At 46.3% G+C, this 1,005,624-nt stretch overlaps 2 protein-coding genes and 3 pseudogenes across 4 annotated transcripts; 4 read left to right on the top strand and 1 right to left on the bottom strand.

Moving 5' to 3' along the window:
- The first annotated feature begins 67,525 nt into the window (after positions 1-67,525).
- LOC147732651 (zinc finger protein 777-like) lies at positions 67,526-219,062 on the top strand. 2 transcript variants are annotated; one of them, XM_086957163.1, is made up of 8 exons: positions 67,526-67,644; positions 124,445-124,571; positions 195,888-195,992; positions 203,038-203,151; positions 203,411-203,500; positions 204,588-204,683; positions 215,004-216,509; positions 217,610-219,062. In XM_086957163.1, exons 1-7 carry the CDS (start codon positions 67,621-67,623, stop codon positions 215,654-215,656), a joined length of 1,209 nt encoding a protein of 402 aa, XP_086813289.1. In that variant the 5' UTR covers positions 67,526-67,620; the 3' UTR covers positions 215,657-216,509; positions 217,610-219,062. The 2 variants fall into 2 exon arrangements, with proteins under 2 accessions (XP_086813289.1, XP_086813287.1); XM_086957161.1 differs by having other exon boundaries at positions 215,001-216,509; positions 217,610-218,478.
- An 83,768-nt stretch (positions 219,063-302,830) lies between these two features.
- LOC147732647 (uncharacterized) lies at positions 302,831-886,549 on the bottom strand. Of its 2 annotated transcripts, none has more exons than XM_086957159.1 (8): positions 886,283-886,549; positions 859,167-859,293; positions 751,227-751,313; positions 656,469-656,540; positions 567,809-567,910; positions 567,147-567,257; positions 511,411-511,503; positions 302,831-304,514 (listed from the first exon to the last, which is right to left on the bottom strand). In XM_086957159.1, the coding sequence occupies exons 1-8, from the start codon at positions 886,304-886,306 to the stop codon at positions 303,784-303,786; spliced, it is 1,347 nt and encodes a 448-aa protein (XP_086813285.1). In that variant the 5' UTR covers positions 886,307-886,549; the 3' UTR covers positions 302,831-303,783. The 2 variants fall into 2 exon arrangements, with proteins under 2 accessions (XP_086813285.1, XP_086813286.1); XM_086957160.1 differs by lacking the exon at positions 302,831-304,514 and adding an exon at positions 434,044-436,571 and having other exon boundaries at positions 886,283-886,519.
- LOC147732650 (5.8S ribosomal RNA) lies at positions 548,949-549,062 on the top strand (annotated as a pseudogene; the record flags this gene model as incomplete).
- Positions 549,357-550,816, top strand: LOC147732649 (28S ribosomal RNA; annotated as a pseudogene).
- On the top strand, positions 557,141-561,846 carry LOC147732648 (28S ribosomal RNA; annotated as a pseudogene).
- Positions 886,550-1,005,624: the final 119,075 nt, after the last annotated feature.

The raw sequence follows: 1,005,624 nt of genomic DNA, 5'->3' as shown, positions 1-1,005,624 counted from the left end.
ATGGCTTTTGGCGTCTGTGAGTACTGCACAGAGAAGCGCGTGGTGAGCTTGAATAGATGGGTGTTTGGATGCTACATGCCAGTCAAAAGAAAGCATGTTCGGATTGTAACCATACAAACAGTAAAACGGGGAACACCCCAACGTGGTTTGTTTACTGTTGTTGTAGGCAAACTCCGCTGTCCACAGCAAGGTACTCCACTCGGCCTCATGGTGCAGTGAAAAGCACCTCCGGTATTGCTCGAATGTCTGGTTTAACACCTCGTTTTTACCGTCCGTTCGCAGATGGTAACTTGTTGAGAGCTGCACACAATCTTCATAATGTTACATAGTTCCTGCCAAAAACGAGACGTAAACTGAGAACCTCTTTCCGTTATGAGGACTGCTGGGATTCCATGTGCTCTCACCACATTTTGCAGGAATATGAGGGATAACTCAGTGGAGGAAGGTATTGCCTTCAGCTGTATGAAATGACCCATCTTGGTTAAGTGATCCACCAAGACTAAGATGGCGGTGTGCCCGTTGCTGGGCGGCATTTCCAATATGAAGTCCATAGAAACGGTGTGCCATGGAGAGTCCGGGATGGGTATCAGATGCAGCATGTCGGGTCTTACCTTGGGCGCACACGGCGCACCCCGAGATATACTGTTGTACGTTTTCTCGTAATCTGGGCCACCAGAAATGCCGTTCTATGAAGGCTATGGTCTTAAAGATCCCCATGTCTCCTCCCAGGGATGTGTTGTGACCCCATTGGATTGCTCGTTCTTGCAGGCGGGCTGCAGGTAAGTAGAGAGCATGTTGGCGAAAGAGCAAGTCCTCCTTCTCGCTTCTGTTTTTGGGGTCTTCATTCACACTCGCCTGCGCATCCACGCCCAATAGCTCGATCCGGAGATCGTCCAGGAAGTCGTCTTCTGTCACTAAGACTATCTCTTTTTTTTTTGTTTTGTCAAATCTGTTTATTGGCATTTGTTTTTCGAGAAAAAGAAATATATAAACAGTACAGTAATGAAAATCACAGTGCATTGGACATTTTCTAATTAGCAGCTCAGCAAAGGGTTATATTCGGTATACTGCTCCAAGCCTTGTAACGGGAAATCACAGGGCACAAATGTATATGCGCAATCAGCAGAGGAATTACCCACCCAACGCTGGTCAAATATGTGCTGTCTGGGCCAACGCCCCATGATAAGTCCATGGCTGTCCACACGCTAAGTCTCTGTGCATCAGCATGAGTGAGGATGGATCCTCCTAGCACCTGTTGTACGACCAAGATTGACTTTGATATATAACAGTTGAAACCGAACAGTAAATGAAAATATGAAAAAACGATTGCAGCTACAGGAAAAAGGGAACAAAACACACCAATACCTACTGGTCCCCCCCCCCCCAAAAAGGACAACCCCCCCCGTACACACCTGTTCACCGGACACAGTTGCATTACATTACACACCAGGAACCCACATGCCCCAGCGATCGAGGTTGCCAGTCAAATGGATAGTCAGTCTGGAGCTCATCCCGGGGCACACCCTAACTCTCCGCCAACATCACTCAATCCTCTGCGTCTTGTGCACCTCCCACCTCCCACCTCCCCCGTCTCGCTGCAAGGCACCGAGCATGCGTTCCTACCTCTCCACCATAGGTTCCCTCCGGAGTCCCACGGTTTGCTCCCTGCGTATGGCCGTCAACTCTGCCCGGGGCCACGTCTGAAGGGAGGAGCTCCACGCCTGCATACTTGCCGGGTCGCTCGCATTCCAACGCCTCATAAGGAGGCGCGTGGCCACCACCAGCCCCAGGTCCAAGAAGCGAGAGGATGCCCTGACTTTGGGTTGTCTCTTGAATTGGTGCAGAATGTACTCCGGCCACTCCAGAGGTATGTTGCGACCGTGCATCTACGGAGCAACTCGCCCATTGGGCCCCAGTAGGAGGCCAGCCTGGGACAGCTCCATAAGAGGTGGAGGAGCCCCGCATCTAATTCCCTGCACCTAGGGCAGGGTGCGTCCACTCGGTGGAAGTACCTATTTATGAGCGCAGGTGTGAGGTAGGCCCTGTGTACCACATAAAACTGTATTTGGCGAAAGCACAGATTTCTGGGGATGCGCACTGGGCTCTTCAGTACTTTGTCCCAGTCCTTGTCAGTCAGTTTCCTACCCATGTCCTGCTCCCATTTAGTCCTGAGGGGAGTTAAGCTGATCCCTGTGTGCGCCCTCAAGGACCCCGCAAACCAGCGCACCAAATGCCTACCCCTTCCCATGACATGTAGGTACTGTATAGTTAAGTGCATCTCAGGCTCCAATGCCATGTCTCTCCACTTGGCCGTCATTTTAGCTACTAGGGACCGGTGTAGTTGGAAGCCCATCAGCCTCTACCAGCGTTTCGTAAGGTACCAGTGCACCGTCACGGTATAGGTCTCCCAATGTTGCTATGTCTGCCTCTTTCCATTGGTCCAACATGGGCCGCGCAAGGACACCGCCCCCCCCCCCCCCCCCCCCCCCCCCAGGAAAGCCTCCAATGGCAGTGTGGGCGCGTATGTTAGGACCTTCCGGGTAATGTTGAGGGCTCTGCGGAAGCACTTGTAGGCTACCGCCAGCAGTAGCGGGGCAGGTTTTGCAGGCGCCGCCAGCTGATGGAAGAGCTGTGAAATTCGCTCTAGTGAGTACTGCGGCTCCGTCATGGCGGTGTCTTCCCTACCACTGTCTGCCAGCCAGCGGGCAATCCACTGGAGCTGCGCCGCCAGGTAGTAATGCTCAAAGCAGGGAGCAGCCAGTCCGCTGCTATCGGTCGGCAAGAACAGTTTTGCAAGCGCCAGCCGGTGTCGGGACGTTCCCCATATAAAGTCCTGCAGTATCTTGTTGAGCGAGGAAAAGGAGGGTGGCACATAAAGGGACAAGTTGACAAAGTAGTACAGGAGTCTAGGGAGCATAATCATTTTGGCCAGGGCCACCCTACCCGTCGTGGTCAGCGGAAGAGTAGTCCAGAAACGTACCTGGGATCGAAGCGCTGTCACCGCCTTACCCAGGTTGCCGTCGAACAGATCGGCCGCTTGTCGATAGACCAGCACCCCTAGATACCGGAAGGTGTCAGCCTTCCATTGGACCCGCGCGGCACCAAGGCGGTACTCTGTATCTTCCGTTTTCAGCTTTGAAGGCGTATAGCCCCGAAACAACGGCGAACTGCTCCAGTACCTGGGCTAGCCTTTCCGGTATGTGCGCCACGTCCCTAACTAACACCAGCAAGTCATCTGCGTAGAGCGAGACCTGGTGGGTCACGTCCCCTAGTGGAATCCCCGCTCCCCGTGTTTGCTGCAGCATCGCCGCCAGCGGCTCCACTGCCAGTGCAAACAGCAGCGGGGACAGGGGGCATCCATGACGAGTGCCCCGGCCAACCGCCACTGACTCAGAAATATATGGGCCCAGCCGCACATGAACCTCAGGGTTTGTGTAGAGGAGCTGTACCGCCTGCAATAAGCCCTCGCCCAAATCGTAGCACGAGAGCACCTTGGTGAGGTATCCCCACTCCAGGCAGTCGAAGGCTTTCTCGAGGTCAATTAACAGACACGCTGCCCTGGGCCAGTCTCTTGTTGCTTTCTCCGCCACCCGAAAGAACCTCATGAGGTTCAAGGAGTAGACCGTGCCGGCACAAACCCATTCTGGTCAGGCTGCACTAGGTGCGGGACCACTGCGCTAGCCGCTCTGCTAAGATTTTATAGTCCGCGTTCAGCATTGCCAGCGGCCTGTACGAGCCTAGAGCGACAGGGTCCCTGTTTGGCTTAGGCAAGGAGACTAGAAGCGCTTCCCGCATAGACGGGGGGAACGAACCTTCATCCATGGCCGTGTTAAACAGCTGAAGGAGTAGTGGCGCCAGGGTGTCCCTATTCGCCTTGTAGTATTCCGCAGGCAGGCCGTCGGGCCCAGGAGTTATGCCAGTCGCCATGTCCCCAATTGCGTCTCCCACCTCTTCCAGAGTGAGTGGGGCATTGAGCTCGCCCTGTGGCTCTCCGTTGCCTCGGGCAAGTCGAGGTCGTCAAGAAACGCATCTAGCGCGTGCCAGGGGCCTGTGCAGCGAGACTGATAGAGCTGCTTGTAGTGGTCGGTCAGGGCGCGATGGATTTCTCTCTGGGTGTATACCATTACCCCTTCCGCGTTGCGCAGCGCGCCTATGGGAGCGTGTTGTCCCTCACTTTGCACCAACCAGGCCAGCAACCGACCGGCTCTATCTGCCTGGGCATGCGTTCTACCCGTGTGCGCCGCATACTTATGGCAGCGCAACTGTTCCAGGATCAATGCATGTCGCGTACGTAGTTCACCGAGCGCACCCGAGTGCTCGCCCTTCCCCTCGCCCTTCCTTTCGTATCGGAGGAGCTCCAGCTCTAGTTTCGCCAGGGAAACCGACAATTTCCTCCGTATATTCCACATGGCCCCCAGACAGTGCCCACGGATAGCCGCTTTGTGCACCTCCCACTCCACTAGTGCGCTGCTTGCTGTCCCCGCATTTTCCTCGAAGTAGGCTAGGATGGCTTTGCTCAGTGAGGATCGGAACTCTGCATCTTCAAGCGCAGCAGGTTGCAGCCACCACGTGGATACGGGGGGACAATCTGCCTCCCAACTGATCTTAAACCGGAGTGGGTTATGATCAGAGTGTGTCCTCCCTAAGTATTCTGTCTCGGCAAGGAGCGGAAGCAGGGACTGAGTACCAATTATTCTATCCAGGCGGACGTACAGGTCATGAACTGGGGAGTAGAAGGAGTAGACTCTGTGGGGTGCTGTACGCGCCAGAGGTCACACACCCCCCAGTGCCCAAGCCAATCCCTGAACGCCTGTGCAGTGGACGCTACTGTCGCAGCATGGAGGGGGGGAGGGACCTGTCCAAATGCGTGTCCAGTATCATGTTGAAGTCCCCCCCAGCCCCCCAAGCAGCCAGGGGAGCGCAGTGTACGGGTGGAGAATATGGTTCAGACTCCAAGTAAGCAGGCTGCTCTGTGCTCGGGGCATAAAGGGAGCCTAATAGTATTTCTTGGCCGTTCAGGCGCCCCCGTGCTAGTGTGTACCTACCCGCAGAGTCCACCCGCTTGTCTGTACAAGTGAATGGAACATGTGCCCGTACCCAGATCAGCGTGCCGCACGTGTGTGCAGATAAGGTGGTACCAATTATCTGTACCCTCCAGCGCCTGCGCAACTTTTCTATCTCAGTCAGCGTCATATGCGTCTCTTGGAGGAGTGCTATCCCCACCCGTGACGTTGCAGGTTGGAAAATACTGAATATCGACAAGAGGGGGTGTGCATACCGCGGATGTTCCGGGACACTATATTAGTGTGGGTCATGTGTCGGCTCTATGTGGGCCTGCGCCGGAGCCAGAGCAGGGGTGCACTCTGCGGGGGTGCGGGTGCACCAGCAGGGGTAGGGAGACCAATGTGCTGCATTAAAAACATGTAAACGCTCACAAAGTATTCAAAAAGAAGGGCGAGACCCCAACAGGGTTTACGTACAAACATTAACGAGATCCACCTCACCATAGTGAGCTTAACTCAGCGTGTTCGCTGGCTGGGTTCGTGTGCTGCCAGCAATCGCAGTGTGCTACGCCTCTAACCCCTTTCTCACGGGATCCCAGGAGGTGCCCCTGAGCACCAGCTAGTTATACCCTCTCTTTAGTGTTGTTTGTCTTCCGCGGGGGGCCCCCTACACGAGTAAGCTGATAGTGTTGATAAATCGCATCTCGGGAATTACTCCCCACCTCCCCGCAGCCCAGCAGGTGACCACAGACATGCAACTATACAGTAGGGAAGGCAAGCGCGCCACAGAAGCATCTCAACCGCGCACCTGGCAACAATGGGAGAGAAGGAAGCACTGCAAACAGTAAACAGATTAACAGTAAGTCTCTGTCTTCTCGTTGACCTCGGAGCACATCACATGAGGAGGTCCGCCGTCTGCGGTGTCACCACTGGCATCACTGCGTCATCAGAGAGCACAGTTGAAGGGGATGGCGGGCCACTGTTGCCTGGGTCGCTCCGTGTCTGTGAGTTCTGTCTGCTCCCGCCGTGCATTGCTCCCATGCTCACAACCGCTTCGAGGGCCTCCTGCCTTTCAAGCTGTTTCTCCTCCAGGCTGGGAGCTGTTGGACCCATGCTCTGGCCTCGGGGGGCAGCCTGCTTCCTATGCCTCCTCGACTTCTGCACCTGCCATTCGCCTTCCTCCTCCGCGATCTCAGGCCGCATACCCTGCCATTGCCCAGAGTCCTCCAGCCAGTCCCACACATCGGATGGCGCTTCGAAGAAGGGGCCCCCATTTTTGGTGATCACTCTGAGCCGGGAGGGTAACAACAAGGAGTACTGCAGGCCCAGCTCCCGCAGCTGCTTCTTCACCGCCAGATAGGTGCTCCTTCATCTCTGCATCATCGCCGTGTAGTCAGGGAAGAACATCACGTGGCTATTCCCCACCATTAGGTTGTCCAGCTTCCTTGTTTCACGCAGCACCACATCCCGGTCACGATAGTTGAGTAACCTGAAAACAAACGAGGGAGGTCTGGCGCACAGGCGGGGCTTCTGCGCCGGCACCCTATGCGCTCGTTCCACTGCGAAGTGCAGGGACAACACCTCCGAGGGCAGGAGGTCTCTCAGCCAGGATTAGGTGAAGTTCTCCGGGTCTTTCCCTTACTCGCCTTCCGGTTGCCCGACCACGCGAACATTGTTGCAGCGGGAGCGGCCTTCTGCATCCTCCATAAGGTCTTCCAGCATGTGTACCTTGTCGAGGATGTCCTGGAGCGCCGAGGTGTGTTGTTGCGTCACCGGTTGCATTTCCTGAAGCGACTGTGTCCGCCAATTTAAGATGGTCCGCCAGACCAGGGTGAAGTCTGACGTCACCTTGTCTATTCGGGTCTCAAGAGATGTCTTTGTCTGCTCTAGCGTGGTGCCAATGCATTTCACCGCCGCCAGTACAGAGTCCATCTTGGCTGCAAGGGCCGCCGCCGGGCCCAGGCTGTCTCCCTGCGGGCCATGCGAGGGGCCCTATCCATCTGCTACTTGCTGTTTCTGCATGGTTTTATCTCTGAGCCTGCCCATTGCAAGCTGCTGCGCAGACGGCATCTACTCTCGCTGGCCAACTGTCCGACCCCCCCCGTCCCGGTCCCCACCAAGGGCTCGGTGGAGAAGGCGCCTCTGTAGTCCAATGCCGGCAGAGGCTTTTCGTGGAGGCTCCGAACCTTACCAGGCGTCCCCGCAAGTGAGGCTCCAGCACCCAATGGATCGCACTCGCCTCGCTAGTGCTTCAAGGTATGATCATCCGGCATCTCAGTCCGGCAGAGCATGCCTCTGCAATCCCGCAAGGGCCCCACCCCAGCAGGACTACGCTTTAGTTCATTGCTATGCCCTCCCCGTGACTACCAGGAAAGCAGGGCCCGGCGCCGCAATGTTGAGGTCCAGTGGGATACTCCCGGGTCAGAGTGTGCCAGGCCCCCCCCCCCGAGGGCGCCACCTAGTACGGGCCTGGGGCAGTCAACTAGTAGTCGGCGCCAAGCGAGGCGATATCAGTGGCCCCAAAGGTGAGTTCGGTGCTGTCAATGAAGGGGGGGGGGGGGGGGGGAAGTGCAACAGCCTAGTAGATCCCAGGGCGCATCCAATGCTATTAGCCGCTCCAACACCCTTGTCCAGTCTGGGGACAATCCCCGTCCGGGGGGGGGCAGCTGCGTCTGATTATTCTCAGTCTCTGCCAGCCAGTCCCGCGCGCGCCCTGGCAGCAGCACACCACACTCCGCAGCCCACAGTGATGGCGTACCTGTGTAGACCCAGGCGGCTATTTGTCAGGTGCCTCGGCACACAGATGGTGTCCACGGCAAAACGTCAGTAATCCCAGCAACTGAGGCCACCTGCACGCAGCCAGAGCCAGACAGCTCTGCAGTCCGTGGTCTCCTACTGGCCCCCACACGCAGGACACTGAAGCGTTCCGGGCGCAGGAGAGTCAAGATGGCGTCCAGCACCTTGAAATGCGGCCCAATAGGTTTAAAGCTCAGGCTGATATGGCCACTCTGGTGTCGCGAGCCTCGGTCAGCTAGCCTCCTGCGATTACCATCTGGCCCAGGGGATCGCCCATAGCGGGAGGATCCAAGCCCTGGAGGCCCCCAGGGCTCGGGAGGAACAGCGCTGTCGTCCGCCGGCCCTCTTGCTTCCCCGGCTACCGTGTCCCACAGTCTATGGCAGCGTATGTCTCAAGGGTAGCTCTACCCCCCCCGCGGCGCACCCAACCTACAGGGGCTTCCCGGGTCGCTGGCACAGGCCCTCGCCTCACCTCCGAGCCAAATGTGGCACTGTCCTCAGGATGTCGTCCTGCGGGGCGGGCGCACCACTCACACCGCTCTCCTCTGTCCTCACGCCGACGACCTCCGCAACCGGCCCGTCGAGTTCCCCATCCAACTGCAGGAAGCTGACGCCAGCTGCCCAGGCTTCACAGTGCTTCAGGGCCTCCTGTGGTGCGCCCCAAGTTCGCACTGCGTTGGTGACAGGACCCCGCTCTTGTCCGCTCCAGCGCCGTCAGTGTGAAGGGGGCCGCAGGGTGGCTGTCACTGGTCCAATTCCGGCAGCTAGATGTCACTAGGGCACAATCAGCGTCGGCCTCCGGTGATTACACGCGCCGCTGACCTTCAGCGCGTGACCCCCACCGCTTCTGTCTGCCACGCCGCCTGCAGTTTTTCTAGGCGGGACCAGTTCCGCCGCAAGCCCCGCAGTCCTCCGGGGGCCCGAAGCAGCACCTGGAGGTCCGGGGCCTCTTTCTGCCACCGTAATGGCCGCCTGTCACTCCCCGCGGCCCTCCACCACGGGTCGCCTCGCCGCCGTGCACAGACCCAGGTGAGTGCCAGCCAGCACAGAAGGTTCCCACCGCGTTCCCATATCAGCACCATTCTGCACAGGCTCTGGGGGCACCGCCAGCAGGGTAAATAGAGGATAATTGGGGGTTATTGAAGCGGAGCACTAAGCTTTTTCGTCTGCCATGTTGGCTGGCTAGCCACGCCCCCCCCACTAAGACTATCACTTGACTGGGGAATGCAGCTTTGCTTAAGATGGGGGGAGGAGTTGTGACTGACTGGTCTTCCTCCCTAGGTGGTTCGTTCGGCCTAGACAAGGCATCCGCCTTGCCGTGTTTGCTTCCTGGCCGATATCTTATCACAAAGCCGTAGTCCGCGAAAAAGAGACCAACGCAACTGTCTGGGCGTCAGAGCTCTAGCCGTCTTCAGAAATAACAGGTTCCGATGGTCCATGAAGATCTCAGTGGTGTGTTGGGCCCCCATTAGATGAGGCCTCCATTCTTCACATGCCCTTTTTACCGCTAACAACTTTGTCGGGAATTCTGTAGTTATTTTCGCATGGAGTCAGCTTCTTGGAGTAGTAGGCCACAGGATGCAGCTGTCCTGTGTCTGGATGTCTCTGTGAGAGAATACCCCCTAAGGCGTAATACGAGGCATCCATTTCCAAGACAAAGGGCCGGTGCATGTCAGGATGGCTTAGCATCGGAGAGCCTTCGTGAAACAAGTCTTTAGTGTCTGGAAGGCAGCTTCCGCCTGTTCGGTCCATGCGAACGCTACTCCCTTCTTGAGTAGGAAGGTAAGGGGTTGCAGTATCTGTGAAGTTCTTGATAAAACGTGATAAAAATTAGCGAAAAATAAAGCGCGCTACATACCTGTGAGGGTCTCAAGGCGCTCGGAGGGGGCGCCTCTGATCGAAGAGCCAGGTCTTGAGGAGTCTTCTGAAGGCCAGCAGGTCCTGAGTCTGTCGTAGGTGGGTTGGGAGAGTGTTCCAGGTCTTGGCGGCGAGGTAGGAGAAGGATCTTCCGCCAGCTGTGGTTTTCCGGATACGAGGGACTGTGGCGAGAGCAAGGTTGGCTGAGCGGAGGCTCATCGGGGACTTCCACTCTGTGATGGCCTCCACCTTCCTTGAGTCCATGCATATTTCACTGGCGCTTATGATCTACCCCAAAAACTCCACCTCCGAGGCATGAAAAAGGCACTTCTCTAGTTTGGCGTACATGGAATACTTTTGTAGCCGTTCCAGGACCTGCGACACGTGTGCGACATGCTCTGCGGCGGTAGAAGAGTAGCTCAAGATGTCCTCTATGTAAACCATGCACATCACGTCTAGGAGCCCCCGCAGAACTTCGTCCATGAAGTATTGAAATGCCGCTGGGGCATTCTATAGCCCAAACGGTATGACTTGGTACTCGAACAGCCCGAACTTCGTACAGAATGCTGTTTTCCACTCGTCCCCCTTCTTCATCCTCACCAGATGGTAAACTCCTTGGAGATCCATCTTCGTGAAAATGATGGCTCCTTTCAGGTGGTCCAACAGCACTGATATCAAGGTAAGGGGGTACCAGTTCTTTATTGTGACTCTGTTGGCTCTGAAGTCAATGCACGTTCGTAAATCGCCTTCCTTCTTAGGGATGAAGAAAAGAGGAGGGGAAGCGTGGGAAGACGAGTGACGTATGAACCCAGGGGCCAAGTTCTCATCCAAGTACTCCCTCAGGTGTTGTTTTTCGGGTTTCGGTCAACGCATACACTCTGCTACATGGAATCGCAGCACCTGGAATCCAGTCTATCCGCAGTCATAGTCTCTATGAGGCGGGAGACTGCTTGCTTTGGTCATGTCAAACACTAATGCATACTGTTGATACTCAGGGGGGATTGTGGACACAGCCCAGTATGTGATTGGTACATCCTGCCGCCAGAAACAAAGCTTGTGTATCCACTGGTATGCCATCTAAAGTGTGCTGTTTGGTGCAATGTGCTTAGCAGTATGGTGAATCCATTACCACCGACCGGCTTGCCCATCCTACCGTGGGGTCATGCATAGTCAACCACGGCATTCCTAAGATTAAACGGAAATGCGGTGCTTTAATCTGGTCAAACTGTATTGATTCGTAATTATCCTTTCCGAATGGGCTGGGTATGGTATCGAACCGGGCCAGAGGTCAGTGCTGTACCGTCTACCACTTTCACTGGTTCGGGTAAGGTCTTCTGCAAGGGCACCCCTAAGTCCTCTGCGTACCTCCGATCAATAAAGTTGCTGGTGGCCCCGGAATCCACTAAAGCTGGCACTAGTTTGAGTACGCTGTCCTCCAACCACAAAGACACTTTGTGGTGGGGAACATGTTTTGTAAGGTGTTGGCGATCACTGGACACGCTTCTTCATCCGCACAACCCGAGCTAGCGGTCTTGTGTTGGCTCGGTGCTAGTAGTTTCCTGTCTCCCCTTCAGAGTTCCAGGCCCTGTGTGCCACAGCTTGGGTCTTAACAGGAGGCCTCCCTTCGGGGAGCTTTGTTCGGGCATTGCATTCTCATATGAGGTGTCCAGCCTTCCCATAGTACAGACAAAGACGTTTCCATCTCTTCTCTCATTCTTCGGTGATCAGGGGTCCTCATGTACTGCCAATCTGCATTGGTTCTGGGGCCCCTGACACTTGGGCTCCCTTTCCGGAAGCTGGACGACCCGAGGAAGAAAGTATCTGAAGACGCCCTTATTCTTATCAGTCTTCCTTTTTTTGCATCGGATGGTCCAGTTGCATGGTTAGATCGATTAGTTCTTCACAAGTATGCTGCAAGTGGTTTACCTGAGCAAGAACATCCTTCAGCTCCCCCTGAAGTCCTTGGTAAAACAGTGAGATCCTTTTGTTCTGAAGCCAGTCGGCCTCCACCACTAGCCGGTTGAACGTGGTAACATAGGAAAGGAGGTCCTGCGTCCCATGCTTGAGGGTGAGCAGCTCTATATCGGAGGTCAACAGGTGCGTTTTCCCGTCGAACAACTTGCTCATCTCCGTACAAAACTCGCTGAAGTTATACAACATAGGATCATCTCTTTTTATCAAGGGGATGGACCAGCTGGCGGTGTTCCCCCCCAGATAGGACATGATAAAAGAAATATTTGCCTGGTCGTCGTGAAAGATTGTCGGTTTGCACAGAAAGTGCAGCCTGCACTGGCTAATAACGATCCCAAACGTCTTTGGGTTTCCCTAGAAGCATTCTGGGGCCACTAGGGGTATCTGCGAAGAATGGACCATGTGAACACGGGTGGTCTCACCCCCTCCCAGATTGCCTGCAGGCTGGTCCGGAGCCCTAGGCTGAGGAGGTGGTAGGGTCCATTCCTTAATATACCTCCTCCCTGGTAGTCGGGCCCTTTCTGCTCAACCTAGCCACTTCTCGACGCATGGTGTCCATCTAGTTCCGTAGGTGTTGTGTTTCAGTTCGAAACGCGTTGACTTCTACCTGTAAGGATGACATGGTCTCTAGCACTGAGATAAGCACTGTATTGACATCCATCGCCCAGGCTGGGTGGTCCTCTTGGGCTTGTCACTCTGTCCGGTTACACTAGGGGTACACTAACCTTCTAAGACCGATCCGGCGAGGGCGAGGCAGAGATCCCAAAGCCCCTTAGCACTACCCCACAAGGGGATGTTAAATACTCCACCCTCTACTGCAGTGCGCAGTGGATAGGGAAAAATAACAAGGAGCAATGGAAAGAAAACCTTCTTCCTAGTGAATCTCCGGTTCCAGGACCACTAGACATGCGCGTACCCTAAGGTAATCCCATCGACTCCTCAGTGTACTGCAGATGGGCAACAACCAACAATATTACTTTGTTAGACATGGTCACTCTCTGTCCCCCAGCCAACTTCGCTCTCTATCCCACTGGGGGACTTACATGTGCTTCTGTGTCTATCTCCGTAAGGTAGCTGGCAGCAAAACCGGAGCAGGTAGGACCAAAAGGGAAGCAGAAAACAAAGTTAGCGCGGAAAGCTCTCTCCTTGAGAGTTGTGTGAAATCCGGGGTCAAAGTAGAGTTCGGCACAGTGGGCGTGATAAGTCTCACACCTGCAGGTACCTTGGTTAAGGAGCCTCTGCCATGCAGAGGTCTAGGACAGGGCAACTACATGCCTGGCTGGCTGCAGCGCTGTTCCTCCCTCTGTGAGGCAAAATAACTACGGGGTCCAAATAACAGCAGCGGGCGTGTGTGCGTAGCTAGGAAGCCCTCCACATGCACTCACGTCAGTGTCCAATGTCTCGAGGGTTGATCATTCCCTTAATGCCCCTCAGCGGGACCATGGGTGACCCCAGAAGCATGAGCTCACCCGGTTCCTACCGCGCTTGCATAGACCCTCAGGTGGTTCCAGGGAGTTCCTGCCGCGCAGCACGTGGAAAGACAGGCACTCAGGGAATGCAGGCAATTCCCTCGTGGTAGTTGAAGAAAACACAGCCAGTGAGAAGCAAATGCCGGGCATTCACCATGTTCTCTCCTCAGCTTGTCAAACACAGCAACGGTGCTTCTCCAACAAAATCCAGCAGGTTCTGACTCTAGTCAGTGACAAGCACTGGATCTCCCTAGAGGAAGGCCAGATATTGCAGCCCCTTCTCCAGGAACACCTAGTTGCCTGCCAAGGTGCATGCGGGTAGGTGTAGTCCCCCTACCTACCACTCCTCGGTGGGATCGTGACAGTCACTGAGAGTGTGGCCTACATGCCCCCTTGTATAAAGGTATGTTGTGGTCCACAGGACCAGAACCGTGCACCGACATTTCTGTAGGTGAATTGCATGTGTAGTGTGCATGAATCTGAGTGCTGGAGCAATGGCATTCATTTTGAATGCCCATGGCTTGACATGGTGCAAGATGGAGGATGATGACCGCGTCCTCAGACAGTGGGATTGTGTTGCCTGCATTCTTGTGGTTGAAGGGTGGAGATCCAGGCACTGAAGTGAGGAGAATGGACACAGATCTACCTTTAGAAATTTTATGAGGACTTTTGTTAGCAAGGAGCTGGGAGCTGCTAATCAGGTTTTCTTGAGCATTGCCTTTTGTCTGATGGTAGGATTAAAGGATGGGCCTTCATATTTTGTGCTATGTGAGGATGTTTCAAGCTTGGGCCGGTTCCTTTCTCTGTTGGAGCAGCTATGCCTACACCATTGCACTCGCACAGGGATGCAGCTCATTGTTGAAATGAGCAACTACATGCCTGGCCTCCTCAGTAGCCCTTGAGACTCTATTCACTTGCTGTGTCCTTCGCCTCTGAAAGGATGGCAAGTTTGCTGCATCCATTCGAAGGAGCATGAGAGATTAAATGCATTACCACTACACAACCAGGGGTAAGAACCTTGAGAAACATGAACTGAGTGTGTGTTCAACTTATGGGGCAATAGACCCTGCAACTGAGCCTTGTTCATGGTACCACCCTAAATGCTGGAGGATAGGCTAGCATGGGGTCACCCCAGTCAGATTAGCATGAGAGAAATCATTAGGTGTAGCTCCACAAGTGAGAATCATTACCAGGATCACTCCTGATTGTGTAGTCTTTAGAACTGCTGTGTAATTAAAAATTACTTTCTGAAAGAGACTTCTAGCTGCAGATTCCTCACCCTTTCAATACTCCACAGGCATCAGACTGGAACTGGGAACTTTTCAGCAGTGCCTCTATGCACCAGCGGGTAGGGCCATGCAGCTCCAACATGATGCCATTCTGCTCCAGAAATGACTTGTGTAGCCCATATAGGAACCACTCCTGTCTGCTGATATCAGTTCCTTTCTTTCTGTGCCTCTAGACGTGGACCCAGAGCTTACTCTCTCAAAGCTGAGACACTTTTTATTTTTATAAAGTTTTTATTGCGTATATCACATTTGACACAGCTGTTTATCCACATCCCTGAGGCCGGCAGCATGAAACATATAAAAATGTGACTATTAATACACAGCTCTCATGCCTACAACCCAACGGACCGGCAGCGATCCAATGTTCTTGTGTCGCATTGTCCATACTATCAGCTGATGTTCCGATATTTTCTGACTTCCAAAATGCGCATACTTCTGAATATTCTCTTATAACCAACTCCCTCTTCCTCCCCCCCCCCCACACCTGCTGGCCCCTACATTATCATTGCACCGAATTACATGTATCGTAACTGTTGTTGCTGCCGTGGTCACGGCATCCTACTAGGTACACCATGTATTTGTATCTATACTCATCCTATGCTGAAACCGTGTATGTGTAACTTATGTACGTGGTCGTCAGTGTAAAAGGCTTCGCCGTAACAACACTAATCATGTATTGTGATATTTTTTTTTATAAACACGTTATTGGTGACCACAGTACATTATATAACATACATAGAGTACATCAGAGACAGTCTTTTCTTTTTTCCTGTCCATACCTTACTATACAATTAGCTCTAATACATTTTACGTAGTGAAGTCTGTATGAGTAAATAGTCCTGGAACCCGGACTCCATTAGCATTTTTGTCAGTAACGCAGCGTATTAGCAACGTGAGTCACATCAAGATTAAAGAAGTGTGGGGTTACACAGAACAGAACTGAACCAACTCCCCCTGTTCCCTCCCTCCACCCGTCTCCCCCCCGTAACTCCCGGTCAAGAGCTCTCTTTTTGATCGTAATTGTCAGGGTAGTTTACCACAGACATGTTGTTCCAAGGATGAACATGGACTAGGGCTAGAGGATGTAAGTCTTGATATGAGGACTTAGGAGTCTGCAGCTGTCTAGTATCCTAGTATGATATGGGGGCAGGATGGGTTATGGGGATGAGAAATCAAGTGTTTCAAGCTTAATCAACATAGCCTTCCACTCCAGTGAAATGGGCAGTTTCTGTAACTCTCTCTCTCTTCCTCCCTACGCAGAGCTGCCCTTTCGGCCCTTCCCCACTGAAGCATGTCAGCTTGCCAGATGGACACATCTTGGGGATTTCCACCTCATAGTGAGGGCTCTCACTGCTAGGAGAAATGCTAAGTCCAGGAACTTTAATCGTACCTTTTGTATCTTTGAGCGTCTCTGGTGACCCATGAGACAATTCAGAGCCTCAGCCGGCACTTGGAGTTGTGTAACTGTGTTCAACGAGGTGCAAATTCGTCCCCAGTAATCGCTGAGGCAAGGGCAAGACCACAGCATGTGGAGAAAACCCGCCACGTCCTCTTGACCCCGGGGACAGCAATGGGGGGAATTTGGAAACATGCGATGGATCAGTTTGGGCGTGAGATACGATCTATGTAGGACCATGGACTGAACAAATTTCAGTTTTGCGTTGCGTGAGACCTTTCTAGGGTGCTCTAACATACGTGCCCAAGCTTTGTCATTGATTTCCAGTGGAGAATCCTCGGACCATTGAGTCCTGAGCGAGGTGAGTGTGATAGCAGCATGTGCTCTAATTCCTGTATATAGCCATCGCACCAAGTGACCTCCAGGTCCCAAATAATATAGAAGATGTACTAGATTATGTTGTGGGGGTCCTCCATTTGTGGGGCCCAGGTAGTCCGAATGTAATGTTTCATAGTGGGGTGTAGTAAGAATAAACGTGTTGGTGCTCCCGTGGCCCGTGTATGGTCTAGTATGGTGCCATCGCCAAAGAATGCGCCTTTGTCCTGAACCCCGGCCTCCGTCCAGCCCTGTATCCTTACCCTCGATAATCTACCCTGTGGTGTAGGTATTCCAATGAGGGGAATATTTGTGCCATAAGGGAGCACTGCATTTGTGTATAATAGAGCCTTCCTCCAGCATTGAAGGGCGGTTCTCAACAGGGAAGGGCAGTCTGGGGGTATCCTGGCTCTTGGTAATAGTAATTTGCCGCGATCTAGTCTCTGTGGCGTGAACCCAATCTCCTGTAGATTTCTCCCTGCCGTCCAGTATGATAGCCATTAGAGTTGGCTGGCATAGTAGTAGCTACGGAAGTCAGGAACCCCCAAGCCGCCACTGCGCGTCTCCAGTTGGAGTTTGCGGAGACTGATCCGTCGTCGCCCAGTTCCCCAAATGAGTGTAATAAACATAGCATTCAATGTGTTAAAAATAGATTGGGGAGAACTACTGGTATATTTACAAAATAACATAGGAGGCGGGTCAGCATAACCATTTTTGACACTGCAACTCTGCCCATCACTGAAAGTGGCAGCGAAGCCGAGAAATTCACACTGGCACGGAGGGCTGTTATGGCTCACACTATATTACCCTCAGTCTGGTCTGTCTGTGTCCTATAGACCTGGATGCCCAGATATTTGAAAGTGGAGGGGGCTACGGGTATTTTATAATTTCCAAACTTATGTGAGGTGGATTTTGTGAGTCCCGGAAAAAATATGTAATCGATTTCTCTGGGTTTATAGTCAGTCCTGACAGCTGTTCAAAAATGACAAAGATGTCGAGGAGGGGGGCATTATCTCCTTTCGGATCTCGTAAATATAACAGTATATCATCTGCATAGATTTATATTAGGTGGTGAGTCCCCGCAATCGGAATTCCGAGCTCAGCCGCTGATTGTCTGAGGGCCAGTGCTAGGGGCTCTAGTGCGAGTACAAATAATAATGGGGATAGTGGGCATCTCTGCCTGGTGCCCCTATGTATAGTGTATGGGCCGGCAATGAAACGGCCAGTGCGTGCTGTATCGGTGGGGGATGTATACAATAAACTGACCCATTTAAGGAATATGTCTGGAAATCCAAATCATTGCAGTGTCATGAACATAAAGTCTCAGGAGAGGGAGTCAAAGGCCTGCTTAAGGTGAAATGCTATGCATCCCGCAGCTTGATATTCTCGAGGGGTGGCTTGCATTACAGAGTGTAGTCGTCTAGTATTCAGTGAGGTATTGCGATTCGGTAAAAACCTGCATTGGTCCTCATGTATCAGTCTATTAAGATGTGGTTGTATACGATTAGTGAGGGCTTTACTTAAAATGTTATATTCAGTGGACAGTAAGGAGAGGGGCCTATAATTAGAGAGCTCTAAGGTATCTTGGCCTGGCTTAGGTATCGAAGTGACCAGGGCCTGCATAGTGGATTCTGGCAGATGACCAGCCTCAAAGGCTACCTTATAGACATGTTCTAGGGTGGGTACTAAGGTCTCTTAGTAAGTCTGGTAAAACTCCACTGGGAGACCATCAATCCCAGGGGTTTTGTTGCGATTTAATCCCTTAATGGCAGCGCGGATTTCATTTTGAGTAATAGGGCCATTGATGTCCTTTTTTACCCCCTCAGGGATCACTGGAAAAGGGAGGTCCGTATACTATTGTCAGATGTTCATAGAAGGTAGCGTTGATTTCCCTTTGTGTGTGAACTTATCTGTCCTGTCCGAATGCGGATACTCCCTTTAAGTGTACTGCTGTGGTCGCATGCCAGTGCATGAGACATGTTTACCTTTGAGAGTGTTCTGTGTTCCAGAGCTGGTTAACTAAGTGTATTAACTGTTGAAGCAGTGTACAGCCTGAACTGAGATACAGATGGATGTTATTCGTGCTGCTAATAAACCAAGATTTCTTTTATCCTAAATCTGACTGGATTATTACTACAGGGGGTCTGGTCTGTCCCTAACTATGCGGGCCAGTAGTGTACCCGAACTATCTGCGTCCGTCTGTTTCCGTTGGAGGAATGCGTTATGGTCAATGGTCCGCAATGTTTCCAATGTTTCTGCATGATCCATGTGGGCATCTTGTAACGCCCCTAGTTTTTCTGGATCGTATAACGCTTCCTGTTCCAGCGTGTTTAAGCGCTGTTCTATAGTTTACAACAGTTGGTGTGTCTCCTGTCTGGCCCCAACTACTTGACCAATCGATGCTCCCCGTACTACCACTTTCAGGGCATCCCAGTCAACCAGGTTGGAGGAGGCTGTGATCCAGTTTTCAGTCAGGTAATTAGTGATACTGTTAGAGAGGGTCGTGCGGAAACGGCCATCCTCTAATAGCTGCGGGTTCAGTTTCCAAGTAGGAACGGGGTGGGTACTGGGCCCCATCCTATCGTGAGTTCTAGAGGGTTGTGGTCGGAGAATGTTTTTGCTAAATAGGTGGAGTTGTGTATCCTATCAATGATGGCTCGGGAGCAAAGAAACCTGTCAATTCTAGTGTGTAAACCGTGTACAGAAGAATAGAAGGAATATTCTTTATGAGTCGGATGTTGGTGTCGCCATGCGTCAGAGAGCATCCAACCATCCGTCCATGTAGTGAAGAAATCGGCCAGTTTACTGGCGTTTGTACCCTGTAGGGGGGTGGGCATATCTAAGGCCGTGCTCATAACTGCATTCCAGTCCCCACCCAGGATCCAGAGAATGCCATCCCGGTCGGCCAGCACTGTACCCAATCTGCGTAGAAACTGGTCCTGGTCAACTTTAGGGGCATAGATGCTGCCCAGGACCACTAAGGAGCTGTCCAGAGTGCCCTTCACCAAAACATCTCTGCCCTGATTGTCTACTCTTCTGTCCAGCTCCAGGAATAGGACCCCATGGCGTATCCAAATGGTCGCCCCCCTAGCGAAGGCGGAGTAATTGGTAGAATAAATGTGACCCCTCCATTTTTAATGCATTTTTTGTGCTTCAGAATCAGTTAAGTGAGATTCCTGGAGGAATGCTATTTGTGCCCTACGTCGAAGAAGGTATGCATGAATAAGATGCCTTTTCTGGACGGCCCCTAGGCCATGTACGCTCCATGTGACGAAGTTGTACATCCCTGTGGTACTAACTTTCCCCGGCATGTCTGTGTGGGTAAGAAGGAATTCTGCATGTGCAGAATCTATGAACCAAGCCCCACCAGGAGTCCCCCAACCCAACAACTTTAACTAACCTTGGCGCACCATCAGAACCTTGCTGTGCCCAACAATAGTGTACAAATAGCACATAACAAATAATGCTGCATACACTAACTGGGAGGTGGCTATCCTCAGTAAGAATCATAGTTACCATCAGATATAGCACCCACCGGCTCTACGGATCCCGATACCGGGGGGGGGGTGCTCAGTGCCCCCGCGGGGGCGGGTGGATTGTGTCTATCCACCACTAACTGACTGTTGCAGGGTTTCTTCGGAGACTCTTTCAGAACAGAGTTAGGCAAAAGAGAAGGACTGGATATTGCCTATACCTTGTGAAACTTAGCCTGTAACCTTAAGATTTACAGTTTGTGCCTTCTACAGTAGTATATAAATCATAGCAGGGGAACAATAGTTTGGAAAACCAATTCCAACAAAAGGATATAGCAGCTCCAGGGGTGTAGAGTCCTAGTCAATGGTGAACAGTGAGGTTGTTACGTTCTCTATGGGCTCCATATATTCAATGCCAGTGATCAATTGTTGAGCATGTCATCCGCTGTTCCAGGTGTGATGGAGGGGAAGAGAGTAATACTATGTTCAGAGTCAGAATGTACAGTGCTCTCGTCCGACTCCGCGGATATTTTATTGATATCATCTCGGAAAGCACCAGCCACTGCCAACACTCCTTCCTGATCCAGTCGCTGCTGCTCCCGCGACTGGCCTGTGCCACCCTTGTTCCGGTTGGAGTTCTGGGAGCGGTGAGGGTTTCGCCTTGGGAGTTCGGCAGAGTCTTGTGAGGAGAAGTCCGTGTGGCTAGTCTGGCTGGAACCAATTCCCATCACCTCCATCCATTCTTCAGCATCCACTGGGCTTTCAAAAAAAGTGGGATTTCTTGTCATGGATAATTTTCAGCCTGGCTGAGTATAAAAGCCTATATTTGAGTTGCGCTTTCTGAAGTCTTTTCTTTATGGCTTGGTAGGATGATCTTTGTCTCTGCACTAAGATGGTATAGTCTGGGTACAAGGAGATACGTTGATTTTCGAACTGGATTAGTGCCTTCTGTCTCGCCTTCTGCAAGAGGGTATCACAGTCCCTATAGTTGAGGAGTTTTACAATCAGAGGACGGGGTGATGCACCAGGTTTAGGTGGTCTGGTCGGGATCCTGTGGGTGCGCTCCATGCAAAAGTATGGGCGAGCCCCTCAGGGGCTACTTGTTCTCTGAACCATTTCTCCATAAAGTCTGCTGCCTTATTCCCTTCGCTACTTTCCGACAGACCAATAACGCGTATATTATTGCGTCTATTTCTGCCCTCCGCGCCTTCCACCCGGTCCATGAGTGTTGTCATTTGTTGCTGCAGTTGCTGTAATGTAGATGAGTGGCCTGCAACTTTTGATGCGAGATCTGCAATGGAATGGTCATGGGCTTTGACTGTGTCTGCCAGCTTGCTGTGGTCAGCCTTAAGCAGCATAAGGCCTGTAGTGAGGGTACCTATCTGTGGTTCCAGCGCCATTCTAGATTCGCGTATCTCCTTGAGGATAAAGTCTAATTTTTCCGGCACATCATCAGTGTGCTTGGTAGAAGCCTTTCCAGGCGAGGGGGGCCGGTTACAGCGCCCGACATGCTGGAGGACGGGTCAGTTTCTTGTTGATCTTCCATTGTTTTCACCCGATTCCTTCTTATGGCGTGGCTGTCCCACGTCGCCCAGCGCTATTCCCCTCTAGCGGGTATCCACCGAGGTGGGGAGTCGCACTGTCTGTGTCTTCTTCAATGGTAACGCGCCCCCCATAGGGGAGACCCTGCTGCGTTTCAAGGACCACACTAGTCCGGGTAGGTCCAGTGTGTTACGGGGCACTAAATAGGGCCGTCTTCTGTAATCCGATAGCCTCTCACTCTACGTGCGGTGCTGGGGCCTCTCCCAACAGGACCCCAGAGCAATCCTCTGAAGTAGTGTACAGTCCCAGTACCAGGGAGGGGAGGGGGGGTTCCCACCAGCTGGCATGGCAAGTCTCTGTACTGCAGCAGGAAAAGAGGGGGAAGAGCCCCAAGTCAATCCTATGCCAGCCCGTGAACTTTGTGAGTAGTACTATGCGGCCCGGTAACCAGTGAGTCTCTTAAGCTCTGAGTGCTATGCCACAGTGGGAAAGTGCCTCCGGGTGACTTTCTGGTTCGCTAGGCCCTGAGGTGATGTGTGTGGGCAAGGGCAGAGACCATAAGGTCGTGTCACTCACCGCCCTGCAGCCTCTGGGGTCCTCTCATAAGTCACCTCCCTCTTCATGTCTCAGCCCCTTGTTGCATATGGGGACACTCGTCCAGCCCACCGGGAGATCTAGTCCATCAACTGCCCCCGAGGGAGCGCGGGGCACAGACGGGGAGGGCCGCTCAGTCAATGGCCGTAGATTTAGCCGCAAGCAGGGCCCAGCACTGCATATTCAGCACTCTGCAGTCGTTCCACCAGCCCCCGTTCCCACTCGCAGCCACGACCGGGGCCGAATGTGTAGCCCAGCCCCGATCCGAGTCTTCAGCAGGCAGGAGGCGGGCGGTACTGTGGGGCCACTCAACCTCCGCATTCGTCGCACTAGTCTCTGCTGTCTCGCCCTAATGCGCCGCCGCCATGTTCTTACCGCGTACTCCCGGGTGGCTGCGTCAGCAGGGCCAGAGCACCCTCGGAGTCCCCCTTGGGCCTCCGCTCCACAAGGACCACCCCAGGCGGGCAGGGACCCCCGCAGGCCCCGACCAAGGGGGCGGCAGCTGTCTGTCTCCGTCTCGGGCCAAAGGGGGCGCTCCACACCGCAGTGCCAAGCACGTAGCGCTCGGGCCCCGCCTCCACTCCAGGCCCCGGTCTTCCAGCGACGGCGAGCAGCGCACTGTCCCCAGATGGCGTTCGCGGCTCTAGGCAGCTTCCAGCGCCGCTCCAAGCACGTCTCCTCACTGCGGGCGCTCCGATGACCAAATCCCCGCATCCCCAGGTTAGTAGCCGCCGATATCTCGGGGTATAGAGGATGATTCCCCCGGGAGGGTCCGGAGAACATTCAAGTTGCGACCACCATCTTAGACGACTAGCCACACCCCTACCTTCCTCACTGTGATATGACTGCTAATTATTGTTTTATTCCCCATTGTACCTTTTCCTCCCTGATGCAGCCTTTTGTCCTGTATGCCATTAATAACACCAACGATATGCTTATATATGTTGATTCAATGCCAATTTGTTGTTTTTTTTTCTTTTATTTTCAATATGCAAATTGAAAAATAAAGTTTAAAAAAAACAATTCGTAGGTGTGCACTCCTTTAAATGTGTTAGTAACTAGAAAACCTATATTGCAAAAGGATGTATTCAATGGGCCAGTCGCACCTCTGAGTAATGGGATTGCCTTTTTACTATCAACCTTCTTTCTTTCTTCTTCCACTCTTAGAGCTAGTGCCTCTAAAATAGAATGATATTTTGAAGGTGCATATTTCTTAACCTCACTGCCCCATTTCATGAAATAAAAACTTGAGAGAGAATTTTTTCCCTTAGTTCATATCAGATGAGATTGGAGCAGAGGTGACAAGCAGAATCCACATTTTATTTCTGGCAGTTTTACATGATGCAATCCCGGACTGAAGGCGAACAAGCACTGCTCAACACTTGAGACTACATTATACTTGTTTTCATGCAAAGGAAGATTAGTCGGATTCACAATGTATTGACCCCAGGGATTCAAAAAGGGTTCATTGTGTTTTATGGTGGAAAGCTGCATTCACTCGGACCACATGATCATCTCTTGTGTAAGCTCACCTTGTTTTGTGTGGTCATGTGACTCATGCTTTGAATAAATGAAAAAAAAACATGCACAATTTAAGCAGAAAAAGTATTCAGACCCCTTTGCCATAACAAAAGTTTAGAGAAAGTGGAATTTATTTAGAAATCTAACTGGTGTGGCACACATAGATTTTTAAATTTTAAACAAAAATGGAATCTGCTGAGGCAATAAAGCAACTATGTGAAATTCATATGCAGAAATACTTTCCTGGCATTAGCTGACCTCCTTGAGTCCATTTAAATCAAAAAGCGTATCCATTTCATTCTAAATGGTGGGTGCCGTTTTTAAAAGGTTTTCTTTTCTTATGGTTCTCATCACCCCATCTTTTCACTTTAATAAAGGCATAAGCAACCGGAACATTAGAAACGGCCTTCTCATATAGAGATCTGCTGTTCCTTTTGGCTACTTCTTCAAATTGATGTGGTCTTATACCCTTGCAAACCTGTTCCCCCCCCCTCCTGAGGTCATCAGACAGTGTGAATTATTAAAGGGTGCGAAGAAAAGAAAACACTACAAAAATGCACACGGTCCTCTTTTTCAAGGCCAAGGCAAACAAACACATGCATGCACATGACATACACATCCACCCCACCCCAGCCTCCCCCGAGTGGCAAAAATGATTTTACCCACTTACCTGATCCATGAGGGGTGATTACTAGTCACAGTGGGGTCACCGTTGTGTTGATCGGATGGGTTCTCCAACTAACTTGTGCAGGCCAGGTGGGTGTCTACAGTTCAGAAAGCCCTGCAGTGGCTGCTGCCCAGCTGCACCCAGTAATGCTGCCATGTTTGTGCAGCACGGCAATTAGAGTGCTGGCAGTTTTTAAAGTATGCAGAACAACACATGCACACTTGCATCCAACAATGAGTGCAGCTGGTAGTGGACCCCGACCAAGAGCATGTCAAATGCAGATTTCAGTTCAATGCGAGTTGACTAAAGAAACCATGTTACCCACTTTTAATCGGATCTACAACGTTGTTGAAAGTTTGGTCTGTACTTCCTTAGCCTGCCTCAACTCAGCTCAACCTTGAGCCCACCCTCAGCCTGATTATCCAATGGAAACTACATGTGAAGTGGAGGCATGCACTGCTGACCTCACAAACGGGGCGATGATGCACATTCAACATGCCTGGACCAGGGTGGGCCAGCATCCAAAGACATACAAGGCAAATACCAAGGAGGATAGGAACATTTATAGTTAATTATTACCAGGATTACCGCCCAGAGGAGAAAAGTCTTATTTACCTGGCCCTGTGAAATAAGTGCAGATGCTGAACACAGGAAACCACAGGCACAATTAGGCACTGGTATTTGTGCATTCACTCCAGACACTCACACAAAGGGAGCTGAGGTGTGCCCTGCATATGCAGTTCAGTTTTAACGTCTTTATTTCGAACTTTTCTTCATATAAGACAACAGATAAAATATATACAAAAATACAACATAATAAGTACAAGTCTTTAAAAAATACAGTTCAGCCAATCATTTCTCGCTAAAAAATTCAATTAAATAACATCAAAGACGTTTTTTGGAAATCGATAAGAGTTTACAATTCATTCATTATACAAGTACAGCAAGTGTGATCCTACAGTTATCTCATTTGTCACCTAGTAGGTGTCTGGCTCTGATGGTCCAAGCCCATCCGAGGAATTTTGCCATACCTATGGACATCCACTCAGCTGTATTAGATCTTAATATTGTAAAATATTGTAAAAACATGTAAAAACCTAGAGAGGAAATGGAGGAGGTTCTATTTGGTGACAGATAGCGCTGAATATAAGAAAGGCTTAAAAGAATATCACGCCCTAATCCGAAGAAAGAAAAAAGCATATTATTGCACTAGAATTAAGAATGCGAACAACTCCAGGAAGGAAATGTTCCTAATTTATAGGGAACTGTCGGACCTTACCCCACTGGCAGCCCCTATAGCTGGATCAGTGAGAGCTTGCAACCAAATAGCAGAGTTTTTTGCCAGTAAAGTGGATACAATCTATATGGCATTTCCCGAGGCAGCTAGAGTGGGGGATGGGAGAGGGGAAACTCCCCCAATTGCAAAGAATAGCAACTGCCTCTCGGAATTCCTAGTGCCTACACGGGAAGTAACATGCCAAATAGCAGGCAGCATTAAATCCGGATCACCGAATGACCCAGCCCCCCCCAAAAAAACTCCATGGCAGCCTAACCACTCTGGAGCCATATATTAGTCACCTACTCGCTCTCTCATTTGCATCAGGACAAGTACCTGCTGCTTGGAAGAAAGCAATAGTTCTCCCTTTGAGGAAAAAGCCGAACATTAGCCCTGCTAACCTGGATAACTTGCGACCTATCTCCCTTCTCCCCTATTTTGCCAAAATAGCGGAGAAAGCCGTTAATAAACAGCTCTCGGCATTCGCGGAGATAAACGGACTGTTCCACCCCTCTCAGTCGGGATTCTGGGCGCTACACTCCACGGAGTTGGCACTGCTGGCCTCTACGGAAGCCCTACGGAGATATGCGGACGAAGGACAGACAGCGGCACTGATCCTATTAGACCTCAGTGCCGTTTTCGACACTGTAGCACATCACACACTGCTACAGTGTCTTAATAGGGGAGGAGTGAGAGGCAAGGCTTGGGAGTGGCTGAAATCATTCCTTACTGGCCGCAGTTTCCAGGTTGCTCAAGGACAGTTCAGGTCTAATGAAATAAAACTTAAGCAGGGAGTCCCACAAGGCTCCAGTCTCAGCCCCACTCTATTTAATCTGTATGTGGCTCCGGTTGGAGCAATCACAGATAAATTTGGGGTTGAGACAATAGCGTACGCCGACAACACACAATTGATTACGTCGCTGACGCAACCAGAAGACCAATGTGCAGCTAATTTCAAGAGCCGCATGCAGCAAGTGGATGGCGGAAAACTGCCTCCGTCTTAACGAAAACAAGACGAAGGTACTGATCATAGGTAAATCCCTGACAGTGTGGACCTCAGCGTGGTGGCCGGACGAGCTGGGTGAATTGCCCACTTCTACCAATCTAGTGAAAAATCTAGGGGTCTGGTTGGACAAAAATTTAACCTTTGAACACCAGACCAAACTAGTGGCAGGCACCTGTTTTCACACACTTCGGGTCCTTAGGAAAACACTGGACCGTATGCCCACGCCGGTACGCCAGACCCTAGTCCATGCATTGATAACATCCAGGCTGGACTATGGAAACGTTCTGTATCTAGGAGCCAGCGAAAAATGCGTTTCTAGATTGCAACGCATACAAAACACCGGCGGCCCGCTTGATTCTTCAACTACCTAGAAGGGCATCATCGCAAAAAGCCCTGAGGTCACTCCACTGGCTCCCTATTAGGGAACGGGTGAAGTTTAAAGCCCTCTGTATAGGACACAGGATCCTTCAGGGGAAAGGCCCCAGGTACCTGAATAATTATTTAAAGCGGTACGAACCAACGCGCCAACTAAGATCCACAAGCGTGGGGCTGGTACAGGTCCCAAAGGTAAAAAGAGCTAGAATGGGGGGAAAATCCTTCACAGTCTTGACTGCTGGGCTATGGAACAAGCTGCCAGAAAAGCTGCGCTTGGAAAAGGCGGAACTTACATTCTGCAAAGAATTGAAAACATGCCTATTTCCCCAATCTCCAGTTCATTAAATAGGCCCTCCCTCCACAAGCAGCTATAGGCGCAATAGGAAACAACAGCAGCGAGTTAGCGCGGGGACACACCTATAGTTGTAACCAAGCGCTTTATAAAATTTTTATAATAATAATAATAATTAACAAAGCTTCTTCACACACCCGTGTATTAATCCTTCTGCAGATGGGTTTAAGCCATTTCCGACGTGGTGCGCAGTAAGCTGGACAAGCAAAAAGAAAATGGCCCATAGTTTCCTTTTGCTCACTACACCAGGGACAGTGCAGAGACGATTGGTTATGCCATTTGTTTGTAAACTCCCTTATTGGTAACGTGCCAACTCTAAATTGGTAGTAGAGTTTCCGATCTGCACTTTTGATAATGTTGTCCCAGTAAGACTCAGTATGGGGAACCACTTTGTGGAGCAGAAAAAGATCTGTCAAGTTGGAAGTCTGTGAAAGCAAAACCAGATCTTCTTTTACAGTAGCCCAAAACAATAGTTTGAATTCCTTTTTTGACGGGAATACCTGATTTCCCGGATCTGACCACTGCGTATGAAGACCCATTCTGAAGAGTGTAGCCTTCACGCTTTTAAACCAAGGTAGATTACCTGACTCTAATATCGATCTCACATCCAGAATCTCGTTAGCAAACATAGGTAGTTCCGGAGTGGACCAGATACGTCTCCACAAGGCTACCATCCTATATTGCGCCTGATTTTTAATAGAATGACAGCCCATGTCTAACATAAGGGGGAGTGATGGTGTTGATAGTAGGAGACCTACCAGACTACGGAAAAACTTGTTCTGGATTTTATCTAGAGGGGCAAGGTCTACACTACCCCATAGATCCGAGCCATAGAGGATGGCTGAGCTAATTTTTGCATTATAGATCTGTAGCGCTGGCAGAACTCTTTTAGTTTGGGAGCAACGCTGTTCTTTAACAAGGTATCCCGATAAGCGGGCAAAATTTAAACAGAGTGCCTCAATCTGCTCCTTCCAGCGCAGCCTGTAGTCTATAACCACCCCTAGGTAGGTCATCACCCCTACTTGTTCCAGGGTGGTACCGTTCATAGTTACTTGACCCCTTAACGGTTTGTTCTTGGTCAGGACCATAAATTTGGTTTTTGATACATTAATTTCAAGGTCGTTTATTTTACAAAACTCCACAAATTTGTTTATTGCAGTCTGGAGTCCCCCCTGTGTTTTTGCCAAAATCAGAGTGTCATCGGCAAAAATTAAAAGGGGGAACCTAGTCCCACCCAAAACTGGCGCATCTGTCGGGGTTGTTGAAAGAAACTGCACTACTTGGTTAATAAAGAGTAAAAACAAAGTGGGTGCCAAGACACACCCCTGTCTTACTCCACGGGTCACTGGGAAGGGCTCCGTCACCTGGCCCTGGCTGCCCCATCTAACTCTGGCAAAGTTTAGCTCATGTAGCCTGATGGTTAGCTCAAGCAATTCAGGCGGCATTCCCATTCTCCTTAGGGCCACCCACATCTTCTCTCTGGGGACCAAGTCGAACGCAGATTTAAGATCCACGAACGCTGCGTATATAGTGCCTTCGCCTAAATGCACTGTCTTCCAATAAATCAGAATAAATCTGAGCACTTGGTCGACAGTGCTTGTACTTGCCCTAAAGCCAGCTTGCAGTGGGGACAGAATGTTTTCTTCGCTCATCCAAATCTGAATTCTACCCAGCAACATTCTAGCGATTACTTTCTGCAGGGCATCAATAAGGCTTATAGGGCGGTAGTTCCCCGCATGGGTCTTATCACCTTTTTTATATACAGGGAGGATTTCATCCCCTTTCCAGGAGTCTGGTACTCTGGCGCCTCTGGCGATAGCATTAGCCAGGGTGGTTATATAGGGAACCCAGTTATCCATATCATACTTAAAGAGATCCGCAGGGATGCAGTCCATACCGGGTGCTTTGCCAGTTTGGACCAACTTTAATGCATTCTCTGTCTCGATTTCTTTAAAAACTATCCTCCCATAAACAACTTCAGGAGTGGGAGACAGGTTACTCTCCCCTACATTATGTCTTCCCGTCACCATGCCGCTGAACTGGGCCGAGAAGTACTCAACCCAGTCCTCGGCTGAGACGTGGTTAGCTGGGGTTTGCAAGTCCCATGACCCTCCCCACTTCACTACCTGCCAAAATTTAAGCTGGTTGGTGGACAGGCTAGCCTCATAAAGTTCCAGCCAGCGTTGGTCATCCCATGCTGTCCTTGCTTGCTTTAATACTTTCTTGTATTTCGCCCTTTCTACTTTGATATCCATTGTTACCCTAGTTTTAATAGCAGCTATCAAGGAACAATGTGCCTTACGGCAGGTCTTGTCATACCATTTGGCACCCAAGGGTTTCCTACCAGTTTTCAACGAGCTTCCTGGTTTTGTAAAGAAAGATTTAAGTTTAGCAAAAAGAGACTCGTGGATTGAGCTAATTTGCTCCAGTGACCCCACTTCATTCAGTAGTGACTTAGCTTTTTTTAGTCGCTGCTGATACTTCTAATGATGGTGTCAGGATCTTCCAGGGCCCTACCCCAGCGTACCCTACGACAGTCGTTTGTGAGGACTGCCTCAGCTGTAATATAGTTTGTTGCGTTTTTTCTAAGCAAGCCACCATCAACTTTCAGGTTTATTGATAGAGGGTTGTGGTCACTTTCTGGTCTCACAATTATTTCCATATCCCCTAGTAGGGTCCAAAACTCCATTTTGATTAGGAAATAATCAATGCGGCTAGTACTATAGCCATTATCGAAGGTGGCATTTCCCGCCAAATCGGACATAGACCTCCCGTTTACTGCCCTTAGATCCCACTCCAAACATAAACCAAGCCACTGCAAAACAGCCTCAGTAACCTTTCTAACTGGTGCTATGGCCAGGCTGGGAATATTCCATAACTGATCTACCTCACCATAACCATAACAACCGTCTTCTAAAGTAGGTAGTGGTTCAAACGTACAGTTTAAGTCCCCTGCCACTGTTACACACTTGTCTCTACCAATATTATTCAATATGAGATCTAGATCCTCAATAATTGCGGGACTCTTTCCTCCTGGTTGCCCCCTTGCATATATATTTATTAAATACAAATCCTGGTGGTTTGCTCTGCTAAGTTTTAGCCCTTGTATATCAGCATTTGGGATAGACAACTCATGGGACCTATAACATAACAATTGTCTAATCCAAATAACAAGCTCCCCAGACGGTCGTCCCTTTGGCCCTTTGTGTGCAGGTTTATAAAAATTCAAATAACCAAGACGAAATACTGCATCAGTTAACCAACTTTCTTGGAATACTACAATATCATATTGCTCTATGAAGGCCCCCCATTCTGTCTCTTCCATCTTCCCTTTCAGCCCCGCAATGTTCCAAGATAGTATCCTAAGTGTATTTACAAGAGCTACTGATTTGTTTCCAAGTGATACAACGTTCCCCCCACTTCTCTCTTGATAGGGAGCTACTTTCATGTTCATCTACCAGATTTATACCTGTAGGGCCATCTCCTATCGGATCCCCCAATAAGACTTCTGCAGTGATTCTTGGGCTTTGGGCGCTACTTTCCACCACCTGTGTGTGTAAGGAAGGTGGGGACGTTTCTCCAATGGACAATCTGGGCACCCTATTATTGTGTTCCACTATCCCCCTATTGAGTCAGTCAACTCCGTCCAGCCCACTTAACGGTGCAAATCGGTTCGAGAGGTGGGGCAAAAACATGGGGTAGGTATCCACTTCGGAAAGGATATCTTCCTCTAAATCTACTATTGTGATTGGAATGATTTTGGCGGGTATAATCTCTCACTAAATTAAGATTAGGGTAGAAATAATGCAGGGACAGAGTTTGAACATCACCCACCCTTCCAAATCTTGGTTCCCTACAAATAAAATCCACCACCCATGGCTCCCTGAAACAAATGACAACACAGTCCCCCTCAAGGTCTTTTTTACTAAATCCCACCCAGTCCACTCTCCTGACATTAAGAATTTCTGTTTTAGACGTTGGTGGAAGAGGTCGGTTCTTATTTAACCAGAGGTTTACTTTATTATGTAAATCTCTATGTGTTTCCACCTTTCCCTCTCCCAATGGGGCCACTCCAGTTAAGACTATAGTATAGGGCAGTGACTCAGGGGGGAGGTTCACACATTGTTTTCTAGGTGGAACTGTTTTCCTAGCCTGATTATTTTGATCTGTTGGACGGATAGGTTTGGGTAATCCTCTGGGGGTGGGCTGTGGTTTGTTAACTAAATCTACCTTATGTGATATGGACTTCGCAGGTGTCTGCTTGTTTTTATCAGTAGCAGGCTTCTGCTGGGGGACTCTCAAGGATGATGATACAGGTTTGGCCGTTTTACCCTTATCCCCATTACTCAACAGCTTTTTCTGTGTGCACATTAGTTCTGTCCCCGTGGGGGCAGTAGATTGTTGTATCTTTTTCAAAATGCCCACGTTTTCTCTTACTAATGTTTCCATGAGGTCCATTTTATCGTGTAATAACCTAGTCCGTTCAAATAGGGGCAAAAGAAGAGATTTAATCAACAGCTCGATTTTACCCAAAAGAATACCTTCTGCATCATTTTCTGTGGTTTTAGTATTCACGGGGGGTTTGATAGCGGGGCTGCTGTGGTATTTGTGGAAAAAGCTGTATTATTGGTTCTCAGGACTTTTTTAGTGCCCCCCTTCTGTGACGAATCTTCCCTTTTACTAGATTTATGTGTGGTCATGTTCTCCAGAGTTGGAGATCGGGTTGCGGGCTCTGGGCTTAGTACAATACTGGAGGTAGCTGTGATATCGGTCTCAATGTTGACTAAATTGTGATATAAAGAACTACCTTCCGATGAGGAATCTAGGGCAATATCAGTAGGGCCCCCCTCCAGCTCTTGGTCAAGAGGTACTGTATCTGAGTCTGTTACATTACTAACGGTACAAACCAATTGCGTTAAGGGAACCGGAGAAACAGCCTCACGAATTTTCCCTAGTGAAGAGCGCTTATCCGTGACCAAGTCAAGTGATAAACGTTTTTCAGCGAGGGCAATTTCGTTTTCCAGAATACAGGTAGTACGTTTAAAGAATTGATCGATAGTGCCTGTAAAAACACCATTTGAAGTAGATACCTGGACCTGCCTTTCCTTACCAGAGCGTAGGGTCATTTTGTTTTAGTATACTTGCCCACCCTTCTGGCAGACAGAAAGAACAATATGAGATAAGAACAAACAAGTAAGCATCGGCGAATTTTGCGAATCTGGCGTTCGCGAATTTGCGTATTTGCGAACTCGCAATCCGCAAAATCCGCGAATTCTCGCGAATTTGCGTATTTTTTTGTTTTTATAGTGTTTGCAAGGGTTTCTGCCAGTTCGCGAGGATTTTGTACCAGTTCGCGATTGCGAACTTACTTGTCGGCACGCAACGGTCGCTGCTATGTTGTTTCTACGTCTGGTTCATCATCACAGGTTCACAGCACCCTCTGTTTCAACACTGCCACCCTCTGTTTCACCCATGCCAGCCTCTGGTACATCAATGCCACCCTCTGGTTCATCATCATCACTGTAGATTATGGGGGGAAAAAGCAAGCACACCTGCCCTGCTTCAACTGACATGAATTAATTTGGGGTTGATTTATTAATGTGTCACTGTTTTAAAATTCCAGTCTGGCACCTGCTTCCTTATCTGTAATTTGCTTTCTGTTGCAGTGCAATTTTTTTTCCCAGGACCTTTGTGGCCTACTTGTAGCTATTCTATGATCGGCTGTGAGGGTCAGAGTAGGGTCATACAATTGTTGCAACTAGCAACTGAACTCTGGAGGGGCCCCAGTCAGGAAGCACTACAGGGAATGGTTACTAATGATGAATTTGAACTTTTGCACCTGCTGAGTGCTTTCAGTTTAGCAAAACTCGTTTTTCTGCAGAACAGCAAATGTAATGCCCCAAACAAACTTACTTGTGAAAGTTTATTTCTAATTCAAAAGTGATCCAAAGAAAGTCAAAAGGCCTCAAATCCAAAAAAGGGCAGGCAAATGTCAACCTGAGGAGTTATTCTGATAAAAATCATAATTTTCAGAAGGTCTATGCTGCTTGCTAGTGGATTTCTTGTGCAGAATTGCAAATTTTGTAATTTCGCGAGTGCGAGATTGTTGCTGCCCGCCGCACCTACATGTTCGCAATTGCGAACTTACACCGCAAAATTGTATCACCAAGAAAAAAAAATCCGCTGCGTGCGAATTTGCGGATTTTCGGTAAATTCGTGAGCGTTCGCGGATCGCGAATTTACCGAAAATCCGCAAAATCAGCGAGCGTAACGGATTTTCCGCCCATGCTTACAAACAAGCACTATTTAACCAGGAGGCTTCCCAGACCGGTCAGCATAGAGAAAAATGAAAGAGGGGTGGCCCGACCCGACCTCAATCGGCCTTGGACTGCCGCAGACGGCCCCGCCCTTGTCCCGGGCTTCTCCCGGTCGCTCACGCGCAGCGTGGCTGGGTGAATACAATTATAGGGACTGCGTAGGTGGGGAGGACCAGGCAGGGAGAGCGGCCCAGGTGCTGTCAATTCGGGCTGGCGGGCGCTCCTGGGAGTTGTAGTCCCACACCCGCAGCTCGCTCGCAGCCCTGCTCGCTACGCTTGCGCCCACAGTCGATGTCCAGAGTTCTCCACAAGCGAAATCCTCAAATGCAGTAGAAAACCCCCCACGAAGCGGGACCCGCGAAGAGTAGCAGGGGTGTCAGAGAAGGAACCAAAGGCACAGGGTCCCAGCGATTACGAGTAAGTTGCAGCAAAGCGTCCCAATTTGCTTCCAGAGGCTGGGGCTTTTGAGCGCGTAGGTGGGGAGGAGCAGGCAGGGAGAGCGGCCCAGGTGCTGTCAATTCGGGCTGGCGGGCGCTCCTGGGAGTTGTAGTCCCGCACCCGCAGCTCGCTCGCAGCCCTGCTCGCTACACTTGCGCCCACAGTCGATGTCCAGAGTTCTCCACAAGCGAAATCCTCAAATGCTGTAGAAAACCCCCCACGAAGCGGGTTCCGCGAGGAGTAGCAGGGGTGTCAGAGAGGAACCAAAGGCACAGGGTCCCAGCGATTACGAGTAAGTTGCAGCAAAGCGTCCCAATTTGCTTCCAGAGGCTGGGGCTTTTGAGCGCGTAGGTGGGGAGGAGCAGGCAGGGAGAGCGGCCCAGGTGCTGTCAATTCGGGCTGGCGGGAGCTCCTGGGAGTTGTAGCCCCGCACCCGCAGCTCGCCCGCAGCCCTGCTCGCTACACTTGCGCCCACAGTCGATGTCCAGAGTTCTCCACAAGCGAAGTCCTCAAATGCTGTTGAAAACCCCCCACGAAGCCGGACCCGCGAAGCGGGTTCCGCGAGGAGTAGCAAGGGTGTCAGAGAGGAACCAATGGCACAGGGTCCCAGCGATTACGAGTAAGTTGCAGCATAGCGTCCCAATTCGCTTCCAGAGGCTGGGGCTTTTGAGCGTGTAGGTGGGGAGGAGCAGGCAGAGAGAGCGGAACAGGTGCTGTCAATTCGGGCTGGCGGGCGCTCCTGGGAGTTGTAGTCCCGCACCCGCAGCTCGCTCGCAGCCCTGCTCGCTACACTTGCGCCCACAGTCGATGTCCAGAGTTCTCCACAAGCGAAATCCTCAAATGTTGTAGAAAACCCCCCACGAAGCGGGACCCGCGAAGCGGGTTCCGCGAGGAGTAGCAGGGGTGTCAGAGAAGAACCAAAGGCACAGGGTCCCAGCGATTACGAGTAAGTTGCAGCAAAGCATATGCTGATGGGCCATCCTGTGCGGAGTTGTCACTGTCACCTGAATAAGCTGTGGCTGCTCTGCACAAATCTGTCTCCACCCCTTGTAGTGTGGCTGGACCAAGGAGGACAGAACAGTTTTTGCTGAGCCAGAGAGACTTTCTGAACCAAGACGTCAAAGGGAAAAGGGGGTATAAGTATTAGACCTAAAACCCCAGAACTTTAGAACTCTTTTGGACTGAGTACCATGCCAAGAAGAAAAGCTGGAAGAGTTGCTAGGATGAATACTGCCCCTTTGCTGTTTGTTACTTTGTTTTGTTGGCCTGCAGTTGCTGTTTCTGTCTTGGACAGTGAAAAGACTGGACTGGACTTTCTACAACGTATTTCCTGAGTTTCTCCAGGGGCTTGAAGTAGAGCTTGCCCACTGTTCAAGAAGTCTCAGGACAAGCTAAGACTTCAAGATCATCTGCTACCAGCTCTTGGAAATGTGTGTGTTTGTGCTGCAAGCAGAAGAAAGTCGGCGCACCATTCCCAACGCCACTGGCACTGCAGAGAGCACCCCCCACTTCGCACTACAACCCTGTTTTCACCGACAGCACCACCCGACATCACCACCAAGCTGCTGCTTGCACTGTGACCTGAGGGCACTGCACTTCACACGCCCTCGTTTCACATTGCCATCCAGGTATCTCTGCCAACACCGCTCCATGCTGACATTGATGCAGCAGCCTACACCGTTGCCTGGGGGTACCACTCGTAAGTTACTTGAAGCACTGCTCCACCCCACACTGCAGCCTTGGCCTATCGACGCCAGATCCATAGACTCCAGATCATCAACTAACGCCGCTGCTTGCACCACAGCCTGCGGGCCCGCATGCTGCATTGCCCCATCTCACAAAACAGTCTTGTGTTTACCGACAACAGGGCTTCTGCATCGACGACAACGCTGCCTGCCCTGTGACCAGCATGCACTGCCCCACTTCTCCCCACAGCCCTGGCCTCTCCAGCACAACAGGACACCTTCACCAAGCCGCTGCCTGCACCATGACCTGAGGATACTGCACGCCGCACTGCTCCACTTCACCGCAGTCCGACGCTGCAGATTCCAGCGCTTTTGACTTCAACCTCACAGAGTTCGATCTGAATCGCATGTTACTTCAAGGGCCAGACAACTCCTGCACCGACCTCCGGGATCGACGCTGACTGATGTGGACGCCTCTTTGAAGCTCATCGGCAGGTCCACACGCCTTGCATTTCCAAGTGTTATGAACATCAATGTATCCCAATATAGGCCTAGGTAGTTGCACAACCTTTTACCTACATATGTCCTACCTTGCTCTACATAACGGCTCTGGTACTGACCTTTTACCTAGTTAGGTGCCGAATAAATGTTATGTAATTTTCTTCAAAAACTAGCCTCATTTATTATGCATGAGGGTTCTTAGTATCATAGCATGGTTACCATCTTCTGCATAATGACTCTATAAAAAAGTCACCACTATCGTCAATCTTGGCCTGCACGTCCCCAGTACCATGACACAACTAGGTAGAACCCCTGAGTGTACCTTTCAGGCAAATAGGTACCACATCTTCGCTGGGCAAACCAGAGGAGAAGCTTCCATGCTAGCACGAGACGCTAAAGTCCCTGCAAGCAGACACTCCAGCACGCAATGGTCTGACATCCCTTGCGGGGTGTCCAACTCGGGGCCAAGACGGGGTCCTTCTTTCACACCCTTCAGGTAATGGGGTTGGCTCTTTCCTAGGCGGTTCCTGGCTTTACACCTACATACATGCTAGGTACACTTAGGTACATCTAGGTAGGGTTTGCATTGTAGGAGTACTTATGATGACTGCCATGTATCTATATGCCTGCATATATTCACTGTTTTAGCAGCATGGTAGAATTCTACCTTTTATTTACTCTGTTGTTGCTTATAATCATATATATCTGTTTCTGTCTAATGGTTGTTGCAACACACGTAGTTTATACTAGAATGACGCTGGTTCAATAAATACTTATTGAAAATGTCCCCACCATTTATTCTGTGTTTCTCTCTGAGACAAAATGAGCGAAAGGTACTGTACTGTTTCCACTATCCTTGAGGGGTCAGTGTTGTCATGTTTGATAGTTGCCAGAAACTATTCGGCCCTTGGTAAGGTTGTGGGGCTTATAGTGGCACTGTGAGCTAGCTGAACTGCAGACTAACATATCCTTTAGGGGTGTCTGGAATTAGTTTGGACACCAATCCCTTAGTTTATGTTGTCTAAAGGCATAGATTCTATATAGATTTGTAGGAACTATGTAACATGGGGCTCAATGTTGGATTGGTTCTTATTGAACTGTCAAATCTGAGTAGTTCAGTCATGCTTTTCTCAGAGACATCTGGAGTGGGGAGGGAAAATCCACCACAGCTGAGTAGGCATATTCCATATATTGGCTGTAGGTTTATTCAAGCTTGAAGGATCATAAGTTCCACATGGTTCAAACCGTATTACTTTTCGGTGATAAGGTTTCAGAAAATTGCAGAAATGCACATACTTTAAAATTGGCAGAATTTGGGGTCCTACCATTAGGTGGGACTGTTACCTTCGTGATTGAGGCACACAAGGCATACAGAACAGAGGTGTTCTATTCTTGTGTCAAATTCCCACCTGGAGGTGCACGCAGACATACATTTCTTTCTTACACTACGGATGAAATACCAGAGGAATACTCTTGATGGGAGTAATACAAGTCCCCTTAACCTACCAAGAAGATATACATTAGTTTAAAGGCGCCCTCTGACATACCACAGATTAAGTCAGACTCGGTCCACTCAGCAGAGAAAGAGCGACTTGGCCGGTTCTAGCTGCTTACACACTGCATACCGGAATTGGCACATTACCAGCAGCAGACTGATGCCCACTTCACAAAGAAATAATAAAACCTTCCAGAAATCTTACACAGTTCGTAATGTGAACACTCACACTTCAACCTACAAGGGTGACTCAAACAGGTCAACTACAAGGCAGCTCAACTAAAATCACCCCACAAACGCTGAACGCAATTATGGGAAGAATGACCAAAAACGTGAGCAAATACCATTCTGGATTACACAGAAAATAGCACAGCTTGAGGCAGTGTTTCCACACGCAGGCCCGCAAAAAAAAACCACTGAATACTGACAATTTGCTTGCCAATGAGGATACCCCCCGATAGAAGATTGTACCAGTTGGGATACAGTCTTTGCTGCCGCCTACAACCTGGCTCACGGCATCCCCTCAATAACAATCATACCAGAAGTTTTAAAACAAACACAGAATAAGTACGGGCGGAACCTGCCCTGGACTTTGGGATGACATTGATCGGCAACTTCTCCCAGGTTTCCTCAATTATGTTAGAAAACATAAAAGGGGAGGCAGCAGTGGTAGCTATACGCCAAGGCCTTAGGGAATGCACTCCTGAACAACAGGAGCGGGAATTACCTAGAATTGTTGAAGAGTCCTATGCTTCGCTGGGTAGAGATTATCTTGGAGATAGACTTGACTCAAAGCAACCATCCAATTCTTCTAAAAAGAACTGGGATAATAAACAATCAAAAAACAAGCAGAAATTATCACAATAACGGGTGGGTCTCCTCAACAGGAGCCCTCTGACAGGAAATATAACCTTAGAAACCGTGACAATATTAAGAAAACTGACAAGTATCAGGATACTGATACACATTCCTTTCGTTCCTTTCCAGGTTCGTCCAAAAACTCAGAGATGGAAGGACGATCAGAACGCAGATCAAAAAAGCGAATCAAGGCAAGAGACACACATTGCACTTCAGACTACATTATCAAAAGAGAAGATGAACCCAAAAGTAAATCATAATTCAAAAAGAAGAAGGTATCTGACCTTAAAATAAGAAATGACCAGGCTACTGAGGACTCAACTACTGAACGGGGAATGGGCTCTGACAATGCTAGACAGCGCAGCTCGCAAGAACCTGATGGAATTTCTGGTGACAGCAGCGTTGAATGAACATATCACGGTGGAAACACCTGATACAAGGGTAAGCATCCCATTTCAGTTACAAGAAATAATACTCCAAATGGAGTGGTACATACCAAGGAAAGTGAATGGATAGGATATCCTTTTGACTGAAAAAGATTGGCTGCCTGAGTTCGTAATAGATTTCCTAAAAACAGAGGGTGTAATATTGCCATCCTTCTCCGACCTCGTTTTGGAATCACTGAAACATTCATACGCGCAGGAGTGGGTGGTAGCACTAGGTCCAGCATTATACCGCAATCCAGTAGGGTGAGATGCTGAGTCTCCTCACCATGAAATCCCAGTGAAAACTACTCCAACACCACAGACGCGTTACCCTATAAAACATGACGCGAATAAGCAAGTCAGGGAGATCTTAGATCAACTTGAATACCAAAGTGTTATAGAAAAGTGCTTCTCTTCCATGAATAATCCTTTGTTTCTCTTAATGAAACCCCACAATTCATACTGTCTAGTTTTAGACTACGGGTGTTTGAACACATGCATGAAAACATTTACAGTACAGAATGCACACAGTGCCACATTAATGAGTAACATTGTTTGGAAGAAATACAAAACAACATTAGATAGCTCAAATGGATTTTTCTGCCAAAATATAGTGACTGAAAGCAGGAATTTGACAGCATTTTCGACCCTCAGCTATCAGTGCCAATTCTGAAGACGGTCACAAGGGTATAAGAATATCCAGAGTTGTTTGCAGCAGGAGTATCAGAGTACCTTCAAAATTTTGAAATTCTAGCTGCACCGGAGGGTCAGTACATGCGGGTATTACTGTAAGAGTTTCACTATTTAAACAATATTATTGGTGGCCAGGTCTTACTAAGCTTTTTCTTTAAGTGCGACATCTGTCAGCAGATGAAGGGTTCCACCGTAGCACGTCCGCCACAAACACCACTATTGATATCAGACAGACCTCTTGCATGTGGAAGGAGTTGGCCCGATTAGGGCCACTCATTGCCAACTCTCAGCCTTTTATAGCAAATGAAGAGTCGGTCAGACAGTAGAGAATACAAACCAATAACTATTTATTTCATATACACTCAGAGCAGAGCCCGGTCTGCCCAGTCGCTAGGAGTGCTGCAGAGAGGACTGAAATCAACAAGCACAAAGATACATTATGTACATTTCGTAACTGGGCTAAAACACGCTCACAATGGAATTTTCCAGGCAGGTGCAGCTAAACAGCGAAATACAAAAATTGGTTTCATCGCTTCTATTGTTCACAAATGATCTCAATTCTAAGGTCGTTCCATTCGGGCCCATCACCAGACAAGGGGGAGAGGGCCTCTATCTAGTGAGAAAGCTATGTGCTGACATAAACAATGTGCTCATTACTGAAACAGAACCTAACAGAAGAAACAAAACTCAGAGGGGAACATTTCTGGGAATGAAACAAGATCAGTTTCGAACAGCCTAAAATGGAGGCCAGCAACTAGTGAAGGACTATGGGATTCCCAAGGAGGCGTACTGGCAGTGTCTGGCACTACACTACTGGGTCATACAACCACAGGTGCACACACACACGCGAGTCGCCCCCTTACCAAATTCGAACTTTGGTTTATCACCCGCACCTCAAACAAACGTCTCTTATCAGATATCTATAACTTTCTGAACAAAGCTAAGAATCCTGCTAAGTCTCCGGCACATCGCAATTGGAATCAGAACTGGAGCGGGAATTCTACCCAAAGGATTGGGCAGACATTATCCACAGGTCCGGGCTTCCTCCTGTGGTACCTTGGGTAAGGAAATGCTACTAAAGATTGTGCATTATTGGTACTATACCAGGCACGCATTGCCCGAAGAAGACCACGTAGCGATGACCTCTGCTGGCACAGATGCGGACAAGTAGGCACACTGACCCACATACTATGGCAATGTCCTAAGATACAAGCCTTCTGGGACACTATCCTATCTGAGGTTGACCATATACACCACACAGAGCTTCCTAGATTTCCCTAGCTACGTCTTGTTGGGACTTCCCAACCCTCTTACATATCCTCTTAAGTCCTGTAGGGGGAGAGTGATTACCTTGTCACTTGGGGTGGCTAAACAGGTGGTGTTAGCTAGGTGGGGCATAGAAGACATCCCAACAAAGTTAGATTTGCTTCATAGAGTCTGGGAGGTAGTGGGGATGGAAAGGATTATAGCGGGGATTAATCATACTCTACCCAAATTTGATAAGACCTGGGTATCCACTCGGCCTATTTGTCCTCTGAGTTAGTTGAGCTCACCTGCCCACAATACTTAAGGGTTCTGCGATTTCCAACTACTCCCTCCGCCATTTAGCAACTCTCCTGTGACGAGGAGACGTCACCTGATGGCTAGAACCCTACTGTGCTGAGTACTGGGTAATGGGTAGGTCTTTGTCTCTCTGCTCCCTCTCTATCCTCTCTCTATGATTTAAACCATGAAATGGAGCCCAAATAGAAAATGGTGCAGCGAATGCTAACTTACATAAAGCAGTGCGTGAGCATGAACGATTACTATTCTAACATACCCTCTTTTTACATGAGCTAAAACATTTTCTAATAACAATGAAAACTACGAACAATATGGAGAAATTGCATGAATTAGCAATTATGAACATTCCATATCATCAACATCAGAAAGTGAGGAGGAAGGAAGTCTCAAAAACTCCCTCGTATATATTCATCAGTTTGTCCATGTCCTATTGAATCATCATGGAGGCACGGGTGTCATGAATTGATATCTTCCGTTTTTAGGTGAGTATAGTGGTACGGGAAGAGTAAAAGAATGGAAGACACTGAATAAGAATGTAACAGAGCGCAAATATCGCAATTAGATAGATCACTTTATCAAAAATCCAACCCAAGCTGCCAAAGATAAACCAACTCCAATTTCCACTCTCCATTCTTTTGACATTTTCAAGGATGTTCAGAATATGCTTGGTAATATTCTTTTCCATATTCGTTATCCCAACTACACACTGATCACCAACTACAGCGCATACACCACCACTCTTAGCCAGAATGAAATCCACTGCACATCTAGTTTGTTCCGAATATATTTGCATATTCTCCAACTGAGTGGTGATGTCGCGTAAAACTGCTACGGTAGTATTGGATGAAATTTGTAGCTGACATCCACAATATTCTCTGGCCTTTTCACCTATAGCCATGGAAGTACCACCCAATGTGAAAATAGAGGAAAGGATGTATCAAAAAGTAATACCTTTGCTGTAATTATTGACCTCTATGTCCGTCACCCCCTCACAGAACTCTTTGGTCGGCGTTTTTTGACCCATATTTTTTTTCTAAATTTGTTTATTTTGTCTGTGCAACAATGTATGCCATACACACTGGACTGTTGTTTGTTACAAGGTATACCACATGACATCTGTAAACATACTACATACAGTGATAAATTGCTGTTCTTTCATGCATTCTAGGCTGACAACAGATTGTACATCTCCGCATAGTTCGGCAATAAAACTCTTATCATCTCAGGTCTACAGTTCTTCGTTTGACATTAAAATATTACATTACTTTATACATGAGATTGCAACACAAAGACTTATATCTTCTCGATAACTGCGATAGGAAGTAGAGGTTATAACAGAACCTCACCTATATTTGTACATTTCCACCAATTTACATTTATTCGTTACCCTCATGTACAGTCAAGAGGTATTGTTTCAGTGGTTCCCACAAATCTCGGGGTCTTGACAAGAGTGGTATTTCCTCCGCATATGACTCCATAGTTTCCCTGCAATATGACATGTCCGTGAGCTAATCCTTGAATCTAGGGGGGCGTTTACTGCCCCATTTAATGCAACCTGCCGTTTTGCCAGCAGCAGCACCACCGCCAGAAACTTTTGCCTTTTTGTCGGTGTCAATTTATATATTCCCAATAAGCATACAATTGGCGTATTCGGCACCTGCTCAGCCAGCATTGCGGTTATCGCCCCTACAATTTTCTGCAGTATTCATGTATTTTGGGGCATGCCCACGCCAAGTGTAGAAAATCAGCGTTCATGGCATTACACCTATGACATCTGTCATTAGGTCTAAGGCCATATCTGTGGAGTCAGGTCGGGTGTAATAAAATTGGTGAAGACATTTAAAGTGTATAATCCGCAGATTACAGTTCGATGTCAGTAAGTGTAGTTGTGTGCAGCTATATTCCCAGTCCTGCTTCTCTATCTTATCTTCTAACAGCTTTTCCCATTTAGCTAATGATTTATTGATCGCTACGTTTTGTTCTGATTGAGACGCGTTATATAGTCAGGTGACTAACTTCTGTTGCGTTATCGCTACTAGTAGGGCCTGCAATGCCTGTAACGTTGGTGGCTCTTCCGGGTAGGTATTGTATAGCTCTTTAGCCGCTGCTTGCAGCCGCATATGTGTAAATATCTTCATTGGTGTGTTGTGTGTGCTTAGCGACAGGTCATTTCTTTGTAGGAATCTACCGTTAGGGAAAGCGTCCCCCATAGTATAGACTTTCATGTCTTCTAGTAATAGTAACATTTTCTTCTCTTGTGTTACTGATAATTTCGGGTGATTGGCAAGAGGAAGCGCCGGTGCATAGACAGGCAGCTTGTTTGCCCTATGTGCCAGTGCTTGCCAAGCATTCGATGTGCAGTGTACAGGTTGAATCGTGTCCCTATATGCATAAGGCCTCAGGTCTGATATGAAAGTTATCAATGGAGTGGGTTGTACACTATACGTTTCCACTGCCACATGCGAAATGTATCCATGCTGTTTGGCCCAGTAGTGAGCATGTTGCGCTTGCGTGCAGTAGAAATAAAGCTGCAGGTCCGGTGCCCCGAAACCTCTCATTAGTATGGCTTCGTTAATATAGTCCAGCTGACCCTGGCCTGTTTACCCGCCCACATCAGCTTCTGCATTGCTGACCGCAGTTTTACAAAAAAAGATTGCGTGAGCCAGATTGGGATATTAATGAATAAGTATAGAAACCTGGGTAATACTACCATCTTCTGCAGCACAATCCTATCTGCTAGCGACAGAGGCATCTGTATCCATCTAGCTATTTGCTCATCTAGTTTAGTCATTGCCCTGCCATAGTTTTCCCTTATGACTAGTGATAGGTCCCTATGTGTCCATATCCCCAGATATTTCACTGGGTCAGTTTGCCATCTCAGGGAATAGTCCAACGTTGGCTGGGTTGTAGCCGGCGTTAGGGGTATAACCACTGATTTGTCCCAGTTCATTTTTAACCCTGCATACTGTTCAAATCGGATGTACTCTCTGATCAGGCTGTTTAGATGTGTGACGTGTAAGTAATACCATGTCATCAGCGTATAATGATATACTGAGGGGTCGTAAGCTAAACTGTAAGGCGGCCTCCCGGTGGCATTGATGAATCCTACAGGCAAGGGGCTCCAGAATCAAGGTGAATAGTATCGGTGATAGCGGGAAGCCCTGCCTCATTCCTCTTTTTACCTCTATAGGGTCCGATATTTGTCCATTCAGCCTAACTCTAGCCTTAGGTGCATGATATAAAATTTCTATCCATTTTATAAATCGCTCCGGTAATCCTATTCTAAGCAGCACTACAAACATGAACGACCATTCCACTGAATCAAAAGCTTTCGCAGCATCTAGCAAGGCCACTGCTGCTGGCAAGTCTGGATCCAAATGGTGGTATAGAGCAAAAATGGTGCGTATGTTTAGGGTAGTTGATCTAGTGAGTACAAACTCTGCTTGATCGGGTAGTACTAACTTCTCCTGCAGTAGTTGTATCCTTGTGGCAATGACTTGCCAAAATCTTTGTGTCTATGTTTATCAATGACAGGGGGTGGTACGAGTCACATTGTGATAAGTCTTTGTCTGGCTTGGGGAGTGTCACCAGGAGCGCTTCTCTCAGCGAGTCGGGGAGCCTACCCTCATCATACGCTTCCTCATACATTTCAGCTAAACAAGGTATCAATAGATCTTTGTATGTTTTGTAGAATTCCCCAGGTAACCCGTCCAGCCTGGGAGCCTTGTTGTTTGTTAAGGAGTTTATAACGTCTGTTAGTTCATCTTTGGTGATGTGGTGGCTCAAAAATGTACGGTGAGTGTCTGAGAGCCATGCTAGGGCTACGTTCTGGAGGTAGTGGTTTATGTCTTCTGTTGTAATGGTAATTTGTTTATCATAAAGCTGTGTGTAATAATTCTGGAAGCATTTAGATAAGAACTTAGTGTCGTACTGCATTTGATCCGCTTCTTCCTGTATCAGCGTTATGTATGTTGTTGTATAATAAGGTTTGATCTTGCTCGACAGAGCGCGCACCGGCCTACCACCCTCCCCGTAGTGTCTTGCTATGTATCGTTTTGATTTGTGTTTTACCTCATCCGTGGCATATTTCTGGTACTCGTCCATCTTTTCCCTTATTCTTGCCAATATAGTTGGATTTTGTGTCTGGTTGTGGGATTTCTCTAGGTTTTGCCCATATCTCAGCATAGAACCCGGGATCATCTGTATTTGGGCCATATGATGTCATTATGGTTAGTACTGTACCTACAAAATGACCTTGCACCATAACGTAATGGCCTTGATCATCGCGCAGTGTATGGAGCAATTGGAATGGGGTACTCCATCTGACTAGCAGTAGAACCCCTCTGGCATACGAGGAGTATGATGATGCCATGCGGTGTGATGCCCATCTGGTGCCCACCCGCATTTGTCATGGGGGTTAGATGTGTTTCTTATATACACGATTCAGAAAAGGGGGTGGTGATGAACAGAGTGTCTGAATTAAGTAGACCACTCTTACCCAGTCCAAAGATCTGGGCTTGATCCATCACCGTTATTTATCTCACTGCCCCATCCCAGCTCAGAACCTGGCTATATGCAAATCAGTCTGTCACTGGCCCAGTGCATCATGGGAACAGGGCAGACTAAACTACCAAGCCAATTCTTCACCAGAAAGGAGACAAGCTACCGGGGACCGGTTTCTGGCATTTCAGCCGTCTTCGGCCCGGCTTGCTTGAATCCTGATGGAGCAGTGAGAAAGGGACTCATGTCTGAGTATACCCTGCCACACCTATAGTGGCCAAAAACGATTCAGAAAAGGGGGTGGTGATGAACAGAGTGTCTGAATTAAGCAGACCACTCTTACCCAGTCCAAAGATCAGGGCTTGATCCATCACCGTTATTTATCTCACTGCCCCATCCCAGCTCAGAACCTGGCTATATGCAAATCAGTCTGTCCCTGGCCCAGTGCATCATGGGAACAGGGCAGACTAAACTACCAAGCCAATTCTTCACCCGAAAGGAGACAAGCTACTGGGGACTGGTTTCTGGCATTTCAGCCGTCTTCGGCCCGGCTTGCTTGAATCCTGATGGAGCAGTGAGAAAGGGACTCATGTCTGAGTATACCCTGCCACACCTATAGTGGCCAAAAACGATTCAGAAAAGGGGGTGGTGATGAACAGAGTGTCTGAATTAAGCAGACCACTCTTACCCAGTCCAAAGATCAGGGCTTGATCCATCACCGTTATTTATCTCACTGCCCCATCCCAGCTCAGAACCTTGCTGTATGCAAATCAGTCTGTGGAAGGGTATACTCAGATTTGAGTCCCTTGCTCATTGCACCATCAGGATTCAAGCAAGCCGGGCCGAAGACGGCTGTAATGCCAGAAACCGGTCCCCGGAAGCTTGTTTCCTTCCCACTGAAAGAATTGGCTTTGTAGTTTGGTTTGCCCTGTTCCCATCATGCACTGGGACAGGAACAGACTAATTTGCATATAGCCAGGTTCTGAGCTGGGATGGTGCAGTGAGCTAAAAAACGGTGTTGGATCTAGCCCTGATCTCTTGACTGGGTGAGAGTATTCTGCTTAATTCAGAAACTCTGTCCATCACCACCCCTTGTTGTTTAATTATTTTGTCCACCATAAGCGTGGAAGGGTATACTCAGATGTGAGTCCCTTGCTCATTGCACCATCAGGATTCAAGCAAGCCGGGCCGAAGACGGCTGTAATGCCAGAAACCGGTCCCCGGAAGCTTGTATCCTTCCCAGTGAAAGAATTGGCTTTGTAGTTTGGTTTGCCCTGTTCCCATCATGCACTGGGACAGGAACAGACTAATTTGCATATAGCCAGGTTCTGAGCTGGGATCGTGCAGTGAGCTAAAAAACAGTGTTGGATCTAGCCCTGATCTCTTGACTGCATCGCTTTTCCAAGGTACTGTTCTTTGGGGGTCTGTTTGACTCCGGGCCCGACGCTGCGCACCTCGCGGTCGGTGGCGTACTTTGGGATTTCTCCTGTCACGACGTCGTGATAACTCACGTTGGAGTTATCTGTTGCTAGAGACTGATTTTAAGTGAACAACCTATTTTTAAGTATACCTTGAGTACAATATTGTGGATTTTTGGCGTTTGATCTTCTGTTAAGTCTATATAACAAATACGTATTTTTATAATACAACCTGTGTGGTGTCCATCTGTAGTGTTGTCACTGTATTACTGTATGTGTTCACAAATGCTTTACACACTGCCTCTGAGATAAGCCTGCCTGCTCGTGCCAAGCTACCAAGGGGTTGAGAGGGGTTATTTTAGGAGTGTAGCTCCTTACCCTGACTAGACGCAAGGTTCCCTATTTGTCAAAGGTACCTACCTCTAGAGACTCCCAAATCTAACAGCGCAGCAAATGCTAACTTACATAAAGCAGTGCGTGAGCATGAACAATTTCTATTTTAACAATGTGTCTATTTGGACGACTGCAGACCTTTACAATCTGACGGGGTTTACAGGTACATACTCGTGGCAGTGGATTCATGCTCTAGATTCCTGTGGGTTTGGCTGATGTTCGAACTCTTATGAAGGGTTTGCGAGTCTTTATAGGGACATACACAGTTGGCACATTACATTCTGACCATGGCCCTGCATTTAGCTCTCTGGAAAACAAAGAATCTATGGGAAGCTTGGGTGTGGTCTTGCGGTACTCCTCTCCATATCATCCCAAGAGAAATCTGATTGTGAAGAGGAGAAACTTGGATATAAAGCAATCCTTAACTTCTATTTTTTTCATATATTTTATTAGTTTTCCACCTCAAACAAAACAGTAACTTTGTCCCACCCATCTTTTCAATGGGGTACATTTCTTTGAATATACACATAGTTATATGTCTGTCCTCTAGTCCATATTATACATCTTAAGGTGCATTGCCCTGCCGCCTTATTCCATTCTTCCCTTGGATAATACTGTCATCATGTGGCTTTGGCATAGTAGTCTTTCAGTTCTGTCCCATGGACCATCAAATCAATCAAGCTATGTGCCCCCTCAATTATTCACCATTCCCGCCCCTCTGCCCTCACTAACCCCTTCCACCGGTTTTTCCTCTGTCAACAAAAATGGAAAACTATCTATGCAATGCAACTGTTCGGGCATACGTATCTCTTCTTCTTCCCCTAGTGTAGGAGCCTGATCTAGGTCATTCGAGTATCTGCAGCAGTGTTCCCCCGGATGCACGAGAAGTCCCCCCACAATCATTCCGGCAGGGAGGTTTCCATCGGCACCACCACTGAATCTCCATCTGACTCTGGTTCGGGCAACAGCAGCAGTGCCATCAAGGCCTCCCACGCTTTTGCAGTTCCAGTGCGTTCTCGTTATTAGCTCATCTAGCTTGCTGGAACCGAACCATACTCTCACTGGTCGCCCAACTATTGAAGTCCGCCTTCCAGCGCTCTATGCTGGGCCCTCTCCTCGTCAATTCCCTCTTGGCAAGCAGTAACACCAGATCTAAAAACTTACTTGTGACTTTCGTCCGAGCTGTATGAGGAAATCAATGCAATATGCACGCTCCCATATCCGGCTCTATTTGCCTATAAGTCACCCTGCATAATACCACAGGTCTAAATCAGTTTAGACCTGGCCATATGCAAATCAGTCTTGACCCTGTGCCTCATGGGAACATTCCAGCCCGAACTGCCACGCCAGGTCTTCCCTGGACCAGAAACAAGCATCCTAGGGCTGGTTTCGGGGTTTCACCCCTCTTCAGCCAGGATAGCTTGATTCCAGTGGCACAGTGAGCCCAGGACCCACGTGTGGGCATACCTGGCACACTTAGGGCGAGAAAGCAAAAGACACACAATTTTCCAAGATGGCGGGCTACAACACCATTCAGCGGTCCAAGCACTGTTCAGCCCATACAGTGTCGCCGCACCAGCGTTGTCAGCAAGGCGGGTTCCCAGACAGATGCCCCCGGTGCTGCTCCTTCCTGTTGTGCCGTCCCGGTATCCCCAACCAGTCCGCTGCTGCTCCTTTTACCACTGCACCTCCTGCTGCCAACCAGTGCTCGGCTGTTGCCGTTGAGAAATCCTTCAGTGCCCTCACTCCGACGTTCGCCTACTCAATATTCTGCAGACCGCCAGCACGCCAGAGCGGTCACGTATCGCAATGCTCGCCGCGGCCCAGTCCACTCCTCCACACTGTCGGGCACGCAAAATGGCTGACCGCTCTGGTAATCAGTGACTTCAGCCGGCTTTGAGGCACCCATCAGGCACTTCAAGGATCTGTCCGGTATTTCGCGGCTACCTCACACCGCCATAAAGGAGTTTCTCCTCGCTCAGCGGACAATGTCCATACCACAGTTGTCCTCCTGACCTCTACAATACACCACAGTATTAGGCTCTCTCGCGCCTCATCAGCGATGGGCGGTCCCGGGCCCCCGTGACTCTCCAAGCTACACTGTGGCCGCAACGCCAGGGCGCGCACCGATGGGATGATCCCTGCGGCCCCCGCAGCTCCGATCGTGAGCTCCGAATCAGTCCGTCATCGCCACAGCCGAAATCAAAACAACGCCATCGCCGCCATTTGGGCCTCTTTGCGGGCAACTAGATTATTTCGCCCGTCCCTTAACAGGCGGGGCACGGATCCATTCCAGTAGTGCCGCAGGAGCCACTAATCCCCCACTGCCGTCCCCCCAGGCGTTCTGGGCTTCTTTCACTGTCCTAAATTAGGATGTTTGCCAGGGTTGGCGTGGAGCTCCAAGCTCACATGTCTTCCCTCATCCGCTCCGTGGCCACGCCCCCCCAACATGAATAGTACTTCTTCCGCCCCTTTCTGGCAAAAAAGATTTATCTCCATTGATCTGATCAAACCACGCTATGAGGGCAATACTTAATAGCAGGCCACATTGGCTCCTGGGTAGTCGCCGATATCCTCTCACTACCATACAGGAAATTCAGATAGAAAGAATAATAATGTTTGAAGATTCCACTATACGAAGTTATGGAGTTACCAACAATGGAATGGAACTCGTACCTGTCGAAATTGAACAGCTAGAAAATACAAATGAAACACAGATCTCAATTCGGCCTCATACCAACATCTATGGGTATGTCTCGTAATGAGTCAGCGGCCAGTTCAACAAAACCTGCTGAGCTACTGAAGATAGATCGATCAGCGTCTGGCTACTTCACCGATTTTGATACCTTTTCTCTCGATCCGAGTGAACCTGAGTCATCGCCAGCTTCTATTTACCACAAAGAAAAAATATATGAGCTCTACCTTTGGCTGAAAAAGACTTACTTTGTTACTCCCTGGTACAGCTCTGGATTGAAATTGGTCTACTGTTCCTAGTCCTCTGGATAGGTGTAGTGACTGTCTTTTCCTTGCTCCTGAATTGACATTTTCTCCCAGAACAATTCACAGTACAACATGTGAACTTAAACCACATTCATCATCTCATTGTGAACAAAGAGACCAGTCCTTTATGAACAGTGCAGCAGTTCAGGTTCCTTTGGGATAGAGTTTCATATGGTGTATTTGGTCCCTTGAAAATACCATATTTGTTTAGAATTTCTTTTATGTTTGGAACTTTGAAACTGTAAATTCTATGCTGTTTGATTTAGAACATTCTGCTGCATTCTCTAGTAATGCATTGTATGATGATATATCTGATTTTGATACCGGGTATTGTTACCAACACTATGGTCATAATTTTTAACAGAAGGGAAGTCTCTGACGTAATGTTTTCACTTACCATCTATTGGAACATTGCCCAACACCACTGAAAGGTAGTTCACAAACGTTTGCACAGAAGTTTGCCTATTTTTCTGGGTTTAACTCTTTAGACCCGACATCTTTTTATTATAAGGTTGTACCTACACCTGCAAAGAAAAATATGCCCACCAACACAAAACAGTTATACTGTGCTTCCTTTATTTCCCAGCTGTCTTTACAAGGCTTTGACTTTTGGTGGGACAACATAGACACAAAATCTGTCTTGGGGGACTAAAGATTGTCATGTTCAGGGAACAGAGGCATTATTTAGAGCATGACTCATACCACAGCAGATTATCTTCCTGACCAACTCAGTGCAACAGACTTCCAGTCTTGGACTATCCAAGGTCAAGGACTTGAACACACCTCACATTCCCTCAATCACACACTTTGAAGAGTGGTGTAACTATACACAACATAGTGAGGATACACTAGATGACATTGTACATGATGGTTCATACAATTCTTCAGACCCCAATTGGAAGGAATGGTTGGTTTTGCCTATTGACACAAATAGTTGTCAGCCAAGATTTAAGGGTACCACCAAAAGGTTTCGTATCCATAGGCCGGGACCAATACTATGTGCAACAAGAACACTCGGGTGGTGACGTCTTACAGTGTTGGGAAGTTATGCCTAAATTGTCTAAAAACCTCACCACTATCCCCTGTGCAACAACACTTGTCCTTACTGTCTGATGACATGGATCTTAGGAATTTTTTGTTAGGTTCCCAGAAACCACGTCAGCAAGGCTTCTTATTTGCTATTTATAATGAAGTATTGAAAATCTCTCAACAGGAAGCTGCAGAGTGATTACGTAAGATTGACAGGGTTAACCTAGAAAAGGCTTTGGCAGTGTTCAACAATATCATCACCACACTAGAAACCAAGATTTATTCACTGGGCAAAATTGTGTCTTCTGCAATAGATATAATAGAACAGGATTTGTCTATTCTTCAGCATGGACCATCGCAATTGCGATCCATTCTTTTATTGAGCTGGACGCTACACAAAATGTGCTCTGGTCACGTGCCCTGGTGATATATTTACAGTACGTCTTTATTTTCTGCATAAAATCTAACAGAGACACAGAGAAGAACGGCACTCAGAGATGCAAAATATACAATGCTGCACATTGAAATATTAGACCAATAACCTTTTACTGTGGCTGAGTCACCCTTCACAGAATGGTTATTCCATGGCCACATTATTCCACTCACAACATTTTAACTTCAATATTCCTTACAATATCATCAAGTAGGCAGGTTATGAAGCGTTGGGTAAGGAATACATACCTGAATCTTGAGAATTACTATCCAGATTTAGATGCAAGAATGAGGACACTGAAGTCTTTCTCAGCAGTTCAGAGTGTGAGAATTTGTTAAGTGGGTCTACAATTTGTCAGGATATTATGCTTCACAGAGCTTGCAAAGCTTCTGTTGCAAACCTATCATGTCACTTGAAAGAATCTGCAGCTGCCTTGATTCATTCAGTGTTCAAACTGCTTTCGAATGGGAGATATTTGAGGTTGGATGATCAAGGTTGTTGGGGGATGCTGCCAGGCATTGCATATTTGGTCACATTAAGTTCCATGGTTACGTGATGTATGCAAGTATTGTTTCCATCGAATCACACATCCAGGGAGGTGTTGCTATGGCCTTCATTTTTTATGTTTCCATCATACTGTTCGATTCTCTTAGTAGACTGAAAGCCATACTTTTACAGAAGGATGTGCCTGAGAGACTTTTGATCTACAGTTTGCAGGCTCTTCGGCTGAGATACAGGCACTAGTCTGAACTAACTTCCCGCTCCATTTTGGGGAATTGCTACATCGTTCCTTTAACGTGTCTAATACGAGTGGGATAGTACACCTTTAAAGAGCATAGGTTCTGGACTATTAAGCACCTTTCAGACGAGCTTCGGAGTTATTCCATCATGTAAACACTCAGTATTGGGAAGCGTTTTTGGAGGGCTTCCACTGATCCTACTCCTTGTAATGGGTATCCTGGTTTTAATTTTCCTACTACGCAATGGATGCCCCAGCCTCCAAAGAGATGGGAAAAGCACTTCTGGTGCGACGTTGCCGTAAACGCATGGTACTCCATCTGGACAAACCTCAGCTTTGGGAGCTAAGCGAGCATTGGTTCCTATCATTCAGATCAGTCTGGGTTGACTGCATCTTGCCTGTGCTCCGCTGTCTAATTTGCAGTTACGAATGCGTGTTGGACATATGTCTAACACTTCCATTGGTTGCGCCTCCAGGCGTGTATGTACTGCTGGACCCATTAAAGGCCCACGTAGTGCAGTATCCTCAGCATATCCCAATGCTGGTTACGGCATTTTTAGAGACACAAGGCGCTTTAGCTCCTGCGGGAATGGAGACTGGCTCTACAACAGGCTCACAGGTGTCAAGACCCTCCTCTGCAGTGGCTGTTGGAACTGGAGAAGGTCACCTTTGATCTATTGACCTGATCCAAGGGGTATTATAGGGACGGTCGTCTCCGAAGGCAATCATCAGTAATGTTGCGTCTCCCACAAAGGGCATATAAATATTTGTCTCTCCGTGTGATGGGAACAATTCAGCCTTTTTCTAAAACAATCCAAATTGGAAATCGACAACACCATTTTTGTTTTATTTTTCTCTTTTGCTTTCACTGAGCACTATGGCTTTTGGTGTACTCAGTTGGTCTAACAGTATATTGACTATTTCGAGGACTTCTAGAGCTTTTTGAACTTTTGCTTCATTTTTTATCACATGCTATATTCTTAGATGCTTGTATACTCATATTTTAGTATTGTCTTTTAAGGTGTTTTTTTTGTGAAAAACCTTTATTTTCAGTTCTGGAAAACACATTTCAACGTCTACAACCCAGGGGCCGGCAAACGTAAGCATAACCATGTCAAAGAAACACAGCCCTTCAGCCGACAACCCTGGGGTCCGGCGGCGTAGCAAAATAAGATATACGCAGATCTATCAGTCCACATGAGAATACAATAACGACTTGTTTTTTGTTTTTTATAAACTAAAACAAGAAAAGCAGAGACAGGAAACAGTCGCACTACATCTCACAGCGAATCACACACAAATCAAATATATTTACATGTTCACAGTACAGGTCCTCCCATATGGCCATCTCGGGACATGGCCAGTTCAACTGTAGGAGAATCACATAGCTCCCCCAGATAAACATTCCAGTGCCCCCATTTTTTGTCCCACAGTTTGGGGCATCCACGAATCTTGTACACAGTCTTTTCAGCGATCATGCAGCGATCCATTTCAGCCACCCAGCTCAATACCAGTATTTTGTCTGGTGAACCCCATTTCATCGCTATCGAGCGCTTTATAAACAGGAAGCCTAACGCCGCCCATTGCAGCTCAGGGTCAGTCAGGTCATTGGCCCCCCAGATGTTAAGGACACATTCCTTGGGTGTCAGCAAGAGCGGTTTACCTAGGGAGCTACTCATTTTTCGGATCGCTCCATTCCAAAACTGTTGCACCACCGGGCACTCCCACAAAACGTGGTAGAAGGTACCAGGGAGGCCACATCCGCGCAGACACAGGGTGTCAGGGCGTTGGCCAATTCTAGCCAAGGTGAGGGCAGACATATAAGCTCTGTGTAACACCTTCAATTGGATCAGCCTAAATCTATGGCAGATAGCCGATTCTCTTGGGGACATTAAGGCCGAGCGCCAATCTTCCTCGTCTAAAGGGCTCAAGTTGCTTCCCATTTGGAACGCAGGGATTGAAGGGGATCAGGGAGATTATTGCATAGCTTACGGTAAGTGAGGGAAATGGCCTTCTCTGGGAGAGGTTCCGATAGTAGTCTGTCTTCAAGGGGAGAAGTCATAGGAAGGTTCGCAAGGTCTGGGACAGCCGCAAGAATAGCATGTTTGATTTGCAGATATCGGAAAAATTCAGTGGGCACTAGGGCATATTTAGTCTGAAGGTCATTAAAAGTCAACAATTTACCCTTATGAACAAGGTCTCAGAGCTCCGAGATCTCGAGCATGTCCCATCTATCGAAACCCTGACTGAAGCAGAGGGAGCCCAGGCCCTGCGCAGACCCCAAGGGTGTCGCTCTAGAGTATCTGTTCGCCCATCCCAAGCATTTAGTAGCCTTGTGCCAAATAGCCACTGTGTGTGCCATTGGTATGACATATCTATTTCTAGAGGGCTTGCTATAAAGAGCCCCTAGGTATCCCTCACGACCAGTTTGAGACTTGTCCAGGAGGAAGGCCGGATTCGAGGGCGAACCGTGTATCCAGTGGTTCACAGCAACCAGCTGCGAGGCCCAGTAATAGAGGCGAAGGTTAGGGAGGGCGATACGCCCCTCATACCAGCCCTGGAAAAGTTTACAGAGGGCAATCCTAGCGGCCCCTCCATCCCATAGCAAAAGTCGGAGTTCGCTCTCAACTGTGTGAAAATAGGAGTCTGGGACCAGGAAGGGGCAGTTCTGCAGGACGTAGAGGAAGCGCGGGAGGGCCAACATTTTAAACAGCGCCGCTCTACCTGGGAGCGAGAGTGGGAGGGAGCGCCAGTGAGCAACATCAGTGCGAACCCTTCGCAGGGGGGCCAACAGGTTACGATCGTAGAACACCCTGGAATCTGGCGTGACAAAGATGCCAAGATATGTGAAGCCCTCCTTGGCTTCTGTGATGGCAAATCCTCTTGGAAGTCTGGGCGGGGGGCCATGTAGCACAAAAAGCACAGATTTAGTCAAGTTTATCGAATATCCTGAATATTTGCCAAAGTTGGTAAGCACATGAAACAAGCTGTTAATAGAGGATTAAGGGGATGACACATATATTAATATGTCGTCTGCTTAGAGGGAAATTTTATCCGTGACGTCTTCAGTCCACTGTAGGCCTCTGATAGAGGCGCCTGTGCGGATCCAATGGGCCAGAGGTTCCAGGGTGAGGGCAAACAATAGTGGGGAGAGGGGGCAGCCCTGTCTGGTGCCCCGACGAAGCGGAAATCTCCTGGATGTGTGCGTGTTAACTCGTACTTGGCCCCAAAGGTCCGTATAGAGAAGTCGTACCCAGCTAATGAATTGGGGCCCAAAGCCAAAGCGGCGGAGGACTTCGAATAGATATTGCCATTCAATCGAATCAAACGCCATAGTGGCATCGAGGGATAAAATGGCTGCATCCTGCTGCATTGTGGGTCTACGACTCAATACATTGAAGACTCTACGAAGGTTTAACGCTGTATTGCGACCTGGAAGAAAACCGGATTGGTCATCATGAATCAGGGAGGGGAGCACTAAGAGAAGGCGCGTCGCCAAGAGCTTAGCTAGGACCTTTGCCTCCGCACTGATTAAGGAGATAGGCCTGTAAGAGCCGCATTCATTGGGCGGTTTAGCGGGTTTAAGAAGAACCACTATAGAGGCTAGCCTCTGGGAGAGCGGAAGGATTCCGTTCTCCCTGCTTTCGATAAACATATTTCGAAGATGGGGGATAACGTCAGGGACCATGCCCTTCAGGAACTCAATAGGTACCCCGTCTGGGCCCATAGCTTTGCCGGAGTTAACGGCAAACAGTGCCGCGGTGAGTTCCTCTGCCGTGATGTCAGCGTCTAGGGCCAGTCTATCTTCGTCCGACACAGTTGGGAGGCGCATCTCGTCCAGGAGTTGCCTGGATTCTTCGGACGTGTAGCCATCACCAGCTGTATAGACTCGTTCCAGATGGTCAGCGAAGGCCTCCGCTATGTCACCGTGGAGCCATCTGGCAGAGCTATGGACGATACCCACCTTGACCCCTGATCCCGGCGCTCCAGCCATGCGAGCATCTTACCCGCGCTGTCTCCAAATTCATAAATTCGGTGGCGCGTATGGAGTAACCGCGCCTGTGCCTCTTCTTGGGATAGGGCCTTATATACCAGTTGTTGGGTGTGGAGCTTAGCCGCAGTAGCATCTGATGGGGCGACGTTATAGGACGTCTCGAGGTTAATGAGGTCCGATTCAGCCTGAAGTATTCGTTCGTTGTGCTTTCGCATGTAACCCTTCTTTAGGGCCAGTGCCTCTCCCTTCATCACCGCCAAGTATGCCTCCCAGAGTGTGACAGTCGAATCCACAGACCCAACATTTTCAGCAAAGTATTGGTCGGTGCGTTTCTGCAGTGCTCCCCTAATGTCAGGGATTTGCATTATCCAAGGGTTAATGACTATGGGCCTCGTGTAAATTGACGATTATAGGTAAGGTCTACACTAAGCGGTGAGTGGTCGGAGATGCCGCGGGGGAGGCCTTTCGGGCGGATGAAGCAACCAACGTCCGCTGTCGGGCAGAATAAATAGTCAATCCTAGACATACTGTTATGTGCGTTGGAGTAGTGAGTGAAGTACGGCGTGTCGGGATGGTGGATTCGCCAGATGTCCGCCAGCCCCATAGCATGTGCAAAGTCTGCTAGATCCGAGCTATGTCGGTGGGAGCTACGCTTGGGTTTGCGATCAATGTCATCGCACATCGTCACATTAAAATCACCGCCTATCAAGAGAGTACCCGGGGAAAGGCCTAGGATTTGGGCACCAAGTTCCTTTAGGGAGTCTCGGATCAAGGTCGGCGGAAGATACGCTGAAATATTATTGAGGGGGTGCCCCACCCAGGCGGCCTCGGCTAGCGCAAAGCGGCCCATTGGGTCTGCCCAAGTCCGGGTGTGAGTAACTGCCACATTCTTGTGGACTAGAATCCCAGTGCCTCGGGATCCCGAAGAGAACCCTGCGTGGACTAATAGTTTAGACCCGCCTCGTTGGAGTGCCTGGCATGCATTACCAATTAGATGTGTTTCTTGGAGCAGGACGATGTCAGGGGAGTGGCGCCGAAGAAACTGGAGGACTACACTCCTTTTTATTTTGTGACCCAGCCCATTGACATTCCAGGACAGGATATTAAGGGTCTTAGAGAGAGTCTGTGTCATAGCAACGGGAGTGACAGAGCTGATATGAGTGGGGGCCGGAGGGGACCCGCTCGTAGCAGTGACACCCCGGAACCGGTCGGATCATAGGGTCGGGAGGATCGCCGGCCCCGGGGGGGTGCCGGAATCCAGCCGAGGTGGCAAATCTGTAAGGAAGGAACCATGTGTGTGCAGAAAATCATGACTGAAGAGGACTCCGCTAAGAACAATAAAAGAAATCAAAACGAAAACAAAACATCTGAGGACAAAATTGAACAACATCATAGCAGCTAAACATTGCCAATCCCTCCCACCCGACACCCCTCCCCCCCACCCTGCTTTCCTGCCCGCGGATTCAGAACTATCCACTCCCCAACTCGACAGAGTGCCTGTCGCCCTCCCACTCGTAACTGGGGTACTGGTGAGCCACCAGTGCCACATGCCCGACTTAAAGAGTTGATGTATATACAATACACTTGTAAGGAGACATGGTATGACTTATGAAACATTCACATGTAGAAAAATTACTTATCAGTCAGCAGGTGCAGCCCAACTTCGGCCGATGGAAACAGGATCCAGGAACAAAGGTCAATACAGAAGGAGGAAGCCACAGGTCCCGGACTTCCGTGGCAACCCCAAGGGAGCCACGTAACAAAGACCACAGCCTACTTGGAAATGTTCCACTGTATTAGGGAGTGTCACTCCACACCATCAAGAGGTCCGGTGAACAGTTCCTGACTTTCCGGCAAAAGTTTGTCTCTTAAGAGCTCCTCCGAAGCAGATTGATTTTGCGGGGATCCTGCGCTCCCGCGCGAGCACTCCATCCAGTCCCATACCTCTTCCGGCGAAAAAAAGAACCACGTTTTCCCCTACCTTTCAACACAAAGTTTCGCCGGGAAGAGCATGGAGTACTTGACGCCTTTATCTCGCAGCACCTTTTTGACCTCCAGAAAGCAGCGACGTCGCGCCTGCACCTTTACCGTAAAATCCGGGAACATGGAGATGCAAGTGTTCTCTAAAAGAAGAGGGGGGACTGATCTAGCAGCCTGAAGTATAGCGTCTCGGTCCCTAAAGTTGAAGACCCTGGCGATGATGGAACAGGGGGCCCCCTGCTTAGGTCTACCACCTGGAACCCTAAGTAGTTTAAGAGCTGCTTCGGGTTAAGGTGCTTCGTGATGAGGGACTCTACAAATAGGTCAGCCGAGTGCTCCTCCATTCTCTCCAGAACACCTAGGATACGGATGTTGTTCCGTCTTGTCCTCCCTTCATAGTCGTCCTGTTGTTCACTCATCTGCTTCTGTTGTTTCTGAAGCTGGGCGACCTGCCGTTGAAGCGTAGACTTGTCATCAATCAAAGCAGCCGTCTTAACCTCCACGTCCTTGACTTTGGAGTCCATTTTGCGCAAGTCGGCCCGCAGGAGAGTCACCTTAATGTTCACGGAGTCAATTCGGGTCTCAAGGGAAGAGCGGACTCCAGCGATAGCCTCCATTACATCCTCAAGGGTTAATGCCTTTGCTCCCTGCGTAGGGGATGCGAGCTTCGGGTTCCCTGGGGGGGGCAACCTCTTTGTTATCAGTCTTAGCGCCCCACGAGTTCTTGGTAATCTGTCTCTGATTAGGGGGCCGCGACCCTCTGCCAGACGCCATCCTTACGTATCCGGCGGGTTCCCGAGTCAATCGGGATGAGGTAAAGCCAAGATGAAGGATGAAGACCAGCGCTCCCCCACAGGTGGATGGTTACGATATGAGCACACTTCACAGCACACCGGCACCACCCTCCGCGGCACCAACAAGGCCCACTACGCAGACGTCGACACAGACAAGTCGCACCAGCGCCTGGATCTCGGACTTATGGCGTGAAACAACTCAGTAGGCTCCACAGGGCACACAAGGCAACACTAAAGCTGGCATGCACACATCGGTTGAAGAGCCATTGTGTGTGTCAGGTCGCCAAGTAGCCATAATGCGATGGTAGGTTCATGAAGGGGAGGGCCGCTACCCAGGTGTAGAACAAAAGTGTCGGCCACCAAGGCACCGGAGGACACAGCGCCCGGCGCGTGATTACTGTGGTGGCATAGAATCCATGGACGACAATTACAGGGTGCACCTTAAGTGGGTGTCCAGTCTGTTCAAAAGAGGCCCCCACGCAGTTCCGGCCCCCGAGGGAAGCCACAAATCCAAGGGTGGTGTCCCAGACCTGGTCCGATGGGAGGCCAATAAGAATCAGCAGTCACCTGGGCTTTCTGTGACACACCACCCTCAACCTCGCATCGGGTCCAGCCCGCAGACTTCAGGTGGGGGGGTCGCAGGTCCCCTCATGGGCCGGAGGGCAGCGCACTGGAGCCCGGAGGTCTATTGGCCCCAAAGCCGGGATGCTGGGTGAATGGCGCCCCGGTGAGCAGTCAATCCTTGTAGCTCACCTTCCTTTAGGTCCTCGATAGCTGGGAAAACACACACGGGGTTCCGTCCCCCCCCCCCCGCAGTGGGAAAAGCAGCTCCGGCGAACAGCTCCGAGCAGGGCGGGTGCTTACCCAGACCCGGGTCTAGCCAGCAAAAGGAAGACGATCCGGAGTTCCGCCGGCAGCAGGCCTCAAAGCCGGGGCGTCACGTGATTGGCACCCCGGCCGACAAGCGATTCCTCCAACCCTCCTCCACTCAAGGGAGAGATCGCCGTCAATGCGTCTAGAGCGGCTCGCCTAGCCCCAGGAGGGAGAGGAGCTGGTCCGGCAGGTAGCGGTTGGGCGTCACTTATTCCGACCCCTGTCTGGGCCCAGCGCTCCTCAGCCGAGTCCGATGCGAGGGCCGGCTGGAGCTATCGTATGTCTACCATCTTGAGGGCCCTGGGGGATCTCGTTGCGCCGGGCTAGTTGGCTCCGAAGAGCGCCGATGTGGCCAGCACCTCTGAAATATGGGCACAGTCGGTTCACAACGGGAATCTCCCCACTGGAAGAGGAGTTCCCTGTCTGCAGGAGGATAAGTGGGGCGGATTGCCAGGCATGGGTCGGGAATCGCGCTAGCAAGCGACCATTCCCGTCTGCTGTTGGCCACGCCCCCGTCTTTTAAGGATTTCAAACAGGCATATTTTAGCATTTTTTTATTTCGTAGTCCAGTCGAATGAGGTGTGGGTGTTATGAACTCCAATGTACCCCAATATAAGACTAGGTAGATGCATGACCTTTTAGATTAATTTTTCCAACCTTGCTCTACATAATAGCTCTGGTGCAGACCTTTTACCTAGTTAGGTGCAGAATAAATGCTGTGTCGTTTTCTTCGAAAACTAGCCACATTTATTATGCATAAGGATTCTTAGTATCACAGCAGGATTACCATCTTCTGCATAAAAACTCTGTACAAACGTCACCACTATTGTCATTCTTGGCAGACAGGCCCACAGTACCTTGACATCTAGGTAGAACCCCTGAGAGTACCTTTCGGGTATATAAGTACCACATCTTCGCTGGGCAAACCAGAGGAGAAGCCTCCATGCTGACACGAGATGCTGACGTCCCTGCAGGCAGACACTCCAGCATTCAGTGGTCTGACATCCCTCATGTGGTGTCCAACTCGGGACCAAGACAGGTTTATTTGTTCTTTCCCATCAGGTGATAGGGTTGGCTCTTTCCTAGGGGGATTCTTGGCTTTACACCTGCATACATGCTAGGTACACTTAGGTACATATAGTTAGGGGTTTCATAGTAGGAGCACTCATGATTACTGCAATGTATCTATATGCCTGAATTTATTCACTGTTTTAGCACCATGGTAGAATTCTACCTTTTATTTACTCTGTTGGTGCTTATAATTGTATATGTCTGTTTCTGTCCAATGGTTGTTGCAGCCCATGTATAGAATGACACTGGTTCAATAAATACTTATTGAAAACTTCCCCACAGTTTATTCTGTGTATCTCTCTGAGACAAAGTGAGCATGAGTGACTGATCAAAAGGTACAGTACTGTTTCCCCGATTCCTGAGGGGTCAGGGTTGTCATGTTTGATAGTTGCCAGAAACGATTCGCTCCTTGGTAAGTTTGTGGGGCTTATAGTGGCACTGTGAGCTAGTTGGTCTACAGACTAACATATCCTTTGGGGGTGTCTGGAATCAGTCTGGACACCAATCCCTTAGTTTATGTTGTCTAAAAGCGCAAATCCTATATAGATTTGCAGGAACTACAATGAAAAGATCTTTTATTGTATTTAGTTATTTAAAACCATTACAACAGTACATATTAATTATCACAGATTTAAAAAAAAAAGCTAAAATGTTTACAAGTACTAATTTTTGGAAAAACTTAATTTAATAATTTAACTAAAAACAACATATTTTGAAAACCAATAATAATTCATTACTCTTAAGCCATGTTATTTATTTATAATGTTATGAAACCGAATATAGCCAGTATTCTTAGTCCTGCATATTTAAAATTTCCTTAAATAATGGAATTATACACTTTACTCTCCTAAACGCAAGAATGGCTGAACGTCCACTTAGCCAGGTGACAACGGCTTGCCAGCATGTACGAATTCCCATATTTCTAAATATCGATTTCAGCATAATTTTCCTTTGCGGTAAGGGAACAGAACAAACACAGAATAAGTGAACAAATTATTCCCTCTTATAGCCACATAATCTGCAAGAAAGGTTCTTTGGCTGTTTTTTCCAGGATGGAACAAGGTCTTTAGTTTCCATAATGCCAAAACGGAGTGACATAAATTGATGTTTCAATCTTAATGAAAAATGTTCTGCCAGATACGATTGAGGACCTATGCTGGAGTACGAATGTATTACTGTCCAAGCATTTTTATCTGTTAGATTTTATGACATTCGCACTGAAGATCTTAGCACTACTCGACACAAGGTACAGTTTGCAGGTCTTCCCGACACCGTAGCTGGCCCGCGACCTTGAGGTCTACCTGAACTTTTGGACTTGTTTGTTCACGACACTGTGGTATCAAATTCAAGGAATTGCAGTTTAAGACTGTTCTTTCAAAATTCATATCTTTATTACTGTATGTTGGATTTTTATCGTTTTGATCTTGTTTTACAGAGATAAATATTGGCTATTTTTCTAAAGCTGGAGTGGTGTCCTTTTGTAGTGTTTTCACTGTATTATTGTAGGTGAGGAGATAGACCACTGACCCTCCTGGTAGGTCGCTCCCCCTCCGCACAGCTCCGCCTGTGTGCCCCTGCCGCTGCTGAGGTCTCGCTCGTAAGTGTGCTTTTCTGTCTTAGTGCCCTGTTTTTTTTTGCCTTCAGTGTAACTGTTTTCCCCCTCTTTGTGCCGTGTTTTGTCTTCTGTGCCACTGTTTTCCCCTCCTTGTGCCCCGTTTTTTGCCTTCTGTTCCACTGTTTTCCCCCTCCTTGTGCCCCGTTTTTTGCCTTCTGTGCCACTGTTTTCCCCCTTCTGTGCCACTGTTTTCCCCCTCTTTGTGCCCCGTTTTTTTTGCCTCCTGTGCCACTGTTTACCCCCTCTTGTGCCCCGTTTTTTGCCTTCTGTGCCACTGTTTTCCCCCTCCTTGTGCCCAGTTTTGCCTTCTGTGCCACTGTTTTTCCCCTGTTTTGCCTTCTGTGCCACTGTTTTTCCCCCTCCTGTGCCCCATTTTTTCCTTCTGTGCCACTCGTCTCCCCCGCCGCTGTGTCCCCGCCCCCCTGACTGACCACTGCCCATTCGCTGCTCCCGCCTCCCACCTCCCAGCTGCTCCTTCCTCCCACCTCCCCATATATGCCGGACCCTGCGTGGCCGCGCTGCGGGCGCGCCTAAGGCAATACCGTCTGCGCATATCTGCATCTGGACCGCGCCCAGCGACAGGAACTCTGGACCCCGCACACACCACGACACCCGCCTCCGCTAAGACTCCAGCACTCTCCACGCACTCAACGCCGGACGATCCCGCACCTGCTGGCTGGCCGCCCCGAAACGCACCCAAGGACCCTTCTCCTGCCGGAACTGCAGCTTCACCAGCATCCGGCCTGCCAACCCACCCAACATGGGAACCAACTTCCTCAGATGTATCCTGCTCAACACCCGCTCTGCCCGCAAACATGCCGTCAAACTCTGGGACCTACTCGACACCAACGCCCCAGACGTCGCCTTCCTGACTGACACCCTCCTCGGCACCTGACATCGCCATAGCCATCCTGGAAGGCTACAAGATCACCCACAAGGACCGCACCAACGGAATAGGTGGAGGAATTGCCATCGCCACAGAAACACTCTCAAAATTTCGACAAACGCCTCCGACACACTCAGCACCGCCGAACACCTGCACTTTCAGATCCACACTGATCCCAACACAACCCTGAGAGGCACCCTCATCTACAGACCCCCTGGACCCCGACCGCAGTTCTGCGACTCCATCACCGACTTCGTCAGCACACACGTCCTCTCCTCCACGGACTACATCCTCCTCGGGGGCCTAAACTTTCACCTCGAGAACAACAACAACGCCAACTCCTCCACCCTGATCGACAACCTTGGCAACCTCGGACTCAGACAACTCGTCACAGCACCCACACACTCCGCCGGCCACATACTTGACCCCATCTTCTCAGCAAGCACTCATGTCTTCTTCGACCGCACCATCGAACTCCACTGGACCGACCACTGCTGCATCCACTTCACCTTCCGGAAACCCACCACACACCACCGCACCCAGCAGATGCCTCGCCGCAGCTGGGGCAAGATCACTGAGGACCAGCTAACCGCCGCCCTCACCCAGAACCCACCCGCAGACCCAACTGACTCAGACGCCGCAGCCTGCAGCTAGACAATGGATCAACGACTGCTCCAACACCCTCGCCCCGCTCAAGAAACCCCCGAACACCCACACCAGCAAGAGAGCCAGCTGGTTCACCGAAGACCTCCAGGCCTCCAAGCGAACCTGCCGAAAACTAGAAAAAACTGGACCCGCGAAAGAACACCGGAAAGCTACACAGCCCACAGGAACGCCACCCGCCGACACCACCAACTCATCTGCCAAAAGGACCGCCTTCAAAGACCGCCTAGACAACAACGCACAGAACAGCAAAGAGCTCTTCAGCATCGTGAAGGAACTCTCCAACCCCAGCTCCAACACCAACGACATCCCACCGTCACAAGACCTGTGCGACTCGCTGGCCACCTTCTTCCATCGCAAGATCACAGACATCCATGACACCTTCAACGCCGTCACCACCCCGGCAACAGCCCACACCCCCGCTACCATGACCACCACCCGCACCAACCGGCTGCACACCTGGACCAACATCAACGACGACACCATCAAGATCATGAACACCGTCCACTCTGGTTCCCCGGAAGACCCCTGCCCACACCACATCTACAACAAAGCCAGCAGCACCATTGCACCCCACCTCCGGAAAACCATCAACATATCCTTCGAGACAGCGACCTTCCCGGAAAGCTGGAAGCACGCAGAGATCAACGCCTTACTAAAGAAACCCAAAGCGGACCCCAAGGACCTCAACAACTTCCGACCCATCTCCCTAATCCCGTTCCCGGCAAAGGTCATCGAAAAGGCTGTCAACAAACAACTGACCAGCTTCCTCAAAGAAAACAACATCCTGGACCCATCCCAGTGAGGGTTCCGCAGCAACTACAGCACCGAAACTGCCCTCATCGCCGCCACCGACGACATCAGGAACATGCTCGACAACGGAGATACCGCAGCCCTCATCCTCCTGGACCTGTCAGTCGCTTTCGACACAGTCTGCCACTGCACACTAAGAGCACGCCTCCACGACGCCGGAATCCAAGAGAAGGCCCTGGACTGGGCCACCTCCTTCCTCTCCGGGAGAACCCAGAGCCTCCGCCTCCCCCCTTCCGCTCCGAAGCCACCGAGATCATCTGCGGCGTACCCCAAGGCTCATCTCTCAGCCCAACGTTGTTCAACATCTACATGGCACCACTCGCCCACGTCTCCCGACAGCACGACCTAAACATCATCTTCTACGCCGACGACACCCAGCTTATCCTCTCGCTCACCAAGGACCCCCACACCGCCAAAACCAACCTCCGCGAAGGAATGAAGGCCATCGCCGACTGGATGAGGAACAGCCGACTGAAGCTGAACTCGGACAAGACGGAGGTCCTCATCCTCTGCTCCACCCCCTCGGCCTGGGTAGACTCCTGGTGGCCAACGGCACTAGGAGCACCCCCTACACCCACTTCGCACGAAACCTAGGGGTCATCCTCGACTCCACACTCTCCATGACAGAGCAGCTCAACGCCGTCTCCTCCTCCTGCTTCACCACCCTCCGCATGCTTCGCAGGATCTTCAAGTGGATCCCCACCGAAACCAGAAGGACGGTCACCCAGCCCCTTGTCAGCAGCAGACTGGACTATGGCAACGCACTCTACGCAGGAGCCCCGGCCAAACTCCTGAAACGACTTCAACGCATCCAGAACGCCTCCGCACACCTGATCCTCGACAGCCCCCACCGCAGCCACATCACACCCCACCTGAAAGACCTGCACTGGCTCCCCATCAACAAGAGGATAACCTTCAAGCTCCTCACCCACGCACACAAGGCACTCCACGACATCAGCGTACCTCAACAGACGACTCAGCCGCTACACCCCCACCCGCCAGCTCCGCTCTGCAGACCACGCCCACGCCACTGTCCCCTGCATCCGAAGAGTGACCGCCGGCGACAGATCATTCTCCCACCTCGCCGCCAAGACGTGGAACACCCTCCCCATCCACCTACGGCAGACCGAAGACCTTCTAACCTTCAGGAGACTCCTCAAGACCTGGCTCTTCGAACATTAGCAGCACCCCCCCTAGCGCCTTGAGACCCTCACGGGTATGTAGTGCGCTTTACAAATGCTATGATTGATTGAGTGTTATGTGCCAATGCTTTACACATTGTTTCTGAGATAAGCCAGACTGCTCATGCCAAGCTACCAAGGGGGTGAGCAGGCGCTATTTTAGAATTGTAAACACCTGACCCTGACTAGAAGGAAGGGTCCCTACTTGGGCAGCTCACAAACCTGCCAACCAGAGACCCCCCCGCCCCCCCATTTCTAATTGTAGGTGAGATCCAAAAAGAGAAGTACCAATATTTCTTCCTACGAAAAAAGTGTTCCCACTGCAAGGAAGTGTGGAAAGGTTTGCCAGCGAACAAACAACACATTACCTAGGACAGGCCCAGCTGTGCTGATTCCAGTTTAAAAACTCAGCAATAGATGGTATTTAATTTATTAAATAATAAACAGTTTATTTTAAAACTGCACTATACTTTAAAATATGTAGAAAGTCATGCTCAAATTTACCTATAATAACTCAGCTCTATTTGCTGTATTACAATACACATACACACACACACACACACACACACACACAATTCTTTCCCTATCTCTCTCTTTCACTCCCCCACCTGGTCTTTATGTCGACCGACTTTTCCTTCTCTGTCTCTCCCTCTATGTTTTTATTGCTCTGCCTTTCTCTTTCTTTGTCAAGCTCTTCATCTTTACCCGTTTCTTTCCATGGCCTTCTCCCCAGTCTATCCCTGTCTCTATCGTCCCATCTTTCCCTGTATTTCACAGACTGTCTCTTTCTCCTGCATTCCTCTAAATCTCAACCTCTGGCTGAGATTTAGCCGTTCTGCAGGCTTAAAATCACGTTTGTGTTGCTCAATTAACGATCTGTGTGGCATGGAAGCCTCCGCTCGTGTTAGATATTAGCTATAATGCCCTAAATAAATCACCGTAGACGTCGAATGCACCAAGCCATTTCTCAAGTTTACAGCAACACTCTCAACACGGTTCAACTGGAAGCACATCTTCTACTGAAGCTTTCACTATGGTAGCCGCTGCGGGGGCACATGAAGTGAACCACCACTGGCACTGTAGCTCTATCTAGCGCGAGAAATGAGGCTCAGTCGGCGCACATCCCGGAGACTAGTGTCTCTTGTTGTGAGCGCGTGCAATGGACCCGGTATGGTAATCCAGTCTTGTTGCTTGCTTCCTGTTGGCTTCGGTCAGGGAAGAGAGCAGTGTGGTTTGGGCTTGCTTCATCACGTTTCAGCGCCAGGTCTTCATCTGAAAATACCCGTCACATAAGAAAAGAAATGTCGCTCAAGCTTTCAGATAAGGTGAGTCATGCTTTACATACAGATGACTCGGTGATGTGTGCAGCAGATAAGGCAAGTGGGCCAGGCGCTAGGGTCATATAAAGCGTGGTGTTTCGTCTATCATCTAGACAAAGTGAGCAGTTACCTTTATAGAGTTCAGACTAGGTAATCGAAATCATGCATACATGCCATGGATCGATTTATCTAGACTTTGTGTGGCATTCTCATGTTTAGAATGTGCTTGTGTCACATTCATATACCTAATGCGTGATATTTGGAGTGACACTTATTTTCTAGCTTGGCGGTACGCTGCTCCCCATGGTATATCATTGAAAACAATTCTCACTTCTTTACAAATCTAAGGGTCTAGAAAGGGACTCTTTCTAGCCAGTCAAGGATGCGATTAGCTGGGTTGGAAACGGGTTTGTAACAAAACAATGTGCTGAAACACGACCTGACCAGAAGGTGGACATTTGTCACACTACTAGTCAGTCCAGCCACCAGGTGTGAGGCACTCATTACACCTCTCACCGAAATCCTTACAATGTCGAGAATTGTTTATTATTAATGTATTTAAATTGTGCTACCTACCCCTGATGAGGCTTTGAAGTGCCTTATGCCTGGGCGCACGCTGCTCCGGAACACATGGTTGTTGTTAGTAACTTGGATTGACCTTGTTCTCTTAAGGAGACCATTCAGTGCATTTACTCTAGTGTCTGAGGTGGATTAAATTAGTAGGAGACAGCTGTGATCAGTAGTGACGGGCGGGTGGTATTGTGAATTAATACCGTTAGTTGGTGGGATTAGTTGACGAGATTATGCATTGCTAGGTTGCAGAGTACGACTTTCAAAGGACACGTTGCGATCTTTGAAATGAGGTGTAGGCAATTTGTAGAAATACAATAACAGATTAAGGCATACATGAGTTATAATGGGCTGAACTCGGTGTGAGGAAGCATGAATTCAAAAGAAAATAAGGAGACGCGACAATCGGAAATCAAGTACAATATTTTCATGCAGGATTTCAGGAACACCGAGTAGACTTTTGAGGTAGTATGCTCTCTCAGGATGCACAACTGTTTGAAAAAAACCACCATTATTCTCATGTAAAATAGTGCTATATTAAGCACTTGGATAGGCCCTAGAATCGGACTACAACTAGGCCACTGCTTGAGCAAAGACAGTTGATCAGCTCTGGGGTTGGGAGCGTAAAGTAATGGCTGGAGGTACATGTAGGGAGATATTAAGACATTAAGGCTATGTTTTTTTTTGTGAAAATAAATGTGTTCGTTTTTTTTCCATATATAAAAAAGAACAGCCTTGTAGAGACATGTATAGTGCGTATCAGGGCACAAGTCCTATTAAAAGAAGCGGGGGAACTGACCAAGTAGGACAGTATGCAAATGAGATCATGACATCACGACGTAGCGCTGTAAAAGAAATACAATAGTGCTATTTCAATCAATCAATAGTACTCTATTCGGATCAATACAATACCATAAAGTACAATTTAATAACATTCACATATCACAGTAAAAAATTAAGAATGTCACGGTAAGACCAGCCCACAATTACATATGCAACGTGATTCATATTAAAACCCCTTCTCTTCTAATAATTTTATACAAATGGTTAAAACTTGACCTGGGGTAAGAAAAAGGTAACATGACCGGATAAAAAGAAGACAAATACAAGAAACCACCTCATAACAGGGGATACAATAAATACTCTTTTGGTAATTGAGGATGAACTCAGTCCCCCAATTCATTACTGCGACCATTAACCTACCAACACTAAAGTTAGTCTGATCACTCCTCGCCTATACTGATTCGAAGTCGCATTGCCGACCTTAAAAAAACTTATAGTGTAGTGAAGAGTTAAAACCTCTGTGGACAGCTTCAAGAAAAGTAGAGCCACCTTCGCCTGTTTAAACCTTACTTTTATTAAAAAACTTTTTAAAAATAGCTTCCTGGGGTACACATAGTAAGGACACAATAATACAAAGTGGAGGGTATCTTGTGGAGACCGTTGGTCGCAGCCGCATGGGCCCTTCACCTCTATGGTTTTAGTGTAACCTGCCGGCACCGCTAGGCTAGGATGTAGTAAGTTTAGTCATTAAAAATCTGTCTTGGGGATTGTAGATAAAAGACAAATAGGGTTCATTACCCAAGCAAGATTTAGTCAAAATGTGCGCTCTAACAGAGGGTTTTTTCACCTCGCTGTCCTTCCTACGGGACGCCACATGTTTCAGGAATTCCGCCTTCACGTAAGCCTTGTCCCAAGGTAACAATTTTGTAGGGTGGTTAAAAAAATGGACGCAACCCAAGGCGGACAGGGTTTCCCTAACATACTTCAGCCATGGGATAATCTTCCCTTGGTCACGTGCAATGCAGTCCATAGCAATCACCTTATTTAATGCGGCCTCTGGATTCGTCCAGATCTTAATCCAACAGGTGATAGGTTTTAGTGCTATCCTATCTCTGATATAGCTGACACCCAATTCCTCATGAGTGATAAAGGACAAGGTACTCTGCGGGACTTTCAACAGTCTCCGCAGGTATTTATTCTCTTCGGTGTGGAGAATTTGCGCATTGGTGAACCCCCAAACTTCACTACCATACAATATTTTGGCGCAGCACATCGAATTGTAGAGTCTCAGAATTTGTTCCAGTGACCAGCGACCCAACCTACATGCAAAATTCATAATAGCGCCGGAACAGCTAGTTAAAGTACGAGATTTTTAGGGCTCGTCTGCTGTGCGCATGCGCACAGCTGGAAGCTCTATAGGGGCTTATCCAGTGTTTAACCACCACTGGCGATTCCACTGGCGATTCCTTTGAGTGCATGTACTTTTTAGGTCATTGCGCAAGCCCTAAAAAGCGCGTGCACAATGCCACCAGCCGCCTGCTTGCCTGCCTCACATTACCACATCAAAGGCAGCCCTCCCAGCGCATTTGTCACCCCCTAATTATTCACGGCCTGCCGGCCGTACTTTCAGTTTCGTCTCCTAATCTTCCCGTCCCTTGCTGCAACAACTGTTTATGCTCTGCTTGAAAACAAACATGGAATGCATGCTGTATCCTTTTCTGTAAAGATAAATGCCGCTCTGTCAGTAAAACCATTTTTTGAGTGAATCAGTGTGCCATCTTTTGGGAACACATCTCCCCCAAAAATGTGCCTCAATAACTTAGGACCACAAATACCATGCTTCTTAAGAGGGCTTTTCGAAGTTTTGGTTTAAGTACTGAGTGCACTGTGTAGTAGCTAGCTAAGGCGCAGTTATGTTGCCATGTGCTGTTGGGTGCCCAGACAACATTCATATATATTTTCTTTCCTTTCTGCACACATTGTTGCGATTTATTTTGCCCTGCTACTTATCATTTTCTAAGCAGGCCTTTAAAATTCGTCATTCCTTAAAATATAGTGTAGCTTCGGTATTAATTAAACACCGACAGGTTTAACAAAACCTTCTCCCAATGCAGATGTTAACAAACAAACCTCTCTCATTTACTGTTTGTACTCTTTTCTTTTCTGTGATTTAGTTTTCCTTCCAGAATAACGTCCTACATATTATTCTGCATGTATCTGTTGGAACAGTAGCAAGCACTTGTCATCATTTATCCAGCATCGTTAAAGGATAGAATTTTTTTGTTTTGAGAGTTGTAATTTCCGTTAAGGCTCCCACCACACAGCGTCACCTACACAGCTCCACCAAGGCACCCACCACACAGCTCCACCGAGGCACCCACCACACAGCTCCACTGATGCACCCACCACACAGCTCCACCGACACAGCTCCACCGATGCACCCACCACCCAACTCCACCTACACAGCTCCACCGATGCACCCACCACACAGCTCCACCGATGCACCCACCACACAGCTCCACCGATGCAACCACCACACAGCTCCACCGATGCACCCACCACACAGCTCCACTGATGCAACCACCACACAGCTCCACCGATGCAACCACCACACAGCTCCACTGATGCAACCACCACACAGCTCCACCGATGCAGCCACCACACAGCTCCTCCGACACAGCTCCACCGATGCACCCACCACCCAACTCCACCGATGCACCCACCACACAGCTCCACCGACACAGCTCCACCGATGCACCCACCACACAGCTTCACCTACACAGCTCCACCGAGGCACCCACCACACAGCTCCACTGATGCACCCACCACATAGCTCCACCGACGCACCCACCACACAGCTCCACCGATGCAACCACCACACAGCTCCACCGATGCAACCACCACACAGCTCCACCGATGCAACCACCACACAGCTCCACCGAGGCACCCACCACACAGCTCCACCGAGGCACCCACCACACAGCTCTACCGAGGCACCCACCACACAGCTCTACCGAGGCACCCACCACACAGCTCTACTGAGGCACCCACCACACAGCTCTACCGATGCACCCACCACACAGCTCTACCGATGCACCCACCACACACCTCCACTGATGCACCCACCACACATGCCCCCACCACACAGATCCACCGATGCACCCACCACACAGCTCCACCGATGCACCCACCACACAGCTCCACCGATGCACCCACCACACAGCTCCACCGTTGCACCCACCACACAGCTCCACCGTTGCACCCACCACACAGCTCCACCGTTGCACCCACCACACAGCTCCACCGATGCAACCACCACACAGCTCCACCGATGCAACCACCACACAGCTCCACCAATGCACCCACCACACTGCTCAGCCGTGGCACCCACCACACAGCTCCGCCGTGGCACCCACCATACAGCTCCACCGATGCTCCAACTAAGCTCCACCAATGCACCCACCAAACAGCTATACCGATGCACACACCACTCAGCGCAACCACAGCATCACTGGTTCAAATATGTTCTTTCAATTTTTCAAGCTTTGACGCTTTATTACAAATCACAAAAAGATGTTAATATTTCACTTGGATTTTCGTCACAATAAAAAACACTGAACATAATCTTCACAAATGTTATTTACAAAAGTTTAAGCTATTGCCATTACAAATTAAATACATTATTTAAGTATTAATTATTTAAAAAAATTAAAAGCCATTGTTATTTGTAATATCAATACATCTAAGTCACGTAAATACAAAACATGTTGCATTGCAAATGCTATAGGTGTCACATTTGCGAAAGTTAAAACTATTGGCATTGTAAATGATAAAGCTATTAATTTAGCTATTTTAAAAAAAACATAAATAAAAATAATTCATTTATAACACCAATAGCTCAAACTTTCCTAATGCGAGCCCTATTGCATTTCCAATGCTTGTTCTTCTATCAGGGCTTTAAAGCGAAGCCGGGTATCAAATAAAATCCGCAGATATGAGAAAGTCTGGACTTTTTCTAGGCAATGCGCGCCAATCATATATTTGTATTTCCTTTTCTGCATATTTCCCCCCCCTCCATAATATAGGATTTGGAAAGGTTAGCAGACCGGTCTAGACTCTCCATGAAACGGACAAAGCCATCTTTCAGACATTGTAGGCTTCGAGGGGTCCGTGCAAGGAGTACTGCATCGTCTGCGTATAGCAGAACGGGGACCCCTCTTGTACCTATCCGAGGTGAGTCCACCCCCAGGGCTTTTAACGCTGATTCCAGGCCGTTTATATACAGGGTGAATAAGAAAGGTGCCAAAATGCAACCCTGTCTTACTCCCCTTGAGCATGGGAATTGGTCAGACATGCTCCCCTCCTCGTTGTATCTGACCTGAGCAAAAGTATTCCAGTGTAGCGCCCTTAAGATGTTAACCAAACCCGGGTCTACTCCAAGGTCCTCCAAGAGCCCCTACAATTTTTTGTGGTTTACTCGGTCGAAAGCCGCTGTCAAGTCCATGAAAGCCAAGTACACTGCCTCCTGGCTGTCAACAGTGTACTTGGCTGTCAACAGGTACAAATTGAGGCATTGATCAGCCGTTGAATGTCCTAACCTAAACCCATACTGTGTGTCAGTATTTATACGATTTTCCTCCGCCCATTCCAGTAGTCTGTTAAGGATAGCCCTGCCTAAAACCTTCACTGTCAAGTCAATGAGGGAGATAGGACGATAACACAATGGGCTATCCCTGTTTCCCTTTTTAAAAATGGGTACAATTGTGGCTGTAGACCAGGAAATGGGCATACCCGAGACTACTGCGGCGTTAATGACCCTTGTCAGTATAGGTGCCCACAATTGTACCAGACTCAAAAAAAGATCAGGGGTGACCCATCAGGCCCAGGGGCCTTATTCCTTGTCAGACCCTCAATGCCCGCCTTTTTCTCACCCACAGAGAATGTTATGTGATCCACCGTCTTGCCCCCTTCCACAGATGCTATAGGTTCCTCTGTGATGTCATGATTATGTAGGCCATTAAAGTGCCCATACCAAGATTCCGGCTAGATATGGTTTGCTATCTTGGGTTTATTGGCATCTTGGAAGCAGGGTTCATTAATGACCTTCCAAAACGCGGTCATGTTTTTGGACTCAACCGCTTCCCTCAGATTCTCCCACGCCTAATGCTGTAATGAGGTTTTGCGTCGCTTTTGCTGCATCTTTATACAGTCCCGGATATATAGTCACCCTTTTCTTGTCCCTTGCGACTGCTTTTAATGCTAGTTTCAGGTCTTTCGCGGCAAGGCAGCAGTCATAATCAAACCACCTATGCTCCTCCTTTACTTTATTGGTAGGTTTGGTCCTAAGTAATCTGTCGATGTGCTTAGTGACACCTTCAAAGGCTTTGACGAATTCAACTCCATCCACCGTAGGGCTCAAGCACTTCCATATATAATGTTGTTTGTCCGCCAGTAAGGCTTTACAAAAGGTTTCACCATCCACCTGAGTCCATCTAAGCCTCCTTCCTTGATCAGTGGCTGATAATGTGCCACTCTCTTTCCTGCTTGGCTTCTGCTTTAATTGAGTATGGGTCCCCAAGCGACATAACTAGAGGATTATGATCGCTAAAAATACTTAACTGAATCTCAAAGCCCAAAATCCCCCTCTTTAACGTATTGGAAACAAAAATAAAGTCAATAAAAGAGTCACAGCCTCTACCTTTAAAGGTTGGATGGACCAAGCCGTTCTACCCTACTTTAATCAGGTCTAAAGTATGTGTAAGGTCATATATTCCTAAGACCTTATTTAATTTGTTTCCCCTCTAGTGTGCTCTACGTGCGGGCCCCCTTCCAGTGGGCAGAAAAACCAATCCCCCCTTCTGAGTTTTACATTTGGGCACAGGTGACAGTTGAAATCGCCGAGCAACACCAGCTGAAGTGCCCATTCCCCCTGGTCATGTAACCGTGCTAGCCTACTCTCTAGATCTTTAAATCTTAATGTTGGTTGGCCCGTTAAAACAGCATTATAAAAGTTAATAAAAATTAACTTGTGACTCCTACCGGACAATCTAATCCCCTTTAAAAGTCCCACCCCAAGTCATCCCACCTCCCCTGGAACCTCAAATCCACATATGTGATCAGGCCTCCCCTTGCTCTTCCCACCACACCCTTGCGTGCCGGTACAAAAAACATTTTATAAACCTCCAAGGAGAGCGTGGCACTGTCGGTTTCCCATGTCTCCTGGAGGCAAATGACCTGAAAATTCCTAATGTACACTAGCCATTCATTGTTGGATATTTTGGATGAGAGACCAGCTATATTCCACGAGATAATCTTAATAGTTCCCTGACTATATATGTCTGGGGTAACTGATGTCGGGCATCTAGTAGGCCTGAGGGGAGCAATGGTTACTTTAATGATCCCTTCCCTAGCAAGCCTGCTACAGTCGCCCGGGGTAAATGGTGGGATGTGCAGCTTAGCCTGTGGCCTTGATATCCGTCCTGTGCTTGAGTTAAGAAAAGCAGCGTCCCATCTATGGCCATCCCCACTAATGCTGTTCCTTTCGCGTCAATCAATGTCGTCTAAGGCCGAGGCGTTTACAAGAGGAGCGTACTGGTTAGACAACTGAACGGGCCGCCCCGCTCGGTTACATCCTGCTTGATCTCTCCTTTGATTCTCGTTAATGTTTGCACCCAACATAACCCTATAGAAAAACCCCAATGGTAACATTCTAATGGTTGATCCCCCTTCTTCCTGGAAGGAACCCTTACGCTGAGTGAGGAGATCATGTACCAACCCCGGGAGCCTAAAATTTAAGATCACTGTGTCTCCAGGGAAGCACTTCCTACTACAACCAATCCAGGACACCCTTCTTGCCATTAATATGTGCCTATGGTCTGCTATGCTAAAGTGTACATTTCTGTTCAACCAGTGGGCCGCCTTATTGATTAAAATTTGCATGTTTCTTCTCTGTTTCCACTGAGTGCCAGGACCCCTGTCAGGACAATAGTATATGGACAAGCTGCTGGTAACAGATCTAGAACCGGCAAAGCCGCAGTACAACTAACGGAGTCGTCTTGGGTGGGCACAGTATCCTTTGGGTATAAGTGCTGTACCGCCAATGCCCCAAGTGTTTTCCGAACCTACATTCTGGCTCAGAATCTGCGCTGAGGGACCCTCCCAACAACATATATGTTTCCCTCATAGACCATCATACCTTTACATCCGACATAGTTCCTGTATTTTTGAATAGACCCTCTCTCCTGTCCCTATTATCACCCATAGCACCTTTAGCACTTGGGCCATATCCATCCCTAAGCCCCAACAGTTGCTGTTCAGCTACACCCTCCTTAGTTCCTTTCAGATGATCTCCCACATATGAAGTACCCTCGTTTCTATCTGCAGGCAAGGCAACCCTTGACAAACTGGGAACATCAAATGCCCCCGAGCTATGTACCCTGGCCACATTTAGTTGGTTGCTATTCTGGGTAAACAGCAGGGACACTTTCTCTTCAATAGCTGTAATTTTCTCCTGTACGGGCCCTAAATGGGTGATAAACATTGTTTCCAACCTGGACCACATATTTGGAACACCCCCCCTCCCCCCACACTTTTTCAACGTCACCACACTTTAAGCACCGAGATTTCCCAGTGGGGTTTTCTGTGTCTTTAGACCTAGCCAGGTTTGGCGCCCCTTTCTGCTTAGATTTACTATTGGCAATGTGACGCCCCATCCCTCGAGTTCGCTTTGCTATTGCCGAGGGGCCATTTGGGGGGGTGACGGCCCTACTTGTCTCACTTCTGTCTAGTAATACCCTCTTGGACCGTGTGGCCACCTCCCCATCTTCCCTCTTGGCAATTTTACCACTCTTAGGTGTCATAGCCAAAACGGCGCCTCCCACTGGCTGGTTTACCCCACAAACTAGTTCCAGGTCTGTGCCGCAGCATTCCACACTATCTTCTACCACTATCTTTGGCATGTAAAGCACATCTTGTAGAACCTCAGTTGTTTGAGCTGCTTGTCCCACCACCTGTGGTGTTACCGCGGCGGGATGAGTGCCAGATGTGGGGTGATCGTCAGTGTCATTATCTTGAGCTGCTGGATTAGCGGGTTTAGGCGACCTGGCCGTGGCTAAGCTCCCCATTGAGGACCTCTTCTGTAACAGAATAGAATCTAATGACAGCCTCTTCTCAGCCAACTGAATCTCATGCACTAATAGAGATTCTGCCCTCAATAAAAATGTGTCTAATGTCCCCTTTGCACTCCCCCCACCTTGTCGTCCTTTGCCTTCCATCTGCTCATTCCGCCTGATAATCAAGAAAAGAAAAAATGAGTGAGCAGACCCAAAGCAGACCCAGTGCCAACATGATAGTCCAAGCAGTCCAGATCCTTCGGGAAAGCTAAGATAGTTCTGGCCCAAGTCTTCCGAGTTTTTCCAGGCAACACAAACCAATCCGAGCAGGCCTTTGGTAGCCACCCAACAATTATAAGACCAAACACTGCTGATAAGTACTTTAAGCTTGACCTCACCTCCACCTCTTGATGGCAGAAGGAGTCCGGGCAATGGAGCGAGCGTTTCAGTGTTCTTTCGATGTTAGGGGGGTGGCCCAGCCCAGCCTCTTCCGGCCTCAGACGGGCCCGCCCTTGGCACCGTCCCGCGCCACGGGGGGAGAGGCAGCGCTTTAAGCATAGAAGACCATGCCTCCCCCCTCATTCGCGGCAGCAGTCTGCGGTCTAGGGCACCCTCGGGACTGTAGTCCTCGCCCCGGGTTCAGCGCTGTACTGTTAGGCGGTAGATGCGGCAAGCACCTGGAGGTTGCAAGCCCTGGAGGTTGCAAGAACAGTCCCCTGAAGGTTGCGAGAACAGGGCGTCCTCCAAACCTAGCTCTGGTCACTCGGAAATGTTCGAAACATCAGTTGTATCCTAGACTGCTGAATGAGGAGCGTTCACATCCACGGACTTTATGCCTGGATTCACTTGAATTATCTTTCGGTTTCCTGAATCATTTCTGCTCGACATAGGGTACAACTTTGATGTGTTATCTCAAGGGGAATTATTCACTTAACCTCATTCCAGAGATTCTCCTGACCAGTGCAGATCTTCCTGGCAGCCTCGACTCTGCGAGGGACGCCTAGGGATACTTCTCAATTGCTGGGCTGTCTTTTGTCCTGAAGAAGGCCCGCTCTGAAACCATACTAACGCATTATTAGGGTTGAAACGTCGACAATAACACATGGCTTAGTCTTAACAAATCTCTGGGTGTACACTAATGAGCGGCCCGCCACAACCAGAGATATCGACTTTGTTGTTTTTCTGACCATTATTCAACCTGTACATATTTGTATATAGCTTCACTCTTGTATGTATGCACAGCACCATCAGCACTGGGCACTGATTGCCACTTTGAAACACTAGTCACTTTACAGGTATGCCTTACCTTGACAGCCCTTGAAAAATTTACTTTTAATATGTTTTGAAAAATTAAAAATAGAAAATAATAATTTTTGCAAACAATTTGGAGTTTCTTTTTTTGGTATTGTTGTGTTCCAAGATTCATTGTGTTGTGTGCTGTGATTCAGCCCACTTATACTCTCCGGCATACTGGTTAAGCAGAGAGTTGTAAAAAATATAGGTATAAAGATTCATCGTCATTTGCAATGTAATTGCTTTTGTTTCCATCTGTGGCATTTACATTAAGTGTGAGGTTCTAGGTGGCCTCCCAGTTGGCAGATTCAAACAAAAAGAGGTCGGTTGGCCCCTTAACTTTGGCCCAGCTGGAGGTAAAAAAAAAAATGCTCCCTCGCTGCCTGCACGTTGCTGCTTAGAATGGAAAACAGACAACTTAACCGCATCGCTGCGGCGGTTATTTTTCCGCTGTGCGGCTTTTTTCTAAAAGCCGCGTTACATGACGAGCTCAGCTCGTCATCCGCACCCGACTACCGTGGCTGATGACGAGCTGAGCTCGTCATCAGCAGCGAAGGGGTAAAGGCGCTGCTGAATGTGTCCCTGTGTCTTACACTGGGACAAGTTCAAAATATTTATGTGGGGCCCAACTTCTTGGAAGGGGGGACGGCGTCCACCCTGGGAAAATAGTGGGTGGATGCCATGTTCCTGCGTGTACCCCCACCTCGTGCCCTGGTGCATATTTTGTATAGCCATCCTATCCATAGTTACATCAGAGCGTCGTGATTTGTGGCCAAGAGAGCGACATGTATGTAAACTTTAGGCTGTGCTTGAATGAAGTAGTAACCAGATCAAATCAACATGAGAGTATATACAGGGTAAATAATGTGAACATCTAAGTGAATGGCTTCTGATGTTTACCCACAAAGGTTGCCACACAGTAATAAGTACAAAAACAAGATGATCCATTTAGATGCTCCTGGTTTAGAATGGCACTTGAAAAGTACAAGAATAGCTTCCCAGACAGTGGAAGTGTATTGCTTTATATTGCTTGCATTCCTACATCTGGAGGGAGGAGACAGACACTGAAATGAGGAGGGAGAGACTGGGCTAACTTTAGAAATGTCATGAGGCCTTTTGTTTATCAAGGAGATGCGTATTAGTCTTCCTGAGCACTACTATTTGGTGGATGTTAGAGGTGGGACTGCAATTTGATTTCAAGATGAAGACCTCTTTAGGCCAGGCCTGTCCCTTGTCTAGCCCTGATAGCTGCTTCAGGAAGTATGATGACAACGAGGTGTTGAAATCTCACACTTCACTGTGCCCATGTTGTGGATGTTTCAGTTTGAAGTCTGCCCATTCGCTTCCTGCGGTGAGAAATATGGCTTTACACAAAGATTGTGTCCAAATTATGTATGACATAAAGAATTCAATGTGTGATTATTCAATGTACTTTTCAGATGCATTACAGTAAAAGTACTCCAGAGGAGGCAGAATGATACACAAAATAAGCAAAGAATGAGGACTGAGCACAATACGTCTCCGAGAAAGGCCAAAGCCACTCTATATTTTGAAAGAATTGTTAACAGTTGGTTAACAGGCTGTTGCACTATCAAGCCAGACCTAAAAAGGCTCCGAGAACAACTTCAATCTACTGAACACCTGCAAAGACGCAGTACTGTTTTGAAGTGTGTCTGATGTGGTCCACTTTTCATTAGCTATTGCTTGTGCTTAACTCATAAGAGTGCAATGTAAAGGGCCCAAAAGTTTGCTTAAGAGCCTGCTGCCAAATGCTGCTGAGTTCAATACCAAGACTGCCTAGTTTTTATTCTGCATCTGGCCCCTTCCTTCCACCATTCTATACTTCTGATTTCTTTGTATCATTACTGCCGTTTCTATTTTTTACACTTGCTTTCTCTTTTAAATTTCTCTTTCTCTCTTTTGCTTTTACTTTTTTTCTAGGTCTAAATATGATGCTGATGTTTCCAAACCCAAAATCTTAACTACTGGCACTCAGCACCATCACAAATTGATCTCTGGATGCTGCTGGCAAATGGTCCCAGCCTGCAGCCTCCTTTAAGACTTGATATATGGGGTTCTCCAGAAAATAATTATATCAGTAAGGGCTATCACCTTTCTGATGATTACTACCCACAGCAGATTCTTCCCCCCAGAACACTCCCAGACACCGGGCCCGTAATTCCCCAAAGCAGTCTCTTCTGCATTTTTTTCCCGGTAGAGTAGCCTGACTCCACAATGACCTTGTTGATGCCCGGAAGTGACAGAGCAGAGCCGCACACAGGCACGACCCTGTGCTAATTTCGTTCCCTTCTCTCTACCAACACGACCCTGTGCTAATGTCTGTCCCCTTCTCTCTACCAACTTTAAAATAGATCCGGACCAACTATGTCAGTCTAAGAACAATTCCAAATGTTCAGTAGTGGGCCAGGAGAGAAATGTGTTACTCTCAAAAGGACAGGCTTAAAGTAGTGCTGTAAATGCAGGAAATATATATCGGCCATGGACTGCCATGGCGTGAATCTCTATATCAGGTAAGTCAAAGTCCAAAGCACATCACTAGCACATAAAGGCCTAGCAGGATTCAACGCCCCTCTTGCCACTTGAAGTCGGGCAAGAAGCTGCATAGGCGCCACTCTAAAGGCCTTTCTGCTCCACTGTCCTCCAATGCACAGTTCATTCAGAGGCTTGTCCAGACATCCCTGGAATTTCCAAAGCCTTCATTTACCATGTAGAATATAGAGGCCATGCTGCAAATGTTGAAGATTGCACCAGCTCCAGAGCTGCAGGGGACGCCAGTCATACTTCCGATGGCGTGGCCGAATGACTAATGGTGCTGAGCCCATTTTTAGCCCTAATCTTTCTGGCACCATGGAGATTCTGATTGTGCCCATGCCTGATCTGATCCAAGCACGGACTTGACCCGGATGTTATATCAGACTGCGCAAGGCCTATATTACACTATGAGACCATAAGGTGCAACCAACCAGGCTTCAATGTTATCTCCAGGCTCTTCCACAATGGCAGGTGCTATCAGAGGCTAAAGGCTATCTTCAGCTCCAATTTGGATGCAGTCCAGGAGCTCAAAAAGGCCCCCCTCAATGACGAGGAGAAGACAGACCACTTACCTCACCCTCATTACACCGATGCAGGACTTTATTTGAACACACAGCTAGAAGATACTTCCTGACCTACCCACTGAGGAAAGAGCCCTTTTTGCTGTGGTAGCATGCAAGAAAGCAGTCGTCCTTGACTACAACGCCCACGGTAGAGACAAAATGTAATCTTTTACCTGAAATGCTTCAGCTAGGACTGGCCCCTTCAGAACTTCTGTTACCCTTGATTAAGTCTCTTACATACATTGATATCCATATGGGTAAAGCCATGCTCAGCCTCTCCAGTCAGTTGACCTGTAACCATGTGACACAGACCAATTAACTCCTGGTGAGCCAGCATTCTCCACCCAGCACAAAAACTCCAGAAAGCCTTGTGGTACATGTGTCAATGAGTAAAATCTACCCAAATGCCCCCCCTGTTGCTCCTCCAGAAAGATTATTGACTCATTTGCAAATAAGTTATCCTATTCAGCTTGTCTAGGCATCATGATCGTTGAATGCAGTCTGTCTCTTCGGTCCTGACACACCCACTCGCTGTGATATGGTCAGCCAGACCATGCCAGCTGTTCCAGAAGAACTCGGGGCAACCTTTCCAAAGACCCTGCAATATGGTCAGGATGCAGAGAAGTACTTCTCACCTTGATTCCACTGATTATGGGGGCACAGTATGGACACCACCGTAGTGCTCAGGAAGCACACCTGGATGCGTGCAGCCAGATTTTGCAGGTGATGTCCAAACTTTGCTAATGGACATGCCCTATGATGGCTCTAGACTTTAAGGAGAAGACCAACTCGGTAGTAAAGATATTTAATGACCACTGTGCTACGGCACATTCACTAGCGCTTCTTTATCCAAACCTTCAGTTCCACAAATAGGACAGGATATTTAGTGACTATATGCAGGCTTGGCATATTGTCAATGGCAACCCTTGCAGATCAGTACAGTAACTGACGAACAATGTTTATAGCTCCAGGGGATGTGGTGGTGGCCGAAGCCACATACACCAACAAGGACATCAATCCTGTGACTTTATCTCTACAGACGCAGAGGCATCAAAGCCGCTCTGATTTCCCTTGCAAGACCACACCGGTAGGGGTAAGGATCCTTTTTAGATCTCGCCTGCTAATGCGCTTGCGCATTGCTGGCGAGAGATATTGGGGCTTAACCAGAGCTTAACCATCGGGCGATTCCATGCAGTGCCCGTGAAAAGCGCGTGCACATCAAAGCCATCTGCCTCCCTCCCACAGGCATCCCCAGCGAGCTCTCTGCCTCAGGCATTTCTCCTCCCCTAATTATTCACTGCCCACGGCCGGCCGGCCGTACTTTCACTTTCACGGCCACCAGGCCGTGCGACAGAGACGCTCTTATCAAAATGTAACTCAAGTTCGGCATCCTGCTGTCTCACCCCTCCCGCAACATTACTTGCTTGTTTTCTTTTGTTCCTCCCACAGTGCAGGAACCAAGTACTGTACTTTTACGCTTTGGTTGTTTAGGCGACTATTTTTATGTCTCGCCTAGCGCTGCATGCTCTGCGAGAGCTATAGTCATCAATACATGTACTTGCGGCGGTATACAGATGAGTTTTATTACTGTGGGTACGCACTTTCTTCATTAAACTGAAGGCCTCACGCCAAGTCGCCGACAGCTGCGCTTGGTTCAGCTCACCGGTCACACCCTCTAAAGTATCTTTCTTTCTTTCTTTGATGCTTTCTTTTCTTCACCCCGACCTTGCAGCGCCAACCCTTTTCTCTGCGTTGTACTGTCCCGTCTTCCGAACTTGCTTGCACTAAACGCTCCTGGTGCAATGTGCTCCCCCCTAATCCGCAGTTGCCTCTTCCCTTCACGGCGCTCCTCGTCATAACTCTTCGGTACTTCCCTCATTCCCATGTCATGTACATTGCCTCCCCCTCAGTGCCTGCTAAAAGAATTATGTCCTAGTACCCCTTCAGCCCGCTCTACTTTTACACAGCAGCCATGTTGCGCTGTACGTGGTTTTACTTTGCAGCTCATTCTCGCTATAGTCTTAACATGGCCGCGCCCCTCCTAAGGCGGGCTATACAGGACACACAGCTCTATGGTACGCTGTTAGCCTTGTTGCACTTTCCTCTCTTTAGTAGGTGTCCCCAACATGGCCACTGAACATGTTCCAGGATCGCTGTGCATGCGCACTACAGCTAGGCAGCCACAAGCACGAACACTCAAAACTATTTCCCACAGACCGTGTTTCCAACAACCCGCATGTACACGCTGGCTTCCCCTCCCACTAGTCATAGGCACTGCAGGTCGCTGCTCTGCTGATCTCTCAGGTTCCCCTGCCTGCTCTCCAGCGCAGGACGGGAGCTGTTTGGCACACTGATGCTGAGGACAAAAAAGGAGCTGCTGCCATTTTCTCAGTGGGCACTGCTCTGCACGGCCCAGAGCGGCTTATAGAACACATATCCGCACCACCACAAACTAACAACCCATGCATGAGCAGACCTAGACCACGGTGCCCGACCCATCAGTGTCCACATAAAGAACTGGGTGTTCCTCCAGTGGACACCTATATCTGAATTAATGGTGATCTCACACCTATATCTGCAGTGATGGTGATCTCACACCTATATTTGCATTGATCGTGATCTCACACCAATATCTGCAGTGATGGTGATATCACAACAATATGTGCAGTGATAGTCACTTCACACCTGTATTTGCAGTAATATTGATCTCACACCTTTATCTGCATTAAATGTGTGACAAATTAAGCCCTAGAAGGATCTGTTAATAAAAACGTTTCAGGGAGTGTAGCCATTTAAATCCATCTGGATCCATTGTGCTGGTACTTAAAATGCATATGACCACTGTTTGTCCGGCCCCTGTGGCTTATGTGTCTTGGTGTCACTGCACCTGCTGCACCACTAATCCATACACACAAATCTGAACACTAAAGCATGCCCATCTTCTTAATAGTGTCTCTGCTAACATTTCAGTGCACATTTCCAAGCCTTCAAAGCAGTTAAAACATAGAAAAAAAGCAGTGTTCTAAAACAAAGCATTAAAGAAAAACTTGTGGCCATAAATGTAAGCAGCACTAAAAATACAAATTAAGTCCAGTTTAAAGCACAGCTGTAAAAAAGCTAGTAATCAATTGTAACTAATTCAATAAACAGCTAAGTTTTAGACTTTAAAGCACAACTCTTGCCCATTCGTACGGTTTATGGGCTCAATATTAAGCAAACTACCCCTAAAAAAATCTATACTATTTAAACCTGCTCATTAATAAGCACACTAGCATAAGATGTGTTACAAATTAAGCCCTAGGAAAGGATCTGTTAATAAGACGTTTCAAGGAGTGCAGTCATCTAATTCGTCTGTAGCTGATGTGCTGGTACTTAAAATGCATATCTCCACTGTTTGGCAGGCCACTCTGTCCTTTGTGCCTTGGTGTCACTGCACCTGCTGCACCACTAATCCATACGCATCAATCTGAACTCTAGTCTAAACTATGCCCATGCTCTTAATAGGATCTCTGCTAGCAGATAACAAAGCCAGTATTTAGTTGTAGTTTCAGCCGATATTGTAACAATATTTTTATTTAGATTAAAGCCACAATGTGTATACTTTATGTACCCTCTTTAACATAAACTGACAAAAGGAAGAGAATCTGTGAACCTGCATACAATGCGTTAAGCTTCAAAATAATGTGAACACAGGCACTTTTTTTGTTCACATAATAAGGACTAATAACACAAATCAACTGTAACTATGTATGTAAACGTGCACGAAAAAAAGTAGTTTCGGTTTAACAAAAAACAATATGTTTAACGCAATATGCTTTAAACTATTTCATGAAAGTCATTGTAATGCATTGCCATTAAGTTCAGACAAAAACACAGACCGAAAGTCTGCTATAGTGTGAAACATCACATGTTTTCACCAGTTGGAAAGGAAACCAGACCAGGATAATTAAGTGCTTTAAGCCATGTAGTAAAGATTGTAATCAGTTGACTCCCAGCATCTGTGAGATGCATATCAACTAACAGCAGGATGCTCAGCTCCTAAAAAAAACTGTAGGTCTCTGCTGAAGTAAGGAGTAAAAACACAACTTCACCTTCGCATTCCCATACTTTTAAATGCACGCAAAATGCTATTACCTTGTTGTAGTCAAGAAATACAAATAGTTCATGTTTGCCTATATTTTAAAAAGGGTACGGACTCGGGACACTCCGTCAAAAGCCGTAAAATAGGGGGGCGTGGCTAGCGGCCGATCGCGATGGCCGCCTAGTAGAGGAGCTCCAGGGACGGTGTAGCCCTTCACACTAATCTGGAACAATTATCCGACATTCTAAGTCACTCCAGGGGCCTGAGCTGCGGTCCGGGACCAGGCGGCACAGATCGGAGAAACTCCGGACTGATTCTGGCATCCGGAGACATCGGCAAGTGTGTGCAGTCCGCAAAGGCCTGCTGTCTTTCCAGAAACCGGGGCCTCGCGTGAGTGAAGACCGGCACCCAAGGCAGGAGAGTGGCAGAGCGTGGCGAGAGAGACCCCGCGGGCAGAGAAATGGCCCAATCAGCAGCGCGACCTACGGTGAGCGGATCACCCCCCGGGGCCCAAGAACTGACAAGTGGCAGTGAGCAGCATATCTGGAGAAGCGGCTTACGTACGGTGAGGCACACAACTCTGATACCGGCTGGGGGCACTGACATTAACAGGCCGCGATCGCCCTCGGCCTGAACAGAGCGGCAGCAAGATCTCTGGCAGCAGCTGCGGAGGTGAAGGTGGCGGCGGGAGTGTGGGGTCGCCCCCCTACCCTCCGGTGGCGAGGGGACACATTTAAAAATGGCTGGATAGCCGAAATATTAACTCTGTGAGACATCTGGAAGGGACATCGCGCCACAGGCGATAAAGGCACAGTCGGAGAAGGGTGAGCGCAAGACTGGCAATCGCATTCAGAAACAGGCAGTGAAGCCGGCCTCCAAGACCGAGCAAACACATCACAGGGGTGCCCCCGTAGACTGTACCTCTTCCACGTGCCAGCATCGGTGCATGAATCCGTCCCGCAGAGCCCGCACGCCGCGAAGGCGATTACCACAGCTCATAGTAAAACCTGCTGCCACCGACGCCATGACGAGCCGAGGCCCGCAAAACCAATCGACACAAGCCCAGCTAGATAAATATGCCTACAATAAAGGCCTTCCACAACGAATAGAGGGACGAGTATCCACGGACAAAGGGGTGGAAGGCGAAGGAGCAAAAAAGGTGACGCTGGAAGACATTAAGGCAGCCCTCTCGAGCGTCCAAACAACAGTAGGGACCATTTCAACGGACATTACGTTACTTTGAGCTGACTTCCATGAAATGGCGGACCGAGTGAAGGAGGTGGAGATAGTCACTAAGTCTTTAGTGATGGACACCGCAGAATTGCAAACAGCTCTGTCTCGAATGGAAGTGGAAAATAAATAACTAGCAGAGAAACTCGATGACCAAGAAGGACGCTCCCGCCGGAATAACGTACGCATTCTTGGTATACCGGAAAGCGAGGGTACCCGAGCCATGGATCTCTACGTCAAAGAATTGGTGAAAACGCGCCTGTAGCGCAAAGGCCTCTCCAGTTTTTTCTTGGTCGAAAGAGCATATAGGGTCCCAGGCGGGAGACCCAAGCCGGGAGCACCTCCCAGACCGGTGCTCGCTAGACTTTTCAATTTCCGTGACAGGGATGCCATATTACAAACAGCAAGAGTTTCCCCACCAATTCAGATCGATAACTCACAAGTTGCCTTCTTCCCAGACTACACAGTTCCAGTATCCCGGCGTAGGTGCAGTTTTATGGAAGTGAAAAAAGTGCTGCGAGCGCAAGAATTGCCCTATTCTATGCTGTTCCCTGCCAGGCTTAGGGTAGTGGCAGTGGGCAAGACATGGTTGTTTGAGACCCCAGAAGCAGCACACGACTGGCTGGAAGGTTGGCGACGAGTTGGTAAACCAAGACGCGAGAATAGGGGCCGTCGCAGCAGCGAAGAAGAGAGAGACACACACGGCCAGGCAGCAAGACGCCCGGATCCAACCCACTCACCACAATCAGATGCGGAGGAGGCCGATCAAGGATAAACCAGCGAACCAAAAACTGCCCGGGACATAATTCATATCAAGATACGGTAGCGATCGTGCCGGCCTTGGACAGTGGGCTGGGACGGGCCATGGAGGGGAGGAAGGACTGGGCCTCCACTGGACTCTTTAACCCCGCCAAGCAAGTACTATGGTTTGGGTTGGGGAGAAGCACTCTGCTGAGTTGGGGTGGCGGGCGGTTCTCAGCCCGTTAAGCAGGGAGGCAGGGAGGGAAGAGGGATAAAGGGATGGGAAATTTTGAACTTGTTTAAATTAGTTCTAGTTTATAGCGGCAGCGCTGATAGAGCAAATAAACAAATACTCTGTGAACTACTGATAGAGAAGGCTAGGCTACACCTCACAATAACCCTGCATCGCTCCCATGGCGCTGGGTTCAAAACCTGAGAATTCCCCACACGCACCCCTGGAAGCTCCAGTAACCCCCCTAAAGTTTATAACCTGGAACGTCCGAGGACTGGGAGATAAAATTAAAAGGGGCCTGGTGCTGCAAGCCCTAAAACGCCAGGCCCCTCATTAGCACTATTACAGGAGACGCATCTTATAGGGACAGCATGCAAAGCATTGGACAGATGGGGGTATAAAATGGTGGTGCATTTCAAATTTTCTTCAGGGTCAAGAGAGACAGGCATTTTGTTACGGAAAAACTCCCTCTTCATAGTGCTCCAGACGAAGACGGATGACCAGGGATGGTTCGCAGCGATACAGGGTCAGTGGGAAGGCAGACTCCTCAATGTGCTGTCTGTATACATTCCACCAGCACTACACTCAGTGACATTCCCCGCACTCAGTGACTTCCTCCTGGCACTACCTGAGGGAGATCTTGTTATCAGGGGGGACTTCAACGCAGTAATAGACACCACCGTAGATAAATACCCGGCTAGGCATGCGACATTGGTAACCTCACGCCTTCAGAGCTTTGTGGAAGCTATGGGACTAGTGGAGATTTGGAGGCATACGCACCACACGGCTTGTCAATACATGTATCATTCCACTGTACATAATAGTTTATCTACACTAGACTACTTCCTTACACTAGACGCTCACCTTAGTAATGTAGAGGAGATAGAAATCAAACCCCGAGGAATTTCAGACCACTCCCCGGTGATAATGACTTACTCATACCGCCGACTGGCGCGCCGGAGAATGTACCCCATTTCCCCCTTTTACCTTTGTGTGCCAGACATAAAAAGAGAACTTCGTAAAATTACGAGATATTACTTTGCAGAAAATAGCACGTCGGTGGTGTCGCAAGCGACAGTGTGTGAAGCATACAAAACTGTCCTTTGTGGACCGGCAATAGCATTGATCACAGGGCACAAGCGGGCAAAACCGAATGAATTGAGGGATTCGGAATTAGCAGTACAGGCGGCTGACACCGAGTATTCAACGAACCCCACACCAGATAAGGCACACACCCTACTCCTCAGGCAGCAGCACCATTAAGAATACTTGCAAGAGAGGACAGTGGCCAACCTAATAGCTACCAAACACAAAGTATATGATATAGGTGATAAAGCTGGGAAAATGCTGGCATTGCTGGATAAACGGGAGTGTAATGCAAGGGGTATACGCCAAATACGTCAAAGGGGAGGAAAAATCACAACAGACCCGGAATTAATTGTGAATGCGCTAGCAGACCATTTCCGAATAGTATATACACCAACCTCATTTGTGACGGAGGCAGGGGTTGAGGAATCCCTATGAATGATTGAGATGCCAACACTGGCACAGGAAGCCTCCTTGGAACTAGAAGCAGCATTAATGACCGAAGAATTGCAGCTAGCAATTAGGTCACTACAGTCCGGCAAAGCACTAGGACCCAATGGGATTCCTGTAGATGGTATAAACAAATAGCAGAATCCGTGAGCCCGCACCTATTAGCAATGTATAAGGAAAGTTTAGAGACGGGCATGTTGCCACGGGATCAACGGATAGCCACGATAGTGGCAATCCCAAAACCTGGCAAAGACCCGTCTGACTGCAACTCCTATCACCCGATCTCTCTAATAAACGCAGAGGCTAAGATCTTAGCTAAACTGTTGGCAAATAGACTGTTGACCCACCTGCCGCACTTAATACACCCTGACCAATCGGACTTTATGCCAAACAGAAACACGGCCCTTGATCTCAGACGCCTGTATGGCGCCTTAACAAAAGCTCCCTCCTTGACAGAACCAGCGGTGGTCTTATCCCTTGATGCCAAAATGGCATTTGATATGATAGAATGGCAATACCTCTTTGGGGTTCTCCCACATCTAGGATTTGGCCCTAAATTTTGTGCGTGGGTACGACTCTTATACACAAGACCTCTAGCCCGAGTGACGGCTAATGGGCACTTGTCGGGCGAAATACCGTTAGCAAGAGGGACGCATCAGGGCTGCCCCCTGTCACCACTTTTATTCGCACTTGTCCTGGAGCCACTGGCGACACTAGTTAGGAAAGCACCGTTGCTAAAAGGTATTCGATGGAACGAAAGGGTGGGAGGATCGTATATCGTTGTATGCCGATGACATACTGGTGTACCTCACAGACCCAAATCGCTCGATACCAGAGCTCCTCGGCATCTGCAACGACTTCGGAGCGGTAGCAGGATACACAATAAAGTGGTCCAAATCGATACTCTATGTGTTGATGGGACCTGCGCCACAACTCCCGGCAAATTGCCCATTGGTGGTGATAGAAGACTCCTTTAAATACTTAGGAATACATGTCAAACAAGATGAAGCAGAATTCCACGCCAGGAATCTGACACCCCCCTTAGAGCGACTAAAGAGAGATGTAAAACATTGGGCATCTTTGCCCCTTACACTCCTTGGTAAAGCAGCATTGTTTAAAATGATGGCTTTACCCCGATTTCTATATGCCCAGGATAATACGCCTTTTACGGTCCCGCCCCGGTACTTTAAACAAATAGCGGCGCAGGTGTCGGTACTTCTCTGGGGTCACCGGCCCGCGCGCATAGCACAAGCAAAGCTACACAGAAACTGGTATGATGGCGGGATAGCACTCCCGAACGTACAGCTATATTACTGGGCGACCCACCTCAAAGTCATTAACCAGTGGATCCATGTGTCCCAGGATGATCAAGCGTATAGGGCAGACAGGGCACAATTGGGAGATCAAAACATGTTAGCGGTCCTCTATAACAAGGTACTAACATCAAAACTAAAGGGCCCTACACGACACACTGCTACAATATGGCACGCAGCGCAAACTCGGATGGGTTGGGGAGGGTTTATAACCAAACTAACCTCACTGTGGGACACAAAGAAACTGGGTCAGGTGAGGACAAGCAAAGGATTCACACAGTGGGACAACATCAGCATATCCACGGTAGGGAATCTATGGGACAGGGGAACAGTAATACCATTTACCCAACTTCAGCAGCAATATGAACTGGGCCCAACTGAGACCTATAGGTACGTACAGATAAGGCACGCACTGATGGCAGTGATTCCACCAGACACTGACATCCCTGAGGCCGTCCCACTGGAAGACCGGATACTTACTGACTACATGCAAAAAAGCGCCACTTCCCTCACATATAAGAAACTGATCAATATTCTGCCAGACCCGACAGCCACTCTACGTGGCAAGTGGGTGGGGGATTTGGGCGACAATGAGGACTCAGAATGGCAAGAAGCCCTGGCATCGCCCAGGGAGGTAGGGATCCCCGCAGGACTCCATCTCATACATCTCAAGATCCTACACCGAATATATTAGACCAGACTTACCGTGCACAAACTACAGAGGCCACTGCACCCATATTGTCTTAGGGGAAAATTAGAAGCATTATTTTTTTTAAAAGAAAGGATAGACAGGTAGCAGTTGCGGACAGAGAGGTGGGTAGAGTATGCATGCTAACAGTGATAACGTTGGGAGCACAACAAACGTGCATAAAACAATGCTATTATAGAACGGATAGAAGTGCTGCAATTTAATTGCTCTCTTAAAATGTGAAAACTACTGTTTGGCAGCCCCACTGTCTTCTGTAGTTTGGTGTAACTGCATCTGCTGCACCAGTTATGTATAGGTCTAAATTTATGTCTAAATATAAAGTGTGAACCATGCCTGTCCTGTTAATATGATCACTGCTGCAGCCATATTGGTGGCACTATAGTGCTTTTAGATTCTGATGTGGTAGAACTGTGGCTAGTTACCAAAAAGGCATCCATTTGCTTTGCTGACTTACTAATATATGAAACACTTACACAAATATAGGTCCGCCTGTGTGCATTAGCGAGGGGAGAAAAACTTTTTTTAAAGCATTCCCAAAACACTGGCTGAGAAGAGGTACACTAGGGCATATATCGTCCGATTAATCTCTTTACTTCACTGTATGTAGCAAGCGTGGTGAGGTCTTTCTTCGCAAGTATGCACACAAGTGAGAGGTGTCACATTGCAGCAGCCAGAAGGACACAGGCAGATTTATGAATTAAGTGTGTGTGCTTGTCTCTCAGTTAAATTATCCAGTACAAAGAAGCCGGATCCGTGAGTTAAAGGTATGGTACAGACATCAATAGTAACATGCAGGTCACTAGTTCAAACAAGCAACTATGTAGAAGTAATGTGAAGGAGCAAGGGAGACCATCCGAAAACACGAGCATACTTATGGAGTGTTAGAAAGTAAATTTTAAGAAAAGTACCTTTAGAAGCATGCAGGAGGTGGAAGGGTTTGTAAATCGATGTAAAATGAAGCAACTTGAATGTTTTTTTTTTTTGTGATCACTTTTGCGGCCGCTTTGTTCTCAGTGGCCACGCGGCTCACTGAGAACATCAAAGGAGCCGCGAAAGTGATCACGCAGGTTGACAAATGGTGCGCGCGGCCGGCGCACATGCACTGTACCTGATCCGCCTGCAGCCTTTGGGAGCTCTTTTAAAAGCCCCTTACTTAATATCTCGCATAGCATAGCTTACGCGATAGCTAGGCGAGACCTAAAAACTAACTGTGAGTTAAGGAGAAGAATATCAGTCAATTGTGGTAGCTGGTGGAACTAGAAGTATGAGGGAGAGTTTTAAATCTTGAATGTGGCACCCCTCAATGATATCTTATCTACTCTTGAGTACTCTTTAGAGTGAAATTATTGAATTGAAAGGGACAATGTAGAGGCAGAGATTGACAAGCACTACACCCTCGCTGCAGCCTGGCAGTGGCACACAGTATGTGGATGTATAGTGGATGCCAGATAAAGTAAAATAGGAGGTCCGAGAAAAAAATGCAGTCCGTATCTGGAACAATATACCGGTATCAATCAGGATCGCCCAAACACTGCTGTAATTTCGGAATCAGCTGAAGATGCAGCTCTTTAAAGAACACTACATCATGATGCGCTAGCCATCCATTTACCAGCTACAAGCTTTCACTTGTTGACTTTATGCTTGTCTTTGACTCTAAACAATACTACAATGCATTTTGGCTATGTTTCCACTGTAGACATACCACCACATACATACCTACATACATCTGCATTCCAACACTCAGGATCTGATCTGGTCCCACTGGATTGTCTTTGTCATGATGATACGTGGTAACAGGACACATTCGTGTGGTTCACTTACTTTCAGCTCGTTTCAGTTTGCTTCTCTATGAGAAGTTGTAGTTTGCAGGGAGGAAAAGGCCAACAGTAAATGGCTCCCTTAGTTGGTCGTTACAAATTCCTCTGTGAATTTAAAACAGTTTTTGACACGCGTTCTCTATAATGGAAAGAATTTGTGTTTTGTACGAATGTCACATACATCTGTCTATGTGTGTAATTGCACTAATAATGATATATATAGGAAACATTTCGAAGTACATTTTTATGACAATTAATAATAAGTATTTATCACTACCCTACCAAACCCATGTTATCAAACTTAAATAACAGGATGAAATTAAGCCCTGCACAAATCCAAATGTATGTCTTGGAGGTTGCATGCAGTGATATGCTGTGGGTATATAACTCTTGAAGCCATTTTAGTTGATTATAACTCCTAAGTTGTAGGCTAAATGAACATCTATACAATAATGGAATTAACAATCTGAGGTATCCTACGTAAAGGGAGGGGGTGTGGGGTAGAAATTCAGCAGTCAATTTAGCACTTAAAAGCAAAAAATTATCTAGTCTGTCTTTTGAAAAGAAAATCACTTTATTTACAGCACACACCAATACTAGGGAGGAGGCAAGGGAGCCCAGGCCGCCTTTGCTGGCCCTTTCTCAGGCCCAAAGCTCAAACCTGTCAATCAATCAATCAATCAATCAAAGTACTTGTAAAGCGTGCTACTTACCCGTGATGATCTCAAGGCGCTGGGAGGAGGGGGGTGCCGCTTCTGCTCGAAGAGCCAGGTCTTGAGGAGTCTTCTGAAGGCGAGTAGGTCTTGGGTCTGCCGTAGGTGGGTAGGGAGGGTGTTCCAGGTCTTGGCGGCAAAGTAGGAGAAGGATCTGCCGCCGGAGGTCATTCGTTGGATGCGGGGGACAGCGGCAAGGGCGAGGCTGGCAGAGCGGAGCTGGCGGGTGGGGGCGTAGAAGCTGAGTCTGCTGTTCAGGTAGGCTGGTCCGGCGTTGTGGAGTGCTTTGTGTGCGTGGGTGAGGAGCTTGAAGGTGATCCTCTTGTCGACGGGGAGCCAATGTAGGTCTCTCAGGTAGGGGATGATGTGGCTGCGGCGGGGGACGTTGACGATCAGTCGGGCGGAGGCATTTTCAGATGCGTTGTAGTCGTCGTAGTTGTTTGGCTGGGATTCCTGCATAGAATGCGTTGCCGTAGTCCAGGCTGCTGCTGACGAGGGTCTGTGTCACCGTTCTTCTTGTTTCGGTCGGGATCCACTTGTAGATCCTGCGGAACGTACGGAGGGTGTTGTAGCAGGAGTAGGAGACAGCGTTGACCTGCTTGGACATGGAGAGGGAAGAGTCGAGGATGAATCTTAGGTTGCGTGCATGGTCGGTGGGTGTCGGTGCTGTTCCCAGTGTGGTCGGCCACCAGGAGTCGTCCCAGGCTGAGGGGGTGGGTCCGAGGATGAGGACCTTAGTCTTGTCCGAGTTCAGTTTCAGATGGCTGCTCCTCATCCAGTCGGCGACGGCCTTCATTCCCTCGTGGAGGTTTGTTTTGGCGGTGTGTGGGTCCTTGGTGAGGGAGAGGATGAGCTGGGTGTCGTCGGTCGGACGGAGGCATTTTAGATGCGTTGTAGTCGTCGTAGTTGTTTGGCTGGGATTCCTGCATAGAATGCGTTGCCGTAGTCCAGTCTGCTGCTGACGAGGGTCTGTGTCACCGTTCTTCTTGTTTCGGTCGGGATCCACTTGTAGATCCTGCGGAGCGTACGGAGGGTGTTGTAGCAGGAGTAGGAGACAGCGTTGACCTGCTTGGACATGGAGAGGGAAGAGTCGAGGATGAATCCTAGGTTGCGTGCATGGTCGGTGGGTGCCGGTGCTGTTCCCAGTGTGGTCGGCCACCAGGAGTCGTCCCAGGCTGAGGGGGTGGGTCCGAGGAGGAGGACCTTAGTCTTGTCCGAGTTCAGTTTCAGATGGCTGCTCCTCATCCAGTCGGCGACGGCCTTCATTCCCTCGTGGAGGTTTGTTTTGGCGGTGTGTGGGTCCTTGGTGAGGGAGAGGATGAGCTGGGTGTCGTCGGCGTAGGAGATGAAGTTGAGGTCTTAATGGTGGGCCAATTGTGCGAGGGGGGCCATGTAGAAGTTGAACAGCGTCGGGCTGAGTGATGAGCCCTGGGGGACGCCGCAGATGATGTCGCTGGCTTCGGATCGGAAGGGTGGGAGGCGGACGCTCTGGGTTCTGCCGGAGAGGAAGGACGTGGTCCAGTCAAGGGCCTTCTCTTGGATTCCGGCTTCTTGGAGGCATGTATTTAGAGTGCGATGGCAGACCGTGCCGAATGCGGCTGTCAGGTCCAGGAGGATGAGGGCTGATGTTTCGCCGTTGTCTAGTTGGCGCCTGATGTTGTCTGTGGCGGCGATGAGGGCTGTCTTGGTGCTGTGGTTTCGTCTGAATCCGGACTGGGACAAGTCCAAGATGTTGTTGTCTTCAAGGTGGCGGCCCAAACAAATGAAGAGCTCGCCCTCACCAAGCTATAATAGGTGCTTCTTGTTTTGGATATCACATCACTGGTCATGGTTACAATTTTTCTGTAGCTACAGGCCATTGTTGGAGTTGGTCTTTTGTAGTTTTTTTTACCACTCCGGATGCTTTCTGTGGCTCTGTCAGATAGAGACGTAAGTACCTTCAGACAAACACTGAGGCAGTGAGCATGCTGCATTGGAACTGGGGTTACAGAGCCTATCAGACAGCATGGTAGTGCACATCTTCCCTGGTCTACCATGGTCATATGTCTAGTTCCTTGTTCATTCCTCCTATTTTAAGCAGCATTTCTTAGGTGAAGTGATATCTCCACCACCCCTCTCCTGCCATCAGAAGTCCTTCCGTCTGAGTGTTCAAAGCCTCTTCTTCAAGCAGGGTGTAGAACAGCTAGGTTCCTGTTTCTTTTCCAGAACTTAGCAAATGAGAGTTGGCAGTCAGTGATCCCCATCAGATGCCTTTCTTGGCCTCCATTTGTGGTGGTCCCCTGGAACAGGTCATTGAGGAATCCTGACACACTGTTTCTTTTTTATTTTTATTAATAGTTTCAAAATATAACAGTAGCAATAGACATATTCATCAATTACACATTACAGAGTACAGTGTCCAGAGTGAATAGCGATTAATCTGCACATTAGCATAGTTTACAAAAAACATGCCGATATAGAACATCCATCACCTTACAGTATAGCGATAACCATCATAGCAACATTACATATATCCTCAGTCAGGCGAAGTAGCTAATACATATTCAGTGAATGGACCCCAGATGTCCCTCTGTCTAGAGGCTCTTGGTAGTTCTTTCCAATAAAAAAGCAGTTGGTCACGACAAAAAGCAATATCCTTTAGCCATTGTGGAAATCTCGGTGCTGGCCTCCCATCCCAGTGGAGGGAAACTCTGCGTTTGGCCAATAACAGATTTGGCCAATAACCGAGCTCAAGCCACTAATCTGCGATTACATGCTTTAAGATGTATTACATTGCCTAATAGGCAGATGGGCTTGGTACAAGCTACAGACTCCCCCACCATAGCTGTTAACGCTTCAGTTACTTTCTTCCAAAACTCTGCCACTTTACCGCAACTCCACGCCAGATGCTGAAAGTCAGCAGCGTCCGCCCCACAACGCCTACACCTGCTAGAATCTCTCAACCCATATTTAAAAAGTTGCGCTGGCGTGTAGTATATTTGATGAATATACTTATAGTGAATCAGGCGCAAATTCCCATTAGCAGTAAATTGCCCTGTGAGCTTACAACATATATCCCATTCATCTTCTGTCAATGCTTGTGGCAATATGTCGTTCCATTTAGTCATCCGACCCACACTCCCATCCACCTAGTCAGCCCGTGAGGCATTATACAGACAAGTAATCATTTTTGCCCTAGATTGTGCATCATAAGCGTATTGTAGTGCTGCAAGGGTCGGAGGTTCGGCAGGATAACAGGGATATAATGCTTTAATCGCGGCCCTTAGCCTACTATATGTAAAGGTGGCCTTAGCCGAGCCAGTCTCACCTTCTGTGAAGGCCTGCAATCCAATAAATTCCCCACCTGGGAACACATCCCCCATAGTTCGCCTACCTGCAGCTTGCAAAATTTTTAACGCCCCTGTTTCACATGCCACATAGATCCTCCCGTGATGTAGTAGCGGCATTGCTGGCGCATCAAACGGTAACCGCCCAGCCCGTCTCTCAAGCTCCACCCATGTGTGCCTAGTATATTGCACTGTGTCAATCTCATCTTTCTCGAAGACCGTAGTGTCATTTACCACCATTGCCTTCAGTGGTATCGGGTGAACAGCACCCGCTTGAACCCCCACGTGCGGCATGTATGGCGGTGCATTCTGCCAATATGACGCATATTGCGCTTGTGCGCACAGATAGTACAATTGCATGTCCGGCACACGGAAACTTCCTTTCTCATAAGGTCGAGTCAGCACTTCCCACTTAATGCGCAGCTTCTCCCCCCCCCCGTGACCAAAGTGATCAATATCCCACGCAACGTATTAAAAAAAATGTTGCCGCAAATAACGGGTAAGTTGACAAATAAATATAAAAATTGCGTGAGGACCACCATTTTAACTAGTGCCACTCTGTCTGCGAACCTCAACAGAAGCCTTATCCACCTAGCAACTTTGTCTTCAAGTCGAGCTATCGCGGTTCCATAGTTATCACGTATAACAGTCTGTGTATCTTTGTGCACCCAGACTCCCAGGTATTTGATAGGTTCATCACTCCATATCACTGGGTATTCCAACTGCACCCGCTTCGTACAATCTGTTAAAGCAAACACCACTGACTTGTCCCGATTTATACCCATCCCTGAATACCATTAGAATCTAACGTATTCTTGTATCAGTTGCTCTAGATGTGCTTCAGGCTCGCGTACGTACAGGACCATATCGTCGGCATACATTGACGCCACCAATGGCTGCTGCTGAAAGCGTAGCGCTGCCTGTGCATGCCGCTGCCGCAAGATGCAGGCCAGGGGTTCTAATATGAGCGCAAAGATGAGCGGCTACAAAGGGCAGCCTTGCTGCGTCCCACGCCCAATCGGGAAAGTGTCAGAAGTCTTACCATTAATGCGGACACGGGCCACTGGCTCCTGATGCAATTGGTAAAAATAAATGGCACCCCCATACGGTGTAGCAACGCCAGCATATACCGCCAGTAGATGGAATCAAATGCCTTCGCGGCGTCCAGCAAAACCGCTGCTGCTGGTAGTGTGGGTTTCAAAAGATGCATTACTGCAAAAAGTGTTCTTATATTATGCGCTGTGGATCGGGCAGGGACAAAGCCCGACTGATCTGGCAACACCATCACAGGCAATAACAATTGCAGTCTAGTAGCGAGGACCTTCACAAGGATTTTAACATCCGTATTCATTAATGATAACAGGCGGTATGATTCGCAGCTCTCAGGATCTTTCCCTGGTTTATGGAGAGCCACAATTAACGCTTCTCGAAGCGTGTCTGGCAGCCACTGTTGTTCGTTTGCATCCACAAACATAGCCTGAAGATGCGGGCCAATATATCCAAATATTCTTTATAAAACTGGGAGTCCATCTGTACCTGTTGCTTTGCCATTAGGCAAGGCAGTGACAGCATCACGTATCTCATCCGAGGTCAACGGATGCATTAAAAAATCTTGCTGCCCCTTTGACAACCACACTAGAGCCATATCCGCTAAATATTCTGCTATCTCGTTCTCCTCAGCCGTTTGCCTGCTGCTATACATACCCGCATAATCCTTGACAAAAGAGGCCAGAATGCCCTCTCTGTCACAGTGCCTGTCCCCATCCACACAGACTGCACTGATGTTACTGCTCTTAGCCCAGCATTCAGTTATCTTTGCCACCAGCACTCTACCCGGCCGTCCTCCCTCTCCATAGTACCTAGCGTCCGCACCGTGCCATGTGCTTTACTTCCAGGTCCGCCAACTTGTTATATTCAGTGATCTTTAATTTAATGGTCGCTAACGTGGCAGTATCTAGCTCTCTTCCATACTGTCTCTCAAGGTCAAGGAGTTCCAGTTCAAGAGCCTTCATAGACCCCCGAAGTGACTTAAGCACCCCAGCCCAGCGAATCTTCACTTTGAACGCCTTCCACAATGTGCCTAGGTCGTCCACCGTGCCTGTGTTGTGTTCAAAGTACTGCGTAATAGCGTCACTGACTCCCTCACGAAACACCTGGTCCTGTAGAGCTGAGGATTGCAATCGCCATTGAAACAGTGGCAGCGTGTACAGAGGTATGAACATAGTGAATAATGAGGGGGAGTGATCAGAAAGTGTCCTAGGCAAATGGGTAGCATTCGTAACCAGCGAGTTTATGTCACTGGTGGTTAGCCAATAGTCCAGGTGGGACCAAGATTGATGCGCGTAAGAGTGGCAAGTACCCTCCCGCGCCCCAGGATGTCTCAATCTTCAGATATCTATGCTTTCCCCTCTATACAGCTTGCGCGGCTTCCTAACAGCGGAGTCTGAGTTAGTGTTTCTATCTAGATCCGGGTTCAATACCACATTTAAATCGCCGCCACATATAATAGTGGTTGGCGCAGGCTATAAATCTTGTTCCATAACACCTCCATAAAAGGCAGGATCATCCACATTAGGGCCATAAATGTTAATAATGGTAACCATCATTCCACACAACTTCCCCTTCACTATTATGTACCGACCATCAACATCCATCTCCACATGTGATGGTTCAAACACAAGATTCTCTTAATCAAAATCATAACCCCCCTCGCATACCTGGAGTAAGACGATGCAAATTTTGCACCCGCCCATCTAGTGGCCACTTTATCCGCCGCTTGTTTGTTCAAGTGGGTTTCTTGTAGCAACGCCACTTGCACACTGTGCCGATCCAAGAATGCAAGTACCTGCCTTCTTTTGGGGGGATTATTCAATACCCTGACATTCCATGTCATGCATGTCACCTTACCACCCTCCAGTTGTATTGTATCTTTTGATGTTCAAAGTCTTTGTAATGGCTATACCGTCTGCACCTATGCCACATAAAACACATTCCACCCATTTCTGCACAGCAAAAAGAAACCATGAATCAGTTCCCCAATAAAGCCCCCACCCACTTAAGCATCCCAATCATGCTAAGACACCCCAATACAAGAAAATTCAGAAACAAAGCCCCCCTCCCTTCCCTATCTTGAGAAGCTAGCCCTCTCACCTCCTACACCCCTTTTGAAGAAAAAACGCGGGTTGTTCCCTCCTGGAGGTCGCCCACCCTCCTTTCACCAATAAACAGCATACCATTGCACCCAGCAGTCGCTCCCATGTGTATCGTAGCCCAGATAGAGGACTAAATAGCACAAAACAGTCAAGCACATTTCTAGTACTCGGTGTCTTGCATCCTCAACCTCCCCTTATACCATACTAAACAGAATGTGGTTAAACCTAACAGCACTGCCAACAGCAGGTCCAAGACAGCACATCAGCGAACCACTGCATACATAGATGCAGCCCGATAAGGCCAGCTGTCCATCACCTCTTCACACATGTATTAACAGTGCATAAGGCAGTCCTTGACTAATGTCCCAATCAAGTAGCTGAATAAACCCCCGTAATCAATACAGCAAGCAATACCGGTGCCAATGTGCTGTCACTCCAGTTCAGATGGATGGGAGAATAGTAGGATAATGAATGGATTGTGGCCCCGACCAGCAGAGCTGCACTAATGTGCGGCCATCTTGCTACAGGCTCACTAGCCCTGGCACACTGTTACTTAAAATAAGTTTACTAGTAGAGATTGTGGTTCAACTCTGGGACTTATGTGAGATAGTTCCGGACTCTTTGAGCACTCCTGATCCAGTATTTTCTGGGCCCACTTGCTTACCATTCGTTCTCCGACTGACCATTGTCTCCGACTGAGGGGAGATGGGAGTTAACATTAAAATCAATTAAAATTCAATTAACAGTACAACCCATTTGGCTACACAGTGCGGACCAAAAATCGGTAGTTTGGGTTTAGAAGATTTATTACTAATTAATAATCAAGTTCAAATACAGCACTCTCGGCACCATGCTGTAGAGGGGCAGAAAACAACTGGGATTCCCAGGTGCCTAATGAAATGAAGGCGTATTAGTATCAAACAGACAAGCAATTTGGTACCGGCAATGCAGAACAACAACATCAAAATCTGGTGCATCAGAGAACCATCTAAGGCTCTCTCTGCTATACATTAGTAATCTGGAATCCAGAGGATGGTTTATGGAAAAGAATCCTGGCAAATGAGGGGAACTCCATAAAGGAAATCAGGTCAGACAAAAAGAAATCAAGTGAGGAAGCGTTAGGATCTCAGAAGCAGGGTCTATGGGTCTGGAATAAGTGCCAACCTAAAACACAAATAAGCAAGAACCAAAGGAAGTACTGACGTGTAAAACCTCTCAGTGTCCATTCAGAAGGTGGGGACTGAAGAAAGGTGACTGCTGGGGAAAAAAGCATAGGAAGGGATCCGCAAACATCTTCAAGAGGTCGGTGAGAGATCTGATCTGAAAGTCCAAGGGGAACGGTTTATTATAACGTGCAAAGTCTTTTGGGCAACACCCCCTTGATTGCACCATCTTGTAATCATTAAATCATCAAGTTGCAGACTTCAGCATTGCTGGTTTGTCCCGCACTAGACATCAGACACACCTAGATGGCAACTTTTTGTCAAATGATTCATTCAGTTAGCGCCCTGTCTCTCTGTGCACCTTCTTCATGGTCCTTTTCTCAGGCTCCCTTTTCTCCTATCTCTAGTACAGTAATGTATCTGTTCTAAACTAACCATTCATGTGAATATCATCAAGAAATGTCGAGCTAGCAGGTAAATGAAATCCGCTTTATTCAGCATAGTGAAATACAGGCCTACTCATTCTTTTTATTGTTGGACAGATTGATCCATCCAGGTACACTACAAGCATTGAATAAAAAATGGAATTACGCAGCCTCCGTCACAGGGAGGGAAACAAAATACATATGCGGTGGGAGACATATATCTCAAACATGTCAGCGCATTGCAAATATTATTTTCTTAAAACTCCCAGAGCAGTGTCACCCCCCACCGCCCCCCCCCCCATACATGACCGTTATTTCTCCCATGGGCTCCATATCTTTTCCCACTTCTTAGGGCTGCCCTACTCTTATAAACCACCTTTTCTGCCAGTCTGCACCAGTCCATATCCTAGATTCAGCTGGAAAGTTTTGGTGGATCTCGTGCCCCCTAAAATTGTCCAATATTACATTTGCCATCCCAGCAGCCAACATTAACCATGTCCGTGTGTGTGCGGACCATCATCCTCCCCCGTGACTCCAAGCAGGAACTAGCGTGCCTCTGGCTGGATGGGTATCCCTACCACCTCCGACATCACCCCGGCAATCCTCGTCCAATAGAGTTGAATTCTGGGGCAGTCCTAGATGATATGGAAGAAAGTACCGGCTTCACCGCAACCTCTAATACAGTGGTTTGTGGCCACCCTCCCGATCTTATGCAGAAGAGTACAGAAATAGTAAGCTCAATGTAAAATGTGAAGTTAGATGAGTTGGAATCACGCTCTTATGGCGATCTCTCTGGGGCTGTGGACTGCCTCCAGCCAGTCGTCGTCCTCAAGCATTCCCAAGTCCATATCCCAGGCTGCCCTAAGCGGCCCAAGAGGGTCGGGAGATTATTCGTTATCTTCCTGTATGTGAGGGAGATCGCCTTGTCGGGAATTGGGTCTAGTAACAATCGTTCTTCTAGGGGGGAGTACTCGGGAAGAGACTCCCTGTCAGTAATGTGCCACCTCATGGCATGTCTCAGCTGTATGTACCTGTACTATTCTTTGTCTGTCTGTTGGTGCTCTGTTTGTAGTTCTTTGAATGTAATCAGTCTACCCTTTCGCCATGTGTCCCCCAGGGTATCTATGCCTATGAGGCTCCAGCTGCTGAATCCCCGTTGGCGACCCATCTCTCCCAATGCGCCGCTGTGCCACAGTGGGGTTTAGTGGGTCAGTCTGTCCTTCCATCCCTGTGCTTTGGTGGCTGTGTGCCTTGCTCTTACCACCACCTGGGTGTGAGTAGGGAGCGGCGTCCACCCTTTCCCTTGATGCAGCGCTGTTAGATACCCAGTGGTTCCCATAGCCTTAAGGTCCACTCGATATGCAGGGTCAGAGCGAGGTGCAAAGACCCAGCCGTTTATGTTAATAAGTTGGGACGCCAGATAGTAGTTCCTGATGTCTGATATAGCTAGACCACACTCATATACACCCCGCTAGAGTTTGGGGAACGCAATTTGCGGTGCCCCACTACCCCACAGCAGGCTACGCTGCTCCCCTTCAATGGTTCGGAAAAAAGTGCCCAGGATCTTATGTGGTGTATTTTGTACCGCATAGATCAGCCTTGGGAGGGCCATCATTTTAAATTGCACTGCTATACCCAAAAGAGTGATAGGTAGTTGACACAAGTGGGCAGTGTCTTCACAGAGTCTTGTCAGCTGTCTGTAGACGTTCAGTTGGAGGAATTCTTCAGGTGAGAATGTTATCCATATTCCCAGATATTTAAATCTGTTGTGCTGTGTCAGGGCCGCGCAGTCTGATATGAGCAGAGGCAGCACTCCAAAGAGATTACAAATGAGGGATTTGTCCCAGTTTATCTGGTAACTTGAATATGTACTGAATAGCCAGATTATGTTAATAAGCCTGTTGGACATTTGTCGGGGTATGCTTGCATAGAGTAGTATATAGTCTGCATATAACGAGATGTGTTCTTCCCATCCCCCTCATGTCTATGCCCCTAACTATGGGGTCCCCCCTGGTCCATGCCGCTAGTGCCAGCGCGAAAAGTATGGGGGAGAGAGGACATCTCTTCCGTGTGCCTCTGTGGAGCGTAAAGGATCTGAAAATTGCCCCATTCACTCAGACATGGGCTCTGGTATCCCGGTAAAGGAGGCATACCCACGCGCAGAAGCGCAGACCTAGGCCTAACCGAGACAGGACTGCCTAGAGATACACCCATTCAATACTCTCAAATGCCATACGGGTGTCCAATGACAGTAAAGCAGTGGCCTCGCCTAGATTAGCTGCCGCAGTTTGCATCACACCGTAGAGGCGTCTAAGGTTTAGCCTGGTGCTACGTTGAGGCATAAACCCTGTTTGGTCCGGGTGGACCATAGCAGAGATGATGGGGGCAAGCCGACTTGCTCGTATGCGTTTGCACATTTAAACACAAATTGAGTGTGTTTATGGTGAGGTGCTAGCATTTCTGTCAGTAATCTCTATTTTCACTTGCCGATCAGCACAATTGGTTTTAAAAATTGCCCAGTTCATTGTTTTAATTAAGAAATCTCACACTGTTCCTCCTTTTATCAAATCGTGCTCCTTAGACCTACCCAGTCGCTTGAGGCATCGACTTCTAGCGCTGCCGCGCTGTGCTCTTCAGTGGTCATAGCCCCGGTCCACCACGGCCTGTGCCGTTTGAGTGGAGGGCTTCCCCAGACCAATAGCTGGATACCCCCTGACAGTGACACACATCCGGGGACGACAGAGGCGGGCCTTTGTCCCGCAAAATACTATTTGAAGTGAATGCCGGCTCTGATGCGCAGCGGACGCACGTTCATGGTGAGGCGCTAGCTACGCTGTCAGTTATCTCTATTTTCACTCGCCTATCAGCATAATTGCTTTTAAAAATTGCTCAGTTCATTGTTTTAATTAAGAAATCTCACACTATTCCTCCTTTTAATCAAATCACGCTCCTCAGACCTACCCAGTCGCTTGAGGCATCTACTTCTAGCGCTGCCGTGCCGTGCTCTTCATTGGTCATAGCCCCAGTCTACCATGGCCTGTAACGTTTGAGTGGAGGGCTTCCCCAGACCAATAGCTGGATACCCCCTTGCAGTGACGTACATCCGGGGACGACAGAGATGGGCCTTTCTTCCGCAAAATAGTATTTTAAGTGAATGCCGGCTCTGATGCGCAGCAGGCGCGCGAGTGGGCGCGCCGCTGGTGCGCCAAAGGCAAACCCGTCTGCGCCCAGCTTGCGACCAGCGCCAGCCACGCTGCTCGTTCTAACCCAGACTCGCGCATCATGCTATCCAAAGCACAAATCCTTGAGCGTAACTCGATAACTTGCCACAAGCCAACATGTTTTGACACCTGCATACTGGATCATGAACCACACAAAGTGGAACTTAACGGTAAGTCCTCCTCCTTTAAATTTAACAAAGAAGAATTGGGAAGACAGTGTAAAGCCCTTGCAGAAGTTACACCTTTAGAGCCTTATACTGCCGGCCATAGCCCAACCTCCAAAATAAAAGCCTGCCTAATTAATTGCAGATCCCTCCCTAAACACGTAGATAACGTCTGGCTACTACTTGATTCTAATTCTTGGGATCTCATCTTCTTAACAGAAACGTGGATTAAAGAGAGCTCAACCTCCGGCATTTCAGTGGCGATCCCAGAAAACTACAAAATAGTTTCAGTAAACCGGGAGGGTAATAGAGTGGGAGGCGGACTTGCGGTAATTATAAGAAAGGACTGGGAGATCTCACATAGAAGGATCGAACATACTGTCCTGATAAAAGCACTATCTTTTAACGTAACAATCTCCTTTAATATCTCCATTGCGGGATTGCTGATCTACAGGCCACCAACTTCTAAGCCCGCTGAGCTATGGGAAATCTGCTAGTAGATCGCTGATCTCTCACTAAAATACACTAACTTCTTAGTACTAGGAGATTTTAATGTCCATATGGACAATGATATATGTCCCATAGCTAACCAACTAGCAGCGAGGCTAACTGGACTAAACCTCAAACAACTAGTTCTCAAGCCCACACACAAGGCTGGTCGTACCTTAGACCTTATTTTTACTAATATCCCCACACTAATATTTGAAGATCCTATCCCCCTCCTATGGTCAGACTACAGTCTTATTCCTTTCTATCTAACTACCTCCATAAACCGCAATGTTATAAAATCCAAACATGAAGTCAAAAGGAATTGGAGGAAAGTCACCTCCGAAGTACTTGGGCCCATATTAGTAAACACCCCTCTGCTAATCACCGGAGACCCAAACAGTGACACTGTAACTTTTAACCAATGGATCACATCGGCCCTTGACCAAATAGCTCCCATGAAAAAAGTAAAACAAGCTAGGAACACTCCTTCCACCCCCTGGTTCACACCAGCCCTTCAAGCAGAAAAGAGCCGATGCAAAAAACTTCAGCGAGTCTGGCGTAGAGCCTACGACCCTGAAGCAAAAAATACATACAGAAAAGCAATTAAACAGTTTCACAAATTAAAACGTAGTACTATTAAGGATCACATCCCCAATCAAATAAAAGCTTCTGACAATTCTACTAAGGAAATTTTTTTAATTGTCCAGGGTTTCCTTAAACCAGAGACATTGAAAAGTAATGTTGTCCCCTCTGCCACACTTTGTGAGAATCTCTCGGTTGTCTTCCAGGAGAAGATCCAAGACATCTTTGCAGCCTTTCCGGTGAAGGAACCACCTATCGCGCCATTACTTCGCCCCCCCCAACAACAACATGGTCTATATTTAGCTCCTTTGATTTGGTCACATCCCTCAAGCAGTTGTGCCCGCCCAGGTTTTTCTTAAATATTAGCACCTCTGCTTAACCCTGCCTTAAACCAACTCGGGAACACCTCATTGGAAACTGGCATATGTCCATCTAGCTGGAAGACTGCTATTGTCCAACCAATTCTCAAAAAGGAGAACGCAGACCCCACAATTCTGAATTTTTTTAGACCTATCTCCCTTCATCCAGCACCTGCTAAGATTCGTGAAAAGGAAGTGCAAAAGCAATTATCTACATTCCTCGAATCCAATAAACTACTTCACGACACCCAGTCGGGACTCAGAGCAGGATACAGTACGGAGACAGCACTACCTGAAGTAGTAGAAACTGTCAGGGAGACTATGGATAAAGTGAACTGTGCATTGCTGGCATTATTGGATCTCCCAGCAGCATTCAACATAGTCTCTCATAAGATCCTTTTAGACAGGCTTCAACAGATAGGAGTAACCGGGACCACTTTAGCTTGGTACATCTCATTCCTGGGTGGTCGCTCCCAGAAAACCCGGCTGCTTTCCCCACACCTCTAACTCGTGCCCCCTGATATGTGGAGTCAGGGTTTGGCACTTAGCCCAACCCTTTTTAACGTCTACCTCACCCCCTTGCCCCTCTGATAGAGCAACGCAGTGTTGATGTTATCTCATATGCTGATGACACGCAGCTCGTGTTTTCCTTCCAAGATCGTTCTGAGGCCCCATTTTCAAACTTTAAGCAGTGTCTCATGGACATCTCAGAGTGGATGACCGCTAACTGCCTTAAGCTGAACACAGAAAAAACGGAGGTGCTATTTTTCAACCAGCTCTCACCCCCACTATCAGATCTCTAGTGGCCCACAGAACTCAACCCCCCTCCCAGTCTCGTCTTCGAGGAACCTAGGGTTCAAGCTAGATACCTCCCTGTCATGTAAGACCCAAATAGGCCAGGTTTCCTCGTCCTGCTTCTGGAAAATGAAGCCCCTCGGAGATTCCTCTATTTTCTACCAATGGATTGCAGGAAAACAATAGTCCATGCAGTGATCACATCACAATTTGATTATGCAAACAGTTTGTTCTTAGGGCTGCCAGCATACCTGCTTAGAAAACTGCAAACAGTGCAGAACGCTGCAGCCAGGCTCATTAGGAACATCCCGCTAAGACATCCCACATTTCCACATTTGCGTAGTCTCCACTGGCTGCCTGTCAAGCGAAGATCTGAATTTAAGGCACCAACTCTTGCATTCTGAGCAGTTAATGACATTGGCACACAATACCTATAGAAGAGAGTTCGCAAATACCATCAGTCCAGGACCCTAAGATCCAATCATCGTGAATGCCTTGTCATCCCCCGTTTCTCTAAATCCAGGATTGGAGGACGGTCCTTTTCCGTCAAAACTGCGACCCTACCGAACTCCATGCCTGATCATATCAGAAAAGTCAAATCGGAACTCAACTTCCGGAAGGCTCTGAAGACTTGGCTCTTCAGCCTCCCTTAGCAAACTAGGGATTGACAACTCCAACTTGCCTTCACCTTTCACTGTATCCATAAGCGCTGGGACACCCCCGTTGAGGGTAGCTGTGCGCTATACTGGCTTAAATACATACATACAGTGTATATTTCTAATGCAATAGGTTTCATACTATATGTAATATTCAATAAGGTATTCACATATTCAGCTGTAAGTATGACTGAGAACCACATTCAAATCAAATCTATGGAATATTAAGGCATACATTACATAAATAATAATTTTTCTAGTAAGATTTTTTACTGCATGTATGAGGATCGTTTCAATCACATTTTCAATTGATTGGAAGTTATTCATGTGCAGTAGCACACACATTAGGAAAGCCACTTTTAATCCCTATGGTGAGCATATTTCTACTAAAAAAAGATGGTTCTTTAATAATCGCACTTAAATTATGGTAAGACATTATCGCCCAGTAACCACGATCAATTATGATATCAAAATATTGTGTAAAATACTGGCAAGGCATCTGTCTCCATATATGCCCCTCTTGATACATGAAGATCAATGTGGGTTTATACCTGGCCGCAACGCAGGCATGAACATAAGGCGTTTAACACCCAATATGCACAAGGTTCAGGGCTTGAATGAGGAACTGGCACTAGTGGCCGCGGACCTCTGGAAAGCGTTTGATACCCTTGACTCAGGGTATTTACAGGAAGTGTTGAGGTCCTCTGGTTTTGGCCCGCGTTTTTGGGAATGGGTCAACATTCTTTATACTGGCTTGGGTACGGGTGGGCTTGTGCCGGTCGGAGATGTGGACACTTGGTCGACGAAAGCACCATGGCTGCCCACTATCACCGCTGCTCTTTGCGCTGAACATTGAACCACTCGCAGTTTGTGCACGTATAAACCTTGATGGTTGAGACATACATATTGGGGGGAGCCCGCAGGCAATCTTATTATACATGGATGATGCTCTGTTCTATATCTCCTTCCCTCGTGATGCAATACCTAGGCTATTACAGCTCCTGGACATACTCCGGTTTGCACCTAAATAAGCATAAGTCTCTGCTCCTCGCTCTGGCTGAATTGTCTGCGTTGCCGCTGAAGCGTCTTCCGAGTTTTTGGCTGTGATGAGAAACAGCGAATTTTAGATATCTAGGAGTACAGGTGATGCATGACGACTTGCAATCCCTACACCTTAATGTGTCCAGGGTGGTAGAAGCGCTCAAGGAGTCAGTGGCTTTTTGGAGCTCCCTGACACTCTCCCTTATGGGTAGGCTTGTGGTCTCTAAGGTTGTGTTACTACTGCCTTGTCTATACGCGCTCCAGAACTCAATGTGTAACATTCCCATGCGCATATTTAAGTAACTGAACTTAGTGTTGGTGTCTCTCTGTTTTGGGAAGTTGTTGCTGTTGTAGTAGAGTAGCCATGCACACATTGACACAGCAGTATGAGGAAGGCAGACTCGAAGCCCCCAGGATGGATTAATACTACTATGCAGCTCAGTTGCAACATGCGGTCCAGTGGCTAGATGTATGAGACAACTGAGAAAAATGACTTCTGAGGGGCCAAGTCCAGTTGGCTAGACTCCAAACGGCTCTAATGGAGGGTGCCAGTGTCTCTGGTGACGTGCCCTATGTGGTCAATCAGACTGCAAAAACACGGCAGTCATTTGTAGAACGCATAGTAAAAGCACATGCCATTCCATAGGGATCTCCCCATATGGATACTTACACCAGTGCGGAAAATAATGAATAGGATGTCAAATAATGGATGGGATGTCATTTCAAGCATGTATGGGGTTTGTCAGGTATTGGCAGATCTGTACCCAAACAAAACTTTAATCTCATATGAGCAGGCTTGTGACTGTTTTGGGCTGGGTCGGGACAGGTTCTCCAGTATGCCGGACTCTCAGACCTGTCCAGGGTGATGTGGTTAACATATCCAAATGTCCCGCCAACAACGCAAACGCAGGACATAATGCTTACCTTTGACTCCGGTTGTCAACTTATTTCCCTCCTGTACAGTGCTATGAGAGGAGATACTGTGGGCCCTCCACCTAGGGCCTGCTGTGCATGGTGAAAGTAGAAAGTGATAAGCAAACTCACTTGCACAGTGTTCTGCAATGTGCGCTGCAAGTTGATACATTTCAACTACTTACATCACACATATATGACCCCAATGAGCCAGAGCCGCACCGACCTTTCCGGCTCGGATGTGTGCTCACGGCTGGGTGCTGCGGGGGCAGATTTTCTGCACCTGGCATGGGGCTACACTGAGGTACACAGCTTCTGGACTTGGGTGGCGGAATTGGTGTAAAGTGGTACTGGCTTTAGGGTACAGACAACCCCACTGCATTGTCTACTCGGACATGTTACGAAGCCCAAGAAACGCAATTTGGAGTATAAATTATTACAACCCCTCTTGGTGCTAGCTAATCGCCCGGTAGCGATAACCTGGATGGGGAAGCATTTCCCCTCTCTGGATGACTGGATGAGGGATGTGCGTGAGTGGTCTCTGGCAGAGGGGGGTCATATGAAAACTAGTAGAAGGGATGAGAAGCTAAAAGAGGATCTCAAGACTTGGAGGAAGTTATGTCACATGTTTTTAATCCCCGAGGCATACTTGAGCGATCCGCATGACTCGGATGCTAGTGGATGTTCTGCTGAAGAGGACGCTTGTTGAGATTCTGATGCTCTCATGACATGCTCAGTGTTGTCGAATGACTGGTAAAGCTGATAGTGACCATGTACTGTTTTTATAATCTTGCTCCTTGTTGTGGATCTCACCCAACCGTAAACATTTTCCTGGCAGTCTCAGCCTATATTGATTTACCTGTTTTAAAAAAATAAAAAATAAAAAAATAATGGAATGACATTTATGTGAGAAAGTTCTCTAACGCTAAACTAAAGGCACTCTTTAATAATGTCAATTGCTCCACTTACATTCATTTGTTAAATCATACATGAATCAGTTTCTAAGTGTACTTTCATACCATGCGTTTCTTAAGTGTCTGACGTATAAAGGGTAGCAATCCCCCCATCTGATGGTGAATCAAGCCATCAAATCAATCTCTTATCAGATGAACAAATCACATTCTGGTTGTTTTCATAATCTCTCTCCTGGAATCCTACAGTAATTCCATGTCATCATAGTATTTACTCTGTTTTTCCTCCAGTTCCAAATCTGCTCTCTTTCTCTTCACTCCCTTTTTTGTACATGTTTGTGTACCTTAGAGATCACGATCAGGCATAATATACAAAGAGCAATTATTACTAAGGGTTTAAGGATGCTTCCAACAATTCCACTCCGTAGGTTTCCAAACCATCTGTTTAGAGCAGAAAATCAATTCCCTATTGCTTCCCAAGTACCCGTTGATGTCAACTCTTTCAAATATTTCTTCAGTTCAGTAATGTTGCTAATGTATTTCTTCAGGGCTTTACTCTGGTCTGGAATGTAAGTACAACATTGTTGAACTTTTAACATCTAGCAGACGCCACCCTCTTTTGTGAAAAGGACGTCTAATGCAAGTCAATCCTGTAAAACCATTGATCTGATGGCAACCATTTTTGTATCCATAACTAAACATCCTCCAGCTGTACTAGTAGATAGTTTATCAACTACAGTGGAAAGCTTTCTAATCTTTTGTGAGTTGGGTATTACTCATACAGATAGAATACAAGCACCAACAAGCATTGGCAAATCCAGATCTCACTTTATAAGTATTTAGTTATGTAGCACAACATCCTTGGTGCAACAACAACTGTTGCATGGCTAAACAAGTATAAGGTCCCAAAGGCGAGACCTATTGGCTATGCCAATGCTTGTTTTATTTTTATGTACTGATCTAAGATGGAGCCCCCACTCAGAGCAGTAAACATTTTACAGAGATGACTTGGTCCCAGTGCTCTCTCCTAAGTAAGTGAAACTGTTTCTTCTAGAAAGCACCTTCAAAACTGCTGTTCAAGCCCTCACAGTCTTGCACCTGGGGGATGCCAACATCCTTCTACGTAGCCTCCAAGGCTCCACAGTGGAGCAACTTAAGGGGATTTTACTCTGCAAGCCTATTCCAGGACATATCACCCCATTCCAATTGGCATCACATAAGGGAATCTTGCATAGCAAGTCTCATCCAGGGCACATCCCCCCCCCCCATTCCACTGGATTCCATCATCACAACCAGTAGCATCATTTACAAAGTAATTACGACTAGCACCCTTGCTTATCTCGCTGGAAGACTCCCTATCTCTGGTCGTTTTCTGTATACCCACAGCCAAGAAACCATCAACTACAAAGAAGAGTTTAAAAAACAAGACCGCAGGACTTTTCCATCTATGCAACCAGGACCCGAAACAACATTCCTGTATCCAACCGGTCCTCCCCAACACCCCTCCAATTTAGGAAGAGCCATCGAGTCATTCTTAACACTCTCGGACCACCTAACTGAAAGACTTCCAGGACAAGATGTCTCTAAGCCGAGAAATTACCATATCAATTCATGAACAATCGCATCAAGGATATGATCAATCTCATGCACAAAAAAGAATGATAAACTACACTGCATTGGTTATCTGGCATCCGGATGACAGTGCATTTTCTTGCGTAAAAAAACACACAAGCTGCCATTATTTATGAGCCAGGTTCATTAACCCAGCCAGTTGCTCTACTGGCTACTTAAGAGACACATGAGGTACTCTCAGCAAAACAAGCTCAGACATTATTTGGATAAAGGAGGTTAAAAAGAACACTGGCAAGGAGGGTCCAGCCACTGCAACCCCAGAATGTATTTTATTGTTATGGGTTTGGTAGAATTGAACATTTCATCATATATACAGTTTTAGAGAGAAGAAAAATGTAAGACCTGTAATTGCAATAAAAATGATTTTTATGAAGTTTAAAGAGGTGGCTGGAATGCAAATCATATTTTTTAAACAAAATATATTACAGTTTAATTGAACGCACGCCGTGGCACAACCCTAAAGGTAACTGCACTGCTGTGCTACTCACCTTCTTGAGCAATACCAGTTTTGGTACGTGTTGACTGGACAGACTCCGGCCAAAAGCCATAGGCAGACATGGTTCCTTAGATGGTACCTAAATACCAGGAACTAGTTAGGGTGGGTGCCTCACAGCAGGCTTTGGTCGACAAATGTTGCACCCGGTTCTGGATGAGAATTCATGTGTAGCCAGACAGATATTTGCTCCTCCTTCATCCACTCATGAAGAAACATGGATGACTGCGATACCCATCAAATTGACTCAGCTCTATATAGACTTCAAGGAGCAACAGCAAGAACTTAAGGGTGGTAGGGGCAGTTTAAAGGTAAATCGAAAGGTGAGCAGCACTGTCGTGCATGACAAGCAACATATGCTGTGTCATTAAAGCTAAGTGAGGTGGATTATGGAAAGGAGTCCCTAAAGGGAACAAGACATGCTCATTCGTCTTACTGCAGCGAGCGAAAGAACAAGATAGATACTACTAACAGCACAGTAACATCTAGAACACTCAATTACACAACTAGAACCCCTAGCTAGTGAACGAGGCGCAGAGACACAACAGCACACGGCTACCCAGGCCAGAGTAGTGAACATTGCTTAGGGTGCGTTGATGAAATATTAAAACGCAAAGAGCCACAAGCACAGAAATGACAACTGTAATCGCGGATACATCCACTGTTTGCAGAAGGCAGGGAGAGAAAGCGACGATCATAGCAACTACCAGCAGTCACGAACACACACAGAGCAAAAAGGGAAATTCAATGAGAAACAGCACAGTCGGCCGGACTGGGAACCCATAGCAGCCACGAACCACAACAGCAGTATTGGCAGTGCAGAGAGGAGGATGGAGAGGAGAAAGACTATTGAGTGCGGCCACAGAACTTCTCCAGGGTCGTCAGAGCTTTCTCGGATGCACTAGGAACAGAACTGCACAGCACTGCAAAGGGATGTCACTTCAGACAGTCCTAAAGATGGCAAAGACCAACTGACAGCACATTAGCACTGAGGGCACTCCCTAACACACCAAAGAGGAGGCACATGTACTACAACAGCTGTTAAGTGCTGAAGCTTAATGAGATGGCGTACGGCGCAGCAGCACCCTGTCTACCCCACCCACCCCATCCGGCTAAGGTCAGCAGGGCAGTCACAGCAGAAGGCGGAGGCAGGCGCCCATGACAACAGAAACAATGTGGATTTCCCCCATGTGGTGACGTCAGCATGCAGGCTGGCGTCTCCTTGGAACAAACGAAAGACTAACCTTCTCTCTTCCAAATTTGTTGAAAAAAAATATCTCTTTTCAGGGACCTCAAGGTTTACTTTAGCCGATGGGTTTATAATAAGCTCGTTGGAGAAGATATGCTTCGAGGAATCATTAAAAAGGCCAAGGATAAATGGACAGTTTATGGCATTCATATTGAAGGTGAAGCACAGATAGTACCGTAAAGGAGTGTATGTAGTGAATTTCAACAAGTACATTATGACATAATGGACAACTGATTTGCTTTAGTACCGCAAGAGTCTCACAAGCAAGACACTTTAAAACCACATGCCGGAAGTGGCGTAAAACGTAACTCTCTGCCCCGGAATGCCGGCTACTTTTGATAAGCGAACATTGCTTGTGGAGAAAAACATGTAGATCATAGCTGAAGTCCTTTGAACCAGACAGGGTAGAAATAAATAACAAGCGCGCACGAAAAGCTTTGGCCGCACGGGCGCAGAAAGTGAAAGTGATAACGATCGCGATGCACTTAATTACCCGTCACGAAGGAAAGACCGCTGGTGGCTGCACGCGTGCACACGTGCGTTACCGCCAGCAAAAACCTCTGGTAGCACGTGTAAAACCCCAATACTAAATGTCTTGCAGGGCAGCGCATGTGCTGGCTCAGGCTAGACTTAAAAATGTCTCCTACAATTTCACTAGCACCTCCTTTTGTTCTCAAGTGTTGCTCCCTTGTTGGGCCATCAGGTTGTCCCACATGATACATTTTCGGAAAAACTATCCCTATGTAACATGTTCTATGCCATCTCTTGGGTAACATTTAAAAAACACCTTTCCCACAAATGTAATAGACTCCAGGAAAAACAGGATCTCCTCCATCTAAATATAAACTCCAATTTCCACAAACTTCAGATATATCTTCACGTTCAGTAGTCCCTACTAGTCCCTACGAAATTTGTGTCACTTGTGGATTTTCTAATAAAAATGCATAATTTCCCTTTATGTTGCTAATCTAAAGCTAATGCTGCCATGTTTCCCACTATTCTGTGTTCATTTTCGTCTTTAGCCCACTGGTCACTTTTGAATGATTGCTGTAGTCAAGATGTCTCTTCTTTCGAATCTATGAATTTCTTCTCACATGTTAGTAAATAATCTACGTTGTGTCTATGTGCATAAGCCATATCCAGGTTATGGGTGGGTCTAAAGAAATTATCCCATTATCTCAGCATTTTTAGCATCAGGCTGTCTGTACAAGTGCTTCATCACAGGAACTTCAGAAAGAACCAAGCCATGATTTGAGTAATAGTATTGAACATTTCCTTTTTCATAGAAAAAGCTCATCAATAAACTACAGGTAGATCAATATGTTAAAGGGAGGTGATGATATGTTATCCCCTCATTTGCAGGTAATTGCATATATACGTAGCAATCATTAGCATTCATAGTGTCAACATATTCTTAAAGCAGTTTTTAATAAACATTTTATTAGTAATCTCCTTTAGAAGCATCTACATGTAACTGATTCTCATCTATTTCAAGTAAGCTATTGTTAGTAGGAAATGGCACTTGTGGGGGCCATGTGTAGTCTTAGGCTCTTCTACATGTAAGTGATGGGGTAAATTCAAAATAATAAGCAAAACACCTAGCACTATTGTTACAACAGCAAATACACCTGCACATATGCGTTTGCGTCTAATAGAGTTTGTGTTAGGGTCTATAAGTCCTTTATTGACAAACCGTTAGCTAGGATATTGCAACACAGTTCTTTCAGTTAGTTTTCACTAGCACAAACAGGAAAGCAAAGTTCAAATGTCTTGTTAAGCTTGTCTCTAATAAATGCAGTTAAAACTCACTAATGATCACTTCCAGAAATAATTGATTCAGTCTGTTCAGTTGTAATGCAATTTTAAAACTTAGTTCAGTCCCAAAAGTTCAGTTCAAGGAGGCTTAGTTGAATGTGAAATGTAATTGCAAACAGTATTAAATGTTCTCTCCATTCAGGTGAAAAGTTCCTTCGACAGGGTACCCTTGCTCTCTTTGATGTCCTTACTCTTGGCCCTCTTTATCACTGTCACTTAGGCCAACTTCCTCAGTATCTTCAGGCATAGTGTGTGGAATGTGCACTTCAGACAAAAAACGCTGCCCTCTCTTTCGTCTCCTTGACCACCGTTCTACAGACACAACTCATGCTGCACTAGGCCCTTCGCCAGGGTCTGAACCTGGTGCAGTCAACACTACTGGATGAGACCCTTCTGTCTGACTTCAACTGTTGACAGTCTCAGACCCCCCTCAGGTCAAACGAGTGCTGCCCCAGCTTCTTGCTGATCCCCCAACAACTTGATTAACCTTCTCCCTCTGTTGCACTGTAACCAGTGGCAAATCCGAAAAGGTGCTGTTGTATCATCAAGGTCACAAGGGACTCTGCAAGTATGGGCAGCATCTATCCAATTAGGGAGACCTCCGTACTTCACAGCAGTTGTGGTGACCAAAATCACCTGGTATGGCCCACGCCACCAAGGCTCCAAGCATGACTTGCGCATGGGCTTCTTCACCATTACTCAGTCATCGGCACCCAGGTCATGACACTGCTCCTCTTGAAACGGGGCTGTATCCTCTACAACCTGATGAAACACAGAACACACCACATCAGCTAGTCCTTTGCAGTAATCAAGAATAATGTGATCTGTAATGTTAACAAGTGCATTTGCAGGAACTGCTGGCAGTCTCGTTGCTTTCCCCATGATGATTTCATGGGGCGACAAGCCTGTCCCCCAGCTTGACTACTGCATAGACTAATCGGTATAAGGGCAAAGCATTAGGCCATTTCAGAGATGTCGAAGCACACACTTTAACCAACCTGAATTTCAAAGTGTTGTTTAAATGCACCATCATTCGAGAAGCTTCTGGTCAGTAATTGCAGTGGAGTCTCTGTTATACTTATAATGCTGCACGCACATAACCTCTTCTTATTGAAATGAGTTCCTCAGTCTGACTTCAAAGAAGTCAGGAAGCTAAAATGCTAAATTAACTCCCTCAACAACTGCTTTGCTACTGGTATACTGTCATTTCTTCTAGTCTGGTAAGCTTCAACTCACTGTTAAAAGATGCAAACAATCACTAAGACATAGCTCAACCCATCGCACACTGGCAGCTCAATGAAGTCCTGTTCCATGTTGTTAAAGGGACCTCCTTATCTCCCTATATGACTCCTTGTTACTGCTGTTCTTCTGCCTATAGTCTGCTATTGGCACACACATCACATCTGAATCTGGGGTTAAACCACGTCTGCTTAAAAAAGTGCACCATGGCGTCCCTCCCTACATGTGCAGGACCATGAAAATGTGTCGCCATTGAAAGTAAGAAGCTATCAGATAGTTCAGGTCTTCCATCTCCTGAAACCCAAATGCCATCCTCAGCTCTTTTGACACAACCTACTCTGACTCAACCTTGCTGTTCTGCTTCGGGAATTTCTTCCTGCAATTTCTTTACTTCCTCCCAAGTATCAACTGTGGACAACAACAGATTGCGATTTATATCATCTGCATTTTGATTGACGTACTCCCCACTAAAGGTGCATGAATTCAGTGCACAAAACTTTGCCGACTCACCAGCGTATCTATTATCCACAGTCACATAGTCTGCGTCTTACCTATGAGTGGTACACTTCGCCACAACAATTTGGACTGATGACCCCGAAGAAGCCATGAATCTGCGTTGGAACCATAACTACTCAGTCATGCACCGCACCAAATCCATACTGAGTTTCAGTGAAAATGTTCGCTCTCAGCTGGTTCGAAACGCAGCATACCCTAGTAAGAGCAATCAATTCTGTCACTTGCGATGAAAATACTCCTTGAAGCCAGGAGGCTTCAACCCCACTTGAGACAGTACAGAATGTCACGCCTGGACAGGGGACAGAAGCCAGCCCTGCAAGCTCTGCTAGACCGGCTCCTGGGGGCTATTGAGAACCTCAGCCCTGCCTTACACTGCTGCCGCTTTTGTTACATGTGGCCCATATTGCATCACTGCCCCAAAACCGGCCCTCAGTAACAAAAACGGCCAAAACTCCTGGTACATGCTATGGCCAGTATTGCCCTGCAGACTGTGTAGGCGGCTATCAGTTTTCCTTCATGATCTCGTTGGTAAGAGCCATCATCAGACAGCACATAATCTGATTGAGGTAGTGGCAAATCTGATATGTCAGGTCTTCGTTTTGTGCATAATTCAGTAATATCAAGGCAGTCATGCTCCACTCCTTCATTTCCAGGAAGGAGCAATAATATAATGGGGGTTCAGTACAGTACACCTTTTCTGGGTAAGGTTTTCAGCTCCAAGAATCACTTGCTCATTCTTGGTAAGCTGACTGATGGTAAGGTGCTATGTTTGAGTACTAGTTAACAATACTTGAACTGAGTGGGGGACAAAAACTGTGAAGTGATGACCCATTATAATGCTCCAGCACTGTTCAATGCTAATACTTGTGGAGGCAACAGCTTTCAAGCAGCTGGGCAAAGGTAACAGCTATGAGGTCAAACGTGTCAAGAAAATTATGCAACATGTCTGCGAGCATTCCTCTGAATCAGAGTTAGCACTGAAAGAGTACTCCTTCTCTTTCACTGAAAAAACAAAGTAAAACATTTATAATAATCAGGCATTCCCAGTACTGGGGCACGGCAGAAAAATGCGCTCAGGTCTGAGAAGGCACGTATGCAGCTGTCATCTCATGGTACGTGATCTGACACATCTTTGTGTGTCAGCCACTGTAAAAGCTTGACGACATGGCAAAGTTGAGAATTCAGTGTCCACAGAAGCCCACCGTTCCCAAGAACATTCTGGTTTCACTCTGTGTTGTTGGCGGATTCATTTTCAGAATTGCCTCGATTTCCTCTTGTGACACATTCCTTTATCCTTTCTCAATGTGACGCCCTAGGTACAGAACTTCTTTCTTACAAACTGCAATTTGTTCAGGGACACTTTATGTCTATTTTCATCCAAGTGGTTCAAGAGCGCAGTTGTGTCTTGTTTGCTTGCAAGCCTCCTGCCTATTCAATCCCACAAATAGGTTGCAATTGTACTGGACTAGGACTGAGTGATAGGGCGTCACTGATAGAGCGCGCTGGTCACCCGATCCTTATTTTATCAAATATACACTACTGGGCCCATAACGTGTTTATCACTATTTATTTATTTATTTAGAAAGTTTTATATAGCGCGAACGTGACACTTGGGTATCAGAGCGCTTCACAGATTCATATACATGAGGTAGATTAGAAATACAATTCACATAGCGTTACCATAAAGGGAATGAGGTAGGTAGTTATAGTTCCTTATAGTAGGTGTAACATGCTGCTACAGTTCACATAGCATTACCCTACAGGACTGAGGTAGGTAAATTATAACTCTGAGTAGTAAGCCTATCACACTGATAAGAGGTAGAATCGGCATGTGACAAACACGAGATATATTCTGACTATGTACACTAGTTTGTTAAAGATTAGGTTAGTACTAACACCGGGATTACCTAATGCTATATTTTCAACCTGCGTCTATCCCCCGAGTTGTCATAAATGTTATAACTGTTCTTCGATATCCTACTATATTGAATGCTAAATTCCTGTATAGACCGTTCTGACTTGGCTTTGATTGTGCCATCTTCTTCTAGTTCTAATCAAGTGTAGCGCCTCTAGGTTGTTTCCGCTTACTGGACATTGTTTCTAGTTTCCATTCGATGCTCCGTTTTGGCACCTTTCAGATGCGTTGGCATAGAAGTCCGTACTTGACTATGTAAGGAACTTACTCATTAGGAAGATCTTAGCTTACTTTTTGAATGCAGATATGTTAGCAATTCTCCTGATATTCGGAGGGAGTGAGTTCCAGACTCTAGGGGCTGCCCCAGAGAACGCTCTGTCGTATGTTTTCTTCTTCCTGAAGATGGGTGGCCTCAGCAGCAGCTCCTTGGCACTTCTGGCAGGTCTGCAACCTCCCGAGATCTCAATCTTCTGGGCCAGGTAACTCGGTGTTTTGTAATGGAGTGCTTTGTGGGTGATACATGCCATTTTAAATTGGATTCTGGCTTCATATGGAAGCCAGTTTAACGCTTTTAGGTGTGGTGAAATATGGTCGAATTTCCCCGAACCGGTAATGAGCCTTGCAGCTGCATTGAGGCATGCTTTTAGTGGTGCAGTGGACATTTTTGGTAGGCCTGCTAAGGTTGTACATCCGTATTCAATCCTTGAGATAACTAAAGATTGAATTGCCAGTTTGAGATCTGCCGACGAGATGAACGGTTTCACTTTCCTTAAGTAGTTCAGATGAAAGCGGGCATTTTTTGCAATTAATTTGATGTGTGCTTTCATGTCTAGATTCTTATCCAATGTGACTCCTAATGATTTGGCTGAGTCCACCAGCGTAGGGGTGCAGTTTAGTTCTGTAATAATACCTATCCCATATACATTTATATTTTGTTTATACCTTGTAATAACCACAAACGCAAGAAGTTTTAAAAGCTTTATCTAGTCAAGAAAATCATCATATGCCATGAGAATGAAATTCACACAGATCAAAACATCTATGACCAAGATTAGAAAAATATTATAACTATGAATTAATGTAAGGAACATCTAACATTTGAAAATTAAAGGAAATGGGAAAGAGAAGGACCACGCTAATTTTATCTAACAGATTTGTATCACTTCACTAAAGGTAGGGTAAGAACAAGAGAACATTTTACTAAATGCTAATTTGAATATACTAAACGATTTAGAAGAAACAATACTTTAGGATGCAATTAATTTCTATAGGGAGGGTAGCAGTGGAACATACTAGATAGGCAAAACAGTTCAGAGTTTGAGTAAGGGTAAGGAGAAGATAAGGAACATGCTAGAAATAATACTTTCATAAGAGTTCAAATGTCAGAAATAAATCACATAGGCAAGATTGCTTGATTAAGAAAATAGGAGAGAAAGATATAGATAGACAAACACCCACATATATTTATATTTACCTAGGACAGAATGAGGACTAACCCTGGCCACGGGTCAGTTGGGAAAGGCGGGAGAGGACCCTCAAGGATTTGGAATGCCAGTAGGCGAGCAGGTACAGCTCATGGACAGTCAGGACAGGATCACCCCAGGATTTGGATCAGGACTGGGCTCATCTAAGGGTACGACCAACACCTGCAGCTTCGGATGCAACGCCTGCGCTACGCCCTCTCTGCAAGGAATCTGCCAATAACCCCGATTGGGTTCTCGAATCTCCCAGCAAAATGCTTCGCCAGCACTTAAGGTTTCTCCACCCCAGACTATGTTTGTGGAAATTACGGAGAGAGTGCTCCGCAGCTCTCTGTATCAATCACCTATAGAGTTTGTAGGGTCAGTGACAGGACAGCTATTCGGACAAGTCGGACAATTTCTCTAGCTAAACCTAGGTCAGTTATACTGTTTTCGGGTCGATGTACCACCCACAAATGTTGCAAGTGAAAGGATCCCCAACTTCGGATTGGACAAGAGGCGGTTAGGTCATGACACCACCTATAATTTGAACTTTCCCAGAATTAATATTCAGTTTTCGAACCCACCCCTTACATTACAGTTCCCATGGCATAGAGATTCAGAATACAATGAGGCATACAAATTTATCGCAACATGTAACAATTTCAGGTACAGTCGAAGTCTTCTCCTGGAGCAGGGGTCATGTTCCCAGGAGCATCTTAGCTTCGGCAGCCAGCTGGCTAAGTTCCACTACTGCGTGATTCGTTTCTCCTTCATCACGTGGTTAGTACTACACGGGCTTCAAAGATGGAGTGGCTCGCCGCTCCCAGGCCCACAATGAGCGATACATGAAAAGTAAGCGAAAACAATTTAGAAACACAGAAAAATTGAAGACACTGTATACCATGATTAGCTTCAGTACACCCCTTACTTTATAATATCTATAGCATTAGGAGTTAAGCAGAACAAAACAGCTGAGCAAAAGCAGCAGTGGCAAGCGAAGAGCATGTTAGAACAAAGCGGCCATTTTAGCAGTACTGCGCATGAGCGAAAAAATTCCCTCCAGAACTACGAGTGCGTCACATCACATGGGTATGACCAACGCATGCGCAGACTGGAATCCCGCATAACAGCGACCATATTAACTGCAAGCGTAGTTAGGATTAGTAAACACATAGGCAAGCATCACTGGGACACCCGGGTGTAGTGTAAAAGTGCAATATTAATAAACAAAACAAGTTGATTATTACGTTAACATTATGCGAGGTTCTTGAGTTCGAGCAAGTCGCGTAACGTGCGAATCCTTGCTCCATCATCACTAAATACTCTATAACCTTTTTGAGTATCTTATTAAAGATGGATGGACTCTGGATATTTTTGTGGGACTCTGCATCATGCCATAACCCGGCTGACCAAACGTAACGCGAAGAGGAACTGACTATTCTCATGCAATGGTATAGAAAAGAAGGCTTTACATAAATAAGTGACGGAGAACCACTCGACCTCACATGGAATCTGAAACAAAATCATAGCTAGATTCGATACCACAGTACAACAAGGAACAACTATGGCATTCACCTTTACAAATTTCGGACAATGTGGTACTTGCCATTGGGCTTCTGCAAACCCATGATGGGTGAGTTTCGTGTACTCCCCATAATATTTTTTAGAATGTTTTGTTCAATCATTGAGGGGTCCGATTATATTGTGGGTTTCTCAGGTACTCAGCATTCGGTTTCACTGTTATGCAGACTGGTTCAACACCTTTGATAAGTCTGATGTGTTTACCTGAAAAGTCCCAGGCTCTAGGTAGCACTGTGTCGCTCCATTCTGGGAGCAAATTGTATTTTGTCAACATTAGGAACAATCCAATTTCTGATCTCTGTCTGACAAGTTTAAAGGCATTGTCTTCATTATGAGTCTGACTCTCAATAAAATTTGGGGTAAAGTAAATGGAACAATTCATCGTGCACAAAAGATCTTGTCCAAGCAGATTTACAGGACTTGTGCTCACACACCACAAATCGGGGATCGTACTCAATGCACCTTATCTTGACTGGTACTGCTTCTAAAACTGAACTAGTTAGTTGTTGGTTTGTGACTCCTACAATTTGGATTCTTTTTCGCGAAAGGGCTAGGTTGGGAACCTCTGCTGTTCTTACAGTAGAGCAAGTAACACCAGTGGTGACGAGAAATGAGATAGAATTTCTATTTACCACTCCAGTCAACCTCTAAGTCTGAACCAAGTTTGCAATCCTCTTCCCCTCTCAGACCGCGTCATTGCGACAGGTCTGAGCTAAGTTCATCATCTGCCTGATTTGGGTATTACTGTTGAGACGTACCCCGATCTACTAATGGATTAGTGTTGCAATGGGAATTCGATTTGCAAGGAATCTATGGATACTGACATTTTGTTGAGGCATGGGGGCTTATGGAACCTGCATCACTTGAGCTTGGGGGCACATTGGGATTTTTAATTCTCTGTGTCTGCACCTGCTGTGTTTGGACCATGTTCTTTCCCTGTGAATGCACAAATCCACGATTCTTAACCTGATTACCATTAACCAGGTTATGATAATTGAACCAACACTCAAGCTTCCAATGCCCTAACCTGCTGCAGACATGGCAGGTGTTGGTCTTCTTCAAAGTTGGCACTTCAACACCTCTACTCGGATCAATTGGAACACCACGTCCTCTTGCTGCTGAGGACTAGAAAAACAAAAGAATAACGAATACAAAAATATCTGTCTACACAAACAATACCAGTTTGAAATTGTTTTTAGTCAGCTAAAACCAATTCCTCGCTATTCTAGCACATTTTATTGACAGCCTGATGATGAGAGTGGGTGATGGTCAAATTTTATTTGCATATCTGCTTTTGAATGGTATTTAATTCTGAACTTTTTGAGTAATTTTCCGAATACTGTTGTATGTATTTTTCCAGTGTATTTTCAAATAGTACCCTATTTATCTGCTTCTCCCCATGAATATGAAATACTTATGGAATGGGATTTCTGAGCATGCCATGCACAATTTTCTGTTCCAGGCACCAGTTACATTTTATGATGTTGCTGCTGGCTTTTCTGAAGGCGAGTGGAAACTTTTACATGAATGGCAAAAGGAACTTTACAAGAATGTGATGAACGACATTCAGCAAGCTTTGATCTATCTAGGTAAATTGCACATTTTTATTTTCAAGTGTTTTTCAATAAACAACATGAGCAAAATGTATGACCATGCACTTTTGCAGTCTCTGAAAGCAGGACAGTCTTAGTTAGGCCTCTGTATGTGTCGCTGTCTGTGGGTACGGTACGTCTTTTTTCTTGGTGTGTGTATTGTTTTCCTATAAATCTGATTGCTGTTGTGTGCACCAAATTCTGTATACCCTGTAAGACTCTTAACTGTTAAGTGCACAATGTTCTCATTGCACTGGAAATATTTACAACCGAATGAAAGCAAGTGTCCCCACACATCAACTGTAGTATCTTGCGATATTTTATGGCAGAACCCTTTTGGCTTCCAACGACTCTGTAGGGCTGTGATGTAAGTGTCAGAGCGGAATGCCATGAAAGCTTGTTTTAGGATGTTGAGCTCGCAGTTACACATAACCAAATAAAGACGTGTAATATTAAGCTCCGTATGTGGTGTGGTCATTGGCGGGTACCCTGGCTGGGAAGACGCTACAACTACTGATGGGAAGTCAAGAACTATCATGTCAAACGAGAAGGCAAGATTCACAACTGGATCAGAAATCAGCCTAGGCAAAGTTCCAATGGCAAATCAGATGGGAAATCTGAGACCGGACTAACAGTCACCAATAAGACACACTCCAGTGTCTAATACACTGAAAGGGAAGACCCAGCCCAGGGGAACAGGCACGTCAGGGTAAAAAAATGAAGAAGATTCTGGTGAAGTGCAACCTACACAAAGGCCAGCACCCAGACAAGTCGTGAAGATTAAACATATGCATGCCATATTCGTAGGTTTGCCTACCCACAGCAGAGCACAAGTGAGAGCAAGCAAGCGCAGTACCTCCAGAATACAAGGCACCTGGCCTGAGAAATAATGGGACATCTAAAGCAAGGAAACGAAAGCCAGAGCCAAGAATAGATGAAGCCTTTGCTCAGTGCCAAACTGTACAGAGAAAAGGAACCATCCAGCCCCCATGGTCAGTGAGGCAGTATAAGGCAATAATAAGAAGGCCTGCAACAGTAGGCAAAGCCGGCCCAGGGACGAACAATCTCCCTCCTCAACAAGGAGCACAGGAGGAGAAACTTCCAGAATCCATATCCAAGAAGAGCAACAATCAGAACAAGCATTTGCAATGCAATAGGTCTCGCATTAGGAAAGTTTGAGCTATTGGTATTGTAAAAGACAATTTTTTTATTTATGTGTTGGTTTTGAAAATAGCTAAATTAATATCTTTGTCATTTACAATGCCAATAGTTTTAACTTTCGCAAATGTGACACCTATAGCATTTGTAATGCAATATGTGTTGTATTTACGTGACTTAGATGTATTGATATTACAAATAACAATGGCTTTTAATTTTTTTAAATAATGAATACTTAAATAAAAGTTATTGTAATTTATGATGGCAATAGCTTAAACTTTTGTAAATAACTTTTGTGAAGATTATGTTCAGTGTATTTACGCTGTAATGTTTCGATTTGTGCGAAATCAGGGACATACAAAGTGAAAAAGAATCCTCATTTGACTAGACTTGGGGCCACTTGGATAGTCAAATGAATAAAAAGGCTGGTGTTACACACGCAAAGGGGGCAGAGTGCCTGTGTTCCTTCTGTGAGGCCAACGGATCATAGATTGATGTTTTCCCTGCACGTGAAATATGTCAATAGTTCACTTGTGCCAGTCATGAAGAGCACAAGTGCACTCCCCGAGCGAATCGATCCTCTGTGTCCGGCTGTCCACAGCTACGGGATGATAGATAGCGATACAACCCCCATATGGCAGAGCTCGCAGCGCCACAGTTTCCTAAAGTAAAAGCAGCATGAGAAACTAGAAACTCGCATTACAATAATGGACGCCACAGCTTAGTAAAGCGAAAGCACCGCCGTGTACTGTATGAAGTTACATGTGGTTAACTGCAAGAAAAGCGCATGTCTGTTTTACGCTGTAATTTTTCGATTTGTGCAAAATCAGGGACATACAAAGTGAATAAATGCAGTACTAGTATAAGAAAGTAAACAAAAAGAGGACTTTCTGAGCTACACTGGCAAGGTGAAAAGAGAGACCAACCTGCTGTTTTCTTGATATTCTGGTACTTGTAGTTTTAATTTTATTCCTAAATGCAGATTTACAAACACTGTTCCAGGACCTATAGAAAATCGGACTGACTGAACTACCCATGCCCGACATCAGCAAATTGTAATCTATGAAAACAAGTTAATTTGATGCACATTCACATGCTGGCTTTAGCAAAACATGTATCACTAACTCAAGCAACAAATAATAGTTCTGGCTGGTTATAGTTTTCCTGCAATTCAGTACCCTTATTTTAAAATCAATCATTTCAAGTAAAGTTATAATCTAAAGCTATTTCTGATGTAAAACATCTAGATAACCGGAGCAGTAGCTACGGTCGGTGAGATCACATGCTGTCACCCTCTAAGGAAGCAGCATTCCCGGTGAAAGGTCTGGGGGCGCCTCCCAGCTGACTCTTCGCCCGAGTTCCCGTGCTTGCAAGGCAATGTGATATTTGGTAAAAAGAGTCTGGCGGTGACTTATGCCTTCTAGCATGAAAGTCTGGCCTCATGCAGAAAATTACATTGTGCAAAGAAAGTGCATTATGCAAAATACTGTATTAACTCGTGCACCCGCAGGCTGCGTTCTTTCCTGCAGCAGCCATAGTAGTGAGTGACATGGCGGAAGTGATTCAAAGGGCAATTGAGGGGTGGGGCTACATAAGATCTACTCCACTGCATGCCCCAGAGCCTAACCCTGCTCGGTGTACATTTAAGAGCGCCGTTCGGTCTCACATGAGGGGGCGTGGTGTCTTAAGTTGCGTCGCTTTGGGAGGCAAGATAATAAATAAAAAAGCCCAGCCATACTGAAAGAAAGGCGTGCGCCGCCTTGTAGAAAGTGACATTTAAGGGAGACTGCTGTGAGGAAAAAAGCCCCACCCGCCATTGTTTGTATGCGCCGTGCTTTGCTCAAACATGAAGCACAGCGCCCAAGCGATGAGGAGTGCACGCTCCCAGAGCCTAACCCTGCTCTGTGTACATTTAAGAACTCCGTGCGGTCTCTCATGAGGGGCGTGGTATCTTAAGTCGCGCCGCTTTGGGAGGCAAGATAATAAATAAAAAAGCCCAGCCATACTGAAAGAAAGGCATGCACCGCCTTGTTCAAAGTGAAAGGGGCTGTGGCTTGCGGTGAGCTACTCGTAAATGCCCACGCAGTGGTTCGAGGTGCCCGCCACATCCAGAACCGGTCATAAGACAAGATATAGTTGCAGCTTATTTATCTTATGCAACTAATAACCATTGACAAAGCCAATAGTCCTTACTGGTTGTAGGTATGATGTTACTTCTTGTATCACATATCTGGATGCAATGACAGAAACAGCAAAATATAAGTTGGGCGGCACACTATGCTAAACACAGATTTTTAGCGCAAGTGTTTAAAAGCCACGCCCCTAATTAGTGGCCATGCCCCTTTGAGAGACCCCCCAGTTTTTTCATCACACTTAAAGCCCTGGTAATACATATTTTATATTGGATGTACTCAGACATGCCGGTGAAAACTAGGTACATCCCCTTTTCCGAGAGCCACCGGAGGCCCTTCTAGTTTGTCTTCAATGTCCACTCACTTCTCTTTGTTCCCGCGTTTTCTGTGCATAAATAGCCAAGACGCCAAACATGGAAGTTCACTGACCCGACTGAGATTGGCCTAGGCATACTGCACCACAGGTATGAGCTTCCTTCCCCTAGTTTCTTTCGTTCTGCGTGACCGGTCTCCTGTCAAGTAACAGATTTCTGCCCTGGTTCGCACAAGCCCAACATCTCTCGGGAACCGCATTGGACACCACAATGTTCCCCCTCCCCTTTTTTCAGTCGTTCACGTTCTCTGTCTCTGAGGCCCTTTTCTTATTTTACCAGGTGGTGTACGGGCGTACTGCTTTTCCTTTTTCTGACTCGTTCACCTCCACGACCCCCGTTCCTCTCTGCCACTTTACGAATAATAATCATTATGCCCCCTTGTACTCTGCGATGTACACAGGGGTGCCCTCCTTTAACCCTTCTGAACTTCACCATGTCCGCATTATCAGCTCCATCACGTATACACGCGTTCGACGCTTTACCCCCGATGTACGTCACAGGCATAATCCATGTCCCTCTACTCCCGGCATTATATGTTCTTGCTCTGCGCGCACTAGTAGGTCCAGCTGCCTCTTTTCTGCTAATCCAAGTGCATGCAGTGCAATATTGGAGTTTGGCTTTCATCTTCCTCACAAAGGGCGCACACAGTTTAAGATACTGTTGCGCTCATAGTTTCAAATACTGTTCGAAGCATTTTTTAAATACTGCATGCACCCTTAGGTCTCTCGGCCTCCGGCACATTAGGCACTTCTGCAACCCTCTGCCACTCAAGCTTCTGAACCTGTTCCCATTCATTCCCGCAACTGCGGGGCCGGCGCAGCGGCGGGCCCCCTGAGCGCGAGGCCCTGGACAGCTGCCCATACCGCCCATGGCTAGGACCGTTATGAAAATGCACTAAATAAATAAATAAAATAAAAATATATATCCAAGCCCTGTACAGGAACGAGTAGGCTCCGAAACAGACTGCAGCCAAAAACGGGAGAAGTCCTTTCCCCCACCCCCTTGAAGCCGGCAGCGCTCCAGTCACAAAAGGGCTGAAGGGTTTCCGCACATACCACGTTGGAGTGATACAGCGCACACCGTGAGTGCACAGCCTTGTCTTACCTCACGCATGCTGCCTTGGGTTCACGTCCTCTTAGCATTGGCTCCAGTGCCTCTTGGGTGTCCCGCTACCACGTTTTTCTTTTGCCTTTGAACCCAGGTATCCAGCAGCCTGTATGTACCACTGATGCCCAGCCGTTTCTCCAGCTCTCGCTCGCAGGCAGCCTGACGCAAGCGTAGCAGTGCAGTCACGTGACGCCCTAAACCCGCCCTCCATGTTTTTTCATACACATTTTGCGAAGGTGACCTCGGCAGTCTGAGTGCCTGATGTACTGTTCTCACACTACTGACAGGCCCGTCTCTGCTGACCGATCTCTTAACTGCTGGCCAGTGTGCATAATAACATTTCACAAGGCACTGCTGATGAGGAAATCAAGAATGCCGGGCGCGAAAGCAGTGGGAGTGCATGTCGCCGTGAGCGTGCACATCATCGGATCGCCGGAGAAGCGCCGGAGATGACACGCCGACCTCCGAGGCTGCTTGCTGCCTACACTGACCCACTGCAGAGGGAGAGGGACACGCAGAAAGAGCCAGGTGAGTGGGTGGGGGGCAGAGGGTGTGTGTGCGTGTGTGTGCTTCCGTGTGGCTGTGTGCGTGCGTGATTGTGATGTGCGCGGGGGGGGAGGGGGGGAGCTGGCTGGCTGGCTGGCCATGCGCGTCCACGATGTGCAATCGGCACTCGTGCACCAGCCTACGTCCCTTGAGGAGCAACTTGCTGACAATAGGTCGAGAGAGCTCGACCTAAAAAGGACCACCAGGGTTTCTCTGCTCCAAGATCGAAAGTCCAGCAGGCAGGATTATAGTACCTGAGAGGAGACACCATAAGTCCACATAGGAGGAAACACCACAGAGGGTGTAGTGAAGCAGCTGAGTAAGCCACTGCTTGAATGAAAGGAAAACCAAGTAAGCGATGCAGACAGGTGGTGCTGACAAAGAAGGTTCCAACATCACAACAACAGCATACTGCTGGAGCAGAGGACTGCCCACAAAGTGTGCATGCCCCATGTAAGAGTCAAGTCAGTGCTGAACACTGCTTTCGGAAGACCACCACCACACAAGGAGCAGGAAGCAGAAGGCCAAGACCATCCAGCCAACACCATCCCATATATTTGGAGGAAAAGAGCAACAGGGAATAAAAGAGGCTAGCAAGAAGCTAGAGCCAATAGTGGTGCCCAAATGACCAAAGAGTGTAAGAGGGTAAGGGCACAGTGCATAAGAGGAGTAACAATACTAAATGCATAAAAAGCAAGTGCTTGGCTCCAAGAATGAGGACATCCATCTGCAGGCCCAAAGAGTGAGGAGAGAGACCAGAAATGAAGCTCACAATGGAGACAGACAGCACCAAGTAAGACCGTAATGGTCGCACAAAAAGGGGCAACATGAGAATTATGGTTGCAAGGGTAGGAAATACACCAAAGCAAAATACTTGCCAAGAGAAACACAAAGCCAGCCATCTGGCCAGGGAGTGATAGTACTTACAGCACAATAAAAGCGCTGCAACCCGGATAAGATTAAATCCCAATAAAAAGCACATGAACTAACTCTGTGCCAGACCACTTGCAAAGCAAGCAAGATGATGCAAAAAAGATGAAAAAACTGCTGTAACCACAGACCAACCAGGGAAGCCACCTTACCCCATCTTTTCTCGGCCTGAAAAATCCGTTCCAACCTCGGCTAGAGGGACAGGAAGCAACACATGGCCAGTAATTACAAACTATAATTACAAGAGGTAGCGAGAGTAACAAACTCAAAGGGGACCACAGATGCTCATGGCCAAAGTTGCCATCCTCTTCACAGGGGTCACTCAGTGAGGAAGAGGAGCAGGGCAGATCACCCTAAAGCCTCCAAGCTCAAAATAGGGCGGCACCAGCACCCAAACAAGTAGGAAGACACAGTTCCATTATTGAAGTGGGAGTACCCAACCCCAAGCAGAACTACCAGGAGAAACTGCAGAGCAACTCACTAGCTGCATGTCAACTAGGATGGACGGAGACCACAGCCGAAGGCCAGTCTAAACACCCTGTCACATCACACACATTATTCTCCTGGGCGAGGTCATATCAGAGCATAAAGATCAGGAAACAGCCCAATGCCAAACACCATCTAGTGAAGAAACAGGAGTCAAACGTTTTAACAGGAAGCCCCAATCCTTCACAGAGGAGGGGACTCTAATTGCAAAAAAAGTCAGAAGCCCATATGAGGCAAAAGTCAAAAGCACATTTAGAGGCTGCTCAAGCCAAACACAGAACAGGGCATCTGGGTCATCCCACCAGAACCCCACACACTAAAAAAAGGAAGTTGGCTGGCAGGATGACAGGATGGTTCAGAGAGGCAGAGCCCTATTTCATTAGCACAAGGCCAACCCGCAAATTAAAAAGCAGGCAAGACCATGCCTGGCCCAAACAGGATGAGTCAAGTAATGGGAGTCAGACAGCTAGGTCCAGAAAGACCGATCAAGGGTACCTGAGCTACAAGCCGCAACCCCAGCCAATGCACAGGGGAGGGGGGAGACCAGACGGCCTCCGAGTTAAGAGGTGCAAACCTAATCCTACCTCTACACCTATACGTGAGGCAGGGAAAGCATGCTGCACATTGAGACTAGCATCACACAGCCCCCCCAAACGCCCAACTCAGGTACATTCATGACAGGGTACAGGACACACATCTTATAAACATCAAGCCCAGCAAGGAGAGTAGTCAGAAGCACAAGACAAGTGCAGACCCCTGCAAGCAAAAAGGGGGTGGTGCACACACATGTCCACTAGTGAAGGTGGCTCCACTGCCTCACACTGAGCAGGCATACTTTAGCCCGACACCTAGTGGACAGGCCAAACAGCTGAAAAGTACCACTAGGCACCAATGAGCCCACTTGAGACAAGTATACCCACAACAGTGGAACATGGAGGCATCCCACAAGCCCATAGGCAAGTACGGAAGAAACCTAAGACTGTCCCACACCTCGGGACAAAGGGGGGGGGGGTGCTCATTTGTCATCAGGTCAAAGGCTCCAGTGATGCACACGGGCTAGGAACAACCTTGCACCAGGCCCCATGCCTAGCAGAGTGAATATCTCAAGCCAGAAGAAAAAATGGGGAAGGGCACTCACTTGTCCTCCAGTGAAGGAGGCTCCAGCAGTGCTCAGCAGAATGGTACACCCAGGTCCCAAGTGCAGGAGGAAGCACACACAGGGGAAGGCCCACACACAGCCCCTCTAGTCTGGATGAGGGATAAAAGACCTTCGAGCGACAGAGACTCAAAACTAGGGAAGAGAAGGCTAAACACCTGACAACACCACTGTACTCCGGATAAGCTCAGTAGGGAGATCAGGGAACATGATAGCCAAACAAAAATGGGACATTGGAGGAAAGTATATTATTATGTGGTGTGGTTGTGAGACCTCACCATATAATAATGTTGTAATCTTTATCAGGTCCAGGTAGGTTTCTTTAGTACAACGCGAAGCTCAGTCCTGGGTAGCTGTGGCACAGCACAGTGAAGCTTAATAAAAGGAACACATTTAAAGTATTTAGAACATGTTTCCAACCAGTTGATCAGGAGCTACCAGTAGCTTCCAGACACCTTCAAAGTAGCTTGCAGCCTTGAGTTCATTTTTAAGTAAGCACAGGGTCACATTTTTCTTTTAAAGTTTAAAGGAAGGCTGTGCTTACTTATCATTATTATCATTAGGCTGCAGATAGCAGGCCAGACAATGAGCAGTGCTCAGTCAGATTTATAGGCAAAGCTGGGTCACAGTGGTGAAGAACTGATGCACTGACGTATTTAACTCTTAAATAAAAGTCCTTGTCAACCTAATATTGGATTGTGAGAACAAATGATGTTTTTGAATTCTTTTGAATGGGAGACAATTGAAATGAAAAGCTATCTTAATGATTAACTTTTCATTTTAATGTTATCCTATTTCAAAGGCTTTTTGCTCCTAGTGGCCAGTAGACACTGCGCCATATTTATAGCTGAAAAATAGTTAGCCGGTTGCTAAGCCTTCAGATGCTCATGATGATTTTCACTGATCAGAAGTAGCTCTCACTACAGAAAAAGCTAACGACCCCGAATTTAGAAGTACCTGTTAGAAATGGGGGTCAATAGTTGGCAATGGCAAGCCACTGTCCAAGAAGGGACCCTTCTTCCTAAGTCAGAGTAAGGGGGCTACACCCTTTGATAACCCTGTAGTAACGTAGCACGAGCAGCTAGGCTTATCTCAGAGGCAATATGTGAAGCTTTTATGATCATACACAGTAACACAGTGAAGAACACTACAAAGGGACACCACACAAGTAGTTATAAAAAATAAGTATCTTTATATATATACTTAACACAAGACCAATAACGATAAAAAGCCACAATACTGTAAAATAGGGTTACTCTTGAAATGCGGTAGAAATAGTTCAAAGTGTGCTAAGAGGAGATCAGGTCAAAGCAGTGGTCTCTGCGACCCTTTTACTTACAAAGTACCTGGATTTCGTAGCAAAACAAACAAAAGGTCGCAAACGAGCTGTAGCGATGATTTTCTTCACGTGAGGCCGGCAATGCGTGGAATCCTTGCCGCAAGGGAGAATGATGCGCCGATCTGCAGATGCGTGCGTGACAAAGCGACAAACTTCTTCAGGCTAGGCCAGCGATGCGTTGAATCCTTGCTGCAAGGTAGGATAATGCGCTGAGCCTGTTGCGTGTGCGACTCTGTTGCGATGAGAAGAAATGGCGCTCCGCGAGGGAGCGATTATACGGGTGTGATGCGAGGAAAATGGCGGACGCGCGATGCCCGCACTGCGATGCGATTATCTCGATGCGATGATCCGGGGTTAGCGAGCACTCAATAGCACGCAAACGTACGATGCGATGATCTTTGGAAGTTAGCGGGCACTTCGTGGCCCGCAAGCGTGCGATGCGATGAGGTTTGGTGCGTTAGCGACAATTTCAGCACTCTCTTCTCTGTAGCAGAACTAGAGGCCCTGGAACTCACAGGGGCCTCACCTGCAGATAGAAATCCTCGCTGGGAGGAACCAGGAGGCTGGTGGGAGAGTCAGATGTGCCTGTGACTTCAGAAGGAGGCTAGCTCTCTTCTCGCCCTTGGGTGATTGCTTTAGCAAAATAAAATTTCTCTCCAAGTCCTTTTTCCTCTTCTTCCAAGTCCAGGGGGAACTACTGCAGGCCAGTCCAAGAAATAGCACACAAGCACAAGGACTGTCCTCTCCTGCAAATTCCTACTGTGAAACAAACAGAGGTTCTTTTTGACATCCAGGAGCAATTCAAAAATCTGGGGTTTGGGCACAGATATTTATACCCCAAAAGTCTTTGTTCTAGAAAGTCACTAGTCACTGAACCCAGCCAGCCAGAACCAGTTCTGCTCAGGCTTCGAGCACTTTGTTAACCAGGCTGCATTCCTCCTTTCAGAAAGGGTGGTCTGCCATCAGACGCACAGTAGGAGGTGGAGCTAGCATTCACCTTGCCAGGCACAGCCCTATTCAGGTCAAGGAGCTACCCCTCCCCAGTACTCAATGCAGATCTCTCTATTCAACCCAGGTCTGACTCAGCCTGCCTTACCCCTCTAAATCCAGACAGCCAATACACAAAACAGCAGAGCACACTGGAAGGCTTAGGCAAAAAAATACCTACTTGCTAAAAGTGGTATTTTCAAACACAGAATATTAAAACCAACTTTGCTTAAAGATATATTTTATCATTCTGAGCTCAGGCATACTAAACTCTAATTTCTACCATGTTTCCGGAGTCAGTTAGGACTATAAGATGTAATAGTCAGACTGCCAATTCTAGCCTAAGGAGAACAGGTAGCCTGCAGTGAAAAACGAAATGGGGTGTAATTCACTACCACTACCAGGACATGCTAATTCACTACCAGGACATGCTACACATATCAAGTCATGTCCTACCTTACACACACAATGCACCTTACCATTGGGGTGACTGGTATGATGCCATGGGGAGGTTCAGGGGTTGGGAAGTGTGGGCACTTCACAGCCAAGATGGCAGTTCTGGACTGCACACAGACACTGCAGTGGCTGGTCTGAGGTACACTTTACATGCTGCTTCTGTGGGTGGCGCAAACCAGCACTGCAGGCACACCAGCAGCATTTGGGTTACCAGCCCTGGGCACACACCGGCCACACTACTAACAGGTAACTCAAATAAGCCAATCCGGGATATACCAATTCACAGTCATATTTACCAAGGGAGCATTCGCGCTGTGGCACTGAATGGCAGTGGCACAGCGCCCAGAGCATCTAATACCAGCAAAAACAGAGGCGAAAACAGCGACAAATGGAAGGGAAACCAACGCCAGCGGTGCCAGGTCTAACACGTGTCCCCTCCAGCTGAAATGTGGGGAGAACTACTCATCCCCTTGGGGGTTCTCTTCACTAAGGCGGAAAAATCTGGACAGACCATCAGCATGGGTGTGTTCTGTACCAGGGCGGTGTTCCACCGTGAAGTCCATACCCTGTAGGGAAATGGACCACCTCAACAACTTAGGATTCTCACCCCTCATCTGCATCAACCATCTGAGAGGCCTCTGGTCTGTCTGAACCCAGAAGTGAGTCCCAAACAGGTCTGGTCTCCGCTTCTTCAGTGCCCAGACCACAGCAAATGCCTCACGCTCAATTGCACTCCACCTCTGTTCCCGGGGAAGTAACCTCCTACTGATGAAGGCTACAGGTTCGTCTAGTCCCTCCTCATTTATCTGTGACAGAACAGCCTCCTTCCCATGCTCTGAAGTGTCTGTCTGGACAAGAAATTCCTTAGCAAAATTGGGCACCTGGAGGACGGGCGCGGTACACATGGCAGTCTTGAGGGCATCAAAAGCTTTCTGACAGGTGTCAGTCCAGTTCACAATCTTTGGCTGCTTCTTGGAAGTCAGCTCAGTCAAGGGTGCAACTATGTTGCCATACCCCTTGACAAATGTCCTGAAATAACCAGTGAGACCTAGGAAGGATCTCACCTGAGTCTGGGTCCTGGGGGGCTCCCATGCCAGGATGGTTTCAATCTTGGGCTGTAGGGGTGCCACCTGGCCACTCCCAACCTGGTGTCCCAAGTACACCACAGAACCCTGCCCAATCTGGCACTTACTGACCTTGATTGTGAGGCCTGCTCTGCGCAGTGCCATCAACACTTCCCAGAGGTGGCGCAGGTGGTCCTCCCAGGAGGAACTAAACACTGCAATGTCATCCAGGTTGGCGGTACTGAAGTCCTGAACAATCCCTGAAAGGTGGCAGGGGCATTCTTCATACCAAAGGGCATCACACGGAACTGGTAGTGCCCATCTGGGGTGGACAACGCAGACCTCTCCTTGGCCCCATCAGTGAAGGCGATCTGCCAGTTCCCCGACATTAGATCAAACGTGCTGAGGTACCTGGCAGCCCCCAACCGATCTATGAGCTCATCTGCCCTGGGGTTGGGGTACGCGTCGGTGTTCATGACCGAATTGAGACCTCGGTAGTCCACCCAGAATCTAAATTCAGGGGTGGCACCAGGCGCTGCAGCTTTTGGTACCAAGACCATTGGGCTGGACCATGGGCTGCTAGAGGACTCAATCACCCCTAGGGCAAACATTTTGGAGACCTCCTCCTTAATGTGGGCCCTGACACTGTCAGTCACTCTGTAAGCCTTGTGCTTGACAGGGAGACTGTCCCCGGTGTACACGTCATGGACCCACCACTCAGTGACACCAGGCACCAGGGAAAACAAATCAGAAAACAGCCCCAACAGCTGGTGGCAATCTCTCTCCTGATCATGGGCCTGTGTGGTGGAGAGGACCACACCCTCTACTGACCCATCCTTCTCTCCTGCACACAGAAGGTCAGGAAGAGGCTCACTCATCTCCTCCATCCCAGCATCTGTGGCAAGAAGCATGCCCACTCCAGACCTCGCAAAGTGGGGCTTCAGGCGGTTCACATGCAGGACCCGCAGGGGGTTCCTGGGAGACTGAAAGTCCACCAAGTTGGTAACTGGACTTTTGCACTCCACCACCTCAAATGGACCGGTCCACTTATTTTGGAGCTCACCAGGCTCCACTGGGGCCAGTACCCAAACCTTCTGACCAGGTTGAAACTCGACCAGAGTGGTGTTCTTGTCGTGCCAGCGTTTCATTTCCTCCTGGCTGGCTTCCAGATTTGCCTCAGCAATTTTTCTGAAACGCTGAGTCTGGTTCCTGAAGGCCAATATGTAGTTGAATTCATCTTGGGGAGGTTTCCTGGGAGATTGCTCCCAGCCTTTCTTGATCTGACTCAGAGGCCCTCTTACCTGATGGCCATAGAGCAGTTCAAAGGGACTGAACCCTAAGGACTTCTGTGGCACCTCGCGGTAGGCAAACAACAAGCATGGCAAGAGAACATCCCACTTATGCCTCAGGGGCTCCTCTAGGCCCATATTCAGGCCCTTCAAGGTCCGGTTGAATCTTTCAACTAGACCATTTCCTTGGGGGCGGTAGGGAGTGTGGAGTTCTGGACTTTTTGGTTCCGTCCAGAGGTGTCAGGGACAACACCCGAAGACCCCGGAGTTCTATCTGTCTTGGTGCACAAATAAACAGAAACACGGGCTTCTCGATGGTGGCGTCAAAGACCAAAGGTTTATTACTGCAGGGACACAGAAGTCACAGAAACTACACACGGGCAGATTCTAGGAGCCTGTTCGATTTGTACAAAGTGGGTTGCTCCTTAAATACTAAATTTTCAGCTTGGGGCAACATTCTTCACATGCTAGTACATTTCTAAACCTTTATGTCCTAAACAATAAATATTTGGTGTTACACAAGAATCGTCAACAATATCTGATGTCAAAACATTACGAACGAGGGGTTCCCATTGTTCCATCATAATCTCATGTCAACTTTTCATTCAAGAGCCGGACCGCCTCATCGTAAATTTCGTTACCTCCCCCTAATAAAGGCCCAGAAGGAAAGGAGCAGAGCCAGGTGTAGAAGATAGAAAAGCAGGATAAGAGATGTTTGTGGGTCGTAAATGGGCAAGGCTACCGGCTTCGGCCGCCTAATCATGATCAGGCCAACGAACACGAGAACCAGTATAGCAGGACTGGCCTCAGGCTGGGGAGGCAGCTTTTGCCGAGTCATGCGGCCACAGCGTTTCTGTCCTAAGGTGTACGTGTCACTAGCAAGGTGAATCGCCGGCTAAGGCTTACGTGTCCTTAAACGAAATGGGTTGATCAGAGGTCATTGTGTGTCCATTGACTATGTGAGGGCAAGAATACAAAATGGCTGCCATACTCTAAGATGGATGCCATGGGTGAATCAGAAATGTGTTTATAACAGGAGTGCTCTTGCTCGTAGCATAGCGAAAACACCAGGGTATGCTAAATGGATCATTTGCGGTTCACTGATACCAAAATTATGCGTTTACGACAATGTTGAAAACACGGGTTCAAATCGTCACGGAACCTCAGACCCTCCTTTTGCCCTTACATAGGCAATTACTCAGTCTATGTCAGAGTCTATCTCGATGTTCATTAGGTCAGTGATATGCTGTTGCATCATCATCCTTTCTCGTACCTTGTCTCCAAACACAGGTGGTTTTCTAAAACAGGTTGCAGCACAGAGACTACACAAAGCAGGACCACATTGGATAATAAGGCAGCACGAGAACAGGAATACTAAGATAATACCAATGACCATCAGAACCTTCCATCCCCACGCTGATAGTAGAGTCCAAAGCCACTCCATTAAGGACCAGTTTCCCTTGTCTACGTGAATAGAGTCGGAAATCTTGTGTAGCTTAGAGATCGCTTTGTATACAGTCGGAGCATTATTGGGTATGAAAACACAGCAGCTCAATTGGATCATTCTGCATACCCCACCTCGATCTGCAAGTATTACGTCAAGAACCATACGATTCTGCAACGTCATGAGACGATCCGCCTGGAGCTCAGCTGTTAAGTTACTAAGGGCACCAGCAGTTTCTGTAATAGTAGATTCAACTACCCGTGTTAGCTGACGTAGATTTCTACTATTGGCCATAGGCCCCCAGAACGGAAGGAAACCTTTGAAGAAGTCTCCGGCTTCCTGACCAGCGGTATCTTCTTTGCTGAAAACACCTCTTGCTACTCTGGTCTTGTGATAATCTGGGGAAGCAGTGTACGTTGGAGGCAATAGTCGAGCAATATAGCATGAACCTGAAAAGTCAGCAGGCAACCATGTATATGCCCTGTCCTCACAAATGAAATAGGTACCCTTAGCAGTGAGAAAGGCAGGGGAAGAGTTCGACGGATACACGTAAGTCTCAACGCACTCACTCTTCCCTAGCTGAGCTCTTGGATTTCTCCCATTACCTTGCAAACAGACTTGACCTCGGTGAGGCACGACCCAAACTGGAGTGGAGCTCTTACGCTTGCTCTCACCCAAACTAATGCGATACTCTGTGGAATTCCAACTCAGGTATACTCGTAGTTCATCCCTAGGATAAGATGGGGTGTTATTGACGTCTTTAATCATGTCAATGATTCCCTTGACTAAAGCTTTATTAGCGGAGTTATATTTAGCGGAACGTGGTGGATGCGGAGGATAGGTCTCAAGGGCATAGACAAATATAGTCTGGAAGGCCTGAAATGATCCATTATAGCTAAAAGGCAAGACCAGATAAGGAATGCCTTTATCCATAGTGTGTGGTATCAATCCACATACCCAACAGTCTGTCGTGTTAACTACCAGTTGGTGTTGATGCAAGAGTTGTACAAAAGTGTTATTTATGAATTCTGAGCGTCGAGCTTGCTCATGTTCAGGGAACGGATGAAAAGAATGGTAAGAAGCAACAGTAGAAGAAACAGGATCAAGGGGAGGTACGGTACTTGTTATCGGTGCAAAAATTAGATGTACTCCAAAGACGATTCCACCCACCAAAGTTATTAAAACAATCAAAAACGTAAATGCACATTGTATCAGAAAACATTTGTTATGAAGAATCTTGTAGAGTCTATTTCTGCGGACAAAAATTACATTCTCTCGGTGCAGCTCAGGAAGCTCCATCTTCTACAACCGCTCGCGACCACTGATGGTATGTACGTAGTTGAAAATGCCTCTACCAGCCCTGGGAGTTCCCAGAACTGACAGAAAGACCGACCTTGTGTCTGGCCCCCGCAGATTCAACTAGGCACAAGGCCACGACCCTACGGCTACCCAGACGGCAAGGCAATTAAAACAACAAAATATACATAGAGAAATGCAAAATATTAGCAAACTTCCTGGCTGGAGGCAATGTATCAAATTGAAATATGAAAAATAGGCAGTTTCCTGCTTTATTTGTCCATAAAATGAGAACGGAGGTTATATCTCTGTTTCCAGATCAAACAACGCCAGGAAAACTGACTGTTTTCAGCAGGAATTACAATGTTCGAGTCCACAGATGGCAAGTGTTCGTTTGATGCAGGGGGCAAATGTTCAGTGTTCAGAGGAGCAGTTTCAGAAGGGGATTCAGGGTTCGGTGGATCAGTAATTAGTTCTGCATCACTGAAAGAAATGTATCTAGGAACTGGTTGGGTTTCAGAGGCACCAATTCCTTTTTTCACCCAGTTATTGTAAGGAAGTGGAAGAGGTACACGCTTAGCGTGCGTCGCATGGATCCAGTTCTTTCTGCCAGCCACACGTATAGCAGTCCTCGTCGCCAACAGGACTTGGAATGGTCCGACGAATTTGGGTTGGAGATTTCTGGTTCGTCCAAAGTTCCTTATGACGACTTGATCACCGGGCTTCAGCTGATGACCTGGACTCTCCGGTGGCTTTGGCAAAGCATCGAAAACCTGTTGGTGAATGAGACTCAATTTAGCAGTCAAGTCAAAAAGGTAATCAATTAGCATTGGATATTCCAGCTGCTTAAATTCCTTCGGTCTAGGTACCCCCCAAATATTCGCAGGTCGACCGAACACAATCTCGTAAGGGCTAAGCCCTACTCGAGAATGTACAGTCGCTCTTGTGGATAACAGAGCCAAAGGTAGTGCGTCTGGCCAAGACAAGCCCGTGGAGGCCTGTATCTTGGCAAGTTTCAGTTTGAGGGTGCCATTGTAACCCTCAACTAGACCAGCTGACTGGGGGTGATTCGCACTGTGAAATTTTTGTTTTATGTTTAAACCTGCACACACACTCTGCATAACTTTCCCTACGAATTCACTTCCATTATCTGACCATACAATCCGTGGCATGCCGTACCTGGGGAAATATTCCTTGAGAAGGATTTTGGCAGTGGACAAGGCAGTATTGTCCTTTAGTGGATATGCTTCGATCCACCTTGAAAAAGCACAGACTACCACTAGAACGTACTTGAGGTTGTTGCAACGATCCATGTGAATAAAGTCTAATTGGATCACTTCGAAGGGGCAGGAAGGAGGAGCAAAGTGACCAGCGGGTGTGGGGATTCCCTTGCCAGGATTATGCATCAGGCATATCATGCAATTTCTCACCACTCTTTCTGCACACTTACTAATTCCATCATTCTTCCAGACTGGAGCCAACATCTTACAAATCCCTTTAGAACTGATGTGCGCTGCTCCATGCGCCATCGTTACTACCGCAAGCACATACGCATCAGGCAACATCCAACGCTGCTGTTCCGACAAATCAATCCAACACCCATTGGAGTCCAATTTACCCGTATTCTCTTTCCATGCAAGCTTTTCCTCTTCAGTCGCCTCTTCTTGAATTGCTTTCACACTTTCCACTGTATCCTCACACATTCCTGATTCAGTAATCCATCTTGCAGACGTTGCAACATATATTCTACTCATGGTATTCCTAGCTGTCTGTTTAGCGGTCTCATCAGCAAAAGCATTTCCACGACCAACATCATCCGTGATTGCTCGATGAGCGCTGCACTTCACAATCGCAACTTCAGTCGGCAAGGTTAGAGATTCCAACAAGTCATTGACTAGCTGACCATGTTGGATCTTAGTCCCATGGGACGTAATGAAACCCCTTTCCTTCCACAATCGTCCAAAACTATGGGCAACGCCGAATGCGTACTGACTATCTGTGAACACATTCACTCTCTTTCCCTTAGCTAAAACACACGCTCTTGTCAACGCGATTAATTCTGCAGCTTGGGCAGAATTCTGACTCACTCTTGCAGTCTCCACAATCGTACTCAAAGTCGTTACTGCGTAGGCAGCTGTCACATCACCATTCTCCAATTTAAAACAAGACCCGTCAACATACAACGTGCCATCTGGATCTGGTAACGGAGTATCCTTAAGGTCAATTCGTCCTTTTGTCTCTTCCTCGGTTCTGAAACAACAGTCATGTGGTTCGGAATCACTCGACTCCTGATTAGTCGGCAACAATGTTGCTGGATTCAATACATTGCATCTTTTGATCTGAATATGACTCGCTAACAGTGTCAGCTCATAGCCTGATAATCTAGCACTGGTAAGATGTTGTGTCTTGGTTCGGTTCATGAGTGTGTCCACAGCATGAGGAACCATGACCACTAGCATGTTGTTCATGACCAAACCAGCAGATTGTCGAATGGACGCTGCAGCTGCTGCTGTAGCTCTCAAGCAACTAGGCAACGCTCTGGCTACCGGATCTAATGTTGATGAGAAATACGCACAAGGGCGTTGTTTATCACCAAATCGTTGCGTCAGAACACTCAAGGCGCAACCTTCTCTCTCGTGAACATAGAGTGTAAATGGTTTACTGTAGTCGGGTGTACCCAACACAGGAGCTGAACGTAATGCATTTCGTAATTCAGAAAAACTTTGCTGACATTCGGCAGACCATGGCACCGGACTCGGAACACCTTTCCCAGTCAAGGCCACCAATGGTTTTGCCAAAAGAGAAAAATTTGGGATCCATTGCCTACAGTATGAGGTAATACCTAAAAAGGCACGCACTTCTCTCTGTTTGCTAGGAACATTCATTTGCGTAATTGCTTTTATTCTCTCTGGGGTCAACCTTCTTCCCTCCTTTGACAAGAGATGACCTAGGTAGGTCACTTCTTGGCAGCAGTATTGCTTCTTGGAAGGAGATACTTTGTGGTTCAAATCAGACAAATGATGCAATAAGGAAATTGTAGCTGCTTTGCAAGTTTCCTTGTCATCAGCAGCCACTAGAAGATCATCGACATACTGCACTAAAGCAGAACCAGTAGGAAGTACAAAAGTATCTAACTGACTTTTTAATGCCTGACTGTAAATGGATGGGCTCTCACAATAGCCTTGTGGAGCACGTTTAAACCTGAAGCTTCGGCCTCCTAGAGAGAAGCCGAAAATATCTCTGCTTTCCTCGGCTATCGGAATACTGAAAAAGGCATTCTTCAAGTCGATAACTGAAAACCATGTGGCTGTAGCAGGAATCAACGTTAACAACGCAGTAATGTCTGGAACCACAGGAAACTGTGGAATCACAATTTTGTTAACCTCTCTAAGATCGATTACAAATCTATAGACTGGAGGCTTAGAAGGATCAGTGCGTTTCAGAATCGGCAGTACAGGACTGTTGCAGACATTTCCTCTAGTTTCTTCTACTACGCCTTTCTTGATCAAATCTTGCACGATCAATAAAATCGCTCGTTCACCTTCACTAGATATCTTGTATTGAGGGATTCTTGGAAATTTGACATTTGCTTTCAAAGTGACTACATATGGTGGGATTTCTAAAAGACCCACATCGTTAGGACCAGTCGCCCAAAGAGTATCAGGGAGAGAACGCAGCTCTGGTGGGAGCGCATCCATTGACAAGTACATCGGGGAGATGATTCTCTTACCTAATGTAAGCTGTACTCCTGCCGGAGAACAGTACAGAGTCGCATATAGGCGTTTTAACAAGTCTAAACCAAGCAGATTTTCATTACAACCAGTCGTCAAAATCAGAGGTGCTTTCAATTGACAGGGTCCAACAGAAATAGACAAAGGACCAGATACGGGGTTGTGAACAGGGGCGCCTGAAAAACCTACTGAAACATTTGTTAAGCCAGACAAAGGTGCGCCAGGGAGTTTCGCATGTATGATAGAACTTTTTGCTGCACCAGTATCCAACAGAAACGGTTCGACTACACCTGATGTTTCTACTGCGACATAAGGCCCACTCTGATCTACTGGAACTGATACTACTCCCTCTCTTTGTCCATGGCTGTCCTAGTACTCATTTTGCTGAAATTCCTCACTAACTTCACAGTAGTCTTCAACGTGATACTGTTGAGATCTATTTGGTTGTGTAGATTGTCCATTTCGCTGATCAAAATAATTAGAAGGGCGATCATTTGTTTGTGGAGGCATAGCACCTCGTCCTCGACCTCTAGAATTTTGCATAGAACCACCACGACCTCTCTGAGCTGCTGCAGCATTATTTTGTGCTAAAACTGGACACTCATTCTTATAATGACCTTCCTTCTTGCAGTAAGCACACTGATTCCATTGATATTGTGGTCTCTGAGAACCATAATCTGTCCTCTGATATGGCCCTTGCTGTGTGTTAGTCTGATTATTCTGATTCGTGCGAGGCGGATATGCCTGCTGCAAAAGGACTTTAGTTTTTAAATCTTTCGTCTTCTTATCTGACTTTTCTTTTTCTTCCTTATCCCTATTTTCATAGTACTGAGCAGTTGCAAGTATTTGCGCAGTCGTAGAGACAGCCCACGCACTTTCAGAATCTTTTAATTTATTACTGAGCTCTGGTAACAGATTGTGCACAAATTTATCAACGAATAATCTCTGGCCTCCTTCTGTGCTCATACCCTGACCACTGTAATCTACGAAAGTTTCTTCAAACCTTGTGAAAAAGTCAGAGACACTTTCGTCCTTTTTCTGTCTGCATGCGGATAACTTGTCCCAGTTAACGCGCAATGCTGGCATCAAAGTTTTCATTAATTCGATTATCCTACCAGGTAAATCAGCAATTAGAGGTTCGGGTTTAGAACCACCTATTTGTTGACCATCTGCCGCTATTATAGCTGCCCAATCACCACCTAGGGCAACTGGATGATTTTCTTTACGAATTTTAGCCCAAATTGGTTGCGGTACTACATTGCCAAATAACATGTCAATGTCCGCTAAATTCATTACACAAGCTTCAACTGTTTGCGCCAACTCTTTGTAGTATCCGGCTGGATTTTTACGCGGATCTGGCAAGGCCTGTTTCACTGCTAGCACTTCAGCTCGTTTCCACGGAATGTGTATCCACACTCTCTGGAATTGGGCCGGAGCGGCTGCAATACCACGGTTCACATCAGCTTGAACGGCTTCGCGCCAAATTGGAGGAACCTCTCTCATAGGATATTGTCGACCTTTTTTCGTACTACGTTTCTCTAAGTCTCTTGGTGAACGAAGGGAAGGATCGAATCTAAAATCTAAAATCAGTTCCATTGCTTCTTTTATCTCTTGACCAACTATCATACCCGCAGCAAATTTTTGTTGAATTTGGATTAATTCATCCGGTACTTGTTCAGATTCGCTCTCTTCCCATTCTTCACGTAAAAGGGAACACATGACATCAAACACATAGCGCTGTGTCGGTTCCTTCCATTGCATAAATGTATCTAATACATCTTGCACACTATATCTTCCCATCTTCGAAATCCATCTAAGGGCAGTGGAGTCTAATATTCCACGTTCTTCACTACTAGGAAGCTGACTACGTCTCTGAACAGAATCAGAGACAGGACTCCTAATCAAAGTTTTGTAAAAGGGAGATATAATATTAGCGACAGAATCAGTGATTCTCCGACGAACAGAAAGCGGAGTCATATAGCTTGCAGAAGTTTGAAGAAGAGTAGTAGTCGGGACAGAAGAAACAGCAACAGTAGGGGTAGCAGGCAAGGTAGCTTGTGAAACAACAGGATTCAGCGGTACAGGCATAGGCAAAGAAGCTGGAGCTGGCAACCCTGGAAGAGGGGGTGCCGGAGGAACATTGATAACTACAGGGACGACAGGAGCTTGATTCAGGGGAACAGGAGCAGGAATACCAGGCTGTCCAGCAACCGGTAAAGGTGGAGCTGTAGCACCTTGTACATATGGTGGGGGTGACCTCAACAAGTAAGACAACAGGGGATCCTTTTCAGGGTCCTCTACTATCTTAGTTGTACTCGATGGCAAGGCAGGATAGCACTTGTCTATCGCTAGATTACGCTCTCTGTTGGCCACCTCCATCGCTTTCTCAGATTCATTGAGTTGCAGCTGCTTGGCAGACTGTTCTAAAGTCAACTCTTGTTCTTTCTGTTCTTTCTTCAGCTTTTTAGTTTCTCTCTGTTTGGATTCTTTTCGCCAATAACGGAAAGAATCAAACATTGCCGGCCGGGCTTTCTTCTTAAACAATTTCACTTCTAAATTGTCAAGAATTTCAGGTTCAAAACTACCATGCAGTGGCCAACTAAGGACACCGTCTTTTTCCGTGTAGCGGATCCATACCTCGTTATAAGAGATAGGGCCCACACCGAACTTGCAATAAAGATCATAAAGAGGAGTTCCAATCGGAGGAACCAGACATGAGTCCTCCAACCGGGAATCCCTGTTGCAACCAAAACAAGACAACATACAACTTTTCCGACTTACCATTTTATAATCCGGAACACAAACAGAAACAAACAAAAGGTGCGCACTCGAACCAAGAACTTAGGCCTACCAAAGCGAACAGATGTATCGATACCCAAACTAAACCAAATGATTATCGTAACCAGAACAACCAGTGATAATCTTACGAAACCAAACCAAACCAAGAACTAAAAGGATTATCCAAACAGGAGCAAACCCTTACGAAGTAACCAAACAAGTAGCAACCACTTAATACTTAACTGAGGCACTGAAGACGTCACCAAGGAGAAACCCGTCTTGTCTCGCCGTACTAAGGTCTGTACCTCGGGTCCAAGACAGGGCGACAGTCAAGGCAGCGGACCACTGCAGCCGTCCGAACGGGAACCCTCGTGGAAGAGATCGTCGGGCCACTTTTGCGATATGCCGGGATCGATGAAGTGGGGCGCCTCCCTCTGGAATCTTCACACGAAGCTTCTCGAACTCTTCAGGCTTTTGGACCGGTACCGAATGACGTCGCCCTACGTTGGGCGCCAATTGGAGTTCTGGACTTTTTGGTTCCGTCCAGAGGTGTCGGGGACAACACCCGAAGACCCCGGAGTTCTACCTGTCTTGGTGCACAAATAAACAGAAACACGGGCTTCTCGATGGTGGCGTCAAAGACCAAAGGTTTATTACTGCAGGGACACAGAAGTCACAGACACTACACACGGGCAGATTCTAGGAGCCTGTTCGATTTGTACAAAGTGGGTTGCTCCTTAAATACTACATTTTCAGCTTGGGGCAACATTCTTCACATGCTAGTACATTTCTAAACCTTCATGTCCTAAACAATAAATATTTGGTGTTACACAAGAATCGTCAACAATATCTGATGTCAAAACATTACGAACGAGGGGTTCCCACTGTTCCATCATAATCTCATGTCAACTTTTCATTCAAGAGCCGGACCGCCTCATCGTAAATTTCGTTACTTCCCCCTAATAAAGGCCCAGAAGGAAAGGAGCAGAGCCAGGTGTAGAAGATAGAAAAGCAGGATAAGAGATGTTTGTGGGTCGTAAATGGGCAAGGCTACCGGCTTCGGCCGCCTAATCATGATCAGGCCAACGAACACGAGAACCAGTATAGCAGGACTGGCCTCAGGCTGGGGAGGCAGCTTTTGCCGAGTCATGCGGCCACAGCGTTTCTGTCCTAAGGTGTACGTGTCACTAGCAAGGTGAATCGCCGGCTAAGGCTTACGTGTCCTTAAACGAAATGGGTTGATCAGAGGTCATTGTGTGTCCATTGACTATGTGAGGGCAAGAATACAAAATGGCTGCCATACTCTAAGATGGATGCCATGGGTGAATCAGAAATGTGTTTATAACAGGAGTTATCTTGCTCGTAGCATAGCGAAAACACCAGGGTATGTTAAATGGATCATTTGCGGTTCACTGATACCAAAATTATGCGTTTACGACAATGTTGAAAACACAGGTTCAAATCGTTACGGAACCTCAAGTGGTGAACTTATAAGTTACCCCACACTCGCTCCACAGAGACCTCATATACTGGGAGATGAAGTTGGTCCCCCTGTCAGACACCACCTCTCTGGGGAACTCCACGCGGGAGAAAATCCCCATCCGTGCAGGGCCCACCACGGGGGCCGTCACCGTCCTGAGCGGGATGGCTTCAGGGTACCAGGTGGCATGGTCCACCAGGATAAACCTGTTGCCCAAGGCTGTCCTGGGATCCAGAGGCCTCACAATGTCAATGCCCACTCGCTCGAATGGTGTACTAACAACTGGAAAGGGCTGGATTGGGGCCTTGATCTTCCCCCCACTTGCCTGGCAAGTCTCACATGTCCTGCAATAAGCATCTGAGCTCTTGCGCATCTGGGGCCAATATTAGTGGATGGCCAGCCTTTCAAAGGTCTTGGTCTGCCCCAGATGTCCCGCCAATGGAATGTCATGAGCCAACCCCAGTAGGAAGGCTCTGAAGCATGCGGGCACCACCAGCACACGGGCTGACTCCAGCTCAGCAACCTTAGGCTCGATATACAAGAGACCATTCTCCCAATAAATCAGATGTGAACCAGACTGGTCACCTGCTGCCTGGGCTGCAGCCTGTTGCCGCATACCCTCAAGAGAAGGGCAAACTCTTTGCTGCTCACAAAACTCCTCCCTGGTGGGCCCTCCTTCCTGCTGCCAATGGGTCAGCTCAGTTAGGTCCCCCAGGTTGGCACTCTGCTCCACGGTAGGCTCCAGGGCATCCCCCTCTGGGGCTGCTCCCTCCTGGGCCGTGGGTGCCAAGGGGGCCGGCTTCCCGTGCCACCTGCTCCTTCTCTCTAAGGCAGGGATCTGGGCCATACTCTCAGGCTCCTGGTCCTTCTCAACACTCTCCTTGGCTGGCATGGACCTAGTGGTAGCACACGCCCATTCAGGCAGACCCAATATTTGCAAGTGAGCTCTCCTCTCCACTGTATCCCACGGGGAGTTCTCTAAATCATTGTCCAAGAGACAGTCTTCAGGCATGGCGGGCCTCACAGCCACCTGAAGAGTTCCTGAGGACCTCCCCCCCCCCCCACACTCAAAGGGAACCTGAGCCATCTCACATTGGCTCTCTGAGTTGTCTGCTGACACTACAGGGTAGAATGCATGAGCGACAACCTGCTCCGTGGACACCAACCAGGAGCTGACAGCAGTTACACTGGCTCCTGTGTCTCTTAGAGGCTCCACTCTGTGGCCATTGATGGTCACCCACTGCCTGTACTTTTTAGTGTTTTTCAGGTTTAGACCACCTGAAAGTCTCCTAATGAAACAAGGGTCAATTCTACAGGATCCCACCCATCTGGGGTGCCCATCTCGTCCTCTCCCAGGGCTACACTAGCAAGCTGGCGGGGTGGTGCACAGGTTGGTGCAGGGTGGTCCCTCAGGGGACACTGGGGATCAAAATACCGGTGGCCCACTTGACCACACTTATAACAAGTAAGGGGCCCCCTCTGAACAGGCCTACCTGTCTGGGGGCACTGTCCTCTGCTCTTGGGGAGGCTGGGTCACCACGGCTTGGCTCCCTTGGGAATTACTTTGGAGTCCTCTTGGAAACTCCCTTGGTTTACCCCTGTCCCCCCCACTTCTCTTCTGGAGACCCTGCCCACCTTTGGCAAAGTCTCCCATTAGACCCTTGCGAACCCGGCTGCTCACCCAGCGGTCTGCCTCCTCAGCAAGCTTCCTAGGGCTAGTTAGCTTGCATTCAATCAGGTGCTAGCATAGCTCAGGAAAACAGTTGCTAGATAAATGCTCCCATGCAATCAAATCATAAAGTTGTTAAAAAGCTTCTACTTTGCTACCTTTTACCCAGTGCTCCATTGGTCTGCAAAAAAAACACATATTCACCCCACGTGGTACCCCCTAACTTCTTGCAGGTCCTAAACCTCTGCCTATACATCTCAGGGGTGAAACCATAGCAGGTCATCAAAGCTTCCTTCATGTGGGCATAAACCATTCTACTTTCCTGGGGCTGGTCCAACAGGGTATCCCTCCCCTCACTAACAAAGCGCCCCCACAACCCAGCTCCCCACTCCTTCTCAGGGACCCGGTGGGACACCATGGCTAATTCGTAGGCTGCAAATCACCGCCCAATATCTTCACTTTTGTGGAAATCCTTAATAACCTCTTTGGGTATATACAATCTATTCTCAGTATGTACTACATGTATGCAGCCACCAGAGGGGGAGATCTCTACATTCTTTGCCTTAATCTCAAACTCCCTCAATACTCTCTCATGTTCAAATTTCATCTTCATTATCTCAACTTTTAACTTCTTGTTCTCTATGTCCCTTTGACCCTCCATCTAGAGTTTAGCCATCTCCATATTATGCCGCCTCTCTCGCTCCCTGTTCTCCATCTCTTATGGAGACAGACCCCTTGAGGACACACTAGTGCCCGGGCTGGAAAGCGCTTTACCACCTACCAAATCTACTACTTCCACCTGCTGCTCTTTTGCATCCTCTCCATCCTCCACAGGCTCCCCCCATCTTGAGGGGCATCCCTGGCTTCTAGCCAGGCCTGCAGGGCTTTGTAAAACTCTTCCCTTTTAGTGAGACCTGTCATAGGGACTGTGAATTGTTTGCAAAAATATTTGAGCTGCTTGCAATTGTAGGTATCTAATTTCTCCTCTTCCCAGGAGAACTCCTCCGAGGTATTGGATCTGGGCTTGCCCATTGTAGGAATAACTAGGGATATCAATCAAAAATAGAATCAAAAACCTCAAAAATGTATGTGGTTGCGTTATGGTCTGCATTCACTAGTAGTGTACACTATAATTACTGTATGCAATCATAAATGCAAGTCCAGATCCTCACCGCTGACCACCAATGTTAGAAATGGGGTTCTCTAGTTGACAATGGCTGACCACTGTCCAAGTAGGGACCCTTCTTCCTAAGTCAGAGTAAGGGGGCTACACCCTTTGATAACCCCTGCTCAACCCTGTGGTAACGTAGCACGAGCAGCTAGGCTTATCTCAGAGGCAGTGTGTGAAGCATTTATGATCATACACAGTAACACAGTGAAGAACACTACAAAGGGACCACACACAAGTAGTTATAAAAAATAAGTATCTTTATATATAGACTTAACACAAGACCAATAACGATAAAAAGCCACAATACTGTAAAATAGCGTTACTCTTCAAATGCTGTAGAAATAGTTCAAAGTGTGCAAATAGAAGTTCAGTTCAAAGCAGTGGTCTCTGCGAGCCTTTTACTTAAAAAGTACCTGGATTTCGTAGCAAAACAAACAAAAGGTCGCAAATGAGCTGTAGCAATGATTTTCCTCACGCGAGGCCAGCAATGCTTTGAATCCTTGCCGCAAGGGAGGATGATGCGCTGAGCCTGTTGCATGTGCGACTCTGTTGCGATGAGAAGAAATGGTGCTCCGCGAGGGAGCGACGATCCTGGTGTGATGCGGGGAAAATGGTCGACGCACGTCGCCCGCACTGCGATGCGATGATCTTGATGCGATGATCCGGTGTTAGCGAGCACTCGACAGCCCGCAAACGTGTGAAGCGATGATCTTTGGAAGTTAGCAAGCACTTTGTGGCCCGCAAGCGTGCAATGGGATGAGTTTTGGTTTGCGAGCACTCGGCCGCAGTATTGCAGTGATTTTTCTTACGCTCTTCAGCTGCGGCGGCTTGCAAACGGGCGTTAGCCACGATTTCAGCACTCTCTTCTCTGTAGTAGAACTAGAGGCCCTGTAACTCGCAGGGGCCTCGCCTGCAGACACAAATCCTTGCTGGGAGGAATCAGGAGGCTGGTGGGGGAGTCAGATGTGCTTGTGACTCCAGCAGGAGGCTAGCTCTCTTTTAGCCCTTGGGTGATTGCTTTAGCAAAATAAAAGTTCTCCCAAAGTCATTTTCCCTCTTCTTCCAAGTCCTGGGGGAACTACTGCCGGCCAGTCCAAGAAATAGCACACAAGCACAAGGACAGTCCTCTCCTGCATATTACTTCAGTGAAACGGACAGAGGTTCTTCTTGACATCCAGGAGCAATACCAAAATCATGGGTTTGGGCAGAGATATTTATACCCCAAAAGTCTTTGTTCTAGAAAGTCACTAGTCACTGAACCCAGCCAGAACCAGTTCTGCTCAGGCCTGGAGCACTTTGTTTACCAGGCTGCATCCTTCCTTTCAGAAAGAGGGGGTCTGCCATCAGACGCACAGTAGGAGGTGGAGCCAGCATTCACCTTGCCAGGCACAGCCCTATTGAGGTGAAGGAGCTACCCCTCCCCAGTACTCAATGCAGATCTCTCTATTCAACCCAGGTCTGACTCAGCCTGCCTTGCCCCTATAAACCCAGACAGCCAATACACAAAACAGCAGAGCACACTGGAAGGCTTAGACAAGAAAATAGCTACTTTCTAAAAGTGGTATTTTCAAACACAGAATATTAAAACAAACTTTACTAAAATATGTATTTTATCATTCTGAGTTCAGGCATACTAAACTCGAATTTCTACCATGTTCCCTGAGACAGTTAGGACTATAAGATGTAATAGTCAGACTGCCCACCCATTCTAGCCTATGGAGAACAGGTAGCCTTGCAGCAGTGAACAACGAAATGGGGTGTAATTCACTACCAGGACATGCTACACATATCAAGCCATGTCCTACCATACACACACACTGCACCCTACCATAGGGGTAACTGATATGATGCCAAGGGAAGGTTCAGGGGCTGGGAAGTGTGGGCACTTCACAGCCAAGATGACAGTTCTGGGCTGCACACAGACACTGCAGTAGCAGGTCAGGTCTGAGGTACCCTTTACAAGCTGCTTCGGTGGGTGGCACAAACCAGCGCTGCAGGCCCACCAGCAGCATTTGGGTTACCAACCCCGGGCACACACAGCCCACACTACTAGGGACTAACAGGTAACTAAAATAAGCCAATCAGGGATATACCAATTCACAGTCCTATTTACCAAGGAAGCATTCGCACTGTGGCACTGAATGGCAGTGGCACAGCGCCCAGAGCATCTGATACCAGCAAAAACAGAGGAGACTAGAGCGAAAAATGGAAGGGAGACCCACGCCAATGGTGCCAGGTCTAACAGTACCCAAACTATTGTTTAATTTGAGACAGTGGTTTCTGGTGCTCAGCACCAGCACTTATTTCACAGGGCTGGGGGTACGATTTCTGACCCTGCAGGTGGTGGTCTCAATATTATTGTTCAACTTAAAAATAAAAAGAATACATACACCTTGCATGGTGACTGACTGGTATGTGTTCATAGGCAGGCATACGCCTGTCCAGGCAGGGATGATTGTGTATCACCACGTTAGTGGTTTGCTGCCTACCAGAATGCTAATTACTGAGCTTGCATGAGTCCAGTGGGCCCAACGGAACAGCCATACTAACGGGCATTGGCAGCATTACTTTTGGGGACAGTGCTTGTGGTGTAGAAGGCAGGGTCACAGCAAGCTGAGCAGTGGATGCTGATTAATTGGTCATCCCTGGCCCAAACTATTTACAGGAAGAACTAGCAGTGACATGATCTGCTTTGGCAAGTGTTCCTCGCAAGCAGCCGCCTGTTCCGCAACAAATCCAGTTGGACCTCACTGATCAATATGTGCAAGAAAATCATTTTCATTTGGTGTACATTTTGTTTTTGCACTCATCTGTTGGTGTAGGTAAAGAAGTAAAACGCATGTCCCTGACAAAGAGAAAACACAAAGTTTGTACTGGCTGGAGACAGGGAGCAGTGCTAAAGATGTAAGAGAGCAAGGGGATTCTTCCTCTTTCCCTGCGGCAGGCCCTGTTTCTCTCCCTTCTAAACCGGGCAAGACTGCGGACAGATGTAAGGCCTGTCAACCTTTATCCTTAATTAACTGTGACACAAAAATACTAGCTAAGGTTATAGCTAACCGACTATCCTTGCTTATGGAAGGTTTAGTCCTACCAGATCAGGCAGGATTTGTCCCGTTCAGAGCCACCTCCCACAATTTGCATACTATTGTCACGCTCCTCCATGATATTGATCCGGACTCTGCGATAGCTGGGATTTTTTTCGTTGCCACAAAGGCGTTTGATTCCCTGGAGTGGGACTACATGCTGGCCATACTGGATAGAATGGGCCTCCTGCGCCCTTTTTTAGGTCTCGCCTGAGCCAGCGCATGAGCTGCCAGACATTTAGTAAGTGGGTTTTCAAAGTGCTACAACAAGCTTTTGCTGGCCTGAAGCTTGCGTTACGTGCATGTGTACGCGCAGAGCCGCCATATGACTTTCTGTAATGGCTCATTAAGCCTTACAGCATGTGAATCATGCTCCTCCACCCCCTTGCTGTCTGCTCTCACTACCCCCTCCCTTCTCCCCCTCCCTCCTCGTCAGCTTTTTTCTATTCTAATTCCGCTTCAGCCCTTCCGGGCGGAGCCATATGTCCTCTTTGCAGAGTCGCTTACATGCTATCCCCTCCCTTCTCCCTCCTCGTCATCTTGTTTACTATTCTATTTCCGCTTCAGCCCTTCCGGATGGAGGGATATGTCCGCTTTGCAGAGTCGCGTTCATGCATTGTGCACCAAGAGCACACAATCGGAAACGCCACAAATCTCCTCCCAGCTGCTCCTTGTTAAATTTCGTCTGCTTGCCTGGTGTAGCTTTCACAAACGAGAGACCAACCACGCAAGTAATGTCTCGTGCAGCTTTTCCAAGTGTCAGCACCTGTGTTCGGGGTCACAGAGCTCTTCTGTACAATGTCAAATGTGGTCCAGCGTTGTGGTTTGTCATCTAGCACGGAAGCGCAGGCATGTTATGTATAGCATCCTCCTGCTGCGGATTTCTGTTCTGTGTGCGTAGACTTTCACAAGTTTATGCCTCCAGCATATGAACAGGCTTTTTTCAAAAGACAGTAACGAACGACTGTATGAGGCAGCGCCTTAACATGCCTTCTTGTGCCCCCTCACCCCACGCCTGGTTTTGCATTATTGCCCACTCCACCCCACACCTGGTTTTGCATCCACCCCCGCCTAGTTTCGCATCAGTGCCCCCCACCCCATGCCTGGATTTGCATCAATGTACCCCCCCCACCCCCGCCCCCCTGGCCTGGTTTTGCATCAGTGCCCCCGCTAACCCCCGCCTGGTTTGGCATTAACTTGCAATGTGTGAAGAGACATGGAGCTCCAACTGGCCTGCGAAAAAGGCACAGCATAAGGACCTCGAATATGAACAGAACTTGCAAGACTTCTTTCTGTAGCACCCCACCCCTCTCCTTCTAACTCGGGGTGTATCCTTCTCTTCACTGCTCTCCTTATCTCTCGCTCTCCTTCTCTCCTCTCTCCTATTCTCTCTCTCTCTCTTTCTCTCTCTCTCCTTCCCTCTATTCCCTTCCTTCTATCCCCTTCTCTCCTGTTTCCCTCTCTGCACTTCTCTCTCATCCTCTTCTCTGCTCTCCTTCTTTCTCTCTTTCTCCCATCCATCCTTTTCCCCCTCCTCTCCTCTCTCCCTCGCTCCACTTTTTTCCTTCTCTCTCCCTCTTTCTCCTTCTCTCGCTCTCCCTCTCTCTGTCTCCTTTGCTTTCTCTATCTCTCTCTCTACTTCTCTCCCCTTCTCTCCGCCCACACTCCTCACTTCCATGCTCTCCGATTCTCCATCACTGTGCCTTCCTCTCTGCCTTGCTCTCCATCCTCTCTGCTTTGCTGCATCCCCCTTCTTCCATGCTGCCCACATCTGCCTCCAGACTCCCTTCCTCCCGTTTTTATCTCTCACTAACACACCCTCTCGTCTTTTATATCTTCGTGTCTCGCTCATACTTTTTTGCACTCATCACCTTTCCTCATCACCCTCCCACTTCATTATACTTCTCTCTTGCACTCCTTCCCTATCTCTCTCTCCCGCCCATCTCAGTTTACTTTCTCTCCTTCCAGAAGGGTGTAAAAAGGCTGTTTATTAGGGAGCAGGGTGGGTAATGAAACAAACATCATAGCAGGGTGGGCAATAAAAAAAACATCCTTCAGCTTCTTGTTGCACAGGTTGAAATCCTGTGATTAAAAAATAAACAGTAAAACCACTAATTCATCCCACTTTCCCTAACAGTTCCTGCCCCCTTTACATTTTCCATGTTCACCTACTGTGAACAACATCTGTCCTTATCCCTCCATGAGGCTCCTCTGTCGTTTCTTCTGGTCCCCTCTGCCTTCTCCGGACTTGGCAGGCTTGCTCATCCATCCACCAAGCCTGCCCTTCCTCCATTCACTCCATGCCTTTTAACTTTTCAAGCTTTGGCGTAGCCAATTGGTTTCGCCTTTGGGACCTTATAAGTGTTTAGTTATCCAGCACAATATCCTTGGTGCAGCAACATCAAGTGTTGCATGGCTAAACACTTATAAGGTCCCGAAAGCAAGACCTATTGGCTATGCTAATGCTTGTTTAGCTTGAATCCACTTACTTCACTCTAAACCGGAGGTGGTGGTCCAGATTAACGGACTGTACTCTGACCCAATCTCCATTAAGAGGGGCACTCGCCAGGGTTGCCAGTTATCCCCGCTGCTGTTTGCCCTGGCCATTGAACCCCATGAAGCCAAAGTCAGGCAACACCACAGAGAATTCGCCAAAATCTATCCCTCCCGTCAAATCCTCATATCGCTATACGCGGATGACAATACCCTGTACCTCCGAGACCCCAGCGTTCTCCTCAATCCCATCCTGAGAGAGTTTATCCGGTTCGGTCATCTCTATGGGATAAAACTGAACTGGAGCAAGTCCCAGATTTTCCCACTCACCCCCAATACTTCTAGATTTACTCCTGACTATCCGCTAAGTTGGTGTGAAAACGAAATCAAATACCTGGGAGTTGTCATAATTAGGAACCCTGAAGAGACGATTAGATCTAATTATGGGGCTGCGATAGACACATTTGCCACATGGCTAGACCGATGGATCACCCTTCCACTCTTCCTGGTGGGCAGAGTGGCCATGATGCGAATGAACATCCTCCCCAAATTGCTCTACCTAGTTCTTAATATACCCTATCACCCAGGGCGCAATTTTTTTACGCGATTCGATCATTGCTCACCCGACTGGCCTGGGGCGGAGGCAACCCCGATTGAACTGGAAACGTATGACTTATGGAACTATACTATCTCTGTGCCCAGGCTCATTATGCCGTATGCTGGTTCCACCCGCCGCCCTTCATGTCACACCTTGCCATACAGCAAGGCTACATGTCACCTACACCACTTGCGTCCTTGAAAGGGTCGAAAGTGCCGGACGAGAAAGTAACACACCATACAGTCTCCTGCAACAATAGCGCTTGGCTACGCTTGACAAAGGCAATGGATAAGGCTCTGCCCTATTCCCCACTAGTGCCATTGCCATACCTCCCATACGCCCCAGTCACACAGGAAGCAGGGTGCCGGGACATGCTGCGCAAAAGGGGGCTGCACACATTGGGTGACCTCTACCACAGGGGAAGGTTTAAAGACCAAAAGGAGCTACTGTCAGGGGACAGGGTCACCACCCTGAAGGTTTTCCTCTAGATAAGACTCAAACATGAAATACGATCCAATACACTGAGTTTTCCGCATGAGTCTTCCCCAATTGGAGGTCCTACATACTACATTAAAGATGTCGAGCCCTTCACATGCTGTTTATCGCATCTATCAGGCAACACTGCTGGAAAGGCCACCAGTGCCATCAGATGCGCATGGAATCGTGACCTGGAATCCCTCTTACCAGATGCACAATGGGATTACTGCTGCACACAGACAGCAGAAATCACAGCTAGCTGTACACTGTGCATAATTTACTTTAAGATTATACATAGAATTTACTACGCGCCCACCCTGCTGTATAAATACAGTCAAGATGACGATGAATGCGCTGTCATCAAGAGCTGGCTGACTTCCTACATTTGGCGTGGTCCTGCGTGCAAGTCTATGTCTATTGGTGGGAGGTGCTCGAGGCGCTAGCTGAAATGACTACACTACCTTTACCATTATCCCCCTTGCTTGCGCTGCTGGGACACACAGCGGACATTCCTAAGGCACGCCAAAAGTTCACTACGATGGCCCTGCTCCTGGCCAAGCGGAGCGTGGCTTGCAGATGGGGCAGAGGGAGAGCCCCCAAATTCAAATTCAAGTCTGGTTGCATGACTTAGTCTATAGTATAGACCAACTAACAATCTATGCAGAGCTGCTACCGACCTCATCCCGCCGTAAGATATTTGGGGACCACTAATACCATACCTTCAGGAAAAGAGCGAAGAAACTCAGGGCGGTACATCGCTGGGCATTTTGGGGGGAGGCACCTGTAGTCTAGCACAGTAGAATGTTGTACGACCTGTATATTGTAAACGTCATGCAGAGCTGAGCTGCAATTGGACCAAGTGGGTCTTCTGTCTATCTCTCTCTCCTTTTTCTGACTGTACAATGACCTATTGGTATTCCAAGGATTGGCCGAATGCTGGGAGGTGTAAGTCGGGCTAGGCCATAGACCTGTACAATTAAGTGTGAATTAAGATGGACTGCATAAGTGGGCACTAATACTTGCAATTTTTATCGGATGTATTTGAATACCATGTGAAGAACACTATAAGCTGATACCGTGATCTTTTTGACGTTTGTCTGAAAATGATAAATAAAGAAAGAAGAAAAGGAGGAGAGCAAATCAGATACAGAGAGAAAGAGGAGGCAGACGTGGTAAGAAGAAGAGAGCGATAAGAAGGTAGAATGAAAGGATGTAGATGCGAGGACAGAGAAAATATAGCAGATAAAGGATGTATGATGTTACAACGCGTTATTTTACAACGCAGACCGTTACATCGCAATTTTTACAACGCAGGAACCATTACAATGCATGCCTTTACAACACATGTCATTACATAGCAGATACTATTACAACGCATGCCATTACAACGTAAGTATAGGTAAGTATATCTTTATTTAAAAATGTAATTAATTTAATTAATGTAATTTAATTAATTTATAAATTAAAATAAAATTAAATAATTTTAAATAATTTAATTAATTTGAATTAAATTAAATTAAAAAATGGAATTAATATAATTACATTAATTTAATATATTATAATTAATGTAATTTAATTAATTTTAAAATTATATTTAATTTAAATTAATTAATTTAAATTAATTAATGTAATTTAATTCATTTATAAATTGTAAATATTATAAATTAATTAATTTAATTTTATTTTTTTAATTTAATTAATTTTAAAATTGAAATTAATTGAATGTAATTAATTTAATTTTAGTAATGTAATTTAATTAATTTATAAATTATAAATAATATACTTTAATTAATTTAATTTAATTTTATTAATTTAATTAATTTAATTTATTTAAAGTCGGTTTTTTAAAAAACTGAACCCTAAAAATACTCCTGTACCTCAAAACACAAACCCAGCCCTAAAACCTAAAAATACCCCTGTACCCCAAAACCCAAACCCAGCCCTAAAACATAAAAATACCCATGTACCCCAAAACCCAAACCCAACCCTAAAACCTAAAAATACCCCTGTACCCCAAAACCCAAACCCAACCCTAAAACCTAAAAATACCCCTGTACCCCAAACCCAGCCCTAAAACCTAAAAATACCCCTATACCCCAAAACCCAAACCCAGCCCTGAAACCTAAAAATACCCCCGTACCCCAAAACCCAAACCCAGCCCTAAAACCTAAAAATACCCCTGTACCCTAAAACCCAAACCCAGCCCTAAAACCTAAAAATACCCCTGCACCCCAAAACCCAAACCCAGCCCTGAAACCTAAAAATACCCCTGTACCCCAAAACCCAAACCCAGCCCTAAAACCTAAAAATACCCCTCTACCCCAAAACCCAAACCCAGCCCTAAAACCTAAAAATACCCCTGTACCCCAAAACCCAAACCCAGCCCTGAAACCTAATAATACCCCTGTACCCCAAAACCCAAACCCAGCCCTAAAACCTAAAAATACCCCTGTACCCCAAAACCCAAACCCAGCCCTAAAACCTAAAAATACCCTGTACCCCAAAACCCAAACCCAGCCCTAAAACCTAAAAATACCCCTGTACCCCAAAACCCAAACCCAGCCCTGAAACCTAAAAATACCCAAACACCCCAAAACATATACCTCAGTACCCCAAAACATATACTCCTATAATCATACTTATTTTTAAAATTACTTAAATTAATAAATTTCGTTTATAATATAAAAAGCATAAATAAATATATTTATTTATAATTAATAATAATTAAATTAATAAAATAATTTTAAATAAAATTAAAAAAAATTATATACTTACCTATATTTACGTTGTAATGGCATGCATTGTAATAGCATCTGCTATGTAATGTCATGCGTTGTAAAGGCATGCGATGTAATGGAACCAGCGTTGTAAAAGGTGCGTTGTAATAGACTCCCGTTGTAAAAGTTGCGATGTAACGGTGCAATACCCAGATAAAGGATAAAATGGAGATACAGCTAATCTCTGCAAGAAGTTTATTTATTTAAGAGGTTTTATATAGCACTGGTTTCACCCTGAGATATCAGAGCGCTTTACATTGGAATGACGATAGTACATGGATTACAAAACAAATAGTAACAAAATGAAACATTAAAATATGGTAGACTTCAAAGAACAAAATGAGTAACATATCTTGATTATGATACAAAGTGAAAGAATGGACTTATTTACAAAAACATATGAATGAAATAATTACAAATTATTAAACAGTAAAAAGGAGCTAGAATCATTTTTGTCAATAAGGAGGGGTTAGGCGAGTGTGGAACAGGACGGGTGGCAAAGTGTTTGGAGAGAGGAGGTGAGGATAAGTATGGTAGGGGGTGAGTAGGTGTTGGTAGAGTACAGGAGAGGTGGGAGTGAGTGGGGAAGTTAGGGGATTGGAAAAGGAAGAGATTGTACGGCAAGTATGGAAATAGAATGATTACGGGCCCCAATATTTGTTGAGTAGGTGCCTTTTAAGGTCTTTTTTTAAACTGACGTATGAGGGGTTAAGTCGTAGGTCTTTAGGGAGGGCATTCCAAATGCTGGGGGCCTTACCAGAGAATCAGCGAGATGGGACGAGGAGGAGGGAGTTAGTGCTTCTCATCAGTCGGGCACTGGCCGCGCTTTTGAGTTTGTTTGAAAGGTAGAGCGGGGTCTTTTGATGGAGGGCTTTGTGCATTACGCAGGCTAATTTATAGGAGGATCTGCCTTCAATAGGAAGCCATTTAAGGATCTTTAGAGCTGGCGAGATGTGGTCAGAACGTTTGCAGTTAGTTGTAAGCTTAGCCGCTAGGTTTAGAACTATCCAGATAAAGGATAAAATGGAGATACAGCTAATCACTGCAAGAAGTTTATTTATTTAAGAGGTTTTATATAGCACTGGTTTCACCCTGAGATATCAGAGCGCTTTACATTGGAATGACGATAGTACATGGATTACAAAACAAATAGTAACAAAATGAAACATTAAAATATGGTAGACTTCAAAGAACAAAATGAGTAACATATCTTGATTATGATACAAAGTGAAAGAATGGACTTATTTACAAAAACATATGAATGAAATAATTACAAATTATTAAACAGTAAAAAGGAGCTAGAATCATTTTTGTCAATAAGGAGGGGTTAGGCGAGTGTGGAACAGGACGGGTGGCAAAGTGTTTGGAGAGAGGAGGTGAGGATAAGTATGGTAGGGGGTGAGTAGGTGTTGGTAGAGTACAGGAGAGGTGGGAGTGAGTGGGGAAGTTAGGGGATTGGAAAAGGAAGAGATTGTACGGCAAGTATGGAAATAGAATGATTACGGGCCCCAATATTTGTTGAGTAGGTGCCTTTTAAGGTCTTTTTTTAAACTGACGTATGAGGGGTTAAGTCGTAGGTCTTTAGGGAGGGCATTCCAAATGCTGGGGGCCTTACCAGAGAATCAGCGAGATGGGACGAGGAGGAGGGAGTTAGTGCTTCTCATCAGTCGGGCACTGGCCGCGCTTTTGAGTTTGTTTGAAAGGTAGAGCGGGGTCTTTTGATGGAGGGCTTTGTGCATTACGCAGGCTAATTTATAGGAGGATCTGCCTTCAATAGGAAGCCATTTAAGGATCTTTAGAGCCGGCGAGATGTGGTCAGAACGTTTGCAGTTAGTTGTAAGCTTAGCCGCTAGGTTTAGAACAGATTTAAGGAGGACAGGTGAACTTTAGGAGAACCGGAGAGAAGGGCATTACCATAGTTGATTTTCAAGAGGACTAGGGATTGTACAGCTGATTTGAAATCTTCGGCTGGAATGAAGGGTTTGATTTTTTTGAGATGGCGGAGCGTAAACAGTGCTCCTTTTGCTGAGTTTTATATATTTGAGTTGAGTGTAAACTTACTTTCGAAGGTGATGCCGAGTGATTTTACTGATTCTCGAGAGGGAGAGTGGACAGTTTAGGGCATTAAGGTCAGAGATCCATGTTTGAATGGGGAGAGGGTTGTTTTTAGGAGAGAAAAAAAGGATTTCTGTTTTATTAGGATTAAGTTTGAGATGATTGGAAGATAACCAGGTTTGGATATTGGTCAGGGCAGTGTTAAGGTGCATTACATCAGAGTGCGATTTAATTTTATGGTACAGTTGGGTGCCATCGGCATACAGTTGATAGTTAATACCGGCTTGTTTGAGAATGAGGGCAAGGAGTTCCATGAATTGGTTGTAGAGAGCAGGAGAGAGGATAGATCCTTGGGGGACACCGAGGGAGACCGGAGTGGGGCTAGATAGGCAGTTTTGAATTTTTCTTGTTGGGTTCTGTGTTCAAAATAGGAGTTGAACCAGTTGAGGACGGTGCCATTAAGGCAAAACCGAGATTTAAGTGTATTGATTAAGGTTAAATGGTTAACTGTGTCAAATGCCGCAGAGAGGTCAAGGAGAATGAGTAGGCAGGTCTCGCCATTGTCTAGGGCATGTATTGTATTGTATTGTAATTGCATTTATATAGCACCTACTACCCCTGACGAGGCGTCAAAGCGCTTTTTCGGCGAGTAGCACGCTACTCCGGGACCCATAGAGGATTAGTGTTGAATTAGTATAGTGAAACATGCAAGTACATTTTAAGTGGTGGATAGGTTAGTCAGTTATTTGGATTTGGAATGATAGCAGAAGGATAGAGGAGGACAAAGGTTTGTATTTATATAGCGCTTGTTGACGCACACTATTCAGGAAGCCTACAAAGGATTAGTGGTGAATTAATATGGTGAAATATAAAGTAATTTTAGTGGTGGATATTAATCAGTTACTTGGAGTGAGAAGGATAGCGGAGGTATAAAAGGGTAAGAAAGATTTGCATTCATATAGCACTTGTTACCCCTGATGAGCGTTGAAGCGCTTTTCCGGCGAGGAGCACGCCACTCCGGAATCCATAAAGGATTACTGTTGAAAATTAGTATAGTAAAAAAATATGAAGCAATTTAAGTAATGGATCTGTTATTCAGTTATCTGGGTAGTATATTAGTATAGTTTAATATGGAATTTGAGAAGTGAACCTGTTAATCTGTTAATTTTGATTGAAAAGGATAGTGGAGGGATAAAAGAGTGAAAGATTATTTTTTAAATTATTTTTTTTAGGTCTTAGCAATAGGAGGAGGCTTTGGCGATGAGTAAAAAGGAGTTTTGGAGGGGTGGACTCAGAGGAAAGAGTTTAGAAAGGTTTGTTTTAGGGGATTGGTATAGTAAAAGAGGTGTCAGATGATGCAAGGAGGGGTAGAGTAGGCGAGAGTCTAGAAAGGGTTATTTTGGCAATCATAGTAGTGGTATGGGGTTTGGGATAAATGAGAGAGTGGATGTAGAGGATATATTGATAGATGTATAGGATGAGAGATAGGGTAGTGCATTGGAAGGAGTGTTAGAAGAAGTTTGTGATGAGTCAGAAGGTTGGGTTAGAAGATATATTGAGCGAAGTATAGGCTGAGAAATAGGGTAGTGCATTGGAAATGCTAAATTAGAAGAAAGTGATAAATATATAGATCCATAATTACATTGAAAGTATATAGATACATAAAGGAGGTAAGTATATGTAGATTAAAGATATTGATAGAGGCACAGGATGAGTAATAGGGTAGTGCATTGGATATGCTTTTTCAGGAGAAAAGTAACAGACACACAGATCCAAGTACATGGAAGGTACATAGATGCACAATGGAAGTATGTACATGTAGACTAAACCAAAGATGATTTTTATTTATTTATTATTATTATTTTTTCTCTCAACAACATAATTATTTTACATTTTTATACAAAGTAATACACGATAGGTACATATCTATAGTGAAAAAAATGTGTGTATACAGAGGGAGCAGGGATGACAGAGGGGGCAGTTTAAGGAACCCAAAAGGAGAACAGGCAGGGATGGTGCAGGACACCGGGATGAATCTGGCACCAGAGGTACCAGAGGCATCAGTGACTGTGATTTAGTGGATGGCGAAGGCACAAATAGAAGTTAGGGAGCGTAGGCGTCTTTTGGGTCTCCATCCCAGCAGGCTTCCATGCAGCAGAACTGCCACAAGACCCCAGAAGGTTGTTGAAATGACTCTTAACCCGCCTTCAAGAGCAGCCTCGACTTCATGATATGATTAAGATGGCACCACTGCCTGTTTGGCATCGGTGTGGATCATCGTATGCAAGAGTAAGAAGGTGACTTATGTGTGGCCATAATAATAATAACCCATATTTGTAAAGCGTGCAAATATCAACCCTTAAGGTTTCAAGGCACTAGGGTCCATCGGGGAGATTAAGTGAGCGATTGTCCAAGTCACATGATGCTGAGCTGCCACAGGCACCCGGGATGGAACCGTGAGCCACGCCTCCTGGAGTCAGCCACTCTAGCCGCTACGCCACACCTCTCCCTTGCCATGCATACCCTCTGTGTAGTATTGTGGGCAGTGGAAAATCCTACCCTGTGTGTTGCCCACGTCCATTCATGCTACTAAAGACACATCTATCACCCACTTATGCACAACTCCTAGAACCGTGGTGGCCCGAAAGGCTCAGCCACAGCCTGATCAGAGACTGGCAAACAGCAGCAGCTGGCATACTAAGGAATGACACTCACTGCAGTACGATTGGAAGTAGAGGCAGGTGGAGTGAACTGTACATCGACTCAACTGCTTAAAGAGAACAAGATCAAGGCCAGTAATAATGCATTCGAGGAAATGTGCTTGTTGGGGACGAGAAATCTGCAGCCTGGTGCTGCCTGTGACCGACTAAAGAATTAAACTGCAGTACCCTGGCAAAGTACCCGCTCTGCCCCTGTTATTGTACCACATATTACACATGACAGTGCACCTTCTTAGACTAACACACATTTTAAGGTATTAAAATATACATGTATTAAAAATTGGCGTAAAACAGTCCTGCCCGGTCCAGCTGGGGTCGCAGCTGCAGAGGCCGGTCTCAGGTGAGAAGCTGCCATGGCCTGAGCACTGGTCCAGGCAGGTGGCTCTGGGGGTTTCGCTGCCGGTTCCGCCCCAGCCTACGGCGCAGTGACATTCGCCGCGGACACACATGCCGGCCTTAGGGGTTTTTGGAATGTGCGTGATTTATTCGAGTTGGAGTGAGGCCGGGACGCACCCTGAGGAAAGGGAGGAGTTAATGATATTGGTCCAATACGGGACAATGACGTACTTTGGATTTTGGACAAGGGAAGATGGGAGAGGGTCTTTAGTGTGGGAAGATGGTTTTAATTTGGACAGGATTTAAAGACTTCTAGTTCAGAAACGAAGTGAAAATTCAGCCAGGAGGCGTTGTTTTTGAGCTGAGTGTTGTCGGGGGGAAATTCAGGAGGGGTTGTGGAAAGTGGGGGTGGAAGGACACAGGGTGTGTGAGCAGAGGGGAGGGTGTTGAAAAAGTATTAAGGGAACAGATGGGGTTAGGGGGGATTTGAGTTAGAGTGAAGGATTGGTCGATTTTGGCAATTTTTTTCAGGGAAAAAGTTAGTTATTTCTTCACATTTGCTCGTGGTGACCGGCGTTGGGGGTGGAGGGGAGGTTTGATTTCTACTAATGTTGAACAGTTCTCTGGGTCTATTCTTGGCCCGGGAGAGCTGTGAACGGAAGAAGGAAGCCTTTTCGGCGAAAATGTGCTTCTTGTACACAGATCTAGTGGTTCGAAGGAGGACAAGATTGGAGGGAGAAGGGTGTTGTCTCCGGGTTCTTTCAGCCAGTCTGAGTACTCGTCTTTCATTGTTGAGGTGTGAGTTAAACCAAGATTTGGAAGGGATATTTTTAAGAGTTTTTGGTTTGTATGGTGCAAGTTGATCTAGAACCTCGGAGACAGTAGTATTGTTTTTCTCTGTGAATTCGTTTGTATTGAGAGAGGGAGGAGTGTTGCTGAGTTGTGCTTGGAGTTTGGCCTCCATGACACTTGGGGGCATACGATTAACGTTTCTGGATAATATTATGGTTTTGTTGCTTTTAGTAGGGGCATTCTGGGCTAGGGGTGAGATCAAGGACAATATGAGGTGGTGATCAGACCAGTTGATAGAGATGATGTTGGATAGGAATGCAAGATTACTGTTCGCAATGATGGTGTCAAGAGTAGCCCCTTTAGAATGGGTTGGGGAAAGGCAGAGTTGTTTGAGGTCACTTATCTCAAGGAGGTTATTGAGAAGTTTGATAGTAGTGTCGTCTGGCATGTTCCAGTGAAAGTTAAAGTATGCAAGGAAGAGATTTTTAGTGTTCGCTGTGGAACTATCTGACCTTTTTTCACAATCGTCACTTTCGAAGAAGTTCACCCGGAGGGTGAGAGATGTTTCCTTGATTCCAGCCAAGCGGGGTTTTGTCCGGCTCACTCTACCGAGGCCGTGATTCTCACAGTCTTAGATTCTCTTCGCGAGAAGGTCGACTCTGGTTCCCCGGAGGCCTTTGTCCTGCTTGACCTCTCCGCGGCCTTTGACACGGTCGACCACACTTTCTTGGTCGATAGTGTCAGAGACGTGGGAATCACGGGACCTGCCCTTGGCTGGATTACGTCTTTTCTGGAGAATCGATCTCAGGCAGTCAGCACAGCACCATTTACTGCTCCCAGAATGAGTGTCTCCTGCGGAGTTCCTCGGGGTTCCTCGCTCTCTCCCCTGTTGTTTAGTTTGTAACTTCTCCCCCTCATCCGAGCTTTGAAAGTACGTAATGTCTGCACTTTCAACTATGCAGATGACTTTCAACTCATCTTTCCCATTAGTAACTCTCCGGAATCTGCCTTCACTTTTCAGTCTACCATACTGTTCATCAGTCAATAGATGAACAGTAATCATCTTAAGCTCAATCCGGATAAGACAGAGCTAGTTCTCACTGGAGGGATCATCAAGAACCCTTGGGGCCCGCATTTCTGGCCCAGGGAACTTGGCCAAGCTCCCTCTCCATCATCCACGGCCAAGAGCTTGGGGGTCATCATTAGCCAGGACCTCACGATGAAGGCTCAGATTGGCTCAGTGATCTCGGCCTGCTTTTTCCAACTTAGGAAAATAAAAAAGATCTGCAGGTTTCTCACCTATGAAGCCAGAATTCAGGTTATTCTTGCTATGGTTATGTCCCATGTTGACTATGCCAACTCTCTTTACTATGGCATTCACCTCTATCTCTCCAAACGTTTACAAATGGTCCAGAACCAGGCGGCTCGTTTGATCACTCATCAACCCAGACATTTCCATATCACCCCCCTCTTGAAACAACTTCATTGGTTACCCGTAATCCAGCGTTGCACCTTTAAGGTCGGGTGCCTCATCTAAAAGTCACTTTATATGAAAAGTCCTAGATTTGTGAATGATTTGGTCCACAGGCACGCTCCCTCCAGCAACCTTCGCTCAGCCCATAAGCTACTGCTGTCTCCACCCTCTTATAGACTAAAGCGCACTGGGGGCGCCAGGTTTGCTGTACTGGCACCCATGTTCTGGAACTCTCTCCCTTCCGACATACGATTCTGCCACACTCTTCTTAAATGCAGAAGCTGTCTTAAAACTTGGCTTTTTTGCCAGGCTTTCTAAATATGCATTTGAACTCGGGCTGACGACATTGTAGCGCCAAGAAACCTCCTCGGTGTATGTGGGCTTAATACATTTTACAAAACCTAACATGTTATGTAGTCGTATGGGGGGGGGGCGCCTTGAATTTTAAGTTCTGCTCCAAGGTATTCAAATGTTTCGAAGTCTATGTTTTTGGCCAGGGAGAGCTGGAGTTCCTTTTTAAAGATTAATGCTAGACCACCTACTATTCTCTTGGGTCTGTGTTTTCTGAGGATAGAGTAACTGGGAGGGGGGTGTTGAGTAAGTCGAGGATGGGTGTTGAACGATCGTTGAGCCAAGTTTCCGTTAGGAAGGGGATGTCTATATCTTCACTAAGGATGGGTTCGGAAATTTCTGCCGCATGTGGAGCGGCAGTTCACAAGCATGCATGTCAGGGGCTTAGGGCTAGTTATGGGGGGGGCTTGAGTGGATGGCTGTAAGTTGTGAGGGTCTGGGCGAGAAAGGAGAGGAGAGAATTCTGCTGGTCCCAATAATATCCAGGATGTTAGAATGAGGGAAGGCCGCATCCTTGCGTGGGGCCTTAAGGGTGTAGGAATTGCAGATGTCGGAGAGGTTAGAGGTGGAATAGTCATTCAAGGTGTGAAGAGGTCTCTGTGAGTGATTGAGAAGTGGTGTGGTTTTCCAGAGTTAGGGATTAATGAGTTTTGAGAGGCCAAGAGGGGCGGCTTAGTGGTTTGGAGGATTTGAAGTTAGTGAAATCTTCTAAAGTCAGACTAATTCGGATAGGAGGGCGGAAATATTGCAATTAATGCTGCAAAGTGTCTGGGATAAAATAGATTGGTGGGCCATATTCGAGGCAGCGGGGGGTGAGATATGTTCTAAGTTGGTTGGAGGAGGAGGTCTAGCGTTCGGAGAGGGTGATCAGTCTGGAGGGGGGCGAGAGAGGTGTTGTAGCTGTGGGCGAGAGGGGGGGTCTGTGTGGAGGAGAGAGGGGAGTTCCGACCATCAGAGAGGGGAGGGGAGAGTGGGAGGACTGGGTAGTTCTAGAGGTACGGGGTGACAGAGTTCGGAGTTGATCGGGGGTGGAGGTCTGTTTTCCGATAGGGTGGGAGGCCTGTTGAATGGTAGGTTCCGGTAGACGGTGGGGGGAGGGGAGTGGGGAAGGACTGGATATTTATAGAGGTAGTTGGCTTTGGGGTGGGTGGGAGAGTTCGGGGTTGGTCAGGGGTGGAGGTCAGTTGTTCGGAGAGGGTGAGAAGTCTGGGGAATGGCAAGTGGAGCGCTGCGGCGGTGGGAGTGTGGAAAGCTTGGAGGGTGGAGAGAGGGGTGATCTAGCAGTGTATGGGAGGGACGGGCATGGAGAGAGAAGGGACAGTTTACAGGGAAGGGGATGTGATAAGCGGAGAAGAGTGGGTGTACGGGGTTAGTGGAGAGGCAGTATTAGCATTTGGGTCGGGGGTAAATTCAGGGAGGGGGGGTAGGGTCAGAAGGGGGTGTAATGGGATGGGCTGGAAGGGTAGCTTGGGGGAAGGAGAAGGGTTAGGAGTGGGTTGAGGGGAGAGGGGAGGGGAGGGGAGGGGAGAGGAGTAGGTGAGGACAATTTGTGGGACAGAGTGCTGAAATGATGTTCAAAGATATTGAGGTGGCGTTCAGAGGCTTGAATGAGGATATTTCCAGTTTTGAAGATGGAGATGTCAATTTCACCGGGAAAGGTGGGGAAAGTAGTAGTAGAGCGTTTGAAACCATAGGGAATATTGTTAGATTTAGTGTTTGGGAGATGGCGTAGGAAAGTGCTCTTCCCTTTGGATGGGCGTTTAGAGTAGAAATCGAAGTTGGTTTTTATGGGGGACGTGAAGCGGTGGTAGTTGTCCACAATTAGGGTTTTGGGATGACGGATTAGTACTTTATGTTCAAAAAATTCTTTGCATTTTTTTAAAGATTGGGAGGGTAGGGAATGGACCAAGAGTTAGGGCCATGCCTGGTGAGAGGGGTGTTAAGGGGTGAGAGAGTGAGGTTGGTGCTCAACTCAGGGGTGGGACTAAGGTGGGACATGATGTACAAACTACTTGGAGGAGATGGGGGAAGAAAAAGGGAGGGAGGAGAGGACTGGACATATTAAGGAGGATAACAAGGAGTGAGGTGAAGGAGGTTGAAGTACGATGGGGGAGATTATGTAAAAGGGGAGGGGTGGAGAGAGATTTAGTGATGAGGGTGAAACAACGGGAGCGAATGAGGGGGTGAGAGAGGTCGGACGAATACAGAAGGGGGATGGGGTTAGTAGGAAGTGTCTTCCTACTAATGTCGTGGCAGGGTTAGAGAACAGGACGGAGAGAGATCGGATTATGTAATTGGGAGATAAAGACGGTCCAGAAAGGCATGCAAGGGGGGGGAGATCATAAGGGAGAATTACATTGTGTGACAACGCTACATAGGTGTCGGGCGTAGCTGGAAGGTCGCAGTGCTAACCAAGACTGGAAAGAGGACCGCAAGCTGCGATGAAGAAGTTTGTGAAGGAGGGGGAATCTCGAGGAGGTTAGAGGTTGTAGGGCCGTAAGGTGTAAAATAAACCACAAGATACCGGCGGAAGCCAGGGGATAGAGAAGCAAAGGCATAATAGTATATTGGCATCGACTACTAGCCTTTGAATCAGTGTCTGAGGGAGATATAATAAAGTGGTGGTTGATGAGGTGAGGGGTGGGAGTCGGCAAGCATTTATCCCTGGCCGCCTACATGGGAGAAAGGAATAATCAATACATAGGATCCAGGGGGCAGTACAGATGGGGGGGAGCGGGAAAGTCTTGTACTGAATGCACCGCCATTCACCATCTTGTGGTGCAGTTAAGCGGGGGCAGCAGCCATTTTAAAGAGAGAGAACGGCAGGACTGATTCCGCAGCAGTGTGACACCATGGGAGCCCGCTGCTGGAAATTGAGAAAGGAAAGTGGCGAAGCAAATGAGGGACAGCCATGTGAATCTTCACATCGTCCTCCCGTGCCCACCTCCGCGATGGCTGCAACGGCAGTGCCACATTCACAGCAGTGCAGTCCCTCCAAGATGGGGAGCAAAGGATCGCCAGAGCACCAGAGATACCAAGCCCCCATTGTCAAAGAGCAATGACGGGGCAAAAAAGGCAGAGCAGTCACAGGCCCCTGGACAGAGAAGCCCGGGCGGGGTGGAGCCACATAAGTCAGTGCGGACCGCAGGGCATAGACAAGATAAGGGGGGGTGGGTGGTTGGGGGCAAATCCGGATGTGAACCTCTTCCAAATAGAGGGTGGCAGGAAGAGTGATACTAAAAAGACAAGATCGAGGAGAGAGAGAGCAGAGCATGGATAAAAGGGAAGAAGAAAATGGCAGGGTTAGAATGCATAGGGAATAGAGGGCAAATCAGAAATACAGCGAATAAGGTAACACACCAGATGTGACAAAGATGATAGAAAACTATAAGAGAGGGCAGAGGATAGACTTTTGGAGCAAAGACTTAAGAGCAGAAAGCAGAGCATGGTTAGAGGATAGAGACTGAGGCAGTGCAAGTGTTGAAACACGGGCACACCTGAGGTAGAAGTGGGCTGTAGCCTCCTTGGCAACATTTTCGACACTGGCTCATCTTTTTTTTACAAATTAAGCACTGAAAACAGTCAATTTTGAAAACTGCACAATAAAAATATCTGAGACCCACTTATAGAAATAGAGGTTAATGTTATCCACCAACACGGTAAAAATTTATTGAGGGAAAGCAGAGATACAATTTTTCAAAGGTAAGTAAATTCTTTTAAGTAAAATAAATCATTGTTATCAGCATAGCAAGTTGTGAACCAACAGGCTAGAAGTCAGTAACAGTTGTAGCGACCCCCCCCCCAGCCTGGGTGCCTGCCATTGACTATGCAACACATGGAGCTTTGTATTGCACGTCTTTCATCTGTGTGTAATTGCAAACTCAACATTCTATAGTAGGTTCTGTTGCAGTACCCTCCCCCCCCCCACGTATTTGCCTGGCTTTTGATGCAACTTTGACTGTAGAGTACTATGTACCTGCTGTCCAGGTTCCCAGCACCAGTGTTCTTTCTCTAATAAAACATGTCTATAATTAGTACTTCCGCACCCCTGTAAGTCCATAGCAAGTGACACCCTAGATACCTATGGCCTGGAGGCTGAAGAGGGTCCCCTTGGACCCCGTCACTAAGCAAAATCTACAAGAACGCGGTCTTGGTTGCGGTGCGGACTGTTCACATCAATTCATGCTGAATTCATCACAATTTAAACGGCTGTTTTCTTCTTAGTTGCTTTTTTCAAACATTTATTTTTTATTATTGTATAATCAATTCATTATCCTTAGTACCATAATGCTAGTACTTAATACATATTCATTACAGCAAATAATGATCCTTCATTAAAGTTTTGCTCTAATACAATATACATAGGCTGTTCGGAATTCGGTTTAAACCGAATGTAAACGATAATACCCTACCGATTGAAAATAAGGTGACCTGGTTTAAACCGAGTGTCACTGTTTTTTTACATATTTCGAGTGTCACTGATTTTTTTTTACATATTTGTTGCTCCGCTTGGCCACTTGAGGGAGCCAAAGGAGCACAAAAAAGAACTATCCTTGAGGAATGTCCTCCCACTGCTGCGGATTTAAGCCAGCAGGGTCGCGGGACAGCAGAGAGAAGCCCACACCCCGCATTCGCTGGACAAAGGCAGCAGAGTGTCTCCTGTCGCGCCTCTGTCTGAGAACAGCCCGAGGGGTGCCACCAACAAAAGGAGCTTTCATAGCTCATAAAGGGACAGCGGCGTCACTAGGGGGTGCGGGGGTGCGGACCGCACCGGGTGACACCAATCTGGTTACACTACCATTCCCCAACCCTGCTTTTGTCGTTTTCACCGAGTTGCTCAGCCTCAGCGCCGCCGTGCACGGGGCCGGGAATATATAAATAATGTGTAATGGTGAGTGGCAGCTCATCTCCTGTACCTGCCATGTCAGCCGTCACACCCATACGTCTGGAAGAGGTGGAGGGGGGATGGGAGGTGGGGGGTTCGTGAGACAGGTCGTGGCCCTGGGTAGCCTTTGGCGATCTCGGCACCCTGTGTCCCGATGCCAGCCACTGAGGAAAATCTTGCAGACCGACCTGAGAAACATTAAGCCAGAACGAAAACATATCAATGAGACAAGCAGCAGAGAAAACTAAACCAGCTGAGCTGCCCACAGCAAATAATAGGACACCTGTCTATCTTCCTTCTGGTCGCCACTTCTTTCAGACTCATGCGGAAATGGCTGAGGCTTTTGGGAATGTTTCTCTTTCTATAAAGCTGTCGTTGTCTGACACGGCATTTGCATATAGCTCCCTGGCAGGCTTTAGAAGCTCCTGCTGGTATCTGGCTAGGACAACAATGAACATTGCCAAAGAAAGTCCGGGTGCTAGAAAGCATCTCGCCCGGGCCGACTTTGGACACTCAATATTGTGTGTTACATTACATTACTGTGTATAATTCCAAATTGTTTTAAACACAGTACTTTAACACCGCACTTCTGCCATTTCTAAACGCTTATACGAGTGCTGTCTCTTTTACCCTCCTTAATGCTGCTCAGTTGATCTTAAAAGGCCTGCAGATCACAGGGTCCATCCAGGTCACCTGAATCAGTTTAGTCACTGAGTCTCACAGCGGCCGCTCCGTGTGGCGCCGTGCTGTGCTGCAGGCAGGCCGCTCCATCACATACTGCGCTAGGCCAGAACCCGGAGGCCTCAAGACTGCAACACGTTGTTTTGGCCAGGGTCGGATTGGGAAGGTGGGCATTCGCCGATGGGCCGGGGCTCCAGGGGCACTTTTGGACCGTTTTTTTTTTGGGCCTCTGCAAACCTGCCCAAGAGACTTACAGTCTTCCCTAACCCCGTCAGGCCATGGCACTCTAATGAGACGCCAGCATCACGGTTCTCTCCTGACTTGCTGTAATTTGAGGCTGGTGTTGCTCTGGCCTTTGGGGAATTCTTGCCTCGGCCCCCTGCTTCGTGGGGCCTGCCTGGGAAGTAGCAGTGTCATCCCCTGCTGGGCTTTGGTCTTTAGGTTATGGGGCCAACAAAGGAGGGTGTGAATACGCGCGGGGAGGGCTGATTTGTGGCCTTTGTGCCATTCACACCTCAGGCTATTGTGGGCTGGGAGGGGGATAAGAGAAGCAGCCTTCCTAGCAGCCAGGTGTTGTCACCTCAGCCCCAGTGTCTTTTAGGCCTTGTTGGGGGGGTGCGTGGCTTAAAGACTGGATATGGCACCGCACAAAAATGTGTGTCTATAAAAGTACAGAAAGCACTGAGTGGAACAGTGTGTGGCGGAAACAAACAGACTCTTCGAGTGGCCGATGCTTTCAAATAGTAGACTGCACGCCAATGCCATCTTTGTTTGAACTTGCTTTTGTCCCGTTCAGTGGGTTGTGTCGGGCGCCGGCAGTGCCTTATTAAACCAGCCAGAGAATCTTGCACACAACTTGTTTAGTTTAGTTTAAAGCCTCGACCTAGTGACGGAGCGGGATGGGTAGGGAGACGGGACTGACTGTCCGCTCAATTACCAGCTCCCAGTATGACAGAAAATAGTGCCATTATAATAACCAATACCCTGAAAGGGAACGATAACAAAATAATGTTACCGTATAATCGCGAGTTAAAGTGAACAGGCGGTGCATTGCGGCAACAACTTTCCATAAAATATTTGGCTGCGCACCACGGGTTAACGGAGCCTCGGCTCGGTCGTATTATCACTAACAAAGCTGTCATTACGGACGCCGGGCATGAATATTTTACAGGGTTGGCGTCTGCCCGGTTCTCCAACAGGCTGGGCCCAAGCTGCACTTAGAGGCTCTGCAGGGGCATGCCTCTCCCTCCCACGCCAAGGGGTTGTTGGGCCCACTATGCTCCTTCAGAGAAGTTTCGGACGTGGACATTCACCACAGAAACCCACAGGACCAGAAAGTAACTAACCAGACTAAACTGAGAGAAACAGGCTGTCTGAGAGGGTAAGGCAGAAGGAACCTGCTCCGAAACCCTTGGGCTCACCCTGTACTTACCCTGAATATGGTCAGCACTGTATACAAGGGGTAAGATGCAGTTCACTTAAGTTACATTACACAAAAGCCCTACCAGCACAGACAAGCAGCCAAGGACTACGTATGCCTGGAGAACTTTGAAAAGGACTGAGCGACCAGCCAAGGTGGCTTGGACTCCCAAGACAGAAAAATGTAACCATCTCACAAGAGAAGGGTGAGGCTTTAGTGTGGAAAAAGGCGATTGAGGGTGGGCAGAGAGACACACAAGGGTACGGGTGGGGTGGGTGCAATGGGAACAAGCATTGAAAATGCAATAAGTCTCGCCTTGATTAAGTTAAAGTCATTTGCTTTCCTAATGGTATTGTATAGCAAAGCAAATGGCTTTAACTTAATGAAAGGCGAGACCTATTGCATTTTTAATGCTTGTTTGAACAGTCGCCTTCAGGCGAGGTCCGTGCATGCTACTGTTGAATATGTGGCGTCTCTCACTGGGGTCTCTGCGCCTAAATAAGCTTCTGATGGCAATGGCGTCATGTAACCCTATTCGATAGCTAGGTGAGGCTTAAATGGCGGCGGATGAAGCTAATGTATTACATTGTGTGCCTGGGAGCAAAGAAAGTATAATTCAATGTTTAGTGCTTCAAACCCTCCTTGTGAGAAAGGAAGCGTCAGTGTCTGCCTGCTTATACGGGGTTGTTTTCCTCCCCACGCCAATCTGATAAGCTGCGTTTTAATTGCGCTAAAGAAGAGCGACCTGGATGGTATGGTGATGAAAAAATAAAGTAATTTGGGTAGAATTACCATTTTTATCAGTGAGACTCTGCTTGCCAGGGAGAGCACCATTGCTATCCAACCAATTATTAGATTTGTGATGGATTCTAAGGTGACTCCATAGTTTGCCCTCAGTGTCTCTTCCCTATGGCGGGATATCCTCACACCCAGCTATTTCATTTCCGATGCGCACCATGTTAGCGGACATTCTTGGGGGGATTCGGGGGTGGGTGGGGTTAGAGGGAAAATCTGAGACTTACTCCAATTAATATGTATCCCAGAAATGTCACTAAACTTAATGAACTCTCACAAAACAGGATTCAAACATATATTCGACTCCCGGAGGTAAAGGGTGATGTCATCTGCATAGAGTGACACTATTATCTGTCAGGAAGGATATTGAATAGCATATGCTCTATGATGTTTTTGGAGTTTAGCAGCTAGTGGTTCAAATGCGAGGGCGAAGAGCAGAAGTGATAGGGGACACCCATGAGTAGTTCCTATAGAGATCGAAAAGGGGTTGGAGTATACACCATTTATTTGCGCTACTGCCATGGGCTGGCTATTAAGCAGTGCTATCCAAGCAAGAAATGCAGGTGGCAAAACTATTCTGTACAGTGTGTAAGTGTTTGCGGCTTCGCTATAGTCCCCTACTGGCGGGGCTGCAGTCGGCCACCCACTTTGTTTCAGACTTCTATGCTGAACCGTAGACAATACTATGCAACTCCCACCCTCTTTTGGAGGGAATCCCCTTCTTGGATTCATCTTCGCCACCCAAAACGAGCAAAATGACGCCCATCACTTTTGTTGACCTCACCTGACCTGGTAACCTTCCGCACATTACATAAATTAGTCCATCCTCCATGATTTCAGTGTGCTCACCCTCTACAAACATCTACATGTTCTCCATGCATCTCTGCATTAACTGTAAACAAATATGGTAATACACTGCCTCTTCCTCCCCAGCATACTGATCCATTCGCAAGCCGTCCACATGTTGCTGGAGTTCACAACGCACGCCGCCCAGCACATGGTGCACCTAACAGTACCTTATTCCATTTCAGCACTTGCTACACAATCCTGTTGGAGAGCAGTCACTGTTGGACCAAAAAAAATCAAGCGCAACAACAAAGCTCCAAATACTTATAACTTTTTTTTGCTAGAGGAAGTCTTTTTTTAACCCCATTTTTTTGACTTGCATATGCCCCTTCAGCCACATTGCAATTTCATAATAGCATTTAAAAAAGTTCTCTACGTATATTTGACAAACACTTGCTGAGTGACCAATGCACGCTTCCATTTAAAACAAGCCTTTACAATGCAATAGGTCTTGCGTTTAAGCAGTTTGAGCTATTCACATTGCAAATAACAATGCCTTTTATTTTTGTTTGCGTTTTACAATGCCAGTAGCTTAAACTCGCATAAATGCGAAAACTATTGCATTGCAAATGCTTGTTAAATCTGAGCTGCAGAATCAAAGAACAATGGAAAGTATTTCATGACTTTATTAAGCTTCTGAAATGTAGAGCAGTATACAATTTCTGAAAAACAATTGAAAAAGCAATCATAAAAGCAAAGCGTTTCATAAACACCGGCAAAACACAGTTTCAGTTGTTTTTTATGGCGCGAAAATGAGTAAACACTGAAAAGCACTGTTTTTTTGAGGTATGGAAATCACTGGAAAACACTGAAAAAACACCACCAGAATTGACCAAAAATAGAAACTGAAAACAGGAAAGCCTAAATATACAACATATAACATACAATTTAATACATATCATGTTGTCAACAAAAACATTGTTTTCTGTTAATTTGTCATGCCCAATGCACTTCAGAATTGTGAGGTCTCTTCCTCAGGGGCCTATCTGAAACACAAAGGAAATATACAGGTTTAAAGTTGTAATAAACATGGAGTCTCATATGCAGACAACAACCCTTCAGGCACTGTGGGTTCTAATGTACCATTCCTGGTGTTTATACCACTTTATGGTGCATTCTATATTCGATAAATTCAAAAAGGTCTTTTGTTTGTGTTTGAAAACATTTATGTATAATGCATGTCAGTGCCATGGTGACTTTTTTACAGTTAGGTTTGTTGTTACATTAACAGATGTGTGCCACTTTGAAAATGGAGGTAATAATGCAGGGTTCCATAAAGCCTACCTCTTATCGTTATCTACAACCGGGAGTTCATTATGTCAAGAATATAGTTATTCAGACATGATCTGCAATGCAATCCGGTAAATCACAGAGTAAAAAAAGAGGTACAATATAGTGAAATAACCAGTCGCTTCAATGTGCTGCTCAAGCCATTGGAAACAATATGTCCTCGCTCACCTTACAAGCATACGAGTTCCTCAAACGAGTCTGCCCTACGCCCAATGGTGGATACCTGAAATGGACCAGTAGGTTCAATATTGTAGCTATCCGGTAACCTATATGACTTAAGCGCAAGAGAACATTGTTTTAATCTAACTGTCACACTCTCAGTCTGCTTACCGGTAAATATGCCTTGGCCGCTTCCTGTACCTGCTCGAGGGATCTTGTACGTGGAGTACACAGAGTGCGGCTAGATATTGACTAAAAGCCGCAAAAGAGTTTACGATGTGAAAACTAATAACTGAGAACAGACCACTAGCGGCAAAGCGTAATCCATAGAAAAAGTCTGCCATATTTCAATGTGTGGTAGTAATAAAGCACGCTACTGTTGATGGAGCGGTCGGGCCTTAAATGAACGTTCATCATTAATGAAAGTATTAAAAAAGGATAAATCTTTTGAAAAACGACCCCTACCGCAGTGAAATTGACAATGTATAAATGGGTAAAAGCTGTCATCGGTCCGCATTAGTCACACTGTAAGTTGTTCGTACTAAGTATCCACCATGTGACACCATAAACCACACAACAGTGGTACAGTTAGCTATGTATAAAATGACTGAGTAAACACTTGCAATAGTCCGCAATAATCACTCTCCATACTAAATATGTCCCAAATGGACACACCTGATCGTAACTTAACCGCTGTGACCAAAGTGATCCCAACCGGAGGCTTGTTTAGTTGGACCAACAAGATTGCGAAAGTGTGATTCTGGTCAACCACCTAGAGGTGAACCCAAAAATGAGACTGGACGTGTGGCTCTTAAATATTCTTGAGGCACGACAGTATGAACGGTATGCCAATCATACCAACTATGTATCTGCGAGTCAATGAAATGTTTGTTGCCAAACAGCTCCTTGTACTAAATCCACACTGATGCGCGTGTGGGATTTATGAAAACGTACTCAAAGGGCACCTCAGAGGTGCCCCCTGAAAACCTACCACCCCTGGTGTGGGCACTAACTGGCTTTAGGCAGCCTGCCACACACAGACTTGTGCCTGGACCCTGGGTAGAGAGCCTCTGCTCTCTTGGACCAGAAACAATGCACATCCTGGGCAGAGGTGTCACACCATCTTCCCCAGGATGGGCCACTGCTCGAGGAGGGATGCTTCAAAGGCCAGCCACCGTTGTAATGAGACCCACAGCCTCTGCTGCTTGCAGCAGATGGCAGCCCCTGGTTTACACCTACACTTTGGGCGGGGAAACTTAGGAGAGTAGGAATTGTGCCCACCTCTGCCTATTCCACCCCTAAAGTGGGGGAGGCGAGTAACTGCTACTCCCCCAAAATGCACCTAATTCTAGTATTTAGATGCCTCCCCCAGACCTGGAAACTAGATCTGCGTTGACCTAAGAAGAAAGAAGACTAGCCTGCAGAGAAGACTGAAAATGACATCTGCCTTGGCCCCAGCCCGACCAATTGTCTCCAGCTTCTGGGAACCTGCGCTCTCTGAAAACCCTTGGAGGACTGCTGCCTTCCAAAAAAAGACTCCAATCTCCTGTGGACAGCTGACCTCTCCAGAAGAAATCTACTCCAAGAACTTTGAATCCAGGCGGATCCGTTTCTCCTGCCCACTCTGCACCTGACGCCCACTGCCGAGGTCTGAGCGGGTCACCTGTGCAGTGAAGTGTCCCTGCCGATCCTGGCCTTGTGTCCAGCATTGGCTGACCGCTCCTGACCTCCATGGCAGTGCCTGCAGTGTGAATCAAGAGGCTTCCCCTGACAGCGACCGACAAGAAGTCTTCCGTGTCGAAAGGCACCCCTGCACCCGAAGCCCCTGGGCCTTGGTGGACTGAACTGATGGTGCCCCTACAACCCTCTGCATCTCTACTTACCTCTGCTGTCATTGGTCTTCCTCCTTCTACCTCCAGTGCCACGCCTGCTGCCTCTTTGCCAAAAGAAGAATACCCATTGAAAGCATTTGGCACCCAATGTTGGAATTGCACCCTGCCTCCCCTGTGCCACTGGTGTTGTATGTTTGGTGCTGCTTTGTGGCCCCTGTGCTTAACCTAACCCCCAATGTTTGACCACTGCAACCGATCTACTTACCTGCAAGCAGTGTTGCTCCAGGCCCCCCCTTTCTGCATTGGAAAGCATTGGGCCGAATTCCGATTTTGACCTTTGCACCCGGTCGCCCCTGTGCCGCTGGTGGTGCAGTTTTGGTACTCACCTGACTCCTGCCCCTTGCTGACTTTTGACTCAGAAGACTGGGATTGTAGGGCAGTACTTACTTGTTTAACTGCAATATTGTTTTCCCCTATAGGATAACATTGGACCGTGTTGAGAAGTGTTTGTGTTGATTATTCAAAGTGAGAGTATATTTAATTAAAAACATACTTACCTTATTAGGAAGATCTTGGTCTTAAAATAAAATACAAACAAAGATGAATTTTCTAAAATTGGTCTGGATTTTCTTCTTCAGCCGTGTGTCCATTATTGACCACTGTTGTGCAATAAAAGTCTTACACTCCTCTGTGTTAGGCCTAAGGCTACTCGCTCACACTTCCTCTAATAGAGCACTTTGGGTTTTACATTGAGCCCTGTACAGTTTTGGGGAACTCCTGGACCCTGTGCACAGTATTACCACCTAGTGGTAATATCATATACAGAGCTAGCTTCCTACAACTAGTCTTCGTTGCATTCATCTCTAACAATTACATCACAGTTCTATGGAGTCTGTCAGTGGCCAAAGGGTTCCATCATTTTTAACTCGCAAGACATTACATCTCTCCCTCTGTTAAATACAATACTATAATTCTTTACAAAATTGACATATATAAACATGTACAATTAAATATCTACAATCGTTTTGGCTCTTTATTGTTGGACCTGATCTTGTCCTTGGAAACTTGGAACTGTCAGCACCACTGTTCAGGATCTGCATCAACGGTGTAGAGGCAACCGCAGTCACTAAAGTTTCAGGGCCAGTCTCTACTTCAATAGTTCGATCTGATGAGCGATAAGTTTAAGGCCTAATATGAGAAGAGTCTCTGATAATAGATTTCCCAGGGTGCTGAGCAGTCATCATGTGTCCCTAAGTAGGCACTGCTTGAAAAGGTTCTGTATCAAATAGAGTATCAGATTTTCTTCTCAGCATTTGTCGTGCGAGCACTGGATCTCCTTTCTTAAAGACAATGTTTTTCTTCTTTTGTCAACATACGCTTTCATCTTCTGTTTGTTAACCAAGTCCATCTCATGAGTTGTTGTCTCATCATTTTTTTCTGATTGGTCCATTGGGGTACCTTGGTGTTCATTGCTCTCCTGAACATCAGTGTTGCAGGACTTTCACCTGTGGTCGAGTGGGGTGTTCAATAATAAGCTCTCAAGCTAGAATTCAACACAGTTTTCAAATCGATCTTCTCAAGAGTAGAACGCTGTACTGCTTTCTTTAGTGTACTCCTAAAATGCCAATTAGTCCTTTGGTCTGCGGCCACAAAGGTGTGCTCTTCTGATGCTTTATATTCAAATGCTCTAAGAAACTATTAAACTTTTGACTGATGAAAGACGGGCCATTGTCAGACATTACTATGGCTGGAACACCCCATGTCGCAAACATGCCATCTAGTCTTTCAATGACTCATTCTTTAGTAGTAGATGAAAGTACTTCAATTAATGGAAATTGTGAGCATTCATCCGTAATCTCCAGCTGATGATGTCCATTGTTGAGTGGACCGAAAACATTATTGGCTATTCTCTCCTATGCATGCTTTGGGAGTTCTAACATGTTTAAGGTGGGAGAATTGTTTTTGTAGAAAGGCAGTTGCCCAGATGAAAAGCATTTAATTCCCTTTAAACCCTGTCATCAAGATAAGGAAACCAGACTCAGTCTCTTGGACTCTGTTCTCGGACAATGATTCTACTATGTCCTTTCATGGGCTATTTCAATTTTTTTCTGTAGCACACTCCGGAAACCGATTTTTCAGCCCTCGTAATATAACTCCTTCCTGCGTTATGCACAGTATATCTTTGACATTTTTGTATTTTTGATATTCACCATCACAGGCGGTAAAGTGTGTTGGTTTCATGACTTATGTGTAATGATATCCTTAAATTTTAATATGTCACTATCATGGCTCGTGGCAGTGATAATCTGGGGTCATGAAATGGCAGCTGGTGTGTTTGACTTTACAAGGAATTTAATATAGGCCTCCGCTGTCTTGAATGGAGTACCGTGACCTTGACTAGGCACTCTGGAAAAGTAGTCAGCAGGGTTCTTAGCCTTCCTTGGATGATCCACAATGGTATAATTTTGCTCTTGTAACCATAGTCTCCATCATTAAATGCAAGGAGGCATTCTGGATTTGGATTGCCGAATATAGTCAGAAAGCTTGTTGCTCATTTACCTTTTTTTTTTAAATATTTTTTTATTGAGAATCAATTGACATTCATTGTACAATACATCCATCTATTCTCAGAATAAATATATAACATTACATTAACTTGGTATACCATAAATACAATTCATACATTGATAAATCAATATCAGTTGCTAATTAGAATATTAATAAGCGCAGGCCCCTACCTCACCATGAACCTGAGGCACCCAAATATAGTGTCACTCTTGAATACCCTATAAGCAGCTTTGCATTGTTACCTTTTACTACCTTCTAGTGGCCCTCCATGCCTCCACTGGTGCCCAGATCTTTCGACTGATGTCCCGAGCCCTTTTGCCCTTGGACTCATAGAGGGCAGCCTCGAGATTATGTATACCCAGAAATCTTGTGAGCCACTGCTGAAAGGTAGGGGCCAACGTATCTTTCCAGGCGGCCGAGAATAATATGCGAAGCACTGCTATAGAGATAAAAACCAGCGCCTCAGTCTCCCCATTAAGAGCGAGTTTACTTTCACAGCCTAAAATCATCAATGTTGGGGATAGGCTAATGTTAATACCTAGTAGCCCCAGCAAAAAAATGTCAATGTCATTCAAAGCTGTTTTAAGTTTTGCACAGTGATAAAACATATGGATAAGATCCCATATGGATAAGATCCGCTGGGCCCTCCTTACATCTGGGGCATCTATTGTCCTCCCTCTTACCCCAGTCAAATAGTTTAGAAGGTGTATAATGAAGGTTAAAAAGTGTTTTAAAATGTTGCGCTTTTAGGTTGGAGGATCGGAGGACCCTTTTGTCTAGATATAGCGCCCTATCCAGATCGACATCTGAGTCTTCCAGTTTGGAGGCCCACGTTACCTCAGTTTTCTCAATATCATCCTGGGTTTCCTCGCTTAATGTCTTATGTATGGCATTGATTCTGAGCCCTCCGCCCAGTATATAATCCATTATACTACACCTATTGACTACATTTACGCGGGGCCTTTTAGATTTAATTCTATGGACCACTTGCGCATATTTGAAGCCCTGATTGCCCAGAATTGGGTACTTCTGTTGTAGGTCTGACAACGGGATAATCTCCTCTCCAACCATGATATCACCCAGTATCGCAAATATCCTGTTGCTCCCAGTGGTCCCAAGCCCCTTCACTACTTAAATTGGGGAATAGCCCTGACTTCCAAAGGGAAGAGTGATAATTATATCTTGGAATTTGCAAGAAATTTCTGTACTACCGACCACAGTCTCCATATGCTTTCCATTGTTTTATATCTGATTTTCTTGTAAAACCTTCTATCAGTTCTCCTCAATAATATCCCAGTTGCCTCCCTGCCCAGAATCAGTTCATAGATTGAGGGGGAACTGTCTTTCCCATATGCTATATTCGGTTCGTTCGGCCCCGGATCAATTAAGATTGCACTGTGTATAAGTAGGCAAGACCAATGGTAAAGTTTTAAATTTGGTATCCCCAAACCACCTCTCTCCGTTGGGAGTGACATATATTTTAAGGATCTCCTGACCATACCATAATGCCATAAGAAGTTCATAAATGTTGCTTCAAGGGCCTTGATATATTTCCCCTCTATTAGAAAGGGGATAGCCCGAAATACGTATAATACCTTTGGAAACATAGTCATTTTAAGAACGTTAGCCCGCCCTATTATTGACAAATGTAATGAATCCATACGCTTCAGGTCACCCTCCATCTTTTTCATTATGGGTGTGAGATTATCGCTGATGATACTGTCAGGTTTAGCGTTGATTGTGATGCCTAGATATACCACTGAGTCGACGAACCTCGGGTCCGACTTAACCAAATTCGGCGAGCACAGGATCTGGGTCTTCTCAACATTTAGCTTATACCCTGAGTATCTGCCGAATGAGTTAGTAATCTCAACTAGAGCCCGCAGCGTTGCATCCAAAATCTACCGTCCTAACCGCCAAATCGTCGGCGTACGCCAGAATTTTTGTTTCAAAACTCTTTGTGTCTATTGGTTTAATTGATATATCACCCTGTATACGTTGTATTAGAGGATCTATGTAAAGGGCAAACAAAATGGGTGAGCAAGGGCACCCCTGCCGTGTCCCTCTTGTTATAAAAATGTTATCTGAGCTATCGCCCATCAATTGAATCCTAGCAACTAGATTGACATACATTGCTTGGATAGCTTTACGGAATCTTGGACCAAAGCCTTTTCCCTCCAACACTCCCCATAAATGATCCCATCTGACCCTATCAAAGGCTTTCTCTGCGTCGAGGAGGATCATATCGATCCCCCCCCTCCCCGGCAGCATGGATATCAAACAACGTGATTGCCCGCCTTATGTGATCCGTGGTACCACGGCCTGGAATAAATCCATGCTGCCAGGGAGAGACCAAACCGCCAATGATCCTCCCCAACCGTTTCGCCAAGATTTTTGCGTAGGTTTGATTGTCCACATTAATAAGGGAAATGGGTCTATAAGATCCCGGGTTTTTTTTAGGCTTCCCCTTTTTGTGGAACACCACTACGGAGTGCGAGTGCCCTACCCGCTTTTTCGCCTGTCTCATATATCCTGCCTTTCTGTGCTTTATACTCAGAGGCTGCTTTTTTAGCAATCTGTTTATGCAATTATGCTTTAACTGAATGTACTCTTTCCAGGGCCGCTGTCCCATCCTTTCCCTGAGCTATATCTTTCCCATGTTGTTCCTCCACTTCCATTAATGTAAGCACAAATTCCTCCCTTTCCGAACAACTCTCTTTCCAGATCTGGGCTGTTTAGCTGATGGTTTCGCCTCTTAATGCAGCTTTAAAGCTGTCCCAAACAACATTGCGGGGTGCACTAAACCTATTGGCGTCAAAGAATGCCTGTGACCAATTCTTTATATGCTCCACATAAATACTGTCTGCCGTCAACTTCCTATCGAACGTCCAAGGTCTGTGCTTTTTAATCACCACGGGGGAATTAATAGTTAACACCAGAGGGCTGTGATCTGACATTATCTTTGGAAGTTTCTGGATTTTAACTGTTCTGAGCTCTGTTGTAGATATTAGAAAGTAGTCCAACTTCGTAAATTTCTGAAATGGGCATGAAAAGTAAGTGTGCCCAGGGTTTCCAGGTTCCCTATTTCCCCATAAAAAGTCAAAGAAATATCCCTGGAAAAGATAATTAGGCGGGAAGATATTTCACTCACTCACACTTAGTACTACAGGTAATATTTAAGTCACTGGTCCCAAACTAATTTATACCGTTCAGTCTTTTTTATTAAGAACATATAGATAAAAAAGAATTCATTACATAATCAATTTCGTAATACATATAAAATCAAGAACATATCATATTGTGCACTAAATAAAAACAATATTAAAACATATTCATTATTATACAGAGATAAAGCATAGAAAAAGAATACACGTTTAAGGTGTCAACATAATCCTATCAGAATTAATATACACATTATTTAAGGCAAAACACGTACTTTCTGTGGTAAAGTAAAGGAAAAGCAAACCCCCTATTCTTAAAAAAACACCTATTTTTGTTACGGATTTTGAGATTCAAACGCCCTTACAATACTTCAAACACAAATCCCGTGTTGCAATATGCCAAATATCGAGGATTTCCTGGGCTTGAATTCTACAGAGCAAAAAAAGCGTTGACGCGTTTCGGTGTATCAGCCCTTGGTTATTGGCACACCTTCCTCAGGACAGTTCGGAATCGTTTGGGGTTAAAAAATATATATCCTTCCTGTGTATTAAAAAAGGATCAATCAATACATGGAAAATTTTGTAATTCAATGTAGAGGTCATTTCCTTATCTAGACAAAATATTATTCCTATGCATAGGATTGTACATATGCACTATGGACACATCTACGTTCAACACAACATTGTATCTTCTGTTGTTATCCAAATGGTAACAGGGATTTCCCTCCTGATATGTTCTATGGCTAATTTATTACATCCTCCGTTATAACGTAGTTGATGACCAGTTTTTTTTATATACACTCAGTCACACCATTCACTCAACATTTACTGACCTTATGTTTAAGGGTCTGAATCTTTTCTAATAGATTATGGCAGTTTCCTCGTTCAACTGGACCTTAGACTTGATCTATCGTTAAAAATTGCGGAGAGTCTAATGGTAAAATACACAAAGATATGTGTTACCAGATCAGAAGTTCTCCGTGTTTTAAGGCTCCCACAGAAGCTTCTACAACCCACTACCCGTCATCCTGAGGCGAGTGGGAGCCTAAGGCGAGTGGGAGCCTAACAAAAGAAAGAGTACCACGGGGAAGGGAATACCCCACACATCCTGAGGTATGTACATGACTGTACCAATAGCCAAAACATAGGGTAATTTGAAAATCCTAAATCCCTACAAAAATGTATATTGGTATTATCCCTTGTAGGGGCCCCATCTACAAAATCGGCCAATATAAAATTTTGAAGTCCCCATATCCAGAGGGCAAGTGAACAACCCCTACGGTAATAAACATTCACATTTGACATTGGCTGAGTTATGAATGTGAATAGATATCCATGTATGTAAATTAAAACATGGAGAACTTCTGATCTGGTAACACATATCTTTGTGTATTTTACCATTAGACTCTCCGCAATTTTTAACAATAGATCAAGTCTAAGGTCCAGTTGAACAAGGAAACGGCCATAATCTATTAGAAAAGATTCAGACCCTTAAACATAAGGTCAGTAAATGTTGAGTGAATGGTGTGACTGAGTGTATATAAAAAAAAACTGGTCATCAACTACGTTATAACGGAGGATGTAATAAATTAGCCATAGACCATATCAGGAGGGAAATCCCTGTTACCATTTGGATAACAACAGAATATACAATGTTGTGTTGAACGTAGATGTGTCCATAGTGCATATGTACAATCCTATGCATAGGAATAATATTTAGTCTAGATAAGGAAATGACCTCTACATTGAATTACAACATTTTCCATGTATTGATTGATCCTTTTTTAATACACAGGAAGGATATATGTTTTTTAACCCCAAACGATTCCGAACTGTCCTGAGGAAGGTGTGCCAATAACCAAGGGCTGATACACCGAAACGCGTTGACGCCTTTTTTGCTCTGTAGAATTCAAGCCCAGGAAATCCTCGATATTTGGTATATTGCAACACAGGATTTGTGTTTGAAGTATTGTAAGGGCGTTTGAATCTCAAAATCCGTAACAAAAATAGGTGTTCTTTAAGAATAGGGGTTTTGCTTTTCCTGTACTTTACCACAGAAAGTAAGTGTTTTGCCTTAAATAATGTGTTTATTAATTCTGATAGGATTATGCTGACACCTTAAACGTGTATTCTTTTTCTCTGCTTTATCTCTGTATAATAATGAATATGTTTTAATATTGTTTTTATTTAGTTCACAATATATGTTCTTGATTTTATATGTATTACGACATTGATTATGTAATGAATTCTTTTTTATCTATATGTTTTTAATAAAAAGACTGTGAACGGTATAAATTAGTTTGTGACCAGTGACTTAAATATTACCTGTAGTACTAAGTGTGAGTGAGTGAAATATCTTCCCGCCTAATTATCTTTTCCAGGGATATTTCTTTGACTTTTTATTGTCTGCAGTACCCTGTTCCCTGGAACATGTGGGGTCTTCTCTCTTTTTGTTGTCCCTATTTCCCCACACATCACTCAATCCGTGCAATTGCATCATTGAGCTGGCAGCCCGGAAAACTCTGGGTTTACGACCAGTGTATATTGTGCCCCCCACAAAATCCGCTGAAATGTTCAGGTCTCCGCAAACCACAATTGGTGCAGACCAACCCGTCAACTCCATCTCCATGCATTCAAAGACCTCAGGGTCATCCTAGTTTGACCCATATATCCCGCAAATAGTAACACCTATATTGAGTTCACAGACTGCCTATCTGCCCATTGTATCTGCTATAGAGAGTTTCGCTCCACCCAGGCCCGCCCTGACTATAATCGCAACCCCCCTTATAGTTGAGGTCTGGGATGAACAAGCAACTAGCTCATAGCCAGCAAGATTTAACCAATGCTTCTTTCCCCAGAGAAGATGTGTTTTTTGCAAACACAAGATATCCAATCGCTCAGATTTGACAAATTCCACCAGCCTTCCCCTTTTCTTCCAGTCATTAAGACCCCCGATGTTCAGAGAGCAAATCCTAAGGATGGACATACTTTAAACAGTATTCGAACCACTCTTCAACCCTCGGGACTTGGATAGTAAACACATAATTACTTGCAGGATCCCATTTCACACTATGGATGCTGAGAATTACTTTCATCATTATGTCAACGATTCTCTTTTTCACATTTTTCCCACACCACCAAACCCAACCCCCCTCCCACCCCTGACCTCCCCTGACCCCTGCACCCTCCCTCGTGAAGCGCTCAGACTGAGTCTGTGCATGTGATGTTTAGCAGTAGCGGCAGTGAAGGCTACTTATTAACACCTACAAAAAAAAGAAAAAAACTGAAATCCCTCTTGCCCCTAAGCGGCTACATTGATCAAAGTGCCAGCCGTACTTCCAGTCCGGTTTACTACACAATAAGATCAATCGATGGAAGAATTAAGAAAAAAAAGACAGTAGCTCTAACTATCCAACGAGTCCAGGTACACCTGTGCTTTGACTTCTGAGGCAAAGTATTGTGTCCGCCCTTGATTTATTATTTTTAGTTGTGCCGGGTTGATCAGATAGGCCTGCATGCCCTTCTCCTGAAAGGGCTTTAACATCTGTCGCAGCCTCCAACGCCTCTCAACAGTCGTGTGACAGAAGTCCGGACGGACAAAGAATGACACTCCTTCGCTTGTTCTTCTTGTGTCCAGTCTTGCCTTGTCGGCGATGGTTTGCCTCAAAATAAAGTTCCCCAGGAAGATTAAAATTGCACTGGGTTTGTCTCCTTCCCTCTTGTTTCGCTGCTTAAAGGGGGCTCTTTGCGCCCTCTGGATTTCACCAACCCAATTCCAATTGGATAACTCCGGGAATGCCTGTCCAAAGAACCTGATAATATATGCCCGAACGTCTGAGCCTTCTGACCCTTCTGGTATTCCCAGAACTCTTAGATTGTTCCTACTGAGCCTATTCTCCATATCCTCCAGCTTCCACCAGATATCCACCACTTGGGCGCAATGCGACCCCACCTTGCTGGTTGCTGCCGCCACCTCCGCTGATACCACCCTTTCGTCCACGTTAGTGACTCTATCGCCAACATTATCACAGGCTTTGGAGATCTTCCTGACTGCGCCCTGCATCTTCCTCATCGCTGCTTGGGACTTGCGGCTATCCTGCCGTGCCTCTTCTTTATGAGCTAAGATTTCTTGATGGATTACCTCCAGCATCGAGAGTTGAGTTGTTTCCATGCATGGGCTAACCTTTAGTGGCATTGCAGATGAGTGGTCCCAGATTAAATTACGTTGATGCCGTTCCTGGGTCTTTAATGCAGCGGCGGACTTAATTGCTGTTGCTGGAAGATCCTGTTCCTGTTCCAAATCGCTTTCAGAGTTCAAATTTCTCTCCCTCAGACATGAGCTACGTTCGTCCTCGGACCATTCAGCTTCCTCCGATACGGAGTAGAAACACTCACTGGGTGCCTTATCCTTGTCTGCAGCAGGGAGAATCTTACTACCATCCGCCCCCGGGGAATCTATCTGGCCAGTTTCGACCCCTTCGATTCGACAGGAATTGTTCACACAAGTCTCTTCAGGAGCCCACTTTTCAGGCTGGAGCCCCTGTTCGTTATCCATCTGCGCTGCCGGACTATTTTGACCTGAGTTGACGTCTTCATTTAGCTCCTTTCCCTTGTGCTCCCCACTACCAGTGGGTTCTACCATTACTCCTGGAGCCTGGTCTAAGGCAGCCTCCCCCAGGATCCTTGTTTCCCCAGGGGTTATGAGATTGGTGGGCATTACCGGGGGTAATCCAAGGGTACAACCTGGTATCGCCTCCGGGATTACAGCCCACATCTGGGCTACATCAGTCAGAGCATTTTCCTGTGCTGTGCCAGAGCCCCCCTGACCCTCAGCATTGACCTCTGGATTCACAGCCTCTGCTCCCTTTGAGCCCTTCTCCTTACCGCTTCTAACGAGCAGCTCTGCTATAGACGCTGTTGCCTGGCGGGTCCTTGCTAAGGTTGCCTTGCATTTTTTTTGCATTTCCTGTGGCGGCGTTTGTACATTTCGTGTGATTGCCCCATCCTCCGCTGCGCCGTTGGTGATTCCGGCTTTCTTCCTCATTGTGGCTTTCACGGCCAGATTAACCTTTGGCGCCATAATGCCTCTCCGCCACGTCGCTATCCTTGCCGTCCTTTGCAGGCTCACTATCCCTCTTGTACACCGCTGCCCCCAGGCTTCCAGACTTGCGCGGAACTCTACTCTCAGCTCCACCGCCGGTTCTCTCCTACTGCTCTGCCCACCAGCTGCCGCGGCTTCCAAGCCGAGCGCGAGGCAGGGAGAGAGGTAAATCCCGAGCTGCTCCGCTGTTATCTGCCTGGGTCTGCTCGCTTATCCCCTCCACACCAGGCCACAGATAGCTGTTAGGGTTATAATCTTCAGGTCTCCTTGTGTTTGGGGTCCGGGGAAGTGCCGACTCCACAGGTAATACGGACTCCTTCACGGGGCTTCAGACCATGCCGTCACTGCCTTACTGCTAACAGCCCCAACTATGCGGCCGCCATCTTGCCTCACTCAACTTGTTGCTCATTTACCAGCGTAAATGGTTTTCCATACTGGAATACTTGGAAATGTTCACAAGCCCATACCAGGGCAGAACTTTATTTTTCTGGTTGTGAGTAAGCACGTTCTGTTTAGGGTAAACTTCTACTTGCATATGTCACAATATGCCCTCTAACATTCGGGTATTTGCTGTGCTGTGCAAGGATAATGCCTAACCCGACTGGGCTAGCGTCAACAAACAACTTCTGTATGAAGCTTCCTATTGAAGCATGCTTTTTCAGTAGCGTTCTCAATGGCTTGTCTGATTCTTTTAAAGTGTTTCTCACATGTGACCCATGAAACTAAATACTTTTTTTGACAAGTCTCTCAAAGGAGCATTTACGTTGGCAAAGTCTTGTATGTATCTGGAACTGTAACTGGCCATGCCAAGAAATGAACGCACCATTGAAACATATTGTGGGGAATCAGCATGTTTGTACTTTAGAAAGATCTGATGTCATACCCCCAATTGGAAAAGATATGGCCAAAGAACTTTAGCTTTGTCTTATGAAACACACACTTGTCTGCATTCAAAGTCAAACCTGTATCGGCAAGTAAACAACATACTTGTGTAAGAGCTTTATTGTGCTCTTTTTGTGTAGCTCCAAAAACCAGTATGTCATTGTTGTACTTGAACACTTTTATAACAGGCTGCATACTTCAAATGATGTCCTGTAACAGTTCTGCAGCAGAAAATACAATAAAAAATAGCATTTTGAATCAAAACAGACCTACGTGTAGAAAAGGTTTACTGTACCTGCAATCGTCTTTGGGTTCCAACTGAGGATAGCCCTTTTATAAATCAAAGCAAGAGAAGACATTTGCTCCATTTAGTTGTGCTATCATGTCAGCAAGGTGTGAACCTGGATGTCGTTCTCGTTGAATTGCCTTGTTTGCCTGTTACTTGTATGCGTACAGCTCCTTTTTATCTGTTTAAAAAACAAAATAAGGTATACATATGGTGGTGCAGAGGATAGAGAGGTGGGTGGGTTGAGTTGGACATTTTCTCCTGTTGTTTCTCTTCTATCTGTTCTTTGTTTTCCTCTGGACCTTTCACTTCACTTATTAAAGGCATAAATCCTCTTTCTGAAATACGCAGCCGGCCTTCTGGTTGTAGTCTTCAAGCTGTACACTCTTATATACTCTCCATTCACTGCCATCCAGTGGTTGTGGCCTGAACAACCCTAAATAAAAAGAATTGTTCCATAAAAAACAAAATAAGCGTACAGCTCCTTTTTATCCCTTTCAAGCAATACTACTATGGGAGAACCCCATGGCATTAGAGGAGAAGAACCCTCAACAATATCATGCTTAAGTAATGATTCAAGTTCTTTTTCATCAGCTTCTTGCAGATAAAAAGCAATTTGTCTACATTTCTGAGCAACAGGACGGACGTTTTCAATAATATGTAACTTCACTTTCATAGTCTTAAGCCTTTCCACCCATTAAAATAATGAAAGAAACTGACTTACAATTTCGTGGTGAGCATTCATGTGGTAATTCACTGAAATCTGTCCCATATGAGCGGCTGTGCTGAAACTGAGTAGACAAGCACTTGAGACCATGCCTTGAAGCACAGGCATGGGTGCTTGCACCTTCAGTTCCTTATGTTTCATTGTTGTTACAAATGAAACTTGACTTTTTAAGGCCACCGATGCAGCCCATGTATACACTTTGGTTTTCAATGGTGTAAGTTGTGGCAGTGAAGATAATTCATTAAAATTCTCCCTTGACATAATGTTTATCGATGCACCTCTGTCGATAATGAACGGTACCGAATAGCCATTTATTTTCATTGTAATCTTTAGACAATCTTTGCATGGCTTTGGTGCATTGTCATGTCAATCTTTCTTTGACTGACGTTTTTCTTCACAAGCTTCCAAACCAACATGCACGCACTTTTCTGAGGTAAACATTGACATGGCATGATCATTTTCAACACTTTTACTTGATGCTGATGCATAAGATCTGTGTGATGATGATTTAGATGACAAAGACTCTGTTCAGTGTCGATTTTTCTTAATTGATGTTGCCGCTTGGCCTTGTGGGTGTGCGTCGAACATTGCTTCTGGAGTGTCTTGACGGCCATTTTGTCTTTCCGCTGAGACACACTCACTTTTTTTTTTTAGATACTTGATAATCTTTTTGTTATCAGTCTCTTCAAGTGCATCAATGAAATCATCACATTTCTCTATTCAAGCAGTCCATCTGTAGTCTATATTCAGCTTTTTGGTGGTATGGAATGGTGGTGGTGGTTTCAGGAAAGCGGCAACATTGTAGCCATTTATGGAAGTGGCTGACATTGAGGATGGAGATCTTTCCGGCTCCCTCAGCTGTTAATCTTGAACCTGTTCAGGTGAGCCATCTCTAAGGACCTGAGATGCGCTGGCCTCTGGATCATCCTTGATGTGGCATGCACAAGCAATTTGCTTGGACCACAGCAAACTCTCAGGGAGAGCACGGTTGATCTTGGGGTTACTTATCCTCTAGCTCATCACCAGTTGTAGCGTGTTCCTCAACCTGGGTACCCGCCAATGGCTAAGCCTCACACGGAGCTTAGTAATACAGATCTTTATTCATCTGCATGTAACTGCGAACTCAATATTTTAAATCTGTCTTCATTGCATTCCGCTCTAACAATTACGTCACAGTTCTACGGAGTCTATCAGGAGCTAAAAGGGTTCCATCATTTCCAACTCGCAAGACACTACAACAGTAACTACTTAAGGCCAGGGAGACAGTTACCGGTCTTGGCCAGCAGTCTCAGAGTCCATAGCGCACTTATCTCCTTCACTGCAGGCCAGCAATGAAGCGGTCCTGATCATGGGGAATACAGAACTCAGAGAATGCTGGAGATGCTGAAGAGATACTGTGAGAGTTTCTGGGCCTGCCCTGGTATCCACAAGCATCAGGGATGGTCTTCGGCTTTAGGACTCAATCTCCCAAAGTGCACAAGTGGAGTCTAGTGCAGGTTTAGTTGCCACAGGCCAGCTAGTCACCCTGCTACAGCGGTCTCAATGGCTCTTCAGGGAGACCAGATGCCACTCTGATGTTAGTCACTGGGCCAACAGACTTGACTGAACCTCGTGTGGGTCAGGACTTAGTCTCCCGACAGATACCTTGACTTGCAGCAGCAGACAAGTGTTCCTGGTCAGCTGGCTCTCGAGGGTGCAAGGTTCTTATGCTTTTGCGATCCCGGTGCTTAACTGGAGACTACCCAACTAGTCTTGGAGTCACTTCTTCTGTCCTGGCAGTAGTGGAGCTCTTTTCAATGACTCGGCACCATCCTCTTTCAGGTTCCTTAAGTTTAATAGGTGCAATCCAGTCTTTGGTGCAGACTCTCTTTGCTGGGTCCAGGGAACAGCAGGGCTGTGCTTCTCCTATCTTCCTTCCTAACCAGTAGCGATCTGTGTATTGTGTGGCTTGGTTGCCACTTTTATGCCATTTTCGTGTTTCTGGGAGGGGAGGACTCGCTAGCTAATGGGGCAGTAGTTCCCACAAGACAATCCTTCCCACTGTACATCACTTCTTGGTGGTTTGGACACCAAACAATCCCAAGATACTCTTCTCTACCCAAGTCCAAGATGGTGTAAGCCTTCTTTCCCTATTAGGTGCCCAATGGTTTTCTTTTGTCCACTGTTCCTGGGAGCACTTTTCAGTTCCTAGTGGGAGGGCCAGCCTGTTGTCTCAGGTGCACATAGTCAGCAAGGGCTACCAGAGGTCTGGATAACAAAGTGGTGACTTTTTAAAGTCTTATTCAACAAGAGCTAGCTACTTGTAAAATGTTATGTGTCTGTCAGGTCAAAACAATTGTTTTGGGGAAGGAAAAACTAATTGTTTTGATGAAGGCCCTCACCCACCAACCTAGTTGGTGGCATGCTTCATCATCGGGCCCCACCCAAGGCACCGAGTGTGCCTCGGGTGTGCTAAGACGCCTGATTACAGCGGAGCTGGTTTTGTAAAGTGAGAGTGCAGTGAGGTGACTTGAGTGAGGTTAAAAAGGCTGTCCTAGAGGTCCCAGTTGAATAATTTATTTTATGAATAATTTATGATCCTTATTTTTTTGTTGTTAAGTGAGACTTGCAAGGACCGTCTGAGATAACAATACTGTGCCACTTGTGTGTCTTTATATTGAATATTAATCTTTTTCTTTTTGTAATTGTATGAATTTATGAATTTTATTGTTGATGTTGTTGCTCCTCCCTGTGAGCTATACACTCTTTTAACAATGTGTATTTTTTAATGTGCACATTCTGTTTGTTAATTCTACGGAACCGATAAAAAGCAATAACTTTTTATGTCACTTATTTCTTTACCTCTCCACTATTATATTTTACAAGCTAATAGTTAATTGCTTAGGTTGTTATTTTCACATACCTTATTTTTTTTGTTTACATTTAAAACAGGTCCTCTAATTGCCAATTCTGTCTTCTCATTAAGAGAAAACAAGGATGTGCGTTTCATGCACCATGAAGAGTCAGAGCGAAGACAGAACACCAGTCAGTCCCCAGGTGAGTTAGTCGTGAAAAAGCCATTCTATCAAGGGAAATGAAAGTAAGTGTTTTTGATCACATGCACCATATATGTAAATAAATCTTGTACATGGCGCCTCACCTGCACACAATGGTAAACAGTAAACAGTAAATATTGTACCCCAGTCCACTGTAACCCATTCCACTATACGCTTTTCCACTCTACAACAGTGCACTCACCTCCACTCTACAAACTCTGCTACACTCTATGCCACTCTACTAGACTCTATTCCCAAACACCCTATTGTACAACACTCTATTCCACTCTGCAACAGTTTCCAACACTGTACAACACAGCACTGCACTCTACTGTATGAGACACCACTCAAATTATAACCATTTCCTGGAGTATACGCTACGCCACTTCACTGTATGCCACTTCACTGTACCCCACTCTACACCACTCAACTTTACGCTATTACACTCTATGCCACTTCATTCTTTTACACTCCACTGTACGCTATTCCCTTGTTTGATACTCCACTGCACAATCATCTACTCTAAGCTACTAGAGTCTACGTCACTGCACTACACGCCACTTCACTGTACAACACTCTCCTCCAGTCTATATAACTCCCCTCTATAAATGTCTCCTACACTTAATGGCACTCTATGACCCTCTACTCCCACTCTATCCCTGTGCACTCCACTATCCAACTCTATCCAAGAACACTCCAGTTACAACACTCCATTCTACTATACAACACTGTTCTATAAACTATGACACAGCGCTCTACTATACTGTACAAGACCCCACTCCTATTTATAAGTTTGCTACCTATGCTACTTTACTACACTCCACGCCACTCTACTCAATGACACACTAGTACACCCTAATGTACTTTACTCCACACTGTTACGCCACTCCACTCAACTCTACTCCACTCATGAAACTTTACCTCAGTTCCCGCTACTGTACAACAGTACACTGTACGCAGCTTCACTGCTACAATACTCTGCTACACTGTATTTCATACTCTGAACTTTTAGGTCAGTCTATACCCCTACACTCCATGGTAGAATACTATACTATAATGCACAGCACTGTACAACATTCTACTCCACTCTATACCACTCTGAGATACTCTAGTCCACTATTCGGCAGTGTACGCAACTCTTTGTATGCCACTGAACCCCACTTTACTCCACTCTGTGACACAGTACATTACTCGATTGTATACCACCCCACACTATGCCATTGTACTCTATAATATTGTATGCCAAACCTCTCTACCACACTCTACTGTACACCACCCCACTCTACAAAACTTTACTAGACTGTATGCCACTCTACTCTGCAGTAGTGTACAATGCGTTCCAATACTGAATGCCACACCACTACATTCTACTGTTAAACACGGTACTCCAATTTATGACACTTTACTTAACTGTATGCTGCGCCACACCACTCTACTGCACTCCACGCCACAATAGTCTACGACATGCCATTCCACTCTACTACACTCTATGCTACCCCACACCAGTATACTCCACCGTGCTACACTTTATCCCACTCTGTCACTGTACCATACTCTGCTCTACCCCACTGGATTCAACTCCACTCTACAACACTGTACTACCCTTTATGCAGCTTTATGACAATGTACTCCACTCTATACCCTTCCACTCTCCCCCACTGTACTGCACTCTTAACGCTCAACGACCCGCCACTTCACTCTTAGCTACGGAATGCCACTCCACTATATGACACGGCACTCCAATCTACAACCGTCGCTTCCACTGTATTCTGCGATACTCCAATTGACGATACTCTACTTCACCCTACTCCTCTCTAAAAACACTACTCCATTCTGTTTACAACACCCTACTCTACAGTACGTCACACCAACTCACTGTACAACTCAATGCTCCACTCTACGGTACTTGCTTCCAATATATTAGACACCATGCCTCTCCACTATATAACACTTTACTACACTGTACAATACACTACTCCGCTCCGCTCTACTCTACTCCACTCTACAATACTCCACTCTATGACAATAGATGTTACAACACTCTTCTTCAAAGTTCTATACGACACTCCACATAACGATAGTCGATGACACTGTACTCTGTGATTTAAAACTAATTTCTATTAAAAAGTGTTTCAATGTCAAATTCAATGTAAAAATCAAAGGTTAAAGCTTAGATGGAGTTGGGTAAAAAACATTTTTATCTATACAAAAAAAGCCTAAACTACACAACCTTTGAAAAATCTAAAGTTATGTTTATAATTTATCCACCAACTTTAAATTATTATAAGCAGCGCACATCCATAAGCTCACTTTTTAGCTCACTAACCAAACAACACTAACTATAACTTACAACTCTATGATGCACTGTGTTCCTACAAATAATGCCACACCGTTGTACGACACTACACTGTGTGAGACTCTTCTCCACTCTACTATACGACTCTGCACTCTGCTCCACTCTGTTCCACTACACTCTGCTACACATTATGCCACTCTACAACACTCTACTCAATGACACTCCACTCCAGCACACTCCACTTTACAACATTCAACTCTACTGTTCAACATGCCACTAAACTGTGCAACACACTTCTCCACTCTGAGATACTCTACTCCACTATACGACACACCATGCCACTGTGTAACACTTTACTCCACTGTATGCTGCGACACTTCACTCTACTCCACTATATTCCACTATGTAATACTCTACTCTGACACTAGACTCTACAACACTCTGCTTCACTGTATTGTACGACACTCTGCTTTACGACATTCCAATGAACGACACTCCACACTACAATTTGAAAGACATTTTATTAAAACATAAACAATAAACATGCATTGACAAAAACAGAGGTTAAGGATAAGTCATAGTTAGAAATACTTTATTGATTCTTCCGATACAAACCCAACTTAAAATACTCAATAAAAGTTGTACAATTATAATTATAACTTCAGTGTATAATTTACACACTAGTTTTAAATGACTAAAAGTCATACACCTCCAAACACAGTCTTGTCAGCGAACTCGCCACTCTACAGTAACTATACCTCAGCCTTTTCCATGCACTGGTTATACTCTTGCATGCTGCATCACTTATATCATGTGAATTCATAGCATTTATACCAACACCTATAACATTTCAAATGACATCATTTGTCACAACACAGTGCATGGTAGAGTGGCATGGTATAGTTACCATTGTCTGGGCAGTGAGCTTAAAAGTGTGTGTATGGAGGTGCACTACTTTATAATAATTTGAAGGTGGTGGATGAATTGTAAGTGAATGTTATAACTATAGAATTTCTAAAGTTTGTGTAGTTTGATTTGGGTTTGTATGGGGAAAAAACGTTTTCCTTGCTATACACCTGCGGAAGAGGGACACACCTTCGAAACGTGTCCGGCAAGGTCGCGTTTGTGGCTGTCAGATCGAAACTGCCTGCAGCTTGCCACTTGTACTCCGAAATAAAGGCTTGCCACCTTGGTCCTGTGCTGGAGTGCTGCTCAATCTTAGGTGTCAGGCAAAAGAGCGTTTATTTTTGGCGGCAGCCCAGCCGCCGAGCGGCACCACCCTGCGAAAAGAGGGGGGCCCCACAGCAGGATATATGCCTACGCCGTCATTGGGGAGCACAGACCGGGGCTTAAAGTGGACGCTGTGGTCGGTGGCCTATCTGCGGGCTTGAAAAGGACAGAAAAGGACAGAACATTAGTGCCCCATCAGTGGTTGGATTTGCCGGGACCACAAGTTCCATGATGCACAACAAAGAAAGGGTATTAAGTTTACGGGATCCACGGGCGCTCAAACAGTATTAACGTAGATGTTTTTATAGATTCAAAATTACTGGTGCTAGCAGGGAGGGGGGACCTAAAAGAACCCCTCAATTTAAATGTGCAAAATTCACATCTAAAACATAAAACACAAAGTCCTGCGCACTCAAATCAAGTATAACAAGTAGTGTGCTACTATATGCAATTGAATAGAAAACTGTCCGTCGGTTCCTGGAGTTTCATGTACATCTCCTTTTATTTGATCATCACACCATTGATAATTTACAGCCAGCCGACACGTGTTTCGTTGTAGGTCTTTACATGCACAGATGCTACAACTCTTCAGGGCTCCATGGCTGGATCCTTAGTATTAAGGCCCACGTCCGGTGATAATTCCAACCCGGCAGGGTAACCTTTTAATGGGATAGTGACGGTGTATGGAACTCCGATATTTCGTATTAAATTGTAGCCGAAGACGCCAGTATTCCGCACATCTTTGCAACAAGTATTCACAGGTTAAAATTCCTTGCAAAATATCACACGGATGTGTGTGGTGTCACTCACTCTGGGGCCGCTAGACTGGCGTCTGAGACCCGGAAGATTTCCGCCATTGAGCCTTGAAGAGTTGTAGCATCTGTGCATGTACAGACCTACAACGAAACACGTGTCGGCTGGCTGTAAATTATCAATGGTGTGATGATCAAATAAAGGGAGATATACATGAAACTCCAGGAACCGACGTTGGACAGTTTTCTATTCAATTGCATATAGTAGCACACTACTTGTTATACTTGATTTGAGTGCGCAGGACTTTGTGTTTTATGTTTTAGATGTGAATTTTGCACATTTAAATTGAGGGGTTCTTTTAGGTCCCCCCTCCCTGCTAGCACCAGTAATTTTGAATTTATAAAAACATCTACGTTAATACTGTTTGAGCGCCCGTGGATCCCGTAAACTTAATACCCTTTCTTTGTTGTGTCTATTTGTCATATGTATACACATCAGGTAACCCAATTTTAACAAAAGCTGATCCTGGACACACTCAATTATTTGTGTCTGCAGAATAGGCTCTATCCCTTAATTGTGTCGATTTGGGCGTTGACGCGTTTCAAGGTTTTTTTTTTACCAATGATAGACCATCTTTTTCAAGACAATTTGATAAAGTCTCTCCTTTATAGGGCACTGGATGGTTGCCACTATCAAAGAATTCCTGCAGATAAACATATCTGTATACGTATTATGTAAGAATGACACATTATTCTTATTTCGTAAAATACAATTCATTTGTGATACTAAACAAACACATTCACAAGCAATCCATTTTGATTTTTTCCTTTCCAATGCATTTCCTATTAATGCATAGTCTCGACTTTTAAAGCTACTGCATTTTTTGCTTGTACAGTTTGTAGAAATCACATTGTTTTATCTGACATGCAGTGATTTATTCTCAATTCATTATTTATACATTTTCAATTCTGATATATGGGCTCTGGCATTACTCTCTGGGTTACTCTTAGGCTGCTTGTAAGGAAATCATATATGTGTATACACACATCAGCCTGATGTGTCGCCCCCTCCTCCCATAGCAAGGTTAATTTTTGACCTTGGTTAACACACGCACCTATGGGGGGATTTATTCATTTACCTTATTTCATAGTATTTATTGTCATAGGTCTTTGGTCTTAATCCACATCTTTTATTTGTGCACCTCTTGAATGTCAAGATTATTTCTGCAACATAAATATATTCATATTAACCCTCTCGTATGTTTAGGGCTATAATTCCAGTATGTTATTGGTATATTTTCTTAGGGGTTACCTTAGGTTCCTGGAAGTCTTTTATCTTTTTTATTACTTCAGCGATTGGTCATTGGTGACTGGTTGCCCCATTTATGTTGTCTTTTATAATTTATCTAGGAAGAAAGATATTTGAGGGTTTTTCCTTAGCTCTCTCTACCAATACGGATTCCAGTTTATTTGAATAGAGGGCAAATAAGAACGGTGCAAGGACACAGCCTTGTCCCACTCCTTTTTCAATATTAAAGTGCCTAGGACACTCCCCTTGTTTCTCATAATGAACACTTGCTGTCGCTTCCAGATACAGCTGCCATATAAAGTTAGTTATAATGTAAATTTTCCTTTGTTACTGAGATTTTAGTCTTTTTTTTGATGATCAAGTTTATTGATTTTTAGAGAATAAATCACAAAATACATTTGTAGCAAAGCCCAGCAAATTATGTGGATAGGATACAGCTGTAAGAGGGACTACAGGGACCTATTGATATTACAGAAGACACCCCCACCCCTCAGGACCAAAGATTAAACCATTTACCCCAAATCTTGCCAAAAGCTCTGGGCAGCCCCAGGCTTCATGAGATCCACACCAATCCACCCCCGTCTCCATTTCCGTATAGTAGGGGGTTTTGCCACCACCAATGCTGCTCCAAGTAAGCGCTTATCGGTCTGAGAGCCATCAAGACCATCAAACACACCCAGGATCAAGCGCAGAGGATCATGGGGAACCGTCCACCCCAGGGTCTGTGTAAGTTACATTTCTACTCCCGCCCAGAATTATGCAAGGACAGGGCATTGCCAAATCATGTGATAGAAGTCAGCAGGGGCGTGGGTGCATCGTGTGCAGGTCGGGGAGGGCCGCAGACGGGCACTGTATAGGTGTGCAGGAGTGAGGTATGCTATGTATAGGTAATAGAGTTGGACTAGACGCAGCTTGGAAGAGGTCGTCAAGGTATTGGGGGCCATGAGGCCCTCTCACCAGTCCGTTCTTCTAGGGGGCCCAGCCAACTCTCCCAGCGGCCATGTAGCGACTCTAGAGTAGCGGGCCATTGTTCACCAGGGAACGAAAAGAAAGATTCGTTCGCCAAGGTCAGAAGGGCTTGTTAATGGACGGCAAAATGTTTGGCTGGATAGTGTGTAATGCGGTGGCAGCAACTGGACTGAAATTATACATTTTGCTGTTAAAGCTGCTTCATATTGGAAATGTAATTCTGTTTTATTTTTAAGAAGCTTTTAAAATTAATAATTATGAAGGAATGGGTTGTAAATGTATATAAATTGTGTTTTTTATCTTTTGATAATGTTGGCATTTTTGCAACGGTTTTAATTAACTATGCAAATAAACTTATACCATACCATTGTACAAGGGAACGATAGATCCGAGATTTTAGTCTTAAAGTGGGTTTAAAGAGAACTAACGTCCAGAAGTTATTCTATTATTGTTAACTGAAAAATGTATTATGTTTTAACTTGTCTTGCAGGATTTCCTTCTCCTAATAGACAAAGTTTGTTTAGGATGGAAGAAGAAGGACTCCGAGATTCCATTGATCACCTTGGTGTAGAAGTAAAAGAAAGTAGTACTAGACCCAACTCTGGTAAATTACATTTTTCCTTTGAGTCTCTATATCAGGTTCAGAGTTCCCACAGTCTCTACCCACACTTTCCTTTATCCGCCTTTGTTTGTGTTCTTTGCCTTATTTTTAACCCATTTTAGAAACATAAGGTAGTTTGATATTTCGCATGCTCACTCTCCCATTCAGCCCTCCCTTGATAAATGTATGTGCATCTGCTGGAAAAAAATACTGAATTCCAGTGGTTGAATTTTAATAAAAGGCCATGTTCTTTTTGCACCAGTTGTTTCCTTAAGAATCAAAGAAGAAGAAGATAGTTATGCCATTGACGATCAATTCACTGAGCTAACCGAAAACTTAAGTGGACATGCAAGTGAGTAGAAACTTAAAACCACAAACCTAAAACATTACTTTGACATTCATCCGACATATGTAAACATGTTCTTTTATGCTCTATCAATCGCCTAAACTGATTATTATATCAATGTGCACAATTCAGTATGTAATTTTGTTCTTTGATGTATATGTTGTATGCTATTACCTCCCCTGATTTTCACCCAGGCATCTTCAGTAACAGTGGCTGTGTCACAGCTGTGTCCAACTGCTATTGGCCCTTTGAAGGAGTAAAGGTGAAGGCCTGATGATGACAGTGAAGCCATAAAATATTCGGCCTTTAAATAACGTATTGAAAGTTATTTGTATGGTGTTTTTGATGGTACAGAACATCATGCTACCTTGCAGTTTTTCCGTAGAAGATTGTTGTACATTTCACAACAAGGTAAACTACAACCTATGTCCATCAAGGATATTCATTGTCAGCTAAGACTAGGATAAATTACCCTATTTGAAAACCATAGAGGCCTCATTCCTTTCGTTTGTTTTTGCTGTGTCTTTGGATTGTGTTATGTGCTCATCAAAAGAGTAATCTGCCTTATGCATTTCTCCTCACAAGTTTACTTCTGTCTACTGATGTGTTCTTTGAGTTGCTTTTTATCTGCAAGAGGGAACATAAAACTTTACCTCTCTCAAATATTTGCAAAAATGTAGAGAAGTTGTAGACCTGTCAGCGGGAGTCTGAAACTATTAATGAACTTCATATGTTTGAGCAAGAGTACGTGTGTTTCACTTTCCAAAATGTTGGCTGGTGATTGAAATCTACTGGGCTACAGGTCCAACTTTCCTTTACCAATATGTGATGAGAGGAGGCTCATCTCTTATATTTGGTAAGGTATCACAGTCACCTCTTATGAGAGAAGAAACCTTTTTGCTCTTGAGTGTCAGAAATGCTTGTCTGAGAGAGATATTGGCACAAGAAATGCAATTTGTATACCTGAAAATCGGAACTATTGTACTGGCAAATGTTTCTGTGTGGTATTGACTATTCAAGCAGAGCTCGAGACAGTTTCTGACAGATGCTTATTTTATACTGACAGTAGTGTGTATTGCTTCTTTTTTTTCAGGCAATCCAGTATTTACACCGATATTTTCTCAAAGCCTTAAGACCAAAGGAAGAACTAAGTTCCACAAGGGTCCGGAGCCTAAGAGAAGAACAACAGGTGAGTGAGAGCCCTAAACTGAGGGACTGACTGAGGATGAGTTAGAACCATAGCCCGAGGAAAGGACCACCAATGAGTAAGAACCATGGCCAGAGGGTAAAACGCATATCTGAGTAACACAGGTGAAAATAATAATGACGTGATTGCATACTGACAGGTCAGAGAGAATCATGGCCTGCGCTAAGGCCACGGATGAATGACAACAGTGTACTCATAGAAGGGCCACTGTTGTGGATAATGACCCGTATGTCAGGATTCACCTGTGAGTGAGAACAAGTAATTTTTTAGTTAGGGGATGAATGCAGGTGTACACCGGGGTACTGTTAGTAGTATAGGGATGCCCTTGTACCCAGGACTCTGTCAATGTAGTTGTAGTTCAGAGAAGAAAGAAAATTGTCAATATAAGAGGTTATTCGGTCTGTAGAACAGTTTATTTGTGTCCCATTATTCACAACAGACATTGTTGAGCATACAAAGAATGACAGAGAGATCATATACAGCCCATCACACCAATCAATTTGGACATATAATGATACAGTTTGAGAAAGGAGATGGGGAAGATTGTGTGTATATAGGAACATTACGGGCAGAGGTGTGGGATGAGGAATCGTCATGAATTGTGGAGATATACGGAACTGCCCACTGGGTGACACTTATGAGGATAATCATTCCATTTCAGTCGATTCTATGGAAAGGAGATAGTCCCGGATGGGTTGCCAAACATTTTTAGGTGTAGGCGAAGGAGGCTGTAGAAGTGCATAATCCTCACTAGCTCTTTCACAGTAGGACATGGATTTGAGCAAGGCGGATTCCGTAGAATGGTGCTCGCTACCCCAATGTACAGCAAGTTCCAGTTTAGGAAGTAGTAAGGTCACAGATACAAACCAGCGTACAGAATTGGGAATTACATGAGTATAGCCGAGGAACTCCATAGCGAGGTCAGGCTGTATTATGTAGTCAACCATAGTTGAAAGAAGTGAGAAGATGGAGGCCCAGTAGTGACCGATTAGGGGGCATGTCCAAGTGAGGTGAGTGAAATCGGAATTAGGGGCTTAACACTTTGGGCTCTGAGTCAAGTGTGTCGGGTCGAATTTGGTAGTGTCTGCAGGGGAGATATATGCTCTGTGCAGAAACTTGGGAAGGTTTAGCTTATGTCTGTTGTTGATGGATATGAGCTTATTTTGAGAGCAGCAATATGACTGGATCTTGTCAGAGATCAAATATCCCACATCTGCACTCCAGGTCTCTCCAACCTGTGTTGTGGAATCTAATTTTAGGGCGAGGCAAACACAATAAAGTTCCGAAACTAGAGGATCACTATCAGTAATTATGAGTGAAAGTGGCGTTAACGTATCTGGAGCCAAAGGGTACGTGGGAAAACAAGAGCGCAAGGTATTATGAAGTCTGCGTAGTATGAAGTGATCCATGTGAGAAGCACCCTGGGAGCGAGTATCAGTAGCATAGGAAAGGGCATAATCATCTAGAAACACATCCCCTAAAGTGTGGAGTCCATGGCGGGCCAGGGTGTGTTGGACTAGTTTTTCACTCGTGAGGATGAGCCATGGATTATCCACCAAGGGGATGCTGGGTTAATAAAGCATACTCCCTCCTAAAACACAAAGGAGCCGTTGCCAGGCCCAGCAAGTGGGTGAGAGGGTCTATTGTCAGTGGGGTCCATGGAAATGCCCTATGGCAAGATGGCTGAAAGCGGTATGTGTCCAGCCTGGTAACTCTCAGTCCTGTGGTATGGGATGTGGGTTTCAGGGTAATACTAGGGGTAAGCGTACTGGCACTGTGCAACAAGATAATAAAGAAAGAGGTCTGGGACTTCAAAACTGACACGCTCTGAGGAAAGGGTCATGGTGTCCCACTTAATGCAGGGCCTACATCCAGCTCACTTTAAGAGTGGACTACTCCAGGTTTTCCAAAAATGTGGGAGTGTGATGGGGATGTTTAAAAACAAATACAAAAAAGGGGGCGCACTACCATTTTAATTATTGACACCCGTCCAGCCATGGAAAGAGGGAGGCTAATCCAGCGCTCCACTTGCGCCGACAAGCGTTCCATGGCAGGGCTGTAGTTTAGCCGAAGAACTTGTTCTTTAAATGTATGTGGATGGTAAACACCCCTTACTACGGATCCGTTACCCACCCCGCATGTTGTTACAACCCAGTCGTTACAACAACTGTGTTGAAACAGCGCATACCATTACCATTACCCCGCAAGTTGTTACAACAACTTGGGGAGGGGGGAGAAGGTGTTGGATTTAAAATCCAACACCTTCCCTACTGTCCGCCCAGACTGGAGTTGTAATAGTAAATCATACTATTCCAACATCCAGCGCCCTCCTCTGCAAGTCGTTGTTACGACTTGCGGGGTAATGGTATGCGTTGTTACAACACAGTTGTTGTAACAACCGCCGTTGTAACAACATGCGGGGTGAGGGAAAGCAGAAAGAAGAGGCATAGTCTATGTGGATACCCAAGTATCACGACAGGGTGTGCTCAATGTCTGTGGGATATGTATTCACAGTCAATGGGAATAGCTCAGATTTGGCCCCGTTTATATGAAGGCCTGACAGACTGCCAGAGCAAATAATTTCCCATATCAATGGTGGGAGGTTGTCAGCAGGATGGCAGACAAATAATAATAAATAAATAAATAAATAATAAAATATCATCAGCATAGAATGAGGCAAAGAGAAGACCATGTGCGAGTTGAAGGCCGTGATTTATGTGCCGCTTCTGAAGGTACAGACCAAGGGGTCCATTGCAGTTACGAATAAGAGAGGGTAAAGGGGGCAACCCTGCCCGGTACCCCTAAAAACAGGGAATCACTCAGTAAGCTGGGAGTTCACTCACAGACAGGCTCCTGGTTAGGTGTAGAGAAGCACGATAGAGGATATGAAGGAGCTGGGAAATCCATGTTTTGCCAGCGTTGCTCTCAGGAAAGTCCATTCCAAAGAGTCAAATGCTTTTTCTGGGACCAGTATGCCACTGCGGTGGGAAGCGTATGGGAGATACTATTTAACACCGCGAAGATTGTTCCCAGATTGAAAGAGATAGATCTGTGTGGGACAAATCCAGATTGTACAGGTGAAATAATTTGGTCCATACGTATGTAGAGAAGTGTGGCCAAGATTTTGGCAAATATTGTATTATCTAAATTTAGGAGAGAGAGGGGTTTGAATGAGGACCAAGAAGGGGCTTTTTACCAGGTTTCAAAAGCAATTTAAGGGCTGCATTGTGTAGTGTAGGGCGAGGGAGCATGTGCTCAGAGCCTCCATGTATAAAGCGAGCAAATGAGGGGCAAGTAAATGTTTGTAGGCTTTGTAAAAAGGTCCTGTAATGCCATCCAGGCGGGTGGCTTTGAAGCCATCTATTGCATCTAAGGCCTGGATGGCCATTTTGCCGGTGATGGGCTCAGCACCTTCTAGGAATTTACAGACCTGCACGACAAAAATGTTCAACAGCCCATATAAAATAAATGCCTGCATAATACTGTGATCTGGCAGGGAAAACCACTTAGGAGATATTTTGGTAGTCTACATGGAAGGTTTGTGGGTTCTTATTTATTTTCCCCAGAATATTTTGTGTTTTATAGGCAACACATTTTGTTATATGTGTTGAAAGGAAGACAGACCAAAGCATTTAAGAGCTAAATGTTAATGGCCCGGTGTGGTTTATTGAGATATTTTTATTGCAAATTAAATGTTTAACGGTTGATCACATAAAGATATTCTGACATAATAACAGAAATAATTGTAAAAATAATACCTTGTGGTTTATATAGCACTTAATACTGCGTTTCTGCTGTTTCTAAGCATGTCAAATACCTGGTGTCCCTGTTACAATTTAGGGGTACTCTATTCCCTAACAGTCGAATAATATACGACAGAGTGTACCCTGCCAGATTTCAAACTTGTGATATTGCGGAACACTGCATTTGGAGGCAGCAAACATTAACTTGCTGAGACCTCTCATTTATGGGCATTCAAAATATACAAACATAATTATGTATTGTTACAAAAGGGTCCAATGTGTTTACGTTATTGCTATAGTTACATATATTACAGCACATCTATTTAAAGCTCTTACAAAACTCGGTTGCCTGCATGCCCCTACCCTTTCTGCACTATGAGGCTCTGGTGGTAAATCTTGCTGCAAATACTTTCAGCAAGGTTCTCCTTATTGATATACGAGCCACAAAAGCTAAAACAAATGTCTGCAAATAACAACAGATTAGATAAGGCACTGGATGTAGGAGAGCTGTTTTCTCACGTTACGGTTTGACTGTTTGTTCAAACTAGCCTCGCCATTGGTGGATCAAATAAGCGGTTAACATGTTAGTAGAATGCACATCACCCAGGTCTTGCAACTCCTGATTACATTTCGTTTGTGGTTTTATGCAGCTGACTTTATGGAAAAAGGTTACTTACAAGAATTGGATTGACACCATAAATTGATTTAGAATAGACAACATTGCCATTTCATGATACTGATATTTATTCACTGATGTCATATTTAAACAAGTGGCATACAATTAAAATAAATATCTATTAACCTCTTCAAAGCCTTTGGGATAGGCAAGGTCAGCAATCTTATCAATTCCAAATAGAACACCCAAAGGAAAACCTAAGCTGCATGTGTAGATGGGTGAGACAGTTGGGATAGCGTTGAAGGTTTAAACAATTTCGTCCTCAGACATCACTAGATCCATTGTGAATTATAGAGGAAAGAAGAACAGCTGGGTCAGTCTTAAGCCTGGTTATGACATAAATATCATAATGTAATTATTTATTTATTATGCAATTTGTACCGCGCAAACTAAACCCGAAGGTGTCAAGGCGCCTATCAAAAAAGATCAGAAATGCAGAGCACAACTACAGGTACGCGCGTACAAAGAGGTGGGTCTTCAGAGCAGATCTAAATGATTGTAGAGTGGGGAGATACCTTAATTCAAGCGGGAGAGCGTTCCACCACTTTGGGGCCAGATTGGAAAAAGCTTTACCACCCCATCTGGTTTTCCGAATACGCGGAACAGAGAGAAGAAGTCTGTTTGAGGAGCGAAGGTTCCTGCCAGGATTGTGATGGGACAGAATGGATCCAATGCCAGTAAGGCTATTTTTAGCTAAAGCCTTGTAGACCATACACATGGTCTTAAAGGGTATCTGGTCCTCAACAGGAAGCCAATGGAGCTGCTTCCGGGCAGAGGTGGCAGAGGCACATCGGGGTAAATCCAGAACAAATCTGGCTGCTGCATTCTGGACCACCTGCAAGCGCTGCAGCTGACTTTTATTCAGCCCCGCATACAGCGCATTGCAGTAGTCCAGACGGGAGCCCAGGAGGGCAACGGCAAGTTGCTTTCTTGCCTGCAAGGAGAGGTAGTGCCTGATTTTCCTTAGTATGTGGATGATACCCCAACAGGTCGATACAGTCCTGTTGACCTGTTGGCATATACTAAGGATGGGATCAATCATAACCCCAAGGTTTTTAGCTGAGGAAGTAGGATCAGGACAAGCACCCAGTGAGTCTGGCCACCACTCAACTGACCAAATCTCATCCTTTCCTCCAGACACCATCACCTCGGTCTTCTCCCCATTCAGTTTCAATGAGTTGTGAATCATCCATTGGCCGACTGCCTCCATACAAGATCTAAAATTGGAGGCAGTCGACGTAACTGACTGGGAGAGAGAGACAAGGATCTGGGTGTCATCCGCATAGGAAACTACCTCCATCCCAAAAGATCTAATAAGTCTGGCAAGGGGGGGTCACATAAATGTTGAAAAGGGTGGGGCTAAGCGCCGACCCCTGAGGGACCCCACATTGCACAGACAGGGATGGAGATAGGAATTTACCCAGCATGACCCTTTGCTCTCTATGGTCAAGAAAAGAGGAAAGGAGCCCCAGGGCCGCCCCCCGAACCCCAATCTCCCTCAGTTGAGATGTTAAGACCGGGGCGGAAAGGGTATCGAAGGCAGCCGTGAGGTCTAAAAGGATCAGGAGGGAGGTCTGTCCCCCATCCACACGCGTGCGGATATTATCAAGCACTAGGGTGAGGGCAGACTCAGTGCTAGGTTACCTCCTGAACCCATGCTGGGAAAGATCCAGGCAGCCCGAACTCTCCACAAAGGCAGCAAGATGTTTATTTAGATGAGCTTCTAACATATTCGCGGGAGCCGGAAGCAGTGAGATGGGGCAAAAGTTTTTTAATACCCCAGGGTCAAGAGAAGGTTTCTTAAGCAGTGGTTTTACTACAGCATTTTTCCACTGCCGAGGAAAAATGCCCTCCCTCATCGCCCTATTCATGATGTCAACCAGAGGGGGAAGGATTCAGACTTGATGGAACTCTTTTCAGTCCAAGGAAAAGGTTCCATACAATCATATAAGTGATAGATATTCTTTGGCTCTGGGAAAAAGAATGATAACCAATGTCTGTCATGTCTCATTCCGTTAGGCACTAGGGCTCACAGTGCTTGTAACCATTATCATTATTGTGCCCTTCCATCTTAGATACCCACAGCTGCACATACACTTGCCACACCGTAGTTTTTAACAGCCCCAGGACAGCAAATAGAATCAATAGAACACACAGAGGCAGATGATACCTCAGCAAACACAAAATGACAGTGACACAGGATGAAAGTTAAAGAAAAACTCATCTCCTAACAACAGCTTGATAGGAATATCCTCACAAGAAAGTGCTTCATTTTGAAAGTACCACCCATGTGTGTATGGGTGCACACATGCATGCTTGTGTGTGATTAATCACCTTTATACACACATCAATAATTCCATATTTTTGAGAAGCAGAGAGATTGTAAGTGATCAGTGAATAATATAGTTAGTGAATATTGATCACATAATGGAGTGGTTTTCTGTAATATCTACATATGAAGGGCCCAAACAGACTGCAAGAAAACAATGCCTGACTGCTTCCTTAATTGCACTGGGGACAGACTGAAACTGTTGGTTTAATGGTGGTCCCATGGTGCTCCGTGAAACTTCTCTAATAACAGTGTACACACTGTTACTTCAGGACCTAAACCAAGAGTCCAGCTTTTCACTTTGTGTCAAAGTAGCACATAATAACAAAATATGAATAAAGTAAAAATTATATCTCTGAAAATACTGATTTGGGTCAAGATTTGAAATCTTTGCACCAGCCACCAAACAGCTGCTAATAAAAAAGTGATTTCATTTGAGTAGACATTCCAAGTGCTTGTCACCAATATGAGAAAGGATTAGATTTTGCACATGAGAGCTAATGTCTTCCTGGGGAATTAAACTTGTTTTCAAGGTGGCTGTATTTGTTGTTCAGTAGACAGAATCTTTCTAATTTTGTCAGTGTGGTTTTGCATTGAAATACGAGAGTCCAAAGTAAATCCCAGAGACGTGGAGTAGTGTTAATTTGAGAATGGTACCCAGTGGTGCTAGACTTTTTTATCCATATTTTGATCAATGATTTTTTGTCATCTTTGTGGTAAAACATGAATACAGTTCTAGTCGGTTTTATTTTGAGGAAAATAGATTTCTATACATAGTTTATTGCTTGATGTTAGAATTAAAATATTGACAGAGGTTGGTTGGTACCTTCAATAGAGATAAATGTTGTCTGCAAATTGAAGGATGTATATTATCCCAGTGCATAAAATGGATGGGCGCTCCATGTTTAAGTTGAATGATGTAGGAGACTCTTGGCTGCCTCAGACAGTCTGGGGAAGGCATTTGAGCTGGATGAGTCAATCTTGGCATTTTGGGATACTTCAGACAGGAAAAAGTTAAACATTTAGGATCATGCCGCTGCTACACATTCTTCTAGATAGAATGAAAGAAGAGCCTCACATTTCACAGTGTCAGAGTTGCAGGGAGGGCCCATGACAAAAGCAGACACGTATTAACATGAACAGATTTTCTACTGCAGTAATATTTTAGGTACTAAAGCACTTCATTTGTTAATGCAGTGATTCGTCCATTGCATGGTTTTCTTTCCACTTCTACCAGGGTGGTAAAGGCAAACAATCTGTCTAGTCTTGTGTTTGTGGGTGATTCTGTATTACAGCATAACCTATTCTTTCATATAATTTAAGTGAACGTCATCAAATCATAATCATTTAGAATGTATTCTCCTTCTTGCTTACCACCTCAGATTGGTAATGGAAATAGAGTGGAAGCCAAAGCTGAGGAAAAGTCTTAGAAGATGTCACTCCAGCTGGCTGCACAGAACATGCACAGATAAAAAGTATCTCGCCCTGCCCTGCCCTACATATTCGTCTAACCCAGGTATACAAGACCAGATTGGGTTAATCTAGTATATAAGCCTTGGATGCCATTATCTCTCAACATGACGCAATTACCATTGACCATAAACTCCCTGATGACTGGTCGGACCATCACGTGATTCTATTCCATTTTACCCAAAAAATGCTCTCTCAGTCGCCCGTGCAAGACACCCCCAAATGGGCCAGAAACCTCACCAAGATCCCCCTTGTCGCCCTTGAAGATAGGATAAACTCGCTCCTCCCCAGCGCCAACGACCATCTCACCACAGCCGAACTCACCTAGCTCTACAATGCAAATATGGTGACCATGCTTGACCAACTAGCCCCCTTGAAACAAAACAAAAAAAGCCAAGCCATTCCATCCAGATCATGATTCAACACCGACACTAACTCCAAAAGTAGGGCAAGTCCCGTCCACTGCTGAAAAAACTCAGCCTTAACATAAAGGATTTGAACAACTCGTCTCCACCCTTCCTTTTCTTTCCAAAATCCTAGAAAGATGCGTACTCCAACAACTAACCCAACACCTGGACAACATCGACCTCCTTGACTTTCATCAGTCTGGCTTTAGAAAAGGATGCAGCATTGAAACCGCGATCCTCAACATCATCAACGATATCCACAAATCACTCAACCGACCATTACTGCTTCCTCATCCTCCTAGACCTATCAGCAGCTTTCGACACGGTAGACCACAAACTTCTCATTAAGGCTCTCCAAGAAAGAACCGGACTTGGCGAGGTTGTCCTTGAATGGTTCTCATCGTTCCTACACAACTGCACCCAAAGAATTAAAATCCACAACTTTGCATTTGACCTGCATCCAGTCAACAAGTGAGTCCAGCAAGGTTTAGTACTATCCCCGCAACTTTTCAACATTTACATAGAAACAATGCAGCAGCCAGAATGGTCACTGGAATCAAGAAATGTGATCACATTTCTCCGGCACTCAGAGAACTTAAGTGGCTCCCAGTGGAAATGTGGGCTAGTTTCAGAACAGCCTGCCACACATATAAAGCCTTGCACACCGGCAAACCCGAATATTTGACTGCCAAACTCAAAAAAGCCAGTCAGAACAGGAACCTCAGAAGCTCAAACTCTCTGCTACTCATTCCACTGAAAACTCAAAAACAAAAAACTGCGGCTCGATCGTTCGCCGGGAGCGCGCCCAAAATCTGGAACTCTATTCCCCCCACATCAGAACTACTACCTCTTTTGCAAAATTCGAAAGCCAGCTCAAAGTCCTGTTCCTCGAACGCTCTCTAGGGAACCAATCGGAGCAGCCAGAGCGTGGAAGCAGACACCTATCACAGCTTTGACTCTATGTCCCCAAGCCTCATAACCGAACTTGCCACTAATTGACCTACACTATTATTGTATTTTGTTATTCTCTGCATTGTAACTGTTATAAAGCGCTCCAATACCCTCGGGTCAGGTAAGCGCTATATAAAACCTCTTAAATAAAACAAAAAATATATATAAAACTATAACTCTGCTGAGGATGGAATTTAATTGAAAATCACAGTAAGGGTTGCCATATAGGGTATGTCGAAAGCACTCCATTAATTTTGTTATATTCTACACCAAGGAAATATTCACCACTAACATCCCAAAGGCCAAGAATAAGAGTGTTGTTGTGCTATTTATTCACTTTACAGTGATATTCTTTCATATGCTAGGATACATACAAATCTTCTGTATTTTATCCAGCGTTTGTTGCCAGCGTCATTTAGCATATATGGTGTCAAACATTTGTCCTTTGTTTAAAAAATAGAACCTCATTGATGTTGTAGATTAAGATAAAGATTGTCACGAGTAGTTCTTTCCAGAGAGGCTGCACTGCTTATTACCTCTCTGAATATGGTTAAGTTATCTGACCTTGTTAATGAAATAAAACAAATCAACATTTTTTTCACAGCATACTACACTTCTCATAGCCCTCTGAGTGGTAGATGCGCTTGACTGCTATAATAGTTTATTTTCCATGTGCTATTATACAAGTATGAACCTAAATAGCTTTGATTTTGTTTTATCCAGTAGGACTGGGAAGTGGGATCAAGGAAGAGGGTGATGGCTACCTTGAAGCATGCACAGAAAAAACAATAGCAATCAATGCTCTACCTGGAAAAACAAGATTGAAGGTGCTGAAGGACATTGAAACTGGACGTAACTCCGGACGCCAACTATGTTCAGGAACTGATCAGGAAATCGGAGGGAAGAAAGTTATGACATGTGACGGTGCTCCCTTGGATCTAGGACATTCCTCTTTCTCTCAGGTGGATTCCAAAATAGACAGAGCTGATGCACTCAATAATAGTAGTGAGAATAATTTGAGTGATGCAAATCCTCTTGCATGTCAACAATTCAAGCAAAAATATTTGAGACCATATCCTTGTCCTGATTGTGGAAAGGTTTTCAAGGCAAAACAGGATCTTACTAGACATGAGAGAACACATTCAGGAGAAAGGCCGTTTGTTTGCACACAATGTCAAAAAAGCTTCAGTATGAAGCACCATCTTACAAGACACCTAAGAACTCATATGAGAGAGAGACCTTATACATATAGTGAATGCGGTAACCTTTTCGTCAGCGAAGGAAATCTCAATAATTTCCAGACAACAAATATAGCATCCAACGAAACTGTTCAACTTATTGGCATAATCCCTAAGAGGATTCCAACTTGGAGAAAATAATAGTTAATAGTAACTTCTAATTGTTTTTCATAGTATTCGGAGAATAGATCAAACAAATCCTTCTAGTAGTGAGAGAACAAATTGACACTGCCCACAATAGAAAAGAAAATCATGTCACCTTAGCTGTGCAGATCAATTGCCTAACCAAGCTAGGCACCCTGCTCCGCATGAAAGTGACATCAGACAGTTTCCAGTGAGATAAGAAAGTTGGTAAAGTGTATGTAGTACATATAACAAATCTTTAACAAATGCAGAAGCGCCAATCCAAGGGATTGAAAAAGTAGCTGCCAATCAAATAAAAGAGATAGAAATTTTCTACTTTTCTTTTTTATGACATCAATTAACAAACTGTCAAATACCTTTCTTTCTCCTTCACTGACATTCAGCTTTATGTATGGCAGAAAATGAGCCAACGTTCTTAGTTCAGAGCAAGTGAGAATGAAAATTAAATGCGTGCAAGTGTCACTTTGAATCCCGTGTTTGCACCATTCAGCAAATATAGTAGAAGGCAACATGAAAAACAAAACAGTGTTGTTCACTTCATGTGGCATGTAAATATTCATATGTCTTAGATGGAGAGTGAAAATGACTATAGTGATGTATAGTGATAAACACTTATGTGTTCCCACTTTTTAGATTTATAGATTTGTAACTGAGGTAAGTGAAGATAAAAATAGTTCCAGAATTTGACGTGGTATTCCATAAAAAATTTCAATATACCTTTGTTTTTCTTCCATCAATTTCTCAATTGAAAATGTCTAGTTGAAGGCACAGTATCAGAAAGAAGGAGGTACCCCTGTGGTATATGACAGGGAGGGGGATCTTGACATCAGCAAAACAAGTTAAAGTCCCTGTCTGAACCGTGGCAGGCTAGAATGACTGAGCTATAAATCCTAAACGGGGTCAGAGATAGGTGGAAGAGTAATTATCCCTATCTTTTTAACGAATAAAAAATGCAAGCAAGGCAAAGTGGACATTAACACAAAGTCATTTCAACGTGAAAATATACTCAGTAGGGCAATGTTTGTCGATTAAAAAATAATCATGAAATTTATTTATCACCTCCCAGCACGGGTTACATTCTAAAACATAATAAAAACATTTGATTAAAAACCACCAGCGGTGGTGAAGCAGTGAATCTATATTCAGTCAAAAGTGAAAAAACAGTCGACGCGGCGTTTCGGTGCTTTATAGATCTTGACACCTTCTTCAGGACATTTGCAACATTTTGACTCAGTATCTGTGTTTTTAGTGGGAAAAGATTTAAATTTCTTTCCACATAGATTTATACTTCTTGCGCTCTTGATATTTCTCAGGCTTAACTGTCAATGGAATAAGCCTCTGTATGCACGGAGGGGCCACCGTCAATAGCAGGAATAGCTACTCGGATTCTTTGGACCTGTTTACAGTGTTAGGTAGGTCTTGTAGATTTGAAGAAATGGTGATAATCTCTTTATCCAAGTCTTCACTTTCTTAATTTGATGAAGAAATCTTTGGGTTAAAATGCGGCCTCCCTGCTCCTCCGGGCTTCCGTCTTCATGGCGATTCGAGCCCCTCCGTGCATACAGAGGCTTATTCCACAGATACTGAGTCAAAATGTTGCAAATGTCGTGAAGAAGGTGTCAAGATCTATAAAGCACCGAAACGCCGCGTCGACTGTTTTTTCACTTTTGACTGAATATAGATTCACTGCTTCACCACAGCTGGTGGTTTTTAATCAAATGTTTTTATTATGTTTTAGAATGTAACCCATGCTGGGAGGTGATAAATACATTTCATGATTATTTTTTAATCGACAAAAATTGCCCTACTGAGTGTATTTTCACGTTGAAATGACTTTGTGTTAATGTCCACTTTGCCTTGCTTGCATTTTTTATTCGTTAAAAAGATAGGGATAATTACTCTTCCACCTATCTCTGACCCCGTTTAGGATTTATAGCTCAGCCATTCTAGCCTGCCACGGTTCAGACAGGGACTTTAACTTGTTTTGCTGATAGTTGAAGGCACAGCCTATAGAACAGACTGTAAATCACTAATGCTTCTGCATTGCTCAGTGCTGTAATATTTAAGATGACGCCTTTTACAACAAACTCGGGGACCTATTTTGAAAAACAATCATGTTTCATATTCATAAAATATACATTTACACAAGCAATAGTACATCTGTAGCCAGGGTGGTGACCCCAAATTGGTGAGGGTATAGAAGAAGGGGCATCTCAACTGAGCAAAATAAATTCTCTGTGGAGGTAAAAAAATACATGTTAAAAGTTAAACACTTATGTAAATCCTTTATAGATGCATTACAAAATGGTCTTGCATATAAGAACCATAGGACTCCTGAAAGAATGTAGGAGTCCACTCAAAATGGGAGATTTCTTTTTTTTAAATAAGTTTTATTCCAAACATAGGCTCTTGAGAATCATTCTCTGTATGCTTGCATTGCTAAATTTCAGTTTGGCAAACAATCGTTAAATACAAATCAAACAACTGACATTGAATCATGTGAAATTGTAAGTGAAATAATTATTCTTTCATTCAACAGTGAATGTGGGTAATGCTGATAGATTTTCATAGCGAGTGATTTAAATAATTTCCACTGACAGACTATTAAATTCAGTTATGTTTTCTGGTATGGCATACTGTTGTGAAGAAAGAGTCACCAAATTACCAAGAATGTACGAAGTTGCATGGAGTTTTATGATGTACGGTATACGTCTGTTAAAACAGTGTAAGTGACAATAGGTTGCCTCTGCTATTATGGAAATCCCAAAAGCAATCCTAGTATTTCATAATGTGTCTAAATATATTCAGAGCTATAACGTCACCTGAGTCATGTCTTTTTCTTTAATCCTAAATCGTATTACTTTTTTTCAATACTTTACTGCATGTGCTAATTTCATTTTACCTTTAAGTAAGGTTTTCCTCATCCTTTTAATTTAGATGAGTGTTGAATGATTCAGACATCTTTCAATCATTTGAAGATTGTACATAGATGTACCCTTTGTTGCAGAAAGTGAAATGCTTATTGACCAAAGTAACTTTACATTTTTCAGTTTTTTGTTAATGTTGCATCTTGAAACCTTTAACTGAGTTAGTTTGTTTCTTGAATTGTTTCATCACCAGCCTTTTGAAATTTAACCTATTATTTTTTGTGAAAAATTAGGGTAACTTTACTGTTTTAAGTGTTTAGATTTTTTTTGTTTTACTTCTTTAATCTCCTTGAGTAATAAAGAAGACTATTAAAGCAAATTTAAATGAGTTTGCTGGTAAAGTCACTAACCGATACAACATACACAATATATCTAGAAGGTCTTTGTAAAATGATGTTTATTGCCCTTTGCTATTTTTTTTGTATTTTTAAATTGATGTACTAAACACAATAAATGTAAGTTGTTCTCTTTTTAAATTTTGTTTTTATAGCAGTTTTACTGATGAACTTACAGAAAACTATGGTGTACAGCTGTCATAATAAGTACCAGTAAGCAGCATCATGTTATCAAAGAACAGAGACTTTTAAGAGAAACCAATAAGTGATATTTTAGGAGAGAGCAAAAGAACCAGTAAAAGCAACAAATAAAGAAATAAGCGGACAGCACTCTAGATTATAAGGGCAATCAAAACAAGGTAAAGATCAAGAAAATCAAAGGCCACAAACTGGTTGAAGAAAGATGAGTACATACATAAAGATATATTATAATTGCATTTATCTAGTGCTTAGAACCCCATGCATGGTGTTTTATGACGGCAGGCCACTGCTTCAGAACCCAAGATTAGTAGGCCAATCCAGAGGTAACTGGAATTACTATGGTGCGGCGGTGAGAGGCAAGATGGCGGTCGGATGAGGCCGTAGCTCGCACCGTTCTGAGAGCCCGATGGCAGACTAAGTTTAAGTTTATGCTGTGGTGGACACGCAAATTCACTGATCCGACTATATTGGACTAACGGAAATACTAATCGAGAAGGAAAGGCAGAGGCGGCGCTGGGAGAGAACTATGCAATCAGACCTTACCTGCAGCGTCCTGACTCTGCAGACTTGGCAAACTTCGCAGGGACTAGATCTCCAGCTGGTGGCGGCATGCATTGGTCTGACGGTGCTTAGCTCCCGTAATCATAGGAAAGTATTCCTGGTCCTTACAGGTCGGTTGGTGATCTCTGCTTCAGCGCCGGTGCAGGCGGAGCCAGTAGTGGAGGGAGAGGCAGCTACCTGCTCGGCAGTGGACTCGGAGGTGATTGGGGCGAACACAGAGCACAGCGAGCACACAGAGCACGGTGAACACTGAGAGTGGAAATGGCCCCAAAATCAGCTGCAGTATCAGCGAAGGCGAAAGCAAGACTCGCCCTGAGGACCCCAGCTTTGGCGAGATCACCGGTAGTAGAAGGAAACCATTTGGCAGCTACACCTACATGGGCACAAGGAGGAAAAGGTACCGTGCCGGTGCAGGAACCAAATTATTATCTAAGAAGAAGGGAGGAGCAACAAGACCAGCTGGTCCCACTGTAGTGGACTTCCTGAGAGGCAATGGCAGCAAAGCGCCAGAGGCAGCAGCAGCTTAGCCCAGAGGGGGAAAGAATACCAAACAGGTACTGGACACACAGGCATGCAGAAGGGCCTCTGAGTCTGATTTACAAAGCAAACGTGTATCCCTAGTTAAAAAAAAGAGGGGGTGGACCTTAAATAACACTAAGCAATGATGAGACTAAGGCTCACCCCATGGATGCTAGTATTCTCGGAAATAACACCAATGTGAGAGCGGACGATGCTGAGAAAGTAGATAATGTTGTCAACACTGTTACTGAGGCTCCACTTCAGACAATATCGCAAGCAGGGGCAGAGATTGAGGAGGGAGGCCTATATGGTGGGGAAAACCCGAGAAGGACTCCGAGAAGGAGCTGGATTTTTATTCTGTCTCCGATAGGGGAGAGTGGTCTGATGAGGTCACAGACAGTAGCAGCCCAGAGGCAAGTAACAGCGATCTAGAACCAGAGCTTGTAGAGGGCGGAAAATCCGGACTGTCCAGAGGAGAAGGAAAACATGAGTGTAGGAGAGTAGGGTCTGCTTTCCTATGGTCACCCCAGATTTTTGCTTTTGCTTCACTGATTTTCGATATAATGTGGCTGTGGGCCTGCTAATCAGACCCACAGCCTGCTGTTCTCTCTCTAAATTCACATCCATGTACTTTAGGTACATACCCAATTGGACATTGGTTCACCTTATCAGCCCCTGTACAGTGCACTATAGGTGGCCAGGGCATAGGTATATCCAAGCCCTACCAGGGGCTGCAGCATATCTTTTGCCACCCCTGGCTAGCTATCCAAACTGACACAACAGGCTGATCACTCAGCTGGGGCAAGGTCGTGTAATCTCCCCTTGCTTAGATATAGTATACCTATATCTAAACCTATATCTGGACACATATATACCTATAAGTCACTCCTATGGCAGGCCTTAACAATCCTGGAGACAGAGTGCTTGGTTTTATGTGAGATGGTGCTCTAGCATGAGCTAAGCCTGTCTGCAGCTGTCGGGACCAATTCCCTTAGCTGTTCCAGGATATTCCCATACCATATACTCTTAAGTGCATTATAATCCTCGCGGTTATTTGCTAACTCTGGTTTGGCTTTATCAAAACATGTCGTGTAAGGTGTCATACGCTTTGGAATACTACCCCCTCGCCAGTCCTGACGATGGGGGTAGCATTCCACCCTTCTAGAGGGAGAAGACATGTTACTTTAAATAAACGCGGTTAAATCTAACCAAAGCCCCAGCATCACCAAATGGACGCTGCTGCCACAGACACGAGTCTGGCCTCCTGCTGCTGACCGAAACTCTGGCAGGGGAGGCCTGGACAATAGATATCCTGTCACAGGGAGGTGTTACACCACCCCAAACAGGAGATAGTGGATTGTAGCAGGGAGGGTTGAATGAAACTAGACACTGCCTGGGGAGCACAAGGCTTCCCATGCATAGTTCAGTTCAAACCGGTGCTGAGACACTCCAGTCCCAGCTCTGGAGCGAAACTGGACAAAGGGAAAGGGGTGTAACCACCCCCTTCCTGGGTTCCACCCATAGGAGGGACCTAGCAGGTAATCCAGCCCCTTGAATTGGAATAAAGGTAGGAGCTGTGCCCAGGAGCATTAGATTATCCTGAACGAACCTTTGATACAGAACTCTGGACCCTTTGACATCCCACTTGCTGTGGAAGACTGAAGAATCTCCCTTGTGGTCAAGGAGTGACCACCCTGTGCAAACAGGCACCATCCAGCGCCCAACGGTTTGCTTTGTTGCAGTTCCCGCCGGAACTCGAGCGACCAAGATTGATAAGACCCAGCTTCCCTGACTTCTAACAGCCTGATCCACAGTCCCAGCGAATCTGAGACCCGTGGAGGCGACGTGAAGCGCGGAGCCGGCCATCTTGGAAAGACTGCGAAGTGCTGACCGTGCAGCTCCCGAGGCACCCTCAAAGCTGTGCATTGGGGTTTCAGAAGCCCCAGCCCCGAGCAGCTTGTGCACCAAAGATCTCCCCTCCACACTCATCGAGTGCTGCGTGGGGACCTTTTGCATTTTCCTGCTCGACTCGTTGGTCTGGTCACTTGCCCGTTGGCTAGTGGCCCCAGAACCGACGAACTTTGAAATCTAAACTGCTAGGCTGGTTGTTCCAGACTTGCCATCGCTCTCCTGAAAAGGAGCCACCGCTCTGACCATGCTGGTCCGAGTAGGAAGCGATCTTCAAATCCTGCGTGGGTTGGTCTTGCCAAGGCTTGTTACCTCCGATCCGGAAGCCGACACCGCCGACAGCGAGAGCCTTCGTGGGACAGCTCGTGCTCCACTCCTGGTCATCGTCGATGCCCCAGAGTCCACGTGGCAGCGGAGACAAGCTTCACGACACCACATAATTGCGCCCGACATTGCCTGGTTCCTTCCTGGTCACTGGCTAGTGACCCAGACTCTGTCCCCTCTGCTTTCAGGTACTCTACATCTTCGATCCACCCTTGGATCCAACCGGACTCTTCCCTCCTGGCCGCCTGCACCATCTTCATCTCCAGGCTCCATAGATCTACACAACGAAACCCTGACACACTTTGGCACCTATGCACCCGCTTCCTGTGGGTGAGGTAACGATCTAACACCGGTGCTCCTGTAGTGGTTTACACCTCTAGTGTCCTAGTTTAAAGTGTGGTAATTCTATTCCAGTCGGAAAACTTCCAATACAGTAACTCTTTAACTTTTACGCGCCATTGACTTTGCATTGGCATATGCTTGTGCTTTAGGCACTGCACCCGTGTCCCGCGGGCCTCTCCTGACTTCATCACTGCTAGTCCCGAGTAGTCCCAGCGATTCACAACGCCCTAGGCCTTACCATTGTTCGAGAGGTGGTACTTATAACACTATTTTAGTATATGGTTTGAGTGACCACCGGGCCTATCCAACATTGTGCAACTTTTGAATGTTTACCTGTGCTTTTGTTTAAACGCTTGTGCCTCAGCACTAATAAAGAGTACAGAGGATTATTCTAGTAATAAATACATATATTTTTATAATATATAACTTGTGTGGTGTCCTTTCATTTGATATTACAGGATTGCATATGGTAAAACAGCTGGCTTCACATGCCCTCTTGAGTTTAGCCTAAGACTGCTTAGTCCATGCTACCCCTAGGATAGCTTGTCTATAAGGTTGACTTTACAACCACCACCATAAGGGATTGCTTGGACTGATGCAAGGTGCCCACAGAATTGTGGACATCATACATCAGGCCAACTTCTCACAATGAGAGAAAGAGCTCTCATGGAACTATACGCCCTTGGTCCAACTTACAGGCACTCCAGAGATGGGAGTGAAGGGCGGGGAGACTACTGCTGCTGCGCCGACACTAGAGACTATCATGCAGGCGATAGCTGCTCACCATGAGGAGACCCGACAGGACGGCCGCAAGGCACATTCGGGGAGCGGATGACGCATTTGAAAACACAGATTTGTACCGCAGAGACAGACTTGGCAAGTACCCAGGAAATGGCCAAATGACAGGAAGCACAGATAACAGATATTCAGTGGAAACTGGAAGAACATGAGAATTGCCAACGGCGAAATAACTTGTGCTTTCTGGGTGTTCCTGAGGGGGACGATGCCCGCAGATATGTCATTGATTTATTTAGAGAATCGCTCCCTGAACTCGCGGACTGGAACTGGTCATTAGAAATTCAGCGGGCGCATAGGGTAATTTTTGTGCAAAAGCAGCCAGTCAGAGCAGGGTCATTCCCACGAGCTATTTTGGTTTACTTTGGTAGCTTCCTGCTACGACAAGCAGTGTTTGAGAAGGCAAGGCCCAAGGTAAAACATACTAGGAATGGGGTCTCATATTGCGTCCGTCCTGACTTCTGCCATACTACCGTCGAAAGACGGTGGAGGCTGAGGCACATGATCAAACCATTCCAAGATAAAAAGGCTCAGGCTTTTTTGAACAACCCTGCAAAATTAAAGGTTATCTGGAATGGGCAAACACGCTTTTTCCTGTCCGAGATAAAAGCCAAAGAATACCTGGACAGCCTAATATCATGAGAAGGGTCGGAAAAGATTTAAAGTAGACATTGATGCCTTCTTTAGCACTCTGTTCTTGGGGATTGTTAGAACCGGCTGTCTCTAGTTGGCAGAGGTATACACTTCTGACAAATAGGGACACACCTTTTCTAGTCAGGGCAAGGGGATCACACCCTTCGATAACCCCTGCTCACCCCCTTGGTAGCTTGGCAGAGCAGACAGGCTTATCTCAGAGGCTGTGTGTTAAGCATTTATGACCACATACAGTAATAAAGTGAATACACTACAAATGGACACGACACAGTAGTATTATAAAAATAAGTATTTTTATATAAGGCTTAGCACAAGACCAACGTACACCAGGATACTCCTGAGTAATAGAGCGCGCAATAAAAGGATTTATAACATAACATAACATAACATAAATACGTTGGGAAGGGAAAAAGGATAGTTCAAAGGTAGTTTCTTCTTTAGCACCAAAAGTCTTTAGTATCAAAGCAAATCTTCTTCTTGGCAATACAGTTCTTAGCAACAGGGTAACCCACACGGGGGCTACACGACGTCGAGGCAAAGTTAATCCAAAGGTTTGGCGTCGACCGCAAGGAGCGCTACGTCGAGCCCGGAGTCACACAGACCCCCAACAACACAGTACCTTTGAAAATGAAGCACACGATGATCAGCGGCGTCGAGCAATCCGGCGTCGCGTCTTCGGTGTCGATCAGGCCTCAGCAGGCGTCGTCGTTGATGATGCAGTTGCACAGAGTGAGCAGCGCTCACGGCATCGAGAGGGCACGAGGGCGATGCGATCAGCAGCGGTGCGGACACGAGGTCCCTTGGAGCTGGAGCCGTACTCCCACTCACTGGCGTTGCTGCTGGTGTCGGTCGGGCCCGGCGGCCGGTCGTCGAGGAAGCGGGACACTGGGGCCGTTACCCACTACGTCGAGCTGGATTCGGCGACGTCCGTCGGCGTCGAGGTTGCTGGCTCTTTCAGAGGTGCTGGATTCACAGGTTCCAGCAAATAGCACTTTAAGCAGATGAAGTCTTTTAGCCCTGTGAGTTCAGCAGGAGACTGGCACTCTTCCAGTCCTTGGAGATTTTCTTAGAAAGCGTGAGAGTACACATACAGTTCCTCTCTCCTGGTTCCTTGGCAAAAATAAAGAAGCACTGCAGGATTCCCCCCAGCAAACAGCACACTGGCAGAAGGGGTAGGCAAGTCCTCAGATCAGCAGGCCTCTTGTCCTTGGTTACAGGGTTCCTTGTCAGAAGTGATCTAAATTCTTGGTTCAGGGGTCCTTCTCTTATACCCCTTTTCGGCTTTGATCCCTTTGTCCATGCAGGGGAATTTCCCAACATCCTGGGTCTGTTGTGGGTGGAGCCAGGCAGAAGCACCTGGCCTATTCACTGAGCAGGGCTGGGTCCTCAGACGCCCAGCAGGAGGTGGAGCCAGCATTGACACTGGCAGGAGCAGAGCTATCGGCCTCCTGGCAGGAGGTGGGGCTAGGATCGTCCATGGCAGGCACAGAGCCATCAGCCGCTTGGCAGGAGGTGGAGCCAGCATTGTACAAGGCAGGGCAGGCTATCAACAACTACTCTCAACGCAAATGTCCCACTCATCCCACACTGACTCATCCAGACCTCTTGGAGCCACCCAGCTCCTGTCACACACACGCAAGACCAGCAGAAACCAGAAATGGTTAGACACGAAAATAGACACTTTCTAAAAGGGCTATTTTCGAACCCAGAGTCCAAAAACCATCCACACCAACGGATGCGTAATTAAACCCCGAGTTCAGGGATATCAAACTCGACATTGCACCATGCTCCCCGAGCCGGCTAGGATCATAGCATTAATAATCCCGGCGGCCCATTCTACCCAACGGAGAGCAGGCTACCTCGCAATAGTGAAGAACGAAGATGGCGGTAATTCACTATTAGGACATGCCAACTTGGTCAGGCGTGTCCTACCTTACACTTACAATGCACCCTGCCCGTGGGCCTACCATAGGGGTGACTAACAGGAAGTCAAGGGAAGGTTTGAGGGGCTGGCAAGTAGGTATACTTGCGCAGCCTGTGTGACAGCACTAGGCTGCACGTGGGTCTCGCAATGACCGACCCGTAGACATTCTTTTACGAGGCCGCTCCTGTGGGTGGCACAACACGTGCTGCAAGCCCACGAGCGGCATTTGTATTTACAAGCCCCGTTACTCCTGGTGCACTTAGACTAGGGACTGACAGTAAACCAAATAAGCCAAACAAGGATACAATAGATACATCAATTTTACCTAGGGAGCACTTGCGCTATGGCACTGATCAGCAGTGGCACGGCGCCCAAAGCATATACCAGCAAAACATCGTAAAACAGTGGAGGCAAACAGAAAAAATGGAGGAGAGACTCAAGCCAATGATGTCAGGTCTAACACGTGTTCCCTCCAGCTGAAATGTGGGGAGAACTACCCTTGACCTAGGGAGTCCTCATCACTAAGGTGGAAAAATCTGGACAGACCATCAGCATTGGCGTGATCTGTACCAGGGCGGTGTTCCACCGTAAAGTCCATCCCCTGTAGGGAAATGGACCACCTCAACAGTTTCGGATTCTCACCCCTCATCTGCATCAACCATCTGAGGGGCCTGTGGTCTGTCTGAACCCGGAAGTGAGTCCCAAACAGGTAGGGTCTTAGCTTCTTCAGCGCCCAGACCACAGCAAATGCTTCTCTCTCTATCGCACTCCACCTCGTTTCCCTGGGAAGTAACCTCCTACTGATGAAGACTACAGGCAAGTCTCGGCCCTCTTCATTCACCTGAGCTAGAACAGCCCCCACGCCATGTTCTGAAGTGTCCGTCTGGACAATAAATTATTTCGAAAAGTCGGTTGCCTGGAGTATAGATGCTGTGCACATTGCAGTTTTCAGGGTGTCGAAGGCCGTTTGACAGGCATCAGTCCAGATCACGTTTCGTGGCTGCTTCCTGGAAGTCAGCGAAGTCAAGGGGTGCACAATGTTACCGTAATCCTTGACAAACCTCCTGTAGTAACCCGTGAGTCCTAAGAAGGCTCTCACCTGAGTTTGGGTTTTGGGCGGTGCCCAAGCCAGGATGGTATCAATCTTGGGTTGCAGGGGGGCAACCTTGCCGCTCCCTACTTGGTGCCCCAAGTACACCACCGAACCCTGCCCAATCTGGCACTTACTGGCTTTGATTGTGAGGCCTGCTCCGCGCAGGGCCAACAACACTTCCTGGAGGTGGCGCAAGTGTTCCTCCCAGCTGGCGCTGAACACTGCGATGTCGTCCAGGTAGGCAGCACTGAAATCCTCCAGTCCAGCCAAGACCTGGTTTGACTAACCTCTGGAAGGTGGCAGGGGCATTCTTCATCCCAAAGGGCATCACCCGGAACTGGTATAGCCCATCTGGTGTGGATAATGCGGACCTCTCCTTTGCCCCATCAGTCAAGGCGATCTGCCAGTACCCAGACGTTAGATCAAACGTACTGAGGTACCGGGCAGCCCCCAACCGATCGATGAGCTCATCAGCTCTGGGGATGGGGTGCGCGTCAGTCTTCGTGACCCAATTGAGTCCTCGGTAATCCACGCAGAACCGGAGTTCTGGTGAAGCACCAGGCGCTGCAGCCTTCAGGACCAAGACCACTGGGCTGGCCCAAGGACTGCTAGAGGACTCAATCACCCCTAACGCAAACATTTTGGAGACCTCCTCCTTAATGTATGCTCTAACCTTGTCAGTCACCCTGTAAGCCTTGTGCTTCACAGGAGGGCTGTCTCCGGTGTCAACGTCATGGACACACCAATGAGTGACACCCGGAACCAAGGAAAACAGATCCGGGAATTGTCCCAACAGGTGGCGACAATCCTGTTTCTGCTCAAGGGTCAGTGTGTCAGAGAGGACCACACCATCCACTGACCCGTCTTGCTCTTTAGCACACAGGAGGTCAGGAAGAGGCTCACTCTCCTCCTCCATTTCAGCATCTGTAGCTAGGAGCATGCCCACTTCGGACCTTTCTAAGTGGGGCTTCAAACGGTTGACATGCAGGACCCGCAAGGGGTTCCTGGGAGATTTCAAGTCCACCAAGTAGGTGACATCGCTCTTCTTCTCCACAACCTTAAACGGTCCAGTCCACCTGTCCTTGAGCGCACAAGGTTCCACAGGGGACATGACCCACACTTCCTGACCAGGCTGAAGCTCTACCAGAGTGGCATTCCGGTCATACCAACGCTTCATCTCCTCCTGGCTGGCCTCCAGATTTGCCTGAGCAAGTTCTCTGAAGCGCCGAGTCTGGTTCCGAAAGGCCAGCATGTAACTGTATACATCCTGGGGAGGTTTCCTGGGAGATTGCTCCCAGCCTTCCTTGACCAGACTCAAAGGCCCTCTTACCGGGTGACCGTATAAGAGCTCAAAGGGGCTGAACCCTAGAGACTTCTGCGGCACCTCTCGGTAAGCAAACAACAGGCATGGCAAGAGGACGTCCCATTTCCGCCTTATTGGTTCTTCGAGACCCATGATCATGCCTTTCAGGGTCCGGTTGAATCTCTCAACCAGCCCGTTTCCTTGAGGGTGGTAAGGAGTGGTGAACTTGTAGGTTACCCCACACTCCTTCCACAGAGACTTCATATTGTTCGAAATGAAGTTGGTGCCCCGGTCTGACACCACCTCTCTGGGGAACCCCATCCGGGAGAAAACACCCATCAGTGCCCGTCCCACCACGGGGGCCGTCACTGTTCGGAGAGGGATGGCTTCCGGGTACCGTGTGGCATGGTCCACCAAGACCAGGATGAACCTGTTGCCCAGGGCTGTCTTGGGGTCCAGGGGCCCAACAATGTCAATACCCACCCGGTCAAAGGGGGTACTGACCACTGGAAAAGGTTGGAGGGGAGCCTTCTGCTTCCTTCCGCTTTTCCCACTTGCCTGGCAAGTGTGACAAGTCTTGCAATGGATGTCTACATCCCTACGCATCTGCGGCCAATAAAAATGGGTGACAAGCCTGTCATAGGTCTTGTCCTGCCCCAGATGTCCAGCTAACGGAACGTCATGAGCCAAACCCAGTAGGAAGGCTCTGAAGCGCTGGGGTACCACCAGCACACGGGCTGACCCAGGCTCAGCAGCCTTAGGCTCGCTATACAGGAGGTCGTTCTCCCAGTACACAAAATGTGACCCTGACTGATCACCTGAGGATTTGGCTGAGGCCTGCTGCCTCATGCCCACAAGAGAAGGGCACACCTTCTGTTCGGCACAGAATTCCTCCCTGGAGGGACCACCATCCTGCTGCCAATGGGTCAGCTCGGGCAAGTCCCCCAGTTCGGCAATTTGTTCCCCTGTGGGCTCCAGGGCATCCCCCTCAGGGTCTACCTCCTCCTGGACCACGGGAACGACGGGGGCCGGTTTCCCACGCCTCCTGCCTCTTCTCTTCACAGCTGGGTCCTGGGCCGTACTTTCAGGCTCCGGGACCCCATCGACACCCTTACTCGCTGTCATCGATCGAGTGGTTGCACACACCCACTCTGGCACGCCCAACATTTTCAAGTGCGCCTCTCTCTCTACCTTCGCCCAAGGGGAGTCTTCTAAATCATTGCCCAGGAGACAATCGACAGGCATGGTGGGCCTCACAGCAACCTGAAGAGTACCTGAAACTCCCCCCCATTCAAAGGAAACCTGAGCCACCTCACACTCTTTCTGGGAGTTGTCGGCAGCTATTACGGGGTAGAATGCGTGGGGAACCACCTGCTCTCGGGACACTAAGTGACACTTGACAGCTGTCACACTCGCTCCGGTGTCTCTGAGAGCTTCCACTCTATGGCCATTAATGGTCACCCACTGCCTATATTTACTAGTGTTACTAGGCAGAGGGGGTGGAGGGACCATTTGCATGTCTCCTAGCGAGACCAGGGACATCTCTGCGGGACCCCTCCCACCAGGGACAACCATCTCCTCCCCTCCCAAGGCTACACTCGCCAACTGACGGGGGGGTGCACTCGGCGATGCATTCGATTTCTTCATGGGACACTGGGGATCGTAATACCGGTGTCCCACCTGCCCACAAGTGTAGCAGGTTAGGGGGCCCCTAGGGACAGGTTTACCCGTCGGGGCCCCTGGCTTCTTCTCAGGGGGAGGCTGGGAACCTTTCCCTTGGTTCCCTTGGGGATTACTTTGGGGCCCTTTCTGGGACTCCTTCTGTTTACCCTTGTCCCCCCCACTCTTCTGCTGGGGACCCTGCCCACCCTTGGCTGAGTCTCCCACTGGACCCTTGTGGACCCTGGTACTGACCCAGCGGTCCGCTTCCTCAGCAAGTTTTCTAGGGTTAGATATCTTGCTATCAATCAGGTGCTGGCGCAGCTCTGGAAAACAGTTATTAGACAAATGCTCCCAAGCAAACAAATCATAGAGAGCTTCATAGCTTTCCACTTTGCTGCCCTTTACCCAACCATCCATGGCTCTGCAAAAATAAGACACATATTCAACCCACGTCGTACCAGGCAACTTCTTACATTCTCTAAAAGCTTGTCTGTACTTCTCGGGGGTTAGGCCATACCGCAACATTAAAGCATCCTTATTATGAGCATACAACATCCTATCCGCAACAGGCATGTCTAACAGGGTATCTCTCCCCTCATTCACAAAGCGACCCCACAACCCCGCTCCCCAATTCTTCTCAGGGACCTGGTGGGCCAACAATGCTAACTCATATGCTTTAAACCACTGACCAATATCTTCGTTCCTATGATAATCTTTTATCACATCTTTGGGAAAGTAGAACTTACTTTCTGCAGGCCCAGATGGAATGCTGCCACCAGAGGGATTCAATTCTAACTTCTTAGCTTGGATGTCCAACTCCCTCAACTTGGTATCACGCTCCAAAGCTAACTTCTCTCTTTCAAAATCTAACCTTTTGGTCTCCAAATTAGCTTCTCTTCTACCTCTTGCATTTTCTAACTCCAACTGCCCATTTATCTTTAGCCTTGCCATTTCCATGTTGTATGCACGCTCCTTCGCCCTTTCTTCTCGTTCTTCAGGGGAAAGACCTTTGGAGGAAACACTGCTTCCGGGAGAGGACTCAGGCCCATTCGCTGGCGCCTCCTCATCCCCTTCCCCTGGCGGTACCACCACCACATCAGAGGGATCTCTGGACTCCAACCAGGCCTCCAAAGCTTTGAGATATTGCTCTTTTATTGAGATGCCTTTGGCAGGCACTTTCAGCTGCTTGCAAAAGAATTTCAGCTCCCTCAAGCCGTAGTCGTTTATCTTCGCTCTGTCGAACTCCTCCACGACAACAACAGGGGTAGTGACTCCGGTGTCACTCATGGTCAAAACTGGCAGTGTTCAAAAAATCAAGTTTCAGAAAAGCGGAGAACCAAAACTAGGATCCTTCCCAATTAGATTGTGACTGCGTTATGGTCTGCTTTCACTATGTAGCGCACACTAATTACTGCACATGAGTCATAAATGCAAGGTCCAAATCCTCACCGCTGCATCCAATGTTAGAACCGGCTGTCTCTAGTTGGCAGAGGTATACACTTCTGACAAATAGGGACACACCTTTTCTAGTCAGGGCAAGGGGATCACACCCTTCGATAACCCCTGCTCACCCCCTTGGTAGCTTGGCAGAGCAGACAGGCTTATCTCAGAGGCTGTGTGTTAAGCATTTATGACCACATACAGTAATAAAGTGAATACACTACAAATGGACACGACACAGTAGTATTATAAAAATAAGTATTTTTATATAAGGCTTAGCACAAGACCAAATAACGACAAAAATGTACACAATCTGAATAAATACGTTGGGAAGGGAAAAAGGATAGTTCAAAGGTAGTTTCTTCTTTAGCACCAAAAGTCTTTAGTATCAAAGCAAATCTTCTTCTTGGCAATACAGTTCTTAGCAACAGGGTAACCCACACGGGGGCTACACGACGTCGAGGCAAAGTTAATCCAAAGGTTCGGCGTCGACCGCGAGGAGCGCTACGTCGAGCCCGGAGTCACACGGACCCCCAACAACACAGTACCTTTGAAAATGAAGCACACGATGATCAGCGGCGTCGAGCAATCCGGCGTTGCGTCTTCGGTGTCGATCAGGCCTCAGCAGGCGTCGTCGTTGATGATGCAGTTGCACAGAGTGAGCAGCGCTCACGGCGTCGAGAGGGCACGAGGGCGATGCGATCAGCAGCAGTGCGGACACGAGGTCCCTTGGAGCTGGAGCCGTACTCCCACTCACTGGCGTTGCTGCTGGCGTCGGTCGGGCCCGGCGGCCGGTCGTCGAGGAAGCGGGACACTGGGGCCGTTACCCACTACGTCGAGCTGGATTCGGCGACGTCCGTCGGCGTCGAGGTTGCTGGCTCTTTTAGAGGTGCTGGATTCACAGGTTCCAGCAAATAGCACTTTAAGCAGATGAAGTCCTTTAGCCCTGTGAGTTCAGCAGGAGACTGGCACTCTTCCAGTCCTTGGAGATTTTCTTAGCAAGCGTGAGAGTACACATACAGTTCCTCTCTCCTGGTTCCTTGGCAAAAATAAAGAAGCACTGCAGGATTCCCCCCAGCAAACAGCACACTGGCAGAAGGGGTAGGCAAGTCCTCAGATCAGCAGGCCTCTTGTCCTTGGTTACAGGGTTCCTTGTCAGAAGTGATCTAAATTCTTGGTTCAGGGGTCCTTCTCTTATACCCCTTTTCGGCTTTGATCCCTTTGTCCATGCAGGGGAATTTCCCAACATCCTGGGTCTGTTGTGGGTGGAGCCAGGCAGAAGCACATGGCCTATTCACTGAGCAGGGCTGGGTCCTCAGACGCCCAGCAGGAGGTGGAGCCAGCATTGACACTGGCAGGAGCAGAGCTATCGGCCTCCTGGCAGGAGGTGGGGCTAGGATCGTCCATGGCAGGCACAGAGCCATCAGCCGCTTGGCAGGAGGTGGAGCCAGCATTGTACCAGGCAGGGCAGGCTATCAACAACTACTCTCAACGCAAATGTCCCACTCATCCCACACTGACTCATCCAGACCTCTTGGAGCCACCCAGCTCCTGTCACACACACGCAAGACCAGCAGAAACCAGAAATGGTTAGACACGAAAATAGACACTTTCTAAAAGGGCTATTTTCGAACCCAGAGTCCAAAAACCATCCACACCAACGGATGCGTAATTGAACCCCGAGTTCAGGGATACCAAACTCGACATTGCACCATGCTCCCCGAGCCGGCTAGGATCATAGCATTAATAATCCCGGCGGCCCATTCTACCCAACGGAGAGCAGGCTACCTCGCAATAGTGAAGAACGAAGATGGCGGTAATTCACTATTAGGACATGCCAACTTGGTCAGGCGTGTCCTACCTTACACTTACAATGCACCCTGCCCGTGGGCCTACCATAGGGGTGACTAACAGGAAGTCAAGGGAAGGTTTGAGGGGCTGGCAAGTAGGTATACTTGCACAGCCTGTGTGACAGCACTAGGCTGCACGTGGGTCTCGCAATGACCGACCCGTAGACATTCTTTTGCGAGGCCGCTCCTGTGGGTGGCACGACACGTGCTGCAAGCCCACGAGCGGCATTTGTATTTACAAGCCCCGGCACTCCTGGTGCACTTAGACTAGGGACTGACAGTAAACCAAATAAGCCAAACATGGATACAATAGATACATCAATTTAACCTAGGGAGCACTTGCGCTATGGCACTGATCAGCAGTGGCACGGCGCCCAAAGCATATACCAGCAAAACATCGTAAAACAGTGGAGGCAAACAGAAAAAATGGAGGAGAGACTCAAGCCAATGATGTCAGGTCTAACAGGGATTCTCTCTCTTTATTTTCTCTTCCTTTGCCTCTTGTTCTCCCTCTCTTTTCCTTTGAAGGCAAACTATTTAAGGTATCAAGGAAGGCCACCTATTGTAGTTACACAGCATAATTTGAATAAAAATGATGGTTTATTTACAGGCACTCGGGCTGGTGCGACGCACTCATCACACACAGACATATGTCTAAGTGTCTCTCGGAAGGGATGTGGGCGCGGAGGTGGGGAGGTGGGGGTGGAGGGGGCAGGGGGTAACTTTGGGAAAAAACAGAGAGAGAAGAAGTCGGTAAAAATAGACAGTTTAAAGACAGATATATAACTCGCAAAAGTGGTTTAAATGGGAAAACGCTACAGAAAATTACTGGGAAAAGAGGACCAGTACGAGTACTAGAGATGGCTGGAACTGTCAGAACTATTTTAAGATGGGGAGAATAAATTTCTGTTCAATAAACGTGGCAGGACTTAATGATGTAGCTAAAAGGGGTAAACTGGGGGAGTCGGTAAAATTAAATACATTTGACGTCATTTGTCTCAGAGACCCATCTCCCCTGGGACAAAAGGCATCTGATGGTGATACAGGGGTATAATCTATTGGTAGCCACATCACAAACTTCGAATATTTGAGAGGTAGCTATTCTGGTCAAAACTCCATTGGGCCCAGTTAAGTATAATGCAGCAGATAAGTTTGGCAGGTGGGCCATAGCCGAGCTAGGACTGGGCTTCACTACATGTTCAATCTAAGGCTCAAACTATGATGATCCCCAAATTTTCGAGGATTTTGAGGTAGAATTGGTAGCATGGTCTACACCCCTCATTCTATGTGGAGATATGAGCGTTGCTCTAGATCCATTACCTGGTGTTAATAACCATGGGAGGTATCAAGGGCGGAAACCAAGGGTATATTCACTTATAAAGAGTTATGGATTAGTGGATATTTTGAAGGCCAAAAAAACACCCCAGAGTTTGGGTAGCACTTATTACTCGTTTCCACATAGGAAATATGTTAGGATAGATTACTTCTTTTGTACATCAGACCCCCTCAATAAGGCTAATATAACAATCCTACCTAAGGTTATATCTGATCACAATCCTTTAGTTCTAGGGGTGGAAGTCGTTGATGGCATTAAAAATAGGGGAAAATTGACTTTTGATAAGAAGTTATTAGTCAACAGGGAATATGTCTAGCATATAAGAAAATGGGTAATCGATTATTTTAACATTAACAGGTATGGGTCGCATTTAAAGCAGGTGTGAGGGGAGAAACTATTAGCTATGTGGCCAAAACCCGAGCTATACGTAGGCTGAAAAATCAAGAACTAATGTAAAGGTTGAAGGTAGCAGAGGATGAGCACTCACTTTTAATTAAGCAGGAGAGAGAGACAATGCAGAGCCAGGTACAGATACAGACTCTTAAGGCAGAGATTAATTAGTGGCTTGCACAAAAAGCGGCAGAGGAGTTCCAGTCCCACCGTAACAACGCATATGAAAGCGGAGAGTTAGTTGGGAAGAGACTATCTCTTCGCACTAGTTAAAAGTCAGAGCAGAACCAAATCTTAGCTATCAATAGGGGATAGGGGGGGAGTGGAATATACTGATCCGGATGGCATAGTTAAAACTTTCCAAGATTACTATCAAGTGTTATATTCTGAAGAAGCTGGTAGGGAGGAATATTTTTGTACTAACTTTCATTATAAACCATCTTTAAGACTTAATTTCCATTTTCACGGTTATTCGGGGCATTATGTTGAAGTTGTTAACGGCGACAATCGCACCTTTTCCATAAAGTCTAAAACACATTTATCCCTACATACTAAAGTATTTCATACACTAGGACTTTCTTACAGTATTCTATAAATTCATGTTTTTCCAGAGAGTTTCTATAAAAAAATCTCGAAAACCTATATTATGTTTTTGCGGTGACTTTGGGGATCGCGATGCCATCGATAACTGCAATTACCCCAGACACGTCATGAAAACAGAAAACAAAAGCAGACATTAAATGACCACCAACAAATTTAACAATTATAACTATATATTTATTTCTAACCATCACAGTAGATAACTCACCATATAAGTAACTATAAAAACATGTATAAGAATCTCAATATCTCTATAACAATGTGTATTAATGATTCACAGATGTATTTTTTTTTCCCACCAATATTTGTGGTGACATCGGTAGTCGCGACGTCCCCGCAACAGTACATGGGGGCAGTGCTGATAGTCGCGTCATCGTCGCAAATATCCAGTGCAATTAGAATATCAATTTTTGACACATAGTTGTCAGTAGCACCCCCATTTCTCAAACATATGGTAAGAGTACCTCTACTCTGAACCCTTATGTTAGCTTTTTAGAAATGTTCAACCCCGGGAACTGTTCCCGATAAGTAAAATGGCGGCAACAACTTTCTGATCAAGTTCCATCCAGCCAATTAGAAAATTCCCGTTGGTGCTTGTGAAACTGTCATGAAATATTCACGGGCAGAGATATCACTATAATTTTTCACTTAAATTTTGCAATAACCACTGAACAGATTTACGCCAGTTAGGCAAAAGGCACTTACTTGAACCAACATCTACCTACCAGCCAAATTTGGTGTAAGTCCACTCCGAGGTTGAGGCTGTAGCTGTAGCTTAAGGTTTGTATTGGAATTAACATAACAAACACACCATTATTTCATGCCCCAAATTCTCCGTCCCCACTGGACATATCACCCCCAAACTTTCCATGAGAACAGGAACCTTGACACTTTTTTTAAACATTTCATGAAGATTGGTCAAACGACGCCAAAGTTATAGGCAAGTCAAAAAATGCTTTTTCTTTGGAAAATATGTCCTAACTATAACTACATACTGGTATTCAACTGTGGATATATATATATATATATATCGCCAGTAGGTAGTTATAGTTATGACCATGTTTCCATAGGAAAAGCATTTTTTGACTTGTGTGTCTATGGCTGCTAGAAATAATGCTGGATGCAGAGTTTCACATTACTGAGAATCACCCTTCTGCCTTCATCTGTAAAGTACACTCCATCATTTCTATAAATTCCTTGCATGTCAAAACGCAGATTGCTGGTATAGATGCAGCCCATGCAAATATCTCTAAGGAATGCAGAAACCGTTTTATTAACATGTTTCCTGGCTTTGTCAATGTGTGGACAGAATTGATTTGACCACTTCCATTTCTGTCTTTGGCATATATTAAAGTACTGTAAGGTACCGAGCCCTTCATCCCTTTCCACCTTTCCACCCCCATGTACTTCTACTGCCACCACGAGGGTTCTCTATACTGAGAAACTCACCCCCAAAAAATATGTCTAAATTGGGAAGTAACCAAAAATGGCCTTTAAGAATTTATCCAATTGTAAGGTATTGCGCCCATCTTTTCTTCCCACCGCCCCCCTGTACTCCTATTTGCCACCACAATGGCTCTCAGAATTAAGAGACTCACTCCCAAAATATATTGTTTCAATTGTGGAATTGTTCTAATGGTTTTTTAAAAGTTTAACCTTTTTTAAAAAAAATATTTTCCATTGAAACCTTCGAAATGCATTATCAAAATAGATACTGCGGAAAGACTTCCGCATTTACCCACTCGCCGCGCCACGAACAGGCGGCCATTTTTCGATGTCAACGCTCTAGCGTTGCGAGGGAGGCGGCACCAGCGCCTGGAGCAAACGCGGAAGTGAAAAGCTCTTTAAAAACAACCGGAGGCACGAGTCCGGTTATCCTCGGAGGAGCACGGGGGTAGGAATAATGATTTCCGTTGCTGGCAGAAATGTGAGTACATGACTTTGACGCCGAGTCTCTAAAAACGGGTCGCTGGGGTGAAATGTATCGACAAAATTCTCGGTGATTCCGAAACCATCTAACACGAGATTTTGTCCTTTGCAGTAAACTGCGCAGAATACCCCTCGCCTGCAAACTCATGGGGTGCTGATATTTGTTGAGATAAGTATGTCATTGATACCCTGACCACTACTCTAAATGTTACAAAGGAGGTCCCCCTCCCCTCTCATTTGTTAGTCTGTTGTACGTGCATTGAGTCATAAGTGTTGTGTGTGTGTGATGCGATGATAGTGGACCTTACAATATGAAACCACTATTGTTTCTACCGATAGGAAGTGGATATCGAGAGACATATGACAACTACATGTCAATTTACATGTAAAAATCGAACCGCTTTAAAAAATTTACAATGCGGTTTGCTCCCAAAAATAGGGAAACATTGTCTGTTTGCATTTACCACTCAGATAAGAATGCTTATTTATGCATCTATGTTGGTTTTTCTCTTCCCTTTCTTTTTCAGAGACCACATCAGGTCAATTTTTTCTGCTTCACCTGGGCCAGCTCATGCCCTGAAGCCCAAACAGCCAACTTATTTTTGTTGGTTGTTTGTAGGACAGTAGGCACTATTTGTTAGAACTGAGTAGTAACAGTAGGGATCGCTATATGGTCCTGATGAGTAAGCAGTAGGGGACTGCTTACGAAACATGTCGACAGGTAGTAGCTAATGCTCTACCACACAACCCCTTCTTAATGTTCCCAGCTAGAGAAGCTAATAAAATTGTTTTTTTCTACTAAGCCAGGGAATTTTTAACTTTTTTCCATTTTTTCACTTTTTGCACACTCACTAGTGTTAGGTCCCTACACTTTCACTGATACCCATGCACCTACACATATCCTCTGTCACATCTTAGTGCTCCCGCGTATTTCGTCTGGTTGTAGCACGCCCCGTCCCGTTATAGGGGCGGGAAGACCCCTATGATGAAGCATGACACTAACGTTTTTTTAGTGTGTGAGGGGTATTTTAACAAGCACATTGTGCTCCCATCTTTCCATGTATAAGAGAGAGCCTAGCACCCTTTTAGAAACAGTAAAAATAAAAAAATCATCACTTTCTTCACTTTTTTGATAGAATCTCTGTGGTTAAAAAATATATTAAAGTACAGCAAGACAGTGTGAAGGAAAAGCACCATCAGTTCTGCAAAGTTTTCTTTCATTAGGTATCAATACCTACCCTAGGTCATTACCACCGCAGTGCACAGTCATGAGGCGAGGAGCTTGGGCATTCACAATAGATTTAACCAAAGCCAACAATTGATGAAAATGAAAATTTAACCTTCTCTGGCCAAACCAAGTAATCTGCACATTTGGCAAACCCAAGTCCCTGTCAATACCTCTCTTTTTAGCTGCCTCTTTAGCCCAATAGATATAGCTGTGGCCCACAATCCATTTTCAAGTGAAGGAGCAATAGTGTCAGAAGAAGGCTGGATCTGAATGAAGTAGTTTTTCAGAGGAAAAGCAGATCAAAGGAAGTGTTTTTAAAATGTTATATATTTATTTCATTGGATGCTGTAAGCATGAAAGTGAATACAATGAGGTAGTGTGTTAGATACCTTAGCAAGAAGTCTTGCCAAGGTATCCAATAATGGCTGTTGTTTAAAAAAAGCATATACAGACACGGATATGCTTGTAATACAGACATGGATATGCTTTTAAATCTGTGAAATAAAGCACACCTACTGTATCTCATTTGGAAGCAGCATGTTCCTTCTAGAATGTGCTGTAGAAAATAGAAACCTTCCCAGGGATCTCACTGATACTTGGTCCTTTTAAACCAACAAAGACGAAATTGGCACAGAAGCTCAAATATAAAAAGAACATCTTTATTAACCTCAAATGAGGGAGACTATGTCACACAGAAGCCTTGGCAACTGAATGAGGCAGTCTAAGGAGTACAGAAAACAGGGGCCTTATATATGCTTAGGGTTACATAGTCCGCATAAGACCAAGGGGCAGTCCTTGCTCATGTAAGCATGCAAAATTACTAATATGGGCATGCAAGATCTGCTTGATCAACAAAGTGGGAGAGTTACTTCTCCATTCAGCGCAAAAATAGCCTGATTGTTCTACAAGATGAGCAGGTGCATTCTACCAGCTGGGCCCTTCTGAGCATGTGCAAAGGTGGAAGATGCTAAATATAGTTAGTTTCTAGGCAGATTACACGAGTAGTCAACACTGAGGGAGGACAGAGCACATGGCGAGCACGTGGCAGCACATGGCAAACAAGATGGCTGCCAGAAAACCTATAACATCAGGATCGTAAATTATGCTGACGACACACAGATGATCCTCTCCTTTGAGGGTGAGGACTCAACATCTGTGGAGGTCTTCCACAACTGTCTGTGTGATACGTCACGATGGCTAAAGGATAACTCCCTTCAGTTTAATGCTGGGAAGACGGAGGTGCTCTTTAGCGCCGGGAATAAGATCTCCCGTCCGTTTCCAGATAACCTTTGGCCCCCTGAAACAGGGACCAAAGTACGGCCGGTGGACTCGGTCCGTAATCTTGGAGTTATGCTGGATCAAAGGCTCAGTATGGAGACCCATGTAAAAAAGATGACTGCCTGTTGCTTTGCCATCTTACGCTCGCTGAGGAAAGTCTTGCCACTTTTACCATCTCAAGCTCGTGCTCAAGTGGTAAGGTGTAGAATCCTCAGCAGGCTGGATTATTGCAATGCCCTTTTGCTGGGGTCCCCTGAGTTTTTATTGGATAGGCTCCAAAGGGTCCAATCAGCGGCTGCTAGCTTGGCTCTGGGGCTTCCTAGAAGAGCACATGGATCGTCCACCCTTGCGAAATTGCATTGGTTACCTGTAAGGCAGAGGATACAATTTAAGGCACTCTGCCTGGTCTTCAGGGCTCTCCAGGGAACCGACCCTGCTTCCCTGCAATTGAAATTTGTCTGGTACTCTCCTGCTAGGCAGCTTCGATCTTCTACGGCCAAGTTGGTGAAGGTGCCTAGATTCAGGAAGGTCAGAGCTGGGGGCAGATCCTTTGAGGTGGCTGCTGCCAAACTCTGGAATCTACTCCCGCTCGAGATTCGGCAAATCACTGAACTTCCTCAGTTTAGGAGAAAGATTAAAACATTGCTGTTTCCGAAGGCACCCTTTTGGAAGGTCACAGTCCGCCCGTAATTGTCCACTACTCTGAACCAATCAGTGCCAGGATGCCTGCAAGGTGACAGTGAGCTTAACAAATGTCTTAAATAAATAAATAAATAAAATAATAAATTAAGAAATACAAAATGGCTTTCAGCTCATGCTAACAAATCCGTCCATTCTTTAACAGATGGTCCTTTTAGCATGAGCTAAAGACATTCCTATGATCCAGTAGGAACATAGAAAATATGTGCACATTAATTTTCATAAATTTATCAATATCCTAATTCATTGCTAGGTGGGCATTTTTCATTCTAAACATTTCATTAAGCAGGTATATATAAAGTATAAGCAGGGATACAAAGGGAACGAAGCATCGAGTCATAATTAACATACAGATAGCAGGAGAAAGTAATGACCACTATTACAAATAGAATTATCATTTTTTTAGTCCTAAGTAAAAGCAAATGCTAAAACCATCTAGTAAACATTTTCAGGGCTCCTGTGCATTTCAGTGACTATTCATTTTAAATTTCAGAATAGCCAACAGCACATATCTAATAAAAAAAATTCCAATTGACTTTTACTCAGATGATGTGTTTGCCTGTTTATATCTAATACAATGTATCTAAGGAAAATGGTGTAACATCTTATTGTTTAATCTCTTAGCAGCTATGGAACGTCCAGCTCTAGTGCTGAACGTTCCATTGCGCAGGTGAGGTTCGAACGTCCAACGGCCGACGGCAGCACTCCTGAGGTAGTGGTGCCGTCGGCCGTTGGAATAGGCGCAGCACCTAAGAGGTTATTTATTGCAAAACACACAATTTTGTTTTTGTTTTTGTAGGCCTATTTTATTCCTATTCAATGTGAATTCTAATTTTATCTTTTAAGCATTAACAATTTGTACATGTGCATAGTTGCTTACTCTTATCAATTTAATAGTAACATACAGTTATTGGGGCGCTAGGGGGCGCACAGCGGAATGGCTGGGTGAAACCGCAGCTCCGCCAGACGACCGACATCAGACTGTATGTAACCCATGAAATAGCGATCGGAACTGCCATCAAATGGTAGAATCTGGCGTCGGAATGTGACGCACAACTTTTTGGACCTGCATCGGTGGATTATACATCCAAATAAAGGAGGATTTGCAATTTCTATGTTCCGATGCGGAGCGACGGACAAGATGGAGGCTACTGCGGTGCTCTGTGACCTTCCCTCCCACGTCTGTCAGTAAGTGGACATTAGCAATCGTCGCGGGCTCTGCCGTGGACTCTGAGAGGCCAGTGGGCTTTGCTGACACCCCGAATGCCCAGGCGGTTACAAACAGTGCCCCCGTGTCACCTCGGAGACTACCGTTTCCCTTCGCCGTCTACAACCTGGCTGGGTCAAGATGGCGGCGCCCAGCGTGCAAGAGATCATCCAGCGTGCACGGAGCTTGTAAATGGGAGCTGGCTGGAGCACTAAAGAGCGGGGCGGATCGATGGTGGGGTCCACGGCTGTGTGACCGGATTCACGAGGCACGCCTTAAAGAACGGAGAGAGGGGTCGCGTCAGGTGTGCTCATATGCGGCGCCGCTGTTGCCCGACTGTGTGGTCGAGACAGGGCGAGCGGCGACTCGCATCCCGGAGGGGACGCATAACGCAACCACCATTGCTGAGCCGGTAAGACAGTGTGGCGAAGACCCTTGGGACGTGCATACTCCTGCGGACCGTGACTGATGGTCGATGCCTCCTCTTAAGTCCACATGGTAAGGGTGGTGCTTCAACAGAAAATTGGACACGGGCTGCGTACTGGGGGGTCCGACCAAGATGGGCCGCAGTGTGACTGTCATCGCCTCGCTTTTGCCGTGCTGTCCACACCAAGTGACGGTCCAGGCCTAAGGCTCGTGCTGACATAACAACGTATTCACCGTCTGCACAATGGTGCTCCTGGGACCCTGCTCGACACCGCCGCACTTACGCTTCCGGAACCCCATAGCAACAAATATTCGCGGCGGGCAACCGAGGGAAGGTAGCGGACTACCCGTGTGAATAAGAGCTCAAAGACAATAGTGTGACCTTGCACCAGTTCTGACTGCCCACCGCTCTAGCCATCAAAACGGCGACGTCCACTAGATCAACAAGGGCCTCGCTACAGACTGCAAAAACGCAAACCACTACGCAGAGGATGATGGTGCGGCCAGATAAGCAGCAACAAAAGATAAACTTTGAAGCGAAAAAAAATCCTTTAAAAAACTCGGACCAAATGGCGGAGGGTGGTGGATCGCCCGAGATGGCGCCCAACAACAACATGGAGAAAATACTCCTAGCCATTCAATCCAATCTACAGGACATCAACGGGAAGTTAGATCACCTAACGTGCAGAATGGATGGAATGTCGGACAAGATTGAAAAACATGGCGAAAGACTCGACGCAGCTGAGGCCAGAATCTCGGAAGTGGAGGATGAGTCACGAACCACCGCTACCAAGTGCGGCGGCATGGAGCGGGTTATGGAAGTTATCCGTGCGAAGTAGGAAGAGTTGGAAGCACGCTCGAGACGCAATAATGTGCGAATCATGGGCGTTCCAGAATCGACCAACACGGGACGCATGGAACTGTATGTAGAACAACTGTGTACAGAACTATTTGGCGCAGAGGCTCTATCCTCCGTCTTCATAGTCGAGAGAGTGCATAGATCCCTGGCGCCACGTCCTCCACCGGGTGCCACGCCGCGTCCCATCGTGGCGAGAATTTTTAATTATCGAGACAGAGACACCATCCTCAGACTTGCGCGGGAAAAAGGACCCATCACCCATCAGGGCAACAAGTTGGAATTTTATCCGGACCACACAGTCGCTGTTCAGCACGCAAGGAAGGAGTTTGCTGCCGCGAAAGCCAAGTTCAGAGAACTCCAACTGGAATACTCCATGCTGTATCCGGCTCGGCTCCGTGTGAAGTGGGAAGGTAAGGCAGTTATCCTGCCCAGCCCGAAGGCAGCACAGGAGTTTATAAAGAAGGTAACCAAACAGACTAAGTCTAAAGCACGAGAAGAACAGCACGCGGATTCAGACTGAGAGTCACAGATGGTTTCGGAGCGAATGGGCAAAGATGGATAGCGGTAAGACTTTCTTTTTATGGCGCTCTGTGAGGTGCACTCATGTCCCCAACTCCTGGCCTGCCGCGAAGGGATGTGCGGCTGTTGCCTTCCCAATGATACGCTCTGCTGAGGGGCGTCAGCGGTCATCATGACATTCTGGGGTGAAGCACCGCTACTCCTGTTGTGTATAGGACGTCACTTACACTGAGTGACACGAGGGCTACACTGATCTGGTATGGACATGCATGGTCATAACATAGCATGCTCCTCTCCCATCGAACTGTTCCCGCGATACCATATACAATGGACATGGGAGCTGGGGCGGGCAAGGTCACAGTGACCTCCCTAAAATGTTGAATGATACTCACAAGTTTGGGGGCAGTCGTGCTACGCGTCTTTGAATGGCGCAGGATGTATACTTTTCGCATTATGTTGGGCCCATGGGGGCGCTACCAGACGCTGCCTATGTGCACTGCACGACTCCAGGGTCTGTTACAGTTACTTGATATTCTAGGTCATGGCCTTGTTAATGGCGGGAGTAATGTTGTGCTGATGGTGGCGCGGCCTGGATCAAGGGATTTTTGCAATGTGAAGGGGGAACCGACGAGATGTCCCGCCTACCCTCATGTACCAACAGTCACTGTGGTGAGATGTTTGAGTTGCCGGGGGGAAGGGGCCGGGGTCATGACGCCCAAAGCCGCAAACCACTTTCGGAAGGGCATTGGTCATACAGTCACTTCGCTCTTGTACATTCATAACGGTATTAGAGTCGTCCACATCCACCTGATTGGATGTTGAGTTGTGCCCCAAGCGGACCTCCATAAGGGTGTTCCCCAATTCAATTGATACCAATGGAAGGAGCCACGGTTCTTTCTAAGTTCATAGGGGATTGTTGCAAGGGTATATGGCTTCGGCAGGGTTGGGTTGCTGAAGTGGGTGGGGGTGGGGAGGACTGGGGTTTTGTTACTGTTATGAGACCATCTCTTTTGAAATGTACTATATGTATGAATGCAAGGCAACCATGGATTGCTCAGCTGGAACACAATCTTATAGAACATGTCACTTCTGTGCTGGTGTTGCGGCAAACAAAAACATGGATACCTATGTGCTACCGCATTGAGATACACATTGCTCTGATACATGATTGCACTATGTCACATGAGTTATTTATTCTACCTCGTCAATGACACAGAGAGTGCATACTACACGAAGTAATCATATGAATCTCCTCACGTGGAATATCAGGGGCCTGGCGAGACCCAAGAAAATAAGACAGGTGGTCGCCTATCTCACAAGATGTAACATAGACATCGCCTTACTGCAGGAGACACACATTGCACCCAACAAACATCTAACCATGGGTACACGCTGGGCTGAAACGGTGCACTCTGCTACATATTCCTCCTACTCTAGAGGTGTGATGACATTGATACGCAAGGGTCTGAACTTTACTACACACAAGGTAATTCAGGACTCGAAGGGCAGATACGTTATTGTAACGGGTCTTCTACGCGGGAGAAAACTAACAATTCTTAATGTTTACGGCCCAAATGTAGATACACCAGAATTCTTTCAGGAACTGTGGGGGGCATCTACAACAGTTGACAGACACACACATCATATGCGGAGGGGACTGGAATGTGACATTAGCTGACGATATAGATCGCTCCACACAATCCCTTGAACTACACAAACAGGCTAGAACCAAACTTTTCCACATGCTACAGGACTTATCGTTAACGGATCTCTGGAGACACAAACACCCTAACTCGCCGGGCGCAACGCATATATCCGCCATTCACAATAGTTGGTCACGCCTGGACTACTGGCTGGTCACAGATAACAATCACACTATGGACACAGGACTTACAGGTCCTCCCAAGGACACTCTCAGACCACAACCCTGTGCTATGTAAGCTCACCATACCAGATTACACTCCACCCCCTTTCCAATGGCGGTTTAATTCACGCGCTAGCTGATTTATTCTACGCTGACACCATCAACACGGCGATTAGAGACTATTTTCGGATAAATGAGCCGGTAGTGGAGCACCCATGTCTCCTGTGGAAAGCCTTTAAGGCGACACTACGAGGTGTATGTATGAGCACTACGGTGGGCATATTACGGGATCTTCGCCAGCAAATACGTAATTGCGAAAAACGCATGAGAGAAATGGAACAAGCTTTTGAGATCACACACAATGTTACAATTCTGGGCAGACTGAGACAGGCACAAACGGAACATCAAACGCTGGTCGGAGACGAGATAAAATACTTAGATAGGAAACACTCAGCTAGGGCCTATGGTGAAGGGGGTCGTCCGGGACGGGTGCTAGCAGTGAAAATATGCGAAGGCAGGAGTCACACGGCCATTCTACTCATCAAATCAGAGGATGGGACGCTCCATACACAACCCACTGACATTCTGAAATGTTTTGTCGACACTTACGGGGCGCCATATAGATCCCACCCAATTGCGGCGACCGAAGAAATTGAAAGCTACTTAAGAGATGTGGCGATTGCTTGGCTCTCGGATGGTCAGAGAGAATATTTAGCTGCACCCATAACAGTTGAGGAAGTCACGGAGGTGATTAAATCATTGCCGAATGGGAAAGCGCCAGGACCGGATGGGTTCACAAATGAATTTTATAAACATTACGTTGACACTCTGGCCCCATACTTGGCCGGAATGTACGGGGCCACATTCGATCAGGCAGAACTACCTCCGACACTCAGGGAGGCTGTGGTAGTCGCTCTTCTGAAACCATCTAAGGACCCAGACTACTGCGATTCCTACAGACCTCTGTCAATGATCAATGTAGACTCCAAAATACTCGCCAAACTTTTAGCGATGCGACTCACACCAATGATGACCAATCTGGTGTTACCCGACCAGGCGGGGTTTATTCCTACCAGATCCACATCCCACAACACCAGAACCCTTTTTGCCCTGTCCCATTACCTTCAACCCACTACCAAGGCGATAGCGGTGATGCTGGACGCCGCCAAGGCGTTCGATTCTATCGAATGGAGCTACTTGATTGCTATCCTACACTGCATGGGATTTCCCAAAAGATTTGTCCAATGGATATCTTTAATTTACACTAAACCATGTGCCACGGTCCGAGTCAATTGGTACCTGTCTGAGAGTTTTGTCACAGAGCGGGGCACTAGGCAGGGATGCCCTCTATCGCCCCTCCTATTCGCCATAGCCCTCGAACCTTTAGCCTGCTTGATCCGCCAAAATCACAAATCGTCTGCGCTACAATTCCCTTCCAGACCGCTACACATATCTCTGTACGCAGATGACATGTTGTTCTATGTGTGCGACCCTGAGGTTCATTTAAATCAGCTCCTGAGGGAATACATCAAGTTCGGGGGTCACTCAGGTCTAGCCATTAACTGGTCCAAATCATACATTATCCCTCTCACTGACACAACGTCACCCCTGCACACAGAGTACCCATTAGAGTGGCAATCCGAACCGATTAGATATCTGGGGGTGATGTATCATAGAGACCCAGAGGTGGTTATCCGTGCAAATTATGGCTCCATTATATCCAAATTAGAAGACAAGGTGAAGCGCTGAATACAGCCGCCGTTGTCACTCGCAGATCGTGTCGCGATAATAAAAATGAACATCTTACCCAAGTTGTTATATCTGTTTAATAATATTCCAATCACCCCCCCGGGTGAAGTGTTCCGCCGAATAAAAGCACTCGTTATACAACTCATCTGGGCGGGCAAACAGGCGCGGATAGATCTCCAAACATTGACATTGCCGTGCGCCCCAGGAGGTTTAGGGGTGCCGGATTTTAAACTATACTACTTATGCGCACAAGCCCAATATGCAGCTTATTGGTTTCACACAGTACCATACCTCACACACACGGCAATTGAAGAAGGGGATGCGAGCCCCATCCCGTTATTAGCTATTATGTCACACAAGAGACAGCCCCTACATGCTCAGGACATTAATACAATAGACACTACAGTAAAAGCATGGAGAGCACTTGGCCAACTAGCACATAAGACCCCTCTATGCGCTCCAGACATGCCCTTGCGAGATCATCATGCTCTGTCGGTCACGGGAGAAAAAGTGGGAATGTCACTTTTACAACAAGTGGGATTGACACGTATGGGAGATCTGTTCAAGGAAGGGAAATGTATAGAACTCGCCGACCTGGCATATATCCAAAACAAATCACCACTATTCAACTTTACGCACTACAGGCTGAAACGAGCCATAATGGAACTGTATCCTTGCTTTCCAGAAGAACCAGAAAGTCTTCACACACTACAGTTAATAATCACAACGCAGGATTTATCCCACTTGGTATCGCGACTATACACCGTTGCACAGGCGGAAACACCTCACACCACAGAGAGGGCCAAATCCAGGTGGGACTCGGTACTACCGGAGCCATTAACAGAGCAAGAATGGCAGCAGTCCGGCGCATTGACCCAAATTCTCACTCCAAATGGCAATCTCAGGCTGATACATAACAAGTTCCTCCATCAGGCATATTACACGCCCACAAGAATGCATAAATATGGTTTGCAAGAAGATGACAGGTGTAAACGTTGTGGAATGGAGGGAGCAGACTTCGCACATTTAGCCTGGGCCTGCTACAGAATCCATGAATACTGGATCAAGGTCACTAACAAAATCTCAGCCATGATTGGAGTTGATCTGACATGTACGATTACTGTATGCTTTTTGGGGATTGTACCGCAGCTCAAATCCACCAAACGTAAATTCTGTGCGGTGTCTTTACTACTTGCCAAGAGACAAATATCCCTGTGTTGGCACAGTACTAAAGTACCTACTATAACCACATGGCTACTAGACGTGTCCAGCTGTAGGGATACACTCCTGACATATGAGGAAGAGTTACCTATGAGATCCAGGCCGAAAGATTTCTGGATATACTTCACTGAATATATGCGTAGCTTAGAAGCGGCCACTGACGATTGAAATGTGATGGTGTTCCAAATTGATGAATGTGGGGTACGGTGGTTTGGGGTCCATTGGGTCTGCACAGGCATGCCAAAAAGCATTCGACACTTCTATAATAGACTGGTAGTACATGATGGTCTCATACTTTGGTTTGTTCATTGTTAATTTGTGTTATTTTTTCTGCACTTGACAAAAAACTACAAAACAAGACCTAAGTTCCATGTGTAACGCAGCCGGACCCTGTGTTGGCTACAAGGCCGTGTACAATAATCTTTCTGCACTGCACTGTTTGAATTTCCGCAGCCGGCCTCCGGGTTGTAGGCTCCTGGCTGTGTATTCATCTTTTGTCATAATAAAGGTCTTACAAAAAAAAACATACAGTTATTTAGCATATCATATGGTTCATTTCTTGATTTTTATTTAATGTTTATTTAATATTAATTAAAGGACATTTTGCATAATAGACTGATGACAGCAAGAAAACACAAATACACATATTGAGCTCATTCCAGACATATACAGAAGGGGTCATACACTCAGAATCACATAATACAGCACGCTTAAGGCTAGCAATCCTTAAACAAAGAGCACAATCGCTATTTACTTACAGAAATATCACTAATGTGAAAACCACAAACCACATAGACATGCAAACACACATTTAACCCACAGATCAACACTTAAGACAGAAACAAAGGACAGCCCACAGACTGTACTTAGACCAAAGCATTTGTAAATACTAGTTGTAAGTCATATTTACAAGAACTTCTCAATAGTATTCAAAAAGACCACAAAAAAAACCCAACAGACTGTTTTATTTCCAAGAAGCCAAAATACACTCAATTCACTAGCTTTGTCTGGTAGAACACCAAAAAATTGCTCTGCATATCTCCATTTTAAAAAGTGCTGTGACCTACTGGCAAATTTTAATTTCCTAAGCAGGACTATGTAATAAACTGTATTTAAATTTCAGAAAAATGAACCTAGATATAGGTTTGAACTCCCGTTTTTTTTCCCGCAATGACTCTGCGATGATTGCAAAGACATCGCGAAAATGTGCCGACAGGAACCTTGTTTTGAAAGAGAGGGAAAGGGTTAACAGATGCTAACCATTCACAAATGGAGATGCAGTAGTCTAAAATGAAAGGCATGATTTAATTTGATGCCTTTCTCATGATGATTGAGTGGAAAGTTGAAGAGGTTGCCATTTTCGATTTATATATGAGTGGTGTTCCATTCTTGTGCTTAGTTTTTACTAATCGTAATAGTGTCAAAAGTATCCACAGAGAGCTACAACAACAATATAGTCTACAAATTGAATTCACTGGTAGGTACATCATGTTTAATCCTTAAAAAAAACTACATTAGAAATAAAGATGTATATGGGTGTTTAATAAAAAAAGAGTATCACAGTGATGTGAAAAAATATATCAGATGAAATGTATCTATTATAGGGTATGTATTTAAGAGGTTAGTGGTGAATGTTTTGGGACATGAGAGAAAAATGAATTAGTGCCTCTTTATTACATTGTGTGTTTTATTGAAAAATAACTGTATAGTCTTGTGGAAAGTTGCAATGAGTTGGTGATAATACCAACTTCAGCTTTACAGTACATATGATACCTAAGCCCCGTGATCCAGGATGGAATGCCAAATTTGGTCAAGATATTAAATAGAGTTTCCTAGATCACAAGTTCAAAAGCTTTTTCAGCATCTTGCAGAAGCGCCAAAGATTGTATGTCTTTCACTGCAAAGGAATCCAGACGTTCCTCTAGGTAGGGAGTGTTGGTCCTTAACTGCCAGCCTACAAAGAAGCCATTCTGATCTGTGTTAGAATAGAAATGTAGATGTTTGCGCATTGCCCTATGTAAATTAGCATTCGGTGCACCATTTTCTTTACCGGCCCCTTTTCAAGCTGTCCAAAACTGATCTCATGCAAATTCCAAGAAATGCTGCCGTTAGTTATGTTTTCTTCGTTTCTGTCTTTTTCCATCAATGAATACACTGTTCTTATTAGCGCATACCTTTCTCACTACTATCCCTTTTGTCTGGTGGCGGACTCCGGATGGAACGACCTTGGACTACGATACCTTGTGTAGGATAGGAGCACTGAAACTGATCTTTCTGTATTACATTGTTTAACTGACCCTGCCTGGAAAATTCCACTGTGGGCGTGTTTTAGCCCAGTTACGATATGTACATAATGTATCTTTATGCTTATCAAAGTCAGTCCTTTCTGCAGCACTCTTAGCGACTGGGCAGACTGAGCTCCACTCTGAGTGTATATGAATAAACAGGTATTCTTTTGTATTCTCTACTCTGACCGACTCTTCATTTAGGACGGAAGGCTGAGAGGTGGTCATTAGTGACCCGGGTGGCCCTAAACGGGTTACTTCCTTCAGTTGGTGTCCAAACAGGGACTCCTTTGCGTCATTGATCCATCCCATTTCCGCAGATGGCAGGGAGGCCGCGGACATCGTCAGGTCGGACTGACGGTTCAGGGTTTCCTGTACGAAGAGTTTCTATTGCTCGCAGCTGCCCCTTTTGTCCTGCCGGACCGTGCCTTGCCCCGTGGTCATCCCGACTGGAGTCTGAACAGTGAAACCATTGGATCTGACCATTTGGTCGGAAGAGTTCATTTGTGCTACTGATATCAGTTGATTTTGTTTTGGTTCTTTGTGGATATGGTATCATTTGGGTTTGAGTTTGGTACGATCTAAGGACTGTCTTGATGAAAAGTACTTGCAACTACTTTGCCAGGTAAAAATAATGAACTTGTTTTCCTTTTAAAAATGCCTAGTCTTCGCTAAGTTTGGAAATTGTGTTGTCGTTCTGCAGATGATCGATTGGAAGAAGCTCAACCTTCGCCTCCAGAAGGCAGCCCTAATTTTGATATGTATGTGAAACATGGTCTTGGCCCTATTATGTTTAGTACATTATGGCACACACATATGAGGGATAATGCCAGGTTGCAGTGGCTGTTGATGGGCACTTTTGATGAACAAAAGATTGGGTTTTTACAGATACAGTTGTTTAAGAGAAGGAGTAAGCATTTGATGTTTGATTGTCTTCGAACTTGGCAGAAGGAGGCTAGGCAGACGGTTAAAGCTGGAAAGAGATGCACAGAAGGGGAAAATGTAAGCATTGACGCAGAAAGCTGTAGCATATGATAGAGAAACACAAGAGGCAGGGGTTGAAAGTGAAGATAGGATATTTCGATTAAACATTGATAAATCTTATTTGGGCAAAGAGGGAAATGATACATTTCTGGAGGAGCTGTCAGACACTCAACCTCTGCCTTGGTATGCCCCGCAGAGGATAAATCCTCCTGTTCCTTTACAGCCACAGCAGTCTGTTCCATCTGCTTCCACTGTTTCCGTATCTCCGGCTCTTGTTTTCGTGGCTTTGGCTATGGCACCTCCTGCTCCTCCTTTGTCTTCGCCATCTTTGACAACTGTGACTCCGCCTACATCTACTGTATTAACTCCTTTATCTTCTGTTCTTTATCCTCCGGTGCAAGCACCAGCAACGATTGTACCTGTTACTTCTGTTGCTTCTCCTTCTATGGTTTGTCATCCTCCTATACCTTTGAATGCTAAGACGCCAGTACGTGGGTTTGAGGATAGAGATTGGATGACATTTAGGGTACGGATGGGTCTGTTTGTGCATCCTGGAGTAGAAGGTAGTGTTAACCCGACAGGCTATGAAGTGTGCTAGTGATCCGGTTTATAGTGCTGAAGACATTTGGCAGGCTGTTTGTGATTTTTTTTTTTTTAACAAAGATTATCGATAGATCACGTTGAAATCGCAGAGCTCTGTTCTCCAGAGGCAACTGCCAAAGCATTTGAACATACATAGCACATTGCAATCCATCATGTCTTTTACCTCAAGTATAAACAAGAAAATAATGCAATTAAACCACCTTCCCTCCAGCCCCCCCCAACTCCCTTCCCACCCCATCCCTCCCGGATCCCCCCCAGCAGGGTTCCATTCAATATCAACAGTTTGTTTAGACGTATCAGCTGACACAGCACGCTCAAGCATCCAGTACCGGGTCCTGTTCCGGCGGGGGCTCAAGCCAGATACCCCTGAAATCTGCCCAACGTCTCCACATTTTATAATGTTTCCGAGGACAGCCCCGGGCAAGAAATATGGGCTTCTCCATCCCCATACAGAAATCAAGCCCCCTCTTCCACGCCAGTAACGTCGGGCCCTCAGATCCTTTCATGCCTTTGCTATATCTCTTTTGGCAATCGTGAGGCCCAGTAATAGCAAATGCCTCTTGTGGCGGTTACCCCCCACTCCATCCAACACATGCAATAGTCCCAGGCCCAGCGTGCGAGGAACCACCCAGCCCAGGGCCTCATCCAAACCATTCCAAACCCCATCCCAGAACCTGTCTAAATGGCTACAACTCCACACTGTGTGAAGGAACGTACCCTCCTCACATCCACACCTACTACAACTTGGGGATGCAATGAGGCCCGCCTGCCACAGCCTCCGCCTAGTGAAATACACCCTGTGTAAGTATTTAAACTGAATCAATCTCAGGCGGCTGCTCCCCTGGGGCTTACCAGCGCCTCATTCCAGTCTTCCTCCTCTAACTCCCCCACGTCTGCCTCCCAGTTCCCTTTAAGTTTCTGTAGGTCAGAAGAGCAGTGTATAATCAGTGATTGGTATATTCGTGATATTTTTTTGGTCTCAATGTCCCCCATAAAGACCCAAGCCTACAGCGGACTAAATTCGGGGAGAGAGGTCAACCCCTCTATATAGGGGGTTATTGCATGTCGGAGTTGTAAATATCGGAAGAACTGAGTGAGGGGCATATGGTATTCAGCACTCAAGTCCTGCAACGATTTAAGTGACGTTCCTGCCATGACATCTCCTAGTCTAGAAATTCCAATAGCATCCCACTCCGCAAAGCCCTGAAGGGCTGCCGGCTGTTTGTGAATTTGAGCCTTTTCTACAGCAGCATGTTCTCCAGTATATGTCTGCTACATTGAACAATCTCAGGTACACACACATTAAAAGTGAGAAGTGTTACTTGATATTAAAGATCGTGTTTATATTGCTGATTTAGCCTCAGGACAGGTGCTCTCAAATATTAATACTATAGTTTCCTATCGAGTTTGGTTGTTTGAAAAGAGTCCCACAACAATTACTCAGTTCCCTTTGCATGAGGTTCATCCAATATATCATCCAGAACATTCAGCAAATGGGTTGAGGCTTACCCCACTAAAGATAACACAGCCATTACGACTGCGAAGGTACTCCTTAAGGAGTTCTTTCCTCGTTTCGGCTTGCAACAAATTATCTGCAGTGACAACAGAAGTAATTTCAATGGGAAAGTGATTCAATTGATTTGTGAAGGTCTACATGTAAAACAAAAACAGGAATTTAATGCTGCCAATCATCCACAAGGTTTATAAGTACAATGAAACTGGCAAAAAACCAGGAGACAACAGAGTTAAAGTGGCCATGTGCTTTACCATTAGCTCTTTTGTCAACAAGAACAACAGCTCATTCTAGGATAGGATTGTCTCCTTACAAGGTTGGTTTCAGTGCCCGGCAAATGTCTGGGGTGTCCTGCGTCCCAGTAAGTACTCCAATATTGAGTATCCTGTGTTGCTTGATTAGCTTGGCCAGTTAACAGAAAGTTTACATTATATTCACCAACAGGTGCGGGAGTCCCTACCTTCTACACCAGAGGGACCCGGCCATGACATCTAGCCTGGTGATTATGTCCTACTTCGTAACTTCCACAGGAAAAAAAATTTGGAGCCACACTGGAAAGGCCCTGAGCAGGTTTTGTTGGTGACACGAACAGCTGTAAATGCTGCTGGTCGAAAGAACTGGTTTCACGCTACCCACTGTCGGAGGATTTCTTTGCAGTTACCATATGATCAGTGGGTCGAAGACGGTATAGAGGCACGGAGTATGAACAGGTAGCCAGGTTTGTTCCTTTCAGTGACGCCCAGTTAACTTGGACGCAAACGGATAAGGAAAACAAGGACATTTTAAATGAGGCTGTTCCCCCAGAAATACGAGCTATTAAAGAGCCTTTGTTCATTGATCACAGGGTGCCTGGGGCTACCAGGTGCAATTTGCGCCCTCAGCTGAGGGATACTGAGTCTAAGTAGAAAAAAAGATTAGGGATGGACTGCGTAAGGTAGCTAGTACTGAGTTACAGTACCAACGGAATTTACAGAAACTAGTGGAGAATTTTCTATTTACTTCAACTTAGTTGTTCAAACATTAGTTAGCGAAGACTGAAGTACACCTTGAAGGTATGCCATCTGGATCAATGTGGGATACAGTAAAAGAGCTTAGGACAGAGCAAGCTCCACCGCCAGTGCCCCAGAGCGCCAACTTATTGATGGACGATAGGAGCCTGTACCAGTCAGTCTCTGACGGACACTGGGAACTTGTATATATTTTTGCATTTCCTCCCCCATTTTATTGTACGTTATGCATCCCTTTGGTAGAAAGGTTGCTGAGGAAGAGCAGCCAATGGTTCCTGTCACCCAGCATGATATGGTGTGGACACGAATAAGGAAAATAACATGTGTTGCTGTTGGTTTTGCTGATAATAATATTATGTGGAGTGTCATGGGTTTTGGGAAATGGTCAAACTATGCCTCCGCGCAATAAGGGTAAGGTTATCTCCCTGAAAAGAAATAAAAGAACAGCCCAGAGTAATGTATTTTTTGAAACACATAAGAGATTTTTTTTAGAAGGGACAGCTTGTTACCCAACTGAATCTGTCACTAGCTTAAGGACTGCATATCCATGGTCACTTGTAAATTATACATATATACGCCCACCACAATTCACAGAAGTAAAGGGAGTTTGGGGTTTCAGCTATCCAGGACCTTGTCTATTAATATAGAAAACCACTGGGAATGAGCTATCCAGGTTGTGATAACAATACATATTGCGATAATTTTTATATGGAAGAACAGAATGTTACACTGGTGGGTTGGCACTATAAGGAACTGGTAATTCCTCGAAAGGCTGGTTACTATCCTGCTTGTTGCCCTATTTTGAATAGCACTGATACTTCTTTGTATATTAATTGTTCTGGAATAGTGATATATAAAAATACAATCCCCCTAGTGAACGATGAGGATACAAACACTTTTGGATTTAATTCTAGATATGCAGCAGTGGACTATGATATATGCACACCTAGGGATTTACTTCTTGTCTAACAGTACCTATTCCAATGTCCATAACAATACGGATGATGTAGCTCTTGAAATGGTGTTGCCCTTGGGTGTGCCCTGTAAATATGCTATGCCTAATGTACGCTGGGATAAAAGAACTCTCACAAAATATTTCTGTGAGGGAGTGACCAATGTAGAGGTCAATAATTATAGTACCGGGATTACTTTTGGATACATCCTTTCTTCCATTTTCACATTATGTGGCACTTCCATGGCCCGAGGTGAGAAAGTAGAGAATATTTCGCATGTAAGCTGAAAATTCTGTCTAATACCACAGCAGCAGCTTTGCGTGACATCACCACTCAATTGGAGAGTATGCCTATATATTCAGAACAGACCAGATAGGCAGTTGATTTTATTTTAGCTGAGAGTGGTGGTATATGCGCGGTAGTGGGCGACCAGTGAGTAGTCGGGATCAAAATTATGGAGAAGAATATTACTAAACACATCTTAGACATCCTTGAGAACATCAAAGGAATAGAAAACGGGAATTGGAGTTGCTCTCTTTTTGGAATTTGGGGCTGGGTTCTCAAAAAAGTAATTTATCTCACAGTGGTATCGGTTCTTTGCTGTATTCTTGTTCAGTGCCTTCTCCTATTGTTGTTCTTATGGTACTACCCTTGTCATGCCCAAAAGAAGATATCACTCCATGATACAAGTGCTGCAATCATGATACAGAAGGATATCGTGAATATAGACGAGGGCATGTTTGAGGATTCTTCCCTCCTCACTGTTGCACTTCCTGATGTTGATGACATGGAATGCTCCTAATTGTTCATTGTTGTGATTTTATTATTATCTGAGGGTTGCTCCGCTTGTTGTTGTTAGAAAATGTTTTAGCTCAAGCTAAAACGAGGGTCTGTTAGAATAGAAATGTCCATGTTTGCGCATTGCCCTATGTAAGTTAGCATTTGATGAGCCATTTTCTTTACCATCGACATTTCAAGCTGTCCGAAACTGATCTCTTTCAAATTCCAAGAATGCTCCCCTTAGAGTTTTGTTTCTTCATTTCTGTCTTGTTCTAGCAATAATTACACTGTTCTTATTAGAGCATACCTTTCTCTCTAGTAGAGGCCCTCTCCCCCTTGTCTGGTGGCGGGCTCCAGATGGAACGACCTTGAACTGGGGTACTTTGTGTAAGATAGGAACTGTTTTACTGCACCTGCATGGAAAATTCCACTGTGGGCGTGTTTTAGCCCAGTTAAGATATGTACATAATGTATCTTTATGCTTGTCAAAGTCAGTCCTCTCTGCAGCACTCTTAGCGACTGGGCAGACTGGGCTCCACTCTGGGTGTATATGAATAAACAGTTATTCTTTTGTATTCTCTACTCTGACCGACTCTCCATTTAGGACGGAAGGCTGAGAGGCGGTCATTAGTGACCCGGGTGGCCCTAAACGGGTCACTTCCTTCATCTGTATGGATAAATCCAGTGGCTATTGAGTTAAATCTCTTGGTGAGCAAATTGTAATAATTTTATAATCTGTATTTAGTAATGTAATATTGCGATACGAGTTTGGTTCCTCAGCATCCTTCACTTTCTTATCAAAAACATACAACATTCCATTTGAAGAAAGAACGTGGTATATCGCCCCTTGTAGCATTATAATTGCGAGCGATAAAAGATAATTGGCTGGGATATCAGTAAAAAGCTTTTTAAATTACCCCGGAAGTCCATCCGGGCCACAAGCTTTACCATTCGGAAGATTCTTAATAACCGCTACCAATTACTCTTTAGAGAAGGGTTGAGACATGTCAGCCCCCTCTTCACTGGTTATGGTTGGAATATTGCAATCTGCTAAAAATCTACCCAGCGAAACTGTGTCAGAAGGTACCTGGAATCTCCACAGAAGCAGAATGGATGATAATTTCCCAATGCCCACCGTCTGTGCCGTCACCAATATTTATGGTAGTATCCACAAACCAGGGGGAAAGGGGAATGGGACAGAGAAGAGACAACTTCAGATGGTTGGCAGCCCTCTTGCCAGCTAGAATCTCTGCTTGGGTATTTCTTCTTCTATCTGCAACCCGTATAGATCCCAGGAAGGGGAGAACACCTAATGCACAGAAGAGGGAGAGCACAATATATCATTCTAATCTAACAACCCTCAAAATTCTAACAGTTGTAGCTGAGGAGTTCCTATGAATTTCTTCTGACGCATTTGCCGCTCTTCTTTACAATTCTATCTGGAGACTAACTGTATTACCAACACTGTACAGTTATTTATAAGACCGGAAAATTAATCAATGAAGTCTCCGTTCTTTTTGGAATTCTAGAACTTCTTCAAGTATTGTTAGCCAACCCAATTTCTCCAAGGGAGTTGGTAACTTTAGATTGATGCATGTAAAAAGGAGCAGGGGAGGAAAGAAAGGAAAAGAAAGGAAAATCAATAAAAGGGAGGCAGGGGGAAAGTTCATTAAATATCTGGAAATAGTTCTTACTAACTTCCCAATTGATGAAGAGCTCAGGAGAGTTCTAAAGGTGGATACTTCAGGCAGCTGAGACTTCATCTGCTGTACATTTCATTTTCAGAGACGGAACACTACTCTCTCCAAAAGCAGGAGAAATGCCGTTAGGAAACTGGCCCACAAAGAAAACTCTCTCTAGCTCTGAGGTTGCTCCAAACAGCGACTACTATACCAGAGAGACACTGCTCCCCAGTACTGCGATTGCGCAAATGTGAGAGAGACGCCGCTCTCTCACCGGAGGGGGAATACTGAAAAACAGGCTCTGAAAAAACTACTCAGAAGTCTAAATTTGTCCAAAGGTAGTCTGCCTCCAACTCTGTAAGAACTGAGGAGGAGCAGACAGAAGACAAACTCTAGTCGGAGAGTTCTGAAGTAAAGTGTGCAGAGGAGTAAGCGTGCACTCGCCTTGAACCTCAAAATCTTGTGAGAAGGTACTAATGTAGATGACAGCCTAAACATGGACAAATGCTGCGGCCATCATGCAATACCCAAATTCAATCTAATTCGGCAGGGTTTTCCAATGGTTTATCATTGAAGCTTTCATGAAAATCTTTCTTCTTTTCTGTCTCCACCTCGACCTGCCTTGAACTGAAGATACAACATTAATCTGATTCCTGTCAATCATCTGAGTTTGTGAATCTATCTGACTATAATGAACTCTTATTGATTTCTCCCTCCTTCTCTAATACCCTACATATAGTTCCATGATTGGGCATTTCAGAGAATTTATCGAATTCTTGGCTGTTTGCTCCCGTGCCTGCCAGGCTAGAAATTTTCACATGAAGTTGCTTTCCTCATATACTTTTTGAGAAAAGGCCTGACTTAATTCAGCACATTTTATGTAATATGCTTTGCTCATTGCCTGTCTAGCGATGTCGAACGTTTTTTGATTAGCTCTAGTTGAATTCTTCAGAAAGCTGCCATTGCTCTACTGTACCTTATATTCTAAAAATTGTTTTTATATTATAGCTTTTAAACAATTTTCGGCATCCTTGCCTATTACTCTACCTCTAATAAATGCCTTCATAGCATCCCATACAATGCCCTTTGGTGCAGTCTTGTTGTTAATCATAAGAAATTCCCTTATCTCCTCTTTGAGAATTTGCACCCATCCTACCTCTTGTACATATTGTGTCTGGGGCGCATAGGGGGCTAACCCACTCCTAACTTGAGAATAATCATTGCATGGTCTGACAATGTATTCGGTACAGTGGTTTGAGTTTTATAATTGAAGGCTCGGGAGATTTTTTTTTAAATGTAGATATGAAGAGCTGCATAATCTCCCTGAAAAGCAGCTGTATGTGACTTCTGTAGGGAAGGCGGCTCCCCAGGGGTCGACTAAAGCAAAATGATTCCTGAAAGTTCATAATGACTTTTAAGGATTTCGTTTTTTTTCAGTTTTTCTCCTTAAACAAAGAATTTGCTTTTGGATCTTACAGAACATTACAATCTTCCTCAATTATCAGTTCACTCAGATTTTGTAGAAGCGACTGAAGTAGGTCCAACTATTGTGCTATTTATCTTCGACTGGGAAATAAAAACTAAAAAATGGTATAAGCTTGGACCATAATGAGCAGCTTACCCAGCACCAGCGACCCTCTTTATCGCTGGCACTGTTGACCACTTCGTCGCCTACCTCTTTTGACAAAAAATTAACAGTGCTGCGGTGAACTGCTTGGTAAAACGAAAACCCTCTATGTGCTACCCAGTTTTTAAACATCGAAAATCCTGATAACTTCCCAGCCGGGATACGAGTCTCCTGAACCAAAATCACTGCTGGTTTTTTGGCTAGAATCCATCTTTCTATTGCCAGTAATTTCTTAGCATTATTTAGGCCATTTGTATTAAAGGAAACTACCTTCAGGAAATTACTCAGTCTGATAGTCTACTCTAGGATAGACTTTATGACAAAATCTCATCTTACTGAACCCTTTCCCACACCTACAGTCCAATGTTACTCTGCCCAAATAGGGGCTATTCAGACAAGTAAAGACTGGTTCCCACCTTTGTCTCACACTAAGCTGGAGAAGAGGAGCTTTCGATGGTTAGTCCTCCCTGTAAGAAAAGGTTGGTATTCTACTCTACTTTACCTTCCTTACTACTTATACTTACCTGGATCCATTTTGATCAGACTTTGCACCCCATCCCTCTACCTATCTCTTGCTCTCCAAACTCTCCTTCCCTAATCCTGTCCTCCCCTGAGCTGCAGTGAGTGGTGCTCCATCCCACTCACACCTGACATGCTTCCCCACCCCAAGAGTCTGACATGCTGTCCTGGTGCCTACATCAATCAGTTTACCCTCCACCACACTGGGCCGCCAGGCTAGGACAATCAAAGACACAGCCCTAGAAAAAGAGAAGAGAAAAAAAGGAGTAACAGTTGAAACATAAACCCCCCCCCGAAATAACATCTAAAGAACATAGGTTTTCACTCCACAGGCCAATAGGTATCTCATCTCTGGTTGACAACTGATTAGCTAGGGCACATTAACCTTTAAATAGTGATTTGAAGCATAGTGCAGGGGGCCCCAGCCCTAAAAGTCAGCTTTCAATACCAGAAGAGGAGCAGAACAACCTGTACTAATCACACTCCCTAATCTTGGTTAGCCAGAATAACTAGTAGTCCAATTTTCAATCATGCAATATTCAATTACGGCTTATTCGATATTTGCTGTAATAGTTCCTCAGCCTTAGATATATCACAGGATACGTGGAACAGCCCTTTCACTGACAACTTCAGTTTTGACTGTTTTTTTTTTTTTTAAATAATTTTTATTGTAGTCATACCAAAACAGGCCAATGCACAGATATTCAGCACCATAAGTTTGAGCAGTTACATAATATGATTTGTTGTCTCATACACAGCCTTCGTGCCCACATCCCGGGGGTTGGGCGGCGATAATTTCACGGCTCTCCCACACCTGACATTAAAGATAAAGGAGTAGCTGGTTTCCGGATTGTGTGCATGACTACTTTTATACCTCAGCTAAACAACGCGCTGAACCCCAACTCCCATCCCCTGCGCTAAAACCTGAAACCCCCCCCTGTCCCGCCCCGTCCCCCACCACCAGTCTATGGCCCTTGCAACGATCATCCCTCCGTTACTAAAGTGCTTACTTCGTCTCCCCTGTATACCTGCCGCCCCTAGGGCATCAATATTTACAACAAGGGGTGGTGAGGGACAGAGTCTCTGAATTAAGCAGAAAGCTCTCACCCAGTCAAGAGATCAGGGCTAGATCCAACACCGTTTTTTAGCTCACTGCACCATCCCAGTTTCAGAACCTGGCTGTATGCAAATTAGTCAGGTTCCTGTCCCAGTGCATGATGGGAACAGGGCAAACCAAACTACAAAAGCCAATTCTTACACTGGGAAGGAAACAAGCTTTCTGAGCTGGGATGGGGCAGTGAGATAAATAACGGTGATGGATCAAGCCCTGATCTTTGGACTGGGTAAGAGTGGTCTGCTCAATTCAGACACTCTGTTCATCACCACCCCCTTTTCTGAATCGTTTTTGGCCACTATAGGTGTGGCAGGGTATACTCAGACATGAGTCCCTTTCTCACTGCTCCATCAGGATTCAAGCAAGCCGGGCCGAAGACGGCTGAAATGCCAGAAACCGGTCCCCGGTAGCTTGTCTCCTTTCTGGTGAAGAATTGGCTTGGTAGTTTAGTCTGCCCTGTTCCCATGATGCACTGGGCCAGGGACAGACTGATTTGCATATAGCCAGGTTCTGAGCTGGGATGGGGCAGTGAGATAAATAACGGTGATGGATCAAGCCCTGATCTTTGGACTGGGTAAGAGTGGTCTGCTCAATTCAGACACTCTGTTCATCACCACCCCCTTTTCTGAATCGCCCCTAGGGCATCAGCTTGCTCCTTCTACCCTTCCTGCCTCGGGGGCCTCCTCCACCTCGTCTACCTCGCTATCTCTAAGTGCTTGTGCCATCACTTCCCATGAGGTCGCTGTGTCAGTCGCTCTCTGGCTAGGGGTCCTGCGCGCAAGCTGGTACCTGTGTGTGCTGTCAGCCGTCGCCCATTTCAGAAATTCCTGCCGCCACCTCCGGGGAGTCGGACCCACCCTCGCTTTCCAGTTCCTAGTGATCTCCCTTTTAGCCACCATCAACCCCATGTCAATAAACTTGCTCGTGAGTTTGTTTTTGGGGTATGAGGGAACCAGTGTAAGAGACACTCCGCCGGTCCAAAGGCGATGGACCTTTCAGTTACTTCGTTCAACACGTCGCCTATGGCCTGCCAATAGTCCCGAAGGGCCGGGCACGCCCACAGCATATGCACTAATTCGACCCCCTCTTCCGGGCCCCGGGGACAGGTCGCCGTTATCGCGCCGAAATACCTCCTGATCCTCCCCGGGGTCATGTACGCCCTGTGCAGTACATAGTAGTGGATAAGTTGAAATCTAGCATTTCTCGTGCTGTTGCGAGCCCTACGGACAAGCTGCGCCCACGTCGTGTCAGGTATGTCTTTACCCAGGTCCACCTCCCATTTGGCTTTCAGCGATGTAAGAGGAGGGAGATTCTCTCTCACCATTCTACTGTAGAGGCACGTCACCGCCTTGATTGTACCCGCCGACATCATGGTATATTGGCATGCAGCTGCCGTCTCGGGTTCTTCTAGCCCCGTGCCCCAGTGGGCCTGCACTGCCCTGGTTACTGCCGCATGAAGTAAAAATCCCCCTCTCGGGATGTCGAAGCGCTCCAATAGTTCTTGGAACGGGAGTAGCGTGCCGTTTTCATAAAGGTCCCCAATCACCTGCACCCCCGCCTCCTCCCACCTCTGTAGATGCGACCAGTCGCCGCCATGCGGTAACGCTGTCAGCATGCCCAGAGGGATCTCCGGTGCATATGGGCGCCTAGTTCCCGCCCTCTTCTGTGCTCGATTCCAGCACTGACGGTACGTGCGTTGTTCCAACGACAAGTCCCGATTATCTATCCGCTGTTGAAGGGTAATATACGCCAAGACATGCCTGGGCGTCCCCCGCAACCTTTCGTCTTCCGGGCCCCGGAATACTCGTGCCACCTCCTGCGTGAAGACCTGCAGTTGGGCCGCTAAATAATAAAGCTCAAAGTCCGGCACCGCCAGTCCCCCTTCATCCTTCGGGCGGGAAAGCGTTGCCAGCGCCACCCTGCACCGCCCCGCTCCCCAGATGAACGTCGTAATCAAAGATCAGAGCTGCCTAAAGAAGGAGCTAGGTATCCAGATTGGGAGCGTTCGAAAGTAGTACAATAATCTCGGCAGGGCAACCATCTTCAACAAGGAGATCCGGCCTGCCACCGAGAGCGGCAACGTGGCCCAGAAGGCCATACAGCCCTTTAGTCCTCGCACGCACCGCCCCAGGTTGCCCTCAAGCAAGTCTTCCGCCTTGTGGTAAATATGGACCCCTAAGTATTTAATACAGGCAGGTTCCCAGGCTAACTCCGATCGGTGTTGCGGCCGAGCAGCCCTCTCTAGTAGCGGGAACAAACTTGTCTTGGGCCAATTAACCCTCAGGCCCGACATCGTGCCGAAGTGCTCTAGCAGCGCCTCAGCGCCCTTCAGGTCCTCAGCACCGTCGTGGAGGAAAAGCAATAAATCATCAGCATAAAGCGAGATGAACTGCTGCCCGTCTCGGGCCCGCACCCCGTGGAAGTGCCGCCCCGTCCGGGCCTCGGCCGCCAGTGGCTCGATAGCCAATGCAAATAGAAGCGGCGAGAGGGAGCAACCCTGCCGAGTGCCCCTTTCTACCGGATAGCGGAGGGACACCGTCGACCCAACTCTCACTCTTGCTATCGCTTCCGCGTAGAGGACCTTCGTCCATTGGATATAGCCAGCTCCCAGACCAAACCGTTCCATAACAGCATAGAGGTAGTCCCACTCTAGGCTGTCGAAAGCTTTTTCAATGTCGACCGAGAGAACCAATTCAGTCCCGACCCCCCCCTCCAGCTCGTCCATGAGGCGAACAAGCCGTCTAACATTAATCGTGGTGTTTCGAGTCGGTATAAAACCGTTCTGGTCTTCGTGCACCAGTCCCGGCATGTGTGGTAGGAGCCTCGCCGCCAGTATGGAGCTCAAGATCTTGTAATCTGCGGTGAGCATAGAGAGCGGCCGGTAAGACGCGGGGTCGCTACTCTCCCTGCCGGGCTTCAGCAGTGGTACTACCAATGCCTCCCGCATTGATTGCGGTAGACGGCCCGCTGCCTTAGCTTCTTTATAAACGGTCAGGAGTCGCGGCGCCAAAGTGTCTAAATATTTACTGTAGAACTCTATGGGGAGCCCGTCTATCCCCGGCGATTTGTTACGTGCCATACTCCGCACCGCCTTCCTAATCTCCCCTAGGTCGATGTCCGACCCCAGCTCCTTCGCCTGCTCCGCCTCTAGCCGTCGTAGGGGTAGGCCGCTCAAGAAGGGCTCGGCCAGTCCCGTCCGATCTCCCGGGGTACTCTTGTACAGGCCCTCATAATATTTCTGGAATCCGTCAACTATACCCAACTGAGTATGTTGCACCATGCCAGCTGCATCCCGCAGCTGAAGTATGGGAGAGCATCGCCTAGTGGGGTTCGAAAGCCAGGCCAGAAGGGTGCCCGCCTTATCTCCGTCTACGTGGGAGCGCAACACATAACGCTTATAGTCAAAGGCTCGGAGCCTCTCCACTTCAGTGGCCACCGCTTCCCTAGCCGAGCAAAGCGTCTCTTGGAATTCCGGGTGCCCGGGCCGCTCCCTTTCCGCCTCCCTCAGCTTGGTATCCGCTTTAGTCAAATCGCTCAGGAACACCTTCTGCACGCCTACATAATCCCTAATACAGATACCCCTCACCACCACCTTAAAGGCGTCCCATTCCGTTGCCCTAGAGGTCGCCGTCCCTTCATTCTCCGCGAAATATAAATTCACCCCCTCCGCCAGGGCCGCCCCGAATAGGGGGTCTTCCAGAATCTCAGGCCTTAGTTTCCAGGTTGGGACCCTGGGCTTCTCAGCTACCCACGCTAGTCGGACCAGGAGTGGATTATGGTCCGAGATCGTTCTCGACAGGTATTCCGACCCTGTGACGTACGGCAACACCCCCCGGGAGCATAGTATCGCATCTAATGGGACATGCAAATCATGTAGCCCAGAGAAAAAGGAGTAATCCCGGTCAGTCGGGTGTTGTCCTCGCCATACATCCGTCAATTCCCATCTCTCCTGCCACTCCCTCCTACCTCTAGATAACCTGTGTACCGGGGAATCATGCAGTGGGGGGTGGGATCTATCTAATGAGGGGTCTGCAATGGAATTAAAGTCGCCCCCCAGTAGGACCGGGCCCGCCAGGGAGTGAGCCAGCGTCCCCGACAGTGTCGCAAAGAAAGCCAGCTGGTCAGTATTCGGGCATATATACTAGCTAGTACTATCTCTCTGCCCTCTAGCTTCCCCTCACCACCACATATCTCCCTTCCTGATCTACCCATTGGCGCGTGAGTTGGAACGGTGTGCCTGCCCTAATCCAAATTAGTACTCCCCTATCATAGGCTGAATAGCAGGTGTGAAAAATCTGGCCCCGCCACCTCCTCTGTAGCGCTGCCCCCTCCTGTTTTGTGAGATGCGTTTCCTGTAGCAGTGCAATATGCACCCCCCTCCGCACTAAAAAGGCATGCACTTTATGTCTACGCTGCATGGTGTGTAGGCCCCGCACGTTCCAGGTTATGCAGTTCAAACGATTCGCATTAGCCATTGTCCCAATGATCCGGCCGGAACACTCTCTTCAGTTCCCGCCCTTCGACGGTGGTGGTGCCCCCCCTGAACAAAACAAAACCTCCCAACTGTCCGGCCCATGGCATACCCAGGGTCAATGACTTCAAAGAGAGCAAACAAACCCCAACTGTGGAACCCCCCCCACCCCCAGAACAGGCCCCAATATCGAAATATCAGTCCCCATCCAAACTCCCGCGCCTGATTGACCCAGGTCCCAACTACACAGTGCCTTAAGGGCCTACGGAGCGCGGCCTCGTCCAGAGGGGGGCTGCGCTGCCCACCTCCCCGCTCCCTCCCCAATTCCCCATGATCGTCCTGCTCTGAGCCCCCCGGTGTGCCCCGACCCTCGTAGGCATGGAATTATGGGTCCCCTCCCAGCGCCCCAAACATTACCCATTGTCCTCTGCTGGCAGTTCAGATATTCAGGATCTCATCCACCGTCTGCGGCGTCACCAGCGGCCCTTCGGTCCGATGAACCCCAGAAAGATCCGATTCCGATCCTGAAGCCGAGACAAGAGTGTCCGAGCCCGTAGCACATTTAGAGCCGGGGCCCTCAGCCCGCCCCAGCTTCACCACTTCTAGCAACGCAGCTTGCCGTTCTGCTTCAGTCTGGGAGGCCGTCGGCCCATGCTTCCCCTGCCTCCGTTTCCTCAACCTCTTCGATTTCCGCAGCCGGGTTGGCGAGCGCTCCCGCTCCTTTTCCCTTTCCTCTCGTACCTTGGCACCATCAGTTCCAGCCTTGTATGTCTCCCACCAGTCCCAGGCGTCCGCTGCCGTGTTAAAAAAGAGCCTCTTGTCGTCCACCACCACCCGGAGCCTGGCCGGGAAAAGCAAGGAGTAGGAGATCCCTTCAGCACGCAGTTCCTTTTTGATTGTGAGGAAGGAGGCCCGCTGCTTCTGCGTCTCGAAGGTAAAATCTGGGAAGAGTGTGACCTTGCTGTTCGCGATCTGAAATGGGCCATCCTCCCGGGCTTTTTGCAGGAGCAAATCTCTGTCCTTGTGGGGAAGCAACTTGGCTATGATCGGTCTGGGCGGGAGCCCGGGCTTGGGAAGCCCAGAAGGGACCCTGTGGGCACGCTCCAGTGTGAAGAATGGCGAAAGTCCTTCCGGTGCCACTACCGTTTTCAGCCATTCATCCATATAGGCCACCATGTCCCTCGTCCCCTCCGTCTCCGGCACGCCCACGATCCGCACATTACTGCGCCGGCTCCTATTTTCTGCGTCCTCCGCCCGCCTTTCCAGGGTGCGTATGCGGTCCAGGGCCTCCGTCAGTTTGCCCTCCAGCACTTTGTGTGCGGGCGCCAGGTCTTTAATCCCAGTCTCATCGTCCTTGACCCTGTCCTTCAGTTTATCGTGGTCCGCCCGGAGCAGGCCCAGCCCCGACGCCACCTGCGCTATATCATTGTGGAGCGCGTCACGTGTGGCCGTTATGGCGTCCAAAATGCGATCCTGCAATCGCTGCAGGTCCGTCTGCTCAATGGGGTCACCCTCCGCCACATTGGACGACGCCGCCCCCTCCGCCTTGGTCCTCGGCTTCCCCACTGCGGCCGGCCTTGTCGCTTACGTCCGTTCAATGGCTGGCGCCCCCCCTGGGCCTCTGCAGCGAGTTCAGCTCCAAGGTACAACGGAGTCCTGTTGCGCAGGTACAGCTCTTCTGTTGCAGCGTCTGCCGTGGCAAAGGGGGGGGGGAGATCAGGGCCTCCGGTCAGTCCCCCTCGATGCGCGCCCCCTGGGACCTGCAACAACCTGTCCTTGTCCGCCTGGGCTACTGCGTCTGCTCCGCCGCGCCTCAGGGAGCTTGGTACCGCCAAGGTCCCTCCGTGGCTCAATGGGCCACTCCACTCTGTCCCCACAATCAGCGCAGGCCTCCGCGGAGGGACACCACCGGCGCCGGGGGGGGGGGGCCCTGGGGACGTATAGCACAGTGTCTCCTCCTCCTTGGCCCGCCGCTCAGGTCTGCCCCGCTCACCTCCGTGCACAGCTGGGGCCCGGCTCTGGGTTACGTCTCGCCATTCCTCCTCCTGGCATCGGAAGCAGTCTGCCAGCACCGCCTGTGAGGGCGCACCCGGGCGGCCTCCTTTCCCAGCGCCCGTGGCCGCCGCGCACCGCAGCCGGGGGGTCAGAGAGTATCTCCCGCTCTGGGGGGGTCCACCGCCCGATGCTTCGAAATCGGCGGTCGCGCTCTCTCAGAGCGTCCCGGCAGTGTGATCAGCCGGGTAGCCCTCGGTCTTCCAGGGCTCCGCCGCGGCCGCCATCTTGTGCGCCGTTCTCCTTTCTCCGTCCCGGTGGCCGCTATGATCGGCGGCCGTGCTCCTCGAGGCAGTCCCGCCAGCTGCTCAGAATGTGCCCCGCCGGTCACCACCGTGTCCTCGTGCGGCGCCGGGGCGCACGCGGGCTCTCCGCCGCGTTTAGCAGGATTAATGAGGGGAAGAGGCACGGAGCTCTAGGCTCACGCCGCCATCACCCTCGGCGCTCAAGCCACGCCTTCAGTTTTGGCTGTTACACAATCATTGCATAGGCTCCCTGTGCTTTAAAAAGATGAAGCATCTTTACAAATTCTTTCCTCTGCTTAGCTGCTGAGACAGACATGTTGGAGAATATGGGACAGAGAGGAATTTCAGGAGTAATGTACTGTTTCTGCTTAATAGCATTGGATGGCACTAACTCCTTCACCTGATAGCCTCCAAAATTCACAAGTATTGTGTGAGGATACTTTGAATTTGAGGGCAGATGCGCAGGCACTAGGTGGGCTCTTGTTATGTTTTGAAAAGGGTGTTTGCCCACTGCAGCATTTGCTGTCCCTCAAGTCCTTTCCATAACCCAACAATGCACAGATTTGTGATTTTCCAGTTCCTCCAATATATACCAAAATGAGGATTTCTGTTTCTGGAAAGTGGCTGTCTTCTCCTGTAGACTAGCTACCTGATCCTCTAGCTGAGAGATCATTACTCTGCTTCTTTTAACCTCTACAGGATATGGGCAACTGTCTACTTGATCTTAGAAAGTCAGGCATGTAAAGTTCCCCCTGCAGTGTCTCATGTCTTGGAAAAACTATGCCCTGTTGCAGCTTTCCAAATCCTGGGTCCTCCTGTTCAGTATCTAATGATCTCAGGGCTGTTGCTGACTTAGTAGTAAGGGATGTCAAGGGTTGAAGTGCATCAAATTGCCACCAGAGGAGAGAACAGGGAACGGTTGCTAGAGCCACAGTGGCTGTAGGTATTGTCGCAGGGATTCTGCTCCTCCACAGAACTGTGCATAGAGACTAGAACCTCAGTGAAATAGGGTGTGCCAAAACTCACCTTAGTATCCAAAATTCCCTACCAGACTAGGAATCAGTGTCTCGTCGGTTCCTATACACCCCCAATGATTAGACAACCCAAAACATGAACTTAGAACACCTCAGGTAACGTGGAACACATTAACACTCTTTTTTTTTTTTTTTTATTGAGATGGATCAGAATATAAAAAGAAAAAATACACATTTACAAATATCAGCTGGATAAGAACATGATAAAATCAGACATAAGAAAAAAGAAATATGCAGATATATATACATCTTCTACATCTTCCAGCTCTTAGCAAACATCCAAAGAACTTAACAAGAGATTAGCCTTGTAAGAAGAAGTTACATTCCAAAACGGTAGAGGTGAGGCAGGGTCTATTCAAATTATTCATCTCATTTTCCTCCAATTACTAAGAGGAGCCCATATCTTTTTACCGTACTCTTTCCTCTTTTTACCTTTAAAGCTATATAGACATTCCTCGATGTTATGAGTCCCGAGCAGTCTCGTAAGCCACATCTGAAATGTGGGAGCTATCGGATCTTTCCAGGCCGCCGCAATTAAAATTCTAAAAACAGCAACACACAGAAAAATAAAAGCTTCGGCTTCCTGATCGATTATAAGGTTTTCATCCCTGCCAATCAAAACAGTAGTAGGGGATAGAGGAATTTGACACTCTAGCAGCCCTGATAAAAACTTTTCCATTTCTGTTAAAACTGGCTTAAGATTCTGACAAGAATAAAACATATGCACTAAATCCGCCGGGCCTTGATTACACCTTGGGCATCTATCAGTATCTCTTTTACCCCATTGAAACAACTTAGCGGGGGTATAGTAAAGGTTAAACACCATCTTATAATGTTGCGCTTTTAAGTTAGTTGCTCTTATTACTTTTCTATTCAATGCCAGAGCATAGTCCACATCTATGTCTGGGTCCCCAATTCTTTGAGTCCAGGCAGTTTCTATTTGTCCGATGTCCTCTCCCAAGCCCTGTAAAAGATGTCTATACCCTATTTTGATCTTCTTGCCCCCATTCATTATGTATTTCACAATCGGAATTAACTCCTGAATAGAAATCCTAGGTCTTAGTGACTTCACTGTTTGTTCTAGTTGTTTATATAAAAGCCAGTGGTTCGTAGGGATACCATATTTTTGTTGCAAAACCTCAAACCCTAGAAGATCATCCTTACACATAACATCCCCCAAACATCTAATGCCAAGACTCTTCCATATGCCGCTATTCTTTTGTTACATTAACAAACCAGTCCAGAACGAGGAGTAAATGAGGACACATGCAAGTTTGAAATATTTATTTCTAATGCCGTGTTCGCAGGCGCAGTATCTTAACTAATACAAGCAAACATATTATAAGCAACAAGGTTATCAACATAGTTACTATTCCTAAAAATACAAAGGGAGAAAGCATGTTAAAATGCTAAAGGGAAGAAGGCTAAATAACACCTAAGTCTTACCCTCCCTTGCTAGTATATTATATCTAAATAAGGTCTCTTTGAGTTTTAGTAGGGCGGCCCCATACCTCTGGTCTTAGTAGAAAGGGATCACATCATCTTCTACACCAACTCTCTGCATGCGAATATTCATTAAGTGTGTTTGCATGCACTGCGCAGTGCATTATTAAACGCGCCAAAAGCCAGAGTTGGCCACAGCTGCATATATGTTATGTCTAGGACGTGCGCTGATCAGACCGAACAACAACCACTGTGTTGAAATAACCTTGAAGGCCTCGGCACTCACTGCTCAGACATAGCTTACCAAGCAAAGCTGATACTATAGAAAAACATATTATTCTCGTGTGAAGCAAAATTATTCTACTAGGCTCAAAGCATTAATAACAATATGTGCCGTGTGCAGAAGCAGCAAAAAGGAAAATTGGTGTTTAAACTTCTAATAAGCTCATGCTAACTTAACACAGTGTGAAGGCAAAGCCTATCTCCATGACACCCTCCCTCGATCCGAGCACGGATAAGATAGGATAATATAAGATAAGATAAGCGTCAAATTTCAGAATACAGAGTTCAAGAACAATAGTCCGAACACAAGTCTCCAATTTGTTCCTAGAACAATAGAGAAAACATTTCTCGAAGAAAAAACTTCAGAGTTTGTCAATAGTTCAAATGTAAAAAAAAAAATATAGCCTTCGGACATAGTGAAGTCAATAGGTCTGGGCAAAAAAAATTGATGAAAAAGTTTTAAAAAATTCTTATGTCCAATAAGTGGCGTTGGTCATGGAAGAGAGAGTGATTATATCTCATCCTAATAATGAATACACAAAATATGCAGCAACAGCTTCCAACAGGAAGTCACTGTTCTCATCCGAAAATATCTCGGCCATCCAATTTAACAAAGGGAAAGAACATACATGTTCCTCAATTACCGGAGCCTCTAGCACCATCAGAGGACAACTCGTGGGTTTTCAATGAAGCTGCGTGCCAAGAAATCTTGCGCCGCTGCGAACACATTCCAGCGACCCAGTACTCCATGCATCGCTGCAAAGGCCATAATCCCTCCATCAGAACAAAGCAATTCATGAGCAACTAAGGGACTCATAAATTGATTATAATCCGCATCTGGAGACACTGTATTGCAGAGACACAAATCCAGGACCCATTCGAAGTCACAACCGAGGCAATGAAAGACAGGCTGGACGCATGTAAAGTAGGAAAATCGAAACGATAATCCATAAGCTGCACTCAATGTAGCAAGAGGCAGCGCTCCATAGTACTCAAGCATTTGGGCGCGAAGCCGCCCCACCCGAGACAGCTTTCCTTGTAACACAGGATGTGCATCCATTTTGAAACAAGCAAAACAGTAAAAGCACGCCAGCAGCCAGCAGCCAGCAGCCAGAGCCAGCAGTAAGGGAAATCCACGAAACAGGCTGGAAAAAATAGAATGAAAGAATGCTGGAAACACACCAAATATAGTTTGAAAAGAAGTCACAAGGCAACTGCTTATAACTTTAAAAAAGTGAGCCAGCCCCGTTGTGGGATGCATGGAAGATAGTGTGAATTAACTCACCGAAATGCAATGGCAAATCAGTATTCAATAAACCATGCACTTCCGTGCAGGTGTTAGCCATGTGAAGGATGAATGTTTCACGAGCAGATGTGAGGGCAACTTCTTTTTGAGACAATAGAGCTCTTATGCGACTCATCTTGTTGAACTCTGCTTTTAAGGTCGGAATCTTGGGCCAGATAGAAACATCAAGTCTCCCATGCGGAGGAGGATACATTACATTTTAACAGCAAACCACCCATTCACTGACGGTAACAACATAAGCAATTCCCGCTACTAACCCACAACAATCTTCATTATTTAAAAGTAAATAACTCCTGTTTGCAGTAACGTGAATGTGGGTACGATAGCAGGCACAGGTGTACCTTTCAAAATACAGGCCAAATTCGGCTCATTCTGATTACAGGAGCCGTGCAATTGGATATGCCTACACATCGAGTGATCCGGTGTTTCAGTGCAATCTTCACCATTCAAATAAACTTCTTTTCCCTCCTACGGCATCTATAGGTAAATGGAAGCGACCAAGCTTCATGGAGATAAACACTGCCAAAAGGCTTATATCTACCAATGGCAAAGTACTTCATACATCCCTCGAACTTGAATAAAGGAAACAGGAGAGTTATTAAACCGTGGATAAGCCACGTTGCAGTATTGGCTTCTGCCACAGAAAATGGTAAAGGTTACAAACCTTTCAAGGTGTAACATAGAAAAAGATGCATCTTTTATCAGCAGTAAACATTGTTTGTCAGTGAAATTAAATGGGGCAAACAAGGATGAAGTATTCATGCAATGCCAGGGCACTTTTCGTGCCTTTAATATCTGCAGTGTCCATGCAAACTGCATAATAGAACGCAATTGATTTTGATCATGGTACAGAACAGACACTTCATCTTGCACAGTATCAACAACAGATGATATAATATTATCTAATGTGTAAATGCGGGAAGAGAGCGTGTTTATGCTATTATCTACAACCGCTAGCACTTTTTCTAAATTGGCTTGATCTATAGCCCTAATGCGGGTAGCTGCCTCAATCTGGGATGTTTTCCAGTCTTCGTTGTAAATAGCATATATCCATCTTTTATATCTGCCATTAGCCGGGCCCTTAATAAAATCATTCAGATCAACATCGTCAGTCAGTTTAGACAAATGTAGTTTAACTGATGCCAAGGTAGAATGTTTTAGCCAATTCTGGCATAATTTGCCTACAGAATAGGTAGTCATAGAATGGCCACTTTCAAAACGGGGATCCACCTTGACCTGTGTAAAGCCTTCTGCCAAACCCAGAAAATGATGCTGGCAAGAGTCAGCACTTTTGTGCCAGATCAACCAGCCTTTGGGATCCAAACTGGAAATGTTAAAGGAAGAATTTAACAACAGAATCTGTAACTCTCTCATTGAAAATTTAGTGCCATTATTCCAACAGGAATATTCTTCTAATTCAGGAAAAGGAGCTTTTCATTTTTTAGTAGTAGCCAATCCAAAGCAAGTTGTCTGTGAAATCGTAGAATTCAAAATGGTTTGGGATGAAGCATGCACGGTGCAAAGCCTCAGTGCCTTGCTCTTGCCAGCTTTTACAACCCCAAACTGATTTAAGGTCAATGGTATCCTTCCACAACTCGTAGCCCCCAACAGCCAACTGGTCTAGAAAGGACTTTGAATACAATAATTTAGCATCAGTTAGTCTAACTTTGGATGTGGACTTTTCAGTCATTTTAAAATAAAATGCATTGGGATTCGACTGATTAAAATCGGTAAAGTAAGTGAACATTTTCAAAAAGAAAGCAGAACTGCCTTGTATAGGAGCTGGACAATGTTCCCATTGCGTATAATTCACAGTGTTCCTCCTGGTATTAGCTTTATGGAGGTAATGATTGCCAAAATGTTGGTAACAATATAAATCACCGTAATTAGCAGATTCTAAATACAAATCTTCAGCAGCAAAGGCAGCATAATATTTCAAATCAGAAAACAAAGCTTCGACGGCCTGAAAATCCCAATCAGAACGTATATTTTGTTTAATTACATCCCCCATAGAAACTCTAAGCACATTAGGGACATTCATTGCCTCAGTGGGCCCATGGATTTGAAATCGAACAGCATCCCATACAATCCCATCTAAGACAGGCCAAGCAGTGATATTAACAAAAGCCAGGTCCCTCTTCAATCTGTGTGATGAGGAATGGGGAGCCAATGTTCCATTGATATGCCGGATGCATGTTCTCTCCTCGACATAGTGTCCATTCACGAGTCGAAAAAAATACACCACAAAGCCAATTGACATAAAAAGGTAAATTGAAAAAAGCGCCAGCCAAATGTAGGTCCAAGGGGGAATCCAATTTTTTTTAAAAACAGTCTTGCCAAAACAGAAATTCTTGAATGTTTCCCCGATGTGTGTGAATCAGTGTCAAATGAAAATCTGGATTCCGTAGCCAAACGAGTTTGCAAATCAGGCATCGATAAGTCAGTTGGGTAAGTGTAGTCTGTTTCATTTAGTTGAGTACCAGGCAGTGTACTCAATAAAGGACTAGAAATTGCAGGCATCTTGAGGCAACATCAGGCATTGGAATAGAAGCCAGAGCCAAAACAGAATTTCTCAAAATCGGAGGACATAAGACCGCCGGTGTCATACTAAGAAGAATCGGCCACTCTGTGTATCTTGTCAATGGAGATGTACCTGTTTTCCTTACGACCTGGAAGTGGTGGTAAAATGACTGTTCTAGTGCTCTTCACACCAAGCACTGGAACCGGAGCTCGATAAGAGGGACTAAATTATTTCGTGTTTTCGATCTTCTCTCGAACCAGCTCTCCAACTTGGGGTAGCCAGACAACTACCGGGATCTGCAACGCATCATCCGAGGTGGAGGGCAAATATTCCTCTGCAAGACTGTCTCTCGTCTCTTGTAGATTCTGTAAAACATTGCAATGTTCATCTGCGTCAAAGGAGGCAGCAACAGCCGCCTGGTCTAGACCATCAAGGTCCAGTACAAACATCTTGATACCAAAGAGCATTTCGTATGGGGTCCGCCCACCCAGAGACCTTCTAGGGAGATTATTAAGAGCACGCTGCACGCTATTGAGGTGGGCCAGCCAGTTCCTGCCAGTGCGTATAACTCTAGCTGTCAAAGACTGCTTTAAATCTCGGTTCATTCGTTCCACAACATTATTACCGTCAGGTCTGTATGGAGACGAAAACTTGACTTGGACCCCCAACAAAGTCATGGCATCCTTATACGCCTTAGAGGCGAAAGCCGGACCCTGATCCGAATGGAAGGTACCACAGGGAAAAATCCCTACAAAGACACGCAAGTCTCTTATGACAGTTTGTGAATCAGCGCTGCGGTGTGGCCACACCCACACAAAGCGTGTGCATGAATCAACTGCTACTAAGATGTACTTATACGCAGTATCAGAAGAAAAAGGACTGCAGTGATCTAAATAAATGAAATTTAACAACCTAGGCAATTTAGTTCTTAGTGCCCCTAACTGAAGTGACAAAGGAGAGAAAAATACCATAAAGCATAAAATCAGTGACTTTGGTTTTATTAACATAAAAGATAAAAAACACTAATAAAAAGTTGGTTCTCAAGTATAATTAATCAGCTACAAAAATGATCAAATCAGCATTACATAATATCACAATACAGTTAAAAATTACAGTTAAAAAAAATATAGGAAGAAAAAAGATAAAGTGGCATAAAGTGTTTCTCAACGCGCGTTTCGGCGACCAGTGCCTTCTTCTGGAGTAGCCATGAAATATCTGATAACAAAAAGATATTTAAAATAACATAAGCAAATTATTTTAACAATTTATTAATTAATTGTAACATATTTCTATATTAGAAAAAGTCATAAAATAAGACACTAATTGTAACCAACAGTATTGAAACTGACCTCTCTTTATGTCACTTAATTGACATGTAGCATATGATTCTCACAAGCAGATTATAATGACACTCAACATACTTATTTCATTGCTCATTATATTTCGTAACATTTTTAATGTGTTCTTATGTGGGGTCGAGAGCGACAAATTCAGACAAAGTATAAAATGGGTATTGGTAAACTTGCTTATTTTGCTTACTCTCAATAAACTTGCTTTTATGTCTATATTTACTTTAAAGATGAATTCTGAACAATGATGACATATACATTTATCGCCATCTGATATACTTACTGCTCTAACAGTTAATCAAGGATGAAAGTTGAGGATGTAGTCTGTGAGGCAAAGGCGATTTAACTAAAAGAAGGGATAACACAGTTTTAAATATAACATGTTTCCTTTTTTTTGGGATATTTCTCACATGGCTCAGCATGATTAGACTAGGTTAATTACATAGAAAGGATTTTTGGGGAACTTACAATTCTGAATATTCTAGGTATACTTCGACTTGGTTGAAATTCTAACGATATAAATTCTTATAGGCGAAGCCTTTTCAATGAAGGGTACTTTCTTCAAAGTCGAATCTACAAATTAAAATCATATTTATTGCACAATGAAACCAATCAAGTATTGTTCATTATTTACTATGTTAGGACAAAACCTTTATACTATAAAGGTAAATGGCAAAAGTATACTCTACGTGTATTATATTCTGAAAAGATGGCTTACATCCTATTGTTTTACTTCTTATTATTCAGTACTAGATCACAACATTTGATAATTTTTTGTAATTCTCATAATTAACAAATTTTTCTCAACAGTAATGTTGATGGACATTTGACTTATAGGGCGACTCCACATTTCGAGGCTAATTAATTATTATATAGGTTAAGATAAGCCTACAATTCTATAGAACATGTGATAAGGGTAAATCATAATTCTATTTTCCTATAGCTAGCATTCTTCTGGGTGCCAGAAGAATGCCCAGGTAGGGCACCAGGCCTTTAGACCAGTGCATTGGGAACCGCCCCTCCAAATCAGTCCTGGTGGCAGCGGTGACAAAAACGTCAAGGGCCGCCGATTTCCCCATGTTCATCTTGAAGCCTGCAATGGCAGCAAAGGCCTCCATTTCATCAATGCATGCAGGGAGCGCCCTCCCCGGATCCGCTAGTGTCAGAATAATATCATCTGCATAAAGACTGATAGTGTGAGTGTACTCCCCCATCTTAATTCCCAGCGCATTCGGATTCTGGCGTATCCTCTGGGCCAGGGGTTCCATATAAAGTGCGAATAGAAGCGGGGACAGCGGACACGCCTGCCTAGTGCCCCTTTGTATCGCGAACTGTTGGGAGCTGCAGCCATTAACTCGTACCACTGCCGATGGAAACTTGTAGCAGTTGAACACTAGAGTGCGGAATTTCTCGCCAATACCTACTTTCGCTAAAACTTTCTCTAGATATGGCCAATGCACCCTGTCAAAGGCTTTCTCTGCATCAACTGCCAACAACATCCTTTCCCCGGGTATCCTGGAGGCCTTCTCCAGTATATGGACCACTCTCTTGGTGTTATCCACCGTTTGCCTCCCCGGGACGAACCCGGCTTGGTCCGATTCCACCAGTCCCGGGAGGTGAAGTGCCAAACGGGCCGCCAGGATCCCAGAATACAACTTGAGGTCGATATTCAAGAGAGAGATCGGCCTGTAGGAGCCACATTGCGTCCGATCCTTCCCCGGTTTAGGGATAACCGTTGCCCTAAGCAAATCCGGGGGGATAGCTCCAGGAGCGGAGAAAGAATTAAATAGGCGCGTGAGGATCGGGCTAACGTAGGGCAGAATGTTTTATAGAAGAGAGATGTATAACCATCCGGGCCTGGGGCCTTACCGTGTTTGAGCCTGGAGATGGCCGTAATCACCTCCTCCACCCGAGTGTCCCTTTCGAGATATTCTGCTTGCTCCGGAGTGAGCGAGGGAAGGTCAACCGAGGCCAAGTAGTCTGCCTCTGCTTGTGCTGACGGGGGTTCGCCTTTATAGAGGTCATCATAGCATCGGCGGAAGGCCTCAGCTATTTGGTCGTCCTCCGTAACCGACCCCCCGGTGGGTGTCGATAGCTCCTTCACTAAGTGCCTCTGATGTGCTTCCCTGAGTTTGTGTGCAAGGAGCTTTCCGCATTTGTCCCCACCTGTATAATATGCATGCTTCAAGCGTAATGCAGCATATTCCGCCCTGTCCATATCTAAGGCTGACAAAAGTTTCCCCGCAGCCTAAGCTGCTTCCAGATTCTGGGAGCCCCCGTCCTCTAGTCAACCTGTTCTAATTCTCGCACTTTGCTGGTGAGTTCCTCACGCTTCTGCTGACGCTCCCTATTCTCGGCGGAGAAGATGGCAATTAATTCCCCTCGGAGCACCGCTTTCAATGCCGCCCATTGAGTTGCCAAGGTGGTGTCCTCATTATCATTATGCTCCTGGTACTCCCGTATCGAGTCTTGAATATGCTTTACCACCGTCTTTTTATGCAGCAGGGTATCCCTGAGGCGCCATACTCCACGCCTAGGCGACATCGGTGGCAATTGAAACGTCCCCGTAACAGGGGCGTGGTCCGACAGAGAGAGAACCCCTATCGCAGAAGCTGTGGCTAAGTCGCAGACCGGCTTCGAGACCAATAGATGGTCAAGACGCGCGTAGGTCTTGTGGTCGTGCGAATAATAAGAATAGTCCCGGGCGGTGGGGTGGAAGCAGCGCCAAAGGTCACGGAGATCTGACTCCTCTAGTTGGCGTTTGCCCGTCTGCGAAATCTCCCCAGTCTGCGGGTGCCGCTGCACTGACCTGTCCAGGGAAGAGTCGAAGACCATATTCAGGTCCCAACCTATGATTATGTGCCTGTCTGGCGTGGCGGTGACATCCACCACAACTGAATGCAGGAATCGTTCTCGGTGTTCATTGGGGCTATACATCGATCCAATGGTGAAAATCAGCCCCCCCGTATTTGACCCTGTAAACAAGGAGTTTACCTTTCTGTTCAGCAAACTTTTGGAGGACCTCTCCTTTAAATGTCCTGGATACTAAAATTGCAACCCCAGCGGTCTTAGTAGTATTGCAGGAGAAGAATTGCGTGGGGAACTTGTGGGAGCGCATCCTCTGGCAGTCTTTGGCTAGGAGATGAGTCTCCTGCAGGAGACAAATGTCTGCGTGGATATTTTCCAGTAAGGAGAGGACTGCCCTCCTCTTGACAGGGTTATTTAATCCCTTCACATTAAGGGTGACTACTGTGAAAGCTGTCATCTATGTGGGTAAAACCAAAGTACAAGCAGTGTGTCACGGCCTAAAAGGGGTGGGTGTGGTGTAGATAATGTGTAGAAGCTCGTTGAAGCTGTGATGACTGGCTCAATAGCACTGGACGGTCTTTGTGTCTCCCCCCAACCCCCTTCAAACTTCCCCCAAACCGCCTACCCTTCCCCTCCCTCTTCCCCAAACCCCCTCTACATCTCGACAAACCCTTCATGCAAACAACCAAGCACCCTCCTCCCTCTCTCCCCAACAATCCCCTGAAATCCCACCAAATGTCAGTCCCAGTCATGCCCACCGGGCAAGTCTGTGGTGAGTTACCAATGTGGGCGTCCGGCCACTTACTCCCTCTCCCTCTGCCCCTCCACCCCCGCCCTCCAAGACCCAAACCTGCTTCTCCAGTAAGGCTGTGGTATTCTCCCCCCCGGAGCGTCATTATGCTGTAAGAGCCACATCACCGTTGGAGGCATTGTTCCTGGCCTCCTAGGAGACCGCATCCGCCATGCTGGCTCTAATGGTGGGCGAGTCCGGCCTTCTGGGGTTGGCAGACCCTCGTCTCCGTGACACCCTCTGCCAGCCATCTCTGGGCCCTCGCCTCCGGCTCGGAGTGGCTGTGTCTTCCTCCTCCGCCGTGATCCCCAGAACCTCACATGTTTCCTGAAGCGATCTGAGTTGATGCATCGTACCATTCCATCGAAAGATAAGGCGGAAGGGGTGGCCCCAGGCATATGGTGTTTCGTGCTCTCTCAGAAAGTCTGTGGCAATCTTGAACGATTTCCGTTTTTGAAGAGTGATGGCGGACAGGTCCTTATACAGTCCCACAGAGTGGCCACGGAAAGTGAACGCGGGTTGTTTCCGGGCCTCTGCCATGATGCGTTCCTTCAGCGGGAAATCTGGGAGGAATGCTAGGATATCCGGAGGACGTGCTGATGCTCGTCGCGGCGGTCCTACCCTGTGCGCTCTATCGATCCTGACTGGGAACTCAGACGGTTCACCCAGGATAGCTCGAAACAAGGTCTCTCAGGTACCCAGCCGCGTCTGAGCCTTCATCTGTGGATGGAATTCCTCGGACATTGTTTCGCCGAGACCGGTTCTCAAGGTCCTCGTTGTGCGTTTGCAGATCTAAATGCTGATCTCTGAGGCGCAACACCTCCTGCTGTAGTAGGACTACTTCCTCATTGAGATGGTGGTTCGTACTCTCCACTGTGGCCACTCGCTCCCCAATCTCTTCCACCTCTCTGCGCACCTCCCGAACCTCACCCGCCACTTCCTGTTTCAATGTCTGAAAATCATCTCTGAGGGTGCTGAACAGCGACTCAAGAAACGATCTGGTGACCGGCGGTTCCCCTCTAGTCGCCCCCTGCGATCCTCCGGCAGGGCTTGTGGATAGCTGCCCCCTGTCTCCTCGTTGCTGGGATCTATTGAGCATTTCTGGGAGAGTGCGTTCTCCCCGCTTGGCGCCTCTGCCTGACGCCATCTTGGAATGAGTGCGGGCCAGCTCTCCCGTCCCCTCAACTCGATGCCACTCGATCTGCCGGTGCTGTCCTGGGTCAGGTAGGGGACTGGCGGTGGTCACCACCAAGTGCTCCAAGCGCCATCGGGGGAGAGCGCTACCGGTTCCGTCGCACTGGACTCCAGGCATGGCCGCTATGGCGGGCTATTCACTCTTCCCGTAGGCCCCGCCGGTGTCTGTCCGCCGCGGGCTCCGCTATGCGCGGGTGGTATCTCCGGTGATCTTCTCCTCCGTCTGACCCCGGTCACGCCGGACAGGGGAGGCGCTGTGTGTCTCTCCGGTACAGTGCAGGACCTCTCAGCCGCAGTCGCCAACAGAGGCCTCTCAGGGCTTCTCCTCCATCTTCCACTTCCGTCCAGCCCCGCCGCGTGTCACGGAGCCAGTGGCCAAGAATCGTTCAGGAATTGACAGTGCGAGCCCCGGGGCCGCTAGGCCGCCGGATTTTCTTCGGTTTTAGGCGTCAGCCGGGCTGGAGAGCCCCCTCCGGGGGGTCGGGGAAGGATAACCCTGCGCGGGGCCTCGGGCCTTCTCTCCTGCCGCTCCGATTCTCTCCCGGTAGGTGTTCATTCGAGTAGGCTGAGACTCATGCGCCGTTCACAGCTGCTCTCTCGGGCCGACTCGGTAGTCCCCTCAGGCATTCAGGGCCCTTCGGGCGTGGCGGTGCAATACCTCCTCTGGCTGAGCACTCCAAGTGGCAATGGGCGCGGCGTGCGTCCGGTGCTCTGGGGCCGTCCTCCTCCTCCTCACGCTTCCCGGGCCGGACCTCCAACGCCGTCTGGCGGGCTGTCCTGAGGCTTAACGGAGGCTAGAACCCGACCAGTGTCTTCTCGTCAGGTTCCTCCACTTCTCCCCGTGCCGTTAAGCTCCAGTGGGGGGAGAAAAAGGCTATATTTCAGGGCTCTGGCCTCGTCGGGTCGGGGAGCTGCGAGAAGAAGCGTCCTCTCACTCCGCCATCTTGGCCACGCCCCCCAGAATTCATCTTTAAAGTAAATATAGACATAAAAGCAAGTTTATTGAGAGTAAGCAAAATAAGCAAGTTTACCAATACCCATTTTATACTTTGTCTGAATTTGTCGCTCTCGACCCCACATGAGTACACATTAAAAATGTTACGAATTATAATGAGCAATGAAATAAGTATGTCGGGTGTCATTATAATCTGCTTGTGAGAATCATATGCTACATGTCAATTAAGTGACTTAAAGAGAGGTCTGTTATAATACTGTTGGTTACAATTAGTGTCTTATTTTATGACTTTTTCTAATATAGAAATATGTTACAATTAATTAATAAATTGTTAAAATAATTTGCTTATGTTATTTTAAATATCTTTTTTGTTATCAGATATTTTGTGGCTACTCCAGAAGAAGGCGCTGGTCGCTGAAACACGCGTCGAGAAACACTTATTGCCACTTTATCTTTTTTCTTCCTATATTTTTTTAACTGTAATTTTTAACTGTATTGTGATATTATGTAATGCTGATTTGATCATTTTTGTAGCTGATTAATTATACTTGAGAATCAACTTTTTATTATTGTTTTTTATCTTTTATGTTAATAAAACCAAAGTCACTGATTTTATGCTTTATAGTATTTTTCTCCCCTGTGTCACTTCATTTATGAGCACTAAGAACTAAATTGCCTAGATTGTTAAATTTCATGTGTTGTTTATCCCTGACCTAGGAATTACCATATCCATATTTTCAGGGGGTCCTTGTTACCTATAAATAAATTGATCTAAATAAACACATCCAAGTGGTTTATTAGAAATGTACAACTGTGTCTGGGGCAGACGCGTAGCAGTCGAAGGCTTAATCTGCTGGCAAATGTCACATTGAAGGACATAATCACGCGTCTTGTTTGTACAGCCCCTGCCATCAGAAACGTTGTTGTAACTGAGCTGCAGTAGCCGAGACGCTCGCATGCGCAGACACAACACCTTCATGGGCTGCAGTAAGCAGTTTGGTCCTGCAGTCCGCGTTGGGAATTAACCTTTCACCAACGTCGGGTATTTTCACATAAGGAACTTTATCAGGACTTAAGTGGTAAGTGGAATCCCTTAGGATATTTACTTCCCCTCTCAGTTGCAGCAACAGCTGCCAAGATATCATCATCGATCTTACTTTTGGAATGTGTAACTGCTGCAACCAAATATGTTGATACCACTCATTTCGCGGCCTCATCAGCCAACAAATTTCCAACAACCTGGACTCCTACGCGCTGATGACCGAGAGTGTGAATTACAAACACGAGTGGCAACTGTTCTTTAAGCTCAGCCACTCGGACCCAGATCATTTTATATTTTATTGTGCTACCCTTGGGATCACGAAAATCATTCTGAATCCAAAAGAACAAGTTTTCATTGTAAGACTGGACACAATAATAAGAATCACTCACAATAAGAGTTGTCACACTAGGATCAGTGTACTCCAATGCAAGCATCAGAGCACAAAGCTCTTCCAACTGTGCGGTGCAGTCCTCTAAAGTCTGCGTGTGCACGACTCTGGACTTGAACTCATCATTCACCATGGCACCTACCACAATGGCGCAAGCGGAAACGTATGAGTGCTTAGACCCATGCGCAGCTTGCGCTGAACCATCAGTGTACATGATGCAATGGAAATCCTCCAAAGGCCGCATAGCCAAAGGCGCAGGATGAACAAATTCATACTGCAAAAATTCCTGCGACTGTAAGGAGGCATCAAAAATAAACGTGACATCTGGAGATGTCAATGATGCTGCCCATTGTAACCACCATGGGTGCAAAGCTTTAGAATTCGGCACACTGACCTTTGTCACAGCCTCTAGTGCAGGATACGGGGTAACAACCAATATGCGTTTTCCCTGCGACAGTGCACGTTCCTTAAGAATCGCCATTTGCACTGCTGTCAACATTTTTTCCACAGAGGAAAACCGCATTTCAGCCGAAGTGTACAAGTGTGACTTGTAAGCAATAGGTACTGTGTCACCTTCGTTAAAAGTAAGGTACGTCAAACCCACCTCCCCAGGGATGATTCTTATCACCAGGTTGGTGTGGTTGTCACGAGTCAGTAAGCATTTAGATTCTAGAAGATCAGCCTGCTAAGATTGCAAAATAGCTGAATGTTCTGGCAGCCTGCAAGATTTGGTAAAAGTAGGTTGTATCAAAGCATACATAGGCTTGATACGCTGGGCATATTCGGGGATGTAAGTATGCCCGAAATTCAAAAATCTCAGCAAGGATTGTCATTTTTTCAGAGTTGTAGGAGCGGGCAGTTGTGCGCATTTCTCCAAGAAGTGAGCGTCCAATCCTCGACCTTCATTGTTGAGCTCATAGCCCAAGATCAACACTGTGTACTCTGCAATGTGAGACTTTTCAAAGTTGAATTTGTAACCAAAGTCCGTAAAGTTACAAATTATGCGGTCAACGTGACACAGATGTGCCCAGAGCTCGTTATCTGTGAGATATTTCATCCACATACGAACATGCATCTGTGTCCACTCTCTCATAGAGAGAGACAATACGGGCAGCAAACACGCCTGGACTATTCTTATAGCCCATTTCTAGGCATTTAAATTGGCTTTGATTGCCGCCACAGGTAAAACTTGGTCCATTGGGAACTTAAACCATCCAAATTGTGGGCAAAAAAAACGTTGGAAATGTCAAGTGTGGTTTTAAACCGTTTTCGCACAACACTATCCACAAGAGCAGAGCCGTGGGTATTCTGTACTACACAGGTACGGTAATGCGAGTTCAAATGCCGGTAATCCAATACCAAACGGTACGAGCCGACTGGCTTGGTCACAGTAAAAAAAGGGTTATTCATCGGTGAGGCACAAGTTTCAATCATACCTTGATATTCCAATTGTTCAAGGATTTCCGTGACGGAAGCCTTAGCTTCACGTCGGATGGGATATTGAGGTTGAGGCTGTGGCATGGACCGTAAAGGAATCTCGTGGTGTGGGGAAAATGTATCCCACCCACAATGTGTACGGTACAAAGCCGGTGCAAGAGCCTTAGCCAACTCTTCTGCAAAATTCAGCGCATGGTCTTTCGAGACTGTGTGCGTGAAAACTAGGGAGGATTACCTCCTCCCCTCTCTGTGCCGCGAGAACAAAAGGTGGGGGCCAGTCAGCCTCCGCTAACAAAATGTCATAGGTAGTCATAAGATTTTCTCAAAATACGCCTTTAACAGTACGTTTTATGTCACCTTCAATTAAAAGGACTATTTCATAAAGTCTATCAGTGGGAGCTACTCTAGTGTCAGCTGTCTCCACAACAACATATTGGTCAGTCGCTGTCACCTTCAGTAGTGGACGCAGGGCCTCTTGCACTTTGGTAATCTCCGCCGCGCTGTCCAACAATGTCAGTGCCCATGTCAGATTTCAAAGCCGCGTTCTCACTATCTGTGGCATATCTCGCTGTTAAAGCAGCAACTGTCTTTTTCTGAAACTGTGTTGAATTGTCCTGCTTGCCTTTACCGTCTTTTGGGCGGGGCTGGTCGCGTCCCTGCTAGCCACCCCGACCTCTGCCGCCTCCTCCACCACCGGTCGATGAGGCCGATGAATCCTGAAAAGAACGAGGAGAGCGTTGTTCAGAAACCTGAAAACGATCAGGTGATTTTATCGTCACGCGATCGCGCAAGTCATAAACACGTTCTGTAGACGCAGGCACTGCAGATGCAGGACGTGACTCCTGTTTCTGCTGCTGTTGTTTACCCTGTTTTTTATTTTTTGGGCAATTTTGCTTTTTAGCCTTGGGCTGATTGTCTGTTTCTGGCTTTGGCCCTAGGATTGCCTTTTCTCCTTAACAGAGAAAGGCTTGACACCTAAACTAATAATTCTTGGTAACTGTCGGTGTTTATTGGCATCGGGAACCGCCAGCAAAGCATTAGACACCTGAAAGCTTAACGTATTTCCCTTGACATTAGCAAGTACGAGATCAGAAACTACGTCAAAACTGCCACATAGGCGCATACCCAATTCAACCTCTGCCTCAGGTCCGTGCTCATCTTGAACACGCTTAATGACAGAGAAAAGGACAGTCATTGACGGAGTGCCGAAGCCCCTCGTAGACACTGTCGGAAAATCTTACCCCAAGACTCACAGTCACCAGCCTCTGGGATCAAGTCTTTAGGCATACTAATTGTCAGAATCCTGTGTTTTTCACCAGGAGTCGTGTTAGGAAATACTGCTTCCAGCTGGTCAAACTTCTTGGCAAGCTAGAAAGGAAAGTCATCCTTATTCTGGGGGCGTTTGTCCATCACTGCGTTTACCATTACAGGGCTAAGCTTCATTCCACCCTGTCCGGCCGGAAGGACTGCAACACCTGGGGCCCGCACGGGAGATTGCGGGTAATTGTATTCTACTTATGACCTTATTTCTGCAAGGGGGCACGCTCCTGCTTGAGGATGCGGTATAAATCCAGCCAAACAGGCCAAGTAGCTCCTAGAATGGACAAAGGACCTAGTCTCGGAGTCAATAAAGTGTGGGGTAGGGCGCCATTAAACCAAACTCGGTGCTGCCACGCATTAATCGGAACTTCCTCTGTCCTATACGGAACATATTCCTGTGGCACAGCAGTGGGAGTGTATGCGTCGATCACATTAGTATTTGCGTTCACTGCTGGGAAGATCACCCATGAGTAGAAAATCTCAAAAGGGTAAGCCACTTCCGCACTCACAACCAAGATTACTGCCATGCCATCCACGGGGACGTTATAAGTCTGCAAATGATTGCGCACCGCAATGCGACTATGCTGCGGTATGTCAACGCCAGCCATAACGACACAGAAAGAAAGTGGTACAATAAGAACCTAAGTAGCACAACTGGGTAGTAATTCAAAAGGAAACCGTTTGAATAGACTCTGCTTGAAAAGACCTATGTAATTATAGGTAGGTTTGTCCGACACCACTGTCTTCCGGAAACAATAGCGAAGGGGGTTAAGGACTGAATGAAGTACTACTCAAGTGTCCTGTATAAGACCACCAACGATTGGGCGCCATGTCGCAGGGATTCTGCTCCTACACAGAACTGTGCATAGAGACTTGGAACCTCAGTGAATTAGGGTGTGCCAAAACTCACCTTAGTATCCAAAATCCCCTACCAGACTAGCAATCAGTGTCTCATTGGTTCTTATACACCCCCAATGATTAGACAACCCAGAACATGAACTTAGAACACCTCAGGTCTCGTGGAACACATGAACACTCTTTTGTTATACTAACAAACCAGTCCAGAATGGGGATTAAAGGAGGACACGTGCAAGTTTGAAATATTTATTTCTAATGCCGTGTTCGCAGGTGCAGTATCTTAACTAATATAAGCAAACATATTATAAGCAACAAGGTTATCAGCATAGTTACTATTCCATAATATTCAAAGGGAGAAAGCATGTTAAAATGGTAAAGGGAAGAAGACTAAATTACACCTAAGTCCTACCCTCCCTTGCTAGTATATTATATTATATCTAAAGAAGGTCTCTTTGGGTTTTATCAGGCCGGCCCCATACCTCTGGTCTTAATAGAAAGGGATCACATCATCTTCTACACCAACTCTCTGCATGCGAATATTCATCAAGTGTGTTTTCATGCTCTATGCAGTGCATTATTAAACGCGCCAAAAGCCAGTTGGCCACAGCTGCATATATGTTATGTCTAGGACGTGCGCTGATCAGACCGAACAAAAACCACTGTGTTGAAATAACCTTGAAGGCCTCGGCACTCACTGTTCAGACATAGCTTACCAAGCAAAGCTTATACTATAGGAAAACATATTATTCTCGTGTGAAGCAAAATATTCTACTAGGCTCAAAGCATTAACAACAATATGTGCCGTGTGCAGAAGCAGCAAAAAGGAAAAATGGCATTTAAACTTCTAATAAGCTCATGCTAACTTAACGCAGTGTGAAGGCAAAGCCTACTCCATGACAGTATTGCAGCTTCTCGGGCAACTCAGCCCCGGAGTTTGCACCTATCCCTAGATCCGGTTTAACCTTCATGAAGAGAGGGTATTCCATTAGTTCTTTAGTTTTTAGAAGAGTAGCCTCTGGTTTCAGGATTACCTCCACTGAATTGTGCATTAAAGCCTGAGTAGGTGGAGCTGACACAGATTCCGGGCTACTGGCGCTCTGAATAGAGTTCATAGAGACTGCCTCCAAAGCCCCCTCCGGGAAGTGCTGGTCCACACTGACGCTTGCATCTACTTCGCGGTCTTCAGTATTACTAGGGAGGGTGTCGGTTTTGCGCGCTCAGGCAGTACGATTTGCTCATGCTGTAGCTTGCCCCACTCGTTTCATAGCCCGTTGGGTTGGGGTCGATACCTCAAAGGGGGTTGGGATTGCAGCGTCGGAGACCTTAGAGTGGCTTCGCATTTTTTCACCTGCACTCCCAGTCCAGGATCTTGTAAATCTTGCGGGTTTATCTCTCTTGATTTTCCACATTCTAGCAGTATGCTGGTGACCCCCACCACAAGAGAAGGCACTGCTTGGGCCCTACCCAGCTACCCTCACCTGGGTAGTACTGCCAACCCGGGCAGGCAAATAAGTAAAGCGTGTGCACTTAGCCTGGCGAGAAACCTGAGGCATACCAGGAAGGTGATTAATCTCCAATCCACCTCAACACTGCTGATCATCCAGAATGCAGAGGAGAAAAGCAGTTTACTCCCATCCATGCAGCCTGGCCCACACATTAGCACAACAGAAGAACAGCAGCTCCTGTGCAGCACCCTGAGTCGTGAGTCAGCTCCTAATGGCTCCCTGTATCTGCCTCCTGACCACCACCTGCTGCCTGTTCCCCTACTTTCTGGCCATCTAATCATGGCCGGAAACAGCAGGGAGCAGCCAACTTTACGACATTTTCATGTTTTCGAAGCAGGGCAGCACAGTAAGTCACTGTGCTGCACTGCCCTGCGTCAAAAGGAAAGGGCAGGAATCAGTTGTATTTATGATATACAGCACATCCTTGTCCATTCACACTGCACTGGTGCCGTTTTTGGCTGCCTTGCACCAACACAGGCACCCTGGTGCAAGGGTATCTGTGTTGTAGGAATGATTGATTTTGTGCAGGAAGTGCCTCCTTTCTGTACAAAAACAAAAAACTAAAGGCATTTACCTCCTTCTATGTGTGCTGCAAAATGCAGCACACATAGAAGGAGGAAAAATTAGGAGAAATAAAGTTATTTCTCCTTGTTACACTTCCCCTGGGGAGGCATAGGCTATTAACGAATTCCCAGGTTTGCAAGTCCTTGTAAATCTGAGAATGCGTCAAAGTCCATTGGTGTTGCCTGGGAACAACCACTGCAACGCCCATGGGATGCCTCTTTGACACAGAGTAAGGCAACGCAGCGACTCGCACTGCTTTGCCTTACTCCAGATCTACGAGGCCTTGACAAGCCACGCAAACTGGCTTTGCTTGGTCTTGTAGATATTTTTCTGCGCTGCTGGTGCATCACAAAAACTGAGCCCAGGTTTGGATGCTCCACCCCCAGATTAACCAGCCATTTTTGCAGTAGTCCCTGTGCTTCATTTCCTAATGTTATATATTTCCCACATACACTTTTTTTAAATCCCAGAACTAATTCTAGCCTATGGAGAAGTAAGATACACCTTAGATCTGCTTGCACTTCTAACAGGAACGCCACACTGATCTTGCAAAACATCAGCCCTCCACAAGGACATTGATGGAGGGAACCACGTCTCTCTTGTTCACTTAGATCTCTCAGTGGCCTTTCACATAATTGTTTGTAATGTTCTTCACATCTATCTGACATAAAATGCATTGCCTGAACAGCGTAAAAATACTTTGGTTCCTTCACCCCAACAGAAAACAGCGGGGCTTTGTGGGAAATTTCATCTCCAATCCCGCCCTCAGTGCAAAATTGCATATACGTATCCCTAAACCTTGTGAAGCAGCTTAGAAAGTGACAGCCAGATGTCCTGGCATAATTTAACCTTTAACCCTTAACATTGCTAGAAGTCACACAAGCAGGCACTTGCATTCATATACCAGAAATTACAAACCAGGTGGCTGAAGAGCATCGAGAAATTCAACATTTAGGGGCATATTTACAAGCCCTCAGCGACACCGGAGTGACACTTTTTTTTTATGCTCCAGTGGCACGGCCTAATTTTCCATATTTACAAGGTGGGGTGTGATACCGCTCTAGCCGCTCCCAAGAAATCCAAGACGGCGGCCAGCAGCAGATCGGACAGTAGGGGAGTGAGCGCACCAGCATACCGCTTACGCCTAGTTGAAAAGGCGGGGCCAACCCGCGGACGCAGAGGAGACGAGTCAAAAGAACCTGAAGACAACGAGAACGCAGGCTACGAGGGGAAGAGGAGTCCGGGAGGTTCACGATCCAACAAGGACGGCAGAATCCAGGTACCTGACGTGACCAGAGTGCAAGGGGACACTCCAACATCGTCCCTTTACAACCCCAAAGGCTCTGAGAGCAGAGAGGCTGTTCCACTCCAGTCACCCAAATCCCAGGAGGAAAGTGGCTGCAGGCAATTTCCTTTTCATAATTTTATGGTGCTACACAGGTGGTGGGGAGGAACCAGTCACAACCCACAGGGCATACAGATCACTAAAAGTGTGGAGTGATCACACATGTGGTGTGGTGTGGTGGGGGAGGGAGTACACATTAACAAAACTCCAAAGGGGACCAGGGTCAACCTACTCATGACGTCTCCGCTTTCTTTTTGTTTGTGGTTCTTATGAGGATAATCTTCCAGCGAAACCTGGGTGACGAGTGGACCAGCAGTGAACAAAGGGGAAGGAAAAATCCGGAAGACCAACTTTTTTGTGTGTTTTATTTTGACTGACTGACTTCTAAGAAAAGGCCAACAAACAAAAGGGCCAGTTGTAAACTTGCATATTCTACATTCTTGTGCTACTGTTTTTTTGAAGACCCATTTGTACCAAAATAAATACAAAGACAGGAGGCATAACACTGTAGTGTCCTAGATTAGGGCCTAGATAGACAAGACACAGGACACATGCGGTATGGTTGGTGGCGGCAAACTAACCTGACCACGCCCGGAGCCCCGGGCTTTTTATTCCATAACTCACGTACACACATACACGCTTGGAGCAAACCAACGCCCCTTTATGCTCCAGGGGTATAACACTTAGTAACAGTGGGAGGGGGTGTGTGCGGCAGTGGTACACTCCAACTGCCCGCGACACTACATTCCTCCTTTACCTAGGGATGAAACAAAGATGGCAGAAGCAAAATACACACATGTCTCTGAATGGTGGAGCAGCAGTCTCCACTGGCTGTAAAGTTCACCAAAAATGTCTCGGCAGTCTAAAGTGCAGTCTCTGAAATCACTTTGACAAACCCCCCACATATCAAACGTAAAATTTAACAGTCTTACTTCGGTCTCGGCGGGGTCCGTCGTCTGGATCAGTTCAACGCCAGCACTGGGCTACAAAGTCTCGGTACCTCTGGGAAGGTCTGGGGCAGGGACGTAGACTGTACCTCGATTGGCTGCGGCCTTCAGCTGTGACTTGGGAAGGTTCGTCCGCTTCACTGGTGCCAGCGCTGCTGGGGGTTTCTGCTAGTCCCGCCGGATCTCCTTTGCTCGGGGTGGTGTCTTCGGACTGTCGTGCTGGGGTGCTTGTTTCGGGTGGTTCCGCTGGCCTGTGCAGTGGGCTTTGGTGTCCAGCCTCTGGTTCCGGGCGGTTTATGTGCCAGTCGTCCGGTTCCAGGTCTTCTCCTCGTTCACGTACTTGTTTGAAAAACGAAACATTTCTCGTGACTACTTCTCCATTCCGGACGGCGGTGACCATCGTTCCTTGCACTTTAGTGACCCTCCAGGGGTCTAGTTCGAACGGCAGGCGGAATTTCCCGCCAGGATGGCGGTCTTTCACCAAAACTGCGTCACCCACTTGAACGGGGCTGTCTGCAGCCCTTCGCCTCCGGGACGCCTCTTGGTTGTTTTTGGAGCGTTGTTCCATGGACCGATTGCTGGGAGGTGGAGCCGTCTCCCACCTGGGATGGTGCGGGAGGGTGTCCACCACGGCTCGGTTAAAGGACAGGCGGTTTGGGGCGACTCCGGTGGTGCAGTGTGGAGTCTGGCGATACTCCCGGAGGAACTGGTAGATCGCTAGTTCTAGGCAGTGGCCGTCGGCGACTGCGATTTGGATGACTTTGTTTAAAGTTCTCATTAACCGTTTGACTTCCCCGTTCGCCTGCGGCCACCTTGGTGTTATCCGTTTGTTTTTGACGCTGTGGCTCTGCAGGTATTCTGTGAATTTGCTGCCATTGAACGGGGGTCCGTTGTCTGTGCGGACTTCTTTCATGATCCCATGGGTGGCGATGATCTTTTCGAACTTCGGGATCACCTCCGCTGCCGCTGTCGATGTTACAATTTCCACTTCGGGGTAGCGGGAGAAGTTGTCCACCACGACAAGCATGTACATGCCTCCCGGGAGGCTACCAAAGTCTGCGCTTACTCGGGCCCACGGGGAGGTTGGTCCCTCTTCGGTGATCATCGGTGCCGGGGGATTTGGCAGGCTGGTCGCCAGGCATATAGGACAGCTGTGGACGACCTCCTTGACGGCCCTGTCGAGTCCAGGGAACCACAGCTCGCTTCGGAGTCTGCTTTTTGATTTGACAATCCCTTGGTGTGATCCATGTGCCAACAGGGCGGCTTGCTGGGTGAGGCTGCTGGGCAACACGAGGCGTGGGCCTCTCAGGAGACACCCTTCGGTAGACACTGATAGTTCGTCCTTGACTTGATATAGAGCCTTAAGGACTGCTTGGGCGGCTTGGGTGCGGAAGGATGCCGGGCTTTGCAGAGCCTTCCAGTCGCCGGACTTCAGGGCATGGATCGCGATCTGGAGGCAGTCGTCGTCTTTGGTGGCCCTCGCTACCTCACCCAGGGACATGGGACGTGGCTTCGACCGCTCGACAATGAGCCGGACGTACTCTTCTGTGGCTGCAGCTTCTGCCGCTTCTGCATCTGTGACCGGACGGGCGTGTCTTGAAAGATAGTCCGCTGGGTTTCGGGTGCCCGGCCGGTATTCCACTGTGAACCGAAACTCCTGCAGCTGAAGTACCCACTTTTCGATTCTTGGTGGTGGTCGAGATGACGATCCTTGAAAAAGGGGTACCAGGGGCTTGTGATCAGTGATCACGGAGAAAGGGTGTCCGTAAAGGTAGATATGGAAGTGGCGGCACCCCCATAAAATGGCGATTGCCTCTCGTTCAATTTGTGAGTAGCGCTGTTCGGTGGGGGTCAGCGTGCGGCTGGCGTACGCTACTGGGGCCCACTCCCCGCATGATTGACGCTGCGACAGGACTGCTCCAAGACCAGTGGGGCTGGCATCCACTACCAGTTGGGACTCGTGTTGTGGATTGAAATAGGCTAGTGTCGTGTCCGCTGACAGGGCCGCTTTGGTGTTGATGAACGACTCTTGCTGTTCCGGGCCCCACTTCCAGGTGGCATTTGACTTGGTGAGGTCGCGGAGGGGCCCTGTGAGATCAGATAGGTTTTTGATGAAGCGCCCGCAGTAGGTCACCATGCCTAGGAAGCTGTGGACGGCTGTTACCGATGAGGGGGCTGGAGCATTGTGTATGTCTTTAACTTTCTCAGGGTCGGGGCCTACTCCTTGGTCGGAGAATTTGTATCCAAAAAAACTGATGTCTCTGCGCAGGAATTCGCACTTGTCTTTGTGGAGTGTGAGTCCTTTTTCTTGTAGCCGGCTGAACACTGCTTGGACCCTTCTGATGTGCTCTTCCAGGGTTGGGGCGTGTACGAGGATATCGTCACTCACGTTGAGCACGCCGTCAAGGCCTTGGAGGACGTTGTGTACGATATTTTTAAAGACTTCCGCCGCACTTGAGATGCCGAAGTTTAGCCTGGTATATCTCCACAGACCCGCATGGGTGAAGAAGGTTGTGATTGCGCGCGAGTCTGGGTGGAGAGGGATCTGATGGTACCTTGACCGCAGGTCCATTTTGGAGAACCACTTGGACCCTGCGAGCTCCCCGATGATGTCATCAATGGTCGGTGTCAAGTGGCGCTCCCTTTTGATGGCTAGGTTGGGGATGCGCATATCTACGCATATTCTCACTGCGTCGGGTTGTTTCGGCTTTTTGGCCACTACTATGGGTGATACCCATGGTGTGGGTCCTGTGACCCGTTCGATGATGCCTGCTTGTTCTAGCATTTTTAATTCAGCCTCAGCCTTGGGCCGGAGGTGGAAAGCGATCCGCCTGTGCCGGAGGGCCACTGGGGCGACCGACCGGTCGATGTGAAGTCGGACAGGGGTCCACGTAGGCACCCAATGCCCTCGAACAGCGAGGAATGTTCTGCAACTAGATGGTCTAGTCCTTGGGCTTGCACCGTTAGGGCAAAATGTAGGAGTCCCAGCTCCCTCGCGGTCCTGCAGCCGAGAAGGAACCCTGACCCCTCTTGGGACACGTAGATCTTCATCTGTAGAAGGGTCGAGTCGTGGGACACGGTTGTCTGGAACACTCCGCACAGGCGCAGTGGGCGCCGGGTTCCATAGGCGAATACTTGCACTCCGGTGGGGTGGAGTGCGGGGGCATCTTCGAGGCTTTGGTAAACGCTGGCGGCCATGAGGTTTATCGTGGCACCTGTGTCGATGAGGGCCTGGATCGCCTGGCCATGTACTTGGATGGAGCACATGGGTTCGGTCGAAGACGCTGCTGCCAGGGTGTTAAGCATGCGCACCACGTGGACGGACGCTGCGTCATCTCCGTCGTCGTCCATGTCGCTGCTGGTCGACGTGTCTTGCTGCGGCGCCGCCTGTCGCACTCTCCTGGGTGGGCCACTCTGCTTTTTCCTTTAGGACGTTAAACAGACGCTTGCAAAGTGATTTGCTTTCCCACACGCGCTGCAGATTTTGCCTTGCGATGGGCAGGCACCCTTGTGGGGGGTGGGGCCTCCGCACCAGATGCAGGACTGGTCCTGGGTGGATGGTCCTTGTTTCGGGCGCCCTTTTCTGGGTGTCCTCGCCTTTTTGTCCGTCGGGTGAGACTTGATGGCCCACACGGGCTCCGTCTTGACCGTGACTGGTGACTTCGGCTCCATATGGGCGGCACGGGCCTTCGAAAGTTCTTTGGACCGCCCCAGGGCCAGGATGTCGCGCATGGACATGGCATCTGTTTCGAGAACTCTCTCTCGTAGCTTAAGCGAGGCGCACCCTTGAATGAATTAGGCGCGAATCTCATCTTCCGCATCGGGGAGGGTGCATGTGCAGGGCTAATTTCTTGAGCCGAGCGTAGAAGACGTCGACGGACTCCTCTGGGAGTTGGCGCGCTTGGTGCAGCAGGAAGCGTTCATAGTCTGCACTGGCAAACGGCTCAAAGTACCTGGTGATGGCGTCGCGGAGGGTGGCGTAGGTGTGTGGTGGGTCGCCTTCCGTGATGTCTTTGGAGATGTTGTGGATGGCTTCACCTCCCAGATGCAACAGCATGGCGCGGCGTCGCCCTACCGCAATGTCAGCCGCAATGAAGTAGTTCTCTAGCCGCTCCACCCATTTTTTCCAACGGGTGGCCTGTGATGGGGGAGGGCCCGAGACCTCAAACGGCTCGAGGTGCGGCACGGTGGCGGCTGGGACGCTGTTGACGGGGAGGCAGGAGGTGGGCCGTGGACGTCACGGGGCACCGGGGAGCGGTGCGAAGCAGGCCCAGCAGGCCGCCGGTGCTCAGGAGCGCTGGGCAGAGCGCCGCGAATGGGACGCGGTGTCGTGGTGCAGCAGGGCACGAGGGGTGGTGGACCGTTGACCACCTCGTCGCCAGTGTAGTGTCCTAGATTAGGGCCTAGATAGACAAGACACAGGACACATGCGGTATGGTTGGTGGCAGCAAACTAACCTGACCACGCCCGGAGCCCCGGGCTTTTTATTCCATAACTCACGTACACGCTTGGAGCAAACCAACGCCCCTTTACGCTCCAGGGGTATAACACTTAGTAACAGTGGGAGGGGGCGTGTGCGGCAGTGGTACACTCCAACTGCCCGTGACACTACAAACACGATATACTGGTCTCACTGTGGTTCGCTCTCCTTCTCTGGCGCTTTGACGGAGGGGCGTGCACAGCACACATATTACATGGCGTTAGGCCATTTTGCATGGATAAACACCACCTTGTAAATATGCCCCTTTCCGCAGTAGTCCTCGGCATCGAAGGGGCGTGCAATGGGTATTGCTGTGGGCTTTCCACTGCAAAACCCATTGCTTTTTGAAGCTGCCCCAGATTTACAAGGCTGCGGCAGTGCCAAAAACTAATGCCATGGACTACCATGCGTTAGAATGGCACAGGAAAATGTTATTAATTTCTCTTCGTTTTTGCTCTTTCCATGTGTGCTGCATTCTGCAGCACACATAGAAGGTGTACATCACCATTATTGATTATGTGCAGCAAGGTGTCCCTTCCTGCACATAAATAATAGTCCCAGCAGTGCAGGCAGCCTTGCAATATGGCGGCAAGGTGCCTGCGCTGGCGCTAGGTAGCATCTTTTGCTCCAGTGCTAGGTGAAACACATGGGTGCGGCATATTCTTGTGAATATGGCACATCCCTGCATTGTCGGACTGTGACGCTAAGGAATTTGCGGTCCGATATTTTCTTAAGAATATGCCCCTTAGTCTGAAAATGAATGTAGGCTTCAAGATGGCCCCACACATAATGTTTTAGTACTGTTTACTTGCATCAAGGCTCATCTTTCTGTCTGTGCATTTAAACGCCTTGGAATGTATGCATAAATGTTAACAAATGCATGCATGTATACCTAAACCAGACTGCATGACCTAGTGGGTAGTAATTATATAGCTCTTCAATCCCTGGCGGTACAGCACCCAGGATAATAAGCTGCATGGATAAACACAATGTCCCAAAGGTGAGACCTACTGGCTATGCCAATGCTTGTTGCTTAGACCAAAAGTATTATCTTCATTTCCATTGCCATGCTATCCTGGCTATGGACTACCCGAACCCAGGACAAAGTGGCCCACTGGTCTCCATCAACATTGACTTGACGACTTTACCTAATGACTCTGCTGTGCTATTTATTTGTTGTTCTTGTTTATTTTCACATTTTTCCCACTTGCACTTTTATTTGAATCGCAAAGAGGTCGCTAATGAACCAACACCTTGGCATTCACTGATTGCCCCCATAAGGACTAATAGCTGCTTCGTGTTGCACTTTTTTGCTATTTGCACTTTTCCTGGCTTTCAGAGGGGCTGCTAGTGAACTAGCATGCTTGGCAATCACAGGCTTACTATCATATCTCTGCGCACTGTAACTACTAAGCACTTTCCCTGGGGAGGCATAGGCTATTCTTAGGCCTGGCTTCACTGCGCAGCTGTCACTAGAATGCATTTGCTCAAAAGAAAATACGTTTAAGAAGTATTATTGAGATTGGGGCTTTTGACTCCACTCACATATTAATCTAACTTCCTTCAGCATTTGATTGGACAGAAGTTGTGTAATCCAGCGAAAGAGTCATTTTATTGTATGCCTTGTTGGAAAGCATATGCTTGATACAGTATGTATGAGTTGGCAATTGAACAAGCCAAAAAGGCCATATGTTTGGTACCATAGGTCTGATCTGTTTATTATGAAAAATTACAACAAATGTTGTTTTCTGACTTATTTATAAAAGCCTTTTAAAAGGGAGGATTGTTGTGACGCTATGTTGCTGCTTAGAAACAAGTGTATGCTTTAACCACACACGCCATTACCAAACATTTATTTATTTATTTATTTTGAAAGTTTTATAGAGCGCGAACCAGATCCTTGCGGATATCAGAGCGCTTTACAAGCAGTGAAAAAATGTATACAAAAACAATATACAATAGCATAAATAAGCAGAATGAGATATAAAAATATAATACGGCAGTACACAATACAGAAATACAGACGTGTGTGGATAAAGTGTGCATAAAAACAGCCAAGAGAGGTAGATCAAAAGCTGCATCCTAAGATGCGCTAAATCTTGACTCAGATATAGAGAAAGGTGCGGGCCGAGAGAGCCAACATGCAATGTAGATTGTCTGTTTGCATCTATATAGGTCGTGAATGTCAGAGAGGCTCATGTGAATTTTTCCATGAGGATCGCCTTTACTTCCTTTTTGAACAGTGCAGTAGATGCCTTTACAATGCAGGCTTAACTACGCATGTCTTTACTATGCACAATTTTACCACGCATATGGCTTTACCGCACATGCAGCTACAATGCAAATGTAAGTGTAAAGCCTATACACATATGTATTTGTGTTTTTATCCATCTAAATATATATTTATATCCTTACCAAATGAAACCCCCAAACCCTATTCATCTTAAAAATACCCTTGCAACCCAGAAACTCTTACACACCCTAAACCATAAACCTTTTCCACCCAAATACCCTCGCGCACCCTAAACCATAAAATTACCCTTTCCACCCAAATACCCATACCCACCCTAAACCCTAAAAATAGCCTTGCCCCAAATACCTCTACAAACCCCAAACCCTAAAAATACCCTTCTCACCCAAATACCTCATCCCTTTACCTGTGAAATACTTACATTTTCATTGTAAAGGTAAATGTGTAGTAAATGTTTGCATGGTAAAGACATGCTTTGTAAAGATTTATGTGTTAAGGATATGTGGTAATGATATTGTGTGGTAACGGCGGTGTTGTAAAGGCAGATTCCCTTAGAAACAGATAACTTGGTAATACCATAGTAGGCAAGGGTTTTGTTATTTGCTCCTCGCTGACAAGCGCTTGTGGTGGAAGATTTGTACTTTAAGAATCCTTGCTAGGCGCACTTAGGAGTCGGTTTATACTTTCTGCCAACAGTAAATTTCTTAATATTTCAAATTTTATGCATAGTATTTGGCTGTGTGTATGAAAGTACTTTTTAGACCTAGCCTGATAGCTTTAGCTGTATGACATGCTCTTGTAATAAATACAAAATACTTCCATGTATAGAGAGACTTTTCACATATTTTTCTGTTTCGGTGCCATTGTGTTCTCCCCTTCTCCCAGCCAGCATATTGAATGGGGCTTTGGGTTAGCCCACTTCAGCCATTTGGTTTTTATTGTTTTGTGGGCGATGACATTTTACCTGATTATATGAGCCTGAAATTGAGCGCAGATTACTGGCAGGGCTGGTCTGCAAGCCTTTTTAGGTCTCGCCTAGCGAATGCAGCGCAGCCGCTTCGCTTGGCCTCTATTGTTATGGCTTTCATTCACGAAGGGAGACAAACCAGGTGCGCGCCTGGACAGGCGATGTGCACATGCATGGTGTCTCCTCTCTGGCATCTCCTTTGTAGTGATAGGAGCCTTTACACGCTCCCACGGCGAGCTTGATTTATTAGCTCTTGTCTGTCCTTTGGAACCTCTCCAAAAGTGCCCGAGTATCTATTTCCGATCACGAGCTGTACAGCAACAGAATGATGTTAACTTAATTGGCTCATCCCACAGTTGGCCCGGAAACTTCCTGGTAACAACAGCACTGCTGTGCATTGTAAACTCCACAGCGTAGTGCACATTTCTAAGTCTGCACATACCATCCGGTCTTTTAAGAATGTAATGTTATTTACATTTTCATCTATTGCAATACAATGATGCTGCTCCTGTAATGCATGTTCATAGTTTGGGTTTTGTGAGCTTGTTACTGCTGTGTGTAAAGAGAAAAAAAAATTCACTACACAAAACTCTGAACTAATGGTTCTGTTTTTTTTCTTGTTTTTTTTGAGTGTGCAGTTTTTTATAAATCTAACTTGAGCTGAAGGTACTGAAGCACTTTACATGAGCATCAGGTGCATTGCACAAGGTCACATGCATGTTATTTAGGGTTGGGGACCAACACATTCATTTATAGGCATAGTAGGGTTAAGTAATGTGCCCACTGGATGTTGTGCTGATGGCTTGACTCGAACTTGGTTCCACAGTTTCAAAGTCAGCAACTTTGGCCACATCTTCACCCTTCGTGTCACAACTACCCACCAATGGTAACCACTCCAGCAATCAATAAACAGGCAACTTTCATTAGTGAAAACAACTTGATCCCAATATACTGGCCATTCTTGTTTGTTAGTTTTGCGGTGGAGGCTGACCGATTTTAATCAGATGTGAGTGTTTTTAACTGACATGACACTCGTGAGCTCGGGATAAACTGAAATTCAGCCTAGATTTTATCTGCCCCGGCTGGGCACAGAGTTTGAGTGCAGTAAAAGTCGAAAAGATAAGGTTTTACTGGGCAGTTTTTATCTGCATTAACTGAAAACTCACTGACAGGACAAGTTCAACGTGGTTCATCTTCTGTGCCAGCCCTGGCCTCCTCTCTGTCCTCGGAGCTGTCTCTCCCTATGGTTTCACTCTTGCGTCTCCAAATGTGCCTTCAGTTATTATTTCACATTCTCTGCGTCATGGCGATTTTTACTTCAAAAGAGGCTGTAAGTGCTGCTGTGACAGAGGCACATGTGGAATTTAAAATCTGAGGAATAACTCATTAGAAGCCGAAGAGAGGGGGTGCTGTTCTGCTGAGAAGCAGACCACCTGACCCCCAGGTCTCATTAAACATGGTGCTGTCCAAAGGCGTCCCCTCCGAGCACCTGTTCTCATTGTTTCTTTAAAAGCTCTTTGGGGATACCCACATATTACATTTTTTGCTGTACATATTGTACTTTTTTCTGATTTGTTTAATAAACAGCTTTGAAAAACAAGCAACCATTGGCAAAGCCAATAAGTCTCCACTTTGAATGGAGCTGACCAACCTTTTGGCTTCACCAATTAATTGTGGCAATGCTGAATAGCATCAGCAAAAAAGAAGAAAATGGAAAGCAACACAGAGTAAGCATGGGGCGATATGATATGGGGGGGCAAGAAAAAACATCCACTCCCTCAGAATGTTGAAAGCAAAAGAAACAAGCATTTGCAATGCAATAGGTCTCGCAGGTACGCAAGTTTGAGCTATTGACATCGCAAAAAACAATGCCTTTTATATTTGTTTTCGTTTTAAAAGCATAAAAGGTATTGTCATTTACAAGGACAATAGCCTAAACGTGCGTAACTGCGAGACCTATTGCATTGCAAATGCTTGTTGAGGCTAGGGTTTGTGTTGTAGGTCTTGGTATTTTAACGGGAGACTAATTCTCTCTCGTTGTCCCTGTAGATTTCGGTTTCCAGCAGGCGATTGGCACTTGAGCTCCGAAGGCAGCTTCATACAAGGTCAGTTTGTGTCACAGGGGTATTAGCAAGACTACTTTTTCAATTTTTAGAAACGGTACGATGACCTTGTATTCATGCATTTTTTTAGCAGGTGCAGAAGTACATGGGCATTCACGAGGAGCATAGTTTTTGTAAGTGGATTTATGCAATGGGCATAGATGTTGACACCTCACTCTGGTTTGATCACGGTACTTGGAAGCTAGTTGGTCTCGAGGGCATTTTTTCGTTATTTTGAACACTGTTAATTTTGTTTTTTTCATGTGCATAGGGAAATACTGAACATGTAATGTACCTAATGATATGTATGTGTATCAGTATCATGAATTTCAAAACATCATGGTTGTGGCATATATGATTATATGTAAAATGCAAAAGATTAGACATTGTTTTAAACGCTTCCTTGCATATTTTCTTGTAAATATTTTGTCTGCATTCTTTATAGAATCAAGCCCCTGAGGAAGGGCCACATCGGCCTGAAATGCATTGGGCACAGAAAAGAGATTTCTTCATGGGCCTAACAAGAATGTTCTTTTTGGAATAAGAATTAAGTTTCTGTGATTTGCAATAGAATAAATATTTGTTTTATTTGAACCAAAAAACACAGTGTATAGTTTGATATAGTTGGAGTTACAAATGTAGTAAATGTGTTAGCAATTATTACAAGATTTTGATAGCAACTGCTTAGTAGTTACAGTGCGCAGAGGTCAAGCGTTAAGACTTGAAATATGATGGAATAGATACTGGCATGGCCAGACAGCATGCCAGCCCCTGCAGCACGCTTTGTGTAAAAGTTTGAAAAAAAGAGGTATAGCAAGAATTTAAAATTAGGAGTGCTCCTCTAGTCATCATCAAATCACAGGCTTACTCCCATGAACACTAATAGCTGCTGCAGGTAAGCACTTTAACCTATATCTGCCCAAGTAACCAGAGTGAGCGGTCCTCCTATACCTTCTTGCCATTTGCATTTACCTGGTTCCCAAGTGCTGGTTAACTCACAAGCTTGTCAATCACTGGACAGCTTGCACACAAAAAAACTTAAAGCAGTTGCAGGCTTGCATTTTAATCTATCGCTGTCCTTGGGTATCTTGAGAGCGTGGCTTAAGTGGGTAATCAGCATCACCAGGGGAACATCTTTTGAACTATTAGACTTACTTTACTGGCCTTTTTACACCATGATCAGCTTGTTTTATATTTTATTATTGATGTTTTTGAATGAGATCAATTAATCAAATACAAATAAAGACACATTTGATAGACCACTAAAAAGCATATAACATACTCTATTCCAAAAACATAATTACATGGTAAAAGTGCATTTTATTATGCATTATTTTATGACTAAGTTCAGTCAGAAGCAGTAACTCACAGATAGACCTTAATACATTTCCCATCCATTAATGAGCTACATGGTAAACTCCAAAAAAGACAGCATTCCATAAAAATCAGTGGGGTTAGCAGGTTTTATGGATCTTGTGATATAATTGGTTTGTACTTCTCAAATGCCAGGAACCATCAAAGATTTGGAGCTTGCCCATTTAGTAGCTGCAAGTTTTTTGATTTACGCTTCATACTCTTGGTGAGTGGTATTGAACCTCTTGCATGTAACCAACAGAAGGTGATGAAGGGCTTTTTTGTTTTTATGGGGTCCTCAATTTTTTTGCTCCCTCTATAATAAAATACCTCTCTGCAACCAAAAAGGGTAGGCAGAATCGATGCAAGAGGTTTCAGTTGTTTAGAACAAAAGTAAAACATTTGGTGGGATATAATTAGCTGATTATAAGCTGCTCACTATATTCTGAACATGGTATCTACCATTGAACCAGTATCTTCCTTTTCAGTTTAGATAACAATAGATGTTCAGCTTTGGATGCATTTAATTTTGTACATAGGATGCTCTCTGCAAGTCACTCCTCGAAAGCAGAATTTCAAAGGCAGGAGAGTTTTGGTGGAGGATAGCTTCAGGTTAAGTTGTGTATCATCCATGTACTGATGAGTGGAGATGCCCAGACTGCCAATCTTACTACCAAGTGGCTCCAGTTGGGGTATGTTTGGTTACTTTTTTATTTAATTATTTATAGACACAAGTTATTTAAACATTTTGTGGCAAATTTATGGATGCCACAATTCTGGACTTTTAGGTTTGTAATGACTTTTGATCTTTCCTCGATGGCATCTTTCGCCCACCAGTTATTATTTATAGACACAAGTTATTTAACCATTTTGTGGCAAATTTATGGATGCCACAATTCTGGACTTTAAGTTTGTAATGACTTTTGATCTTTCCTCGATAGCATCTTTCGCCCACCAGTGTGTATCCTTCTGTGTTCATTAAGAATGTCTTTCCGGCTGAAACATTTCTGGCAGACCGCACATGTATAGGGTTTTTCACCTGCATGTGCCCTCTGATGTCTGTTTAGATCACCTTTTTGAGTGAAGCTTTTTTGACAATCAGGACAGGTGTATGGTTTCTCACCAGTATGAGTTCTCCAGTGCCGATTAAGATCACACTTTACACTGAAGCTTTTCTTACAGATAGCACATGCGTATGGTCTTTCCTGTAGACTTATATTGGTCTGTGATTTCTTCAGAGTTGTTAAGGCACCATTGTGTCTGAGGTTTATCTCATATTGAGTACAAACATATGGTCCTGGCACTTGCTTTGCCTTTTGATGATAGGTACTTACAACCCCATTCCTCAGATTACTCTGACATTCATTATATGCATTTGAAATTCCTGTTTTAGTCAAGCCCTGGAGTCCATTTTCTTGTGTAAGATATCCAAAATCACTTTCACATAGCATTGTTTTCTTTACTTCGAGTTCCAGATGATTTTGAGGCCATACTTGGCTTTTGTAATCAGGTAGTTCTATGGAGCTTTGAAATGTTTTCCCATCTGCCTCTCTCGATAAAGATATAAACGGTTGTGTATTTCTGGTACAAGTGACAGCATCTGCATCTGTACACTGTCCTGTAGTGAATCCATCACCTGTTGGATTAAAGTAAAACATCCTGTTATTAATCTTCAGAAGTGCATGTACCAATCAATGCATCTCAATAAAAAAAACGTGACTCCAAATGAATGATTTAACTAGACAAAACGTGAACAGAAATTCAACTAACATTCAGTACTGATGTATGTGTTCATTCACTTGTGTTCTCCATACTTAATCCTCACACCTTCATTTGCTAAAATTTCTTTTCTGGAAAGGTAATGGCTACTTTAAAGGAAAGAGTAGAAATGGCTTTCTGAAAATGCTGTTCTAGGTAATTGTTGATTGTAAACAGCTAGAAGTATTTAAAACTTAGTTTTCGTTTTTATTCACAGCAAAGTTTTGGCTTGGACATCAGATAGGAATCACAAATTGAAGATGTTTCACAGATGTACACTAAAGGTGTATTACAGATAAAACATTGTGAATACCAAAACTCTACAGTTGTCCCACTCTGTCCCTCGTTCTGTGAGATACCTATAGGGACTATCCTATCACCCACTTTATCTAAACATCACATTTTCTATTTATCATCATCATCATTAACTTTATTTCGATCAGATAGATAAAAAAAAAGTACGCAGCACAAGTAATAAAAACAAAATATAAAAACATTATAAATAAATAAGGTAAAAAGCCATGCCATAAAACAGTTTTACGAATGCAGAAATACAATGAGGTATATTTCCCACGCCTGATCCACAGTGCATACCAAAATTTTGAGAGGCCAAAGACCATTACTCTTCGAGTGTCAGTGCACAAGACTCTCAGCACCTCCAAGTAATGATTCGGGCCTACAAGTCTACACAATGGAAGTATCCATTTTATCAGCAGGGACGAATAGTATGGGCAAAAGAAAAGTAGATGAGCAATGGATTCCTGGCATGCTTTACACACAGGGCACAAATCATCAATAAAGGCATTACAGGACCACTTAGAACCGAACAGTTTGGTGGGTATAGTCTTAAAGTGGAACTGTAAAAACAATTTGCATACCAAAGGATGAATAATTTAATCAATACTTGTCTTGAAACAGGGAATTGTTTTAAAATTTAAAAATAGTTTAGTCGGACTGGACACAGGTTTTTACAGGTCCTTTACAAGTGCCATTTCCAAATACATTTCTTTTAGCTTTGCCCTCGGTATTTGGGCCATGCTCTCTGGGTTGGACCAAAAGGCCTCCATCCCCTTCCTCCCTAGTAACTCCCTCAAGGAGGTGAACCACCTGATCGATGCAGCCCTGGGAAATTTCAAAATTTCTGACAAGGCCACACAATAAGATTCTAACTCTTCCACTGGCCACTGTTAAAAGCTTCCAGTTTAACTTGTGTGCCACCTGACTATGAGCAAGATCCTTATAAAGAGGTATCAAGGCGGAGCTAGAGGGGAGATCTACCAGTGATCCTAGGAAACTATTTTCAATCGTTGTTGGGCAGGTTGAATTGCCAGTGCCCCACAGCTCTGCACCATAAAGTAAACAAATGCCACATATAATCCCCCCCTTAACAGCTACTTCCTTCCAAAAAACACACAGAAGACGGAAGGCCTGATCCAGGGTACTGACTTTTGTATGGAAGCCTGCCTGGAAATCACTCAGGATTTGAAACTCAGACATCCAACCCTGTATCCTCCCCAGAATCTGTTTACAATTTTTTTTTGTACGGAGTCAATGAGGCTAATCGCCCTGTAACTCCCCGGCTTGGTTCTGTCCCCTTCATTGTAGATGGGCACTATCTCTGCAATCTGCCTCAATGATGGTATGGCAGCACCAATCAAATTTGTTTCCAAATTCATATAGGAACCCCAGAGTGGGTTATCCTCTCTATACAGGTCATTGGGAATTTCGTCTGAGCCAGGGGGCTCACGCGGGCTCACAAGAAGCAATCGCCATTTGGGTTTCCTCACATATTTTGGCAAATATAAGTGTGGGACTGACCACACACATTCCCAGTCCTCAGTCAAATCAAGAGGATCAAGGCCAAGAGGTTCAGAAGTACAGGTAAAGTCACGCCCCACTAGTCCAGGAACTCCATCTGAGTACTCAGTCAGAGCCTGATCTAGAATGTGAATTGTGAAAGTTTCCTCCAGGGGCGGCTCACTCTATTATAAACATTACACATTCTGATCTTCCAACCACTATATAAGATCAGCTCAAAGGCTAAGATATCCAGCGAGTTGACATGGAGGAGCCTAACTTAAACCCCAAGCCATTTTTCACCCAAGCAGCTAGCCCTCCGGAGGGTCTGCCCTGCTCTTTCTGGGTAGCGTCAATCCATAGGCAGAACAACCACTTATAAAAGATGTAGGCAAACACCAGGCTTCCTGAAATAGGAATACATTAGAAGAGTCTATAAGGGTACAACACTCTGGGTCAGAGAGTAGTTCTGCAATCCCTGCCATGTTTCAAACTAGTACCTTTAGGGAAAGGGTAGACTGGAGCCCCTCCTACCGCAGTGCCATATCTGGGGGTCATACCGCTATTTACATTTACAGTGATAGGCTTGCAACAAGTCTGAGTATTAAATATTGAACCTCTGGGTATTGGGACTTCTGATGGGAGCAGAGTCAACAAGGGCCCTAAGCACCCTATGCTTTTTTCCCGGGGTCATTGTGCTGCCATGTTGCAGTCATCTCTGGCCATTCACTACACCACGAGGGCAAGACGAAAATCCGGCCCCAGTGTATCTATGGAACACTGACTCCAATCTTGATGGGCACCTATACCTAATGGAGATGGATGTGTTTGCAGAAAGGATAGAATGTGAATCAATCGCCAGTAACCGAGTGCCCATATCCTTATCATAAAATGTAACTTCTATTGTGTCCCCAGAGGCCCCAGATAAATAATATCTTTCTACAGATTTGATGTCATTCCTGATGATGGAGTAGAATTGGCGGGTAGATCTCAACCAGTGAGTGACTTTATTTTTTAACAAATCATGATCTTCTTACCCTGCCCTGGAGAGTTTGGGAACTTCAGTCAGATAAATCACATCTTGGCACCCTGGACCCTAGGTCGCGTATAGACTCGATCCTTCACTAACCTCATCCACAGAGTCCCCCCACACCCTAGCCTGGGAGCACGCCCTTCATCCAGTGTCACCTCGCCTCTGCCTGGGGCCCTAGGTCCACCCCTAACCTTGCCAACTCCCAGCATGTTCTTTGCAGTTAGTATAGATGTGTAATTCGGTGGTAATTACTAGTGTGATCTAAGGGTTTATGTAAAGTACTTACAGGAGCAATTTTGTAGGGAGGTTCAGCATACGCACAAGAATGGGGTCGTATGCACCTATCCTCTCTTACCAATTGTGTCTCAGGTGAGGAGGCTAACAGAACCCTTTGATGAACCCCCTTCCCACAAACTGTTCTCTCAGTTAGGGTACCAACCTCCATTCTAAAGGCAGGAACCTCCTCTCTCAATGACTCAATTAGCAACTTCAGTGGATTTACTTCACTATCATGGACTTTTCAGGGTATATCGGGATCATCTAATCCAGCTTTTAACCTCCCCTACCTCCTCATGGACAAGGACATCGAATCTGTTGTGACACTCAACATTAGCAACATGTGTCACGCTAGAGGACCCTATCCGCTCAGAGGATAATACCAATATAGCAGAATCAGGACCGAAGCAAAGGGTTTTTTTAACAAACCCTTACTCCTCCTTTTGAGTGTTGGTTAGACATTTGCGGTATTAATTTTGCTGATGTTTTCCCTAGAGATAGCTTGGGTGAGATGGTTGGCAGGGCAACAAGGTTGGCGTCACTACTTGTGCTGACTAGGATACCTAGCTGAGAAGGGGAACTCTGGGTGCCGGCATCAGCTATTTCCTGGCACTCAGTCAAAAGCGCCTCTATCCGATCCATACTCTCATGGCAAACTACGCCAAGAGATTTCTTTTTCTTTTTAGCGTTTTACATACCATGGACCATGACCTTTTCTTTTACCCATCTTTTTAGTGGCCCCTCTATTGATTACATTGTTTTTGACCCCTGCGCTCTAAAGGACAAAACACCACCACCGTCACTCAATCCCCAAACACTGAAGAAGGATAACCACCTAAAAGTGGTATAGATGTCTACTTTGAAACATGTAATTTCAATTGAGAAAAGGAAAAAAAAATAATACCAAGTAGAGACAGATAAACCAGTTTGCTGCAGGGAAAACCGAGGGGGGGTTAGCCCTTCCCCCGCCTCGTCCTGCCGCGGAAGGGAGCAGACGGACCCGCCCTTGGCACGCCTGCCCGGAGATTCTTTTATGCCACTGCGGCGTGTTTGCGGTGACACAGCACCTCTTGGTGCAAGGGTCAATGGAGATAGAGTCCCTGGCTGCCTCCCATGACAAAGTGCCTGGTGCAAGTTCAATGACGGGCTCCTGCCCCACGGGAGCCTGCGGGTTCTTTTATGCGCCTTCGGCACATTTGAGGTAACTCAGCACCTCCTGGTGCAAGGGTCGAAGGGGGACAGAGTCCCCGGATGCCTCCCGCGACAGAGTTCCTGGTGCGATTTCAAAGACGGGCTATTGTTCTATTAATGCATGAAACATCTTCCCTCCTTTTTTACGTCTGATCTATAATCCTTTGGTGGAGAAACTGTTGAAGACCCATTTGTTTAGTGACAAACTCCATTATGCCTTTACTTTACAATGTTGGTCTATCTTAATCTTAAATAGACTATTTAGCCTTTTCTATCATATTTACCTAAACATTTTACTGTTCGGTTTGGTTAGTACCATGAATCACTTTTAGCGAGCTCCAGGACACCCCCAAGTGTAGCAGCATGCGTTATAAAAATAATAAATACCTGTAAAAATAATGGCACCACTGGGGTCGCTTGGGACACACTTATCATTCCTCTGCACCAGAATACAGAAGATGACCAACTTTACAAAAACTTTTCCTAGCAGGAAATTAGCTTTGATCAGAGATCATAAGTTAGGCAAATTTGATGAATGGATGGCAACTTTTTTTCATTCAAACAAAAAGGGGCCATCTTACATTTGGTGGACCAGCTACTGACTTGTGGTGAAGGCTGTGTTATATGCTGTAAATGCCAATCTCTAGGATAAAATAAGCAATTTGAAAGAAGACAAGCTGTCATTTGCAAGAATTAAAGGTATCTTTATTGTGCATTCACTTACAGATCACTTGTTCTTTGTCAGGAGTTCCCTCGCCAGACCAAACCAGAAGGCCCTTTAAAATAGCTCACCTGTATAAAATCTGACTTGTAATAGCGAGTGAGCAGGTTGAATTCTCGTTGCCTGGTATTGATGGTTATGGTTAAAAGAGTACTCCTAGATTTTCCATTATAAGGGGACTAATGCAGTCTGAAATTGCATTATATGTTCTTGGTATTGCTTATCTTGTGAACTACTTCAGAAAAAAGTTGAACACTGGATGGTATAAGCAACTTGGAGAGGAGAGTGGTACTCTGCTTTGGAATGTGGCTACTATGCAAACAAGACAGATGGTGTCTGTTTAAGTTCTTCCTATAGCGTGTCAAGACTCTTGGCTCAGGGTGGAACAGTGATTTACAGAGAGTGGCATCGATATTACTGTGAACAAGTAAAAATTAGGACATAAAAATAGACGTTTCAGTTTGGGTGTCAATCAAGCTGTTTGGCAAACCATTACTTTGCAGACCTCAATAAAGGTCAGGGTACGCTTTTGATGAATAAGAGGCATATTACCTATTCTATTTCTAATCTTATACCCCTATCAATATATCCTCTACATCCACTCTCTCATTCATCTCAAACCCCATTCAACTACTAGACACCCAAAATAGCCCTTTCTAGACTCTCCCCTACTCTACCCCTCCTTGCACCAACTGACACCTCTTTTTACTATGCTGATCCCCAAAACAAGCCTTTTTAAACTCTTCCCTCTGACTCTTCCCCTCCACATCCCTTTTTACTCATCCCAAGCCTCCCACTGCTGCTATGACGACTCAAAAAAAAAATCTTAATCGTTCACTTTTCTATCCCTCCACTATCCTTTTCAATCAAAATAAGACTAACATGTCAACTTATCAAATTTCATAAGTCACTATACAAATTCACCACTAATCCTTTATGGGTTCCGAGTAGCGAAAAAAAGCGCTTCAACACCTCATTGGGGGTAGCAAGCACTATGTAAATGCAACCCTTTTCCCTCCTCTATCCCTCCGCTATCCTTCTAAATTCAAATAACTGACTAATATCCACCACTCAAATTACTTTCATATTTCACTATACTAATTCACCACTAATCGGCTACTCGACGAAAAATCATCCAGTTTTCAAATTATTTTCATATTTCATAATACTAATTCACCACTAATCCTTTATAGGTTCCGGAGTCGTGTGTTACTCGCCAAAAATAGCGCTTCAACACCCCATCTGGGGTAAAAAGCGCTATATAAATGCAAACCTTTTTCCTTCTTCTATCCCTACGCTATCCTTTTGAATCCAAATAACTGACTAACCTATCCACGACTCAAATTACTTTCATATTTCACTAAACTAATTCAACACTAATCCTTCTTGGGATCCGGAGTAGCGTGCTACTTGCCGAAAAAGTGCTTCAACGCCTCATCAGGGGTAGTAAGCACTATATAAATGCAATTACAATACAATACCCTACTGGTAGTAGGCAGACAACCACATTTATAGACACCTTTCATTGTAACAAACACTGTTTTCCCCTAAACAGCTCATGCATGCATGCTGGGAGCTGCTTCTGTGGGGAGCAAACACCATGATAGCAGGGCCATCATGCTGTGTTAGAACTGTGGTCAATTATGTACATAATGCTCCATTTAGTGGTCTCATGTAACTAATGTCCCCATTTTTCCTGGAGATTTATTAGAGAGCACTTGGAACACTTAAAACGCTTTCCGTGCTAGCAAAGGTATTTTCGTTCACATGACTTATAGAGCAAAAAACCTCTCCCATGATGAGGAATGCACAATATAAATGACTGGACTAAATAATTGAAATATGTTTTGTATTTGATTTCTCAGAGGCTTTAGAAATCAATATTAAGTCCATATACTCATTCTTGAGAGTATAGTAAAGGAGTGGTTAAGCCCATAATGTTGGGTGTTTTTGTGAAACTGAATTCATAAAGCACTCATGGTCCAAGCACAAACAATAAACAACCCACATTATAATGGCTAGAAGCAGCCCTCAATCCAGCATACAAGCCCCTGACAAATGCTCTGAGTAATGGGGTTGTTCCTTGGGGCTCCAACTAACATGATCAGCCAAGCAGCAAGGTTACTGTTTGAAAACATTAGGAGCTGTTGTACTGATTGGACGTAGGTCCAATAAATGCCCCAGGAAGAATAATTATCTTTTTTTCTGATATAGTTTTAATTAGAAACGTGTAGTCGTATTGCAACGCACAATAGCTTTCGTCATTACATAGCGATAAGATTGGATTTTACTGGAGTTTTAATTGGCTATATTGTAGAGCTAGGAAGTCGCTGTTGGCATGGAGCGCAGCAGGTTGCAAACCCAGTGCTATCTCAATAAATCCCCACAACTCTTGCAGTGACTGCCATTTCTTATTACTGGCGATGGGTATCAGTGTAATAACTGTGGGCAGATCCACAATGCTGCCGTCGCATTGCACAATGGCCTCAAGACATTCATCAAGATGAATCAAATTCCCTGTGCAACAGAGAAGTTGGGCAACCGTGCATCGGGAACGTAGGGTACGCGAGGCTACACTGTCGAGCAGAGGAGCGTGTGGTGCATAGATATCTTCAGCCTGGAGAAATTAAACCACACCTCGCGGTGCATGTACTGATACAAAGGTCAGGAAAGCCCTTGATGCCCCAAAGCACTGCTCCCTCAAGTGGATATCTACAATATGTATCACATTGCATCATTATAGTGTGTTCTCCTTGCTGGGAAGGGAGAAGAGTTAGGTATTGAAGAGTGCTGGGGGCTGGGCTTGGATGCAGTAGAGTACTTTAGAAAGTAGTCAGAAAAAACGTGAGGTGACCTTGTAAACTGACATTAATCAAATCAACGGACGCTACAGGAGAGGTGGGTAATCTTTTGAATAATACCGAACAATTGAGGGCTGATACAGCTGTTGCAAACTAACATGTGAGGAATATGAACCTTCTAGTGTGTGATGTGCATAAAAACTTGATGCTTAAAAAGTAATATTTTTAATGTTAATGCTTTATTCTTATGAATAGATAGACTTGCCGGCAACCTACAAATCTTACGTGTTTTTTTTCAGGTTTCGCCTGCACAGCGTTTGCAAAATTTCTTGTAAATCAGAACCACCCCTTTCAGATATCTATCTCCTGGTTCCGGCAACTCAACTCCAAATTAAGCTGCTTCCTGTGGCATGATCAAGCTGCTAGGGTAGCACTTAAAATGCGCTTCCAATCGACTTATTGTGGAGGTATAGCGACCCCTGATATCCAATCATATCATGCAGCATCTCACCTCTTGGTCTTGAACGACTGGTGGTATGTAATTTGCAAAGACCTGGCATACCAAGTGGAGAAGTGGCCTATGGGAGATGTGTTGCCCCATACACTTCTATACACACCAAAAGAGCTACAGAAACTGCTGTCTGCCACGCGTGTGGTCTTCAGAGTGTGAAAAGAATCAATGTGCAGGATGGTGTGGTGGAGACGATTGACAAGGGAGACACCCCTCTGGCAGAGCGGCCTTATGCCACAAGTGTCCACATTAGTGGGGTTTAAACAATAGGACACCATAGGCATTGCCACATTGAGGAATGGCATGCGCGGCACCACCATGAGATCCTTTGAGGACCTCAGAAATGAGTTTGCCATGTCGCACATACAATTCTATAAATATCCGCAACTGAGACATGCCTTATCCCCTTGTATTGCACATTTGGAGTCTCTCCCAGAGTTTAGCCCAATTGAGGCAAAAGGTTATTATGGGGGCGTTTAGGGGATCATAATACTTCAAAGATATATCAAACATTAGTGACAAACCTCTCCACGACTTTAGATTCAGTTCAGGAAAAATGGCTAACAGACTTGGGTCCCCTTGATAGTGACGATTGGATAGAGGCCTTGGAATACCCGAGATATGCTGCAATAGCATCTCGCCTCAGACTTATCCAGTTTAAGTGTTTGCATCGTGCTTATTCGACCACATACCGGCTTTGGAGGGCGGGGCTGATAGATTCCCCTATGTGCCTACAATGTGACCGTGAGAAAGGCACACTTCTGCACATAATTTGGGATTGTACTGTACTTGGAAGGTTTGAAGGGGAGTTACTCGTTGATTATCAGAAGTGCTGGGTAGGGACATACCTCTCTCTCCTAAGCTTGTTCTTTTGCATGCCACGGACGAAATTGGGGGAAATATCTATAAAAGACACCTGTTATTCTGGGATTTTACCCTCGCAAAAAGAGGTTTAGCGAGGGCATGGAAGGATCCGGATCTGCCCAAATTGGGTGCTTGGAAGGCTGGCCTTGACTGGTGTATGGGCCAGGACCAGCCTATTTTTAAAGCGCGGGGTAACCGCAGAAGCACTTTAAAATATGGAAACGTTGGGCAGATTTCAGGGGTCTCCTACTAGAGCCTCCCCCACCATAACCTGCAGAAGTGGAAACCATTTGAGGACACATCACAGGACAAAAATGTTGCTACACCAGATTATGACACACATGGAATGGCTTGATGGGTACGATCTTTGGTCTATTATTCGGTATAAGACCCAGTTGTTTGTAATGTTAGGGGCTGTCGTTTAAAGACCCGAATTGTCTATTTCTGTGTTTCAGAAATGCTATATAGAAGTCACCTGCTCGAAAACTATTATACTCTTGCTTCTTTGTAACAAATGTGATTAATGTATTTGATGATTCAATAAAAAAAGATTATCGAGAAAAAAAAATCTCTTGTGAATAAAAAAAATGTAAATCTTAAAAGGGGCTTAGAGCTGGCCATTACTTAACTTCACTTACTATTGGTTGGCTCCTACGTTACTTTAATTTCCTTTCTTCATTTTGGTCAACAGCTTCTTTTGGCTATGTTCTAGACTTTTCTTCCTCCAAGCCATGGAGCTTGGACTAAGTACTGCTTCCTGTGGCTGGTGCGCTTCCATTGACCAGCAGGCACTCTTTTTTATGTACTTTTGCACATGCACTCAGAGTTCATGTCTCTTCATTCTACCTCTATCAGCCGTGCACTCTTCACCGCGGTCTCCAACTCTTCTCTGTGTTTTGATTAACCCCTGACCCTCCTCCTGCTCTCTGTTGCATTTTGACCCACCCATAACAGTCTAAGGTCTCCAATGCTCACCCCATCTCTCCTCTAAATCTGTCTGTCCTCTCTCCTTGTTTAAAATCTGCACTCCATTTCACCTGTCTCTCCCCTCTTCCACACTGCTTCCTCCATCCAAACCCAGTAATGTAACAAAACCTTAGGCTCCCCTGTCACTAAAGGTAACCCTAACATCATCATGGACCTATCATAGCCCATGCAACATGCCTCATGTTATCAGTTTGAGTTTCAATAATACTTTTTTAAAATGATTTTTTATTGTAGAGCAGAAACATTTACATAATAATGTCAATTACTTACACACATATCTATAGCTATACATAGTAGATCACTGACAATATTGTGCTAAACAATATCATTCTCAAACAATAGACAACATATAGATTTTTAAATATAACGTTTAAAGTAATAAATGTTTACTATTTTCATATATAAATGTAATATAATGTAAAGTAAACATATTACACTCATATTTAATACTAAGTATATACTTATATAAACACATGTGTGTGCACCTGCCTCAATTTCCTAGTTTGTCAATTATCATTTCGTCCCATGAGACAAGTAGCACGCAATAATCACAACAATGAGTAATGATGAAGAAATATCAAAAAGCACAGAAGCCAGGGCGGATACCTTTGCCTTTAAAGACACTGAAGCCAATCGCATATACGCCTTAATTAGGGAAGAAATATCACAAGAATCCTCAAGCCGCAACAAGGAACAGAGCATAAGACAATTGATCTACTTGACAAAGAGACAAATCATTTAAAAGGTACATGCCAGTACTCTTATAAAATAGCACCGATCTCAAGGTATACCTAGGGGTCTAAGAATCACCCTCAAACCTTCTCTTTGTAAAAACTCTAAACCCTTCCAGGACAAATGGTTCGCAATCTTGAATAAATGTTCGTTGGATCTTATTCTTTTAATAATTGAGGAGCTATCAGGAATATTGGAAGAACTGACTAAAGAAATCGCAGAAGTATCAACAGAATGAACAAACTTATTGACAACGGAGGAACTATCAAAAACTTTGGAGGATATGAAGGATCAGATGGAGAGACACACGAGAGATATCAATGAAAGGAAAATTCGAAAATTTAAAAGGGACACCCTGGATTATAAACTCGGGGAAGTGTACACATTGGCCGACATATATGCCCAGAAAAGAAGAAATAATCCTTATTCACCCAATACAGACACGTCATCATCAGGTAGTGACACTTCACAAAGAACACAAAGAGCACAATCAAACGCAAGAACAGAAGATACCTCACAGTCAGAACAACCAACCACAAGCGCCCCAACTGAAAGGAGTCCTTTTTTAGAACAGGGCCAAGCCCAAAAAGGAGACCCAGGAGAGGAAAGAACAAAGGAAAAAGAGAAGGAACACCTGAACACGAGAAGTACGACAATACCAAAGAAGGACAGAGAAAAGAAGAAAACTCAAACTTAGATCAATTAGTGATTATTATCAGTAACCACAAGCTGAATTCATATGAAACAGAACTGTTACAAAGAGGAACATCTTTTGTACCCACGACTAATACTGATGCCCTAGAATTGGAAGTTAGCTTCTTCAAGCTAATGCGAAAATTAAGACTACGTCATTATTTCGACAATGTACTTCCCAAACAAGATAAAGAAGAAACAGACCAGTTATGAGGACTAAGAAGCACCAGCACTTTTCAAGCACCGGTTAGCCACAAAACATTGGATGTTTTTAAAAAAATAGTGAAACAAGATCTGTCACGATTGAAGCCGGTGACCCACAACAAGAGGAACATTACACAAAAAGATCTAGACACTATGAAGAAACTAGCCTCAAAATCTGAAATCACTTGCACAAAAGCGGATAAGGGCAGGGGTTTAGTCATCATGACCAGCATCATGTATGAAGAAAAAGTCATGGAACACTTAACGGATGTCAAGATATACAGGAGATTGGATGGAAATCCCACCATGGAATTCATAAAACATCTAGGATCTATCATTGAAAAAGCTTATGAAACAGGAACCATTAATGCGAAAATAAAGAATTTTTTAACTAAACACAACCCAAAGAGTCCGGTATTCTATATGATACCCAAAATTCACAAAAACTTGATGGATCCACCGCTACGTCCGATTGTTTCCACTCGTGGAAGTTTTCACGAACCCATTGGCCAACTACTTGATAAGTTTCTACAGCCCACAGTTAAGACTATGAGAACATATGTAAAATACACCACTGACTTTTTACTGAAACTTGAGACAATCATCATTGAACCAGATTTTATGCACAGCAGATGTATTTTCTTTGTACACATCCATACCACACTCATTAGGAATAGAATCAGTGGAAAAAGCATTACTTAACACGGATCTAGATCACCCTTTTCAGACATTTCTAATGGAATTAATGATGTTCACACTGTATCAGAGCTACTTCCGATATAAAGACCCTTGGTATCAGCAATTGACAGGAACAGCTAAGGGCAATAAGGCGGCGCCTGTATACGCTAATATATTCATGCGGGACTAAGAAGAAACTAACATCTTTGATGAAACAGAATAGCAGGATAATGTGAAGCTCCTAGTAAGATACATAGATGACATATTCATCATCTGGAAATCATCTAAAGAACTTTTACAATCTGCTCTTTGTAAATTTAATGACGTAGACGATCGGATACAACTCACTTGGGACATTTCTGATACAACAGTTAACTTCTTGGATGTGAAGGTATCAATCACAGATAAGGGGTTTGAAACAGATATCTTCAGAAAAAACACTGATAGGAACAATATGTTACATTTCACGAGTTTTCATCAGCCTAGTCTTAAGAAACATCTCCCTTTTTCTCAAATGGCAAGAGTCAAAAGAATTACAACTGACTAGATAAAGATGGAATCAAGATTGGAGGAAATGGCAATAAGATTCTCAAATAGAGGGTATCCTAAAAACATTATAGAGGAATCAAGAAAGAAAGTTGACACAATTGAACGGAGGGAATTACTAAAAACAACTACTAAAAAGGAAGAGACCAGGATTGTAGCTGTATCAAAATTTTCCACACTCAGTCAGAAATTCAAGAAAATTATCATAAAAAACTGGTCTATATTAAAAGTGGAAACGGATTTTCAAAAATCCTTTGAGAACATACCTCTTTTTGCGTATACTAAAGCCTGCAATCTAGGAGAAATGTTGAAAAACAGACCATCTGATATCCAAACATACAAGGGCACAAGAGCTTGTTTGAACTGTGGAAATTGTAACAGTATCATCAGAGGAAACAAAATAAATCATCCCATGAAAGGATATAAAATCAAAATCAAAGTTAATGCAACATGTGACACGGCCAATGTTATCCATGCTTTGAAATGCCGCTGTGGGAAACTTTACATTGGCAAGACTGAAAGACGTATAAAAATAAGACTCACAGAACATAAATCCAACATACGCATGAAAAATACTAAATCTACGGTGGCAATACATTTCATGGAGGAACAACATAATATCTCCCAACTGAAATATATGATACCTGAAACAGTGGAGAAAAAAGAGGGAAGAGACAATACCAAACACTTGTTACAATGAGAAAACTTTTGGATTCATAAACTGTCAACCTAGAGTCCTAATGGTCTTAATGAACGCATGGAATTATCATGTTACTAATGAATGTTTTCATTTTACTTGGCCAAAAAGAGTCAAGTCAAGTCAAGTCAGAGCATTTATATAGCGCACTACATACCCAGAGGGTTTCAAGGCGCTTAGGAAGGGGAGGTGGATTATTTGTCAAATATCCACGTTTTAAGCTGCTTTCTGAACGCTAGGTGATTCTGGGTGAGGCGAAGGTGAGCGGGGAGTGAGTTCCATGTTTTGGCAGCCAGGTATGAGAAGGATCTGCCTCCCATGGTGGTCTTGTTGATGCGAGGTACAGTGGCGAAGGCTTGGCTGGAAGAGCGGAGATGGCGGGAGGGGGTGTAGAAGGACAGTCGAGAGTTGAGGCAATCTGGTCCGATGTCGTAGAGTGATTTGTGTGCGTGGGTAAGCAGTCGGAAAGTGATCCTCTTATTGACGGGTAGCCAGTGCAGGTCTTTAAGGTGATCGGAGATGTGTTCGTTGCGTGGGATGTCTAATATGAGCCTGGCTGAGGCGTTTTGGATTCGTTGAAGTTTCTTCTGGAGTTTCGCGGTGGTACCTGCGTAGAGGGTGTTTCCGTAGTCCAGTCGGCTCGTGACTAGAGCGTGGGTGACTGTTTTCCTTGTTTCGGGGGGGATCCAGCGAAATGTTTTTTTGAGCATGCGAAGAATGTTAAAGCAGGAAGAGGATACGGCGTTGACTTGTCTGTTCATTGAGAGTGAAGAGTCCAGGATGACGCCAAGGTTCCGTGCGTGGTCTGTCGGGATGGGTGCATTTCCGAGGGCTTCCGGCCACCAGGAGTCGTCCCATGCAGAGGGGGATTTACCTAAGATGAGGACTTCTGTTTTGTCTGAGTTCAGTTTCAGACGGCTTTGTTTCATCCATTCGGCGACTTCTTTCATTCCTTCGTGTAGGTTAGTTTTAGCGGTGCTGGGGTCCTTGGTGAGAGATAGGATCAGTTGAGTGTCATCCGCGTAAGAGATGATGTTGAGGTTGTGTTGGCGGGCGATGGCCGCGAGGGGGCTCATGTATACGTTGAAGAGGGTGGGACTGAGTGAGGATCCTTGTGGTACGCCGCAGATGATTTCGGAGGCCTCGGACTTGAATGGTGGGAGGCGGACTCTCTGGGTTCTTCCGGTGAGGAACGAGGTGATCCATTCCAGAGCCTTACCTTGGATTCCGATGTTTCTGAGGCGTTGTAAAAGGGTGCTGTGGCAGACTGTGTCGAAGGCTGCAGAGAGGTCGAGGAGGATGAGGGCGACTGTGTCTCCATTGTCCAGTAGAGTTCGAATGTCGTCTGTAGCTGCGATGAGGGCGGTCTCAGTGCTGTGTTTGGCTCGGAAGCCAGATTGTGAGGGGTCGAGTGATTTGTTGTCTTCGAGGAAGGCGGCGAGCTGGTTGTTGACAGCTTTCTCGATGACTTTGGCCGGGAATGGAAGAAGCGAGATGGGGCGGTAGTTTTTGTGTTCGGTGGGGTCTGCTGTTGGTTTTTTCAGAAGGGCGGTGAGTTCAGCGTGTTTCCAATCTTCTGGGAAGGTAGCGGAGTTGAAGGAGCAGTTGATGACGTCTCGGAGGTGCGGAGCTATGACGGAGTCTGCTTTGTTGAAGATGTGGTGGGGGCAAGGGTCTGTGGGGGATCCTGAGTGGATGGAGTTCATCAGGCGGATGGTGTCCTCAGTGGAGATTGGGTTCCAGGCGTTCAGGGTGTTAACGGGGGGAAGATGGTCAGTTGATGGTGGGGTGGGTTGGCTTCCGGGTTGGTTGTCGAAGCTGTTGTGGATGTCTGCAATCTTGTTGTGGAGGATATTGTGATTCATTTTTAGTTTTGTGTAAAATCATGTCAATAGAGTTAATGTTGTTAGTGCATCTTGTTACACTACATTCATATCACTATACTCGTAGCACACCAGGTTCACCGGGGGTTAGGATACCTTTTACACAGGAGTTCGAGTCTGAGTGAGTAAAGGATGATTTTGATTTTTAATTTTACGTTTATTTTTCAATTATAAATATATATAAGTTGACCCATTAGATTAAGAGAGCTGACAATACACTCTGTAGCTGCTTTGGTGCTTTAGAACGTTCTAACACGAAGTAACTTTTCTAGTTCTTACTTATCACGTGATCGGGAAGAGAAACGCTTACCGGTGGTTTTAAATTATAAATGGAGGCAATGGAAGTGTTAGCGTTTTTCACTTGGTGGAATGTCCTTGTAAGAGAAGGAACTTGCGTCGGAATAAATAGTAGCAGGTTAGTGTGGTGATACCGATTTTTTGTTATTAGAACACGTCGTGAACCTTCATGGCTAGAAGTTGATATCAGGAATAGATGGTAATTTAGAATATGTTTGTTTTAGGTTTTCTGACCACTTTTGCACTGACTTCAGGATTGAATTAGTGAATACGCGACATGTAAGTGCTTTTGATTTTTGGAACGTACACTCACGGGCTTATAAGGCGAAGTAGGTGATGTAAAAAACTAACATCAGAACACATTAGTCACACAGGTTTAGTACATAACGGGATAGAATGATCACGATCGCATTGCAGTTGGATGCTGTTATCTACACATACCCACATGACTTTTGCTCATTATGCTTTCTATTTGTTTTATCATTTTATAGAGTTGGTTCCTGATGAAGGGCGATGTAGTTACGCCCGAAATGCATTGTATTCAAAATAAACTTTGTCTCTTATGTATTACCATGAAATGGGAATATGTGAAAGTAAGAAGCATTGAAAAGTATGAAAAAAAGTATGGAATAAAGAAAGAAAAAGTTTAAAAAATAAATGGTGTTTGGAATCCTCACTGGTACACTGAGGAGAAACAGAGTGCCCTCAGGGATGTCTCTAATGTCCCATTAGAGACACAAGCAGTGTAGATATATATAACAGAAATAAAAATGGCAAACAACAGAATGTGGCAAATCAAAAATGTGATTACATGTAAAAGTCAATTTGTGATCTACTTGATTGAGTGTCCGTGCCCACTGAAATACATAGGGAGCACAATTTGTGAACTTAAAAAAAGGATTCTAGAACATGTCCGTGCTACAATCAATAAAGATCAAGGAAACGCAGTAGCAAAAAATATGGAATCATAACGAAAGTGATTGGAAACTTCTGAAGTTTTATGCACTGGAGAAAGTAGCGCGAAGTGATCATGGTGGAAGCAGTGACAGAAAATTATGTCAAAGAGAATCACAACAAATTCTCAACATGAGAACATTTACTCCATATGGATTGAACGAAAGTGAAGAACTGTAAAGACATCTATAAACTTCGAAATGTGCTTCCCATTACTTGTTGTACATATTTTTAACAAAAGAAAACACAAATTTTATTTTTTCGCACAATAGACACTAAAACTAATCATCCCAAATGGGAATGAGAATTAGAAAGAAAGACTTCATTACACACCAAAAAGCCCACTGGAGGGCTAAACCTTTTCTGTCAAAAGATAGATCAATGAATAAATCAATGGACAAAATTGTAAATTAGTGGCCTCACAAAATAGTGTTAAGGATCAGGAAAAACAAATTAATTTGTGTCTATTTCACTTGTTGTACACCATCACGTTATTTAATTTTATGAATTTAATTTGGTTCCAGGTATTTTCAATCTTATATGTTCATTTGGCAATGACCAAAAACGAAAATAAACAATCGTAGAAAAGGTTAAGTACATCTCCCAAAATGCTTTGCGATGTTTGTAGTAAACAGGAAATGATCTAATTGCAGCTACAAGGCACTTAAATGGCTCCTTTAAAGATCGTAGCCATTATCATGATCGAGGTCTATGTAGACCTAAACGCGTCAATTTGCCTTTCACCCTGTGAAAAGAAATAAGAAAATAAAAAGCATACTTCTAAACCCTCCATGAGTGCGACCCAAATTTCTTTCCTCTGAAGAATCTTGCAAAATTGATTGCGGTCGGAATCGCCGCGGGGTTCCGCACCGTCAGAGAGCGCCGGATATCCAGCACAACTGAGCCAGCCGAGGAAGGAATATTATATATATATATATATATATATATATATATATATATATATATATATATATATATACATATATATATATTCACTGAAAAAACCATAGGTTTTAGCCCATATATAGTTAGGGATTAGCATTTACAAAACCTTAATTTACTCGCACAAAACCATAGAAATTCGCATATATAGTTAGATGCAATAACTGTATATCGCGCACCCGCAATCCACTGCTGATGATGTCACATATTACATCATTCATGACATGGTCAGTGACATCACTGATGACATCACTGATGACATCTCAAATGACATCACTGATGACATCTCAAATGACATCACTGATGACATCACTGATGACAACATCCAGTGACTGTATGTTTCTATAAAGTTAAAATATGTCTTACATATTGAAGAATGAGTGGATGTATGTGTCTGGATGAAGGATTTAGTAGGTGCATGACTGACTGTATGAGAGAATGATTAAATGTGTCTCACTGAGTGCATGGGTTAGTGACTAAACTGTCTTAATTTGTGCATCATTATATCTGTAGTTCTGTAAACTGCTGCATGTGTTGATCAGTAGCTATATGAGTAACTATATGGGTTATTGATTGGTTGCCCAAGTATTTATATGGGAGAGTGAGTGTGTGTGTGGGGGTGGCTGGGAGGTGTGTGACTCTGTGCATAGATGTGTGAGCAGTTGATTCACTAGATGTATGGGTTCAAAAGTGCATGTGGAAACAGCTGTATGGGCGGTTGACTGTCTGCATGAGTGTATTGGTGAGTGATTGGATTTCTCAGTGCTACATGTCAAAGTAAGTACATATGTAAAACACAGTACATGTAAGAGTTGACATATATAAATAACTGTGCATAAGAGCCAGTGAATGTGTGAGTGGCTGTATGGATCATTGTGAACTTGTATCAGTGATTGTATAAGAGAGTAAATATGTGTTAGTATATGTTTGATTAAGTAAGGTGTGTATAACTGTATAGTTGAGGAAAAGGAGGTGTGATTGATTCTTTGCATGAGTGACTAGGTGGGTGAGTAACTCCAAGGATGAGTGACAGTCTGTGAGAGTCTGTTTACACTGATTGTATCTAAGGTTATATTAGAGTCTGAAGAGGTTGATCGTATTATCACATGAATGATATCATCAGTGATGTGATCAGTAATGACAAATGAGATGTTATCAGTGATTTAATCAGTGATGTCATTTGAGATGTCATCAGTGATGTCATCAGTGATGTCATTTGAGATGTCATCAGTGATGTCATTTGAGATGTCATCAGTGATGTCATCAGTGAAGTCATTTGAGATGTCATCAGTGATGTCATCAGTGATGTCACTGACCATGTCATGAATGATGTAATATGTGACATCATCAGCAGTGGATTGCGGGTGCGCGATATATAGTTATTGCATCTAACTATATATGCGAATTTCTATGGTTTTGTGCGAGTAAATTAAGGTTTTGTAAATGCTAATCCCTAACTATATATGGGCTAAAACCTATGGTTTTTTCAGTGAATTTCAATGTTTTTTTAATAGCAAATATCAAAAGCTGTCAAATGTCAAGTACGTGATAGTTAAAACATTTTCGTGTTTATGCACGCTGATGTGCTTTGAACGCTGCCCCCCCCCTCTTTTCACTTAGTAGTACTCTCTCTTTGCAGATAGTGAAGGGTAGTTAACGCAGGCCTTTGCCCCCGTTGTAATCCGTCGTGCCTGCTTGTCTCTCCATTTGATTGATTGTTATCCAAGCATTTACTGTTTTAGAATTGATTCTCTTTGGTTCATTCTCTATTTACAAACAAGCACAAAGTCGCAATACTCTGTTTAGTCTTTGCAGATAGTGAAAAATCGTGTAAAAAAACAAAAGTAATCGAGCAAAATCAGTAGGCCACTAATGGGATCTCTTTTTGACCTTGCTAAAATAGAAACATTAGGAACAACCCTTCATGAGAAATACGAAACTGAACTGAGCTCCACACCATGATGGCTGCAAGACAGTTCGGCTCCGCCACCCACCCCGCCCAAAATAACGATAAACTCTATGCAAATATTATAAATATATACAACACACCAGCAAAGTAACAGGGTAAAACATTTTATTAAATAACTATTTACATAACTATTTTATACTTTTTGCTGCCTGATCCGGCTAGCTCAATCGATCGAGCATGAAACTCATGCACTCTGATAGCAAGCGTTGCTGCTGATGCTATGCAGACAAAAACTGGTTTTCAGTTTGTACATTCATCAAGATTTTTCCATCCAAGGCTGGTTGAGAGTTTGTAGAACGATGGCTTTAGATTTTCAACATACGGTGTGGTGGCGCGGACTGGGAGGGGGCGCTTGGCTCCTGCCCCCTCCCAAGTCGTGTTGCCCTGGTGTGGCCTAAGATCGCCCCCGACATAGGCGGCCGGCTCCCGGGGTCCGGCGGAACTTTTTGCCTTTTGATGACTCTTCCATTCTGGACCTTGTCCCACAATCCGTTTGACCTGAAGACACGCTGTAGTGGGGCGCCCCTTTACCGTTTCAGTTGCCATTCCGCCCGCTTTTGCTACACTATGCCTCTTCCGCCATTCAGCTGTTTACCGCCCGCTCTTGCGACTACAGCGTCTCGCTCACCATGTAGTTGAGTTGCTCCCGCTCTTGCGATGCAGTGATAGGCGGCTGCCACAGGACTCTCAAAATGGCGTCCGGCTCCTCAGATTTGGGCGTGGTCCACTAAAATGGCCCTGGGACACCTTGGAACTCGGACGCTTGTCTGCTAGGGCTTGGGCCCCATTCTCGAAAGCGTCTACTGAGCCTTGAAGATTCTACAAAAGTCTTGGGGGCCCCCGACTCCCGCAGGCTTCTGGTGGGGAGCGGCTGCCATAATTGCTTGTGGAATGGCCACGACTGAGCTACGAGATGGTGGTGCTCTCATGCTGACGTCAGCTTCAGTCTGAAACATCCAGAAACACTGTAGCCTACCAATTCGATCAGTTCCGGTAGCGCCCCAACGTGACCCGGTAGGGAAGAACTTGCCCTCCCCTCTTTGACTGAAGGTTCTTGTTGCCTGTCCCTTCTGTTGTCATTTAACAGAACTTTTTAGACTGCTGAAAGGGGTTGTGTTCCGACCGCTGGTTGGTGGAGACATTTTGACTATATTCTGGACCTACGTTGTCGCGTAATGCGTTATATGACAGTGCTCCGGTGCGCGAAGCGCAGCTTCCCGGAAGCGATCCGGGGCGCGGCGCGCAGCGCGTAACGTAAGCATAACAGGTCATGTGACTTGTTAATAAAACTTTTCATTGGTTCATTTTACTTTTGTTATTCTAATGATAAAAGGCTTGGTCATATGACCTAAAAATTACGCTTTTTATTGCTTTCGAACATCATTTTTTCTTAAACATATATGTTATAATGTTCCAGGCTAATGTACTTTCCCGGAAAATTTACAACTGTCCTGCAAGTAAAATATATTCCTTTTTCTAGAAAAAGGGCGTTTCTTCGTCCCATGACGGAGCCGTTGAGCAAAAGATGCTCGGCCTGCTGTCTTAGTCGCCGATACGCCTGAATATCAGATTCTTATCGATCACTTTATGTTGCAGGAGTAGAAAACACAACAGCCCTTGACCATTTATCTTTACTGCGTTCCTGCGTATTATACCTTTTATCCGTCATGTAATTGGACTGCTTTATTTCACTTGCCTTTTACTGATTCGAAAACAGTGACTAAAATTAAAAACTTTACCAATGTAAATACTACTACCATGTTTTGTTTTAAAAACCTTTATTGTGAAAATGTCAGTATACAAATACGGGCCTATAACCACGTGGGCCGGCCAAGGAGCAAACTGGAATCGTATATGATGAGGAGACATTTACACTGTAGAGGAACGTAACGAGCGGGCCATTAGGTTGCAAGAACTAACGTGTCTAACAGTTGCGGAATCGGTGGACGTACATTTTGTAATTAAAATAAGACAGGGCCACTTACAATAAAATTATCTAGATATACATTTGCGGGCAAGTACCATGGGTGACGTTAATTCGAACTTTCAATAGTACAGTAATCAATAACACATCAGAACTTAATATCAATAGGGATGTCGAAATATTCAATCAATTCTCGTCCCCGCCCGCCATGTGCTTCAAAACTGCATACCTATCTCGTGATATCAAGTTTGTGCAACCAGTACACAACAAGGAGTTACGAGTCCCATTTATACCGGCGCCATTTTGGGCGAGGCCGGGCAGGTCCAGGATATAGTCAAAATGTCTCCACCAACCAGCGGTCGGACCAGAACCCCTTTCGCCAGTCAAAAAAGGTTCAGTTAAATGACAACAGAAGAGATAGGCAACAAGAACCATCAGTCAAAAGAGGGGAGGGCAAGATCTGAAGCCATTGTTCTACAAACTCTCAACCAGCCTTGGATGGAAAAATCCTGAAGAATGTACAAACTGAAAACCAGTTTTTGTCTGTATAGCATCAGCAGCAACGCTTGAGTCAGCTTTGTGTGAAGCCGCCATTTTGATTCAATCAATAGCGTCGCCCTGCACACATTCAGGGACCTGGTCGTGTCTTCAGGTCAAACGGATTGTGGGACAAGATGCAGAAAGGAAAAGGAAAAAAGTTCCGCCGGACCCCGGGAGCCGGCCGCCTATGTCATGGGCGATCTTTGGCCACACCAGGGCAATAGTGAAGCTGCAGCAGGTGCAAATAAGCTTCAGACAGTGTTACAAGCGCTGCTCAGAACTCTCAACTATGACACCACCTCCATGCCATCCGGATCTTGGCGCCTTGTGCTGGTTCCGACCTATTGACACATCGGTCCGCTACTGACACCACCTCATAGGCCAACGGGGCACCCCGCGCCGACTTTCGGCGCAGCATTGTAGGATGGCCACACCAGTGCGGCAACTTGCTAGACACCACCTCGGTGCCATCCAGATCTCGGCGCGTTGTGCTGCCTTCGGCCTACTGTAGCCGCAAGTGCGGACGCAACTCAGCTGGATAGCGAGTGAAACACCAAGGGGCGCCCCACTGCAGCCAAGGAGCCTCCATCTTGGGGGCGACGCACAGCATCACATTGCTTTCCAATGCAGTCAGATCCTCAAACAGCCCCCACTGACTGACGCAACCTCACAGGCCAACGGGGCGCCCCACGCCGACTTTCGGCGCAGCATTGTATGATGGCCACACCAGTGCGGCAACTTGCTGGACACCACCTCGGTGCCATCCGGATCTTGGTGCGTTGTGCTGCCTTCGGCCTATTCGCACATCGGTCCGCTACTGACGCTGCCTCACGTGCCAACGGATTTTCTACGCTTTTTATAGCAGCGCGTAACGTAAGGTTGTATGACGCTCCATCGCGTGCAACGTCCTCGCGGACGTTCGCATCGCGGACAAAACATCGCAATGGCACTTACATCGGCCATTTTCTCATCGCACGACGTTGCGCCGCAAATGCGGCCTTGAAACAGGATCGCGTGTCACATCGGCGACATAACATCGCGGACATGACAACGCGATGTTTCACATCGGTTACAAATTTTGCTATCCGATGGGTTTGTGGGGGGTGGGGGGGCATATATCGTCTTGCCCACCGTGTTTTCCGCCATTTGTGCCTGTGTCTTTCCCTGCTGACATCCTTTGGAACCTGCATCCTTTGGAACCGGTAAGTGTGCAGTACGCTCGTGCTTACTCATTTTATTCCCTAGTCACCCCGATTGTAAATGTTTTGTAAGAAGGTGATTCGAATTGCGCTGGATTTCCCTCATCTTTGTATGTTATTTGTGCACCCCTAGTAGCCTGTGATATCTGTTTTGTGCCACCGTGTGTTCACTCATGCCTATTCACGTAGTAGTGCACAGCGGATTTTATGTTTCCCTCCTCCCCCCTTTATCCTCACGGCTCATGTTTGAAAACGTTCAATTTAGGTTATTGTCAAGTCTGCACGCGTGTCTGCAGTGTTTCCGCGACCGTGGTTTGTTGTTTTCTAATGTTCTGATCTTTAGCAATAGGAAACCTGTGAGAAACCTGTGTTACCTCTCTTGTAGTGCGCATAAATAGGTTGTATGACGCTCCATCGCGTGCAACGTCCACGCGGACGTTCGCATCGCGGACAAAACATCGCAATGGCACTTACATCGGCCATTTTCTCATCGCACGACGTTGCGCCGCAAATGCGGCCTTGAAACAGGATCGCGTGTCACATCGGCGACATAACATCGCGCGACATGACAACGCGATGTTTCACATCGGTTACAAATTTTGCTATCCGATGGGTTTGTGGGGGGTGGGGGGTATATATCGTCTTGCCCACCGTGTTTTCCGCCATTTGTGCCTGTGTCTTTCCCTGCTGACATCCTTTGGAACCTGCATCCTTTGGAACCGGTAAGTGTGCAGTACGCTCGTGCTTACTCATTTTATTCCCTACTCACCCCGATTGTAAATGTTTTGTAAGAAGGTGATTCGAATTGCGCTGGATTTCCCTCATCTTTGTATGTTATTTGTGCACCCCTAGTAGCCTGTGATATCTGTTTTGTGCCACCGTGTGTTCACTCATGCCTATTCACGTAGTAGTGCACAGCGGATTTTATGTTTCCCTCCTCCCCCCTTTATCCTCACGGCTCATGTTTGAAAACGTTCAATTTAGGTTATTGTCAAGTCTGCACGCGTGTCTGCAGTGTTTCCGCGACCGTGGTTTGTTGTTTTCTAATGTTCTGATCTTTAGCAATAGGAAACCTGTGAGAAACCTGTGTTACCTCTCTTGTAGTGCGCATAAATAATAAGGCATTTGACTGTAGTGAAATGGTGTATTCACATCGGTAACCTGTGTTTTTGCGCTCGATAACTTCGTTGTGGGAATAAGAAATAATAATGTCCGCTTAATGTTTTCATTTCCCGTCCACCTGATGCATTTTTCCATTCCCGTTTCAATTCCCCGATCATCTGCAGCGTCTCGTCAGGATAATGGGGCCTGTCTTGCTCGACTAACCTCAGGCAAATTAAAAGAGGGCTAGGGGTACATAAGGTTGGGCGAGGTAATGAACTCGGCAAACAGTTAATACACACACAGGCACATTGGTCTAATGCAATGTACCCTTTAGTATAGTGTCCACTGTGCACGACTTATTGCACCAAATCTGGCACTTAATGGGAAAATCTACCCTGTGACGAAGGTTACTGTATGCCCAACATTCATTGATATTTTAGCATCACAAACTAGTACTCCACCAGAGAGAAACGGATAGAAATCCTATGTTATTCTTGGGTTTTTGCAGTTAAACGTTACACGACCTGGGCCTCCTTTCCTCATGTGTAGAATTCTGTCCCTACCCGTGTTCCCCCCAGAACCCATTCGTGGCATGCTGTATCCACATCCATCCATCCACCCATCCCACCCACCCACCCACTCATCCATTAATCCACCATCATCCACCCATCCCACCCACCGATATCCATCCATCCACCCATCCCACCCACCCACCCATCCATCCATTAATCCACCATCACCCACACACCCATCCCACACACCCACATCCATCGACCCATCCCACCCACCCACATCCATCCATCCACCCATCCCACCCACTCATCCATTAACCCACCATCACCCATCCACCCATCCCACCCACATCCATCCATCCACCCATCCCACCCACCCACCCACTCATCCATTATTCCACCATCATCCACCCATCCTACCCATCCACATCCTTCCATCCACCCATCCCACCCACCCACCCACTCATCCATTAATCCACCATCATCCACCCATCCCACCCACCCACATCCATCCATCCACCCATCCCACCCACCCACCCATCCATCCATTAATCCACCATCACCCATACACCCATCCCACCCACCCACATCCATCCACCCATCCCACCCATCCCACCCACCCACATCCATCCACCCATCCCACCCACCCACATCCATCCATCCACCCATCCCACCCACTCATCCATTAACCCACCATCACCCATACACCCATCCCACCCACCCACATGCATCCACCAATCCCACCCACCCACATCCATCCATCCACCCATCCCACCCACTCATCCATTAACCCACCATCACCCATCCACCCATCACACACACCCACATCCATCCATCCATCCACCCATCCCACCCACCCACTCATCCATTAATCCACCATCACCCATACACCCATCCCACCCACCCACATCCACCCATCCCACCCACCCACATCCATCCACCGCACCCACACACATCAATCCACCAGGACCCATCCAACCCACCCGCCCATCCATCCCCCAGCACCCACCCATCCAACCATTAATCCACCACATCCATCCATCCACCCATCCCACCCACCCACGCACTCATCCATTAATCCACCATCACCCATGTACCCATCCCACCCACCCACATCCACCCATCCCACCCACCCACATCCATCCACCGCACCCACACACATCAATCCACCAGGACCCATCCAACCCACCCCCCATCCATCCACCCGTATTAAATATGATGCCTGAATAAATATGATGCATTTCTTTGTTTCCAAATACATTTATTTTAATAAAAACAATTTCGATTTTATAAACACAATTGCGCATATGCGCACAATTCCGCAGGACGTATATCATTTTGGTATGAGTGGAGGCTCGAACCTTGTCTGTCAGCACCAAAGTCTGGCAACCGATCCGTCAGACCACATATTTTATTTAATAATTTTTTTATTTATTGACGTATTGTACGTGCCGGCTTGAAACAGATGTTAGTATCTTGAAAGAAATGACTTGATTTGCGTTGCAGTTCTTTGTTTTCCAAATCAATTGCTTTATTTAAGAAGAGCACCAAAGTCTCTTGTGGCGGTATAAAAAGCCGGATCTGTTCTTAAATAAAGAAGCAGCGATCCTGCTCGCAAAAGTGTCTTCAACAAATAAATATAATGCCGGTAAAGAAATGTTCTTAAATAAACAATTCTTTAATAAAGACAATGTCCATTTTATTTATTAAATATGATGCATCCACTCAGCATTAATACATGTACTTTAATAAAGACAATTTTTGGTATGAGTGGAGGCTCGAACCTTGTCTTCCAGCACCAAAGTCTGGCAACCGATCCGTCAGACCACATATTTTATTTATTTATTTTTTTATTTATTGACGTATTGTACGTGCCGGCTAATAAACAAAAGTGTCTTCAACAATTATTCTGCTGTCTTCCGATGTAATGTTAAAGGGCGGATGTGTTCTTAAACAAACAAAAGTGTCTTCAACAAAGAAATATTCTGCTCGCAAAAGTGTTCTTAAATAAACAATCCTTTAATAAAGACAATGTCCATTTTATTTATTAAATATGATGCATCCACTCAGCAGTAATACATTTACTTTAATGAAGACAATTTTTAAATATGATGCATCCACTCAGCATTAATGCGCACAATTCCGCTAATAAACAATCCTTTAATAAAGACAATGTCCATTTTATTTATTAAATATGATGCATCCACTCAGCATTAATACATTTAATTTTTGGTTTGAGTGGAGGCTCGAACCTTGTCTGCCAGCACCAAAGTCTGGCAACCGATCCGTCAGACCACATATTTTATTTATTTATTTTTTTATTTATTGACGTAAAAAAAGTGTAAACAAAAGTGTCTTCAACAATTATTCTGCTGTCTTCCGATGTAATGCTTAAAGGCCGGATGTGTTCTTAAACAAACAAAAGTGTCTTCAACAAAGAAATCTTCTGCTCGCAAAAGTGTCTTCCGATGTAATGTTTAACGATGTAGAATGAAATGCGATGCACTTGCATGCGTCCTGACGGCATGCGATGTGATGTCGCGCACGATGTAACAGCAGCGATGCACTGTCAGCGCGATGCGACATATCCGATGTAAGCGGCGCTTCCCGTAACGTAAGCATAACAGGTCATGTGACTGGTTTATAAAACTTTTCATTGGTTCATTTTACTTTTGGTTTCCTAATGATGGAAGTCTTGATCATATGACCTAAAAATAACACTTTTCATTGGATTAAAACATTTTTTTTCCCAAACGATGAAAGCCCCACCTTGTTTCTGGATGTTTCAGACTGAAGCTGGCGTCAGCATGAGAGCACCACCATCTCGTGGCTCCGTCGTGGTCATTCCGCGAGCAATCATGGCAGCCGCTCCCCACCGGAAGCCTGCAGGAGTCGGGGTCCCCCAAGACTTTGGTAAAATCTTCAAGGCTCAGGGGACGTCCGAGTTCCAAGGTGTCCCAGGGCCATTTTAGTGGACCAGGCCCAAATCCGAAGAGCCGTCCACCATTTTAAGAGTCCTGTGGCAGCCGCCTATCCCTGCACCGCAAGAGTGGGCGCAACTCAACTACATGGTGAGCGAGACGCTGTAGCCGCAAGAGCGGGCAATAAACAGCTGAATGGAGGATGAGGCACAGTGTAGCAAAAGCGGGCGGAATGGCAACTGAAACGGTAAAGGGGCGCACCAGTACAGCAGACGAGCCTCCACCTGGGGAGGCCCGTTCACGCCGCCTCCCCCCCCCCCCGGGGCGCCCACGCCGTTTTTCGGAGCAGCATTGTAGGATGCCAAAACCAGTGCGGCAACTTACTGGACATCACCTGGGTGCCATCCACATCTCAGCGCGTTCTGCTGCCTTGGGACTATTCGCACAACAGACCGCTACTGACGAGGCCTCCCCCCGCACCCCCCGGGACGCCCCACGCCGTTTTTCGGAGCTGCATTGTAGGATACCAAAAACCATTGCGGCACCCAGGTAACATCACCTGGGTGCCGTCCAGAACTCAGCATGTTGTGCTGCCATGGGACTATTCGCACAAAGCACAGCTACTGACCATTGTTGCTTCTTCTTTCAAAAAAATGTTTAAATGTATTTACTGTTTTTGTTGCGTTGTATATATTTATAAGTTATTAAAGTGTTATAATCCCACTACTTTGTTGGAGTGCTATATATTTTTAATGTGACACATAATTGTAAAAACTTTGATGTACAAAGAGGCATCCCTGGAATCTTCCGCTTCAGGCTCGGACCCACACACCCTCACAGTGAGAATCCCCTCCCCAAGCACAATACAGGATGGTTATCAGATAGTAGGTCATCACATGTGGGGAACGGGATGCACTCTTCCTTTTTAAAGTTAATCCCGAATTCTCATTGCTGTCTGTGCGTGCAGACTGGTTTTAGTGCAATGCCCAAAAAGCACTCATTGGACAACTATCTTTGTAGTGGGGCGACATCTCGCCCCAAACCAATCGCACTGCGTTGCTGTGCCATTCCAGGCGACATCTTTATACATGTATTTCTTTTCAATACGATATTTGTCCTCTCTTGTTTTACACATTTTTTCATTCTTGACCTTATTTGAATTCCACACTCGGAGTGAAAATGCTATTTCCCAGGTTTCTTGTGTTCTCCCTGTGCCCATCCGGACCTCTACGAAAGACCACGACTGAAGCATATTTCATTCAGGGCAGCGTTTATTTTCTAAAAAACCCAATGCATTTCGTGCTTTAATGGCACTTCGTCAGGGGTCACTACAATCAATAGAAAACAGCCAACAATTAATACAATAACATATGATTCACCCATATTTTGCTTCATGTTCGTTTCTTTCAGCGTTTAAAAACTAATTGGTCTTTTACTAGCGTTAAACCATAGATTATACCCCTCCCTCCTTTCCAAACAGCAACAGCTTACTTCTCGCGCTAAAAACATAACAATGTCACAACCCTCGATCCCTCCTGATTCTGTCCCTCTCATCTCTTTGTTTTTCACTTAGGTACGGGCCGCATAAATCACAATATTATGCAATTTTAATGCAGTGTATTTCAGTTTAACAACACCTCCACCCATTTTTAATCTACAAGCTCTACATACTTGCCCTGTGACGTTAAAAAACCTTCCATTCTCGACGCAGCTGCAACTCAAGCATGTTCGCGCCCCACTTGTGCTCACACTTTTAACCTTTCTATTACCCGTCCAATTAGCGCGCAGGTTAAATTGATTACGCTCCCACTGCCCCATACTCAATCATAACCCTTGCTGTTACATGTAAAAAACTCAATGTCCCATGAAGCAGTTCGTGTCAGTAAACTACATCGATGCACATCTCATTATTTAAAGCCAATAAAATATTTTGCTCAATGTGTTATTCATAAGTGAAACAAGTAACGTGATGTCCGTTTGTTGCTTATTAACTCTGTCCGTAATGAATCACGATGGAATAACCGACCGTGTGGAATCTTCACATTGTATATTCATCTTGAAATTTCAACCATATTCATCCAAATAGGTGCAATCCCGGCTTTGGGCATTCTTTATAAATCATCACATGTGGGGAACGGGATGCACTCTTCCTTTTTAAAGTTAATCCCGAATTCTCATTGCTGTCTGTGCGTGCAGACTGGTTTTAGTGCAATGCCCAAAAAGCACTCATTGGACAACTATCTTTGTAGTGGGGCGACATCTCGCCCCAAACCAATCGCACTGCGTTGCTGTGCCATTCCAGGCGACATCTTTATACATGTATTTCTTTTCAATACGATATTTGTCCTCTCTTGTTTTACACATTTTTTCATTCTTGACCTTATTTGAATTCCACACTCGGAGTGAAAATGCTATTTCCCAGGTTTCTTGTGTTCTCCCTGTGCCCATCCGGACCTCTCCGAAAGACCACGACTGAAGCATATTTCATTCAGGGCAGCGTTTATTTTCTAAAAAAACCCAATGCATTTCGTGCTTTAATGGCACTTCGTCAGGGGTCACTACAATCAATAGAAAACAGGCAACAATTAATACAATAACATATGATTCACCCATATTTTGCTTCATGTTCGTTTCTTTCAGCGTTTAAAAACTAATTGGTCTTTTACTAGCGTTAAACCATAGATTATACCCCTCCCTCCTTTCCAAACAGCAACAGCTTACTTCTCGCGCTAAAAACATAACAATGTCACAACCCTCGATCCCTCCTGATTCTGTCCCTCTCATCTCTTTGTTTTTCACTTAGGTACGGGCCGCATAAATCACAATATTATGCAATTTTAATGCAGTGTATTTCAGTTTAACAACACCTCCACCCATTTTTAATCTACAAGCTCTACATACCTGCCCTGTGACGTTAAAAAACCTTCCATTCTCGACGCAGCTGCAACTCAAGCATGTTCGCGCCCCACTTGTGCTCACACTTTTAACCTTTCTATTACCCGTCCAATTAGCGCGCGTGGAATCACGATGGAAGATTCCACACGGTCGGTTATTCCATCGTGATTCATTACGGACAGAGTTAATAAGCAACAAACGGACATCACGTTACTTGTTTCACTTATGAATAACACATTGAGCAAAATATTTTATTGGCTTTAAATAATGAGATGTGCATCGATGTAGTTTACTGACACGAACTGCTTCATGGGACATTGAGTTTTTTACATGTAACAGCAAGGGTTATGATTGAGTATGGGGCAGTGGGAGCGTAATCAATTTAACCTGCGCGCTAATTGGACGGGTAATAGAAAGGTTAAAAGTGTGAGCACAAGTGGGGCGCGAACATGCTTGAGTTGCAGCTGCGTCGAGAATGGAAGGTTTTTTAACGTCACAGGGCAGGTATGTAGAGCTTGTAGATTAAAAATGGGTGGAGGTGTTGTTAACCTCATAGATGCTATTAAACATTCCTCCCCAGTGCTGCGCTGTCCATTGGAACTAGTGCTGAATGGACGTCCAATGGTCGTGCGCAGCACTGGGGAGGTAGTGCTGCCGTCGGCCAATGCACCGAGGCAGCACTTAAGGGGTTAAACTGAAATACACTGCATTAAAATTGCATAATATTGTGATTTATGCGGCCCGTACCTAAGTGAAAAACAAAGAGATGAGAGGGACAGAATCAGGAGGGATCGAGGGTTGTGACATTGTTATGTTTTTAGCGCGAGAAGTAAGCTGTTGCTGTTTGGAAAGGAGGGAGGGGTATAATCTATGGTTTAACGCTAGTAAAAGACCAATTAGTTTTTAAACGCTGAAAGAAACGAACATGAAGCAAAATATGGGTGAATCATATGTTATTGTATTAATTGTTGGCTGTTTTCTATTGATTGTAGTGACCCCTGACGAAGTGCCATTAAAGCACGAAATGCATTGGGTTTTTTAGAAAATAAACGCTGCCCTGAATGAAATATGCTTCAGTCGTGGTCTTTCGTAGAGGTCCGGATGGGCACAGGGAGAACACAAGAAACCTGGGAAATAGCATTTTCACTCCGAGTGTGGAATTCAAATAAGGTCAAGAATGAAAAAATGTGTAAAACAAGAGAGGACAAATATCGTATTGAAAAGAAATACATGTATAAAGATGTCGCCTGGAATGGCACAGCAACGCAGTGCGATTGGTTTGGGGCGAGATGTCGCCCCACTACAAAGATAGTTGTCCAATGAGTGCTTTTTGGGCATTGCACTAAAACCAGTCTGCACGCACAGACAGCAATGAGAATTCGGGATTAACTTTAAAAAGGAAGAGTGCATCCCGTTCCCCACATGTGATGATTTATAAAGAATGCCCAAAGCCGGGATTGCACCTATTTGGATGAATATGGTTGAAATTTCAAGATGAATATACAATGTGAAGATTCCACACGGTCGGTTATTCCATCGTGATTCATTACGGACAGAGTTAATAAGCAACAAACGGACATCACGTTACTTGTTTCACTTATGAATAACACATTGAGCAAAATATTTTATTGGCTTTAAATAATGAGATGTGCATCGATGTAGTTTACTGACACGAACTGCTTCATGGGACATTGAGTTTTTTACATGTAACAGCAAGGGTTATGATTGAGTATGGGGCAGTGGGAGCGTAATCAATTTAACCTGCGCGCTAATTGGACGGGTAATAGAAAGGTTAAAAGTGTGAGCACAAGTGGGGCGCGAACATGCTTGAGTTGCAGCTGCGTCGAGAATGGAAGGTTTTTTAACGTCACAGGGCAGGTATGTAGAGCTTGTAGATTAAAAATGGGTGGAGGTGTTGTTAAACTGAAATACACTGCATTAAAATTGCATAATATTGTGATTTATGCGGCCCGTACCTAAGTGAAAAACAAAGAGATGAGAGGGACAGAATCAGGAGGGATCGAGGGTTGTGACATTGTTATGTTTTTAGCGCGAGAAGTAAGCTGTTGCTGTTTGGAAAGGAGGGAGGGGTATAATCTATGGTTTAACGCTAGTAAAAGACCAATTAGTTTTTAAACGCTGAAAGAAACGAACATGAAGCAAAATATGGGTGAATCATATGTTATTGTATTAATTGTTGGCTGTTTTCTATTGATTGTAGTGACCCCTGACGAAGTGCCATTAAAGCACGAAATGCATTGGGTTTTTTAGAAAATAAACGCTGCCCTGAATGAAATATGCTTCAGTCGTGGTCTTTCGTAGAGGTCCGGATGGGCACAGGGAGAACACAAGAAACCTGGGAAATAGCATTTTCACTCCGAGTGTGGAATTCAAATAAGGTCAAGAATGAAAAAATGTGTAAAACAAGAGAGGACAAATATCGTATTGAAAAGAAATACATGTATAAAGATGTCGCCTGGAATGGCACAGCAACGCAGTGCGATTGGTTTGGGGCGAGATGTCGCCCCACTACAAAGATAGTTATCAGATAGTAGGAACGCGTGTGGTGTGACGGATCTCATCGGATGGGGGCCTTGATCTACTGTAACTCCTTTGAAGAGCGGTGATTCTCTACAGCTGGGGCCATAAACTACATCTGCAGGGCTAGGTGATAGCCTGGGACCGGCCTGGACAATCGGAAGCAGAGGAAGAGGAGTGTCAGAGGGTACGGTAGTGAATAGGGTGAAAGGGAGGTGTCGGGCGGGCACAGGGTGTGATTCTCAGAGAAGAACAGCGCAGATGGGAGGAGGTTTCTGGCCCATGCATGAGAGAGAGAGAGCGGGGGTGACCAGTGCTTGGGAGAGATGCTTGCGAGGGTGGGAAGCCATGCTGAGGATCGGCGGCGTGCAGAGAGTGGGTCTGGTCAAGGCATCTAAAATGGCTGCCGTGCTCAACAAAAGTGTGGCATTGCAAAAAAGGCAAGATGGCGCAGACAATGTTTTTCAATAAGGATTAATTTATAACAATTATTTTTAACAAAATATTTACTCGCAGTGACAAAATGGTGGTCAACAGTTCCTGATTTCCATCGAATCGAACGTTAACAGACGTCACGCAGCAAAAAAAAAAACGCTCTCGCACAGCCGCTGGAAGACATGTATCAACATATATGAGCCTCCTCAGCCACCCTCAGAAAACATAAGGGGTCAGGATACGTCTCCCGTACCCCCTTATACCTAGTAATTTAATTAAATCGAAACACAAAATGGCGAATTCACGTTTCGCTACCAGTTTGCGACCCGGTTCGCGAACCGAGAAGCGCTTCTACCGCGAAAAATCAAATTTTTATTATTTGCCCCACGGGACCCTTTAATAACCCCAACATCATTCCTAGGGGGTCAAGAGGGGTCTACCTTGCCCCCTTTCATTAAATTCCGCCTTCGTTTTTCTCCTCCTCTTGTCTCTCGATCCTACCGAGAGACAAGATGGCGGCCGCACCGGACTGTTTAGAATGTTGACAGACACCGGAGAGCCAATCAGCTTCGCTACGTAAAGCTCTGTTACGCGAAAAGTACGCGATCTGGAGCGCTATCTGGGACGCTGTCACAGATATATCTGTTTTTTTAAACGTTAATTTCTCAAAATCCACTGGAGCACATATATTGAGACCCAGCAAAGGCACATCGGGCTAACAGTCCCTATAATTTTGCCAAGTTTTGTGTAAATCCATTCATCCGTTCGAGTTAAAAGTGAGGCCAAAGGCCCTATGGAAAAATGAATGGGAAAAACGCGTTTTGGGACCCCCCTTTTTTCTCGGCTCCCCCTTGACGGAACCCCCCCAAATTTTCAGGGGCTGCTCAGAAACAAAATGTGCCATTTTACTGAAAATTTCAGCCGATTCCGTCCACAAACGCCAAAGTTATTAGACATAGAATTTTCAAAAGTTCCATAGAGAAAAAATCCTAACTATATATACCTACTGGCGACCGCCAGTAGGTAATATATATATATTTATACATATATATACACACATATATATATATATATAAAAAAATCACAATCCCATCACTTCCCAGGCGGGCGAAATCAAATTGGCAGACTCAGCGAATTAGGCAGGTAGATCTTTATTGAAACTTACCTCTGTAACACGTTTCGAGCACCAAGTGCCCTTGGTCACACAGTTGAAAAACGCGTCAGCCATACTTTTTATATAATTGCATAGAGTTACACACCCCCTTGTGAGACACATGTTTGTTTATGTAGACATAGAAGAAACACTCAGCGTGGCTTTCTCTTACAACTTTAAATAAACAGTTTATATGTTTAGACATTTGAAAACATATATTGTAGCAAAATTATAGCTACAAAACACACTAAATATTTCTTCCTCAATGCATGAATAAAGTGACAAGTGCAATGATTCGAATAAAATTACCAATTTAATGTTATTAAATGTTGGATGGCAATTTCATCTAAAAAATATTTCATTTTTCTCTAAAAACCATAAAAACATTAACCGTATTTGCCTTGCCTGAAATAATCTCAAATTTAATTTTTAAGTATAAAACTGCTGTTGTGCAGATTTATCTGCAAACATTTCTGCAAAAATATGCTCAGTGTGCAAATTTCTAGCCATGTAAAATTTCAAATAAAGAGAATATTTTTCACTGTATATTCCATTAGTCCTTTTAGACAATATTGTAACTGCGTAAATGCAAAACTGGTACATTTCCCTTTTACCTTATTCCATTTATACAGTCCCCTATGAGTGTCGTTGTCTTCATCTATGTGCAAATCATGCGATCTAGTCTAGAAAAAAGTGCTTTAAGTGCTTATCAGTCCTCTGCAGTTAATCGTGTATCCTGAGTGTCTACCATAGGAGCTACAAAGCTACAAATATCAAGGAGGCATAAAAGGGAACGTCGGGGCGAGGACAGATAAAGGAGGACATCATCAGCATAGAGGGAAATTCGATCTTCATAGCTTTTTGTCCAATAAAGTCCCTGTTTAACCAGGTTCTGTCTAATTCACGCCGCCAGGGGCTCTAGTACAAGGGCAAAGAGGAGTGGTGATAACGGGCAGCCCTGTCTTGTATCGCGGTAACGTGGGTACTCTCCGTTGGCCATCAAATGTGCCATGGGGTTGGTGCATAATAGCCTCACCCAGGAACAGAATTTAGGCTCAAACCCCATCTTTATGAGGACAGCAAAGAGGAAAGGCCATTCAACAGTTTTAAAGTCATTCGCGCGTCAAGAGACAGAACAATCGCGTCCTCCTGTATAGTGTGTTTACGCGCCTAGCACGCCATGAAGGCATCTCAAATTTAAAGCTGTGTTTCTACTCAGCATAAATCCCAATTGGTCCGGGTGTATTAATGTAGTTAGGTGTTGGGTCAGTCTCACAGCCATGGTTTTGGCTAATATTTTGGCTTCGGCATTGGCCTTTAAGAGGTGCCTTCCCAGGCTGGTTTCCCTGGTTTGCGAATGGCCACTATTGCGGCCATTCTCTGGTCCTGCAGGAGTTCTCCCTTCTCCAAACCGGCCTTGTACATTGCTAGTAAGTGGGGCGCAAGGGTTGTTACGTTCTGTTTGTACCATTCTATCGGGATACCATTAGGGTCCAGCGCCTTCCCCGACTGGAGTTTTCCAATTGTCAATGCTATTTCTTCTACGAAGAGTTTTGCCTCCAGCAATTGGGATTCTACTTTTGTGAGCTTGGGGAGCTGGATATCACACAAAAAATCCTATGCCTCCTTTTCAGTTATCATGAGTGCGGAGGCATAGACCTGTTCAAAGTGTTGTGCTAGAGTGTTTACTATGTCTTTGGGGTTGAATGTAACATCGCCCGAAGAGGTCTTAAGTTCTGGTATCTACCTGTCGGCCCTCTACCGTTTGTATTGCCAGGCTAGGAGTTTGCCCACTTTATCACCGACTTCATAGACAGTATGTTGCGTAGTAGAAAGTCGTGTTTTTGTTTCTTTCCAAAAATAATCTTTGTATTCCTGTTTTTTGAGGAGCAGCTGGTGGGCTGTCACCTCCGAAGGATCTTGTTCCTGGGCTTGTTCCAGGTCTCCCACCTCCCACTCAAGGGACGCCACTATCTGGACCTTCTCTTCTTTATGATTTGTTAAAAGGGAGATCGCTTGTCCATGGAGTACCGTCTTATCTGCCTTCCACAGGACAGAAGGAGAGGAGACCAAGGGTTTGTTCTCTTGAAAGTAGTGTGAGGTAGTGTTCGTCAGCCCTTTTGAAATTGTCGGGTTTTTAAAGTATCCAGGGTAAATGGGGAATATGTGACGCTGTGTTGTTGTGTGCCATGTGTAAGGGACGCTGATCGGGGAGTGATCCGAGATACCCCTTGGTAGGTGTTCAATATCCAGAAAGCTCCAGATCTCGCCCGCAGGTGCTAGGATGTGATCTATTCTCAATAGACTGTTGTGTGCCCGGGAAATAAGCATCAACTGTGTGTCTTTTGCTTTCTCGCCCTAAGTGCGCCAGGTATGCCCAGCCGTGGGTCCTGGGCTCCCTGTGCCACTGGAATCAAGCTATCCGGGCTGAAGAGAGGTGAAACCCCAAAACCGGTCCTAGGATGCTTATTTACGGGCCAGAGAGGACCTGGCTTGGCAGTTTGGGCTGGACTGTTCCCATGAGGCACAGGGTCAAGACTGATCTGCATATGGCCAGGTCTAAACTGGGGTGGCATAGGGAGTAAAAGAATGATGGATTTAACCCAGATATTTTGACAGGGGGTGAATGTTTTGATTTGTACTGCATTCCGTCCATCAATTGTGTGTCTTTTGCTTTCTCGCCCTAAGTGCACCAGGTATGCCCAGACGTGGGTCCTGGGCTCACTGTGCCACTGGAATCAAGCTATCCTGGCTGAAGAGGGGTGAAACCCCGACCCGGTCCTAGGATGATTGTTTCCGGTCCAAGGAGGACCCAGCTTGGCAGTTTGGGCTGGACTGTTCCCATGAGGCACAGGGTCAAGACTGATCTGCATATGGCCAGGTCTAAACTGGGGTGGCATAGGGAGTAAAAGAATGATGGATTTAACCCCGATATTTTGACAGGGGGTGAATGTTTTATTTGTTCTGCATTCCGTCCATCAATTGTGTGTCTTTTGCTTTCTCGCCCTAAGTGCGCCAGGTATGCCCAGACGTGGGTCCTGGGCTCACTGTGCCACTGGAATCAAGGTATCCTGGATGAAGAGGGGTGAAACCCCGAAAGCAGTCCTAGGATGCGTATTTATGGGCCAGGGAGGACCTGGCTTGGCAGTTCAGGCTGGACTGTTCCCATGAGGCAAATAGTCAAGACTGATTTGCATATGGCCAGGTCTAAACTGGGGTGGTATGTTGAGCAAAAGAATGATGGATTTAACCCAGATATTTTGACAGGGGGTGAATGTTTTGATTTGTACTGCATTCCGTCCATCAATTGTGTGTCTTTTGAGAAATAAGTATAGCATCATTCTTGAGGGTAGCAGAATCGCCAGATGTCTATCAGACCCATCGTGACAAGGTAGTCTGCAAAGTTAGTGCGTGCCTGATGTTGCTGTCTATGGGGTGTCCGATCATAGTATCATCTAAGATGGCATTGAAATCACCTCCTATGATTGAGTTGGCCTGGGGGAGCCGGATTAGAAATGCACTAAATGCTGGTAACGTTAATGTGAGTAGGGCGGGGGGACATAGACAGAGACAATATTGATCATTCGGCATTCCCATTGACACGATAGGGCTGCGAATCTGCCTTGATCGTCTGTATAAGTACTTTTTATCAATAATAAGATTATTGCTTTTTGATGAGGATCCCCACTTCCCAGGAGCCAGTTGTAAATTTCATAACAAGACCGGAGGGTACATTATGCAAAGTATTTTATTGCAGACCCAAGCAGCCGCATACATCACAATAGAGTAAGCTCTAAAACAGAACAATGGCAACACATAAAGCCCATGAGACAGCAATAATCTGCCTCTTTTAAATGCGGCTCCAAGCAGATAAATTGTCTCTTTCTCATTTACGTTATGTAACTTATTTACTTATTTATGTTAGATTATTTCCTTCCTACTTTTTCTTTCAGGGTGTGTCTGTTTGAAGTGAGGCCTCCACCCCACCCCTTCCACACCCTTTTCTACTAATCTCCAATTTATGGAGATTTTCCCCTGATCGCCCTTCACAATCGTTTCCCCTTTTTTGTCTGGGCTTTCTCCTCACCTTGTCCTCACCTTGTCTGTGAATAGTTATTTACTCCCCTGGTTTTACCAACCAATTTACTTGTGCCTAAAGCGCTCTCTTCTCTTTCTCCGCTTTCAACTCCAATGCCTCGATCGGCGAGGAGAATGCGGAAAGCATGAATTGGAACCCAATCATGTGCCTTGTGTCCAGTTAATTCCGATACACCCTCCGCATCCCCACCCGGTGCCGCAACGGATAGCGCGTGCTTTACTATCCAAAGCGCTTGCCTTACCGTTAGCGCTGACACGCGTGCCTTTGATATCTGACACGCTCGTCTTCCCGATAACGCGTGCCTTTCAGGAGCGCTGTCCTTACCCTCCTATAACCGCTCACTCTTTGGCCTCTCCGGCTGATTTACTGCGTATTCCCCGACTTTGTTAAATTAGAGGAAAGGCCATGGGCAACACATGCGCTGCGTGTTATTATTGCTAGAGCCTTTCCTCAATACCTTAACTCACAATGGGCGTCCCTATGGCAACAGATGATCGCGCTCGTGCTTGAGCAGTTTTGCCAACAAGATCAGCTGCTTTTCTCTGCGCTTTTGGCAGTTTATTCCATTAACCATCGTTTTAAGCGATTTTTCTGTCATTTAACTCACTATAAATAGACCTAACCCTCTTATTATTATTAACCCTTTATTTAAAGGTTATTTACTGCTTATTTATTATTACATTTTTAAAAGATATTTACTCTGACATTTACTGTTTGCCCGAATTTGTGTACTTTCTAGCTTTTATGATATTTTCAGGAAGCTTTTGGTTACTTACCCATTTCTAACCCCTTCATTACATTTTCTCTACCCTATTATGTCCGAATCAGATTCGAATGGGGCATCGGCCCCTACCCCAGGTCTGGAAAAAGGGTCATTTAAGGCAATGCTCCACATGGAGGATAAATCCTGCATGATGGAAAGCTTGTCTGAGTAGATGGCTCCCAAACGTCCACTCCCTTTGGAGGACGTTACTCATCCCCACCCTCAAATTAATGGAAACCTAAAGGGTAAAAGACATAAAAAGAGTAATCACCTTGAAAGCAACCATTCGGGAGGTCCTGGCACCTCAACAGACAATGGAGGTCTTGGCACCTCATCTAACAGTGGAGGCCTTTGCACCTTTAACACCCAGGGTGCCCTTGGCGGCACAAATTTTGATATGGAGGATGAGGTGTCGATTAATTCCTCTGAATTCAAAGATGAATATGTCTTTGATCTTAATGATAATCAAGAGGGCCTTGATGAATTTATGGATGATCTACCTTCCTCATCCAAAAGCGCGATCCTCGACCCCTTTGGGGAAGAGACGCTTTCGCCTCAAAATCTTAAACATCCCAGGAGTTCAGACTGGGTACCTCAAGATCATGTCTCAAAATTTATAAAAAAGTGGCTCAGAAACCTCCTTGACAGAGGGACTTGGAACATTCTCAGAGCTGAGTGCTCAAGGCCTTCCTTGAAGGACAAAGTTTGTTATACACCTAAGTTAGACCCAGAACTTATAAAGTTTTTATTCAAACTTGGGCGTTACCCAAGGAAAGGAGTAGAAAAATCCCTTAAAGGATGCCAGGACCGTCTCCTGGATGTTCTGTGGCCTCTAGCCAGAACCCTGGACACGGCAGAGGAGTCCCACATCAACGGTACTGCATTGGATACCCAAATGATCAGTGGTTGGAGCCAGAGAGCCATTATCCTCCTGGGGAATGCTAACGCTTCCATTAATTCTGAGAGACGTAGGGTTGTCCTTACTAGGATAAATCCAAAATTAGGAGATCTGGCCGATAAAGAACCCTCCAAAAATCCTAAGGGCCTTCTATTCGGAGAGGACCTAATTAAATCTCTTGGAAAATATGTTTCCACCTTTACCGCTCTTGATAAGACGCAACAGAACATGCGCAAGGTTTTTAAAAACAACAACCTTTTTGGACGGGCCGGAAGACGAGGCCAATCTTCTGGCCGTTACAACCAAAGGCCCTTCTCAAGAGGTCGTGGCTTCGGCAGGGGATATCAACAGCAGTTCAATACCCCACAGTTCTATCCACAAAGGGGTAGAGGCCAAGGCAGAGGCAGAGGTTATAGATCCCGAGGAACGAGCAATTCTAACACACCCTCAGGTGAGTGTTTTTCTTCCTTCTCCTTCTTTTCCACTAAAATTGGAAATTGATTACTCAGGACTCTTGGGTTTTAAATACTGTAAAAGGATGTATGATAGACTTCACTCATCCTCCCATACAGACTTCCTTTCCCAGGAAGTTTCACATGTCTTTGGAGCAAGAAAAAATGGTCGAGGAGGAGATCTCCTCCACGATCCAAAAAGGTGCAATCTTAGAAGTCCCTATCGATCAGTTGGGTTTCATAAGCAACCTTTTTTTGGTAGAGAAAAAGGGAAAAGGTTGGAGACCCGTCATCAACTTGCGAGACCTAAACAAGTTCTTGACTTAAAGACACTTCAAGATGGAGGGCATCCATCTTCTCAGGGATCTTCTCTTTGAGAAAGATTGGTTAGTGAAACTGGACCTCAAAGATGCCTACTTTACTATCCCCATGGCCGAGGTTCATCAACCTTTTCTTCAATTCCTTCGGAAAGATCACTTGTATCAATTCCAGGCTCTTCCCTTCGGCTCTCTTCCGCCCCTTGGTGTTTCACCAAGGTGATGAGAGCGGTCGTGTCTTATATAAGATCAAGAGGGATTCGTCTGATTATTTACCTCGACGACAACCTTATTATGTCCAAGGATCCTCATCAACTGGTTCAAGATTTGAATTTCACCATGAATCTTCTGGAAAATCTGGGGGTCATCATAAACAAAGAAAATCATATTTGACTCCCGCAATGTCCATAAAGTTCTTAGGCTTCACCGTAGACACGATACGCTGTCTTGCCCTTCTTCCCTCAAAGAAAGTTTCCAAAATAAAAAAAGAGATAAGATACGTTCTGAGACATCGGGACTCATCTCTGAGAGAGCTTGCGAGACTCTTGGGTCTTCTATCGTCCTCCATCCAGGCTATTTTCCCGGGACCACTCAATTATCGAGCCCACCGGAGGATCAAAGCAAGGGCTCTGAGATCCGGACTGTGGTACGAAGACCGAATTTGTTTAGATCTAGAAGCCCGCTCAGAATTGAATTGGTGGCTAGACAATTTGGAAGCCTGGAATGGCAAAGCAATCTTTGGCCCCAAACCAGAATTTGTCTTAGAATCAGATGCCAGCCTTCATGGCTGGGGAGCTTGTTTACTCAATCAAAACACTTGTGGTCTTTGGTCTCGAGAAGAATCTCATCACCACATAAACTTCTTGGAATTGACTGCCGGTCTCTATGTCCTTATGAGTTTCAAGCACTCCCTTCAAGGGAGGTCCGTTCTTCTGAAGATGGACAATATGTCAGCTGTGGCGTATATCAACCGCCTGGGCGGAACGAAGTCCTCAGACTTATCGAACCTAGCCAAGAAACTTTGGATGTTTTGTCTGGAACACAAGATATCTCTCAAGGCAGAATATTTTCCGGGAGAGGCAAACTTCTCAGGAGATTGGAACTCGAGATTCCTTGTTGATTACAGCGATTAGAGACTGAACGTTTCTGTTTTCTACACGCTGAACAAGATCTGGGGTTCTCTAGAGCTAGATTTGTTCACGAGCAGATTGACTTTTCAAATTCCGAAGTACTTCAGCTGGATGCCCGACCCGGGTGCTCTAGCAGTCAATGCCTTCCTCCAATCTTGGAAAGACATCTGGGGATATGCTTTTCCTCCCTTTGCGATGATTCAGAGGGTCCTTCAGAAAGTGAGACAAGAACATTCTTACCTCGTTTTGATAACTCCTTTCTGGACCTCTCAAGCTTGGTTCCCGACCATTCTGGAACTGACATGCAGTGTCCCCTTCTTAATTCCTTCCCTGAAAGATCTTCTCACCGACATAGACGGTCGAATTCACCCCCTAATTCTGAACGAGAGTTTATCGCTTCTTGCCTGTAAAGTGTCAGGAGATCTAATGAAATCTCAGGACTTTCGGAGTCGGCTTCAACCCTCCTCAGAGAATCTTGGGCACCGTTGAACAGTTTGAAAGAGGGCTGAGTTATAGATCTATTAATTGTTATAGATCTGGTATATCTGCTGGTCATATTCTCATCAATGGGAAAACTATTGGTAAATATGTTATTATCTGTAGAGTTATGAAAAGTATCCGTTTAAGGAGACCCCCTAAAACCAGGTATGAGACCCTTTGGGACGTCAATTTGGTTCTTGATCTCTTCAACAATTGGGCTCCTAACTCACTTCTGAACAGAAAAAATCTTTCTATAATTTAGCCACTTTGTTGTGTCTAATTTCTTGCAGAAGAGCTTCTGACGTCAAAGCTCTAGAAATTTCAAGACGTTCTTACAATGTCTTTGGCGTTAAATTTGATATTTTTAGGAGGACTAAGACTATGACTGACTATCTTTTATCCTCGTTTTGACCTTTGCCCTAAACTCTGTGTTGTGAAGTGCATGAAAGAATATGATCGAAGGATGGTTCTTCTCCATCCTCAAGGTGTCACTCAATTGCTTATTTCTTTTGTTAAACCCTAAAAGGAATTTCCTCCGCTTCTATCGCTAGGTGGATCAAAACTGCTATGAGTCTTGCTGGTGTTGACTTAAACAAATTTCAAGCTCATTCTTTAAGAGGCGCTATGGCCAGTAAGTCTCCCTGGTCTGGAGGTAAGTTAGATGACATCCTTAAGGCTGCTGATTGGTCTAATGCAAGTACCTTTGCTCGTAATTATTGTAAACCTATTGAGCACATGTCTGATGTTGTTTTGGAAAGCTACCAACATGCATAATGTAGCCTCCGGTCTTGTTATGAAATTGTGATTCTCATATTAACATGTCTAGAGAATCTGGATTTCATTAAAGACACAGAGGCTGACATTATCCCTCCCTCCCACCCTCTGGTGGTGGTGGTGGTGGTGATGTTTTATTAATATTGTTATTTATATTAATTTACAGTATTGCATTAATTTGCTACTGCATTATTGTTTATTACAATTGATTATAATGCATTCTATTGTTGTATTGTAGAAAATAATTTGCCTTTCTGAAATTTATTTTTTCTGAACTTATTTTTATTTTCTCTTTTCAGAAAATCCTTAATTTCTGCTTCTCATCATTATCATCGTTGGATTTCCTTTCTTCATCCATTTACTCATCGTTGTCACTTTTCATTTTTCTTCATTCGTTCTACATTTGAAGTTTAACCTGGATTTAAGACGTTTTTGAAGTTCTTCCTTTCTTGGAATGTTCATTTAAAAGAGGCAGATTATTTCTGTCTCATGGGCTTTATGTGTTACCATTGTTCTGTTTTAGAGCTTACTCTATTGTGATGTATGTGGCTGCTTGGGTCTGCAATAAAAGACTTTGCATAATGTCAGCCTCTGTGTCTTTAATGAAATCCAGATTCTCTAGACATGTTAATATGAGAATCGCAATTCTGAGTGTACCGCCAGTGTGAACCCCCATCTGTCAAGGCCTTTACAAGTTGTTCCAGTTAAGTGGGTATCCTGTAGGAGAGCTACCGCGGGCGCTCTACACTTTAGATACTGCTGTACTACTCCCCGCTTGAGCTTATCACGCAGCCCATTCACATTCCATGAAATGATGGGTAGGTGCTGTGGGCGCTGTGCTACTGGGGCCACTGGATCAGGTGATGTCACTGTGGGTCGCTTGAGGGTCATGTGTTGTACGGTCTGCACGTTTTTGGAGTACTTTCTGGGCAGTATGTGCGAGTGTAGAAAGTGCCATAAAACAGTGGGAAAAAATTCAACAAATTATTATTACAAAACTTCCCAAAACAAGTCCTGTTCCCACCCCCCTTCCCCTCTCCCTACAAGACGGTCTCAAAATTGCAGAGTGCTTGTTTTCCATTACCCAATATCTTTGTAGGGGGGCAGATACCTCCCTTGTTGTCCCCCCAAGGGTACACCTTATTTGTAATAAACTACTTCAAAGTCCTCAGAGGAGTCTTTCTGTTTAAAAGGAAATACTGTTAGGTAGTGTCAAACAATGGTCAGGAGACCGCGGCTAGGTCGACCCTGGTGTAGGTTGCTGCATCAAGTGTCTGTTAAGGTCACGGAGGAAGCTATCATGTTCACCGTGTGGGTCTGGAACAGCATTTGGAGTGATTGGTACTCGTCCTGGAGTAAGGAAGAACCTTGCGAGTTCATCACGCACAACCTGGTTTGGTTCCCACCTCATTTCCACTGCTCGTGGTCCCGGCAATACTTTTCCACGAACTCTACCAAGGTCGGTCCCTTCGTGCCCCGTGTAGTGTCACTTCCTGGTCTACCACAGTGTGTGAGCTGACCCTAGCCCTCCAGCCAGTCTTGAGTTTCTTCTGAGGTTGAGAAGAACCATGTTTTCCGCCCGCTTCTATTCTCAGCTTTGCAGGAAAAAGCATTGAGTATTTAAGTTCTCTGTTCCTGAGTTCCTGTTTGATGGTCACAAAGCTGCGTCATTGTTTGGCCATCGCAGCTGTGCAGTCTGGAAAGAAGGAGATTGTGCTTTGTTGGTAGCACAGTGGAGGCGCTGTCCTCGCAGTCTGAAGAATCAGGACCCTGTTGTGGAAGTTAAAAATATTGCCCGTATGGGCTGAGGGGGCGGCCCCGGTCCTGGGAGGGCCCCCGGGAACACGGTGGGCCCACTCCACTGAAAATTAGTTAGAGATTACTTTGGGCTGTAGGTGAGTTTTGATCAGGTCCTCCACAAAGAGGTCCATCGCTGGGCCTCCCGCTCCCTCCGGCACTCCCACTATACGTACGTTATTACGACGAGAGTGACCTTCATATTCTTCCTGCTTCACCACCATAGATTTGTGCTCCATTTCTAGTTGTTCCATTAGTTTCTTCAGGGAGGTGGTGTCTGTACTCAGCTCAGCCATTGATGTTTTTACTTCTGATACGCGCGAACTGAGGTTTCTGAAATCCGCACGGATCAGGGTGAGTTCAGTAATGACTGTGTCTATGCCCGATTCCAGTGAGGAATGTACTTTACTGAGCCTTACCATGATGTCCTGCAGCGGTACTTCTTTCCCTGTCTCGGATCCTCTTCCTGCCTCTTCGGTGGGGGAGTCGACATGCAGATCGGGGCAGTTTTGGAATAGGCGTATTTGTCAAGTTTTCTTAGTGGAGTCACTCGTGAGCCCCAACCTCTCATCTTGCCGCAGAAACTGGTACAGTGTTCACGTGCCGGTAAGCAGTTCTGATTTGTGGCGTTTAAGGTTCCGATAGAATTTTCCTGAATCATGCCCTTATTTAGGTACAATTCAAGTTGCCCTTATATAGGCATAGAAATCAAGCCCTTATTTAGGCATAGCCCATGCTACCCAAATACAGGCATGGCTACTTCATCCGTTCACCAAACGTCACAACGAATTCTTGGAAAACCAGCAGAAGCCGTCATGGACTTCCCCTTGCTTGAATATGGATTTCTCCAAGAACTCAGTTAGTTTAACAATTAACATCTATTTCTTAGGGGTTCATTCATTACGTTCATATGCCCTGCTTGACATCAAACATGGCTTTCCTAAACACCTTCAAGGTATAAATATACCTTCACTTGCTATGGCAAAGCACGGTGGTTCGGAGCAGATCGACAGCCTACTTGCCCCACGCAGCTTGCTACAGCAAGTGCCGAAGGAACCAGACTCTCCATTTGACGCACTGATCAGGAAGCTGCCCTCTCCTGCCGAGAATTCCAGCTCCAGTGTTTCTGACTCACCTTGCGGTGGGTTTTGAAATTGAATGAGAAAGAGATACCAACCTCCTTCATTCTAAGGTATGAAGATGATTAGAACCTAGAGAAACCTTTGGTACATTCTTGGCAAAGAACTTAAACCTATGCTAAACAATACTTACTTCTTCCCTCCTACTAGAACTAGGTTATGTACACTGGGGTAGGCGTATTTTAGAAGCATCAGTTGAGTATTTTAGTCTATGTTATTTATGTATGTATTTTATGGCTTGGGAACCATACCATGCTGTTACAGTATTATTTCATAATACTATTTTTGCTGTATGCATTATACTTTGCATTCTGTCTAATGATTGTAGCAGTTCATATCTCCTGCATGAGAAAAAAGATTGCTCAATAAACCTTTTAATGAAAACGCCCATCTCTCTATTTCTCTGCAACACTGTAGAAACGAAGCATGCACGATTGATTGAGTGAAATACTTATCTATTGTTTCCACAACCCTGATAGATATATTCTTATTCTTGGGAAACAAAGTTGTCATGTTTATGCGGTTGTCAGAAACTAATGCCTTCTTGTGAATTCGAGAAAGTTTCTAGTGACCTCTGAGTTAGCTGGCACACACCCAATTAAGTTTAGTATACTCGATAGAGACCTATTGACTTAAGTCCTACGTCAAATCTATAGGATATATGATTCCAATGCTCAGAGCCGATTGGGAATATAGGAACTACACTACATGGTGCCCAACATTTGGTAAAGCACTAATTTAATGCTAGATACTAAAGTAACTTGGTCGTGCTTTTCTTATAGACCCTTTTTTCCGTAAATACTCCAATAGACGTCTGGAGTGGGTAAAGGGATAATATCCGCCATAGCTGAGTAGGACAAAAATCTTATGTATTAGTTTTTGGTTTGTTCAACGTTGAAGGATACAGTGTTCCAAAAATATTGTGCCCTTCATCTTTGTTTCCTTGAAACTTGCTCTGCAAACTTTCAGTCAACAAAATGTCCCTCGATAATAATCCCGGGGCAAATGGAGCTACAGGCGACTATGCTGCACAAGCTTTAAACTTTACAGGTCTCCAAGAGACCGACGAGGATGCTATAAGCATTCCTGTAAATTTAAGGAAAATCATCACTATAAAACTTATAAAAAATGGCCTAACATTGAGAGGTGGTAGGGTAGTTTTTGTGATAGAGGCACATGAATATCACCAGACAGAGGTATTCTATTCATGGATAGTCTTCCCTGAAGGAAATCCAGTAACACATGTGTTTCACTTCTACAAAGAAGATGAACGACCAGCGGAATACATTCCTTTTGAGGATATAGAAATTCCACTAACATACCAAGAACATGCGCTCTGGTTTAAAGGCGCTCTAAAACATATAAATCACATTTCAAGGCTCGATCCAATAGGTAGTTCAGGAGCAACATGGCCGGTTTTAGCCAGCTATACTCCACATCCTGAAATTAATGAAATGTCAGATGCGGAACTATTAGCTGAACTCAAAGAGCTAATCAAAATCTATAGACAATTGGTTCAATATGTCATGCGGACTCTTACAGTCCAACCAGCAATAATGATTCCACAACACTCCGCTCACCAGGGGAGCACAAATAAAATTACACCACAAACTTTACACTCAGTCGTCGGTAAATGACCCACAAAACGGGAACAAATTCCATTCTGGATAGCTCAAAAAATTACTCAAATCGAGGCAGTATTTCCTAATACTACCCTTCATGAGGAACACCACATTTGGAGGACTGCGACACTTGGGGTACAGTCTTTGCTGCAATCTACACTAAAAAACATGGTGTTCTGTCTATGGCGGTAATACCAGACGTCCTGAAACAGGTTCAAAATGAATGCGGGGCATAGCCTGCTTTGAATCTATGTATGAAATTACTGAAAAATTTCAAACAGGTCTCAACAATAATATTAGCTAATATTAAAGGTGAAGCAGCATCCGTGGCGATCAGCCAGAAATTTAATGAATTTGATGTAACTGAGCAACCACAAGAACTGGCCAGAATAATTGAAAAATCCGATGAAGAATTAGGCAGAGACAGCTTGGGTAGAAAACAAGTTAAACCCCAACTGTCTGAAAATCCTGAAAAGGTCTTTATTAAAAACACTCCTACTCCTCCTAAAAAGAAGTGGGAGAACACTAAACAAACTTCAAAAGAGAAGCGTTCTCAATCCATAGGTAGGTCTCCTCAAAAGGAGGCCTCTGAAAGGAGGTATAACCTCAGGAATAGGGATAATTTAAGAAAACCTGATAGATATCAAGATACTGATACACGTTCCTCTCGTACCTTTCAGACTTCGTCACAGAAATCTCGACAGAATAGGACGGTTAGAAAACAAGGAAGAACGCGTGAAGTCCAAAGACCAACAACACGTTCAGAAAAACAATAAACCTCAATTCACCAAAAATAAGGTAGCAGGTCTAAAAATCAGACATGCCGAGGATCTTGAGGACACAACTCAAGAACGGGTAATGGGCTCAGACAAGGTTGAACAGCGCAGCAGAAGTCACCATAGCTTGCAAGAACTTGAAGGATCATCTGCAGACAGTGGACTTGAATGAATACATTCAAGTTGAAACTGCAGATACCAGGGTTAGTTCGAACACCTTGCACCAGTCCAAACGACCATTATGGTGATTGGTTGTAAGTCAACCTTATAGACCAGCTATCCTAATGGTAGCGTGGAAAAAGCAGTCTTAGGCTAAACTCAAGAGGACATGTGAAGCCAGCTGTTTTACCATATGCAATCCCTTTTAATACCAAATGAAAGGACACCACACAAGTTACATATTATAAAATATATGTATTTATTTCTAGAATAATCCCCTTAACTATTTATGAGCACAGGAGTACAAGCGTTAAACAAAGAACACAGTATAACATACAATAAGCTGCACAATAATGGATAGGCCGGGTGGCCACTCAAACCATATATTAAGAAAGTGGTATAAGTACCACGTCACGAACAATGAACAGGCCTAGGGCCTAGGGAATCGCTGGGCCTACACTGGACTAACGAAGGTTAGGTCGGGAGAGGCCCACAGGATACGGGTGCAGAGTCTATAGGCAACCGCGTTTACCATACAAGTCAATGGTGCGTAAAAATCAGAAAGTTATAGGTTTCGGAGACTTCCGACTGGACTAGAACTTAGCCACTTAAAACTAGGACACTAGAGGTGTAATCCCCTATGGGAGCACCGGAGTTAGCTCGTTACCTCACCCACAGGAAGCGGGTGCATAGGTGCCAAAGTGTGTCGGGTTTTGTCGTGGAGTTCTATGGAGCCTGTAGATGAAGATGCTGCTGGCGGCCAGGAGAGAAGAGTCCGGTTGGATCCAAGGGTGGATCGAAGATGTAGAGTATTTAAAAGCAGAGGGGACAATGTTCAGGTCACGAGCCAGTGACCAGCGAGGAACGAGGAAGGAACCAGGTGATGTCGAGGTGGTTGTCTCCGCTGCCACGTGCTGGTGAACACGAGATGTCCCACGAAGGCCAACAGTACTCGATTCGGAGTCACCAAGCCTTGGCAAAGGCAACCCACGCAGTATACGAAGATGTCTTCTTAATCGGACAGGGAAGGTTAGATCGATGGCTCCTTTTCAGGGGAGCTGGGGCCAGTCTGGAGCAACCAGACCAGAAGTGTTGTTTTGATGTTTCGTCGTCACAGAGGCCACTAGCCAACGGGCAAGCGACCGGAAAACGCGTCGAGCAGGAGAAGTGCAAAAGGGCTCCACGCAGCACTCGGAGAGTGTGGAGAGGTGATCCTTGGAGCACAGGCTGCTCGGAGCTTGGGCTTCTCAAACCCCAAAGCACAGTGTCGACGGTACCTCGGGGGCTGCGCTGGAAGCACTTCGTCAACTTTTCAAGATGGCCGGTCCCACGTCTCTCGTCGCCTTCACGGGTCTAAGCTTTGCTAGGACTGTGGATCGGGCTGTTGGAAGTTTGGGAGTCTAGGTCTTGTCGGTCTCTGTCGTTCGAGCTCCGGCGGGAGCAACGGCAAAGAAAGCCTTGTTGCGCTGATGGTGCCTGCTTGCACAGGATGGCCACTCCTTGACCACAAGGGAAATTCTTCAGTCTTCTACGTTGAGTAGGATGTCGAAGGGTCCAGAGTTTTGTTTCAAAGTTTCAGTCAGGATGATCTAAATTGCATTGGCACAGCTCCTACCTTTATTCCAAATCAAGGGGCTGGATCACCTGCTAGGTCCCTCCTATGGGTGGGACCCAGGAAGGGGGTGGTTACACCCCTTTCCCTTAGTTCAGTTCCACGCCAGAGCTGGGGCTGGAGTGCCCCAGCACCGGTTTCAACTGGACTATGCATGGGGTGCCTTGTGCGCCCCAGGCAGTGTCTAGTTTCATTCAACCCTCCCTGCTACAATCCACTATCTCCTGTCTGGGGTGGTGTAACACCTCCCTGTGACAGGATACCATTTGTCCAGGCCCCCACTGCCGGAGTTTCGTTCAGCAGCAGGAGGCCAGACTTGATTCTGTGGCAGTAGCATCCATTTTGTGATACTGGGGCTCTGGTTAGATTTAACCGCGTTTAAGCAAAGTAACATGTCTTCTCCCTCTAGAAGGGTGGAATGCTACTCCCATCGCCAGGACTTGCGAGGGGGTAGTATTCCAAAGCGTATGACACCTTACACGACATGTTTTGATAAAGCCAAACCAAAGTTAGCAAGTAACCGCGAGGATTATAATGCACTTAAGAGTATATGGTATGGCAATATCAAGGAACAGCTAAGGGAGTTGGTCCCGACAGCTGCAGACAGGCTCAGCTCATGCTAGAGCACCATCTCACATAAAACCAAGCACTCTGCCTCCAGGATTGATAAGGCCTGCCATAGGAGTGACTTATAGGTGCATATGTGTCCAGATATAGGTGTAGATATAGGTATACTATATCTAAGCAAGTGGTGATTACACAGTCTTGCCCCAGCTGAGTGATCAGCCAGTTGTGTCAGTTTGGATAGCCAGCCAGGGGTGGCAAAAGATATGCTGCAGCCCATGGTTGGCCTTGGATGCACCTATGCCCTGGGTACCTATAGTACTCTGTACAAGGGCTGATAAGGTGAACTAATGTCCAATTGGGTATGTACCTAAAGTACATGGAGTCCATTTTACAGAGAGAGCAGATAGCCTGGGTCCCTGATTAGCAGGATCCCAGGCCATCTAAGTCGAAAACCAGCTAAACACTAGGCAAAAAATCTGGGGTAACCATAGTCAGGTATCCACCTTCCTACACAACCCCCTCCCAAATGAAAGGAGATAAGGCTACCCTTGACCAGGTAAGCCTATATTGCCTGAGGTGCCATATAAGGAAGTACCTGACTAGCATGGTTACCCCCTGTCTCATGGTCCACTAAGCAATTCCTCACCCTAGGGGTATCAGAGGGTCTCCACCATAGGGAATCACTACCTTGGGTGTGTTTTGGCAAAGTAAAAGGCTGGTGTGGGAATGGAGTATTGAAGTGAGGCTCCACTAATGTAGGGCTCAGCTTCCTCCAATAACTATCCACCATGGATACCTTTCTTTCCATGACTGAGTTGCACTGTGCTCTCAGGGTCAACCTCTGGCTACCTAAAGCTGGAGGCTGGGTCCCTTTTGTTGGCTTGCTGGAGGGACGGTTCAGGTTTGGGGTCTTTGGGTCCCAGGTTTGGCTGTGCCCAACAGAATCCATCTGAGGAAGGCTCCTAACTAAGTTTAAGGGAGTTCACTCAGGAGTTTTTAACTTTTTCACCTTGCTAGGGCTGCTAGCTTTGGTGCCCCTAATCTGCTGATGGGGTGGTTCCTTTGGACAGGGAGCCCTTTGGGGTCCACCACTGGCCTCCCTGACCTCTACAGCCCTGGGCTGACTGAGGCAGGGTAGAGAGGGGCAGGTTACCTGCTCCAGACTGGGTCCCACATGGGAAGAGTCCACTGACTTCAGGGGCTCTGTCAGGCTAGGCCTAACCACCTCTGGGGCAGTTCCTTCACCAGGGGTAAGATCAGTTCCCTGAGGAGGCTGACCCTCTCCTAAAGTCTGGTGGGAGGGAGATTTCTCTTCCTCCTCAATGCTCTCTGTTTGTGTGGAGTGATCCATAGTTTCAGGGTTCACAACACATGAATCAGTTTGAGTTTGGGCTGTGGCCATCACAGCCCCACCAACCTTTTCAGGAAGGGACTCAGTTTGGGTATGGGCTGTTACCATCACAGCCCTGCCAACCTGTTCAGGGAAGGAATCTGCTTGAGATTGGGCTGAGACTGTCACAGCCCTCCTGACCTGTTCAGGGGGGACATCTTGGATTGGGGCTGTGGCCATCACAGCCCCACTAACCTTTCCATGGAGATTTACCATTTTTGAATGGGTTTCTTGCTCAACCTCAGCCAATGGCTGAGATCTCTAGATCATTCACCAGTAGGCAATCTACAGGCAAGTTTGATGACACTGCCACCCTCTTGGGGCCAGTGACACCTCCCCAGCTGAGATTTACCACTGCCATGGGATGATCTTTCTGCACTCCATCAATGTTGATCACCTGGTATGTGGCTCCAGGTAAAAATTGCCTTGAGGGGACTAGGCTCTCGGTCACCATAGTGATGCTAGCCCCTGTGTCTCTAAAGGCCTCAACTTTCAGACCATTGATGAGGGGCTCCTGTCTGTACTTGTCCAAAGTATTGGGACAAGCAATGAAGTTGGCAAACCCCATGCCATTTTCACAGACAAGAGTAGCTGTGGTAGGGGACCTGGTTAGGCCAGAGTCCACCTGTGTTCTCCAAGTAAACCCAGCCACATTTTTTGGGGGCACTCCCGCCACCTGGGGGATTACTACTAATAGTAACAGGAGGTGTTGGAGTATTACCTGGAGGAATATTTTCCTTATTGGTGGCCTTAGGGCAACTGCTGTCAGTCTTCCAATGGCCAGGCTTTTTACAAGTAAGGCAATAAGGCTTTTTCACTGTAGAGGAAGTGTCTTGGGACCCACCCCCATCCTTGGGGTTTTGGGGCCCTGGGGAAGTCTTGTTTTTAGATTTATCCCCACCCTTTTCTTGAGGTTTGGTAGACTCCTTCTTCTGGTCATTATCCTGATTTCTAGGCCTAATCCTGGTTCTGGCCCATTTGTCTGCCCTCTTACCCAATTCTTGTGGAGAGGTCAGATCTGAGTCCACCAGGTGCTGGTGTAAAAGCTGGTTTTGACAATTACTAAGGATCTGCTCCCTCATAATCAAATTATACAATCCTGTATAGTCATGTACTTTGCTGCCATGTAACCAACCTTCCAGAGTCTTAGTACCAAAATATGCAAAATCAGTCCAGTCTTGTGTCTGTGTCTTCTGGGTGTCTCTGAACATTAACCTGTACTGTTCAGTGGTTAAGCCAAACCCCTCAATTAGACCACTCTTCAGGACAGTGTAGTACTTTGCATCCTCCTGTCTAACAGTGAGGAGCTTGTCCCTTCCTTTTTCTGAAAAGGAAAGCCACAAGATTGCTGCCCACTGATCCTGAGGAATCTGCTGTACCATGCAGGCTCTCTCCAGAGCAGTTATCCATTTGTGGATATCATCCCCATCTCTGTAGGGGGGCGGAATCTTACTCAGGTTTCTACTATCATAGGACCGGTCTTAATCCTTGGGGATAATGTTGCTGCCACCAGTGGAATCTAATCCACTTAACGATTGCTCCCTTGCCAAAGCAAGTTTAGCTTGGGCCAGGGCTATCTCTTCCTTCTCTATCTGGAGTTGGACAGCTCTCATCCTAGCCTCATGTTCCTTTCTCTGGGGGTAAGTCATTCACCTTTGAGATCCCCTAGAGGCATTAGACGTGTTAGATTCCCTGGAAGGAGATCTAACCCTTCTATTGCCAGGGTTAAGTCTACTATTGGGCCTGGAAAGGTGGACACCTTTTCCATTCCCATGTAGGCTTAAGTTGGCCTGGTTCAACACTCTAACTTGAACCTGGTCCTTCTCCTCCTGCTCTTCTGACTCATTTCCATCCTCATCTTCGTCTACCTCTTCAGGATCAACTTCTGGGACATCAGAGTTATCAGGTGGGGTTCCCTCTCCTATCTTACCTGAAGGACCTGTAGCAGATTCCTTCTCAAGATCAGCTTTCTCTAGGATTGTTATGAGGATAGGGATGGTGGGGTTGTGACCCCTTTTCAGCCCCCTTGAAGTGCATAGGGCACTCAAGTCCTTGTGGCTGAGTTTTTCATAACTGGATGGTGCTTTGTGAGAGTCACCCACAGGTAGAGAACTCGAGGGTTCACCTGTACCAGTCATGACTAGTGAGGTGCAAGTGGTGCACTTACCTACACTATTTGTTTTCCTACTGGAACCTCTCTAGAGGTTGTAGTCAGGTAGTGCTAAGCCCTTTGGTCTACAACCACTAAGTTCAGTAGAACTTAAGTATGCTAAGCTTTGTTTATATGTACCTAGGTGCTTGATGTGATCTTTCAAATGATATTGCCAAAGATTACAATTGGTAAAACAACAGCAAGCTCAAATCCCAACTGCTGCACACCAATGTGAGAAGTTGGCCTGGTATTTGGTGTTCACTATTGTAGTGAACACCTTGCACCAGTCCAAACGACCCTTATGGTGATTGGTTGTTAGTCAACCTTATAGACCAGCTATCCTAATGGTAGTGGACAAAGCAGTCTTAGGCTAAACTCAAGAGGGCATGTGAAGCCAGCTGTTTTACCATATGCAATCCCTTTTAATACCAAATGAAAGGACACCACACAAGTTATATATTATACAATGTATGTATTTATTTCTAGAATAATCCCCTTAACTCTTTATGAGCACAGGAGCACAAGCGTTCAACAAAGAACACAGTATAACATACAATAAGCTGCACAATTATGGATAGGGCGGGTGGCCACTCAAACCATATATTAAGAAAGTGGTATAAGTACCACATCACGAACAATGAACAGGCCTAGGGCATCGCTGGGCCTACACTGGACTAACGAAGGTTAGGTCAGGAGAGGCCCACAGGATACGGGTGCAGAGACTATAGGCAACCGCGTTTACCATACAAGTCAATGATGCGTAAAAATCAGAAAGTTATAGGTTTCGGAGACTTCCGACTGGACTAGAACTTAGCCACTTAAAACTAGGACACTAGAGGTTTAATCCCCTATGGGAGCCCCGGAGTTAGCTCGTTACCTCACCCACAGGAAGCGGTGTATAGGTGCCAAAGTGTGTCGGGTTTCGTCGTGGAGTTCTACGGAGCCTGTAGATGAAGATGCTGCAGGCGGCCAGGAGAGAAGAGTCCGGTTGGATCCAAGGGTGGATCGAAGATGTAGAGTACCTGAAAGCAGAGGGGACAATGTTCAGGTCACTAGCCAGTGACCAGCGAGGAACCAGGAAGGAACCAGGCGATGTCGGGTTGCAATCAGGTGATGTCAAGGTGGTTGTCTCCGCTGCCACGTGGACCAGGATACAAATTTTAGCATTGTCATCATTACCACACCACACTATGAAAACATCATCAATAAAGCGTAGCCAATATTTGACATGACTGTTATACTGTTCCAGATGTTCCACTTAAAAGGACCTGCTCCTCCCACCAGCCTACCATCAAACAGGCATAGCTGGGGGAGAAGCAGTATCCCATTGCTACTCTCCTCTGTTGTTTGTACATCGGTGTTCTAAACATGAAATAATTATTGTTTAGGCACCATTCAATGCTTTTGATTATGATTTTGTTGTGCTCATAGCACTCATCTGGTTTGTTTTTTAGGAAGTGCTTAATTGCCTGGAGCCCCACATCATGATCAATGCATGTATATAATGATTCGATGTCTAAAGTTATTAGTCTCATGCTGCCATCCCATTCAATGTTTCTAATTTTATTTAAGAAATCACCCGTATCTCCAACCCCTTGTATGCTCATGACGAGCTGAGCTCGTCATGGCATACAGTGCTCGTGTGCTCCTGACGAGCTCAGCTCGTCATGAGCCCCACCCACGGGGTGCCTGATCTACTTTGCTTGTACGGGAAAGGCAGGGAAAGACCTTCCGTTGCCTCCCCCCGCACCCCCCCACCCACGTCATCAATCATGTCAGAGGCGCGCTGACGTCATTGGAGGTTCCCTTTCTCCTCTGACACGCAGGGAAGCCATTTGCTTCCTGCACGTCGGAGGAGAAACAGGTAAGTTTGGGGGCTGGGGCGGGATTTAAACTAAAGAGGCATTGGGGAAAGGAAAGGGTTTTCCTTTCCCTCGATGCCTCTTTAGAGCATTCCTGCTGCACGATCGTGCAGCAGGAATGCCCACTAGACACCAGGGATTTTTTTTTTTTAAACTCGCAAAGTTTGTTGGTTTGGGGAGCCACTAGGGCACCAGGGTTTATTTTTATGTTGGGGATCCGCCCCTTGGACATGGGTCATTCCCCTTTATGGGAGGATGATTGTGGCCTTCTCTGCCCTCTTTGAGTGGCAGAGTAGCAGTATGTGTTTAGTCCGATCTGTCCCCAAGGGGGGCAGAAGCCAGTAGACACCAGAATTATTTTAAATTTTGTCTTGGTGGGGGTGGCCTCAAGGGCAAGGGTTGCTCCCCTACTGATGTTATACTGTTAGGCCCACCTACCCCTTAGCTTGGCAGGTTGGACTGATGCATTTTTTGTACATGTGATTCAAATGTTTTTTTCTTCTTTTTAAATCTAGTCTAATGCTTTCGATTCCTGTTTGTGGTTTCAACAGTGGTTGTTCTGCAGTTTTGTGTAGTTGCATTTTTTAGGTAAGAAAAACATTTTTGTTGTATGTACTCCAAATGAGTAATATTGCAATGTATGAATTATTTTTTGTAAGTGGTGTCATAGTGGCATTTAGTTAGTGTTTTGAGCATGAAAATCTTTGTGATGTGTTTTGCAATGTCTATTTTTTTCTATTTCTTTTTTTAGTGGGATATTGTTGATCCATACTGTGTCTGTCCAGACTACGTGGTGGTGAGTTTAGCTGCTTCTGGCAAGTGAGTGGTATTGTTTTGAAGTGTATAGGTATTTTTGATAAAGGTGAATTTTGTTCATTGCTTATTTTACATAGTGATTGTTGTTGACTTGTGTGCCAAGTTATCTTTATTAGTAATCATTATGGCTAGCCGTAGAATGACTGCTCAGCAGGTGGTAGGTATGCTTCTTGAATCTTCCTCTGAGCCGGATTATGACACTGACAGTGCGTTTGAGGAAGAAGAGGGAGAGGAAGATTCTGGCAGTGAGTTTTCTCTCCACATGGAATCTTCGGATGATAAAGGTTCTCTCAGTGCAGATGAAGGGCCTGTTTTAGAGGAGGATACTGCTGTGCCGATGGTGCAAGAGGCATCTGGATTGCAGCCTGAGGCTGCTAGCCTTCCTACTGGAAGTGCTGGACTCTGGGTTGATCCTAACATGGTGCAGCCAGTATTGCCTGCCTTTAGCGGTGATGCAGGGTGTAGAGTGGATTGTGAACAATTTTTGCCCATACAGTATTTTCAGTTATTTATGGATGATGTATTTTTGGGTGAGATTGTTGAGCAGACTAATTTGTATGCTGAACAGTTTTTGAGGCAAGTGACAAACATAGGCCCCACTCTAGAGCTACAAGGTGGACTCCCACAAATGTGGAAGAGCTGAAGAAGTTTTTGGGTTTGACTTTATTGATGGGTTTGTTAAGGAAGCCGAACCTGGCTTCATATTGGTCTTCCAGTCCCTTGATGGCAACAGCCATATTTCCAACAGTTATGACTCGTGATCAGTATTTACTTTTGCTACGCATGTTGCATTTTGTGGATAATTCTTTGGCGTTGCCACGTAGTCACCCTGACTGTGACCGTCTTTTTAAGATTCGGCCTGTTCTTGATCACTTTGTTGATCGTTTTTCAGAGATTTACATTCCAGGGAAAGAAATATCTATTGATGAGTCTTTGGTTTTGTTCAAGGGTCGTTTAGTTTTTAGGCAGTACATCCCTAGCAAGAGGGCACACTATGGAAATAAACTGTATATGTTGTCTGCGAGTAAGACAGGATATCTTTTTAATTTTCGTGTATACACTGTTGAGATTCCACTATTCACCGTCCACTTTTGGAGTGTCAGAGAAAATTGTGTGGGATCTTGCTAGAAGACAGTTCAACAGAGGTCACCGTTTGTACCTTGATAACTTCTACACTGCTGTGCAATTGTTTAAGGAATTGTTTAAAGTGGACACTTTTGCATGTGGCACAATCCGCTCTAACCGCAAAGGTTTTCCAAAGGAGCTTGTTTGCAAGAAACTTCAGAGGGGTCAGTGCAGTTCCTTGCGTAGTGAAGAACTACTAGCTGTGAAATTTGTGGACAGGAGGGATGTGTACATGCTGACTACCATCCATGATGAGAGTACTTCACCTGTGCCTGTTTGGGGCCAGGTTGCTGATGTGCACAAACCTGTGTGCATTCTGTACTACAATAAGCACATGGGTGGTGTTGACAGAGTAGATCAGAGGTTGGAACCTTACACTGCTATTCGGAAGGCTTATGTTTGGTATAAGTTGGCAGTCCATTTTTTCAACTTAGCAACTTTCAATGCTGTTATTGTGTTCAAGGAGTGTTCTCCTGCGTCCAAGTTGACATTTCTTCAGTTTCAGCACTCTGTGATATCTAGCCTTGTTGTTGTGGAACAAGTAAGTGTTCCTAGATTTGGACTGGTGGAGCATGTGGCTCGATTGAAAGATCGCCACTTTCCTGATTACATTCCTCCCACATCTACAAAAGACTTTCCCACTAGGAGATGTAGAGTCTGTTGGCGAAGAGGTTTGCGGAAAGAGACTCGTGTTTTCTGCCCTGGGTGTCCTTCTAACCCAGGCTTACCACACACCTAAAAAATTTTGGGAGTATCTATGAGTGGTAAAATGAGCTGCCTGGTCTGGGTTTTTTGAAATATGTATTCTGTTTTAAGGTTGGCATTTGTGCAATGTATTTAGTTACAGATTTTGTGTTACTAGATTTGTATCTATTTGCAATTTGTTTGTGTTTGCGTAGGCTGGCGCTTGGCTGGTGGTATGCGTAGAGTGGCGCTTGGCTGGCGGTGTGCGTGCAGTGGCGCTTGGCTGGCGGTGTGCGTGGAGTGGCGCTCGGATGGTGGTGTGCGTGGAGTGGCGCTTGGCTGGCGGTGTGTGTGGAGTGGCGCTTGGCTGGCGGTGTGCGTAGAGTGGCGCTTGGCTGGCGGTGTGCGTGGAGTGGCGCTTGGCTTGCAGTGTGCGTGGACTGGAGCTTGGCTGGCGGTGTGCGTGGACTGGCGCTTGGCAGGTGGTGTGCATGGACTGACACTTGGCTGGCGGTGTGCGTGGAATGGCACTTGGGTGGCGAAGTGCATGGATTGGTGCTTGGCTTGCGGTGTGCATGGTTTGGCACTTGGCTGGCGGGGTGCGTGGACTGGCGCTTGGCTGGCGGTGTGCGTGGACTGGTGCTTGGATGGTGGTGTGCGTGGATTGGAGCTCGGCTGTCGGTGTGCGAGTAGTGACTTGCCACTGGTCACTACACACATTGCTAGCTGAGTGCCACTCCACACAATCCAACAGTTTGTGTAGTTGCTGTGTCTGGAATGTGGGCGTGTGAAAGTGATGGGCCCTTGAATGGTCCTGTCTGCTGGTGTGAGTGTAAATGTTTTGTATGTGTCACACGTATGAAAGGTGTATGAATGGCCTGTAAAGAGGTTGGTGAAGCAGGTTGTACTTTGTCCCTTTTTGTAAATGTTGTAATGTCTTGGTTTTGTGAACGGTCTTGTGTGTATCAGGTATGAAAGGTGAGTGAATGGCCTGTAAAACGGTTGGTGCCTTGTTGTGGCTTTACAGCTCACGAGCTGCGAGTCATTGATTTAGTTTTTTTGTCCATATAATTGACAGTGCATTTCATTTTTGTGAAATCTCTTGTTAATCAAAAGGTACTGAACCATCACTCGCCCTCGTGTGTTTGAGAAACTGATAGCTGTGTGGGAATCTTTGTCTTTTGAGTCTCTCTGTCAAGGTGTACATTCCATCTAAGAATAACCTTCTAAATGTAGATATTATTGTTAACCCACGGGAGTACATGGTGATGTCCCTCTTGTGAATATCAAGTTATTTTTTCATCCAAAATGTCCTGCAAACTTGACAATGTCTGTGACAATTTCCATTCAATATTGTGCCAAAAATCTCACGCTGTAGAACTGAAAACATAACTAAGTCCAAACAATTTGGTGGTGCAAGGGGGTCACCTGGGTTTTTGGCCCATGCTCGATGGCCATCTAGGGAAAACTACCAAACCCGTAACTTTCTGAAAAGTAGACACCCGGGGGCTTCCAAGGAGGTATAGCTTGTGTGGCTCCCCCAACGTTCCCTTACCAAGAATCCCTTGCAAACCTCAATTTTAGCTGAAAAAATTAGTTTTTTCACACATTTCTGTGTGGGAAAGTGTTGCATCACTGGTCTCACACAAATTTTCTACCACCCAGCGTTTCCCCAGGTCTCCCGATAAAAATGTTGCCTCACTTGTGTTGGAGGCCCAAGTGCCCGCGACAGACAAGGGCCCAAAACGTAGTGAGGCGACCTCAAAATTGCCTGTGTCAAAACCACCTGCTTATGCAAGGGGGCTCACCTGGGTTTTTGGCCCCGTGCTCGACAGCCATCTAGGGAAACCTACCAAACCCACACATTTCTGAAAAGTAGACACCCGGGGGCTTCCAAAGAGGTATGGCTTGTGTGGATCCCCCAACGTTCTCTTACCCAGAATCCCTTGCAAACCTCAATTTTAGCTGAAAAAATCATTTTTTTCACACAATTTTGTATGGGAAAGCGTGGCATCACTGGGCTCACACAAATTTCCTCATACCCAGCGTTCCCCCAGGTCTCCCAATAAAAATGGTACCTCACTTGCATGGGTGGGTCAAGGACCCGCAGCAGGCAAGGGCCCAAAACCTAATGAGGCAACATCAAAAATACCTATCACAAACCAACCTGGTTTTGCAAGGGGATTCCCATGAGTTTTTGGCCCGGGGCTTGGCGGCCATCTAGGGAAACCTACCTAACCCACACATTTCTGGAAACTAGACACCCAGGGGAGTACAGTTTCCCAAGATAGCCACTGAGCTCGGGGCAAAAAACTCAGGTTCCCCCCCCCCCCCAAAACAGGTAGTTTTGCTATAGGTAATTTTAAAGTCTCCACCGTACAATTTGGGCCTTTTCCTGTTGCAACCACTATGCCTACCCATGCAAGTGAGGTACCATTGTCATCAGGAGAACTGGGAGAACGCTGGGTGGGAGGAAATTTGAAGATCAACGCAGATTCCACAACTTTACCACACAGAAATGTGAGAAAAAGCAATTTTTTTTGCGAAATATGAGGTTTGCAGTGGATTTTGGGTAGGAGAATGATGAGGGACCCACGCAAGCCATACTTTGCTGGACTCCCCCGGGTGTCTAGTTTCCAGAAATGTGTGGGTTTGGTAGGTTTCCCTAGATGGCCGCCGAGCCCCGGGCCAAAAACTCATGGGAACCCCCTTGCAAAACTAGGTTGGTTTGTGGTAGGTAAATTTGATGTCGCCTCATTAGGTTTTGGGCCCTTGCCTGTTGCGGGTCCTTGAGCCACCCACGCAAGTGAGATACTATTTTTATCGGGAGACCTGGGGGAACGCTGGGTGGGAGGAAATTTGTGGATCTACACAGATTCCAGAACTTTCCAACACAGAAATGTGGGGAAAGTGCATTTTTTTTCCAATTTTCTAGGTTTGCAAGGGATTCTGGGTAACAGAACCTGGTGGGAGGCAGTCATGTCACCCCATCCTGAATTCCCCTGGGTGTCTAGTTTTCAAAAATGTATAGGTTTTCAGGTTTCCTTTAGTGCCGGCAGAGCTAGGGTTCATAAACTACAGGTAGGCACTTTGCCAAAAAAGGGCCATTTTTCACTGCGAAATTGTGGTGCGACCACGTTGCGTTTTGCGCCGTTTCCAGTCGCAGTCACTAGGCTGACCCACACAAGTGAGGTACCATTTTTCTCAGAAGACTTTGGAGAATGCGGGGTGGGTGGAAATGTGTTGATCCACGCAGATTCCAGAACTTTCCACCACAGAAATGTGAGGAGAATGTGTTTTTTTGGACAATTTTCTAGGTTTGCAAGGGATTCTGGGTAACAGAACCTGATGGGAGGCAGTCGAGTCACCCCATCCTGAATACCCCTGGGTGTCTAGTTTTCAAAAATGTATAGGTTTGCTAGGTTTCCCAGGTGCCGGCAGGGCTAGGGTTAAAAAACTACAGGTAGGCACTTTGACAAAAAAAGCCATGTTTCACTGCGAAATTGAGGTGCGACCACGTTGCGTTTGGCGCCGTTTCCAATTTCAGGCACTAGGCTGACCCACGCAAGTGAGGTACCATTTTTCTCAGAAGACTTTGGGGAACGCGGGGTGGGTGGAAATTTGTTGATCCACGCAGATTCCAGAACTTTCCACCACAGAAATGTGAGGAAAATGCTTTTTTTTGTCCATTTTTTTGGTTTACAAGGGATTCTAGTTAACAGAACCTGGGGGATGCAGTCGAGTCACCCCATACTGAATTCCCCTGGGTGTCTAGTTTTCAAAAAAATGTATAGGTTTTCTAGGTTTCCCTAGGCGCCGGCAGAGCTAGGGTTAAACAACTACAGGTAGGCACTTTGCCAAAAAAGGCAATTTTTCACTGCGAAATTGAGGTGCGACCACGTTGCGTTTTGTGCCGTTTCCTGGTGCAGGCACTAGGCTGAACCACGCAAGTGAGATACCATTTTTCTCAGAAGACTTTGGGGAATGATGGGTTGGTGATAATTTGTTGATCCACGCAGATTCCAGAACTTTCCACCACAGAAATGTGAGGAAAATGCGTTTTTTTAAAAACAATTTTTTAGGTTGACAAGGGATTCTGGGTAACAGACCCTGGTGGGAAGCAGTCACGTCACCCCATCCTGGATTCCCCAGGGTGTCTACTTGTCATAAATGTATAGGTTTGCTAGGTTTCCTTAGGTGCCGGCCGAGCTAGGGTACAACAACTACAGCTAGGCATTTTGCCAAAAAAGGGTCATTTTTCACTGCGAAAATTTAGGTGTGACCACGTTGTGTTTTGCGCCGTTTCCTGTCGCAGGCACAAGGCCGACCCACACAAGTGAGGTACCATATTTTATCGGGAGACTTAGGGTAATTCAGATTTGCAAAGAAACTGTTGTTACCTGTTGAGTTTTGATGCATTTCTGACTTCCAAATGAAAGACATTGTGTAAAAAGGAAGTCATTTTGAAAAATGACCAATAATTCTCATGCTAGTATGAGTATTCCCAATTTTGAAAATGTGCAAATATGTACTGTTTCTAAACTCTATAATTTGTACCCATTTCAGAAATACATAGGTATCTTTCATACTGATTTTTCCATGTATACATTTTCAAAGAATAATTGCTCTAAACCCGGTACATAATAAAATTCCATTGCAAGTTGCTGCACAGTTTTTGGCTCTGGGTTCGTCGGGTTCTTGGTGAACCTACAAGTCCTATATATCCCCACAACCAGGAAGGTCCAGCAAATGTAACGGTATATTGCTTGCACAGAGCTGTCATAATTATAAGAAGTTACAGGTGAAAACGTTGACACAAAAGGCTGTTTTTTTCAACTAATTTTCATTTTTCCAATATTTAACAGTTAGTTTCTATAAAGAAACCTTCATGGATTTAGACAAACGACCCCTTTCTGAATTTCGGATTTTGTCTACATTAATAAAATGTATAGCTTTCCAGGATCCATTATTGCTTTCATGCACATTTATACCATTAACTGGAAGGAGGTTGGAAGCACTAAAAATAGCAAAAATAGGCTATGTCCCAGAAAACTGCCAAAACTGTCTGAAAAAATGTTGGTTCTTTTACAAAAGACTGTCATTCCCTAAAAGCTGGTAAAATGGTGATTTCAGCCCCACAACCCTTTTTTGATACCATTTGCAGGGAAAAACACAGAGGCCTTCCTCTGCAGCCCGTTTTTCCAATTTTTCTGAAAAAAACAAAACATTTACTGTATTTTACTTCATTTCTGGGACCCCTCCAATGGAATCCACAAACCCTGGGTACCTTTAGAATCCCCATGATGTTGGAAGAAAAGGACGCAAATTTGGCGTGGATACCGTATGTGGCCAAAAGGTTACAGGGGCCTAAGCACGCACTACCCCAAATAGCAAAAAAAAGGCTTAGCACAGGAGGGGAAAAGGCCTAGCAGTGAAGGGGTTAACATAGGTTGGAAGATCTTTAACCAAATCCTGTAGGTAGTAGTCGACATATTGTGATAAGTGTTCTCCAACACTATTGATTGCTGCTATAATTGGTCGACCAGGAATGGGGCTGACATCTTTATGGGTCTTTGGTACAAAGTAAATAGAGGGAATAGTTGGATTTGCACTCCATAAGAAATCAAATTCTTTCTTGGAAATCATACCATCAAGTTTAAATTGTTGTAAATGTTTTCTTAATGTCTCTGTAGCATTGGTGTACTCTTTGGTGTTTGTCTGAAAGTTGTCTGTGAGCTTCTATTAAGTAGTCACTTTTAGGCAAAGGACTATATTGCCTCCCTTGTTAGATTGTTTTAAAATCACTTCAGTGTTTTTGGTGAGTCTGTCCATGAGTTTGACATATTCCATCTCATTATGACATTTCCTTTTTTGTTTGTAATTGAGACGATAATATAGTTGTTTAATGTCATCTGTTATTGTCTCATGGTAGATGTCTATCGCATCTTTGGGCATTTGTGGAACAAAAGTAGATTTTCTCTTGAAAGGACTGCTGCCCGCTACACACACCTCCCTAATTGTCTTCAGGGCAGTTATATTTCAATGTTGGCATAGAGGAGGGCGGAGCTACTATCACTCAAAGTGTCATTAAGTGTCCCTTTGCATCCTGGGATAGTTACATTTTCGTTTAGAAAATTTTCACAGGGCAGTGCCGCTCAAAGGAGGACATAATGGGACTTACAGAGGGAAAGTGAGAGAGCGCTGAGGGGGGTGGGGGACAGGGGGATGTCCCAAAGCCACATATAGGGACTGGCCCAGACAGAAGAGATGATGCAACCACTCAGACCTCGAGCCAGACTCGAGCCGGTGCCTCGAGCTGGGTCTGCTCAGGGTCATCTGGGACTTTTGAGTCCAAAGCGAGAAGAGCATTCATCTGCCAAGACTTTGAGATAAAGCTTTAATCATTGAAGTAAAACATAATAATTACACCTGCTTCACTCCTTTCATTTAAATACCTAATTGAAGGTGTTTGTGCAATTTAAGTAGGCACAGGGGTTCCATGAGCCTACCTTTCTTACTATTTTATGTGCTACTGTGCTTTCTTGCTATTGATTTTGTCTGTTATCTTGTGTCTGTCTTTTTCTCAGTTGTTGTCTGCACTGAGTACTGCTTTTTTCCATGTCCATCCCAGAGTTGCTCATTTAATTTAGAGTTTTGTTTTGCAGCCTGACATCCGTCGTTTAGTTAAGCATTTTTTTAAAAATCTAGAATATGCATAGTTTGGGTCTTTTGTTTCTAAGCATTGATGGGGGTTTGAGAAATGGTAAGTATTTGGCTCCTGATTCTCAGGGTGAATTTTTGGTGATAGAACTTCACTTCCATTATCCAATGTCCCAACCTTTAATGGGAGATGGGAGTTTTTCGGCAGCAATTTATTCTGTAACTGCTGCAAAGGAGACACTTTATAGGTGGTGACCAGGTTTGTGTGTGAATGGCTTTCTTGATTTGTGTATAATTGATTACTAATTTTGAATGCAGCCACTTATGTTTCAAAGAAAATGATCTCCCTAATGGCACACTTTAACTTCTATAGCAAAGCTGTGAAAATATTGCCTCAGATCACTACAAAATCAGGTTTACAATCCTTTTGCTAACTCAGCTTGCTCATTGTCTGCCAGAGTGGTGTACAGTCTGCAAATGATCAAAAATAGATAAAATCCATCCAGTGGAGGCCTTAAAGGATGCAAAACATTTGCCTAGCAGTATTAAGGATGTGGAACAGGAAAGTGAGCGTTTCTAGGTGGCATTCAGGATGCCTTAGATTGGGTGCCTCCTGCCCGTAGGAAACGAGTAAGAAATAGTCATGTGAGCCCCTTGGTACACCCCTGCACAGTGAGGGGGGAAACAGAAGCTGCAACTGTGTGAAAGGAAATAGCGTAATTGCTATGAGCCAGAGACCCTGAGGAGGTATAAAGTGCAGTTGGGCATCTATAAAAGAGTGATTGTGGCCACTAGAAGAGCCTTTTATGAGACATGGATAATCAAAGTCAGTAATCCACGAAGGATGACCTTTAAGGTAATTAATGAGTTAAGTCGGACTAAAGAGCAGGCCTCAGTAATGGATCTTGAGGACTGTAATAGGATGCAGGTTTTTTTAATGTATAAGATTAAGAATATCATGAATGAAGTAAGAAACACACCGCTATATCCTTGCCCATTGATAGTGGCTGAAATGCCAGTCTATCAGGGTGAGACGTTATTAGCATTCCCTCTACTGGATCAGGAGACCCTAGCTTCGCCCTGGTAACTGTTAAGTCAGGCTTGCTGAAAGTCCCTTGTCCTCCTAAGGTATTTCAAATGGTCTTTACCGTCATGGGGGGTGATTTTTTTATCCCTCCTGAATGCCTCTTTAGCATCGGGTAAAGTGCCTTTGAGCTTTAAGAACTCTATTGTTAGCCCGCTGTTGAAGACCGGAGCGGATAAAAAAATCTAAAGAATTATCGCACAGTATCTCTACAACCATTTTGGGGTAAAATCTTGAAGCAGTATGTAAATAAAACCCTTATGAAATCTTTGGAAGATCATCAATTGCTCGATTCTCGCCAATCAGGCTTTTGGGCCCATCATAGCACTGAGTTGGTGATGCTCTCCATTCTGGGTGAGCTTAGATTGGCGGCTGATAAGAATAAGTCCTCTGTGTTGGTTCTGCCAGACCTTACCGCAGCATTTGATACAGTGGACCATCAAGTGCTTATGCATTGGCCAATGGCATGTTGGATTACAGGGTCCACACTTTTGTGGATTTCGTCGTTCTTGAAAGACTGGTCACAGAGGGTGCAGGTGGGTGGCTATGCTTTTAGAGAAGAGGTGCTTTCTTGCTGGGACCCTTGAGGATCTGCACTATCACCTCTGCTGTTTAATAACTATCTGTATCCTCTGACTGCAGCATCAGCACAGTTGGATTGACATCTGTTTAACTATGCAGATAATATCCAGCTAATCTTACGGATTGAGAGCTACATGTTGGCGCATTTGAATGTGCAGAATATTCTATCACTGTGAACTGGATGCCAGCTAACTCTCTGAAAGTGAATCCAGATAAGACAAAACAGAGTCAATCCCAACTGGTCAGAATGATAGGACCCAAAACTTGCTTAGCTCCCGAAAGAAGAGGAGTGCTCAGATGGAGTACCATGCGGTCACGGCAACGTCATTTTAAGAGCGCTTTTTCCATCTCTTTGGAGATAGGGACGTCCGTTGGGTAGCAGAACATTTTTAATCAGGATACCCATTACCAGTAGCAGAATTAGCGGAAACCCTCCAAGAAGGCTTCCTAACACGGAGTGTATGAAAGCTGGAATCACTCCAAAGACTGTCTGAAAGGTGCTTAACAGTCCAGAACATAAGGTCTTAAATAGGTGTACAATTCCCTTCATATCAGACATGTTAAAGTACGCTGTCCAATTTCTCCGTAATGGAAAGGGCAATTAGTTCGTACTAGTGCCGGTAGCACAGCTGAGGACCTTGCAACCTGAAAATCAAAAGTGTTTCGGGCTGATGTTAAGGGCACATCCTTCCGTAAAAGCATGGCTTTCAGTCGGCTCAGAAAATCAAACCATATAAGGAAACATTCAATGAAGGTCATACAGGTAACTCCCTGACTGCGTGGGTCAGTGGAAACAATACTTGCATACAACAAGTAACTCTGGAACTTACTGTGACAAGATATGTGATGCCTGAAAGCATCCCACAACAACCTTGATCATTCAGCATTAAGTAACTCACCTTCGAGAGCAGCCTGAACACTGGATTAACCACGGCAGGTGGGGATCCTTTTAAATGACAGGATAAATTTGCAACTGAACAATTTCAGGCCCCTTGTAGCATAATATCCAGGCAAATTAGAGACCTACTTGACGAAGTCTCATAGTCTGTACTGCTGAGAAATACTTCAGTGTCCCCATTCCTGCATCTAAATCTATACAGTAATTCCCAAGATTCATGGATGTAGCCCTTTCCCATATCTTCATATCTGCCGATCTGGTGGTATTCTAATATTGAAATTGAAATGTTGTTACCGGCAGTGTTATATGACCATGAATTAACCATTCTGTGGACGTTGACTCTGCCACGGTAAAAGGTATTTGGTCCAATTTTTCAATATGTAGCCTTGTATATTTTGCATCTCTTTGTGCCATTGTTGTCGGCATTACTGTTAGGTTATATTCAGAGAACAAAGACAAACTGTTAACATATCTCCAGGGCATGTAACCAAAGCGCAAAGATTATAGCATCCAGCTTAATTATAGAATGGATCGTAACTGTGATTGCCTATGTTGTATGATAGACAGATCCTGTTCCATTATATCTATAGCAGAATACACAATGTTTCCCAGTGAATAAAACCTGGATGTTAGTGTGGTCATGCCACTGTCAACCATTGCCAAAGCCTTTTCTAGATTAACTCTGTCAATTTCACACAATCTCTCCACAGCTTCCTGTTGAGAGATTATCCAATAATAAGCGTTTACGACGTGGTTTCTGGGGACCTGGAAAAAAATCCCTTAAATCCATGTCACCTGAGAGTAAGGACAAGTGTTGTTTCACCTGGGACAGTGTTGAAGTTCTTAGTCAATCTAGGCATAACTTCCCAACACTGTAGGATGTCACCCCCAGATGTTCTCGTTGTACATAGTACTGGTCCGTCCTATGGATACTAAACCCTTCAGTGGTACCATGAAATCTTGACTGACACCTATTTGTGTTGATAGGCCAAACTAACCATACCTTCCAATTGGGTTCTAATGAATTGTATGAAACCTCATGCATGACATAATCTATTGTACCCTCACTGTGTTCTGTATAATTTTGCCATCCCTCAAAGTGTAAAAGTGAAGGAATATGAGGTGTGTTCAAGTCCTTAATCTTGGCTAACCCAAGACAGGAAGTCTGTTGCACAGTGTTGTTCAGGAACATATTCTGCTGTGGTATGAGGCATGTTCTAAACAGTGCCTCAGTTCCCTGAACCTGCCATTCTTTAGTTCCCAGACTGATTTTATGTCTTTCCATAAGTCGAAACCCTGTTCAGATAGTTGGGAGAAAAATGAAGCAGAGTATATCTGTTTCAGGTTGGTGAGCATATTTTTCTTTGCAGATGTAGACGCAAGCTTATAATAATATGAGCGCGGATCTGATGTGGTAAACCCAGAAAAATAAGCAAACTTCTGTGCAAATGTTTTTGAACTACCTTTCGGTGGTGTTGGGCAATGTTCTCATTGTGGTATGTGAAATCACTACGTGGGGTACTTGTTTTATGCTAAAAATGATGGCCATTATGTTGGTAACAATACATGATGTCAAAATCAGACATATCATCATACATTTCATTTTTTGAGAATGTAGCAGACTACTATTTACTATTTACAGTTTCAAAGTCCCAATTGTCTGGATGTACTAGAGGGGATGTACTAGAGGGGGATGATACCATTCAAAGAAATTTTAAATACATGTAGTATTTTTAAAAGTTCAGCGGGACCAAATACATCATATAAAACTCTATCCCAAACTATAACTGCTATAATGTTCACAAAGGACAGGTCTCTTTGTTCATGATGAGATGATGTATGTCTTTTCAGTACCAAGTTCACATGTGATACTGTGGAGCGGTCTGGAAGATAATGTCCATTCAGTAGTAAGAAAAAGACAGTGACTAAACCTATCCAGAGGACTAGGAACAGTTGACCAAGTGTCATCCAAAGTTGTAGCCAGGGTGAAACAAGTTAAGTCTTTTTCAGCCAAAGGTAGAAATCATGAAGTTGTTTTTTTGCGGGGAACTGGTGCTGGGGGTGACTCAGGTCCACTTGGATCCAGAGAGAAGGTGTCAAAATCAATTAAATAGCCCGATGCAGTTCGATCTATCATTGGTAGCTCAGAAGATTTTGCTAAACTGGCAGATGTCTCCTGAAGAGGTATATTGATGTAGATGTCGGTGTTAGGCCGAATTGAGATCTGTGTTTGTTTCATTTCCATTTAGTTGCAGTTAAGGTTCAGCAGGTAAGCATTCCATTTCATTGTTAGTAACTCCACTACTTCATATAGAAGACTCTTCAAATGTTATTAGTCTTTCTGTCTGAACCTCCTGTATGGTAGAAAGAGGATGATCAATGGCTACACTGGAGTCCAGGGGACCTGCTATTCAGTATCAGCCACATAGTGTGGTTTGATCAGATTAATGGAGACAGTTCTCTTTTCTTTTTTACCGGCAAGAGGGGGAAGAAGTACTGTTCTTGTTCCTTCAACTGCCTGAACAGGTACAGGTTTTCTGTAAGAGAGACCAAATTCTTTCTTGTTCATAATCTTTTCTCTGATCAGGTCCCTGACTTTTGGGACCCAGGCAGGTCTTGCCAGAACAGCTTTAACTTCCCCAGTGTTGGTGCGGTTTTTACTTGGACGTTGCTTTGTACTGCCCAGAATTAATTGAGTTTTTTTAAAACAGCCAAAAGAGTATTGATGTTGAATGCTTTTTCATCCGCCACTGTACTGCCACAATTGAGGTCAAGTACCCACATTCTCGTCACAAACAGGACCTCGTTAGGAGTAAGGCTCTCAGGGAGCTTCTTGGCATGTTATCGAGTGCCCTCTGGATGCCATAAAGGTGATTGACCCAACTACCAACCAAGCCTAATACTCTTGCTGTTAAGGATTGCTTTAAGTCCTGGGTTTTCCTCTCCACAATCAAATTTTGAAATGATACAGAAATGAATTCTTCAAAGCAACACACAAACTTCCCATGGCCTCCTTTAAAACCCGAGAGCTAAAAGCAGCGCCATGGTCAGAATGTAATGTGTCAAATGCGTATGTCCCTATACTCACAAATCCTTCATAACAATTCAGGTTTCAGCCAAGCACTGGGGCCAAACCCACAGCATCCTAGAGCATGAATCTACTGCCACCAAGATGCACTTGTATGCCCCATCAGATTGTAAAGGGCCGCAGTTGTCAAATAGATACATGCAAGAGGTCCGTTTGATATCAGTAGTGGTGTTTGTGGTGGATATGCTACGATGGAACCCTTCATCTGCTGACAGATGTCGCAAGTAAGGACAAAACTTTTGGTCTGTTTGGTAAGACCTGGCCAGAAATAACATTATTTCAGTATTGAAACTGTTGCAATAGTACCTGCATGGGCTTGTGTGCAGCTAGAATTAAGCCTAATCTACGATCAATGTTTGGTATTACTCTATTCCCCACTCCTGGAATTTGAGCCTACGGAATATTTTGCGGATCTACCTTGTAGGAGTATTTGAGTGGAAAACCTTTTGTCAAGGCTGAGCTGTTTTTACACGAAGCGATAACATCTACCATTATCTGTCCCTCTATCCCCATGCTAGAATGAGTGATTGCAGCAACAGCAGCAGTTCACACTGTTACCTTAGCGGGTTCATCAGCCAATGAATTCCCTTCAACGTGTACGCCAGCACGTTGATGACTCAGTGTGAGAATCACTTGAGCCTGTGGCAAGCCCTTTTTCAGCTCTGCCACTTTTTCCCAAAGTAACTTGCTATATTGTGCAACCTTTTGAATCTTTAAACCCATTCTGGCCCCAGTAGTGAGGATATTAATTGCAAAACAGGACACCATAAAATGAATCGCACACAATTAGTGTGGGGAATTCTCGATCCGTATTCTTTAGTATCAGGGTTTTTAATTCTGCCAGCTGTGCTGTGCAATCTCCTAGAGACTGTGTCTGTATATTGCTAGAACGAAACTTACAGTCCTGCATATGTCCCTTTATAATCGCACATGTGACGTTGTATTTCTGTTTACTTCCTCCGGCAGGATTAGCAAAACCCTCAGTGTAAATAATATATTCATACTGATCTAGAGGCTTTATTTCATGTGGAAGAAGATTTTCTTGTTCGTACTGCAGTAATTCCTGTGTTTGTATTGTAGAATCAAATTTGTAGTCTACATCTGTTGCAGTGAGTGAATTAGCCCATTGTATCCATCACGGATGCAGTGCTTTAGCATTTGGAAGGCTTACTTTAGTAACAGCATCTAAGGTTGGTACTGGATTTACAATAATTATTCGTTTCCCCTGAGCCAGTGCTCTTTCTCTCACTACAGTAGTCTGTACAGCTGTTAGTTCAGTTGATGCAAAATGCATTTCAGCGCTTGTGTATAAATGAGATTTGTATGCTATGGGTACTCGTTTGCCCTCATTGAAGGTTAGGTAGGTGTAATTATACAGATCACCAAATGAATCCTAAAATGGACTGTACGGTTTTCAGAGTTTTTGGAGGTTGGAGTAGCGCACATGTTTCGAGAAAATGAGCTGCTAGGCTTTTACCTTCACTTGAGAGCTCACATCCCAAAAATAGGACATTGAGGTGGTCAATTTTCGATTTTTTTATAGTTAGATTTGTAGCCCTCAGAGGTAAACCCCAAAATTATGTGTTCATCCTGGTCAAATGATCCAACAATTAATCGTCAGTCAGATAAATATTATCTACATAGGACAATGCCTCCTCATCACAATTTAGAAGTAACTGATACTCTTGCTGAAAACAACCCGGGCTATTCTTATACCTCAGGCCAATCTACAGAATTGACCTTGAGAGCCGAGGGTCGAAAATGCTGGTAAATATCTACTTTCAAGTGCTATATATTGGTCGAAGAAGACATTTGAGATATCTAATATAGTTTGTATTTCTTTCGCACAATGTTCTTCATTAATGCGGCATTGTGTGCTTTTTGTACTGCAAATGTTTTGTGTTCAAAAGCCCATAGTCTAAAACTAGATGGTATGAATTGTCAGGTTTCATTACGGGAAACAAAAAATTATTAATTGAAGGGGTGCAGTTCTCTATTACACCATGGTATTCAAGTTGATCCAAGATTTCCCTGACTTGTTTTTTTGCGTCATGTTTTATTGGGTGTTGTCTTTGTAGAGTTGGAGGACTTTTTACTGGAATTTCATGGTGAAATGACTCAGCATCCCACCCTACATGATAGCGGTATAATGCAGGTGCTAGTGCTACCGCCCACTTCTGCGAGTATGAATGTTTTGTGATTCTGGAACGAGGTCGGAGGAATCCGGTAAAATTACTGTTTATCCTTTTGGGCAGGACTTAGGCGGGCAATCTTTTTCTGCCAAAAGGATATTGTATCCAAAAGTCAGGTTCTCCCAAAAAAGACCTTTTACTTTCCTTGGTATGTCCCCCTCCATTTGGAGTGTTATTTCATGTAACTGATGTGGGACGCTTACCCTTGTTATCAGGCGTTTCCACCGTGATATGCTCATTCAACGCTGCTGTCACCAGAAATTCCATCAGGTTCTGGCGAGCTATTGTTACTTCTGCTGCGCTGTCTAGCACCTGGTGAGTCCATTCCCCGTTCAGAAGTTGAGTCCTCAGTAGCCTGGGCATATCTTATTTTGAGGCTAGCTAATCTTCTTTGAATTGAGGTTTTGATTTTGGTTTATCTTATTTTTTGATAATATAGTCTGAAGTGCGATGTGTGTCTCTTGGCTTGGCTCAATTTTCTGATCTGTGTTCTGACCGTCCTTCCCTTTCTGGATTCTTTGATGAACTCTGAAAGGAACGTGTATCTGTAGCCTGATACCTGTTAGTTTTTTTTAAATATTATCACGGTTTCTAAGGTTATACCTCCTGTAAGAGGCTCCTGCTGAGGAGATCCACCCCGTGCATGTGATGCATTCTGCCTATTTGTTTGTTTGTTTATTGTTACACTTTTTTTTAGAAGAATCGGGTGCTTGCTTGGGGTTATACTTTTCAAGATTACCCATTAATTGTGGTTTCATAGGTCTAGATCCCAAATTATCTCCACCCAATGAAGCATTCACTTCTGCTATAATTTTAGGTAATTCTCGCTCCTGTTGTGCAGGAGTGCATTCCCTCAAGCATTGGCGTTTAGCCACCGCTTTTGCCTCCCCATTTATGGTCACTAACATAATTGTTGATACCTGTGACAAAATCCCTATTCATTTTATCCCTAAGATCAGGGCAGGTTCTGCCACATACTCATTCTGTTTTTGTCTTAATACTTCTGGTATCACTGCTATTTAGGGGGTACCATGAGTCCTGGTATAGATGGCAGCAAAAACTGTACCCCAAGTAGTACAATCCTTTATCTGGGGAGCTATCCCCATTGGGAAGCAGATTGTTAGTATTCTGTGTTTCTCTAGTGGGCCTGTTTGTAGAAACACCGCCTCTAGCTGTGCTATTTTTTGTGCTATCCAGAATGGCATTTGCTCACATTAAGTGGGCATTCTTCCCATAACTGCGTTCCGTGTTTGTGGGGTCATTTTTGTCATGGTCCCTCGTAGTTGACCTGCTGGAGTAACCCTTGTAGGTTGATGTGTGAGAGTTCTCATAACAAACTGCGTCCGGTTTCTGTAAAGTTTTATTGTTTCTTTGTGAAATGGATTTGTCCACTACTGGCAATGTGTCAATTTCTGGATGCAGTGTTAACAGCTAGGACCGGCCAAAGTTGTGCTGTCTCAGCTGAGCGGACAGAGTCTCACTTTTTCTAAAGGGGGGTGAGAGGGCGTCTTTAAACCAGTTTATATGTTCCTGGTACATTAACGGGACTTCTATTCCCTCATATGGATTGTATTTTTCCGGTATTACCTCTGCTATACAAGAATGAAATGTATGTGCAAGTGCATCTGAGGGGGAAATTTGATACACAAATAGAACACCCTAGTCCAGTATGCCTCATGTGCCTCATCTCGAATATAACAGTCCCACCTAATGCTGAGACTCCAAAATCAGCTAATTTTAAAGTAAGTGCATTTCTGACATTTTCTGAAATGTTTATAGCACCTTCCTGTTCAGCTTACCCTGCAATTGCATTTAATGCAGGTGCAGCCTCATCTTGGACAGACATTTCAAAATGTTTTTCAATGAAAGTAGAGATAAAGGTTTATGCACAATGTAGGGAACTGTAATACTTCAAGCTTGAATATACCTACAGCCAATGTATAGTATCTACCTACTCGGTTGCAGTGGATTTTTCCCTTCTCACTCCAGATGTCGCGGCATAAATGTGAGTAGGGGTCTCTGAAAAAGCATGACTGAACTACTCAAGCATTTTTTTTAAAACTCTTTTTATTAGATAAATAATCAGGACCTGGCAGTGCGGCAATCAGCTAACAATTATCATACATTTGCATTGTTATTTTCTTTACATCAATATACTTTTTTACCGTACTAATCGTTTAATTAAATCCAGCCTTGAGCTGAACTACTCAAATTTGACCGTTAAATAAGAACCAAACCAACATTGGCGGCACCATGTCGTTTAGTTCCAATAAATCTATATAGAATCTGCACATTTAGACAACATAAACTATGGTAATGGTATCCAAACTGATTCCAGATACCCTCACAGGATATGTTCACCTGTGGACCAGCTAGCTCACAGTGCTACCAGCAGTCCCTCTTAACATGTAGCAAATCGTTTTTGGCAACTATCGAACATGACAACCCTGACCCGTCAGGGATCGTGTAAACAGTACAGTACTTTTCACTCAGTCACTCATCCTCACTTTGTCCCGAAGAGATGCACAGAATAAACGGTGGGGACGTTTTCAATAACGATTTATTGAACCAGGGTCATTCTAGTGTAAAATACGTGTGCTGCAACAACCAGAAGACAGAAACAGATACAGACGATTACAAGCATAATAGAGTAAATAGAAGGTAGAATTCTACCATAGTGCTAAAACAGGGAATATATGCAGGCATTTAAGTTCATGAGAGTAATAATGCGTACTCCTATTATGAAAACCCTAACTAAATGTACCTAAGTGTACTTAGCATGTATGAAATGAAATGAAAAAGGCTTTTACACAGCTCATGGCTACCCGGGAGCATCCCAGTGCTATAGCGGCAAGTAGAGTTGACATAACCCCTACGGAAAAAGCCAGGTCTTTAGGTGTTTCTGGAATGTGAGATGGTTGGATTCTCTACGAAGATTCAGCGGGAGGGTGTTCCAGAGTTTGGCAGCATTTATTTATTTGTTTATTGAGTTTATAAAGCGCAACAGCTACCCAATAAGGGTTTTGCGGCGCTGTAGATGGCACGAAGTGGAAAGCCAAGAAGGTACTCAGTTACTGATTGAAAAGCCAGGTTTTAATGGCTTTACGAAATCGAGCGTAGCAGTTCTCGGAGCGAATGTCTGGAGGGAGGGAATTCCAAAGTTTGGGTCCCAAGTAAGAAAAGGACCTGCCACCCATCCTAGACAGTCTAATCTTGGGCACAACGAAAAGTTTTTGGGAGGAGGAGCGGAGAGAGCGTGACGGGGAATACGTTTTAACAAGTGCTTGCAGGTAATTAGGAGCTTTGCCCATCCTGATTTTGTGCATATAGCTTAGCACTTTGAACTTCACTCGGCTGTCCACCTTCAACCAGTGAAGATCCCGGAGGCGTCCTGTTATATGATCCGTTTTGTGACTGCCACAGAGCAGACGAGCAGCAGCATTCTGTACTAGCTGGAGGTGTCTGGTAACCACCCTGGTTGCCCCCAGGTAGAGTATGTTACCGTAATCCAACCGGGAGGTAACCAAGGCGTTCACCACAGCTCTTCTGGTGTCATACGGCAGCATCCAAAGAATCTTCCTCAGCCACCGCAGAATGACGAAACAGATGGAGGACACTTTGTTAGCTTGGCATTGCAAAGTCAGACCATGGTCAATGATCATCCCCAAGTTACGCACCTGCTCTGATGGTAATGGGAGCGGACCTAGCTCAGAGGGTGAGTGTCTGGAACTCCAGAGATCATGTTTTTGACCAAGGACCAGGACTTCAGTCTTCCCTCCATTCAGTTTGAGAAGATTTAAATTCATCCAATTAGCTATCGCCCCTAAGCCAGTCTGAAGGAGGGAAGAGGATGCCTGATCGGATTAAGACAGGGAGAAGACGATTTGCGAGTCGTTGGCATAGGTGAATAGGGTGAGCCCGGCACGTTCGACAATGTGAGCCAAGGGAGAAACATAAAGATTGAAGAGGAGGAGGCTGAGAATCGAGCCCTGGGGTACTCTATGGGGGGATAAATAGGTTTTGGAGGTTGCTGAGTGAGAAAAGATTTGGAACGTACGATCAGTCAGGAATGAGGCCAGCCATTCCAGAGCTGGACCACCGATGCCAATGACGGCCAGAGATCGGAGAAGAATATTATGGGTGTCGAAAGCTGCACTGAGATCAAGTAATATCATGTATGAACAGAGCCGGCCACCACTTCTGGCCTTCTTGATCCGGGGGTATTGCTCCTAGGTGGAGCTCATCTAGCATAGTCTTCTGTTAGCCTTATAAGGGCGTATCAAGTTTGTGATGATAGGTGGTCAACTCCCTCCCCAAGATTTGTGGGCAACGTGAAGGGTTTTAAAATTGATTATTTCTTGCACCGGGAGCCAGTGAAAAGCACATAGCGCAGGCTTTGCTGAACAACAGTTGTGGGTCCCGGTGAGCAGTCTTGCTGTGGAGTTCTGCACTATTTGCAGTTTCGTGATCACTGAGTTTGGGGCACCTAGGTAAAGGGCATTGCCATAATCTATCCTTTGGCTTGACCAGGTAAGAAAGGAAGCACTTTGCGTATCATTCTTAGCAAGCTGTAGAATGATGCAGCCGTCTTCCTGGCTTGAGCTTTAAATGTGAGGTCTTGATCTAACCAGATACCTAGACTTTTAATCTCAGTTTTGGGGTTCGGTATCGGGCCCATACAGGATTGCCACATGGTACTTGATTTAAAGCTTAGATGGTTGCCGAGAAGCATCCGCTCGGTTTTGTCACCTTTGAGTTTGAGATGGGACAGGCTCATCCACTTGGCTACTTCTTCAAGAGGAATGGAGGACAGTGGGCATTTGGTCCACCTGGTTCAATGAGACAACCAACTGTGCATCATTGGCATATGTTACTATATGATTCCTAAAGGTGGATGTAATATCCGCCAGTGGGGACATATAGACATTAAAGAGAGTGGGGCTCAGGGATGAACACTGAACGACTCCACACTGAAGAGGGATAGGTTTTGAAAAGGTGACACCTTCAAAAACCTGGAAGAATCTTTCTTCTAGAAAAGATTAGAGCCATAGTAGGGCAGTGCCTGTCACTCCTAGGCTCCTGAGACGGTGAATCAGGATTTGATGATTCACCGTATTGAAGGCTGCGCGCAGGTAGAGGAGGATTATGGCAATAGATCCTACTGAGTCAAGGATCTTTCTAGATTCTTCCACCACCGCTAATAAGTCGGTCTTGGTGCCCTAACGGGGGTGAAAGCCTGTTTGTGAGGGGTGAAGCAAATTATGGGATTCGAGGAATGTGGAGTGTGTGTGATTAACATGTTTCTCAGCGATTTCACTGATTTCAGGAAGGAGCGACATAAGACGATAATTGCCTAGGTTGGCAGGGTCCAAATGAGTTTTTTAGAAAATGCTTTTACCATTGCCTGCTTCCAATCAGGGGGGACCATACCTGATGCGAGGGAGGCATTAATCAGACTGGTGATGATGGGGGCAATTGTAGGTACTACCAGTTTCAGAATGTTAGGTGGTGCAGGGTCCAATGACGACCCTGATTTCACTAAAGAAAGGATAGCTAAAAAAGTCTCCTGTGTCAACTGGGTATAGGTCTCCAAATAAAGTTCATTTTGGTGCCTACCCGAATCCATAGGTTCCATTATAAGATCACTGTCTCTTTGGGGAAGACGCTTGAGAATATTTTGTACTTTGGTAGAAAAGTATTCACAAAGTTCATTGCAGCGGTGTCTCGATGGATCTGGTGCCGCCGGAGGGTTGGGAACTTTAAATAACTTTTTAGCAATGAGAAAAGTTTCTCTCGGGGAATTGGCCGCTAGAGCAATCTTTTCCTCGTAATAGGCAGCCTGTGCTCTTTTTATTTCTGCCTTGTATGTTCTGATGGCCGCCCTGTATTCTTTTTTCTTGCTGGGTGAAAAGTCTTCCCTCCATATACTTTCTAATTTTTTTGCAATGTTGTTTTAGGATACGTAGTTTAGGGGAGAACCATGCGGACTTGTTCGGTCCTGCTTTCTTCTGGATTGATTTCTTTGGGAGCACTGTATTAAGTGATCCCTCAATCCAGTTTGTAAGACTTTTGTTAGCTGCAACTAGATTAAAGTCAAGATTCGGTTTGGTATTTTCGAGTTCCTGAGTCCACCACTCCAAAGGGAGTTTAGGCCAAGAACGAATTTGCATTCATAGGTGTATAAATCAACAAAAGGAGAGGAAGGGATGGAGCAACACTTTTAGTCCCCACAATGACTAGAAAAATAACAACAAAAGAGTGTAACTTTGGTTGAGAAATACACAAAGAATGGAGCATAAGAGAGAAAACAACACCGATTAGGTTTGTTTAGAAAGCCCTCACTCACCGACCTGGTCGGTGACATGCTTCATCATCGGGCCCCACTGGGTGTGACTGAATGTCACCCCAGTGTGCTTCAACGCCAGATTTTACTGCGGAGAGGGTAATGTGAAGTTGTGAGGGCTAAGTGAGGGTTACGTGATAAGAGTGTCGTGGTGAGTTTAAAAATGCCTCGATTGTATCAAAAATTTATTTAATGACTGATCAACAAAGACATATTAAAAAATGTGTTGGTAAACACGGGCAACTAAATTAAATGGTCTGTTACCAATATCATTGTCAACATGTTTCTGCCAAATGTTGGTATAATTAACCTGGCATTCGTCAGGACCTATGGTGAATAAACCCCGGCGGTATGGGCACGCTAAGGCCCACCCTACCAAGGGACGTGAAAGTAAAAATTTGTCTGTGCAAGTGCAAATAAGGACGGGGCCACACCGAACAAAAACCGATCGTCGAGACTCGGTTCAGAGGGTTTGAACAGGTTTACACACGGGTGCCTGGCGTAGAGGGCGATGTGCCAAATACGCCATCACCACCCTCCCGCGGTCTATATGGTGACATTTTCTCACCTTCCAAGTGCATTTTATTTTTGAAGTCTCTAACCCAGAGACAAGCAGGGTGTGTGCCTCCCATTTTTTTCTTCAGTGTGGCCCCGTCCTTATTTGCACTTGCACAGACAAATTTTTACTTTCACGTCCCTTGGTAGGGTGGGCCTTAGCGTGCCCATACCGCCGGGGCTTATTCACCATAGGTCCTGACGAATGCCAGGTTAATTATCCAACATTTGGCAGAAACATGTTGACCATAACCTAATGATATTGGTAACAGACCATTTAATTTAGTTGGCCGTGTTTACCAACACATTTTTTAATATGTCTTTCTTGATCAGTCATTAAATCAATTTTTGATACAATCGAGGCATTTTTAAACTCACCATGACACTCTTATCACGTAACCCTCACTTAGCCCTCACAACTTCACATTACCCGCTCCGCAGTAAAATCTGGCGTTGAAGCACACTGGGGTGACATTCGGTCACACCCAGTGGGGCCCGATGATGAAGCATGTCACCGACCAGGTCGGTGAGTGAGGGCTTTCTAAACAAACCTAATCGGTGTTGTTTTCTCTCTTGTGCTCCATTCCTTGTGTATTTCTCAACCAAAGTTACACTCTTTTGTTGTTATTTTTCATAGGTGTATAGCCAAGAATCCCCCTAAGGAAGAGCCAACCTCTTAACTTGATGTGAGAGAATGAAGGAACCCGTCTTGGTCTCAAGTTGGACACCCTGCGAGGGATGCCAGACCGCTGCATGTTGGAATGTCCATGTGCAGGGACTTCAGCATTTTGTGTCAGCATGGATGTTTTCTCCTCTGGCCTGCCCAGCGAAGATCCGGTACTTATATACCCAAAAGGTACCCTCAGGGGATCTACCTGGATGTGTCATGGTACTGTAGGCAAGTCGGCCAAGGATGACTATAGACATGACTCTTGTATAGAGTTATCATGCAGAAGATGGTAATCCTGCTGTGATTCTAAGAATCCTCATGCATAATAAATGAGGCGAGTCTTTGGAGAAAACCATACAACATTTATTCAGGATCTAACTAGGTAAAAGGTCAGCACCAAACCGTTATGTAGAACATTAGTAGGACAAATGTAGGTAAAAGGTCGTGCAACTACTTAGGCCTATATTGGGGTTCATAACACTCCTACATAGGACATTCTGGATCCCAGCTAGTCTCTTAGAGAAAGTCCAACATGTTTGAACTACAATGAAACCAATGATGACTTCTGCCATTAACTCTTTTAGTGCAGCGCGGTCTCACCCTTCTGGGACAGCATATACAATTTTATCCACACTCTATGTGTGATCCGATTGTGAAATGACTTTCTCTCCCTACTCCAGGGATTCCCGGAACCTGAAATCAACTTGCATTTCGACAGACTTCTGGTAGATATACTACTAACTTCGGCCTGTAAGTCTGTTCGCGCCAGTTGGAAGAATACAGCTATTACTTCTTTCCGATCCTGGCTGAATTGGATCACCTACCTAAGGGGTTCAGACAATATCACCCTTCAGAACTCCCCTGGAAACCAAAGAATGGCAATGTCTGTGTGAGAAGTTGGCCCGATATGCAGTGTTCACTATTCTAGCGACCACTATGCATCGGTCCAAACGACCCTTATGGTGATTGGTTGTAAGTCAACCTTAGACCAGCTATCCTAGTAGCGTGGATACGAGCAGTCTTCGGGCTAAACTCTAGAGGGCGTGTTAAGCCAGCTGTTATACCATCACATACCCCTTGAACACCAAGTGAAAGGACACCACACAAGTGTTATGAAAATAAACAGTGTATTTATTAGAATCACAACAGCCCTGTACTCTTTATGAGGACAGGGTACTAAGCACACAACGAAACTCTTAGGAAAATACTTCAAGTGCACAATCAATACAAGTGCCCAAGGGCACGGAAAGTTTAGTGGTCTCGGGCGGACCCGATAAGGCAAGTCGGAAGCGAGGGACTCGGGACCCTTAAGTAAGGAGGCTATGCGGGCACCGAAATGCCGAAGTTACCTAGCCACAAGGGCTGCGGCTGCACAAGTCTTTGCAGACGTCGGGAGTCTTCGCTGACGAGCCAGGAGCCGGAAGGAAGGAGTTGCTGGCCGGCGACCAGTGGAAAATAGTTCGTAGAGATCCAAGCCTGGATCAGAGATGGATGACACCTGAAAGCAGAGGGGACCAAGTTCGTACTACTAGCCAGTAGTCAGAGGGTACCAGGAGGGCACCGGATGATCGTCACCTCGACTAGGTGAGTGGGCGACGCTAGGCTCTGCAGTCTCACGGACCAGGAGGCGTTGTCGGCGACCAGGATGGCGGTGCGAGCTGTCCCACGAAGGTTGATGCTGTCGGCGTCGCTGGGCCCAGGATTGGGGCAACAAGCCTCGGCAAATTTCAGGACCACGTGGTGGGCCTAAAATGGCGTCTTGAGTGGACCAGGAGGGTCCGGGGTGCTCCTTTCGTGGAAGGGAGCAAAGGCCAGTCTGGAGCAACCAGACCAGCAGCGTTGGTTGTCGGGTGTCGTCAAAAGAGTCACAAGCCAGCGGCTAGTGATCAGACAACGTGCTGAACAGCAAAGCAGAAGGGCCCCACGCAGATCGTGGAGATGCTGGGAGGCTGCACTTCGGTGCTGGAGCTGCTCAGGGTCGGGGCTTCTCGGACCCCAGAGCACACACCAGAGGATCCCTTCGGTGGTCGTGCTGATTTAAGAAAGCGTGCAGGTTTTGATGATGGCCGGTCCCTCGAGGTCTCGTCGCACCCACAGATCTCAGCTGAGCTGACGATGTGGGTAGAGGCCAGAGGTGCCAGGGAAGCCGTTTTTCGTCGAGCTGGGCAGTCGGATTCCTGAGGAAGGACTTGCAGCAAACCAAAGAGTTCTTAGATGGTGCCTGCGGATGCAGGGTGACTACTCCTTAGCCACAAGGGAGAAATCTTGAGAAGAGTCTTGAATGTCCTTTCGTAGAAAGTAGTTCTTGATTCAAAGATGATCTAATCTGGAAGGGTCCCCGCTCCTGCCTTTATCCTAAAGAAAGGGGTGGGTACATGACTAGGTCCTGCCCTAGGGGTGGGACCAGGAAGGGGGGTAGTTACACCCCTCTCCCCTGCCGGACTTTCCCCAGGTCAGGGGCTGCGCGCCCCTGGAACTGGTTCTAACCGGCAGATGCGTAGTGAGCACCGGGGTGCCACTCTGCAGTCACCTTCTTGTAAAGCCCTGCCTACCCAGGATACACAAAACCCTGTCTGGGACGGTGCGAACACCGCCCCGGACAGGAAACCCTTTGTCCAAGCTCTCCTCGCTGGAAGGACTCCCAGCAGCAGGAGGTCAGACTCGTGTCTGTGGTGGCAGCGTCCATTTTGTGGAGCTGAGGCTTCAGTTAACTTTAACCGGGGTTCACAGTTACGTACATGTCGTGTCCCTCTAGAAGGGCGGAATGCCAACCTCGTCGCCAGTACTGGTGAGGGGTCATCATCCCGATTCATATGACACCTTACTCGACATGTCTTGATAACGCGATACCGAAGTTACCAATATGGTACGCGTTATCATGGAACAGCCATTGGGTCTTGGTTCCGTAAGCTGCAACCGGGCTCGGCTCGTGCCAGAGCCCAATTCACACGATTCCACGCACTCTGCCTTCAGGATTATCGAGACCTGCCATAGGAGTGACTGATAGGAACTCGGGTGTCCATTCTAGGGTTAGATATAGGGATACTATACCTAAAGCAACGGGCGAGTACGCCACGTTGCCCCAGCTGTCGCGCAGCCAGTTGTGTCAGATTTAGATGGCCATCCAGGGGTGGCATAATACATGCTTCAGCCCCTGGTAGGCCCTGGGTACACCGATGCCCTGAGTTACAGGGTCCGACAAGGTGGCCCAGTTCCAATTGGAAATGTACCTAAGGTACATGGAATCCATTTTAGAGAGAGCAGTAGGCCTGGGGTCCTGATTGGCAGGGCCCCAGGTCAACTAAGTCGGAAAACCAGCAAAACACCAGGCAAAAAGTCGGGGGTAACCATAGTCAGGTATCTACCTTCCTACACAACCCCCCCCCCCCCAAACGAAAGGAGATAAGGCTATCCTTGTCCAGGTAAGCCTATATTGCCTGAGTGGCCATATGAGGTGGTACATGCAATGGCATGGTTACCCCCTGTATCATGGTCCACTAAGCAACCTCTCACCCTAAGGGTATCTGAGGGTCTCCACCATAGGGAATCACTACCTGTGGTGTGCTTTGGCGAAGTAAAAGGCTGGTGTGGGAATGGAGTACTGAAGTGAGACTCCACTACTGTTGGGATCAACTTCCTCCAATCACTATCCACCATATGTGCCTTTCTTTCCAGTACTGAGTTGCTATGAGCTCTCAGGGTCAACCTCTGGCTACCTAAAGCTGGAGGCCGAGTCCCTCTGTTTGGCTTACTGGAGGGACAGGTCAGGTTTGGGGTTTTTAGGCCCCAGGTTTGGCTGTGCCCAACAGTGTCCAGCTGTGGGAGTTCCCTAACTAAGTTTAAGGGGGATCCCTCAGGAGTGTGTTTTATTTTCACTTGGCTAGGGCTACTAGCTTCAGTGATCCTAATCTGCTGATTGGGAAATTCTTTTGGACAGGGGGCCCTTTGGGGTCCACCACTGGCCTCCCTGACCTCTACAGCCCTGGGCTGACTGAGGCAGGGTAGAGAGGGGCAGGTGACCTGCTCCAGACTGGGTCCCACCTGGGAAGGGTCCACTGTCATCAGGGGCTCTGCCGGGCTAGGCCTGACTACCTCTGGGGCAGTTCCTTCACCAGGGGTAGAGTCAGTTCCCTGAGGAGGCTGGCTCTCACCTAGTGTCTGGGAGGGGGAAGACTTTTCTTCCTCCTCAATGCTCTCTGTTTGAGTGGAGTGATCCATTGTTTCAGGCTTCACAACACTATTATCGGTCTGAGTTTGAGCTGTGGCCATCACAACTCCACCAACCTTTTCAGGAAGGGACTCAGTTTGGGTTTGGGCTGTGACCATCACGGCCTTGCCAACCTGTTCAGGTAAGGCATCTTTCTGTGATAGGGCTGTGACTGGCACAGCCCTCCTGACCTGTTCAGGGAGGACATTTTGGACTGTGGCTGTGGCTATCACTGCCCCACTACCCTTACCATGGAGGTTTACCATTTTAAAATGGGTTTCTTGCTCTACCTCAGCCCAGGCTGAGGTCTCTAAATCATTCCCCAGTAGGCAATCTACAGGCAAGTTTGGTGACACTGCCACTCTCTTGTGACCAGTGACACCTCCCCAGCTGAGATTTACCACTGCTATGGGATGATCTCTCTGTACTCCATCAATGTTCACTACCTGGTATGTGGCACCAGGCATAAGTTGTCTTGAGGGGACTAGGCTCCCAGCCACCATGGTGATGCTAGCCCCTGTGTCTCGGTAGGCCTCAACTTTTGAACCATTGATGAGGGGCTCCTGTCTGTACCTGCCCAAAGTGTTGGGACAGGCTGTGAAGTTGGCAAACCCCATGCCAGTCTCACAGACAAGAGTATCTAAGTCAGGGGACCTGGTTAGGCCAGAGTCCCCAGGCACTCCCAAAGAAAATGCACCCAGATTCTTGGGGACACTCCCACCACCTGGGGGATTACTACTAGTAGTAACAGGAGGCTGGGAAGCTTTATTTGGGGGTATGTTCTCCTTATTGTTGTTGGCCTTGGGACTACTGCTGTCAGTTTTGTAATGGCCCACCTGTTTGCAGGTGTGACAATAAGGTTTCTTCTGGGTTTTGGGAGAAGTTGGGGACACACCCTTTTCAGAGGAATTTTGGGGCCCTGTGGTTTGATCAGAAGATTTATTCCCACCCTTCTCTTGAGGCTTGGTTGATTCCTTCTTTTGGTCACCACCCTGGTTCTTAGGCCTGACCCTGGTTCTGACCCATTTGTCTGCCCTCTTACCCAATTCTTGTGGAGAGGTCAGATCAGAGTCTACCAGGTGTTGGTGTAATAACTGGTTCTGACAATTACTTAAGATTTGCTCTCTCATAATTAGATTATACAATCCTTTAAAATCAGTAACCTTACTTCCCAGTAGCCAGCCTTCAAAAGCCTTAGTGGCACAATCAACAAAGTCAGACCAGTCCTGAGACTGAATTTTCTGGGTATCCCTGAACAGCAACCTGTACTGCTCAGTGGTTAGGCCGAACCCATCAATCAGTGTGTTCTTCAGGACCTGGTAATTGTTAGCATCCTCGACTCTAGTAGTGAGGAGCTTATCTCTACCTTTACCTTCAATGGAGAGCCACAAAATAGCTGCCCACTGACTCTGGGGGACGCACTGTACAGTGCAGGCCCGCTCCAAAGCAGTAATCCATTTGTGGATGTCGTCCCCTTGCTTAAAGGGGGGCACTATCTTACTCAGGTGCCTAGTGTCTAAACTCCTGTTTTCCCGTGGGGGAATGCTGCCACCAGTGGGAATTGTCCCACTCAATTCTTGCTCTCTAGCGAAGGCGAGTCTTTCTTTGGCTAGGGCAAGTTCTTCCCTTTCGATCCGCAGATTGACTTCCCGCTCCTTAGCTTCGTACACTCTCCTCTGAGGGGATGTCATCCCTCTTCGAGCAGAGCCTCGAGAGCCATTGGTTCGAGCGGATCTGTTAGAGCCTCTCGACAGAGACCTAACTCGTCCACTCCCAATGTTAAGCTGGCCTGAGAGGGGCCCCAGGGGTCTCCTAGTACCATTCTCGTGCCGGCTTAAGTTGTCCCTAGTTAGCTGGCTAACCACTACTGGACCTTTGTCTGCCTCGTCCCCAGATGTCTCTAGATCCTCATCCTCCTCTTCATCTTCTGCGGAGAGATGGATAAGGTCAGGGTCACCTGCGGTTCCCTCGAGGGGGGGCATACTCTCTTCTGGATGAGAAGGGTCGGTGTTACCCGCCCTCCTAGCATCATAAGTCTCAAAGAGACCAATCAGAAACGGAGTTGTAGGGTTTGAACCCTGTTTTAACTTCCGAGATGTACAGAGTTGTCGCATCTCTTGGAAGCTAAGTGCAGCATATCTGGACATGACCTGTGGAGGGTCGACTGACACAAGGGGAGACTCAGAGTTTCCTCCTTTGTCGGACATGCTGCTTCTAGTGTGGTGTAAGTGATGCACCTACCTACACTATATGTTTACCTACTGATCCCTTGCTAAGAGTTGTAGCCAAGGTGTGCTAAGCCTTGAGGAGCTACAACAGCTGGTTCAGTAGAACTCAGAGTATTCTAAGCTAAGTTATATGTACCTGGAGTACTTATGCGATCTTTCACAAGATATTCTTAGGATACGCGAGGTAAAACAACAGCAAGCTCAAATCCCACCGCTGCCACCAATGTGAGAAGTTGGCCCGATATGCAGTGTTCACTATTCTAGCGACCACTATGCATCGGTCCAAACGACCCTTATGGTGATTGGTTGTAAGTCAACCTTAGACCAGCTATCCTAGTAGCGTGGATACGAGCAGTCTTCGGGTCAAACTCTAGAGGGCGTGTTAAGCCAGCTGTTATACCATCACATACCCCTTGAACACCAAGTGAAAGGACACCACACAAGTGTTATGAAAATAAACAGTGTATTTATTAGAATCACAACAGCCCTGTACTCTTTATGAGGACAGGGTACTAAGCACACAACGAAACTCTTAGGAAAATACTTCAAGTGCACAATCAATACAAGTGCCCGAGGGCACGGAAAGTTTAGTGGTCTCGGGCAGACCTGATAAGGCACGTCGGAAGCGAGGGACTCGGGACCCTTAAGTAAGGAGGCTATGCGGGCACCGAAATGCCGAAGTTACCTAGCCACAAGGGCTGCGGCTGCACAAGTCTTTGCAGACGTCGGGAGTCTTCGCTGACGAGCCAGGAGCCGGAAGGAAGGAGTTGCTGGCCGGCGACCAGTGGAAAATAGTTTGTAGAGATCCAAGCCTGGATCAGAGATGGATGACACCTGAAAGCAGAGGGGACCAAGTTCGTACTACTAGCCAGTAGTCAGAGGGTACCAGGAGGGCACCGGATGATCGTCACCTCGACTAGGTGAGTGGGCGACGCTAGGCTCTGCAGTCTCACGGACCAGGAGGCGTTGTCGGCGACCAGGATGGAGGTGCGAGCTGTCCCACGAAGGTTGATGCTGTCGGCGTCGCTGGGCCCAGGATTGGGGCAACAAGCCTCGGCAAATTTCAGGACCACGTGGTGGGCCTAAAATGGCGTCTTGAGTGGACCAGGAGGGTCCGGGGTGCTCCTTTCGTGGAAGGGAGCAAAGGCCAGTCTGGAGCAACCAGACCAGCAGCGTTGGTTGTCGGGTGTCGTCAAAAGAGTCACAAGCCAGCGGCTAGTGATCAGACAACGTGCTGAACAGCAAAGCAGAAGGGCCCCACGCAGATCGTGGAGATGCTGGGAGGCTGCACTTCGGTGCTGGAGCTGCTCAGGGTCGGGGCTTCTCGGACCCCAGAGCACTCACCAGAGGATCCCTTCGGTGGTCGTGCTGATTTAAGAAAGCGTGCAGGTTTTGATGATGGCCGGTCCCTCAAGGTCTCGTCGCACCCACTGATCTCAGCTGAGCTGACGATGTGGGTAGAGGTCAGAGGTGCCAGGGAAGCCGGTTTTCGTCGAGCTGGGCAGTCGGATTCCTGAGGAAGGACTTGCAGCAAACCGCAGAGTTCTTAGATGGTGCCTGCGGATGCAGGGTGACTACTCCTTAGCCACAAGGGAGAAATCTTGAGAAGAGTCTTGAATGTCCTTTCGTAGAAAGTAGTTCTTGATTCAAAGATGATCTAATCTGGAAGGGTCCCCGCTCCTGCCTTTATCCTAAAGAAAGGGGTGGGTACATGACTAGGTCCTGCCCTAGGGGTGGGACCAGGAAGGGGGGTAGTTACACCCCTCTCCCCTGCCAGACTTTCCCCAGGTCAAGGGCTGCGCGCCCCTGGAACTGGTTCTAACCGGCAGATGCGTAGTGAGCACCGGGGTGCCACTCTGCAGTCACCTTCTTGTAAAGCCCTGCCTACCCAGGATACACAAAACCCTGTCTGGGACGGTGCGAACACCGCCCCGGACAGGAAACCCTTTGTCCAAGCTCTCCTCGCTGGAAGGACTCCCAGCAGCAGGAGGCCAGACTCGTGTCTGTGGTGGCAGCGTCCATTTTGTGGAGCTGAGGCTTCAGTTAACTTTAACCGGGGTTCACAGTTACGTACATGTCGTGTCCCTCTAGAAGGGCGGAATGCCAAGCTCGTCGCCAGTACTGGTGAGGGGTCATCATCCCGATTCGTATGACACCTTACTCGACATGTCTTGATAACGCGATACCGAAGTTACCAATATGGTACGCGTTATCATGGAACAGCCATTGGGTCTTGGTTCCGCAAGCTGCAACCGGGCTCGGCTCGTGCCAGAGCCCAATTCACACGATTCCACGCACTCTGCCTTCAGGATTGTCGAGGCCTGCCATAGGAGTGACTGATAGGAACTCGGGTGTCCATTCTAGGGTTAGATATAGGGATACTATACCTAAAGCAACGGGCGAGTACGCCACGTTGCCCCAGCTGTCGCGCAGCCAGTTGTGTCAGATTTAGATGGCCATCCAGGGGTGGCATAATACATGCTTCAGCCCCTGGTAGGCCCTGGGTACACCGATGCCCTGAGTTACAGGGTCTGACAAGGTGGCCCAGTTCCAATTGGAAATGTACCTAAGGTACATGGAATCCATTTTAGAGAGAGAGCAGTAGGCCTGGTGTCCTGATTGGCAGGGCCCCAGGTCAACTAAGTCGGAAAACCAGCAAAACACCAGGCAAAAAGTCGGGGGTAACCATAGTCAGGTATCTACCTTCCTACAGTCTGGAAATCACTCGCCAACTACTTTGTCGGTACCAAAACCCTGTAGGTTCCCTAACATTCCGTAAATCATCCCCTTACTCAGACTCACTTTGGAATCTGTGCATATACGTAGTCAGAAGGTCAACCCCCAAACATGTGTACCAAATTGTGTATCTTATTAGGAACCATGGGCTTCAGATTAATGCACTTTGCTGAATATGTATTTTCTTCCTGCTCCATGTATTTCTTTAGGTATGTTATGGTGTCCCACTGCGTGCCTTCCATGAACATGGATACAATATGCTGTGATAGAAACATGTAGCGTGTTATATTTTCGGGCACAATATTCTATAAAGGATATATACTTGCTCCTGGTACCTCGTTGAGTATACTGCTGTCCCTGTTCTGTTGAGATAGAAGTGTACTGTACCTGTATTGTAGTTGCTCATATCCGCCACTGTAACCCTTTTGCGACCCCTTTTTATTTTCACTTTGCTTCTTTTTGTTCTGGATATTGCCTTTCCATTTGTACGAGTTATCTCTAAGCTTCCGTATAGTCCACAGGTCATCGCCAAATCGTGCACGTGAAATCTGTTTATTGTACTTATGTACCTGCCATGTAGTCACATCATTGTTTATTTTGTTCTGATTAAAAAAAAAAAACTCTTTGAAATCAAAAAGAATCCTGCCCCAAACAGTGATGCTTCCCAGCACTCAAGTAAAACCAGATCCATAGTAAAACATGTTTATTCCCCACTGCTTGATTCTCAACTGCATTGAAGTTAAGGCAATGCAGGTGATGCACTTCCTTAAAGGTTTAACCATTTTCTGGGTTTGCATTTCTTTCAAAATGTACATTCTTGGGGTTTTGGTGGATCCTGATATCCATGAAACCTAAGTACAGACATGCCTTCCATGTTCAATTAATAGTTTTTTTAAATCTAGCCTCTGAGTTTTTTCAATGAAATACACAGAATACAAATTTTCAAATTCGATAAATTAGGATTGGTAGTGGAGCCTTCTGCCCCACATGACTGTTTTGGAGCTTGATTTGATTCAGGGTAAGTGTACGCTGACAGACACCCATAAGCTGTTTTCCTCCTCTATACCGCATGGCATCCATCCCCATCCCCAGCGCTAACTTAGCTGATGGGAAACTCTCCCTGTCAGAGTTTTTCAGAGCAGATTAATAATGCAGGTACATTAAAATGTTCTTAATACCAACAACTTGATGGGTAGAGTGCCACAGAACTCCCATAATCCATAGGAACATTTACAGAGTTTTGTAGGATTGTATCATGCATCTGGCTTTAAATACAGAAGGTCATGCTTATTCAGTTCTCTCTAAGGTGGCACAGTTTCTTTGATTTGGATGAAGAAGTGTTTGAAGGAGGACCCTCTATGTGCTTTTGATTGGGTCCTTTTTTGCTACTTCTGAAATGGAAAGTATAGACTGGATCAGAGTGGTGAAACGTCATGTTAACTCAGAACAGCTTCTTCATGGGCCAGTGAATCAGATTGGCATGCACCAACATTGTGGGCTTGTGACCTAACTGTGCCTCTTAGAGTTACTGACAGTTTTGCAACTTCATGTATCCTGGAGAGATATGTTTTTTCAATGAAAGCTTAAAAGTAGCCTGATGCTATTGGTATTTAACAACAAGGGGTGGTGATGGACAGAGTTTCTGAGTTAAGCAGAATACTCTCACCCAGTCAAGAGATCAGGGCTAGATCCAACACCGTTTTTTAGCTCACTGCACCATCCCAGCTCAGAACCTGGCTATATGCAAATTAGTCTGTTCCTGTCCCAGTGCATGATGGGAACAGGGCAAACCAAACTACCAAGCCAATTCTTACACTGGGAAGGAAACAAGCTACCGGGGACCGGTTTTTGGCATTTCAGCAGTCGTCGGCCCGGCTTGCTTGAATCCTGATGGTGCAATGAGCAAGGACTCACATCTGAGTATAACCTTTCACGCTTAGGGTGGACAAAATATTTAACAACAAGGGGTGGTGATGGACAGAGTTTCTGAATTAAGCAGAATACTCTCACCCAGTCAAGAGATCAGGGCTAGATCCAACACCGTTTTTTAGCTCACTGCACCATCCCAGCTCAGAACCTCGCTATATGCAAATTAGTCTGTTCCTGTCCCAGTGCATGATGGGAACAGGGCAAACCAAACTACCAAGCCAATTCTTACACTGGGAAGGAAACAAGCTATCGGGGACCGGTTTCTGGCATTTCAGCCGTCGTCGGCCCGGCTTGCTTGAATCCTGATGGTGAAATGAGCAAGGGACTCACATCTGAGTATACCCTTCCATGCTGAATCGTTTTTGGCCACTATAGGTGTGGCAGGGTATACTCAGACATGAGTCCCTTGCTCACTGCACCATCAGGATTCAAGCAAGCCGGGCAATGACGGCTGAAATGCCAGAAACCGGTCCCCGGAAGCTTGTCTCCTTTCCAGTGAAGAATTGGCTTGGTAGTCTTGGCTTGGTAGTCTGGTCTGCCCAGGTCACGTTTTTTAGGTCTGCTCGACCTAAAAAACATGCAAATCGTCCGCTTCCACTAACCCACACCTGGAACATGATGGGGGGATTCACAAATGTGGCTATTTGTTTTGGTGTATAATATAGCCTATTAATGGTGAAGTAATGATTTTTCTTCAGGGAAGCTGATCTAACATATTTGTATAGGAAATGGAGAGAAGTGTTATAGAGAGCTGCCGCTAAGTCTTCCAGCCTAGAAGTATCCCAGATATTGGGGGGGCCTGCGATTCCTCCTCCTCCAGCATATCATGTACCAGAGTCCTACTTCCTTCTTCATCGGACTCGGTGATTGGAGTGAAGACTCAACATCCCAGTTTCCACCTATATTATCCCTTTCAGCGGCAAACCAGGAGCAGATCTGAATGTACTTGAATCTCGAAAAGGAATCCCCAATCTTTGATCTCAAAACCTCCCAAGGTAACACCCCCTCTGATGATACTATATCTGACCATATTATTATCCCTGCTCGCCTAATAGGAAGAGAGAGACTGTCATCGAAGCAGGGCGGCAACCCCGGGGAAGCCCAGATTGGGGCAAGATCTGAATAATATTTTATGCCCCATTTCTCCTTAACTCTAAGCCAGACTAGAAGTGCGTGTTTCAATACATTTAGGCGCACCTTTTTGTATTTTGGTGCACCAAACTTATAGAGGGACCCAGAGCTCCCACTCTCTTGTTCCACCATTGTGTTCAATATCCGCCCCCAGTTAGAATCATCGGGGCTGGACAGGAGGCATCGGATGTTTTTCAGTTGAAAGGCAAAAGAGTACGAAAGGATATCCGGAAGCGCAAGCCCTCCCTTCCTCAATCTTCTTTTTAGCTTTTTCCAGGAGACCCTAGAGTTCTTATTGGCCCATATGAAACTGCCTATTTTCCCCTGGATTTTAGACAAAAGTTTGTGCGGGAAGGTCAATGGGATCATATTAAATAAGTATGTCAGCTTTGGCAATATTACCATTTTAACCAGATTAACCCGGCCATAAATTGTGAGTTGAAGGTTCTGCAATCTCAGCAGAAGATGATCAATATCCTTCGTCACCTTCTTAATGTTAATCTGTGGTATGGTGTTGAGATCCGGTGTTATTATTATTCCCAGGTATCTAAACTGCTTCCTTTGGGCTCCCCCCCAGTTATCCACCCCCCAGCACATTATTTTAGTTTTTGAGTTATTAATCATATACCCTGAGTATGGGCCAAAGTCCTTCATTGTCTCTTCCACTTTGGGGAGTACCTCCATCGGGTTATCAGTATAGATTAACAGATCATCAGCATATAGTGCCAACTTACAACTAAAATTTCCAGCCCTAAAGGGTGTGACCCGGTCGTCCATTCGAAGTGCTTGCGCCAAGGGCTCAATGTGAAGGTCGAATAGGAGGGGCGCGATAGGGCACCCCTGCCTCGTCCCTCTCCTATACACTGAAAAAGCCCCAGTTAACACGGTCGAAAGCCTTGGCCGCGTCATAGGCCGCGATTGCCAAGGGTTACGACCGTGCCTCTGCTAAATCTATACTTCCAATCAGCTGGAGGGTTAAATCATGTATATGTCTCCCAGGGACAAACCCTTTTTGATCGGGATTTATAAGTTGTGGAATTAACTTTGCAAATCTCCCTGCCAAAACACTAGTAAAGATCTTATAGTCTGCATTTAGCAGGGAGATGGGTCTAAAAGAATCAGCCTTGAAGGGATCCTTCCCAGGTTTTGATATTAACACGATTATGGACTCCTTCCATGAGGGGGGTGCCCTACCCTCCGGACTATGGACGTAGTTAAATAAATCACACAGCCGTGACGCTAAGATGTCCTGTAGCACTTTATACAACTCTCCAGGAAGGGCGTCCGGGCCTGCCGCTTTATTGTTTTTTATTTTCTTAATATATACTCCAATTTCTTACTGCGTAAAGGGACTATTGAGGACTTCTCGACCTTGGTTTGTTAATGTTGGCAAGACCTTACTCTCCAGGCAACGTAGGGTGTTGTCTGAATCCGGTGCCAATTCATCTTCTTCATATAGTTTAGAGAACAGGGAGAGTAGATGTTCTTCCATATCCACCTGCTGAGAAGATATGGGTCCCAGATTATCAATAATTAGGCTATTTATGTTGTTTCTGACCCTGTCTGCTCTTATTTTACTTGCCAGAATAGCCCCCGCCTTCTCTCCGTACTCATAGTTCTCCATTGTGCTTTAATTTTTAAGTCCATCAGCCCACGATATTCCAGCCGGTGATGTTCTAGGTCGGCTATAACCTGTGGCAAATTGTCTGGGTGGACACCGTGGCTTTTAGTTTCTAACAATGCGATTTTATTTTCCAGATTTTTAAGTTTGAGAGCCTTCTCCTTATTACTGCCACTAGTAAGGCTGTGAATTTGACCTCTAATATAGGCATTATACGCATCCCAGACGAACTCGATTAGGGCCGGGCCAACATTATCTGAGAAATAGTTATTAGTTGCTGTAATAATAGCGGTGACTATGTCCTGATTACAAAGTACAGACCACTTTAGAGTCCATCTGATGGAAGTTCGACTAGTGCTACCCATCCTAGATGTAAATATAATGGGAGCATGGTCTGAAAGGATCTTCGGAAGTATTTAAATTTCATGTATAGACTCCAGGCCTAGCCTGTCTACCAAGACATAATCCAATCTTTAGGCATGCCTGTGTTTTTTGCTGGAATACGTAAAACCCGGTGTAGCCTCCACTTAATCCTCCAAAGGTCACTAAGCCCCATCTCATGCATCATATTAATCATAGCTCGTCTAGAACGCGGGGTGGTAACATGGTGACTGTAATTAGATTGGTCCTGTTGATGATCTAGAAGTACATTAAAGTCCCCCCCTATAATCACAGGGGAGGTAGCCCCCGTTACAATGGACTGAACTCTGAGTAACCAGGTAGGGTCGTCCATGTTAGGGCCATAGTAGGAATCTATGGTCCATTCACTGCCACTAAAATCGACCTGTGCCAGAACCCATCTGCCTGACTGGTCCGTAGATGTTGATTTTATGGACCCCCTAATCCCAGCCTTAATCAAGATTGCAACACCCTTGTTTACCCCAGTTTGCCCCGAACAACAAAATGCACCTATCCATCTCAATTTCCCAACGATCTCTTTGCTTTCGGTAGAGCTTAGATGAGTTTCCTGAAGCAGAATGACTTTGGCCGTAGATTGTTCCAGGAAACTCATAATCATCCTTCTCCTTGGGCACCTGAGACCGTTCACGTTCCATGAGATATAAGGTACTTTATTATGGGACATTTATATTATCCGTCCTCCCCTCTTCAGTCAACCAATCACCCACAGGCCTGTACTCCGGGAATTCCTGAAACTTATGATGAAAATGAGGACCAGATTTTCTCTTTTTTTACCCCTTTCTCCCCCACCCATGCCACCACAAATGCCTTAATGTCCCCGCCTTCCATATCTTCTGGGACATTCAGAAATTTTAAGTTGTTCTTTCTGGCGTGATTTTCGAGTCTCTCGATATCATCCTTCATTTTGCGGTTTTGCTGCTCTAGTTTTTCCATATGGGCTGAAGTAGTGCATAGTGCTTCTTTGATCCTGGGTATCTCTGCTTCTAGGGCCTCTGTCCGTAGTGAGACCTCCTCCACTTTTTTGGCCAACACATTGCAGGATGCTTGGATCGCGACCTGTTTGGTCTCTGAGATCGTAAAAACTAACCCGACTGCTGCATTTTGCATTTTACTAATGCTGAATCGAGTACCAAGCTAGCACACAGAAATCAAGATGGAAAAAATGACGACACAGTCCACTGCTACATTAGCTATGGGTTTCAATACTTCAGTCTTTTGGTTTGTAGTAAGCAAGAAAATAACCAAATAAATAATCTGCATATATTTTACTCTTCAACCAGAAACGTATATAAAAATACTAACTTTTCAAAGAGTTGTATTTACTCTTTATTTGCTGAACACTGTACATAAAGGAGTAATTCTTGAATTATACAAGTTAAAGACAGGTACAAATTATTAATTTAGCAATAAAACCCCACAATGGTTGCTTATTCCTAGTCAAATGTATAGAGCAGTGTTTCTTAACATCATTACTAAAATCGAGGGAGCTCCCACTGAGTCATTATTGAATGTCTAAGCAATTTCTATGATGTAAACCTCAAAACAATACACAAAAATAAACAAGTATAAAAAATGCAATAGGTCTCGCCTTTCATTAAGTTAAAGCCATTTGCTTTGTTACCATTAGCAAAGCAAATGGCTTTAAATTAATCAAAGGCGAGACCTATTGCATTTTTAATGTTTGTATTTTAGTGGAACCCATCATAGACAGTCTCTTTCTCCACTCTAGTGTGCATCTCAGCTCTCCTATTTTTTACATACTGACTTTTCAAACTTTCCATGCGCTCCACAGTGAGTGCAGTCTCCCACACATTGGGTACATTCTATCTCCCAGGCACAATGCGCGCTGCCGGCTTGATTGAATCTTTGACCCACCCCTTCATTTCCTCCGCTGATCCTGGAAAGCGGCTTTTACTTTCTGATGCTTTTTTTACCCTGTTAATATTTTGATTGTCAGGCGAACGGTGGTCCATGCTATAGATGAGCAGAGCAGAATGTATTTTGAACGTTTATATCACTCTCTCACCAACATTTTGAGACTGACATTTGCACGCCAGTACTGTCCTCATGCCAGTTTTTATCTACTGGAAAATATCACAAAATACCAACCTCTGTTATGCTAGTAACTGTTATTTGTATTGATTGACTTATTTTTTTATAAAATGTTTTTGCAGAAATATTTTTTGGCATCAAAAGTTACATCACAACATTACATTAATTTACAAACAACACATTCTATGAACTGAACACAAAATCAAGACATTACAAGAAACAAAGAAAATTGTCATCATTATTAACAAAGACAACTGTGAAAAGGCCTCAAATTAATCGCTTTACAGAGGCTTCCAATCCTGAATTTCTAATGGACAAGGGGAAGAAAATCTTAGAAAAAAAACCTCCTTGTTGCAACCCTCACGAGACAGATAGAAAAAATACCACATTTGGTGCTCGAGCTAGGAGAAACATAGGAACAGTAAAACAATTCCAAAGTAAGTTTTTTTGTTAAATCCTAGCAAGCCCTGATAGTTTTGTGTCTCGGAGGTGAAAACGTCGACGCGTTTCGAACCCAATATCATTCACGGGTTCTCCTCAGGACAGGGACTGGGGGGTCGTTGTCACTGTGAATTAATTAAGACAATGTATAAGTAAGGAATTTTAAAAGAATAGGCTCATCGTGTGGACTCTACCACTTTAAATTCAAAAAAAGTACCTTATTTGTGAAACGGGGAACCTTTCCCTGCAGGAAGAATAAAAATTGGATTTACATTAGGTACACTCTCCCTATGTTTATAATGTGCTCAAATACGTTGTGGCAAAAGATCAAAGCGTACCTTGATAGTGGACGAATTCGCCGCTATGCAAGAACGTGGTGCCGGCCTTGAGTTGATTATCTCCGTGTTAATCTAATGACCGAGGAGAGTATAGACTTAGTATTGTTTTAATCACATTACTGTATTTGCAACGCATTGGTTAGAGAGTGATCCTACCTTAGAGTGTAGCAGATAGATCGAATTAAGCGCGTGGGAGGCGGCGGCCCCCACACGGGCTGGTGTGCTGTAAAAAAAGGGGGGGGAGATGCGCGCATTTAGAATTCGAGAATGGACAAGCGTTCCACGAAGTGATACGCGTTACCGGCGGGTAACTTACTTGACAGCGCTGGCTGCTGGCTGTGACGGTCCGGCACACAGTAACTTCCAAAAGACTGTTTGTTTGTTGGGAGGGGGCGTGTCTCTTCTAGTTTATAAACGGCCTTTAATCACAATGCATTGTGGGATGTGAAGTTTTTTTGGGGGGAATATGTCACAACGGAATTGAGCACATAAAAATTCAGTGAGGGGTTAGTAAATCACGCAGGTTCACAGCTATGGTACAGAACGGTCACTTTAGAAGCGGAGGCTTGGGCAGACTTACAGATCGGGCAGACAACGGATTCAAAGATTGCCAAGTTCGTTCAAATTTCTATTTTTTCTATCTGTCTCGTGAGGGTTGCAACAAGGAGGTTTTTTTTCTAAGATTTTCTTCCCCTTGTCCATTAGAAATTCAGGATTGGAAGCCTCTGTAAAGCGATTAATTTGAGGCCTTTTCACAGTTGTCTTTGTTAATAATGATGACAATTTTCTTTGTTTCTTGTAATGTCTTGATTTTGTGTTCAGTTCATAGAATGTGTTGTTTGTAAATTAATGTAATGTTGTGATGTAACTTTTGATGCCAAAAAATATTTCTGCAAAAACATTTTATAAAAAAATAAGTCAATCAATACAAATGGTTGTTCAACCTAGTGATTCATTACATTAGGGTTGTGTACTTTGTCACTAAATGAATACTGTCCGGTCATTGTTTTGTTGTTTAAATTGCTAGTGGCCTAGGCCGGTCAGTGACAGGGCCCAAGCCTTCCCCCAGTTCCTCCTTATGCTAGTAACTGTGCCATTGTAAACCTATCAATAAACACTGGGCACCTGGTGGGTTTAATTGCCTGCTGTAAAGCAATTATGTGTCCCCAGAAATGGCGCTTAATATTGAAATCATCTTTCGTCCCCTTTAACTTAAAAGGAATACTTCTAATCTCAGTGTTTGACCTTCTAAATCAGATACGTCAAGATAGGATACATGTTTTTCTTTTTTCTGGCATTGTCCTAGTTCTGTTTATGTACTCCGTTTTGCTGTCCTGTGTTTGACGAATTTCCATTTTACTTGAAGGTTTGCTTGTTGCAAATGCAGTAGGGCCGTTTTATCAGTTATGTTTTGATTTGGCAAGTTTTAAACGTACATAACAGAGCAGAATGATTTTTCAACAATATAAGCCAATTTTGTAAATGCTAAGTCAATACGTAGAAAGGAACAGAAGCTTGAAATAGCGAGTCATTCCGATAATTTCTCATATGTTCTACCCAAAGTGGACGTGACAACACTGAGTACATAAATGTACTACTCATCCGAACACTTAGAAAAAATATAAACATAAACAAACTCTGATGGATACTTGTGTCTGCAGATTTCCTCCCTGTACATTAATTCTAGGGGACAGACTGAATCCGGAAACTTCCAAGCTCTCAAGTCGCCGGTAGGGGTTGCTGGTTTATATTGATGCCTGAAGCGAGGTCAGATAACATCGCCTAAACCTCATAGCACCCACTTTTTTCCAAGTCTTTGTCTTGATTGGAGAGTTGTGAGTTTTCCTCATCAAAAATTCTTTCAGGGCAGAACGAATGACTGGTCTGAAACGCTTGTAGTTCAAGCCCTGTAAGTCGGCACTGAATAGCGGTGAACACCTGTGCGCCAAATTAATTAAATAAACAAACGTAGCATGGCTGCTAAAGTCAGTGGACCGGGTTCTAAATTAAATAAACAAGCGGCATGGTTAACCTTGCCCTCCGCCTCGGGAAGCCGATTATAAAACGAAGAGCGTAACTTTGAGAAGTTTGGTTTGCCAAATTAATTAAATAAATAAACGTAGCGTGGGCACTAAAGTCAGCGGACCGCGCTCTAAATTAAATAAATAAACAAGCACCGTGGCTAACTTTGCCCTCCGCCTTGGGACGCCGATTACAAAATGAAGAGCGCAACTTTGGGAAGTTTGGTTTGGGATGGGGGAAGGGAAAGGAGGAGCAGGTAGGGTTACCAATGAGCAGCCAGTAAACAAGCTACCAGCACACCCTCCAACGTCACGCCAAACCAAGATGGAGTTGGCCTGTCGAGATGGGCTGTCCTAAAAGTGGACAGGGCGGTAACCCCAAAGGCTGTTTTCCAATCATGTGTCAGCGTTTAACATAAACGATGACGCTCGCCAATTAAAAAGAAGGGCGTGGCTTTAAGTCACTTCAGAATCGGTATCGATTCCATAAGGCCCTCGCATGGCAAGAGCAGCGCATGTGCACTGCTAACACCTGGCGAAACTTGGACGACGCCTTCTGGTCAATTTAAATTTTTATCTAGATATGTACAATATAACATCTCATAACACAATACTGCTTTTTGACGGGGAACGTTATCCAGAGAGAAATCCCCCGCTCTTTTCAAAACGCCTGGAGGGGCTTGACCCCATCCTAATCCTATGCCCTGAAGAAGTCCTGTAAATGGACGATACGCGTCGGCTGTCCGTTGTGTTGAACACTGTGTTTTTCCTGGAAAAAAAATAAAGAAAAATGAAAGGAAAAAAGATATACCGAAGACTTCTCTAATTTTTTGTTATGGACAATTGACTTGATTGTGCTGATTGAATGTTTGGGTGGTGCACCTTTGCTTCGTCTAAAATGCTTATGGATCAGCCTCCTTGAAGGCCTGCTCCAGCCAGCAAAGTGAGTAGATTGAGACCACTGGTTACTGTAGCTCACATCTCACGTGAGAAAGTAATATTTTGTTAACACTGTACATCCAAACAGTCTGATCCCCTGGGAATTATGGGAAGAAGTATGGACCATTCCTTATCAACTTGAGGGAGTTTCCATTGTCTCAGAATGGCCTCTCTCATTCTGTGACTCCATTGAAGATATGTCAACTGGCATTTTACACTTAAAGGCATAGCTCAGCTTTCAACTTCTATACCAGTGGTTCTTAATCTGTGGTCTGAGGACCCCTGAGAGTCAGAGTTTTACTCAGTGGGTCGTCAGCTGTTTTACAAAATGTAATAACATTAAAATGAATATATTAAAATTTAAAAAATGTAAATAAGCAAAATTGAAAATTTGAAAGCTTTTTGTATATTTGAATTGAACAAAATATTTTAATATTGTTAATTTGTTTGATGCATACTCGTTTTTTAGACTGACATTTGCACGCTAGTACTGACCCGATGCCAGTTTTTATCTACTGGAAAATATAGCAAAATACCAACCTCTGTTATGCTAAGGTATGGAGCGGACTAGAACCTAGAGGCACTTTTGGCAAATCTTGGCAACACCAATCTAAACTATAGCTAAACTAGACTATAGACAAACAGCACCTACTTCTTACCTCATACTACACTTAGGTTAGGTACACTGGGGTAGAACTAGCTAGAAGCACCAGATGAGTATTCACATTTTAGCCTGTGTTATTTATGTATTACTTTTTTATGACTATATGTCATAGCTACAAACCATGCTATTGCAGTATTATTTTATCTTACTGCTAACGCTGTACGTATTATACTTTACATTCTGTCTTACGATTGTAGCAGATCATATCTCTTGCACGAGAAATAAGACTGTTCAATAAACCCTTTTTATTGAAAACCCGTCTACATATTTCTGTGTAAACTCTGTAGAAACGAAGCATGCACGATTGACTGTTATCTATTGTTTCCCCGATCCTGAGGCTGTTCAGATTCTGAGGGAAACAAAGTTGTCATGTGTATGTGGTTGTCAGAAACTAATCCCTTCTTGTTTATTCGAAAAGTTTCTAGTGACCTCTGAGTTAGCTGGCACACACAAGTACTTAAGCTTAATGTACTGAATAGATACATACTGACCTCAGTCCTATGTCAAAACTATAGTGTATAATGCGCAGAGCCTATCAGGGATATAGGAATTACACTACAAGAAGGTCCTCCCCCCAAAGGAACAGAACACCTCCCACACCCAAGACCTTTGTCTTAGCACTGAGAGCAATTTCAAACCTCATCTAGGGGGGTATTCAGCTCCTAGGTGACAGTTGGAAGGTCATGCAAATGGGCTTCTAAAGTCTTTATGCAGGGAACAGGTAACCATCTAAATCTACTTTTTCCAAAATAATAATTACAAAACAAATTTTACCAGTGAGTTGGGCTCTAATAAATATTTTCAAAAGTTAAAGAATTAACTTTGTAGCTGTTTCCAAGGTCAAGATAACATTATTACATGTAATATTGTGCCACATTGCTTTCCTATGAGACAGCTAACCCTCGTACAGTAAAAACAGCTTTTGGGGCCTTGTCACTGTAAAAAAAAACGTTTAACATTACACTTTTACATGTCCAGCTTTTTAATACCATGCATCCTGCCTTGTGAACAGTAGGGCCTACTTAGGGGTGGCTTATTATTATTAAAAAGGAGGTTTTAGTCTGTCAAGAAGGGGTAACTTTGTCAGATTGAATTTGCAGTTTTAAAATTGCACAGACAAGCTACAGTGGTAGGTCTGTAGTCATGTTTGCATTGTCACTGTAGTGAGTGGCACAGTGGGTGCTCCGACTTCTAGTGATATTTAACATGCAAGCTCTTGGTACACTTTGTAACATATACTAGAGACGTTTAAATAAGTTAAATATGTCAGTTAGGAGTATAGTCAATTTCTAATGGTTTAGGGATCAGAGCATAATCCCTGGGGCCTGGTTAGCAGGGTCCTAGTGCACAGAGTAAAAAAACAGCAGCATCAATCTACAAAAATAGAGGTCTTCGTGCAAAGTAGGCATTCTCCTACAAGTGACCCTTTCATTCTCTGACCAGATTTACACTACGTAAATACCTCTAGCCATAACAAAAAAAAACATACACCTTGAAAGGACAACACAACCATATAACAATATACATTATACAGAAATGTCCACTTACACCTAACATTAGACAGATAAGCCTCAGTTGCCTTCACCACTGCTCACAACAGCATTTGCCCCAAGATAGATCACCAATATCCTGCTGAACACATTAGAAAATCTCACATATACCAATGCAGCTTAATGATGCCACACAACAAGCAACACTTGGCCTGAACCCAACCAGAGCAGGATCAGAACGGAATACTCACAAAATATCCTCCCTCGACAACACAGATACTCGACTGCAATGTCAACCCCAGACTAATGTAGTAAGACATCCCAAAAATTAAAAAGTGCTAATGGCTATATTAATGGCAGACCTTTGACTTTACTAAAAGCAATTAAACAGAATAACAGGTCAGTAGTAGATGCGATGCGCTTAGCTCTGAGGAGTTGAGAATACGGCAAGTGCTTTTTAGGTTTTGCCTGGGGCACGGAGCTTTAGCTCCGCCCCAGGAGAAATCTGTAGTTTTCAGTAAGGGACACTTGAATACGCCCTCTGTTCCATTGGCTAGCTCCATAAATGGAGGCTAGCCATTGGAACAGAGATCTGTCCGTCAAGGCCGGACCAGATTCGGGGGCGTTCCCGAGATTTTTTCCATCTCCACCCTTTTTGCCTCGTCATCGGGCGGTGGGCGTGTTTATTTTTTCTTCTTTCTGCAGCATCCTTCCTCACACCAGCTGGATGGCTCTCAATGTGAGGACGCAGACCTGACCGTCTCTCTACTCCGAGCCGACACAATGGAAGGTGATTTGTTGCCAGTGCCCGTTCCCGCCCCTGCCCCCCCTCCCGCTCTCCGTGTGTTCGTTCCCGCCCCTGCCCCCCCCTCCCGCTCTCCGTGTGTTCGTTCCCGCCCCCCCCTCCCGCTCTCCGTGTGTTCGTTCCCGCCCCTGCCCCCCCCTCCCGCTCTCCATATGCCCCCAGGAGGGGCATGGGCGGTGAATCTGTAAGTCAACGCGGACCCGTTTTCGTGTTTTCTTCCGTGCTCCAGATGGGCGTTTTTTTGCTGTCTGTTTCTTCCGGCCGGCCAATCCCTGCGCGGCCGGCCGGAAGTCCCCCCCCCCGCAGCCCGGGAGACAGGAGAACAACCATGGCGGGCGCTCTGCCGGGCTCCCGTGAGCTGAGGGAGCCCGGCGGCATCAGAGGCGGGAGAGCCCTGCAGCACCACCACGCCGCTCGCAGTGGGCCTTGGAGAGGAAATGCTGCTGGGATTTTCTCCAGGGCCACATCGTTGTATTGAGAGCCCAGGGAGGCTCTAGGGGGGCATTCCTTTTGGCCAGAGCCGTGCTTCTCCCCTGCCTGTCCATGTTATGCTGCCCTCCTGTACGTCTCCCCCAAGAGTTACTTTCTAATCCATGTGCCCCTCCCCACCCGCTCCATGACGTTCTTTCGCCTGTTGCTTCCCCCTAACCCCGACCTCCGTGTTACTTTGCGCCACCCGCACCCTCTGTGTTGTTTCCCCACCCTCCCAGTGGCACTGACCCTACGTGCATGCAGTGAATCAATAAAACTGTGAAGAGCACAAAGTCGAGTTACATAGTGATAGCCATGTGGTAAATAGTGTGGAATCTTCTTTTCAAGTAATGTGTTTATGGCAGTGCAGAGGTTACTCAAATAGGACCGTTTGTCTCATAAATAAGGTGAATGAATGAGAAGCTGTCTAGCTAAAAATAATTCCCATGTGATTCTAGTGAGAAAACGCCAGGGCAATTGATAAGCAGCGTAGAGATTGCTCATTTTATTTCATTAAGGAGAGATGGAAGAGCTGCTTGAATGAGTAAAAAAATCAAGACAAACATTAAAATATAAAACAAGTGCCATCCATCAACTTTAAGCTTTCTTCTTCCCTGGAGACAAACCGATTTCCCTTCCTTTCCTGCGCAGAATGTCCTACAGCCTCTGCTCACCCCCCTTTCGGATCACAGAAGCAAGACAAGCCTGCATACATAAATACTGGATTTATTGCTTTCGAGATTGCGGTGCTTAAATCATTCTGTATTTTATCTGTGCATGTGATCGAAACAAATGCATTGAACTTCAATGACCCCCCCACCTTCACCCTTTCTTTCCACATGAACAATCTGCCCCGGGCTCAACATTGAACATTGAGTAGAATAAATAACCATTCTTATTCTTAAAATGTACATATCCACGTCCGCTAACGTGGCAGCAGTTACCAAGAGACTGCTAAGGGTTGACATGTAAATTCAGCAGTTCGGTAGAGTTCACTCCTACCTAGCACTGAAGTAAACAAGTCAAAATGATTTTTGAGCATGGGCAGGTTCAGGCCAGTCAAGGCTGTTTGCTTCTGAAAAGCAAAAATCACAGCAGCTCAGAAGCTGAGTATGGGGCAATAATTGACTTTTTCGTCCTGAGTCCAGTATGCCTGGATAGGGACAATCTGCATTGGAAGGCCAATTCCAATTATCGTGAACCTCTCAATTCAGAAGATGCAGTAAGTGCCTCTTTGAGGACGGGCCTCCAACAAGGACTAAAAGCTCCAAGAACTGTTAGCAGTTCTCCTGCCATGGTGGAAACCTTGCCATTTGTGCAGAGAATTCTGTGCTGACTAAGCCTAAAGGAGGTCCTCAAACCATACTGTTGCAGCACTGGAAATTAAGAGTCATGCTTTAGTATAAAGATTGAAGAGATGGCTGATGACCCTGTTTTCGTGCCTCTGTTGCCTGCTTGTTGTGTATTTCTTCCCTCTGTCTACCTGGTGTTTTGTGCCGTTCTACCCTGTTACAATCATCCCCCCTCGTTTTTCTGTCCTTCTGCCCTGTCTGCCTCGTGATTTGTGCCATTCTGCCCTCCGTTACAATCATCCCCCCCCTCGTTTTTGTGTCCTTCTTCCCTCTGTCTGCCTGGTGTTTTGTGCCGTTCCTCCACCTGAACTGAGCCCTTTAAAATAAGGCCATGCTCCAAAAAGTACTGCAGCCCCCTGCCCTGAACCATAAAAAACTGCCCCCTACCTCCGTGAAGTACTCTGACTCTGCTCCCTACCCTCCCTTGGCGCCTAAAACTGTCCCCTGCCATGCGGCCTACAAAGCCTCGACTTAGTAAACTGTCCCTTTTCTGTGTGCTTCGAGGCCGTAAAATGTAAGCCTAGGCACAAATGGATGGTTGGATTTGTGGGGTAAAGTTTTATTTAATGTGATTTTATGTAGCGCGAACTTTACCCGAAGGTGTCAGAGCGCTTTACATAAGAACCAGTTGCCAAACCTAAGGACTTTGATTTACATGCGTTAAGTAAAAGATACAAACAGGAAAACAATTGAAATGTACTACATGTAGTCACACAAAGAAGAGACTGTTGATTCTCGTTATATTTCTATATACATATGGAAGGGATATGAATAGATGTACTGCAAGAGTCACATAGGAATGTTAGAGAAGAAAGGTCTACTGCATATACTAGTGAATACAGTCATCTCTATATACAGAAAAAATGAGTTATATTTAGAGGGGTCGGAGTGGGACACAGTGGGTGGATGGATGCATGATGGATGAATGTATGCATGATGCATGGATGGATGGGTGGATGCATGGATGGGTTGTTGGTTGGATGGGTTGGTGGATTGCATAAATTGTTGAGGGGTTGGCTGTATATATGCATCTATCCATCCATCCACCCATCTGTGCATCTATCCATAGACACATCCATACACCCATCCATGCATGCACCCATGCATGCACCAACTCATCCATGCAAGCATTACAAGAGCCCGCAGCTCTCCTTCGTCTCTCCTCGCCCCCCCTTCCCTGAGCCCGCAGCTCTTCTTTGTCTCTCCTCGCCCCCCTTCCCTGTGCCATACCCTGCTATTGTAAATGACAATGCCATTTATTTATGTTAAAAAAAAACATAAATAAAAAAAATGTCAAGAGCAATGCCAATAGCTCTAACTTTAACAAAGGCAAAACCATTGCATTGTAAATGCTTGTTGAGACTCATCTGATGAAAGCTGGTGAAATGTAAATAGTTATTACTCCTCAGAACAAAGCGCATCGCATCTACTACTGACCTGCTTACAGCTAACAGTTCAATGATAGTGAAAAAATTTCAACAAAGAGGCTATCCTGAGAACATTATCAAACTGGCAACCAGCGAGTATCAATGAAAACTAGAGCGGAACTACTTACCGTCAAAGAGCACACAGAAACTAAAGATAACCGTTCTTGTTTCGTGTCAAAATTCTCTACAACCAGTACCCAGATCAAAGCTTCCATTAAGAAACACTGGCAGTTACTACAAATGGAATCGGATTTTAATAACATTTTCCAACCACAGCCAATTTTTGCCTACCAACGTACGAAAAACATTCAACAACTGTTAAAATCTAAGAAAATATCTGCGGATGTCATCTATAAAGGAACTACACCCTGCCACAATTGTGGGAATTGTAACAGCATCATTAAAGGCACTGTCATCCAACATCCTACACAGGGCACTCCAATTCATCTCAAAGTGAATGCAACATGTGACACCACTAATGTGGTATATCTTCTTAAATGTCCCTGTGGTTTCCCCTATGTGGGTAAGACCAAGAGAAAAATCAAAACCAGACTTACAGAACACCACAGTAACATTCGAACCAAGAATGCCAAATCTTGTGTCGCAGAACATTTTACTAACTACTCTCACAACGTTAGTCAGTTACGTTTCGTGGTTCTGGAAGTCGTGAACAAAGTCGTAGGAAGAGACAATAAGAAATTTCTTTTACAAAGGGAACTTTACTGGATGCACAAATTGAATTCGATTCAACCGAAGGGCCTCAATGAGAGAATTGAATACAGTTGTTACTTATAAAGCATCTTCTGTGCTTGCTGTGATTCTGTTTTGGGTTTTGACCCCTCTGTTACCTGTTGCCTGTTCTTTTATTTCTTTTCTTTTTTTCTCGTACTCTACACTGTTATCCCACCTGACTGTTTCATGTGTTTATACCTTTTCTCATTTCACTTTTCATATGCCAGTTTCTTTCTCTTTACTTGCTTCTGTCGTTCTATTTTTTAATTTTCAACACTTTTTTCATGACGCACTATGCAATTTTTTCTACAGTTTGCTAACGTTTTATTTTACTTTTCCCCACGCTACATTTTAATTAATACCATTCATGTATTTCACCCTGCTTTTTCGCTCCTCTTTCGTTTCCTATTTCTGAATTTTCCATTCTTCTGTCTGGTTTTTCCAGAGCTTACATGTTTACTCAGGATTTGCTCTTATTTTTTCGATCTTTTGTGTCTTCATACTCCTTTAAGTTTATTTCTTTACTTTATGCGACATATACATGTACCCTCATTTCACCCATTTAACTTCTTTACATTCTTCACTTTTCTTGAGTATCATTTCCCCGCTATTCCGTTACCTGGTTCACAGTTTTTCTTTCGTGCTGCTTTCTTTTTTCACATAACTTTATTTGCCCTAGCTGACCAGCCTGGTCCCTCACCGTAGTCCTCTTTCTATGCCAGTTTCTTACGTACTGATAACGCCGGCTTCTTGCCGAGCGCGATCAGCTCTCTACACCCGCGGTCCACTAGCATGCACATGGTTTTCCGGCTATGTGGTAAGTTTACACTAACTGAACACACCCCATTTCTTGTTAATTCCTCACTCATTCATATAGATCACGCTCCGTGCTTGGTTCCCCTTGACCCGACTTTACTATACTTCACAGTTCCATAGTGCACGTTTTTAATTATGTTGTTTTGTTCTTTGACTGTTTCAGTTTCTTGGGTATCATGATCACTGTTCGTTCTTCCGTTGTTTTACACTATACTACGAGTGTGCTTTCCTTGGGTTCTAACACACTCCACAATCACACAGAACCCTCGTATACTCATCGTATTTACGACACCCTTTTATATAAGCAGCAGCATGTTCCATTGCACATGGCTAGTGTTCTTATTTATAATTCAGCACCATTACGATTAGCGTATTATTACAATACTGAGCCCCCACCTCGCACTATATCTTCTGCATTTCTTGATTTCTTTTCAGACATTCCCCCTGATGAAGATCACCACTTGAAATGCATAGGGGATGCATTTATGAATTGATGTATACAACATATAGTCTCCTTGAAATGCAACAAAATTGAGATTTGTTTTGGAAATTGTCTATCATTTGATTTAACATTTTGAAAATTGGTTTAAAATAAACCGTTTCCTAAAAAGGATACTCGTGATTTCTTTTCAACTTTATCACTGTCTATGCGCATTTTGCGCTAGGAGGACTCGAGATTTACCTTACACTGTGTAAGATCTTTTTTGTTTGATTCTACATCCAGCGCCTTACAGTCATTAGGCGAACATCTCGATTCCCCTCACCTGGATAATCCTCGCATTAACAGTTTGATCACATCTCAGTTACTTCGGAGTGCTGTGGCCCTTCTAGCTACTCATTCTCATTCTAAATCATGTGGACTTACTCTCACTCACTAATTCGTATTCACTGTGATTCAGTCATAATTAGTCACTCACTCTCACACACATAAACGTTCACAAAGAGAAACACAAACACATATTCACACACATCCAAGCTTATCATGGACAAACAACCTCCTCTACACGCATCCACAAAATATTTTAAAGCTTTTATTTAATTCGCCTTGCTGCCTGCACATGTCCTGTTTAAGCTTCTGGTACTTTATTGTCTCTCAGGACAGGCATTCAGCTCCTTCCTGCCTCAGACAATACTAGCACATAAAAAATGAAAACTGGAATTTGCACAGTTGCAGGATCCAGCTTTCAGCCTAGTGCTTTGTAACTCCACCCTTTACTAACTTTGTGAGGAGTTGTGAAAGATTACAAAGACAGGCACCCAGAGATACCTTTAAAGGTCATGGTGCCAGGCACCCTAAGCTAGGACTCAGACTTTGTCAGCCCTTGACAATCTGTGTAATGGCTGGTGCACGCACTTGCATATGTTTGCACCAGCCACCACACAGATGTCACTGCCTCAGGCTACTGCTCATCCAGAGGGTTAGCACTGTTTTCTCTATATAACACTAACAATAATAGACTATTAATCACAGTTGGCATAATAAAAAGGACCATGAAACAAGGAAGGCAGAGCCCCAACACCCATAAAATTGCCACTAAAATAAACAAGAAAGAGCATGCATCACAAGCACATGAACATACCACATACACATCACAGACATACAACAGATGCACACACCACCACAATCCAAGAACACTACTTCTTTTATGCTTCTACTTTATTGTACGAGTTACTTATCTTCGGTAACAATGTATCTGGTAGAGAACATTCTAGCTGAAGATTCCTTCACATAGAATTATCTCCAGGCGTGAGACTGGATCCAGGAATTTTTTGCCACAGCATCCTTGCCGCCCAGGCGTCGTCCGCGCATGTGACGTCAGCGATGTCACATAAGCCCCACCCCGGCGCACCTACGTCAGTTTTCTTCTGAGAACCTTTCCACACCACAACGCGGAGCCACCAAACAAAAAACTGTGGGAGCATGGAAACAGTGTGCAAAAGAGTATACAAAAAAGAACCCCATAAAGAACAATGCAAACCTGCAGTGTCCAAGGGCAGAGAGAGAGGAAGAACAGAGCAGAACCCTGAGCAGCCACCCCGCCAATACATAGACAGCAACCCCCCACCTCACCCCCGGAGACATGGAACCTAGGTAAAATTCATGACACATGTAGCAGGTCTACAATCACACACCGAAATAAGGAAGGTGAGATAGTCCCAACAGGCAGGAACAGCCAACCTCCAAACACCCCAGCCTAGAGGGCATCCACCCCCAAATAAACAAGTAAGGTATGAGCAGAGGGACCCAACTCAGAGGAGGTAGAGGGGCCAGGCCTCTAGCTGCGAGAGGAAGGGAGGGAAGGGAGATATTGGAGGCAAACCTCCCCGACTTGGAGCAGCCAGATCAGAGGGGCATAGGAGCACCAGAACCCTACCTTCCCAGAACCAAAGAGGTGGGAAGAACAGCAACAAGACGGAGCCACCGTTAAGAGCAAAGGAAGGGACTCACAGAAGACATGTCCCCCCCACCGGGAGGAGAATACCAAGGACCAGCCCAGGGGTTCTCGCTGAACGGGGAGGAAGGGCAGGCCGTGAAGGAATCTGCAGCTAGAATCATCTCTACCGAAGGTAACTCGTACATCTGATAGAGACTACTAGCCGCAGATTCCTTCACTTAGAATGGATACCCTAGCAATACCCACGGGGAAGGAGGGTCTGGGAAAGGACCCCACCAGTCTAGACTGAACAGAAGGCCCACAGGGGACCAGACCTGTAGACCAGGGAGGTAACCTCGTCCCTACCATGCAAGAGGACCCCACAAGTCAAACGCCAGCAGCCCCAGAAGGAATGTTGGAAGAAGAAGGAAGAGTGGAGGCCCACACACTCACAACAGAAGAACCTATGGCAAGGCCAGAGATGCCAAGGCACCCCACTCTACCCCCAGGGCAACAGAGCTTCCACCCAACACCAGGACAGGCAGAGGAACAAGAAGAAGCCCAGAGGGTCCAAGGAAACCAAGGAAAGAGGCGAGCCCACCGAGAGGGAAGGCAACAGGCCAGCCAGAATGGTAGCTATAACCGTAAGCCGCCAGAAGCATAAAGGACACTGAAGCATCCCAGCTCTCAGCACAAGAGCAGGAAGGAGAGGAAATGGCTGGACCTACTGCTACAAGGGCCGCGCACACAACCTTAAGAAGCAATAGCAACATACAGAAACGCCAAGGAGAACAGGCACCCGAAGGCAACCAGCACTCCCCAGCAGAGCATAGTTATTTAACAGCTACCACTAACCCACATAGGGTACGGTAAGTCCCAAAACACGGGAACCCTCTTTGGAAGAACTTCCGCAGCAGAGGAGAAAGCAAAGCGTCACGGCAAAAACACACACACAAGCAACAAGGGCCGTCCAGCAGCCAACAATGCCAAAGTCCCAGCAAGGAGGACTCAATGGTCAGCAAATACCATCTACAGCCAGGGCATCTAAAAGGTCCAAAGCCAGCTCAACTCAGCAGTCACTGAGGAGGGGAAGGAGGAGGAGTCCGAGGTGGAGGAGGACGGAGCCCCGCCAGGAACCTCTGGATGGAAGAATCAGCCAGGGCATGGAACAACAAGCTGCCATCAAACGGAAGATCAATCAGCCGCTCCCGAATATTTTCAGGGAACACGCCGTTCCGAAGCCAAGCATGGCGACTGAGGGCGACTGAGGAAGCCATGGCCCGGCCCAACACCTCCGAGATGTCCAGAGGGGAGCGGAGAATAAACGCTGCCAGCTCCCGGCCATCCAAAGCATGATGCTGTAAGTCCAACTGAACAGTCTCCTGGGAAGCCGCGGATTCGAGACTCAGCCGAGTCCCACAAACAAGAGGAGGCCCTCGCAAATACACACAAGGTGTTAAGGGCCCGCAGGGCAGCACTGGTTAAGGCGAACATGTTGCGCCCCTAAGAGTCCATCCAGCGGGCCTCCCGGGACGGCGGAGTCAACAGTGGCGGCAGGGAGGGGAAAGCGGTCCTCAAAAGTGGACTGGCAGCAGAGGGGTGGAGGGAGAGGCACGCTGGGTCACGTGGCGCCGGAAGGTGTTGTGCAGAAGGTGTTGAGGCACTGGATCCCGAGGCAGGACGCCTCCAAGCTCCCGTCAGGAAAGAAAGGAGCGAACCCTCAAAAGGGAGCAAGATTTCCCTTCCACCAGAGCCCTGGATGGTCCGCCAGAAAATGAGCAATCAGGTCCCCATGCGCAGAATGCCCACAGGTGTGGACACCGTGTGAGTGAAGGCCGCACCCTACAATGTAGGGTCCAGCGGAGAAGAAAGCAGTTCCTCCATGGGTGACTAAGTTGGCCGTCCCCGAAGCCAAGCAGGACGGGCAAAGGCCATACCTGGAAGCTAGAAGATACTGAAGAATGGGGGACCTGCCGCACCTCTGACGAGCACCTTGGCCTCAGAAAAGACGGGAGCCACCCTTAGACGATGCTGGCAAAAAAGACACCACACGATGGCCAGTCTACGGGGAAGAGGACACCAATATGCAGCCAGCCTCTTGAGAAGAGGGAGCGTCCGAAGACGAATCTACGGCATGACCTCTGTGTGGAGCCGTGGAGTCCACACCCTGAGGCAGGACGCCAGCACCATCCGGCGCCAAAGGAGAGATCGAATAGGGCTCCTCCAAGTCACACCGCACCGGACCCCGGAGTGGGGACCGGAGTGAAGCGGGAGCCAAAGTGGCCAAGGGGCAGCGCCGTACCGGCGCCAACTCGATCGCCGCCGAGGCAGCCACTTGCGTGGAGGGGCGAGAGGGACCGGAGGAGTGACCCGAAGTCCTCGGCCAGCCTCGTCCCAGAATGTTGCGGAGGCAGTCCGTTGACCTATGCAGTGGCGCCAGGGACGAATCAACCTCCCACTCGCCCTCTGACGAGGCAGCCGCCTGGCCAGAGGGGGACGAGGAGTCCCCACCCCACCTCGACCCAGAGCGGGATGAGGAGAGGTCACCAACCCCTGTGGCGCTGCCCGAAGCAGACACCGGCACCTTGGTGGCATCAGCTCAGCCTTGGACGAGGCCTTCGCCTGACTGGGATGCGACCCGAGCCCCGGCGACCTCCCGCGACACCACAGGGACCCCCTCTGGAGTTTGCGGTGAGGCAGGGGCACTGTGGCCTGAAGGAGGGGCCCCAGAGGGTCCGCACTTCAACAGCAACACATCCTCCAAGCCTGGATCCGAACCAGTCGGCACCAGAGCCACCGCCGGTGCCGCGGAGGGCACTGCACGAGGCAAGGGATCCGTTAACGTCCCAGGAGGGGAAGGAGGAGGAGAGGCCAGGGAGGCCCGCAAAGCTGCTGCGTATGTCTCCATCTGGCTCTCAACGCCGCCTCACAGGGAAACGGTGGATAGGAGGACGACAAGTGGGGCCGCATCACCCGGATGAAAGCCCACGCCCCCGGAAGGCCGAACACCAGACCCCGGGGACAAACTGCGACACTTACCCACCGGGGAGCGATGCTCTCACGACATCGGGGAAGGGCGAAGACGACGACCACGGCCGTATCTAAAGCCGTCTGCCGAAGCAGATCGAGGGGAGGAGGTTGACCTGGAGAGACACGCCAATAGAAGTTTCATTCGGTGCTCCCACCGCGACTTCGGCTTCAACTGTTTACACGCCTCACAATCAGTGGTGCCGTGATCCTCCCCTAAGCACCACATACGAATAAGATGAGGGTCCATCGCCGACAAAAGACACCCACACGGCGTGCAAGTTTTGAAGCCTAAAGGCATTTGCACACTGTTCCACCAGACAGAAGACAATTGGTGAAGAAAAAAGGGCCCCAAACAGGCCAGCAGCAAGACCGGATCAAAAAACTGACATAGGGATGCTGTGACAAAAAAATTCCGGATCCAGTCTCAAGCCTGGGGATAATTCTACATGAAGGAATCTGTGGCTAGTAGTCTCTATCAGATTGTAACATTCTTAGATGTATGTCAGACGTATGTCAGAATTTTCAGTTTATTACAATTTTTTTATGTTTATTGCACCCTACATTGGTATGTGTGTTTGTACATGCAATACACTTTATTGTCAGACCGTTACTCATAAAAACTGCATGTCCCTGTTTGATGCTGAAAAACATTTGTTTTCACTCTTACGGGTTGCAGTGCTTTATGATCCAAAGGAACTGTGCTGTTTGTTTTTGTATCAACGGAGCGAAAACCCGTCCAGCGCTACATCTTGCACGTGTCCTGAAGCCTCCCCTCGACGAGGACTCGCTGGTGTGAGCGAGCCCTGAAATCGGCAGGGCTATTGACACGCTCCCAGCTTGAGACCCACGGGTTGAGGCTCGGGACTACAACTAGCAGCAAGCCGGGGGACTGCGAGGACCAGCATTCCTCAGGTAGCCCAGCTGGTTCCTCTTCCCCCGGCGCTCCCGCCCACGGACACGCCCACCGCCTACTGTGGAGCATATCTTTCGTGACCCCCGCTTCGCGGGCGCCACTCACCTGATCGAAATGAACTGTGCTGTTTGTTTTTGTATCAACGGAGCGAAAACCCGTCCAGCGCTACATCTTGCTCGTGTCCTGAAGCCTCCCCTCGACGAGGACTCGCTGGTGTGAGCGAGCCCTGCAATCGGCAGGGCTGGTGACACGCTCCCAGCTTGAGACCCACGGGTTGAGGCTCGGGACTACAACTAGCAGCAAGCCGGGGGACTGCGAGGACCAGCATTCCTCAGGTAGCCCAGCTCGTTCCTCTTCCCCCGGCGCTCCCGCCCACGGACACGCCCACCGCCTACTGTGGAGCATATCTTTTGTGACCCCCGCTTCGCGGGTGCCACTCACCTGATCGAAAGGAACTGTGCTGTTTGTTTTTGTATCAACGGAGCGAAAACCCGTCCAGCGCTACATCTTGCTCGTGTCCTGAAGCCTCCCCTCGACGAGGACTCGCTGGTGTGAGCGAGCCCTGCAATCGGCAGGGCTGGTGACACGCTCCCAGCTTGAGACCCACGGGTTGAGGCTCGGGACTACAACTAGCAGCAAGCCGGGGGACTGCGAGGACCAGCATTCCTCAGGTAGCCCAGCTGGTTCCTCTTCCCCCGGCGCTCCCGCCCACGGACACGCCCACCGCCTACTGTGGAGCATATCTTTCGTGACCCCCGCTTCGCGGGCGCCACTCACCTGATCGAAAGGAACTGTGCTGTTTGTTTTTGTATCAACGGAGCGAAAACCCGTCCAGCGCTACATCTTGCTCGTGTCCTGAAGCCTCCCCTCGACGAGGACTCGCTGGTGTGAGCGAGCCTTGCAATCGGCAGGGCTGGTGACATGCTCCCAGCTTGAGACCCACGGGTTGAGGCTCGGGACTACAACTAGCAGCAAGCCGGGGGACTGCGAGGACCAGCATTCCTCACGTAGCCCAGCTGGTTCCTCTTCCCCCGGCGCTCCCGCCCACGGACACGCCCACCGCCTACTGTGGAGCATATCTTTCGTGACCCCCGCTTCGCGGGCGCCACTCACCTGATCGAAAGGAACTGTGCTGTTTGTTTTTGTATCAACGGAGCGAAAACCCGTCCAGCGCTACATCTTGCTCGTGTCCTGAAGCCTCCCCTCGACGAGGACTCGCTGGTGTGAGCGAGCCCTGCAATCAGCAGGGCTGGTGACACGCTCCCAGCTTGAGACCCACGGGTTGAGGCTCGGGACTACAACTAGCAGCAAGCCGGGGGACTGCGAGGACCAGCATTCCTCAGGTAGCCCAGCTGGTTCCTCTACCCCCGGCGCTCCCGCCCACGGACACGCCCACCACCTACAAGTTCATAATAACAGCATTACTCCCGCGTCGCGGGACGCCGGGCGAAGCCCGGGCAAAGGGCGGGCCGTCTGTGGCCGTCCGGGGACGTACGAGGACGGGACGGGCCACCCCTCTTACCTCTTGCGCACTAACTTCGAAATCACTGCGGTTTTATGAGAGTAAGGTCTTCACCAGTAGATAATTGATCATAACATTTGACTTAATATAGACATTGCGAGTAAAGTGAAGGGTGGTAGAGGAACGTCAGGAACCTCCCAATAGCAGCACCAGTATAATCCAATTCCTGGCGAATCGAGCGACCTAGAAATTAAATTAGACCGACAATCGGATAAGAAATGGGATTTAAAAAACTGCGATCCCGCACAATATTTATGAAAAGAATGGGTACTGAGAACGCTGTACGGAAATCCTCTGATAAAGCTATAAAACATGGTCGTATAACTCACACCCCGGCAATTAGTACATATTTCTCTGTCCTTACAACTAAAGAGGAACTAGAAACACACACACCAGGAAAAGAAATTACTCTCAACTCACCAGTAACCACTGGGGTAGTAGAAAGTACCTCAATGATACTTTATTCACAACAAAAATTGTGTCACTTGGATCCTGACTCAAGTAATAAATTATTCTGCACCCCAAAAGACCTCCAATCCTCGGATCACGAGGCGACTCACCTAAAAACCTCAACTCCTATAAAAAACCGTGGGAGCTCACCGCTACTTGAGGAATTACGCATTAACAAATCAAACTTAATGACACAAAAGTCAGAACTCAGGTCAACCAACAGTACTCTGAAAAAAACGTCTCCTCAAGTTCTCTCACTCGACTCTTCATTGGACCCCTTTAATCTCAAAAACAATAATAATATCATTAACACAGCTACACCAATGTCAAAGGCCCTTTTTTCGCTTCAAGAAATATTGGAATCAGTTCTTTCTTTTTTAGGAAACATCTTAGAAAACTCCGACCAAACCTTGGATGTTCAAATTGGGGTATTAAAACATCTAGTTGAAGAAAAAAGGAAAAAAGATCCTTCTGAAGCAGAGAAAAGTAATCCGTTAACTAAAACCAAACATGCGCAAAAGGACATTTTAAATTAATATAACAAAGACCAGGAGAAAACAAAACGTGAGTTTGGTACTCAAACATCAGAAATCCAAACACAACAAAATCAGAAGTCGGATAACCTAAACGAATCAGTAATATACTCTCTAAAAAAATTATTTAAAGAAAAACATCAACAAAAAGTAAAACAATACCCAATATTCTCAAATACAAGTACAACAGATAAACATAAAAACGATCCTGCACAAGATACCCAGGAAACACGCACTAATAATATATCAAGCGATGGAAATGGAGAAATGATAGTTAACAAAAAAACGGAAAATGACAAAGAAGGAGGGAAAAGAAGGAGGAAAAAACCAGTAAGAAGGATCCAAAAAAAGAAAACCCGTAAACTAAAATTTCAAAAACCTACCACTATATATAAATCCGTAGAGGAACAACTCGATGATAAAACAAAGCCTCAAATTATCGAAAAGTTGGAAATTAATAACAGAAATCTTGAAGAAAAGATGCTACATTTGGATCCAAGAGCAGAAGAGTACGTTCCAATCAGACTCTCTGTACAACCAGGTCAAAGAAACATAATTCCAGGTGAAGATATCAACAGGCACAGACAAAAGGGCGAAGAGTCACACTCCAAAATCCTACAATTTGAGGAACTTTTCCCTACTGACTCAGCCCCACTTAATAGAGGAAGGATTATTAATCTTTTACATCACATAAGGTCTTTACAATCACTGACCAGCAATGAACTCGATTTAGTGATCTTTCCCAAAAAAGATAATATTAAACTAGTGACGGTAGCATTCTGGTCATCAGTTCTTCCAGGGATCATACTCAACGAAAAGGAGATACTACATAAACATGGATATGACATAGTTGAAAGAGTGGAACCAATGGCCAATAAAATCCCAATTTGGTACAACGATCAAATACGATCAATTTCCAACTCACACGTCAAAAAATTCCATCGAAATTTTGACGTAACAGAAGACCCAGGAATCATGTACTCAGGAACAAACTTTACAGGGCAAGAAAACCTAAAAATTCAGGTGGATAAAGTACAAAGGGCAGTCTGGTACCATGTCTCAAAAGAAATCGAAAATAACAATAGCATAAAGTCTTGGTCTTGGGTCTCGGAGACTTTGAACAGCAACAAAGCTACGACCACTCTACAACAATCTGTTTAGCACCGGTTTAAAAATTACATCTTGGAATATCGCTGGTAGAAATAAGAATAAATTGTCTGAAGCCACGAGTAATCTGCCTGATATCCTGATCCTACAAGAAACGTGGGCGACTGAACCTTTCACTCATAAAGGCTATTATGTATATGATATCCCAGCAATACCCACCAAACGTGGTCACGCTAAAGGTGGTTTGGCCATTCTACTGAGGGAAGAATACTCGTGGGCGCAGGAAATAGTAGATACTAAACTAGAAAATTTACAGTGTATCAAAATCTCCGTAAAAATACATAGCACAGCTCCCCAAAAGGCAATCCTGCTCTTCAATGTATATGCCCCTCCAGGCAAAAAACTGGATACCATATTCTTAGATATCATGGAAAGTATCATGAAGATAACAGAGGACCATCTCTATTTGTCTTTTTTAATCGTGGGAGATTTCAATGGCAAAATCTCTAATACTGAAATCAATAAGTGGGCAAAATTATATATAGAAGAATCCATGGAAACTACAACTCCACACTTTCCTAAAGGTATATCATCTGACAAAAGAGGTAAATTGTTAATATCAGCACTGACGAATTTAAATGGGGTAATACTGAACGGCAATACGGAAGGGGACATCCAGGCAAATTATACTAGACGAGGCAACGGAACCCTATCCATTATAGACTACATCATTAGTAGTATGGATCTGCTGGATACAGTTACGCATTTGCTCACCCAGTTTACTCAAGAGAGTGATCATGCACTAATGCATCTAACCACAGATTGGATACCCAAATCCTCACCAGCCTGTCACATAATTTATCACAAAAGTACTATAATGATAAAAAGTGAACAGAGCCGCATTGTCTGGAACTCTTCGACTCTGGACAAAATCTCAACATTGATTGAACACTCTCAATTCCTAGCAAAAATATATTCGGATAATCCTATAGAAAATTTCGAATTCATCATTAAGGATATCAAAAATTTTATTTTAAATATGGTACTAGAGGGTACAATAGGTAATAGTAAGAGGAAAGACAAAAACAAGCAAATTTTTAAGAACTCTGAATTAAAGAAAAAGTTAAATAAACTTATACGTGCCCAATATGTGAATTCCTCGCCATCTACGAAGAAGGAAATAAATAAACTAAAAAATCAATTGAGACGTGAGAATCAAAGCAACAAAAAAGCATTACAAGATCGCAATTGGGTCGACATCCAAATAGCAGCGAAAAAATATAACCAGCGCAAATATTGGTTTTTAATCGCAAAAATAACAGGATCAAAAAAGAAATTGCAAACTATACCGGTCCCTCCGAATGACTGGGAAACTTATTTGTCAGATCTCTATAAAGCAAATTTAACAAAACCATATAAAAATAGCGAGATTAACATCACAGAAAAAGATAAACGTCCAATAACTGAAACCACAGCTATATCCGTCGAAATGAATATTCGTAAAGCAAGAAGCACAGGTGCCTCAGGCCCTGATCAGATCCCGATCAAGGTGTTGCAAGCAGACCCAAAGGTGTGGAGTCAGTTGTTATGCCCCCTCTTTAACTATATTTTTGACATTGGACAAGTACCTAAATCATGGCAGGGGAGCATCATCATCCCCATTCACAAAAAGGGGAGTAGAATCCAAGCAGGGAACTACCGTCAAATAGCACTCATGGACGCCGTAGGAAAAATATTTGCAGCAGAAGTACTAGATCGCTTGAAAGAATGGGCTTTCTCGTTGGGTCTAATACCCATGTTCCAAGCAGGTTTTAGACCTAAACACTCTGTTACAGACAATATCGCGATTATTCAGGTCACTCTAGATAAATACGTAACCCGAAAAACCCAGGTCGTATATGCAGCATTCATTGATTATTCTACGGCGTTCGACCGTGTAGATCGACCAACACTATGGAGAAAATTAAGGAGGCTTGGTATTCATGAACAACTGCTACAAACCATAGTAAACTTACACACCAATACTTGGTGTCAAGTCCAAATGGGGGGAGAAAAAGGCCTAACAAAAATAATTAAAACAGATAATGGACTAAAACAAGGGTGCCTTCTAGCCCCGATTTTATTCTCCCTTTATTTAAGTGACTTGCCATATCAGCTGCAACTGGGCTCCAGTTTGCCTCCTAAAATTGCCAAAAAAAGCATACATGCATTGCTCTATGCTGATGACATAGTGTTGTTAGACCTCACTCCTTTCGGATTACAAAGATCATTGGATATCTTGCACAAATATTCCAAAGAAAACTTCACAGCCTCACTGGGACCCTCTATCTTTGTTTCTGTTGCCCGTTTGTGGAGCAAGCTGCTGCCTATCCGAGGAACGCTGTTGCCTATCCCAGGAACGCCTAACCCCTCGCCGGACCCGCTCCGCGGTTCCCGCTTCGCTCTCAGGACACAGGAGTGCGCCGGGGGAACGTGGAAGGAGTTTGAGGGCGCTGGTCAGTCTTGCAGGGCTGCGAGCAGCGTGGTCAGGGACTCCATATCCCAGGAGTCCCTGATAGCCCGGCAGAGAACACCTGGGCCGCTCTCCCTGCAAGCTCCGCCTACTCACCTATTTCCCTCCCTATATATCAACGCCCACTCCTCGCTGCGCGGGAGCGCGCGGGAGCGCCGGGCGAAGCCCGGGACAAGGGCGGGACCGTCTGTGGCCGTCCGGGGCCGCTGGAGGCCGGGCTGGGCCACCTTATTAGCATCTACGGTCCAGGTACTGATCAACCCACTGTTTTTGTTTTTGCTTTGTGAACTACTTGCTTGTAGGCGGGTAGAAGGGGGGTCTTTAGCACTATGGCTTGCACAACAACTACTTCCACCCTGCTGCCTCCTACGGGGGAAGCAGAGCCTGCTGTCATGGGCCCTCTTGACTCCTACTTCAAGCGTTTGCCGCAGGATATTGACAAAGAGATCGCTCTGGCGGAAAGACGAGCCGGGCGTAGGCTCTCGATAGAGCTTCTGAAAAACCCACCTGACAAAAATCAAGGTTTGAACTTCCCTGCGCTGGTGACTCCACTATCATCCATTGTTTTACCAGCCACCCAGGACCTATCATTTGATGTGTCTCTGCCCAATGAGTTAGCAGTTAACTCTTCACCGGACATTGTAGCAACCAACTCATTTGTTGCGCATCTTGATGTACCTAGCCAAACGGTAAAAGGGAAAGGAGCTTTAGAAAATCATTGTGTACAAATGGAAGTGTCTAAATCTAAGCCCAGTGTTAAAAGGAAATGGGGAGTTACTGCAAAAAAATCACAACCGTTAAAACCGGCAAGAAAGTACAGGAAGCTGGGTACTAAATTGACTTCTAGCCATGTCCCTTCAAAGAATGGCGTACTAATGACTATAGGGGAGGCCGAAGCTGCCCCTGTGGAAGTGGACCCTATTATCACGGTGCCTCCGATAACATTGGCGGTGCCAGTCCCAGATCAAACTACCATAGTACCCTCGGGGTCATTATCTCCCAATCATAATCTTCTGATAGAAGTGGAAAAAATAATGCGTTCCCTCCTAAATCCAGTAGAACTAAGACTTAAGAAGCTAGCTGAACACCTTGACCATCTTGAACAAGCTAGCTTAGATAACTTCTTTTCTATTAAATCTCTAATTAAGTCTGGGAAAAAAGTGGGTGAGAATGGGAAACACCAACAGACAGGCGACAAAGATCAAGGAGCCGTGTTGGTTGACCTACAATCCCCGCCTGTAAGTGGTATTTCTGCACAGGATAACAAAGGGGGGAATAGCAAGAATGTACCTGGTCCAACGTCCACCAAAATCATCAGTAATTGTGGGAAACCTAAGCCCAATAACACCAATAACAATGGTAGTAAGGACAGTGTAAAAAATCCCAAGCCAAACAATACTAATAACAATGGTAGCAAGGATAGTGTAAAAAATCCACCTCCCACAACCAGCAAAAATGCCACACCTTTGACGCCCGGATCGGGAAAAGCTATGGTCCAACGGGCGGGAAATGATAAAATCCACTCTAGCAATGGCAGTGGGATTAATGCTCATTGTACTGGGAATGGGATTAACACCAGTGTAACAGTGGAAAACACTCCCACACAGAGTCGTGTTCCCTTAGACCAAGCACAAATACAGACCCAAATAACCAAATTGCCAACTAGGATCCCGCCAGTACAGCTCACCCCGGACTCCTATCCATATGTGGCCATACTTACTAACGTCCCACCCCTAACGGAGGGCCAAAGAGAAACTTATGAAATGTTAAAAAACAAGGCCATGCATTGGCTCTCTGTCAATAGACCATTGCCAGGGGGAGTAGATGGCCTGATAATTGGGGCCAGAAGGGTCAATTGGATAGGGAATACCTTAAAAAAACAGGGGGGTGAGTGTATCATAATTAACTTCCAGGATCCAAGGGTTGTGGGGCTGATTACGGGGCAAGGTTGGAACATTAATATCGGTGGGATTGGGGTTGTGGACCTCACTTTCTTTTACCCCAGACCTGTGATCTACTCAGGGGGCTCCAGGGAGCAACCGAGACCCAGTCTCTGCACCTGGGTTGAGGCTGGTCCCCCTGTTGCTCCCATATTTAGAACAAATAATTGCTACACAGAGGCATTTAACCCCTATAATGGGCAGGGGCAGACGAGGTGGGGATGCTGACAGAGACCAGTTGAACAATTACGACTGGAAGAGGATATGGTTGGGGGAATCAACCCTGATGTTACATTGATACCCCACGATGAAACGAGCCAAAAATTCGAAGTGGCAAATGTTAGGGATGGGGGCATTATTGCATGTTTGGAGGGGTGTGTGGGTGAACCGGATCTTCTAACTACTATTTGCACCAAGGAGGGTACAGATGCAAACTGTGTTAATATTGTTCTAAGTGAGGATTGTGACTGTGGGAAACAGGATGATTTATTACCAACAGCACCTAACGCAAAGGGGATTTGCATAGAAAACACCCTGGAGAGACTTATGTCATGGAATGTTGCGGGGCTGGGGGCCAGAGTGTTGTCACAGCAGTGGATTGATTTTGTCAGTGGGTTTGAAATGTGCCTTTTCCAAGAGACGTGGGCAAGTGAGCCAATTCACTTCCCGGGTTACCTAAATTTCTGTATACCGGCAACTAGAGGCCCCAGGGGTAGGCCTATGGGAGGCCTTACAGTCTGGATCAAGCAAAACTCAAACGTAAAGGCAAAAATGATTGATTTAGGTTGCAAGGATATTCAATTACTGAGACTAACTGTAGCCAAGGGTACAATAATAGACATCTATAATATATATGCCAGGGGCATGAGGCTAGGGAATTCTGTTACCTTAGAAGTTCTATCCGCTTCCCTAGAATCCCAGTCACTTGGACATAGAGTAATTTTGGCTGGTGACCTGAATAGGACATTTGAGCCTCTAGAAAACACTGCATACCCTATAGGACTAGAGGAAGACGCCCTCTGGGGCATCCCCAACCTAAATCTCCTACCTGTGAAGCGGTGGACCAAAGATATTTTGTTGTTGAATGCGTTATGTTTGGAGTATGGTTTGAGGGCCCTTAATGGCAGGACAAAAAGCGACCAATGTGGTAACTGTACATTCGACAATGGACATAACAAAAGTAGGATTGACTATGTCATCGTTAGTCTTGAGTTATGGTGTGGAGTGGGTGACATGGAAATTGTGGGGAGAGTAGAAAGCGACCATAACCCCCTCTGTGTCTCCCACTCTTGGTGGAGGGCCGCACGAGTTAACTCAGTGTCAGGTAGTGGGAGCGTACCTGTTGTGGCAAATGACTCAAGAAGGGTGAAATGGCCATATGTCCTGGCTAATCTGGCCACTTTGGAGTCTATTAATTTGGAGGTAGACAATGCTATTGCCGCCATGGAAAAAGTAGATCTTGTATTACCAGGCTCTGTCCAAATAACCGATATACATGACACATTCTTCTCTTTGTTAAAACCGCACTTTACTAAGCCTCTGAAGGCTAATAGGAAAGTACCAGTTACATTGCCAACCTGGTTTAATAAACAGTGCAGGGTAGCTAGATTGGGGCTGGGCAGAGCACTCAAGAGCAGGGACAAGGCCTCGATTAGAGCCACCAGGAAATATTATAACGACAGTATTCGAAAGGCTAAGAAGCAGTGGGATGAGGAGTACTGGGAGGAGCTACTGGTGGCTTCAGGGCAAAAGGATTCCAGACTGTTTTGGAAAATTGTGAAATGGGGAAGAGGGGGTGCCCCCAATAATCCCGACAACAATGTCGATGAGGCATTGTGGGTCGAGTATTTTAAACCCCAGTATGCCGAGTGTAGGGATATAGTGGCCATAGAACCAATCCCTATGGTTTTTTGTAAGGGCGATTTATTTCTAACTAAGGATGCGGAACTTGTAATTTCAACTCTGCAGGGGGGAAAAGCCCCCGGGCTAGATGGAATCCCTTCAGACATCTTTAAACACGACAAGGTCAAGTGGGCAAAATATGCGACCCTGTTGGGAAATGGCTTGGCCAAAGGGGCAAAAATCCCCAATATATGGAAGGGGGCAATAATAATACCGATTTTTAAGAAAGGCGACCGGTCACTCCCAGCAAACTATAGACCAATAAGTTTGTTGGCTACTATGCAAAAAGTAGTGGGGAAGATGCTGGTCGACAAACTTATGGCCTGGGTAGATGACAACAATGCCTTATCCCCCTACCAGGCAGGATTCAGACGTGCAACCAGCACGGTCGACCAAATTTTTCGCTTCACCATGCTACGGTGGGGGACTGTACTCCTGGGCAAAGGCAGCCTTTATGTAGCATTTGTAGATCTAAGGGCTGCCTTTGATCTGGTGCCCAGGTGCACGCTGTGGGAGGTTCTGTCCAAAATAGGGGTCCCACTTGATTTGCTCACGTTGATAATGCGTCTTCACGAAACCAACTATGCCAAGGTCCAGTGGGGGAGGAATGGGGAATCCACCACTAATTTTCCAGTTGAGCGGGGGGTGCGGCAGGGATGTGCAATGGCACCCCTGCTGTTCTCCCTGTTCATTAATGGCATTGTAGATAGGATATTGGACGCAATGGTTGACGCACCTTCGTTAGCGGGCATCAGAGTTCCTATTCTGATGTTCGCGGACGACACCTTGATTGTGTCTAAGACCCCGTCGGGTCTCCAGCGAGCCCTGAATATTTTTGACGCATTTTGTAAGGAAAGGGGTCTAGAGGTAAATGTAAATAAAACCAAGTTGATGGCCTTTGGGCAAAAGCGCCAATCTCAACCTAGGGTATTTTTGAACAATATTAAATTAGAGCTAGTAAATGTTTTCACATACCTCGGGGTTGAGATATCAAGCAAACTTGGTTGGTCAAGACACATAGAGAAGGCGGTGTTGAAACATCAGCAAATCTCAGGAGCCCTCAGGGCTGAGCAAGTAAAATCCAAGACCAGGCCCATAAAACCTGTTCTTATGGTTTATGACGCAAAAGCGCTGGGCGCAACCCTCTATGGGGCTGAAGTCTGGGGCTTTGAGAATCTTACCACCGTTCAGAAATCCGAGAACAGGTTTTTGAGAGGGATAACTAGTCTACCCCAAAGTACCCCACTAATACCGCTTGGCCTTGATTTAGGCAGAAGATCGCTCAGGGACCGTGCCCGACTGAGGCCTATCCTCTACTGGAGACGGCTATGGACAACCATGGAAATAAGACACTACGCTGAGGGGTTCCTAGCATTAGCCAAATTAGATGTTTTTTGCAAAATTAAATGGCTAAAAACGCTTAGGGACGTCCTTGCGGAACTTGGGCTCTCCAAATTATGGGAAAACCCCCTTGGGGAGGTATTCCCTAGCAAATCCAATATCAAAGAAATATATTGGGATCACATCGACCAGAAACTTTGGAGGAGCACAAACTCGGATTCCATGGGGGGTAGATTTATGGAAATCAAACAAAGACCATCCCTAGAAAAGTATTGGGACAGTATAACTGTCCCATTAGACAGGAAACTATTTTTCCAGTTAAGGGCAGGCTCTCTCCCCTTGAGGAGTCTGACGTCCAGCTGGAAAACTAGTAGTGGTTTGTGCTGCCCGTCATGTGGGGCCCCCAATGAAAACGTCGCACATTTCCTTTTTATATGTGAGGCCTATGTAATTCCAAGAAAATCTTGGTTGGCTCCAGTATGTAGGAATCTTGGTGTCCGAAGCGGTGTGGAGGGGCTGAGAATTATCTGTTCCTCCACTGAAATGTCCATCGTAGTAGGAACAGCAAAATATCTGGGGTGGGCATGGTCTATAAGGCGGAGGGCTTTATCCCCCAATATGTCTTGAATTTTACATTTTCCTTTGTTTGTTTTATCCTTGCAAATATCTACTGGGAGATACATATGAATTTTAATTACAAAATGCGGCTAATATGTATGGTATGAGTTTTTAATTGTATAAACTTCGGGAATGGTCCGTGACGCGGAGGTCCCTATACCTCAACATGCATTTAGTTTTTGCATATCATGAAAAAGCTTATCTTATCCCAATTGGTAACAATTTTAATGTTTATGAACTATGTATTCTCGATTATAAATTTTATTGTAATTGAATGTTTGATGTTTTAAAAATGTATGAATTTATATGTCTGTGCTTTTATGAGTGTGTAACTCGAATAAAGCTTTTTCAATCAACTTCTTAATTCCAAATATAAAGAAAACAAAAGTGGTAGCCTTTTCGGGGAGGAAACAAAGCGCCAAATACAGCTGGAGGCTTGGAGGAGAAAAGATAGAAGAGGTTAACGAATATCCCTACCTCGGCAGGATCCTTTCGAAGAACTTAACAAACACAACACAGATAAAAAATCTACAAAGGAAATCCGAAATACACGCCGCGGCCCTCTCGAGACTCTACAGTGCCACTGGGAACAGGCATTTTTCCTCAATGTTAAAAATATACAGAGTAAAAATACCGCCTGTATTATCCTATGCGACGGAGTACATCCCCATAAAGCAATGGGTCTTCATGGATCGCAAAGAAGGAAAAATTCTAAGAAGGATCATGAAGGTCTCAGACGCTGTACCTGTTAAAGCACTGAGATTAGAACTAACTATCACAAGCTCTTACGCTACAGCTATTGCTAACGTAATTAGGTGGGCCTATAATTTACTACATGCAAAAGAGAATACTCTAAGATCGTTGCTGAATAAAGAGACTTTCGGGTTGGATGCCAAAAAGCAAACTTTTCTAGAGAATATGACTGTTGCATTTCGTATGGCAAAAATTAGCCCAGACATACTGCTCACCTGGTCATCAGCGCAAATAAAACTTTTCTTAAAATGTTTCACTCCAAAATTGAGCTATGAACTGGACTCCCAACATTGTAACAAACTAGCTATTTATAAACCCTTTGCAGACTTACTGGAATATAAACAAAGCCAGCCTTATATCGGGTTTACCTTGACGCATGGCGCAAGGAGGGCGATCACTATGCTTCGACTGGGCATCCTACCTGTATCAGCATATACTTCAAGATGGCTCCCTGGAGGATCGCCAAAATGTACATTGTGCAAAGGGGGTGTTCAGAACTTAGAGCATGTACTATTTGTATGTCCAAATCCTAAAGTAAACACAGCTCGTGCAAGATACCTTGACCCTATTTACCGTTCCTGTAGAATTACAATGGTGAGAGAACTTATATTATTGTGCAAGCAACCTCCGAACGAATTAGTTTGCTATAATCTTTACAAATTTTTAAAATCTTTTTTACCTTTATATTGATAAATAATGAAATTTTTTGAATGTTTAAAAATGTAAAATTTGTGGTCCTCTGTCGAGTACCAACACAAATAAAATCTTTTTGACTTTGACCAGTGCTTTATGAGTATGTGTAATGTAGGACCAACCACTGTTAGACATGACCATAGCTACCATCTGTTGCAGTACTTTTTCGAAGGATGTTTGTTTCTATAATAATGTAGATCAACTGAACACTGGTAAAGATTACTTATTTATTAGCAGTTTTCAAAAAGCAATGTCAGGAATATGCAAAATATAAACACATATGGAATACTCAAAACATTTATTTTCAAAGCCTTAAAAGTAAATAATTATACTTATCATAACAGAATCTAACTACTCTATAAATGTGCAACGAAGGCCCCCAGACAGAGCGGAAAAGTTGAATCACAAACAGAAATGTATTCCTGGATCCGAAAATGTTTCCTAAAAACCACAAAGCCAGCCTCAATCTCCAAGTCAGCAGGAGGCACACTCCCAAAAAGGACATTTCCTTAAAAAAATGTTGTTTGGAGAAATTAGCTTGTGGAATTTTATACTGTAAGGAAGTAACTGTTTTTTTTATACTCAAACCCCCGAAATCCCCATAGTTTCAGTAATAGCAATTCTTTTGGGATTTATTCCCTACACCCTCATTCAGCATAATGCGGACATACCACACCTAAAGCTCCTGATATGGTGTGGTATTTTCCAGGTGATCTTGAAACTTCTAATATGTTGTGTAATTCCTGGGGTAGATTATGAATGAGTTGTCCCCTTAGCAACTGGAAATGACCAAAGAAATCAGTGTTACGGCACCATATCCCACAGTGAACTCCCAATTTCAGTTCATTCTTCTGGGAAAACGATTGCCAGTTTAAACCTGGTGAATATGCCTCCATAAAAAAAACAGATGGTGCAGTAATGCCACCGGTGGAATGACCACCAATTTATAATAATAATTCAACGTTATGTATTAGGTGAAAGAGGAATTCTAAGTAAGTCAGTATGAAGACCTTAATAGCCTGATAAATAGTGTAAATCTGCTAAATACAGCCAAGTGGATCCATTGAAGTTATTTCAGGGTAGGTTCAGATTAACTGGCTCCTGCTGCGTTAAAACACCCTTGAGGTAACAAGGGTGAAATCAGACAAACTAGCCACAAAAGAGTTGCTGCAAGCAACATGCTAGTTATACCAAAACATGAACAACTCTGATGGTGAATATTTATTTTTAGAATTTTTGTACTAGGAAATTTAAGTGAATTTAGGTGTAGCTATCAACCAGTTATAAAATGTAAAAAATAAGGCCCGAAGTACGAGTGGTGTTTTCTTCATTGATCCAAATATAATCTTCTGTTTACACAGGCATTAGATTACATTTTTTGTGGAAATTGCTACTTCCCTGTAATTTCCCCTGGGTAAATTTCAAACTTGCTGAAACTTATCTGGAAAAAAACGCCAAAACCAGCATGTTATCCCTTATTTTAAAGGACCAAACTTCTAATAGGCGATAATTATTGCACTTGTTATATTCCAATTTTTGGAATATTGGATTTTAACAAGTGACATTATTATCATATCCACATTGGATGTGGCCCTAAATAGTAGAACCTGAAAAAGGAGTAACTTCATTAGACAATAATTTTCATCAGACGATAATTCATTCATCCATAGGTGAAATAGGATATTGCACTTTGTAAAAGATAAGTATAATGTTTAGATTTCGATGTATCTTACTTTAGGACGCATGAGGAATGTAGGATTTTAGGAAGTGTAACTCAAACATCTGAAGATTGACCTTTAAAAGTTAAAAACGCTTGAAAAAGTGGTGATAAAACAGGTGGTAACAATGTGCAGCACCTATCTACTGAGTAATGTTGAAGCCTAAGTTGACAATCAAATAAACTACTGGCTCCATTTGGGGCAGGACTGTGTAATTTTCTATATAGCTAATAATAGAACACAAGTTACTGTAAGCATAAGTGTCAAGTTTAAACATTCCATAATGCTGTCCTTTACATTTATTTGTTATGACTTTTGATCTTTTCTCTCTGGTATCTTCCGCTCTCCAGTATGTATTCGTATGTGTTCATTGAGAATGTCTTTCCGGCTGAAGCTTTTCTGACAGAATAGACATGAGTAAGGCTTTTCACCTGCATGTGCTCTCTGGTGCCGGTTTAGATCACCTTTTTGGCTGAAGCTTTTTTGACAATCCGAGCAGGCGTATGGTTTTTCACCGGTATGGGTTCTCCAGTGCCGATTAAGATTGCACTTTAGACTGAAGCTTTTCTCACAATCAGTACAGGAGTATGGTTTTTTTTGCAGTCTTACTTCAGTATACGTTTTCTTAATATTAGTAAGTGCGCTATTCTGAATGGGGCTTTTCGTATAGTCAGTACACACGTATGGTATTCGGCCTCGCTTTGCACTTCGATGATATTTACTCACAATTGAACTCCTCATATTACTTTCAGATTGATTATAATCATAGGATATCCCAATTTCATTTGGGCCCTGCTGCACACTGTCATGTGTTGAATAACTAAAATGCCTTTCAAAAAACATATTTTGTTTTATTTCAAGTTCCAGATTTCGTTCCCTCAATTGTCTTCTACAATCTGGCAGAGTTTTAAAACTGAGAAGCATTTTTCCATTAGCTTTTTCTGGTGAAGCTATACGAGGCTGTGATTCTTTGGTACATGAGATCGAATCGGTATCCTTACACTGTCTATTAGTGAATCCATCACCTGTTGGATTAAAATAAAAGTCCAGTCATTAGCTTTCTAAAGTGCATATAAGAACACATATGTATCAGTGATATTTGACTCTGAATGATGAATCTAAATAGCTTATGTCTGGGCAGTAATACAATTTCTCGAAAATATTGATGCATTTTAATTTATTATGTTTTTTACTTTTACTTCTGACAACATTTTTTTGCAGTTATCCTATATATATCACAAAGTAAAGGTGCATGACAGGTAGAAATTTTGAATATCGAAATTTCAAGATGTCCCACTCTGCCCTTATCAATATCTCCCAATCTGTCCTTCTCTTGCGAATGCTTAATGGCTCTATCTTATCATCAATTCTATAATCTGAACATGAAACCAGTGGTATCATTTTTGGGTAACTAAAACATTCCAATGACACAATATAAGGTTGACACCTAAGAGTATCCTTGTAGGAAATATCTTAGATCCAATGTATTCTAAAAGATTCAATTCTTCCTCCTGAACTATGAATAACCAAACCCCCTAACTTCAAGTTTGGCTTGAATTCATTATGATACTTTGAATCACACCCTACATTATCTCCTCAGTCTCACATAGCCAACATTTATCAATTGGCTCTGAACCAGTTACACCTAACCTGTTATCTCAAACTGTTCATCCCAGCTAGGGAACTATAAATATGATTGAAGTTTGAACCACTTTTCCTATTCCTCATCACTAGAGGTAATACTTTACTAGACTAACTTCCAAAGTGATATCTGTCACCAATGAAATTAGTTATTCATGCTGCATACAGGAGCTAAGAAAACGGAACAATTTTTTTTGCTAGTAAACGGATAGACCTGTCAGTTCTTTCCTTAGAAACAGAGCTTGTCTTCAAAATTGTATGTCTTATGTTCAGAGCCATTCTTTCAGACAAAAAGTTTATCTTCACAACAAATTCCATTTCCAGCAGTTCCTGCTTCACGAGAGAGAAAAAAACCTAGCCTCGGATAGCCTATTAACAGATAAGAGAGTAAATTCTAAACATGTATTTTTCTATTTCTCTCCCCAGAACATCCTATCATATAAGAACTGGAAGGTTTTAAATCATTTTTCCATCCAGAAAGCTGTAAACAGCCACTTAAAGATACACTTTTGGATGAAAGTTACAATATTCCTATAAGCCATACAGCACGCACATACAGCAATGACTTCTCCATATCCCATTTCTCTTTCCATAGCAATGTCATATTTGTATATTTTTTATATAAACAGTTTTATTAGTTTTGAGCAACGAAGTGAAAAGTGCATCTCCACGACATATAAAGCATTCTGCTGCATTGCTGGATTTTCCCCCTTCTTGCAAAATATCAACCGCGCAAACCCAGCCATTTGCCTCAGACACGCTTGTGTTTAGCCGGACAACCCCTTCCTCACACACAGATTTTTCTTGGTTGGCGCACCAGTCCACTCCTCTACGCCACTTCGAAATGGAGGGAGATGCTGAGTCCTTCCAAGTCGCTGCAATGTCTCTCTTGGCTATCAAAATGGCAGCCCCTAGGAACAATTTATCAGTACGGGAACCATCCATCCCCTCCAAGAGTACTAAGAGGAACCACCCAGCCCAGTATGCAACTTAGCTCAACCACAATCAACGCCCATTATTTGGAAAGAATGGCGCAGGACCAGACCATGTGGTAAAAATAAGCTAGCTCTGCCTCACAGCGCGGACATTTTGGGGCCAGTGGAATCCCGCTTTGTGTAGTCGCACAGGGGTAAGGTATGCACAGTGGAGATAGTAGATTTGAATTAGGCGGAGCCTAGCCGAAATAGTTAGCACCCTAGGGGCCATCAATGCATCTCTCCAGTCCTCCTCCTCAAAGGGCCAATCCAATGTTCCCAGCGAGTCCTTAGAGAATGTAGTGCGGACGGGGTATTGTTTGTCATGGATCGATAGATTTGGAATATTCCCCCTTCCCCAAGTTCCCCATAAGGAGCTTAGCCTCCACCGGACAAAATTCTGGGAATGCCGTCGGGTTGGGAATGAGGAGGGCGAGTGCATGATGCAACTGGAGGTATTTGAAAAATTGAGTTGAATGTGGGGAGTACATTTGCTGCAGTTCCCGGAAGGAGGGCAAATGCTCTCCTTTCCATATGTCTTCCAAGCAAGTGATGCCTTTAAGGTCTGACTTCTGGAAGGCCCGCTAGTGTCCCAGTCTTCCGTAGCCAAGTCCCATGCCAGAGAGGCATTTGTAGTGTAATTGTAGTATCCCACTGAGTGTGCAGCAGCACGGACCGCCATGCAAGGAGGACCTTTTGGTGACTGCTGGTAGATTGTGAGTTATCAGAGCACAGCCTGGACATGAGAGCACCAGAGGTTCTCTAGTTCCAGACGGTAAGCTAGATCCGACCAACTGCCATTAAACCAATCGTGAATCACTGGGAGTCGGGTGGCCAGGTAGTACAGGAAGGGAGTTGTCATCATATGGGGCCCATTGGCAATGCCCAAGGGCCAGTTGTGGTCTCCATCCCACTAGAAAAAAGTTGTGGCCAACCCTTCCAACCGACAGAACCTATTGTGGGAAAGGTGGAGTGGGAGTTATGGAGTACATACAGAAGATGGGGCAGAAGCATCATCTTGAACAGGGCAATCCTACCAAGTGGGGTGAGTGGAAGCGATTGCCAACAACAAAGGTTATTCTTTGTGCGTTTGAGAAATGGGTTGACAGTGAGGGACCAGGTTATGTTATGTTATGTTACTGCCATTTATATTGTGCAACAGCTGCCCCAGCAAAGGGGCGTCCCGGCGCTGTGAGCAGAACCACAAGCATAGAGAGAGGGCAAAACTACCCCTTGGGAAAAAGATATGTTTTTATGGCCTTCCTAAAAGCCAGATAGTTCGTATGGCTTCGAATGTGGCCGGGCAGAGAATTCCAAAGAAGGGCTGCCCTGCTACGGAAGGAACAACCTCCTACCTGCACTCTTCAGAACCTTGGGACTCTCACCAAGTGCTAAGAAGAGGTCAGCTCCGGAAGAAGTGCTACCCAGATTCCCAAATACTTGAATGAAAGTCTTCAGCGGGGGATAGTTGTTTGCCAGTCCACGCATTCTCGCGATGCATGAAGGGGCACCAGGGTGGATTTTGGCAGGTTAAAGCGTAAGCCCGATGCTCTCTCAAAGGAACGAAGGATCTGGAGGTACCTCCAACCAGATTGGGTCGGAGAGAAAGAGCAGGACATCATCGGCGTATAATGCAATCTGATCTTCATGCAAGCCCTGCCAGCGCCAGCCCTGTATCCGATCGTCAGCCCAAATGGGAAAAGCTAGAGGCTCTATTGCAAGAGAAAATGGTAGATGGGAGAGCAGGTACCCCTGCCAGGTTCCTCTCCTGATATGGAATGCTTCTGATAGTGCTCAGTTTATGAGGATCCTGGGAGATGGCTGGAATAGAGGACTCCCACGATTCTGCAATACTGGGGGCTGAAGTCTGCTCTTTCCAGCATACTCTTCAAGTAGTGCAGTCGACAGTAACAAAGGCTTTCTCGAAGTTGAGTAGGACTAAAGCTAGATGCAGGGAAAGGAGGTTAAGGTGAGCCACGTTGAGGCGTCTCAAGCAGTGCCTTGTGCTATGATGTGGCATGAAGCCACATTGATCAGGGTGTATGAGAGTGTGAAGTACTCACTTCACTCGAGGGGCGAGAATCGTTGCGTAGATTTTAATCTCAGCATTAATAAACGAAATTGGGCGGTAATTGGAACATAAGGATGAGGGAGGGCTGCTTCAGGTATAACCACAACTGTGGCTGTATCAGTGTCAGGGGAAAAGGTGCCTTTTTCCAGAACCTCCTCAAACAGGGTGAGAAATTGTGGGGGCAGGATGTCCCGAAATGCTGCGTAGTACTCTGCAGGGAACCTACCTGGACCAGGAGTCTTACGGGCAGCGAGGGATGAGATCACTTTATCAATCTAATCACTCGTAATGGGCTCATCTATGGTTGTACTTTCATGTTCTGGAAGCTGCGGGAGAGGAATACCCTGGAGGAAGTGTGAACTGTCTGTCTACATATGTGAGTGGTCTGTTAAGTAAAGTGTTGCGTAGTAGCTTGCAAAGGTGAACAATGTCGATAGGGGCACAAAAGACTTGCCCCTGTGATTTGCAAATTTCGGGGACAATTCGGTTGGCCAGGGGCTGGGTGGCGAGCACATGAAGCAATTTGCCATTTTTGTCTCCCCAGCCATGGACTCGGGCCACCAAGGACCTCCAAATCGGTTTAGCTGACTTGAGAGAAGGGGTTTTGATCTCCTCCCGTACTAAGCGGAGTACCGCTTCCCAATCATTCGTGGCCAGAGCCATTTCTAGACGGAGTGCCCTGGCTTTGAGTTAAGAAAGGTGACGGTGTTGGGTCTACCGTCTGTGTTTAAGGAACCCCTTGGCAAACTGGTGGATTGTGGCTTTGCCCGCCTCCCACAGCGTACTGTAAAATTGCACTTAGTGCTCTTGTTGGTGTGGAAGTAGTTTTTCAATTCTCCCTCAATCTCTTGTTTGTTTTTTTGGTCCTGAAGGAACCAGGTTTTTAATCTCCATATGGTCTGTAAAACTCCTGTGGAGCCCTCGATCAGTAGGAGTGGGGAGTGGTCAGAGACCCCTCGTGCCAGGATTTGGATCTCAGTGTCTGTCCTACAGTCCGGGGCATGCATGAAGATAAAGTCAATAAGAGTGGGTGTGGTGTGCTGCAGATGTGTGGGTATACTGAGGTGTATTAGGATAACAGCTACGCCCGACATCGCATAGGCCCAATCTCCAAGATGTCTGGCACCCAACGTTCTGTAGGAGGATGGTGTACCCGTGGCATCCTTGGTGGGTTCTGGGACAGCATTAAAATCTCCCCCTATCACAGCCGTACCCTGGGGGAGGGAGGATATCTCCACCGCAGCACACGACCAAGATGGCTGCACGTCTGTGAGGCTTCAGCCCTGCAGATCAGGAAAACATACATCATGCCCATCCTGAACTGCATTTCTGGTCTTTAAACCCCACTACGAGATACCCGCTACATTGCTGATGCTGGAGATACCACTTTTAACCGGGTAGCCCAGAGTGAGACTGAAACAGGGAACGCTAGAGCTGGAGGCAGACATAGACGTGCTGAGCCTGGAGCTGCACGACGGACATCTGAGCTGGGAAACACTGAGGCTAAGCGGGCCTGCTGATCGGAGGTGCAGGGGGTTGCCAGCGGAGGAGCGCTGCCTTTCCCGAACTCTGGCTGTGTGTGGAGGGCGATGGCACTGAAAACCGTGAGTGACCTAGCGCTGCAGTGACCTGCTTTGGACCTTGCTAACCTACATCGTTGAAGCCGCAGTGGCGCGAATGTGCACGAGCCCCGTTGGGCGCAACCTGAGCAACCGCCTGACTGCATGTGATGGCTGAGGGTTACCACCACACCGCCTGTATCTCCCTTGTCCCTCGGAACGCTCTCTAACCCGCCACCCGCTATAACTAACGTGCTGCCTGGGACTGTGAGCTGCCACCTTTCCTCTTCCTTTAACCGCCGTGCAGCGTTGCCGCCATATTAGCCTGCTACGGTATTGCTGAACGCGGTGGTCGGATCTGCATGACACCGCTAGCTGTGCTCGCATACTACATGAAGGACTTGGCAGTCACATGTAAGCTGCACGTACCATTCTGCGCAGCGGATGCTCTATTGCCTGCGCCCTGCCATTGATACCTAGGGGTCACTGCTCAGGGCGGCCATTTTAGAAGGACTGGAAGATGTGCTTCTGCTTTGGAGATCACCGCAAGCCGAAAATGGGACTTGTGCCCCTTGTTTTATTGTGGCGGGCCTTGTAATGCACAGTTGAGCGGTATACTACCTATTTGACTACATTTTTTTACACTTCCTGTTCCTTTTGGTGCCTGGGACTCCTGCTGTGGGGACGCTGGCCTCGATACGTGACGCTGTATGAAAAGCGCGAGGAGCCTGGGGACGTGTATGCTCTGGGGACCTGGGTGTAGGTATGCCAAGGGCTGTGCACATTGAACATTGCTGTCACTGCGCTGCTGCCAACCACAACATTGGCCACTGCGAAGGAGCCAAATTTTCGAGCTGCCCCATACAACTGCTGCATTGGTTTACTTATACACACCTGTGGGTGGCGCATACTGTCGGGGACCTGTTCTTCATCTCTCATTATACTCGCCTGCCTGCGCCATGGGGCGCACCGATGCGAAACAATCCAAAATCCTGTTTGAAGCACACAAGACTCCAAGATCGCAGTCTGAGGACCACGTGGAATCCAATGCTGAGGACAAGCCTGAAGAAGACTGGAAGGCAGTCCTACTCGGCATGAAACAGAGTCTCAAGTCCATAGACACTAAAATAGATACCATGAACATGTGGATGGACTCTGTGGTTACCAAGCTGGATCAGCATGAGCAACGCCTAATGGAAGCTAAAACTAAGGTATCGGATCTAGAGAATAGGGCTACCATGAGCAGAGGCCAGATGCTGCAGATGGAAAAACTACTGAAAGTAATTGCCGATAAATAAGGAAGATTTAGAGGCCCTCTCACGAAGAAATAATGTTTGTATACTTGGCCTGGCGGAATCCACCAACACAGGCCTATGGAAGACTTTATCGAGAAACTGATTGTGGAACTGTTTGGTAGAGACTCCTTCTCGGCGCACCGCACGGTGGAGAGAGCGCATAGATCTCTGGCGGCCTGCCCGCCCCCGGGGGCATCACTGCGGCCCATGATCGCCCGCTTATTAAACTACCGAGATAGGAATACCATCCTTCGCCTAGCTCGAGAAAAGAAACAGGTACAATATGAGAACAAGACGCTGGCCTTTTTTCCAGACTTTACGCAATCAGGGCAGAATGCCAGGAGGAAGTTCGCTACCGTCAAGAAAAAACTTCAATCGCAGCAAATCCCGTACGCCATGTTGTACCCGGCGAAATTGAAGATAACCGGCCATGGGTCGCAGCACTATTTCTTGAACCCGCAGCAGGCTGAAGAATACCTCCTTCGGTATTGCTGCTCCGCGACTGCGGAGTCAGACACTCGAGTACGCTCCAGATCTCAGTCGCCCCTATCGAATCCAAGCTGAAATGCAAAAGATGCACTGGTATACTCTGGAACTCTTACAAACTCTGTGCATGAAAGACTATACTACCCTGGTGATGTATACACATGTTTAATGTTTGGTGAACTGTCCTGCTCCGCTACTTGCCTCCGTCCTGCAGTAGCTGCCTGCCTTCAAGGCAGGTGCAGTGGGCGGGTGTGAGTAAGGAGGGAAGTGGGCGGGTCGTGTGCCCTTAGTGAATTCCCTACCAGGGCAAACCCCCTGAAGTTACGTTAAGGAGGGGTGAAAGTAGTTAATTAATGAGACTTTCTTTGGGAGGAGGGGGGTCATATACCCGGCAAGTTGGGGATGCCCGTGTGGGTGGGGTGGGGTTTCTTTTATGACAGGTTGGCATTTTGCTCAGTCCACAATGGTCATTATTCTATGGGTCAATATTGGGTACCACACACGACGCAGCAGAAGGCAGAACACAGGATATCAATAGTTTCAAAGTAGCATCGTGGAACATACGGGGTTTGAATAACCCTGGGCAAAAAAGGCAGATACTTGGTTATCTCGATATGCATCACATCACCATAGCTATGTTGCAGGAAACGCACTTGAGCCCCAGCACTATTCCCCAATTCGCCTCGAGATTGGCCTCGCATTGTTGCTTTGCATCTTACTCTACATACCCCCGGGGAGTTGCTATTTTGATAAAGAAAGGGGTGGCGTTTGTGCCCGGCGGGTCGGAGATTAATACGGATTGTAGGTTTTGCGAAGTGTGGGGTAGATTTCATTCTTACGATGTAACATTTGCCAACTATTACGGCCCGAACACTGACGACTCCCATGCTCTCCTCCAGTTATGGAGCAAGATTCAGGAGATAGGCACCACTTATGTCATTTGGGGCGGGACTTTAATTTGCAGCCTGACATGGACAGGTCCTGAGCATCCCCTGCACACTATACGACCACCCAACGAACACTACAAGACATTATTGCTGAGAATTACCAACTTGACTCCTGGAGGTACAAACATCCTACGTTGTGAGAGGGCACACACTTTTCAGCACTCCACTCTTCTTGGGCCAGACTGGAATATTTGCTAGTGTCCGTGGAGATGGCACATTGGCTGGGGCATTTGACCCAACTAGCTCACACTCACTCAGATCACTTCCCCGGTTGTTGCTGAACTGCATGCACCTCTCAGTCATTCTCCATATAATAGCTAGCGCCTTAACCCATTACATCTCCAGGACACGGCAATTAAAACTGAACTGGAGCAGGATGTTCGAGAATTTTTCTAACGCAATCTGGATTCTTTTCCCAGCATTACAACTGTTTGGGAGTTCAAAGTCACGGTCCGGGGCTGGTGCATATCAAAAGGCGGGGGCATCCTCAAAACGCTACGTAATGACCTATCCAAATTGGAAAGAGAACTCAAGCAATTACAGGGCGAAATGTGTTCCAGTCCCGATGGGAACATCATAAGGGCTCCTATTCGCTGTAAACTTACTGAATATGAGGCACTTGCTGACAGGGAATGTAAATTTCGGGGGGAACCTCATATGGCACGGGTATATGGAGAAGGTGACCGTCCGGGGAAAGCTCTGGCGGCTGCAACCAGACCACCTAGGTTCTTCATGTATGTAGCGGAGCTACAGGACGCACAAGGCAACAAGCATAGGAATCTTCCTGATCAGCTGCACACGCTTAGAGACTACTATAGTAATCTGTACTCCTCCCAAAGGGGCACCCCTCTTGGCTTGCCTGACTATTTTGAAGACACCTCTCTAGCCTGGTTGGGGTATACTCAGCGGAAATTCTTAGCCCTAGATTTAGAGTTAGATGAAATCACGGAAGCTATCATGCAGATGAAGTCTGGATGGGCCTTAGGTTCCGATGGGCTTCAATTAGAGTTTTATAAAACCATGTCTCAATTCTGGCCCAAATCCTAAAAGAAGTATATAATGTAGCACTGGATGAGGGATGCCTGCCCAGGACGATGCAGGAGGCCCTTCAAACCTCGTTATTGAAACCAGGGAAGTCCCCCCTTTACTGCAACTCGTATCAACCCCTTTCTCTTTTAAACTGCAATACCAAAATATTGGCTAAGGTTCTGGCAACCCGGCTTAATCTGCTGATGCAGCGCCTGGCGCTACCTGACTAGGCTGGCTTTATTCCGAACCGAGCCACATCGCACAATCACAGGACCTTGGCTGCTGTACTACAGGACATTGACCCTAAGTGCTCGGCGGTTGCTGTATTCCTTGACGCTTTGGGATTACCTGCTGGGCACGTTGGGATATATTAGGATGCCCCCTGCCTTCCTCCACTGGGTTCAACTGTTATACAACCGTCTGGTGGCCTCAGTGCTCCTGAATGGGGCCAGGTCTCCCCCCTTCACCATATCTCGGGGCAACCGGCAAGCCTGTCCATTATCTCCTATTCTGTTCGCCCTAGCCATCGAGCCCCTGAATGCCAAACTCCGTCAGCACCATAACGATAAAGCACTGACATACCCAGCTAGACAGCTGCTCATCTCCCTATACGCAGATGATATGACGCTTTATGTTAAAAACCCCAGAGATAACCTTAATCCAATATTACGGGAGATAACTACATTTGGCGCCATCTCTGGGGTACAAATAAATTGGTCTAAGTCTGCGGTCTTTCCCCTTACAGATAACACCCCGACACACCAATTGGACTACCCCCTGGTTTGGGAAATGGATGAGATAAAATACCTGGGTATATGGGTGACCAGAGACAGGGACGCTCTCATGAGGATGAATTACGGTAGACAAGATAACCAACACCCTCACCAAGCGTATACGACTTCCAATCGCCATGTCAGGGAGAATCTCCTTAATCAAAAAGTTTTATTGCCAAAACTTTTGTATCTATTCAATAATATACCCTACCACCCCGGGAACTTCTGTTTTAGTATGCTCAAATCTAAACTTACGTGGCTCATATGGGGCGGGAAATAGGCGCGACTTAACTTGCACACTTTGATGATGCCATATCACCAGGGAGGGTACGACGTCCCTAATTTTGAGTTTCATTATTATTGTGCGCAGGCCCACTTTGCCGAGTATTGGTTTCACCCGCCACGTTTTATGCCTCATCTGGCGGTGGAGGGTGGACATATGGCACCGACACCCATGGCGGGCTATCTTTTCACAGCAGTGAAGAAGGGTGAATGTGACCCATCCACCTTAGATTGCACTATATTGGCATGGCAACGGATAGCTCACAGGCTGGAAGCCCCCATGCGGTACTCCCCTAAAATGCCCCCCTTACGGATCCCCTTACTGCAAGTCACCTTTGAAGGGATATGTCGCAGGATGCTAGAGAAGCTTAAGTACTGTACCCGGGGGAATCTCTATGTTGGCGGGCAATTCCGTTCCAAGGAACAATTCTTCGAGACCTGTGAGCCAATAACAATCGACACATTTATGTATACTCGTCTCCGGCAAAGTGTGAAGGCTGCTACCCCTGCTTTTCCGGAGGAGCCTTATACGCTTGTTACTTTGCGTACCTTGCTCCAAGCAGATAACCCTCAACACATCATATGCCTCCTTTATCAACATACACAGAACTCACCGTCCTCATGTCCTGTCCGTGCCAGGCAAGAATGGGATAAGGATCTGAGTGTTACACTGACGAATGACCAATGGGAGCTTAGCTGTATGCAGACAGAGGCTGTGACCGGCAACAGTAGGCTACGTCTTATTCATTACAAGTTTCTGCACCGCTTATACCACACTCCGGCTAAACTGTATAGGTTTCGACTTAGGGACAGTGATAAGTGCACGCAGTGTGGTCAGGAAGGGGCAGATATTTTACACCTGGCATGGGATTGCCCCCTGGTGGCAATTTACTGGACCCCGACATTCCAAGGGCTATCGACCATGATAGGCACTCAGGTAGCTCCATGCCCGCTTGTTGCCCTTTTGGGCTTGTCCCAAGGAATCAAGACAGAACACAAAAAGTTCCTAGCAATGGGGCTATTATTGGCGAAGAGGCAGGTGGCCTGTAGGTGGGGGAGAGGTTGTGCTCCCAAGTTCAAGGACTGGATCCACACTATGTCTACATGGCAAGACCACATGCACCACTATACTGAAATGCTGCCCACGAAGTCGCGCCCGAAAGACTTCTGGGACCCACTCACCACATATCTTCTAGCACTGGAGGCAGATCGAGAGGAAGAGGAAAGGGCAATTAGGCCTGCGACCTGCCTCCGAACCTCACAGGAGGACTCACATGGGGAGTGAGTGGTTGGAGTGTGACAGCTGGGGTGTTCTGACTCGGGCTGGATATAACAGGTCCTTTCTTGCTTTACTCAATATAGTTGGAAGTGGGACTATTGATTTAAAAAATTTACTGCTATTTCTGATGTCCTGGTATGAAATATCGTTACGACCTCATGTGTGTCGCATTATGCTGCAGCTTTTCTACATACGCTGTTGAACTGTCATGTCGTGGACTGATCTGCTTTGTATTACCTCTTGACCTGGGTAACAAGTTAGTTGGGGGGAGAAAGTTTATTTTGCGCACTTGTTGGTGTGGGAACATGCAATGTATGTGTCAGTCAGTCAGTCAGATAACTTTATTCGGTTATAATGCACAATAACCATAAAAGTACAATAAAATCACATCATCTATTAAACATAAAGTAAATATACAATTCAGAATAAAAATCAAGCTATCCAACTTCATGCAAAATTCATACAATAAGCGCATTACGATTTAAATAGTTATTGATTTCTGTGAAATAAAAACAATTTTAAGAAAAGCCGAGAGGGATGCAACAGTAAAAATGTTATCTGACCTTTGGACTGCTAAAAAGGCTCGTCGATATTGTCTAAAATTCATATACTTTAAAATGGGCAGTATCGACCTTTTCCTGGGAATTGTATAAAACTTACAAAAGAATAAAATATGAATGTCAGATTGATCAGACAAATCGTCACAGGGACACTTAATGATTAGCCTGGACCAATCGTTCACAGTGGGGAAACTTACTAACCTGAATAAAATACCAAATCTGAGACGGATTAACAAGAACCTTACAAAGTCTCTCATTTGTAGATTAATGTATGGTTGGATGGCATTTGAGGTCAATATAAATTGATGTGAAATCACAGATTTTTTATTGCGCTCCACATTTTCCCTACATTCCTCCGGATAAGTTATACATAGTTTTTTCAGCGCTTTCCTCGAGATCAGACTCATCATCAAGGGATCTTCATAATACTTCGAAGGACCAATGTTCCCAAGGAATGTCTTAATATACTGTAACCATTTCATCTTATGGGGACAATCAAGATTTATAGCGTCCCCTAGAATAAGACGTTTAAAAGAACATCCCTCTGTGGTCCAAACCCTGTGCCACAGAAGAACCGGCTGCACCTTAATAGTATCTTCCAAATACGGCAGTCCAAGTTCAGCATGACAGTTCAGGGTGTACAGACTGTCTGGTACTGGAAGCAAGTATCTAAGAAAATTATTTTCTATTACCTGAAGGATAATCACATTTGTGTTCCCCCAAATTCCCGCCCCATATGTAGCAGTTGCAACGCAACTTGCTTTATAAATACATAGGAGTTCTTTAATAGGTTTCTTTCCCATTTTCTTACTAAACGATTTAAGGGCCATGATAGATTTTAAAAATAGCAGCCGCCTAGGTTTTACTGCGTTGCACCATTGACCAGAACATTCAAACAAAATACCCAAATAGGGAAAAGTTTGAGTAAAATCTAACGGTTTAGAGTCAATATACATTGTTTTCTTTAATTTAGGTGTACGTGAACCGTAGTTCATACAAAAAGTTCTTGTGGAATTGACTCTCAAATCCAAGTTGGTCATAAAAAAGCAAATGATGTAATCATTTTTTGCATTGCAATTGGATTCCTGGCCATCAATACTGCATCATCAGCATAGATTAATGCCGGTATTGATCGATTGGAAGCCAGTGGCAAGTTCTGACATTCCTGCAGCAAAGTGTTTTCTAGATCATTAATATAGATGGTAAATAAAAATGGGGCCAGGACACATCCTTGCCGTACTCCCCTAGCAATGCTGAACATCCTGGTGCATTCGCCATTTTTCCCAAATCTAATTGAGGCCCTTGCACCTTTATATAAATCCCTGAGGAATTGAATAATGTTGTCCGCCACTCCCAAATGTTCTAAAATTAGCCACAACTTACTGTGGGTAACACAGTCAAAGGCGGATGTTAAATCTACAAAAGTTAAAAACATCCTACCACCTTTGGCTTTAGTATATTTTTCTACAAGGATGTGTAAATTAAGGCACTGATTTACAGTCCTGATACCTTCCTTAAAGCCATATAGAGGTTACTTACTATCTTGTGCTCGTTTGCCCATAATAGTAAACGATTTAAAACCACTCTACAAAGGACTTTAACTGTCAAGTCTAGCAATGATATAGGGCGATAGCACGTGCAACTAGTCCTATCGCCCTTTTTAAATATTGGAACTATAATAGACTCGTACCAGGTTGATACCAATCCCCCGGAACAGGAGGCATTAAAAAGTCGAGTGAGCAGTGGCGCCCATAAATTCATATTATTCTTAAAAATGTCCACCTGTACCCCATCAGGGCTCGGAGCCTTTCCCCCCAAGCTAGATTTAATACTCAAAATTACTTCCTCTACTGTAAAATTCAAATTAGTAGTATTCTTTGGGGAGTTAGACGCGCCCTGCTCTAGAACCTCATCAAACATATATTCAGTTATGGTCCGTATGCTATAAAGGGTTTCAGAAAAGCGTACCCATTCCTCTTCGGTAATGGCAATCTCAATCCTTGCCCTAGAGTTATCGTTAAAAAAGGGAGCATTTACTGCCTTCCAGAATGCTGTCATATCACAGGATTGTGAAGCATCGCAAAGAGCTTCCCAAGCTTCCTTCTTCAAAGCATCCTTTCTCCTTTTTTGAGCCACATTATATCCCCTCCGCAGTTCCCTAATCAAGATCCTATCCCTGACAGGGGAATTCAAGGCACGTTTAAGATTGGAATAGGCCTTGGTACACATTTCAGAATGGTCAAAATGTGTTAAATTCATATCTCTATCTAGCGTAAGGCCACAAATCCCCTTTTCTCCCTGCATGCAAGGTGGACAGTTAAAATCACCCCCCCTCCCCCCACACGACAATGGACTCTTTAGTTTCCTTGCCTAGCGAACTGCAAATATCGTTTCTCAGAGATTTCAAAACAATTGAAACATCTCCCGAGGGGACATTATTATAAAAGTTCACAATCAATAAACATAATTTTTTATTGATGTGAATCCTAACCACATGATAAAAATACAATCTCAATTTTGTCACATTTTAAAAGGTTGGATACATAAGTGCAAAGCCCACCTTTGGCTCTACCTCATAATGAGCTAATGGCTGGGGTAAATATGGTTTTAAAACCGCTCAAATGGTGCGCTTCTACCGTCCAAGTCTCTTGTAGACTAACAATATCATATTCATTAATACGTTTCACCCACTTATTATTATCCAACTTGGATCTCAAGCCAGCTACATTCCAGTACAAAATAGACCAAGTATCCATTTTAGTCACGTTACAGATGGTCCCCCCGTCTACTAAGTTGCCAACATTGTGCTCTTTATTAGACCTTAGTTCCGTAATTTCTATATTATTCTCTTTGTCTCAATAAACTGACTCAGTAACAACTCTAATTCCCGGGAGTTGCTGGATAAAACCTGATGTTACATGTTTACCCATCACCGTTTCAGGTGGTATCATTTCCGGGGGTTTCTCATTTCCGCTCTCCACTATCCGTCAATCTACACACCCGAGCCCAAATAGGGAATCATAACGGTTACTTGTTGGTACCTTAAACCTATTTTCCAAAGGGAAACTGAGACCACCTCGATGCAAATTATAGCGAAAGGGGCCACTGGATGTGGGAAAGGGGGAAGGATAAAAGTATCTTACATCAGAGCAACGAATACCCCCCATTTTCCTTTGATAGTAAGAGCCTCTTAAATACTGTACCACACAAGGATCTCTAAAATTAACGTTGATACAGTCCCCATCCATATCCTTTGTTCTGTGGCCCACCCAGCTTACTCTGCGAACATTTAATATTTCGCCATGCAGTTCCGATCTTAGTGGTCTGTTCCTACTTAGCCAAAACATAGTTTTATTTTTTAATTCATGATATGCTTCTGTTTTATCATGATTCAGCTCTGGCACACCTGTTAATACAACTACGTAAGGTGTTGACTCCGGAGGGAGATCTAATATTTGACGGCTACCAATTCATTTAGCCCTATGTGTAGTTGTAGTATTGGGCACCCTCCTTATATCATCTAGTCTCCTTTCGTCCCTAACTCCCAAACCTTCCTGACAATCCCCTCTTACCTGGGGCTTAGATCTACCTAGTGATGATTTGTCACCCACTTGCATGACATTCGCTCGTCGTGGTGACTCGTTGATATGTGCTACAGAGGTTTCAGATGGTCTAGTTAGGTGGTTAGAAGGAACGGGGGTTACCTTTTCAAGTTCGATTGGCCTACACTCAACCAATTTGCCCAAAAGTGCAGAGTTTGCCCGAGTTGCCTGCTCAAGCAGCTCTAGCTTGTCGCTAATCCTTTTCGATCACTCTACTAACTGTTCCATTTTTTCCATGAAACCCTCTATACTATCAGGCTTTGTACACACTGATTCCACCACATCTTTAAGAGAAGGTTTATGTAAGGGCGCAGTATTCTGTGCATGTTTGATTGTATTATTACTGCCCTGAGTTGTTTTTACCGTTACCTTAGGGATTCTAGTGGCTTTTGTCTTTTTCGCGCAGCCTCCCTTCTGCGAATTACCACCCCGTTTCCTCTTAACGTTAGGGCCCTTATCCACTAGACGATTGGGTAGTTTGTTAACACTGGTGGGTAAATTTGGTAAGTGATTTAATACATTAGAGCCAGAATCGGTCGATATATAAGTTAAGGAAGTGTCACTGTTAGCAGCAATTGCACTGGAATCCACAATAACTAATCTATCTGGTTGATGTCGGATTCCAACTTCAACAGGCAGATTTGGTGTACTCGTTTGCTCAGGGGAGGGTGCTACCGCTAATGCCCCCAATGATGAACGCTTCAGATACATCGGGTCTAAGGACAAACGTCGTTCTGTTAAAGCAATTTCATATTCCAGGACCGATGTGGCCCTGACAATGAACGCATCTAGTGTTCCTGTAACACCACCACCCCTCCATGTACTTGCTGGCTAATTCCCTTTCCCGTTTTTCAATGCCATCTGCCTCTAAATGGGAGTATATGTACTACAAGGATACAAAGTTTCAGTTCTAAATGGGCGAATCATAGAGTCAAATACTTTTAAATGAATAAGATAATGTTTAAGTCTTACAGAGAGATCAGCATTCGGGGGGTGGCCCAGCCCAGTCTCTTCCTGTCTCGGACGGGCTCAGACGGGCCCGCCCTTGCCCGGGCTTCGCCCGGCGCGTATCCGCGCGCGTCCGCGAGTCGGGAACGACGGACAGTTTTAAATCCCCGGTGCTCGGGGGGAGGGGCTGTGTGTGTTCTCTTGCCCCCGCTGGCCGCTGGTCTCTGCAGTTCTCAGCAGTTTCACGCCACTCAATGTACTGTGCAACGAAGCGTCTCCCGCGAAGCGGGAGACACGAGGCGCTGTTTAAAGTCCCCGGTGCTCAGGGGGAGGGGCTGTGTGTATTCTCTCGCCTCCGCAGTTCTCAGCAGTTCCACGCCACTCAATCTGCTGTGCAACGAAGTGCCTCTCGCAAAGCGGGAGACGCGAGGCGCTGTTTAAAGTCCCTGGTGCTCAGGGGGAGGGGCTGTGTGTGTACTCTCGCCCCTGCTGACCGCTGGTCTCCGCAGTTCTCAGCAGTTTCACGCCACTCAATCTGCTGGGCAACGAAGCGTCTCACTGCTATCATGGACTTTAGGAGGGATGCAGGGTTTCCAGGGGTGTAACACAGGCCCCGCTGCCCCCACGGTACTGGGGGGCCCCCAAGCTCCAGGAGGCCGCTCAGCACGGTACTCCGGCCAGAGAGCTAATGATTGAGCCCGGAGTTGGCCCCTCCACGTACCTTGCCAGGGGGCCCCCCGCAAGGTCCGTTATTCCACTGAGGGTTTCTATGCGTTTACCATTGACTTGGACTCTGATTTGTTAATCCATGCCGATATGACAACCTTTTTCCATGTGATCACTACAGGTGATTATCAAAGTAAGTGTGGGGTTACCCGAGGCTTTAAGCTGGAGATGCCGGAAGAGGTGGGCCGAGGGGGGGATGGACAGAGGGATGTGTCAAATACTGTTGCATTTGAACTGTGGCCTTTAATGCTTTGCTGTACTGCACAATATGTCAATAAAGGTTTTTGAAATCTAAAAACAAAAAAAAAAGATATCTCTACCGCATCCTGGAGAGTGGATTCTAGGTTCGCCGGGGGGAGGGGGCATATAGCGACATCAAATTGATAGTGGTGTCTCCAAGGGTGCCTGTGAGGGTGACGAATGGGCCCAGACGGTCACTTGTTTTGTGGACTAGCATGAAAGGGAGGGACCGGCGCAAGAGGATCGTCGTTCCTCGAGCCCATCTGGAGAACCATGAGTGCCAAACCCTGTTGAAGCCCTGGCGTGTTAGGAAGGGACATTGATTACCCAACAGGTGCATCTCTTGCAGTAAAAGGACATCTGGGTTGACCCTCTGTGCATATTTTAAAATCGAAGTCTGTTTAATATTATCTAGGAGACCATTAATGTTCCATTAGAGGAATCTAAGGGGTTCATTCCCATAAAGTGGCCGTGACATTATGATAATGCAGCGGTGTGTGGAGCCAATAGCATGGGAAGCCTAGTTGCTCCGGTTGGTTAGGCCTTAGGAGCCGTTGGGCACGTATAGGCTTACTACGAGGGCTGCCCAAGGGCACATCATGGATTTTGTACATGGTTCTTCGGAGAAACAGAATAACACAAACTAACGCAGGGAGAACAGTCCCTACTAAAAATCCCAACCAACCCCCCCATACTTCCCCAATTGAAGCATCTGTCATCTGATAGTTAGAGTGTGAAGAGACTAACTATTGAGTTGTGGTGTAAGGTCAACGTGTTGGGCCCCTCTACGTTCAAGGATTGGCTTTCCTCCAGTTGAAGGTAAAACTAGTGATAGTGCTTGGGATTAGATTTGTGGGAAGCGTAAGAGGTTGATGTTATCAGAGGTTGGTTTCGGAGAGTCAATGGAGTCCTCTGCAGGTGACAGACCCAATCTACAGAGTTTTCAGGAAGTCTAGAATGCTCCTGGAATGTGATCGACTTGTTCTTCTCATGGGGGGAGCCAGCGGGCGAGGAAGATGTCATTCAACGGGTGGTGCGCCTTCTTCCAAGACCCGACGCGTCGCCCACGGGAGCCTGTAGGTGCATCTACTAATGCCCCCTTCTGAGGGTCGGCTGGGGGGGCACCCCCGACTGGACAGATTGGGCATTCCACAGTTGCCCAAATCCATGCCCGCTCTGGCATATCAAAGAAGTATGACTTATTTGGAAAATCATCTTGAGCTGGGCCGGAAAGAGGAGTCTATAGGGGAGATTGAGGTTCGGCAGCTTTTGCTTTACATGAATGTATGATCTCCTTTGGGCCGGCACTTCCTTGGTGTAATCGAGGAAGACCATAATTATAGTGTCCCTGTAGAATAGCTCAGATCAGGGGCGGGCTTCTTGCAGGATGGCATTGTGATCACTGAGGTTTAGGATCCTTGCAATGATTGGCCGGTGCGGGGCTCCCGGTGGTGGTCTGGGTGCAAGCGAACGGTGGGCCCGATCCACCACAAACCATGAAGACAGGGCACTTGGGGGGGCATCCATGACTTGATCCGTGTCCTCAACGTAGATGTTCATTTGTGATGGTTCTGCCCCCTCAGGAAGGCCCACCAGGAGGAGGTTGTTTAGACGCTATCAGTTTTCTGCATCCTCAGCCCGTCTATGGAGATTGGTGGTATGGGACAGCAGCTGTTTGACCTGCATCTTTAGAGTTGAAACATCATCTTCGACCCCAGATCGGCGGGATTACGCCTCTGTGATACGAGCAGTTGAGTTGTGTAGATCCTGGCGGATGAGGGCCATGCCTACCCACACCTCCCCAATCTTGGTCTCCATGGAGTCTTGATATGCTTTGATGGTCTGCAGGATGGTAACCAGGTCACCCCCGGGGGACCACCCACAGGTTCACCATGACCGAGACCAGTGACCGCACATTACTCCATGCGGTCGGGTAGGTGGTGGTTTAGCCCCTGTCTTTTCTCATAGGAGACCGGCCTCCCAGGGTGGGTGGATTGGTCCCACCGTGTGCATCTCCGTTCGAGTTCCCCAAATGCTGGCTGATGTAGCCATGGGGGCTGGTCCCACAGTTCCCAAGAGAGCTCTGTAGCCGGGTGTAGCCCATGAGACCTAGGCCGCTATGTTCTCCCACTCTGGTTGCCTGTTATTGCGTAGAAGTGGTCTTGTGATCCCAGTAGAGGTGAGTCTAGGCTGTGTGGAGAGGGGAGGCGAGTGATAGCCTACCCCCGGCGACAACAGTAGTGTGCAGCCACTTGTACGCAGGGAGCGTGGATTAAGGATGAAGTAGGCCCCTTGGATCCACCCGGGCCCTCAACTTCGGCATGTGGTCATCTGCCCGTCGGGGGTCGGGGTGGGCTCCCGCCGATCGTGGGCAAATGTAATCCCCAGTCCACACAGAGGCACTCCATACCCCGGGGCCAGCAGTTTTGGAGGTACTCACCGCCACCACCGGGATGCCTGGAAGCCCTGCTACTCCTATGGTCCAAGCCCACCTTGGACCATAGGAGTAACCAGGCTCCCCCCCATCAGTGGTGAGGGGGCGGAGCCTGGAAAAATTACTATGCATTCTATGTTATATCGTTTTTGATTAGGAATCTTAAATCCATATTTGAATCCTCAGAGCGTATTTACAGGGAATCTTTGAGAACAGATGGTGTTACTGTGTCAACAAATTTACAAGGCGCTCACTGTGATAAAATTGGTAGCACAAAGTTCCCAAAACGCATGTCACATGTACATGCAATGAACAACCCACTTTTTAATAGAGAGAAACTGCCACTTACATAAAGGCCATTGGGCTAGAGAAAGTCAACATTACCATGCACTAAATTGAATATCTAGCATAAAAAGCAATACTGTAGACGACACAGAGTTCGAATATGAACATTGTTTGGGGCATGGATCTGTTCTAATAAATATATAAAGAAACATGAATATTTTTGGTACATTTCAATTTGGGACAAGTAAATTAATTCAAGTTAGTAGATTATTTTCCATATCCCAGCCGATTGAGGCATTTCTAAAGAATACGCTCTCCATCATTTGTCAGCCCCATGCAGATCCAGTGCATCTAAATGTAGCTCATGAATATTCATTGTGGGTAATTTCAATGTTTGACTGAATTCAACGTTTAAGGCCTGTCACAAAGTATGTGATCTATGTTGCAGAAGTCTGTATGCCATCTGCAGGGAAACACACATTAGATGTGATCCTGCTTTGTAGTAACAAAATGAGGGTTATAATATAAGGAGACAGTGAGAGTATTCCCGGAACATGAGGGGTTCCCAAGATGTAGATAGTGCCCTTCAAAATGAAATAAGGATTTAAAAAAAAATTATCTTTATTTCAAAGACATAGTCTATATACCTGTTAAAGCATTTATCATACATGTAACATTAGAGGGCCATTATCTCAATATAAGAATACAACAAGGAAAAATATTTCTGTTACAGGTTCTCCCACCGGAGTTTCATTTCTTGAGCTTAAAAAATATTGACTGACAATCTTATCAACCCACCAAACTCCCTCCTTACCGGTTCCTGCCAGATTGATACCCCAATTCCATAAAAATTAGTCCTTAGGTGTCCTCTCCTCTTGCTTCCTGACTATGAGTAGGAGTCGTATTGTAATGTTCCCCGTCCTGCAGTTCACGCTGAGAGTGTGGGACAGTCTTTTCTATCTCCTGTACCATTGCCAGCCACGCCATCAATTCTTCTGGGAGCTTATCATCTTTTCTAGTTTTCCTCATATGATCCTCCATGGCCATTGCCCATTCTTTTAAATCTTTTCTCCATTTATCCAACTGGGGACCCTGCGGCGTCAGCCAGGGGATTGCTATTCTTCTCTTAGCTATCATAAGTCCCAATATCAGGAATTGTCTACTCGTTTTACGTTTGGTATTATTGGGGATTAAGCCGCGGAGGCAAGTTCTTATCTCCGAGGCTATCTTCCACCCTTTTACTCTATTCAGTTGCTCCAGAACATCAGCCCAGTAAGTTTGTATTTTTTGGCAATGCCATAACATATGTACAAAGTCTGCTTGTGTATGTTGACATCGGGGGCATTTGGGTCTCTGGATATGTTTATAGCATGTAGCCTCCTGGGTGAGACGTAGGTCATGTGGACTATATTATATAGAGTATGTGTTTGAATCTACTTCTTACTGACACGTTTTGTTTCGTACACTATCGTGGATTTTTTCCCAATCTTTTGTCATGATCATGCGCTCACTGACCTATTGCCATTTCTCTTCTAATTTAACAGGCCTAATCTTTTTATCCTCTCTCAGTGCCCTGTATAAGTGAGTAACAAGTTTCCAACCACCCGTCATTGCAGTCAAATTGACCAATGTACGTGTGTGTTCTGGGTCTTCTGGGAATGTCGGCCAATTGTCGGGCCATAGCTGCTATCTTGTCATATTGCAGGAATTGCCCCGCCCTCAGTTCAAACGTGTCTACCGCATCCTGGTAGGTAGTAAACCTACTTTTTGGGTATAGGTCTGACATCATCAGGCACCCCCCCTTTCCATTTTCAGTCGACTTTGCTTGTTCTATTTGAGTGAACTGTGGCATGGTCCAAGTCTCTGTCTCTGGTGCATAGGGCACACCTCTAAAAAGTCTTAGTCGTCCTATCCAATATTCTAGCCATTAGCCTAATCAGTGGAGGGTACTTTTCTGGCTGCGTCCTGTTTGTCCAGAGAAGCGCTCCTAGCTGTTGTCTACCATAGGAACCATCCAACAGGGACTGCTCCCAAGAGGGGTCCATATTTAGCCACGCTATTCCGTGTTGTAATCGGGAAGCCAGATAATATAGCTCTAGGTCCGGAATTTCCAAGCCTTCCTTGCCCCATTGTCGTTTCATCACCTCTAAGCTAACCTTACATTGCTTCCCGTTGCATAACAATTGGGTGAGAAGTACATCTAGCTCTTTGAATATTCTATGCGGGATTTCATAGAAGGACCCTTGCATTGTGAACAAGCATCTGAGTAGTATCACCATTTTTATTAAAGCGATTTTCCCCATCAGGGACAACTTTACGGTATTCCAAAGGTTTATGCTCCCTTGTAGGTCCTTAAGTATCCTACCCATATTATGTTCATAGAAACTGTCTTTCTCTCTGACTACCAGTATCCCCAGGTATCGCACCGATTCCATTTCCCATGGGAGTTCCAACCCTGGGGGCTAGGACTCTTCTATTCCCACCATCATCCCTATCGGATATATTTGCGATTTTAATTTATTAATGCGCAAACCTGAGGCCATAGCAAAATTCTTCAAAGGCTTGGAGCAATATTGGAACCGATTGGGTCGGGCGGCGCAAGTACACCAACGCGTCGTCCGCGTACAGTGAAACTATATGGTCCGTTTGGCCTATCAAAATGCCATGACCCTGCAGCTCCGTCCTTAGGTGACATGCTAATGGTTCCATTGCAAGGGCAATTAATAAAGGGGACAGCAGACATCCTTGTTGTTTACTCCTTTGCAACAACATAGCATCCGATACAAACCGTCCCGTTCTGACCCTCGCCATGGGCCTAGCATAGAGTAATTTGACCAAATTTCCAAATTTAAAAATCCAGAGCCCAATCCCATTTTTAGGTCTCGCCCGCGTGGGCTGCCCTCATGCACAGTGTCGCTGATGAGATTTTATGTTTTTTAGGAGCTTTCACTAGCTGGCTTTAAGCACCGCCCCTCTTTCCCATTTGCCAGCGTCACCGTTTATGCTAAACGGTGGCCAGCCATTGGGAAAGAGCTTTTGATGACGTAGACTTTTCTCTTTTTTCTGCCGTCCCACTTGGATGGCCGCGCCTGCTTTCATTCTGAAGTAAAAGGTTTCTTATCTTTATGGGGCCAAACACATGCCCCCATAAAGATAAGAAACGTTTTACTTCAGAAAGAAAGCAGGCCAGGCCGTCCAAGTGGGATGGCAGAAAAAATCAGAAAGTCTACGTCATGGTCAGCGCTTGTTCCTGCTAGCATTCGGGTCCCCTGCACCCCTGCTATGATACCACCGACACTGTCACATGTTGTAAAAGAAGAGTTTACGAAAGAAAGGCAGATGGCGCCACGCAGTAGGCCTCGAGCCTGCACTGTAACGTGCTGCGTATTTTAAAGTCATCATGGGCGGCCATCTGCCAAAGAAACATTTGCACGTGCTGTGGTGAGCCCAGAACACGCGGCTCCTATCCGCTCACACAGCGCAGGTTGAGCCCGTTTGGCTGCACTGTCGCGTGCTGTATATTTTAAAGGTATCATGGGCGGCCATGTGCCAAAGAAACGTTTGCACAAGCTGTGGTGAGCCCAGAACACGTGGCTCCTACCTGCTCACACAGTGCAGGTTGAGCCCGTTTGGTGCCAAAATGAAACTATGTAAACTTGGCGATGCTAAGGGCCAATTATGAGGAGCTGTCGATCAACGCTTTCTCTTCTGACCGAAACCAGTTCCGACTGAGAAGAAAAACAATGACATTCCTAAATGGTCTGCGCTATGATCGGACTGGAATATGAAACGTTTATTGTGAGAGAAAGTCAGGTGCGTACTTTAAGAATTCAAATTGTGCCTCTCGTTGGATACACTCATTTGAAAACTACGCCCAGGTACTGCTATATATTAACTGTTTTGAAAACTGCACTTCCGGAACGCTTACTTTTGGTTATTTTTTTACAGCTTTTTTCAACGTCAAGTAATGGCGCGCTGTCAGTCTAGCGTGTCTACCAGCAACAAATTAATTCATTGTAATAATTTTACTTGCGTTATTAATATAGAGTGGAAATGTTTTTGCAGATACTAATAAACCAAATACAGTAAAAGGCACACCTGGGAGTAGTTTATATAAAGGGAGAGAATGTTTAATTTGCCACAGTGTTTTATAAGGACGGGGTGGTGATGAGTCGCCAGTGTTCTAAAGTTCAGGATGCAGCTGTGGTACCTGGTAGATTCGAGAGTGCTTGAAATTTGTGTCCCCATGTTGATTTTTGTTGGTTTTGAGACTTTTGTGCTAATTCGTGAGAGGATAGGTGTGTATCGTATCAGTAGCCATGGGAGAAGCCTTGCGTGAAAATATGGTGTACGAGGTCTTTTCAGACCTACAGGAGAGAGCGCGAAGTCTGACTGAAAAGATAAGTGAGTTTGAGCTAAAGTCGTATGAGGTACACAGAGGCGGCTTTCCTCCTAGGGTCTTTTTTAGGTCTCGCAGAGAGACCTATTGGGGTGAAACCAGAAAGTTAAACCAGGCGGATTGCGAGTGCGGATTTCACGTGACCACAAACACGCGCATTTCCCCACCTCAAAGCCAGCCATCAGCCTCCCTCCCACAGGCTTCCCCAGCGTGCGCAGTTCGCGCTGGCTTTCTTCTCCTCCCCCTAATTGCTTGTTTTCACGGCCACCAGGCCGTGAGCTACATCAAAGGGTTCGGCTCCCCGCCCCCTGCTTCACGGACGCTTCTCAGGCCATCTGTTTATGGAGATAGGCCTGCCAGCGTTGCACAAACACACTGCCATGCGGCCGCGTTTTTTTTTCTACCCCTGTTGTGCCACAGAAGGCCTGCTTTACAAGGCTCCCGCCTCCTCAGACTCCCTTTCCTTTGAAGAGAGGTCAGCTTACTGAAGCGAGCAGATCCCCGGCACCAGCGCACTCACTGTGACACACTTACTGGATGGGAACGTCATAGGTTAGATAACTTGCTTTTTTTGTTACATATCCTTTCCCCCGTCGCCATGTTGAAAGAATTCCATGTAAGCTTACCTCCAGCACCTACTCGAACCTGCCCCCCCACCCCCTGCGCCCTCATCATTTTTGCCCCCTTCGCCCCTTCACTGTTCTCCCTTCCAAAACTCGCTCTCTCCCGCCCTCCCTTCCTGGCTACCTTGCCTTCTCGCACCCTCTCTCAGCCACGGCCACCTCACGCCTCCTCTTCCCATCGCTTTTCTATTCATGTGTAATGCTCAGAAACTTCGATGCTCTGCTCAGATTTATAACCTAATTACAAGGCTCCCGCCTCCTCAGACTCCCTTTGCCTTGAAGAGAGGTCAGCTTTCTGAAGCGAGCAGATCCCCGGCACCAGCGCACTCACTGTGACAGAATTACTGGACCGCAGGAATATAAAATGTATTTATTTATTTATTTAATGCATTTTTATAAAACGCGGACTTTACCCGAAGGTGTCGGAGCACTGTACAATAGAACCAGCACACCAAAAAGGACGCACAAGCTGCATCGCCAAGAAAAGAGTAAACTGATGCACACAATTCCGAAATAAGAAATCCAGGTAAGCACAGCACACCACGGTAAACACCGAGGTGCAAAAAGCATCAACATCTCCACAGACTTAGACTCTGTTTCTGAAAGATACACAATACACATACATGGAGACGGGCAGAGGTACATGCCCGTTCAGAGAATTGACAAAACGTTCCACATTAGCACAGAAATACACAAGCACATCTACACAGACCAGTCAGAAAGCTTGTTTATCAGTTTCTTCTTTTCTCTTATCTGCCCCGCAGACCTTTCTCTCTTTGCCTTGCAGCGTCTTTTTTGTGTGCTTCTGACGCCTGTTCAAATTAAACTCTCCTTGTAAATGTTTTTTCATTTCCACGCCATCTGCGTATCTCAACTGTCCCATTGTCACGTTGTCTGCATTTCTTTTCCTCTTGCTTGTTTTCTCTGCCCTGAAAACTTTATGCCCACCTCGCTTGTACAGCCAAGCCCGCTGGAAGCCCTGGGCGCTCTTGCTGCACACGTCAGATGTGAATGGCTAACTAGCAGAGCGATCTCATGTCTGTGCAGGTCAGAGAAACTCGCCGCCGCCGTTGGGACAGGAAATATCCCGTGCACCAAAATAACAGCGGCCCCTATTAGTGAGTCACATAGTAAGTGAAAGTGGCCCATATTAGCAAACAGGGCAGTTTTGAATATTTAATGACACGTTTTTATAGGTATATGGGGTACTACATGCATTTTTGCTTGCCACGGGTAATGTTTGTCGTAATATCATGGAATAAGGGTCAGAGATGGGGGCTGTGGTATGTGAGGCTCTCTGTGAGGGGGCGTGTTCCCTCCGCCCTCCGTGTCACCCCAGGCAAGCACCCCACAGGCATGAAAGATGTTGTAAACATGCACATGCCCCGACATGTCCATTGTGGGCATTAGTCTCACTGGGAAGGGGGTGTATGTCGGAGGGCACAAATCCATACAGGGGGATACAGTTAACAGCTCTCGCCCCCAATGGGTTTCTGGAGACAGACAGAGTCAGAAACTCCCCCCAGGCAGAGAGGGAAAAACGGCGAAAGGGAGATGGGGGCTCTGTGATTGGTCTGTGTCTGTGAATTCTTTAAACATAACAACCCATGTTTCTTTTGGCTTCTACAATTGTCTTGGGAAACAAAATGGTGTTATGAGGCTATTGATGTCTTGCCTTTGGCTTTATTGGGTGGGTGAGCACTATTTGTCAGTCACGTGTAGATCTCTTACAAGAGAGAGCATGGGTTCACGTAAAGCCAATTTCTGTATTTACATATTATAAAGAAATTATTGCCCAGCGCAACCAGTTTGTTTCCTGTCCCATTTGATTGAAGTCGTCTCCCTTACACAGTCCGAGGCTGCATTCTGCCCCTTTCTATACTCTAAGCCCTTATCCTGGTCCTCACACACTGAGGACCTCTCATGCCCCCTACACGCTCAGCTTGCCTCCTTCCCCACATCCACTGACCCTGTCTCCGGCAGCAATTTCCAAAAGCTTTCATGCTTGGTGACGAGAGTGGACAGCTCAGCCGGCACCAGGGCCGCTGAAAGTTTTACTGCCCACTCCCTCTCTGCAGGAGGCGGGGGATCTTTCTAGCCCCGAAGCCTTTCCCACCAGAAGCAAGGTGACACGTCACCCCTTGGGCTGCAGAGGCACAGGCTCCGCGTAATGTGGGTGGGCCTGCATGCCAAAAGCAACAGATTAAACAAGACAGCCCAGAATACTTGTGTAAGATCAGATGGCACCAGGGCTTTAAGTGGGATGAAAAAACTTGGGGGTCTCTCAAAGGGGTGTGGCCAGTGTAATTAGGGGCATGGCTTTAAAACACTTACATTAAAAATCTGTGCTCAACATAGTGTGCTGCCCGACTTGTATTTTGTTGTTTCTGTAATTGCATACAGATATGTGATACAGCAAGTAACATACCTACAACAAGTCAAGACTATTGGCTTTTTGTGCCTTTCTGCCCCCTGTTAGACTCGTTAGGTCTCGCCTGTCGATGCGCATGCGCATCGAGCAAGCGAGACTATGGGAGCTTATCCACTCTTTGTCCAACTTGCAAGGAATCGTGGCGATTCCTTGCAGTGCCCGTGACTTTTAAGCTCAATGCGCATGCGCATTGAGCTTAAAAGCGCGTGCACATGCCCCCAGCCGCCTGCCTTGCCTACTCTCCCGCCCCCTCACTGCTTGATTGCACGGCCGCTAGGCCGTGCCTCCCCTACTCCTCCTCCTACTCTCCTCCCCTCGCCGTCTGTTCCCGCACTCCTCCCACACCCCCGCTCCGTGTGTCACTTAAACCGCCTGCCTTGCCTACTCTCCCGCCCCCTCACTGCTTGATTGCACGGCCGCTAGGCCGTGCCTCCCCTACTCCTCCTCCTACTCTCCTCCCCTCGCCGTCTGTTCCCGCACTCCTCCCACACCCCCGCTCCGTGTGTCACTTAAACCGCCAGAGTTCCCTTCGAGTTGTGGTTGGTGCAAGCAGTCTTCAAGTCCCTCCTTTTGGAGATTGTTTTTCGGAACAGATACGGTATCATTGGAGGACTTTCTTTTAGGCTTTGTTCTGTCCCCGATAGAGCATTTCCTGTGGCATGTGTTTTTTAACGCGTTTTAGGGTTTCTTTTGTCTTCGATAGCAGAGCATTTCCTGTAGCATGCGTTTTCTAACTCGTTTTAAGCTTTAGTTTGTTTCTGATACTTTTGTGTCCGATAGCAGAGCATTTCTTGTGGCATGTGTTTTCGAATGCATTTTAGGCTTTGGTTTCTCTTTCATAGCAGAGCATTTCCCGTACTAGGTTTTTTTTCTAAAGCGCTAGCCTTTTTTTCATCTCTGATGGCAAAGCATTTCTCCTGTTGTTCGTAAACATATTCTATTCCGTTTTCGTAAGCGCTCGGCTTTCTTTCATTTACGATAGCAGCGCATGTTTTTGCGTGTTTTTAACGAGCACATAATTTCACTGCACAGCAAGCGTTATTTTTTTTTGCTGGAGCGGCTCTTATTTACTGCGCTTATTAATTTACGGACCCAGTAATTGTGCTTTCTAGTTGCCGGCATGTTAGCTTTTTCCCTAACTGGCTCTTTATTGTTACTCCGTGGTAACAGATTTATTAGTGGACGCTGTGTGTGCGTCCTCTTACCGCTTTAGGGATACTTTGCTGCACCTTCTTCTGTTTACTATGGTTATTTTCCTTTTTAACTGTCTCCCCATTGCTTATTTTCACACACAAGTCAGTGCGTCACAGTTTTACCGGAGAGGGCACAGCTCTCTCTAAGACACAGCTCTTCCTCTGCTCTCAACACTTGGGCCCAGTGCGAGGAAGGGGGTAGTGTTATTCCTTAAAAAAACCCTGTCCGTTCTCATAATCAAACTCACTTACTTCACACAGCACGGAGCGCACCACGCATTGCAAATAAAATTTGCTTTTTTATTATTAAAACCACAAATAAAGTAAATCTGCAGGAGCAGGGGAGCAGGGCTGCTCTAGCTCGTTATTATTAAGGTCAACTTAACATCTGCCAAATGTAAGATCTAATTTCAAAATTAAAGGTGCTAGCTGCATACAGTATACCACAAGTGATATGCAATTATTAATATAGCAGCACTATCAGTTAACCTGTTGGTGCAGGGCTGCTGTGGCTCAGTGTTATCTTAGGGCATCACTGTAGAAAGCTTATGTTCATGGGTCAGTGCGTGACATTTTTACCAGGCAGCCTCGCTCTCATCTCGGGACTGGGGATGGGTGGGAGTGAGGAAACTGGGGAACAAGGGGGTACCGTCATTTCTCAGAGGCCACCTGTCCAATTTTATAAAACATGTTTAAATCTGCAGGCAGGGCTGCTCTGTCTCATCATCCTTTGGAAGTCAGGGAGTCTGGTTTAGATGCACTCGGACCAATATTGTTGAATTCATAGTAAATCTGCACACAGGGCATGTTCTATTTTAGTTTCATGAAGTTATCATAATTAGGCATCAGTGTACTAACTAGTAAAGTTTATCTTCACACACAAGTCAGTGGGTCACAGTTTTACTGGTGAGGGCGCACCTCTTTTTGTGCTCTCAGTAAAAACCCTGTCCCTTTTTATAATAAAAGTAACTTATTCACACAGCGCGGAGCGCACAATGTATTGCAGATGAAATGAAAACGTTCCTAATTTAAGACACAGACACATTAAATATGCAGGTGCAGGGCTGCTCAGTGGCGTTCTCCTTCAGGTCATGTTTAAATCTGCAATGTCCAAGATTTTACCTTTAAAATCAGAGTCGGGCTGCTGCAAAAGACCTATGGGCCTCTAACCTCCCTCATTCACCCTCACTCACCCTCACCCACACTCACCCTCCCTCAACCCCTCACCCTCACTCACCCTCAACCCCTCACCCTCACCCTCAAACCTTCACCCTCAACCCCTCACTCACCCTCACTCTCACTCACCCTCACTCAGCCTCAACTACTCTCACTCACCCTCAACCCCTCACCCTAACTCACCCTCACCCTCACTCACCCTCAACACCTCACTCACCCTCACCCTCACTCACCCTCAACACCTCACCCTCAACCTCAACCCCTCACCCTCACCCTCACTCACCCTCACCCTCACTCACACTCACCCTCACTCACCCTCACCCTCACTCTCACTCACCCTCAACCCCTCACTCACCCTCACTCACCCTCAACACCTCACCCTCACTCACCCTCATCCACCCTCACCCTCACTCACCCTCAACCCCTCACCCTCACACAGTGCAATAGGTCTCAGACCATTTCAGTTAGAGCTTTAAGAAATGTTTATGGCTTTTTTTATTTGTAATTCTTTAGCATTGGCTACAGGAAACAAAAATGCTAAACATTTACAAAAAAAACCCATAAACAATTCTAAAAGCACTAACTCTAATGGTGCGAGACCTATTGCATTTCCAATGCTTGTTTTTCCCTTGTTTTTCTGCCCTTCTGCCCTCTGTTAGACTCGTTGTTTGTGCCTTTCTGCCCTCTGCATCACCACATCATCACTCAGCACCACTCAGCGCCACCACAGCACCAACACAGCACCACTCAGCACCAACACAGCACCAACACAGCACCACTCAGCAGCACCACCACAGCACCACTCAGCAGCACCACTCAGCAGCACCACTCAGCACCACCACATTATCACCCAGCACCACCACATTATCACTCAGCACCCCTACAGCACCACTCAGCACCACCACAGCACCACTCAGCACCACCACAGCACCACTCCGCACCCCCACCGCATCACTCAGCAGAACCACAGCACCACTCAGCACCACCACAGCATCACTCGGCGCAACCCCAGGTTATAGGTGTCACATTTGCGAAAGTTATAACTATCAGCATTGTAAATGACAAAGCTATTAATTTAGCTATTTTCAAAATCAACACATAAATAAAAAAAACTGTCATTTACAAGACCAATAGCTCAAACTTTCCTAATGTGAGACCTATTGCATTGCAAATGCTTGTTTTACAAGGGGGCTTGGAAAGGGTAAGCTGTTTAATTGCACCTGGTAAATAAGGACTGGGAGGTGTGCAATACATGCGCACGCACACACACACACACACATTCACAGCAAGATTTTTCTGTGTTTTAAACGCTCACTGCTGACATCTGCAGTTATGTAATAAAGGTCATCAGTTCACATCCTGGCAGGACCAACTCACATTTCCAGCTTCTAAGGTGGATGAATTGAGTACCGTTACATTGGGTAGTAGTAGTTTCTTTTAATTGTGTTGTGACTGCGCCTGCTTGCCAAAATAGACAGGCATGTAACGCATCCATGCAACACAGAGTGAAGTGAGGTCAGTTGTGTGTCTGGAAAAAAGGTCCCTCATCAATAAGTGGGTAAAGGTACAGGTCTCAGGAGATCTGATGTTCTGATACTTTAATTGTTATAGAGCACAGGCGGCTGTGGGCCAGTGGCTCTGACGTAGCCTTCCCACTCTATCCGCTATAGTAATCGGGATCCCATTACCGTTTTTGGCTGTCAGAACAACAGTGTAAGATAAGTCAGCGAGTTAAGTGCTCGCCCCTGACATCTTTTGTTAGTTGCAGGTCAAGAGTTCATATTTCTGGAAGGATAACTCAGACTTCCATCATTCTGAAGTTGATAAACCGATTATCAGAAAATTGGAGAATAGTCATAGCTTTTAGTTACACGCCTTTCAAAGAGCAGGACTGCTGTATGACTGAGTGCACACAGAGCAAACTGTCACCTTCGTTTCATGTTATCTACTGTGGTTGGGTTTCTGGAAGCTTTCAAAATATGATTGCCAAACCAGCTTTGATTCAACCAGTCTCTTTGTTTTTGTGACTTTAGCAGTAAATGCCTGCTGATCACAGTGCCACTGAATGATCTTGGTGCTATGCAGGAGACTTTCATAGTGAGCAGTGTTGGGTTACTAAGCGTTTTTCTCAGCATTGTTTTGTGATACCTTTTTGTTGAATGAGATTCCAGACCTTATTGTTATGTGGTCCTTTTCGAAAGCCCCTACTTTCTGGCCACTTAGATCTTATCTCAGCTTGAAACTCTGATATGAATTCTCCAATCTACTCCATATGTTGCACCAACTTTTCTGGTGAAATAAAAGGTCCAGTGGCATGTCTCAAGGGTGATGGGCGGGTGTGGGGCATCGAGGGATGGGTCGCCCTGTGGGGATAAAAAAACAAGCATTGAAAAAGCAATAGATCTCGCCTTTGACTACGTTAAAGTGATTTGCTTTGCTGATGGTATTGTATACCAAAGCAAATGGCTTTAACTTATAAAAGGCGAGACCTATTGCATTTTTAATGCTTATTAGAATATCCTGCCACGGATATTACCATTCAACCGAGTCAAACGCCAGTTCAATATCCAGAAGCGCCAATGCACTTTCCAGTGCGTTACCCAAAGTGTCTGCTTAATATGTTCAAGACTTTATATAAACACAGGAGTGTGGCTCAAAGGGGATAAGAGAACAGGCAGAGCCCTTTAAGTGCAAAAACAATAGTTGCTTGAATGTCTATTCTTACTTTTTGAGGAGCTCTAATAATTTATGCTCAGCCAAACACATTTCTTTATGTTTGAACCTCTTTTTTATTTATACGATTTGTACTTTCTTATCTTTTTATCAAAACTTTTTTTGTCTATTTGAAAAGGAAAAATGGTACAAAATTTACATATAGTTACAACAGTCTATTTACAGCCACATTGGACTGGACAACACATTTTACGTCACTATAATTAGGAAAAAAATATTAAACATTACATGTATTAGTAGAGCTCCTCAAAAAGTAAAAATAGAGATTGAGGCAACTAATATGTTCGAGACGGCAGATATTTCTCAGCATATTCCTACCAGGTATAAACCCGGAGTGGTCCGCATGCACCAGCTGCGGGAGACATTGAAGCAGTCTGCTCGCAAGCACCTGGCTGAAAATTTTGAGGTTTGCGTTCAGCATGGAGATAGGTCTACATGAGTTTGGAATCAACTGATCCTTTCCGGGTTTGGGAATTATCACTATTAATGCTTCCCGCACTGAACTTGACAGTTCACCCCTCTCTTCTGCTTCCAGAATAACCTCCAACAATCTAGGAGTCACTACCCCAGCATATTCGTTTATAAAATTTGGCCACAAGGCCATCCATACCAGGAGATTTAGCAGTTTGCAAATGTGTTATCGCTGGTTTTATTTCACCCTCTCCAATTGGGGCACTCAGGGTTTCCGGAGTCTCGGGGTCCAGGCTGGGCATTTTCATACCAGCCAGGTAGGCTTGTATAGATGGGGTATATGTGGGGTTCTGGGGCTCCGAATATATCTTATTTAAATGGGTTGCAAATGCATTATTAATCTCATGGTGTGTATAGACCATTTGTTGCTGGTCGTCTCTAATTGCCAGGATTGGTTGTGGTTGCATCTCCATGCTAATTAGTCATGCCAGCAGGCGTCCCGCCTTATCTCCTTCCATATACCACCATCTTCTGCTCTTAATCCTGTTCTACTTGCCTAGTGTATCCCATAGATCCTCTATCGTTTGTCCTTGTGCTGTCCATTTATATGATCCCTCTATATCTGTGAGGAGTGTCTTTTCTTAGATGGCCAAATGTTACTGGCCCTTTAATCTTATCTAACACTTTTTTAACCCCAGCCTCAGTAGACATACATACCCCCTTAGCACAACTTTCATGCCATCCCATTCCACTGCTTTAGTACTGGCGTTATTCCAGTTTGTATCAAAATACCCCTGAAGCTCCTTTCCTATCGTAGCTTTATATACTGGATCAGTCAGTGCCTCAGTGTTTATTCTCCAGAGCGGAATCTTAGATCTCGCCCCGCCCCCTCCCCTAGGCAGTAGTACCTGATTCCCGGTTGTCTAAGGAGTCAGAACTCCACCCCACACCCAACTCCCCCCAACCTAAATCCCTTCCCCCAACTTTACAATTAACAAATACAATAAATTAGTCAAAAAAAGATCCAGTCTCTGAAATACGGCCAGACTGTCAAGCACCACGGCGCCTCACCCAACCTTTGGCATAGCAAGGCTGCTTCAGTGAGCCACAGCTGGAGTGTCCTAAACTTGAAGGTGGCGGAACTGTGTCCCAACTCAAACATTACAGTCTTTATCTCAGTCTTTCAGAAGTCCCATCCTCTCAATTAACCTCTATCACATTCTTCCCTCCCTTATTTCCAATTCCTATACTTACACTTTCAATGTCCGTAACGTTCTTCAGCATCACCCCAACTACTGTCTCAATACACTTTTGGGACTTTCTTCAGTTTAGTTGGGGTTACCCTCCGGATGCGAATAGGTTTCCTGCACCAGGCAGAGTGGGGAGAACTGGTTGTGTGTTGATACAGTCCGGTCCGCAAGGTTCCATCCTGGCCCACCAGTATATGTCCCAACTCAGATGTGTCTTGGGGCGTGAATCTCTGTTCTACGGTGTTACAAAGCTGTCCCCTCTGCCTTCCACACCACCTCCTTTGTTTCCACCAGCTTTGGTATTGGTCTTGCCCAGCTAGGCCTATTAGTCCATCCAGTCTGTGGCCTCTTGTGGTATAGTGCAGTACCCTGTCTTCATACTGTATTCAAAGCCGAGCCGGAAACATTAACCTGTATTTAATGTTAAGGTCTCTAAGCTGTCTTTTGATTTCAAAGAAGTTGTTTCTAAGATCTTGCACTTTCCTGGTATAGTCAGGGTAAATATGAATGTCTCGGTCTTCAAACTTGGGAGGTTCATGTGCACAAACGTATTGCTATATTATATCTCTGTCTCTAAAGTTAAATAGACGGGCAATTATGGCTTTAGGCAGTGCTCCCGGCCTCGGCTGGGGACCAAAGGAGCGGTGGGCCCTTTCTATGGCAAACATTTTGGAGAGTCTGATATTCGTGAAAGCCGATCCTATCCATTATTCCAAAAAGAGATCCGCCGCTGAGCCCTCTGCTTTCACTGCAAATGCCAGGAATCGCAGGTTGTTCCTTCTCAACCTCCCTCCTGCATCTTCTGCTCTATCTTCCAGGTGGGTGGACTGTTCTTGGTGCAAGGTTACTATCATACGGAGCCTCTGGACTTCCTCTCGTAGTGTACCTAGTTCTCCTTCTGTACTTGTGACTCGATCCACCACTTTTCACAGATCTAGGCGTAGGTGGGTAATATCCATCACCATGGTGTTCATTTTTGTCTCTAGCGCCACCCAGGAATCTCTGATGGTGTCCAAAATCTCCACTTTATCTTGAGCCATGGTGCCGTGGTGCGGCATCTGCTCCCGCTCTCTTCTGCTATCTTCAGATGTTGCCGGGCTCGGCACTGTGTATTGCATTATCTTGTTAGCCTGTGCTCCCCTTGTCGGCTTATCTTTGCCCATATTCCGACCATGCAGTGGCGGCCTCAGGCGCATCTTTGTCACCCTGAACCTGTCTCTGGTCCCAGGTTGGGGTCAGGTTGGTCCCGCGGTAGTGAAGTGTTATCGGCCGTCTCTTCGTACCTCCTTGGTGCTTCTTACCACTTCCAGCTATCTTCTATGGCTTTCCCAGAGGGGCCCTTCCTTCAAGCCTGGCCTCCGTGGGCAAGCCCTCCTATCTTCTCAGACTCTGCTCATCATCTTGTGGTTCTCTGGGTGCTTTATTTGGTAGATGTCCCCTGAGCTTCTATCCCTCCTTATCATCGTCGGTGGGCCAGGTCTTCTGGCCGTCCACACCTGAGGTCCTGCACCAGGGACGGGCCTCTTCTTCCAGACCCTACGGCAGAGTCCGCCCTGATTTTGCCAAATTGCTCCCCCTGGGGCCACCACTTCAATGCTGTTGAGGCCGCAGAGATCCTCCAATGCCCCCAAGATGTGACTGCGCACCCGAGGCGCCACGCAGAGGTCTCAATGGGACAAGTCCCAGCTGGGGGCACCCCGCCGCCCCGCCTCCTCTCCTCAAGTGATGTAGGCACACTCAGGATCAGCTGAAGGCGGGTCCGGTTGGTATTTCCGGACCGTCGGGGCAAAGGGACCCACACCCCCAGTACCTCTGGGCCTCATGCGTGTGTGTTCAGGGCCCCAGGCCGCATTCAATCTGTGTGACCTCCGGCAACGTAGCGTCATCTTCCAGCCACCCCCAATTCCCCGATTGGTTAAGCGGGGGTGCTGTCTCCCACAGGGCCTCCAGCCTGAAACAACCGCTGAGCACGGCCCTCCCGGGCTCAGTGTATCTCAGGGCGAAGATCAGACAATGCCATTTTCAGGTCAGGCAGGCTGCCTCGTTGCAGGATTTTTTTAGACGGTATTTAACTGTTCCTAGTTTACAACGGCCTCCGGTGTCCTGGTCATTCCAATCAGGGGATTTTCCGACCCCGTTTTGGTCGGGATCTTCGGTGGTTCGGCCAGGATTAGTGGAGGATTATCTCATATGGGGCAGGAGCTCCGCAGAAGCGTGTCTAGCTGGCCATTATGTCAAACCACGCCCCCATGAAACAGAGATTTGCAAGCCATTTGGTGCGGCTGGAATGTGCCAATACATGTAAACCCAGGCATTCACAAATGTTGTTTAGCTGTGTTGTATGCAAATATGCTGTTTATCACATTAAATCCGTCCTACTGGCTTTGCCTATGCTGCTGAGTATGCCCAGTGTGAATTTGTAACTCACCACCACAAACCTTCAGCATGGTTTAGGATACAATGTTCGGGAATCAGATCAGCAGATTTAAAAAATAAAAAAGAACAGACACATTATTTGAACAGTCCCACATGCAACTGCTTGGCACATGGCCTGTCTAAAGGCTAGGCTATAAGCTCATACTCAAGGGTGTGGACAAGAGCCTGGCCAGAGAAGTGCAGGGAGCTTAGTAGAAGCCATTAAGATTGGGTCTGGATTATAATGAACTAAGCTGGCTCAGTGCAGAGCTGAGTGTCAGTTTTTTGCTTGCGAAGTGTCTAAAATTCAAACTTACAAATCAGAATTTCTCTAAGGTAATGCATGAACTGTAAAAAGAATAAGTCGGAAACCATGAGCAGGTTGCCTCTTTCTATTTCCTACTTGTTCTACCTTAGGTTCATGCATTAAGTTAGAGAATTCTGATTTTTATGTTTGAACTTTTGACAACTCATACTCAAAAAACAGTAAAGGCACCTCATGACTCCAGCTATTAATCTTTTAATAAAATGTATTTTGAAAAAAGTAGTAGTACCTTTTCTTTTACATCACTGTTTGAATACCCTACATCATGCTGTTTTTCCAGTACATATGTTCCTGTTCCTGCCTGATAAATCCCAAATGACTGAAACACTGTAATCTTCGCACCATGCTTGAGCACACCTACAAACTTTACTGTACTTTTGTATTATTACCAATCCAAGTTGGATTTTTAACTGAAAAGAAAGTAAAATGAGCATAGTCATTTTTTCCTTTAAAGTGAGTGCGGACTGGAGCCACGGGGAGGCAAAAGCTACCCAAGGGACTAAGGAAGCATGGTAGAAGATGGCATGGGGCTGCCAAAGCAACATGGGACCGTGGGACACTAAAGTAATGCATGGGAAGGTGTGGAAGGATGGGAAAGCAACCCAGGGGTTGGGAAGAGAGCAATATGGAGGGTGAAGGTAGGGAAAGGAACAGCGGGGAGAGAGCAGGAAGGTGCAGGTTGTGGAAAGCAACTTGGAAGTTGCAGAGTGGTTATGGGGAGAAGTACATGGGTGATTGGCGGCAGGAAGAACCACCCGGGTGACAGACAGCACCAGGTTGTGCAGGGGGGAGCAGTACACTAGAGAGACAGCTCAGAAATAGATAGACTCTCATTGAGTACTTAACACAAAAGGGAAAAGTAGTGCTTGAAAAGAAAGTAGTAAAAGCAGAAATGACAGTCAGTCAAAGAGAGAGTAAAGAGGCAATGTTCCTCCAAGGTAGGGACAAATACAAGATTGACAAGCTTGGCCATGAAAAAGAAGCAGGGAAATTAGTGAAAATAAATTCAACAGATTTTCAGTAATTGGTAGGCTCCAAGCCCCACTGTTGTCTTGATAAGCCACACTATGGCTCACAACAGGCAGTGCACACACAGTCGAGTGGGCTTTACTGAAAAACTACCCTACATGTCTGCATGTCACAGGATGGCTCTCCAAAGCAATGTCACCTAAAATCCCATTTGGACACAAGTAGGAGGTAGAGAGAATACTGTTGATTAGCGTAGATTTCCTAAGACCTAAAATACTACATCATTCCAAGTGAATAACACATTTATTTCTATTTCATTGTAAACTTACCTTGTTGTAGTCAATGATAATGATACTAAATTAACTGTTACATAAATATATTATTACCTGTTGATTTCTGCAATGCTTTGGACAATAAGACTCTAATATATGAATTGATCAAAAACAGTATTCTCTTTCATGTGAGTTAGACAGAACCAGTCAATCAATCAGGGAGTTTAAAGTGCGCTACTCACCCGTGAGGGTCTCAGGCGCAGGGGGGAGGGGGATGAAACTCTGAGTCAGCCGAAAAGCCAGGTCTTAAAGCTCTTCCTGAAGGTGTGCAGAGTACGGGGCATCTGATGATAACCGGGTGCTTGTTCCAGGTTTTGGCTGCGATGTAGGAGAAAGCTCTTCCACCGGCGGTCGTTCTGCGGATGCGTGGGGTTTCTGCTAGGGCGAGGTCGGCGGAGCAGAGGTTTCTTTTGGGTATGTGAAAGGAGACTCTTTTATTGAGGTATTTGGGTCCGGTGTTGTGGAGGGATTTGTAGGCGTCGGTGAGTAGCTGGAAGGTTACTCTCTTTTCTACGGGGAGCCAGTGGAGGTCTCATAGATATTGGGTGATGTGCTTATGTCGTGTGATGCCGAGGACGAGTCTGGCAATGGTGTTCTGGATGCTCTGGAGTTTGCGTAGCAGGGATTTGTTGATTCCAGCATAGAGGGCATTTCCGTAGCCCAGTATGCTTGTTAAGAGTGCGTGGGCGACAGTCTTTCTGGCTTTGAGGGGGGGCCACTTGAATGTCTTGCGGAGCATGCGGAGGGTGTTTGAGATTGTCGAGACGACAGCATTGATCTCGTGGGTCATGGTGATGGAGGAGTTGAATATGACACTGAGGTTCCGGGTGTGGTCCGTGGGGGTGGGTGGTGGCCACCCTCAAACGCGATTAGCAAATTGTGAGTGTCTTCCCATTCAATCCTATGGGCCTCTAGGCCTCTAGGCCTCTAGGCCCATAGGAATGAATGGGGAGATGTTCCTTAATTGCGACTCGCAATTTGCGAGTCGCAATTAAGGAATAATTAGAAATCGCTATTTCTTGAGTGATTTCTTGATGAATAGCATTTTGCTATTCCTTAATAGCGAATCGGTAAATTTCGCTATTAAGGAATCGCAAAATGTGTTGTTCATGAATCTGGGTGTAAGCAATGAGCCTTGGGGTACTCCGTAGTTGATCTCTGTGGGTTCAGAGAGGAAAGGCGGGAGTCTGATTCTTTGGTTTCTGCTGGCGAGGAAGGAGCGAAGCCAGTGGAGGGCGGTTCCCTGTATGCCGGCGTCATGGAGTCTGGCTACGAGAGTGGAGTGGGAGACGATGTGGAAGGCTGCGGAGATGTCAAGCAGGATGAAGGCCGCGGTGTGGCAGTGTGCCCATTACTTACAAAGGCCATGCCTCTAGCAGAGGTTTTTAAAATATGTTTATTAATCCACATTGCTTTTTAAGACACCTTCTTCACCTTCTTAATTCACTGACCCAATTTAACTTGGATGTGCAATAACAGCACTTTGTTTATATATTGGGCATAACTCCCAAATGGTTGGGATATGTCAAGTCATCGATAACCGCATAAATCGACATACTATATCAAATTGCAGGATCAAGCTATAGGAGACACAACTGTCAACCTACTTCCCAGGTTTGGGTATAAGCTGGCATGTACCTGTACGCTAGTCAATTGAAAGAATTATCTTCTGCTTTAGGTCTCATAAAGAGATTCAATATGAGGCATGTAACTTCACTAGACAACCTTTTGTACAACTCTGCTATTAGGCCATTATGTCACAGAGCATTGCCATTTTAGAGTTACTATATTGCTATTGAGATCGTATCTTTCGTCAGGCCAGGGCTCAACTCTGCAGTGTTGTCAATCAATCAATCAATCATAACACTTGTATAGCGCGCTACTCACCCGGAAGGGTCTCAAGGCGCTTAAGGGAAGGGGGCCGCTACTGCTCGAACAGCCAGGTCTTGAGTTGTCTCCTGAAGGCGAGGTGGTCCTGGGTCAGCCGAAGGTGGATGGGGAGGGAGTTCCATGTCTTGGCCGCCAGGTAAGAGAAGGATCTGCCTCCGGCGGTGGCTCTTCGGATGCGTGGTACGGCGGGGAGGGCAAGGCTAGCGGACCGTAGCTGGCGGGTGGGCGTGTGGAAGGTCAGGCGGTCGTTGAGGTACTTGGGGCCCAGGTTGTGGAGAGACTTGTGTTCGTGGGTGAGGAGCCTGAACGTGATCCTCTTGTTGACGGGGAGCCAGTGCAGATTCCTCAGGTGGCCGGAGATATGGCTGCGTCGAGGGATGTCCAGGATGAGTCGGGCGGAGGCGTTCTGGATGCGTTGTAGTCTTTTCTGTAGCTTGGCCATGTTCCAGCGTAGAGGGTGTTTCCGTAGTCCAGCCGGCTGGTGACGAGGGCCTGTGTGACTGTTTTCCTGGTTTCGATCGGGGTCCATCGGAAGATTTTGCAGAGCATGCGGAGGGTGTGGAAGCATGAAGAGGAGGCGGCGTTGACTTGTCTGGTCATCGAGAGGGAGGAGTCCAGGATGAAGCCCAGGTTGCGTGCGTGGTCTGTCGGCTTGGGGGCGGTGCCCAGGGCTGGGGGCCACCAGGAGTCGTTCCAGGCGAAGGGTGATGGTCCAAGGATGAGGACTTCCGTCTTGTCTGAGTTCAGTTTCAGGCGGCTGTTCTTCATCCACTCGGCGACGTCTTTCATCCCTTCGTGGAGGCTGGTTCTGGCGGTGTCGGGGTCTCTGGTGAGGGAGAGGATCAGCTGGGTGTCGTCGCCGTAGGAGATGATGTTGAGGTTGTGTTGGCATGCGATGGTTGCGAGGGGTCTCATGTAGACGTTGAAGAGGGTGGGGCTGAGTGATGATCCTTGCGGGACGCCGCAGATGACTTCGGTGGCTTCGGAGTGAAACGGGGGGAGGCGGACTCTTTGTGTTCTTCCAGCGAGGAACGAGGTGATCCACTTCAATGCCTTCTCTTGGATGCCGGTGTTGCAGAGGCGTTGGACTAGGGTGCGGTGGCAGACAGTGTTGAACGCGGCGGAGAGGTCCAGGAGGATGAGTGCCGCTGTTTCCCCGTTGTCGAGAAGGGCTCGGATGTCGTCGGTGGCTGCGATGAGGGCGGTCTCGGTACTGTGGTTGGCTCTAAAACCGGACTGCGAGGGGTCGAGGTATCCATTCGTTCCGAGGAAGGCGGCAAGCTGTCTGTTGGCGATATTCTCGATGACTTTGGCAGGAAAAGGGAGGAGCGAGATGGGGCGGAGGTTTTTGAGGTCGGTGGGGTCCGCTGTTGGTTTCTTCAGTAGGGCGCTGAGCTCGGCATGCTTCCAGCTCTCCGGGAAGGTGGCGGTGTCGAAGGAGGTGTTGATGACGTCTCGGAGTTGGGGTGCGATGGTGGAGTCGGCCTTGTTGAAGACGTGGTGGGGGCAGGGGGCAGTCGGAGATCCGGAGTGGATGGTGTTCATCGTGCGGGCTGTGTCTTCGGTGGTCACTGCGGTCCAGGTGCGGAGGGGTGCGTTGGTTCGACGGTTGGGTGTGAGGATGGTGCGCCGAAGCTGTTGTGGATGTCGGCGATCTTGCGGTGGAAGAATGAGGCGAGGGAGTCGCAGAGATCTTGTGAAGGGGTGATGTCGTTGTTGCCGGTGCTGGGGTTGGAGAACTCCTCGACGATGCTGAAGAGTTCCTTGCTGTCGTGGGCCTTGTTGTTCAGTCGATCCTTCAGTGATTTCTTCTTGGTGGTGCGGATGAGCTGGTGGTGTTTGCGGGTCACGTGTTTGAGGGCGGTCATGTTGTCAGTGGTCCGGTCGAGGAGCCAGGCTTTCTCGAGGGTGCGGCAGGTCTTCTTGGAGTCCTTGAGTTCGTCGGTGAACCAGGGGGCCTTATTGCTTCTGGGTTTGCTGGGAGGGTTCTTCAGTGGTGTGAGGTCGTCGGCGCAGGCGGTCAGCCACTGCGCGAAGTTGCGGGCTGCTCCGTTGGGGTCCGGTGTGCTCGCAGGTGGGTTCTGGCTGAGGGAGGTGGTGAGCTGGTCGGCGGTGATCTTGCTCCAGCTTCTGTGAGGAACCTGTTGCGGGTGGTGGTGGGTTGTGGTTTTTCTGAAGCTGAAGTGGACGCAGCTGTGGTAGGTCCGGCGGAGTGGCTGAAGGCGATGTGCTTGCTGGATGAGAAGACTGGGTCAAGAGTGTGGCCGGCGTAGTGGGTGGGGGTGTTGACCAGTTGCTTGAGTCCGAGGTTGGCGAGGTTGTCCAGCAGGGTGACGGTGTTGCGGTCCTTGTTGTTCTCCAGGTGGAAGTTGAGGTCCCCCAGGAGGATGTAGTCGGCGGAGGGGAGGGCGTGCAGGCTGATGAAGTCAAGGTCTAGAATCGATTTTGCCAGTTTAACAACATACCTGGTGATGTCATCTGTTTTGTTGTCTGCTCTAGATCTGTAGAAAGCACTATAACAATCAGCAAACATATGGGATTTGGTATTCTTTCTGCCACAGGGGTCAAATACTTACCAAACCCAACAGCTCTTAGTTTCCCTTTGTCCGGGCCCTGCAATCAAGTTATTAGCTTTAGTTCCCTACACCCATCTCTGAACAGCTCTAACATGAGTTCTAGTCTTGTTATCCACCATTACTAGAAGAAAGTCAGCCATTTCAGAAAGTAAATTTCACATCCTAATTGACAGAATCACGTTTGGTGAAATGTTATGTTCAAAAGGTGTTATGAATGCGGAAATTGTGTCAGTATAGTGGAATGGTAGCATATACAAATTTAGAATTAAAAACAAGATTGTTGCAGTGTTTTCGTAGGACACTGCAAAAGTAGGTGAACACCTACAAACCCATATGTCGATGGGTATTCACAGAACTAGTGGATGTTGTTTCACATAGAAAGAGTCTCTAGACTGGAATATGGTGTTCCATCGTCACAGGACTACCCAGGATCTCCTTAGCACCTCTAAAAGCCTGCCTCAACGCAGCCGCCAGACTACTCACAGGCACCAGGAAATTCAACCACATCTCCCCAATTTTGAAAGCCCTGAACTGGCTCCCTCTAGAGGCCAGAATTCAGTTGAAACTTGCCTGCATTACACACAAGGCTCTATACACAAACTCACCTGCTTATCTGGCACAGAAACTAGTGGTATCGGGAGGAAGAAGGAACTCCAGGTCTGCTAGAAACCTCTTACTCCAACCTGCCTTCTTTCATAAAAAAAGAACCTACAATAGGGCGTTCACTGGAGATCACCTGACATCAGAAGAATCCGTACTCTAGCACGTTTTAAGAAGGAGGCTAAAACCTTCCTCATGGGTAAATTTCTCATCTAATGCCTGACCACAACCACCACACTGTGCCAGATGAATCTAAGACTATCACTCCTTCTCAGCTGACCTATTCTCCCCGCCGAGAATATATGGGACCATTGTTTTCTTTTCTGACTCCAACTTTGATTGTAACCATATACCTGTATCCTCTTTTTCCCTATGTTCTCAGCACCCCGGCCCTCCACATCCTTTTGATTGTTTGATTTTGTATATCTCTGCATTTTAAACGTTTTGTTTGTCCACCACTGTATTACGTGTAAAGCGCTCTGATACCCTCACGGGGCAAGTTTGCACTCTATAAAACACAAAAATAAATAAATAGGTTTGGCGGAAGTCTTGCAGCCCAATTCTGTGTTACACTTGAAACAAGTTACGGGTGCTGATGCATATCTGTATCTCACTTATGGATGCAGTATTTTTCTACTTGGTGGCAATCCTATAAGCATACATTTTTTGGTTTCACCTATAGCGCACATGCATTGTCAGTGAAAGCTTTTGTTTTAGAAAAAAGCTTAAAACAGGCTTACAGCTCATCCATTACTTACCAATACTTACCACTGGTTGGCTTCCACTTCACTCTTGTTTCCTTGCATCCTCCTGGTCACGCCTCCTCCTTCCTGCCAGCTGCTCCCCTACTCTTGCATTCTTCCTGATGCCTCTTTCCCTGTCCTTAAGTACAGACCCAGCAAAGCTTCCTTTTTGCGGCCAGTGTCTTTCCACTAGATGCATACTGCTCCAGGTACTTTTTTTTTTTTAACTTTGTGCCATGCACTGTATTGGAATGCATAGCACTATGGTCTCCCTACCGCTCTACCTCCCTGCAGCTCATTCCCTTTGCTTCACTCCCCCCACACACTTCACCTGTTGTCCGTTGGCTGAATTTTCACCCCACCTAGTGAGTATTTACAAAGTTTAGTGACGACAAAAAAAGCACAATGACGCAGTCAACACTGGCCGCGTCAAAGCCCTTTTTTTCTTTACAAAGCCATCCGGAAGACTTCAAGTTCTGACCCCACAGCAAGGTCATATCTTACTTGTCTGATCATTGGTAGAGTAAAACACCAGTTTTAAAAACCTGGGATATAAATACTTAGATGCGTGCTAGAACTGCAGGTCTTTTGTTGAGAAAGGAATATTGAGTAGGGACCTTGGCGTTGCCCGTTAACACTAAGCGGTCACCGGGCAGTCCCCTGTCTCATGATGGTCACGGTCTTGCTAGAAGTTTGTGGAATATTAAACGCTGTCCATGGGCTACTCTTTAACAGCCTACTATTACTTGTTTGCTCTTTGATGCCTGTGGCGTTTTAGCCTCGCGTTGTTGATCGTATACTGGACGGCCAGGCACAATTGTAGTTCTGACCTGACACATCTGACTCTTTTCTTTTATCAGCAGCAGTACACAGCGAGAGGTTTTGGTGGCTCAAGAGCACAGCTGATGTGAGAAAGGCATGGCCAGGTCTCAGGCAAGACAATAACAGGGAACTGTCTTAGGCACCACCTGCGCAGAGGGTATTGTCTCGGCACGCAGCAGACTGCACTGTTACCTAATGAAGGGCATGCCAAAATGATACTTTTCTTTGATATCATGATGTGTTGTTTTGTGTGTGTTTTGGTAGTGAGATATCACAATAATTGTTGTGGGACGACTGTAAATAGATGTAACTTAAATTGACCTTTTCTTTCGCAGCACACACTCTTGAAGTTAGCCTACAACCTGTGGACTTCATTGAGGTTCTACATGCCATCGCCGAAGTCCCCTACCCCATCTTCCACACTGAGCCTGTGTTTTAAACCAGAACGGTGTGAGGTGCCACCTGACTTTGTGTAAAATGAAGGCTGCATGATGTAAGTTGCAGTTCACTTCATTTAACAACAAGCATTGGCAAAGCCTATAGGTTTCGTCTATTCCAGATTTATTGGATTTAATGTTTTTTAGACATGTTGCACAGTAGTGCAGCTGCTGTGTAACATGGTTGAAAGTAAAGGAAAAAGTGCGAGGATGCATCGAGCATCAGCCGCGTCATAACGCTATCATTTTTATTTTTTTATTTTCAGCCATGTGTATAACATGTCTAAACAACATTAACAAAAACCAACTGATCACGCAAAGGCAAATCCTGTTGGCTTTGCCAATGCTCGTTCACTTTGGAGTACTCTTAAGAATCTAGGACTGTAGATTTCCTTAAGAACCACTGTGATCCTATGTTAATTCCTAAAACGTTTATATTTGCTCAAATACATAGGAGCTAGACTACAGGAGCAGGTTTGTGAATTCTGGCCATACATCTCTAGGCCATTTATCAAGTGCATGAACAAAAAGCCTGCCTAATTTCGGTTTAAAAAACGATTGGTAGCTACACAAACTATACATCTATTTGCAATTAAAATAAATATAAAAATATAATCATGAGATGCTTAGAGCAATTAGGGGTCGGAGCTGCTTGGATCCTGATCCCTCTATCCACTTCTGAGCCCCTGAGCAGAGATTTCGCACCTTCCCAAACTCTGCCAAACAAGATACCAGGCTAGAATGCCTGCCATGATGGCAAACACCTGTCTGAATTGCCAGGGCATCAAGCAGCTTGTACTGCAGAACAAAATGTCAGCAACCTCCGTGACATCATATGGTCCGCCATATTCATGTCTGGGCTGCCCTCCCTGACATCTCCAAGTGGTCTCTGGGAGGGTTCAGTCTTAACTCTCCCACTCCCTGCTCCAGGATGTTGCATCTACGGACATTGTGGAGCAGGCAAAAGGAAGGACTCCTGCCACACGCATTACTGGAGCAAATGGGAAACTTTAACAAACGCACGTAGGCGACATTCACATTTTTGGAACTCTGCAAACGCAGGTTGAAATGTGCTCAACTCTGGTGTGTATCTTGCTGCTTAAAATTAGATATACTAACTGCAAAGCTTGCCCGTGATGGAGGTATGGCCACCTAGCTAGAAGTTTAAAGTGTTAATACAATATTGTTTCGCAATTCTTTATTGGGAAACCAGAGCAAACCAATATATAAATATATATATAATACATTGCATACAAAATAACTAATGGGATTTGTTGTTACAAAATGAAAAATAAAGTTTTAAAAAAAAGTAAGACGAAAACATGATAGTCGAAAAGAAAAAACAAGCAGGAAGTCCATACTCCCATCCACACCCACACCCACACGTCGGAGGAGGGGGGATGGGAGAGAAATGGAGTGAAAGGGAAGAGAGAGAGAGAGAGAGAGAGAGAGGGAGAGGAAAAAGATGGAGATAGAAAAAGACCAAAAACCAGAAGGAAGACAGACTTGGTGAAGGCAGAAACAAAAGGGAAAGAAGGAGCAAGTTATATAGGCACGCATCTGCACATGTGATAACCAGGCAGGATCCCTAGGGCGATGTCAATGTGGAAGTGGTACTATTTAGCAACCAGCCAACCCATTAAGGATGGTTGTGCACGCAATTAAGGACTAGTGGGCAGTGTCCTGGAGTAAGGTCACCCAGATGTGAAGAAAAGCCTCCGCCCTGTCCTGGAGGTTGTAAATGACCCGCTTATTGGATGTCATCTGGTACATCGACGAGAGCCATTCATCAACAGAGGATGCGAATCTTCGCCATGGTGAGTGATGTATGCCTTGCAGGCGGGAGCGGTCTGGGGAGTCCGTGAGGTCATGTAGAAGGATAATTAGGGGGCGTGACAGAGGAGTCCCGCACTCAGTGTAATGCCACCCGCCTCCCAAAAAGTAGATATCGAGGGGCAGACACAGAGGATTGCAGCAGGTCACAGCGGTGATGGGGACACTGTGCACACATGCTTTACAGACGATGGGTGACTTGTTCACAGATGGTATACTTAAACTCAGCTCCACTTTGGCTGCAGTGGGGAGGTCCACGATAATGGAGAACTTTATATTACATTGGTTGCATAGTACGCTACACAGAGTGTTGCCCGCTTACCCAACTGAACCAAACGACTTCCCCCGACTGTCTTTAATGATAGTCTCCTTTGATAAGTCATCTTGTTTCCAGACTATACAGCGCTTCCCTGCTGTTGAGGCCCACTGGTGTGGAGAGGGCTAGGATGGCCTGGGAGCGAGACTTGGGCATTTCAATCCCAGATAAGACAAGGAATTACGGGGTATGCAGACCAAACTGATTTCTGGTAATCATCATAAAATATTACATTACAAATATCTCCACAGGGCCTACACCACTGTGTACACTTTAGAGATATATTTTTTTTACATTCTTTTTATTGATAAATCTCAAGGTCTCATACAATGTACAGCAGTAATCAGTAGCAAAACAGAAAAACATCAGTACATATATCTGGCACGGAAACTGTGTTCACATTTGAGATATTTGACCCTACTAGATCTTATTGTTTTCCTAAATGCTGAGTGGACCATGCTGATTGTTTTTCCATTTGACTTGGACGTGAGCAGTGGTGGCACCTTTTTTGGGCGTTATTTATTCCACTTTATGTTTAAGGATTGGGCAAACAGTCACACTGGACCCTCTTGTGGCCTTATTGATATGTGTTAAGCAGTTGCCACTGAAGGTATGTTGATATACTGCAATTGCTTTGTTGCTTGCCAAGAGGCAAATTTCACTTCACTGGGGAACTCACATTCCCCTAAATAAGGTAGCCTGGCTTAACAACTTTCTTATTGTAACACTACCTCTTAACAGTAAGCTTCATGGCCGACAATCACATCAAGGCCCACGGATATTTGGCAACCATTGCATAGTTATTTATTATCAATTGAAAATGCTTCGGATGACGAAATGTCAAACTAATTGAGTTATTTGATGAATGTTCTTTCTTTTTCGTTTGAGGTGTTATTACATATGTTTTGGAATGCAGGTATGTCATATTGTGCTTATAATGGCTTCTATGTTTCCTTATATTTCCTTTTATTCCATTGTTCTGTACTGGGTGTTGTCAGGCCCCTACTGATCTTAATATTTTATTGTTATGGGAGACCTATTGTACCATTCATGTAGATGCTGAATTATCTGATCAAAATAGTTTTTGTATGTGTTGTTTAAAAATCATAAAGAAAGAAGAAAGAAAATGCTAGAGACTATTCATCAGGGGATGGATTACTTGGAAGTAAGTAATCCCGGTTGGACCGTACCATAGTTGATAAACAATATTTGGAATAATGGCAGCGGCAAAGAGATCTAGTCAGCACCTCCGAAAAGGTCTTCGCACAGTGTTTCAGAAATATACACTTATTAGGTGTGCTATATGTAAAACACTTTGCCATTTATCAGGGTTTGTCTTATATGAAGAAAAAATTCCCCCATATACAATATGGTTATATACAGATTACAGAGCACAACCACTTATATGTCTTGTGACTGACCTTGTAGTCAGTATGATTTTAATAGACCAAAATAGGCACAATATAAGTAAAAAATAAACAAATGTTTGTGGCAATTTTTTTTTTTAAGTTTTCAAAACCTTTATTGATAAAGTATCAGAGAACACTGCTGAAGGCCAACAACCCGGAGGCAGGCAGCAATTCAAAGTCATTAATATCCAATATGGTAGGCACACCCTTCATGCCGACAACATATCCTGTCCGGCGACAAGTCATATCAAATACAATATCCATAATATTCAGTGTTCGTCATCGTTTCTGAGTCTCAAGTTTCTGGTAAAAGTACAATTTACGTAACCCAAACCCTTCCCACCCCCGTAAACTTGACCCGCTGCATTTCTCAACCTATGTTCTGTGAATTAGATCATCACACCAAAATGCCGATTCACCCTCAACACTCACCACTACTACCTCTATATCACACATTTAGGTCTCACGGTGCCTATCACCGTCTCATACAGCAATTGCACTTCTGCCCACCCTCAGCTCTCAGACGTACCTACACACTCCTACATGGTCAAGTGACAGTTAAGTCCGATCCCCCTTTCCTCAACGACTCCACCAGGGGCACCCAGATATCCACGGGTCTGGATCTCTGTGGCATAAGTTCTCAATAGGAGGTCAACTGATCTTTGCAGTATACAGCTGAGTTTATCCAGCCTGCGATCGTCGGTGGGGCCCTCCTCTTCCAGAAGAGTGCGATCTGCCTCTTTGCCAGTAACAGCAATAAAGCTACGAATACAGGGTCTACCGGAATCTCCAATCCAAAAATACATCCAACATGCCGTATCACCTCTTTCCAATATGCCGCCATCTGCCCACATTCCCAGGTCAAATGATAGAAAGTTGCTTCCAATTCCCCGCATCTCCAACACTTAGCATCAGGGTGGAGTCCCATCTTGAAAAGTTGTCTAGGTGTACGATAAGTTCTATGTAAGTAATTGAAATATATTAACCTCAATCTGTAGTTTGGTGGGAGGTTTTCAAGCTGCGAGCAACAAAACTCCCATTGCTTTTCGGTAAATGTCAGTGTGGTCTCCCGTTCCCAGTCCTCCCTGGATGTGCTAAGAATCACAGGCGCTGTGGTCTGCATTGTCCCATAAATACGCGTTATCAACTTTCGAGGAGATTCTTTAGATAAAAGATCCTCCAGCGCATGGAGAGTGGGCGGCTTTGCACGCCGATCTCAGTTGGTAGTACAATAGTAAGTCAGATGCCGTTGGGTCATTAGGCTCACACATTGTCTGCAACGACAGAAATGAGTCTTCAGGGTACAGATCCTCTGCTTTGGTCAGTACTCGTTTAAGTGCTCTATCCGCCACTCCTCTGTCTGTTAATGGGCTCAATAGAGGATTCCCACCCAGTGGCATTGAGGGAGCGAAAAGTTCTGCAATGCCCACGCGCTTAACTAATCTCGACCATGCCCATCTCACAGCTTCTGCCGTATTGATGTCCATATGAATGTCCGTTGGGGATCTCTTGTATGGATGATAGACAATCACATTAAGGGGAGTAGGCGCAGCGATATCGATTTCAATGGCCACATGTGGTTGGAATGGGATCGGGTGATGCCAATAATGGAGGAATTGTGCCTGCTTACTATATGCATATAATTCGAAATCAGGGGCAGCAAGCCCCCCTGATTAAAGGGAAGTGTCAAAAGTTTCCAGGATACTCTCGGTTGTTTCCCCGCCCAGACTAGTTTCAGGACGGCAGACCTCAATCGCTTAAGGAAGTGACTAGTTAGGCAAAGTGGGATATTGACAAAGAGGTATAGAAATGTAGGTAATACAACCATCTTTGTTATAGCTATACGGCCCGTCAAGAACAGAGGCAACGTCTTCCACCTCTGTATCTTGACTTCCAGCCAGTCCATCGTAACACCGTAGTTTGCAAGCAATATGTCTTGTATGGATCTACTAAACCAGATGCCCAGATACTTGACCTCGTCCGTCGTCCACTCTATAGGATACTCCGTTGCACACTGTTTAGTATCATCAGTCAGCGGCATCATCACTGATTTCGCCCAGTTGATCTGAACACCCACCAGTCCACCATATCTCACAAATTCTCTCATTAGAGGGTCAAAGTTCTCTTCAGGACTAGGCATATAAATAGTCATGTCGTCCGCATACATAGAAATAAGCAGACCCCTGGAGGTGAAGCCGATGCCTTAGCCGAGCCGCTAGCGGCTCTGTAGCAATCGCAAATAGATGCGGCGATAAGGGGCATCCTTGCCTGGTGCCCCTTGTGATGGGAATCGGTTCCGAGATCTGGCCATTCACCCTCGCCCTCGCCATAGGGGCAGAGTACAATAATCTGATGTGCTGTATAAATAACGGGCTAAACCACCTACGCGTGAACAACGCAAAGAGAAATCTCCATTCCAGAGAGTCGAACAACTTAGTGGCGTCCAGCAGTGCCGCAGCCGCACCCACCTGGGGATCCAGATAATGCAACAGACCGAACAACACCCTCAAATTGTGAGAGGTCGACCATCCCGGGACAAAACCAGACTGGTCTGACAGCGCAATTTGGGGCAACATAGGCTTTAGCCTGTCCGCCAGTAGCTTCGCAAATATCTTTGCATCTAAATTTATGAGCGAGAGGGGGTGGTAAGACTCAGGGCAGGACGGATCTTTATTTGGCTTCAGGTGCATTATAATCATGGCCTCTCGTAGTGTTGGTGGGAGAATCCCCACTTCCACTGCCTCGAGATAAATTTTGTGGAGCCTTGGCGCAACAATGTCAACGTATTCTTTATAAAAGGCCGCTGTCAGCCCATCGGAACCTGGGGCCTTATCAGCCGGCATTCCCGCTATGAACTCTCTTACGTCCTTTACAGTAAATGGGAGATCCATATACTTTCTCGCCCCATCATTAAACCATGCTAAGCTAATCGTGGCAAGATAGTCTGTGATGTCCATCTTGCTAGGGGTGGTCTGGGTCGTGTATAGAGAGCTGTAAAAGTTTGTCATGGTGTGAAGTATGTCCGCACGCAATCTAACTATACCTCCAGCTCCATCCGAAAGTTCGGTGATGTAACCCGCCCCCCTGGGTGCACGCAGCATGGATGCCAGCGTTCTGCCCGCACGGTCACCCTCACCATACCTCCTTGCCTGAGCATATTTGTCCAGGAAGGCGGCCTCTCTCTCTGACTCCTCCTGATACTGCGTGAGTGTGGTTCGAAACTCAGCCTATGTGGATGGCGAGGGGAGCGCAGCGATTGAGTTTTCCAATTGCGCAAGTTCCTTCTCCAGGCGATCTAGGGTGTCCCTAATAGACCTGAGCACTCCTGTCTTAAGAGCCATACAATTGCCTCTTGTCACGACCTTGAAAGCCTCCCATAGTATCCCCGGTGATTCAACCGATCCCTCATTAATTTCAAAATATTCTAGCAGTTTCTCGCGCAGTTCCTCTCTAAACACCTGATCAAGCAGTGCCCTCGAAGGAAACCGCCAGCTGAAAGGTTGAACATATGGCGGCGGAATTTAAATCAGGAGCCTCACCGGTGCATGGTCCGAATACGATCTCGGAATTGTTGATCGGCCTCCACCACCCTGGAATGCATATCTTTTGACAACAGCCAATAGTCGATTCTCGACCAAGCATTCCTATGGGCAGACACACATGTACCCATTCGCAGCCCTGGATTCAGGGCTCTCCAGGAGTCAACCAGACAAGTCTCCAGTATGATGTCATTCAAAACCTCGGCCGCCCTAGGATGGTGTTCTCGGGGAGCCCCCTGTCTATCGTTAGCAGGGGAAAGGCCAACATTAAAGTCACCACCCCACAACAGCGCTGCATCTCCAGTCATCTGAACCCTGTGCCATACTGTCTGAAAAAAGGAGGGGCAATCCACATTTGGGCCATACACATTTACTATCACCAACTGCACACCACACAGTGCACCCATTAACAATATATATCTACCGTCGGGGTCGATGATCGTGGTGTGGGTATTCCATTGTAATCCTTTTCGGACTAATAAAGCCACACCCCTAGCATAATTTGAATTGGGCGCCTCAACTATTTTGCCCCACCTGCTGCGACTAAACAGGCATGGGGTTGTGGGTGCTCTATGTGTCTCCTGCAATAGGCAGATGTCCACTTGTTTATGCAGCAAATAGGCATTGACCAACCTCACTATCTTCCGGTCATTCAACCCCCTCACGTTCCAAGAAATACTTGTGAAGGACTTCACAGGGATTCAGTAATCTCAATATTAGACACAGCATCCAGTCTCATTTTAGTCAACCATCGCCTGCTAAGGCCATCCGTTATTGGGAAGAATCCCCCATCTAAACATTTATGAGGCCAGAACTTTGCATCAGTTGGATCATGTAGCACAGTATTGGAGATCATCGGCCCTGGAACCCACAGACAGTCCAGTTTCTTACTAAATGTTCTCTTTTGAAATGCAGCAACCTCCCTCTCCTTCAATACCCCAAAAACACGACGCAGTACAATCCCTCCCACCCCACCCACAGCAACCCCCCCAATCAGGTAATGTTTGTGGCAATTTATCATAAACTAAAAAGTTCTTTAGGAGTCTTGATGCAGTTGACTCGAAGTATGTATTAAGGAAGATGACAGCTGTTGTTTGTTCATTTTTTACTTATATTGTGCCAATTTGGGTCTATTCAAATCATACTGACTACAAGGTCAGTCACCAAACATATAAGTGGTAGTGCTCTGTAATTTGTGTATAACCATAGTTGATAAACAATTGGTTCGATCTGCAGAGTCCTTTGTGTTATCGAGATAGAATTTGAAAAACTCCCCTCACATCCAGAGAATGAAGAGATCTTTCAGCTGGAGTAGAGGGATTCTGCAAGAATGTTGGTAAGGAGATAGTTTGATGTACATGAAAGTCTGAAATTACTTTGAGGAGGAACTTTTGGCGAGTTCTCATGACCACTTTGCTAGAGTGGAAGGCTATGTACGGTTTGTGAGAAAAAAAACACTTGGCTCTTGCTAACCCTGTGAGCCAATGTTATGTCTACAAGAAAAGCTGTCTCCCAAGAAAGGTGTTGCAGGGAGGTTTTGTGTGTAGGCTCAAAGGGTTCCTGCATCAGACTTGAAAGAAATATGTTAAGCTCCCAGGGAGGAAAAGGATACCTAACCGGAGGGAAAAAACATCTTTAGCCCTTCTAGAAAATACTTAATTACTGGGATTTTGAGAAAAGATGTTTGTGAAGGACATTTTCTGTAGGCAGTAAGAGCTGTCAGGTGAACCTTCATAGAAGATAATTTTAGGCCAGATTTTGCCAAATGGAGTAAATATGGAAGAGTGACATCTTCATGGCAAGACGTAGGGTCCACGATCCTAGACGAACACTATATACAAAATCTCTTCGATTTGAAGGCATATGCGTAACTTGTTGAAGGCCGCTTACTCTCTTTCAGGATGACCATGCAGTATTGTGGCAGATTCAAGTGTCCGTACTACACTAGCTCAGGAGCCATGCCACCAAATACAAAGAGGAGAGATTGGGATGAACCATCCGGCCTCCAAACTTCGTTAGCAGGTCTGGTCTGCATGGCAGCTTGAGGTGTGGATGGATGGACAGGTGAAGGTCTGTGAACCATAATTGACGTGGTCATTCTGGTGCTATGAGGATCATCTTGGTTCTCAACTGGGACAACTTGATGAGGACTGTTGGATCAGGGGAATTGGCTGAAAAGCATAGAGAAATTTGTCAAACCAATTGATCCATAATGCATTACCCAGCAACCATGGCTGGAAGTAATTTCAGGCGAAGCTTCTGCATTTTTGTTTTCTGCAGTGATGAACAAGTCAATGGTAGGATTTCCCCACCGTTGAAAGATGTTTCAGACAGTGTCGTTGTTTAAGACCTAAGTGTGGGTTTCTTGCAGGAGTCCGTTGAGGGAGTCTGCTTGAGCATTTTGGACAGCTGGAAGGTGAGGTCCCTGGGACCATGCCATTTCCAGATCCTCTGGGCCTCATGTCACAAGGGCCTGGACCTCGTCCCTTATTACTTGTTGAGGTAAACATGGTTGGTGTATTGTCCATCTCATGCAGGGAGTGGGATTTGATTGACAAATTAAACGCTTTCAGTGCCAGATGGACTGCTTGCAGGTCGAGGAGATTGATATGTTATGACGAATCTCTCAGCAACAACTTGCCCTAGATTTGAAGGTGATCCATGTGGGCTCTGTGACTATGGTTTGAGGAGGAATCTCCTTTTGAAATGGTGTACCTCAAAGTAGATTGGTTGGTGAGCACCCACATTTCAGGGAGAGCTTCACATGAAGGGATAGTTTTATACTGTCTTCCCAATTGCCTGTCAGTGGGTCCCACTGGTCCTCAAGACACTCCTGTAGAGGTCGCATGTGGAGACAAGCATTTGGTGTGAGAAAGATGCAGGAGGCCATCGAGTCAAGGAGGGAGGGTACTGGCCTTTCATGAGAGTAGGACACTTTCATAAGGATTGATAAGCATCTCTCATCCGAATGAAATACTTTTGCCTATATTGTGACAATGGAAGCTTTCAGATAATGAAAGGTTTGAACTGGGACAGAGGTTGACTTGCTGTGGTTGGAGTGAAGGCCTAAGCTTTGTAGGACATCGCAGGTCCAATTATAATGAAGCTGAGCTTCCTGTGATGTGGATGTCTTGATTAGCAATCATCTAAGTGTGGGTAGACAAATATTTTGTGTCTACTGGGATAGATAGCCACTACTGCTATGTTATGTTAAGTTATGTTAAATTAATTTTATAATGCGCACATCTACCCAAAAAGGATTTCCCATGCGCAAGCCTGGAGGAACCAAGGAATAAAAGAAAGTGAAAATGTATTGATTAAAAAACCAGGCTTTTAGTAGCTTATGAAAATTAGAGTAAAGTGTTTCTTTACGGATCACTATGGGGAGAGAATTCCACACGAGTGGACCGAGATAAGAAAAAGAGCGGCCACCCATTCTTATGAGTTTGATCCTGGGAATCACAAATTTTTTCGAGGAACGTAACAGGCGGGAAGGCCGATAATGGCGGAATAAATTTTGCAGGTATTGGGGAGCAGTAGCATTCTTGATCTTGAACATACAGTTCAGAGATTTAAATTTTGTCCGATTTTCTACTCTAAGCCAATGCATATCTCTCAAGGCATTAGAAGTAGAGGAAATTCTTGCGATTCTGCAGAGTAATCTAGCGGCAGAATTCTGCACCACCTGGAGCTTACGTAGCACATCTTTGTTAGCTCACAAAAAAAGAATGTTCCCATAGTTCAGTATGGATGTAACAAGTGCCTAGACTACAGCCTTTTGGGTAGCATTCAGGAGCATCCAGATGATTTTTTTCAACCATTTAAGAATGGTGAAGAAGGTGGCTGCAGCTTTTACTTCTTATTGCTTCATAGATAATTTTCTATCAGTAATGAATTCCAGATTGCGGACTTGAGAGGTGGGCAGGAGTAAAGGCCCCATTACATTGGGCCAATGTTGGGGGCGCCAAAGGTCTGTGTCTTTCCCAAAAATAAGAACCTCCGTTTTTTCACCATTGAGCTTGAGTAGATTGGATTGCATCCAAGATGCAATGTTACTCAAGCCCACTTGAAGGGTTGAAGGTCCTGGCAGCTTTTCCGCAGAAAGGGAAAAAATGATTTGGATGTCATCGGCATAGGAAAAAAAAGACAATCCACCTCTTCTGCATTTGCTGCCAAAGGCTGTACATATACATTGAACAGAAGAGGACTTAAAATCGACCCTTGCAGTACCCCATAAGGAGAAGAATGGATTTTGGAAGTAGCCCTAGATGAAAAAACTTGAAAAGTCCGCTTAGATAAAAAAGAGGACAGCCAACCAAGTGCTGTCCTGATAATGCCAAGAGACTGCAAGGATTCAATTAACATGGTATGAGAAACTGTGTCAAATGCTGCACTCAAATCTAATAATATGAGGGCCACTGTGTTACCGGCATCTAAACTTTGTTGCAGAATTTCGGTAACACCAAGGAGAGTTGTCTCTGTTAAAAAACCTGCTCTGAAGCCAGACTGGGGGGAATGTAAAAAATTAGAAGATTCAATAAACTTAGTTAATTGTAAATTTACATGTTTTCCAACATTTTGGAAAAAGTAGGTAGTAGGGAAATTGGTCTAAAATTAGATGGCTGGGTAGGATCAGCATTTGCCTTTTTCAATAATGGGAGGACCATGGCGTGTTTCCAATCAGGGGGGACCATGGCCTCTTGAAGCGAGGCATTAAGTTGTTCCATAACAACATGCAGGAGTACCGAAGCGGGGAGATCCCAGGGAGATCCAGATTTAATGCTGCCTAACAACTTCTTTAGAGAGCTAATATTAAGGGGTGTCCACTTTTCCAAATTCGTAAGAGGTTCCGCAGCAACAGTGGGCTCAGATGGGAGAGTTGATTAGATAGGCGCCATTGGACTGGTTTTATCCAATGTCAAATATACTTGCTCCACTTTATTTATGAAAAAGTTAGCAAGGGTGCTACATTGTAATTCATCCAGAACAGGAGAAATTGCCTGTGTGTACCAACCCGCTAATTTCTTGACCATGGTAAACAGAGTGCGTGTGCAGTTCTGTGCCTTGGAGATAGTGGAGGAAACATATTCTGCTCGAGCAAGTTTACATAGAACTTGGTATTTTTTTAGAACAATTTTATATATAGTTTTAGATTCAGAGAAATAATTTTGCCTCCAACATCTTTCCAGGGTTTTACATTTACTTTTTTCGATTTTTAATTGTTCCGTGAACCATGGAGCATGGGGACGATGATTATGCAATTTTTTCACGGAAAGTGGAAGACAATCATTGGTTGCATTAGAAATCCAGTTGTAAATAGTTTCCAAAGATGACAATGATATTGAATCAAACCTAGGGGTGCTATCAGACAGGATACGATTAAAAGCGTCCATATCCAGTTCTCCCCAATTTCTGGATTGTGATTGTGTTCCAGCTACCAGTGTATCCAGATTCAACGGAGCTGTACATTTAAACTGAACTGCAAAGTGATCTGACCAGCATAAGGGAAGAGCAGGCGGACAGTGGATATGGGATAAATTGGAAAAAATGGGATCTAGTAAGTTGCCAGCCATATGCGTCGGGCCACTATTACGAACTAGTAGATTCATTGCCGACAGGTCCACGATCAATGTGCTGCTAGTGGTACACTCATTATTATCAAGATGGAGATTTACATCACCCAGAATGGTGAAATTAGCCATTTTGAGTAGATGAGGGGCGATCAAATCCGGAAGTGATGACGCCCAAAGACCAGCCGGTCCTGGGGGTCGATAAATCAACACACCAGAAAGAGTAAACTGAGCAGTCAGGGTAAGTTTGAAAAGAGCTGCCTCGCAATCAGCAAGAGGCAGATCCTCAAACTTACATATGTAGCATTTTTTTTAAAATTAATGCAATGCCTCCTCCTACCCTAGAATTTATATCTTTTCTGACTATATCATAGTTGGCAGGTAAAGCCGTGGCCACATCAGGTCCCGAGCTTGTATGCAGCCATGTTTCTGTTAAAAAAAGTAGCATCAGGTTGTTCACTGATTAATAAGTTAAAAATGTCCTCCTTATGTTTAGGGAGGGATCGACAATTAATATTCCAAAAGTTAAAAACTTTATTAGAAGAAGAAAGGCCATGATTTTGCTGAGAGGGAATCTTGTTTGTAATTGAACTATTAGATTCATTAGTGCAAAAAGTGTAATTGCAGCAAGAGCAGATGGTGGTATCTTCTTTAGGACACAATAGGCTACAATCCAAATAGTGCTTACCGTGTAGATTTAGCAATTGGTCAGAGGAATATTGGTTTGACTGTACAGAAGGAGCAACATTTTTGGTATAATTCTTAGCCCCTGGTCCATCTCAGACGGGCTCAGACAGGAGCAGACGGGCTTGCCTTTGGCGCCCCTTTGGCACGCCAATGGCACGTCCGGTTCTGGGCAATTAAATAAAGACAGTGGGCGGGCGGCGTGCAACGAGTGGAGCGCTGACCGCACTCAGAGTGTGGGGAGCCCAAAATGGCTGCCTGGGACGAAACGAGTCCCGATAAGAATTTAAATTAAAAGGAGTATAACACACTCCACGTGCGGTGCCATAAAAACAAATAGCAGCAAAAGGTATTCAGCAAATAGCAGCAAGTAAAATAGAATTCCCCCAAAGCAGTTTTGTTTTAAAGAATTCCCACAACAATTAGCAGCAAGTAAAATAGAGGTTTTCCCCAAGCAGTTTTGTTTTAAAAGAGATCCCCCACAACAGATAGCGTAAAAAAATCAAAAGTAACCTCACAGGCCATGCCCTTAGAGAATGTCCTGGGGGCTGACTTCAGGCCAAATGGAAGTATTTCGTACTGATAATGGTCATGCCTGGCTTCTAACCTCAAGAACTTTCAATGCTTTCTGGCGATTGGTATATGAAAGTATATGACTTGCAAGGTCGATGGAACAGAACTAATCCCCTGGTCTAATTGGGGAAAAAATTGGTGAAATGTCAGCATCCTGAACTTTTCTCACCAAATCCACTTGTTGATTGTTTTGAGGACAAGAATGGCTCTTAATTGATTCTTTTATTTCTTCTTGATGAGAAAGTATCTGGAAAAAATGCATGTGCCTCAAAGTTGACGAGGAACAGGTTTCACTGCCTGCTTTTGTATGAAAATGTTGACCTCTGACTGTAACAGTGGTTGTTGGAAACTGGAAGATTTCTGAGGTATGAACGGTGGAGGGCTGGTGAACATCAGACAATATACATTGTGAACAATATTTAGAACCAAAGCATCTTGTGTTATGTTTTGCTAATCTGTCAGATAATGTTGAATGCTTCCCCCCACCGAGTGGGTAACAGAAGAGGGGGATGTAATGATTCGGGGTTTTGCCCCGGATGGTTGCTTGCCTTCTTGGGGAGGCTGCTGGGTAGATCTGCCTCTAGCCTGCTTTCCTTGATAATATTGATAGGAATGTTGGAGCTGTTGTTCACTGCTTTTCTAGCGCCCCTGATACCAGTGAGGGGGCTTGAACCCTCTGGGAATAGGAGTGGCGTTGGTTAGGTCGGAAAGATTTTCTTTGTTCCTCGGGTCTCTCTGAGCTGACTGCTTTTAGTAAGCTGACTGCTTTTAGAGTTTCACTTTCCACTTTCATCCATGCCATTTTGTTGTCTGACTGGATTACAAATAGAGTGCTAACAGAGAATGGCAGATTTAATATACTCTGCAGCGATTCTGGCTTAAGGGATGGACGGCTGAGCCGAGAATGCCTTCTAGGAACGACACAGCGGCAGTACTCATGGGCTACCAATAAGGAAGAGTCTGCTGCAGCAATAATAACTTGATTAAAGACCATTAACCCTTCATTTAGGATATACGTGAAGGCTTCCCTCTTATCTCTAGGTAGATGCTCTGCAAACTGGTTCATGGATTCCCACAGTGCCCTGTGGTTTCTGACTAGAACAGCAGTGGCACTGACTGCTTTAATGATGGTTGCTGTCGTACTGCACACTTTACAACCTACAGAGTCCAACTTCTCACTCTCCTTATCGGACGCAATGTAGAAGTGAGAGTAGTGGCATGTTGCTTCTTTGCCACTAATACAATCACTGTGTCTGGTGTAGGATCTGTTTGAAGGAAAGCAGGAGCTTACTCTGGAGGACAAAGCCTGGATGTTAGCTCAACAGGAGGTGGTGTCAGGAAGAGGTCCATGGCAGGTTAAAGGAGACCTGGTACTAGAGGCAGCAAAGGTCCTGATGTTGACCGGTGTTGTAGGGTCTCAAAAATGACTGATGTTGTTGAAGTCAACATCAGAATGTTATGTTTTACCGCTCCCCTCACGACAAATTCTTGAAATGTCGGGATATCATGCATCAGTGATATGCATGGAGGTGGAGAGTCTGAAAGCATTGGGGACTATGGTCTAGTAGAAGTGGATGACATGTCAGTGTGATGTCCTGACCGAGATCTTTGTGGTGAATGATGATGAGAACGCCTGGAAGAAGTAGAAGTGCACCTTGGGCTTTGTCGATGGCGTCTAGAATGATGGCATGCCCTGGACCGAGATTTAGGTCTAGGAGTGACAGTGCTGGAGTCGGTGATGGAAGAGGTGGAGTCAGAGGCCTTAGTTGAGGATGCGGAGGAGAAGACGGTGGGAGCCTTGAAAAAGAGTAGTATGTTCTTGTGTACTCAAAATCTGGAGAGGAATAAGTACATCTCCTCTTCTTTCTTGCCTTGGCGACGTCGAAAGGGTTCTTGACGTCATCTACCCTCGACCGATGGTGTTTTGACGTTAGAGTGTGCCTCAACGTCGATCTGGATCTCGATGCCGACTGTCTTGATGGCGTCATAGTCGATGGGCTCTTTGACGTCGACCGAGGTCTGCGGGTCGACGGTGTAGTTATTGATGTCGATACTCGTTGCCTTAAAGCTCAACTCTGGTGCTTCTCAACTTTGAATTGAATCATGGATAGGGGGCAAACAGGTCGGCGCAATACCTCTCTTCAAAGTGGATTCTCTCAAGGTCGCCCGGGACCAAAGGAGTTTTTGCGCCGTTTTCTTTCTGGCATGGCCTCCAGAGCCAGATGACAGAACGCTGTTAGAGGTCTGGATCTCTCCTCACCCTGAGGTCCCACCTTCACACAGCGTCTGTTGTCTTCTTCGCTCCTCGGTACCATGAAGGTGAACCTTCTCTTGGTCTCTCAGGGTGTGTCTTGAAAAATTCCTGCAGTGATGGCAAGACTAAGGATAATGATGTTCTGAGAGGCAGAGAATACACACCTCATGAGTGTCTGTCTTGTCCTTTTTTCTCCCAGAGGCTAGGTATTTGTCAAAAAGAGATGGCATTTTTCCTGTGAAAAACCCTTTAATTTCTGTAAGGAAAAGACAAACAAAAGCAAGGGAGAGACCAAAGACGTCAAATGAAAAGGTTGTCACCAAAATTCCGTTGTGAATTTGTTAGGAGATAAGCCAAGATTTGTCCGAGCTCAATGCTCAAAGGTCCTGTCAGCAGGAGCCGGAAAAAAGAACTGAAGCAACTGCCACCTGCTTAGCATGATGGGATACAGGTGGTCCCTGGGTCCCTAATGGCACAACCTTTATTTTTAACTCTTATAATGACTGTCCTGTTTTTCTTCATCTTAATGCATTATGGAAAAAAGGGTTTGTGAAAGAGATGTATGCTGCTATATTATAACATCATAAGGTTATACTCCTATATAATTCTCCTGGCCCCTTTTTAAGTACAAGATGAAGAATTGGGGCATTGTAGCCTAGTCCTATAGGCTGCACAATATTTTTCTTTCTTAAGTGACTCTTCAGGCCTTCCTGAAGAAAGGTTAACAACTATACTTAGGAAGATATATAGTGAAAAATGTACATGGGGTACCCACGGCTGAGCGGGACTATTCAGTGCTTCTGACTATAAATGGAAATTCCATATGAGAGAACCTTTGTTCACTTTATCTCCCTCGCCTGAAACTTGATAATTACTGTTGGGATATTTCTTACCTGTTTAATTTCAGCGTAGTGCAGGCGTGTCACATGCATAATTCTATTTCAACACTCTTTCTCTACAAAAGGAGCCCTGACCCTGGCAGGGTGATGGAAGTTTTAGTGAGGCTCAGCTTTCACATGCACAAAATCAGAGAAATTCAGCAGTTATAGTTAGCTGAGCTATGTCAAATGTTCTTGTTGAGCGCACATATCACCGGGGAGGTCTCATGGCGCTAGGCAAGACGTCAGCAAGAAAACAGTGTAATAACCAGTTTACTGGGGAAAGAGCCAAGTCTTTAATTCTGTTTAAAAGCATCTGTGATCAGCTATGGAAGGAGGATGCAATGGTAGCTTATTCCAAAGCTTGGGGGCCAAATAAGAAAATGATCGACCACCGTTTTGGGATGTTCGAATGCGTGGTGAGACAAGGTGGAATTTGGTGCTAGATCTTAAGGATCTGCCAGGCTTGTACCATTGACGTTTTTTGGCTAGATAACTAGGCCGGTATCATACAGGATCTTGTGTGTAAGGCACAGGATTTTAAAATGGCCTCTCTGCCGCACCGGAAGCCAATGGAGAGTTTTATGGTTGGGAGATGAAGGCGATCTAGATGGGAGATTTAGAATGAGTCTGGCAGCAGTGTTCGGAAGACTCTGGAGCTTGGAAAGCAGATCTTCATTGAGTGCAACCAGCAATGCGTTTCCATAATCCAAGCAGCTGATAATAAGACCTTGCACCAGATGTTTCCTGGCTTCAATGGGTAACTATTTGAAGATTCTGCGGAGATTCCGCATGATCCCATAGCAAGTGCTGAGTACCGTATTAACATGAGTTTTCATGGACAGTTAATCAATGGTTACTCCAAGGTTGCACACTTCTTGCTTGGGAGATGGACATGGTCCCAATTCCGAGGGCCACCAGTCGTGTGACCAGTGTTTCTCCGCTCTACCAAACTGGATAATCTTGGTCTTGTTGCCATTAAGTTGTAGTTTGTGCCTGCCCATTCAATCATTCACATGGACCATACAGTTTTTAAAACAGGATTTTGTGTCCTCGTAATCTGGACCAAAGGTGATAAGCAATTGAGTGTCATCAGCGTATGACACAGTTTCAAAACCATATGATCTGATGATACCTGCCAGCGGTGTTAAGTAGAGATTAAACAGCATAGGGCTGAGGATGGAACCCTGTGGAACACCTACGCTACTGGTCGACTGCACATGAATATAGGGTCAATAAGGACAGTAGTTGAACGGTCCGTTAAATAGTTCTCAAGCCATTCCAGGACCTTCCCCCTGATTCCCACCTCCCAGAGTTGATGTTTCAAGATGCTATGGGAGATGGTATCAAAGGCCGTTGATAGGTCCAGGAGGACCAACATTGCTGATTTTCTTTTATACAGTGCAAGCCTGATGTTATCAGTAATCTCTACAACCGCAGTTTCCGTGCTATGAGCTGCACGGAAACCGGATTGAGAAGGGTCCAAGAGACCATGGTTCTCAAGGTGGGCAGTGAGGCGTTTGTTAACTAGATATTCTAGTACCTTCCTAAAATAAGGTAACAATGAGACGGGATGATAATTAACTGGCAGACTGGGGTCTGCCGTGGGTTTTTTAAGAATTGGCTTAACTTGGGCATTTTTCCATCGAGTGGGGACCCTGGCTTGTTCCAATGACATATTAAAGATTTCAGTAAGTCTATTTGCAATGTGGGGCATCATTTTCATACAGGGACGGGCGGAAGGGGGTCCACGGGGGAACCTGATTTAATCTTAGTTAAGCCACCTAACACTTCATTAACAGTTAGGGGTTTGAATTCCAACGACAGAGGCACATCGTTAAATTCCAACTGTAGTGGTGGCGTGGATAGGCTTCTATTCTGCTGATGAAGATCTATGTCGCCTTGGGGAAAAGATGAGTAAATGGTTCTTACTTTATCATCGAAAAAGAAAGATACGGAGTCTGCCCATTCTTGTGTTGGAAGGATAGAAGGCTGCTCTACATGGGGAGAGGTGAACTCTTTCAGTATTTTGTAGAGCTCTTTACTGGAGTGGGCTGCATTATTACTCTGCTGAGTGAGATGCAACTTTTTTGCCAACTTAATATTCTTTATGTAGGTGTGGTGAAACTGTTTGTATTTCCTTCGGTCTGCATCAATTTTAGTTTTCCTCCATTGGCGTTCAGCTGTTCTGCAAAATTGTTTATCAATTTTTATTGTTGCCGTAAACCATGGTGAAGCTATCCCTTTAATTTTAACCCTGGCTAGAGGGACAACCACATCCAGTGTGGATGCAATGGCATCTTCAAAGGCAATTGCCGCCTGTTCAGTATCAGTATGGTTTACCTGCTGAGGGTTGACGTGGACTGAAAAAGCATCAGGGGTTAATTTGCGCCAGGACCGAATAAAAATGGATCTATTCTTCCCACGATTTCTAAAACAATTCATGGGCATACAAAATTTTAATAGGTGGTGATTGGTCCACAGTAGTGGTAAAGATGGCTCGATTGTCCGTTTGGTAGAGTTGGTAAACAATAAGTCTAGGGAGTGCCCAGCTTGATGGGTGGGGCCTACTACCTTCTGGGCCATTTCCAGAGTTTCAAATGTTCCAACCAGCTGGTTGGTGTCTGGGTCACACAATTGTTCGGGATGATAGTTAAAATTTCCAATTAAGATTAAATTATCTGCGGCTAATACATGTGGTACAACCAATTCAAATAATTGATTTACAAACTTTGCTTTTGGACCTGGGGGTCTATAGACTAAGGCTCCTCTCCATGTTGCTAAATCAGGACTGCTGATCTTACAAATTTAGATTTCCAACATCTTAGTGGTGCAGGATTCTACAGTAATAATCTCGAGGGGATCCTTGGTCGCAACTGCGATGCCTCCACCTCTACCTACTTCTCTGTCTAATCTGACTAGATGATATTGAGGGGGGATAGCTATAGTGACATCAGGAGAGGCGTGGCTGTGGAGCCATGTTTCAGTGATTAAACAAATATCAGGATCTTCGGCCTCCAAAAGGCTCCAAAGTTCTAATGTGTGTTTAGGGATGGACTGTGCATTGCGATATAGTCCTGTTAGTGATTTGTGGGCTGCATTTATGTCTGCAGTACTCGTATCTATAATACTAGTGATCGGTGTGGATATATTATTATTATTCTGGGTGCCGGACTGATGAATGGCAGAAGATGCTGCGGTGTGAAAAGGACATATAAAACTTTGTGGGGTGAGAGAATTCAGGGATTGCAACTCGGCACTAGAGTAATTCAACATAATGTTGGATTGGGCCTTACTACAACTCGCACCAAAGCAATGCACTGCTTATGACCTCATATAATACATCACTCATGACATGGTCCATGACATCACTGATGACATCTCAAATGACATTACTCATGACGTCATCCAGTGACTGTGAGTGTTTTATATATACCAAGGTGTACTGATGAATCAGTGGGTGTATGAGTGCCAGTATGAATGATTCAGTGGGTGCATGACTGACTGTATAAGTGAGTGAGTCGGTGTCTCAGTGAATGCATGGGTGAGTGACTTGTGTGGAATGTCTGTCTCTGTCTGTCAGTTGATGTCTAAGTAGTTGTAGAGGTGCGTGAGTGGGTACGTGAATTTCTGTATGGGTGAGTGATTGGGTGTCTGAGACCGTGTATGGTTGTCTCAATGTCTGGGTGGGTGGGGGGTGTAACTTCCTGTATGGATGAGTGCTTGGGTGAGTCAGTGGCCCTATGGGTTAGTGAGTGTGTGTGTAAGGGTCTGTATTCGTGAGTGTGTGTGTGTATGGCTGTGTCAGTGATTGAATGGATGTGTCAGTGGCATATGGGTGAGTAACTGCATATGTGAAAGGCAGTATAGGTGAGTTTTGGAGTATATGAGTGACTGTATATGTGACTGAGCGATTGCAAGAGTCCGTATGGGTGTGTGCTTGTGTCAGTGACTGTATAGGTGAGTGAGTATGTGTTAGTATCTCTACGAATAAATGAGTGGGTGTGTATATAACGTTATAGGTGAGTAAATGCCTGTATGATTGACTCTATAGGTGAGTGAGTAGGTGTTTGAGTAGCTCTATGAGTGACTGACTGTGCCAGTGGTTGTATGGGTGTATGAGTGGTTATATCAGAGGTTGTATTAGTGAGTGAGTTGATGTATGAGTGGCTGTATGGGTAACTAAGTGGATGTGTGTATAGACCTACGAATCAGTGAGTGGGTGTGTAAATAAGGGTATGGGTGTGTCCATGGTGTTGAGAATGCTAGAGTAGAAGTTGGAGTGGGTGTATGAAAGGATATATTGGGGTGTGAGTGGGTATGTCAGAGATTCTGTGGATGATGGCATCAGTGATATCATTTGAGAAATCATCAGTGATGTCACTGACCATGCCACGAGTGATATAATATGTGAGGTCATAAGCAGTGCATTGCGGGGGGCCCGTTATATTTAGCTCAGCTAACTATTACTGCTTAATTTCTTTTGTTTTGTGCATGTGAAATCTGAGCTTAACTATAACATCCTTGTAACCTTCGAATTTTTTTCAGTGAATTTATAAGGTTTTTAAAATTATATTTCTTAACTATAACAGCCCTGTAACCTTTTTTTTCAGTGGATTTCGAAGGTTTTTAAATGCTAATTTCTAACTATAACATCTGTGAGTAACCTGAAACTCTGGATCCGGTCTTATGTGTACCAGCCACATACACACAACCAGCGCAACAGCTGTTGACAGAGCCATCCTGGTACAAAACTATTGTGAAGTTTTTTTCTAAAGATTTTTTTTGGTTTTTGACAATATCCGCTATGAGGTCGCAAACACGTCGCTAACACAGAAACAAAAGCAGACATTTAATGACCACCAACACATCCAAAAATAATATGAAAAAAATACATTCTGAACATTGTATTACACACATTACTATACATACTCCTTTCAAAGCATGTTTAAATTCATATTTTTTGTACTAAGTTACTTTAAGAATCATCTTTCAGACCTTTTGTCAGTTTATGCATTTTATCGGGATGTCACTCTGATGTCATTAACCGCAACAATAATGCCTTTCCCATAAAGTGTAAAACACATATAGCCACACATATTGTAGTATTTTACACACTAGAGCTTTCTTACAGTATACTCTAAAATCATGTTTTTTTGCGAGTTTCTATAAAAACCATCTCTAAAACTATTTTCTGTTTTCGCAGTGACGCCAGAGATCGCGATGACGTTGGTAATTGCGAATCTCGCGGACATGTGGCGAAAACGGAAAACAAAAGCAGACATTCAATGACCACCAACATATGCAAAAATATTACGCAAAAAAATCCATTCTGAGCATTGCACTACACATATTACTACATACATAGTTATTTCAAAGCATGATTAAATTATATTTTTATACTAAGTTTCTTAAATAAACAATTGCAAACCTATTTTCCGTTTTTGCACTTATTTGAGACGTAACGTCGCTGTTACCTGCGACAAACACGCCTTTTCCATAAAGTGAAAACGCAAATATGCACACACATTTCAGTATTTTACATACTCCGGGTTTACTACTGTATACTTCAAACTCATGTTTTTCTAGTGTATTTCTAGAACAATCATCTCTAAAAGCTATTTTCGGTTTTCGCAGTGAGGTGGGAGATCGTGATGATCCCTGTCTCAAGAGCAGAAAGCAAAAGCAGGAATTCATTAGCTACCAAAACATTAAGAAATGATAACTATATAATTAATTCTAACCATAAAAGTCTATAACACACTATATTACTAACTCTATAAAAACATTTATCAAAATCTCAATCTCTCTATAACAATGATTATTAATGATTCACTGATTATTTTTTTATATTCCCACCAATCTTTGCGATCCCTTTGCGATACTCACAATGTACCCGCAATGGAACATGGGGGGCTGCACTGACAGCAACAACGTCATCGCGAATATCGCGCACGATAAATAAAAATCTTTTTTGGACACATAAGTTGTGTCACTAACACCCCAATTTCTCAAACATGGGGTCAGTGTCCCTCTACTCTTACCCCTTATGTAAGCTTTTTCAGAAATGTTCAGCCCGGGAACCGTTCACGATCAATGAAATTGTGGCTGCAACTTTCTGTTCAGGTTCCGTCCAGCCAATTCGAGCATTCTGGTTGGCGCGTGCAATCGCGATTACTTGCGATACCGTTAAAAAATATCAGCTGCCAGAGATATCACTATGATTGTTTACTCTTAAATATAACTATACATATATATAATGTCTGTTTGTTCAACAAGGCCATACAATCCATGTTTTATGTTAACCACTACAAGATGGTCGCTATGTATACTTATTTCTTAGTCTTTCTTTTGTGTTTATTTAACATGAGATTGACGTCAATACACAACTTTATTTAAATTGACAATGAACTTAGCGCCAGTCGCAGCAGACGAAGGCGTGATGCCGAAACGTGTCCTGTTTTGATTGTTTGAATAAACCCTAAGAGTTTTGAAAGAGAGTAGTGGAGTGAAGTCCATTCTTTTGCCAAAGTAAAAGAAATTTGGATTGTTAATAATACCCGCGGTTTCCATCACCGCGTCACGGACGTGCACCCGTCCCGGAGTGCAGTATAGCGTTTTTTGATGGAATCGGAGCTTAACTGACATCGCCGTGCACCGCTGAGACCACACCAAAGAAGCGAACAGCATTGCAAGTCGGAGGCATAACGAGGAGAGATAACGCGGACGGGTAAGTCTGACGGCGTACCCGTCCCGTTTCTAATTTCCCTCGCATAACACACTGCAGCGATGAACAATTTTGATCGTTTAATTGATAGCTGCAAGTACTCAGCTGAGGCGCTCAACTCGCGAACACAAATTACCAAGACTCGCGCCAGCCAGGCAAAATTGCAAAACTGAACATTAAACCGAACATCGGGTACCGTTACAATGTATTCGGATCAGCGACGAAACACAGCAGACGAACTGTTTGACATCGATGCAGCACCAGGAGCTGCAGCCATCAAACCCAATGGCAGCACCAAGAGTCCACTTAAGACCTCATTCACACAGTTAGAGAGACTGTACGAACGCGAAATACGAAAACGGTGGGAGGCCACCTCACTTGAAAAGTATCTGGCAGTAAAACGTATTCCACGCGGACTCCGTGTTTACACGGTGCCCGCATATGAAAATCCGGACCCGCAGTTATTAGACGAATGGTCCACTTATACTGCGGAAATGTCTGGTGGAGGAAGGCGTGATGCCGAAACGCGTCCTGTTTTGATTGTTTGAATAAACCCTAAGAGTTTTGAAAGAGAGTTGTGGAGTGCCGTCCAGTCTTTTGCCAAAGTAAAAGAAATTTGGAGTATTAATATATATATATATATATATATATATATATATATATATATATATATATATATTCACTGAAAAAAACATAGGTTTCACACATGTTATAGTTAGCTGGACATTTCACTCATCCAAAACCATTGAAATTCCCCTGTTATAGTTAGTTCAGCTAACTATAATTTGAGATGTCATCAGTGATGTCATGAGTGATGTCACTGACCATGTCATGAGTGATGTAATATGTGACGTCATCAGCGGTGCATTGTGGGCGCGCGAGATATAGTTAGCGGGACTAACTATAACAGGGGAATTTCAATGGTTTTGTATGAGTGAAATGTCCAGCTAACTATAACATGTGTGAAACCTATGGTTTTTTCAGTGAATTTCTAAGGTTTTTTAAATGCTAATTCCTAACTATAACGTGGCTGAAACCTATGGTTTTTACAGTGAATTTCAAAGGTTTTGTAAATGATAATGTTTAAATGTATTAATTATTATATTTTTTTATACTGATTTACTACATTGTTTTAAACTATTTATTTTTAGATATTTTATTTTTTAAATTACATTACATATTTTTAATATAAATGGAAAAAAAATGTTTTTAAAAATATTGAAATTGTAATATTTGTTTATTTTATTTTATACTTTTTTAAATTTATATATATTTTATATAGCAGGCAATGATATCCTATGGAAGGAAATTCAAGTTACTGTAAGTACGGTTAGAATTACTTTTCAGGATCAGTAGTGGGCTGAAAGATGCAGCACTGAAGTCTCTTCTGATAACAGGTGAGTAAAAAAGAATTCGTAGTTCAGCTGATTTTAGAGGAATTTTTTAAAGTTCAAAAACTCCACACTTAGAAGAATTTCCAAGTGAAACCACTCAATGTTAACCTATGGAAGGAAATTCACTTAGCAGAAAAGTAGTGTTATCATTACTTTTTCTTACTCAATGGGGGATCCTGGAACCAGCACTGGTGCATCTCCTGTAAACAGTTGAAAGAATGTGTTCAAGTCATACAGGCGATTTCACTGGTAAGTTAGGTTAGAATTACTTTTCAGGATCAGTGCTGGGCTAAAAAATGCAGCACTGGGTTCTCTCCTGATAACAGGTGAGTAAATCGGAATTCGTTGTTCAGATGATTTTAGGTAAATATTTTAAAGTTCCAAAACTCCACCATTTCCAAGTGAAACCAGTCAATGTTAGCCTATGGAAGGAATTTCAAGTTACTGGTAAGTATGGTAAGAATTACTTTTGAGGATCAGTACTGGGCTTAAAGATGTAGCACTGAGGTCTCACCTGATAACAGGTGAGTAAATTGGAATTCGTATTACATCCAGTAAGCGCCACAGAGCTGCGTAGCAGAGAGATGTAAAAAGGGGCACAGCATGAACCACCTCTCTGCAACGCAGCGCAGTGGCGCTTCCTGGAAGCACCTGGTGGACTACTTGGTCCCTCAGGTTTGAAGTTGAATTTTTTCCCGAGCTCAAAATGCGCCACAGGGCGTGTTTGCACACATCACATCAGGCCCCGCCCCCTCCCTTCACCACTGTCTAAACGCGCCCTGTCACCTTTATAAGTTGAAAGATTAAGTCCCCTTTAATCCTGAGGATCCCTAGGGTCAAACTAGCCCACTAGGTACCTCCAGTAAGCACCACAGAGCTGCGTTGCAGAGAGGTATAAAAAGGGGCGTGGCCTCTGAACACTTGTCTGCAACGCAGCTCCCTGGCGCATACTGGAGATACCTGTTGGGCTATTTGGCCCTCAGGGACCCTCAGTATTGAAAGAGAATTAATTCCCCAACTGTAAACGCACCACGGGGCGCCTTTGCACACTGATGAAGGAAGGGGGCGTGGCCTGAGGTGACATGTCTGCAAACATGCCCTGTGGCACGTTTTAAGTTAGCAAATTAATTCCTCTTCATTCCTGAGGTCCCCTGTGGGCCAACTAGCCCACCAGGTACCTCCAGTATGCGCCAGGGAACTACGTTGCAGAGAGGTGTTTAGAGGCCACGCCCCTTTTTTTTACAACACTCTGCAACGCAGCTCCGTGATGCTTACTGGAGGTACCTAGTGGGCTAGTTGGCCCCTAGGGAACCTCTGGATTGAAGAGGAATTAATTACCCAACTTAAAACGTGCCACAGGGCGTGCCTTCACACACATCACCTCAAGCCCCTCCCCTTACCTCCACCACTGTGCAAATGCGCCCTGCGGCGTGTTCTAAGTTGGGGGATTAAATCCCCTTGAATACTGGTAGTCCCTGGGGGCCAACTAGCCCACCAGGAACCTCCAGTATGCGCCAAGGGGCTGCGTTGCAGAGAGGTATAAAAAGGGGCGTGGCCTCTTTACACGTCTCTGCAGCGCAGCCCCCTGGTGCATACTGGAGGTTCCTGGTGGGCTAGTTGGCCCCCATGGACCCTCAGTATTCAAGGGGAATTAGTTCCCCCTCTGCAAACATGCCAGGGGGCGCGTTTGCAGAGTGGTGCAATCGGCCCTGGGGAGTGGCAGTCCCCAGGGCCACCACAAGGCTCCAGGAGGGGGCCGCGCGGCCCCCCTCCCAACAGTTAAAAGCTCCAGGGGTGGTGGTCCCCGGGGCTGGGGGGTCCGTCACGGACCCCCCAATTTCAAAATGTAGTGCTCCGGGAAGGTGGCGGTCCCCAGGGCGTGTGGGGGGGCTTGCAGTGTTTCGTATGGACCTCTCTTGACGCGCTACCATTTGGTAAAATTGGCCGCCAAAATACAGCGAGCGCCTGCAACAGCAGATTTTGCCAGGATTTCTATCAATAAGAATAAAAAAGGATAGTTCCCCTACTTCCCATACAAACTTGTGAGACGTCCGGCAAGTCCTTGCGATAGCAGGGTAACTGTACAGACCCTTCAGTACGACAGACAACAAAGAAATGTCTTGATAAAGGTGGACTCCATTCTCATTCCGAACCACCGAAACGCGTCAACGTCAATTTTTTGTACAATTTAAGCCTTCCCCTCCTATGTTTATATTCAAAATTAATTGTGGTGATACATAGGTGTGAATATTCGACAGCTTTAAATGTACCAACTGTATTTTACAAGTTTTGTGTTTTACACTTTTTGTCTGTCTCTTCAATTGTGCATGTCACAATAGACTGTGTTATTATTTGTATGTCCTTTTTAACCACTTGATTAGGTAACCATGATACGTATAGGTATGAAATGATTTGTTTTTATTCTCAGTTGCACAATAAATTTGCTGTATTTTATACTTTTGTGATTGTATTAGTTTTGACTATAGAGTGTACTTCGAGGCTATGTTTTAGCTTTTACCGTATTTTTCTCAAGGGAACTATTTCTTTCTTGGGTCCTTGTTGGAACCCCTAAGCAGGCCTAGGGGGTTAGGGTGTTTCTACCCTGCCCCCTTTTCGCATTTTTTTAGTTTCTTTTTCTGTTTTCTTGTGCCTCGGTTCTACCGAGGCACAAGATGGCTGCCAACACTTCCTGGTTTGCAGTGTTGACAGTCAATTAGCATAAAGCTTGTGCTCGGGAAGGTACGCGTGGCGTACTTCGTCTATAGATATATCTATGATTTTACTTTTGATTTTCTCAGGAACTACTGAACGGATTTACACCATTTAACAAAAAGCGTGATCTGCGAACCAAACTCTACCTTTTTGCCAAATTTGGTGTAATTCCGTTAAGCAGTTCGGGCTGTAGCCGTGTCTGAAGGTCCCCATGGAAAACTGCATGGGGAAAACACGTTTTGGGACCCCCTTTTTTCTCGGCCCCCCTTCACAAATCACCCGAAACTTTCAGGGAAGGAGCGGAGCGCCCCATCTTCTTTGAGAATTTCGCGAAGATTCGTCAACCGGCGCCAAAGTTATTCCAAATAGAATCTTGTGGATTTCCTAAGGAAACTAGGTCCTAATAATAACTACCTACTGGCGACCGCCAGTAGATAATACATATATATGTATATATATCCCGAAGATTTCAGCATGGATTCTGCAGTCTTCTATATTGTGATAAGCATGTCATGGACTTCATGTTGGGGTATTACCTATAGATAACTGATGTTTGAGGAAAAGGTGTTCACTTCTGAGAATAGAAAGGCGGACCAGTGTTTGTCCAGTATCAGTATCCTGTGTATGCCAGATTACACTTATGACAAAGTTGCAATCCCAAAAGGTGAGACAGTTAACACCACCAATGGACGCACAAAGCGAGCATTTGAATTGAATCTCTTTTCTGGCAGGAGTAAACCAGGACAATGAATATGCAGACTGCAAAACAGCTGTATTCGAGTTCCTTCCATAAGTACGGAGCTTTTACTTCTCAGCCCAGATGTGTTCCAGAGTTTGTCTATATGTATATTTATGTGATGTTGTGTAATAATGTACGTTTTGCCTGGTTGTTTATTCAAGAAAATAGGCATAACTTTTTATAGTGTTATCAGATTGTCACCTATAAATTTAAATCCTTTGTTTACTGGAGGAATGTGGCAGATGTCTTCAAATATTCAATACCTGCTGAGTTGATGACGGATAGTTTGTTTGTTGGATGTTCTATACATTGCAAATTATTAATATCACTATTGTCATTAGTACGAAAATGGAAGTGATGTATTTTATTGAATGTACCACCGAGTCCCTGGCACTTCAATGCCAATGCTTAAAAACAGTTGGATCAATGGGATAACCAAAGTACCTAGATAGTGAAGGGATGAGGACGGGTCCATCACAATAATGGATAAAAACAAGTGCAACCTCATCAACTGAGTTTGTGAAGCTAAGTTCCTAATACCTGCGGGAAAAATGTAGGCAATCCATGGTTTTTATGTCACTAAAAAGATTAAAGCAGGCATCAAAAATCAACAAATGGAATGTGTGGCGGAGATGGGAGAAGGACAAAGCAGTCATAGAGCATTGTGGTTGTTTGTAACATTTCAGCTACCCCACCAACCAACGTAAATAAAAGACAGCTATTGCTGAATTACTCAACATCAAATTAACTTTTCAATGTATTATGGCTCATTTTACTCACCAACTGAGCAATTGATGTCCATTACCGGCTCACTGTTCTGATGGTCCATGGAAGAGGTGTCTTGCTCTTCTTTTATATGAAATTGATTAACAACTGATGGGAAAAAAGAAAATGTTATTCTAATATATGTGTGTGTGTTTACGTACAACATCCAAATATATATTATTTTATAGTATGTTCTCAGTGGGAAATAACTGTTTCTCTGGTGTTAGGGGTGACATGGTTTGAAGCTCTTGATTTGATAGGTCAATCAGAAGTTGCTTTTGAGAAGCTCACATGCACAGGCGTTAAGTGCCCATAAGCCAACACTGGTACTGCTACCTACACAATTGCACCTTAAAACACTGTGTACAGGTCCGTGGTGCTGCAGACTTAACAGAGCAGGTGTGTGTAGCCCACTCTACTGTTAAAAACAGAAAGGCTTGGGCTTTTTCATTGATAGTCACAGACACCCTCTTTTATGGACATCTGTGGTAATTGTCTTACCATTGGACACTCATGTGGAGCCAACGATTCTTCAAGAGTGTACAGGCGATTTCCGTTATATTTCTATTTATAGAAAACCGCATCTTCTCTAAAAGATGTGTCTTTCTTGCGGTTTTGCTTCACACTGTTGAGTGCATAGGGTTGGCAGGTAATCTCTGCAACCTATTTCACTTTTACGTTTAGCCTATGCAGCACATGCGCTGTCTCTTCGAGAAAAGCTGTATCTATTTGTTTATTTATTTGCGGAGTTTTATGTGGCGCGGGCTAGACCCGGAAGTATCAGAGAGCTTTACATGAGGATCAGCGAGTTACAAGTTACAAAATTACATCAGTTACAGGAGCCAAGTATAACATAGGAGAAAAACAGTGAATACACAGTAACATGGGTTATTAGAGCATAGCATAGCCAAGACACATGTCAAATGGGGCATGGAAGGTAGGGGAATGGTAAAAAGGGATAAGGGATGCATAACCGGGTAAGGCAGACTGGCAAGAGGGAAAGTACTTACAAAACAGTCACAGTAAAAGACATACAAACCGGTTGGGGACCAGCAATCATAAACATCCCGTGAATCGGTAACAGTGTAAGATAAAAGGGGAGTAGGAGACCAAAGTGGGGGGAACGTGAGGAAAAGAACAGACGGGAGAAGAAGGAGCAGTCTAACGACAATGAGGATACGTCGAAACCGCCAAAATGGAAGACCCAGGCCATGGGAACCGACAACATCAACCCAAAACGGCGGAACACACAAAAATCCAACAAGAAAACCACAAAGCAGCAGACTCGAAGGCTTCACGCAGGATCGGATGGGGGAGGTAGCCATATGAGCATGGAGGGAGGAGGGCAGGACACCGCCAATCACAAAGCGGATCGTCGACGTACACACATCCAGGGCTCCAGGGGCAGCAGCATCGCCATTCAGAGTGCCGCAAAGACAGGGGAAAGTTAGATTCGGGCACCAGGCAACAGCTCCGGGGAGGTGGAGGCAGCAGCGGGGAACAGGAGTGCACACTCCTCCCCAAAACTCAAAAAGCAAAACAAGCTCGGGGGCACTAGTCAGCAGCGCCGCAGTACTCAGCGCTGCTGAGACCCGCCTGGAGAAGCAAGAGCCATGCATCTCCTTCGTCGCTAGGGAGACGGTGCAAGAGGACAGACAACCGCAGCAAAATATGATGCTGGGTTTTAAATGCCTTTCCATGGCAGCCATGCCGCCATGGAAAGGCTGGCGGGGATTTGCTTGGGGGGCCCTTTGCCGGCCCTTGGGGTTGGGAGGTGCACTTGGGAGGTACCCATGGTACCTCCCTGCATGTCCATGCACAAGGTGGCAGACACCGCACGGTGCCTGCCACATTGTGCATGGAAATGCACAATATGGCATTCTACCATTATGGCGGAAGCTGCTGCCAGCAGCACCAGCCGCAATGTTACAATACCAGATGCTAACACCGCAGTGGCAGTCGCATCATAATTGGGGTGGCGGGACCGCCGCATGGCAGGCGGGCTGTCCCGTTACCACTAGGGTGGCGGGCGGACTTTAGTAGTAGGCCCCTAGGTTTCGATTTGGTATGCTGTGATATAAAATAACTTTAGTTTATTTGTTCGGGCTTCATACTCCTCATCAACACTTCATTTACCACATTTGCAGCAGTTGTACCCGGCTAATGAACCCCTTGATTAGGCTCTTCCGGTGCAGAGACAGAATATAAAGTACAAAATATCGAGTTGCACAAACATCGAGTCATTAATATAGTGGGTCAGAAATATCGACAGCAAGAATATCGTGGTCAAGAATATCGACTTAAGGTAAGTAATATCGATTTTAAAAGTATTGAAGTGTTTAATATCATTTGCAAAAATATTGTTGGTAAAAATATTGTTTATTATTGTCATGTATTTTAGTATATGCTTTATATGCATGTCATTTTTTGTATAAGAATTGTTTGTATTTTTAATATGTGTTACATTTTTAGTAATTACTTTTTTTTATTTGAATTTTGCGCTTTTAGTTCTGTAGCTGGTTGTGGGTTTATAGAAGAATAGGGGGGGAAGTAATTTAATCATATTAAATGTATAAAAAAAAATATTACAATTTTGCATTTTTAGTTCCGTAGCGGGTTGTGGGTTTATAGGTGAATAGGGTGGGAAGTAATTTAACAATATTACATTTATAGATTAATTTGTATTTATTAGTATTTGTTTAATTGAGATGTTAAAGTGTTAATTGAGTAAAGTAATGTATTATTAATTAATAATTGGTTGTTTAATTAATGAATATTTAATTATGGTACTTGCGTAATTAATTGTTGGTGTGTGTTGTGGTGTTTATAGGTGTAAAGGGTAGGAAGTAATTATTTTAATTAAATAATAATTGGTTAATAATTAATTTTAATTAATTCCTTTGTGATCAATTTTGGTAATTGTAAAATTAATTTTAGGTGAGTGTTGTGGGTTTTAAAGGTGTACAGGGTGGGAAGTAATTTATTTTTAATTGATGAACGAATAATTGGGTTATTCGTTTTTAATAATTGGTTATTCATTTTGGTAATTTTGTCATTAAGTTTAGGTGTGTGTTGTGGTGTTTATAGGTATAGAGGGTGGGAAGTAATGTACTTTTAATTTATGAATTAATAATTGGTTGTTAATTTTAATTAATTTATTTGTAATTAATTATGGTAATTGTGTGATTAATTTTAGGTGTGTTGTGGTGTTTATAGAAGTAAAGGGTAGGAAGTAATTTGTGTTTAATATATGGATAATGTTTATTATTTGATATTTATTTTGGCTAATTGTTTATTTTTGTGGGTGTTTTTACTTTTAAAGGGGTAGCGGGTGGGTATTAAATACATTTTAATAATTTCATTATTAGTTGTGAATAGTAATAGTTTTTAATTGTGTTTTGTTATTTTATAGTTTCATTTTGGTGTGCATTGTGGATATTATAGTGTTAAAGTGTGTGTAGTCAATGTTTTTTAGATTTTTATTAATAATATTTGTTTAATTAATTATTAAGTTAATCATGTAAATAAATGTCATTAAAAATGTTGAAGTGTTTTATTTTTGGTGTGGGGTTATAAGGTCGGAAATAAAATAAGTACATACATGGATTTAGTATTTTATTTTATATAATACATGCAGGTTTTTGTTATATGTAATTAATATTATATGTGCTCTTTTTACATGTTTAATATGTATTTATTCTTGAAATTTTGTTTATATTATCCCCAGTATCCAACACTTTCACTTCTGTTGCATTCACTGGAGAGGGAATAGTAATATTTTTACCCCTTCACTACCCAACACTTTCCCTACTGTTGCACTCACTGGAGTGGGAATACTTATTTGTTACCCTCTGCTATCCAACACTTTTCCTACTGATGCTGTCACTGGAGTGGGAATAGTACTTTTGGCTATTCAACACTTTCCCTACTGTTGCACTCTTTGGAGTGCAAATAGTAAATTTAATTATTTTCCTATCCAACACTTTTCTTATTGTTGCTCTAATTGCATTGGGCAATTTAGGTTTAAACATTTTTTCATAGTTTAATGTTTTAATTTACTCTAGAATGCTTTTTTATATTTTAAATCATTTATTTATATATGTTTTTAATATAATTTTAAAGTGTTGAAATAAATTGAAGATAATATTTTATTAGTTAATTGAAAGTAAATATTTATATGTATGCATTATGTCTGCGTTTTTTAAAAATTGAGTTTTGTTGTAATATTTTGTAAAAATTATTATATTTAATTTCTTTTGTTAAAATTAATATTTTATATATTTTATATATATTATTTTGTTTTATATATATATATATATATATTTAAATCAGATATTTTGAACATCGATATTTTTAACAACAGTATTCTATCAGTGAATCTGCTCTTCCTATACTCGCGTTTCAAGCTTATTGCAAAGAAGCATGCGACATCTGGATAATTTACAAGGTAGTCCGTGAAAACATCAAAATAACATATTCCTATTTCATCTACTTTTGGTACAAATTGCCACCTCTTTTGTTGTACTTGCAGGCCAGCAATACTGAAACCAAAACAGGTATATGCAAACCCCGCAAGGTTAATTTTTTAAAAAACACAAAACGTTCAGAGTGCATTCTTAATGGGAGAGGTGTAGCGCAGCGGCCAGGGCGACTGCCGCTGGAAACTGGGGATCACGGTTCGATCCATGGCTCCGGTGGCAGATTAGCCCAGCACCATGTGATTCTGGGCAATAGCTTGCTTAATCTTCCCGACGGCCCCCAGCGCCTAGAGACCATTACGGGTGATTGTTTGCGCTTTACAAATGTGGATTATTATTATTATTATTACTATTATTATTATTAATAATTAAAAGTAAAATCGGGCATCAGCTAGTAATGTTTTCTTGCACGCCTAATACAAAGTGATAGATTTGAGAAATCTCTAACTATTGTCATGCTTGAGAGGTCAAGGAAATGTGTGACAGTATTACCCGCCCTCTGTTCCCACTCCCTTTCATATTCCTTTTTTCATGCCCATTCTTCTCTAACCATCCCTTTCACTCAAGCATACCTCTGTCTAAAACCTCTTTCACTCTCTCTACTGATGGAGCAAGGACTCGAAGAAAAGAGACTTGTTTAAAGGCAATCCTCTCATAATAACTCATAACGTCATACTAATTAATGTATTGTGTAAGTCATTTGCACCACATCTCAAATATCAAGAATAAAGAGAGGCTTCCCTACGTGTTTTACTAACCAGTAACTCAAGTGAAAACTAAAATGGTGGCTAACGTGGAAAAATGCATTGCGCATGCGTCAACTATGTCTACGTAGTGATGACGTATTTTTGCTTGGAGGGAAATTTGCTGCACTTGCACAGACACCTCCAAAATGGCGGCCTGAAAAATCACATGCAAAGCATCTGCCTTGCTGAAACTAAAAGTCACTACTTTACTGATTGCTAATATGGGGAGAGCATTTATAAGTAAACGGGATTATAGTAGAGATAGGTGCTATACAGTGAAATCATTTTATGTTTGAAACTAATATACATGTTCTTGACTTTCCTATTAGTTCGCATTTGGGCCTCCTGAGAGAGACCGTGGCCTATTTCCCACGTGACCCGTTACACATACGCAGTATAAGTGAGCCAGAAGCCTCACTGTCATCCTTAAACGCCATCCAGGAAAACAATCAGCAACATACCCTGGGAACCATCCTGATATCCTGCGAAAAGGAAGAGAAATATACCAAATGTATACTTTGTGATGATAAAAATTGTGAATACGGGTGGGAATAAAGATTTTTGAATAAAAATTAAGGGGAGGGATCATTAAACAATGAACTAAAGAAAATCGACAGAAAACCTGACATGGTCTGGTGATCATCCCTTTTGCCTGGTCAACCAGAATTAACAGCTTCCCGTAACAAATAACTGCAGGAACCGAGGCAGGGGGCAGTACAGTAAAGCGCCAAAGTGCTTCAGCAGCAATGAGGAGGTGCCGGTGGGGGTAACCAGGGCGCCATCCCACCGCCGGGTCCCGCTTTCTCACGGTGCTTTCAGCGACCCTGGTCTGTTTCTAGCCCGGCTTATCCAGCGCTACGCTTTGCCGTAGGGGGGCCTGCACTGGTGGGGCGATTTGTCTACAAACAATGTACTACTAATGGCCAGAACCAAGGTAGGTGCCCAAAAGGCGTTAACAAAGTATGTAGAGTTCATGGAGACAAGGGGCCTAAAAATAAATGCTAAAAAATCTTTTGTGATGAGGTGTGGGAAAGCCAGAACAAAATGTAAGGCTTCAAAAGTTGACGGCCTTTCACTAAAACATACTAAAAGTTTCTCATATTTGGGGGTGCTAATTGATGGCTCTGGCTCTTGGTGTGCGGCCATCAAGAACAGAACTCTTCTGTTTAAACGTTCCATTGCTGCACTAATGAACTTCGCCACCAAATTAGGGAAAAGACCCCCAGAAATTCTTTTAAATATATACAAAGCAAAATGCAGAAGCATAGCTCTCTACGGGGCAGGAATCTGGGGCTTCCAAAACACTTCACCCATCCAGATAGCAGAAAACGGTTTTTTAAAGATATTTGTTAGCACTTCCTCAGGGTACTGCAGTTTTTAATTGTCATTCTGAATTAGGAATGGATTTTATTTCTGATCTCATAAAAGTACAACCAATCTTACTCTGGCAGAGAGTCTGGACCGAAGACGCGTTATCCCTTAGTAGAGAAATCTTAAAGGATGTGATGGTATTGGACAACGCCAAACATATTCCTTGGCTTGAGTATGTTAGGAAGACATTTATTGACCTGCATAGGCCAGAACTATATAATAATCCTGAATTATTAGGTGGTCTGAGTAGGAAAGAACTTAAAGGTCTGTGCATGAACCACTATGAAATGTTAAGGTGTTCGGTTGAACTTTCTAAACAAACAGTCAGTAAACACCAGCTGTCTCTGGTGTGTTACACTATTCAACTGTATCCATCATTGTGTATTGTGGGCTTTGAACGCTTTATTTTAACTAGGCTTAGGTTTGACTTATTTTATTACTTGGTACCTTTTCCTACAAAAAACAATTGGTCCAGGAGCCTTGGGACATGCCCTTGTGATAATTTATCACAAGAATCGAAATTTGCCTAGCTTACGTAACGGTAAGTTTCAATTCTATTAAGGACACGGAGGCGAGGATTATGCTATATCTTCCTTCGCTTTATTAACATAAAGACTCCACAGCAGCTTAGGAAAAGATATAATAAGAACAAAAAATGCTTTAAACATAAAGCATTGACGTAATGTTCAAAAATCAAACAACAACTCCCAAGAGTCTCTTTGCATAACAATAGTCCATAGTCCTTCCACACTGTCCATCATCACTATATAATCGGACTTCTCATCATCTTCCTCCTCTTTCTTCGCGCAGATCACGCTTGAACCTCATTGGTCCTGTTTAGCACCGTCGTTGCCTGTCGAAAAATGAACAGCATCAGCGAGGTGGTCCAGGAATGCGACAACAAGGCGAGGAGCATTCAGTGATTAATACAGTACTGACAATGTAAAGGAAAACGCTTTACTTACCGCCATACGTGTGAGTAGAGACACCACTGTAGTCTGGGTGGGATAATCCTCGCCTCCGTGTCCTTAATAGAATTGAAACTTACCGTTACGTAAGCTAGGCAAATTTCGATTCTATGTCAGGACCGGAGGCTTCAGATTATGCTAGTTTAAAGCTTACTTACCACCAACTGGGCCAAATCCACCACCGGCTTAAAATAAAACCTCTTGAAGGTGGAATCCGAGGACCAATCCGCCGCTCGCATTAGGTCCTCCAGACGAGCACCCACCGAGAATGCCTTAGAGGCCATGGCCCCCCTGGCGGAGTGTGCTCCAAAGAGAGAAGTATTGATGCCCGCTTCTTGCATGACCCACCGCACCCACCGAGCAATAGTGGGGGAGGAGACAGCTTTGTGTGGCTTCCGCAGGGCAATCAACAACTGACGCTCGCCCGGAGGGCGCAGATCCAAGGTCAGGTCCTCATATGCTTTGAGGCATTGCACGACACACAACTTAGGAGTGTCAAGAAAGGCTGGATAAGAAATGGAACGCAACGACGTCTTAGTGCGTCGGCCCACGGTAAAAGTAACCCCATCCGGGGAAAGAACGCGTGCAGAGACATCCAGCGCGCGCACGTCAGAGGCGCGTCTACAAGAGACCAAACATAACAACATGGCTAACTTCGCCGACAGCTCTTTAAGAGACAGATAGGAATTGGCCGGCCACGACAGGAACAAATTTAGAACCAAATTGACGTCCCAAAGGACGGAGTACCTGGGTTCCGGCGGCAGCGCGAGGCGGATAGCTCGCAGAAGCCGGCACACAAAAGGATGTTCTCCTACCGGATGGCCATCGATGTTATCATGGCCAGCAGAAATCGCCGATCTAATAGCATTGATCGTCCTATACGCTAGACCCTTGTCGGCCAAATGCGCCAGGAAATTCAGCACGGGAACAAGGCCTGCGACCATGGGATCCAGATCCCTTCGTAAACACCAACGCATCCACTTAAGCCAAGCGGATCTGTAACGCTTCGTCGTACTATCGGCCCATGCTTTGGAGAGCAAGTGCTCAGCCGATCCCGAAAGGCCCGGGAGCGACCAGCGTCTCTTGAGAGCCTCCACGCCACGAGGCGGAGAGAGTTCTGCATGACGAGAGGATGCGGTTCCTGATCCGGGTTCGTCAGGAGCAGAGGAAACAGGGGGAGTAGGATTGGAAAATCCCAAGAAAGTTCCAGAAGAACCGGAAACCATACTTGAGACCTCCAGAGCGGCGTAACCAACACCGGCTCCGCACCCTGGCGGCGTACTTGAGCCGCCGTCCGCATGAGCATGGAGAACGGGGGAAACGCAAACGGTCGTTCCCGACTCCAATCCTGTAAGAACGCGTCCGTGGCCTCCGCTAGAGGGTCCGGCCTCCAGCTGTAAAACCGCGGCAGCTGGTGGTCGAGACGGGACGCAAAGAGGTCCACCGAGAAGGGACCCCAGAGGGAGTGTAGCCACCGGAAGACTTCCGGATCCAGTTTCCACTGGCTGGCGTCCCTGAGATGCCGAGAGTGCCAATCCGCTACCTGATTGCACTGGCCTGGCAGATACTCCGCCGTCACCGCGATGTGACGAGACAGGCAATAATCCCAGAAGTCCTTCGCCAAGTCCGCCAAGGCGCGGGAACGAGGACCCCCTAGATGGTTCACATACCGAACCGCCGAAATATTGTCCATCCGCAACAGGACACAAGCCCTGACCGAATCTTTGGTCCAACAGCGAACTGCGAAGGAGCTCCAAACAATTGATATGCAATTGTTGTTCTTCTGACGACCAGGCGCCGCCGGTGGAAAAATCCCCGCACCGGGCGCCCCAGCCCGACCTGCTGGCGTCGGACTCTATGATCAGGTCCGGAGCCGAACCGAAGATCGCCCGACCATTCCATGCCTCCATGTGAGACAGCCACCATGACATCTCCTCCTTCACTTCGTCCGTGAGGGGGACCCACCGATCGTAACTCATCCCACGGCGCAGATGTTGCGCCTTCAGGCGTTGAAGAGCCCTGTAGTGCAGTGGGCCTGGGAAAATCGCCTGGATGGAGGACGAGAGAAGACCCACCACCTTGGCGATATGGCGCAGCGACGTACGATCCCTTGCGATCGTCTGCCGAAGCAGGTGTCGTATCTTCGCGACCTTCCGACCCGGCAGGCTCAAGACCGCCTGCACCGAGTCCACCACGAAACCTAAAAAGGTGATCTGCTGAGTGGGAACCAAAACCGACTTGGAGCCATTGATGACAAACCCCAGTCTCTGGAGCAAGGCGACAGCTTGACGCAGCTGGCCCGCCAGTACCTCTGGGCACTGCCCCATGAGGAGGATGTCGTCCAAGTATACTAGCATACGGACCCCCTGACTCCTGAGAAACTCCACTACCGGGTGGAGGACCTTTGTGAAGCACCACGGGGCCGAGGAAAGACCGAACGGCAGGGCGGTGAATTCGAACACCTTGCCGTCCCACAGGAATTGTAGGAAACGACGATGAGGGGGGTGGATGGGGACGACCAGGTAGGCGTCCTTGAGATCCAGCCTCACCATCCAATCCCGAGGGAGGAGCACGTCTCGAAGGAGGTGGATACCCTCCATCTTGAAGTGACGGTAGACCAACCACCCGTTGAACTCTTTGAGATTTATCACAGGTCTCTTGCCCCCATCCGTCTTGTCCACTAAGAAGACGTTGCTGAGGAACCCATGTGGGTGGCGCATTGATAGACGGATGGCTCCCTTGCGCAGCAAGTCCGAGATCTCTCCGTCTATCAATCGCGCGTCTGATTCTGACAAAACCATCGGGCGCGGGGGCCTCGCCTGAGTGGGCTGGTCGTAAAACTCGATATGGAAACCTCGTACAGTTTGCAAAACCCAAGCGTCGGCAGTGAGCAATTCCCACTCCCCGTAAAAGCTTGCCAGCCGCCCCCCAATCGGAACTTGATCTAAGCAAAGTACACTTACCGGGGGCATTTCCTTGACCGGAGTTCTTCTTGAACCCTCTGCCACCGAAGCGCTGTCCCCTGGTGGGGTAGAAGTTGGTGTAGTTGGCCGAGGTCTGGTATTGACCTCTTCCGGAGCCTTGTCCTTTATTGCTGGTCTGCTGACCACGGCCGATCGCGCGGCCCCTACCGCGACCGGCCCCTCCAGAGAAACGCTGGTGGAACACCCTCTTGATGCTAGACTGGGCCTTGTCCAGCGACGTGAACGTATTCACAAACTTGCCCAGCTCCCTGATGAAGGGCTCGCCGAAGAGGCCACCCTGGGCCACAGCACCCGCCTCCGACGAGGCCAGGTCCCCCAACTTCGGATCCAGCTTGATCAGGAGCGAACGCCGCCTCTCAGTGGACAGGGCACAGTTGGCGTTGCCCAAGAACACAATCACCCTCTGGGCCCAATTCGAGAGCACCTCCGGTGAAATGGCGGTGCCATTCGCCCGAGCCTCCTCAGCCATGTCGAGGATCTTCGTGGCGGGCCCGACCGCATCCAAAAATTTGTCCTGGCAGGCCCGCCAGGACCGGTCAATCCCTTTCCTGGGGTCTTTCATAAACTTCGCCAGGAAGGTGGCCATCTTGGGGTCCAATTCCGGAGTCATGGCCACTTTCCCTTCCAAAGTTGGCCGAGGGCACTCCCCGCGTAGGCAACCCCTCGCCTCCTTTTCCAGGGGCTTGCGCAGCCTGCCCGCGACGAACTTCGCCACCGTCTCCCCCGGAGTCCAGGCCGCGGACCGGGGGTGGACAATCTCGTCCGGGTCCAGCATGCCCGACTCGTCCCGGGGCATCTCCTTAGCCGAAGGCGCCGGAAGCCAAGAGCGGGTCGATTCCCCGTCGTCATCCGTGTCCGGAGAGTCGTAGATTGGGGAGGCGGGCGCCGTAGCCACGTCACCCGACGCACTAGGGTCCACCAAGGGTGCAGGGGGCACCACCGTCGTTTTAGCCAGGAAGGCGTCGCGAAGACGCTCGAAAGCGCCCCTGTCCACACCTTGGGCCTCCGATGACGGCCCCTCCTTACAAGGCCTCTTCGGGGCGGGTGGCAACCCACGGGACGTCCCCGGGAGCTCGGGGGACGGAGGCACATGCGCCGCTGCCAGCTTCGCGCACTCTTCCACGATGCGGGCGGAAAGGCGGTCTTCCATGGGGCCTACCACCTCCGTCACGCAGCGGTATATGGAATTGTCCACCGCCTGATAAAACTCGTCATCCTGCAGATAGGGGCAGGGTTCCTCCTCGTATTCCCCTTCCATCTCGGAACCAAGGGCAAAAGCGGGGCACCCAAGAGGGCGGCAACCGAGAAAGTTCTCGAATGTGGGCAGGCCAAGCGGCTGCGATCACGTTTTGGGCCAACTGACGTGGCAGGTGGGCTGCACCAACCCCCAAGCGCGCAGACCCTCCTCGCCGGGACCGGGTCTACGTACCCCTCAAGCGCGCTAGGCCACACTTGGGTAAAGAGGTGCACAAGGCCACCCGAAGGTGATTCACGCGGTCAGAGCCGCTATACAGACCCCAGCGGGCGTCAAAAGGTGGATAAATTACAGACCCGGGTCACCAGGTGTCAGAGGGGTACGCGAGGGCTGGCTCCTGCGCAAGCAGACTCCATGGCGCGGCTCCTGGCACTGCGGAGGCTCGCCGAAGGGTCGGCGAGACGACAGGCCGCCCCCTGGCGGTCTATGTACACACCGCACACAAGTGGGAATAAAGTCGCGTAGGAACGAAGAACGTTCCCGCAACCGGGGACTCTGTAAGGGAATAAACCATGCAATGAGTCCCCCCAACGATCGTACACAAGACAATCAATCACAATGAAAAAGGAAAAATTGTAGGAAAGCACTTATCTGGCTGCGGGAGCAGCGAAGAAAGAGGAGGAAGATGATGAGAAGTCCGATTATATAGTGATGGTGGACAGTGTGGAAGGACTATGGACTATTGTTATGCAAAGAGACTCTTGGGAGTTGTTGTTTGATTTTTGAACATTACGTCAATGCTTTATGTTTAAAGCATTTTTTGTTCTTATTATATCTTTTCCTAAGCTGCTGTGGAGTCTTTATGTTAATAAAGCGAAGGAAGATATAGCATAATCTGAAGCCTCCGGTCCTGACATAGAATCCACGTTCCATGTTATTTTATTCTGTAAATATTATGAGAAGGAACGTAAGACATGGATTAGGCAATATTTGAAAAAGGGTTCCTGGCGGCAATGTAGACCAGCCTATCTAAGCTTACAGCAATTGGAGAATAGCAAATGCATTATGATTATGATTGGTTTCTTAAAGAGTATCCTGAGGAAAAGAAATGTGATGGCTGCTAATTGTACTATGTAAATGCTATGGTTCGATAATGCACTAATTTAATCTCTTCTTAATGTTCTAAAATTAGGACCTATTTATTTATTATGAAATACTGTATGTATATCTATTGCTGCTTTTATGATTTTTATCTGCTGTTAAAATCGAATAAAGCTAAACTTGAAACTACAAACAGCCTCCTTTGGCAACTGTGGGGTGTTTCAACGTGCCAGCCTTGTGGTGGGCAGGCAAACATCTATGAGGGCTAACACTAGTGGCCTGGTTCGCTAAATTCACTGTTTGTAGGAAACAAAAATCCTATTTATTTAAATGAGCCTCAGGAGGCTCCTCCTCATATCCCAAAGGTTTAGTCCGATAGTACAAATCGAACTGTTTAGTTAAGACATAAGGCACCGAAGCTTTTTAACAATGCCAAAGCGCCTGACGTACCCCGGGATTTACGCGTGCTACTGGGTGTTGCTGTCTTTTGAAAAGACCTGCTCGATACAACACTTCCAATCGAGAGATGGGATGCTCCTGGGGCACTTTCTGTGAGGCAAAGCTTTATTAGTGCTACCGAGCACAGTTGGGGGGCCCATTCCTGACCGATCCTACACATGTTTTTAGTGGCGCTAATTGAAAACTGTTAAATCTGAATTTGCTGGTCAAAATGCACACAGCTTCCTGCCAGTCACGCAGTTTCGAAGCGCTGTGGGCGCTACTAATAGTAGTTTCAGGTCTATGTTTATGCAGGGAATCCCGGCTATAATTTTTTTTCTGTGTTCTGCTACCATTTATTGTAAACATGCTTAGATTTAGAAATAGCTGCCACTTTCAGTTCAGCACTTTCCGAGGCCACACACATCCATCCACATTTATGGTAACACAACAGGAGCCCCGCTGGGAAAGGCTCTTGTAACATGACCGCGCCTAGGGAGAGCAGGCGCTCTCATACAAAGGCCTGTTTCTCAATGAAGCTGGTGAGTTTAATTACTGCAGCTATAGCCCCCGATTTGCATACCGCATTCGCTGTGCTGGTTCACTGTGGCCCGCCTACTTGATACATTTTAATTACTTAGTTTATGTCATTGCGCGTTCAAAATGGATGCTGCACTTTGTTTTTTAAATATGCTACCTCCCCGCTTTACGGCCGGCCCCAGCGCTTTCATCGCAGTGGATCGGTTCCACAAGAGCAATGTGAGTGTGCGGTCCCAGCAATAGCTCTCCCGTGCCCTGGTAAGGGCATATTACTGCTGCGTTGCAGAAGTTAAATAGACTGCCACCGCGAAGTGTACGGAACGGTATTCAGCCGATGTGAGAACAAGCGAATGCGCTCTTTGTCCTATAGCTACCTCCCCGTCCCTCCTGCTTCATCCATTTATAGTGTCAACTGTTTTCATTTTTTTATTGTGCTTTCAGTTTCATTGCAACTGTGCGCATTTCTTTACACGTGGCTAGTCGTATTTACTTTAACAAAGTATTTTATTTATAAAACGCCCCATGCCGCACTTTTACTTTAATGCCTTTAATAAAGTTTTGGGAAGAGCTGCTCTTCATGCGAACGCTCGATCCCTGGGCGGAAGCTTATGCCTCTTCCCTCCTGCTTGTTTTACTTATAGTGCAAAGTCCTTCATCAGGCCACTGTTCCCACTCCCTCCCCCATCCATGCCCTTCGTGTTTTGTGCTTGTTTTTTTTTTTTACCGCACGCGGTGTCCACTTCATGATATGCATTGTTTATTTCCCCATACTGGGGCAGGCTTCACCCTCCCTTAATCTGTCTTCTGCCTCTGCAGTACACACTCCACTACAGCAATGTTGGTTGCAGCAGTAGGGTCTTCCAAATATATGCAGCTAGGAACAACAAGCATTGAAAATGCAACAGGTCTCGCCTTTGATTAAGTTAAAACCATTTGCTTTGCTAATAGTATTGTACAGAAAAGCAAATGGCTTTAACTTAATACAAGGTGAGACCTATTGCATTTTTTAATGCTTGTTTAAATATCCTAAGGCTATAAAAAAGATTAAATAAGTGGCATTTAAAATGTATTTGTGTAGATACTGGGATAGACCAGCAAATTTGACATTCTTACAGTGCATGCATATATTCCTAATATGCAGATATTGAAGGAAGTAAAAAGCATTCCTCTCAAGTATTTGTGAAGAAATAAGCTGTAAGCGTTTACTTTCCCTTCCCTTGCATCTTGGTGTGACCACTCAGATAACGCAAAGCCAGGATAGAGGAACAAAAAGAGGCCTGATGGCCCCTTAAATTCGGCTTTTGTTATGGGCCCAGCTGGAGTCTAAAATACAAAGCTCCCTCCCCCCTTTGTCTGCATGTTGCTGCTCTGAAAGAAAGTAGATACAGTGCAGGGGCTGCTGAGTGTGTCCCGGTGCCTGGAAATTACATCAGGACAAGTTAATCATATTCCAGTGGGCCCCAGCTTCTTGCAGAGTGGACGGCGTGCTCCCTGTGAAAATAATGGATGGACGTTGTGTACCCGCGTGGACCCCTGACTTGTGCCCTAGACATCCATATTACTGAAATAAGCATCTGTGAAGAGACTTCTATGGAGTGTAATAATGTGATGAATATCAGAGCATATATATTTTTATGTACTCACTTTTCACGCACAAGAGAATGGAGCTGTGGGGCTTTAATGAGCATGTCTCAAAATCACACAGGCTAAGTGGGGCAGCCAGGACTCTGCCTGGCAGTTTCAAAGTCCACGTATTAGGGAGATTTCGCCTTATTCGCACTCTAAAATTCACAGTAGTATGTTCTTTTTGCTTCTCACCCCTAATTCTTTCTGGTCTATTTGACCAGGGCCCGTTTGGCTGCATTTATTCACCAAGGACCTCTGTCACTGTATATTAGGAGGGGAAGTTTAGTATTTGGGGCCCTCTTCGCAGACCCTCATTGGAGACGTGGAAGAACCCAATGAAAGGTGGCCCTGGTGCCAAACATGGGGTACATCCGAAGCAAGGCACTCCTCTGTAACACGTAGAAGGTATATCTAATCTTTGGGCAAAAAAATATAACTGCATCCAACCCTTTTCTTTATGCACAATACGAAAGGTGTTAAAAGTAACCTTTGGTGTCCCTGTCTTAGCACAGATAGTACAATTTATATGAGACTGTGTACATAGCATGCTGAGTTTGAAGTTAGCAACTAGTATACGCATCTTAATATCTATCTATCTATCTATCTATCTATCTATCTATCTATCTATCTATCTATGTAACTGTAAATGTAAATGTACAGGAATTTATATAGCGCAAATCACCGAGCGGTTTCTAAGCACTTGCTCAGGGAACCCGTCCTGGTATTCCCCTGGGAGATAACTCCGGCAGGGTATCCGCAAGGTGAAAGCCAGGCATCCCGCCGCGAGGGGCCATTGTGGAGATTAAGCAAGCTATTGCCCAGAGTCGCAGAGTGTGAACCCATGAATCGAGTAGGCACCGGAGCGAGAATTGTCGAGTCCATGGACATTTTAGGACTCAAGACCCCGCCGAGCCGGGAATTGAACCCTGGTCCCGGGCTGACCTCTGCTTCCAGGTCTGCCTCCTCTAACCAGTGAGCCACACTTCTCCACTTCTATCTATCTATCTATCTATCTATCTATCTATCTATCTATCTATCTATCTATCTATCTGTCTGTTTGTCGGTGGGTCAGTCTGTCTAGCCACGCTTCTCTAGCAGGCTGTAAAAATGCACTGCTTGTGAATACATTTTAATTTCACTGTGGCTCACGGACCTTGCTCTCCACTGACACATGCTCACTGCTGCTATTTACATAGCTCCTGTGGGGCGGGTTACATTTCAGGATTAGGCAGCGCTAGATTTGATTTGGGAACTGGCTGATTCGGCGTCAAAGAAAAGAACGGATGAGAGTTGTGCCAGTGTTTGTCTTCGGGCACACTTCTCAAATGAACTGAGGATAAGCACTAGCTCTGCATGTAATATTGTTGGGGTTATTCCATCAGTGTAGACGCTAAAGCTTTGCTTGGCAGCCATATGAGCACTTATCTCTACTTAAAAGAGAATTATGTATTTATCTTACACCTTCCCCGCTGTTATCTCTTTACTTTCCATCCCTAAAATTGGAAACTGCCAACTTTTTCAGCACTTAGGAGAGGACGTTTGAAAATAGATGATATAATGAACACCTTCCACTCTTCCTGGTGTGTTTAATTCCTACCAGTATGTTGAGCTAACACGGCATCGGATGGGCCTGGAAATTTGCACTATCCAATTATCCACATAATATTTATTGCCTTATATTTATTGCCTTCACAAGGAATCACCAGTCAGAGCACTGCCCTCTGTAAACAACACGTGCAGCTACCTCTCAAAGGTGCAACCTACTAGATGTATTTTAACTGGAAAATGCTCATAAATTACAAATTAAGGAGTGGAGCCCTATACCCAGGACTGCTCAATTTTCCTACTCGCCCTCCATATTGCTTACCCCTCCTTTGCCTTCCGTGTTGCTTTTGCCCCCATAACTGCCAAGGTTTCAGACTGCTTATATGTGACATTTTCATAATTTCAGTGTCATTATGAATGACATTCAAAACCTATGAGTGACACTTTCTCGTGATCAAAATCAAGGAATGAAGACGATGGAAACATATACATAACAGAAACTACACCCATCTGAGCAACAAGAACCTCTAAGATCTTAATACGGATGCAAAGCACCTGCTCGTATTGCAGACAGCGACTGACTGCAATGCGGCGCTCTCAGCTGTACTAACTTTACTTAGGCGGCAGAACTCAACTTTATGCACACTAAAGATAGTGTGATTGATGCAATGTAAACTCTCAGCAAAGCTGCCAGGTTTTCTGCTGGCTCGTGAGAAACATTTACATGTTTGCAGTGTCCTTATGAGTGACATTCCAATGCCATAGGTCACACTCTGAGAGAGACTTCATTGCAAGAAGAGCAAATGCGTTATCTCACCCTTAATTTGAAAAATCCCAGAAATTACTCTTTGGTGCGACAAAATGCTTTAGAAATGTCCATAACAGAGATCAACATCTTTCATGTGTCCATTTAAGGGCATTATCTTAAATCCTTCTTCCAATAATATCAGCCCGAATTTTTTAAAGCAGGTTTCTGAGGAAAAACCAGAATGGTGTAATTGAGAAACACTTTGAGTTTGTGTCCCCTGCCCTTTGAAAATGTTAAAATAATTTATGCAGTGTGGTGATAAAACGAGAGGGGTGGAATGTGCAGCAGGCAAGAGATAATCAGTGCTGTTCTCTTTCAGGTCAGCACCATCACTCAGTATGTTCTAATCTTGCCCATTAATTCTTCCTTAGCATTGCAAGGTGATGGTTAAAACCTAGGCACAGGGAAAATGAGCAGTGCTTTACAGAGTGCAACTTCAGATAATTAGAAGGAATGTGTTGTGGTTACTTTCCCTTTAATAGAACTTTACCAGCTCTGTTTTTCCTGACATCATTATCAGAATGTTATGTTTCTTCTGATGAGTCAGTTGCTGTAATCTCCTGTTGATGGTTGTACCATTAAAGCTCATTCTTCATCTCAACTTGTTTCTGAGCCTTTATCACTGGCGACGAGGGTCAAGGCTTCATTGGGGACAAGCACCTACAACCATCTCAGAATGCTGGCTCAGAATGCCACCTGTGAGATCAGCACACTTGCTTACCAGAACCACCTGGGTGCACTGAGTGGGTCTAGTGCACCCACTCTTTCTGTCCGATTCCCCTCATCCCATTCTCTAACTTGCACTCTCTTTCCTTCCTCTTTCATCCACTCTTCCATTCTCAAACTTGTCTCACTGTTTGCTTTGCCTCCTTTTCTATCTTTCTCTCCCCTGCATTCTCCTTTCTTGCGCTTCTATCCATTCTTCTTCTCCTTTCTTGCACTGCCCTCTCTGCCCACTTTTCCTCCTTAACCTTTATTCTCTCCCCTGTATTCTCTATTCATCTGTCTCCCCTCCATCTACTTTCCCTCTTACTCCTACATGGTCCTTTTTCACTCGATTTCCTCTTTTTAAGAGTTTACCTTCTAACTATCACTTCTTTCTTTTGTCCTGCATTTTCCCTCTTCCCTCCCTCCCAAGTCAACTTTTTTAGACTCCTTTTCTTTCTCTCATGCTTTCTTTCGTAGTTCTGTTCTCTCCCCTGTCCCTTGATTCCTCCTACATCTTTTCTTCCTCACTCCTTTAGTCTACTTCTGCTGCAGTGATGACATTACTGATGCTCACTATAATCTGTGGTGGGGCAGTATGTTGGTTCATGCATCACAGCAACGTACTGCAGAGACACTAAAACAAAAAAACACCACTGCAAGAACCAAGAACCACTAAACTTCGACTCAAAAAGAGCTGAATTTCAATTAAAAAAAATAAAAATAAACCTAACCTGTACTAAAAGGACTTCTTGGTCTCTTAGAACACAAGCTAAAATGAAATGTCTTTCTGTACTTGAAGTTGAAGGCATTCCATTGAGTAAACTTAGTACTGACCTACCTCTATAATATACTAGCAATGCATTGCATTTGTTAGTAACTCAGTGGTAATACAATTTTCGAGTGCATTGCTCCAAAAATTAGTTGCAATTCCACATAAACATGTCTGCATTTTTCATTGTATTATTTTTGTAGGTTTCCCTACCAGTGCTTTGGTAGCCATAGTTCATTCAGGGCCCCTGTTTACTTCTAAACTGCTCGTTATTGATGGATTAGATCAAACAGCCCTGAGTTCACAGAGCAAGGACTAAAATGTACAGCGCTTCAAAATTGGATGTGCTGTAAACGAAGGTACACAGATTTTGAATTGCTAGACTGTAACCAGCACATAAGGAGACAGTTCTTTATGTGTCCATAAAGCAGTAAGAACAGGACACAGCACGGAAACGGCGATTCTATATATTGTCGATGATGGCTTACAGGCCCTAGACCAAAATAGAACATGTCTACTCATCCTCCTAGACCTGTCATCTGCATTCGACACAGTAAATCATGTAAAATTACTGAACAGGCTCCAGGACAGGATGGGAATATCTGGTATGGTGCTGAAATGATTTGAAACCTTCCTACAGGATAGAACGCAAAGATTCTTAGTCAATTTATCTCTTTCAACATCATGTCCTACCACGATTGGAGTACCTCAAGGATCTACACTATCTCCATCACTGTTTAACCTGTATGTCGAACCGCTTACAGAAATTCTTCGTAACTCCAAAATTTCCTTTCATATGTACGCGGACGACACACAGATATACATCAAGATCTCGTCTTTGGAAGACATCAGGTTAATGAATGAGGCCTTAGAAATGACATTACAATGGTTAACAATCAATCATCTAAAACTAAATGGGCTAGAATGATCACTGCGCTTAACTGTACCCCTACCTTAGTTGACTCAGCTAAATCACTAGGAATAACACTTGACGAGAACCTTGATATGAAAGCCCACATCAAAGCAATGGCAAAAAGTGCCCGCTTTCACCTGAACTACATTAGAAAAGTGAAACCTTTCATTTCAAAGACAGACCTCAAACTGGCAGTCCAATCTTTGGTCATCTCGAGGATTGAATATGGGTGCACTACATTAGCAGGCCTACCACAAATCTCCACAGCACCTCTAAAAGCATGCCTCAACGCAGCTGTAAGAATTATCACCGGTTCGCGGACGTTCGACCACATCTCTCCACACTTAAAAGCATTAAACTGGCTACCGTACAAAGCCGGAATTCAGCTAAAAATGGCATGTAACACCCACAAAGAGCTTCATTACAACACTCCAAGATACCTTGCCCACAAAATTTTATTATCTGGAGGAAATATGCCTGCTAGGAGTGCCAAGGAGCTGGTCCTGAGACCACCCATTTTCCAGAAGAAGAGAACTTATGATGGAGCTTTCTCAGGAGCAGCCCCCAGAATCTGGAACTCTCTTCCACCAAACATTATAAAGATAACAAACACAGCAACATTTAAGAGGGAAACAAAAATATTTCTAATGAGCAAGTTCCTCCCATAGTCTAGATGGATCTTCTTTAACACCGTGACATAACTAGGACCAAGACATTTACTCAAAGGAAGTGAAAAGAAACACAATAGCTGAGTTGGACATGTTCGAGGGAAATACTCCAGGGATGGAGAAGATGGAATTTACAGGATAAGTGAACTACAATCCTTACACTTGGATGTATCCCATATCTACCTCATGCCACCGCTCATACTATGTTTAACCCGTTTGTATAGACCTACAAATATTTTGGGACACAGCCTCAACCGGTACTGTACTAATCCTGGAACTAGAATTTGCAGAATATAGAACGCTTCGGAAAGGTCACTTAAAATCTTTCTGCAATCAGGAAATCACAAAATAGAGATAGTTAAATTGCAAATCTAATCTCATATACTGTATATATTGTGTTTACCGTATATTGTGTTTACCGTATATTTTGTTTTTATTTATCTTTAGGGTTGTATACTTAAATTATGTCATATCACTATGTATAGCCTTACTTTACAAGATTTGTCTCCTTTCTACCTCATGCAATGTAAAGTGCTCTGATACCTATGGGTCTTGTTCACGCTATAGAAAACTCTTTAAATAAATAAATAAAATAAAATAAAAAAATAAATAATCATTGCTTGGCGCTACATCTTAGAAGTTTCCAACTATCACGTTCTTTTCCCTTTTATTGCTTCCGCCCTGAAACCAAACCTATCGGGGGCTAACCCTCTTTTAAACCAATGTTGTTCCTCTTTTTAACGTTAAGACTGTAGAAAGGTGTATGTTATTCCCGTTTAATAAATGTATTCATGTGGGGACGTAAGGCTAGATTCACAGCCATGGGCTTGGAGACCAGCACAAAGGAGGCAGACCTGTGTTTAGATATTTTCGCGATGACAGTGGAGCCCTCCAGGGAAGGTCTGAACCGGAGACAGCATCTCAGCCGGCCCCGGAGAAGCGAGGATGAGGCGGACAGCTGCCCGAGACCCCAGCCATGTGCTTTGCTTCCTGTTTCGTATCCACAGGAAAGGGGGATGCTACAACCCCCCCTCCCTGCCCTGCTCACATGTCTCTTCCTCATCCCAGTAGGGGGTTTGTGAGGGAGGGAGAGCCGGGCGCCTTAATCCGAACCCCTGCGCTATGGTTTTTTTAATCATGTGTGCACGTGTTTCGACGGTGAAGTAGTTGTTTAGTATTCTCATAATCCTGACAGAATTGAACAGTGTAAATCTTTGGAACACACTTCCCACCTGTGATTTAGATGGCACAAGCACGTATGCAGCACTTCCCAGGTGGAATCCGGCTGAGGTATATGTCTAACTATTCAACCATTCAGCCTTCCGACTTGCACACCTACCGTTTCATCTATCCGCATGCTTATCCGTTTATGCATCGACCTATTCATCCGTCCATCTATACATCCTGCAGTTAATACATCAATGTGTCTTCCATCATTTCCACCACCTATATTTTACTTTCTCCATCTGTTTTGCCACAAAATTATCAATTTATTAATCCATCCATTCACTTGTCCTACAAATGATTTGTGAATACATCTATCAGATAGTCATCCAGTCCACCCAATGTTTAATCGCTCTAACGGTTTGTCAACCTATACACCCATATAGAAATCATTCACTCACTCACCTTATTCACCTATTTATCACTCAATGCATCATTCATTCACCAGCACCTACCTATTCATATGTCCATCTTCCCATCCGCTGTACCTTGAGATCAGCGTGTAAATCCACCCTTCCACCTGGCCGCCTGTTCAACTGTCCACCCAAGCATCTTTCACCTATTCACCCTCTATCTAATATTAAATCTTCAGCAACCAAGCAACGCGCCTCACTCTGCATTGCCGTGCAACAAGTCTCACTGATGAGTACCCTCCTTTTCCTGGTCCACCAAGCGCAAACTCAATTAGGTGGCTTTATGGGAGAGATTTTAGTTACATTACACAGGAACACATTCTGTATTTAAGGCACAGGGTGATTAAGTGGTTTGCCAAGAATCACAGGATGTTGAACCATCGCTGAGACTCAAACACAGTCCCCCAGTTCCAAAGTCGGCAGATCTGGCCACAATATAAAATTACTTTTTTCATTAAAACACATTCCACCAATGCCCCAGGTGCCTTACCCTTCAAAATGGCAACGAAGGCGCTGGGACGGATAGCGTGCTTTGCTCCAGATCACACTGTTTTGTTGCTTGAGAAAGAAAGTCAGGATTATAGCCTGGGCCTGCCATGTCCTATAGATATCAGTTATGTTAATTTATGTTTCAAGATACTTACGAGAAAATCCATAATTCGTAGATTTTAACAAAAAAATGCTTCCAGCACAAACAGATCAAAAGTTACTAAAAATGGAACAGCACATGTTACTTTGCAGTGAATAGCTCTTTGCGAAGATTGACTGTAGGGCCAGACTCCCTTCCCTCGGCCAGGCTTTTCAGTCTCCAGCTTACGCCTACTTTTCAAGAGTAGCTTCAGATCCGGTGCCTTGATTCACAGCCGGTGCCCTGCTATACAGCCTGCCTCTACCACCTGCTCCTTGTTTCACAACCTTTTTCCACATCTGTTTGATTACTTTGCAAACAGCTCTTGGTTTCCGAGCTTATCTCCAAATTCTCTTCTTTTTCTCTAGCTTGTCTCCACAATGTTTTCCTTTTTTTCCAAGCCTGCCCTCACAATCTGTGCCTTATGTCCGAGCGAGTCTCCACAAAGTGTTTGATTTCACAGCCTCTCTCTCCACAATCCATGCTTTTTAGAGCCCGCCTCACTCATCCAATTTTCACTGCCGGTCTCGTCAGTTTAAATACAAGTTCTGCAGTCTTTTTTATTTTGTGAGTCGTTTCAAATGCTGACTCAGTGACTCTACAGTGACGCATTGCACTGCTGGTTGTGGCTGTGAGTCTGTAGGGGGCTACAGAGGACTTCAAGCCCCCGGACGCTGTGGGACTCGAACCGGAGGACTCGCCCCACCCCCTTGTGACCGGGGGGTTATTTGAACTGCTCGCGTCTCCCGCTCCGCGGGAGACGAATCGCGCTGCTTGTTGTGGCCGTGAGTCTGTCGGGGGCTGTAGAGGACTTCAAGCCCCAGGAGGCTGTGTCTCGAACCGGAGGACTCGCCCCTCCCCCTTGTGACCGTGGGTTATTTGAACTGCTCGCGTCTCCCGCTCCGCGGGAGACGCTTCGCGCTGCTGGATGTGGCTGTGAGTCTGTAGGGGGCTGCAGAGGACTTCAAGCCCCAGGACGCTGAGGGGCTCGAACCGGAGGACTCGCCCCTCCCCCTTGTGACCGGGGGTTATTTGAACTGCTCGTGTCTCCCGCTTCGCGGGAGACGCATCACGCTGCTGGTTGTGGCTGTGAGTCTGTACGGGGCTGTAGAGGACATCAAGCCCCAGGACGCTGTGGGGCTCGAACTGGAGGACTCGCCCCTCCCCCTTGTAACTGGAGGAACATAAAAACAAGTGGCTCCTCCCGTAACGTGGGATGCGCGCGGGCGGGCGCCGGGCTAAGCCCGGGCAAAGGGCCGTCTGTGTCTGTGGCCGTCAGAGGCCGGCATAGGCCGGGCTGGGCCCCCCTCTGTGAAGACCACTGGGAACTCAGACGGTGAACAAGAACACAGCAGAGGACTAGCCAAGATGTAGAGTCACTGCATATGAATGACTGGACTGGGAAATTAGCCAAACAACACTGCCTGAGACTTCAAGCAGGGCTGAAGAAGGATTATATTTTTCCTTTCTGTTGTGTCGGGGTGGTTTTGTTGGACCCTTTAGCTGGCCTTGTTCTCGTTTACTCGTTTTTGAGTGTTGCTCCTGCATCTTCGAAGTGATTGTATTTTAGCTAGTAAACCGGTAGAATTCATACATAATGGCTAGCACTGTACAAACAAGATCTGCCAAATTGAACATGAATCCTTCGACGAACCCCCGCTCTGTAACCAAACCTGCTCAGCCCACTGCAATTGACACAACGTTGCGAAAAGCCATCGGTGTGGTCGCCAATAAAATCGAGCGCACCGAGAGGCGACTCTTACTAACCCCGCAAATTGATCTTACGGCATTGACACAAGAACACGAGATCAACATGGCAGTAAGTCCCAGAAATGACCCAGTAGTCTCTCCACCACCTGACATTCCTTGCTCCCAGTTGGCGATTAACAATATATTAGTGACACCGATAGAGGTGGGGAAGGGACAAACAGTCAGGAAAAGGAAGTTAAATACCAAGAAACCGAGGCAGAAGGGGGGAAAACCACCACTGCCCCGACTGGAAATAGTAATGTGGCTACAGAGGTATCCAAGGCAGACGGGTTTCTACCACAAGTACCCCCAAACTGGGTATCGCAAATTATCAGTGATTTGCAGAATTATTTTGTTGCTTATTAACACACAATTGAAACTAATTCTAAGCCGGTTAGATAAAGTGGTAACGCTAGTCAAATCAAAGGGGGTAGGGCGGGTAATATTGCACCTTCACTAGCAACTCCTAATATCACCATGACTATCACTACGCCCCCGTTAGTCGCACTATCAAGTAACCCTCCAGAAGTGCATACTACCACTGTTATGTGTCCCCTATTGCCCCCAAACCCTCAACAGCCTCATGCCAGTTGTCCCCCTATGGGCCATACTGGGAACTTAGGCGATTTTACTCATGTTTCAGCAACACACATCTCACAAGCTGCAGCTCATAAGCAACTGCCCCGAGAATCTGCTCCCCGGTGTAAACCCAAAGCGCCACCACCCCAAAGCACCTGTTAACCCTCTACCCTGTATAAACCTACCCCCAGAAGCGGCCCCATATGTAATTATACTCAGGGGTTCCCGGAGCTGAAGCCAGACTGTGCATCTAAAGCAAGGCCTAGAGAGATACAAATGCAGGAGGGGATAAAACTGGTCTCGTGGAACATAGCTGGTTTATCAACAAAATTTGACAACCAGGAGTGGAGGAAGTATATCACCAGGTTCCAGGTAATTTTTTTGCAGGAAACCTGGGTGATTGATTGTAGCCCTTTTCACCTAGCAGGATACAAGCGTTTCTCCGTGCCTGCATTGAAATCAACATCGGAAAGAGCTATGGGTGGACTTTTCATATTCGTAGATTTACAGCTGGAAGGAGTATGGACAAACTTAAATTGGCCCACTAATAACTTGCAGGCTCTTGGGTTTCATACTATTGGGCTAAATGTTATTCTGATAAATTTGTATAATACAGCGGCAGCTAATGGGAGGGGAACCACAATAAGAGAACTAGACAACTGATTAAGTGCAGAAACATCCTTGAGGAAGGGAGCAGTGGCCCCGTTAGTGGTATTAGCGGGTGACTTCAATTGCCACCTGTGCCCAAACCTGATCCCTGTCAATGAGGACTGGCATCGTTGCCCGATGGAGGAATGCCCTCACTTTCAGCACTCTGGCGAGGGGATGGAATTGGACAGGGTATTAAAAAAATCATACCCTCATTCACACTCTAGATATAGTGGCTACAGGAAGTGGAGGGGAGGTTAACCCAACATACAAGGGCAGAGGGTGTCGCTCCTTTATTGATTACGTAATGGTCTCAAGTTTAAGAACTGGATAAGAGGGGCAGAGATCGAATGGAGCATATTCAGCGATCACAACCCCTTAGTGCTGGTAATAGCAAATTTGTCTGGCAGAAACGCTAAAAGAAGCGTAGGGACAGTCAGCATTGAGAGAGTAACGGACCAGTGGAGGCGGCTTAGATGGTCCAAAGTGGACAGGGATGCTTTTTATAAATCCCTAATGGAGACAGGGAATGAAATGCTTGGGGTGTGTCTTGACCTATCAGTGGAGGGATCCGCTGTGGTCAAGGCATTGAGGAAGTGGCGCTCGTAATAGACAGACTATTAAAGACTAAAAAGCAAGGAAAAGTAAATGCCACCCCAAGATGGTTTGACCATGCTTGTTCCCGGGCACAGAAAGAGCTAAAATCTAGCTGGAAAACTGTGCCACGAGATAAGTCGTGCATCACACAGTGCAGGATAGCATACAAAAAGGCGCTCAAGTGCAGGAAACACTCCCTCCGATTCCAAGCATAGGAAGACCTAAGTTACGCAGCGGACAGAAGGGACCTAACAGAGTTCTGGAAAATAATAAACAACCCTTGTTTCCAGGACACAAATGCCCCAGAAGTTGGCACCACCATCTTGCCAGCACAATGGTATGACCATTTTAAAAGCCTGTATAATCATACTATTGAGAATAATAAGGACGAAGGGAAGGGATCTTGGTGGGCCACCACAGTTGAATTTTCCTTGGAGGAAGTAATAGCGGGCATACAGGGCCTAACGAAAAATAAAGTGCCAGGACTGGACGGCATCCCGCCAGATCTTTATCTGGGTAAGGTGGACATGTGGGCCCCCATACTCACAAGGGTGATTAACGCGGCGATCGCAACTGGCCTTCCGCGTTCATGGTCCTCGGCAACTATAGTCCCCATTTTTAAAAAAGGGAACAGGGATAACCTCCAGTGCTACCGCCCCATATCTTTGATTGATGTCACGGCCAAGGTGCTGGGACGAGCAGTACTTAATCGTCTTACGGACTGGGCCAATGAACATCACATCATCACAGATATTCAGTATGGCTTCATGACAGGGAGATCTACTACAGACCAGTGCCTGAACCTTTATTTACTGGTGGCAAAATGCACTATAGCTAGTAACGAGGCGATATACTTGGGGTTTATGGACCTCACTGCAGCCTTTGACCATGTTAATAGAGAAAAGCTGTGGGTCCTGATGTCCAGTTTAGGGGTTGTCCAGGGCCTGGTTAATATACTTAAAGCCTTGCATTGGAATACTACTGCCAAAGTACGTTACAATCTGGAAGGGGGCACCAAAGCACCTTTTGCCTGTAAAAGCGGGGTCAGACAGGGATGTATCCTGGCCCCGTTTTTATTTTCCCTTTATATTAACAATCTAGATCAGGCACTAGGCAAATTAAAAGTAGATTCCCCCTGCGTAGGGTCCCGCTCGGTCCCCGTGCTTCTGTACGCAGACGATGTGGTTCTCCTAAACCGCACCCCTAGGGTGCAGTGCCTAATAGATGGGTTTGTCAGTTTTATGGCCACCCTAGACCTGTCGGCAAACTTAACAAAATCATATGTTATACTGGCGGGAACTAAACCCTGCAAAAAGTTTTCATATAAAATAGGCACACATACATTAGGCCAAGTACAGACCTTCGCTTACCTTGGCTTGTTACTGGATGGGCTTTTGTCAATTTTAAACCTTTATTAAAGAGCGGTGTTCCAAACTAGTGGCCTCGACTGGGGCGATTATGAATTATGGACGTAGGCTGGGCTGGTGGTCGCCAGAACAGGTTATGAACCTGTACAGCTCAATATGTTGTTCAAAAGCGATATATGGGTCCGAAGTCTGGGGTTTTGTCAATATCCAGAAATTACAGATAGAGGAGAACAAATATCTGAGAAAGATCCTCAAAACCCCACAAAGTATCCCCGCCTATATTATTCATGAAGAATTAGGACGGGTATACATTGAGGACCTGGCCGGACTGGCCATAGCGGGCACCGGGCAATTCCCCAGTGCGCTGCACGGGTGGGGGACGGTTTTGGGCCCCTTGGGGGCGATTTTGTTACAGGGCCATTTTTGCAGCATAGCTGCAAAATCGGCCCTGTAACAAAATCGGCCGAAAACCAACCCCGGCAAAGAGCTCGGCGGCACATCCAATTCCCCGAGTGGGGAGGGGCGAGCACTTTGCCAGGGCCGGTTGTGGTTCCCAGTCGGGCCCTGGTCAAACCCCTAATGGCCTGGCTAAAGATTTGATCAAATACAGAGGCAGACGTGAGCAGACAGATAATTAGAGACTGTATGGACAGGGATAATGGAATGAGTATTCCCTGGCTAAAATATGTCTAGTCCACACTTGAGGGAATTGGTTGTAAGGATCTTTTTACCAACCCGATGGAAATTATCCCCCAAGACACATTGAGAGTTAAAACTAAATTCTTGGATGACGCAGCCGCACGTAGAGCGGCCAGGGAAGAAAGCAAAACCTCAGTCTGTGCCCACAATATGGTGAAAACAGCGGAAGGAATGGAACCTTACCTTGCTCTTATGTATAACGCCCAGGACAGATTTTTAATTACTCGCTTTAGGCTCAAGTTTTTACATCACCTACTGGCTGATCCACCAGGTTTTACCTCAACCGTTGAGCAGAAGGGTGCCTGCGGCTGCCACAAGAGGTCTCCGCAGGACACCCTTCATTTTGTATTATTATGTCCATACTATGTTTTACCTAGGCATAGTTTTTTAATAGCAATTTTAAAACAGGCTAAGTTTAAACATGCCAAGGTTGCTCTGTTATTTTTACAAAGGGCTAATGATCCTTATACACTGTGTTGTATTATGAATTTTATTAAGGTCGCCGTAAGGTTAAGGAACTCAAGAGGGCGTTGCTGATTGCTTGTTTAACTGTCTCTAACTATGTGTTAAGAATTGCACGTATGGATTTTAATCGCTTTAAATGTACTTTTATGGTATTTTTTAAGTACTGAATAAAGAATTATTGAATTGAATTGACTGGTCACCTTCCAGTTGCTTTTTGATATGCTTGGGGTTAAATTTGAGAAGGGGAACCCTTTGGCCATACTCAGTACTTTAAATGGAAATATAGGAGTGCAGGTACTCACTATTTAGAGTATCTGTTCGCTCCTCGGAAGTGCCAGTACGCTCCCATTAAATGTATTTCAGCAGTGAGGAGAAGTGCCGGTACTCTCCCTTTCAAATTAAAGAAGTGCAGGTACTCAGCACCGAACAGTATCTGCCCATTTAAAGCACTTTATACTATTTGTAAAACAACACTATAATTGAGTATTACTGTCACGATGCATAATTTGTTTTCTCTTGCTGCATAATATAGGCAACTCTGCTACATAAGTTGGTCTTCCCCTCTCGCATAATTCCAATAAACTGCTTATAGGCAGTCTTTCTGGCAGTTTCAGCAGTGAGGCGCAGGACTGGATGGGCAAGGACTCAGTGCTGATATATTACCATTGATAGCGGGGTGAGTGTTTGGACCAAATTTAACTTTCACACCTTTGATTTGTCCATACATTGGTGAGCTGAGGCACATGGGTGATTTTTGTGAGTGAAGCAACTACTGAGAATGAAGGTTGCACAATTTTTGCTCAATCTGTTCATGTAAAAGCAGCTTGCAGTGCTGCTGCCTCTGTTCAGTGGCTGAGGGATGCTTTCTTTGTCGTACCTGTTCTGTAGAGGAGAGCGTGCATTGATGCACAATGTGATCTACATGCAGTGTTTCAGAGGCACGCACAAATATACTGCATGTTTCAGCTGTGAGTGTTAAACACGGACAACTGCTTCCGTTGCATTCATTGTTTTGCGTTTAAATGGAGCTTGTATTGCTGCTGTCTTTTGCCACACATGCCCTAGGGATGAAAGGTTGCACTGCTGTTGAATGTATTGCAGCTGTGAGGGGAAGCCTGCACTGGTGATGCCCACCATGTCGGCGGTCTTTGTCTGTAAGAAGTTTGCAGCGTTGTTAGCTGGTATTTTTTGTGTGTGTGCAGATTTATGTAGCGCGAACTCGACCCGAAGGCATCAGAGTGCTTTACATGAGCACCAGTTGTATTGCAGACGGACACATTCATTTTTAGGGATGGGGAGATTAAGTGATTTGCCCAGAATCACAGGATGCTTGAGCCTCCTGTCCAACTAGAACCCGGTTCCCCACCTTCTAAGTCAGCCGCTCTAGCCGGTAACCTACATGGATATCTTCTGTGTGCTAGAAACCTTTGTGGCTAGTGCATCTGCGAAACTTGAGCACCTGTTACCTGTTTGTACATGAAGGAAATTTGCAATGTTGTATGCTTCATACCTATGCCCCAAAGAAGCTTGAGGTATGCCCTAAAGATTAAAGACGCTTGCAATGCTTCTGCCTATGATGTACCTGATGTGTGAATGAGAGACACTTTCAATACTGTTGTTTAAGATGGACCTGTTCTTTGTGTTGAGGGAAGCTTGCATTGTGGATATCTGTGCGGTTCTTGTGTTCTGTGCATGAAAGCGGGAATACCACTGCCTGCACTGTGCTGATGTCTATGAAGGAAGCCTGTACTGCTGATGTCCATGCCACGCTTGTTCTGTGTGCGAGAGAGCGAGAGAAGCTTTCACTGTTGGTGTCTGTGCTGAATGAGCTAGGTGTATCAGAGAAAGAGTAAATGGCTGCTCATTGTACTTGTTTGTGAGTGAGGAATGCTTGCAAGGCCGCTACCTCAGCTGTACTTGTTGTGCGTCAATGCTTAATTAGAGCCAGTGGTTTCCGGTGCTCAGCACAAGAACGTAATCATAAACACAGACGCTTTTCATGAGCATCAGTTAAGAACAAATTAATTTATGGTAGGCACCGGGAGATTAAGTGATTTGCCCAGAATCACAGTGTGTTGAGCAGATGTGGATGTTGATTCTCAAACCTGGTTACCCAAAGCCGACACCATCATTGCACCCCACCTCCAGAAGGTCATTAACAACTCCCTCACGTCAGCCACATTCCCTGAAAGCTGGAAATATGCAGAAATCAACGCCCTACTGAAGAAACCAACAGCGGACCTCAAAGACCTCAAGAACTTCCGCCCCATCTCTCTCCTCCCCTTCCCGGCTAAACTCATTGAGAAGACCGTCAACAAACAGCTGACAGCATTCCTCGAAGAAAATAACTCGCTCGACCCATCCCAGTCCGGATTCCGAGCCAACCACAGCACCGAGACCGCTCTCATCGCAGCCACCGATGACATCAGGACCCTGATGGACAAAGGAAAGACAGCCGCCCTCATCCTCCTCAACCCCTCAGCAGCCTTTGACACTGTCTGCCACTGCACCCTAATAACCCGCCACTACAACACTGGGATCCAAGGAAAGGCCCTAGACTGGATCACATCGTTCCTCTCTGACGGAACCCAAAGAGTCCGCCTCCCACCCTTCCACTCCGAGGCCTCCAAGATCATCTGCGGCGTAGCCCAGGGCTCCTCACTCAGCCCTACTCTCTTCAACATCTACATGAGCCCCCGAGCCGCCATCGCACGCAAACACAACATTAACATCATCTCTTACGCCGACGACACCCAACTGATACTCTCCTTTACCAAAGACCCCCTCACCGCCAAAGCCAACTTCCAGGTTTGACTGAAAGATGTTGTAGAATGGATGAAGCTCAGCCATCTGAAGCTCAACTCGGTCAAGACGGAAGTCCTCATCCTCGGACAATCCTCACCCACCTGGGACGACTCCTGGTGGCCCACGACGCTGGGCACCGCACCGATACCCACGGACCACGCACGCAACCTGGGATTCATCCTGGACTCCTCCCTCACGATGACCAAGCAAGTCAACGCAGTCTCTTCCTCATGTTTCAACACCCTGCGCATGCTCCGAAAGATCTTCCGGTGGATCGCCACCGAAACCAGAAAAACGGTCACCCAGGCCCTAGTCACCAGCCGGCTGGACTACGGAAACGCCCTGTACGCAGGAACCACAGCCAAACTTCAGAAATGCCTTCAACGCATACAGAACGCCTCCGCACGACTCATCCTCGACATCCCTCGCCACAGCCACATATCTGCCCACCTGAGAAACCTGCACTGGCTCCGCGTCAGCAAGAGGATCACGTTCAGGCTGCTCACCCATGCACACAAAGCGCTCCACAACTCGGGCCCCGAATACCTCAACAACCGCCTGTTGTTCTACACTCCCACCCGCCAGCTCCGCTCCACCAGCCTCGCCCTCACCACCGTCCCTCTGATTCGCAGAACAACCACTGGAGGAAGATCGTTCTCCTACCTGGCAGCCAAGACATGGAACTCCCTCCCCGCACACCTACAACTGACCCTGGAACATCTCACCTTCAGGAAATACCTCAAGACCTGGCTATTCGAGCAGTAGCAGCTCCCCTTCAGCACCTTGAGACCCTCACGGGTGAGTAGCGTGCTTTACAAATTGATTGATTGATTGATTGAGTTCTGAAGTCAACAACCCTGTCCATTATACCACACCACACCCTCTCCTCATTTTCATGGTTAGTTGTTGGTTTTGTTTTAGGCTGCACTAACAGGAGAAATGAGCTGGTGCAAGCTGCCTCTTGATGAGATCCCCGCACATATTGTTTTTTATAAATTAACCACTGTTGTCTGTATGAATGGAGCTTGCAGTTCGGCTGCCTTTAATGTACCCACTCGGTGTAAAGGAAAGTTGAATTTCTGCTGCCGGACCTGTGCCCGATCCGTGTCCAAAATGCCTTTTTAATGATTTTTGCTGGGAGAGCTCTGGTTCTGGATGGGGGTGGGATAAGTGGGTTTATAATGGGTCACGACTGAGAGCTCTGGGCTGAGGCTGAAGGCAGTGCGAGTGTCTCACCGTGCCTGCCAATGGGACACACAGGTGTACAGTCTCAGACACCTTTCTCATGCAATCCTTGGCCTCTCGGCAGAGCATGCAGACCGATGGTTGCGTATTAAATGGGATTCTAAAGGAACGTTTGTGAAGGGGGTACAGCAACGAGGATAAAATGCTTTATTTACAGGCGAGGAGAGAGAAAGACGGGGCGTGGGAGTGAGGACACGGTGAAGGGTCGCTCACACAAGGAATTATAAGCAGAGCGACAAGAGTGGACTGACGTTGCTGAAGAGGAAGTCCGTGGCGCGTGACGTGCACACGGGGATGCAGAGAGATGAAGGGGTCGATGTCTCACACAGCGAGAGTGCACAAGGCAGCGTTGTGAAAGGGGGGGTGATTGTGTGATGTTTGGACGCACTGGCACAACACTCAGGTGCTCTGCGGGGGGCCTGCGTGGCGTCAAGGCACAGGATTTCAGTTTTTAGGTCTCGCCTGCATAGGCTGCGCTTGCGCAGTCTCGCTGGTGAGATTTTATGGGGCATAAACCCGCCCCTCTTCTCCATTGGCTGGCTTCCTAAACGGAGGCCAGCCACTGGAGAAGAGGGGTGTCTTTCCATTTAATCCCTGTCGTTTTCGGATTGAGGGGTGTGTTTTTTAGTTTCTTTCTCTCCTCTTCCCATTGGCAGGAATTTTACATTCTAGCCAATCGGAAGAGGAAAGAAAGAAAAACACGCCCCCAGTCTGAAAATGATGGGGCGTTTCTCCGAGCCATTTCTGCTGGACCTCGGAGAAATATGGTGGTGCCATGGCGTGGTCCGCTTTCCAGCCGGAGTTTGCTTTGCTGCCATCTACTGAGGGTGAGTATCTGCCCTCTAGTGACGGCCCTTTTGCCTCCACACGCGCATAGGCTTTACCTGAAGTGGCCGCAGTCCATGCGCTCGCTTTAAATAATGCAGGACGGCGCTGACCGCCACTTCTTCCCGCAGCAGAAGCTCCAGCACCTCCGCCGCCATACTTTTCTTGCCTCCTGGCAGTGCGTGCCTCTATTGGCGTGGGAAGAGTGGGGGGTTGGCCTACTGACCACCCGTCCGTACCCATGCTATCGTAGGAGGGCCCGACCAAAGATGTATAACCCCCAGGGTAATATGCCTTAGCGGGGAGGAGGTTCTAAATGCGAACAGGGCACAAGCTAGCAGTATTTCCCTAATGATCCTGTAAAGTTACCTGGTATTGGAGACCAGGGTCGGTCACGCCAACTTGTAACTTGGCGGACATATTGAACTAACGAAGTATTCTGTTGAGCGAGGTGAAATATAACAAGAAAACATTATCGAACGCATAAGCTAGAAATGCAGACCTCTATTTGAAAGCTTTACATAAATATGCCTTTTAGAATTGCAGATAAAGGATATTTAACTTGTATCCATAAACGTAGGAAACGCGTAACTATCACTTTAAGGTAATATAACTGTTTTTATCACATGAACCGTTTGAAGGTCGTGTGCAACACTTTTAAAATAACAGACTATTTTCCGGTATGGGATACCACTGCATCGAAAGACTATTACACCATTTACACCATCTTGATACTATAAGAATGGTTATTTGCAACTTCAGTACTTTTTCCATTTCCGAGACCAACGCATTGGTAGAAATAGCCAATCACCTCAGAGCTGTGTCTGATTCCGTTTCCTGGAAGCGTCCCTACCAACCACGCGAGGAAACGTGACAAAGTTAGCGCGTGAAGCAGGTGGTCTCAGAGCTACTCGGTGTGGGAATGCGTGTGTGGTGAGGTTGGGGCGTGCGCTCTTTTGCGAGCACAAATGTTGATTGGAGTCTCCACTCGGATCCGTTACCGCAGAGGTCCTCAGACACCCTCTTGCGGCGGTGGGTGGGGTGGGGGGAGGCAGAGAGACAGCTCCTAACAGCTAGCTCCATTACCAGGCGGCGCTGCACCGGAGTGAGGCAGGAGGGCAGCGGGAGAGCCCCCCACCCTGGCACCTTCCCCGGGGTCTCCTCTCACTTTGGCAGCACCCCCAGCCCTCATCCGCTGCTAGGGCGGCAGGAGGATGAGGAGAGATGGGCCAGGCGTGCGTACACTCCATCCTGTGCCAGAGCCAGCAGTACCAGTCACCCGCATCTGACATGTGAGTGTCCGGCCGCACCACTTGTGTCTCGGGAGGGGGAGGCGCTTAAGCAGAGTTTGAGAGCGGGTCCGCCGCTTGCAGCGCACATGGCACCAGGGACACTGCAGGAGCCACGGCTGGGGAGGAGAGAGTGGGACACAGCTGGCGGCGTGATTCCGATGTTGGGAGGTGTCTTCCTTGTGTTCCGATGTTTCTTGCCTGCAGCACTGTTCTCCAGGGAAATTACACAAACTCGGATTCCTCTCATAACCCCTTGACCGCGGCTGGAATTCTGCGCCTGTGTGGCAGATTCCAATCGCGGGCTTGGTCATGAAGGCTCCCGGCCGTCATCAGCACACGCCCACCGTGATGCATGACGGACGGGAGCCGTCATCAGCATGCAAGGGGTTAAGGACCGCCAGTGCCGTTCTCCAAAACCCCAAACTCACCCTCCAAAGTGCCCCTCTTCAAACCCCCAAGCCCCCTCTTGAAAGTGCACTCCTCCGCCTTCCGCAAAACCCCAACCGCTTCCTTCTAGCTGGCTCCCTATACCTTCCAGAAGATCCCAGCAACTCTCTTGAAAGTGCACAATTTCTCCAAAATCCCAACAGCTTTCTCCAAATAGTTCACCACTGCCTGCAAAAAGATCTCAACAACTCTCTCCAGGGACTCAGAGAGCCAGCCCTGCATCACCAAGGGTGAGTTTCCCCATAAGAAGGGACGAGGTACAGGATGCGCGGGAATCAGTCACTAACAAGGCCGAAGGGCTGGAGGCACAATTAATAGAGGGATTTGGTTTGTGGTGTGGAATAGAAATCAAGACTTTACATAAATTTGTAAGTTAAGGGGGATTTGGGCTTGACTTTAGTATTTTAACGAGTAAATGCTTGAAAATTGTTTTTTTTGTTTACCATAGTTCCTTCTAGTAGGGAGCTAACTACCTGACTAAGACAGTGTGACCTGTGATGTTGAGCACGAATGTCCATCTCCAGTATGTGCACTGCTTTAGACTTTTCTGTAAATGAGAGCCTGCGACCTACGGGCAGAACTCTGCAGCCTGTATATTAACTAAATCACCAACTATCTTGAATCTATTGAATCTCTGACACAATATCGACGGACAGAATATCAACCTACAGCAACATCGACGCTGGAATATCGAAGGCAAGTATATCGACACCCTATCTACAACATGGTAAGTACAAAAATATCAAAACTAAAATATCGATGTTAAAAATATCGTAATTAAAAATATTGTTTTTTATGTACAAAATAAGTTAAATAAAGTAAATAACACTTATAAATAAATTAAACATATTTAAACATATTTAATAATGTTTAAAATTAATAAATAATACATATTTCATAATAAAACTTAAATTAAAAATAAACATACAATATATAATATATACTTACTTAATAACAATATTTATTAATTATTTTAATTAATTATAATTTAATAACAAATACCATAAATTACAAATACATCTACACACATAAAATAATAATATAAATACAAATAATTATATTTAATAAATAAATAAATGCAATATACTTTCAATATTTTAAAAGTTAATTAAATACAACATTATCTATAATAATACAAAAAAATATTAAATACATAAATAAATAAAAAATACTATTTAAAGTCCCAAAAAAACGACATTAATGAAAACATTGGATAGCGTAGAATGTAAAATTACTGTTCCCACTCCAGAAAATTAAACAGTAGGGAAAGCATTAAATAGCATAGGGGTAAAAATTACTATTCCGACTCCAGAGAGTGCAAAAGTAGGGAAAGCGTTGGATAGCGTAGAGGTAAAAATTACTATTCCCACTCCGGCCGCCATTTAAGGCAAGGTGGGAGTGAGGAGCAGCTGGGAGGCGGAAGCGGGGCAGCGAATAGCGTGGGAGCGGGACACAGAAGGCAAAGGGGGCGGGCCGCAGGGGAGCAGCGGCGGGAGCGGGGACAGCGGCGAGGGGAACAGAAGTCAAGAAGGGGGGAAACTGGAAACAGGGGCACAAAAGGCAAAAAGAAATAAGGAAATAATACAGTACAATTACTAAACACAACAATTGCGGCAGATCTACAGCAGCAGCGAACTTACAAGGCAGGAGGCAGCAGGGGGGAAAGGCACGGGCACACTGATGAACCAGTGCGGCTGGGCAGCGACCTGGCCAGCGAGCAGCTAGCTGCGAGAATTAGTGTGAATAACAGGACACATTGATCATCGACACTTCTAACGCACCTTGCGCCCCCGGGTTCCTCCTGGGGCTACGCCTGTCTGAGGGTCGCTCGATCATCAATCGACCCAGGGCTTCCCCGGGACGGGGCTGGGGCCGTTGCAGGGTTAGCTCTGCTTCCCCTTCGTCCCCCCACAAGGTCAGACCCCCCCGATCGCCCGTGGCAGGGTCCCTCGTCGGGTCCTGCTGCGGAGGCATGCTGCCGGGAGAGTGAAACCCTTCCAGATACGATCTGGGGAAAGAGGGCATGTGCTGCCAGGATGCCTGGCCCCCCTGCTCCGGCATGGGGGGCCTGGCCTTCCCCGGCAATCCCCTTTGACGCTCAGGCGTCATTCTTCTGACTACGACCTCAGATCAGACATGGCGACCCGCTGAATTTAAGCATATTACTAAGCAGAGGAAAAGAAACTAACTAGGATTCCCCCAGTAACGACGAGTTAAGAGGGAAGAGCCCAACGCCAAATCCCCACCCGGCGGCGGTTGCGGGAAATGTAGCGTACAGAAGACCGACTCCCTGGCGTCGCTCAGGGGGCCCAATTCCTTCTGATCGAGGCTCAACCCGCAGACGATGTTAGGTCGGTTGCGCCCCCCGGCGTGCTGGGATCGGGTCTTCTCGGAGTCGGGTTGCTTGGGAATGCAGCCCAAAGCGGATGATAAACTCCATATAAGGCTAAATACGGGTGTGAGACTGATAGCCAACAAGTACCGTAAAGGAAAGTTGAAAAGAACTTTGAAGAGAGAGTTCAAGAGGGCGTGAAAACGTCGAGAGGTAAACGGCGGGGTCCGTGCAGTCTGCCCGCAGAATTCAACACGGCGGGAAGGTCAGTGGCCCGGGAGTTCCGGATCTCCTCCGTGGGACTGGCGCCCGGGCACTACCCGGCCCCCGCAGGGCGCATTTCCTCTGTGGCGGTGCGCCGCGACCGGCTCTGGGTCGGCTGGGAAGGCTTCGGGTGGCAGGTATGGGTAAGAAGCCTTGCTCACTGGCGTGGAGCCGGGCATGGAATGTGAGTGCCTAGTGGGCCACTTTTGGTAAGCAGAACTGGCACTGCGGGATGAACCGAATGCAGGGTTAAGTCGCCTGATGCTGACGCTCATCAGACCCCAGAAAAGGTGTTGGTTGATATAGACAGCAGGACGGTGGCCATGGAAGTCGGAATCCGCTAAGGAGTGTGTAACAACTCACCTGCCGAATCAACTAGCCCTGAAAATGGATGGCGCTGGAGCGTCGGGCCCATACCCAGCCGTTACCGGCGCTGAGAGCCGCGGGGGCTAAGCCGCGACGAGTAGGAGGGCTGCTGCGGTGAGCATGGAAGCCCGGGGCGAGGGCCCGGGATGGAGCCGCCACAGGTGTAGATCTTGGTGGTAATAGCAAATATTCAAACGAGAACTTTGAAGACCGAAATGGAGAAGGGTCCCATGTGAACAGCAGTTGAACATGGGTCAGTCGGTCCTAAGAGATGGGCGAGCGCCGTTCGGAAAGGACAGGCGATGGCCTCCGTTGCCCTCCGAACCAAGAGTGGCAGAGACGGGCGCCCTCGCCGCATCCAGTGCGGTAACGCAAACTATCACGGAGAAGCCGGCGGGAGCCCAGGGGAGAGTTCTATTTTCTCTGTGAAGGGCAGGGCGTCCTGGAATGGATTCGCCCCAAGAGAGGGGCCCAAGCCTTGGAAAGAGCTGCGGTTCCGGCGGCGTCCGGTGAGCTCTCGCTGGTCCTTGAAAATCCGGGGGAGATGGTGTAATGAATATGCTACTTACAAGTATGCATCTGTTCTTGGCATGTAGGGCTGCTGACATTCATATCTGTGCATAGATCGCCGCCTAGTGTTGGGTCCGGATGATTGCACCTTGTTGTCCTGGAAGAGTCTTCGAAGTATCACGAGATAGGTGGCTCCTCCCCTGGACTACAGTGCGCATGGGCATCGACTCCATCCCCAGATTGTTTTTAGCCATTGTGGCCAAGATGGAGTGAAACTCAGTGAATGATGACCATGCTATGAGTATACATGTGAATAATGCAGCTGCTACAGGCGCCGGGGAGGAGGGCGGGCGATATGAATGTCAGCAGCCCTACATGCCAAGAACAGATACATACTAGTAAGTAGCATATTCAGTTCGAGGCATGTGGTCTGCTGAATTCATATCTGTGCATAGAACACATAGCAGCCCCTCCATTAACGGCGGCCGCCCGTGCCAGCTGCAGCAGTTTGGAAAAGTGTTTTGAGAACAGCCTGCCCTACAGCTGCCGGCTGTTTGGAGTGCACATCAACACAGTAATGTTTAGTAAATGTGTGTGTGGTAGACCATGTTGCTGCTCTACATATGTCCTCTAAGGGAATGTTTCCAAGGAAGGCCATAGAGGCCCCCAACTTCCTGGTGGAGTGGGCTCTTGGCGGGATGGTAAGAGTGCGTTTTGCTTTTGCATAGCAGATCTGGATACATCTAACGATCCACCTAGCAATACCAGCCTTGGAAATAGGGTTACCTTTGTGGTGTGGCGCAAAGGCGACAAAGAGTTGTTTAGTCTTTCTAAAATCCTTGGTCCTATCAATGTAATACAATAGGGCCCCCTTAACGTCAAGGGTGTGGAGCATCCGCTCCGCCAGTGACTCAGGATTTTGAAAGAAAACAGGTAACTCGATTGTTTGGTTGATGTGGAACTGAGACACAACCTTGGGCCGGAACTTAGGGTTAGTGCGGAGCACCACCCTGTTGGAATGAATTTGGATAAATGGCTCTTGGATTGTGAGGGCTTGTAATTCACTGACCCTCCGTAGCGATGTAATTGCTACGAGGAAAGCCACTTTCCACGTCAAGAACTGAACCTCGCAGGAGTGCAGTGGTTCAAAGGGAGGACCCATCAGTCTGGTAAGAACCACATTGAGGTTCCACTCAGGAGCTGGTGGAGTCCGTGGCAGAATGACTCGTTTGAGGCCTTCCAAAAATGCTTTGATGGCCGGCACCTTGAAGAGTGAAAGGTGTTGTCTATTTTGGAGATACGCGGCCATCGCAGACAGATGAATGCGAATGGAAGTATAAGCCAGATTACACTTGTACAGATGGAACAGGTAACAGATGATGTCCTCAATGGAAGCATCCAGCGGGTTAATGTTGTGGTTTGCACAATAAATGGCGAACCGCTTCCATTTTGCCGCGTAGCAGGCTCTAGTAGTAGGCTTTCTTGCCTCCCGAATGATGTCCATGCAGTTGGGAGGTAAGTTTAGGTAGCCAAACTCTAGGACTTCAGGAGCCAGATCGCCAGGTTGAGCTGTTGCGGATCTGGGTGCTGAATGTCGCCATGGCTCTGCGTCAGAAGGCTGGGAGTGAGACGTAGCCTCTGATGTGGTACCACGGACAATTCCAGAAACGTGGTGTACCATGGCTGACGAGCCCATGTTGGAGCAACCAGGATGAGAGTCATCGAGTGTTGCCTGAGTTTGCGTGCCACCAGCGGTATCAGTGGTGCTGGGGGAAAAGCGTACGCAAATTTGCCTGACCAGTTCATCCATATCGCATTGCCCTGCGACAGTGGGTGTGGGAATCTGGCAGCGAAGCTTTGGCATTTTGCGTTCTCCTGAGTGGCGAACAGGTCGATCTCTGGATGACCCCACGTTTGGAAGTACGGCTGGAGTACTGATGGATGTATCTCCCACTCGTGCATTTGGTGGCTGTGCCTGCTGAGCAGGTCCGCCATCTGATTGTCTTTGCCTGGGAGATGCTCTGCCATGAGGAAGATGTTCCTCTGAATGGCCCACTTCCACATGCTCTGAGCCAGATGAGACAGCTGCGGAGAGTGTGTGCCTCCCTGCTTCTGAATGTAGTACATTGCTGTCATGTTGTCCGACCGGATCAACACGACCTTGTTGCATAGATGTACTTTGAAGGCTTTTAGTGCCATGAAGATTGCCATCAGTTCCAGAACATTGATGTGCATCTTCCCCTGTTGCTGCGTCCATAGTCCCTGCACAGTGTATTGGAGTACATGCGCTCCCCATCCCTGGAGAGATGCGTCCGTTGTCAGGACAATCTGTGGCACAGGCTCCTGAAACGGTCGGCCCTTGCAAAGGTTTCGTGGATTCCACCAATGCAGAGAGTTGTACGCCCGACCGCTCACCAACACTAGGTCTTTCAACTGGTTGTGAGCCTGAGTCCACTGACGTGCTAAGCACTCCTGAAGCGGACGCATATGTAGTCTCGCGTGCGGGACAATGGAGATGCAGGAGGCCATCATGCCTATCAACTGCATGAACACCCTCGCTGGAAGCGAGTGCTGAGGTCTGAATCTTTGGATCAGCGACTGAATGTTGTCGACTCTCACTGAATTTGGCTGTGCTGTGGCCGCCAGAGTATTTATAGTCGCACCCAGATACTGTCGTATGTGGGCGGGCTGGAGATGGGACTTTGGATAATTGAGTGAGATACCCAGATCGTGCAGAAGATGGATGGTGTGGGACACGTGGTCGGCACACTGCTGGGCTGACTTCGCCTGAATGAGCCAGTCGTCCAGGTAAGGGTAGACGTGAATGTTTTGACGTCTGAGATGTGCCGCCACCGTCACCAGGCACTTTGTGAAAACCCTGGGTGCCGTGGTGACCCCAAAAGGCAAAACCTTGAACTGGTAGTGCTGGTTTTGTATGGTGAACCTGAGGTATTTTCTGTGTGAAGGATGTAGTGGAATGTGGAAGTAGGCATCCTTCAGGTCCAGAGTTGCCAGGAAGTTCCCCTGTTGAAGCAGTGGGAGAACCTGCTGCAGTGTGAGCATGTGGAAATGCTCTGATAGGATGTAAAAGTTGAGGGGCCTGAGATCCAGGATGGGTCTGAGGGATCCGTCCTTCTTTGGAATAAGAAAGTACAGGGAGTAAACTCCCGTACCCTTTTCTTGCAAGGGCACAAGCTCTATTGCCCCTTTTTGCAGCATGACTGCGACCTCCTGCTGCAATAAGTGCAAGTGCTCGCCGGACATAGGACGGTGCTTTGCGGGTATGTTGGGTGGAGTGGATGTGAGCTCCAGACAATAACCGAATTGGATAAGTGACCTGACCCACCTGTCCGTGGTGCTGGACTTCCACACGGGCAGGAACTGCTGGAGTCTCCCCCGACCGGTGTTGCGTGGTGGGGGGGCAGTGACAAGACGTCACTGTTTGTTGGCGGTGGAGGACCTGGAGTTGTTGTTGCCACGTCCTCTGCCCTTGGTGTTGTTGCCACGGTAACCACCTCGACCCTTGTTGGAATAAGAAGTTTGGGTGTTGCTCTTGTAGAATTGCGCTGACTGCGAGAGTTGACCCCTTGAGGCGCCCCTAGTATTGGAGCGACGAAAGGACCCACTCCGAAACTGCTGGGACTGCAAGGCACCCATTGATTTTGCGGTGTCGGTGTCCTTCTTCATCTTTTCAAGGGTGGTATCAACCTCAGGGCCAAACAGGTGATCTGGGTTGACCGTCTGGTTCAAGATGGTAGTTTGAATGTCCGGCTTGAACCCAGATATCCGCAGCCATGCATGTCTACGAAGCATAACGCTAGTGTTTATGGCGCGTGCAGCAGTGTCAGCCACGTCTAGGGCGCACTTTATGGAAGCATTGGAGATAAGCTTCCCCTCCTGTATCAACATTTCTGCTGCTTCCTTATATTGATCTGGCAAATGCTGTAAAAGGGTTTCTAGAGTATTATAGTGTGCCCTGTCATAACGTGCCAGTAGTGCCTGCGTGTTGGATATACGCCACATATTGGCTGCCTGCGCTGCCACCCTCTTCCCTGAAGCCTCAAAGACTTTTGATTCCTTGTCTGGGGGAGGAGCATCACCCGTAGTCTGTGAGTTGGCTCTTTTGCGGGCATTGGAGAAACCAGGGAATCCAGAGGCAACTGTCCCTTGATATAAGTTGGATCAGTGGGCGCCGCCCTGTACTTCTTGTCGATTCTTGGGTTGATGACCCTCGCCCGGGTGGGCTCTTTGAACACCTCAGCTGTGTGCTTCAAAACCCCCTTCAGCATTGGCAGAGTCTTTACAGTCCGAAAAGGTGTCAAAGAGGAAGTCGACGTCCACTGGGTCAGCATGGAGCTGGGCGTTGTGATTGGCTGCTGCCCTTTCAATGAGGGCATTGAAGGCCGCAGAGTCCTCAGTGGGGGAAGTTTTGGCTGAGAAAAGCTGAGGCTCCTGTCCAGAATGCGGGTCCCCAGGATCGCCACCAGCAGTCCATGGTTCAGTCACATCCTCAGGGTCTGTGTAGATGGGATAGCTGTACTCATCCTCGTCATCGCCTTCACCTGCCTCGACATTGGAATGAGTGGGCGAGAGTTCTGGAGCCTGTGGCGAAATGGGCTCTACCAAGGCAGGAGTACCAACAGAGTCCATCTTCCTTTTGAGTGGAATCTTGTATGACTCCAATAGTGGTTCAGGGGTGATTTTTCTTTTTTCTTTTTAGGAGGGAAAGTCTGCCCGTGTTGGCGTCGATAAAATGTTCCTGACGCTCCTCCTCTGCAAGTGGTGGTTGCCGAGGGCCGGGGACCACCAACAACTGCTTCGGCATCGAAGACACCTTCTCGGGCATGGCGGCCCTTGGTGTAGCTGCGAAAGCCTTCGGCGCCATCTTAGGCGGCAAGGTGAAAAGTATTGGCGTAGGCGCCTTCGCCGGTTTATCCTGAGGCTTGGGCGGCACAGGGTCCTTCTGCTCGGCTGCTGCGGCCCCTTCCCTGATTCGTTGCAGGGACTCCGTAACCTTCTTAGTGAACGAGGCGGATGGACGCGCCGGTTCGAGAGAGTCTTTAGCGGCTGGCTTCGGAGCGGAGACCGAGGATGCACCCTTCGGAGTCGACGCACTTGGCGAGGCAGAGAGGGACTTCGGGTCGTCCTGCCGCTTCTTTGGGTCGAGAGTGGACCTTTTGGTGTCGTCGACCGTTTTCTTGCCTTCGAGTCGACCCTTGCCGGCGTCGACCGTTTTCGGCGCCGATGCGGCTGCGTCGGACCCCTTAACCTTAGGCTTAGATGCAGTAGCCTTCGGGTCGGCCATTTTGACATGGCTCTTCGGCTCGACGGCCATCTTCGATTTCTTCGGCGCCGAGGCCTCCGAAGTCTTCGACCCGACCAGTGCGACCCGCACTTTCGGTTTCGTTTTTTCTGGCGCCGGGACCGTAGGTTTCACTTTCGGTTTAGGAGGCACCGGGAGTGATTCTGTATCAATGTCCGTGGCCGGGCCGGAAGGCGGAGCCGTGGAACGTACATCAAGGTCTCGGGTAAGGCCCGAAGGCGATCCCTCGACCTGGGCCTCATGAGTTTGTACGGCCCCGGAGTCAGTCTGAGGAAGCTCCTCGTCCGAGCTATCCTCTACGGTGGCAAGTGCCCCGTCGTCGTCCCCTACCTCCTCGACGACTTCATCGAAATCCTCGGCCTCTGCGTCGTATTCGTCCTCGACCTCCGACGCGGGGTTAGATTCCGTGATCTCCTGGATATCGTCGTCCTCGACATCCCCAGCATCGAAGATGTCTGCAGGCGGTGGGGCAGATTGCTGGGCCTCCAGGCGCGCAGCTCGACGGAGCCTGAGCGTTTTCTTGGACCGGAACCTGGAACAGGCCATACACTTGGCCTCGTTGTGGTCCGGTGACAAGCACTTGTTACACACCGGGTGTACATCGATATGTGGGTACTTCGAGGCACACACCGGGCATCGTTTGAATGGACTTCGGTCCATGATGGATGGAGAGTTTGGAGCGTCGAGCAGGCCACTCCGCACCGAAAGCACGCGGAAGAGTAATTTCGGTTCGGAGCCGAGGAGTTACGAACCCGAACGAAAGACAATACCGACGCAAGTCCTAAAGACCTTTTGGTCTTAAGCAAAGTGAAGTTTATAACTATCGATTCCGACAGGAGGGAACCGAACACATCCGAACCCAATGGCGGAAAAAAACAATCTGGGGATGGAGTCGATGCCCATGCGCACTGTAGTCCAGGGGAGGAGCCACCTATCTCGTGATACTTCGAAGACTCTTCCAGGACAACAAGGTGCAATCATCCGGACCCAACACTAGGCGGCGATCTATGCACAGATATGAATTCAGCAGCCCACATGCCTCGAACATCTCGTGCCAGGCCGTACCTATATCCGCAGCAGGTCTCCAAGGTGAACAGCCTCTGGCATGTTGGAACAGTGTAGGTAAGGGAAGTCGGCAAGTCAGATCAGTAACTTCGGGATAAGGATTGGCTCTAAGGGCTGGGTCGGTCGGGCTGGGGCGTGAAGCAGGGCTGGGCGTGCACCGCGGCTGGACGAGGTGCCTCCCTCCGGGGTGGCGGCGACTCTGGACGCGAGCCGGGCCCTTTCTGTGGATCGCCCCAGCTGCAGTGGTCGCCTCTCCCCGTGTCCCTCCCCGGGGGCGCGAATCCGGCGTTCTGCCTCGGCCGCAGCCTAGCAGCTGACTTAGAACTGGTGCGGACCAGGGGAATCCGACTGTTTAATTAAAACAAAGCATCGTGAAGGCCTGACGCGGGTGTTGATGCGATGTGATCTCTGCCCAGTGCTCTGAATGTCGTAGTGAAGAAATTCAATGAAGCGCGGGTAAACGGCGGGAGTAACTCAGGGCAGCTCCAGATCTGTACATACCGCATTCGTTCATGTATGCAAGAGAAGTAATAAATGAAAAAATTGATAACATCATCAAAACACACAAACTTAATATTTCAGACAGTGGGTCTCTGAGTTATGATTTGAATTTGTTAGCAACATATGATTGGAGAAAAGAAGAATTTGAGAAATGGGCAAATCTCCCTGTCCAAGGTGATGGTATAAAATATTTAGCAAGTAATCCAACCTCAGACTTCTGGATCAGCAAGCATAACAAAATGAAAGAAAACCAATACATAGCTGCGCTGATGTTAAGAGCAAATGTTTTATCTACTTGTAGATATTGGAATGATGTTTGCGAAACAATTTCTCATATTTCAGGCGCATGTCCTAAAACCAAGGACATTAGGATTAAAAGACACAACAAAATTCTGGAACTGCTCATTGATAGAGCAAAAAGGTGTGGTTGGATGGCATATAGGGAACCTCATGTTAAGAATAATCAAGGTGAACTACGAAAACCAGATGTAGTGTTTACCAAAAATGGTACAGCTGTAGTGATTGATGTTTCAATTCGATATGAAAACTCACAGAATTCCCTTGAATTAGCATATGAGAATAAAGTGAAATATTATCAGGATCTGTCACAGCAAATCAAAGATCTCACAAAATGCACCACTGTAAAATTTCATGGCTTTATCGTAGGATGTTGTGGTATTTGGCCTCAATGTAATGATGTTGTTCTGGCTGAATTAGGTTTGCAAATGTCATTCCCATTCAAGAAAAATGTTTGCCTGACTACTTTAATGGGCACTCTTAAAATGTGCCAAGTATTCATGGACAATTGAGTATCAAGCTTATACTGAGATGTACACTTTCTTGCGACACACATGTCACCCTTATAAAGCATAATGATTTAACATATAGGTTTATAGTTGACACAAGATTTAGTATAGATGTGAATTTTATAGATGTGATTTTTTACAATTTTATAGATGTTCATTTTCCAGTTAGATGTGTAATTTGTAGGTGTGTATCTATATATATAAAAACGAAAGTATGTCTGTCTGTTTGTCCTTTATACATTACTACACCATTCATCCGATCGGCACGAAACTTTGGGAAGTTTTTGAGTACTCTCCTGCGAAGGTTTCTGTCAAAAAAAAAAATTTGAAGAAAAAAAATATGTTAAAAGTTGTTGAGTACGCGCCGAATTTGATATGCACCAATCTCAATTTTTTCGTTATTTACAATTCCGACATGCATTGACGCCCAGTATAACCTATCTTGACTCACTCCCGGAATTCAGCCCGATTGAGGCGAAGGTCTTCATGGGCGACCTTGGGGACAAAAAAGTATCGCGCATTTACCAGACCATGGTCACGCATTGCTCATCCACCCTTCTTCCGCTGAAGGCGACCTGGGAGGCCGACATAGGTCCACTAGATGAGGATGATTGGCGAGAGGCATTAGAATCCCCGAGGGGGGCGGCTATAGCGATACGGTTTCGCCTTATACAGTTCAAGATTCTACACAGGGCCTACTATACCCGAGAGCGTCTGTGGAGGGCGGGCCTGATTGGGTCCCCGGAGTGTCTGAGATGTGGGGCGGAGGTGGGTACGTTGCTCCACACAGTGTGGTCGTGCTCCAAACTAGTTGGCTTCTGGAGGGGTGTATGGGGCTGTCTGTCGGAGGTGCTGGGCTGGACCCTTCCCCGTACCCACCGCCTGGGTCTCTTGCACATCCTGGACGGGGTTGGTGGTAATATCTATAAGCGACACCTGCTCCTCCTGGGGCTGATGGTAGCCAAAAGAGACATGGCCCGAGCATGGAAGGATGTGAGGCCCCCCCCCCTGACTGCATGGAAGGCTGGTTTAGACTTTTGTATGGGTCTGGAGAGGCCAATCTTTGAGGCACGAGGATGCCCTCGTAAACATTTCAAAATATGGAAGAGGTGGGCGGACTACAGAGGTTTGACACTGGACCCCCCGGCGGAACCAGAGGAGGACCTATAGCCCTGTATGCTCCTGCGAAACCCATTCCCACACACACACTTGATACGCCAAGAGCTTCCGTCTACATGGTTCACACACACATGCATGGGGTTAGGGAGGGTTGAGGGAGGGCTCAGGGAGTTGGGTGGGTAGATTCCTGAAAAGAAGAAGGTGGGGTTAATATGTTCGTGTATCCTTGATTCCGCTGGTTCATTGTTTCAACGCTCAGATTTATATTGTGATTGTAACTACAATGCCTGGTGGTATCGTCCTGAATGTGGGATGCCACTTTAATTCATATGCTCATCTTTATCAATAAAATTGTTGTGAAAAAAAAAAGTTGTTGAGTACACTCCCGCAAAGGTTTCTGGCAAAAAAATGTTGTTAAATATCGCCCCCCCCCCCGTTTACAGTTTCCGGAGCGACTCGCTTTTGCAAAGACCATCAACAAAGCACAAGGACAATCGCGGAAAGTGTGTGGACTAGATTTGGAGAATCCGTGCTTCTAACATGGACAACTGTATGTGGCCAGCTCACGCGTCGGAAAACCTTCTAATTTATTCGTGTACGCACCAGACGGAAAAACAAAAAATACTGTGTATCCACAAGCACTCGAATAAATAAACAGAATTAAAACAAAACTTTAAAATGTTTTCCATATTAAAATGAAAAAGTTTCAATAAAAATGACACAATGTAAATTGAATGTTATCATAACAAGTTTCCTTAAATTTCCTTTCTTCTGAGATCGCAGCCACGCGCTACGGGTAAGCTAGTATTTTATAAATGTGTGCTTATAACAATTTAGATATAGTTGTGTACATCATACTTATTGAAATGTCTCGATTGAGAAATAGGTCTCAAATAATCTCATACACATAGTTATCACACATTGATTATTGATGTCCTCCTAATCATATTTTAATTTCTCAGGACTGTTCGTAGACAATTTTAAATTGTTGGAATAGTACTGCAGGGTGTACTATCTCCGGCCTATACGTGATCCCAGTTCCAGTGAGGACAGCGTTCAGTGTGGCTGTACTCCGGAACGAAAGAATGTTGTATTGTTGGAAGCAAAACCGAATTGACGCTGATGGGCAGCATAATAACCCAGAATGAGCCACCGCAAGGCGGTACAGAATAGCCAAATGTCTCGTCATCTATTTAGTGACGCGCAAGAATGGATGAACGAGATTCCCACTGTCCCTACCTACTATCTAGCGAAACCACAGCCAAGAGAACAGGCTTGGCGGAATCAGCGGGGAAAGAAATTCATGTTGAACTTGACTCTAGTCTGGCACTGTGAAGAGACATGAGAGGTGTAGGATAAGTGGGAGGCCCTCGGGCCGCCGGTGAAATACCACTACTCTTATAGTTTTTTCACTTACCCGGTGAGGCGGGGGGGCGAGCCCCGTGGGGCTCTCACTTCTGGCTCCAAGCCCCCGACGCCCGCCGGACGCAACCCGCTCTGGGGACAGTGGCAGGTGGGGAGTTTGACTGGGGCGGGACACCTGTCAAACGATAACGCAGGTGTCCTAAGGCGAGCTCAGGGAGGACAGAAACCTCCTGCGGTGCAGAAGGGCAAAAGCTCGCTTGATCTCGATTTTCAGTATAAATACAGACCGTGAACGCGGGGCCTCAAGATCCTTCTGACTTTTTGGGTTTCAAGCAGGAGGTGTCAGAAAAGTTACCACAGGGATAACTGGCTTGTAGCAGCCAAGCGTTCATAGCGACGTCGCTTTTTGATCCTTCGATGCTGCTCTTCTTATCATTGTGAAGCAGAATTCACCAAGCGTTGGATTGTTCACCCACTAATAGGGAACGTGAGCTGGGTTTAGACCGTCGTGAGATATCTTAGTTTTACCCTACTCATGATGTGTTGTTGCAATAATAATCCTGCTCAGTATGAGAGGAACCGCAGGTTCAGACATTTGGTGTATGTGCTTGGCTGAGGAGCCAATGGGGCGAAGCTACCATCTGTGCGATTATGACTGAATGCCTCTACGTCAGAATCCCCCCTAAAACGTAATGATACCGCAGCTCTGTGGAGCCTCGGTTGGCCTGGGATAGCCGGCCTCTCTCGGGGGGGCGGGGGCAGTGCGTAGAGTTGCTCGCTTGGAGATCGGAGCGCAGACGGAAGGGGGCGCCTCCATCGCCCTTAGTGCACCGCATGTTCGTGGGGCACCCGGTGCTAAATCATTCGTAGACAACCTGATTCTGGGTCAGGGTTTCATAAGTAGCAGAGCAGCTACCTCGCTGCGATCTATTGAAAGTCATCCTCTGAGACAAGCTTTTGTCTCTCCGTGCATGGGTGCCTGCGGACGCCTCCTCCATCACACCCAGGGGTGGGTCCCTCTGCTGCCAGGCCGGTGGGAGGGATGCGGAGGGGGTAACGAGGGTCAGTGGGAGGCCGCCTCCACCAAGTGCCCTTCAGCACGGGGGCTTCTCCCTCCTGTCCCTGCCCCACTGGGGAGCGGGGACGGGGCCCACCATCCCTCACGGGTCAGCAGGGTGACCAGATGACCTCCCCTTCCCGCTGCTCCCGGGCAAGTCGAGCAGGGAGGTGAGCAGCAGCCTCCCAGGAAAGGAAACTCCAGAGCGGCTGCATCGGTGTGCCCGGCCACCCTTGCCGGACTGCAAGGGCGACTGGGTACGGCACCCTCCCAGGCCATCTGGGCGCTGGGTCGTCCTGGGCCATCTGGTCGCCTGGATCCGTGACCAGATGGCCCTGCTTTCACGGTGACCAGATGGCCCTGCGGGCTGGCGGCCAGGCTCACTCCAATTTTTGTCCTTCCTCAAAATTCTATAAGCCCCCACTATGTGGGGGCTTAATAGTCAAGGAAAATGGGCTCCCCAGGCAGGCCTTCGGGAAGAGGACATGGCTTGGGCTTAACCCTCCTTGGTTCCAGCCGAGGGTCTGGGTGCTGGGGACAGGGGTCCATCGGGGCCAGTGGAGGCTCTCTCCGGCCTGACTAGGGCTCGGAAGCTAGGACCGGACCCAGGGCTTGAGCTCCATGCAACAGGCCACGGGGTGCGTGAGCCCCCGTCCTGCAAGCCATCAGAGGGTCCGGGCGCTGGGGACGGGAGTCCACCGGGGCCCGGGGAGGCTCTCCCTGGCCTGGCTAGGGTTCGGAAGCTGGGACCGGGCCCGGGGCTTGAGCTCCGTCCGGCAGGCCCTGGGTGCATGAGCCCCCCGTCCTGCAAGCCATCAGAGGGTCTGGGCGCTGGGAACGGGGGTCCACCGAGACCAGGGGAAGCTCTGCCCGGCCTGGCTAGGGCTTGGAAGCTGGGACCGGGCCCGGGGCTTGATTTCTGTCCGGCAGGTTCCGGGGTGCATGAGCCCCCCTTCCTGCAAGCCATCAGAGGGTCCGGGCACTGGGGATGGGGGTCCACCGGGTCCCGGTGTGACTCTCCCCGGCCTGGCTAGGGTTCGGAAGCTGGTACCGGGCCCGGGGTTTGAGCTCCGTCTGGCGGGACCCGTGGTGCCTGAGCCCCCCGTCCTGCAAGCCATCAGAGGGTCCGGGCGCTGGGGACGGGGATCCACCGGGTCCCGGGGTGGCTCTGCCCGGCCTGGCCAGGGTTCGGAAGCTGGGACCAGGCCGGGGGTTTGAGCTCCGTCCAGCGGGCCCCATGGTGCGTGAGCCCCCCGTCCTGCAAGCCATCAGAGGGTCCGGGCGGTGGAGACGGGGGTCCACCGGGCCCGGGGAGGCTCTCCCGGGCCTGGCTAAGCTGGGACCGGTCCTGGGGCTTGAGCTCCGTCCGGCGGGCCCCGGGGTACGTAAGCCAGCCAGCCGAGGGTCCAGGCGCTGGTGACTGGGGTCTGCCAGGCCCCGGGAAGGCTCTCCCCGGCCTGGCTAGGGTTTGGAAGCTGGGACCGGGCCCGGGGCTCGTGCTGCGTCCAGCGGGCCCCGGGGTACAGGAAACCCCCGTCCTGCAAGCCAGACGAGGGTATAAGCACTGGGGACGGGGGTCTACGGGGGCCCGGGCAGGCTCTCCCCGTCCTGGCTGCTTTCAGAAGCAGGAACTGGGCAGGCGAGCAGGGGTGGCTGGCTTCATTCACTATGCAGTCAGAGTGTAGTTTTCTGCCCACCCCTAGCCAGAACCCATTAGTATTTCCACAGTATTTTCAAAGGGGACAGGAGGGCAAGGGGTCATGGGGCTGGACACCATCCAGGAGCAAACCGGCGCAGATGGGCTAGCCTTTGGCGCATTTGCAGCGCAGTTGCGCTGTGGTCTACAGGGAGGCCTGCCCACATCTTCACACTTGATGCAATCCTGCTCTGTGATTGAGAAAAGGTCTCCACCCCCTAAACCAAGTAAAAGGCCGAGAAAACATGGCAGAAAGGCATGAAACAAGGTACAGCTGTCAAAGGAGGTCAAACCTAAGGGAATCTACCCAATATTTGGGACAAAGCAAAACGGTGGTGTAAGCTGTTCCACCATCAACACACCAGTCTCTCCCATTGAACTGATGTCAACCACTGAACTCATCACACTAGTTTCAGCAAACATAAGGTCCTCACTGAAAGAAGTAAAAAAACACTAACAAAAGAAGCACCCTCCATCCGTAGACCTGTAAGCTTACAGTCTGGAACGGTTAAGCAATGTGAATTCTGTAAAAAAAGAGGGGGCGTGGACCGCATCGCTAGACCTGAGCAGGTCTTTAATTTATACAAATCTCACATCACACCTGGGCAGGGCTCTATCAGCAAGATGTGAATCTTGAGCTGCAAGATATTGTGCAGCCACATATTATGATTTAAAATTACCAGCAAAGGTCACAATCGGAGGATCACATTAAAACACATGAAGTAGTCAAGGAGAACATCAACTAACTCAGATTGAGGACCACTCGCATAACGTTTCTCTAGCTGTGCAAACCACAGAAATCGGCAAAACAATTATCGCTATATGATGAGTATTGGATTTTATATTGCTGTATCAGTGGAATTAGCAGTAGCGAAGCAATTGTGTAGTCAATGACAGATCTAGAGTTTGGACATAATGAGTGTAGTTCTGGGGAATATTGCCTGGAAACAATGCATTCAGGACCTTCATATCTAGGAATTCCAACATTGTCACACATTTCCCCCCCATTAGGTCCCGCTGTTTACCTACAATCACTCATCAACCAATCATTTATACAGCACCACACACCACCCGTGAGAGTCTGGAGGCACTGGAGCTGTTCTCTGCTGTGTGGAGGTTGATTATTCAAACAGCCAGGTCTATAGAACGTGTCTGAATTGCTAGAGTAACGGTGCGGTCGTGAGGTGCAGGGTTAGGTTGTTCCAAGCCTTGGCTGACAGGTGCGAGAAAGAGCGTCCTCCGCTGTTAGTTCGACGGATGTGGAGAGGGAATCTGATCGGAGGTGTCTGGACGGTTGGTAGAAGGTTAGGAAGTTGTTGATGTGTGCAGGTCCTTCGTTGTGCAGGGCCTCGTAGGAATGGCTTAGCAGCTTGAACTGGCATCTCTGCTGAATCAGGAGCCAGTACAGTTTCTTGAGATGGAGTATGATGTGAGTCCTTCTGGGAAGGTCAAGCATGAGTCTTGCTGTAGAGTTCTGTATTGTTTGGAGTCTCTTCAGAAGTAGTCCTGTGATACCTACGTAGAGCTTGTCTCCGTAGTCCAGTCTGCTGGTGATGAGGGTCTGTGTGACGGTCCATCTGGTGTTTATAGGGAGCCACCTGCAGGCAGATTAATCTGCGTTTACTTGTTTCTTCATGGATAGCTTGTAGTCCAGGATGATGCCGAGGATGCTGGCATGGTCTGTTGGGTTTGGTGCTGTGCCGAGCTCCACAGGCCCCCATGAGTCATTCCAAGGCGAGGTGTTTTTCCCAAAGATGAGAACTTCCGTCTTGTCCGAGTTGAGTTTCAGACAGTTATCTTTCATCCTGTCCGCAACGTTCCTCATGCATCTGTGGAAGTTAGTTTTTCTGTTGGAGGATCTTCGACAGAGAGAGGATGAGCTCCGTGTTGTTGGCGTAGGAGATAATGTTGAGTTCACGTGATCATAGGGTGGCAGCTAGTGGGGTCATGTACGTGTTAAAGAGGGTCAGGCAAACATTTTCCCTGCCTCAAAAACCATCTACTACACAAATTTAACTTGAGTTTGGTCTTACAAAGCAAGAACTATGCAGAAGATCCACTACAATAAAATGCTAGTATAAGATATGGCGAACACAAGATACCCCACTAAGTAGTACACTATGATTGGCTCTTCAAGTGACCAGCTATCGGTTTACTAAAAATATTTGAATGATTCCATCAAACAGGCACATCTGACTGGACTATGGGGCATGAGTGTGTCATAGAATTCTTCAAAAGGGCGACAGAGTTGTACATTTACAATCCTGCCCGGAAGACAAAAACAAATCTAGTTCCCGATCACATGCCTGGATGGTAATTAAAAATGACAACACCTTGATACCGGCACCATACCTAGACAGCCATTTTCCCAGTACATATAAAGCCAGATTAATGACCTTGCTTTTTGGCAAATTAACAGCATTGGATAGTTGACCAACCCAGGACCCTTAGAATGTAGACTTTTTGAAGCAAAAAAGGTGGAATTTATCCATGTGGTTAGCATTTGTCCTAAACTGAACAATCTTCAATTATTGTTATTAAAAACGCGTTTTAATGACAGAGGTATTTGAACAGGCAGAGAAGCAATAATTGGATAGTTTTAACCCAGGGGACCAGCAGCTAAACAGTAAACTGATGACATTTTTGACAATGACTCCCATCTGACATATTCCAAATCCATTTCACCACCACAAATTATTAGTGCTGTCAGGTGAGGGGTTTGATCCAAAGTAGATACAAGGAGCCCCTGCTACTAATATTAGTTCCAAGGACAGGGAAAATTAAATTCTTGAAGAGAAAATCCCTAGGCAACTATTGGTCTATTAAACATACAAGACTATAATTCCCACATGATGTGTAACGACTCAATGTACAACAGTTATCAATAATAAAAAATATTTTAATTCATACAAAATTATTTAAAAAGACCATAGTTAGTTCTGTATTACTCTTTAGGAAAACATATATGGGACAAGAACATCATAGCATAAACACCATTAATGACAATGATAGATGTTTTCAAAATGCTGCATACAAAAAACAAATCTGTAGGTCCTATACATATGGTCCATATAGGAAAAAATATACAATCAATCATTCAGTGAACTGTATGTTGTAAAGATAATACAAATCAAATCAATATCCCCTTGATATAGTTTTTTTATTGTAATGAATCAACAAAAAGTTTTAAAATGTTTTTAATAAACCTATTTATATAATCCTATTGTTACATCTGCGTAGTTACACACTGTATCTAGCAGAAGTCGGCATCCCTCCTTTGGCTTTATTTTTGTATGAAGCGACGTGTGTGGTTTGGGTGATTGTGAAGAGTAGTGTGTATGATATGGTTCACCAAAGGATACACTGACGTTTATTGAGTTTAATTAAATGAAACAATAAAAATGATCGATTGATAGATGATTGATTGATTGAATAACCAAGTATGAGTGGAGGGCTAGCTGGATAGCTTCTTATTTTTTCTAGGTAGGTGTGCACAATCTGCTTACCTTTTGGACTGATGACTGCTTCTCTTCTTTCACAATCCAAACGACCCACAGCATTGGATTCTCCTTCTGATTTTATGCAGAATGAAACCTCTGATGTGTTAACCACATTACCTGTTACCAGAACACAAGTTTAACCATACTTTAAAAATATGTAGCATTTAGTCAATATAAAGGTAATACAAAATACGGTGTACATATGCATTACATGTCTATAGAGGCTCTGTACTGGAGTGCTTACGAGCTAAGAGGCTTAAGATGGGTTTTGTGGTGTTCCGGCTCACTTTGAACATGTTTATGAAAAAAAGCACCCAGAAGGTGGGCAGGCCTTAAGGGAGGTTTGTTTACATTATGAATTCTATCTCAGGGGCAAACAAGAGGGCAACGTTGGAAGCAAGATGTGATAATGATCAATCTATATTTCTCTGTACTATACAGTACTATATAAGATGGATCACATCAGATTAATATAGATCATATTACTATATTAGATTGAGATGATTGGTCAAAACAAAGACAGGCACCCAAATTCAGAAACATTTGCTGCATATTGAGACTCGAAAGTGAAAGCTTCTTCAGCGACTTTTAATGATTTATTGTTATTATTTAACATGCATATTGGTTAATCTCCGCATTTAAAAGCATCAGTAGGCTTCATCATTTACCTGAGCAGGTACTGATTTCTCCTACCCCTCCTGTGCTATCATAACCCGTCACACTCCGATCTTCTTTCCTCAAACACATGTTTGTATTGGAATACTGAAATTCTGAGGAATAAACCAAAACTGATTTATATTTCTCACAGTAAGGTATGCATGACTTCTTGACACTAGACATTCGAATTTTGTGTTGATCTTTTTATTTTCAACATCTGACATTATTGTAAAGTATGTAACTTTCAGAGTAATAAATCAACATCATAATTAAGGCAATAGCTTCTATATATAGAGTTCTATACAGCACGAATGCATTTTTAAGCAGTGTAAATAACAGATATGTGTAGTGATGCATGGCTGCTGGTTAAGAAAATGCAGGAACGCACAGAAGCTTGTAGGTTACGAGGAGGCTTTATTTGTCAAGCTGGTTCAAGTAGTAATACAAGTAAAGAAGACAGAGAACCCACCAGGAGCAGGTGTAGTAATATTAATAAGGTCAGCCCTCCAGCACATCACATTCATCGATTTCATGGGGGAACAAAGAAGGTAAGATTGTGCGCCAGGAACTATATAAGGAGGGATGCCACATATCTCCCTTCTTCACAAAACAGAAAAACAAACAACTGATGGGTTACACACCCAAAGAAGAACTCTCACGGGAAACACCCAAAGAAGAACTCTCACGGGAAACGCCCAAAGAAGAACTCTCACGGGAAACACCCAAAGAAGAACTTCCACAGGAAATCTCACAACCATACAGAGTTATGAAGACGAAGACACTGAGGCTCTGACTAAAGACAAACCCTTAACTCAACCGGTTCCGCAAGTAAACCGGCTGAAAAATAAAATCACTTAACACACACACCAAATGAGTTGGCCAGATTCACCTAATGGAGAACCAAGGTTAAGAGTATCACAACCAAAGAAAATGCCTAAATACACGCAAACACTCACGCATGCACGCACACACAAAATAACAGCCACAACATAATGCTACATGGAAAGCCTGAATATCCTTAACCACTAAAGAAGGACATTTTGCAAGTTCAGGGTGCAACAAAACGTGACACAAACAAACAATTCCTCAACCCCTGAGGGAGGACGATATATAGACCAGATGCATCTTATCCAGCAAAGGGGGGCGGGGGGTTATCGTAAAACAGAGTGTATCGGTACGTTTCCTTAACTATCGAGGAAGGACTTTTGCAAGTTCAGGGTGCAATGCAAAATAACATAACCCTATCTATAGCTCCTTACCAGTGAGGGAGGACGATGCAGACCATGCAAAGCTCAACCGCCGAAGGTGATCATCGTAAAAAAAAGAGTGCAACAACACTCTAACCTTCCTAAATGCTGAAAGCATATTGCATGTGCATCTCAACCCGCAAATAGAAGATCACTGCAACATGTGTAACACAGCGCACCTTAATGTAAGCAGGGGCACAGCCTTAGGAGCGTTTGACCAATGAGGGACATCACTGTGACCCATAGGATGCAACCAAATCTAGGGTGCAAAATCCCTGAAAATCTCCAGTGAAGGAGGAGGCAAAATGTGCCTTAACAGACACGGAATTCAATCCTTAGCAACATGGGAAAATAAGTTGCCACAATAGAATCGGGAGCAGTTAAGGGTGTAGAAATGTGGCAGTCATTTGAGTTTGCACACTGAACACACATCTTTGTATTCACATGCTTCACTCACGCAAAACAATAGGCACACCCATATAGAAAACAAACCTTAAACCGTAAGGAGTAGTTTCTGTCCTGTAACTCCAGTTCTGTAGTAGGGGTATCTCTGTTATAGTCATAATCTAGGGAATAGTCCCGCCCATGTGCGTGACCCCGGCAATCAAAAATAATCTCTTAAATTGTCAAAATAATGCAGACACTGCAAAGACACTTAAGAGAGAATTTAAAGACAAATAATGCAGCCTATATCCACAGGCTACACTGTCCAGTACTTCAACTAGAAATTCCACCAAAAAAACACCACACACAGCACAGCCTGCCAGTTTCTACCATAGAGAAACTTGCCTCCCCCAGTCAAAGACTCTGGAATGATAGAGAGGAAGGTAGGGACAGACAAGCCCCATAGGCTGCCATTATGTGGCTTAAATAGGATACTGTGCCTTTAAGAGAACTTTCCAGAACTTCTCCCAGTATCCCAGAATGCATAGCAGGTCCCTCTACTTTCAGTTCTTTTTGAAGGCGAAGCACGCCAGACCTGTCGCATTCTTTACATGATGAAATATCTCCACCGGGGAGGAGGGCGGGCGCTTATGACTATAACAGAGATACCCCTACTACAGAACTGGAGTTACAGGACAGAAACTACTCCTTTTGTAGTAGGGGATCTCTGTGTATAGTCATAATCTAGTGAATAGAATGGCAAGCCCATCCCCACACCAAAGCGGCGGTGGAGAATAATACATAACGCCACTACTGTGCGAACAAATTCCGCAGCGAAGCCTGCCCAACCTGAGCGTCTGCCCTGGCGTCAGTGTCCAGGCAGTAATGCTTAGCAAAGGTATGAACCGACTTCCAAGTGGCTGCCTTGCAGATTTCAGCAATTGGCACGTTACGGAGCAGAGCCGTCGTGGCAGCTTTGCCCCTGGTGGAATGAGCCTTAGGCTTACCTCCTAAGGTCTTATTAGCCTTCTGATAACACAATTGTATGCAGGACACAATCCACCTAGAGATGGACTGCTTAGAGGTCGCAAGACCCGTCCTGACCGATCCATAATTGATAAACAACTGGTCAGACCTACGAATATCTTTGGTTTTATCCAGATAAAATTTCAACACCCTCCTAACATCCAGAGAATGGAGAGACCTCTCCGCTGGGGATGAAGGGTTCTGAAAAAACGTAGGCAAAGTTATAGTCTGGTTGACATGAAAATCAGAAATAACCTTGGGAAGAAATTTAGGGTGAGTACGTATAACAACCTTAGCAGCATGAAATATAGTATAAGGCTCATTACAACACAACGCCTGAATTTCACTCACCCTGCGGGCCGATGTAATGGCCACGAGGAACGCCGCCTTCCAAGACAGGTGCTGCAACGAAGCCTTATGAATAGGTTCAAAAGGTTCCTTCATCAATCTGGACAGCACCACATTCAATTCTCATGAAGGCGAGGGAAGCCTGACAGGAGGGAATACTTTCTTCAATCCTTCCAGAAAACCTTTGATCACAGGGATCTGGAAAAAGGAAGTCTGTGAAGGGCATTTCCTGTAGGCAGTCAATGCAGGCAGATGAACCTTAATGGAATGCACATTAAGGCCAGACTGCGCCAAATGTAAAAGGTAAGGAAGGATGACATCTTCCTTACAGGTCGTAGGATCATGGTTCTTAGACTGGCACCAGATACAAAACCTCTTCCACTTGTAAGCATATGAAGTCCAAGTGGAAGGTCTCTTGGACTCCTTCAGTATGTCCATGCAATCGTCGGGCAGATTCAGATGGCCATATTGCACTATCTCAGGAGCCATGCCGCCAAACTCAAAGACGAGAGGTTGGGGTGTAACATCCGTCCCCCGAACTTCGTGAGAAGGTCCGGCCTGCACGGCAACCGAATGTGAGGAAGGAGAGACCGGTGAAGTAGGTCCGTGAACCACCACTGCCTGGGCCACTCCGGGGCGATGAGTATCATCCGAGCCCTGGACCGGGCCAGCTTGATGAGCACCGCCGGAATCAGGGGAATGGGAGGAAAGGCGTACAGAAAGCTGTTCGTCCAGTCGATCCATAACGCATTCCCCAGCGTCCCTTGCTGGAAGTACCTGGAGGCGAAGTCTCTGCACTTGCTGTTTTCGGCGGTGGCGAACAAATCTATGTCTGGAGTTCCCCACCTTGCGAAGACTTCTCCTAGTACTTCGTCGTTTATGACCCATTCGTGGTTTTCCTGAACCAGTCTGCTCAGTGCGTCTGCCTGAACATTCTGCACACCTGGCAGATGGGTGGCCGTTATCGTCAGTCCTCTGGCTAGGAGCCAGTGCCAGATCGTATGCGCCTCCTGTGACAGAGTGCGCGATCTCGAGCCCCCCTGCTTGTTGAGGTAATACATCGTGGTGGTATTGTCCGTCTGTACAAGCAGAGAGTTGGTCTGGAAGGACGGAAGAAAGGCCTTCAGCACCAAGTGAACAGCCCTGAGTTCCAGGAAATTGATGTGATACGTGGCCTCCATCGGGGACCACGTGCCTTGAATCTGTAGAGTCCCGGAGTGCGCTCCCCATCCCAGAAGAGACGCATCCGTCACGACAGTCTGCGTGGGAATGTCCTTGTGAAAGGGAACCCCTCTGAGGAGATTCTCCGCCGAACACCACCACTTCAGAGACTGTAGAGCATGCAGGGACAGTCGAATCTTGTCATCCCAAGATCCTTTCCTCTGATCCCACTGGTCCTCCAAGCACTCCTGCAGTGGTCTCATGTGCAGCCGTGCGTGTGGCGTCAGGAAGATACAAGAGGCCATCGATCCCAGTAGAGAAGACACCGTCCTCACTGTTGTAGATGGAGTCGTCATAAGAGCCTGAGCCTTCCGAAGGAGTGATAATCGTCGCTCTTCCGAAGGAGACACGCTTGCTGACAGCGTATTGATGGAGGCTCCCAAGTACTGTATGCATTGGACCGGAGTCGGGACAGACTTGGCCATGTTGACGTGCAGCCCCAGCTTGTTCAAGAGAACGCATGTCTTCTGGAAGTGTGCTCGCGCTTCCGAGAAGGAGGATGCCTTGAACAACCAATCGTCCAAGTACGGGTAGACGAACACCTTTTTCTTCCTTAGGTGTGCTGCCACCACCGCCATGCACTTCGAGAACGTCCTTGGTGCAGACTTCAGCCCGAATGGGAGTACTGTGTATTGATAGTGATTGGTGCCGACTTGGAACCGCAGGAACTTCCTGTGTTTGTGTGCAATGGGCACATGGAAGTAAGCATCCTGTAGGTCTATAGCGCATAGCCAGTCTCCCCGTTGCAACTGAGGGTAAATCTGATGCAACGACAGCATGCAAAATTTTTCCCTGCGAATCCATTTGTTTGCCTGTCGCAAATCCAGAATAGGCCTGAACTCGTTCTTGTCCTTCTTGCGAACGAGAAAGAACCGGGAGTACAGACCTCTCCCTCTCTGAGACAGAAGTACGTCTTCTATCGCCCTTTTCCTCAACAGGATATCTGCTTCCGCCTGAAGCTCGCGCAGCTGAAACTGCGAGCTGACTGGGGGAATTGCTGGAGGAGGGCTGGTGAACCGCAGACTGTATCCATTGCAAACAATATTCAGCACCCACTTGTCCTGAGTAATTTTTCTCCACTCTGCCAGAAAAAATTGAATGCTTCCCCCTTACCGGAGTGGGTAACGGATCCGGGGGAAGTAGGTTCCTAGGGCCTAGACCCAGCCTGGCCCTTGGGCGCTGGGGCCGACTGCTGGCCACCTCTGCCCTTCTGGCGCTTCTGGAACGGCTTACGGAACTGGTGTTGCTGTTGCGATTGCCCCGAAGCCTGTCCCCGTCCTCGGCCTTGCCAGCCGAACCGCCGTTGGAAGGGGCGGTACTGCTTTTTGGTCTCTTTAGGCTTCTCCAGGCCCACAGCCGTTAGCGTCTCGGCCTCCGCCTTCATGCGGGCCATTTCATCGTCCGCATGCTTCCCGAAGAGGGTCTCCCCGGAGAACGGTAGATTGGCCACAGCTAGGCCTATATGAGGCGTAATTTGTCTTGGGTTTACCCTCCTTGTGAATGGTGCTGAGTGTGGCTATTCTCTGGTCTTTACTGTCTGTGAACATAGTTCGCAGATATGAGGCTAGCTTGTCTGGGGCTAGTTTATATAGCTTGATTGGTAGGCCATTGGGGCCGATCGCTTTACCCGGCCTGAGGCATCTGACTGCCAATGCGATTTTGTCATTTGTAAAGTCACTCTCCCGGAAGTCTCTGTCCTGATCTGACAGGACCGGAAGGGCAATGTCTCTAAGGAGGGATTGTGAGTCGCTTCAGTGTAGGAAGTGTGCGTGCTGTAAATGACGCTAAAGTAGTTCACAAATGTGTCGACAATAGCTTGTGGGTCCATTATGGATCGCCCTTCTCCATCCCTCAACTCCGGCACCAGGCGGGACGCTAGTTCCTTCTTGTCCAGCCACACAATAAGTTTCCCTGCCTTATCTCCAAGGTCGTACACCCTACCAGTCTGTTCTCTCCCCATGGATTTGGCTCTGTCAGTTGCTATGGCCTTATATTCATCCCTTTTAGAGCTTTTCTTGTGTAACTTCCTCTCCCAGCTCCTCTTCCAGTTTAAGGACTGCCTCTTCTATTTCAAATAGGTCTTTTATGTTCTCCTTTCGAGCACCAGCTATCAGAGAGAGCGATTGCCCCCGTATGCCAACTTAAAAGGCATCCCAAAATGTTGGGGGGAGCACACTGTGCCCTCATTGTCCTGAAAACAATGATCTATTGCCTGAAGCAGGGCCTTAGTACTTTGGGGTCGTGAAGATGCCATGGATTAATGGGAGCCACTCTGCCTGCTCCACCCCGCCCCAGCGTCAGATGAGCTCATAGTGGGGAATGATCTGAGATGCCTCTTGCCATGTGCCTAACCTCATTGATGTGTGTGATCTGGGAGGCTGGGACGATCAGATAGACTATACGAGAAAGGCTATTGTGTGCCCCAGAAAAATAGGTGTGTTGGACAGAGTCCGAGAGGTATGTTCTCCATGCGTCAGCGAGGCCCAAAGCCTCCAGGAAATCAGGTAGCCATCTGGTCGACACCCCAATGTCTCAAGCGGGTGTCTGTCTTGTGTCCCAGAGACTACCGCGTTAAAGTCCCCCTCCCATCATCAGTAGTCCCTCTGGAAGAGAGAGCAGCATGTCCCCCAAGTCCCTAAACGTGTGGCTCTGTAGACCCGGCGGCATATAGTCGGACATGAGAGTAAGTGTGCGTCCCTCCTATTGCCCCGTGGCGCCAATGTACCTCCCCAAGTCATCGTACCATGTGGATTGGATCGTAAAAGGATTGGAGTTTCAAGTCATAATCCCCCCCCCGCGAGCCAGAAGTGAATCCTGAAGTGTGCAATCAATTTGTACCCCCACCTACTCAGCGCCTTGCAGGTGTTCCCAATCAGGTGAGCTTCCTGGAGGAGGACCACATCAGGAGTGTGCCTACTGATATATTGCAAAACCACATATCGTTTGATCTTGTCCCCAAGCCAGTTAACGTTCCAGCTCAATAGTTTAATGCTGCTACCTTCATGCTCTCCCATAATTGGTTAAGTGAGTTAAATATTCCTCCCACATTACTACATCTTTGTGTGCTAATTCGTCATGAACAAAACAAATCTTCAAAACCCCATCCCAACAACCCCCCTCCCTGCTCCCCTGCACTCTGGGCAATAAATAGCCCATAAACACAACCATGCAGATTGCCTGTCGCCCAAAGGTGAACTAAAAGTAGAACTGCTGGGTTTAGATAGGCGTCCCACCCTCCCCTCCTCTCCGTGCAGCCAATCATGTTCTGTCCCATGCATAAATACAATGTCTCAAGAGTTGTGCCTTCAACAGTTTTTTGCAAGCTCATTCAGCCAGCAGTTGTGTTCGAAGTCCGGTACCTTCAGCAGTCTCTGAGTCCAGAAAACGATCACTAGGCAGGGAGGTTGCACTGCGCCCCCGTGGGGGTTGGGGCCCATTGTACCTCACCAATGGAGTCTATCTGGTGTCTCAGCGGGGGTTATAGTCTGCAACTCCTCACCAACCTTCAAGCCATTCTGCTGCAGCTTCGGGAGTGTCAAAGAACCAGGCCCTCCCCTCCTTCTCCACCCGGAGTCGTGCAGGAAAAAGCATGGCGTACTTCACTCCTTTATCACGTAGTGACTTTTTAACAGCCAGAAAGGATCTTCGCTGCCTCTGAACTGTTTGTGTAAAATCAGGGAAACAGGAAATTTCGGCGTTCTCCAGGCCGGAGCGAGGAGCTCACCCTGGCGTTTTGCAACATCACTTCTCTGTCGCGAACGTTCAGTACCCGTGTGAGCAGCGGTCTTGGAGGAGCCCTGGGTTTCGAGCACCCCCCAGGGACTCTATGTGCCCTCTCAATCACAAATAATTTTGACAGGCCCTTAGGCAGCAGGTGTTTAAGGATGAGTTCTTCTACGAAAAGGTCTGGTGCTTGTCCCTCTTCCCGTTCCGGCACCCCCAGGATTCTTACGTTGTGATCAGCCTTCGTAGTTATCCAGCTTACTTTCCGCTAGTTTCCTGAAATTCTGAAGCTCTCGGACTTCACTCTGAAGTTGTGAAGTGTCCTCCACCAGGCTCTATGTTCTGACCTCTAGTTGTTTGACCTTTTCGATAATTTTATAGAGGTCCACCCTGATGAGTGTCCCCTCCGAGGAGATCATGTCCATTCTTTGCTCCAGAGAGGATTGGACCCCTAAAATGGACTCCATGACATCTTTAAGAGTCAATTCGGGGGAACTCTCTTCTAAGGTATTCGTCGCCTTGTCCGTCGCTGATTGATCCTGAGGTGTCGTTTTTGGAATCGCAAAGCGGTCCAGTTTATTCTGTTGGTCCACTCTGGACCCTTTTGTCCCGGACATGGCGGCCGACATTCGGGCCGTTCCCACACCAAACTGTGCTGTCTTCTGTAGGCCTACAGGGCTCGCTCTCCACTCCGCAGCGGCCGGGAGGCAGACCCGTATTTGCTGCTAGGTTTCAATGCAAGGATGTTGTTTGCGGCCCCCCAGGCACAAGGCGCAGCCAGCGATACCAATGACCGTCCCCTCTCAGGACCGGTATCAGAGAGTTCGTTTACCCTCATGCAGGCAGTAGGCGCCAGGTATGCTGTGCCTGGGTCGCCGCAGGAAGGCCTCAAAGACCGCCGGAGGCTGAACGGTGTACCTGTTAGACGAATGGCATATCGGGGATGAAAACGGATGTGGCAGCCAAGCCGACGATTTTATAGAGGATTTACAGGATAGTCTAGCCCCTCCCGATGCAGAGTGATGTAGGCCCGATGGAGCCCAAATCGCAGTAGTGATCCGTCTCCTCACCTCAAGTGCGGAGATGGTGTCTGTATTGCTTCGGGGAAGGGAGGGGGGTTCAAGGTCCCCACCGCACTGCTCCTCCGCCAGGAACCAGCAGAGTCTTTGAGAAGTGCAAGCGAGCCAGTCTGGTCGTTCCCGGGGGCCGCGGCTCAGTGCCTGGTGTCAGTGCATGATGTGCATCCGACTTCCTCCCACTGGCTTCACCCGGAAATGTGTTGGGCACTCCTCTGTGAAGTCTTCTGCCGGATCTCGCAGTGTCAGCCTCCACAGCCGCTGCAACGGGCCGATGTCAGCCTCGGTTCAGCTCCCGGCTGTGAGTTAGAGGTCTACGGCCTTACGTCGTTACGTCAGCGGCAGCTAGGGGCACTTCACCGTCCGGTCGCGCCCTTCATTTAGGCCTCAGATCTTTGCTCGTGAGAACTCCGGCTCCCGGCCAAATTAGGCTGCGATTTTGATGTCGGCAGTCAGCAGACACTCTTCTGTCTTTTGACAACTATAGGGACCGTATCTGTGTAGTGGATTGACAGGGATGGGAGAATTAAGACTGAGCTACTTTATCAGGCGGCCATCGCCCTACGTAGCCACGCCCCAAGATGGCACATTCTTAAGTACTATGACGAATGGAGTGCCTTCAGGTGGAAGAGGGAGTCTTCTCATGATTTTTCCTCGATGTAAAATGACTGTTGTCATGACAATTGTCAACAGGATTGAGCACTCCAGTCTCTTTTAGCCCAGAATTAATTGGTTTACCTCTAGCTAAATTAAGGGCATTTTTTTTCTGAAGCCGTGAGGAACAGGTTAAAATGTTAGAGTCAGTGGCAGGGCGATCTCTTAGGGATGTCTCCAGGGAAGGAGGAACTGCAGGAGGTGGGTCAGAATTGGAGATAGGTATAGTGTTTGTCCCAGGAGCTAAACTGGATAATTAGATAGACTTGAGCCAATCAAATTTTTAAATGACATATCGATGCTATTCAGAATACGTAGAAACGGTTCAAGGAGTGACTTCATTACTACTTCAATCGAAATAATAAATTGGGTGTGCGATAATGAGTCCTCCTTGATTTCATTTTCATTTGATTCTGCATCAATATCCAATTCTAAATCCCTTGTGCTCAGGAGGTACCACTTTTTCTTGCGAGTTGCCGGTGGTAATGCATCTTTCTTAGTCTTAGCGTATGCCTTTAACTTTTTGGGCGGAGGTGGGCATGAAGTGCTTAAAAGACCGCCTTGCTGGTTAACACCGGTATTAATTGTGTTTGAAGGGGCTTCCAATACATTCAATGCCATGGCACCCATCTCTAATACGGAGGTCCCCAATTGTTCACTGTCTATGGGGCGTTCAAGTCCCGGCAATGTACTATTGTTTAATGCTCTTTTTGTGGCCCCCAGTCTGTCCTCCACAGACTCGATCTCGCTAATGATAGCCTCCGTAGCGGTAGTCAGAAAACAAGTGATGGTTGTAGTTAACGTGCAATCCTTATTGGTAGGCATGGTTGTTTTACATTTTATCATCTTCTTACCTGGGATTGCACGTTGTAGATATCCACCCGGGCAGTAAACTGTGGCAGCCAGCTAAGAGACCTGGCCCAGCCCAGCCTCGTCTGCGCGTCCCGCGCTGCGGGAGTCCGAGGACGTTTTTATGCGCTACCAGGCGCAGAAGAACTGTGTTAGCACCTCCTGGCGCCTGTCGTACTGGGAAATGTGGTCCAGATGGTCCCGGTAAGGCAGGCAAAGTTACGGCGTGCAGTAATAAAGTGCTAAATTGTGCTGCTGTCCCAAGAGGGCTCCCGTGCTGTGGGAGGCCAAGGCCATTTTTATGCACCACCAGGTGCAGAAGTACAGTGTTAGTGCCTCCTGGCACTTGTAGTGCTGGGAAATGTGGTCCAGATGGTCCCAGCAGTCCCGGTAAGGCAGGCAAAGTGATGGCATGCAGTAATAAAGTGCTAAATAGTACTGCTGCCCCAAGAGGGTCCCGTGCTGTGGGAGCCCAAGGCCCTTTTTATGTGCCACCAGGTGCAGAAGAACTGCGTTGGTGCCTCCTGGCGCTTGTAGTGCTGGGAAATGTGGTCCAGATGGTCCCGGCAGTCCAGGTAGTCCCAGCAGTCCCGGTAAGGCAGGCAAAGTGACGGTGTGCAGTAATAAAGTGCTAAATTGTGCTGCTGTCCCAATCTACTCTCTCAAGGGGCACTTCTAGTGAATCCACCTCCTCATCAGCATGTGGGGCCTGGAGTGCTACAACTAAAGCTTCCCATGCTCTGGCTGCATCTAAAGTTTTCTCACTCCCTGTTCTTTGAGCGATTTGCAACTTGAGTATTCCTTCACACTCTGCCCACTTATTTAGTTCCTTCTTCTACCTGGCTACAGTTGGACCATGTTTACCTTTCCGGGACATGGTAATATCCCTTTTGGCTAGGAGCAAACCCATGTCTATAAATTTTCTTGTGATTTTATTTTTGGATGTGTGCGGGAACCAGTGCAACAAGCAAGATTTGAATGATGCCACAGTGTCCCTGTCAGTGACTCCAGCCAATATCGCCATCACCTCCTCACAGATATTGCCCAATAGTGGGCAGTCCCAGAGCAGGTGCTTGAAGTCCATATTGTCTGAATTACACCGGGGCAGGCCGCAGTATGGGGCACAAAGTATTTATTAATTTTATTCGGAGTTAGGTATGCCCTGCGTAATGTGTAAAAGTGTACCAGTTGGAATTGTAGTGTAGTTCCTATTTTCCCAATAGGCTCTGCGCATTGGAATAACATAAACGATAGTTTAGACGTAGAACTGAGGTCGACTAGGTCTCTATTGTATATTTTAGACTTAATTTAGGTTTGCCAGCTAGCTCAGAGGTCACTAGAAACTTTCTCGAATGAACAGGGAGGAGTGAACTTCCCTGATTAGACAAGAAGGGATTCATCTTCTGACAACCGCATAAACATGACAACTTTGCTCCCCCAGAATAAGGAGTATATCTCCAGAGTTGTGTGAAAACAATAGATAGCTATTTCACTCAGTCAATCGTGCATACTTAGTTTCACCGGAGTGCAGAGAAATAGAGAGATGGGCATTTTCAATAAAAGGTGTTATTTATTGAGCAGTCTTCTTTCTCATGCAAGAGAAATGAATCGCCACAATTGCAATACTTGGTATAAAGCAAAGTGCGGACAGTAAAAGGAGTATTTTGAAATAATACTGTAAAAGCATTGATATGGTTTCTGAGCCATATGATACTTAATCTCCCAGTAACCCGCAAGGGTGACTGGAAACACTGGAGCTGGATTTTCTCGGCAGGAGAAAAAGACAGCGTCTTTCTCAGTGCGTCAAATGGGAGGTACGGCTTCCTTCGGCACTCGCATCAGCTGGGCTTCGGATAAGTAGATAGCCGCTCTGCTCTGCTCCACACCACCGTGTGTTTCTTAAGGCAAACGTTGGTATATTTATACCTGGATGGTGCCGAGTTTGACGTAAGGTTGGACAAGAGACATCAATAAAAGATGTCACTAAGAACTGGCCGTTCTTTCGGACTCGCAGGAGTTCTAGGACAAATCAAAACAAAAGCATGGGGAATTCCCAGGTTGCTGCAGGTTTGGTTTGTTGAAAGAACTTGTTGTACTTTCTAGGAGTCTAAGGAAGTAGCCTTGCCGTATTTGGATTGCATTGGCTATTACTAAATATGGATATGATTCTTATGCCTTTATAAGGGTATGATTTGTTATAACCACATAAGGGCATAAATCGGGAATATTTAATTAGGTTCCTAGATACGATCACAACAGAATCTCAAATTTCTGGAGCTTTTCCAAGCCCTCTCCACCAGCTCACCCCAAGCTTTCTCTGGGATATCTACTCCCAGGTCCGCCTCCCATTTTAGGCGCAGCCCCGATAGGGGGATAAGGCTTCCCTCTGGATGCGCCTGTACAGCCAGGTGACCCCCTTAAATGTGCCTGCTGCCATCACTACGTACAGACACCCCAATGACGTTGGTAGTTCAGTGAGTCTCCTTCCCCAGTGCTTTCATATGGCCGCAGTGAGGGTGGAGTGCAATAGAACCACCCCCGGGTAAGAGGTACTGGTCCTGCAGATCATCAAATGGGATCAGAGCCCCCTCTTCATACAAGTCTCCCATCGCAACCAATCCCTGGTCCACCCAATTTGACAGTCTCTGCAAGCTACCACCATGCGGTAAGGCCTCGCACATAAGTAACAGGATTTCTGGGGCATAGGGGCACCCAATCTTGGCTCGCCGCAGGTATCTGTGCCAGCAGCGTCTAGCTGTGTCTAATTCCATGGGAAGGGTCTGGGCACGGATTGGGAGCCGTAAAGTAAGTCGGGATAGGAGCCTCAGAGTCATCGAATCCTCGCGCCCGTCCACCGCTCCCCGTAAACGCCCCGCTACCCACTTGGTAAGCCATTGGAGCTGTTCCGACAAGTAGTAGGCCTCGAAGTCAGGGACCGCCCATCCTCCTTCTGCTCTCGGACTCATTAGTACATTAAGCGCCACTCGCCTGCCCCTCATAAAAACCCCGTAACCATTGATCTGAGTTGAGCGAAGCAGCGTGACGGTATCCAAATTGGAAGGGTTCCAAAGAAATACAACAGTCTCTGTAGAGTCACCATTTTAAGTAAGGCTACTCTGCCTGCTACAGACAGTGGCAAAGTGCTCCAAAAGTCAAAGTTACTTTTTGTGCTCCTTATAGTTCTTCCTATGTTGCCCTCTAGGAGATCTCCCCGGGTGTGATATATTTGCGTGCCCAGGTACGTGAGGCATCTATCTTCCCATCTTACTGCCTTATTTTCCTGTGGCCCTACTCTGCCGCCCTTCTTCGGGAATAGGCAAGATTTCGACCAGTTCACCTTTAAGCCCACCACTGCGCCCAGGGCCTGAAGTAAGTCCTTCGCTCCCCGAAGTGCCTCCCCCAAATCCGCTAGGAACACCAGAAGGTCGTCAACGTACAACGCAAGGTGGTGTGTCAGCCCATCAACTGCAAGGCCTTGATAATGGTGCGCTCTGCGGGGTCGGGCGGCAAGTGGCACGACTGCAAGGGCGAATAGTAAGGGGGAGAGGGGACATCCCTGTCTAGTCCTCCTCCCCACCCCAGAGGCATCTGATATCAGGTTCCCCATTTTTACCTGAGCAGTAGAGCCGGAGTATAGAAGCGCAGTCCAGTCCACAAACTAATCTCCCAGCCCAAACTGCTGCATCACATGAAACAGATATTGCCATTCTAGGCTATCAAATGCCCTTTCTATGTCCACTGCGAAAATCGTCGCCAAGTCCTTCTCAGAAGTGTCTGCCCCAGCAACCATAGTAGACCCTAACGTTAATCGCTGTATTTCTGGTGGGGATAAACCTTGATTGGTCCTTGTGGATCAGTGTTGTCATAGGTGGGAGTATTCGAGCAGCGAGTATACGGCTGAGGATTTTGTAGTTCAGATTAAGCATTGAAAGGGGCCGATATGCCATTTTGTCCCATGGTTGTTTCCCCGGTTTAAGCAGGGGTATGATAATTGCCTCTCTGGTTGTGACCAGCAAATATCCCAATTGTTTTGCCGCATTATATAACTGTACCAATTTGGGGGCTAATAGATCAATATATTTGAGGTAGAATTCAATTGATAGCCATCAGTTCCTGGGGTTTTGTTTCTTGCCATATTTTTAATGGCCCCTCTCACTTCCCCAAATTCCACGTCCCGCCCCAGTGTATCTGCTAACTGTTCATCTAAAGCTGGTAGGTCCAGGTCTCGCAGGAATCTGTCCATTTCATCGTCTACTAGAATCACCCTGCACTTATACAACTCGGTGTAGTAGTCTAGGAACAAGTCATTTATGCCTTGCTGATCATATCTCGCTTCGTCATTCTGATCTCTAATCTCTAATATGGTTGTGCCTATGCTAGCCGGATTGGCTAGCCAGGACAGCAAGGCTCCCGATTTGTACCTCTCCGAATGGGCCCTCGTTAAATATTTCTTATAGTCAAAGCAGCGAAGGAGTTCAACCTGTACTGCTTCACTAGCCTCTAATAGTTCTTCCTGTTTATCTGCGTTCTCCGGCATTTCCTGTTCTAGTTTCCTGAGGCGCTGGTCTGCTCTCTGCACATCTTTGAGTAGGACCCTCGAGTACCCACCATTTCTGATATACAGCGCCCCCTGATGACTGTTTTACTTGCATCCCACTCTACCAGGGTGTCCATGGCTGTGTTAGCTTTTTTGTGGAAGTATTGGTCAATAGCCAGGCCTATCAGGGTATAAACCACCTGGTCCTCAAGGGCCTCCGGCCTCAACCGCCACGTAGGTATTCTGGACCGCGTTTGGGACCAATTTAGACAGACCAACTCTGGGTTATGGTCAGATATCGTCCGAGTGAGGTATTTACTACTGCGTATTCCCTGATGTACATTAGAGGATCACAGGATTGCATCCAAACACACATGCATTTCATGGAGCGCCGAAAAGAAGGAATAGTCCCTAGTGCTGGGATGCTGCGCTCTTCAAGAGTCCACCAACCCCCATTTCTGCTGCCAGTTCCGCCATACTTCTGTTATTCTATGTGTGGGTGCATCAGGAAGAGGGGGGGTGAGAGCGATCAAGGGCAACATCCAGTATGCAATTAAAGTCACCCCCCAAAAAAACAGAACCCGTGAGTACAGGTGCCAGCTTCCTAGAGAGGTGTGAGAAGAAATTGGATATGTCTGTTTGGTGCATAGATACTGCCCAGTAGTAAGTCCCTGCCATCTAGCCTTCCAGAGACTACTTCATATCTGCCATCAGAGTCTATGATTTGTTGAGTGCATTGGAAGGGTACTCCCGCCCTCACCCATATCATGACCCCTCACGTGAATGCCGAGAAGTTGGTATAGAACACCTGCCCTTGCCACCGACTTTGTACTGCCACTCCCTCTTTCGCCATGCTGTGGGTCTCTTGGAGTAATGCAATCTGGACCCACCTACGGACCAAATATGCATGTATTTTATGCTGTCGGGTATCGTGTGCATCCCTCTTACATTCCACGAAATACATTTTAATTCTAATGCGGGTCCCATTGTACCGATGAAACCTTTCTCCCGGTGAAGTCTGCCCCAGTGACACTCCTGCCCCAACATCATCATTCTATGAACCAAACATGACACCCAACTCCCCCTCCCCCAGGACAGGTACTGGTGAACTAGTCCCCATCCAAACTGTATCTAACTGTGAGAACATCCATTAATGAATAGAGGGCACTAACAGTTCCGGCGTCAAACTCCCGATCCGCTAACCCCCCCCCCACCAATACCTGTATCGATTAGTTCGGCCCAGACCAGCAATCTGGAGTTTCATGTTATGCTGCCGCTCCTAGGTGAGTCCATTGCTCGCCCCCTCAAATGGAAGTTACAGCTCAACCCAGGAGGTTACCTACTGGACAGGAAGGTCTCCACCCTCAGACAATATCGTCTGCCGTTTGAGGAGTTATTTTTGGAAGCTCCATCTCTGAGATGTCGGTTTCGCTAGAAACTGGTGATCCTACTAATCGATCTGCTTCCAATTCACTTTTACTGGAGGCAGGGCTGGAGTTACTGTGGCTGTGTCTTGCTACTTCTTGCAGCACTACTGGGACTGTTTTGCGGCGAGTCCGTTGTAGAGGATCGTTGGGCAGGTAGTCTTCGCATGTCCAGCCAATCCCAGGCTTCTTGGGCTGTGCTGAAGAACCGCGGCCCTGCTAGGTCTGCTACTCTGAGACGCACGGGAAAGAGCATGGCATAGGGTAGTTGTAATTGACAAAGATTCTTTTTAACAGTTAAGAAGGATGCCCAGTTGCGCTAAACTTCCCTGGTGAAGTCTGGGAAAATCATAACAGCGCTATTGTCAATTTCTAATGCTCCCGTTTGGCGGGCTTGCTGTAAGATATGGTCTCTGTCCCAGAAGTGTAACAGACACGCCACTATCGGTCTAGGAGGGCGCCCCGGGTTAGGTAGGCCCGCTGGGACCCTATGGGCTCGCTCCAGTGCAAAGAAGGAGGACAACCCCTCAGGAGCCACTTCTGCTCGCAGTAAGTCTTAGAGAAACTGAACCATGTTCTCACCCTCTGACTTTTCAGGCACTCAGATCAGTCGGATGTTGTTTCTACGGGAGCGTCCTTCGCTGTCCTCAGCTCAAACTTCCAGCACTTTGACTTTCGTTTCTAAGTCTGCTAGTGTCTTCTGCATCTCAGCCATCTGTGTTGGTAGGCCTCCCAGTTCTCTCTCAGAGGTTGTCACCCGCTCTTTGAGCTTCCAATGGTCATCTTTTAGTAGGTCAAATCGGCGCATTTTGGGTCTATTTTCCCCTCCAGAGCCTGTCTGGAGGCCGCGATCACTTGCATAATGTCCGCCAGCATGGGTTTTTGGGGAGTCAATTCCTTATTGACTTCCAACACCTCTTCCTCGTCGTCAGTCTGTTTTCCGGTGGCATCAACATTCAGGACATTAAATTCTCGTTTCTTCTGGGTTCTTCCCATGGTCCCAAGTGAGCACCTGGTTTTGTCCTCTGTGCACGGGTGGGTCTGGAACTCAGTAGGCTGCTCTATTGTATTGCGCCACCCGTCGGACGTGGTGTACTGTGAATCGTCCAGAGCCGTAGGCCCCCTGTGGCCTTAATGATCACACCCGTATAGCAGCTATTCCTCAGAATCAATTCCGCTCCCCTCAGAAAGGACGCAACCCGCAGTCAGGGCCGGCACCTCTCATGAGTGATTAGAACTGCATCCCCCGAAAGCCGCCAGGGATGCATATTCTTCCTGTATGCCAGGAGGACGATCCCCTTCCAAAGTCACGTTGCACCACTTGAGCAGCTATTGCGCAAAAGGTCAAAAGCAGCGCAAGGGCCCACACTGTTCTTCCTGAAGGAGGTGAGGTCCACTGCGGAGTCCTGCAGCAGGGTGTATTTTGGGCACACGGCCCCTGTCTTCCCAACCAACAATATTTTTCGTTGTCGTGCAGTTGTGTAGCGTGTTAGTATTTAGTGGTGCTTATTGCAGTGCGGGCGCCTCCGCCACCCCAGGTCCGGTCGCTGCTGCAGTTGATGTTTGGGCCTTCACTGCGTAATGGTCTGTTAGGCCTCTTTGCAATGCTCTCCCCACCACCGCATCAGTAAAGACCTGCTGCTGTCCGTGAGGGTAAATCCCTGCTTTTAGTGGTCCCTTGGGCTCCCAGGTCTCCCCTGCGCCACCTTGAGGGCCAACACCCCAACCTGTTATGAGGACAACTGTTCCAGCGGGACCCGTCTCCTCTCCTACAGCCGGTGTGAGTGGTGCAGGGTCTACCTCTCGCGCCGGCGCTCCCCTGGTTCACTCTTCTGTGGGCCCCTCTGGCTTCAGGTGTAGCACATAAGCAGGGCCGGACTGGGAACTGAAACCGGCCTGGCAAACTGCTCGGCTGGGCCCCTCAGGTGGGAGGGGGTGCAGCTGAACGGTTTGCTAGGTTCGGTTTTGGCCGATTTTGTTACAGGGGCCCGATGTTGCCGACCCCCGGTAACAAAACAGGCCCCCAGGGGCACAAAACCGGCCCCCAAACTAGCGGCCCACCAGGGAAACGCCCGGTGCCCGCTACGGCCAGTCCGGACCTTCAAGTAAGGGATGCTCCGCTGGCAGTTCAGGCACTCCCCAGTCAGCACTACACCACTCAGACAGCCGCAAGTACTCACAGCTCTACTCTGGTTTCTTCTCTGCTGAGTTGAGCCTTCAGTGCAAGGTCCGTGCGCTGTGCGGTGGCACTTCGGGTCCACCTCCAGAGGCACTCCGCAAGCGCCGCTGCATCAGCCAGTCGCACTCCACCCTTCCCAGGACTCCAATACTGTTTCTGAAACCAGGGGTATTGGTCTGCAAAGTTCATCACTGAGTCCTGGCCACCATTTCAGGACCTCCGGAGTGTGGGTGCCATTTTGCATCCGTCTTCCCTGAACTCTCGCCGCCTCACGGGATGTCTGCCACTAGCTCCGCCAAGCTTTCCTCGACCTACCGTTGCGACCACCGTGTCTCAGGGCCACCTGCAGTGCCAAAGAACTCTCGTCGTCTGTCGCATTCACCGCGGTAGCTGTCCGTGAGAGGTACTCGGCTCGCCTCGAGGCGCGGCCGCCATATTGACTTTGCCTGTGCCCGTCCGTCTCGCTCCTATTTCGGAGCTTTTGCACTCACACCAGGCTCCAAGGAGGCCGATCCCCCTCGCTCCCAGCACCAAGCGTCTCTCGGCATACAAATCCGTGCCCCCAGCTGTGTCTGGGGCATAGGATAATTGAATACAGGGGAAACGGCGATAGGAGCTCCTCAGCTCGCGTCCGTTCCCATAAGCTGCTGGCCACGCCCTCGTCATAGAATGATTGGTACTCATCATCATCAAATACCTTTATTGCGCTTCACAGTAAAGAATGCATGAAAGTACAGGTAAAATGTAATTACATATAATAAAAGGAACTGTGATAAAAAAGTGATTATAATACATAACAGCTAATACACGATTAAGCTGACAAATGTCATATCAAAAACTGAAATATAACAGATATATACTATGGAGCTTTCCGAGATCTTATAGCTGCCAATAAAAATTATGACACAGCGAAATACACAAACATGGTTTCTAATTGATAAAATGTGGAAAGCGCTAGTGCAGAAGAGAGAAGAGAACATTGATTTAAAAGTGGCACAGTAACATTCTTTATCTCTAGCGTGTAAAATGGACAATAAAAGAGAAAATGTTCAGTAGATTGAATTGCCATATCATTACAAGGGCAAGAGGGTAAATCATTTATAGACAAAACATTATTCAGGTGGCCCTACATTAACGGAATATAATTTAATCTAAATCTAATCAAGATATGGCTATGCTGTATATTCTCCACAAACACAAGGTAAGAACTATGGTCTAAAGGAATGTGAGGTAGTCTGTCAATGATCCTAACAGATTGTTTGCCTCAGTATATTTCCCATCTTTCTACTACTGCTTTCCTTATAAAAATATCTTTTAAACTTCCTTTAGGGAATTTTTGGCATAAGGACGTCATGTCATATAAGAGTGCAAGCCCCAAGGAGGCATGAGTTTGACGAACATATAAAGAAGCCAAGGGATTTTGAGGGCAGGATCTTTCATCATATCTATCTTCTGGTTTAAATCAACCGAGCTTCTTTTCCAGACTGAGAATCATAGAGTAAGTGGGGACAATTTAATATCATCAGTGATAAAAGGCAGATTTAGTTCCTATTGAGCAATAAAAGTATTCCCTGCTAAAGGGTGTGAAAGCAATCATTTAACACATTTGTCCTCTATGATTTGAAGTGCACCCACCTCTGATATTCCCCATATAGCTGCTCTGTAATTAGCAATTGACACAATTTTGGCCAGATAGATTTTAGACATTTCCCTTAATGGTTTACATCCTATTTTCTTAGAGAACCTAAAGATGGCAGCAGTACTTTGGGCCATAAGATTTGATTGCATCTGCAATACCTCCTTCCAATTCTGCTTGTTATCAAAAACAACCCCTAAATAATTAAAACAATGAACTTGCTCTATTTTGTCCCAACTCAGATGGAAGCTAAACTGCTTCTTCTTTGGACCCTCCAAATCCATGATATGAGTTTTTGCTTTATTAACATGTAGGTCCAATTTATTCATAAAAGCAGAATAATTACAATCAAATGTTGAAGAGCCAAAGGGGTCCTTGCCAGCAAAACACATCATCTGCATAAAGCAGAATTGACGGAGGAGTAGTCAGAACGTGGGGAGTATCTTTTGCACTGTTACACAAAGCAGTATTTAAGTTATTAGTGTAAAGGGCAAACAGAAATGGTGCAGGGACGCACCCTTAACTCACGCCCCTTTCAATCTTGAAGGAATTAGTGCATTCACCATGTCTGCCATACCGGACCATGGGGTTAGCATCCCTATATAAATCCCTAATAAACACTATAATTGCCTAGTTTACTTCCATTTCCTTCAATATGAGCCAAAGTTTACTATGCACAACACAATTAAAGGCCTTAGAAAAGTCCATAAAGGCCATATATATATAGTCCCTTTTTGCCACTGTATACTTTCCTATCATCAAAGTCAAATTAAGACACTGGTCAATGGTTCCCCTGCCCTTCCTGAAACCATACTGTACATCCATGAGGCTCTTGTTATCCTCCACCCAAGCTTCCAATGTATTTAATATTAGTCTACCCATTAGCTACCCATTAGCTTGGCCGTACTGTCAAGTGGAGTGGTGTGGCTCACTGGTTAAAGGCGGCAGACCCATAAGCAGAGAACGGCCCAGGACCAGGGTTCAATTCCCGACGCGGCAGGGTCGTGGACCAGGGTCAAAACGGACTTGATAATTCTCGCCTCGGTGCCTACTCTAACCAGGGAACACACTCGGCAACTCTGGGCATTAAGCTTGACTCATCTCTACAACGGCCCCCCACAGACGCTGGGGATGCCTGGTTTCACCTTGGCGATACCCAGAAAGGGACCATCTCACAGGGAAAACCAGGACGGGTTCCCCAGCGGTCTTCAGCGCCAGGATACTCCATGGAGTCGCAGTGCGCTTTACAAGTACACCCACATTTACATTTACATTTAAAGATATAGGTCAATATTTCGCAGGGGAGGAGGAATCCCCTTTCTTGAAGATTGGGGTGATAACAGATTGTTTCCAAGAGGGCAGGGGACCAGACTGTGCAATTACATTAAAAAACACATTTAACAGAGGAGCACAAAAGGGGATATTCCATAGAAATATGTCCATAGGTACCCCGTCAGGCCCTGGCGCTTTCATAGATAGCAACTGAGTCAATGCCTGTATAATTTCTACAAGCTCAAATGAAAGATAGAATAGCTGCTTTTTTACGTGGACAACTATCTGGCAAATTCAAAAGGTCCGAAATTTTAAAGATTTCCTGGAAGTACCTTATCCAGGAGTCTTCGTTAATGTGTATGTCCGCAGAGGGACTGCCGTGATTATTTAAAAAAAAGGAATTGTTAGATTTGGTGGTCTCTAGTTGGCAGAGGTGGGTACCTTTGTCCAAATAGGGACCCTTCCGTCTAGTCAGGGTAAGGGGGTACACTCCTAAAATAACCCCTGCTCACCTCCTAGGTAGCTTGGCACGAGCAGACAGGCTTATCTCAGTGGCAGTGTGTAAAGCATTTGTGAACACATACAGTAACCCAGTAACAGCACTACAGATGGACACCACACAAGTTGTAGTATAAAAATAAGTATTTTTATATAGACTTAACACAAGACCACAAACGACAAAAATCCACAATACTGTACTTAAAAATGGTAGAAATAGCTTAGTTCTCTTAGAATGTAAAATGCAACACTTTGAGTTCACGCAAGAACGGTGATGCGTCGGGTCACTACTGATGCATAGGGGATGCGTCGGTTCTTCTCTGCAAGGGGAGGTGATGCCTTGGTTTTTACTGCGTTTCTGTGGCGATGCAGCAAGCAACGATGTGATGTGATGAAGATCAGGTGCAATGAAACAAAGATGGCGTCTTCTCTTGGATGCGGCTACTCAACAATTCTTTTGAGCCTCGACAGGCACTGTGACATGCTTCCCGGTGATGTGGCGGCGATGCGAGGCGCTTCAGCAACGATGCAACTGCTTGTAGCAGCGACACGCTTTCCCAGCGATGCGACAACAGCGGCTGCGACATGCTGCTCTAATGATGAGGCGGCATCTGGTGCGACGTCGATTCTCCCCTCCGGCGATGCGAGGCGCTTTTGCATTGTGAAGCGACTGCGGCAGTTCGGCAACACGCTTCTCCTTCGTGAGTCGCGCTTCCAGCTCCTTGCGACACGCAATCCCTCAGAAAGACCAACACAACTGCAGGCACTTCCAAAGATCTCTTGGGGAGCTGGTGGGTGAAGTCTGTTGTCCCTGAGACTTCAGCAGGAGGTAAACTCTTTCTCAAGCCCTTGGAGATCCTTCACAAGTTGATGAAAGTGCACACAAAGTTTCTCTCTCCTTTCTTTGGCAGTCAGGCAACCACTGCAGGCCAATCCTCCAAGCAGCACTTCAGCTTAGGGATAGTCTCTCCTCAGTCTCCCTTGTTCCTCTCCTCAGCAAAGGTTTATTTTTGTTTCCCAAAAGTGATCTAAAGTTCTGTGTTCTGGGTCCCCCTTTTTATACACAGTTTCTCTTTGTTCTCTGAAGGCAGAGCGGCCTTTGCCTAGTCCAGGCCAGGTCTGGTCAGTCCTGGAGCACTCTGTTTACATGACTCCTTCTTTCCTTTCACAGTGCAGGGCAGGGACATCAGACGCACCACAGGAGGTGGAGCCAGCATTGTGGAGTGAAGGCCCAGAATTATTCAGGTCTCGGGTGGGATGTATGACGTTACAACGCATACTTTTACAATGCATACCTTTACAACGCATTTTTTACAACGCAACATCCATTACAACGCATTCCATTACAACGCATGCCATTACACCGAATTTTTTAAAACTACCTTTACAACGCATTCCATTACAACGCATACTACCTTTACAACGCATCCCATAACAACGCATACCATTACATTGCATGTATGGTAAGTATTGGATAGTGTAGGGGTAAAAATTACTATTCAAACTCCAGGGGGATGCAACAGTAGGGTAAGTGTTGGATAGTGTAGGGGTAAAAATTACTATTCTAACTCCAGGGGGTGCAACAGTAGGGTAAGTGTTGGATAGTGTAGGGGTAAAAATTACTATTTTAACTCCAGGGGGTGCAACAGTAGGGTAAGTGTTGGATAGTGTAAGGGTACTATGCGTTGTGATGGTATGCGTTGTAATGGTATGCGTTGTAATGACTGCGTTGTAATGACATGTGTTGTAGTGGTATGGGTTGTAGTATCATGTGTTGTAATGGTTGCGTTGTAATGGCATGCGATGTAATGGATGTTGCGTTGTAAAAGTTTTGCTGTAATGGTAGTGCGTTGTAAAAGTTGCGTTGTAAAGGTTGTTTCCCCCCAGGTGCAACTCCTCCCTCCCATCTGCATTCAGATCTCCCTATTCAGCCCTGTGCTGACTCGCCCTGTCTCTTGGAATCCCCTAGCCCCTGCCACGCAAACTCCAGACAAGGAATACACAACCTAGCAGAGGCAGGATTGGATGGTTAGTGAAGAAAATACCTACTTTCTCAAAGTGGTATTTTCAAACACAGAATGTTAAAACCAACCTCAGTAAAAAAGGTGTATTTTATCATTCTGAGTTCAGGCGTACTAAACTCGAATTGTTACCTAGTTCCCTGAGTCAGTTAGGATTATAAGATGTACTAATCAAACTTCCCATTCTGGCCAATGGGGAACAGGTAGCCTTGCAATAGTGAAAAACGAAAATGTCTGTAATTCACTATTAGGACATGCCACACACATCAGGGCTTGTCCTACCTTTTACCTACAATGCACCCTGCCCTTGGGCCTACCATAGGGGTGACCAATATGCAGAAAAGGGAAAGTTTGGGGACTGGCAAGTGGGTGCCCAGGTTGCCCAGTCAACATGGCAGTACCAGACTGCACAAAGGCTCTGCAATGGCAGACCTGAGACACACTTTTACAGGCTGCTTCTGTGGGTGGCACAAGCGTACTGCAAACCCTGGGCACACTCAGTGCACTGTACTAGGGACTGACAAGTAAACCAAACCAGCCAATCATGGAGTCACTAATCCATACATCAATTTACATTAGGGAGAGCATATGCACTTTAGCACTGATCAGCAGCAGTAAAAGTGCCCAGAGTCATAAAACCAACGAAAACAGGTCAGACAAAATACAGGAGGAAGGCAAAAAGTTCAGGGATGACCCTGCAAAAAGGGCCAAGTCCAACAGGAGTGTTAATCACCTTCCAAAATGCATTATTATTGCGAAGGGCAGAAGCTGGATTTAAATTGTCCCAGGCCTCAGAGTTAAGCTGCTTTAACCTAGAAATTCTTGCAGATTTATGAGCATCCCTCAAAGTACGGATAAGACCTCTATCCCTTGGTATAGTTTTAAGGACTAACTGTAATTTGTTTGAGGCTGTGACACAGGACTTATCCAACCAACGTTGCTGTGGGATGGCTCTTGCCGACAGTGGGTGTGTCAGTTGAGACTTCATATTAATTAAAAGATTACTAAACGCCTCAACTACCCGGGTTTGACCTGCCAGGGGGTCCAAGCAGAGATTAATAGCCTCTTGAATTTTTCGAGCCAAGACACTGTTTTGTGAGCATTATTTGCACATTCATAAATGTTTTATCTTTCCAATTTTAAAGGACAAAGGTTTTTTGCAGGCTAGGCAAGCCCTAATTTATTTGCAGATGCTGAGTAATCCCTGGGAAACCTTTAATGTTGCTAGCTTCTTAGTAGCGGCAGTCAGAGAAAGGAAAAAAAGAGGGTCAACATGATCAGACCAATTAAATGTTTATCCCTTTTTAATGTGAAATGGTTCTCTCTTTTATCAAATGTAATTTATATCATTTTAATTTTCTAGTGAATTTTTCTAATTATGTGTACTTTTAACCTGGACTGTATATCAATTATGATTGATTTGCGCTTAATGGTCATGTACTATTTGGTTTTTACTCAATGGATAATTTTAATATGCTTTTATGGCTTCAAATAACCGAATAAAGTGATTTTGACTTGGCCTCTTGATTTACCGAGAGAAGATCTGCAAAAAACTTGCTATCATTGACTCTGTCCCACTTTACACAAAGCCATTTTTCCTGGCGAAGATGGTTTCGGGACTCTAGTGCCATTACATGCCGGCATAGGGCACAGGAAAGCATGGCATGATCACGAACGGCTGTGAATTGTGGCTCTAATTCTATAAAGCGTATTTTTAAGGGTGTCTGTGGAAATAATATAGTTGATTGTGAAGGAATACTCTGCTCTACAGAATGTGGGGAACAGCTGCCCCGTAAATGAATGTTACTCATTACGGACCTCCAGTTGCCACTTCATCAATATGTTATTTACGACATCATCCTGTATATCATGCTGAAAGTGTATAAGGGAATCTTCTCAAAAAATCCACTTTCACACATGCTTCCCTAGTGTTTTTAGGACACAGCTTTAAATTTAAGTCTCCAAGCAAGATGAGTTTTAAAGGGTTAGGATGGGACTCCACTAGATCTTCTAGTAGCTTGTCTAGATGTTTAGAGACCACATCTGAGTTTAGAAAATTATTTTTATAATAATTCACCATCAAAATATCCCATGATTCATAACCTTTCATTATTAATAATGAAAATAGGATGATATCTTTATAACATTTAAAATATTGAATGCGACCAAATTAGAAATCAGTGTAAGCAAACCCTCCTATGTCTCCCCCTGTGGCGGGTATTACTGGTGTTTGGAACTTGCAATATCCATTAATGGAGATTGATTCAGTCTCCCAGGTTTCTTGTACGTAGATAATGTGAAAGTTCGTAATGGTAGAAAGCCATTCTGCATTTTCTCGCTTGCTAGTGTAGCCTGCTATATTCCAGGACAGGATTGTGTATGATGAGAACTTTTATCATAATGAATATCCTGTGGTAAAACTGTGGGATCATAGCTCTGAATAAAGTGTGGCTCGAGTACCCGCTGAAATGACAAACAACCAAAATTTACAGTGCCCCCATTGTCCCCTTTTTTAGGTGGCATGAGTGGTGACTGATTTAAAGGTACAAGTCAATCACAAGAATCTAAGACTGATAAGGGGGCAAACCGGTTATAAGAGGGATAATCTGGATGATTTATGTAATTCGACAAAGAGGAATTATCACAAACAGGGAGCTCCACAGTGCTAGTAGGGATCGGACCACGTTTTAAACTGTGTGGAATGTAGAAACAAGCATTTGCAATGCAATAGGTCTCGCATTTTGGCGAGTTTAGGCTATTGACATTTAAATGACAATGTCTTTTATTTATGTTTTAAAAAACAAAACTAAAATAAAAGGCATAGCCATTTACAATGCCAATAGCTCAACTCTCGTAACTGCGAGACCTATTGCATTGCAAATGCCTGTTTCAAATAGTATGTATGTAAAGAAAGTCAGGTTCAGGTTCAGGTTTTAAAGTCTTTATTGCAATTTTTACATCATAAAAGACATCTTATGGGAAGGAGTATTAAACATACAATAGAAAGAAATAAGTTAAGATCATCATAATTACATAGAACATTTCATTGTTAATAAAGAATTAAACAGTATAATAAAGACCTCATATTTTAAAACCATTAAAAAAAAAATAAGATCAAGATGCCTGAAAATGTCTGGCTCTTATAATCCATGCCCACCCCAGGTATTTGGCAACACCTACGACTACCACTTCTGAGGTGGTGGTACGTAACGCCCACAAGGCCTCAGCACTCCCTCGAACTTTAAGCTGGCGGCAAATAGGCCTAATCCATTTGTTTCTTGGTGCGTGATAGGCAGGGCATGCAAATAAAAAATGACCAGCACTCTCCTTGAGGAGAGTACACCATAGGCAGGAATCAGTTGAAGGGGGGGACCACTTCTTGGTAAAATATCTTAAAGGCAGAGACCCAACTCGAAACTGGTGGTACAGTTTTTTATCTAGTGACTTAGTAATGACGTCCCAGTAAATCTCATAGGAGGGATCCAGTTTGTGAGACAGGAATCTACCTGTTAGGCTAGTAGCATCTGAGCTAATAACAGACTCTCATCGAACAAAGGCCCAATATAATGCTTTGAAGTCTTGCTTGGAGGGAAAAATAGTGGACCCTGGGGAGGCCCATAGCTGGTTACAACCCATGTCTTCCAAGATTAGTTTAACTTCACGCAGCCAGGGTATACTACTGGACCCCCAAGCTGATCTTACTTCCTCTAATTCCCTAGCAAAGAGGCTTAAATCTGGGGACGTCCAAATGCGTCTCCACAGAGCTACTAGCCGATATCGAACCATCTCATTGATAGGTTTACAACCCAAGTCCAGACAGAGTGGTTTGGTCGGGGCAGAATGGGGAAGTCCTACCAGTTTACGCATAAATTTGTTTTGTACTTTAACCAAAGATGATAGGTCCATATACCCCCATAGATCAGCCCCGTATAAAATAGCAGGGCTGACCTTCGTATCATAGATCCTAAGAGCGGGTTTAACCCTTTTTGTTAGAGACCTTTTTTGCTCCTGCAGGAGACAACCAGTGAGGCGTGCAAATCTTAGATGAAGTGTGTCAACCTGTGGTTTCCAGCTAAGGCAATGATCCAGGGTTACTCCTAGATAGGTCATGACCTCTACTTGTTCAAGACTTTCGCCATTCATGCTCACTGAACTTTTAATGGGGCGGCTTTTAGTTAAGACCATAAGGAATATGCTACTTACCAGTATGCATCTGTTCTTGGCATAGAGGGCTGCAGAGTGGTACATTATGAATAGATCGCCATCTGGTGTTGGGCTCGGATGATTGCACTTTGTTTTTCTCTTGGAGAGTCTTTTGTATCTTGGTGACTCCTCCCTTGGTTGGTAGTGCGCATGGGCATCGGCTCCATCCTTAGATTGTTTTGCCATAGTAGGGTTAGATGGAGTAGTATAGTAGAATACAGATAAGAGTGCCCATGTAAGTGTATCTAAATAAGATAATGTTGGAACAGACACAGGTTTCCGGGGAGGCTGGGAGGGCATGTACCACTCTGCAGCCCTCTATGCCAAGAACAGATGCATACTGGTAAGTAGCATATTCCGTTCGAGGCATATGGGCTGCAGATGGTACATTATGAATAGACTATACAGCAGTTCTCTCCCTAGCGGTGGTCACCCGTGTCTGTTGCAACTGTCTGAAACAATGTTTTTAATACTGCTTGTCCCACTCTAGCTTGTTGTGTTGTGTGCACATCTACACAATAGTGTTTTGTGAAGGTGTGCGGTGTAACCCAGGTAGCTGCTCTGCATATGTCATCTAGTGGAATGTTTCCCAGAAATGCCATAGATGCTCCTAGTTTACGTGTAGAGTGAGCTCTAGGAGGAACAGTTAATGTTCTCTTTGCCTTTAAGTAGCATATTTGAATGCATTTTACAATCCATCTGGCAATGCCCGCTTTGGAGATGGGATTGCCTTTATGTGTAGGAGAAAACGCAACAAATAGCTGTTTTGTCTTTCTGAAAGTTTGTGTTCTTTCTATATAGTACAATATGGCCCTTCTAACGTCCAGTGTATGTAGGGCTCTTTCAGCTACTGTTTGTGGTTTTGGAAAGAAAACCGGTAATTCCACTGACTGATTGATGTGGAATGCTGAAATAACCTTCGGTAAGAATTTTGGGTTTGTTCTAAGAACCACTTTATTTTGGTGTAGCTGCATAAATGGTTCTTGAATCGTAAAAGCCTGCAGCTCACTTACTCTTCTAAGTGACGTGATAGCTATGAGGAAGGCTACCTTCCATGTGAGGAATTGTATTTCACACCTATGCATAGGTTCAAAGGGTGGCCCCATTAGTCTGGTAAGCACTATGTTGAGATTCCAGACTGGGGAAGGTGGTCTTCTTGGTGGAATGACTCTTTTGAGTCCTTCCATGAAAGCTTTAATTGCTGGTACTTTAAACAGTGACAGATGTTGCCTGTTTTGTAGGTACGCCGCTATGGCTGCGAGATGAACTCTGATAGAGGTATATGCTAGGTTACATTGCTGTAGGTGTAATAAATAGCAAATGATTTGTTTAGTGGATGCGTCCAGAGGGTTGATGTGCTTACTGTTACAGTGTATAGCAAACCTCTTCCATTTTGCTGCATAGCATGCTCTGGTGGTAGGACGTCTTGCTTGTTTAATGATTTCCATGCATTCTGGTGGTAAATCTAAATACCCAAACTCTATGACCTCAGGAGCCAGATCGCTAGGTTCAGTTGTTTGGGATCTGGGTGCATTATTTCTCCATGGTTCTGTGTAAGATGCATGGGTAATAACCTTAGCTTTTGATGTGGTACTTGTGAGAGTTGTAGCAGCGTAGTGAACCACGGCTGTCTTGCCCACGTGGGTGCCACTAGTATCATTGTCATTGAGTGTTGCTGTAGTTTCCGAACCAGTAATGGAATTAGTGGTAGAGGAGGGAACGCGTAAGCAAATTTGTTGGAGCAATTTATCCACAGTGCATTGCCCTGTGACCTTTGGTGTGGGTACCTGGATGCGAATTCTTTGCATTTTGCGTTCTGATGATTGGCAAACAGATCTATCTCTGGTTGCCCCCATTTTTGGAAGAATGGCTGTAGTATTTGGTCGTGCAGCTCCCATTCGTGTACTTGTTCTGACTGTCTGCTTAGGATGTCTGCTATTTGATTTTGAACTCCTGGTAGGTGTTCCGCTAACAGGTAGATCTTTTGAGGAATGGCCCATCTCCATATGTCCTGTGCTAGTCTGGACAGTTGGAGAGAGTGTGTCCCCCCCTGTTTTTGAATATAATACATTGCAGTCATGTTGTCTGTTCTGATCAGGACTGCTTTTCCTGCTATTTGTATTAGGAAAGCTTTTAGTGCTAGAAATATTGCTAATAGTTCTAGGTAGTTGATGTGCAGTTTCTTTTGCTGCACACTCCACTTTCCCTGTACTGTGTATCTGTCCATATGCGATGCGTCCGCTGTTATCGTCACTTGTGGAATTGGCTCTAGGAACGACCGTCCCTTGGAAATGTTTTCTGTGTTCCACCACTTCAGAGAGCGATGCGTCCGGTCGTTTACCAACACCAGATCTGTAATCTGACCTTGAGCCTGATTCCACTGTGTCGCTAGACACTCTTGTAGTGGACGCATTTGTAGTCTGGCATGTGGTATTAGCTGTATGCAGGAGGACATCATGCCTAATAGTTGCATAAACACTCGTGCTGGTAGTAAGTGTTGTGGTTGAAATCTTTGTATTAACCCGACCATTGTCTGTACTCTGATTGGGTTGGGGTATGCTATTGCCTTCTCTGTGTCTACTGTAGCCCCCAGGTATTGCTGAATCTGGTTTGGTTGCAGGTGTGATTTTTTGTAGTTCACCGTGAACCCTAGGTGGTGCAGCAATTGGATTGTCTTCTGTGTGTTGTGAAGACATTCTTCCTTTGACTTGGCCTTTATTAGCCAATCGTCCAAGTATGGGAAGACATGTATTTGTTGTCTTCTTAGGTGTGCTGCCACCACAGCTAGACATTTTGTGAAAACTCTTGGTGCTGTTGTGACACCGAACGGAAGGACTTTGAACTGATAGTGTTGTCCTTCTAACACAAACCTTAGGTATTTCCTGTGGGCTTTGTGAATTGGGATATGAAAGTAAGCGTCTTTTAGATCCAGTGTAGAAAGAAAGTCCCCTTTCTTCAGTAAAGGGAGTACTTGTTGGAGCGTGACCATGTGGAAATGCTCCGAATTTATGTACGCATTGAGAGGTCTGAGGTCTAATATCGGTCTTAGGGACCCGTCCTTTTTGGGGATCAGGAAGTATAGAGAGTATACTCCCATTCCTTGTTGATCCTTTGGGACCTTCTCTATTGCATGCTTTTGTAGAAGTGCTAGAACTTCTTCTCTTAACAATGTTAGATGATCTTGACTCATTGGACGCTGTTTGGGGGGGATGTTTGGTGGGGTAGCTGTGAGTTCTAGGCAATAACCATGTTGGATAATTTGTCTCACCCACTTGTCTGACGTGATGTTTTCCCAGACAGGTAGGAACTGTGATAGACGTCCCCCGACCGGTGTTATGTGGTCTGGGGGGAGTTCTATGAAGTCACTGTTTTGGTGTTGAGGCGTTGCGGTTGTTATTATTTCCGCGGCCTCTACCCTTATTGTTGTTACCTCTGTAACTGCCTCTTGAATTACCTCTGGGTGATGTTGGTGTGAAAGATGTGGATTGCTGATTTGTTCCTGTGTTCTTTGAGCCCCCTCTAATGGTGGATCTACGAAAGGAACCTCTGTGTGTTGGCTGTTGCAATGCTCCCATTGACTTAGCCGTTTCCGTATCTTTCTTCATTTTTTCTAATGCCTCGTCTGTGCTTGAACCAAACAATGTTTTCTGATCAAATGGTTTGTTCAATAGGGCTGTTTGCACTTCTTGTTTGAATCAAGAGATTCTAAGCCATGCATGCCTTCTTAGCATGACACTGGTATTAATAGACCTTGCTGCAGTGTCTGCTGCGTCTAATGCACACTTAATGGAAGTATTGGTTATTATTTTACCTTCCTGTATTAATTGATCTGCCTTTTTCTGGTGTTCCTTTGGGAGATGTATGAGAAGTTTTTCTAACTCATCATAATGTGCCCTGTCGTAACGTGCGAGTAGTGCTTGTGTATTTGCTATACGCCAGCTATTCGCTGCCTGTGATGCTACTCTTTTGCCTGATGCATCTATTAACTTCGACTCTTTATCTGGTGGAGGTGCCTCTCCTGTAGATAGTGAGTTTGCTCTTTTGCGAGCGTTTGAGACCACCAGCGAGTCTAGGGGTACATGTCCTTTAATAAAAATTGGGTCCTTTGGAGCCGCTTTGTATTTTTTATCAATTCTGGGGTTTAACACCCTGGCTCTCACTGGGTTTTCGAAAATTTCCTCTGTGTGACTAAGAAGACCCTTTAACATAGGAAGAGTACCTGATGTTCTCTGTGCATTAGGTAGAGTCTCTAACAAGAAATCTTCTATTTGAGGTTCTGTGTGCATATCTAGCTTGTGATATTTTGCTGCCCTATTAATGAGCTGCACAAATCCTGTGTTATCATCAGGTGGTGAAGGCTTTGAGGGATATAGCTGTGGGTCGTTGTCCTCATCTGACCCTACATCATAGTTTTCCCATGGGTCCTCCTCATCTGGGATAGTTTCGTCATCCCCTTGAGGTTCTCCCTCCCCTAGATCACTGTCTACATCTGACTGCGGAGTAGCTGGTCTTGGTGTGGAAGGTGTAGGAACATTTGGCTTATTGTGAGGAATAGGAGAAGAGGGTGTGAGTCTTGGACGAGGAGAAGCAGGAGGAGTTATATTTGTCCCCATTGTTCTCTTTTTTGGAGGAAGAGGTTTATCTTCTGACTGTTCACTCTTTCTCTTCTTTGTGACCACTTTCCCAGTTTGTGGATCAGTAAACAAGATCTTTTGTTTGGGATCTGTCTGTTGCTCCTGAATCGGTACCGAAGGTCCTGGTTCCGAGAGGTGCTTTTGTTTTCGATCGTCAAATCTTGTTGTTTTCGGCACCGAATGTTTGCTCGATTCCGACTTTCTCGGTATCGAGTGTCTCTTGGGCGATAAGTCATATTTGTGTTTCGACATGGAATGTCTCGATACCGAGCTTTCCTTTGCATGTAGCCTCGGTGTCGAAGTCGATGTCGCCCTTTTGTCGGATCCGACATGGTGGGAGTCCGAGTGTTTCGGTTTCAGTTTCGGTTTCGTTGCCGGGCCCGAAGGCGGGGCGTCGGAAACTTTTTTCAGCGGTTTGACCGGGCCCGAGGGCGGGGTCGTTACCGCACGGGGTCGGTTTTTCGGTAAGGGGACGTCGTCACTCACGGTTTGTTGATCGATGAGTTCCTCGGTCTCCGACTGGTCCCCTTCCGACCCCGACTGTTCTTCTTCTTCTTCCTCGATTTGGTCTTCTCCGAACAACTCCGGGATCGCTTCCGCCTGCATTCTGGAAACCTCGTGTCTTCTAGCTCGACGATTCCTAATCGTTAGCTTGGAGGAGAATGCTGCGCAGGCTTCGCAGTCCCTGGATTCGTGCTCGGGCGATAGACAGAGGTTGCACACCTCGTGTAGGTCCTTGTGTGGGAACTTAGCACCACACTTTGGACATTTTTTGAATGGAGTCCTTTCCATGGACCCCGGGCTTGACTGCGTCGAAAAAGGCCTCCTGTTCTTCGACGTAGATTCAAGTTTTTCTCTTCGATTTTTTATTTGCAACGCGTCGGAATGGAAAATGAACGCGTTCGATAACAATACCGTCGAATTGGAAAGGGAATACGCGTCGATAAATCACTTTCTTCTGAAGTTGATCTGGAGCGTCTCGATCCTCATCCGAACCCGATGGCGGAAAAAAACAATCTAAGGATGGAGCCGATGCCCATGCGCACTACCAACCAAGGGAGGAGTCACCAAGATACAAAAGACTCTCCAAGAGAAAAACAAAGTGCAATCATCCGAGCCCAACACCAGATGGCGATCTATTCATAATGTACCATCTGCAGCCTATATGCCTCGAACATTTGGTTTTGCTCACATTTATTTTCATGTCGTTGACCTTGCAAAACTCGTTGAATCTGTTTAATGCGGTTTGCAGGCCACTAAAGGTCTTTGAGAGGAGCAAGGTGTCATCGGCGAAGATGAGCATGGGGAACTTAGTCCCACCCAGTGAGGGAGCATCAGAGGGAGTGTCAGCAAAGAACTTCACCACCTGGTCAATAAACAACAAAAAGAGCGTGGGTGCCAACCCACAACCCTGACGGACGCCTCGAGTTACGGGGAAGCAATCCGTCACCTGCCCTTGGCCTCCCCACCTCACCCTGGCAAAGTTGCCCTCATGTAGTTTTACTACCAGGTCGAGCAATTCCGGCGGCAGTCCCAGGTTTTTCAGGACATCCCACAGTTTGGCCCTAGGCACAAGGTCGAAGGCCGACTTTAGATCTACAAAGGCGGCATATATGTATCCTCCGCCCAACAGGACCAACTTCCAGTAAATCAGGGTAAATCTGAAGACCTGGCGATGGTGCTGGTGCCTGATCTAAAGCCGGCCTGTTGTGGGGAAAGGATACTTTCCATCTCCATCCAACCCTGGACTCTGGCAAGGACCATCCTGGCAATGATTTTTTGTAGGGAATCGATTAGGCTTATAGGGCGATAATTGCCCGGGACCGAACGATGCCCTTTTTTAAAAATGGGGAGAATTTCCGCCCCCTTCCAGGACACTGGGATCCGTGCCCCCTTAGCAATAGCATTGGCTATCAAGGTTATGTAGGGAACCCAGAGTTGAAGGTTAGTTTTAAATAGATCGGCCGGGATGGAATCCATCCCTGGCGCTTTCCCACACTGAACCATGCGAAGTGCAGACTCGGTTTCTAAAGAGGTAAAAGTTAGCACTTCGTTATGAGTGTGGATGGAAGTTTCCCACTTGACTTGGCCATTACAAGATTCCAAATCTGGATCTAAAAACTGGCTAGATAAAATTCAAACTGCTATGTAAGTGTCTAGCCTGCACACCTTCAGAGTCCTATTTAAACAAATGTAAAGTAGTTTAAACTTGTGTTGGGAGCATCCCAGTGATCAGTTGTGCCCACAACTACGTGTTAATCTGCTTTGTAGAGGCCTAGTTAAGACTAGGTCTGACTGGGAGCTCACCTGCTGTCCCTAGGGTTTCAAATATTTAATCAGGTTAATCAATATTGTAATGCTCCAAATATATTCCATGTGAATAAACTCACAAGTCTTTTCACTGATCAAACACTTTTTAGTGATGCTTTAAATATACAAATTTGCTCGAGTCATATCAATACGAGAAATAATTCAAACAAAATCCATCCAATCATTCACATTAAAATCGAATGATTCTGCTCTATACAAGTACACAACTATAATTAATAACAGAACAAAAAAAATAACATTTCCCAATGCATTTCGGGTCTTATCCGACCCTTCTTCAGGGGAATACAATTCAAATAGCGAATCCAATCTTGGTCATTTGAACGTTATTTTCACATCAGTTCCGTTTCTGGGCACTGCAAAAATAATAAGGAGTAGTTTCTGTCCTGTAACTCCAGTTCTGTAGTAGGGGTATCTCTGTTATAGTCATAATCTAGTGAATAGTCCCGCCCATGTGCGTGGACCCCGGCAATCAAAAATAATCTCTTAAGTTGTCAAAATAATGCAGAAACTGCAAAGACACTTAAGAGAGAATTTAAAGACAAATAATGCAGCCTATATCCACAGGCTACACTGTCCAGTACTTCAACTAGAAATTCCACCAAAAATCACCACACACAGCACAGCCTGCTAGTTTCTACCATAGAGAAACCTGCCTCCCCCAGTCAAAGACCCAGGAATGATAGAGAGGAAGGTAGGGACAGACAAGCCCCATAGGCTGCCATTATGTGGCTTAAATAGGATACTGTGCCTTTAAGAGAACTTTCCAGAACTTCTCCCAGTATCCCAGAATGCATAGCAGGTCCCTCTACTTTCAGTTCTTTTTGAAGGCGAAGCACGCCAGACCTGTCGCATTCTTTACATGATGAAAAATCTCCACCGGGGAGGAGGGAGGGCGCTTATGACTATAACAGAGATACCCCTACTACAGAACTGGAGTTACAGGACAGAAACTACTCCTTCTGTAGTAGGGGATCTCTGTGTATAGTCATAATCTAGTGAATAGAATGGCAAGCCCATCCCCACACCAAAGCGGCGGTGGAGAATAAATACATAACGCCACTACTGTGCGAACAAATTCCGCAGCGAAGCCTGCCCAACCTGACCGTCTGCCCTGGCGTCAGTGTCCAGGCAGTAATGCTTAGCAAAGGTATGAACCGACTTCCAAGTGGCTGCCTTGCAGATTTCAGCAATCGGCACGTTACAGAGCAGAGCCGTTGTGGCAGCTTTGCCCCTGGTGGAATGAGCCTTAGGCTTACCTCCTAAGGTCTTATTAGCCTTTTGGTAACACAATTGTATGCAGGACACAATCCACCTAGAGATGGACTGCTTCGAGGTCGCAAGACCCGTCCTGACCGACCCCTAATTGATGAACAACTGGTCAGACCTACAAATATCCTTGGTTTTATCCAGATAAAATTTCAACACCCTCCTAACATCCAGGGAATGGAGAGACCTCTCCGCTGGGGATGAAGGGTTCTGAAAAAAACATAGGCAAAGTTATAGTCTGGTTGACATGAAAATCAGAAATAACCTTGGGAAGAAATTTAGGGTGAGTACGCATAACAACCTTAGCAGCATGAAATACAGTATAAGGTTCATTACAACACAATGCCTGAATTTCACTCACCCTGCGGGCCGATGTAATGGCCACGAGGAACTCCGCCTTCCAGGACAGGTGCTGCAACGAAGCCTTATGAATAGGTTCAAAAGGCTCCTTCATCAATCTGGACAGCACCACATTCAATTCCCATGAAGGCGAGGGAAGCCTGACAGGAGGGAATACTTTCTTCAAACCTTCCAGAAAATCTTTGATCACAGGGATCTGGAAAAAGGAAGTCTGTGAAGGGCATTTCCTGTAAGCGGTCAATGCAGCAAGATGTACCTTAATGGAATGGACATTAAGGCCAGACTGCGCCAAATGTAAAAGGTAAGGAAGGATGACATCTTCCTTGCAGGTCGTAGGATCATGGTTCTTAGACTGGCACCAGATACAAAACCTCTTCCACTTTTTAGCATAGGAAGTCCGAGTGGAAGGTCTCTTAGACTCCTTCAGTATGTCCATGCAATCATCGGGCAGATTCAGATGGCCATGCCGCCAAACTCAAAGACGAGAGGTTGGGGTGTAACATCCGTCCCCCGAACTTCGTGAGAAGGTCCGGCCTGCACGGCAACCGAATGTGAGGAAGGAGAGACCGGTGAAGTAGGTCCGTGAACCACCACTGCCTGGGCCACTCCGGGGCGATGAGTATCATCCGAGCTCTGGACCGGGCCAGCTTGATGAGTACCGCCGGAATCAGGGGAATGGGAGGAAAGGCGTACAGAAAGCTGTTTGTCCAGTTGATCCACAACGCATTCCCCAGCGTCCCTTGCTGGAAGTACCTGGAGGCGAAGTCTCTGCACTTGCTGTTTTCGGCGGTGGCGAACAAATCTACGTCTGGAGTTCCCCACCTTGCGAAGACTTCTCCTAGTACCTCGTCGTTTATGACCCATTCGTGGTTTTCCTGAAGCAGTCTGCTCAGTGCGTCTGCCTGAACATTCTGCACACCTGGTAGATGGGTGGCCCTTATCGTCAGTCCTCTGGCTAGGAGCCAGTGCCAGATCGTCTGCGCCTCCTGTGACAGAGTGCGCGATCTCGAGCCCCCCTGCTTGTTGAGGTAATACATCGTGGTGGTATTGTCCGTCTGTACAAGCAGAGAGTTGGTCTGGAAGGATGGAAGAAAGGCCTTCAGCGCCAAGTGAACAGCCCTGAGTTCCAGGAAATTGATGTGATACGTGGCCTCCATCGGTGACCACGTGCCTTGAATCTGTAGAGTCCCGGAGTGCGCTCCCCATCCCAGAAGAGACGCATCCGTCACGACAGTCTGCGTGGGAATGTCCTTGTGAAAGGGAACCCCTCTGAGGAGATTCTCTGCCGAACACCACCACTTCAGAGACTGAAGAGCATGCAGCGACAGGCGAATCTTGTCGTCCAAAGATCCTTTCCTCTGATCCCACTGGTCCTCCAAGCACTCCTGCAGCGGTCTCATGTGCAGCCGTGCATGTGGCGTCAGGAAGATACAAGAGGCCATCGATCCCAGTAGAGAAGACACCGTCCTCACTGTTGTAGATGGAGTCGTCATAAGAGCCTGAGCCTTCCGAAGGAGTGATAATCGTCGCTCTTCCGAAGGAGACACGCTTGCTGACAGCGTATTGATGGAGGCTCCCAAGTACTGTATGCATTGGACCGGAGTCGGGACAGACTTGGCCATGTTGATGTGCAGCCCCAGCTTGTTCAAGAGAACGCACGTCTTCTGGAAGTGTGCTCGCGCTTCCGAGAAGGAGGATGCCTTGATCAACCAATCGTCCAAGTACGGGTAGACGAACACCTTGTGCTTCCTCAGGTGCGCTGCTACCACTGCCATGCACTTCGAGAACGTTCTCGGCGCAGACTTCAGTCCGAATGGGAGTACTGTGTATTGATAGTGATTGGTGCCGACTTTGAACCGCAGGAACTTCCTGTGTTTGTGTGCAATGGGCACATGGAAGTAAGCATCCTGTAGGTCTATAGCGCATAGCCAGTCTCCCCGTTGCAACTGAGGGTAAATCTGATGCAACGACAGCATGCGAAACTTTTCTCTGCGAATCCATTTGTTTGCCTGTCGCAAATCCAGAATGGGCCTGAACTCGTTCTTGTCCTTCTTGCGAACCAGAAAGAACCGGGAGTACAGACCTCTTCCTTTCTGAGACCGAGGTACGTCCTCTATCGCCCTTTTCCTCAACAGGATATCCGCTTCCGCCTGAAGCTCGCGCAGCTGAAACTGCGAGCTGACCGGGGGAATAGCTGGAGGAGGGCTGGTGAACCGAAGACTGTATCCATTGCAAACAATATTCAGCACCCACTTGTCCTGAGTAATTTTTCTCCACTCTGCCAGAAAAAATTGGATGCTTCCCCCTACCGGAGTGGGTAACAGTAGGTTCCTAGGGCCTAGACCCCGCCTGGCCCTTGGGCGCTGGGGCCGACTGCTGGCCTCCCCTGCCCTTCTGGCGCTTCTGGAACGGCTTACGGAACTGGTGTTGCTGTTGCGATTGCCCCGAAGCCTGTCCCCGTCCTCGGCCCTGTCCGCCGAACCGCCGTTGGAATGGGCGGTACTGCTTCTTGGTCTCCTTAGGCTTCTCCAAGCCTACAGCCGTCAGCGTCTCGGCCTCCGCCTTCATGCGGGCCATCTCGTCATCCGCATGCTTCCCGAAGAGGGTCTCACCGGAGAACGGTAGATTGGCTACCCTCTGCTGAGCGTCCGGCTTCAGGGATGTAAGCCGGAGCCATGTGTGGCGCCGCTGGTTGACTCCGTGGCAAAATCCGTGAGCAGCCAACAGGGAAGAGTCCGCTGCCGCGCTGATGATCTGGTTGGCCACCAGCATCCCCTCACTCAGTACTTCCACGAAGTCTTCCCGCTGCTCCTGAGGTAAATGCTCCGCAAAGCGCTCGAGGGAGTCCCAGAGGGCGCGGTCGTATCGGCCCAACAGTGCCGTGGCACTCGCCGCTTTCATGGAGGTAGCGGAAGTGCCACAGACTTTCCTCCCCGCCGAATCCATCCACCTTGACTCTTTATCTAGACATAGAAATTTGCAAAACACAAGAAGGAATCTCAACCACCGTTTTCCGCAAACCTACGGATGTCAACAATGCGCTACACTACATGAGCGCACACCCAAGAAATCTAAAAGATCATCTACCCACCTCGCAGTTGATCAGAATCAAAAGGATATCTTCAGATCCAATAAATTGTGATCTTTTGATGAATGAACAAATAGAAAGATACATTGAAAGAGGCTATCCAACGGATATACTTGAAGCTTCAGTCCAAAAGGTTTCTATGATGGATAGAAATTCATTATTGAAGAAAACAGAGAAATCTTCTAATGAACGGATAGTGTTTGTAATGAAACATTCTACACAATCACAGAGAATAAAACAGATTCCCACGAAACGCTAGGAAATGATTGCCAATGAACCGGATTTTTCAAATCTATTCAAGAACTTTCCTATCATAGCACATACTCGAGCCAAAAACATCAGGGAAATACTCAAGAACCCACGGAAAAACAAAATAACCAATTTCAGAGGCATGAGGAAATGTCATAATTGTGGGCAATGTAACAACGTCATAGTGAGTAAGGTGTATGCGCACCCTCACACTGGTAAAGACATTCAATTGAAACATAGTGCTGATTGCAACACCACAGGGGCGATTTATGCCATACTTTGCCCCTGTGGACTGACTTATGTGGGAAGGACCTCTCGAAAAATTAAGACTCGTATAATCGAACACAAAAGCACAATACGAAACAGGTCCACTACATCAAGCCTAGCAACACATTGGATTAAGTCACCTCATACCATACCACAACTCAGATTTACAGTATTAGAAGTGGTTGAGAAACACACGTGTATAGATCACAACACAGCATTATCTCGGAGGGAGACATTTTGGATAAACAAACTGGGCACATTGATACCGGGAGGGCTTAATGACCAGTATGAGATGGCATGTTTCCTATAGAGATTCACATGTTGCAGCAAATGTCTCGGAATTCTAATGGGATGACACCTAGTAGTCATGCAAAGAGTATATGTACAGTGACCAGGTTGGTGATGAAGGAGATTCCAGACCATCAGGAATCTAGTTTGTATTCAATGTAACCCTTTGTACAGGATTGACACTAAGTTCCTTCGATGTTTTACTTGTCATCTATTTACATTTGTCAAAAGTATTTTGAATAGGAGCACGTTTTCATTCACATTTTTTCTGACTTTTTTCACGGGTGACACCGCCAACTAACATCACACAATGAATATGCCAGTTTCGACGCTCATTATCTAGATTACCGTCGGTCCCCCACTAACATAAGCTTAACTAGATTTAACGCGCACACCGTCATCCATAACTTTAGCAATTTTTTACGCCTATCGAGACACACTGTCAGTTTATACTTCATGAATTTAGTCGATTCTCTATTTTTATAAGTGTTACTGTATTTAACGCGTACATTATTATCAATAGCAATAGAAACCATGCAACGAATATTGTGGCATCTCGCCAGTCAAGATATAGCGGTCAGGTATAATAGTAGTTTCTGGGTTGATCACAGTTTTCTTGATGCAATCAACGCTCCGCTATAAATAGAGAGCAGTCACGAACCGGATGTTGATGCCGGAAGTACTTTGGAGGTCAAAGTTCGTTGTACGCCACTTCGGCGAGGTAGGCTTCTTATGTCTAAGGGCATTATTTGTTTAGTATTTTCTACATGCCGCACGAGGACGGGTGGTTTACTTGCATCTTTCATTTTTAAGATGGCGTAATAGATCCAGAAGAGACATTAACAGCAAGGGACACGAGAGTACGTGCAGATTTCGTCTAAGTATCGGGTAAGCACGCAGCAGGAGCTCTGCTTAGAGCAGTTTCTCCAATCCCATCTTTACATTAGTTTTTAACATTTTTTTCAAACGTAGATCACATTAGCTTCGGCAACCACACACGACTTTAACGTGCAGTCATTTGGACCTGGTACGAGTCAGGTAGACATCTCCTACATTTTGGTTGAATGAATACCACGGCAAACAGATGGTTACAGATTGGGACACATTGGGGTCGGGCACGATTTTACAATAGGATTCTTTTCACTACGGGTGGGTGCTGGCATTATACTATATCACGCTGGTTCACTATGTGCTTCTTAGGTCTCGTTAATGTTTGATATCACCACACCACTTGCTCATTTCTCTTTTATTTCATGGAAATCAGTGTTAATCCTATAAAAGCCTCTCCCTAAACATTTTCTAGGTCAGACATATGCTTTATTAATCTTTCAAAAAGGGTAAATGTATCAGAACTTGGATGTATAGCACTAGATCCCCATTACTTATTTGTACAGTGTCTTGAGTGCAGCCTTTAATTCAAGTCAAGCTGTTTTCAACTGTTTTGCTTTGATATCTTTCTTGCTCGGGAAACGTCTGTGCCACACACCTTATCTTGCAGGAATATCTGGTAAACATTGTTAATTTTTAATCCTGCTTGCCCCCCTTAAGAACATTCTAATTGCTGCAGCGCGCCTCTGTAGGAATTAGTAAGAAATATGACCACATGTTTTCCGTCCCCTTGATGGACTGCTACGCCACACATTAGAGAGATCTGGTTTGACAGTGCAACTGTATGCAAGACCTATTACATGCAATATACACAGCGTGGGATTTGTGATATGCGTTGGGAAAGCTGGAGGGAAGAGCTGACCATGAAGCCCTCACTCCAGTTCACCTAAGTAGATGGGGACTGAATCCCACTGCGCTTCAAAAGGTGCTTTCTACACCCGGAGCGCAGGATTTGCCCGTGCGCTGCCTGCGCAAAGACCAGGACAAAAGTGGGCCTGTCTGCACTCTTGAAAACCCGGAGAAAGCTTGCTAGGCAAACATTCTTGGTTTTCGAAAACCTGCTTCGATGAAAGTCAATCGAGATGGGTTAGCGAATGTCTACAGCAGGATATGGTAAGGACCGCTCACTTAATTGTTCTGTTGCTTCATTCCGAACCAACACGATGGGGGCAATTAATCAGGAGATTGAGACTGTGTAAGAAAGGCTCTGTACTGTTAGGAAATCAACAACAGGAACTGCAACCAATGTGCAGTACACAGACAGGACAGTTATTGACCTCATCAAATAATCAAATTATCGATCCCACCCACTGAGACTCCGTCCTCGCCACCACCCACAGACCACTCCTGACTGGGACAGACTCACCTGAGGGCTGAGGCCTGGCCTGCAGCTTCAGAGGCAGGCGTGAGCAGAAGACAGGGCAGAGCAAGGCTAGCCAGAGAGGGGCTAGTAATAATTTAAATTATGGCCGGTGACGGATGGTCCTTCTCAGTCTCAGTCTCTGGCGTGGCTGGGTCCTGGGATGTCTCACCTCAAGTCACCCACACTTTTAATTGCGCTTCGGAATGCGCATGACAATGGCATTGGTCACCAGTCCCACCCTGAAGACTGCCCAAACGCAGAGACAACTGCGCCCCGCCGACCCACCTTTTAAATATTGAAGAGCCTCAGAGGCCCGGCTGGTGCCCGGGCGATCGCAGTTGAATTTGCGCACCAATTAATTAATTAAGAAGATCCTCTGAGGCACGGCCCGGGCATGCACACTATTTAATTTATTACGAGGCCAGGCGTGCACACCATCATGCTGAAGAGGCTTGCCACTTGCTGGCTCCGCTGAGTGAGAGAAGCCCTGCCAAGTACCATGCATCAGGCGTTAGACTAACGCATTTCAGTGTGGTGGTCCGCATCATCACACTGAAATGCAAAGTCACGCATGTAGCGCCTCCTCCGCTTTCAAGCTGCCCGGAGCGCTGGCTGCTGAAATACACTATTGAGTGACTGAGAAAGCAGCAGCGTGCTGATCACAGCAGGCTTGGGGGCTGGGTGAGCTCTAACTGTTACTGCTACAATGTAACAGACATGCCATGATTCAAACATGCACGGCCGCGGAACATTTCGGATACATTTGCCGACGTAATGGATGAGATCCTGCGACGCCAGCCCCAACCCGGCAGGCAGCTGACTGAACCATGGACTGCCTGGCAGCCGCCAGAGTGGTTGTCAGTTGCCCAGAACATACCTCCCGGACTGCAGCTAGCTGAGCAGAGCTGCGAGGTGAGCCTCAATCATGCCTGGCGGCTGGCATTGCCGCAGGCAGGGTCAGTGTCGGGTTGCAACGGCCGGTCACCATAAAAGTAAGTGCTCAGCCTAGCTCCCTGATGTATCATTCTAAAGTTGGCTGAGGTCCTACGTAATAAAAATGTACTCGCATACGCATAGCTGCCAAGGTTTCACACTGCTACGTGTGACATTTTCATGGTTTCAGTGTAATAATGAGTGACACTCAAGGACTATGAGCAACACTTTATCACAAGCAAAATCAAGCAATGAAGACGCAGGAAACATATATAAATATCAGAAATAACACCCACTTGAGCAAAAAGAAACTTTAAGAAGGTCTTAAAACGGGGGCGTGGCTTGACCACCAGCAATGGCGGTCCTGCCTTAGGCTCGCTCCGGCCAGCCTGCTTATATCCTTCACAAATATCCTGCCTTGAGCACCCATAATTACTGTCCAGCCGTCGGAGGTGCCACAGTTTTGGTCAAGCGATCTCCCGATCTCTCTGGGGGCTCGCGAAGTGTGGAGACATGGCCTGTAGTGCGGGGGCAGCCTGGCGAGTGCTGGCAGAGGCGGCGCCGGGGCCTTGCGTGCTGCGCCTGGCCGGAGACGTGGTTCTCGAGGCCGGCGAGGGAGAGCTGGTGTGGCGGTGTGACACGGAGCTTCCCCCATTCAGCACCGGTGGGGGCTGCCTCGCGGAGGTGCACCCTGCTGAGGATCGCGCTGCCTGGCGCTGCCTTGAGGCCCTGTGGAGGACGGGTATGGAGCCGCGGGACGGGAGAGCCATTGTTCCGGACTGGGCGGCCCTGTGAAGGCGGCGGCCATTTTCTACGTCCCGGCCAGCGGCGGTGAATCCTGGAGACCACATCTTGGGGGTGACCTGCTCCTGCCAACTGAGAGAGCTGCTGGGGCTGTGGAGCGGCATTGCTGGACGACGCTCAGCGGGGCGGCTGGCCGGCTGGGTCGGCCTGTTTGGCCTGGGACCGGGGGAGACGTGGCAACTGCTCAATCATGCCCTATATTGGACCGCGGTGGGTCCCCTCCGTTTGGCAGCGGGGTGGCCCCTCTCCTACTGATGTTTGGCGGCATGGAGGGGCATAAAGAGACGCCGCCAGTGATTCCCAGAAGTACTCCACAACGGGGGCTGCCAACGTGGACATCTTGCCAGGCCTGGGTGTCCTAGACGACGCGGAGGCCGGCTTGCCTGGCCCGGGCCCGTCGCGACGTGGGGCTGTGGGCTGGGGGGGCTCTGGTGGTGAGAGGGCATACCCCCCCCCCGACCCCCCCCCCCCCAGTTTGCCTCCCCTGGATATAATTCTGAGGCGGTGGTGGTCCTGGATCTGGTGTGTTCGGCGGTCTGGCGGGTCCGCGGAGATGATGGAAGTGGCGGTTGTGGTACCGTGATGCCACTGTAGAAGCGACCAGGCCTTTGTGGGGCTCCGTGGATGGTGGTGGCCCCGCTGCTGCGATTGGAGGGGCTGCTGGTGCGAGTTGGTGGTCAGTGTGGGCCACAAAGCAGGGGGCAGAGCGGTATCCCCTGATGGTGAAGTGGAGTCGCCCTTCAAGTGGCTCATAATCCTGAAGATAGTCACATGCTTGAGGTCCACCTGGAGGGTCTTGTTGTTCTAGCAGGTGTCCAGTACATCACAGGTGTTGCGACATACGGCTGCCCTAGGGTCGGTAATCCTTTCAGCGGACGGGACATGGACCTTCACGATGACCCGCGACAAGGGAGGTGGCGGCGGTGCTAAACAGGGCACACTCAACAAGTATACTGGCGCCGGGGCCACCGCCGGGACTGCGGGCTCGCAGAGTCAATTGCCTGACAATGCAGTCCTCATGGCGGCTATCACTCGGTCCAGAGACATGCTTGACGCCAAGATTGGGGACGTCGGGTTTGATGTCACCCTGCTGCGACAGGATCTGCGGAATGCTGTGGAGCGTAACACTGCAGCAGAGACTCGCGTATCGGAGATTAAGGACGATGTCACGGTCCTGAAGAAGAAAGTTGCGGCTATGGAAAAGGTGCAGAAGGGTCTGGCCCTGCGGGCTGAGGATGTCGAAGGGTGCGTCAGGCTCAACAATCTACGTTTCGTGGGATTTCCACAGAGATGCGAGGGAGATAGCGTGGAGCACTTTCCGACCCAGTGGTTGGAGGGTTGGCTCCCATCTGATGTGCTTTCTCGTTGTTTTGTTATTGAACGAGCCCACCGTGCCCTCATGCAGAAGCCCCCTGTGGGTGCTCGCCCAAGGCCGATTATAGCTAAGTTCCTTAACTATATGGATCGGGACGCTATCCTGCGACAGGCCAGGGCTAAGTCTACCCTCACCTGCGACAATGCTTCCATACTAATTTTTACAGACTACACTTGCATGGTGCAATAGCAGAGACAGTCTTTCCTGGCAGCCAAAGCGCGCCTTCGAGACCTTAAGCTCCAATATGCGTTGTTGTATCCAGCCAGGCGGAGGGTCATCTATTGGTCCCGTACAGTGTTCTTTGACTCTCCGGAAGAAGGTTTCAAATGGACTGATGAAACTGTGCGGATACGTCCTCATAAGCCGCCGGGCTTGGACTCCTTTTCTAGTGATGTGACCAGTGGAGGGCCTCGGTGCCAAAGGGGTGTCAACAGTAGGTCCCACTCCAGGCATCGCAACAGGTCTGGCTCTGTCCTCAGTCAGCAGCAGCTGGAGGAATGACTTGGTGACATTGTTGCTTGGGCGCTCAGATAGGCCTGTTTGATTTGGGCTGGTTACCGCTCACACCTTCGTGGACGGGAGGGGTGTGGTACTTTTCTCCCCTACAGTTATGAGTGTTTTCTTGGGGACCCATTGGAGGGGATAGTGTCTGTCCCCCTGTTGGGGACTGGACCTTGCTCCGACCGCGACAGGAACTTTAATGTTTGGGAGGTATGGGATGGGGGGGGGTTGGGGAGGGGTTGTGGTGGTTGGGTGTTTGGGGGTTTGTTTGATTGCGTGGCTGTGCTGTCTGTCCATCAAAATTCGGGTGCACTGGGCCGGGGAGGCACTGGTGGGAGGAGAAGGTACTTGTTATCATGCCTGACACTGGGGGAGGGGTCGGGTAGTCCCAGGGTCCCTGCATGTAGTTAGCTGGAATGTGCATGGGGCACTAGATAAAGTCAAGAGAGGGGCCTTTCTGCGATACGCCAAGAGGGCTGGAGCTGATATTCTGTTGCTTCAAGAAACACACCTCCTGGGCACGAAGGCTCTTTGTTTGCAACAATTTGGTTTTGATCAGGTCTATCACTCGGGGTTTACGAGGGGCTCCAGGGGTGCTGCAATCCTGATTCACTGTAGGGTCTCTTACGCGCGCAAGAAGATATGGACCGACACTCAGGGCAGGTATGTTGTCATACAGGGAAAGATTGGATGCGACCCTGTGATGGTCAGCAGTGCATACGCCCGCCGCCACTACAGTGGTCCTTGGTGGAACGGCTGTTGACGTTGTGGGGGACCATGCCGGATACTCTGTCCATAGTAGGGGGAGACTGGAACGATGTGATGGAGCCCGGGCTTGATAGGTGGCGCAGTGGGGGGATTCCTTTGGTGGGAGGTCCCTCTACCAAGCTCCATACCATGGCACTGGAACTCGACTGGGTGGATGTGTGGCGCCATATGCATGGACCTCTTAGGGAGTAGACTTTTTTCTCTACTGTAAATGAGTCCTTCTCTAGGTTGGATTATATCTTTGTTCCCAGGAGACTTGTCCATAGGGTAGTATCGGCCGCTATACTGCCCAGGGCCCTGTCCGATCATTCGCCAGTAGTGCTCACACTCCAGCTGGGCCCCGGGCGGCAGCCACTTCGGTGGCGTATGTCGGGGTGGCGTCTTCAGGGAGAGGAGTATAGGGAGCACCTGACCAGGGCCATTGCGGATTATTTTGCTGCTAATGCGGGGTCGGTAGACTCTTCCATGACTCTCTGGGAGGCGTTGAAACCGACGATGCAGGGAGTCGATATTTCTTGGTGGGGAGGAGGGAGCGGCAGCGAGATTTGGTGCGTCGGGAGGCAGCCATTGAGGCGTTGGATCGCAGGGGCCGGGAGGCTGATGGTGGTGTTGCAAGGAGACAGCTCGTAATGGCCCAACAACAGTACTCCGCAATTCTGATGGACGAGGTGCGTCAGGCCTGGCTGGCTACGCGCAGTTGAGTATATCAATGGGGAGACAAGTCCAGCAAGATGCTCCACCGCTTGTGTCAGGGTTCTCTGCATACCCAGCCGCTGCTCCGGATCTGTGATCTGGAGGGGGTGCCTGTTGTTGAGACCTCGGCCATCGCTGCGAGCTTCGCGGCATACCATGAGGGTCTATATGCACCTCAGGAATGTCTCCCAGAGGAGACCATTCAGAAATTCATTGATTATCTTCCCCCCAGAGGGGTATCGGACGAGGTCCGGGATAAGTTGGACCAACCCCTGTCCGAAGACGAATTGAGTACGGCCTTAGGGGAGCTACGCCCGGGGAAGGCGCCAGGTCCTAGTGGCTTCCAAAGCAAATTTATTTAACGATTTTTTGTGCAGCTACGCCTATATTTTAGACCGGTGATTGAGGAGGCGTTGGAGAGTGGCTCGCTCCCCCGGACTGGCGACATGCGGAAGTGGTTCTTTTCCTAAAACCAGGGAGGCCTCCGGAACATCATGAGTCCTATCGTCCTATCGCCCTATCTCCCTCCTCAATATTGAGGCCAAGGTGTTGGCTAAAGCTCTGGCCAATAGGCTCTGGCCACATATCGCTGACTTGGTACACCCTGATCAGGCCGGATTCATGCCTCAGAGGCCAACACGCCACAATATCAGACAGGCACATGTTGCAATATCGGCCTGGAGCATTATTATTGGCAGACATGGATAGGGCGTTTGATTCCCTGAGTTGGGTGCATCTGTTTGCTCCCGTCTTAACCTTGAACCGCGTTTCTTTACTTACCTGTGGTTGCTTTATACTGATCTTACAGCGGCGGTGCGGGTGGAAGGGGCGATATCTCGCTCCTTTAAGATCCAACGGGGTACGTGCCAGGGGTGCCCCCTCTCCCCATATTTATTTGCGCTTACTATGGAACCACTGGCTGAGTGGGTGCGTATTGATGCTCAGCTCAAAGGCTTCCGAAGGGCTCCTGGTGTTGTTGATAAAATAGCATTATACGCAGATGATGTCCTATTTTTCCTCACTGATATAGATAGGTCGGGACCGCGAATATTGCGAATTTTACAGATTTTTGGTGAGACCTCAGGGCTCTATATGAACCCGGGTAAATCTACCCTTTGGGTCCAGGATGGTCAGTACAGGGTGGGGGACTGGGTGTCCGTTCTCCATCCCGCATATGGGGGGGATGAAATATCTGGGAGTTTATCTCTCGGCTTCATCGATCGTCTCTAGGGAACGGAACTTGGCCTTGGTATGGGACCGTACTCGAGAGGACCTCAAGGCGTGGTCTTGCATGCCCCTCACTATTTATGGCAGATCAGCCATTTTTAAAATGGTAGTGCTCCCTCGCCTGCTATATCAGCTGCAGAATGACCCCTATTTGATCCCGCCGCGTTGGTTCCAACAGGTAAATTCGGTCTTGGGTGGGTCTCTATGGGAGGGAGGGGCAGTGCGCGTAGCGGTGCGAAAAGTGCTTCCTCTCTACATACACGGGGGGCTTGCAACGTCGGATGTTCTCTCCTATTACCAGGCGGCGCACCTGCTGGTGCTCAACTAATGATGGTACGGGGATAGGGGGGACCCGGCGTATGCGGTGGAGCGCCACTTGATGGGCACTAGGTCACTAGATACGTTGCTCTATTCAGCGCCGTGGCGGCAGAGCCTCCCCTCGGCCACGCAGGTGGTATTCCATGTCTGGCGACGGACCTTACATAAGATGAGGTGGTGGAATGTGCTGACTCGGGAGACGCCATTGTGGAGTAATGGCGGCTGCCTCAGTTGGGGGTGCTGCAAGGTTTTCAGGGGTGGGGCTCAATAGGGATCTCGTCCTTAGGCGACGTGATGACTGAACTGACACTTAAATCCTTTCAGAAGCTACATAATGAGTATGGTATTCCGTGGTCCCAATTCTTTCAATATCTACAGTTTAGGCACGCATTGTCACCTTATTTAGTGGGGCTGGAGACACTTCCTGAGTTTAGCCCCTTGGAGGCAAAGGTGTTTATGGGTGAATTGCCGGACCGCAAGATTTCACGCATTTACCAGACGTTAGTTCACCACTGCTCTACTGACTTACAGCGCCTTCGAACAGCGTGGGTGGTGGACGTGGGTGATTTGGATGAGGAGAACTGGTCAGAGGCCCTGGCAAGTCCACGTGGAGCAGCTATTTCCACATGCCTGCGGTTAGTACAATTTAAATACCTACACCATGTGTATTTTACTAGAATGCCACTGTGGAAGTGTCTCCAATGTGGGACGCACGAGGGTACGCTTCTACACACAGTCTGGGATTGCTCTGCGCTGCGTAGATTCTTGAAGGGTGTGTTCTCTTGTTTGTCAGAGGTGTTGGCCTGGGAGCTTCCGTACACGTAGAGATTGGCATTGTTGCATGTGATGGAGTGTTGGGGGCAATAGGTATAAGCGCCACTTGCTTCTGTTGGGCCTCACGCTGGCGAAGCGGGATATAGCCAGTGCTTGGAAGGCGGCTCGGGCTCCGCCGTTGGCTGCCTGGTGATCTGGGATGGACTTCTGCATGGGGCTTGAGCTGCCCATATTCCTTCCCAGGGGATGTCCCCGTAAACATGACAAAATCTGGAAACGGTGGGCGGACTATAGGAGATTGGAGCTGGATCCACCGCCGGACGAGGCATCTATAGTACCTCTTTGAATTGGGATGATGGTGGTAATTTGTGGGGTGCTGGACAGACTCAGTGTGTTATTTTGGCCATGTAATTATTCAATTGGGACGTTATGCACGCAATCGGGGGGTGGTGGGGAGGGGCGTTGTTTGTCGGTTTAAAAGTCAACAGCATTATTGTATTTCCATTGCTGTGTGCTGCAGTCTGCGGGTTACGGAGCTAAGCGTAATATGTGACCTGTGACAAATAAATCTGTTTTAAAAAAAAAGAAGGTCTTAAAACTGCTGAAAAGCATCAGAAATGGAAGGGCACTAAATTGATACAGACTGCATGACTGCAGTGCTCAGCAACAGAGCTCAGAAGATGATAGCTGCACCATGCAGATTGTGTGATATGGAAGATTATAGCTGCACCATGTGTATTGTGTGATGTGGCTATTGAGCACAAAGAGTTAACTGGGGATGGCAGTTGGTCGGAGCAATTGCCGCCTGAGGAAGCAACAGGATGTTGTTTAACTGCACCAGAGAGACCCCTGTGTTTACTCTGCTGTGTCCCTACCTGCCCGGAAAAACTGTATTTCGCCAGCCGGTTACCTAATTTTTGTACTTTCAGTAAGTTGTTTTAGTTAGGGGGTGGGTGTTCTGGTTTCAGGTTGGCATGGGCCTAGCTAGCAGGTGTTCAGTTTGCTCATGTGTGAATTTCTAGGTTTTATGGTATTTCTGAGTAACATTTCACTGTCAACGCTTTGTAACGACTTAAAGGTAGCTCATAATAGTTTTTCCCCCAAATGTAATAGTTTCATAACTTCTTGTAACCAGCCTTTCTCATAGCCCATAGACTGCACTACAAAATGACAACGCTTTTGACAATAGCTTTCACCAATATTCCTTTTCCTTTACAGACCCAAAATGTGTAAACGTTCTTGTTGGCTACAGAAGTAGTCACCAATTTAAACCAGTGCGACTCATTAGGACCAAGAATATAACTTCATTCAAAAAAATGTCGTTAGATGTAAATGTTTGGTCAAAGGGCAAAAAATATACCTCTAAAGAAATGCACAGTGCTATTCTTTGGAAAATGAATATTTTTAGAGCAGGGGCTCTCCTGCTGCTCACGAAGTAGTAGGGGGGCAGGCGAACTTTAACTTTTATCAATAAGGAAATCTGTGAGCAGTATGTACATGGGGCCTCTCAGACTATAAGATATTTCCGACGCAAGACTCACATGGTTGCGGAGGGCGGGGCTAATATCAAGTATTGTTTTTTTCCCACTCTCATGCTGAATGCGCTACTCAAAACTTGAATACAGTAATATCAACAAGAGTAGGCGTGTGTTGTCTGTGTGTGGCTAATTTGCGTGCTTGTGTGTCCCGTTGTTTCTGTGTGTGTTATGTGAGCGAGGTGTACCGGGGAGGGGTCCCTGGGGCACGGGGGCCCCCCACAACGCAGGGGTTGCGGGGGCCTGTTTAACGCCTCTGCACAGAGGCCGCTCACTACATTCTGCAGGGAGACCCCTCATTTTAAGTTGCACCAATCAGCCATGCCCTGTTTTTGACACATATTTCCCTGCCTATGCACATGTGCACACCCACACTCTAAGCGCATTTGTACCCCTTGCCCTGTTTCCTGTGCCGTTCCATCCTCTCCCACCCCCACAGCCCCCACGCAGATACTTTCGGTATCGTCTGTACGAAACTGGGTAGCGAAGATGTTCTGTCTCGCCCGAGTGTGCGCGAGGGTAAGTGTTAATTTATTTCAGTGAGCTCCGTGTCTAAAGGTGTCGTCATTATCTGGTTCCTAATGTAGGTCACCCCTGCTCTAATGAGCTGCCCTGCGCTGGGATTTGGGGGGCCTGAACCCCAGAAGCCGGTCGGCTACAATCTCCGAACTTGGCAACGTCGCTACTTTCTCCATCGCCGCCAGCTTTGCCAGTGGATTGCAAATCTGAGCTAGAAATAAGAAGAAACGGTCTGCCTGCTTCATTCTTTTATCCCTTGCGGCATCGGATGGCTTGATAATTGCTGTGATATTATATGATATGATAATTGGGATTTGTAGAGCGCACGTTCGCCTACGGTCTCTTGGCGCTGTGCCATGGAGTGAGAGCGGGGAGAAGGGCAGCTGATGCCAGGCAGCGCACTGTTCCCAGAGCTGGCTAGGAGCATGGAGGGGGTGAGTGTTGAGGGGGCATCCGGGGTTCAGGGGACACCTAGGGATGTTCTCGGGGGATACCCTTTATGAGTGGTGATGCGCTGGGTGAAGTCCGGCTTTGGAGTGTGTGGAAGTCCAATGTGGGTCGCATTGTCGTGTGCACGATTCTTATGCCATCTACCTGTACATTTGGCTTGTCCCTGTTTCTGCAGCCTTTTTACTGTAGGCGGGCGTGAAATTATATTTCCCCACCTAAAAGATGTCCCCGTGTAATCGGTTCCTGAAGTCCCATCTAGAAGTCGCCCAATAATGACCTCACAGTCCTGCACATGATTCTGTGCATCAGGAAGCAACAGTTATGCGTGTGCACATCTCCTGTCCGCGCAGGAGGCCCACTCCGAGACTGCTGACCGTGCAGGGTCCCCAGGAATTTCTGAGATAATCTGGGGGGGAGGGAAAGTGAATGTGTGCCATGCGCTCGCTGTGCTGAAACACCGAGGGAGGGATGGGAAGTGAAAGCGCGCCATGCGAGCGCTGTGCTGAAACGCCAAGGGAGGGGAAGTGAAAGCGTCCCATGCCGCGAGCGTGCACTTAGGCTGTCCGGGCACAAGCTGACATCTCCAGCGAAGACATGCCGTGAGCGTGCACATCGGCTGTCCTGGCAAGCACACATCTCCTGTTCCCCTTCGGCCAAGAAACCAACGACAATAGAACTCGCCAAGGCGAGCAGCGCATGCGCTGCGTCGCTAGGTGAGACCTAAAAAAACCAGGGTACAAAAGAGATTTTAATAGGCACCTTGTGAGCCGGCAAAGGTTGAAAAAGTAAATCTCTTACATTAAATGTATTATCAAAATTTAACACAATACAGTCATGCTCAAAGGCCTTTGTAGTAGGACCGATCCATGGTGTTCTTCTTGCCTCGAGTAAGTTATTCTGTATTAGGTGTCCTGATCATGTGTGATTAGAGAGCCAATGGCGAGATTTGTCCATTAGTTGTAATGTAGATTCTCTTTGAGCGGCTCTAAGTGTTAGAACATTTACCAGCACTAAGACGTATGGACAAGCTACAGGCCGGAGATTCAATATTTGATTACACAAATCACCCAGTGATTGAATAAATTCTATCTGCGAGCTTCTGATCGGCGGTCTGAACTCATAGAGAACTGGTGGAGAAGGGCCTAGTGGCGTACCATTCGGAAATCTAATCACCTTTCGGATGTCTCTGGCACTTGCGGTCAATGAACTGAAATAAGTTTGAGGCGTTGTAATACAGGGAGCTTTTGCCACCCTGGACCCAGACCCGGGTTTGCCCACAGTTAAATGGCTATCTGCCTGTGAGTACAGAGGAGGTCCATTAGAAAAAATGTCTGGGTGTTGTAACACATCGTTAACAAGAACAGTTTTTTTTTATTAGAAACAGAACTGTGATTCAGAAGCTCTAGTAATTTCTGTTTAATAGTGTCCAAACGAGACAAAATTTGTTGAAACAAAGGGGATAATACAGCATAAAGATACTCCGGGGGCCGAGATAAGATCGGGTTGACGGAGTCCAGATCTAAAGTTGACTCAGGGGTTTTGACTTCCTCGTCTTTTTAGTTTTGGGGAGGGGGCTGACTCTTTGGATGGGCCTTTCCTCCTCTTTCTGTTTGTCGGCGCTAGAATTGGAGGCTTCATAATAAAAGAGGTAGTAGTTGGTATGGGGTGAGCCGTAGCCTTTTCTGTGGGATTAAGAGTCAGAGGCAACAGGACCTCTGCCAGTGAGCTACCAGCTTCCAGAAGTCCTAGGCCCACTATTCCAGGATTAATATTAGTCTCGGGGACAAGAATCACACCTTCAGGGCTCTCCAGTGATTCACAGGCTCCAGCCCCAATGAGAGCCTTCACTCACCTATGGCAATCTCCATAGAAATGGCATTAGTAGCTTTAGTTAGAAATGAGTCCAAGGTGGCTATAGTAATTCCAGGAGTAGCTGTAGCTGTAGGCTTCTTTTTCACCATCCCAGCGAAACTTTCAGCTGCAACGGCAAGCGATGGACGGATAACAGGCGTTAGATGGGTGGCCCAGCTCGGCCTCCCCCGGTCTCGGAAGGGTGCAGGTGGGCCCGCCATTGGCACTGCTCTCTGCGGGAGCCCTTCAGGCTTTAAAGCGCCTCCTGGCACGAGTAGATGACCAGCAGCACCTCGTGGTGCTTTGCCTACTGGACGTTGTAGGCTGTGGCAGATGGGCGGCAGTGAAGATAGGAACCCCACTCAACCACAGCAAATTATGATTTGTCTGCTTTGGCTTTGCTCTGTATCTGATACTCTGTTCTCTTAGAATGAAGCCACCACAGGCATATCATGACAACACACACTGGCTCCTCAGAGATCCTACAGCACCACTTCCAGCTACAGCAAGGCCTTAGCACACCCTTCAGAAGGTGTGCAAGCCTCCTGCTCAGTACTTTCTGAATTAAAGTGCCAAACCACAGTGCTCTCATGTACAAGGAATTCATTTCTTGTCCCCTTCTTAGCTACACCCATGATGCACAATAGTAAAAACCATACAGAGCACAGGTCACGCCAGGTTGCAAAAAACACAGCAGCGCATGCGTGATACTAACAAAAAATGCTACAGGGCAACTAATAGGATCACTAATGGGTAACCCCTTAGTAGAATGAGGACATGTTGGAGTTTAAGGTCCATGGAGATTAGGACTCCACAAGACGCAGGCCACAGAGCCTGGCAAGGCACAGGGGCTGCCCTTTGTAACCACCTGGATCCAGGGGCCATAAAGAGTGTAAATACCAATGGTTCCTAGTTAAACGCTTATACAACAAACAATTATTAAAAGGTAAAGGCATTCAGTTAAGTTGATAAACTATCAAGTGATATGATTTCTAAAGCATAGTTTAAACACAACTTAATCCTTGGAAATAGCCATAAGGTCAGCTCAGGATACAATATTCAAAAATTTTCATAATCATGCTCAGTGGCCCAATGTGTTAATTAATGGGGGAGGTTGCCATCCTCTGGGCCTCTCCTGATAACAGGTGGGTTCCCTGGTGTTCACCCAGGGCACCCACCATACACTCGTTAGGGGCCGCCGGTGGAGCCACAGAGCCCCTGTGGCCCCTGCCGGCTCCCAGCATGCTGCGGGACCGGCATTGCTCCTGCGCAGAGGGAGCAGTTATATATGCTGCTCCCTCTGGCCAGAAGCAATATCTTGACCTGTTTCCCTGCCTGCATCACTGCGGGCAGGGGAACAGTCTGCTCCCGGCTGGGGGGAGCATTTTTAAAGCTCCTGCATCCGGGAACAGACTTTGTGTTTGCTACCATTTGGCAGCAGTTTTCAAAATGCTCCACAAAGCGGGAGCAAACACAAATGTCCTTGCCCATGCCAGTGTGCAGGGAAACTGCTGTGTCTTATATATTCATATGTATGCACCACAAACATACCATACTTAGATATATCACACTAACAAGACACCTGGAGCTCCAAAGGGCTTTCAAATCTGACCTTGCCTGGACAGGCTTCAACAGCTATTCTGACCCACCTTAGAAAGTTACTTTGCTTGTCCTTACTCCATGATAGTTTGCTTATCTGGTTGTGCAGTCTGCTTACACAGTAGGTATGTAATATACCTGGCACAGTGCCAAGCTGCCTTCCATCGTCTGCCCCTATTTAGCTGTTTATAATTAGCATGGTGCAGACCTTGCATATCCCTGTTAGCCATATTTGGCATACTGCCTTATTCTAGTTCTGCTTACATGGCACTACTAAATGTATATAGGTCCCAGAAACCAGTCACTCAGGGAAGAAGCAGGCTGAGAGCACCTGTTGGTGACCTGACTTCTTCCCTGCTGATCAGCAATCATGCATGGGTACCAATAAATACATTTCACTCTGTTTCTGAGCAAACTGCTGTGTTTGGTGAGTTTCTTTTATTTACTCCTGGGAGTTTTCAAAGTATTCCCCTAACAGTGGGCTCCTGGAACACAGTATGTGAGCCAGCCCAGGGAAAGGGGTCCCCCTGGGCCAATACATGTTCAGGGAGGGGGGGGGGATATGTGGACCCCCTCCCTTTAATTGTGTGCCAGACCGGGGGGATAGGGTCCCCTGGGCCTTTCAAAGACTTGGGCCTAGCCCCCTTAACCATATTTATTAAATTGGGCCACTGGGGATTGGGCCCCCAGGCCTGAAAGTTGCTCAGGAAGTGCAAGCGCGTGCCTAGCTCCCCTTAATAATACCTTTGGCCCGAGGGATGGGGTCCCTGGGGCCAAAATCATCTTGGGTAGGAGGCCCATGTGCACCTCCTCCCCCGAAGAAATAAACATATGTTGTCCCACCCAGGTCCTGGCCCAACCCGGGGGTATAAAAAAGAAGTACAGGAGCCAGTGATTATTTGTTTTTATTATTTATTATTTTGCCCTGGATGCTCCACAAATTTGTGGCAATTAAAAAACAACATGTTTTTGGCCTCTGGTGGAGTCCCACTGGGTCCCACCGCCAGGCCTAGGGGCCAGGATATTTATACCCTGGCCCTTTATGTATTTCTTCAATTTTTTTTAATGACTCAGAACGGAGTCCCTTTCGGTATACAAATATATATTTGTATTCACTCAAAAAACACAACATTTGAAAGTGACAATAGTTATGTGTTGGAATGAGACAAAAGTTAATGTTGAAAAACCTAAGAAAAACACTAAAATATTTATGGTTCAGTGAACTAACTATAATTTGCGCCCCCATCATGCAAGTCAAAATGAGAAATGATCTGGCCTTTAATGCTGTTCTCAGTAATGAAAAAATAATTCCCTAAACCTCTTGTTTAATTTGAGAAAGTATTGCTGAAAGCCTTCAGGAAACCACAAAACTACTTAAGGATATTTTTAGTGGTCCACCTTTATAAGATTAGTACCCTTTGGGTACCAATTCCTGTCTTATTTTTGGGACATGAAAACCATAACTTGTTTTTTTTTCTAAATTGATTAATCGATCGCTAGCTGATTGTTTTTAAGCAGTATGTTACTGATATGTGTTTATGCCCTTCTGTTTTAATGTTTTTAAATGCATGAAGTATTTTTTCTGCAGTAACTTTAAAAAACCTGGAAATATTAGCGTGTTCACTTGTGAAATGAAGTAGTGTTTGTAGAGTGTACTTGTGAAGAGTAACATTGAGAGTGCGATGTTAATAACATATGCATAGACATTGATTCTCAATTAAACGTTTCCTTTCTGAGCCCGATTATTGAGCAAAGGAAGTCCATTCATTTTGCCTTGTAAGTTGGAATCAACCTTAGGCTGAGCTCTCCTGTTCTTTCTGGCAGGGCACAGCAGGAACAAAACCATGTTGTGATTACCCCATGAGAACAAATTACAGAAGGACTGAAGCAATGCGTTTGAACTATAAGAAATCTTTCTAGATGGGAAAGTCAGTCAATGTATTGGTTGGAGGCTGCCAGCTAACAGTATAATATTTTCATCACATCCGAATTGTTCTACCTTATCTGATGTACCAAGAGCATGGAAGAAGATGCAACAGTTAATTCAAGAACTGAGAGGGAGGTGTCCTTGTTAGAGAGACAAATTACTAACAGAGAATATATCTTCAGATTAGTAATTACCCATCTTTTAACTGTATTGCCCAAACTGATGGAATTGCCTACTGTCATTGCTAGAGGTTCCAGCACAATGTCAAACAAGAGACAGAAGGGAGCCCCCTGTAACTCATGTCTCTTCAGGTCGTATAGAATTTTTATTGTGCTTCATTTGTCTTTCCATCCCAATTGTAAGTTAAATTTGTCAGTCATAGAAATTCAGTGTTTAACAAACACAAAACTGCCCGATAGCACACATCATAAGTTCTGCAGCCATTTGATAACAATCAGTTTTGATGACCTGCACAGCTTTTTGTGGTTCTACAGAGTCCTGATGTCAAATTAATGCTCAATTACTCTGTAAAACAGTTTGGATATCATTTACAACCAGGTCAGCATCAACATAATCAAGGAACAGTGTTATGATCTTCCTTTTTCTTTAAAATGGCATTGTTTATGGTCATGCTCATAGATTCAAGAAGTAAATACGTCCATTCACTCTCCAAGCAAGCTATGAGCCAACACCATCATCAATATCCTGTAAAATCTATTGGAAAGTCAATGGTTCCTCGACTGCTCCTCTTTTTCATTATGGCAGTCACCTCTATAATTTTGATATTGTATTCCCATGTAGCTCCATTTGAGTCATGTAAAGTTTTCCAAAAATTGTAGCATTTAGTCCACTTTATGCCAGCCTTTAAGTTCAGTTCTGCTCGGAACACAACCTCTTAAAATTACGTTTCATTTTTATGTTGCAATCTATTGTGACTACTTAACATCCTCACTATCAAATGCACAATCTGTCTGTCTGCTTGAATCTTCTTTATTCAATAAGTTAATAGCTTACCAGTTTATCCACTGTCTCTAAGCATGCCAATCTTAGACTGATATAATCTAACTTCTCTGTTTCCCCTAGTGGAACGTGTTTTGCTGTTTGCCCTAGTGAAAGTGTTTTGCTGTTTAATTGTAATCATATAGTTAAGATTTCCCTAATATTAAATATCAAGGCTCTTGTTTTCTTGGTCACGTGGACCAACCATATGAAGAAGAACTCATCAAGAACATACATTTAATACACAGAGGCCCACATGCATCATCCCGGGATTTTGCGAGTTCTAAAGTGCGAAAAATAGTGATTCGCATTTTAGAATTCGCAAAACGGGATGCATGAATATTTTCGCAAATTATTTGCGATTCGGTAGAAATCGCAATTTCTACCAAATCGCAAATATTATGCGATTTTCAAAGTGTGAATTCGCAATTCACATTGATCCTATGGGCCAAAAGGCCCATAGGGATCAATGGGAATTGCGAATTCGCACTTTGAAAATCGCAAATCCTGATTGCATTTCAAGGGTGGTGAGGGGGGTTCAAATGAACCCCTCCTGCACCCATGAAATGTTGTTTTCGCATCATGTTGCACACACCCGTAACATGAATGTTTAAAGAATGCATTTGCTGCGTTTTTAACACTTTTTGCAAATTTACCGAGTGGTTCAACCACTCGGTAAATTTGACACCCTAATTGCGAATTTGCAATTTTAAAACAAATCATGCATTGCTTTTAAGAAATCGCAAATTTGCGATTTCTTGAAAGCAATCGCATTTTTAGAAATCGCAAAAATGTTGCGATTTCTGAAAAGGTATGATGCATTCCAAAAATGGATTTTGGAATCGCAAACGGCCGATTTTAAGGAATTGCACCGTTTGCGACTCCAAAAACCCTTGATGCATGTGGGCCAGAGCGTTTAATCTGGGAGCAAGAATTGGAGGTTTTTTTACAACTTTTTAAATTGTTGATAATTATGAATGTGTTTTATGAGACGCTAAAATAAGAGGGGAACTGAACTTTGTTGGGGGGTGGGGAGTTTGTGTCTGAATTACCTTACCCTGCATTGATTTTGTACTAAATCTTTTGCGTCCCGCATTTACACCCACTTCCAGGGGCCACCATTTTTGGCTTGGCAGCTGCACAGACAGCATTCTAGTTCTCAGGATCTAATGAGGAACAGTCAGGATGGCTTTTTAAGGACAGTGTATGTGCAGCAGGCGTACTAAAAGCAAGCCCATCTGTGCCTGGTCGGGACCAGGGTCCAGTTGTAATGACCAATTAATTACGTGCTCCAGAAGGGAGCTACTACAATGCAACAAGGAAGGATATAACATTTCTTGGGAACTCGCTACTTTATTAAGTGTACTAGGGATTATTGAACAAGTTACTTACCTTCGGTAACGATATATCTGTAAGAAACATTAGTTAGTGTTAGATTCCTTACCTTAGAATATCCCCAGGCGTCAGTCTGGATCCGGAACCTTTTGCGTAGCAGTACCCCTGCGCGTCGGTAGGCGTCGTCTGCAGGCGTCCCCTGCGGCTCCGCGTCCATCGTCGGCGCCGTGCGCCGTTATGACGTCGCTGGAGTATATAGATGCCGCCTCCGCGCGCTGACGTCAGTTCTTTGTACACAGCTTTTCCGCGCCAGAAAACGCAGAGCCATGTGAGAACCAACACTGGTGCCATTTGAAACTAGGGCCCTGAAAGGGATGTCCTTAACCCTAGGTATCAGTTCGCAGAACGGGGAGGATGGGTGGGTTCGGTAAGGAATCTAACACTTACTAATGTTTCTTACAGATATATCGTTACCGAAGGTAAGTAACTTGTTCATCTGAAAGAAACACGTTAGTGTTAGATTCCTTACCTTAGAATAGATACCCCAGCAATACCAACCCCAGTGGTGGGTCTGCGAACCAATACATTCCTACACCAGAAAGTCCTGGAGGACAGAACGGCCAAAGAAGCCATCCCTCCGGACTTGACTGTCCAGGCAGTAGTGCCTCGCAAAGGTGTGCAGCGAGGCCCACGTAGCCGCCTGGCAAATGTCCTGCAAGGGGACTCCCCGGCCCAGGGCAGTAGTCACCGCCGTGGCCCGAGTGGAATGGGCTCTCAGCCCAACAGGAGGCTCCTTCCGAGCCAAAGAGTAGCACGCTTTGATGCACAGAACGACCCACCGAGAGATGGTCCGTTTATGCACCGCCCGTCCCTTCGTCGCACCCACGTAGCCAACAAACAGTTGGTCATCCACCCTGAACTGGCGTGTGCGATCCACATAAAATGAAACCGCACGTTTTGGGTCCAGATGATGGAGCCGCTCTTCATCCTTTGAGGGATGCGGAGGCGGGAAGAAGGAGGGGAGGGTGATGGACTGCCCGATGTGAAAAGCAGAAACTACTTTGGGCAGGAAAGAAGGTCTAGTCCTTAGAACCACCTTGTCAGGATGAATGGACAGGAAAGGAGGTTGGACAGAAAGAGCCTGGAGCTCACTCACTCTCCTGGCAGAGGTGATGGCAACCAGGAAAGCCGTCTTTAAAGTCAGGAGACGGAGAGGACAAGAATGAAGGGGCTCAAAGGGAGCACACATCAAAAAGGTTAGAACCAGGTTCAAGTCCCACTGAGGCATCACAAACGGAACAGGCGGATACATGTGTGTGATGCCCTTCAAGAATCTCGTTACAACAGGGGACTTGAACAAAGAAGGCTGATCAGGAAGCCTTAGAAAGGCTGAAAGGGCCGAAAGGTAGCCCTTGATAGTGCCCAGAGCAGAGCCCTGCTGGGCAAGAGAGAGAAGAAAAAGAAGAACCTCGGAAAGAGGGGCAGAGAGAGGATCCACAGCCTTTGCTGTGCACCATGCCACAAATCTGTTCCACCGACAGGCGTATACCGACTTTGTGGAGGGACGCCTGGCTGCCAGAATTACATCACAGACTTCAGGAGGCAAGTCAAATGGCCTCAACTGCCGCCGCTCAATCTCCAAGCATGGAGGTGGAGACTAGACAGGTTCGGGTGGAGGACCGTCCCCTGCTGCTGCGACAGAAGGTCCTCCTGAAGGGGCAGGCGGATCGGGGGACCGACTGACATGCTGAGTAGCTCGGGATACCAGTACCTTCGAGCCCAGTCCGGAGCCACAAGGATAACTTGGGCCCGGTCGCGCCTGATCTTCTTCAGCACTCTGGGCAGAAGTGGTATAGGCGGAAAGGCGTATAACAGACCGCAACTCCACTCGCGCCGAAAGGCGTCGCCGTGCGAGTGCCGTCTTGGAAACTTCAACGCGCAGAACTGATGACATTGCGCGTTCTCTTCTGTGGCGAATAGATCTAACCAAGGCTCTCCCCATTGCAGAAAAAGGCCTTGCGCCACGTCAGAGTTCAGACGCCATTCGTGATCCATCGAGCACCGACGGCTGAGTTCGTCCGCCCTGGCGTTCAGAGAACCTGCCAGGTGTTGAACCGTCAAAGTCACGCCCTGACGTTCCAGCCACTGCCAGAGGCGCAGAGCCTCCTGGCAAAGGGTCCACGACCCCACCCCGCCCTGTTTGTTGCAATACCACATGGCGGTGGTGTTGTCTGTGAACACCTGCACCACACTCCCGTTGACAAAGGGGAGAAATGCCTTCAGTGCTAGACGAATCGCCCGCAGCTCCAACAGGTTGATATGGAGCCGGGACTCCGCCGGAGACCAGATGCCTCTGATCTCTGCCTCTCCCAAGTGGCCACCCCAGCCCTGGAGGGACGCGTCCGTCACGACAATGTGCTCCGGTTGGGGAAGGGAGAGGGATCTGCCTCTGACCCAATCGCGGTCCGTAAGCCACCACTGCAGTTGTCTCGCAGTGCCCTCCGAGATCAAGACGTGGTCGGACAAGTTGCCCTGATGCTGGGCCCACTGAAACTTCAGGTCCCACTGCATTGCCCGCATCCGCCACCTGGCGTGATGCACCAGAAGGATGCAGGAAACCATCAGCCCCAGCAGCCGCAGCGTCAACCTGACCGAAACCCGGGATAGCGGCTGAAAGATGGGAATCAAAGCCTGTATATCCCGGACTCGCCGTTCCGGAGAATAAACCCGAAACTGCGCCGAGTCCAGAACCGCTCCGATGAAAAGGAGCTTTTGAGAGGGACACAGGTGTGATTTCGGCACATTGATGGAGAACCCCAGGCCGTGCAAGAGGTCTGCCGTCATCTGAAGGTGGTGGACGACTGTCTGGGGTGAGCCCGCCTTCAACAACCAGTCGTCTAGGTAGGGAAAGACTGAAACCCCTAACCTGCGCAGATGGGCTGCGACCAACGCCATCACCTTTGTGAACACCCGTGGGGCACTGGTAAGGCCGAAGGGGAGCACGATAAACTGAAAGAGCTCCTGGACTACCGTGAACCGCAGGTAACGCCGGTGGGCCGGCAGGACGGGGATGTGAAAATACGCATCCTGCAAGTCCAACGCTACCATCCAGCCTTGCGGGTCTAGAGCAGCCAAGACCTGAGCTAATGTCAACATCTTGAACTTCTCCTTCCGGAGGAAGCCGTTGACGTTCCGTAGATCCAAGATAGGACGTAGGCCCCCTTTGTTCTTCTTGGGCACCAGAAAGTAGTGGGAATAGCAACCACGCCCTACTTCTGGCACAGGAACGCGCTCGATGGCCCCCTTGGCCAAGAGGGCCGTAACTTCCTCCTGCATAAGTGTCAAGTGGTCCCCCGACACACGGTGGTTCTGCGGTGGCATGGCTGGAGGAGTGGTCTCGAAGGGGAGGGAGTAGCCCCTTCGGACGAGTTGCAGCACCCACCTGTCCGATGTGATTGTGCGCCAGCGGGCGTGGTGATGGCGAACCCTGCCACCCACTGGCGTCACATGGGCCTGAAAGCACGGACTAGGAGGATTCGGAGGCAGATGCTGCGGGGGGAGGTGTGGCCTGACCCCGCCGTTGACCCCGACCGCCTCCACTGCGGTTTCCACGGCCGCCACCGCGTTGAAAAGATTGTTGCGGCGCGTGGCTGGCAGCACGTGTGGGGACGCCCCTTCCTTGGCCACGAAAGGAGCGAAACGAACCCGTTTGCTGGCGCTGGGTCGAGAGACCCAAGGACTTGGCCGTGACCCTGGAGTCCTTGAAGCGTTCCAGCGCGTGGTCCGCCTTGTCACCAAACAGGCGACAGCCATCGAACGGCATGTCCATCAAGGCATTCTGGACATCTGCCTAAAAGTTGGCGGATCTCAGCCAGGCGTGGCGACGAATCGCCACCGTCGTGGACATCGCTCTGCCTAGCGAGTCGGTCGTATCAAGACCACACCGTATGGAATATTTTGCTGTATCTCGGCCCTCAGCCACAGCCTTGCCGAGTTTTGCCCGCACCTCCATGGGGCATTCTGGCAGCAGTTCCGCGACCGTATCCCACACAGAGTGGGTGTAGCGGCCCAAGAGGCAAGCGGTGTTGCAAGACCGCAGTCCCAAACTCAGGGACGAGAAGACCTTCTTGCCATACTGGTCATACCTCTTAGATTCCCGGTCGGGCGGAGCCGACGGGAATGCGGTCTGGGAGGTTGAGGCCTGGATCACCAGACTCTCGGGGGTGGGATGGGTGGACAGGAACTTGGGGTCGTCCGGACAAGGACGGTGGCGTCTGGCCACGTTCCGATCAACAGGCGAACCTGAAGCGGGGCTGGACCACGTGCCCAACAGAACGTCTGACAAGGCTTCGTTAAACGGCAGCAGTGGCTCCTGTGGGCATGACTGCGGTTTGAAGACCTCAGTGAGGATGTTAGGCCTCACGGCCGCGACGGGAGCTCAAGGTGTAAGGCCTTGGCAGCCCTCATCAGCACCACTGAATAAGCAGCTCCCTCCTCCGACGCCACGGAAGGAGGAGAGACAAAGCCAGGGTTAGGAGAGTCGTCCAGACCACTGGCATCCCCCAATTCACCTGTCCAGTCCACGTCATACTGGCACTCACGTGACAGAGGGTCCTCAGACCCCTCCCAACCTTCCCCGTACTCTTCATCATCTCCATATTCGGAGTCAACGATGTAGACCGGCTCCTCGGGGTGCACAGGCCCCATCGGCGTCGAGCCTGGCGTCGAGCGACGTCGGTCCGACTCCGCGTCCGGATTCAGGGAGCGTATGGGGACGGCGCCGCCCGGAGCCGGCATCGGAGCCCCGGCGCCGGCCGAAGCCGGCACCGGAGAACCTGAGCCGCGCGGGGACGGCGTCGGGGGTAACCCCGATGGAATCGGCGCCGGCGCAGCCGGCAGACCAGCCGGCGTCGATCCCGAAGGCCCTTGCGGCGCCGGGGTCGGAGCCGTCGACGGCACCGGGGCCGAAGCACCCGATGGCGTCGAGCCCGGGACACCCGAACCGCCAGGACCCTCGGACGGTAGCACTGGGCCCGTAGGCGCCGTAGGCCCCGTCGGAGAACTGAGCGTCCTCATGGCCATGAGGAACGCCTCAATCTCCTCAGGCGTCGCACCTTGCCCAGGGACCGGAGGGTATGGGGCAGGCCGCGCCGGCGACTCTCGTGGAGCCGCGGGGTTGGGGTCACCCGAACCCCCGACCGCGTCGCGCGAGCGTCGGGGGGAGTCGGGGGTACGATGACGACGCCCCGACTTCTTGTGTTTCTTACCTGAAGAGCCCGACGAGTGGTGACGACTCCCGGAGCACTCGGCGCGGCTCCGCGACCGCTCCCTCGAACGCTCCCTGGACCTCCGGCCGGACCGGGACCGCTCCCGACGTGGGGCCGACACCCGGAGCTCAAGTAGCTTGCGGGACCGCTCCCGTCTAGCCTTGTTAGTGAGAGCCCGGCAATCGACGCAGGCGTCCACGTCGTGGTCGGAGCCCAGGCACCGGAGACAGAGTCGGTGATGGTCCGTGACCGACATCGTGCGTTCACAACCGTCACAATTCTAGAAACCGGGCATCCTACCAGGCACAAAAAGATGATTGAAAGTTAACAAACTTGGTCAAAAGACCGGAGTACTGCTCTTCGGATCTGCGCTAACTGGCGCGGAAAAAAGAAGAACTGACGTCAGCGCGCGGAGGCGGCGTCTATATACTCCAGCGACGTCATCACGGCGCACGACGCCGACGACGGACGCGGAGCTGCAGGGGACGCCTGCAGACGATGCCTACCGACGCGCAGGGGTACTGCTACGCAAAAGTTTCCAGATCCAGACTGACGCCTGGGGATATTCTAAGGTAAGGAATCTAACACTAACGTGTTTCTTTCAGATATAGGTGAGTATAGACAGCACACGGAACGAGTGTTTACATAACTCACTTAACCCAGGACAATAACAGTTTTCGAAACCCTGTCCCATGAGCCACTAAGCATGGCATACCTTAACACGCGATCCATAGTTAAACATAGGTTAGTAATCAATGATTATATTCAGGATACGAAGTCAGATTTAATGATGGTGAGCGAGTTTTGGTTAATGGAGGAGTCTGTACTCGTAGTACTAGAAGCAATTCCAGCTGGCTATCGGCTTCTGCTCAAGAATAGGTCCAACACGAAAAAAGGAGATGTTGCTGCCACTGTACACAAACAACTGCAAAGTTTCCAATTGCAGTGTAACTCAATTGATAATGTAATTTTAATTTTTATTTTTATTATGCATAGTTAATTCAAGTTTCAAGTTTAACATTTGTATAGCGCACTACTCACCCAGAGGGTCTCAAGGCGCTTGAGGGAGGGTGGTATTTTACTTGTCGAATATCCAGGTTTTTAGTTCTTTTCTGAAGGAGAGGTGGTTCTGTGTGAGGCGGAGGTGGGTGGGGAGAGAATTCCAGGTTTTGGCCGCTAAGTAGGAGAAGGATCTTCCCCCCATGGTGGATCTATGGATGCGTGGAATTGCGGCGAGGGCTTGATTGGACGTTCGAAGTTGGCGGTGTAAAAGGACAGGCGCGTGTTGAGGCAATCGGGTCCTAGGTCGTAGAGGGCTTTGTGTGCGTGGGTGAGGAGACGGAACGTTATTCTCTTGTTGACGGGGAGCCAGTGGAGGTCTTTCAGGTGACCGGAAATGTGAGCTTGGCGGGGAATGTCTAGTATGAGTCTGGCTGAGGCGTTTTGGATGCGTTGGAGTTTTTTCTGTAGTTTGGCTGTGGTTCCGGCGTAGAGGGTGTTTCCGTAGTCCAGTCGGCTTGTGGCCAGTGCGTGGGTGACTGTCTTTCTTGACTCGGTGGGGATCCAATGGAAGATTTTTTTGAGCATACGTAGGATGTTGAAGCATGATGATGAGACGGCGTTGACTTGTCTGGTCATCGAGAGGGAGGAGTCCAGGATGAAGCCCAGGTTACGTGCGTGGTCCGTAGGTATGGGTGCGTTTCCCAGGGCCGGTGGCCACCATGAGTCGTCCCAGGCGGAGGGGGATGAACCTAAGATGAAGACTTCCGTGTTGCCCGAGTTCAGTTTTAAACGGCTGTTCTTCATCCACTCGGCTACTTCTTTCATCCCTTCGTGTAGGTTGGTTTTGGCGGTGTTTAGGTCTTTGGTGAGGGAGAGGATCAGCTGGGTGTTGTCTGCATAGGAGATGATGTTGAGGTTGTGTTGGCGCGCGATGGATGCGAGGGGACTCATGTATACGTTGAAGAGGGTGGGACTGAGTGATGATCCTTGTGGTACGCCGCAGATGACTTCGGTGGCCTCTGATCTAAAAGGGGGGAGGCGGACTCTCTGGGTTCTACCTGCGAGGAACGAGATGATCCAGTCCAATGCTTTTCCTTGTATTCCGACGTTGTTGAGGCGTTGTATAAGGGTGCTATGACAGACTGTGTCGAAGGCTGCGGAGAGGTCAAGTAGGATGAGGGCAGCTGTTTCTCCATTGTCCAGTAGTGTTCGAATGTCGACTGTTGCTGCGATGAGGGCGGTCTCTGTGCTGTATTTGGCTCAGAAGCCGGACTGTGAAGGGTCGAGGGATTTGTTGGATTCGAAGATGGCGGCGAGCTGACTGTTGACGGCTTTCTCAATGACTTTGGCAGGGAATGGGAGGAGCGAGATGGGGCGGTAGTTCTTAAGTTCAGTGGGGTCTGCTGTGGGTTTCTTCAGAAGGGCGCTGAGTTCGGCATGTTTCCAGCTTTCCGGGAAGGTAGCGGAGTTGAGGGAGCAGTTGATGACGTCTCGGAGATGGGGTGCGATAATGGAGTCTGCTTTGTTGAAAATGTGGTGAGGACATGGATTGGTTGGTGATCCTGAGTGGATGGAGTTCATCGGGCGAATGGTGTCTTCAGTAGTGATTGGGTTCCAGGCGCAAAGGTTGTTGGGGGGGGGGGTTTAGTTCGGAGGTGGGTGAGGGGGGGCTGGACTCCGGGCTGGTTTTCAAAGCTGTTATGTATGTCAGCGATTTTGTTGTGGAAGAATGAGGCTAGGGAGTCGCAGAGGTCTTGGGAGGGAGTGATGTCGTTGGTGCCAGCAGTGGGGTTGGTAAATTCTTTGACGATGTTGAAAAGTTCCTTGCTGTTGTGGGCGTTGTTGTCGAGTCGATCCTTGAATGCTGATTTCTTGGTGGATCGGATCAGTTGGTGGTGTTTGCGGGTGGCGTTCTTGAAGGTTGCCAAGTTGTCAGTGGTTGGGTTTTTTCGCCAGGCTTTCTCGAGGGTGCGACAGAACTTCTTGGATTTCTTAAGGTCATCGTTGAACCAGGGGGCTTTTTTGCTACCTTGCTTAATTTGATGTTTTTTCAAGGGTGCTAGTTCGTTAGCGCTGAGGGTGATCCATTGTGTGAGGTTGGTGGCTGCAAGGTTTGGGTCCGATGATTTTGCAGGAGGGTTTTGGTGGAGCGATGTGAAGAGTTGGTCGGTGGTGATTTTGTTCCAGTTTCTGCAGGGAATTGGTTGTGGGTGGTTGTGGGTCGTAGTCTTTTTGTAGTTGAAGTGAACGCAGCTGTGGTCTGTCCAATGGAGAGCTGTGGTGTTATTGAAGGAGATGTGCTTGCTGGAGGTGAAGATTGGGTCGAGCGTGTGCCCGGCATAGTGGGTGAGGGTGTTAACAAGTTGTTTGAGTCCGAGATTGGCGAAGTTGTCCAGAAGGGTGGTGGTGTTGCTGTCGTTGTTCTTTTCCAGGTGGAAGTTGAGGTCTCCCAGTAGAATGTAGTCCTCGGAGGGGAGGGCGTGTGGGCTGATGAAGTCAGTGATGTCTTCGCTGAATTGTGTGTGGGGTCCTGGTGGCCTGTAGATTAGAGTGCCTCTGAGTGTGGTCTTGGGGTCGGTGTGGATCTGGAAGTGAAGGTGTTCGGCGGCTGCGAGGTTATCGTCGGAACTGGTCGTGATGCGGATGGTGTTCTTATGAACGATGGCGATTCCTCCTCCTGTTTGGTTGATACGGTCCTTTCGGATGATCTTGTAACCGTCCGGGAAGGCGTTGGCGATGTCGGGCGCTGATGAGGCGTTCATCAAGGTTTCTGTGAGAAAGGCGACGTCCGGCGATGTGGTGTCGAGTAGGTTCCAAAGTTCAATGGCGTGTCTGTGGACCGAGCGGGTGTTGAGCAGGATGCACTTCAGGTGATTAGTGTCGGAGCTCTGTTTGGAGTATGTGGATTTGGTGTGGGTCCTTATGCAGTCGAACTTGCAGGAGTGGCAGGTAAAGGAACCATGGGTGTGTCCTGGGGCGGCTTGATAGCAGTTTGGGAATCGGCCGGGGTTAAGTGCTGAGAGGGTAGCGGTGTTGTACGTTATGCGGGTGGAGTGGATTTTGCGGGGGCCAGGGGGTGTGGCGCTGGACGCGGTCCAGGCGCGGACGGGCGTAGACGGGCTTACCTTTGGCGCACCTTCGGCGCGCATGAGGCGCGTCCGCTGCGCGTGGACGCTGCACGTCTGTTGCTCTGACATATGTGGATAGTGGAGGGGGGGCGGGGCGAGGGAGGAGCAGCTGGCAGGCCGGAGCGGGGTGGAGAGACGGGCTATGAGGCACAACAACAACAAAATGGCAGCAAGAAGAGAAAGCGAAACAGGGTGAGACTGGGGCACAATCTGTGGTGACTCCTAGATATGAGAAGAGGCGCAATCGGGCGCAAATAAGTTTAAAAGCAATGCGAGCAGTGCAATATAATGTAGGTTCACGCTACCAGGCAGCTACAAATAACAATGCAGGCGATGAGAGCAATGCAAAGGCACTATAGTGCTACGAAATCACAAACAATAACAATGAAATAGCGCAAATGATAATGGCAGCAAAGCGAGCGAAGCGCAGACCAACTATCAGCAGCGGTGATCAGAATGAGCTTGAAAGCGCTACGATACCAAAAGCCTTGGGAGCATGGGGAGCGACCGCTTCTGAGCGAGTCAGGAGGGTCACAGCACAGGAATAGACGGGACGGTCTACAGCTATCTGTGGGAGGGAGGAGCAGCTGGGAGGCGGGAGCGGGGTGGAGAGACGGGCTATGAGGCACAACAACAACAAAATGGCAGCAAGAAGAGAAAGCGAAACAGGGCGAGACTGGGGCACAATCTGTGGTGACTCCTAGATATGGGAAGAGGCGCAATCGGGCACAAATAAGTTTAAAAGCAATGCGAGCAGTGCAATATAATGTAGGTTCACGCTACCAGGCAGCTACAAATAACAATGCAGGCAATGAGAGCAATGCAAAGGCACTATAGTGCTACGAAATCACAAACAATAACAATGAAATAGCGCAAATGATAATGGCAGCAAAGCGAGCGAAGCGCAGACCAACTATCAGCAGCGGTGATCAGAATGAGCTTGAAAGCGCTACGATACCAAAAGCCTTGGGAGCATGGGGAGCGACCACTTCTGAGCGAGTCAGGAGGGTCACAGCACAGGAATAGACGGGACGGTCTACAGCTATATGTGGGAGGGAGGAGCAGCTGGGAGGCGGGAGCGGGGTGGAGAGACGGGCTATGAGGCACAACAACAACAAAATGGCAGCAAGAAGAGAAAGCGAAACAGGGGCACAATCTGTGGTGACTCCTAGATATGGGCAGAGGCGCAATCCGGCACAAATAAGTTTAAAAGCAATGCGAGCAGTGCAATATAATGTAGGTTCACGCTACCAGGCAGCTACAAATAACAATGCAGGCAATGAGAGCAATGCAAAGGTACTATAGTGCTACGAAATCACAAACAATAACAATGAAGTAGCGCAAATGATAATGGCAGCAAAGCGAGCGAAGCGCAGACCAACTTTCAGCAGCGGTGATCAGAATGAGCTTGAAAGCGCTACGATACCAAAAGCCTTGGGAGCGTGGGGAGCGACCGCTTCTGAGCGAGTCAGGAGGTCACAGCACAGGAATAGACGGGACGGTCTACAGCTATCTGTGGGAGGGAGGAGCAGCTGGGAGGCGAGAGCGGGGTGGAGAGACGGGCTATGAGGCACAACAACAACAAAATGGCAGCAAGAAGAGAAAGCGAAACAGGGCGAGACTGGGGCACAATCTGTGGTGACTCCTAGATATGGGCAGAGGCGCAATCGGGCACAAATAAGTTTAAAAGCAATGCGAGCAGTGCAATATAATGTAGGTTCACGCTACCAGGCAGCTACAAATAACAATGCAGGCAATGAGAGCAATGCAAAGGCACTATAGTGCTACGAAATCACAAACAATAACAATGAAATAGCGCAAATGATAATGGCAGCAAAGCAAGCGAAGCGAAGACCAACTTTCAGCAGCGGTGATCAGAATGAGCTTGAAAGCGCTACGATACCAAAAGCCTTGGGAGCATGTTACAAAAGGATCATAAAATATCATACTTTAAAACCATTAAAAAGTAAACGTACAATTAAAAGGTACAGTGTGGCTGTCCATGCGCCTTTTTACAAAAACGGAACAGTGGGTTCCCTTACTTCCTTCTGTCCGTCCGCTTCTTGGCCTGTATCTGTGTTGTTGTTCCCCGGTTTTGGCGGTCTTGGAATTCTTTGCTCGACCATCGCGAGAAATTTGACATATCTGCAGTTCAATTTAGTATTTGCAGGATCCAGGCAGGCGAGCACCGCTTGCCGTCTGGTACTAATCCCTTTCTGCTTAAATTGGTCCTTAAGGAGCAGTTGGCGGGCTTGTTGTAGGTCTTCACAGAGACAGGTCATATGGAGAATGTCACCTTTCTTTGAATTACAGAGCGGGCAGGCCTCGTTGCCCTCTGTCCTGAGCCATAGTGGAAGGTACTCTGTACTTGGCAGAATCCATAATCTGTATTTCAGGAACCTCATTTTTGTGATAATGTGGATCTTTTACCATTTAAAATCGATTGAAAAACAGCGCCTCAGCCTGTCTACTTGCATACAGGTCTCTGCCATATAGGGCAGATTTATCCAAGCATATATTTGAAGTAATCTGTCCCTTATCTACCCAATTCTCAAAAGTAATGGCTATCAGAGATTTTACTTTTGGCTAGATACTCAGAACCTTTATACCTAAGGGAAAGGATATGATAGAAAAATTACTTACTTATGTCAAAAGCAACACATACATTCTCCTCCTCACATCAAAGGCCATTCGCTACTTAAGTCTGGACATCAAATTTAGTAGTTATGGATTTAAATATAAAACCATGTATCTGGTCGGATCATTAGATCATTGAATTTGTTATCCCTTCTGTAGAATACTCAAACAATCAAGTAACGGAATTTATTAACATAAGGAAATGAAGCAGCCAGACATCAAAGAGATGGACATTTTTCTGGGCCAGACTACCCCTATATGAGATGACTCAATCTCAGAGGCTGAAACTGAAAACACAAACTGGCTTACAACAGCACCAGATAGATTCTCCCCACTGCCAAGGCAACACATAACTAAAGGAGCCAAATCAGTTGCATGGTTTAACTAATAAAGACTTGCAAGAGGCCAAACTTAAATTGCACCCTACTGAACATCTATGGCTGCACCACCAGACTAAACATCTATGGCGCACAAGCCAATAAAGGCACGGTGGCATATACTATGCGTGACAGTGGAGGAGGCATGGCCGAAGTACAACAACATATGGGGGATGTTGGTGGCCATGGTAGAGAAAAGAATTATAGCCAGGGCTTGGGGTGGAAACCGTCCCAGAGTGTGACAGACTGAAAAACTGATCTTGATTGGTGTTGTGCAGCCGACAAAGTGGTGTATCAGAGTCAGGGTTGTCCACGGAAATGGGGAAAGGTTTGGGACCTGTGGGAGGCATATAGGTGTTACTGAATATATACTCTGGGAGGGACTACACAGATGTTTGTGTGGAGCCTTTTTGGATTAGTGAACAATGTAAAAAGACTAAAGTATCGTAGAAAGTGGCATTGATCACTTACCTGAAACCAATGAACATTGAATATGAAGAATATTGTAATACTTTCTACTTACTGTCGAAAATCTCCAACGTGAAACTGTTTCTGCAAGCTGAGCAATTGTTCAATACAAAGAAGTCCCCCCCCCAAAAAGAACAAGCATTTGCAATGCAATAGGTCTCGCATTAGGAAAGTGTGAGCTATTCGTATTGTAAATGACACATTTTTTTAATATGTGTTGGCTTTGAAAATATATAAATTAATAGCATCGTTATTCACAAAGCCAATAGCTTACACTTTCCTAATGAGAGTCCTATTGGCTATGGCAATGCTTGTTGGTAGCAAGCAAGGACAGTGCTGTTTTGGTGCTGAGTGATGATGTGGTTGGGCTGAGTGATGTGGTGGTGTCCCCGAGTGATGTGGTGAGGTCCCAGAGTGATGCGGTGGTGACCCCGAGTGATGTGGTGGTGTCCCCGAGTGATGTGGTGGTGTCCCCGAGTGATATGGTGATGTCCCCGAGTGATAGAGGGTGGAGTTGGAAGGTGGAGTTGGAGGGTGGAGTTGGAGGGTGGGTGGAGTTGGAGGGTGGGTGGAGTTGGAGGGTGGGTGGAGTTGGAGGGTGGGTGGAGTTGGAGGGTGGAGGTGGAGTTGGAGGGTGGAGTTGGAGGGTGGGTGGAGTTGGAGGGTGGGTGGAGTTGGAGGGTGGAGGTGGAGGGTGGAGTTGGAGGGTGGAGTTGGAGGGTGGGTGGAGTTGGAGGGTGGAGTTGGAGTTGGAGGGTGGAGTTGGAGGGTGGAGTTGGAGGGTGGAGTTGAATTTGGAGGTTGGAGGTTGGAGTTGGAGGGTGGAGGGTGGAGTTGGAGGGTGGAGTTGGAGGGTGGAGTTGGAGGGTGGAGTTGGAGTTAGAGGTTGGAGTTGGAGGGTGGAGTTGGAGGGTGGGTGGAGTTGGAGGGTGGAGTTGGAGTTGGAGGGTGGAGGTGGAGTTGGAGGGTGGAGTTGGAGGGTGGAGTTGAATTTGGAGGTTGGACGGTGGAGGGTGGAGTTGGAGTTGGAGGGTGGAGTTGGAGGGTGGAGTTGGAGGGTGGAGTTGGAGGGTGGAGTTGGAGGGTGGAGTTGGAGGGTGGAGTTGGAGGTGGAGTTGGAGGTTGGAGTTGGAGGTTGGAGTTGGAGGTTGGAGTTGGAGGTTGGAGTTGGAGTTGGAGGGTGGATTTGGAGTTGGAGGGTGGATTTGGAGTTGGAGGGTGGAGTTGGAGTTGGAGGGTGGAGTTGGAGGGTGGAGTTGGAGTTGGAGTTGGAGGGTGGAGGTGGAGGGTGGAGTTGGAGGGTGGAGTTGGAGGGTGGAGTTGGAGGGTGGAGTTGGAGTTGGAGGGTGGAGTTGGAGGGCGGAGGGTGGAGTTGGAGTTGGAGGGTGGAGGGTGGAGTTGGAGGGTGGAGTTTGAGGGTGGATTCGGAGGGTGGATTGGAGGGTGGAGTTGGAGTTGGAGGGTGGAGTTGGAGGGTGGGGTGAGGGTGTGAGGGTGAGTGAGGGTGTATGGGTGAGGGGGTGTGAGGGTGAGGGGGTATGAGGGTGAGGATGAGAGAGGGTGTGTGAGGATGAGAGTGTGAGGGTGAGGGTGTGATGGTGAGTGATGGTGTGTGAGGGTGGGGTGAAGGTGTGAGGGTGAGTGAGAGTGTGTGGGTGTGAGGGTGTGTATAGCAGAGAATATAAATTAAAATATATATGTTCAATTCACTTGGTTGGTATAAGAAATCTTATAAATCGGCTGCTTTTTTCCCTTTGACTTTAAAGGCTACAAATATCTGGCAGCGTATCGCACCTTTCATTTAAAAAGTAAATAGTACATGTTCTAAGTGCAAGTGGGCACATATAAATATAAAAGGGCTTGAGAATAGTGAAGGCCCAAACAAGATGCTTTACTCAGAAATATGGCCTGCGGCATCCCCCAGTCCATGACGGGGGAGGGGGGTAAAACTATTCCAGCCCAATGAGAGTTGCACGCCTTTCTTGGCTCTCCTGTTAGAAAAAAACTTCAATCAGAAAAACGTTTGCTAAGGGCTGGATGGGATAATCTGCTTCACAGTCTGAGGACAGCGTTTTGTACAGCATAGGTGAGAAGGGCGTAGTGAGGTGGGGTCAAAGGTCCATGGTTTAAATTCTGACAAGTTCGTCAAAAGTGCCACAAAAGACAGGCTGAAACAGGGGTGGTTATTTGTTTGAAGCAGGAATCAAATGGGAGTAAAGGATAGTGTCCAAGCGTGTCAAGCTTGATGGGGAGGATACAAGATTTTTTTATTTTGGTCAGTAAAGCCACAGATGCCCTTGCAGTGTCGCTGTATGTTGAGTCTATGAGAAAAAAAGTAGAATACATGCAAAGCTGATACAACAGGAAGTCAAGGTCTCACCAAGAGAGGCGAAAGAGGAAGTTATGTGATTGTAGACCGGAAAACAGGGCATATAACATCAACAAATTATTTATACACCAGAAGTGTTGATTAGCGCAATGAAACCCTTCAAGCTTATGAGCAATTACATAATCGCATACATAGTAGCCTGCCGAGAAGAGCCGCCATCTTCAGGTGGCACGATTCCATCCATTTCAGAAAGTAAAAATTGTGTAGCTAAAGAAATGCAAGCTGCCGCCGTTAAGATCAAGCATGGCATGCCGCTGCATAACAAGGTATAATTTAAAAAAATTATTTGTTGAGCCACACTATAAGAAAGGCACGCAGCAGACACTGTTCCAGCTGAAACGCGGCATGTCAGTGTGATTGAAAAAGTTTAGCAAGGCGCACATAACAAAACTAAACAAGATGTGTCCATACCTGGGTGCACAGGCAACTTATTAATGCAGGCTGAAGTGCCTGAAGAAATAAAGTGTGCCCAACTCATGAGGATGCAGCCCGACATACTAACAAAATCTAGTGGGAGAGTCCCTTCTTGCATGTGTAACTTTCTGAAGTTGCCCACGCGGCACTGGGGGGCGGAGTGGAGATGTCCAGTCAGCTCCTGCAAGCTGGCGCAGGTCCCACTAGACACAAACCCTCCACTGCTGTACCATCAGCACAGAAAAAGATGAACGACATACAAGGGGCTGTCATGACCTGCATTTGCCCTGCCTTCTGACTCTGAGACAGCTGGTGGAATTAAAACGGCCCTGTTGCTGGTCTCGTGCCCTTTCTAAGCCGCCCGTACCACAGCTAGATCTCTGTCCCGCTAACCTTCGTCGTAGTTGTAGTTGTAGCCGCGCACATTCCGGTGCTGCGCCATGGCTGCGGGGAGGGCCACGCGCCACGCTCAGGTACCCTCCGGCCAGCACGTTCCCCTTAGTGATAGGTAACTTCCCTCCCCAGCATGGACGGCCGGCGCCTGAGGAGCCCGTTGCACACATGCGCTATTCCCTACAACTCCACCCTGTACGCTTCAGTCGCACACTTCGGCATTACTGATTACAGATAATCAAGGACTACAGCGTAAAAACTAAAGTGATTGCAATAACGTCCAGATCGTTAGCTCTTGTTAGCTCGAGCCATGCGCGATGACGTCACATGCAAATGACGACACCGGAAATATGATCATGTTTAGCAGCCAATACCAAACAAGGAAGTCAGGCATCCTTGCTCGTGACATGGGCGGAGCCTGTGACGCGGCCGGAAGAGGCCGGTGTTGCGCGTTGATGCAGGGCTCCCATGAGGAAGAGAGAGCCCTGCGGTACCGGTGGAAATGCAGAGAAGTCCCGGGTCCCAGGAGGGGGCCCGGGTGAAGTGGAGAGGCAGGGTGTGTTTCGGCATCGCATAGAAGCCCGGTGAGTGGGGCCCGCTAGTGCGCTTAGGCATGGAAAGTGGGGTGTGAGGGGGGATGTGTGCGTGCGTGTGTGTGAATGTGTGTCTGTGTGTGCACGCGTGTGTGTGTCTGTTGCATGTGTGTGTACATGCGTGAGTGTGGCTGTGTGTGTGTGTTTGCGCACAGGGAATCTGAGGCAGGGGATGTGCACGGCGCCGGCCTGGACGTGCACGCCCACGAGGTGCAATCGGCGCGTGCCCGACCCCTGTCTCAGATTCCCAGGAGACTGACAACAATAGTTGTCGAGCTAGATGCATGCTTCGCATGCGCACTCTAGCTCGACCTAAAAACGATTACCCCTAAGGTAAAAGCTTCTCATGAACTATGTGATCGGTCAAAAAATTTTTTCCAAATTCGAAAAATCTATTTATTAAGAGCAGTATTAGCTCCCAACTATTGCTAATTACGCATAGACCAACTCAGAAACCAGTGGTAGCACTCTGTCCTCAAGTCATGTCAGGTCAATTCAATTTTTACTGTACAGTTAAGGAAAACCTTAACAATAAAACCTTATAAAATACACAATGATACAATTCATTTTAAGATCATAAGGCTAAGGTTAAAATAATGTTGTAAATAAATTCTATAGAGAAATCTTATGACATTACCTGCCCTCTTACATCATAGTCTTCCAAGCAACCACGGGAGGGCATCAAAAAAGTGCATACTATAACAAAATGAAGTTTACACAGGCATAGTCAATATTGAAAAAAAGGAAAGATATTTATGTTTGTCAATGATCATTAGCAGCAACCAGCCTTTTTCCTACAAGCCTTAAATGAAAAACTAACATCCGCGGTCATCCTATAGGCCACGGGTGCACATCAACAGAGGTGCATGGCTAAGTGCAAAGTTCAGGTTACAAGAGCATACTAAAACACTGGAGAAAGAAAAAAATTGTGTGTATCACTACTACGCATTGGAAGCAGTCAGCTTTTTCCCCCAGCACGCCTTAAAAAATTTTTGTAGCAGCAATTCAGAATAGGGTCCATAACAGTAAGACTTGCAATTATCGCCTTCCTGCGTGTCCGTATCCTGCACTGATTAAATAGGGTTTTCAGTAATAGTCGCCTTTCTTGCGGTAAGCCTGGGCAAAGGCATGTGATCTGTATAATGTTTTCTTCTCCAGAATCACTGAGTCCGCAACAGACCTTTGGAACTGCCCTTTTCTATGACTTTCCATTCATATCCCCAGGGAAAAGACCAAAACGGTAACACATAAAATCAATTTTTAATTAGGTAGGATGAGGTTTTAGAGCCTTATAACCATTTATAACTGTCCATGCATGTGATCTTGAAGATGTAATTTTTTTTGGCGTTACCATGAAAGTTTTCTTCACAATGCCATTAATCACTTTTTAAAGCCATTTGAGATGGAAACTTTTCTTATATTGCTTGGATGCCTACGTCAGTAATGGTTGAATCAAGGAAAAGGTGGGCTGGTGCAGTTTCATTGTTTCGTGCCAAAGTGCTTGGCACAGTTGACTTCCCACAGCAGTCTCAATTGTATTCCATGTTTTTACATAGTTCCCCTTCCTAGCTATTAACTGACTTGATAAGCTAAGCTCTAATCTTTTAGGGGGAGATAGAAAAGAATTGGCTAAAATTAGATTTAAGCTATATCTCTGCCGCGAAGAGCTTTACTTCCATAGGGAATGGAGGGGATACGTTTTGCTCCAATGACTTTCAGCAGGGACATGAAGCTTGGCCTAGCAAGAGCTCATTGTAATAAAGAGATTTCACTAACAAAGACACTCCAAGCTTAAAATTGATATTGTGAAGGCTACATGTCACCTACACCAGTTGCGTCCCTGCTGGGGTCACAAGTCCCAGGCAAGAAGGTATCACATCACACAGTCTCCTGCACCAATAGTGTCTGGCAAAACTTGACAAAAGTAACAGACAAGGCCCTGCTCTATTCCCCACTAGTGCCGATGCCATACCTTCTATACGCCCCAGTCACACACGAAACAGTATGGCGAGGGAGTTGCATACATGGGGCGACCTGTATCACGAGGGAAGGTTTAAAGCCCAACGAGCGCTACTGACAGGGTACAGAGTTACCCCCTTGGATGTGTTACTATACATGAGACTCAAACATGAAATACGTGCTAATACACTGAGTTTCCTGCATGAGCCTACCCCGCTGGAGGTCCTACACACCACATAGATGTCGGGCCCCTCACACGCTGTGTCGCGCATCTATCGGGCGACACTGCTGGAAAGGCCGCCGGTGCCGTCAGGTGCCAGATGTGCATGGGATCAAGACCTGGAATCCTCCTTAACAGATGTACAATGGAGTTACTGCTGAGCACAGACTGCAGAAATCACAGCTAGCAGCAGACTGCGCATAATTCACTTTCAATTTTTGCATAGAACTTACTACACACCCACACTTCTGCGTAAATACAAACTCCAGAAAGACGATCGATGTATGCGCTGCCATCAGGAGGGGGCTGACTTCCTGCATTTGGTGCGGTCCTGTGACCAAGTCCAAGTTTACTGGCGGGAGGTGTTGGAGGCGCTAGCTGTCATCATTACACTACCCTTACCACTATCCCCCCTACTTGCGCAACTCGGATACACATCGAACATCCCTAAGGCACGCAGAAAGTTCACTGCGTTGGCCCTGCTTCTGGCCAAGCGGGAGAGTGGCTGGCAGATGGGGCAGAGGGAGAGCCCTCAAATTCAAAGACTGGTTACATGACATAATCTATAGTAAAGACCAACTAATAACCTATTCAGAGCTACTGCCGATGACATCCCGCCCCAGAGATATTTGGGAGCCACTCATATCATACCTCCAGGAACACAGTGAGGAAGCTCAAGATGCTTCATTGATGGTCATTCAGGAGGAGCCATCCGAAGTATAACACAGCAGATTGTTTCTATAGTATGTGCATACCAGGAACATTATACATGGTTGATCTGAAATTGGACCATGTGTTTGATTGATCTATTTTCCTCTTTTTGGCCTTTACATTGGTCTATGGGTATTCCCCGGCCGGGCTGAATGCTGGGAGGGGAGGGTGGGTTATATCATAGAACTGGGCAGTTAAATGCTAATTAAGCTAGTCCGCACTTGAGGACACCAATGTATGCAATTTTCATCTGATGAATTTGGGGAGACGCAGCGTATTGGGATTCTAACTTACCGCTACCAGGCACACAGACTCCAGGAGCCCTGAGAGAGGCAGAGCGGCGGGCGAACAGCGCGAGGGACTCGTCCCGTGAGGCACCAGCGCTGCACAGCCCCGCCCCCTCCTACCGGGCAGTTGAAATTGACCTCGCGTCTCCCGCGGCAGCGTATTGGGATTCTAACTTACCGCTACCAGGCACACAGACTCCAGGACCCCTGAGAGAGGCAGAGAGGCAGAGCGGCGGGTGAACAGCGTGAGGGACTCGTTGTCTTGTGAGACACCAGCGCTGCACAGCCCCGCCCTCTTCCTACCGGATATCTCCAGCTGGCCCCCTCCGTAACGCGGGATGCGCACGGGCGGCGCCGGGCTAAGCCCGGGCAACGGGCGGGCCGTCTGTGGCCGTCCGAGGCCGAAAGAGGACGGGACGGGGCCCTCCTCCGTGACTCCCGGACCCGGATATCCTATAGAAGGTCAGTGTTGCAGTGATCACTAAGTTTTGTCGCTACATGTGCATGGCCGCTAATGGAGCCGGGAGGGGCCGGAAGCCTACCACTGGAGGCGTTGTTGGAACGATAGACCAATTCCTAATTAGGGCATCGTCAGTCCTACAAAGGGAAATTGAATTCACCGAAAAACGATTATCCATGGATCAAATATTCAACAAAAATCCTCTCCGGGTACGATAGCTACAGCCCCATCCCCTCTGCCAGTTTCAGATGCACTGGCAGTGCAACCAGGAACCAGAATTACACAGGGTACATTGGAGAGTGGGATCAATACTCTGGAGGAGGTAGTAGTGATGTTGCATAGCCCACCAGTGAATATGGCCCCTTATGAGCACATATTAGAAACAACTTCCCAAAACTCTTGTTGCACTAGATCCGGTCAGTCCGCGAGGCCGGTGGCGGACATGAACTCAGGGTTAATAAGTAAAGCCCCGGATCAAGCAGCTAAAAGAAAGTGTGGGGGAACTGTTTTAACCAACAAGAACACTAAAAAGCAAAAATGCTCTACAAAGGATGTTGAACTGCCTGTTTTTGACTTAGTTGGACAGCTTTCTGGAACAGACAAGTCATTGTTATTAGTCGAAGAAGCTACCTTACTAATAGAGAAAGGTGGGGATTTTTGGGACAAGATGGAACAGATATTTATACAGTCATGCCTTCCGATCCACAAGACACTGGACTCTATTGAAAAAAGGCTTTCATGTCTTGAATCACTATGTATACCTAAAGCAGGAGGGATGGGTAGGGGGAACTCTGAGATGTCCCGCAATGGCCCAAGTACATCTGGGCCAAGCCAAAAGGGTTCTCAAAATTTAACTCCGGGAGAAATATCCGGGGAGAGGGTACCAGTCGTACACTCTGACACAGTAGTTACACACCTAACTCCCCAGCCAATGACAATGCAAACAATTTCCCCAATTAACACAGGGAATACGGGGGGAAGGTGCATGACTGTTGGCAGTAGCCATGCACAAGGACCTAAGCAGGCAACGAACTTGGGCCTGGGCCCCAGCAGGCCCCAGTTGCCCCACCTAGATTTGTCCCCGGAGTCAGTGCCATATGTGGTGGTCCTTGCTGGGGTCCCTTCCCTGAGCCCGGACAAGGTTGAGGACTACAGAGACCTTAAAAATAAATGTATTTACTGGTTGAATTGCCATAGACCTCTCCTGGAGGGGGGAGCCAGTGAAATCCTATTCGCTAGACGAATAGATTGGGTAGGGGCCAGGGAGAAGAATGTAGATGGGGACTGCATTGTGAATAATTTTAGGGACAGTTGGACAGTTAGGCACATTTGTAATCAGAATTCAGGTATTCCAGACACATGTATCAAAACCCTGCCATTGACTTATTTTTATCCAGGCACATATAGCAAGAAATGTCCTGAGTACAAGAGGGTTGGGACAAATCAGATGGGTGAAGATAAGCGAAGAGATAATCCCATACTAGGAAACTCAAATTGGGACAGGCCACTATATAGCCCAACGTCATTCGACATGTTTTATCACCACAACAGATTTAACGATCTGGATTCCGTCAACTGACTGAAATAAGTCCAATTCCCACATAATTGACTGTAAGAATATGCCAGAAGTAAAGGCTAACTTTCTGAATATGAAACATCTTTTTGCCGCGTATAACTAGTGGCTACCCATTGAGTAGGACAGGAGGTAAAAATGGAAGCAGTGGTACTAAGGCTAAGGATGTAGGGATTAGAGGAGACAGCGATGTGGGTGAAAAGAGGGGACCGTTACAGTCTGAATGTCGGGCCCAAAGACCATCCAATTATAGTGCAAGTAGAAGTCTAGCTCAAAGGGAGGATAAGGGGAGCGTCAACATAATTTCTTGGAATGTGGCTGGGCTGAAAAATAAATTAACTTCAGATTACTGGGGTCTGTTCATGGATAAACACGACATCTGCCTTATGCAGGAGACGTGGGCCATGGACGACTACCAGCGAAGTGGGTTTGCTACATTCAATGTCCCTGCAACATAAGGGGGTAGAGGGAGACCGTCAGGAGGGCTCAGTACATGGGTAGCGACTCACCTAGGAGTCATGGCTAAGCAGGTACCAGCTAATTCCCCAGACATTTTAAGTGTCCTATTAACACTACGGGGGAACAAGCACTTAGCCATAATTAACATCTACTCCAGGCCAACACAGAGTGGTCAGGTGTCCCTAGTCATTGAACAGCTAAGGGGATTCGTTAAGACCCTAGGTCCTGAGGTCGGCATAATTATTGGGGGGATTTCAATTGCCAATTTGAACCCCTCAGTAATTTAAGTACTGAGGATCCTGATGAAGAAAATCTATATTGGAACATTCCGGAACCCTCAATTACTACAGTAAAAGCATGGACACAGTTAGTATTGCAAATTCTCTCCCTTACATTGTCCCTATCAGTAAGGCCTTGTAATGGCCGACTAAAATCGGATAGGCCCGAAAATGTGACCTTTAATAGAGTGGGCCAATCTTTGATCATCAACTATATCATGATCGAATGTAGGTCATGGGACAAAGTCCAGAACTTCAAGATCCATTATCGGATGGACAGTGACCATAACACACTGGTAATGTCCTTGAAGCCCGGGAGTTGGGGAATGAGAAATACTGTACCTGAGACCAACTCCCCTCTGTATCCCCTGCTCTTGCATAACAATAGGAGGAGAGTTAAATGGCCTCATATTGTGGGCTCTCCAAATTGCCAAGTCTTGCCCTACCTCAGCGATATGGATGAGGTGGGATCCGAGCGGGCTGTAGTTGGAAGGGATAACAGGCCGGTAGAAATTCATCAACAGTTATCCTCAATATTGTTAGAGGTCTTTTTCCCATTTCAGGTATGCAAAGAAAATTCGCCTAAGACCCATCCCTGGTACACTGCTGAATGCCGCAAAATTAAAGGAGAGCTGGTCAAAGCAGTCAAAGCAAAAGATAGACCCGGAATTAAGTTCCTAAGGGTGCTGTATAAGCATGTCCTAGAAAGGGAAAGAAAGACATGGGAGGAGGGTCAATGGGAAGATCTGAGGGAGGCACTACAACGCAGAGATCTCAAATCGTTCTGGGCAATTGTTGGTTTGGAGGGCAGGGGTGTGAGAAACGCCGTAAGTCCTAACATAGCCCCAACATCATGGGAAGAACATTTTAGTGGCCTTTATGCTCAACCAGGCACTGGCGATTCCGAGCTGGAGTCCCTGAACCTCTTCCATGAGTATCGATTGGAGGGGGCCCAGGAGATATCGATCCTGGAGGTCGAGACTGCCATTGCCAACAAAGCACTGGGGCTTAATAAAATCCCTGGTTACTTGTTTCGGTGCGAACCCAAAATATGGGCCCCCTATCTCTGCGTACTATTCAACACAATACTAATGGGTATAAGTCATCCCGAGACCTGGAGGGGGGCTGAGATAGTTCCCGTCTTTAAAAAAGGCTGTCCCTTGCAACCCTCAAATTACAGGCCCATTAGCCTAATAGATATTCCGCAGAAGGTATTTGGGAGGATACTCCTGGACAGGATCCAGCAATGGGAAGAGGAAAACCAGATCTTAAGCAATTTACAAGCTGGCTTTAGATCTGGCATTTCCACTATTGATCAGATCTTCCGGTTACAAGTCCTCTTTTGGAAAACAGTAAGTGTGGAGGGTGGGAGTCTCTACCTCATTTTTGTGGACCTCCGGGCCGCGTTCGATCTGGTCCCCAGGGATAAGCTCTGGAAAGTCCTCCATGATCTTGGAATGCCCCACTATCTACTGGAAGTACTGATCAGGCTCAATTCAAGTAATTTTGCCCAGGTTAGATGTGGAAAAATGGGAGAATTGTCAGCACGTCTCCTAGTGCAAAGGGGGGTACGCTAGGGGTGCGTGCTGGCTCCTACCCTCTTTTGCCTGTATATAAACTGGCTTGTTAAACATCTCTTAGCCATAAAGGATATGGATGCCCCAAAATTTGCTACAGGAAGAGTGCCCACATTAATGTTTGCAGATGACACTCTACTGTTGTCACGAACAGCTACCGGCATCCAACGTGCCCTTGATGGATTCGCTGATTTCTGTACCTCAAGTGGACTAGAAATCAATTTGGATAAAACCAAATTTATGATTTTCAATCCACCAAGGCAAACACGACCAAATCCTACTCTGAATGGCATATCTCTTGAGAGGGTTATAACGTTTGATTACCTAGGTATCACTCTCAAGGAAGACCTGAGTTGGGATGCACAATTAACTAAATCCTCATTGAAATTGACACAGACTGTTGGTGGGTTACCTCAAAGGTTCTGAACAACCCCATTTAAGCCGGCTGCCCCTATTATCGAGATATACAGCGTCCAAGCTAGCGCAGCAGCACTATATGGGGCAGAATTATGGGGTCACTGTCGACCAAAAAGTCTGGTAAGGGCTGAACACACATTTATGAGAGAGTTGCTTGCCCTACCCGTTAGCACCCCATTGGTCCCACTCAGATTTGACCTTGGTTTGCTCCCAGTGGAAGAGGAGGCTGCCCTGAGACCTTTAACTTATTGGAGAAGACTCTGGTCTGTCCAAGAATTACCCCCGTATCGTGCAGAGTTCAAGGAGGTTTGGGTGACTTTGAGGTCAAAGAAAGTCACCTGGCTATCACATACTAAGGATCTCTACGAACGGCTTGGTCTTTCTTGACTATGGGAATCCCCCGAGGTAGTCTCTCCGACTATAGCCAGACTTGACCTGGTAAGAAGGTTTAGGTCTAATAATTTGCTGGCCCTGCATGCTAACATGGCAGTAGGGAGACTGACCAGTGAATTCCTCAATGTAAAAATAGAATATAAGAAGGAGGAATTCCTTGACAAGATCTGTCCGGTTCAAGCCAGAAATCTGTTTTTACAACTAAGAATGGGTAGCTTGCCATTAAGGTCACTGACATGTAAATGGGATGCGAACAAATGTACAGAGTGCCCGGCGTGTGAATATCCACTAGAAAATGAAAGCCACGTATTTTTCTTTTGTCCAGCTTATGTGCTGTCTCGAAAGAGGTGGATTAAACCCATTTGTAGGAATCTGGGTTTTCGTGAATGCAAAGACACACTTAGAGTACTTAAACATGATACTCACCCACCGATTGTTTTTGCTGTGTCCCGTTTTTTAAATAGTATGTGGATCAAGCGCAGAACTTTTATAACGACTTAATTCTAGATCCTGGTTTCCTTTAACAGTTACAGTTGAATCAATTGATAACTATTTAGTCGGTTTACTTCTTATCTCTTAACCACGACCATTTTTATTGTAAATTATGTGTATATATATGAAATGTGTTCTTAACCTATTTACTAAAAGCATTTTATTGTTTATTCTGTACTATGCCATGTACTTTTATGGCCCACCGTGTTCGAAATAAAGTTATCAATGATGAATTTGAATACCATGTAAAGAATGCTCTATGTTGATATGTGATCTTTTTGATGTTTGTCTGAAAATGATAAAGTAAAAAAAAATAGAAAAATCATATTGTGAGGTATGCATACTAATTCAGTGTATGCATTCCAAAAGACAATAGGATAGTTTCAGACTATTAGGGTGATATTGCAGAATAGGAGGCAGAGTGTAGTTTCACGTGCAAGAATCGCTATGAGTCGGGTTCATTTAACATTGCCTAGAAGACTTTGGAGAAACTTGGTAAAATGGAGACACAATTTCAAGATCACAACCTACGTAGCAAAGGGTTAAAAGGGATTAGAGTGTGTACCAAAGATCCGCCAGAATGAAGAGAGTATAGTTCTGTATTGGTTCACATATAACCACAAATTGTTATAGGTACCTTTGATGGAGACTTTCTACAATGTCCCTACAGATCACACCTAAATTCTAGATTATGCTTATTGGATCCCAGAATGCTAGTTTATTTCTTTCATATTTCTGAGTGCTAGATTTACAAGTATGTTGACATTCCTGGAAGCTTTACAGCCCTTTCTCCGAGGAAACCTTCCCTGTTCAGGCTCAGTAGTATCAATTATGGGTGGTGCTTCAAAAAGATGGTGTTCTTCTTTTCGTAACCAGAAAAAAACTCGTTGAAAACCCCCACCACAGTTAAATCCTCAACTAAATTCTATTAGTGAGAGAGGTTTTTTAATGATTCAGAATGTCTGCAACACAAGCACCTCAACTAAATTTTTCTTTTCAATGTCATACATTTACTTGGAGATGAATGCATTTTCCCAAGTAAATAGACTTAACTGTAATGGATTGTTTTAGCTTAATCAAGGAGTGAGTTGGACACTTAACAGTTAGGTAATGCACTTCACAAATAATCTATCATTAAAAGATTCAGCATTACCATATGTTTAAAAACATGGAATAAAGTTGTCCCTTTAATTACCCATACTCATGAACAAGATATAACATGCACAAGAAGTTTAACTACAGAACACCTCACGAGAATGACAATGTTTTGGGCATGACAAAATATTACACCCTTTATTCCAAACAACTTGAATGAGGCCTTTAAGTAACCATGGATTCCCTTTTACTAAACAAAATAGTTAATCCAGTCAATACCTGCAACCCTACCACACAGTACTGATTTGAGGTAAGTGTAAACAGTCTCCAAATAAATTCTTACAATTTATTAACAAGCTCTATAGAGAATGTGTGACTACCCTAGTGCCTTTTATTTGGACTGTGTTGAAACTTAGGGGGTAATTAGCATGGCAGGAGGGTCGGCACCACCTGACTGGCGCTGGCGATCCGCCCGCCAGAACAACCCGGACGGCCTGTTACCCCCCGCCACATTAGCATGACAGGGGGTACCGCGGTGGACGGAAAGACCGTCCGCCGCTTTTTCGCCAGTAGGCAATCCTCCCGTTTGCCTACTGGACGGAAAAGGCCCATAATATGGTGGCGGTTCCTTGCAGGCACCGCCATCCATATTATGATGTGGCATTTTCAAAGCCTTTCCATGGCGGAGACTCTGCCATGGAAAGGCATGCAGAGCTTTTTTGGGGGGCCCGTTGTGGGCCCCCAGAGGAGTGGGGGGGTTTTGGCTGCACTTGGGGGGTACCCCCCAATATTGGCATGCACAAGGTGGCAGGCACCACGCGGTGCCTGACAATGTTGTGCATGCCAATGCACAACATGCATATATTGCATTGTGGCTGGTGCTGCTTAAAGCACCGCCCGCCACAATGTAATGTATGCGGGATGCCACCGCTGCGGTGGCATCCTAATTGCCAGTGCGGGACGGCCGCACCACTGGCGTCCGCCAGCCATCCTAAGGGATCCCTAGATTCTCTTTTCCATTATGTAAGTATCAGCTTTGAATTTGATGTATGGTTTGGCATGGAAAGTTCTCTAGAACACTATGTAATGAAGATGGGTAATGGAATTTTGTGAATTGTTTAGATGTTAGTATGGTGTGTGGAGGATATGAAATCATGATCTTATAGATTTTGCACTTTCGCAAATGAGTAGACAGCTGTGATCCCACCTGTGATGTGCTGTAGCTCCTTAAATGTAATATGCAGTATAGAAATTCTTTTTTCTCTTGCTTATTAAAAATCTAATGACATTTACAAGACAATTTAAAATAGAATCTCAATACCCCTTTAAAGTAGATGGAGTGTTCTGTACGAAACGAACAGGAAGGCTGCAGGTACACAGATGAGAAGCGTTTGCTCTATTAAAGATCTATTTTTCTGCTTCACTAAGATCGCTCTACTCACCCATCGGGCTGCCATTGCTTTTCATTTTCTTACTCTCTTGTTGGTCCATGTGACAGTAATCAGCTTTGTTTTCTAGGCGAAATGAAACAATTTTATGTTCTCTTGCTACCAGAAACAAAATGTGTTTTTATCCATTTTTTAATGTTTAAGCTCAAACACTTTTATTGATATTACGAGAATCATATGCAAATGAAATTGTTAATGCAGAGCATTATAGGTATATTGAACATAATTGTAAGATTAGTTAATACTATCTCTTTATCGTTATTAAAATGCATTTGGATTTTGCCATTGCACTGTTATAGCATTGTTGGTTTTACTGTTTCTCAATATACAAATAGTCAATGTGTTTTTCAACTAGTGTCCTGATTCGCATGTGTGTAGTTATGTTATTTCTGTTTATATAGAACAGACTCTGCCATTGGTATGGCCTTGTACAACTTTTTTTTAGTTCAGAGACTTTCCCTATAGTTCCGGAGTCACCACTGTAGAATGGAGTCTGGGTCTCAGTAAGTGATGCTGTTTTATATTGTGTTTAGGGCACATTTCTATTATCAGGACAGCTATACACTATGTATTGTTTAGGTTAGAGGGCTTTGCCAATTGCTTAGGCATCTTCTAGATTCATAGGCAATCCAATTGTCTCCCAGATGGCAAGGATAGGAATCATTATAGCTCACGGTCTGACCAATTTGGGCCATGGTGGACGTATCGTCAGCCCAATGCACTCATTTGGATGTTAGTGTGTGGCTTGCTGTGGTGGGAAATGTTGGAATGTTTATAAGGTGACCTGCATAATGAGCTGTGTGGAACATTAGTGTGGCTGTGACCACATATATCATATCATGCATTAGTGCTTGGTCGCACGCTTTTGGAGTTCTTTCATGGGTATAGCCATCCTTCTAGTGCAAACAAAGGCAAAGAGGCATGAGAGCCTGAATATATACCAAACCACTGTAATCAGAGTAATCTCCAGTAATACAAATGGTGCCTTGAGCATACATGGAATAAATCCGACTCAAAATGTATAGGTGGGACACAGTTGCTACCCTGACAGAGCAAGGGAGATCAAGCTTGCTTCATGTCATAGTCCACCCTTTAGCCTCACCATGAAATCCCAATTTTAGGTCACAGAGACCACTGCTGTTTCATACTCACATGAGGTGGCATAGTTGTGCCCTCCTAAAATTATCTTCTCAACATTTTCACACTTATTTTCAGTAAGAAATTGCATTTCATGGGGTAAAAACACAAAGGTCCTACTTTTAAGTTTTCTATTGTGGATCCCACGTGACTTTTATTGGTATGGGAACACACTTGGTAAACCCAAATACCTTTCAGCACACATTTCACCAGATTCAAGCTGGATGTGAAGCCTGCTAGAACAGAAGCTATGAGTGCAAATTTACTGCTAGCAACGTTTTCCATGTAGGCAGAGGTGTCACAGGATCTTCATGTGGTAAAATGTAGGAAAATATGTGAAGTGTAATAATTATAAAAAAAGATAATACATATTTTCATGTTAACTAAAAGTAAAAATAACTTTAAACAGTTATGATTAACCTAGAACAAAATAAATACAATGCACAAACGTACATTAACTCTACAAATGCAATGTTTAATACATAATTAAACAAATAAAGTATATCAATTTCATGAATAATTATTTAAAATATTTTTAAAAATCCCAACCTCACTGTCATTTTCATATTTAAATTAATATTTAGTGCATTTTATTATACCCCATTTGTTTAATGAATGTAATTAATTTAAATTTTTGTTTTAATGTTTAAAAGTTGAATTATATTTCGAAGAATTACATATTCATTTTTTCAAGAAAAAATTAAATAATTTTTAAGTTAAAAAAAAAATATATATATATATATATATATATATATGACAAAGAAAATCATCTTCAAGAAGGAGTCAGACAGCTTAATGATATCACATGCTACTGCACCTCCACCTATGCGGAGATAAAAAGTTCTAACATCGAATATGGAAAGTTACAGAATGACTGGAGAGAGAAGGGATTGATAGAATGGGAGGAGTATAATTTTCTTAGATGTGCCAACCAACGCATTCCCATACTATACCTCCTGCCTAAATTACACAAAAATGCTGTGGACCCCCCCGGTAGGCCTATTTTCTAGGCTATGGGCTCCCTATTAAAAAATACATCAAGCTTTATTGATTACTACCTGAGACCCTTTGTAATTGCTATACCAGCGTATCTCAAAGATACAACACACTTTCTAACTATCATTGATGGCATCCGATGGGAACCTGCTTTTACGCTTGTTACATTGGATGTAAGTAGCTTATACACCAGTATCCGACATGATTTCGGGATACAAGCTGTACAACACTACCTCAAGACAAGATCAATCTCTTTACACCTACACTCACAAATGTTGGTTGACATGATTCTCTTCTGTCTCAGGAATAATTTTTTTATTTTTTATGATGCGGTGTACAGACCGTCACAGGGCACGGCGATGGATACCTGCTTCGCCCCCAGTTATGCCAATCTATTTATGGGTTGGTGGGAGGAGCAGGTGTCCACGCAGTTGCCGGAGTTTGACAACCAAGTGGTCCTGTGGCTGCGGTACATTGATGATATTTTTATGATTTGGAGAGGGAATGTGGAAACAGCCAAAACCTTTGTTAGGAAACTCAATGATAACACTTGTAACTTGTTTTTTTCTGAGCAAATGAGTAAAACAAAAATCGAGTTTCTTGATGTTAAGGTCACAATACAGAACAACACAGTAACAACCAATTTGTTCCGTAAAAAAACTTCAGGGAACAGCATTCTGAGACCTAATAGTGCACATCCCCGAAACCTGGTAGATAGCATCCCCTATGGGGAGCTATCCGGGCGCAAAGAAATTGTAGCACAGAAGAAGCATTCAAAGATGAAAAAGATTTAATGTGCCAACATTTTAAGTAACGGGGGTACAGACAATCTACTATTGAAAAAGCCTGTGTTTGTGCAGATTTGGCTGTTAGAAATGACCTACTCCATCCTAATAAAGTAGATGAGACAGATGACACCATTAGATTTGTAACTACCTTTTCAGGACAGTCAAACAAGATTAAAAAGATATTCAGAAAACATTGGCATGTTTTAGCTACTGATGAACATCTTAGAAAACATATCAGTAGCAATCCACAAATCACGTTTAGGAAGTGCAAATCTCTTAGAGATGAGCTAAGTAAAAATCATGTTACCAACAGGCAAGGAACAAGGATAAGGCAGGCTTTAGATGTTGCAGAGATTGTAAGGCCTGTAAAAAGAGTGTGGATTGTGAGTTTTTGGAAATTCCAAATCTAGACAGAAAATTGGAAATACGTAAAATGTTAAATTGCAATACAATGTATTGGTTCCCGCAGCCCAGTTGGCCAAATACACTGGGCCTCCGCTGAATCGGGCCGGGCCACCTAGAAAGGGCAGAGAGCTGCCCCGGAACGCCAAAATAAGGACCCTTCCAGGTTTCGAAGTGTGAGGGGAGATGGCAGACCCCTGTGGCCTGCGCAGATGGGCATCAGAAGGGGCGATAGACAAAGCTTTTTGCTAGTGGCTCCGGAGGGACAGGGAAGCATGTCCTGCTCCGCCACCATCTTGGTCACGCCCCCGATGAGTGCTTTTTTTGGTGCTGTGGTTCTCCTGAGTGAGTGAGCCCCAGTAGATCATGTAGGTCGTGGTGGGTAGTGAGTTTTTTGTTGATGGCCTTCTCAATCATTTTCCCTGGGTAGAGTAGAAGGGAGATGGGCCGAAAGTTGCTCAATTGGTTTGAGTTGGGCCAACGGTTTCTTGATGAGGAGGTTTACCTCTGCATGCTTCCAGCCAGTCTTCAGATAAAATGAATATTGCAATGGAGGTACTGATGATGTGGGTTAGGGCAGTGCTGATAGAAGATGCTCCCAGGTTGCATGGATCTGTAGAGGCTCCTGAGTGGGTGGTCTGCATGTTCTTAGCTGTATCGTCTTTGTTTTGGGTTTTACAGTTGGTCAGTTTATTGTCTTGGTTGGTGATGGGCAGGTTGGCAGTGAGATTGCTTGTGTCAGTTTGGTGTGTGAATTTGCTGTAGAAGTTTGCAATTTTTGCTGTGGAAGAAGATTGATAGGTTGACGCTGAGTTCTTTGAAGGGGGTAATGTTGTTGATGGAGACTGCCTGTGTTGTGAAGTAATTTGCAATGAGAAGATTTCCTTGCTGCTATTGGAGCTTCCTTCGATGTGTCCTTCTACGTTTTTTTTTCTTGGGCTCTCTCAGTTCCTGGTGGTAACGCCTGAGTGCAGCCTTGTGGATAGTTCGGTCTGGGGTTTAATGGCTGGCTCTCTATGCGACATTGCCATCATTGACCATAGCTGAACAGGCCTATAGAGGGCCCTTAATACTCTCACTGTTATAACCTAGAGAATAAACTCCTGGTGAATCAGGCAAAGACCAAAACAATGGTGTTTGGCAAATACCCTTGTAAGAAACTTCCACAGTGGCAAATAGGAGTCCAGAAAATATCCACCTGTTCAAATTACAACCTGGGAGTCTGGTTCACTGAAAGGGCCAAACCAGGGGCACATCTCAAACATTCCAGAGCCAAGGTATCAGGAGTCATCCACAGCGTGAAACGCTTTAACCACCAGCTACACAGCCCAATATTAAGCGTCCTCCAAGCTAAGCCTGTAGCTGCCCAGAACTATGGCCACACTTCCTCGTGTTCTTATTCATGTCAGAAGTACTCCAGAAAAAATGATTTGCCTTTCACCTCATACAATTTTGATAAGTAGAGCTATGAGAATAACATACATTCCTTAGCAAAACTTCCGCCAACAACTGATGATGTTGTATTAGATTGCTGCAAAGTACTGGCTGATGTGGTCAAATCTGTCTTTCATCAGGAACATTTGCCAACAGTACCGACAAAAGAAACTCAGTGCCATTCACTGCAACCTGGAGATTGGATGATTATTACGAAATCTGTTCACAAGAGCTGCATTGAGATCAGATGCAAAGGGCCATATCAAGTTGTGCTTGTGATTAAAACTGCTGTAAAGTGGGCTGGAATCCCACAGTGGATCCATGCAGCTAACACGAGAAAAGTGAAGAGGGCAGAGGAAGAAGTGGTAACATCAACCACTCATTTGGAGAGTCAAGCTCAAGTTTGCAGTGTGGACCCAGAGGGGGAGAAGTGAGATGTGAGAGTCCTGGAATCCTAAAATTGAAAATGATGTTGGTGATACTGCAAAGAGTTAAGATCTTAGTAAGGATCCTAGTGAAGATACCAGTAGTCAGTTTCAGTTCAAGAATCCGAGTGAAGAACTATTGCAAGTCACAAGCATCAGCAAGAAACAGTCTCTAATCCAATATCTAATACAGTTCATGAAAACCTTCAGCTAAAAATTCTAGTCTCAAGAACCCCCAAGGAAAAGAAACAAACCACTGTGAGTCGAGATGCTGATCGTAGTACAAATTTGACTCTTCTTCACAAGAGGAAGTTGGATTGTGCTAGGGCAGGAGTATATAGGAGCATGTAAGGGGTAGCAAAGAGGGAAAAAGAAAGGGCCTTTCACCTCAACCACCTGAGGCAACAAGAAGAGGAGAAGGGCCTTGAAAGTTCTGGGAGCTGAGGTATTTCAGTGTCTGAAAGCAACACAAAGGGAAGTGGTCTACAACTTGTCATTTTTTTTAGGAATCCTCTTGGTACTTTCTAGGAACTAGCTTCAATACAGGAACTGCAAGAGAGAAAAACCAGCACGCAAGGTGTCCCAAACCAATTTTATAACCTGGAAATTGCTGTTTGGCACAGCTTGGCGTGGCAAGCTGCTTCAGAAGCGGCTCGGTATGCTTGTGTCCCCAGGGAGCGAGATTTGCCTGCTATGCCTTATGTAGTTTACTTCCCTCCACAAGCCTCTTGTTTGTAGAAGCCGGGAAACCAGACCTGGGTAGTGTATGGCTGTGATTAGTGGCAGTTACTGCGTGGTTCGTGCAAGCAGGTGGAAAGCGCCCTAGTTTAATGATTTGCTTTGACTTCTGCTTTGGCTGACTAATTCAGCTGAGGCAACCTATTTCAACTGTAACCCAAAACAATAAGTAGCTTTGAACTGAAGTAATCTCCAGCTCATTACAAAAGCTCACTGTTAGCTCTTTACTTTGCAAATTAGCAATACCTTTTTTTTTTAACTTTATTTTCCAGTTTTGACATGCAGGCGTTGGAAAAAAATGTGTACATTGCAGAATATAGCAGTAATAATAACAAAGCTCATGTAAAGCAAACCAAGTATTGCATGATTACATACGTCAATGGAAGTGAACGAAGCAGTATATAAGACATACAATTAAAACAGTCAATACAGTGGTTCAAGGTGGAAAGAGACAATGACTTCTCTAATGATCGGAACTATCCAGACAACAGCACGTAAATAGTGGCAACAATCTAAGTCAGATCTTTCATATAACACGCATCTGATAGCGAGCATCTAACCAACCCCCTCAGGTACCAAACCGCTTGCCACCTGTGAGCCCTGTACCGACTTGTGCCTGGCTATGTAATCCCTGTATGGGCCCCATATGTCCACTGGTCTTGACGAGTTAGGTATCAGAGTGGAGTACTCCTCGCAGTTCACATTGCAAAATGCCAAACTCCGGAGCCGGGCCTGTAGAGAGGGGGGCTCTCCTGCTACCCCACAACAGAGCAATCTCTCGTTTGGCCAACAGGAAGCCCTGGGCTGCCAGCTTTCTGACCTTCCGGGGGAAATTGATCACATAACCCAACAGTGCAATCTCAGGGGTGGGTAGTAACGGCATGGTTAGCATGTCTCCCAATGTTGTGTGGACGAGGGGCCAGTACTGGTGTATCTTAGGGCATGTCCAAGCTAGGTGGGCAAAATCGGCAAAAGGGGTCAGGCATTTCTGGCAGGGGTGGGGCCTGGTGTGGTCTATTCTATGGGAGTGTGCGGGAGTGTGGTACATTCTGCGACGAAATTTAAAGTGGAACAGTTTGTGTCTGATGTTCAACTAGACCTCCTTAGTGGCCCTGCAACACTGCTTCCATTGGTCGTCAGTTATAGGCTTACCCAGATCTACCTCCAAAGCCGCACGCACCTTGGCGTCAGACACAGGCCTGGACGCAACACACTGCTTGTATAGTTTCAAGACTAAATGCACACCAGTAGGACTCTGTATCAGCTGCGTTAGTGGTGGGGTCGGCTCGGGGGCCAGCGGGAATGAAGGGAAAGAGGCCTTAAGCTTGGAGCGTAAACGTGTCATAACAAAGGTGTCCATGAAGGTGTGTTCACTAAATCGGGTCTCCTCCGACAACGAAAAGGCATGACCCTCAGGGAACAGGTCTCCGATTGTGCGAATGTGGAATTTCTCCAGTGTGCGCTGGATCAGGCTTTCTTCCAATATTGGGAGCAGTGAAGGGTTAGGCAGAGGTAACTCCGAAGAATACAACAACTTGAGTCCCAGCACTCTGCATAGTCTTCCCATGCCCAACATGTGGTAGAGACAGTTTGAATATCTTGTGGATCCCGAGGGAATCCCGTAGGTAGGATAGTAGAAAGCTGGCGCAGGAGTACCAGGTCCGCCTACGGCTTTAAGTACAGAACGTGCGCGTCCAGGTGAAACCAGACATGTGCATAGCAACATTGTCCTATTAGGTAATATAAATAAAAATCGGGACCCCAAAACCGCTCCTCTCATACAGTAGGGTCAGGGTCTGCCAGCAGACCCGAGGTGTCCTGTCTCCCTACATGAGGCATATTAGTAGTGTACACAGAAATCGAGGTAAGACAACCATTTTAATTATGGCAACTCTCCCAGCTATTGACAGCGGCAATCGTAGCCTTTTTACGATCTGGGATTCAAGGGAGCTTATCACCTTGCCGTAGTTAAGTCTAATCATAGTAGTAGTATCGAGATGGACATAAACACCAAGATATTTAACCGAGTCACTGCACCACTCAAGCAGAAACGCAAAAGTCCAGGCAGTCATGCTAGCTGTTAGCGGGAAAATAACTGACTTATGCCAGTTGGTGCTGAGCCCAGAAAACTTGCTGAACCGAATAATTTCCAAAATCAGGGGTTCCAGATTGATATGGGGCATCCTAACATATAAGATAGTGTCATCCGCATACAGCGAAATTAAAAGGGGGCCAGTACGAAATTGGAGGCCACGGTGTAAGTGATTCTCCTGAAATTGGCTCACTAGAGGGTCCATGGCAAGAATAAAAAGCAGAGGGGACAAGGGACATCCCTGCCTCGTACCACGAGATAAAGTGAAAGAGTCGGGTAGAGTGCCGTTCAGGCGCAATCTAGCGGTTGGTCTGGTATACAGAAGAGCCACTGTAGAGACAAAGCATTCCGGCATACACATACGACGCATGACAGACAGGAAAAAAGGCCACTGGAGGGAGTTGAATACCTTTTCCACATCCAGGAGGACGGCGGCAGCCAGAGTGGCGGGGTCAATCCTGTGCAATACAGTGTATAAGGTCCTCAGATTGAGGGAAGTGGATCTATGTGGTACGAATCCAGACTGAGCTGGCGAAATGATCGATTCCATTAATAAAGACAATCGAATCGCTATTACCTTGGCTAATATTTTATAATCGAGGTTCAATATTGGCAACGGTCTGTAGGAGCTGCACAATTTAGGGTCTTTTCCTGGGTTGGGAAGGAGAATAATGACCGCTTCTCTGAATGTTGGGGGAATGAGGCCCACCTCTAGCACCTCCGCATAGACCTCTACCAACCACAGAACTAAAATGTCCTTATATGCTTTATAGAAATCGGCAGAAAAAACGGCAAGACCCGGAGCCGAAGAGCCCCGCAATGCATCAATGGCCCTACTATGCTATCTGGGGAAATGGGAACTGACAAAAAGTCTTGCATATAACGTTCTAATGGACCAGTGCGATTTCCGCCAAGTAGTCCCCTTGGGCTCGCAGATCTCCAGTGATTCTAGAAGTATATAACGATCTGTAATAGGAAAGAAAATAATCGCAGATATCCAGGGTTGAGTATAATGGGGCGTCATTCGTACCAGTAATTTCCGTGACGTAAGCGGAGACTCGTGGGGGGGGGGGGCAGAGTGTGCGCTAACAGTTTACCGGGCCTTTTGCCTTCACCATATCGCCGCGCCAAGTGCTGTTTATTGAGGAACAGTAACTCCCATTCCGCTGCCTCTCTAAACTCAAGCAGCAATGTCAGGCGCCTCGCCTCTCCAGCACTGGAGACCGCTGTAAGTAGCTCCTGGTGCAAAGCAGCGATATAATTCTCAATGCAATTCAAAGTGGAGCGGAGAGCTCGCAGGACCCCAGCGTGTTTAGCAATGCAGATTCCTCCAATATATGCCTTGAATCCTTCCCAGAGTACCTCCCATGGGTCCACAGACTCAGTGTTGATGTCAAAGTAATCCTCAATCGCCTGTCTGACTTCCTCATTAAAAACCTGATCCAACAGCGCGCTTCCGGGAAACCGCCATTGTCTTTCGTAGCCCCCCCGCCTGGAGATATTTAATTGGAGCACAACCGGGGAATGATCCGAGAGTGTGCGGGGAAGGGTAAGTATACCAACCAGCCAACTAGCCACCCCCAGGGAAACCAACCAATAATCTATCCTGGTCCAGGTGTTATGAAACCCCGAAAAGTGTGTGAATTCCGGAAGATGTGAATGCAGTTTGTGTTCAACGTCTATCAAAGAAAATTGCGTACATATGTCTTAGAGGGCTTGCCGAGCATGGGGTTTCGTGTCAGGGGAAGTGTAATTGCTGTCCCTGGCTGGATCGAACAACAAATTGAAATCACCCCTCATGATCAATAGCCCGGGATCAAGTGTCAGGAGCCGAACCTTGCAGCTCATGGAAAAAGGCTGAGGAGTCTATATTAGAGCCATAAACCCAGACCAATGAAATCTTGTGCCCCATCAATGAACCAGTGACGATCAGGGTACGGCCCTCAGCATCCAGCAAGGTCTTGTGTAGTGCAAAAGGGACTCGTTTATGTATGATGAGCGCCACCCCCCGAGCATACCGACTGTAACTGGAAAAAAATCTATGGGTACCCCAACGTGCCGTAACAGGAGTATGGTCAGAATCAGACAGATGCGTTTCCTGCATGAGCACAATATCAATGTTATGTCTTACAATATAGTTGAGGAATTGCCTACGCTTTCTAGTATTATTTAGTCCTCGTACATTGCATGACATCGAAGAAATCCCGGAAGGACCGGGCAGATTTCCTAGCTGAGCCATTGAAACATCTTCACTGCAAACACACCACAATGCATGCCTGTATCACGGCGTAACTTAGCAACTCAGAAAAACCATTGAAACTGTGCAAATAACCCCTCCCCCACCCACCACCCAGCCTCCTGAAAACCCCGAAGAGGCACACCCCAACATCACCAGCCACGTGCATGTGCAATGCAATCAGTAACATAACTGTAGGAGATAAAGAAGCACAATGCAAAGTTAAAACACTAAACAAAGACACTGCGGTATTCACCATAGGGCATGGCAATGCCACACCAGTCTGGCAATAGAAAATATAACATCATCACATAGAAGAAAAATGTACGTATGAATTAAGCATAGCAGAACACAGTAAAAAATGTAAGAAATCAGTTAACCAGTCTCGGGTTGGGAGAAGAGTTCGACGCTATTCTGTGAACTCCTCTGTGGCGTGGAGGCGGATTGCGGCACACCGTTTGCCCCAGCACGGTTCTTCTTATATTCCTGGCAAAACTCCTGTGCCTCCGTCGGAGTGTCAAACACACGAAATCTACCATCTACATCCACCTTTAATCTTGCCGGATACAGCATGCTGTATTTGAGACCCAGGTTCCATAAAGCTGCCTTGTCCCCTTGGTATTTACGCCTCGCTTCCTGAACCATGATGGTAAAATCAGGGAAAAAAGCCAGTTTGCTCCCCTGCCATTGGACGTCTCCCATGTCACGAGCGGAGCGGAGGGCGGCATCTCTGTCCCTGAAATTCATGAGCCTGGCAATGATGGGTCGTGGAGGAAGGCCCGGTCGAGGACGGGGGCCCAGCGACCTATGAGCGCGCTCAACCACGCAGCCCTGCGTGAATGTTTCGCTGCCGAACAGTTCTGCCAGTAGTTGCTCTACAAAGGTGTCCATTCGTCCAGTCGCGGTCGTCTCCGGAATTCCAATGATTCGGATGTTATTTCGGCGGCTGCGAGCCTCTAAATCTTCGTTCTTGATAGCTACGTCCTTGAGGATCTTCTCCATCCTATCTAGCGGCTTCAAGGAGGATGATGCACAGTCCTTGATGTCCAACACTCTCGCCTCCACGACATCCATCCTCCGAATATGTGCCTGAATTTTAGTTCTCATGTCTGCCAGTTTCTTGTCTAGGTCATCAAAGCGACCAGCCAACACCTTAAAGCCGGCTCTCATTTCGGCTAACATGGCCGTTGCCAGAGAGGCTGGGGCCTCAGCAGCCCTTGGGACCGTAGCACCATCAGCCTGACCGGTAGGGACATCTGACGCGGGGCCAGTGGCTTTATCAAATTGCAGCATTCTTTGTTTCTGGTCCTTTTACCCCATCCTGTAGGGAAAGGCAAGGGGCCGGACGATGAGTGAGCAGATCTGCCAAAACGATGAGCCCAAGGACGAAGAGGTTACCGCAGAGCACTTGGGAGTTTCCCTGCCAAAACGCGAAGTAGCAAGATCAACACGTGGCAGCCAATACCATGCGACACATGTGGTGACACCGGGCAGCAGATGCAGAAAAGAGATGCCTCCAGGATATGAGGAGGGGGAAGCCACACCTGACCAGTGTAAGGGGCAGGGCAAAGTACCAGGGCGACCTCAGGTCATCACAGCAGCTTGGTCTGAACGAACCACACAAAATAAGGTGGCATGGGGAATTGCGGCCAGCCCAGATCCCAGTGCACTAGCGGGCATCCAGATCCCAATGAGACGTGGGTAGCATCAGCCACCCGAAGGAAGGCCTGGTCTTCAATAATCGCCAAGAATCAGGGAGAAGCTGGGACCCAGGACAGCCGGTGGTCTCGATTTGGCAGCATCAGGAGAGGCACTGGCAACGTATTCCAGTTCGTAAATATATCACCCAGGGCAGGCCGCCATTCTTCTCTGGCCGGCGAGCGAGCAGGAGGGACGGAGTCAGTGTGCCCGACTAGGCCCAGCGCCGCCGCAGCTCCATGGTGGAGTGCCGGAGCCTCTCCGCTAGCCCACCCCCTCCCCCGCCAAAACCAGCACAACAGGCCCAGGCTCTGGACCACCCACAAGGCCGCAAAGCCCAGAGTGTGTGCCACAAGCAGGGGGGCCCGAACTGAGGCACGGCAGGGGGGGCGGGGGGAGGAGAGCCCGCAGCAAGGAGCGTGTGATGAGCGTAGGGCAGTGCCGGGCATTCGTCAGGGCAGAACTCACCGCCCCTGTAAAGACGATCTTCTCAGTCGGACTAGGCCGCAAGGCTGCGCCAGATCACCGCACCAGTCCGTGCCGCTCCAGTCCCGGGTCTCGTAGCACTTCGTGCCAGGCATCAAAATGATCCTCCCATACTCCGGGCACTGCTGGAAGGTGTCTGCTACAGGAAAGGTGTCTTACATCGAGCAATAAAGGAGAATTTAGGCCCGACCAGCGGAGCTTCAGGCAGATGTGGCCATCTTGTTCGCCTCTGTGGCCATGCCCCCGCCGATTAGCAATACTTAGCAAGGAGCAAGCAAGAAAGCAAGGACCAGCCAGCTCAACCAACAGAACAATAGAATAATGAGAGTCACCAGCCAGAATTTACAATCAAGAATCCAGACCAAGCGGGGGCATGGCCAACAACATGGCCGGATAGGACGTGTTCCACCACAGCTCCGGAGAGCTGATCATAATCCGACGATAAAACTGCCTCAAATGTCCCGTCTTTTGGACCTATAGCTATCGGAAGGTCCTGCCACAACTGGGGGCCAGAATCGGAGCGCCCTGTCCGACAGCAGTGGGTGAACATCGGCTGGACGGCGGCTGCCGCTCTGCCCGTGACTCAAGATGGCGGCTGAGGCTTCGCGGTTGTGGGACGTCCGGAAGCGGAGGTAGCCGGCGCGCTGCGCGAGCAGAGGGCACTTGGCAGAGGATGACGAGCGCCAGAAGAGTGGTGCTGGTGCCAAGCCCCTTGGCGGTGTCTGGATCCTAGAGGCGGGACGCAGGTCAGGGGCCCTGGCGGCCGAACCCGAGGAGACATCGCACCGCGCGACGTGTGGGAGGTCGGAGTCCGGTCCGGCACTGAGAGGAGCGGCCTGTGGCTGCGGGAGTGAGCGGCCCCAGGAGAACCCTGCATCAGACGGGCGCGAGGAGCGGATTTGACACTGTCACCAGGGGAAGTGGCGGCGCACCCCCCACCCCCCCGGGGGACCAAGCAGTACGGGCCACTCCAGCAGGCTACCGGCGTGAACAGCTAACGCCACCGGGACCTGCAAGTACCATCACAGCGGGGTGGAAGTCGGTGGGCGAGCCCTTCCTCCCCCTTCACCATCCCGGGGAGTGGACACCGCCGTAGCGGTGGGAGACAACCAAAAGAGGTCAGTGAGATCAGGCCTTGGCGGGATCGGCACCTAGGCGCGGCAGAGAGCTCTCCACCTTCCCCTCACCCGCCCCCCCGACGCACCAGTATGCTGGGGCATCCTCCTGTTCTGGAACGACGATGAGGCCCGCGATCAGAAGGGCCCGAGTTTGTTGGCCCACAGGCCGGGAGGCCGGGCACGTGGAGGCGACCCAGCCCAGGACACGCGGGCCGGGGGACAGTGCGTACGCCCTATCCTGAGGACCGGGAGTGAGTGGTGCCTCTCTGACCAACGGGGAGTGCCGTCCACCTATCCGCTCCCCATCCCCCCCCCACCGAAGTGGAAAGGCGGAGATTGCTGGCGGTACTGGACCCGGGAGCCGGGATGTCGGAAACAATCAGGATGGGCTAAAAGGACACCACCCCAGACCGCCACACCAGGGGCCGCTGGATCGTTACGCCACGGCCTAGGTTCTTGCAGAGACTATCCCCCCAGCCCCCCAGTCGGACACTGAGCGCCTAATGAGAGCAATATAAGCCTCCAGAGAGGATATACAGGAGTCACAGGCGGCCCTCAAAGTCAAGATTGGCGAGGTGGGCTCGGAGGTCACATTGCTGCGCTAAGACTTTCGCAACCTAACGGAACGGGTGACCACGACCGAGACGAGACTGGGCGAGGCAGAGGACTCCATCACCACCCTCAGGAGGGATATGGCGGAACTCCAGGCTATACATCGCCAGCTACAATGGAAAGTGGACGATGGGGAAAATAGGGCCAGCCGCAACAACCTCCGCTTTGTAGGATTTAGAGAAGAAATTGAGAGGGACAATATGGTGGCGTTCCTGCACTTTTGGATACAAAAAACCTTCTCAACGGCAGAGTTCTCCAACTGTTTCCTGATAGAACGGGTGCTGCTGGCTAAACCACTGGAGGAGGCGCTACCGCGGCCAGTTATAGCACGATTCCTGAACTTTGCGGATCGAGACGTGATCCTGAGGGAAGCAAGGAAACTGGGAGACATTAGAATGGAAAATGCCCACATAATGATATTCCTGGACTACAGCCAGGAAGTGCAAAAACAGAGACGCTCCTTTGATCTGGTGAAAGTAAAACTAGGGGAATTACATATCCAATACATGCTGCTCTTCCCAGCGAATTTGAAAGTGCTCTACAAAGACAAGACCCATTTTTTTACCCACCCGGAGGATGCGTGGCAGTAGCTGGAGGAGCGCCCGCCCCTCCGGAGAGTGGTAGACGGACACATCTGGAGCCAAGTGGGTTGTCGCAGTGGGGACTGCCAAAGACGCAGTGACAGAGAAGGTCAAGGGGAGGACGACGGGTCCAGACAACGCCATATCCTCAACACAATGCGACAAGGCAGAGGAGGAACTCGGCCTCCCTGGCCACAGGAGGCATGGCGGGGTCCAGATTTTGCTGTTTGGAGAGGAAGGCACGATCAGAAGGAGAGGATGACCCTTGGGGTCACTCCTCCGCAGACGACAAGCCAGGTGACCAGTCGCTACACCCGCTAGTAACAGCCATCCGCGAGATGGAGCAGGACACGGCCAAGCAGACAGAGGACTCCCAGGTTGATACGCAGGACTCGCACTCTTGAACTGGGACAGTTTGGTACGAGGTGTTTTCAGCTCAGAACCGGATAGCTCGCAAGTTATATTCACCCCACTATTTACTGTGCTTCCATATTACCAAGTAACACTTGTATGTAATATTGGTGGGGTGGTTGTTTTCTCTGTTTCATCTCTAGGTGGTTGTGAGGTGGTTTTTGTGGGGGGATATCAGGGGAGGGCAACAGACCTTCCTTCGCCAGACAGTCCTAGAGTCAGTTTTGGTGGCTGATGGGACTAGAAGGGGAGGGCGGTGGGGTGGGGGCGAGTTGGGAAGTTGCTTACGTTCTTTGGGGGAGGGGCGGGGGAGGCAGGAGGCAGGAGGAGGGAGGTTTGTTTTAGCATGTCATGATGAGCATACACACGCATGTCCTGATGACTCCCATTACAGGACACTGAATACTAATAGATCCCATTCCACGATAGGATGACAGGCAGCCCTGAGAGGGAAAGTAGGTCCCGAGGGGGTCTTAAGGTACTGACCTGGAAAGTAAACGGCCTGGGCTGTAAGATTAAGCGAGGTCTGGTCAACAATTATGTGAAGAGATCGGGGGCAGATGTAATACTCCTCCAGGAAACACACCTACAGGGTACCAAATGCGCCTTTCTGGCTAGGGGGCAGTATAAAGTCCTGGCACATGCAGGGTTTACGACAGGCTCCAGAGGGGTGGCAATCCTGATTAAAAAACATCCACCTATGAGAATAGCGCAGACCTGGACGGACCCACAGGGGACATATGTGGGGGTGAGGGGACAGTGGAGAAGGAGGGAGTACACGATTGTCTCAGCTTATGCCCCACCCAAACTACAGGCAGGTACACTTCGGGGAGTCACTGATATTATCCTTGCCACAGCAGACACGACTCAAATTCTAGGGGGTGACTTTATTGATGTGATGAACCCAGTGGTGGATAGGACGGGTGACCGTGACAGGCCACAAAGTATCACACCGCTAGCCAAATCAATGACTACTCTGGGCTTACTTGATGTCTGGAGATGGCTCCACCCGGAGACCAGGGCGTACTCCTTCTTTTCCAGAGCGCACAAAGTGTACTCTCACTTGGACTATATATTTATGACACGACAGACACTGCAGGTCTCGGACACTGCAGAGTTCTGCGCACAAGGCATATCAGATCACTCACCACTGTTGTTAGAGGTGGGAGGGGGGAAGAGGGTGGGGCCCGGGACACTCAGATGGTCGGCATGGGACCTACAAAATGCGGAGATTCTGAGAGGCCTACGAGCGGACGTGAAGGTGTACCTGGCGGAAAATGTAGGATCGGTGGATTCCCGGGTGGTCTCAAAACGGTACTCCGAGATAGGGCACAATGTAGACTTGCGGAAGATAGGAGAAAAATCCAGGTTGAGGTCCAGGAGATGGAAATTAAAATACGGGCGCTAGAGAGCGAGCACCAGGCTACCAGAGACCCGGGGACGCTTAGAGGTCTCTCCGATTTGCAAACCCAATACAAGCACCTGGTGACAGGCGAAGCTAAGACACAGGCCCTGGCGACTCTGCATCGCCTCTACGATGTGGGGGACAAATCCGGGAGGTTACTAGCGTGGCTGAGCCGGAAGGAGAGGGACGAACGATGGGTGGGAAAGGTGAAGGATGACCAGGGGGGATGGGCCCGAACAGATGTTAGAATTGCGGATACTTTCGCAGGGTTCTACGAAGCCTTCTATGACGCACAAGAGCTAAGGATGAGGGAGGACACACTGCAATACATGGCACACATCAACCTCCCGACGCTCGAGGAGATGGATCAACAGGACTTGGAGGCGGATATCAAGGAGGATGAAATTAGGGAGGCACTGACTAGGCTCCACGCGGTGAAGGCCCCGGGCTCTAATTTTTTCCGGCGGTATTCTTCAAAAAAACAGCGGATCTCCTGACCCGCCACCTACTAGGCCTCTTTGTGGATGCCGAGACAGAGGGGCAATTCTCATTGGACCTCCGACAAGCCACGATCATTCCAATTCACAAACAGGGTAAGCCACCTGATGACTGTTCGTCATACCGACCCATCTCCCTCCTAAATGTGGAGGCGAAGCTTTATGCAACGAGTCTGACTCTCCGCCTGCGACGGGTCATAACGGGACTGGTCCACCTCGACCAAACGGGGTTCCTCCCGGAAAGGGCGACCAGATACAACCTACGGCGGACCCATAACTGGTTAATGGAGGTATGTAACAGAACGGACTCCCATTGGTTCCTATCCCTGGACGCTGAAAAAGCGTTTTACGCTGTCCATTGGCCCTTTATGGAAGGTGTACTGGAGCGTCTTGGCTTTGGACAAAAATATAGACGTAAAATAAGTCTGCTCTATACTGACCCTAGAGCGAGAGTTTGGGTCAATGGGACACTATTGGGGGACTTCCCTATAAGACTGGGCACTAGACAGGGATGCCCCCTGTCTCCCCTGTTGTTTGCCCTGACTATTGAAGTGATGGCATGCGCAGTTAGACAGAATGCAGGGATTACCAGCTTCCGGATAGGTCAAGTGGACGACACTGATGAAAAACTGTCTCTGTACGCAGACGGCGTTCTTCTCTTTATCACACAGCCAGAGGTTACTATACCGGCGCTGTTTTCAGAGCTGGACCACTACGGTGCCAAGTCTAGCTACCGGATCAATTGGCATAAGTCGACGCTCTATGACCCCAAGGACGGGACGTATGGCCCACGCTGCCTGCGAGACTACAGACAACTAGAGAGGGATTTCCAAATCTAGGAATATTTATAATGACTGATGGTACTCTTTCCTATGAATGGAATATTAACCGAGTGCGACGCAACTTTATCGAGGACACAGCTAAATGGCAATTACTCCCTCTGACGCTGCTGGTCAGGACAGCGATGTTTAAAATGATTTCGCTCCCAAGATTCTTATATGCCTTCCAGAATGAATACTTCCCCATGCAGTGTAGGGTCTTCTGGGACGTCAATGCGGAACTGCGGTCTTTCCTATGGTTGGGAAAGCAACCCAGGGTAGCGCTATCGACCCTGCAGAGACACCAATATGATGGGGGATTTCCTTACCTGACCTAGAGGCCTACTACTGGGCGGAGCACCTGGCACCTGTTAATGAATGGATACACGCACCTGCCACACACCCCACCTATGCGCTAGAAAGGTACACCATCGGCACTCACACGTGTATGTACTATCTGTACGGAGGCAGGGGGCAGGCCAGACTGCTGCCGGCTACTAAAATTACGCTGGGGGCATGGAAAAGGGCAACTAAGACAATTGGGTGGGACCACAAACCAACTAAACAAACCCCGCTGTGGAAATGCGCCTGGCTGAAGGAACTTAGCAAATTGAGAGGGTTCCAGCGTTGGGATGCCATCGGCATCTCTACTCTGAGAGATGTGATAAAGAAGGGGGCGCTGCAATCCTTCCCCTCATTGCAACAGGAGTTTGGGCATCACCGCTCCCAATATTTTAAATATATGCAATTGCGTCATGCATGGAGGGCAGAGGGGGCATTGACGGAGGCACTCCCCGAATACGCTCCATTAGAAGGCCGCCTTTTGCAAGAACGGATCCCTGGGAAGGCAGTGTCCCTGACGTATAAAACGATAATGAATAATAGACCAGATAAACTTGGGGGCCTTAGGGCCACGTGGGAGCGGGAGGTGGGGGACGTGGATGAAGTAGATTGGGGTGTGGTTTTGATGCATCCTAGAGAGGTAGCGATTAAATCACGCCTCGGATTGCTCCAATTTAAGATACTCCATAGGCCCTATTTTGATAGAGTGCGCCTGCAAAAAATGGGGTGAGTGCTTGATCCCTGCTGTCTACGCTGTGGTCATGACAGGGGGGACTTCCTTCACATGATCTGGTTCTGTCCGAACATTCAAACATATTGGGGGGGGCTCATTTCAGACCTGGAAGAGGTGTTGGAAACGGCCATTCCGTTAGACTCAAAGTTGGTACTCCTGGGAATGACTAATGATGTAGACTTGGCCCGCCCATTGCTGATTTTCCTGGTGCTAGCCCTGGTGGTGGCCAAGAGAGACGTGTCCCGGAAGTGGGGGGCGCCTGACACACAGAAGTTGGAGGAGTGGAGGAGAGGAATGGATATATATATGGCGGCCGAAAGGGTCACATACAAAGCGAGGGGGTGCCCAAAGAAGTTTGGTAGGGTGTGGGGAAAATGGAGTCATTACCATGTATTGGATGGAGGGCTTTGAAGGGATGTGGAGGCATGAGCATATGGTCGACATTGATGGGATAGGGCCACAGGACCCAGAGCTACTAATGTTATGGACTTGAACAATAACTCTGGATGAACTATTGGAAATAAGAAACTGTGTCCTAGAACAAGGGATGGGAAGGGAGGGTGGGGGGTTGGGGATGTGGGAGTGTTGCTCGATACTGACATGCTTGTTGTTTGTTTTTATGCTGCAAAAAGGCAATAAAAATGTTTTTTTTTTTAAAAAGAATCCAGACCAATCAAACAACGGTTCTAGGTAAACCAGATGCCCTCATGATCCAAGTTAAAGCCTGGGCAAGATCAAGCCAACAAATAATTACAAGATGTAATATCATACCTGCAGCAGTACACAAGAGGAGTGAACAGTTGAGCCAGAGCAGCAAATGGTAGCGACTAAGTGCTCATTGAAAACGAGACTACAGCAGATTCCCCCATGACCAGCCAACCAAAATCAAATGGGCCCACCCTGCAGCCGAAAGTAGAGTTACAGTGCTCACAACTGTCACAAGAGTCTATGTGCCTGTACTCTGGCCCACATGCCCGGAGAAATCATTCTCGGAGCCAATCAGACAGAAGAACAACAGCGGGAAACTGACTGGAGGTATCATCAGGCCAACTCAGATTGCAGATGGGTGGTGGCCACGCAAGTGTCCAAGTTGGTCGCTTGCTATTGAAGCTCCATCGGCCAGCCATCTATATCCTGCATTATCCCCCATATTCCCTTCGATTATGACCCTCGCTAACCAGCGCTGCCTTTGCAAAACGATTCTGACTCAGAAGGACGGACTCAGATCCCTCCGGGAGCCGCCGTCATCAAGATAGAGCGACTGAAGGCTCGAAGCACAGAGAGGTGGAGCACGTCGTCCAAGCCTGGCTGCTGAGGACGAGTGAAGGGGTGAGATGGTGCCCGATACTGCAGGCGGTGGGTGGGGGCCCGTTGCTGAGCGCTGGCGCTGGGCGCGGGGTGGCGGTGGCGGCTCCCCCCATACTGCGCGGAGGTCTGGGCTTGGCCACTGTTACGGCGGACCGCGCCCATTCATATGCTCATATAACCGTCCCATACCTAGACCACGTGGATAGGGCCCCCTGTGTGCATTACTGGCGATCCATTGAGGTTGTAAAAGTGTGGAGGACAGTGGGGGGACGTCTCATTGCCGGCCCAGGCGCAATGCAGCCGTCTGCCCTGTGGCGTGGTCCCTTCTCCCCCACTACTGGGCTGTCCCGATGCTGGTGCACTGCCTCATTGTTTGGATGCCCAGTATGTGGGAGGCCTGCTCACATCGGCTGCAGTTCCCCGCCACTAAGAAGTGCCCAAAAACACAACGTCGCTTCTCTGGGAGCCTGTTGCGGCAGACACACCTGGCCCTTGCTACCTCTTCTCGTCAGACATAAGTATACAGCACATCTGCCACTGGTCCACCAGGTTGCAGCCTTTCAACGACGAGCTCCTTGCAGTGCAAGAGCTGGGCGCGGAACACAGTGGGGTCACCCAGACTTGACTGCGAAATCTGCCTCAGTCTTACACTACGCCAAGCCTGACCTCACTGAGGGTATGGTTTCCTTGCTGATACATTGATCCAGCTTTGCCTTACACCGCGCTCCTGACATTACTTCCTAAGACACACTGCAGTCTATTGACTAACCTTTAGGAACCTACATCAGGTTGCGGCTGCGGCATAGTTCCATTGGCAAGACTGCGACTTCACCACGATTCGGCACGGGCCGCAAACACCCCAAATAGAAGACCCTGCCCTTCAAAAAAGCTTGCGGACAAGACTGCTGAAGAGGCCTCCATGATGGCAGAGAGTACACAAGGAGCGGATCATGTGGATGACCTCCAAGCACTATCGGCGTTGATGCTTCAAGAAATGCGGGCGGGTTTCAAGGCTTTAGACGGGCAGTTCGACACATTGGATAAGAGCTTTGCGGACATGGGGGCCAAAATCCAAGCGCATGACCGTCGCTTGGACATTGCCGAAGCCCGCATCTCGGACATTGAGGACGGCATAGCACAGTCTTTAAAACGCCTAGAGCTTACCGAACGCATCCTTAAGGAGGTCGCTTTAAAAAACGAGGACATTGAGGCGCGCAGCAGGCGCAATAACATTCATATCTTAGGGTTTCTTGAGACTGCAACTGCGAGAAGGATGGACTTATTTGTAGAAACATTACTATCTGACACTTTTGGTAAAGAATCCTACACTCAGGGATTTGTGATAGACCGAGCACAACGATCTCTCGGGCCCCGGTCAAATCCTGGCTGTCCCCCACGACCCATTATTGCTCAGGTCATGAACTTCCGAGACCGGGATTCAGTGTTACGCCTTGCCAGAGAACGGGGTGACACCATAACGCAGGGCTCTAAACTTTCCTTCTATCCCGGTTTAACATAATGGTACAAGATGCCTGCCAGTAATTTAATGGGGTGAAGGCCATCCTAAGAAACCTGGGTCTAAAATATGGCATGTTGTACCCTGCCAGGTTGAAAGTAGACGTAGGTGCTCGCATCTTTGATACTCCTATAGAAGTACAGGAATTCTGCCACACTTACAAGCAAAACAGAAATAGGACTGGGTCAGGAAGCCAAGGGCCTTCCCCTCCGCACAGTGGCTCTGACGCAAGTGCTGAACTATTCTTCAATTCTGGTACTGGCAAAAATAGCAGTGTTGTCTCACCCTCCTGATGGCACAATGGTCATGGGATAATGTACATTATTCTTCTATATTGTTTCAGATAGTTGGCTGATTGAGGTGGTGTATACCTTGGGTTTGACCATGTCTTTGCAAACATGCCCGTATAGGGGTTCTGCATTACAGTTTAAAGTTGCTTGGTGCTTAAAGTTATGCGTTCTGTTGGGGTATTGCCTCGCTTGGGTTGGGGTGAGACTGGGTGGCGGGAGGGGAGAGATTTCACATTGTACACAAATTTACAGTTATGCATCGCAATGGTCACTGTTTTTTTTTGTTTTCTTGCTATGTCCTTATGTTCCACATGCTGAGCGTTTCTTATGGTACAGTTAGGTAACACCGCAGGTCCCTCTATATTATCCTTAATGTCCTGGAATGTAAGGGGGCTTAATGATAAACGTAAACAACAACAGTTTGTGAACTATATGATGCTGCACAATGTACACATCGCTTATGTACAGGAAACACATTTGCCTAAATCGGGCCCGGCCTGTTTTGCTGTAAGTTGGGGAGCACATAGATACTTTGCGAATTACAGTAATTTTTCCAGAGGCGTGGCCGTCCTTCTACACAAGAGAGTTCCCTTCAGCCTCAGCTCAGTGGTTGGGGATACTGAGGGTCGATTCATAATTGTCACAGGCACACTCATGGGACGCTACACGGCCCTGGTATGCATCTATGGCCTGAACAATGATTTCCCTGAATTTGTTTATTCCCTACACACAACAGCTAGCTAGGTTAGAACTTCGCTCTCTCCTGGTTGGGGGGGAATTTAACTTACTACTGAACCCAAGTTTAGATAGCACTTCCACTTCCCCGGACACTAAGCCACATGCATGCCGTGCTCTGCTAGATCTCTGTGAGCAGCTCTCCTTACTGGACCTCTGGTGCAAACGCAACCCTACATCCACAGAATACCCCCATTACTCGGGCAAACATAATACCAGGACCAGGCTGGATTTCTGGCTATTTTACCCGGGGATTGCTGGTTGGTTCCGATCGCAGGTAGCACTGCCGCAAACGTATTCGGACCATGCCCCGATACACCTTCACTTGAATGTTCCTCGGCCTGAAGGCTTCAAGCGACAGTGGCGATTTCCGAGCCGGGCCCTTCATGAGGACCTTTTTAATGCAGAGGTGCGCGAAGCCATCGAAGACTACTTTTCCATTAACACTGGTTCTGTCGACACATGGGCGGTCTTATGGGAGGGCTTCAAGGCATACATACGAGGCGTTTGCATCGCCAAGCCTTCCAGGGTACTTAAAGACTTGCGTAACACACTAGCACGTATTGAACACAACCTCGTGGTTTTAGATGCTGCAACATTCCAGGCCTTGGACCCGGACTCGGAGGGCAAACGGTTGTCTCTACTTGTTGAATTTCACGAGGCAGCGGACAGGGAGCTTTTGTACTTGGGGAAATACCAGTCTGCCAGACGGGTTCTGGCACAGATGCTCCTGCCCCCATACAGCAGGTCTTACATTTCTGAAATCCGAACGTCCACAGATCAAATGCTATTTTCCACCTCGACAATTCGTGATGAGTTCTTGGACTATTTCACAGCCCTCTATTCATCGAAACTAGGGAGCGATTATACTGCTCAGGAAGACTATTTGTCAGAAATTGCGCTGGTGTATTTGGAAAAATACATTTAGGATTTTTTAGCTGAACCCATATCTGAGGCGGACGTACTTGACGCGATTAAGGCTTTCAAAGGCTCTTTGGCCCCCGGACTAGACAGCTTTACTGGAGACTTCTATAAGACCTACAAAGACTTACTAGTGCCACAGCTAATTGAGGTATACGCAGGAGCACTTGAAAGATAGGTGTTGCCCCCTACCCTAGGAGAGGCGGTCATTATTCTCCTTCCCAAACCGAGCAGGGATACATCCCTATGTAGCTCATACAGGCCCCTTTTGCTACTAAACTTGGAGTACAAAATATTGGTTAAAATGATTGCTACTCGTTTGTCCCAATTAATGGATTCATCATATGCCCAGCCCAATCGGGCTTCGTCCCCCATCGCTCCACTTCCTTAAATCTTAGAACGTTATTTGCTGTAATACATAGGATGGACCCGAAAGTTCCAGCTGCTGCTATCCTATTGGATGCGGAAAAAGCTTTTGACTCTTTAGAATGGCCTTTCTTCCTTTTGATCAAATCCTTAGTTTGAACTATGGGCGGGCAATCTGCACCTTAGAAGCCCAAGTAGAATGCTGGCTACATCTGCCGCTATCAATAGAGGGCAGGGTCGTGATACTTAAAATGGTAGTGCTTCCCAAATTGTTGTATCTTTTCAATAATATCCCCGTTCCCCTAACAAATGGGTTCTTTTCGACATTACGCACGCACCTCCTTCGATTGCTATGGGGGAAAGGGCAAGCGTCCGCTGGCAGGTGCTTACCCTGCCTTACGAGAGAGGAGGTTATGGTGTCCCAGACTTTCAAATATACTATTTGGGAGCCCAATGCTGTTACGCACACGCATGGTTCCACCCCGATGCCAGAATCCCATTCCTGCGGCCGGAAGAGGATTTTGTCCTGCCGACACGCTGGCCACCGTACTGCCGGAGGGAGTTCCTAGAGACCCTTGCGACATACAGACCTTCTCCTCCACCAGTAGGGCATGGAATAAATTACGGAGACTAGTAGGTGCCTCCAAATTATACCCTTCAGCCTACCCCTCCCTAGCCCTACTTGGTTGCCTATCACTAGGGAAAAATTGGTGCAACGCACATTAGACAAATTCAACATTGAAAAAATAGAGGACCTCTACCCAGCTGAACACATTTTCTCGGTCGCGGAAGACGCCCGTTTTCAAACACACACCTTTATGGACGACTTTGTGTTGGGGCGACTCCGCTCTGCTCTACGCGCCACACTGACTACTTATCCTATCGAGCCAGACTCCTTTACCTCACTCACAATGAGCATTGGAAATGAGACGGGTACTCACCTCATCTCCAAGATATGTAAGGTATGTGCTAATGCCAGACAGGTTGGAGGTGGGGAGATTCGCAACGCATGGGATCAGGATCTGGGCCACACCATCACAGACAAACAATGGGTGAAATGCTGTGCGGTCACAAGGGTAGTCTCCCTCAATAGTAGGCATAAGCTGCTGCATTTCAAATTCCTACGCCGTACTTACTACACTCCCGCTATGGCACACAGAATAGATGCTTCCAGACCCCAGAATATGACTTTCCGCACCTCACATGGACATGCCCCAAATTGCAATCATATTGGGAGCAGATACATACCACACTGGGCAACATGATTAATCTAACACTGGTTCCCAAACCGGTAGTAGCTCCACTGGGCTACACGGTCAACTTTCCTAAGAAAGTGAGGAGATTTGCATCTCTTGAATTATTACTGGCCAAAAGGGAAATAGCTCTATTGTGGGGGCGCAGGATCTCCCCCAAGGCTGCAGGGATGGTTGCGCAGTTTAGCGCACTGAAATGTGAATAGTGAGACTTCCGCCAGCATCATGCCAAGCTCATCACGTCGCAAAGACATATGGGGCCATATCTGGCTTATGTTGCCGCATTGAATCAGACGTCCAATTCACAATTGGAAAATGGCATTGTTCTGGAGGGTGTAGGTTAACGGGGAATGTCCCACAGATCTGCTGTTGCTCCACACAGGTCATCAACTCCTAGACATAGAGATACCCTTAGCTGGCTAGTATATATGAATCATCACGCAGAACCAGGAGGCGCAACATTTCCGAGCACTGACTGACAAGATGTTGAGGCTCATGGAGGGCATTATAATTTTGAGATTGTAAAATGTTGATATTTGCATATTCACAGCCATATTCACATTGCTGTACTTAACTGTTAAATTCAGATGCCTCTCAATATAAACACGAAATACGACGGTGAACCATTGCGTATATATTGTTTTTATATGTGAAACTTGTAAAATAAAGTTAAAAAAAAAACTCAGATTGCAGATAACTATCAGTGTAGCAGCCAGGTAACAGAGGACTATTGTGAATCCGCAATTAAGACTTGTATTCAAGGTGGCATTCTCAAATACTCCAATCTGATCATCTCGACCGATAATATCTTCACAGTTACTGCAGGAATATATTATTAACCTGATCTCAGGAATTATTCTTACCAGTTGATCCAAAGAATAGCAGTGCCTACTGCATGTTCGCTGGGAAAGGCCATTCTACCATGATTCCCACGTCTTATTCTTTAACTACTAAAAGTAACGCAGAAAAAAAAGAAAGGAAGAACGGCTATGCCTCATTAAAATTAGATGAAAAAGTCCTCCATCTGGTGGATACCCACCACTTGCCGCCTCGTGATTTTTTAGCTTGAACTACCAGTCAAGAAAGTAGTGTGAAGAGAACCACTTGCTCAAACATGCCATCCCCAATATTGGCATAAGTAATCTATTTCAAGTCACTAGGGAAACCTCCCCAGCACAGCCAATTCTTGCCATCACTAAAACTATGTGCAGGACTTTAGATATTGTAGTTGGTGCATTAATGTCTCAGAAAACGAAGCTAGATGACCAAACTATGGTTATGCGTGAAATATCAAGTAACACTGTAACAGTTGACATGAGAATGCGAGCGATTGAAGAAGCAGTATGGTGCTCATTAAAGTCCAGGTCCATTCAGTGAGCGATGCAATTTCTCAGCCATCATTGAAAAACTAGCCAAAGTTCCTGAAGTGATTCATTCAATCCTAGCAGAATGCAAAAAAAAAGCCCAAAACAAACATTTGTAATGCAATCGGTCTCGTCTTTTGGACCTTCTAAGCATTTAGCCCTGTTCCTCATTCCTTGTTACAGGGTTCCCTACTTCCCCACACATGGACTGCCTTCTACTTTTATTCTGGAGTCCATGTCACAATTTCTGCCGTTGATCACACTGAGACTTAAAAATGCAGTTTTCATGGACGCACATACATATATAAATATAGAGGAATGGTCTAATTAATTACACCATGATCCACGACACGTGACAAGCGCAGCTCTTAGTACACCGCATGTGGAGGAAATCAGTGAGTCTCGGCACCCTGTATAAAAGAAAAACGTACATAAAAGAAGCAGATGCTATTCAGGTTTGTCTACCAATAATCACATAACTACAATAGCATGCCTTGTGCTTTTTGCAGCCCACAAGCACGGATCATCCACAACTCCGGCACTGAAATCCTTGTTGCCAGGTAGCGGTGCTGTTAGCTCATATGATGCGACGCCAGAACCTAACGGCCTGTCAGACACTGAGAAACCACAATCACAAGGGAATGAATAAACCTGTACAGCCCTAAACTCTGCGAAGATTAATCATCCAGCTAACAGGGAAAACACAGGTTTCTTCATCCACCCGCGAAAGGGGTTACGGGCACAGCTATACACTTCCCAGGGTCCCTGAGGCCAATCTTTTCAACTCGCTGTTATCTGGTGTCATTTGAATAACATTTGTTCTGAAAATGCTGAGGGCGCACCATATTTGATAAAAGGAAGTCCCAGGATTGGAACTATGCATGGTAGCCACGGTGCAGTGGCTGGAAACTGAATTTCGTTTGTTTTGGAAACAGAAAACAAATGCTTTGTTATGAAGGCCTAAAATAAAGGTTTCACCTGTTTTTTTGCCCTTTGCCTCTAGATTAAGCCCGCCCGCCTGCCACCCAAATGTTTTTTTTTCCACAAATCTCGAAAAACTTGGAGGAGTCAGTGAGTGAAAAGAAATGGTTTCCCATCAGTCCTGATGTCGGCATTTCAGCCTTTAAATAGCCAACGTGTTACATAAGACACAATAAAATAAAGCTTAAAGCCACTGATATCCTACCGATGTTAATAAGGCCAGAACAAGACCAGCTACTCACTGGTACTGCAATATAGCAGAAAGAGAGACGGGAGGGCGGGGAGATTTCAAAACTTTCCTATTCAGGTGAGATCCTGCCGAGGTATGGTGTACTTGCGAACCGATCCTCGTCACTGCGCACGGAAACAAGTTGATTGCCGAAAGCAGCCGAACAAACTAGTATATTGAACCGCCCTCAGTTTTCAAAGCGCAGCAGTGCAAATGTAGCTATTCCTCTGCAGAAATTATGTCTATAGCTCAATGAAGCGCTGATACCGGCCACACACAAATTGTCAAAACGCCTTCTTAGAAGACGTCCTGCTTTGAGCGATTTTTCAGTACTCGGGGCTAAGGGCCTGGTAGCCAGTTGCAACAATTGAAATTGACAAAAACAAGGAAGACTACAGTGCAGCTGTGGAAGTAAACTAGGCGGTGACCCCGCACGTTCAGTTCGAGTTTCCTTGCACTCTCGAGACCCCCAGCGGACGCCGAACATGAGCACGAGGCAGCCACCTCACTGGGGTTGTGAGCATCGGAGGGGTGAACTTGCTTTGTTTGCGCCCGCCTGCTGGGGAATTTCGCAGCGACGATTCAAAAGCCTGGGCTGCTGGGAGGGATCTGAAATGTCATCGGTGCAAAATGCTGCACGCTCCGTGCCAGCAAATTAAAGGCGCGTGGCTGCCATTGTGTGTGATGTAGTGCGGGACGTGAAGCACGGAGCATGAGTGCAAATATCGTTGTGCGTAAAGTAGGAGAAACTCAATAGAGAAAATAGTGCTTACAAGAGTAAATAACACGTACCCGTGTAACAACCAGGTAAAGGGGCCAGTAGCCATGAGGTTACAAATTAAGACATAGATGTACTATGGAGGGACTAACAAGCCTATTAAGGAATCAGATGCTAGCATTTACGAAGGACAAAGGCACAAGCCAATGAAAGATAAGGGCGGGGGAGTGGGCGCGGCTTCTCTCCAGTACTGAACTACAACAGATGATCGCCAGAGCATAGCTTGCACGCTGGCTCAGGCTGGACCTAAAAATGAGAGTCCTAGTATACCTGATGTACTGAATAAATGGAAGGGTCCCAAAGAAAGTTGCAGACGGACCAGGAATGGGTTTGACAGTTTCGGTCGCAAACAAAGCGGGCCTTCCCCCTTGAGTGTTCATTGCCGGTAATAATAACGTAACCTCAGAAAACAATATAAATATGTTTGACCTGTCTACTGCTTGTGTAGCCAAAAAGGGCCTAAGCAACGCACATAGCAAATATTTAAAAAAAACAAAATCACTGAGCAAGAAACGTGACAAGGCTGCGAGCAATTGCAAGTTCATGGTGGATGAGCCATAAATGCAGTGGCCTGTGTAAAAAGACGCAGCCCAACCAGCTTCAATTGTACAGACTTGTACATCCCTTAACACAATGTGACAGCACCTGTAAATCCTGTGCAAGATCTGAGGTTGCACGACTCTTGACGCAAGCACACCCATAGCCAAAGATTTCCAATAGTCACCCTCCTCCAAGCCAACCGGCTTGGCAGCAGCCCGAACCCTCTATTAGCCCAAAGTAACAGGCTCCTATGAGGCCACAAAAAATATACTAAGTGGAGCAATACCCAGCAATAGCCGGGAAGGATATTTTGTCTTCCATTTCTTTAATTACAGTAGATTTAAGCCAATAGTTGTATCCTTTTCACACAGGTTGTATAAATTTGAACAAATGTTTCTGTTTCCAATAGGTAATTTCACCTTTTAGAGCAGTCGGAATCTTGAACACGTTTGGTTCTTGTTCACTGTAGCAGCAGCATCTGTATAGGTCCTGAAGAAAACCTAGCCCGACCCAGGGGCACTCTAGGCTGAAACATGTCGACCATTATCTTTCACCATACCACTGCGACTTAAATCCATGTCGCTGGTGCACTGTTTTTAATCCTGGCAGAGGGTGTCCCGAATAAAACATACATTTGACACCCCCTAGCTGGTTTTATTTACACTCCCTTCACATTTTGCAGTTTCTTTGCGCTGCGCCCTTGCTCACACTATCCTGCTCTTCACATGTGTATTTAGAATATCCAAAATCAGTCAAAAACATCCCTGAGCTCCTCCCTCTCAGAGAGGGGGTTGTAGCCCTCAAAGGAACTAGGATTTTCCTTTGAGAGGAGAATCCCATATGATGAAGCATGTCACCTCTGGTGAGTGAGGGATTACGTCCTGAAAAGGGATTTGCCCACAGTTAGATCTGTGTGGGGTAGTCTATGGCTTAATCTCGTAACTTTCAATATTTTGCACATAATAGACCCAAGGATTTTGTACATGTTTTTGTCTGATAATAATTGGGGATTGCATCCTTTACAGGTCTCTAAACTTCCCTAGGACCCTCCTTCTTTAAATTTGTTGTTGTATTTAGGCAATACCAAGATAGCCAAGGGGCACCTGCGGATGTTCGAGAAGTAGCTAATTTCAGGCAAGTATCCAAACCTGATCGAGACAGATCTGGCAATAAAATCACCAGTACGAATCTCAACAATCAAGCTGTGGAAACCCCAAACATTGCCACATCCAACCAAATGTTACATGATCAAAAAGAACCACCTCAACCCAAAGAAAATTCAGATTTTCATCCTGGCTCTAGGAACATTTGCTTCCAAAGTTAAGGCTGGTCTCAGCCTACCACCCTATATAACCACCTTACTCAATGTCTTCAGAGTAAAATAACTGCAACTTTGCTTCAATCCCCCTTGAAATCCTCATGCTCAAACACCAGTGCCACTCAAATCTAAGCATTTTGACAGGTCACTTTCAATTACACCCTGAAACCTCAAAGCAATAATAGGAACTCTAATAGAAACAAAAACATTATTTTCAAACCAACGTATCAGTCCTAAGGGCTATCATGATTTCCTCAAAAGAGGTAGCTTGTCAAAATCGCTGTCAGGACTGGGGAAAGAGTGCTCCTTTGACCTACTTAGTGTTGCTTTTACATCCATTTTACAGCCTCAACAACAAAAGGGATATCACTGTAACCAGGTGGTCAAGGAAAAACCTTGCTGAAACAATTTTGTTACAAAGCGGTATGCTAGCTAATTGGAGAATACTGATCTAAAAAGGGAGACCTGAATCATTTTCAAGCATTCTTGTACCAGTGGTAGGGACTCATTTTTCCTACGTACAGGGAGGGGCACCATCGACCATTTACTATACTTCGATCAATCAGCCTGCGGCCCAACAAGCAGCAACTCTGAATGCAATATGCAAAACCTAAGAATTCAAATTCAACCTGCTAGAGGAAAGGGCTTGCCAGACGACCTTGTACACAAAAGCCCACAGAACAAACGCTTATACTCAATAAATAATTGGCTGTGGCTTCCCTCAAGCCTACAGGTCTCTCTTCAAAACATCACTATTATACTCCATAGGAATTAAATCCCATTCACATAAAAGTGAGCAAGGAGGAATAGTAAGTTGTAATATCACAGTCTTGAAATAACAAACTGAGGACAAAGAATGGGTCACTTTTATTAAATCCCATGTTATTTGCTTTTTCCACGAGACCTCGTCCCGAAATTGATTGTGTACTACCTATACTATAAGAGCAACAAAACAAGGCAAGGGCAAGCCCAAAGGAGGCCTAAAGATTTGGGTCTCAACCAGACTTTGCACTAGTGATGCAGGGGTCCTTAACTTTTTTAAAGTCTATTTTACACCTGACAAAGATTTCCAATTTCATCTAGATGTGCTAGAGACGAGTACTAAGGATGTTCAACATTATCCTTTATGCCTCACGTTGACTAGCAGAAAAAAAGGAAGCCTTCATTCATCCTTGTGTACAGAGATTTTAACACCAAACCTGAGAAGATGATGCTAGATCTGGAGTTGCAGAGTCAACACCCAGATCCCAGATTTAAGATACTAAATTCAAGGCCCAATCAGAAGAACACATTTAAAATCCATGGCAAAGTCGAAGATCATGTGCATTGCCATGATTATCTGGGGATTAGATTTGAGGAAAAGGTGCTCTGGGCTAAGCAGCCAATAAAAAGCAAAGCAATCATGAGCCAATATGCGGATACCGTTTTATGCTTTTTAAACAAATGCAGCCAATTATCAGATAAACCCGCTCTCTGTGCATACCATATAAAAGATCAAGCTGCAGCATCTTATGGGGCAGAGCTATGGGGTTGAAGAAGGTCACTAGACTGATGAAAGCTGAAAAACAATTCCTATGACGATTGTTAGGTCTAGGTCTAGGGACCTCCATTGCCTCATAAAGACTAGAATTAGGCATGTATGGTGTTGAACCTCATCCAGCACTCAAACTGATCCTATACTGGATGCAAAAATGGAACCAGGGCTCACAATTACTTAAACATCACGAGCAACATTTGGCAAAGCAGTGACTCACGCAAACTACTCTAGCTGCTACAGACTGCAGAGTTCTGGACTAATCTATCATCATTAACTACTTCAAGCATGCATAAAATGAAGGGAAAAATATTGTGTCTGCAAGAACGCTCAGCACGATGGCAAATTAAGGACACACTGTCTGGAAATCAAACCCTCTGCCTTGTATGAATGGTACCTGCCCAGCTATTCCCAGAGGTCAAAAGGTAATTATATATTAGGTACAGAACAGGCACTTTACCAACACTGATCTATATCAACAACTGGCCCATTACATACAGCCTCAGCTGGGTGTAACTGTAAACAAGGAGGTGACGAAACTGTCATACATTTAATGCTACTCAGCACTAAGTCCTTGCAGACAATGAGGTCCTATCTTCGCCTCCTTTTCACAAATATAACATAAAAACACTGCAAGGAAGCAAAGTCCCTTTGCCTTCGGACTGACTCTGAAGATTATTTCATCCCAGTGGCATCTTATATTTATGTTGCATAGAATAAAAGACACGCCTTTGCTTTCAAGACCTTTATTGCTTTATTTGAATTTAGGGGGCGGTAGAACTGTTCCAAAAGACAGCATTACTGTACCTAATTTTGTTTGCAGTTTAGTTCTTATGGTAGCAGCTGGGAACAACAAGCATTGGCATAGCCAATAGGTCTTGCCTTTGGGAGCTTATACGTGTTTAGCCATGCAGCACTTTAACCTGGGTGCTGTGCTGCTATGGATTGAAGAGCAATTTCTCAACCATCTGAACGGAGGCATTGGCAGCAATGAGGCAATGCTTGGATTCACCGTTCCTAGGAAGCAAACACGACATTAAGTGCATCTGCGCCTTTTTGGGGTAGTAAGCACTATATAATTCCGATGTAACTCAATTGCCAACAAAAATACTGCAGATAGCTTTGTCCGTCATGCAACGTTTCTGTTTGTTTTAAAGAATTCAAAAGTTTGGAATGTGCACGCATTAGCTTTGGAATTATCTACTGATGTGCACCGGTATTCTCCAGACGTACCATTATTTCGCCAGCAGTCTTTTAATGGCATCAAACCACCTCCGGTTGCAATCTCCTAACTTAAAACACAGAGTGATATTCTTCCCAAAATGCGTGGTTGCTAACCTGGGATGTAACTTAGCCCAAGGTCACACATGGGGTCAGCGTGAACGACTCTGTTCATGAATTGCTACAGCTTCAGACACTCCCCCTCTCAGGGCGGCTACAAGAAAACAAGCGAGAACTAAAGATTGTTTGTTTTCTTCTTTAAGAACATTTCCTCTTTAAGAAAAAATGCAGGCTAAAAACAGAGACCAAAAATGGGGAAGGAAAATTGTTATACCAAGGGCAAATTTGATCTTAATTAAAAAGTAATAAATACAAGTAGTAAAGTAGAGGTTAAACAACTGTGAAGAAATAAATGGCAAGTATTGTGGCACATCAGACCTAACACAGACAGCATCATTGTCTATCCAAAGTGGCCTGTGCAAGAAAAAAGTTTCTGGGAAGAGAATGACCATCTTTTGGAGGGAAAGTGACTTACTTACTCGCCTTTCATTTTTTTGCGAAGGTCCTACAACTTCCCTTTTTGCGAAGGCCCTTCAACTTCGTCGAGGGCTGATCTCCAGAGCCCACAAAGTACATACACATATAAGTACATACTAAAGTATATACAAGAGGTCTCGAATGCTCGACCTAAAAAGGGGCATGGGAGCTTATTTTCCTTTCTAGCATTAGGACCAAGGGCTCCTGTGCAGAAAAAAAGGAGACAACCTGTGGGAGCTCTTTTTTCTGAAAGGGTCAGAGAGCCTGATTCAAAATCGAAGTGATGGTCAGGCAGGGCCTGAAGGAAGTGAAAGATGCAGAGGAGATAGTCTGCTACTCAGGACTGCTGTATAATTAATGCAGCAGGTGTAGCTATATATGGGGTCCAAGAATGCGAGGGGCTCAGATTCCCACAAGCATGGGGAGCAGTATTTTTGGGACAGTACATGTTTTTGTTTGATGCATTTGCTGCCTTATAAGACTCTATTTAGTGTGTTTTATGAACTATAGAAAAAGTACTCCTGAAATCATCTCATAAGCCCTGCCCCTGCACACAATCATGTCCCTCCAGCTCCCCCAACCCTTGCCATAACGTTTTGGAGGGGGCCCAACCTCAAACCATTTTGCTTATGGGGGGTGGAGGGCTCAGAGCAAAACAATTTATAGACCTCTGCTTTAGGTACATGTAATGTGCTGGAAACAGTGGGGCTTGCCAATAGTCATCTAGAGGCGTCTACAGCTGAGACCTCGAGTCCTGTCAGTGATGTGGTACAGTACTGTGTGTAAAGGTGGCTGTACAGAAGGACTCTCCTGTTTCTTTGGTTACACTGGGCTGTCTGGGTGTCCACTGACTCGCGTAAGGAGATATTCAATTACAGAGATATATTGTGTTGTGTTGATGGTGCGTGTGCACATCTGTCTCGTGTTTAAACTAATTCCCTGTGAAAGGTGCTGAGAGGTGCGTTTCACCCAGAGTTTCAAAACCTGTGACTTTTCTTTAGAAAAGGGAACCTTCTAGAGGCGTCGTCAACTCCCACCCCCACCCCTCCAGCTTTAGCAGCTTCAGCGGGGGCCTCTTCTGTCCACAGCTTGGCCGACAAAACCTGGTAGATACTGTGATAAATACTTGCTGGAGCAAGAAAGAGCAAAAGATGGGTAAATAGAGGAGGAAACATTGAAGGAATATTGAATGGAAGGAAGAGTGAAACAATGTATGGATACTTGGATGGATGGATAAGTGGGTAGATGGATGAGGCAGTGAAAGGATGAGCGAATGGATAGCTGAAGAATGGCAGAGTAATTGGATGGGTGGATGGACCGGTGAAAGGATGGCAGAGTAAAGCGATGAATGGATGAGTGGGTAAAAAGGCAAGTGACTGGATGCTAGAGTGGATGGACAAATGGATGTATTTGTTGGTGGATGAATGAATGAATGAAAGGTGGGTGGACAAAAGAATGGAAGAGTGGTGTATGGATGAGTGGTGGATGGATGAATGGATTGATGGATGGTGAAAAGATTGAATTATGGATGGAAGAATTAGTGGTTGACAGAATGCAAAGGTAAAATAGTGGATGTCAGCGGGTGAATGGAAGGGTGAAAGGATGAATGGATGTATGTTTGGATGAAAGAGACAAGGGAGCTCTAATTTTCTTGCTACTCCTTTGCTTACCACTGCATAGGAGTTCAGATTGGGCTCTCGAGATATCTGAGCACATCTAGTAACAATGTGGACACACGTGACTCCAACGTGATCCTTAAAACATGGCCCAGCAGAAAAGTTACCTGCTGAGAAGATTTTTACTCAAGGAGAAAATACCTGGGGTCAGTGCTTAGTTTGATCCAATGATTTTTTGTCAACATTTATGATAGCTGTCACATGGTGGTGCTATTTAGGCAATAAAAAGATGAGCAGAACAGTTGTTTATTAATTCAATATACATTACAAACAACGAATACCAGCCGCCCAAGCCATTCTTACAGCTTTGGGGGCCTCGAACAGTCTGAGTTGTAGCACTAGCAGGACTGTGATGGTTACTAGTTTTAGTTGGTGCTGTCATTTGAAGCGCTGGCAGGGGCAATGGGTGGAGCAAGCTGTGACTATCTCCTGACGAGGGCACATTTTATTTATTTATTTATTTTACAAATTAAGCACTGTCTGAGGTCTTCACCGGCGAAGGAAACCTCGTGAGAACATACATCACTTTTCAGATACAATTCTTCTATTCTGGGTACATAGCAACCTGCCAGATTCCCGAGTCACCCTGGAAGCTGCAGACACACTGAGGCATCTCACAGCAGGGAATTTTCTCTGAAGGGCTGACGTGTGCAGAGGATAACACGTGGCTGTGCCCCGCCTGAAACAAGCTTCGGCTGGTTCTTGTTTCTATCTGGTGAAAGGAATGGGTAATCTCGGGCCTTTAATTGGCTGGTAAATGAGTAACTGTGCGAGTTTAGTGTGTGCACGGAAAGCACCGACTGCACCTGTGAACAGGGCGAGGTCATGTGCAGTGACATCTTAAGGATTTTGGGGGCCCTGGGCAAAACCTATTTTGGGGGCCCCTGTTCAGAACATCCAACTTGAGCCCCTTTTTGCTACGCAGTTTCCACTTCCTCAGCTGCGTTAGCAATCCAGTTTGCACCATAGGCATTAGCCTATATTTTACCAATGTAAATGCACGCACGCAGCTGACAGCGGTAGGATTTAGTGTTCCCTGCCCTACTACTAGGTTTTTAATACATTTTAAATTGTGTATGTGTGGCTCAATTACTCTGTGCTTTTAAACAATTTCTCCTACCTAGGCACACTTGCACTTCACTTGATTTCTCCTGCCAACACTTCCTTAGCTGTTCTAATTTGCATCTTGCTTGTCCTCCAGTCCTGGTCCGCCGCGGCGGATACGCCGATTGTGCGGAGGACTGGGGCTACTATCGGGCTCTTCACTTCCGCCGACGCAGTTTCTGCTTCCTCAGCTGCGTTAGCGATCCAGTTTGCATCATAGGCATTAGCCTATATATTCCCGATGCAAATGGACGTGCACAGCTTACAGCGGTAGGATTTTGTATTTCCGGCCCTACTACTAGGTTTTTGATACTTTTTAAATTGTATATATGTGGTTGAATAACTCTGTGCTTTTTAACAATTTCTCCTACCTATGCGCACTTGCACTTTACTTGATTCTGCTTGCCTACACCCCCTTAGCTGCTTCGATTCGCATCTCACTTTTCCTCCAGTCCTGGTCCGCCGTGGCTGATACGCCGATTGTGTGGAGGGCTACTAGAGGGCTCCTCACTTCCGCCTACGCAGTTTCCACTTCCTTAGATGCGTTAGTGATCCAGTTTGCATCATAGGCATTAGCCTATAAATTCCAGATTCAAACAGAGGCACGCAGCCGGCATGCCGCTGGCGCGCCAATGGTGCGCCAAAGGCATGTCCGTCTGCGCCCGCCACCAGCCATGCTGGCAGTTCCCCTCTGGTGAGTTTCTTGCACTATATTACAACAGGGAAAAACTGCTTACCCTTAGGCGGCTATCATTATGGCAGTGTACAGCGGCTGATCCGAGCTTGGAGGTAGACTTTCGATGCAATAACTCCAACTGGTCTCTCCTCCAGCTCAGGAATCTCACACCTAAGATCCTCCCACGCAACAATAGGTGTAAAAACAATACGAAAACAGAGGACTTAAAAGCCACCCTTTTAAATTGTCCCTCTATGCAAAAGCATGAACTACACATTCATGGACTATTTTTAGATGAACAGCCTGATTTTTTATTTCTCATTGAGACCTGGCTGTCTGAAGCCTCCAACTATACTATCACCTCATCCGGCCCTATGGGCTATAAAATCCTTAGGATTTACAATCAAAAACTAGACTACTCTCCCATCCCGATGGAAAACATCGAGGGCGCAGAGTCCTTAGGCTTCAGCTGTACCTTATCCCCCCCATCATAGCATAGCTGGTTTTCTGATTTACAGACCTCCCAGTGCAATTGGAAATGTTATTACTATGCTTAATACAGCCACCACCTCCTTGGCCTTAAAATACAACAACTGCCTTATTCTGGGAGATTTCAATAAACATATGGACAAGGGAAAAGACCCTCAACCAATTTCCTTGTTGGAGACGCTGCAGGCCTGCAGCATGCTTCCATCTATTTCTTCGGCTACCCATGAGCAGGGCCATACCCTAGACCAAATCTTTCACAACTTTAACATATCACTAAGCCTGCTTCTTCCCATTATCTGGTCTGACCACTTCCTAATAAAATTCATCATTACCAACTCTGCCACAGCCCTTCAGGCTAAAGCAGGGCAGAGGGTCCCTAATTACAGGACGTTCCATAAAATATCCATCCTGATGTTAGCAGATGCCCTCAGTCATTCTCAGCCGGAGCTGTCTGGCTGCCCCGACTCGGACACCCTCTGAATAGATTCCTGGCTTCAAACCAACATTTATGCAACAGTACTGTTTGTTTCCCGCTCCTCAAAGAGTTCGGCCCCACCAGCTCCATGGTTTAATGATTCCCTCAGATCTAGCAAAATAAATTGTAGAAAAATGGAATGGAAATGGCGTAAATCCTATTTACCGGAGGACAGGAAGGTGTATAAATACAACTTAAAAGCTCATTACATTCTCATGAAGGCAGCCAAGAAAAACTTCTTTCAAACCAAGATAGAAAATGCCTAAAATAAGAGTAAGGAAATCTTTAGTATAGTTAAAACATTTAACGCCCCGAAAGCCGGCACAAAGGAAGGGCCATGCACGGAAGAATGGTCTAAGCAAATAGCTCAATTCTTCCACAAAAAGATCTGTGATCCATTAAGCCTTCACAAAATATCTCAGAGTAAGAACTGACCTTCTACCTCTTTTTAATAGCATATTTCACCTCTTGGATCCTCCATCCTTACTAGCTTTACCTGAGTTTCAGCTTGAAGAGTCACTGACCCTTCTCCAAAGCATTAAGTCTGGCTCTCCTACCGACCCATGTCCAGCGAATATCCTCAGCCTATTAGCTCCCACCATAAACCCCAAGGTAAACCAGCTCTTTAATGCTTCCCTCTCCTCAGGCAACATGCTGAAATTATGGAAGAATGCTAAGATTCGTCCACTGATAAAAAAGGGTAACGCCAAACCGACGGACCCTGCCAACTAAAGGGCATTCTCCCTTCTTCCGGCCCTGTCCAAAGTATTAAAGAAGCATGTAAACAAGGCCCCCCAAAAACACATTGAAGATGGGAAGCTCCTTTATGAGTTCCAATCCGGTTTATGGGCTAACTACAGTATGTAGTCCGCTGCTGGAAGTGACTGAATTTCTCAAGGGTAAGCTGGACCAGGGAGGCAAGGTCATTCTGATACTGTATGATCTGTCGGCGGCCTTCGAGACAGTCCCACATGAGAGGCTCCTGGAGAGACTTGCTAACATCGGCCTGGGGGAGAAGCGCCTTAACATGGATGTCATCCTTCTTGGCAAATAGATCTCAGGACATCTGGCTCCCCCCTTCTCATCCCTGGTTCCGGCCATGAATGTAGGTGTCCCTCAGGGCTCCATTCTCAGTCCTACCCTTTTTAATATATATCTATCTGTAGTAATTTAGTCGTACTCAGAATAAAGGTCGAGAGTAGCTTTAATCACCATCACGGTGCTGCGCAGCAGCTCAGCTCACAACGCAAGGCAAAACCAGTTACATCTGTTCAAACAGTATTCTAAATAGAACATGGAATAGAACACATAGGGAGGATTCCAAATAGACTAGAACAAAACACTACATTATCCTCTCCTCTCCAACAACAAAAAGTAAAATAAAAAAAATAAAAATAAAAAAACAAGAGAAAACATAGCAAGGTAAAAGTCTAGCAAACTCAAAACATTGCAGGGTAAATATCTAGCAAACTTAACGATATCTAGCAGGAACAGAACGTAGACGGCCACTCCTTCGAGGTCCCTCAAAATGAGGAGAATGAGAAGGAGACAAGTCGTCAGCATACACAGAATCAGAAGGCAAATGAGAACCACTAGAAGTGGAAGGCAAAGAGGAACCACCACTAGAAGTGGAACCAAACGCAAAACACGTATTCTTGAAGCTATCGTTAACTTTGACAACTCTGGCAATGTTCCACCAGTTCTTCATATTCACTCTCACAGCATTACCACAAACCTTATCGATGACGAGAGGTTCGGAGAACTTGGCACTAGCCTTGGTGGTGTGTACAGGCAACTTAATACGTATCCTGTCACCAACAAGAAACTGTTGAGTAACAACTTTTTTCCTGGAGTCGAAATCAAGTTTCTCTTTGGACTGAGCACACGTAACATTAGCTCCAACTACCTCATCCACATTGCTCAGGGAATTTGATTTCACCCAACGTGACATCCACCCAGGACAAACCTTAGAACAAGGTTTTCTCCCACGTAACAATTCATAAGGAGACACCTTGGTTGAGGAATGGGGTGTGGTACGATAGAACCACAACTTGGATCTCACCGCATTAGGGACATGGAAACGCTGAGTAATAGCCCATTGAACACAATTATTTACAACCCTGTTCATGCGCTCCACTAAACCGTTCGTTTGAGGGTGATAAAGTGAACTCCTCAAATGACTGATCCCACTCTGGCACAAGAAAGATTTAAACTCTTGGCTAACAAATTGAACGCCGTTATCACTCACAATAGTGGAAGGAAAACCCTCCCGTAAAAAAAGGTCTTTTAAAAAGTCAATACCATTCTTGGAATTGGGTTCACCAACAAAACGAACCTCCGGCCATTTGGAATAGTAGTCAACAGCGACTATGGCAAACCTTGAAGAGGAAGGAAGCAAATAGAATGGGCCAACCAAATCAATACCTATTTTCTCCCAGGGTCTGTCAGGAAGACTAATGGATTGCAAAGGAGGAGAACGTACCTTCAAACACTTCTCAGCACTTGAACAAACAACACACTCTTCAACAACAGTATCAATCTCACGATCCATTTGAGGCCACCAGAAATGCTCCCTGACCCTCCTCTTAGTTAAAGTTTTACCAAGATGACCCTCGTGCGCACCTTTAATGATTCTGTTTCTGAGGTCACAAGGAGGGATCAACCTATCGCCACGCATTAGTAACCCTCCTTCAATAGAGAGTTTGTTGGAAACCTTCACAAAGGTTTGCAGAGAGACATGAGCATTTTTCTCTCTAGGCCAACCCCCTTTCACACAACTCACAACTTCATTAAGAAGAACGTCTTTTGACAAATGCTCCCTCCATTCAGCTTCACTAATAGAAAACATGTCATCCAAGCCAACTGAAGCAACAAAACAATCCTCCTCATCATAATCCTCCTCTAAATCATCCTCACAATGAGCTTCGATGGGATTCCTTGAAAAATAATCGGCTCTTGTGTTCTTGCTACCAGGGATATAGGTTACCTCAAAATCGTACTGGAGTAATTTGGTTGAAAGTCTAGCTATTCTTGGTGAATGCTCTTTCACTATAACGCCAGAAAGAATAGAAACCAAAGGACTGTGATGTAATTGTAAATTGTAATTGTAATTGTAATGAGATTTTTAAAGCGCATGGCTGCCCGTGAGCATCCCAGCGCTGACAGAAGATCTGGATAGATCAGGCGAGAGCGGGAAGATGGTTAAGGGAACAGTCCTTAACCGGAAATGCTTCCCCCAGATATAAGAGTTGAACTTCCTTATCGCCCACCAGCATGCTAAATGTTCCTTCTCAATCACAGCAAAATTCTCTCTGAACCACGAAGAACTCTAGAAGCATAACCCAAGGTTTGTTCCACACCACCTACCTCCTGAGTTAGCACAGCACCCAAGCCTAACCCACTTGCATCCACGGTAATAGTACATACAGCATTGGGATTGAACGGCTTCAGGACTTTAGAACCCACCAATTGTTGTTTAATCCAAGTAAAAACTGCCTCACAGCGAACATCCCAAGCAAAAGGAACATCTCTGTTGTACAATCTGATGATTTTGTTAGCACAAAAGAATTAAAGCTACTCTCAACCTTTCTTCTGAGTACGACTAAATTACTACAGAAAAACGTGGCGACGAGGATGGGATCTTTTGTGCCATGACGGAGAACCATTTTAAACAAACCCTGATGAAACCATCCGAGGATGTTTAGTCCTTTGATAGAGACACAAATTTTACCAAAAATCTTCCTCCCTCTAAACTGAAGAGAATCTTCGAAATACCCCTTTAGTTCTATCCTTCTACCCTCATAATTTACAGGAGATCTGTCGGGGGGAAAAAGTTTACGGTCAACCCACACCTCCTCAAAAAGTTCTTGAGTCAACATAGTTATCCTGGCTCCTGAGTCTACTAACAAACAAACAACCTTATAACCAATACCAATATCGGTGTAAGGGTCAACACACTCAACTTCTGAATCAACCTCACTGTTCCCAACAATCGCAACCATATCCCTTAAATCATCTTGAATTCTAGAGGTGTCATCTTGGTTGAGTCGGAAACATAGGCGACAGAAGAAGAATTGCTTGCATTGCTCCACTGTTTGTTAGGCTGTACTTGAGAAGCATTTCGCTTAGCATTCTGACAAACCTTAGCAAAATGGCCCAATCTTCCACACAACCTGCAGGTGACATTTCTAGCCGGGCACGGACGTCCAGACCTGAAATGGGAAAAAATTCCCACATTTAAAACAAATGTTACTTTGTTTGAAAAACTTATCTGTACGACCCCCTGAATTTACTTTAGCCTCTTGCACCTTCACAACATTAACAGTGTCTTCTTTTGTGATGGAAGAAGAACACTTTCCATCAAGCATCTTAACAGACAGTTTGCTAAACTCAATACTTTTAGCCACACATACAGTTTCTTCAAGTGAGGGATTACCTAAAGAGAGTAATTTCTGTTGGATTCCTTTGTCTATACACTTACAAATATATTGATCTCTGATCATCTGATCTCTAAACTTTTCGAGTTCACATTCTGCACTAAGTATTCTCAGTGCAGAAATGAAATCTTCAACCTTTTCTTCTTGTCTCTGTTCACATTTGTAGAATTTGTGTCTGACCACGACCAAACTAGGTTTAATGTCAAAACGTAATTCTAACAACTTGACTGTTTCTGAATAATCATCTAAATCCTCTTCTTCAGGAGGGCGCACTAAAGGAGGTAAATGTTTGAAAATTGAGCGACCTTCAAATCCAAGACTATTTAATAAAAGGTACTTTTTCCTTTCAGCTCTGTACCTAGAAGCACCTATAGCTCCTAGATACGTAGTAAAAGCATCAAACCACTTCTTCCATACAATAGGTGGTTCACCTGGAAGATCAAGGAAAGGAGGAGGAGGAGAAACTGCCTGTAAACTCATATTTCAGAGAAGAATAACAAACAATAAGTTGCTAAACGTTAAAGATACAATATCTTACATGAACACACTGTGAAAATAAATATGCACTATCACAAAATTTTCTTTCTGGAATGTATGCTAATATGCCAAAATAAAACCAGAAAGTAAATACTGCTTGACGATTTTGATGTATAGTAGGTGTCACTGTGAAGGCAAAGTCAGAGTAGAAAAGAACAGGATCAGTTACAGGGTGTGCGTGTCACCGCGAAGAAAAAAAAATATCAGGAGACACGCTTATTGACACAGCAATATGTTCCGGTACCGTAATCCGTAAAGCGGCAACAAGATCCGACTTTGTGATCCCTTCAAAGACAACGCTGTCCCTCGATGATACGTCCTTACGGCTGTCTTTTCACCCGATGATCTCTTCACTCGATGATACGCTGCACAAAATGGACACTCACGTAGTGTTGCGCTCCAAGAGGAGTGGAGCGTTTCAAAATTACCAAAATGTCATCCACGTGTTGGATACTACGTTGCGTTGCAAGAGAAAACGTTGCGTTTCACTCTCATTAATTACGTCGAAACATTACACATCCAAGATGGCCCACTTGAATTGAATAGTACGTTAACTGCGTACATAAGCCATACGTCACACCAACTGGCATTGTAACAAGGAAAAATAGCTGCCGCCGTAATATTTAGGAAGAGTACCTTACAACTTCGTAATCGCCGCAATCCTGGGATGTCCTCGCAGGTTTAGAGGAGACAGCTGGAGATTAACGAGCTGGAGACTTTCGAGGTACTACTTCGCGTTCATTTGTAGCTAAGTGAACTCTTCTCAGACTTCATGAATAAATGCGTGGGTAGCATACACCTGTTGATCGTCGCCACGTTTTTCTGTAGTAATTTAGTCGTACTCAGAATAAAGGTTGAGAGTAGCTTTAATCACAAACAGGTGCTGCGCAGCAGCTCAGCTCACAACGCAAGGCAAAACCAGTTACATCTGTTCAAACAGTATTCTAAATAGAACATGGAATAGAACACATAGGGAGGATTCCAAATAGACTAGAACAAAACACTACACTATCCCACCTTGCATTTCTGGCAGAGGAAGAGGGCGCCAAAATTGTTAACTATACTGATGACACTCAGCTGATTTTTACGGGGAAACATCCTTTACAATGCAACCATTACATCACACTACACTTACAACGCAGTCATTACATCGCAACATCCTTTACAACGCATGTCACTACAACACATGCATTATAACGCATGACACTACATCGCATGTCACTACACTGCATGTCACTACAACGCATACCATTACAATGCATAATACCCCTACACTATCCCAAACTTACCCTACTGTTGCACCCCCTGGAGTTAGAATAGTAATTTTTACCCCTACACTATCCAACACTTACCCTACTGTTGCACCCCCTGGAATTAGAATAGTAACTTTTACCCCTACACTATCCAACACTTACCCTACTGTTGCACCCCCTGGAGTTAGAATAGTAATTTTTACCCCTATACTATCCAATACTTACCTTAAATGCAATGTAATGGTATGCGCTGTAAAGGTATAATGCGATGTAATCGAATGCGTTGTAAAGGTTGTTTCTAAAAATGCAATGTAGTGTCATGCGATGTAATGGAGTGCGTTGTAAAGGATGTTGCGATTTAAAACTGCGTTGTAAAGGCATGTGTTGTAAATTTATGCATTGTAACGTCATACATTAATTTTTACGTGTGAAAAAGGAACCGACTTTGAAGGGGAAATGATTAGCTCTAACATCACAAAGGTTTTTAACTGGCTTAAGAACAATCAGCTGAAGTGCAATCCTGACAAAACTAAAGTAAGCTTTTTTGGTAATCCAGGAACGCCTGACTGAAACCCTTGGTGGCCAAAAGATCTGCGGCCCCCGCCCACGGAAAACGAGAAAGTCAAAAACGTAGAAATTATCATAGACAAGATACTCTCCATGCGCTTGAGGAAATATAAATCTTATGGTCAAGAAATGTTCCCTACTGTGTACCCCACCGTCTCCATGTACGAACTTAAAGTGCATGTAACTTCCCTCCTGTGCCAGCTATGAAGACGCAAACACATTTGCGTCCAACGTTAACATGTCCTCTTTCAGACCCACCCTGAACGGGTTGAATATTCCGTTTCTAAGTATGCCTTGCCAACGTCTTTTTGTGGTGTACTTTACACGTTTTCCAGCCCAGGCGAAGTAGGCCCTGAATTCTGCCATCAAGCCTTTTCCTGCCTTCAGACTCTGAAATGCCTCAGCCTGTGCCGGCCTCTGTACCCGTGACCTCTGCCTTACTCCCTGCGCGGCTCACGGCGCTTAGCTCAGCCTGTTGCCTGCCAAGACTGTATTCAACCTTCGAATTATCTGTTCCGCTCCTTAAAAATACATTCCTGCCTACTAGTTTAAGTAAACATCCTTCCAGCTGCAGAGCAAAGGGCCCGGCCTCACTGTCTCCGTCCGAGTAATTCATAGTCTCTGTTACCATGGTAGGCCCATGCCCCCTCGCATCTCATGCAGACACCTAGACGCTTATACACGCACTCACAGTCAGTATAGAATAGCCTCTGTCCGAGAGACCTTTTCCTTCTAGATAATATGGTTCCCAAACATCAGATACCAGATATGATATAGGAACGAGTTGATCTGACATGCCAGACTTCTGTCTCTTTCCTCTAGTGTAAATGTCAAGTCCCCTGCACCCTCCAACTTTACGTCAATCACACGTCATGCAGCTGCGCGCGCATCCTAGCTACCGATTCCTGCTGACTCAGCACTATTCTGTCATAGAGCCACCCACTTCTGACACTTACATGTGACGTTTCTAGAACACACCTCTGTGCACGCCTTAGTTCACGCCTTCTGATTACGTATTGCTAACACGTGTGTATCTTTATCTTGTTTCTCTCAGCTGTTACGCCTTCTGCATTGACTTCTATTGTGTATATTAAGTATAAAAGTAATGTAATGTCAATAAAGTATGCTCTATCCCTTCCTGCACCCCTGTGGTGGCAGGAACCCGATATCCGGTACCTGACCCATTCCTTTTTAAGGAATAAAACCCCTAAGAACTCTAACACCACGGACTCTGCGTCTTTCTTTCCGATTGAGTTATTTTTGTTTAAGTACTTACCTGCATAGAAATTAAGACGGTAAATCAAATATTTACCACATTATTCTGGCGCCCGAATAGGGACCCCTCCCCCACCCCACGCGCCGGTTGGTGCGTTGCAGCCTTGGTCCCCTGCCACAGTCGTGACGGACACTACGCGTACCCACAGGATTTCCTGTATCTCCCTCAGGCCTACGGAGGTGACGAAGACTGCGATCAGCACCCAGACGAGGCGGTGAGGAGTGCGGAGGATCCCGACCAGAGCCTAGCCGAAAGAAGCAAGGTCCGAGGTGTCAAGAGGCCCACCAGTTCCGAAGTTCCGAAGTATTCGCGTATCGAGTCGAGTCGAGTCCAGTCCGGTCCAGTCCAGTCGAGTTTTCCGAGGCCTTCTGTTCCGTGCTTCCCGGTGAGTACCATTGCTGGGGACGCATCTAGACGGGTGCATTATTATGTATCCGGTAAAGACGGGTTTGGGTACGCAAACACGGTCTGCACTGTTTTAGACAGTGTATCTGTGCTGTTTAGCAGTACATCTAGTATAAAGGGTAGTCATATGTGTTCAAAATGTTTCATGTGATTAATGTCGTGGTATGAGTGGCTGTTTTGTGTACATTACCGTGTTTTTGTGTAACTAGCTGTGTTCAGAAGTAAGTGACAAGTATCGAGTATCCAGCACTAAGTAACAAGATGCCGCTTTTCAATAAGTTAAGAAAGATAGGAACTAGGAAAGGGATGCTAGAGGAAGAAATTCCTATCCCCCCTAGGGATACTCCTGGAAATTTTATGTACCATAAGCATGGCTTAGATGCCATACTGTACCTAGATTTATGGGCCGATTATACTAAGCACCTAGAAGAAAGACACAGATGGCCCGTTACAGGAACTTGGGATGCCGAGTGCATCCTGAAAGTAGAAGAAGCGTTATGGAAAAAGAAAGCCAGACAATCTCAGAAAGATGCCATAGAATTTTGGCGTAAAGAATCACATAAACGTGCCGAAAAAGCACTCCGAAGAGAAGACAGACATAGAGAAGAGTCAGATAAAGTCAGAGAAAACGAATTAGTTAATGAGGGGATCCGAGTAAAGGCAGAACAAGTAGACCGCATGCGAAATAACCTTGTAAATGGCATGTACTTAGTGACCGAGGGTTCGCCTGAAGCCACTTCAGAAATACCGAAAGATCTGCCACCGCCATTGGTTCCAACTAAAGTAACTCACAGGACTACAAAGGACATATTCCTTGCTTCCTATCTAGATGATGTAGCTCCCGCTTACACCAATCCACCTGCCCAGGTACCACCTGCTGACGGTGACGGAGGTGGCAACCCACTCCAAAACAATGTCCCGCCCTTACCACAACAAAGCTCACCCGCCCGGAATCCTGTTCCACCTGTAACTCCACCACTTCCTACACCTAAGATAAATACTCTGAATCTGTTTGGGCCTGACCCTGGAAAAACACCAGTTCAGTTACTTACACAGTCCCCACAGACAAGTCATGCTCAAGCCTCCGCCTCTGGAGGTGCGACAGGAGGTTACCAGACCCCGCCACAACAACATAGGTTAAACATAAGGGACATATTAAAGAACAGTACACCCCGAACCTCAAATTTCGACATGCTTAAAGAGCCCCTTCCAGTTTGCAGATATGATCCAGTACCCGGTAAAGACGATAGGATGTTATTAGCATCTCTACGCTTACGAAAAGTCACAGATTACTTAATGTTATTCCCAGGAATGACTGATCATCTAGATAGAATATACCATTTTATCCAGACTGGGGAAGATCCTGACTGTATTAAAGAGGCCCTGGCTTACCAGAAAGCTGACACTCAAGGTTGTATATTACGGTTCTTCATAAACTGTCTAATAAGAGAACAAGACAGGCCTGGGGTAGACCAGGACGAAATGGATGCACTAAACAAATGGGGCCAGAACATAGCCGAGGGAAAACACGATAAACAAAATTGTATAGCAAGTATGTATAAGAAGATCAGGAAAGAAGTAATAGAGATACACGAAAGAAAGAAACAAGAAAGGGAAGCAGATAACGATAGGCTTGATTCCTCCGAGGAGGAAGACCGAGAGGAATCCGAACAACAACCTAAAGAAATGATAGCGTACGTAGGTAAGGGAAATTACCTCAAGAAAGGTATTCGCCCAGAAAGCAAGAGAGTTTTTCTGTCTGGTATATCAAAACCGAATTCTTCTGAATATCTGTTTCAAGATACCGATAAAATGCTTCAAGAACGAATGGGGTACCACGTACTAAATTCTATGGACGAACAGGAACTAGCCCGGTCAGCAGTACTATGGGCTGACAATCCTAGCGTATACAATGATGATACAGTAGCACAGGCGTTTCTGAACCTTTCCCCAGACGAGCAGAAATTAGCGGGTGTATACATGATTCAGCATCTTCTCACGTTATACAGAAACGAACATTCGGACCCAGGTCCCTTACCTGATACATTAGAAGCACTACTTATGAATAGATGGAGAGGTCTAAGTACCAAGTTGATTCAAATAATCCTAGAGCAACGACACAGATATAACGCTTTCTTAGGCCCTCAACATGTTTCAGCTCCGCCCCCAGAAAGAAAAATGTTTCATCTAGAACATTTGGACAGACAGAATCCTTTACGAGAAGTACACCCAGTTATGGGTGCCGATAATACCCTGAAACGCGTGTATGTGTACACACCTTTGACAAAGTTAGAATTGTTAGAAATGAAGAAACTAGTACCCTGTCACGATAAAGACCCTGCAGGTTTTCACCGAGAACTTAAGGATATGTTACTCATGGGAGACTACACATATACGGATATTATGAAATTGTTAAAAGTACTGTTGCCTACTGGCATCTATGAGAAACTCAAAGAAAAAGAATGGGAGGTGGGAGATAAAAAGATTATATGGGCTGAAATAGAAGACGAGGAAAAAATTCGTACTCCAGGGCTAGGCCTTGGGGAGAAAGCCAAAGCATTACCAGGTTTGATAGTACAGGTTTTGCCAAGATTATTGACAACTAAAAAGGAAGACTGGGACGCGATCTCAGCCTGTAAACAGAAACACGATGAAGATACTAGTGACTTCTATTCAAGATTCGAGAAATGTTTCATTATTAATAGTGGCCTGAAACCAAGTAGCGAGTCATACCCACACCTTTTTGTAAGTAAATTAGTAGAAAATTCCCTAACACAGGTTAAGAATCGTGTATATAAAGTCGAAAGTACATGGCAAGCAAATACGCCATCCCAGATGTTACAAATGTTACAATATCATCAGAACAGAATTAGAGAAGAACAAGAACATGAACAAAGACGTATGAAAGACACGAAAATGAAAATACTAGTTGCCCAGTCAGTCCCAGCTGACGGTCAGAAAAAGGGTGGGACGCAGACAAATAATTCAGCCGCTCCCGTTAGAGGGACATGTAACTATTGCAAGCAGCCAGGCCACTACGTGAATGAATGTCCAGTCCTGAAACACAATATAGCGACAGGTAAAACTAAAGAAAGACCGCGTCAGCCTAGACAAGACCAGGTCCAGCCACAGACTTCACAGAATACACAGCCTATACATGCTTCATCACACACCGCCCAGACCGTAGCGGTATCACAGCCACAGCCCATTGCCGCGACTCAGCAAGTTTCACAGCAAATGTACCAGTATGCCCAATCTGATTACCCCGATTATCAGCGGTACACATGAAACAGCCTAGAGAGGGAGGTTGGCTTGCCCCTTATCGAGATTCCTGTAGATCAAGAGGGCCCTTACGTACATAGTCAGGTATTGGGAAAAGACAGAAAGTTTTTAATTGACACAGGGGCAAGCCGCACAACAATCAGCCATGATGAAGTCCCAGGGGCACCCCTCTCAGGCTCACAGAATGTTTCCCTTGGTTTTTCAGGAAAGCCTATTGTAAATGAAGTATCAGAACCCGTCCCCTTAGCAGTAGGTCCATTATCACGTGTTACAGACTTGTTACTCACAAAATCATGTCCGGAAAACTTGTTAGGAATAAAGACGCTGAAGGCTCTAGGAGCTGTGATATGTTGTTCTCCTGAAGGAGTTAGACTTTTTCTGCGTGACTTTAAGGGTCACTATGTATTACGAGATTTTGATGTCAGATTGAAAAATGTACCGGAACACCTGTGGGCACAAGGCCCAACCGATGTAGGTTGCATGCACATTACACCATACCGTGTTACACTCAAACCAGGAGTTGTTTTACCCCGAATCAGACAATACAAGTTACCACCCGATGCTGTCGTGGCTTTACTGGAAATCATTGAAGAGCTTATTGCCCAAGGAGTGGTCGTAGAAACCGACTCCAATATCTGTAATTCCCCTATCATTCCGATTCTTAAACGTACTGATCCCAATGCACCGCCAGTATATCGGCTGGTGATTGATTTACGAGAACTGAATAAATGCATTGTTCCACAGTACCCTGTGGTTCCCGACATCTCATCCTTATTGACTGCTATTGATTCAGAAGCGACGTTCTTTACTGTAATTGACCTCAAGAACGCCTTCTTCAGCGTGCCCATCGATCCAGAGAGCCAATATCTCTTCGGATTCAGTTTAAATGGACGAAGTTTCAAATTTTCACGCGCACCTCAAGGATTCACAGAAAGCCCCAGCATCTATAGCCAAGCACTGAAAAGACAACTTGATTGTATCCAAATGCCAGTTAACACTGCCCTATTGCAGTACGTCGATGATCTGCTGATCACCGCACAAAGTGAACCCGAATGTGAACAAGCATCATTGACAGTTTTACATTTTCTGGCCGACAAGGGACACAAGGTGTCTCCTTCAAAGCTACAATTCTGTGTTCAGCAAGTGGTGTACTTGGGTCACTTGCTGTCCAAAGTGGGGAGACAGCTCACTCCTGACCGCATCCAGTTAATTGTAAATATGCCACAACCCCAGACACAAAAGGAAGTGCGGGCCTTTATAGGCCTCACCTCGTACTGCAGACAATGGATTCCCCAGTATGCATTTCTAGCTAAACCACTCATTCAGTTGACAACACAGGAGGCAGCGACTTCGACTGCCCTTCCTTGGACTCAGGAACATACCCAGGCTTTTGAGGAATTAAAGAAAGCTTTATGTCAAGCACCAGTTCTAGCGACACCATGTTACAGCAAACCTTTTACACTTTTTGTTACAGAACGTGATGGTACAGCATTGTCTGTCCTCACTCAAGACCAAGCAGGTTCACATAAGCCTTGCGCTTACTTTTCGAGTACATTGGATTCAGTAGCCCAGGCACTCCCTGCGTGCTTAAAGTCAGTTGCAGCGACAGCCTTAGCAATCAGACAGAGCGACTCAATTGTATTAGGACATCCATTGACAGTACAAGTTCCACATTCTGTAGAGGTCCTTCTAAACCGAACCCAGACTCAACACTTGACTATAGCACGATTGACAGGTTATGAATTGACACTATTCCAGCCCCACATAGAAATCAGACGTTGTAACATTCTAAATCCTGCCACATTGTTACCCTCGATTATAACGGATTCAGCCCCGCATGACTGTATGGAGATAATTAATGCAGTAACAAAGCCCCGACGAGACTTAGCAGATGTTCCACTGACCAACCCAGACCTGACACTTTATGTGGACGGTTCATGCATGAGAACAAGTACAGGAGAGTTAGTGGCCGCGTACGCAGTAACCACTGAAACCGAAGTCAAAGAAACACATCGTATTGACACACTGTCCGCTCAAGCAGCAGAGCTCATCGCTCTGACCCGAGCCTGTATACTAGCCAAGAACAGAAATGTTAACATATACACTGATTCTCGTTATGCTTTCGGAGTCGTACACGACTTCGGAATGTTATGGCAAGAACGAGGTTTCTTGACTTCCCACGGAGCCAAGATTCAACACGGTCACCTCATTCAAGCACTGTTAGAAGCAATACATCTGCCGTCGGGCATATCCATCATGAAGTGTAAAGCACATACTAAAGTTACAGACTCTGTTTCCCAGGGTAATGACCTGGCAGATCAAACAGCAAAACATACAGCATTGACTCACACCCAGACAACTGACGTAACAAAGATTATAGTATCAACGCATTGTATGACTGTTAAGGATCCCACACTAGATGTAATCGATATTCAAACACATGCCACTTCAGATGAAATCAAGAAATGGACTGAACTAGGAGGGATCCAGACAGATCAGGGATGGATGACGAAGGGAAAATCTACATGGTTTCTCCCCGACTCTATGGTTCAAGTCATAATAAATACCGCACATAGTCCAGCCCACCTAGGAGAAAAAGCCATGTTAGACAGTTTACAGAATCTCTGGTACAACAAACATTTACGAGCAGCAGCAAAACAGAAAGTGCGTACTTGCATGATCTGTTGTCAGTTCAATCCAGGTAAAAGCGTCCCTGTAGAGCAAGGTGGATTTCATCCTCCCGACCACCCTTTTGAAGTCCTCCAGATGGATTATATCCAGATGGACCGATGTCGAGGATTCAAGTATGTCCTCGTAGTGGTTTGTGCACTTTCCCGTTGGACCGAAGCATATCCAGTCCCAGACTACACTGCTCCGACCACTGCCAGGCAGCTGGTTCGAGAATTCTTCCCACGGTACGGCTTGCCTCGTATCGTGTACTCAGATAACGGACAGCCCTTCTCGTCCGAGCTCATGAAGCAGGTTTCACTCCTGCTAGGATATCAGTGGAAATTCCATTGCGTCCGACATCCCGAGGCAGCTGGCCTTGTAGAAAGGCATAACCAGACACTGAAAACTCGACTCGCGAAAATATGTAAAGAGAAAGGGGTCGACTGGATAGTCGCCCTGCCGGTTGCACTAATCTATATGAGGATGGTTCCTCATTCGAGATCAGGGCTATCCCCGTATGAGGTGGTCTTTGGCAGGCCACCAAATATGTGGGGGACGCCCATGCCTAAGAGGATAACTGATGTTGATTGTAATATGCTGACAGATTACCTTGCCTCCTTGATGTCTGCACTCCAATCATGTCGTTCACAGGTTGCTGCAGCCTTTCCCGACAACACTGATGTAAAGCCACACGATGTCCGTCCAGGTGATACTGTGCTGATCCGCAACTTCGATAGGAGGAGTCCGCTGGAGCCCCGCTGGCAGGAGCCGAAGCTCGTCCTTCTGACCACGAGGACCGCCATCAAGGTTGAAGGCCGAAAGGGGTGGATCCATACGAGTCATATAAAAAAATGCAATGAACTTTTACCAGAAACTGACTCCTCCACCCCCTCAAAGGACTGCCCAGAATCTAGTGACTTTAAAGTTCCCAAAAGAGAGAAAACTCCGCAAGAGGAGTACAAAACAAAATTACGATCTAGTAAGTCAGACAGTTTAATTGTTTAAGTCCTCCCCTAGGTGAATCGGTTAAATTAGTTTCTGACATGTATCCCCTAGATCGAGATAGAGAGAGAGAGAGAGACAACTCAAGAAACGTGCATATTGTAAATCACTCCGTAGTCACTGTATAGTGACATTATTGATTCTGTTTTTTCTAAGCCTTCTGATTATTGCTGCTAGTATATTGCTGCCTGTATATTACCCTATCTTCAAGCATACACAATCTGCTTACAATGTCTCCGCCGAACATTCTTTTAGTGAATTACCCTTACATGAGTTATCTTACAGACTTGCGCTGCGCAACAATACATTCATTAGTATGTTACATCACTCCCATCAGACTAACAATGCTACCAACTGTTGGATATGTGGCCGACTCCCTCCCTACCAGAAATACAAGGGAGTTCTGCCTCTTTTTCCGTACCCGTTCACTCACAATGGCTCCTGTGGTGCATGGTTCAGATTAATTAATTCTTTAGATTCTGATATTGCTATTTTCGAAGGAAATTGGGTCTGGGGAAACCTGAACTTAGTTCTGCTTAATGCCTGCTACCCTGACAAGAAGGGACTTCCCACTAGGACAGGAACCGATCTAGAAAATGAAGTATATGGATTAGGCAATTACACAATTAACCTCATGATTCTTACTGTTGAATCCGAAGCTGCACCAGTTCTCCCTGCTATGTCAGTATTACCAGTCACTGGTGATTTATGTCTCAGAAAGAAGGGTTCAGTACACTTAGGTCATAGTAAATGTACCACTGTGGTCGAATTCAGTGATCAGGGCAGGTCTACATTTAGAGCTACTCGTCATTCCTACTTTGTTTGTGGCCATACCGCATACATACGCTTACCTCCAGATTGGGATGGCACCTGTTACATTGCCTTCCTTCTGCCCCCTGTTTTCCTAGCTCCTCCTGATTATCACAGAAATACAAATCTAGTAAACAGTAGACTCAGAAGAGATCTCCCGATTGTCGACTATACTGAAACGGCATGGGAGCAATATACAGACTTTAATAAAGGTTTCTTCCCCTACTTAGGTGCTGTTTTTAATAGTAAACTGATACGCAAATTGACTAGAACCCTTGAAGCAGTAGTGAAAGAAACTACCTCCGCTCTAGGCAACTTAACAGAGGAGCAGTCCGCCATGCGGGTTGTTGTTCTTCAGAATCGTCTTGTTATTGACGTCATCTTGGCAGATAGAGGCGGAGCTTGTAAGGTCATCGGGTCAAGTTGCTGTGTTTTCATTCCAGAAAACGCGCCAACTGTATATAAAGCTATCACACGTCTTCATAAAATTGCAAGTTTTAAACATCAGAATCCAGGCACCTGGACTTGGTCCGGTTGGTTCTGGACAACATTGACTGCTTGGGGATGGAAGATTCTATCCTTCCTAGGCATTGGTCTTCTCATAGTATTCAGTTGTTGCATATGTCTACAATGTGGGCCAGCGATTTGCGGTCTGTGCACCACGTCATGTATTCCGCATTCCAGTTTTCATGCAAAACGCGAAAAGAAGAAAGAAGAGCAAATGATGTTACGTGAACAGACTGATCGGTTCATGAGGATCGATATATCATGAAGGGTCCGTAGGGAACAAGGAGGGAATGAGGAAATATAAATCTGATGGTCAAGAAATGTTCCCTAACGTGTACCCCACCGTCTCCATGTACGAACTTAAAGTGCATGTAACTTCCCTCCTGTGCCAGCTATGAAGACGCAAACACATTTGCGTCCAACGTTAACATGTCCTCTTTCAGACCCACCCTGAACGGGTTGAATATTCCGTTTCTAAGTATGCCTTGCCAACGTCTTTTTGTGGTGTACTTTACACGTTTTCCAGCCCAGGCGAAGTAGGCCCTGAATTCTGCCATCAAGCCTTTTCCTGCCTTCAGACTCTGAAATGCCTCAGCCTGTGCCGGCCTCTGTACCCGTGACCTCTGCCTTACTCCCTGCGCGGCTCACGGCGCTTAGCTCAGCCTGTTGCCTGCCAAGACTGTATTCCACCTTCGAATTATCTGTTCCGCTCCTTAAAAATACATTCCTGCCTACTAGTTTAAGTAAACATCCTTCCAGCTGCAGAGCAAAGGGCCCGGCCTCACTGTCTCCGTCCGAGTAATTCATAGTCTCTGTTACCATGGTAGGCCCATGCCCCCTCGCATCTCATGCAGACACCTAGACGCTTATACACGCACTCACAGTCAGTATAGAATAGCCTCTGTCCGAGAGACCTTTTCCTTCTAGATAATATGGTTCCCAAACATCAGATACCAGATATGATATAGGAACGAGTTGATCTGACATGCCAGACTTCTGTCTCTTTCCTCTAGTGTAAATGTCAAGTCCCCTGCACCCTCCAACTTTACGTCAATCACACGTCATGCAGCTGCGCGCGCATCCTAGCTACCGATTCCTGCTGACTCTGCACTATTCTGTCATAGAGCCACCCACTTCTGACACTTACATGTGACGTTTCTAGAACACACCTCTGTGCACGCCTTAGTTCACGCCTTCTGATTACGTATTGCTAACACGTGTGTATCTTTATCTTGTTTCTCTCAGCTGTTACGCCTTCTGCATTGACTTCTATTGTGTATATTAAGTATAAAAGTAATGTAATGTCAATAAAGTATGCTCTATCCCTTCCTGCACCCCTGTGGTGGCAGAAACCCGATATCCGGTACCTGACCCATTCCTTTTTAAGGAATAAAACCCCTAAGAACTCTAACACCACGGACTCTGCGTCTTTCTTTCCGATTGAGTTATTTTTGTTTAAGTACTTACCTGCATAGAAATTAAGACGGTAAATCAAATATTTACCACACGCTTTCAAATCCAAAATCTAACTTGCGCTTGGTTTGGCAAACTTCGCATGCTAAAAAAAATCCTGCCACTGTTACCACTTGAGCGCAGAAAGATCATGGTGCAGGCTCTGGTGACATCAAAGCTTGACTATGTCAACAGCTTGTATCTCGGTCTTCCCAAATCCCTTATCCAGCGCCTACAAGAGGTACAAAACACCGTGGCCAGAGCCATCCTGAGACCTAAACCGAGATCTAGTGTGACCCCTATTCTTAAGACTTTAAATTGGCTCTGCATAAAAGAATGGATTGACTTCAAAGCCATGACCATCTTCTTAAAAGCTTACCCCGGGTTAGGAGCTGACTACCTAAATAAGAGCATTAATCGCTAGACAACATCTAGACTCCTCAGATCTTCCAATGCCAACCAATATGCTGTTCCCGCACTGAAGGCAGATACCTCGGTTTTCTAGGCGCAAAATTGTGGAATTGCTTCCCTGAATCTCTGAGACTAACCACAGACCTACTCTCTTTCAGGAAGAACTTAAAAACCTGGCTTTTTAATAACTTTTTGTGAAGCACCGGCAGCTTAAAAATTGTGCCATATTGCGCCCTATTTACAAAGTGACGCACCTAGGCAGATTTGTCACTTTATAAACAACTGGACCACATTATACCTGAGCCAGATATAATGTATGTAGGGTGGGTGTTGCCCTGCAAAAAGCCTTGGTGAAGTGGCGCATTGAAATCTATGAGAACTCAGTGCACCACTTCTAGGAAGCCATTGCGTTAATATCTTACACCTGCCTCGCAGTAGGTGTAAGACTGGTGCAGGCCCTTTCACATGGGGCTTGCCCCATGTGAAAGGACACATTGCTGGAGTTGCGTCTATTTTCAGACACACCCCAGCAATGCATCACTTTTGCGCATACAGATACGACAGAAACACTGACGTATCTGTAACTCCTTGCGACATGATGCGCCATACAGTAAATATGACGCATCCATCATGTCGTAAGGAGGGCACACTAAGAAGTGACGCATCCCTGTTTTCACACAGCGATGCATCACTTATCATAAATAAGGCCCTAAATGTGTTTACATCTAATATTCAGGGATAGTTATGTGCGTTTTCAATATTGCAACACAGCAGCAGCTCACCAATATTACTGCAAATAATCTCTGTGACGCCCTACGATTTCTTATATGTTAGGCCTTGTTTTGATCTAAAAGATTTTTTTTATGTATATTGCATGAAACATAAACATAATGTTTCCCAGCAAAAAGGCTGTACTAGACTCTCACACATCAGGTACATGAAAAATAAATTAAAGGAAAATAGTATTTAAAACAATCTGTTTAAGTAATATTCAAGGTCATTATGGCAAAACTCTGGAGAACGGAGCTGACTCTGTCAGGGGGCCCCCTGAAAGGCTGGGGCCCTGGGCCAGAGCCCACTTTGCCTGAGCATTAAAACGTCTCTGGTCATGTGCAGGTCAAGGGCCACGAGTGGCAGAGTCCGCGAGCTTCCCAAAGTGCTGGTGAATGTCAGTCTGTAGTGCTCCTAGCATAGAGTGCAGTGGGAGGGGGATCAGAGCTTGTGAATGTCAGTTGGTAGTGCTCGTAGTATAGAGTGCGGGGAGAGGCGGCTCAGAGCTCGGGTGCTTCCCAAAGTGCTGGTGAATGTCAGTCTGTAGTCCTCATAGTATAGAGAGAGGGGTGGGGGAGTGGAGTGTTATCAAAGCTCGAGGACTTCCGAAAATGCTGGTGAATGTCAGTCTGTAGTTCTCATAGTATAGAGTGCAGCGGAGGGGGGTCAGAGCTCAGGGGCCTCTGAGCTCACTAACTATATCCTCCCCACCACCCCTGTGGTTTAGTGGTTAAGAAACAGACATTGTTCCAGTACAGCGGGCTCCCAGAAACATCATTTTTGTGCAGCTCGCATCAATAAACATCATTTTGGTGCAGCGGGCCCCTAGAACCATCATTTGAGTGCAGCGGGTCCTTAGAGCCATCATTTTAGTGCAGCGGGCTCCTAGAACCACCATTTCAGTGCAGCGGGCCCCTAGAGCTATCATTTGAGTGCAGCGGGCCCCTAGAGCCATCATTTTAGTGCAGCTCGCACCTAGAAGCATCATTTTGCTGCAGTGAGCTCCTAGAACCACCATTTCAATTTGGCTGGCCCCTAGAGCTATCATTTCGAGGAAGATCGCTGCTAGAACAATTGAGCCCTGATGTCACTGCACCTGCTGATTCCTTGCTAGGTACGGCCCTGTGCATCCAGGCACCAGCCTACCTTGGTAGGTGTCTTGAAGGCTGCCTGCAGCTCTGTCATATAGTGCTATTTAACAGGCCAGGGCTATAGTGCTGGTTTCACCATAAGATGGCCTCAAGGGACCGAGGGTCTGTGTTTAACAATGAGGGATCACCAGTGATACTTTTGGGATTGTTGGACTTTTTATATATAACAAAGGACCGGGGATGCAGGGGGTGAGAGTCAAATAGAGACCACACTCGATCTGATTAATTAAAATTATGCAATTACCCACGTGAAATGGTACCAATTTCATCGACACAGAATGCCGAAAGTCTGCGTTGCCGGTCTCATGGTCCCACTCCTGCTTGTTGCGCACAGACTCCATATCTGTTAGCAGTGGGGTTCGTTGTACCCTCCATGCTCAGATGTCCCTCAGCCGGCAGGAAGGCATATGAAGAGATGTGGTAGTCATCGGGGGCCTTCAACCACCCAGGCTTATCTCAGAGCCCCTTCACTGCCTGGCCGCTTGAGGTAAGATAAGACCTGTCTGAACATCTGGAGCTGACTCTAAGTGTGATGACGTCCGCCAGCATAGTGACAAAGCGCACCTCTCACCCGCACGCTCTCTTGGTGCTTTGTAATCCTCGTGCGGGAAACATCACACAAGAAACACTAGTGAAAGAAACAGAAGGTGCACACTCCATTGACTCCCGCATGTGTTTACCCCAGGCTGCCCTTTACTGTTTGGGTGTGTCAAGGCACTATATGCCCCTGACAATATCAGGATGTGGCCCCTGTCTGAGGTCTGCAAAACAAAAAAGGCGTCGGCCTGTCCAGATGGGCTGTACTAAAATTGGACAGGGCGGTTACCAAAAGGCCCAATTTCCAATCATGCGCCATCGTTTAACATAAACGATGACGCGAGCCAATGGAAAAGAGGGGCCGGGCTTCATGTCCCCTTCTGGAATCGTATCGATTCCAAAAGGCCCTCACATGGCGAGAGCAACGCATGCGCGCTGCTAATGTCAGGCGAGACCTAAAAACAAGTTATATTATGCACCTTGAGCTCAGGTTGACCTTTTGCTGCAACTCCAAGTCACAACTTTAGCACTTTCCCATTATTATATTTGCAATATATTTTGGGTGAGGGATCGCACTAGCACTTTAAGTTACATCACATATCCTAGTGGCATTGCGCTGTTGTACTTTTGTATTTAGTGTGAGCATTTGACACACATCGTTTTGGCCACTTGATGTGTTTTATGTTTGTGTTTTCTTAGATTTTTTTAGCGTTTGCAGCTATCTTTTCCATCAAAATTGGAGCTTTCCGCAAGTAGGAACACTGTTATGCATTTGACGTTTTTTAAAGTACTTTACCTAATTTGAGAAAGTATCGGGCTCATTAATTGTGCATGCCAAAGCACCAATTGCCCATGTCGTTAATTGAGCAGTGAACTTTTATGTCTTTTTTATTATCAATATGCTTACTTTAACATTTCATAAGCCTGCCTACATACTTGCTCAGCATTTCAGGGCCGGATGTGTAAGATCTAAATGGCTTATGGTTGAAATGATGAACAAGGAAATCTGAAAATAGGGAACAGGTTGTTTCAGGGTTTATTGTAAAACCATTACAATAAACGGAAATAAGTGAAATGTTAAACATTTCAATTCAGAAAGATTTCAAAGCGTTTTAACATTTAGTAAAGTGCTTTAACAAACAGTAATCACATAAATTGTCTTTAAAAACAGTCAAGTGCCTTTCGAACTTATAGCAACTGTCCAAACCTCTGGTCCAGACAACTGCTCCAGTGCCTAATAAAAACGAAGTGCAACGCGCAATAAAAGAGATACAACAACTTTTATCAACAAGAGATAGGTGCAAAGGCCTAAAATTCGCAACCAAGGCAAGCACATAGTTTAAATGTTGCCATTGATGATTATATTGGAGTAAACCAATGCTCCAATGACTAATTGATTAAGGCAAAGTGCACAGTGCAATATCAAAGAAAGCAGCAAGCTTTCATAAACAAGTTCAGGTGTAAGCAAGAAGAACAAAGAGCGGCACTGGAGCCCACCTAATGTTCACACCTAAGACTAGCGCTTAATTCACGTTTAGCCATTCAGGATGGTACGAACGCAGGCGGCTGCTACCATAGCTGATAAAGGCAAAGTGCAGAATGCAAAATTTAGGATAGCAGCAAAAGTGCCTATAAAGTGATCGAACCAGTAGCTGGAGTCACAAAGCTCAAGGTACAATGTGTAAGGTGGCAACAAACTTTTGTCAGCGGGAAGTAGGAGAGCCTAATGCTCATAGATGGGACAAGCACCTAGTTTACAATTTGCATTCAATAGTAAAGTTGGCGCAAGCAACTGCTCCAATATCTGATAAAGGCAAGGTGAAAAGTGCAATTGATAAAATAACAGTAAATATTTCATAGACAAGCTTGACTGTGGACAAATGAAAATACGGATATCACTGTATCCAAGAGCATGCACTGCGCTTCCATAAACTTGAGGTAATTATATGAGAAGATTTGCCTTTATGGAGTGTGCCACTAGAGGGCAATTCTGTGAGAATCTGGGGCTAGCGGCTAGGGTCGCACCACACACTGATGCCCCAGGTAGAGTTTCTTAGCTGTTAGAGCCGCAATCGTAACCAGCGAGATGTTCAGAGTAATGTTATCAGGGAAGGAAGGGGTTGTTAGATTTTGTAGGTATTCCACATAACATGACGTCTTGTATTTTTAGCTTTCAAATTGTTGTATTGTACTTCAATTGTACTTCATTCAGCCTAACAAGTTTTGTATTTAAATTCTATGGCATTTTATGACTTATGTTTTTATTAAATGGCTTTCATTGTATTTCTTATTTGTAAAGCTGAGACGATAAAAATGGTAAGTTGGTGAGTGGTTTGATAGCCGGGGTGGGGCTATGTTAGGGACAATTCTAACACCTGTAAATATTGTGTTAATATGTGCAATTGTTCTATTTCTCTTGCTTAGATTTTCTCAATTATTATTTCTTAAATGTGGGTGCAGGAAAAAGAGCATGTCATCCAAAAGAAAGAGGTATAACCTGGAGATAGAAGATGCCAGAAATCAGGTATATAATCAACTGAAGGTGCTGGAAAAATATAAACTTAAGAAGCAGAAAGTGATGTAGACTGTATTACAGTATTAAGGGTGTAAATGATGATAGAATAATCAAAGGGGGAAATCGTGGTAGCTTTTTGTGCACTTATCACATCTGTGCATTCTTCATAATGTGCAGAGTAGTAATCTAAACTCAAATTCACACACATATGCACTGAAATTATGCCATTTTCTTTACCCCGTTCTATGCTGAGGACAGAACAGTTCCATCCTCGCACCCACCCACGGGGGAAGCGCTGGTGCTCCCACTATGGACCGCCCACCTACTGGCCCCCACTGGGGATGACAGCGGAAGTGCTTCCGTTGCCACCCCCAACTTCCCCCTCAACGATGTGATGACGTCGGCACGGTCATCAAAACATGATTCCAGCAAGTCGGATAAGTAAGTGTCGTACTTCCCGGGGGAAAATTCAGGCAGGGCATAAAGACACCAGGGAAAGGAAAGAGTTTTTCATTTTCCCCATGCCTCTTTGCAGTGCATTCCTGCTGCACGATTGCGGGTGGGGCAGCGATTGCGCAGCAGGAATGCACCCATTAGGCCACCAGGGATTTGCTTCGGGGAGGAGCCCCTTGGGCAAGGGTCATTTACCTTTATTTGTGGGCAATTTATGGCCATTTCTGCCCCTACTGGGGGCAGATCAGCCTTATTGTAGGGCAGAAACCCACTGGGCACCAGGGAAAGGTATATTTATATGTGGGGGAGCTGCAACTTACGCAAGGGTCGCTTCCCCTTATTTGTGGCAGTTATTTTGCCCGTTTCTGCCTCCCTTGGGGGCAGATCAGCCATATTTTTAGGTGGTGAATTTAGCAAAGCAAACCCTTTGTTGATGCCATTTGCAGGAGAAAAAAAGACATTTTCTTCTGCAGCACTTTTTCCCAAGAAAAACCACATTCAGCTGTATTGTGGCTAATTTCTCGGTTCCCTCCAGGAAGAGGGCAGAGAAGCCAGTGATTTTTTTTAAACCTCTCCTTCTCCTCTTACCCCTTCCCCGCCCCCACTGCTGCTTCCCTGGAGCAGCTGCCACTGACAAAGAGCCAAAAAAAGGCTTAGCACAGGGTTCGAGAAAGTTCTAGCAGCAGAGGTTTGCCTCTTTTGAAATTAACTTTTAAAGTGCATATTCTTGGCTTATACAAACCAGGCCTCAGCTAGGCCTCAACGTCATCTTGTTCAAAATAAATGTCTTATATAGTTTGTGTTCAGTTATTATTCCTTCAAGTCATGTTTGTTTATTTCTGATTGACACTGTTCTTGAAATACCTTCTCTAGCAGTAATATTACTTTTCTTCACGGTTCCTCTACCTCAGGGGTCTCCAACCTTTTCTGTAGTGAGAGCTAATTCTGCTCAAGGAAAGTCCTGCCGAGCTACTAGCATATTTTATCACTGTAAAATGCTGATGGTATATATTAACATTACACTATGACCACCCTAAGAAAGGTTTATCAGGAGTCACCAACCAAACTTTCCAGGTGAAGTTATAAGCAGAATGCTAGGAAAACATTTATCAATATTGAATGCTTATAATCAAGTAAAATTCAAATCATCACATGCTGTGTGCCACAAAGGGTACTACCACAACAGTAAGTCTCCCTAACTCAAATTGAATTATCATTCAGCTAACAACTTTAAATGTGTTTTAGAATTGTAATATTTTTTCTTCTTTAGCACATTCGTTTTTAAAAATACACATATTTTTCTATCAAAACAGCTTTCCACTTTCCAGCAATCAAACTCAATTTTCCTAAAGAAAAACCTTTTCGGAAAAAGCTAAATTCTTTTCTTTAAAAAATCAAATCAGTTTTCATTGTTAGAAAATACACAGTCCCTAAACATCAGCTTTTCGTTTTCATTGAGTACCACCATGTAAAAATGCCAGGGATGGACAAATTCTGCTTCAAATACCCAGGAATTGGAATCATAGGCCATGCTTGCTCACCTTAACACTATTAATGCATCTGTTATGCTAATAATGCCCACCATTAAACTGTGCTTACCACTGTGCCACAGCTGAATGCCCAACATATATCAGTTATGGACATTATTATGGGAGAAGAGGTTGCCACTCTGTCAGGTATGGCTAAAAGCAAGCTAGTCATGCTCTTAATATGTCAGTGATGCAGCAAGTATGTAATTACTATACTTGCATGCCCAAAATAGTCAAGGATGTACTATTATGTCAATGGCACAATCAAACCATGAACGAGCACAATTGCGTCAGAGATAATACTCTTATGATGGGGACCAGCATATATATTTGGCAGCCCTTGACACGAGGAGTAGATTTAAGGAACCAACACTTTTTATTAGGGAAGGACACAATGTCACACACCCACTCAAAAAAGAATATGATGCTTCTAATTTTCTCTGCCCTGGATGCATCCTCTCTTCCCTCAGCTCTTTGGTTGATCATGCTCCCAACTAACACATTTTCACTCTAGTTCTTGCAGCCACACACTTTGGTGGGTCAGCCCTGTTTACTGCTCCCACTATTCTTTGATGTCACACACGGTATGACTGATAGAGCAGGGCATATAACATGGCCAATCTCCTTCTCAGGTAGATTTAAAGTGGATAAAGATGGTTCATGTGACAGACCCATAGGCCAACACTGTAGCCTACACATGCTTCAACACCCTCCGCATACTTCGCAAGACCTTTAAATTGATCCCTTCCGAATCCAGGAAGACCGTCACCCATGCACTCATCACCAGCAGGCTGGACTACCGGAATGCCCTCTATGCCGGAATCAACAAATCTCTGCTCCACAAACTCCATACCATCCAAAACGCCGCAGCCAGACTCGTCCTCAGCATCCCACGACAAGACCACATCACCCAGCACCTACGGGACATCCACTGGCTCCCCTTCGAAAAAAGAGTGGCCCTCAAGCTGCTCACACACACCTACAAAGCCCTCCACAACACCGGACCCCAATACCTCAACGAAAGAATCTTCTTCTACGCCTCCAAGAGAAACCTCAGCTCTGCTGACCAGGCCTTGGCCGAAATCACCAGCATCCACAGAGCCAGAACAGGAAGCAGATCCTTCTCCTACATCGCTGCCAAGACCTGGAACAAACTGCTTCTCAGCATCAGACGAAGTCCAACACTGAAAGCATTCAGGAAGAGCCTCAAGACCTGCCTTTTCGAATGACTGGAGCTGCCCAAATGCCCCTCAGCGCTTTTAGACCCTCACGGGTGAGTAGTGCACTCTAAATCCCTGATTGATTGATTGATTGATAGGCCAACAGGGTGTGTGTTTGAGTGTTATCAAGAGGTCCTGCCATTGGGTTGGCTGTCTGTAACTCTTACGGGTAATGAAACGAGCAGTGCTGCCTTCTTTAATATACACAGAATCCCTGAGATCAGATGGTTTGGATTCACCTCTGAGAGCTAATTTGAGGGTGCTGGTGAACTACCAGTAGCTCCCGAGCTACTGGTTGGAGACGCCTGCTCTACCTGCATGCGGTATTGCATTCATTTATGGTTCCCTGTTGTTTAAGTAACTAGTTTGTTCTGACATTAGCTCAGAGGTGGCTGAATCAATCTTCATGTAGTGGGATAGTTTTTATGTGGTAAGGCTGTATACCGCTTTTATATTCAATGTTCTGATTTGTTAAAAATGTATTTCTTTGCTCACACCATGATGAATCTGCCCTTACCATAATTGTCCATGAGAGGACTTTCTGTTTAAACCCTCGATTATGGAGGTGAGCCAGATCACGTTTGTATGCTACTAGGAATGCTTTTCAATTTCTTGCTGATTTTGCTGCTCATTTGGCACTTAGAATATTTTGGTTTTTGCTTATTATTCTGTATTATCATATTACTAAGATGGCAATAACTTTATGCATCTGCACTTAATAAATTCTGTACTGTATCATTGAATTTTTAAATAAATCTTTATACATTTTCTAATCTTGGCCTACTCACTTATTGAGTCTGCCTTACATAACTGAATATATTCTGACATGCTGATTTTGCAACTTTTCTTGAGACACATTCCCTCATGAAATTATATCTCAATAGGCCATATGTATCATTATTAGATAAATTGATTACCTAATTGCGATTCTCTGTGAATCACAATTAGGTCATCACTATTTGAATGTGTGAAACTCCACGAGTTTCATTTAGAGTTTCCTAATGTGTGGCAAATCAACCTACCTCATTAATATTCATGAGGTTGGTAACAATTTGCAACACATTAGGAAACACAAAAATCACAGGGATAGTGGCCTGTAGGGGTCAGCAGATCACCATGTATGTGATTGATTTTAAACAAAGCAGTCTTTTTTTAAATGCAGCCTGTTTTCCTTAAAGGAAAATGGGAAACATTTGAAAAATAGAACAATGAAAAGTATTCTTTTCATTTTTGAAGAGTAGGCAGTAGTCCGTGGGACCACTGCCTGCTCTGAGAAAAACGTTTTCGCTACCATTCACATAGGCGACGCCTTCCCATTAATTAATGGGTTTGTGACATTGTAATGGGCTTCAAATGGAATTTCTATGTAGAACCATATTGTCCATTTTATGTAGAACGCTTGTTTAGGAATTTCTGTAATTGATTCTATTTGGGGCAGTTGAGATTTGCTGTTGATGGCTGAGGTGATTAAACATTAGGTGCCTCTTACCTCTTTGTGTTCCTGCTTTGTTATTACTTGTGAAAGACACCACATTTACTTGGCGATGAGGGAGGGCGTTCCTCCACCTCAACATCCAGCGTTTGATGTCATCCCCTCGTGTAAAAAGGAAAAGAAATTCCTCCTCCAGCGGTGGTATGTTTTAAAAGAAGAGAAGGTCTCCCTTCTCCAGCGGCTGTTTAACGGGTCCGGCATCGAGTGTTTATGGACTTTCACTCGAAAAATCCATGGTGAAGAGGTTAGAGGGAGGGGCAAGCATCGGCACGCATTTGCGTTTTACTGAGATCGGTGAATTGTGGCCTGGCGTAGGCCAGACTCACGCTTGCGTTCCAGGAGAAAGTGACATTTGCGCATCCGCTGTTCTGTACAAGCGCCATTTTAGGAAGTTGGGAAGCTGTCCTTGGAAGCTGGGCATGCGTCGTCCCGCACGGCGGCCATTTTGAGTTGTTGGGAAGAAGTTTGTTTTATTTATAGTGTTTATGTCTAACCTGCCGTTTTAACCACTGATAAGCGCATTTGAGCTGAGCGTCTTCCACTATCGGCAAGTTTCAGTGGAAAGCGTCTTCTTCTGCGACTAGCATATCTAGAGTACTGAAAATAATTTGCGGCACGCTGTCATTATTTTCTGCTTGTCAGCGTGCTGGTTTGAAGAAAGTTAATTACCGGCGCTCGGTCATCATCTTCTCTCAGGTGGTGCAAGGTCAGCTTGTATTTCAGCCAGTTGTCGGTGACTGACACACCATTAAATTTACAAGACAGGTAACGATTAATTCATTAATTAAGTCTTATATCCTTTGGCTTGTTTGATCATTTTAGGCAGGTATTTTCAGTGACTGGCACAAGTGTGAGTTCAAACTTGAGAATTTTCTACTGGGATTGTTATTAACTTCCACATTTGTGACTTACTTTGATTTACATTTATGTTAGTTGTTTATTTTTGAGAATAGTTGTACTTAAGGTGACATTTCTTTACCATGCAGAATGTTACACAACCTCCGTTCTTTTTGACGAGTCCAGGTGAGCCTAGTATACAATGGCAAAAATGGAAAAAAATATTTGTGAATTACGCAAGAGTTTGTGGGACAAACAAGTGCAGAACGTAAGCATTCATTGTTGTGCCATTGTCTTGGGTGAGAGGGGCAAGAGGTTCTCGAAGATCTACCTGAGCTCAGCACTGCTGATCAGAGGAATCTGAATGAATATGAAATATGCATACTACATTTAGATCATCATTATCTTCCGCTTTTGAGCACGATTATGGAAAGATATCATTTTGGTCTTCGAGAACAAAAGAAGGATGAATCGGTTGAAGAATTTGTTTCAGCTTTAAGAATACTGGCATCCTCCTGTAAGTTTGGTGGTACAGTAGAGGAGAGAATTAGGGAACACTTTGTATTAAAATGTGCTCATGACAATATCAGAAAAGAAATAAGGTTAAAGGATGAGCCTCCTTTAGATAAGGTCTTAACAATTGCCAAACAAGTAGGACATATGATGAAATGTGTTGATGAGTTGAGTGTCGCTAAAAAGTAAACCCAGCACAACCAGCAGGAATGTTTATGAGGTTGTATGTCAAATTCAAAACAAAAATTCCATGTCTAAAGATAAAAGGCTATCTTCGTCTGCCACTGGTGGTACCTCTACATTTGATGGCAAACCAACATGTTTTAGGTGTGGTAGGTTAGGACATCTGGCAAATGCTTCTTTCTGACCAGCTTTACGGGTTGTTTGTAGTACCCGTGGTAGGAGGGGGTCATTTAGGCAGGTGTTGTAAAAGCAAGATAAAGAAAGGAGATCAATCTGTGACAAAAGATCAACCACTAGTTAAAGTTGTTACTTTTCAGGTTGATGAACTGAATGCTATTCATCCTTCTCATATGGTTGAAATTGAAGGTGTTCAATTTGAGTTTAAGTTTGATTCTTGTTCTCATTTAACCATGATAAGTGAAGATATTTTCCGACAACATTTCAGTGCTAACATCAAACTAGTTAAAAATGATGTTTCACTTTACGGTATGGCGGTATACCAATTAGGATGTTAGGGTATTTCTTAGCAACAATTGAGCTGTGCGGACGCATGATTGCTGGCAAGGTATATGAGGCCAAGCGTGGGGATGCTCTTTTAGGGTGTCCTCATCAACGTCTTCTTGGTGTTCGTCTTAATCTCAATGCTGTTCCACAAGTCCAGGTCCAGGAGGTGGATGATTCGACCTTGGTGTTTGCTGAGCAATTTGCTGATGTGTTTGGAGACAAACTTGGGTGTCTCAAGTGTTACAAACATTACATTAGGTTGAGAGAGGGTGCTGTTCCTGTTGTTGCAAAGATCAGAAGAATTCCTGTGAATGACAAGCTGGTGTTCAGAAGGAGATTGCGTGGTTAGTTGAAAAGAGAGTCATTGAGCTGGTTGAAGTGACAGGATGGTTGGCTCCCATAATCGTGGCCAAGAAGGCCAGTGGTGAATTACGTTCTGTGCATAGACTTACGCTCACTTAACAAAGAAGTCCTTGTTGACAGATTTACCTTGCCTAATATTGACGAGATGGTTGGCACGTTGGTGGGCGCTAAGTATTTTACTACTCTTGACTTGGCGTCAGCCTATCACCAGGTTGAGCTGGATGATTCTTCACAGGAGTTGACTGCCTTTGTGACACCTATGGGAACCTATAAGTTTCGTAGGATGCTGTTTGGGCTTGTCTCCGCTGCGTCAGTTTTTCAACGTATCATGTCAAAAATTTTAAAAGGACTTACAGGTGTGAGGTGCTACCAAGACGATTTATTGATCTTTGGCAGCTCCAAGACAGAACATCATTCCAGAGTGTGTGCAATATTAGAACATCTTAGGAAAGCCGATTTATCGCTCAAAAAAGAGAAATGTAAGTTTGGTGTTAAACAAGTGAATTATCTTGGACGTTACATCACTGGACAAGGTGTTTTTCCTAAGAAGGAACTGGTGGATTCTATTGTTAACGTAAGTGAAGCAGTCAATAAAGAAGAGCTGTTATCTTTCTTAGGCAGTGTTGAAATTATAGTAAATTCATTCCAGGGTATGCTGACAAGACTCAAAGTTTAACCCCTTCCATGCTCATGACAAGGTCAGCTCGTCATGAGGCACAGTGGAGCTGTGCTTATGACGAGCTGACCTTGTCATGATCCATGGACTATTTCAATTTCCAGCACAGGAGGGGAAAACCCCTAGCAGCCAAGGTGTTAAGGAGATTCACTGCTAAAAGTGTAGTTTTCCAGTGGAATTGAGGAAAGCTCCATCCTTGCAAGCGTTTGTGCCGGGTGACAAGACTCACAATTTAAATGATGCAAGTGCTAAGGGAGTAGGTGCCGTGTTACTTCAAAAGAGTGATGGTGTAGAACGATTAATTGCTTGTGCCTCTAGATGTCTGAGAGGGTCAGAGCCTAATTACTCTGTCATTGAGAAAGAGTTGTTGGCCATATTTTGGGCACTAAGGAAGTTTAGGAATCTTATTTGGGGTACCAAAGTAAAAGTGTTGTTTGACCATAAACCTCTTAAAGAGGTATTTTCAAAGAAAGGTCTTGATTTGATTTCATCGAGAATTAAAAAGTGGGTAATCTATCTTTAAGAATTTGATTTTGAGGTTGAATATATTCCTGGTGCTATTAATAAATCTGCTGATTGTCTTTCTCGGTTGGTTAAAGCTAAGGAACTTGACACGAATGAGGACATTATTGATGATGATGTGATGAATGCTTGTGAAATCACCTCTGGTGCGGTTAGAGAATCTGAATGGGAGGATGAAATTGAGAAAGATCAAGAAATTAAGAAGGTCATGGATATGCTAATGAATAATAAACACCTAGAGAAACCTTGGGCTTTGATTGGTGAGGAGTTATCTGTTGTCGATGGTGTTCTTGCTCGAGGCACCAAACTAGTTCCTCCGACAGGAATAAGGAATAAGCTGCTGAGTCTTGCTCACATTGGCCATCTTGGAATTGTAAAGACAAAGGAGTTTCTGAGATTACAATTTTGGTGTCCTGGGATGGATATAGAGGTTGAAGGGTTGGTCCGTGAGTGTGTGGGATGTTGTGCGAGTGATACAATTTTGAAAAACAAACAAATTCCCATGGTTCCCAATTACCTAATCACCCCTGGGATGAGATTGCAATTGACATCTTTGGTCCGTTGCATGGGGTGGGTGACACCCCTTATTTGATTGTGGTGTTGGATTTGTATTCCAGGTGGATTGAGGTAGGTGCTAGTAAAGATATTTCTACAGGATGTGTCATTAAGTTTTTAGAAGAATTTTTTAAGAGGGAAAGTTTTCCAAACAGTATTCTTTCTGACAATGGGCCCCAGTTCTGTTCAAATGAGTTTCAATGTTTTTTAAAAAACTGTGGCATTGTTCAAAAGTGCAATTTACCACCCTGAAACCAATTGGGCTGTGGAAAGAGTTAATAAAACTCTTAAAGAGAGTATACAGTTAGCCAGGGTAAATGGTTTAAATTGGAAAGATGTCCTTCAGGACAGAATTATAGTTTACCGCATGTCACCACATTTGACTACGGGGAGGTCTCCCTTTGAGATTTTCAAAGGTAGGGCTCCCAATGCAAAATTGTGTCCAGGATGGATGAGGTTAAAAAAAGGTCTGGTTGACAATCAAATAGGTGATTAGAGGAGCAGAGAACTTGATAAGCAGGTTAATAGGAAAATGTGTTTTGATCATAAGAAATGTGCTCAAACCAATGTGGTGAAAGTCGGTGATCTTGTAAAGATAAAAACTCCTGTTGGATGTCAACCCTGGTCTAAGTACACCAAAATTAGATATGTAATTAAGTAATTTAAGAATGCTGTCAAGGCTGATGATGGAAGGATTTGGAATAAGAGCCGTGTGGTTGTAGTTATTTCCGACTTCCCCTCAGCTGAGAGTCAGGGAGGTTGCAAAGGCTCTTATTTCTCATCGACAGGTGTTATTTCCTCTCCTACAGGTTCTTCTGGATTGCAAAGTAATGTTAGAGAAATGAGTCAGAGGGTGCGCAGACTTCTGGAATATATGAAGGATTATGTATGAAATGTTTTTTTCTTTCCTTGTTTTTTGTTGTTTTTAGTTTTTTCTGTGCTATTTTTCTAATGTGAAGGCGGGAGATGTGTGACATTGTAATAGGCTTCACATGGAATCTCTATGTAGAACCATATAGTACATTCTATGTAGAACGTTTGTTTAGGAATTTCTGTAATTGATTCTTTTTGGGGCAGTCGAGATTTGTTGTAGATGGCTGAGGTGATTACTGTGGAAGACACCACAGGGTTACCACCTACTTGAAGTAGGAGGTAAAATGTGAATGTTTTGCAACCAAATTCAGTTCACAAAACATTCCTATATACCGCTGCAATTTGGAAAAAGGAAGGGACATCCTGAGCAACTTCCTTCCTAATACCGAATCGGTATGCATTTGCAATTTCAAATTGTGATTCAGTAACATGTTACGAATTGCAAACTGGAATTCCTACATTGCAAAATGCATTTTTGCATTCATAAATGGCCCGACTGGGCTGTTTGTGGCAGCAATAAAGCACGATACATTTGGCCATATAGCTCAACTTCTTCACCTAATCTCTCCATTTAACACCTACCTCTGCACCTTAGTCTAGGGTTTCTATCTTGGCACTTCAATCTCTCCTCAATCTACTTCGGTTCTCACTACCACTATATCTCTACCACTTTTCTCTAATGTCTCTCTCTCCTTTTTATTTCTCTCTATAGCTCTTTCAACTCAACTTTCTCTCGATCCATCTAACTCAACCCTTGCCTTTCCTCCTAGTCGTTACCTCAGTACTTTCTCTCAGACTCACACTCTCTCTTCAATATAAGCCTTAGTTTTATTTATCTGCCTTACTTCTCTCTCTACCTTTCTTCTCTTTACACTTACCCTATTGAACTTTTCAAGTCAAGTCAAAAAGCTTTATTTCGATAAAATTTCATTATCATAAAAGCAAGTTTAAAAAGAATTGGTAGTTAATAAAATTAGTAAGACATATCCAGTTAATAGCAACAAGTAAGACATTTGCTAGAGCTAACATAATTTAAGAAAAAATTAAACAAAGTTTTTAAGCTTTCTGGCTCGAATAGCCCATGCCCAGAATAGAAATTTGGCTAAGGCACAGACATAGGGTACATGACTGTCCGAAACAAGTATCCCGATTGCCACATCGTGGCTCCTAGTTCCCAGTTGCCGGCACAGATTCTTCAGCCAAACCCTTCTTGGATTGGCATATTCACTACAGACAAATAGGAAGTGAGCCAATGTCTCTGGATGGGCTAGGCATGAAGGACACAGGTCGGTTTTGTAAGGACAGGAATTCCATTTTTTGGTAAAAGTGTTCAATGGCAAGGTACCCGTTCTGAATTTAAAATACAAAGACCGGACAAACGGTTTCCCGATTATATCTAAATAGGGTTCTCGCATGGGAATGTCTTTAAACTTCAGGAACTCCTCAGTAAGCCTGCCAATGGATGTGCTAGAATGCCTTTGGGAGCAGATCCAATCCCGATAAAGATTTTTAAGTACTTGTTTTGGTGGAGAAGTTCTGCTTGACCAAAAGTCCAAAAGGCCCAAGTTTGACAGTAAAGATTTCATGTCTGTTAACCATTTGACTCTGGCCCAATGTGGTGACGCCATTATTTCTTCCAGGCCTCTGGCATAGGGACTAAGTTCCTCTACCCGCCAAATACGGGCCCATAACAAAAGAGGGCGAAATTTCGCAATTTCGCCAATCTGGGTACAGCCAAAGTCCATAAATAAAGGTAAAAGTGGGGTACTTTGAGGGAGGGACATTATTTGTCTGCAGAAATTATTCTCAGATTTTTGAAGAGCTAATGAAGATGCAAAGCCCCAGAGTTCAGCTCCGTAGAGTGCAGAGCTGACACCCTTGGCGGCATAGATCTCTAGGACTGTTCCTATTGGTTTCAACGAACTGGAACGTTGCTCCCTCAATAGGGCACCTGTGATCCTTTTGTGATTTAGCAGCATCTTGTCTAGATGAAGAGTCCAATCCATTTTGTCTGAGATGCGTATCCCTAAGTAGTCAAATACTTTCACCCTTTCCAGGGTCTCAGTGTTTAGGATAGGGGGACGCACTTGCTGTTTGGGGGGGTTAAGAACAAGGTATTTTGTTTTATTGGTGTTTATAACCAGGCCCCGATCAGTACAAAAGGATTGGAAATTATCCAAGAGTTTCTGTAGTCCCATAGGTGTTTTGGAAATTAGGAGCGTGTCGTCCGCAAAGAGAAGGGTCGGTACACGAACCCCCGCCAGGGATGGTTTGTCAGATGGAAATTTCAGTAAATGCTCAACCACCCCATTGATATACAAGGAGAAAAGGGTGGGAGCCAGAACACATCCCTGGCGAACCCCTCTCTCGACCGGGATGCAGCCCGTTTTCTCCCCTCCAGAACCCCACCTAATTTGGGCAAAGCTGTCCTGATGGAGCCTAACTAGTAGGGATAGTAGATACTGTGGGAGCCCCATATTGGCCAGGACCCTCCACAGCAAGTCTCGGGGGACAAGGTCAAAGGCAGTCTTTAGGTCGATAAAAGCGAGATAAAGACTGCCCTTGCCTATCACTACCACCTTCCAGTAGATCATCATAAGCCTAAAGGCCTGCTCTATCGTACCAGTGCCTACTCTAAAACCGGCCTGGAAGTCGGTAAGTATTTTATTTTCATCTACCCAGTTAAGTATCCTGAGTAGAATAACTTTACCAACAACTTTTTGGCTTGCATCTAGCAGGCTGATCGGCCTATAATTGGACGGGTCATCCCTTGGGCCCTTCTTATGGATGGGAACTACCTCTGCCCCCTTCCATGACGCAGGAATGGGGGCACCCCTACAAATGGCGAGAAGGAGGGAGTGGATTAATTTGCCCCAAGTAGCAACATCGGATTTTAACAAGTCCCCCGGGATGCCATCAGGTCCTGCAGCTTTCTGGGGAATGATAGAATTAATAGCATATTCTACTTCCTTCTGTGTGAATTCAGGATCACTGGGGAGCAGAATATAACTAATATAAGGGGAGGATTGGGCAGACCCTCTCCCGTTCCAATCATTATGGCAGGAATAAAGTTTGGCAAAATGGGCCTCCCATACCTGGGCCGAAATATTGCAGGTTATGAGATCGGAATCCGGTCTATTTCGTGCCCTTATGGCGTCCCAAAAGGATTTGGAGTCTTTTTTCAAGCTGGCTTCCTTAAGGGTTAGCCAGTAGGCATCCTCCCACTCCCTTTTAGCAACCTGTAGGGCCTTTTTATGGTCTCTTCTAGCAATTTGGATTAGTGGAGGGGACTTCCCTTTAACTGCCTCTATTAGGCGAGATTTGGCCTTCCTGCACGTTGCTGAATACCAATCGTGTTTGCCTTTATCTTTTGGTAAAGAATTTTGTTTCCCTGGGGGCAATTGGACCCAAAAAAGGTCCCCTATGATTTTTACAGCAGTTTCAAATGTAGCGGTGGCCATGTCTGCTGCTATAGTTAGGTCAATCGAGCCAATTTCGGCTTGCATGACCTTAACCACTTCATCTATTGCTGATAGTTTATCGGCATTGCACATAATCTTACTCCACTTTAGACGCCTGCCACAAGTAGCAACAGTGATCCCCTGTTGGCGACTCAAAGGGACTGGCGATACTTCGGTGGGCCAAGGATTTTTTAAAAATAGAGAGAGTGGGTTGTGGTCGCTCTCTATGGTATTAGTGATAACCATGTCGTCAACATGACTCCAGAGGCCCCTGTCCAGCAGAATATAGTCGATCCGTGTGCATCGACCAACTCTGTTGAATGTGGGAGCACCCTGCAGGTCAGATCGAGTGCGACCGTTGGCAGCTCTTAAGCCAAACTCCAATGTGAGTGCATTTAGGTGGATTGCACTGCGAGTCCAGCGTTTGATGGGGGGGATAGAGAGGGTAGGAATACCCCATCTACTGTCCTCCTCTCCTAGGTCTGGTACTCCTTCTAGGGGAAGTGGTTCATATGTACAATTAAAATCCCCTGCTACTAGGATATGCCCAGGTCCGCTCTGCTCTCCTAACTGAGCCTCGAGCTCCAGCATTGTAGGTGAGATACACCCGTTTTTGGTTCCCCTAATATATACATTATAAAGGTCGAGAATCATGCTTCCCCGTAGGCCCAATAGTGAGACACCAAGAATATCTTGGCTTCTTGGTGATTATCCTACAATTTAGGAGGATACTTATCCAAATAATGAGCCCCCCCGAAGGCCGCCCCTTCCCTACCTTAGATTTTACTGCTGGAGTAAAAATAGTGACAAACCCCACCCGATGTAATGGTTCAATGGCCCATGTCTCTTGAAATATACAAATTGTATGGGCATCGACCAGGGCATTCCACTCTGGGAGGCCTAATTTCCTTGAAATCCCAGCAAGGTTCCAACTAAGAATCTTTAACTTGCCCTGTGCTAAGTTTCCATCTTGGATCTCAGTACCTTGGTGGTTACATGGATCACCGCTGTCCCAAGCTAACATGGGTGAGAACACCTCTAAGTTAATAGGGAGAGATGTCTCCATCACAGGATCCTTCATACTGATGTTAACACTAGGGAGGTTAATATCTAATCCTCCCTTAGGAGAAAGTCAATCAACCTCATCCAGAACACAGTACCTATTTGGATGGGCAAACTATGTATAGGAAGGGTTGAAAGACAGAGATGGAGACGAATCCTGCCATGGCTGTTGCCATTGCTGATTAGTAAATAGTGGCTGAGGAGGTTGTTGCCACTGCTGGGTGGGTTGGAAAAAAGGAGGAGGTAAAGGGTGGAAGGGTTGTTTCCACTGAGGACCAGCATGATGTGGGAAAAAGGATGGAAAATTGGGCGGTTGTTGCCAATGATTAGAGGCATATTGAGGGGGACATGCAGGCCCTTGATTACTTGGTCGGTGGAAGTTGGGTCTTGCCGAGTTAGGGAGGAAGTAAGATAAGGGGAGTGGTTTAATCTGGGTGGCTGGGCCGCTGTTAGGGGCATTACAAATAAAAGTCGCAGCCCCCACATCCCTAAAGTTGACAGTAATTACATCCCCTAAAATTGTTTTCTTACTCCTACCCACCCAATCGCCTCTACGCACAGTAAGAATTTCCCCACTCATGCTACTGGGTAATGGTCTATGTATTTGAAGCCACTGGGCACATTTATTTCTGAGCTCTACATATGTCTCTCTAACTCCTTCCTTCAGTGGGGGAACAGCAGTCAGCACAACCACAAAAGGGGAAACTTCTGGTGGCAGACTAATAGACTTAAAACGAGTCTGCCTTGGCTTAGGGGCTTCAGAATTATTAGTAGCATGGGGGGCTGGGGTGTTCGTGGGTTTCCCTTTAGGGTCCGAGACTTGGGAAGTGATAGATTTTAATCCAGCAGCTGGTTGCTGAGCGGATAAAGAGCTGCTCACTGCTTTTGGTGGTGGTTGGGCAAGATTTTTCACAGAGTGGGGATGATGTGTTGCTGATTGTTCTTTGGATGGCGGAGGGTTTTTCGTTTTGTCGGCTGTAGACTTGGTGACCTTAGTTAGTGGTTGGGGATTGAGTGGTGATTCTCTGTACCCTTGTTGCTGAATAGTCCCAGACTCATTAATCTTATTGAGCCATTTAGTATTAATGAGAGATGTTAATCTATCCAGTTTAGAGATCAAGGGTTTGATTTGGGCCACTATTGTAGTTTCAAGGTCGTGCTTGAGGTCCGTGACCATATTTTCGACCCAGCATGGAATGCCAGGCGTTGTGTGTGGAATAGGTGTCACAAGATTATGGTTGCTAGCTTTAGTTTTGGTCTTCTCTTTAGATTTGGACTTAGGCTCTTTAGTTTTGGGCTTAGCTACTACTTTTGAAGGAATAGAAGTATCCTTTCCCCTGGAGTCACTGGGCACATAAGCGGTCGACTTGGCGGTTAACCCATCCAGGCCCGGCTCCGTCTCCCCGGGTGTCCGACAAGCTTCTAGGTCTGGGGTCGCCTCCAGATCCACAAAGGACGGGTCCGACTCTGAACAGGTAACCGACAAGTCGACGGCACTCGGTACTGTAACAGTGCCCATAGTAGTCAAGGGCAAGGGCAGAGAGCAATTGTTCGAAGCTTGCTGGAAAGGTGAATGCGCATTTACAAGGGAGCCCAAGGAAGAGCGCTTGGCTTCCATGAGGTCAAGAGAGACTCTTTTCTCTAGGAGTACAATGCTCTTGTCAATTGTCTCTGTTACCCGTGAGATAAAGAGATCAATGGGGCCAATCACTTGAGCTACCTCTGCAGCTTTTTTGGTGCAGCTTCTTGTTTTATGCCGCATAGTTGTCGCTAGCGATGAACAGGCTATACCAAGTGTCGGGTGGCTATGGCCTCAAGGAAGGCTGAGCAGCAACGGCCTACCTGGTTGATGATCTCAGGGCAATAAGACAGGGATTCAGGGCCTGGGCCGTCCTCTGCCGTCCTTGAACGGCCTTAAACGGCCCGCTCTTTGCCCGGTCTTCGCCCCGGTGGCCGCCCCGGTGGCCGCCCCGCGCGCGTCCCGCGTGCGCGTTAGATCTGCACAAAGTTTATAGGAGGAGCAAGTGAGGTGGAAGGGGCGGGAAGAGGACCAGCTGCGGCCGATCAGCGCCGCGCTGCACGCTGGTCCTCGCAGTCCCGCCTCGAGGAGAAGGGTTGATGTTCACTCTCTGGAGTCGCGTTGGTGCTCCTGTGCACTCCGCAGTGGCCTTGGGCAGGTTGGTCAAACAAAGAGTCTAGCCTTCGAGCGGCGCCCGCGAAGCGGGGGCCGCGAGGCGTGGAGGTTTTTTACAGGCGCTGGAAACAGGGATGAAAGGCTGAGCAACAGGCAGGCAGCGCTCACGACGTCCCAAAGGCAGAACCCACACTCCTGACACACCGCTCGATCTTTATCGGTGGAAGGGGCGGGAAGAGGACCAGCTGCGGCCGATCAGCGCCGCGCTGCACGCTGGTCCTCGCAGTCCCGCCTCGAGGAGAAGGGTTGATGTTCACTCTCTGGAGTCGCGTTGGTGCTCCTGTGCACTCCGCAGTGGCCTTGGGCAGGTTGGTCAAACAAAGAGTCTAGCCTTCGAGCGGCGCCCGCGAAGCGGGGGCCGCGAGGCGTGGAGGTTTTTTACAGGCGCTGGAAACAGGGATGAAAGGCTGAGCAACAGGCAGGCAGCGCTCACGACGTCCCAAAGGCAGAACCCACACTCCTGACACACCGCTCGATCTTTATCGGTGGAAGGGGCGGGAAGAGGACCAGCTGCGGCCGATCAGCGCCGCGCTGCACGCTGGTCCTTGCAGTCCCGCCTCGAGGAGAAGGGTTGATGTTCACTCTCTGGAGTCGCGTTGGTGCTCCTGTGCACTCCGCAGTGGCCTTGGGCAGGTTGGTCAAACAAAGAGTCTAGCCTTCGAGCGGCGCCCGCGAAGCGGGGGCCGCGAGGCGTGGAGGTTTTTTACAGGCGCTGGAAACAGGGATGAAAGGCTGAGCAACAGGCAGGCAGCGCTCACGACGTCCCAAAGGCAGAACCCACACTCCTGACACACCGCTCGATCTTTATCGGTGGAAGGGGCGGGAAGAGGACCAGCTGCGGCCGATCAGCGCCGCGCTGCACGCTGGTCCTCGCAGTCCCGCCTCGAGGAGAAGGGTTGATGTTCACTCTCTGGAGTCGCGTTGGTGCTCCTGTGCACTCCGCAGTGGCCTTGGGCAGGTTGGTCAAACAAAGAGTCTAGCCTTCGAGCGGCGCCCGCGAAGCGGGGGCCGCGAGGCGTGGAGGTTTTTTACAGGCGCTGGAAACAGGGATGAAAGGCTGAGCAACAGGCAGGCAGCGCTCACGACGTCCCAAAGGCAGAACCCACACTCCTGACACACCGCTCGATCTTTATCGGTGGAAGGGGCGGGAAGAGGACCAGCTGCGGCCGATCAGCGCCGCGCTGCACGCTGGTCCTCGCAGTCCCGCCTCGAGGAGAAGGGTTGATGTTCACTCTCTGGAGTCGCGTTGGTGCTCCTGTGCACTCCGCAGTGGCCTTGGGCAGGTTGGTCAAACAAAGAGTCTAGCCTTCGAGCGGCGCCCGCGAAGCGGGGGCCGCGAGGCGTGGAGGTTTTTTACAGGCGCTGGAAACAGGGATGAAAGGCTGAGCAACAGGCAGGCAGCGCTCACGACGTCCCAAAGGCAGAACTTTTCTACTTTCTCTCTGCCTTGTTACTCTTTACTTGACTTGCCTTTCATACATCTTTTCATGTTGCCTCTATCCACCTCATAGTTGTTTTTACCTTGCATCTCTGCAGACCTCTATCACCACCCCACTAACATGTCCCCCTCTACCTTTCTCTGACCCTAGGTCTCTCTAATTAACTTTTCTTCTACCTTACTTATCCCCCTCTACCTTACCCCTCAGCATGCCACTCCTCTTTCTGAACATTTTCTTCTTTTAATCTCCATCTCTTTCTCTAGCTCACTCCACAACCTAACCTATTTCTCTTTATCTATTTATCTATCTATCTCTTCCCATTTCTACCACTCTCTATCTTTCTTTCTAGCTACCTCACCTTTTCCCCTTTAACATGCGTCATTACCTACGTCAATCTCTCTACCTAATGCCTATCTCTACCTTCCTTTCCCTTTATCTCACCTTTCCATTTGTACTGTTCTCATTACTGCTTTGTCTTTATTCTGGCTCTTGCCTTCTGCTATTTCTCTCACTCAGTTGAATCGGAGTTACCTGTGTAGCTAGAGTAGTGTGCACACATGAAGAGGAGAGACGAGACGAGACGAGACGAAGCAGGGTAAGATGGAATGGTGACCGTCCTCAGAGCAGCGCTTTGATTTTCACGAATGCAGCAGGAATGCAGCTGTGAAGGGATTATCTGTTATTACGAATATCTGACACTTACATCTGGAATTTCAAGCGCTAAGCTCATACGCTTTCTTTTTATACTATGCACTATCCCCATATACATCTACTAAGTAACAGTTACAGTGTCTTTGCTACATTAGGGAAACTGGATAGTTAGACACTAAATTGCATGTGCATGTAAACTATTGTTGTTGCATGACAACAACAAAAATCTAGATCCAAGAACAAAAATAATGGCTTTATCAATGGTTGTTCAAGCTTCCTTTAGGTACAGACAGATGCTAGGTAGTGTCCATTCTGCTGTTTTATCCAGTGTGAGAAAGTGGCTCTATATATACTGGACCAAGATAAGGTACAATGCGTATAGAGTCCACCAACCCCAGAGGTATACCAGAGGTTAAAGCCAGGTGTGACCTTACTCTCTAAAGTGGTAGCTTGGTCGAGCAGTAAGGCAGTACCAGAGGACAGTGTAAAGCAGTTGTTGTACACACTCAGTCAGCAACAGATTTCACACACTCAAGGACTGAACTCCAGGCCAATTGTTTTTATATCAAAATATATAGTGGTTTTATTTTTAGAACCAACAGGTATCAAAATATACTTTTCTCAATATGAGTGATCTCAGATGAATACTTTGCAGAAAGGTAATAAACTTTGAAAACACAATAGGTTTAGGGGTTGCAGTAGGCAACACAATTCTAAACACAAATTAGCATTGAGCTCAATGGGTTTTCCTATATAAACACAGCTGATTACTTTGGTAGTTCCAGGACTGGATTCTAGATTCAGTCCTGGGGTCGAAGCTGAAAACAATTTAGTAAAAACGTTTTAGTTACTGCAGTGATTTTTCCGGAATATAAAGCTATTTTAAAAGTTCACACTTAGAAACTTTTCACCAGAAATCTGGCAATGTTATCCAATGGGAAGAAATTCAGGTTGCAGGTAAAGTACAATCTCGTTACTTTTGTAATTCAGTACTGGGCTCCTAGGTCCAGCACTGGGGCCTCAACTTAAAACAGGTAAGTAATTATGTTTCAGTATTTCGTATGATTTTTAAAGAATATTTTGACTTTTCAAAAGTAGACAGAAGAAATTTCATAGAAAAGCAGACAATGGATTCCTATGGTTACTAGTAAACCCGGTAAGGATTACTTTTGCGGTTCAGTACTGGGCTACAAGGTACAGTACTGGCTTCTCTCCTGATCACAGGTGAGTACTTTGGAATTCGGTTGATTTTATATGAATATTTTAAGTTTCCAAAACTCCACACTTAAAAGATTTTTCGAGTCAAGCCAGTCAATGTTATCCAATGGCAGGTAAGTGAGTTACCGGTTTCCAGGTGAATACTCAACTGGGGAAGTTAGGGTTCTGGGCATAGACTCAGGTGTCCCCCGGGGTCAGGTAGGAACAGTTGGTTCATCCTCAGCGGCGCAGGGCCGGCTGGGTGCAGAGGTAGTTAGGCCCAATGTTATCCAATGGGGGGCAGGGGGCCTCCGGTTGGTGGCGGCTGGCTAGCAGGCCACGGGCTGTGGGAGCTGGGCTCCTGGTCACTTGCTCAGGGCAAATGGGGAAGTAGGTTAGGGTACAGGTTGCACTGCCAGGGGCACTCGGGCAGCTGGGGGCAGGGTGCTTTTGAGCCGTCGGGCGCTCAATGTTATTCAATGAGGAACTTAAAAAGGGAACAAAGGCTGCAGGCTCGGGGACAGATGATCTTCTGGAGCGACCAATACTTCGAGGGGTAAGTTGGGATCTTGGAGGATAGGTATGCACCCAGGAGTTTGGCACAGGGGGCCGGGGGCACCGGGTGCAGGGGTGTCTTTTGAGGTCAAGAAATCTTCCCCCTGCTGGTCGAGGTCGGAGGGGTCCTTTGTCCTGAGGCTGCAGGCGTTGTCAGGGTCGTCGAGGAGGGTCTTTGGGCACTGGACTTCGGGTCCCAGTCGTCGGGGGGACGTCCTCGTGGTCTTGGATCACTCGGGCACGGTTCGGGCTCGGCAGGTGCAGAGTGGGCTGGTCCGGAGCATCCTGGCTGGCACCAGGGGTGTTGTTGCAGCAGAGCCTCTGATGATGGGAGTCCCAGTCTTTAAAAGGGTCAAGGCAGGCAAGTCCTTTGGGTGTCCCAAGGTTGCTGTCTGCGGGAGTCGCCGGGATTAGGCAGGAGCAGCTTCCAGGATCGACAGGCCGGTAAGGCTGGGGCCAAACCAGTTGTTGTCGTCTTGTTGTTAGCAGCTCCACGGCGGGCCTTCTTCTTCATGATCTTCTTTTCTTATTGGGATCTAAGGAAGGAAGGTTCAGGGAGCCCCTAAATACTGAATGTAGGGGCGTTACAGGTAGGGCAAGCTGTGATTGGGCAGGGCTCCTTATCTTCAAGATGGCAGGAGCCCGGGGTCGTGCTTCACCTAGTCCCCCCACCTGAGGGGTGGGGTTGGCACAGGCTGACACACCCCCCTTCCTGATGTAGTTTTTCCCGCCAGTCTTCCTGCCAGAGTGGGGGTCAGGACTGGTGGGGGCCAGTTGCTGGGTACAGCAAATGGTCTGGAGAAGCTCACAGAGGCGGCATGCCTTTGAAGCTTCCCCCTGCCCATACTGGGGGAGGAGACCTAGCACCTCGCCCAGGATGTGCATAGTTGCAGGCCCAGGAGAGCGGGGCTCTCCACGCAGGGGGTCCAGCAACATGTCTGCTGTGTGGCAGCCTCTGCAGCCACTCAGCCCAGACATGGATTGTGGTTAGGGTTCAGGGGGCATCTCTAAGATGCCCTCTGTGGTGCATTTTTCATTAAATCCCATACTGGCATTAGTGTGGATTTAACGTCCTGAGAAGTTTGATACCAAACTTGTCAGTCTTCGGTGAAGCCATTATGGTGCTGTGGAGTTCGTAATGTCGACCTCCCAGCACCATATACTCTTAATGGCATCACTGCACTTACAGTGCCCACGAATGGCCCTGGGTTCTGTAGGGGCACAGGGCTCATGCACCTGTGCCCTCACCACTGGCACAGGGCACCCAGCTAGAGGGGTGACTGATGTATGCCAGGGCAGCAGGTTTGTGGGCATGGCACACAGGGATGTGTGCCTTGTCGACTCTTTGTTTAGTTCTGTACTTAGGCACTCGGATTGCAAAGGCAGTGTGTGGGTGCCAGGGTACAATGGTGGCACAATAAGTGCTGCAGCCCTTAGGGGTCTCCTCTGGTCACCATGCCCTGGGTACCTAGGGTACCATTTACTATGGGCTGACAGGTGGCCAGAGATGCCAATTGGGTTTCAGTTTCAACACAGTTTGAGGGAAGGAACACAGGCCCTGGGTACCTGGTTGGCAGGAGCCCAGGGCACACTCAGTCAAGCACATCAGCAGTCAGAAAAAAGTGGGGGCCTACCAATGCAAGAAAGATGGCACTTTCTCACACAACCCCTCCCCCTCCAAACGAAAGGTGATGAGACTAACCTTGCCCTAGGGAGTCTTCATTGTCTAAGTGGAAGAACCTGGAAAGTCCATCTGCATTGGCATGAGCAGTCCCTGGTCGGTGTTCCACTTCAAAGTCCATTCCCTGTAGGGAGATGGACCATCTCAATAGTTTTGGATATTCGCCTTTCATTTGCATTAGCCATCTGAGAGGGCTGTGGTCAGTTTGAACCAGGAAGTGAGTTCCAAACAAGTAGGGCCTCAACTTCTTCAGGGACCAAACCAGAGCAAAGGCCTCCCTCTCAATGGCACTCCAACGCTGCTCTCTGGGGAGTAGCCTCCTGCTTATAAAAGCAACAGGTTGGTCTTGGCCTTCCTCATTGATCTGCGAGAGGACTGCTCCTATCCCCAGCTCTGAGGCATCAGTCTGCACTATGAACTGCTTGGAGTAGTCTGGTGCTTTTAGAATGGGTGCTGAGCACATTGCTTTTTTCAGGGTGTCAAAAGCCTTTTGGCAGCTAACAGTCCAGTTTACTTTCTTGGGCATTTTATTGGATGTGAGTTCTGTGAGGGGAGTTACAACGGACCCATAGCCCTTCACAAACTTCCTGTAGTATCCAGTCAAGCCAAGGAATGCCCTGAATTGGGTATGGGTGGTTGAAGCTGCCCAGTCCAGGATACTCTGGATCTTGGGCTGTAAGGGTTGGACCTGGCCTCCACCAACAAGGTGGCCCAAGTACACCACAGTGCCCTGCCCTATCTGGCATTTGGATGCCTTGATAGTCAGTCCTGCAGATTTCAGGGCTTGTAGAACCTTCCCAAGGTGGATCAGGTGATCCTGCCAGGTGGAGCTAAAGACCGCAATATCATCAAGATAAGCTGCACTAAAGGACTCCAATCCAGTCAGGACTTGGTTCACCAACCTGTGGAGGTGGCAGGGGCATTCTTTAACCCAAAAGGCATTACAGTAAACTGACAGTGCCCATCAGGGGTGGAGAATGCTGTTTTCTATTTGGCTCCGGGGCCATGCCAATCTGCCAGTACCCTGCAGTTAAGTCAAAGGTACTGAGGAATTTGGCTGCCCCTAGCTTGTCTATCAACTCATCTGCTCTTGGAATGGGGTGAGCATCTGTCTTGGTGACAGAGTTTAGTCCTCTATAGTCCACACAGAACCCCATCTCTCTCTTTCCACCCTGTTGATGAGGTTTGGGGACCAGAACCACTGGGCTAGCCGAGGGGCTCTCAGAGGGTTCAATCACCCCTAGCGCCAGCATCTTGCTGACTTCAGCTTTGATGCTTTCCTTGACTGTAAATTCAGGTTGCAGGTAAAGTACGATCTCGTTACTTTTGTAATCCAGTACCGGGCTCCTAGGTCCAGCACTGGGATCTCAACTTAAAACAGGTAAGTAATTACGTTTCAGTATTTCGTATGATTTTTAAAGAATATTTCGACTTTTCAAAAGTAGACAAGAAATTTCATAGAAAAGCAGACAATGGATTCCTATGGAGAAAATACAGGTTACTAGTAAACACGGTAAGGATTACTTTTGCGGTTCAGTACTGGGCTACAAGGTACAGTACTGGCTTCTCTCCTGATCACAGGTGAGTACCTCAGAATTCGGTTGATTATATATGAATATTTTAAGTTTCCAAAACTCCACACTTAGAAGATTTTTCGAGTCAAGCCAGTCAATGTTATCCAATGGCAGGTAAGTGAGTTACCGGTTTCCAGGTGAGTACTCGACTGGTGATGTTAGGGTTCTGGGCATTGACTCAGGGGTCCCCCAGGGTCAGGTAGGTACAGTTGGTTCACCCTCAGCGGTGCAGGGGCAGCTGGGTGCAGAGGTAGTTAGGCCCAATGTTATCCAATAGGGGGCAGGGTGTCTCCGGTTGGTGGCGGCTGGATAGCAGGCCACGCGGCTGTGGGAGCTGGGCTCCTGGTCACTTGCTCAGGGCAAATAGGGAAGTAGGTTAGGGTACAGGTTGCACTGCCAAGGGCACTCGGGCGGCTGGGTGCAGGGTGCTTTTGAGTCGTTATTCAATGAGGAACTTGAAAAGGGAACAAAGGCTGCAGGCTCGGAGACGGAGGATCTTCTGGAGCGACCAACACTTCGAGGGGTAAGTTGGAATCTTGGAGGATAGGTAGGCACCCAATAGTTGGGCACAGGGGGCCGGGGGGCGCCGGGTGCAGGGGTGTCTTTTGAGGTCGGGAAATCTTGCCCCCTGCTGGTTGCGGTGGGAGGGGTCCTTTGTCCTGAGGCTGCAGGCGTTGTCGGGGGTCGTCGAGGAGGGTCTTTGGGCACTGGATTTCGGGTCCCAGTCACCGGGGGGAACGTCCTCATGGTCTTGGGCACGGGCCGGGCTCGGCGGGTGCAGAGTGGGCTGGTCCGGAACTTCCTGACTGGCACCAGGGGTGTTGTTGCAGCAGAGCCTCTGCTGATGGGAGTCCCAGTCTTTAAGAGGGTCAATGCAGGCAGGTCCTCTGGGCGTCCCAAGGTTGCTGTCCGCGGGAGTCGCCAGGATTAGGCAGGAGCAGGTTCCAGGATCGACAGGCCGGTAGGGCTGGGGCCAAGTCAGTTGTTGTCGTCTTGTTGTTAGCAGCTGCACGGCGGGTCTTCTTCTTGATCTTCTTTCTTCTTTTCTTATCGGGATCTAAGGAAGGAAGGTTCAGGGAGCCCCTAAATATTGAATTTAGGGGTGTTACAGGTAGTGCAAGAGCAGGGACCAATAGGTCCCTATCCTGGGCTGGGTACACCCCCTAGCCTTCTCCTCTCCTGTGGGAGGGGGGCAAGAGCCTAGCTGTGATTGAGCAGGGCTCCCCAACTTCAAGATGGTCGGAGCCCGGGGTCGTGATTCACCTTGTCTCCCCAACCGGAGTGGTGGGGTTGGCACAGGCTGGCACATCCCCCTTCCTGACTTAGTTTTTCCCGCCAGTCTTCCCGCCAGAGTGGGGGTCAGGACTGGTGGGGGCCAGTTGCTGGGTATAGCAAATGGTCTGGAGAATCTCACAGAGGCATCATACCTTTGAAGCTTCCCCCTGCCCATCCTGGGGAGGAGACCTAGCACCTCGCCCAGGATGTGCATAGTTGCAGGCCCAGGAGAGCAGGGGGGTACAAAAGGGGGTGGTGATGGACGGAGCATCTGAACCAATCAAACACTCACACCCAGTCAACAGATCTGGGTTTAATCCATCACAGTTCTTTAGCCCACTCTGCCACCCCAGTTCAGACATGGTCATATGCAAATCAGTCTGACCATGTGCCTCATGGGAACAGTCCAGCCCGAGGTCTCACATAAGCGAAAAATGGATAATAAATTAAAGATTGTGCCCCACAGGGGATCAAAAATTTGTCTTGGCTAGAAGGACAAATTCCTTTCAGATGGCAGTGTACTGAGCTGGCTCCTATTTTGATGTTGTTTAAAGTCTGGATGTACAAAAGGACTGATCTAAATAGAGAGATCTCAAGGAATTGTATGGCTTTAGACAATGCCCTCCACATTCCTTGGTTAAAATACATCCGGGATGAATATAGGACCCTTGGTAGGGCGGATCTCTATAGCCATCCGAACGCAATCGAAAGAAAAGATCTTCTGTGGGCCAAAGACACTTTTTTTAGACAGTAGCTGGCGAATAGGGAAGAGGGTGAGCTAATGAAGCCCAGTGTACACAAAGATATTATTGTTAAGACTGTACCTACAACAGAACCAGATCTCCTAGGGCTTCCCAAAATGCATGACTGTTTTTTATTAACAAGATTCTGTTTTGATTTATTTCACCTCCTCCTCGCCAACTCACGAGAGAGTAGAAAAGGTGAGACCTTGTTGCCATGTGGGTGTGATGGCAAATCCCCTCAGGATATGACTTCTTTTTTAATATTCTGTAGTTATAATGAGGTGCAGAGGAAAATGTTTGTAACCCCCGTCTTAAAACAAGCACATTTTATGCAAGTGTGCCCTGCTCTTACCTTTTTAGCCATGCTTTCAGGGTCCACCTTATGGCATGTTCTTAGTTTTTTAAAGGTGGCAGTTATGCTTAGATCTAGTTGTGACTAAATGTCATTTATAATAGCCCTGAAAGTGTGACCATTCAAGCTTTTTTCAAGCATTTTTTATATATATATATATATAATGTAGATATGTGTTACGTGTTTTGTTCTTGTACTTTATAATGAATTGTTACCATTGATCAATGATATTTATGGATGGAATCCTTCAACGCTATAATCTAACTTGGATTTTTATGGTTTTTATACAAAAGCCAAATTAAGTATTTTGATTGATTGACTGAGTTGATGAGTTAAGACCTTTGTTATGTTTGTTAAAGTGTTTTATTTAAAAAAAATAGATTATGGCTTAATCAGCAGCTTTGCTTTGCCTTTTTATATTTTGCTTCTGTGATTTAACTAATGAGGCTTCCAGACATAGCACAACACTGTTCCTGAACTTAAAAAAAGTTGTTAAAAACAATTGCAACTACTGAGGAGTCTGTCAACTCATTTGGCCATAAAACTAGCGGTCCGAACAGTCTACCAAAGCGGCGGATTAGACACAGTTCATGTGAGACAGGCGCGTGCACAACACCAGCCACGTCACACACCACCATTTGTCTGTGCCTTGGCATCAGACTTCAAAGGCTACCACTACCCCGCCCCTGCATCAGACTTCAAAGGAATGCGCTCCTGCTCCCCCGCACCCCCGCCACAGCAATGCCGAGAGCTTGTTTTGCTTGCTACTCCTTGCCCTCTGGTGTCCGCCTGCTCTCCCGTGTGCTTGCATCTTCCTTCCTGGGCCCTGGGTGTTTTCTGTGTTCTCCCATTCAGTGCCTTCTCAACCCCGTACTTGATTGCTGTCCAAGCCCCAGCCCTCGCTGCCTCTATCATTATAAACTCTCTCTGTGTTTTCCTGTTTCCCCTTGCTTTTTCCCGGCTCCATCATTCTGTGCTTTGATAAACTGTGAGCGCTTTGTAGCACTCAACCCTGGTTGTTCTTCCTGCTCCTGTTTGTCCCTTACTAATATGACCTTATATGACGTCAATTACCTTATTCGTTATATCCTGTCCACTTTTGGTTCCCATTTCATTTCCTCCTGTAACAACCACTCCCTGTCCTGGCTTGCTTACCCTCGCCCTGCTTTCCTTGTCCCTGCTTACCCTCGCCCTGCTTTCCTTGTCCCTGCTTATGGGCCCTGTTCTTGTTTTTAATCCACTGCTCCATCTCCCAGCTTGCTTGTTTTGTCCCAACTTGTTTGCCCTGTCGCTGCCTACTTTGCCTGTTACAGATTTCTCACTCCTGCTTGCTTTCCTGCTTGAATACCCTGTCCCATATTCCACGCCCTACTTTCTTTCTGTGACCCTCTGTCCCTGCTTGCTTCTCCGGTCGCTGCTCGTTTTCCCCGCGTGCCTCCTCTTTCTCGGGTTCCTTGCCCAGCCCCTGTGCCTGTTTTCTCCCCCTGCCCACATCCGTTGCCCTGTCTCTGCCTGCTTTCTCTGAGCTTCCTCTGTTCTTGCGTGCTTCTCCCGTCGATGCTTTCTTTCCCTGCATGCTTACGCTGCTACAGATTTCTTTTCCTGTCCCTGCGTTCTTTCTGTGAGTCTATCCTAGCCATACTTTCATGCCCCCTCTTTGCTTGGCCTGTCCCTACTTGCTTTCTCCAGCCCTCCTCTGCCCATGCTTTCTTTCCCTGAACACCCCTGCCAGCCTGCCCTGTTGCTGCCTGCATGCCTCTAATTGCCTGCCCTGTCCCAGACTCCTTGCTCTGTCTCTGCTTGCTTTTTCTGACACTTCTCCGTCCCTGCTTGCTTCCCTTGCCACTGCTTGCTTGCCCCGAATTCTGTGCCCTGTCCCTGCTTTCTTTTCTGACCTTTTTCTGCCGTTGATTGATTTTTGTGTGCCTCCCCTGTCCCTCTCTACTTTCGCTGACTCCCTCTGACCCTCCTTGTTTCATATGTCCCTGCTTGCTTGTCCCGGATTCCTTGCCCTGTCCGTGCTTGCTTTCTCTCGCCATCCTCTGTGCCTGCTTGTCTTCTTTGACGATCCTCGGTCCCTGCTTGCTTTCTGTGCTTCCCCAGATTCCTCACCCAGGCCAGATTACTTGCCCTGTCCTTGCTTGCCTTCTCTGACTCTCCGCTGTTTCTCCTTAATTTCGCCGACTCCCTCTGACCCTGCTTGTTTCACCTGTCGCCACTTGCCTCAGATTCCTTGCCCTGTTCCAGATTCCTTGCCTTGTCTTCGCTTGCTTTCTTCATTGTTTTACTTCGAGAGCTGTAGTAAAGAGGAAAGCCTTGTAGGGGAGCTGACACTAACGTTTCTTGAGGGTTTTGAATTTAGGGAACTCTAGTACCAGGCGACACCATGCCATGTGTAGTGTAGAACATGGGCTCCCCATCCTAGTAGGGATGCGTCCGCGGTTAACACTATTTGTGGGACAGGCTCTTGGAACAGTCGTCCTTTGCAAAGGTTTTGTGGATTCCACCAATGCAAAGAGTTGTATGCCCGACTGGTCACCAACACTAGGTCCTGTAATTGCCCTTGAGCCTGGTTCCACTGCCTTGCTAGGCACTCTTGGAGAGGACGCATGTGTAGTCTGGCATGAGGGACTATGAATATGCACGAGGCCATCATGCCTATTAGTTGCATAAACAAGCTCGAGCTGGTACTGAGTGTTGGGGCCTACATTTTTGGATCAATGCTTGCATGCTGTTGATACGTGCTGCATTGGGGTATGCTTTTGCTGCCAGTGTATCTATAGTTGCTCCCAGGTATTGTTGTACATGGGAGGGTTGCAGATGTGACTTCGGGTAGTTTAGCGAGAAGCCTAAACTGTGCAGGAGATGGATGGTTTTTGACATGTGGTTGGCACACTGCTGGGCAGATGGCGCGTGTATTAGCCAATCGTCCAGATATGGGTACACATGGATGTGTTGCCTTCTGAGATGTGCCGCCACTGTAGCTAGACATTTGGTGAAGACGCGTGGAGCTGTTTTGACACCAAATGGTAGTACTTTGAACTGGTAGTGCTGTCCTTGTATGGTGAACCTGAGATACTTTCTGTGAGCAGGGTGTATTGGTATATGAAAGTATGCGTCTTTGAGGTCCAGAGTTGCTAGGAAGTCTCCCTTGCGGAGCAACGGTAAGACTTGCTGGAGAGTGAGCATATGAAAATGCTCCGACAAAATGTACAGATTGAGGGGCCTGAGGTCCAATATTGGTCTGAGAGACCCGTCCTTCTTTGGAATTAGGAAGTATAGGGAGTATACTCCTGTTCCCTGATGTTGTAGTGGGACTGGTTCTATGGCCCCCTTTTGCATCATACTGATGACCTCTTGCTGCAGTAGTGTTATATGTTCTTGTGACATTGGACGGTGCACGGGTGGTATGTTGGGTGGGGTTGAGGTGAGTTCTAGGCAATAGCCATGTTGGATAATTTGCCTGACCCACTTGTCTGTTGTGATATTTAACCAGATTGGAAGAAATTGTTGTAGTCTTCCCCCGACCGGTGTTATATGGTCTGGGGGTAGTGCCAAGAAGTCACTGTTTGGTGTTAGTGGAGGATCTATTTGCATTTCCTCAGCGACCCCTTCCTTTGGTTTATTGCCTCTGTATCCACCCCTGTTAGTGTTTTTGCTGTATGTGGATTGTGTGTTACTTTTGTAGATGGAGGATTGCTGTGATGTATTACTTCGCGCTCCTCCCCTATAATTGGTGCGACGAAAGGAGCCCTGGTGTTGTTGGGACTGGAGAGCTCCCATGGACTTTGCTGTTTCCGCATCCTTTTTCATTTTGTCCAGAATTGAGTCAACTGCTGGACCAAATAAAAAGTCTGGGTTGATGGGCTGATTAAGAATTGTGGATTGAACTTCATTCTTAAAGCTCGATATGCGGAGCCATGCGTGTCGCCTTAGCAGCACGCTTGTATTGATAGATCTGGCCGCTGTATCTGCTGCGTCTAGGGCACATTTAATTGAGGCATTGGTGATGAGCTTTCCCTCCTGTATAAGTTCATCGGCCTGCTGTTTGTAAGGGTCAGGTAAGTGTTGGAGAATTTCTTCTAAGCTGTCGTAGTGTGCCCTGTCATATCTGGCCAGCAAGGCCTGTGTATTGGCAATTCTCCATGAGTTTGCTGCTTGAGCAGCTACTCTTTTGCCTGATGCCTCAAAGATTTTTGACTCTTTGTCCGGAGGAGCAGCCTCTCCGGTAGTTTGGGAATTAGCCCGTTTACGTGCGTTGGATACCACTCGGGAGTCTAGGGGTAGCTGACCCTTGATGTATGTAGGATCTGTAGGTGCAGCCCTATATTTCTTTTCAATTCTAGGGTTTATGACCCGTGCCCTTAAAAATGTCAGATGCGTGTTTTAAGACGCCCTTCAACATAGGGAGTGTTTTGACATGTCTCTCAGATGTTGTTAGGGTATCAAAGAGAAAGTCTTCTTCAATAGCATCAGAGTGCATATCTACATTATGGTAGGTAGCCGCTCTATCAAGTAAAGAATTAAAGGCCACAGTATCTTCTGTGGGTGATGGCTTAGTTGGGTAAAGTGCAGGTTCTGTAATGGGCAGAGCCGCTTCATTGTCTGGTTCTCCTCCTGCACCCCATGGCTGTAGGTTAGGGTCTCCAGTTGGGTTTTGTGGATAACCAAACCCTACATCTGCATCCTGATCTTCATCTGGGTTGTAGTCAGGTGATGTTGGGGTATATAGGGTTGTAGGCATAGCTGGATTGATAGGTTCAAAAAGTATTGGAGAGGTAGCAGTCTCTCTTCTTTTTGAGTGGTATTCTAGGAAAGTCTTCTATTGGCAAAGGCCTTTTCTTTTTTGTGTAAACAGTCACTTTACCAGTTACTGGGTTAATATACAGTTTTGACTGGTCTTCTGTGTCGGTGTTTGGGTGAATAAGCTCTTCCTCCACAGTTTTAGGCTTTGGTGCAGTAGCCTTTGGTTTGGTTGTTTGCGGGTCGATCTGTTTAGTGGGGGTCGACCGTTTTTTGTGGTTGGATTGGTTTTTGATGTTTGTCGACAGGTTTTGTTGGTTGAACGTCTTTGGCTGGCTTCACCACCTTTTTCGGACCGAGCGGTTTGGTCGGTTCGACAGTGTCTTTAGGTGTTTTAGGCGTTTGAGGTCTCGGCTCTGTGCCCTTTTTTGGTTCGAGGTGCTTCGGCTCGACCGCTTTATTCTGTTCCACCCTAGGTTTACTTTCGGTTCGACGTTAGTTTTGGGCGTAGGCCTTTTACTTTCGTCGACTGTTTTTGTCCCCTTGTCGATACTCGATGCTACTTTGCTCGATTCGACGTGCTTTGTTTTTGGGTTCGATTCGATGTGCTTTTGCTTTGGCATCGAATCGACGTTTTTTGGCCGTGACGTGGAGTCGACGGCTTTTGGCTTCGAGCTCGACTCAACAGCCTTGATCTTTGATGGCGACTCGACGGTCTTTGGCTTCGAAGGCTGTGTTGGAGCTACGGCCTTAGGCTCGATGACCTTTGGTTTAAATACTTTTGTTTCGACGAATTTCTGTCTGAAGACGGTGTTGTCGATGAGTTTCGGTTTTAATGTAACCGGTTCCGTATGGCGTGTCTCAGAGAGCTCTTTGGATATGTTCTCAGCCGGGAGGTATAGCGGGGCTGTAGAACTAGAATGTTGATCTTGGCTAAGGCCTGCTGGCGATGCCTCGACCTGAGTCTCTGATATCGTTACAGTGTCTATATGGGGCGGTGTACTTACGGTTCGCCCCTCGTCGTCATCGGAGTCGTCTTCAACAGCTACGATGTCTTGATCGTATTCCTCAAGATTGACGATTTGGTCTTCCTCCTCGAGGTAATCATCGGAGTCGTGCTCCGAGTACTGGTCTTCGTCTCGATCGATTGATTCTTCGGCGCTCGCTAGTTCTTCCTCATCGTCGAAGATATTATCGGGCTCTGGTGCCGACCGCTGCATTTCCTGCCTCGCCGCCCGTCGATTCTGGATAGTCTTTTTTGACCGGAACTGGACACAGGCCAGGTAACTATCTTCTTTGTGATCTGGAGATAGGCATTTGTTACACACGGGATGCTTATCTGTGTGCGGGAACTTCGAGTTGCACTGCGGGCAGTATTTGAATGGACTTCGTTCCATCGACGGCTGGTCCACGTGGTGTCAAGAAGGCCTCACGGCCCGATTCGACGACCGAAGTGCAATAGATGTTTAGAAAGCGTATCGGTACCGAGCGCTGAACAATACCGACGGATTCAAAGGCCTTTTGGCCTTTAGAGAAGAGTTTAGTTAATTCCGAACTTAGAGAGTTGGAAAGTACATCCGAACCCAATGGCGGAAAAAAACAATCTGAGGATGGAGAGGATGCCCATGCGCACTGTAGTCCGAAGGAGGAGCCACCTATCTCGTGATACTTCGAAGACTCTTCCAGGACAACAATGTGCATTCATCCGGACCCAACACTAGGCGGCGATCTATGCACAGATATGAATTCAGCAGCCCACATGCCTCGAACATTGTCATTTACAATACCAATAGCTCAAACTTTCCTAATGCGAGACCTATTCCATTGCAAATGCTTGTTTAAAATGGTATCTATCTAAAATCATCGTTGTGCCCCTCAAAACTCACGAAAGTCCACAGAAAATAATCCAAACAGAATACTGAAAAGGACGACACCCTTCCTTTCAAAATCACTAAATGTGATGCCCTTTAGTTTAAAGGTTATATGACAACAGGTCCGGGGCATTACTGGAGCTCGAAGGTCATATAGTATAATGTCCCCGTGATGCCACTGACAGAGAACAGGAAAATCAAAGGTCACATGATGTTACTTCTGCCCTGGCATTTTAAACATTCGTATTCATTTCTAAATTACTGGGTAATTACTAAATTATTTCCATTGCCTGCAATAAAGGCGCTGCTTATGCCACACATATTTTGTCAGGTATGTAATCTATGTAAGAGTACACGACGGCTGTGGAAAGGGTTGTACTGCATTTACTTACCTGTAGAATGACTAATCGTGTCCAGCACAAACATCTCTTCTTTTTCTTTATCTCTTAAAGAACAGACAGTCGTGGCAATGAGCGGACCTGTTGTGAAAAGTAGATAAAAAATAAAATTAATGAGACCCTTATGTAAAAACAGGACATTGCAGGAATGTTACGATTGTACGTGAACGGAATAACCAATTGAATTCCTGGCAAGTATTAGGAACACTATGATTGTTGATTTACCACAACAAGTGGAAAATAAATACTATAATCAGTGGTTAATTATTTGAAGACAAATGCATACATTAGGAGCGAGATGCTGCTTACAAAGCAAAGCAAAAACACCACTACATGGAGCACTGGTGATGCAAGGGTGCCAAGGACACATATGCAACGAGAAAGGTTCCACCACCCCTAAGTGAGTAGGAAAAGATTACCATAACCGAGGTACAGTGGGCCATTAAGACGCAGGGTCAAAGGGCAAAGGGTCAAAGAGCCACTGGACTTGATGAACCATTTATTGACAGTTTACCAATGCAAGGTCACATTTTGTGAATCACTAAGTTTGATTTGCCCTTGTACATGCTGCTTGGTCGCCTAAGTGTAGCCACTGAAACTTGAGGGTTACCATATTCATCATATGCCTGAGGCATCGGTGTGCTAAAAGTATGACGAGGACATAATGGAAGAAAACACAAAAGGACACATTTTCTCTGAAAGTCATAATATGTGTATATACTGACTTGTAATGGATCCATCAGCGCAAACATTAATTGCTTTTTAAAATAGTCTGTTTTTTTCATGTTAGAAATACCCTTTACAATGAATCATTTTCAGACTTCTGCAAAGTTCTGTGTTAATACTCTTTTATACACCCAGAGCAGGGCACTACATACATTCTCAGATACCTGGCCTTATTCTTATATATGTGGCGATGATCCTTCATGTGAGGGGGCGTGGCTTGGAAGCCGATGGAGCGTTAGCGTTGAGCTCCGCGAGGACCCCCACGCTAATCCTGATATAACTGGAGCTTCGACTCACCTGGCGGCACCGAGTGAACGGAGAACGGTGCAGGCCTGCACTGGCGCTGTCTGACGCTACACCGGGCGCTAATCAGGAGTTTTTGGTGGTTTCCCGGCCCGCAACCGCTAATGGCGGCGGTCACAAAATGGCTGCGGCGTGGAGGCGATGATTGCTGAGACTGGGAAAGAGGACGCTCAGGACTGCGGGCTGAGTGGCCGATTCACTGGCGGACCAGGTGGACGGTGCGGTGGAGGTTCCCTCGTGCACTGGTTCGGTGTTGTGCCTGAGGGGTGTGCGGACTACCTTGGCCGGTGCTCGGGAGGCCCAGCGCGAGATCACCCGGCGGAGAACTAGGCGCGGAGACCGGAGACGCGGGCCCAGAAGCTCCGGCCCTCCCGGAGCTGTGTTGGGAGAACGGGTGAAGGCGCGGCGGAGGGGAACTGCCTGGAGGCGTGTGGAGGTGCAGCGGAGCCTGATCTTGCCTTGGTGAGTGGGGTGTGGCGAGACCCGGAGCCTCGGGCCGCGGAGGCGGAGGCGGACGCGGAGCGACGGGGAAAGCTGCGGCCTGCAAGCTGGGGCGGGATCGGGGGAGAGCACGGACTAACTGTTGGAGGCTGCTGGCGAGGGGCCTGTGCAGGAATAGATTGCGGCACCTGCAGTGACTGTGCCTGGAAGAGCTGCGGTTCATTCCCTGGGGCTCCTGGGGCTGGGTACTGAAGAGCGGAGGAGCACTACAGGTCACGGAAGAGGACTAGGGAGAGTGATTTGCCTTCCGGGTGGGGCGGCTCGCAGTGGGCCTGGGGGCTTAATTTCTTCAACGCACCCGTGGCGGCCAGCGCTGCATGGACTTGGCCCAGGACTACCACGACAACGGAGGCATATCCTGGACAGGGCCACAGGAGGTGGTGGCTCTACATTTGGGCCTCTCCTGGAGACCGCGAAGTTGAATCGCTGAGGCTGGCAGAGAGCACAGAGGCAGGCACGAGCAATTGTGCGCTGGCCTAGGTGAAGGCGAGGGGACCCTACATTTAGGGTTCCTGAATTGACGCCGCTGGGACACGGTAGCGTTCTGCAGGCTAGGACATACCATCTGCTGAGCAGGGAACCTTTTGGAGGGAAGGACTCCTGATCTTGACTGGAGAGGGTATGGACTTTGGCTCTCTTTAGGCAGTCAGGACGCGGTGGGATACCTATAACTACTTGGACGCGCGCTGGAGGGCCTGGCCATGGGGAAACAGAAAGGGAAGAAAGATGGAGCGCAGAAGCTATCAGACTGTGAGGCTCCAAACCAGGCTGAATTAGATGAGCTGGAAGCACCCCGGGACCCCGGAATGCAGCAGCAATTTGACAGAATGCTGGCAGCAATTGCGGACTCCCGTACAGCCCTACAACAGGACATTGCACAAGTGGCGACAGGACTTGGCCTCCTGAGAGCGGATCACTCTAAGCTGGCAGATAGAGTGAAACAAGTGAAAGGCATACTCCAGGAAGTGGCACCAGCCCAAACTGCGCTGATGAACAAAATGACGGATGCCTTGGATCGTATCCTGGAGTTGGAGAAACGTGCTGAGGATGCTGAAAGTAGAAATCGGCAGAATAACATTCGCGTAGTGGGCCTGCCTGAAAAAGTGGAGGGATCGGATATGGTGCACTATATAGAGACCTGGTTGAAGTCGGTGGTGGCCCTTGAGGGATTGTCTCCTTTTAACACCCTGGAATGCGCACACAGAGTACCTGCGAGGCCGCCGCAGCCAGGGCGTCCTCCCCGCCCAGTAGTGGCTCGCCTATTACATTTTAAAGACAGAGACTAATTGCTACAAAAAGCGCACACCGATGGCCCATTTCAAGTTGGAAACGGCAAAGTGACTCTCTTTCCAGATTACACCTTGGAGATCCAGCGCCACAGTGCGTCCTTCATGTCGGTCAAAAAAGAGTTAAGATTGGAGGGTCTCCAGTACTCCTTGTTGTTCCTAGCCAAATTGAGAATAATCTTAGATGGCAAGACTTATTTCCATGAAACCCTAGAGGAAGCATGGACGTGGCTGGAATCTTACAGGGCTGGAACGGATCGAATGGTACATCAGGCCCCGGAACTTTCTGGAGAGCTTCAGCTACGCAAGTCGCAGCGGCTTCGGCACCGGAGGCGGGGTTTATGGAAGCCATCAATGTCGCAAACTGAGGTAGAGCAACGGGGAGTACTGGAGGCGGTGTCTGCTTTATCGGGTGAACAGATGGTGCAATCACCGGAGTGTACAGACTCGGAGAAGGACAAGGCGCACTCGGGCACTGAGACCTCAGATGCAGACAGTCTACTTTTACTACCGGTCACTCCAGCGACAGCAGATGGACTGTTGGATGAGTAATGGTTTACACTCTGGGAGGCTGTTGTGGGAATGTTGGGAGCAGGGAGGAGGCTTGTGAACATTGTTACGGATGCAGGGTGCTGGCGTTTGGTACGGAATGGGAAGGGGGGCCTTTACGGGTTTGTTATGCAATGACAGGCCCGAACAGTTTGTGGGTGCTCGATGGTTCCTGGAACGGTGCGCGGGTGGAAAGAGGATGCTCTATTTAACTGGGGGTTCGAAGCGGGGTTAGTCCTGGAGTGTACGTGGTCGCCTGTTGGCACTGAGCACCCCCCATTGCCCATAAGGCATGCCCGCAGTGACTACTGGTGGGCTAAGGTGTGTGTTGATTGTGGGAATGGTTTGGATGGGGACAAGCAGTTTTGTTCTAGGACCTGTTTTTGGGGGGGTGGGAGGGCAGGGGGGTTGGGATGTGGGGATCACCGGTGTGTTTACTTTTGTACGGAGTGGACTGTGGACGTTATTCTACTGTGATGGGGCGGTACCTAAATTATGTTGTGTCACTTGGAATGTGAGGGGGCTACACACAATGACGAGGCGCCATAATGTCCATGCATATTTGGTCAGGAGAGGAGTACATATAGAAATGCTCCAAGAAACCCACCTTACTAAAGCAGAAGGTCTGGCGCTGCAGCGCAGGTGGAGTGGGCAGGTTTTTAGCACCTCATACTCGGCATTTGCACGGGGGCACTGACCTGGATAAGGGCGGGGTCCCTTTTCAGGTCACAAAACAAACTATAGACCCTGAAGGCAGATTTGTAGCAGTTGAGGGGCGATTACATGGTAGGGACATAGCGCTGTGTAGTATATATATGCACCAAACATTGACCGCTTCCTAGACCTCTTATCAGGCACATTGGCACATTACTTTACCGTACTCAACACAAAGAAGGGGAGAGGGCCATAAATGTTTAGACTCTACCACCCCAGGCCCCCAAACAAGTTCAAATGTGCACACAAAAGGGGTGTGTAGAGTACACGATAAACACAACTCAGACAAATGTCTCAGTTTGGAAAAACTGCCCTCACTCACATACCGAAGTATGTGACATGCTTTATCATAGGGCCTGCTTCAAAAGCCCTGGTGTAGCCACATCCAGGGCGGAGCATAAGGGAGGAGGAAAAATAATAAATTCCACACTACAAGACGTACAACCAAATAATTTCAACACATACAACACGTAACACAAAATGAGGCGAACAGCTGTGCAAAACACCCTGTGGCTGAAACTGATAGTGCGACAAAAAAGTGCAGTGCGAGGAAGTGATTAAAACTGATTAAGGGTGCCAACTGAAAGAATTACTTAATTAAACATAGCTTGGTACCCCTACCAGGATTAAAAGTAAGAAAAGGATGGGAAATGTCTTCTTGAGAAAGTGAAGTTCCTTAAGACTTCCCTCCTACCACTGCTGAAGTCAACATGTGTCGACCGTTAAATTTGTGCCTAAAAAGGTCACCCCGGTCTTTATCAGGACTGTCGCGATCAGCGCCACTGTCGGCCCTCCCGTAATTCGGTCGATGGACCCTCAGAAAAGAGCAGGTCTTCTGGATCCATACTCTTACAAGTCTTCTAAATCATATGTGGAGGCTGATCCCAATAGTGCAGGAAAACATTCACTGTAAGGGAGCAAAGAGAGGTGATAGAAACACCCGGTTCTCACAATCACTCTCTTTGAAAGCCCCCCGTCTGTTTCCAGTATCTTTATCCATAATGTTGTTCGTGATGTGTTGAAAAATCAAAGTAATAATGACAAAACTATAGCAGTATCAGTGTACCTACTATGCTTCTGACCCGGGTCCTAGACTCCGTCCCCTCGGGATCTAAAGCATTGATCACTCGTTCACCCATAGTAACGATATATAATGTTTTTGAAAAGCATAATACTGCATGCTTCCACTGCCACTTTGTGTACCCCCGTACCCCCCACACACTGACACACACGAACCACCCTCTCGAAAAAGTAAGTTACTTCTAACACCTTGCTTGGGTAAGTAAGACCCCATGTTGTAATACTAACCGAGTTTATGAATTGCATAAACCCGAACTGGTGTCCGACAGGAGGGTCTCCCGAGAACACAATCTGAAAAAGAGTAATGCAGGAGGCTTTTATATCAAGTACAATCCCGCACTCGGTAACTCGTCGGTGGTTCCAAATCCGCCAGTGGGAGCAGCGGACCAATGAGGCACAACCCCTGGGCCCCTCCTGTCACTCTCTGCCCAAGGGTTCGCCCCTTCAACTATCTCCTAACCGCTCTGAGGGCTAGCCCTGTTGTGTCTGCCTGTAAGCCGTGACACCGCGTAGATGGTGTATGCGGTGTATAGATCGATATTTAAAGCTAAACTGGGCTAATCCACCGCTTCACCCATGGCGTCCCACGTGATCCAAGCGTGGTCGTCATGAAGTCAAGCGCGGTGCGTCTCAGCCGATCAAGGGCTCTGGGATTTGTAGTGTACCGGCACCTAACCGCGTAGATGGTGTTTGATCGGTATTACAAGCTAACCCGGGCTATTCCACCGCTCCACCCATGGTGTCCCACGTGACCCAAGCGTGGTCGTCATGACGTCAAACGCTTGGCGTCTAAGCCGATCTGGGGCGCTGGGAGTTGTAGTGCAACGCATTTTCAGCCGGTACCGGCCTCCATGTGCATAAGCCCTCCCTGGTATTCATTTAAGAGTGGCTGCCTGCAAAGTCGACAGTATGTACCCATGCATCTGGAAATAATTATTTTAATCCTGAAGTGTAAGGTGGAAAAGCTGTTTCAGTGTATCTCAGTCAAAACTACTTAATAAAGCCACCTTATTACGTGTCTCACTCGCTATTGTGCTGTCATCAAAATATTTAGTCACTAACCACATTGATCTAGCATGCCATCACCAAAGAGCCCAATCCCACATGTGTTATTTGTAGCAAACCGATCTTCCAGACAAATTACCTCCTGTATTGAGTAACAATGTACCTGGACATGATTCATATAGTTCAAATACATTAAGGTCATCGAGTCTCAGTACTTTAGTGGCAGATCTCCATGATGCCAGTATTGTATCACTGCAAATTGTCTAAATTCTCCCCAGGGACAGCCATGGAATGTCGTCATTTAATCCCACCAGGTGACTTTTAAGGCGATACACCCATCTCTGTTCTTGTTGGAGTAACACCCTCTGGTCTCCTGCTTGGTGTCTACCTGGGGGGACCCTCTCTATCACGGTCCATTTCAGATCTTCTATGCTGTGTCCTGTTTTTTGAAAATGTGCTGTTAGTTTTGTATTTGTCTTGCCGCACCTTATCGTGCTGCGATGTTCAGTGATCCTAACCCGCACCTTCCTACTGGTCATCCCTACATACCTTTTCTGACATGGGCAGGTTATCAGGTAAATCACACCATGGAAGTTGCAGTTTGTATGGGATCTCTGTTCCCAGGGAGTTCGGAGTCCTAGATCTATGGATGTAGTATTGCTCGTGAGGTGGCATATACTAAATGATCCACATTGTGTGTGTCCCATCAGTTTGGGTAGGCCTGCCATCATGGTTGTCTCCCTTGCTACCCCCAGATCCCTGGGTCTAGTATGTATGAGGAGATCTTTTAGATTTTGGCTACGTCTGAAGGAAAAGAGAGGTGTCTCTATGCTCATGCCCCCTGTGTTTATTATCTTTCCAGTTTTTCAAAACTAAGCGTTTAATTTGCTGTGATGCAGTATTGAAGGTTGATACAAACACCGGTTTCTTGGTTTGGGGTCTCATGGTCTTAGAGAGCAACGAGTCGCGGTTTGCATTTAGTGCACTTTTTTTTAGCTCTTTTGATAACCCTCGACGGGTATCCTCTCTGTTATAATTTCTGTGTCAGGGCTTCTGATTCCACGACAAAGTCATTATTTTCTGAGCAATTACGACGAATTCAGAAAAATTGGCCAACTGGCAAATTTTCCTGTAGAAAGCGTGAGTGAAAACTCTTGAATGCCAGCAAGGCGTTTTTGTCAGTAGGTTTGTGGAATACATTTGTTTTCAGGGTCCCTCCACATGGTTCTATGACTAAGTCCAAGAATGGTAAATTGGTCTTAGTGATGGTCGAGGTGAAATGGAGGAACGGATTCTGGGCATTAAGCCATTCTAGAAATAGATCAACAGATGTTCTCTTGCCCCTCCAAATCACTAGGACATCATCTATATAACGTCTCCATAATCTCAGATTGTTAGCCCAAGGTCCATTGGCATCCAGTACCGTCATTTTCTCAAATGCCCCTACATATAGTCCAGCTAAGCTAGGGGCAAAAACACTCCCCATGGAAGTGCCATGGGTTTGGAGATACAAACCGCCTTCAAACTCGAAGAAGTTTTTGGTGAGAGCTATCTCAGCCAAGTGCAAAATAAATGCCTGTGGGGTTTCATAGGGCCATTCACTTTCAAAGAGTAGTGTTTCCAGTACCCTAAGGGTTTCCAACTGCGGAATGTTCGTGTATAAGGCCTCAATATCGAGCCCTATCAGGAACTCAATGTCTGGATCGAATGGCATGTCCTTCAGCAAATTCAGAATATCCCTTTTGTGTGCACATTACTTTACCGGGCCGGTAGTATTGGGAGGGGATTTTAATTCCATAGTGGATGTATGTCAGGACAGATCACACCCCCTCTGGCAGATTCTCCTATCCGCAGATTGGCCAAGTATAGACTGGATTCGCAAAACAGATAGAACTTGAGTAGACACATGGCGGACCCACCACCCGCGAGACCGGGACTATTTCTACTTCTCAGAAATGCACAAACTACATGTTCGGTTGGATGCAGTCTGATGTTCCACATCAATAGTCCCCTCCATACTACACTCTGAATATCTTGCTAGGACACTGTCCGATCACAACCCGTTGTTGATTACTATGCACTGGATGGCGGTAAAATCTGACATCCCCACTTGGAGACTGTGCCCCGAAACATTAGATGATCTGGTTTTCCAAAGGGAGATTGGAGAGGGGATAACACATTATTTTAATGAGAATGCAGGAACAGCTTCCACTAGGGCAATGGAGTGGGTCGCCTTTAAGGTGGTGATAGGGGGGCTTTGTATTAGTAAGCATGTAGGAGAGCGGAAGGTGCTGCTGCATAATGTGGACAGGGCGGAAAATAGATTGCGGCCGGCTGAGCAAGCGAGACCAGAGAATCCTGAAGTGCAAGCAGAAGTAGTGGAAGCAAAAGAAGCTGTGGCTGGGGAGATAGAGAGACTGCGATGCTTCGATTATAAAACCTATGTTACAAAGGCTCATGCTGAGGGGGACAAGGCGGGGACGCTCTTAGCGTGTTTGGCCAATCCTACTACACGGGGCTCTCCAATCATGGCACTGAAGGCCCAAGATGGTAGCGCAATATACACTCAGTGTGAGATCATGGCTCGGTTCTTGGAGTATTATGAGGCATTATATGAAAACTCGCTAGTGGCGGGGGAATCAGAAATTGACGCCTTTTTGGAAAAGTGTGCTCTTCCCGCAGTTGGAGGAGGAACAAGAGAAATGTTTGGGCCAAGATATAACGCTGGAGGAAATCAGGAGCGCCATTAAGCATATGGCCCGCAATAAGACTCCGGGTGTAGACGGTTTGCCCGTAGAATTCTACTCGCAGTATGTGGACTTACTGGCTCCGCGGTTGCTGGAGGTTTATAGAGAGGCGAGAGACGTGGGTCAACTTCCTATGTCAATGAGAGAAGCGCTCATTATCCCATTATTAAAACCTGGGCGGGAGGGTACGGACACAGCTGCCTATCGACCATTATCAATGTTGACTACTGATTATAAGATCTTGAGTCGGATATTGGCGTCTCGTCTCCTGCAGTATATGACTGGTCTGATCCACAGAGATCAGGCTGGGTTTATCCCAACTAGGATCACAGCTACCAATGTGCAGAGATTATTGAGGATTTTAGGGGAGGATCATCCTGGCGCACCTATGCCCACAGTACTTTCAGTGGATATAGAGAAGGCCTTTGACAGTTTGGAATGGTTGTATTTATATAAGACATTAGGGAGTTTTGGACTGGGAGATGAGTTTGTAGGCTGGACCAGGGTGAAGGTGGGGGCATTAATTTCGCCCCGGTACCGAGTGGCCCGCGGGATGAGGCAGGGCTGCCCACTCTCTCCGTTATTGTTCGCCCTGGCAATAGAGCCTTTGGCGGCGAGAGCTAGGTTGGGTCAGTGCTATGAGGGCCTGGGGTTCAGAGGGGATCGGCAGTATATTTCGTTTTGATGTTTCTGGCTGATACGGAGGGTGCACTGGAGGGAGCAGCGGGCTTGTTGTCGGAGTTTGGTGACATTTCAGGACTACGGGTGAATTGGGCTAAGACGTGTTTATTTCCAGTGAAGCCCGGCGGGTTGCCACCCACGATGACTCGGGAAGTGCGCTGCGAGCCGACATGTTTGGCATACCTAGGGGTGCATGTCTATCATGAGGTCAACGATATGCTGGAAGGGAACATAGGGAGATGCGTGAGAGCTCTGAAAGGTAGCATGGCATTTTGGTCTACGCTTCCGTTATCTGTGATGGGACGGATTTGGGCCAGGGTCAGACTAATTTGCATATAGCCAAGTTCTGAGCTGGGATGGTGCAGTGAGCTAAAAAACGGTGATGGATCAAGCCCTGATCTTTGGACTGGGTAAGAGTGGTCTGCTTAATTCAGACACTCTGTTCATCACCACCCCCTTTTCTGAATTGTTAAAAATGGTGGCGCTACCTAGGCTGTTGTATTTCTTCAGAACATTGCCTATCTGGGTACCGGGCTCTGTCTTTAAATTACTGAAATCCATGATTGTAGGGTTCCTATGGGCATCTGGCAGATGGAGAGTGGCCCACGCAATACTGGTGAGACGAAAGGCGGAAGGCGGGCTAGCGGTTCCTGACTTGGAGCTGTATTATTTGGCGGCTCAACTCCAGGTATTGACACAGGCAGTTGCAATGGAATTTAGAGGCCCTGAGAACTTGAGAGGGAGGAGGATTCCAAGGCACATTTTATCCTTTATAATCTTACAACAAAAGCTTGATCTTAGAGATCTCTAGTTAGAGGAGAAGACGTTGAGATTGTGCTGGAATCGCAGCCAGCGTAGGGCTGGAGTGCTACATCCCTATGCGCCGGAATTTCCGTTGGGGATGGTTACAGCATTACCCCACAGAGGAGATTGGATGTCCTTGATGGAATGGGAACAAGCAGGGATCCAGGTACTCGGGGATTTATATGAGGACGGGGAATTGCTGACCTATCAGGCACTGCTGGAGAGGTATGATCTTCCTGGGGGAGGGTTCTGGATACACGCCGCGCTGGTATATGCAATACGGAAACATTGGAGGGAGGGGTTAATAGAACCCAAAACAACAATGGCATGTCAGTATGTAGTGATGGCAGCAGGGACTTTTAAGGCAGTCACGTGCCTCTACTCAAGGATGCTAAATGAGGGATTGGCACTACTGGACGCCTTGCGACTAAAATGGGAGGCAGGCATTGGGAAGCCCATACTGGAGACTGCATGGGGGCATATACTACGTAGGGCTTGGAAAAGTCTTAGGAAAGCAAGGTTTCTACTGGTGCATTTCTTCATTCTACACAGAGCATATTTGACACCGGGTAAGATCAGGAAGTACTTTAAGGTTAAGGATGCAACATGCCCTCGGTGCACAAGTGAGGGGATGGAACTGGAACACATGCTGTGGGAGTGTCCTAAACTGGGGGATTATTGGGATTTAGAGGGAGGCATATTAAATGCAATCACTGAGCGACACTTACATTTTGACATGGCAACATGAATACTGCATTGGTTCCCTCATACCTCCAAGACAAAGGTGACAAGTACATTTGTGGATATGGGGTTACTGCAAGCAAAAAGGGAAATAACGAAGCACTGGAAGTCAAAGGAGGGTCCCAACAGCAAGAGATGGAGGGCTGAGCTGCATAAATGGGCTAGTAGCGAGAGTGTTATTAGATTTCAGCAGGCACGACGTTTGAATAATGAGAAAGCACTGGATTCAGCAAACGCATGGGAGACGCTGGTACAATCCTTGTCTGACCACCAATCAGAAGAGGGATAAGTGGAGGCCCCTTCTATGTCCATTGTGGGAAACCTTGGATTACAGTTGAATCACGAAAATGCGCTTTAAATCTTGAGCTTAATGTAATACACACCGGTGGGGAGTGAAGGCGGTGGGCCTAAGTTGGGGTTTAGGGGTTGCATTAAGAAGTTGCTTGCCGTTCACAGTATTGAGAGGCATAATATGGGTATATATGGACCGCCTGACCTTTATTGTATTGGGCCCAGATGCAATATTTGGTTGTTTGTGAACAAATGTGCTGGGAGGAACTAGTATTTGGCTTGGTGGGCTAAGACCGTAGACAGTACAGTATTTTGTACTTTTGTTGACACGCAACTAATAAAATATGTTTTTTTTTAAAAAAGATCCTTCATGTGAGACTTATGATTACAATAAGCATTAGGAACGCCAACAGATATGTGTTTATGAATGAAAGTGCCTTTTGTGTCATTGATGGGTGTTGGCAGGCAGTAAATATTTCATCACACATACGCAGTCACTCATCTTTGGATGCATGCATCCATTCAGCCATACACTCACTCATTCTTGTAGTCACCCTCTGATACAATCCTAATAAAACACACACAAACTCAATAACATATGCATGATAAATTAAAAGAATAAAAGTAGAAAATAGAAAACATGCTGCAATCTAAACATGGAGGGTATATGCTTGCAAAAATTAAACTAAACATAGCAGTGGAGGGTCTGTCTCGAAGAGCTATTGTAAATAGTCTATTGTTGTTTTAAAAATTATAGCATGGCCGCCACATTTTGTTGGCGATTTTGGAATGGAAAACAATAATACAATACAATAATACAGTTTGTACAACAGCATTCCATAATGGTCTCCTATTTTAGAAGTAGAGGCCATGTGGGATGTGCTGCATTGCAGATGAAATGAGCTGCAAGCAACCGATCCCGAAGAACTGTAGTATCTCCCTAAGAAACATTAAAGTAAAGAAGCATTGGCGAAACCAATAGGTTGCGCCTATTCAAGAGCTATTGGCTTTGGCAATATGTTTTAACCAAGTTGTACACCAGTATGGCTGTTGTTCAGCATGGCTAAAAGTTAGTGGGGTAAAGGACAGTGGTATGGGGTGTCATAAAGAGGAGTAGAGTGGCATGGAGTGGCGTAGACTAGGGTAGAGTTGAGTGGCATTAGGTGAAGTGAAGTGGAGTGTCATGGAAGGCTTGGACAGCTGTAAAGGATTGTGGAGTGTCATGGAGGGAGTTGAGCTTCACAGAGTAGAAGGGCATAGAGGGGTGTAGAGTTGAGGGAAGTAGAGTGTCAGAATGGAGTAAAGTGTTGAAGAATGGAAAGGCTTAGAGTGTGGTGGAGTGGTGCACAGCAGAGTGGAGTGGCAAAGAGGGTGTTGTGTAGAGTGGCATAGAGCGGAGTAGATCGTCATAGAGAGTGGAATGATAGAGTGGAGTAGAGTATTGTAGAGTCCAGTAGCGCGGAGTAGAATGGAGTGGCATAGAGTATCCAAGAGTGGAGTGGCACAGAGTGTAGTGGCATAGAGTGGAGTAGAGTGTAGTAGTGTGTCATAGAATAAAGTGGAGTAAAGTGGCATGGAGTGGTATAGAGAGAGTGGGGTAGAGCGTCGTAGAGTGGAGGAGTGTTGTTGAGTGGCATAGAGGGGAGTAAAGTGTTGTAGAGAGGGGTGTCATACAGAGGAATAGAGTGGAGAAGAGTTTAACGGAGTAGACAATCATAAAATGTAGTATAGAAGAGTATAGTATCATAGAGGTGAGTGTCCGAGAGTGGCCTAGTCTGAAGTGCCGTAAAGTACTGGGGTGCAGAGTAGATTGGCATAGAGTGCAGGGGCATAGAGTGCATTGGTTTAGAGTAAAGTGGTGTGGAGTGCACTGGCGTAGAGTGCAGAGACATTGAGCGGAGTGGCGTAGAGTTCTACAGAATATATTGCAGTGGCGTAGAGTACAGTGTGGTAGAGTAAATTGTATCAGAGTAGAGTGAAGTGGTGTAGAGTTGAGTGGTGCAGGGCAGAGTGAAATGGTACTGAGTAGAGTACAGAGGTGCTGAATAGAGTGGCACAGAGTAGAGTGGTGTAGAGTGCAGTGGCATCGAGTAAAGTGGTGCAGGATAGATTAGAATGGCGTGGAGTGATGCAGAGTGCATTTGCATAGAGTATAGTGGAGTGGCGTAGAGTTGAGTGGTGCACAGTGGAGTGTAGTTGCGTAGAGTGCAGTTGCATAGAGTGCAGTGGCATCTAGTGCAGTGTAGAGTAGTGCAGAGTAGAGCGGTGCAGAGACCAGTGGCACAGACCACAGTAGTGCAGACTAGAACAGAGTAATATAGAGAGCAGTGATGTGGAGCACAATGGGGTAGGGTGGCGTAGCATTTAGTGGTGTAGAGTAGTGTGGCGTTGAGTTCAGTTACAGAGTGCAGTCTTGCATAGTAGAGTGTCCTACAGAGCAGTGGCGTATAGTGCAGTGGCATAGTGTAGAGTGGTGCAGAGAGAAGTGATGGAGTGCAGTGGTGCAGAGTAGAATGGAATGGTGTAGAGTGCAGTGGCATGGAGCGCAATGGTGTAGAGCTCAGTGTCATAATGTGCAGTGTCAGAAAGTGCAGTGGTGCAGAGTAGATTAGAGTGACTTAGAGTTGATTAGTGTCGTGTGAAGTGGTGTAAAGTGGAACAATGCAGAATAGAGTGGCCAAGAGTGTAGTGGCGTAATGTGCATTGTTGTAAAATGCAGTAGAGTGGCGCAGAGTAGAGTGGTGTGGAGTAGAGTGCAGTATCATAGAATGCAGTGCTGAAGAAAAGAGTGGTGTAGAGTTCAGTGGCTGAGAGTGCTGTTTTGCAGAGAAGGGTGGCGTAGAGCAGAGTGGTGCAGCGTAGAGGAGATTGGTGCAAGGTAGTGTGGAATGATGCAGCGTAGTGGTGTACAATGCATTGATGTACAGTAGTGCAGAGTAGAGTGAGTGCAGTGACAGGGTGCAGTTGCATAAAGTGAAGTAGCGTACAGTAAAGTAGCATACAGTTCAGTGTCAGTGTGCAGTGGTGTACAGTAGAGTGGCATTGAGTGCATTGGCGTGGAGCGCAGTGGCGCAGAGTATGGTCTAGAGAGCAGTGTTGCACAGCAAAGTGGTGCAGAGTAGAATAGAGTGGCATAGAGTGCAGAGACGTTGAGTACAATGGCGTAGAATGCAGTGGTGTATAGCGCAGTGGCATAGACTGTTGCAGAGTAGAGCACAGTGGTGTAGAGTGAAGTAGTGCAGAGTAGTTTTGCCTGGTGTGCACTGGCTTTGAGTAAAGTGGTATAGAGTATATTGGGACAGAGTACATCAGTGGCACTTCGCACAGGCAACGCTGTGGGGCGGAGAGGCGGGGCGGAGTGGAATTTGACAGACGACGGGACAGTGGAGTGCAAATAAATGAATGAATAAAAGCACTTACTTTACGCTCGCAGCATCGCAGAGTCGGCGATGCTGCGAGCGCAAAGTACGTGCTTTTGTTTATTTATTTATTTCACTCCACTGTACCATCGTATGTCAAACTCCACTCCCTCCAGCCCCATCCCGCCTCTCCGCCCCACAGCATTCCTTGTGCGAGCCGCCACTGGAGTGCAGTGATACAGAGTAGAGTGCAGTGGCACTAAATAGAGTGGAGTGGTGCAGAGTAGAGTGGAGTGGAGTGTTGCTGAGTGGTTTGGCGCCGAGTGCAGTGGCACTGAGTTCACTGGTATAGAATTGATGTTTGTTAGTGTGAAGTGGCACATGGTAGAAAACAGTGGTGCAGAGTAGAGTGGCGTAAAGTACAGAGAAGATTAGAGTAGTGTAGAGTAGATTGGCATAGAGTGCACTGACGTATAGTGGAGTGTTAAAGAACAGAATTGATTGGCATAAAGTACATTAATTAGCATCTTGGCAGTCGTGAACTACCTCCCCGCTCACTTTAGAAGCTACAGCAGGGGTGGGGCTCTTTATGGCCCTCTTCTTTCTACAAAATCTAATAAATAACACTATGACGGAATACAGTGTCAACAGAATAGCAAGCAGCTGAAACGAAAACAAAAGATGGGTAAACAGAAAAGGGAAGGAAATATTGGATAGAAGGTAGGGTGAAGGGAAGGATGAGGGGGTGCGTGGGTGGATGAATGAGTGGATGGATGAATGTTGTGTTGATGGATGAATGGGTGAAAGAATGAGAGAATGGATTGGTAGATAGAGAGGTGAAAGGATGGCCCAGTAGACGAATGGATGGGTGAAGGAATGGATAGTTGGATGGACAGGTGAAAGGATGTTAAAGGGATGGATGGATGGATGAGTGGGAGAAAGGATCAGCAAATGGGTGACCGAGTGGACGAATGAGTGAAAGGATTGAAGGGAGAGTGGATGGAAGGATGGCAGGGGGAATCGAAAGATGGATGGCAGAGTGAATGAATGGATGAACGGATGAATGGACAGATGCAGAGTGGATAAATGGATCAGTGAATGGCAGAGTGAATGGATTGATGGAATGGAAAATATTGAATAATGCATAAAAAATATATAGATTTAAGAATGTAAGGTGAAATAGTGAATATCAGTGGGTGAATGGAAGGGTGAAAGGATGAATGGATAGATGTCTGGATAGAAGAGACAGGACAGCTCTTCTAGGGAGCAGTCGCTTCACTGGCTTTTTGCCATCAGAGCTTTCATTTCTTTCATTTTCTTACTTTAATTTTCTTACTTCAATTTTCTGACTACTCCTTTAATTGGCATAGAGTAGAGTGGTGTAGAGTAGAAAGTAAAGTGAAGTGTTGTAGAGTGGAGTGGAGTGGTGCACAGTAGAGTGAAATGAAGCAGTGTAGAGTGGCTTGGAGCTGAGTGGTGTACAGTAGACTGTAGTGGTGAGGTTTGTTGCAGAGTGGAATGGGATAAAGTGAAGTATGCATAGTGTGGTAGAGTACTGCCATTACAGACAACACATCTGCAACTGAAATGACCATTACATTTGTACAGATATACAGTGATACTGATAAAAGAATGCTGCGCACAAACGATAATGAATGGCAGTAGTCATCACCAAGTGTATTGATTTGTTCTGATTGTATTAAAATAATTGTTTCCACCACACTTCAGAATTACCGAAAATGTGCTTCATTTGTGCTTTTCGAATTCTGATATATTCTGAAATATTTGCAGAGTTCATTTACAGACATTTAAATGTTGTTGTGTACAAGAAAAAACAACATAGTACAGCCTTCCTCAAGTACCCCCCCCCCTCCCTCCCCAATGTAGCCAGGATGATTGTTATATAAAGCCTCTCACTTTGAAGTCAGGGAAACAAAAGTAAGCACCAAGCACCCTGGAAGACAGAGCCTGATATTTGACCTCTGTGTTTGAATGCACAGCAAATGTGACAAGATTAGAACAAGATTTAAAGACCTGTTTACAGAAACCAAGCACTGGTAGAAGAATACAGTAAATAGGATTTGAGCAACTGAAAGGACGAACCTAAGCTGGACAGCCTAAATAGAAAACAAGCCCAAATAGAAAACAAGCAAATGTTTGTTACAAACCACAAAGCCAATGGTAATCAATGGGCAGAATGCATTTCCAGAGAAGTTTTCCAAAGGTAAAGAGTTAAGATGGGCAACTTTCTCTCCTACTCCCAGTCGGTGCAATGTGGGGTACCGCAGGGCTCTTCATTAAGTCCGCTCTTATTCAACATCTATGTTACCCCACTTGCTAAAGTGGTGAGATCGTTCGGATTTGAGGTACTGTCGTACGCCGACGATACCCAGATCATGGTCTCCATCACTCAATCGGTTAATGACTCAGCCCTCAAATTCAGAGCGTGCATGGAGGCAGTATCGCAGTGGATGGTACGGAATTTCTTAAAGTTAAACTAGGAAAAGACTGAGGTCCTGATTTTCGGAGGAAATCAGGATATGTGGTCTGAGGGCTGGTGGCCGCCCTCTTTGGGGGACTGCCCTCACCCTACCCACTCCGCCAAGAATCTGGGAGTACTGATTGACTCAGCCCTATCATTCGATCCCCAGGTCAATAGAACGGTGTCCACCTGTTGCGCCATCATTAGGAATCTGAAAAAGATTGCCCCGTATCTGTCCCCCGCAGCTCGGAAACAGGCAACAGTTGCCCTGGTCTCCTCCAGGCTTGATTATTGCAATGCCCTTTACAGCGGCAAAAACAAGAGCTCCGTCCATCGGCTCCAGATGGTGCAGAATGACGCTGCCAGGATGGTCCTGAACCTTTCCAGGCTGGCTTCGGCTATCCAGGCTAGGAAAGATTTCCATTGGCTCCCAATACACTCTAGGATTTCCTTCAAACTCCTCTGTATAGCCCACAGAGCTGTATTTAGCTCAGGCTCCGAAGGCGTCAGGTCTCTTGTCGCAGCCTATATCCCCAGGAGAACTCTGTGTTCTGCCTCCAGAAATCTGCTTTCGGTTCCCAGATTCACGAGGGCTAGGTGGGGAGGAAGAGCCTTTTCCATCTTGTCTCCCAAATTATGGAACTCCCTCCCCCCTGAACTTTCTAGTCAGCCTTCTCTGGTGGCCTTCCGTAGACTTTTGAAAACTTGGCTCTTCTCTCAAGCTTATTAGTGGTCCTGTATTCGGTACTCTGAGACTGTATGTCTGTCTGTCCCTGCGCCTTGATGCCTTTGGGCTAAGTTTGCGCATTACAAATTTCCCATTTATTCATTCAGGTCCCTAAGGTGACGTTAGCTAATCAAACAGCTGCACTATCTGGTAAGCTGCACCCAAAAAAGAGGAGAAGCAAAGAAATAAAAAGGGAATTCTAAACAGAGAAACTAAAAACTAAACAACTGGCCAACCAACCCAGGTGGATGTACATAGAAAACTCAGTCATTCACAGGGCAAGCAAGCCAATGACTCAAGTACACTGAACCATTACCCCATACAGTGCGCTATCATGGGAGGAAGCAGAGTGTAAATGATACTCAGACAGAACAATGACAGAACAGAGCTGACCGAAAGACTGTCTATGCATCTATATAGATATATATTTATATACATGTATTGTATTATATTGTATTATATATGTATTATTTAATTATGTTTTTATTAAAAGAGCAAAGAAGAAACAGCATGAAGCAAGCATCCATGGTCCCGTAGTACACAAGATTTGCTCCTTCCACACAGTCCGCACCCAGTCAGTCAACCTGGCTTTCTTCACCTTGGATGACAAAAACCTAATCTGCGAAGTACCTCAAGGTTCCTCACTCAGCCTAACTCTGTTGAATGCCTATAGGACCCCATACACCAGCATCCTCCGCTCCGATGGAATCAACATCAAATCCTATGATGACGACACTCAGCTCATACTCTCAGTCTCTGACAAGATGCCAAACCCCTGGACCAATTTCTTGCATGAACAAAAACGCCAGATGGAAAATGGACAAGACGGAGGTAGTAATTTTCAGCAAATATACCTTGTTCTGGGACACGATTTGGTGATCTGCCAAACTCAGATCCACACCCCTCCCAGCAACCCAAGCGAAGAACATAGGAATAGTAATCGACAACAAACTCACGATAAATGGCCAAGTGAATGCAGCCTCCGTTTCCTGCTTCCACATACTCAAGAAGCTCGAGAAGATCTTTAAATGGCTCACCACCACCATATGCAGACCTGTCACCCCAACCCTCATGACCAGCAAGCCCGGCTACAGCAACACGCTCTATGCTGGAATCAATGCTCAACTAACCAGAAGATTCCAGATCACACAAATCTCTGCGACCATGCTCACCCTCAACCTCCTATCCCATACTCACATCACCCCACACCTCAAAGAGCTCCACTGCGTCCCAATCCACAAATGTGTACGCTTAAAACTCATCACACACACATACAAAGTCTTAGACAACTTTGACCAAAGGTACCTCAACATCCGCATAAACCAATTAGACACCCCGCTCAGCTGGCCTTCTACCCACACCCTGCCCCCTCCGCTGCATATGCAGAACCTCATCCAGTGGTCATGCCTTCTCACCCCTAAAGCCGGAATGACCTGCCCCTGCACTCCTCCTCAGGTCTTGAATTCCGCAAGAAACTAAAGACCTGGCTCTTCACCTAGCCCTGCTCCTGGTCCATACAGCTCATGCTTATAGTGCTCCTGAGTGAATTGTGCGATATACAAGTATGTACAACAAAACATATTCTAGCAAGAATTATTGCAGTGCAAATTTCTCCCATTAAGCTTTGTCAGAGTTGGTAACAGACTCCAAAATCTTTCCTTACATAGGTAATCTGTGACACAGTAACAATCTATCCTTAAATTCCTTTTGACTATAACATATGATTTTCACAATCAGTATATCAGGCCTACAGCCTTTTTTGTAACTTTTCACTATAAACGATTCTGCCTATAACTTTTATCGTTGGCTTGTCACCATATCCACCACAGAGACAGGGTGTTGGTCATAAACCTTCCCATAAGGCAACCTTCATGTATACCAAAATAAAATTAAAATGTATAAAAAAAGCAGTCTTAAAAACAATATAACCCCCCACTAATAGCACCTAAGAAGGATTACCCTAGTGCAGATCGTCTATCCCCATGGTTTGTGGGGGTGAGTCACCAGCACCAAAACCCTTGAACACTTCAGTACTCTGCAAGATTCCATCTAACAAAATAACTACATACAGGGTTTGGCATGGTGTAATAACAATCCACCCTTAAATCCTATTGCCTTTAACACATGCTTTTCACAATAAGTATGGCCTACTTGCTTTGTCATAACTTTTCACTATAAACACATCATACATAAGGAATCTGACAAAATCTTTTCCAATGAACCAATAAGATCTCTAGCCTTTACCAATGGCTTGACACTATGTACAACACAAGACTACTGAAGTGTGCATGAACTAGCAAACATAAAGCACAGATTTATAAAATGACACATATGTGTCCAAAATTACAATAGGTAAAATAATATACACCCTCTCAATAGGGCCCAACACACACCATCACATTGAAATTCTACTCCAAGGGTTTGTCAGAGTGAGTAACTAATACCAAAACCATTGCTTACCATGGTAAACTGTGAGATTACTTTTAAGCAAATACGTTTCTATGCTCTGTAATATAACGTGATAACATTCCATTGTTAGCATGACAACATGTCTTTAACTATATATAGACCAGGCCTACTGCTATACTAAGAACAAACAGGCAGCCCTATGTTATCAGGCATAACATTTCCCTGCACACCTATCACGCCTATAGCCTTTATCATTGGCTTGTCACCATAATCAATTTAGGACTACTGTAATGAGCATAAGATTTTCCACAAGGCAACCATCGGGCATACAGTAATAAAATTGCAAATGTTTAGAAAATTACAGTTGGCAAAGCAAAATACAATCTCTCCTATTTGACAGAGACTTCTAGCCACAGATTCCTTACCTGAATTTCCCCAGGCATCAGACTGGATCTGGAATATTTTTTGTGAGCAGTACCCCTGCACGCTGATGGATGGTATCAGTTGGCTAGGTGTGGCCGCAGCGTTTGCGCCTGAAGTGACGTCCACATCGCCTATATAGGCATCACTTCAGCGTGCTGACTTCAGTTCATTTCTTTCTGTGCCAGCCTGCGCTGATCCGAGAGAAGAGCTACCCCTCTGTGAGTTTTTGACAGGAATTTTGCGACGTTTTGTTCTTTTTAAGTTTCGCCTGAACAGCTCTTGCACTGTGCTCCGGAAATCTCTTGTATTTAATGTATCTAAAAAGGAGGCTACTATCAGTTCCCAATGCCAAATTACTGTGTTTGTTCGCTTTTGTTTGGAACGTTTTTTTGGTTAACTTTCCCTGGCTGCACACATTTACGATACTTCTACTAAAGCTGTTTACGCTGTTTAAGCCCCATTTACTGTCAAGATAAGATCTCTCCCACCCTGAATGTGAAGACTTCGATGACTTCGAGCCAGACTGATGGTAGCTCCGCGACCGGTCCCTCGACCTCCCTCTCGCCCGGGACCTCGAACGGTGCGGAGCCGACTGCCGTCATTCAAGCAGCTTTCAGGACCGCTCCCGCAAAGCCTTCAGCGTCAACAACTGACAGTTGGAGCACAACTTGGGGTCATGGTCGCATTCCAGGCAAAAGAGGCACACGCAGTGCGGATCCGTCACAGACATCAGTCGGTTACAGGAACCGCAGGCCTTAAAACCGGGCATCCTTCGTGCACCTGTTTGGAGTCGAAGACTCGAAACAAGACGTTGACAAAAGTAGAGAAAAAGTTAGTCAACCGCATGGCCACCATAGTGGCTGTACCGAAACCAGGGAAACCTGCTGATAAGTGCACCTCCTTCTGCCCTATATCATTGATTAACGCAGAGGCTAAAATCCCTGCAAAACTATTGCCGACTAGGCTGACACCACATTTGCCGGCAATAATACACCCAGACCAATCTGGTTTCATGCCGGGCAGGAACACGGCCCTCAACCTGAGGCGATTACACAGAGTGCTTGCCCAAGTGGTATATCTACAGGAACTGGCAGTGGTGCTGTCATTGGACGCACAAATGGCATTTGACATGGTAGAATGGCCCTTCCTGTTCGCGGTGCTCCATCACCTGGGCTTTGGGCCTAACTTCTGTGCATGAGTTGGACTTCTATATCCCAAACCAATGGCTCATGTCGCTGCTAATGGTCACATCTCTATTGACTTCCCCCTGCCGCGGGGCACGCGCCAGGGCTGCCCCCTGTCGCCGCTGCTTTTTGCTCTGGTTCTGGAGCTACTGGCGGCGTGGATACGGTGGGAGCCTATGATACGGGGACTCACATGGATGGACAGCTGGGAGGATCATATCTCCCTGTAAGCAGACGATGTCTTGTTATACATGACCTCTCCTAGGGGCTCCATACTGACCCTTTTAAATATTTGTACAATTTTCGGGAGGACATCTGGATATACCATAAATTGGTCAAAATCGATAATGTATGTGCTACATGGCCCCCCTCGGCAGCTTCTTGCGGACTGCCCACTCTGGATTTCAGAAGGTGCATTTAAATACTTGGGCATATACGTCACAACTGGCTCTGTGGATTTCTTTAAAAGGAATCTACAACCACCGCTTGACCGTCTCAAAAGGGATGTGGGCCATTGGGGGACCCTACCGCTGACCTTGCTAGGAAAAGCAGCGCTTTTCAAGGTGTTGGCCTTGCCCCGCTTCTTATATGTGCTGGAAAATACGCGGTATACGGTGTCACCAAATTACTTTAGAGCGATTGCGGCACAGGTTTCAAGCCTTATGTGGGGCAACAAGCCAGCACACATTGCGCAATCCAAGTTAGTGTGCGGCTGGTACGATGGAGGAATAGCACTCCCAAACATCCAACTTTATTACTGGGCGGCGCAACTGAAGGTCATTAACCAGTGGCTGCATGCTCCGCAGTCGGACCCAGCATTTAAGGCAGACAGAGCAATATTAGGTACGAAAGGTATGCTCTCCCCCCTCTACGATAGGAAACTGACCCCAGCAATGATTGGACCTTTGAGATTCACCGTTGTCATCTGGCACGCTGCTCAGGCCAAACTGGGATGGCGCAGAGTTCTGACCCAACTTACTCCATTATGGGACATAAAACGACTGGGTAGACTTAGAAACAGCAAGGGCTTTGACAACTGGGATGACATAGGCATATCCACGGTGGGCGACATGTGGCATAAAGGCGAAATAGCTCCATTTGAGCGTCTTCAACAACAATACGAACTGGCATCTTCGGAGCTGTTTAGATACACGCAGATTAGACACGCCTTAATGACAGCATTGCCACCCGGTACTGAAGTCCCAGAGCCATCACCCATGGAAGATAGGTTACTGACAGAATATATGCAACTGAAGGCCACTTCACTCACATACTGCAAATTGGTAAAAACCTGCCAGACCCAAAGGGGCCCCAACGAGACAAGTGGTCCCATGACATAGGCGATTTCGAGGACTCGGAATGGCAGAAGGTGCTGGCTTCTCCACGGGAGGTGGATATACCCTCACGACTTAGATTGGTGCAGCTCAAAATTCTACACTGATCCTATTACACCAGACATACCCTTCACAGGATAGGTAAAACAATGCACCCTTTCTGTCTGCGCGGCTGCGGGGATGAGGGTACCTTTTTCCACACCATATGGGGCTGTCCTAAAACAATGGAATACTGGACACAAGAGATGACGGCAATGTCACAAGCGGAGGGAATATCACTAGTACCGGAGCCCAGGAGGTGTTTACTAAATATATGGGAACCTAATGACCTTACTCGTCCAGCTCAGAGCTGGGCCACGCTGGGGATCATGGTCGCTAAACGGAACATTGCCCAGAAATGGGGAGTGGCGGAGACACCATCTCTTGCTGTATGGAGCAAGGACATGGATGCGGCCATGATAGCCGAAAGAACGTGTTCAGTAATCGGGGTGCCCCCAAAAGTGCCCCCAAAAGTGGAGTGAAATTTGGGGGGCTTGGAATAAATATAGGGGGTTCATATGTGATCCCTGCCTGAGCAGGAAGATGAGGATTCAGAAACGGAATGACAAGAAAGACCAAATAAATTGTAAGCGGGGCTCAGATTACAATGGTGTAACAATACAGGGTTATGGTCTTGAAGTGTTGACTGTGCTTAAATGTACTGTAATGTTATATGATGTAAGAATAATTTTCAAAAGACATTTCGATTGTGCTGATGCTAAGGAAATAAAAAATAAAAAATTATTTTCAAAAAAGTTAGTCAAAAAGTGACTGAGGTACCGCTCTTCCCGAATCTGCGCTGGCTGGCGCGGAAAAAGAAAGAACTAGCGTCAGCACGTGAGGGCGGCAGCTAAATAGCTGCTGCAACGTCATCCCGGCAACCACAACGCCGACGACGAACGCGGAGCCGACCGACGCCTCATTCCGACACGCAGAGGTACTGCTGATGAAAAATCTTTCCGGACCCAATCTGACGCCTGGGGATAATTCTAAGGTAAGGAATCAATAACTAACGTGTTTCTTTCAGATCAGGCAGTCACAATTTCCTTGCAGTTAAAAGGAACTTGATTTGAATGGTGCAGCAGGTGCAGTGGTATTGGGGCCAAAAGCTCTATGGACCCCACTAAACCCAGATTATTGCTAAATGTTACCACTAAAGAAGATAGACACAAGCATTTATTCAGCAGGCAACAGGGGCATGTTTTGAAACGTGCTGCAGGTGCAGTGGCAGGGCCAAAAGTTGTCATAACTTCTCCAAAACACCGAATATTATTATATTAAACTACTAAATAATCAGTCACAAGTGCAGTCACCTTGCAGGCACTAGGGTCATGATTTTAATGTTGCAGCAGGTGCAGTGATACCGGGGTCCAATGCTCTAGGAAACCCTCTAAACACTAAACATTGCAAAATGCTACTAATAAATAGGCAGTCACAAGTGCGGTTAACTTACAGACAATAGGTTCATGATTTGAATGGTGCAGCATTTGCAGTGGAACCGGGCCCAAAAGTTGTCAGAACTCCTCTAAACACATAATATCAATTAATTCCATTATTTCCATCTTTCATTTCATTATTCAAAATGTTGCTATTACTTACCCACACTATACCACTAGCAACAGCACAATATAATTTAGAATATTAAATACAGATACAACACAAATTATAGTATTTACTATCTCAAAATCTGGTTGGTCCGTTCGGATCTGGGACACTAAGTGTATAGGAACAAATGGTTAAGTACCTCCCTTTTACACATGGGTTGTGATACTTTATTACCTCCTATCCTTGAACCTGAAACTGAATCTTTTGGGGTTGAATTCTTTTTATTATATATTCAGGACTTTTTTGCATTTTTATTCTGTAAATATTTTATGTATTTTTTGTTATATTGTCTAGAGGTGCTGTAATATTTTTCTTAGAAGCCGTGGTAGATCACAAAATTCTAATTGAAATAGCTAGGGCTAGCAGTTTTTTGTATTTTACAATAATGGTTTTCTAAAAACCCTGTATATATATTTTTTTTTACATAGTGACTATCTGCTTTTATGTGTTTGTGATTTACTTTTTTCTATTTGGAAGCAGTATGTTATATGTATTTAAACCTTCGGTATGAAATCATTGATCAAAAGAGCTGTTGGTGGGACTGGTCCCAGAAAGTACCTGTTTTTGGGGGGAAATTATACTTAAAGTTTTTACGTACGTTTGTGTTTTTTATTTATAGGATATTTATTTTGTACAATTTGGGGCGTTTTTATGATCGTAGAGATAGAAATAAAGCTTTCCAATTCAATGCAATTGAGCAGCACAATATATTGACTTTTTGTATATAAACAAGTCCCTGAAGCTGCTAGCGGCCTGGCATGTGACTCTGTGAAAGTCACAGTCCCTCTGAAGAGGAAGATCTCAGGACTGTTCTAGGAGTCCTAAGTCTTCCTCGCCCCACTCCAAACCATCGGGGCATTACGGTACGAGGCACAAAATCCACAAGACGTTTAAACGTGCTTTGACGTCTCCTCGTCGTTGGCCGACATGAAGATGGATCTTCGTCGTTCGAGGCCTGGTTCCTTGAAACCTGGGCCTGGCCCGACTCTGCGCCTCCCCAGTTCTTCGGGAGTTGGAGCGACCCCTGCTCACATCAAAGAGTTTAATAAAGTCATGTGTCTCATTTTTAAGCAGGCCGACCCCACTGGTGTGCCGGCGAGGCAGGCCGGGGCTGAGAGGGGGCCCCATCTGGTTCTGCACCAGCAGCACCAGTCCCAAGAGGCCCCCATTGATCCAGTCATGGATCTGGACCAGCGCTCGCCATTATGACTTTCACTAGAGTGGGCCCGAAGTCAATCCTCCCGGCGCCAAACCCATTCTGATCCCGGATAACACGGAGCTGCATCAACCAAAGCTGATTCCGGTTCCGACAGAACCCACGCGTCCTAGGTTAGAGCCTGAGCCCAACACTGAAAGGCTAGGCCTCATGGAGGAATGGGAGGGGCCACTGAATGCATTAGAATACCAGTATGACTAGGATATGGACTGGTGTGAGGAACTGGTGGGTGCCAGCGGACTGGCCATGTCTTCAGATACCTTATTTCAGAGAACAGGGGTCCTAAGGATTCACAATATGACAGGAGAATAATAATATAGACTACAATCAGTGCTATATTTTTTAACGCCCAGCCGGACGTGAGTTTATTTAAGGAATAATGTAGAATCGTGTTGACCCAGAGAGGGGCCAAGATAAGTGGCAAGATAGGGTACAATCCTGTACCTATCCCAAAAAGGTTAGAAAGAACAAATCAAAGCCAGAGAGATGGAAGAAAGGAAGAAGTTTTTCAGGCAAGAGACAAGTTTTTGAGCCAAAGGGTGACTTGCAATTACAGTAAATAATTTCAACAAATTCACCCTACAGTGTAAACAATTTCAAGTATACATATTAAATCATATGTTACACTGCATAGTGCGTCCACGTTTCGATCCCTAAGGGCTCATAATAAACTGGGATCATCATCAGGACAGTTTTACAATTAATGCCTGCATTAAATTGCGAAAGCCTTTCAGGACCCAGAATTATGGGTACGGTGGCTCAAGAATTTATTCCCGGTACAGGAAGCTTGATGCTGGCGCTACTGGATGCAGTCGCCTGGGGTTCGCAATGATTCTTCTGACCGGAGGAGGGTTCAAAACACAGGATGCTGGCTACGTGTGATGTAGCCGTTAAGAGGGGAGTCTGTTTTCCTTCGTTTTGAACAAAATATTCCGTTTTGGAGGAGAAGGTAGTCTCCTTTTAATTTTGTCCCACGAGGTTGCTGGCTACGCTTGATGTAGCCGTCAGGAGGGGAGTTTGTTTTCCTTCGTTTTGGACGAAAATCAATTTTGTCCCACGAGGTTGCTTGCTTCTTGATTGAAGCGGCGGCGGGGCGGGTGAAGCTCGATGGACTTCTACCCCCTTCACTGGCAGCGCAGGTCCGCTACCGGCATGCTCTCCCTCCTACCATGGCTATGGAGGAGCGAGCTACATGTGCAGTGGTGGGCTGGTGGCGGCTTAGGTCCTCAACCTTCAGTTTCCCTTGCTGGCTGTCAAGACTAACATCTTGATGGAGATGTTGCAACCGGAAGTCTCCCCCTCTGAACCCCTATTCCTGTTTAACAAAGCCTTTACCGATGTCCTTCTGGGGACCAGGTTCAAACCAGCATAGGGACTCCTGTGACTAGGACAATTGCCTGCTGCCACTGCCCCTCTCCAGGAGACCCAAATGTTCTCAACCAACATCCTACCTCAGAGAGCTTGGTAGTCTAAGCCTCTACTTTCCATGGCACGTTCCCTGGCATGCCCCCGGATAAGGAATCAGAGAGGTTGGACAGCTTGGGAAAGAAAATGTTTTCTTCCGCCGGCCTTGCACTGCGGTCAGTGAACACTGTATGCTTACTGGGCTGTTATTTCCACAGGAAACAGTTACCCAGGTGGTGCCACAGGTCCGGGAAGAGGCCCGGGCCATTCTCTCAAGCAGGTACAGACAGGAGAGACTCAGTAAAGTTCACTAAACACTGTGGCTTGGACACGTCTGACTCGCTGAGCAGCGCAGTTTTGTCGCACTTAGCCTTCAGACAGAACAGCTGGCTCAGAACATCTGGCTTTTCAGGGGATGGCCAGGCTGCCCTCATGGACCTGCCCTTTGATGGCATCCATGTTTTCGGAGACAAGGTACACTCGGCGCTGGAGCACTTTAATAACTTGTGGGATACGGCCAAGACCTCGGGCCTCTCGGCTGTCCCAGGTCCCCAGTCTACCTTTCCCTCTATACCAGGTCATAGAAGGGGATTTTAACCGCACCAACCTTATGCCAGCCACCGAATGGCGCAAACTTTCTGGGTCAGGGAGCCAGCGGTCTGGTTGAGCCACCAACCCAGCAGCCGCTGCAGCCTCTATACTTTCCTAATCTTGCCCTTTTAGATCATGGCCGTTCAGTTGGTGGCCACCACTGACATTCAATAACATCAGATAGTTGGGTTTTGAAGATCATTCGAAGGGGCTACTCTCTCCTCCTTCAAGACAACCCTTCCCTCAGTGCCTCCATCTTATGTCCGGCAGATGGAGGATCATTTGTCTCTGCTCAGGGAGGAAGTCTTGGCTCTCTTAGCTAAGGAAGCCATAGAGAGGGTTCTTGTGCCAGATGTAGGCTGTGATTGCTATTCCCTCTACTTTCAGGTCCCGAAAAAGGATAATGGTCTTCGCCCAATCATAGTTCTCCGAGCCCCCGACTACTTCCTCAAAAAAGGAAAGATTCAAGATGCTCACATTGGCTAAGGTTTTGTCTGCCCTGGACCCAGGAGACTGGATGGTAGCGCTGTACTTGCAAGACACCTATTTTCATATTCATGTCCTGCTTGCCCTTTGAGTTACCTGCGGTTTACGGTAGGCCGCGAGCATTTTCAATTCACTGTGCTTCCTTTTGGCCTTACCAGCACCTCTTGGGTGTTCACCAAGTTGATGGAGGTGATCCATACAGATCAGGGGCACCGGTCTTCCTCTATCTTGAGGACTGAATGCTGGGGGCGGGTTCGCCCCAGGCTGTCGTCTCCCACCTCCAGGCTATGACAGACCTTCACTGTGCTTCACAATATGCTGACATCACACCTGACTCCCTCTCAGTAGCTCCCTTTCATCAGAGCTGTTCTGGACACAGTGCAGTTTCTGGCTTACCCTCTCCAGCGGCGAGTCCTGGATATTCAGGCCATGATACCGATGTTTCAGCTTCTATCCTGGATTTAGGTGAGACTGGCTCTAAGGCGGCTGGGGCTCATGGCCTCCTGCATCCTGCAAATGACACATGCCAGATGGCATATGCGGGCTCTGCAATGGGACCTGAAGTTCCAGTGGGCACAGCATCAGGGGAATCTCTCAGACATGATCCAGATCTCGGAGGGAAATGCAGAGGACCTGCAGTGGTGGCTAACAAACCGCGACTGGGTCAGAGGTAGACCCCTGTCCATTCCCCAGCCAGATTTCATAGTAGTGACAGATGTGTCACTCTTGGGATGGGGCGGCCACCTTGGAGAGGTAGAGATCAGAGGACTCTGGTCTCCGGCAGAAACCCGTACTCCACATCAACCTTTTGGAGCTCCGAGCGATCCGACTAGCATTTATAGCCTTTCTACTCTCCATTAAGGGAAGGCTAGCACAAGTCTTTACAGATAACACCACCGCCATGTGGTACTGCAACAAACAAAGTGGGGTGGGGCAGTGGACCCTTTGTCAAGAGGCTCTGCGTCTCTGGACATGACTGGAAGAGCAGGGCCTTTCCGTGATGGTTCAACACCGGACAGGTTCCCTGAACACCAGGGCAGATGAACTCATCCATCAATGCCTAGCGGAACACATATGGTGTCTCCACCCGAAGGTGGCTTATGGTCTCTTTCAACAGTGGGGAGAGCCTTGGTTAGATCTGTTCGTTTCCGCAGAGAACGTGCAATGTCAGCAGTATTGCGAGCTGGAGTTTACAAGGTAGTTCTTGCTCTCAGATGCCTTTCGTCTTGAGTGGAGCTCAAGCCTCCAGTATGCCTTCCGCCTATACCAGTCCTGCCCAGAGTTCTCAAGTTGATCAGAAATGACTGGGCCCAAGTCATCCTTGTGGCTCCGGACTGGACGTGGAGAGTCTGGTATACCGAGCTTCTGAACATGAGCATTGATCCTCTGATCAGGCTACTCCTTCGTGAGGATCTTCTGCTGCAGCAGCAGAGGAGTGTCCTCAATCTTCCCCTTCTTGTGTGGAGATTGAGTGGTGGCAGGTGATTGTTTTCGACCTTCCTCCCAAAGCCTGTAATGTTATTCTGGCAGCCAGGCATCCTTTTACCAAGATGGTATACACCTGCCGATGGAAAAGGTTTGTTTCATATTGTACAGAAAAATCTACTGACCCACTTTCTACCTCCCTTTCTGATATTTTAATTTTTATCTGCTCTGGGCAATCTGAAAGGGTACTTTTCTGCCTTGTCTCCCCTCTTTTGGCTGACTGACCAACCCTCCTTATTTAAATCTACGATTGTACATCGTTTTCTTGAAGATCTTGTGTAGGAGAGTAGGGTCTGCTATCCTATGGTCACCCCAATTTTTGCTTTGCTTCACTGGTTTTCGACTCAATGTGGCTGTTGGCCTGCTAATCAGACCCACAGCCTGCTGTTCTCTCTCTAAATTCACATACATGTACTATAGGTACATAACCAATTTGGTACTGGACACCTTATCAGCCCCTGTACAGTGCACTATAGGTGCCCAGGGCATATGTGTATCCAAGGCCTACCAGAGGCTGCAGCATATATTTTGCCACCCCTGGCTGGTACTTAAATCGACACAACTGGCTGATCACTCAGCTGGGGCAAGGTGGTGTAATCACCCCTTGCTTAGATATAGTATACCTATATCTAAACCTATATCTGGACACATATATACCTATAAGTCACTCCTATGGCAGGCCTTAACAATCCTGGAGGAAGAGTGCCTGGTTTTATGTGAGATGGTGCTCTAGCATGAGCTGTACCTGTCTGCAGCTGTCGGGACCAACTCCCTTAGCTGTTCCGGGATATTGCCATACCATATACTATTAAATGCATTATAATCCTCGCGGTTACTTGCTAACTTTGGTTTGGCTTTATCAAAACATGTTGTGTTTGGTGTCATACGCTTTGGAATACTACCCCCTCGCCAGTCCTGGCGACGGGGGTAGCATTCCACCCTTCTAGAGGGAGAAGACATGTTACTTTACTAAAACGCGGTTAATCCTAACCAGAGCCTCAGCATCACAAAATGGATGCTGCTGCCCCGACACAAGTCTGACCTCCTGCTGCTGACCGAAACTTGGCAGGGGAGGCCTGGACAAAGGGTTTCCTGTCACAGGGAGGTGCTACACCACCCCAGACAGGAGATAGTGGATTGGAGCAGGGAAGGCTGAAAGAAACTAGACACTGCCTGGGGCACAAAAGGTGTCCCATGCAAAATCCAGTCAAACCGGTTCTGGGGCACTCCAGCCCCAGTCCTGGCTCGAAACTGGACAAAGGGAAAGGGGTGTAACCACCCCCTTCCTGGGTCCCACCCATAGGAGAGACCTAGCAGGTAATCCAGCCCACAGATTTGGAATAAAGGTGGGAGCAGTGCCAGAGCACATCAGATTATCCTGACTGAAACTTTGATACAGAACTCTGGACCCTTCGACATCCCACTCGACGTGGAGGACTGAAGAATCTCCCTTGTGGTCAAGGAGTGACCACCCTGTGCAAACAGGCACCATCCAGTGCCTCACCGTTTGCTTTGTTGTAGTTCCCGCCGGAACTCCAGCAACAGAGATTGACAAGACCCAGCTTTCCTGCCTTCCAACAGCCCGATTCACAGTCCCAGCGAATCTGAGACCCGTGGAGGCGACCTGAAGCGTGGGGCCGGCCATCTTGGAAAAACCACAAAGTGCTGACCGTGCAGCTCCCGAGGCTCCCTCGACGCTGTGCATTGGGGTTTGAGAAGTCCCAGTCCCGAGGAGCTTTTGCACCAAAGCTCACCCCTCCACACTCACCGAGTGCTGCGTGGGGCCCTTTTGCATTTTCCTGCTCGACGCGTTGGTCCGGTCGCTTGCCCGTTGGCTGGCGGCCCCAGTACCGACGAACCTTTGAATTTACACCGCTAGTCTGGCTGCTCCAGACTGGCCCTCGCTTCCCTGAAAAGGAGCACCCACTCTGACCTTGCTGGTCCGAGTAAGAAGCGATCTTCAAATCCTGCGTGGGTTGCATTTGCCAAGGCCTGTTTGCTTCGATCCGAAAGCTGACACCGCCGACAGCGAGAGCCTTTGTGGGACAGCTCGTGGTCCACTCCTGGACATCCTCGGTGCCCCAGAGTCCACGTGGCAGCGGAGACAAGCTTCACGACAACCACCTGATTGCGCCCGACATTGCCTGGTTCCTTCCTGGTTCCACCCTAGTCACTGCTGAGTGACCCAGACTCCGTCCCTTCTGCTTTCAGGTACTCTACATCTTCGATCCACCCTTGGATCCAACTGGACTCTTCTCTTCTGGACGCCTGCAGCATCTTCATCTCCAGGCACCATCGAACTGCGTGACGAAACCCAACACACTTTGGCACCTATGCACCCGCTTCCTGTGGGTGAGGTAACTCATGAACGCCGGTGCTCCTGTATTGGTATACACCTCTAGTGTCTAAGTCTAAAGTTTTGTAGTTCTAGTCCAGTCGGAAGACTCTTAAAACAGTAACTCAATAACTTTTACGCACCATTGACTTTGCATTGGTGCATGCGTGTGCTTTTAGCGCTGCACCCGAGTCCCGAGGGCTTTTCCCGACTTCATCACTGCTAGTCCCGAATAGCCCCAGCGATTCCCAAGGCCCCAGGCCTTACCACTGTTCGATTAGTGATACTTATACCACTTTTTTAATATATGGTTTGAGTGGCCACCGGCCTCATCCATAACTGTGCAACTTTCATATGTTCAACTGTGCTTTTGTTTAAACGCTTGTGCTTCTAGACTCATAAAGAGTATAGAGGATTATTCTGAGAATAAATACATATATTTTTAGAATATATAACTTGTGTGGTGTCCTTTCATTTGATATTACAGGATTGCATATGGTAAAACAGCTGGCTTCACATGCCCTCTTGAGTTTAGCCTGAAGACTGCTTAGTCCATACTACCCCTAGGATAGCTTGTCTATAAGGTTGACTTACAACCACCACCATAAGGGATTGTTTGGACTGATACAAGGTGCCACCAGAATTGGAGACATCATATATCAGGCCAACTTCTCACATTGGTGTGCAGCGGTGGGGATTTGAGCTTGCTGTTGTTGTTAATATCTACGTTGCGGACTTGGCGAGGGTCATTAAATCTCATGGGATGCGATTGACTACCTACGCGGATGACACCCAACTTGTGTTGGCAGTACACAAGAACGGTCCAGTGGTAGCAGCTAAGTTTCAGGAGGGGCTACTGGATGTACAATCATGGATGCACAGTAACTGCCTGAAACTTAATGCAGAGAAAACCAAAGTTATGACCTTCGGTAAGATCTCCCCCGAATGGTCCTCAACATGGTGGCCCAGTCAGATGGGCTCTCCCCCGGTTCCTGCTGTTAAGGTTAGGAATTTGGGAGTTATCTTCGATAACAAGTTATCATTTGGTTACCATGTAAATAAGGTGGTCTCTGCTGCATTCTTCGTGCTGAAGAAAATAAAAAAACTCATGCCATACCTGCCTGCCTCGGCAGGGAAAACGCTCATCACCACCTTAGTGTTTTCGAAGCTGGATTATGGAAACGCCCTCTTCCTTGGTACAAACAAATACATTCTGAATAAACTACAGTCTGTGCAAAATATGGCAGCACGGATCCTACTTAATATTCCCTGGCGACACTCCACTTCAGTAGCCATACGCCATCTACACTGGCTAAGGGTGGAGAGCAGAATCAAATTTAAGGCTCTTTATCGCCTATAAGGCCATCCATCAGACTGGACCGAAGTTCCTAAAGGAAGCTTTTCAGGTGTACATACATGGAAAGGATTTAAGATCAACGGAAAGCTGTCTATTGCATGTCCCCCGCACAAGAACGGCCACATGGGGAGACAGACGTTTCCTGGTAGCAACCCCCAGATTGTGGAACACACTCCCCTTGCACATTAAAACAGCACCAACACTCATTGCCTTTCGCAAGGCCTTGAAGACATGGCTATTCAACCAATAAGCTCACGCCCTGAATTTTGTGCATCCCAGAGTATCTCACTGCGCCTAGACACCCTAGGGTATTAGTTGCGCATTAAAAATTCCATAAATAAATCAAATAAATAAATAAAATACCATTGCAATCTTTTTATCAAATTGAAAGATCACATTAGGTACCATAGGTACATATAAACAAAGCTAACATATTTAAGTTCTACTGAACTTAGTCGTTGTAGATCAAAGGGCTTAGCACACCCTGCCTATAACTCACTAGCAAGGTACAGTAGGAAAACACTTAGTGTAGGTAAGTGCACCACTTACACCTCACTAGAAGTCATGTCTGGCACAGGTGAGCAACCCATTGCTCTGCCTGTGGATGGTGACCTTGCCAAGGCACCCTCCAGCTATGACAAACTCAGCCATAGGGACTTGAGTGCCTTGTGCACTGCAAGGAGGCTGAAAAAGGGTCACAACCCTACCATTCCCATCCTGATGGCCATCCTGGAGAAGGATGATCTTGAGAAAGCTAGTGCAGTTCCCTCAGGGTCAGGAGATGGAGTGAACCCCCCAGATACTGAGAACACCACCCCAGAGGTAGAAAATGAGGAGGTGGACCCTGAATCAGAAGGTGAAGAGTCAGATCAGGATCAAGGGGATACCCAGGTACCAGTTGGGAGGCTTAGCCAGGCCAACTTGGACCTACATGGAAATAGAGAGGGCCAGCACCTCCCCAGAGTCCATAACAGACTATTTCCAGGCAATAGAAGGGATAGATCTCCTTCCAGGGAATCTCACCTTTCTAGTGCCTCAAGGGAATCTCAAAGGGGAATGACTTCCCCCCAGAGAAAAGGGCATAGGGCCAGATTGAGGGCTGTCCAACTCCAGATAGAGAGGGAAGACCTAGCCTTGGCCCAAGCTGAACTTGCTTTAGCAAGGGAATAAAAACTGTGTGGGGAGATACCCACTGGTGGCAGCATTATTCCTAGAGAGAAAGACAGGTCCTATGATAATAGAAACCTGAGCAAGATTGTGCCCCCCTACAGAGATGGGGATGACATCCACAAGTGGATAACTGCTCTTGAGAGAGCCTGCATGGTACAGCAGGTTCCTCAAGACCAGTGGGCTGCAATCTTATGGCTCTCCTTTTCTGAGAAAGGGAGAGATAAGCTCCTCACTGTTAGACCTGAGGATGCTAACAACTACTCTGTCCTGAAGAGTGCTCTTATTGATGGGTTTGGCCTAACCACTGAGCAATACAGGTTGTTGTTCAGAGATACCCAAAAAGCTCAGACTCAGGACTGGACTGATTTTGTTGATTGTGCCACTAAAGCTCTGGAGGGTTGGTTGCAGGGAAGTAAAGTCTCAGACTATACAGGATTGTACAATCTTATAATGAGAGAGCAGATCCTTAATAACTGTCAGAACCAGCTATTGCATCAACACCTTATTGACTCAGATCTGACCTCTCCCCAAGAATTGGGAAAGAAGGCAGACAAGTGGGTCAGAACAAGGGTTAGGCAGAAACCCTAGAACCAAGGAGGTGATCAGAAGAAAGCAGACCAGAAGGGTGGAGATAAGAAAGAAAAAGACCAGAAGTCTTCTTCAGGACCCCAAAATAATTTTAATAAGGAGGGTGGTTCCCAAAATGGAAACAAGAAGAAGAAGAATGATGGCCCAAAGAACCTTTGGTGCAATACTTGTAAGTCCACTTCCCACTGGGGTAGTGAATGCACCAAGAAAAATCCAGTCCCCACCACTGCAGCCCCTAAGGCACCTGCACCCCCTAGTACAGTTAGCAGTGGTGGTACACAACCAAAGGGTTTAGTAGGGTTGACCCTGGGTACTGAGATGGAGTCTGGCCTAGTCAGAATCCCTACTCAGGCAGTTCTGCTCTATGATGTGGACATATCCATGCCCACTACTATGAGTCCCAATACTTTGGGCAAGTATAGGCAGACGCCTTTGATCAATGAGAAACTGGCTCAGGCCTACAGGGACACGTGTGCCAGTGTCACTATGGTGACACCTAACTTTGTGGTCCCTGGACAAATTGTACTAGGTGAGAATTACCTAGTGACCAACGCTAGCAATGCCACTACTACACATAGTGTGGCTGTTGTTAACTTCTCCTGGGGAGGGGTAAATGGCCACAAGAAAGTTGTTGTGAGTGCAGACCTCCCAGTTGACTGTCTTTTGGGCAATGATCTAGAGAATTCCATATGGTCAGAAGTGGAGTACAGGACTCATGCAGAGAGGTTAGGTATTTCAGCACATGGCCTTGCTGTAACCAGGTCCCAGGCCAAGAAGTGCCTACCTGAACCTGTGGTGGATCTTGAAACAACAGACCAACCACAACCCAAGAGGAAGAGCAAGAGGGTTAAGGCAGTGCCTTCCCACTTGCCCCAGGTTGAGGATCAGACCTCACAGGAGGTTGGTTCTGTGATCCAAGAGGAGACTGTCTCTGAAGAACTTGAACCTGATCAGGTTGAGTTTCTGGGGACAGGGGGACCCTCAAGGGCAGACCTGGGGCAGGCCCAATTAGATTGCCCTTCTCTTGAACTCCTCAGACAGCAAGCTGCTGCTGAGGCTGCTGGGAATACTCAAGGTACCCATAGAGTGTATTGGGATGATGGGCTCCTTTATTCAGAGGCTAGAGACCCCAAGACTGGTACTACCAGGAGGTTGGTTATACCTCTGCAATTTAGGGGCTTCCTTCTCACCTTGGCCCATGATATTCCCCTTGCAGGACACTTAGGCCAGAATAAGACTTGGGACAGGCTTGTCCCTCACTTTCACTGGCCTCACATGTCAGAAGATACCAAGGAGTTTTGTCGATCCTGTGTCACCTGCCAAGCCAGTGGCAAATCAGGTGCCACCACAAAGGCCCCCCTGATACCACTACCTGTGGTGGGGGTACCCTTTGAGAGGGTTTGAATTGACATTGTGGGACCCATGGATCCCCAAGCAGCATCTGGGCACAGATTTATACTGGTGGTAGTGGATCATGCCACCAGGTATCCAGAGGCAATTCCCCTGAGGACCACAACAGCACCTGTTGTGGCAAGGGCCCTACTTGCAGTATTCTCAAGAATGGGCTTTCCAAAGGAGGTACTTTCAGACAGAGGTACCAACTTCATGTCTGGATATTTGAAAGCAATGTGGAAGGAGTGTGGAGTGAACTATAAGTTTACCACACCCTACAATCCACAGTGCAATGGGCTTGTTGAAAGGTTCAACAAGACCCTAAAGGGAATGATAAAGGGGTTACCTGAAAAGCTCAGGTGAAGATGGGCATCCTTTTAACCTGCCTACTCTTTGCTTACAGAGAGGTCCCACAGAAGGGGGTTGGCTACAGCCCTTTTGAAATTTTGTTTGGCCACCCTGTAAGGGGTCTATTGTGTCTTGTGAAGGAAGGATGGGAGTTACCTCTCAAAAAGCCTAAACTTGATGTTGTGGACAATGTACTTGGTCTCCGCTCCAGGATGGCTGAATACATGGAGAAGGCAACCCAAAACCTGGAGGCCAGCCAAAAATGACAGAAAGCTTGGCATGACCAAAAGGCTGTTCTGACTGAGTACCAGCCAGGGCAGAAGGTGTGGGTGTTGGAGCCAGTGGCCCCAGCAGCTCTCCAAGACAAATGGTCTGGACCCTACACCATACTGGAGAAAAAGGGAGAGGTCACCTACTTGGTGGACCTTGGCACCTCTAGGAGCCCCCACAGGGTGCTGCATGTAAACAGATTGAAAGAATGTGTGGACAGGGAAGACATGAGTTTACTTATGGCTACAGATGGGGACCAGGAGGAAGAGAGTGACCCTCTCCCAGACCTGTTATCCCAAAACCCTGATGATGGTTCAGTGGATGGAGTAGCCTTGGCAGGCAGCCTCACTGACCAGCAGCAATGGGACTACAAACAAGTGTTGCAGGCTCATAGACATATGTTTTCTCTCACACCCAGTCAAACTAACTGGTGCACCCATGAGGTGGACTCTGGTGACAGTCTGCCTGTGAAGAATAAAATCTACAGGCAACCTGACCATGTAAGGGATTGTATAAAGGCTGAGGTGCAGAAAATGCTTGAACTTGGAGTAATTGAGCCATCAGAGAGCCCATGGGCCAGCCCAGTAGTCCTTGTGCCAAAACCTCATACCAAAGATGGAAAGAGAGAAATGAGATTTTGCATGGACTACAGAGGTCTCAATGCTGTCACTAGGACAGATGCTCATCCTATTCCAAGGGCAGATGAGCTCATAGATAAGTTGGCTTCTGACAAGTTTCTGAGCACATTTGACTTGACAGCTGGCTATTGGCAAATCAGGTTAGCTGAGGAGTCTAAAGCCAAAACAGCATTCTCAACCCCCAGTGGACATTATCAATTTGTGGTAATGCCCTTTGGATTGAAGAATGCAGCTGCCACCTTCCAAAGGTTGGTGAATCAAGTCCTTTCTGTGTTGGATGACTTTTGTGCAGCATATCTAGATGATATTGCTGTCTTCAGCTCCACCTGGGAGGATCACCTGATCCCCCTGAAGAAAGTTCTGGAGCCCTGCAAAAGGCAGGCCTGACTATCAAGGCTACCAAGTGCCAGATAGGGCAGAGCAAGGTTGTGTACCTTGGCCACCTAGTAGGTGGGGGTCAGGTTCAACCACTGGAGAGCAAGATTCAGACCATAAAGGACTGGGCTCCTCCAACTATCCAGACACAAGTCAGAGCCTTCTTGGACCTGACTGGGTATGACAGGAAATTTGTAAAGAACTATGGGTCCATTGTGACACCTTTAAATGACTTGACATTAAAGAAGATGCCAAGAAAGGTTCAGTGGACAGTTAGCTGTCAAAAGGCATTTGAATACCTGAAGAAGACCATGTGCTCTGCACCTATCCTGAAGAGTCCTGACTACTCCAAACAGTTCATTGTTCAAACAGATGCTTCTGAGTTGGGGGTGGGAGCTGTGCTTTCACAACTTAATGTAGATGGTCAAGACCAGCCCATTGCTTTCATTAGCAGAAGGCTGACCCCTAGAGAGAAACGTTGGTCAGCCATTGAGAGGGAGGCCTTTGCTGTGGTTTGGGCCCTGAAGAAGTTGAGGCCATACTTGTTTGGCACTCACTTCCTAATTCAGACAGACCATAAGCCCCTCTTGTGGCTTAATCAGATGAAGGGTGAAAATCCCAAACTGCTCAGGTGGTCCATTTCCCTTCAGGGGGTGGACTTTACAGTGGAGCACAGACCAGGGACTGACCATGGCAATGCAGATGGTCTCTCCAGGTATTTCCACTTAGAACATGAAGACTTATCTTGTCACGGTTAAGTTTAATGTCCCTGCGTTTGGGGGGGGGGGGGGTTTATGTAGGAGAGTAGGGTCTGCTATCCTATGGTCACCCCAATTTTTGCTTTTTGCTTTACTGGTTTTCGACTTAATGTGGCTGTGGGCCTGCTAATCAGACCCACAGCCTGCTGTTCTCGCTCTAAATTCACATACATGTACTATAGGTACATAACTAATTTGGTACTGGACACCTTCTCAGCCCCTGTACAGTGCACTATAGGTGCCCAGGGCGTAGGTGCATCCAAGGCCTACCAGGGGCTGCAGCATTTCTTTTGCCACCCCTGGCTGGTACTTAAATCCGCACAACTGGCTGATCACTCAGCTGGGGAAAGGTGGTGTAATCTCCCCTTGCTTAGATATAGTATACCTATATCTAAACCTATATCTGGACACATATATACCTATAAGTCCCTCCTGTGGCAGGCCTTAACAATCCTGGAGGCAGAGTGCCTGGTTTTATGTGAGATGGTGCTCTTGCATGAGCTGTACCTGTCTGCAGCTGTCGGGACCAACTCCCTTAGCTGTTCCGGGAAATTGCCATACCATATACTCTTAAGTGCATTATAATCCTTGCGGTTACTTGCTAACTTTGGCTTGGCTTTATCAAAACATGTTGTGTTTGGTGTCATACGCCTTGGAATACTACCCCCTCACCAGTCCTGGTGACGGGGGTAGCATTCCACCCTTCTAGAGGGAGAAGACATGTTACTTTACTAAAACGCGGTTAATCCTAACCAGAGCCTCAGCATCACAAAATGGATGCTGCTGCCCCGACACAACTCTGACCTCCTGCTGCTGACCGAAACTTGGCAGGGGAGGGACAAAGGGTTTCCTGTCACAGGGAGGTGCTACACCACCCCAGACAGGAGATAGTGGATTAGAGCAGGGAGGGCTGAAAGAAACTAGACACTGCCCTAAGGCACACAAGGTGTCCCATGCAAAATCCAGTCAAACCGGTTCTGGGGCACTCCAGCCCCAGTCCTGGTGTGAAACTGGACAAAGGGAAAGGGGTGTAACCACCCCCTTCCTGGGTCCCACCCATCGGAGGGACCTAGCATGTCATCCAGCCCACAGATTTGGAATAAAGGTGGGAGCAGTGCCAGCGCACATCAGATTATCCTGACTGAAACTTTGATACAGAACTCTGGCCCCTTCGACATCCCACTCGACGTGGAAGACTGAAGAATCTCCCTTGAGGTCAAGGAGTGACCACCCTGTGCAAACAGGCACCATCCAGCACCTCACCGTTTGCTTTGTTGCAGTTCCCGCCGGAACTCGAGCGACAGAGATTGACAAGACCCAGCTTTCCTGCCTTCCAACAGCCCGATCCACAGTCCCAGCGAATCTGAGACCCGTGGAGGCGACCTGAAGCGTGGGGCCGGCCATTTTGGAAAAACCACGAAGTGTTGACCGTGCAGCTCCCGAGGCTCCCTCGACGCTGTGCATTGGGGTTTGAGAAGCCCCAGCCCCAAGCAGCTTTTGCACCAAAGCTCACCCCTCCACACTCACGAGTGCTGCGTGGGGCCCTTCTGCATTTTCCTGCTTGACACATTGATCCGGTCGTTTGCCCGTTGGCTAGCGGCCCCAGTACCGACGAACCTTTGAATTTACACTGCTAGTCTGGTTGCTCCAGACTGGCCCTCGCTCCCCTGAAAAGGAGCACCCACTCTGACCTTGCTGGTCCGAGTAAGAAGCGATCTTCGAATCCTGCATGGGTTGCATTTGCCAAGGCCTTCGTGGGACAGCTCGTGGTCCACTCCTGGACATCCTCGGTGCCCCAGAGTCCACGTGGCAGCAGAGACAAGCTTCACGACAACCACCTGATTGCGCCCGACATTGCCTGGTTCCTTCCTGGTTCCACCCTGGTCACTGCTGAGTGACCCAGACTCTGTACCCTCTGCTTTTAGGTACTCTACATCTTCGATCCACCCTTGGATCCAACCGGACTCTTCTCTTCTGGACGCCTGCAGCATCTTCATCTCCAGGCACCATCGAACTACGTGACGAAACCCGACACACTTTGGCACCTATGCACCCACTTCCTGTGGGTGAGGTAACTCATGAACGCCGGTGTTTGTAGTTCTAGTCCAGTCGGAAGACTGTTAAAACAGTAACTCAATAACTTTTACGCACCATTGACTTTGCATTGGTGCATGCGTGTGCTTTTAGCGCTGCACCCGAGTCCCGAGGGCTTTTCCCGACTTCATCACTGCTAGTCCCGAATAGCCCCAGTGATTCCCAAGGCCCCAGGCCTTACCACTGTTCGATTAGTGATACTTATACCACTTTTTAATATATGGTTTGAGTGGCCACCAGCCTCATCCATAACTGTGCAACTTTCATATGTTTAACTGTGCTTTTGTTTAAACGCTTGTGCTTCTAGACTCATAAAGAGTATAGAGGATTATTCTGAGAATAAATACATATATTTTTATAATGTATAACTTGTGTGGTGTCCTTTCATTTTATATTATAGGATTGCATATGGTAAAACAGCTGGCTTCACATGCCCTCTTGAGTTTAGCCTGAAGGTTGCTTGGTCCATGCTACCCCTAGGCTGGCTTGTCTATAAGGTTGACTTACAACCACCACCATAAGGGAGTGTTTGGACTGATACAAGGTGCCACCAGAATTGGAGACATCATATAACAGGCCAACTTCTCACATCTTGTGCATATGTTCCTACTGTCCCCTTTCATTATGCCTCAGTGGGATCTTAATTTGGTTATCACATTTCTGATGTTTGCTTGGTTCGAGCCTTTACACAATTGTCCCCTCAGGCTGCTCACCATCAAAACAGCCTTTTCTGTTGCCATTACATCCGCCATGAAGGCGAGTGAGTGGCAGGCTTTATCTTCATCCAAGCCTCCTTTCCTCTCAATTTTCCCTGACAAACTGGTGCTTCGCACTAGGGCCTCTTTCCTACCTAAAGCGGTAACACAATTTCATGTGGGCATATCTGTCACCTTGCACACTTTCTACGCTCCTCCATATCCCCCTAAAGAAGAGGAGCAACTCCACTGTCTAGATCCAAAAAGAGCATTGTCGTTGTACCTTGACTGCTAAAGAGTTCCAGGTGGACGACCAACTCTTCATGGGGTATGCTGGTGGGACGAAAGGTCGGGCTAGGTAGAAAATGACCATCTCTCAATGGGTCATTCTCTGGATCAAGATCTGCCATGCACTGGCAAAGAAGCAGCCTCCTGAAGGCTTAAGAGCTCATTTCAACAGAAGTTCCAGTCCTGGACATCTGTCAGGCAGCAACGTGGCAACCCTGCACACATTTACCAAGCTTTACTGCCTGGACAGCCAGGTCCACAGGGAGGGCTACTTTACCTGTTCGGTCCTGCAGGAAGTAGTCTAAATATGTCCGCAGACCCTCCTCCAGGGATGGTATTGCTTGTGTATCTATTCAAATGTAATGTCACTATAAGAGGAAAGTTACTAGCCTTCAGTAACGCCTCATCTGGTAGAGACAATATCTAGCTGCAGATTCCTTACTGAACCACCCATGTTCCACACTCTGGGGACAAATTTCTAGGGTCAGACTGACCCCTGTCCAGGCCCTAGTTTCGACAAACTGGTGTTATAGTCCACGCCAGAAGAGCAAAGACAAAGTGCAAAGTGATGAAAAGTAACTGGACGGGCCGTTTTCAAACTAGCCTTCGGAAAATGTAAGGGTTTCCCCGGTAGAGGTGGTCTCTAAGAAGGAGGCTCAGGAGTTTTGCTTGATCCACCATCAGTCCTGGTCTGAAGGATTACCAGTGAAAGATTATTTTCCGGAGGGGTGTATCATGCATCTGTGGATTCAGCGGTGCAGTAAGTGAATGCTATGGGTCAGGGGGCACTATTTAGCATAGTTTGAGACCAAATCTGCTATCCACTTACTGCTGGTCCATCCCGAGGACTATAAGTTGTTGGGCACACAGTTTGGTGGCAAGTTTTTAAGGAAAGATGTAGTCCATTTGCTTATTTTTAGGATTGAGTTGTACTTGCTGCAGATTCGGGGAGTTTCGACAGAGATGATCCATCTGCCAGTCAGGAAGTACGTTCAGCGAACAGAGGGGGTGTGGGTGGAGGGACAGGAAAACTCAGTGGCTTTTCTGGTGGCAGACTGGCACACAACTTTAAAGGTTATTGCAACAAACGTTGGTCATGTTCAGACCCAGTTGAAGTTTCACGCAGGGTAATTTATGAATGGAATGAGGTGCCAACAGTGCTGTATGCATGAGATTTGGATGTGGGGAGTTTGAGTGAGGCGAGATGTGTTTGGATTTTTGTAAGGTTGCAATTAGAAGGGTTGCGTAGGGGAAGGGGGAGGTTTTTGGGGGGGATAGTAATAAAGATATACAGTGAGGACCCATTGATTTAGTATGTAAGGCTTAGAGCCAAGGTTGGGTATTTCATTTTTGGCACCTCTTTCATTAAAGCAGCCTTTTCCACACTATTACATAGTCATTCATTCTTTCAAATTTCATCCCGCCCCATGAGGTTTTGGGGGGGGGTGGGCAGAATGCCCTACCCTCCTGGAATGTTCAGGTAGGTGGTAGGGTCCACGGGCGAGGGGCTTCAGGATTGGTTTAGGAGCAAGGGGAGGGGCTATCAGGACAGTTTGGGGACATGTCAGTTACAGCAGGATTCCATTTTAGAATTTAGGTACACCCCGGTTTGTAGGGACTGTCCTTGGTTTTTTCCCCTTCCACCCACCCTAAAATTAGTTAATAAAGCAGGTGTATTTTTGGAGATTGGGTTTGTGGTGATGCTGTAGCTGATGATTAGCTGCTTAGCGGTGTGGTACGCAACTTTAAAAGTTATTGCAAGAAACGCTGGTCATGTTCAGACCCAGTTGAAGTTACAGGGGTGAGTTTATGAATGCAATGAGATGTCAACAGTGCTGTATGCATGAGATTTGGATGCGCTGAGTTAGAGTGAGGAGAGCTGAGACTGGATTTTGGTAGGTTGCGTTGGGAAAGGTTGCTTAGGGGAGGGATTTTTGGGATAGTTATAAAGATATATAGTGAGGACACATTGATTTAGTATGTAAGGCTTGGAGCTAAGGTTTGCTATTAAAGTTTTGGCACCTGTTTCACTAAAGTGGACTTTTCCTCACTATCACGTAGTCAGTCGTTCTTGAAAATGCCATCCCACCGGAATGGCCATGTGCATGAATGCAATATTTCATGATGCATCTTCGGTGCTAACCTGCCAATGATATCAAACCATCCTCTGGAGAACCTTTCTCGATAAAATAAGCTTTTTTCATGGTAGACGTAACCTGCTCCCTGTTATCACTCAGCTATTCCAAAGGAAAGCCTGCCAAGGAGAAAAAACAACTAGACCGTTGGTTTCGTAAACCACTAATACAATGGCAAATGTATAAAACCAGCTGCAAACTCCGAATAGAAACATACAAACCGTCGGCAATTCCTGCCATGACTCTTTGGCAATTTCATCAAGACACACATGGGAACTGCCCGAATATGTAAATGGGTATTTGGATAGGCAACAAACCACACAACCTCTTTCCAAACCTCTTCGCCTCACTACGTTTGTATCCATTACCATTCACCACTATTCTCTTCCCATTCTACACCTGGTAAAGCCATGCCTTGGTGACCCTCTTGAACAGTCTCAATAAGCACAATAATTGTAGTAACTTGATTTAATATAACGTTTCTTATCAAACTTCGGCCACTACTAAACATTTTAAATAAAAGATGCCAATGTTGCAAAGTCTACGGGTGTTCATTTTACCCACCCCAGGTGAATGGAAGGTTTACTAGGCCTTGCTGGAATTTGAGCTCGATCAATGCACATTTCAGTGGTGTGCACCCAACTCATTGAGCAACCCTTACACTTAAGCCTAATTACTATTTCTTTTACATTAAATCAACCATCATAAGCTCATTTACAGGCTTAGTATAAACTTACTAATCAATCAACAAATGTCATTCCCTAGCCCGACTAACACAACATAAATTGAAGTGAAAACATACAGAATCTCTATTTTATTAATCACGCTACTACAGGTCCGACAGAACAATTAAGATGCAAAAAACACATCTGTGTATTATGCTATAAAGATAAACGCACCTTCCGTACTCTGCATCTCTGCTACCGCTCTTTCAATGGGTAGTCTTTAAAACAGAGGTCGCCAACCTCCAATGAAATACACTCCTTCATTAACTACAACTCGTGGAGTTTAAGCAGAAGCATAACTAGCTTGTGGTGGATTCAATACACCATCTGTGTCGTTTGATCTGATGTTATTTTATAATGAAGCCCCATGTACTGCGGTACTTTCTGCGCCCACTACATCAACATAGCAACAATTATGGGTACCTCAGGCTGGTAACATACATTTTAGCTCTGAATTGATGTGGCTAAAACTGTAGCTGTGGGTGTAAGATCAGGAGACTGGTAGTTTAAGTAAAATAAGATTTATTGCAAGAACACAGGAGCAAGGTAGGGCACAGCCTACACAGGTCTTCTTCCACCTCAACTGTCCTCAAGCCACCAGCATAGAATGTTAAGGCAATAGCTGAGAGACAGAAGCTTGAAGGAAAACAATTCCAAAGAACAACAATACATATTATCAAAACACAACAGTGGGCCTTGGTGAACATAAATGTGCAACCATATCACTGGCACACATAAGTTTAAGCATCATCGCTACATCTCTCCTTATACACACTGACATTTCTAACAAGAAGTCTCACTGGAAAACCACATATTTAGCTTAAGTCAATGTTAAAATTATTTTTATGTGCTTATACCTTGGAAGAAAAACTGTAACTTTCCCTAAATGCAATGTGCCAAGGAACGGCCCTAAGCTATGAATACCAGCTGGTGTCTATTTGAATGTAATTCTATCCTTAAGTTCTTCTGATGGTTTCAATGGACTATTTCATCTTTGCGACATATAGCAACTCTAATACATAATGTTTCTTATTCTTGAGGCTGGACCAGACAAAAACTCTCATTTCATCACTTCACCTTCAGTTGTGCCAAAAGCAATGTCAGGTATCTGCAAAAGGTGTTTCTGCTTTTCTAAAAGCTGACCAAGTGTTGAGAAATCATTGGCCAGACAGACAAGAAAAAGAAGTTAACCCCTTCGTTGCACCCGTTGGCCTGCGGCCTTCGCGAGCCCTATCTCCGTAGTGCTGCGCAAGTCCGTTGGCTGACGCGGCCCCACCCACTCAATCAAACCGCCGCACCGTGGAGGAATTGCCTCCGCGGTTAAGCGGCTAAAGACATCATGTGTTATATCCAAGCTTTCACAACTTCCAAATTGAGATATTAGCCAAAGGGGGTGAGCCAAAGACTCATTTCTAAAGGTTTCTCGTTTTGGCAACTTGACCATGCTTAGTGCGAAACCATGGACGTGGTGCTCAGGATGGAGGAGCCAATAATTACAATGTAATATAGCTATGAGATGATAAACTTTATTTAATACTTCAAATTATTAAAATTAAATAGTTAAACTATTAATAGAGCGAAAAGAAATAAAATATGACAATAATATGGGACATGAACGAGTTCAATCATTCAGACCTTTTAAAATGTGTCCTAATGAATTAACAGAAGTACTAATCCTTTATTGAGTAAAGGGTGCTAGGAAGTATTAGGCGCAATGGTATTTTCAAATAGTTATAAACCAAGAAGACCACCATGAAGAGCTTTAAATGGGATAGAAAAAACTGGGGGTCTGTGAAAGCGGAGTGGCCAATAAGGTGTGACCAAGGGCTGTATTATGAAAGTTCCCCGCTGGTGCAACGGGCCATTGCACCCAATTTGCGTGCCTCTGGGGCCCTTTAGTATTACAGAAAGGTCCGCAAACGTTTGTGCGGGCCCATTTGTAATATGGATAGCGCCTTCAAGGGGCCTGGCCCGTGCAAATGAGTGAATCGGTTTTCCTCTGCACCCGCGCCGTAGTACAGACACAGGCACAGAGACAAAGACACTCTCAGGAGGCTCATTGACATTGCGCCCCCAGAGAGTAGCTCTCTGGTGGGGGACAGGAGGTCCTAAGGACCCCCAGACATCCCCTTGCTGGTGGGTGCACTCACTGACTGAACACTCCTGCAAGGGGATCTCTAATTCCTCTACAAAGGGTAGGCGGGTTGCCACCTGCACTGTGAAAACATGGAGCAGCTTTAAAGCAGCCACTCCGTTTTTTCACAGGAATACGCTGTCCCTAGGGCGGCAAGAGTTTACGGCTGCCTGGGGCAGCGCATTCATAGTAGAACAGTGTATTTTCATTGTTTGGAAAGGATGCACCTTTTATGAAAATGTGCCTTTACTGTAATATAGCTCCAGGATTCCTTTACAAGGGGTGTGCTTTATAATAATAATAGCCCTCTAATGCATGATTACTTAAAACCATTGCAACCATAAAATCAATGTATCAAAGAAAAATACAGTTTCAAATGAGCAAACTTGTTAAACAAGCATTTGCAATGCAATAGGTCTCGCATTAGGAAGGTTTGAGCTATTGGTCTTGTAAATGACAATAATTTTATTTATGTGTTGGTTTTGAAAATAGCTAAATTGATAGCTTTGTCATTTACAATGCCAATGGTTATAACTTTCGCAAATGTGAGACCTATAGCATTTGTAATGCAACATGTTTTGTATTTACGTGACTTAGATGTATTGATTTTACAAATAACAATGGCTTTTAATTTTTTTTAAATAATTAATACTTAAATAGAAAGTGATTGTAATTTATAATGGCAATAGCTTAAACTTTTGTAAATAACTTTTGTGAAGATTATGTTTAGTGTATTTTATTGTGACGAAAATCCAAGAACAGAAGTGAAATATTAACATCTTTTCGTGACATTTGTAATAAAACTTGACACATTGAGTGAACATATTTGACCCAGTTGTTGTTGAATTGTTGCACAGATTGATGCTGTGATGGCGCGGAGTGATGTTGTGGTGGCGACAAGTGATGCTGTGGCGTTGAGTGATGCTGTGGTAGCGCATAGTGATGTTGTGGTGCCCCTGAGTGATGCTGTGGTGGCCCTGAGTGATGCTGTGGTGGCCCTGAGTGATGCTGTGGAGGCCGAGAGTGATGCTGTGGAGGCCGAGAGTGATGCTGTGGAGGCCGAGAGTGATGCTGTGGAGGCTGTGAGTTATGCTGTGGTGGTGCTGAGTGGTGCTGTGGTGGTGCTGAGTGGTGCTGTGGTGGTGCTGAGTGGTGCTGTGGTGGTGCTGAGTGGTGCTGTGGTGGTGCTGAGTGATAATGTGGTGGTGCTGAGTGGTGCTGTGGTGGTGCCGAGTGGTGCCGAGTGGTGCTGTGGTGGTGCTGTGGTGGTGCTGAGTGATAATGTGGTGGTGCTGAGTGGTGCTGCTGAGTGATGCTGTGGTGGTGCTTAGTGGTGCTGTGGTGGTGCTGAGTGGTGCTGTGGTGGTGCTGAGGTGGTGCTGTGGTGGTGCTGAGTGGTGCTGTGGTGGTGCTGAGTGGTGCTGTGGTGGTGCTGAGTGATGCTGTGGTAGTGCTGAGTGATAATGTGGTGGTGCTGAGTGGTGCTGTGGTGGTTCTGAGTGATGCTGTGGTGGTGGTGCTGAGTGATGCTGTGGTGGTGGTGCTGAGTGATAATGTGGTGGTGCTGAGTGGGGCTGTGGTGGTGCTGAGTGATGCTGTGGTGGTGCTGAGTGGTGCTGTTGTGGTGCTGAGTGATGCTGTGGTGGTGCTAAGTGGTGATGTGATGGTGCTGAGTGATAATGTGGCGGTGCTGATTGTAAGTGGTGGTGCTGAGTGATGCTGGGGTAGCGCTGAGTGATGATGCAGTGATGCTGAGTGATGCTGTGGTGGCGCTGAGTGATGCTGTGGTGGCGCGGAGTGATGCTGTGGTGGTGCTGAGTGGTGCTGAGTGGTGCTGTGGTGGTGCTGAATGATAATGTGGGGGTGCTGAGTGATGCTGTGGTGGTGCTGTGGTGGTGCTGAGTGGTGCTGTGGTAGTGATGAGTGATAATGTGGGGGTGCTGAGTGATAATGTGGTGGTGCAGAGTGATGCTGGGGTAGCGCTGAGTGATGATGCTGTGATGCTGAGTGGTGCTGTGGTGGTGCTGAGTGATGCTGTGGTGGCGCTGAGGGATGCTGTGGTGGCGCTGAGTGATGCTGGGTGGTGCTGAGGTGGTGCTGAGTGGTGCTGTGGTGGTGCTGAGTGGTGCTGTGGTAGTGATGAGTGATAATGTGGGGGTGCTGAGTGATAATGTGGTGGTGCAGAGTGATGCTGGGGTAGCGCTGAGTGATGATGCAGTGATGCTGTGGTGATGCCGAGGTGGTGCTGAGTGATGCTGTGGTGGTGCTGAGTGGTGTTGTGGTGGTGCTGAGTGATGCTGGGGTGGCGCCGAGTGATGCTGTGGTGGTGCTGAGTGGTGCTGTGGTGGTGCTGAGTGATGCTGTGGTGGTACTGCTGTCAACGAAGAGGAATTAGGGGGCACTGGGTAGGAACACAAATTCCCCAGTTGACTAAATTGCACAATTTACACACAGCTCACAAATTGAAAATGGCAGCCGACGTGCAACGAGAAAGGGAACAGGCAGCAGCTATGTTTAAAGATGAGATACACGTCTCCAAAAATGGACAGAAGTATTCAAATCACACAATAATAGAAATAATTATTCATAATTGCGTGAAGTTGATAAAAGTCAAACTGCAATGACACTTACAGATGATGTAGGCCCCAATTTAAAACCACCATTGGAAAATCCTATAGGTCTCTTCTCTCACCTGTTGGTTTTGCCAGTGATTTTTTGCAAGTGTTAATTAGCATCGGAAAAAAGCCAAATCCTGTGAACGTGCTTCCTTGCCTAATCAGATACATGCCCACATACATCATAACACTACAACTGCTGCAACGTCACATGCACCCATATGCAACGCAATGTGGTACAATTTTGTTGTTTGCTTTTATTTAGCATTCCCTGCGTGGAAAAGTAAATTAAAAAAACATAAAAAGTGTTACAAAATAACGAATATCAGTTTTTATAGCGCACACCCCACGGAGAGTTCTCTCCAGGCGCTTGAAGGATCGGTGCCACGTGGTGTTCAAGGCTGAAGTTTACTTAGGTGTTTGACATGCTGCACCCCGTGAACACATCCTGTACCTGTGGGTGAGGCAGAGATGTGAATGGGCTGGGTAGGGTTTGCTCTTTCCCCCAGTGTGCTAGTCTGATTTTGGAAATACAGGAAGTGTCATTAATCTTATCAAGGAAGATGCGCGTGACAGCGCAGGTCAGATACAAAGGGTGAAAGCGCTATGAAGCACAGTGAAAGGGTGTGACGTGCCATTGTAATGACACCTATTGCACGAACCAAAATCAGCTCACTAGTATCAATAAACTAGCGTGGAAAGGGGTGTCCACTGCCTGCCATCAATAATGTGTACAGCGAGAATAAAAATGTGCAAGAACTACATAGCACAGTGATACATTGTATCGACTGGGGAATGGGCTCCCATGACAGCGATAAATATTATTACATTGAGGAAATGGGCTAAACTGAAGAATTGGAGAAAATAAGAAACAAAATGAAAAAAAAAAGGTAAAAAAAAACGATTAACCGCGGCCGCGAAATTAAATGAAAAGCGGCCGCGAAATGAAATTAAAAGCGGACGGGAAATGCTCTCGCCATTTCGGGGGGCGCATTCCTTTGAAGTGTGAAGCAGGGGGTGGGGAAGCGGATCCCTTTGAAGTGAAGCTCTCGGCATAATGAGCTAGAGCACGGCCTCGCGGCCGTGAAAGTGAAACAGCATGGGTGAATTACGGGGGGAGGAGAAGTGAGGCCGAGCGTGCGCTGGGGTGAATGCCTGAGGCCGAGCGCACGCTGGGGAGGCTTCAGATGCCTGTGGGAGCGGGCTTAAGGGTTTGATGTGGACGCGCGATTCAAACGAGTGTACCAAATGAACTGTACTAAATCCGCAATAGTTTCAGAGCTTGTTTTGCTTACTATACTCTCGTCTATTTATCCCTGGATATGGGGTTTTGTGGTAAAATGGGCACAGCTGAGTGATCTAAGGTCAGGGCTTAGTTTGTGGAGTAGCGTGTATCATTTCAGTCGCCTTCAGGTTTAAACAAGCATTTACAATGCAATGGTCTCGGCATTAATAAAGGTAGAGCTATTGGCATTGCTCATGACATTTTTTTTCATTTTTTTTTTAAACATAAATAAATGGTATTGTCATTTACAATGGCAATAGGTGAGCATTGGAGAGGAGTAGAGAGTATTCGCGGACACAGAACCACACACACACAGAGACAGAGCCGGGCACACACACACACACACAGAGCCGCACACACACACACACACAGACAGAGCCGCACACACACACACAGAGCCACACACACACACACAGACAGAGCTACACACATGCACACACACACACACACACAGACAGAGCCGCGCACACACACACACACACACACACACACACAGAGCCACACACACACACAGACAGAGCCACGCGCACACACACACACACACAGAGCCACGCACACAGACAGAGCCACACACACACATACAGACAGAGCCGTGCACACACACACAGACAGAGCCAAGCACACACACACAGAGACAGAGCCATGCACACACACACAGAGACAGAGCCGTGCACACACACACAGACAGAGCCGTGCACACACACACAGAGACAGAGCCAAGCACACACACACAGAGACAGAGCCATGCACACACACACAGACAGAGCGACGTACACACAGACCGAGCCACGCACACACACAGACAAAGTCACGCGCACACACAGACAGAGCCACGGGCACACACACAGACAGACAGAGCCACGCGCACACACAGAGAGAGCCACGCGCACACACAGACAGAGCCACGCGCACACAAAGAGCCACGCACACACAGAGCCACGCGCACACACAGACAGAGCCATGCGCACACACACACACACACACACATACAGAGCCACCCACACAGTCATTCACATAGAGCCACCCACACATAGAGCCACCTACAAAAAGGCTACACACACAGACAGCCAGAGCCACACACACAGACACACACACACAGACACACACACACAGAGAGCCCTATACACACAGCCCACCAGTAAATTAACTTGTAAAATCTGGGCAACCTGCAGCCTAGCCTTATGACACCGGGCTCACGTTCCTTACAGAAAGCAGATTGTGAGTCCCAAAAGGGACGCATTAGGTTCTCAACGTCTTTTACTGAAGATAAATTTGCACAAAGTTCTTCATAATCCCATAACTAGATCCTATAACACTATCCTGCATATCTCCATCCACTGACATCTCACACCACAAGTCCATCATACCACTCTACAACCCATATCTCCCTATTTAGGACTACACCCCATATCTCCAGCCTATAACATTGTGCCCTATATCGTCATCCAAAAATCACTACACCATGCAACTCCATCCTATAACATGACACCCTGTATCTCCACCCTGTAACACCAAACCCTAAATCTCCATTCCATGACACTGCACCCTATGTCTCCCTCATATAACATCAAAACTCATAACTACACCCAATATCTCCATTAATAGCACTGCACCTCAAACCTCCACCCTATAACACAATAATGTGAATCTGGCCTGTCTTGTCCCTTCTAAGCATAACCTTTCGGAAAGCTCAGCTCTGAAAGCGGACGCAGTTTCCCCTGCAGTAAAGGTAGAGCCCTGTTGCGTAGCTCCGCTGAAGGCTTCCCTGGAATTAATTGGTGAATTCCGAAGTTTTCTTAGGGTCACCGGGGGCATGTACTTTTCACACTGCGTTATTCTATGCCGGGGGCCCCCTAGGATTAATAGATGACGCGTTGCTGAGAATGGGCTGAAATACGAGTGGGAGAAGGTCAGCGCCCACAGCTGGGAAAGAGGGCTGGGCTACTCAGTGACTGGAAATCAAAAGAGGACTTACAAGCAAGTACCTATACTGAGCCCTGGCGCATAGGACAGAGTTAAACAAGGCGGCAATCTCTGTAGGATTCACCTTTCTAAAAACGCAATAAAAGTTAACACACGTCTGTGAACTCTTTCGCACTTTTCTTAACGGAGAAACCCTTCTGTAATTAAATCAGAAAACAAGAGTAAGTCTCTAGATGAACCTCCATAGTGTTTTTCTTTTGGCCCCACTAAACCCCATGTTCTGGTCAATGACGTACTATTATTTTAATGGGGTTCTAACGTACTTAACCTCAGTCCTCGTACAGAGGCACAATTAACTCCCAACTCCAGTCACCTATTTGTAAGATGGCTGCAGTATTCACCTATTCTGTTGCGCAGACTGCACGGGTGTCGAGAGTGCCGCAGAGCTATAAATCCTAAGAAACGGACGCTAGGGCGGCGCTTTGGTAGGTGTTTATCTGCCCAAACTCAGCAATTGCCACAGACGAAAACGTTAAGCATTTGTGGCGAAGGGGGTGACGTTGGGAACAAAATTATACCCTATTAGCTAGCTAAACGTTGTTCCATTTACACGTGTTCCATTTACACGTGTCAACAAAACAGTATATAAAACGTCGCTCTGTTCCCAAATAGAACTGCTGCGCTAGTTTAAATCGAGGCGCCATCCAGCCGCTCGCTGCTTATACGCATTTCAAAGGCAACTTGGTGTTTTTTATAGAGATAACAAAACAATCTAAATTCAGGCTGCATTTTCAGACACGGTTTTTAGAGTTTCATATTTTCTAACTTAAATTTGTTAAAACAATTATGAGACTGTCGGATGACGGGGTTAAAACTCTACCGATAAACAGGATTACTTTAAGAAGGGAAAATTCTGGAGAAAAACCTATATTTACACTGCGTACACATTCATTTTTTTAAACAAACATTAGATTATTACCACTTTTCTCCTTCTAGCGAAATATAGTATGTTGCAATAAGTAAAAGTGCGAGCGACGTACTTATACTCACCAGGTGTCACAGGCCAGCTCCAAACTTCTGTGCTCCAAACCAGCAACATTCTTAGGTGAAAAAATGGAGGACGCAAAGCTCTGAAAATTTCGGAATCAGGGGCGTGTTTTGGCGTTCTGAGTGACGGGTGACGTCACAGTCGAAGGAGCGCAAAAAAACACGCCCCCGAATCCGAAAGAGACGGGGCTTTAAAGGAGTGACGCCAGTCTCCTCCAATGGCTGGCCTCCGAATAGGAAGCCAGCCAATGGAGGAGAGAGGCGGGTTCAAGCCCCCATACTCCAAAACATTAAATCTTCTCCCGGAGACTGCGCAAGCGCAGCCTTCGGTCCTCGGCCTAAAAAGCAGTCTGCTAAAACAAAATAGAAGATAGAAGAGTTCAAAGTTTTGCGTTTATTTGATTTCAAATAATGCTGATTTTCCATTGTTTCTCGCGAAGCGCAGTGAGTCTTAGTTACTGCATAAACTGTCATCATCTGGTTGCTCCCTACTAGAGTTCAGCTATTTGTCTGCTTTATCTAGGAATTTGACAAGGTGACACGCTAGTTAGATTTTTTTGCCGTCAAAGCATGCTTTAACCGCCTGCCTACATGTTCTTATTCCCATTTACTTTATGGCAGGTTTTAATAGGGATCTGCGCTCCTTGTCCAGTTCTTTGCAGATGCATATTAGATGAAGAATATCCTCATTTGTCTCCCCACATAGGCGACAGATAGTTATTGCTTGAGGGCGTTTCCACAGGGGCAAATTATACAATCATGGAAGGATGCCCAGCCGTAGTCGTAGGAACTTCTCCTTCATAATCCGAGTGAAGCTAACACCTAGATAGGTTTGGTGGGAGCCACTGGTGTAGCTTTGAATGACAGTCCAACCACGGGCCCGGTTGATTAGCGTTGCATTCTCACCTTCTTGCGAGATGGTCCTTACTGATTTGTTTACCAGTTGTTTGAACGTATTGTGCTATCCAGTGCTTTCCCATAGATCTCGTAGATCCAGGGTGTCTATTGAATTCTATAGGTAGATTGTAGCTGCGCCCCCTTTTTTTTCTTTCTTACTCATTCCAGAGATAGTGATCCATTGTTGTCACTTCGGCTCCCTGATTTTTTGCCAGCATTTGTCGTAGGCGCCCACTCATGCTATTCTTTGGTTCCCCAGACCAAGTTCAAGCCTTATTCATGCCTGAGATGTATACTTAGGGAGGTTAAATATCATTTGCATAGCCCTGGCTACTGCATTATCCAAGGCCCCCGCGCATCACCGCTTTGTAAGCATTCACTTCTATAGGTGATGGCCGGTAGAAGTTTAGCTTGGATCACCTGTAGCAGAGAGGTGAAGCTGCAGCCTGCCGTTTTCAAGTTGAGATTTTTCAATGCAACCGTTGTTCCAATCCCTCTCCTTGCTGCTGCTTCTTTCTGTGGTTGGAATGTCCCTTTGCTATCAACTATTAAACCCAAATATCTGTATTCATCCACAATTTCCAGTGATAATCCTCCAAGTTGCCTGCGGAACCTGGACGTAGACCTCTTAGAGTTTATTTGCATCGCTTTTGTTTTGGAGTGATTTATGCTTAAGCCATTTGTTGCTGAGTACTTATATATTGTATCAGATAGATGTAACCCAATCGGCGTACGGCTGATTAAAACAATGTCATCCGCATACATTAAGTTTGAGAGATTGAGGCCTCCTAGCTTGGGGGCATGAGAGTTGCAGTCATCTAGCTTGGGTGAGAGGTCGGACATAAAGATGTTGAAAAGGGTTGGGGCTAAAACGCACCCTTGTTTAAGGCCCTTGGTCGTCTGTATTTCCCTTGACAAGCAGTCGCCTGATCCCAGCTTTATTGGCACCCACGTATCCCTATGTAGTAGCATCAGTTGCGATATTAAGATTGATGGAGTTTTTCTGTTGGACAGCTTCTCCCATAGTGTATTTCTGCTGATGTTATCGAAGGCTGAGGTGAAATCGATGAAGCATACATAGAGGGGATGGTTGGCAGATTAGGCGGCATCTATTAGGAGTGTTAAGGCCAGGATATTTTTCATTATTCCCGTGTGTTTGCGGAAACCATTCAGGTTGATGGGGTTCACTGCATTTTTATCAGCCCAATCCGTAAGCTCTTCTAATAGAAGGCCAGCATAGTATTTAGCGTCATTGTCTATTAAGGCCACAAGTCTTGGGGCTAAGATTGAACCCTTCCATGAATCAGGATGATTCTCAGTTTCTAAGATCGGTTTACAAGGGGTGTGGCATTTGTAATTAAGGGTGTGGCCTAAATCAAATGAATCTAGAATCCTGTGCCTCACAAATTATTAAAGTCAGAATGCTGCTTGAGATGCTGGAATGTGCAAGGACATCAGGGCACAGGACACCAAATTCCCACAGGGCCGAAAGCAAATCCAGTCTGAGTTCAGCTACATAAAGTGGTCTTCTACCATTTGAGAAATATTCAAATTAACATTTTCCTTTTGCTTTTTGAGGCTCAGCCGCGGTCCTGTTGCACAGATTAGGAGGACCCACCATACAATAAAATAATACCTTGATTTCCGCTAATAATCTCCCTATCCGACCTATTGTTGCTTATCTGACATACACATTTCTTTATTTCAGCTCAGTAAAATAAAGAGCAAACCACAGAGTCCAAAAGGGACCTGTTTCAGTCGCTCTTTTTAGGTTGACCCTAGGCAGCGCACATGCACTGTCTCTCAAGACATGCTTATTCAGTGTATGGGCTTAATCCCACCCTTTGCCTTTTTATTTGTTATTATGATTGTCTTTTAAAAAGCCTTGCCTGCAATTTGTTAATGTCCCTGCTTTGTCCCTCCTTATTGTCCTTTATTTCCTCCCACCAAGCTGCGCCTATCTTCTGGTATTTTTCTGCTTTTGTCTTGATCCGTTCGTTTCCTGGGACTTTTCATTTTTATTTTTCTCATCTACAAGTTGTTGGCTGTTATTCCTTGCCTTGGTTAAATAATCGATAGCTGTTAGTTTGTTATACAATTATATTTCATGATATAAAATGTAATGTGTGTGTTCAACTACGGATATGAGAAATGTGCAGATACTACTGGTGGGTGCCTAGGACCGAGGCGAGCATGCGGGGAGGTAGGGAGGAGGGTGGGTGTGAGTTTTGTTAGAAATGTTCTGTTTGTATTAGAACTTGATAGATTTGCTTGACGTTGACACGTTGGCCTGAACTCTTAGCGTAGAGGTAACTGTCGATAACCCTTCGTAATTTTTATAGGGAAATTATTTGTTATCCTTTTCATTTATTTTTTTCTTTGCTGTTTGGGACGCTCTAAGGACATTAGACCACTAAATATTTCTACGCAGGGAACACCAGAGGAGTACGTGATTGGTAGGTCGTGATATTCACTTTGCTTATCAATCTGTGAACAATGTAATACCTTTATGTATGCATATAACACTGTATGATGTCCGGTTACGTGTCGTGCGTAATTCAATAAAAACAAATTAAAAAAATGTAATGTGTGTTTTTCTTTTGTAGTTAGTAACTTTGTGTGGCTGTATATTTAATTGTAAATTCAGATTTGTAAAGTTTTATTTCTTTCCAAGACATGGTGTGTCTGTACATGTATTTCTGCGTGCATTTTGTTGTTAGTAAGGTATTCTGACCGTATATTTGTTTTGTGATTAAGCTTTCCAACCTTTTCCTTCTTTCTGAATCGTAGCAAGTCTGATCATTAACATGCCACAGTAGTAGACGGTGGAACGCTGTAGCAAGTCTCTTGTCGGTCGTTCTTCTATTTCTATGGTTTGTCTCAGGCACTACTGAGGAACCAACATTAGTCGTCACTGGAGCAGGTTTTGTAGATGTAATTGATACTGGGGGTATTTTTTTTCTTTATAAAGCGCATTGGTGCCACGGGGTGGCCACAAGCGTTGTAACCTCCCCTTATTGTCCATGTAGGTCTTCAGTGAACAAACAAATGAATGGGTACTTTAGCTGTGACTGCCAGAACATTTGTGTCCGTTCAGGGTTTTGTTGTTTGCTATGAGACACCTACATGCCAACACCTGGGAAAAGCTTAGACAAGGGGGGCTTGGGGGAGGGAGCTGACCGCAGGGAGGTCTCCTCCCCCGGGCGGTTTGGGAGGGCTGCGAGGGGTTTTTGAACTAGAAATTGCCAGAATGTTCTGGCATTTGGGCTGGCCTAGTAGGACTGGCCAGCCCAATTATAAATGTCCCTGTTCCCGCCTCCTAGCCACCATTTTAGGTTTGGTGACCTGGTGGCTAGGAGGGCTGTTAGCGTTTTTGTCAGGGTTTGTTATTTAGGCTTCGTGTCTTAGGCTTATTGTATTACTAATTATTGCAATGGAGGATGCTCGTGTGATTGAAGCGATGCGCCTGCTAGCTGAGGCAGGTCGCATGGATTTGTTGGCAGGAGGTGTTCCGACGCGTCCCCAGCGCCAGGCTTCGGCTGGCGTGGTCGCGGCGGTTATGGCGTGCTCGTCGCCGAAGAAGAGACGCCCGAGCCAGGTATGCGATAGGGCCCGGTCCCGTACGAGGAAGCCGGCCCCTCAGCGGCTGGCGTGTGTGGCTGCGGGGGAGGTGGGAGCTCCGGCGTTGCGCTGAGGAAATATAAATTTTATGGTCAAGAAATGTTCCCTAGCGTGTACCCCACCGTCTCCATGTACGAGTTTAAAGTGCATGTAACTTCCCTCCTGTGCCAGCTATGAAGATGCAAATACATTTGCGTCCAACGTTAACATGTCCTCTTTCAGACCCGCCATGAACGGGTTGAATATTCAGTTTCTAAATATGCTATGCCAACGTCTTTTTGTGGTGTACTTTACACGTTTTTCAGCTCTGGCGAAGCAGGCCCCGAATTCTGCCATCGAGCCTTTTTCTGCCTTCTGACTCCGAACGCCTCAGCCTGGGCTGCCTCAGTATCCGTGACCTCTGCCTTACTCCCTGCGCGGCCCACGGCGCTTAGCTCAGCCTGCTGCCTGCCAAGACCACATTCAACCTTCGCATTATCTGTTCCGCTCCTCGAAAATACATTCCTACCTACTAGTTTAAGTAAACATCCCCCAGCTGCAGAGCAAAGGGCCCGGCCTCACTGTCTCCGTGCAAGTAATTCATAGCCTCTGTTACCATGGAAGGCCCATGCCCCCACGCTTCTCATGCAGACACTTAGACGCTTATACACGCACTCACAGTCAGTATAGAGTAGCTTCTTCTGCCCCAGAGACCTTTTCTTCTAGATAATATGGTTCCTAAACATCAGATATCAGATATGATAGTGGTACAAGTTGATCTGACATGCCAGACTTCTGTCTCTTTCCGCTAAGTGTAAATGTCAAGTCCCCTGCACCCTCCAGTCACACGTCATGCACACGTCATGCAGCTGCGCACGCATCCAGGCCTCAGATTTCTGCTGACATTGCAAGATTCTGCTTTTGTTGCCACCCACTTATGACACTTACATGTGACGTTTCTAGCACACACCTCTATGTTCACGCCTAGTTCACACCTTCTAATTACGTATCACTACCACATGTGTGTCTTATCTTGTTTCTCTCAGCTGTTACGCCTACTGTATTGATTTCTATAATATGATTTAAGTATATAAGCTATGTATTGTCAAATAAATGGGGCTCTATCCCTTCCTTCACCCCTGTGGTGGCAGGAATATGATATCCGGTCTGGTACCATTCCTTTCCAAGGAATAAAACCCCTAAGAACTCTAACACCACGGACTCTGTCTCTTTCTTTCCGATTGAGTTATTTTTGTTTAAAGTACTTACCTGCATAGAAATTAAGACGGTAAATCAAATATTTACCACATTATTCTGGCGCCCGAACAGGGACCCCTCCCCCACCTCACGCGCCGGTTGGTGCGTTGCAAGCTTTGCCCCCTGCCATCAGTCAAGACGGAACTACGCGTACCCGCAGGATTTCCTGTATCTCCCTCTGGCCCACGGAGGTGACGGAGACTGCGATCAGCACCCAGACGAGGCGGTGAGGAGTGCGGAGGATCCCGACCAGAGCCTAGCCGAAAGAAGCAAGGTCCGAGGTGTCAAGAGGCCCACCAGTTTTCCGAAATATCCACGTGTCGAGTCGAGTCGAGTCCGGTCCAGTCCAGTCGAGTTTTCCGAGGCCTTCTGTTTCCGTGCTTCCCGGTGAGTACCATTGCTGGGACGTATCTAGACGGGTGCATTATTATGTATCCGGTAAAGACGGGTTTGGGTACACAAACGCGGTCTGCACTGTTTTAGACAGTGTATCTGTACTGTTTAGCAGTATATCCGTTATTCAAGTTCTTGCACTGTCTTCGACAGTGTATCTGTACTGTTTAGCAGTACATCTGGTTCCGAGGGTAGAGATATATGTTCAAAATGTTCTCTCATGTGATTAATGTCGTGGTATGAGTGATCGTTTAATGTGCATTATTGCGTTTTTGTGTAACTAGTTGTGTTCAGAGTTCAGTAGCAAGGATTGAGTATCCAGTATTAAGTAGACAAGATGCCGTTTTTCAATAAGTTAAAGCAGATAGGAACTAGGAAAGGGATGCTAGAGGAAGAAATTCCTATCCCCCCTAGGGACACGCCTGGAAATTACATGTACCACAAGCATGGCATAGACGCCATACTGTATCTAGATTTATGGGCCGATTATACTAAGCACTTAGAAGAAAAACACAGATGGCCCGCTACAGGAACATGGGATGCCGAGTGCATCCTGAAAATAGAAGAAGCACTATGGAAAAAGAAAGCCAGACAATCACAGAAAGATGCCATAGAGTTATGGCGTAAAGAATCACATAAACGAGCCGAAAAAGAACTCCGAAGAGAAGATAGACTTAGAGAAGCGCCGGATAGAGTCCGAGAAAACGAATTAGTTAATGAAGGGATCCGAGTAAAAGCCGAACAAATAGACCGTGCACGAAACAATCTTGTAAATGGCATGTACTTAGTGGCCGAGGGTTCGCCTGAAGCCAATTCAGAAATACCGAAAAATCTGCCGCCACCATTGGTTCCAACTAAAGTAAACCACAGGACTACTAAAGACATATTCCTGGCTACATATCTAGATGATGTAGCGCCCGCTTACACCAACCCACCTGCCCGTGTACCGCCTACGGACGGTGATGGAGGTGGCAACCCGCCTCCAGACCATATTCCACCATTACCGCAACAGAGTTCCCCCGTTCGACAGCCTGTCCCTCTACCCCCACCACTTCCCCCACCTCAGGTTAAGATACCAAATCCATCGTTGCTTGATCCTACTAATAGACAAGTTCAAGTACATATACAGACTCCACAGAGGGATAATGCCCAAGCCTCCGCTCCAGGAGGTGCAACAGGGGGTTACCAGACCCCGCCAGCAACACACAGATTACATCTTAGGGACATGCAGAAGCACCCTATGCTCCAATCGCCCCGTCTCGACATACTCAAAGAACAGCTCCCAGTTTGCAGATATGACCCAGTACCCGGTAAAGACGACAGAATGTTGATAGCATCACTACGTTTGCGGCAAGCTACAGATTATCTAGTGTTATTCCCAGATATGCCTGATCACCTAGATAGAATATATCATTTTGTCCAGACTGGGGAAAACCCTGAAAGTATTAAGGAGGCCCTGGCACATCAGAAAGTTGACACTCAAGCATATATACTACGTTTTTTCATAAATTGCTTAATAAGAGACCGAGACAGGCCAGAGACAGACCAGGGTGAAATGGAAGCCCTAAACAAGTGGGGTCAAAATATAGCCGAAGGAAAGCATGATAAACAGAATTGCATAGCTAGCATGTACAAGAAAATAAGAAAAACAGTAATAGAAATACACGAAAACGAAAAAGAAAATGGCTCCTCCCAGGAGGAGGAAGGATCTGAAGAACAAGAAAAGACTACAGACACGATAGCGTATGTAGGTAAGGGAACTCACCTTAGGAAAGGCATTCGCCCAGAAAGCAAGAGAGTTTTTCTCTCTGGCATAACAAAACCGAATTCTCCTGAATATCTGCTTCAAGACACTGATAAAATGCTTCGAGAACGAATGGGGTACCATGTACTCAATTCTATGGATGAACAAGAACTAGCCCGGTCAGCAGTACTATGGGCTGACAATCCTAATATATACAGTGATGACACAGTAGCACATACATTTCTGAACCTTTCCCCAGACGAGCAGAAATTGGCAGGTATATACATGATTCAGTACCTCCTCACGTTATACAGAAAACAACATTCTGATCCAGGTCCTTTACCTGATACATTAGAAGCACTACTTATGGATAGATGGAGAGGCCTAAGTACTAAGTTAATTCAAATAATTCTAGAACAACGGCACAGATATAACACTTTCTTAGGCCCACAATATGTTCCCGCTCCGCCCCCAGAAAGAAAAACGTATCATATGGAGCGTCTTCATGGTATTGAAAGTCAGAACCCATTACGAGAAGTACACCCAGTCATGGGTACCGATAATACCTTGAAACGTGTGTATGTATACACACCTCTGACCAAGTTAGAATTATTGGAAATGAAGAAACTAGTACCCTGTCATGATAAAGACCCCGCAGGTTTTCACAGAGAACTTAAGGATATGTTACTCATGGGAGATTACACCTATACTGATATTATGAAATTGTTAAAGGTTCTGTTGCCTACCGGCATCTACGAGAAGCTCAAGGAAAGAGAATGGGAGGTGGGAGAGAAAAAGATTATATGGACTGAAATAGAAGACGAGGAAAGGATTCGTACTCCAGGGCTAGGCCTTGGGGAAAAAGCTAAAGCACTACCAGGTTTGATAGTACAGGTCTTGCCAAGATTATTGACAACTAAAAAGGAAGACTGGGATGCAATCTCAGCCTGTAAACAGAAACACGATGAAGATACTAGTGACTTCTATTCAAGATTCGAGAAATGTTTCATTATTAATAGTGGCCTGAAACCAAGTAGCGAGTCATACCCACACCTTTTTGTAAGTAAATTAGTAGAGAATTCCCTAACGCAAGTTAAGAATCGAGTATATAAAGTCGAAAGCACATGGCAAGCAAATACGCCATCCCAGATGTTACAAATGTTACAGTATCATCAGAACAGAATCAGAGAGGAACAGGAACATGAACAAAGACGTATGAAAGACACGAAAATGAAAATACTGGTTGCCCAGACAGCCCCGGCTGACGGTCAGAAAAAGGGTGGGACACAGACAAATAATTCAGCAGCTCCCGTTAAAGGGACATGCAACTATTGCAAACAGCCAGGTCACTACGTACATGAATGTCCAGTCCTGAAACACAATATAGCAACAGGTAAAACTAAAGAAAGACCGCATCCGCCTAGACAAGACCAGGGCCAACAACAGACCTCACAGAATTCACAACCGATGCATGCTTCATCACATACAGGACAGGCCGCAGCGGCATCACAGCCACAGCCCATTGCCGCGACACAGCAAGTTTCACGGCAGATGTGCCAGTATGCCCAATCAGATTACCCCGATTATCAGCGATACACATGAAACAGCCTAGAGAGGGAGGTTGGCTTGCCTCTTATTGAGATTCCTGTAGATCAAGAGGGTCCTTATGTACACAGTCAAGTATTGGGAAAAGACAAAGTTTTTAATTGACACAGGGGCAAGCCGCACAACAATCAGCCATGATGAAGTTCCAGGGGCACCCCTCTCAGGTCACAGAATGTTTCCCTTGGTTTTTCAGGACAGCCTATTGTAAATGAAGTATCGAAACCTGTCCCCTTAGCTATAGGTCCATTATCACGTGTTACAGACTTGTTACTCACGAAATCATGCCCAGAAAACTTGTTAGGTATCAAAACACTGAAGGCTCTAGGAGCCGTGATATGCTGCTCTCCGGAAGGAGTTAGACTTTTTCTGCGAGACTTCAAGGGTCACTATGTATTACGAGAGTTTGATGTCAGATTGAAAAATGTACCAGAACACCTGTGGGCACAAGGCCCAACCGATGTAGGCTGCATGCACATTACACCATATCGTGTTACACTCAAGCCAGGTGTTGTTTTACCCCGAATCAGACAATACAAGTTACCACCCGATGCTGTAGTGGCTTTACTGGAAATCATTGAAGAGCTTATTGCCCAAGGAGTGGTCGTAGAGACCGACTCCAATATCTGTAATTCCCCTATCATTCCGATTCTTAAACGTACTGACCCCAATGCACCGCCAGTATATCGGCTGGTGATTGATTTACGAGAACTGAATAAATGCATTGTTCCACAGTACCCTGTGGTTCCCGATATCTCATCCTTATTGACTGCCATTGATTCAGAAGCAACGTTCTTTACCGTAATTGACCTCAAGAACGCCTTCTTCAGTGTGCCCATTGATCCAGAGAGCCAATATCTCTTCGGATTCAGTTTAAATGGACGAAGTTTCAAATGTTCATGCGCACCTCAAGGATTCACAGAAAGCCCCAGCATCTATAGCCAAGCACTGAAAAGACAACTTGATTGTATCCAAATGCCAGTTAACACTGCCTTACTGCAATACGTCGATGATCTGCTGATCACCGCACGAAGTGAGCCCGAATGTGAGCAAGCATCACTGACGGTTTTACATTTTCTGGCCGACAAGGGACACAAGGTGTCTCCTTCGAAGCTACAATTCTGTGTTCAGCAAGTTGTGTACTTGGGTCACTTGCTGTCCAAAGTGGGGAGACAGCTCACTCCTGATCGCATCCAGTTAATTGTAAATATGCCACAACCCCAGACACAAAAGGAAGTGCGGGCCTTCATAGGCCTCACCTCGTACTGCAGACAATGGATTCCTCAGTATGCATTTCTAGCTAAACCACTCATTCAGTTGACAACACAGGAGGCAGCGACTTCGACTGCCCTCCCTTGGACTCAGGAACATACACAGGCTTTTGAGGAATTAAAGAAAGCTTTATGTCAAGCACCAGTTCTAGCGACACCATGTTACAGCAAACCTTTTACACTTTTTGTTACAGAACGTGATGGTACAGCGTTGTCTGTCCTCACTCAAGATCAAGCAGGTTCGCATAAGCCTTGCGCTTATTTTTCAAGTACATTGGATTCAGTAGCCCAGGCACTCCCTGCGTGCTTAAAGTCAGTTGCCGCAACAGCCCTAGCTATCAGACAGAGCGATTCAATTGTATTAGGACATCCATTGACAGTACAAGTTCCACATTCTGTAGAGGTCCTTCTAAACCGAACCCAGACTCAACACTTAACTATAGCACGACTGACAGGTTATGAATTGACGCTATTCCAGCCACACATAGAAATCAGACGCTGTAGCATTCTAAACCCCGCAACATTGTTACCCTCTATTATGACAGATCCAGCCCCGCATGATTGTATAGAGATCATTAATGCAGTAACAAAGCCCCGACGAGACTTAACAGATGTTCCATTGACAAATCCAGACCTGACACTTTACGTGGACGGTTCATGCATGAGAACAAGTACAGGAGAGTTAGTGGCCGCGTATGCAGTGACCACTGAAACTGAAGTCAAAGAAACACATCGTATTGACACACTGTCTGCTCAAGCGGCGGAGCTCATCGCTCTGACCCGAGCCTGCATACTAGCCAAGAACAGAAATGTTAACATATACACAGATTCCCGTTATGCTTTCGGAGTCGTACACGACTTCGGAGTGTTATGGCAAGAACGAGGTTTTTTGACCTCTCATGGTGCCAAGATCCAACACGGTTCCCTCATTCAAGCCCTGTTAGAAGCAATACATCTGCCTTCAGGCATATCCATCATGAAGTGTAAAGCACATACTAAAGTTACAGATTCTGTTTCCCAGGGTAATGACCTGGCAGACCAAACAGCAAAACATACAGCATTGACTCACACCCAGGCAACTGATGTGACAAAGACCATAGTACCGACACAGTGTATGTCAGTTAGGGATCCCACACTAGATGTAATCGATATTCAGACACATGCCACTCCAGATGAAATCAAGAAATGGACTGAACTAGGAGGGATTCAGACAGATCAAGGATGGATGACGAAGGGAAAATCTACATGGTTTCTCCCTGACTCTATGGTTCAAGTCATAATAAATACAGCACATAGTCCAGCACACCTAGGAGAAAAAGCTATGTTAGACAGTTTACAGAATCTCTGGTACAACAAACACTTACGGGCAGCAGCAAAACAGAAAGTGCGTACTTGCATGATCTGTTGTCAGTTCAATCCAGGTAAAAGCGTCCCTGTAGAGCAAGGTGGATTTCATCCTCCCAATCACCCTTTTGAAGTCCTCCAGATGGATTATATCCAGATGGACCGTTGTCGAGGATTTAAGTATGTCCTCGTAGTTGTTTGTGCACTTTCCCGTTGGACCGAAGCATATCCAGTCCCAGATTACACTGCCCCGACCACTGCCAGGCAGCTGGTGCGAGAATTCTTCCCACGGTACGGCTTGCCTCGTATCGTGTACTCAGATAACGGACAGCCATTCTCATCCGAGCTCATGAAACAAGTTTCCCTTCTGCTGGGATATCAGTGGAAATTCCATTGTGTCCGACATCCCGAGGCCGCTGGCCTTGTGGAAAGGCATAACCAGACATTGAAAACACGCCTTGCAAAGATCTGTAAAGAGAAAGGGGTCGACTGGATAGTCGCCCTGCCCGTTGCACTGTTTTACATGAGAATGGTCCCCCATTCGAGATCAGGGCTATCCCCGTATGAAGTGGTCTTTGGCAGACCACCGAATATGTGGGGGACGCCCATGCCTAAGAAAATTACCGATGTTGATAGTAATATGCTGACAGATTACCTTGCCTCCTTGATGTCTGCACTCCAATCATGTCGTTCACAGGTTGCCGCAGCTTTTCCCGACAACACTGATGTAAAGCCACATGATGTCCGTCCCGGCGATGCTGTGTTGATTCGCAACTTCGACAGGAAAAGTCCGCTGGAACCCCGCTGGAAAGAGCCGAAGATCGTCCTTCTTACCACGAGGACCGCGATCAAGGTGGAAGGCCGAAAGGGGTGGATCCACACGAGTCATATTAAAAAATGCAACGAACTGCTGCCAGAAACTGACTCGTCCACCCCCTCAAAGGACTGCCTCGAATCTAGTGACTGTAAAGTTTCCAAACGAGAGAAAACTCCCCAAGAGGAGTATCGAACAAAACTTCGATCTAGCAAGTCAGACAGTTTAATTGTTTAAGTCCTCCCCTAGGTGAATCGGTTAAATAGTTTCTGACATGTATCCCCTAGATCGAGATAGAGAGAGAGAGAGACAACTCAAGAAACATACATACTGTAAATCACTCCGCAGTCACTGTATAGTGACATTATTGATTATGTTTTTTCTAAGTCTTTTGATTATTGTTGCTAGTATACTATTGCCAATATACTACCCTATCTTCAAGCGTGAACAATCTGCTTACAATGTAACTGCCGAACACTCTTTTAGCGAATTACCGCCTCATGAACTATCCTACAGGCTTGCGCTGCGCAACAACACATTCATTAGTATGTTACATCACTCCCATCAGACTAACAATGCTACAAACTGTTGGATATGTGGCCGACTCCCTCCATATCAGAAATATAAGGGAGTTCTGCCTCTCTTCCCGTACCCGTTCACTCACAATGGCTCCTGTGGTGCATGGTTTAGATTAATTAATTCTTTAGATTCTGATATTGCTGTTTTCGAAGGGAATTGGATTTGGGGAAACCTGAACCTAGTTCTGCTCAACGTCTGCTACCCTGACAAGAAGGGACTTCCCATTAGGACAGGAACTGATCTAGAAAATGAAGTATATGGATTAGGTAATTATACACTTAACCTCATGATTCTTACTGTTGAATCCGAAGCTGCACCAGTTCTCCCTGCTATGTCAGTATTACCAGTCACAGGTGACTTATGTGTCAGAAAGAAGGGTTCAGTACACTTGGGTCGTAGTGAATGTACTACCGTGGTCGAATTCAGTGATCATGGCAAGTCTTCCTTTAGAGCTACTCGTCATTCCTATTTTGTTTGTGGTCATACCGCATACATACGCTTACCTCCAGATTGGGATGGTACCTGTTATATTGCCTTCCTTCTGCCACCTGTTTTCCTAGCCCCTCCTGATTATCACAGAAATACAAATCTAGTAAAGAGTAGACTCAGAAGAGATCTCCCGATTGTCGACTATACTGAAACGGCATGGGAGCAATACACAGATTTCAATAAAGGATTCTTTTTCTTCACAGGCCCCGTCCATAACAGTAAACTAATACGAAGATTAACTAGAACACTCGAAGCAGTAGTGAATGAAACTGCCTCCGCTCTAGGCAACCTAACCGAGGAGCAGTCCGCCATGCGGGTTGTTGTTCTTCAAAACCGTCTCGTTATTGACGTCATCTTGGCAGACAGAGGCGGAGCTTGTAAGGTCATCGGGTCAAGTTGCTGTGTTTTCATTCCAGAAAACGCGCCAACGGTATACCAAGCTATTACACGTCTTCATAAAATTGCAAGTTTGATACATCAGAATCCAGGCACCTGGACTTGGTCCGGTTGGTTCTGGACAACACTTACTGCTTGGGGATGGAAGATCCTATCCTTCCTAGGCATCGCCCTTGTCATAGTATTCAGTTGCTGCCTGTGCCTACAATGTGGGCCAGCGATTTGTGGACTGTGTGCCACATCGTGCATTGCACATTCCAGTTTTCACTCAAAACGCAAAAAGAAGAAAGAAGAGCAAATGATGTTACAAGAACAGACTGATCGATTCATGAGGATCGATATATCATGAAGGGTCCGTAGGGAACAAGGAGGGAATGAGGAAATATAAATTTTATGGTCAAGAAATGTTCCCTAGCGTGTACCCCACCGTCTCCATGTACGAGTTTAAAGTGCATGTAACTTCCCTCCTGTGCCAGCAATGAAGATGCAAATACATTTGCGTCCAACGTTAACATGTCCTCTTTCAGACCCGCCATGAACGGGTTGAATATTCAGTTTCTAAATATGCTATGCCAACGTCTTTTTGTGGTGTACTTTACACGTTTTTCAGCTCTGGCGAAGCAGGCCCCGAATTCTGCCATCGAGCCTTTTTCTGCCTTCTGACTCCGAACGCCTCAGCCTGGGCTGCCTCAGTATCCGTGACCTCTGCCTTACTCCCTGCGCGGCCCACGGCGCTTAGCTCAGCCTGCTGCCTGCCAAGACCACATTCAACCTTCGCATTATCTGTTCCGCTCCTCGAAAATACATTCCTACCTACTAGTTTAAGTAAACATCCCCCAGCTGCAGAGCAAAGGGCCCGGCCTCACTGTCTCCGTGCAAGTAATTCATAGCCTCTGTTACCATGGAAGGCCCATGCCCCCACGCTTCTCATGCAGACACTTAGACGCTTATACACGCACTCACAGTCAGTATAGAGTAGCTTCTGCCCCAGAGACCTTTTCTTCTAGATAATATGGTTCCTAAACATCAGATATCAGATATGATAGTGGTACAAGTTGATCTGACATGCCAGACTTCTGTCTCTTTCCGCTAAGTGTAAATGTCAAGTCCCCTGCACCCTCCAGTCACACGTCATGCACACGTCATGCAGCTGCGCACGCATCCAGGCCTCAGATTTCTGCTGACATTGCAAGATTCTGCTTTTGTTGCCACCCACTTATGACACTTACATGTGACGTTTCTAGCACACACCTCTATGTTCACGCCTAGTTCACACCTTCTAATTACGTATCACTACCACGTGTGTGTCTTATCTTGTTTCTCCCAGCTGTTACGCCTACTGTATTGATTTCTATAATATGATTTAAGTATATAAGCTATGTATTGTCAAATAAATGGGGCTCTATCCCTTCCTGCACCCCTGTGGTGGCAGGAATACGATATCCGGTCTGGTACCATTCCTTTCCAAGGAATAAAACCCCTAAGAACTCTAGCACCACGGACTCTGTCTCTTTCTTTCCGATTGAGTTATTTTTGTTTAAAGTACTTACCTGCATAGAAATTAAGACGGTAAATCAAATATTTACCACAGCGCGGCGCTTCTGTGGAGGGCGGGAGGGAGGCGTCTCTTGCTCAGGCGCCCCATGTGAGTGTGGAGGTGGGGGCGGGGGGAGCTCCGGGCATGTCCGGCGCTTTGGTGGGGCAGGCGCAGGTGTCGGGTGGCGCGCTTCTTCCCTCCTCAGTTGTGCGGGTGGGAGCCCTGTCTTCAACTGAACCGTTGGGTTCAGTTTCCTCATCGTCGGGAAGGCGGGGATGGGGGGCCGGGGAGGGAGCAAGAAGCGCTCCGCTTCAGACCCTCTGGTCGAGCGGCGCATGCAGTCTACAGAGGTGGTCTCTGCGCGTGGTGTGCGCAGAGGCTCTGTTCAGTTTGCTGTTCAAGGAGCGGGCCAGGAGCGGGTTGAGCTTGGTGTACGTGATGCTGAGTGGGTGGTCGAGGAGTCACAGTTTTTGCCTGAGGCGGCACCTAGAATCTTGTTAACCCCTTCCAGGCAGTTGGTTTATGAGAGACAGGCTGGGGAGAAGGGGGATTCGAGTATGGTTTTACCTCATGTTGAGTTGGGCTCAGTGTGCTTGGCACCTTCTTATGGTCAGGTAGTTTCTGGACAGGATGCCGATACTGGTATGGTGGATGTTGGGGGTAATGTGGGTAGCCCTTTATTGTTTTCCACGCGTGGTTCTTCAGTGGGTGAGGTTCTGTCTGTTGGGGGGGGGTTCTAGGGGTGAGGGAGAATGGGCCCAAATGGGCGAAGGGGGTTCTTTTTCTGGTGTGGCTTTGGATCAAGAGGCTCCACGTTCAGGGGGTTTTGGGTCTTCTGTTTTTGTGGGAGTGGATGACAGTCTTCAGAGAGAAGGCAGGAGAGTATCAATGGGGGGCCACGGATCCTTTCATCCTGACAATATTGTATCACGACATGCTGTTGGTGCAGGGTCGACAGTTCTTAGTTCTTCAGTGGTATTTAATACTGGAGGGCCTTGCGCAGCTGGTGCACTGAGCGTGGGGGGTGTGAGCTCTCAGGGCACGATGTTGGAGCATGGTAGGGGTTTTGGCCCTGTGAGTGGTGGGTTGGTACAGGGGCCCAGGGGTGCAGTTCCACGTTTGACTGGTGATACCAGAGGCCCATATTTTATGTGTGGTTCCCCTGGGTGGGAGCATTTTGGTGCGGCAGGACTTGCGCAGCGGAGTTTTCAGAAAGATGGTACAGGCCACGAGTGGCGTGCAAGGGCTCCTATTCAGACTTCCTCTTCTGCAGTAGCGATGGATAATTTGGATTATAGTGAGGAGGATGAGGTGATAGGTGGCTCTCCGGTCAGGGAGGTGCCTTTGAGATCTAGTGTTCGAGGACGTTCTTTAGAAAGGGGTCAGATGTTGAATGTGGGTTCTAATTGGCGGGGGACAGAGTCTGGTTTGAATGTAGTTTTTAGGAACCCTAGCACACCAGTCCAAACCTTTTCTTTTCAGGACAGGGATAGGTGCGGAGGTCCAGACTTGGCAGGGCGCGGTCCAGTCCACTTTCGCCAAGGGGAAGCGAGGAGAATGCCTAGCGCGGCCCTCTCTGTTCCACCGAGGGAACCCGCCGCGGCCAGCACACGAGGGTCTGGCGTGACCCCGCTGGCCCCAACGAGTAGCAGGTATAGGTGTCCTACCTTGCCGGCGGCTATCGAGCCGCAGAGTCAACGCAAAGGGAGCTACAGGCGTGTACAGTCTGCTCCCCCCCCCTGGAGGTTCTTCAAAGACATTAAAATGTACTATTGTTGATACCGGGTTAGGTAAGACCCATGGTGATGTGTTGCATACTGGTTTTGATTCAGTGGTTCTGGACTATGACGAAGACAGTCCCGAAGAAGGTGAATTGCGGGACGTGGAGGGGGGGGGTGCCCTTTCATGTCTCTACTAGTGTTTTTCAGGCTCCAGTGGTTCAGAGTCAAGTGCCAGTGAGAAGAGAGCACGGCCCATCGGTCAGGGCGCCTCGCAGACAAGACGCATTGACTTCAGCGCCACGGGCGGAGCCTTCGAGAGTGGTCTCTCTGTTGCCAGGTGAGCAGTTAGCTGCACAGGCCAAACCTACTATGGTGTCTGTGGGCACAGGAGAGGAAACTGTTGTTGTTGTTGGTGAAGGGAGATTACTCAAAGGACGTTACGTGAAAGACACTGCTGTGGGCACTGATGATGTTGTGGAAGTCACGGGTAAAGTGGAGAGTGGTACTACCACTGGTGCTTCCAGTACGGTTAAAGAGCCTTTGGCCAGTAAAGAATTGAAAATTAAAAAATTACCCTATATGGGGGTCACAAAGCCTTTGGGTGCTCACTTGATGTTAACTACAAAAGAACGTATTTGGAACGGTGAGTATGTGGAACTCCTTAAACTGCTGCACCGGGAAGTCCGGTCCAAAGAGGGGTCTAAGGAAGAGGAGTTTGAGTTGGCCAAACGTCCTAGAGTCCCCTTAAACATTGAGAATTGGACAGCTGCATTCCTTATTTATGCGAGTGTATACTGTGAAAAGTTTCCAGAGCGCAGCGTGTCTCTTTTTAAATACATGGATGTTATACGCAAGGCGCAGATTACTGGAGGGGGGTTTGCCTGGTCCCAATATGATGAGGAGTTCAGGGCCAGGATGGCTTGGGATCCGGAGGCCAAGTGGGGGGAGCTCGATCTTGACTTATGGCAGCATACAATGGGCTCTGCGTCAGGGGGGAAGACTATTTTTACAGCGAGTGGATTTCCTTTAGTTTACCGGCCCTTTCAGCGCAAGCCCACCCGGGGAGGGGTAGGAGCTACTTCAACCACGCAGTCAGGGATTGGCACATGCTGGGAGTTTAACAAGGGATCCTGTACCAGAGAATATTGTAAGTTTAAACATGAATGCTCTGGCTGTGGTAGGAGACACCCATTTTCCAGATGCTGGGATAACCAGCCAGCAGGAAGCCAACAGGGGAAACAGGCGAGTGCAGGTGGTTCAGGGACGCCCCCACAGTTTTCAGGGGGTAGGGGATCCAGAGGTTCTAAGGGTGTTGGGTCCAAGGGCTCATACACCGGTTAAGTTGGAGAGGTTGCGCCTTGCGCTTCAAGACTATGAGGATGAGGCAGTAAAGAAAAAATTGTTAGATGGTTTTGAATTTGGTTTCCGGCTGGGTTACATGGGCTCAAGGGAGAGGAGATGGTCTGCTAATTTAAAATCAGCATCTGAGCATGGCGCAGTGGTACAAGAAAAGTTAAATAAAGAGGTACATGAAGGAAGGATGGCTGGCCCTTTTCATGATTGGCCGATCCTTAATTTAATTATATCACCTGTTGGAGTAGTCCCGAAGAAAGATCCGGGACAATTCAGGCTTATTCAGCACTTATCATGGCCAGAAGGGTCGTCTGTCAATGATTTTATTGACCCAGAGGCTGTTTCAGTCTCTTATTCCTCAGTTGACGTGGCCATGTCACTTGTTGTGACCGCGGGCGCAGCTGCTGAGATGGCCAAGTGTGATATAAAGTCTGCTTTCCGGCTATTGCCTGTCCACCCGGACGACTGGTGTCTCTTGGGTATTCATTTTGCAGGTCAATGGTATGTGGACAAGGCTCTGCCGATGGGTTGCTCCATTTCATGTGCTCTTTGAGTGTTTTAGTACTTTTCTACAATGGTACTTTACTCAGCAGTCCTGTCACTCACTGGTAACGCACTACCTAGATGACTTTTTCTTTGTCGGATCCCCGGGCTCCACGGAGTGCCAGTCTGCTCTGGACACTTTCCAAGGGCTCATGGAGGATCTGGGAGTTCCTTTGGCTCCCGAGAAAACGATGGGTCCTGCCACTGTTTTGTCCTTTCTAGGTATTGAGATTGATTCTGTGGCAATGTGTGCTCGCCTGCCTGAGGATAAAAAAGTGAAAATGTTGGAGTTACTTGAGGCCATGTTATCAAAAAGGAAAGTGTTGGTGAAAGATGTTCAGGTGCTACTAGGCCATCTCAATTTTGCCTGTAGGGTGGTGAGGGCAGGCAGGACTTTTTGTCGAAGATTGGGCAGGGCTCTTGCAGGTCATCAGTTGCCTCACCATCGTGTTCGTTTGTCTGCTGGTGTCAAGGAGGATTTGAGAATGTGGAAATTTTTTCTTTCTTCCTTTAATGGTGTTCCTTTGGTGCGGGACGTTGACTTCCAGTGGGATGTGCAAATGTTCTCGGATGCTGCTGGCAGTGATGGTTTTGGGCTGTATTGGAATGGAAGATGGTGTGCTGAACGTTGGCCGGATGAGTGGTTGAATGGAGGTCGCAGCATTACCTTTTTAGAGCTTTTCCCTTTGCTGGTGGCTTTGACCCTGTGGGGGGAGGAATTGGCATACAAGAAGGTGCTTTTTCGTGTGGATAACATGGCTGTAGTGGAGATCGTTAACCGACAGTCTGCCAGGGATGAACAGGTATTGAAGCTCATGAGAGTCTTCGTGCTGGGTTGTTTGAAACACGACATTCATTTTCGTGCTTTGCACATCCCTGGTGTGGACAATGACATTGCGGATGCTCTGTCTCGTTCACAGTGGGGGAGATTCCGTGGACTGGCGAGAGACGCAGACGGAACACCGACCCCGATGCCGATACATCTGTGGCACGTAGGCAAGGTCGGGTCGTACAACTGGTGGTAGGTTCTTTGTCTGTGTCTACGCGTTCTGCTTATTCTCTGGCCTGGAGGGAGTTTCTGGAATCCGGTGCTTCTAGGCGCAATGAAGTTTGGCGTCGTTCTGAGGATGTGGTGAACTTCATTTTGGACCTCATGGATAGAGGGTTGACTAAGGTAACCATTGCGGGCAAATTGGCAGGGATAGCTTTCATGGGTAAGTTGTTGTGGGGTTACTCTCCGACAGCGGGGGAAATTGGCAGAAGGATGCTTGAGGGTTGGGCCAGAGAGCAAGGGCATACTAGTAGACTCAGGGCTCCTTTATCTTGGCAGGTTCTGGCTAGGTTGATCACTATTCTACCTTCTGTTTGTTCAGATGACTTTGAGTCATGTTTATTTTCCATGTTGATGGCATTCATGTTTTTTGGAGCTTTCAGGGTTTCGGAGTTGTTGGGTTCGAAATACAAGTGTGGCATATTTTGGCGGGATGTTTTTTGTTCAGATGAGGGGGTGCACGTATGGTTGGCCAGCTCTAAAACTGATCAGACGAAAAAAGGGAAAGGTGTGTGGCAGCAGCGTTGCGTCCATTGGGGCGTAGGGGCGTAGCCCCACTAAGCCCTGGACGCACCGTGGTGGCATTGCTAAGCTTAATAAATATAGCTGCACTAATTCGCCGATGCCATCAAAACATAAACACTTGAGGCATACAGAACGGGCTGGTAAAACGCAGCGCGGGAGTGACAGGGATCTCGGCCGGAGTGCGCAGGGGGTGGGCGGGCTGCTGGCCTGCTGCAGCTGCTTGAGTGACAGTCTGCAGCAGGCCAGCACTGTGCACACGAGTGTGCCGGGCTGATACTTGCCCGCGCATGCGCCGATGCCAGATTCAAAACACTTCAGGCCTAGAGACGGGGCCGGGGGTGCGGATTCAGCTGTCCGGGTTTCAAAGGCTGCCCAGGGCGAGCAGCAAATGTGCCCCCCTAGCGCCAGGATTGGCTGGTCTACCACGTAACATCCTTATTGGATGCCGGGCGTGGGTGGGGGCAGAGTGGCGCGAGGAGAAGCTGGCAAGCAGACCCCGGCGAGAGCCCCGGAGACCCTGGCATAGAAACTTCCCTTGGCCAATGCCGGCCCATGCGTGAAACTAGTGGGGCACTTTCATTTCAAACTGTCTTCCTGTGACCGTCACGTGCAAGAAGTGTTCCAGACTGCAGTCAAAGAGCTGGGTGAAGGCCGGGCACGCTGTGAGCAACAGAGGCCCTCTCAGCACCTTCAGATGCGTAACACGATGGGAAACATGCTGCTCGTCGCCCGGTAGGGACCCAGCGCTTTCCCCATGTTCTCTTTCAAGTTTTAATTCTTGTATGCATGATGCAGCCAGAGGAAACTGTTGGCAAATAGGCCCCTGCTCCCGACCTGGTGGTTTTAATTACACTGAACTCTTAACTTAAGGTGACGGGTGATGATGGTGCGGAGCCCTGGGGCTAACGTGTCACCCAAGCTATGTAAATATCAAAAAGGCGGGGCTAGGGGCTTATGGGGCCCACATGGGGGCAAGGGGGGGGGGGCAGAGAGAAGCTGGCGTAGGTGTGTGGGTGCTCCGCTATCCCGGGCAACATGGAAATGTACATTTAAAAAATATGTATTTGATGTGTTATTTAGAAATCTGGCTTTATAAACTCTGATGTGTTTTTATTATTGGTGTTGTGTAAAGCGCCAGCATCTCCCTCGTAGCGCTGGGAAGTCTTGGGTGCTATGGTCCCCAGTGCAGGGTAGCCTGCTGCCATGGCAGCAGATGTGGGGAGAGAGTTGGCGGTTCTGCGGACGTTGTTAGGGGTCCGTTACATCCTTATAAGAATAGATGACTCGGGGATTGATTTAGTAGCGTGGATAGCTCCTTCTTGAAGAAGCGGGTCCTCGCGGAGCTAGCCGCATTAGATTCCACCCAAATACATCCACAGAAACCCTCTAGAGCACACCCCTTCAGGCCCTTCACCCTCTGTGGGATAGAAGAGGGCTGTAGCTCAGCTGGTGGTACGGGTGACACTGCACATAGAGGAACACAGGGGCAACCCTGTGACGATGGGGCCCTGTACCGTACCAAGGTAATTTGCAATGAAGTAGCCAATGGATGCATGAACACACCAAGTACGGGCCGACTCAGCCTTCCATCCTTCGGAGTCTGGTTCGCATAATCTTTGATGGGGGAGGTGCTGAGGGGCAGTTGGCCTCATCTAGAGAAGCTTTAGCTTGTCATTGAAACTCATTTAATGGGCAGTAACTGCGGTAGGGGGGGGGGGGCATTGCGCAGCAACACACACAAATGTGCACTTGCACAACGAGAAGCGGCGCGAACCTAGGAAGGTTAGGATTATAAAAGTCTATACATGATAACAACGAGGGTCAGTGAATTGCAAGGTCGCTGCTACCAGGTCAATTGCTGTGCAAAGTATGGCAGAGCAGAGGTACATTTTCTCTCAACACTGCCCTGCTTTGTGGGCGGGCAACCACTTGCAGTGACGCCACACCCACAAATAATTATTTTTTTAGGCTGTCAGCCATTAACACCTGCGGATCAAGGTGCCCGCTTTGAATTCTGCCCGTTTTACCTATTTTTTCATCCTTTTTCCCAGGTTTATTTTGGCAAGTATGACTTGCCGAAATCTGTTCGAGTTAAAAACAGCGGGGATGCGATGACTGATAGACAGTTCGAAATATCGAGGATCGAAATTCAATCCCAGCTTGTAGTCAGTGCCTGTGTCTCGGTGACAGTCGTGATATTTTGTGAATCAAATGTTGGTAATTGATCATAATCTCTCCTAAATACTGTACCACTCACAGTGCTCAACTAATGTCACCGAAAAGCTAAGTACTGCATCCCAGGAGGAACCGTTGTTTAAACTACAACAAAACGATGGATTGCAATGGGCGCTTAATTTGAGAAAAGCTAACTTTTTGAGTAAGTTTGTCAACATTACTGTCGACTGCTGCATTACATTTCATGAAAAGCATCACAATTACTAATGTGCGAAAAGATGGATGGTTTGCAGGGGGGAGGGGAAGGGGTTCTGGATGCATGGAGTGTTCTTTAGATAAACTTTCTTAAAACATTACTGAGCAATGGAGAGAAAGGAGCTGCTGGCCTCTCCATCAGCATCAGTGTGAGAAGCTGCCGCGCACTTTGAGCAGGTGACTGCGAGAGTGTAATCACGGGCCTCTGCCCTCTGGAGCCCATATGCCTGTGTATTATAATGAGTATGCGTAACGGCGTGATCACAATCTTTGGAATTACTGGCTTTCATAATAAATTCACTCCAGTGTCTGCAATCCCAGACACATTAGTCTTGATTTCCTGTATTGTTCTTTCAAGCATGCTCATTATATGTCGGTGGTCTGGATCTTTCTAAACAGGGACAGGCTGGGAAATTAGATGTTATCTTCTTTTATTGCGGCGTGTCCTAAACAAAAATACAAATTACAGATGATGGGAAAGTCATCTATCATGTTTTATAATTGGACCAGAGAATAAATGCTTGAAACGTCGTGCCTCTGGTCATAGCTATATAACTCACTCGAGGTAAATATGTATCCAAGACAGTGGTCGAAGTGGAGAAAAAAAAGTAGGGGAACTGTGGGTAAAGAATCAGGGGGCGGGAATAACCGAAGATTGAATCAGTGGGCGGAGTCAGGGGCGTGGCTAGAAATAGCAAAACATACCAATTTTTAGCACGTTTAGCATTTCACGGACCAGTTACAGCTTATAACGTTATTTAATTAAAACAATGGATAAACATGTTTGAGGTTTAATTCAGGAAAAAGCAAACACTCATAGGGAATACAGGTTTATGTAAAGCGTGTGAAATATAAGCAGGAACAACATGTTACCTTAATGCTTTTACTCAATGTTCAGAAATCCATGATTATTTTTTGTCTCAAACATTGAGGTCATGAATACAGGGCTCCTCCTGTACACATGTGTTAAGCAGGGCTCAGAAGAGAAAGGGACTCTTCAGGAGAATCTAGACTCACGGAAACCCACAAAGGCTCCTTCATATTCATGTCGCCAGCTAGCTGCTCAATCATAATATAGCAAAAAGAACAACTGAATGCAGAACAATATTATACATTCACCCCAGTACAGAGATCTGGGCCTAAATCCATTGTTTCTTTGCTCACCATGCCATTCCAGTTTGGAGCCAGCCATATGCAAATCAGTCTAGATTCTGCGCCCAATGGGAACAGTCCTGCCCCCTCCCTTCTCCTGCCCCTGTCACCGCTCCTGCCCCAGTCACCGCTTATGCCCCGTCACTTCTCCTGCCCCCGTCACTTCTCCTGTCCCTTCACTTCTGCCCCGTTCACTGCTCCTGTCCCCGTCACATCTCCTCCTGTCCCTGTCACTTCTCCTTCTCCTGTCCCTTCACTTCACTTCTCCTTCTCCTGTCCCTTCACTTCATTTTTCCTTCTCCTGTCCCGTCACTTCTCCTGTCCCCGTCACTTCTTCGAGTGGAGGATAGGCACATTTACTTATTTTGCTTGGTGTGCATCAGAGGTTTACTGCAAAATGGGGGGCATTCTAATTTTTTGACTACTCCCTTGGTTGGAAGGAGCAGTGAAGGCCGCTCTTTTAGGGAGTGCAAAGCACACTCTCGTCACGTGCTGCTTGCCATTATAAGTGTAGTTCAAAGTTCGGGGCATTTTGATTTTCTGGCTTCTCCCCTGAGCAGAGCCTCACACCTTAAAGGCCACAGGATCGCAGAGGAGGGCTTAAGATCACGTTGTCCTCCAGTTAAAGGGATCTGGCAGTTTAAAGGAAAACCCCGTTCTCTTTATCAAGACCTGTATTTCGCACAATCCCCAACAATAGGCATCCCACGATGTTCCCTTGCTCAATTACGTCTGCTGGGTGTGAGACTAATTTAATATTCGCCGGATTTCCCCTTTAATACATCACGTACCGAGCAGCAAAACACACTTATAAAAACCCCGCTTAGAGCACTCAGTAAAATATATATTCCATAAAATGCTTTAGAAGAAGCAAGCACCCTCGGGCACGCCTTTGACAGCCACAAGTGTTTTTACAAGTATACTGTCTATAAACATAGTTTGATCGAATATAATGCTTTTCCTCGCCTCCTCCGCGTCGTCGACGTCAGGGTTGTGTTTTCCAAACAGCAGATTACACTGCCCACAGCGCACCTCTCACGCCCCAGCGGGATTGTTTTAAAGTTCTGACTACACATTTGCGGACCCATCTGGTATATTTGTTGCACAATGAGCCATGGCCTGCACCCAGATACCAGAGACACCTCATGCAGATCTCACTGGCATATGCTAAAGGCAGGAAGCAGGCGGGTGCATTGTCATTCCAAAGGGGATAATCAGCCTCAATTGGAATGACAATGGGCCTGCCCCCAGTCTGTGCGAGGTCAGGGAGGGGCTGCTGCAGCCTCTGGAGTTCAACAGAGAAGTGCGAGCAGCCCCTGGAAGCTGAAAAAAAAGTTATGGTTTTTAGTAGGACTATTCTCTCCGTCCCGGGATGCTTTTTTCAAAGAAAGAAGTAGGGGAACGGGCTGAAATTATTTTTAGAAGTAGGGGCACGCCGTGCCCTTCAGTCCCCGCCCACTTCTACCGCTGATCCAAGACAGCTTGGTGATATCATTTGAAGGAAGCTGGCGATCTCTTACGCTGATGATTATATGCACTTCTGTGAATCACTCGGCAGGACACTTGTTTACGTTTTCTCGTATGTAGGCCGAACTAATTGAAGCATCTTCAAGGAAGGAAGAACATTTCTTCTCGCATTCAAATGTGTTTGGTTGCTAATTGGGGCGAACCTAAGCGAGTAACAGGGTCCGTATAGTAAACTGTTCTAACAGATTCTGTACCAAAATTTCAAGGTAAAAAATATTGCGTTACAAAAATATTGCGGAAAAAATACTGAGGCCATAAATATAGAGTGTTGAAACTGGCCCATTCTGTAGGGTCATCCCCAAACTTTTTGCCTCCTATTTGTCTGTCCTTGTTTCGTTGGCTAAAGGATTCTGGGCACTTTACCACTGCTGATCAGTGCTAAATGACATATGCTGTCTGTATAATTTATGATATTGATTGGTTATCCATGACTGGTCTATTTGATTTACTGGTAAGTCCCTTGTAAAGTGCACACTGTGTGTCTGGGTCTATAAGTCAGATCCTACTAATGGACTTGCAAAAAGAACAATTGATGGACAGAATGTTGAACAATGTCAAATATTCACCCCAGTACAAAGATCTGGGCCGAAATCCGTTGTTTTTTGTTCCCTATGCCATTCCAGTTTAAACCCAGCCATATGCAAATCAGTCTTGACCGTGCTCCCAATGGAAACAGTCCAGCCTGAACTGCCAGGCTAGGATCTTGCAACACTGGTTGTGCCACCCACATGAGTAGCCCTTTAAATGTGTCTCAGACCTACCACTGTAGTGTCTGCATGTGCAGTTGTAAACTGCCATGTTGTCCTGGCAAGTGCACCCACTTGCCAGGCCCAAACCTTCCCTTTCCTTACATGTAAGGCACCCCTAAGGTAGGCACCAGGTAACCACCATGGGCACGGTGCAGTGTATGTGAAAGGTAGGACATGTAATGGTCTGTGTAACATGTCCGGATAGTGAAATAATGTGTATTTTGTTTTTCACTATTGAAAATATATCTGTAGGGACAAAATAGGAAAATGGAGTTTAGGCTCTCTGAACTCAGAATTTATTAACACACCTTTTGGTGAATGTTGTTTTTAAATTCTGTGTTTGAAAATGCCCCTTTTATAAAGTGGGCATTTTCTTACCTTACTATTCTGTGTGCCTCCGACTGTTTGTGTATTTAGCAGCTGGTGTTTGAGTGACAGGGGCTGAGAAGTACATTCATTCTAGACAGTCACTGGAGGGGTTGATATGTTTCCTGCCTTGCCTGGGTGACTTATCGCAGGGCTGAATAGAACTGGTCCGCATTTAGAGTGGTGGGAGGAGTTTCGCTTGCATCTGAATAGGCTTTGCCTTCCTTTTCACAATGTTAACTCGCCCCCTGTGGTTATGCTGCAGTAGGCAGAACAGGACTGGTTTGGACTGGGTTCAGAGACCCTTACACAAAGAGAACAATGATGTTTTGGGGTATAACTACTACACCTAAAACCCCAGGACTTTAGATTACATCAAGAAACAAGAAGACCCTGCCAAGAATAAGAGTTATGTTATGGTTTGTTATGTTAACAAAAGCTTATAAAGCACACGGTCACCAACGGTTTCATGGCGCTAATCCTATGTAATAGCGTTGCGTACGGACTATTAGTAGGCTTGCTTAAACAATCATGTTTTCAAGGCCATTCTAAAGCCCAGAAGATTGTCACAGCTCCTAATTGTCAGCTGGAGAGAGTTCCAAAGTTTGGGGGCAAGGTAGGAGAACCTACAGCCTCCCTGCTGCTTCAGTTTGATGGCTGGGATGGTCAGTAGATGTAGGTGGGCTGATCGTAAGTTGCGCCTAGGGACATGCTTTGTGACCATGTCGTTGATGAACTTAGGGCTCTTACAATGCAGCGCCTTGAAGGAAAGACAAGCCGTCATAAATGGCGCCTGTTGCGCCATTATTATTTTAGCAATCGTATGAATGGTCTCCTTGCCAGGTAGGTCACTCCCCCACCACACAGCTCCGCCTGTGCTGCCCTGCTGCTGCTGGTTAGTGCTCTTGCCTCTGTCCCCCACTGCCTCCTCGTTGCTGTGCCAGTTTTTCCTGTTGTTGCCCTTTTGCCCTCTGCCTTCTGTTCCTTCTGTTCCCCTCTGTGCCTGATTCTGTGCCCATTTTGCCTTCTGTTTCCCCTTGTGTGCCCCCTTTCCCTGCACCCCATTGTTTTGCCTTCTGTTTTCCCTTGTATGCCCCTGATTCTGTGCCCGGTTCTGTGTCCCTCGCCACTCCCGTTCTCCTCCACTGCGTCCCCTGCAGCCCCGCCCCCCTGACTGACCATTCGCTGCCCCTGCCTCCCGCCTCCCGCCTCCCGCTTCCCAGCTGCTCCTCCCTCCCACCTCCCCATATATGACGGCCTTTCCCGAGTTGAATATCCCAGAGTATGCCCCCAAAAAGTTTTAATTTAGTTGCCAAACTATTTCCATTGATGTGCTGAATTTCTTAGGCAGGACCCGCACAGCGCAGTGTTAATGTGTTCACAGTTTCTCCTTTGCTGTCTAGGCATTTCAAACAAATGTGAGTAGGCAGTGTGCACGTTAAGGAATTGAAACTGTTCTCCTTTACTGTTTGAATGAAGTAAGATCTTTCCCAAAATGAAGGTAGCCTACGTGGTTTCCCCCTTTCTCTGCTTTGTGTGATCAATTGCACCTTTTTCCATTAAAACAGCTACTTCTTAGTACCTCGTGCAAACAGGTTGTATTTTTGTAAAAATAATTATACAGGTTAAAATATCCTGGCTAGCTGGTGTGGGTGCTTGTGCAGGTGATCATGGGAAATTCCTTTTCTATTTTATGAACTTTAAAGTATTATTAGGGTTTGGTGTTCCATAAGGACGCACCAGATCGTGATGCAGAATCGTGGAAACTCCTCCAGTGTCATTGGAGTGTTTTTTCGACTTTTCCAAAGACAACTACGAGAGTCCTCCTCCTCATTGGAAGTTGATTGTTTACCGAAGGTTTAGCTTATCCAAATGCTCTGCCATCATGCTCTGCCATCATACATGGGTTTGAACAAGTTCTGGAAGGTTCTGAGCAGCATTCCTGTTCATTTCAGGTACATCATGGAGCTGGTTACCAGTGTCCAATGGAGGTTTTTGGAGTTATCTAGCATTTCTAACTATTAGCTACATTTATATACAATTACACATAAAATGTGTATACAGAAACCTAACAGATGCAGTTGAAATTGTTATGCTGGATTTCACCAGGGTTACAAATTGCCTTAACGTCTCTACTTTGGAGACCCGGAAATGGGTTTGTCTCTTAAGTGTAAGAATGGTGCTTATTTCAGTGAACCAGGGCTTTCATTGAGATATGTACCAAATAATGTGCCATATGGACTGAATCATTGGTGGTATGAGGTGTGAAGCAGGAGGAATACTAATGCCCAAGCAGTCATTTCACACTTCTCAGAGGTGCTTTATTAACCTTCCTGCTTTCTCAAATTTGCTTGAAAATGCACGATTTTTCTTCTTTTTTTCAAAAATTTCTTGGGGGGGTTATCCCCCCAAACCCCCCTTTGGGGGTTCGGGCTCGCTCGCTTCGCTCGCTCGCTGCCGTGCTGTATGCAAATCACTTTGCGACCCACCACTTTCAAATGTCACCCACCGCCCCTGGTGTGTGGTTGCAGGCGCGTGCTCCAAGGCTTACTTGCCCTTTACTGTTGGCGCGGCGCTGGCGTTCACTGTGTGGGGGTGGTGATGAGGCGCTTGTTTTTCAGCATATTGATGGCACCCCTGTGACAACATACCAATTCCGAATGGTTTTGCGCAAGGCTTTGCAGCACTTAGGCCTGGATGGGAACTTATATGGGACACATTCTTTCAGGATTGGTGCTGCAACTGAAGCCTTCAACAGAGGTTGGACTGAAAGAGATATCATGAGATTGGGGCGTTGGTCTTCAAACTGTTTTCAGCGCTACGTGAGGAGTCCAGCGGAGGAGGCGCATGCGTCATCTTCCTTCCCATGAGCTCTAACTCTGTTTTCTTTTGTAGGATCAGTTGCTGGGCCTCGTTCTCCTGTGGTGACAGTCTGGATAGTAGGGCATTCCTTCGTGAAGTGGGCCCGAGTCCAGGCTGCACAGAGTTACTTTGGAGAACTTCTTGGTTTTAACGCTTGTATGTTTAATGTCGTTTGGAAGGGGAAAGGTGGGATGCTCTGGAGAGAGTTAATCCCTTGTCTTAACAACAATATGGTGGGCGGGCTATATCCTGATATTTTGGTCATCCATCTGGGGGAGAACGATCTCTGTGCTACTAAAGGTGTGGTGTTACTTCGAGCTATTAAGAGGGACTTGGGCCTTATTAAGGAGCTTTGGGCTGGGTGCCATGTCTTTTGGACTGAATTGATACCGCGTAGGATATGGAGAGGGGCAGTCAATCCCAGGGCCGTTTACAGGGCCAGGAAGAAGGTAAACTCTGAAGTTTCTCGCTGCTGCCGTGGTCTTGGCTTTAGCAGAATTTCCCATAGGGAAATTAAATTTGAGACGGTCGAATTTTTCAGAGATGATGGTGTTCACCTGTCCAGAGTGGGAATGGACCTATACTTGTTAGAGTTACGTGAGGTTTTGGCGCGTTTGCTTGCTATGCAGCGTTAATATTGGTTCTGTTCTGTCTCTAGCTTTCTGGTTGGGGGGGCAGAAAGGGAGGTGGTGTAGTGTCTCTTCCCCCCCTACCTTTCTGGGTGGCGGGGTTTTGGTTGTATCGGTGCAGTTTATGGTAGATTGTTTGATGAGTATTGGATTGATTCTTTGATTGACAGGTTCAGGGGAATGTTGGTCATTGTTTGACCGTTCAGGTTTTGGGGGGTATTGCCAGGAGTGAAGGGTCAGGCAGGGTTTATGGTTATAGAGGGCCTGGCTTTCAATATGTGATTGGGGTTTTGATGAATAAAGGTTTTAAATGATGACGTAATGATTTGATTAATGACGTAATGTTTTATTGATGATGTGATGTTTATAATGTTGTTGTAATGTTTTAATGCTGTATTGTTGGGTGGGGGAGGGGTCAAAGAGTTTTAGGGGAGGGGGTGGGGGTGGGGTTTGTAGTTAATTATTTATTTAGTGAGGTATAGTTTTGTAAGGCGTTGCCAAGGTTTTATATTTGTAATGTGCACCTGTTTCCTAATAAAGCGGCCTTTTCCACACTCAGAACAATCTCGGTCTACTTTTCTCCCACCCCTCGCCCTCCCTCCCAAGGGGGGCTTGGGGGAGGGAGCTGACCGCAGGGAGGTCTCCTCCCCCGGGCGGTTTGGGAGGGCTGCGAGGGGTTTTTGAACTAGAAATTGCCAGAATGTTCTGGCATTTGGGCTGGCCTAGTAGGACTGGCCAGCCCAATTATAAATGTCCCTGTTCCCGCCTCCTAGCCACCATTTTAGGTTTGGTGACCTGGTGGCTAGGAGGGCTGTTAGCGTTTTTGTCTCTCCCTCCCTCCCCTTTATCATTCCCTTTTTCTGGGGGTTTTTCTTCCCCATTTTTGTCAATGAGGGTTTTTTCTCTTTCCTTTTAATTTTTATTTTTCAATTTTTATTAAAGGCTGTTTTCTTAGATATAGGTGTGCAGGGGTTTTTCTTGTGAGTTGCATTGTCGCTAGGAACAGGTGCTGTGCTGGGTTTTGGTTGTATCGGTGCAGTTTATGGTAGATTGTTTGATGAGTATTGGTTCGATTCTTTGATTGACAGGTTCAGGGGAATGTTGGTCATTGTTTGACCGTTCAGGTTTTGGGGGGTATTGGCAGGAGTGAAGGGTCAGGCAGGGTTTATGGTTATAGAGGGCCTGGCTTTCAATATGTGATTGGGGTTTTGATGAATAAAGGTTTTAAATGATGACGTAATGATTTGATTAATGACGTAATGTTTTATTGATGATGTGATGTTTATAATGTTGTTGTAATGTTTTAATGCTGTATTGTTGGGTGGGGGAGGGGTCAAAGAGTTTTAGGGGTGGGGGTGGGAGGCGGGGTTTGTAGTTAATTATTTATTTAGTGAGGTATAGTTTTGTAAGGCGTTGCCAAGGTTTTATATTTGTAATGTGCACCTGTTTCCTAATAAAGCGGCCTTTTCCACACTCAGAACAATCTCGGTCTACTTTTCTCCCACCCCTCGCCCTCCCTCCCAAAGGTTAGGGGGAAACATCATTTGGGGGCTTTCATTTCTCAATAGAATGCAAATCTGAGAGGGAGCCGGATAAAATAACACCAGTGTCCTATAAAATCGATCCCCTGCCTCAATCTGAAGTGCGTAGGGACTGCCAAGTTACAGGGGTTAACGAATATCCATGCATCTGACAGTGCATAAATGACTGCGTTTGCCAAACGTTTGTGAACAACACGCATTTCAGTAGAGGGCAGAGTGGACTTATGGTAGGGTTTTGTAGAGAACAGTATTGTATTGTATTGTAATTGCATTTATATAGCACTTACTACCCCTGACGAGGCGTCAAAGTGCTTTTTCAGCGAGTAGCACGTTACTCTAGGACCCATAGAGGATTAGTGTTGAATTAGTATAGTGAAACATGTAAGTAAATTTTAAGTGGTGGATAGGTTAGTCAGTTATTTGGATTCGGAATGATAGCAGAAGGATAGAGGAGGAAAAAAAGGTTTGTATTTATATAGCGCTTATTACCCCTGATGGGGTGTTGAAGCACGCTACTCCGGAAACTCATAAAGCATTAGTGGTGAATTAGTATGGTGAAATATGAAAGTAATTTGAGTGGTGGATATTAGGCAGTTATTTGGAGTGAGAAGAATAGCGGAGGGATAGAAGGGGAAGAAAGTTTGCATTCATATAGCACCTGTTACCCCTGATGGGGGTTGAAGAACTTTCCTGGCGAGTAGAACGCTACTCCGGAACCCATAAAGGATTAGTGTTGCATGAAATTCATTTGAGTGGTGGATATGTTAGTCAGTTAGTTGGATAGAGAAGGGTAGGTGGCGGGATAGAAGAGGGAAAGAGGTTTGTATTTATATAGTGCTTGCTACCCCTGATGGGGGTTTGAAGCGCTTTTTTGGCTAGTAGCACGCTACTCTGGAACCCATCAGGATTAGTATGGAAAAACATTAAATTAATTTTAGTGGTGGATATGTTTTTAGGATTGAGCAGGGCTGGGGAGGGGTAGGAAAGGGAAAAAAGGTTTGCATTTATATAGCACTATGGGGTATTGATGGGGTATTGAAATGCTTTATTGGCGAGTAGCATGCTACCCTGGAACCCTGTTTGCGTATGATGCTTATGTGGGGAAGAGCCAATTCTTGAGTAGTTTTCTGTAGATAAGGTGGTTGTCGGAGGATCTTATTTGGGGGGTAAAGAGTTCCATAGTTTGGCTGCTTGAACATAGAAGGATGTGCCACCATGTTTTTTTTTCTTTTATCTTGGGATTTTGAGGCGAGATGCCCCTTTAGTGCGGCTGTTCCTTTGTTGAAAGTGTTTGGTGATTTTATTCCTGATGAAGATTGGTCCCATACAATGTATTGCTTTCTGGGTGATAGAATGTAGCTTGAACATGGATCTTCTGACAACCGGTAACCAATGCAGGGCTTTCAAGGCAGGTGAGATGTGGTGTTGTGGTTTGATAAGCAAGAGTAGGCTGGCAGCCGAGTTCTGAATCCGTTGTAGTCTTTTCATGGTTGTTAAAGGTGATCAGTGGTAGAAGCTATTGGCGTAATCGAGTTTGGACAGAACAAGGGAGATGGTAGCTTGGACCTTGTGTGGAAATCCCAAATGAGGGAAAATCTGTTGCAGCGTTTTTAGAGTGGTAAAGCTCGATCTTGCTAGTTTGTTCACTTGGGCATTTAACTACAGCTTGGAGTCCATGGTAATTTTGAGGTTTCTTACTCCCTTTGATACTTTAGGCGGTGATCCCAGTTCATCAGGCCAGGCGGCAAGCGGGTCATAATGTTTCCAATCGCCACACTTGAGTATTTTTCGTTTTTGAAGCATTCAATTTGAGATGACTGCAAGTCATCCACTGAGCCACGTCCTTGAGACAAGTGAAAATTGAGGATTTTCCAATGTCTTTGGGTCATTCCAGTTCTGAATTCAAAAAGAATTTGTCAATTGTCTACAGTAGTTGATCATTTATCAACTGATACTGCTGGAACTTTTCTGATGATCAATACTAAAATGGTTGCGATCAGATCAATGGTTATGCAGAATCGACTTTCCCTTGATATATTATTGGCAAAAGAGGTGGAGTCTGTGAAATGCTGAAAGCACAACATTGTTGCACTTACATTCCTAATAAAAGTGTAGAAATTTTGAAATACATTAAAAACATTACAAAATTGGAAGAGGACTTAAAACCTCTGGAAGTTGACAGTGTATGGAAGAAATTAACAAATAGTCTAACATCAATAGGGTCATGGTTTACTAATTTTGGTAAAGGAGTTGCAGCTCAAGTAATACTACCTATACTCGGAATAACTATGATAGTGTTAATAATAATGATTTGGTGCAAATGTTGTAGAAGGAGAAGAAGGTATGAAATAAATAAACAGGGGAAGAAGAGAAAACATGAAGAAATTGAGCTAGAAGAATCAAAAGGAAAATTATACGAGAAAATAAAAAACATGAAAGAAAGGGATAAAATGGAGATTGAAAGGACAGAGAAGGGAATTGAGATGTGCTAAAGTTGGCATTTGGTTGGGTATAAGTAGTAGTTTATGGACGCAATCCTTTCATATAATCCCGTAACAAAGTATTAATAATGTTTGTAATACTAATTATGCACAACATTCTGTATATTTCTAGAATAGAGGAAGCTTCAATATGTGTTTTACTAACAAGTGACCCTACTGTGATTAAAGATAGCTTCTACCGCGGGAAAAAGTACTGCGCATGCATCAGCTGCATGAGGTCTTAACGCTTGGAGGGAAAATGTTGCTTCTGCACAATAGCATCTAATATGGCCGCTTGGAAACTCACGTGTTAAGAATCTGATTTGCTGAAACTAAAACCACGTTATATACTAAGTGCTAATGCATAAGTAGTCTTTATAAGTAAATGGGATTAGAGTAGAGATAGGTGGTATACGGTGAAATCATTTTATTTTGATGTTAACGCTTTGTCTTTTGACCCATCTATTTGTTCGTATTTGGGTCTCTGAAAGATGCTGAAGTCTGACGCCCACGTGGGTTTGCCAGCATGTGCAAGAGAGACAACGCCGAAGCAGTGAGCTCAAGTCTTGGGACTCGTCCGAGGACATTCTCCACACATGTCCTGGAAACCAGCTGAACATCCTGAAGATTCAATGGACAACTTGAAATTGTATACATTGTTGTCAATAGAAGTTTATAAATATGGGTGGGAAATAAAGCTTGGGAGAACAAATTAATGGGCGGAAAATTAAACAATTGAACTTAAGAAAAGTATTAAAACTCAGCATGGTGTGATGATTATACCCTCAACTCGTCCAATCAGAATTAGGAGTTTCATAAAGTTGAAACATTTAGGGGTGGTACATGCCATTAAGAAAGTATAATTGAGGTAATTAGTAGATTAGTTAACGTAGTCACAGCCAGAAAGCTGAGAGACCGAGATGCTGTCCGAATGCTGAAGAAGCAGACTTAGTATTTCAAGCAAATTAGAATTAGAAGAAGATTGCGGAAGAATCGAGGAGGTAATAGAATTAGAAGAAGATCCCGGAAGAATCGAGGAGGAAGTTAGTATCAGAGAGGGGTGAGACGCAGGTTTCGAATCCAGAAGAGGTCATCTATCCTGTCCTATCATGTCCCAAAGTACCTGTCACCCGAACTTTCTAAGGGGCCTATTAACTCTTGGCCAGAGGGGTCGGAGTTTCGCACCATCCTAGGTAAATATAATTCTGTGTATTGTGTCAATGTTCTTTTCTCTCTCTCCTCTCTTTCCTGAGGTACTTGTTATTGTGGAATCTTGTTCTTATTGGATAGACCGATCTTACTTCCTCTGAAAGATGGAGTTAACACTGCAATTTGTTTGCTCTTATGATTAATTTAGATAAACCTTTAAAACGTACCCGAATCTGTAGTTATTCAATAGGAAAATCAGGTAAATTAAACCCATGTTATAATCATCAAATCCTAATCAACTAAAATAGATCCATTAGTTATAGAAAGGGCTTCGGATCAATAATAGATTAGAGAATTGATAAGCAAATTAATTTACAAATTTGGCCCTATAAACTTGATCCCCAGCTGAGTTCACTAGCCTATATGTGTGAGTGTGTTTATGGGCCCAGATGAGTATATAGTGATAGATGTCCACAGGTTGGTAGCCCGCTGCAACAACCATGTATGAACACAACTCACACAAGGACACACAAAAATGATAACTGCACCTGTAAAGTTCCTTGTTCTAACTCTGGTTAACAGCAAAATAGTCAGTTATGCTCCGAGTGATCTTGTCCTCAAGGAATAGTTCTTAAGGACATGCCCTAACTGTTATATTGTATTTTTCAGCATTGGGGACCACAAAGAAGGTATACATATGGAATGAGAACTGTAACGTCTGCATGAGTCGGAACTCAGATATGGTTCTTCATGGGTAGGAAAAAGACTGCAGAAAGTTTCTTACTCATGACAATAGGTGATTCCACTGTCACATGCAGCAGGATAAGGGATGGGCCACAAAAAGGTGCCTTTAAGGCCACAATGAAATGAGCAAAGGGTTGCTGTGCATGCTCACCCTGAGAATGAGGAGGTCCCATTTGAACACTTTGGGTTTAAGGAAGCTATTAAAAGGTTGCACTGTGTATTGATGCTAGAACTGAAAAAGAGGCAGGCGAATAGTTATTTTTTTCTCTTTGATAACTTTATTTCGGTCAGAGACCATAAAAGTGCAATAAAATATATACAAGCACAATGATAAAACATAGATACATTAGAATTAAAAAGTTATTAAACTTTGGTTATCAAAGAAATAGTAGAGGGTAAAAAACAGTAGTCCGTTATTTCTTGTGAATAAAAACAGTTCTTCTCCGCCACATGCCTAGTAAAAACCGGGAGAAGGCAAAAACAATGAGAGGGGCAGTGTCATAAGTTAGCACTCTACAAGCATGTACACAGTGTCTGAAACCCAGATTTTTGCATAATGGGATGATCCAGCATTTCCGAATTTCACTGTATGCTGGACAAAAAAAGAGGATATGTACAATGTCTTCCCTGGCATAATTACAGGCAGGGCAGTTGGCCTTCGTCGTTTTTGCCCATCTGGATGTCAGTGCCCCAACCGGTAGAGAGCCGTGCCTCAATTGGATATATAGTTTTCTTGCTAGTGGAGGCTGCACCTGGTCCAGAAACACCACCGTGCTGTATTCGACTTTTGTTGTGAGGAACTCAGTGGACAATCTGCCCAGGGAAGTAGAACAATGTAGCAATTTGAGATTATGCAATTTTACAGCTGCCACCAGTACAGTTCTTTGCATCCCTATGCAGCTGTCCTCCGGTGTGTCCCAAAGTTGGGGACGGCCAATTTGATAAAGAAGAGTCTTAACGTGTACCAACCAAGGTATATTCTTGTTCTTTGGCTGCCTACAAACAGTATTAAATTCTGCTCTAAAGGGTTCAAGCTCTGGCACAGACCAGAGCCTTCTCCAATAGAGCAGGGGTCGTGCAGCCACCAAATCAATAATAGGTTCCAGACCCAGGTCCAAACGTAATGGTAGGAGGGGCGTGCTTTGTGGAAGACCAAACAGATGTCGCATGAAGGACTGCTCGACTTTCATTAAATTACATGCATTAGTGTGTCCCCAGAGTTCGGCAGCATACAAAGCTGCAGACCTGACCTGTCTTTTGTATATCTCTAGGGCAGGGGTAGCCGGTTTAAAGGCTGAGGCACTATGGAGTCTGCCTACGCCACCCATAATCTGTGCAAGTCTCAGGGAGGATTTAGAAACTTGATGGTCCCATGTAAAGTGCTCAGTCAAAGTCACCCCCAGGTATATAAAGGTCTTGACTCGCTCAAGTGGGGTTCCATTCAGTGTGGGGTTTGGGAGGGTGTGCCTCGGGGGGTTGAAGATCATGAACTTGGTTTTCTCCAAGTTGATCTCCAATCCCCGCGTGGCGCAAAAGGAGACAAAGCTGTCCAGAACCCACTTGATGCCCGATGATGTCCGCGACAACAACAAAGTGTCGTCCGCGAACATCAGAGCGGGCACCCTACCAGTAGCCAGGCGTGGAGCATCGTTGTCCCTGACACAGTTAAGTCTATCTATCAGGCCATTAACATACAAGCTGAAGAGAGTAGGGGCCAGTACGCAACCCTGGCGTACACCCCGGGTAACAGGGAAGCGGTCAGATAATTCCCCGTTTTTCCCACACCTCACCTGGGCGTAGTTCCCGGTATGAAGTCGGGTTAGAGCATCTAATAAGTAATCTCGGGAGCTTGGTTGGAGCTGTGATTTTGACAGGGGGAAGTCCCTGAGCCCGGGCCCCCAGCAGTCGACACTCATGCGGGAGGTCCCGGGCCGTGCAGGTGCGTGGAACCGAGATCCCAGGCCCCAAGGCCCCTGGCAGTCGGCTCTCGTGCAGGGGGTCTGGGGCCATGGAAATCCCGGGAGCTTGGTTGGAGCTGTGATTTTGGCAGAGGGAAGTCCCAGAGCCCGGGGCCCCCAGCAGTCGACACTCGTGCGGGAGGTCCCGGGCCGTGCAGGTACATGGAATCGAGCTCCCGGGCCGCGGGGCCCCCAGCAGTCGGCTCTCGAGCCGGAGGTCCCGTGGTGCACAGGCTCGAAGATCCAAAACCAGTTGTGGCAACTTATCCTGGCCCTGGCACCCAGTTTCCTCCATCTCAGAACTTGTATAAAGTGACTTAAAGTGTGCCTCCCACACTATAGGAGCGATATTCGAGACCCCAGCATCTCTCTCACCTGCCACTGAGGAGGTAACAATTAACCAGAAGGTCTTGGAATCTTTTAGGAGTAGTGCCTGTCTCAATTCATCCCACCTAGATTCCTCCCACTCGCTCTTTGCCCTAGTGACCACCTTCTTGTACCACAATATAGATGCTCGAATTTTAAGGATATCCCTAGATTTAATTGCCTTAAGAAGGACTTTCTTTGAATTTTTACCTGCGTGGTTGTACCAGGGGTGTGTTTTGTTCCGACGGAACTTAGTCCCACTGACCGGATAGAATACGTCCCCTAGACTCTCAACTAACTTTCTGTGGGTCTCTATGGTCTGCCCATGGGAGGTGGAATTGCCCATATCGCTTATTAGTGGGATAGCTATCTAGTAGATTTTTGCGAGACGGGTAGGAGAGTCCAGGCAAGAAGGCCATTTAACTCTTCTCCTATTATTAGATATAATGTGTGGTGGGATTGTCAGGCTGGAACTAGAGTCAGGGTTAGTTAGTCCAAAAGCACCGGGTTTGAGCGTTAGGACCAGCGCATTGTGGTCACTATTGTGCCTTGGGACAACCCCAAAATCTTTAAACTTGTCCCAATGTTTGGCTTCCAACATAAGATAGTCAATGGTGGAAGTATGATTTATCCTATTATATGTGGGCAGGCCGTAACTTTCGTTATTGCCCCTTCCATTGCATGCCCGCAGGGACATTGCAAGGGTCAAGGCTTTGATTTGTAATACTAACAAGGTCCAAGCCTTAACCAGGGCAATTCTTGGGGCTGCAATATGCCAGAGCAAGTCGACCTCATCCTCCTCACACAGCTCGGATCCATCCAATGGTTCGAACTGGCAATTCAGGTCGCCACCAAGAATAATCGGAGTTGCGGGATCAAGTGTCTGAAGGAAATGGTCGAGTGCCTTGATAGTACTCGATTCTTTTCCGTTCACGGTAGGCCTAGAGTAGATATTAATAATAGCCAATGTAGATCTGCTAACGGATGTTAGCAAAACACATTGGATATCTGGTGAGTTTGTATCCACTTGTGTGCTCTGTACGCCTAAGTGTAAGCCTACCCATATGGGAAGACCACCCGAAGGGCGGCCTTTCCCCCCGGAGACTGCAGGAATGTCATAGGTTGCAAAGCCGGGGCTGGCGCTCACCTCAAGGGACCAGGTTTCTTGCATCAAGCAAATAGTGTGTGTGGTCATAAAAGAGGACCACTCTGGTACAAGTAGCTTGCTCTTTAGGCCTGCGACATTCCACAAGAGGATTTTTATACTTCCTTCCATAGCCTTTACTTTATCCTTCTCATCCCCTTGTTCTCTAGGTAATACCTGGTCCAGGCTCTGTTCTGCCCTTGTCTCCTCCCGCTCCGATGCATAAGGACAAGGGTCCTCACAACTAACAGAGGATAGTGTATTTTCCTGTATTACAACACCCTCATCTAAGTTACCCTCATTATGTTCTCGTGGGGGCGTACCTGTCTGGGTGAGTCAGTCCACCTCCTCGAGGACGCTAAACCTGTTCCAATGGGCTTGTAACGGGTAGATCGAGGTGGGTGGAAGAAAACCCTCCCCAAATGGCTGCCAGTGATGAATCCTGTTCGGGTGGGAGAGATGATTTCTGGTATACTGTGGTCTCCTATGATAAGTCGATTTATGAATTGGGGTAGGGTAGAAATAGGACAAGTGCAGAGGAAATATTTGGGACTCTCTGTGGGAAGGGGTTCTACAAATGTGATCAACAGCAGAGGAGTCCCTAAAATTAATTGTAACAACATCCCCTGCCACTTTTTTAGGGCCCCTTCCAATCCAGTCTACTCTTCTCACTGCCAATATGTGACCTGAAATGTTAGGAGGTAAGGGTCTGTTTAGGTTCAGCCACTGTATGCACTTATTGTGTAAGTCTACCTCATGTTCTCTCTTTCCCTCACTAAGGGACGGAACACCCACTAGGACAACTACATATGGTTGTGCTTCTGGGGGCAAATTTATTGACGGCAATCGATTAAAAGTTGCCGTAGATAGGGGAGGTCTCGATGTTGATGCAGCATTTTTTGGTGCCGTATTTTTACCCTCCTTAAGATGTTGACTAGATTTGACAGTTTGGCCCACAGCGGGAGGTATGGTAGGACCTAGTGGGTTGGCTACAGGCGTAGGAGGGGGTACGGGGTTTGTGGGCTTGGCAGCAGTAGTTGCTGGACCTAGTTTTTTGTTTGATACTACTGGAACGGTGGACTTAGCTACTTCAGAACAGGGTGCCTTTGTAGAGGCACCGGCTAGAGGAAGGGGTGCCGAGTTACCTTGGGAGTTTTGTGGCTTCGTTGTCCCTATAGCCCTATTATTGGAAGATAATCTATCCAGTTTTGAGACCAGAGGTTTAATGTGGGAAGCGATGATTTGCTCTAAACTATTCTGAAGATCCGTCACCATATTGGTGACCCAGCATGGTATCCCTGTAGTTGGGTGCCGGGGATAATCAGATGGGGTTACCAAGTTATGATTAGGCTGTTTCTTTGTACCTAAATTCTTAGGAAGACTATCCTTTTTTGTCTTAGAGCCGACCCTAACAGGTTTAGATTTTGCCACGGGGGGGTCAAGATATAGGGGTTGATCGTCATTGTTAATAGCGGGCTCAACTGAGGCCAGTGGTAAATCATCAACTACTGAGGTCTCAGCCGGGATCTGTGCACAGGGCAGCTCGGCATAGGTGGATGTTAAATAAGAGTCCAGAATCGTGGGATCAATGGCAATAACCGAGCAATCTTCGCCATGGTCTTTAGAGCTTATTGTGGGTGGGAAGGATAATCTTCTTTCAGTATTTTCAATTGCGTTGGCAACCACCCCTATGGTTTGTTGTAACATTTTATCAATGGCCGTCAGTGTTGGGAGGGACTGCGGCATTGTGGCCTGAAGTCTAGTATTTGGGCGAGAAGCAGGTAGTTTAGTTTTCTTGCCCTGGATGCTCATTTTTGCTGGGGGGTGCTTCCTTAATTAACAGCAAAGTATGGGAGAAAGTATTTAGAGAAACGAATAGTCCTGCATAAGAAAAATGTATCACTCACACTCTTAAGGGAGGCAGCTGGCTCAATGACCCACAGTTAAAAGGCAGGGAAGAGCAAATGACAGTACTTTATTAGAGAGTTCCGAGTGCTTTCAGGTTTGAATACCACTGATAAGGGAGGTGGCCCGTCCCGTCCCCTGTTGTCCCCGGACGGCCACAGACGGCCCGCCCTCTGCCCGGGCTCAGCCCGCGCGCGTCCCGCGACGCGGGAGGAGTGGCTTGCTGTTATGCGCCTCCGGGCGCGGGAAGCTGACGCGGAAGCTGCAACCGGCGTCCACGTGGTGCTGCAGGGCTTCCTGGGGATTGTAGGCGGCAGGCTTGTAAACGGCAGAGCACTCTCCCCTCTCGGCGGCCGCAGGTTTGAGAAGCGGCGGCGGGGGGAAGAGCGAAGCAGGGAGCCACGGTGACCAACACACCTCCGGTCAGCACGGTTGACGGTATTGCCCCCAAGTGAGTTCTCGCCCCCGAATAGTAAATATTTATGAATACTGGCTGTTATTTGCCCTTCATGAATAGCAGAGGTACACCGAAAACAGATGACAAGACAGACTATGGCTGTGACCCTTGGCAATGGCTGCCAGGAGACCAATCACCTGTCTAGAATGTGGCTGTTGTGGGAGACCCGAGCAGGGTGGGAATAGAAGCGATTTTTCCAATGTTCTGCCTCTTTACTGAACTTACTAAATGAACTGTGCTATGCTATGCTATTATTTAGAAGCGAATACAGAATAAGCCTGCTTCTGCAGGCAGACATAAAGCCATGTTTAGAATGCATGGACTCTGATGTTTAATGATCTGCTGAGGAACAAAGATGCAGGATCTTAGTCACTGGTTATGGGACACTTAAGAATGTTGATGAGCTCACAGACTCCGTTTTTAAAAAAAGCCAAAAAGAGGTTGACAAACATGCCCCAGGCTGTGCCAAGGTTACATGGCTGTAGTGGTCAATCTCGTTTGATGTGTTTTGTTCTTGCTTCGGGCAGATGGTGCACTGAGGGTATTACTTCACTATTTGTCGCAACTGAAGTAATGATTAATTTTGCATTACCATATGTAATAACGTTGGGTTAATAAAATGTTTAGTCTTTCACAAATCATCTTGCCGGGTTTACATTTCCTTCCTTAATTTTACTTTGGGTTTGATGAACTATGAAGTATAATACATTCAAAACCTCTGAGGATTATCTTAAACCAGATTTGCCAACGTTGGTAACTTCGGAACAGTGGCCATGCTTTATCTAGAAATGAGGCTATGACCATGAAAAAAAGGCCACTTTGCGTAATCAAAAAGAGAAGCAGGCAGAGCCCAAGTCAAATGAATCAATGGTGTTCAGTATGAAAAAAACGCACATCGTTCACTATGAAGGCATACATGGGCTGGAAGCAACTAATCATATCAACATTTGTCAGAGGTTGGACTTCTCTATGCAGGACTGCTCATCTGTTTTTTAACATCCCCTAGAATCTCCAGGACTTTGCAATGTTGCCCAGCTGTCACAGTCTTAAACTCTGCTGCTCTTCATTCAGTTTTTGCGGACCAAATTCAGAGTACCCTATTTTTAACTGTCCCATTTTTAGGTCTCGCCTGGTGTTAGCAGCACATGCGCTGTCTCGACATGTGAGGGCTTCTTGGAATCAATAAGGTTCCAGAAGTTCTGTCTCAGCTCCACCTGCAATTTTGATTCATGCGCGTCGTTTTGCATCGTGGATTATGCAAAACACAGTGTAATGATTGCACCGGAGGCAATCATTACCCTGATGGTTGCCACCCTGTCCGCTTTTGGCCCCGCCCACCGGTATTGGATCTTTTACTTGCGGCGGGAGACAGTGTCTCTTAATTAGCTGCTAAGCACTTTTTTTTTGTATTACCGCGTTTATCTTCAACAAAGGCTGACGCGCCTTTCATTTCTCTGGCGCGGCTTGTTTTGTAAAGAGCTTTCACTGTCATGTGCTTTAACTAACTTGGGAGATCTTTTTTTTAATGATATTTCACTGTTGTGCGCTTTAACTAACTTTAGTATTCGTGCTTTTTAAAAAAAAATGAGCTTAAACTTGTATTCTTTTTTTTCTATCAGTGTTCCTAACGTGCTTTAAATTACTTTTTTGGTCTTGCTTTTTCACTCGCTTTGTCTATGTATGCTCAGCTCATTAACAGGCACTATACACGTGCCTGGCTGCTTCTCGTCATGCGCTGCACATGTGAAGAAAGACTCCTCAACAGGCCCGCATCTGTGCACTGCAGAATCCTGGACATTATAACCGACAAGGGCTGGACATGCTAGCAGGCATTGCCGGGGAATTAGACAAAGTGCTGACCACGTGTAGGATAGTTCCTCATCACGCACTGCACACCAGTGGGATGAAAACTCACTCGATGTGTCTATGAGACCAGCTGCTCTCCATTTAACCATTCTGACACACACTATGCTTTTTATGTAGGAAACACGTCACAAGTCTCTATGGTATGGCTGTCGGCTTAAGTTCTGTGTGGCCCTGGATCGTCTTTCATAAATTACGAGATCATGCTCTCTCTCAAATGCAATTTTATCATCGTTATACGATAACAGGAAGTGACCGTAGTGGCTGAGTGCTTATTACAACTACTGTCTCCTTGCGTTCTGATCTGAGAGCTAAGAGGCAGTGTGACTGGCGCGTCAGGGCTCTAAATGCAAAGCAGCTCATGCTTGCTCAGCGTCAGTGACCTGGTCCCCGTTACAGTACAGGCTGCGGCCATCAGTCTGACACCAATGCTGACACACCGCTTCTGACACATCGTTGGTGACACGCCACTGATGACACACCACTGCTGAAACACCGCTGCTGACACCTCGCTGCTGACACATCGCTGCTGACACACCACTACTGATACACCCCTGCTGATACATCACTGTTGATGCCGCTGCTGACACGCCGCTCCTGACACGCTGTTGCAGACATACTACTGCTGACACGCCACTGCTGACACCCCACTACTGACACGCTGCTGCTGACATGCCGCTGCTGACACCCCGCTGCTCACACGCCGCTGCTCACACGCCGATGCTGACACGCCGCTGCTGACACGCAGCTTCTGACACGCCCCTGCTGACACGCCGCTGCTGACACGCCGCTGCTGACACATCGTTGCTGATGCCGCTTCTGACGCCGTTGCTGATGCCCCTGCTGATACACCACTGCTGATATATCACTGCTGACCTCTTCTGTGCACCCCACCGCTGACACGCCACTGTTGTGCACCTCAATGCTGACATGCCTCTGCTGTGTACTTCACTGCTGACACACCTAAATGCAAAGCAGCTCAAGCTTGCCGCCGGCATCAGCGACCTGGTCCCCGTTACTGTACAGGCTACGGCCATCAGTCCGACATCACTGCTGACACAGCACTGCTGACACAACGCTGATGAAACACCGCTGCTGACACACTGCTGCTGACACACCGCTGCTGACACACCGCTGCTGACACACCACTGCTGACACATCACTGCTGACACTCTGCCACTGAAACGCTGCTGCAGACACACCACTGCTGACACGCCATTGCTGACACACTGCTGCTGACACACCGCTGCTGACACACCGCTGCTGACACGCCGCTGCTGACACATCGCTGCTGACGCCGCTGCTGACACACCCCTGCTGACACGCTGCAGATGACACGCCGCTGCTGACACACCGCTGCTGACACGCCGCTGCTGACACGCCGCTGCTGACACGCCGCTGCTGACACGCCGCTGCTGACACGCCGCTGCTGACACGCCGCTGCTGACACATCTCTGCTGTCACATCGTTACTGACACATTGCTGCTGACACATCGCTACTGGTGCCGCTGCTGACACACCACTGCTGATACATCACTGCTGACCCCGTCTGTGCTCCCCACCGCTGACACGCCACTGTTGTGCTCCTCACTGCTGACATGCCTCTGCTGTGCACTTCACTGCTGGCACACCACTGCTGGCACACCACTGCTGACACACCACTGCTGTGCGCCTCACTGCTGAGACACCACTGCTTTGCACTTCACTGCTGACACACCACTGCTGACACCACTGCTGCTGACACACCACTGCTGCTGACACACCACTGCTGTGCACTTCACTGCTGACACACCACTGCTGCCACACCATTGCTGACACACCACAGCTGACACCGCTGCTGTCACACCGCTGCTGATACGCCACTGCTGACACCACTGCTGACACGCCACTGTTGTGCACCTCACTGCTGACATGCCTCTGCTGTGCACTTCACTGCTGACACACCACTGCTGACACGCCACTGCTGTGCGCCTCACTGCTGACACACCACTGCTTTGCACTCCACTGCTGACACACCACTGCTGACACACTACTGCTGCTGACACACCACTGCTGTGCACTTCACTGCTGACACACCACTGCTGACACGCCACTGCTGACACACCACAGCTGACACCGCTGCTGTCACACCGCAGCTGATACGCCACTGCTGACACCACTGCTGACACCCCACTGCTGACACGCCGCTGCGGACACCACTGCTGACACTCCACTGCTGTGCGCCTCACTGCTGAGACACCACTACTTTGCACTTCACTGCTGACCCACCACTGCTGCCACACCATTGCTGACACATCACAGCTGACACCACTGCTGACACGCCACTGTTGTGCACCTCACTGCTGACATGCCTCTGCTGTACAAGCATTGCAAGCACTCACCCCCAGCCAACTGATCTGGGTTTAATCCATCACCATTCTTTAGCTAACTCCGCCACCCCAGTTCAGACATGGCCATATGCAAATCAGTCTGACCCTGTGCCTCATGGGAACAGTCCAGCCCAAACTGCTAAGCCATGTCTTCCCTGGACCGGAATCAAGCATCCTAGGATTGGTTTCTGGCTATCAGCCGTCATCAGCCAGGATAGTTCGATTCCAGTGGCATGGAGAGCACGGGACTCATGTTCGAGCATACCCGTCCGACTCGGGGTGACAAATGCAAAAACAACACTTGATGGACGGAATGTTGTACAATGGCAAAACATTCACCCCCAGTCACAGATCTGGGTTTAATCCATTGTTATTTTGCTCACCACACCACCCCAGTTCAGACATGGCCATATGCAAATCAGGCTTGACCCTGTGCCTCATGGGAACAGTCCAGCCCGAACTGCCAAGCCATGTCTTCCCTGGACCGGAAACAAGCATCCTGGGACCGGTTTCTGGCTAATCAGCCTTCATCAGCCAGGCTAGCTTGAATCCAGTGGCAAAGTGAGCAAAGGACCCACGTCTGGGCATACCCTGCCAACTTAGGGCGAACACAGCAAAATCAAAGGGGATGGAACGCCACCCCAGTTCAGACATGGCCATATGCAAATCAGTCTGACCGTGACGGAGTGCGCTACAGAATGATGATGGATTAAACCCAGATCAGTTGACTGGGGGTGACGTGGGTCCCTTGCTCGCTTTGCCACTGGATTCAAGCTAGCCTGGCTGATCAGCCAGAAACTGGTCACAGGATGCTTGTTCCCGGTCCAGGGAAGACATGGCTTGGCAGTTCGGGCTGGACTGTTCCCATGAGGCACAGGGTCAGACTGATTTGCATATGGCCATGTCTGAACTGGGGTGATGGAGTGAGCTAAAGAATGATGATGGAGTAAACCCAGATCAGTTGAATGGGGGTGAGTGCTTGCAATGTTCAACCGTCCGTCCATCATCCCCTTTGGTTTTGCTTTGTACACTACAGCTGTGCGCTCCAGTCATGAAGACAGAATGAAATGCAGCCACATTTAAAAGAGGTGGGCATGCACAGCACAGACCCACGTTATCTGAAGGAGTCAGGGCAAGGAGGAGGGTGCAAGAAGCTGCCAGCACAGCTACGATAGGAGGGTCATTATACAGGTGCATGAAAGACAAAGACGTAATACATTTGATCCCAAAACGGAGTCACGCGGGCGGGGGATGAGAAGGTGGATGCAACTAAAGGAAGTGGAGTAGGAGGATGCAAGAGCTCCGATGTAAAGAAACAACTAGCTCCGTAGAGCAGATGGACGAGAAAGGGTGCAACCGGGTGGACAAGGCTTTATTTACAGAGCAGATTAAGGCTGCTCAGCCCTCACTAAGGATAGTCACAGGTGCAGGTAAAAGTGAGGTTTGGCAAGGATTGTAGGGGGAGAGGACGTGGGAGAGTTACACTAATAGAACAAGTATTGAAAATGTAATAGGTCTCGCCTTTGATTAAGTTAAAGCCATTTGCTTTGTCATTGGTATTCTATAGCAAAGCAAATGGCTTTAACTTAATGAAAGGCGAGACCTATAGCCTTTTTAATGCTTGTTCTTGTTGTGTCCCATTTCATAGTCATTCTACTGTGATGCCAACTCTGTCCCCTCTCATCACTTCGCTTTGTCCGAACATGACTCAAATTAGAAAGATGGTAGGATTGTACATTGGGTCAGGACATTTCCCATTACTGGGCAGCTTATAGAATCCAGATTTCTGAGCCACATTGCCATGGGGCAATTCCTTAATTTGGCCGTTTTTTTTGCTCCTGGGCATACCACAGAATACTGGCTTCAGTTTAAATTTCAGTAATATTTTGTGAACGTTACAAAGTGTTTCTGTGAACATTCTCATGGTGTGATGAGTTGTGGGTAAGGAGCCCCTAGGTTAGGCATGTTTGCTAGGATGTAGGATAGGCTGTAGATTGAGCCTAAAGAGGGAATAATGAAGCAGGCGAGGGTATACTGAAGTGACAGATACCGGTTTGGATCCAATCACCCTCTGCTCTTGTAAGCCAACTATTTTTACATACTTAGAGACTAAAAATGGATAATATGATAAATGTATATGTATCCTATCTGTATCGTCTCAATGAACCTGACACTGCAAAACTACCAACAGCTTAGTCCATTAGCAATGTGCACCCTCGTGAGCTGTGAATGGCCGATTTAGGCAATAAGGCCTGATTATTTCCCCAGTGCCAGAGTGTTGCAGAGGATTACCCCTATTGGTATAGATAGGCACTCACATGACTAAGGTGACTAGTGGCCATCTTAGGTACTGATGGGAGGGGACACAGCATTGATAGCAGGAGATGGCCGCCTGGAGTGGACTTTCCCAGTCTGGTGGGAGGTTCTTAGGATCAAATCCAGTGCACCGCACAGCTTTTTTTTTTTTACTGACAATAAATGGCAAGACGGTCTTTAGAAAATGACCATATAACTTCCTGTCTAGTGACACCCAAATGTAATACTGATGAAGGAACTGGCTGGGCTTTTTTAATGGACCTGAAAGAGCACCAGTCCTATAACTGAAATCAGACTAATCTTTACAATGTCCTGAGCCAGAAATCGGCTCTCTTAGCTTAGACATTTACACAAACCTATTCACATCTGTAGACTACATATACATGACAAAGGACACCTTGAAAAAGCTCATTGGCATATAGCTAGGTACAGCGAAACGTGCTGCCCAATGCTTATAGGTAATTAAAGCATGCCATCTTTTTCTACAACATATTCACAATCAAAGAAACAAGGAGTACTCAACCTCTTAAACCTCTTCCCAGGTCCTAGGGGGGTTAAACCATTCTACTGGCATGAGGTATGTTCTGTAGCTCTGACAAGTCACATGGACTGGGTAGATCGCTGGGGTTTCTTCCTGATGCAACTGAGATCTGTCAAAAGCAGTATTTAACTGCTTTAGGGGGTTGCGTCCTGGGAGGAAGGAGGCATCTGGCACCCGGAACCACCTACTCCTTTACATCAAATGCTATGTTAATGTACCTCCAATGACATCTGAGTAATGAGATCCTTCTCAATTGTATATATGTATGTACAGTACATATGTGGTGTGAATCTGGGATGCAATGATATTCAGAAAAGAGGGACAAGAGCTTAGGTACCTTTTTAGAAGCTTCCCCCTCACTAGACCGACGCTTAAGACTGGTTGAAATTATAGTACTCAAGGCTCTTCCACCATTGCAGACATCTTTCTCTGGTTCGTTGCCCTTTACCTTGGTCTGTGATCCTTCCATCTGCCCCTGTGCTTTTTTATCACCCTCTAGTCCCCCTCCATTCCCACAGACCAGTGAAACCACTACTCCTACTTTGTAGCACTCTACAAAACCCCACAGATAAATCATGTTTACAGTGAGTGACCATCCAATTACACTGCATGTGACATTAAAGTGCAGTGGTATTTTCCGTTTACATTAGACCATAGGTTACTCTCTTCAGAGTTCTTTAATTTGCTCAATTTCATGGTTCTACTTAATGAGATAAACCCATTTCTGTTTCTCCGGCTTTTGTGTCTGTCAATTTACGTTTCCATCCAAGAATATAAAACAATACAAGAAACGTCTAAGCACAATGCTGTAATCCCAATACTGTATCCAACCATCAATATAGGAAAGCTAGGTTCAATATCCCAAATAGCAGGCCTATACACCGACTTCAGTTTTCAGGGCGTCTACCCTGAGGAATTGTCCTGGAGGATTGAAGAGGCCGATCTGCAACCTCCCAAAGGTTCTTGGCACACTGCGGATGGACCTTACTTTGCTGTAGACAGGAAGAACAGAAAGAAAGAAGGGAGGGAGGGAGGATGAAAGGGGGTAAAAAAAGAGAGAAAAAGAAGAAAGGAAGAAAAGTAAGAAACAAGCATTTACAATGCAATGGTCTCGGCATTGTTAAAGTTAGAGCTATTGGCATTGCTCATGACATTATTTTTATTTATGTTTTTGTTTTTAAAACATATAAATAAATGGCATTGTCATTTACAATGCCAATAGCTTAATCTCTCGCAAATGCGAGACCTATTGCATTTGCACCCACACACAGAGCCACACACACAAAGCCACCCACACACACATACAGAGCCACCCACACAGAGCCACCCACAGTCATTCACATAGAGCCACCCACACACACACAGAGCCACCCACACAGAGCCACCTACACACACAGAGCCACCCTCACACAGACAGAGCCACCTACAAAAAAAGCTACCCACACAGAGCCAACCACACACAGAGCCCAACACACACACACAGAGCCACACACACACAGAGCCACACACACAGAGCCACACACACACACACACAGCCACACACACAGAGCCACACACACACACAGAGCCACACACACACACACACACACACACACACACACACACACACACAGAGTCACACACACACACACAGACATCCCTCAGTCCAGGTCAGCCACATGCCCATCTCTGCCCAGTAACGCCCCAGGGAACAGAGGCAAGAAAAAACGATCACAAGCAGGGAACAGAGTCAAGAAAATCGAGCACAAACAGGGAACAGAGCACAAACAGGGAACAGGGGCAAAAAAAAGTTTATCATAAATCAGAGAGACATTGAGAAAAAAGCACACGTGGTACACAAAGCGATACTATCTCGCATACAAACTGGTAGCTCGCTGTGAAAACCAGTTTTGCCCCAGTAGCTTTAACTCCATTTGAGTACACACAGGAATGCTCTAATGTAGAGACAGGAGATAACAAGGAGGAATACGTTTGCTCGCATTGGTGCAGAGTACCTCATACATTGTACGCGCCTATAATGCCCCCCTACAACACCTCACTGGACTGCGGGTAGTGGTTTAAAAGGCCAGCACTCTGGCCCCAAAAAAACGGTTTGACAGAACTGCCTCAACTGTACATGCTACAAATGAATGTCACAACCCCAGCCCCGCCCCATCACAGGTGTAAAGAAGTTCCCCTTGCATGCATTTTGCCTCACCTCCTCGCCACCTGGTACAGTGCTGGAAATGCCAGCAGCCTTGCTAAAAAGTGCTGGTACTGGCTGCAGCCTTGCTAAGAAGTGGTGGTACTGCCCGCAGCCTTGCTAGAAAGGGCTGGTACTGCCCGCAGCCTTGCTAACAAGTGCTGATATACTCCCAACAGCCTTGCTAAGAAGTGCCGGTACTGCCCGCGGCCTTGCTAAGAAGTGCTGGTACTGCTCACAGCCTTGCTAAGAAGTGCTGGTACTACCCGCATCCTTGCTGAGTAGTGCTGGTACTGCCCGCATCCTTGCTAAGAAGTGCTGATACTTCCTCTCCCGTGACACTGAGGGTGACATCCCGATTGAGGTTCGTCACCAGGACATTTAACTCCCACGTCCCATCCCCGTAGCAGCCATCTGGCATCCTTATACAGTCGAGTCACCACTCCCCCTCTCCTCCTCCCACCTGTGCTTCCCAACTCTCCCTGGCTGCCTCCCTCCCTCTCCCTGCGTCCGCAGGGCCCAAGGCGGCAGCAGGAGAGCGAGAGCAAAAAAAACACAGAACTGCTGCTGCCGAGCGGAGTTACAAATCCGCTAGGCCACGGGACGGGGTGGGCGTTCGGGGACCCGAGGGGTTAGGAAGCGCGCTGGCAACAATAAAAAGCCCCGAGGAGCCACCAAGTACCCTGTTATGGAAGTGAATAAGAGTGAGGATTGCATCCAACATCCGATGCCTGGAGGAGCGCGAGGGATAACACTGCACAGGGGAGACACAGAGCAGGCGGGATGCCTGACAGGCCAGCGCAGTCTCGTTACTTTTTGGCCCAGTTAAGAAAAACTGCACGATTTGTCAGCCATGGCATGGGGAAAACAAGGGGTGGAAAAGCGACTTTGTGTGGGTGTGCACGGTGCATATGCAGGCAAATATGTGACAAAAAACATGTTTCTCCGAGGTCCAGCAGAAATGCCTCGGAGAAACGCCCCGTCATTTTCGGATTCGGGGACATGTTTTTCTTTCTCTCCTCTTCCCATTGGCTGGAATGTAAAATTCCAGCCAATGGGAAGAGGAGAGAAAGAAACTAAATAACACCCCCCCGAATCCCAAAAAGACGGGGCTTAAATGGGCAGACGCCCCTCTCCTCCAATGGCTAGTCTCCGTTTAGGAAGCCAGCCAATGGAGAAGAGGGGCGGGTTCAAGCCCCACACTGAGAAACATAAGATCGCGCCGGCGAGACTGCGCAAGCGCAGCCTAGGCAGGCCGAGACCTAAAAAGGAAAGCATGGCGAAAGGAAGGGATTAAGGGAAGGGGGAGGAATAGAGAAAGGACAGAGAAAAAGAAAGGATCTAAGGAAGAAAGGAGAGAGTAGAAAGGAAAGGCAGGCAGGTACCAGAGGTGCATCTACAGTTCACTACAGGGATAAAGCAGTGTGTCTTCTTGGAGGTACCAGTGTCTGAAGACAGTTCGCCCACAGTATTCCTGGTGGGATGGACAATATTGTATTTTGTTAACTCTGAGTTTGGGCAGAATTTACAAATATCATTTAATTGCTTGAAGTATTGAGATTAGTTAAGTGCCCTTTTCACATTTTTCTGTTAAGTAGCATAATTAGAGTTCTATGACTTTTTGGATTTTTCAGGAGAGAATTAAGGCAGATAATCAAACAATATCGTATAACACTAAAATAACAAAATAGGCATAGTACACACTATAAAATCAAGGAGCAACGTGAGACAATTGCATCGTTACCTAGTGAAATCAAAGCTTGGTGAATTTCCTTCATCACATTCCGGTACAATTCCCTCTGCCATTCTTGCAAAAGACTCCACTCATCTTCAGAAAAACAGGCAGAAGCATCGCTGAACGTAGCCTGTGCCTTAAAACAGAAAACGCTGAATCACTTATTTAGCAATCACATTTAGAGAACGACAAACACGATGCACAGGTGAGTAAATTGACCAAACAGTGGCACTGCATGCCTTTCTAGTGCTTCCTACGATAACGTTACACAAAGAGACATAATTAGAAGTATGAACCCAGCTTAGTCTCTGATTCTTTTATAGAGTGGAATAGCATAACCTTCGGCACGAGGACCTTATCAGAGTAAATTAAATCTGTCTACACGCTACTAAAGAAATGAAAGTTCTTATTTTTATATCCAATCACATATTAACTACGTATGAAGTCATTGTAGGACAAATACAGCTTCCTAATGTCCTGGTGCAGCCACCACATGCTTATTTACATCCATCACATTTCAATTTACAGTCATCAGATGCCCAGCTGCAGTCATAGCCCTACTACGGTCATATGTCAGGTTCACCCTTCGAGACCATGGTATAGATGTGTATGTACAAATACAGCCAAAATGTTCCAGGTGCATTCACAGGTTAGTGATGGGGTGTGGACAGAAACTGGGTGCAGTGTATGCTGGAGGCCTGCAGCTGCACAGTTGGAACTCAAGCAGGGAAAACATAGCAGTGGTTCCCCCTGCTGGCGGAACCATGGCATGGTGTATGAGACACCGCCGAGGCTCGAATACAGGCATCAGGGAGATTTAGTGCAGCATCCGAACTTTATAGACGACACACTAAGTCCCACATAGAAAACAAATACACCAGTTTGAAGTACCCTACTTCGAAGCAGTATGACCTATTTCTTCTATGCTAGAAAGAATTACAGGAAACGAAGGATGGCGCCTTCTCAGCAACCACCATGATTAGGAATCTTGACCACCCACTTAGCAAGAAGTAAAAGTGAACACTAATTGTTCAAGGTCAGTACTTCTGCATTTGACAAAAAGCGAAGAATGGGCAGGGGTTCCATAGGCAAGATTGGATATTTCATATCCAAAGAGGTAATAGCAATTGTGTGGGCACCATCAGTTTCGGGTGTACCTATATAGTAACCAATTCCAAGTGACCTTGAACCTCCATTCACTGGTTCGACTACCCCAAGGCTCATCATCCAAACATTTCTGCATTTACAAAGCTACTCATTCCACGTCGTGTACAGCCCCTGCACCCCACCCACCTCACTGTTCACAGAACAGCAAACCCTACCAATCAGAGATGGAATCCCAGTGGAAGGCTCAAGCTTGTTACACCTACACAGCCAAATACAAGCACTGGTCCACTAGGACTGTCTAACTAATGTCCATCAGATTAGTCACCTTTCAGCACTGCACGGTCCGATATGCTAATGTATTCTCCTTCCTATCTGCCTGAGTGGCTGGTGAGGTTGTCTGTGACAGAAAATGTCCAGTGGTATTTGAATCAGGGCACAGTTTCATAGCATATTAGGCTTTCTGTTATTGGAAAATCCATTTCTCAATTTGAGGTTGGGGTCACTAACATTCAACCCTTCCAGGTCAACCACAATTTCATGAATGACATTTTGAAACAACTTTGATTTCAACAACATCCCATCTTGGCTTCTTTATTGATATGGTTCAGTGTGTTGGAAAATGTCATTATGCATTTCATTTCAGGATGTAGCTGATGGTATCCGGCATTTCAGGTCAACCTAGAGAACCATGCCATCAATAGTACAGATAAAGTACAGCTCCCACACATTAGCCTTTTTGGGGTCTCATGTATACACATTTCCTGACCTGCAAGAGTCGTTTTACCTTCTTGGCTATGTTTATTGTGGGATAATGGAGTAAAGCCTTTGACTTTCCCTATTACCTCCACTTTGGATTGTATGAGGAACAACTGCACCTACAGTGCTACAATATGTCAAAAAAGGGTAGTCGTAGTTGAAATGGAAGCATCATACCCCAGTCAGCAACAGAAACTCACCCCGCATGTCGTCTTGCCCAAATGCACCAATGGAAGTACAACTTGAATCCGCTGTAATGCCTCTTTGAGGCCACAACCACTACTCACCAAGATGTCCGCTCCAGCCTCAATCACCAATATCGTTTCAATGACTATGTTTTACCTTGTTGAATGTTATGTCTTGAAAGTGCATCTTAGTGGTTAAATACAATGCATACATTTTTTAAGGCATTCTACTCTGTCAGTGTATGGTTAGAGCCTTCAGTATTATTCTATGGGTATGACCTTGATTTCTTGTATTTATGTATTAATTTAAGAGTTTTATATAACATTAGCTAGACCCAAGGGTATCAGAGCACTTTACAACAGAAAATGTTCACATCAAAGATAACAAGTATATACAGAGCAACTGAGTACCACCGGATCAAACCAGTGGTTGAGCATGAGAGAGGAAAGATAACAAGGAAGGGGTGTAAGGAGGACTTGGAGTAGAGAGTGTGTCCAATTGGATAATACATGACCCATTAGTTGAGCTGCTGGGTTAGTAGGAAGTCCTTTCGTTGTCTCTTGAAGGAAGGGTTCGTTCTAATATGTACTGGTGTGGAGTTACAGATTTTAGGGGTATTGCTCGAGAAAGAGTGTGACAGTGTTTTTTGTTTGTGGGCTTTAGGCGGAATGCGTAGTATGGTTTTTGAGCTTGTTAGGTTGCTCGTCTGACCTGAAATTTTTAGTTTTAAAGCGAGGTAAGCTGTTTTTCCAGTATGAAGAGCTTTGTGGGCAAGACAAGCAGTTCTGAAGCTTCAGGGAGCTTCAATCAGGAGCCACTTCAGTTCTTTTAGGGCTTGGGCTATGTGGTCATATTTTTTTATTTCTGGGACCATTCTGGTTGCTGAACTGAGAGTGGTTCTAAGGGGTGCAAGGTGGGATTTAGCTGCGCCTGTGACATCACATTTATTAACAGCATCAAAAAGTATCATAGTATAATTCTAGTAATAGTTCTGGTGCTCACACAAGAAGTGAAAGTGCGTGAAGTGAGGGGTGTTCGTGACATTAAAATTTACATCGTATTGACAACAATATTGCACCAATGATGATTTGTTCCCGATCCAAGCTGAATTGTTGTGCTTCACCTGCAGTCACTTCCAAAGATTAATTCCCATCGCAACCTTATTCGGCGCAGTCCGACCTCCGGCCCGGAACTCACGGGTCCTCTGTTATTCATCAGCTGTGGTCCCCGTGGCATCCTAAATTCTACCTGCTCACACTTGTCTCGTCCTGATGATGATCTCACACTAATGAGATCAAAACGCCGTCGAGCCTTACAACCAAAACTCTATTACTGCAACTAACAAATTTGGAGTTTTGTGCAATATTGTTGTCAATGTAATGTCAATTTTAATGCCACAAACAACCCTCACTTCATGCACTTTCACTTCTTGTGTGAGCACCAGAACTATTACTAGAATTACACTATGATACTCCATTTATTTATGCTGTTAATAAATGTGATGTCATACCAAACCTTGTGTCCCAGCATATACTGCATAATTCATTCCTGCCTGGACTACTTTACTTTGTTTTACCTGACTAGCGCTTTCTAAAATACTTAATAGCCTAGGCTACACGAGGACCGAAGTGGCCTCTCCTTGACCCTTGTTTTTCCTTAATACTTAACTACCCCGGGTCACAATACGGGGGTCCCCTTGTTCTTTGCAACATATACCACAGTGTGTACAAGCACGTCATGTTACATACAGTCTTTGGTTTAGGATTTTGCATCTATGAAGTGTCCTTGCTCACGTGCAATTCTCTCCAACTACAGATAAGAAGCTCCTCTGTGCTATGGCACCAGAGCCAGAAGAGCCTTCGTTAGTGTCATTGTTTGCTGCTTTATGCATGTTATGTGGATTGTGCAGGGCTGTGCTTGTGCAGTTTGTTTGGTAAACTGTGATTTGATTATTCGCTCTATTACATAGTAATCGCCTGTGCACCTTTGCAGGGCAACAGGGGCGGCTTTAGACATGTGCAAGCTGTGCACCTGCACAGGGCCACCAAACCCCAGGGGCCACCACGCCAATATATATCCTTAATATAATAATCCTCTGAGGATGGATACATATTTGCGTGGCGGCCTCTGGCAGGGATTTGGCGGCCTCCGGCTTTGTTCCACTTCCAAACACCCTGACCCCCTCCCCCCCACCCCCCCTCTTCACTGGCCTTCACGCTCCCCCCCACCCTGACCCCCTCTTTTGGGGCCCCCTACCTACGCTCCCTGCCCAGGGCCGCCATGAGCCTAGAGCCGCCCCTGAGGGCATAGACCGTAATGCAGCAATCGTTCTACCACAGTGTCCGCGCCCTAACCATGGATAGTTGAGTATTAGTTCTTGCCTAGTTTTGCTCCCCTCTGTTTGTCATTGCCTCTACTGAGATGCACTCAATCAATTGATCTACTCTCGATCCAAGTTGCTGCTTGATAGAAATGCTGGAGAAAGTTCCTTGCAATGAAGCAACTCTTCCTCTGAAACGATTAAATAGTTCCCCAAGGTCAAGGATACTGGCTAAGGAGACGCCTAGCAATCTAAAAATGTGAGTGTTTGACAGAATATCTAGAGGATTAGCGAGGCATGTTCTTGTTCATCTGAACTGACCAGCCCACATGGCTCACCAGTTCCTTGCACCTCACATGAAATGGCTGTTTGTATACCCCCGGAAAATGCACTACCTGTCTGAGAATTATGGGTTTATAATCCACATCCTATTGGCTGAAGTATTCACTAAGGGTCCTCCCGCGCATTATAGTCCTTTTATGTCATCTGCAAATGAAACAGAGATCTTCCTAAAATGAGGCATGAGAGAACATACAGCTCCCAGGTGAGCGTAGAATAGTTTTGGTAACTGGAGTGGAACCAAAAGCCTGGTTAGAGATAGAAAAGCCAACAAGCATTTGCATAGCCAATAGGTCTCGCCTTTGGACATTAGAGCTATTGCCTTTGTCAACGTCTCTAAGCTATGTTGTAGAACATTGGGCTTACGGTTCAGCATGTTGAAAAGTTATAATAAAAAAGTGGTATAAGCATTTTTGGTACCTCATATATAGCCAAGACGACATTATATACAACTGAACAACTCTATTAAAAAAAGAATTAACATAAAAAAATGTCTTCTATTTTTTGTTTTTTGTCCTTGCAGTGCTGGCAACTCTTCCTGACTATTATAATGCTTGCTTGTTATAGCTTTTATCATGTTATTTTTGGGAGGGACATTAACAACGGGAGGGTCGAGGTTGGGGAAAAATACATGAATTTCAACATGAGCAGCGGATGGGGAAAAATACATGAATTTCAACATGAGCAGCGGATGGACACTAGGGAAAAAACAACAGATGCCTGATTCTGACACAGGCTTAGGTGGTGGCGGGTGGTGCTGAGGTGATCGTGTGCTAGTGCAGAATTGATGCTCAGGTGATGCTGAACGATACTCAGGTGGTGCTAAGTGATGCTGAGGTGGTGGTGGTGTGCTGGTGCGGAGGTGATCAGGTGATACTGAGGAGGTGCGAGTGATGCTGAGGTTGTGCGAGTGATGCTGAGTTAGTGCTGAGTGATGCTGAGTTAGTGCTGAGTGATGCTAAGTTAGTGCTGAGTGATGCTCGGTTAGTGCTGAGCGATGCTGTGGTGCTGAGCCATGCCGAGGTGGTGGTGCTACACTGGTGCTCAGGTGGTGCTATGCTGGTGCTCACATGGTGCCGCGCTGAGGTGATGCTGCGCTGAAGCTGAGTTGGGGCTGCACTGGTGGTAGTGCACTGATGGAGGAAATGAAGGCATTAATGCAGGAGTCTGAGGATGATACATTTCTAAAGCGCGACAAATACCCTAAGGTGTCTAGGCGCCCTCCTCAAAACATACAGATCTGACTGGAGTGGATTAAAATGTATGTCTGAAAGAGCCATGTTTTGAAGCCCTTTCTAAATTTTAACAGGTTAGTCACTTTTTTAAGCAAGGTTGACAGAGAGTTCCACAGTTTGGCTGTTGTTGTAGTGAAAGACCTGTCACCCCACCTGGCCCTACTTACTCTAGGGACAACCAGATTTCCAAGCTCAACTGACCCAAGGGACCTTGCTGGGATATATGGCTTAAGATAGTTTGCCAACTGCATTGGCCCCAGATTGTTCAAAGATTTAAAAGCAATGCTGAGTGATTTAAACTGGATTCATTTTGCTATTGGTAACCAGTGCAGATGGGATAGGACTTTGTAAGCAGAATCGAATTTAGAGATTCCTAGGATTGCTCTTGCTGCTGCATTTTGAACAATCTGCAGCTTTTGGATATTGTGTTTAGAGGCACTGGAAAAAGTGTAGTGTAGTTCCTATTTTCCCTATAGGCCCTGCGCATTGGAATAACATAAACAGCAGTGTAGACGTAGGACTGCGGTCTTCTAGGTCTCTAATGACTATGTTAGACTTATTTTAGGTTTGCGCCAGCTAGCTCAGAGGTCACTGGAAACTTTCTTGACTATAATAGGAAGTGATCAGCTTCCCTGGCTCAGACAAGAAGGGATTCAGCTTCCGACAACCGCATAAACATGACAACTTTGCTCCTCAGAATAAGAGTCAATCTCTAAAGTCGTGTGAAACAATAGAGCTATTTCACTCAGTCAGTTGTGCAGAATTACTTTCACCAGTATGCAGAGAATAGAGAGACGGGCGTTTTCAATAAAAGGTATTATTTATTGAACAGTCTTCCTTCTCATGAAAGAGAAATGAATTGCCACAATTGCAAGACTTGTTATTATAAAAAGTGCGTACAGTAAAAGGAGTATTACGAAATAATACTGTAAAAGCATTGATATGGTTTCTTAGCCATACGATAGTTAAAATGAATAAAATATATACATTTGAGAGAGCGCAATTTGAATAAAACGTATATCCGAGTCATATTTACAAGCATATCGTATAAACGTAGGAATGAAATGTATATCATAACGTGAAGTTGACACTTATAAGTATAAAGTTAACAGATGTAACCAAAGTAATATAGGAAATGTAATTGTACTTACTTTTGAATGTGCATTAGATTTAGAAGGCCCGTATACATAGTGGGCTAATGTAGAAATGCTTACGAATGGAAGAACGTGCAAAGTAGAATTCATGTACGTGTGTAACTTTAAATGGAGAAGCGGCGAGAAATGTAAATGGAGAAATGTGCAGAGAACATACATAGCGATGTAAAGAACGAGGATAACTTTATATTCTATGTAATTTGTATTCTATGTAAAATGTATTCACATATAAGCAAAGGATTTGCTAAATACGATTATATATAAATGTGTGTTAAAGGTTATACTGTGTAGAAAAAGTTTTGTAGAGTTTAGGTCATTTGTGATTTTAACCTGACTGACCAAGGGTTCACAGGAGTGTAGTCCGCTGTATGTAATTTAGTGGGCTCACAGGAGTCGTGAATAGATTTGATGTGAACGTGCGAGCCAAGGAGTCTAGTTCTTGTTAGATTTAAGGTGACAATGTCGGACGAAGTTTATTGCCTAAACATGAGAGGAGACGCTTGGAATTTGAGTCTTGTTTTGAAATGACTATTCACAGGACCAAGAAAGGTTACTTATATAGTCGTAAAGAGTAAAGTTCTGATGAGGTGATAGACTTTTGCTCCGAAAGTGTCAAAAGTAATGTCAATGAAGTCACCAGCAAGAAGACGAAGATGGCGTCTAAGAAGAAAGGTCAACTTAACGGACGACGCGAAGAGACGAAGCCATGGAAAGAGCTAGAAAATGACATCATGGGGGAAAGTCCGTGGTGGGCGTCGAAGGGGCGTTCCACCCACACTGTGATTGTGTATTTTAGGGACAGCACCCCGGGGAGAAGATAGCGAAGGCGATTAGCGGGAACAGCGAAGAGCTCAGGGCAGGCAAGAGAGCAGATGACTTGAGCAGATGCGCTGAGAGAGATCAGAGCGCAAGAGAGCAGTAGGCCGAGGACCCTTAGAGAGCGGATGGGTAGGCCGAGAGGGTACTGCTTCTTAAAACTTAAGTTACCTTTAGAGGCTAAGAGAGTTTGAACTTCTTAGGGAGTCAAACTGCTGACACCTTTTTAGGGTACTAGAAATTTGCGAAGTAGGGATGTCACCTAGTATAGAGTAGGGACAGATTTAACTTGTATTCTTTTCTTTTAGATGACGCAACAGAACCACATCATATCTATGCTTTTAATTTGTTGATTCTGGAACTGACTTTGATTGTATTCGTTGGTAGATTGAGGTGCTTTAGGGAATTTATGTTCCTTTTAGTTCCTGTATATTTGCTGAATTTTATCCTGAGAGGATTGTATTTGCAACTTTTCTTAATTTTATATTAAATCTTTCAAACTTTATCAGTCGTAAGTAGTTCTTCAGAGTTGCGTCAGTTTATGGGGTTCATCTAACCTATGTGGGGTTTTGTCTTTTACTCAATGACAGAAAACAACCGATCCAAATTGATGAATGAGATTAATATCTAGGTGATTAAAAAGGGTATCAAAATCTCATTCCCCACAGTTGGTAGCAGAGAAAGATGGTTTTCTTCTTGAGGAAGACAACCTAGGTCAGGTTAGTTTACCCCAAGGTCCCTAGTCATCGACGACCAGAAGAAGAATCCCTGCCGAAGAAGGTGCTGACGGTGCGTCGAGAGAAAAGCAGCAGAGTCGGTCGAGAGTGAGTATAAGGGTCATGCGTTGCCAGATTGCGGTGTTTTATGTTGTACCTGTGTTGTAATGTCAAGCGGAGTTGAATGCCTGTAGTGTGATTGAGGGAAGGTTGTGAGCGCGCGCAACCGGATAAAATCTTATGTCCAGAGAGGGCTTAAGTGGTTCGGGTGTATCGAACACCCAGAGTAATTTGTCTACCATTTAAAGGGGGTCATGAGGTACCATTGATCGCCCGCAGACCGATGATAGGGGGAGCGTTTGAGTGAGTGTATGAGTAACGGACGCTGGTCGTACGTTTACTGTGTGTAAGTAACCTATCAGTTGAGGCAAGCGTCTGACCGTTAGAGGGAAGACGTTTCGCCAGTTGAGGTGACAATTACAGTTAGACTGTGGCCGTACAGTCAGAGAAAAGTGATCGCTTGGACGGAAGTAGTCATTTTTCGGCGTATGAATGAGACGTATGCAAGACCGTGAGGCAAGCTGAGAAAGGAGGAAACTGCTGTAGAGGGGACGAGTGACGTCAGCGTAGAGTCGCGCAGAGATTGGTCGGTTAGCGTAGAACCGCGTTGGGATAGGCTGATTAGCGAGAGTCGCACAGGGATTGGTGGTTTGTCATCGGGACGTAAATAAGGAAGAGAATTAATAAGGGAAAAATCGTAGATTATTGAAAATGAAGTGCTTTAAGAGTTTAAGGGCAATCTTTAAGAGAAATAGAAGAAACTTATATGCCGGAGAAGAAGCTCCACCAGAAGGCACACCAGCTTATCATATGGCAGTGAATGTAGGCTTACACTCGATAATATGGATCTCCGAGTGGAATAGGCTAACAGAAGGGAATAAGGAACTGACGTTTCCGAGATACGGAACGTTTAAGCTAGAAGTGTTGAACCAACTGAAATCAGTAATGCTTGCAACGAGACCTCTACCGAGGCCAACACAGTTCGAAGCACTTAGTGCATGGTTTAGAGCAGCGCACGAAAAAAGCTTAAAGAGGCGACAAGAAAGAGTGAGACGATCAGTAAAGGCAGTGCAGGATGCAAAATGGGATGAGGAAGCTAAGAAGTGGAGAGTGCAAAAGATAGAAGCAGACAAATTGTTCACCATGATAGAGACTACGGGAGAAAAGAAACCTCTAGAAGAAGATGAGGATAGTGAACCAGATGACGATCTGATAGAGAGGCTATTAACAGATAGACCACCTCCGTACAACAGCGAAGTCGCAAGTCCCGTATTACAGCAAGGGGACGGAGCTAGATGGGGAGAATATAAATCGATCCCAGTAACCGAGTGGGATACCAAGAAAGATGAGGAAGCAACTCAATCTAGTTCCGAACAGAGAGTAGTGGGAAGATTCGTGGTCCAGAAGGTCCCAGAAACACAGCATGCAAGATCGTATCAAATGCCAGATGCTTTGCAAGTACCTGTTACCATAGGTGCTATAGTGTCAATCTACAACCCAGAGGGGGTCCAGCAGGAGGAACAGGCACAATGGGACAGGGAAAGGGCAGAGATGGAGAATAGGAACAGCGCGATAAATCCTCAGAGGCAGATATTAGCACCAGTGAGTCGGAGTACCCCATTAGATTCCGCAACGGGTCCCTGGATAGAACAAGGGGGTCAAAGAGGATCAATGGATTTGAGGGGACCGAAACCAAAATCCTATAAGGAATTAAGGGAATACCTGAGAGAATGGGATACTGCCGAAGAGACTCGGAATAAAAGTTTAGAAACAGGAACAGAATGGAGAGACCAGGATAACAAGATCCTCTCTCATTGTGGAGCTGGAGAAAGCAGCCCGGGGTGGGAGAGAGGGAGTCAAGGAAGCAGGGGAGATACTTGCCCTACTACTAGTGGCAATAGGCAAATGTGCAACGACAGGAGTGCAGGGTGTGGGGAAGTGCCTCGCGTCACCTTTAATGAGGGAGAACGAAGGACGCAGGAGTACCGAAACACTTTCAGATGCACTCACCATACCCCGGATGAAAATGTGCAACATTGGAATCACGGGAACATGGAGAGTCGCGAAGGGTCTCGCCATGCGTCCGGTGATCAAGAACAAAGTCATGAGACTATAGGGAGTCGCGAAACGTCTCGCCATGCATCCGGTGATCACGAACGAGATCGCGGGAACATGGAGGACCGTGACGGACCTTACCGTTTGTTGAGTGACACTAGACAGCAAGCGAGTTACAGTGGTTTAGAACAGCACAGAGGATCCTATATCGTATCTGGAGAAACTGAGCCTAAAAGACGGAATGTAGTGATGGGGAATGGAGCATTGTTCCACCACACCCCAAGGGAAGATGGAAAAGCTTGGGATCTAGAGAGATGGGAACAAAGAGATAGAAGAAAAACTCCTCATAACTCACCTGTGCTTAGGCGTAGGGCGCATAGTGGAGGTGAGAGGGATGTAAGAGAACAACCTAGGACTGACGTACTGAGAGCTGAAATAAAAGCAAGACGGATAGATGTAATGAGTTTGAAATCAGACTTGGACTAAATAATTGACGGCACAGTGGCAATAGAAAGGTTAGAACTGTATGAACCAGATGAAATACTGTTTTTATCTAAGGATGTTACTCGAAAGGCAAGGGCAGCTCATGAAAAGTTATCTGAATTAGCAGAAAAGTATATGATAGACATGTCACGAACTAAAGCCTTACAGGCCAACCATAGGCTGAATTGCACGGATCGGGATCTAGATGAGCGTAGAACGATTGGGCTAAGAGTACACATAAGGGAACTAATCATGTGTATCAGAATATGGAGAGATCTGGATAGATGGGAGGAAAAATGGTCCAAGAGGGGATCTGTCAGACGGAGTACACTTGTGAAATCCCAGGATACAGATCTAATGCGAATGGAAGCTTTCCCTTTGCGAGAAATCGCGAACGGAAACTACGTTCATGTACCCTGGAGTAGGGGGGATTTAGCGGCATTCACTAATTCTTTCCCAAAACTTAGAGAGAATCCTGTGGAGTGGTACAAGCAGGTAGAGAGATTCGTGAAAATCTCTAAGGTACTGTGGATCGATTTGAACACTTTGTTCGATATCGTGGTACCCGGAGATTTGTGGACGGCATGTAAACTTAGTATTGAATGGCCCGCTTGTGAGCCTCCGAGGGATGCACGGACAGGCGGTCCATCAGAGAGAGTCATGGAAAAATACGAGAGAGTAATAACATGGCTAAAAGAGAAAGTGCCGGTGCAGGACATAGACTGGGTTAAGATAGATCGAACAACTCAGGAGCCTAAAGAGACCGTTCACGAGTTCTATGAGAGGTTACTGAAAGCATTTAAACAGTACAGTGGGTTGGACGTAATGGATCCTAAAGACATAGGACAGTTTGTGTCGAAATTTGTTCTTGGATTGAGACCAGACATAAGCCTGATGATTCAACAGCATTTGATCTGTTGGCAAAACAAACCTTTAGATGAGATTCTGAGGTATGCAAGGTACTGTAGCGATGAAGTAGATTTGAAGGCAAAGAAGCTTAAGGAAAAGCTGATGTTGGTACAGATGCAAGCAGCTGGAAAGGGTGGACAGCGGCAACAGGGAACAGGAACGCCAGCAAGGAAACAGAATAATCAGAGCAGAGATGAGGAAGAAAGACCGAGAATAGATATTGCGACACTGAAAAAGACAACGAGGTGCCATCAGTGTAACGAGGTGGGACATTGGAGACGCGAGTGTCCTTACAATGTCGAGACAGGCAAATTAGAACAGGAGGAGGAAGAGGTACAGAACAACGTGGTTAAGGGAGCAACAGTCCCGAAGGGAAAGTTTATCAAAGGGGGGACTCAGACTCCTCGAGCCCCGTTTCCTCAACCGCCTCGCATTACAAATGGAGGGAAAACCTATAGACAAATGCCATTGTTCGTAGGAGAAGAAGAATGCTACTACGTTGATCCTCTTACAGGGCAACGAGTGAATAGGGAAGAAGACTGTACTCTAGGAGCAGCCCTGGAAGTAGATCAGAGAGGACCATACGTCGAAGCTGAAGTAGCTGGATGTCCTACGACCTTTTTGGTGGATACGGGGGCCACTAGATCCACGTTGAGATCAGCGGTAGTCCCAGGTCTGCCGATATCAGGAGAGATGATTCAGGTGGTAGGAGTCGCAAAAAAGAGGATGACGAATCCTCTGACGGAACCAGTGTCAGTGAAGATAGGGAATTACAGTGACGAACATCAGTTTGTGATCTGTGATTCTAGCCCGGTGTGTTTATTAGGAAGAGATCTGTTGTGTAAATTGAATTGCACAATACATTGCACACCTGAAGGAGTAGAAGTGCAGACTAACGATGAAGATGCCGATTTCAAGGTTGTAAACTCGCAGGAATGCGTGGAACTATATCCTACCTTAACAGTGGAGGAGCTTCCACAAGACTTGAGGGAGAAAGTGTCAGCTGAGGTGTGGGATTTTACTGGAGAAGAAATAGGACTGATCAAAGGGGTAGAACCAGTAAAGATCATGGTAAGACCCAATGCCGAGTATCCAAGAACACCACAATATAAGTTGACACCGGAGACGATTGCAGGAATAAAGCCTGTGATCGAATCCATGATTAAACAGGGAATACTGAAGGAGATCGTGGGTAGTCCATGTAACTTCCCGATTATGGGTTTGCAGAAGCCTAGTGGAAAATACAGAATAGTGCAGGATCTTCGAAAGATTAATAATATTGTTGTCTCATGTTGTCCAGTGGTACCGAATCCATCAGTGATATTATTCCAGATACCGTTCCAAGCTGAATGGTTCACCGTGATAGATTTGTGCCAGGCTTTCTTTTCGATTCCTTTGGATGAAGATAGCCAGTATCTTTTCGCTTTTAAGCTGGAAGATCGCGTTTTAACATGGTGTCGTATCCCTCAGGGGTATACAGAAAGCCCATCGATTTTTAACCAGCTACTGAAGAAAAATCTTGAAAGTCTAGTGCTGCCCAAGAACTCAGTTCTGGTCCAGTACATAGACGACCTCCTAGTTGCATCAGAAACTGAGGAAGCTTGCAGAGTAGACACCATTACCTTACTAAATCATTTGGCCGAGAACGGACACAAGGTGTCTCCAAGTAAATTGCAATATTGCCTTACTGAAGTGCAATACTTGGGCCATAGGATTGAAAAAGGAAAACGGAAGGTGTCTCCAGACAGAATAGAGGCGATCATGAAGATGAACGCGCCTAAAACACAAAGAGAAGTCAGGATGTTTCTAGGCATGGTCGGTTATTGTCGACAGTGGATAGCCAACTTCTCACTGAAGGCAAAGCCGTTATTACAACTGACGCACAAAGGAGTGAGTGATCCGGTACCATGGGACAAAGACTGTTTGATGGCGTTTTTGCAGCTGAGGGAGGACTTGTGTCGCGCCCCGGCTTTAGGAATGCCTGATTACACAAAATCATTCTTGCTTTACTGCTGCGAGAGAGAGGGTTGCGCTTTAGCAGTTTTGGCCCAGATACATGGAGATGCGCGTAGACCAGTTGCGTATTTTTCGGCTACATTAGATCCAGTAGCCGCAGCGTTGCCCGGATGTCTCAAATCCGTAGCTGCAACGGGTGTCAGCATTGAACGATGTGAGAGTGTGGTAATGGGACATCAGTTAGTGGTGTACGTACCGCATTCTGTGGAATTGTTAATGACCAGGACCAAGACTCAGCATCTGACAAATAGCAGGCTCACACGCTACGAGCAAGTCATATTGGCTGCCGAGAATGTGATCCTAAAAAGATGCTCCGTCTTAAATCCTGCTACGTTGATGCCACTTCCAAATGAGATGGATGATGAAATTTGTACAGATCATGACTGCCTTGATGTGACTGAACTATGCACCAAACCGAGACCAGATATCGTAGATGAGCCATTAACTGACCCGATGAAATTTTCTTTGTTGATGGTTCATGCGTAAGAGATGATATTGGTCAGCTGAGAGCAGCTTATGCAGTTTGTACAATCACCAGAGTTGTAGAAGCCGCCTGCCTGGAAGGAGTACATTCCGCTCAGGTAGCTGAAATTATTGCTTTGACGCGTGCCTGTTTAGCAGGTAACAAAATTCGAGTCACCATATACACCGATAGCCAGTATGGTTTCGGGGTAGTTCACGATTACGGGCAGTTGTGGTCTCAAAGAGGTTACATGACCTCCTCGGGTTCTCCCATTAGGAATGGAGAATTCGTGAGACTACTGTTAGAAGCATTGCAAGGACCATCAGCTATTGCGGTCGTCAAATGTGCTGCGCACACGAAAAACGTAGATTTTGTGTCGCAGGGCAACCGCTATGCTGATGAAGTAGCGCGTTACTGCGCAGAACAAGGTTATTCTCACACCAATGTAGAAGTGGGAGGAATACAAGAGAGAACTGATTTGACTATGTTGTTAGACACTGTAGATACGTGGGATGAACTGAAATGTGTTCAAGAAAATGCACCAGATGATGAGAAAAAGGGCTGGGAAACAGCTGGGTGTATAAAAAGCGAAATGAACTTTTGGATTTCTGCAGATGGGAGAGCAGTTTTAACGAATGAACTTGTTAGTCCAATGGCAAGGAAATTGCATGGATCAGCACACATAGGTAGAGATGCTATGGTGAGAGTATTCAGACAAACGTGGTTTAACCCTAAGTTTAGAGTAGCGGCAGAAGCAGTATGTCAGCGATGTGCGATCTGTCAGCAACTAAACGTAGGAAAGAGAACACCAGTCACACTGAGTCACATAGGAAGGTCTGGGGGGCCTTTCAATAGGATGCAGCTTGATTTTATCGAAATGCCCAAATGCAATCGACTCAGATACGTTTTAGTGATTGTCTGTATATTTTCTAGATGGGTTGAAGCTTACCCTACACGTAGGTGCGATACACTTACAGTAGCAAAACTGTTACTTAGAGAGTTGATACCGAGGTTTGGGGTGCCATCCTCTTTGGAATCGGACAGAGGAACTCATTTTAACAGCGAAGTAGTGAAGATGTTGTGCTCAGCTTTGGGTATCGATCAGAAGCTCCATTGCAGTTATCGACCAGAAGCTTCAGGGATTGTAGAGCAAATCAACGGCACAATCAAGTCCAGACTTGCCAAAGTTTGTTCATCAACATCTCTGAGTTGGCCAGACGCACTTCCAGTGGTTCTTATGAGCATACGTAGCACACCAGATAGAAAAACAGGTCTCTCTCCACATGAAGTGCTAATGGGGAGAGCTATGAGATTGCCATCGGTTCCGACTGCAGCATTATTGAACATCACAGACGACTTGATCTTGGACTACTGCAAGGGACTATCTGATGCCATTAATTCTGTGTCCCTCCAGGTCCAGGCTGCAGAGGTTCCATCAGCACAGGACTTGTGCCATGACCTGAGTCCGGGGGACTGGGTTTTGGTGAAAAAGCACGTCAGGAAGAACTGCTTAGACGTGCGTTGGCGAGGACCGTTTCAAGTCATACTTGTTACGAACACTGCAGTGAAGTGTGGAGGCCTGCCAAACTGGATACATGCTTCGCACACTCGAAGAGTGCCAACACCTCTAGAAGAAACAGCTCCTCTCTCGGATGAGAATCCAGTGGAAAGCGGAGAAGCCACAGAGGGGGAAAGCCAAGCTGTAGAGGTGATGAAAGAGGCTGAACCTGTGTCGGAACAAGTCGACGACGGTCAGGACACCAGTGAAACCGAAGCTGTATCGGAAGAAGGAAGTAGTTGGGAATTCGAGTCAGAGACCGAACAAGATGTAAGTGACCAAGAGACGGGTCCAAGAACAAGGAGCAGGAGGACAAGGAGTGATGAAGCTAGTTGGCCAGAACGAAGGAGAAGGCCAAGCTTAAGAGCACCACAAGAAAGAATCCTTGTCCCGATCGCTGAAGATTCAGATCAAGAAGAAGAAACTACGGATTCAGGCTCTGAGAGTCCGAGAAGAAGGTCGAGAAGGGTACGTGTGCCCTGCAGAAGGTACGCCACCCCAGAGTGGACTTATCTAGCAGATGTCTTGGGGACAGAAATCTGGGAGAGTGAGAGAAGTGAAAGTAATCGATCTCGATCCATTTGTGGCAGTGGAGATATGGATGTTGACGCCTGGACTCGAGACTGAGGGGTTACTGACTTTCACACTTCCCATACCCCCATACCTAAGTCGGATCAAAGATCTAGTGCAAAATCGATTAGAGTTTCCGACTTTAGGTCATCAAATACCAGAAGAAGAAGAAAAAGTTATTCGTTTTGAACTATTGGAACTTGTTATTAAAGCTGCAGGTACGAGAATAATTGAAGATGCATAAAGACTTTTGTGTTTAAGCTATAAAGAAGAAGATAACCTAGCGCCGAGTGGAAAGAAGAATAAAATTAGGGATTACATTTAGAGGACGGAGAAGGGTTAGGGTTGTCTGTTGCTAAAGATAAAGAGACATTGTTGCGAAAGAGAGACTTTGTTGATAAAGAGCACTTTACAGACTGAGGAAAGAAACGAAGCAAATAAAGACTTGCAAAGAAACTTTCTTCGAGAAAAAGAAAGAGCTACGCTGTTTTGATAACATGGAGAACGGCAACCCAAACCGAAAAGCCAAATGCATAATAGGTACACTAATAGCATTAGTAATTTTTCTCATAATTACAGTAGTGACAATATCATACATAATAGGACATGAAAGTGATAAAGAAACAGCAGATGTAAAGCCTGTAACGACTTTGAAACCTGCTCTTGTGGGGAAGAAGGAGGAGAGCAATATTATTCGTGAAAAGGCGTTACTGGTAGATGAAGCTCGTAGGTTACACGTAGACGAGTCACAGGGAAACTTTAGGTCAAATGCATATGCCAAACTATTGTACGAGTATATCGATGCCATGGAGGCCAAAGATTGCTATGTTTGTATGCAATTGCCGGCTTCTGTAGATGAGGGCATCAGATATCATCATCTCCCACTGACTTATGGGATAACATGTAGTTTACTGCTTAGTATATTTTATGGTAGAGAAGGGTTCGAGTACTACTTTTCAAATTATGATTCGGTACTGCCTGAAGTTCCGAATTATAAACAAATGAATAAGTGGGACTATTACAAAAAGGAGGATAGACTAGCCAAATTCTTTCTTCCTTGGGATACATTAGATACATCATACGCACGCAGAAACAATCTGACTTGCAAAGTGTCAGAGATTGAGAAAAAGTTCATAGGACAAGTAGATGACCGATACAGAAGGCAGAAGATTCTAAAAATGTCAGGACAGTGGAAAACTGATTGGACCGAAGAAGAGAAAGCACACAAGAAGAAAGGGAGCAATGGTCCAATAGCTTTGGATAGAACGCAGAAAGGAAAGTTATGTTTAACTCGAAGCAAGACATATTATGAGAATGTATTTGTAGGTGAAGTTAATTGCGAACATGCTTTTCGATTAGAGTACTATACGAAAGATTTCATGAAGGAGATGCAAGTGATTCCTAATGTATATTTTGTATGCGGAAGAAATGCCTATGTAAGACTGCCTGACAATTGGTATGGTTCGTGTTACTTGGCAATTGTCTTCCCCAAAATATACCATGCAAAGGATTTAGCGATCATAGAAGGAAAGGCTTCGACAAGAACGAAAAGGGAAGTAAGAGATGCAGAAGTAGTAGGAGACGTATTTGGAGCGATGTTTCCTATGTTAGGTCTAATACTTAATGATGTTAAGATCAGGAGACTAGCTACAGTCGTAGATAGATTGTCTGCAAGTACTGCAAGGTCATTAATGCTAGTAGAAGGCGAGATGCAATCGATTAGAGCAATGGTTCTTCAGAATCGACTTGCTCTTGATGTACTATTAGCAAAAGAAGGCGGAGTTTGCAAGGCTTTGAAGGTTCAGGAATGTTGTACTTATATTCCTGATAATTCAAAACCACTTGAGAAGGTCATAAGAAACATTACACAGATTCATCAAGAAATCGAAGATTTGACAAAAATAAATGTTTGGGAAAAAGTAGGTCATGGAGTAGGAAAGGTTGGAAGTTGGTTTGCCGACCTTGGTAAAAGCATTATATGGTATATATTGAAACCTGTATTAATAGTATTAATTTGCATAATTACATTGTTAGGGTTAGTAAAACTGTATAGATGGTATAGGACGAACCGGTTACAAAGAACCATGCGAGAACAAGAAAGGAGATTAGCTGCTTTACAAGATCAACAGTATAACAGTTTAAGAGCACTCGAAATGATAAAAAGAGGGAATGATGTAACTAGTTCTGTGTAAAGGTGCTATTCAAATTGCATTTAGTGATGACTCCTAAGGGTCATCAAAGGGGGAAACTGAGAGAGCGCAATTTGAATAAAACGTATATCCGAGTCATATTTACAAGCATATCGTATAAACGTAGGAATGAAATGTATATCATAACGTGAAGTTGACACTTATAAGTATAAAGTTAACAGATGTAACCAAAGTAATATAGGAAATGTAATTGTACTTACTTTTGAATGTGCATTAGATTTAGAAGGCCCGTATACATAGTGGGCTAATGTAGAAATGCTTACGAATGGAAGAACGTGCAAAGTAGAATTCATGTACGTGTGTAACTTTAAATGGAGAAGCGGCGAGAAATGTAAATGGAGAAATGTGCAGAGAACATACATAGCGATGTAAAGAACGAGGATAACTTTATATTCTATGTAATTTGTATTCTATGTAAAATGTATTCACATATAAGCAAAGGATTTGCTAAATACGATTATATATAAATGTGTGTTAAAGGTTATACTGTGTAGAAAAAGTTTTGTAGAGTTTAGGTCATTTGTGATTTTAACCTGACTGACCAAGGGTTCACAGGAGTGTAGTCCGCTGTATGTAATTTAGTGGGCTCACAGGAGTCGTGAATAGATTTGATGTGAACGTGCGAGCCAAGGAGTCTAGTTCTTGTTAGATTTAAGGTGACAATGTCGGACGAAGTTTATTGCCTAAACATGAGAGGAGACGCTTGGAATTTGAGTCTTGTTTTGAAATGACTATTCACAGGACCAAGAAAGGTTACTTATATAGTCGTAAAGAGTAAAGTTCTGATGAGGTGATAGACTTTTGCTCCGAAAGTGTCAAAAGTAATGTCAATGAAGTCACCAGCAAGAAGACGAAGATGGCGTCTAAGAAGAAAGGTCAACTTAACGGACGACGCGAAGAGACGAAGCCATGGAAAGAGCTAGAAAATGACATCATGGGGGAAAGTCCGTGGTGGGCGTCGAAGGGGCGTTCCACCCACACTGTGATTGTGTATTTTAGGGACAGCACCCCGGGGAGAAGATAGCGAAGGCGATTAGCGGGAACAGCGAAGAGCTCAGGGCAGGCAAGAGAGCAGATGACTTGAGCAGATGCGCTGAGAGAGATCAGAGCGCAAGAGAGCAGTAGGCCGAGGACCCTTAGAGAGCGGATGGGTAGGCCGAGAGGGTACTGCTTCTTAAAACTTAAGTTACCTTTAGAGGCTAAGAGAGTTTGAACTTCTTAGGGAGTCAAACTGCTGACACCTTTTTAGGGTACTAGAAATTTGCGAAGTAGGGATGTCACCTAGTATAGAGTAGGGACAGATTTAACTTGTATTCTTTTCTTTTAGATGACGCAACAGAACCACATCATATCTATGCTTTTAATTTGTTGATTCTGGAACTGACTTTGATTGTATTCGTTGGTAGATTGAGGTGCTTTAGGGAATTTATGTTCCTTTTAGTTCCTGTATATTTGCTGAATTTTATCCTGAGAGGATTGTATTTGCAACTTTTCTTAATTTTATATTAAATCTTTCAAACTTTATCAGTCGTAAGTAGTTCTTCAGAGTTGCGTCAGTTTATGGGGTTCATCTAACCTATGTGGGGTTTTGTCTTTTACTCAATGACAGAAAACAACCGATCCAAATTGATGAATGAGATTAATATCTAGGTGATTAAAAAGGGTATCAAAATCTCATTCCCCACACATTCATATATACATTTGGCTAACGTCCTCAACTGGTGCTTCTAACTACGCCTACCCCGGTGTACCTGACCTAAGCCTAATACGTGCGAGGGAGTAAGTAAGTAGCAGTTTAAGTTAAGTTGGTTTTGCCAAGGGTTTGCTTCAAGAATTCTCTCTAAGGGTTTAGTCAGCACCGTACCTCTGGAATAGAATGTTGGAGGTCTGGTATGTCCTCTCAGGACTCGATATTCCAGTCACCCGCATGGGTAGGCTGGAAACGCCAGAGCTGGATTTTCTCGGCAGGAGAAAAGACAGCGTCTTTCTCAGCACGTCAAAGAGGAGGGGCAGCGTCCGTGGGCTTCTCGCATCTGCTGGGCTCTCTGCAAGGGACAGCTGTTCTGCTCCAGTATTCACCACCACCATCGTGTTTGCTTAAGGCAACGTCAGTATTATTTATACCTGAAAGGTGCCGAGTTTGACGTAAGTTTTTGGACATAAGACGTCAATAAAGATGTCACTAAGAACTGGTCGTTCTTACAGTGCTCGCAGTTCTATTAGTAATCAAAACAAAGCAAGCGGGGCTTTCCCAGGTTGCTGGGGGTTTGAGCTGTCGAAAGAACTCGGTGTGTTATCTAGGAATCTAAGGAAGTGGCTTCTGCTGTGTCATGTACTGTAATGAGCTGCAGAGACGAGTTACTGAAATATGGCTCTGATCGTTTATGCCATTATAGGGATATGTATTGATTATAGCCGTATAGGGGCATAAGGTCGCAATATTGATCGGGGTCCTAGATAGAACACAACAAAAGAGCATTGCAGTAATCCAGTCTAGATGAAATAAGTACGGATACAAGGTTTCCTGAGATCAACAGGGAGTAAGGATAGTACTATTCTCAAGATATTGAGGATAAAGAAATAGGCAGAAGTGATAAAGCTAGTCTGTGCTACAAATGATAGTTTTGTATCAAAGATGACTCCTAGATTCTTGGCTTTAGACGCTGATGTGGGTAAAGTACCAAGTGGACAAGCCACCAACTATCTGTCCAGATAGAGGGGTTGTTTTCAAATAAAAGAACCTCAGTCTTGGAGGAGTTTAACTTCAGACAATTGTCTGTCATCCAGTTACCTATATGACTCATGCAATTACTAGGAAAACTTTTGGAAACTTAGATAAAGTAAGTGTCTGGCTACTCCGATCCGCTTTGGTTGACCATCTCTGACAGGGACCAAGTCACTGAGGCCAATAAGGCTTGGCACAACAGTTCCCTTGCATTTAAAACACTCTCCAAGTCCCGTTTGGCAATACACATCCATGAAACGGCCCTGATACAAGGGATACAGGATGCTGTAGATGCTGATTTGCTGATGAGGGTCTTCCTGGGACTACTCTTTCGTCCACGAATGGGGGCTGCGACTCTTGCTACGGGTGTCGATGTCCCTTGAAGTCCTGTTGAAGTCCAGACAATAAAACAGTTGGTCTCCTATTACAGCCAAGCCAGTGATTCCCTTTAACTTAGGCTAGTGTCTGTCTTGGGTAACCAAACTACAGTGTGACTCTCCCGGATTCAACAGACTCTGGTGTAATGTTTCCATATCTAGACTTGCTCCTTCAGTGGACAGTAGTGGCCAAACAACTTGTGGCTACCAACTAGCCTTTTCAGCTTTTGTGGTTGGTGCAGTGCAGTCCAGTCTTCAGTTGTAGCCTGTCTTTGGCAAGCCCAGGGAACAACAGGGTAGTCATTTCCCAGTCCTCTCTCCAGTACAGACGTGATCTGAGGTATGGGTGCCCGGGTTGCCATTTTTATACCCAGGACTTGCCCTCAGGGGATGCGGATGCTACTGGCCAAAGAGCTACCAGTTCCACTCATGCCTGATGACTACTTCCTGCATGGCCTGGCATCACAAGATGGCAGAACCTGTCTCTCAGTGTGTGGTTCTTGATACCCCACACTATAGGTGTGCCAACCGGAGTGCTACAGACCCACAGTAAAACTGATTTGGCAACTGTTTTCTCTACTCTGTCCTGAATCCAGCCTGTCTACCAGAACAAAACCCTCTTGTGTGAGTCTTCCCGATGACACTCGCCATTTGGGCTCACAGCCTGGTGTGCCTTCCTGCCAGGAACAGGTAACACCTCTTCCAATGGCAGACCCTTTGTCTTCCGTCCTGAGAGTCGTTCACACCACCCCCCAAGAGGGCAGAAGGATTTCTCGTGGCCAGCTACAATAAACATAGGCAGACGTGTTGCTTAACTTGAAAGACATCCAAATTTCCTTGATAGTTGTTATAGTTATGTGTCCTTTCTAACTAATAGCCTGTCTGATGTCCGACTGCTGTTTAAAAGTAAATGGAGACAAAACTGAACTCTTGATGCTAGGCAATACGACCATTCCCAGACCGCTAAAGACCTGGCCGTCATGCATGGGAAATCCACCTGTTCCAAAATCGGCTGTAAAAAACTTAGGAATATGGCTAGACAGTACCCTCTCAATGAATAATCAGGCCAACAAACTGTGGGTATATGTTTCGGGCTCTTAAGACTGCTCACAAAGGTACTAGAGCTTATCTCATAGCAGATGAGAAAAACCGTCTTACAGTCCCTCATAGTCTCTCGTCTGGACTATGGTAACTCGCTTTTTCTGGGATCACCGAAGTATGTGGTCAAGAGACGCTAGATGGAGCAAAACGCTGTGGAATGGCTCCTGCTCAAACTGCGGATACATATCTCAGTATGGAAATCCCTAAGGGAGCTACATTGGCTGCCAATTGCAGCAAGAATAAAATTCAAATCCCTTTGCATTGCCCATAGGGCAGTGAATCAGAAAGTCCCGGAAAATATGTGATACCTAATAGCCACGCATGTACCCCCCAGACCACTAAGGCCCGCCCATCTTCATCATCGCCGCACCATTAGAATTAAAAAAAAAGTGATGGGGAGGCAGGTCATTTGGATATTTGATACCCAAACTGTGGAATGAGCTCCCTCCTGCCCTCAGAGCAACGCAAAATGAACTGTCCTTTAGGAAAAAGCTGAAAACCTGGTTGTTTCCCTTAGCCCTCTAATCTCGCCCTGTACTTACACCCATACTCATCAATTAGCGCTGGGAAGCCTTTGGGCAGCCATGCGCTTTACAAATCACCCAATGTATTGCTGGTGAATGTGGAGTTGAAATTCACGCTGTAGGGAGGTAAAGGGCATTAGATCACCCACTTTGAAAATACCTATGCTGTCCCCGGAAGCAAAGCCCTTGAGTTTAGTTATTTCTTTCAGGGATTTACCCATCCATAGTGGTGTTTCCCGCATTATTTTTTGCTTCTACCCTATATTAGAATTTGTATTGTCCTAAGTTTCCAAAATGATTTGGATAGCTGGTAGGAGAGTGAAATTCCTTGTAGCACCGTAGAGTAAATGTTGATATGAGAGTGTCTGGAATTGAGCCTGTTATAGGGAATAGTTGGGGTGACCCGTCCACATATACACTATGGCTATTAAATGAGATGCCCAGTTGTAGGCCTGGAGATCAGAGAAGCCTGTGCCTCTGTTATATGAGCTGCGCTGTAATTTACCAAGTGCTATTCTCGGATTACCGTCATTACGCAGGAGTTTCCTCAGTTCGCTCTCGATCCCTATAAACACCTCATATGGGATTCTATAATATGTGTTTTGGAAAGCGTATATGTATTTTGGAAGAGTGATCATTTTGAATATTGCCGCTCTGCCCAAGAGTGTCAGGGTCGAGTTGCTTCCAGCGGGCTGCATCCGATTGGAAATTCTTTACTGCTCCTGGTCTGATGTGGCATAGATTCCGGAATATTGAAACCCTTCCCTTGCTATTATGACTTGTGGGAGGTCGGCCAGGTCAACGCATCTGCCGACAGGAAACAATAAGGACTTTTTCCACTTTATCCTATATCCAGAGTAGGAACTATGGGGTTCAATCACATGGAAGAAAGCAGGGATTGAGTCTGTGGGTCGAGTGAGATAAAGCAGAATATCATTGGCGTATAGGAGGATTTTTTCTCCTGGGATGGGAGAGCCCTCCATTTGGAAAACTTTAATGTCAGGGTGAGTCCGAATCAGACAAGCCTGAGGCTCAAAGGTTAGGGCCAAGAGGAGAGCAGAAAGTGGGCAGCCCTGCTGGGTTTCTCACTTAATGGGAAAGTTGAGAGACAATATATTATTTACCCCGACTGCACCCATTGGTTTTGTGTATAATAGGTTTATCCATTCTCAGAAACTGGGTTTGAATCGTAGCTTTAGCAGGGTTTACGCCATGAAAGGCCAGTGAATTGCATCAAAGTCCTTTTCAGCATCGAGTGAGATAAAAAGGTGGGGTCTCACCTATTTTAGGCCTGTACAATCCAATTATGGAGTCTACGCAAGTTCCCTCTGGTGGATCGTTTCGGCATAAAGCCGGATTGATCATTATGGACTAAGGAGGTGATCACTTTCAGAAGTCTGGTTGCTAATATGGTAGCCAAGACCTTAGTTTACATGTTTACTAAGAAAATTGGGTGGTAAGTGGCACAGGTGGTTTTCACGGCTTATGGATGATGATAATAGTGGTCCTACAGAGGTCTGGTGGGAGGTCACTATCTTCCCTTGCTTGTGGTAGAGTTGGAGTATGTGGGGAGCTAGTATTTCACATTGTTTTTCAAAAAATGTGGCTGGGAGGCCGTTAAGGCCGGGTCTTTCCACGATTTAAGTGAAGGACGGAATTTTCGACTTTTTCGGGGGTTATCTCTGCATCGAGTGAAACGCGGTCATAGCTGGGTAGGGTTAGAAATTCAATCTCTGCGAGGTAGTCACCAATTCTGGTGGTATTCGCCAAGGGTCGTTTTTCATACAGTGCTGTATAATATCTTGCGAATTCCTTTAGTATTTATCTGCCTCTGGAATATAGAGTGCCCTCCGAAACCTGTATCTGGAATATACACTTGACTACGACTTCTCGTCGGCTCCGCCATGCCATCAGTTAACCGGCGTGGTCGCCAACTTCATCGAGGCGATGTTGTGTGACAAGCTTATGCTGGCAAACTGTGTCAGTGGCCAGTTTGATATGGTCCGATGTCAGGATGTTGATCCAACGGATAATAACGGATGTTTAACTCACATTTTCAAGCATTTAAAAGACCTACTACTCTAAAAGCATTGGGGCGGACGGGGTTCAAGTGTGGTATTAATTGTTATCCCTTTCACCCATTTCTTGTGATATTGCTTCATTTTCCAATTTTTACTTGATGTGTTCCATAAAGATTTGTTAATATCTACCCTAAGATCCCAATGGACGGCTATCCAAGCTTTCAGTGAGCACTAGGGGCTTTGGAAAGGATAAAATGCATATTTCAATGCTACTAATGTGCTTTGCTAACCCCTCTAGGATATTCTTTTGATGATAAAGGTGTTACTAAGGGTCCCCTTTGCACCTATGCCTTCTGTTGACCTTCAATACTTGACAGTGAAGGTTGCTTTCTTCCGAGCGTAAAAACCAGTAAGGGAATCCCTGTTGCTCCTGCTTACATTTCACATGTTCTACTTAAGCTTGTATTCCATAGGAGTGTTTGCTTTTTCCAGGATGCTGTGTTCAGGTATACTGTTTTTTTACAAGCAGCATATTAATCTTGAATAGTGAATACTTTTAACTGAGTCACATTAAGGTGTTGATAATTGAGTACGATGGAGTTGTGGCTGAAGGCAGTGCGAGATTCTCTCAGTGCTTGTCAGGTCATCACATGGTCATTCAATCCTTGGCTTCTCTGCAAAGGGCGCAGTGCAATGGTCGCATATGCCAGTTGCAATTGTGATCCTTTGTAAATGTATGGACAAGGTGGCGCTCTAAGGAAATCTTAGTTTAGATGTTAAAGCCACGCTCTTAATTATATAGGTCACGCCCCTCTCCGGGACCCCGCCACAGACATTTTTTCCACCCATTTAAAGCCCTGCATTGATGTCGCGAATCTTATAAATAAACCCAGGGGTGGGTTGGCGTATCATACATTGTTTATTTTTTCTCCTGTGAAGGATAGGGCCCACTTTAAAAGTAATGACTGTGATGCGGACTAAATATAACGAAGAATGGCAGAAAGTAGCCGGGCATTATTAGCCTTGCCGCGGAGGGTACGTCTGCTGGAGTCCGTGCTGAGAAGTACGTGTCGGAGTCGGAGTTCATGTGTGGCAAGGAGTCAGCATGCCGCGTAATGACTGGCAACGTATATAACATCTGTCAGGGAAGAGCAAGCAGTTTCAATGTATTATTTAAAGTATTTTACATGTGGCAGGCTGGCATGTATATTAATACCAAGCTAAGTACTGCAGATCCCCTCGCTTTTTACCGGGTGACAGATACATAGCACATTCACCATGCTATGCACGACTGAAAACAGGATAAGAATTTTGATTACATCTGTAAACTGAGTTAAACCCTCCAAACTCTGGACGCTGACCTTTTTACAGGCGGCCGTTCCTCCACCCACCAGACTCAGAGCCCATTCCAGCCCAAGACTCACCTCCACTGAACCCTTCCAGGACATTTCTCTCCAGTGATTCTTAAATATGTTTCTCTTCAGGGACCTGCCGCAACGATGGTGTCTCTCTGGCAGACTTAAATGAGGAGGTGATGATGTTTTGCGAGCCCTGAAACAGGCGAGTTCCTCCTTGTGAGCCTGTTATTGCGATAAAAGGTACCACTTTCTAAAGAGCATTCCCAAAGAAACACTAATATGTAGGACAGGTTCATCAACAAACCTCGAGAGCATATTCCAAAGTGAAACACTAATCACCAGGACCTGCTCACTGCGGTCATCGAGGCGGCGCGCGCACGCTGACGTCTTATTTCCTAGGCTATGCGCATGGTACAAGTGCAGAAGGAAATAACGTGAGCATTTCTCTGTTAAGACTCTGCTCCTGAGGTGGGATACGGGAAGGAAGACGTGTGTAGGGTTTTCCAAAGTGTGCTAGGAAATGAGAGAGAGAGACCAGTGCTCTTTTCGCTATGTATAGGGCTTTAAGTGGGCCGGGTCTCAAGGGGTCTGAGCACCGGCAATTTTTTTTAGGGGGCCTCGAAACGGGTCACAGGCTGTCCCTCTTTTTTCCGGATTGCAGTGACCGTAGTTTGCTGTCACTGCAGTCCGGAAAAAAGTGCCAGGGTGCAAAACAAAGCCTGATAGAGACCCGTTTCGAGACAGCAGGCACATGGATGTGCGCTACTCACACTGCTCACTTCTCAGTAGTAGAGAAGTTACAGCATGACATCATGTCAGGGGAGCGTTGTGGGGGAAGGGGAATCCTTTAAGAGTCATTTACTTTCTGGATTTCCCTTCTCTTTCTGAAACTCGGGAGCAGCAAAATTGTGGTAGCGTCACCAGGGATTTAATTGGAAGCTTTGTCAATATTATATACAAGTCATCGTTGCAGCTTATTTATCTTCTGCAATAACCATTGACAATGCCAATATTCCTTACTTATTGTAGGTATGATGTTACTTGTTGTATGAAATATCTGGATGTGATGACAGAAACAGCAAAATACCAGTCGGGCAGCATACTATGCTAAGTGATTTTAAGCCACACCCCTAATTACACTGGCCACGCCCCTTTGAGAGACCCCCAGTTTTTTCATCCCACTTAAAGCCCTGTGAGATAACTGTAATCACTAGTATATGCAGGAGACCTATGTACTCTCTACCATTCCTATGTGACTCTTAGAGTGTATCCATTCGTACCCTTTCCTTATGTATATAGAGATAACTCTAATCACTAATATATGCAGTAGACCTTTGTACTCTCTACCATTCCTATGTGACTCTTAGAGTATATCCATTCGTATCCCTTCCTTATGTATATAGAGATAACTCTAATCCAGAGGTCTTCAAACTTTTTGATGCCGAGACTCCCTTGTAAAACCTTTTTAGGGGTAAGGTCCCCCTTCCGACAAAAGTTTCTAGAAACTGGTACTCCTCATCATCAACTTTTGACAACCATAAATGCGCCTGTTAGACCTCATCACATCCATCCATCATTCATCCACCCACACTTTCACACATCCATCCATCATTCATCCATGCAACCTTTTATCCATCCATACATCCATCCACCCTTTCATCCTCCCATCCATACATCTATCCATCCACTCTTTCATCCATCCACCCACCCACCCTTTCATCCATCCATACACCCATCATTCATCCCCCCACCTTTTCACACATCCATCCATGCATTATTCATCCATGCAACCTTTTATCCATCCATACATCCATCCTTCATCCATCCACCCTTCCATCCATCCATCCATCCACCCATCATTCATCCCCCTACCTTTTCACACATCCATCCATGCATCATTCATCCATGCAACCTTTTATCCATCCACCCTTTTATCCATCCACCCTTTCATCCATCCACCCTTTGATCCTTCCATCCATCCATCCTTTCTCCGTCCACCCTTTCATCCATCCATCCACCCATCATTCATCCCCCACCCATCATTCATCCCCCCACCTTTTCACACATCCATCATTCATCCATGCAACCTTTTATCCATCCATACATCCATCCACCCTTCCATCCATCCTTCATCAATCCACCCTTTCATCCTTCCATCCATCCACCCTTTCATCCATTCATCCACCCTTTCATCCATCCTTCATCCGTCCACCCTTTCATCCTTACATCCATACATCTATCCTTCATCCATCTATCCTTCACCCATCTATCCTTCACCCATCCACCCTTTCATCCTTCCATCCATACATCCATCCTTCATCCATCCACCCTTTCATCCATCCATTGACCCATCATTCATCCACCCATCTTTTCACACATCCATCCATCCATCATTCATCCATGCAACCGTTTATCCATCCACCCTTTCATCCTCCCATCCATACATCTATCCATCCACCCTTTCATCCATCCACCCACCCTTTCATCCATCCATCCACCCATCATTCACCCCCCCACCTTTTCACACATCCATCCATCCATGCATCATTCATGCAACCTTTTATCCATCCAACCTTTCATCCTTCATCCATCCACCCTTTCATCCTTCCATCCATCCATCCTTTATCCGTCCACCCTTTCATCCATCCATCCACCCACCATTCATCCCCCCACCCATCATTTATCCCCCCACCTTTTCACACATCCATCATTCATCCATGCAACCTTTTATCCATCCATACATCCATCCACCCTTCCATCCATCCTTCATCAATCCACCCTTTCATCCTTCCATCCATCCACCCTTTCATCCATTCATCCACCCTTTCATCCATCCATTCTTCCTTCATCCGTCCACCCTTTCATCCTTCCATCCATACATCTATCCTTCATCCATCTATCCTTCACCCATCCACCCTTTCATCCTTCCATCCATACATCCATCCTTCATCCATCCACCCTTTCATTCACCCATTGACCCATCATTCATCCACCCATCTTTTCACACATCCACCCATCCATCATTCATCCATGCAACCTTTTATCCATCCATACACCCTTCATCCATCTACCCTTTCATCCTTCCATCCATCCACCCTTGCATCCATCCATCCTTTCATCCATCCTTTCATCCATCTATTCATCGTGCATCCACCCACCTTTTCACACATCCATTCATCCTTCATCCTTACATCCATCAATCCACCCATCATTCATCCACCCACCTTTTATGTGCCTCTCTCATGGGGGGGGAGGGGTCAGTATCTCTCTGCATCTTCTTCCTTCTTTCCCCATCATGGGAGGGCATCTCTGTGCCTCCCTGCTGGGGGCGGGGGACGTGTCACGGGACCCACAGCTCCAGGCGCGCAATATCCTTTGACCTCAAAGGGCTACACTACAGCCTGCTCCCCCAGCCCCCCTCCGCCCCAGCCACCACTTCCCCTCCTCCCCCAGCTCGAAACGGCTTCAGGGACACACACACACAGCCACACCCGTACTTGACAGGTCTTTAAAAGACCTTTTACTTGTTAATGAGGCTTTGTTGTTTTTCACCCCACGGTGTGAATTAGGCCTCCACCGTGAGCACCCTTGATCAGCCCAAACCAGGAACTGCGCTCTGAAAGAATCTGCGACCCCCTTCCAAGGACTCCACGACCCCCCTGGGGGTTGGGCCCCACAGATTGAAGACCTCTGCTCTAATCACTAGTATATGCAGTAGACCTTTGTACTCTTTACCATTCCTATGTGACTCTTAGAGTATATCCATTCCTATCCCTTCCTTATGTATATAGAGATAACTCTAATCACTAGTATATGCAGTAGACCTTTGTACTCTCTACCATTCCTATGTGACTCTTAGAGTATATCCATTCGTATCTCTTCCTTGAGTGACTTTACTATTTGTACATTTGCAATTTTTCTTTCTGTGTGTATCTCTTCCTTGTGTGACTTTACATCTTGTACATTTGCAATTTTTTCTGTTTGTATCTTTTATGTAACGCATGTGATCCTTAGTCCTTATGTTTTGCAACTGCTTCTTATGTATAGCGCTCTGACACCTTCGGGTAAAGTTTGCGCTATATAAAATCGCATTAAATAAAAAATATGCTCTCCAGAGGGAGGCAGAACTGTGGTTGCCTAAACTCGCGCTGGTTCACTACCAAACCGTGTTTATGTGTATGCAATGTCTAAACAAAAGTACACATGTCGGAATTTCTCAGAATTCATGCATGAATTTCAGACAGCACTGTTTAAGAAACTGAAAGACACTGAGCTAGAATAACAAATTTTGATACTGCCCTCATGTCTGTCTTCGTGTCAGCTTGTTCCTTCATGCAGTCTATGAGGTGATTGAAGTTGTAATGTCCTGCGGGACGCGTTCTAGTGTTCCGCAGGAAGTTGGACTTCAAGCCACTCCTTTGAGGGCTGGACACACTACACCCACACACCCATCCATCACGGGTGTCACGAGTGATGTGACCCCGTGAATAAAAGGGCCCGGGTGCACGTGCTTGTGGCCAGTTACTGTACATTCCTGAGTTTCTGTGTCTATCTTTTACGCCATGTGGTCCTGAGGCCCAACACCACACTTACGACGAGGCGGGTAGCTAACCCTGCATTCCAACTGCTCGGTGTTTCTTCGCCCTCATGAGGGGGTAATGAGCTGCTGCCGTGACGGTGGGGTGTGTCGAGCTCCGCGACACGGCACTGTCATGACGGAAGGTGGCAAGAGACTGGCTGCCTCCCATTCACATCGCCCGGCAAATGGAGAAGTGGATGAGCACCCCCGCAGCGGCGCCTGAACGCCAAGGGAAGCCTGAGTCCCCCATCGTGCTCGCGGTATGGCCGCCGCCACGCTTAGGCAATAGCCGCCGCAAGTAAAGAGCCTTGCGATCCTCGCTGTACAGCGCCGAGAGCGGACCTGCTACCCCGAGCAAAGCACTGCTCCGCCGAACTGCCCTCACTGCGTCCGCAGCTCCAAAGAAAAGGGAGGCACTGCTGCGACTCCTGTGTGCACACCCCAGTCACTGCCCGCAGCCACAGACAGCATGACGGCGCAGGGGATGATGAAACCTGGCCTGCGGAGGCAACGTACGCAGCCTGCAGCGGCCCACACAGCCTGTTACAACGCTGGCACCAAAGAGAGGGTGGCGAGTGCCCCACGCATCCTCCATCTGCGAGGCCCCCAGCGACCGCACTGGCGCGGAGCAGCGCCCAACACGCGGGTGTGCAGGAGCGAGAGAGCCGTCACCACCAGCCTGGTGCACACCCAGCCAGCGAGGACGTGGACTGATGCTGCTTTTTCAACCAATGTGAAACCTGCACCGGTATGAGCAGAGGCGCAGAGAAATACATTGCTGCGGGACCCGGATTTGAAGCACCTCTGTCGCTGCCAGCAAACCGCCTAGCCCATGTGCACCGCCCCTACTGTGCCCCCCTACCTTCCTCCAGCGATCAGTATGGTCCCGGAGGTAGGTGCGGGCCTTAGGTTCTGTCTGCCAGCAAGCGGCTAGCCCCAAGCTCCAGCAGCCAACGTAGAGAAGCGTGGCAAACCCAGCGGTTCCACAAGTGAACTTCAGCCAGCAGCTCCAGCCCATGTAGCCGGCCTTCGAGAGGGGGAGCTGCTGCAAGGCACAATACGAGCACCCGCCGCGCCCCCTAGTGGTCGAATGTACCACAGCACCACGAGTCCCAGGTTTCAGCTTCAGCCCCAGCGTAGTCCGTAGCTGCTGATAGACTGCAACCAAGGAGGAAGTAAGTGAAGGGAATCTACTCCTGAGACAGCCCAGCGCGCTTCACCAACCCTCCTCTCACGGCCTGCAAGGACCGCACTCAACAGCGCCACCCAGCTTCCCCCTTTACCATACCGGCACCTTCTGCATGCTGCGCAGTGATCAGTGATTAGCGTGGTAAGAAGTACAGAGACATGGAACCATGATGGAGTGCGACACAGGCTGCACCCATACATTACATGATACCTGTCAGCCCTCACTCCTGCCACCAATGCAATTAGGGTCACATCCCTCAGCACACTAAGCAAAGACAAGCCGGAATTGCACTGCACGGCCCAGGTGGCCATCTGTCGCCGCTGCAGGAAGTCTGATGACCATTTCATTCACACGCTGGTGTTAGCAAGTGCATGATGCACCCCCATGACCTTGCCTGACGCAACTCATGCAGAGTGATCTGCACCAAGGCCCGTGACGCCAACACTCACAGCCCCTCGTAGAAGAGAGCTGCTGTAAAGTGGCCTGCAAGGAACGATGGCTGTGACACCCTAGTGGACATTCCCGCTGGGCACACAGCAGTTTTGCCGCCCAGCAAGTATGGAGCGACGGCCTCCGCTACAGTGGAAAACCGAGACAGCCATAACTGCACAGGATACTCTCCTGTGTCCACCCGCAGCCACAGCCACAAGATACTTTGCTGCCACAACCACATCTGGTCATAAGCGAGAAAACCCACACCCGCGCCACCAAGTAAAGCCCAGTCTGAACAACGTGACCAAAGGCCCGCAGCAGCATAACCTGAGCCACAACACCCAGGAAAAGGAAAGAAGGCGCGCCAACAGTAGAGTATTCAACTAACAGGTGTAAACAGGGACATCTACAGCTCTGCACCGCCCTCACTCAAGGGAACCAACACTGCAAAATGCAAGCCCCGTCATCACAAGTGGAAGGCCAGCCATAACTGCGTCCCCTCAAGAGAACTGTCCCCATCGACAACGCAGGAAAAGACTGGTGCAGACAACGCACCACCCGTGGCCACTTAACACCACCACCGACAGTGCAAACATCGTGTCATTTGCTCCTACCGGAGTACATGCACCTCACGTGCCAGGAAGGCTTCCAAGAAGCAGACCGAGCACGCAAAGAGCATGCAAAGCCAGAAGCGCGCAGTAAGCAGCGCCAGTGAACTGGACTGCACAGACAAGCACCCAGGAGACATCTCAACAAAGAAGCACTGCTGAACGCAGGTAGGAGAGCACCAACGTCTCACCGCCCCAGCGAAGCTCCGCAGTAGGCCGAAGACCACACACGGTGTCCTCCCTCACACTGCCTCAAGACGGAGTCGGCCGTGACCCAAGACTGGCAAGAGAGGAGTCGCACACCCCACATGGCAGGCCGCCACAGCACCATGCGCTCCAACAAACAGTGAATACGAGACCGGATGTCACGTCGCCCAGCAAGCAAGGAGCATGTCACAAAGTGACCAGTCCAGACAAGCACGCCGGATTGAAGGCAGAAGCCGGCGCCATGACAGCGCCACCTCGAGTTCCAAACGCAACGCCCTCGAAGAAAAGAAGAGAGTGACAGCCCTGTCACCCCGAAAATCGGAGGAACACAGGTGGGCTGAATAGACCAACAAAGGGAGAAGACCGAGGACTAACAGCAAGCCAAGAGCACACCCTGACACACCAGACAGCCACCAAGGCGGACCGACGTCCCTGGACACAGCCTCATGGGTGAACCAAACTTAAGCCGCAGCCAGTGCCAATCGCGTCTCATCCTAACGCTTCCCCAGGCGACCGTCTGTCCCTGAGCGTCGGCAGTCTCAGTCAAGCGGCATCCCTGCTCCTGTCCGCAGATGCCACCGGTGAAGATCAGCACCGAGTGTCCATCCTCACACTTCCTCAAGATGGAGTCGGCAGTGGCCCAAAGCCAGGCAAGAGAGGATCCCCACACTCTACGTATCAAGCCGCCACAGACACTCCAGCTTAGCAAGGCGGAGGTACATGGCCGCCAAGTCCCTCCTGACATCCAGCACCCCCAGCAAGTCACCACCACCTGTCATCCTGAGCCACCACATGGCTGGCAACCGCCATCACGCCAGCCATCAGCACCTGCGTCAAACAACACCACTCCTCGAATATATCGGCGGACTGGAGTCCTGCACCGTCGCCCCCCAGCCAACAAAAGAAACCAAAGGCCACCTGTGAATTTGGCCTACACCGGAACCGCAGCAGCAAGTGCAAGTCTTTGCTGAGACTCATCCACCCATGAGGGTTGTGTGTGCGACTAAGTAACAGCTCATCAGTGGTCCTGCAGCTGCCCCCAGACGGCACACAACCGGCCCCCAGCGGAGGCCTCCTACAGTCCAGCAGCAACCCCAACAACGGGCCTCCCCAGGCGGGAGAGCAAGAAGAGACTTTGCCCTACCGACAGGATTCCAGTCAGAGCCAAGCAGTTCAATCGGTCCAGCAACACCTCTGTGAATTCTCAAGTGGGACTCCATCCATGTACACGACGCAACCCACTTAAAGGAACTGTTAGACTCACCACAGACCATCACCGATGTCAGCAAAGTGGAAGCAAGGCAAGACAGCAAGACAGGTCATCGTCGGCGAACTGACGGTATGCAGCGGACATCTCTAAGCCAGCGGTCGTGTCCTGAGCCCCTCAGGTTAAACTACAGGTGCCCGCCGAGAAGGTTCTGCTGCAAGCAAAGTCACCAGCCCAGGTCTGCTGTCGTCCTGCCACCTGACTTGAGAGACTGACGGACCCTGTGGTATTTTGTTAACTGTTCTATCCCCACAGGTTGGACTAACACTTTATTTGCTCCTCAATAAAGTGGGGAGGAATGTAATGTCCTGCGGAACACGTTCTAGTGTTCCGCAGGAAGTTAGACTTCCAGCCACTTCTTTGAGGGCTGGACACACTACACCCACACACCCATCCATCACAGGTGTCACGAGTGACGTGACCCAGTGAAAAAAAGGGCCCGGGAGCACATGCTCGTGGCCAGTTACTGATGTGCATTCCTGAGTGTCTGTGTCTATCTTTTACGCCACGTGGCCCTGAGGCCCAACATCACAGAAGTAAGGGGTTGGTCTGAAAACTTTCTGTTCATAGGATGTCTTGTTCTCTTATTATATCTTAGGGCAGAGTTCTCCGTTTTTGGAAGATAGCAAAGTGCTGCAAACTTGTTAGTGTGACTGCTTTTCCTTCTTTTCTTAGTGATACTATCGCCTGCCTGCCCCACTTACGCACTGCCCAAGTCTCTCTGCATTAACGCCTTTAAGGCCTGTGCCTCCACACCACATGATGATGTCATTATGCGTGAGATTGCATGTGACATCACAGGAAGTGACCTCAGATATTAAGAACTCAATTTGATTAGCAGGTAAATCATCAGTACATTAGCTCATTATGAGATTTAACAAATGAGATTTGGTGTCAGGGTTGTGCCAAAAAAGTGGCGCAATCCTGATGCTAAATCTAGGCCTCAACTAATACATTTATTGTTTTAAGCCCTGCCACAAAGAAATTGGCAACACAGAGCAGTGTGGTAGATCTGTTATGCTTGATTGGTTGCAAACTCTAAATTAAAAATATTTGATTGTGTTGAGGCATCTGCTGTAAAGGTGCCTAATATATCTCTTGGAATAGAAATACTGGTGAGATAAATCTGGAGTTTAACGCATTTGTTGGAGAGATCTGTGTTTTGTGAGGTGCCAGATTTGTATCAAAGTAGTATAAGGTTAACATGTCTCCTGCAAAGTACATCATGTAACATGCAAATGACAGATTTTTATTTTATGTAAAGTGGGTTACTGCTTTTAACACAGAGATCCTTTTGTTACCTGCAGTTTATAAATTGCAATCCATGTAAAAAAGCACAGTGAGCTATGAAGGACATGTGGCTTCCACACCTTGTAACCCTGACACATGTAACTCATCTTGTACATTGATTTACACATGTACATGGCTTATTGTCAATATATAATGTGCTTGTTACGTAAAGAGCTCTAACACCCTGCATTGGGTTGGGTAGTGCTATTAAAGAAATGAAATAGTGCTCTTGAAATTGTTATTTGTGTAAATACTGGAACAGACCAACACATTTGACATTCTTACAGTGCACACATGCATCTTTTATATGCAGGTACTGGACAAAGGTAAAAGTGTGCCTCTCTTAAGTACTTTTCAGAGGGTAACAAGCTGTGTGCCTTTGTTTCCCCTCTGTTGCATTTACATTGAAGTGTGAGGTTCTAGGCCGCCTCCAGTCAGAATATTCAAACAAAAGGAGACCATCTGGCCACTTAACTTCAGCCCAGCTGGAGTTGGAAAAAAAAAGCCCCCTCGCTCCCTGCACGTTGCTGCTGGGAATGGAAAGCAGACAACATACAGGCGCTGCTGAACGAGTCCCGGTGTCTGAAAATTACACCGGGCACGTTCAGCATATTTCTGTGGGGCCCAGCTTCTTGGCAGGGGGGATGGCACCCACCCTGTGAAAATAGTGGGTGAACGCCGTGTACCTGCGTGTACTCCTGACCTGTGCCCTGTCCCGGCTGGTGGCCTGCTCAAGAACAGACCCGTGCTCCAGCATGTCGCCTTCGCCCACCACCACCCGGCCTTCTACCCCAACTGCCATCACCAGTTTGGGGATCCCTCAATGCCCAAGATCAACACCCGTGAGTGCAGCAGCACCCTGAAGGCCAGGCTGAACGAGCACCACAAGAACCCCAGCAATGGCAAGAAGATCATGCTCTGTCCAATCATAATCTCTCTTCAACTTTTCTTAAAATGTAATCGCGTTAATTTGCAACTCGTGTATATGTAACTCTAACCACTAGTATCTATAGTAGACATATGTACTTAATACCATTCCTATGTGAGTTTAGAGTTTATCTGTGTATTATCCTTTATGTAATTCATGTACTCTGAAATCCTTATGTAATGTAACTGGTCCTATTGTAAAGTGCTCTGACGCCTTTGGATAAAATTTGCGCTACATAAAACCACATAAATAAATAAATAGTATTCTCAAAGGATATGTGTGCTCTTGGGTCACATTAAAAGCATCTGCCCTGACTCAGCATACAGCTGGGCACATGCATTTACATTTGCAGAGTCTAAAGCCAAGGCTTATAAGCAGGATGAAAAAAGTGGAGAGTCTCTAAAGGAGGCATGGCCTATGCACTCAAGGGAGTGGCTTGAACATGTAAACAGTTGTGATTCTCATAGTGCGCCACCCAACTGTTCTTTTGGTTCCTCTCTGAGCTTTCTGTTACTGCATCTATATAACACAACAAATGATGTACACCTAAACCAATCAGACGATTGGCTTTAGCAAAGGTTTTAGCTGGTAAGAAAACTGAGCAACAACAATGATTTTGTTGTAAAATTATTAGTATTGAAAATGTTTAAATTCTGAAATTACGAGACTGTGAATTAAACATTACTGAGGCCTGTTTCAGGTTTGTGGTCTTCAGAGTCGCTCAATCAGTCCAGTTATGTTCACTGTATGATAGACGTGTGCACTTTTCGCTCCACATCTTGTCCATCTACATTTCTTACACCTCATTTCTTACCTTTTCAGCACACTCTTTTCACTGTCTCCTGAAAGCACTTCCTCACATCTCATTCAATTCACTACAACCCAGAAACACACCGACTCACCTGTAAGCACTGCATTTTCTTTTACCTTGCCAATATTTTGCTAACGTGTTCTTTTAACTGCCAATTAGTTAGGGAATAAGTAACACAAAGGTGGACAGTGCTCTTCCTGACAGTTTGCCGAGGTCCAAGCAAACTGCTTGTGCATGCCACATGTGTTGCAGTCAAAGTACAGAACCAACGCTTCATGCATGTTGAGTCAAAGCGCAACTCTAGCCACTATAAAGAAGTTGAAAATGACAAAAGCATTGCTAAGAAATCTACATTTCGGTGACCGAGAACCTGCTGAAAGACCGTGCATAAAGTATAGCGCTGCTATGCGAGATGTAGCTATTACAAACAAGCATTGGCATAGCCAATAGTTCTCGCCTTGGGACCTTATAAGTGTTTTGCCAGACCTATTGGCTTTGCCAGACTCTTTGGTTTGCCCTATGGTCACGGGTTTGAAATCTGATGGGCCATTTAGCTTTTCATCCTTCCGAGGTCTATAAAACAAATATCATTAACATATGTTATCTATAAAACCATTGAATAATCAAAGAAGATGGGGAGAAGGAGGTAAGACCAAAGAAAAAGTACAAAGAAATATTTTCTGCGGTTTTATTTTTCGTAGAGAGGGGGTTGAGTGCGCCTTATCTGAAGACACCAGAATTCACGAATCCAACGGAACTAAACAATACATCTATTCGTGCAGGGTGCTCATATTAGTCAATGCTATTTTATCAATGCAAACTCTTTATCGTGTCTTTCTTCAACGAAGCCCGTGCCCTGCCAATATGTCTGTCAAGACAACCCACGACTGCAGAAAAGTGGAGCCTTTTATCAACAACAACATGCCCCTGGTAAATGTTCCTCTGACGTCCAACGTTAAGTCGTCACGCCAAGCCTCAGTTAATAGAAAAATTGTAATGTAAATTGCAGTGGAAATATCAGCATTTGGGTGCACAGGCAAGATAAATGCCCCCTCTCCTGACAAATCTTTTCAGTCCCTGGTGTTTCACACCCTGACAGCCCCAGGAGAGGCCAGACAAAAGCCCAGAGATAGGCAGCGCCATTAGCATGTGTGTGCTAAGTACGTGCCAAGTGCAGTTCGGCACCGCCAAATGAACATGTTCTTCAGCAGATGGCAGGCCCCATCATGCTTTTTTAAGTGATCAACAGTTAATGTGTTTCTGGAGACATTAATCATTTCCCTCCAGCCAGTCAAAAGAAACAAAAGCACAGGGATCAATAATTGTTGAACTCATATTCCAGACTCTCTCAGCCTGAAGCCGATGTTTGCATATGCAAGCATGTTATTTTCCTCTACAAGATTAATACAAATTTACATTTTAAAATATGCACTGCAAAAGAATGTCCATTTAAGAAGCACTCTCCCCCAAAACGTGAGTTTCATGGCGGGATCTGAAAATGCTGCCAGGGGAGGTAAGTACCTTTACAGGGGCTTCAGATATCAAATCTTGATTCTCTCACGTGTAACTTTGTAGGAGAAGGGGCGCATTAGTTCTTTAGAAAGGGCGCTCCAGTTTAGTAAATATTTAGTTATTCAGTAGCTCTTGTGTGCTACATGCAGCGCCATATGCTGATAAAGCACTTCACTGCGCTGGGAGGGTGCTCTGCCTGCTAGAGGGAACAAGTTGTCTAGTTCCAGCTGCGCGTGACCGCACTGTGTTTAATGAATAATGAGAAGGGTCATTTAAAGTAAACAAACTTGCTGCTGCTGGCCGGCCTGTAATGGCAGGCAGGAAAAGTCTTTTAAAACAAGCGCGGCCGTGAAAGTGAAAGCGACGGGAAACATGATCCAGAACAGATGGCACCATGAGTGCCCCTGCTCACTCCTGCAAGCTGGAAGCTGTGGGACACGCACTCGTTTTATGAAAGTCTGGAGTGATTCCAAGAGGCCCTCTCCTAGAGCAGCGCATGCACACTGTGCTTGGTTCAACCTAAAAAGGGCTACTCAATCTACCCTTGTGGGCTTGGGTAATCAAATCTAAACTGGTAACAGTGCCAGCGTGGGATATTGCTGTGAAACTCTCGGTTTATGATTTTCTCCTATTCAGTGATGCCTGTCTCTTGCATCTGAATATAATTCAATGTCAATGCAATAACATAACATATTCATAATCGAAAAGCCAAATTATTATTACAGATGTATCCATTGAAAAAATTGTATTTAACATAGAATATCACAACAACATTTTTAATTCAACATTCATAAAGATATTGTCCAGGGGTTATCTAGAAGAAAGTTTGAAATACATTGATACCGTATAGTCTGTTACACCCGTTGGGTTGATGTCCTTAAACAGACGTCGATGTACCAGATGCTCACTTTCTATGAATATCTTGAATATGAATGTCTGATGGGCATTGCAAACCAGCTCTAATGGATATTAGCAAAAGAAAGATGGGAAATGAGTTGACGTTTCAGTCTCCGAATGTTTTCATCTCCAAGACCATCATCAGGACTACTTTGTTTGTATGAAAAAAAATAAACAATATATTAAAGTAAGGGGATACACCTGAAATCCCTTTAAAAAGATAAAGAACACAAAGTGGGTAGCTCCCGATGCCAGGGCCACCACTGTGATAGGGTGAAAGGAAATGGTTTCTGCCGTTCACGATGTGCAAGTGAAAAAGAAAAAGCCATCATGCATCAAGTATGGGTGCTCGAATACTACTCCAAAATATAAGTGTTTGCCAGGCAGCCGTTGCACTTACTAAGAAGATTTGAAAGCACAATGTCTGCAATTAAAAGTCTTCCAGATAAGCAATGATTTGCATCAGGGTGGAATGGGTTCGGATTCAAATCTAGGCTCATGCTCAGAAATTAATCTAGAGATCAGAGTCAAGATGCAGAATGAAAGTCCATCACTTGGATGACCTAAAAGAAAACAGAGAAACTCCGTAAGGGATCATTGGTGTCCCATCATTACACATTTTGTGCCCAGTGTGATCATCTGGGATACCAAACAACTATACTTCACCCTACCTCCATCCAGAAAGGGGAAGAAAGAAATTGTATCCTCTTGTCGAGTTCTATACAGGAGAATAGTATAAGAGGGAAAAACTCTCTTAAATGAATAGTGCTTTCCTATCTAAAAACAGTGGGAAAAAAATGTAAATCAGGAGCAGTTGAAGTATCGCTCGTCGATCAGACACTTTGTGGAGAAAGACCACAAAGCAGAAGATTTCCACTGGACAGTTTTGGAAAAACCAAAAATCCCTCCACATATAAGTGACATTTCTTACTTTCTCTTCATAAGAGAACAAAGATGGGTTTTCAAACTTTCAAACGACATTTCAGGTCGCTATCTAGAAAATTAAGTTATTCTGACGAGTAGAATGTTTGCGCTGATACATAAACCTATCTCGAGTTTCCCCCTTTTTTCTGAATGGCTGGATGGCCCTCGATATGAATTTGATACTTATACACACATTGAGTGAATACTAGGTAAAATGTGTTAATTGTCATAGGATATAGATTAGATTAAGAGTGACGACTATTCGCAATCCTAATTGTAAGAGGTTCTCTCTGCGATTATGGTCTTTGAGTCTTTTACGACATAGATTAAATGCTTGAGACAGAATCGCCATAAAACAACAAATCCTATTGATAACGTGATATACTGTAGTTCATGACTAACCCTGGGCGAAGAACTACGCTCCGTTCGCGGAGTTTGCGGAGTTTCGGCAACTCCGCGCTCCGCGGAGAACGCGAAGTTGTCAAATACTCCGCAAACTGCTGCGTAGCGTAGTTCTCGCGCTCTCAATAGCATTTTCGCGTGCGCGAGGATGCTTGTCGGTAAGATCGAGTTGCCGAACACGCAGAAACTGCAATCTGGCACAGAATAACTCGCGAACATGTTACTAGTGACCGGAAATAAGGGGACGCGAGCGGGCGGGACAAACCTCATGGGTAACTTCGCGCGCTACACATCCTGAGCATGCAGGCAATCAATCAATCAATCAATCAGGATATTTGTATAGCGCGCTACTCACCCAGAGGGTCTCAAGGCGCTTGGGGGAGGGGGGTCCTCTACTGCTCGAACAGCCATGTCTTGAGTTGCTTCCTGAAGCAGAGGTGGTCTTGGGTCAGGCGGAGGTGGATGGGGAGGGAGTTCCAAGTCTTGGCTGCCAGGTAGGAGAAGGATCTTCCTCTCATGGTGGATCTTCGGATGCGTGGCACGGCGGCGAGGGAGTGGCTGGTCAATCGTAGCTGGCGGGTGGGAGTGTAGAAGGTCAGGCAGTTGTTGAGGTACCTGGGGCCCAGGTCGTGGAGGGCCTTGTGTGCGTGGGTGAGGAGTTGGAACGTGATTCTCTTGCTGACGGGGAGCCAGTGAAGGTCTCTCAGGTGTCCGGAGATGTGGCTGTGTCGGGGGATGTCCAAGATGAGTCGTGCGGAGGCATTCTGGATGTGTTAGAGTCTTTACTGGAGTTTGGCTGTGGTTCCGGTATAGAGGGTGTTTCCGTAGTCCAGTCGGCTGGTGACGAGTGCCTGTGTGACCGCCTTCCTGGTTTCGGTGGCGAGCCATCGGAAGATCTTTCGGAGCATGCGTAGGATGTTGAAGCATGATGATGAGACGGCGTTGACTTGTCTGGTCATCGAGAGGGAGAAGTCCAGGATGAAGCCCAGGTTGCGTGCGTGGTCCGTTGGTTTGGGTGCGCTGCCCAGGGCAGGGGGCCACCAGGAGTCGTCCCAGGCGGAGGGTGATGATCCAAGGATGAGGACTTCCGTCTTGTCTGAGTTCAGTTTCAGGCGGCTGTTCCTCATCCACTCGACTACGTCTTTCATCCCTTCGTGTAGGTTGGTTCTGGCGGTTCCTGGGTCGTTGGTGAGGGAGAGGATCAGCTGGGTGTCGTCGGCGTAGGAGATGATGTTGAGGTTGTGTTGGCGTACGATGGCAGTGAGGGGGCTCATGTAGACGTTGAAGAGGGTGGGGCTGAGTGATGATCCTTGTGGTGCGCCGCATATGACTTCGGTGGCCTTTGATCTGTACGGGGGGAGGCGGACTCTCTGGGTTCTTCCGGTGAGGAACGAGATGATCCACTCCACTGCCTTCTCTTGGATTCCGATGTTGCTGAGGCGCTGCACTAGGGTGCGGTGGCAGACCGTATCAAATGCTGCGGAGAGGTCCAGGAGGATGAGGGCCGCTGTTTCCCAGTTGTCGAGCAGGGCTCGGATGTCGTCAGTGGCTGCGATGAGGGCGGTCTCGGTGCTGTGGTTGGCGCGGAAGCCGGACTGCGAGTGGTCGAGGCTGGTTGGGCGAGCGCAATTGGTGATCCACTGTGTGAGGTTGTTGGCTGCTTGGTTGGGGTCCGTTGAGCTGGCGGGAGGGTTCTAGCTCAGTGAAGTGGTGAGCTGGTCGGTGGTGATCTTGTTCCAGTTCCTGCGGGGAACCTGTTGCGGGTGGTGGTGAGTCGTGGTCTTTCTGAAGCTGAAGTGGACGCAGCTGTGGTCTGTCCAGTGGAGTCCGGTGGAGTGGCTGAAGGAGATGTACTTGCTGGAGGAGAAGACTGGGTCAAGCGTGTATCCGGCGTAGTGGGTGAGGGTGTTCACCAGTTGCATGAGTCCGAGGTTGGCGAGGTTGTCCAGCAGGGTGGTGGTGGTGTTGTCGTTGTTGTTCTCCAGGTGGAAGTTGAGGTCCCCTAGGAGGATGTAGTCAGCGGAGGCGAGAGCGTGCGGGCTGATGAAGTCTGCGATGTCTTCGCTGAATTGTGTGCGAGGTCCTGGGGGTCTGTAGATGAGGGTGCCTCTGAGTGTGGTCTTGGGGTCGGTGTGTATCTGGAAGTGAAGATGTTAAGCGGCTGTGAGGGTGTCGTCTGAGTTGGTCGTGATGCGGATGGTGTTCTTGTGGACGATGGCGATGCCTCCTCCTGTCTCGTTGACGCGGTCTCTCCGGGTGATCTTGTATCCGTCCGGGATGGCAACGGCGATGTCGGGCGCTGAGGAGGCGTTCATCCATGTTTCCGTGAGGAAGGCGACGTCTGGAGATGTGGTGTTGAGCAGGTTCCAGAGTTCCACGGCGCTCTCGAAGACGAAAAATGGATTGCGAACGGGTCAAGCAAGCTACTACGCATGCTCGCGGAGCTATGCGTAGTTCGCGGAGTGCAAGTGCATCTTCGCGTAGCTCGCGGAGTGCGGCTACGCGAACTACGCCCAGGCTTATTCATGACACAGTGACTTTGAGAGTACATTCAATATAAACACTGATATTAATCATTGCACATCATACGACAAGGCTAGATGTGATAAAGAGGTACAACACTATGTTCACGACACAGTAATTTAGAGAGTACGTTCAATATTGACACTGATATCAATCATTACACATTAGACAACGAGGCTAGATGTGGTTAAGAGGCACAGTACTATGACAAAGATATCACTTCATATTCATAGTAGCAGTAATATGAACAACATCGATAATAAACTAACAGGACGAAACCCCTTTGGAAACTACAGTTCCCAGTGTCTATGACGTCAATTTGTAGTGGTCCAGCACTCCTACCAAAATTCTGCATAAATTATGTCACCATCTACTACCAAACTTACCAATCAATACCAGGCCCATAAAGATAACAGAGCAGCTGAATCATGAGGCGAATGAATCTAATATGTTGTTTAAACTATCTACAATAAACCAGACCAGCTTGTCATTTAGTAAGTTTATTCAAACATATTCATGAAAACTTAGGCTTTGGATCTTTATTAAACAAGTATTAGAAAATGTCATAAAGAAAAGTTTATTCAGCATTTTTAAAGAGAGCTTGATTCAAGAAATATTATTCATTAACAGAAATAAGTGAAAAAGAGCCTTTCCAAACCCTAACTGACTCTCTGTCTCTACCCTCATCGCCTGAAAACAAAGTCTTTAAAAGTCTCCTTTCCTTACGTGCGTTCGTCGATCAGCAGAACATGACCCTCTGGAATCAAGAAGTGTAGAAAAAAAATCTGCTCCTTGAGCCAATTCTTATACCCTAAAACTAAGGCTAAACTAACTATTTTCACATTCCAACAGCTGAATTCTGGCTCCCCATTGGCTGAACCACCTCATGCCACAGTAAATTGTGACATCTTCCACCTCAGGTCCGGGCTTTTTCACTAACCCATTGTTTATGCACAGAGTCCTGGTGGGACTTCCTTAGGCTGCTACATTTTGTAGCAAAGATGTTCATGTAGTGCACAAAAATGCCGCGACTCACATCCTCGCCTTGAGCCTGTCCGTTCTGAGCTTCCCGTGGCACAATAGCAAACCTCTCCACAGGGTCGCCTTTGGCAGTTTTTTTCAAAACTTTTCACTATAAAAGTTTATAGACTTCTCATTTTTTTCAAAATAAGTTTTCTCTTGTGGCATTACATCAGCAGGCCTCTTTTCAGAAAGCGTCAATTTTCGGCGCCACTTTTTCTTGTGTCACTTTTTAAAAAATGCATTATTTTTCTGCAGCCAACTCTAAGCTTCATTTGGAAAACTATTATTTAAACAAACACAAAACATCAATTAATTAAAGAATTGACATTTGTTCTGTTACCCACCCCCTTTGCTAAATGTTAACCCATTAATTATGTTACCTAGCAAAAGCACATTTAAGCAGCATATATTACCTTTGATATACCAATCCGATCTGGAACTGCATTTGTCACAGAAAAGACAAGACAAAAGCACATTTAAAAGCACATGCTATTATTTTTGACATCAGCAGTTAGTATACGACAAACACAATAGACTATAATTATTGTATTATTTCTTTTGCATTTTGCACAAATAAGCATAATGTTAGTCCCATGTGTTCATGTTGCACAGTTTATTCTAGGTTGATTTAATAACATGCAGCAAACATATTAGTTTTATTAAACATTATGGAAGTCTGACTTCACAAGCCTGAACAAAATATTGTTCATTAACCCGCTCCATCAGTAGTTTGCGAAAGACTGCTCACTGTAGCATTATAATTACACAAAAAGGGATATATCGGCGATTATTAGCCGATTTGGATGTGCAAAATTAGTAAACAAAACAATGTAGAATACATTAATATGATTCACGACGGATCTGGAAAAGACTAAGAACTACAAATCCCACTATTAGTGATGTAATTCAGTAGTTTATGATGACAGAATCATTACACGCCGCAAATAATTAATTAGTGGCACCTAAGACCGTTTACTATCGTATATAAAGTGAGACAAATCCGCAGTCCGTTACCTCCATTCCAGCATTGTCCTAGCTGGAGGCAATGACGGAGAGGTAAGGGCGATACGACTGGCGTTGTATAGTTATAGTCACCGTGAAGTCTAGACAGCGCGCTTGTGACGAGACAAATCTCGTGGTTTTTAACTCTGTATGCAGTGGAGTCTAACTGCAACATAGAGTTTGTCTGAAACGCTATTGCAATGCCCCAAGATAGCAGTAGGCATGAGTTAATATATTGCTGCACCGGGCATATACTTGATTATGCAAGCGAGACAAGAGAGCTTAGACGCGCTTGCATTTTTTTCATTTAAACATTGTAACTTACATCAGCCACTTCCTTTGACATAGGACGCATGTTTTGCTTATATTTTGTTTATAGACTGCCAAGGTTGGCATTATCAGCCTTCATTTTTTCATTTTTCATAATAAACAAACATTATTTATCTAATATAAATTCATTGGACATATGGTTCATATGCTATACCGCGAACTGGGCTTGGTTTTGGTTAGGAATATCCATACACTATTTTGAATTTATGCCAGAACAATCCCTGTTAGCATACACATATGGGTGACAGGCATTAATGTTAGAAACAATGTTTTCTTTAGACAACTGTTTTATAATTATTACATGTAGTTTCCCTGCACTTTGGATTACTTTCTCCACAGAGCGGGCCTCTTTGACAAACACTGGTGCCAAGAGAGGTGAGGCCTAGTCCTCGTGGTGCACTGGTAAGATTACCATTGCATAAAATCATTTAATAAATGTGTTTTGTTAGTCTGATAGACAAGAGATGCAGTTTATTTTTCCTCATTTATTTTACAGATGTCAGATACATCATGCCCATATGGAGGATTTGAAATTGGATTACACAAACTGTGATTTTGGAAAACAGTATGTATAAGATATTACTTGTTGGCCTTGATAAAGCTTCTTCCTTTTTTGAAGTATTAAGGTCCTGAAGAAAGCTAGGGAGTCTTGCCCGGTAAGCTGAAACATGTCGACCATAAGAGCAGTGCGATACTTCAACTGCTCCTGATTTACATATTTTTTTTACTGTTTTTAGATAGGAATGCATTTGTGGGATCAGATTTAAGGGAGTCATTGACACTCTGAGTCTCCATTGTATATCCTTTTTTAACTCACATCTTGCTTTTGGTTTCTTGCACTGCACTATTCATTTAAGAGAGTTTTTCCCTCTTATACTATTCTCCTGTATAGAACTCGACAAGAGGATACAACTATTTCTTTCTTCCCCCTCCTGGAAGGAGGTAGGGTGAAGTATAGTTGTTTGGCATTCCAGATGATGACATTGGGCACAAAATGTGTAATGATGGGACACCAATTATCCCTTACAGAGTTTCTCTGTTTTCTTTTAGGTCATCCAAGTGATGGCCTTCCATTCTGCATCTTGACTCTGATCTCTATTTAAACCCTTTCAGGTTTGTCTTTTGTCCTCTACCTTTCAAGCTCTTGAGACTTGTAGTGTCTATACATTAATGAACACTCTTCTGAACAGACTTCGGACTACTTTGTGACTGACAAATTGAATTAAGGGAATTTAGTCCGAGAGTCTTTAATTGATCCCTTTGGCCCTTCTCTCTGTTTTTTGTTCAGAAATTAATCTAGCATAGGAATAATAATGTGAGAAACATCAAAGAGAGGGACTAAGTCAGCTAATGTCCTGTCAACTCATCGGTGGACTGATTAGGACACCAGTAGTTAAGAGGTGTCGTAATATGGATGGTATCTAAATTAAGGGGTCAAAGGGTAAATAACTTCTGTTCACAGCAATTTACGAGGTGGTCCTATCGTCCTCCTGTTGCACCACGGGCTGCTGTTAGCTGACTCGGCAAACAAGAATCACGCTGGAAAGATTAATAAAAAGCATACGTAAACCTGCTGTGTTTATGCCAGGTGAGTGAAACTGACCTAGTCAATTAATGGGGCTTTAATCAAGAGGCCCAACTCAAAACATAGCTAATGTGGGACCACAAAGCCACAGAATCTCGATCAAGTGGACAAATAAATAAACTCACATAATCTGGGTGAGTCGCAAAATTTCAATGGTTGCGGTGTATCGCGTCCATCCAGTACTGCGCTTGGGATGTGTGCCCTTGCATCAGCCTTAGAAATTTACGACTGCCAGACGGCATCCGAGTATTTAGCCATATTGGGAGTGAAACGGGATGTATAACAAAATAAATCCCGGCTCTAAATTGAGTACGAAGGCTTAGATGGAATAGGGTATGTTGGTATCATTATATTGGAGCAAAAAAAGAGAATTGGTCTCAATCTGATCAATTATCCCAGTGAGAAAACCACCTTGTGACACACAACAAATATATTGTACCAATGTGTTGGCCATATTGACGATGGAAAAAGAATTGATAGTGAATGTGAAAAAGAGAAGTCCATGATAACAGGTTTCGTATTTTAAAGTGAAATAAGGTACATCATAGCAGTTGCCACTTTCAAACAGGAACATCAGTGAATAATGGAATGACTGAAGATGGAATGAATTACATATCATGATATAATTAGATAAATAAAAAACTAATATGCGTTATTAAAGTAATCAATATTTTCTGTGCCTTAAAATATGATTTGGTCCAACAATAATTTTGCCATAAAAAAAAACAACAAATAACAAGGAGCAATACAGAGATTGACTACTGAACGTTATAAGGTGGTTTGTGATGTACATAGAATATTATTAGACAACACTCTCACTATGCAACATATGATAAAGATAAACAAAAACAGAAGTTATTGGCAAAAAAGTAAATCTGACCAAAAAGCTGGTCTATTCTTCACATATGTAAGTCTCAGGGGAAACCAGGTAATCTCCATATTTTTTAATTGAAGGTTGACCCTGTAAGGTGGCCAATGTCTGTCATTCAACAGAGATAATAAGACCTTTTTTTGACGCTGTTCAATTTCCAAATCCATTGATTCTCTTTAATTGTTAAAATGCGATCTTTATTGGCAGATCTTATTGAGGGTTTTACAATATCTATACTCAACCACGTAAAGTCCTTCTCTGTATGTTTAAGTTGAATAAAGAGTTCTACCAACAGGGCTTATTGTACTTTACATCTTATGCATGATAGATGTTGCATAATTCTTTTTCTTACTGGTTGTTGTTTTTCCAACATAGAGCAGACCACAGGAACATTCAATGCAGTAAATTACATTTGGGGTGTTGCAGTCAGAAACGTGCTTGATGACACAGTGAAGATCATTCATTTTCAAATTCCTTAACTTTTTAGTAGTGATACAGGCCACACAGTTATTGCACTTGTAGTGGCCAATAACTGGTATCAGGTGTAGCATTTGTTGGATTGTGGTAGTAGATGGTTTTATATATGCTTTGACCATACAATCTTGTAAATGAGAACCTCTCTTAAAAGCAAATAGTCGTTTCTCGCTAAAGATGAAATCTACAGAAAGAATATTCCAGTATTTTTTAACAATCTTTTAGATTTTGTAAGAATGTGTTCAAAACGTTGACACACATACTGGATGGGATTGTTTAGGTCTGACTCTTATTTGCAGTAATGCTTGTCTGTCGTTATACCAGGATCTTTTCAATAATCTTCTCAGGAGTCTTGAGGGATACCCTCTTGATCCTAATGTGTCTTTTAATTTACTAGCTTCTCTGAAATATTCTTCCTTCTTAAAGCAGTTTATCCTTAGATGGAGAAATTACCCTAATGGCAAGTTTTCTTTAAGGGCGGGGGGATGGTAACTGTCAAATCTGAGGAGAGTATTTCTCACTATTGGTTTTGTAAAAAGAGTTTGATACAATTTGTGGTCTTCTGTTTGATGGTGACATCAAGGAAGTTAATACTGGTTTCATTATATTCAAAAGTAAATATCAGATGTGGGTTCTGTACATTTATTTAACCATTCACGAAACTGAAAGAAACTTTGAGAGATACCTTTCCAAATCAAAAACACATTGTCGATATGCCTCATCCACGTAATAATCTGTGACATATGGATTGATATCCGAATCTATATACTTGGCTTCAAAGTTGGCCACATAAATGTTTGCCACATTGGGGCAAAAACTGTCTGCATAGCTACTCCTTTAATCTGCTCATACAACTGATTGTCAAAAACAAAGAAATTTTGATTAAGTGCCAATTCATAGCTCTCAACATTAAAAGAAGTAGGAACGCAACGTGGGCAACCCATTGTGTCTGATAAGTTGTGTAATATGTATCAAACTGTGTGTTAGAGGATGTTAGTATACTGATCCTCTATGTACGTAGTCACTATTAGTTCTTCGGGGTTGAATGGATGATTTTTAACACAGTTGATGACCATTGTTGTGTCTTTTGTATATAAATGGGATGATTAATGGGAAAAGTTTTATCTAGGACATACTCTGCCAGTTGTTTTAGGAAGAAATTACATCCTGAGACGGTCGGACATCCTGGTGGTTGGAGTAGATTCTTATGTATTTTGGGTAAAACGTAAATCGCAGGTGCTGTTGGGTTAGTATTATTAAGGAAACCAGATTCTTTTGGGCTTAATCAGCCCTAATCTAAGCCTTTCTTACTCAAATAGAAGATACTTTTCTTCAGGTCATTGGTAGGGTTCCTAGGCGGTTTCTGTAATGAGTCTGAATATCCAGTTGTCTCAACACTACTCCATATGTAGTTTTGTCCAAAAGGATAATCCTGCTGCCCTTATCGGACGGTTTTATAACAAAATCCTCAAGGGATTGTGGATGCCGGAGAGCTGTATACTGGTCCTTTGTCAAATATTATTTACTGTAAAATAGGGTTTTACATAGAGTATCTATTTCTGGCAAGATCTCATTTACAAATGTAATGATCTCCTTAGAAACCATATAGTTGCTAGGGCAAAAAGGGGATGAAATGAAATGAAATGAAATTAGATTTCTTAAGCGCATGTCTGCCCAAGAGCGTCCCAGCGCTGATACACACAGCTAGCTTCCAAGTTCCTCAGACAACGGACTCATATTCCTTGTGGGAAAAGGAATGTCTTTAAAGATTTCCGAAACTTCTGGAGACAGGGTTCCAGACGGAGAGCGGCAGGAAGATCATTCCAGATCTTGGCTACGTTCACAGAGAACCTCCTGCCTCCTGAGCGAGCTCTCTTTACTCTGGGGATGGTCAGTAAATTGCTCCCGTCAGAGCGGAGGGGACGCGAGGACTTGTAGGGGCATATAAGGTCCCTGAGGATAGGGGGGCCCATTCCCTGGAGAGACTTAAAGGCGATGGAAAGGGCTTTAAATTTAACTCTCTCCCGTATGGGGAGCCAATGGAGTGCTCTAAGAGCAGGCTTGGCCGAAGTTCTTTTTGCAGTGCCTGTCAAAACCCTGGCCGCCGCATTTTGTACTCGCTGGAGGGTGTTGATGGCTGATTCAGGGGCACTGAGCAGCAAGGCGTTACTGTAGTCCAGCCTTGACAGTATTAGCCCCTGAATCAGAAGTTTCCTTGAACTGAAGGGGAGAAGAGGCAACACCTTTCGGACCGAGCGTAACAAACCATAGCAGATCCCTGCCACTTTCTTCGTTTGTACTCTGAACGTCAGGTCGGGCTCTAACCATACTCCCAAGCTCTTAATCTCATTCTTGGGTTGGGGCGCCTCACCCAGACAGGGGGGCCACATGGTTTTGGGAAGGGAGGTGGAAAGGTTGCCCAACATCATAAGTTCCGTTTTGGACCCATTGAGTTTCAGCCGGTTTCTGTCATCCAAGCCATGATACCTGTCAAACAACACCCAAATCTTTCTGTAGCATTTTCATGGTGAGATAGCGAGACTACAAGCTGGGTGTCATCCGCATAGGTCACTATTTTCACCCCGAAAGGTGAAACCACATCCTCCAGTGGGGCCATATAGATATTAAAAAGCGTCGGGCTCAACGAGGAGCCCTGCGGGACTCCACACTGGAGGGGGATCGACTCAGAAAGGTTGGTGCCATCACAGACCTGGATGTTGGTGCCATCACAGACCTGGATGTTGTGAAGGTCAGTGGTATCGTACTGGAATTGGTTAATTTTTGGAAAATAAATATTTATGTTGAATTGACGTAAAAAAACAATGGAGTTCCACACGGGTCTCAAAGAGATCATTTCTGTGTGTTGGTACTTAGGAGAGACTATAGCTGAGAACAAAGTTCTCCATTTCTGTTAGTTGATATGAAGAAAGGTTAACCTCTTCTCTGCTCATGACAGAATGGTTCCGTCATGAGCATAAGTGCCAGTGTGCTCATGATGGAACCATTCCGTCATGAGCACACATTAAATAAATCCCTCTGCTGTAAACAGCAGAGGGATTTCCCTTGTTTTTGCTTTGGGAGGTGGGGAAGATCTTCCCCAACCTCCCAAAGCATAGTGTCTTTTTTTAAATTTTTTTTATTGTAATGATGGTGGCGCTCTGTCGTCATTACAATAAAAACAAAACTGAAACTTAGCTTCAGTTTCACAGTTTCGGTGCTTGTGGGGCTATCTCAGCCCCTTGGGCACCGAAAAACATGGGAGAAGTATCATTGGAAAGGGGAGAATCGCCCCTGGGGGGGAACGCTGGGTGGTAGTAAATTTGTGCATCCACCCTGATTCCAGATCTTTCCCACACAGAAATTTGAGAAAAAAGTGATATTTTTTTCAGCTAATTTTAAGGTTTGCAGGGGATTCTGGGTAGGAAAACGTTGGGAGACCCACGCAAGCCATACCGTGCTGGACTCCCCCGGGTGTCTAGTTTTCAGAAATGTGTGGGTTTGGTAGATTGGCAGCCGAGCCTAGGACCAAAAACCCAGGTGACTTCACTTGCAAAACCAGGTTGTACTTGGGGCACCCACATGAGTGAGGTACCATTTTTATCGGGAAACTTGGGAGAACGCTGGGTAGTAGGAAATCTGTGGATCTACGCAGATTCCAGAACTTTCCACCACAGAAATGTGAGGAAAATGTATTTTTTGACTAAGTTTGAGGTTTGCAAGGGATTCCGGGTAACAGAACCTGGTGGGTGAAAGCCAGACAAGTCACCCCACCCTGGATTTCCCTGGGTGTCTAGTTTTCCAAAATGTTTAGTTTTGGTAGGTTTCCCTAGGTGCCGGCAGAGCTACAGTTCAAAATCTACAGCTAGGCACTTTACAAAAATAGGGTCAGTTTTCACTGTGAAAATGTGGTGTGTCCACATTGTGTTTTAGGCTGTTTCCTGTCGCTGGCACTAGACCTATCCACACCAGTGAGGTACCATTTGTCTCGGGAGACTTTGGGGAATGCGGGGTGGGGGAAATTTTGTGGATCTGCGCAGATTCCAGAACTTTCCACCACAAAAATGTGAGGAAAATGTGTTTTTTGGGACAGATTTTGAGGTTTGCAAGGGATTCTAGGTAACAGAACCTGGTCACCCCATCATGGATTCATCTGGGTGTCTAGTTTTCAAAAATGTTAGGTTTGCTAGGTTTCCCTAGGTGCGGGCAGAGCTAGGGTTCAAAATCTACAGCTAGGCACTATGCAAAAAAAGGGTCTGTTTTCACATTGAAAATGTGGTGTGTCGAAGTTGCGTTTTAGGCCTTTCCTGGCAATAGGCCTACCCACACAAGTGAGGTACCATTTGTCTCGGAAGACTTTGAGGTATACGGGGTGGGTGGAATTGTGTGGGTCTACGCAGATTCCAGAACTTTCCACCACAGAAATGTGAGGAAAATTTGTTTTTTTGACACATTTTGAGGTTTGCAAGGGACTCTGGGTAACAGAACCTGGTGAGAGCCAGAAAAGTCACCACATCATGGATTCCCCTGTGTGTCTAGTTAAAAAAAAAATATAGGTTAGCTAAGTTTCCCTAGGTGCCGGCAGAGCTAGGGTTCAAAATCTACAGCTAGGCACTTTGCAAAAAAAGGGTCTGTTTTCACTATGAAAATGTGGTGTGTCCACGTTGCGGTTTGGGCTGTTTCCTGTCACGTGCACTAGGCCCATCCACACAAGTGAGGTACCATTTTTCTTGAAAGACTTTGGGGAATGCGGGGTGGGTGGAATGTTGTGGATCTACGCAGATTCCAGAACTTTCTTCCATAGAAATGTGAGGAAAACATGTTTTTTGACACATTTTGAGTTTTGCAAGGGATTTGGGGTAATAGAACCTGGTGAGAGCCAGACAAGTCACCCCATCCTGGAGTCCCCTGGGTGTCTAGTTTTCAAAAATGTATAGGTTTGCTAGGTTTCCCTAGGTGCCGGCAGAGCTAACGTTCAAAATCAATATCTAGGCACTTTGCAGAAAAAAGGATCCGTTTTCACTGTGAAAATGTGGTGTGTCCACATTGCACTTTGGGCCGTTTCCTGTCACGGCCACTACACCTACCTACACAAGTAAGGTATCTTTTTATCAAGAGTCTAAGGAGAACACACAAGTGTGGAGTACCTGTTATTACCTATTGACTTTCAATGCATTTCTGCCTTCCCAATGTAACACAATGTGTAAAAAAGAAGTCACTTTAAAAATGACCTATGATTCACATACTTGTATGGGTACCCACATTTTCTGAGATGTGCAAATAGCTACTGTTTCTAAACTATATATTTTGTTCCCATTTCAGAAATACATGGGTGACTTTCATACCGATTTTTCCCTGTTTATATTTTCCAAATTAATTGCTATATACCCGGTACACAATAAAAAACCATTGCAAGACGCTGCTCAGTTATTGGCTCTGGGTTCCTCTGGTTCTTGTTGAACCTACACGTCCCATATATCTCCACAACCAGAAGGGTCCAGCGGATGTAACAGTATTTTGGTTTCATACATCTGTCATACTTAGTGGAAGTTACAGGTGAAACCTGTTTTTTTTAACTCATGTTCAATTTCCAAATGCTAGTTTATATACAAAAACCTTGAAGGATCTACACAAATGACCCTTTATTGAATTCAAAATTGTGACTACTTTTCAGAAATGTATAGCTTTCCAGGAAATTAAGTCTCAGGAGATGTAAAAGTTCTTCGGAGGGGGTGGTGGTGGGGCTCTTCAGGCAGTCTGATGCAGAAGCTGCATCTCCAACGGCAGCAGTACCTGAAGGGTGGTCCCTTCCCGTCGCGGGTGGGTGACGAGGGGGTGGAGGGAAGGAATCTTTGGCTCTCCACAGGGTGGGGGGGTTTGGGGGGGTAAAAAACTGGAAAAATGTGTCTACAACCTGAGGGGGAGACATGCCACAAACAACATGAATATAAGTAAACATTCATTTATGTACGGCTTTAGAACTGAAAATTCCCACTTGGTTTATTATTATGTTGGCTGTTTTGTTTTTAAATGCATAAAATAAAATGTCTTGCTTGGAACGTTGCGTGGCTAAATAGCAAAAATAAGCGACGCCTTGTGTCAGAAGAGCTAAGATTACATAATCCCCATCTTATGCTGCTTTCTGAAACGCACATAGCTGGCAAGGACAAAAAATTACTTTGTCAACTAGGCTATGATATTGTCAGCTGTACTATATATGGGGCTTCAATTAGAGGGGTTGCGATCCTTAAAGATAAACGATTCAAAGCAGAAATTCTGCAAACTGCTCACGACAAAGACGGCAGATGGGTTATAGCTCAAATGAATATCGAAAATCATAAACATGTCATCTGTGCGGTTTATGGCTCGAATCAAGCCGTGTACCTAGGGTCTTCAACGATTTGAACATAAAACTCTTAGACTGGGATGGGGAGCTTATTATAATGGGGGATTTTAATTGCATTATGGATTACCAATTAGACACCACTAGGCCAGGGAGCTTTCAGCGGATGTGTAAAACCAGAGCCTCAATTTTAGATTTATGACGCACTCATAACATTAAAGATGCATGGCGATATCTATATTCAAACTCTCCAGGCTACACATACTATTCTGCACCTCATAAACTCTGCTCCCGGTTGGACATGGCTCTTGCTAATTCTAACTTTTTAAACACCAGTCTAATGGAGGTATGCCCCCGAATCTCATCTGACCATAATCCCATAATGCTGACATTTGATACTTCACATATACACATCCGCCCTAGACCATTCTCTTTTCCTAGACATCTAACATCAGATTCCGCCTACATTTCACAGCTAAAAACCCATCTCATTGATTTCATAGAAATTAACCAGAACTCTGCCACTTGCAACACAGTTTGGGACGCTTGCAAGGCAAGCATCCGGGGATTCACGCAGGAGTACCTGCTCAGACAAAATTCTGAGCGTCGAAAACTTAACGAATCTTTGATCTCTAGCATCTCTGCTCAGGAAGTACATCTGTCTACAGCACTACGGCTAAACCTGCCAACGGTAGTAGAAATAGGTCTTAAATTAAGCCAATTAATATCTGAAATTAAAGCAAAACTTATTAAAAAAAATAGTATCAACATACACAAATTCAAGATCGAACAATATCAGGGCGGGGATAAAATTGGCAAAATCTTGGCGTATAAAGTTGCGGAGGACAGAGCTTGTACTTTGATCGCTAACATTCGGGGCTCTGATAATAAACTACACGACCAGCCTCATGACATATTGGAACAATTCGCAGACTTTTATAGGACCTTATATACTCCAGAATCTATCCCGAATGAAACTACAATACAGAATTACCTAGATGAGGTTCCTTTAGTCTTACTTAGTCAATTAGAAACAGACCTCTTGTCGGAAAATATTACTGGACTAGAACTACGCCAAGCCATTGCTGTCCTACCCGCAGGAAAAGCTTCAGGAGACGATACCATCCCTCTAGAGATTTATAAAATCTGTTTAGAGGAACTAGCACCCTTACTATTACAGGTAATGCAATCGATCGGGGTGACTGGAAAGGCCCCCAAGTCATGCAACAGAGCTAAAGTAATATTTTTTCTTAAAAAGGGCAAACCAAAAGAAGAGAGAGGGTCATACAGACCCATCTCCCTGATCAACACCGATGCAAAAATATTTGCGAAAATCCGAGCCAATAGGTTGGCTCCTCTCATGTCCAGAATAGTCAACCCACAGCAACATGGGTTCGTTACTGGGAGAGACACTACCACACACGTCAATATGGCTATAACAGCGTTCAACGTGGCCGAGATCGAGTCCACCCCACTCGGCATGATTTTGCTGGATGCCGAGAAGGCTTTCGACTGAGTGGGGTGGGACTATCTGTGGCGCGTTATGACTAAAATGGGGTTTAATGGACATTTCCTAAAGTGGATACAGGCATTATATGACAACCCTTCAGCCTGTATTAGTTATGGGGGACTGACCTCCACAGATTTTTTGATACCCCGGGGCACCCGTCAAGGCTGCCCCTATCACCTTTATTATTTGCCCTTTCACTTGAACCATTTTTACATTCCCTTCAAACACAACCCAAAATTGTACCGTTTAAGTCCAACGAACAGGTGTTGAAAATTACGGCATACGCCGACGATATTGCCATTTACTCTTCTGACATTATCAAAACCCTACAAGGGATTAACATTGAGGCCTGTAAATTTGGCAAAGTATCTGGTTATAAACTAAACACAAACAAAACACAAATTATAGCCCATCACCTACCAGCGGTAAACGTCCCCGAGATATGTAAGACTGCTACCTACCTAGGTGTCAAAATCACTTAAAAAATACGAGAAATAAACAATCTTAATTACAACGAACTAATTAAATCTACTACTGTTACGTTAAAAAAGTGGCATAGACTACACTTGAATTTAATCGGCAGAATCAACCTCATCAAAATGAAGATACTTCCCAAATTCCTATACCTATTTCGCTCCATCCCACTTGCACTAAATAACTCTTTCTTTAAGCAGCTTGACAGGATTTTTTAGCCGCTTCATTTGGGGATACAAAAAAGCCAGAAGATCGCTGAAGCTCCTTAAAAATAGTACAGACAATGGCGGCTTAAACTTTCCAGATATTAAGCTGTACTTTTTGGTCCTCATTTATCAGGCGCCTCCGGTCTTTGTTACATAGCGAAGACACTTTCTTTTTCATTCTTTTATGTTAAAATCAGAATCGAATATGTTCTTACTGCGAGCTAATGACCCTAACTACTACAAGAGGGTGAAATTCAAGACCGCCAAAGATATTGTTAGGGTATGGGTTAACATTTTGGCCTACTGCAAAACCTCTTTTTATCACCCGAAATTACAGCTTTGGGGCAACCCGGGTCTCCTGGGAATTTTCAACGATGGAATGACCCTCAGATGGTCTGCCCATGGTATTAACACTTTGGGGGATCTATATGGCGCACAAGGGTTTTAGATTTTCACACTCTTCGAACTCTTCATAACATGACGGAAACAATGAGATTTATATACTTACAAATACACGATTTCTTAATCGGAAAGAATCTGTTACATAATATTCTAGATTCTGATATTTGGAACTGTTTATACTCCACTAAAAACAAATCAGTGATAAGCTCAAAAATGGAGCAGTAAAACTGGCTTAAACATAACTTCTAAACAAATTACATGCTCTTTATCCAATATTAACAATGCTGTACGATCATCTAGCCTAAGATTACAACAGTTTCGTACAACTTGTATGTTATACTATACACCGGAAAAGATTTCAAAATGGTCCCTTAATAACATCCAAGGGGACCGTAGTAAATGTCCCAAATGCTTCGCTTACGCAGCAGACTTGGAACACATGTTGTTTTCTTGTCCAACTCTAAAGGATTTTTGGGGGGAAATACTTAAAGTTCTGGAAATCAAAAAGATTTTTCTTCCCGCCCTTACTGCATCAATTGTACTACTTGATTTATATCCTATTTCCCTCCCTCAATCCGCTCTGATAACGATTCTCATATCTTGTGCTAAACTTACACTGGCCGAGCGTGGATTTGTCCCAAACCTCCTAACATTTGGTAATGGTGGTCATTAGTTAACGAAATTCGTTCTATGGAGTTTGGGTTAGCTAATCTTAGAGGAGCTCGCTCACTAAAAAAATGTGAGAAAATATGGGGCAATTTTATCGATGGCCCTGTGTCCGCTTAAACTTTTTCTCCGATAGATAGTTACTTTGCTGTTGCATATGCTTATAATTTCCTTGTGGCTCCGATTTTATTTATGTATGTATAAAATGAATTACTTTGTAATGTGTTCCAAGTGGAAACTGAAACTAGCTTCTGTTAGGGAGCGTGCTACATCTACATTGTATATTATGGTTTTTTTCTTACTATATGAACATTGTCATGTCTTCCTTATCAGTTTGTAAATAAAACATTTTTTTTAAAAAAGCATTCCAGGATCCATCATTGCTTTCATATCCATTTTTACCATTAACTGGAAGGAGGTTGGAAGCACCAAAATAACACAAATAGGCTATGTCCCAGAAAAATGCCAAAACTATGTCAACATTTTTGGTTTTCTGACAAAAGTCTGATTGTCCCTTAAAGCTGAGAACATGGTGATTTCAGCACCACAACCCCTCTGTTGATACCATTTGAAGGGAAAAAAGCAGACACGTTTATCCTTACAGTGAAAGAAAACCCAAGGTATTGGGTTTAGAGATCTAGTCCAAAAGAGGTGGCTCCCAACCCGTGTGGTCAGAAAAAAGCCTGTAAGAAAGAAAAATGTTTTTCTTTCTTGAGTCCCCTCACTCACCAGGGTTTCCCCACGGTGACATGCTTCATCATTGGAGCCATTCCAGTCCTCTACGAACTGGGGCGTGCTACGACTTGAGAAGTTACGTAGGAGCACTTGTAAAGGAAGGCTATGTGTGGTGCAGTTTGTTGTGGAGTGGTTGAAAAGGGATTAAAAATACCTTGCTAGTGGGCCTAAACAACTTTTATTCTTGCTCCTAGGTCGGTATGTCTAAAAATGGGGGATGCACTGGAGAACCTAACTATAATGAGTAGGCACGCAGTGTATGATCAACATGTTTCAAGCTTCCCCTAGCTCTTCTTCAGGACCACACAGGGACCAGCCCTGTGTTTTCCACTCCTAATATACTGTAGTAATCTCAGGAGACTGGATCCAGTATAAACTTGAATTTATTGAAATTCACACTACACAGCTCATCATCTGCTAGTCATCTCTCTCCTGGTCAGTTTGTTCTCAGTGCATTGAAATCATAACATTCTACCATAGACCAGATGCAGTGACATCATAAATACAGTATCAGTAATGAGCAAGTGTCTATTTAAAGTTACACTACCTAAAATGTGATTAAAGAATACATAACTAGAACACTAGAATATAACATACCTCCCTTTCTTCAAAAAGACATAAAAACAATAATAAAAAAAAATAGTTTGAAAACTTAATAACATATACTTCCCTAAGTTTGAAAACTTAATAACATGTACTTCCCTAAATTAAGCAACTTATTAACATGTGCTTTCCTTAAGTTAAACCAAATAAAACGATAATTAATCACGATATCTCCGAGGAACAATTGAAACTCTCGTACTCTTCTTCATTTGTGGTATAGATGGATTAATAATAGCACCCTGTCCATCTAGACTGTGACTCCTGGAGAAAAACCCAACTTTTGTCTTAACAACTTTGGAAACGTTCCACCAACACCCACCTTCCACCTGGACATCATTATTACCAATCCTAGTAACTTTAAAAGGATCACTAAATTTAGACTTCCCTTTTTTAGTATGTACAGAATTCTTGATTCGAACAAAATCACCCACACATAATGAAACCAATTTGACATTCTTTTTCTTATCAAACCATTCCTTCTCTTTACCTTGAGTAATATCAGAATTAGTCTTGACAGTTTTGAAGAGGGATTCAACATCAACAAGAGAGTTAGACCATTTACACATCCATCCAGGTCGAAAACTGGTATTAGCTCTCCTCCCTCTCAAAACCTCAAAAGGTCAAACTTTAGTGGACGAATGAGGTGTAGTCCTGTAAAACCACAGCATACTTTCCAGAGATGCATAAAGTGTCTATTTAAAGTTACACTACCTAAAATTTGATTAAAGAATACATAACTAGAACACTAGAATATAAGATATACCTAAATAGTAAATAAGAAAATAGTGAAGTAAAGAAAATAAAGTGATGCTGCTACTAATAAAGCATGCGTAGTCGATACATACGTTCCCTAAGTCAAGTTGTATATCTGAAATGGCACAAATGGGGGGAGGAGCTACGCGAGCGTCTGAGATGGCCGCGTGAGCACAGAGCTCCCGGGACCCTCGCCACTCTTTGCAATTTATCCTGAAGTTATCCTGAATTTTCTGATGGGCTTTTGAAGATAAAGCTCTGCTGATCACTTTGCTCTTTAAAAATTTTGATTTGGACTTTGGGAACCGAAGTTACGTTTATTCGAACTTTTGAGGCCCGCCTTGCTGTAAGGGACTTGGCAGGTTGGCACGCCGGGACAGAGTTGAACAACAACGGCTGAGGGGTCTTCCCCCAGTAGCCCTGCATCGGCTTTCGGTTTCACTTTTGGGTCCTGGCATTGTCTGACTGCGCGACAGTTCCGTTCTGTTGGAGATTCACCCAGGCTCTGTTGTATCAGAGTGTGCTTTCTCTACGCTACGCAGTTGTGTCAAACTATATCTCTACCCCGGTCGCACAAGCCTGCTTTTGTGGATTTTTGGTGACTTGCCCGCAGGCGGCCATTTCACCAGGTCACACGGGCCCCTCCGGGGCTTCTCTCCCAGTATGGTGGCGAGGGCGGACGTTGAGAAACGGAACACTAAGGTGCCCATTCGCGGGGGTTCGGTCCAAACCAACGTCATGGATCGGTATACACAACCTAAAGGATCCCCTGGTGGCACCAGCCGTACCCCGGAGGACACCAAGGAAGATTCAACCGCACCTACTGATCCGTCTCTTCAAGACGTCATGAGCGCCATTACTAGCATGAGGGAGACCATCGGCCAGCAGTATGAGGCTCTAGCTCACAAAATCGACACGGTTGCTATCGATGTCACCTTGATCAGAGCCGATTTGTCTAAAGCCAACGAGAAGGTGAAATCGTTGGATTTGAAAACCTCCAGCCTCACGGTCGACTGAGATTGGCAACTTGAAATCAACTAACGATCTCATGTCTCATCAACTGGCGGATTTCGAGAATAGGGCAAGACACAACAACATCCGCGTCATAAGTGTCCCGGAAAACACCGAGAACCATTCGATGGACCTCCTGGTGGAAGACCTTGTCTTGAACCATCTTGCCCCTACAGGACTGAGCAAGTTCTTTGCAGTGGAGCGTGCCCATCGCGTTCCGGGTGGAAAGCCGAAACCGGGCGCCCCTCCGAGGCCTATCATTGCCAAGCTCATTCACTTCAGAGATCGGGATGCTATCCTGCAGGCTTCGAGGGTGAGCGGCCCGGTAAAATTCGAAAACTCTACAGTTAACTTCTACCCGGACTTCACTCAACTCGTCCAGAGGCAAAGGATGGGTTTTCAGGGTGTGAAGCGACGTCTCCGTGACTTGGGCTTGAAATACGCGATGCTGTTTCCTACCAGGCTTCATGTGGAATATGAGGACCGGACATTCTTCTTTGATCGACCAGAGACTGTGAGTAACTGGCTGGATTCTCTGCCTGCCCGGAACGACAGAACTGAGAACCCTGGTGGTGCCGATGACTCGGCCCCTGATTTCCGAACACTTGACTTTGTGCAGCTGGGTTCTATAATCTCCTTATTTATGTGTTTCATTGTAGTGTGCCCGAGGGTGGCGGGGGTGGTGGGTCTCTTTCCTCCTCCAGGGTCTTTTTGTAGATTGGGTAATGGTAGGGCGACAGGCACACTGCAAGTTGGGGTGGCTTTCTAGACTAATGCAGGGGTGCAGGGAGGGGGGAGTTGTAACGGGATTCAGTTGGGGGTGGGGAGGGGTGTTTGTACGTTTGTTTTTCTTCTTCAAGGCACTGTATTGTTTTTCTCTATGATCCGAATGTTGTGCTCTTTGTGGGGTGAGTTCTGCATCACTTGTTGGGATGGGGGGTAGTGGGTTGAGGTTAATATCTTGGAAGGTTAATGGGTTGGGTGACAGGATAAAACGGGGTGTGGTGCTGCCATTCTTGCGTCGCCTGTCCCCTAATGTGGTTCTTTTACAGGAGACGCATCTAGTGGGCAACACGTGTCATGCTATGAATAGGTGGGGCTATCGCCTTGTCGCACACTCTGGTTTCACCACTGGCTCTAGGGGAGTGGGCATTCTTGTTCGGTCCTCTCTCCCCCTGGAGATCGATGATGTCATCCTTGACGACAGGGGGCGCTACGCCGCCCTCACTGGCAGATGGGAGGGTAGGACTATCTCGTTGCTCACTATATATGTCCCTCCGGGCCTCCAGACCTCAACTTTTTCAGATATTGGGCGAGTTGTTCTGGGACTTCCCGAAGGTACTTTGGTTATGGGCGGGGACTTTAACTCTGTTGTTTCTGGCACCGTAGATCGTCATCCCCCCAGGTATCTTCTTAAATCCCAGTCATGGCTTAATGGTTTTTTGGACACTTTTGGTTTGGTAGATGGGTGGAGGTTGATGCATCCAACGCAGAGTCAGTACACTTTTCATTCTGGGGCTCATGGAAGTCTTACTTGACTCGATTACATCCTCATACCTGCTGCCCAGTCCCCTTCTATTAGAGAGATTCGACACCTTGCCCGGGGCATTTCAGACCATTCCCCGGTGTGGCTTCGTATGGATACTGGAGTGAGTAGTGCGGGGCGTGTCGCTCCCATAATCCCCTGGTACTTGCGTAATCCCAAAACCCGCGCCAGTTTGATAAAGTCCCTAGATCAATACTTTCTTGAAAATGAGGGGTCTGTGTCCTCATCTGTGTCACTATGGGAAGCCTTCAAGACTGTCATTCGTGGGCATGCCCTATCCTTGATCTCTGAGGCCAAGAAAACCAAGAATCAAGAGGTTGTGCGTCTTGAGGCCGAAATAGCCGACCTGGAGAATGACTTAGAATTAGGTGTTACCCATGATAGACTTCACGCCCTTGGTCTAAAGCAGCTGGATTATAAGTCCCTTGTCACGGACGCTGCCAAAACAATGTACAGGGAGCAACAGGGCAGGTTATATGACGTCGGGGACAAGGCGGGTAAATTGATTGCGTGGCTTGATAAGAAAGAAAGGGCGAATCGCGTGGTCCCCGTGATTCGGAATTTGAATGAAGAGTGTGTGACTGACCCGAGCGAGATTGTGTAGTGCTTTGCGGACTATTTTCGTACAATGTATTCCCCAGTATCTTATAGAGATGAGGCAGATTCCCATTTGTTGCTACGCGATATTACTTTGCCATGCCTATCAGAGGTAGATCGAGACCTGATGGAAGCTCCATTGTCTGCGGATGAGATTGCGATCGCAATTCGTTCGGTTCGCTCCGGCAAGGCCATGGGCCCAAACGGTCTACCCATCGAATTATATAAATTGCGCCCTGATAAAGTCGCACCACATCTCTGAGAAATGTTCGTGGAGTCACGAGACCTTGGCGCCCTCCCTTGTGATCAGCGATTAGCTACAATTGTGGTAATTCCCAAGGAGGGCAAGCCTCGGGATTGCTGCTCCTCGTACAGGTCCATCTCTCTGTTGAACGCCGAACCTAAAATCCTAGCTAAAGTTCTGGCAAACTGGTTGATTACGGTGATCGCTGACCTGATCCATCCGGACCATTCTGGTTTTATCCCGCACCGTAACACCGCACTCAACTTGCGGCTCTTGCATGGTGTTCTCGCGAGGGCACTTCAAGAGCCGGCCATCTTGGCTTCCTTGGACGCCACGATGGCCTTTGATACTATCGAATGGCCTTACCTCTGGGCCGCCCTCGCGAAATTTGGTTTCGGTTCGGAGTTTATCGGGTGGGTGAAACTGCTATACAAGGAACCATTGGCTCAGGTGGTTGTTAACGGCCGGGTATCCAATTCCTTCCCTCTTGAGAGGGGTACGAGACAGGGGTGCCCCCTGTCTCCCTTGCTTTTTGCGCTTGCCTTGGAGCCCCTCGCAGCTTGGCTCCGCTGGGAGCCTTCGATAAATGGGATTCAGTGGACTCCCGATTTTGAAGACCGGATCTCGCTTTATGCGGATGATATCCTCTTATACCTCACCTCTCCCCGTAAGTCGCTTAACATCTTGTTCGATGTTCTCACCTTGTTTGGCAAGAATTCAGGTCTAGTGATCAACTGGACTAAATCCTGTGTCTGTGATTTCGGGTGGTCTCCCCCCTTGCCGCGTAGATTTCCCATTCAGATTTCCCAAACGGGATTCAAATATCTGGAGATCTTCATATCATTGGATCCTGTTGCTCGCTATGAGCGCAATTTGCTCCCCCCTCTCCAGAGGTTGAAGCTTGACGTGGTTCGTTGGCGTAGATTGCCACTGTCGCCGCTCGGTCGTGCCGCGCTCTTTAAAATGATGTCCCTGTCACGGTTTCTTTATGCACTTCAGAACTCACTCGACACCATCCCGGCGAGTTACTTCCGGGAGGTGGAAAGCTTACAGAGGCGGCTTATCTGGGACGGGCATGCAAGAATTGCTCTCGCTAAGCTAACCCTCCCCTGGTATGACGTGGGCATGGCGCTCCCAGATATCAGGCGGTACTATTGGGCCTCCCAGTTAAGCGCGATTAATCACGCGACGTATGCACCCAGCCCAAACCTGGCATTCGAGACAGACAAGTATCTGTTGCCGGGTGGGGATTACAACAGGGCGCTCTACTCTAAGGTAGCGGGGAGGAATTTAACAGGACCCACTAAGATTGCCGTGCGAGTCTGGTGTGATGCAACTGCTGCCTTGGGTTGGAAGGGTCAATTGACACGTGCGACTCCATTGTTTGCGTCGGAGAGACTGGGATGCCTCTGGACAACGAAAGGTTTCGAGAAATGGGACATGATTGGAATTAGCAGAGTGGGTGACCTTTGGGCTAAGGGTGCTGTCAAGACTTTTGAGACACTAAAGAATGAATATGAACTGAGTGACAGGGAGTTTTTTAGATATGCGCAGGTTCGTCATGCCTTGACCGCGGTCTTCGCCTCCGATCCCAACATTCCTGAATCCTCCCCGCTGGAAGATCGTGTACTCGATGGCCATCTGCCCGATAGTACGATTTCACTAATATATAAAAAGTTGATCAACAATCGGGCAGATCTCCTCATACGCCTCAGGGAGGCCTGGACTGGGGACGGGCTGGAACTGGATGATGAAGACTGGCAGTCCGCACTATCTTCCCCTAAGGAGGTTGCCATTCCCACCCGTCTCCGCCTCGTCCAGCTTAGGATCCTTCACTGTGTGTATGTCACTGGTCCTCGGTTGGTCGCCATGGGTTTTTCTGCGGATGGGTTATGTAAGCGTGACTGTGGAATGAGTGCTACTTTCCTCCATATCATTTGGGAATGCCGAGAGGTGGCCACATTTTGGAATCGAGTGCATGCTGTGATGGAATGTGTCACCGGGGTTGCTTTGCTGCCTGAGGCCCGGAGATGTTTGTTGAATGTGTGGGAGCCGAATGATTACAACGTCACCCAGACTCGGTGGGCGGCCCTTGGGAACATGATCGCTAAGAGAGACATTGCGCAGTTGTGGGGTTCCAGGCGGCCGCCCACCGTGTCAGTATGGAAGGAAAATATGGATTGGTGTATGTTCAGAGAGAAGACTGTGTACTTGGCTAGGGGCAAGCCCGGGGCGTGGACTACAATCTGGAGTCAATGGAACACCTATCGAGGGAACATATGTACACCCCGTTCGAAGATACTCCAAACACCTCCTTGTCCCCCTGATCCGACATTCCTTGTCTAATTTCTACTTGTTACCATTTTCTGACTCCCCCCACCGACCCCCCCGGACCAACTCCACCGTTTACAAATTTGCTCATCTCGCAACTGAGGCTCCCCCCCGTACGAGCGCAACTTCATGTTCAATGTTTTAGGCCTTGAGAATTGTTTTGTTTATTTTCTTTGTTTTTCTTTTATAAAAAAAAACAAAATACTATTGTATCCTGCCTTCATCCTGAGTTGCTACGAACATTATCCTGCACTGCTGCCGGACCTCTGGGATGTCGGCGATGGAACTGTGGTAAACGTTGATTGATATTACTTTGTCTAGCGGCCGGCCCCTGTGGTTGTAGGCCCATAAGTGTAACTATATTTATATGCACAATAAAGTTTTTATAAAAAATAAAAAAAATAAAAAATGAAATGGCACAAATGGAAAAAATGCGTTAGAAAACAAAGCCCCCACTCACTCGAGGGGGGGTACACATTTTATTCTTCCATGCTGCAGTGCCCCATATGGGTGATTTGCTCCATAATGGCGTGTGCAGGCTTTCAAGGCGATCGTGGTTGTGCCTAGAAAGGTATAAAACCTGCTTGTCAGGCTTCCCAGGCAATCGTGATTGTGCCTAGAAAGGTTTATAAACATGCTTGTCAGATGCGCAGCGTGAATTATTTGCACACGTGTATAAACAGTCATACACAACTCTAGCTGTGACACACAGAAAACATACTTTTTATGCAGATAAGTAAACAAGGTTTTCGAAATCGTTACTTTTTTGTGTGCGAATTTTCGTTCAATGGACTCGGGGGGGGGTGTCTCCCTATGAAACAATCCTGCCAAAAATGAGAAGTAAGGAACGTTAGCATACATATATGGCAGAGAGATTAGGGTTAGTGTAGGTTATGTTGTCCGTAGGGCATATCCTAACCAAAGCCATAGCCAAAAATGAGAAGTAAGGAAGGTTAGCATACACATATGGCAGAGAGATTAGGGTTTGTGTAGGGTATGACGGACTCAAGCTATTGCCAGCGAGACCTGTGGAAGCATAAAACCACTTACTTCAATTTTAGGGATGCCGCATATTAGCACCTGAACTCTTCCCCGCCGGACCGCATATTAGCGTGTCTCCGGCGAGGAGCCGGTTTTTATGCTTCCGTGTTTGCCGTGTGCGGTCTTAGGAACTAGACCGCGCGGGTTGGGTAAAAATGGCCGCCACTGTTGGAAAAGAGTGGCGACCGTGTTAGTAGGATACACTGGTGGGCTCCGCAGTATCCTTGGCTTATTCACTAATATGTTCGAGTGCTGAGTGGTTTATCTTACTTAGACCAAATGTCTGCTCCCCAAAATGTATTTTATATACAACCAGTTCGTTTTCCGAAAAAACTTGTTTACTTGAAAAGACTCGTTTGTAAAATGTTGTGTAAATCCTGTAATAGGTATACAATTAAGCAGCCTTAGCATAGTGTTATTTAAATACTGATCCTCAGGGGAAGTGGTGGGTTATGCAACATTATGGAGCAAATCACCCGAAGGCGCGCCAAAGGTAAGCCTGTCTGTGCCCGTCCGGGCCCAGCCGGCCCTAGGCCCAGACTCTATGCCCAAATCCTACAGCGATCGCTTAAGCTACACCCAAGGAAACCTCCTTTCACTTAACCCCATGAAAAATGCAAACTGCAGCTATACCTACAAAGGGGAGAAACCCTTTACCAACTGCGATCTCTGCAACCCAACCCATACCATGGCAGTATGCCACGGCTTGCAACTTGGCCTCCTGAACTGTAGGTCCCTTCCGAAACACTCCCTAGAGTTAAACTTCCTTATACAGGATCTCACAATTCACATTCTGTTCCTCACGGAAACATGGCTAACCCCTAACGCAGAATCCGATATTGTCAATGCCCTTCCTCAAGGCTTCCTAATCCACTCTCAGAACAGACACCTCAGCAGAGGGGGTGGCCTGGCAATAATATATAGAGAGCACTTTGTCTGCAGAGCGAACAACGGCACCATCGAAGACTGCGAGAGCTGCCATTTCGCCTTACAAATCTCACCCACAGTCTACATTTCCGGTCTACTCATATACCGTCCACCGGGAGCCCCTACCAAGTTCTCTAGCGCCCTATTCGAAACTGTCACCTCAATGGCAACGACATCCCCCAACTTCATAATCTTGGGAGATCTCAATCTCCACTTTCTAGACCCCAAGGACCTGACTGCTTCCGACCTCCTCCTCGACCTCACCTCTTACGACCTAAGACTAGTGAACTCAGAGGCTACTCACGACAAAGGTCACCTTCTTGACCCCATTTTTACTAACATCAACGACCTCAAAACCGCTCCCCCCTCCCACTGCCATGGACAGACCACTTCTTGGTCCCTATCGCTTGGCACTCCAACGTCCCGCCACCTAAACCCCCCAATATTCGGGTCACGGATAGACTCTGGTCCAAACTCTCCTCTGAAGACTGGGCCATTAGATTCACGCAGTCTCCCCCCCCCCCCAGCTCTAGATCCAGCAACCGCAGATGCGCAATTCAATACCTGGCTCACCCTCTCACTCGATTCTCTCCTCCCCAAAAAAAGCACCTTGAGACGAGCCAAAAGAGCCAACCCCGCCCCTTGGTACACCCCAGAGCTAAAACTTCTACGAAAAGAATGTAAAAAAATGGAGCGCCCCTGGAGGAAAGACGCATCCATATCCAGAAAAGACGATTTTCGCTCCTCATGAGAACTTACAAAACTGCCCTGCGCAACACCAAAAGCCAATTCTTTGATGAGAGAATAAAAAAGTCCTCTAGCTCTGCTAGAGACACTTTTATCATTATGAAAGAACTGCTCAAAGTCCCTGACCCTCCCCCAGTTCCTGACACCTCTGAGGACAAATGCCACAACTGGCAAAATACTTCGACGAAAAAATCCACAAGATCCTCGCCACACTGACCCAAGCCAACCCAAGAGCAGACGTAAACGGTCTACCCAAGCATGTACCAGACTCTAACCCGCAGCCGGGCAAACTAGACACTCACCTAGACACACTCGGCCCGGTAACTGAAGAAGAGGACCTTAAAACGCTTGCCACGATAAAAAGTGGTTCTCCCAGCGACCCGGTGCCCATTTGCATCCTTAAAAAAGTGGCATCCACAATCGCTCCCCCCCTAACTGACCTCATCAACTCTTCTCTGTGTCAGGGAACGGTCCCTCTCAGCTGGAAGGCTGCCGTTGTTAAAGCCCTTCTCAAAAAACCACTCCTGGATCCGTCGGACCTGGCCAACTACAGGCCAATCTCCCTTCTCCCCGGCATCAGCAAAATCACGGAAAAGCTAGTCAACAAAAAACTCTCTAATTTCCTGGAGTCTAACAAACTCCTCCGGAACTCTCAGACTGGATTCCTCCCTGGACAGGGCACGGACACCGCCCTCCTGGCTGTGGTAGAGGAGACCAGATGCATTTTGGACGCAGGAGGATCAGTGGCAGTGATCCTCCTGGACCTCAGTGCGGCCTTCGACACTGTTAACCACCAGGTCCTCATCCAACGACTTAATGACATCAGGGTGGGAGGAACCGCTCTGGCATGGCTCACGTCATTCCTAAACAACCGCTCCTTCCAGGTCTGGGAGAATAACACCCGCTCCACAGCAATTCCCCTCCAGTGCGGAGTGCCGCAAGGCTCATCCCTTAGCCCAACTTTATTTAATGTCTACATGTCCCCACTGGAGGAAGTGGTCACCCCGTTTGGAGTAAAAATCATTAGCTACGCCGATGATACCCAATTGGTAGTCTCACTATCCCATCCTAACCAAGAACCGTCCAATCTTCACACCTGCCTCTCTGAAATCTTTTTTCGGATGAACGAATCAGCCTTAAAACTCAACGGGTCCAAAACTGAGATCATGCTCCTAGGACATAAAGGGCCCACCCTTCCCCCAAACCTCTGGCCCACCTGCCTGAGAGAGCCCCCCGCTCCCAAAGAGGAGATTAAGAGCCTTGGGATCTGGATAGAGAAGGACCTGTCCTTCAAAACCCAAGCTAAAAAAACAGCTGTGATCTGAAATTCGGCCCCTTCTCCCACAAACCTCCCGGAAACTTCTCATCCAAGGTCTGATCCTTTCCAGATTGGATCATAGCAACGCCATCTTCCTGGGAGCACCCGAATCCACCCTCAACAAATTACAACGAATTCAGAACGCCGTAGCCCGGGTTCTCACGAACACCCCGGCCAGAACATCGGCCAAACCAGCTCTGAAACTTCTACACTGGCTCCCAATAAGAGAAAGAATAAAATTCAGATCCCTCTGTCTGGCGCATAAACTTCTACAGGACATGGGCCCCCCCATCCTCAAAAACCTAATCACGCCCTACAAAGCCATAAGGCCCCTCCGTTCGGATCATGAACATCTTATCACAGTCCACAGAGTAAAAAAGGCACGCACAGGAGGTCGGCGATTCTCGGTGAAGACGGCTAAACTGTGGAACGCCCTACCTCTCAAACTCAGGAGTGAATCCTGTCATCTCCGCTTCAGAAAACTATTGAAAACGCACCTCTTCCCCTGATCCCCTCCTCTTCTTCTTTTTCCCTGGTTCCCCCACTGAATCAGCTGTCTTGGTTTTAGCGCTGGGATGCTTCCGGGTTACTATGCGCTCTATAAAACCCACATTCATTCATTCATTCATTCATATGGGGTACTGCAGCATGGAAGAATAAAATGTGTACCCCCACTCGAATGAGTGGGGGCTCTGTTTTCTAATGCATTTTTTCCATTTGTACCATTTCAGATATTCAACGTGACTTAGGGAACGTATGTATCGACTACGCATGCTTTATTAGTAGCAGCGTTCACTTTATTTTCTTTACTTCACTATTTTCTAATTTCCAATTTAGGTATATTAGGAGCGACAAACACAAGGCTGGTCCCTGTGTGGTCCTGAAGAAGAGCTAGGGGAAGCTCGAAACATGTTGATCATACACTGCGTTCCTACTCATTATAGTTAGGTTCTCCAGTGCACCGCCCATTTTTAGACATACCAACCTAGGAGCAAGAATAAAAGTTGTTTAGGCCCACTAGCAAGGTATTTTTAATCACTTTCTAACCACTCCACCACAAACTGTACCACACATAGTCTTCCTTTACAAGTGCTCCTACGTAACTCCACAAGTCGTAGCACGCCCCAGTTCGTAGAGGACTGGGATGGCCCCAATGATGAAGCATGTCACCGTGGGAAAACCCTGGTGAGTGAGGGGACTCAAGAAATAGTTTTTTTCTTTCTTACAGGCTTTTTATTGACCACACTTGTTGGGAGCCACCTCTTTTGGACTAGGTCTCTAAACCCAATACCTTGGGTTTTCTTTGACTGTATATGTTCGGAGGACGACCAAGTCCTGAATCCTCCACCTCCCACCACCTTGTTTTATGCTTTCATTCTTAGCCCTTTTTTTCCCCAACAAAAAGAAACATTTAGCTGTATTTTGGCTAATTTTTGTGTCCCCTCCAGGGGAATCCACACACCCTGGGTACCTTTAGAATCCCTGTGATACGGGAAAAAAAAGGACGCAAATTTGGTGTGGATACCTTATGTGGTCAAAAGGTTACTGGGGCCTATGGGCGAACTACCCCAAATAGCCAAAAAAAGTCTTAGCACACGGGGGAAGGCCTAGCAGCGAAGGGGTTAAATATAGGGAGTTGTTGATCTACTACCATTCATAATACTGGTTGCTGGTTTGTCGGTAACTGGGGGTGTACTGGTTGCGGTACCAGCCTTTCCTGCCCCCCTCTATCTCCTGCGGGAGCCTAATCCCCCGTGATTCTGGCATAAACAAATTCTGATGAGATGTGGATGGTTGTTCGCTTTTATCTCTTATATGTGTGCCTTCTGATAAGCGGTCACAGTTAATGTCCGAGCCTGTGCCAGAGAATGTTATACTTCTGTTGTGTACTGGACCCAGAAACTTGGTAGAGGTCTTTTCTAAGGTAAGGGTAAGTATGCTCTTTATTGTAATTCCTATTGTCTTTTTGTACTTTATAAGTCTTTTTTGCAATGTTAATCTGCTCAAACTCTTTGATGGTGGATGCTACTTTTTCTAGAAGTGTCTTAGAGTTACCTGTGTTTGTATCCATTAGTTATTTCTTCCTTAATTATTTCATTTTCTTTCAAAAGGATTTTAATATGCTTTAACACTTTCTCAATTCTGAGTGCAATTCAAGTTCTGGAGCACTTGTTTGCCTCAAAGCTGAAATTGAAATTAAATGTATTGTCTTCAGTGAAGATAACAGGGGTATTAATTTCACCTGAAGCGCCACTGGAATTATATTACTATTGAGGCAGTCTGTAAGGAATATCATGTGGAGTTCCGTCCTCACTAAATTCTTTCTAAACCTCTCTAGCCATGTTAGGTCAGAGTCATGTGGTTGTTGGATCAATTAGCTTTTTGCACCTAGTATTGAGGGACCGTTTGTGATTTTAAGGATATAATCCTCCGAGTACGAAAGTGTCATGGTTTCTGACATTGGAAAAAGATTCAATCACTAAATTAAAAAGACTAATCAATCTAAAGAACAAAACCCACTTATAATATTAATGTCCCTAAACAGACTGTAGTCTGTGCTAAACAACAATTTCAAAAAAGGGCACCTCTATCTACCCATGTGGGCTTGGCTACTCAAATCCAAACGAGTAAGGGTGCCAACACGGGAAATACTCTGATAATGATTTTCTCCTATGCAAGACACATTCACGTAATATGGAGTGATAACATTAAAGACAGATGCAACAAGGTTTTCAAAGAGCAGCTATTAATAATCACAAATTGCAAGATAAGGTTACAGTTAGAAAGTGGTTAAGACAAAGAGAAGCAAAAAAATAAATCTGTTATTTACTCACCAGAACTTGAGTAAAGTGAGTCGGTACAACTTTAGCTCCAGGCGCCACAGCCCAGGCAAAGCACAGGGGTTGTGCATACGATGCTGATGAGTCTTATCAAGTCGACTGAAGGGCTGTGAAGATGGACGGAATACGAACATAGCAATGGGTGACAATCAGAATGGTTGCATATATTTGGGAATAATGAAACTCTGCTTTTCGATTGGAGGCAAAGACAGACACCATTTTTCCAAAAGTCATCAAGTATGATCCAGAGGCCAGCACATCCCTAGACCTTAGAGATGGGGCACATGAACAGGTTCACGATAAACAGCTGAGGGAGCCGGAAAGAGCTCTGTCCTCAAATGTCAGCCACTCTCAGAAATTGCTTTCCTGAAATCACCACCACTATTTGATACCGCCAAAAGGCTGTGTGTTGGCGATAGATGGACTGCTTGCATAGAGACATTTGATGATTTCGTTGATGCACTTGAAGAGACTGATAACAAAATGATTTTCAAGTATCTCAAAAATCTTGCTGGACAAAATGTTGCAAACTGATGAGGAAGTCTCATATCGTCAGATTAAAGACATGTTGAATCTCAAGTTTGATTAAAATGCCAAATGTTGATTACAAAGTATCTATCTTCACCTAGAACATCACAAGGTTGGTGAAACCATTGATGAATTTGTAGCGAGATTCAACACAGTCATCAAATGTTTTAAGGTTAATGAATTATTGAAGAAGTAGCTATGGGTCTGAGAGTTATTGATGAATACTTCTCAGATTCTTCAGAAGATGAATGCTGAGAGAAACCCAGTCTGGAGCGAGTGTTAGTGGCTGCTGGAGCTGAAGAATGTGCTGATAGACAAGGTACTGACATGGAGGCAGGAGGTGCCCAGAATGAATCAATCATGAGTGTGAAAAGTAAGCCAAAACATAAGACTGAAGGACACAAAGTGATGTCTAAGTTGTGTTTTAGATGTGGATTTTTGTTTCCACACGTAGATTAATGTCCCGCTCTTGGACAGATATGTAAAGGCTGTGGCAAGGAAAACCATTTTGCTATGGTTTGCAAAGCGAAGGAAAAAATAAGTGTATCATGGCGCAAACACTAAATGGCCACCAGAACTTTCCAGTAGCAATGTTCGATCCACACCCACAAGGCCAAGTGGCACCATCAGTTGAGACAAATCGACGCTGAACGAAGTTGATGATCCTCTAAATCATTGTCAAACAGTTTTTCTGTATCAGTATTAAGTGAAAGTGAAGAAAACGATTGTGCCATATCGATGTTTACTTCAGAAAAATGTGCGCATGTTGGTTTAGACGCTTGTCAGTTCAAGAAAGATCGACATGTGAAAGCAGCAAAGTCATTTAAAAATTGTCCAAAGTGCTCTTTTTGCCTTACATATTGTGAATATTTGAACTGTAATGATATAATCTGCTTTACTTGCAACAAAAAAATAAAAAAAAAACAAAAAAAAGTGCTCTTTTTGCAGTGATCAACCAGTGTTCCCCTACCACTCCAGGTGCAGTCCCCCTCTCGAATGGTCCATTCTTCATGCCACTTTAACAAAATTGAGAATCCGCAATGGCTTCTGTAATCTGATCCGTCTGTTTTACCAGGATCCCTTATCCCATCAACGGTACGCTCTCGGAGCCCTTCCTCTTAACGCTTGGCTCACAGCAGGGCTGCCCTCTCCCTCCCCTTTTATTTATTAGTGCCATGGATCCTTTGGTTCGTCATTTGCAGGAGCAATACCTATAGAGGGGCCTTAGATTCCAGTGTGGGACATTATTAGCTTCTCTTTACGCACATGATATATTATTGTTTGTGATTGACCCTCACCAATTTGCCTTTGCTTGTTTGAGAGGTACAGCGGTTTGGCATTTTTTCCAGATTACTAATTAACTGGTGCACATCTGAATTATTCCCCCTTACAGATGCCACTATGGTTTGTGATCTTGAATTTGCCCTACAATGGTGCAAAGACTCCACCAAGTACTTCATTCACATTATTTGAGATCGCTCAGAAGTAGTTTGTTGCAACTATGGCCCATGCATGCCTATTGCATGATGGATAAACATTAGATGAAAGTGGAGCGATGGATTAATCTCCCTTTGGGCATGGCTGGATGTATAGCCATCATAAAAATCTTGGTACTGCCATACTTTCTTTCTATGTTTTAATATATTCCTATCACGCTCAGAGGGCGTGCAAGTTTGCCCACGAGTGCAGCAAGTGTGGTTCACAACACGCAGCAATCTCTTGCACCAATGGACAGAACCCGCCCCCCACTGCTACACAGGGATCAGAGGGCGCTAGACAATAGGATGATTGAAGGGCAGACAGGACGGATAGAGCATGGCGATGAAATGAAGGACCGTAATGTTGGAATCCCCCAGCTGGGTGGTGGGATGGAGCATTCCAAGGGTCCTTCCCCTATTGTGCTGCAAAACATCTTGCCATTGCTCAGGGTGTATCCGCTTAGGAAGGAGCGGGAGCTATTGATTGACGGTTTTGTGGATGGTTTTAAGATTCCGTACAAGGGGCCCTTGGGTCACAGGGATGCCCTGAATTTGAAGTCAGCTAGGGAATTGCATCAAGTGGTCAGTGAAAAGATCAGGAAGGAGGTGGACTTGGGGAGAGTGGCCGGGCCATATCCTTCGCCCCCGCTTCCGAATTTCTTAGTTTCCCCGCTAGGTGTGGTCCCAAAAAAGCAGCAGGGGTCTTACAGACTGATCCATCACCTGTCATACCCAGAGGGCAATTCGGTCAACCACTGGCTGGAGGAGGGTGCGTGTTCAGTCTCTTACTGCGCACTAGACATGGCCATCGATATGGTAAGGAGAACGGGCAAGGGAGCGTGGTTGGCAAAAGCGGACATCGAATCAGCGTTCCGCCTCCTGCCTGTTCACCCTGACAGTCAGCACTTGTTGGGTTTCAGGTGGGAGGGGGCATTCTTTTCCGATCGCTGCATGCCGATGGGTTGCGCGGTCTCGTGCGCCTTTTTCGAGGCATTCAGCTCCTTCCTACAGTGGGCCCTCATGTACAGGCACGGCATTTCACAAGTCACTCACTACCTGGACGACTTCCTCTTCTTTGGCAGGGACGGTTCTCAGGAGTGCGCTGAAGCCTTGAAGGCCTTTGAGGTCTTGTCGGACCATCTGGGTGTTCCTCTGGCATCGGGGAAAACGGAAGGGCCAGCGCAGGTGCTAACATTCCTGGGTATTGAACTAGATACGATCAAAGGGCAATCCAGACTCCCGGCTGAGAAGGTGTGTGAACTGAGACAAGAGATTAGCGCAAAGCTGAACTTTGCCGCAAGAGTCATCCCAGCTGGTAAAGTGTTCTCTCGCAGGTTGGCTAAGGCTACGGCTGGGGTTGAGAAGAAGCATCACCTGGTGCGTCTTGGACCAGGACTGAGAGCAGACCTGAGCATGTGGGATGAGTTCTTAAAAAATTTCAATGGTACAGAGATATGGAGGGCCCCCTGGGAAAGCAGTCAGGGCTTGTGTCTCTTTTCTGATGCATCCGGGAGAGTAGGTTTCGGGATAATATTCAGAGAGAAGTGGTGTGCTATGAAATGGCCTGATGCGTGGCGCAAGAAAGGGGTGACGGCCAATATTACAGTTCTGGAGCTGTTTCCCATCGTAGTGGCGCTGCACCTATGGCCGGAGGGGCTGGGCAACAAAAAGGTGGTGTTCTGGTCTGACAACCTTGCTGTGGTCCAGGCGATCAACGGCCTGAGCGCAAACTGCCCGTTAGTGCTGAGCCTGCTGAGAGAGCTAGTCAGGGCAGGTTTACGTCACAACATCGAGTTCAGGGCTAGGCATGTAGAAGGTGTCAAGAATGTGGCAGCTGACGCTCTCTCTCGCTTTCAGCTGTCACGATTCCGGGAGGCATGGCCGCAGGCAGGGGAGGAGATGACACCGTTCCCGGCAGCACTTTGGCGACTCCTTCGGTGGGGGAACAGTTGAAAAGGATGGGCCAACGTTCCTTGGCACAGTCAACCAGGAGAAGATATGCGGCACAACTGAACACTTTCCGAGCAGTGACACAGTCCATTGGGGCAGCAACTTTAAGCTCAAAGGAGCAAGTGGAGAGTTTTGTCGTGTGGGCTAATGAGACGGGCAAGTCCCATTCTTGGGTGTGCAGCCACTTGGCTGCGCTCAAGCACGAAACTCGGCTAAACGGCGAGGACGACCCTACGGGGGCGTTCAGGATTAGGGCGGCACTGAAAGGGTGGGCACGGGATGAGGTCAGGATCCCGGATAGGAGAGCAGGAATAGAGTTCCCCGCCCTGAAGTGCATGGTGGACACAGTGCCGGCTGTGGCCAATTCGGCATTTGAGGCGCAACTCTTTGCAACAGCCTTCTGCCTGGCTTTCTTTGGAGCCTTTCGGGCCAGCGAGTTGGTGGTGAAATCCAAAACGGATAGGTCTGGGAGAGCCCTGGACATGATAGACGTGTGTGTCAGGGATTCGCTGGTTCTGTGGCTGCGCAAATCTAAAACTGATCAGGCTGGGAAAGGTGTGGCCATAACATTACATGCATTCGAGGACCCTAGATACTGCCCGGTGACTTTGGTCAGGGAATACCTAAAAATCAGACCCTTGCTGGCGGGCCCCTTCCTGATCCACGCGGACGGCATGCCATTGACCAAGTTTCAATTTGAGCGAGTGATGGAGAGGGTATTGGCCAAGGCGGGCTTGTCAGTGGAGGGGGAAGGAATTTTTTTTTCCAGTCATTCCTTTAGAATAGGGGCAGCTACTGCAGCATACAGGGCGGGGCTGGGTGAAGAAGGGGTCAAACGGGTGGGGAGGTGGTCGTCCTCCTGTTACCAGAGATATGTCCGCCCATGAATATGAAGATGGCAGAATGGGTAGGAGGAGCCATTGTGCGGCAGGCCGTGGCCAGAGATTAATTTGTGTGTCGTTTTATGTAATGTCACTTTTCTGGATTGCTGATACTGTTTGAATTTTCGTTTGCTGTGCAGGTTATTATAAATAAAACAATAATGCCAACGGTGTCTTTTCTTGCAGTTGACTGTTGCGTGTGGGTGATGGGCCATTCGTATGTTACCAGACTGGAACAGTGGGCGTCATACAGGAAGTGGGATTTGGCCTTTGCAAAGACACGAATAGAGTGGATGGGCTCCCCGGGAATGAGATGGTGTCAGCTGAGGCGCAGACTGAACCAATGTTTGTCGGCACGGGGGGGCCTCCCAACATCCTTGTCATACACCTGGGAGGGAATGATCCGGTGAAAATGGGGAGAAGAGCATTAGTAGATGCCATGCAGCGTGATATAACTGAAATAACGAACGAATTAGGGGCCACTGAACTTATATGGTCGGAGGTGGTTCCCCGCAGGGCCTGGAGGGGAGCGCGGTCACCCCTTGCCATCGAGCAAGGCAGGAGGAGGGTGAACAGGGCTATGCAGAAATTCATGGAGAAGAGGGGCCTGGGGTTTATTAGGCATGCGCTGATACAGGACAGGACTGTGGCTTACTATGAAAGAGATGGGGTTCACTTGTCTGGGATTGGGATGGATGTTTTCCTCCTTGATTTACAGGACGCTCTGGCAGCTGCAGGGTGCCAATGATCTTGAGGGCACTGGGTAGCAAGGTAACTAGGTGGTGGGGGGGCTCTGTCATCGACGGGGGTCTCCTCCAGAGCTGTGGCGGAGTACAGGGCGATCTGGAAGCAGATGGACAGTAAGGGTACCTCTGCGGCAGAAGGATACAGTCAATACCTCTGCCTGGCACAGTAGGGGTGCCTGAGCCAAGAACCTGGAGCTGAGGGGGCCCAGGAAACAGCGTCGGCGCCCCGTTAGTCCTTCGGGCGGTCGGGGGGCCTGAACCGACCGGGGGTGTGCCTCATCGCTCCGCCCTGACAGGGGGGGCGGGAGTAAACCGAAATAAAGTATTAACGTATTGCACCGTCAAGAGCATTGACTTACCGTGCAAGATGGCTAATTAGGCATGCGGGTCAGCGAGGGGCTGCCGCATTGGATCGCCTGTAAGATGACCCACCTTATCTGCTACTTGTTATGCAAAATAAACCTGCACCACCGTTTTCCACATTTATGTCTCATGAGTCTCCTTGGTATGAAAGTTGTATGGGGCTCAAGGTGGAGTGAGCGCTGGCGGTGTGGGCACTATGCCGCTGGCCGCGCGACGCGAAGGGGAGATAACGCGAGACAGCGTCTTAGTGCCACATGCCGCGCGAGCAGAACTAGCGCGCCGGCCCGGGAGCCGCCCCCTTTGAAACGGCCAATCGGTGGCGAGACTGTGCGAGCGGGGGGCGGACTCACGGGACCTATAATTAGCAGAGCAAGCATTGCTCGGTCTTTTCCTGCCGCGTGTCCTGGGCTGCTCTGCGCTGTTCCCACCCTGGCCCCGACCCAGCAGCAGAGCGGCAGGCGAATTGTGAACAATTAATGGTCTGTTTTGTGTTGCAGGCGGAGTCACAGGGCGATCTGGAAGCAGATGGACAGTAAGGGTACCTCTGCGGCAGAAGGATACAGTCAATACCTCTGCCTGGCACAGTAGGGGTGCCTGAGCCAAGAACCTGGAGCCGAGGGGGCCAGGAAACAGCGTCGGCGCCCCGTTAGTCCTTCGGGCGGCCTGAACCGACCGGGGGTGTGCCTCATCGCTCCGCCCTGACAGGGGGGGCGGGAGTAAACCGAAATAAAGTATTAACGTATTGCACCGTCAAGAGCATCGACTTACCGTGCAAGATGGCTAATTAGGCATGCGGGTCAGCGAGGGGCTGCCGCATTGGATCGCCTGTAAGATGACCCACCTTATCTGCTACTTGTTATGCAAAATAAACCTGCACCACCGTTTTCCACATTTATGTCTCATGAGTCTCCTTGGTATGAAAGTTGTATGGGGCTCAAGGTGGAGTGAGCGCTGGCGGTGTGGGCACTATGGCCCATGCATGCCTATTGCATGATGGATAAACATTAGATGAAAGTGGAGCGATGGATTAATCTCCCTTTGGGCATGGCTGGATGTATAGCCATCATAAAAATCTTGGTACTGCCATACTTTCTTTCTATGTTTTAATATATTCCTATCACGCTCACTGGCAGTTCTTTTGCCACTCTGCACAGGTTAGTCATCCAGCTTATATGGGCCGGACTCCTGCCTCGTATCTGCTTGAAAGTCCTCACACTTCCCTTTGAACGGAACGGCTTTGGTGTCCAAGAACTCCAACTTTATTATTATGTAACCCAGACTCATTATGTTCACTATTGGTATCATTGGATGCCCGTTTACCATTTCTTAAACCTGAAGGGGCACAACTACAGCATCTCCCTTTGTCCACTATAATGCTGCAGGGCCTCCAGCGCGACCCAAATACAAGACTGATACTTGATGCTACTAGCTAGGCATGGCTGAAACCCCGGCGCTTCGAAGGTAGGGAAGCTCTCAAATCCCCACATATTCCACTTATAAACAACCTGTGGCTCCCACTTACTCTAGAACTAAATTACTTAGGGGGTCACTGGTGATCTGTTTACAAATGGCGTGCTTAAACCCAGCTCCGCAATGGCTAGGAGAAATCATTGGACACACATGGAGGGTTTCATGTTCCATCTTTTACGTAGCACACTGTGTGAGGCATTACCCGTTTTTCCAGCTGAACCTAAAGACTTCCAACCATTTACATTGGTGACCGCCTCCCCAGACAGCGGGCACATCGTTTCTAAGTTGTATCACACTTCCTTACAACTGAAGTCCACTGGCAAGGAAAAAGTCAAGGCTACATGGGAACGCGACCTATGTGTCTCTAGCCTGGATAATACTGTTGTATGCAGACTAAACGTATTTCTAGTAACCACCACTATAAATTGCTACATTATAAGTGTCTCCACAGGGCTTATATCACCCTTCAGGCTCTGGCCTAATTTATACCCAACAGATGATGGATTCTGTATCCTGTGAAGGATACTGTAAAACTCCAGGAAAGGAAGTTTTTAATAGGTAAAACATCAAGTAAATAGATAAAAAGCAAAAACATAATTATTAACAAGTTGCTAGAGGGCTTGGCCTGCAAGATGGCTGACTAGGTCGCATACTCTGCAAGCTCTGCTGTGTCGTTTTGTATCCTACCAATGGCCATCCAGGCTTACAGCCGGAATCTAAACTTGGAGGGGGTCGCGTCACAGACCCTCACGGACACTGAGGTGGCTTCCTGGCACTCCGTGGGGCCCATGAAGAGGAGGTGGCTGGGATGCTCTGAAGGCCTTGAGATGGTGGCGAGGGGGTACAGCTGTCAGGAGTAAGTCGCGCTGGGAGGTAGCGAACCTGCGCCACAGAGTTCGGACCTGGCATGCAGCAAGACCAAGTTAAGTGTCCACCCCCTCCTTCTGCCACAAGTGAATCCAGGTGCTGCCATCTTAGCAGGGCCCCGGCATGCTGCGTGGCTGCCCTGGCTTTGAGAACAACAGCACTTTCCGGCTCCCAGCCGGGGCTTTTGATATCTTGTACTGCCGGCAGGCCCAGGGGAGGCCAAAGCAATGATTGCTGTGGCCGATTTCCTCCTTGGAATACCTCCCCCTGGACCCCTGCTGGACCAAAACTGTAGGCAGACCAGTACAAACGGGGACACCAGATTGGAGATGGTGCGTTCTCTGCCTTCGGGCCCCATCACCTCTCCCCTCTTATGGTGCTGTGCCTCGTGGTTATTGCAACAACAAATGATGGACAGAATGCTGAATAGATCAAACATTCACCCCCAGTCAAGAGATCTGGGTTAAAGTCCTCATTCTTTTACTGCCTACGCCACCCCAGTTTGGACCCAGCTATATGCAAATCAGTCTTTGACCCTGCTCCTCATGGGAACAGTCCAGCCCGAACTACCAAGCCGGTCCTCTTGACCAGAAATAGGCATTCTGGGACCAGTGTTGGAGTATCACCCCTCCTCAGGCAAGTTAGCTTGAATTTAGTGGCACAGTGAACAAGCGACTCACGTCTGGGCTTACCCATCCTACTTAGGGTGAAAAATGCTGCATCTTGTTGATGGTCAGTGTGCTGAATACATAAAAAATTCACCCTCAGTCAAGAGATCTGGGTTAAAGCCATCATTCTTTTGCTCACAATGCCACCCCAGTTTGGACCAAGTTGTTTGCGAATCAGTCAAGACCCTGCTCCTCATGGAAACAGTCCAGCTCGACATGCCAAGCTGGGTCCTCCCTGAACCGCAAACAAGCATTCTGTGACCTGTTTCGGGGCATCACCCCTCATCAACCAGGCTAGCCTGAATCCAGTGGTACATCATGCAAGGACCCCACCTCTGGGCATACCCTTCCCACTTAGGGTGAAAAATGTAGCAGCAACAAATGATGGATGGAATGCTGAATAAATCAAACATTCACCCCCAGTCAAGAGATCTGGATTAAATCCACAGCTTTTTTGCTCACTACGCCATCTCAGTTTGACCCAGGTATATGCGAATCAGTCTTGACCCTGCGGCTCATGGGAATAGTCCAGACTGAATTGCCAAAGTCGGGTCCTCCCTGGACCAGAAAAAAAGCATTCTGGAGGTTGTGGCTTCCCCCCGGCCCCTGTGCGGAGTGGCCCTAAGCGCTTATGGAAGTACCGCTGTGGAGCGGCCCGGCCTAACTACATAAGGAGCCATACTCAATGATGCGGGCAGCACACTAGGGCCAAATCACTGCCGCCTGATGATCCTTACACGGTCCCTCACCACATGCCCTAGGGCTCTGCTGCATGATGGGCAGTCATGGACTCCTACCACGCACATAGGTGAGAGACACAGAGCCTACCCAGGACTCCAATGTCATCTGACACAGCTGTCTGGGGCACATCCTTGGACGCCTGACTTTCTTCTCCTGAAGCCTGTGTCCTGTAGCATTGATTGGCATTTCACCCGACTGAGATATAGTTTGGAATGAGATGCTGTACGTGGTCCTTCTATTTTGTCCTGAAAGTGGGTACAGCTGTTCAAGATCGGTTGAGTCCACGCCCTGTTCAGTATCGTGAACCAGAAGCTAATCAATGCTACGAGACACTGTTTACATAGAAAACCGATTCACTCAAAGCGAGGCAACTTTTGACACTAGAGCAGCCGGTCGGAAGTAGAACCGGCAGAAAGGATAAGAGTGATAAGAGGATAGAGAGCCTGACAGCCCTGAAAAAGTGTAGGGTCTTTCCCTATCGACGAAACACGTGTTGGCTGAGCATTTCAAATTAGAGACAAAGAAAAGATTATAAAGAACTACTCTCTTTACTGTTGTATATCGAACATATGTACATTTTGTACTAGGTATGCGTGTGTACAGAGGATAGGAATTACTTTGTTAAAGATCTCTAAGTCGGAATATTAGAGTATCTAGGGAGTTATCCTCGCCTCTCGCCCGATGGAATCACTATTTTCCTACAGATGCAAATTTACAGGCGCCAAATATAGCCTATAACTAATGACACCTCAATAGAACAGTGTATCCTGAGGTGCCCACTTGGGGTGGACTGGGGGGCATTTCGGCGTCTCCTCCTTGCCGCAGTGGTGCACCACAGCCATTAGTGCCACATTTACCCTGCCCCTCTGCGGTGCCTCCTTTTAGAGAGCAGCAACTCAGCTGTTGCCGTTAACCGCTGGCTCTCCTGCCAAATCATATCTCTGGGTGGACAAGCCGATTCTGAGCCCTTGGAGTGTTGTGTCTCCCCCACCGATACTGTGTCCCTGCTACTGCAACAGTTATGGCTAAAGACAAAGAACCCAAAACTCCCAGACAGGAGAAGATAGACCATATAGGCTAGAAAACTGACACTACAAGGGGGATATGAGGAGTGCGTGGCTCCCTGGCAGGACAATGTGGGGCTCCTACTTGCAATGCAATCTTCCCTAGAGTAATACCTTAGTCCTTACAACCGGGTTTTTTAAGCAATGGGTCACTGGAAAGAAAAATCGGTTCATTCAGAAGTCACACTGCTGCGACAAGACTTTTGTAATGTCTCAGCAAGGGTCACAACCGCTGAAAACAGGATCCGTGGGGTAGAGGACTCAACCCGGGGCCTTTGCAAAGATGTAACAGAACTCACTACCACCATGATGGAAATGGTCTGCAGAGTGGATAATGCAGAAAATCATGCTAGACGGAACAGCTTGTGATTCGTGGGCTTTCCATAGAGAGTTGAGGGAGCCAACATGGTAGTGTTCCTGGAGAGCTGGTTGAGAGACACGCTCCCCCCAGAACAGTTCTCCTACTGATTTGTGGTAGAGCTGAATGAAACACCTCCCTGGGGCTTTAGCGAGGCACGTGATCACCGTATTTCTGAACTTTCGTGATAAAGACATGAACTTTTGTGATAAAGACATGATCTTTCGGGAAGTGCACCATATGGGTGAGATCCAGCTTGACCATTCTAAGATCATAGTCTTCCCTGATTATTCTCAGTAGATCCAAAGGCATCAATGCACCTTTTGTCTGGGTCAAAACAAAGCTGAGGGCCCTATAGGTACAATATATGCTGCTATTCCTACCTAAACTCACAATTCTTTACAACTGAAGGGCCCTCTTCTTCCAGTCCACTGAGGAGGTAAAGGACTGGATTGAAGAATGACCCCCACGACGGACAGGGGGGGTCCAATGGGTTGACCTGTGGCACTGGAGGAGGGGGCAAGACCTAAGACTTATAATATGAGGAGGAGGCACCGCAGTGGCACCTCGACCTAGAAATCCAGCGGTACACCTCTGTCAGCCAAAAGGCAGGAGATCCATCCTGAGGACTCCTCCGATACCAGGAGTGACTTGGTCCGATCGTCCAAGAAATTGAACCACTGCACCACATTAAAAACTGCCATGTCAGAGAGGAATCAATTGTCTGACTGGGAGGGTGATCACTCACTGATGGTGGACACTTTCTTAACTTTGAGCGTGACTTTCGGGACCAGACTTCCCTGACAATCGTTGGAGGGAGCCTGCAAGATGCTCCAGTCAGCTGAACATGGATATTTGACCCTGGCGGATCTATGGAAGTGAGCTAGAGTGTTACCAACCCCCACAACACCCTCGCTGCTAGTGGGGAGTTTGTGAGTTCTTTCTCTTTCGCCCCTCCCCTCCTTTTCAATTCATTTTCCCCCTTTTTCTTTTCTTTTTCTCCCTTTCTCTTCATTTCTTTTGTTCCAGTGTTGAATTAGTTTCTTGACAGCTATCTAGAGTTTTTAATTTCAGAAGGGGGCTGACTACAGACCTCTCATATTCTCTTCAGGCCAGGGTTGGATCAGCTCCTTTAATTCGGATCTATGGGGAGGTACTGGAAAATGGGGTAGGGGGAGCCATAGGGATCAGTAAGCCTGGTGGGTTCACATCATAGTTGACGTGGGAAACCGTTTCCGGTTTGAAACAGACACCCATATAGTTCAGGAGTTTGCCTGATACTATGCAGAGGTCTATGCAGCTAGATCACTTTCTTATTCTCTACTATCATATCCTATCTGGCCTCGATCCACAGCCCCATATTAGGTGCAGAAGACCGCGAGGCACTAGAAGAGTTCACATTGCCTGAGGTTCTCACTGCCATTGCCAACGTGAAATCAGGCAACACTCTGGGCCCTAATGGCATCCCAGACGAATTCTATAGGCGTTATGCGAGCCTGTTGGCCCCACACCTACTATCCATTTTTCAGGAGGTATGGAAGAGGGGAAAATTCCTCCTGATTGCCAGAGTGCCACTATTCTAGTACTACCCAAAAAAGGGAAACCTATGTACCGGTTGACTCTTTTTGCCCGATCTCCCTTCTCAATGTTGAAACAAAACTCCTGGCCACTATTCTGGCCACGTGGCTGCTGCAGGTCATCTCATTAATGATATACCCGTCAGGATTTATACCCGACAGAACTACAAGCTACAACCTGTCCTGCACGTAAAACTGGATGCAACTGTCCAGTCCTGGCAGGATCCCCATGTCTTCCTGTCGCTAGACATAGAAAAGGCTTTCAACGTTGTTCATTGGCTTTCTTTGGAACAGACGTTACAAAAGTTCAGATTTGGTCTCCACAAACAAGAGTCTGAATAGATCGGACTGCACGAGACATGCATCTCACAGCCAAAAAAGTCTTACAATGCAGACGTTTCTCCCCCAATTCCATTAATAACTTATTGTCTGTAACCCTTGTTTACAACCAATATTTGCACTATCTCGTCCCAAAAGGTACAGTGTCTTTCCCCTCACAATACATGCCTATCATAAACACGGTTTTAAAAAAACAATACCAGTTTGTAGATATTTTTTTGGGGGGGGAAGCGCCTTCTCTTTCTGTCCCAGCCCTGAAGACCAAGTATCAAGTTTCTGCTGCAGCCAAGCACCAGTCCAGAGAACCTAGCGATTTAACAAGTTAAAAGCACGATCTTGCAGGCCAATCTGGAAATGTTCCATGTCTGAATCAAAAATTACTTTATTATTAACTTAAAAGCTTTCTAAACCCTGTCAATTAAACACATTTACACAGAGAGGTTTGAAGATAGGATGTCCAAGGAATCAGAAATGTTATTGCACTTAAAATGGCAAGATTAGAATCTGTTTGAAAACAATCATAATTCCGATATTTAGGTAATCATTCCTATTTTTGTGCAAATTCTGATTAGAGTGTAAACTCCCCAGCCCCCGATATCGGTGTGAAATTGGTGTGGTATAAAGTGCATGCAGGGGATATTTCCCTGCACAGTTTTCATCAGTTACCTGTCCCATTCCAAAATGGCACAGAGATTAGCTTTCCATGGCACCTTCTAATTCCTGGAGGCATGTAGGGAAGCTATGTATAAACAGAATAATTTGTGCAGTATCTCTATTACTTCTGTTCTTGGCTCAAGATGCAAGGAACATAGGGCCAGATGTAGGTAGGCTTTTACCGGTCGGTAACGTCCGAAATGGACCGTTACCGGGCGGTAAAAGCCTTCTCCTATGTAGGAGGCTTTTTTACCGATTCAGTAAATAACGAATCGGTATTTACCGATTCGGTATTGACCGAATCATCATTTACAGATTCGGTATTTACCGAATCGGTAAATGAGATGTAGGAAGCACTGTAAACAGTGCTTCTGGGCTTTAAGAATTCGTTATTTACCACCAACTATTAGTTGGTGGTAAATAAGGAATTCCTATGTAAATGCATAAATGTGCATTTACACCTGTGCCATGTGACAGACATACATGCCCTTAGGGCATGTATGTATGCCACATGTGCACACCAGCACTAATCAGGGGTGCAACAGAGTGTCAAAGTGACACCCTGCCACCCTTGACTTTTTCCCACCGAATCGGTACTGATTCGGTAATTGACATTCATTCCTATGGGCCTCCAGGCCCAAAGGAATGAATGGCAAATACCGAATCGGTAAATACCGATTCGATAAGTACAGAATCTTAACGATTCAGTATTTTTTACCGAATAATTACCTACATTGCATTTACTGATTCCAAAATACAGAATCGGTAAAATTCGGTATTTTCGAATCTGTAAATTAAAATTACCTACATCTAGCCCGAAGTTTAGAAGAAGAACTGACTAGTAGTCTGGAGTTAGATTTTCTGGTCTGTGTCTGGTGATCCTGTAGTGTAGCCCCTTCGGTTAGTGTTCGGTTGCTAGTTATTTCCTTCAGGGATTTAAAAAGTTGGCAAGTACATTTTTTTTTCACTTTAGTAAGAATATTGAAGCTTTATTGCAGCTCCCCACGGGTTTGATTCTTCATTTTGGCATTTATAGAGATGTTCTTTCGAGATGCAATATTTCTGGGAGAATACATTTGTGCCCTGTATTTTGAATTACAATTCTGCCCATATTTGAACATAGCTCTTAAACACAGAAATCACAGTCACTCTGAACAGGTGGTCCACATTTTTACAACATAAAAAGATGACAAAATCTGAGGTGATCGACGTGAGCGATCTGATCTGATTAGAATAAATAAACCTCAAGGCTCCAGTACTGAACATGTTCCTAAATAACTGCTGAAATATAAATGACTTCGCAATACTGGAAACTAGTCACACCATATTCAGAGCATGTCAGAGATCACTGGGCTTTTTTTACCTCTGTTGAGCAATGTCGGGAAAAGGTCAACTACATTTGTGCTGATTCTAAAATATTCCATAAATATTTAGGGAATTCTAAGTTGCCCAAAAAATGCAGTTTATTCCAAAAATAAAATATATTCAGTAAACCAATTAAAAATAGGGGGATCCAACTTTTTCAAAGTGTTCGAAAACGAAATCTAAGCGTCGCAAGTGGGGTCCAGAAGTAGTGTGGAAGATTTTCAGATGTTTTTCCCTTTTTTCCCTTGAATGTTTTGGTAATTTTGAGGAATGGCATGTATAGTGGATAAAATAGTTTTTGGCAGTAGAATGCAGTAGAATTTTAAGAGGTCATTGGCATGACTTTTCCTCTTCATCTTTTGGGTTTAGGTCTCTTCCTTCTTGAACTTCACTTATTGGTGCGGTTAAATACAAATATTTAATATAATTAAATAACAAATAGCTCAGGTTAATTTCCTGCTACTCTTGAACAGCCAGGGTCGTACATTGTCTATTATTGGGTCACTTGCTGGGGCAGTCATCACAATACATTGACTTTAAGGATAACTTTGTTTTGAATGCACTGAGACTAAACCAGTGAAAGTATTTTATTAAACAACTCTTATATTTTTATTTTGTTACATTTATGATTATAATACCTTCATCTGGTGTACAACTGTTACCACGCATTTTTTACCACGCACTACACTTACAACGCAGGCATTACCACGCATACCATTACAACGCATTGCGCTGGGGGGCGCTCTAGGATAGGGAATAAGTTTAATTTTATATCCAACACCTTCCCTAGTATCCACGGGGACTGGAGTTGGAAAATAAAATTATACTTACCACTATCCAGCACCTCAAAGTGCTATGCGTTGTAATGGTATGCGTTGTAAATACCCGTTGTAACGGTATGCGTGGTAATGGTATGCGTGGTAACGTCATACATCCCCTTCATCTGCTTCATGCCAATTATTTACAAGGAGAAAAATTGAATTTCTCTTGAGGCCGAGCTTACATTACCCACCGACCCAAAAAAGTAATATGATGGGGAGCTGCATACTACGGCTGATAGGGCAAGGAAGTTGTGGCTCATAAAGGTTTGTGAACCACTGCTGTGGGGGAATAGTATAACTACTTCATGATGGCCCCTGTATTGTCTAGGGTATCCTCTTTGCTTGCTTTGATAGCATTTAGATTTCTGTGTGTCTGTGCAAGGATTGTGATGATGATGGTGCCTGTTGGGCTCAACTATCTTTTTGCCTCTGTTTTACTAACAATGGTAATAAAAATATTTCAATAAAAAAATAGGTTGCTGGAAACACCAAAACTATGGAGACTCTCCTAGCACATATGGAAAAGAACTTTCCTTGTGATCAGAAAAGGTTACAGAAATCTTGTAAAAAGTGGTTTGAGGGTACTCAGAAACACAAGTCCCCTGGCCAAAGGAAGGGACCTTTGATGATAAAATATTAGAACATACCATTTACCTCAATAGTAAATATACAATAGGTAAGTTACAGAAGCCCAAAGCTGCCTTAGCCTTGTGGCTAGTCATTAGTGAGAACCCTAAACACTTTTTAAATACTGACACATCTTATACCTTGTCCTCTTCCCCACCCCCAAGGTAACTAGTACTTATCCATTAGCACAGTTACAGGAAGCTGCAGTGGGATTTGAGAATCCAGAGGTTGTGACCCCTCCACGATATCCGAAGATACCTTCTAGTGCTACTCTACAGACATCAAGGCCAAAACACACAAGTACTCCCAAACAACAAACAAGTGTTGGTGATTCTCAGTTCTCAGGACATTTTGAAGCACAGGTCACGCTACATTTAGATCGGGTCTCTCCCCAAGAAGTTAGAGACAAAGGGCAGGGTACCTAGGTATGTGGTATGCAGATAACATGGGTCAAATACTTCAATCTCAAGAGGCTAGACACCCCACCTACAACATTCGCACCTGTGAAAAAGCAGCTCATTGATCCTTATCATAATATGTACATAAAGACAACTAGAGAAGGAGACCAGGGTGCTTTATCAAATATTAAGAAACCCAGAGCGCTAGAGCTCGAGCCGTTACGGTTTTAGGGAACGCATGGTCAACCATATCCCTGAAAAGTATCTTGTGAAGTTACAGGAGGAATGATGCTACATGACAGACCAATACTATAGCTGAGTGTTCCATCTCACCCCCAATGACATAATTGTCTAAGGAGAAAACAGTTGTTAGAATGTCTTACCCTATACAGATAATTTAGTAGGGCGGAGTGAAAGCCTAGCCCTACAGATAAGCCCATGGCCAAGACAAGGGTTGTTTTATCCACATGGCATGTCAAATGCTGAAAATTGTATCCTCTACCATGAGGGTGATCCAGGCTGGGATTATCCCTATATGCCGCAGTCTACGGGTGCGGCAAAAGTATGGCAGACAGCATAATCCCCAATATCCCTTCACCCCATACGCCAGATGCCCCGATACATAAGTGATCTGGGGCACCTCATTATGTTCCCCAGCCACAAATGGGTAAGGAAAACCTTAAAAAGTAATTACTACCACTTACAGCGCGAGCAGGGAAATGGATTCGAACCTTTGAAGAGAACTGCAGGTGTCACCCTGGCAATAGGGGACATTGAGAGTCCACTTAATTCCCTCAAGATGAAACAGACACTGCCGTCCACAAAGCTGGAGTGACGAATGTCACCCTTACTGAAACTAGATGTGATGGGTCTCCATTTCACTTGGTTCGGACAGTAGTCTGGGATCACTGAGGAAAATGAATCCTGATAAGCCAGGCATTGGGTCTCTCATGGCAATCAATGCAGCCAAAAGACTACCCCACCCAATTCTTCAGCAGGATGAAAGAGAAATGGATTCAAGGAATAGGTCAAGGTTCAGAAGTAACAGGAGGAAATGCTGTGTTGTTTATAATGTCGTAAAAAGGTTTTACCCTCTGATGTGCCCGATCATTTACACAACAGAGTGGCAATGGAAGCTAAACCTTGGATTGAGATTCAGGCACACATTAATACACTTTTGTAAAAACTGGAAAAGAAGATAGCAAGCAACAGAAGGGGCTGTAGTAGCAGGCTCTACTCAGATGACTGTGATATATGCAAAGTAATGCACAGGGCACAAAGATAAAATAAACAAAGCTTAAAGCATGTACGAAGTACCAACAGTACGCAATTGAAATCAATTAAAAAGCTATTCATCTTTTCCTGTGAAATGCACATTTCAACAAGCATTGGAAATGCACTTGGTCTTGCATTTTTTTAAGTTAGAGCTTTTGGGATTCTGAATAGCAATGTGTTATATTTGTGTTATGTAGTGTATGTATGTGGTGTGTAGTGGAATTATGTGGGTTGGATTAGTAAATTGTGGAATTGTGTGGGGTGGAGTGGATTTGTGTAGTGGAATTATGTGGCATGAGGTGCTGTGGAATTATGTGGATAGTAATTATGTGGTATTGAGTGTATTGAATTTCATTTTCATTACTTTATTCGACAATTAAGTCATAAAAGCATCACAAAACATACATTTAACGCAATATAAAATCCTTTAAAAGTACATTTGCATAAATATTTAAAATATTAAGAAAAAATTAAACTCCACAAGACTAATGTCAAATATTCCCTAAAAATAGCGGATGGAAAGAAAGTTTACAATAAGTATAAACATCAGGTTAATCCTCTCAACTCAGTTAATCATTACATTGGCTTCCCACTTATTAAATGTTTTACATCTACCCTTACTACTGTCAAGACTGTCAATACTGTCAGAATTGACAGTCTGATCGAATGACCCACGCCCATTTCAAAAACGTTGCCATTGCTATGGCAATTGGGAGGCTGGGATCAGTTCATAATATTCTTATCGCCTCATCATGTTTTCGGGAACCAATTAATCGACATATTGGTTTTATCCATTTGTCCCTTGGGGCGGTATATAAGGGACAAAAAAAACAGAAAGTGACTAATGGATTCTTTTTTGTCCCTACACTTAGGGCATTTATCATCATTCATCCCAGCCCACCTTGCGGTAAGCGACCTTATGGGGAGGGTACCTGCCCTGAATTGAAAATTAAGCTTGCGATCTAAGGGTTTCTCGATAGCAACCCAATATGGTTCCAACGCTGGGTACGCTTTAAATTCAAGAAATCGCTCTGTGAGATGAGATGAGATCCCCTTAGCACATTTCTCTGAGATGACCATCTCCCAGTATATCATCTTCATATCTTTTTTAGATGGGAATATAGCATTTGTTGGGTATTTTCACAGTTCAGTTTACTCAAACCCATTCTGACTAGCAAAGATCTAATTAATTTCAGCCAGCTAATTTTATGAAAGCGATCCTTTTAAATAATTTCCTTAAGTCCCCGGGCATAATGATATAGTTCCTCTGTTGTCCATATTCTGCGCCAATATAATACAGGTCGCAGGGTGGCCAGATCTTGCACTGTTCTTTTACCAAGATCCCAAAGCAGAGGAATTAAGGGAGTACTTTGGGGGACATAAGTAGCTTTTCTCAAGAATTGGTTTTCTACTGATGTTAAATTCTTAAAATTTGCGAACCCCCATAGTTCTGAGCCATATAGGACAGAACTTAAGACTTTCATCCCATAGATCTTGAGGAGTGGTCTTACAGGCTTAGTAAAATATGTTTTACATCTTCTGAGGAGGATGCCTGCCTGTTGCTGGCGCCTTAATACAACAATATCTAACTGGCTATTCCAGCACATATTACTCTGTAGGTTGACCTCTAAATACGTAAAGGCGTCAACCTGCTCTAGTGAGCAGTTATTTATATATATACTTCCCTTGAACCGTTTAGCTGCCTTGGGGCGTTTAGGTTCAGTAAGGACCATACATTTTGTTTTAGCGGTGTTTATGTCGAGCCCCCGCTGCCGGCAGAAATCTGTAAAGCGCTGGAGTGCCCGTTGGAGACCTCTCAGAGTTTTTGATATTATCAGAGTGTCGTCTGCGAACATGCGGATCGGGACGCACTCTCCAGCCATCACAGGGGCGTCAGTAGGGACCAGGGAGAGGTAGTCTGCAGCCCCGTTCACGAAGAGTGAGAACAGGGTAGGCGCCATAACGCAACCCTGCCTCACTCCCCGCTCAACAGGGAAGGCATCCGTAACCTCGCCCTGCTTACCCCACCTGATCCTAGCATAGGTAGCCTCGTGTAAGCGGACAACCAAGGTCAGCAGTTCCGGGGCCATTCCTAGTTCCTCCAAGACCTGCCAAAGCTTTCCGCGCGGGACAAGGTCAAACGCTGCCCTCAGGTCGACAAACACTGCATATAATACTCTTTTTTCCAGGACAACTGTCCGCCAATATAAAATAATAAATCGAAAGACCTGGTCTATCGTGCTGGTCCTGGGGCGGAAGCCGGCCTGCAATGGGCTCAGGATGTCCCCTTCGTCCATCCAATCCTGAATTTTTCCCAGAACCAGGCGACCCATTATTTTTTGTATGGAATCAATCAGGATAATAGGCCTGTAGTTGCCTGCTAGGGACTTATCCCCTTTTTTGTAAACAGGCACAATTTCCGCTCCCTTCCATGAACAGCCATCCCCTGAGCAATGGCATTAGATAGATGGGCGACATATATTCGCCATCTCTCCTTATCATTTAAGTATAGGTCCGCGGGTATACAGTCCATCTTTGTGGCCCGCCCCTCGGTTACTAAGTTCAGGGCTCTATCCACATCCCCTAAACTAAAAACAACACCTTCAAAATATGTAAAAACAAAAGCTGCCTCGCTTTGCTTATCTTCTGTGCTCTCATACTGGGGCTTAAAATACTCAATCCAGGAGTTTTGGGGGTCGTTATTTTGTGGGCTATTGGCCCCCCCACATCCATCCCATTTATAAGTGTCCCAGAATAACTTCGGATTTTTAGACCGACATGCACCTTTAAGGTCCTGCCACATTTGATCTTCCCATACTCTTTTTGCCCCGCTAGTCATTTTTTTGTTCTTGCCTATCCCATTCCGCAAGGAATAGATAGGGGAGAATTATAGGGTTGGATCAGTAAAGCTAAACCAGGCGGCGGATTTTGTGATGAAACTAGTTTTAAGTGCATCGGCGCTACGCTTTGTTTCAGCCCGGCACCCGCCTTCAAGTTAGGAAAAACTATTCCGAGCGGGGGCTCCAGGTCACGGACCTTATTCAGTGTGAATACTTTAGCTGCACTTTATTTTCAGCTTAATATGACATTTTGGTCCGTATATGCGGCTTAACTACCTACATGTTTTTTAATCACATTGACTTTTAACATTTCTCCCCTTTTGGTGCCCTCCCTCTTAACACCAAATTCTACACTCCTCCCACCCCCACTTCGGGGTTAAGTAGAGTGCCCTTCATCATCGGCCGCCCGGGCTCAGCCTCTCCCGGATCACCTTAGGTCTAGGTTTTTAGTGCTGCTGCCAAAGAGAACTATTTGTGATAACATGCTTAGTGGGCTTTCGTTCCCTCCCTTTCAGCATCGGCTTTCTTTGACCGTCTCTTTTACATAGTTGCCTTGAGACTCAGTCAGTCATGTTTTGACTGAGCCCAGTGAAGCATTTATTTCTCACCTATTGCTACAGGATGTTTCAGTGTATCCCTCTCCATCCACTCAAGGCCTTCCATTGAACTGCTTGAGGGACTTTACAATTATAGCCCTCTATCCATTCCTTCTTGCTCCCTCCCATGTGCCTTGCAGTAACATGCTAATGTAGTATACTTTAGCAATTAAGCCGAGCCCTGTTTGCTTTCGTTATTATGTCTCCTCGGGGCTGTGGCAAAGAACACACAGACACACCTTTAAAAAGTATGCTATAATGATGGGACAAGGCTCTTACATTTAAATTCTCAGCTACCATATCTTTGCAAACTAATATACATGTGTAAAATGTTAAGGGTTGAATAGTCACTTGTAATCCATCAAGATCACTTTCTACAAACGCTGTATAGATCTGCAAATGTATGTGATTGTATTGTTTTTTACAAAAATGTAAATGCATGTTTTAACCCTAACAGGAGGCAACAAGGCAACATTGACTGTCATTTGATTTTTCATTGAAAAAAAGGTAAATCAGCTATAAAATGCAATACTGTGTTGCTGAAATTACTGTTTATGAAAATTTTCAAAGGAAATAATGAAAGAAGATGATGGTAATGGACCTAGATAGTTACCTGCTTCAAAGAGCTATAATGTGCAGCTGCTCCTTTAAAGGAGTATCCCATCATGCCCTGCTCTGGTGCTACTTCAGTTTGTTTTGGTGGACCCTCAGGGTCTTGACATCGTATGTGATTAGGGTGACCAACTAGCATGGGTGCAAATTCAGGACGGTCAGTGTAAAAGTTCAGGACAAAAGGTCAAAACTCAGGACAGAAGGTCACAATTCAGGACAAAAATGTGGCACAACACATATATTTTACAGACATATCAGAGGAGGTGGCACAATAATATTTAACAGCACCGCTCAGCACCACCACAGCAATACTCAGCACCACCACAGCATCACTCAGCACCACTCAGCACCACCCCAGCATCACTCAGCACCACCGCAGCATCACTCAGCACCACCGATTACAAGGTGTACCCAATGCACTCAAGGATAAAGCAATGTTCAATGACATTCAAACACACAAATAATACATAAAGCAGAAGGATGTGGAATCTCCAAAGGGTGAGTAGTCCGGTGGAGTCCTTTAATAAGTAAAACAGCCAGCCGACACGTGTTTCATCGCTATCGCGAATCCTCAGGGCTATATATGGCTGTGTTGTATCAGTAGGTCGCTCTGCTGGTGATACTTCCGACCCAGCCGGGCCCTTGACCGTTGATCAAAAAGTAAAATATTGTCGATGACGACCCCTATTCTTGTCGATGGTCCTAAGTTGCGTCTTTGTAGAGTTAGTTATCCAAGCGATATGATGCTTGTAAGTGAAATCGGGCGTTAGAGATATCAGTATCTCTCGGTGAAAATGACAGCGCTAGTTAAGCGTGCTTCGGGTCGGGTACGACCCACTTCTGTCTATCACACCCAAATCCGGTGTGTATAGTCTGTGCTGCCGCGTATATCTTCAGAATGGTGATCTCGGTGGAATAGGGGTCGTCATCGACAATATTTTACTTTTTGATCAACGGTCAGTTTATAACCGGAGTGGTTATAAGGCTCTCCACTCACCCAGTTGCACCACCCCATCTGTTTAGCTACTATCAGTGTGTTTACTTTAGGTTGTGCACCCAGTGTTTGTTACTGACCAAAAGCCTCCCACTTTCGTTTATCACTCAGCACCACCACAGCATCACTCAGCACCACCACATTGTCACTCAGCACCACCACAGCACCACTCAGCACCACCCCAGCATCACTCAGCACCACCACAGCACCACTCAGCACCACTACAGCATCACTAAGCACCACCACAGCATCACTCAGCACCACCACAGCATCACTCAGCACCACCACAGCACCACTCACCACCACCACATTATCACTCAGAACCACCACATTATCACTCAGCACCACCACAGCACCACTCAGCACCACCACATCACCACTCAGGACCACCACAGCATCACTCAGCACCACCACAGCATCACTCAGCACCACCACAGCACCACTCAGCACCACCACAGCATCACTCAGCACCACCACAGCACCATTCATCACCCCAGCATCCCTCAGCACCACCACATTATCAATCAGCACCACCACATTATCACTCAGCACCACCACATATCACTCAGCACCACCACAGCACCACTCAGCACCACCTCAGCCCCATCACAGCACAACTCAGCACCACCACTGCACAAATCAGCACCACCACAGCACCACTCAGCACCACCACACAGCACCACCACACCACCACTCAGCACCACCACAGCATCGCTCAGCACCACCACAGCACCGCTCAGCACCACCACACCACCGCTCAGCACCACCACACCACCACTCAGCACCACCACAGCATCACTCAGCACAACCACAGCATCACTCAGCGCAACCCCAGCTTCACTCAGCACCACCACAGCATCACTCAGTGCCACCACAACATCACTCCGCGCCATCACAGCATCAATCTGTGCAACCATTCAACAACAACTGGTTCAATTATGTTCTCTCAATGTTTCAAGCTTTATTACAAATGTCACAAAAAGATGTTAATATTTTACTTCTGTTCTTGGATTTTCATCACAATAAAATACACTGAACATAATCTTCACAAAAGTTATTTACAAAAGTTTAAGCTATTGCCATTAAAAATTACAATCACTTTTATTTAAGTATTAATTATTTAAAAAAATTAAAAGCCATTTTTATTTGTAATATCAATACATCTAAGTCACGTAAATACAAAACATGTTGCATTACAAATGCTATAGGTGTCACATTTGCAAACGTTATAACTATTGGCATTGAAATGACAAAGCTATTAATTTAGCTATTTTCAAAACCAACACATACATAAAAAAATTGTCATTTACAAGACTAATAGCTCAAACTTTCATAATGCGAGACCTATTGCATTGTAAATGCTTGTCTATAATTACATCGGGCCGCTTTTATCATTATTGGATTTCTGGTTTTTAATGCTAGGCCCAACTCAACCTGAGCTTCCCTACATAGTTTATTGTACCACCTCTCCGGTTTTTTCCTTGCTTTTACCTTGGCAGTACAAGGTTTACAGAAATGGGCTTTAAGATTGGAAAAAAGATCAGCATGGTCTTCCCCAAATGGGTTATACTTCGTCCCATCAATTACACCTAGCCCTATTTTACCAAGCACCTTGTCTACGCTGTCTTTGATAGCGTTTAGTGTTTCTGGTTGAATAATCACTTTACACCACTTAAGGTGACGCCCATCATTTGCTAGGATTATTATTATTATTATTATGTTTCTTATATAGCGCCGGAATCGACCCCCGAAGGGGTATCTCCGTGCTTGCCTTGGGAACCCGTCCTGGCTTTTCCCTGTGAGATAGCCCCTACAGGGCATCCCCAAGGTGAAAGCCAGGCATCCCGCCGCGGGGGGCCGTTGTGGAGATTAAGCAAGCTTAATGCCCAGAGTTGCAGAGTGTGAACCCATGATTTAGGTCAGGCACCGAAGCGAGAATTATCGAGTCCATGGACATTTGAGCTCAAGACCCTGCCGCGTCGGGAATTGAACCCTGGTCCCAGGTCTGACCTCTGCTTCAGGGTCTGCCTGCTCTAACCAGTGAGCCACACTTCTCCACAGGATGGTTTCAGGGGCTAATAGGTCTTCCGACATATCTACCATATCTACCATTCCCTCAAGACCTAATCTAAATAGTGCTGTCAAGGGATTATGGTCACTCTCAATACGGGTCTTCACTTCCATATCCACAAGAGAGTGCCAAAGCTTCAAATGGACAAGCAAATAATCTATTTTACTTGACCTTATACCATTGTCATATGTTTTTCTCCCCAATCTATCAGACGATGTTCGGCCATTTGCGTCCCTTAGCTGATTGCCTAGGCAAAATCCATTCATATGCAATGCAGCCTCAGTCCATTTGGCTATAGGGCTAGTCTCCAATTGGGGTACCCCCATCTAGAATCTTCTTCTTCTGACATGTGTAAATCTTCCAGTCCCAGGGGTTCAAAAGTTGTGTTAAAATGGCCCGCAATTAATGGCATTATCCCTTCTGGCAAAGATGCCATCAATGATTCTAATACCATTAACGCCTCAGATTTTTTCCCACCGGGTATACCTTTGGCATAAAGGTTAATAATGTCAATTTTTATACTACCCGGGAGAGTGAGCCTAACTGCAATATTATCACAATGCCTAACTGGGAGAAATGGATGCTACAGCTTAAGTGTTGTTTAACCCAGATCACCATTCCTCCCATTGGACTTCCCTTTAGCCCTCTCACAGCAGGAACATAGAAGTTTAAGTAGCCTGGTCAAAATACTGGTTCAACAGACCAGGTCTCTTGAAAAAGACAAATATCGAGTTCGTCAATAAAAATTGACCAACATGGTGATGCTAACTTGGGCCCCATACCCGCCAAGTTCCACGATATTAACAAAGTCAAGGAAGCTGTACACCAAGGCCCTCCGTCTACATCATTCCTTACTGCAGTGGAGCTAGATTGCGGCATCATGTTAGAATCAGTAGGGAGTGCGGGACGTATCCTGCATGCAGTTAACTGAGAAGGAGAATTGTCACCATTCTGTAGGGTAGCAATTCCATTATTTATCTTAGGTATCATCCCACCTACATCTGGTCTTACATTTACATTCACCTGTCCCTTACATCTAACTACATATTCATTGGGCGGTCTTATTATGCTCTTACTGTGACACCCTTCCTGTATTTGTTGTCAGTCGCAATCCTCCAGTCCCGATAAGAACGAAAACCTATAATATAATCTTAAGCTCCGTGCAATAGGGTGACCTACTGCCGTGTTCCATGAGAGGGTTTCTCTATGTGGTTCCTGTACCGGTACGTAAAAATAAATCAGTGGAAGTGGCTGAATCTGGGACCTAAGATCTACTTGAGGCCAGTTACAAATGTGTTCCACACATCTCCTGTCCCTAAAGTTAATAATAACACAATCACCCCCAATTGTCTTTGTGCTTCTGCCCACCCAAATAACTCTTCTGGCAAATAGTCTCTCTGCACATATATGGCTTGGCAAAGGCAGATTAGCATTAAGCCAGAAAATGCACTTATTTTTTAATTCCATATACGTCTCCCTCTTTCCCTGTCCTAATGATGGAACCCCCGCTAGTACTACTACGTAAGGGGCTTACCCAGGGGGGAGTTCTATAGTTGGCAAGTTAGATACTACATGATCTGTGGGGCTACTGGATGATGGGCAGGATTGCACTACTAGAATACTAGTCTCCACTTTTTTATCCTTGGCTATCTGAGCAAATTGAGTTGCCCCTTCAGTGTTGGTTAGAGGAATAGCGATTCAAGGGTATATTTTCTGTGGTACTAATATTACCTTTTGGCAAAACATTAGAAACTGCACCCACAGTAATTTGCCCTGCCGGTTTTGGCTGTGTATAGTGTAGGCCACTGCCACCGTTCCTCAACCGCTTCTGGGCCGAAGCCAATGAGAGTTCCAAGCATACCAGTCTATTCTCAATATAGTCCAGTCTCTCATGTATCGGGTGGATTGTTTTCTTGAGAGTTCCAGCTTTTTCCAAAACATAACACCTGGCTCGCCCAATAAATCACCCTCCACGCTTGGCGATGGATTGGCCTCTTTATTAGCTGAAGTCAATAAATCGAGACAGTCTGCAGTGCTAGATGTGGCATTCTCCTTGGCCTCGTTTTCTTTTCCTTGTTTCCCTTTTTTTGTTAAAGCTGGTGCCTGAGTTTGAACCCTTGGGCGTTTACTCTTTGGTGCCGTACACTTTGGTTGTAGTACTAGGCCCGTTTTGGCACCACTTGCTGACCTGGTTTTGATACTAGGTGAGGTCAGCCTTTTCGAAGGGATACCTTGATTGGTCTTCGCTAATGAATCTATAGGCCGTTGTTCCGGGAATGCAGTATTTCCATCTGGCCGAGAGTTACAACTACTGACATCATCCTCCAAAGAGCATAGTGTGTCCTCAGGATCAACCTCATTGGGAACAGGTGACCTAACCCTAGCTAAACTTCCCATTGACGACCGCTTATCAAAGAGAGGGTCTAAAGATAATCTTTTTTCGGTCAGTTCGATATCTTTTGCCAGAGCTGACAACACTCGTATAAGAAAGTTATCTAAAGTGCCCATTAATGCCCCACCAGCATTTTTCTCGCTATATTCTCCTACAGTAGAAGAGGTGGCCATTGTAAATCAATCGGAGTTGACAAACTTTGCTTTTATTTCCAATCGCTTTAAAAGTTCCGGCCCTACAAAACAGTCTATGTCTACCCAAAAAGTCACTGACCTGATTTCAACGTGGGAGTTAGAGGGGTTGCCCATCCCATCCTTGTTCGTGCTTAAACGGGCCCGCCCTTGGCCCGGGCTTCGCCCGTGCTTGTCCCGCGATGCGGGATTGCCAGGTTGATTTTATGCACCTGGGCAGGGCGTGGCGGGAAGATGTCTCTCTGCCCCGATGTCTGCTGGATGTTGTAGTGCCTCCTCCGCTGTTAACACAGCACTTCCCAAACTGCGAGCGCGGGAAAAGCGAGAGGTGGGGCAGTAACTAGGTGGGGGGAGCGTGGTTCTCCTCCAAGTCGTGGCCCCCTTCTGCTTCACCGGAAAAAGTCTGTACCGATTACGGGTAAGTCCCGAGATGCGGGATTGCCAGGTTGATTTTATGCACCTGGGCAGGGCGTGGCGGGAAGATGTCTCTCTGCCCCGATATCTGCTGGATGTTGTAGTGCCTCCTCCGCTGTTAACACAGCACTTCCCAAACTGCGAGCGTTTCCCGCACAGCGGGAAATGCGAGAGGTGAGGCAGGAACTAGGTGAGGGGAGCGTGGTTCTCCTCCAAGTCGTGGCCCCTTCTGCTGCACCGGAAAAAGTCTGTACTGATTGCGGGTAAGTTCCGCAATGCAGGATTGGCAGGTTGATTTTATGGACCTGGGCAGGGCGTGGCGGGAAGATGTCTCTCTGCCCCGATGTCTGCTGGATGTTGTAGTGCCTCCTCCGCTGTTAACACAGCACTTCCCAAACTGCGAGCGTTTCCCGCAGAGCGGGAAACACGAGAGGTGAGGCAGTAACTAGGTGGGGGAAGCGTGGTTCTCCTCCAAGTCGTGGCCCCCTTCTGCTGCACCGGAAAAAGTCTGTACCGATTACGGGTAAGTATTGAATTATGTGAATTGGGATTGTGTGTTATGGAGTATAATTATGTGGAACAGTATTTTGTGTTGTGGAGTAGTATGTAGTGGAGTTTATATGTGTTGTGCTATTGAATTTGGTGACTCCATGTGGAATTGTGTGGTTTGGCTTGGATGTATGTGGTATGTTGTGTAACTCTGTTGTTGAGTTGTATTATGTGGTTTGGTGAGTAATTATGTAGTGTGGATTGGAAATGCGTGGCGATGAATTGTGTGGCGTGGAACTGTGTGGATAGCTTTGCATTTTTGGTGATGAAAAAGAACAAATAGGTAAAAGCTAAGCTCCGGATCTGTGTTTCGGTGTTAAAAAAAGAGAGAGTTAGAGCTATTGGTGTTGTATATGTAGATATATTTTACCTACCTGTTATGGATTGGAGTGGATGTATGTGGTATACAGTAGATTTATGTGGGTTGGAATGGAATTGGTAGTTGTGGCATTGTGTTGCGTGGAATTGTGTGGTGTAGAGTGGATTTGTGTTGTGGATTTATGCTGCATAGTGTGCAGTTGTAATATGTGGAAGGTAATTATGTGTTTTTGAGTGTATTGGAATTATGTGGAGTTAGATTGTGTGTAATGGAGGGTAATTATGTGGAATGGTATTTTGTGTTGTGCGGAGTTATGTAGTGGAGTTTAATTATGTGATGTGCTGCTGAATTTTGTGGTATGATGTTGAATTATGTCTTGTAAATTAGATATATGTGTTGTGTAGTGGAATTGTGTTGTGGAATAATGTGGTTTGGTGTTGAATTATGTGATGTGGAATGGATTTGTGTGAAGTTGAACAGTGTGGCATGGATCAGTGTGGTGTTAAGGGAAATAATGTTCAGGGGAATTATGTAGCATGGTGTGGAGTGTATTTATGTGGATTCTTGTTATGTGGCATAGATTGGATTTATGTGAGATGTATTTATATGGTATTGAGAAGCGTATAATTAGATGGGATTTACATTTTTTGGTGTTGAGTGGTATTAAGTGGATTATAATTATGTTGCGTGGTGTGGAATTGTAATGACGGCTTGAGTGATAAGCGAGTTGCTACATTTATTTGGCATACTTTGTGCTCGAGAAGCCTCCGAAGTGCTTAGCCCAACACTAAGCCTATTAATAGATGTTCCAAAGACACAGCTCCTGAACATAACTGTACAGCACCACCGGCCTGCTAACTGTCCCCCTTCGCTAGGGCTTTAAGTCAACCGTCAACAAACAGCTGACAGCCTTCCTGGAGACGAACGGCTCCCTCGACCCATCGCAGTCCGGATTCCGAGTGAACCACAGCACCGAGCCCGCCCTCATCGCGGCCACCGACGACATTCGCACCCTGCTGGACAGCGGAGAAACCGCCGCCCTCATCCTGCTCGACCTTTCGGCTGCGTTCGACACGGTCTGCCACCGCACCCTGACAATCCGCGTCCGCCACGCCGGGATCCAAGGTAAGGCCCTGGAATGGATCACCTCCTTCCTCTCCGACAGAACCCAAAGAGTCCTTCTCCCGCCCTTCCTCGCAGAAGCCACCAAAATCATCTGCGGCGTACCTCAAGGCTCCTCACTCAGCCCTACCCTCTTCAACGTCTACATGAGCCCCTCGCAGCCGTCGCACGCAAGCACAACCTCAACATCATCTACTACGCCGACGATACCTCACTGATCCTCTCCCTCACCAATGACCCCACCTCCGCCAGAGCCAGCTTCCAGGACGGAATGAAAGACATCGCAGACTGGATGAAGCTCAGCCGCCTGAAACTGAACTCAGACAAGACGGAAGTCCTCATCCTCGGCCCATCCATCTCCGCCTGGGACGACTCCTGGTGGCCCCCTACTCTGGGCCCCCCACCCAAGCCCACGGACCACGCACGCAACCTGGGCTTCATCCTTGACTCCTCCCTCACGATGGCCAAGCAAGTTAACGCTGTTACCTCCTCCTGCTTCAACACACTCTGCATGCTCCGTAGGATCTTCCGCTGGATCCCCACTGGAACCAGGAAAACGGTCACCCAGGCCCTCGTCACCAGCCGTCTGGACTACGGGAACGCACTCTACGCTGGGACCACCGCCAAACTACAGAAAAGACTCCAGCGCATCCAGAACGCCTCAGCACGACTCGCCTTGGACATCCCCCGACACAGCCACATCTCTGCCCACCTGAGGGACCTGCACTGGCTCCCCGTCAGCAAAAGGATCACATTCAGACTCCTCACCCACGCACACAAGGCTCTCCATGACTTGGGCCCCGAATACCTCAACAACCGCCTCACGTTCTACATGCCAACCCGCCAGCTCCGCTCCACCAGCCTCGCCCTCACCACTGTCCCACGGATCCGCAGAACCATCACCGGAGTAAGATCCATCACCTACCTGGCAGCCAAGACCTGGAACACCCTCCCCACCCTCCTACGACTCACCCAGGACCATCTCTCCTTCAGGAAGCAACTCAAGACCTGGCTTTTCGAGCAGTAGCAGCCCCCCCCCCGGCGCCTTGAGACCCTAGCGGGTGAGTAGCGCGCTTTACAAATACTCTTGATTGATTGATTGATTGATTAAGTGGGTTGAAAAAACTGGGGGGTCTCTCACCGGAGTGTGGCTTTAAAACAATGAATCCAAACATCCGTGCTCAGCAAAGTGTACAGACTTGTTGCTATTGTCATTACATCCAGATATATAATTAGGCTGTGGGGTTTTAGGTTTAAACCTATAATAAGTGATAAAACCCCACTGAAAGAGAAATAGCCCTCACCATTGAAAACATAAACACTGAAAAAACACCTGCACAACCACAAACTAAATGCCATTCAAAGAAAGGAAAAAGAGAGTGAAATAGTCATGTATTTTCGTTCTGACGGGGCCAATACAATGTATATTTGTTATACAAGCTAGCAGTTACAAAGCCTGGGCTAACATTATTCTGCTTGAGTTTTGTTGTTTAGGGATGCCACTAAAACATTGTTTCTTCATCCTTTTGCTTTTTTCAGTTTTGTGGTCTTTGGTCTAAAGGTGCAGGGTTTAGAAGCATGTTTTAGGTCTTGTTTAATTATTCTATAAATTGTAGAGAATCAGGAAATATCAAAATCACATTTGATATTTTGGCTGCGTTTGAATCTTCACTGATCGGTAAAATGGCTTGTATCATAAGAATCTTTCCTAATATGTGTAATCACATTTACCCACAGAGAATGGGTAAAAACCCTTAATGCATCAGCCCACAGTTTCTAGTGGGTCAGTATTGATAGTAGGTGAATTGCCAACACCTCAGGCTTTAAACATTTAACACAAGGTATAGTGACAAGTATATGCATAAAGAGTGCTATTACCAAGTCTCTGGGATAGGATGGAAAACATGACACCAGACCTTTGGAAAACATGGAGTGTCACTTGGAAAGCTCTGCAAAAAATGTTTTTTCCAAGTTCAACAAAGATTGGAGTGATATTGTTTGTATTTGGAGTGATTCAGCTACATATCTGAAAACGTTGTGTGATGACCTGTTAAAATTGATACCTGAGCTGAAGTGATTCCCTGTAGGAGATCCTTGCCACTTGTTAGATGGTATGTTGAAAGCATCTTTGCAATATTCAGGGTTAATGAGTGATGCTATCGACTTTTTAGTCCATTCTATTGCACTGTTTCCTTATGCACTGGAACTAAAACGCAAATATTCATAATTTTGTGCTTTGTGTGGCATCAAAGAAAGAGTCATCTCAACTGTGTCCCTTAGCTGATGGTTCTCACTCCAAGGGGCTATGAATGCTATATTATTATTGTGGCAAGCGTTTACAGAATGTTTGCTGAGTGATGGTGCAAAAGGCAAGAAATGTGAGGATCTTTGGCCGCATAAAGATAGTGATGTAAAAAAAGTGCACTCTACTGCATTATTAGATATTTACAGGAAAACATAACTTCTGTAGTGGACATAATAAAAAAACTAGAGTTTGAAAAAACCCTTGTCTGCCAGGTGTTCAGCATAATTGGTGTAGATGTGAAACCTCTCCTTGAGAGTAGGATGGGCGACACCTTTAGTGTCTTTGGCACTGCAACCAGTATTGGCAGGGAAAGCTATGTCAGTGGCCAGAGTTAACAAATTGTGTACTGGCTGTTTTGGAGTTGCCCGTCTCAAGTGCCAATGTTGAGAGGGTCTTTTCACAGAAGTTTACAAGGGAAGGAAAGGGCGAGCGCACATGACCAAAGACTCACTGAAGAAGTATTGTATGGTGTATTACAATAAGTTTAATTTGCAAAACTCTATTTGGACCTCATATATACTATACGTACATTGTCTATATATCATGTTCTATAAGTGCAGAAAGCAAGCAATAATAAAAGCAAAATGTTCCATAAACACCGGAAAAACACTTTTTTCTGTGGTTTTTAGTGGTGCGAAAATGTGTAACCACTGACAACAACTGTTTTTTAAGGTATTGAAAACACTGAAAAAACCCCACCAGAATTTACCAAAAATAGAAACTGAAAACAGGAAAGCCTATATATAATACAGATAACATTACACCAACAACAAGCCAGGGAGGACTATCAGCTTTGTCAATGCTTGTTAGTTATGTAATATAAATAAGCAACAATTATATTATATTGAAAATTCATCTGTTCTGAAATGATGAGACAAAGTACTATAGTGAGTCTCTTTGAAGTTGCATCAAAGGCAGTGAAGGGTGGTACTTCTGCAGAGTTAAGATTTTTATTTCACCCTGTTGGTGAGGGAAAAAATTGAGAGCTCAATAGGGAATTGTCTCAGCACCTGCTTTTTAGAACTGCCGGTGCTGAGCACCAGCAGGACCAGGCCCACCTAAAGCCCTACCCTTGGCACAGATAAGTCACCAAAGTGATGCGGCCAGCTGAGCCAGTAGCTGTTGCCAGCAGTGGAGTCTGTCTACTCTGCACATATTTTACATTTGCTGACATACTCGATCTTGGGTGCAAGCAGGAAATCATACATTGTACTATGAAACTGAATACTGAAAAATGAATAACCAGCAATACAACAAATAGCTAATTCAGAAACAATTTTGTCACAGAACGAAGGTTTGCAAATATGCCACAATAAGTGCTTCCTCAAACAAGACCTGAAATGGCCAAGAAACTGAATTCCACTAGAATATAGCATTAAAATAGTCTCAAAATAGAGCTGGCAAACAAGGGTATGCAACCATTTGTAAACCACATCTTGGTAAGGCTTTTATGTCAAGCTTTTTTCTACTTTACTCGATAGTCACACTCCTATCTGAACCACTATAGGGAAACAACAACGTGTAATGCTAGGTGAACACACATGCAGAATTGCACAAAACCCACTGACTACACTATTTTGCAGTTTAAAGCCGCTGGAGTGAATTCTGCTATGCAAATCCCCATATGTACAAAAAAGCCCGAACCAACAGCATCAAAAAGAAATTTAAATGACGGATGTTAAACCTTACCAACACCACATAACAAATTTGAAAGCTCCTCCTCTTTAAATGTGTCACTTTATTGAGCTACTTGATAGACTGCCAAGAGGTGACACTGCCCGTTACGAGCCCTCATTAGGACTTTCTACAGGCTAAACCAAACTTAAGCATCTCACGGTGGTTTGATCCTCAACCGCTGTATGGATGGACAAGGGTAGGCCGATGGTTTCGACCATGATCAGCATGTCTGCTCTAAACATCATTCTTTCTGAAAGGCAAGAATGTCATACCCAGCACATGCCTCACAAGAGTTATATTTTTTACAATTCACAAAAAGTCATGTTACTTAGCCCCATAATAATTTTCAAAGAACGGGGCAAAATGGTTAAAAAAAACAGTGTGTCCCCTGTTTACGAGCCTTGATGAGATTATAATCAAAGCGCACAAGCAGAGTCCATTCTCGATTTTAAATGTGATGTGGTTCAGAAAATGTTGATCAAAGGTGACTTTAGTCTAAAGCATCCAGAGTCAGACCAGAAGTCTTGGGAACAGAGTAATAAAAATGAGCACATTCTGGAAAAGAAGGTTGCTGTTTCATTAAAGATTTGTTAGAACTATGATAACGAGAATATAGATAATAGGTTACGAGGTTGAAGGACACAGGTGATGGGATGTTTATGTAAAAGTATATTATTAACTCATATATTCTTTGAACTGTTATTGCTTTTTAGACAGTTTTATTTAGATCATCACTTTTTCAACTAGCTGCGAACAGCAGAATGAGATCAGCTTTTCAGCTCTACGGAGATGACTGTTCTCCCGGCCTTTGTGATTACACCTACTTTTGCCTTTTTAATGTAGCCTTGTGGGATTGTCGTGGGGCTGGCTTGTCTTTTGTTTTGATTACTGACTCCTGCGTTTGTACCTTCAAATATGAGCTCAAAGAGGGGGTAATTTTTATTTTCTTGGGATTCCCCTTCTTTTTAGGTCTCGGCCTCCGTCGCACTGCGTAAGCAGTGGGCAGAGTCCGAGATTTTTTGTTTTGGCTACAGTGGGGCTTGAACCCGCCCCTCTTCTCCATTGGCTGGCTTCCTAAATGGAGGCCAGCCATTGGAGGAGAGGGGCAGTCACTCTGTTCAAGCCCCGTCTTTTTGCTATTCTGGGGCGTGTTTTTTGCAGTTTTTAAGCCGTGACGTCATCCGTCACTCAACTGCTAAAAACACGCCCCCGAATCGCAAAATGACTGTGTGTTTCTCCGAGGCATTTCTGCCTCGCCTCGGAGAAACGTGGTCATGTGGAGCGCTCCTCTCTTGTTTAAGTGCTTGGCCCTCTGTCGGCTTCGGTGCCGCCCTGCCTACCGATGCACCAAGCACGGACGCGGTACTGGCTGAAGGCCGCAGGTGAGTCACGCAGCTTCCAGCGGGGACTCCATAGAATCGACAGGAACAATATACCATGGCGTGTGTTTGTCTATTTTAACAATAACATTGGTTTTCAGAAATCTAGGCTAAAAACCTATTCCTTTGTTAGCCCCATCCCCTTCGTGATTACTATCAGACTAAAATCAAATTAAAAGATTGCCGTAGTCTACTACTTTTAGGCTCGGTTCCCGGTGGCCACGTCCTCCTCCGTCCTTGCATTCGCCGTTCCATCCCTTCGCTTTCTGTTTTCGTGGCCACGCTCACTCCATCTAAGCCTCACCCACTGGCGCAGTGGGTAGCGTTAGGACAGACAAGGCACCGCCCCGGCTGGCTGCTGCTGGCAGTGACGCGGCGGAAGCCCGCCCCTCCGCTTCAGCTGACGCCAGAGGAAGCTGGGCCCATCAGTGGTGTTGTTGTTGTTGTCGTCGCCGCTGTCACAGCCAGAACAGCTGCGGTCTCCCGCTGTCCCACCCGCACCATGAAGTGGATGTTTAAGGAGGACCACTCTCTCGGTGAGATGCGAGGGCATGACGAGGCAGTGCACGAGAGGGGGCGAGGAAGGGGAAGGCTACTGTACTGACAGGTGTCTGGGGTCAGGGACGTGTAGGAAGTAATGGAGAAATTGTCTATCACCTGGGATGGTCGAAAGGTACGAGTGGCTGAGGCTTTGTTTTGGGTGGGCCACATTACGAATGCTTAATTTCGGCCAATATTTGGGTCTGACAGTAGACCATTGTGGTGACAGTCAGCCCGGGAGTCTGAGGATTGTCGAGTGTGGGGTTAGAGGTGGGGCTTACCGGGGTCAGATGAGAAGGTGACAGGTGCATCTGTGGGGCGGTCGGGGATTTTTGCCGGATTCTCATTGAATTAGCAGTGGGGCAGGCACTTGTTTACCAGGCCCATTTGGGGAGCGGGCAAAACGCATATTTGAAAAAGTGCCCAGGCAGAACGGCTCTATATGGATATTCTCTGATAGCCATGTGAAGAACTTGATGGACACCTTGGGTTATGAAGACCCACTGGATCTGTGCTTGCTTCCCTGCCCCCTGGCTGTGCTTGCTTCCCTTCCCCCTGGCTGTGCTTGCTCCCCTGCCCCCTGGCTGTGCTTGCTCTCCTGCTCCCTGGCTGTGCTTGCTACCCTGCCCCCTAGCTGTGCTTGCTCCCCTGCCCCCTGGCTGTGCTTGCTTCCCTGCACCCTCGCTGTGCTTGCTTTTCTGCCCCCTTGCTGTGCTTGCTCCCCTGCCCCCTCGCTTTGCTTGCTCCCCTGCCTTCTCGTTGTGCTTGCTCCCCTGCCCCTCGCTGTGCTTGCTCTCCTGCTCCCTCGCTGTGCTTGCTCCCCTGCCCCCTGGCTGTGCTTGCTTCCCTCCCCCTCGCTGTGCTTGCTTCCCTTCCCCCTCGCTGTGCTTGTTTCCCTTCCCCCTCGCTGTGCTTGCTTCCCTGCCCCCTTGCTGTGTTTGCTTCCCTGCCCCTTCTCTGTGCTTGCTTCCCTGCCCCTTGCTGTGCTTGCTCCCCTGTGTGTGTATGTGGCTCTGGGTGTGTATGTGGCTCTGGGTGTGACTGTATATGTGGCTCTGGGTGTGTGTGTGTGGCTGTGGGTGTGTGTGTGGCTCTGTGTGTGTGTGTGTGGTTCTGTGTGTGTGTGTGTGTGTGGGGGCTCTGTGTGTGTGGGGGCTCTGTGTGTGTGGGGGCTCTGTGTGTGGGGGGCTCTGTGTGTGGGGGGGCTCTGTGTGTGTGGGGGGCTTTGTGTGTGTGTGCGGGGGGCTGTGTGTGTGGGGCTCTGTGTGTGTGTGTGGGGCTCTGTGTGTGTGTGGGGCTGTGTGTGTGTGTGTGTGTGTGTAGGGGGCTCTGTGTGTGTGTGGGGGGCTCTGTGTGTGGGGGGGCTGTGTGTGTGGGGCTCTGTGTGTGTGTGTGTGTGTGTGGGGCTCTGTGTGTGTGTGTGGGGCTTTGTGTGTGTGTGTGTAGGGGCTCTGTGTGTGTGTGTGTGTGGGGCTCTCTGTGTGTGTGGAGCCCTGCGTGTTTGTGTGTGTGTGGGGCTCTGTGTCTGTGTGGGGGGGCTTTGTGTGTTTGTGTGTGGGGCTCTGTGTGTGTGGCTCTGTGTGTGTGTGGGGGGCTCTGTGTGTGCATGGGGGGCTCTGTGTGTGTGGGGGGGGCTCTGTGTGTGTGGGGGGCTCTGTGTGTGTGTGGGGCTCTGTGTGTGTGGGGCTCTGTGTGTGTGTGGGGGGGCTCTGTGTGTGTGGGGGGGTCTGTGTGTGTGTGGGGCTCTGTGTGTGTGGGGCTCTGTGTGTGTGGGGCTCTGTGTGTGTGTGGGGCTCTGTGTGTGTGGGGGGCTCTGTGTGTGTGGCTCTGTGTGGGTGGCTCTGTATGTGTGTGTGGGTGGCTTTGTGTGTGTGGCTCTGTGTGGGTGTAAATGCAATAGGTCAAGCATTTGCGAGCGATTAAGCTATTGGCATTGTAAATGACAATGCCATTTATTTTAACGATTAAGCTATTGGCAATGTAAATGACAATGCCATTTATTTTAACGATTAAGCTATTGGCAAAGTAATTGACACTGCCATTTATTTATGATTTTAAAAAAAAATGTCATGAGCAATGCCAATAGCTCTACCTTTAATTATGCCGAGACCTTTGCATTGTAAATGCTTGTTTCTTTAGGGATTTTATACCCTTGGTTCTCTACAACCCCTTTGTGCACATCTAATACAGGGGCTGAGGTAGTTGGTTGACCAAACAAGATTCAATTTGCGTAGTTGGAGAGACCACCTGGATTTTGGATTTTAAATTTACAGTACTTAGTGTGAGATCCTCCTCACCCCAAACGCCTCTGCTCCTTAAAATATACCTATTTATCGTGTTACAATTGATTGCTGTTACCTTAGGTTTCCCACTCTTGCCCTTATCCTCCTTTTTTCCCTTGTGCCCTGATTTTACAGGGGTTTTACTGGGATTACCAGCCCCCTTTCCAAAGCACCCTCCTCCGGTGAAGCCTGCCCCTGTCTCCTTACCGGGGTCATCAGCGTTGTTTTCCTGCTTACCTTTCCCAGCTCCTGCGCCTCTGGAGTGGAATCACAGGACCTAGCTTCAAGAAGGCACCCTGCGCACCCCTAACACGGTTATCATGAAAAAATATGTGAACAATGTGCATGTTGATTATACCCATCATGCCACTGGGAGCACCAATTCACTATGGAAAGAACAAACTGAATAGGGCCAAGTGCTAATTTATGTTAACTTACTTCAGTTTCAGGATGCTTACCCTCTCCTGATGATGATCTTGACTAACTAAAGATCGAAACGTCGTCGACCCCCCCCTAAGGAAAACCTCCACCCAGTGTATATATTTTTGTGGATTACCCCTTGTTGTATGTGTGATACATCATCTATTTTCACTGTTTCACTCAAGTCACGATATGCACTCCATCACTTATGTGAGCACCTGAACGTATATCTTCATGTTGAAAATAATAAATTTTTAAAATTTCACATGCTTCCCTGCATATTTTGCTTTCAGACTGATTCAATATCAAATTTAAGTAATCTGTCTCGTTTTTCAGGACCTAATTAGGCCAACCTTGAACCACTGTTTTCGATAAATAAATAAATAAATAAATAAATAAATATCTGGAGTGGAAATCAGCACATACTTTTCTATAGTGTAATTCCCAGGAAGTTTCTTCTTTATTCGTTGGGGACTGCAAGGTGCTCCCAGTCCTTCAATGCTCCTGTATGGGAACCCAGACCTTGCTGCAGCACAACAACTCCTCCCGAGACGCGCTACTGCTTCCACCCACACTCCTCCCAGCATCTCAACAACGGTTCTCCTCCACCGCGTAGCACCGAGAACGTCGGGGCCAAATCGGCAAGGAAAGCGAGATCAAACACCGGAAAACTGCCAAAGAAACTGTCGAAACAAAGGGATGTTCAGCCCTGCAACTCCTTACTGCGGGAAATCCATTACGGTAAGCACACAACCGCCTCTCCTAACTAGGCACATCCACCATCCAAACGGGAGAGCCCGTGACCGTTACTAGTTAGCGGCCGCCATGCTCCCCCATTGCTGTGGTCTAAGAACCAACTTTGTCAGAAACCGGAGGAGAGTATGGATACTGTTACTGCCATAGGTTCTAAGGAGACTTCTATTTTCCAAATTACTACAAAAAGCAGCTTTGATCCACTAGCAGACCTTGAAGCTGCTTCAGACTTAGGTTCGGACAATATCATTTCTACAACTGATCAGAGTCTGACTATTTCACAACCCCACCCCCAGAGCGTTTGGATATGATAGGAGAAACAGAATCACTGTCAGCTCAGCCGAACTCTCCCGATTTAGAGAATCTAATGATAACAATGCTAGCTGAAATAAGGCAGAGGTTTGTAATTTTTGAAAACTATCAACAAAAAATTCAGGGGCACTGTGAATCAATGGAAAAAAAATCAATAGCTTAGTGGAACAAGTTGGAGCTATGGAATCTGCACATGAGCAGCTCTCCACAAAGGTGGCGGACAATCAAGAGGAAATTCTGAAATTAAAGAAAAACTAGCAAGAATTAAGAGATAAGTTAGAAGCCCTCAAACAATGCGAGACACAATAATCTCAGAATTTGGAATGTCCCTTAGGGCCTTTGTAGTGTCCTTAATTATGGAGCAAAACAGGGATCTTGATCAAGCTTCATTGGAGGAAGATATACAGAGAGTTCTTTGGGACCCCTTTGTAATACGTACAGTTAGAAAGGCAGTGAGAAGGATCCTGCTAAATTTTAAAACATATTCATTAAGGGAAAGTATTCTTACAGGAGCATTAAAAGTGGGATCTTATAAGAAAAATGACTGGTCGTTCCGTATAAGGTCCGATATATCCCGTATGACACTGGACAGACAATGGGAGTTTGGGAAGTATATCCAGGAATTAAGAGACTTTGGTGCTACTGCGAATATTCGGTTCCCCACATCCCTAAGAGAAATGAGGAATAATAAGATGTACAATTTCCGGGACCCAAATGATGTGAGAGCTTTTATTAAACAGATTAAAGCACAAGCGGTATAATAAGTGATATGTTTAAGTCCATCAAGAGTCAGGAGAGCTCAAAATAGAGGTGTCATTAATATACCTCAAAAAGTTAGGGAGGGTTCCCCAGGGAGGGTGGGGTGAGTCACGGGCATAGATCTAAAATGTAAAAAAAAGCAAATAAATACGTTTCAGAAAGGGTGGAGGAGCATGTGGGAATTTGTATTTTTTAAAAAGTCCTCAAATGTCATTTATGATTTATTTTTTAGTCAGTATAGACATGTTACGGCTGTCTTCATTGTTTTTGGAGTTACTCAAAAACTACAGGAGCATTACTTATTGGAATGGCAGATTTAACTAAGTCTAGATGTCTGAAAATCACGATATGGAATGTCAATGGTTTGAGGGTGGTACCAAGAAGGTGAAGGATATTAGGGTATTTGAAACTGTGTGATTCGGATTCGGCTTTTTATCCAAGAGTCCCACCTTTTAAAAGAAGAATGGTCAGAAATTTTAAAAAGTCAGCCATGGATTGACCACTGTGTATTTACGAAGTGAGCCCATTATTATGGGGGATGACTTTAATGTGCCCCTTAATCTTGCGCAGGATACAACGTTTAAGAGGGTGGCTGTAGCTGCACCAAAAATTAGAGCCACCCTTAGGCAAATAATTCAAGACTTGGGTCTTGTGGACATTTGGGGCCCCATTAGGATGGCGGACGGAAAACCACCCCAACCGCCATGGACGGGGAAACAACCACCCGCCGGGACCGTGGATAAACAGGCGGTCAAATTAGGCTCACCCACCAAAAAAGACTGTCCGCGGCGGTAGTGGGTGAAAAAAAAACGCCCGACGTGTGCGGTGACGATCAAAAACCGACCCGGCCGTCGGAAACGCAGCGGAAAAGCAACAACCCACCGCAAGCATAGCAGAGACATCGCACAGGAAATTAGGAAATCTCCGATGGTCTTGTGGTACGATCCGCTGTTTCCGACGGCCGTGGTCGCACACTGGAGTGAATGGGAGAACCAGCGGAAGAGCTGCAGCAGTGCCACCGCAGCGGACGATCCTCAAAAAACATGGCAGACGATGCAAAAACACCACAACAACGGCAAAAATTGCACAAAAAAGGTAGCCATGCTCCCCCAATACACCAAACACATCCCAATGAAACAAATAAATGCCCAACAGGAACATACAATTTCCTGGACAACGCCCACAACACACTTGACAGCAAAAGACCATTGGGACACACCCACATAGCTGAGTATAAAACAGCCCCTTCACTGACCACAATCCTTTGCAACACTCCAGAAGAGAAGGGCATACACCAGACCTGACAGGAGAGGCAAGAGAACACAGCACACACCCCACCACCACCATCACACCAGCACCAACAATACCCCAGCACATAACACACCTCACACACAAACACCACACCCACCACCCACACCCTTGCACCCACAAACACTTTGCACACTACACACCATGGCATCACAGAAAATCCCCAAATTCACAGAGAGTGAGTTGACAGTCATGGTAAATGAGATAGTCAGAGTGGAACCACAACTGTTTGGTAGCCTGGTCCAACAGACACCATTAGCCACAAGGACACAAATGTGGCAAAGGATAGTCCAAAGGGTCAATGCAGTAGGGAACACCCTGCGATCCAAGAAGGAGATCCTGAAGTGGTGACATGATCTCAAGATGGTTGTCAAAGAGAGGAGAAGCAAGAACCGGAAGCTGGCTGACAGGACTGGCGGTGGCCCTCCCATTCCACCAAAAACATTCACACTATGGGAGGAGAAGGTGCTTGCCATACTGCATCCTGAGAGTCTCACAGGATTATCCGGGGGAGTGAAGGATGGTAAGTGCAAACAAATGTTATCCAGCACATTGATTTGTACTTACTTGCACATCTCAAACACTATTGCATTGTTCAGCTTCACCTAACAGGTAGGTAGCCATCTTGCCTGGGAGGTCTGTGTGGGAGAGGGAGGCCTGCAACACTACTCCCACCATGCCCCGTCCCACCCCTAAGCAGGATGTAGCACACCACACCAACCCAGAAGCAGTTTGCAGCCATTGTATTCTTCACCTTTACCTAACAGGTAGGTAGCCATCTTGCCAGGGAGGTCTGTGTGGCGGAGGGAGGCCTGTACCACTACTCCCACCATGCCCTCTGTCCCACACCCCAGCAGGATCGAACCTTCCCTCACCCAGAAGCACTTGGAAGCCATTGCAGTACACCAAACAAACTTACAGGAATGTAGCCATGTTCACAGGCAGGGTGTTTGTGGGTGGGAGGCCGGCACTACTACTCCCACCATGCCCCTGTCCTTCCCCTAAGCAGGATGTAGCACTCCACACCAACCCCGAAGCAGTCTGCAGCCATTGCATTGTTCACCATCACTTAACAAGTAGGTAGCCATCTTGCCTGGGAGGTCTGTTTTGGGGGAGGGAGGCCTGTACCACTACTCCCACCATGCTCCCTGTCCCACCCCTAAGCAGGATGTAGCACACCACACCAATCCCAAAGCAGTTTGCAGCCAATTGTATTGTTCACCTTCACCTCACAGGTAGTAAGCATGTACGTGCAGCCACACATCTGTCACCAATGAAATGGTGCCATGTGCCAACACCAGCCCTCTCCATGCAAAAATATGCACACCGACCACGCTTGACATACACAGTGTGCACACAGGTAAGCAAAGTGAACTGTCGCAGATAACGAGTCACACACCACTGGACATGCACAAGGAAGACCGTGCACAACCATGCACAGCACACACTGATGAGTGCATTGCCATGTGGCCCAATCAGCAAGGAGCATGTAAAATCACAGGAAGCATGTGTGGGCTCATAAATAGAAATATGTACATTACAGGTCAAAGTCATGCAGTACAATACAATGGCAACTCCATGGCCAGATGTGACGTCAGCCAGGGCATATGAATCAACATTGATTGAACCATTAAACTCATTTGTGTTGGTCCCTAAATGGCAACTGGTCCCTGTGAACATGATCACAGCAAGATTTGCATGCAATGTATCAACATCTGACTACATGTACGAGTAATGTATGTACCACTGCATCATGTCATGAGGCACAGTATTGCACATAGCAAAAGATGTGAAGATCAGTCAATTGTGTAGTGTACAGACACTGGATGACAAACAGCTAACAGAATTCTTGCTGAGTGCACAACACTGACCATTCCCCATCTAATCCACAGGTGACCAAGAACTCACCGCTAAGGACAACATCAATGACCAGCAGAGCCAGTCTCCACCCCCGGTACACGGACTCTCGGATGTAGACTCCCAGGATTTTCTGGACGATGAGCTTGAGGCCGGTCCATCTGGTGTGTCAGGGAGCACCATGTCCCAGGACCCCATCCTCCCTATCACCACGTCTGCTGCAACAACAACAGCACAGCAGACCCCTGCTGTTATGGCCTGTGCAGCCACCGCCACTGCCACCACCAGTGCCACCTGCAACACCCTCCCTGTTCCAGGGGATGACCAGCCCACACCAACAACTGTGGACGGCAGGGAGAGGGTGCGTGGATCCACAGTGGCGAGGCAACAGGTCCGTGGCAGTAGGGCAGGTGGGAGGGCCAGGTTCACCCCCAGACATCAGGAGGTTGGGACCCCATCCTTGGACCACTTCACCAGAGTCATCGGGGCCTACGAACAGGTCCAGAAACAAAGTGGCCAGTCTGACGATCTCTTAAGCGAGCTCATCCTGCTGATGAGGTCCATCGATACCCGCATCGGTCAAATGGTGGACCTCATGGGCCAGCAAGTGGCGTTACTGAGGACAGGCCTGCGTCCCAACCAACACCTCTACCCCCCTCTGGTGTGCTGCAGGATGACAGTACACCAAAATCCCCTGCGGCCACTGAGAGGGGTGAGTCCTCAGACGCCGCTGGCACCACAGCAGGGCTCACCCCAGCGAAACAACCAAGGGGCCATCCGAAGAAGAGCCTCGGAGTCTCTGGAGGCAAAGCACCAGCCAAACACCAGTCACGGATCCAGTCCTAATGGCAACCCTCTTCCCCACTGCATTGACTGTTTGGAATGCAATCCGCAAATTCTTGTGAATTTCCCGAAAATTCGCAAATTCGCTCGCAGCAGATTTTTGTGCTTGGTGATACAGTATTGCGGCACGCGGCATTTACTTACCGTCATTCAGCGTTTGCAGAGTTGTTTTTCTCCATGTTTTGAGTGTGCTGCACCATTTTGGATCTTGCTGCGGGATCCCGCGGGAGTTTGTCGACGGCGATTACGTCATCGCGGCTTGCCACCTTGCACAGCGAGAGTTTGTCAACGCGAGTACGTCATAAAGGCCCGTGATCACGCCTCACGGGAGTAAACTATTGCGAACACGTAGATGCGGCGGGCAGCAACAATCTCGCACTCGCGAAATTGCAAAATTAGCAATTCTGCACAAGAAATCCACCAGCAGGCAGCATAAACCTTCTGAAAATGATGATTTTTATCAGAATAACTCCTCAGGTTGACATTTGCCTGCACTTGTTTTTGCAAGGAGTCCATTTTGGGGGGGGTGGGGAGAGGAAGGAAGTGCCCCACAGTCTCCAACTTCCTCTTCCTGTCCAGCAGGCTCCTCCCAGTGCTTTGTTCATGTCCTGGTCACTTTGATTTGGATCTTGACCTGGAAGGATTACTTTTTGTGGATGCTGCTGGATATTTGGGTTTGAGGCCTTTTTGACTTTCTTTGGATCACTTTTGGATTACAAATTTCACAAGTAAGTTTGTTTGGGGCATTACAGTTGCTGCAACTACAATTTTGGAACTTTTTCAGAACATTAAATAAAATATATTGTCGGTAGCCACAGTATCCAGTAGGACCAGGGTTAGTTATGGGTGCATGATACAACTGATCTGTTGAATTTCAACATGATTTAGGGCATAAATGGCATTGGATTGTGGTGATTTTGTGTGTGTTTTTCGATTTTTGGGGGTGGTGTTGGGGCCTTTTGCCCAGGGGTACTCAGTGGTGCATGGACTGAGTCTTTCTGTGGGGTCTCTTTAATGTAAACATCATGGAGGGCATGGATGGCATTGGATTGTGGTGATTTTTGTGTGTTTTTCGATTTTTGGGCTATTGTGGGGGCCTTTTCCCCAGGGGTACTTAGTGGTGCATGGACTGAGTCTTTCTGTGGGGTCTCTTTAATGTAAACATCATGAAGGGCATGGATGGCATTGGATTGTGGTGATTTTTGTGTGTTTTTCGATTTTTTGGGGTGTTGATGGGGCCTGTCCATGTGGGTGGGGGCCATTTTGAGGACTGGTACAGGCAGGGCCTGGCCATGTGGTGGGGGCCTAGGGGCCATTTTGAAGCCAGGTAGTGTGCTTTGTTGTGCCATAGGCCTGCACCCAGTCTGCCATGCTTTCATCCATTATGCCCAGGGGTACTCAGTGGTGCATGGACTGAGTGTTTCTGTGGGGTCTCTTTAACGTAAACATCATGGAGGGCATGGATGGCATTGGATTGTGGTGATTGTTGTGTGTTTTTCAATTTTTTTGGGGTGTTGATGGGGCCTGTCCATGTGGGTGGGGGCCATTTTGAGGACTGGTACAGGCAGGGCCTGGCCATGTGGTGGGGGTCTAGGGGCCATTTTGAAGCCAGGCAGTGTGCTTTGTTGTGCCATAGGCCTGCACACAGTCTGCCATGCTTTCATCCATTACGCCCAGCGGTACTCAGTAGTGTATGGGCCTAGTCTTTCTGTGGGGTGTCTTGAATTTGAACATGATTGAGGGCATGGATGGCATTGGATTGTGGTGATTTTTGTGTGTTTTTCGATTTTTGGGGTGTTGTTGGGGCCTTTTGCCCAGGGGTACTCAGTGGTGCATGGACAGAGTCTTTCTGTGGGGTCTCTTTAATGTAAACATCATGGAGGGCATGGATGGCATTGGATTGTGGTGATTTTTGTGTGTTTTTCGATTTTTGGGCTGTTGTTGGTGCCTTTTTCCCAGGGGTACTCAGTGGTGCATGGACTGAGTCTTTCTGTGGGGTCTCTTTATTGTATAGATAAACAAATGGGAGAGTAAGGGAATACATTCACAAAGGTGAACGGAGAGTACTCCTAGTCCCCTGGGTTTAAGTGTCAAACAAACATTAGAGGAGTACCATCAGGATTGGTTCAAAGAGCAATCTGAGTGGGATGACTACAAAAGAATAAGAAGAGAGTCCTACTTTTACTTATAAAAGCCCTCACTCACCAACCTGTTTGGTGACATGCTTCATCATCGGGTTCCACCCTGATAGCCGAGTGCCATCAGGGTGTGCTTCGACACCTGGATTACAGTGGAGCTGGTATTTGTGTGAGTGGTGTAAACAAAAAAAGTGTTACAAATTGTCCTGGTATAACTTGTGTGAAATACAAATTTATTCTCAAGCAACTGGACAATGGTAAAAGAAGGTGTATTGATAGAATAAGGTATGTTATGACCATGTGTATCACTATGTGCTAGGTCTACATGTTTCAACCCGTTTGATGGAAAATACCGGGTTTTCTTCAGGACCGTAGGAAAATGGGTGGTCAGGGCACACTAACGCCCTGCCAGTCCTAGATTCCTTAGACCTACTGACAAAAATCTGTGGTAGGGAAGAATCTCAAACCTGAGTGGGCAAGAAAAAAGCAAAAAGACTCCTGCTCCGGGTCTTAAGGCTTCATGGGGTGGAGGGAAGGTTGGCTTCTCAGAGGGACATATTAGTTTTGTAGAGGTTCAGTGGCAGGATACCTACTCGCCTCTCCAAGCTTTGTGGTGATTTTTGTGTGTTTTTCGATTTTTGGGGGTGAGCCTTTTGCCCAGGGGTACTCAGTGGTGCATGGACTGAGTCTTTCTGTGGGGTCCCTTTAATGTAAACATCATGGAGGGCATGGATGGCATTGGATTGTGGTGATTTTTGTGTGTTTTTCGATTTTTTGGGGTGTTGATGGGGCCTGTCCATGTGGGTGGGGGCCATTTTGAGAACTGGTACAGGCAGGGCCTGGCCATGTGGTGGGGGTCAAGGGGCCATTTTGAAGCCAGGCAGTGTGCTCAGGCCTGCACCCACTTTGCCTTGCTTTCAACCATTATGCCCAGGGGTACTTCAGTGGTGCATGGGCCTGGTCTTTCTCTGGGGTGTCTTGAATTTAAACATCATTGAGGGTATGGATGGCATGGGATTGTGGTTATTTTTGAGTGTTTTCCGACTTTTTGGGGTGTTGTGGGGGCCTGGCCATGTGGGTGGGGGCCATTTTGAGGCCTGGTACAGGCAGGGCCTGGCCATGTGGTGGGGGTCTAGGGGCCATTTTGAAGCCAGGCAGTGTGGTTTGTTGTGCCATAGGCCTGCACCCAGTCTGCCATTCTTTCATCCATTATGCCCAGGGGTACTCTGTCAGTGGTGCATTTTATTGGTCTTTCCATTTTGGGGGGTGGGTATAATAAAAATGCTTACTTGCAAACTATTAATTGAAGCGCTACATATGCAACATTTATTTAACTGGTGTTCCTCTGGCTTCGTTTGCTTTTAGGTGCAGAAAGACGAATTATCAGCCTCAACATTTCTCATCAGTGCCAGGAACAAGTCCTGCTGCGGTGTGTGCAGCACAATGTCACGTGTGGCCACAGACAACTCTGCAACTTGTGCAACAGCGGCCTGCTGTTCTGACATCTGAAGAAGATGGGCCCAAAAAAAGTTGCCCGTAGCTCCTCTAGCAAGAAAGTTGCCAGTAAGGAGCAGAAGAAGCAAGTGGCGCCACTTACCAAGGAGACTGGTGTGCCGACCGCCGCATTTTTTGGAAAAAAAAGTACGCCTGCAGCAGCAGCGGGGTGTGCTGGGGACCAAGCTGAGAGCAGCACCCCCACTCCATTGGGCTCAGTGCCACCACCACCACGCCAACTTAAGTCCAAGCCCTTGAGTGCTGCAGAGGCAGCCAGTATAGTTGTTCAATCGCCATCAACCAGTGATGTTGGCTCATCGCAAGAAAGTAGCAGCATCCCTCAATCAACACAGGTTGTTGTAACTCATCTGACGAGTGTTCAACAACCACAGCCGCAACAACAACCACATGTGCAAGTACAAGCCCAAGTACATGTGGAAGGCGAGGCGGCGCAAGGAGATGCGGAAGCAGAGGTGCATGGAGCGGCACAAGTGCACACAATAGTTGTTCCTCCCGAAGTAGGGGCACATCAGGAAATCGACATTCAAGCCGAGGTATCATTTGAGGAAGCCACTCCTCCTGCTCATTCATTGTCTTCCAGATCCCTAGCAAGGAAAAGATCAAGGATGGTGTCTACATCTTCTTCAAGCACCCTTCCTTCTGATGATATGGATGAAAATTGGGAACCATCACAGCCGTCTGAGAGTGAGGCACACCATGATCTGACAAAGGTAGCTAAGCGTAAAAGGAAGGTCCCCGAAAGTCTCATAGTTATGGAGTGTGATGACGCTGAACAAGAAGTGGCGTATACTCCTGCTGATGAAGACTATCACGACGACGACGCAGTCATCATAGACGTCACTGCAGCCCCAGCGGGCATGCAGCAAACAGACATTTTTACCCTAGCCCGAAATGCTGCTGAGCGTGATGTTGGCAACGTGGCAATGGGATCACCACTAATGCAGTTAACTAGTACACCACCACCTACCGCTTCCATATTTTCTCACCAGAAGGGACCTTCATCCACCTTGACCTCCATTTCCTCAATTAGTGGTGCTGTAAGTGCACAACGTAGTAAATTTCGGCAACACACATCCTCCACTTCATCTGGCATTAGCATTCCCAGTATCGCCTCCTCCGCCCCCCACAGACATTTGAAGTCCGCAGTTTGGGACTACTTTAGTGTTAACCCAACAAGGGAAAACATAGCCATTTGTACCATTTGTAAGCTTCGAGTTAGTCGTGGTAAGCTTGGTACCAACTATGGTACCGGAGGCCAGAGAGGTCATCTTGAGAGACAGCACACTGTCAAATGGCATGCGCACCTAAAGGAGATCAAGGCAGCCGAATTGCAAGTCAACAAACTGTATCCGTTGATGTTTCATCTGATGATGACGAGGAGGAAGAAGCGTCAAACATTTCTTTACTTACACCCAGTACCCCTGTCAGCAGCACATCCCCTGCAAGATATATGAGCCACACTAAGAGTGTGGGAGAGAGTGAGACACCAATGCGAAAAAGTTCATCATCACCGAGCGTAACTGGGTCGAAGAAGTCATCATCATCCCGTAAAATGCTCCAGCCCACCATTAGAAGCATGTTGTTTTCAGATGCGCCATTTGAACGCAACCACCCAATGACGCGTCTGTATAACACTAAGCTGGCTAAAATGCTAGTGCTGGACCTTCTCCCTTTTTCTTTTGTGGAAGGGGTGGGTTTTCTTGAATTAGTGGCAACGCTCTGCCCTAAATGGAATGTTCCTAGCCGGTTCTATTTTGACAGAGTTGCAGTTCCAGCACTACATGAAGATGTGCTGGAGGTGATTGGGGCAGCTTTGCAGAAGAGTGCTGTTCACACTATACATCTGACAACAGACATGTGGACCAGTTGCCAAGCCGTTGATTACATGTGCATCACTGCACACTGGGTCTCTTTTTCAGGGGTTAAAGCAAAGGTAACCGCAGGTGTTGACCCGGACAAAGTTTATAAAGATGCTCGGAAACATGCAACACTAGCCATGTTTGCCATGGAGAAAAATCATACAAGAGAAAACATTTTGCATGAGTTTAACACAAAGGTCTTTCAATGGCTGTCCCCAAGAAAACGCATGGTTGGTTATGTTTCGACGGATAATGGCGCCAATGTAGTTAAGTATATATCAAAAACAACAAGGGCGCCCAAACGAGTCAGCACAGGACCTCGGGGAACATATTTCTCAAACAACAATGGTCCCATGCATAATTGAATTCAAGGGGAAATAAATATAGACACAGTGGACCTATATTAAGTAAGTTGATTTGTCCAACCGGATAGGGATCACAAGACTTTACTTCATAATTAAATAATCAAAAAAATACCTTGCATTCTTTAGAGTGAGACACAAGCCTGTGCCCTCACGCTTACAAATTGACAAAGTGACAGGGTAAAAAGAGAGACAGAGGGAAGAGTTTTTTAGGCAAAGAGTGAGTGATTTCTGAGAAATGAAGAATATGACAGAAATTCCCCATCTTGCACACGGTAACGGGCAATTGTATTAATTACAATCCGCCCTATTTTCCAGCTCAGATCACGTCCTGATTCCTTGTGAATTGACGTCCATCCGCACTTCGTCCGAACCCTGGCACCCATAATACGGCGACACACTGTTGCTGGTAAGCCTATGCCCCCCTTTTTTGCGAGCCTAACCACAGGCAATACTTGCAATCGGCTTATACCATTTTTAATTTCCTTAGATGCCGTGAAGCATTGCCCTCACCTCGCTCCACGCAACTATCCAATCTACCAGGTAGTGAGTGCATGTACAGTCTTGCCGGCCATTTTAACTCTATCACTTTCAGTTTTATCATTTGTTGTTAATCACATAGTCCACTACGCTCATTGTTTGACTCAGTGTTATCAGGTTAGACTCTTGCCGATGCCGGTCCCATTTTTTGGTACCTATCCAACCGTTCCACTTGCGTTGCATGGTTTTGCGGTTCACTCGGTAGATCTGACTCCTGCACGCGGATGTTAGGATCCTTTTCATGCATGCGTCGCTAAAACCTTAAGTGTAGTCCTTGCACCTTCTTAGACACCCGTCTTGCACTGATACGATTCCTATTCGCATTGGATATGTGGTTTGAACTCACATTCACCGGCCATCACCATCACTTGTTACTGTAATTATCTATTTTTCTTGATGGAATTTCCTTAAATATTTTTTCTATTCCTCCCCTCTTTTGTCTTTAGGCTAATGTGTCCAACATCCTTTAGGCAAAATCTTTGTCCTGATGATGATCCTATGAATTTTGTAAAAAGGATCGAAACGCCGTCGACTTGTTGAAACACCGTATATTTAAACGTATACTAAATGTGTTATGCATATAATGGTGTAATTGAATTTCTGTCATATTCTTCATTTCTCAGAAATCACTCACTCTTTGCCTAAAAAACTCTTCCCTCTGTATCTCTTTTTACCCTGTCACTTTGTCAATTTGTAAGCGTGAGGGCACAGGCTTGTGTCTCACTCTAATGAATGTAAGGTATTTTTTTGATTATTTAATTATGAAGTAAAGTCTTGTGATCCCTGTCCGGCTGGACAAATCAACTTACTTAATATAGGTCCACTGTGTCTATATTTATTTCCCCTTGAATTCAATTATGCATGGGACCATTGTTGTTTGGCCAATGTAGTTAAGGCCATGGATAAGGGTAACTATTTCAGAGTGCCGTGTTTGGCTCACTGTATAAACCTGGTTGTTAAAAAATTCTTGAGTGAAGAAAGTCCAGTGTGCGAGTTACTGACCACCTGCCGAAGAATGTGCACACATCAACCATTCTTTTAAGGCACGGAAGCAGCTGAGGTGCCTGCAACATGAACATAAACTGCAAGTGAAAGCACTCATCCAGGAGGTGGTAACACGTTGGAACTCAACCTTCTACATGCTTGAGCATCTGTATGAGCAGTATGCGGTAGTCGATCAGTATTTCTTTACACAGGGTACACCTATGATGGACCTAAGGATACAGGTGGAGCAATGGAAGCTAGTTAAAAGCCTGACAGACATGCTTTGTCCTTTTGAGGTCTTCACGCGTGCAGTCAGCAGGGAGGACTGTAATTTGGGAAAAGCTATCCCATTGTTGCGCATGCTAGAGCACCAACTGAAGGCGGTGTCTTCTCCGTTTCAAAAAGAGGGAAAGGAACAAGCATTTGAGTAGGCGGAGAAGTTATTACAGCGCCTACTTTGCGATGAACGTCTTCAAAAGATCCACACAGAACAGCATTACATTTGTGCTACTATTCTAGATCCACGGTTCAAAAAGGCAGTGGCAGGCAGAGTATTCTTTCCTTTTGATGACGCAGATGTTACAAAGTACAAACATTGGCTAGCTGTGTGTAATGGCTGGATTTTCTGTTTAGATGGGATCAGCCCCCAGGGGCCCCTATGACCCAGCCAAAACGTACTCACCTTCCGTCCTCAGGACTCCTCTATATCCAGGCACCTGGTACCTACCTGAGGATAGGGAACTCGCAATATACAAGCTCATATTATCAAAAACACCACTAAATCTATAGGGATACTAAGAATACTCACTGATTACTAGGGATATCCATACCCTACACTACACTTATTCACATCAGTTGGTCTCGCGGCCACCCTGACCCAGACCGTTCTACCCTAGGGCAGATCTGACACACAATCTGGTGCGTCTTCACACGGGCCTGCAGAACCCAATGCTCCCTTTTCCAAACCGTTCGCGATCCTGCGAAACTTACACGGTGATCTCCCTCTCACCGCTCTCATTAATCTTATGCCACAATCCGGTGGCTTTAGACACTGGTTTGACCCTCCAGTGCTCTCATTAACGCCGCATGTCAAACGACGACCACATTCCTATGAACACCTATACATATATATATATATTGGGATATTATCTCAGCTGTCTACTCGGGATGAAACTACAATAATAACTTTGATTGTGGGTCCAGATTATTGTGTATTACCTGCTCTTGGCATCAAAGGTCCACTCACTCCCTATTTATGTGATCACCACTTACCTGATTGGGATTACTCATCCATTCATGCAGCAACTACCTAGGAGGTACATTTACCTTCAGTGAACAAGAATAGGGACTACACACCAGTTAGTTATAAACTGGGGGGGTTATTTATTACAGTAATATAAACATTAATACAAATCTAACAAAGGCTATAGGTAGAACACACCGCTTGAAAGAGAAGGATTACACATAACAGGAACACTCCGCTGAAAGGGAAAAGATTAAGTGTAGCTAATGTGATGAAAACAATATCACCTGATTAGTGTGAAGTCTTGTTCTAGCTGTCATCTGGGTTCCTCTCTCGTCTGTGCCTTGGCTCATCTCATGCTCTCTCTCTCCTCTCCTGCACTCTTGGGTACACCTCTGCGCTGATCGCTCTGTCTCTGGACTCCTCTCCCCCACACAAACCGTCTCTTCACCTTGCGTCTTCAATCTTTTAATAGTTCCTGCCGCTCTGATCACCGTTCATTCTGTCTCTCTTATTCGCTCTATCTCTGCGCCAATGTCCAATTCCATCTGCTCCCATAGGTTAATCCACGAGCTCTCCTCTATCTCTTCTAAAAGGCATTACTTCAGACTCCAGCTATTCACACTTCCTCCTGATAAACAACTGCTTCTGACTGCTTCCTTCAGTTCCAGCTCACTATTCAACTCAGCTCTTCTCCAGATTGAACCCTCTCTCTCTCTCTCTGCCAACTCCACTCCACTGCTCTCCTCTCTGCTGGACTCTCTCCTCGACTGACTACTCGACTCCCCTCTGCTTGACTGACTGACTCCGCCTCTGCACTTCACAAATATAGAATGCTGTTTCCTCATGGAAAGTTCCATCCATCAGCCCGCCGCTTACCAGATCTCTGCACCACTTCGCATCAAGGACACACACCCAGCTGGCCAGCCTTTTGTGGTGTCTTCAACACAGAGAATAATACAGCCTACCGATAAGGGCTGGCCCAGACCGGTTCTCTCCAAGTGAAAAACAGCCTTAACTATAAACTTCGCCTTTGCCCTGAAAAGCCTCCCTGCTTCCATCAAGATGGAGTCTCTCTAGCTTTAGGCCTGAAAGGGGTGAAATGCTCCTTAGCTCTGTCAGAATACCTACATACACCATACCAATGTGTCTAATATGTCAAAGCCAATAGGCAATAGACAGGTTAAAGTCAAGAATAAAGGCATATTAAGCAGCTATCCTCTTCTAGGTCTGGAAAAAAGGGCTTAAAAGGGCCAACACAGGCTAAGAATGCCTATACTAGATGCGAGCAAGAATAATGATCTATTATCACTGCTAAATAAAGCCAAAAACCCTGCCATTACACTGCACCCTAGATCCTTATCTTGCGAGCATCTTGTAAACAACAACAACCATCTAAACAAACATCAACATAATCTATCAACAAATCAAAACCTAAAAAACTCCCTAAAAACAATGACAACTCAAGAAAATTCCACCTGAAACTCAATTGTAGGGAATAGAAACCTAAAAACAAATCAAAGCACCCTTGACTTGAATGCTGAAAATATCTGAGATTGGATCCCATAACGACAGAAACTAACCAAAGCATCCTCAAACTAAATGTTCCTCAACTTCTAATTATAATTGGTGAAATCTAGTGATGTAGGGACTTATGTGTTGAATGAAAACAGCAAGGGGCCTAAATGGGCCTACTTCGGACAACTTAAGGCTAAATAAGGCCTACCTACAGTTGTGAACTTAAAAACTAAATGTGTTTCAACTTCTAATGAGAAAACAAGAAAGGGCCTAAATGAGCCTTACGTACTATAGGCAACTTAAGCTAATGATGACTCATGAAACTATTGGTGTAGGTGCTAATATGTGAGATGAAAATAACAATAGGCCTAAATGAGGCCTACCTGCTGACATTAGTCAATTTAAGGTGAAATCTGAGAAATGAACATGACAAACTGTTGCAAGGTCTGGATAAACATTAACACATAATCATACTAAAAGACACACCACCCAGAACCATCTAAATTGTAAGGTAACCACCCTTTGATCAATTAAGGTGAAAATGCAAGAACAGTAAAAAAAAAACTACAACCCCAGTCTACAAGATTACTAGTGTAACATCAAGCTTAAATCACACAGTGGAGCACATGTGTGCGCCATCATTCAAAAAAGTCCTTCATGTGGAAAAACTATAATAGGTGACATATTTTTTTTTAAAGTGGGGCCTGCTTGTACAAGGTATTATGAATCAAGTCCTTTTACAATCCTGTAACAAATAAAACATGTTTGTGTTTCATTTCTTTTTAAAAGTGGGGCCTGCTTGTACAAGGGATTATGAATCAAGTCCTTTTACAATCCTGTAACAAATAAAACATGTTTGGGTTTCATTTCTTTGTAAAAGTGGGGCCTGCTTGTCCAAGGGAGTATTCAATGTTCAAATTCTTTTATAATACTGTTACAAAGAAAACATTTTTTTTTTTTTCTTGTTCATTAAAAGTGGGGCCTGCTTGTAGTGATGTCAAAATTGCAGGCCAAGGAATTAAATAACTTAGTCACAATAGGTGACACGTTTTTTTGCTTTAAAAGTGGGGCCTGATTGTCCAAGGGATTATTTAATGTCCAAATTCTTCAGTGTAGGCCACCACCCTGCATCATGGACACTTCCTCCAATGTGGCCATCCATCACCCGGTCTGGTCTGGTCTGATCTGGTCTGGTTCCATCATCCAAAACAATAAACTAAAATAATAACATGAAAAATAAAAAGCTAAAACAAATAAAGGGAGTGGGCAGATGCACGCACGCACCCCAACTGCAGCAATCCTAGAAACCAGAGAAAAAGTATCATTATTCTTGTAAAATAAAATTTTCCATTTAAAAAGCACCCCGGGTGCCTTTCATTATTGAAAAGAAAATATCCTAATTAATTAAAAACATTCAAAATTTAACTTTTAATAACATTGAGTGGGGCCTAACATACCCTAATCCTAACTAAGCCAGTCCCACCCTTCTGGGCAAGAGTCATGCTACAGTGTGAAAAAAAAAAAAATTTGAAATACTGCCAAATGATGACAGCATCAGCAGGGCACTGCAAGCCTCCCAATTTCCATGGTCAGAGTCTGAAGAGCTAGGCCACCCCGCCCTTAAATAAACAAGCCGTGCGCGGAAGAAAATTGAACTGTAGCCAATCATAACACACTGGGACGTGATCGAAACTTGCAGAATGAAGGGAAATTCATCTGCGCAGACCAGCTGGTCTGCCAAGGTCAAAAAACAAATTCCTTATGCCTGTTCTCATGGCCTGATTCTCAAACTAACGGAGGCTAATATTAATAAAAAAAAACAATTCTGTTACAGTGCATTGCCAATTAAAAAAGGTCCAATTTTTTATAAAAAGACGTTTGTCCAACTAATTAAACTAAAGGCAAGACATTTAAAGGGGAAACTACCTTTGGCATACAATATTATACATGTTGCATTTGAGAAACGAATTAACATGGTCCATTTGTCAAAGAGAAATAATTTGTAAAACAACATATACATTTCAACATTGTATTTAAGTTCACATTTATAAAAACATACATTTTCATTTTACATTTGGGAAAATAATAATGTCACGTTTTAACTTTTTTATTCAAAAGCACATGGTTGCCTCACACTAATTAAAAGCACATGTTACCACGCACTGTCGGGCAAGATTTATTATTCTAAACCTATTATTATTGCAACCATCACATTCCTGTCTAGATGGAAACCCCTCACAGAAATAATTAATGAAAACAGCTCGTAGCGTGCACTCTAACGGGCTATCTTTTTAACATTTCACTCATTTTAAAAGAACACAGCTTTCTCCGTAACGTTAATTTATAACCACATCAATTCCAAGGTGAACCCACACAAATTCGTAGACGCATTTCAAAAGGAATGTGAAATGAACAGAACCCTCCTCAAAACACAAGATGTTACCTTTCCGTCAAGAAACTGACAAAGCACGTAGGCTGACCAAGGAACCAAAAAAAAAGTCAAAATCAAACCATCAAAAATCCTTAAAATAATTCACTGACTTTTATAGTCAGGTCAGATAACCATGCATGTTGACAGCATGTAAAAAATAAAGGCTGCCATCTCAACTCAAGATATTAACCCTTTGGCAGCTCAAATAGAAACATTTCCCAACGGCCATTTATACATGGGAAAATCATTAGCACATTTCTTCACGTTTACAAATGACACGTACATATTTTCAAAAACGTTATCCCCAAGCACCCGAGAAAGATCCAGCTCTCTCCTGCCAAACGTAATGAGAACATGCCCTGTCCAAGCCATGACCACATGGCGCTATTCACAAGCCAAATTTACAAGACAAGCCTTTCACAAACAACATTTCCAAGGCGCAATGCACAAGGAACACAACTGATTAACATAAGAACATGCACCTCACAAACCACATTAATATGGCGCTATTCTAAAGCCATATTTACAAGACAGTAAACAAACTCAAAAAACGACACGCTTGTCACAAGGAATATATCCAAAGCACCATTCACAAGCAACACAGCAGATCAACATGAGAACATGCACCTCACAAGGCACATTAAAATGGCGCTATTTACAAGTCATATTTACAAGGAGCTATATTCACAGAACTCCACAGATCATAAAACAATGAACACATTTCACATTGCACAGCATAAGCAGATGCAGCAAGCAATTTAATAGGCAATTTAAAAGCACTTTTTACACACATTTATACAATTGGACCATCACAAAGATGTAACTGGCTTTCTCACGTAATGTCATCCTTCAACTCTGACAGTTTAAACACCAAGATGAAAACCATTCCTTCCACCCTGAATAAACCAAATGCCATGATGTAATACAATCTCCTCACGCTGCAACTGTTCAAGCCAATAGGTCTAACAGGCTACATAAACTGCAACATTACGCCAGATGGAACTAGCGTGCAGGGCATTCCCTCAGAACACATGGCCAGGCACACAGGCTTCGTAAACTGTCCGACTACGCCAAAATGTAATTGGCGTTCAGGGCACTCCCACACAACACATGGGAGACAATCTAAACACATGGCCAGGCACACAGAGTTCGTAAACTGTCCGACTACGCCAAAATGTAATTGGCGTTCATGGCACTCACTAACAACACATGGGAACCTCTCTAAACACATGGCCAGGCACACAGGCTTCGTAAGATGACGACTACGCCAAAATGTAATTGGCGTTCATGGCACTCACTAACAACACATGGGAACCTCTCTAAACACATGGCCAGGCACACAGAGTTCGTAAACTGTCCGACTACGCCAAAATGTAATGGCTGGATTTTCTGTTTAGATGGGATCAGCCCCCAGGGGCCCCTATGACCCAGCCAAAACGTACTCACCTTCCGTCCTCAGGACTCCTCTATATCCAGGCACCTGGTACCTACCTGAGGATAGGGAACTCGCAATATACAAGCTCATATTATCAAAAACACCACTAAATCTATAGGGATACTAAGAATACTCACTGATTACTAGGGATATCCATACCCTACACTACACTTATTCACATCAGTTGGTCTCGCGGCCACCCTGACCCAGACCGTTCTACCCTAGGGCAGATCTGACACACAATCTGGTGCGTCTTCACACGGGCCTGCAGAACCCAATGCTCCCTTTTCCAAACCGTTCGCGATCCTGCGAAACTTACACGGTGATCTCCCTCTCACCGCTCTCATTAATCTTATGCCACAATCCGGTGGCTTTAGACACTGGTTTGACCCTCCAGTGCTCTCATTAACGCCGCATGTCAAACGACGACCACATTCCTATGAACACCTATACATATATATATATATTGGGATATTATCTCAGCTGTCTACTCGGGATGAAACTACAATAATAACTTTGATTGTGGGTCCAGATTATTGTGTATTACCTGCTCTTGGCATCAAAGGTCCACTCACTCCCTATTTATGTGATCACCACTTACCTGATTGGGATTACTCATCCATTCATGCAGCAACTACCTAGGAGGTACATTTACCTTCAGTGAACAAGAATAGGGACTACACACCAGTTAGTTATAAACTGGGGGGGTTATTTATTACAGTAATATAAACATGAATACAAATCTAACAAAGGCTATAGGTAGAACACACCGCTTGAAAGAGAAGGATTACACATAACAGGAACACTCCGCTGAAAGGGAAAAGATTAAGTGTAGCTAATGTGATGAAAACAATATCACCTGATTAGTGTGAAGTCTTGTTCTAGCTGTCATCTGGGTTCCTCTCTCGTCTGTGCCTTGGCTCATCTCATGCTCTCTCTCTCCTCTCCTGCACTCTTGGGTACACCTCTGCGCTGATCGCTCTGTCTCTGGACTCCTCTCCCCCACACAAACCGTCTCTTCACCTTGCGTCTTCAATCTTTTAATAGTTCCTGCCGCTCTGATCACCGTTCATTCTGTCTCTCTTATTCGCTCTATCTCTGCGCCAATGTCCAATTCCATCTGCTCCCATAGGTTAATCCACGAGCTCTCCTCTATCTCTTCTAAAAGGCATTACTTCAGACTCCAGCTATTCACACTTCCTCCTGATAAACAACTGCTTCTGACTGCTTCCTTCAGTTCCAGCTCACTATTCAACTCAGCTCTTCTCCAGATTGAACCCTCTCTCTCTCTCTCTGCCAACTCCACTCCACTGCTCTCCTCTCTGCTGGACTCTCTCCTCGACTGACTCCTCGACTCCCCTCTGCTTGACTGACTGACTCCGCCTCTGCACTTCACAAATATAGAATGCTGTTTCCTCATGGAAAGTTCCATCCATCAGCCCGCCGCTTACCAGATCTCTGCACCACTTCGCATCAAGGACACACACCCAGCTGGCCAGCCTTTTGTGGTGTCTTCAACACAGAGAATAATACAGCCTACCGATAAGGGCTGGCCCAGACCGGTTCTCTCCAAGTGAAAAACAGCCTTAACTATAAACTTCGCCTTTGCCCTGAAAAGCCTCCCTGCTTCCATCAAGATGGAGTCTCTCTAGCTTTAGGCCTGAAAGGGGTGAAATGCTCCTTAGCTCTGTCAGAATACCTACATACACCATACCAATGTGTCTAATATGTCAAAGCCAATAGGCAATAGACAGGTTAAAGTCAAGAATAAAGGCATATTAAGCAGCTATCCTCTTCTAGGTCTGGAAAAAAGGGCTTAAAAGGGCCAACACAGGCTAAGAATGCCTATACTAGATGCGAGCAAGAATAATGATCTATTATCACTGCTAAATAAAGCCAAAAACCCTGCCATTACACTGTGTCAGCCAGTCGGTTTGAAAGAGAACGGCAGGAAATTGAAGGAAAAGGCCGTACATCAGCATCAGCAGGCCATCCGGAGTCAAAAAAATCGACTTCTGCATCTGTGGCTGTGGCAGAAGTGAGTGATTTTCCCTCTCAGCCGTTAAAGAAACCAGCAACCGTATCATCTGCACCAGACACAAGAGTAACATTGTGTGAAGAAGAGTATTGGCTAACTCAGCTTGGGTTTGCTTCTCAAAAGGTCCCAGCAAAAAGTAAGCAAAGAGGAGGAACCCTGGAGAACCTTGAGTCGATGGTGCAGGATTATCTGAATGACTCAACAGAGGTCTATGTTCATGATGACCCATTGGCGTATTGGCATGGGAAAAGAGAATTGTGGCCAGAGATCACCAACCTGGCTATAAATTACATGTCTTGCCCACTCACAAGCGTGTCTTCTGAATGTGTTTTCAGTGCTGCTGGTGGCATTGTAACTTGCAAAAGGACCCGCCTCTCGCCCAAAAATGTGGAGAGGTTAACAATGATCAAGATGAATCAGCACCTCATACCACCAGATTACAAAATACGAGAATGCATGCAGGAAGAAGACGAGGAGAACACCAACTTGGATGAGGGAAGTTCTTCTCTGCTAGGTGACCTACTCCCGTCTGAATTCGCAGAGTTTGAGGATGAGCTCTTCTTCCCTGACACCGAGCCCTGAAAATGAGTCAATGAATCACTAACTTTCTTTTTTGACCTTATTCACTTTTATTCCTGTGTATCTGTCTTTCTTTGTTTTGCAAAATCTATATAAATAAAAACTTTAATCACCTAATCACAAAAACAAGCCCATCAGCAGAACTGTCTTCACTTATTTGCTTATTGATTTGAAGGTGGCGCAGTCTGCATTCCTCAGGTTCACAAGTTCACAAGAACATGCTCCTCTATCCTCCTCCTCCAGACTCCTATTTCCCTCAAAGCAGATGGCTGGATTATGCCCAATAAAGAAAGACTCTGCACTTGTTGGGGTGTTCTACTTCTTTGCAGGGTGAGTTGACGGGTCTGGGGCATTGCTGTGAAGGTCTAATACCGGATAAAAGTGGTTTGGAGAAAATCGGAGCAGAAAAAGTTTTTGCGCTTTTGATCACTTGCCTGTCTTTGGGGTGCTGTTTGGGGGGGCTTCCAGGTTTTTGTGGGTGGGTTTTGGGGTCTGGGAGCACTGCTGGCACAGTCTAATGTTGATTGCATTTGTTTTGCAGGAAATCCATGGTGGAAAAGGGGAGTTGGGGCCTAGCTGCAGAGCGCATTTGGACTGAATTCCAGGTAGGCCCAAAGTTTTCTAAGTGTGGCTTTTCCCGGGTTTTGCCTTTTGGCTTGTTGGGGGGGTTAAACTTGTTTTCGCCCAGGTTGACAGTTCTGGGGCCATTGCTGGGAAGGTCTAATACCTGAAAGAACGTGTTTTGGAGACAATCCCTGGGGAAAAGTTTTTTCATTTTCTGAGATTTCGCTCACTCTACCGTTTTCGGGGGGCTGTTTGTGGGGGGGTTTGCGAGTCTTGGAGCAATGCTGGGTATGGATACTTTTGCTTGCTTGCAAGTGGTTTGAATACAATCCATGGTGGGTAAGGGGGGATTTGGGCCTACTTTACTTCCAAAGTACGTTTTGTCACCATTTTCTACTAGGCCTCGTTTTTGGAGATCTGATTGGGGGTCTTCTACATTTTTGCGACTGGGTTTAGTAAGGGTCTGGGAGCACTGCTGGGAAGGTCTAATTTTGTTCTAAAACACAGTTTACAGTACACCTAGCTTGAGGGGAAATATCCGCTAAATTAATTCGCCCATACTTATTTTTCCTTCAAAAGGAGACTCAGACAGAGTACGCACTTTCAAAAATATTGTACTGTCTATTAGGAAACTCAAAGTGTGACTTTTTGCACTACACAGCGTACATACCTTATATTTATTTGTCAGTGGTGTTCTAATATCACTTCTTGTTTTCCCATCAATAATTACAGGCCGGGTTTCAGCCTGTGCAATGGGAAAAAAGGATGAAGCCAGGCTTCACATTAGCGAGCCGCAATTCAGCATCCGCCAGGCAGGCAGTGGACAGGGTGTCTTCTGGTCACCAACATTGATGGACGGAGCGTCAGATGGAATGGAGGAGTCCCGCTAATAAGAGGAATGGTTGTATGCATGCAACTTACCAAATTCAACAGGACAACTACAACAACATACAGATACAGTATCCGTTTTTTTCTAATTATCTTTTAAGTAATGTTATTGCTGTAAACTTCTATGACTGTGACTCTGCATTTCTTTGATCTCTGCTTCTAAATTCATCCCTATAGCCATTGTATAGGTTTTACTTCTGCTATTTTTTTAAACCTAATTTAATGTAAGAAGTGTTTCTCTGAGTGCAGAGATAGGCAAGTGAAAACGCATGATTATTACTGCAGCCCTGTACTGTCGCATTCTTTCATTCACGGTTGTCAAAAGTACTACTTACTTTTCAGTAACCATGCATGCAGTAGTGCATGCACTTCCTTTATGTCACTTAAAAGGTTTATGGATAGCTTTGTACCCAAAGATTTGTTTATCTTCAATTATTGTTTGTCCATGCTCTGCTTTTTTTTTCTTCTCTCAACAAAACTTTCCCAAAAACCCCCATTCCCATCCATTTTCCAAACCCTAACCCTCTTCCCCCGGGCTGTGTGGTTTTGATTGATGTGTGACTAAATGACAGCAATAATTCCACACACTTGCTGGGGAGGATAAGGTCATAGCAACAGGCTGGTGAAGGAATCCGAGGATATATTCTTACTCAGCTTGACACAGAGTCACTATTGGCAAATGTAAGCAGATTTTCATGTTCGCCATCAACTTGATTGGTCATCAAGAACATCCTCCTCCTAGATGTGGCAAATTATTACGCTGCTGTGTCCTTCACCTTCAGTACTATTTCTTGTAGTAGTAGCCAATGTCAAAGAAATTCAACGCAAGTACTAGTTATACTTTCAATACTTTACCATTTGTTTGGCTACATTGTGGCACTGTTCTAGTGTACTGTCACCTGCTATATTCTCTATCGTACCGTTCTAATGCTACGGTATGGACAAACAAGGTTTCATTTTCTTTTTTTTCAGATGCTGCAACTGCCACTGTGTAACACCACTAGTACCACCGCAATGATAACATTTCATCCGCCCAGGATTGCCAACCTGAATCGCCATTTCCCATGCAGCCAGCCCTGTGCCTAGCCCTATTTCCAAACACAAATTACAGGTAAGATAAGCGTTTGGGGGGAGGTAGTATAATGGAGTATTAGGAGAGACGTGACGGTAGTACTAGTAAAGTCCTAGGACTATTGAATTCACTTACTCTGTGAGAGGCACTTAGTTTTTAAAACATTTGGGCAATTACTTACACAACTTGAATCAAGATGCCACTTAAGTTTCAGGAAAACAAACTTACTGTTAAGCCCCCACCCACCAGCCTCAAAAGCAGTAAAAAAAACACTTATGCAAAGATAAAGTTTAAAGTATATTTATATCCCTAACATAAATAATCTCCCACAAGACCCAACCCACCCCCACTCCCTAACCCCAACGAATGTCTGTGAAAAGTCCAAAAAACCCGACTCCCAATTCCCACCCCCGAAGTCTTTAAAAAGGGGCAAGGGACAGTCTCCTCCTACTGCTGGCTGCTGTTGACTTTTCGGGCCAGGTCGGCATGCTCCTTGCGGAGGGTCTCGAGCAGGGTTTTGGTGTTGAGCAGCTCCTGCTCGAGGTAGGACACCCTGAGTGAAAGGCGGTGCAACCTTTCTTTGGTACTGCTGTGGGGGGCAGCTGATTTTTTTGCTGCTCGGTGGTGGCGGGTGGCTGCGGTACCCCAGCTCCGTACCGCTGGAGACCTGCTGCGCTGACTGGCTGACCCAGGGAGCGCGGAGGAGGATGCAGGTGTCGCCGTGGATGTTGTCGACGTACTCTGCGTGTCTTCCTCCTCCTGGGCCACCAGACGCCAATATTCGGTGACAGTCGCCTCCAGCCTCCGTTACCGGGCCCTTTTAGCCAGCTCCTTTCGTGTTGGTTTGGAAGGAGCATCTATATGAAGAAAGAAAGACATAGTCTGTAACCAATGCTCTTTAAGACTAACACAAAATGATTCAGCAGAAAGTTGTGTCACAGTAGAACTAGCAACTTGCAAGCGCAGTATATATCTATTGTGGACAGTATCTATCTAACCTCCCACTTCTTCATCCTTGCTCTAACATTAGTGGGAGTTTAAGGAATAAATTCTACGAGCACTATGGACTCACTCCATTAGAGTCGACTATGACAGTACACCAGTCTTATTCTTCTTCTTCTCTCTTGTTTAGCAAAATTAGTATGTTAACTTCTGCAAGCCGGCATAATACCAGCGCAGTCAACTTGCACCCGAGAAAAACACATGCCCGCCATGATGAGTGAGACAGACTTGCGTTACTGTACCAGTCCAGTACATGCAGGTGGTGATGCTCTTACTTTTCTATTACGGGTGGCACTGAGAATACTCTGTTACAAGGGCTACTGCTTCATTAATTTAACTTTCACCCTACAGTACCAATGAATACTAGAAAAGGAAAATGAAGAAGATAAATAATCTGATTATCTATCACAGCACATGGTATGTATTTGCTTACATATGGGATGACTTTAGGTGCTTTGCTTTTTATTGAGTGAACAGTGATACATCCACACATGAATGACCGAGTTCTACTAAACTTATTAACAGAGGTAGTGAGTGGCCATCGTAATAGCCGGATATATGCTGTGCTTGCAATCCAAACTACTGCGATGATTCATGGTAGTATTCGGACAAAATTAATTTAAAACTTCTTTTCCTTGCCTTTCCTACACTGGGACGGACGTGCGGGTGCGGTGTTACATGCTCTTCAAAGTAACACTTAGTTCATCCAGTGACCGTCTACTCTCTCTAGATACACATATGCTATCTAAGAGTCAGATAGTACCATGATCCAGGCATCCTTCCATTCAAACTATATATCAATCATTCTTCTTCATGTCTCTCATCTGGACAAACCTTACGTTTTCTCACGGGAAAACAACCTTTTCATTTTATTTGGGAAACCGCAAGCCATACATCCGTGCTTGACTTGCATTTGAATTTCAACCAAAGGATATATTGGGCACACATACAGTTTCTGGTTCACCCACCCATGCTGTTCTCCTTCCACCCATCCTTGCTTCATCCTTCACCCAGCCATGCATCATATTCCTTCCCAGCCACCTTGGGCACCAATCAAACATGTATCATTCTTCTTTGTCAGTCATCATTACTTTTAACTTGCTCGTCCTTCCACACTTACTTACACCCTTCTTTCGCTTTTCGTTCATCCCATCCATCAAGTTCATCTCAGATCTGATTTGGATTCTCAAAAAAAAAATCACAGCTCAGTTGAAGTAAATTTAGAGGAGGCTACTTTGTTCTAAATTTGAAAGTCTGCTTAACAGTATAGTAACGTAACTGTTGAACATATATACTACACCCGTGCAGAGATTCCGGTGCCTCGATAAGACCGGCGGATCCCTCCCATATGCCCCGGCCAAGGTCTGTAATATGTTCAACGTGTGCTGCATGCTGCACAACATGGCAGTTGAGAAGGCAGTGCCACTTATCCTGGATCCTGAGGATCAGGAACATCCACCCGTTGAAGATGAAGGGCTTGGTCATGATGCAAGTGATGATGAGGAGGACGAGGATGATATCCGGAGTCAGCTCATACGCAACTTCTTCTCATAATGGTGATTCACTGGGAATGAGTGTGCAAACTTGTAGCATTGATTGGCATGTGTTGCAATGTGTGTGTCCAGCAGACTGTCTGCAATGTAACTTTGATGTGTATGTTCTGATGTATCACACAAGTGCTGATGTCATGCCACACTGAAATGCGCAATGGCTGAGCTAGAAATGTACATGTGTACTACATTGTTCCGGTTTATTACATGCCCATGTCCTTGTCAATGAATTTAAACGGTGAGCCCTTGTGTGTCTGTCATTCCCAGGTTGCTGTGCCTGTTGTCTGTTCGTGTCATCTTCATCCTCCTGCTATTCCTCATGATGATTGCAACGTGGACTGAATCAGCGTTCCATGCACGGACATGTGTAAATGTCAGTTCGGGTAAGAGATCCAAACAGGCTGTTTGTGGTTGGTATGGTTTGAGAATGTGTGGGAACTGTTTCTGTGCATGTTGTAGAACCATACATACATGTCTCATCACCATGGATCAAATTTCATGTTGCACCACTCTCATGACGGGACAGTCATCCTTCTTGACAGTCATCTGTTGTGGATGTTTTTACTCTGGAGAAGCATCAATGTCTGTAAACCTTGACACTGACACATTGCGGATACCAACAGTTGACATTGTGTGGGACATCACAACCACAGGCTTTTTGGGGAATTGCAGCATCACTGTGTGCAGCTGGATGTATTTGGCACATCCACTTAATCTTGTGTGCCAGTGCAATTGGATTTCCAATAAAACATGTTATAAAGGTGTGGGCCAGCGTTCGTCCCACATGTTCTGTCAAATGTCCGGTGAGTATGTTTGTATGGATGCATTGTCCCTTGTGCCAGTATGTCATGTCACTGTCACGTCGCTTCCTCAGGGCCGGTGTAGGACACTGCTTTGAAAGCCTTCTCGGTAATTTGATGTTAACTTTCTATTCCCATGATGGCAGGAATGTTGCGCTGATGACATCACAACGTTGTGCTGTAGCAAATGTCAATGCTTCCGTGGCACAATTCGTGTGACATGAATCCCAGGATTGTCTTGTGCAGTGCTGCATATCCTGGTCACGGTAGGGGTGGCTTTGTGCCATTGTGAATCATTACTCTCTGTTGAGTTCTGGACCGGCAGCTTGTTATGTTAGGTATTTCAAAGCCCAGTTGGACGAGCCAATGATTGTCTCTTGCGGGGCTTCCTTGTGTTTACCTAATTTACTCCCTCAATGGATGAGGTTCTTAAGGCTCATGCGGATGATGTGTCATTTCCCTTCTTGACCCACACTGATTCCCAGGGGTAAATAGGATTGATGTCTTTCTGTGAGTAGCACTGCAGCGCATTAGAATTTCTGTTTATTGGAGCCATATTCATACACTGTGATTCCTTGATATCCGCATGGCAATAGTTGCATAGAAGCAGTCTGCAGAGCGTTATCCCCCTTCATTTAGCTCTGCTACCTTTTATGTGTCCGTGTTCAATCCTCAGATCTACTTACATTATTATTACTGTGATACCAACTAGGATACAGTGGCTGTTGTTTTTCTTTACAGGTGTAACTGTTACAGTATAGGTCCTGAGGGATACTGTGATTCAGTGACAATAAGTGTTGAATCCTTATGCTTGTTTACCTTTGTTTCAGATCTCACTCCATGCTGTTCCCTTCCTTTCCTTCCCTCGCCTGATCACCCTTTTGAGTCAGTCAATTATACTCAGACCAAGGGGCTATCGGGAGATGGACCACTTTATGCAGCACACGTTTTTGAGAATTCAAGGATCCGACAGTCCCAGGCAGTCGTGTGCAGATTGTTTCACCAGCATTACAGGTAACCTGTTTGGATGACTGTTATTTTCTTCAGAGCAATGCCACTGGCCATGGACATTGGCTATAGCAGCATGGCCTAAACACAACCTGATCCATTTGTGTAGTAAATGTGTTCCCCACACTACAATGTGCCTCATTATTGTCACCGCAGATCTCTTGCCAGTTTGCATTCGTCATCTGTGGCATACTTTATGATGATTGTACATATGGGAGTATGTGTACTGTGGCAACATGCATGCATTTTATCATGGTTAGTGATCCATAATGTGCATGAGGTACATGTTTGTGTATGTATTTGTGCAGCTTGCAACCACAACGGGCAGGCAACACCTGCTGACGCTGTGTGTCCTGGGCGCAACTTGGCCTTTTGGTGCCTGATACTGTGACCGTCATATTTGGTGATTGATCATCCATTTCTTACAGTGACCCATGAGTAACCAGACACTCCTTCCTTTCCATACACCTGTGACATTGTGCCTTTCAAAGTTCCTTGTCTTTGTGTGCTACTTTCTGCATGGTGTCTCACCCCTTCCGCCATCATGTATTCACTCATTCCTGCTGCTGCCTCCCCTGTGGCACCGCATCCACTGAGTGCCCTGATTCTGCAACACACACGCCTCCGAGATGCTCCACCCTCCCTCCACCCATTCTTATTGCAGACAGCAGCTTGTCAGTGCCACTGTTGCGCCACCTCTGTGCCAAAGGCAGGACCGTCAGCGCCTGCAACGTGCACAGTGCAAGACCCTCTGGCCCTTCCATGACGTAGGTAACACAACAGACTCATGCTCCAGCCACCTGAGGGAAAGGTTACAGATGGCGGTTAAATGGTGATTGTGAATCTTAGAAAGGATGTTTTATTGCTTGGCGGGCAAGGGGTCAGTAGGGGAACCGGATTTACACATCTGCAATTCGAGCAGAGAGGCTTCCTATGAAATTGTGGCAAAATCTGAGACCACAGAGCTGGGAAACGGCTTTAGTGATTGGTCCTCAGACATTGGACAATTACATCAGCACGTAGGCCCTCACCTACACAGACTACATGGGTCAGGGGGACAGCAACTCCTGGCTGGAGGACAACCACACCACCATCCTGCATTGGTACATCAACATTTCCATCCACTTGTCTAAAAAACAACACACTGCACCACACTCCGCTTCAGATGCACCAGGAAAGGTTGACCAGAGTCAACACAAACGAGCTGTGTGGCACCATCCCACAGGACACCCCAACCAACTACACTGCCACACCCTGCAACTGCACACACTGGATCAGCAAATGATCCAACATTCTTGCCACATTGGCTGACTTTCCTGTGAAGCACAACAACAGTTAAGCCACCAGGGAGAAGCAGGCCTACTGGGCTCATACAGGTCTAGCCGGACTCATGTGCACACCTTGTAAAACAAACAACCATCTGTTACCTTTCAGCCCTGAAATCCTCCACACACAGACATCACCATATCATCAGCACAGACAAGAGGACAACATTCAGGTATGGCCTGGGCACCAACACACACAACATGAATGACATCATCGGCATTGTGAGTGAACTATATAACCCCAGCTCTCCATCCAAAATACATCACACCCTTGCAAGGCCAAGGGGATCCACTGCAACTTACTACCACTCCAAGCTCGTGGACGTAAACAAAATACTCCCCACACGGAGGCAGACAGCGCTATTTTCCAAAGGACATACCCCCCCCCCCCTCAGGTCCTGGACTCCCGTCAGCAGCAAAGACACCACCCGGCTCATGTACACCATCCACTGCAGCTATCCATCAGGAGCCTTCACACACAACATCTCAATCACAGCATACACTATCCTTGAAGCCCACATCCGGCATGTCATGAATGTGTCCTTTGAGTATGCCACTTTCCATAGGAGCTGGAGGCATGCCGAAACCCAGGCCCTTCTTTGACAACGGACGTCAGTAACACAGGATGTCCTGGAACATCACCCTGCTTCCCTACCCGGCAAATGTCATCAATAAGACAGTAAAGGAGCAACTGACCATCTGCCTCCAAGCAAACATCTCCAGCCAACCTGCCCCAGAGCATCTTCCAAAGTAATCACCCCACTCAAACAGCCTTCATTGCCGCCACCAATATCTTGGACCCTGCTCAGCAATGGTGAGGCCACCCCCCTCACCCCATCGACTGCTCAACGGCATTCAACACCATGTGCTAACACACTGTCAGATCACACATCTCCAACACTGGGATCCACAGGAAGACCCAGGATGAAATTACCAAGTACCTCCCCAGCAAGGCCCAGGGAGTCCGCATCCCCCCTTCGTCGCATACTACACTGGGGTCATCGGTCCCATGGCCCAGGCCACATCTCTCAGCGTGACAATATAGAATGTCTCCATGACCCCCCTCTCCAACATCACATGTGCACACAACCTCATCATCATGTCCTATGCCATTGACACCCAGCTGCTCCTCACCCACACCAAAGACCCAGCCACTCCCAGATCCAACATTCAAGAAGCTATTAGGTGCATTGACAAATGGATGAACATCAGTCACCTGAGGCTGGACTTGGACAAGACTGAGCTCATCATCTGAGGAATGTCCCCTTACAGCTGGGACAACTCCTTGTGTCATACCGTCCTGGGCAGCGCACAAGCACATAGTGGCCACGCACGCAAGCAGGTGCTCATCGTACACTCCTCGCTCACAATGACCAAGCAAGTCAACACCATCACTATCTCATTCTGCAAGTCCCTCCGCATGCTGCAAATGATCTTCAGATAGATCCACTCCTAGTCAAGACAGACAGTCACCCAGGTCCACGACACCAGCCAGCTAGACTACGGCAAAACCCTCTACGCAGGAACAAGAGCCAAGAGCCAGACTCCAGGAGGCCTTGTGCACATCCAGGGTGCATGCGCACACATCATCCTCAACATCCCCTGCCACAGCCACATGACCGTCAACCTGAGATACCTACAATTGTCTCACTGTCAACTGCAGGATCACCTTCATACTCCTCAGCCACACTCAGTAGGCACTCCACAACCCCTGCCCCAAAGACGAACATGGACGTCTCCCATCCAACACCCCGTTGCCCCAACTTCGTCCAGCCACCCGTGCCCTGGGCACCTTTCATCGCATCCACAGTATAACTGCATGCAGGAGATAGTTCTCCCACATCACCAAACAGACCTAGTACTCCCTCCCTGGGCACCTCATCAAGACCTCTTCACCTTCATGAAACTCTTCCAGACCTGTCTGTCAGAGCAGTAGGGCAAGCCCCCCCCCTCAGCAGATTGAAACCATCACGGGTTACTATTGCTCTCCATGTATGTATTTGATGATACATTGTGACCTATGTGTGTCCTTAACCTGACTCAGATCCCAGTGCATTGATGGCTTGAGTTTGTTGCACACTCTGGCATACTTTGAGATATCCCCACACGTATGTTGTTGAGTCATGTAAAAAGAATGCAACATCAAAATACATTGTGTTTCTTTTGTTTATTTTTCTATCTTGTGCGGGAAACGTGAATAAGTGGTAGGTGCTGTGCAAAAAGGAGGGAATCCAAAGTTCACAAAGGGAGATGTGATGCCTTGGAGTTTGAGTCAACAGAGTCCAGACCACAGTGCTTGCCATCATTGGTCAGACTGCAACCAGCAAGTCCATGTAGGTGAGTGGGACAGTCAATAAGGTGATGCTGTTGCACACAACGGCAAGATGCCAGACCAAGTGACCTGGGAGATGCGCAGGGCCCACTGCCTCTCACTGTCTTTTGCGTGGACGACTCACCTTTCTTGGGGGACCCTCATATGCATGCCTTGACGATGCATGGGATGCTCCGTCGGATGATTCCCCCTCCTCCTCCTCCCTCCCTGTACCTGTTGGCGGTCTTCGCCTCGATGTTTTTTGTCTGGTGACACAGGGAGGGTGCTGCATGTTGTCAGCGATCCGACGGAGTGAATGGCTTATGTCCCTATGCACCGGCAAGAGCTCATCCAGTCTTGCCTCCATCCGCCCTTGGTGTTCTCGTTGACTGGCGT

Source organism: Lissotriton vulgaris, chromosome 2_1 (assembly GCF_964263255.1).
Source record: "Lissotriton vulgaris chromosome 2_1, aLisVul1.2, whole genome shotgun sequence".
In the NCBI taxonomy this organism is placed as follows: domain Eukaryota; kingdom Metazoa; phylum Chordata; class Amphibia; order Caudata; family Salamandridae; genus Lissotriton; species Lissotriton vulgaris.
This window is presented reverse-complemented; position numbering and strand designations above follow the sequence as displayed.

What these genes read in the sequence shown, in the direction of transcription:
- LOC147732651 (XM_086957161.1), top strand. Translation starts at nt 67,621, where the DNA reads ATGTCGCTCAAGCTTTCAGATAAG. An exon ending in GAACACCAGTCAGTCCCCAG is followed by an intron (nt 195,993 to 203,037) that starts GTGAGTTAGTCG and finishes CTTGTCTTGCAG; the next exon opens with GATTTCCTTCTCCTAATAGA. An exon ending in GCCTAAGAGAAGAACAACAG is followed by an intron (nt 204,684 to 215,000) that starts GTGAGTGAGAGC and finishes TGTTTTATCCAG; the next exon opens with TAGGACTGGGAAGTGGGATC.
- LOC147732647 (XM_086957159.1), bottom strand. Translation starts at nt 886,306, where the DNA reads ATGTCCTGGAAGGGTTCAGTGGAG. An exon ending in CCAAGCTTTGATTTCACTAG is followed by an intron (nt 751,314 to 859,166) that starts GTAACGATGCAA and finishes TTTTCACAACAG; the next exon opens with GTCCGCTCATTGCCACGACT. An exon ending in AGCAGTCATCAGTCCAAAAG is followed by an intron (nt 511,504 to 567,146) that starts GTAAGCAGATTG and finishes TTTTCCCATCAG; the next exon opens with TTGTTAATCAATTTCATATA.